Below are 1,056,131 nucleotides of genomic sequence, written 5' to 3'. Positions count from 1 at the left end.
GTGTTAGGCGGAACATAAACTGCTTGTAATCCAAATGTGTATTTTGCTTGCGGTGACTACCAGCTGAGGCACTCCGACTAAATGTTTACGCTACAACGGACACGTTAAGCGAAGAAAAGAATAAAATGAATCGAAGAGGAAAACAAACTGACAGTTTATGGAACATTTATTTCGGACATGAAACATTTTGAAGATTTTTTTATGCGAAAAAATTGCTGTGGCTGAAAATTTTACCACTGCGTTAAGACGAATGTTTATCATCGCTATTCTTTCCGCGTCTAAAAATATGGTAATAATATCCATAAGAACCACCTCGACTACAGACGCACACTAAAACAGCGTGACAGACCGAGACCCAAACCGGGAAATGCGCCGCTTGCCGGTAGTGGGCAATCCATTCGGCAAATGTGCTCGCCTCATGGACTGGCTCACTCTTTCAAGTTGTAGGGTATGACGGCAATCGAACGACAAGTAGGAAATTAGAGTCGTTCCGAGGGTGAGCACGGATCAGTGAGAGATTCCCGTTCCTATAACCCGTTCTGAATGGGTTACCAGGCAAAAGGAGCAATGTTATGTTACTAAGTTAGTAGTGTGCCAGACCTACATGAGAGTACAGCGTGTTTTGAGATTCTTTTTCCGGAAAATAGTAAAATTATGTGCTGCGTTCCGTATGGAAGCTTGCTGTGCTTGATACACTTACGACTTCTGAATTTATATCAGCCATACGATCGTTAGGTCACAGCAGGACACATTGCAAGAATCCTTGGCAGTTTTTACCCTGGTGTAGTTTTTACCTATTCTACATAAGGACGTGGAATAAACGATTGGGCAGGCATGGGCACAACTTGTGGTGACTTGGTTGTGCCATAATTACCTCGGTTCCCTGATCTCGTTATTTTTCGTAATTGTTGTCAGATGAATGATCACGATTCCCATTATATATGCTCCAACTGATGTTTTACATTTGAAAATGACGACTTAGTTCGTTGATACCGGTAATGTAACCCCCTTTTTTAAACAAAAATTTTATGTACTGTAACTAAGGCTTCACTATTGTAGTGTCAAATAAACATTTAATTTTGAAATACAGAGCTTACATTGATGACGTAAAGCATTATGATTACCTGCGTAGTAGCGTTTTGGTACATCTGTGCAACACAATACAGCAGCGATTCTGCCTTTCATGGATTCGACTAATCCTAGGTAGGTTGCCGAGGTATGAGGCACCAGATTTTTACGCAACAGGTCACAGAATCTCCGTTAATTACGGGCTAGTTGATCGTAGGCGCATAGCTGTTGCCCGATAGCGTCCCCGACATGTTCTATTGCGTTGAGATCAGGCGAATCTGATACCCAAGCCATCAACGAGAGTTCATTATCATGCTCCTCAAAACAATGTAGCACTCTTCTGGGCTTGTGACCCTGGCATTTACTTGTGACACACATAGTTACCCAGCTGCACGATACCATCGCTTTCGTGGAAGTGATAAAGCCTGAAGGGCTGAAAGAACACTATGTGACCAAAAATGTCCGGACACCCCCAAAAACATACGTTTTTCACATTATGTGCATTGTGCTGCATCTACTGCCAGGTACTCCATATCAGTGACCTTAGTAGTTATTACACATCGTGAGAGAGCAGAATGGGACGCTCCACGGAACTCACGGACTTCGAACGTGGTCAGGTGATTGGGTGTCACTTGTGTCACAGGTCTGTACGCGAGATTTCCACACTCCCGATGTGTTGGTGAAGTGGAAACGTCATGGGACACGAACAGGATAAAAGCGTACAGGCCGACCTCGTCTGTTGACTGACAAACCGCCGACAGTTGAAGAGGGTCGAAATGTATAATACGCAGACATCTATCCAGATCATCACACAGGAATTCCAAACAGCATCAGGATCCACTGCAAGTACTAAGACAGTTATGCGGGAGGTGAGAAAACTTGGATTTCATGGTCGAGCGGCTGCTCATAAGCCACACATCACGCCGGTAAATGACAGACGACGCCTCGCTTGGTATAAAGAGCCTTAACATTGGACGATTGAACAATGGAAAAACGTTGTGTGGAGTCACGAATCACAGTACACACTGTGGCGATCCGATGGCAGGGTGTGGGTATGGCGAATGCCCGGTAAACGTCATCTGCTAACGTGTGTAGTGCTAACAGTAAAATTCGGAGGCGATGGTATAATGGGATGGTCGTGCTCTTCATGGAGGCGGCTTGCACCCTTTGTTGTTTTGCGTGGCACTATCACAGCACACGCCTACATTGGTGTTTTACGCACCTTCTTGCTTCCCACTGTTGAAGAACAATTCGGGGATGGCGATTGCATCTTTCAACACGATCGAGCACCTGTTCCCAATGCACGACCTGTGGCGGAGTGGTTACGCGATAATAACATCCTGTAATAGACTGGAATGCACAGAGTCCTGACCTGAGTCCTATAGAACACCTTTGGGATGCTTTGGAACGCCGACTTCGTGCCAGGCCTCACCGACCGACATCGGTACCTCTCCTCAGTGTAGCATTCCGTGAAGAACGGGCTGCCATTCCCCAAGAAACCTTCCAGCACCTGACTTAACGTATGCCTGCGAGAGTGGAAGCTGTCATGTAGGCTAAGGGTGGGCCAACACCATACTGAATTCCAGCATTTCCAATGGAGGGCGCCACGAATTTGTGAGTCATTTTGAGCCAGGTGTCCGGATACATTTGATCACATGTCCATGTAGTCCACTTCTCTCACGGTGTCTTGCATTACTACCATAGGTTCTATGAAAGACGAGGTGAAGCTCGCCATCCATAACACAGCCCTCGCGGCCTGGATTTGTGGAGCGGTACATATTTCGAGTAGCCGTTCGCTTGAAGATGGTGTCTCCCGAAACGATCATCGACTTGGTGTGAAAAGAAACATGACTCGTACGACCAGGTGACACGTATCCATTGATTCAGGAACCCATCTCGATTATCCCGTGTGTGTTGACGGCGTCGTTCGATCAAGATGTTAACACACAGGGACATCTGCTTTGCCCAGTGTTCAACAATGTGCGCTGAACGGTATCCTCCGAAACTCTTGTGCCTGCACCAGCGTTGTGCTCTGGCTTCAGATATGCCAATAATCACAGGATTTACTGTTTTTAGCGAGCGGGCTACCCTCTGACCTCCACGTTCCGTGATGAGGCACGGTCTCTCAAACTCCTACTACTCGCGGTTTCACCGTCCCTCTGCCTCACGATAGGAGCACGCGAACAACCGACCATATTCATCGCTTCCGAGGTTCTCGTTCCCGGACGCCGGGCCATAACAATCTGCCCTTTGTCCAAGCCGCTTATATCAGTGGACTTACCCAATTGTGGCTCATGCCGTCGCGCGAAAGATTCCCCACTTGTCTCTGGTAAGCTTACATACTTTCCTTGAATGCTCGCCGCTCTATTGGGCGACTCTGATTCTCACAGTGGTCAGCGATGATAATGTTTGGCTCAGCAATGTGACTCTAACAGAATCAGTCAGTCAGTGAGTCCCATAGTCAGCAAATGAGTGCTGAGGGCAGACTGCCGTCCTGGACAAGATCCTGACATTGGTGGTGGCTAGCTGTTACCTACGACAGATACGTTATGAACTGTCGAGTGAAAATTTATGTAGTGTGGATGAGTGCGGTAACTACAGTGTGGTATTTGTGTCGTTATGCATGAAAGGTAGTGAGAGGGTGAAATCCGACGCGGGTACAACCCACTCTCCCAATTATACTAACAAGGGAACCTCCCCATCACACCCCCCTCGGAATTAGTTATAAGTTGGTACAGTGGATAGGCCTTGAAAAACTGAACACAGATCAATCGAGAAAACAGGAAGAAGTTGTGTGGAACTATGAAAAATAGGCAAAATATACAAACTGAGTAGTCCATGTGGAAGATAGGCAACATCAAGGGGAGTCTGAACCCAAGAGCGCCGTGGTCCCGTGGTTAGCGTGTGCAGCTGCGTAACGAGAGGTCCATGGTTCAAGTCTTCCCACGGATGAAAAATTTAATTTTTTATTTTCAGACAATTATCAAAGTTCAGGCACTCACACATAATCAACTTCGCTCTCCAAAATTCCAGGACATGTTCAGATTTGCTTGGACATATGCAGGATTTGACGGTCTGCACACGGAAAAATTTGAAAACGTTAAAAACAAATGTTTTGACAGAGCAGAGGCAAAACTGTGAAACTGTTGCATTCATTTGTTACAGTTTATGTGACAAACTCTTATGCTTTCACACTTTTTTGGAAGTGATTATCACATCCACAAGAAAACCTAACTCGGGCAAGGTAGAAGAATCTTTTTACCCATTCACCAAGTGTACAAGTTAGATGGGTCGACAACATATTCCCGTCAGGTGACGCACATGCCGTCACCAGCGTCGTATAGAATATATCAGACGTGTTTTCCTGTGGAGGAATCAGTTGACCTATTACCTTGCAATCAAATGTTTTCGGTTTCCATTGGAGAGGCACGTCCTTTCGGCTACTAATCGCACGGTTTTGCGGTGCGGTCGCAAAACACAGACACTAAACTTATTACAGTGAGAAGAGACGTGAATGAACGAACGGACAGATCACAACTTTGCGAAAATAAAAAAAGTAAACTTTTCACTCGAGGGAAGACTTGAACCAAGGACCTCTAGCTCCGCAGCTGCTCATGATAACCACGGGACCACGGCGCTCCTGAGCTCACACTCTCCTAGATGTTGCCTATCTGGCACATGGACTACTCAGTTTGTATATTTTGCTTATTTTTTCATATTTCCACACAACTTCTTCCTGTTTTCTCGATTGATCTGTGTTCAGTTTTTCAAGGCCTATCCACTGTGCCAACTTATAAATAAATCTGAGGGGGGTGCGATGGGGAGGTTCCCTTGTAAGGAGGAATGCGCCACTGCGGATTCGATCATAAATACACAAGCGCCAGGGATGTCCTACGGCGGCAAAGAGCTATACATAAACTGAACATGTGGTTAGCTGGTTGAGCCATGCTGGGGTATCCACGTATCATTAGTCGGCTGAAATGTGGCGCGTCCGCAGGTTTGAAAGGCCGAAACGAGCTTCAGAGTGTCGGCTCACTCGGTAGGAGGCCGATTGGCACAAGGCCGAAATATCAAGTGAAGGAACAGGATTTCAGCGGTTGCACGACAGAAATCTAGTGGATCACGTGTGTAGGTGTACGGGATTGTGCTGGCTCAAAGCCTCTCGATGAAATGATGCCGTTGAAAGAAGGTGTCACGATGGCCGGTTGGCGTCGCGTCGTCCTCCTTATTTCATGAATGCAGAGTTCTTAGTACGGGACATAGGAAGCCGGCACGCTTCGGTACTATCACAAGTGAAGCACTTGTTTGTACCTCGGTCTCTGGGTAGTAGTCGTGCGCGGCCCACGAGAAAGGAAAGCTGTGGTTGCCTGTAGTGACGCCACAGCCAGAGTCCCACACACGGGAACATGAGCGACGGTGATAGCAGTTCACGCTGCGGTTTTCAGTACGGAATTCTGGTGCAAATGTATTAACTGTCGTGTGTTGCTAAACACATAGCTTAAATCGTCCCGACGGGATTCTGTTTCCCCTGCATGATCCTGACCGTCCTCCATATGTATAGTAAACAGTTCACCGGGCGTCCCCCAAACAACACAGATCTCATTTTTAATAAACCCGCTATTTTCAGTTTCTTTCCAGAATAAGACCTCGTACAAACGTCAAACGTTCACTAAAAGCATGGGGCCCACAAAAGTGGCCTATGGAATTAGGTTCAATTGGCTCTGAGCATTATGGGACTTAACTTCTGAGGTCATCAGTCCCCTAGAACTTAGAACTACTTAAACCTAACTAACCTAAGGACATAACACACATACATGCCCGGGGCAGGATTCGAACCTGCGACCGTAGCGGTAGCGCGGTTCCAGAGTGTAGCGCCTAGAACCGCTCGGCCACCCCGGACGGCTATGGAATTAGGGATCGGCAGTAACCTGCTGGATTTCTAAGACGACAGAGGGATTCATGACGCGGCACCGGCATCGTGACGTGATGCGTGCTCCACCTCAGCTGTGGCGGGTCCTATGTGCTGCAGGCTACGACTCAGGACGCCTATATAGGATAGCCGCGGAACGGCCGCCCCACGCCGCCACGCGCAGGCGCCGCCGGGCCGTGTATCGACTGGCAGTTCGCTTAGAGCCGGCCCACCGCTCAGGCACTTCTACAACTGTTTACGAGGCACTTACACCACGCCTCCCCCACTGTCTCTCTCTTGGTTTATGTATGGACGATGTGTTATCACGCGCAGTCTCGAGTTAACGACTTTCACCAAATATACATAGGAGCAAGAAATGCAGCGTATCCTAGGAGGAACAGTCAATGTACGGGGATATGACAGGAACGATCATTCGAAGCAAAAAAAAGTCTACCTCAAATTATTTTATATTCCGGACAACTGCAGCTGTTGAAAGACACGATATTAGGAAGAACTCCGCTTACAGCTGGTACAACTGTTATTTATTAAAACATGATCTTTTAACGTTGTGAGTATATTTTAGACAGTCCTTTATTAATTTAAAAATCCACAAAATGTGGTGACACTGTACTTTGCTTTATACCGTGTAGGTTTACCTGATAATGCGCGAAACCGATCGTGTTGTAATAAACAACAATTTTACCAGCTGATTTCTTCCTAACATTATAACAAGGAACTCTAGTAAATAGGGGATCTAAAATACTACTCGTCATTAAAATTGCTACACCAAGAACAGATGCAGATGATACACGGGTATAAAATGGGCAAATATATTATACTAGAACTGACATTTGAATACATTTTGCCGGCCAGTGCGGCCGAGCGGTTCTAGGCGCTTCAGTCTGGAACCGCGCGACCGCTACGGTCGCAGGTTCGAACCCTGCCTCGGGCATGGATGTGTGTGATGTCCTTAGGTTAGTTAGGTTTAAGTAGTTCTAAGTTCTAGGGGACTGATGACCTCAGATGTTAAGTCCCATAGTGCTCAGAGCCATTTGAACCATTTGATTACATTTTCACGCAATTTGGGTGCATAGATCCAGAGAAATCAGTACCCAGAACCACCTCCTCTGGCCGTAATAACGGCCTTGATATGCCTGGGCATTGAGTCAAACAGAGCTTGGATGGCGTGTACAGGTACAGCTTCAACACGATACCACAGTTCATCAAGAGTAGTGACTGGCGTATTTGATAGCCAGTTGCTCGGCCACCATTGACCAGATGTTTCCAATTGGTGAGAGATTTGGAGAATGTGCTGACCAGGGCAGCAGTCGAACATTTTCTGTATCCAGAAATCCCCGTACAGTACCTGCAACAAGCGGTCGTGCATTGTCCGGCTGAAATTTAGGGTTTCGCAGGGATCGAATGAAGGGTAGAGCCACGGGTCGTAACACATCTGAAATGTAACGTCCACTGTTCAAAGTGCCGTCAATGCGAACAAGAGGTGACCAAGACGTGTAACCAATGGCACCCCATACCATCACGCCGTGTGATACGCCAGTATGGCGATGACGAATACACGCTTCCAATGTGCGTTCACTGCGATGTCGCCAAACACGGATGCGACCGTCATGATGCTGTAAACAGAACCTGGATTCATCCGAAAAAATGACGTTTTGCAATTCGTACACTCAGGTTCGTCGTTGAGTACACCATCGCAAGTGATCCTGTCTGTGATGCAGCGTCAAGCGTAACTCCAGCCATGGTCTGCGAGCTGATAGTTCATGCTGCTGCAAACGTCGTCGAACTGTTCGTGCAGATGGTTGTTGTCTTGCAAACTTCCCCATCTGTTGACTCAGGGATCGAGATGTGACTTCACGATCCGTTACAGCCATGCGGATAAGATGCCTGTAATCTCGACTTTTAGAGATACGAGGCCGTTGGGATCCAGCACGGCGATCCGTATTACCCTCCTGAACCCACCGATTATATATTCTGCTAACAGTCACTGGATCTCGACCAACGCGAGCAGCAATGTCGCGATACGATAAACCGCAATCGCGATAGGCTACAATCCGACCTTTATCAAAGTCGGAAACGTGATGGTACGCATTTCTCCTCCTTACACGAGGCATCACAACAACGTTTCACCAGGCAACGCCTGTCAACTGCTGTTTGTGTATGAGAAATCGGTTGGAAACTTTCCTCATGTCAGCACGTTGTCGGAGCCGCCACCGGCGCCAAATTTATATGAATGCTCTGAAAAGCTAATCATTTGCATATCACAGCATCTTCTTCCTGTCGGTTAAATTTCGCGTCTGTAGCACGTCATCTTCGTGGTGTAGCAATTTTAATGGCCAGTAGTGTACATACCGTAAGAACTGGTTCAGATGACAAAGTTTCTCAGTAGCAATAATGAAAAAAAGCCCGGAGCTCTTCAGGCATGCATTTTATAGTCCATGTTTCCTAGACTTTCTTGCTTTTATCGATCGTTCTTGTCACATCACTGAATACTGACCATTCCTCGCGGGAGACCCCGTATAATGACTGACTCTTCTCGGAATTTCCACAATAAACGACAGACTAATGCACAACGGTTCTCTTGTTCTTTGAATGAGCTTTGATTTGGATGAGCTACTCCCTGACGCTTTTGCGCTTACCTGCGCGAACCTGTGACGAAAAGCGCTGCTTTTCTTTTGCGTATTCCCTGTTTCCTCTATCAGTCTTATCTGATACGGGTTGTCCACTGAAGAGCAATTTTCAAGGTACGTCTTTGTCGAATGAGGATTTTGTAACCCATCTCCGTCGTGGATGGATTCTTGTGAAGAATCTCAGCCTTTCCTGCGATTGGTTTTGTGCGCCTGTTCCACTTTAAATCACTCCGTACGCTTACTTCCAAATATTTGGTTGGTTGGAGGTAAAGAGAGTAAGCAGTGAAGTCATCAGTCCCTCGTTCAAGAGATATTTCATTCGGAGATAGCGACGTCAGTCAATAATTTGATCAAAAATGGTTCAAATGGCTCTGAGCACTATGGAACTTAACATATGAGGTCATCAGTCCCCTAGACTTAGAACTACTTAAACATAACTAACCTAAGGACATCACAGACATCCATGCCCGAGGCAGCATTCGACCCTGCGACTGTAGCAGCAGCGCGGTTCCGAACTGAATCGCCTAGAACCGCTCGGCTAATTTGACAGAACTATGGAAGTATGTAGGAGTGATAAAATCTAGGCACTGAATCAAATACTGATGCTTTACTTTAGAAATAATTTAAGTAGAAGTACACAGGTTGGGCCGGTACGTACACCGTACGATCATATACTACATTCTACAACTCTACAAGAGGCCGCCGTGTCCGAAAAGGAGTGGCTGATAAAGTGAAAAAGGTGCTGTGTTAAAGCCAGTATTGCCGTTTGTAACATTCTGCGTGTTTTTCATTGGACTCTTCTGTTAGTAGTCTCACTAGTGGAGCTTTTAGCCACCACGTATAGTGATGCACATTTTCAGTATGTTGTGCAATATTTGCCACCGTGATTGATATTATACTTAGTGACTGAAGTGCTTCAGAAGCTATAGATATTATCTTGAAATTGGCCCTTCTTTGTGTTACTAGCAGAGCGAACCTAAAACAACTGAACGCCGCTTTCAGGCCCACAGGAGCGCGCGATGCCGACCGGCCGCCGTGTCATCCTCTGCCATATGGCATGATTCAGATGCCGTACAGAGGTGCACGGGGTCAGTACACCTCTCCCCTGTCTTTTCGAGCCTTCGAACCGCTACTTCTCATTCAAGTAGCTCCTCAATTGGCATCACGAGGATCAGTCGACGTCGTCACGGAAAAATCCCTGGCACTACCGGAAATTGAACCCGGGGCCTCCGCGTGAAGTGAGACACGCTGACCACTCAGCTGCGCAGGCAAACTTGGCGTCAGCGCTAACTGCTGAAAAATTATTTAAGTTTTAGTTTGTTAAAAAATGGCTCTGAGCACTATGGGACTCAACTGCTGTGGTCATAAGTCCCCTAGAACTTAGAACTACTTAAACCTAACTAACCTAAGGACAGCACACAACACCCAGCCATCACGAGGCAGAGAAAATCCCTGACCCCGCCGGGAATCGAACCCGGGAACCCGGGCGTGGGAAGCGAGAACGCTACCGCACGACCACGAGATGCGGGCTTTAGTTTGTTAAAGAAGTTGTTACAACTGTCGATGCTCACTCTCCTTCCCCCACCAATTACAATTTCAGCACGCTCAACGTCTAACGACAAGCTTGTAGGTGTTTGTCTGTTGGCCTTCTATCATAAAAATAACACTTACAGAGTCATTTTGGTACTGTGATGAATCTTATAGTACTGGTACAAACAATGCGTTCGGCATTTCTTTCCTAATTCCTTTACAAAATCTCGATTCCATCGCTAGTATTAATATGCGAGTACACAGAACAAGATTTTTTTTTTTTTTTAAATTACGATATCGTGCCAATGCCTTTACAAGCGTGTTATGGTCAAATTCAAGCGCATTATGTTTATACTTAGGCGCTTATCGCTGCAGGTAACATTAACCATGCTTTCGTATCTGGCTTGCTCTAGTCTATTTTATTGGTCTGAAAGGTGTGGCTCACAAGATAAGGTTACTGAAAACGTCATCAATGGACGATAGACTGAACTACTGAATCATCAAATAGAAACCGTTCAGCACATTCTCATCTACTGTGTCTTGCGCGTGCTTTCATTCTTAATTCAGGCGTAGTTAACGGGATTTTATATCACTCAACATAAAAATTTTATATTCTCGTTCAGAACTAGAGCAACAGAGTTTCTGAAAAGAAGACAGGTGCACTAGACTAGACCGCCGCACCGTTACAGTTTCCTGTTCCGCAACAATGTACAATGGACGTCCGGTAGCGCCCAGATACAATAGTACTCTAGCATCCTGCTGATGCAAGCCGTTGAATTTAAAGGGAAATCATTGAGGGCATTCGTGTGAACACGTCATCATCATGACCTGTCAATATCTCGCATTTTTCCTCTGCTCTTTTACTCATAGCGTGAGGTAATGAAAAGTGCGAGGCGATGCTAAATTAACTTTGCTTAGACTCTGGGGATTATATTTGCGTTTTTTCTTTCTTCTTTGGAGGGGGAAGGAGGGGGGGGGGGGAGTGTATCGAATTACTCGCGAGGAGCTGCCAGTGTTGCAGTGGGGCTGGTGTAATTAAAGAGGACTTGCGGAAGCAAAATGCTCACCGTGACATGGGGTGTGGTGGGGGTTCGAGGGCGTGGCGCCGCAGCCAAGAGGCTTTTTCGGCTGCCTGGGCAGGTCGATTGCGTTTCCGTACGAGCTACGTAACAGGCGGATCCACAACGGGCTTATAGCCGGTCAAATGGTAACGTGTTTGGAGCAGTCCTTGCCGCTTGTAATCACATCACAGGCCACTTAGTAATCCGGATTAGCAGCAGATGCAATTCAGGCCACAAGAATTCTGTTGATCTACATCTCAACTCGGCACGATATCTTAACGGTGTGTTCGTTGAATACCACCACCATTTTCCGCGTTCCATTCGCGAATGGGAGCGAGTAGAACGAAAGTTTCGATGTGAATAAGAATTTCTGTTGTTTTCTGTCTACATCTACATCTACATGGTTACTCTGCAATTCACACAAGTGCCTGGCAGAGGGTACATCGAACCATTTTCCTACTACTTCTCTACCATTCCACTCTCGAATGTCGTGTGGGAAAAAGGAACACCTAAATTTTTCCGTTCGAGCTCTGATTTATCTTATTTTATTATGATGATCATTTCTTCCTACGTAGGTGGGTGTCAACAAAATATTCAAGCATTCGGAAGAGAAAGTTGGTGATTGAAATGTCGAAAACAGATCTCGCCGCAAAGAAAACCGTCTTTTGTTTCAGTGACTGACACCCCAACCCACGTATCGTATCAGTGACTCTCACCCCTATTGCGGGATAAAACGAAATGAGCTGCCCTTGTTTGAAATTTTTTGATGTCCTCCGTCAATCCTACCTGACAAGGATCCCACACCGCGCAGCAATATTTCAGCAGAGGACGGACAAGTGTAATGTAGGCTGTCTCTTTAGTGGGTTTGTCGCATCTTCTAAGTGTTCTGCCAACAAAACGCAGTCTTTGTTTCGCCTTCCCCACAATATTATCTATATGGTCTTTCCAATTTAATTTGCTCGTAATTGTAATTCCTACGTATTTAGTCGAATTGACGGCCCTTAGATTCGTGCGATTTATCGTATACCCTAAATTTATCAGATTTCTTTTAGTACCCATGTAGATGACCTCGCACTTTTCATTTCGAAAGATGTATATCAGTGAAACTACGAGGGACAGTCAAAAAGTTTGTTGTAACTGTTTTGCTCCCCTCGTATTAGTCTGAGTTAATTATTCAGATGTAACTAATTATCCTTAATTTCTGCAATAATTTGCAAAACGTTTTTTTGTTTATTTACAGTTAAGAGTGTCCGGTGATCTGTTCGCACGATGTCCAGTTCGAGTAAGGGCGAACATCGAATTCATGGTCAGATTGGGTAAATCTGCTTCAGAGCCTTTGTTTGCCTTACTAGCATTTTACAGGGGTTCTGCTTTAAAGAAAAGCAACCGTTAACGATTAATTGTCAAACGAGCACCGTAGTAGAAGGCGGTCGAGCAAGTGAAACAGTTAATTAGATCAGACCGACGACTGACCATCGATGAGTCGACACAAGAATTGCGGGTCTCTCATGAATGCTTACGCGCAGTCCTGTCAGATAATTTCAAGATGAAAGGTGACAGCGCCAAGTTTGTCCTACGGATGCTCACTCTGGATCAAATGGAAACTCGTTTGTTGACTACGGCCGAATGTTTTGAAAAACGCATAGAGGACGCGACATTTCATGTGGCAGTCGTTACTGGTGGCGAGATCTGTGTGTACCTATACGGTCCGGAGCAAAAAGGCAGTCATCAGAATGCCATACAATGTCCTCTTCTTGACCAAAGAAAACACGTCAGGTCAAATCCAAAACAAAACATATGCTCATTGCGTTTTTCGACCACGGACGTGTGGTGCACCATGGCTCTGTACCAGCTGGATAAAGCGTTAACAACCCCTTCTATACGCAGGTTTTGAAACGACTGAGGGAGAAAATCCGAAGAAAACGTCCCGCGAAATTGCAAAAAGGGTAGACACTGCAACGGGACAATATTCCCTCCCACACATCGCTTGTTGTGGGGGCATGGATCGCACAAACGAACTTTCCACTCCTTTACCAGCCTATCGGATTTAGCACTGGCGGATTTCTGGCTCGCCCTGTAGATCAAAAAGGGACTCAGAGGTAACTGTTTTGACACCTTAGAAGGCATCAAAACCAACGCGGCGGCTGAACTTCGGAAGATAGCAAAACACGACTTTCATAACTGTTTCCAGCAATGGTAGAAGCGGTGGAACCAGTATGTAGGTGTAGGTGTAGGTGTGTGTGTGTGTGTGTGTGTGTGTGTGTGTGTGTGTGTGTGTGTGTGTGTGTGCGTGTGTGTGTGCGTGTGTGTGTGAGGAGGGGAGGGGGGGGGGGGCGAAGGAGCCTACTTTGAAGGCGATTAAGTAAACGTGTACCTATATTGTGGTAATACATAGTTACAACGAAATTCCGGTAACTTTTCGAATGTCCCTCGTAGTCTAGCGTTTGCACTGTAGTTTGATGAGTTTATCCGTAAATCTTACACGCTTTCTTAACGAGCCCGTGACGAAACACGCGCTCTTCTCTCTCATTTCTCTGCCTCCCCTATTGATTGCGGTAACTGGGAAGAAGGAACAGTGAGGTCGGGTCACACATTTTCAACTGTCCCGGTTGATATTTATCAACGCCTGTACGCAGTTAAGGTCTGGATTTCATTGTGATTTCATTCTTCGAGGGCTGTAAGATCGTCAATGATATCTGTTCTTTCGGACATGTCCGAAAGAACAGATACCATCTTCATAGAGAATTAAGGTCTGCCGGCCGGAGTGGCCGAGCGGTTCTAGGCGCTACAGTCTGAAACCGCGCAACCGCTACGGTCGCAGGTCCGAATCCTGCCTCGGGCATGGATGTGTGTGATGTCCTTAGGTTAGTTAGGTTTAAATAGTTCTAAGTTCTTGGGGACTGATGACCTGAGAAGTTAAGTCCCATAGTGCTCAGAGCCATTTGAACCAATTAAGGTCTTGTCGACAGGGAGGTCATCAGAGACGGAGACAATACACACAGAAATACTGTGCGATTAATTACCGAACAAGTTATCGTAGTGGTAAGGCAACGTAACCATTATTGGGAGGATGGCGGTTCAAACCCCTGTCAAGTCATTCAATTTTTAGTTTACGTAGTTCCTCTACGTCGGTTCATGCGAATGCTGGGATGGTTCCTTTGTAAGGGCAGGACTGAACGCTTTCTCCACCCTTCCTTCAAACCGCGAGGACTGAGAAGACCTCGTTGTTGAGTGGACTTTAGCCTAATCTTCTATTACGGTAATTTGTGAAAAGAAGTCGTAATACATAAAAAATATAAAAATACTTGACCGCTACTTCAGAAAACAGATGTGAAACAAACGCAGCTACTTCATCAATGGGAAATAGGCAAAGTAGCACTGGTCGAAATTCTTGATATCACAGCATAAAGCAATTCCTTCGCCGCACAGAGCAGCATAAATCGACTAAAGATACTGTAATCGCGATATCTTCATTACAAATGAAGAAAGTAAATAGAAATATCTTAGTACAGAATACGTTACGTAGAGTCTGTTCATCGTGAAAGCTAGACATTCAGAGAGCGCGACAGGCGCGCCGTAGTTACACCTGGAGACCGGAGAGCAGCGCCGTGGGCGCGTGGCGGCCGCGATAAGGCAGCAGGAAGGCCTCCAGGACACGCGTCACACGGCCTGAGCGGCGCCCGCTCTCGGCTCCCTTTTTATCGTCGCTGACCGTACCCACACCACACCACAACACAGCTTCGGATTCCCTTGAAACACAGCTTAAATGGCGTTCCTTGGAACACAGCGTCACAATTTGCTGCAGCACAATAACTTTCAACAATGTCGTCGATTTCTTGTAGCAGTGGCTTTCAATAAGTAACGTAACTTTCTTACCCTTTTTTCTTTTTTGAAAGCAGCAGTAGTCAACCGAACTCGTGGAGAAATGGAACGCCCAACTGCAAGAGAACTGGAATGAGATTTTCACTCTGCAGCGGAGTGTGCGCTGATATGAAACTTTCTGGCAGATTAAAACTGTGTGCCCGACCGAGACTCGAACTCGGGACCTTTGCCTTTCGCGGGCAAGTGCTCTACCATCTGAGCTACCGAAGCACGACTCACGCCCGGTACTCACAGCTTTACTTCTGCCAGTATCCGTCTCCTACCTTCCAAACTTTACAGAAGCTCTCCTGCGAACCTTGCAGAACTAGCACTCCTGAAAGAAAGGATACTGCGGAGACATGGCTTAGCCACAGGCTGGGGGATGTTTCCAGAATAAGATTTTCACTCTGCAGCGGAGTGTGCGCTGATATGAAACTTGGAAGGTAGGAGACGGATACTGGCAGAAGTAAAGCTGTGAGTACCGGGCGTGAGTCGTGCTTCGGTAGCTCAGATGGTAGAGCACTTGCCCGCGAAAGGCAAAGGTCTCGAGTTCGAGTCTCGGTCGGGCACATAGTTTTAATCTGCCAGGAAGTTACAGGAGAACTGCTTACGAACCTTGTGGCCAGCATGGAAGCACGTAGCAGAGCACGCACTGCTGTCCGTGATGATCAGACACTGTTAAGAACCATGTCCCGCCTTTTGTAACGCCCAGAGGTTCATCGTAAATCGCGGTGATTTCAGTGTAATTATTGTCTTTGAATAAAAGTGTCATTTCTTGAGTATTGCTCGTGAATCTGGGATCCTTATCAAGTTGAAATAATGAAAGAGAGAAAAAAAGAACTGCATGATTCGGAGCCATTTGTTTAGTCAACGTGCGAGTTGCAGCCATTGAATGTTGGTTATTACATTAAATCCATAAGTGAACATTAAATGAAAAAATAATGAGTCTCCGAAGAGTGACTTCAAAGAGGTAGCTAGTCCTAACAGGAGTAATAATTTAAAAGAGAAATTTATCAAAGGCGAATAAAATGTTCGTCCAGCCCCTAGGGAGTCCTAAGTAGTGTAACCGTAGTTGCCACATTGAGAAGAAGATGGTAGATAGAAGATGGGAGATACTGTTGACCGTGCGAGAGACTAATTTCTAATTCAGAGGCTGCAAGTGCGATAGCTCTTACCCGGAAACCACCTGTTTGTGGTGTGGTGCGTGCGCGCGTAATTTCGGCGAACGAAGTGGCGGATGCCTTCTCGTTGCACGACCGGATTCTCACACCTGTGATATGATACCACCGACTCCAATGTAATGGAGGGCAGTACGTGCTAAGCGAGGGTCGCAACGACTTTCGCACCAATTCTTACGATAAAACTAAAAACCAAACGTCATCGACGAGAGTCTGCATCAGACTGCGACTGGAAAGCGCGTCTGCTCTACTTTTATTGCCTCGGTGCAGTGTCTCTACCAGCAAAAACTAGTTCCTATGCTCACTATACTAGAGTGAACTCTCCTGCGGCTTTTTAAGTCTTCTTCTACGGCAGCGTTGCTATGAAGTCAGTTTGAAATAAATGGCTCCATTCGACAACGATTCACACCATGTTAGGGCTTTCCTAAAAAATGTGCTTGGCGACTAGTAACATTGTTTTGATCTCACTATCTGATGTCATGTAACTCAACAACACATTGCCGGATACAGAAAACCGCGAAAAACAGATATTACAATGGAAATCCGCACACCAAGTTTCTCGGCATTAAAGAAGCACGTAAAAAATACATTATTGCGACCGTCGGATTTGTAATTTCCTCTCCTGTATGAATCGGTGACTGGAACTTATATTGTCTAATTCAGTATATAAAGGCTGCAAAGAGCGGTTGCTTGCGCCACTGTAGGCGTGAGTGAAACAACGACGAGAATTCTCAGGTTTACAGTGGGTCATGGAAATGCTGAAGTAACTACAGAGACACACATAACAAAAGAGATGACGTGCATCGCGTACAAACTTACTCACAAAATTTCGCGAGACCATGTTCCGGAATGGTCCGCCTCCGCTGCTGAGTGGCGAGGGCAGGTGACTACCATGGGGGGAATCCGGGTTCGGTTCCTGGTACTGCCGCGGAGTTTTCCTTACAAAGGAGAACTGGAACGGGGTGCACTCAGCCCCATGCGGACAACTGAAGCAGCAGTTCCAAGATCAAGAAATCCGACAGATAACGGGAGAGCGGTCTGCTGACCACACGACACTCCACAACTCTTGCGATGACGCCACTGGCCGAGAATGACACGGCGGTCGGTCGGACCGCAAGTGGTAGAACTTACTTACGTTCCAGAATGAGTCAAAAAATTTAATACGTGGCTATTTGTGAAACTTGCAGCACAAGCACAAACAGGCACACATGTGACTGAAATGAAGCTTATATTACATCCATGACAGCACACGGTTGTTATTATAGTACGGCACCTCATATTTGACACCGAAAAATTGGGAGTCAACTTGAACCTTGGACATTACCCGTCGGCTTTGAGCCGTGACGTGGTGGTGTCGTGGCGGGTAACACGATACATGTGCACAGCGTTGTTTTGTTTTACTTGGGGGTGATAGCCGTGATAGTTAATGCTGTATTTGTAGTTTAAATGGGGTTCGTATAGGGCGTTGTGAAATCTGGTGGTGTGGACACGTTATTAAATCTACATGTTTAACGAGGTGAACGCAAGATCAGTCAGAGCTTAAATATTATCTTCCGTTTTCCTAGTAGTGACAGTAAAAAGTGACTAAAATTTACGTCAACTTAAAATTTCTGATGAATACACCTTCCTTGATTGGCGTGATAGTTTGTTTGATAGATCGAAGCGCAGTCTGTGTGTTCTAGTAATGTTGAAATATTATTCGTCAACTGTCGCGGGTTTGGGGTGTGTCTATTGGTATCGCTTTTTGGCTTTCTATATTGTCACTGGCCTTTTCAGTTGAACTACATACGTCCAAAACTTGCAGTTCCCCATTCTTAGTTAGGCTGAGAAGCCCAGAATTACTCACGTACCTATTTATTCAAATCCATCTCTGTCTCCCTCCTCTCTCTGTCCATCTCTTCCTTCTACCAACCGGCCTCGATGGCCGAGCGGTTCTAGACGCTTCAGTCCCGAGCTGCGCGACTGCTACGGTCGCAGGTTCGAATCTTGCCTCAGGCATGGATGTGTGTGATGTCCTTAGGTTTGTTAGGTTTAAGTACTTCTAAGTTCTAGGGGAATGATGATCTCAGATGTTAAGTCCCATAGTGCTCAGAGCCATTTGAACCTTCTACCACACCCCTCTCTGTCGAACTCCTCCTCCTCCTCCTCCCCCCCTCATCTCTCTGTCAATCTCCTCCTGCCTCTCTCCGTCTGTCCACTTCATCCTCCTCCCTTCTCTGTGCACATCATTCTTCTCCTTCCCCCTCCACCCCCCCTCTCTCTCTCTCTCTCTCTCTCTCTCTCTCTCTCTCTCTCAAATCAGCCGTGCTCATCCGCACACACACACTCCCTGCAACGCATTCCGATACTACCCGCACAACACACATGCCATGCAGGGCAGCTTCCACCATTGGGACGGTTGGTCTCATGGTCGACATTTTGAAATCATGTTTCTGATGCATTTCGATGCTTGTGATGACGTAATTAATGTATAAGCTTAAACGCTAACTACTTGACCGCCGCCAGCTCGTGCTCCGAGTCGCAATGCACCGGTACACATTGGACACGTAAAACTTCTCTAGCGATTTTCTCGAAGTTGCGTAAGTCGTCGCCTTACTACTTGCACATTATGTTGTCCTAATTGACTACTAAAAGCATACAAAGTTTGAAATTAATCCGTGATCTGAACATTGTAGCCTCCCCTTGCGAGAAGAGGTTAACAAAACGCTTCCCTTATTTTCGAATGTCGCTCTCTAAGTGTCATAATCTACTAACAATGGTGCATCGAGATTTAGAGAAATAAAACACAAAGTTTCGAACATTAATCGCTTGCTCAAGGTAACTGCTTGGGTTCGACTGTTATTCTTAATCATTTATTCACATTTTCATTACGCACGGAAAACAATACACATACATATGGTCTTTTTTTTACGTAATAATTGTCTCTGTTCCTGACTAAGTTCCTCAAAGTACTCATTCAAAGTCGTTCATAAGGCGATTCCCTCAAATCACCGTACTTGCAGGCATCGAGCGTTATGTTCCACATTTTCAAGCCCTTTCTCTGCCTATCTTATCGGCAGTTCCGCGTTTATTTCATCCACGTCATAAATACGCTGCAGACTGCTCCGGCCCTTTGGTGATACGGGATACAAAGGCACCATCTGAACACGCTGGCCGACAATGGATGCACCATCAGCGGCCGGTGCAGCCTGTCACGTTGTCAGTACCTCTGATTTTCAATGACAAAGCCAGGTGTCGCAGCCAGCCGCTTCGGTGTTTCGCCGTGTACGGAAATGGCTATTCACGTGAACGAACGCGTATACAACGCAATGCCGCTGCGACAGACAGTAAAACTGTCGATCCGGTGGAACGACCAGAATGGCGTCGGGTGAACGCTGCCTTTTTGCTTTTGCCAATAACTTATAAATCGATACAGAGCAGTACGAAGAGTACTAATTTAACCATCCCACAATCTCCCTACACATCGAGACATTTATCCCGTTGTATTATTAGCTTCTGAAATACAGCCCCACGAATATTTTTAAGCTAACATCGGAACCTAGCGGTGGCTCACCTTGCCACAAAAGCGTCGTCTCGAAAACGTTTACGCGAAAGATAAAACGAGGCGACAAAATTCATGGGATACCTCCTGATACCACATCGGACCTCCTTTTGCTCGGCGTAGTGCAGCACCTCAACGTGGCATGGAGTCAACAAGTCGCTGGAAGTCCCGTGCAGAATTATTGAGCCAAGCTGCTTCTACAGTCGTCTAAAATTGCGAACGTGTTGCCGGTGCAGTATTGTGTGCACGAACCGACCTCTCGATTATGTCCGATAAATGTTCGATGGGATTCATGTCGGGAGATACGGGTGGTCAAATCATTTGATCGAGTAGTCCAGAATATTCTTCAAACGAATAACGGACAGCTGTGGCCCGGTGACATGGCGCACTGGCACCCATAAAAATTCTATCGTTGTTTGGGAAAATGAAGTCCATGTATTGCTGCAAATGTTCTCCAAGTAGCTGAAAATAACCGTTTCCAGTCAGTGATCACTTCAGTGGGACCAGAGGATCGAGTCCATTCCATGTAAACACAGACCACACCATTAAGGAGCCACCACCAGCTTGCACAGTGCCTTGTTGACAATATGGGTAAATGGCTTCGTGGGGTCTGCACCACAGTCGAACCCTACCATTATCTCTTACCAACTGAAATGGGGACTCATCTGACAAGGCCACGGTTTCCCAGTATTCTAGGCCCAACCGATAGGGTCAAGAGCCCAGGAGAGGCGCTGCAGGCGATGTTGTGCTCTTAGCAATGGTATTCACGTTGGTCATCTCCTGCCATAGCTTATTAACGCCAGATTTCACCACACTGCCCTAACGGACACGTTTGTCGTACGTCCCACATTGACGTCTGCGTTTATTTCACATAGTGTTGCTTGTCTGTTAGCACTGATAACTCTGCGCAAGCGTCGCTGCTCTCGGTTGTTAAGGGAAGGCCGCCGAGGTGAGAGGTAATTTCTAAAATTTTGCGTTCTCGGAACACCCTTGACACTGTCGATCTCGGAATATTGAATTCCTTAATGAATTCTGACATGGAATGCCCCATGCGTCTTCCTTCAACTAACATTCCTCGTCCAAAGTCTGATAATTCCCGACATGAGGCCACAATATCGTCGGAAACCTTTTCACATTAATCATCTAAGTACAAATGACAGCTCCGTCAATGCATTGCTCTTTTACGCCTTGTGCACGCGATACTACTGCCATGTGTGTACGTGCATATCGCTGTCCCATGACTTTTGTCACTTCACTGTAATTGTTTTTACAGAAACGAACGAAAGTGAGTTATATGGACAAAGAAAAGCGCTATAAATACATTCTTGTTGATTGTGTTTTGTCATGTACCACGCCTTTGAAACTCCCTACCACGTTTCTTCAGGTGTTATATTAGCATTTTTGTCTGTTATTGTTGTTGCAAAACGGTACGGAATATGCCTTCATCATCGCAAAAAAACAGCGAGTATCGCTTTCCCAGTGAAAGGTGTCGTCTTACGATTCTTCTTTATCACATTGCCACTTGTCACTTCCCCGGACCCTAAAACCCTAGCAAACGTAAGATTAGACGTCTTATTTTGTACCTAATGGCGCTCAAAACGATCAAACGAAGTGTTAGTCTCCTATACCATTCAGTTACGCACACTGCCGATTACAGTCGTCACAGTAGAATCTAATGTGCATTCCGCTATGACTCTAGTAGAGTTAGAACACACCACGAGCCTTTTGCAATTTAGGGGCGTTTGTGATTTCTAGACAGTAGAAGCCGGTGTAATGTCATGCGAACCACGAATCTAGCCCATAACTGACGACACTAAACCGTCGACGCAGACAGGTGCATGACCCAACTCTGGCGGCGAGCCGAAACTTTGGACGAAGCTGTACAGCCTACTGCAGCACCGGGAACAAGACGGTAGTCATTCTGTCCAACTACAACGCGGCGCTGCATACAGCGTCTTCAGTCTTCAGTCCGCAGCCCCCCCCCCCTCCCCCACTCTCCCACCCCAAACAATACACACACACATATTCAACGCTACTACTGTAACACCATACACGTGCCGAAGTGCCACGTTATAACGCCGTACTTCCCGGATATCGTTCTTTGTTTACCGTTTCAGTTTACAAGGTGGAATTACATGATCTGACGTAGATGACTAATATTGGCACTTATACGCAGGTTTCTATTTCTTTTAACTGTTCTTCAGTGACAAACAAAAGAGGACGCAGCCGCGCCCATACGTACACGCTCTCTCTAGAACTTAACTCAGTTGTTGCGGCACACCACCACTCGCTAACAACTACGATTGACGAACTCTGACAGGGTTACAGCAGCACGGAATGACTTATCCGTATCCGTCACCAAAACTGAGTTCGATAAGATGCCCAGTTGGTTAGAACCATAGTTTCTGCCAGAGGTACAGCTCTGTGTACTAAATCGGCACATTATATACCTCTAATTTCCTACAAATTAAGCCGCGCAAGGAAGCCGTGCGGTCTCAGGCGTCTTATCATGGTTCGCTCGGCTCCACCCGTCGTAGGTTCGAGTGTGTGTGTGTGTGTGTGTGTGTGTGTGTGTGTGTGTGTTGTCCTTAGCGTAAGTTAGATTAATTAGTGCGTAAGCCTAGGGACCGATGACCTCAGTAGTTTGCTCCCATAGTTCTTACCGCAAATTTCCAATTTTTCCTACAAATGGAACCACGTATTCTTCCTCCCATACTATATATGCGCAACAAGTAAAATTTCGTTATCCTATTTGGTGTTGCAATTTTAATGGCCAGAAGAGCACTTCATAAACGGAGAAAACTTCTCGGCGAGCTATAGTTAACGAAGAGGCCAGCATTTTGTCCATGCAGAATAGCCGCAGTCTTCTTTACATATTGCAGTTATGACGCATCTATGTTTCTAAAAACTGTGCTATGTTCTTTTGTTGGGCATTCTTAGGTTTTGCGAAAGGACTAATACGACGCTTTTTAATTTCTGCAGTAACATTTATCCCATTACAAACTGGGGAATTGGTGAGACTGCCATCTAAGCTCACTCAGTCTGGTCTAGTGCTGGTAATCCAGGACCCAGGGCCAGACATGTTCTCGAGAGGTGACATCGAGTATTCCAATAACACATCACAGAACAAGACCGCCAGTCTCAATGAGCTGAGCATCTCATATCCGCAGCATTGCGAGCAGAGTGAGGAAATGTAGTTCGTTGTTCGCCTACAAATTCTATGTATTCGTTCTGGCATTTTTTTTCTGTTCTCTGTTATCACTAGAATTCACGGTAAGATTCTGACTTTTTATAGTACAAGGTGTTTTGAAGAGAATAACGTGATTTCAAAACTCCACATTTATTGATAAAAAACATAATACAAACATGGGATGGATTGCAAAATACTCACAAAATCTTAGTTTCTCGTGAAAAAGTGTGCGGTCCCTACTTTTTTAAGGGAAACACAGTCACTGGAATGAGGAATCTTGAAATTCTGCAGAATTGGCTTTTTCCACACCTTCAGGAGGACTCGATTTCATTTGCCAACAAGATGGAGCTCCATCACACTTCTACTATCCCTATGACCTGCAACCCATGGAGATCACTTTGAACATGTGTTGAGACGTGGATGTACTGCAACTGTGTACTGTGTTCCGGGACGATTTGTTGTCGTTGAACGCACACCGTCCATTTCCGGCCACATGTTCATAGGAACTTTTCCCCTTCATTTACAGTCAGGAACTCGTCCCTGGAGTTTGTCGGTTTTATTAACGTTCATCCTGAATAATCTGCAAACCATGGGGAAGTGGATGGCAGACGCTACTTCCCATTGTACCACGCATTAAAGTTTCTTCGTGTTCCATTCGCGTACAGGGCGGGGAAGAAAGAGTGCTTAAATGACATTGTGCGCGTTGTAATTAGTGCGATCTTGTCTTCGCCGTCGCTACGGGGGCGATATATAAGGCGGAAACTGATTCCTCCCTTAATACTTATTGTTGAAACTTGTTAAATAGGCTTTCGAGTCAGCAAACAACGGTTCTGCAACACTAACTTGACGTTCTCCCTGAGCCAAACTTGTGACTATTCTTACTGCCCTTCTTTGTTTACATTGATTGTCCTCTGTTGTCCCATTTGAGATGGATCCTATACAGTAGAGCACATTTATAGGAGTATTTTATAAGGTATCTCCTTCGATGACTAATTGAATTTTCTCAATATCGTGTCAATGTTCCGAAGTCTCTCTTCAAAAAAGTTTACGATGAACAGTGAAAAATTCACCTATTGCTTCGCACGCGGTCTTTCGAAAACACAGCACTAGCATTGGAGGGTTTATAAATAGTGTCGGGGGAACGCGGAAAACAGTGCAATTGTTGTCGTAATGCGAAAACTGAGCGATTTATCTGACGTCCAAAAGGGCACGATGATCGGCTTTTGGGCCAAGCGTAGAAGCTTTACCGAAACGGCTAAGTTTGTAAATTCTTTGCGTCACACCGTGGCTGAAGTATACTGTGCCTGGGCAAATGGCGCTATCGAGAACGAGCGCTGAGACAATTGTAGTGCACCACGGTTCATAAATGACAGGAGTCAAGGACGACTGCGGAGATGTGTTCGGGCGAATAGACGTACAACTGTTGAACAACTGACCGCCCAGATGAACCGACGGGCTACCAGGACGGTCTCCTCAAGGACCGTTTCAGCGAACGTTGCTGCGTATGGACCTTCGCAGCAGGCGCCCGGTTCATGCAGCAGTGCTGGCTGCTGTTCATCGGCGACGAAGGCTGGAATTTTCTCTCCAATATTGCACTGGACGCCTACTGAGGGGTGACATGTTGCCTTCTCAAATGAGTCTATGCGTGAAATGTGCCAAAGCGAACGCCCTCAGGAACATTTACTGAGCGTTCCCTGAATGATCTCGTCATTCTAGAAAGCACAGTGGATCAACGTAAGTATGCATCTCTCATTGGGAACCATGCCCGTCCTCACACGCATTTTTTTTTTTATGGCACGACTGCATCTACCAGCAGGACAATGCAGAAATTAACACAGTTCGCGAAGTATGTGCGTGGTTCGAAGAGCACCATGATGAGGTTATCGTATTCCAATTGCCATCAAACTCCCTGGATTTACAGCCAATCGAGAATCTCTGGGACCACCTCGATGGGGTTGTTCACGCCACGGATCCTCAACCGAGAAACCTAGCGAAGATGGCCACGGCACTGGAGTCGGCATGGCTCCAGATCCCTGTCGGTACCTTCCAGAGCCTCACTGACTCTCTTCCTGCACGTCTCGCTTTGACAAGTGCAGCGAAAGGTGGTTATTGGGGCTTCAGACAGGTGGAAACATTAATGTGACTGGACAGTGTATAACGCTGAAAATCAAATAGACTCAAAAAAATAAAAACTTATTTTTCAAAAGCAGGATCGACGATAACAGAAGAGTATACTGAGAGAACTAATAGGACCAAAGGACAGAATAACGGTCCCCATCCTAAGGCATACTCGGTTAACCAACGTCATAATAAAAAAATGTGTTCAAATGTGTGTGAAATCCTATGGGACTTAACTGCTAAGGTCATCAGTCCCTAAGCTTACACACTACTTAACCTAAATTATCCTAAGGACAAACACACACACCCATTCCCGAGGGGGTCCGGCGGGACCAGCCGCACAGTCCACGACTGCAACGCCTTAGACCGCGCGGCAATGTCATAATAACAGTTGCGATGTACCATTCATGGATGTCTAAGTGTTAATGGCAGCGTGTTTTGTAAACGATAGGACTCCGGAGTACAGAAGATAATCAAGATAGAGGAAAGATTATCTCTGAACGTCCCGTTGACAAGATCATTGGTTCAAAAATGGTTCAAATGGCTCTGAGCACTATGCGACTTAACTTCTGAGGTCATCAGTCGCCTAGAACGTAGAACTAATTAAACCTAACTAACCTAAGGACATCACACACATCCATGCCCGAGGCAGGATTCGAACCTGCGACCGTAGCGGTCACGCGGTTCCAGACTGAAGCGCCTTTAACCGCACGGCCACACCGGCCGGCCGGCCGGCAAGATCATTGGACCACTTCAAGGGCATAGACAAAAATAAGGCAGGACGTTAGCGGCTGCCTTTTCAGCGGAATCATCCTTCGACTCGCAATGAAGAACTCTGAGACGCAACCGAAAACAGTGTGGCCATACCAATACTCGGTCCTCGCTCGTCTGTAATGCGACCACAGTGCCTTTATTGCATTATCGCGCTCGGCAGTTCCGGCAGCGTCATATGAGAAAATTATTGTCGCCGTTGTTACGTATTAAGCGGTGTTAATTGTGTCATCTGTATCCGTAACATACATTCTTGTGCGCGCGTGGCACAAGCAGCTGAGCCAAGGCCGGAAGTCAAGTGACTCCGGAATGCGGTGGCTCAACAGGCAGCTGGCGGCAGGCAGTAGCAATAAATGGCTCCACAAGCTTCAACAAGGGCAGCTCTTTCGTGGAGCAGAAACCGTCATACGGAAGTCACCATCCCTTAGATCGATTTAGTCATGACGCTGGGCGCCAAAATTTGTAAAGCTGAGTTTTCGGCAGAGAACAGGATTCTTCAGGGAATGCGAAAGACATGGGACTGCAGAATCGTAACTCGCGGACCTATACACCCTTTGTTTACATTTGGTTTACTAAGTATTCCCCGCTGCGTGACTGTTGGCGAAACTGTACTTCAACTTGGTCCTCGACACAGCATTATCAGTCACAGAACCGAAAGCCGGTTGTTAGCGATCTCGACAAACGCTTCTGCGCCCGAGTGTCTTTCGTTAAGTCGCTGCATTCTGTGGCACTTGTCTCGAGCGAGTCTCGCCGCCTGTATATCGATTGGCAGGTGCCGTGCCAAGCGCCCCTAGCGTGCGGAGGGCGTACTGCGACGGCGGCGGCGGCAGCGGCGTGCGGCCTACGTCACTACATACTGGCCAACGACCTGCCAGTAACACGCGGCCGCCCGCAGAATGACACACGTCGCACTTCGAGAGCCGAGTGGCCAGCACGGGGTCGATATGGCACAGCTAGCGGAAATTTCTTTTAACACGATGTACATTCGTGGCAGTGACATCCAATCACTGAAATTCTTTTGATACTACTGACATTAGTACTAAAATACCTTTGTACTCTGGTTCTCGTAATAAGATCACGAGGAAACGGTTTTGCTCGATGTATCAGACCGCAAGGTGGAATAAAACTGCGAGAAAACGATCTTCAAAACACTGTAAACTGTAAACGGAATCAGGGAACGAATGCAATGACTAAAGTAAGCATACGGATAAATAACGCTCAAACAGGCAGCAGTATTACCGCTCCACCCGTGCACATGCCGAAACTCTGGAAGCAAATCATCGAACAAAGAGGAAAGGTATTTTCGTTCGGGCTCTGGATTGCGCCAAACGTTCACGACCACGTTTATGTCAATATTGAAATTTTTCCAAACTTAAATCGCCTTATCGGTGTATTTTATGCAAACCGAATAGATCACCCAGTAATTGACTGCTTGGAGCAGGAAAAGTTGAAGAATGCTATTCGCCAGACCCACGAAAAACCAGTTCCGTGAGCGTGTTTATCAGGTGTATACGTGTGAACCTTCTGAATGTCTTAACATGAATATCAGTTTCGGGATGTCGCAGAAGGACATGGTGTTCTCAGCACGATTCCATACGCGGATGTGGAAAGCTCTCACCTGTAACGGAAATTTTACAAAATTTCTCCCGGATAGCATTGTTGATGGCATGACGACGTTGAAACATGCTCATTATCTAAAGAAACATACACACATTTTGACAAAACTGAGCTGTTCTTCTAAGGGACTGTTATTACCTAACACTCTCAACGGCGTGCCTAAAACGGTAGGCAAAGGTGCCAACGGGAACGCTTGGTGTTAGTGCCGTCACTGCAAAGCTGTCGGACAAATCACATAGCTCTCCGTGCTCCTGCACAAAAGTTGAACACAGTCAATGGTTTTCAGGCGCGTCACTGTCGCGGAAAGCGTAACAAATCATGTTGCAGTGCAGAGGCCCGCTCTAAATCCAGGCAAGCGACGTACATTGGAGTGGCTTCTGTCGATATTTTTCAATGGGCTGAAAGACAGCGACCTCTCCTCCACGTAATTACTTTCCTTGTAGTGTCAGTTATTGCTTCTGGTTACGCAAAATGTGTCAGCGACACCTCAGTATAAAAGACGTAAGCACGATATTGAGACCGATGGAACAGGTCGGACACTACGTTCAGGGATACTGAATACGTAAGGTGTTACAGAGAATGTGTTCTTCTCTGTAACTTACAAAAGAATACGGGAAAGGAGTATGTAGTTAGATAGGTAACCGTGTCCGCCTCCGTAGCTCAGTGATCAGCGCGTCTGGCTGCTATGCGGAAGATCCAGGCTTCGATTCCCCGTACTCCCGGGATTTCTCCTTGGTGGGAGGCCTGCACCGGGGTGCACTCAGCCTCGTGATGCCAACTGAGGGGCTGCTTGAGTGGGAGGCAGCGGCTCCAAGGTCAAGAAACTAGACAACGGCCGGCAGAGCGCTGTGCTGACATCATGCTCCTCCATATCGTATCTGAATGGCGTCATGCCAAAGGATGACACGGTGATGGGTCGATCCCGATTGGTCCGTCTGACCCACAACGTGAAGCTGAGCTTAGCTTACCTTAACTATCATGGCTAAACGTAACAAACGTTACTCTTTCTGAGGAATTGTCATCATATTTTACTTAGTTGGTTTGGTTTGGTTCTTTGGGAGAAGAGACCAAACAGCGAGGTCATAGGTCTCATCGGAATAGGGAAGGACGGGGAAGGAAGTCGTCCGTGCCCTTCAAAGGAACCATCCTGGCATTTGCCTGGAGCGATTTAGGGAAATCACGGAAAACCTAAATCAGGATGGCCGGACGCGGGATTGAACCATCGTCCTCCCGAATGCGAGTCCAGTGTGGTAACCACTGCGCCACCTCGCTCGGTTTTTACTTAGTTATCTTTTAGAGATTTACTATGACATGTTATAATTTTTTTAAACAGAATACTTTATTTATCATGTAACTTATGTATTAAATCAACTTTATACTAATCAACTTAAATTTCAGTCGGTTTTATTTAGGGAGCTATAACGGTCAATGCTTCAGGGGGACATGCTTCCATTTAGTTTGAATTTCTGGTGGAGGATATTTCATTTAAACTTTTTACTACCAATATTTTTAATGAAAAACGGTAATGTACGTTTATTTTAAAGATTATCCTAGTCAGATGTGTCAACAGGAAAAAAATATTTCCTGGTATTTCGTCTTCCAACGACGGAAGAGTTTTTCATAGACAGCTTCAGGATTTCAAAAGACGACTGTGCAAAAACTACAAGACATACAGAAAACAGACAGATATTAATGGATGGAGCATATCTCTAAGTTTTTAATTCACATTCCAGTTGCTCAATATGAGTATATTTTGTGATCGGCAAACGTCTGTAAGTGCATGCAATTAATTGACACGAATTGTCCGGCAAGGAACGGCTGCCCGCTTTGCAAATCTGTTCAGTGGGTTGCCTATCAGCCTATCAGCACAGTCTACCAGGTGCAGTCTGTGATTATAAGAATTCTGCTAACTGTTAGTCGGGTTCCTTTTATCAGTGGGACGTTGATACGTAGCAATAATATGCAGAACATCCCTGTGTTGCAATTGATTCTTTGGAATAAAATGCTATCAACCTCTTGTTAACAGGCGCTACGGTTTTCAAATGCTATCACTGATAGCAGAGGTACATTTACATCTGTTTTCTCCAAGCCACCGTGACGAAAGGTGTACAATGTACCAATCACATTTTCCCTCCTTCCTACTTGCTGCGGCATCAGACTCAGGCAAAATTTTGCAACCAGCCTAGAGGTGTCAGGTGTGCCACTAACGGAATCCTGTCAAAAATGGCTGTTTCAAATGGCTCTAAGCACTATGGGACTTAACATCTGAGGTCATCAGTCTCCTAGAACTTAGAACTACTTAAACCTAGCTAACCTAAAGACATCACACACATCCATGCCCGAGGCAGGATTCGAACCTGCGACCGTAGCGGTCGCGCGGTTCCAGACTGAAGCGCCTAGAACCGCTCGGCCACATCGGCCGGCGGAATCCTGTCCAAGACGTTCAACTTAATTTTGTTACATTATTGTTTTGTATCTCTGCTATTGTCCCAACATTTAAATCTTTGTACATTTTATGGATTAAGTATTGTGAAATGCATAAGAGTTGCAAAAAATTCTATCAACGCCATGCCTCGGAAAACCTGAAATGCAGTAAGTCATCCCAAGGACGCCACTAGTGATGGAACTGCAATGTTGTTATATAAGGATAGGGAAAAGGCATGTAGCGTGCTGAAGGGACTATCCCGGTATTTAGCATAAAAGATTTAAGGAAAAAGAGGGGAAAATAGTAATGACTTTGGCCGAATGGAGATCTGAATTCCGCTCCTCCAGCAAGCATTAGCGCACTGCGAGAGCTCGCACTGTCGCTGATCGGAATCAATAATTTAATGCCCGGACTGGATCGTAGATCTTTCTCTGCTGCAAAGTCTGCAAGTAAGTGGTCAGCTGTTGATATCGGTCTCTGCTCGCAGTTCCTGAAGTCGGCAGATAATAAATTATCTGTTCGTAGATCGCCCAAGTCCTGGGAAGAAGCAGTGCTGCAGAGTTATGTCAGTTCTCTGGGCTTGCCTACCTCTAACGCAGATCTTGTCGTGTGAAGGGTTGCTCCTCTCTACTCACAAGGAACAGCAGTTGTTTCTGTACCTATCTCGCACATCACCTTCCACCGTACACATCTAAAAGCGTAGTGCCTGCTACAAGACTGTCTTCGCCCTTTACTTACTGCACAACATTGCTTTGCTCTCGTGAACTGAGAAACACGAGGACTGTTAGGGCCACTGCTCTGGAACCCCTATCTCCTGGTTAGCTGATTCTTTCACACAGTGTCCGCAGCTCGTGGTCTAGTGGCTAGCGTTGCTGCCCCTGGATCACGGAATCCCGGATTCGATTCCCGGCCGGGTTGGGGAGTTTCTCTGCTCGGGGACTGGGTGTTTATGTTGTCATCATTTAAACATCATCATTCGTGACAGTGGGTAGATTGGATTGTGTACAAATTGGAACTTTTGGATTGTGTACAAATTGGAACTTTGTACTGGCGCTGATGACTGCGCAGTTGGGCGCCCCAAAAACCAAACATCATCATCATCATCATCATCATCATCATGACTTTCATACAGTGACGATTGGTTGATTGTCTGTTTGCAGCCCCAATGATATCAGTGTGCTATCTTCAAAGAATGTGGTTCTCTTGTACTTCAAGGACATTTCTTTGTCTCTTCGGATTCTGTTCCCGGCCATGAGTTTAGAGAAACGTTTTCCACTCTGCTGATGTGCCGTACAGTTGTCTGACAGAGATGTTTACAGTATTTCCGGAATATAGCTCGCTGCAGTTAATTTCTAGTGCCGGTTGTTCAGATACACTATGTTCTGAGCTACAAGAAAATTGTCGCTGTAGCATAGGCGTTCGCACTTTATATTCGCAATCACAGACAGAGAGTGAGTGAGTGTGGTGACAGACATCTAAACGGACGTACGATACCAATGAGAGTCAAAGAAGTGCCGATATTCTATTATAGACGTCGTGACGCGTTAAGGTGATGATGGTGCGTAGCGCTCAATATCGTCGTCATCAGCACCTTACAGAACTAATTCGAGGCGAATGTGGTTAAATTTTTAAAAGTATGTGCAAAAGGTAAAATACGAAATATAAATCTCATCTATACAGAGCCACCCTCACTCTGCTGCATTCACTCTGTCACACTGAAGAATAAAATAGCTAAGACTCAAATCATCTTCTGAAAGCCACTGTTAAAATACACATACTACAACTATACAAAAGCGAAATTACTGTGAATAGAAACTGTTACTGATTAATTCGGGAAACAATAGATGAACTAGTGACCTATTTACAAAGTCAGGTATTACGCAGAAACTTAACACACGGACCAAATTCTATTCAACATCTAAAACGGACGACAGATGAGCCGGCGAGCTGGTAGTGGTCCAAATGTCTTGAAATAAAATGCGTTCTTTTAAAATTTGGTGTGCACGTATCTGTATACTACAAGTACTGCACACCGGTGGGTCATCTCGCCGGACAAGGAATCCATGCATCAGATGATAGTGCCCTACGCACGGCACAATCACGTCCTCCCGCTTCAGTTGGCTACGGCTAACGAAACGGCCGCGTCTTGTTTCATCAACCGCCGTTCACTGCTCCTCAACCCTAGCGATTCCTCCTCTCAAAGTTATGCATTAAAACACTACGTGGCAGGACGGTACCCAGATGGCAAGCGGAATAGATCGGCACTTGTGGTACTCTGAAAGTGGCACCGGCGAGTATCGACGTCTGCTGTGATTAATCAGTCTAGTCGACCTTCTTCCATGCTTCGTATGTCCAATGGCTGTGCTCGCTCCTACATCAGTGATGATCTCTGCACTTCGTGACATGCAGTGAGCAAAGATGCTGCATGTGGCTTCGGTACTCCACGCGGTGCCTGTGTTTCTGGATGGCCTGCCTGCTTGTTGCTGTTGTCCAGTAGAGTATTTCCGAATTAACTGAAGCGTTCGATACCGCTTTGATCGTTTGCCACCACAACCTACATCCCAAAAAATAATATATACGCAAAAGAAATAGTGTTCCGTTCTCTTGCTATTTTCGCGCACATAGCGTCGCACGCTACGTCCTCATTCTGTTACGGGATGCAGCCGACAAAAATGGTTCAAATGGCTCTGAGCACTATGGGACTTAACATCTGAGGTCATTAGTCCGCTAGAACTAAGAACTAATTAAACCTAACTAACCTAAAGACATCACACACATCCATGCCCGAAGCAGGATTCGAACCTGCGACCGTAGCAGTCGCGCGGTTCCAGACTGTAGCGCCTAGAACCGCTCGGCCACCACGGCCGGCTGCAGCCGACACCCAGCATCGGTAGGTTCAATCGACTCGTACCGGCCAGTGATATGCTCCACTGTCACTAGTCTACTCGCTGGCAGCAGTCGACGGCGATCTCTTTGATCAACACGTCGTTGCTCACGCCAGTTCACAAGTTTCCCAAAATCAGGGTACTCGAGTTACACCCTTAACATGGTGACAGCTAGAGTCCTCTGTGCTTGTATGACGGACTAACCAACGGCCAGTACAATGTCTGAAGCGACGCCTGTCGCCTGACACGACGAAATAATTCAACCGGCATGGCGACAGGAGAGTTACCCCCGCCCCTCTCCCCCCCCTCCACCTTCACCATCAACAAGGCAGTTATCAATTCAAATGTTCGTGACTCGTGAGAATAGTGATCAAGAACGTCTCGAAAAGACAAGGATCCAGAAATATCTGTGACTTTTGTAAAACGAGAAATAAAATTACTTTCCTTATTGTAGTATATCCTTTGTCCGGCAGCAAAGAGTAAGTGATAATGGTAGAGATAACCAAATCTGCTCAATTGTATGCAGTGCATGTAAAAGGACACATTACAAATGCGATGTCATGATGTAATGAATTTGAATCCAAATTATTAATTACTCATACCTACGGACTCGTTTTCCTGAAAAATAAAGTTGCCATCGCTTTTTTGATTGGTGAGTGTATCAGGCCGTGGGCATGGCTGAGAGTCATTGCTCGATAAGCTGATTGAAATGTGTTAATTTACTTTCTATCTTACGAACTGGTAGTAATACTGTTTCGGACTTCTTTATTAAGAGATGCAGGTTCTATTTGAAACGAAATGCTTAAACAGCAAGAGTCGATACGTGTTCGGTCCGACGGCTTTCGAACAATGTATGTCACCCTTCCTTTCCTTTCTATAACAAAAAATATACAACACAAAAACAAAAATGTGAAACATAGATCTATAGGAAACTACATTGCTTGTAGACATGGTTGCAAATAAATAATAAATCAAATTACCTACGACTATCTCAGCGTAAGGAACACGCGAAAATAAAAAGTTAAACGGAAGGAAATCTCTTTCCTAGGAAATCGCTCTACTGTTTTAACAAGTGATGGTAGCTTCTCCTTAAATATCGATACAGTTATCTAAAAATTTAATTATATGATTCGTCATTGTTTCTACTTATTTGTCAGAATATAAACATTTTTATCTTACATTTGCACGGATACACTTCAGCGTGACAGCAAGAACCAAACATTTTTTAAAAAATCTTATTTCACTTCATATGTTTTATCACATTCGACGTGATGTAAGAAAGCGTTTTACACAATTAACAAATCAGTAAACACAAGGAGTAGGCTCGGATACCCGCCGCACGTACAGAATACACCATGTGGATACTGTTACAGTCACTGCTAATTGGGAAGGAATTTGTGTTACGTACGTAGCGAGACATGATTCTGCATCTGACGGGTGCATACAGGGTTTATAAATTTGTGTCGATAAATGTAGGGACGCGTTCGTCAGGCCAGAACATTACAGAAAGTAATGTGAACAAGGTTACAACCATCCTTCGTTAGCCGGTCGGAGTGGCCGAGCGGTTCTAGGCGCTTCAGTCTGGATCCGCGCGACCGTTACGGTCGAAGGTACGAATCCTGCCTCGGGCATGGATGTGTGTGAAGTCCTTAGGTTAGTTAGGTTTAAGTAGTTCTAAGTTCTAGGGGACTGATGACCTCAGCTGTTAAGTGCCATAGTGCTCAGAGCCATTTGAACCATCCTTTGTTAGGGAGAGACATGTATCCATTGCTATTCTCACATGTGATACATTTAACGTCGTACATTCACAAAAATTGCTCACAATTTCTTCCACCTGCTTCATTGTATGCCCTGAGTCCGCATCCCATGCTTTGCCGTACTCGGCTAAAAATTCCCAAAGTCCGTCGTATTTGGTGAAATGCGTTTTGGATACGCTTGCTCAAAACACTGACGTTAGATACAGGAATTAAATACACGAAGGATTTTAAATATCTCCAGATGTTAAAAATCTTTTGGATTCGAATCTGGAGGTCAGGAAAGCCATGAAATGAATCCTCGACAACACATCCATCGATCCGGAAACTGGTTATCAATATACCGGCCAGCTTCTTGAGTTACGGGACAAGGAGCACCATTGTGCACATAGTGCGTCAGCTGGATGACGTCTAGTGGTATACTATTAAGTGATTAAACACTCGTTTCTGAGAAACCGTCCGTTTGTCCAGTAAGATGTTGTGGGATGAAGTAGAGACCAATAAATAATGGATGATTTCAGCCCACACGTTGATGCTAAAGAGAAGACAATCAAGCCAAACTAAAAACGAGTGCCAAAACACTCTGTAAAATGGAATGCACATAGAAATGCATATCTGAGTTGCGTCAGTTTATGATGGGTCACTACAGGGAATTCATTTCATAGCTCGCTAACGGAGTATTTTCGGACCCATCTTCATATGAACTTTTTATGATGTTTCGATCCATTCTTCTTGCTGCTGCTGCTGCTCCTCCTCCTACTCCTCCTCCTCCTCCTCCTCCTCATCATCATCATCATTATCAGTAGTAGTAGTATAGTCAGTCAGCCTCAGTAGCTGAGTAGCCAGCGTGCCTGAATCCCACAACCAGGGAATTTCCTTGGTGGAAGACTGGAACGGGACCATTCAGCATCTCGATGCCAACTGAGGAGCTACTTGAACTACAAGCAATGGCGCCAACGTTTGGGAAGTTGACCGCGGTCTTCCCTACAACATTCGAATAGTGCCACGGGCAGAGAATGACAGCGTTAGGAACGCAACGCATGAGCCTCAAAACCTAATCGCGGAGTTGCAATTTACAGTAAACAGTAGTAGGAAAATACGCAGCAGTTGGCAATCTACTGTCGGTTAGTACTCGACATCTGCCATATAAATGAGTGCATTGAATATAAATCCGACTTGGTCATATATGGGAAGTTTAGCTGAAAATCATTTGTAGGTCCCAGAAACCGATCGGTAATGATCAGATAACTAATTCGTTACTTTTGGTGGTCTATGTTCGGAGCTTTTGACTTATCGAAGTGACAGTTTAGCCTGCAGTCGGAAGTTGCGAGAAATAAATATGCACGCCGGCCGGAGTGGCCGAGCGGTTCTAGGCGCTTCAGTCTGGAACCGCGCGACTGCTACGGTCGCAGGTTCGAATCCTGCCTCGGGCATGGGTGTGTGTGATGTCCTTAGGTTAGTTAGGTTTAAGTAGTTCTAAGCTCTAGCGGACTGATGACCTCCGCTGTTACGTCCCATAGTGCTCAGAGCCAATAAATATGCACGACAAAATATTAATTAAGTGCCACAAGATTCAATCGTAGGTCTGCTGTTATTTCTAATAAGTCTAAATGATATTCCGTTTAAAACACAACAGGCAGCACATTATGACAAGATCAAAAGATATGCAATTACAAAACACATTTTAAAGAGTTAGCGACTGATTTCCTGCAAATATGTCTAAAAACAATGAAGAAGAAGAAGAATATACTCAGTTCTGCACCTCAAAGGTATAAGAAAAATGACACAGTTAGACCTACTACTTCAGTAGAAGAGTGAATCACTAAGGGGGAATCTTCAAAATGTTTGGGAGTTGTTATGTTTCTGGATAAATATGTGGTGCTCATCTTCGATCATATTGTAGAAAGAGATTTACAGAGCTAGGTACGATGCTACGTACTTCACAGATTTTGTCATGACATTTGTATTAAACAATACATTTCCTTCAATAACGAATAATGTTGTTCAGAATTTCAGGATTAGATGATAGATGACCGCTTTTCAAAACGATAAAAAGTGCTGCTACGGAAGCTTTTTATATTTACATAATTAAATAATTATCAGGAGAAAGAAAACTGGCATTCTACGGATCGGAGCGTGGAATGTCAGATCCCTTAATCGGGCAGGTAGGTTAGAAAATTTAAAAAGGGAAATGGATAGGTTAAAGTTAGATATAGTGGGAATTAGTGAAGTTCGGTGGCAGGAGGAACAAGACTTTTGGTCAGGTGATTACAGGGTTATAAATACAAAATCAAATAGGGGTAATGCAGGAGTAGGTTTAATAATGAATAAAAAAATAGGAGTGCGGGTTAGCTACTACAAACAGCATAGTGAACGCATTATTGTGGCCAAGATAGACACAAAGCCCACACCTACTACAGTAGTACAAGTTTATATGCCAACTAGCTCTGCAGATGATGAAGAAATTGATGAAATGTATGACGAGATAAAAGAAATTATTCAGGTAGTGAAGGGAGACGAAAATTTAATAGTCATAGGTGACTGGAATTCGTCAGTAGGAAAAGGGAGAGAAGGAAACACAGTAGGTGACTATGGATTGGGGGGAAGAAATGAAAGAGGAAGCCGCCTTGTAGAATTTTGCACAGAGCATAACTTAATCATAGCTAACACTTGGTTCAAGAATCATGAAAGAAGGTTGTATACCTGGAAGAATCCTGGAGATACTAAAAGGTATCAGATAGATTACATAATGGTAAGACAGAGATTTAGGAACCAGGTTTTAAATTGTAAGACATTTCCAGGGGCAGATGTGGATTCTGACCACAATCTATTGGTTATGAACTGCAGATTGAAACTGAAGATACTGCAAAAAGGCGGGAATTTAAGGAGATGGAACCTGGATAAACTGAAAGAACCAGAGGTTGTACAGAGTTTCAGGGAGAGCATAAGGGAACAATTGACAGGAATGAGGGAAAGAAATACAGTAGAAGAAGAATGGGTAGCTCTGAGGGATGAAGTAGTGAAGGCAGCAGAGGATCAAGTAGGTAAATAGACGAGGGCTAATAGAAATCCTTGGGTAACAGAAGAAATATTGAATTTAATTGATGAAAGGAGAAAATATAAAAATGCAGTAAATGAAGCAGGCAAAAAGGAATACAAACGTCTCAAAAATGAGATCGACAGGAAGTGCAAAATGGCTAAGCAGGGATGGCTAGAGGACAAATGTAAGGATGTAGAGGCTTGTCTCACTAGGGGTAAGATAGATACTGCCTACATGAAAATTAAAGAGACCTTTGGAGAGAAGAGAACCACTTGTATGAATATCAAGAGCTCAGATGGCAACCCAGTTCTAAGCAAAGAAGGGAAGGCAGAAAGGTGGAAGGAGTATATAGAGGGTCTATACAAGGGCGATGTACTTGAGGACAATATTATGGAATTGGAAGAGGATGTAGATGAAGATGAAATTGGAGATAAGATACTGCGTGAAGAGTTTGACAGAGCACTGAAAGACCTGAGTCGAAACAAGGCCCCGGGAGTAGACAACATTCCATTAGAACTACTGATGGCCTTGGGAGAGCCAGTCATGACAAAACTCTACCATCTGGTGAGCAAGATGTATGAGACAGGCGAAATACCCTCAGACTTCAAGAAGAATATAATAATTCCAATCCCAAAGAAAGCAGGTGTTGACAGATGTGAAAATTACCAAACTATCAGTTTAATAAGTCACAGCTGCAAAATACTAACGCGAATTCTTTACAGACGAATGGAAAAACTGGTAGAAGCGGACCTCGGGGAAGATCAGTTTGGATTCCGTAGAAATGTTGGAACACGTGAGGCAATACTAACCTTACGACTTATCTTAGAAGAAAGATTAAGGAAAGGCAAACCTACGTTTCTAGCATTTGTAGACTTAGAGAAAGCTTTTGACAACGTTAACTGGAATACTCTCTTTCAAATTCTGAAGGTGGCAGGGGTAAAATACAGGGACCGAAAGGCTATTTACAATTTGTACAGAAACCAGATGGCAGTTATAAGAGTCGAGGGGCATGAAAGGGAAGCAGTGGTTGGGAAAGGAGTGATACAGGGTTGTAGCCTCTCCCCGATGTTATTCAATCTGTATATTGAGCAAGCAGTAACGGAAACAAAAGAAAAATTCGGAGTAGGTATTAAAATTCATGGAGAAGAAGTAAAAACTTTGAGGTTCGCCGATGACATTGTAATTCTGTCAGAGACAGCAAAGGACTTGGAAGAGCAGTTGAATGAAATGGACAGTGTCTTGAAAGGAGGATATAAGATGAACATCAACAAAAGCAAAACGAGGATAATGGAATGTAGTCAAATTAAATCGGGTGATGCTGAGGGGATTAGATTAGGAAATGAGACACTTAAAGTAGTAAAGGAGTTTTGCTATTTAGGGAGTAAAATAACTGATGATGGTCGAAGTAGAGAGGATATAAAATGTAGACTGGCTATGGCAAGGAAATCGTTTCTGAAGAAGAGAAATTTGTTAACATCGAGTATAGATTTAAGTGTCAGGAAGTCGTTTCTGAAAGTATTTGTATGGAGTGTAGCCATGTATGGAAGTGAAACATGGACGATAACCAGTTTGGACAAGAAGAGAATAGAAGCTTTCGAAATGTGGTGCTACAAAAGAATGCTGAAGATAAGGTGGGTAGATCACGTAAGTAATGACGAGGTATTGAATAGGATTGGGGAGAAGAGAAGTTTGTGGCACAACTTGACCAGAAGAAGGGATCGGTTGGTAGGACATGTTTTGAGGCATCAAGGGATCACAAATTTAGCATTGGAGGGCAGCGTGGAGGGTAAAAATCGTAGAGGGAGACCAAGAGATCAATACACTAAGCAGATTCAGAAGGATGTAGGTTGCAGCAGGTACTGGGAGATGAAGAAGCTTGCACAGGATAGAGTAGCATGGAGAGCTGCATCAAACCAGTCTCAGGACTGAAGACCACAACAACAATTACAATTAAATAAATGTAAATGAGATTGGATATCAACCAGGCCGAGACCCTCTGGACCTGAATACTGTGTGTTGACAAACTGTGACAAACACAAATTTTAATTGCGAGTCATTTTTAACTAGTTTGTCGGGTGCTAATGCAAGACGTTAACTGTACTCGGCTGCATGGTCAGTTCCTATCGATTGCTCCGCTCACTGGGAAAGCCGAGAACTTCACGTCAATAGAGAGTGCCCAGAGAGTCGCGACGGAGTATTCCCACAGCAGCGAGCGCGGCTTCTGCGGAGAAGTTGCCACAGCAGAACCAGACGGGGCGGGTCGAACGCCGATGCGACACCACACGTAATCTGCACCCGTAACGTAACTAGAAGTTAACACCGAACGTGTAGCTGGTTAGACGTGACGTGACAAAACTGACTCTTAACACGCCTGTCTGTACAGACAGAATGCATTATGTCACTCTTTTTGGTTCAGTCAAAATGGTTCAAATGGCTCTGAGTACTACGGGACTTAACATCTGAGGTCATCAGTCCCCTAGATCTTAGAACTACTTAAACCTAACTAACCTAAGGACATCACACACATCCATGCCCGAGGCAGGATTCGAACCTGCGACGGTAGCGGTCGCGCAGCTCCAGACCGAAGCGCCTAGAACCTCTCGGCCACACCGGCCGGCTTGGTTCAGTCATTTCAGTGTGACACAGTTGACTGGCCTTAAAGATACTCGCTTCCCTGGAATAGTTAGATAGGTGTTTTATGCTTCACAAATCAGACCTGTTATAACGATGTGGAACGAGTTAACAAACATGCTTCTTTTAACATAATTCGTATTCAGATTTGCCAGCATACTGACCATTTACAAAATGATTAACATAGGAAAAAGTTTCGGTAAGGATAGAAGTTGAAGTAATGAATTAAAATTTGTACCAGGGCTGGAACCCCACTTACTAGGCAGATGTGCTGACCGTTACACTATCTTGGCTCTGTGGCCAACACAGCTGTACGAAGTATCCTAGTCCAGAAGTGCGTAGCACACCCGCCTATTAAGCAGGTGACATGGGTTCAAGTCCCGGTCTTGGCACTAATTTTAATGCATTATTTCAGCTTCTACCGTTACTGAAGATAAAGTTGAGAATCAGTATGTCTCTAGGAAAATGTAATTACATCAGGTCAACAGGAAAAAGCATACCGTTTCTTTGCACTTCATAGTCCACACATTTCCAAACTTTTTGTCTGTAGAACAGGTGGAAATTCCCAGAACAATTCAACATATTTTCAAATTTTGGTTTTGTGTCTACTACGCTTCTTATGTTACATGGCAAACTCAAAAACCTCGGCAGCAGCATTTTAACTTTTTCTTATAAAACGTCAGTTTTCATACAGGCTGATCGTCATATCTTCCGATAGTGAAATTATGAATATCTTTATTCCTTGAGGAAGGCAATGTACCGTTTAATACTAATTTCATGACAAAGTATATGTTGTATGATGTGGTACTTAAATGCCTAGCTCTGAAGACAATTTTTACAATGCGATTGAAGGTGAGCACCACGTATTTATCCCAGATTATAATTACTCCCAAACATTTCAAAGATTTTCCCTCAGTTATTCAGTTTTCCATTACAGAAGTAACTATTCTTCGTGTTGTATCTTATGATGTGCAGAGCTGAATATATAAAAATTTTCTCATTGTTCAATTGTGAGAGAGAAATGGTTCAAATTGCTCTGAGCACTATGGGACTTGACATCTGAGGTCATCAGTCCCCTAGACTTGTAACTACTTAAACGTAAGTAACCTAAGAACATCACACACATCCATGCCCGAGGCAGGATTCGAACCTGCGACCGTAGCGATCCCGCGGGTCCAGACTGACGCGCCTAGAACCGCTCGGCTACACAGGCCGGCTGTGAGAGATCACTTGCAGAAAATCGCTCACTAATTATTTGAAATTTCTGTTTTAGCTCTGTCTATTGCTATTGAGGGTGATAGCTGAGTCCTCGGCGAAAATAATAAATACTGTCTATTATCTGGGACATGCAAGATAATATACACGTATTAGAAACGTATTAGAGCTAGGACAGAATCTTGTGGTTCTTCAGTAAAATTTCGTCGTGCAAATTCCATTTCTGTAACTGCCGACTGGAGGCTAGACAATCATTCCGTAAAAGAAAAACACTGTGGATGAAAAGTAATGAATCAGTTAGCGGATCGTAAACAGTCGGTCATTTCCTGTGGCATAAAAACATTTTTGAGCTAGTTCTCCATATTCATTCTAATCGGATTTACGAGAATATTCTATACGCTTATTTATGTCGTAAAAGTCTGATACATACTGACAGTTGACTGATTTATTGCTTATAGTAAATTCTCTACTACTACGTCTGGTTGTCATTAGAAGACAGTGTGGATTCGTAACACTAACTAATCCGTCGTAAACTGTCGCTCAAACTAACTCATAGGAGGGGACACTTTGCGTCCTAAACCTCCGAGACTATTGGATTACTTTTCTGTCCATTTTGATCCGTCAGATGTAACAGCGACCCTACGATTGTCGCTGTCAATGCCGATAAGAGCCTCTTCACATTCTAGTGGTACGAAAAATTTCTGAAAGTTAAAGCTGGCTTCGATTATAGATGGCATAAACACAGATTTTATTAAATAGACTCTGGTTTAAGAGAAAAAGCAATATCGAAGGTAAGATGAATAGAATGACATACTTAAGAGAGTGCAACAGAAAATGAGGTAAAGAACGTAAGGCAAACACTTCTTTGAAGAAATATCGTATTTGGGAACATGACGTGTATGAATGGCTGCAAATGGTCTCCAAGTAGCCGAACGTAACCATTTACAGTCAATAATCGGTCAGCTGTTCATGATGACCCAGACCATTGCATGAAACATAGCCCACACCATTATGGAGCAACCGCCAGCTTGCATAGCGCCTTGCTGACAACTTGGGTCGCCGGCCGGTGTGGCCGAGCGGTTCTAGGCGCTTCAGTCTGGAACCGCGCGACCGCTACGGTCGCAGGTTCGAATCCTGCCTCGGGAATGGATGTGTGTGATGTCCTTAGGTTCGTTAGGTTTAAGTGGTTCTAAGCTCTAGGGGACTGATGACCTCAAATGTTAAGTCCCATAGTGCTCAGAGACATTTCAACCATTTTTGAACAACTTGGATCCATGGCTTCGTAGAGTCCACGCCACACTCGGACCCTACCATCAGCTCTTACCAACTGAAATCGGAACTCATTTGCAGTCGTCCAGCGTCCAACCGATATGGTCACGAGCCCAGGACAGGCGATGCAGACGATGTGCTGTTAGCAAAGCCACAAACGTCAGTCGTCTGCTGCCATAGCCAATTAACGCCAAATTTCGCCGCACTGTTCTAACGGATGGATACGTTCGTCGTAAGTCTCACATTGATTTCTGCAGTTACTTAAAGCTGTGTTGCTCTTCTGTTAGCACTCACTTCTACGCAAATGGCACTGTTCTTGGCCTCGTTAGGCCATCACGTTTACACGAGAGGCAATTTGTGGAAAACGAAAATCTAATTTCTAAATCCGAATGCAATGTTCGCTGTCGTGTTTACATGTTAGGCTTGAATCTATTTTGCTACTCCGATCAAACATCGGTTTCCAAGCTTGACTTGTCTAACACGAATGAACTGTGTAAATCTGCTGTTCCGATTTAGTGAACTCTGTGAAATCAGCGCCTTTGTAGTTTTTTTTAATTTAATAGAGAGAGGAAGTGGTTCAAAAATGGATGTTGAAAAACCTTATACGTGCAAGACTGTTTTATTGCTCTCGCCATGTCACGCGCATTATGGGAAATAATTCCGATATGATCACTGGTTGAGCAGTGTTTTAGTCATATATTTCGTACACTTACAATGGCTACCGATTGGGTGAAGACTGCGAGTAATCAACAAAGGGTATCTCGCTTGAGGCCCGATAGTATTGTTCCGAGCAGTGCCGTGGTGTAGAAGGTTAAGACGTTTTCTTTGCAATCGAGAAGTTGCCAGCGCGAACCGCTTCAGGTGCTTTGAGAGTTTTTAAATTTTTATGATTATTGTTATCCAGTTACTTGTGTTTGTGTTATTTCCAGTCCTTTGTTGTGTCATTTCAATCATCGTATTATATGTTTTATTTGCGCATCGCTTATAGATGGTTTGAAAAAAAGTCGATCGGACAAGAGCGTTTGTCAGTAACAGAAAGCGGATATAATAATTTACAAATTACCCTGCTACGAAGTATAAAACGGCTGTCACAAATTGTTTTGATAATTAAGAAAATGCTTCAGCATTTGTAAATCGTGTTCCGTCAAAAGAAAATAAAAAGTCATCCCCTTCAAATAAATAAAGAAGAGTGTTCATGATCAGTTTCTGAGAGCTAGCATGACGTTTCGGTTTTTTAGTCATATATGAGAATTGCACATGACAGCGAAATTCGATAATGGCGACCGATAAAATTTCCACGAGATATTGCGAGATGCAAAGAGAACAGACCGATTCACTCCTACTGCGACAACAATATGCTTCACAGCACAACGACTACGGCAAAAGTGACATAATGATAATTAATACATTAGTCAAGTGGCTAATAACCTACGATGAAGGGAGATTGTATCTCTACGAACAGACGTAGATCGCTTTGAATGTCTCGTTATCAATGAGAAAAACAGATGAGATTTGTTACAGGAAGTTCAGATATTACGTTTTGTTTTCGCAGAGGGTCCGCCTTGAGCAAAAACAATTTTTATCTTTTGTTTTATTTCCCAGACATGTTTCGCTGTTTTTTCAGCACCATCACTAGGTTTTTATTGTGTTCTGTAAAACAAGACAAATGATCTTTACTACTAATAGACATAAAAATTCATTTGTAAGCAAAAAGGGACAGAACAGCTTCAAGGTCAAGACGATAAATTCAGACAATACTGAACGTAAATCGTCTAACAAAGAGACTAGACGAAAATATTTTTTTGTTGGTTGTATTTCACAGCGAAAGTAAACTTTAGAAAAGGCAACGTACAACACCGTAAGCTTCTGCTAAGACTATTCCTTATTAAGCGTCCGGCTTCGGTCGAAGTCCATTTTACAGCGCAGTTTTGGTTGATAACAGAAGTTACAATGGAATACAATGACGATAATAGGTCGACTGGAGTAACCATGCCCATATTTTATAAAATACGTAAATGATATCATCGAAAAGCAGACTTAGCGTGAGACATTTTAGAGACATACACGCAGACTGGGTCTACGCACATCATAACACACCAGACCGAGCCCATAAAGCAAATGCGATGTGACAATTCGCGTAAGCCTTTCAATAATATTGTGAGATTTCTGGAGAATGGAATTAACATAAATTCACGAAAAATCACTCGTGTGAAAAAAAAACAGCTCGCTATTTTATCACACGATTTATTTATTTATGTTTATTGATCTTTAACTTACATCATACAGACAGCTTACAGTTTCATAAAAATATAGTTACTGCAGTTGTAATAAACACACACACACACACACACACACACACACACAGACGCAGAGAGAGAGAGAGAACATACACTGATCAGCCAGAACATTATGACCGCCGACCTACTATAGATATAAACCCGACCACACGATACCGTCGACATCTCGCGAGGACACATTCACGGTGCATGATGCATGTAGTATCAGTGAGCGTGCCGTCCGCATGTAGACTGGGAAAGGCGCATCATGTATCTGAGTTTGACCGAGGGGGAATGTGATGGCCCGGAGGCTCCAGGACTTATCGGGTGTTCGAGGAGTACTGTGGTGATAGTCTTCAACCCAAGTTGAAACCACGTCCAGATACCGTTGGGTTGGGCGGCCACCTTATTACGGATATCGGACGTCGTAGGCTGGGCAGACCGGTAAAACAGTACAGGTGGCGAACTGTGGCGGAACTAACGTAAGACTTTAATGCTACGAAGGTTACACGTGTGTCTGAACGCACAGTGCACCGAACACTCCCAACAATGGGCCTCCATAGCTGACAACCTATCCGTGTGCCAGTGTTAACACCACGACAACCTCAACTACAACTGAAATGGGCACGCCACCATCGGCACAGGACTTTGGCGCAGTGTCAGAGAGCTGCATGGTTGATGAATACCGATACCTTCTGCTTCTTGGCGATGGGAGGGCGCGAATCCGTCGTCTTCCAGGAGTACAGCCCCGCGACACCTGTACTGTGGAACGGAGACAAGCTCGTAGGGGATCCGTTATGCTCTCGGGAACATTCACCTGGGCATCCATGGGTCCAGTGAAGCTCATGCAAGGCACCATGACGGCCAAGGAGTATCGTACACTGTTTACAGACCACGTACACCCCTTCATGACGATCGTGTCTTCCAACGGCAGTAGCATTTTTCAACAAGATATTGCACCACGCCACAAGGCCGAAGTGTGATGGAGTGGTTCGAGGAACACAGTGGCGAGCTCCAATTGGTATGCTGGCCGCAAACTCGCCAGATCTGAACCCGATCAAACATATCCCGGATGTTCAAAAATGGTTCAAATGGCTCTGAGCACTATGGGACTTAACTTCTCAGGTCATCAGTCCCCTAGAACGTAGAACTAGTTAAACCTAACTAACCTAAGGACATCACACACATCCACGCCCGAGGCAGGATTCGAGCCTGCGACCATAGCAGTCGCGCGGTTCCAGACTGAAGCGCCTAGAACCGCTCGGCCACATCGGTCGGCTATCCGGGATGTGATTGAACGTGGAATCAGAACTCATCACACCCCTCCCCGTAATTTACGGGAATTACGTGACTTGTGTGTGCAGATGTGATGCCAACTCCCTCCAGCGACCTACCAAGGCCTCATTACTTCCTTGCCACAACCCGTCGCCGCTGTTATCCGTGTCAAGGATGGACAATCGGCTATTAGGTAGGTGGTCATAATGTTCTGGCTAACCAGTGTGGATAGATATAAACAGGCCAATACAGAGTAATCACTGTCAATAAAATGTTACAGAAGACTTCTACTGCCGATTGTCTATGACATGTTGGTACTACCTGCGGATGTTCAAAAAATGGTTCAAATGGCTCTGAGCACTATGGGACTTAACATCTATGGTCATCAGTCGCCTAGAACTTAGAACTACTTAAACCTAAATAACCTAAGGACAGCACACAACACACAGCTATCACGAGGTAGAGAAAATCCCTGACCCTGCCGATGTCTACGGCAACAATGAATAGGCACATCGCATTGAAAAGTCAGTGATACCGGATTGCTAACAAAGCTGTCCCGGCCGTGGTGACCGAGGGGTTCTAGGCGCTTCAGTCCAGAACCGCGCGACTAATACGGCCGCAGGTTCGAATCCTGCCTGGGGCATGGATGTGTCTGATGTCCTTAGGTTAGTTAGGTTTAAGTAGTTCTAAGTTCTAAGGGACTGATGACCTCCGATGTTAAGTCCCATAGTGCTCAGAGCCATTTGATTTGAACAATGCTGTCACGGAATTTGGCAACGTATCACTAAGGTTCACTAGTTCTTGTAAAAGGATTTTGGTACTTTCGTATCGTCTGGGGCATCCAAGGAAAAGGTGATCCGCATCCTTTTGTTCTCCATAAGAGCAGAAAAGTTTCGCAACCATGTACAGCACGTGAAGATATCTACGGTAAAATCCATGTTTAAACACGAGAGGCGAGGTGACGTGTCCAGCCGCCGAATGTCTGCGTGATTTCGTCGAAGAGGGCATCCGCGGACGAATTATAGAGTACTTGTTGCCCTTGTAACTTCTTGTTTCATCCCACTCCCGTTGCCAGTCCTCCAACATGCCTCTGTGTAGCACATTTTGGTAATATGTTTTTGGAACCAGGAACGCTGTTCACACAGCTCGCATCGACAAGAACTGGTTTTGTGAGCACGAAGGTGAATTGTCGCACCTCCCCTGGCCACCACAATCACCACATCTCAATATCGTTTAGACTTTGTGGTCTACTTTGGAGAGAAGGGTGCGTAATCGCTATCTACCTCCATCATCGTTAACTGAACTTGCCACTATTTTGCAGGAAGAATGGCGCAAGATTCCCTTGAAAACCATAAAGGGCCTGCATTTCTTCATTAAAATACGACTGGAAGCTGATTTGAATGCCACTGGCTTTCCTACACCCTATTAGGCATGGTAATGTGTTGTGGTTTCAGTGTTATCGTATTTTTGTCCATCCCTGTATAATGCCATTTACCTATCGTTACATACAACACACTGCGTTCCGATATGAACAAAACGCAGCTATCCTCGCACTAAAGGCTGACCAAGATACTGCAAGTTGGTTGGCCGTAATGATCTGCTTAGCCAGTTTGTCTCTGCGTCCAGAATTACTTCGCAACCTACTCCTGCTTCATAAGGGGCTTTCCTGTACTAGTCCCAGTACAAATGAACGTTGTGCGATCACCAAGCATTGTCTCATTTGCTGTACTAACAAACTGGAATATTATGAGCAAGTGCTTGCACAGATTCGTATCTACCATCAATTCCAGGAAAGTATACCCTTCAGTCACTTTACGTGACGTGTGCAGCAGAGGATCAGGAGTTAATAGCTTGAAGTTAACAGTCCAAAAGATATGCAGAGCATATCGAGCTAAACTAATAAAACTACAGCAGGCGCCACTCTGACTGTCAGCTTTATCATCGTAATGTTTTATTCGGTCCAAGACTCATGCAGATAATATATCACTGTATTACTCCGATTTGCGAACACACCCATGCACACAGTTCTACAGCTATGTTCTCTTTATTACAGTAATCGGTAGGAAATATTGTTCTTTTTACTATCTTGTTGTTTCATCCACGAAATGATCACAGTCTGAATGGCGCTTCGTATGCGTGAGATCGAGTGACATTAATTTAATTCTATGGTTCAAATGGCTCTGAGCACTATGGGACTTAACATCTATGGTCATCAGTCCCCTAGAACTTAGAACTACTTAAACCTAACTAACCTAAGGACATCACACATCACCCAGTCATCACGAGGCAGAGAAAATCCCTGACCCCGCCGGGAATCGAACCCGGGAACCCGGGCGTGGGAAGCGAGAACGCTACCTCACGACCACGAGCTGCGCACGAAACTTTAATACCAGGAACAAAAATTACATAAGGCGCTGAAGAGTGAATGTACCGACTCCACATACGCAGAACACCTAATAAAAGGCAATAATCGCCACACTGGACTAAAAAAAGAAGTTACAATCTCAAGTCATAACAATAAAAGAAAGGGGATGCTCACTCTACAGGAAGAATATTTCATACGGAGTGCTTTTAATAAAAATGAAAGTACCTTTAAATGACAAAAAGGCAATAGTAGCAGAAGAACAATATTCTCACTAACTCCCCATATAAAAACAACACACGCGCGCGCGCGCGCGCGCGCGCGCGCGCGCGCGCGCGCGCGCGCGCGCGCGCGCGCGCGCGCGCGCACACACACACACACACACACACACACACACACACACACACACACACACACACACACACACACACACACAACCACCACCATTCATTCCCCCCTCCATGCTCAGCGCGACACCACAGTCTATTCTCATCCCCTACAGCTCCCACGATCTCTCAGGCAGCACCACATTATATCTGGGTGACCATGCACAGTGTGCTACAATATAGGTTATGTACAGTGAAATGTTTCAACGAGAATTACGGAAACTTGTAATGTGTGCATCTAGCATATACAGAAAACACAGACGCATCAAAAGGACTTAAAATGTGTGAGACTAATGAAAACTCTATATTTGTAAATAGACAGATAACTGAAATGAGCTGCAAAAAACACTGAAGGTCTTCTATCAAAATAATAAGAAACAATTTTCTTTACATTATAGACCACTGAAGACGACTAGCATGAATAGGCGAATCATGTTCGGTACACACAAACAAAACGTTCACTTGGAAAAGACGGTATGTTTTCTTATCTATGTTATAAAGCGTAACTGAATTAGCAAACGAAGGAAATGGCTGCAATTATTAAAAATATTAATGGAATTTACTCAGAGACAGGTTCTTGCAATTTTCAGAGTTTCGGTTGATATAACCACTTTTTCCATTGCCGAATATTTAGGGCATTTAAATTTTTTTCTTGTATTTGTCTGAAAATCATTTTCTGTCGGTTAGCGTAATTTGCTGAAAGGTAGCCGCGCCATCCATAACGAAAATTTCGCGCAACATACTTCCTGGTACATGAAGACTGCTCAGCGGACCAAAACTCGAACCGAAAACTTTGACTATTCGCTGGTAATTCTCTCAGTGACTTAGCTTTCCAAGGTACAGCGGAAGTGAAGCTGGAAGACAGTATCGAGAGTCGCGCCTGGGCAGCTCAGCAGACACGAATCGCTGTTCGGGACATAGCTTTAAAAGTTTCAAAATAGCGCACATTCCACTACAGAGTAAAAATACATTCTGGAAAAAATTCTCTAGGCTATGGAATTTTGTCGTGAATTCGTTTTTGCGCCATTTCGAAGTGTAGTGTAACAGTCAATACAAATTACTTGGCCTGCAATAACGATGTATAACTTATTTTTTGAAGTTCTCTTGCACATCTGCAACTCATGATCCTCCGCTATGAGCAATATGTTCAGCTCCGTATCAACTACTCCTCAATCAAGTCAACCCGAGATACACGTGCCATTTCAGTTTTTCTTTTTCTTTAGTAGTAGGAAATATGAAACTTTCAGAGAACTGCACTAAACGGGAAAGCATAAAATTCACAACAGTGAGTGTACGTAACGGAGCTGCATCTTAACAAACTGCACGGTGACATGATATTTTGCGCAAGCAGCCTGTTTTGCAACAGATGAAAGTCACGCAAAGTATAAAAAGAAAGAAAATCCACACGGCAAAGAGGAGAAGCAGCCGGGTCATTAAGCTTAATGTTGCCTTATCGCGTAATTTAATATACGGATTCACACCTCCCAAACTGAAGCCGTATCTAACGCAACTCATTTGTTGATATTTCTGACTGGTTACACCTTCGTGATAAAACTTGGTGCAACCTTCCCAGAACATGTTGCAGAAAGTAATCACAACGTGCTCCTCCATTTTTTCATATCATATTGACTTCCCAACGAATCTTGCTATTAGTGCATCAAAACTATTTTCTACCATCATTGTGGAGCCCATACGAGCAACAGTTCGTTAAATGGAGTGCATTCTATGCATCTACAGTGACGCAGATCAGGTTTATGGAAACAGACGGCGATGAATGTTGTGATGAGATACGTGACAGATAATTAAGAGCACCTCTTCAGAACACTGTTGAGACAATCGATTAGCCATAATTGATTACGGTGTTAAGTTATCCAAGTCATGCAAAAAATTTCGATAGTAGAGATAGCGTTATCGCTTGATTAAAGTTCTCGTACTCTTCATCTGGTGACTGATCTTTCGCTTCTTCATGACATTTTTACATACACGGGCATTGAGTTCATTTTATCCTACACCATCTTGAGCCAGATGCTGTTTGGTAAAATTTGGGACTTTTGTTAACAATTTACGTAATTTAAGGGGACACGAAGGAATGAGCAGCCCAAATAGATTGCTGACAGGCTCGGATAAAGAACTAAACACGTGGTTTACAAAGGAGAAACTACAGAATTAAACACGAAACAATGTGAGAAGAAACAGCAGGCAGTTTGAGAGGCATGAATTCCTGTGACGAAGGAATTGAACTGACGCGCCATGGTGGTTCAAATGGCTCTGAGCACTATGGGACTTAAATTCTGAGGTCATCAGTCCCCTAGAACTTAGAATTACTTAAACCTAACTAACCTAAGGACATCACACACATCCATGCCCGAGGCAGGATTCGAACCTCCGCCGTAGCGGTCGCGCGGTTCCAGACTGTAGCGCCTAGAACCACTCGGCCAGGCCATGGTGGTAACGAGTTCGATGGCTTAGTCATGGTCTGAGCACGGGACTCACGCAGCATGAATCCCGCTTTACAACAGTGACTCACGATGAACGACTATGAAAAACTGAAACGTTCGAGATCACTTTCTTCGAAACAATATTATTTTATCCGTCATTTATACACTTCCCGAAAGCCGTTGAACCAGTAGATTCAGTACGAACTGAATTCCGCACAAAAGTGGAAAATAAACATACACTGATATGACTTCAAGCCTCTAGTTACAGCGTCCATATATAAAATTCTCTCCGTGTTCAAGGCGAGCTTTCCCTCCGTTTTCTTTTTATGTCGCGGTCTACATTTGGTACAATTGTGTCGTCACCTTTGACTTAGTTCAGCCACGTGTAATCTCTGCTCATCGGCCCTCTATTTCAGCCGAGCAAGTTGAGTAGAATCGGTTTACACTGTATGACGAGACCACCACTGCTCCCCCCTAAAGTGAAATTGAAACAAAATTTTAAAAAATGGAAGACTGAAACTTATAAATAAATATTGAGTGAATTCATCGAACCTCGAATGCTATGTCCCTTAGCAAAAATCTCCCGAATGATATCTGCAATTTAGCCAGAGAAGCGAACATTTGATTAAAGAAGAATATGTAAAGAAATTACAAAGAAGATGGGGGTTATGCCTCTTTTGGGAATGTATAAAGTGTTATCAAGCCCAAAAGTTTCGCTTTCTTTACTAGCATCGTCACTGGGTTCTACAATAACTGTGATTTTGTTTAGATATCGCTTTAACGGGATCATAAACACTTATTACGTTCAAAATTACTTTCTAGTACTCTAGTACCCTTAATTTATTCCCGTATCTTCTCCCATACACAGGCGCCTGCTTTTCAACACACTGCACTGCACTAGCCACAACATTTTATCGTCTGTGTGTTTTGGCTTACATGTCAACATTTATTTGTGGCTGTATTACGTGCACTTTAAGTTTGTTTCCATCGTGCTGTGTGAGATGCCGCAGCGTGTTTATTTGTTGACACTGCTGGTCAACTGGTGAGTTCCTGTGTATCCGAGCAAATGACGAAAGAATACGGGAGGATAAATTGCTGTTCTGTGAGATTTAAAATATTTTGAAAACAATAAGCCGCTCAACTGCTATATGTTATACTGCTCACTTTTCTCCAAACTTTCAAATATTTACGTCAATGCACATGCCTTTAATGGAGAGTCCACAAACATTGCGTAGCAGTCAAAAATTGAATGCAATAAACTCGATTCAAACGACAGAAAAACTTCGGTGCATTTTGCGCTACACGAACTGCGAAAAAAGCAACAGGCATCAACGAATGCAATAGCCGTCTACAAGCAGTCTTCAGAAACAGTACACATAGTCGAATCCATGAAGGCCAGTGCAGGAATGCCATATGTAAAATGGGATTATTTTTAAACTAATAATATGTTCGTTACAGTATCTTTTGCAACTGCAGTATATTTTTAATTCACCCAAACTTGATTCGGTTCTTTTATCCATCAGTAAAACCTGGATTTCTCTTAAAATGTAGTCAAGTGACACAAAATCAGCAATGATGCATGTCGCGAAAACAGAAACGAATATTTTCGAGAGTACACCTGAGATATGTAAGGCGAGTGACGACTTTCAGTACTGCAAAGCACAAAAAATCTAAGTATTTCACATAAAAGCAAAACAGTCTTATCTCACATTAAATCCACTGGATGTGGCGTCTTGTAAAACGCGGAATGCGTCTGGAACAATTAAAATAGACTGCAACTAGAAAAAGGCGATTGAGTTTATAAAACAAATATTTATGTAATACTTGCTGCGGACAAGAGCCGCGCAAAACGCTTGAGGTATACACTAATTTCATACAAGAGAAGATTTCCTAGGGGATGGAACATTCATATTGTATGATATACGGGATCAGTATCAGAGCAAAGATTGGTCTAAATTTCGTAAAACTTCAGTAACAACAGACGTCACTGCAGCATGTAAATTTGCTGTGGATACTAAGACATTCTCATAGGATAAATACCTTTTTTAATCCTGTCAAATATACTTCAATGAATACCCAATATAGCACGTGTCCATCAGAATTGCGCTCCTTGCTGAATAGCTAGATGGCTTGTAACGGAATCTGTGACTGCAGATAGAGTAGAAGTTACGGACAATAAGTTCGCCGATAGCGCGATGTCAGCGCGGAACGGATATGGTTCCAGGAGCCCTTGCAGGCAGCAGGCACCCTAGGGCGCATATAACCCATCCTAGAGGAAACACACGCCCGTCGAAGTACCAGGTGGAACGGTGCAACCGAAACTGGAAAGATGAGGAGAGCGAGGAGAGAAGCTTCGATCTAAAACCAGCCTAGGAGACGTGCGCTGCGGAACTAACAAATGTTATCAAAATAAATAAAAACGAGGCACATCCAAAAAAGTAAGTAACCTGTTTATTATTTCAGCAGTGGGCGCCGTAAGTGTTAAGACATTTATTCAAATGACAAGACGGTCAATGCCTTCGTGGAAAAGTGTTTGCGGTTGCCTACGGAACTATGATTATACCCAGGCGTGCACATCCTCGTCCGAAGCAAATCGACGGCCATAAATTTCTTTCTTCAGGCGTCCAAAAATATGGAACCCGCATGCAGAGAGATGGGAACAGTGTATAAGATGTGTAAGGACTTCGCAGCGAAACTACTGCAGCCTAGTTTAAACAACCTTGGCAACTTGTAGGCGGGCACTATCCTGCAGCAGCATGGTGCCGTCCGTCACCATTCTTCGGCGTTTGGACTTTATGGTGCGCTTCAGTTATTGCAGACTGTGCACGGACCGCTGCGCCTCAACCCTAGGAATACCGACATACAGGGTGTTACAAAAAGGTACGGCCAAACTTTCAGGAAACATTCCTCACACACGAAGAAAGAAAATATGTTATGTGGACATGTGTCCGGAAACGCTTACTTTCCATGTTAGAGCTTATTTTATTACTTCTCTTCAAATCACATTAATCATGGAATGTAAACACACAGCAACAGAACGTACCAGCGTGACTTGAAACACTTTGTTACAGGAAATGTTCAAAATGTCCTCCGTTAGCGACGATACATGCATCCACCTTCTGTCGCATGGAATCCCTGATGTGCTGATGCAGCCCTGGAGAATGGTGTATTGTATCACAGCCGTCCACAATACGAGCACGAAGAGTCTCTACATTTGGTACCGGGGTTGCGTAGACAAGAGCTTTCAAATGCCCCCATAAATTAAAGTCAAGAGGGTTGAGGTCAGGAGAGCGCGGAGGCCATGGGATTGGTCCGCCTCTACCAATCCATCGGTCACAGAATCTTTTGTTTAGAAGCGTACGAACACTTCGACTGAAATGTGCAGGAGCTCCATCGTACATGAACCACATGTTGTGTCGTACTTGTAAAGGCACATGTTCTAGCAGCAAAGGTAGAGTATCCCGTATGAAATCATGGCGGTGAATCGAGGAAGTACAGTACATACTGACGAAACTAAAATGAGCTCTAACATGGAAATTAAGCGTTTCCGGACACATGTCCACATAACATATTTTCTTTATTTGTGTGTGAGGAATGTTTCCTGAAAGTTTGGCCGTTCCTTTTTGTAACACCCTGTATTTTCCGTAGCGTGTATTACGTAGGGGAGGGGGGACTTACTTCAAGCCAAAAATAAAAAAATACAGAAAAATTTCGTAAATTGTCGTTAACTTTTATTAACAACGTCGTTTTTAAATAGGCACCTTCGACCATAAATATAATAAACTGGCCCTGACGTCATTTTCGTGGCTCCAACATCTCTGGGCTGAAGTCACGTGAATGTTGGCAAAACATGGTTGTTTCGTGTCGCGCTTATGGCTGTGCTCAGCGTTTTGTCGGGGGAAATGGCATTACATTTCACGTGTAAGTGTTTCTATGATAGTGCAGATGCGTTTATTGAAATCTGCTGAAGTGACTTTTATATGTTTTTTACACTTGAAATAGAGTATCACGTAAATTAAAGTGTTGAAAGTGATGCCTGTAAAGTCAGACTCATATGAAATTTTGGAAAGTATCTATGATAATTCGGTTACAGAAGTAAGTATAACTGTTTCTCGTTCCTACTCATAGTTTCCCTAAGGATGAAAACCGAAGGCAGCTTTGGATACAGGCCCTGAAACGGAACAACTTTAAGCTATCTGCAAATACTCGACCTTTGCTCGAAACACTTCGAGGAGAAGTGTTTTGATAGGTTAGTTATTATTTAAAATGTATATTTATAATTTATATTTACAGTATCTGTCAATTTTAATCCTGATGTTTTTATAGGGCTAAGACTGGAGGGAATTGGCTAAGTAGTGATGCTATCCCGACACTTTTTGATTTTCCGGAGCATATGAAATCGAAGAGACCTAAACTCCGTAAATCACACACTAGAAGGCTTTCGTTAGATGATGCCTCGTCTTCTGAAATCTGTGCTTCCAATGCCTGTAAGTCTGAATGTTGTTAAAATGTGTGTGATAACTGCGAGTTAGTAAAATATTGCATTAGAAAAGAACTGTAGCATGTTACGTCTTTTCTTAAAAAACTGATAGTTTAAACTTTTGTAAAAATAGTGGGAACTGAAGGTTTGAAGTGCACCTAAAATTGATACTCTAAAATGGACCTGCTCCTAAAGTCGACAATTTTTCCACCTATAGTTGACATAATTCCGATATGCCATTTTCTTTTATAAGTGACTAGAGCTCAAAATGCGACGAATCCAATGTTTAAAGTTTTGACGCGAGCCCACTCTTACTGTTTAAAAGAATTTTAACGACATTTTACTTTAATTGATAGTTTATAGTAATTTCGTCCCGCTGCCCACCAGTGGCGTTCGATGTATTTGTTAGATTTTATAAATGGTACTGTGAACAAATCCAGGTCAAATGTAGTTCTGGCATAATTTTTCGCAAATAAAAAAGTAATTTTTGTTGGAAGCGTTTGGCAGTCAGTTGAGAAATGTGGGGAAAATACGATACAAACATAGGATGGCAGACCGCTGATTTGAAATCCCGCCATGTTTTGCCAACAGTCACGTGGTTTATGTTGGAGCCACACCAGCCGTATAGCTTCTGCACAGCAAGGCAGTCTAGTAGTATCTATGGTCGAAGATAGGCACTGATATCTACGTAGGGTCCAGAATTTGAAATTAGTTATCTTTTAGCACAATATTAGCAGTACCAACACATTTGCCTCAATCTGTTCATGACCATCACATGAATTTAAAAAAATATATAGATTTCGTTAATTGTCGTTGAGTTTTATTCACAAAGTATTATTTAAATGTATATAGGTATACGATGTGGAATCCAAAATTTTCGGGTGTGGTGCTGCCATTGGAAAGTAGGAGTAGTAGATCTTTGCACCGCCAGATGGCGAGAGCTGCATATCTGATGCCTCAGTGTGCGGAGTGGCATTCAGCTGGGAGGAAGTGTTGCGTGTCCACAGTGATTTTCGTAGTACTCTGTGCTTTGTGTATGGCGATTTTACAATGGATCCGCGAACAGAACAGCGCGTGTGTATCAAATTCTGTGGGAATCTCGGGAAAAGTGCTACGGAGACCCTTGCAATGATTCAACAAGTGTTTGGGGGGACAGAGCATGAGTCGTATTCGTGTGTTTGAGTGGCATGCTCGGTTGGGGGCGGGCCGTACAGACGTCGAAGATGATGCTCACCCTGGAAGGCCCGTTAGCCGCACAACACCAGACATTGTTGCAGAACTTCAACAATTGGTTCGAGCGGATCGACGTCGAACCATTCAAGACCTTGAGGATGAAGCGGGTATTGGTTATGGGACATGTCAATGAATGTTGACTGATGAATCGGGCATGCGTGTCGCCCGCAAAATTTGTGCCAAGGATCTTGACTGCTGATCAGAAGGCACAGTGTGTTGAAGTGTGCACGGACCTTCCTCAGACCGCATCTGCTGATCGAACCTTCTTGTCACGGGTTATCACCGGCGACGAGAGCTGGATTTACGGTTATGATCCAGAGACAAAGCAACAATCGTCCCAGTGGAAGCGCCCGGGCTCTCCAAGACCCAAAAAAGCGAGACAGGTGAAGAGCAAAGTAAAGAGCATCATCATCGTTTTCTTTGATACCTAGGGAACTGTGCACAAGGAATTCGTCCCACCCAACCAAACAGTGAATTCCGTGTACTACTGTGACGTTTTGCGACGGCTCCGTGTAAATGTGCGGCCCGAAATTTGGCGTCAAGGGAACTGGCTGCTGCATCACGACAACGCGCCCTGTCGCACGTCCTTCCTCACCAGGACCTTTTTGGCGAAAAACAACATGGCGGTTGTACACCACCCATCGTACTCGCCAGATGTGGCACCTTGCGCGACTTCGCGCTATTCCCAAAACTGAAACTCAAGTTGAAAGCCCGTCTGTTCGACACTCTAGAGAGGATTCAAGAAGCATCGCTGGCGGTGATAAACACCCTCAAAGAACAGGACTTACAGAAAACGTTTGACCGGAGGCAGAAGCGCTTGGACCGGTGTGTACGTGCGGGCGGGAACTACTTCGAGGGTGATAGTGATCATTAGTCCAATCGTAAGGTTTTCAACAGATGGCAGCCCCAGTCACGAAAATTTTGGATAGTACCTTGTATAATAAGTGTCCAGAACTTGAAAATATGAATATGACATTTATTGCGAAAAGTCACATTTGCAATCAAGACTTAAATTTTTGATTTACTTTTTTTGCATCTATTGCAAACTGTCCTGTAATCCATAATAAATGGGAAATAGCAAAAATTTTGACTGGCTTTCTATAGAGATCGCTAGAAAAAGTACCATAGTCTTACGGTGTGCCCCGTTCCACTTAGATTTGCATTGTTTCCGAAGTTGTTTAATCCATTACTATGCGTCCCCGCCAAGAAAATTGTCAAAGCACACTTGTACCTGGATATATTGGATCATTGATACGCGTAGCTACAGCATGGATTCATTTTACAGCAGCACGCGAATCTTATTTTTATATCCTCTTCTCATTTCATACTGACACACAAATGTCTGGGATTACCTAAACAGAAAAATGTCAAGTCGATGGGCCGCGCAGAAGTGAATTCAAATGGTTCAAATGGCTCTGAGCACTATGGGACTCAACTGCTGAGGTCATTAGTCCCCCAGAACTTAGAACTAGTTAAACCTAACTAACCTAAGGACATCACAAACATCCATGCCCGAAACAGGATTCGAACCGGCGACCGTAGCGGTCTTGCGGATCCAGACTGCAGCGCCTTTAACCGCACGGCCACTTCGGCCGGCCAGAAGTGAATTATCGGGTCGCGTAAGTTTCGACTTGTCATTTTTTCCAGTGGCGTTTCGCCAAAGACGAATTTCATACCGCTCAACTTCCATCGACGTTACCAGAACTGAGTGTATGGCTTACCACGATCAGAGACTATGTCTTGACTAACACTTGGGCATCTGTTGTACTAGATATCGGATTCACAAAGCGTGCATCTTACGTTAATGTAAAAACGAAGCTTCAAACTCCCCCCTTTGCGATTTGTATAAGGTCTTATATTTATGTTCATTGTTGTAAAATTTAGTCTCTTGAATTTGTCCCGCCATATGTAATCGATCACACAACGAAGAACGTACCAGGATTAAGTAATAGAAACAGGCGTTTTCCCGACAATTGTGTGCTATTTACAGATCGTTATATCGTGACAGTCTTTAGTGGCGTATGTGACACCAGATGTGTCGTCGTGCAAAGATCAAAACCGAAATCGGCAGAGAGCAATTAATAATATAATTAGCAAAGCCTGTGAGAGTGATATTAAACAACAGAAATTTGCGAAGATCGCACCACTAGTACGAATACTCCGGAGTAGTAGCGTGTGAGTGTGTGTGTGTGTGTGTGTGTGTGTGTGTGTGTGTGTGTGAGTGAGAGAGAGAGAGAGAGAGAGAGAGAGAGAGAGAGAACCTGAGCAGCAATTAACGAAGATCTTGAAGCTCTGGGCATAGGAAACCACAATGAATATAGTGAACTGCTACATATTTATTAATATCATCTGCTCCCGTTTACGACTTCCACGTAGCTGGCAGCGGGTTTTACACATTGTTGGTGACTACTTCAGGGGACAGTAAAAATTTTAGAACATTAGCTACTTTGTATAAGTCGTTGATAAATAGTTGCTACTATTAAAGTTCCCACCATCACAAAAGCGTCTTCTTCCTATAGCCATCGGCGCACCCGGTTGAGAACACAGCTGGTTTACATAGCGCATGGTTGCAAAAGCCTTTACACCATATCATCTGCTCGTGAATGAAGACAAAGCTCAGAGTCACTCCAAATACAAAAACCTTTATGTATATACAGCAAAATTTCACACGAAATCATGAGTGACTAGACCTGACTGACCTTAAAGTAGCAAGCGAAGACATTTTTAAATAATACGTATGTTAATAAGGAGCACATGCTTGACCAATGGCGAAATCTCTCACACTGAGTGAGGTAGGGTAAGTGTTTCGCGCCAAGGCAAATATTTCCGTACTGTATGTAAAAAAAATTACAAGCCAACACCTTTAATAAAATACAAGTGATATAAGCTGCAGCATGAGAGCACAAGTGCAATGAAACGTAGAAGTTGTGTTATTTTCTTATGAAAAGGAATGCGTTTAGCAAAAAACTAGCCCCAGAAACAGATGTGGTGCATTAGTATTTAAACAAAAGATCAAGGAAATCGGAAAAGTATTTTTCGTCCACTTTTTTCTTTTGTCTAACGGTCGGTCCTGCACACAGCTGTAAGTGTGGAAGCCAACAGTAGTCACGGGAGAAGAAGTTTGTCGTAACGGCAGAAACGGCGTCGTGTGGAAATAGCCTGAGGCTTCGTGTAGCACACTTTGAGACGTCTCTGGTGGCCGTTTTACAGTGGTTTTGCTTTAACACCAAAAGGAAATAACAGGAAGAAATAACGGCAACTAGCAACGTACCGGGAATTTGGCGAAGTAGCGAGCACCGAGATGACTTTCCATTGTGCCACGTATTAGAGCTGCTTCGCATTCCATTCGCGTATAGAGAGCGAAAAGAGTAAATGGTTAAACGTAGCTGTGCGCAATGAAATGTATCTTGTCTTCGCGGTTCCCGCAGGAGTGCTACATGCTGGTATGTAGTGTATTCACAGATCCAACACTTAGCAAAGAGACACACATGACAATCGGATTTTTGTAAGTTTTTTATATTTATGGAACATGAAGTTCGCAACTCGAACAGCCTGCCAATAACCCAAAGGCGTTCCCTGCGACTCTCCAGTACTCTCGAGAAAATGGACTTTAAAATTTCCCGAGCGTCTTTAATTCCTTAAATCTAGTTCAAAACTGAAGGGCCGTTTGGCTCTGTGATAGAATGGTTGTCTGTGGCCTGGGTTCGATTCCCGGCCGATATATATATTTTTAAACTAAGGTGCATGTACTACAAGTTTCTCTGTGCAGTGTAAAATACGTAAAGATGAAAATGCAAAAAAGATATCGGTAGCGCTCGAGTCTCGTAATCGCTCGTTCGATTCTCGTTTTCGTAATTTTTTTTCGCTATGTTCGAATACCCACATCATTTAAATAAAAAGTTCATCAGATGTATGCAATCATCACGTATGTAATTGTTATTTTCATAAAAAATTCACGTTTTTTATTTCTAATTAAATATCACACACAAAAAAACCGTTTTGATTGCAATCACAAATTCCTAATTATAAAAGAGTGATAATAAGGATTAACTAAATTTAAAAAAATATAAGAAATAATTTCTTTAATCTTCACGTATTTTATTTTCCCCATAAATGTTCGTAGAACATCACCGTTGCTTAAAAACACCTCTACGGTCGCAGGTTCGAATCCTGCCTCGGGCATGGATGTGTGTGATGTCCTTAGGTTAGTTAGGTTTAAGTAGGTCTAAGTTCTAGGGGACTGATGACCTCAGATGTTGAGTCCCATAGTGCTCAGAGCCATTTGAACCATTTTGGAAGGCGGAAGGGTGGGGGTGGGGGGGGGGGGGATTGAACGCAGGCCAGCCATGCAGCAGCCAAGTGTTCTACCACAGAGCCACAAGGCACGTCGAAAATAAGTTGATCTTAATTTAGGAAATGAAATGAACTCGGAAAACTTCAAAGTCGACTTTATTAGGATATTTGAGAGTTGCATCTAACCGCTGTGGGAAATTTATTTTTGCTGCTGCATTTCACATTCCATAAATATTGTATGAAAAATACAAAACTGTGATTGCCCCGTGGTCTCTTAGTATCGCTCCTTCAAACTTGGCGCCTGTTTTCAAACGTCTGCCCGCGCAGGTGTTTCAGAACTTTCACGATGTTGTCGCATAGGTCAAACAAGCCTGTGACCATTCTGTCTGATTCAAAATGGTTCAAATGGCTCTGAGCACTATGGGACTTAACGTATGAGGTCATCAGTCCCCTAGAACTTAGATCCACTTAAACCTAACTAACCTAAGGACATCACACACATCCTTGCCCGAGGCAGGATTCGAACCTGCGACCGTAGCGGTCACGCGGTTCCAGACTGAATCGTCTAGAACCGCACGGCCACACCGGTCGGCCATTCTGTCTGACCTTCTTTGAATAAGTTCAGTATCCCCCTTAGTCTATTTACTACGAGTCCCATAGACTTGAGCAACATTCTAAGATAAGTCGCACGAGTGTTTTGTAATCAGTCTGCTTTGTAGATATATGCAGTTTTCCAGTACCCTACCAATGAACCTGCTTTGCCTGCCATTAAGGCTGTGAGATCATTTCATATGATAAGTCTATAAAATTTACAGCCAGCCGTTCGAGTACCACAGTCTATTCTCCAAAGTCCATGTAAAGAATATTTGCCCCCTTTTTGCTTGTTGTAACACCTTGATAAAAAAATCTTGTTGCAGTACGTTCCTTATTCTCAGTACGTATTTGTCTTTTGAACAACTGTGATTGATACACAGTTGCTGTGAAAATGGCCGGCACAAGGAACTTGCTGAAATTAATCATTTTACTCATTTTGCTACTTTTGCCGAGTCATTTTTACAAAAATTGTTTTACTCCTTTTGTATATTTTATAAATCCTGTTTTTATATCACACAGAATTATTTTGTTTAAAATATCTAAATATGCATCATACTGATATATAACTTTAACAGTTACGCATTTTATACAGTTGAGCGTTTATCAGGCTGCTAACGCCCAGTAAGTGGCGCGCTCTACACCATGTTTACCTAGCATTGTAACTAGCTGGCACGTTCAGTCTAATGTCTGCTCTTTTAACAAGCTGTAGATACTCTCCCCATTCAGGATTTTATTTCATATTTTCTGCTGTTTGACTTGAGCTCCTTAGTTCATCATGCATATTTACAATTTTAACTTCATGCAATTTATGTAAGTACCAGTTTTATTGCATGTTCTCCTTCTCAATGTGGTCAGGATTAAGTATTGTAGACGTTTCTTTTATAAAATACTCAAACTTTACAAGAGACTTCCTTCTGAAGAACTATCCTTAGTGGCATAGACACCTAGTTGAGGTTTTTACATTTAACTTATGCAACCTGGTGGCTGTAAATTTTATATATTGATAATTTGTTTAAAGTTGCTGGCAGCCACGTTTAAAATTGTGATACCTGTAGTTTTTACAATATGTATTTATACCACTTGACTGATTCCATTTGTCACTCACTGATGTTGTCCTCACAGGACACTACTTTGTTTTCGATTAAATGCACAATTTCCCTTTCTTAACTTTTAACACAAATTGGTAATCTTTGAAATGTTAAAATGTTATCAGGATTTCAATGACTATTTGCGCAGCTTTTCCCAGGCCATCATCTATGAAAATTATTAGGTTACTATTAACATTGTCTGGCAGGTCAACAACATATAACGTTACCATGAAAGCTTCCCCAACAAATTAACCTAAGACGTGTCGGAAGTTAGTCTCTTCGAAGAATATAAGCACCCAAGTATTCACTGTTCACTAACGTGGCATCCATATGTTTCCTTCACCGCTAGGGTCTCCTACAGCTGCAAACAGTATCTAGCGTAGAGATTGATTACTTATCAATGGAACACGAGTGCGGCGCAGCGTCGTAACAGCTGCTACTTGGCAGACGTGCCGTAGGTGGCAGGCCTATCAGCAGCGATAACGGCAGCGACACGACACACCTGCAGGACGGCACCACTCAAGAGTTTACACTGCCACCATTAACGGCTAGCCTAGATCCAGATCGAGAGAACTTCGTAGAAGCTCCACCAAATACAACTCCTCTTCATACGCACAGTATCGCTCCACTTACACATGTCACGCTTCACCCCCGATGGTTTAGAGAGTATATTAAACTTCACCTCATTTTCAGAACCAGTGTATAGATATCAAATTGATAAGGAACACATTTCAGCGAATGAACCATTCCCGTTCTCCACGAACGAACATGTGAAACAATGCATTCGAATCTCCCGCGACATCTTGGCATGTCTGACATATAGTACATTCGTAACCAACAAATGAGGTGAACTAAATAACTCGTGCCCAACTCGCTCTGATTCAAAATGGTTCAAATGGCTCTGAGCACTATGGGACTTAACATCTGAGGTCATCAGTCCCCTAGAACTTAGAACTACTTAAACCTAACTAACCTAATGACATCACACACATCCATTCCCGAGGCAGGACTCGAACCTGCAACCGTAGCAGTCGCGCGGTTCCGGACTGAAGTGCCTACAACCGCTCGGTCACCGCGGCCGGCTACACGCTCTGGTGGCTAGCCTTTACAGATGACGCCGCTTCGAAAAAAGAAAGGAACTTAGGGTTTGACATCCTATCGATAGCAGGAAATTTCTCATGCCTCTAGAAAGGAAGAAGTATTTAAAGAGATCTATGATCAAGACATCTGACGTTAAAACTCACAGGTAAATTGTACACTTACGCCGTATCAAGCTACGTACCTTCCCTATTTCTGTTAAAGTCACTGCAGTAACTATGAATTGTTCTATCAGAAATATCACTCAACGGGAAAAAAGTAGGCGCTGTCTCTGAAGGAAAGGAATCATACCGTTGAATATCGTACAATACAAAATGCTTTGCAGTAAGCTCTTGAAGCAAGAACATGCCATCATATTCCTTAAACTTTCTAATAGCTCTTTCCTGATAATGACTTCCATCATTCCGCTCTCTATCTTTCCTTCATTCTTAGTTACTGTATCTCCAGTCTCTTGTTTCCATTGGTTTCCAATTTGTATTTCATTCCTCTATTATCTACTCACAATTCCCCGTTCACTTGTGACACACCTCTTTACCGCGTAGCATTTTATTTTATTTTCATTGTTACTTGCCGGCCGAAGTGGCCGTGCGGTTAAAGGCGCTGCAGTCTGGAACCGCAAGACCGCTACGGTCGCAGGTTCGAATCCTGCCTCGGGCATGGATGTTTGTGATGTCCTTAGGTTAGTAAGGTTTAACTAGTTCTAAGTTCTAGGGGACTAATGACCTCAGCAGTTGAGTCCCATAGTGCTCAGAGCCATTTGAACCATTGTTACTTCCAATGGGATTCCCTCTTCGTTTCCTCATCCGACTTTTACGAGTGTCAGCGTTCTTTAGGCCTCATGTTTTCGTAAAATATTTTAGACCCTCACATCAAAACTGACTGTTAATCGAAGGTAAATAGCTAGGCAAATTTCCCTGACCGAAGCTTTTCGATCTGCGCACATTCCTTTCCGTAATGAAACTTGAGTAACGCCGTATCAGTGACAGGAGGTGATAAAGAGCATTCCGCTCGACTGATAATACTGGTGCTGCGTTAAGAGGCACAGTTCTCAATACGGCTGCGGTAACTGAACTATTCTTCACTTGTTGGCGAGAGAAAGACAGACAGACTGCGTGACTGGATATCGTAAGGACTATTCAAGATTAATAAATGTTAGCCCCAGAGCAGTGAGCGGAATTTCCAGTATTGCTGTCCGCGGCAGGAAGATAAGAGGTGGTAATTCGTTATTGCGCTTCATCTAGATCTGATATGATTTACAATACTATATCCAGCCGGAAGGAAGGAGGTTAGAGGTAAACATCTTGTAGATAGCGAGGTTATTAGAGACGAAGAGATAAATCAAACGCACGATGGAGAAGGGAATGAGGTAAGATACCGGGCAACTCCAGTTTAATAAACATCCCAGGATATGCCTAAGATATTTCGGGAGGATTTTCGATTTTCCTAGATTTACTCCTGTATGGCATCATCGGCTAATAACCATGGTACCACCAGAGAGAGTATTCTCGCAGATATGCGATTAAGTAGAAGAAATTTTGACTGGTAGAATCCAGTATGCTGTACTACACGAAGAATGTTCAACAGTAACGAAAGTAATATTCACTGCATGACAAAGTTAAGCACACAGAGGACATGGTTGGATGTGAATGTAACTGCGTAAATGTACACACTATCCGCGTATATGTAAATAATTAGAGTCACAATCCTCACTGACAGGAAGAATGGCCACCATGGTGCAATTGTGCCGTTTGTGTTTAGCATTGTCAACAGGCCTGATAGAGCATATGAGCGGTACGAACAGCGTCGGTTGCTGTGTAATCACTGTGAAGGACACGGCGATGCTCGTACTCGTGTGGGAAAGCGTTATCAGCACCTGACACAGTTTGAAAGGGGCGTCATTGTGGGCCTCCACATGGCCGGTTTGTCGGGTCGTTCAATACTCAGATTTGGGTAGCATTTGGATGTGAGAGAGCTCCTATGCTGGACTGCATGGCAACGTGAGGGCATGCACACTCGTCGTCACGGTTCCGATCGATGACGTCTGACCACAACGAGGGAGGATCGCCGTATTCTGCACCAGGCAAATCGTAGCCCCTTCACACCTGCCTCTGCAACCCGAGAACGAGTAACAGGCTACCTGCAACACTCTGTGCCGTCCCGCGCCAATGGTCGGAGACTAGCAGCAGCAGGACTGGACGATTACCGGCCCATGTGTAGGCTGCCGTTGACATCACAATACAAACCGCTGGGTTTGGAGTGGTGCCGCAACCGGGAAGCACGTACTGCTGGCGAATGGCGTCGATTGTGTTCAGTGATGGATCGCAATTCCGTACTGCCCCACATGATCATCTTCGGCGAGTATCGCGGCCGGCGACATGGGAAGAGGTCCCATTCACCCAATGGTTAGGAGAGGCACAGCGGTTTGGGGAGCCAGTCTGCACGGCTACAGATCGAAGGACCTCTGACGGCACAACAGTACGCCACGGACATCCTGCGTCCTTATGTGTTTGATGTCAATATTGTGGCAACATTTTTCAACAGGGCAATACTCGTCGAGACATGTTATACGTCTCTCTAAACTGTCTGCGTGATGTTGAGGTACTCCCCAAGCCAGCAAGATCCCCAGATCTGTTCGCGATAAACACATGTGGATCCAGCTCGGATGCCAACTCAGAGCCACAGCCAGTAACCAGGCTATCAAGGACCAGTATAGCTGCCGGCCGCTGTTGGCCGAGCGGTTCTAGGCGCTTCAGTCTGGAACCGCGTGACCGCTACGGTCGCAGGTTCGAATCCTGCCTCGGGCAGGTTAGCTAGGTTTAAGTAGTTCTAAGTTCTAGGGGACTGATGACCTGAGATGTTAAGTTCCATAGTGCTCAGAGCCATTTGAACCATTTTGAACCAGTACAGCTGTTGTGAGTCACCATGCCCCATGAGAGGATACAATGGCTTTCCAAAACCCATTCCAAGCAAATCAGTGCGTGGATCCAGACCAAACGTGGTGCAACGTCATACTGAAATGTGTCTCATACTACCAACTTCCTGATAACTTTCACTCGATTTTGTAATAAATGGAATAAAATCGCGTACTCTCTAAACTAGTAATTTTCATGTCGTTTCTTCTTCCTCTTCTTCTCGGTGATCGCTTTATTTGTTTGGCAGTCTACATCGCGCCACAAAGGAGCGTTACAGAACGCCTAATCTTCACAATACATATGAACGCTTTATCAGATAGGGACAAAAGCACGCCGCGCGGTATTAGCCGAGCGGTCTAGGGCGCTGCAGTCATGGACTGTGCGGCTGGTCCCGGCGGAGGTTCGAGTCCTCCCTCGGGCATGGGTGTGTGTGTTTGTCCTTAGGATAATTTAGGTTAAGTAGTGTGTAAGCTTAGGGACTGATGACCTTAGCAGTTAAGTCCCATAAGATTTCACACATATCTGAACATTTTTGACAAAAGCACTGACAGAATGGTCGGTGACAAATATGCCTGTTATCGACGATGGACGAAGTAACAAAATCCAGAAAGAAATGGACAACGTTTCCACTTGATGTAATGAAGGTCTTTTCTCATTAAACGTGAATAAACGCTAGACAATGTTCATAACGGCGGGAAAGAACCCCGATACAATTCTAGATCATTGCTTCTATGTGTCAAGGGAGCTGTAATGTATGCACCACAACAGATTGCGAACGAGTTCAGAGGCGCGCTTCTAGGATCTTAACAGACGATATAATTGCACATAATTGTTACAGAGATGCTCGATAAATTTTAGTGGTAGTTTTTTGAGGATAGACGAAGTTGTTCTCGTCAAAACTTAATGGGTAAATTTAGCGGACTGATATTCGGGGAAGACTGATAGGCAACTGTGTTTCCACTATCTTATATCTCGCGCAGGCATCACGAGAATAAGATAAGAGAGGGATTAGGGGACGTACAGATGATTGTAGATAGTCTGTTTCCCTCGTTAGAAACATGAATTGAACAGGACAAAGAAATCGCCAATATCGTACGGAATACCGTCCGTCGCGCACTGTACATTGGATTGCGCCGTGTATGACAGGTGTGAAAATTACCGAACAATCAGTTTAATAAGCCACAGCTGCAAAATACTAACACGAATTCTTTACAGACGAACGGAAAAATTAGTAGAAACCGACCTCGGGGAAGATCACTTTGGATTCCGTAGAAATATTGGAACACATGAGGCAATACTGACCTTACGACATATCTTAGAAGCTAGATTAAGGAAAGGCAAACCTACGTTTCTAGCATTTGTAGACTTAGAGAAAGCGTTTGACAATGTTCACTGGAATACTCTCTTTCAAATTCTGAAGGTGACTGGGGTAAAATACAGGGAGCGAAAGGTTATTTACAATTTGTACAGAAACCAGATGGCAGATATAAGAGTCGAGGGGCATGAAAGGGAAGCAGTGGTTGGGAAGGGAGTGAGACAGGGTTGTGGCCTATCCCCGATGTTATTCAATCTTTATATTGAGCAAGCAGTGAAGGAAACAAAAGAAAAATTCGGAGTAGGTATTAAAATCCTTGGAGAAGTAATAAAAACTTTGAGGTTTGCCGATGACATTGTAATTCTGTCAGAAACAGCAAAGGACTTGGAAGAGCAGTTGAACGGAATGGACAGTGTCTGTAAAGGAGGGTATAAGATGAACATCAACAGAAGCAAAACGAGGATAATGGAATGCAGTCGAATTAAGTCGGGCGATGCTGAGGGAATTAGATTAGGAAATGGGACACTTAAAGTAGTAAAGGAGTTTTACTATTTGGGGAGCAAAATAACTGATGATGGTCGAAGTAGAGAGGATATAAAATGTAAATTGGCAATGGCAAGGAAAGCGTTTCTGAAGAAGAGAAATTTGTTAACATCGAATATCGATTTAAGTGTCAGGAAGTCGTTTCTGAAAGTATTTGTATGGAGTGTGGCCATGTATGGAAGTGAAACATGGACGGTAAATATTTTGGACAAGAAGAGAATAGAAGCTTTCGAAATGTGGTGCTACAGAAGAATGCTGAAGATTAGATGGGTAGATCACATAACTAATGAGGAGACATTGAATAGGATTGGGGAGAAGAGAAGTTTGTGGCACAACTTGACTAGAAGAAGGGATCGGTTGGTAGGACATGTTCTGAGGCATCAAGGGATCATCAATTTAGTATTGGAGGGCAGCATGGAGGGTAAAAATTGTAGAGGGAGACCAAGAGATGAATACACTAAGCAGATTCAAAAGGATGTAGGTTGCATTAGGTACTGGGAGATGAAGAAGCTTGCACAGGATAGAGTAGCATGGAGAGCTGCATCAAACCAGTCTCAGGACTGAAGACCACAACAACAACAACAACAACAATCGGCAGATAAATCATAAGTACGTGCGGTAGTCCAAATTAATTGCCTAAATACGTGGACGAAGAGTGAATGGCGTTAATAAAGAGAAATGAAACATGTTAATACTATTAAGAGGATTCATAAACAGTGGTTTACGAAGCGTTTCACAGATATCGGTGGGACGTACAATGTGTCTACTTTCGCCGGGAGAGATGATGCAGTGGTTGAAGCTACACAGGTATTCAGAGTGTGATGATCTGCTATCCCCACCTGTAATGATTTGGAGCCCTTTATGTATTTATTTCTTCGCCTAAGAGCTGGATGATTATTAGGCTTGCGGCGTTACTTTAGGTAACATCCAGATGTGTGCGAGAATAAGTGCAGTCCCTCTATGATACCAAACACTGACGACAATGAGGGCAGTGTTTTCGGCCCACGTGCACTTTTTCATTGCTTATTACTTATTCGGTTCCTCGTTTTCGTAAAGAATGGTTGTATCACTTCCTCTGTTGCTAGTCTTATCTGATGACATATTGTTATCGTCAGTTATTCGTTTCTATTTATGCATCTTCATTAACATAATTGTCCTCTTTATTAACGATGACTCGCCATTTAATGAAATGATAAAGAGTACAGTACACATTCAACGTAGTAACTGGATTCGCATTATGAACAGCAGGCATGAAAAACTACAGAAGAGGAGTCTTCAGGGCAGAAACAATGTAGCTCCGGTACGTTACAAGAGAGAGATGGGTTCGAAACCCCATGCAGCCACACACATTCTAACTTTTTGTAATTCCTTAAATAGCTTGAGCCGAATTGCAGAAAAACAACATCAACATTTTTTTTTCTTCCGTCGATATCGGTTTAAGTTTGCACTTCGTCTGTAGGGACCTAGTAGATAGTGTCGGAAGTTGCATGCCGCTTCTCGCGGATGATGCTGTAGTATACAGAGAAGTTGCAGCATTAGAAAATTGTAGCGAAATGCAGGAAGATCTGCAGCGGATAGGCACTTGGTGCAGGGAGTGGCAACTGACCCTTAACATAGACAAATGTAATGTATTGCGAATACACAAAAAGAAGGATCCTTTATTGTATGATTATATGATAGCTGAACAAACACTGGTAGCAGTTACTTTGTAAAATATCTGGGAGTATGCGTGCGGAACGATTTGAAGTGGAATGATCATATAAAATTAATTGTTGGTAAGGCGGGTACCAGGTTGAGATTCATTGAGAGAGTCCTTAGAAAATGTAGTCCATCAACAAAGGAGGTGGCTTACAAAACACTCGTTCGACCTATACTTGAGCATTGCTCATCAGTGTGGGATCCGTACCAGGTCGGGTTGACAGAGGAAATAGAGAAGATCCAAAGAAGAGCGGCGCGTTTCGTCACAGGGTTATTTGGTAAGCGTGATAGCGTTACGGAGATGGTTAGCAAACTCAAGTGGCAGACTCTGCAAGAGAGGCGCTCTGCATCGCGGCGTAGTTTGCTGTCCAGGTTTCGAGAGGGTGCGTTTCTGGATGAGGTATCGAATATATTGCTTCCCCCTACTTATACCTCCCGAGGAGATCACGAATGTAAAGTCAGAGAGATTTGAGCGCGCACGGAGGCTTTCCGACAGTCGTTCTTCCCGCGAACCATACACGGCTGGAACAGGAAAGGGAGGTAATGACAGTGGTACGTAAAGTGCCCTCCGCCACACACCGTTGGGTGGCTTGCGGAGTATAAATGTAGATGTAGATGTAGACATCGATATACACAGCCTGACTACAGAAAACGATGACATGTTAATACAGGGCGTTCAATAAGTAATGCAACGCATTTTTTTCTCGGTGAATTTCGGTTGAAAAAATGCGGAATTTGCTGTGAGATATCGTGAAGTACTCGCGCTTCAGCCCCTATAGTTTCATGAGATGTGGTTCCAAGCAGAGAGCTGTCATTGCTTCGCACAAACTATTAGTCCTAGAGAGAAAATGAATAGGACCGCCCAGGAACCACCCTCGTCCCCCTTTTCGCGGAGATATGAAACAGGAGCTATTACGGCTCATTCTGGTGCAGCGACAGGGCGGCGTTGCGAAATCAGCTGCACGCTGCGGCGCGGCCGGCCGGCGACCACAGGAAGCTACGACCATAAAGGCGAGGCGGCTGTAGCGGTAGTAGTGCGGAACGCGGGCACGGGGACGCGCACGCCGCCTGCATACAGCCGCGGCAGCGGCGACCTCTACCGTCACCTTCCGGTCGATACCTCCGCTTCCACGTTGCGAACCGCGACGTCATAAGCTGCATTTATAGGCGCGCTCTGATACGCTGATGGCGCGCCTCGATAAGCCCCAGCGCATTCTCTCTCACTCGCCTGCGTTCCACAACACATCTGTGAAGCAGCGCAGCCGACACACATTCAGCGACACTCGCGACCTCCTTTTGGCACGAGACATTTACTGACACAATACACCAATGAATGTGCCGCAGATAAAGCTGAATACACCGAGATAAGGAATGAAGGATAGTACTTAAATAACGAATTTCTAATGGAATAAGATTACTCGTTACAGCAACAACTTAAAACCTACTTCTACATCTACATCCATTCTCCGCAAGCCACCTGACGGTGTGTGGCGGAGGGTACCTTGAGTACCTCTATCGGTTCTCCCTTCTATCCCAGTCTCGTATTGTTCGCAAAAAGAAGGACTGTCGGTATGCTTCTGTGTGGGCTCTGATCTCACTGATTTTATCCTCACGGTCTCTTCGCGAGATATACGTAGGAGGGAGCAGTATACTGCTTGACTCTTCGGTGAAGGTATGTCCTCGAAACTTTAACAAAAGTCCGTACCGAGCTACTGAGCGTCTCTCCTGCAGAGTCTTCCACTGGAGTTTATCTATCATCTCCGTAACGCTTTCGCGATTACTAAATGATCTGTAACGAAGCGCGCTGCTCTCCGTTGGATCTTCTCTATCTCTTCTATCAACCCTATCTGGTACGGATCCCACACTACTGAGCAGTATTCAAGCAGTGGGCGAATAAGCGTACTGTAACCTACTTCCTTTGTTTTCGGATTGCATTTCCTTAGGATTCTTCCAATGAATCTCAGTCTGGCATCTGCTTTACCGACGATCAACTTTATATGATCATTCCATTTTAAATCACTCCTAATGTGTACTCCCAGATAATTTATGGAATTAACTGCTGCCAGTTCATGGCAACTGTTCAACGTAGAGACCACCAGCCTAATGCACGAATTACAACGCCGCATAAAATTTCGTCGCACGCTCTCAAATGTCCTTGGTGTCTGTTGTACAATGACACAGGCAACTAGGATCCTAGCAACCATTTCTTCAATTTCTACTGATCTTTCACCCGCAAACGACTTAGAGTAGCCCTAAAAATATTATCCGTGCGCGTGAGAAGTGGCCATGAGATTAGGACCTTCAATCAACCTTCACACTGTCAACAAATGCTACACCGTTCTCTTCGCTTGCGCTACTAATCGTGTTGTCCACCTACAACTCTATTCGGATACGATTACTGATAAATCGGCTTTGATTGGTTCGAGGGAAGCAGAGACACCATGTACAGCAAGATTTAGACGACAACTGTTTACACCGTACCATAATGTGGTAGGGGACATTGAGGCGAGCGATTTAATATAGGACATTTGGGGTCACCAAGCTGGGAAACAAATTGGCCTGCAAAAGCCGTCTGTCGTACAGCGCATGCGCGCAGTGCTCTATTTTGAATATCTTTTCGCTCTCTCACGTCGCCGGCCTAGTCTGTTGTTTTATAACTTTAAATTTGCGCATGACGGTATTGAGGAAAAAAACTTATGCAAAAACTAATTACCTTTAAAATTCGATTTAAATTTAATCCTTGTATTGTATTTTATGTTAACCTGGGGCCTACAAACGACGGAGAGGCTCCGTCCCCGCCGCAGCCACAGTGGTCCACAACCCCACGACGACTACCGCAGTCCACTTCACCCCTCCGCCGCCCAACACCGAACCCAGGGTTATTCTGCGGTTCGGCCCCCTGTGGACCCCCCACCCCCAGGGAACGTCTCACACCAGACGAGTGTAACCCCTATCTTTGCGTCGTAGAGTAATGCTGGTGTACGCGTACGTGGAGAACTTGTTTGCGCAGCAATCGCCGACATAGTGTAGCTGAGGCGGAATAAGGAGAACCAGCCCGCATTCGCCGAGGCAGATGGAAAACCGCCTAAAAACCATCCACAGACTGGCCGGCTCACCGGACCTCGACCCAAATCCGCCGGGCGGATTCGTGTCGGGGACCAGGCGCTCCTTCCCAATCCGGAAAGCCGTGCGTTAGACCGCACGGCTAACCGGGCGGGCTAAATTTAACCCTTACAAGCATAGAAGTTTCGTAGTGGGAAGGTCAGACAAACAAAATTATTTAATGCTTAATTTTAAGCTATCAAAATTCTCAAAATTTTGAGGCAAAATTTACACAAAAATCAAATTTTGAAGTTAATCGTTACAAAATAAGAGGTATTCAGTATTCAAGAACGAATTTAGCGGGAAAAATAAATAAGCTTCAAACAAAGGACCGGCTACACGTTGGTGGCGTAAGACGGCGACAGCATATTTAATATCTCGCGCGGCGAGCAGGCGTCATTTGAAGGTCAATTTCACGTTGTTTCCCGACTTCATAGACCACAAATTGTCTGTCTTGACTTCCCCCCTACACCAATGTGGTACGTGTTACGAGATTTTTTTCGTCGCTTCTTGGTAGAACAACAGAAATAATAAATGAAAATCATAATGTTGTTATGCTCCTCGTCAAATGAGCTAAAACAACATTGGAAAAGATTTACTCGTCTACAGTGAGAGACGAAACACAGCAAATGTCATCTCTGATAGTGTGGTAGATTCGAGTTTAGTGTTAATGTTTTTCCCGGTTTGCTGTTTTTATATTTATTTACTGTTCACCTTCTTACGTTTTTTAATTGCATTACCATCACGCTGTCAGAATTAACAGTGCTTCAGTCTAGACGACTGACGTCTTTTCCTGTTTTGTACACAAACATTATAACTTATTTGACGACGAGAGTCATTTAAAGTCTGATAATGGCCTTGTAAGCCGAAAACAGATTACAGAATTGACTAATCGTGTAGAGCGCACACGTTATTGTACTATGCATTTATTTAGCAGCTATCGTTGACACCTTGTATACGGACAACGCTATGACGTTTCACTTCGCCAACAAAAACATGGCCAAACTGTGAACATCACTAGCAGCCGCCCACACACATATAAATTCCTTGCCCAACATAATATATGATGGAAATTTATCGCTGCGAGGACAGCAAGGTGGGGCAGGACGGTGGGAGATCATGATAGCAACAGCTAAATGCTTGCTATGGAAAAGGAATGCCGCAACAAAATTAAGGACGACTTCTGGAAGCGAAGGGAGAAGGAAATCCTTACATCGCTGCAAAGAATGGTTCAAATGGCTCTGAGCACTATGGGACTTAACATCTGAGGTCATCAGTCCCCTAGAACTTAGAACTACTTACACCTAACTAACCTAAGGACATCACAAACATCCATGCCCGAGGCAGGATTCGAACCTGCGACAGTATCAGCAGCGCGGTTCCGGACTGAAGCGCCTAGAACCGCTCGGTCACAGCGGCCGACTTCACTGATCAGTCTGTGATTCTCTTTGGTTTGACGATTTCATTGTTTAGCCGTTGCATTATTGGCTAAATTCCATCAGTCCGCGCGAAAGACGTTATGACAAATTACACAGTGATGAGGTGATAGGGATGAAATGCAGATAAGGACAACACAACACCCAGTCCCTGAGCGGAGAAAATCTCGAACCCAGTCGAGAATCAAACCCTGTAGCCCGCTCGCACGGGAGGCGAGAACGTTACTACCCGGCTACGCAGGCGGACTCGGTAAAAAAATTAAAGTGCATCGGTCAAGAATGTTTCGGAATTTTTGCTAACAATGTTTCCTGTATTGTAGATACGTTATTAGAGTATAGTGTAAACATCTGAGGTATTTCAGTCAAGAACATTCGATATTATTTGTTATTAGAAAAGGATATGTACGAATTTTGTTTGGGAATCCTGTAAAAAATATGAAGTAAATCGGTCAAGAACTTTCCGAGGTTTTTTGTTAAAAATCTATACAATGTGTAACCTACGTCCGCCCGAACGTTTATTAGAGTAAAGTGTAAAAATCTGAAGTAAACTGGTCAAGAACTTTTGAATTAATTTGGTAACAACGTTACACTATGACTTGTCTTATAGAAGTATAGATAAGAACAACACAGCGTTTGGCGCATTTTTAAGAGCTGCCTTGACCACGACGGGCGAGGCTCTTAAACAGTTATCGGGGAAAAGCTGTAGTATATTAAATGGTTCAAATGGCTCTGAGCACTATGCGACTCAACTTCTAAGGTCATCAGTCGCCTAGAACTTAGAACTAATTAAACCTAACTAACCTAAGGACATCACACACATCCATGCCCGAGGCAGGATTCGAACCTGCGACCGTAGCGGTCACGCGGTTCCAGACTGAAGCGCCTTTAACCGCACGGCCACACCGGCCGGCGTAGTATATTAATTTGTATCTTTTTTTCCTGGAATGTGCTATTACTCATCTCACTATATATGTAACAAAGGTGTGACACATAACTATCAAAATACACAGATTCGGTCACCATACATCTTCAACTTCGTTAGAAAAGTTTACGACTGGAACAAGCGCAGGATGCCACAGTAACTTGTAGCACGGAGGCACACGGTAGAATTTATAGCCAATTGTAAATGCATAACGTGTCGCGTAGTGTCGACGGTTCCTGCACGTCTCACACGGTAAATGTATGACGTGTGCTGCAAGGCCTACCATCGTCTAGACCAGGGCTTCCCACCCTTTTCAGCTGGCGGACCCCTTCTTCAGTCGAAAATCCATGGCGGACCCCTAGTCAGTCAAGAGCCTAGTAACTTTAAATAAATTTCAGAGCGAAACCCATGGGAAATGAAAGCTTCTTAATGCAAGTGCCATGTTCCCAATGACCCCCCTCCCCATCCCCCCTCCCCCCCCCCCCCCCCGAAGTATCAATAGTCTTTGGTTTAGAGATGAATGAAAAGAAGGTCAAAAATCAACTTATGAAATAGGTAGTGCACTGACAAAGCAAGTGTAACATTTAATGATGCCTGGGGCCGCATACGTGCCAACGAGCGCTGTGATTGGTCGACAAAGCTCGCTCCGCGCATGCGTAAAAGGTTTCAGCGCATCTAGCGCCGAGACCCGGCGCACAATCGACCCCCGTATTGATGCGAAACAGTCGATCAGAGAAGCCGCATTCTCCGGCACTAAACTGTGTATGCATTCTCACTTCGGAACCGCAAAGGCTGCTTGGGAATACGACCTGAAGTAAAAGTACACATGCTTTTCACACGAAAAAAAAATAGTGATGAATTTGATTTTCACATTTTTATTCAATAATTTTACACATTATTTTACACGATTTGGTGAAAGGTGGCCGCGGACCCCCTAGAAAGAGCTGGCGGACCCCTAAGGGGAAGCCCTGGTCTAGACTATCGACGACATGCTGAACTCCGAAACCTCGAGTGTTTCTAATAATCGAAAACGCTAGTTCTAAAATCTCCAGTACGTTCTGTGATCCATCTTCCCATTCTACAGATTCAGATGAAAAGGGATATTTCTCCTTATCTGATATCCGAAAAGCGTTCGTCAACGTAACATATGTCGACTGTCTCTCTCTCTGTCTCTGTCTCACGCGCTGTGTGTGTGTGTGTGTGTGTGTGTGTGTGTGTGTGTCCGATTTAGGAGACGAGCCACGTTCAGCTAAAACATTATACATAATTTGGGCGGCTGTTTTCATAAAATTTAAGAGGAGAAATGAAGCGCACACAGACCATTGAAAAGTATGATCGAGACAGATAAAGTAATATAAAATATTATCAACTCGGTGGAAATGAACGAGAGTGCGGGTGCAAGTTGCCACAGGTATCCCAGTCGTGCACAAAAAGCTGGATGTCGCACGGCGTGAGATCAGAATGACTGGCTCTTCCTGCAACACGAGGGAGTTAAAGGAACGGGAAAATATAATGTTTGTCTATCAGCAAACAGCTGCGGTGCACAAGGGTGGCGTTTTCCATTACAACATGGGCCAGAGATCATATCTGGATGACTTCACACATGCAGCAACAATCGGGAAACTGGAAGAACGATGACGTGTGACGAGTGTAGTCCAGAGTTTTGTATTGCTCACAGCACTGTTTCATGTGTGTAGGCAGGGTTCCGTGCCACAGGCACTGCTGTCCAAAGGAGGTGCTGGACCACGGTGAACAGCAGCAGCAGATGAGCTCTACATTGTGCAATACGCAACAAGTGATCCCTCGGTAAACAGCGGATGCAATTGCAACCACATTTAATGGGACTGGAAGACGCGCAAGCAATATCATGCTCCACTGCGGCGCAGCGACTGCCTGGGAGCGGTCTCTTTGCCCAGTAACCAGTAATTTGTGTTCCACTGACAACCGATTGCGACGCTGCCAGGAGCATAGTGACTGGACCAACGAGAAGTGTGGCCGCGTGCACTTCTCGGATGAGACCAGATTCAGTATGAGTAGCGATTCGAGACGAGCCCTTGTATGATGACCCTCTCATATATGAGAGATGGGAACAAGTAATTCCTCCAGGAACATTGTCGAACATGATTGTTTTTGTGGTGTCACCGCCAGACACCACACTTGCTAGGTGGTAGCTTTAAATCGGCCGCGGTCCATTAGTACATGTCGGACCCGCGTGTCGCCACCGTCAGTGATCGCAGACCGAGCGCCACCACACGGCAGGTCTCGAGAGACTTACTAGCACTCGCCCCAGTTGTACGGACGACTTAGCTAGCGATGCAACACTGACGAAGCCTCGTTTATTTGCAGAGAAGATAGTTAGAATAGCCTTCAGCTAAGTCAATGGCTACGACCTAGCAAGGCGCCATAGCAATTGATAGTTATCGTATGAAGCATGTCTCATCAAGAACGATGTATACAAATGATGGATTAAAGTTAAGTATTCCAGCAGCTACGTACTTTTCTTTATAGCGTTCATTACGTATCCTGTTTCAGACCTCACGCCATCCTGCGTGAGCTTATAGCGTGCATTTCGGCCTTCTCTAGCAATATAACAGTTTTCGTGGTCCAGGTGTTAACGGTGTGCGGAGTCGTAATGTTGCGTGGGTGTACTGACCGCTTTGAACACTATGCACTCACCGGTCACTGCTGATGTGGCACTGCACTCGTTCCACACGTGCGCCTTTCCACTGGTGTATTCGGTCCTGCCTTCATTTTTAAGGACGACACTGCACGACTGCGTTGAACAGCGCAGGTGAATGAGAGGCTCTTGGAATGAGAGGCTTTTCGGCGAACGGACTACCCTGTAGTTTCTCCCGAATTACATCCATCGACTGTGTATGGGATGCGGTGGAAAGACGTACTGCAGCATGTCTACGTGCTGCAGCGCCCATTCATTAGTTGTCAACCGCGCTGTTGGACAAATGGAACGCCCTACCACAAGAACCCGTTGCCAACCTTGTGGAGAGCATGGGAGCTCGTTGCAGACCACGCACTGCCGTCCTTAGTGCTCACACACCCTACTAAGAAGCATGACCCGTCTTTTGTGGTGTCCAGAGGACCTTCATAGATCGCGGTGACCTCACTGTGATTTTTGTCTTTGAACAAAACATTTATGTTCATCATCATGTTGCGCATTTCTTTCAGTTACCCTGTGTACTACACCATAGCAGTTCTTTCTATGTATGGTCCAAGTTTTACCGAGTAATGTTACTTGACAATGACAACTGATGGGAAACTTACTTCCGTTCTTTTGTACTCTAGTATGTTTATTAAAGAAAGTAATGTAAATGTTCGCGTACAAAGGCTTAGGTAGGGCGTGGACTATAAATAGCCAAAAATAGAGCGTCATGAGAATGTCTCCGATTATACAGCTATCCCAGGGCCTAAAAGAAGACAATTTTACATATATGCCACCATGTTCCCCATATTACACAACAAAAACATAACATATAAAATAAGAGCTAAGTGCCTGAAGCAATACACAAACTCCTTCTTTGGTTACAGTCGTGCGAAAATAAGCTTTCATGTACGGTACGTCAGCAGTGATGACATTATAGGGGACAGAGCCACTGTCCATTTATGCAGCGTATGTGCCAGTAGAATCCGTTTAATGCAATAACACGTCATGACTGATCAGAGATGCAAATCCCTGTCTGACCATTGAGCTTTCAGTTTACCGTGAATTTCCTAAATGACTTAAGGTAAATACTGAGACGGTTCCTCTGAACGTGGCGGACTGATTTTCTTTCCTGTCTTTTCCCAATCAGAGGATGTGTTCTGTCTCTAATATCACTGTCTTTGGCGGTAAGTTAAACCTCAATCCTCCGCCACATCATCTGGAAGATAAGAGTCATCATGCTCTTTTGTCAAGGTGTCAATAGCATAGTTGGTATCCGTAGTAATTACGTTGTTTTTTCCAATAGGGGCATGACATTTACTTATTTATACACTCATGTTCAGAAAAAACAGAGCACCTTTAAAGAGTACAGATACGACGTTCGTATTCACAGGACATATACTTTAGTATAGCATTTCAGTCACCCCTGTTCAGCATGTTTCCTGTTGATAGTAGGGCACAGGGTCCGTCATGGGCCCTCATAACTTGTTCCATGGATGACGGCATCGTCGCGGATAAGGTGTGAATGGTGTCCTGTTGTATAGCCATCCATGCTGCGGTCACTTAGTTCCAAAGTTTATGTGGTGGTTGGCACTAGGTCATACCACTGCACCCGTCGTTTCACCATATCTCACACATTTTCGATTGTCGACTAGTCTGACGATCTGGTGGGCCAGGGCAAATGGCTGACATCCTGTGACGCCAAGAAGGTACGTGTTCATGCAGCACCATGTGGTCGTGCATTGTCATGCTGAAAAATGGCGTCTAGGGTGTTGTGTAGAAAGGGTATAGCTACGGGTCGCAGTATGTCATTCATGTAGGTCACACAGTCGTGGATGTACACTGTGATTTGTGGTTGAATCACGAAGCACCACACACCTTAAGGCCTTGAATTGTCGCCGTATGTCTTGTGCTAATGCAGTCACTGCGATGCCGCTTCCCCCGCGGCGAACCTAAATGCGGCCATCATTTTCAAACAAACAGAACCTAGATTCGTCCGAAAACTCTATCTGATGCCGTTCCTGCCCCCACCGACGTCGTTCCATACACTACTGCAGTCTAGTATGTTTCTGCACATTCGTCAAAGCTAGGCGGGGAAGTGGATGACGAGCACTTAACCCATGCCGTAATAAACGGCAACGGCTGTCACCCCTGGTAAGTGTACGATGTGGTCCATTGTTACGCCAGAGCCGAGGAGGACGCAGATTTGCCCTGCAATGCCATTCGGATGAGGTGTCGAATCTTCTCGGGGAGGAGGGGGTGAGGGGTGGTCTGGATGGTGCACTTGGTCCATCTCGTCGTGTTTTACGGACTTCTTGAACCATTGTGCACACACCCGTTGCACTGCCGAAACACTTCGTCACACACGAGCAGCAATTTCCCGGATGGAAGGATCACATTCTCTCATCCCAATAACGGACCCTCTTTCAGACTCACTGATTTGATGTTACGGTTCGCGCATACGTCTGCTAGACATCCTGCACATCTGCTCAAGTCACACTGATTCATTACCTTCGGTTTATAGCGACAGCGAGAGCCGCAAGCGAATTTTACCAGTAGGCAGTGTTGCGCCTCGATATCGATGTTGACTTTCAACCAGCGGCCGACATGGTCCAAATGCTAAACATTTCTGCAGAACATGGTAATGTACATGTCGTGTGAATATGAACGTCCTATCTCTAGTCGTTCAAGGTGTTCTGTTTTTCTGAACATGAGTGTATATAATAATGCTTGAAGGAAAATAACGGTCTCACAGAGAGTGAATTCGTGTCAGTACAGTCGCTCTTTCACACAGCCTCCCAAGATGTATCACATATCGATATGTGTTTGTTTCTTTTTGCCGGTATCCAGACGAGAAAAAGAAAGACGTGAAGAAAACTAAAAATACACTGAGCATTCCTAGAGCTCTGACCCTGCTACACCTAGGAATAGAAAGTACTACTGTAACCCGTTTCAACAAAGGCACAATGAGTAACTTCACAAGTAAAATGAAGGTTTAACGACCCGCCGCAGACGTTGTTAGAGACGGAGCACAAGCTCTGATTGGGGAAGGAAACATCCCATCGTTCGCCTTTTAAGATTTGGGAAATCACAGGAAACCTAAATCTGGACTGCCAGATGGGGATTATAGCCGCTGCCGCCCCCCCGCCCCCTCTCCCCCTAAGGTGAGTCCCGTGTCTTACGACTGTACGTCCTCTGTCAGGTCACCATTTAATGGACTGGCTGGATTCCCATCAGTCACCTGTTGTGCCAGATGTAGTTTCATTGCTGTGCTGGAGGCGACCTACCATTTTTACTAACCCGAAATGCTATTTTCAACTGTCGACACAGCCGCGTGTCTGTGAAGAGAAAACTAAATCTACAGTCTCATCACAATACAGAGAATACATTTTGCTACCTACAGAAGGGCCGTTATTTCGCGAGATCTTCTCAGTGTGAAGGTTATCTGCCAGCCCGTCTGACAATCTAAGCAACACTGTGTGGTTCGTGGAGAGGGGACAAAAGGTCTGCTTGTTAGCGAATGTTATTACTATTATTATCGCATGGCAAATGTGACTTTATGTAAGACAACGGCAAGGACGAACCGCCGAACACCGCTGCCAAATCTGCACAACGAACTCTCAGATCTCGGCGTCACACAAGCGTTTGGACTTGGTACCGCAATCCCGTGCTGCCATTTCTTGAAACTAAAATTTCTTTATTTCACACATTTATGTTTTGAGAGATGAAAACTATGACTCCTTTCCATGACGTATAACAAGATGATTTTTTTAAAGAGACATACATGTTCGTTCAACAATTTCAACCAGCTGTCAGCTGGGCGTTCCAAATCAGTTCAAGCTGGTTTACGTACTAGAAGAACACACTATGCTCTACACGGAGCCGATCTTTTATGGCGCACAGGCCGTTTAAATAATAGAGTGCTCCGACCTGCGGAGGGGGATGTTTGCTAACTCTGGCAGCCACTGCGCAGGCGCGTCTTACGGCGCCACTAATAATTCTCGCCGCCTTTTCATTATGCGAGCGCTGTTCCCAAGTCGAGAGAACAATACTCACGGCAGCGCACACTCCAGCTCGTAAAGGAGAGCTCAGTGTATACGCGTCTGCATCTCCAGTTGCTCCTGTAGCATACTAATTCCACTCCCTTTCCTTTAATTCATTCGAAAAATTAATGATGTATGTAGTCTCTTTGGTACTTCTTAAGGGCTTTCACCAAACCAGTTATGCGCCAAAAATTGTCGTGGTTCAATTCGAGATACTTTGTTTTGTAAATGAAACATTACAACTTGCAGCTTAGATGGATAAGGTGGAAGTTGTAATTTGTGGCAACGTTCGGCTAATGCATCAGAATCTTAAAAGATGCCAAAAAAAAAAAAGTTCCGGCAGACTACGCCACATCGCCAATAAACTTAAACTTTCAGAATGAGATATTCACTCTGCAGCGGAATGTGCGCTGATGTGAAACTTCCTGGCATGTTAAAACCGTGCGCCAGTCCGAGACTCGAACTCGGGGCCTTTACCTTTCGTGGGCAAGTGCTCGATTGACTGAGCTACCCAAGCAAGAGTCTCTGTCCGTCACACAGTTTTAATCTGCCAGTAAGTTTCAAACTTAAACTTATTTCTTGCTGTACCTCCTATATTATCATTAAATAAATTAATGGGGGGCTAGAAATTATCTTTACTGCAGGTATTTCCTTTGGGACAAATAGTCTAGGTAGGTATCTCAATTTTCCCCTTGCCCATACCAACCAGCTGCTACTAGCTTGAAGTCTTAGTAAAACAAATTTCTAAGGTCGTTTCTAATGACAGCCTCTTACGTCAACAGTCACTTGTCTCTGAAGACGTGCCACTTCCACTGGCATAGATTTATCAATAAGCACTATTTCATATGGCTAGGCCACGAGCGCGAATCCAAAATGACATCGGTAATAACACTAGTAGCCGCTCTTTTTTTTATCACCTACGTGCCAACTCTAACACTTTTTATATCAGTGCCCCGTAATATAAGGAATAATTTCTCTACTAGATACCATGGAACAATGACTTCTAAGGGGAGAAGTCATGAGTAATCGCTGATAACGTACCGAACACCTACAAAACTTCGAAGGTGTTTCTTAGGTGCAACGGGTCCACCAGTAAAACGAGGGTTGAAGAGTTTTCCTGGTTACAACTGGTAGGCATGAAACATGTATTTCCTTCTTAAAAAAAATGGTTCAAATGGCTCTGAGCACTATGGGACTCAACTGCTGAGGTCATTAGTCCCCTAGAACTTAGAACTAGTTAAACCTAACTAACCTAAGGACATCACACACATCCATGCCCGAGGCAGGATTCGAACCTGCGACCGTAGCGGTCTCGCGGTTCTGGACTGCAGCGCCAGAACCGCGCGGCCACTTCGGCCGGCTATTTCCTTCTTATTTAGTAGCAATGCCTCCAGGGTTGGAGCTCATCACTGGAAGAGAAGGGAGTGGTTAGGGGGCAGGGGGTGACTAAGTACCCTCAGCCTTGCCGCATACCATACGCTGGCTCTGCCGTTCGTTGAAACTACGAAATTCCTGGGGCTCACGGTCTATATGGAACTTTGTTGGTCCTCCCAGTGTCCTACCTGGCCGCCCGTTGTATGCGGTCCCTCGGTGTCCTAGGTGTACTCAGTGGCACTTCCTGCGGAGCGGATCGATCCACCCTCCTCCGTTTGTACCGATCCCTTGTCCGTTCAAAACTAGACTGTGGGTATTTCGTTTAGGCATCTGTACCTCCGTCAATCTTGCGCCGTCTCAATACAATCCACCGTCGTGGCATCCGTTTGGCCACTGGCGCCTTTTACACTAGCCCGGTTGAGAGTCTGCCGAACTACCACTGTCATACCGACGTGATGTTCTCATCAGTGGATACGCATGCCATTTGTCTGCCATGCCTGGCCACCCATCCTACGCCACCTTCTTCGATGACTTCTTTGACAGCCAGTATGGGGCGTGTCCCTACTCTCTGTTACCTCCTGAAGTTCGCCTTCGGCTATTACTCCCCGGCAACTTAATTTCACGCTACCTGCCACTTTCCCGGTGGGTATAAACCCTTCACCACCTTGGCTTCGGGCGGCGGCTCTTGGTGCCTTTCTCAGAGAGTCGGTGTGCTGTACACCGTCCACCCCTTAGTCAATGGGTCCAGGAAAGTTTTAACTTGCTCACTTTTGACGGAGCCTCCGTGATGGTTATGTGGGTCCCTGGTTACATCGGTCTGACAGGAAACGAGGCCGCTGACGCTGCTGCCAAGGCTGCTGTCCTCGGTCCGTTAGTTCTTTCATTCCCTCCGACGATCTCCGTGTTGCCGTGTGTCAGCAGGTGGTGTCACTTTGGCATCACCACTGGTCCTCCCCTCATGGGAACAAGCAACCTCTCCAAGCGGCTTGGCTGACCTCCTCTCGGCTCCCTCGCTGCGAGGAGATCATTCTAGTTAGGTTGCGTTTTGGTCACTGTCGTTTTAGCCATCATCATTTGTTAAGTGGTGATCCCCAACACTTTCTGCTCATTGTCAGCAACCTTCAACGGCTCGACATTTCCTGACGGAATGCACTTTTTTTAAAACACGTATGTTCCAATTCGTTTTCTGTCTGAGTTATCGGCCGTTTTCACGACCGAGCCCGGGCTGTCGACCGCATTTTACTTTTAATCCGTCATAGCAATATGGCGAAGGAAATTTAATGTTTAGTTCAGGACCTCCGTTGTCTCTATGGCGTATTTCATGGCCCTTTCTCCAAGAGAAAGTACCTGTTTTTAGCTGTCTTCCTTTCCGTCGATTGGGGTTAATATGCAGTCGCTTTTAATTAATTTTTCGTGTTAGTGTTCTAAGGTTCTGACATTGGCGCGTATGATCTTATTTGTTTTTGCGCCCTAAAACCAAACCAATCCCATACGCTGGTTAGTGATTATAAATGTACCCATGGACACACTAGCCATATGTTATCGAAACCACAGCATACACTATAAAGACTTCCAAAGAGCATCACCCCTTTGGTTCGAGGAAAAACATACAAAAATCACAGAATACTGAGTCAAGGAAGTCGCTCGTGTTATCGATGAACGTAGAACATGTTTACTATACATAAGGGAATAATATTTAAAAAATACTGGTAGCTTTGCCAAGAGTCAATGTTTTCTACCAAGTATATTAAATGCATCCTTAATCAGAATTTCATCACCAATGAGACAGTGTGTCGCCTAAACAGTTTCTGCGACGTTGCATTAACAGGTCATTCAGTGAGCTAATGTTATACATGTTATGTACCAGTTAGTACACAATGATAAGTAGTAGTGTGCTACAGATGGTGAAGCAACTGTCGTCATAGGAAAGCTGCACAGGAGGAGAAACGACAAACAGAAGATTTACTTATCTTGTATTGCTGAAAGTGTACGAAGACCCAGTACAAAAAATGCAGCAAGATTAAGAGTCCTGCTCATACAATAGCAACTAGGATGGGGCTCGCTGCACTAAACACGAAAGACGGTGTGGTAGCTATGAGGATCCGAGCGCAAGAGGGTTGAGTGGCTGCCGCCAGCGGTCCCTGCTGCGGCGGCTGAATGCGCTCCCAGTCCACAGACACAGTCGTGTGAAGTTAGCACCCCTTTTTCGAGAAATATACATTTTTTTCAGAGTTCTTGATAGATATGGCATAGTTCTAGAGTTCTTTGTACAAAATTTCAATAGTTCTGCAGAATTTAGCGAAGAAAACAACAATATTCGAAAAAATTTTCGTATCGAAAACGTTCTTTGGCAATTTCCGCAAAATGTAAATAAGTACAAGAGTTCTGAGCACAGTTCTGAACAGAGCTCCAAGAGTTCTTTCGAAAATCCAAGTAACGTTTTTTTGTGCAGCTAATAGTTTACGAGATAATAGCATTTTAATGAGAAAATCTTTTCACTTACTGTGAAGTTGGCACCCTTTTTTTCAGAAAGATATATTTTTTTCAGAGTTCTTGATAGATATGGCATAGTTCTAGAGTTCTTTGTACAAAATTTCAATAGTTCTGCAGAATTTAGCGACGAAAACAACAATACTCGAAAAAATTTTCGTATCGAAACCAATCTTTGGCAATTTCCGCAAAATGTAAATAAGTACAAGAGTTCAGAACACAGTTCTGAACAGAGCTCCAAGAGTTCTTTCGAAAATCCAAGTAACATTTTTTTGTGCAGCTAATAGTTTACGAGATAATTGCATTTTAATGAGAAAATCTTTTCACTTACTGTGAAGTTGGCACCATTTTTTTCACAAATGTATACTTTTTTCAGATTTCATGATAGATATGCCATAGTTATAGAGTTCTTTGTACAAAATTTCAATAGTTCTGCAAAATTTAGCGACGAAAACAATATTCGAAAAAATTTTCGAATCGAAGACATTCTTCGTCAATTTTCGCAAATTGTAAATAAGTACAACAGTTCTGAGCACAGTTCTGAACAGAACTCCAAGAGTTCTATCGAAAACCCTATTAACATTTTTTTGTGCAGCTAATAGTTTACGAGATAATTGCAATTTAAGGAGAAAATCTTTTCACTTACTGTGAAGTTGGCACCCTTTTTTTCACAAATGTATATTTTTTTAAGATTTCTTGATAGATATGCCATAGTTCTAGAGTTCTTTGTACAAAATTTCAATAGTTCTACAGAATTTTGCGACGAAAACAATATTCGAAAAAATTTTCGCATCGAAAACATTCTTCGTCAATTTTCGCAAATTGTAAATAAGTACAACAGTTCTGAGCACAGTTCTGAACAGAACTCCAAGAGTTGTATCGAAAAGCCAAGTAACATTTTTTTGTGCAGCTAATAGTTTACGAGATAATTGCATTTTAATGAGAAAATCTTTTCACTTACTGTGAAGTTGCCACCCTTTTTTTTAGAAATATATATTTTTTTCAGAGTTCTTGATAGATATGGAATAGTTCTAGAGTTCTTTGTACAAAATTTCAATAGTTCTGCAGAATTTAGCGAAGAAAACAACAAAATTCGAAAAAATTTTCGTATCGAAAACATTTTTTGTCAATTTTCGTAAAAAATTAAGCTTGTACAACAGTTCTGAGGACAGTTCTGAACAGAACCCCAAGAGCTCTATCGAAAATCCCAACAACATTTTTCTATGGCGATAATGGTTTGAGATAAATTGATTTAATATGGGACACACTTTCGTTACGGAAAATATAAATATATTCGTACAACAGTTCTGATGACAGTTCTGGACACCACGTGAAGAGTTCTATCGAAAATCCTAGTGAAATTTTTTTGTGCAGGTAATAGTTTAAGAGGTAATTGCAACTTAATTAAGAATTCCATAAGAGCTCCTACTGTGAAGCTGGCACCCTTTTTTTCACAAATGTATACTTTTTTCAGATTTCTTGATAGATATGCCGTAGTTCTAGAGTTCTTTGTACAAAATTTCAATAGTTCTGCAGAATTTAGCGACGAAAACAATATTCGAAAAAATTTTCGTATCGAAAACATTCTTCGTCAATTTTCGCAAATTGTAAATAAGTACAACAGTTCTGAGCACAGTTCTGAACAGAACTCCAAGAGTTCTATCGAAAACCCAAGTAACATTTTTTTGTGCAGCTAATAGTTTACGAGATAATTGCATTTTAATGAGAAAATCTTTTCACTTACTGTGAAGTTGGCACCCTTTTTCTCACAAATGTATATTTTTTTCAGAGTTCTTGATAGATATGGCATAGTTCTAGAGTTCTTTGTACAAAATTTCAATAGTTCTGCAGAATTTAGCGACGAAAACAACAATACCCGAAAAAGTTTTCGTATCGAAAACAATCTTTGGCAATTTCCGCAAAATGTAAATAAGTACAAGAGTTCAGAACACAGTTCTGAACAGAGCTCCAAGAGTTCTTTCGAAAATCCAAGTAACATTTTTTTGTGCAGCTAATAGTTTACGAGATAATTGCATTTTAATGAGAAAATCTTTTCACTTACTGTGAAGTTGGCACCCTTTTCTTCAGAAATGTATATTTCTTTCACAGTTCTTGACAGGTATGCCATAGTTCTAGAGTTCTTTGTACAAAATTTCAATAGTTCTGCAGAATTTAGGGAAGAAAACAACAATACTCGAAAAAAATTTTCTATCGAAATCATTTTTTGTCAATTTTCGCAAAAATTAAACTGGTACAACAGTTCTGAGGACAGTTCTGAACAGAACCCCAAGAGCTCTATCGAAAATCCTAATAACATTTTTCTATGGCGATAATAGTTTGTGATAAATTGATTTAATGTGGGACACACTTTCTCTACAGAAAATATAAATATATTCGTACAACAGTTCTGATGACAGTTCTGGACACCACGTGAAGAGTTCTATCGAAATTCCTAGCAGAATTTTTTAGTGCAGGTAATAGTTTAAGAGGTAATCGCAACTTAATTAAGAACCCCATAAGAGCTCATACTGTGAAGCTGGCACCCTTTTTTTCAGAAATATATATTTTTTTCAGAGTTCTTGATAGATAAGTCATAGTTATAGAGTTCTCGGTACAAAATTTCAATAGTTACGCAGAATTTAGCGAAGAAAACAACATTGTATAACAAAGCTGATTCAGGAACCCTTTCCTTTTGATACAATTCTTCCTGTTGCCACAATAAATCACTTGTGCATAGATTCCAACTGTACTGATCATTACAAAAATACAACCATTGACCAGCGGCGTACATTTCTTGCAGCGTTGTACAAAGCATTCGGCTTATCCGCTGTGAAAATACGACACTTAACGCTATTTTAAAATTTACGGTGGATGGCTTCCGTTTATCTACAATGTCAGCATCTATCGAATTATCTTCATGCAAACGTGATGCCTGGATCACTCACTTCCCCTTTTAGGTACGGAGGAAACTAGAGTTCAGTCTTGTGGAAGTCAAAAAAGGAAATGTGGGCAGCCCTTCTTTTACTGATAGCAAACTCTAGAGAAATCTCCACACTTGTTTTTCTTCATCATGCCAACAGAAGAAAAACTCTCCCTTCATAGCTCTATTATCATTCCAGTACTAGTAAACCAGTTGTCCGCTTTCACATTTCGACCTGACTGATATATAGGTTTACACAGTCACAGAACAACATCAAATTGTTTATTGCTCAGTTGGTAAATCCTTCTGGTTGCAACACAGCGTATATTTCCAAATTTTACAGGTAAAATACTTAAGAATCCACACTTAAGAATCCATACTCGTTTGTTTTGATTGATACATATTGGCGAAAACTGTACCTTCCACAGAATACTTCCAGCTTCTTGCCTACTGTAACATATTCTCCGAGGTTTAAGGTTTGTGGTAGTTGCGTACAAACACAGTAAATATTTCCCGAATAGCTGTTAGCTTGTCTAATTGTCTCCTTTCATCACGAATAGCGCGACTGTAAAATCTAAGGCTCTCCAGAATAAATTTGAAACGTTTTATGTTCGTTTGCGAGGTGAAATTTTTCAATGCCATCACCATCAGTTCCACACAGATCTTCCAGGCTTTATCTGTTACTTTTGTTAACAACAATTAAAAACAAGAGACTGATGAAGGCTTTCAATTCAATATCATCTATTGATTTTACCCCTCTCTCACGCTGAAATGAGGCTTTGATGCTCTCTAAATTCTGATTGGAATACAAAACTACAATAGACAAAAATCGTTATCTATGAGGTAATTACAGCATCACAAATGCTGCTTTGGCTGCACCTATTGGTACAGGTGAATTTCGAATAATATTATGCTCTTCGAACAATATGCTTCGAATTTCTTCAACATTATCTAGTACTTCCCACTTAAAATAATAAAATTCCTATAAAATAACGCAACCAGGCGCAGTGTATTAATCTGATATTTGACGTTCAGACAGCGGACACTGACTATTAAACAGTTCAAACAGAATTTAAGTGCAGTTTACATTCTGGATTAGCTTTGTACTACTTACTACGTTGATAAACAAGTAAACTAATCGCTGAAATGAAATACGAAAGGGCACAGTGGATAAAAACGAGCAATCGGCTCATATCTCATCAAGAGAGCATTAGCGTCGATACTGAATCATACATACAACAATGAAGGGCACACATGAAGTGTATATTTTTAGAATCAGGAAGAACCAGATGAATTTTATCACGTAAAACAGTAATTGTTTTGAACTCTCATGACATCCAGGACCCACTAACAGCTAAAAATATGCCCAGGACCCTCATGGATGAAAGTTATATTGCAACATCACCAGCCACTAGGATACATAAAAACATGTGCTGTGTGTAACGAATAAATTTGAAATTGATGTCATTAATATTGTTGCAAACATTTGTTCTAGTTAGAAAGGAAGTGTGGAAGTTTGATGAGTTACACTACAGCGAGAGTTAAAAGTCTTTACGATGTATAGAAATGTAAGTATATTTACTGAATATATCGTACAAACGAACTAAGTAGTATGTTTAAATCCTAATTCAATACATGACTGATAGAGGTGTTATAATGTTGAGGGGATACAGTATTAAAGTTAATAAGAAGTTCGAAATTTGTAAATAAGAACCTCGTTTATTTGGTCCTCAATAATCCGGATTTCCAGTTTATCCGGATTCATATTTTGTGTCCCTTGGTATTTTTCTCTTTTTTTTCTTTTAACACGAAGATGTGTAGTCGGTGAGGTACACAGGCTGCTTATCACCAGGCCGGTAATTTAGTCTAGTACTGAGTGATAAGGAACTTGGAGTGTGTGAATGACATTGTTTCTCAAGTATTGTACATTAATATAACGGTGTATTGATGCCCATCAAGTAAGTTGCATAGTAACCACGCCAACAGCACTCCACCACAGCTCATTGTACCTCTGGTGCGATTCTCGACAGGTGTGACACCATCTGGTTAGTGGCGCGTGTGAATGTATCTGCTCTCTCAGCCATCTGTTTGTTTTGCAATGACGAGCCTTCTCTCCTTGAATCATCTAAGCGTGCACATCCCACGCTTCCACCTACAGTTACTACAGTCAGTCTTAAGAAGGTGTACTGGCATTTGTATAGTGCTGAACATTTAGACTTTTTGTATTTAGTAGAATATATATCCGGTTTTCGATTTTCGGTTTTCCAAAATAAAAGTGAGAATTTACGATCGTACTCATAGCTGTACTTCCAGCAGTACTTCATCTCCTGCGTTCCCAATTTCGTAGAAGTTGTCCTACGAAAATTGCAGAAGAAGCACTCCTGGACGAAAGGATATTGTGACGATATTCTTTGGTCACAGCCTGGGGTTAGAGACCCGGTCCGGCACACAGTTTTTATCTGCCAGTAAGTTTCACATCGGCGCACACCCACTGCAGAGTGAACACACAATCTATTTCATAATCTACTGGCACCATAAAAATGTTATGAGGGTTTTTAAAAGAACTCTTTCGGTGCTATCCAGAACTGGCAGCAAAAGGGTTGTGCCAATTTATTATAATGTAGACCAAGTGGGTCTCTCGAAAATGCTATTATCTCATTAACTGTTATCCCCACAAAAAATGTTATTACAGTTGTCGGTAGAACTCTTAGGGTCGTATTAAGAAATGCCGTCAGATCTTTTGTACGAATTTATTACTTTTACCTGACAAAAGTGAGTCCCACATTAATTATCTCATATAATGTCATCGTCACAAATAATGTTATTATAGTTTTTGGTAGAACTCTGTAGGTGATATTCAGAACTGTCATCAGAACTATTCTACGAATTTTGCTATATTAGATAAAGTGAGTATCAGATTAAAACTATTATTGTATAAACTATTATCGCCACAAAAATGTTCTTATCATTTTCATTGCAACTCTTCCGGTGCTATCCAGAACTGCCAACAGAACTGTTATACAAATTTATTTTTTCCAAACTGACAAATAATTTTTTACCATACCAAAATTTTGCCGTGTTATTGTTTTCTTCCCGAAATTCTGTAGAACTATTCGTGTTTTGAGCAGGGAAATCTAGAACTATTGCATATATATCAAGAACTGTGAAAAAAATTTATATTTATCGTAAAAGGGGTTCAAACTTCACGGGAAATGCTCATAAGCATTCCTTAATAATGGCAGTTACTACGTAAACAATTACCTGCACAGAATATGTTACTAGTTTTTTCGATAGAACTCTTACAATGCTATCCAGAGCTGGCATGAGAGCATACGAACAGACATAATTTTTTTTTTTTGAGTAAGAGTGCCCCACAATTAATCAATTACCATACAAACTATTACAACCACAAAAATGTTATTATTATTATAGATAGAAGTCTTGACGTGTTAACCAGAAATGTTCATCAAAACTGTTGAACGAATTTACTTTTTCTGTGGAGAAAGTGGGTCTAACATCAAAACAGTTACCGTAGAAACTATCATCACCACAAAAAGATGTTATTAGGATTTTCGATAGAGCTCTGGGTGTTCTGTTCAGAACTGTTGTACGAATTTACTTTTTGCGAAAATTGACAAAGAATGTATTCGATACGAAAAATTTTTCGAGTATTGTTGTTTTTTTCGCTAAATTATGCAGGACTATTCAAATTTTGTACAAATAACTCTAGAACTATGACATTTCTATCAAGAACTCTGAAAATATATATATATTTCTGAAGAAAAGGATTCCAACTTCATAGTAAGTGAAGAGGTTCCCTAATTAAATTGCAATTATATCGTAACGTGTTAGCTGCACAAAAAATTGTAATTAGGATATTCTATAGAACTATTGGGGTTCTGTTCAGAACTGCCCTCAGAACTGTTGTCCGAATTTACTTTTTGCGAAAATTAATAACGAATGTTTGCTATACGAAATTTTTTTCGAGTATTGTTGTTTTCTTCGTTAAATTCTGCAGAACTATTGAAATTTTGTACAAAGAACTCTAGAACTATGCCATATCTATCAAGAACTCTAAAAATAATATACATTTCTGAAAAAAAGGGTGCCAACTTCACAGTAAGTGAAAAGATTTTCTCCTTAAATTGCAATTATCTCGTAAACTATTAGCTGCACAAAAAAATGTTACTTGGGTTTTCGATAGAACTCTTGGAGTTCTGTTCAGAACTGTGCTCAGAACTGTTCTACTTATTTACAATTTGCGAAAATTGACGAAGAATGTTTTCGATACGAAAATTTTTTCGAATATTGTTTTCGTCGCTAAATTCTGCAGAACTATTGAAATTTTGTACAAAGAACTCTAGAACTATGGCATATCTATCAAGAAATCTGAAAAAAGTATACATTTCTGAAAAAAAGGGTGCCAGCTTCACAGTAGGAGCTCTTATGGAATTCTTAATTAAGTTGCAATTACCTCTTAAACTATTACCTGCACAAAAAAATTTCACTAGGATTTTCGATAGAACTCTTCACGTGGTGTCCAGAACTGTCATCAGAACTGTTGTACGAATATATTTATATTTTCCGTAACGAAAGTGTGTCCCATATTAAATCAATTTATCTCAAACCATTATCGCCATAGAAAAATGTTGTTGGGATTTTCGATAGAGCTCTTGAGGTTCTGTTCAGAACTGTCCTCAGAACTGTTGTACAAGCTTAATTTTTACGAAAATTGACAAAAAATATTTTCGATACGAAAATTTTTTCGAATTTTGTTGTTTTCTTCGCTAAATTCTGCAGAACTATTGAAATTTTGTACAAAGAACTCTAGAACTATTCCATATCTATCAAGAACTCTGAAAAAAATATATATTTCTAAAAAAAAGGGTGCCAACTTCACAGTAAGTGAAAAGATTTTCTCATTAAAATGCAATTATCTCGTAAACTATTAGCTGCACAAAAAAATGTTACTTGGCTTTTCGATAGAACTCTTGGAGTTCTGTTCAGAACTGTGCTCAGAACTGTTGTACTTATTTACAATTTGCGAAAATTGACGAAGAATGTTTTCGATGCGAAAATTTTTTCGAATATTGTTTTCGTCGCAAAATTCTGTAGAACTATTGAAATTTTGTACAAAGAACTCTAGAACTATGGCATATCTATCAAGAAATCTTAAAAAAATATACATTTGTGAAAAAAAGGGTGCCAGCTTCACAGTAGGAGCTCTTATGGAATTCTTAATTAAGTTGCAATTACCTCTTAAACTATTACCTGCACAAAAAAATTTCACTAGGATTTTCGATAGAACTCTTCACGTGGTGTCCAGAACTGTCATCAGAACTGTTGTACGAATATATTTATATTTTCCGTACAGAAAGTGTGTCCCATATTAAATCAATTTATCTCAAACCATTATCGCCATAGAAAAATGTTGTTGGGATTTTCGATAGAGCTCTTGGGGTTCTGTTCAGAACTGTCCTCAGAACTGTTGTACAAGTTTAATTTTTACGAAAATTGACAAAAAATGTTTTCGATACGAAAATTTTTTCGAATTTTGTTGTTTTCTTCGCTAAATTCTGCAGAACTATTGAAATTTTGTACAAAGAACTCTAGAACTATGCCATATCTATCAAGAACTCTGAAAAAAATATATATTTCTGAAAAAAAGGGTGCCAACTTCACAGTAAGTGAAAAGATTTTCTCATTAAAATGCAATTATCTCGTAAACTATTAGCTGCACAAAAAAATGTTACTGGGATTTTCGAAAGAACTCTTGGAGCTCTATTCAGAACTGTGCTCAGAACTCTTGTACTTATTTACATTTTGCGGAAATTGCCAAAGAACGTTTTCGATACGAAAATTTTTTCGAATATTGTTGTTTTCTTCGCTAAATTCTGCAGAACTATTGAAATTTTGTACAAAGAACTCTAGAACTATGCCATATCTATCAAGAACTCTGAAAAAAATGTATATTTCTCGAAAAAGGGGTGCTAACTTCACACGACTCACAGACACTGGAGGCGTGGCTCAGCGGGCGCGCACCATTGGGTCCGCCAGATCACGCGCAACCGCAATCGGCGTCGGCCGGAAACATGCTATTCTGTTACCAACTTCGCAACGCCCGTTGTATGGTATCAATACGTGATACCACTTTAGGGGGCAAGAATTTGGAAATACACAGAAGGAAGACAAGGGACGAAGTTCCCGTCAGGATGACATAAATAGAGACTAAGCACGAGCTCCGACTGTACACTTCCGTGACCCTTTCAAAGGAATCATCCTGGCATTCGTCTTCAGCGATTTTAGGAAACCACAGGAAATTTAAGCCTGGATGGCCAGGCAGGTTTCCGGCTGTGCGCCTTTCAAACTGGAGTCCAGGGAAAGAAGTGGGTTATGGCCCTGTACTGGAAAACTACTGTACATTGCTTTGCCTAAATGGGAGAATGTACTAAAATGTATAATTGGGAGAAATTTTAAATACTGATTCTGCCATTATAATGCATGTCCAGAATTTCTTCTCTTCAGTTGTCGCTTAGTGGATGAACTAATTTGTGGCAAACGAAAACAATAGCTGGTCTGTGTCGAGAAAAACGCAATTAATTTCAAAGAAAGCAAAATTCAAGGCTGAGCAGTTGACAACAGTAAGAAATGCATTGTATTGTATTGTATGTTAACTGGGGGCCTAGAAACGGCGGAGAGGCTCCGTCCCCGCCTCAGCCGCAGTGGTCCACAACCCCACGACGGCTACCGCAGTCCACTTCACCCCTCCGCCGCCCCACACCGAACCCAGGGTTATTGCGCGGTTCGGTCCCCGGTGGATACCCCCCCCCCTCCCCCCCCCCCCCCACCCCAAGGGAACATCTTACACCAGACGTGTTTGACCCCTATGTTTGCGTGGTAGAGTAATGGTGGTGTACGCGTACGTGGAGAACTTGTTTGCGCAGCAATCGCCGACATGGCGTAGCTGAGGCGGAATAAGGGGAACCAGCCCGCATTCGCCGTGGCAGATGGAAAACCGCCTAAAAACCATCCACAGACTGACCGGCTCACCGGACCTCGACATGGTCCGCCGGGCGGATTCGTGCCGGGGACCACGCGCTCCTTTCCGCCCGGAAAAGAAGTGCATACTTTCAATTAGAGCTTCAATGGTACAGCAGGAAATCAGAGTATTTTTTTTTAATGACATATAACAGAGAGAATAAAAATTCATAGTTTGCTGTCGCAACAAATACTTCCAGCTACAAATGACATAATAGTTTAATGACCAGCAAGCCGTATCAGACCGCGTAGAAGAGTCGAATAATTTCCGACGTGAGGGTCCCAAGTACGATGGGGAATATTTTAAAACTATCATGTTGTCACTGACAAACATATACTCGTAAAATATTCAAGGATACCAGATATATCTTCATTACATCACAAGAGCAAGAACGAGTTACAGAGTGCACTCACCAGCGGGAAGCTTTTGAAAAAAATCTAAACAGGAAATCATCTTTTTTCCACATCTTGGTCCACTCACTCCAGCGAAATACGCTCGGTTTTCGATCGAATACATAATGCGTACGCTCCTAAGACGGACTGTCCTCGAAGGTAAGAATTGTTGGAAAAGTCAATGTTCGAGGAGCGTTCACTAACTAACACAACATTTTTTTGTCGGCCAATTCTGGTTAAAAAAATTGTAATATTTTTTGCCACATCTCTTATTTCCAGTAAGTCTCGACAGCTGGCAGCGCTATAACCAGTCTTCAAAATAGCGTCTGCAACTGAGTTGCATTCCAAGCAAAGAGCAGTTTTTGAATTGCTTTACGTGGAAAACCAGAACATGGCAGATACTCACAGGCGTTTACAGAATGTCTAAGGATACAGGGCAGTAGATAAAAGCACGGTAAGCCGTTGGGCGAAGCATCTATCAACAGAACAAGAAGAAGGAAATCTACCTGATCTCCCACGCGGAGGTCGGACGCACACCAGGTGTGGCGCCTGCAACTTTGCAACGTGCGGACACTCTTATTCAAGATCACTGAAGAATAACAATCAAGCATCTCAATGCTAAACTTGACATATTTGATGGCCGTGCTGACACACTTGTCCACCAGTTAGTGTATTGAAAGGTTTGTGCCCGTTGGGTTCCGCGAAGCCTAACTGAAGATCATAAAGAGGAAAGAAGACCCTCTGCGACGAACTGTCCGCTCGTTATGAGGCCGACGGTGACGATTCCTTGTCAGGCATTACCACAGGCGACGAAACTTGATGGATTCCGCACTTTGAATCTGAAAGAAAACGACAGTCCATGGAGTGGCATCACACAACGTCTCCTTCGAAGAAGCAGTCCAAAGCTGCACGATCGTCTGGTAGAAGTCGTAAATAGCTGCGAACTTCCGGGACCCCGAAGGATTCTATTCGATGTCTTACCTCGTGGTGTGACTCGTAGGAAATTTAAGAAACGATTACAGCTCGTTCGTAGCCACAAAAATGCGAACACACTACTTCTCTGTAATAACGCGTGGCCACAAACAAATCAGCGCACCCGAATGGAAATCACTGAACGTCGCTGGACTGTTCTTCCTCATCCGCCGTACAGGCCGGATCTCGCACCCTGATTTTCATCTCTTTGGCCCAGTGAAGGGTGGACTCCGCGGGAAGCACTACAGCCATGATGGGGAAGTTGATGCAGTAAGAACGTGGCCGAGACGCAGACTAATAGGACGGTAACATGATGGCATACAGGATCTAACATTAAAGTGGCGTAATGCCTTAGAACTGAATGGTGATTTCATTGAAAAATAGGGTATTATAGCCAAAGAATAAGATAACATGACTTTTTTAGGCCGGCCGAAGTGGCCGTGCGTTTAAAGGCGCTGCAGTCTGGAACCGCAAGACCGCTAAGGTCGCAGGTTCGAATCCTGCCTCGGGCATGGATGTTTGTGATGTCCTTAGGTTAGTTACGTTTAACTAGTTCTAAGTTCTAGGGGACTAATGACCTCAGAAGTTGAGTCCCATAGTGCTCAGAGCCATTTGAACCATTTTTTTTTTACTTTTTTAAATCATAAATAAAGCCATCTTGTTTAAAAGAAAAAGAAAAAAATAAGTGTTGCATTACTTATTGAACGACCCTGGTGTTCTTCTACATGCACATTATTATCGGGCTTTTCCTTTCAAAAGGCTAGATGTCTTGTGAAAACGAGTAGATATCACGTCATTTACACCGTTTTTACGTCTATCGTTCACACTTTCTATACTACCCACGGAACACGCTATCCACAACGCTAGCAGTTTCTCCGAACTTCGCTTTGTTTCCTCCTGACGCTGCAAAGTTCTAACTGCCCCGCTCGCATCAATAACAAGCAACAGTTGGTTAGCCAGTCCCCCGATGTTCAATGCCGCTTTCCACTTTCATAACTTTACATGAAGTCTCATTTCAAGTCTCCTAGCACCACAGCTCACAGGCAATATTCAGACTAATTGGCCGGCAGACTATCTCTGTTATGCTCTAGTGTAACGAAATTGGCTTGTAGCGACAGATTACCTCCCCAGACAACGAACTGTACGAGGCAAACACTGACTCCTCAGAAACAGAAATGTAAACGCCAGGGAGCAGAAGACATAAGGCCGATGGGGTCGAAGCCTGTACTTTTATAAGAGGTGCAGGAAAAGCAGCAGAGAAACCCGAAGACAATCTTCTCATCAGATAAACGGAACAGAGAACAACGCACGGCATATTAAACACCAACCAAGGTAGCCGATGAAATGGTCCTCAGGTCAAATCAACGAAAAAGAATGCCACAAAAAGGAGCTCTTTATTAAACGCAAAATGTCCGGTCGGTAGAAGGAAATTAGCAAGGCTACACTCTGACGGGTAGCCAAGAATCGAATAATTCAGCGTTTGTAACCACTTTTTAGTACTCACATACGTAGCATGTTTTATGAATATCACAGTGAGCCCAAACCAGGATGCCTAATTTTGGTTAAAACCAGAAGTTTTATTAAAGATGGTTAGAAATTACTGTCCCATCGGTTCAATGTTATCAATAACATAGCACTAAATTGGATTGAATACAGGTGGCAAAGAAATCGAGGTCTAACTGAAGGAACAAAACGCCGGAACTCTACATCTACACTTATACGCTGATAACCAGAGTAAAGGTCACGATAGAGTACTTCCTACTGTATGACTATCTGGGTTTCGTCCCGTTCCATTCTTAAATGTATCCTGTGCGTGCTGTAAGTAGTATAACCTCGTATGCGGGGTCCCTACGGTAGAAACACATACGAGGCTGTAGTAAATTCCTAGATTTCCCATTTAAGTCTGGTTCTTGAAACTTTGCGTCCGGGCTTTCTCAGGGTAGTTTACGTCTACCTTGAAGTCCCTTCCAGTTCAATTTCTTCAATATTTCCATGAATAGTCCACTGCGTCAATCAGACCTCACCCCGTTCGAGCTCCATTTCTTTGTACAGGCCTAGTACCCTCTGTGAGACCTACTTCGGCTGGGTGCAACACACATCAGCATTATTCTAGAACTGATAGCACCATTCGCAATATCCAGCCAATGAAATGAAGTTTCCACTTTATTTACTTACGATTGAGTCTATGGGAGCATTCCATTTAGCATGCCCACAAGCAGCTACACATAGATATTTGTATGAATTGATAGTTTTCTGTTGTGATTCGTTAATACTGTAGTCATAGGATACTACGTTTTTTCGATTTGTGAGGAGCACAATTTTGTCATTTCTGACCATTTGAAGTATGTTTGCTCAACTTGGAAATTATATCAAGATCTCACTTGAAAGTCTGAAATTACTATTAGTATTGTCTGCCACGTCGTTAATATGTCTGAGGCGCCTTGCCACTGTTCGCGCGACTCCCCCCATCGGAGGTTCGAGTCCTCCCTCGGCCGTGTGTGTGTGTGTGTGCGTGTGTGTGTGTGTGTGTGTGTGTGTGTGTGTGTGTGTGTGCGGGGGGGGGGGGGGGGGGGGGTCCTTAGCGTAAGTTTGTTTAAGTTAGATTAAGTAGTGTGTAAGCGTAGGGACCGATGACATCAGCAGTTTGGTCCCATAGGAACTTACCACCAATTACGTATCATCCGCAAGCGTCCTAACACACTTGCCTGGTTATATGAATGCGTGGTGTCCGAAAGAACAGACACCACGCATTCATATATAGTTGAGTCACCTCGACGGGTAATGAATCCACAATTTTCAGTGCGGATGCATATTTTGTTCGACATCCAGCGGGAATCAAAAAATTAGCCAGCACGAAGGACATGGTCGGGGACTGCAGATAGGTGGCGCCACGTGGCAGTGAGAGTCGGCCATGGAACGCGCCGAGAACAGTCCCCGCATTTGCGTTGAACACTGTGTCCTGATGGCGCCGTGCTTAACACAACTGCCTGGTAAACAGGAGATCCTGATTTCGAGTCCAGGTCCGGCAGACATTTTCACTCGTCGCCGCTGATATCAGTTCCTTCCCTTTCGTTTGCTCTCCTTTCTACCCCCTCCACCTTCAATTTAGACTTGCTTGGGGAACGAGGCTCCTTCAAATAGTACGTTATACACGCCGTCCCGGGCGAAGATCACTGGCGCAACATCAGTGACGCATTGTACTCTCCTTAGGCGGGTGTGATCCTCGGGTTAACATAGCCACAAGTTCTGTACGGAATCTGATAGGTGTTCCACTGGGCCCTGCAAGCTGCTATTTGTCAACAACGCTGAGGCTAATATTTGTATCACTCATCTTTTCAGTGGTGCGAGAATTAAATTTGGACATTTCTCCTGCATCTCCCTTCGTATAAAAGCACTCGTCAGACTTACCGGAAGCAAGCATAACCTAAATAAGACCCATCGTCTAGAAAGAGTGCCATTACAGTTTCGCTTCAGGAAGTACTTGTTTTTAGAGAACGCACTACTTCGTTTGACATAGTAAATGACATATTTATTGTATAATTTTAAGTCCGTGAAATAACAAAAATAGTTTTGGGTCCGACGTTTACTGTATTCGAGGATATTAAGGAAAATACGTAATAACTAAATGTGCGAAGTGCGAGACATTATTTCAATATTATTTATCTTAATGTGAGAGAGACGATTGATTTCAATACTTTCTATGAACTTCATCACATGAAGATCTCTGAATGGTTGTCAGCCGAAATATAGTGGCAGGATGTCGACATCATTCGGCTGCCATCATGAAACTTCACGGAATACTCATTATGCCGCGAAAACTTTCAAGAATCACAGAATATTTCTTTTGATCTCTCTGTTATATATCTAAGAAAGCGCTCACCAAGAGACTTCGGTTTTTAAAAAAGTAGTCGCCAACAAAGAAGTTAGTGAAATCTTCGAAGAAATGATTACGATATGTACGACATGTGCGAAATGGTTACGATAGAAATGAAGACTGAACGAATGACCGACGATGGTATACAGTGGAATCCGCTACTCCGAAAATCTGCCTACTCCGAGCAGAGATCAGGAAAAATACCGTTTTCTTAACTTAAAAAACTGGAGAAATTAAAAAGACTTTCGTGAAAAAACATATATTTATAATTATACAAAGAATTTAAATAGAGACATATATAAAGCCTAAGCTTAGTGAAAACGCCTAAAACCATACTGGAATGAAAGCTGGTTACTTACAGTACAGTGCATACAGTACATTTCGGCTTCATTTATACAATTGTGTAGAATCATTTTTAATCACTACTAAACACACACTTACGAAGCAAAGTCAGTCATGTTTTCTGAGGAAGAGCACTCAATCGACTTGACGATGCAATGTTCCGTCACCGACGCATCGTTTGGTGTTGATGATGCATGCTGTTCGACGTAGCGTGTGCGCGTGTGATATGAGTTCAGTATGAGCGTTCACCTCCTCTTCGTTTTCCTCCGAGTCGATCTGAGCTGATGAGTTCTGCGCCACAGCTACGATGACTTCGTCTCCGTACTCCTTGCGGCCGTTGTCATCAACTGCAGTCCTCTCCTCAACACAACTTTCTTCTGTCTCTTCAAAGCCAGAGATCTTCTTTACTCAGGGATGAAGGTGATAGTCTTTCACTGGTGTCAAGCGGTTTCAACAAATTCTAATGTAAGCCAGAGATTTTTCCACGATTTTTGTAGTGTGGCTTTAGTGTTGTTATCCCATGCTTCAGCAAACCAGTAAATCACATCTTTTATTGTAATTTTTCTAAGTTTTTGTAGGACTGCGATTTCGTTTCCATCCTCAAAAATGGTTCAAATGGCTCTGAGCACTATGGGACTCAACTGCTGTGGTCATAAGTCCCCTAGAACTTAGAACTACTTAAACCTAACTAATCTAAGGACATCACTCACTTCCATGCCCGAGGCAGGATTCGAACCTGCGACCGTAGCGGTCGCACGATTCCAGACTGAAGTGCCTAGAACCGCTCGACCGCTCGGCCACTGCGGCCGGCCGTTTCCATCCTCTTCAAGTAAAGTGCGCAGCACCATTTTTCCGTATTTTTGTTTAACGGCCTACAACACAACTTGGTCCATAGGCTGAAGAATTGAAGTTACATTCGCCGCCGAAAAGTCTCCACAAACAAGTTTCGCTTCCGCTGGGCGGAACGGAACATTATCTGTAAACAGCAGCGCACTATTAGGCAATACATTTTCGCTGTTGAACGCAGTCAATTTAAGGACAAATTGGTGCTTGAATCATCCCTTGAACAAATCGCGTTCCACCAAACCTCTTTTATTATTATTATTATTATTATTCTCGTAATACACAGGAAGTGAGTTGATGTTAACGTCCTTGAACGCTCGTGGTTTCGCAGTTTTGCTTACTTATTACTATCAGCGGAAGTTTGTTTGTGGCCGAGGTGTTGCAGCAAGCTAAGGCAGTTAGACGTTGTTTGACTATTTTAAACGCTAGGGCAGATTTCTATACTTACAAAGCAAGCCTTTTGGTAGGCAAAGCCTTAAAATTCGGTCAGGTTTCATCAGCGTTGTAAACTTGCTGTGGCAAGCAGTTCCGAGTAGAAACAAGGTCTTTAAGTTCTTTTGGGTAATTGGCAGCTGCTTTTTTTGTCAGCTGACAGCTTCTCCCCAGCAATCGTGAGCTGTCTAATTCCGTGTCTTTTCTTCCAACGATCCAAAAAACCACAGCTAACAGAAAATGATAGGTCACCATTCATATGCTTTTTCAGTTGAAGCAACTTTTCTTTTAGCAAAGGACCAGAAATGGTGATTATTTTCTGTCTTTCTTGAGTGAACCACAAGAATAAGGCCTACTCAAGTTTTTCATATGAAGAGGGAGTCGTTTTTTACAGCTTTTCAAGAGTTATTTCACTTGAAGCTCAATTTTAAAGCGATTTTTTTGCTGTCACTAATCGTTGCTTTTCCGACATCATATTCGAGTGATAATTTAGTAGCACTTTCTTCCTTGTCCAGTCTTTTTAACGCTTCCCAATTTTTTTTAAAAGTACACGAAGAACGACTTCGCTTATTTGCCATGTTTAATGTTTAACAGCTGACGTCAAGAACTACGAACATAAATAAAAAAGGCACAGCCACTCGTTAAAGTAATTCAACACTCGCGAAACAAAGCTTAACAATAAATTTGCAATAATGTGTTTGGAATGCGTAAGGCGTCTGCGCTATGAGTCGTCGAAGTTCACTAGTAGATGTCCCCGCACTTAATTTACGCTTTAACAAGTCAATACGTTGGCATTGGTCATGAAACCCACCTATTCCGAATTCCCGCTAGACCGAACAATGTTCGGTGCCATTTAGTTGGAATAGCGGGACCCTATTATTTTTAGAAATAAGATCAATATACTTTATTTGCAAGAATAATATCGTATGTCGTCACGACAGAGATGATAAAGACATAGAAGTCAGCGCAAAGTAGGCATACTTTGTACAACGGAGAGTGAAAGGATGAGCTGCAGGGTAGGTAAAGAGACAAAAAAACATGGGTTAGGAGCTGTTCCCACTTGAGCCGCCTTATTATGTTTCGGACCCGAAATTATGATTTAACGTCCGTCGACGACGGGGTCAAACAGTCGACGCTCAAGCTTGGAAGAGGAACGGAATTCGGCCGTGTCTTTCCCAAAGGAACCGCTTTGGAATTTACGTTGACAGATTTATGGATACTACGCAAAGCCCTTAAACTGGATGGCCGGACGGAGTTTCTAAGTACCGTCCCCACGAATGTGACGACGACTATGCCATTTCGTTGTGTTTACGGACTCCGATTTCCCTCTTTACGTCCTCTAGCGTCCAACGGCTGCCAAATGAGAGGCAGGAGGAGGACGAGTAAAAGTCGATTCACGGTGGGCGCCAACGGAAAGTTATGGCAGGCAACGTCACCGTCAAATGGCGGAGTGTTCGCACTAGCTGGAACGTCAACAGAACGTTACTTCGCTCTGCTCGAGGCCTACGACAAAGACAGAACTAAGTGTGTACGTGCAAACGAGAATTGCATCTTCTACTGAAATCCGCTATTATGGAGTCACAGTTTTTTACCTCATCGTTGGGTGACGGCAAGTTGCGAGCGAAGCGACAGAAAAGGCGCACGGAAGTCCAGTACACTAGGGATTTGTGCGAGACAGCACTGACGGGGATTTATTCACCTAGCGGCCGACTTGAGGTGACGCAGTAGTTAAGGTGCTGGAGTAGCATTCCCGATTAATAGGGTTCAAATTCTTGTCAAGCCATCCTGATCTGGTTTTCCGCGATTTACCAAAATCTCTCCAGAGGATGACTGATGAGGCCCTTAATTCGGCCAAGACGCATGATTTTCCCTCCATCCGTATCCAATGCGAATTAGTTTCCCGTTGCTAAACACATCGGTATCGATGGCTCATGGAACTATAGTTTCCTTCCAACCTTTCTGCAATCTCGTATGTTAATCAATATTAACTTACTCTAAAAGTAACTGATACAGATGTTTATCTGATTGCGTACGAGTATTAATAAGAGTAGCAGTAGTAGTAGTAGTAGTTGTTGTTGTTGTTGTTGTTGTTGGCCGTAGTAGTATGGGGATAGTACTTAATGAACAAATGAACTAACTATACGCGAACTGGACCTCGTATTTCTTGCGTTAAAAATATCGTTGGATAAATCATCTTGCTGTAATTAGAAGCGTTTTTCTATGTTAGCGAAATCTATTTTTTTAAAAAAAAAAAACAAATTCCGCTCTGTTTAAAATACAGCATTTCCCTTTTTTTACTACTTACTCATTCATGTTTCGACACCGATAGGTCGCAGATCTCCTTTGGATTTCGTTTTTATTTCTGTAAAAATATCGGACTAATTTATGATTGCCTTTCTATTTACGTCCCTCAGCAGCAATTCATTTTTGGCTTATCAGGAGCGAATTTATTGCTTCAGCGAAATAATTTCTGCCTTTAGGCGTAAAATTTGAAACCAACATAATGTTTGCACAATATTTTTACAGAAATAAAGACGGAACACAAAGAAGATTACACCTAGGTGTCGATATATGGGCAGACAACGAGGAAACGAAAACTTTGCGTTTTGCAGAGGGCGAAGTTTACAAAAGACTGAATCGTCTGATTACTTACCGATATCAACATTGTGAAATTTTCACGGAACCTTTTTGTTGCGGCAAAATTACAAAGGAGAGATTTTCAAGCCGTATGAAGAAACCCCTGATTGATTTTGCAACTAAGTGAACTTGACCTACGTTCTTCTACGGCACTGCACTATGCCCTCCAATTCATACGGGCTTATGTTGTTTACTGACGAGTCACGACATAAACGTGTACCGGTAACCATGCCGGAGTTAAAATGAAAGACCGGTTTCCAGTAAATGATCGACTTTTAGCCCCTGTCCTCGGCACGCTGTCCGTCTAGCGAGCGGTATCTGAGGTCTGCACAGCCCGACGCGACGTATTGGACAGACTGCCTGCATTGGCTGGTAGCATGTGTGCTCTGGAAGACATCGATCTCTCGGGCCGTGATCGTCAGATACCTCAGGGCTGCGAGTGATTGGGTGGCCGCGTCCAATAACTCTGCGTCGGAGCTGCCCTTATTTGACTCCCCGCGGCTCTTCCCGGGGGCGACACGTGAAAGTTTCTGCGTGAGGGACCGTCGAACAAGTCTCGAGTTTTTGATTCTGCGGTACATCAGATGTAATAAAAGAAAACTTGCCCCTACAAGCTTTCTTACTAAGCTACAGCTAAATTTTCGTTGTATCTGTTATGAACTCACTTCCTCTTCTACAGTGTTTCCTATTTCCCAGAGCGACTCTGCCGTCACTACACACTTCGGTCGCCAGATAAATTTGCTGTAACTTTAATGTCCAAAGACATTCTGGACGATGATGCCAAAAATTACAAATAACGACCAACAGCATATGCGTATGTTCTCCATGCCCCACACAATACACGAACTGTGTAAACCTGCATTTTTCTTCTACATTATAGGTTTTGATTCCGGAGACATGTCGGACTACGCGAGGCACTAATGACCCCGCGACATAGTAGGTTGGAGACTGGCAAACCTACATTTATAGCATCTGTATTTTTAGATAAAGCTTTTACCATATTTACCGGGATACAGTTATTGAATTTTTGAAGGTAACAGGGATAAAATACAAAGAGCGAAAGGTTATCTACAAGTTGCACAGAACTCAGTTTGCAGTTATAAGAGTAGAAGGAAATGAAAAGGAAGCAGTAATTGAGAACGCAGTGACGTACTGCTACAGCCTGTCACAAATGTTATTCAGTCTGTACATTGAGCAACCAGTAAAGGAAACAAAAGAAAAATTTGGAAAAGAAATTGAAGTTCAGGGATAAGAAATAAAACTTTGAGGTATGTCAGTAGCATTTTAATTCTATAAGACATGCCAAACGACTTGGAAGATCAGGTGAACGGAATAGCTAGTGTCTGAAAAATACACTCCTGGAAATGGAAAAAAGAACACATTGACACCGGTGTGTCAGACCCACCATACTTGCTCCGGACACTGCGAGAGGGCTGTACAAGCAATGATCACACGCACGGCACAGCGGACACACCAGGAACCGCGGTGTTGGCCGTCGAATGGCGCTAGCTGCGCAGCATTTGTGCACCGCCGCCGTCAGTGTCAGCCAGTTTGCCGTGGCATACGGAGCTCCATCGCAGTCTTTAACACTGGTAGCATGCCGCGACAGCGTGGACGTGAACCGTATGTGCAGTTGACGGACTTTGAGCGAGGGCGTATAGTGGGCATGCGGGAGGCCGGGTGGACGTACCGCCGAATTGCTCAACACGTGGGGCGTGAGGTCTCCACAGTACATCGATGTTGTCGCCAGTGGTCGGCGGAAGGTGCACGTGCCCGTCGACCTGGGACCGGACCGCAGCGACGCACGGATGCACGCCAAGACCGTAGGATCCTACGCAGTGCCGTAGGGGACCGCACCGCCACTTCCCAGCAAATTAGGGACACTGTTGCTCCTGGGGTATCGGCGAGGATCATTCGCAACCGTCTCCATGAAGCTGCGCTACGGTCCCGCACACCGTTAGGCCGTCTTCCGCTCACGCCCCAACATCGTGCAGCCCGCCTCCAGTGGTGTCGCGACAGGCGTGAATGGAGGGACGAATGGAGACGTGTCGTCTTCAGCGATGAGAGTCGCTTCTGCCTTGGTGCCAATGATGGTCGTATGCGTGTTTGGCGCCGTGCAGGTGAGCGCCACAATCAGGACTGCATACGACCGAGGCACACAGGGCCAACACCCGGCATCATGGTGTGGGGAGCGATCTCCTACACTGGCCGTACACCACTGGTAATCGTCGAGGGGACACTGAATAGTGCACGGTACATCCAAACCGTCATCGAACCCATCGTTCTACCATTCCTAGACCGGCAAGGGAACTTGCTGTTCCAACAGGACAATGCACGTCCGCATGTATCCCGTGCCACCCAACGTGCTCTAGAAGGTGTAAGTCAACTACCCTGGCCAGCAAGATCTCCGGATCTGTCCCCCATTGAGCATGTTTGGGACTGGATGAAGCGTCGTCTCACGCGGTCTGCACGTCCAGCACGAACGCTGGTCCAACTGAGGCGCCAGGTGGAAATGGCATGGCAAGCCGTTCCACAGGACTACATCCAGCATCTCTACGATCGTCTCCATGGGAGAATAGCAGCCTGCATTGCTGCGAAAGGTGGATATACACTGTACTAGTGCCGACATTGTGCATGCTCTGTTGCCTGTGTCTATGTGCCTGTGGTTCTGTCAGTGTGATCATGTGATGTATCTGACCCCAGGAATGTGTCAATAAAGTTTCCCCTTCCTGGGACAATGAATTCACGGTGTTCTTATTTCAATTTCCAGGAGTGTATGTTATAAGAAGTTCATCAACAAATGTGATGGGAAATTCGAATTAAATCAGGTGATGCATAGCGAAATAGATTAGGAAAGCTATAGATGAGCAGAACAAGTAAGTAACTAATGATGGCTGAAGATGAGAGAATATAAAAATGCAGATTGACAACAGCAAAAAAAGCATTTCAGAAAAAGACAAATTCGTTAACATCGAACATAAATTTAAGTCTTAGGAAGTCTTTTCTGGAAGTATTTGAATGGAAGTGAAACATGGATGACAAACAGTTCACACAAGAAGAGAACAGAAGTTTATGAAGTGTGGTGTTACAAAAGAATACTGAAGACTAAATTCAAATATCGAAAAACAAATGAAGAGATACTACATCGATTTGACGAAAAAAATTGAGGCATAAGTGGAATAAAAGAAGGGGTCGGTTGATAGGATACATCGTGAGGCGTCAAGGAATCGAAGGACGTGTGGGGGGTAAAAATTGTAGAGCGACACCAAGGACTGAGTTCAGTAGGCAGGTTAAGATGGATGTCGGGTGCAGCAGTTATGCAGAGAGGAAAAGGCTTCCACAGAACAGACAGAGAGCAATATCAAATCAGTTTCAGATCTGGAAACGGCAGCAGAAAGGCTACACACTGAACACCATAGTGCGTGCAGAGCCATAAACTGATGTCGGAAACCAGCAACGTGCCATGCGAAGCTTTCCGTCATTAAAACAGAAAGCAGATTGGTTCTCCGTCTGCCTGTTGCCGGAAGTCAGTGTTTCATGCCCTGTACCACCGGAGGATGCAGAATATCTCTCACCCTTGCCAATAAAAACCACGCAGTAAGCTTTTCTGTAGATCTTGTGCAAATTACACCATGTTATCTATCAATGCAATGTAAAACAAAACAAAACAAAAACAACAATCATTCGGGCAGTCCCTCGGTTCCCGCAGTGCACTGTAATGCAACATACTGTGTACAGGCACGAAGTTTTATTTAATAGAACTGATGGTCTACCTTGAGCAAATAAATTACCTCTTATTCTTGAGACAAGGAACGTTGTGCCCCAAGCAAAAACTTTATTCGATAAGAAATAGTATTACATTAAAAGGTGGAAATTCGTATTGTAATATTGCCCATCTCCAGCAGAATGCAACAAACATCAAACACTTTGGATTTTAGATATAAATGTTCACCATTCATGCACTACTCAGTTATCATCGGCAAGAAATAATTACCATCGAAGTATGTTTTACTTATCTCTCCCTTTTCCTTCGTGGACGTTGTGTAAGGACGGGTTTGTTATGTCAGTACTGAAACACACTTCTTGGCCTTTTTCGTCATTTAGCAACATCAGATTTGCTGTTACACACTCAGAAGTTGAGCGCACCGTCCATATGTATAATCTCGCATTCCCCGTATTACGGCATTTTTATAATTTCCACATTAATATTGACAAAAGTACACATTTTTAGAAACCTAACAATTAGACTTACAAGAATACAGTATTGATTATTCAAATAATATTCAATTTTACAAAAGAATACTATAGAACATAGATGTTTCTCAAAACAAATTATTCTGCGAAATGAAAAGTGTTCCCTCAAAAGCGAAGGAAAAGGATGTTTTAACTGAGGTAAGTAAAGGTAAATAAAAATGATTCTCATCTGTGTGGAAATATTAGGCATCACATACTTTGCAGGTACCTTAATTTTATTATATTTTCTTGAGCAATATGTTTTTAATAAAATTAACTATACTATTACAAACAGGAGACTGATAACGGAATAGTGAACAAAAAAGTTTAATGTGAAACATCTTCAACAAAATTTCGACAATTTCTGGAACATACTGATTACACAATTCATATTTTTAGACAACGTAAAAGCAATATAAAATGTTATTAGGATTGTTAGTACCACCCGTTTGTTTCTAGTTACTTCTCTCATTTTAAAATAGAATGATGTGCCGAACCTTTGTTCCTATATGTTAAACATACGTAACTCAGAACATTTTTTTTATTAGCTACAACACATGCTAAATAGAATAATTACTTAATATGTGCTCACATGTGTCGCATAATTTTGATATAAGTTAGTATAGATGAACAACACTATCGACTACTACACTAACAGAAATCCCCCCCAGTTACATTCCAGCATCCATCCCCTGCAATTCCCCAAATGAGTGTAGGAAAACTAACTATAAATGCACGTATGCACAAGTGAGTAACTAAAGCACATCGCGCTTCGGACTGCTGATAACAGATACGCCGCCTCCGAGGCCAATGAGAGTAACAGTGCACTTAAACCTGGCGCTTTCTCTGCCGTGGAGAAAAGAGCTATAGAGCCAGGATTACCTTGTTATGCCTTTAACCCTTCCCCGGAGGAAATCCCGGCTAGGTTTTCGGGCATAATTTCTGTGGATTTATAACTTTCGAAATCCCCTGAGGAAAGTAAGTTCGGCCTCCTCCACGGGAGTATTTTAGAGGCTGCAATTGGAGTAAAGCAGCGCAGAACTTGGCATAGCTCAGGGAGGAAGCTTGCAATTGGAAGCGAGAAACATAGCATAGCAATAACGGTTCGTAAACGGCAACTGGCTACGCACAGTACCTACTCAGGGTAAGGGCAGCAGCAACTTATCAATACAGACTCAAGAAAAAGCACGTGACCAACATGTATCTGAGCCTTCTGACCTAAAAGCCAAGGTCATTTGTGTACATATTCTATATCGTAATTCCATAGCATGTGAAAAGCAAACCAGTGCACTCAGCCACTCTACCGAAACCCGACTGTTGCGACGTAATCCGACACGGAGTGAGAGAGGTTCTTCATACGGCCAGTTAAGTGACTGCCACATATTGTAGTTGCTTCACTGGCACCTCATTCCACATGCGCATCTGTATCTCACAGCAGAGATTGAGTGCCTGTCGGCTCTTCATACCCCGAAAGAAAAAAAAAAAAAAAAATCGCGACACCAAGGAGGAGTTGTGCGACATAAACGAAAGTTGGTAGGCGTGTTTCTGCATCTGAGAGACGATGTGTCTTCATATTTCGCGCCAGTCGCACAAGAGTTGCGCTAGTAGCGTCACTATGAGGATGCAAATCAGGTTTGCTTCAAAAACACGCTGTAACGGTCGTGAGCGTTAGTTACCTTTGAGATCGGAAGGGCTGACTCGGTGTCAGTCTAGAATGCCTTTAAATCGACAAAGACGCCATTATCAGCACCTCGCTGAGTTTGAACAAGGTCGCGTAATAGGCTGCGAGAAGCTGGACGTTGCTTCTGCAATATTGCCACTGTACACTACTGCCGGCAGCGGAGGTCATGATAATGTTCGGTCGTAAGAAGACCGAGGTCTGGACGGTCACGTGACACTATCGAGATGGACGACCACTGCGTTCGATGTGTGACTCTGCCGTATCGCATTCTATCTGTAGCAGCAATTTGAGCAGCGTCTGGGACCACAGTGACACAACGACCTAGCTGTTACAAATCAGTTACTTCAAAGACAGCTCTGAGGCAGATTGGTGGGCAAGGTGGAAGTTCTTTTGTGTTCTTTTTTATGAAAGCCAGTAATGGTCGTGTGATGGTAAGGAGCAGGCCAGTTAAGGACCTGCAACCAACCTGTCTGCGTGTTAGGCACACTGTACCAATGGCTGGAGGTATGGTCTGAGGTACGAATTCGTATGCGAGCAGGAGCACTCTCCTGGTTATCCCACGCACCTTGACTGCAAATCTGTGTGTCAGTTTGGTTAGTCGACCTAATGTGCTGCCATTCGTGAACAGCATTTCAGCGGGTGTTTTCCAACTGGATAACACTCGCCCACACACCGCTGTTGTAACGCGTTGCCTTGGGCTACTCGATCACCGGACGTGTCTCAAATCGAGCATTTATGAGACACAAGGGATGACAACTCCAGTGTCATCTACAACCAACATTAGCTGTTCCTGCACTGGGCGATCAAGTGCAACAGGAATGGATCTCTAACTCACAAAATGACATCCGTCACCTGTACAACACAATGAAAGCACGTTTGCATGTTTGCTTCAGCAGTCTGGCGGCTACACCGCTTATCAATGTACCAGCATTTCACAATTGTAATGTATTATCTCGCGCTTTTATTAACCTATGATCTTCTTATGTTAATCACACGAACATGTTCCCGAAATATCATCAGTCTAGATTAATTATTTTGTGGTGTTGCGATTTTTCCGTCAGTGTATTTGAAATACAAGGTCTCGCGTATCTAGTGCCCTAAACAGTGTCGACCCATGACACAAAAATATTCGCAAACTTTGTCTCTGTTCCTGGAACAAGCTGCCCTCCATCTGTGCCCAGTTCAATGCACTGTTGCTTTTAAGAAGCTAGGGCACTCCCTTTCGCCACTTTCCCAACGTTTCTGCAAAAATTAATGTGTATGACCAGTTTTCATGCTCTCAAACAGTAACGCAAATCCTCCAATCTTCTCTAATTTAGCTCCTAGCGTCCTAAATCACTAATAATCACCATCACCATCACCATCACCACCACAACCACCATCATCATCACCATCATCATCATCACCACCATCATCTTCCACTCACGCTTCTTGATCTCTTCATTTCTACATCAGTCACGCTACTTTCTTTTCACATATCTTCATTGGGTTTCATCACGTCTCTCTGTCCCTCCCCCTCCCTTTAATCCTTTCATGTCCATTGCTATTAGTCATCATAGTTTAAAACTACCTTCATGAACGAATGTAAATTGTTTTTATTCCTTTTTCTCTTTCTGTACCATACTTATTACTAAATCTTTAGGCTGTACTATACATGTATCATATAACATGCTCATCATAATGAATGTAATGCAAAATATGTAGAACGCTTGGTTAGATGTAAGAGAGGGCCTCAATAAATCTGCATCTGTACTCTGTGAATCACTAGAGAATGTACTCTACCACATCTTACCGTTTCTCCCGTTCCATTTACAAATTTAGCGTGCAATAATGACAGATACGCCCCTGGGAGAGTTGTTACTTGCATAATGTTATCTGCAAGGGAGAGATACATAGAGGGCTAAGGAGGTTATTGCGTCTTCCATCCAATGATGCCCGTTAAGATTTTTCAAGATTTCTGTCAAGGCTCAGCCCCCCCCCCCCTCCCTTTGATTCGTGGGACACAGTTAAATAATCCTGCGAGTATCCATACTGCCCTTAAAACATCCTGCCAGATTAAAAATGTGTGCAGAACAGAGACCCGAAATCGGGACCTTTGTCTTTCACTGGCAAGTGCTCTGCCGACCAAGTTATCCAAGCACGACTCACGACCCTTCCTCACAGCTGTATTTCCGCCAGTACCTTATCTCCTACCTCCCAAGCTTCACAGAAGTTCTCTTGCGAAGGCCACGCGGGATAGCTGCGCGGACTTAGGCGTCTTGTCACGGTCCTGGCGGCTCCCCCCGTCCGAGGTTCGAGTCCTTCCTCGGGCATTGGTGTGGGTGTGTTGTTCTTAGCGTAAGTTAGTTTAAGTTAGATTAAGTAGTGCGTAAGCTTGGGGATCGATGACCTCAGCAGTTTGGTCCCATAAGATCTTATCACAAATTTCCAATTTCTCTTGCGAAATTTGCTGGATCAGCAGTCTTGAAAGAAAGCACTGCGGAAACATGGCTTAGTCACAGCCTAGGAAACATTTCCAGAATGACTTTTTCACTCTGCGGCGGAGTATACGTCAATATGGAGCTTCCTGGTCGATTATAACTGTGAAGCTAGGAGATGAGATTATGCCGGAAGTATAGCTGTGAGAACGGGTCGTGAGTCATGTTTGGTTAGCTTAGTCGGCAGAGCACTTGCCTGCGATACGCAAAGGTCCCGAAATCGAGTCTCGGTCAGGCACACAGTTTTAGCCTGCCAAGGAGTTTCAACGCGCGCGCGCGCGCACACACACACACACACACACACACACACACACACACACACACACACACACACACACACACACACACACACACACACACACACGCGCGCGCGCGCGCGCGCGCCTGTCTGCAGAGCGAAAACTTCATTCGCACTGCCCTTCTTTGTATAAGCTAGAAGTATTCTTTTAGTCTGGCCTGGCATGATTCCCATACACTTGAGCATTATTAAATTATTGGCCACAGGAGAATTTGGTATGCATTCTCTATTGTACACAAACAGTACATTTCCAGTAATCTATCAATTAATTGTATCATGTGATTTGCTCGACCTCCTACTGAGCCTATGTCATAGTTCCAGGCCATGTCTCTACCCACTGTTACTACCAAATATCTGCATGACCTGACTGACTCTAGTTGTGATTCCTTAATCCCGTAGTCAGATGATGCCACGCTTTTAAGGCAAAAGTTAGGTGCTCAATTTTTCCATTCGTCTGCATTAAGACAAATTGCTAGTCTTTGCACCGGGCTTTTATGCTGTCGATAAGTAACTGGCAACTACTGGAATTTTTACCTGGCCTGGTACTGTAGCGATAAATCGCTTGCCTGAAAAAGGAGATGTCGCGGGATCGAATCCAGATCGGGGTCACAGAAAATTCCAGTCTCCCTTTAATGTAGCCTCCAACCATCAACGACTTGAAGAGTCGCCAGGAACGATACGTGGTTCGGATTTCACGTTTAAGTGCAGGTCTCTTTTCCCATTAGGTTTACTGGGGTAGACTAGGGACACCGAAGTCACCGAACTGGAGACCAATTGAAAGTCTTGCACCAGACCGCTGAAGCCACGAAACAACAACAATAATAAATAATATAGAGTGCTGCTCTACAGCCGCGCGAGTAGCAGCGCGATCTAGGGCGTCTTGCCACGGTACGCGCGGCTCTCCCCGTAGGAAGTTCGAGACCTCCCTCGAACATGGGTGTGTGTGTTGCCCTTACCTTACGTTCGTTTAAGTTAGATTAAGTAGTGTGTAAGCCTAGGGACCGATGACGTCAGCAGTTTGGTCCCACAGGAACTTACCACAAATTCCCAAATTTTTTTGCTGCTCTACACCTCAAAGTCTCTGTAAATACCGATCGAAACTTTCTACCAATCATCGAGTTCCTTGACAATAGACTACTGCTTATCGTTCATGAAGACATTCCAGAACCGCTGTGTGAACGTCCTCATCGTTGGAAAATCTGCAGTTGCTGTGGAGCAGTTAATAGATTGCCTACACGTTGTACGAATGCATGCTTTCACGGCGGTATCCGTTAATAAAGTATTCTCGGGTTTCAAGCCGCGTCAAGTCGTTTACTGCCCATGAGCTTTCGGCAGAGATCTCCTCTGCCATTGTCAAGTGGATGACACCTGCCTACACATTGTTGCCTGTTGTTGATACTGACGGCCCTCCTTCCCCTTCATCATCGCTCAAGCCTTTGTGGCTGTGATCATATTGTTGGAACCATTTCATTAAGGCTGAACGCGACATTAGATTTGGTTCACATAACGGCAAAATTTCACAGTGAATTTGTGTGCAGTTTATACACTTTGCCCACACGAATATTATTGTCCCGCGTGCTTCCAGTTGCCGCACCATTTCAGTCCCACATTGTGAAGCCTCTGTTACCCGTATCGCAGAACAGCTATGTCTGCAGGAAACCCAGAACATGTACTCTCTTCTGACGACGCGCCACTCTCGTTGCGCAGAGCTGTGGGCCGACAGGTGAAACTTCCTTTTTGAAGCACCCTCTGCCGGCCGGGGTGGCCGAGCGGTTCTAGGCGCTACAGTCTGGAGCCGTGCGACCCCTACGGTCGCAGGTTCGAATCCTGCCTCGGGCATGGATGTGAGTGATGTCCTTAGGTTAGTTAGGTTTAAGTGGTTCTAAGTCCAGGGGACTGATGACTTCAGAAGTTAAGTCCCATAGTGCTCAGAGCCATTTGAACCATTTTGAAGTCCCCTCTTACATGCTGTTGGCACTCCGTCAAAGATTAAGTGTTGCGCCCCGTCAGTCAGTAAATTTTCGGTTCAATCGGAAACAAGGTACGTCATGCTATGAAAAAAAGGGCGAACGCGGAGGAGAACATCTGTTGAAATTCTGTATATATAATCGTAGTACATCGTGAAGCTATGCTGGCAGCACAAGGGGCTATCAAATCCTTGGACAACCATGGAGGGTAAAGACTTATCGTAACACCCCGCTACACTGTAGGACCTAATTAGCGACTCGACGTAGCTGCAGACTCGGTTGTAAGTACTGTCAATGCTCGCATGTCCTTTCGGTGTGGAAATGCTGCCCCGCGTGTATGTTTTCATGGCCTATACAATTTGCAGGAGGTACACGATCAATAACAATTCCCTGACTTGTCTAACACTTAACGCTCGTGTCAGCCTAACGACAGCAACGAGTAACAGTGTTGGACCCGTTACTTAACTCTATGACTTGCTGAAACCACCTGATAAATATTTACCACTAGGAGATTAACACACGCCTAAAACTACGTCATCCATGTGTTCCACTCGGAGGTGCCTGTGATGTAACCTCAAGACGTCGCGGTGTGCTTCAGCTATTTTCGACTGCAACCTCCGTTTCGATCACAGAAATCTTGTTAGATGCAGTGTAATTTTCAGGTACTAATGTTGCCTCCATCAGATGAAGAGTTTGCTCAGCTCATATTTTGTGGCTCCACGAATTGCAGATTTCAGACAGTTCGTTCGTGCAGTGCATCCGTGCCAGCTACAGTATGTTTAGTACGAGCAAAGTTTAATACGTTGGCCACCACGAGCCCACCGGCGGACGCAGCAGAGTCTGACGCCTGTGCCGTGTGCCCGCCGGCGGCCGCAAGCGCCACTCTTGTTTAGTGCAGCGGCTGGCGCGTTTGTAAAACCGTCACTCACTGGTGGCTTGTTGATGAAACATGTACAGTGGATGAACGTATGGCCTGTTAATGCAACCTTGGATTGGCGACGTGTTATCAGTTAAGCCTTGGTCGCAGTCGTGGCTTCTTACAGTTCTACTTGCTGTAGGTTTCTTGCTGTGCATTGCCACCACCATTACCCACGAACCATTATCATCACTGCTGTCGCTATCTGTTGTGTCCACAAATGCATCTTCTTCCGAAAACTCCGATAGTGCTGGATTACCGACGTCAAAATGTGAGACTCTAAAATTACCATTTTTTGTATAAATGCATATCAGTCTCGAGACGTATGATTGACACGAGAACTAAATTTTATACTTTTCGCAAACATCTTCTTATATCCCAGAGAACTGATGGTTATCCACTCACTTCTACAACTATATGAGAATTGTATAATGAATAGAAACTCTAGTCCAGATTCCGGGGAGGGGGGGAGGGGGGAGAGTCGCAAGTGCCGTCCCACCCCCCTGCCCCCCGCTTCTGGCCTCTTTGCGGACTCCTATTCAGATAACATATAAAGCGGCGCTAAATCCTCAAATACTCTTGTGCTGTGCAGGAGCAGGCGGTGTTCTATTAACCAACGAATTATTGCAATTGAAAACTTAGCAATCTGTAGATGAGAATGACAGCCCTAAACAGATTATGCCACAACACAAAGCATTTTCACAAATATTTGTCATTAGCTGCGTTTTTCACTAACAATCCTTAATGGGCTTGAAGTTCACCTGAACATAGTATAATAACATTTACGTTTTCCATGGATCTGAAGAATGGACTCCTCAAACCCAAACCCATTATATCACATAAAAGTAAATAAAAAAACACTGTCTGGCTACAATCGCAGTTGGGAGAGCGCTTATTGAGAAAAAACGCGACTCTGCTGATTGTGAAACTCAGTCAGCAAAAATTAAGCCACCCTGTCGCAACACGAATATTCGAGAAGGAAGACGAGGACAGTCAAAGCCACAAGGGCGTTTTTGTAGTCTGTTCACGAACAGCTCCTCCAATCCTCGTTAAAAAAAAAATTGTTTTGATTCTTGTACCGTGTCTAATTTCTTTGTATGAGGGCATTTAAATTGCGGGTACGACTCGCGGAAGTTATTTCCCGCAATCGATAACAGGATTACAGGACGAAAAATGCGACAGCTGGACACCTCCATCTCAGCTCCATACGTTCGGCAAGTTCAAAAGAACGATAAAAATGAAATTGCCCAAGAGCGCAAGGTTGTTTTCTTTCTTTTAAAAAAAAAAAAAAAAAAAAAAAAAAAAAAAAAAAAAAAAGGGGGGGGGGGAGAGACGGGGGGGCGCTAATCCTGTTTGGTGTAGAGGCTTATCAAAATATAAATAACGAGACTTAAATTGCACATGAAATGAAATGATTTCGAAAATGAACGCACACATGATTTTTTGGTAATAACACACACAGTAACCCATTTTCCCTCGGCGAAAAACTCTTTAATAGATTTGGGGTTATGAAATTCAGGTCGTGGGTATTGATGGTGGGATGCATGTATAAGCAAATGGCTCTGAGCACTATGGGACTTGCATGTATAAGAAATGCATGCCACTGGAAACCTGCCCTCAAGGTTGCGATATAGTCTCTCGTACTCATTACGCATCGCTGTTTTTCTGCAACATTCGGAGCTGAGCGTAATTTTTTGGGGAACAGGCGATGTACAGCTGTTTTGTTCTAGAGTGCCTAAACGATACACTTGAAGCACTTTTATGCGAGATGACGCAGTTATGTTTCAGGTTTCGTGTGAAACTGCTGTATTCAGTTGAGTCACAAAACAAAAACAAGTCTGAAAGAACAGACCCCATATCCATATAAGTACATAGTTCTGGCAATACCGTCCATGACCTTCTTCTGTGCGGATGCACACATATTCCCCGAACTCTTATGGTACTTGGTAAGAATGTCTTCCACGAGTAATGAGTGTGTTGGGGTGGGACACTTCGAATGTATAAAAGACATATTTACGCCAGTGACTATAACACTTTCTTTATTTCACGACTGCAATTTCGGCCTTAGGCCATTATCAAATGAAGATGTTATGGCTATCAAGCCATGCCAACCTAAAATGATCTCACACATTTATACGTCGTTGTCATAACTGTTAAATACATCTGTGACGCTGTTACATAGAGCGAGCACACATATCCATATGTCACACAACAACATAGTCTGTAGACACTCATGTTCGTTGGCCCATCATTAGTCGTATATGCACTAAACTGGCAGTTTAGTGATGGGCCAACGGTAGCCAATTACCCCGGCCGACGCATTGCAGCTGCACCGAGGCTGATGCTTCGCTGTCACCATACCATGGCGGTTCTGTATACTATCCCACAGACGACTGTTATGAAAGTGGAAGATACAACTCCGCGAAAAGGTGGGCTCATCTGTGAATGGGATGGATCACACAAATCCCAGAATCGTGATTGCCTGGCGAAGAAACCAGTGACAAAGCTGCTCTCGATGTGGAAAGTCTCTCGCTAGTAAGCTCTGCACACGCTGTGAGCGATAAGCCTTCCACAGTGTTGGTCATATTTTCCTCCAAGTCTGGTGTCCGAATATTTCTGGTACGTCCTTCATGATTTCCTGCTTCCTGAAACAACCCTGTCTCAGACAAACGACGAAACACTGTTGCAAATATTGAATGCGATGGTTACTGTCGGCGGGATAGGCCTCCTGATACAATTTTCTGTCCGCCGTCCGTTGCAATTTGCCATTTGCCTTTCAGTAAGTAAACGCCATGTCGGCAAGCTCTCAATTCGAACACTGAACGATTCTGTACAGCGCTGCATCACATTCACTACAAGGCGCTCAGTCCGGAACCGCGCGACTGCTGCGGTCGCAGGTTCGAATCCTGCCTCGGGCATGGATGTGTGTGATGTCCTTAGGTTAGTTAGGTTTAAGTAGTTCTAAGTTCTAGGGGACTGATGACCACAGAAGTTAAGTCCCATAGTGCTCAGAGCCATTTGAACCATTTGAACATTCACTACAAGGTGAGTCAGCATTAGAAGTGAATCTGACACCACATTACCAATTACTAAGGCAGGAGACGGCGCTAGGGCATGATATATGAGGAACAGCACCATCCTCTAGGAGGAAACCTTGCATATTATAACTGTGTCTGTATGGTACAACGCCTATTGGACCGCAGTCTCTATAATAATGTATGATTGAATAAATGGTCTCTAGCATTTAAACCATGCATTTCCGTATATAAATTCATTAGACCTTTTTTTGTTCCGTATCCTCTCATCGATGAATCCCTAGAGTCTGTACACGGCGGAAAAAATTACCCTGTATATTGTGAAAAGTTATGGCACTGTTAATATTCCGTCGGGGTATGTCTAAAGCTACTTTGACGTTTGAAGATTGTTGAGCACGACGTGCTGCGTTCCGTCTGCTAGAAACTCTACAATCAAATAACACAGCTTTTCTGGTATTTCGTACGCTCGTGTTTTGTGCATCAGTCGGTAGTGTGTAACTGTACTGAATACCTTCCGGGAGTCAAGGAACACACTATCAACCTGGACGCGTCTCCTATACTGCTCTCTGGCTCTCACTGGATGAAGAGAGCTAGTTGGGTTTCACACGTTCGTTGTTTTCGGAGCATATGTTGACTCCTACAGAGGAGATTTGCGGTCTCCAGAAATGTCATAATAAGCGAGCACAATACATTTTCCAAAATTCTACAAGAGATCTACGTCAGAGATATACGCCTACAGCAATATGTGGCTTATACGGGATGTCCATGCAACGTGAGCATCCGCAGTACCGCATAAACAATTCAAGCGATTAAAACGAGATTTCCGACAACTGATAATATGCAATGCAGTGGTATTTTGCCGTTCCCTTAATAGTGGTAACCTAGTTTGATAAAATATTTGAGTGGAGCGAAAACAAGGCCTTAAACTACACAATGGATTATAGTCTAAATTTTCATAACCAAACAAGGTATGGAAAATGGACAACTGGGGCATCAAACTCACCAGATTGACGTCTAGTTTTGCAAAAGAATATTTAATTGTTTCAAAGTAATCCCGTCACTTAAGAAACATTTACGAAATTGGAAATTTGTGGTAGGATCCTATGGGACCAAACTGCTGAGGTCATCGGTCCTTAAGATTACACACAACTTAATCTAACTTAAACTAACTTACGCTAAGGACAACACACACACCCATGCCCGAGGGAGGACTCGAACCTCCGACGGGGGAAGCCGCGCGGTCTCAGGCGCGGACCGTGACAAGGCGCCTGAGACTGCGCGGCTACCTCGCGCAGCAAAACACTTCCGAATCTGAGGGATAATCGAAATATTTTACGAAAGCTGCTGTCAGCTACGTAAATGAAGTGTTAAAAAATATCAAGTCAAAGTATAAATTGAGACTTCACTGCTCTGTCTTGATCCATACACTCTTAACAATAAAAGAATATCGATGGATATTTGAATATTGTGTGTCACGCTTTCTGAACAAAACTGGAAAATATTTAAAAATGAAAAGGGAACGGTGAAATGATTTGCGAACTGATTTTTCTGAAGGTAAGAAATGAAACAGATTTGACAAACAACTGACGCGACCCATTTGCTGCACGTGATTTTGAGCATCATTGAAAGCTATGTCTGGTTTTCGTCTAATCTGTTTTATTTCTTACTTTTGCACAAATCAATTCACAAAACATTTTATTGTTTTTCTAAATATTTAATTAAACTTTTATCTTTTGTTTTAAATAGCACACTGCGTTATGACGCCCCGTTTCCCAATATTTACATAAAAAGCATCTGGAATTACGCGCTGCCGGTAATCCTGTGACCTCGCTCTCAGCACGTTCTCTCCTCGTTCAGCAAAAAAGGCTTCATTCAAAAACACTACAATATTCACATTTCACGTGAATTTTCAACATATCTCCAATCCCATTAAATTAAGTTCAAATGGTTCAAATGGCTCTGAGCACTATGGGACTTAACATCTGTGGTCATCAGTCCCCTAGAACTTAGAACTAATTAAACCTAACTAACCTAAGGACAGCACACAACACCCAGCCATCACGAGGCAGAGAAAATCCCTGACCCCCCCCCCCCCCCCCCCGGGAATCGAACCCGGGAACCCGGGCGTGGGAAGCGAGAACGCTACCGCACGACCACGAGATGCGGGCATTAAATTAAGTACGCCGTATTAAACATATTTTAGTTTCCTCTAGATATCATCTCAGAATATAATATATTATAAGGACGACAAAGCGTCTTCGTCAAACGCTGTTCACGACTTCTTGGTTGGCAGTCTACGGCTGAACCTGGTCACGATTAAAAGTGAATTCTGTAAAAGAACTAAAAGGATGTCGATAATACGTCAATCATATTCTCCATATAATGTCATTTCTTTCCAAAGTACGTCGCCGCATTAAAATAAAACATCTTTAAATACCTCGGGAGATATTAAAGATACGAACACAGATCATACCTAAAAAAAAAAAAAGTCGTCGGAAACTGATGTGTGTGTGTCCGGTGTGACGTGGGCCAACCGCTGCAAACAACCAGGTCCATAACTCATCGCAGAAACATTGTGGCTGGACCGGCCCAGCAATAAGCGAGTAGTGACGTAGCCCTCCTGTATTCTCCCGTTTCGATACATTTTAGTTGTTTCTCTTACACGTGTTCCGAGTGTTCCCCACCTAGTAAATCATTAAATCTGTCTCAACGACTACCTTTAATTCTTTTGCTAATTTCACCTAGAGGAGTGTGCAACGGTCAAGAGATTTGAGTCGGATTATTCGAGAGGAGACAGGTTCGAAGCCCCGCCAGGCCACCGTGATCTATATTTTCCTAAACCATTCCGGGCAAATGTTGGGAAGGTTTGTCCAGCAAATCTACAGTAGGTTTTCGTCCCTACCTTCGCGCAATCCAAGACATCACTACGTATCTTTATGGCTCTCAGCCGCAGAGATGGCGTTTCGGATCCAGCACGCTTTACTTCCGGATATTTCCTTCTTCGTGCTAATATAATCCAGTGTGTTTTGATCTTTGCCTTGAAATACTTTAAATTGCACCAGGATGAACTTTTCATAGTAATATTGAAATGATGATGTTACTTCTTCAGCCAGCGGCTGAACCAATTATTTCTAAAGACAGAATCTTGTACGAAGATACCTCCATCATCCCACATTTAAATGGTAAATTACCGCAGTTTATACTGACAGACAAATATGTTATACAAGAGTGTAGTATATGACACATACTTTGTGACGTACATCTCGACGATGCAATAGGAAAATATTAAGTCCATTTTGATTCAGGTATTCCCATGGGTAGAGGCTTTATTTCATTTTGTCTCTTATATGCAGGCAATGCCTCACTTCGACAGAAAACTGACCAACAAAATGAATTTATTTGTTGGCCACAGTTTATAAAGAATATAACCTAAGACACCAACAGGAAACAATGGTTTGTGAGGGAAAATATCCAAAACATTCAAAAATTCTTGTGACAATGAAATATTACTACAAGTAAGATATTTTACCAATCTAGGATGCGACATTACAAACGTATGTGACAGAGGTATAGGGAACAAACGTGCAAAATTTTCAAATATAGTGTGTTTCACGGAAAATAGTAAATATTTTGGGGGCTCGTAGTATGGACTAATTCGAATAGAAAATTCCGTATGTGTCCCGTTTGTATTGGTTGCAGAAATACAGCTGGTCACAGAGATGCGTGTCTGTCCATGGGAATGCTTGAAACGTGGGGTCCTCAAAGCATAAGTAAACCCAAATGACGAACTATAAATAGTTGTGTCCTCATAAAAGAACACCTGACGAACATAGATGAGCAAAACGTAGTACTGTCAGGAGAACTCGAAAGTACATTCAAGCAGGAAGAGGAATTTATGATTAACCTACCTTTGCTTAATATCTTCCGGGAGTATTTGTTTCGGTTCCAGTTTAACACTTGTATCTCTGTAACCACTAAAAATGGGACACATCTTGCATGAAACGTCTTATTCAAATTAGTCTTTAGTACGATCTAGCAAAATATTTACGGTTCCTCCTGGAACAGCCTGTATATGTAGTACAACAGGTGCAGGAAAAACAATATACGGAGAGAGACACGATTTCAATTTATGAGGACCACGTCTGTTCCTACTTTATTTTATGGAAATGAATCTTGAATGATGTTTATCACTTCGGGGCTGTTAGAATCCAGGACTAATTGAAAAGACAGAGATGATCCAACGAAGAGCGGCGCGTTTCATTGCGGGATCGCTGAGTCGGCGTGTCAGCGCTACTCAGATACTCAGAAAACTTCCACGGCAGATGCTGCAGGGAAGGAGTTGTGCATCACGGAGGTATTTACTGTTGACATTTCGAGACTGTATGTTAAATAAACAGCTGGGCAACTTCTTGTATCCTCACACATATGCCTCGTCAAACGATAACGACAAGAAAATCAGAAAGACTAGAGAGCATATGCAGCTTTACCGACAATCATTCTTCTCATGTGCCGTTTGTGGATGGAACAAATGGAACAGTGGACCACGAAGAACTCTCCGTCACAAACCGCAAGATGGTTTGCGGTATACAGAATACAGGTATACACGACTCACGTACACACAACACGAGAGTAGAAGTCAGGCACGATAAATAAAATTTCTCAGAGCTGCAAATAGGATGCAGTAGACAAGAGAGAATTAAGAAGAAAACTTTTGTCCATTCTGGAAATGGAACACCGCGACTGTGATGAATGAGGGCTTACAGAAATAGCTCCAACCGGTCATCTTCTTGCGATTGCAGAATTTTTATTTTATCATTACCGGTTTCGAGTCGCCGAGCGACCTGTCATCAGATGGTATACAATTCATAGTGAAAATCGAAACAAGCAAGCAGTGAATGTGGCGATGTATCTAGAATTATTTACATCAAAAGGTCCATTTGATGGCATTATTTATAGTTATTTGAATCCATGGGTTTATTTGCGATGCACAAATCACTTTGGAAAAAAAAGTTAGTTTTTCCAGTTTCGTAATTACAAGGTACACAACATATCACAAAAGCATAAGCAGTCTTTTCCTAAGTGATTTGTGCACCGGGATCAATTACATTTATTCAAATAACTGCCACCAACTCGACATTGTTCTGTTTTCTCTTGTGTTCAGTAAAGAGTCCGATTTTTCAAGATTGTGGAAAATTTATTTCATTACTCAAGATCGTGGTCGAAAGCCCTTCCCGACGCCACAGTCGTGAAGGTAACATCAGGCAGAGTAGTCGTGTGCGCCATCTGTCTGTGAATCGTGCAAATTTTGTTTTGTCTGTTATAGTATATTAACAATTTTTTATCGTATTCTCTGCGGTAGACTTTGGGGACCAGACAGCGTATCACTGAACGAGCCTGGGGGACCGCCTAAAAACCACGCTCAGGCTGGCTGGTATACAAGCTTATGGTTGTCAATCCGCCGCGAGGATTCGATTCGGATCTGGCTCATCTTGAGTCGCAAACTAAAAAATGGTTCAAATGGCTCTGAGAACTATGGGACTTAACATCTGAGGTCATCAGTCCCCTAGACTTGAACTACTTAAACCTAACTAACCTAAGGACATCACACACATCCATGCCCGAAGCAGGATTCGAACAGCGACCTTGGCGGCCGCGTGGTTCCAGACTGAAGCGCCTAGAACCCCTTTTTTTGTCTTTTGTTTTAATATTATATTGTTCGTTATTGGTCGTTGTATTTGTTCGGGACGGACGTCCGATGACGCTTGCTAAAGTTAGTTTTTGACCCATTAACTCAGATTTTTATTACAGAGGGCTGCTAAGCCTCTGGCCGAGCACGCTAAGCTACCGTGCCGGCTCACAACTACTCGACGACTTCCACAATCCTATAAAGAGTAACCAAGAAGAGGGCCATTCTGCGACTTCGAACAGATAATGGTAAAATAAAAATTCTTTCGTCACAAAAAACGACTGGTTGCAGCCATTAAAAAAAATTAAAAACCAGAATTAAGAATGCTGACATTAGGAATGAAGACATTGACAGGAATGAGCAGTCAAAGACTACCTCTCAAAATCTTAAGGGGAAGGGGGGGGGGGGTAGGACGTCAAACGGGCCGACTTGGAGCAGGAGAGGGCACAACTGAACATTTTAATTTCCACTGTCTATACTTTTACAAATAAATTCATAAAACTTTGTCAGCATGACCAGGAAGGATTCAGAATTCACACTCATAGCAGTTCGACAACATACGATTTTTTTTTCCACATGTGAAATTTCTTCATTTTTTTCACGTACTAATGGCAGCATTTGTTGCTATAGGTGCACTTTTCTTCATACGTAAGAGAGATTCTTCGATGAATTTTGCACAGTATACAAACCATACTTAAAGGTGTGTGAAACTCTAGAATTCTCCAAATCTGTGGTAAAAATTGAGGTAATTTACTATAAAATTTGTTTTTTCAAAACATGAAGTTTAAAAATATAACAGTTCATTCGTTTTTTCATAAATTAAATAAATTCTAGAGTTTCATACACCTGTGAGTATGGTATGTAAGCTGTGCAAAATTCATCGAAGAATCTCTCTAACTTATGAAGAAAAGTGTACCTATAGCAACAAATGCAGCCAATAGCAAGTGGAAAAAATGATGAAATTTCACACGTAAAAAAATTTATTTTGTTATGTTTCGAACTTCCACTGCAATGGGCGTGAATCCTGAATCCTTCATAGTGATGCTGACAAAGTTTGATGAATTTATTTGTAAAAGTATAGACACTGGAAAGTAAAATGTCCTGTGATGTCTCTCCTGCTCCAAGTCGGCCCGTTTGACGTCCTACCCCACTTAAGATACAAAGCTGGAGGGAAAAGAAAAAATGGGACCGGTGGAAAGATGGGTATCGCAACAGGCAAACGCCTACCGCTGAAGCGTGGAAGAGGAAGAAGTAGACGACTTACTTCAGTAGTAGCAGCTGTACCGCCTGCACTTCTTCCCTTCCCCTTCCTCCCCCGCCCCTCATCACGCGTATTAAGACGATGGCCCGCGGCGATGGCGGCGGCGCCTAAGCGCGCACATTTTGCCGCTAAGTGGAGAGCGGCCGTTGTTTTGTGTACTGGGTGGCCAGGGGCGCGGCGCGGCGCGGCGGGCGGCGCCGCCTCTCGAAGCGGGAGTGGTCCTTGTGGACAAGCGCCGTCGAGGGCTGCCGCCACCTCCACCACGAGCATCCACGCCGACCAGGTGGCCCGCCGCCACACAGCCGACAGCCGATGGACACGCGGTCGTGGTGTGGCCACTGTGGCAGGCGGTCGGCCGCCAGCGTAAACAAACGAGGACGAAGACCGACGCGGGGAGACGAGCGGTAAGGGGGATCCAGCCCCGCCACCTCACCCGTGATCCGCAGATTAAACTGCCCCTACCGTGGGAAGAGGGAGCGGCATGACGCTACCGCCCCCTCCCCCAATTTTTCTTCCTGGCGCGTTTTACACTGAAGCGCCAAAGAAGCTGGTATAGGCTAGCGTATTCAAATACATAGATACGAGGGCTATGCCGAAAGTTTTTAGCAGCCCGTAAACCGCAAAGCGGGAGACAATGGGGTTGTTTTCATTCGAAAGAGCGATGTTTTTCGACCATGGGACGTGCGCTCGCAGCCCCTGGGTAGCGGTGATCCCCCCACAGCCCGGTAAGAAAGCACAGGCAGTGCTGAGTCAGAGACGGGGCAGGATGGAGCTGTCGCGCTGCGACTTTCGCTCCATGAATTTTTACGATTAAAGAGTTTAAGTGCCGAAGAATGCCATTCTTCTTTGCTGCGTGTTTTTGGTGAAGCTTCCCCTTCTAGGGCCACAGTTGGAAATTGGTTTCGCGAGTTTTCGAGGGGTCGGCAGTCAATTGAAGATGAACCTTGTCCCAGTCGGCCAGCAACAGCTGTGACTCCTGAAAACATTGATGCTGCGAGGAAAATGATCAAAGAAGATCCACATCTTACATTGAAGGAACCGTAAATATTGTATCAACAGCAGCACAGACCATCGCTCATAGTCACTTAGGCCTTACTAAGAGATGTGCTCGTTGGGTGCCACATTCCCTGACAGAAAGCCAAAAGGAGGCGAGAGTGGACTGGTGTCGCTTCATGCTCGAAAAATTCAATGGAGGGAAGTCCCAAGACACCTACAATATCGTCACAGGTGATGAAACGTGGGTCTACCATTATGACCCTGAAACGAATTGACAGTCTTCTGTGTGGTGCTTTCCAGGGGAGGAACCACCCACAAAAGTTCGACGAAGTCGCAGCTCTGGAAAAAAGATGGTGGCAACTTTTTTCACAAAGATCGGGCATCTCACCTCTGTGACATTGACACAGGTCGTACAGTCAATGCTGAATGGTACGTGAACGATTGTCTTCCAAAAGTCATCGTCATATGGAAGTCACAGCATCCAAAGTCAAGGGTGGGCACCTTCAGCTGCATCACAACAATGCATCTGCGCACGGGGCTGCCAGAACGATGGATTTTCTGGAGAAGGAAAAAGTGCGAGTGTTACCCCATCCCCCCTATTCACCTGACCTTCGAGGGCAGCGGTTTTCATCAGATGAAGAGGCCATTGCAGCATAAGAGAGTGCACTAAGTGACATCCCAAAAGAAGCTTGGATTGACACATTTTCTAAGTGGCTTCAGAGAGTGGAAAAATGCATACATGCTAATGGAGAGTATTTTGAAAAGGTGTAACGTTTTTTTGCAAATAATTTTTTTCACACATTCTGCTAAAAACTTTCCGCCTAACCCTCGTATGTAAATAGGCAGAATACGGCGCTGCGGTCGGCAACGCCTATAAAAGACAACAAGTCTCTGGCGCAGTTGTTAGGTCGGTTACTGCTGCTACAATGGCAAGGTATCAAGATTTAAATGAGTTTCAACGTGGTATTATATATTCGGTGCACCAGCGATGGGACATGCCATCTTCGAGACATCGATGAAGTGGGGATTTTCCCATATGGCCATTTCACGAGTGTACTGTGAATATCAGGAATCCGGTAAAACATCAAATCTCCAACACTGCTGCGACCGGAAGAAGATCCTGCAAGAACGGGACCAACGATGGCTGAAAAGAATCGTTCAACGTGACAAATGCAACCCTTCCGCAAACTGCTGCAGATTCCAATGCTGGGCCATCAACAAGTGTCAACGTTCGAACCATTGAATGAAACATCACCTATGTTCGGAACCGAAGGCCCACTCGTGTACCCTTGATGACTGCACGACACATAGCTTTACGCCTCGCCTGGACCCGTCAACACCGACATTGGACTGCTGAATGGCAACATGTTGCCTGGTCAGACGAGTCTCGTTTCAAATTGTATCGAGCGGATGGACGTGTACGGGTATGGAGACTGCACATGGATCCATGGACCCTGCATGTCAGCATGGGGCCGTTCAAACTGGTGGAGGCTCTGTAATGGTGAGGGACGTGTGCAGTTGCAGTGATATGGGACCCCTGATATGTCTAAATACGACTCTGACAGGTGATACGTACGTAAGCATCCTGTCTGATCACCTGCAGCTATTCATGCCCATTGTGAATTCCGACGGACTTGAGCAATTCCAGCAGGACAATGCGACACACCACACGTACAGAATTGCTACAGAGTGGCTCCACGAACACTCTTCTGAGTTTAGAAACTTCCGCTGACCACCAAAGTCCCCAGCCCTAAACATTATTGAGCACATCTGGGATGCCTTGCAACGTGCTTTTCAGAAGAGAACTCCCCCCCCCCGTACTCCCTGCAGGGCTCTCTGGGTCAATTCCCTCCAGCACTACTTCAGACATTAGTCGAGTTCATGCCACGTCGTGTTGCGGCACTTCTGCGTGCTCGCGGGAGCTCTACACGAGACGAGGCAGGTGTACCAGTTTCTTTGGCTCGTCTGTGTATATTTTCACATATATCAGTTACGAAATTTTTAGCCACCTTTCGGAGAATAACGTAGCATGAAAATTAAGTCTGGATAATGGCAATGAATTCTATAAGCTACATTTATCATCTGATACATTTCACTTACTTTTTTTGAGGGCCTACTCATGTGGGTGGGCTTGCAGTCTCATCGATAACATTCCAGCCAGGTAAAGGCGCACAAGCTGACCCATCCAGTGTCATCCAATCTGACACGTTCGTGAAGCCGCAGGTAGTACCGGCAAATCACAGGAAATACCGCCCACTTTACTCAGTGATTTCCCCAACGTAGGCGGAAACGATTGAAAGAAACAGAATTACTCTCATTCACACTATCGCACAGTTATACACTCCTGGAAATTGAAATAAGAACACCGTGAATTCATTGTCCCAGGAAGGGGAAACTTTATTGACACATTCCTGGGGTCAGATACATCACATGATCACACTGACAGAACCACAGGCACATAGACACAGGCAACAGAGCATGCACAATGTCGGCACTAGTACAGTGTATATCCACCTTTCGCAGTAATGCAGGCTGCTATTCTCCCATGGAGACGATCGTAGAGATGCTGGATGTAGTCCTGTGGAACGGCTTGCCATGCCATTTCCACCTGGCGCCTCAGTTGGACCAGCGTTCGTGCTGGACGTGCAGACCGCGTGAGACGACGCTTCATCCAGTCCCAAACATGCTCAATGGGGGACAGATCCGGAGATCTTGCTGGCCAGGGTAGTTGACTTACACCTTCTAGAGCACGTTGGGTGGCACGGGATACATGCGGACGTGCATTGTCCTGTTGGAACAGCAAGTTCCCTTGCCGGTCTAGGAATGGTAGAACGATGGGTTCGATGACGGTTTGGATGTACCGTGCACTATTCAGTATCCCCTCGACGATCACCAGTGGTGTACGGCCAGTGTAGGAGATCGCTCCCCACACCATGATGCCGGGTGTTGGCCCTGTGTGCCTCGGTCGTATGCAGTCCTGATTGTGGCGCTCCCACCTGCACGGCGCCAAACACGCATACGACCATCATTGGCACCAAGGCAGAAGCGACTCTCATCGCTGAAGACGACACGTCTCCATTCGTCCCTCCATTCACGCCTGTCGCGACACCACTGGAGGCGGGCTGCACGATGTTGGGGCGTGAGCGGAAGACGGCCTAACGGTGTGCGGGACCGTAGCCCAGCTTCATGGAGACGGTTGCGAATGGTCCTCGCCGATACCCCAGGAGCAACAGTGTCCCTAATTTGCTGGGAAGTGGCGGTGCGGTCCCCTACGGCACTGCGTAGGATCCTACGGTCTTGGCGTGCATCCGTGCGTCGCTGCGGTCCGGTCCCAGGTCGACGGGCACGTGCACCTTCCGCCGACCACTGGCGACAACATCGATGTACTGTGGAGCAATTCGGCGGTACGTCCACCCGGCCTCCCGCATGCCCACTATACGCCCTCGTTCAAAGTCCGTCAACTGCACATACGGTTCACGTCCACGCTGTCGCGGCATGCTACCAGTGTTAAAGACTGCGATGGAGCTCCGTATGCCACGGCAAACTGGCTGACACTGACGGCGGCGGTGCACAAATGCTGCGCAGCTAGCGCCATTCGACGGCCAACACCGCGGTTCCTGGTGTGTCCGCTGTGCCGTGCGTGTGATCATTGCTTGTACAGCCCTCTCGCAGTGTCCGGAGCAAGTATGGTGGGTCTGACACACCGGTGTCAATGTGTTCTTTTTTCCATTTCCAGGAGCGTAGTTTCGAGATCAGTGTTTACAATCTTAGTACTCAGTGAAATACTGATAATGTGAGTGCACACTTCGATTTTATATTGTGCTGTTATGAAATTATCAAACTATTGAAAGTTGTTGCTATTATACGTCTTAAATTAATTGCGGACATATGCTTTCCAAAAACTATATTTTTTCTGAACAGCAATTTATTGGACGTTATGCTAAGCCAATTGTCTATTCACTGATGTAAACAAATTATTATTACACTAAAATATTTAATCGTAGTTAAACATTTTTATTATCATATTAAAATATTTCATATTGTTTGCTGTTGTTGTTGTTAAAAGTCTTACAGATCAGTGGCTCGTGAAAACTGGGACTGACAGCAAGTTATAATTTTTGGGGGAGGATTCGCATCTGGTCGGCTGTGCCGTAAATGAGGTAGTACAGGCCCGACTTCTATCGGTATCTTACAAAAACCATGCCACGTGAAAGTGTTCACTCGATATCCGGAGTTTGTTTTCTGATGCTTTTTTGGGAAGGAGGGTTAGGTTTTAACGCCTGGTGGACGGTGAGATATTTGCAGACGGAGAAGGTCAGATAGGGAAGTATGAAGAAGGAACTTGGCTATTGCACCTCACAGGGAACCATCATAGCATTCACTTTAAGAGATATAGGGAACTTTATTTATGACTAACTGACAAACTCTTAATCCCCAGATATTCATTTTGCCAGTTTGCTATTAGAAACGAAATCAAAAAATGAATTGCGTTTGTAGTGTAATATCCCGGACAGTTTCTGTGCGCTGGACGCAGCTTCTTTGCGTGTCTACAAAGTGATTTTGTAAACGTCTCTATGGTTATCGCTCTTTATAGCTATATAACGTGCGATTGTTTTCCCCTACAGCCGTTAGGGCTTCGCAGCTGAAAGCTGTCGAAAGTGCTGCAAGGTGTCAGAAATTTCCCTACGTTGATCCGACTGTAGGAGTGTCTTAGTATTAAAGATTAAATGCATTAAACTTCAAGCATGATGTGGCGTTTTTTTCATGCATCCCAGTGTTTACGACTTCATCTATCTTGAACTATGTGTCATGCAATGATATAATTTTGGAGGTACATTCAGCGACATATATGGATAGTCTCTCTCCGAAATTTATTGGGAAGAGAGTTAGTAGCACAGAACTAATAAATCTGAAAGTCATACACAACGCGGCAGTTTTTCACGCATCTCATTATAAATATATATATATATCACCTAGAATCTAACGTAAGTCGCATTTACGTGTAGCTATGGAAATTTGTATAAAACTGAGATTAAATATTTGCTTCCTGATTTGTAACGTATTTTCAGCATTTGCAATAACTGGTGAAGTTAAATATAAAATAAGAAAGGAAAAACCTACCCAAAACATTTAACTGATGATCTTACATTCGTTTAACGTCTACACCAACATCGCAGCAGAAGGCTTTCTAATAATTCCTGATCTCAAACTCTAGGACACTTCTGCTTTAAGGAAGACGTATTCTTCCCGTAGGCCCTGTTGCGTAATTCCAGATCTGTGACTTACGCAAACATTATTATGACTATCCGAGTCAGTTCTCGAATGCTGGGGACACTATGCTAAATCTCTAGGACCAGATTTCCAGGATACCTATACCACCCCAAAATACAAATAATCCCGAACCCACTGTATGTCAGCCGCCTGAGATGGGACGACAGGTGATTTAGTGCTATCGTCCGCCAATTCCGGTGGGGTCAACTAATGGGGCTTAACAGATCCACTATATCCGCGGCTTGCTTGCTGACCTAAGTCACCTACAGTTTACGGAAAAACCGTAAATCTAAATTTGGATCTGGCCAGAAGGGGATCTGAACCACCGCCTCCAGTGTCTCAGCACTGTGCCGACCCGCTCGCTGCGCTGTTTTACCTTCGCCCTAAATCTGATCTGAGCCGCCTGTACGTTGGTGAACATCGGTCTGTGTTAAATACTCAGGGTGAGGCACCTAACCTGCTAACCTAAAGTACTACCAGCGAGCGAGGTTGTGCAGTTGTAAGTCACTAGAAACGTATTCGGGGGGGGGGGGGGGGGGGGGGGGGGGAGGGGCGGTTCAAACCCCGTTAGGCTGTCCACATTTTCCGCGATTTCCCTAGAATGCTTAAGACGAATGACTTGGTAGTTCCTATGACAAAGACATGGACAATTTCCTTTTCCGTCCTTCCTCAATTTAAGCATGTGCTCCGTCTGTGAAGACCTCCCTCGTCGTCGACGGGAGTTAAGCACCATTCTTCATTACTTCAGTTATTCCGGAACTGCTTATGATATCATGTACATTTCTGACCACACGAATAAGTCAATTGAACTGACTGATACCGCAGGTAGGCTTCATCATGTGATGAAATGATGAGGCATATGACTTCATTCATACGCAAACTGGAAGAGAACAGAACACTAGTGGTACTTTTTTGCATCTAAATTATTTTTTTCGAATGTAATTTGTGTTTACACACTCATTTGTAGTGTATGCTCTACCTTAGGGTGAAACGTGACGGTTTGTTTGTGAATTTGGAAAGTGGTATCGAATGCTTCAGTTAATCCAGATGAACTTTAAGAAAGTCGTCGCTAAATGACGTACAGTCACTTGTCATAGCAATTTTAATTACAAAACTTAGAGAGGTATCAGCTTAGTTTTTTTCTCTTTCAAATGGAACTACAACTGAGATGAATTGAGTTAAATGCAGTGAAATCAAATGAAAAGATCGATGAGGATGGAATCAATGGCAATAGATTGATACGAAGTGGTATCACCGCAAATCGTTCCGAAATACTGAACATGCAATATATTAACACGTAGTGACATATGATAATCAGTGCCAGATTTGTACTGAAATCGGGATTTCCTGGTTTTCGTGAGCTTTCTTTTTCACTATTACGCTATCTCAGCTCTCCTTCAGGTCTGAGTCTGTTTTCTGCCTACAATAGTTTCTGTTGTTAGTACAGTACGCCTGCAGAATTCAACAGCACATCACTCTCCGAAATCCCATAAGTATTATAGGAGAGATTACACTATTTACAAGTTATGCGGAAGTTCAAAAAAAATGGTTCAAATGGCTCTGAGCACTATGGGACTCAACTGCTGAGGTCATTAGTCCCCTAGAACTTAGAACTAGTTAAACCTAACTAACCTAAGGACATCACAAACATCCATGCCCGAGGCAGGATTCGAACCTGCGACCGTAGCGGTCTTGCGGTTCCAGACTGCAGCGCCTTTAACCGCACGGCCACTTCGGCCGGCTATGCGGAAGTCAACAGTATCATACGCAAATAATAAATACTTCACATTGGATAAGGAGGCAACAGAATGTTGCAGCACTACGATATTGGAATATGAGCGGGAGAGGAGAAATGCAGTTGTGCATTTTGTCTGTGTTGTACAGCCTGTCAACTGCTTGTAATGGTTGGGCGAAAAAGAAGAATGCTAAAAGAGCAGTTAAGAGCAGGCACAGAGCTGTACCAACAGACACTAAGCAATGATCTTGACAAATTTGCGAATGTGAAAAAAGTTTTTGGGAAGATGCCGAAATGCTACGTAGAAACTTAGAGGTAAGCCTGCAGCGAACGGAGTGACAGAAATAGATGATCCGACAGCTTCTGCACGAATTCCACGAGTTATCTCCGTAGAAACAGCGGGTGCCTCTGGAATGGATGAGTACATCGTTATTCACACTTTAAACGCAAACTTGATTCCATCTAAATCTCCTGATAGTCCATTGTTTCTCTTGGCAGATAAAATGTTATCGCCAATCTATAAGAAAGAAATTATCACACGAATGTGCCTAACTGGATAAAAATAAAGATATAAAACCACAAACTATGGCTTCCTGGAAATGAGGTGAGGTGAGGTGAGTGAAGATTACCGGACTATTACTGCAAGCAGTCACATTCATGCGGACCGATTTGAAATGCAATAACTTCACGAACTAGTCGTAAGAAAGTCGGAAGTCTCACAGATTCATTAGATGAATCCTCTGGGGTGTGGTCACACGAAAGTGATTATCATTCGTGAGTGTGGGGCCATTATCGCACATGACTAATAGATGAAATACAAAAGATCCAAAGAAGAGCACCGAGCTTCGTCACAGATTCCCTTAGTAAGCGCGAAAACGTCTCCGAGATGTTCATCTAACTTCAGCAGTAGACGCTACGAGGGAGGCGATTTACATGACAGTGTGGTTTACTGTTAAAATCCGAAAGTGTACGTTCATTAAAAAGTTAAACAACAAATTATTTCCTCTTACGTATTGTGTTATCTACGAAGTCCTTGCCGTTTTTTACTTTTAAGTGAAAATTTTGCGTGACAAATAAAATGTTTTTGCACTCGTTTTATGTTACTCTACAAAATAGCATGCTTATTTTTTTATGCTAATATACTTTTTGTTCTTTGCAGGTCATTAAAATGGAGTATCAAGTCGACACAAAAGAGTATTTTCGCCAACTTCTGCTTTTTTAGAGTTACAAAAGCTACAGAAATTGCTCGAGAGATTTGTGAAGTGTACGAGGAAGTAAAGATGCTATTCGTTGATTTAAGCCCATAATATGTTCACAATTGGTTTAAGCGGTTCAGAGACGGCAGTGTCGACCTCGAAGACATGCATGATCCACCACGAATTACTTGATCGGAACCAAACAGTGAATGCAGAACTAAACGTCCAACAAATGCACCGACTCAACAATGCTGTCCAGCAAAGAGGACCTGATCAGCCGATCGGCGACATGGCGTTTTTCTACAACAAAACGCCATCACATCGCCGCGGAAGCCATTCAAACGCTTGGCTGGGAAGTGCTGTCTCATCCTCCGTATTCTCCCGACTTGGCGCCTAAGGATATCCAACTGTTCCCATCCCTCTCAAATGCAAAGCACGGCCTTTATCTCAGAAACGACGTGGAACAGAAGAACTGGCTGAATGTTTTCTTCGATTGGAAACCAGGTGATTTCTACCGGAGAGGCATTGACATTTTGTTGAGGGTTGAAATGAAGTTGTTAACAGCAACGGAGAACATATTTTTTGATTTTTCATTTCTTATTCATTATTGTGGAAAGCTGTACTTTAAAAAACGCCAGAACTTATGGGCTAATCTAATATTTTTCACGAAAAGACCATGCAGGTGAAATTATAGAGATTCGGACCTCACACATGGAGGATTACCAACGGTTCTTCCCGAGCAGCACAGGAGTATGCGACTGTAACAGGAAAGGGAAGAGGAGGAAGTGGCAGTGTTTACTTCATCCCTTTCTCTCCAGTTTCCTCTTCTCTACCATTTTGTGCGTCAACATACTATCCGGGATTGACAAATTTATACTAATGTTTTACATTTTAGTATTGTTCCTTTCATTTGCTTTCGTTCCACTTGCTCAAAAAGACCGTCTCCACAGCGATTACACCTAAAACAACTTTGAGAAATTTACATTTGTTACCTTACCTTATTTTCTACCATGTACAAAATGTATCTTGGTAATCGTATATTTGCTATCTTCGCGATAGTTTCATGACCCGTCTTTCTACAAGTGTTGGAACTTTAATAGTGCCAATTATTTATTTACATCATACAAAAACAGATACATGCGTATAAGCTTTACTGTCCTTCAAAATAGTCGCCAGCATTGTGTACAACTCGTTGCCAGCGATGTGGAAGTCGTAGGATACATTTATCAGCGCCAGTTGTGATAACGGTTCGAATGCAGAGGTCTACTGCCCGACGAATCCCTGAACAGTTCTGAATTTAATGCTTCCTTCATTGTGGGAATCAAGTCTACATCTACCTCTACATGAATACTCTGCAAATCACACGTAAGTGCCTGGCACACGGTCTATCGAAGCACCTACTACGTAAGAGAGGAGGTCCGTGGAGTGTGGAAGATCGTACAGCAGTTCCGTCGATGGTACAAATCCGTCACAACTTGCGCAGTGTCCGCCGTAGCATTACTCTCCAAATTGATTAAGTCAACTCTGTAGAAAGTGTTGCCACTTCCGCATTCGCTGTCGGTCGTTGGGGAACGGTTAGGATAACATCATCACAGTCGCACACGAAAATCGCCAAATCTTTCACGTTGCTGCGTTCTCACGAACATGAGGTCGTGTTAGTGGCCTGCAGTAACATTATTCATTTGATTAGCGTTCCAGGTGTGGTTCGTACTATTTGGCCCACGACTCATCCATTGTAATTATACTTCATAAGAAAGCTTCTCCTTCGTGTTCGTAGCGTTCCAAGTCAGTACACGTAGCGTCCTATCGTGCCCTTTTCTCCATTTCCAAATCATGTGGCGTCTACAGTGATTCAATTTTTATCATTCCCAGACTTTCTTTCAGAACATGAAGCACAGTTGCATGCGCTAATTCTGGCTCTGAGGCCAGCTTACGAAACTATTGGTGTCGATCAGCAGACACAAACACAGGGACGACGTGGCTCATTTTTGGAACACAACCTACGACCAGCTTATAGACAGAAACGATGACACTTTCTGCAGAACCTGACCATCATTTTGCAGGACAATGCTCAAGCACGTACAGTGCAAGCTGTTATTGATTTGTTTGACTTATGGGGCTGCTAAGTGCTGTACCACGTACTGCACTCCCCCGACTTAAGCCGTCGTGAGTTCAACTCGATTTTTAAACTGAAGGAAAGACTTTACGGCATTCGCTTCAGTACTGTAACAAATTCGTCGGACAATAGAGCGCGCCACTCGAACTGTCAACACAACTGGCACTCCTAAGAGTATGCTACGACTTCGACATCGCTGGCAACGGGTTATACACAATCCTAGTGAGCCAGCCTAGGTGGCCGTGCGGTTCTAGGCGCTACAGTCTGGAACCGAGCGACCGCTAAGGTCGCAGGTTCGAATCCTGCCTCTGGCATGGCTGTGTGTGATGTCCTTAGGTTAGTTAGGTTTAATTAGTTCTAAGCTCTAGGCGACTGATGACCACAGAAGTTAAGTCGCATAGTGCTCAGAGCCATTTGAACCACAATGCTAATGACTTCTTTGAAGGTCAGTAATACTGTAAAACATATCTATTTTGTAGGAGCTGTAAATAAATAGTTGACACTATTAAAGTTCCAACGCTCGTATATTACTTATTTATTCGGAACTGGAAAGAGGTGTTTCACTCCTTCAATCACTAAAAACAAATGGCTCTGAGCACTATGGGACTTAACTTCTGAGGTCATCAGTCCCCTAGAACTTAGCACTACTTAAACCTAACTAACCTAAGGACATCACACACGTCCATGCCCGAGGCAGGATTCGAACCTGCGACCGTAGCGGTCGCGAGGTTCCAGACTGTAGCGCCTAGAACCGCCCGGCCACTCCGGCCGGCCCACTAAAAACAATTTCGGTATGTTAGCTATATTTTGTACGCGGAAGTCTATGTCCAAAAACCCACCAAATGTAAACTGGCCAGCGACTACATTCTTCACTGCAAACTTTTCAAACTATGCCCGGTGCTTTACTTATTATGGAAGTATCACAATGACTGCGGGTAATAACGAAAATAAAACGAGTTCACTATCAAGACATCAAATGAGAAAACTGCATATCGGAAAATACGCGCAAATCCCGAAACTGTGGTTTTTAATTTTTAACGCGAAAAGTAAGTGTTACTGAAAAACTATCTACAAATACGGATGTAGCTCTGAGTCATCCAGAAGAAAAACAATGTTTTTTAGGAACATCAGACGACTTCAAATTTACGAGAACAGCAGCACGCCACGCGTCCCTTCGGTGCGCCGCTCGTAGCTTCTGCTACCAGTCACTTTATTTTATGCTTAATCTAACATAATGCAACGCGTTTCGAACATGTTCTGTTCATCTTCAAGCGTTTATACGTACATACATACATAGAGAAATGTTACTTAAAATAAACAGTCTTAAACTAGATTAATCTAGAACACTTAGTCCACTGTTTTTTACTGTAGCTGCTGGTGTGGCATGGACTAAGTGTTCTAGATTAATCTAGTTTAAGACTGTTTATTTTTAAGTAACAAAAATGGTTCAAATGGCTCTGAGCACTATGGGACTCAACTGCTGAGGTCATTAGTCCCCTAGAACTTAGAACTAGTTAAACCTAACTAACCTAAGGACATCACAAACATCCATGCCCGAGGCAGGATTCGAACCTGCGACCGTAGCGGTCTTGCGGTTCCAGACTGCAGCGCCTTTAACCGCACGGCCACTTCGGCCGGCTAAGTAACATTTCTCTATGTATGTATAAACGCTTGAAGATGAACAGAACATGTTCGAAACGCGTTGCATTATGTTAGATTAAGCATAAAATAAAAAGTGACTGGTAGCAAAAACTTGAAATAAATAATTATCCCACACACTCACGGTTCACAAACATAGCCATTATGGCTGAAAATAATTATGTTAATAAACACTGGATGTGAAGACAGCTGCAGCGTTGCTAGCGCTCCTAGCGGTTACATTTCTCATTGCAATAAACAGAAGACGAACGATTTCTTTGATCAAATTTAAGGCGAGACGCTAAATTTGATCAAGTCAATTGGGCGAAAGGCGACATTTGACAAAAATTCCTTATTACACTACATCCAATATATTGGACAAATCGACTTTGTCCGTTAAATCTGATAGTGCAATATCAGCCTAACGTGGAGGTGGTGCGAAACAGCGCCACGTTCTCGGCAGACGTCTGCGCCACGCCATTTCTGTGTGAAGTCGGCCTGATGGTTGCACTGGGCCGCGCGCGGCAGCTTCGCACGCCTACCTCAATCGTCTCAGCGGAAAAGCCTGAGTGTTCCTGGAGTTTTGTGGACGGTTATTGTTTTTCCCTACAACCTTTCGCGCTTCGCAGTTGAAATATGGCATCAGCGCTGCTAGCTGCCAGGGATCTTCTTACGCAGACTCGATTCATAAGGACTCGTGGCACAAGCGTTATTACTCGATTCCAGTGCGTTGTGTACCTACGGCAGTGTTGCCACTATTAAAGTTTCAGTCCTCGCAATTCCTGTTTTCTGCTCCTCTATGTACAATAACGTGCGTTGTGGAGCATAATTAATATAAATGTAGTGCCGAATGTCGCGCTCTCCGCCCGGCTCCCCCCTTGTGACGGCTCACCAGGACGACGCCTGGTGCCGGAAGCTCCTATACTCCAAATCGACCTACTCCGGCAGACAGGTGTCTGTGCGTGTTCCCCGCCCCGCGGCCGTTAACACCGGTGTCCTCCGCCACCTGGCTATAGGCAGGGGGTTCGTTATTCCGCTCCGCTGTTAGCGGGCCACCTCTTGTTCCGCTGACGTCACAACGCTGCTCCACGCATACAAATGTTCCGTGACGCGGTGGCAGCAGCAGACGCCTCAGGCGACGCAGAATTCGCGAATGACATTCGTTTTGTTAAATTTGTAACCACAGTAACAAATCACTTCCTCTTTCCTTTTCCCTTTTACTTCGCGGATGGCACTGGTTACAGCAACGTACCGCCACAATCATAACGCATGAAATACAGTTCGAACAACGTATTACAACATTCAAAAGGTACTTGCTAGCATTATCTTGGGCATTTCTGTGGATCGATCAATTCATAATCCGGCGATAACAGTAATCTTGCATTACACGTCTTACGAGCGCCCACGTCAAGATAGCCAGTCACCACTTTTGATATCAGTGGTGACAAATCGAGCTTGTGAATATTTCAACCAGAGCGACAAAATGAACTCGCAAACGTGCAGGTAATTTATACGGCGCTAAAGTTGCATGCATTTTTAACTATTTCATCAAATACACGGGACTTATTCCGACTTGATGCAAGACGCAAAAAACTTTGTTTTGACCTAACACTGACACCAAATTTGGAGTTTTAAACTACGCTTTTTGCAAAAAACAGAGTATTTCATTTTTTTCTATTTACCCAAACATATCAACTGGAGCTTTGAAACCTAGCAGGATAATCATGTTGATACCAGTTCTACGAACAACAAATGAATGCAGACTGTATGCTGAAGGTACCTCAAAACCTCCACAGAGAGGCAAATTTGTTCCATTTGATGGATAAATATTCGCCAAGCATTATTAGGACCGTGGCGCAAGATTTTTTTAGTCTCTGTATAGAATTCCTTTACATGGGATTACGGCCCCTCTTGGACTGAAGCTTTCAGTGCTGTAATACATTCGAAACGTAGAGAAAGAAGTCCTTTCAAGAGCTGTGGGAGTGTGCGTCACACAATGGCTGCAAGATCAGGGCTTTGAATCGTGTGAAGAGTACGGGCGAGCATTTCCTTGAATCAACGCTAATCCATCTCTCAGCTTTGCAAGTAGGAAGTTCTCGACGGTGCGGCTAACTTTCGGAAGTGTTTTACAGTGTACATCAGAGGTTAGTGGTTTTTCGAAACCCGTGCATCCCATAACGGGACGTTTTCAAGTGTCCAAAATATGACAGTCATGCTTTTCCGTGAAGATTTTCCCCCTTTTCGGATTTTCATAAATTTAAAAGACGCCATTGCACGCACTACTGTTCGAACTCTATACAAACTCTGTGTCAACATAAGAGGTCCATCAGAGGCCAAGTATGGAAAGAATTATTTTCCATTTTCGTTCCTGCCTTGTCGGAAATTCACAGATTGTGGGCTTATTTATTTTAGTAGTTATTTTGAAGTGCTGTCACACAGTAAAGGCGACAACACTTCAAAAAGCAATGCTGAATTTAAACATTTTGCTACCGTAGTTGAAAATTTAAAGCTACAAGAACTCAGTTTAAATATTGATAACATTTACAGGAAATTGTATTGTTAAACAAATTGTATGTTCAAAAACATACTTCTGAAAGTCTTGCAGAATTATCTACTACACAAAAGCGGCAACAAATATTTAATAAGATTAATGGTGATTTTACATATTTGTACTAATTAATTCCATTTCTATTGTCGATTCCCGCCACTTCAGAACTCACAGAGAGAGTTTTTCTGTGACGAATATTAAGTGCCGGGAAGAAAGAAACAAAGCATCTCTGAATATGACAAAAAATGAATTAATTATTTAAATTATATATACACACTGCAAAGATGCTGAGTAGCTGTTTAGCAGTGACAGTTATTAGTTAAATATTGCTAAAAGCAATTAAAATATGTTTTAAACAAAATAAATAATACTTTATTTTGATACACTGTACTTTTTTCCTACCTTTAACAACCAATGTACTTCATTTGCTAAAACAGGGAAGGAGGGGCGAGGGGAAATTGGCCCTTTCTTTTCAGACATCAGCTAAATAGTCCCCAACAGATCAAGTAACAAACTGTACAAACTTAAGTTCCCTTTTTCCTTCTTTTTATTTACTGCTTGACAGTGAAGTCACGGAACACGAAACACTACCTGAGACTACATAATGAAGGAGCAATAACTCTTACATTTGACGCAGTTATCTGGAGATACGAAAGGTTTTCCCAATTACGCGTTCCGCATTTAATGAGCTCGTTATCTTTTCCGGTTCGCAATCATTAACAGAGTAGCAGCAAATGATCGAATAAGGAAAATAAAACACAAAAGACTCGCAAAAATAAAAAATGTAAGTAAACTCTCATATCTACTCCGTCACATAAAAATTATTCATCTATTCAGAAATAAATATATGACTGTTGGTCGTGCGGTAGCGTTCTCGCTTCCCACGCCCGGGTTCCCGGGTTCGATTCCCGGCGGGGTCAGGGATTTTCTCTGCCTCGTGATGGCTGGGTGTTGTGTGCTGTCCTTAGGTTAGTTAGGTTTAAGTAGTTCTAAGTTCTAGGGGACTTATGACCACAGCAGTTGAGTCCCATAGTGCTCAGAGCCATGTGACTGTTACAAATAAATAGAAGGACGACAAATTATTTGTCTCGGAAATGTATTACTATCGTACGGGAAGAATGCACCGCATTGTACACCGTGTTATCAAAACTGTCAGTAATGCAGACAACTACACCTTGTTGAAAGTGTAACTATTGAAGGCATACAACTCCAGGCAGAAAATGAAGATCGGTTGGCGAAAGAAGTTTTGCGACGAAGCACGATTACCTAGTTACTGGGATTGTTTTTATAGTAAAGGAAAATAAAAACCAAACGATGAACGTGGAGAAGACTCTCTCCATGTTACATTTTTTAAAAAGCATGAATCAAGAACGAGTGCCGCCAGAACAGCTTACGACTTGCGTATCAGTGTGCTTCCACTATAAAAACGTCGATTTCAAGAGAGAAAAAATAAAATGTTCTGCCTCTCAGAAATGGGTACGATAAAAACAAGACAACTATGACAATTTATTGTTTGTATCACTCAAGGACAGAGGGAAGAAAATTTTGAGCTGCAGTAGCTCCCATCATGGTAAAGTACTTTTCCTCTGAGACGGACAGCTGCTCATCTTTTACGTAACATTTCACAAAGAGACTTTGCCTCAGTCGCCGGATCGTCATCTGCAGTGACTGCAACCCAGACAGCGGTCAGTTTGCAGAAATTATGTTTCGTAAGGCTAGCCAGCGCCGCAGATTACACGGAATTTGGTTACTGGCTCGGCACTGACCTACGCGAACGAGGACAACCGCCTAAAAATACCACGGAGGACTGTGAGCTCTCGCAAGCGGTGGATCGCAGGCGGATCAAACTGTGCTTTCTTGCGTAGATGGAGTCTGGGGTTTCGTATTCGCGGACAAACTCGGTGAAAAGGAACCCTACGGTGTAGAGATCCAATCCTCTAGGTCATTTCGTCATCACACGTTACAAACTCGGCTGTAATAAAGAGGCAGACATAGGGGGGAGAGGGGGGCGGGGGGGGGGGGGGGTTGCAAATTTTTTGATTTGTTGTTTATAGAAAAAATGAACAATTTGAGATTTTTTATTCGTCTCTGGATATACCACTACATTCAGTTCAAAATTACGGGACTGTCCTCGCCTTGCTGTCATCAATTTTACTTTTTCTAGATATTATAAGTAGTTAGTACACGAATTTCAATGGCACTAACGATAGAACGATAAATGGCCGGAAAGGCTACGCTTCTTACGTTAACAGACTAATTGTTAAATAAAAAAAATAATACCACATTTTAACTGATATTCCACGAGTAAATCGCATTTGTTTATATACAGTATTGTCAAAAGTATCAACACATAAGAATAAAGCTCTTTTTTCATTTTAACCAGCCCAGTAGGTAGATAATCCTATTCCTTTCTTCTCTGTCTAGGTAGGCAAAATATCAATGTGCGTATTATGTAGTGCAATGACACATGAATATGTTGATTACAATATTTAATCATCATCATCATATGATTCATGAAATTAATACTTTTCACGAATTCACCGATACGATCAGCTCTGCTAAAGAAAAAACGCAGAAAAAGACGGAAGGTGGTGGTTTCCAGGAGGGCAGGACGCATAGAAGATCAAAAATTAACTAAAACGTAACACTTTCGGGCGCAGTGGTGTAGCAGCTTAAGGAATTCTGGCAAAACTCTCTAATACAAGATAAAAACGTAAATCTCAAATAAAGAGGACAGGAGTAATCGCACAGCATAAAAAGACATCGGAGCTCAGGTTGTAAATATTTCGTATTTACTATTCCGCAGGCGCCCATTATGCGCTTTTGAAAATATTCCTCTTCACTGCACAATTAAATCGATGACTTTCACATTTCATTGACAACTTGTTTTCAGTACGATCGTTTTAGTTGTGCAGCCACAATGAGCGAGGAGTGATGTCACACGACACACTGAAACAACCGTCTGACGATGTAAACAGAAGCAGAGAGCACCAACTGTTGGCAGGTTGCTAGAACAATCTACTGATGCAACTTTGTCCTGGACGACCTTGCGAATAACGTACTAATCTTCGCTAATACACTCCTGGAAATGGAAAAAAGAACACATTGACACCGGTGTGTCAGACCCACCATACTTGCTCCGGACACTGCGAGAGGGCTGTACAAGCAATGATCACACGCACGGCACAGCGGACACACCAGGAACCGCGGTGTTGGCCGTCGAATGGCGCTAGCTGCGCAGCATTTGTGCACCGCCGCCGTCAGTGTCAGCCAGTTTGCCGTGGCATACCGAGCTCCATCGCAGTCTTTAACACTGGTAGCATGCCGCGACAGCGTGGACGTGAACCGTATGTGCAGTTGACGGACTTTGAGCGAGGGCGTATAGTGGGCATGCGGGAGGCCGGGTGGACGTACCGCCGAATTGCTCAACACGTGGGGCGTGAGGTCTCCACAGTACATCGATGTTGTCGCCAGTGGTCGGCGGAAGGTGCACGTGCCCGTCGACCTGGGACCGGACCGCAGCGACGCACGGATGCACGCCAAGACCGTAGGATCCTACGCAGTGCCGTAGGGGACCGCACCGCCACTTCCCAGCAAATTAGGGACACTGTTGCTCCTGGGGTATCGGCGAGGACCATTCGCAACCGTCTCCATGAAGCTGGGCTACGGTCCCGCACACCGTTAGGCCGTCTTCCGCTCACGCCCCAACATCGTGCAGCCCGCCTCCAGTGGTGTCGCGACAGGCGTGAATGGAGGGACGAATGGAGACGTGTCGTCTTCAGTGATGAGAGTCGCTTCTGCCTTGGTGCCAATGATGGTCGTATGCGTGTTTGGCGCCGTGCAGGTGAGCGCCACAATCAGGACTGCATACGACCGAGGCACACAGGGCCAACACCCGGCATCATGGTGTGGGGAGCGATCTCCTGCACTGGCCGTACACCACTGGTGATCGTCGAGGGGACGCTGAATAGTGCACGGTACATCCAAACCATCATCGAACCCATCGTTCTACCATTCCTAGACCGGCAAGGGAACTTGCTGTTCCAACAGGACAATGCACTTCCGCATGTATCCCGTGCCACCCAACGTGCTCTAGAAGGTGTAAGTCAACTACCCTGGCCAGCAAGATCTCCGGATCTGTCCCCCATTGAGCATGTTTGGGACTGGATGAGGCGTCGTCTCACGCGGTCTGCACGTCCAGCACGAACGCTGGTCCAACTGAGGCGTCAGGTGGAAATGACATGGCAAGCCGTTCCACAGGACTACATCCAGCATCTCTACGATCGTCTCCATGGGAGAAAGCAGCCTGCATTGCTGCGAAAGGTGGATATACACTGTACTAGTGCCGACATTGTGCATGCTCTGTTGCCTGTGTCTATGTGCCTGTGGTTCTGTCAGTGTGATCATGTGATGTATCTGACCCCAGGAATGTGTCAATAAAGTTTCCCCTTCCTGGGACAATGAATTCACGGTGTTCTTATTTCAATTTCCAGGAGTGTAATATCGGCGAAATTACAAGATTTGTTGCAATTATCCTGTAATACGCTTGATGATAAAGCAAAATTGAGACTGCCTTTTTCGTTGGTGCAAACGTGACATGTCCTCAAACACTCCCTTCCTCATTGCTGTCCATTGCGAGCACTTGCTCCTTCTCTGACCTTGCTTTGGAAACTGGACCACTAGTCCGCTGCTTGGTAACTGAACTGCACGATTACCACTGCTCAAGAATCGGCACTCTTGCGTTCACATGCATCGCGATGTGGATCGTTCATATGGTCCGCTTGGATTTTCACACAGCACTGGCTTTCAACGGTTCTTCTTAACGGTTTCACAACAGGTGATCTTAGTGACATTTCAGACGAGAGATAAAGTTTCGAAACTAGATTTTAATGCATCGTAGACCGGCTCATGCATCCTGCACGCAGTGTCATCAACCGCCCACGAACTGTGCACTTTTTTGTTTCGATGTGGAATACTTCGTATTTTCGGATATCGTATACACTGATAAATTACATTTTTAGGCACATGCCTGGACACGGATAATAGCAGGCGCATTTCAATACTAGATTTCATTATTCATTGAATATAAATTTTAATTATTTTACACTGAGGTGACAGAGATCATGGGATACCTCCTAATATCGTGTAGGACCACCTTTTCCCCGACGTAATGCAGCCACTCTACTTAGCATGAGCTCAACAAGTCGTTGGAAGTGTCCTCCAGAAATACTGAGCCATGCTGCCTCTATACCCATGCAATACAGCGAAAGTGTCGCCGGTGCAGGATTTTGTTAACGAATTGACCTCTCGATGATGTCACATAGATGTTCGATAGGATTCGGGCGGTCCGGGTGGGCAAATCATTCACTCTAACTGTCTAGAATGTTGTTCAAACCAGTCGCGAAGAACTGCGGGACGGTGACTTGGCGCTTTGTACTCCAAGTAGCAGAACACGACAGTTCCTAAACAATGATCGGTGCAGTCCACGTTAACACAGTACACCATTATGAAGCCACCACCAGCTTGCGCAGTGGCATGTTGACAACTTGAGTCCATGGCTTCGTGGAGTCTGCGCTAAACTCGGACCCTATCACCAGCTCTTACCAACGGTAATCGAGACTCATCTGGCCGGGCCATGGTTTCCCAGTAGTCTAGGGTCCAACTGATATGGTCACGAGCCCAGGTGAGGAGTTGCACGCGATGCTTTTAGCAAAGGCACTCGCATCGGTCGTCTGGTGCCATAACGCCAAATTTCGCCGTACTGTCCTAAAGGATACATTTGTTCGTCGTACATCCCAGATTGATTTCTGCCGTTATTTCACGCAGTGTTGCTTGTCTGTTAGCAATGACAACTGTACGCAAAGGCCGCTACTCTCGGCCACGGCATTGCTCGTGGTGAGAGCTAATGACTCAAATTTGGTACTCTCAGCATGCTCTTCACTTTGTGGATCTCGAAATATTGAATTCCCTAACGATGCGTCCAGCTCCAATTACTATTCCGCGTTGAAAGTCTTAATTCCCGTCGTGTGGACTAATCAAGTCGGAAACCTTTTCACGTGAATCATCTGGGTACAAACGACAGAATCGCCAATGCACTGACCTTTTATACCTCGTGCACGCGATACTACTGCCATCTTCAAATGCGCGTGTCGCCATCCCATGACTTACGCCATCTCTGTCTAAGTCCGCAAATGTATTAAGCTTGGATGCTGACGACCTCGACATGCGACAGCATAAAAACAATGATGTATCAGGTTTCTCTTTCATACGTTAAATATAAATAAAATATTCCACATTCGTCTTTTGTCGTTCAGTTACTCCAGAGGAGGTCGTGGAAAAGCCTGTGCTTAGTATCAGCGGCTGTCCTGTCTACTGACGTTGTCTTCAGTACATCATTCTTTAATTAAGACAAGACAGTAAAAAAAAAAATGACGGCAAAATTCTCAAAAATAAATTTAAATATCCTTCGCAGCAAGAAATCCGAAAACCAACACAAATACAAATTGTCGTTCACGTCTCACAAAACTCGACAGTGAAGAGTTTCGGTAGCCATTCGGAACGAGTAAAGCCAGCGTGGAAAAGCGAAGACGTATTGTAACGATGAAATGTTAGTGACGAACTGCTGGCCCAATATAACAGCATTTTTAGGGAGGTTAAAGTTCTGAAAACGCATATTCGACATAGGGATACACGAACCAAGGTATTCCACAGTCACATGCCACGTTGAATCCTGGGCCATCACGAAGAGCACAGGCTCAAACCACGATGTCGGTATCACCTCCGGAAATAAAACTGCGAAATAAAAGCCGCCATTTCGGTAGCAGAGATTGAGGCCCCTCGAAGCAAGGGACTTACAATAATGACGCCCGTAACCAATGAAGAATCATTAAACACACAGCTCCACTGAAGCGAGAAAATTACTGAAAATTTCTCAAACTGAAGGAGCTGAAGTTCCTGTAATGAACTTCGCAGAGAGAGAGAGAGAGAGTAGTTATGCGTAAAAAATGAAATGTCGTGTGGCTAAGGCCTCCCGTCGGGTAGACCGTTCGCCTGGTGCAGGTCTTTCGATTTGACGCCACTTGGGCGACCTGCGCGTCGATGGGGATGAAATGATGATGATTAGGACAACACAACACCCAGTCCCTGAGCGGAGAAAATCTCCGACCCACCCGGGAATCGAACCCGGGACCTTAGGATTGACATTCCGTCACGCTGACCACTCAGCTACCGGGGCAGTAAACTGAAGAAAACGCGATTGCAGCCATTATACTTATTGCTGATTTTCGGTCGTTTAATTTGACCAGATTAGGGCAGTAACGACACACTTGCCACAATAGACTAGACAACTTACATTTAACAAAACAGACATTCGTATTTTTGCGTATCAGCTAATGACAATACGAGAAGTACATAATCAAATTACGTTACGACTACTGTAATACAGTATTAGAACTAGCAACAAGAAGGAAAGTGGAAATACAGAGAAAAGCAAGCAGCGAGTCAAAATGTGTCTAAGACTCTGCACAACGATCTCCCGCCTGCAAAATGTGATGTACAAGGTGGTGGTAAGAAATAAAAGGCAGACCTAACTCTGTTACGAAACAAAACTAGTTAACTTCCACCTCAAACAGAGGAAATGCATAGCATTTCTGATGTTACGGGCAGGTTATTTCATGATGTGCAACCGGAAACACTCGACGTAAGCATTTCCGGTATGAGAAAGTGGGGAGGGGGCTGAAAGTAACTTCGGACGTAAGGATCAAATGTGGATGTAGTTGTGCTATATTTCACGACTTGCATCACTGAGAAGTCAACAAAGGTGAGTTTGTTGTGCCTATGGAGTACACATAATCAGGATGTTTGTATGTAGGAGGACGTAACGTGATGATAATGTGTTATGTCGGCCTTGTATCTCACACAGGAAGTTAGGACTGGATCAGAATACTTGGTATTATTTTATCAGTGACTGGGTCTTGTAAGACGTCACACTTCTGTAAAATACTAGGTGTTAAAACATTTCCTTAGTAACTACGAAGAAAACCTTCGCGCGATTTTTTGTGATGTAAAGCGACAGAATAAAGTGTAACATAATTGACGTTGTTAACTCACACGGATGAAATTATATACCGATAGAAATGATCCCATAAGCAAGGGTTCGCCATCAGCCGTTTGCGAGATAACTGCGAATGTGTGGTTAGAGGTGCTGGGTGATCGTCTCATATGACCACACATTATTCTAAGGAAACTTTATAGCCGGACGTAACTTCGGTTTCTGCGATAGGTTCTTCCAGTACTGTTTAAGGGTTTTTCCTCTAGCGCAGTGTTGGAGAATGCTTAAGGAGTAGTCAGAGGAGAAAGTAATCACCACACGCTTTAAAGACATTTATCCCACTGGGAGACGAGAAGTTCAATTCCTATTTCGTAGAAAGCGGGCGGCCGCTGACAGACACAACCGCACCCACTGTGGAACTTCTTCGTCCAACTGAAACCGATGTTCATGCATATCTTTCATCAGGTCACCAAAGAAGTGAAAATTACGCGGGGAAAATTCGGGGTGCACGGACGATTTTGCAGTGTTTCCCAATCAAATCGCTGCAGCGTAGACTTCGTCCAGTCGACAGTGTGGGGGCGGGCGTTATCGTGCACCAGGATTATTCCGGAAGACAGCGCTCCTGGGCGGTTTCTGCAAAGTGTATTCACAGCGCTTCGAGGAACTCGACGAGTAGAGGAAGCATCCTGGTGCACGATAACGCCCGCCCCCACACTGTCGACTGGACGAAGTCTACGCTGGAGCGATTTGATTGGGAAACACTGCAAAATCCTCCGTGCACCCCGAATTTTCCCCGCGTAATATTCACTTCTTTGGTGACCTGATGAAAGACACGCATGAACGTCGGTTTCAGTCGGATGAGGTACTGCAAACTGGGTGCGGTTTTGGATTTGGTGGCGGCCGATTTCCTTCTACGAAAAACGAATTGGTCGTTTCGTCTTGCTGCGTCATAAATGTCTTAAGGCGTGTGGTAATTACTTCTGAATGGAACCGTTCCATGGTCCCGTTGTGGAACTTTGAGGTTCGCCGATGACATTGCAATTTGTCAGAGACAGCAAAGGACTTGGAAGAGTAGCTGAACGGAATGGACAGTGTCTTGAAAGGAGGATATAAGACGAACATCAACAAAAGCAAAACGAGGGTAATGCAATGTAGTTGAATTAAGTCGGGTGATGCTGAGGGAATTAGATTAGGAAATGAGACACTTAAAGTAGTAAAGGAGTTTTGCTATTTGGGGAGCAAAATAACTGATGATGGTCGAAGTAGAGAGGATATAAAATGTAGACTGGCAATGGCAACGAAAGCTTTTCCGAAGAAGAGGAACTTGTTAATGTCGAGTATAGATTTAAGTGTGAGGAAGTCGTTTCTGAAAGTATTTGTATGGAGTGTAGCCATGTATGGAAGTGAAACATGGACGATAAATAGTTTGGACAAGAAGAGAATAGAAGCTTTCGAAATGTGGTGCTACAGAAGAATGCTGAAGATTAGATGGGTAGATCGCGTAACTAATGAGGAGGTACTGAATAGAATTGGGGAAAAGAGCAGTTTTTGGCACAACTTGACAAGAAGAAGGGACCGGTTGGTAGGACATGTGTTGAGGCATCAAGGGATCACCAATTTAGTATTGGAGGATAGCGTGGAGGATAAAAATCATAGAGGGAGACCAAGAGATGAACACACTAAGCAGATTCAGAAGGATGTAGGTTGCAGTAAGTACTGGGAGATGAAGAAGCTTGCACAGGATAGAGAAGTATGGAGAGCTGCATCAAACCAGTCTCAGGACTGAAGACCACAACAACAACAACAACATAGTAGATACAGGATGGGGCAACGGCACAATCTACTGATAAAACACGACATCTATTGCGCTCGTATGGTCCACGATGGATGACCACCACGATCACCCGACCTCAAACAGATGTATTTTTCTGCCTGCGATCATTTCAAAACTGAAGTGCACTCACTCCTGTTGATACAGTTGAAGTGCAGCAGCGAACTGTGTAGTGTTGTTAGGCCTTCCGTGAAGACGGGAGAGTGTGTGAAAGAGCTGTTAAGTCAGTGCAGAGATGAGTGCAGTTTTGCATCCCAAACGCGAGGAAAAGCCGTGGAGAACCACCTTAAATAGGTGAAAGTGTACAGTACAGTATAACGTGTAACAGTCTGACGCTGAATTTTATTTCTTGTTAAGGTAGGCCATGGGTATAATGTGAGCCCTATTTGATGGGGACTTAATAATAGAAAAGTTTACCTTCTAAACGCATTTAAGCTGACTAGAACAATATTTCAGTATCGGTTGTAACCAAGTATTCGCAATTACCTTCTCTTTTGGTCCATATTTTACTGGAATGTGTTTGGCTCTACTTATACTTTCACTCGTGTAAGTTTTCGGTAGTAACAACGATAATCCTAGCATAGTTTACACACAATACAGTGCTCTCATTTCAACTTAAGCGTTCTAGGTGTAAATGTAGTTCTGGAGACGGATACATACCGGCTGGTTAAACGTAATTACAGTGCAGCTACTCACGGAGATCCGGTGTGGGCTGCAATTAGCGTATGGCAGCGAAACTTGGTACATAGGCTAATGCAGAACAGACTCACGCTGATAAAAAATTAGTACGAATTTTGGCCACCAGATGGAGATCTAGTGCTGTAAATTGTTTCTATGGTGGTATGACATCCATACTCTCATTTGACAAGCCATAATGTGAGTGAACAGTGTGGTCATAAAGAAGAGAGACCGTGTGCTGTTTGTGAAACTGTTTTATGTGGACGGTAGCAGTCACAGTGCTACACTGAGAAAGTATCGCCGACTGAAAGTCCGATGTCGTTAACTGGTTTAAAGAAAACAATAATCAAATATGAAAACACGGGTGAGCGTGGCGTGGTACCTGGAAGAGGAATGCGTCCTATCCCGATGGATGCTGTTGACGACGTTGCTGTTGCTGTAACTGACCATGCAGCACGTGCCCCTGGTAGTGCTAGCGCTCGTGCAAGTGTCCGAGAATTGTCCATCCCATGGTCAACAGTATGGAAAGCTGTGCGGTCTAATTTACACTGCTACTCTTACAAGGACCAGAGCCGGCCGTTGTCGCAAAACCGTTCTAGGCGCTTCCGTCTGGAACCGCACTGCTGCTACGGTCGCAGGTTCGAATCCTGCCTCGGGCATGGATGTGTGTGATGTCCTTAGGTTAGTCAGATTTAAGTAGTTCTAAGTCTAGGGGACTCATGACCTCAGATGTTAAGTCCCATAGTGCTCAGAGCCATTTGAACCATTTGAATACACAGAACCACCGAATTTGAGGTACTGTTAAACTGCATGTTCTCTACGGACGGCAACTGCACTCGCCGTATATGACTGTATGGTGTGGATTCAAAAGCGTATTTATTCTCGGTCCGTTACTCTTTGAAGAAAATACACTCAAAGGGCCTGCTCGTTATCGAGAACTCTTTGTACAGCATGTGATTCTTGCTTCGGAAGAGCTCATTTGCGAGGAAACGATTATTTTTCTTCGAAGATCAGCGTTTTCACTTGTTTGACCTTCTTTGCCCACGTCCCGTTCATAACCCATAATGTGTGGGAACATTTGTGTTCATCTTTGTTGTACTCACAGAGCCAGATTTGCACCTGGTGGCTAAAATTCGAACTAACTTTTTCCGCCTAAATCGATTCCGCATTAACGTATTAACACATCTACCAAATTTCGCTACCATACGGTAATTACAGCCCACACTAGATCTCCTTGAGCACCAGTACTTTAGTTATAACCGTCCTGTACTAATGAATTGTGGGAGTGCTCCCACTTTTCCTTGGTCTTTATATGTGTATTCGGAAGGTTTCACACGGACAATACCCGGGAACTAATTTGTCAGTCCGCTGTATCCCGTTCACACGTTCCACGAGCTACAGTAATACGAGCTCACTCGGTTCATTAATAAACGGCGACTATTTGCTCCCCAGAGCGCTTTTAAAGTAAGCGAGGTCAGGGAATCTGTAAATAAGCAAACAGGTGCAGCCCACCGCGCGTAAGCTCTATCGACCTGTCGCAAATGGCGTGTCCGCAGATTTCGCGCACTGACATTCAGCTGATCCCCCACGAGGACAGCTGCCTACGATGCAAAACACGCGCGGAGGCGTCGTGCAACTGTGGCTGCCCCTCGCTGCGTGCAACCCGCGGCCGGCTTAGCGACCCGACTGGTTCTGCATTTCGCTGATACGTGACAATGACGTAGCCGTGGGTTATTACGCACGTGCTAGCCAGCCGCTAAACCTGCCGGACCACCGTTCGGGTGTCGTCGTAGTATTCTCCTCTGCACAGCTACTCTATTATATTGGCCAAAATGATCACAAACACGCCGCACTCTCTCACAAAGCATAGTTATGCAGTACTTCCTGCTACAGCTTGACCAGCGAGGGCTCTGTTCCAGTGCTACTCTTAAATGTCACGAAGGATAACGAACTCAAAAATTAAATTAGGCGATTGCATGTGTCGCGGATATGATAAGTGAGTTGTGGTGGCAATCATTAAAACAAAAGCGTTTTGCAGCGATATCTACCACGAAATTTCAGTCACCAGCTTTCTCCTCCGAATACCAAAATATTTTGTCGACTCCCATCTACATAGCGAGAAATGACCTCGTAATAAGATTAGAGAAATCAAGTCTCGCACGGAAATTATTAAGTAGTTAATTTTTCCCACACGGAGAGAGAGGAACGGCCAAGAAACACAAAGCGGTTCTATGAACCCTCTGCCAAACAATTAGGAGTGAATTGCAGAGCAGTCATGCAGATCTAGAAGTTTGAATCGTAGGACTGAGATTGTTTGTGAGATAGTACTCTGTTCTTTAGCGGAGCAGACGCTGCGTTCATTTGTATGCGACAAGTTACAGTTCGCCATATGCAGCCTATATGGCTCACACCGCATACTCGGCAAAAGAGGAAACTGTTGCCTCAATAGTGTACGTGACAGCGCAAGGACGGTTAGAGTGTACCACCTCGTCCGTCTGCAGAAGATCTGAAAGTTGGTCGGCCACCACCTAGCTGAAGGGACCATCAAAATATTCGCCTGAAACTGTGTAACAAAATCACAGAAAAGTTAAATGTCGATAACCAGACACGTATTTGAACTACACTGCTCCAGTATATACCTACAGTCTCTTCACAAACACGACAATTTTCTCCAAAGCTGAATTTCGAATTCTGATCCTCTGCTAACTGGATGAGCGATGTAGCTACTAAATGAATGATGTAGCATAGTGGCGCAGAATTTCGAAACGTATCCGAGATGAAGAGGTTCAAGAATCTCATTCCGCCCTCCCCTACCCATTCCCCCCGGTACAGCTTGTCTGTCAAAAAAATGGTTCAAATGACTCTAAGCACTATGGGACTTAACATCGGAGGTCATCAGTCCCCTAGACTTAGAACTACTTAAACCTAACTCACCTAAGGACATCACACACATCCATGCCCGAGGCCGGATTCGAACCTGCGACCGTAGCAGCAGCGCGGTTCCGGACTGAAGCGCCTAGAACCGCTCGGCAATAGCGGCCGGCGCTTGTCTGTCACTTCAGGCGAATTTCGTACTGGTTACTCCATCAAGGATATTCTCGATTGATGGTCAGAGTACGTGCTCGACTGATAACGACTGCCAGGTTGATTAAACGCTATGTCACTTTACGATAGGGGAAACAGATGAGAAGTTATCAATATGACCCGAGGGACAGAATGATATGTACAGATTGCAAAATGATATCGTTGTTTCGGACATTCGCACACTCAATGGATACACAGGGCTCAACTTTGCATCATTTATACAAAGGTCTTTCTCCCTGATGGAAGTACTTAGGTGACATATTTACTATCGCTCCCAAATAAGCTGTCTCTGTTTAAGGTGGAAATAAGCAAGTACAGTATTTTTTCTGTCCCATAGCCTATTATATAGTCGTTTACAACAATACGTAAAAAAACTGAAAGCAACGCATAACAAGCAATACGTAAAATGTTACACACTGCTTGTACACCGGCGGTTGCGGTTATCCCAAAATGACGAAAAACATTTGAACGCTGCATAACAATATTTTGCGACTGTTATCTGCCACTTGTCAAGTCTTCCATCTCTGGCAAAGTTTGTTGGCGTGAAAAAAGCCAAGCTGTGCCGTGGTTCGAATTATATGTCGTCCTATAAATGGCTGGATAACGGTACACCATCTTCAAAAGGACCATGCGTAGTAAAGCTCTGTGTAGAACTAAATGGCCTTTGTCTGAAGTTTTTCCTGCGAGTAGTAGTCTGGTAAAGGATGACGTTTCCTTAAGATAGTGAATGGAATAGCAGCCGAAACGTCGAAGATATTTTAAAGATTAAAGGCAACAGGCATGGGCAGATATGAAATATTTTTGGAAAGTTGTGGTCCTACACTGCAATATTTTTCATGAAAGACATTGATATAGCTACACCATCAGTTGCTTTCCAAAACTGAGTTTCTGCTAGTTTCAGCCTATAAATGGACAATCGTCTGGCACTGATTAAAAAGTTCGTTATGACATTTTGCTTTCTGGTTTCAAAATAAGGTTTCCTAAAGAAGTTGAACAGGCAAGCAATAGTTGTTGATGGTCACTGTGCTCGTTATAAGCGGAGCTGAATCTGCAAAACAATAGCATACAGACAAGGTGAATATATCTTTCCATCTATACAAGAACGAACTTATCGGCAAAATGGCGATTTGAGCATATTAAGAATAACTTATAAGAAGCGTATTTGACACCTTTTGCAACGAAACTGCAGATGTGTCCACTTAGCGAAAGTGTATTAGCAACATGTAATGACACTAGTACACGCTATTTAACTTTACGTTAAGCGAATGTATTGCATCGGGAAGCAAATTGCTACAGGGAATTTTTTGATCACTCACTGAAGATGGACTATGGATAGACAGAAACTAGTAGCAACTTAATGAAGTTTATGACAGCAGATGATGGTGCATCTATACAAATACGTCTTTCACGAAAGGCCTAAATATCTTACGCAAGTCTGTGTTCAACTGTGAGAACCTGCCTAGAAACACGGCACTGTCTTCGAATAACACATACATGCTATTTCACAACGAACGAGATGACTGATTCGTCTAACTGCAGTCACAGAGAAACACGGGAAACAAACTGGCGTCGGAACGACGGATGTCGTCAGAAAGAGACGAGGTCGGTGGCTGTCAAGACGGGACCAGGAAGCGATAGAGACAGCCAGCTGAGAGCGACAGGCAGGCGGTGGCGGCTCTGGCAATCGATAGCGGCGGCGCCTGTGGGGCGCCTAGGCTGCCTGGCTAGCGTGTCACGGCGCCGCGGAACGCAACAAAACACAAAGGCGGCCGTTCCGCCAGCCGCACTGACAGCGGCGCACGAGGTGTGTCGCGGCCGCAGGCGGTGGCGGTGGCGCGTAGCAGCGGCCTGCCGGGAGGCGCGCTCGCGAGATCGCAGAGTGGCGCCTACGTGTGTGTGTGTGTGTGTGTGTGTGTGTGTGTGTGTGTGTGTGTGTACCAGGCAGGAGGTGCGTTTACCTTTGAAGCAGGCGCAGCCCATGATGTAGCCCATCATCGGAGTCGCGCGGCGCACGTGCGCGGCGCGTGGCTGCCGTGCGGTGTGACGCGACTGAGCGCAGCGCCCAACACGGCGCCGGCCGACGCGGCGACGCCACTGCCGCGATGGTGCTGCCGCGCCGCGGCACAGCCGCCAACTAGCGCGGTAAACGTCCCGATATGCCGGCGGCCGGCGCGCAAGAATGCTCGACGCGCAGACACGCACCGGAAGTCTGTCACACGTCGCGGTTGCTCCACAGTATTTACTCCGTAGTCATACAAACTCAGTCGTGGGTAAAATAAGTAGCAGATAATAATGGGAAAATGTAATCAGTCTACAAACGAGACTGCTTAACAAATCACTCGTCCGACCCAGCCTAGCGTTTTGTCAGCATGTAGGGCCCACACCGAAAACGCTGGGGTGACAAAATACATGGGCACCTCCTAATAACGTATCGAACGTCTTCTGCTTGGCGTAGTGCTCCAACTCGAAGTGGCATGTACTCAAGTCTTTGGAAGTCTCCTGCAAAAATATTGAGCCATGTCGCCTCTACGGCCGTCCATAATTGCGAAACTGTGCCGGTGCATGATTTTGTGCACGAACTGACATCTCGATCACGCCCCAGAAATGTTCGATGGGATTCATGCCGGGCGATCTTCGTGGTCGTATAATTAGGTCGAACTGTCCAGAATGTTCTTCAAACCAATCGCGAACAACTTTGGCTCAGTGACAAGACGCATTGCCATCCATAAACATTCCATCGTTGTTTTGGAGCATGAAACCTATGAATGGCTCCAAACGACCTCCTAGTAGCTGAACGCAACCATTTACAGTCAGTAATCGGTTCAGCTGGACATGAGGACCCAGTGCATTCCATGTAGCCGGCCGGTGTGACCGAGCGGTTCTCGGCGCTTCAGTCTGGAACCGCGCGACCACTACGGTCGCAGGTTCGAATCCTGCCTCGGGCATGGATGTGTGTGATGTCCTTAGGTTAGTTAGGTTTAAGTAGTTCAAAGTTCTAGGGGACTGATGTTAAGTCCCACAGCGCTCTGAACCATTTGAACCATTCCATGTAAGCACAACCCACACCATTATGGAGTCACCACCAGCTTCCACAGTGTCTTGTTGACAGCTTGGGTCCAGGCTTCGTGGGCTACACTCGAACCCTACATCAGCTCTTTACCGGCTGAAACCGCGACTCATCTGACCAGGCCACAGTTTCCGAGTTCCCTATTGCCCAAACGATGTGGTCACGAGCCCACATGGTGATATGGTGCTGTTAGCAAAGGCATTCGCGTCGGTCGTCTGCTGCCATAGACCACTAACACCAAATCTCGCCGCACTGTCCTAACGGCTACGTTCGTCGTACGTCCCACATTGATTTCTGCCGTTATTTCATGCAGTGTTGCTTGTCTGCCAGCAATAACAACTCTACGCAAACGCCGCTGCTCTCGATAGTGAAGGCCCTCGGCCACTGCAGTGACCGTGGTGAGACGTAATGCCTGAAATTTGGTGTTCTCAGAACACTCTTGTCACTATCGATCACGAAATATAGAATTCTCTAACGATTTCCGAAACGAAAAGTCCAACTACCACTCCTTGTTCAAAGACTGTTAGTACCCGTCGTGTGACCACAAATACGTCGGAAACCTTTTCACATGAATCACCCACTCCGCTTTTATACATTGCGTATGTGATACAGGCGCTGTTTGTATGTCTGCATATCGCTATCCCATGACTTACGTCGCCTCAGTGTAGGCCTACGGCTCCAGGGAATTCAATCAACGACCGCAATCGGCCGAAGAGTGACAACCTTCTCAAACTAGTGCACTAGCACGCGCGCGGTCTCGCGTCGAAAGCTATCTCAACGCCCAGACTGAGTTCGGGACGACGGTCGGTGGAATTCAAATTGGTTTGTTTTCTTCGATCCACTCGGTCGACGTACCCACACGTAAAACATGGAGTGCGAGCACATTTTTAAGTTTAATACAAGAAAAGAGTAGTTTGTGGCACCCTGAGGAAGAGAAAGATAATAACAAGGAAACGTCTTGCGTCTGAAAGCGCTACTTTATTGCAAGCCACAAGATCCGAGCTTTTGAATTAATTATTATTAATTTGTTAATAATAACTAAGTGAACCTTACTTTGTAGTTCACACATCACAATATTCGTTATTTTGTAGTCTATTATCCATTGTATGCGGCTGTCTAGCCTTTTCAGCCTCATGTCTACAGTTTGCGCAGCATCTCGTATGGCGGGCAAAATCTATACCGGCAATCTTAGGCCTTTGCAAATGTAGTGTGTGTTTTCTTCCACTATTCAGTATTGCGGTGTTGAGAGAATCTTATTCTAAAATTTATTTTTGTTTCTCACACGTATGCTGAACGACAGTCATTGAAGATTAATTAGCAAATGTCTATTTCGCTGAATTTATCTGAAGTTCTGCAGTGTTTGTAATATTCCTCTTCAGTGTCGCCACCAACAGATTCAAGTAAAAGAACGTTTCTGCCTCCATCCCACATATTCGTGATACTTGTCTCATTATTCTAATAACTGAGGACATAGTGTACAGTACTTACAATGTTCTTTTCGAGAAAATTTTAGTTCATCTTTTTAACAGCAAAATCGGCAATATAGCACTCGTCTCCACGCACAGAGGCGTCGTGGTATCCATCAGACTTAAGAATGGTTAAAATAGATTCTTAAGCTCCTTGATAGAATAGATTCTAATCTAACCTCTTTGATCTCGCCAAAAACTGACAGATATCGGGAGTCCTTTGGTCCAGCTGTGGGCCGATGTAATCGGGCGGCGTTCAAATGGTTCAAATGGCTCTGAGCACTATGGGACTTAACATCTGAGGTCATCAGTCGCATAGACTTAGAACTACTTAAACCTAACTAACCTAAGGACATAACACACATCCATGCCCGAAGCAGGATTCGAACCTGCGACCGTAGCGGTCGCGCGGTTCCAGACTGAAGCGCCTAGAACCGGTCGGCCACTCCGGCCGGCTCGGGTGGCGTCTGGGGACATTTGGCAGTTTGATCGCAGCCTAACGGGGAAGCAAACATTTATTTAACCTATCCGTCGCCGGGGTGCAGCGCTACACTGGCATCCCCATCTAGGAATGTTCGGTGATAAGCAGTATTTATAAAAGATCAATGTAGGGACTTCGAAAAATCAATATTTCAATATGGATAATGAAGTCCCCAAAACGTCGTAACTGTTATCTTAACGATAAAATATATTCGACGTACTGGGAAAAACCAGGGTACTTGTTACCGCAGTGAATAATTTTTTTAGCCATTTAAACGAATCGTTTTGTGAACATGACACCAGTGTAACACTTCTGCGACTTGTCAAACGTGGCAGTGGAAGGGGGCGGGAGGACCAATAATATTTTTCAACGAACAAAGGCAGGAACGAGGTCGGGCATTATCGTCCATCAGTACGAACTCTGGGCCCACAGCACCTCGCAACAACTGCACCTGAGATCGCACCATCTCGCCACGATACCTGACAGCAGTTAAATCTTGTTGATTCATTTGTACAATTTCATGAAGAGGTGTTCGAAAGGTCAATGTAATCCCCGCCCATATCATTAGAGATCCTCCGCCAAATCTGTCTGTTTCTTCAATGTTTGGTCCCGAAATTGTTTTGGACGTTCGCTCCAGATGCGAATCCGTCGAGAATCACCGTTCAGATCAAATCTGGACTCATCTGTGAAAGGAACATCAGACCACTGTTCGATTTGGCATGTTGACGGCTCCTTTCTAGACATTCTGTTCTGTGAAGACGCGTCAGACAATGACGGCCACTCTGCCGAAGCCTTCTGTACACCGTCTGCCTCGATACAACACGTCCAGTGGATGCTGCGAGGTCAGATGCCAGTTGCCGTGCATTGCTAAGTCAGCCCTTACAGCCAAATAACGGTCCTCTCTTTCTGATGTCACACGTGGTCCGTCCGACCCTGGTCTTTGGAATACAGTCTAGTTCTCTACAAACTGTCGCCACGTCCGAGAAACAACAGAACGATTCACATTAAGCCACCGGGCCACATCAGTTTGCAACTGTCCTGCTTCCATTCTTCCTATGGCCCTCCACCGCAGAGTGTATGGTAGGTGTCTTTGTTTTTGTGACCGTCTACAGAGTGACTGTCGATGTAGGGCTACCCGACAGACACTTCATATGAGCTCTGACGTGGTTGTCCGTTGACCGGAATGTCATCTTGCGTACAAGGTACGATCGTACGGATATCTTCTGACCGTTTGTATGATAATATCGTGAATTAGACTCAGGACGGGGAAATAGCGGTTTGTTGCATTAATTGTGGATATCAGTGAACATATTGTGTTTATCATACGTAAGATTACTTTCGCTCCACGTAAATACAAACTTACATAAAGGAGCACATCCACAAGGAAGGCGTTCTGTCAGTTCTCGAAAAATTTTGCTCCTTCCATTCGTTGCTTTCAAAAATAATTATTACGAGTAATAAGCTCTTTGAAGTCTCTTTTATTTTCACCTGGTCGTAATAATGATTACGAAATAATAAGACAGTACAAGAAAGTCATACATGCCGGTGAGCGATATCAGCTGTTTTTCTTTTTTTTCTTTAAGCCTTACGTTGGTACGAAACCCACTAAAAACAGGGGAGAATTCCATGTTACTTTACGTGTGGAGCGAGCAGTCACTGGAACTGCGAACAGGTAACAGAAACAGCATCACAGTCTGCACACAAATCGTTGTGAGACGTGTTATGTTAATTACTGCTGTATTCTTCGTTTAGTAAATATGACATCAGATGTATTTGTGTATTGCTTTTTACAAAGTACGCGATATTGGCTGGTAAAGCCTTAATTAGAATAGAGCTGTGAGTGAATAGCTCAGTAGCTATGAGCACTGTCAGCAAAAACCGAGCATTCCAGTCACAACCATGGTTTTAATCTGCTGGAAAGATTCACCGTCTAACAAATTAAAAGGGTTGCTGGTAAGTAAACCATCGGTGCAAGTGGTTTACAAGCATACGATATGTAGGCTCGTATCCCAACTAATGTCAACCATGTTTTGAACTGCAGCGTACGCTTCCATCTCCACTCCCTCAACGGTCGCTCCATTTCTTGACAATTAACATCAGCCCAGGTGTAGACTCGCTAAACTGGTTATGCTCATCGCATACGAATACAGCCTCCTCACTCCGCTCCCTTCAGAGCAGGGAGACCCAGTTACCAAACCCCGTATTCATGAAACGAACACATTCACAACAAATCCTCATCTTTGCACGATTTTTCGTCTCTCTGAGTTTGCCTCTGAAATCCTGGAACGTTGTGTGTACTTTTGATGCGAAGGACATGCGACCGTCATACACAATAAAATGCCTGGCGATATCTTGTTGAAATATGGGCCAAGGACTACAGAACGAATTTGACCTCTTCAGCCTCTAAGAAATAACAAAACCTACTGGGAAGGTCCACTCTTAGTATTTGCCTATCGAATGATGATACTCACTACAAGGAATTTCCACTGTCAACTAACGTGATACAAGATGAAAAATAGATGTCCATTTGCAGGACATATGGACCCAGAGTTTCACAGTGTTTCGGAAGGCTTGTGATCAAACAAGGTAGAAAGAGTGTCTAAAATCATAGAGTAAAGTGGTAAGTTGGTGTGTTGAATCTATGAGACTGAAGATATACCATTCAGAAGAATAACATCCACACAATACCGAAGATAGCAAGGGCAAGTAAGTTAGAGATCTATCGTGCACACCGCTTCACAGGTATGCATCGGAGCTGATGACAAAAATTATATATATATATATATATATATATATATATATATATATATATATATATATATACAAAGAATGGAAAAGGAAATTGAGGACCAGCCACCAGAGTGACGTTACATTTGATGACGGAAGAAAGACTTTTTAAAAAAAAATCAAGAAATGTTTTAGGATTTGTCGGCCTAGAAGCAGCGTCCGACAATGTAAATCTGTGGAAGATATTTCTGTTTCTTAAAGTTAAAAATGGTCCGGTGGGAGAAACTCTTGTTCAATGAAAGGTCATTGTGTTGTTGAATGAATTAACCTTACAATTTCACAGCCTCATCAAGGAACGCAACCGAAAATTATCCGGATGAGGCTTGATCAGCATACCTTCTCCCTGTTCAGATTTCAGGAATATACAGCTACGCCCTACATTTCAGTAAACAAGAGGGACAGCCAGATAGTATCTTTTCTTTTTACCCAGTAAATATAGTAAATGTGTTACAGATTGCACCATTGGCTGAATATCAGACCAACATCAGACGAGATTCTACGGACTTTGAGGGAATTTCTGGATCCCGAATATAAATGTTTTTCGGATGATACAGTGGACATCAGCACATCTAGATGCCGGCAGTGTCAGTTTACGAAAGCTAGAATATAGTAAACGTCGCAGGTTCGTCAATTACGAAGCTGCCGACTCGCCATTGCGGTCAATGCGTCAAACGTTTTTGGAGAAAGGGGTGCAAGCGGTCAATTCTGTGCAACATGTAAGCATTCTGCAGAGGCTCGAAACATAACTTCGTTTGCGTCAGCGAAGCGGTAACGTCGACCGAGTTGTTATGCATGACATGCAATATCTCAGCTGATACTTACACGTCCTCGTAGGCATATGTAATACGTTACATTGTTATGCTGTATGTCTGAGCACAGATGGCTATATTGGTTATGCCTAGGGTCACCTTCATTTGCAGTTTAAGCTTTATGTTTTGCATTTACGGATGAAGTACCACTACCTTAACATCAAGAGAAGAGAAAATGTCGAATAAATATGATTTTTACACTCGGCTATTTATTCTTCAAACTCTTCAAGACCTAAATTAACGACAAACAATTGTAAGGCCGACCAGACTTCGTCACTCCTTTGTACGCTACCTGTCTAAGCAGTACACGTCTTAGCATTGGTCTGAAGTGATTTAGAGATACCACATGGACAACATCTTTTCATTCATTTAAAATCAGGTCTGCTTCCAACGTTTGATCACTGACTGAACAGTAACACTTTGTCAGTAACGGCAGCAATAACTGGCTTCCATAAAGACTGAAAAATTCATTAACATCAGATTTTCATATCTCTGTTGACAGCCTTCCGTGTGGCGCACTTAGTTTATTCTGTAAGTAAGTTCCCTGAAATAGCCCAAGGCCTTTCCAAGTACTGTATAACTTATTTTGCACATTTCCGCGCATCACGAACGTCTAGTTCCGCATCCGAGCAGGTTTGCCTAACATCGCACCAGGCAACTCGACAAAAAATAAAACAGTTAAAACTACTGACTCACATGCAGACCGCACTGCACGTTCAGCGCCAGTAATTCGACACAGACGAGATATGGGCGTGGCATTATGCGCCTCCACTGCCACGTCCTGGCCTGCGCTTGTGCCTGTAAATGCCATGCTATATACATGCACGTGCTAACGTCCCTGGGAGGATGACACCGTGACCTTTGTACGTATAAAGACGCGGACACCAGCACTGGCATTTTGCTTTACTCCTGAGGACGACGATGGTGTTAATCCATGGAGTCCTGAGGTGGTTGTTGTTGTTGTTGTTGTCTTCAGGCCAAAGACTTGCTTTATGCAGCTCTCGACACTACTCTATCCTATCCAGGCCCCTTCACCTCCGCATGACTTCATGCCTCAGAATATGTCATATCAACCGATCCCTTCTTTCAATCCATTCGTACGACAAATTTCTTCTTATTTTTTCCAGTTCGATTCACTTCCTTCTCACTGCTTACACGATCTACCCATGTAATTTTCAGCATTCTTCTGGAACGCCACATTTCAAAACACTTTAATATTTTCGTGTCTGAAATGCTCATCGTTCACCTTTCACTTCCGAACAAGACTACTCTCCAGTGAAATGACTTCAGAAGTGACTTCCAAACACTTAAACTGACATTGTATATTAACGCATTACCATTTGCAGAAACTTTTCGTTCTACAGTCATCGTGTGTTTTATGTCTTCTCTGCTTCGGCCGTCATCAATTTTTGGCTCCCCATATAGCAAATCCTTATCTCCTAATCTCAACCCTCAGCATCATCTGGTTTACATTGAGGTGACAAAAACATAGCATAGCGATATGCACATATACAGATGGCTAGAGTATCCCGTACACAAGGCGTAAAATGGCAGTACATTGGCGGAGCTGTCATTTGGACTTAGGTGATTCATGTTGAAAAGTTTCCAGCTTGATTATGGCCGCACAACGTTAATTAACAGATTTTGAAAGCGGAATGGTAGCTGGAGCTAGGCACATGGAACATTCCATTTCGGAAATCATTTGAGGTTTAATAAACCCACAGTGTCAAGATCGTACCGAGAATACCAAAGTACCTCTCACCAAGAGCAACGCAGTGATCGACAGCCTTCACTTAACGACCGAGGGCACAGACACGCAAAACTGCAGAAATCAATGTAGGACGTACGACGAACCTATACGTTAGGACAGTGCGGCGAAATTTGGTGATAATGTTCTATGGCAGCAGACGACCGACGCGAGTGGCTTCAGTACCAGCACCACATCACCTCCATCCCCTTTCCTGGGCTCATCACCATATCGTTTGGACCCTAGGCGACTGGAAAATCGTGGCCTGGTCAGATGAGTCCCGATTTCAGTCGGTAAAGAGCTGATGAAAGGGTTTGAGTGTGGCGCAAACCCCATGAACACATGGACCGAAGTTGTCAACATCGTGCTGAGCAAGCTGGTGATGGCTCCATAACGGTGTGGCTGTGTTTACATGGTATGGGCACGGTCCTCAGGTCCAATTCAACCGATCAGTAAATGTAAATGCTTATGATCGGCTATCTGGAGGCCATTTGGAGCCATTCGTGGACTTCATGATCCCAAACAACGATGGGATTTCTACGGATGACAATGCACCTGATCACCACGTCACAACTGGTCGCGATTAGTTCCAAGAACATTCTGGACAATACGAGCGAATGATTTGGCCACCCATATCACCCGACATGAACCCCACCGAATATTTGTGGGACATAATCGAGAGGTCAGGTCATGCACAAAATCCTGCACCGCCAACAGGTCCCAATTGTGGACGGCTGTAAAGACGGCATGCCTCAATACTTCTACAGGGGACATTCAACGACTTGTTGACTCTATGCCACGTTGAGTTGCTGCACTACGCGGAGCAAAAAGAGGTCCGATACGATATTAGAAGGTATCCCATAACTTTTGTCACCCTAGAGTAACTCGACTACATTCCAGGCGCTATCAGTTCCTTTCAAGTACTCTTCCAATTCCTTTACCGTCTTTGTCAGAGTTACTGTGTTGTCACCAAATGTCAAAGTTTTTACTTCTTCTCCTTCAACATTAATTCCTTACCCATATTTGTCATTGGTATCATTTATTGCTTCCTCAATGTACATATTGAATAACATCCGGGATAGCCTACAGCATTGTCTTACTTCTTTTTCCATCATTATTTCACTTGCATGACCTTCAACTCGTAACTGTAGTCTTGTTTATGTACACGATTTAAATAACCTCTCTCTCCCAGTATTTTATCCCTGCTACCTTCCTCTGGTAACTCTAAACTAACGCAGCAGCGCTGCCGGTACCCTTTTCTACGGGGTCAAGGAAAAGTATTCCTGGCCTGGCACAGAATGGCAATAGTAGATATGAAATTTTCATATGTTGTCGTGGTGCAATAACGCAACTAAAGTGTCAAAGTGAATCGTAGAGTAGTTTTGTTCATATTTATAGCTTTTTAAAACTGTCCTGATGTGCATCTTTTGCCGCGCGGGATTAGCCGAGCGGTCTGGGGCGCTGCAGTCATGGACTATGCGGCTGGTCCCGGTGGAGGTTCAAGTCCTCCCTCGGCCATGTGTGTGTGTGTTTGTCTTTAGGATAATTTAGTCCCATAAGATTTCACACACATTTGAACTTTTTTTTTGTGTGCATCTTTAGTTCAAACGAATAAACTAGAATAACCTAGTATTCAACAAATTCTTTGTTTTGCAGCATCTGTTCGTCGAAATTTGACAAAGATTTATGAAGAGTATCAACAATTAAGAAACAGGCGACTGATTTCAAAAGGTAAGGCACATTTCTTGAAAGTGTCCACTATAATGACGTACCACAACTGCATCCTAGGATGAAAACGTCGAAAAGATACAGAATATAATATCTGACGATCGGCGGTTGAAGATGCACGAATTAGCTGAGGCCTTATGCGTCTCCGAAGAACGAGTACTACACGTTTTACATGTAGAATCAACTAGGAAAATACTTTCTACATGATATAAGCGACGATTGCTGAATGCGCAATACAAGAAAATGCGGCAACCAATTGCTCAGAAATATTTGTACCGTTTTAAATACGTTCTAACTGGTTACGTCTATTGATTTGACACTGTTGACACGTGGAAACTACTTAAAGTCAGAAACGAAATAGTAATCAAGACAGAAGAGGCTACCCTGTCTAAAAGAAGCTAGGTTGATTACATTTGCCGAAATGCTTATGGCTATTCGTTTGCGGGAGCATAAAGGAATTTTCTTCCGCTGGGAGCCCCATTTACACTGTCTAATTACAGTAAAGTGACTGTGTGTCAAAAACGTAAATAACCATATACTGTAGCGCGAACCGCTGCGAAATGTGCTTCTTAAAGAACTCCAATTCATATCTTCGTAAGGAACGATGTTAAAAGAAAAGAAATCATGCTGGTTAATGTTCCCCTGGTAGCTAACAATACTTACTTGATTCACTTTTTTATTTTTCTCCTGGACAAAAAGTTATTTAGTGTGATCAAGGTAAATGGAACACCCTACACATACTCTCGTAGTGCGTAAGGTGATGCAACGATGCAACACTCGAATACTACGCAAATGTTTCGGAACGGTTGTAATAAAAAATAAACTGAAAAATTTAGATAAGTGGGAGTAGCGCTCGTGCACCTAGAATTCCGTTCAAACTTCATTATGTAAATACGAGTAGACAGTTCATCCGCTCCAGGAATCTAGAATCTCGACGATTTTTGCTTGTTATCGATATTCGTACAGGCAAAATATACGTAAACCCATTCGTGAGAAAGTGACATCTTAACAGAACACACAAAGAGTCGGATAACAAATCACAAAAATATATTTTTTGGTATGATACAGTGACAAATTAATAATTTTCGAATTTTTTTGCGTTACTTGTGATGTGAAACCTTGCTTCTTACCAAATTCTACGTCAATGGCAAATACCCATAGGTCTTGATGAATGAGTTTGCAAGCATCAAAACGTGTGCCTAAATGGCACTATTTTTTGATTGCACTGAGGTAGAGGCTTCAATTTGTTACATCGCCAAGGGACTGTAATCCTTAATATGTGACATAAATTTCAATTCGACACGTCTACCTGTTCATGAGAAACAGGGTTTTTAACAGTCAGACAGGCGGGCAGCAAAGTGATCCTACGCTTTTACCGATTAAGATACGGAACCCTAAAAAACACCTGAGAAGAGGCCTGCTTATCGGGTGAACAATGTTCTACCAGAATAATGCGCCTGCCCATGCCGACGTTTGGGCCGCGAAAAGCTGTAACAGCTGAAGTGCGAATCGTAGAACTGCCGCCCTATTTTCCACATTCGGCAACGCTATGACTTCTAGCTGTTAACCTATCTAAAGAAATTTGTGTGTCAAGAAACAATTTTGAGTCCAATGAAGAAGTTTTGGCATTACTGGTCTGATAATCTGCAGACTTTCCGCAAACGCACTTGAGGAATTAATCCACAGAGCAGAAAAACCGTCGGCCCATATGCATTGTCTTTAAGGATAACTAACTGAAAAAATCAGTTTTACCTGCCATGCTTTCCTAGGAAGTAATCACCTCGACCCCAAACCCACTTCCAGAAGTACCCTTTTCCAAAACAGGCTTAAAAAATGTCCGTAGGCCTTAGCACTATTTTTCAGAATTCGAAGCTTACAGTAAAATTCCATGCACATTAAAGTGAATGGACTTGTGATATAAGCACAAGTACAGATTGACACTCTACTCACGACACGTGCTCGGTATGCCAAGGGAGCAACCGCCGCGTTGTCGGCTCCGGACTACGTCGGTCGCTCGCCGCTGGACATACGCCACGACTCTGCATACTTATTGATCACCCCCCTCACCCTCACCCTCACCCCCCATGACCACCCATTTTCGCAACTACAGTCGCTACTCTTTGCTATGTTCACTCGCTGCTCCCAACAGTCAATACAGTTACAGCAGGGGCTGTCTGAAGCAAGAGGGAGCGCCACCAAAATGTAAATAAATAACAATTTGCGATTAGGATAAAGATTCATTAGCGTTTCGGTTGAGACAGAAACGGAAAAACGAGAGGACTTTTGAGATAAACATCTCTATAAACTAAACATCTGTCATATATTGGGTAGTCGCTGAAATTAGGAGAAAGTAATGTATCAGATGAAAGTTTCAGGGACAGTTTGTAACCAATATTACATTAATTAGAAAATGTAGATGAAGAAATTACAAGACATTAATCAAAGATGAGTGCCGTAAAAGAAAACTTCATGGAATAACATATATATCTGCTGCCGCTGAATAATAATAAACTGGACGATATTAGCCTTCACCGCACTCTGTACACAAAATCCTTGTCAGGAGCAAAATTTCGAATTCTGGTTTCTTATACGTACAAGAGAGTTTTCTATGTTTCGTGAAAGAAATAAGGTCATTGCCGAAAAGAATGTGTCGAGACGGACGAGAATGTTCCGGGAAACATAGTTTGCAGTAGTTGGAGGGATTCATTATTCTGAAACGTTGGAAGATTCAACAGAAAGGAATCGAAACATTACACTACTGTAGAAGTTACCGTGGCTAAAGTAGGGTGAGATGTAACCTCAAAGTGCCGTAAACGGGCATGACGAATACTGGACAAAGTAGCCAGTCTGCGAGCAGGCTTACGATATAAGCAAGCTGCGGAGCGATAGACTCAGATTCTCTCCAATGAAGGGCGAGACGCCGTTTTCGCACAGTTGATTTAACAATCACAGTCCACTAGCACGCACAGCTTTGCCTGAAGACGAAGTTTCCGTCACTCAATAACTTACTCGCAAAGAGTAACTTCAGTAACACAGGATAGACTAGCGTGTACAGCTGTATCATGCCAGTCCTCGAACTTAAGACAACGACAACGACAACAACTTGTTGAATGAAGTTTCGTTCGTTCAAAATCAGAAAGATATCTGACCGAACCTGCCGATTAAAATAAATATAACTGTTTTTCTAGATACTAAAACATTTCAACGACAAAAAGGAACTGCTTCAAACATTATCCGTCACCGTTGCAGAGGATGTACCCATTTGCAGCCTCAGGACTGTTTGAAAAGCGGCAACTAACAGCCGTCCAGTATAGTGGACGCGATGCGCCACAGGTTTAGAAACCGTCCAACTCAAATAGTTACGAGGATATTTCTCCACAAAAGAATTGCTGACAGCTCTCTCATATTTCGTGCAGGAACGACATGGCACTTTGTTCGTGGCTCAGTGGGCGTCAGACAAAGTATCTTAAAGGTATGGGGCCGGCCGGAGTGGCCGAGCGCTTCTAGGCGCTACAGTCTGGAACCGCGCGACTGCGACGGTCGCAGGTTCGAATCCTGCCTCGAGCATGGATGTGTGTGATGTCCTTAGGTTATTTAGGTTTAAGTAGTTCTAAGTTCTAGAGGACTGATGACCTCAGAAGTTAAGTCCCATAGTGCTCAGAGCCATTTGAACCATTTTGAAAGGTATGGGTTTCGACGGTAAGTCAGTCCCAGGGTTTCTTTTATTAGTTACAGCTTGTTTGAAGCATAACAGTCATCTGTATATGTGAAAGACGCCAAGTTACTTGTTAGTTCGGAGTACATTTAAACTGTACACACTTTCATAAACTGACTGACAGTTCGAAGGTCCGAGTAATGCAACGGCATAACTCCTCCACTAGAACCACGCCTAGTCAAGTCCTGCAGTGTTTTAACCGACTTCGATTTCGCCGCAGTTTTACCTTATCGTGAGAGACAATAAGTCGGGTATCCCTTCACTTATTGCACAAGTTTGGTACGTAGGACATCCGTAACTGAGAGGTGTGATAATTAATTTAAGAGAGATCCGCTACAGTTGTACTAATATTTATTCAGGCCACGACCGCTCTAGGGATTTTAAAAGCCCACCTTCAGGTGTATGCATTACTGTATTTGATAACACTTAAGACGCGGTAGGACCAGTCAGTGCAAGAGCTCCAGTCACAGCAAGTTCCAAGAAACTGTCGACCGCCGGGCGGCCACACGGTAGGGACGCCAGCCGCTACTGTGTGAGGGGCCACGCGGGAGGTCTGCAGGGAAACCCTCCGAATTAATTTTCCTTCATTTACACTGTTAATTTCGACACAGTCCTATTTTAGAAGACAGATACCCTACGAGTTGTAGTTAACTCCCATAGACAACGATGCTGTGCCCCTGCCGACCAGAATTTGTCGAACAATATGCTTCAAAGAGGAGTCACCGTAGCATTATATCCCTGCCGCCTGTGTAGTTTTTCTTCCAATATTACTTGCCGTGTACTCATATGGACTTGGCTCGGCCTACAGGTATATACGGTGGTCAGGAGCGGTTTACAGCTTATCCGACTCACGTCGATGTATCAGCAGCAGACACAAAGTTTTGTTACGGCTGAATTTCTACATCTACATCTACTTATATACCCCGCTAGCCACCAAGCGGTGTGTGGCGGAGGGCACAATTCGCGCCAAAGTCACATTTCACCCCCTCTGTTCCACTCGCGAATCGCGCGAGGGGAAAGCGACTGTCTGAACGCCTCAGTTAGCTTTTATTTCCCTTTTCTATGAATGGCGATCATTGCGCCGATTTGAAAGTTGGCGGTAATAATATATGCTCCACATCCTCGGTGAAGATCGGATTTCGGGATTTAGTGAGCAGCCCCTTCTGTTTAGCGCGCCTTCTATTTGAAAGCGTGTCCCACTTCAAATCGCGATGGCTAAATGTACCAGTCACGAATCTTGCCGCTCTTCTTTGGACCTTCTCAATCTCTTGAATCAGACCCAACTGGCAAGGGTCCCCTACAGACGAACAGTACTCTAAGACTGGACGATCTAAAGTATTGTAAGCTATTTCCTTTGTTGGAGGACTGCATCGCTTCAGGATTCTACCAATAAACCGCAATCTAGAGTTCGCCTTACCCGTTACCTGTGTAATCTGATCATTGCATTTGAGATAATTTCGAATAGTCACACCCAGATACTTGACGGACGTTACCGCTTCCAAAGACTGGGCATTTATTTTGTACTCGTACATTAATGGGGATTTTCGCCTTGTTATACGCAGTAGCTTATACTTACTAATATTGAGAGATAACTGCCAGTCATTACACCACGCATTTATTTTCTCCAAATCCTCATTGGTTTGTTCACAACTTTCGTGTGATACTACTTTCCTGTAGACTACAGCATCATCGGCCTCTTTGAAGCATATTGTTCGACAAATTCTGGTCGGCAGGGGCAAAGCATCGTTGTCTATGGGAGTTAACTACAACTCGTAGGGAATCTGTCTTCTAAAATAGGACTGTGTCGAATTGTATGGTTGTAGCCTCTCAGGCTAAAGATGTTTGAGTTAGCTCTACAGACAGTCCCGTGAGACATTTCGTACCGCCGTGTGTCTTAATTTATTAACGAGAAATGGCAAAGTATTTCGGCATTGTCTCCATTATGTTGGAGGCGCCTTTGTTCCCCGGACTTGGGTGCAGAGTAGAATGAATAATGCCGAGCGTAACAGGCTGTGCTGCGCGCGACACCTCGTTTCCCGTTTGCGCTGAGTGGCGAGGCGGACCTCGCTGGCGTCAGCGGCAGGCGGACGCGCTACTCACCAGCGACGGCAGTGGCAGGAGCGGTGGTTACGGTGGCAGTGGACGTGGCGGGCGCGGCCGTGGCTGCGGCAGCGGCCGTGCCAGACGTGGGCGGCGGCGACGACGGCGACGGCGACTGCGGGGGGGAGCCGCCGCGCGCGCACGCTGCAACACACGGGCACGCACTGCTGTTGACACACGAGGGAAAACGCTGCTGCACCATACAAAGACATTTACAAGAACGGGTCCAAGGGAGATCCCTGAAGGACCAGGGCTACGGAGAAAAACGGGGTCCGATGCGGGACGGGCTCAAGTGAGTTATGACCCTCTCTCTCTCGCCACCCCAAACTGTTTTATACCAAACAAACTGGTACACCTCCTTAATATCGTGTATGGCCCCCGCGAGCACTCAGAAGTGCCGCCAACACGACGCGGCATGTACACTCGACTAATGGCCGAAGTAGTGCTGGAGGGAATTGACACCATGAATCCTGCAGTGCTGTCCATAAATCCGTAAGAGTACGAGAGGGTGGAGATCTCTTCTGAACAGATCGTTGAAAGGCATCCCAGATATGCTCAATAATGTTCATGTCTGGGGAGTTTTGTGACCAGCGGAAGTGTTTAAATTTCGAAGAGTGTTTCTGGAGGCACTCTGTAGCAACTCTGGACGTGTGGGATGTCGCACGGTCCTGCTGGAATTCCCCAAGTCCGTCGCAATGGAAGATGGGTATGAATGGATGCAGGTGATCAGACAGGGTGCTTACGTACGTGTCACCTGTCAGACTCGTATCTAGACGTATCAGGGGTTCCATAACACTCCACTAGCATACCCCCCACACCATTACAGAGTCTCCACCAGTACCCTGCTGACATGCAGGGTCCATGGATTAATGAGGTTGTCTCCATACCCGTACACGTCCATCCGCTCGATACAATTTGAAACGAGACCCGTCCGGTCAGGCAACATGTTTCCATTCATCAACAGTCCAACGTCGGTGTTGACGGGTCCAGGCGAGGCGTAAAGCTATCTGTCGTTCAGCACCAAGGTTACACGACTGGGTCTTTGGTTCCGAAAGCCCATATCGATGATGTTTAGTTGAATGGTTGGCACGCTGACACTTGTTGACGGCGCAGCATTGAAATCTGCAGCAATTTGCGGAAGGGTTCCACTTCTGTGTCGTTAAACGATTCTCTTCAGTCGTCGTTGGTCCCGTTCTTGCAGGATCTCTTTCCGGCCGCATCGCCATCAGAGATTTGATGTTTTACCGGATTCCTTATATTCACCGTACACCGGTGAAAAGATCGTGCAGAAAAATCCCTACTTCATCTCTACATCGGAGATGCTGTGTCCTAACGCTCGTGCGCCGACTATAACACCACGTTCAGACTCACTCAAATCTTGATAACCTGGCATTGTAGGAGCAGTAGCCGATCCTACACCTGCGCCAGACACTTGTTGTCTTATGTAGGTGTTGGCGACCGCAGCGCCGTATTCTGGTTGTTTACATATCTCTGTATTTGAATACCTATGCTTATACCGGTTTCTTTGGCGCTTCAGTGTATATCAGCTCCCAGATTTCCCACTTAACTTTGGGAGACTACAGTAGCACGATACTAAGAAGGAACCACTTGATTGCGAGGTCACAAATTCAATCTTTAGTAAGGATCGATTGAAACTTGACGTGTTAACAGTTACGACAGGAAAAATATCAGCTACTAATGACTCACCATGTGCATCAGCAGGGCCACAGAAAATGGGTAGCCTGGAAGTGCAGAGATCAGCCTTCTTTGGAATGTAACTATTACACTTCATAAAATGGACATCGTCGACATTATAGAAATGTTCAAAACAAACCACTGACTTGCACCATGAAATGGCGCGGCACAGTGATCACAAATGTTCGCACCACCCAGATCGAAGGCCAACACCTCGGAACTTACAACCCGTGCAGGACATTCAGCCAGATGTCCACTCTGAAATAATACATATAAGATCATATGGGTGTACGTGGGTCATGAGAAGTGATGGAATGGGAAGACAAGCAACTGAATGCGAAAAGTCTGTCGTGGAACTTATCTTGAAAGTGGCTATTCTTCAGGCATAGCTGTAGACAGTGCGATAATATGTGTTACACACACGGAAAAAGCAAACATCCAGAGACAATTTGTCCAGTGGTTCCAGGTGGTATGAACTTCGATGTCACACACTTTACAGGAGGGTAGTTTGCTCTAAAAGAGCATGACTTTTACACGCTGATAAGGAATCAAGCAAAAGCAAGGTATTTTGACCAGCTGTTGGCCAAAAGCAATGCTCATACCATAGTTTCAGTTCTCTTACTCCCATTATCCCACGCTCGCTTTACGTAATGTAGATATTCCCTGCTGCCCTTGCAACATCACGCACACGAGAAACAATGATAGATGGCAAAGCTCTCCCAACTTCTCGCAGCACAATAAATAATTTTCTAGCTAATTTACCATTCAGATTAACAGTTGGCATTATTGTATACTAATGCGTTAAGGCGTTGATATTAGTTGCCTTCACACATCTCTCTTGGTACCTCTAATTTCCAGAATTCCTTTAATGTGCATTTCCTCTTCAAATCCAGATTCGTCGGAGCTGAATACAAAATTCCTTACTGAACGATGCGGTAAGTTTGTTTATCTCATCTACAAATTTTCGGGTAGACTCCGCAGTTTTCTGTGCATCGACAAGTTGACGCTTTGTTTCAAAAGTCTTATCTTACATCCCTCCAAATCTGTAGCACTGTTTGAAGTTATGCAACCATCCACTGCTTCCCTTTAAATCACAGTAATCTATGTAGCGCTTAATTTGATGTGCATAACATAGCAGGTCACTATCACGCACTTCCTGTGTATGGAGCATCCTTGAAACGCGCAAACATCAGTCGTCAGTCAGCGCGCCTTGCCCTCCCTTGAATATCCGTTGCTTTTCTTATGCCCTACACCGTCATACTGCTGCAGGCTTATTCGAAATCTGTTCATAATTGTTTTTTTACTATTCCGTAGATGATCTTCCATGTATGTAATTATATTTAGTATCCGCTACGTGGACGACGATTGTCCTTCACCACGTTTCACTGGAGACAGGATTTGTGACTTCATGTCCGACAGTGATGATGAGCTACATTGCTCGACAGCTGTTTCAATATCAGTTTCACTTGTTATGCACGTGTCGTCGTCACCGTATTCCTCATGTACACTGTCCGCACAGTTGAGCGTATACGGCGCCACACGCTCCACTGACTCATCTTGCAGAAACGTTAATATTTCGTCTGCCACTTCTTAATCACTCTGTGAAATTCCTGGGGTTCCTTTCTGACGAACTGTGAACTTCGGCAGCTGTTGTAGATATAATGCAATGTTTGCTCTGTTTATCGTTGGCATTGTTCTGCTTGGCATGAAAACCAGTCTAAAGAGGCAAGGAATTCTAGAAAATACGAATTATGTTTGACACAGGATAGTTCCTAGCTGCTAGCCCACATACTGCAGTGAACATTCTGTTGTGTCCGTCCTACACGACAGCAACCTGCAACACACTCGTGTCTCGCGGGTGGCGACGCTTCAAGCCTGAAAGTTAAACCACGATCCACGCTCGTCCCATAAGTTGGTAAATGTTCCGGACGACGACGACCACAACACGCCGACTTGCTATCCAGGGAGTCCCTGCCAGCCGTCACGAGAGGCACCAAGCTCGCTGCAGCGGAGCGCGGTACCTCGACCACGGCGCTGCAATCGCGGGCGTTCTTTTCCTACACCGTGTCACGCGCCCACCAGCAGCTCACGCCGTATACGTCCGCCCTGACAATACAGAGGGGTCCAAAAAAATGTATCCACTGTTTAAAAGTCCATAACTTGCAAACAAATTGACGGAGTTGTCTCATTTTTGGTGAAAGTGTAACTTAAAAAAATGGTTCAAATGGTTCTGAGCTCATCAGTCCCCTAGAACTTAGAACTACTTAAACCTAACTAACCTAAGGACATCACACACAACCATGCCTGAGGCAGGATTCGAGCCTGCGACCGTAGCAGTAGCGCTGTTGCGGACTGAAGCGCCTAGAACCGCTCGGCCACCCCGGCCGGCAAAGTGTAGCTTAAAGTCTAACTTAAAGATATCACTGTATGTGTTCGAAATGGTCACCATTAACATCCACACACAAACGGTGCCTCCGAACTGCAGCACGAACTACTGACTGCAACGTGTTCAGTTGTATATTTGCACATGAATGTACGATGGATTCTCGAAGTTCATCCAACGTGCGTGGCTTTTGCCGATAAACGACGTCCTTTAGTGTTCCTCACAGGTAAAAGTCCAGAGGAGTTAGGTCTGGGGAACGTGGTGGATACTCCACAGCACCTCTACCTGGTAGATTTTCGTCGAGATACGCCCTAACGCGATTTTGGTAATGGGCTGGGGCACCATCTTGTTGAAAGTAAACTCTTCCGTCTCCGCACAAGTCTCGGATGGCAGGTAAAATTGATGTCTGAAGCTTCTGAAGGTACACCTCACCGGTAACTGTGCCGTCAAAGAAGAATGGCCCAATCAAGCCCCGGTAAGACAACCCACACCACACATTTACTCCTGGCAAATTCACGGCTTTGTCTACATGGAGGTTCGGATTTTCGGCGGCCCAGAAGATGCAATTGTGGCGAGTTACTGTACCATTCAGTTTGAACCGTGCCTCATCAGACCACACAATCATCTCTGCAAACTCTTCATCGTTGTGCACCATGTTAGTAAACCACTCGCATTACTCCATTCTACGATCTGGGTCGTCCTCGTTCATTGCGTGTAGCAATCGTGGGATGTAGCACTTCCACTTTTCTGTCTGCGAAATTCGCCGAACACTTGAGCGACTCACTCCAGTTTCACGGGCACACTGTCTCACAGACTTCTGTGGTGAGCGAATGAATTATTGCAACACACAGCGGGAGTTAGCTGGACTTGTTATTGTTACAGGTCGTCCAGATCGTTGTTTGTGTACATCTTTAACACAGCCTTCGGCTTCAAATTTGTCTCGAATGCGACGAATCGTTAAACGTGTCGGTGGCGCTGTTTGATACTCATTTCGCCATTGCCGTTGAACCTCATTAATGTTTTCGTATTTCAAATACCACTTCAAAACTGACTTCCTTTCATCGAATGTAAGCCTTGCGCCAGCCATGTTTACTCGAGCAACTAGGTGCAACTAAGAACAAAACGCTGACTATCTGGCGACTGTCATCTGACAAAACAAAACAACGCAATACAACACTTTTGTGGCGATTGCCGGAACTACGTACTATTACACTACCAAAGATGAGACAACTCCGTCAATTAGTTTGCCAGTGATGGACTTTTAAACAGTGGATACATTTTTTTGGACCCCTCTGTATTTAACCTGGTACCCAATCACGGATCGCCAGTTCGGTCGCAGCTACCGAACCTGTCATTCCTTCGAGTTCTCTCGGACAGGCGGCGGCTGCATCCGTAGCGCTGATCATAGCTCTCGCCTGGAAACACTGTTGGACAGTCGCCGTGCAGTGGTTACTTCCAATCTCTGCTGAGCTTAGAAGAATGATTTTACTGCTCCAGAATTGGCCTTACGCCAACGAAGTACTGATTCTGTTATTAACTTCAGAATATATTTCGTGTACCTGGACCTGAAGCATTTGGTTACTCATTTCGGCCTTCGGCCATTTATCGCTGTTTGGCTCCCTTGCTGGGATTCAAGTGCTAACCAAATTTTCATTTGTAAATAACTTATTCCAGCAAAGAGCTTTTTTTAGTATACTTATTAATAGCTTGTTCTACATTGCACCTCCATCACCGAAAGACACATCACATCCCAGTCGGACAGAGGTGCCCGTTCGTACTCCGTGTTTACAAGGGACTCCCAAACCAGATTTCCCAGTGCAACTTCTGGATGGTCACGTAAACATCATAAATCAGATTTTCCAAAAGCGCCCCCGTTACCAGGTTTCCACTTCCACAATTTATTTTCGCTGCCATGTAAACGCACAACCGTTTTCGAAACGTGGTTGCGCTGTCGCTATACGACTTGTTTTTAAATATTTTCACCCAATCTGAACGGAGTGACTTTCTCTGCAAGTTAGACTGCTAACAAATTTGCCTATCTGTAATACTTAAGCCGGGCCGCGTGGCAGAGTGGTTCTAGGCGCTAAAGTTTGGAACCGCGCGACCGATACGGTCGCAGGTCCGAATCCTGCCTCGGGCACGGATGTGTGTGATGTCCTTAGGTTAGTTAGGTTTAAGTAGTTCGAAGTTCTAGGGGACTGATGATCTCAAAAGTTAAGTCCCATAGTACTCAGAGCCATTTGAACCATTGTAATACTTAACTGAAGTGAAACAGACACTGTGCCGACTAAATTAGAAACCGGAGCAGTTTATTTCCAGAAGCCGTATTTAACCAATTCAAACAACCATTTAAGACATTAAAATGCAAACATGACAGCGTAAAAAGGTTTCTGAAATTTGGTTTTCGTCTTCGGGAAGTTATGTCGCATGTGAAAATAGTGACAGGCTGAACGGTCCTCTGCTACCAACAAATCGGACACCTTTTCTTTTAATTTATTGGCTTTCGGGACGTGCCCATACAGCCGTATTAACACTGGAAAGATGCAACAGTGTGTTAAGACAATTCAGGACACTGATTATAGTGCTAAGCCGTATCGTGGTACGAATTACATAGGCTTGTCATGCAAGCAATTTACCTGTCAGTTATAACGACACGAAGATAAGGACAATACAGGACGCAGTCCTCGAGCGGAGAAAATCTCCGACCCGGCCGGGAATTGAACCCGGGCCCCTTTGGGCAGCAATCTGCCGCACTGACCCCGCAGCTACCGGGGCGGACGACACATGTCTTGAGCGCACAGGTAAACTGGCAAAACGACGCAAAGTTGAATAAGGCAATGCAAAAAAGGGTAGATCCTCCAATAGGGCAAAAAGACCCTACACTAGCGGAAAAAATAACACAAACATTGACTTTTTTTACCAAAGGTGGAAGCGACTGAAAGAAACTGCTTTCCTCTCATCAACACGCTCGCTTAGCCAGTCTGCAGACATGAATTAGCAATCGTAGGAAACGGGGGCAAGGAGAAGAACATAAAAAACTGTTATCCCCTGCCCCACTCATCCCGGAAGAATCCAACCTTAGATTCCTGCCTGTTGTCCAGCAACGAAACGAGTTACATTTCCCCGGCTACCTGCGTTATGTGCTAGTACAGGAGATTAAAATTTAATTTCATATTGCTTTTTAGTAACTTCATGTTAATGGTACACTGAAACACGTTCTTGAACAGATCGTTAGGCGAGCACGCGGATTACCGAACAAAAAATATATGGTGCTACTTGATAAAGACGTACTCTTTCTTCATTACTTCGTAACGAACAAAGATACAAAAAATTCAGTCATACTGATTAATGGCTCCTTGGTAGCTAAACGTCATTTGCTTATTTAGATTTTTATTTTAATGCAGGAGAAAAAGGTATTTGAGGTAAATGGTTCACCATGTACTGTGCAAGTACATGAGGTGCAGCATTCTCAGTCGGCCCTCGGACATTTTCCTTTCACTGACCTCTTCTTAACCTCTGCCAACGATCTTTTAATGTGAATGATGGCAAGCTGTAGCGATGTTCAAAGTTCACGTTAAACTATACGTTTCATAAGCCGCCAAAAGTCGATATCGATCGCAACTCAGAGGCACTACAGATCGTGGTTGACGCTCAGCCGCAGGGGCGTGCACGGCATGTTATGTGCGCCGAGTAGCTCGCAGCAATGGCGCCAGGCAGGCAGCCGTGATTCAATTTAATACAGTCTGCTGCATGAGCGACTTACTATCAATCACTCTGATCTGTTTATTGGATTTCAATCCTTCACTGTTTATGGACTTTAATTCAGCGTTCGTTTACAGATTACACATTCGTGTCGGGAACGAATACGTAAGAACGTCCTTCCATAGCTAGCTGGATGGGTCAGTTCACAATCCTTAGGTTCAAGAGCGCTTTACTCAAAGTCGACGAAGGCTTGCAGATTGAACAGAGAAATCTTTTTGTACTTGTTTACAATGTTACGGACTACACTGTTTTCTTCCACGCACTATTGTGCAGAGAAGCTGGGAGCAGAGTCTGTGAGGCTAACATTCAGGACGAATCATTAGGTGGCAAATGTTGACTGTACTCTTGAACTCCGTAAATATCGCCTGTACTGTGCCTTCAGTAGAAACCATGACTTCCCCAAGCTGAAGTTTCTATCAGGAAAGTTCTTTCTGCAAAGCACATAGGGGTTTTGCCAGAGTAGACAGCAGTACTGAGAATCTCCGCCTCCAGGAGAAACTTGCTTTGAACTTTGTTAATTAGCTGCTTGTGTACAATGAGCAACAGTAAAAGTGGAAACGCGTCAACAGATCAAACAAACTGCTGCCTCTTCCTTAGGAGTAGTTCATTATTTCTTACATCGTAAGGCCGCATGTAGAAAATAAAATTATACTTTACAGGTAGAGAGGAAGAGAAGGAGGAAGAGAGAGAGAGAGAGAGAGAGAGAGAGAGAGAGAGAGAGAGAGAGAGAGGATTGAGGCAGTGCTCTTAAGACACTGACCTCTTCTCGTGGATGATGCAGTTTGTTAAGCCCGGCCACCCTGGATTTGGTTTTCAGTGGTTTCCCTAACTTATTTCAGGCAGATCTGGGATGGTGCCTTCGGTAAGACCACGTCGACCGTCTATCCTTTCCGCGTAAAAATTATTTATATACCCCATATGTACGTATATCTGGGCTATTTTTCATTGTATTATGATGACAATTCCTATGTCTTGGTGAGATCTTCTCTGGATGAATAATACTTTAAATAAGCACTCCATCTTCAGGCCACAAGTCCCGACCGCCGTGTCATCCTCAGATGAGGATGCAGATAGGAGGGGGGCGTGGTCAGCACACCGCTCTCCCGGTCGTTATGATGGTTTTCTGTGACGGGAGCCGCTGTTATTCGGTCGAGTAGCTTCCTTAATTGGCATCACGAGGTTGAGTGCACCCCGAAAAATGGCAACAGCACATGGCGGCCTGGATGGTCACCCATTCAAGTGCCGGCCACGCCCGACAGCGCTTAACTTCGGTGATCTGACGGGAACCGGTGCATCCACTGCGGCAAGGCCGTTGCCAATAATTTAAATAGGTCTATATTATATCTTGCATATCAAAATGCTTGCTTAGGTTAACGAACTCGACAACGTTGGCTGCTCAAGAAAAAGCGAAATTACAAGGCCTGTTTTCACTTACGTCCCTTCATAAAGAAACGAACAGGTGCTGAGAATTTGGCTGCACGCGCTAACAAACCATAAGAGTGTGAGCTCACCAGACAAATATTAGTCAGCCCAGTGTGCTGGCACAGGTGACTCGTGAAGCCTTTACAGACGGTGCAGCGATTGTGTCAGGTGCTCAATCGCGGTCGCACTGCCTCTGCGTGAGAATAAAGCAGTAGCGATCAGTGACACAGTTATGTTTCAAGGAGGCATTGTACGCAAACGTGGGTAAATAAAAGCACGTAACAGAGTGCCAAAAAGAGCCATTCATGTTTGGCCATGCCCATGGCCGAAAATCTACATCTACCTCTACATCTACATGGACACTCTGCAGATCACACTTTAGTGCCTGGCAGAGGGTTCATCGAAGCACCTTCATAATAATTCTGTATTATTCCAAAGTCGAATAGTTCGCGGAAAAATACGAACACCGATATCTTTTTGTGCGAGCTCCAATTACCCTCATTTTCTTATGGTGATCGTTTCTCCCTATGTAGATCGGCATCAACATAATGTTTTCGCATTCGGATGTGAAAGTTGGTGATTGAAATTCGTGAGAAGATTCCACTGCAACAAAAAACGCCTTTGTTTTAATGGTGTCCATCTCAAATCATGTATCATGTCAGTGACACTCTCCCCCCTATAATACAAAACGTGCTGTTCTTCTTTGAACTTTCTCGATGTGTTCCGTTAACCCTGTCTGGTAAGGACCCCACAATGCGCAGCAGCAATCTAACGGTGTGTGAAGTTGCTAGATTTGTTGTTTTGTTGTGGAGCTTTGCTCAATGTGTCTACAAGCAGTGCTGTAAGACACATAGGTGCGAAAGACGACTTCATAATTGAGTTCGGAAAAAAATTCTAACTGAGGGACCGCAGTCGCATTTCATGGTTTGTGAATCAAAATTTCTTCCAAAACCGACAGAAATTGCTGCAGGCAATAAACGAAGGTACATCCCAATCTTGTCAGCGAGGGAACATTGCAACGAGAAGTGCTTGCAATGAACATTTGGAGTCGGTCACTTTGCAAGAGCTTATTGCTCAACAGGCACATAAAGACAATAGAATAGTTCATAGGGTTGGAAGAATAGGTAACAGGTTTTCTCAACATCCCCATCCCCCACCCTATTTGAACTCGATTGGACTGCAAAGTCACCTGATTTGAACCCCAAAGAGCAACTGTGGAACATTTTGAAACGGTGGGTAAAACGCCGACATCAGCATCCACGCAATTTGGTGGAACTACGCGATCAAACCTCACCAAGTAGCTTTACGCGGCGTAAATGCACACCTTTATGGACACACTTCCCAACCGCATCCAGATGCTTATCAAGTATAGGGCGAAATTACACGGTATTATACGAGGTGTGACAATAAAGTAATGAGACTGATGGGAAAAAGATGTTGCAGCCGCAGTGGTCCACAACCCCACGACGACTACGCAGTTCACTTCACCCCTCCGCCGCCCCACACCGAACCCTGGGTTACTGTGGGGTTCGGCCCCCGGTGGACCCGCCCCCCCTCCCCCAGGGAACGTCTCACACCAGACGAATGTAACCCCTATGTTTGCATGGTAGAGTAATGTCGGTGTACGCGTACGTGGAGAACTTGTTTGCGCAGCAATCGCCGACATAGTGTAACCGAGGCGGAATAAGGGGAACCAGCCCGCATTCGCCGAGGCAGATGGAAAACCGCCTAAAAACCATCCACAAACTGGCCGGTCCACCGGACCTCGACACAAATTCGCCGGGCGGATTCGTGCCGGGCACCAGGCGCTCCTTCCCGCCCGGAAAGCCGTGCGTTAAACTGCACGGGCCAACCGGGCGGGCTTAGTCAAGTTTAGTGTTGTCTCCTTCAAAGTATTTCCCTTCTGATTGCACACACTTTTTCCAGCGCTTCTCCCATTGATGGTAACATTTCTGGAACTCATCTTCTGTAATATCCTCCAAGAAACTCGTCACAGCTGTTTGGACATCTTGTGTTGTTTGAAAATGGTGTCCCTTGACCGCCGTTTTGACACTTGGAAATAGAAAAAAAGTCGCACGGAGCGATGTCTGGTAAATAGGGTGGCTGTGTTAATACTGAAATTTGTTTTGAGGTTAAAAATTGCTATACTGACAGAGCAGTATGGGATGGAGCATTATCGTGATGCAGAATCCAATTATCAGCAGTGTTGGCACGGACAATAAGAACTCTTTTACGAAGTCTTTCTAAAACTTCTTTGTAGTAATATTGGTTAACTGTTTGTCCAGGAGGCACCCACTCTTTATGAACAATTCTCTTGGAATCAAAGAAGCGCACAAGCATGCATTTCACTTTTGACTTTGACATGCTAGCTTTTTTTGATCTGGGTGATCCCTTTGAGCACCATTGCGAACTTTGGCGTTTTGTCTCTGGATCGTACTGAAAAAACCAACTTTCATCACCAGTGATAACACGGCTCAACAATTCTGGATTGATTTCCGTTTGCTCTAACAGATCGGCTGCCGCATTTTCCGTGGTTCTCGCTGTTGTGGTGTGAGATTTTTGGGGACCATTTTTGCACAAATCTTCCTCATATGTTCAAATGGTTCAAACGGCTTTGAGCACTATGGGACTTAACTGCTGTGGTCATCAGTCCCCTAGAACTTAGAACTACTTAGACCTAACCAACCTAAGGACATCACACACATCCATGCCCGAGGCAGGATTCGAACCTGCGACCGTAGCGGTCGCAAGGTTTCCGACTGAAGCGCCTAGGCCGGCCGAAGTGGTCGTGCGGTTAAAGGCGCTGCAGTCTGGAACCGCAAGACCGCTACGGTCGCAGGTTCGAATCCTGCCTCGGGCATGGATGTTTGTGATGTCCTTAGGTTAGTTAGGTTTAACTAGTTCTAAGTTCTAGGGGACTAATGACCTCAGCAGTTGAGTCCCATAGTGCTCAGAGCCATTTGAACTATTTTTTGAAGCGCCTAGAACCGCTCGGCCACTCCGGCCGGCAATCTTTCTCATAGCAAGATCTTCAGTTATTAATAGACGAACAGTTTCTCGATTGACGTTCAGTTCTTCCGCAATCATTTTCACGGATAATCTTCGATCAGATCGTACGAGTTCACGCACCCTGGTCAAGTTGACATCTGTCCGTGAGGTTGATGGTCGTCCACTGCGGTTTTCATCTTCAACATTCGTTCTGCCTTCACTAAACATTTTATGCCAGCGAAAAACTTGAGCTATTGACATAACCTCCTCTCCAAAAGCCTTCTGAAGCTTACCGTAAGTTGTTGTCGCGTTTTCACCCAATTTAACGCAAAAAGAAATGGCATACCGTTGCGCAATATTATGCGGTTCCATTTCCGTGACGAGAGACACAAACACGTGTTAACTTCTTACAGCACAACTCACGACTGAGCAGTTGCATCGATGTGCTGCTTGGACTAGAAGCAGCTTATAGAACAAGGTAAAAGATATTGTGCCTACGCAAGCCTGCAGGGTTGCCACATCATGCAAAGAAAATCAGTCTCATTACTTCATTGTCGCACCTCGTATGATACTTGTGATGATTTCTTCAGGGATAACTAATTTTTTGTCCGGCGAGTTTATAATCTAGTGTGGAAAAAACAATCCTCACCCTTACAGAACAGGGAATCAGTGATCATAAGGCCGTTGCAGCATCCCTGAATATGGAAGTTAATAGGAATATAAAAAAGGAAGGAAGGTTTATCTGTTTAGCAAGAGTAATAGAAGGCAGATGTCAGACTACCTAACAGATCAAAACGAAAATTTCTGTTCCGACACTGACAGTGTTGAGTGTTTATGGAAAAAGTTCAAGGCAATCGTAAAATGCGTTTTAGACAGGTACGTGCCGAGTAAAACTGTGAGGGACGGGAAAAACCCACCGTGGTACAACAAAAAAGTTAGGAAACTACTGCGAACGCAAAGAGAGCTCCACTCCAAGTTTAAACGCAGCCAAAACCTCTCAGACAAACAGAAGCTAAACGATGTCAAAGTTAGTGTAAGGAGGGCTATGCGTGAAGCGTTCAGTGAATTCGAAAGTAAAACTCTATGTACCGACTTGACAGAAAATCCTAGGAAGTTCTGGTCTTACGTTAAATCAGTAAGTGGCTCGAAACAGCATATCCAGACACTACGGGATGATGATGGCATTGAAACAGAGGATGACACGCGTAAAGCTGAAATACTAAACACCTTTTTCCAAAGCTGTTTCACAGAGGAAGACCGCACTACAATTCCTTCTCTAAATCCTCGCACAAACGAAAAAATGGCTGACATCGAAATAAGTGTCCAAGGAATAGAAAAGCAACTGGAATCACTCAACAGAGGAAAGTCCACTGGACCTGACGGGATACCAATTCGATTCTACACAGAGTACGCGAAAGAACTTGCCCCCCTTCTAACAGCCGAGTACCGCAAGTTGGTTCAAATGGCTCTGAGCACTATGGGACTTAACATCTTAGGTCATAAGTCACCTAGAACTTAGAACTACTTAAACCTAACTAACCTAAGGACATCACACACACCCATGCCCGAGGCAGGATTCGAACCTGCGACCGTAGCAGTCCCGCGGTTCCGGACTGCAGCGCCAGAACCGCTAGACCACCGCGGCCGGCAGTACCGCAAGTCTCTAGAGGAACGGAGGGTTCCAAATGATTGGAAAAGAGCACAGATAGTCCCAGTCTTCAAGAAGGGTCGTCGAGCAGATGCGCAAAACTATAGACCTATATCTCTTACGTCGATCTCTTGTAGAATTTTAGAACATGTTTTTTGCTCGCGTATCATGTCATTTCTGGAAACCCAGAATCTACTATGTAGGAATCAACATGGATTCCGAAAAAAGCGATCGTGTGAGACCCAACTCGCCTTATTTGTTCACGAGACCCAGAAAATATTAGATACAGGCTCCCAGGTAGATGCTATTTTTCTTGACTTCCGGAAGGCGTTCGATACAGTTCCGCACTGTCGCCTGATAAACAAAGTAAGAGCCTACGGAATATCAGACCAACTGTGTGGCTGGATTGAAGAGTTTTTAGCAAACAGAACACAGCATGTTGTTATCAATGGAGAGACGTCTACAGACGTTAAAGTAACCTCTGGCGTGCCACAGGGGAGTGTTATGGGACCATTGCTTTTCGCAATATATATAAATGACTTAGTAGATAGTGTCGGAAGTTCCATGCGGCTTTTCGCGGATGATGCTGTAGTATACAGAGAAGTTGCTGCATTAGAAAATTGTAGCGAAATACAGGAAGATCTGCAGCGGATAGGCACTTGGTGCAGGGAGTGGCAACTGACCCTTAACATAGACAAATGTAATGTATTGCGAATACATAGAAAGAAGGATCCTTTATTGTATGATTATATGATAGCGGAACAAACACTGGTAGCAGTTACTTCTGTAAAATATCTGGGAGTATGCGTACGGAACGATTTGAAGTGGAATGATCATATAAAATTAATTGTTGGTAAGGCGGGTACCAGGTTGAGATTAATTGGGAGAGTGCTTAGAAAATGTAGTCCATCAACAAAGGAGGTGGCTTACAAAACACTCGTTCGACCTATACTTGAGTATTGCTCATCAGTGTGGGATCCGTACCAGGTCGGGTTGACGGAGGAGATAGAAAAGATCCAAAGAAGAGCGGCGCGTTTCGTCACCGGGTTATTTGGTAACCGTGATAGCGTTACGGAGATGTTTAATAAACTCAAGTGGCAGACTCTGCAAGAGAGGCGCTCTGCATCGCGGTGTAGCTTGCTGTCCAGGTTTCGAGAGGGTGCGTTTCTGGATGAGGTATCGAATATATTGCTTCCCCCTACTTATACCTCCCGAGGAGATCACGAATGTAAAATTAGAGAGATTAGAGCGCGCACGGAGGCTTTCAGACAGTCGTTCTTCCCGCGAACCATACGCGACTGGAACAGGAAAGGGAGGTAATGACAGTGGCACGTAAAGTGCCCTCCGCCACACACCATTGGGTGGCTTGCGGAGTATAAATGTAGATGTAGATGTAGATGTACTGAGAAGCTTCAGACTAAAAAGACCCAAACCCATAAGTTAGGCACAAGAGAGACAAAAGTTAGCAGCATTACAGGTGAACGACTGTTTGCCATGCGCCGCTGTACTCGTACGTGAGTAAAGCAGAGTCCTAATCCCCATTTCGTCATTGTGGATAAGGTTTCGCGCTATTTTACAAACAGTTTTATCTTGTGGGCAATGGCAGCTGAAATAATCCACATTCGCCAACCAAACAGCTTCCGCGGTTCGGCCCCCAGTGGACCCCCCCTCCCCCGGGAACGTCACATACCAGACGAGCGTACCCCAAATGTTTGCATGTTCGCTTGGTAGAGTAACCATGGTGTAAGCGTACGTGGAGACAGTGCTTGCGCAGCAATCGCCGAGGTAGTGTAACTGAGGCGGAATAAGGGGAACCAGGCAGCATTCGCCGAGGAAGATGGAAAACCGCCTTAAAAACCACGCACAGGCTGGCTGGCACATCGAACCTCGACACTAATCCGCCGGGAGGATTCGTGCCGGGGACCGGCACGCCTTCCCGCACGGAAATCAGCGCCCGCGGCTAGCCGGGCGGGCTTTGTAGACTATAATGGAATTTACTCCCATATTACTTACTTGAAATTTAAAAGATGATGATGATAATAATATTTCAATACAGGTTTTATAGAATTCTTGAAGTCCATTTTTTTCACGCATTTCATTTTTGAGATTTGTCAGTGTTCTTGACAGAGTGCAAGATGAGCGCTGAGAAGTTGCGATATGACTTTATTTCACAAAGTAGGAATAAAACACTCGAGTTGATGATGGAAATAGCTCACCACATCTAGCTAATACGACTGAATTACGGTCCCTGGATAATGGTAATGCTATCGAAATTATCGACGAACAAAGTAAAGTCATACTGCAGCCCCCCGTCGGATGTTCGAGTCCTCCGTCGGGCACGGGTGTTTGTGTTGTCCTTAACGTAAGTTAGTTTAAGCTATATTAATTAGTATGTTAGCCTAGGGACCGATGACCCCAGCAGTTTGGTCCCATAGGGACTTACCACAAATTTCCAATTTCCATACTGCAGCTTCACGGCGATCATGCAGCTTATTTTTATGGTTCCCTACATCAATTGGTGAAAACGGAACTTTTGTAGGATCACTTTGTCTTCCGTCTGTCTATCTGTCTGTCCGTCCGTCCGTCAACATCCCTGTTTCTCTGAAACGGGTATAGATATCACACTGAAATTTATGGCACATGATAATGTCTATGGTCCCTTGGCAGCGTAAAAAATTTAAGCTTCTGAGTCCTTTGCAATCAAAAGATACTGCCATGTTTAAGACAAAATGTATGTAGTTTTTTATGTAGAATCTGATTCTGCAATAAAAAATGGGGGTTCCCATTTGGAATTTTAAAGTTGCCTCCCGCCCCGCCCCCAGGGGGCTGGGGGGTGTCGGGCTAATTTTAGCACCAGCAGATGTCCCCCTCGAAAATAATCAACTTTCTATTCTACACATTTTTTCGTGTGAATCTTATTTTTCGAATTATTCTGGTTTGTCAACTTAAAATTTACACCCTGTATTTTGACACTCTCGAACTCACTAAGCAAAATCTATATATAAACTATCTATATACATGTCGGGGCTGGTGGTCTGGCTTTGAAGCGTGTGCATGGAAACGGAGAGAGAGCGGATTCGAGTCTCGGTCGGACCACAGACTTTTCAGTCTTCTTAACCTAGGCCTTATCTCTCAACGATGTGAGGAGTCGCCAAAAACAATACGTGGTTCGAATTTCACGTTAAGCTGTAGGGTCCCTTTCCTCGGCTATTATCATCATCTACATGTATGATTAAGTTTGTATGGAACCATCAGAGCACGAGTGCCCCTCGCCCCTGTCCGTTTCTTGTAGTACGTCTGTTATTGCCACCGTTCCAGCATAGAACACAGATGTCCGCACCTATTGTATGCTGGCAGGTCTGGCTTCCGCAAACAAACGGTTGCAGCCAGAAAATGGCAGCGAGTTCAGTTATTTCAAACGCAGCACGCGACCGCTGCAGACCGCGATAAATTAACAGTACATCACAAACACGCCGCTCAGTCCGTACATAGAGGAACATTGCGTCTGCAGAGGATTCAGCTACGATAAGATCACGCTTCGTTAGCGTGCTGTCTGCAGCTGAATCTGGATGATGCAACATTCCCAGCAGACAACACACACACACACACACACACACACACACACACACACACACACACGGGATATACCCCTGTTCGCTAGAGCCACGCTATTACGGGTAAATTATCAAAGATTCCTTGGGCGAGAATTAGTATCAAGGGTGGGCATAAAATTATAGCTGGATCCTTCGATGTACCATAAGACTCACTTCTTGACGTACCCGAAAACTTCAGTTCGCTTGTACGTAAGTTCCCCAATCATACAATAATCATAGGAGGAGACTTTGTTGAGTGATTAATCAATAGCGATAAGTACACTCTGGTTAGTGGTGTGCGTGACAAGACAGCCTGCGAAACATTGCTAAAGACCTTCTCTGAAAACAACCTTGATAGATAGTTCGGAATCCGTTCACACAGAAACTGATATCAGTGACTATGAGGCAGTTGTAGCAACCCTGATTACCGAAGTACAAATGGCAATTAAAACAATTAGAAATATTTGTTAAGTTCAGCGAATTATATAAAGAAGCCGTAGTGTCATATTCGAAGAGGACCATGAAACTTTTAAGTCAGGACAGAAGCATGCTGGGGAACTATGGCTCACGTTTAAAAGAATAGTTGACCATGCACTGGATAGTTACATACCCAGAAGAACAGTTCATGGTAGTAGGGACCCGCCACGATATACAGTCACTGTGAAAAAAAAACTTCTAAAGAGACAGCGACTACCACATAATAGGTATATAACAAAGCATAGGGCTGTAAATAGAGAGATGCTGAATGAAAGGCGTTTGGCAGTCAAGAGAATAATGCGTGGAGCCTTCAGTGACTACCGTAGCTGGATATTGTCGAAAGATTTTTCACACAACCCAAAAAAATTCTGATAACATGTAAAATCTTTGTGTGGCACCAAAGTTAGCGTCCAATCGTTCATGGAGATGACAGGAATTGAAATTGAGATTAGTAAAGCAAAAACAAACATGCTTAACTCTGTTTTCCAACGTACCTTTACAAAGGAAAACCCAGGGGTACCGCTCCAATTTAATCCTCGCACTACTTAAAAAAGGCAAAAAGATATTCGTATCAGCGGCGTTGAGAAACAGCCTAAATCGTTAAAATTAAAGAAAACCCAGAGCCAACCACAAGCTCTATCAGATTCTACGGTCAGGTTGCGGCTGAGTTAGTCCTCTGTTAACTGTAATCATTCGTAGATCCCTCGAATAAAAAATCGGGCTCAGTAGCTGGAAGAAAACAGGTCACATCTATCTACAAGAAGGGTATCAGGAGTGATCCGCGAAATTACCGTCCAATATACTTGACATCCATTTGTTGTAGAATCTAAGAACACATTCTGAGTTCAAACATAATGGGGCATCTGTAACAGAACGACCTGTTCCATGCCAACCCGCAAGGATTTCCAAAACATCGATTAAGTGAAACCCAACTTGCACTTTTCTCCCATGACATCGTGAAAGCCACGAATCAAGTCATTCAAGGTAGACGCGGTATTTCTCGATTTCCGAAAATTATTTCACTCGGTACCGCCCATACACTTAAAGGGTTATTCAGAAAGAACGAACAGATTTCAAACATTTATTGCTCCCAAACTACAAAAAATAGAAACTCAAATCCATCATTCCTGGAAAGAGAAAAGTTCAAATTTTTATGCACCATGTGTTACACGACAAACATCAGAACTGTAGGTCATTTCCAGCCACCTATGAAGCAGCTGGTCTCTGGTTACGGAATTCGCAGCTTCAAAAAATGCATGTCGCAGACTTTCCAAGAGAGTCAGGCAAAGGGGGGATAAAACGCAGTCCTTTACGTAACCCCACAGAAAAAAGTCACAAGGTGTGAGGTCTGGGACGTTGGATTGGAAGAGGAGGAGCAGAAGATGAACTTCATCGCCGGTCGCCTCCCAAGTCTCCAGACTTCAAACCTTGTGTCTTTTATTGTGGGGTTACGAAGAAAACCGCATATTAATCCCAGATAGCTCTTGAAAGTCTGCGAGATCGCACTGTTGAAGCTGTGAATTCGATAACGAAAAACCAGCCTCTTCGTGTGAGGCTGGGAATGAGGGAAATGAGGCACCATTTTGATATTTGTTGGCTAACAAATGGTGTTCACATTGAATGTATAAAAGCTTGAACTTTTCTCTTTCAAGGAATGTTGGAATTATGTTTCTATCTTTTAATGTTTGGAAGTAACAATTTTTTGAAATCTGTTCCTCCGTTTTCAACAGCTCTGCCATATTGAAAGTACGATCATATGGGTATCAGACGAAATATGTGACTGGATTGAGGATTTCCTTTAAGAAGAACGCAGCATGTTATCTTGGCTGGAGAGTCAGATGCTGAGTTATCTACAACGACGTACATTCTGAATAAAGCTATACAAATATTCAGTCAGACCTTGATAAGATGCCAAAGTTGTGCAAATATTGGCAAGTTCCTTTAAATGTTCGGAACTGTAAAACTGTGCACTTCACAAAACGAAAGAACATATTATCTTAAGAATATAATATCAATGGGCCACAGATGAACTGATGCAAATACCAGCGCATAACACTTAGTAGGGACATGAAATAGAATGATCACAGAGTCTCAGTCGGAGGTAAGGCGGATGGCAGACTTGGGCTATTGGTAGAATACAAGAGAAATGCAATCAGTCCACGAAGGAGAGTTCATAAAATCGTCGTGCCACCCACCCTAGAACATTGCTCAAGTGTGTGGGACGCGTACCAAATATTCAATATATACAAAGAAGGGTCGCACTAATTGTCAAAAGTTTGTTTGGGACTCGGATGAGTGTCGCGATGATGCTGAAAGAACTGTACAGGCAGATACCCGAAGACAAGGCGCGAACTGTCCAGTGAATCAAGACACAAAGGAAAGAAAGGCATTAGCTGCTAATGAGCATTGATTTCAATCAATGGGGAAAGTTGAAAATTAGTCCAGACCAGGATTCGAACCCGGGTCTCCTGCTTACTAGGCAGATGCGCTAACCTCTGCGTCATCGGGACACAGAGGTCATCGCAGGAGCACAGACTACCCTAGCACGCCTACCGTCAGACCCAAATTCTCAACTTATACACACACTACGAATCCAGTGCCCCTTGCACATTATCCTCATTACTCGCGGCATTTCGCCGACTCTTGTAGAAGTTCGAGCTTGGTATGCATCCGCACTGAAGGGATCATTGTCCGCCCTCGCCTTAATTATATATGTGGTTTCTGTTCTTTCGGCCAATGACCCTTCAGTACGGATGCTTAGGAAAATGGAGAAGTGCCCGCGAGTAATGAAGATAATGGGCAAGCGGAACAACATCAGTTGTTTGTGGATAAGTTGAGAATTTGGGTCTGACAGGAGGCGTGCTAGGGTAGTCTGTGACGTTGCCAAAGTTGTTACAGTTTGTTACTATTAAGGCTGTTAAATCAGTTTCAAGACACACATACTTCTCAAGTTTTCCAATGATGTATTCTTCTGATATGTAATCTCTTTAAAGTTATACTACACCGCTTTAGTATCCGCTGACGTAAACAAATTATTATTATTATTATTATTATTATCAAATATTTATACACTTAAACGCCAAAGAAACTGGTATAGTCATGTGTATTCAAATACTGAGATATGTAAACAACCAGAATACGGCGCTGCGATCGCCAACACCTACATAAGACAACAAGTATCTGGCGCAATTGTTCGATCGTTTACTGCTGCTACAATGCCAGGTTATCAAGATTTGAGTGAGTTTGAACGTGGCGTTGAAGTCGGCGCACGAGCGATGGGACACAGCATCTCCGAGGTAGCTATGAAGTGGGATTTACCCGTACGAAAATTTCACGAGTGTACCGTGGATATCAGGAATCCGGTAAAACATCAAATCTCCGACATCGCTGCGGCTGGAAAACACATCTTAAAGACAATCGTTCAATGTGTCAGAAGTGCAACCCTTCCGTCAATTGCTGCAGATTTCAATGCTGGACCTTCCACAAGTGTCAGCGTGCGAACCATTCAACCAAACATCATCGATATGGGCTTTCGAAGCCGAAGGTCCACTCGTGTACTCAGGATGACTGCACGACACAAAGCTTTACGCCTCGTCTGGACCCGTCAACACAAATATTGGACTGTTGATGACTCGAAACAAGTTGCCTGGTCAGACGAGTCGCGTTTCAAATTGTACCGAGCGGACGGACGTGTATGGATACGAACACAACCTCATGAATCTATGGACACCGCACGTCAGCAGGGGACTGTTCAAGCTAGTAGAGGCTCTGTAATGGTGTGGAGCGTGTGCAGTTGGAGGGATATGGACCCTTGATAAGTCTAGATACGACTCCGACAGGTGACACGTACGTAAGCATCCTGTCTGATCATCTGCATCCATTCATGTCCATTGTGCATTACGACGGACATGGGTAATTCCAGCAGGACAATGCGACAACCCATACGTCCACAATTGCTACAGATTGGCACCAGGAACACACTTCTGTATTTAAACACTTCCGTTGGCCACCAAACTCCCCAGACATTACCATTATTGAGCATATCTGGAATGCCTTGCAACGTGCTGTTCAGAAGAGATCTCCACCCCCTCGTACTGTTACAGATTTATGGCCATCCCTGCAGGATTCATGGTGTCAAGTCCCTCCAGCACTACTTCAAACATTAGTCGAGTCCATGCCACGTCGTGTTGGCGGCAGTTCTGCGTGCTCGCGGGGGCCCTACACGATATTAGGCAGGTGTACCAATTTCTTGGGCTCTTCAGTGTATATGTATCGTTGTTATTAAAATTGTAAGTGTCTAATAGTATGTCAAAATTTGGAGGAGGAGACGCGAGCAGGCATAAAGTGTGGACATCGATTACCAACAATGAACGCAGCCTATATGCTGATCAACAACGAAAACACTGTGGAGTGGATGTAGGTATCGCTTTCATCCCCGCCCCCCCTTCCCAAAAGACACGTCGAAGATGAAACATAAGTGTGAACTCGTCCTAAATCGCGAACATACTGTAACGTCTGGCTCTGAGCACTATGGGACTTAACAGCTATGGTCATCAGTCAAACCGTAACGTCGCTCAGAATCGAACCATAGATCCACGACTGCCTACTGGTGAGACTTCGAATTGCCTCCCACCAAAATTCATCAACAAAAGTTGCCTGTAAGATATTTCGAATATTTAATTAATCAGAGCAGAATGACTCAATTCTGTGGAATGAATTTGATTTTATACTATATTATCTACAGCAGCGATAGAAAAATATGACAAAAACTAGATAAGGATTTTATCCGTATTCGACAGGATCGGGTTGATATGTCTAGCTAGCTTCGGATCTTTTGCATTCTGACTTCTTTTTGAAGCGAAATCCCTAATTTACTAAACGCGTTCTACTACGCACGCTAATAGGACACAGGTTAGTCTTTCAAATAACATTCAACAACAGACTCAAACACACGAAATGAGCAAAAACCAATGTGAAACAAACATGGTTTGATCGTGATAGCACATATGAATAAAAATAACAACCTAAAGAGAGAGATAGCAGGACCGCTCAGGCATTGCTGTTATGAATGGATCTAACGGTAGAATTTTGGTTCAATATACGGGGACAACTGAGCGGTGTGCATTCTGTGAATTGCAGACAGCGTATGAAAACTACAGACTACACAATGCTGACAATAAAACTGAAAATAAGTTCACAGTTGAAAAGACAATGCGTCGCATGGCTCACGGAACATATCACTGTACACATTCCAAAACAATTTGTGACCCGATTTAACTACACAGTCGTCCCTGAATTCTTTCAGTTATTATGTGCGACAAAAACGACACTGTTTGCAGAAGTGGAGTCGCTCAGTTTACATGGGGAAGAACGGCATCTAAAAGCAATACGTTACAAAATAAATTGTAACACATTTACATTCAGACACGGCCTCGCGCTGAGGTAACACAAGCAACCAGAAGCTACCGAAGAATGGAGAAGGGGAAGGGGTGGGGGAGGGAGAGAGAATATTCATGCGCATATAAAGGACCAACCGATGCTGCATATGAGGACGTATAGCAACGCGACATCTCTCTCGAAAGAACAAAAACATGCAGGCTCCTTTCCTACGTACTGTTATAAACGTTTTTCTAAGATATCGTGAGTTCTTCCTCCTGACTGGAGATACTCCACGCACGCCACTGTTGTAATAACGTAGATTCTTTTTTTTCTTTTTTAGCAAACTGCTGTGAATCAATGAGCAGAATAGATGATTGGGGGGAGGGGGGTAATCACATACAAGGTATGATCAAAAACTATCGAGAATTTATTAATTTCGCGGGCTTCATAGATCCAATTTTCAATTTTTTTGATCTTGTTGGTACACATGTTTTTGATGTATGTTTTCTTTTTCACTTGTTTTGAATATTTGGTTTACTGTTGACAGTCGAAGTGATTGTACGCGTTTTCGAGTGCTCGGCGAATTTTTTCTTCCGAAAAAGGTGGCTCAAAGTACTTGCATTAAATTTTGCTTGAAAAATGAAATAAAGTGCAGTAACCAACTGAAAATGTTGACTGCGGCTTTTACCGAATCTACTATGAGTAAGGAAGCCGACCGCGGTGGCCGAGCGGTTCTAGGCGCTTCAGTCCGGAACCGCGCGACTGCTACGGTCGCAGGTTCGAATACTGCCTCGGGCATGGATGTGTATGATGTCCTTAGGTCAGTTAGGTTTCTACATCTACATCTACATTGATACTCCGCAAGCCACCCAACGGTGTGTGGCGGAGGGCACTTTACGTGCCACTGTCATTACCTCCCTTTCCTATTTCAGTCGCGTATGGTTCGCGTGAAGAACGACTGTCTGAAAGCCTCCGTGCGCGCTCTAATCTCTCTAATTTTACATTCGTGATCTCCTCGGGAGGTATAAGTAGGGGGAAGCAATATATTCGATACCTCATCCAGAAACGCACCCTCTCGAAACCTGGCGAGCAAGCTACACCGCGATGCAGAGCGCCTCTCTTGCAGAGTCTGCCACTTGAGTTTGCTAAACATCTCCGTAACGCTATCACGGTTACCAAATAACCCTGTGACGAAACGCGCTGCTCTTCTTTGGATCTTCTCTATCTCCTCCGTCAGACCGATCTGGTACGGATCCCACACTGATGAGCAATACTCAAGTATAGGTCGAACGAGTGTTTTGTAAGCCACCTCCTTTGTTGATGGACTACATTTTCTAAGCACTCTCCCAATGAATCTCAACCTGGTACCCGCCTTACCAACAATTAATTTTATATGATCATTCCACTTCAAATCGTTCCGCACGCATACTCCCAGATATTTTACAGAAGTAACTGCTACCAGTGTTTGTCCCGCTATCATATAATCATACAATAAAGGATCCTTCTTTCTATGTATTCGCAATACATTACATTTGTCTATGTTAAGGGTCAGTTGCCACTCCCTGCACCAAGTGCCTATCCGCTGCAGATCTTCCTGCATTTCGCTACAATTTTCTAATGCTGCAACTTCTCTGTATACTACAGCATCATCCGCGAAAAGCCGCATGGTACTTCCGACACTATCTACTAAGTCATTTATATATATTGTGAAAAGCAATGGTCCCATAACACTCCCCTGTGGCACGCCAGAGGTTACTTTAACGTCTGTAGACGTCTCTCCATTGATAACAACATGCTGTGTTCTGTTTGCTAAAAACTCTTCAATCCAGCCACACAGCTGGTCTGATATTCCATAGGCTCTTACTTTGTTTATCAGGCGACAGTGCGGAATTGTACCGAACGCCTTCCGGAAGTCAAGAAAAATAGCATCTATCTGGGAGCCTGTATCTAATATTTTCTGGGTCTCATGAACAAATAAGGCGAGTTGGGTCTCACACGATCGCTGTTTTCGGAATCCATGTTGATTCCTACATAGTAGATTCTGGGTTTCCAGAAATGACATGATACGCGAGCAAAAAACATGTTCTAAAATTCTACAAGAGATCGACGTAAGAGATATAGGTCTTCCTCCCTTTTTTTATATTCCTATTAACTTCCATATTCAGGGATGCTGCAACGGCCTTATGATCACTGATTCCCTGTTCTGTACATACAGAGTCGAAAAGTTCGGGTCTGTTTGTTATCAGTAGGTCCAAGATTTTATCTCCACGAGTCGGTTCTCTGTTTAATTGCTCGAGGTAATTTTCGGATAGTGCACTCAGTATAATGTCACTCGATGCTCTGTCTCTACCACCCGTCCTAAACATCTGAGTGTCCCAGTCTATATCTGGTAAATTGAAATCTCCACCTAAGACTATAACATGCTGAGAAAATTTATGTGAAATGTATTCCAAACTTTCTCTCAGTTGTTCTGCCACTAATGCTGCTGAGTCGGGAGGTCGGTAAAAGGAGCCAATTATTAACCTAGTTCGATTGTTTAGTGTAACCTCCACCCATAATAATTCACAGGAACTATCCACTTCTACTTCACTACAGGATAAACTACTACTAACAGCGACGAACACTCCACCACCGGTTGCATGCAATCTATCCTTTCTAAACACTGTCTGTACATTTGTAAAAATTTCGGCAAAATTTGTCTCTGGCTTAAGCCAGCTTTCTGTACCTATAACGATTTCAGCTTCGGTGCTTTCTATCAGCGCTTGAAGTTCCGGTACTTTACCAACGCAGCTTCGACAGTTGACGATTACAATACCGATTGCTGCTTGGTCCCCGCATGTCCTGACTTTGCCCCGCACCCGTTGAGGCTGTTGCCCTTTCTGTACTTGCCCGAGGCCATCTAACCTAAAAAACCGCCCAGCCCACGCCACACAACCCCTGCTACCCGTGTAGCCGCTTGTTGCGTGTAGTGGACTCCTGATCTATCCAGCGGAACCCGAAACCCCACCACCCTATGGCGCAAGTCGAGGAATCTGCAGCCCACACGGTCGCAGAACCGTCTCAGCCTCTGATTCAGACCCTCAACTCGGCTCTGTACCAAAGGTCCGCAGTCAGTCCTGTCGACGATGCTGCAGATGGTGAGCTCTGCTTTCATCCCGCTAGCGAGACTGGCAGTCTTCACCAAATCAGATAGCCGCCGGAAGCCAGAGAGGATTTCCTCCGATCCATAGCGACACACATCATTGGTGCCGACATGTTCTATGTTCTAGGGGACTGATGACCTCAGATGATAAGTCCCATGGTGCTCATAACCATTTGAACTAGGGTAAGGAAAGGTTTTACGAGTGGTAGAAACGTTTCGAGGAGGGTCGAGAGGACTCTGAAGACGATGACCGCCCTGGACGCCCTATCACATCAATTACTAACGACAACGTGAAGAAGTACAGAAAAAGGTTCTAGAAAATCGCCGAATTACCGCTAGAGACGCTACTGATGATTTCGGCATGTACTTTGACTCACACCACGCAATTTTTCGGATGTGGTGGACATGAATAGCGTAGCAACAAAGTTCGTTCCGAAGTTGTTGAGCCTGCATCTCGTGGTCGTGCGGTAGCGTTCTCGCTTCCCACGCCCGGGTTCCCGGGTTCGATTCCCGGCGGGGTCAGGGATTTTCTCTGCCTCGTGATGGCTGGGTGTTGTGTGCTGTCCTTAGGTTAGTTAGGTTTAAGTAGTTCTAAGTTCTAGGGGACTTATGACCACAGCAGTTGAGTCCCATAGTGCTCAGACCCATTTGAACCATTTGAAGTTGTTGAATTTCGACCAAAAACGACGGCGCACAGACATCGCTCAGGAAGTGTTGAATGAAGTCGACAACAATCCAGACCTTCTAAAGTAGGCTGTAACAGATTATGAAACATGGGTATAGGAGTATGACGTTGAAACCAAGGCCCAGTCGTCCCAATGGAAACTGACTGAAGAGCCAAGACCGAAACTGATTCGACAATTTCGATCACATGAGAAGTTTCTTCTCACTGTTTTCTTACATTAAAATGTTATAGTACATTATGAGTTCCTGCTTTATAGTCGTACAGTCAATAAGGAATAGTCTCTGGAAGTTATGCGCTGTTTGCGAGAACCATCCGAAGTAAAAGATCAGAAATATGGAAAAACCACTGGTGGAAACTGCATCACGATGTTGCTCCCGACTCAATGCCTGTTCGTGATTTTTTGGCAAAATTCCTCGTACATGGCCCTCTTCGACTTCTTTCTATTGCCGAGGCCGAAGAGAACCATGAAAAGACGTCGGTTTGCCACCATCGGTGAGATAAAAACAGGATCACTGAAGAAGCTGAATATAATAACGAAAAGCGAGTTCCAGAAGTTGGTGGTGTTGGGACAGCAACCAGCCACAAATTTACTTTCAGTTCCTTTATTCAAAGGGTACTGTTACCCGTTTCGAATCGTTGTGATTCATCCTCAGACGTTTTACACGCTTTCTTTATGACTTGAGGTGTGTTTTTTACAGATTAATTGTCGTGAAATGTCGGTTTGGAGTGTTTGTTTTCATAACATTCGTCCAACAGATGTGAATATATTCAGACTGCATTCTTATTGTTGTACACGTAAATTTTTCTCACTGAGAAGATTTCTATCACGCACCACATGTTTTGATAGATCAGATATCCCAACACCATCAACATTTGTCTTCAAACAAGAGCCACGGTCTCCATCGTGTCATCATATGACAAAATCGCATTGAGTTCCAGAAGTATTGCTTTGAACGGGACAAAGTTGATGTTCATAAATAAATAAGGCTTCTTTAAGAAAATCAAAAATTCCCGTAACATTTTTGGTCACGACTCGTATTATTGCTTACAAGCACATATAAGCAAGGACATACGAATACATAGTAACGCCATTATTCCTTCAAATAAAGAGGAAGAAACAGCCCATTGTTACTGGGCATAAGAGCAATCTCCGTTGCTTCAATTGATAGCATCTCACAAACACTGATGGACACTTCCCGGTTATTACAAAAGCCAATTGCCGAAATAACATTTACTGTTCGTTGGATAATGCACAAGCAATAGAAAAAAATAGTTCTCTCGGTAAAAAACATTATCAGTACTTTTAAAGGTAAAAAATAAACTTACCAAAACATTTAGGGGAGAGATGAGACAACCTCACACATCCTGAGGATCGGGGTCAGTGTGGAGTTCAAAAATGGTTCAAATGGCTCTGAACACTATGGGACTTAACATCTGAGGCCATCACTCCCCTGGAACTTAGAACTACTTAAACATAACTATCCTAAGGACATACCACACAGCCATGCACGAGGCAGGATTCGAACCTGCGACCGTAGCGGTCGCACGGGGCCAGACTGTCGCGCCTAGAACCGCTCGGCCACTCCGATCGGCCCAGTGTGGAGTACACTGTGTTATTACAGCATGGGGTACATGGCCGTTGCGTTCACCGGGACACTTCAGCTAGAAACATTACTAACGGCAGTGCCGCGTGTCACCGGTATTAAATGTTTTTGTTCACTTTGTTACGAGCAATGATTGTCTTCTGTCAGAGACTTGAATCGCCTAATCTGTGGTGAGCTACAGACCACACCGACAGCCGTCAGCAACACAATGTTATATCTTCAAATCCAAAGATGTAAGAAAAACGACCGCTTTACGGTAATCCACTGACTTTGCACTAAGAGTTAACGTACTGTGCCGGACTGAACCTCCCAACAGGCTATCTACACAGTGGCTGACATCAGTATTCGTTTGGACAGTGTGGTATTGATTTACCCCTTAAGTAGAAAAAAAAAAATCCGTTGCTGACGTCGATCTCAGAGTTCAGCGCATTTATATGATTTCGGATTTATAGCCATTCTCAAGTGCAAGACGAAATATCCGAAAATGTACCTTATGAGTAAATGACACGTCACTGTCGAAATAATACGTACATAGGTTGGACAAAAATATGCGAACACCAGAAACAGGACACATTGTCAAGCCAAGTACGGTGTAGGAAAACCGTTGGCATCCAAAACAGCTTCCAGTCATCTCGGAATGGGTAAATCCAGGTCCATAATAGGGGAATCTTATACCAGTCTTCCTGCAAAATAGCGGCAATATCAGTTAACGATGGGTGTGGAGCGAGCACGAACCTTTCTCTCAAAGTAGGCCACAAAGGCTCAATAACATTGATATCTGGTGGCTGTGGTGCCCAGGGGACATGCGACAATTCATATTCCTGCTCACAAAACCAGTGCTGGACGATGCGAGCTGTGTGAACAAGGCCTATCGTCAAAACAGGTGAACAGGTCAACAGCGTGAACAGGAGTTCCGTCGTCTAGGAACACGGCTTCACCACTGGCCAACAAACATTATGCAGCGGTGTGGTGTTCATCAGCCAAAACGGTCACACTATCCTTGGCAACAATGGGACCTTGCAGAGTAACCGTAGGGCCGTTGAAATACCACGACGTGGCTGACCAAGTCATTACGCTTGCGACGTAACCTCGACCAGAAGAGGGAAACAGTGTGAAACAATACTCAGTCGACGTAACGACTTTCTTCCACAGCTCCATGGTACAGGTTTTATGGTTTCAGCACCACGTTTTTCTATTATCGGCATTTGCATCAGTGATGAGTGATTTTGCAATTCCAGGTCGTGCCGCAATTTCGTGCTTATCAAGCTCCCTTCGCGTTGTTTTAGTGTCGACAGGGTTCGTGAGCTTGACATTCTGTTCTACAGTGACTTTTGCAATTGTTATCCTCGTATTTTTCGTCACAATTATGTTCAATAACTTCTGTTACGATCATTCAACACACACTTTCGACCAAGTTGGGCTTAGCGGATAATTTTTCCGCTTACCCTATACGCGGCATAAATCTTAGATACGGTGCCTCTTGAAACAGCAAACACCTCGGTTCCCTTCGTTATCGAAGCACCCGCCATACTAGCACCAACGATTCGCCCACGTTCGAATTCACTTAGCTCCGATATAATACACTCATAGCTACACAAAACACTGTCGTGACCACCGTTGACACTTGCAACGTGTTGAGGGCATTGCATAGGTGCCGTTCGTGGTTCCATACAACAGCACCATCTACCGGCTTGTCTAGCACATGCATTTATGTTCAAGCGTGCATTTCTCGAAGTGTTTCCATTTATTTGTCCAACCCCTTTATCTGGTCCTATCAACCAGATATGTCATTCGACGATGATATGTCATTTAGCCACGTCTGAAATTTTTTTATGTTTCAACTTGCACTTGAGAATGGCTATAAAGCCAAAATCATGACCATGTGAAATAAATGAACAGTAATTTACAGACAAATGGTGGAAATTTTTCAATAAGTTCTACATGGCAGTGGTTCCTCACAAACGAAAAATGATGTCCGAAACATTTAGACACAGGTAGCACGAGCATAGAAGGGAGCCTCCCAGCGGTTGTCCTCCTTCAGCCTCCAAGGTAACACGGCCAACAAGGGAAGATTGGTTGGTTGAATCTTAATAAAAACGACAACAGTTAATACTACATGTGCTTTTATTACGCCACAACTGGTTTCGTTCCAAATGAACATCATCAGATGAGTAAACGTGCCTCTGTCACGACTTAAATAACATACCTAAGCGCTGAAAGGCACGTGATGGAACACGGCGAGTACACTGATTCACTTCGCCAACCCCCCACTCGTCGTGTGCCTTATACCTTTTAACTTTCTGTATGACATTTAGGCCTTCTTTTTAGTCATTACACCGGAAAATTACACCTCATGATGTTGTGAAATTAACGCACATGTAATAACAGCTGTGGTGGTTTATATCAACATTCAGATTATTCAGCCGTGGAGGCACAAAATGCTCCATATTATTGGTTGGTTGGGGGTTAAAGGACTAAATAAACAAGGAAAAGGATAACGAGTTCATTAGAGAAGACAAATGTGTCACAGTGATCAAATCACAGCAAAACTTGCCGCGCGGGATTAGCCGAGCGGTCTGGGGCGCTGGTCCCGGCGGAGGTTCGAGTCCTCCCTCGGGCATGGGTGTGTGTGTTTGCCCTTAGGATAATTTAGGTTAAGTAGTGTGTAAGCTTAGGGACTGATGACATCAGCAGTTAAGTCCCATAAGATTTCACACACAGCAAAACTTGAAACAGGACGTAATGAATTCAGGAAATGATTCGATGTTTGGATTATCAAAAAGTTTGTTCCCCTTTGAATCTCACGTTTATTGACCACAGGTCGCAAACATCAGAGAAGAACCATGAATGAAGATGATGGTTTTTAGAGTTTCGTGCCTCAATCGGTAAAAACGGAACCCTTATAGGATCTATAGGATCACTGTGATGTATGTTTGTCAAAAACCCTTTTCCTCAGAAACGGATGGACGTATTAAGTTGCAATTTACGTTTCATACTAATGTCTATGGTTTCTTGGTGGTTTAAAAAAGTTAAAGCTTCTGAGTCAATGCAATAAAAAGGTACGGCTATCTGTCATAGATTTTAATGCTCGCAAACTCACTCATTAAAACCTAGAGGGTACTCCCGTTGACCTACAAGCATGAAATTTGTCAAGAAGCAAGGTTTATCAGTGCAAATAAAGGAAAAAGTCCGAAAAGTGCTCATTTTTAATTATATCACAAAAAATCGTCGATATTTTCGTTCCCTGGGATGGATGAACTGTCTATATACATAATTAACTTTGCATTGAATCCTCAGAGCGTGACTCCTACTAGCATCTGCCCAATTACGAGTACTGTGACAGGCGATGAGAGCTGAGTCCACAATTATGAGCCAGAAACAAAACTCCATTGTATAGAATGGCACCGTTTGGATTTGCCGTCAAACAATCAAAGGCATTCTGATTCATGGCAATGTTCTGGGAGGCAGATGTTGCATTCTGGCTGATTTTCTTGGACATAGACAGAATATAAATGCTGCTCAACACGTCCATGCCTTTTTGAAGCCTCCTCCTGTATTGCGTGACTGACGCTCCGGGAGGATCATCCTGCGGCACGATAACGCACGCCTTCGCTCTACTGCTGTAACTGTGGACAAAATGAAGACACACAGTGTTAATTTCGCACCCTGTAACTACCATTTTTTCGGTTAGGTAAAGAACAGTGGCGAGGCCAACACTGTGAAATTTTTAAAGGCCACCCAGGTAGTGGTGCATCTGCGCCTTTGGGCAAACGGACTCTTTTTTAACTAAATAGCTATTTAGCTTTGCAGACCAACCAGGCATGAAGCAATGCCCTCTTAAATAGAATGGAATATGTTCGCAGGCGACGCAGTTGTGTGGATGAAGTTCACAACGTCAGGCTGTTTGTTACAAATTATAGGAACACTTGCAAATGATGAGCGCCTGGTACATACGTTTCTGAATGATTTAACGTGGATGTTCATGTAGAGCTACCATATACGTCTATCGACGTTGAGGGCATATGGCAGAATCAGTCTTCTTAGAAGGAAATTTACTAACGAAAGAAGTCGCTAACAGCAAACCCTTCTCTCGATCAGTTGTGGGGCACTATTCGTCGCTCCGAATACCTAACCGAGACAAATTAATGGAACAGATCGAGAAGGGTCAAACAAGAGCTTTCAACTTCGTCACGGGTTATTTTCGTCCTCCAAGAACCGAGATGAGGATGACGTGTTACTAGGTGATAACAGCTATTAAACGCCTTGGCTAGGTCGTTTCCCATATTACATGTATTGCTTTTTTTTTCTAATTCTTGACAGTGTTACAAAATTATGCACCTTCATGTCAGTGCAATGCCCCTTTAATGAGACGTATCAGAACGTATTATTGCCGGCAATTAGAAGACTATACTGCATACTCTAGAAGATTAAGTTTTAGAAATAAGATTGAGTCTTAATAGGAAGATATACACTGCATTCGTAGATATCGAGAAAGTCTTCGATAATGTAAACTGGATGCAGCTGTACAAGACCACGAAGAATGTAGGATTGGACTAGAGCGAGAGAAAACACATACTATACTTGTAAAAAAACGAAGCACAGGGAGAAACGTTAATGGAAATGTAAAGACTGCATCCATTACAAGGGGTTCAAAAGGCTCTGAGCACTATGGGACTTCACATCTGAGGTCATCAGTCCCCTAGAACTTAGGACTACTTAAACCTAACTAACCTAAGGACATCACACACATCCATGCCCGAGGCAGGATTAGAACCTGCGACCGTAGCGGTCACGCGGTTCCAGACTGTAGTGCTTAGAACCGCTCGGCCACCCCGGCCGGCATTACAAGGGGAGTGAGACAAGGTTGCGCTCTGTCTCCGCGCGTGTGCAACATGACCGGTGAGGAGACCGTATCCAAATATAAGCAACGTCAATGGACAAGAAGTTTATTCTATAAGATTTGCAGATGACATTGCATTAACTGCAGATTTGTACAAGGTACTAAGTAAAATACTGCGGGTTTTATCATCAAATTAAAAAAAGCAAAATTGAAACTGAACACTTGAAAAACCAGAGTAATAACTGTCAAAAAATCCAATTAAGAGAGACAAACCAAAACCAAGGTTGATAATGAAACTGTGTGACAGTGCAGTCAGTACTGCTACTTGCAAAGGATTGTCACTCAAGACAAAACGTGCACCACGGAAGTAAGAAGAACAGCTCTCTCTAAACTAGTATTTAGTAACACGAAACTGATTCTGAAAAACAGACACATATGTATTAAAACTAGAAAATAATTCAGCGGAAAATTTTTTTGGCGTTTTTTTGCTATATCGTTGTCAAATACGTGTCCTGATGAAACAGAATACACAACACCTGGAAGCAACAGAAATGTGGATGTGGAGAAGAATGCTGAACATTATCAAACGAGTGCGCCCTCAAGGAAATATATAAAACAAGGGACCTGGTAAGTACTACAGAAAATAGGAAAACAAAATTTATTGGCCAAATGATAAGTCACTACGAATTTTTCACCACCAAATTACAACGAAAGGTTTTAGGGAAGAAAGAAATAAAAAGGTGACGAGGAATCATTTGGATTGTGAGATGGATGGACTTAAATTCAAACAATAATTTGAACTGAAATGATCAGCAGACGACAGAGAAATATAGTTGCAGTGACAAGGTCTTGCCTTTAAAAGATAACGCTGATGATCATCATCGTTCAAGATGCAAATTCTCTGCTTGTTAATCACATTTGAACTAATGCAGGCTAGTAGATACGTGCCCATGTTTTACAGGACAAGCATAGAGCATGCTAGAGAGCAACAAGGTCGTTTTCACGACCGGGAATACGCGACTCACTTTCCAGTACGATGAGGCAATTAATCGGCAACTGGAGACCTCCGCATTACATCATTCCTGAATCCGGTTCTTAATGTACGAGGGCAGTTCAATAAGTAATGCAACACATTTTTTTTCTCGGCCAATTTTGGTTGAAAAAACCGGAAATTTCTTGTGGAATATTTTCAAACATTCCTGCTTCGTCTCGCATAGTTTCATTGACTTCCGACAGGTGGCAGCGCTGTACGGAGCTGTTAAAATGGCGTCTGTAACGGATGTGCGTTGCAAACAACGGGCAGTGATCGAGTTTCTTTTGGCGGAAAACCAGGGCATCTCAGATATTCATAGGCGCTTGCAGAATGTCTACGGTGATCTGGCAGTGAACAAAAGCACGGTGAGTCGTTGGGCAAAGCGTGTGTCATCATCGCCGCAGGGTCAAGCAAGACTGTCTGATCTCCCGCGTGCGGGCTGGCCGCGCACAGCTGTGACTCCTGCAATGGCGGAGCGTGCGAACACACTCGTTCGAGATGATCGACGGATCACCATCAAACAACTCAGTGCTCAACTTGACATCTCTGTTGGTAGTGCTGTCACAATTGTTCACCAGTTGGCATATTCAAAGGTTTGTTCCCGCTGGGTCCCTCGTTGTCTAACCGAACACCATAAAGAGCAAAGGAGAACCATCTGTGCGGAATTGCTTGCTCGTCATGTGGCTGAGGGTGACAATTTCTTGTCAAAGATTGTTACAGGTGATGAAACATGGGTTCATCACTTCGAACCTGAAACAAAACGGCAAGCAATGGAGTGGCGCCACACCCACTCCCCTATCAAGAAAAAGTTTAAAGCCATACCCTCAGCCGGTAAAGCCATGGTTACAGTCTTCTGGGACGCTGAAGGGGTTATTCTGTTCGATGTCCTTCCCCTTGGTCAAACGATCAACTCTGAAGTGTATTGTGCTACTCTTCAGAAATTGAAGAAACGACTTCAGCGTGTTCGTAGGCACAAAAATCTGAACGAATTTCTCCTTCTTCATGACAACGCAAGACCTCACACAAGTCTTCGTACCCGAGAGGAGCTCACAAAACTTCAGTGGACTGTTCTTCCTCATGCACCCTACAGCCCCGATCTCGCACCGTCGGATTTCCATATGTTTGGCCCAATGAAGGACGCAATCCGTGGGAGGCACTACGCGGATGATGAAGAAGTTATTGATGCAGTACGACGTTGGCTCCGACATCGACCAGTGGAATGGTACCGTGCAGGCATACAGGCCCTCATTTCAAGGTGGCGTAAGGCCGTAGCATTGAATGGAGATTACGTTGAAAAATAGTGTTGTGTAGCTAAAAGATTGGGGAATAACCTGGTGTATTTCAATGCTGAATAAAACAACCCCTGTTTCAGAAAAAAAATGTGTTGCATTACTTATTGAACTGCCCTCGTACTTGCAATTTGGTGCATTAAAACTCATTTCATTCACACACATTTGGCTTACACAAAGAGGGAGCTAATAAATCTACTCAGTCATTCCAAAACATTTCGAGGCTGGATTAATAAAAATTAGAGAAACGTTAAGATGGTGGTTTTAATGCTTACTACAACATTCAGAACGATTATAGAACCCAGTGAAACTGCCAGAAAAATCCTCCTTTGGGATTCTGTTCAAATCGCTCGTCACAATGGCTTGAATGTCTGTAATGTTGTCAAAGCTATGACTCTTCATGTGAATTTCTGCACTTTGTCATTATGTGATGGTTTCGTATTGCTAACAGCACGTGTAGTCACCCGCGACGATGTTTTCCAGAAAAGCATTGTCCATATTCTGTATTTTAATCATGTCGCTGCAGACGTCCACGAGTCGTCGTTTCTGTTCAGGAATCCAGGTGTGTACATTACAAACTTTGCACACACTTTTCTCTTCTTCAAACCATTCTGGAGTATGTCTTTAACATTTTATTTGACGATACTGCTCCACTCCTATTTGTGACAGAACAACGTTGACACACTACGGCCGCACGTCCACTACTTAACATTGTCTGCTCACAGCTGATTGGTTGATTGCACATCTGCCGTTTACACTTGTTAGTTCAAGCTGCCACCTTAGCTGCACCAAAGGCGTCTCTTGTGCGCCAGAAATAAAATGTATCTCGGAACTTTTTGGGCGAACAGTGTACATCTGCAGTCCGCAAGCCAACGTACGATATGTGTCGGAGCTACATAATGCACCATATCATTTTCCCCTTGCTTCATTCGCTGAACGCACGCGGGAAGAAAGACTGCGGGTATCCTTGTGAACGAGCCCGTATCTATCTTACTTTGGCGTCGTGCCCATTACGCGAGATGTACGCAAGAGGAATTAAGAGTCTTTCTTAACTTTTTTACGAGGAGCGTTCAATAATTAACGCTACACAGTTTTATCTAGGACAATTTCGTTTGAAAAAAGGAGGAATATATAGTGAGACATCGTTGAATACTCACGCTTCAGCTCCTACAGTTCCAGGAAGTTCCGATAGCTGGCGGCGCCATATGTAGCCTTCAAAATGGTGTCTGTAATAGAGGCGCGTACCAGGCAGACAGCTGTCATTAAGTTCCTTTTGGCGGATAACCAGAGTATCACAGATCTTCATAGGTGCTTGCAGAATGTCTACGGAGACATGGGAGTGAACAAAAGCATGATGAGTCGCTGGGCGAGGCTTCTGTCATCATCATATCACGGAGGCGCAAGCCCGCTGATCTCCCACATGCCGGCCTGCCGCACACAGCAGTGACTCCTGCAATGTGTTCGTCGACACAAAAAGGCAAACGAACTTCTCCATGAGAACTAAGACCTCACAAAAGTCTGCAAAATAGGATTCTGTGGGCAAAGAAGTGGGGAATAATATGGTTACTGGAATCTTGAATAAAACCAACATGCTTCCAGAAAAAGAAATGTTGCATTACTTATTGAACACGACTCGTAGAACATGGGTATTTCGAATTTTGTGAACGACGCTCTCCGCAACGCACAGCTTCTTCCTTGTAACACCTCCCACTGCAGCTCTTTGAGCATCTATGTGACTCTCTCACGCTGGGCAAACAAACCAGTTTCGAATTGTGGATCTACTCTTCAAATCTTTTAATCGGTTCTCATTAATTAGATTTCGCGAGTGTCCACCACTTACGAACAACACACGAGAATTGGTCGAACATGGGGGTTTGTAAGCGATCTCTTCCGTGCCTGAGTAACACTTGCTTAGGATTGTTCCTATTACACTCCTGGAAATGGAAAAAAGAACACATTGACACCGGTGGGTCAGACCCACCATACTTGCTCCGGACACTGCGAGAGGGCTGTACAAGCAATGATCACACGCACGGCACAGCGGACACACCAGGAACCGCGGTCTTGGCCGTCGAATGGCGCTAGCTGCGCAGCATTTGTGCACCGCCGCCGTCAGTGTCAGCCAGTTTGCCGTGGCATACGGAACTCCATCGCAGTCTTTAACACTGGTAGCATGCCGCGACAGCGTGGACGTGAACCGTATGTGCAGTTGACGGACTTTGAGCGAGGGCGTATAGTGGGCATGCGGGAGGCCGGGTTGACGTACCGCCGAATTGCTCAACACGTGGGGCGTGAGGTCTCCACAGTACATCGATGTTGTCGCCAGTGGTCGGTGGAAGGTGCACGTGCCCGTCGACCTGGGACCGGACCGCAGCGACGCACGGATGCACGCCAAGACCGTAGGATCCTACGCAGTGCCGTAGGGGACCGCACCGCCACTTCCCAGCAAATTAGGGGCACTGTTGCTCCTGGGGTATCGGCGAGGACCATTCGGAACCGTCTCCATGAAGCTGGGCTACGGTCCCGCACACCGTTTGGCCGCCTTCCGCTCACGCCCCAACATCGTGCAGCCCGCCTCCAGTGGTGTCGCGACAGACGTGAATGGAGGGACGAATGGAGACGTGTCGTCTTCAGCGATGAGAGTCGCTTCTGCCTTGGTGCCAATGATGGTCGTATGCGTGTTTGGCGCCGTGCAGGTGAGCGCCACAATCAGGACTGCATACGACCGAGGCACACAGGGCCAACACCCGGCATCATGGTGTGGGGAGCGATCTCCTACACTGGCCGTACACCACAGGTGATCGTCGAGGGGACACTGAATAGTGCACGGTACATCCAAACCGTCATCGAACCCATCGTTCTACCATTCCTAGACCGGCAAGGGAACTTGCTGTTCCAACAGGACAATGCACGTCCGCATGTATCCCGTGCCACCCAACGTGCTCTAGAAGGTGTAAGTCAACTACCCTGGCCAGCAAGATCTCCGGATCTGTCCCCCATTGAGCATGTTTGGGACTGGATGAAGCGTCGTCTCACGCGGTCTGCACGTCCAGCACGAACGCTGGTCCAACTGAGGCGCCAGGTGGAAATGGCATGGCAAGCCGTTCCACAGGACTACATCCAGCATCTCTACGATCGTCTCCATGGGAGAATAGCAGCCTGCATTGCTGCGAAAGGTGGATATACACTGTACTAGTGCCGACATTGTGCATGCTCTGTTGCCTGTGTCTATCTGCCTGTGGTTCTGTCAGTGTGATCATGTGATGTATCTGACCCCAGGAATGTGTCAATAACGTTTCCCCTTCCTGGGACAATGAATTCACGGTGTTCTTATTTCAATTTCCAGGAGTGTATTTCGGTCAGGCATCTGCCTACCGCAACGTTGACTGTATGTCATTCCAATTTAAATTACTCCGGACAGGAATTGCTCAGTACGTCACAGTTACGACAGCTTTTTGTAATTGACAGCTGATCACGCAGTCAAACGATATTGGAATCCCGTGCCTACTTCCAGGCATTCAAGCGCTTATCGTCGGCAAGTGTCTCTACCCTTCATAACGAGTATGTAACCTCAGTGCGCAAAACTACGTGGTCTGCGAACACCCTGACAGCGTTACAGATTTTAACCGCCAGGTGTTCTACGGGTATTGTGGACAATAACAGCCTTATAATAGTACCTCTAGATACGCCATACGCTACCCTCCTTAGTGATGCTTCTCTTGATTATGACGACAAACTGAGTGCTGCCGGCAAAGAAGTCTTCAGTGCAGTTACGCATCTGTTCTGATTTCCCATATATTCGTACTTCAATTACGTAAAGATGGTGCAGAACTGGTACGAATGCTTTCTATTAGTCGCGAATCACGGCACCGACCTTAGCTCTTCCGTCTGCTGCCTTCTGGAACGTATGAATGGACATAATAAAGGAGGTCGATTCCTATATAAGAGTTGTTCGTTCTAATAAAAAAATGTCTTGTGACTAGGGCCTCCCGTCGGGTAGACCGTTCGCCGGGTAAAGTCTTGCGAGTTGACGCCACTTCGGCGACTTGCGCGTCGATGGGGATGAAATGATGATGATTAGGACAACACAACACTCAGTCCCTGAGCAGAGAAAATCACCGACCCAGCCGGGAATCGAACCCGGGCCCTTAGGATTGACATTCTGTCGTGCTAACCACTTAGCTACCGGGGGCGGACGCTCGTTCCAATGAAAAGTCATCATATACGAGCACACTATAATCCATGCTTCCACATGAAATTGGTGTCAGCGATACAGGTCAATAATTATGCGACTCTCAGTACAGACTGGAACAACATACTTTCTTGTACGTAGCCAAGCTGTTAACGTGACAGATCCTCATCCAGGGGAGCAGGATTGGATTCCCGGTAGTGTCCAGGATTTTTCCTTGGTAAAGGACTGGACCCGGGTGCACTCAACCTCGTGATGCAGACTGAGGAGGTGCCTGACAGAGGTAGCGGCTGCTAGGACAGAACGTCGACAACGGCCGAGAGTGAGTTGTGCTGACTTCTTGCCCGATGATGAGTGACTGGATGACACGGCGGTCAGTCGACTATCGCGTGGTCTTCTGATTCTGATCGCGAGTTTTCCGTTTTTCCTTTTTTTAGTCACTCGGCACACTTCTTTCTTCCAGTGACTAACGGGAAACTGATGCAAGAAGATGGGCCAGTTTCTCTACTCATTTAGTGTACATTGCTGTCCATTAAAATTACAACATCAGGAAGGAAACAAAATAACATTTATTTAATGGGCGAACACAATCTAGCTGGAAAAGTGTATGATTAAATTCGGAGGTAAATATGGCGCAAACAGGGTGTACAGTTTAGTACAAAGAGCTGCCACCAATAGTGGTTTTACCCCGGTTGGCAACGAGTCAAACTGAGCTTGGATGAGAGATATGGGAACGTCATTCCACGTTGCTTCAGCTCTGTGCCAGAGTTCATCGATCTTAGTGGCTGCGGAGTGGTGGAGCACAGGTTTCTCGGCGACCAGGAAAAGATGTTTTCAAATCGTTGATGTGCTGGCCAGGACAACAGTCGATCATCATCCATATCGAAGGAGGCCAGCGCAGCACAAGCAGTATGGGCTCTTTGATTTTCTTGTTGAATGATAACGTCACGGAGGCCTCTGTGATACAGCACAGCCAAAGGCTTTAACACCTGCCGCCTACCTTACCGAACCAGAAGTGATCATGCCGTTTATCCAGTGGTACCTCATACCATGACGCCACTAGGTAGCAATTGGGCATCGAAATTCAGATAACGATCTTATTTCACCTCCTGTACTAGGTTATACGTTAGTGTTAGTTATATTCAAGGTATCCTCCCCTCCTCCCAGTCACTGCCAACTGATCTAGGTCTCTTATGGGAACCCCTTGAAATTTTGCTTTTTGAATAATAAATAGAATATGCCCCAATCGTTTAATTACGGCTGAAACACATTAAGAATAAGTTTTCTCTGTGCAAATAAAGCCGTAAAGTGAGGAGAAAAGGTTACGATTTAATATAGGGAATGGTGGTTTTTTTTTCTGTTCCGGTAAAGAATGTATCGAAACTGTAAAGCAAGTTGAAGGCAATCGCCGTACTTTGTTTTTGGATTATATAAAAGCAGGAGCTGTGAGCTCGCTCTCGTTTGTTTTCGATGGCTGTTTCACAAAATGTAAGAGTCGCTCTCGTATCTATAACTTTTGATTAAACAGTTACGCTAATGTAATTACAATAGCCGTGTTTAAATTAAGAATATACTTTCCTTTTTCATTAATTCCATATATCAAATTATTATGTTGCATTTTAGAACATTTTCAGGCTGCAGCGAAGGAGAGTTGCCGACGAATTGTTTGGTGGCCACAGCCGAACGCTACTATTATTCAATCGGCTATTATTTTACCAAATTTTTATTTCAGTGTCCCTGAGACCTCTTTTACTGGTCTTTTTTATCACTATTCGGGCAATGTAATTACGCAAACAGCGTAATTTGAGATCAGTCACTGGCCCCTAAACAATGTCGTCGGTCAGCGTTCTCGTCGGTCTGATGGGAATCTACTGCTGGTTGGTGGAATATATAATTTCATTACCCACAAGTAAAAATTCTCTATGCACTATTTTACCATTTCAGAGGCTTTTCCACCATCAAAAGTGATAAATATAATATTACATTATTTTTTTAAATACCAGAAATATTAAACCCTGTCCTACCCACACACCTAGGCAGTTCTACGAGTTATATTCAAGGTCATCCAAAGGACACTCAGTACCTTAGGCAATTTTGCTATGTATATCCAACATAATGACGTATCGATGCCGCCCACGTGATATAAAATTGACGGCAGGCCCCTAGATCAATGGGAGCACATTAAAATTTCGGAAAACCCCTCCCCTACCAACATGAACCAATAAGATTCAAGCGCCCCCTTCCATTCATCATTGTTTATAGATAGGTTAATTTCATAGGCATCTTCATACAAGGTCTGTGCATCGTGGGGAGAGGTTGAGATTTGTTACAAACAAACTATTATTAATAATAAATCTGTAGTGAAAGGGTTTAGAAATAATAACAATGATAGAACAAATTACCTAGTGGTTATTAACAAGAAATTCTGTTGCAAAACAACTTTTACAATATTTTTTCTGTTAATAACCATTTTAACGTCTATGTCCAAACGCAATGTATAATAATTTTTTGTTTTATTTAAAACAAATAGTAAAATTACATTTTTACAATTTTTTTCTGATGAGTTATGGCACTCCGGTTTACTTATATACACTAAAATTAGTAGAGAGAAGAGCAACTTAAATACTACGTCTCCCATTTTTCTTTCTACCGGGTAGTTGTAATTAAACTGCAATTACACACGGAGGTCCAGAGTGAGCTGCAACGAAACTTGATATACAGGGTGATACACAAAGATATGCAAATACTGTAATACCTTATTCTCCAAGTAAAAGTAAAAAAAAAAAACTCATATAAACATAGGTCCGCAAATGATTAGTTACGGCTAATAAAACATTTTGCCTGAAATTTAGCAACTTCGCTGGTATGAGGCCATCGCAAAACTGCACGAGGTTACAGTAAAGCACGATCTCCATTATTTTGTTGTTATTGGTCTGGTGAATCTAATAAAGAAAATGGTTTAAATGGATCTGAGCACAATGGGACTTAACATTTGAGGTCATCAGTCCCCTTGACTTAACTACCTAAACCTAACTAACCTAAGGACATCACACACATCCATGCCCGACGCAGGAATCGAACCTGCGACTGTAGCAGAAGCGCGGTTCCGGACTGAAGCATCTAGAATCGCTCGACCACAGTGGCCGGCAATCTAATAAAACATGTCCCAGTCGTGTATCTGAAGTAGTTTTCCAGAACATCCAGAGAAGCAAAGATTATGCTAAATGCATTGAACTCAGTGGAGACATTTTTGAACATTTATTGTGAATGTATCGTGAAACAGTATGCACAATGTACAACTTCCTTAACACTGAGCTTTGTTTTTTCCGGTTTAACATGAATTCACGTATGTCATGGTATACATAAAAGCAGATTATCTGTCACATTCAGACAGTTTCCGCTAACGTTATTACCATCATTTTTCCAAAATTAAATTTTCTACAGCTTCTGTTGAAAACTTCATGCAATTGTACAGAGTTTAAAATTGGGCCAAGTAGTTAATAAATTAAAATTTTTACGAATTTATATCTTTGATTCTCTGGATGTTCCGGAAAACAACTGCAGATACTCGTCTGGGACATGTTTTATTAGATTCACCAGATCAATAACAACAGAATAAATGGAAATCATGCTTTACTTTAACCTCGTACAGTTTTGCGAATGCTTCATATTAGCGAAGTTGCTAAATTCGAGGCAAAATGTTTTATTAGCCGTAACTAAAGATTTGCGGACCTATGTTTATGTGAACTTTTTCTTTAGTTTTACTTGTAACATAACATATTAAATATTTGCACACCTTTGTGAATCACCCCGTGTGCTAATGTGTTAATGCGTAATCGATTCACGCTGGTAAAAAAATAGTTCGAATTTTGGCCACCAGGTGTAAATCTGGCGCTGTACACTGTCCGTATGAAGGTATGACATCTACGCTGACATATGACAAGCTATAACATGGTTGAACAGTACGCCTATCGAGAACAAAGACCGTGCGCTGATAGTGTAACTATTTTGTGCGATCGGTGGCAATCACAGTGCTGCACTGAGAGTGAGTATCGTTGACTTAAAGATCCGAGGAAAGGCCCGATGTCATTAAATGTTTTAAAGAAGACAATAACGAAATTCGAAAATACGGATGAGTTTGGTGTGGCACGTGGAAGAAGAAGGCGTCCTATCCCCATGGACGTTATTGACAAGGTTTCTGTTGCTGTAACTGACTGTACAGCTCGTGCCACGTGTAGTGCTAGTGCTCGTGCAGTGTCACTAGAATTATCCATCCCATGGTCAACAGTACGGAAAGATTTGCGGACTATTTTCCACTGCTACTCTTACCAGATACAGACGATGCAGCAACTAATACATCACGATCTGCAGCAACGTTTTGAACTTGCTCTTCGGTTTCTGGAAAGGATCGAAGTTGATTACATGTGGCCGGGCAATATTCTGTGGAGTGACGAGGCATATTTTACGCTACAGGGTGCAGTGAATACACAGAACGGCCGAATTTGGGGTACTGTGAAACAGCGTGTTGTGCACGAACAGCCACTGCATCGCCGTATGTGACTGTGAGGTGTGGATTCACTAGCACATATATTCTCGGCCCATTCTTCCTTGATCAGAATACGCCAAAAGGGCGAGTAAGGTGCGCTGTGATGCCTGCACGTTATCGAGAGCTTCTCGTACAGCGCGTGATTCTTGTTTGGAGGAGCGCATATGTGTGGAAACCACTGTTTTCATGCAAGATGGAGCAACATCTCATGTAGCTCGCACAGTGAAAGAGCTGCTTAATGAAACCTTCCACGAACGCATTGTCTGCCGTGGTTCTCCATATGCATTGGCGTGCAAGATCACCTGATCTGAATCCATGTGACTTTTGGCTCTGGGAATATCTAAAAGAACGCGTTTACCAGCGACACGTTCGTTCTCTACCTGATCTGAAGGCCAATATACGAGTACAGGAACACGTTGCTGCGAGCATCGGTCTTTTACAGTTGCAGCATCTTGTTCACTTCTCCGGTGCTCGTATTGAAGAAACTGTGTAAGCGGCGGTTCCTAATAAAATCATCATTAAGCTTTTGCTTGGCCTTTCTCCCCACGTCCCGGTTCTAATCCATTTCATATGGAAACATTTCCGTATGTCTTTGTTGTACACAAAGCGCTAGATTTGCACGTGGTGGCGAAATTGGAGCTAATTTTTCTCCAGCGTAATTCGGTTACGCATTAACGCATTTCCATATCTACCAAGCTTCGCTGCCATACGATAACTAAACCCACACTGGACCTCTGTCGGAAGCTGGACTTTAATTATAACCACCCGGTATATACAGTCATTACTGTATCTACATTTTAATCATTATCTTTCTAATCATTCCGCATACAATTACAGGGTGATTTCTTCCACCGTGCACAAACTCTAGGGACTGATCGATGAGAATATACGGAACAAAAAAGGTCTAATCAGCTTATATCGGGAAATGCATGTTTTGCATGCTAGAGACTATTTATTTAATCACATCTTGTTACAGAGACTGCGGAGTAATACGCGCTGTACCATGCAGACACAGTTGCACTATGCACAGTTTCCTCCTAGAGGGTGGCACTGTTCCTGCCCTAGCGCCCTATCCTGCCATAGTAATCGGTAATGTTGTGTCCGATTCACTTCTCTTGCTGACTCATTTTATAGTGGATGTTATACAGCGTTGTACACAATGGTTCCGCATTCGAATCAAGAGCTTGCCGAAATGGTGTTTACTCACGGAAAGGCAAATGGTAACGGACGGTAGGCAGGAACAGGAGACCTATCCCCTGCCCACAACAACCACAGCATTCAATGCTTTCTAGGCGCTTCAGTCTGGAACCGCGCGACCGCTACGGTCGCAGGTTCGAATCCTGCCTCGGGCATGGAAGTGTGTGATGTCCTTAGGTTGGTTAGGTTTAAGTAGTTCTAAGTTCTAGGGGACTGATGACCTAAGATGTTAAGTCCCATAGTGCTCAGAGCCATTTGAACCACTTTTGAACCACTCACTGTTTGCAACAGTGTTTCACCGTTTGTCTGAGACAGGCGTCGTTTCAGGTAGCAGGAAATCACGAAGGACGTACCCGAAATGTTGGGACACTATACTTGGAGAAAATGTGATTAACGCTGTGGAAGGCGACCGTTGTGTCAGTACCAGGCAGTTGGCCCACCAGTACAGCGTAAGCCATACGATCGTGTGGAACATTCTCCATGACAATTGTTACTACTCTTATCACTTACAGCATGTGCAGGGCTTACTAGCGAGAGACTTTCCACGTCGAGAGCAGCTTTATCACTGGTTTCTTCGCCAGGCAATCACGATTCGGGGATTTGTGTCATCCATCCCATTCACAGGTGAGGCCACCTTTACGCCGAGTGGTATCTTCCACTTTCATAACAGTCATCTGTAGGACAGTACGCAGAAGCCCCATGGTGTGGTGACAGCGAAGCATCAGCATCGGTGCAGCTGCAATGTGCGGCCCGGGGTAATTGGCGACCGTATTTTGGGACCAGTCTTCCTTTCACGTCAGCTAACAGGCCTGAACTATCGGCGTTTCTTGCGGGTGACTTTGCCTCCCCTGCTGGAACAAGTGACATTGACGATTCTAACGGTGATGTGGTTGCTACATAATGGTGCTCCAACCCACTTTGCCAACGAAGCCCGGACGCATCTCATCTCACTCGTGTCTTCCCTGGTCGATGTATCGAACGACGCGGTCCAGCTGCCAGGCCTGTTCGTTTACCGGTTCTCAACCCGCGCGATTTCTGGTTATGAAGTATCGTGTATGCAGAGCCCATTCCAGATATGGAGACACTGGAGCAGGTTATTCATGCTGCCTTTGACACTGTTCGGATGCAGCCAGGCCGATGTGAAAATGAGAGACAGAACATGCCCTGACGCGTACATGCATGCGTTGAAGCACATGGAAACCATTTTCAGCACATACTGTAACTGTGGCTGCATGGCACAGCGCGTATTAGATCGCATTCTCTATAATAATGTATGATTGAATAAATGGTCTCTAGCATTTAAACCATGCATGTCCGGATATAAATTCATTAGACCTTTCTTGTTCCGTATCCTCTCATCGACCAATCCCTAGAGTTTGGTGGAAAAATTACTCTGTATATGGTTAACGAAGACTAGCAGCAGCAGATGAAGAAAAACTTGATTTATTGCCCGTCATTCATGGGGGAGGGGGGCTGACATTGCGTATAACTAGCGCAAGCGTTTAAAATGGCATCAGAAGTGAGAAGCGACCCTGCGATAAGATTGTTATCTGAGCTTCACTGTGCACTGGTTATCAACTCACGCCAGCTTCTGGGGGGGGAGTATGACGATGGCGCATTAATTGGAGAATGGTAACTCCCATCGGAGCCTCCAAACTGACGCTTACACCGAGATGCTGTACATAGAACGGCGGCTCGTCTGAAAAGACGACGTAGTTCCACTTCTGCGTCCAGTGTTGCCGACGGGCGAATCACGTCCGTGTTTACTACTCATTCAGGTAGCCGTGAACATAAACCAGGTTGTTTATTACAGTATTGTTGGCAACAAAGAGTTGCTCTTTCTTCTATGAGAAGTATATCAAAAGTATATCAAAACTTCCCGCTCGAAGAGCGTACATTCCAGAATCGGTATGCCAAATACGTTCAATCGCCATGAGCACTGAGGAAATCATAACACCCGTTTGATAAAGTATCGTGTACTGCTGCGTGAAGAAGTCGAGTGTCACTCAGAATTCCACACATATAGCTATTTTTAATTACCTCCCCTCTCAATCCCTCTTTCTAAAGGTGCTTCGTCCTCTCAATCGACAGTGAAGCACAAGTCTGGTATCTGAGTCAAGAAATTCTCATTTGTGAAGTGTTTTCCAGCATATGCTTCTGTAAGTTAAAAAAGCAAAATAAGTTCTTACGATTAGATGATAAGTAGCGGAAGACTAACGTTTCGAAGCCCAAAGACATAGTTGCTTGGGTGAGGAGAAAGGAGTGAGGAGAGGAGAAAAGACTGGCGTTGGAGGATTCGTACCCCTCATGCTTTCATTCCCACTCCCCTCTTCTCCCCTTTCTCTGTTGGGACAAATTTGTCAGTAAGTTCTGTTAATCATGGATGGGAACGCTCTGTCGCTTTTTTTCTTTTTACTCATATTTAGCTAATACAACAATGACTCCTGAAATAGATGCAGCACCGGTGTTTCCATGACTAGAAAGCGTATTTACCGTCTCAGGTGAAGAAGGACCGGAGTGCACTGTTCATTTCTTTCTTTTGTTCCAATTTCGTAATGGAAAGCAGGACGTCTCCCTTCGTGGTACGACGATTGAAACAGTAGGCTTCACCATTCTTTGATACGTTCAATTGTTTCTCTGTTGCAGTAGCTTTTCAGCGGGTGATAACAAACGAGTACCCGTCTGGAAGACACTTTTGTCGAGTAGTTCGTCCTATAGCATCTTAGACACTGATCCAGGGCCAACGCCAACCGCTTCGATGGTTAACATTCCCGAAAATCGACAATCAAATAACAGCAAACTTTCCGCTTTCACGAAAATCTTCTTCCCCTTTCATACACAGCATGCCATTCCACGTTCGACTATATACTGATGAGCCAAAACATTATGAAAACCTGTTTAATTGCTAGTTTGTCCGTCTTTGGAACGAAATACGTCGCTGATACTGCGCATCAGGGACCCGACAGTTAGTTGGTAGGTTTGTGGAGGTATGTGGGATTAGATGTCTACGCACAGTCATGGAATTCGCGTAAATAACGGACCGCTGATTTGTGTACGCGGTGGTGGAGTGCGATAGCGACCCAGATGGGTTCCACAGGATTTACATCAGCCGAATTTTGTCGCCAAGATGTCAATCTGAGTTCACTATAATGCTCCTCAAACCAGTATAGCGCGGTTCTGGCTCCGAGACACGGACAATTATAGTGCCGAAAGATGACATCGCCGTCGGGGAAGACATCAAGCATGAAGGGATGCAGGCGGTTCGCAGCAGTCAGCATGTCTTCGATTACCACCACAGGTCTCATGCTAGCGCAGGGGAATGTCTCCCAAAACATAATGCTGCTCCCACCAGCCTGCGTCCTTGGCCCACTGCACATTTCGAGCCGCCGTTCACCTCGATGACGGCGTTCCTGGAAACGAACATCGACCTAGTGTAAGAAAAGTATAATTCACCTGAAGAGCCGACACGTTTCCATTGATCGACGGTCAAATCCCTATGGTCCCGTGCCCACTACAACCGTGACTGACAATATCGTTGGGACAACATGTGAACACGTAGGGTTGGTCTGCTGCGGAGCTCCATGTTCAACAGTAGACAATGAACGGTCTGCCCAGAAACATTTGTGTGTGCACCAGCACTGTACTCTTTCAGCAATGATGCCACAGATCACCGTCTATTCTACTTCACACAGCATACAAGCCTCCGAACCCCATATTCTGTGAAGAGTCGTGGACGTCCAACCATTTAACGCCTCGTGATATTTTCACCGTTCTTCTACCTCTCTCCGTAGGTGCTCACGACAGTAGCACATTAACATACGAGCAGATCACCGTTTTCGAGATACTCGATCACTGGTTCTGCGTAATAATAATCTGCCCTTTGTCAAAGTCGCTTATCTCATTGGATTTCCCCATTCGTAGCCCATATCTTCGCTAGGGTGGACTCCCCGTCCGTGTCTGCTCCGCTTATATACACTACTGGACATTAAAATTGCTACACCACGAAGATGACGTGCTACAGACGCGAAATTTAACCGACAGGAAGAAGATGCTGTGATATGCTAATGATTAGCTTTTCAGAGCATTCACACAGCGTTGGCGCCGGTGGTGACACCTAAAACGTGTAGACATGAGGAAAGTTTCCAACCGATTTCTCATACACAAACAGCAGTTGACCGGCGTTGCCTGGTGAAACATCGTTGTGATGCTTCGTGTAAGGAGGAGAAATGCGTACCATCACGTTTCCGTCTTTGATAAAGGTCGGATTGTAGCCTATCGGGATTGCGATTTATCGTATCGCGACATTTCTGCTCGCGTTGGTCGAAATCCAATGACTATTAGCAGAATATGGAATCGGTGGGTTCAGGAGGGTAATACGGAACGCCGTGCTGGATCTCAACGGCCTCGTATCAATAGCCAGTCGAGATGACAGGCATCTTATCTGCATGGCTGTAACGGATCGTGCAGCCACGTCTCGGTCCCTGAGTCAACAGATGGGGTCATTTCCAAGACAACAACCATCTGCACGAACAGTCCGACGACGTTTGCAGCAGCATGGACTACCAGCTCTGAGACCATGGCTACGGTTACCCTTGACGCTGCATCACAGACAGGAGCGCCAGCGATGGTGTACTGCCGGCCGAAGTGGCCGTGCGGTTAAAGGCGCTGCAGTCTGGAACCGCAAGGCCGCTACGGTCGCAGGTTCGAATCCTGCCTCGGGCATGGATGTTTGTGATGTCCTTAGGTTAGTTAGGTTTAACTAGTTCTAAGTTCTAGGGGACTAATGACCTCAGCAGTTGAGTCCCATAGTGCTCAGAGCCATTTGAACCATTTTTGATGGTGTACTCAACGACGAACCTGGGTGCACGAATGGCAAAACGTCATTTTTTCGGATGAATCCAGGTTCGGTTTACAGAATCATGATGGTCGCATCCGTGTTTGGCGACCTCGTCGAAACGCACATTGGAAGCGTGTATTCGTCATCGCCATACTGGCGTATCACCCGGCGTGATGGTATGGGGTGCCATTGGTTACACGTCTCGGTCACCTCTTGTTCGCATTGACGGCACTTTGAACAGTGGACGTTACGTTTCAGATGTGTTACGACCCGTGGCTCTACACTTCATTCGATCCCTGCGAAACCCTACATTTCAGCAGGATAATGCACGACCGCACGTTGCAGGTCCTATACGGGCCTTTCTGGATACAGAAAATGTTCGACTGCTGCCCTGGCCAGCACATTCTCCAGATCTCTCACCAACTGAAAACGTCTGGTCAATGGTGGCCGAGCAACTGGCTCGTCACAATACGCCAGTCACTACTCGTGATGAACTGTGGTATCGTGTTGAATCTGCATGGGCAGCTGTACCTGTACACGCCACTCAAGCTCTGTTTGACTCAATGCCCAGGCATATCAAGGCCGTTATTACGGCCAGAAGTGGTTGTTCTGGTTACTGATTTCTCAGGATCTATGCACCCAAATTGCGTGAAAATGTAATCACATGTCAGTTCTAGTATAATATATTTGTCCAATGAATACCCGTTTATAATCTGCATTTCTTCTTGGTGTAGCAATTTTAATGGCCAGTAGTGTACTTTTGTTATAGCGTCACATGCCCGCAGTGCCACCAGGCGACACCCAACGTCGCCGTGAGCAGTGGTCATAATGCTTTGGCTTCTCAGTGTACCTATTCTGTGTCGAAACTGAACGAAGCCTCTGCATTTTTGTGATTGTGATTCATTTCCGGAGACGATCAATATTTCGGCACAGAACTGCATCCCCCATTTTCCTTGCAGTTCTAAAATCTAATCGCTGCGTGGGCTTCCGCGTTATTTAACGCAGCAGCGATGTCGTTTGTTTATGCTGCAGTAGTGATATTACTGCGTGACACGTATGCATGAGCAAGCAATGGTTTCGCTGCATTTTCATGGGTTGCACGTGTATTTAAATATAAGCATCATTTAGGGCTAAAAGAACGAGATCGTATTTCAATGTTTCCGCTATCCTTTCTCTTCGGGATGAAGTATTTGTGGTACAATGGTCATTGCCTAAGAACTGCATAAGACGCTTCTTTACTGTCCGAAGCTTGGGAGGGCTGTTTCAGATTCGGTGTAGAAGTTCTGGGCCTGAATATTGTACATGATCGCAGTGGCGGTCTAGAGTCCCGTATAACCTTCAAACCCTTGTCCAACCATCATTGTTTTGAGTGTAAAAAAAGTACCAGGACCCGGGTAGGAGGCAGGGACAATAGGCCACCGGAACTGCTGCTTCTTGTCCTTACTTTAGGACAGACAGCGGTGTGTGAATGCCCTTCGTCACACAGAAGGATTATCCAGGCCAACAGTTTCTCGTGCCGTCAATTTTGGACACTTCTCACGTCAGATGTAACTTTTGTCCGACGTTCCACTAAATCTATCAAAAAAACTACTCGTCGTCCCAGAATATGGTACCCGCCAGTTTTAGAACAGAGTAATGAGATGACTCGAATTATTTTGGTCGAAGCGAACTTGAATGACAGCGCTGCACTGACGGTTTTTTTTTCTGCGTTGGCTTAGGATATCCACAAATGTCGCCCGTAACAAATTTCCACCTTGTCGATAGCGCTCCTAAGGCTCTCGTCCGTTTGACACTTGCTCTTTGTGTTGGCGGGTAAGCACTTCTGGCACCCACCTAGCACATAATTTGCGATATCAGAGGCTTTCCGTGACGACCGTCTAAATAGTGGTGTGTTCATCAGTCAAATCATTCGATCAGAAGGAGTTTTTGGTTCGCTTTTTGCACTGTTTCAGCGTTGTGCATACTTCGCCTGCTACTCCGCTATTCATCGTGCGCATTCCTGTGGCCACTTTTAAGTGTTAACAACATTGTCTAATCATTCCTTCAAACACTGCTGTAGCCTTATAAACTTCTGATGAATGTACTTCGCAACTGGCAGTAGCACCTAGTTTCGAAGCGATTCTTGTTTCATATCACCAACAGTGAAACGACTTCTGAATCAAAACAGTGTCGTCTTTGGCTTCTTACGGAAGCAATAGATGCAACTTCATTCTGAGCTGCCAACATTTCAATACAAGCAAATGGCTCTTACTTATCGATTATCTCTCGTCAAGCTACACAATAGCTACAAAAATATATTTCCAAGCCAAAACATAATTTACTTTTTCAGTATATTAATATGAGCATCAAGCTGTTAATGTTTGGTCCACAAATCATATCACGCTTCCACTCGTGTGACAAACTACGGGGTGACACCAGCGTAATGTTGTGTGCGTCTACGTGTTTCACTAAATGACAACGAGCGCAGCAGGATTTCCGCTTAGGCCAAACTTGGCCGGTTTACAACGCGCTGCGGGATGTCCCGTGACACGTTTCCTCTTCATTGTGAAGCTGTAGATGAAAGAGTTCGTTATAAATGACTCCTGTTTGTGGCTATGCAATTACCATTCACAGAAGAATTAAATCTTCACCCTACTGACGAACCGCTACAGTCTTTATTTACAGTACTTGTCCTTAAGTACACGGGAGGCCAGCGGTCCATGCATCTCATGTTCTTCCAAAAAGTGCGGTGGGAAAGTATCAGAACCTATGAGAAAACGCGAAAGTTAGTAAAAAAAAAAAAAAAAATTTAAAACCTGTGTGACGGGGACGAACAACACATTATTTGCTACGTTACTAATTTAAGTCTTATTGAATACGCTACACCGAACATAAATGATTTACAATCATATTTTGCATCTTGCCATACCCAGAAAACTTTAACCGTAGGTACGTCATTAACTGACATTTAATTATAACAAACTGTATCAGTGACAATGAGTTTTTGATGGATCCTCAATATTCCGTTGTCTTGAAACGGCATACTTTCATAATACGTTACAATAATTCAACCACCAACGTGGCGTTTCCCATCAGTTTATTACAACAAATCGTACAATTAACGACGGATTTTCGAGAGATCCGCAATTTCCTGGTGCTTAGTAACAACGTATGTACATATGGGCTCCACTTGCAAGCCAAAATGCCATCTCCTGACTATGTGCTGAAGAGAGATGGTGTCAAGTGACATAGGTGACGTTCTTCCATCTCATTGGTCAACGTTCAAATTCGCCTTCAAAATATCTGACACGCTAGATTTTGTCCTGCACGTTCGGAAAGCCTAGCAACCGAGCTACTTCCACGCTATGACGTCAGAAACTTGAGATGCTCAACGTTCGAATGCACAGTCAATGTGTCGACGGCTTAAGGCCAACTGTACAAAATATCCGCGGCGAACTTGTGGCAACTCATCTGTTAGACACCAGACTAAGTAAATTAATGTACTTCAGAGTTAATTTTCAACATTCTGAGCTCGAGACTTAAAACTGACCAATTGTTTGGAGTAGGTAGTGTTTCTCGTGTAGAGATCCTGAGTGCAAATTTGTTTAAGAGCTTGATATAATAAACAATTTCCTTGAAATTCATTATCACATTCTTGTGCACAATCGAATCGAGATCTGTTATCAAGATGAAACGATACGGAGTAAATATGATGCAAGCTACAGTGCGCAAATTACTCCACGTTCTAATGCTGTCTTCACATATAAAATAAATAACAAGGGAAAAAAACCTAAACGTCGGTGCAAATGCGTGGAATCTACAATCCCAAGGCATCTTCTCGACGTGGTAGTATGCCAGCTTATTCAATAACCTGAATTCCTGTAATCCATATTTGTCAAAGGGAAGTATTTAATTGCTCACTCATTAACTGCTGAGACAAAACCAATGAACATTATGACGTACGTCTTGTAAGCCTAGTTGTTGTCGTCGTAATGTTCAGTCCGAAGACCAGTTCATTTCTGCGTAACTGCTTTAATCTACATTCATTTGAACTTGCTTCCTGTTTTCATGCCTAGGACCCAATCTACAGTTTTCACCTCGCACACGTGTCTCCATTACCAAATTAAATATTCCCTGACGTCTCAGGATGTATTCTGTCATCCGAACCCTTCTTTTAGCCAAATTGTGCCAGAAACCTCTTTTGCTAGACGCCTTAAATGTTTACAGTTCGCATTTCCCTTCCGTAAAAGGATACATTCCCGACAAGCACTTCCAGGAAAGACCCCCTAACATTTAAATTCATATTAGATCTTTAGATCTCGAGAAATTAAATTCTGAAATGCTAACTAAATCGAGACCCTAATCTGTCGACAGGCGTTGATATCCATCAATGGGGACAGTTGAAAATGTGTGCCCCAACCGGGACTCGAACCCGGGATCTCCTGCTTGCTACGGTGCCGGATAGCCATTTGAGCCACCGAGGGCACAGAGGACAGTCGGACTGCAGGGATTTATCCCTTGCACGCTCCATGTGAGACCCACTTTCCGAACTTAATGTCCACATACTATATTCGTAGTGCCCCCGTCCATTACATTCATTACTCGCGACATGTCCGAAAGAACAAATACCATCTTCACATAGTTAAGGCTAACCGGCCATTGACTTCCTCCTGTGCGGATGCACACGCATTGCCCGAACTCTGTCTGCCGCGAGTAATGAGTGTAATGGGCAGGGGCACTACGAATGTAGTGCGTGGATTATTAAGTTGGGAATGTGGGTCTCACAGGGAGCGTGCAAGGGATAAATCCCTGGAGTCGCACTGCCCTCTGTGCCCTCGGTGGCTCAGATGGATAGAGCGTCTGCCATGTAAGCAGGAGATCCCGGGTTCGAGTCCCGGGTGAAGCACACATTTTCAACTGTCCCCGTTGATGGATATCAACGCCTATCGGCAGCTTAGGGTATTGATTTAATTATCATTTCATTCTAGAGAGCTGCACGGTCACCGGACATGTCCGAAAGAACAGATACCATCTTCACAAAATTTAATTCTACTTTTTCGAAAATGGTTGGTTGTTGTTGGTTGGTTGTTTTTGAGGATGGAGACCAGACAGCGTGGTCATTGGTCTCATCGGATTAGGGAAGGATGGGGAAGGAAGACGGCCGTGCCCTTTCAGAGGAACCATCCCGGCATTTGCCTGAAGTGATTTAGGGAAATCACGGAAAACCTAAATCAGGATGCCCGGACGCGGGATTGAACCGTCGTCCTCCCGAATGCGAGTCGAAAATGGTTTTCTTGTCGTAGCCAGTCTGCATTTTATGTCCTGTGCTTCGACCATCATCAACTTGTTTTACTGCCCAAATAGCAAAATTCATCTACTACTTTTAGTCTCTCACTTTTTAATCAGTTTCACTCAGCATCGCCTGGTTTAATTCAGCTACATTCCATTGCTCTTATCTGTATTGTATCGTATGTTAACCGAGGACCTAGAAACGACGGAGAGGCTCCGTCCCTGTCGCAGCCGCAGTGGTCCACAACCCCACGACGACTACGGCAGTCCACTTCACCCCTCCGCCGCCCCACACCGAACCCAGGGTTATTGTGCGGTTCGGCCCCCGGTGGACCCCCCAGGGAACGTCTCACCCCAGACGAGTGTAACTCCTATGTTTGCGTGGTAGAGTAATGGTGGTGTACGCGTACGTGGAAAACTTGTTTGGACAGCAATCGCCGACATAGTGTAACCGAGGCGGAATAAGGGGAACCAGCCCGCATTCGCCAAGGCAGATGGAAAACCGCCTAAAAACCATTCACAGTCTGGCCGGTTCACCGGACCTCGACATAAATCCGCCGGGCGGATTCGTGCCGGGCACCAGGCGCTCCTTCCCGCCCGGAAACTCTTATCTGACTTCCAGGGGATCGACAAAAACGTGGAAACACCAAAAACACTACACATAACCTTGCCTAATACGGTGTATGAAACCCATTGGCATTCAAAAGAAAACTTCCGGTCGTCTCGGAATATATAAATAGAGGTGCTGTATCGTTTTCATGGGAATCCTATACCTTTGTTCCTGCGGAATAGTGGCAAGTTCACGTAACGATGATGGAGGTGGAAAAAGATGACGCACCCTACTTTCCAAAGTAGACCAAAATCGCTCAATAATATTGAGAACCGGGGACTTTGGTGGCCAGGGGATACGCGACAATTAATCTTCGTGCACAAAAACCCAATCTTGGACGATGCGAGCTGTCTGAACAGCGGCCCTGTCGTCTGTCCTGGATGATGCGGAGTGTCTGAGCAGGGTCCTGTCTTCTTGGAAGAGGGCATCACCACTGGGGAACAAACATTGTACCATGGGGTGGAAATGATCATCCAAGATGATCACGTAATCCTCAACCGTAACACGATCTTGCAAAATAGCCACGGGGCCCATGTAATACCACGATGTGGCTGTCAAAATCATCAACGAATGCCGGCCATATTTCATTCTCGGGACGTAAAGCTGGAAACAGTGCAAAAACAAGACTCATCCAATCAAATGACACTCTTCCATTCCTTAATAGGACCAGTTTTACGGCTTCAGCACCACGGTCTCCTGTTATGGGCATTTGCATCACTGCTCCAGCTCGCTCTGAATTTCCTGCTAATGGAGCTCCCTTCGTGTTGGTTTGATGCTGACAGGGTCTGCGAGGGCGATATGCAATTCTCCAGTGACTTTCGCTCTCTTACTGTTCGTCACGAACCTCTTCAATAACCTTCCGTCATGATCACTCAATACACACTTTCGTCCACGCTGAAACTTCGCGGATGACGTTTTTTCGCTTTCCGTGTATGCGGTATAAATCTTAGATGCGGCGCCTCTTGAAACACCAAACGCTTCGGCTACCTTGGTTACGAAAGCACCCACCGTGCGAGTACCAACAATGCGTCCACGTTCGAATTCTCTTAGCTCTGACATAATGGACTCGTAACTACACAAAACACCGTTGTAGCCACGTCTCACACTTGCAAAGTGTTGAGGACATTGCACAAGTGCCGTTCTTGATCAAATACAACTGCGCAACCTGCAGACTTGTCTAGCAACTGTGTTTATTTTCAGTCCTTCGTTACTCGCGTTTTTTTCATATTTTTGCCCAACCCCAGAATATTGGTATTAGTCTTATACCTCTTCTCAAGCGCCGCGCGGAGTGGCCGCACGGTTTGAGGCGACATCTCACGGATTGCGCGGCCCCTTCCGCCGCAGGTTCCAGTCCTCCCTCACGCATGGGTGTGTGTGTGTGTGTGTGTGTGGGTGTGTGTCGTTATTAGCATAAGTTAGTTTAATGTGTAACTCTAGGGACCGATGACCTCAGCAGTTTGGTCCCTTAGGAATTCACATACATTTGAACATTTCTTCTCAAGAAACAAACCTTTCGTTAAACTGATCTTCCGAGTGCTTTTCCGTCGCATTCGGAACCACAGTTTTATCTGCAGATCTCATGGCTTTCTGTTCTACTCGTTGAACTTTAAATCGTTCTCCAAATTTTCCTTTGGTTTCCTTTTATTGCTTGTCCTGTATACAGGCTGAACAATATCTGAGATAGAGTGCAGCCGTATCGCACTCGCTTCTCAACCACTGCTTCTTTTCATGTTCTTGGACTCACAACTACACTCTGGTCTCAGTACAACTTATAGGTAACTTCGCGCCCTTTGTATTTTATTCCTGCTGCCTTCAGAATTTCGAAGAGTATATTGCATTCAACACTGTCAAAAGCTTTTTCTAAATCTACAAACGCAGTTTGCCTGTATTTTTACGAATCTTGTAATAAAAGTCGTAGTTCCGCTATTATTTCGCGTTTTGCTACATTTCTCCGGAACGAAACTGATCTTCCCCGAGTCCGCTTCTATCAATGTCTACATTTTTTCTGTAAATAATTCGTGTCCAATTTAGTAGCTACACCCTGTTAAACTGACGGTTTGATAGTATTTACGCCACTCAGCATTTGTTTTCGTTTAGCTTTGCTAGCTTAGCAATTTCGAGTGATTTTTTAACGAAAGTGGGTTAATGATTTCTGAGCTACCTCTAAGCCATCGCATACCAAATTAATCCTCCAGAAAGAGTGCAGCTATTGCATTAATGTTAAGATTACATTATTGTTCGACCAACTACATATCCTAGCGCAATTCATGTTTGGAAGTTGGAAATGGTGACCCATCCGAGCACGTAGGAGGTCGATCGGGGTATTCGAGGCACAACGTGACCACTGTCTGTAAGAGAAACCGACAATCCAAGTCCAACCGTTTGGAAATGCTTTACAGTGCTCAGTAAATTGTTGCTTGAGTGTGTTCGGTAGTAGTTGAATGCGCTTATAACTGTTCACGTACACTGCACTATAGACTGTGGAAGATAATCGAAGAGCTTGTTAAGTTCAATGTACGAATTCGTACTCACTATTTAGTGACAAGATTCTCGCGAAACTAACGTCGTCGGATGTTTTTCTGGCACTTACTACTTCTTTCACCACTAGCAGTAATTTGCAGATGGGAAAAACGATGAATTAAACCGTGGTTCGGAGTGCACATTGAACTATATGCTCCCTTATGAGAAAGGAAGGAAGACTGGTAAGAACGCTAGTATTTAACGCGCGTCGACGAAAGGATAATTAGAGCAGCAGCTTATGCTCGGATTCGAGAATAGTGGGAGGAGGAAATCGGCTGCATCACTTCCAGAACAGCATCACGGCAATTGCACCAGGTGTTCAAATGTACAAATGTGTGTGAAATCTTATGGGACTTAACTATTAAGGTCATCGGTCCCTAAGCTTACACACTACTTAACCTAAATTATCCGATGGAAAAACACACACACCCATGCCCGAGGGAGGAATCGAACCTTCGCCCCGACCAGCCGCACAGTCCATGACTGCAGCGCCTGAGACCGCTCGGCTAATCCCGCGTGGCTGCATCAGGTGTCTTAGAAAAACTACGAAAAATCTAAATCAGAATCAGCAAATGAGAGTTTATGTTTTGGTCCTAACAAAGGCAAATGCGAACCAGAGCACTCGGGCAAGTGTGAGCCACAGCGCTCGGGCAAGTGTGAACCACAGCACTCGGGCAAGTGTGAACCACAGCGCTCGGGCAAGTGTGAACCACAGCGCTTGGCCTACAACCTACAAATGGGTGGTTAAGTCATTTAACTGGTCAACAGGAGGCACGGACATACTTCTTCCAGTTGGATTATGCTTAGTAAAGCACTGAGGTCTTCAACCAATCATAAGGTTGATGACATTTGTACTTATTTTATGTTACATAAGCGAAGCTTTTCAGAAGTGAGATACAGATTCCAAGAGTAGTATTATTCTCTCTGGATTACACGTTCTCTGGCAGAACACCTCGAATAATGTATGTTCATACTGAACAATCAGATAGGCGCACCACTCTTCCTCTTAGAGAATCTTGCTTTTTATATTCCAGTAACAGATTATTTGTGTCTCAAACGAGCGAACATGTTGTATAATCGTTGTCGCATCTCATTTACTCTTCCCAGTTAGTGTTGTGATTGCTTGGTAGCCAGCCAATGACGTTTTCAGCGTGCATGCCGTAAACGGCAACGCGAGGGATGCTTCAAACTAATACCATTCAGCTTCTCATTTCTGTCAAATGACTGTACACTTCTGTAACGTCAGACGAAATCACTCCACTTCCTGAACTGCGACAGAGTTGTGATCGTTCACGGCTTCCGAACTAACTTATAGTTACAAGGGCGGTAACTGTAATCATATCCTCGTGCCGAATTCAAGAGTTAGATTAAAATGGTCACCATGAGCTTATACACTGAGGTGACAGAAATCATGAAATAGCGATAATCAAATATACAGATGGCGGTAGTACGGCGTACACAAGATATAAAAGGATAGTGCTTTGGCGATGCTGTCATTTGAACTCAGGTGAATCACATGAAAGGATTTCCGATGTGATAATGGCAGCACGAGGGAAATTAACAGATTTTGAATGAGAAATGGTAGTTGGAGTTAGACGCACGGGACATTCCATTTCGGAAATAGTTAGGAAATGCAATATTCAGAGATTCACAGCGTCAACAGTGTGCCGCCTTTACTTAACGACCGAGAGCGGCGGCGTTTGCGTAGAGTTGTCAGTGCTAAGAGACAAGCAACGCTGCGTTAAATAACCCTAGAACTCAATGTGGAATGTACGACGAACGTATCTGTTAGGACAGTGCGGCGAAATTTGGTCTTAACGGACTACGCCAGCAGACGACCGACGCGAGTGCCTTTGCTAACAGCACGACATGGCCTGCAGCGCCTCTCCAAGGGTCGTGACCATATCGGTTGGACCCTAGACGACTGGAAAACCGTTGCCTTGTCAGATGAGTCTTGATTTCAGTTGGTAAGAGCTGACGTTAGGGTTCGAATGTGGTGCAGACCCCACGAAGCCACTGACCAAAGCACTGTGCTAGTTGGTGGCGGCACGATAATGGTGTGCGCTGTGTATACATGGAACTGAACCGATCATTGACTGGAAATGGTTATGTTTGGCTACTTGCAGCCATTCATCGACTTAATGTTCCCAAACGACGGTAGTTTTGTGGACGAGGCCACATCTACACGCAACTGATTTGAAAAACATTCTGGACAGTTCGAGCGAATGATTTGGCCACCCAGATTGCCTGACGTGAATGCCATCGAACGTTTATGGGACTTTCGCAATTATGGACGGCCATAACGGCAACATGGATCAATATTTCTGCAGGGAACTTCCAACGACTTGCTGAGTCCATGACACTTCGAGTTTCTGCACTACGCCGAGCAAAAGGAGGTCCGTCACGATATTAGGAGATATTCCACTACTTTTGTCACCTCGGTGTAGGCCATTGCAACGGAATGCAAATGAGCATATGGAAAGTGGCTGAGCTGTTATAGTGAAACGATGAGTGGTCGTGATGGAACACTGTCTTGTACGAAGCGACAGGACAAAAAAAATCCCTCTTGTAAATTTAGTCCGGAAACCTTCTGTAAATTATAGAATGTGCAATCTGAACTACTTTTCTTCCATATTTAGTCGTTTCTATTGCAACACCAGACCATTCGTATCTCAAATAGCTCCACATACACCATATGACATTACTTACGAAATGTCATTGTTTTCATTATTAACTTCTCCTTTTAGACTATACTATGTTAGATGGAGTATACTTGGTACATTTCTAGGACATTGCGATATTTTCTCAAGTAGCATAAACTGTTAAGAATGATTCTTGTAAACGTTTTGCTCCTAATTTTCAAATATGAAGCCCAACATAAATAAACCCTCAACGAAGACCTCATTTGAGACAGAGCAGAAGTTCAGATTGGTAAATTGATCACTCCGTCCACTGTGTAACTTGCTGTACGGCGGTAGTTTGTTTCTGGTATCTGCCGTACTACATTACGCCAGACAATGAGCCTGAGAGTTATAGCGCGTCGTTTTGGTACTGAGGGGCCGACCTTGAGCACACTGCAACAGGTGCGTCAACTCTGAAGAAGGCGACGTGGAGAAGTCCGGCCAAGTGCTGCGATCGATACGCGTCGCTGACGAGGGAGCTGGGGGGAAGAGGGGGCAGCTTGTCTCTAACGGAGATTTTGTTTTGCGCCGGTCCCGTTCCTGGTCAGGGACGTGGGCATTCTTCTGCTGGCATATTTTGCCTTCTTCCTGTTTCCTTCGACGTGATACCCCCAAGGACCATAGAGTCCGTCGGCACACGGACTGCGCATTCGAACGTCACCGTTGAGCGTGCCGAGATCAATTTGCAGCTGAACGCTCAGAAACTTTGCAGGTTGTGCACACGGCACGTGTGCCTCAACGTTGTATACGCTATTGCAGCGCGCTCCAGCGGCTGTACCTGGCTCGCAAATTACATTGTTTATGAAATGGATGGGCGTAAAATACTTACTTTAGCCCCATAACAACGAACATTTCCTCCATCGTTCACGCGCTAGTCATGTTGTTCAGCCTGTAGTACACATAAACAAAAATTTCAATAACCCTGAAAATCGTAAATGCAAAAAAAAAGTACCATGACCAGCCAATAAGGAAATAGGCTTATAAAAGATCCATTACAAATAGTATGATGCAAATTAACAATAGTTCTCCACATAAGATAAAAATTATTTCATCATTCTCACTTTTTAGTAAAACCCTACCGTCATTCTTACTTGATTGGTTCAAATGGCTCTGAGCACTATGGGACCTAACTTCTGTGGTCATCAGTCCCCTAGAACTTAGAACTACTTAAACCTAACTAACCTAAGGAGATCACACACTGCCCGAGGCAGGATTCGAACCTGCGACCGTAGCGGTCGCGCGGTTCCAGACTGTAGTGCCTAGAACCGCTCGGCCACCTCGGCCGGCTCTTACTTGATCATTGTTCTTTTCCAGTAGCAGAATGTTTACAACATGTGAAATACAAAACTTGAAACAAGAAAGTGCAAAATATTTTATTGCAAGTAGTGCAAGCTCTCGTTTGGATAAAGCCAATCGAACATTCTCACTCCTCAGAACTAGCGCACTTATATTTATATAACATCGAATGTTATAGAATAACCATCTATTGAACTAGTAAGGAAGTATAAGAAACTATTAGAAAAAGGGGAAGATTATTAAAAACTAATTCAATCCTGTAGGACGCGAACCAGCAACACATTATTTGCTACGTTAATAATCTAAGTTAATTAGACACGCTGCATCATAAATGATTTACGATCGTACTTTGCATCTTACCTTCTCCTAAAATCTTTAATCGTAGATATGTGATTAACTGACATTTAATTATAACACACTGTACCACCGTCAACGTGTTTTGATGGATCCTTAACATTCCGGCACAGTTTCATAATCCGCAAGTTACAACAATTCTTTAACCACCAATGTGACGTTTCCACTCATTTTTTACAACAAATCGTACAATTAACAACGGCTCTTCGAGAGATCCGCAGTTTGCTGCTTCTTAGAAACGACATAAATGCATATGGGCTTCACTTGGAAGCCAAATGTCGTCTCGCGACTCTGAACTGACCTCATTGGTCTACGTTCAAACGCACTTTCTGAATACCTGACGCTAGACTTGATCCGTACGGCCCGCCGGGGTGGCCGAGCGGTTCTAGGCGCTACAGTCTGGAACCGCGCGACCGCTATGGTCGCAGGTTCGTATCCTGCCTCGGGCATGGATGTGTGTGATGTCCTTAGGTTAGTTAGGTTTAAGTAGTTCTAAGTTCTAGAGGACTGATGACCTCAGAAGTTAAGTCCCATAGTTCTCAGAGCCATTTGAACCGTTTTTGATCCGTACGCTCCTCAACGTGCTTTTTCCACACTGTTACGTCAGAAGCTCGACACGTTCAAAACTCGAATGCAAGGTCCGTGTGCCGGCGGCTTAAGGGAACTGTACAAATATGTCCGCGGCGAACTTGTGGCATCAGCATTTTAATAAAATTCGTAGCTTTAGACAAAATCTTTGATTGTCTTCTCTATGAAAGTCTTTAACAGCGAAAATAAAGTGGAGAATTCATTGATATAAAGGCTGTAGCGATGCCAGTGATTACACCGGCGCCAACGATACCACCTCCACTACCCATCTTCGGCGCAAGGTGCTTCTACAGCCTGTTCCGCAGTTTCTACCGGCCCTTCCGCGCCTTAAATCAGCGGTGAGTTCGCGACACTGTGTGTAGATACGTCAGGGTAGCGTTTATTTTTATATTTATGAATTAACTCTATATTGAATACAGAAAACTCTGACTTCTTCCGCAACACATTATAAAATAAATTACATTAACGTCGGAACGGACGTCGAAAGTCTACTAAAAATATAACAGAATGTCCATCTCGATGCATGTTCGTCTACTACCTCCCCCGGAACCTAAGGATACATTCCGATTGAAAATTCAACACAATACTGTGCAACTATTCTGTAGAATTTAAGGCTTATTCTTATGTCGTATTGCTACTGAAGAGGATAACACGGCAAGTGGAAGAGGGAAGAAAGTAAGCGAACACGTGTCTCGTGTTATTTTCAGATAATCAGCCGCTTCTGAGAAAACTGCGATCAACGTTATCGACGTTATTTAGATGTCCTCTATCGCGTGATACGAGGGCTATCCACAAAGTACATTACGTTTTGGGATTAAAAATAAATAAAGTATTGGAATTTTTTTTTAATTATATACAGATGAAAGCTACACTTCAATACTACTTTTCTACATAGTTGCCATTTAAATTAAGGCACTTATCGTAACAATGGACGAGCTTGGAAATTCCTTCGTCGTAAAATTCGGCCGCCTGCGCCTTCAACCACGTGGTTACCTCTTCTTGAAGCTGTGCGTCGTCATCAAAACGCTGCATAGCCAACCACTTCTTCACTGATGGGAATAAGTGGAAGTCGCTCGGTGCCAGGTCGGGACTGTACGGCGGATGAGGAAACAACTCCCACTTAAAGGATTCGAGAACTTCACGAGTGGCATTTGCCGTGTGGGCCCGGGCGTCGTCGTGAATCAGCAAGATCTTTGAGCCCAACTTTCTCCTGCGCTTGTTTTGTATTGCTCTTCTGAGGTTGTGCAGAGTTTGGCAATACCTTTGAGAGTTTATTGTAGTGCTTCTTTCCAGGAAATCCACAAAAATCGTATTTCTACCGGGTTACTGATTAACCACGTGGTTGAAGGCGCAGGCGGCCGAATTTTACGACGAAGGAATTTCCAAGCTCGTCCGTCGCTACGATAAGTGCCGTAATTTAAATGGCAACTATGTAGAAAAGTAGTATTTAAGTGTGGCTTTCATCTGTATATAATAAAAAAAAATTCCAATACTTTACTTATTTTTAATTCCAAAACGTAATGTACTTTGTGGATAGCCCTCGTATTTTCAGACGAAATGGTAGCAAAGCGGCTAACGTCGCGGCTTCACAATTTTGAGACCAGTGTTCGAAAGAAGATTATTATTTTTATTCTTGTGTTTCATTTATCTGTCCATGTACCTACACGAATCCTCCACGAATGTTTTCAAATGAACTTTGAAACAATGTTGGCTCATTCATCTACTAATTACATGTGAATGAATTTTAAAAAGAAGAAAAGAAACAATAAATGAATGAGAAAATTATTTCAAATTGTTTTAGATGAAATTTCTGTAGTATATCTTGATGCACGATCAGTTATAAGCGCGTTTTCGGTAAAATGATCCGTTCTGCGAGGACTGCTGCGAAATTTTAGCAAACGCGTCAAATCTTCAACAATGTTAACGACATTTGTTTCCCGAGCAAGATTCATACGAAGAAATATCGCTTTGGCAGACCTGACTTCGCACAACGCCCGTCGTGTTCGGAATGTCTGTGTTTCGAATGTTTCTATTATTTATATCATCCAACAGAGTAGACCAAATCTTCCTGCAGAATAAACATAAGAATAAAATATAAGAACTAACATAATAATTAATATAAAATGAAATACTGTATAAGAATACGAGAACTTACCAATGGAAAATAAGTAGACAAATAAATAAAACAATAATCGGGTTTCGAGCTAATATCGCGCGTTAAGAGACATCTAAATACCGTCGATAACATTCACTGTCGGTTTGTCAGAAACCGTCGAGTATCTAGGTCAAGCCGAGATACGTGTTCACTTCTTTTAATCCCTCTTCCACTGAGTGAAATTTCTGGGAAATCGGGTTATGGCACTTGCCATGTTCTCCAAGTAAAAGGTAGAACTTTTCTTTGACGGGCTCTGTTGAAACGCAACAATTCTTAATATATCATGAATGTTCAGAAAGTAACGGGTAATTTTTAATTTGACTAGTTGTATTAGTACATTTCGCACGATTTTTTGTCGTTGTATCGGTAAACATGTGTGAAAAGTATGTGTACAATATTAGCCATATCGCACGTTTAGTCTAGCGCCAGCTGTCAAAAAGCTGTTGCACAACCCGCTTCATAAATTAACTGGGCGATGTGTAAAAACCCTCGATAATCCTGTTGCTTCCACTAACATTTTCCGTGATACAGTCAATGCCAGGATCCTGCCAACATTTACTGTAAGTAATGTTGTTATCCAATCAAGTTTCGTCGACACAAAAGAACTTTCTGCCTCGCTCTCATAATTTACTTACTTGTATCAAGGATTTACACAGCCATTGAACTACACCAGCTCTCTCTATCAAAAACTTTCTTTTACTTGCAGATCTTTTCCAGTTAAAATCCCATTTCATGCTTTATCTTGTGCAAAACGTATGTCTAGCAAGGAAAATTGATTTTCTGGTTTACAACTGTAGATAATTTGTGTAACGTCGCCAATATTTTTTAGTTGATGTAAAGGTCCATCTTTTGTCAATTACGGTTTACTAAGTTGTATAAGCGATGGGTTTCATCCTAACGTTCTTAGCGTTCTTTCTTGGCGATTTCAGTAAAACATAATGTTTATTTTTCTGATGCGTCCTGTTGCAGCAAGTTTGACTTTTGTATAAAGCTGTCTGACTGGGACTGGTAATATTAGACAACAGTTCTTTTTGCGTCGACTCTTTAACACAATCTGTAATTACGTTAGAGCCTACCGAACGCTCTTCAAGCCACAAATACCTCTATTTCGAATTGTGTGAATTTTGTCGCAGTGTAGTACATTTATCCACCACTTCTTAATAAGTAAATATGTCGCCAAAAATACAAGTAAAATCACACGAACAGAAAAAGAGGTAAATCACCGCACGTTTCACGTTTCACTACAGTACTAGGTAAGGAAACGGGTACCTGATTTTGGCTGTCCCTGTAAAGCAATTGCAGGACTCTTCCGTGAAAAAGCTCCTTCCCACCGAGGGCGCTGCTCACTCGTGAGTTTACCGACAAATTATACTCTCACGAAGTAAAATAAGGAACGTGCTTCTCTGTAGCCTCTCACGTCAGCGCCATGCGTCAGATTTCATCCATTGCTGAGTATCTCGTTTTAAACTGTTAACACATGTTTTGATTTCCGCACCACCTTGTCTCAGCACAGACGTCAACTTAGTCCGATATGTTTTTAGCTCTATGTCTCAGTGCGTCCAACACAGCTCTTCTCACTTGGCCAGTGAGAAGGAAACTGCCCTCTCTGACCTACCCCTTCTTGTTGTTCAGCTTGCATACACCTAGTGGTCAAAGCCAGAGACTCGTTTCAGCTGAAGTAGAATGAATATGGATGGCAGCTTTTCTTCCTTCTCCAAGGCCATCGTAAACTTCATGTTCTCATTCGTGCAACGTGGACGCAGTGAGACATAGAGCTAAAAACAATGGTTAACCTAACCAGTTACAAATTGTGCATATGAGAGAGTGAAGAGAAAGAAAGAGAGAGAGAGAGAGAGAGAGAGAGAGAGAGAGAGAGAAGGCAGTGTGGCATTAGCAAGGGTTTTGGACTCTTATTCTGAAGACGTGTGCTTTAGATTTTTGACTTGTTCTGTTCCCTCAGAATGACGACACGGTCACCCCGATCTCTGTCCTTGCCGAACGCAAGCTCTCGGTCTTTCTTCATTTCAGTGTCTGTGGGATACCAAAGCCGGCCGCGGTGGCCGAGCGGTTCTTGGCGCTTCAGTCCGGAACCGCGCGCCTGCTACGGTCGCAGGTTCGAATCCTGCCTCGGGTATGGATGTGTGTGATGTCCATAGGTTAGTTAGGTTTAAGTAGTTCTAAGTTCTAAGGGACTGATGACCTCAGATGTTGAGACCCATAGTGCTCAGAGCCATTTGAACCATTTGGGATACCAAAACTGAAATCTTCATTCCCTCAGTCGTACAGATTTTACTCGGATACAAAATCGTTTCATGCGTTTGGCGCGTCCTTTTCCAGCCTTCAAAACTTCTTGTGCTCCCATAATTATCTCTAGTGGCTAATTACTTATGTTTTCTTTTCAGTTTCACATTGAGCTCTATCTCTAATAGCTTCCAAGTTATGAGATTGTAAATGAGAACGGAACTTTATGGACGCCTGTAAATCTGTTATGTGCCACCTTTTCAACTTTCGTACAACTGAAGTTCGATGAGGAACTTCCTTTTTAGGCTCAGATCTCGTCAATCGACCTCTAATGAGTTGACTGCCGAAAGCTTCCAAAGCTTAGAAAATGACGACAGCGTTGACGATGCGAAGTGTTTACGCGTCCTGGCGCTCCTTAGCGTTCTGGTCGCTGTCAATTCCATTTAAAAGCTCCGTCAAAACAGTAAAAGAAGCAGAACTGTACGTTCTTAGTGTCTCTCTACATGCATCTGTGATACAGGTGCCGCAGTTTAATGCGTCGACGTAGTAGCCACTGCTTAGGATATAGCCACCTCTCGCACTACCGTGTGGACGTCTCTGACACATCCTTTGATTAATCCGTCCGCTTATTTGAGAACTGCTATCGGTTAATTTCCGCGGCATAGCCTAATGGTAATTGTATCATTGTCAGGTCATAAACGTTCTGATTACAAATGGAGAGAAGGAGTGTGAGAAAACTGCGATGATCCATTTGAAGAGCAGATCTAAAAAGTAATTATCTTATTTTTTACTTTCACCACTTACCTTAGAGAGTGAGGAAGCGTGAAGATAACCCTTATTTCAGATCTGGAAAAAGTCTCGTTTATAAGGTCGTCATTTATCATGATTGGCACGCATTTTTTCGGGGTTCGTACCTCGATCTCTGCTGGTTATGGGAAGATAGGATCGAGTGTTTTGGATATCCTTTGGGCTAGGGAGCATTTGTATACCCAACATAAGGTTCATCTTACTGTAACTGTACTACGGTACAGGATCAAAGTTTGAATATTAAACGCTTCCTCCAGCTTAGGCAAACGGGGCAAATCAGTTGGTCTTTTTTGCGTTAGATGAGGTCTAAGGTGTACCTTCATTGGCTTTTGAAGGTACCATTTAGTTCACGGGTGATTCCTGAGGAAATCCGAAAAAAGCGTTTCTCCCCATTTTTCGCCGTCAGCACCGGTTATCGAATGAGCAACCGCAGCTAGCTGCTCAAATTTTAACGGTATATTCTCTAGGCATAATCCGTTGTAGAGAAACACCCTAAACTACACAGTTTACAGGTACCAAATCCAAGCCGCTGATTCTAAGAGCCTAAATGTAATTTATAAATTGACGCAGAATATACGAGGACCGTTCAGAAAGTAACCTCCGGTTGATTTAAACAAATACACCAAGTTAAATAAAAATATTTTAATATATACATCTTACAACTACATCTTTGCACTATTTTTCTACATAGTCTCCATAGCGATTGAGGCACTTATCGTATCTCTTCACAAGCTTTGAAATTCCTTCTGCATAAAAATCACCCGCTTGTGCCTGGAGCCAGCCTGTGACCGCATCTTTGAGCTCTTCGTCGTCATCAAACCGCTGTGACCCGAGCCATTTCTTCAAATGCATGAAGAGGTGATAATCACTTGGCGCCAGGTCTGGGCTGTAAGGTGGATGGTTGATAACGTCCCACTTGAAGGACTCAAGAAGGGCCGTTGTTCTGCGAGCAGAGTGAGGACGGGCGTTATTGTGCAAAAAAACGATACCGGAAGTCAGCATACCACGGCGTTTGTTCTGTATAGCCCGTCGTAACTTTTTTATTGTTTCACAGTACACGTCTTGATTAATGGTCGTACCACGTTCCATGAATTCAACCAACAACACCCCTTTAGCATCCCAAAACACCGTTGCCATCAGTTTTCTGGCAGAAAAATCTTGCGAGGCTTTTCTTGGTTTGGTAGGCGACTTTGAATGTGCCCACATCTTTGATTGTTCTTTTGTCTCAGGGTTCACGTACTTAATCCAGGTTTCGTCACAGGTCACGATTCTGTTTAACAATGGTTCTCCTTCGTCCTCATAACGTGACAGAAAGTCTAATGCAGAGGCCATTCTTTGAGTTTTGTGGTGGTCGGTAAGAGTTTTGGGCACCCATCGTGCACAGAACTTACGGTAACCCAATCTTGCTGTCACTATCTCGTACAAGAGTGTCTTAGAAATCTGTGGAAAACCAGTAGACAACTCCGACATTGAGAAACGTCGATTTTCACGAACTTTTGCATCAACTGTCTGAACGAGTTCGTCAGTCACCAATGATGGTCTACCACTCCTCTCTTCATCATGAACGTTTTCTCGTCCACTTTTAAATAAACGTACCCATTCACGGACAACTCCTTCACTCATAACTCTTGGTCCGTACACGGCACAAAGCTCACGATGAATAGCTGCTGCAGAATACCCTTTGGCTGTAAAAAACCTTATGACAGCACGCACTTCACATTTGGCGTGGTTTTCTATTGCAGCACACATTTCAAACTGCCACAAAAACTAAACTAGCGCAGGTACAACGTTCACTCGACCACGGCTTGATGCCGACTGACCTGTTGAGTGCGTGAACGCACAGATGGCGTCGCTACTCCCCCCACAACCCGCACTGTGACCAATCGGAGGTTACTTTCTGAACCGCCCTCGTATAAATAAGCTGTAACGTGTCTCCGTTTACCATCAGAATGGTCCTGGGAATACGACGTTGTAATACGGAGGCACATGCAAAATTTTTTTGCAAGTAAAATCAGGTCTGAGGTGTAAAATAAGTTTCGCGTTATTCCAATCTACATAAGCAAATTATTAAAATTTTACTGACCCATAAAGCTCATACGACTGACGTGCCCTGCTGTTGCAGAGAAAAGAAAGAAAGCAGGGGAAACGTTTTGTCACGCGAATATATTCGCGCTCTCTTATGCTGAGAGACGAGATAATGGCAGTGGGAAAGAGATGGAAAAGTAATAAATACTTGAAAATAGTGCGCAGTGGCTGTGGTATAAAAAGAGAGAAGGAGACAACGGCAGTGTGTAAGAGAAAGTGAGGAACACAGTGGCAGTGGAACACAGCTGACAGTGGCAGGACAGTGCTAGATAATGAGTGAAGGAGGCAGTGCCAGTGGGAGAGGAATAAAGAGAAGAATCAAGTGGAAGTAGATGAGAACCATTGATAATGAGAGACATAGTTTATGGCAATGACTACGAGGAAGAGGGAGACAGCGGAAATGTTGATGATGATGTTTGGTTTGTGAGACGCTCAACTGCACGGTTATCAGCGCCTGTACAAAGTCCCAATCTTTACACAGTCCAATTTCGCAACGTTCACGAATGACGATGAAATGATGAGGACAACACAAACACCCAGTCCCCATGCAGCAAAAATGAGAAGAGACAGCAAGAGTGGGAATGAATGAATGAGATAGTAGCAGTACGAGAAAGCAAGACGGAGAGAGTGACAATGAGAGGAAACTGTAGTAGTCGGACAGGGAGATGGAGACTGTGACCGTGAGACAGGAGACACTGACATAGAGGCACAAAGAGGTAATGACAATGAGTTGGGCTGAATGAGTGAATGAGAATGGGCAAGTGGGAGTGGGTGTCTGCGAGCCACTTTCAGCGATGGTCTGGTTGGTGTGAGCGAGGGGGGAAAGAGATAGTTGCATGTTGAAAACAGCGCAAATTAGTTAGCATGCCAAAAAGTTTGGAAAAATTACAAAAAATGCTGAGGCAGATAGAAAGAGGCATGTGGCATTTCACTTTTCACTCACAGTCTTTTAAATAGGAGCATATTCGCCTTTTTCGTGCTTCGATAGAAGCATTTTCAGCTGCTTGTTGAATGTACTCGATGTTGTTGTAGTCTTCTGTCCTGAGAGTGGTTTGATGCAGCTCTCCATGCTACTCTATCCTGTGCAAGCTGCATCATCTCCCAGTACTTACTGCAGCCTACATCCTTCTGAATCTGCTTAATATATTCATCTATTGGTCTCCCTCTACGATTTTTACCCTCCACGCTGCCTTCCAATACTAAATTGGTGATCCCTTGATGCCTCAGAACATGTCCTACCAATCGATCCCTTCTTCTAGTCAAGTTGTGCCACAAAATCCTCTTCTCCCCAATTCTATTCAATACCTCCTCATTAGTTATGTGATCTACCCATCTAATCTTCAGCATTCGTCTGTAGCACCACATTTCGAAAGCTTCTATTCTCTTCTTGTCCGAAATATTTATCGTCCATGTTTCACTTCCATACTTGGCTACACTCCATACAAATACTTTCAGAAACGACTTCCTGACACTTAAATCTATACTCGATGCTAGAAATTTCTATTCTTCAGAAACGCTTTCCCTGCCATTGCCAGTCTACATTTTATATCCACTCTACTTCGACCATCATCAGTTATTTTGCTCCCCAAATAGCAAACCTCCTTTACTTCTGAAAGTGTCTCATTCCCTAACCTAACTCCCTCAGCACCATCCGAGTTAACTCGACTACATTCCATTACCCTTGTTTTGTTTTTGTTGATGTTCATCTTATATCCTCCTTTCAAGGCACTGTCCATTCCGTTAAACTGCTCTTCCAAGTCCCTTGCTGTCTCTGAAAGAATTACAATGTCATCGGCAAACCTTAAAGTTTTTATTTCTTCTCCATGGATTTTAATACCTACTCCGAATTTTTCTTTTGTTTCCTTTATTGCTTGCTCAATATACAGATTGAATAACGTCGGGGAGAGGCTACAACCCTGTCTCACTCCCTTCCCAACCACTGCTTCCCTTTCATGCCCCTCGACTCTTATAACTGCCATCTGGTTTCTGTACAAATTGTAAGTAGCCTTTCGCTCTCTGTATTTTACCGCTGCCACCTTCAGAATTTGAAAGAGAGTATTCCAGTCAATATCCGTGAGTAAGTCCCACTGGTATCGGCGACATTTGCTAAACTTCAGTTTTGTTTATCGTACCTCCCATTGCTAAGAAGACGATGGATATTGCTGTGTCTCTTAACACTGATTCATACATTCGAAAGGGCTTCAAACAAACTCTCTCTCTCTCTCTCTCTCTCTCTCTCTCTCTCTCTCTCTCCAGTGTTTATCCCATTCTACAGGTTCAAATGGTCCAAATGGCTCTGAGCACTATGGGACTTAACATCTATGGTCATCAGTCCCCTAGAACTTAGAACTACTTAAACCTAACTAACCTAAGGACAGCACACAACACCCGGTCATCACGAGGCAGAGAAAATCCCTGACCCCGCCGGGAAGCGAGAACGCTACCGCACGACCACGAGCTGCGGACCCATTCTACAGGATTCGCTGTTTTCATGATTTCGCAATTTTTTTAATTTTCTTTTTAACTTTGTGTCATGATGCACTTTTTTCAGTTAAACTAAGGAAGGGTGGTCGTCGGCGTCATGTGTCTGTTAATCGTGTAAACTTTGTCCTGTGTGCCATTGTATATAAAGCGTTCGTGTATCGTATTTCCTAACGAGGAGGTGGCGGACCAGCAGTGTGCAACAGCTTGAAAACGACACTCAGGCTGACTGGTGCACCACATCAACGGTCGCTAATCTGCTGCGCGGAGTCTGCATCACATCCGCGTCTCGCAAGCTACCACTGGAAAGGGCTTTAAAAGAATAATAAAATTTGAAAAATATAGCATCTGGCTGGTTTATATCAACAGATGGTGATTTCACTATAGGATAGGCCGTTTGCTGGCGTCCATAAATTTCTCCCACCGTCACGTACAGTTCTATGGTGAACACTTGCGTATGACCTGTTGTTACTTGCATGAGACCTTTTGATCAGTCTGTGAATGATGCTTCAGTTCTCTATGAAATGATTTCCTTTTGGGGCGCAAAGTCGTTCCAGACAGTTTTGATCATAATGTTTTAAGGCGCATGTACAATCTTTCTCACAATTCTAAATCTACATCGGACATTCAGTAAGCCACTCTACAGTTCACAGCGGAGGATAATCAACATATCAGTTTTACATGTTGTTCCATTCGTTTATCACGTGGAAGGAAAATGACTAAATGCCTCAGTTCGTACCCTAACCTCTCTTATCTTTTTCTCAAGATAAAGGCAGCATAATGGTCACGCAGTCATCGTCGAATACAGATTCTGTAAATTTACCCAACATTTTTTCGCGAGAAACAGGTAGTCTTTCTTCCACGGATTTCCGTCGAAGATGCCCGAACACAGTCTATATATACATTCGTTGCGATGCTAGCAGCGCGTCTCCATATTCGTCAAGTGTCCGTTGGCACGCCTACTTGATGAGGGTCCCAAACGCTGGAGCAATACTGTAGGACTGCTCGCACTAGCGTTTTGTCTGTGATTTCCTTTACAGATGCACCACACTCTGACAGAATCCTTCCACCAAACCTAAATCTTCCATTCGCCTTTCCTAATACTGATTTTACTTGATCGTTCCAGTTCATACCACTTCTTAGTACTACTCCCAAATACTTACACGATTTGACGGGCTCGAGACGTTCATCACTAATGTTGTAAATACGTACTGTACTGTTCTTTGTAGTTTTGTTCCTTGTATTTGTTACACGCATCACCTTACATTTATCCACATTTAAGGAGAGCTTCCATTAATTGCTCCAAGTGGAAATGTTGTTCAGTCATTCGGTGGTTCCTTACGATCGTCCATCAGCGATATTATGCTGTTCAAACAACTGCATCATCTTTCAGATACCAAGTCGGGAAACCAAGATTATCTTTCCAACCAAGCAGTGGTTCCCAACCTGTCTGAGACCATGACCCCTTAGCGCTATCTCCTATGTAAGCAACCGTGCATGAGCAGCGCCTATTAGACGGAGGGGGTCCGACAGCCGATCACTTCCAGACATTCCACCTGGAACGAGGCTCACGTCTCGCGTTGTATGTAGTTCAACCATTCCTAGACGCAGAATACCGCGGTTCGATCGCGTCTGCGTTGTTACTTTGTGCCAGGAAGGGCTCTCAACAAGGAAAGTGTCCAGGCGTCTCAGACTGAACCAAAGCAATGTTGTTCCGACATAGAGAAGATACAGAGAGGCAGGAATTGTCGATGACATGCCTCACTCAGACCGCCACTACTGCAGTGGATGACCGCTACCTAAGGGTTATGGCACGGAGGAACCCTGACAGCAAAGCCACCATGTTGAATAATGCTTTTCGTGCAGCCACAGGACGTTGTGTTATCACTCAAACTGTGCGCAATAGGCTGCATGATGCGCAACTTCACTCCCGACATTCATGGCGAGGTCCATCTTTGCAACCACGACACCATGCACCACGGTACAGATGGGCCCAACAACATGCCAAATGGATCGCTCAGAATTGGCATCACGTTCTCTTCACCGATGAGTGTCGCATATGCCTTCAACCAGACAATCGTCGGAGACGTGTTTGGAGGCAACCCATGCAGTCTCAGGAACAATGTCCAGCGGGTGCAGCAAGGTGGAGGTTCCCTGCTGATTTGGGGTGGCATTATGTGGGGCCGACGTACGCCGCTGGTGGTCATGGAAGGCGTCGTAACGGCTGTACGATACGTGACTGCCACCCTCCGACCGATAGTGCAACCATATCGGCAGCATGTTGGCGAGGCATTCGTCTTCATGGAGGACAATTCGCGCCCCCATCGTGCACACTTTGTGAATGACTTCCTGCAGGATAACGACATCGCTCGACTAGAGTGGCCAGCATGTTCGCCAGACATGGACCCTATCGAACATGCCTGGGATAGATTGAAAAGGGCTGTTTATGGACGACGTGACCCACCAACCACTCTGAGGGATCTACGCGGAATCGCCGTTGAGGAGTGGAACAATCTGGACCAATAGTGTCTTGATGAACTTGTAGATAGTATGCCACGACGAATACAGGCATGCATCAGTGCAAGAGGACGTGCTACTCGACATTAGAGGTGCCGGTATGTACAGCAATCTGGGCCACCACCTCTGAAGTTCTCGTTGTATGGTGGTACAACATGCAATGTGTGGTTTTCATGAGCAATAAAAAGGGCGGAAATGATGCTTATGTTGATCTGTATTCCAATTTTCTGTACGGGTTCCGGAACTTTCGGAACCGAGGTGGTACGAAACTTTTTTTGATGTGTGTAGTTTCATTTGAGCAATGAAAGAATTTCTGACAACCAGGAATTCGTAAACATCTATAGATATCATAAATTAAAGGTCCCCATATTTCTGCCTTGTATGTTATGGCTAAACTCGGGAATTGCTTTAGGTATCTTGATACAGTTTTCACTAATTGATTGACTGATTCACGTGGAAGATTTGTGTGTATCTACAGATATTATTAACTATTTGTCCAGTCACAGATAGTGCTACCTGTGTAAGTCAGGGCGGATCGCTAGTCGAATATAAATTTTAGTGTTAGGAAGTCTTTTCTCAAAGTGTTTCTGTGGAATGTAGCCTCATTTGAAACGAAACCAGGACGGTAAATAGAACAGACAAGAATAGAATAGAAGCTTTTGGATGTGTTTCTGCAGAGAGGAATGGTGACGTTCATGTGGGTGTATAGTATAATTAATGAGAAGGTATTGTATAGAACTGAAGACAATTGAGCTTTATGGGACAACTTGACAAAAAGAAGGGATCAGTTGATAGGACACGTACCGGGGTATTCAGAAAAAAATAAATTTGAAATGCAAGAAATTGTGAGGGGTGGAGGGTAATTATTGTTGGGGGAGAGTAAGGCTCGACTGCAGTAATCAAGTAGAAGTGGATGTACAGACATGATGAGACTTGCACGGGGACGGCGAGCTTGGAAAGCTGCATGAAGCCAGTCTTCGGACTGAAGATCTCAACAACTATGCCGCTACAGATGCAGATATTATATGATTGATGGATAATGTTGGACGCTCTTAGTGGAAGCTCTGTCCAACATTTTGCAGTCGCAGTGTTTCTCTTTAACATAAACAAATGTAACATATTACTTCTACATGGGTTGACGGTCCTAGCAATCGGTACTGCACTTGCGATCTGACTCATGAATTTTCCTCGTGTCTGGTCCCATATTAGGTAGGATTAATAGATGAGACATAAAGGATCCAATGAGAGCTGTGCAGTAGCTCACAGGTTTGTTTAGACCATCGAATGCGTCACTGAGATGATAGCCATGTACCTAGTAGAGTAACTCATGACGGGAGGGACCCTCCATGGTATGCAGGCATCATAAAGAAACAGAGACTACTGCATAACAGATGTACAACAAAAAATGGTTCAAATGGCTCTGAACACTATGGGACTTAACATCTGAGATCATCAGTCCCCTAGACTTAGAACTACTTAAACCTAACTAATCTAAGGACATCACACACATCCATGCCTGAGGCAGGATTCCAACCTGCGACCGTAGCTGCCGCGTGGTTCCGGTCCGAAGCGCGTAGATGTACAACAAATTACAGGGCTATAGGTAGACAGATGCTCATCCAATTTCAGTCCAATTTCAGTGGCACATGCGTAAATGAACTTAATGATCGAGAAAGCTCTAGTTTTCTTATCCTAATTTGTGCGTGTGAATTCCTAAGGGACCAAATTGCTGAGGTCATTGGTCCCTAGGCTTAGACACTACTTAAACTAACTTATGCTCAGAACAACACACACACCCATGCTCGAACCTCCGGCGGGCGGGGCCGCGCAATCCATGACATGGCGCCTCAAACCGCACGGCGCCTTATATGATTTTGATTCTCTACACACTTCTGACATAAAGGTAGATAGGACAAGAGTATCATGGTTTATCTCTTCTTACATTCGAAAGAAGAACCAAATTAGTGATTCAGTTTCTTTTCCGTGAAAGTCATTTTGTTCTTTTGAATTTACATTTACACAGTTGCTGGCTTTACTCACTGTCGGTGACAAAATTCTGTTACCCCACAGTAGTTTATTTTCGACTTTCTACAACAGCAGCTCAACTCTCTAGTTCCTCTAATGCAGAAGAAATGGTAACTAATCTGTGATGCTCTCACTCTACCGATATCATGCATCGTTCTTGACGCTTATTCAAAGCCTAAACAGGCTATGTTTACTTTGTTAAACTATGATACTAGTAACAAAATCTACTGAAGAACTGTAAGATACTCGCTGTTATAAGCACATAAAAGACAATAATGGCAGCAACGTAACCTAAAGGCTCTGTTCTCATTAGTTTGGCTAAAAGATGGTATACATTCAACGTTTATGCGTTTCGTAGATGCGCCAGCCCTCCTTTGTGTCGAATTTTGAGGAAGTAATGAAATATTTTGTTTTCAACCAACGCTAAACATTTACTTCCTATACGTGAAGCACGAAATACTTTTTCTCTCTGATGAAAACATGTAAAATACACCGCAGTACATGTTCTGTACGGCGACGTTGTAAAACCGTGCGCCACATTACCGCTGATAGAAACTGTTCTTCTATTCAGATGATGGGCGTAACACGTTCGAAAACTGGAGACAGCGATGAAGTGAAGATGTGACAGGTAGCATTGTTACGAAACAAAATGATTGCCTAAGTTTCTAATGCCGAAGTTACCGTTGCTTGTTTGCTCTTCGATATTATCATCGGCTTTTACAATAGCTCGCAATGTTTCCTCACGGTTTCATTCACAAAACTTTGATGACGCAATAGCCGTGTGACTGTGAACTGAGGCTGCGTGAATAACAGATGAACATGCGATGGCGAAGCCAGCGCCATCTCCCCGGCACTATGTGGAAGCAGCAGTTAGCGTGTTAGCCGCTAGATGTCGTACAGGTGGTAGGCAGCGAAATGTTTCATACACTCGCATTCCCGTCTTGGCATTCCTACATACGGTATATCTTTTGGTATTTTCATCTTAGAAATTTAGTTCGAAGCTTCCACTGTACAAGGACAATGTATGAGACTTTTTCTATCCAATTACTGCAAATTTCACGTGCTGACGTCTAATGACAATTAGACATTTATATAGCAATATTTACGGAAACGAAGCTGCTTCCGCGTTTGTTCTGATCACTGATGTTCCCGAATCGCAAATAAGGAAAGTAAATGGATGTTGAACACACACGTGCGGACAAGGTTAAGCCACTTAAGCTGAATACATTATAGATACATTTAAATCTAAAAGTCTCCTTGACTTTAGATCAATTCTCACTGATAACTGCGACCGTATGTTTCTCAAGAACCCCCGATGACTACAGGATAGGTGTAGCATTTTCGTGAGCAATAATGTCATTGGTATCCTGCGAAATCTATGAACTTTTAGTTTTTGAAATGTTGAACCACACGGACATATAACTGCAACGTGTAGCTAACCTCAGCCCAACTCCATTCTCGCCTTGAGCAGGATGAAAATGACTTTACAACTCCATACACACTATAAACTTTATTACGCGGTTATACAATGAAGTCACCACAGCTGCTGCGCTATTTGTCTCTAATATTGGATTCCAAATCCACACAAGTAGATTTCGTGAGATCGACGTCACTTTAACTTCCAAAGAACCCCATTTAATTTCCCCAAGCATCTCTGTTCCATTTTCGTATGGGTCAGCTCGTATTTTGCCTTCGACGTCCTCCGTCAGACCTACTTAATAAGGTCGGGAAACAGTAACAAATGTAATCTAGGACTGGTCGCAGTAGATCCTTACACACAGTTACCACAACGAGAATTTTAGGCTCAAATTTACGTTTTACATCATCCTCCCTACTACGTAGTCTACTGAATTCGCTTACAGACTGCACATCGGAGAACTTCATATTGTAATTTCTACGTATTTAAACGTTGTAACAGTTTCTAGAAATTTGTCACTAATACTGTAATACTAATACATGATTGTCTTCGAAGGAGACGACAACGAAGAGCGCACTTATGCCACCCATTAGTTACATAATTATGTTGGTACTACTGGATCACTGCAGGCTGTTTCATTGGACGGGGAAAGGGAGGGGGGAGGTGGAGGATGTTTCCGTTCCTCTTCGTTGCATTAATCAGCGTCCGTGGTTAGGGTTATTCTACAGTGTGCCCGAGAAGTCCCCTACCTGTTGGTCAAAACAGTACGTCGTATTTTGAAATACTTAAAAAGTATGTATCTAGCGAATCTGTATGTGCACTATCTGCCTTCCCTGACATCTTGTGGAATATCTCAGGAGTTATACCTCGGAAGGCTTCCTCAACACTATTGTGCAATTCCTCATTAGTCTTATACCGACAATGAGCCTATGAGACTTGATCATTCCCCGCAACGAGGTACCTTCAATGACAAGATTTGGGCTTCGTGGTGGTCATTTCAACAATGGAGCTGGAGATGCTGCTGAACTGCAGTTCTAAATTGCTCATCAAGGAACTCAAGCACCTATATAGTAAAGTGTGCTGAAGCTCCATCCACACAAGATCCACGATTCCCTGCATTTCAAGTTGCGATATTAACCATGTTTCCAGCACGTCCAAAAAAGAATTTCCACTCACGTACCTATCAAAACCCATCGCGATGACTTCTCGGCCTGTATCATAACAGAGGGGCGTTTCTTTCCAAGATTGAGGGGCGTTTCTTTCCAAGATAATGGGGATTATCCTTGGACCAAAAACCACTGCCACTCCACGTGAACTAAGAACTACGATATATCGTATATTAGTCACTAGATAACTAACGTGAGCGAGACCGGGATCTGAAAACTGAGCGACGGCTATGCACGTTTCCTCTCCACCTTGGAAAAGAAAAACATGGTCAGAAAAAAAAGAAAAATTATTTCTTAAAACTTATGAGACATTTTAACGCACCAGAAGGAGCAGAAGGGTTGGAGGACATTGTCGAAAATTATCAACGGATTTCCAGTTTATTATCGTTGTAGGCAATATTTTGCGTTATATTTCAACAGCATCTGTTGCTATTTTGCGCTTCTGCTTACCAAACATTTATGGAAAAGTATAATACTAACGTGTTATACTGTGGTACATTTATCTACTTTTGAAATAACTTTGACCCTTGTCTATTCTGACATGAACAATGAAAATTTTAGAAAAGTCCAACACAAAATCGTAATCGCGTTTGCAAAAGCAGTGTAAATGTTACATTACCTCGTTTATGTAATTAGTATTTCGATATGATATAAACGCGTTTGCTCACAAATTTATTGCTTTGTGTTCATCGAGTTTCGAAAAAAACGCTCCTCATTTGGTAATAGTCCATAAATAAGTTATCCCAGTTAGTTTCTAGCAACAACCGTGAATAGCACTTCCAAGTTTGTGAGAATAAGCAATGCTACAGAACCAAGTATACTTTTGTGCACTGTAAAAATTCCATTGGCATGTGTGTGTCTCGTTATCCTGTGATGGCGCACTAAGGTTTGAGTTCCGGGAAGTACGTATGCTTTCCAAAAAATGGATTATGGTGTCGCATATACTGTCTGCTATATGGGATATGGGATACAACTAGATTTTCACAAGGGAGAAGAATAATCTGGGTTTAGCAAAGAGAGTGGTAAAATAGGACACCTGTAAGTGATACACGAGGCTGCATGAAGAAGCAGTAAGCTCGAGTTGCCACTTCGTGACTCACAGGAAAATTTCTTACTCCGTTTTCAACGAATTCTGTCGAATGTAAATGTATAAATTTATTATGGAAGCGCTACATCTGTAATCAGACTTCGACGTAATTGATCAAAGTTTATAACTGAAAAAAAACGTCAAAATGATGACTCCACTCCGTCTCACCATCACAGTTTTGTTCAGGCTTGATGAGATTTTGAAAGGTTTCAACAGGTCTTTCTTGTATCATCTATAATTTGGGGATGACAATGTAGTAATTCTTTCGTCGCATGAAACAATGCAATGAACTGAGTAATTTTAGGTAGTTTTATTATACACCATCCATCTGATAAAAATCAATATGCTGTGTGAAGAGTGACATGCTCACGAACGAGCCAGATGGGTAATTCGTGCTTTTAAGACTACATTGTTGAAAGCGTTGTGAACAACTACTTGATTCCCCAACTGCACATGTCCAAAGGCTAAATGGCAGAAAAAAGGGATGTACCACGATAGATGTCTGCAGAATTGCAGAGTAATTTTCAAAGCATACAAGATATCAAAAATGAAAACATAGTTTTCTTTTCCCGTCCCACGTTGGCAGACATATTGGCGAGCCAACATATGGCGTCATTTGTGCGGCAACCATACGTCTCCGACATCAATTAGTTCCACTGAAATGTTCCATTTTATCATGGAAATTTACCAGACTTACCAAACCACCCTTGTATGGAGTAAATTTTGTCTGTGTTAACGACCCACCCGCTTCGCACGGTAGTACTAAGAGTCGATACGCTTACGAGTTGCTTGGTACAGCTACAGTTTTGTTCACGAACCAATGTGTAGAGTTATGATTAAAATTCAGAGAACAATAGTTAATTGAATATCATCACTGTTAATATAAGATAATCGATGTAAGCAGTGCACCCCAGGCAAGTTCGACTGTAAAATTAAATTGTGATATGAGCTGAATGGAGATGATATGCGTCCATTTAACAACTTGTCACACTGCTCACACGAGTTCAGACCAACTATAAATTTGGACATTTTCTAACTGTGTAGTGCAATCATCTTGTATCAGAAGGGAAACAAACGGTGTGACTTTGTTTTTCAGATAGGGTGAACTGTGATTTGTGTTGACAATGGCACTCCGAGGAGGGTCCAAAACATATTTCAAAAAAGCATTTATATGTAATGATAATCAGCAACCTAAGTAATTACTACTTCGTAACGGTATTATGTCTCGACAATACCGGATACATCTATCTTGTTTACGAGGTGTGTGAGGAAAGTAATGAGGCTGATAAAAACTCGGTCTCATAACTTCACTCACACACCTCTTACACAGGCCAGATGTAGCTGGCAATTTCGAGACTCATTTGCCAATTATTTTATTTTTCCCAGACAACAATATTGTCCCATTCATAGCAGCTATACACCGTCGAATTCGTTCCCAGTCTCTGTAGTAGCGCTGAAAGGCTTCAACTGGTACGTCCTTTAACATGTCGGTCACATTCCTTTGAATGTTTTCCAGAGTCACAAAATAACGTCCTTTTAAGACATTTTTCAATTTCGGGAAAAGAAAAAAAGTCGCAAGGACTCATATGAGGTGAATAGGGGGGGGGGGGGGGGGGGGGGCTGTGGAAAAACAGGAATGCCTCTTGAGGTCAAAAATTCCGTGATGGAAGTGGCCGTGTAACACGGGACGTTGTCATGATGTAGCGTCCGCTTGTGTGGAATGTCCGATCTCCCTCGATTCTCCCTTTCCCTGAGCCGCTCAACGACATCTCTGTAAAACACTTGGTTGATAATTTGTCCTGGAGGAACCCATTTCTTATACACGATACTCCTACCGTCAAAAACGCAAATCAACATTGTTCAGCGAGGTTCATCTTCAATGTGTTGCAGCCTTCCAAAAATGATATGTGCCAGCGAAAAACTCATCCTCTTGATAAGAATGTTCCCTTTAGGCCTGTTTCAACTTTTGAAAGATACACATTCGCAGATTCACCGAGTTTAACACAGAATTTGACGGCATAATGTTTCTCTGAATTCACTGTTCCGTTTTCGTTGCACACAACAAAAACACAACTTCACTGATGGCGCTCTCAAAAGTCACCTGATGGCTGCACAGGGGCTAAAACTCGAACTGAGCATCTGGATGGGATAAACACACCGGTATACACAGCCGCAGTGTTGTCAGTCTCGCTACTTTTCTCACACAACTCCGTACATACATAAATTAAGGTACCCCGCGATAGTTGCTGTCTGTATGTTCTGGTTTCTCTCGGGAGTTACTGTAGGGATTTTGGTACGACTTCCACTAACAGGTACACTGATTCATGAGGAATGTCTGAGGGCACAGGAGATTAGCGCTTGGCCGTACAACTGCCGCACCAGCCCGGCGTGAGTTGCCGCTGTCAAGAGGCCAGGGCAAGCGACCACCGACTTCCTGAAAGAACTGCGATGCTGGACATGCCGGAATATTAAGCTGATAGGAACAGATTCATTGGTATTCTTGAGAGGTCTGGAGGGAAATGCGAGACAACGTATCACAGAAAATGCGGCTCTCACCAGAGTGGCATTGCAGCAGCCTGAGTCAACACCTTCGTAGTTCAGATAGTGTTGAGCGAGCGCAGCGCCAGGCCGGCGCGAGCTACGGCCAGCCGGAGATCGGCGCGGGTATGCGTCTGTGTAAACGTGCAGGCCTCCCGGTAGCGGTAGCCCGCGCTGGCCTGCCGGCCTTATATATTGCAGCCCTAAAAAAACTGGTATATGATGCGAATTCAAGTACAGAGATAAGCAAAGAGGCAGAATACGGCGTTGCGGTCGCCAACGCCTGTATAAGACAAGTGTCTGGCGCAGTTGTTAGATCGGTTACGGCTGCTGTAGCAGGCAGGTTATCAAGATTTAAGTGAGTTTGAACGTGGTCTTATAGTCGGCGCATGGGCGATGGGACACAGCAACTCCGAGGAAGCGATGAAGTGGGATTTTCCCATAAGACCATTTCACGAGTGTACCGCGAATATCAGGAATCCGGTAAAACAACAAATCTCCGAGGTCGCCGAGGCCTGGTAAAGACCCAGCAAGAACGAGACCAACGGCGACTGAAGAAAATCGTTCAACGTCACAGAAGCGCAACCCCTCTGCAAATTGCTGCAGACTTCAATGCTGGCAGTGTCAGAGGCGAACCATTCAACGAAACATCATCGATGCGGGCTTTCAGAGCCGAAGGCTAACTCGTGTACCCTTGATGAGGGTTCAAATGGCACTGAGCACTGTGGGACTTAACTTCTGAGGTCATCAGTCCCCTAGAACTCAGAACTACTTAAACCTAACTAACCTAAGGACATCACACACATCCATGCTCGAGGCAAGATTGGAACCTGCGACCGTAGCGGTCGCGCGGTTCCAGACTGTAGCGCCTAGAACCACTCGGCCTGTACCCTTGATGACTGCACGACACAAAACTTTACGCCTCTGAAAACACCGACAACACCGTCACTGGACTGTTGATGACTGGAAACATGTTGCCTGGTCGGACGAGTCTCGTTTCAAATTGTACCGAGCAGATGGTCGTGTACGGCTATGGAGACAACCTCATGAATCCATGGATCTGCATGTCAGCAGGGGACTGTTCAAGCTGGTGGAGATTCTGTAATGGTGTGGGGCGTGTGCATTTGGGGTGATATGGGACCCCTGATATGTCTAGATACGACTCTGACAGATGACACGTACGTAAGCATCCTGTCTGATCACCTGCACCCATTGATGTCCATTGTGCATTCCAACGGACTTGGGCAATTCCAGCAGGACACTGCAATACCCCACACGTCCAGAATTGCCATAGGGTGGCCCAGGGACACACTTCTGAGTTTAAACACTTCTGCTGGCCACCAGACTCTCCAGACATGAACGTTATTGAGCATATCTGGGGTGCCTTGCAACGTGCTATTCAGTGTAGTATCTCCAGGGCCCGTACGGCCCCCTGCCACTGGAGGCGAAATGCAACAAAATCCATGCCTACTGAGAACTTGCCTGACGTGCACTTCTTACATCGATTATCTTATATTAACAGTGATGATATTCAATTAACTATTGTTGTTCTCTGAATTTTAATCATAACTCTACACATTGGTTCGTGAACAAAACTGTAGCTGTACCGAGCAAGTCGTAAGCATATCGACTCCTGGTATTACCGTGCGAAGCGGGTGGGTCGTTAACACACAACAAAATTTACTTCATACAAGGGTGGCTTGGTAAGTCTGGTAAATTTCCATGATAAAATGGAACATTTCAGTTGTGCCTTCACGGTTGGTAAGCTTGATTATTTCAGGACCGCGTAAGGAATTTCAACAGTATACAGCACAGAGTTCTTTGTTAACAGCCGTCTGAATTGGCCTGTGTGTCGACTGCGATTGAAAAGGGAAAAAAAAAGAGTTTTGTGTTGTTATTTAACATTTTCTTTTGAATGGTTGGATGAAGTTCACGCGAACTGTGCACTACCAATGAGAACCATCTATTTTTCGATTAATGAATTTAAATGTGCTCAGACAAGCACCAAATAAGAAGTGCTCTTCGACCGTCCAATGGAGGTCACCACAAAGGAAACCCCTGACAGAATCCATGGTAATAAATAAAAATTCGTGAGATTGCTCAGACTGCAGTCATATAAAATGAGCGAGTGCATAATATCCTGCGCGAAGAATTGGCTATGAGGGAGCTGTGTGTAGGGTGAGTGCCGCTATTGCTGACAGTCGACCAAATCGGGCATAACATTTCAACACAATGTCTGGCAATGTTTAATCGTAATCTGCAATACTTTCTGCCCCGATTTGTGACTGTCGATGAAACGTGAATACATCATAACACATCAGAGCCAAAACGACAATCAAAACAGTGGACAAAGGTTGGTGAAAGTGCACCGAAGAAGGCAAACACCGTTTTGTCAACTGGTAAGGTGGTGGCCGCTGTGTCTTGGGATTTCCAAGGAATAATCCTCACACTATTTGGAAAAAGGCAGAATCATAAGTAGATCCTATTATGCTTTACTGCTGGGTCGTCTGAAACTTTGGTTGGCTGAAAAAACATCAAGCTTGGCGCGCAGTCTTCTTTGACCAGGATAATGCGCCACACCACCCATCAGCGATAACAATGGCGAAAGTGCATGAATCGGGCTTTGAATTGGTTCCTTATCCAGCCTACTCACCAGACTTAGTTTCACGTGACTTATTCCTGGCCCCTAACCGGAAACTGTGACTTGCTGCGTAGAAATTTTCATCATATGAGGAAGTGATAGTTGCAGTCAGCGAGTATTTTGCAAAGTTTGATTGAACTTATTTTTCCGACGGGATAAAGAAGCTGGAGGACCGCTGGACCAAGTGTATATACCTCAAGGGGACGACTTTAAGAAGTAAGTTGAGTTGTTTACTAAACAAACATTTTTTCTTGCTTTTTGTACCAAACTTATCAAACCGCCCCTGTACTTCTGCCGCCCTATTCTAATTGGACGTAAACCTTTGTGGCGACTGACAGTAACAGAGAGTGAGTTTTTTGCTGGTAATAACCGCTGCTTTAACAATCGTCAGCTTACCCGTGAGGCTGGAGATGGGCGTGGCAGCGGGGGCGGAGGCGGGCGGCGAGGGCGTGTCGGCGGCCAGAAGGATGCCCTTCTGCACCAGCTCGTCCCGGTTGGCGCGCACGCTGATCTTCCGCTCCAGCGCTGCAACATCAAAAAACACCGCACGTCAGATGTCTTACATCTGATAGAGGGTACACAAAGCATCTGACACTTGCAGAGTGTCTGTGTGTGTGAATTCCTAATGGACCAAACTGCTGAGGTCATCGGTCCCTAAGCTTACAAACTACTCAAACTAACTTATGCTAAGAACAACACATACGCCCATGCCCGAGGGAGGAGTCGAACTTCCGGCGGGAAGGGCCGCGCAATCCGTGACATGGTGCCTCAAACCGCGCAGCCACTCTGCGCGGCGCAGAGTGTCTGATAAATAATGAATCTACTATTCAATTACTGGTATTGTCATATTCGTTATTATTATTTGAGACAGAATGATTACAAACAGGGCAATCATATTTAGAGCTAACATAAGCATATCATCAGAATGATTACGAAACAATGATTTCACAAGAATTCAAAAATCTTAGTAGTAACGCACGCGCTATCAAATCGGAACTGAAGAGTTTCCTCGTGGGTCACTCCTATTCTGGCGAGGAGTTCCCTGAAAAATTAAGCTGATTCCTACGATATATTGTTTATTGCGTTTACTTGAACTTATGGCTCGTCTTTTTTGGGTTCATAAACATTTTATTTTATCTGACATTCTTTTATGTTCTAATTTCATGTACTAACACGTTCCATGACGGAAATTTGCTCCTACGGAACTAGAAGTGTAAAAAAAAAAAAAAAAAAAATTCCGCAGAACATAGTTTTTGAGAAGTACCGTCACCATCAATGTATAGGCTCTAATACGGGAGATGGGGTCAGTTCTAGGCCTCTCTACAAATAAAGGTTTGGCTTTTTATGAGAGCTATTAAAGGCCACATGACCACATTCATCATCACATGATGGAGAAGTTATTGTTCTTTCATTATCATACCATAGTTGTAGGCCCTTAGTTATATCCCCGTTACTGTCTACACTCTACACAAATCGAGGTATACTTTATGGTCACTTAACTGAAACTGTCTTAACAGCCCTACCTACTACTACTTTCATTTCCATTGCATTTTGATCAATACGACTACTGTAAATATCGGATGACCTAGCAGATGCAAGACGCTTCTAAGTGTACGTTCAGTTACGTGTCTTGTGTGTGATCGGTTATTCTTAATACAACAGATTGGAAGGAGCAGTATTGTTTTGTCGAATTCAGAGATTTAAAATTGATGAATTCCGATTATTAGATCTGAAAACACAACAATACTACCTTTAAACACAGAAATTCTATATAAGAGTGTAGGCTTCCGCGGCCGGTGTCACAGTGATTAAAATTTCATTGTTGTAAGTTTTTAGCAATCACGCGGTATAATACCCACAAGAATTTTAATCACAGAAATTCTAATTCTATCTAGAGCACCAAGTATATTACATTTTTGAGCAGAGCTTGGACTCGCAATTAAAACTGATGCAACATTTGGACGATCAAATCAAGGAATATGTACAATAAATCGTCCTGAATTATTATTTGGCCAATGTTTAGAAATTCGTGGAGCAAAGACAGTAACAAATTTTACCAACTGTAACTGAAAGGACTTTAATAAATATAAACGTTAAATGATTATCTAAGATAACTTAACAAGCTGCTGAAAACATAGCGCTAGAACGTAAGTCTAAACAAAACAATAACGACACAAACTTTTGGGGAGATGTAGGGAAACAGGGTGGAACGAGTGTTGGTGGATGGATGGATTATGGGGCTATAGCCATCGGGTTCCTCAATACTGGATACGATAGAATTATGGGCAACACCATTTTGAACCACAACAGGGGTTAAAAACAGGGCAGACATAATGGGTGTTAAGAATGAATGATCAGAAGAGCCAAGGGGTAAAAGATAATAGGATAAACTAAACTTCAGCCGAGAGGGATTGGAAGGCCATTGCGAATTGTCGTGCGGCGGAAGGTACACCCCTGCACCCGACCAGGCACCTCCACCCGCTGTACCATGTCAGCGTAGTCAGCAAGTCGCTTACCTAATAGCAGGAGCCCTAAAACATTCCAATTTAGACTCATGGTACTAGTAAAATTGACTGGGTATGTCAAGCGTCAAACCAGCGCTCCATCCAGGGCCCATGAATCCACATTCCCTTGTCGCCTCTCTATCGGTCACAACAATCTAACACAAGGATACATTCTGCAACATGCTGCCCCACCCAGTTGTAGCTATTATGATCCCTTGGCTGTCGTCCTCATACTAATGGAGTCTCATCTTCGCTCCTAGACGGCAGTGCGGTGGCTGAAGGAGGAGGAGTACATATGAACTCTGTAAAATGGATTATCACGTAAATCAGGGCTGTCCAACGCGGTGCCCCCGCGTGTCATGGTGCCCGTGATATGTTCTGATACCTCCTGGCACCCTACACAAGCACATTTCTATTCCGACGACTTCTAATATTAAATCTAGTTTCAGAACAAAATTGTCTTTTGTGCTCTCGAAGCTGTGCTCACTATTTCCCTGAACAAACAGTGGACTTCAGTTATTGGGAATTGGAGGCGGAGTCACTTTAATCCCAACAAAGCTTTACCACAACCAATAAGTTAGCTCTTTATTTTAACACTGTTGAGTGCACCCACAACTTCTTCCTGTGCAATGTCTTTGGCACTACACAGTATAACTTGAGAGTTTGTAAGTGTACTTTCAGCTACGTGTTTTGTGTATGATATTGTTCTTAATACAACATGACCAAAAGTCAAAGACAGTTTACAAGTGAGAGGAGCAGTATTGTTTCATGCGGCAGTGGTGTGCGTTTTTTCACGAGAAACAATGTAGGATATCATTTTTTGACAAATCGCACAAACATTAATAGAGACTTTCGTGTTAATACTGAATTACGAAAACAAAGTTAGAGACTTAAAATCTAAACTGACATTACAGTTTGCATGCAAAGCCAGTTCAGCAAAAATAGTAACGTGACAATGGCCCACCAAGAAGCACTGCTGCGGAATCTTTGTTGGATAGTCACAAAGATAAATCTGCATTATGTCTCATGTAAATGCACTTCAACTGGTTCGCTAAACTGTTGCTAGACGTGTTGAACAGATTTTTAAAAACTTAGAATCTCAGTTGTACCGGAATCTGCAGTCGTGTGAATATCTTTCGCTTCAGTTTGACGAAGGAAATGGCATTTATACGATATTTTAGAGTTGTTTTTCTGGTCTTCATGATTTTACAGTCAAGGAGCAATTTGCAAAAGTGTTGCCACTCCATGAATGTATCTCGGGGAAGATATATTTAAAGCATTTCTGAAATTTGCGAAAGATAGCAACTTTCCATCCTCTACACTTGTTGCTATAACAGATGGGGCGCCTCCAATGACTGGAAAGGACAGTGGGTTTCTTGCTCTTTGTGTTAAAGATGGTTCATTTCCGAAATTTCTTTCTTGTCACTGTACAAATCCACCAGGAAGCTTTATGCTTGAAGTTTGACCGTTTCATGAAACTTTTAACTCGTGTAGTAAATTACATCTAATCGTCATCTACACGTCACTGATTGCTCAGATATCTTTTTGAGCAGAGTGGCACAATTTTATAATTTTTCACCCCGTCGTAATGTGGCTTAGTAAGGCGAAAACACTGGAATGATTCTGCAGTCTTCTGCATGAAAAAAGAAATCTCTTTGAGGTAGGATATGAGAGATCTTCGGAAATTGTAATTTTGAAGGTTCAGAAATGGATATTCTGAATCTTCAAGAACATTTATCTTTCAATTCATATTTTGCAGCTTCAAGCTAGTTTTGGACTTAGTTGAGCGGAATAAATATCTCATTACCGTTAGTGTTGCTTTGAAAACTTATTCTTATTTTGGCTCGACATACCTTTCCGACGTCACATTCTCATTTACGAGCATCATCAAGAATAAATGCCGACCCAGCCTGATAGAGTCACATCTAGATGAAGCATTAAGAACAGCTTGTTCCATCAACATACGAGATTTTTCTCGACTTACAGCGAACACGCAATTCCAAACATCATATTAATTATGTAAGTTGTAAAACTAAGCAACTTTAATTATAAGTCTTTGAAATACCTTTACAGCATTACACATTTGTGATGGCACCAATAATAATAATAACAATAATAATAATAATAATAATTATTATTATTATTATTATTATTATTATTATTATTATAGTGATTGTGTCCCCATCACCTTAGGAATTAGTTAAACGTTATATTTTCACCAGGGAGACGGATAAGACCGTTTTGGTGCAAATGGCTCTAAGCACTATGGGACTTAACATCAGTCCCCTGGACGTAGAACTACTTAAAGCTAACTAACCTAAGGACATCACACACATCCATGCCCCAGGCAGGATTCGAACCTGAGACCGTAGCAGCAGCGCGGTTCCGGACTGAAGCGCCCAGAACCGCTCGGCCACAGCGACCGGCTAAGACCGTTTTCAAATGGTTCAAATGGCTCTGAGCACTATGGGACTTAACATCTGTGGTCATCAGTCCCCTAGAACTTAGAACTACTTAAACCTAACTAACCTAAGGACAACACACACATCCATGCCCGAGGCAGGATTCGAACCTGCGACCGTAGCGGTCCCGCGGTTCCGGACTGAGCGCCTGAACCGCTAGATCACGGCGGCCGGCTAAGACCGTTTTAGGAGGGAGAGTATTAAAATAGGCCATCTGCAAGTATAAAGGAACAATGAGCATGAGTTGCCACTTTACGAATTATAGAGAAACATCTGGCTGTTTCCAACTTATTCTGTCTACTATAAATGGATCAGTTTATTACAGAAATCCCAAAGTAAGTTTTAATTTTACTATGATAAGAAAGATAAAAACTTGGAATAAAGCTCAAAATGGTGTCTCCTTGTCACCATTATTTTTGCAGATTTAGGATATACTGATATCAGAAAACTGTCAACAGATATTATTTGTGGCATCTACAATTTGTCGATGTCAATTTTCAATTGTCTTTTAGTAGTATCCTACAATTTAAGGAGTTTCACGATACACTGCGCAATTAAATATGCGAACGTCTGCTACTTGGCCGTGGAACTAATGATTACATAGTTTAGAGAATGCTGACCGGAAAATTTATAAACTAAAAAATTCATAAATCACGAAATACTTTTGATGAGAATATACGAATAAAGAACACATTAAAAAGAAAATTTCTCAGCTACTGCGAAGAATTCCTGTTCAAAATTGGAGTGTGATACAAGAAAACCTTTCATCTTGTATTTGAATACTTTGGAGTTTGTCACTCAATTTTTTCAGGTCTGCTGAAAGCCTTTGAAAATGAAATCTGTTGATTAGTGCACCTCTTTCTGTGCAATGCCGAAGGAAGTGCTATCCAAGTGCAAATCTTTTTCTTTTCGTGTAGCGTTCACGGAATGAATGTTGCAGTTTCTTCTGAATGAGTGAATACAGTCAGCACAAACCTCATGACAAAGTATTCGTATGGGAGAAGCAGAATTAGAACTCCAAGAGACCTGAAGAACGGTATACACGAACTCTTAACAGACCCCTCGCAGATCAAATTGACCGCCAGTGTCCGACCTAAGATTATTCTTGATGCATGTAATGAGTTGCCTCAAAATTAACACTGCACGGAACAGCAAAGTGAAAGTAAGCACAGTTTCGGGGCTGTGTCTGGTCCCTTAAACTGACATTTTAACGATTGTTCCTGTTTGAATGTTTACGGTGTCCACAGCAACCTCTATGAGTCTGGTTTGAAATGTAGTTTGTCTCAGCTAATTACACAGAGAGCCGACCGCGGTGGTCTAGCGGTTCAGGCGCTCAGTCCGGAACCGTGCGACTGCTACGGTCGCAGGTTCGAATCCTGCCTCGGGCATGGATGTGTGTGATGTCCTTAGGTTAGTTAGGTTTAAGTAGTTCTAAGTTCTAGGGGACTGATGACCACAGACGTTAAGTCCCATAGTGCTCAGAGCCATTTGAACCATTTGAATTACACAGAGGGTAACAAGCTTTGACAATGCTGATTACTTCCTCTAGTGCGTAGCGTATCGGCTTCTCAAATATTCGAAAACTAGCTACGAGAATCTTTTTCTACAGCCCGTCTAGTTCTTCATAATCTACAGTATGTTTAAAAATTACGCCGGCGAACTTCGAGGGGGTGTAGAAGGTGTCTTGAGGAACAAAATGAAGACAGGAACCTTTGACCGGAAACGTCATCCAACGACGCTACAGAGTGTCGAAGTTGCTGGCGCCGGCGCCTATGTATCTCTTCTACAGCAAACTTGTTTTGCTTTCCTCGTTTTGGGAGAAGAGTTTGTATGGACGTAAACAAGTAAAAAATGTCTAATAAACATGGGCTCTAGAACGCATACCTTAAGAGCTACGAGCACTTGTTAAGTAGGGAAGATGAGTTTCACAGTATAAAAGATGAACAAATGCTCATAGATCTTAAGATATGCATTCTAGAGCCCATGTTTACTGGGCTTATTTTTGTTTTGGTCCTTTACTACGAGCTCTGAATGTAATCCACCCTATAATATTAGCTACAACAGTACCGGTACATGTGTTCCACCGTCAGAGGTACCAGAAGGTTTTGCGCTTATAACTTTCGACTCGTTCGTTTCCGGACCAGTGTCCCTTACCTCAAATTGATACATTTACCCTTCTCCATTATCCCTGACAGTTTGTAACATCACCACGGGATCGCCCTGTATAAACATATACGCCGGCCGCGGTGGTCTCGCGGTTCTAGGCGCTCAGACCGGAGCCGCGCAACTGCTACGGTCGCAGGTTCGAATCCTGCCTCGGGCATGGATGTGTGTGATGTCCTTAGGTTAGTTAGGTTTAAGTAGTTCTAAGCTCTAGGGGACTGATGACCACAGATGATAAGTCCCATAGTGCTCAGAGCCATTTGAACCATTTTATAAACATACATACATACATACATACATACATACCGAGCGAGGTGGCGCAGTTAGCACACTGGACTCGCATTCGTGTCCGGCCATCCTGATTTAGGTTTTCCGTGATTTCCTTAACTCGCTTGAGGCAAAAGCCGGGATCGTTCCTTTGAAAGGGCACGGCCGACTTCCTTTCCCATACCTTTCCTAATCCGATGGGACCGACGACGTCGTTGTTTGGTCCCCTCCCCTTGCATCAACCAATACATAGGCACTGGCAACTATAACTTCGACGCTTTTTAGCGTCATTGAATTGCGTTTCCGGACACGTGTTCCTACCGTCATTTTGTAGCGGAAAATATCTTCTACCGTGTATAACTGGAAATCTTTTCCCTCATGGTTAGTTGACTTCCCCGGAATGGTTTAAGTAGGTTACGTTTTATGAGAAATGCATTTTCACCAACTAAAAAACAATCTGATGACAGGATACCATTTGCAAGAGCACTATATAATCTCCAGTTTTCGAATACACCGCAATCAGTTACCCTCCCATTGAATCTAGTGCCTACGTAAATAGAGCAGTGCTTATGATTTACAGCCCCCATAAGAACGATACTCCTCGTTTGCTTAAAGCTGAAGTAAAAGCTTCTCGAATGACAACGTGTTTCCCGTCAATAGCTCCGCAGCATCCTTGGAGCTCCGTTGTTTCCGAAAGATATCCTCAATAGCGCCTAATCATCATCATCCATTTCGTCCAGATTTACTGTCTATATGCAGGGCTTGGTCAGAAACGTAAGTGACAGGAATGGGAGCTCCTGATGGCCAAGCGTTTAGAAAAGAAATGCGTTTTTTGTGGCCGGACGGGCAGGACATAAGGCATTTGTATTACAGTGGTTACTAGGAAGCCGTTAGTGCTGTCTGAAACTCTAACCTATCCTTTCCATATTTAGTTGTATACCGAAATCATGAAGTAATGTGCAATAATGTGACAGTATTCACAACATGCAACGTCTTTTTCAATTGTTTCCAGACGAACGAAGACGATACAGACGAACCTACCGAGGCTTCTAATATTTTTACCGCAACAAATGCGTAAGTTATTTCGCCTACTATCCACTTTGCCAACAGGAACAAGCCATGGGAATAAGAAGCAAAAAATTTGTGACCTAAAGAAAACGTATCGTCTGAAGAAACCGAGTTCGATGTGTTCGGAGAACATATGCTTTGTAGCACTACTGGTACGATCACTGCCAATGATATTGGTTCCGGAGGTGCAAAAGCACATAGAACCCAAACAACATTTATCGGCTGCATACATTACAAAATACCACGAAGCAAAACAAGAATGGAGATATCACTCCACTTCGATGGGTTCGCCTTCTCTTTCTCTTCCATACTGTTTCAATCTATCCTTCCACCTCTCCCAGTAAAATCACTGCTGCAAGGTGTACACTGATAAGCCAAGCAATTATGATCACGCCCACCGCGACGCTGTACACCGCCTGGTGGTGTTGCGGGCACGTCATGCGGTAACAGAAGTGTGTAAGCGAAGCGACCACGGACGGGGGATCCACTCTAGCGAAGATATGGGCTGCAGGTAGCGAAATCCATTGGGATAGGCGACTTCGACAAAGGGCACATTATTATTATGCAGAGCCTGTGAACGAGAATCTCGAAATCGGCGAAGCTGGTCCAATGTACACGGGCTACTGTCGTGAGAATCTACAGAAAGAAGTAGAAGAACAGTGAGACTGCCACCATGCGCTAAATGGTTGGATGTCTTCGACTCTTCGGAGGCTTGTCTGCTCTGTAAAGTAGTTCACACTAAGTGATTAAAAGTATCTGGACACCTGGCTGAAAATGACAAGTTCGTGCGCCCTCCATCGCTAATACTGGAATTGCCCCACCCTTAGCCGTGATGACAGCTTCCACTCTCGCAGGCGTACGTTCAATCAGGTGCCGGAAAGTGTCTTGGGGAATGGCAGCCCATTCTTCACGGAGTGCTGCAGTGAGGACCGGTATCGACGTAGGTTGGTGCCGCCTGGCACAACGTCGGTGTTCCAAAACATCCCACAGGTGTTCTATAGGATTCAGGTGAGGACTCTGTGCAGGCCAGTCCATTACAGGGATGTTATTGACGTGTAACCACTCCGCCACAGGCTGTGCATTATGAACAGGTACTCGATCGTACTGAAAGATGCAATCGCCATTCCCGAATTGCTCTTCAACAGTGGGAAGCAACAAGGTGCAAACATCAATGTAAGCCTGTGCTGCGATAGTGTCACGCCAAACAACACGAGGTGCACGCCTCCTCCATGAAAAACACGACTACACCGTAACACCAACGCCTCAGAATTTCACTGTTGGCACTACACACGCTGGCAGATGACTTTCACCGGTCATTCGCCATGCCCACACCCTGGCATCAGATCGCCACATTGTGTACCGTAATTCGTCACTACACACAACGTTTTTCCACTGTTCAATCGTCCAATGTTTACGCTCCTTACACCAAACGAGGTCGTTTGGCATTTACCGGCGTGATGTGTGGTTTATAAGCAGCCGCTCGACAATGAAGTCCAAATTTTCTCACCTCCCGCCGCACCGTCATGGTACCTGCAGTAGATCCTGATGCAGTTTGGAATTCCTGTGTGATGGTCTGAATGGATGTCTGCCTATTGCACATTACGGCCCTCGTCAACTTTCGGCGGTCTCTGCCAGACGAGGTCGACCTGTACGCCTTTGCGCTGCACGTGTCCCTTCACGTTTCGACTTCACTATCACATCGGAAACAGTGGACCTAGGAATGGTTCAAATGGCTCTAAGCACTATGGGACTTAACATCTGAGGTCATCAGTCCCCTAGACTTAGAACAACTTAAACCTAACTAACCTAAGGACATCACATACATCCATGCCCGAGGCAGGATTCGAACCTGCGACCGTAGCAGTAGCGAGGTTCCAGACTGAAGCGCCTAGAACCGCTCGGCCACAACGGCCGGCACCTAGGGATGTTTAGGAGTGTGGAAATCTCCCGTACAGACGTATGACAGAAGTGACATCGAATCACCTGACCGCGTTCGAAGTCCCGCGGAGCTCCCCATTCTGCTCTCTCACGATGTCTAATGACTACTGAGGTCGCTGATTGGAGTAACTGGCAGTACGTGGCAGCACAATGCACCTAATATGAAAAACTTATGTTTTTGGGGGTGTCCGGATACTGTTGATCACACAGTGTAGATGGTGACCGGTGACATCTCTGCCGAAAGAGCATTATGCTGGCACACGCACAAGTGTTTCGGAGAACACCGTCCATCGTACATTGTTGAACATGGAGCTCCGCAGCAGACCACTCCTACTGTCCACATGTTGACCCAACGATATTGTCAATTACGATTGCAGTGGGCACAGGACCATTGGGATTCGACCGTCGATCAATGGGGGCTCTTCGGGTGACTTACATTTTTGCTACCCTAGGTCGATGGTCGTCTCCACAAACGCCGTCATCGAGGTGAACGGCGGCTCGAAATGTGCAGCGCGCCACGGATGCAGGCTGGTGAGAGCAGTCTTATGCCACTGGAGACATTCTGCGCATGTATGGGACCTGTGTCAATAATCGAAGACACTCTGACAGCTGTAAAATCCCGCATCCCTTCAGGCTTGGTATCTTCCCTGTCATCTTTGAGCAGTATAGTTGCTCGTGTCTCGGAGCCAGAACCGTGCTACAGTAGTTTGAGAGCCTCGGCGACCAAATTTGCCTGATGTAAATTCTATGGAACCCATATACGTCACTATTGGGCGCCATCACAGCGTGCGCAAATCAGTGGCCCGTTATTTACGCGAATTAGATGACCTGTGCATAGACATCTAATGCTATATACCTCCATAAAGCTGCCAACAAACCGTGGGATCCCTGATACGCAGAATCAGTGATGTATTTCGCTCCAAAGACGGACAAGCAAGCTGTCAAGCAGATGGTCATAATATTTTGGCTCATCAGTGCATAGCTTCGTTAGCCTTTGCTCTCTGAATCAGTTGCAAGGTACACTCGACAACAGCCAACACTTGACTGCCAACTAAATCACGTGTGAGTGCGCGCTTGCTTACTTGCAGCTCGGCAGTCAACTAGAGCTACTAAACCGCTTGCTACTTGAGTACATAACTGGTCTAGTGAGAACCAGCCTTTAGAGACAGTGCAGATCATTATTATAGTAAAGATAAGAGCAGTCTCTTTTCGTACCAGATCTTGAAAGTGATACTTCCAAAACCGCCTGCCGTGTACCCTTAGACCTTAGAACTAGTCAGCTTCACTGACTGTTTGACCACGAAGAAACAAAAAAATTTCGCTTTTACAAGGGTTCCGTGTCAAAAAGCGTATGCATTGTGTTTTGTCACAGTCAAGCGTTAAACTGTTCTCAGAAAGCCACGTGCTGATGTTTCTGACTATCCTGTTAGCTACATCACTCATATTACGTTCCGTGTCTTTCACAAGAACACTTGTGTCGTCTGCAAACAGAGTAATTTTTAAGTCAATCTGTCACGCACAGGGGCAAATCATTGAGACACATCAAGAAAACTCCTGCCCTACCCCACTCTCTATATGACCCCAGTCAGATTCAAGCTCCTTTCCCTGTTTGTTGACGCTGGCGGAAAACCTTCTACTTCCTATTTTCCATATACAAAATGAATATACAATCAGTATGCTGAAAAAAAAGTGTCACGGTGGCCAATAATGTAGTTGCACCAGTTGTCTAAATTGTATTCATAAGACTACTTCACTTTTTAAAAAATGAGAATACCGTCGAAGACTACAAGCCTAAGCAGCCTGACCAACTAGTTCTTGGCGGGTTCTGCAGTACTTTACACAGGACGGCGGAAGGTCAACAGAAACGTAAGCAACCTCGGTTGTGCCCAAAGGATGCGTATTAGTACTTCTACTGTACTCGTTATACACAAACGATATATCAGACACTGTCAGCAGTAGTTACATTGTTCGCTGGCGTTTCTGTTCTCCACAGTAACGTATTAATGGTAAAGTTGTGAACGCCTGGGGTAGCACAAAGCTCAGTGTATGTCACAAAAAATACTAGTTTGTTTTCTGGTATGCCGTAAACATGAGAATTTAAAACATCTCTTGCTGTTCTCCGATCACAGACTGAGGAGCATACAGAATGTATTTCAGTTGTTGTTGTTGTTGTTGTGGTCTTCAGTCCTGAGACTGGTTTGATGCAGCTCTCCATGCTACTTTATCCTGGGCAAGCTTCTTCATCTCCCAGTACTTACTGCAACCTACATCCTTCTGAATCTGCTTAGTGTATTCATCTCTTGGTCTCCCTCTACGATTTTTACCCTGCACGCTGCCCTCCAATGCTAAATTGGTGATCCCTTGATGCCTCAGAACATGTCCTGCCAACCAGTCCCTTCTTCTAGTCAAGCTCTGCCACACGTAGTGTGTAAGCTTAGGGACTGATGACCTTAGCAGTTAAGTCCCATAAGATTTCACTCACATCTAATCTTCAGCATTCTTCTGTAGCACCACATTTCGAAAGCTTCTATTCTCTTCTTGTCCAAACTATTTATCGTCCATGTTTCACTTCCGTACATGGCTACACTCCATACAAATACTTTCAGAAACGACTTCCTGACACTTAAATCTATACTCGATGTTAACAAATTTCTCTTCTTCAGAAACGCTTTCCTTGCCATTGCCAGTCTACATTTTGTATCCTCTCTACTTCGACCATCATCAGTTATTTTGCTCCCCAAATAGCAAAACTCCTTTACTACTTTAAGTGTCTCATTTCCTAATCTAATTCCCTCAGCATTCCCCGACTTATTCGACTACATTCCATTATGCTCGTTTTGCTTTTGTTGATGTTCATCTTATATCCTCCTTTCAAGACACTGTCCATTCCGTTCAACTGCTCTTCCAAGTCCTTTGCTGTCTCTGACAGAATTACAATGTCATCGGCGAACCTCAAGGTTTTTATTTCTTCTCCATATTTAAGTACGACCAGTAAATGAGGGTGTCGTTTCTGTAACGTATTGGTTCTCTTTCTCTCCATGTGTTTTATGACATAAGTCACGATAATAAGACCGTTATGAAAACTATTATACACCTAGAAAATCGTTTTTGAAAGTTGCTACTGCACGAAAATAATATTTTTAACCGGAAGTGTGTCAAAATAAAAATAAAAATAGCATGATTTAGCAAATAGTAACTGGTAGTTGTTACTGTAAAAAGTATTTATTAATTTTTAATAAATGATAACGATGCAGAAGCAGGTAATACGGCTTAAGATTGTAACACTCGCACTGAGCTGCGCACCGGAGAGCTAACTATGCGACACACACACACACACACACACACACACACACCGGAAATCACTCTCCAACGAGGTGCCGCACCTGAGCCCTGCGGCAGAGCTTAACACGCAGTGCACGAAGCGACTGGCGAGATGCGCTTGGGGTTCGGTTAGTCCGCAGGAGTAGGGGTGGCCACCAGAGGTATGTAATGGCTGCGATGCCCTGGAGGGGGGACAGTGGGGGACCACAGAGGCGCGCAGCTATGCCAGCCGCGCCGGGTACTGCATTCACGGGACGCTGGGCGCCGCCGCGGCGGGCTGGACAGCTATAGTAATATGCGCGCCGTAAGGAGACCGCGCAAGGGAGCACAGAGACAATGTGCGGCAGGGGAGCTAGTTAATGCAGCGCCAGCGACTGCCCGTCTCGCAAGGCAGTAGGCTCTCCGGGCGGAAACCAAACCACCTGCCGTTTTGAAGCCAAACAGCAGCTTCAGGTACGCTAGTTGCGGATGGCGTACAACTAGGGTGACCAGATGCAGTTGTTTAAAAAGGAGGACAAACAGCTTCAAAAAGGAAGACAAAGGAAGAAAAAAGAGGACACATCAAACGGGTCAACTGCAGATGAGGATACCACCCGTCAGCTTTGAACAAGTCGCGTGACTATCGGGAATTACCACTAAAACTAGTAGTTAATTGTTACTGGTGGTCAGGTGGTGATTCCCAAAGCAATATTTTTTATTTTAAATTAAAAACATTGATTGTGGTGACAGTGTGGCGTCAATTGTTTTGTTATGTCAACAACACGGAATTGTTTACAAAGCGAAAAACGTAAGACTATTCACCTCCCTTCATTCGACGCACCGCTACCAACATCTACAGTTCAAGCAGCAGCTGACGACATGTAAACTACACTTTAACCTTCCGAATACAAATAACTATGAAACTATACAAATGACTATGAAACAATGAAATAAAACCATGACAGTTAATCTGTCGAGTTATTTTTACCTTTATTGGTCACTGATCGTACCTTCCAGCTCCACATATCTTACATTCCGCTTCAAATTCATTTCTCCCTTTCTTGAAAGCCAGATATTTGCAGGAAAGGACATCAGAAAATGTACACTTTCGTTTAGGCACAGCCGAATATTTTACGTAACTCACTCGGTTAAAAATTACACTCACAACTCACACGTGCACTACAGGAAGCCAAGCCAATACAAAGCGAAGATACGAAACGAAAATTTTAAATAATTCATATTTGCTTTCGCTTATAGGTCGATCAACGATGACATCGATGATCCTGGTGCCACTTACTTACACCTCCTTCGTGCGTGTTTATCACGAAGGCTGTGCCAATAGTTAAAGTATTTAGGAAAAGAGCAATAGAACGGGACGAATTGCAAATTTAACTGTATTACGCTCAACTTTGCGAAAAAGCCGGACACTGTAAAAATCCGCCCGGACCCCGGACAAAGAGCTAAAAAGGAGTACATGTCCGGATTAATCCGGACGCCTGGTCACCCTACGTACAACAAAAGTTGGGGTGGCAACAAGTGCCGGCCGACGTGGCCGAGCGGTTCTAGGCGCTACAGTCTGGAACAGCGTGACCGCTGCGGTTGCAGGTTCGAATCCTGCCTCGGGCATGGGTGTTTGTGATGTCCTTAGGTTAGTTAGGTTTAAGTAGTTCTAAGTTCTAGGGGACTGATGACCACAGCAGTTAAGTCCCGTAGTGCTCAGAGCCATTTTGAGCCGGCAACAAGTGTTTGCGCAATGGACACTACGTAACGTTCTCAAAACCCACAGGCAGAATACAAGGCAGTGGTCGTCTCGAGAGGCAGCACGGACGAGATGTACCGTATAGGTTATACGGCCGTTGATAATCCAGCTCGATCCTTACGGATTTTTAGAAGCTGTGACAGTTAACTGAATGTAAATACCGGTTTGCGAACCTTTTCAGGTTCATCTTCAAATGGTTTCTGGAAGTTACATCATTGTTTCTAGCATAATGCTGGGTGCTGGCTCTGTGACAAGAAGATGAAACACGCTTTAATGTATCGCCATGACTGTTGTTTATCTGTCGATATGGATGTAAATTCAGTTTTTTTGTTACTGCGACCGACAGTAAGGGCGGCTTTTTTCCGTTAGTGTCCATCTGTCTGCTTCCATGGAAGCTGGACAGATAAACAATAGTCAGGGCGATACATTAAAGCTTGTTCCATCTTTCTTGTCACAGAGCCAGTACCCAGCATTATGCTAGAATTAATGACGTAACTTCCAGAAACCATCTGAAGATGAACCTGAAAAGATTAGAAAACCGGTTCGTCGAATAATAAATAATTATTAAAAAAAGTGCTTTCTTGTCACAGAGCCAGCACCCAGCATTATGCTAGATTTAATGACGTAACTTCCAGAAACCATCTGAAGATGAACCTGAAAAGATTAGAAAACCGGTTCGTCGAATAATAAATAATTATTTTAAAATGTGGCTGGTTGCAGTTTTATGAATTTACATTAAATTAGACCTTTTTTATACCGTTACTGTAGCCTGATAGCCCGGAATGAATGGCGGCAGCAAATGACCACGACAATCACTAAGTTTAGAGTCATCCAACAGCACAGTGTCAGTTAACAAGTTGTACAATACCGTACTGCAAGGGTTTTCAATCTGTACGCCGCCGCTTATGTACCGGCCCGCCCCTTATGTAGCGGCGTCGTGGTGGTTTCATAAAAATAATTATTTGGTTCATTTGCTTTCTGAGTAAATGAACGTCGCGTGCGTTAGTGGTGATATCTAGCGCGCTGGCACGTTAGTATTGTTACTAAGTGACTACTACATGACTCATTTGTTTTTATTCAGTAACGATCATTTTGAAGGTTACTTTTGTTGAATGCATATCGTTTTTAATTGTTGTTTGTCTTCTGTGATTTGACTTTCTTTGTCAGCACATGGACAAATTTTTGAATGTAAGTATAAAACGTGATATTTCAAATATATCATACAGTTTTAAGGTCATATTTGCCGAAAATGCATCCAGAATGACGACAGTTATTTGAATTTTGGTTTTAAATGTACTACTGTTTGAAATGTTGGAGGACCCCAGTACGTCATTTGTTTCGAAATGCATGCTACTGAAAGCATGCTTCCTAATAAAATGAAGCGACTTTTGGGGTCAAATTACGGTAGTCCGATTAATAAAACACGAGACCACTTTCCCTAAAAGTTAGAAGAATTTACAGAAAAAAAAGAACAAACTACGACTTTTACAAACGCTCTTCTTTCATCTTATAAATTTGTCTACCGTGTAGCCAAGAGCAAAAAATCTCAAACCATAACGCAAGACCTTATTTTACCAGTTCTTGTGGATATTTTATCGATTATGACAGGTGAGTCAGCAACGAAACAGCAGGCAACTGTACCTTTGTCAGACAGCACTATTACTTGTCGCACACTCGATATGGCTGACGATATTAATGATCAGTTGCTGAATAAGGGAATAATGATATCGCTATTTATTTAAATGGAGCGAGACAACCAATAACGAAGTGCATCTAAAGTGTTATTTGCGTTTTGTACACGACAAAAAATTTCGTTGAAGAGCTCCTCCTCCTCTGCAGGAAAATAATTCTTGGTCCTCCTCCGTAGGAAAATAATTCTTGCAACAAAAGCAACATACATATTTGAACTGCTACATTCGTTTACGGAAGAAAAATGAATACTGGGAGAATTATGCTGGCGTGTGTACAGATGGAAGTCTTTAGTATGGTTGGCCTTTACGCCAGATTTCAAGTTCTGATTTGTTAACAGGCTCTTCACGCTATTTGGGCACATTGTTTTCTTCACCGAGAAGCACTAGTATCAAAAAGCTTCATTCACCTAGAAGCACTAGTATAAAAAACCCCGAGCCCCATCCTTCATGAGATTCTTTAATCAGAGATCAAAGTAGGAGACTTCATTTAAGGTCGGCTTCTTAAACCCAGATGTTTTAAAAAAATGCGTTGATATTGGAGATAAGAACACTTCCCTAATGTATTACAGTAACTCCAACGCGTGGGAATGTCTCGAGAAGGGAGTGTGAATTCAGTAATTAATTTTACTCTTACCTTGTTTAAGAGATACACTTGAGTTACGAGAAATTCGTAACACAGTTGACGCTGGTGTATCTTCGTGACATCTTTGAAAAACGCTATTCATTTATTACACCCAAAATTACTGATGGACAAACTTATAGACAGAGAAGTAATAAGGAAATAGAAGAATACACAGACATACATTGTGATATGAAAAAATGAAGACTTAAATTTTACGGGCACATTAAAGAATGGCACCCCCTAGGTTAACAAAACAAATAGTAGAATTCAACGAAAACAGAAGTAAGGTCTAAACTGAGCCACTTAAATGGATCGCTGCGATTAAGAAGGATCTTATAAGTGGCCACTGTAACTCAGGCAGACGTTACAGATAGAAAAACATTCAGGCAAAATATATTTGCTTGGAAAGTTAGTCAGAGGGAAATAAGAAAACGGACTAGAACACCTTGGTCTTTTGAAAGCAAGGGACTTTATTCTGAAAGGATGAAACGAATTTGGACACAAAGGAAGGCCAACCATCAAAAGTGACATTGATGGATTGCATCTCGCACGGTCCTATTGGGCCCATATGTGAATAATAATACCCCTGTAAGATAACGAGACAACATTCTGAAACTGTCAGACAAAATTTCAACCTTCAGAAAGAAGCTACTACTGTGAAAGAAAAAGTTGGACGATAGAAATATGCATTACGTTTTTGCTGCTCATCACACACTTTTAGGAGACAACTTTTAGCTGAGCGAAGAACTGAAGTCTATGTTTGTGGATCACTTAACTGAACTCAGTGATTACGTAATGGCACTGTTGAAGCCAACAGACAACAGAGTTATCGAAAATACTAAGCTTGTGTATAAAAAAAGCGATACTGACAAAGATTATTAAAGAAGAGGAGTCTGGCACTACTTTTGAAAGATATACATGTCAAAGAGGTGATTTATATGAATGCATGAACGCCGAATGAAGAAACTGATGACAATGGCGACACGCTGGAGTTCGCTGAACCATTTGCAAACTTTTCAGGCTGCTGAGACTTGTATATTAGTGACGTAAATGACTAGCTGCGAAATGACAATGAGGTTGGCTACAGTACAATTTCTGACGACTAAATTGTCGCTGTTAGTTCGTCTACACACAACGTCGATGGTGGTGATGGATTAGCTGGTGAAACTAGTGATCAGTCAGAAAACGTTATGAAACACACTGGGGACAAAATAATGCTTTATTTGGAACGCCAGGCGAAAGTATCTTTTGCCGGACTAACGCACGAGAATCGCCTGTGTAATTGTGTTGCAGATAAGCGGCATACGAATCTCGCTCAAAAGAAACTTACTGATTATTTCAAGAAGTAAATCTGGCCAAAAGGTGGGTGAAAATAATATACAACTTTTGCTAGGGTGATGTTGCTAAATGGGGATAAAACGCAGGAAACGATGTTAAAAGCACAAGGAACAAAGGAGGTGTGACGGACATATGGCTGGAAATGCGTTCCAATGGAGATACACCCACTTGAAGGTGCAGGCAAGGTCTTTGACAGTGACCCCTGCATTAGCAGCAAACAGGTGCATGGGGTAAGGGAGACGAGCGCGTAGAACAGCTGTTTGTCACTATCCGTATTACTTACAATGTCTGCAGGCCATGTTACCTGCTGAGTTACCTGCTGATCTGCCTCCGTAGTACCAGTTTTGTCGCTGGTTCGTCGCACAGACCATCACGATGTTGTGATTGCTGTCAGCCACATTATTCACAGATGAAGTTATCTTTACAAGGCGGCATCAACAACCTCCATCACACTCACCGAGCGAGCGAGGTGACGCAGTGGTTTGCACACTGGACTCGCATTCTGGAGGACGACTGTTACACCTGCGTCTGGTCATCCTGATTTACGTTTTTCGTGATTTCCCAAAACCGCTTCACGTAAATGCCGGGATGGTTCCTTTGAAAAGGCACGGCCGACTTCCTTCCCCACCCTTCCCTAGTCCAATTGGGCTGATGACCGCTCTGATTGGTCCGTTCCCCCCAAATCAACCAACCAAACAATCAGTCACCACACTCAGCTGTGGGGTATGGAGAATCTCCATGGTATGGTGACAACGAACCATCAGCGCCGGTTCTACAGCCCCAATGCGCAGGCGCAAGTTACTGGCGACCGTCTCGTGGGATCAGCCATCCTTCCACAACGCCCGCTAGGCGAGACACATCTGCACTTCTACGGGTGACCCTGTCTCAGCTGCTGGATGACGTGCCTCTGGTGACAGGAAGGATAATGTGGCTACAACATGGTGGTGCTCCAGCTCGGTGCCCTCTTGAGTGTGGAGCTAAAACCCTAGTACAAACAACCCCCCCTCCCCCTACCTTGTCTGTTGTCATGTGTGCTTTCAATCAATGTAAGCTACACCGTCGAAGATCTTTTATCTTCCCTTCAAGTGGGTGTACCTCCCTTGGACGCATTTCCAGCCACACGTTTATATTACCTTTCTTGCTCCTTATTCTCACAGGGATCGTGTTCTGCAGTTTGTCCCTATTTAACAAAATCACCTGTTACGAATAACCGAGGTTTTACTGAACTATCGAAGGAGTTTTCGTGCTTAGAGTGTGATGTATGTTGCAAATGTACCGTCACATGCTTTCCTTATTTATTTCCTTTCTTCCTTCCTTCCGCTCTCTTTTTCTTTCTTTCTTTGTTAGTCACAGTTGCATACATCCCAGTTTACAGGGTATTCAACTCGGAAAATTCGAGATTTCCCTCCAAACTGACGATTCCAATTCCATGCACAGTTTTACAACTATTCCAAAACGCCTTCTTTCTGAATCTGGAGAGCTACGATCACAGCCACAAGTCGAAAGATAACGAGCCAAAAACACTTTTTCTTAAAGATACCTCAGCTTCTAGGGTGAGTTCAAACACAAACACACAGAAAAAAAATAATTTCCAGCAAAATCTGTATATCAGCAAATCTGATTAGCTCTCTGACATCCGGCCTTACAGTGAAGGCCATGAAACATAAATCACACATATAACTCACAAGATAATCTCACTGACCGATTTTATTGTTAGACTTAACTCTCTGATAACGACTTTGAAAAACGGTGCGATAGGCACAGGAGGCATCGTTGGTGCTAAACAAGAATGGTAAATTCGGAATTACCAAAGTACTTACACCCAAGCACAGCCAGCAGTCCTACTACTCGTCCAGATCGTGGAAGACGTATTTTTCCCAGGGCATGCAGCGGCAATTTTTTTCCTGTACTCTAAACTGCTACCCTCAGATACCTTTATATCTCATAGATGCGACCATATTTGAGAGCGTGCGCACTTATAGGAATAGAAAACATCGCAGACCCGCACATCATGCGAATTCTCGATAGCAACTAACCATTTAGTAGAGGTGAATGTAGAACTTCTTTTATGGTCAACATGCAAATGTGAGGTGGAGACACTCCACTTCTTACAAAAATTAAAGCCTCACAGTCAGTCTGGACCCCAGGCAGTGATTATTCGAAACGTCACCGCTGGAAGCACATGAAGAAAACTGCTAGATCGACTGTTGAAATACGGTGGACGAAAATGCGAGCCGGCCGCTGTGGTCGAGCGGTTATACGGTCGCAGGTGCGAATCCTGCCTCGGGTATGGATGTGTGTGATGTCCTTGGGTCAGTTAGGTTTAAGTAGTTCTAAATCTAAGGGACTGACGACCTCAGATGTTAAGTCCAATAGTGCTTAGAGCCACTTGAACCATTTTTTTGAAAGTGCGATCATAAATTCGGCGAGATTCGAAAGTACTCCACGAATCAGTCACACCGGTTAAACCACAGAAATCACATCAATTCACGTCAAATTTGCACCTAAAAGACTATCTTCACAGACCTGTCCTGTTCCTAAAACTCGCTCCCGTATGTGGCGGGAAGACGTCGATGTTGATAGGTCCGGACTGGTTTCCGTACGAACACTACAGTGGGGACTGTATCGCATGAATAGCTGAAATGTTGTTACTGATCTATGCCCACTTCTGGCCAGAAATTTGGGCTGTTACAGTCAACTGGAATACACCTGCAACGAACTTGGACGTGTATCCCGGTCAGGTCTTTCAAGCTACTGTTCGTATGCTAAATGTTTCAGTCCTAAATCACAAGAATTTCAGATTTTTCCCTGTTTCATAGAGAAGTGGAAGAGCAACAAAATCTGGAGCTCAAAACTGACGAGATCGACCACACAGTTATATCTCCAGGCTCGAGCTTTGGTAAAGGGTCGTACTGACAAAATGACGTTCACGCCAGTCAGCTTTCGCCACCACTGAACAACATCATAGGGCACATGTATCTTTTTCGTAGCACAAAGATTGTCCCGTGTGAGTGCAGAAGCCTGCCAGTTGAGAGACACACAGCACAGACAAATGTGAAACGTTGCGTTACGTACTGTGTGGAAAAATGTTAGAGGGGCGTGTCACGATGGAAAGGTAATCACATCAGATGAAAAATTAGCCATCGCAAGGAGACAATACGCTAATACTGTATAACACTGTCTCAAGCCATGGTAACTGTCTCAATTTCGCGATGAAAAAAATCCACAAATTTCTTCCATGATGACATTCCCAGCTGAAGCCATTCTTTGATCATTTCGCTCTTTGGTTTCCTTAAACACTTGGTCAACATCAGCAGCTACCAAACTGCGACGATATCGCTTGTTTCGTTTCACCCGGTGTTTCAGGTAGTCCCTGACACTTTTTGTGGGCGTGTGATTTAACCTATCATTCGAGGTGCGATAAGGTGCCTGAGCGTCCGTCAAGCCAGGCACGTATGCGTGCAAGCCTTGTGGACACTGCCGTTGTCATCATGGTAGGCAGGGGTCTCTTCAGCGTACTCACCGTGAAGTTGTAGGAGGAAGGGCGACACGTGGTCACCGAGAATGTTGAAATAAACATCATCGTTCATGTTCACGGTAACATGAGTGAGTGAGCCCGATTCATGGTACGAAAGGTATCCCCAAAACATCACAAAGCATCCCCCGAACTCTCCAAACACCGGGGATGTAAGACTTCATTGGGTCATCGGTGCGCGAGACGCCTTGCACCTTAAACTTTTAAGGGTTTCTCCACTCTTCGGCAATTGCCCTCTACTCCCATTCGCCAGGATTCACGACCATTGCAGTCTTCCTCTTCCAGATCTCTCTTCCTCGCCATTCCAGTTACTCCCGTTCTCCACGTTAGTCTCGGACGGCCGCGCTTTCTCCTCCTCGGCGGTGAACATTCGAGCATTGCTTTTGGCCATCTTCCTCGCTCCACTCGCCGTAGACGGCCATACAGCTAAAGAGCTCTTTCCAAATCATTTGTACGCCTGGTTGTTCCACGTCCACTAACACCCTAATTTCCTCGTTTCTTCTCTTCTCTGTGCTGGATATCCTGCCTGCCCTCTTCATTCCATCCATCTCCACTGCCTGCATTCTACTTCTTTGTCGCTCGCCCAGGGTCCATGTTTCTGCACCATATGGTTAGTATACTCTCAATTACCGTTTGCAGACTCCTCTTTTTTTTTCCAGAAGTCCATTCAGCATCTTAATTGATCGTACTGTCTGCTGGATCCTGCCTTCCACATTTGCTTCGCAACTTCCCGCCGCATGGATAATCGATCGCAAGTATTTAAACTGCTTTACTGCTTTGATTCTTCCTTGCGGAAGTGCCGTGTCCCTTCCACCTCCCGCCCCGTTCAAATGATTCTATTAACTTCTTTATCATAAACGTTACATTCTGCCCACATTGTGCTGTCAGTGGTAGATAGTTTCATGGTGAAAAGAAACTCCCATACCTCTGCACGATTGACTACACCATATCAATTATACACATCGGTGACATACTACTGCCCTGTCCAAGTTCTTTCAGTGATTAGAAGGGCTCAGTCAAGTCTCTCTGCGCTGTATCTACTGCGTACGACTGGTAGTATGCTCTTCGAATTACGGGTGTTTGCTGTGTTTCTATACCTATATACCCTATCGCTTCCCATAGTGTGTTGATGTGTACAGAATGACACCCATTTTCAGTGGTGTACGTCGTAACCCCTAGGATCCGCTTTCTCATTTATTTCTCTAAGGCGTCATGGGAAAAGATGCAAAATCACGACTCGCCGGACTACGCTGCATTACAAAATTCCACTCAGCTGCTAACCAGTTTCTGCGTTTTTTCACTCACTGAAGACGTACAAACCCATATCACATCTGTAACCGATTGATATTGGCAAAGTGTGACAATCGTTTCCAGCCTGTCACAATCTTGTTACAACCAATGTTCTTACGCCATTGGCTACAAGTAGTACATGATTGAAATCGGGTAGCGCAGTAACGAATCGTAGTTCTTCATTTAGCGATCAGCTGTGTACAATACTTATCCTAATCATCGAGGACAATCTTGTGACGCTTACCTTGGAACTATGCGACGATAACATGGCTCTGAATAAAGAGAGAGGCCGGCCGCTGTGGCCGAGCGGTTCTAGGCGCTTCAGTCCGGAACGGCGCTGCTGCTATGGTCACAGGTTCGACTTCCTGCCTCGGGCATGGAAGTGTGTGATGTCCTTAGGTTAGTTAGGTTTAAGTAGTTCTAGGTCTAGGGGACTGATGACCTCAGATGTTAAGCCCCGTATTGCTTAGAGTCATTTGAACCATTTTTTAAGGCGAGTGGTCATTTGTCCATTGGAAAGCCGGATGGTGGCTGTCGTCCAGAGAATTTGGCACACTGAAATGTTAGTGGGGCGGCCACACCCTACAGATCGTTCACTTGAGAACTCGTAAGTACAAAAGAAGCATACACTTATGTGACAAAACATTATGACCACTGCCCAACGCGAGAGAGATACCGCCTTTTGGCGCCCACCGGCAAGTGACGCTGTGAGAGAAGTAGGCCTATATTAGCGGAACAAAAATGAATGGGGACCGCACGGTTTGAGGCGCCATGTCACGGGCTGCGCGGCCCCTCCTGCCGGAGATTCGAGTCCTCCCTCGGGCATGGGTGTGTGTATTGTTCTTAGCATAGGTTAGTTTAAGTCAGCTTAAGTAGTGTGTAAGTCTAGGGACCGATGACCTAAGCAGTTTGGTCCCTTAGAAATTCACACACATTTGAACATTTGAGGAATAGGGAGTCATTTTAGCGGCAATACGAGCCACAAATGGAGAAATCCACTGACATTAGTGACTTCAACAAACGGCAGAATGTTACAGCCTGGCGCCTGATAACGAGTATCTCGGAAATGACGAAGCAGGCTAGCTGTTCCGAGTGCTGCTGTTGTGAGCATCTATGGACTGTAGTTGTAGAACGGTGAAACCACAAGTAGTCGAAAAAGTGGTGGACGTCCACACCTCATCACAGAACGTAGAAGTCGGGGGCTTCCCCACTCTGCAAAGCAGGATAGGCACTGTTCTGTGGCAGATATGACGATAAGAGCACAATGCTGGTGCAGGCACCACTGTTGAAAATGGGCCTCCGCTGCAGGCGACCCCTAGGTGTTCCCATGTTGAGCCAACGACACCGTCCATTACGATTGCAGTGGGCACGGCGTAACGAGATTGGATCGTGGATAAATGGAAATGTGTTGCCTGGCCGAATGAATCTTTTTTCTTGTTACACCATGCGACGATCGTCTCTAGATACGCCATCCGTCAGGCGAACAGCTACTCGAAACATGCACCGTGCCACGCACGCAAGTCAGTGGAGGCAGCATTACGCTACTGAAGACATCCAGTTGTGCTGCCATGGTACCTGTAGAAGTAATCGGAGAAGCTATGACAGCTGTGGGCTACGTCAACATTATTGCGGACCATCTGCATCCCTTCATGCTCGAAGTCTTCCCCGACGTCTACCGCATCTTCCAATAGTGTGACTGTCCGTGACGCAAGGCCGGAATCGTGCTACAGTGGGTCGAGCAGCATAATAGTGAACCCACGTTGACGTCTTGGTTATCAATTTCGCTGATCTAACCCCGATGAAACACATTTGGGAGGCCACCGGGCAGTAGCTCCGCGAGTAATTTACGGGAATTGTGTAACCTCTACGTGAGCATTTGGCGGCACGTACCTATGAAAACCAACAAAGAACTAGTCAGTGGCATGCAAAATCGTTGCTGTATTGCGTTCCAAACTAGGACCAAAATTCTACTACGTAGGTGTTCGTTTTGTTTGGGATCGTCAGTGTATTAAGAGTCAAGAAGAGAGAGCTTTCTGACACCAAGCAGATTACTGGAACGCAGAGGCCTATGATAGCATAGAAATAAGTGAAAAAGAGGAAAATGTAAGACTCCTTCATTCAGCTTCAGATGAATAAAAGATGAAGAAATAGTGGTATCTACGATGAAAGTTTCATTTGAGATAGACAATTTCTCGTGGGAGACGTGTGACGCTCGTGTTGCACGTTGCAATGCCACGGCAAAACACTAGAAGGACGCTCAGGCCGTTGGGTTTTCCCTACAATAAAAGAACAATTCAAGATAAAGCACTGCACCTGACTTGCGGAAGGGCGTTTGTACGACCAGGCCTACTATTCATAATACTGGAGATTCCACAATTACGTGGAGTTTTAAAACGCCGACTAAGTGCTATGTCACAAAGGCCAGCAGCAGTACCTGCATTCAAAGGAAGCTCCCCTGAAGAATATCCCCCCCCCCCTCCCCCTCGTTCTTTCTTAAGCATCGCGAACCCGATAGGAAGCATGGCATGCCAGCGAAAGAAGGGATCTGACGCAGGAGTGAAGGGCGGGCGATTCCCGAGCTAGAAACCACTACGACAGATGTATCCAGAATCACGCTTTCCCGCCGTTTGCATTGGATGTCTGTCAGCCCAGCGAACAATTCTGGGTGTCGGCTCACACAAGAGCCCACTTGTTCTAGCTCTTCAAATTTTACGCGGCTGTTTGTGGCACCGCTCCTCCTCAGCACGGAAAACCTACATTTCCTTGTTCGCAGCTCGTGGTCGTGCGGTAGCGTTCTCGCTTCCCACGCCCGGGTTCGATTCCCGGCGGGGTCAGGAATTTTCTTTGCCTCGTGATGACTGGGTGTTGTGTGATGTCCTTAGGTTAGTTAGGTTTAATTAGTTCTAAGTTCTACGGGACTGATGACCATAGATGTTAAGTCCCATAGTGCTCAGAGCCTACATTTCCTCAAAGTCTGTCATCCGGACTCGACAATTCAGGCCCTTGTTATTTAATTCTAATGGTTCTAATGGCTCTAAACACTATGGGACTTAACATTTGAGGTTATCAGTCCCCTAGACTTAGAACTACTTAAACCTAACTAACCTAAGGACATCACACACATCCATGCCCGAGGCAGGATTCGAACTTGCGACCGTAGCAGCAACGCGGTTCCAGACTGAAGCGCCTAGAACCGCTCGGCCACAGTGGCCGGCGTTATTTAATTAAAGAACGTTTCCATCGCTGCCTGTCTTTCCCGGCGAATTGAGAGAATGTAGGGCCTGTAGCAGATATGGCTGACTCCTTCCACTTATATTTCAGCAGCGAACTTTGCAGTCATCCTCCGAGACAATAAGACCGTCACTTTAGTCTTGAAGTCGATGGTTTCTCTGTCAGCAGCAAAATCCAATGAGACACAAAGACTAAAACGTCAAAGGCGTGAGTGAACAGGGTTAAAACTGTAAAAAGTGGGGCATTCTATTGGGAAAACCACGGCGCCTTAAAAGCAGATAGTATTCGTCGAAGGAGCTTCCTAAATACGACTGCCGAATGATCTAAACAATAATGTAATAATGTTGACGGTATTTATATAGGGTGTTACAAAAAGGTACGGCCAAACTTTCAGGAAACATTCCTCACACACAAATAAAGAAAAGATGTTATGTGGACATGTGTCCGGAAACGCTTAATTTCCATGTTACAGCTTATTTTAGTTTCGTCAGTATGTACTGTACTTCCTCGATTCACCGTCAGTTGGCCCAATTGACGGAAGGTAACGTTGACTTCGGTGCTTGTGTTGACATGCGACTCATTGCTCTACAGTACTAGCATCAAGCATATCAGAGCGTAGCATCAACAGGTTAGTGTTCATCACGAACGTGGTTTTGCAGTCAGTGCAATGTTTACAAATGCGGAGTTGGCAGATGCCCATTTGATGTATGGATTAGCACGGGGCAATAGCCGTGGCGCGGTACGTTTGTATCGAGACAGATTTCCAGAACGAAGGTGTCCCGACAGGAAGACGTTCGAAGCAATTGATCGGCGTCTTAGGGAGCACGGAACATTCCAGCCTATGACTCGCGACTGGGGAAGACCTAGAACGACGAGGACACCTGCAATGGACGAGGCAATTCTTCGTGCAGTTGACGATAACTCTAATGTCAGCGTCAGAGAAGTTGCTGCTGTACAAGGTAACGTTGACCACGTCACTGTGTGGAGAGTGCTACGGGAGCACCAGTTGTTTCCGTACCATGTACAGCGTGTGCAGGCACTATCAACAGCTGATTGGCCTCCACGGGTACACTTCTGCGAATGGTTCATCCAACAATGTGTCAATCCTCATTTCAGTGCAAATGTTCTCTTTACGGATGAGGCTTCATTCCAACGTGATCAAATTGTAAATTTTCACAATCAACATGTGTGGGCTGACGAGAATCCGCACACAATTGTGCAATCACGTCATCAACACAGATTTTCTGTGAACGTTTGGGCAGGCATTGTTGGTGATGTCTTGATTGGGCCCCATGATATTCCACCTACTCTCAATGGAGCACGTTATCATGATTCCATACGGGATACTCTACCTGTGCTGCTAGAACATGTGCCTTTACAAGTACGACACAACATGTGGTTCATGCACGATGGAGCTCCTGCACACTTCAGTCGAAGTGTTCGTACGCTTCTCAACAACAGATTCGGTGACCGATGGATTGGTAGAGGCGGACCAATTCCATGGCCTCAACGCTCTCCTGACCTCAACCCTCTTGACTTTCATTTATGGGGGCATTTGAAAGCTCTTGTCTACGCAACCCCGGTACCAAATGTAGAGACTCTTCGTGCTCTTATTGTGGACGGCTGTGATACAATACGCCATTCTCCAGGGCTGCATCAGCGCATCAGGGATTCCATGCGACGGAGAGTGGATGCATGTATCCCCGCTAACGGAGGAGATTTTGAACATTTCCTGTAACAAAGTGTTTGAAGTCACGCTGGTACGTTCTGTTGTTTACATTCCATGATTAATGTGATTTGAAGAGAAGTAATAAAATGAGCTCTAACATGGAAAGTAAACGTTTCCGGACACATGTCCACATAACATATTTTCTTCCTTTGTGTGTGAGGAATGTTTCCTGAAAGTTTGGCCGTACCCTTTTGTAACACCCTGTATAGATACAACATACGGTAATTCCCCACCTCCTTTTTTAATTTACCCTCAAAGAAGATTTCGAAATCTGTATCTATATTCTGTATTATCTATATTCTGTATCTGTATTATATTCAACGAATCGTTGTAAAACGTATGGCGGAGAACAGCATTTTAACTATAGCTCATATTAATCTAGTCGCATCAAATGAGGAATCGTACTCACAGAGGAAGAAACTGTGCAAGTGCATAGCAGTGAACAAAGTGTGATTTTGCGCTACAATGAGGAGAGTGTTTAGATGTCTACCATACTCAACAAACATACTACCTGATGTGTAAAATAATCATCTGATTTCACAACAACCAGTAGAGTATTAAATACAATTTCACTGGACTATGGGTTATTTAGGTTAAGAAATGAGCTGCCATTAGTCCAGCTTTACCTACATTATCTTTCCTGGATCGATAGGTACGGGATTGAAGTATACCCGTAGTTCCAGCTCTGATGTGTGGTTATAGATTTTCGAGAGTTATACGGGTCCTTCTACAAGCCTTTGGCGGTTGAGATATTTCAGTGTTTATATTACGTTCTCTTGTCGGTCATACACGTCTGTGACCATCCGCGTCGTTCAAAATGGTTCAAATGGCTCTGAGCACTATGGGACTTAACAGCTGTGGTCATCAGTCCCCTAGAACTTAGAACTACTTAAACCTAACTAACCAAAGGACATCACACACATCCATGCCCGAGGCAGGATTCGAACCTGCGACCGTAGCAGTCGCGCGGTTCCGGACTGCGCGCCTAGAACCGCGAGACCACCGCGGCCGGCTCCGCGTCGTCGTTCTATGTATTTGTTAGCCCGACCTCATCTGAATCCCACGCACTTGAGCGGTACTCAAATTTGGACTGTACTGTTATGTATGAAACTGTAGTATTCCAGTATCCTGTCCAGTACCCAATATCCTACGAGCGAATCGAACCGTGTCACTCGCTTTATCTCCAGCTGACGTTATGTCATCGTTACACTTTATAGAGTATATTTACAACACTTTATCCCTAGATATTTATATGACATTACTGATGTAGCTCACCTCCATTAAAATGTAGTTACGTCCTTGCATCGTGCTGATATTTTGTTAAGATCTAACTGGAGATTCTCATGAAGTATTTTCTCATAGATTACGACATCATAAGTGAAAATTCTGATATTGTAACTAATCTAACCTACATACATACTCCGCAAGCTACCATACAGTTGATGGCGGAAGGTACCTTTTACCACTACTAGTTATTATCTTTCCTGTTCCACTCGCAAACAGAGAAAGGGAAAGATGACTGTCTACATGCTTCGGTGCGAGCCATGATTTGTCTTGTCTTGTCTTGTCTTCGCGGTCATTGCGGAAAATATATGTACGTCACAGAATAATCGTTCAGCTGTCTGTCGCAAACAACAGTTTTCTAAGCATTTTCAATATTGATTCGCGGAAAGAACGTCTTCGTCCCTCCTGGGATTACTGTTCAAGTTCACGGAGCATCTCCGTAATACTCACGACTTAATCGAATGTATCGCTAACGAATCTAACAGCACTCCTCTGTATTTCTTCGATGTCGTCCTTTAATTCGAACACATTTAACTACATTCAGACCAAGTTTTCACTCTTCACACCGAATATAAAATCTACCCAAGTTATCCCGTATTCTCCTACAGTCGGTCGAAGACGACACTTTCCGTAAACCACAGTGTCATCCGTAAACAGTCGCACTCTGTTGCTTACCTTATCCACCAGAGCGTTTACGTATATAGACAACAATACTGCCCTTTATTTCATTAATATATAACGTGAGTAACAATGTTTCTCTTACAGAATGTAAAAACCCGTCGACAACATGGCATGCATCACTACGTTGAACACGCGAAGCACTTGCTTCAAGACACTGTCATCTTCGTTTTAGAATGACACAGCTTTAATATTTTTGACTAATTGTTGAGATCACTGATTTATTTGAATCAGTACTCGCCGATGAGGATAAGAAGTCGTCGATCACACTACGGCGACGTCTTCGACTAATTCGAAAGGTAACTACTGCACGTGTCCGTCGTGGAACACGTCCAATACATTGGAGTGCAGGCACCAAACCTCATAAAATGTTACCAGCGCTTCTCTCAAACGTCGAAATGTCTTTGCATTGCCATAACGACTGTGCCTTTTCACGGTATTGATAACGGCGGACTACAGCATGCAGCTTGTGGAAACTGTCAACTGACGCAAATTATTTTATATTTAGTGGCGAGGCGCGGCTGTTCGAGGGTAGCGCTACGGCAGAAACTAATGAGAAGAAAAGAACGCAAGTGAAAGTTTAACGTACCGACGACATCGAGATTATTGCAGACGGAGCGTTATTGGGCTTGGACCTCGATGGGGGAACCAATCTGCAGCTACATCCCTTGCATTAGCTTACAGGGATTAACGCAATCCAGCTTAAACCTAAATTAGAGTGAAGGAAAGCTCCTCTTGAATGCGAGATCAATGTTTTGACGATCGTGACAACTGGCTCCGTAATGCTGTATTCAAATACGTTAACGCCCGCTCGTTTATGTTCGGAACGTTTCGGGCCGTACACTATTTTGTACGAGTTGTAACTGAAAGAGTGGAAAAGTTTTTGAATTTGAAGAAGCAATGGTATCTGTACCTCTCTCCTACTTCTCAAACTTCGCAGAAGGTCTCGTGTACCTTGCTGGACTAGCAGCTGCTCCTGGAAAAAAGTTCAGAAAGTTACAGACAGGTACCGAGTTGCAGCTGTGAGAGATGGTCGAGAGTTGTGCTTTGGTATCTCGGTCGATAAAAGAATTGCCTGCTGCGAGAAAACAAACACACACACACACACACACACACACACACACACACGTTTCAAGACAGCTAGCGCACACGCCGTTGCAGAGTGACAGGTTCATTCTGCCTGTAATCGAACGTTTCTTGCCTGCTCGTAAAATTTGATCTGTGCTCAGATTAGACACCGTTTTCTCAAGAAATTAAAATTTTATATTTCAGAATTTGTCAGATTTTTAATAACTTTCCTTAACTTTACAAGCGTCATCATAATAGTTCATTCTGCTACCTGTTAGTTATCATAATGGCAAACCACGGTAGTCGCGGGCAAGCACACGCAGCAACTAGTCTCCTACTGGTTTTATACGGCAACGGTCATGCTCTGACCAGCTTCTGGATCTTGACAATTTACACTTAGTAACGTTATTGTGTTTAGCGCCGTATTTATGGTATGAATTATAGCCTTAGTATGGAAGTTTCTTCCTACTTTTAATAGTTAATTCTTTTATGAAAGAATTTACATGTTTTTAAAACTTGTCTGGAGATTTTTGCATAAACTGAAGGGCGATTTTTCTGTTTGTTTCTGTAGATCTGAGGATGGTTGTTAATCCAGCAAAACCCCTATTGCGCAGTTGTAGTTGTTATTACATTATATTACGATCAAGCTCATTAAAATTAGAATTAATTTATTATTAACAATAGCAACAATGCACATCTTGACTCTAAACACAGAAGCACTGAACAATCTATTGACTCTGGAAACCGGGTGTGCTGTTGCCGATCTGTCAGCACGTCTTATTGGCGGTTATCGCTGAAACAACCAGTTTTTGGGAGGACGACGGTTCAATCCCGTCTCCAGCCATCCTGATTTAGGTTTTCCGTGATTTCCCTAAATCGTTTCAGGCAAATGCTGGGATGGTTCCTTTGAAAGGGCACGGCCGATTTCCTTCCCAATCCATCCCTAACCCGAGCTTGCGTCCGTCTCTAATGACCTCATTGTCGACGGGACGTTAAACACTAACCACCACCACCAACCAGTTTTTGGTTACATCGGCTATTTTCAATGTCAGTCTAACCTCAGTATTAAAACCGCACACAGCAACCGGCTTCTGAGATAAACGATTTTCGTTTTTTTATTCCTATTATTTCCTATAATAAACGTGCAAAGATTTTCACTTTCTCAGTTTAAAGATATATAGAACCAAAATGTTATATTAAAGAGGTAGGCAAAAGGAAACTTAGACCGTCCAACATTCACTGCTTTTCTCGAAAAGTGATCGTACGATCGTTCCGAACGCAGCTCGAAGCCTTTCGCCTTTTCAGTTGTAAGAACTGGCGCTGGATGTCGTCCTTTAACAGAGAACGGAAAATGATACAGCGCTGAGGGGCAACTCTCGGGTCACGCGACTAATACTTCACGTACTGGAGTCTCATTGCGGAACCGCTACTACGTGCACTTTCATCCAAGGTAAACGAGGCGATAGATGCTTCGCGACGCAACTATTCTCACCAATAGTTGCTGAGTCTATTTTAATAACAAAATGCAGATAGAAACGAGCAACAAACGCATGGCGCAAGAGCTGGTGCACATTACTGAGACACTAATGTACCTGTTGTCATGTGGCGTGGCTTATAGGACGGTACGCATGTACATGCAGTGTGCGAGACTTGCCCTGTCTCGTCTGTATGATAATTTCTCGCTGTTGTCGTCGGACATTAGATTTGTTACGGAATGCCACAATCCCTCGTCTGGAAGTATTTTACGAATTTCGGTGTCAACTAAGTACAGTTGCTAAGTTTCCTTTAAAAGATTAAGAACGAGAGATCCGTAACAGACGTGAGACATCATATAAGGAAAAAACTTAAAACAATTCATTCACAGTTTAAAATAAAAATAAAAAGTAGCTAAGTTGTTGCCTGTGTCTACATAATACGCGTTCATCTGCTTTTAGTCCTTGGAAACGGACAAATTAACACGAAAAACAGAGTTTTCCAACCTAAGTTATCACCGTTCAGCACTGACAAACCGTTAGCAGAAGCAGTTACGACGTAGCACGCAGCTGCGTAGTGCCTACCGACCAATCTTTGACATGGAACACAAGAACGACAGCAGTCGTTTCGATTCCGCAGGGCGAGGTAGGAGCCTGATTTGGATGCTGTGGTAGGGGCCGCCTGCTCGTTCAATTGAACCATTCAGGAAACCACGAGACAATTATATTAAGACGGCCGGACCTGGCAGTGCAGCACACTGTTGATGAACTGTTTCGTTAATTCAGCCACCTCAATCTGGGCACGCAAGGCGCACTGGGTGCCACTGTCGCAAATGCGTGCACATTTATCGCTTCGACAAACGTAAATAATATGTTCAGGCTTGTTATTTTTTTTTCTTTGTGATTTCGGTATCAAAAAAAAATCCTTAAATATTAATGTTTGCTGCACGTTCACATTACAGTAAAGAACTTAAAAGCTCACATTTCGCGAGAATCTGTGAGGGTTCTCGGAAGCAAGGAATCAAAAATACAAGAAGAAACGACGAGTCGCTGTATTTCGTAGCAAATTATACAAATATTATACCATTAGTATTTTTGATATAGAGAATATTAAAACATAGAAAAGACCTAAAAAACACAACACATGTAATAGAATAAATTCCATACATTCACGGTAATATTAAAGAAAAGTGGGCGAAAGATTAAGTAAAAATTGCGTAATAATGCATTTCAAATCGATTTCTGTCGGTTATCCAACCTTACGCTTCAGTTTCCGCCTCAGAGTAACCGATGGGTACTGCTCTCCCTACTATGGAACTTCGATACTCATTTCGACAGCGAGCTTTCTACAGATTACGTGTAAAGCCACTCCTGCAGATGTCTTTACTGAAGTGCTAGGAGACTGTAAGAATCTAAGATAATCATAAACAGGTGGAGGGAGGGGAGGGGGGGGGGGGGCTTGAGAGGAAGATGATCTTCATCCTCGACAACGTAGCTGATGCGACCTTCATCCACGACAACGTGGCTGATGCGAAGTCCATTTAGTCCGACTGGAGAATCCGTGTGAAACTTTCGCGCTTTTGTAACTTTAAATAATGACATTATTTGGAATAACTGTAGTCGTTGGGATAAGGGTAGTTGTAGGAATGAAGAGAAAACATCTTTAAAAATGGACCGAACGACACGAAATAATAATCATGAATTTATAATACATTCTTGTATATACATTTCCATGTATTACCTATTGCAATTTACAACTCTCGAGCGTAATATTTACATTTACCTGTTGTTGAAGAGAAGTTTAACGAAAAATAAAAATATAAAATACGAAGTAAATAAATGCGATATGTACAGGTTAGAACGTAGTGTTCGCTTCTTACCTGGCATATCACTAAGGCCCCAGCAACCTCTAACTGTACTTGGAGATTATAATTGCAGTTCGCATTTTATGTAAGCACGGTAGGTCGTAGTGTCAATAGATAAATCACAATTCAAAGCGGCAATGACAAATATGTTTGTCGTTTCGGAAAGTATATTCGTTTAGAAAAGCCAGTTTGAACGACGGGAAGAGATAATGCATTATCGCAATGATCACGGTTATTATCGATGACAATGCTGTATACAAATTATCCAGTTAATAAGTACTGTAAAACAAATAAATGATATTTGTAGTAAGATTACATGAAAAGGGACTCTCCTATTCGTGATTAATAAGATAGCTTCGTAAAATATAGGTATGAAGCTGGGCACCCATGATGCCTTTTGCCTATGATACTTTAAAGACTATTTTATATTAAAATATTCCATAAATAGTAAGTTCTAGCGCAAAATCGGTATACAATGTCCGGTACCTCATTCATCCCTCAACGAATAGTATGTTGACTTGAGGCTGGCTGCTGTGGCCGAACGGTTCTAGGCGCTTCAGTCCGGAACCGCGCTGCTGCTACTGTCGCAGGTTCGAATCCTGCCTGGGGCATGGATGTGTGTGATGTCCTTAGCTTAGTCAGGTTTAAGTAGTTCTAAGTCTAGGGGACTGATGACCTCGGATGTTAAGTCCCATAGTGCTTATAGCCATTTTTTGTTGACTTGAGAAATAATACATACTGATCATAGGACTCTCAATATCATCACGGAAGGGGGGGGGGAGGGAGAAGGGAGGGAGTGGATAGACCTTTGCTGGAAAACTTTCGTTCTCAGCGTAGCACGTTCGGTGTTCTGAGCGGATGACATCTGGCACAAGTGAATATCAACTTGGAAACTAAACGGTCAGAAGCGTCATCTTGCTGAAGGAGTGCGTCAACTATATCGGTTTACAGACAAGTTGTAAGGGATTCATTAAGCATTTGGCAGCAGGGAAGGACTCGTGTACTTCGTGCCAGGTCACTGCGAAAAACCAATTCATTTTGCACAGACCGAAACGCTGCGTGACGGCTTGAGTGTTTCCTGTCGCCATAAATCAGGGCAACCAATTTCACAGGATAGTTGAAAGCTGCCACACAGTCTGCCACACTGTCTGCCCGTAACACTTTAGATTTCAATCTGCATTTTAATACCTTCTGACCTGGATCCTAATATAACTACTGTATGTGTTATTCCGCACAGAACATAATTTTCTTTAAATATCTGACAACTGAAGCTCCCTCGCATGAATCGTCGATTTTCTTAAATCTCCGAAAGAATTTCAGCTCAAATCACGTGTCTCCTTTGAGGGCTGATTCTGGCTGGGGACTTCCCCGACGCGCAAAGATACAGTACAGACGGCTGTAAGGATTGCATCATGAGCACTGTCAATCCCCTGCCAGTCTGTTGCAAAACAAGAGCAATATATTTTTCGAAGGACGTGGTAGTTAATACCAGACACGGTCGTTCAATATTATTGCAGGAGATTGCCTGAAATTTATAACGCCATCTGCCACTTTACTGGTATATTTCTATTCAACAAGTCACTTAACAAGCTTTCACCATGGTCATTCACGTCATTCAGTGACAAACCGAGCACAGTATTCAAGCACGCAAAGATGAACAATGGAAGAAACACGTATAGTCAGAGTTTAACGTCCCGTTGACAAAGAGGTCAAGAGATGGAACACAACCTCCGACTGGGGAAAGAAATCTGCCATGCTCTTTTTCAAAGAAACCGCAGTGTCAGCCGCCTTGTTCAGTTAACGCAAACCATGGAAAACCTATATTCGAATGGCCGGACCAGGTTTTGAATCGCCGTCCTCCCGCGAGTCTAGCATTTTAACCACTGAGTCACCTCGTTTGGTTCGCAAAGACGAGGCGTTACGCTAGTTTATCTTGCTCATTATAGCACCTCTTTCAAGGCTTAAGGAACTCGATGCGATAAAACGATGGAATGAAGGTTAGGGTTTAACATGTAGTCGACTTCGGATTCGTTACTGGCGGAGCGCTATCTCAGTTCCGAACTATAGAGGAATGCCATATCTACGTACCAACAGTGCCCTGGAGAAGCATATTCTTGAGCCTTTACTAAGTGCCTTGAGATGGCGCGCCGGGAGGCAATACTTTTAGAAGCGTACACACGCGTAATTCAAAATAAGGAAACTACAATATGCATTGTTTTCATGAAAACTTTCCAAGTCACCTTCACAAACCGTAAAAATGCCCATTACCGCTGTATGACGTTGTTAAAGGCACCTATTCGTCGTAGTGATTTACGCCATAAAGCACTCCGTCTTCAGGCCACAAGTGGCCCATTGGGACCATCCGACCGCCGTGTCATCCTCAGCTGAGGGTGCGGATAGGAGGGGCGTGTGGTCAGCACACCGCTCGCCTGGTCGTTCTGATGGTTTTGATTGACCGGAGCCACTACTATTCGGTCGAGTAGCTCCTCAATTGGCATAATGAGGGATGGTCACCCAGCCAAGTGCCGGCCACGCCCGACAGCGCTTAACTTCGGTGATTTGACGGGTATCGGTGTATCCACTGCGGCAAGATTTACGCCATAGGACAACTCTAATTACTCTTCCTAATCGTGTGCCGATTGCTGAAGCCACTAAAAGGAGATTCCGTTCTTTTCATTAAAGGAAGTAGGATTTCAGTTTAAATTCCGTCGACATCAGAAAAGCTCACGGCGTTCGTGTCTAATGATCAAAGCGTGCGTACGCTATATCTGGAAAGTTCGTTAATCGCCATTTTGATCGTATTATACTATCTTACACACACCGATCGTGGCTACGTGCAAACAAGCACAGAGACCTCCATGCACTCTTGTCTGTTTTATCAACCTCTGCACCCCCTCCCCCTCCCCAAAATGTCATCCCAACCTTGCGCTCTCACCTGAAAAAAATATCAAAAACACTCGTTTCTGTCATAATAAAATCCTGTCTTTCACACTCCGCCACACATCTGCCTTCTCTAAGTTATTTTCAGTAGTAGTATTGCGACTTTGGAACGATCTCCCTCACTGTATAAGAGTAGTTACACTGCATTTTCAAAAGACAGTTTGTGCTATCTCCTAAAATGTCAATCATGTATTACTTCGTTTTTGTATGCACCCCTGTTGTTGTTGTTGTTGTTGTGGTCTTCAGTCCTGAGATTGGTTTGATGCAGCTCTCCATGCTACTCTATCCTGTGCAAGCTTCTTCATCTCCCAGTACCTACTGCAGCCTACATCCTTCTGAATCTGCTTAGTGTATTCATCTTTTGGTCTCCCTCTACGATTTTTACCCTCCACGCTGCCCTCCAGTACTAAATTGGTGATCCCTTGATGCCTCAGAACATGTCCTACCAACCGATACCTTCTTCTAGTCAAGTTGTGCCACAAACTCCTCTTCTCCCCAATTCTATTCAATACCTCCTCATTAGTTATGTGATCTACCCATCTAATCTTCAGCATTCTTCTGTAGCACCACATTTCGAAAGCTTCTATTCTCTTCTTGTCTAAACTATTTATCGTCCATGTTTCACTTCCATACATGGCTACACTCCATACAAATACTTTCAGAAACGACTTCCTGACACTTAAATCAACACTCGATGTTAACAAATTTCTCTTCTTCAGAAACGCTTTCCTTGCCATTGCCAGTCTACACGCACCCCTAACTACATTAAAACTAAGTACCCTCCTTTTCTATCACACCTTTCTCCTTTCTCCAAGTCCCTAACAAGAGCATTTTTAGCGATAGTTTTACTGCCGCGCGGAGTGGCCGCGCGCTTAGAGGCGCCATGTCAGTGACTGCGCGGCCCCTCCCGTCGGACGTTCGACTCCTCCCTCGCATGTGTGTGTGTGTTGTTCTTAGCATAAGTTAGTTTAAGTAGTGTGTAAGCATAGGGACCGATGACCTCAGCAGTTTGGTTCCTTAGGAATTCACACACATTTGAACATTTGATAGTTTTACTCTGCCCACCTTGTATAACTGGACAATGATTCAAATTTGTACTCACAATATTTGTAGATTCTGCTCGACATAACTGTGAGCTTGCTTTGCCGTTTTTAAAGCTGTTCTGCTTCAAGACTTTTGAAATTTCACTAGCACAGCAATTAACACTACGAACACAAGTCTTTTCCAGACTCTGTTTAAAATGTTGTTGTATCTGTCGAACGTGTCACATATGTGGTCCCTCCCCAATGCTCTCTCTCTCTCTCTCTCTCTCTCTCTCGTCAGGTGTCAGGTACAGCAGAGACTTAGTAACTGTGTGTGTCTGGTGGTAGTTTGTCACCTGTTCTTTCGCTGCACTAGCTTTCTGGACATGGTAGTTTCCAGTATTGGTGTAAGATATTTGTTGTGGTTACTTACGTTGTTGATTTTCATGTCTTGTTTAATATTGGTGGTATGATGGTTGTCGTGTTTTAAGAGATACGCTAATGTGGATTGGTTTGTTTCTTATTTCCACAACTTGATGTGTTCTTTATGTTTTAAAAGTTCTGTATGTCGTTCCTATGTATATAATGAATCTGAACTTTGAGAAATTTTTATAATCCTGTCTCCTGGAATTTGTGCCAATTGACAGTTGGTTGGTTGAACTTTACTCTGAGAGTTTGTACTGTTTTACATTCTGTATGGAGGTCCTCTTTGTTGAGTAAGTTTGTCACGTTGCCTGTTGCTTTACGTGTGTATGTCAGAGCATGCAATGTCCTTTGTTAATGAGTGTTATTGTTATTGTGTTGTGTGTATTTGTGGGAACGGAGCTTGCGAGTTTTCCTGCATTCTCGACGTGTTGTGTTTGGTTTGTAGCTTTGTTTTAATTTTTAACTGAGTCTTTAGTTTGTATACTGTGCAGAATCCTCTGGGTTCCTACCTGTAGATATACACTGACGTAAAGAATTGCAACACCAAAAAATATTGAATTCATAGTAATGAAATTTTGTGGATAAATTTATCTAGGTAACATAGTTAGGTGATTAACATTACAAATCACAAGTTAATGTAAGCGCGAGATAAGCCATTGCAAATCTCAAATGCCTGTACATTAACAACCGGTCTAACCGCCAAAATGTTGAGCCCAAACGTGCGTGTACACTCCTGGAAATGGAAAAAAGAACACATTGACACCTGTGTGTCAGACCCACCATACTTGCTCCGGACACTGCGAGAGGGCTGTACAAGCAATGATCACACGCACGGCACAGCGGACACACCAGGAACCGCGGTGTTGGCCGTCGAATGGCGCTAGCTGCGCAGCATTTGTGCACCGCCGCCGTCAGTGTCAGCCAGTTTGCCGTGGCATACGGAGCTCCATCGCAGTCTTTAACACTGGTAGCATGCCGCGACAGCGTGGACGTGAACCGCATGTGCAGTTGACGGACTTTGAGCGAGGGCGTATAGTGGGCATGCGGGAGGCCGGGTGGACGTACCGCCGAATTGCTCAACACGTGGGGCGTGAGGTCTCCACAGTACATCGATGTTGTCGCCAGTGGTCGGCGGAAGGTGCACGTGCCCGTCGACCTGGGACCGGACCGCAGCGACGCACGGATGCACGCCAAGACCGTAGGATCCTACGCAGTGCCGTAGGGGACCGCACCGCCACTTCCCAGCAAATTAGGGACCCTGTTGCTCCTGGGGTATCGGCGAGGACCTTTCGCAACCGTCTCCATGAAGCTGGGCTACGGTCCCGCACACCGTTAGGCCGTCTTCCGCTCACGCCCCAACATCATGCAGCCCGCCTCCAGTGGTGTCGCGACAGGCGTGAATGGAGGGACGAATGGAGACGTGTCGTCTTCAGCGATGAGAGTCGCTTCTGCCTTGGTGCCAATGACGGTCGTATGCGTGATTGGCGCCGTGCAGGTGAGCGCCACAATCAGGACTGCATACGAGCGAGGCACACAGGGCCAACACCCGGCATCATGGTGTGGGGAGCGATTTCCTACACTGGCCGTACACCACTGGTGATCGTCGAGGGGACACTGAATAGTGCACGGTACATCCAAACCGTCATCGAACCCATCGTTCTACCATTCCTAGACCGGCAAGGGAACTTGCTGTTCCAACAGGACAATGCATGTCCGCATGTATCCCGTGCCACCCAACGTGCTCTAGAAGATGTAAGTCAACTACCCTGGCCAGCAACATCTCCGGATCTGTCCCCCATTGAGCATGTTTGGGACTGGATGAAGCGTCGTCTCACGCGGTCTGCACGTCCAGCACGAACGCTGGTCCAACTGAGGCGCCAGGTGGAAATGGCATGGCAAGCCGTTCCACAGGACTACATCCAGCATCTCTACGATCGTCTCCATGGGAGAATTGCAGCCTGCATTGCTGCGAAATGTGGATATACACTGTACTAGTGCCGACATTGTGCATGCTCTGTTGCCTGTGTCTATATGCCTGTGGTTCTGTCAGTGTGATCATGTGATGTATCTGACCCCAGGAATGTGTCAATAAAGTTTCCCCTTCCTGGGACAATGAATTCACGGTGTTCTTATTTCAATTTCCAGGAGTGTATTTTGTTGCAAGGTGCTGGATGTCAGTTTGCGGGATGGAGTTCCATGCCTATGGCACTTGGTTGGTCAATAAAGGGAGGGTTAATGCTGGTTGTGAGTGACGCTGGAATCGGCGTCCGATGAAGTCTCATATGTGCCCAACTTGAGACACATGTGACAATTGAGCAGGCCAAGGCAACATGTCGATGCACCGTAAACCATCTTGGGTTACAACAGCAGTATGTAGGCGAGCGTTATCCTAGTAGAAAACTCCACCTGGAATGCTGTTCACGAACGACAGCACAACAGCTGTAATCGCCAGATTGACGTACAAGTTTGCATTCAGGGTGCTTGTGATAACGACGATAGTGTTCCTGCCGCCACACGAAATCGCACCCCACACCATAACTTCAGATGCAGATCCGTTGTGTCTAGCACACCGACAGGGTGGTTGCAGGCCCTCAACTGGCCTCCTCGTAACCAACACACGGCTATCACTGGCACCGGGGCAGGACCAGCTTTCATCAGAAAACGCAACGGACCTCCACCATGCCCTCTAATGACCTCTCGCTTGACAAAACTGAAGTCGCAAATGGCGGTGGTTTGGGGTCGATAGAATGCACGCAATAGGGCATCTGGTTCGGAGCTGTCCTTGAAGTAACCGACCTGTAACAGTTCGCTGAGCTATTGTGGTGCCAACTATTGCTCAAATTACTGCTGCAGATGCTGTACGATGCGCCAGAGCCATACGCCGAACACGATAGTGTTCTCTCTCTGTAGTGCCACATGGCCGTCCGGAGCCCGGTCTTCTTACGACCGTACATTCACGTGAACACCGCTGCCAGCAATTATGTACAGTTGCTACATTCCTGCCAAGTCTTTCTGCAGTATCGCAGAAGGGACATGCAGCTTCTCGTAGCCCTATTGCACGATCTCCTTCAAACTCAGTGAGGTGCTGATAATGGCGTCTTTGTCACCTTAAAGGCATTTTTAACGAACATCAACTAACCACGTCCAACCTCAAACGCAGCAAACTCTCACGACTGTTACAGCGTATTTTTAAAGCAAACCTGATCTACATCTTCATAGTGGCGTTAGTAGCGCCACTCTTTTGCGAATTGCACGAAATTTTAACAGTAGACAACTCCTCCAAGGTGTTGCGATTTTTTTTGTCAGTGTATTTTGGCAAATGTTTATCATCTGTGCTATATGAGAGCTCCAATTTTTGCAATATTCTACCCCTTTGTCATACAACCTGTAAATGTTGTAAGTTTGCCATAGGTATTCATTTCCCTTCGTGTTCCTTTGTAGCATCCCCAAGACTGGTCGAAAAAAATCGCATTTCTGGAATTGGACCCTACTTTTGTGGCTTGCTAGTGAGGACCCACGCTTCAGTCCCGTATGAACGTGCTCGTACCGCCATAAACTTGTGGAAATCAGTATCGTTCCTCCCTTACTTCATTTCTTAGCATTCCACTAACTGCACGAAAATCTATTAAATTTTTCAATTTCTTGCCATTATCAAGGTCTTCAAAAAGATGAGATTGTGCAACCAAGGAATGTAAATTGGTTCATTTTCTTATCAACAGCCAACTTGCAGAACACTTAAGGCAGAACACAAAATGCCAAAGATTTTCGAAATAGAGCTCTTCCATAATTTTATTCAGTCCTTCTGAATTTGAACTAAAATTGGCAAAAAAGGGCGTAAATGAAAGATTACTTACATTCAGCCAGATGACGTAGACATCTTGCCACGATATTTCGTCGAACAACCATTCAGCTATCTTCTGGGTAAAACTCACCTGAAGATGGTTGAATGGTTGGCAGTCGAAATATCGTGGCACGATGCCATTCGGCAATAAGCCTGAAACTGACTGAATTCTCATTTCGTCGAGAAAACTTCAAGAATCACAGTGATTGTAACAGTAGTACTAGTATCAATTTAAAGTCTGAATCAGTAGTGATTCTCGAAATGGCCTCAGATACATTCAAATCTTATTTGATATCACCTTTTCGCTTCTGTTACTACCATTGCAATAATATTATAATTACTATCGCTATTTAAGTGAACAGCGATGTGAAAAGTCTTCTTTACGTAAAACCCTATTCTGATTTCAGAGAGAGCTTGAAGATCCCATTGTGATTCGACTACATAAACAAATTAGAGACGAAGCTGTAGCACAGTTGAGTTACAGGAGGTGGCGGCCCTAACCAGAGTGGCAAACCACCCCGAAATTCGCCTGAAATGATTTAAGGAAACCTACATTAGAATGGGCGACAGGGATCCGAAGAGACACGACTCTCGAAGACGTGTCTACTGTCAACCACTGCCCTATCTGGCTGGATCTGTCAATGAGTTGTGACATGTAGATTAATTTACTTCGTTGAAGCAGACGTCAGTAGCAGCACTGGACTGGATCCTCGTTGTTACGTCACGAAGGTGTGTTCAAAGACATACGGTTTCCGCTCTCAAACCGTACTTCAAACTGCGACGAGTTAATTGCTGACGGTAATCTGTAACGTAAGTGTTGTGTACCTCGAAATCAGACAGACGTCGTAGCACACAGCAGCGTTAAATTACTACGTTACAAAACACAGTAGTGCTCTTACACTATAACACAGAACCAACACGGCTGAAATGAGCGACTGTTCACAAAAGCACCTGTGCAACGGCAGTTAAAACACAGCGGGGCGAGACCCTTACTTCCTCTCCGCAGCCGTGTCTCCCACACCGTCAGCACGGCTGCGCGTGCAGAAACCGCCGGCGCCGAGCAACGGTTGCTCCAGTTCCCTGTTCCGCACGGACGCGCCTGCTCTCCAGTATCTCAGGTTTTTTGCGGGAGAAGCAAACCGCAACCAGGGCTGCCATGCAAGTATCCGGACACGCGTAACTGTCATTGTACATTCAAATACACTAACGGTAAACATAATGTACCAAGAAAATTAGTAATAAAAACTGCATGACTGGTTTTCAGCAACAAATGTGCAGAAGAAGGACTTTCAGCAACCAGTCACTATTACGCCTATCAAACTTACACTGATGAGACAAAACATTGTGATTGCCTGCTTAATAGCGTGTTGGTCCATCTTTGGAACGGAATACAGGAGCGATACCGCGTGCCATCGATTCGACAAGTCCTAGGCAGGTTTCCGGAGGTATGTGGAACCAGATGTCTCATATATTACTGGCCGGTGAATCGAGGATGTGGAGTTAGCGTCCGATAGCCTCCCACAAGTTCAGTGGTCAGTGCAGGCGAATTTCGTAGCCAACACATCAACGTGAGTTCACTATCATGTTTCTCAAACCATTGTATCACTATTTTGACCTTTTTGGTTGATTTTGGGAAAGGGGGGGGGGACCAAACAACGACGTCATCAGTCCCTCGATTTGCATCACAAATAGAGACGTCCACCGAGAACGTTTTCACATCTAGTCGGGGGATTCATAACAACAAAAGTGACAAGGCAAAAAACATAATGGACATCTTTTGTACCGTAAATAATAAAAGCAAGATGAAGGAGGTAGGGAAGTCAGCAGGCTCTGCACGGGACAGCAAACGCCCCACCCATAGCTGCCCTATCCCTGATCCATTACAGTCAACAGCGCCCACTATTCCACAAAGTGCGACGCTAAGAATAGAGAATCAGACGCAGCAGAAAGCAAGCAAACCGAACCTAAAAGCGATTAAAACAGAGAGATGAAAGAGTAGTACGGTCAATCAGGTAGGGTCAGGGATCCTACAGACATCTAATCTACATCTACATCCATACTCCGCAAGCCACCTGACGGTGTGTGGCGGAGGGTACCTTGAGTACCTCTATCGGTTCTCCCTTCTATTCCAGTCTCGTATTGTTCGTGGAAAGAAGGATTGTCGGTATGCCTCTGTGTGGGCTCTAATCTCTTTGATTTTATCCTCATGGTCTCTTCGCGAGATATACGTAGAAGGGAGCAAGATACTGCTTGACTCTTCGGTGAAGGTATGTTCTCGAAACTTTGACAAAAGCCCGTACCGAGCTACTGAGCGTCTCTCCTGCAGAGTCTTCCACTGGAGTTTATCTATCATCTCCGTAACGCTTTCGCGATTACTAAATGATCCTGTAATGAAGCGCGCTGCTCTCCGTTGGATCTTCTCTATATCTTCTATCAACCCTATCTGGTACGGATCCCACACTGCTGAGCAGTATTCAAGCAGTGGGCGAACAAGCATACTGTAACCTACTTCCTTTGTTTTCGGATTGCATTTCCTTAGGATTCTTCCAATGAATCTCAGTCTGGCATCTGCTTTACCGACGATCAACATTATATGATCATTCCATTTTAAATCACTCCTAATGCGTACTCCCAGATAATTTATGGTATTAACTGCTTCCAGCTGCTGACCTGCTATTTTGTAGCTAAATGATAAAGGATCTATCTTTCTGTGTATTTGCAGCACATTACACTTGTCGACATTGAGATTCAACTGCCATTCCCTGCACCATGCGTCAATTCGCTGCAGATCCTCCTGCATTTCAGTACAATTTTCCATTGTTACAACCTCTCGATACACCACAGCATCATCCGCAAAAAGCCTCAGTGAACTTCCGATGTCATCCACAAGGTCATTTATGTATATTGTGAATAGCAACGGTCCTATGACACTCCCCTGCGGCACACCTGAAATCACTCTTACTTCGGAAGACTTCTCTCCCTTGAGAATGACATGCTGCGTCCTGTTATCTAGGAACTCTTCAATCCAATCACACAATTGGTCTGACAGTCCATATGCTCTTACTTTGTTCATTAAACGACTGTGGGGAACTGTATCGAACGCCTTGCGGAAGTCAAGAAACACGGCATCTACCTGTGAACCCGTGTCTATGGCCCTCTGAGTCTCGTGGACGAATAGCGCGAGCTGGGTTTCACACGACCGTCTTTTTCGAAACCCATGCTGATTCCTACAGAGTAGATTTCTAGTCTCCAGAAAAGTCATTATACTCGAACACAATACGTGTTCCAAAATTCTACAACTGATCGACGTTAGAGATATAGGTCTATAGTTCTGCACATCTGCTCGACGTCCCTTCTTGAAAACGGGGATGACCTGTGCCCTTTTCCAATCCTTTGGAACGCTACGCTCTTCTAGAGACCTACGGTACACCGCTGCAAGAAGGGAGGCAAGTTCCTTCGCGTACTCTGTGTAAAATTGAACTGGTATCCCATCAGGTCCAGAGGCCTTTCCTCTTTTGAGCGATTGTAATTGTTTCTCTATCCCTCTGTCGTCTATTTCGATATCTACCATTTTGTCATCTGTGCGACAATCTAGATAAGGAACTGCAGTGCAATCTTCCTCTGTGAAACAACTTTGGAAAAAGACATTTAATATTTCGGCCTTTAGTCTGTCATCCTCTGTTTTAGTACCATTTTGGTCACAGAGTGTCTGGACATGGCATGCAGTGTTAGACGCCCCATCGCCAACCACCCTGTCCCTGCATCAGAGGTAGATTAAAATCATATAACTGAGAATAAAAACCAGAAAACTGAGAGGCAGTTCAACTATCCGCGAATCGCCCGCCGTAGTCCATACTTAGCGTGGAGGCCCAAAAGGTGAAAGTATTCCACCAGTCACAACGCGGGGGTGGTTCATATTCTGGCCTTGTCACACGAAAGAGTTATCCTGCTGGAAGATACTCTCGCAGTCTGGAAAGATATCAAGAATGAATGGATACCGGGTGTTCATAATAACGACGTAGTCCATAGCTCTCGTGGTGCCTTAGATTATTATTAAAGGTGCCACGAAAGACCAGGTTAATGTCCCCCATAGCACAATACTGCCCCCACCACCCTGCGCCCGAGGCCTAGTGCACGTTTCGAGCTGCCGTCCGCCTGGGTGACACCGTACCCTGACACGACCGTCGAGGCGGCGTAACAATAAACTGACTCACCCGACCAGGCGGCACATTCCTATTCATACACGATCTGATGTCAATGATCTCGTGCCCGCTGCAGTCTTCACTATCGATGCCGTAGGGTCAACATGGGAACACCTAGTGGTCGTCTGCAGCGAAGCACCATGTTCAGTAACCTGCTGTGAACGGTGTGCTCCGAAGCTATTGTACTTGCAGCAGCGCTGTACTCTGTCTTCAGATCAATCACATATCGCCGGCCGCCTATCGTACTTCATAGAGCGCAGACGACTCTGAACTCCACGTTGTGTGATACGCCGCGGACACCCAGCACTTGTCGCGTACTCATCGTTTCACCGTCCTTCAGCCTCTTCCCACAAGATGCTCACAACAGCCGCACGCGAACAGCCGACCAGCTTCGCCATTATCGAGATCTTTGTTGCCAAGGCCAAACCATAACAACCAACCCATCGTCGAAGTCACTTATGTCAGTGCATTTCTCCATTCGCCGCACTTATTGTCGCTAGAATGATTCTCCATTCGTCTCTGCTCCACTTATGTACAGTTTCCCTATCACGTCACGTGCTCACAACCCTACCGGACGGCTTTCAGTCTCGCGATGGCAACGGTCATAAAAAAATTAAAAAAAAAACAGTGTGTAATGTCTCTTGCAGCGGTCTCTCCACGATATTTTCAGAAATTTTAGAAATTATATAACTCAGTACATATCTCGAAATATCTCTTCTTATCTTACCGATTATCAATGCAAAGTAGTTTCAAGCCCAATTATTCCTTGGAGCGTCCATTTACTCCATGGAATAGCTTCTCTGCTATCTATGTTTTCTCTTATGAAAAGAATAAAAACTTCTTGCCGATTAGTCGTAAAAGAAGGATCTATACGTACGTATTGTTGAGCGAGTCGCCATCTTGATGAGATTCTGTATGAGAAGGAATTTAATACATGAACTAAAATAAAGTAAGTGTGTTCGCGTATTATTTAACGGATTATTATTATTGACAGTGTCTGCTTACTACGTTGTGTTGCACGGGATCAGTGGGGCATGTCTGATTTACACTGGACGAACCTGCCGTTTTGAATGCTCAAGATATCCAGTTACTTCAAATAAATAGACTAACACGGTCTTACCAGCAGATCTCCGGTCTTCCCCATGTGATCATCGAAAGTTAATAATTATTACAAATGTTTCCAGGAGATCGACTGACAATTTTCGTCGCACCGAGACTTCGAAATTGCTTCACTGCCTTATGGAATTTAAGTTAAGCTTAATTTAATCAGGACAGAACAGTATTGAACTGTGTGAATGTGATAAGTCTGCTTTGTCAATGAAAATTCCCTTAATATACGCATGTTTTTACTATCCTGATCAGTGAAGCTAAATCAGGCCGGTGTGAGAGAGGTTCTTTAAATTTTAGAAATATTAAAAGTGCACCGCGAAGGAATTATCCGAATGGGACAGAATTCGGTAGAAGTGATGTACATGCACAGGCAACCAATTTATTACAATTTCAGAAAAATTGGATGATTTATTTAAGGCAAAGAGATTCACAAACTGAGCACGTTTATAACACGCTGGTCCACATCTGGACATTATGCAAGCAATTATTCGGTTTGGCATTGACTGACAGAGTTGTTGAATCTCCTGAGGGATATCATTCCAAATTCTGTGCAACTGGAGCGGTAGGTTATCAAAAATCCGCGCTGGTTAAAAGGCCCTGCCCATAATACTCCAAACGTTCTCAGCTTGGGAGAGATCCGGCGATCTTGTTGGCCAACGTAGGGTTTGGCAAGCACCAAGTCAAGCAATAGAAACTCTAGCCGAATGTGGGCAGGCATTATCTTGCTGAAATGCAAGCCTAGGATGGCTTGCCATGAAGGGCAACAAAACGGGGCGTAGAATATCGTCGACGTACCGCTGTGCTGTAAAGGTGTCGCGTATTTCAGCCAAAGATGTCCTGCAATGAAATGAAATGGTAGCGCACACCCAGCTGCCGGGGCGTATGGCGGGCGACAGGTTGGGCGTCTTCCAGACACCTGTTTGCTGGTCGTCGGGGTTCATTTCGAAGCAGGACTCATCACTGAAGACAATTCTACTGCAGTCAGTGAGATTTCCTGCCCAATGTGCTCGACAACACTGCAAACGGTGGTACAGAGGACGTTTTAAATTAAGTGTCAGAAATAACTGGCTATAATTATGAAGAATAATATATGGCCTATTTTAGCTTTTCAGACCATAGGCTATAATTGTGAAGAATAACATATGGCCTATTTGAAATTTTCAGATAATAGGCTATAATTACGAAAAATAAATAAATACAGAGGTCAATGGTAGTCGGCGCAAGAGGCACCATGAGTTCAGCCCTACTCCTGTGAGCCGCCTATTAATGGTCACTGTGGTCACTGAAGCATCAGTTGCACGTCGGATCGATTGCTCGGTTCTCACGTTCTGTCATCGCTCTAGGTCAACTGCTTCCTTCTTGACGTTGTGTAAAGCCATGGTTCACCCATTCTACCAAAAGCGTCGAATGGTGGCATCGCTCCTATCGACATGTCGAGGGATTCACCGATTACTCCTACCGGCTTCTTAGATCCCAACTACACGTCCTCTCTCAAACTGCTGGCATCTGCGTTCGGCTCACCGCCTGCCTGTGATACATAGCTACAGTCCAACTGAATACAGGAATGAAATTCGCAAAGATTTTACGCCCTGTTGTCGACATGTCGCCTGTTTACTACCCTTGCCGGATACGAGGTGAAATCGCGCTGCGGCTTCACACATTAATCCATCGGCCGCCAAAGTTTACAATTTTGCATTATACGTTGATACTTGTATAAACATTAATTTGTGAAAACTTCATATAACTCCTTTGTGGTGCAGTACGTACATTTAGTGTCACACAGAAGACAAGTGGAAGGTCTGATATTTACACCCGAATTCGATTCCCTGGAACCGGTAGTACCCCTTGTTTTATATACATGCTAGCTTTTGTCGTAGGCACCAATGTTTAGTAAAACGTCCATCCTCCCCGTAGCCTCGATAGGGATTGGTCTTCATAAATTCACTGCTGCATCACAAGTTAGGACATCCTCTAAACTTTACTCGGGGCTGGCTGATTTTCTACGCTGTTCACTCCGCAGTGCGGCTGACAGAACGTGCTCTTCTCGCCTCACGTACCGACGCAATACTCTGGCAGCGAGTGTGCTACACACACGAATTTCCGAGGCCTTATGCAGGTAGGTTTACAGGAAGGTGGACTGCAAAACGGCGACCGGCAAGATCAGTCGCTGCACACACTGAAATCGTTCCTGAACCTAACTCGAGGTACCAACAGAACAGACAGCAGATAAGTAAATAGATAACATTCATAACTAATTTTCATAATTATGCTGTAGTATAAGGTTCAAGTAACTTACAGATAGCTGTCGGGAAGGATACGTACAATAAGAAAGATGGAGAGGAAAAGAAGGTATCACTTACGACGGAACACAAGATCGGACTGGAGAATGATGATGACGGAAACAGGGTCATGAGCAGAGCCGGCCTCTGTACTATTCGCGATGCCTTCTGCAGGGTCGCCTCGTCGACTCTCGGGCAGACTAGTAGACTAGTGCAGGGATACTAGTCCAGACAGGCGGTGGCCAATCATACAAGCGATGCCGTTCGGCTCTCTCTCCTGGAGCGCTACAGGGGATAGGCAAAATAATGTGAACACCTATACTTACTTGGGAATGGGTTATTAATGAGGGGTTCGACCCCCATTTGCCCGTAATACAGCTGCGATTCTTCTTGGAATGCTGGCATATAAAGATTGTATAATCTCCAGTGGAATGTTATGCCACTCTTCTATCAGAATCTCTTCTAACTCCTGTAGTGACGAGGGAGGCGGAAATCTGCTCCGGAGTCTGCGCTCCAATACCGCCCACAAGAGACTGTGCTGGCCAATGAAGACGCTGCAGTTCAGTGGCATGCTCCTCATACAACGATTGTATCATCCTGGCTATGTGAATGGGTGCATTATCATCCTGAAATATGGCGTCATTGTTCGGGAACAACATTTGAATCATGGGGTGTACCTGTTCACTTAAAACGTTCACATAATCGTTGGCTGTAACACAACCTTTGAGAGTAATGATGGGGCCAACAGAATACTATGATATGCCTGCCCACACCATCGCCCTTCCACCTCCATGCTTAACTGTTGGAATCAAGCAATCAGGATTTTAGGCTTCTTTTGGCGTTCTCCAGACGTAAACGCGGCCCGATGTCGGAAACGACGAAAACGTTGACTCGTCGGACCGTATGACGTGTTTCCACTGATCAGCCGTCCAGTATTTATACTCCTGAAACCATGTTTTAAGCTTCTTTGCGTTGGTTGTCGTCACTAATGGCTATTAATATAGGTCGTTCGTGAATATTCGCTTTATGGAGTTCTCGGGGACAGTGTCGACGGATTGAGGTTCTCGAAGATGGCTGTTAAGCTCTGCAGCACTTTAACCGACGTAGTTTTGTGTTGTTTTGACACAATTTGTGTTAGCGTACGACAATCTCTGTCTTTAAGATTTTATTTGCGCCCACTATTACGTATACCCGATGATGTCTTTCCATGTTTTGTGTAGGCTTTCATGACCGTTGAAACAGCTGCTCTTGAAACATTCAGTAAGTTGGCTGTTTTGGTTCTTGATGCTCCAGCTAATCGCCGCCCCCCCCCCCCCATTCTGCCCCCTTTGGAACTTTGTTAGGTCTTTCATTGCACGGCGACCTCGGCCTCTGAATGCAAAAACCTGCACTGATGTCTAGTCCGTACCGACCACGCACAGTCCAGCGCAACACATGCCTTACTGCGTTGTTGACCGTCAAACACAACCATCCCATTACTACCACTGTTCAAATTATTTTGCCTATCTCCTACAAATGTGTATAGCGCAAGTACAGCCAATACGTAGGCGGACAGCAGCGCTATTTTAAGGTGGTTCTGGAGGTGGGCTCGATCCAAGAAAATCTATCCATACAGGTGCAAGTTACAACCCTGATAAGCTGCAGAAATATATTACATTCTCCAAAGTAAATTGTAGTATCGAACTTATAGGTGATTTTTCGTTCGTGGTTAGTATACTCAGACGTTAAACGACGTAACTGCTGTTTAGATGCGTAGTTTAATTGAATTCTCATTAATTAAATTCATGTTCAATGTTTCAACTAAAGTAATTAAAAAATTTAGACGAAGAAAATATTAGGCAACCTCATGTATTTCAGATTAAGAAGTTAAGAGCTGTTGGACTCTGCCCTAAGCTATTCTGTAATAACACCGTATACCATCGAAAACAGAGTCCATAGAGTTCCGCCGGCCGCGGTGGTCTAGCGGTTCTGGCGCTGCAGTCCGGAACCGCGGGACTGCTACGGTCGCAGGTTCGAATCCTGCCTCGGGCATGGGTGTGTGTGATGTCCTTAGGTTAGTTAGGTTGAAGTAGTTCTAAGTTCTAGGGGACTTATGACCTAAGATGTTGAGTCCCATAGTGCTCAGAGCCATTTGAACCATAGAGTTCCGAATCCCATACTTCCCTTGCTTACCCGTATATAATTACAAGTTTCTCTGTTTTTCATGACACACTTCGTACTTTTCTTAACTTTTTCTATTCTCGATAACACCGCCGTACTCCTGAGTGCAGAAATTCTTAAGTAACATGCAGAAACAAAGAACTTCCGTCTGCAGAAACGCTCAGACTGCAAACGCAGTGACGGAAATCCACTACGGTGAATGTCAGCCGATTCGAATACGCGCAGGAACGTCTCACTTTTGCAGTTTACAATGAGGTAGTGTTCCCAACTGCATATCGGACTGCCTAGGACGCAGTAGGTATGAAGCAAACCTCGCGGACACTGCAAGACGTCTCAGACAGTCGTCCAGGGCGGAGCTGTGTATTAGGGAAGCACGGTAAAACACCTGGGTGACGTCTTACACGGTGCCAACACGCCGGAGAACTGAGTGGAAAACTAGTGGGGTGCCTACTCTATCCCTCCCCGCTGCTAAAGCCGACGTCCACACTCCCACAGGACGTGGAGTGGTTCTGCACTTTAACTACTGCGGCCAGTTTTTGGAGTACGCAGCTGTCGTCTGGGGAAACGCGGCCGACATTCATATCGACCGCTTACAGAGGGTGCAAAGGGGAGCACTCAAACTCGCTTTGAAACCAGTCTCTGGATTTCCCAACGGTGAAACTCCATCACGTAGCCGCAATACCTTACTCACAGTCTACGACGAACGGTCGCGAAACTCTATAGGGCGAAAAAATGCAACCTTCTGAGAGCTGCATTGATGCTAGCGCTTCGAGAGACTACGATGTAGCAACATAAGAAACTGGTATCTTTAGTCCTGTTACTTCCATATTTCCCTGTCACTAGACGGGTGGAGATTTTTCCAATACAAACAGGAAAACGTAATCAAACTAACATCCTGCCTCCTAGTAATAGCAACATAGAATAATAAAATGTAAGTGCAGTGTAATACACACAATGCGGTGCACAATAGCCTAGTCCTAATCTTATCGAATTTTTTTTAAAACGTTAAATGAATTTTAACTCTGACAAGTTTAATGTCCAAAGGAACTGATTACGAGTATATCCGTGTGGTTGCCACATACTTCGTGATGCTTTGTGCCGATTGCAGTTCGTTTAGCGTATTCCTTTACGGATTTCAGACTCATTTTAATACATTCAAAACCAGGGACTATTTTTACACTCTTGGACATTAGCCGCAAGTGATTCTTATAAAACTCCGTTTGGTCTTACCCTTGCTTCTATCCCCTACGTGTACCTATCATATTTATCTATTTTCCTTCCGAGATATCACAATGTGTTTTCCAAGATTCTCTTTTCCAACTGTATCATTTAGTCCTCCAGCATGTCCACCAATGTTTTTTCTTCTTCTTTATCTCCATTATCTTAGCTTGCAGGCAGCACATATTCCGTTACCTTTAGTACTAAACCCTATTCTTGTTCACTTTCGGCTAGCGTTGCTGTATCATGAGTTTTCGTGCCGTTCTAATTTTCTGTCCTTGACAAATAGTCCTTTACTTCCTTTAATCCCTTCTCAATGAAAAAATAAACATCAATGGAGATAATGAACATCCTCGTCTTAGACCCTTCCTAATTTTGACTATTTATACAAAGTCGCTTTGAATAAAGATAGTAGTTTATCACCTCTCTCTGTTTCTGTTATCGATACCACAAACACAAGAAGCTGCGAAATACGAACTCATCTGCAATTTGAAAGTGCTTATCCGGTTCGTATTCGTAACACACAATCGTTTCGCAGTCTGTGTATACTTGCCAGCCACTTGGCAGCGCTGCAGTAGCGGAGTTGCAGAAAAACTGTGGGAGTTTCGTGACTAATTGGCTTGGACTCTGGCTTAACTACGGGAAAAGTGAGGTCAATCGGGTGGAGGCTTCTGTGAGAATGTAGAACGTCATAGAACCGAAACATCCGCAACTGTGCGCGAAGATGCAGCGCCGCAACACCACCCCGTGGCCACACCTGCTGGGGCAGTAACACATTCCTTTTAACAATCGACGGAGAAACAACCCGCAGGGCTCTATCTTCACCGAAGATCGGGAGACGAGAGGGCCCGTAAAAAAGAACGAGCAGCTGGCTTCGTACTTCAGTGTGGCGCTACGCGGGTCATCGGAAGGAAGGAAGTGACCCGCCAATGGGGACTGGGCGCACGCTCATGTTAGATAATTAAGTAGAAAGGCATCGGTCATCACCGTTTCTAAGGAACAATCCCAGCATTTGCTTTATGCGATTTAGAGAAGTTGCTGTAAAATTAAATCTGAATGGTTGCCACTGGAATGAAATCTGATTTAAGTGGTAGACACTCGTCTCATTCATGGAACCAAATGAGTGCACAAAGTCAAATGAATTATTTTTAAACGTCCGAATATTGTAGAGAAATTTAGTCCCCCGTAGATTATTTCTCATTTACACTGTACTGTTCGCTTTCTTACGAAATGCCATGGCATCAGCTATTCTGTACGTCTTTAATCACGGACCTTCCAATACCTTACTTGGGCCATTCACGATGTTTCAGTCTGTGTCTACAATTCTGAGACGTCCTTCACTGGAATCACTTTGAAAAGATTGGTGGACCCCAGATATCCCGAACGCCAATCCCATGTCTTACCACTACGTCACCTTCCTCCGTGAACTCAGCGAAGAATATCAAGAAAAGGGCTGAGAACAGCGAACATCAGCCAACAAATTACAGACGTTCACAACATGAAAAATCCGCAGTTGAATTATAAATATGCAAAAATTTCGCTAAAGAGAGACTAATATCACAATCCACATCGCCAGGGGTATTAGAACAATATATTACTTTTTATTCACGTTTTGACAATTTTTTTTACTAGTCACATCGAGACAATTATTTTAAAATTATAAAAGCAGTTTCCGACTTGAGTGCGCCATCAAGCGTCGCTAACAGCTAGTGAAAAAGACAAATAAATCGAAAACATGTAAACAACTGCTTCTGGAGAGCTTTATGACTGTACTGCTGCTAACTTGTAGTCATTGCTGTGGGAGAACTAACATATCTCGTTACGACGTTCACTCTGTTTTTTAACCGGAGTTTACGAGACACTTAAGTCGAACACAGATTAAAGGTGTTACTTTTTTCACTTGGGTACTTCGGACCACTCGCTAGATCACATAAAATAAGAACTAAACCTCCACCGTACTTATAGGTCACAACTGTGGAGCAGAGTTTAGGAGAGCCAGCCACATCTTGAAGATTCTATTTTTCAACTACTTGAAGACAGAAAAATAAGTCCAAGCCTGAGGCGATAAGCGCTCAAAAACGGCCCACCGACTCGCTCAAGTAGTCGGCATGAAATATTGATTAAAAAAAAAAAAAAAGAATGAACTGGTTGATGTTCAGGCAGCGAACATTACCTGTTCTATCGCACTCTTGACTGTATGAAGAGAAAAATTGGGCCATTAACCCGGATAAACATCCAGACGCGTATATTAAGCGTGGAAGTAATTAACTCACGTGTGCTGCAACTAAAGGGTAAGTAGCGTTACTTTGTCCAATACCCTGCAGTTTGTAACATGAACAAAACGAGTTGTGTTAATGATAATAAATGGACGTTAGCGGGGAAGGGCAGTTGCGCAACTCTGCGAGCAGGAACTCGTAATGAAACCGACGGTTACCGCACGTGATGAATATTTATGGGGCCGCAAGTGATGGAGCAACTCCTGATATTGCACATATCCACGTCAGACGACGCGGGCGACCGAGCTGAAGGTGAAACTGGTAATTACTCGATAAAGCGTCATTAGGTTTCAATTATTTAATGCTATTCCATAACGAACATGATAAGACATATAATGCTGTAGCATTAACATTAGACACAAAGAGAATAAACGGATGGCTGTTCGCCGCTACCACAAATGAAATAGAGTAAACATGGGGCAAAAAAGTCTCAGTGTTAACTTCTCTATCTTAAAAAAATGTTTGTCAAACTTATGACAGATCTACTTTCACAATTCTAAAACAACTGCTGCGCGAATGGAGTAAGTAGTCGCCGTTACGTTTATCTCTATTTCGCAGAATACGCTTCCGATACCGAGAATGCGTTTTTAATATTTTTTGATAACAGTTTAAGTTGATCAACAACTACATGCGTGACTGTTAACAACTTTGTGGGTTATTCATTGCCAAGAAACTAAGTAATGTTGACTGGGAACGTATTAAGCACTTTGCTCAGTATAGTAATTTCGTCCACTTGTTGAGTCAAAATATTCTTACCATCCTTCTATCGCGAAGACAGTGCTAGATAGTGCAGTGATTAAGACATGAATAATAAATGTGCAACCAGAATAGGGTTTAACCTCTGCCCCCCCCCCCCCCTTCCGATAATCCATGTTTAGCAGCGAATCAAAAACGGTTCATTTGTCCTTATGACTACAGACACATTTTGTATCTCCTAGAATCTTCTTCTTCTTCTTCTTGGCAAACGAAAACCAAGTAACAACTTCAGTACCTCTTCTTTCTATGTTGGTTCCTATTTTTCCAGAACTCGATCTTCACCTCTTGTCTTTTCCTTGATTCTGTCCATGTTCCAGATTTCTTATTTACTCTGCCTAAAAAAGTCTTCTAAATTTAGTACTTTATTCTGAGAAAGGTTTCTTCCTGTTATTTCCGATTCCTTGATGTTTCTTTCTAGTTCTTTTCTTCTTTCCGTAATCTATGCTACTGTCGATTTCTTTTTCGAGAACTAAAAGAATATTTGTTTCTTTAGGCTGTTCTCATTCGTTCCGTAGATGTGCCCAAAGAACATTGATATTCGATTTGTCATTACTTCTGATATTTTCTCTATATTTTCGTAGATCTCCACGTTACTTCTCATTTTCCAACCATCTACAGTTTGTATTGCACCAATTATTTTTCTAACGTCGCTTCTTTCAGATACCTCTAGCCCGTCCAGTTTATAGTTCATCGTTAAAGATTCACATACATATGAACATTCTGGTCTTAAGACTGTGGTACAGAGTTTTAGTTTTGTTTAGCTAGATATGTATTTCTCAGTGCAGCTTTTGTCAAAACGTATACTCTTTCCATTTTATTAACTTCTGCATTTATTACAAATTTTTCTAGTCCATTCTGCTGTATAGTTAATACATGTAAATTTACTAAATCGCTGTGTTTTATCTACTTGTGTTTTTTGTGAATTTTGGTGAATCTAAAAACTTGTCATGACTTTCATTTATTTCAGTTTAAGTTTTGAGACCACGTATATTCTCAATTTTTTCCAGTAGATTTATCTGAATAACAGCTTCTATTACAATTTCTGAAAGTATTGCAAAATTGTTTACAAAAGACAAGCAGTTTACTTTAATTCAGTTCTTTTCCTTCCGAGAATTATTGATTCAGTTTTGTGATCTTTTAGATACATATTCCAGATGCTCATAATTTTGCTGTGTACCGTCCCCTTACGTAACGCCAAATTTTATTTAAAATTAACTTTAGATATTGTATTTGTTAGAATTTCAGTAATTATGTCTGCTAATTTTGCTTTAATATCAAGTTCTCTAATGATGTATCAGCACCAGCAGCAATAGTAGTAGCACCACTACTATTGACGCTACCAGTTCTTAGTACTTTTATTCGGGTTGTCATTATAGACGTTTAATTCAATCGGTATAACTTTATAACTAATTAGCATACTAAAATTATCATCGTTTCTTAAGTAACTAACAAGAAGACGTTACAGACTGGCCCTCTTCGATTTTCTTCAAACTTGAAGGATATAAATTTCCTAAAACCCTCCAAAAAATTGCGTTTGAAAACTAAAGTAGCGGCGTTAGGTGCAAACTGCTTAGAGCATATTATTAAGCAAAGTGCGTGCGTATAAATCTCAAAATTCCGGCTTCGAGTCTCTCAAACAGTAGTTTTTTACTTTTATTTAATTCCTATATTTATTTTCAAGCGAAAATTTGTAATTAATAAATAATGAATGGTAATTTTACATACAAAAATTACTTTTAATTACTAATAGCATGAAAATTCGAGTATTCACAATTGAAATGTTGGCACAAAATGAAGGACATCAAATAGAACATAAAATTTCTACAGAGTGAACTATGTTACTGGTGTATATAATTTCTTTTTCATTTAACACTAAGATACTTCGCGCGTGAATATCAGATTTTCATTAGTTTCTTGCAATCAGTAATTAAAAACAACATATTATGAATAAATTACGATTAAATTTTTGTCAATTAATTTCTATTTGATAAAAAATTTCTTGCGATCAGTAATTAAAAACACGTTATTATTAAAAAAATTACGACTACACATTTGCTAATTAACATTTCTATTTGGTAATAAATGTAGAATTGAAATACAGATAAAAAAGCTGCTACTAGCGTGGCTCGAACTCGCGATAATGAGACTAGTGCGCTGTGGACTTAGCTACGGCAGCTTCGTTATTACGCTCCAAATGTATGTACTCAACAACACTTGGTTATCTTCTAATGGTCAAAGGCAATTTTTTGCGAGTTTTTTTGAAAACTGTGTTTTTCGGAGGTGATGTCTGGGTACTGATCTTCTAATAAATAAGAAGAAAATCAGATGGCCGGTCCGCAAGAGTCCAGTGTAAGACTTAAAGAAAGACACTATACGTGTAAAGCCTTGGTTTGATCTGTTTAAACATATAAATAAATTCCTGCCCATAACATTAAAAAGTTAGAAGTTTCTTCTCTAAGGAACTATCCGTCAAGGGACAATAAACTCTACCCTTCTTATTTTCGTTCCTGCTATCGCGTAACTGAGCACCCATAGCTCACGTAGGTGGTACGCGATACGAACTTTGAATAACAGACACTAAGGAATAGAGATAAAACGACAGATTTCCCGAGTGCAAAGCTCTTGCTTTAAGCCATTTCGACAAACAGGCAGCCATCTAATAGCAGACTGCTTTGGTCTGACTGCAGGGTTCGAGTATCACACAATGTCCGATGGATATTTTCGCATGCTACTTTCAGTTATATTACCACACAGAAAATAGACGAATGACGCTTAACCGACTGCATACGAGGCGGTCCACGCAATGTTGGATGAACGTTTTCGCGTGCTATTTTCAGTTATATTACCATGCACAAAATGAACGAATGACGATTAACCCACTAGCATACGGAGGCCTCCTCGCGCGGTAGTGCAGCATTGGCAACAATTTGTGCAGAACTGGCAGCAGTGTGCAAGTCTGGAAGTATTCACTGTATGCTGTTATAAATGGGACTGATCTGCAAGCGGTTCCAACGCGTACCGTTATCGGAAGCAGCACATCGTCAGTTGCGATTGCAGTGGGCACAGCAACGTCGTCGCAGGCCCATGTAACCGTTGTCCGGTGAGCAAGTTACATACCTCGCTAGATCAAGCCTGTGGTTGGTTCAGGATACATCGTCGCCCAGGGTAAGATCTTCTCGCTACATGCACTATAGAAACAACTACACCTGCAAGCGAAGAGAGCAATAACACAGGCGAACAGAAAAACCATTTTTGAACGTTTCGTGCACTTCATTACTCAATTCTTACCAATTCTGGGTCGAGAAAAACGAATACGACTGTGAAAAATTTTCCTTAGCTCTAGTTTCTGTGATACATACTTGGCGGCAGTATGTCTCATATTAACGGTTTAAGAGACAAAGGTACATTTTAATTACATATGCTAACAACACTGAAATATATTTGAATTTTTTTTGTAAAATGTTAGATACATTTTCTGAGTTCTAAATTGCTGGAAGAACATCCCGCAGATGGTTGGGTCTGAAGAGAACCACGTGGTGGCTGCATGAGATCGTCGTCTTTTAGCATGCTTCTTGTAACGGAGTTCCGGAGCATCCCTACACAAAGATCAACAGTAATCCGCAAGCATTGCTTCATTCCAGTGATCCTGATATCTTTGTTCCACAACAGAAAAGTCCTGATGGAGTCTTTCTTCATGTTCATCACTGACAGCTCCACAACTAGGACGGAAATCTATCGACGCATCAAGCTTGGCTCGCAAGCATTTGGGAAGAATTCAAAAGTATTCAGATCAAAAATGCCAGTAAATTTGAAGAAAGCAGTATCTGATCAATGCATTCTTCCTGTGATGACGTATGGCTGCGAGACATGGACACTGAACTCATTTACAAAAGGGAAACTTAGGACAGCACAGAGAGCCATGGAGAGATCAATGCTGGGCTATACAAGAAAGGACAGGAAAAGGGCAGATGACATCCGGTCTGTGACGAAGGTTAATGACATCTTAGAGACAGTAGGTTCCTTGAAATGGCAGTGGGCTGGCCACGTCGCAAGAAGAAAAGACAACAGATGGACGAAGCTAGTACTGGAGTGGAGTCCGAGAGAGCACCAGAGGCCTAGAGGAAGATCACCAGGCAGATGGGACAAAGACATCAAGAAGATCGCTGGTAACACCTGGCAGAGAACTGCGCAAGACCGTCCCACTTGGAGAAGACTGCTGAAAGCCTACCTGAATCCACGACTCGAAGAGGCCACATCATTTAATGATTGAATTGGCTGCTGCTGCTGCTGATGATGATGACTGTCTCATATACATAACAAGCAGCAATGTTTTGCGTACCCCAGTTGCATTCCTAAGAGTATGGAAATGACTTTTAGATCATCACAGATTTTCCATTTGTGTTCATAATATTTGACTGAGTACAGGAGGGTTGTCATATTTGCGTATGTCTCCTTCATGTGAACTGCATGACCAACAGGAATAGAAGGAAGACAGTTGTCATTGTGCAGTAACACAGCTTTTAAACAAAGCTTGGAGAAGTCTATGAATAGCCTCTATTTAGTTGGATCACGGTTAAAATTCAAAGATTTCATCAAGCCAGTAATGTAGCAGCAAACAACAATATTGTTTTTCTTCTCCATGTGACGTTTTCTGTACTGTGAGATTGTAATATCACTTTCGAGAAGATTCCTTTTCGACATTCAAGAATTCTGCCATCTCCTTTGACAGGTCAAGATCTCTAATGAGATCACTCAATTCCGCTTGACTCAGTCTGTGCGGTTTATCATCTTTGCCCTCAAAATCAGGGTCACGGGATGTGGAAAGCTTGTCTGGTTCTTCTTCTTCCACACTGTCTTCATTTTCTACTTCCAACACACAATTTTCGGGTGGAGTAGGAATTGGTAAACTATCGCAATACGGAATGGGTCGATTTGCAGATCGAAGATACTGGTATTGAACTGTTCTTTTCTTCATAGACAACCCTGCCTTTATAAGTGGAGTCAAGCAGAAACAACAGTCATCTGTATGGTTTTAGCCATTCTCAGAGTTTACTGAACATGCGTTGCAACATATATGTGGAGCCCAAGTCTTATTCTGGTCCCCTACTTTCAAACCGAAATGATGCTGGTAGGCAGTCTTCACAAGAGGCGTCGGATGGCGTTTCTGTGAGGAAAATGTTACTTCACCACAAACGTAACAAAAATTATTCACCTTATTTACACATTTTCGTGGCATTTTTACGAATTGTACCTTACAAAAGCACTCTCAAACCAGAAATTGTGCTTTAATTACAGCAGAAACTATGTGAACCTCACAGTTACAGCAACGGTATCTATGTTTATCACTTACAAACAACTTAAGAGCATTTGTGTTTTGTTATTGGACATGTGTGCCAACTCCGAAATCAAAATTTCTCCCACACTGAAAAAGTTGATTATAGAAATAAAATGTCTCTTTTTCTCCAAACCAAGAGCTAATCTGTCATTTTTAAGATGATTTTTTAATTCAACTGATTGTAATACATGAGAATTAACTGTTTTTTGAGCCCAAAACATTTTCATTGTCGGCCAGTGTTACCTGTGGGCGACATTCAATTTACCAGGTATAGAAGTATGAAACAGGAATTCGGTTGCAATAACTACGTGTCTGTTGTTTTAAACTGATATACAATATTTTATTCAAAATAATCTCCATTGTTATGTACACATTTCTCCCACCTCTCCGGCAGGCTATGAACGCCACGCAAAAAAATCTTGCTTTGAAGCAAACCAGTCAGAAAGCCATTTTCGTACATTTTCATATGAACTGAAGCGTTGTTCAGCGAGAGCGCGTCCCAACGACGCAAATAGATGATAGCTGGATAGAGCCAAGTCTGAAGAAAAAGCCGCTTGCCCTAGTATTTCCCAACTGAATGCCTCGATCGTTTCCCTGACCTGCTCTGCTGTGTGTGATGGAGCGTTATCATGGAGCAATATGACTTTGTGTTGCCTTTTTCCATATTCCGGTCGTTTTTCACGTAATTCTCGATTTAAATCGACCATTCGCTGTTGGTAGCGATCAGTGTTAACGATTTCACCAGGTTTTAGCAGCTCATAATAGATTACACCCTTCTGATCCTACCAACACGGAGCACTGTCCCCTTTCCAAAGGGATTTGGTCTTGCAGTGGATGCCGCTGATTTGCCTGGATTCACCCATGATTTACGACGTTTAAGATTCCCAAAATATATCCATTTTTCATCACCTGTCACTATTCGATGGAGAAACAACTTTATTTTGTATCTGGCGCTGCGCAGGCTAGTCGTGCGGTCTGGGACGTCTTGTCAAGGTTCGCGCGGCTCGCCCCGTCGGAGGGTCGAGTCCTCCCTCGGGCATGGGTATGTGTGTTGTCCTTAGCATAAGTTAAAGTTACATTAAGTAGTGCGTAAGCCTAGGGACCGATAACCTCAGCAGCTTGGTCCCATAGTCCTTCCCACAGATTTCCAAAAATTGTATCTGGCAGCATTTCACAAATGGTCTTTCGATTTCCACTTTCTGCACCTTTCCCACAGCTTTCAACCGAAGAGAAACGGCTTTCTGCGTCACAACATTAAATTGTTCCGCAAGTTCCTTCATCCAATAAGGCCTGCAATTCATCGCCTTCGAAATTTTTCGGTGGTTTCCCGCGCTCGACGTTTCTCACGTCAAAATCATCACTTTTGAATTTTTTGAACCACTCGAAACACTGTGTTTTCTCAAGAGCATGTTCGCCGAAAGCTTCGACAAACATTCGATGCGATTGTGCAGCAGTTTTCTTCAAATGAAGACAGAAAACCAATGCTGTCCGCAAATCGTAGTTTGTAGGCACAAAACACGACATGTTTACGGGTTTGAAACAGGTACCGATGTATGGAACATGGGTTACTGTGTGTTGACATTCGTCATCATCCGTACAGGAAGCAGATGGCGCTGCAGACGGGCCCTACACTGGCGGCTAGCACCATCTATAGGGAAATTCCGGTTTCATACTTCTATACCTGGTTTACTCACTCGGGACCTACGGTTGTTACAGCTGTTTCCTTGACTGCGATCGGTTTCGGCCGTGCCACTTCATCCTCTGCTCTCGGGTGTCATGGGAGGACATGTGATCCTCACAACTCCTCAGTTAGGAACACGAGGGTGAGTGAATCCCATTCTAATATTCCCAACAACAAAAAATCCCTGGTAGTGATGGCATTCTCACTCTGGTCCTCCGTGAGTGAGATATTATTTCCGACCAATTAGGGAAGCGGATGAAGTCTGCGGATTACTCCAGCAGTATTACTGCGAATCCAGCATTACCCCTTCTTCAGTGTACACCTAATTTTCCCGCAAATCGTTATTCATGCAGGGCCAAAAGCACGCTAAAGTTATGTACGGAGTATTAGCATGAATTCCAGTTTTGTTCGACCTCTCAAATTTCTCTGATATCATTCGTACAAATCAACAGGCTGTGAGCTACAGCAATCGCTACACTTCAGCACAAGACTGACTGCAGCCGTTTACCATCAGATACAATTTATGTCGCGATGGACTGCATCTGTTGCGAATACAAGGTGAAGCAAGGAAGCTTAGGTATTCGTTAATGTTGGAGATGATCAATTTATTCGGTTGATAAGTAAAGTAATAGTTTTGCTTAGAAGTACAAGCACAAATTCTTTCTCTGATTAAACCAAGCAGTCACCCAACAGCAATAATTTCCACAGTCACGATATTCATCATTAAATCCAACAAGATAATCCTTGTGCAACGTAATGCGGAATATTGAAATATGAAGTCTCTGTATGTACGTATTTTCACAGATGGTTGCGGGACCTCGGTTTCTCAGTATAAGATGTCCAATCAAACACTTTTCAGCCGTCTTAATTGTTATTTTATAGGTCTACCAGTTTCGACGATATATTACGCCATCTGAAGACCCCCCGACTGGCGTGTAGGATTCCCACCTTTGGTCCAGCCAAAAAGGAGCCAGCATTCAATGCCTTGTATCCGTGGATTTCCTGACCAGCGTGTAGGAGGATTCCCACCTTTGGTCCAGTCAAAATAGAAGCCAGCACTCAACGCCTGGTATCCGTAGATTTTTGAGACAACGATAACTTCAAACATCTGCCGACTGTTTGTCTAGCAGTCTACGGATAGCAGGCGTTGAATGTTGGCTTTTATTTTGACTGGACCAAAGGTGCGAGTCGTCCTACACGCCGGTCAAGGGTCCTAAAGATGTCGTAATATATCGTCGAATCTGACAGTCCAATAAAGTAACAATTTAGACGGCTGAAAAGTGTTTGATATGAAACTGAAATATGATGTTCGCATCACTGAAGTAACCATTTGGCAATGGCAAAGTGATGAGCCCATGGTTTGCTGAATATATTTCGTTTTTTTCCATTGTTTATACGGATAAAATTATTGCATATACGAATACCTTACAGTTTTCTCAAGATGTCTATCAAGTTGCAGTCTCAGAATGTATAAGTGAGAATTCTAGTTTCCGCACCAGTATTACTCCACAAACATTTACATGGCAAATCCATGTAACTGCTAATGAAGTCCAATAAGCCTAGTTTGCCGTATGAGCCATCTTTTAGGAGCTGTCATCGCCAGTTAGAGCAGTTACTATCAGAGTGAACTGCTATCGCTTTTTAGGAAACTAAATTGTTGAAACAGCGCGTACGTTTAAGTGGTTGTGTACAAGTATGGCGAGATACCATCAGGTAAATAATTTGAGAAAATGTTTATATTTACAAAAAAGCATGTGCAGCTTTCAAGGCCGAGCATCAAGGCGAAGAAGAACAAGGAAGATACAGACTCCATTCGAGATGACAGAGGAGTAAGCGCAAAATTTGAGCAGCAGCGATTAAAACAAATATTTCAGAGGCTTTCACAAAATCGAAGCGATTAAATAATTTACATAGTACTTTATTTTTGAAGCTCCAACTTATAGAGAAAAATTTATTTCAAACAACTGCTAGGAAACGACAGAAAGAAAGCAGCAAAATATAATGATCGCTTCTGCTCTCAACACAGACTTGAAGAAAGATTCTTTTTCAGTAAGCGCTGCAGCAATAGTAAAACTGTACATTTTTTTCGATCGTGCGAGCATCCGTTGCTAACACAACAGTTAGTTAGTGGCATCCTGGGAACCCATTTCTTTCTTCATGCACCACGCCGAAGAACTCTGTTTTCATGGTGTGTATGCTTAATTCCAAGTGTGTACAAGCAGTCGAAATTAGGATTTTTTTATAATGTTGATTACATTTCTCTTCAAATTACTCTCTTCACTTCCTGACAAAAAAGTGAATCACTCAGAACACTTCGTATGTACGTAGCATCTGCGGGTATGTAAATGATTTAGCCGGCCGCGGTGGTCGTGCGGTTCTAGCGCTGCAGTCCGGAACCGCGGGACTGCTACGGTCGCAGGTTCGAATCCTGCCTCGGGCATGGATGTGTGTGATGTCTTTAGGTTAGTTAGGTTTATGTAGTTCTAAGTTCTAGGGGACTGATGACCTAAGATGTTAAGTCCCATAGTGCTCAGAGCCATTTGAACCATTTATGTAAATGATTTGAGTTGCACTTCTCTGTAACAGGTAGAACGGACACGAGAGCGCATTAGTGTTGTACGTGTTAAATGTTGTTACCAGGCCTGGTACAGTGTACGAAGGGTGTGAACAGTATTAGATGGCGAGTGGTCGCTGTGAAGGACTCCGAGATGGGAAACAGCTTTATCGCCACCAGATAGGGTTTGATGGGTCCTCATCGTGGGTCTCCATTGGGCCGGCTCTTAGAACTGTGCAATATCCAGATTTATGGACGTGACAGCGGCCCGATATTAGATTGCAAGAGAACGTGAGAGCAGGCACACCCATCTTCAATTACCCAATTGACCATGTTTGACCACCACAAGAAAGGAACGGCATACTGTGCACCAGGCATATTGTAATACTTTCGCTTCTGCGCTCGTCCACACATGATGTTCACTAAAGTGCCAAAGAGACTGGTATCGGCATGCGTATTCAAATAGAGATATACAGGGTGGTCCCGAATTCATGGTACAAACTTTAATGGTAGGTACAGGACATTGTAACAAGGATTTATTGTATAGGAATGTATAGTCGCAGGTGACGCGGTGAGGCGTAAACAGGGGAAAGAGAAATGGAGTGATCGGTTGGTGTCACTGCCGGTAGAGGGCAGTAGATGAACATGATGTATCGCAGTAGGGACAAGCGCCATTCACAATTGTGCTGCCGTAGACGATGGGTGACTTTATGTATGCAGAAAAAGCAGACATGCATTACATGTACGGCCGTGCAAATGGTAACGCCAGAGCTGCGTTACGAATGTATCGCGCGGAGTATCCTAATCGACGAATGCCGGATCATAGAATTTTTCAACGGTTACATCGTCAACTTTGTGAAACAGGTACGTTCGACGTCAACAGACATGACGCTGGTCGATTAAGAGCTGTACGCACTCCAAGACTGGAAGAACGCATCTTGAACATAGTGGCTGATAGACCCGAGTCAAGCACAAGAACTGTTGCGCGTGACGTACATGTGAGTCATCAGACTGTATGCAGAGTGTTAAATGAAAATCGCTTACACCCCTTCCATTTTCAAAAAGTACAAGCATTGAATCCGGCAGATTATCCTCTTCGCGTGAACGTCTGCCAGTGGTTGTTGCAGCAATGTGCGTTGCAGCCGGATTTCGTAGGTCATGTGCTATTTACAGATGAAGCGACATTTTCACGCGAGGGTGTCTTTAATGCGCACAATTCCCATGTGTGGGCAACAGATAATCCACATGCAACGCGTCCACATGCGTATCAACAACGTTTCGGTATTAATGTGTGGGCTGGTATTCTGAACGACTTTTTGATTGGGCCATACTTACTACCCACGCGACTCTGTGGCGAAAGCTATCTTATTTTTCTGCAAGAAGTGTTACCAGAACTGCTGCAAGATGTTCCGCTCGCCATTCGTAACCGCATGTGGTTTCAGCACGATGGAGCGCCAGCACACTTCAGCACTGCTGTACGGAATTACCTGAATGCCACGTTTGGTGCTAGATGGATTGGGCGTGGTGGACCAGTCCCTTGGCCACCCCGATCTCCTGATTTCTCTTGCCTCGATTACTTTTTATGGGGACATCTTAAGAGTCTTGTTTATGAGACTCCAGTTGACTCAGATGAGGATCTCGTTGCTCGCATATCTGTAGCTGCTGCAGGTGTGCGTGAAATACCAGGCATCTTTGAACGTGTACGCCAATCGCTGCACCGACGCTGTCAAGCATGTATCGCTCATGGTGGACGCAATTTTGAACACTTACTGTAAACATGACACTTGTCAACAACGATTTCAATAAATTCTTTCGTTTTCCTTTCGGCCGTTATTTCCCCTGTTTACGCCTCACCGCGTCACCTGGGACTATACATTCCTATACAATATATCCTTGTTACAATGTCCTGCACCTACCATTAAAGTTTGTACCATGAATTCGGGACCACCCTGTATGCAAACAGGCAGAATACGGAGCTGTGGTCGACAACGTCTATGTAAGACAACAAGTGTCTGGCACAGTTTTTAGATCGGTTACTGGTGCTATGACGACAGGTTATCAAGATTTAATTGAGTTTGAACGTGGTCTTATAGTCAGCGCACGAGCGATAGGACACAGCATCTCGGAGGTAGCGATGAAGTGGGGATTTTCCTGTACGACAATTTCACGAGCGTATCGTGAATATCAGGAATCCGATACAACATCAAATCTCCGACATCGCTGCAGCCGGAAAAAAATCCTGCAAGAACGGAACCAACGACGACTGAAGAAAATCGTTCAACGTGGCGTAAGGGCAACATTTCCGCAAATTGCTGCAGATTTCAGTGCTGGGCCATCAACAAGTGTCGGCGTGCGACCCATTCAACGAAACATCACCGATATGAAATTCCGGAGCCGAATGCCCACTCGTGTGCCCTTGATGACTGCACGGCACAAAGCTTTATGCCTCGCCTGGGCCCGTCATCACTGACAGTGGACTGTTGATGATTGGAACCACGTTGCCTGGTCGGACGAGTCTCGTTTCAAATTGTATCGAGCGGATGGACGTGTACGGGTACGGGGATAACCTCGTGCATCCATGGAGTCTGCATGTCAGCAGGGGCTGTTCAAGCTGGTGGAGGCTCTGTAATGGTGTGGGGCGTGTGCAGTTTGAGTGATATGGGATCCCTGATACGTCTAGATACGACTCTGACAGGTCACACGTACGTAAGCATCCTGTCTGATCACCTGCATCCATTCATGTGCATTGCGCATTCCGGCGGACGATACGAGACCCCCCCTATGTCCAAAACTGCAACAGAGTGGCTCCAGGATCACTCTTCTGAGTTTAAACACTTCTGCTGGCCACCAAAAACTCCAGACATGAACATTATTGAGTATATCTGGGATTCCTTGCAACGTCCTGTTCAGAAGAGATCTTCAGCCCCTCGTACTCTTACGGATTTATGGACAGTCCTGCAGGATTCAGGATGTCAGTTCCCTCCAACACTACTTCAGACAGTAGTCGAGTCCATGTCACGTCGTGTTGCGGCGTTTCTGCGTGGTCGCGGGTGCCCTACACGATATTAGGCAGGTCTACCAGTTTCTTTGGCTCTTTAATGTATATCTAATGTTTGAGGTACAGCAAGATCCCTAGATCTGTCCCAGATAGAACATCTGTGGAACGAGCTCGAAAATCAACTCCGTTCCAGTGCCAGTATCGAACTTACCAAGGACCGCTTACGACAGCTGTGCGCCTGCTTGCCTCAGGAAAAAGATAGAAGATCTCTTCTGAACAGGAAGTTGCAAGGAATCCCAGATATGCTCAATAATGTTCATGTCTGGAGATTTTGGTGGCCAGCAGAAGTGTTTAAACTCAGAAGAGTGATCCTGGAGCCACTCTGTTGCAGTTTTGGACATAGGGGGGGGGGGGGGGGGGGGTCTCGTATTGTCCGCCGGAATGCGCAATGCACATGAATGGATGCAGGTGATCTGACAGGACGCCCTTGTCAACCGAATTAGTGCATGTGTCCAAGCCACAGGGTGCACAACGCCCCAGCTCATTCTGTACGGGACAGTCACACATGCTGAGTCTTGGTGCTATCAAAATCTCCTGCAACGGAACCCACTGATGTCTTCTTCTTTTCTAAGACGAAGATATCACTCGGTGGCAGGCATTCCCAGAATATCGACGATGTATTTTTAGAAGTTAAACGTTTCCTGAACAGTCATATTTGTTGTTGTTTGTACCTGTCATTATTCCAGCAACCGTGGTACTGTGTTATATAAGACAGTAGCGAGTTGTACTACTGCAATATTTTATCGTATTTAACCTGATTCGACAAATTAATCTATCATCTTTGGAAGTTACAAACCATAAGAATACGGCATGAATGCATGAAAAGTATAGGAAGCGTTTTACAAAAAACTTAGTACTGGTGTACTAAATGGATAAGCAGAGAAATTAAAACCGGACAATTAAGAAATCGTAAAAAGATTAAGTTAAAAATATTAAAATGTTAATTTAAAACTATCTGATGTACAATAGTTAACAGTCGGAAAAATAATATACCTTCCCTAATGAAGCATAACAACATGCCATATCGCAAAATGCATGTAGTGTATGCGACAGATGCAACCACAGACTGATAACTGAGAGTTAATTCATCTCACCTGAATCAAGTGGATGTGCTAGCAGGAAGGAAACACTATAAACGCGTGTAGAAAGTATGGCAAAGGCATATAAAAGGGAAGCTGTACTTTAGATAAAAAGACTCAACCGCCCATATAAATATGGGCTAACAAGAGGCTGATATAGAATTTAAATTATTAAGAACTGATGGTGGTGCCATGGGGCGATGGCGTAGCGGCAGGAGATCGAACTTTCTATTATCCCGGAGAGAGGGCTGGCCGCCGGAAATGAGTTTCACTTGGGTGACGACGACACGGGAGCGTGGGAGGGACCACAGCACATGTGTACGACTTGTCTTCATATGCGAGAAGCGAGCCTGTGGCTCAATAAGAATTAATTAAAACCCAATTTACAAATAACTGTAAGCAGGTATAGCATTTTAATATTCCTCTAATTTCACGTTCTTAGCAAGCCAACATCTGAAAGTCAACCAATTGACGTATTATAGATCAAGTTTATAAACTGACACCACAGTTTGTAGAGTAAGAGTAAAACACAGTAATTTGCTTCAGCTCGTGGCAGTATAATGTGGAGTAACGTCGTTTATTGTATTAATGTATTTTACTCTTATTCTCCAAACTGTGGTGTCAATTTATAGGCTTGATCTAAAATATATCGACTGTTTAAATGTCACAGGCTAGCTTGCTAAGAGTTGAAATTAGATCATTAAAGCAGCGCTGAAACGCTTTACGAGCTTACAATTAGTTGTAAGTTACGTTTTAATTAACACTTATGAGCCTTAGGCACGTTTTCCACATATGAAGACGTAAACATGCACTGTGACACTTTGTACGCTACTGAGCCGGAGCCCATCATTCGCTTTTCTGAAACTCGCTCCCAGATGCCAGCCTAGTCGCTAGGATGCTGCGAAGTTCAATGAACTGCTGCTAAACCATAAGCTCTTGGCGTAACCATCAACTGAAGTGGCGTCCAAATGAAAGACTTACACTGAGGCAGTGAATCACACGAAATTATTGTAATGGTTTGTAATCTCATAAATTTCGTACACTTCCGAAGTCGACAGATTAATCTCTCGACACTGGTTAAATGCGATGAAATATTTCAGTCCTTCAAATGACGACTGATTTTATTTTGGGGAAAAAATTCAGAGTTCCACCACCAAGGCCTCTGCGAAGTAACCGTCATTGGTAAAAATATGTTATATTGAAAGATGAATGTGTAGAGAACAACTAACACCATTATCAGTTTTCATAGTTGGAGCTTGATTCTTTCTTTGGGACCATCCTTCGTACACAGACGACTCACTGTGTCGCTCAGTTTAAGTCTTCCTAATACTTATTTCTTGCAGCAGGCATTGGCATTGCTACCTGTTGCCCTTCAAGTTCTAATCTTGTAGTAAAAATTTCGTTGACTTTCACCATCGTGTCTTCGACGTCCAGGTTAAATGACAGTAGCGATGCGTAACAACACTGCCTCGTACCTTTCGTAACATAAACTATCCTCCAACTCTCCCTTAGGCTACGACTGCACGGTCGTTTTTAACTAGACTTTAGTGCGTTAAATAACGCAAGAAACATGTACCAAGTGTTATGGTATATGTCATGAGTACACGGTACGGAAATTAACGTACACTGTCGAATGACAGGCGCGTCCTCAAGGTCGTACCGCAGACGGTTGGGCCTGCGTCCATTTTCTTGCATCAAAAGACGCAAGCGGTAGCGGCTAAACGTGCGTTAAGAAACGCAGTTTTGTGGCCAGCGGCTACTGACGGCCATGACTGTTGAGGGTTGCTCCACATTAATAGATTTCCTTCAGCTTCTACAGGCCTACTATCTCGCATATTGGTATCTTTGCGTGCAAGTTTTGCATGTACTTAAGAAAGGATAGTCAGTGATAATAATCAAAAAACGAAGTTGGATAATTTTTTCTGTCTTTCGTTTATGTTAATGAACTATCCTTTTCGAAACCGATCCACAATTATTGGATGTATTCAGTGTTTACTATCTAAAATTTTAGTAACACATCTCTTCAACCACAGAACAAAAAAATGGTTCAAATGGCTCTGAGCACTATGGGACTTAACATCTGAGGTCATCGGTCCCGTAGAACTTAGAACTACTTAAACCTAACTAACGTAAGGACATCACACACATCCATGCCCAAGGCAGGATTCGAACCTGCGACCGTAGCGGTCGCGCGGTTCCAGAGTGAAGAGCTTAGAACCGCTCGGCCACACCGGCCGGCCAACCACAGAACACCCCCCCCCCCCCCAAAAAAAAAACAATCAGCAGTCGCATTGTAGCTGTTTGGTGAACATATATCTAGTATTAATTAATAAAGCATATAGCGAGGTCACGTACAATTCCAGCTTTCTAAAGAGGTAGGAGAAACAGAACACTACATGACCTGAGATACAGAGTTAAATGTTTAGTAAATGATTTGAACACAGTTTGTTTCCTACTCACTGAGTGGGAAATCATAGTTACGTTCCGATTTGATACACGTTTACTAGTTTAAATCTCGGGCGCCGATTTGTTCCAGGGAGTTTAAACAAAATTCCTTGGCAGTTGCCGGAACGTCGTTCCGGCGGAACTTAAGCTGTGGACGTATCCTCCACTTGCTTTGCTTTTTTACTATTTGCGTCGTCTGACAACTAATAACAAAATAATAGCTTTTGATGTTCTGTTCACTTCTGGCAATGTACTTATCAATTCTCGACATGCGTACTTCAGTCCAGCGGTGCACGATGGACTGTGTTAAAAAGGAAACTACGTTGACAATACATTATGTAGCCGACGTGCTATCAAACCTGCGTCATTTACTGCATAATATGTTGCGTTATTTAACGCATGGTATAGTCAAGAGTCAGCGCTAAGAAAATGTTGCGATAATTTTCATAAATTATTTATTTCTAGTTTCTGCTACCACACACTTTTTTATTTTATGTTTATCTAACATAATACAACGCGTCTCGAACATGTTCTGTTCATATTCAGGCGTTTATACATACATACATACACACATACATACATAGAAATGTTACTTAAAAATAAACAATCTTAAACTAGATTAATCTAGAGCTCTTTGTCCATTGTTTGTTACTGTAGCGGCTGGTGTGGCATTTGGGGGGGGGGGGGGGGGGGGTGGCAGTGTATGGCTAGAAATCAATGATTTCGACTTCTAGCCATACACTGCCCCCCTCCTCCCCCCCCCCCCCCCCAAATGCTACACCAGCCGCTACAGTAACAAACAATGGACAAAGAGCTCTAGATTAATCTAGTTTAAGATTGTTTATTTTTAAGTAAGATTTCTCTGTATGTATGTATGTATAAACGCCTGAATATGAACAGAACATTTTCGAGACGCGTTGTATTATTTTAGATTAAACATAAAATAAAAAAGTGATTAGTAGCAGAAACTAGAAATAAATAACTATCCCACACAGTGACGGTTCACAAGCATAGCCATTATGGCCGAAAATAATTTCCGTAAAATTGTTGCGTTAAAAAACGCCCATGTACCCCTAGCCTTAGCAGTAAAAACTCGGAACACAGACTCAACGCGAATGGGAGACGAGAATGACGCTAATTGTGGGGAAGAATGGAGAAGAGCCGCGCTGAAGGGACAAAGCTTTCCGCGAGTACGTCTATCTTGCCGGAAGCAGTTACAGCTGCGGCCGCGGTAGCCGACGCTTTGTGGCTGGCCCGCAGGGGCCTGGAAGCGGCTGGTGGTAGAAGGGGAGGGAGGGGAACGGACGCGCCACACGTAGAGGCCGCTCTCGGCAGCAGGTGCCTCCGGCTGCGTCCTTGGGGAGAAGAGGCTCGAGGGAGCCACTCGGCTCACCACAGGGGTGGACTCACTCAACGCTTCCGTCACGCGGACAACTGGCTCGCTCTGGAACAGAGCTGGAAGAAGAAATCTGCAGCTATCATCAAACCTGATTTCCTCTCATCGTTTACCCAAAGCGGCAGCGCACCAACTTCCAACGACCATCAGTTTAACATGAAATAAAACCAACTGTGCAGTTGTAATATGCCCGACCAAATACAAACGAAACACCAACTTTTGAAATATTATGTTGGTGCTTAAGTTCGTGATGCTTTTGCTTTGTATGTTGGTATTCCGGTTGCTATGGGTTTATTTATCAACTGTCATTTTTTATTTGTAGTTCACTGTTACTATTTGAATTTACGTATTGTTATTTTGTCATTAGGAGATCGTGAGTGAACCTGTACACGCTAGAGAATGGAATACCAAGTGGAGAAATCGGTCCATTCCGACATATTCTTCTTTTTGAGTGCAGTAGAGGTGTGATAGCTGCGCGAGGTAGCCAGAAACATTTGTGCCGTGTGTGGGGATAATGCCATTGGGCAGAGCACGCCAAGAAAATGGTTTTGTCGCTTTGAGAAGGATCGATTTGATATCAGTGACTCTCCACGTTCAGTAAAACCTTGGTTTGATGAAGACCGTTTAAACGCTCTAACCCACAATGAACCACCTCACTGTATTCGAGAACTGGTAAATGTGGTGAACTGTGAACATTCCGCTGGCCGGAGTGGCCGAGCGGCTCTAGGCGCTACAGTCTGGAACCGCGCGACCGCTACGGTCGCAGGTTCGAATCCTGCCTCGGGCATGGATGTGTGTGATGTCCTTAGGTTAGTTAGATTTAAGTAGTTCTAAGCTCTAGGGGACTGATGACCAAAGATGTTAAGTCCCATAGTGCTCAGAGCCATTTTTTTGTGAACATTCCACCGTCGTCCGACATTTGCATCAATGAGGAATGTTAAAAAATCGGATGTATGGGTACCGCATGCTCTAAGCCAAAATCACAGGAATCAGAGGGTGGCCGAATGAGCATCTCTGCTTGCTCGTCATCAAATGGCTCGCAAACGATACCGACCATTATATCATGTATCGTTACTGGTGACGAGAAATGATGACTTTATGCTAACACACGGAAACGAAAGGAATGGTTGAATCCAAACAAAGCAACAACTCCTCATACAAAGACCTGCGTGCAGCGACAAAAAAAGGTTCAAATGGCTCTGAGCACTATGGGACTCAACACCTTAGGTCATCAGTCCCCTAGAACTTAGAACTAATTAAACCTAACTAACCTAAGGACATCACACACATCCATGCCGGAGGCAGGATTCGAACCTGCGACCGTAGCGGTCGTGCGGTTCCAGACTGAAGCGCCTAGAACCGCTCGGCCACCTCGGCCGGCGTGCAGCGACAAAATATAATGTTATGAATATTGTGTAAGACTGACGGTGGGGTGTATTACGAATTGCTTCCTGGAGGTAACCATCACTGCTGACATTCACTGTCAACAACTGAGACATCTTGCAGAGGTAGCCCAAGAGCAACAATGCTACTCCTGATAAGGGCCGCCCGCGTTCTGCTACAGAGACAAAAAACACTGTAAATGAACTTCGTTGGGTGGTCTTGACACAGCCACTTTCGCCACCTGATTTCGCGCTATCAGATGTTCACCTTTTCTGCTCTCTATCGAAAAATATGCAAGGAACTTCCTTTCCGGATGAAAATGCGCTCCGAACACGGCTGGACGAGTTCTTCGCCTCAAAACGGAGTGATTTCTACAGTCGCCGAATCGAGAAGCTACACTAGCGTTCGCAGTCTGTTGTAAAAAGTGAAGGAGGAAATATTACTGATGACTGAATTCTCTATTATGTATGTCTATTCTGTTTATTAAACTTACGGGAAAACGCTACGAATTTATGCTCCAGCCTAATAGATTGAGGTCCTTCATACAAGTACTAAAGAAATTACGTTCCATTTCGGTTACGCGATAAATCACACAAATTTAAAGGTTGAGGATTCAACTAAATACCTAGGGCTTACAATGTCAAACAACTTAAAGGAAACCATCACACAGAAAAGTTGTGAGGAAGATGAATCAACAGCTCCGTTTTATTCCTAGAACTCTTAGCAGTCGCGACTGATTTACGAGTGCTAAAAACACTGACTACACTACGCATGTTCACCCTCTTCTGGTGAATTACTGGGCAGTATGCGACCCTTATGAGATACGTCTAACAGGGGACATCGAAACAGTTCAAAGAAGGGTACCTCGCTTTGGATTATCGTAGAATAGTGGAGAGATTATCACGGATGTGATACCCAAGTCGGGGTGCCAATCGTTAAAACAAAGGCGTTTTATCGTTGCGGCGAGATTTTATTTCACGAAATTTAAATAACCAACTTTCTGGTTGGAATGAGCAAATATTTTGTTGACTCCCACCTAGACAGGCAGAAAGGACCATTGTAATATAATAAGATAAATAGAGTTCGTGTAGAAATACGGAGTTCTATTCGAGATTGAAACGGTCAAGAAATACTCAATGTGGATCTATGAACCCATTAAGAAGCACCTCAGAAGTGTGAATCGCAGTGTAGTCATGCAAATATATATTCTCCTTTTACTCTTCTTCTTTTCCTCCTCCGGCTCCAATTATTTCTTCTCGCAAAGTCCCTTTAGATGGGATTGGATTTCCCTATCTTGAGGGTCATTTCCTTCGTTGGTATGTACCTTGTTCGACGAGAACCATCTTGCTGTCCTTTTGGACCCGGCCTCTTCGTTGCCACCTGGTCTGCATTAGAGGCAGCCCTAACATCTCGATCTGCATTTTATAATTTTATCTGTAATTGGGAGCTGTTTTCACACAACTCACACTGAGGTGACAGAAGCCGTGTGATACCTCCTAATATCGTGTCTAACATCCTTTTGTCCGGAGCAGAGCAGCAACTCGACCTGGCATGGTCTCAACAAATCGTTGAAATTTCCCTGGAGAAATATTGAGCCTTGCTGCCTCTACAGCCATACATAACTGTGAAAGTGTTGCTGGTGCACGAGCTGACCTCTCGATTACGTCCCGTAAATGTTCGATGGGATTCACGTCGGGTGATCTGAGTGGCCAAAACATTCGCTCGAACTGTCCACAATGTTCTTCAAAAACCAATCGCGGACAATTTTATCCAAGTGACATGGCACGTTGTTATCGATAAAAATTCCAAAGTCGTTTGGGAACCTGACGTACATGAATAGCTTCCAAGTAGCCGAACATAAACATTCCCAAACAATGATCGATGCAGTCCATGTAAACACAGCATACCATTATGAAGTCATCACCAGCTTGCAAGGTGCCTTGTTGACAACTTGGGTCCATGGCTTCACGCAGTCTCTGTCACACTGGAGCACTGGAGCCCTGCCATCGGCTCTTACGAACTGAAATCTGGACTCGTCTCACCAAGCCTCGGTTTTCTAGTCGTCTAGGGTCCGACCAATATGGTCACGAGGCCAGGAAAGGCGCTGCAGGTGATGTCTTCCTGATAGCAAAGGCAGTCGCGTCGGTCGTCTGCTGCCATAGCCCATTAACACCAGATTTCGCCGCACTGTCCTAATGCATAATTCGTCATACATTCCACGTTGATTTCTGTGTTTACTTCACGAGTTATTGCTTGCCTGTTAATACTAATCTCTACGCCAGCGTCACTTCTCACGATTGTTAAATGAAGGCCGTCGACCATTGCCGTGTCCGTGGTGAGAGGTAATGCCTGAATTTGGTATTTCGGCACACTCGTGACACTGTGGATCTCTGAGTATAGAATTCCCTAATGATTTCCGAAATGGAATGTCCCATACGTTTGGGTCCAGCTGCCATTCCGCGCTGAAAGTCCGTCAAATCCCCTAGTGAGGCCATGATCAGGTTGAAAATCTTTTCACGTGAATCACCTGAGGAGAAGTGACAGCTCCGCCAACGCTATGCCTTTTTAAACAGTGCGTACGCGATACTACCGCCATCTGTATGAGTGCTTATAGCTATCCTGCGGCTCGTCACCTCAGTGACAGTAATCCTTAAGGCGGCTTCACATGTCGATCGCAACATGGGACTCCCCAATGAATCCAACATTTGTTAATGTGTCTTCTTTGCAGCCCTTACTACTCTCACACTGCTGATTTACGGTCGTTTTTTCGTCCGAACAGGCACTTTTTTTAACATAGAAGACTCCAGCAGGCATGCGCTACTTATTGTAAGATGTGATTATCCGATGTACTACATTTCCCTCTGCGGCTCCGTCATCTGATACTACTGATCCTAAATATCTGGATCTGCTAACCTCTTTGCGTTTTTATCACTTTTGTTAAGACATTCACGGTCTGGGTAAAATAGTGTGAACATCACGGAGTAAGCCCGTTGTTTCTGAACGTTTTTTTTTTTTTTTTTTACTTATTTGTAACGAACTGACGTTTTCGTTTTCCCCCTTTCACAGTAAATGTTCTGGGTGTTTTCAGTCGACAGAACGTCTGTGGTCGTTGTGGTGTGCTGATCTATGATGACGTCTTCCTTACATACTCGCTACTATCTCAAATTCTTGGCTGCCGCTTACTTCATGCACCATTAACAAGAGAAACATCGCCTGCTAAACACAAAAGTAGTACAAGTACTACTAAACTGCGAAAGAGGCAGGATGGGACTGAAGAGACTTCTTACACGACGGCTGTTGCCCTGATGTGATAGATAAGCTTTGTATTCCTGTGAAGAACAGTTTCAAAGTAAGCAGAATGACGGTAACCGGGCAGATAAATATTCATTGTATTATGATACCTTTTGTGAACAAAGCGAATGCAATGAGTCTTCAGTGGCTCAAGGATCTCTAAATAACGACTCATAGGGACACATGGTATGGTCTGACAGGTACACTTTTCTACTGTTTCTCACTGCACAACACGAGGAACAGCGCACAGTCTTCCTCCTGTTCTGAAGTACGAGTACGATGGAGATCCGATAAGGACTTAGGTGATACTTTGGTTTTCGAGGGAGCGCATGGGGACACAGAACGGAAAGATAGTTGATCAGGTCTACGAAACCATTGAGGTGATCGTGTTCCTGCAGTGCTACAAGCACTGATCCTACCACGGGATTGCATTTCACAAGGCGATAATGGCTCACTCACAATCCTAAAAATGTACGAGTTTGGTTGATGAGCACGACGATGAGATAGTACGTCTTCCCTGACCTTTATATTTGAGCCACTGTGGCGCGTACCACAAAAACACATAAGAGTCTATTTCCCCACTGTAATACCTCCCAACCTGCAGGAGCAGTTTTTTGTGACGTACAGTACGAAATACCACTCATCATTAGTAAGGATTTATATGCATATTTACACAGGAGGCTGCAGGCCGTTTTGCAACGAAGAACATTTCTGGCGACAGCGTCTCTGGCGGGTCGCTTGAATTTTCGCGCTCAATAGCCTGACTGCCTAACGTCAAAGCAAGTTAACTCCTGAACAGCGCAACGTATTTACTTTCTTAAAAAAAGTTGTTTATCAGCACAACGTACCCTGCAGACTGTTTCTGAACACTTATATGCTGAAATTCCCTGCTAGCTCCTATCAGTTTACGGCCCAATCTCAGGAACAACTGTAAGAGTTTTGATCCGGTTTTGAATAATAGATTGATTCACTAGGAATGTTGGTGTATATAATTTATAAATATGTCGTGGAAATTGGCTGAACTACGACATCAGAAAAGTTCGAGCACAATCCGTAGTCTAGTGCGTGCTTGGAAACCAAAAGTAACGGATTCGAACCCAGGACGGACGACCAATTTTTCACTGTCTTTTAACCTAGCATCCACCTCACATTCGCCAGAAGCGAAACGTGATTTGCATTCCATGTTAAACTGTAGGTCATTTTCTCAGACTGGAATCGAAGTCAGCTTTGGTGGTCTAGCGGTATATTTTTTTCCTGTTAGCCTCTGTTATTTGATGTGATTATGTGCAAGCGTTAAATAAATATTTTGAAAAGAAAAAAGAAAAGCGTGGCCGTGGTACCGTAAGCGAAAGATCGCGTGATCGAATCCTGGTCGGACCACAGTTTTTATCTTTGTCTTTTAATCTACCAACCACTTGTCAATAATGTGGAGTCCTTGTTAAACTCTAGGTCGCCTTTCCCCTGTTGGACAACTGGCTAGGGAGGCGCAAGTCGCCAAAGTGACGTCCGATTGAAAGACTTGCAATAGGACATCGAACCACACGAAATTATTATTACCAGAATATATATTCTCAAATTATTATTACCAGAATTTATATTCTCCTTCTATATGCATCCCCCGCCGCTTTTTCCTCCCTATATATGCATTCAAATCTCAGGATTTTGATGACATTGTAATTGCTAGATACATTAATTGGCGAGGAAGGTTCTTGCGCATAATTCATAAATATTTGGTGCAAACTGTCTCAACTATGATTAATTACAGTCCCCTGCCACCTTTTTTTTTTGTCACTACCAGTTCCGATTAAAAGGTAACGGAAATTTTTTTAATTTCGCGGGATTTATGCATCCGATTAAAAAAAAAAGGAATTATGTTGTCAGTATACATGTTCCTGATTTATATTTGCATTTTCAAAAGTTTTCAATATTTAGTTTATTCTTGACTGTCGAAAAGGCTATACGCGATTTCGAGTCCTCGGTGAATTTTTGCTTTCGAAAAAGGTGGATCAAAGAATTTGCATTAAATGTTCCTTGAAAACTGGAATAAAATGCACCACCGTATTCGAAATATTGACTGCGGCAACAGTTTATGAGTTGTATAAACGTTTCAAAGAGGACTGAGAAGACGCTGAAGACGTTGAGAAAATGGTCCTGAAAAATAGCCGATTCGCCATCAAAGAGGTTGCTGAATATGTCGGTATATCCTTTGGCTTATGCCAATTAATTTTTTTGGATGTTTTGGGCATGAAGTGTGTAGCAGCAAATTTTGTTCCGAAATTGTTGAATTTCGGCCACACATGATGTCGCGTACACGTCACTCAGCAATTGGTGAATGGAGTCGACCGATCGAGAACTTCTAAAGAATGTTATATCAGGTCACGAAACATGGGTATGCAGGTATGACGTCGAAACCAAGGTCAAACAGTCCAAATGGAAAATGTCTGAAGAGCCAAGACATAAAAAAAATTCGACAAGTTCGATCACATGTGTTCTCCTCACTGTTATCTTCTATTACAATGGGATAGGGAATGAAAATGAGTTCCTGCCTTATGGTCGTACAGTCAATAAGGAATACTACCCGGAAGCTATGAGCCATTTTCGTGAAGCAATCCGAAGAAAACGAACGGAACTGTTGCAAAATCACTCGCGGAAACTGAATAATAATAATGCTCCTGCTCACACATCAAGGCTTGTTCTGATTTGCTTTAGCCACCGTAGTCACCGGACATGACCCCCTGCAAGATCTTTCTATTCCCGACGCTGAAGAGAGCTGTGGAAGGACGTCGCTTGGCACCACTGAGGAGATAAAAACAGAATCGCTGAAGGAGCTGAACACCACAACGAAAAGTGAGTTTCAGAAATGCTCCCAAGATTGGTAAAAGCGCTGGTACATGTGTATTATATCAGAGGGAGATTACTTAGAAGTGGACAATGTTGATGTTCATCTGTTTGCGGGCTGAGACTGGGCAGTCCGCTCACGCCTTTAGGCGCCGCAATACGGCAGAATCGATGTGGACTACTTGAATCGTTTGATTTATATCAAAGTGATGATACCCTGCTCGTCACCGATCAGCACGGACACGCTCCAGGGCCCCATCTGCGGACGAATCAGCTACGACCCGCCAAAGGTTGCAACTGCGAGAGAAAATTTAGACAGGAGTCCCGCGCTCTCCCATCGGCTTATCTAACGCTGTTCTCTCCTCATTTTTAATCATGAGTCTACGCAGAACACTGTAAACAAAATTACCGCTACGCCAGGCAAATAGTTCGGCCGCAGATTGTGCTAACCGTGCGAAGTCGATATTTATAATTTAAAAAATGTGATTACAAAATTCTTCCTTACGTATATTTTCTACATTTTATGTTACTGAAATTGCTGTACGTGACATAGGCTAGGGACCCTAGCTGTTCAGTTGGCTTCTCGAGCACGTGTGCCTATAAACTGTAGAAACTTTCCAAACGAATCAAAAGTCATTTGTATTGTTTTTGGTTTATATTTCAGTGAGGAGTTATAATGAAATTCACTACTTATCTCTTTAAATTTTCTTTACATTTGCGTGAAGAAGCACAATGCTTTGATGGGCAACAAATCACGCCGTTTGTTTTGAAAGGCGGGGCGTAGTGCGTGAAGGGTCTGAGAGTAGGCCGCTGCATTTATGGCCTCTCCTCTAGACGTATAATCGATAACTAGGACGCCCTTTCTATCCCAACACACGGTGGCCGTAGCTTTATTGGTGCTCAGAATTAGACTGCCCTTTTTTGTTTTGGATATGCCATTCCATTGACTCGCGCTTTGTTTCTGGACTTTTATGCGAAACGTAGGCCTCGTCACCAGTAACAATATGGTTCAACAATTCTTCGCCATCCACGTACAAGTGAGAAAAGGCAGTGCAGCTCCCATTCTTTGTTTTTATGTTCCTCTGTCAAAAGTCGATGAACCCTCCAGGCTTTTCTGTAGTCCAAATCACCACTAACGGTTTGATGAGGAGCTGATCATGAAACTTCGGGGAACACAAGATAAGGTCATCAATAGGAAGACGTCTATCCTGCTTAATTTTTTTCCTCGATCACTGATTTGATTTCGTCTGTCACAACTAAACGTCGGCTTGATCGCTCTTCATCATAAATATTCATTTGTCCACCATCTGAACATGAAGCTGAAGAAGCTTCGTTCACCACATTTCCAAAAACTTCGTTATCAGTCTGTAATTCATGATAGTATTTTTTTTTTAAAAAAAAGGGGCACCGAGCAATACGGAACACATTTCTGACGCAGGCAGAGTACCAGTGGATACCCTGCTCGTCACCGATCAGCACGGACACGCTCCAGGGCCCCATCTGCGGACGAATCAGCTACGACCCGCCAAAGGATGCAACTGCGAGAGAAAATGCAGACACGAGTCCCGCGCTCTCCCATCGGCAGTCACTTCATCAGCGCAGCTGGTGATGGTAATGAGGTCTTTTGTCAATGCAGTCAGCGCTGTGAACACGAAATTCAGCCGCGCACTCGCTCGTTATCAAAAAGATAGTAAAGCCCTTTTTAAACGTAATTTCAATATTCTGTAATGTACAGTTTACTGTTTACTATTTTTCTTTAGTCTTTCAAAGAATGCGATGAAACAAAGTGCCAATTTTTTAAAAAGAAAAACTTTCAGAAACCTGAATTTTATTTCAGCAAATGGATCAAAGGCTACAGGACGCCGAATTGCACAAAACTGTAAATTTTTAGTCCAAAACACAGGTTCCAAACAATGCAAGAGCCTGATTATTTCCTGCATAAAAGCACACTCATGATACAGATTTCGACTTATTTATAGACTACTGCCATGTTACGATTCGGTCCCATCTCTCCCTATGTTGTTGCAAGTGCCAACTAGTCCTGGAATTGCTGTTAGTGCTACGACATACAAGATTATAAATTTTGAGATGAGAGCAGTTCATTAAAAAAGGACTTTTTCTTTCACAATATTGTTAAAACAATTAGAGAATCTTCCTAAATTTTCTGGTACATTCTTGGGTGTATGTTAAATATCGGGTCGATCGTTGGAATACTGTACATAAAATGGAGACAACACCTCTGGTGAGCACACGGAAGCATACCATCAATCAATTAATCACGGCGCGAAAGCCTGAGAGATAACGCTCACTCTCTCCCCTAGCTGACAACCAGACATTATCGGTAAGCTCGGCATTGATCAAATAATGGAGCAATAAGGTAAACGGTGATCGGCGGTAGTTACGATCTGGATACGAATAAGAAACGTGAAATTTCGCAAAAAATGGTTCACCGCAGACGAAAAGCGAAATGGATATGTCTCATATTGCTGAAGAAAGGCAGAGGACACGTCCGAATCAGTTGCAACGCTTGCATCATAACTTGTACCAAATCGACATCATTTTGAAGACTCCTAAAACTTTGCGAATATTCTACTTCATCTCTCTGAGAGCTTCTGTTTCCTCCATTGATGTGTGACCTATCAGAAGGAAATACTACGTGCTAACATAGTAAAGTACACGCAATCTGATTCATAGTTATTGGAACAGTTAGGGAATCTACCTAGATAAAAATAAAGCCGCGAACATAAAAGTGAGATTAAGAGTCCATTTAATGAACAGTTACGTCAGATCATCTGATGCCTATTTGTAATCGCACTGACGAATTGTAACAACTTGAAGACAACTAAAGGAACAACAAAAACTAGTATTTGCAGAACAATAGAATACATCTTAGTGTCGAGATTCAGCCATATCTAAAACACTGGTAGTAAACTATAACTAGAATGAAGACCCGGCGGTACACGTCAGATAAACAGCCGATGCCTCGGCATTAAAACTTTAAGCGAACGCGCGAATCAAGCACTATTCATCACTTTCTACTTAAATACTTCCTCGAAGAAAATCAACAGACTACAGCCAACGATCGACAACACATTTCAAGTTACCAACACGTTATCATGGAAAGCCACTGTCAGTGGCAGTATCTACGGCAATCGTCGCCGGGAATCGCGAAAGCAAACCCATGTGAGGCCTTCACCTTTCATGTTATTCGCTGATACCGGGAAACAAAGTAAAAATAAATTACCAACAATAATGCACAACTGCTATCTCTTCCCACTACTCTCTCCATCTAACAGTAAGACAAGGTTTATGGCGACCTTATCGCGTGGAAATGCGGGCGAGGCGACGGCAGTGGTAAACAAAGAGCTGTTGCTAACGCTGAACAAGTAGTAGACGTAAGCCACTGCAATGAAAGGTAACCCACAATAACAGGTGGGACACGGGTATGACGCTCTCACATACCCACAAGGCGCTCATCCAAACTCAAAAACTTTAGTTGTTTCGATGTTTCTGGCACCTCAGCAACTTTTTCTTCTACGTTCTACATCGACATCCATCGAACGGTGCGTGACGGAGTGACCCTGCACCACTGCTAGTCGTTTCCTTTCCTGTTCCACTCGCGAATACAGACGGGGAGAAACGATTGTCTGTATGTGTCCGCTGGAGCCCTGGTCTCCCTTATCTGATCCTACTTTATCTTCGTGGTCCATACGTGAAATATACGTAGGTGGCAAGAGAATCGTTCTGCAGCCAGCTCCAAACGCCGGTTCTCTAAATTTTCTCAGCAGCGTTCCTCGAAAACAGCGTCGCCTTCCCACCAGGAATTCCCATTTAACTTCCGGAAGCATCTCCGTAATATATGTGTGTGCTGACTGAATCTACCGGTAATAAATCTAGCATCCCGCCTCTGAAACGCTTCGATGCCTTCCTTTAATCCGACCTGGAGCGGATCTCAAACACTCGAGCAGTACTCAAGAATAGGTCTCACTACCGTTCTACCCGGAGTGTCCTTTACAGGTGAACCAAACATTCCTAAAATTACCCCAACAAACCGAAGTCGGCCATTTCCCTTCCCTACTACCAACATGGCATTTTTTATCACTTTGCAAAGTTACGCCTAGATTTTTAATCGGAGTTACTGTATCAAGCAGCACACTGCTGACGCTTTATTCGAAGATTATGGGATTGTTTTTCCTTCCCACTGACATTAACCTTTTTTTTTTTTCTACATTCGTCACACCGACTAGAAATTTTGCCTAAGTCATCTTGGACCCTTCTAAAGTCACTCAATTACGACAGCTTCACGTACACCACACCATCAGCGAACAGCCGCAGGTTCCTGCTCACCCTGTCCACTAGATCATTTATGTATATAGAAAACACTTTTCCTATCATTTCTTGCATAAAACAGAGACGATTTCTATAAAAGATATTAAGTTCCCGAGAAATAACGTTTTTTAAGTCCTAGAATCAAGTTCATTCAAAATATCTGATAGGATCAGCAGCACTATAAAAGTCTTCGCTTCCGATGCAGCTGTGTAATGGCAAGTATCGTTGATGTACGATCGTAAGCAGTCGCAGAGAGACTTGGCTAAGAATTCCACCTGATGTCATGAACGGAAGCGCCTTTAAAGTGGATAAATGTAAGATAACGCCTGTAACAAAAACAAAGAACATTGTAGTACATATTTACAAGATTAATAATGAACATTTTGAGCGACGGATTGCTACTCGAAGAGGCTCTGGTTCGATTCTCGTCCGGGTCGGAGATTTTCTCCATTCGGCGACTGGGTGTTGCGGTATCCTTACGTTCGTGTCCTCATAACTGACATTACACTATTTACATGCTTGTGTGGGCTCTCCCCGAGAGTCAATACATAAAATAATTTTTAAAAAAAACATTTTGAGCACGTCACATCGTATGAATATTTGAAGGTAGTGAAATGAATAAATGTTGCCGGGAATCGAACATGGTCCCCCTGCATGACAGTCAACCATTCTGACCACTCAGTTACGGAGGTGGTCTTGGGATTGGTACTAAGAGGTGACGTAAAATGGAACGATCTTTTAAAATCACTACGATAGATGAATGGTGGAAGGGTACTGGCAGTGTGTGGTCTATCTGTAAAGGAAATCGCATACAAGAAGCAATTGGGACCAATCGCAGATAACTGTTCCAGTCTTTGGAGTCCTTGTCAAGCAGGCACGATAACAGGCTTCGAAAGAAATAAGACACGCGCTGCTTGGATCCTAAAGGATCGATATAGACCATACGAAAATGTAACAGAAAACTTAAATTGGAACCCTTGGAACAAAGACGACGTAGTTCTCTCTAAAACCTGTATTCGAAGACGACAGTGCGTCTACTATGCTGTTACCACTGTACATCTCGCGTAGGGATCATAAGAAAAAGATGAAGAGGGGTCAGGGCGAGTACTGAGGTATTTAGATAGTCACTTTTTTCCTCGCTTGTTACGCGAAAGGAACAGGAAAGAAAACTGCTGAAGTTGATAAGATGTACCCTCCGCCATGCATTGTACAGTGGCTTGTGGAGTATTTAGTAAACCTAGATTCGCGAAGGAGTAACTTGGATACAATGAAAGCCTTAAGAACACAATTTTAGATTTCAGTCGCAGTCGCTGGATTACCGCTAGGAAGAAAAGAGCGAAACATTGATAAAACACTGAAACATCCAAGCCACAATTCAGAAAGAAGTCATGGCACTACACAGAACTAAAATTTCCATCACAGTAGCCTCGCCATTAGGCACAATTCAAGCCGTATTCCCTGTCAAACTGTCAAACACAGGAATTCGCTCTCGTCAGTATACAAAATGCATTTAGTTACGTATTGGTTTACTTACAGCAATACGTACAAGCACCGACAACTTCTAGTTTCTTTCTTTGTAGCACTTAGCCATGCACTAAGAAGCAGTGATCTATTCTCAGTCTTGTTTGGGTTACCACTTTTTCATCTGAATGGGTGGTAATTTGTTCCCCAGTACGGTAGTGTCAAACACGTAAAACCATTCAGTCTCCGATTGAGCTATGATCTTCCTTCTCAAAAGTCAGATGATTACGTTTAGGAGAATAGTACAAATACAGGTACACACACTGACCCCGTAACAAGTCTCTGGGGTCATTGTAGTAGCTTATTCACTAGTCCGGGTTCGCGGAGACCCTGTTACTTGGATGAATAAGTCTTACCTCTGAGGATTCCGTACAACATATCTAGACACTTTATCCATCCCCGGAATCAGGGATTGATACTGGCAAGATATTGGTCGCGGAAATTCCAAGACTTTCGAGAATGTTTTACTTTTAAATTTGAAGTGGGACAATAAATGTCAAAAGAAATATTTTTCGTGTGATATAAGGATAACAATTTTCTTATTTTCTTCGTTTAGTTTTACGATGAAACCTTGGTTCTTTCAAATTTCATGAGTGTAGGTCAACGGGAAGTAGGTTTTGATGAGTGAGTTTGTTAGTATCAAAAGATGTGACATAAATGGCTGTATCTTTTAAGTACATTGACTTATAAGCTTACATTTTACAAGCCACCAAGGAACCATAGGCCTCAGTATGTGATATAAATTTCTATTTGATACGTCTACCCGTTCCTTAGAAAAAGCATTTTTAACAGTCGGACAGACATACAGACAACGAAGTGATCCTATAATGGTTCCATTTTTTCCAATTGCTGTACGGATCCCTAAAACTGGAGCCACTTTGATATCTTCATTAGCATTGTGGAGCATCACTAAAAATACTGTTGTACATGCAAACACTAAGTTTTACAAAATTTGGAGGTCCTAATGACTTTCAACTGTTTTTATTATTATCAGGTATGAGAAGAAGCATCAAGAAGGATATCTGGCAAATCTGTGAGATCACCTATTACTACTGTACTGAGGCAGTCAACATCTGGAGACAGCACACAGGCAATGGCAGAGTACTTTAGCTCTATCACTGAAAACCAGGATTCAGTTTTCCACCGCCACTAATGGAGAATGGTGATTGGAATTTCCATTCCAATAATACCGAGGAGTGCAGCTGCAACTTTTCTATGCGAGAGCTTGATTTTGCATTGTCTTGGGTCAAGTCGACAACACCATGTAAGGGTCGAAGCCAGTATATGATACAGTACATAAACCAGGACGCAAAGGCAATTCTCCTAACCGTTTTTCTCCTAACCGTTTTTCTCCTAACCGTGGCTGACTTGGGAATTTCCAGATTCGCGCAAAGAGGTGATTTTAGTACTCTTTCTGAAACCAAGCAACGCTCGCACGTTTTCCAGTGGTTACCGTAATGTGGCTCTCACTACCTGATCCGGAAAAACGTTACAACGCATAACCAGCATCTGATTTAGGTTCTAAATCGCGGTAACTACTCAGTCGCTATCAGTGTGGGTTTGGGGGCTATATTTCTATCGTCGACAACTGACCCTGCCGAAGGCGGAAATACAAGAATCTTTCCTACGCAAACAACACTTCGTACTCACCTTCTTCGATCCTGAGAGGGAACACCACACTACTTTCAGGCATCACATCGTAAACAGTTCCGCACATAGGGCTAGCGAGGATGCACCTACTATCACCATTCATTCGGTCGTTCCTTTCCAGGCGACTTTTTCGGATGTCGGGTCGGAGGTGCTCTTTCAGACTGATTCTGTCAAGAGACTGTTCGCTATTGGTATCAACAGTTTTATTATACCCGCAGTTAAAGTTTTCCATTCGACGTTGACAGTTTTTGGAGGACTTTTTCATATTCTGCTCCCCCTCCAACGTTGCAACGACCATTCGTCAGCTGCAACTCACGATAAAGATGGTAACTTTTAATCATAGATGTCGATGTTTTAACCTGCTCCTTCTCAAAATTACGGAAACTGAACAAAATTGAAGTAATTTTCAGAATCTGCATTACAGATAGTGTTTAGAACAACTGTTTTTGAAAAACGTAATAACAGTTCTAAAAATGCAGGTTTGCGTAATCCATGGGTGCACTGCTGTATTTAGGCTGTCTGATGTCAGTTTGAGGCATTTACGTGTATTATTTATAATTAATGCAGTTAACAAATGAAAGAGGAAATTCACTCTTTAAGGTGGTTAGTGTGACAAATCCATTACAACACAAACGACATGCCCAAACGCCCCCTTAATGATGGACAGTAACGTTACTCACAGCGAGAGGCGGCCTCGAACTTGTCGGACTTCTTCTTGCGCTTCCACTTCCAGGGCTTGAAGACGCGCACGAGCGCCGACAGCTTGCTCTTGCGCTCGAGGGGCGGAGTGCGCACACCGCCCCCGCCGCCCACGCCTCCGGTCCCCAGGCTGGCAGTGCGCGCCGGCCCGCCATTCTGCCGACCCGTCCCGCCTGCAACACCCGCAGCTGCCGTCACTGCTCCGAGCCTCAGAAGCCTCAACTACCGAACTACTGCTACTACACTTAGTGCGCAGGGTGTCTAGGCTGCTGCCTAGGGGCCAGCACCACAAAAATTTTAATATAACAGAAAGTCTGTGTTAATGTGTGTGTGTGTGTGTGTGTGTGTGTGTGTTTTATGGTTACGCAATGGCGAGACGGCGACATTATCAGCAACCTATAAAAATTAGTAGGAAAGATGGCTGAAATATCTAAAATGTTATAAAACAAGTAGAATTAAGTCTTACAGAATTTCTCTCACTCTCCCCCAACATCACTCACAGACACCTGAACAATCTCACTATCTCACATCCTTGCAAATAGCGTAAACTGGCCAGACGTTGTAAAATTGGCAATTAAAATACAAGTAATACAAGAGAAAAGCTATAATAATTACATAGTAAAATGTAGCTGGCTCTTCATTCACAAGAAACACGCACTGATCCAGTCAACCTGGTAACACATTAAGGGTCTATTCTCCTCAGCCAGCCTATACAATTAGAGATTTTCACTTTTTAAAAACAAACTAATGAAACAATCAACTTAAATCTCTTTTCAGCGTTATTTACTAATTCTTGGACAACGTTTTCCGATTTTTTAAGAAAGTAAGTCATCGTTAAGCCCCTCCCCCCCATCCGAAATACACTGTATCTCATGCTGACGGAATAGACTGCGGGCACACTAATGAACACATGTTTCTAAAATTTGCCTGAATTGCAGTAACACGCAAATTTTTTAAATGTTCACTTATTCATTAGTTATTGCAAAAAAACGTGACATAAATAAAAGAATACTACATCTTTGCTTCAAACGCCCATCATTTTATTATTTTTTCAAAATTTTCTTTTTATTTCACACACGATTTGAAGACTGCAGGACTTCCGTCATGGACGCACTGCATTCTGGACAGAGCAACTTTATCTCTTCGGATTAGCGGCTTCAGGACGACTGAATTTCTTTAAAAAAAAAAAAAAAAGTCCAGGAATCAGTAAATAATGTGCAAAATAGTTTACGATGATAGCTTCACTACTTTTTCAAAAAAAAAAATCGAAAAATTGTTTGTTTTATGGATCCTTCAAAACAAAGCATCTTCCTAAAATTCTAGGAAAGAAGTTGGACATTAACACAAAACTTTAAAAGTCATACTACATTCACAGCACTGTCAGTTAAAAATAGAGGGCAAATACGTCGGTTAATCAGCTGCCACCTTTTTGTCTGAACATAAAACACCGTCTACTAAAATGTGGCGCACTGTGATCCGTATGCCACAAGCATCACGCATTGCAAGTAGTCGTGCGTCAGAAGTTTGTGTGTTAGTACTGTGGTGCAGGTCCCCTTATAATCGTAAATGAAGTAGAATTAATTGTTTTGTATGGGGTTAGCACAATAAATTTTTCAGTGGGCAGCTGACATTAATGAAATCAGCGCTCGCCTCTCCAATTCTGAGATCCCTCGCATCAAATTCCCCGTGTCGGCTAATGTAATGTTGGGCATTTCACTTAACAAAATCTCTAAGATTTTTAAAGAATGATCAACTGTATTTTGGCTATTTACAATGAATTCGATTTCGCGGGAACTGGATTTCTTCCATACAGCTTTTAATTTAAAACACAGCTCACTAAAGTCAAAGATTAATTTTTTAATAAACATATCGCTCTAAGAATGTTCCTGTCACTTACGATAGCAAACAGTAATGGAAGAAGTTCGTTTTCGTAATTGAAGTTGACAAAAAAAATAAAAAAGAACCAGGGTTGGAATCCCTACGTTAGAAGACAGGCTAAACTATTTGGCTTCACACAAGTAATATTTTAAGACTACTAAGTTGTGAAGATATTCTAAGTAGCTTCATTAATGTGAACTGTAGGTGCAAACCAATCAGCCAATAAAATTATTTAAAACTTTTATTTTTATGCTGATTATTTAGGAAATCAGGAATTAAACATCGGTACAATTTGGATGACTGATACATTTCTTTTGTGATCTTGCAGCCGCCAAAGAAATGCGTTTGTTTATAGTTACAGTATGTGTCTTTTACAACAAATGCCGATTTTTTCATGAGCACGAACGTCAAATTTTTGCTCTTACTTCAATAAACCTAACTGCTCATACTCTGTAAAGTCGTTTCATAAAATCAAATAAAAAACCTTAAACGCTACGTTACGGACGTTAATTCTAAATTTTCTGTTTTTGTGGATTTAGTTATTTTTCCCTTGCTAGTGTACATCCCTAGGATTCAGCTTAGAGGTCGTCGACAACTAAATACAGCACTCACTCAACTATCAATAAAGAGCAACACAAAATTCTCTCTTGAAAGCAGTTAAGGACCACGTTGTTGAAGGTACGAGTAGCATTAAATGTACTAACAGTGTTAACTGAGATCTCTAATGGTATTCACCAGCTGCCTACGTATGGCTCCCCTAGAGATCGTGAAGACACGGTTAGAGTAATTACAGCACACACAGAGGCATTTAAGAAGCCATTCTTCGAAAGAAGAAACCCCAGTGTGCGGTACCACACCAAGTGCCCTCTGCCATGCACTTCACAGTGGTTTCCAGAGTACGTATGTAGGTATAGCTACAGACCTGAGCGTGTGGCCATAAAATGGAAGAATGGGATAATATACAGTGCCTGTCAAAAATTGAACAGAGTGGATAATGTCTTTGTGTGTGTGTGTGTGTGTGTGTGTGTGTTCCATCATCTTGGTTCTATTAGCCGCTCGATTTATGTAACACATAACATAAAGTAATTACTTATTTCGGGGGTGGATACGTACCAAATCAAATTGCAAGGTATCTTCTTTTGTTACAGTGAATGTCAGGGGTCAGACTAAAATCGTAAACTGTGCTTTGGCGACAGATTTGTACGCCGCTTTCTTGCTGCAGCTTCCCGTCACATGTGTCTTGCCCTATCTTCCACAACGGAGCTACATACTAAAGATCTGCCCTTATGAGGCTCTGGTAGGTGTACCGAAATCAGTACAAACTGAGGCTACTAACCATGTGCGATGGCAGTTCCCGTGATATTTTAACACTGAGAATCTTACTCTTTCGGAGCGGCGCAACAAACTGTTGAAAGTTGCTTTGAAAAAGAACATAACGTGCAGCTCGTAGATGTAAAAACATTGAGGCAATATAGGAAATATTTGATTGTTTACTTACATGCTACAAAAATCAAATGACTTGTGCACAATGACACCCACCTGCATTTCTATTTACAAGTCACATACCAAATAAAACTAACCACTAATTAGAGAGGAATCTAGGAATACTCGTATATTACAGCCTTCTATGTTCCGTTCTCGTAGGGAGCGCGAAGGCAAGGTTAGACTAATTACAGTGCGTACAGGGAAGGTAAATAGTTACTCTTCCCGTGCTCCGCGCGGGAATGGAACAGTAAGTTCAAATGGTTCAAATGGCTCTGAGCACTATGGGACTTAACATCTAAGGTCATCAGTCCCCTAGAACTTAGAACTACTTAAACCTAACTAACCTAAGGACATCACACACATCCATGCCCGAGGCAGGATTCGAACCTGCGACCGTAGCAGTCGCGCGGTTCCGGACTGAAGCGCCTAGAACCGCAAGGCCACCGCGGCCGGCTGGAACAGTAAGAAACCCTCGTAATTGGTACTATGAGAAGTACCCTCTGCCATGCACTTCACAGTAGTTAGCAGAGTTTGGATGTAGACTTAGATCTATTTGACGCAACCAGCCAAAGTCTAAATCGAAGTGGCCAGCCCTGATCCTGCCAAATGCCAGTCAAGTGTCTTAACCGCTCCGCTACCTTATTCGATTGATGCAAAAGACATTACAACTCTCGCCAGGAAGATCACAATTATTAACATCAGTTAGGATGAACCCTTCTTCCCTTTTTAATGTGCAGATGACTGAAGAGGCATTAATCTGTTCGCAGATTAAAATTCCCGGACAAACCATCTCCATCTTACAGGCATTAGAATTCCGTCCTTCGAAGTGCCTTATTCTTTACTATAGGCCTATGCAACTGATGAGAAATGAATGGAATCGGGTGACGCTATGCACACATGTACATGGTTACTCCGCAGCTCACACTTAACTGTCTGGCAGAGCGTTCATAGAACCACTGTGTGACTACTGCTTGACGGCCCACTCTCGAATAACACATGGGAAAAATGGACACACAAAACGCACGAGCTCTGATACTTTTTACGATAGTCATTTCTCCTTATGTAGATGGTAATCATTAAAATATTTCAGAATCCAGGAGAGAAAGACGGTGACTGAAATTTTGTGAAAAAATCTTGCCAGAACGGTAAAAGGTTTTTGTTTCTGACTGGCGTCCCATCTCTCTTAATACAGCTGTAATATTATGAAATACATTCGCAAATTGCGAATCCGATTGTACGACAGCTACACAATTTACTAGTAAAGTATGAAAATCTGCGCCAGACCAGGACTCGAACCCGGATTTCCCGCTTTACGCGAGCGGTCGCCTCGCTTCGGATATCCGAGCACGCTTCCTGGACCGGCTCAAACCTTCACATGTCCCAAAGTCTACGTCCCATAGTGCTTCCGCACTAATAGTGTGATTCCTGCACAGGGAGAGGCATTGTTTTATTTTCAGTTTGCCTTGCTTTCGCATGAAATATAGTGGGGCTGCCGCGTGTACTTTAAAGTGTGTATAGAGTTCCATGCAATGCTTCTTCTCCGAATTGCATCGAACTGTACAGACACTGTAAACTCTTTAGTAGACTTGTTGCACTTTTAAGTGCTCTGCCTGTAAAACGCAATCTTTGGTTCGCCTTCCCCACAACATTTGCTGTGTAATGGTCAGTTTAACATGTATGTTATTGCAATCCCTAGTTATCTAGTTGAGTCTACAATCTTTAAATGTTTTACGTAACGTGTGATCGTAATTTAACGGAAGTCCTTTAGTACTCATGTGGTGAACCTCAAATTTCTTATTTTTAAAGCCAACTGCCACTTTTGCACCATACAGATATCTTGTCTACATCATTTTGCAATTCGTTTCCATCTTCTGATAACTTTACTAGACGGTAAAAAACGGAATCATCTGCAAACAATCTACGAGGGCTACTCTGACTGTTTCCTATATAGAATAAGAACAGCAGAGATTCCAGATATGACTTCCGTTTGAATAGATGACTTCTCGTCAGTTACTACAAACCAAACTTTCTGATAGGAAATCCAGTCGCAGAACGAAAACGACATTCCATACGCAAGGACAGTATAAGAGAAAATAGAGGAGGTGGTAAAAAAAAAGAACAGTAACAGCAGCACGTTTTTTGTCGTCGCAAAGGGGCAGCAATGCAACGCGAATATAACAGACTCTGAAACAATAAGATAGACTTTCTTCGCAGCTATGCTGGCCAGAAAACTGGTGTTAATGACCATGCATCTCGTCTCTCAGCATAGAAAATGCTTCAAAAAACAAAGTACATTTGACTTAGATACAAGCTTCAAAACTATAACTACCTGAACTTCGTTCAGTTGACAGAATGCCACCGGAAACGAATACTTCGGGAACGCAGCAATGATGAGTTGGACGTGATGAAATAGTGCGAAATTCCTCTTCAGCGCATACTTTGGCACATATTTTGAACAGTTCAGTTTTATTCCATTTGAAACTGTATGGAATCTGGAAGCGTGGTTAACCGATCTGCTTTAACAAAGTAGCCAAGAGATAGTCCAGCAAATACAAAGAACAAGGAAGTTTATTATACCCTGTAACATTTAGTACTATACGACAGTTAACCGTTTTACGCAATATTAAGGCTCGAAAACTGCTTGACGAGCAGCTTCCGGTAGTATGAAATTGCTGACATAAAACGGAAAATACTTTTCAGTCATACCAGAATAACTACGCAGGGCCAAATTTTATGCGACAGTTTTCCTAGTCGACATCATGTCTCGTCATAAAACTTGTTTTGGTTAAGCAGTTTTTTATTATGAAGTGCGTCTTTAAACTAGACTTCTCAGCGCCTTTTTTGTTTCATTCATTGTACTTATTGTCAACAGCTTTACCGCCAGTGACGAATAGCTTCATCAGAGCTGATAAAGTGTGGAAAAAGTTGTTACGGACCTTACAGAAGACTTTATTCCCTGTAACGTAACTTAGATGAGCTTCTACTACGGCATACTGACTTAAATGCCAAAGAGAGCGCTTCCAAACACTGCTTCGGCCCGGAACTAGTGTTCCAGGTCGTCCAGACCAGTAAGCAACGGTCTGTTACTAAGAGTTATCGGCGGAGAAAACCAAAGAAACGGAAACCATTGTCCCAGCGAGCTCAAACACGGAGCCAGGCAATTCAGAGCGCGAAAACAACCAGACGGAAAATAGGCCAAGTGAGCCGCAGAATGTAACACGCAGATCTCTAACAGCTAGTTGTAGAAGTAGTGAAGTAAACAAATGGAAACAAGGAAAACGCACACCGGTCATTTCGTGAACCGACTTCAGTTGAACGTTTGTGTGAGTATAATGTACAACATGGAAGACGAGGTACAAATACAACTCGTTAACCGAAAATGGTTGACTGAACTACAGTTGTTGCATTTTCCTTGTGTTTCCGTTTGTTTACTGTATAACGCCCCCGGTAGCTAAACAACGTTTGTTCACCCAAAGAGTCTGTGAATGGCTGTCAAAAACGGTAATTATGCTAATTCTTGACGTTCCATATACGAATATAGTGAGAACAATTGAGGTATTGGCATGACGAAGCATCTAAGTCACAAAAAACAGAAAATCAGTTCTTTCACGGATGAAAGAGTGTGAACCCATGCCAGTAAGTCGCTGGATGAAATGGTTTAGTTTCTGCTTGGACACAGTGACCCTAGTAAGTGCACACCAAATGTTGATTTAGTGTAATCTTTGCTGTCATGTCCTCAACAGTCTTAACTTGTTCGGTGTTACCGTCAGAGTGATTTAGCGATTAGACTTATTGTAAGCAGGCAGGATCCCACCTAAAGTGATTTCCTTCAATCTGGTAAGTACGGACTTGTGATCGTTATTTGTGGTTACAGACCTGTTGCTCCTATGAAAAAGCGTTATTATTTTTGGTTATGTTTTGTCAGGTTACCTTTAAGAGCCGCTACACGTGCCGAGACGTCACAGAAGCCGAAACACTGTACCTGAGTTTTGGAAACAGATTTGGACTATCAAGCGAAATTTATTTTTGGATTAACAGATCTCTCCGAAGTAAAAAGGAGATGGACGCGTAAAGACGACCCCAAATCTCAACCCTTTAGGAGACAGGTTCAACTATAATTTATCTACGATAAACATTTAAAAATATTTTGGGACTTTCTGGCAATTGCGTTAGCATCATCATACAGAAAAAGAAGACAGGGGATATGGTGTATCAAAGCCTCCGAGGAAAGAATGCTAGCTCTTATCGCTAAGAGTCATTATACAAGCCACAAGTTCTACTAACTTATTCTTAAATCCGGACTTAAACAACGACAGGACGTAGCACGCGTTTAAGATAGCTCATCCCGTAAAGAATATTGACCTTCGGTTCTATCGGCGAGGTCTGACAAAACACTTCAAGAAACATTTATGTCACAGTCCCCAGTCAGAAACCTGCGCAATTTGTAATCAACTGACAGACAAAGTAAAAGTGGCTGTGGGACCTGATAAGTTGGTTTTGACAGGTAAAAAGAACTACATCTACGATAAACAGAAAAAGCCACAAAATACTTGATTCTGACAAATCTCAACCTCGAATGCTTTCGATTGCCAACTGCTAACTTTCTACGAACATGCAGCAGATGATATTCCCACCAGCGCTGACCCATTCTAACATGTTTTATAGCAGACAGTTGTCGAACTACAATCTAGGCTTGCATGTTGGTGACACGGGACAAAGTTACATGTGTTTGCGGGACAAGGGCACTGTGGTGGGAATGAAGGCGGATCGTATCTACTAAAATTATATCACTGGGATTTACTGGTAAAAAAGCCCTGCAGATTTGGTGTTTTTAACAGAGCAGGACAAAAAGCGTGGTTCTTATGGCACTTATCTAGATTGTAGCTAATAACTTCTTCGAAATAACTGACCTGAAATTTCTAGCGTCTGGACACACTTACGTGTCTTGTAACAGATTTTGACATAATTGAGAAAAGAAATGTAGTGTGTACGAGAATGATGCCGTAAGAAATTGTGGATATTATATGAGATTCGCAGCATGCACAACTCTTCAATTTTATTTCCATGGAGGACGAAGATTTCCTTGATGTGACAAGGACAAGTGACGAATACCTGAATACAAACACTCTGGAAATTAGAACCTTTTCTTGGATCGGGATATCAAAAGCTGATTTTCACTTCATAAAAATACGTCTTACATTCCACAAGACGTAAACTTGGAAAGAGATCAAGATTACCAAGGAAGGACATTCCTTGGATGCCATTATTGATGCGGGACCTCTTCCACCACCGAGCGAGGTGGCGCAGTGGTTAAACACTGGACTCGCATTCGGGAGGACGACGGTTCAATCCCGCGTCCGGCCATCCCGATTTAGGTTTTCCGTGATTTCGCTCTAGGCAAATGCCGGGATGGTTCCTTTCAAAGGGCACGGCCGAATTCCTTCCCCATTCTTCCCTAATCCGATGAGACCGATGATCTCGCTGTCTGGTCTCCTTCCCCAAAACAACACAACCCTCTTCCACCAAACGAAACTAAGGAAACTGATAAAATATCGATATATCGATACTTCCTTCTAGAGGCATAGATATGCAACAGCGATATGAATTTCCTCGATATATCGATATCAAAATAGCAATATCGAGGGCCGATATTTTTACATTACAATCCGAATGGACGGGGGGAGAGTGTATTTGAGCACACCAGTTGCGTTAAAAAGCAATTTTTAAAGCAGCTAGTGTGCTGTTTATTCACATCGGCGTTCCTCTAAAACAGTAGCTAAAAATGATGGACAAATATCTAAATGACAGAATGACAAGAATGGTCTTTGTGATGGGCGGAGACGTGTAAGAGTAACTGCTGACGTAATCGGCGCTACCAGCAGAAACTGCTGTGTTTAACTTTACCACGTAATTTTGACACTACAACTGCTAAGTCGCTGGCGTTTACAGAGATGAAAAAAAAAAAAGAAAAAAAACACCGTGGTCGACATGATGTTTCCGTACAAATCCGACATGTGACGAAACTGAACGACGGACCTATCGGACATCTTTTATTGTGCCACATACAAGCAGTTAGTTACCACTGTCAGCAAAGTGATTATCGCGAAGCGTGAACGTGCATCGTTTCCCTCTCAACTCTTGCTCTAAGGAGATACGCAGGCTGCTAGCATGTGGATGTACAGGGTATCAAACAATAAATCTATACTCAAATATGGAGCACTAAAACCGGCAGTATACTCACAATATGCATCCGATATTTTTGTAGGCCGGTGCCTAGAATTTTTTGTTGGTTTATCGATATATCGATACATTTTTCAATGTATCGATAGATATTGATACATTTTATATCTATATATCGGATATCCGATATTTTTTTAAAAAAATCTATTGTCCTAGACCAGACCATCGATTAGTGAACCTAAAAAGAGCAGATTTAACGGCAATGATCGAATTTTTGGATCCAAAATAACATAAATTTTATAGACATCTTTCTCTCCACATTAGCAAGCGTGTTACAATTTTTTTTTGCAATGTTTTATTTGTACTGTCCACATAACACGCTTGTTCCACTATTCATATTACTTGTGGTCCATAGTTTGGATTTTATTTGTACAAACTTGTAGCAAAATGTAAACAAATGTCATATTTGGTTCAAATGGCTCTGAGCACTATGGGACTTAACATCTATGATCATCAGTCCCCTAGAATTTAGAACTACTTAAACCTAACTAACCTAAGGACACCACACACATCCATGCCCGAGGCAGGATTCGAACATGCGACCGTAGCAGTCGCGCGGTTCCGGACTGAGCGCCTAGAACCGCGAGACCACCGCGGCCGCCCAAATGTCATATTTAACAGGCTCACGAACGATATTTGCTTCTCGTGCACAATACGTTTTTATGACTTACATGCTTTCCTATACCAATGCCTCAATCATTTCGATAAATATGTGAACTAAAACTTCCCACTTTAGTCTGATGTCCAACGTTATTGTCTGTCACCTTCGACAGTCAACTGCGAGATTCTCTCGATGCTCTTACCATTAGTTTAAAATCTTTGTTGTCACAAAATTCAGAGCCACAACCATAATCGGGTTAGTTGAATAACAAATACCGCAGAATATTAGACTCACAAGTGTCGTGTGTTTCTCCATTTACAATTTGTATAACAATCTACCAAGAATCTACAGAACATCCAGTTAACGCAAAACATCATGAAACAACAGTTTCGGCAGATTATAAATAAAGCTTGTACTACGGAACAGGTGCACCAGAAATATCTTATGTTTGTTAACTGGAAACAAAAAAAGGTTTTAATAACGGAGAGTGGCATTTTCTGAGCTAAAAAACGATGACACAATCCTTAAAAAAATGAGAAACGTATTTACATAATGTGGGAGGGTACGACTGTCATTACCTTAACGCAGACGGAAAATCCGAAGAATTTGTGTAAGTGATGGGAAGATGCTGTGGATCCGTTCACTGACAAGGAATCGCGTCATCGGTAAAGTGCGTTTTCCTAAGACAGATTACACTGTACAGAGCGTACTGATGTTTCTACCAATAAGCGAAGCAGATGATCTGAGGCGTTCAGTGCAGAGCACGTCGAATACCTAGGCGTACAAGTGCCAACGAAGATGGGTGTATCATCACCGAGCTGTGCTCACCCACGATGTGTGGAACAGAACGACATCAAATTCCTCTCCGCATGCCGAAGCTTTGTAGAACTTTACACACGGAGCATGTAAAGCTGCCGGGATTCCTGATGGCTTACCTCACCGCGCGACCAGCGCGCTCGCTTGGTTTCGTAAGAGGTTTGATGCTTGACGAATGCGTAAAAGCTTCCAGTATCTTATGGGTGGCTTTAAAAGCTATGTTGGGAAACTGACCTGCCTCCTTCCCAGTCAACCGATAGATAGACAACTGTTTCTGTTATCGACGGTACTTACATGAAGATAATGTTCAACATCGCAATTCATCGTGAACACTTCGAAGTGCAAGCTACCATGCGAAATTACTATATGTTTCTCGATATCGCCGCAAATTACTAAGTATGCTTTCTAGGGTTACCATACAACTCTCTAGACGTTTCTTATACTAGGCCCCACAGCACGCAGAAAGAAAGAGGTAACGACGTAGTTATTAAGAAAATGGTTCAAATGGCTCTGAGCACTATGGGACTTAACTACTGAGGTCATCAGTCCCCTAGAACTTAGAACTACTTAAACCTAACTAACCTAACACACATCCATGCCCGAGGCAGGATTCGAACCTGCGACCGTAGCGGTCACGCGGTTCCAAACTGACGCGCTTAGAACCGCACAGCCACACCGGCCGGCTAGTTATTAAGTTTTGAATAAGTGTGTATAACACAAAACGATGCGTCTGAGCTGCCAAGGTGTTCTTTAAACTCTTGATAACTGCTGTCCGCGGGCGTATACATTAGCTCCGCAAATGGATGTTATCATTCAGATTTCGTATAAAGTGAAGGGTGAGTGAATTGCTTCAGACTTACTGGCTTAAGAAAAGAAACTATTCACAGAAAATCTGATCAAAGGAATGGGAAAGCCGCTTCGTGTCCGTGCGCAGTTATGTGCGCTCATCTACGAGCATACTACTATATAAAGACAAGTCGTCGTTTAAAGTTGTTACCAAATATCTCGAGAACTTCCTGACATATTTTCTTCAAATTTTTACACGAGACTACAATAAACATTTGGGCTGGCACTGACCATGTATCTCAGGAGTACATTGTTAGCAAAAATCTCGAAATATTCTTGACCGGCAACTTTGAATTTTCACACAATACTATAACAAATATGTAGCTAGACAAAAACTAAATACTATAAGGGGCGTTCAAAAAGAAACGTGCCGGAGGCATAATCACATTACCAGTACCTGTATGTTAGAGATATTGACCCTGGCTGTTGAGACACTTGTCCCACAGTGACACAAGGCGGTGAACAGCTGTCTCATAAAATTCCCGGGGCTGCGATGTTAACCAGTACCGCACGTACAGTTGTACGTCGCCGCCCGAGGCGAATCGTTTGCCCCCTCAGAGCCTTTTTAAGGGGACCAAAAATAGCGTAATCACAGGGAGAGAGGTCCGGACTATATGTAGGGTGTCCGAGAACCTACCCTTTGAATTTCTGCAGGACTGCCGCGATTGTGTTGGCCTTATGAGGTTTTGCATTGTCGTGGAGCAGAATGACCCCACGGGTGAGATTGGTTGGTCGTTTTGATTTGATCGCTTGGCGAAGGGTGGTCAAGGTCTGCGTGCTGCAGAAGTGAATCAGAAGGGATCCATCTTGGTCAAAGAAGAACGTCAGCATAGGGGCAAACGATTCACCTCGGACGACGACGTCCAGCTGTACGTGCAGAACTGGTTGACGTCGCAGCCCCTGAGAATTTTATGAGATAGCCATTCGCCGCCTTGTGTCACAGTGGGACAAATGTCTCAACAGCCAGGGTCAATACTTTTAACATACAGGTACTGGTATCTGTAATTATGCCTCCGGCTCGTTTCTTATGCTTTAAACAACAGTGTACAGGTTTTCTGTAAACAGATTGCGAGAAAGAAAATTCTGTGCTGTGCTGTACTATGAAAATGTGTGGTTCTGTTTCTTCTTGCAGTCAGTTTTAACCTCTATAACCTCTATGAACTGAAACAGAAGAATATGCCAGAAATGTTCCGATTTCTCCACTTGACTCTCCATTTTCTAGAATCCTATCTAATACTTTAAGATCTGTCGATGACTCTATTTACCATTCAGTATCCTCCGTACCAAGAAATCCTCAGCCCAGTTACATATTTCGCTTGCCACTCCATACGATCGTCCTTTCGATAATAAGCGTACGTGTGCTACTGAGTTAAATGCTGTTCAGAAGTCAAGAAATACCGCATCTGCCTGACTGCCTTCATCCACGGCTTTCAGGATGTCGTGTGGAAAAAGCGCGCCGTAGAGAGAATTATAGATTTTTCTCGAGACGTTACATCCGCTAGCTTCACCATATCACAACCATACTGTTTTATTCAAACCGAAGCTATACCTCGGACTGCGCTACAACCCACATTCCAAAAAATAGTACGGAAGCAAAATGAATATTTCCAGTGTTCTATTCTAACTTTACTGGCTCACGTTTGATGTCGCACGTTAATCAGAGGTGAAGGGCAACTTCTGGTAACCGTACGTTTAACCAACCCAATGAAAGCATCGTGCTCGGTTAGACTCACTGAATGTCGAGACCTTGTCGCCCGTGATTTCAGGACGCCGTGCGTTGCGCGGACTGACATTCCGGTAGCGTGCTGTAGACGAGGGAACTCCCGTTTGCTAGCAGCGCAGACAGGCGACACAGACAGGGCTCTGGCAATTTCTCCCGCCCTGCGTGCTTGGCAGCTTTCTAGCAGCCCATGTCGCCCGCCCGGTCCGGTTGCGGCAGGTCTGCCCACTCATACTGAAATATAAATCCGCGCCGAACTGCACTCCCGACACTCCTCAATATCGGTGGCGTGCGCGGTCTCTCTCTCTCTCTCACACACACACACACACACACACACACATTTCACTACGGCCGTTCGATGGCGACCACAGTCTAGCAGGCGCAGCTCAATAAGCTTTACACTCTTCGCTGGCCACATGGAAGCCGCCTTGCCTATAGAACAGGTCACAGTGTTCACACGGATGTGCGTTCAGACAGGACGAAAGAAACGACAGCGTGCACTGGTGGACTTTAGGAGTGGCGAAAGACAAGACATACTCACTGTGTATAGGTAGTGCGCCAATGTTTCTACGAATCTTATTGCATTACCAAGACTGCTAGCTGGCGTTGGTGTAGCGTCTCCTTTCGCCGACATTCAGTTCTGAGTGCGCTTTGAACGTACTCGATGGGTCGGCCGATATTCTTGGTATAAAGTCTGTAAACTGAAGAGCGTGCAGCGTCCGTCGTGGTGCAAGTGGCTTTTTCCGGGAAGAACGCTACAACTGCCGTACAGGATGACTAAGAATCAGTTCCCCGTCGACACTGCAGTGTAGCGTGTGGTGATCGACGTAGATTCTGTTGGAATGTGTTTCTTCCGTAGGTTATATTAGTTACCATCTAGTAAACCCCTCAGCCTCGATCTTTAAGGAATCGAACTTCCACATATAAAAAAGCTTCAAACGTCTGACTACTTTATACTGGTAAATGAGTTAATGTGTCACGTATTTCACGTTAGGCACGTGAGCGAGAAAATTTTTCGCTAACGTTTCTTGCAAGTAGCAAAGTGCTCTCTCTATCAAACACTGGGTGAGAACAGTCTGGGTAATCTGAGCTCCACTGTAAGCAAAACATGATTTTTCACGCATCTGAATGTTTATGGCGCTGTATCGCCTGAACTATGCCTAGTAAAATGATACAATTTTGGATATACATTCTGTGGTATATGTCGGTACTGTCTGAAAGTAGTACTGCGAAGAGAGTTAGCAGTAAAGAAATAATAATTAAAACGTCATGGCCGGCTGGTGTGGCCGAGCGGTTCTAGGGGCTTCAATCTGGAACCGCGCGACCGCTACGTCGAAGGTTCGAATCCTGCCTCAGGCATGGATGTGTGTGATGTCCTTAGGTTAGTTAGGTTTAAGTAGTCCTAAGTTCTAGGGGACTGATGACCTACGATATTAAGTCCCATAGTGCTCAGAGCCAAAACGTCATGCCTGATGTTACAGTTTTACTGCATTAACAGCGAAAATTTAGTAAGTGATAACCTTTTTTGCCTTCATTATTTTCTGTTTGTGTGTGTGTGTGTGTGTGTGTGTGTGTGTGTGTGAGGGAGAGAGAGAGAGAGAGAGAGAGAGAGAGAGAGAGAGAGAGAGAGAGAGAGAGAGAGAGAGAGGGGGGGGGGGGAGTTAGGAGTATCAGGGAGAAAAAAGTTTTCTAAAGGTTTGAAACTGTGCGTAAATTTCGTCGGAAGTCGCTAAGTGCTCGCTTTGTCAAATACCGGATCAATATAGCCTGGACAACTAGGGCGCCGTCGTTCACAATGCATCAAGAAATGTACAAATTTTCTAACTATATATAATGTATATACCATAATAATGTACTTGTTTTACTGTGTTCGACCGCTGGCATAAAATTATGCCTCTGGATCCTTACATTATGACAGAATTTTAAATTTTTAAATTCGTTCAATAATTATATGGAATAATGAAAATGAAATATTTCTTGCTCCTGGAAGCCATTAGATACGCAACATACAAACGGGAGTGAGCACCGTGTGCTGGCTTAGCCGTTTGGTAATTCAGATTGTGTACCACGAACGTGTTAAGGCTTTCTTAGAATATAAACACCCTTAGGGTATGTCTGCGGACTGCGTCGCTACAGATTCAAAAGGAGCGCTGGAGATGGGTCGGTCTAGGCCAGTAGGACGTACGTGATCCCTGTGATTTAAATTAGCCGGCATCTGACGTTTAAGGGCCGGAGTCACGACGACTGCCGTCTGCAAACGAGCCCCGCAGCGATTCGCTGTCCATGGTGATACAACATCACTTTAAACTTAACCAAGCGAAAAATCTGAAATCAACGAACGATATAGATGTCTATAGCGTCTCTAAACATACCAAGGGTTGGTTTTTAATTTTAATTACGTGCACACTTTGTTAACTTTTTTAACACAGGTGAAAGTTTCCCGTACGTGAAACACCTTAAAAGTTATGTCTCATCTCGAAAACTACAGTTTGCAGACAGACTACAGTTGGAGTTCCGTATCAGGGTAATACATGTGCTGAAGTCTACAACGTTAATCCAAATGCTTCATTTATTAAGGGTCGAACAAAGGAATCCAAGCTAAAAGCATAAAGACCTAAAAGAAACGATCAGCACCCTGGCTAGTATGGTCTCAAGGAAACCAAAATTATAACAAAATGCCGAAGAATACTAGGACTAAGAATAGCTACTTCCTAACAAAAAACTTGGGAAAGACTGTAGGACAAGTTATACTATTCTCCCATTTAACGAGCAATACTACAGAAGATGGGAGATATCAGAATCAGATTAGTGCCTCAATAAATTAACAAAGCTATACCTGACATTACATCTGCACCACAACATTGTACAAACTTGAGACGTGACCAATGCAAAACCTTTAGGTAAGAATGCGGAGAGAACTAAAATATGTAAAGACAGATGATAAAACTCAAATGGCAACATAAAGGACGAAATGTACACTTACTAGAACACTGAAGGGGGAACAAAGTCTATGGGAAACCTTACCAGAAGAAAGGACGGCTTGATGGGTCATGTTCTAAGGCATTCATTCACGAACTGTTTACTTGCCACTGGAAACAGCGGCAAAGGGTTTATATTACAGGAGCTCACACAAATCAAAATAACAAGTTTCTTGTGGTGGCCATTTGTCGCGGCAGCTACAAACCACAGTGGTTTCCAAGGAAACGTGTTTTTGCACGATGCACACTGAAAATGCCAGTTCAAATACTGTGTTACGAACGTACACTAACCCCAAGTAAAAGTGGAGACTTTCACCCACTTTTCCACATGGAGGAAACGGCATGATTTTCAAATAATAACTTAGACGCTTTACTGACACCCATTACTGAAATCTTGTTGAAAAAGCGAAATGGGTCAGGGAGTATACACACAGTTTGAAAAATCATTTAAAGACGCGTTTTGTTGCAAATTACTGCAATTTATAAACTGCAATGTATACGACTAGGCACTGAGGATACCGGGGCAGTATATACGTAGAGATGAAAAGATCGGAACAAGATAGGATTACATGGAAGGTGTCATCAAAACAGCTAAAACACCAAATGGTTCAAATGGCTCTGAGCACCATGGGACTTAAAACATCTGAGGTCATCAGTGCCCTAGAACTTAGAAATACTTAAACCTAACTAACCTAAGGACATCACACACTTCCATGCCCGAGACAGGATTCGAACCCGCGACCATGGCGGTCGCGCGGTTCCAGACTGAAGAGCCTAGAACCCCTCGGCCACAGCGGCCGGCTGCTGAAACACCGCTGACTTAAAAAACTAGTGACATGAAGTGGCTGTCTAACATCTGTCTAGTAAGTCGAAACACTGCACAAATTTTCTTTAAAGTTAATCTTGTAGCCATCTATAGTAAGCTCTATCCGCCTAAAAAATCATTAATGATGAGGATACACACATTTTTCTCTGGCAAACTGACATATAATGGTTATCACTAGTAAAATCTTATATACATTTTCAAATATCGCCGATTAGCACAACCTACGTTGCAGGACAGCATCAGTAACCAGTTGGATCAGTGGGAATGGATCACCCTTTCGAGGGTTCCTTCGGCTTCGCAGTCCTCTGAAATGGTGGTCAGTTCGCTGTTTCTTGTCTGTGACAAATTCGGTATCCCTGTAACACTTTCGTGTCGATCGTTTAGATATTACGGTGCGCAGGACAAACATTGATGCGACGAACACCCTTGTCACGTTCGCCACAAATATCTAGGTAACTCCTCGCAGTTCTTTTTCCAGGAAATAAAATCTTTAATACTTCAAAAACACTTTCCCGCATACACGTGCCTCCTTTGTTGGCATACGCCTAAGACGATGGTCTCGTGTTGATAGCGACATCAATAAGAACGGCTAAAACGTCAAAGAGATGCATAGGCAAAACGTTTGTTTCCGAGGCCAACAATATGCATTATTTCCCCAGTCATTGATGTCAGGTACGTAGCGTTTAAATTTGTTTCATTTTTCCCGGAACACTGTTGTAAAATTAACTTCTACAGGAAGATCTGCACATTTTGCAAAAGTATCCAAGTGCTAATCGTTTTTACATGTGGTGTTCGTCAAATGAGTGGATCAGTTACTCTTTAAATGAGGTGACATTATTAATCATAAATACCACGAGGGTATACACTAAAGAGGCAAAACATTATGACCTCTGCCCACCTTGAGATTGAATTATGTGTAGTGGCGGTGCGGGCACGTGACACGGTAACAAAGTATACACCGATCAGCCAGAGCATTATGACCACCGACCTACTATCTATATAATGGGACCAGGCGATAGCAGCATCACCTGACGAGAAATGACTGCTAGTCAGACACACGTACAGTGCGAGTAGTACCATTGAGCTTGCTGTTCGTGTGTAGAATGGGGAAGGCTAGCGACCTCTCCGAGTTTGACCGAGGGCATATTGTGATAGCCCGGAGGCTCGACACGAGCATTTCGGATGCTGCACGACTTGGGGGGTGTCCGACGAATGCTGTAGTGAGTGTCTTCAACAGGTGGCTGGATCAAGGTGAAACCATGTACAGACGTCGTGTGGGTGTGCGGCTACCCCTTATTAAAGATGTCGAACTTAGTAAGCTGGGGAGACTGGTAAACAGGACAGGCGGCGAACTGTGGTGGAACTAACATCTGACTTTCATACCGTGCAGAGTACAAGTGCGTCTGAACACACAGTGCACCGAACACTCCTAAGGATTGGCCTCCGCATCCGATGACCCATGGATGTGCCGATCTTAACACAACTACATCGGCAGTTACGACTGGAATCGGCGCGTAACCATCGGCACTGGACGTTGGCGCAGTTGCAGAGCTCTGCGTGATATGATGAATCACGATATGTTCATCATCATCCCAACGGGAGGGCGCGAATCTGTCGTCTTCCAGAGGAACAGTTAAAAAAATGGTTCAAATGGCTCTGAGCACTATGGTACTCAACTTCTGAGGTCATCAGTCCCCTAGAACTTAGAACTACTTAAACCTAACTAACCTAAGGACATTACACACATCCATGCCCGAGGCAGGATTCGAACCTGCGACCGTAGCGGTCGCGCGGCTCCAGACTGTAGCGCCTAGAACCGCTCGGCCACTCTAGCCGGCGAGGAACAGTTACTTGACACTTTTAATGCGGGACGGAGACAAGCAGGCGGTGACTCCATTATGCACTGGGGAACATTCACGGCCGGCCGGTGTGGCCGTGCGGTTCTAGGCGCTTCAGTCTGGAATCGCGTGACCGCTACGGTCGCAGGTTCGAATCCTGCCTCGGGCATGGACGTGTGTGACGTCCTTAGGTTAGTTAGGTTTAAGTAGTTCTAAGTTATAGGCGACTGATGACCTCAGAAGTTAAGTCGCATAGCGCTCAGAGCCATTTGAACCATTTGAACATTCACGTGGGCATCCATAGGTTCAGTAGAGCTCGTGCAAGGCACTATGACGGCCAAGGAGCATCGTTGACTGATTGCAAACCACGATGATGTTCATGTTTCCCGACGACAGTGGCATTTTTCAGCAAGGTAATTCGCCATGTCACCAGGAGTGTATTTGAGTGATCCGACGAACACAGTGGCTAGTTCCAGTTGATGTGCTGGCCCCCAAACTCGCTACATCTAAAGCCGATTCAATACATCTTGGATGTGACTGAACGTGACGTCAGAGCTCATCGCCTCCTCTCCGTAATGTACGTGAATTAGGTGACTTGTGTGTGCAGATCTGGTGTCATTTCCTTCCAGTGACCTATCAAGGTCTCATTGCTTCCATGCAACGACGGGTGGGTGCTGTTATCCGGACTACAACGATGGCGCAATCGCAAATGCTTCGGAACACAACGTTCACTGCAGATTATTGAACATGGGGCTCCACCCAAGACGACGCCTACGTGTTCCCATGTTGACCTGTTTAGTCTGTCGAGTAAACACGTTACCGACCATTCTGTGTTAGGTTTGGTGCGATAAAAAAAAGTAGAATTGGCACAGATCCGAGGGTAAACCCTGCCCTGTTATTGTCACAGTCCACCACTGACGGCAACATTGCTCATGGAAGACGACTTTAAAAACAAATAAATGAAAAAAGTAATAGCATTGCATTACCTCAGAACATTTCCTCAAATGGAGTACTGACTCTGCCTACCATAATACCGTAAAATCAACACAGCTTTCGAGAAACAGTAATGTGAATGCTTAACCTTAGGCGCGCGAGTGATCCATACTTCAAGGCGAGTAAGTAATACCTACAATGACTGATCTCACATTGGGTGACCACCTGTCTTTTTCTTTCTCACTGTGCTTCTCGAGCTTTAACCAATACTAATAAATACGTCTATATCATTTTACTTTTTATCTTTATTTGACAGTAATCAAACGATTTCAGTCTCCGTATTCTTTGGATTAAATCTCGTTACACAGCAACAACTGAATATCCGAGTATGTTCCCGGCCGGTGAGTGAAACTGGCCACATAAATAAATGGCGACCTGTAGTAACTCACACGGAAGTGACAAAACACACGCGATACCTCCTTATATCGTGTCGAACCTCCTTTTGTCCGGCATAGTGCAGCAGCTCGACGTGGCATGGACTCAACAAGTCGTTGAAAGTCCCCTGAAGAAATATTGGGCCATACTGCCTCTATATCCGTCCATAATTGCGAAACTGCTGCCGATGCAGGATTATGTCCCATAAATGTGCCATGGAATTCACGTTGGGCGACCTACGTGGCCAATCATTCGCTCGAACTGTCCAGAATGTTTTCCAAATCAATCGCGAACAATCGTGGCCCGACGACATGGCGCATTGTCATCCATAGATATTCCACCGCTGTTTGGGAACGTTAAGTCCATGAATGGCCGCAAATGGTGTCCAAGTAATCGAACATAACCATTTATAGTCAATGATCGGTTCAGTTGGATCTGAGGACCCAGCGCACTCCATGTAAACACACTCCACGCCATTATGGAGCCACCATCGGCGTTCACAGTGCCTTGTTGACAATTTGGTTTCGTGGCTTCGCGGGGTCTGCGCCACTCTCGAACCCTACAATCAGCTCTTACCAACTGAAATCGGGACTCATCCGACCAGGCCACGGTTTTCCAGTCGTCTAGGGTCCAACCGATACGGTCTCGACCCCAGGAGAGGCGATGGTGGCGATGTCGTGCCTTTAGTAAAGGCTCGTGCCTTTAGCAAAGGCACTCGCATCGGTCGTCTTTACCATAGCCCTTTAACGCCAAATTTCGCAACACTTTCCCAACGAATAAGTTCGTCGTACATCCCACATTTATTTCTGCGGTTATTTCGTGCACCGCAGCTTATGAGATAGCACTGACAATTCTATGCGGACGCCGCTTCTCTCGGTCGTTAAGTGGTGGGGAGAGGTAATGCCTGACATTTGTTATTCTCGGCACACTCTTGACATTGTGGATCCCGGAAGAATGAATTCTCTAATGATTTCTGAAATGGAGTGTCCCATGCGTATAGCTCCAACTACCATTCCACGTTCAAAGTATGTTAATTCCCGACGTGAGGCCATAATCACTTCGAAAACTTTTTCACCTGAGTACGAGTGACAGCTCCACCAATTCATTGCCCTTCTATACCTTGTGTGCGCGATACCGACTCCTTCTGCGTGTGTGCACATCGCTATCCCATCGCCCTTGTCACTTCAGTGTATGTTGTGCATTAGTTATAACAGTCAATGCGTTATCTATAGGGCCGGCCGCGGTGGTCTAGGGTTCTAGGCGCTCAGTCCGGAACCGCACGACTGCTACGGTCGCAGGTTCGAATCCTGCTTCGGGCATGGATGTGTGTGATGTCCTTAGGTTAGTTAGGTTTAAGTAGTTCTAAGTTCTAGGGGACTGATGACCACAGATGTTTAGTCCCATAGTGGTCAGAGCCATTTTTCGTTATCTATAGGCCATGCCTGTATTTCCTACATATGAAAATACGTTTGTTAGCTCTCTAGAAGACAGAATATCACCACTAATTACTGTTCCCAAGGAAATGTAATCATGTTCTATCGGTCGGCTCCCGATACGAACGCGCAATCCGCAAACGAAATCAAGTTCGTTGAGAGCAGAACCCTGGATGAAAGCCAGTAACGAGAACAAGGATGTCTGGCACAATGCAGGGTCGAAATCCAGCAAGCAGAACGGCTGGGTAGACAATAGCTAACCCATGGACTGTACCAGAGTGAATCACAGCCTTCTGCCTGGCTCTGTTGCTACGAACGACTCGACTCTCGTTACCTGCCACACAAAGCCTTCGTGGCAATCGTCAGCCGTGAGCTGTAGGGCGTCTGAGCTGCGATCGATATCAGCCGTTGTCGGGGTTTCAAAATCTCCCCCCCCCCCCCCCCCTCGTGAAAATGTACGCGGAGATGACGTTGTGTCACTTCCACGTCTACCGTCGTCGTTGGACGACCATCTTTGCTGACAGCCCTAGGTGCTCCAGACGTTGTCGCATCGTCCATTGTCTTGCTGCAGACGACTCCATTTCCTGACTAAAATAACGTAACGTGTCTTTGCTATCTAGAGAAGAATATGTCTATCCTCTTGGGCGTTAGTCCTGCATAGTGTTGAATATGGGCCTGCCGAAACCATCGACTCCATATTCGCATGACGGTCGTGGGATTCCGATCAACTTGGAACGCAATACAGAGGAAAGATAAACCACTGTGCTGATAGGCGACGATCCCACTGCTGTCGAATTCCGACACGTGCTGTTAGACGTTTCTTTTCCTTACATGAGGCGTAACATTTCCTCTCACAAATAACGAAAATTCAAACGTGATTTCTTAATGAGAAACTACTGCGCTATCTTTCCTTATACACAGAAAGTAGATGGCGTTACTCATCAGTAATCTGTGTGGTTGCTCCGAAATGCTAATCTATGGCACTATATGAAGATAAGTCGTCGTCTAACGTTGTTACCAAAAATCTCGGAAAATACCAGAACTTGACTGATTTACTACAAAGTTTTTAAGACACACTAATAAACGTTCGGACATACATATACAGGGTGGACCATTTTAATCCATAATGGGGAGTAGCTCGGGATGGAAATGAGATAAAGCAAAATTTTTTAGGTACACGATGTAAGTGACAAAGAGGGTCACGCATTGCTACTATTGGCTGTCACCTTGATCGTGATTTTCACGGTGATTTGGAGGTTAAAGTGGTTTTTTTTAATGGGAACCCTAATATTTGATTCAAGATTTGAAAAGATTGGCAAATTTCACTTATAAAATGATACATTATTCAAGATCATGGCTAGCTCAATGAAGGTCAAATAAGCAAAATTGTTTTTAATTGTAGTAGGGATTAACTTAGAACAGAGGAGGGATACCGGAAAACGCAATGTAACATACAATTGGAAGAGGCGTCCCGAAGAATGAGAGGCGAGGGGACACATTCATCGACTTGTAAATGAATTATCTACATTTTATTTAGGTTTGTTCTGTCTTTTAAATGCCACGATAACATTTATACGCTGTGGTGTATTTATTTTTGTCAATAAATACGTTAATTGTTGTTCTTTCTAAATCCGACGTCACAGATAGCCAGTTCCATGAAACAAAACTCAGCCTTCGAATGACCTTCGATAACTACCTTCAAAATCATGGTTACTGGTAATGATGCGTAACCCCTTATACTCCTTCCAATCTGCACGTAACATTGTATATGACTGTATCCCTCCTCTATTCTGAGTTAATCCCTACTAAAACTAAAAACATATTTGCTTACTTAACCTTCACTGAGCTAGCCATGACCTTGAGTAACGTATCATTTCACACGTAAAATTTGTTGCTCTCTTCAAATCTTAAATAAATTATTAGGGTTCTCATTTTAAAAAATCACTTTAACCTCCAAATCACCTTGAAAATCATGATCAAGGTAACAGCCAATAGTAGCAATGCGTGGCCCTCTTTGTCACCTTCAACTTTTATCTAGAACATACTGCTTTATCTCATCTCTATCCCGATTTATTCTCCATTATAGATTAAAATGATCCACCCCGTATATGGTGTATAAAGAAATGTATACCATACAGAGGGGAAATGTTAACAAAAATCGGTGGCCGAGCGGTTCTAGGCGCTACAATCTGGAAGCGCGCGACCGCTACGGCCGCAGGTTCGAATCCTGCCTCGGGTATGGATGTGTGTGCTGTCCTTAGGTTAGTTAGGTTAAGCAGTTCTAAGTCCTAGGGGACTGATGACCTCAGAAGTTAAGTCCCATTGTGCTCAGACCCATTTGAACCATTTAACAAAAATCCCGAAAAGTTCTTGAACGATTCACTTCAAATTTTTAAACAATACTAAAAAGGAAGGAAAGAAGGAAGAATGGCTTTAACGTCCCGTCGACATCGAGGTCATTATAGATGGAGCAAAATCTCGGATTGTGTCAAGGATGGGGAAGGAAATCGGCCCTACCCTTTCCAAGGCACCATCTCGGCATTTTCCTGGAGCGATTTGGGGAAATCACGGAAAACGTAAATCTGGACAGCCGGACGTGGATTTGAACCGTCGTCCTCCGGAACGCGAGTCCAGTGCGCTGACCACTGCGCCAACTCGCTCAGTTTAAACAATACTCCAATATCGTTCAAACGGACAATGCTATGTATCTTCTTGCCGCATTTACTTCAGATTTCTACACGAAATTCTACTAAACATTTGCACGTACATTACAAGACTCAAATTATCTGTTAAAACCGACTGCGGAAAAAAAATTTAAAAAAATACTCTGCTATGTTGTGCTGTGGAAATGCGCGGTTTCGTTTTCTTTCTCGCAGTCCGTTTTAACTACGTATCAGCGCATTTAACCAATTACAAAAATTATTTCTTCCACCTACATTCTTCCTTCTCACAAATAACTTTAAACAAGAATTGTGTAAACAACTATGTGCTATTTATTTTTTCTTCGTCATTGTCGGTTTTAGCAGGAAACACCCAAGTTGTACGTATGCCTTATCGTCTTATCATCAGAACCCAACCATGGGACCTGTATCGTCCGAAACACTGTAAGCCTACTCATTTGCAGATTAAAACTATGCGAAATACTGTAACTGAATTTACTATTCTCACAGATCCAGCAGCAGGAAAGAACTCTTATATCCTGTTTACCAATGAGCCCAACGGATTTACCAATTTACTTTAAGGGATGACGATTGCATCTTTCAACACGATCGAGCACCTGTTCATAATGGACGGCCTGTGGTGGAGTGGTTTCACTACAATAACATCCCTGCAATGGAATGGCCTGCACAGAGTCCTGGCCTGAATCCTGTAGAACACCTTTGGGATGTTTTGGAAGGCCGACTTCCTACCAGGCCTCACCGACCGACATCGATACCTCTCCTCAGTGCAGCACTCCGTGAAGAATGGGCTGCCATTCCCCAAGAAACCTTCCAGCACCTGACAGAACGTATGTCTGTGAGAGTGGAAGCTGTCATCAAGGCTAAGGGCGGGCCAACACCATATTGAATTCCAGCATTACCGATGGAGGGCGCAACGAACTTGTAAGTCATTTTCAGCCAGGTGTCCGGGTGCTTTTGATCACGTAGTGTATATCCGTGCATACATTCACACACACAGGCAAACAAATTTCGTCAGTTGCTAAACTTAAGTCTAAACTTACATTTCTCACGTCCAAAAATTCATTGCACGATATGTAAACGACCAGCTATTTCGTACCCTCATTCCCCGTATAATCGACCGCAACTCACTAACAAAACATTATCATTCATCGATTAATTTACTACGAATTATTACGCACCACTCACAATCAGGTGACTGTATACGTCAAAACTGGAGCCCTTCGCAGATTAATGAATCTGTTTTATCATTTAGTATTGTGTCCAGAGCTGGTCTTCAATATTCGATCTGTAAAGGTGATCACGTCGCAGAGATAACTTTCAAATGTAATCTCGTTTCATTGCGTCACATCAAGTGGACCTCCTTCGATGCGCACTTACAATACGAATTAGGTGACAATGCCAATTAAAATATGTAATCGTTTTACTATTGCTGCATCTACACAGACATACAAAGATTCACAGGGTGCACCAAGTCTTTAGCGACAAAAGTATACAACCCGAACGACATTTTGAGACGCGAAACCAATGGTCGGAAATGAGTATTTCAAACGGTCCGTCTCATGGGCGGGCGCCGCGCTGCTCAGCACTGGGCTTCAGCCGTCTCGGACGGAACGAGCTCATGACGTCATCGCACGGGCCGGGCTGGGCCTCCTGCCTGTGGTCGGGGTGCTGCGGGCTGGCGTTGCTCCCCCTCAGCCTTTCAAATCAGCCCGACCGACGGGCTTACACCGCACTGTTCCGCACTGGGCAATACCTTGGCGGACGAAGCGAGACCATGACATCACTGCGTAGGCCAGGCTGCTCCGCACAATTTTTTACCTTTTATTTCCACAATTTGGAACACACACTTCTTTTATCGTATATTTATGTAATTCTGTATCACAAATGATATTTTACTCTAGCAATATAATCAAAACTGCAAGTCGTGGGCATCGCCTCATGTACTATTGTTAGCGCTATGTTGGGAAGAAAGTTTCAGTCAAAACACGCAACTTTGTGTCGTAACTGTAGCATCTACACACCACTGCCACGTCGTAAGCCTCAGTTTAATTTGTATTACAGTTATCTACTCTCCCCGAAGTTATTCAATCTGTATATTGAGCAAGCAGTAAAGGAAACAAAAGAAAAGTTCGGAGTAGGTATTAAAATCCATGGAGAAGAAATAAAAACCTTGAGGTTTGCCGATGACATTGTAATTTTGTCAGAGACAGCAAAGAACTTGGGAGAGCAGTTGAACGGAATGGACAGTGTCTTGAAAGGAGGGTATAAGATGAACATCAACAAAAGCAAAACGAGGATAATGGAATGTAGTCGAATCAAGTCGGGTGATGCTGAGCGAATTAGATTAGAAAATGAGACACTTATAGTAAAGGAGCTTTGCTATTTGGGGAGCAAAATAACTGATGATGGTCGAAGTAGGAAAGATATAAAGTGTAGACTGGCAATGGCAAGGAAAACGTTTCTGACGAAGAGAAATTTGTTAACATCAAGTATAGATTTAAGTGTCAGGAAGTCGTTTCTGAAAGTATTTGTATGGAGTGTAGCCATGTATGGAAGTGAAACATGGACAATAAATAGTTTGGACAAGAAGAGAATAGAAGCTTTCGAAATGTGGTGCTACAGAAGAATGTTGAAGATTAGATGGGTAGATCACATAACTAATGAGGAAGTATTGAATAGGATTGGGGAGAAGAGAAGTTTGTGGCACAACTTCACCAGAAGAAGGGATCGGTTGGTAGGACATGTTCTGAGACATCGAGGGATCACCAATTTAGTATTGGAGGGCAGCGTGGAGGGTAAAAATCGTAGAGGGAGACCAAGAGATGAATACACTAAGCAGATTCAGAAGAATGTAGGCTGCAGTAGGTACTGGGAGATGAAGAAGTCTCACGACATATCACAGAAAAAGCGAAAAACCTTAGAAAGGAATTTAGGCCTGAAGTAATTCACTAAGTGATCGGAGGTGAATATTCGCCGACACAGATATGTGGAATGTAGCGCAAACAGGATTCATTACCTGACACGTACAATTCCTTATTTTGTTAATTGGGACCTCATATCACGGTTCTTGTTTACGACCTGGTTTCCAGACGCGTCTAAAACAGATTAAAATATTAGAAAGGACTTTTGAGATGATTTATCTGAAACATGCACCTTTTACGACAGACCAAGGTGCCAACACTCCCATTGCTCTTCATGTATATTCTAGACTGAATTGTTCCTGTCAAATGCTGAACACAGTGCTACGAAGTACGTTTAATGTGCGGCATATGAAAGAAAATGTGCGGCATATGAAAGAAAAGTATGTCAAGAAAACGGTAAACTACGTCTTGTTCTGACTGCAGTGAAGAAACTTGTGACATTTGCAAAGCAAAGCGCCCTTGTTCGTATCCTAGAGAGAACACTGGGACACACGATTGACCATGCGTTAATCAGGCAAAAGACACTATTCGATACTGTGTAAAAAGCTCTCTGATAAATGAGAAACAGAGAGAACAGATGGATTAACATCACGTTAACGGATGAACTGATTTCCCATCTAGCGGTATGTATGCTGTTGTGTTTTAATATAAAACTGGTATTCATTAGCATGTAAATTATTTGAGGAATTGTCCAGGGATTTTTCTTACAGCCTTTTAAGAAGACCTCAAAAGAATTGTAATAGCAAAAATCACGTACATTGCATCTTATGTTCCCGGGAAGATAAAGCTCCTGAAAAACAAGTAAAGATCCTCAGGACGGAGAAGCCTCTGAAGCAAATATTACGAATCCACCTGAAAAATTATGTAGAGGAAAAGGCACGTCGAGCTAGCTACTTCCTATGGGCACCATTTCTACATCTGAATATGACGTCTGAACCTCAGAGGCGTGAAGTCATCGGTGAGGTAAAGCATACAATTCAGTAACTACTACAAAAATAATTTCAAATGACCATTCACAAGAGGATGCTCCCTGATGAAGCGCTGTCTACGAAATAAAGCCCTAATTCGGGCCCAGAAAAAACTGTCATCTCAGGTATATTCTCATCTAAATAATAGCCAAATATACGTGGGCTGTTTTTTAGACTGTCCAGGTAGAATCTGAGAGCAACATTGAAAAAGTCCTCAAATGCTGGAAGATAATTCAAATATTTTTAAGAACGGAACTTTTTTTTCTCTACAGTAGTACTCCGAACTCTGATGATTTGTCAAACGGTATATTACAAGTCTTATTTAAACAAGACTTGTAAATTGGTCGAAATTGCAGATTGTGACTAAAATGAAAACGGACAAATCTTTCCGGGTCTCCATAAGATTGCCAGAAAAAAAGGGTGTGTACAGTCATCCATCTTTGGGTCAGAGAGAGATTTTAGTGCGGCAAGTTTCATTTTAAGTGCACGACGGTATCTTCTGGACTCGGACGTTGTTCATGCTCTTGTCTTTCTTCATAAAAACTAAAAACCCCTCCCGAAAAGGCCATGAAGGCCCAACGGTAGCGACCGGCCGCCGTGTCATCCTCAGACCACAGGCGTCACTGGATGCGGATATGGAGGTTCAAATGGTTCAAATGGCTCTGAGCACTATGGGACTTAACATCTGAGGTCATCAGTCCCCTAGAACTTAGAACTACTTAAACCTAACTAACCTAAGGACATCACACACATCCATGCCCGTGGCAGGATTCGAACCTGCGACCGTAGCAGTCTCGCGGTTCCGGACTGAAGCGCCTAGAACCGCTCGGCCACCGCGGCCGGCTGGATATGGAAGGGCACGTGGTCAGCACACCACTCTCCCGGCGGTTTGACAGTTTCCGAGACCGGAGCCACAACTTCTCAATCAACTAGCTCCTCAGTTTGACTCACAAGGGCTGAGTGCACCCCGCTGGCCAACAGCGCTCGGCAGACCGGATGGTCACCCATCCAAGTGCTAGCCCAGCCCAACAGCGCTTAACTTTGGTGTTCTGACGGGAACCGGTGTTACCACTGCGGCAAGGCCATTGGCCTCTTTCTTCATAGCAACTCCAATATAAGAGAAAATGAATAAAAGAATGTGGTGCAAATGTTTTCCACGCCACGATTTGTTTTCTGTTCTCTCTAGACCGATTGTCGATTATTGTATCTGTTTGCCTTGTAGCTTTCATTTATGCAAACTGTTCTCAAATTAGTGTTGGTTTATTGCAGCCAAATAAATGAATCTCTTTCTTTGTGAATTGTTACTGCAATGTAGATATTACGTCGCCAGTTTCAGTGAACCCCGAGTCGTCATGTTTTGATTTTAGTATGACAAAAGTTTTACATGAGAACGCTTACCTGACATGAAAGAGTACAGTGGGAGTACAGTGGATCCGGCTTAATGACGTACTCAGTTTTTCTTTAGCACGAAACAAAACTGTTTGCCATTAGAATAATCTGCTTCTCGGTAAAATTAGATATTCAGTACATACTTTATGTAGTTACACCAACTCTCAGAAGTTTTGTTCTTATTTTTGTTTATTTGTTAGACTGAACGAAATAAACAATCCTGCTTTTGAGCAGATGGAGGTACTACCACTGTCAGCACATTTCATTATAATAGTCATTCAGTTTTCGATTGTGATTCTGGATATTGTGAAACCTAATTTACGTGTCTAATGGCCGAAAAATCTATGCGAATACAACCCGTCCTTTTACATAAAATGAAGATATTCAAAGCGTAAACAAATGTTTCTAATGAGGTGTATTAGCAACTGCATGTGTACATTTTAGCAGCAAACAGCATTTCTGAAAATTACTTCTAATATATTGTCGATATTTATTTCGCATGCATAGTGTAAAATGAATTTCTCGTAACAAATAAAAATATTTTGGTCGCAACAGTTTCGTGCTAAACGCTTTTTTCAGTATGAGATCTCTCTGAGAGGAGGTAACAGCTCGTCTAGAGTGGTAGAGCCCGGTACGCAGCGCGGGATGTGTGTTTGACCGGCGACCCAGCCCACCCAGTGCGGTGGGCTGCCGCGGGCTGAGCGTTAGAGTCATGTTTACACGGAAATTAGCAGTATGAGCCCACTTATCCATACGAGCTAAGCTTGCACTCCCTCTGGCACTGGTTCGATTGGGAGGGGGCTGGGTGTCAAAGTTGTGGAACCTTTCCTAAGGCGAGCGGGCACTCAAATGTTGTTAACTGGTCCTCGATGTCCTTGATACCGGCACTGGGGAGGAGTTGACACCCGAACTGGTACCACAGTACGAGCTGGCGCCACACGTGTTCTAACGACGACGGATGTGGGAATCTTGCTGGCCACAGGAGTATCTCAAAATCACGCACACAGTTCGCAGAGACACGTTCCACCTGCGGTCCTGCATTGTCCTGTTGAAAACTTCCACCCATGATACTGTCGCATCAGAAGCATGACGGCGCAGGGTGTCCCCGATGTCCGTTGTGCCATCACAGTTCTCCCAATAACTTCAATTCGTGCCTGAAGTCATACCCGACAGCTCCCCGCGCCATGGCGACCGGATTAAACCGCTGTGGCTCTGTAAAACATTGGAGAAAAGGGATTTCTTTGCAGATTGCCGCCTGACTCTCAGACGATGATCATCCGGGGTAGAGTAGAACCGCTATTCATCGCTGAACATAATGTCAGCCCTGTTTTCCGGTCACGGTACCGCTACAAAAACAGCCGTTTGTTTTGTGTTAACGGCAGCCTTTGCACAGGACGGTAATTCCATAGTCCGGTTGCTGCTAGTCTCTGACCAACGGAGCGGGCATGAGACAGGATGTTGCAGGGAGTTCTCAGATGGCAGGCGCAGATTTGAAAGGATTACGATGCGCTTGGTGCACTATATGGCCATTCTCCTCTGTAGTAGTCAGACGTGGACGACTGGAATCTTGTCAAGTATGCCTGTCCTCGCGTTCCCACGCAGACCAACACCGGACCACGTCACATCCGAATATCCCACAAATCTGCATTCTTCACAGTTGCAAGAGGCGCCCAAATGGAGTCCCACAATGAGGCTCTTTCCACACTCTGTCAGTGCTGATAATACAGTCTCACAAGAGTTCGAAGCAACTCTATCTCAGGCAGTCCACGCCCCTTACATACCCCACAACACCTGCTAACAATACTAAACACGAACAGCTATACTCACTCTGATGACCGTTCTACTTGTCACAGAGAAATGCAACTGGAATCACTTACATACCTGCAGATGGTGTGAACGTGTACGAAAATGAATATAGACTTTTTTTGTCAGGTAGACTCAATGGCTACAATTTCATCCCAGCTTTTAAAACAAATTCCACAAGCATTTTATAAATGCCAATATTTATTATCAGAAATGTAAACCCATTCGAGGTAAGTTCTTGATTTATGCAAACCAGATCTCTAAGCAGCCAGTCTGATACTCCTCTGTATCTACGGCAGCCATAGTACATGAGACTGAAATCCTGGATCTACTCAATGTCGCAGTATGGTGATCGAGGCCTACGAGAAAGACTGGCAGCGGCGCTTACGTCACGAAGGTAGGCCAGAGCTAGCTCGCTCGCTCGCTCAGCTCAGCAGACAAACTACGTTTCCACACATGTTACCTCGTAACTAGGTGCGTACGTACAAACTAGAATTGCATCTTCTACTAGAATCCGTTATTATGGAGTTTTACTGTTATTAGTCCTACAATGATCGGAAGTCCATAGGGTTACATACAATTTGTTACGGCTGTACTCGGGTACAAGAAAATTAAAATCATGCCAAAATGATTATCTGTTGCATAAGGCACCAATTCTTTTATGAAACGAGGACTGTTAAGCAGAAGAGACTAAACGCTATGAACAAGCCGTAATACCGTTTATGTCGAGCGCTGCTCTTAAATTAAATTTTGTTGTAGTGCTGTTAATCAGTAGGATTTAATAATAGCAGATTCCAGTAGAAGATGCAATTCTCGTTAGTTCGTGCACGCCCAGCTACGAGTGAACAGGTTTAGAAACGCATTTTGTATGCTGAGCTGAGCGAGCGACGGCGTTCAGGCCTACCTTCGTGACGTACACGCCGCGGCAACTCTTTCTCGTGGGTCTCGACGGTGATGGTAAGGCGCTGATTGTACAGAGGTGTTTCCGGGAGCAGCCTTGGTTGAATTTCAACCGGGCGGTAGTCATTAGAAACTGTCTCTTATTCCCTATGCCAGTTAAATTTTATATCCCTATTTTCAGCGTATCAATGGGCCATCGGTAAATGTGAGACAAAGTGTTTGTTCCAGGAGCCCTTGTTCAGAGCTATGGTCTCCCACGCCTTGCTCCGTTCTCTTTTACCCATCTCAAGGAGTACACCATCCGCTGGTATGCTTCGCTCACTTATTCCAGTCTTTGTCGCTTTCTGTGCCAATTGGTCAGTCTCCTTGGCAACTGCAGCATGTCCCTTGTTCCCTACAGGTGGTAACATTGTACCGTCTCTTTCTAGCTTTAATATAGTAGCAGCTATTTGATGTGATGAAAAGTTACTCATTTTGTCTTCACCACTTGATTCCAGGCCTTGCATCGCGGAGAGCCAATACGTTGTTGCTCCGATATGGTTAACTGCGGTGGTCATGCTGTGCCCTTTCAATGTCTATGATTTCAGCCGTGGTAATTAACGCCTCTTTCAGTAAATGAAATAGTCTATACTTTTTATTTTTAATACCTACATGGTCGCAGTGATGGAGTCATCGTATTTTTACTTGTAGGTATACGAATACACAGCACTTGGCCATTGTTGATGCTTTTCTGAATTGCTTTAATTAATTACTGGGTCCCAGAGTAACGCATATTACTACTCGAAGTAGGATAGCAGTCGCGTTCTTCGAATGAGGCTCTGGTACTCTAATCGACTTGTGGACTCGAACTGAACAACATCTGTTATTGGGATCTTATTTATTGCCACTTCGTTTGAATGGTGCACGGTACTCGATAGTCGTTCGTAATGTGCTGCCACAGAAATTGGAGTCTGTAACTCTTGTCCTTCGCTAGAATATATGCTTGCAACATGAGAGTGCATCACCCATGTCAGCGTGATATCTGTGGGCAACTGATATTCTGATCGTTGGCCAGAAAGGACTAAGTCCTGCCTGTCCCACGGCCACCGCGATTGCCAGATCTCATTCCTTCGTATTTTTCATATGGGCTTCCATTAGCCGTTGACAGATTAAAATTCAGCATAAATCGATAGGCGGCATCTGCAGTCTTACCGTACAGCAAATAACAGGGATTTTTGAGACAGAGCGACAAAATTTTGAGGGTCTTTGTATTGCACGCAGTGAGACTGGCAGCTTAAGTTGTCTCTATACGGTGTGAGCTGTTTGTGTGAAAAAACTTACTATATATTCATTTCCGATAGTTAGTTCCATAATTTTAAGCACTCAGTTTAGGATTTTGGCTCTAACGTCCCGTGGGCGCTGTAAAATTTCCTGCAGTTGCACTCGTTTGGAAAGCCTTTCCATTTGACAGCACTTCGGCGGCTTCCGCAACACGATGCAGATGGTCGCGAGAGCTGTCAACACTGTTGAACAGAACACGTCTAAGCGCTGAAGCCTACAGTTCTCAACGAAGGCCTCGCCGGGACACACTTGAGCAGCTTACTATTTCATCATGGCTGGAAACCACATAAGGCCTCAAGTTCCGTCACGTGCCCGTTCTCAGAACACACACACTCATTTCCTGCCACAAACGCTAGGTGGTAGAGTTGCGCTCTGCAAAACAGCCGTTCCGTAGGTTTGGTACAGCACATAAATGACGCAGTAAAAAGTACGATTACCGGTAGTATTGGCAGCATTGATAGAGAAAAGAAACATAAATTAACGTGTGAGAGAGGAACTGTTTGTTTTGCACATAAGTAGAACTGCACATCGTTCAGTGTTAGTCAATTGTTATTTTATACCCTTACAAAATATAAACTGCGTTTTATAAGTAAAAGAAATTGGTTGCAGTTTTATGTAAACAAAACAATTACTTCTGATGCAAGCAGAGTTTACATGCACAAATAAAAAAAAAATCTATATAATGACTGTTGTTATTTTTTACTCAACAGAACGTTCTTTATCATGATCAAAGACAAGTGTTTCCTGTTATAATTGATAAGCGCGAAAACTGCTAAGCAATAATGTAAACATGTTTTATATAATCCGGACGAAATATTGAAGCAAAATATTGCTTTTTGAGAAAATTGCGACTTCTAGAGCGATATGATAAATCTGTATTTTTTTTCCTACAATAACCCTCTGTTTCACGTTACAAATCAACAATTTTCTAATGAAACGTTAATAAGACATCGACAGCTTCAAATCTGCTATAAGTACTGTATTTTTTAAGTAACAGGCAGGAAAAAGAATGTTCGTTAGGTTACGCGGCCCTTCATACATTCACGGTTCATCGCTTCCCGTTTCTAGGGGACTCTATTGAGATATCGTACTGATCGGATACGCAGACAAAGCGATTGAAATGAGGTAATGGCCTATAAGCACGCAACTGATCTAACTTAAAGATATACGGTTGCGATCTTAACTGACCGAAGCTACTAGGAAAACTACTGTAGTCTACGCTTACTTACGGTAGGCTGCAGCAGTTTGACAACACTAGTAGCTGGTTATCTGATAACGGTTTCTACCTATTACTGCTGAACCTTTTTCTTCCACCCTTCATTGTTAAGAACCGTCGACGGTTTCCCAAATTTCTGCAGCCTTTTCTGATATGTAATAATTATTGTCGTTATTTTGTACTCAACAGAACGTTCTTCCTCATGATTAAAGACAAGAGTTTCCTGTTATAAACAGTTACATAACAGCGAATACGAGTCTCGACTTATCCGTAGATACTCGAATGTTTCTGAATAAAATGAATGGACAGAATGTGTGAGTATACATGTCGTAGTCGTCAACGAATCGTAAAAGGAATTCGTGGAGGCGAGAACAGAGTAATTTTTCGCTGAGAACCAAAGGTAAAACGTAAGGTCTGGCCTGACTGCAGGTAGAGTAAAGGCTTTTGTCACCGCGGCACTCGAAGGGAGAGGATGGTGGGCCCATCGCCCGGCCCGGCCGCCTCTTATCCCGCCAAGGATGTCAGATTGTTATTTGACAGCAGGCTGAGTGGACCTGGGCCCGTCCTGAAGGGACTGGAACAACAATAAAACCCCGCCGCCATCCGGGATTGAATCCGGGACCTAAAGCTGCACGTGCTAGACCACCACAGCGCAGGTTCCAATGTCGAATGTTTTCCTCGCCGTCTTGTCAGATGCTAGGGCTGTAACATATCGTACGTATTCCTTACTGACGAGGAGAACACGGCAAGGTCATAATCCGATTTCCCACAAACTTCTCTCAGTGGAAGAGGAGTCAAAATAAGGGAATATGAGTCTCGGTGTACCCGTAGATACTCGACCGTTTCTGAGAAAATGACGGTGAAAGTTTTCGAGGTACTTTATGTGCCTTTTACCGCGTGGCATCCTCATATGAAATGGGGGCACAGTGGTCAGCGTGAGGGCTTCTTAAATTTGCGCCCCATGTGCGAAACCCGATTATTACCTTTTTTCATTTATATACCTGTGTCTGTAGAAGATTACTACAAGAATGTTTTCCAGATTATTTTGATATACATCGTCCTTATTCGTCTGTTAATTGTATGTCAGATGAATGAATTAAAACAAAATAATGAGACAGATATTGTAAATGGTTTTCGGTGAAATTCGAGTAGCGTATCTCGATTCATAATCAACTGCAAGAGCCAATTTTCGGAAAAGTGATCCGTTGTGCTTGGTTTGCTGCTAAATTATTGCCAACGTGCGAAATTTTCAGTAATGTTAACATAGTTTCTTTCCAGAGTGATATTCATACGAAGAAATGTCACCGAGTCAAACTTGCCTGCGCGCAATTCTCCTTGTGTTTGGAATATCTGTGTTTCGAATATTTCTACGATCGGCATCATCCAAAGGAATGCACCAAATCTTACTGAACAATAAACATATGCTTAAAAGATAAGAATTTATATCAGAATGAAATACCAGAATATGAGAATGTAAAAAGACTGTAACCCCTCAACATACCATGCGCACATATATTACATAATAAATATCTGACACTTACTGTGAAATCCAGTTGTAATTTTACAGTTAATATAACGCCCTTCTATCCTCCAATTTGATAAGAAACATTCGAATAGTAATCTTCTTCCGATAAATAAAAACAAAAATAAAATAAATAAAAACCGTAATTGAGTTTTGACACGAGGCGCAAAATTCACAAGCCCAACACTAACCTCTGGGCCACTACTTCGCCACAGGGTGTCGTCGGGAAAAAGTACATGAAGTACTTGAAAAACACGTCGAAAATTTTGACTTTTTTTTTTCAGAAACTGTTAAGTATATACCGACAAGCGGAAACACGCGTTCGCTTATTTTGACTTCTCTTCCACTGAGCGACGCTCCTGGGAAATCGGGTGATGTCACTTGCCATATTCTCTTCGTAAGTAGCGATAATCCAAGAGGGACTAACAAGGGAACCTCCCCATCGCACCCCCATCAGATTTAGTTATAAGTTCGTACAGTGGATAGGCCTTGAAAAACTGAACACACATCAATCGAGAAAACAGGAAGAAGTTGTGTGGAACTACGAAAAAAATAAGCAAAATATACAAACTGAGTAGTCCATGCGCAAGATAGGCAACATGAAGGATAATGTGAGCTCAGGAGCGCCGTGGTCCCGTGGTTAGCGTGAGCAGCTGCGGAACGAGAGGTCCTTGGTTCAAGTCTTCCCTTGAGTGAAAAGCTTACTTTCTTTATTTTCGCCAAGTTATGATCTGTCCGTTCGTTCGTGACGTCTCTGTTCACTGTAATAAGTTTAGTGTCTGTGTTTTGCGACCGCACCGCAAAACTGTGCGATTAGTAGACGAAAGGACGTGCCTCTCCAATGGGAACCGAAAACATTTGATCGTAAGGTCATAGGTCAACCGATTCCTCCGCAGGAAAACACGTCTGATATATTCTATACGACATTGGTGACGGCATGTGCGTCAAATGACAGGAATATGTTGTCGACCCACCTAACTTGTACACTTGGCGAATGGGTAAAAGATTCTTCTACCTTGCCCGGTTTAGGTTTCCTTGTGGATGTGATAATCACTCCTAAAAAAGTGATGAAAACATAAGAGTTCGTCACATAAACTGCGACAAATGAATCCAACAGTTTTCCCTGTGCTCTGTCAAAACATATGTTTTTAACGTTTTCAAATTTTTCCGTGTGTAGACCGTCAAATACTGCACATGTCCAAGCAAATCTGAACATGTCCTGGAATTTTGGAGAGCGAAGTTGATTATGTGTGAGTGCCTGAACTTTGATAATTGTCTGAAAATAAAATATTAAACTTTTCACTCGAGGGAAGACTTGAACCAAGGACCTCTCGTTCCGCAGCTGCTCACGCTAACCACGGGGCCACGGCGCTCCAGCGCTCACACTATCCTTGATGCTGCTTATCTTGCGCATGGACTTCTCAGTTTGCATATTTTGCTTTTTTTTTTTCATGGTTCCACACAACTTCTTCCTGTTCCCTCGATTGATGTGTGTTCAGTTTTTCAAGGCCTATCCACTGTGCCAACTTATAACTAAATCTGATGGGGGTGCGATGGGGAGGTTCCCTTGTAAGTAGCGTTTCGTTACTACCTGAAACTTCTCGTCATTCGCATGTTTTCTTCCTTGCACACGGTTCGGGCCCGATACTGTGTCCCTCCAATTCGTTACCTTCAGCAGACTGGCAGTAGCGGAAATTTTTGGGTACTCTTACGACGTCAACTATTACCATTAACGGCGCTTTGAACAGCGCCTCCAATGAAGAACGTCCACGTCTCCGACCAATGGAGACCGCCAGGAAGATGTTACAAAGCAGCAGGCACCTCTGGGCACCAGTCTTCCAGTTCAAGATTACTTCCGTGTCGCTAGCTGGTGCCGAACGTTACACCGAGTTGTAGATAGCTAGCTCTACCGGCAAACATCCAGTGTACGTACATGTACGCCCGTGTCGGGCTTCTGCTTATAACCAGCCACCGCTGCCGTAAGTTGTCAAATGTAGCAAATCTTCACCTACAAGTTGAGTGCAATATATATTTGTTTAAACTACACTTGTGTCAACTAGTCTTTTGTTTGCCTGTCCAGATTCGTACGGCGACGGATCCCTTTGGCCATCTTCTCCCTATTTATCATTTGGAACGAGGACATAGCGGCTGCCGACTCGCAACATAACAAAATGATTTGCGAAATAATTTGTCTAGGAGTAAGAAATAAAACACCTTAGAGAAACGTTGACTCCCTTTTCAATTATGCTGAAGATGGTTCTTTCAGTTATGCTCAATATCATGTACAGTAAAACAGAATGACCATTCTCTTTCGAGATATTTAAAGTATTCTCTCTTGAAAAAAATTTTGAGACGAAATCTTTTTTACATCTTCGGGCACAGATGATACAAATATGTCAAGGTCACACAACAGCAAACTGCACGTTCTACGCAGTCAATCAGACAAAAAACCTCAAGTACCCTTTAAAATTCAAAGAACCAAAGTTAAACAATGAACTTTAAATTCTCAACTGGCACTTAATTTGCTGTACCGGTACTCGATTTGGAACATCATTCAAAGATGCGTCAAACGTTTCTGTAATCTATTTTATTTCTTATTTTTAGACAAATTACTTCATAAAACATTTGACCGCTTTTTTAAGTTTTTAGTTTTAATTTTAAATGTTTGATAGGAAAAAACGATCTTTTAGACACCTAATTAGTTGTCATAGCGTCCTCTGTTCTCGAAATGTCCCGAATTTAGTACTTCATTTAAAGGAAGCCATTTACACCCTGTAACGTTTTGTGCGAAAAATACCTAGGCCTAGAAGATCGGAAATTTGACACTTCATTTACATAGCTAGCAGCAGCTGCTCGTGAAATATTCCTATTTGCCCCCAAATCACTCAGTTAACTACCGTAATTAGATTTAAGCAATGCTTATGCAAAACTAGATCACATGCAGGTCAGTGTGATACTGCATTTGTCCATTTCCCTCTCTTTCTTTGGCTACGAAGATTCGATCAAAACCCCTTCTGCAATTTATCGGGAGCCTTATTTTCGCTCCGCTCAAACATTTGAGCAAAAATGTGTTCAAGAGAAAGAGCCCATTCAAACGGCGCATTCAAGAGCACGACTATACCCAAGACTTGGTAGGTTAGCAAAAGAGTATTAATATATAATAGCTATATTAACGAATTTAACGGGTAACGAATACTTTGTAACGGGTGTGTGTGTCCACAATACCGAATACATATGGTACGAAATTTAGTCGTCACTTTTATGGCCCTGATGAGTGCCAGTCAAATCAAGTTCCTATTGCCGATTGCTTAAAATGAACTGTGTGGTTCGAATACAAACCGACAGTGAGTCCAGAGGTGTGATTCGATTTTTGAATACTCTGATACAGTGATGAAGAAATAAATTTAAGGAAGGACTACGAAATGTTCAAAACTGGGCGAACAAAAGTGTGTGACGAAACTCGACTCGAACATCCGCCATTCATCACAAATAGTACAAAGAGTCGAGTGAAGCATTAAATCGTGCAAGAGTCCCTTTCACGAAGCTCAAAGCGTTCATGAACGGGAAACGGTTTGGAAATGAGGATGAGGTGAAGGATGCTATGAGCAATTGGCATAATGGACTGGTAGCAGTCGGCTGCGACACGCGAATTCTGAAGCGCGTGGACATATATTAAAAAGTCTTAAGTAACGATGGTGATCATGTAGAGAAATACAGTAAGCTTCAATTTCTAAGTGAATTTTTTAATAAAATATATTTCTTCAACTTATTAAGGAGAAACGGTCTTTACTAATTGGATTACTCTTTTATACAATATAGCCCAATTCACAGGTGTGATATCAAAGCTAACACCTTAGACCGTCCTGTCAAAAATACGTGATAATGGACTCTTCATATACTGTCATTTTCAAACATCCGCTCCGCACGCCAAGTCGCTTCCAAATATTACTGTTCACACGTTTGTTTTCGTAACCTCACCTCCACACATACAGTTAACGAACAATATCTTAGTTGCTATTCACAACTTTGTACCTGTTTTCGCCGCAGGGCTGCTCATGTCGTATATGAATGAATGACCTTCCAGACAATATTAGCACTAAGCTCATACTTTTCGCAGTAGATGATGTTATCTATAACGTACTGTCTGAAAAAAAGCTGCACAGATATTGTAAACTCTTAATAAGATTTAAAAATGGTGCGAAGACTGACAAACTGGTTTACATATTACAGAAAAGTACTATTATATGACTATAATACCAATCAGTCTCATTTGCAGTCAGTCAACTCAGTCAAATACGTGCGTGTAACAATTTACAGGTATACGACATATAACGATCTCGTAGGCTAAAGCGTAGGAAAAGCAGGTGACAGACTTTGGTTCATTGATAAGACACTAGGGAAATGCAATCAGTCCGTAAAAGAGATTGACCAGAAAACACAAGTGCGACCCAACCTAGAATATTGCTCAAGGCTGTAGGACCCGTAACAAACAAGACTAACGGGAGACATTGCGCGTATACAAAAAAGGGCAGCACGAATGATCACAAGTTTGTGGGAGAGCGTCGCTAATATACTGAAAGATGCTAAACTAGCAGATACCTCAACACAGACGGAAACTTCCATGTGAAAACAAACTTACTAAGTTGCTAGGACCAAATTTAAGCGATGAATGAATATACTGCAACAGTCTATATATATTGATCCTATAGCGATGGCAAAGGCAATGTTAGACTAATTACTACGCGCACAAATGCGTTTCAGCAAACATTCTTCTCGCGCTGTATATGTGAATGGGACGGGGGAAAAGCCCGAATGGGTAGGACGTTCTGTAAGGCATTGTGCTGTGGTTTGCAGAGTGTAGGCTTACACGAAGAACAGATAAGGAGCACAACCGTGCATCATACAGACTTTTGTTACGCCAGCCAAGTGCTCATGACTTTCCACAGCCTTCGTTAATTTGAGCTAAAGTCTCGTGGGAAGACAACGGTTAACATTTGTCCCGGCCGTCGACGTATCCGGTGGATTACAGGCTTCACAGGCGGCGCAGTGGATAAGGCCAGTCCAATGTCTACAGCGGCCAAGTCTAATCGTGGCGCCGCGCCAGCACATCCGCCCAATTCAGATAATTTCCTGCTGCGCCACGTCGCTCCTCTGAAGTACTGTCTTCCTGCACTCCACCACTGGCTGAAGGCTGCCCATGCTCCCGGAGCATCCTTCCCCTCACTCTCGCACATGTGCACTCAGCTCTGCAAGTCTGGCACGCAGTATGTTACCTCCTCTGCCCATGAATGACGCTAATCGACTGACGCGAAAGATGTTTTGGCTGCACTTATGCTCGTTTCTATTTACTTTTAGTCTACAGATATCACCCACGCAAAGCAGCTTTTCATACTACACGAAGAAACTGGGCGAAACGCATACATTCTGAGACAAAAAAAGAAAAGAAAAACATACGCACCACGAAGAAATTATCCGAATGGGACGGAAATCAGTAGGTATGATTAACATGTACAGACAAACAAATGATTACAATTTCAGAAAAATTGGATGATGTATTCAAGAGAAAGAGCTTCACAGACTGAGCAGGTCTGGCCCTTATGCGAACAGTTATTCGGCTTGGCATTGACTGATAGAGTTGCGGGATATCCTCGGAGGGATATCGGTCCAAATTCTGCCCAATGGGCGTATCAGATCATCAAAATCCCGAGCTGGTTAGAGGATCCTGCCCATAATGCTCGCCGGCCTCGGTAGCTGAGCGGTTCTAGGCGCTTCAGTCCGGAACCGCGAGACTGCTACGGTCGCAGGTTCGAATCCTGCCTCGGGCATGGATGTGTGTGATGTCCTTAGGTTAGTTAGGTTTAAGTAGTTCTAAGCTCTAGGGTAATGATGACCTCAGATGTTAAGTCCCATAGTGCTCAGATCCATTTGAACCATATTGCTGCAAACGTTCTCAATTGGGGAGAGATCCGAAGATCTTCCTTGTCAAGATAGGGTTTGACAAGCACGAAGACAAGCATTAGAAACTCCCGCCGTGTGCAGACGAGAATAGTCCTGCTGCTATGTAAGCCCAGGATAGCTTGCCATGAAGAGCAAAAAAACAGGGCGTCGACTATCGTCGACGTACTGCTGTGCAGCTAGGGTGCCAAGGATGACAATCAAAGGGGTCCTGCTATGAAATGAAATGGCACCCCAGACCTCCACTCCCGGTAGTCGGGCCGTATGGCGGGAGACAGTCATGTTGGTATCCCATCGCTGTCCGGGACGTCTTCAGACTTGTCTTCGGCCTGGTATCTCACTGAGTGGAGTATAATTGTCTTCAGTTACGAGTTCCGCTTCGAATTAAACCCCAGTTATCAGCGAAGACGTATCTGGAGATGCCCCAGACAGCGGTGGGATACCAACGTGTCTGTCGCTCATGTGGCCCGACAATCAGGAGCGATGGTCTGGGCCGCCATTCCATTTCATAGCAGAACTTTGATAGTCATCCACGGCACCCTTACAGCACAGATGCACGTCGACGATATTTACACCTCGTTTTGTCGCCCTTCATCGCAAGCCATTCTGGGCTTACACAGGGAGATAATGCCCGGCCACACACGGCCTAAGTTTCGATTGCTTGTCTTCGTGCGTACGAAATACTACCTTGACCAGCAAGATTGTCAGATCTCTCCCCAATTCAGAACGTTTGGATATTTACGCGCAGGGCCCTCCCACCAGCTCCAGATTTTGACGGTCTAACGCGCCAAGTTGGAAGAATTTGGACCAATATCCAATAACTGTCTCAATCAATGCCAAGCCAAATAAGGGCCAGCAGACAGTCTGTGAAGCTCTCTCTCTCTCTCAAATAAATCATCCATTTTTTCTGAAATTATAATCATTTGTTGTTTTCTATATGCACATCACACCTACCGATTTCCGTCCCATTCGGATAATTCCTTCGCTGTACGCCTTTTTTTGTCTTAAATTGTATATTGTCCCACATATGACTACTAAATGACGCGCGGACGAGACGTAAAGTTGCTGGTATCATGGGGCGACAATAAAGTTACTTATTATAGTACTTACTGGCTGCCTCTCTGCCATGGTGAATCTCTCTGCTCTTCTTTTCATGCGTTATATACGCTCGCTGAGGGAAGCGGTCTGATGCGTTGAAATTCATGTATGTAGCGTCCTCTGTGGTGAGGTTCACGTACTCTTTTTGTAGTAGTCTTTTGTGTGATGCAATCCAGAGGAAAAATGGTTCAAATGGCTCTGAGCACTATGGGACATAACTGCTGAGGTCATCGGTCCCCTAGAACTTAGAACTACTTAAACCTAACTAATCTAAAGATATCACACACATCCATGCCCGAGGCAGGATTCGAACCGGCGACCGTAGCGGTCACGCGGCTCCGGACTGTAGCGCCTAGAACCGCTCGGCCACACCGGCCGGCGCAATCCAGAGGAAGTCCACTAGATATTCTTCACCGACGCTTTTATAAGTACGCCTATTTCAATGATTTCTGCATCCTTCTTATAACTTCCGAACGTTCCACTAGTTTCGATTTACGTGGTACAGGTAACTGGAGTTGTGATCTTCTGTGTCAGAATAATGTTGTGGAATTCGTAAACATTAAGCTACATAGTTATACATGAAAATCATAATACTGCCAATGTTCTACAGTATTAATTTATTTCGTTAACCAGCTTCGACTTGCAAGACCACCATTACACTTCGACTACCGTCGTGAAAGACACATCGAGAGTGAGGTAAAATCACCTAGTAAACGTTATCTTTAGCAGTGCAGTGGTGACACAATTGAACATATAAGGTGTTAGACACAATAAAAAAATTGTCTCAACCGATGGCTATAAACCAGTCCCGACTGATCATAACTTATGTTCAAATGGTTCATCAAATGGCTCTAAGCATTTTGCGACTTAACATCTGAGGTCATCAGTCCCCTAGACTTAGCACCACTGAAACCTAACCAACCTAAGGACATCTCACACATCCATGCCCGAGGCAGGATTCGAATCTGCGACCGTAACAGCAGCGCGGTTCCGGACTGAAGTGCCTAGAACCGCTCGACCACAGCGGCCGGCTAATTTATGTAGGAAACAAATATTTTAAAATTATACCTCCTCTCTATCCTCCCCCTGCTGTTCCTTCCAAAATCAGCAGGAAGTCGTGTAATATCCCATACCTACGACAGATATCTCAAAACGTAGCCAAACCACTGAAATGTTGCTACTATTGGGTTTCCTCCTGTGTGAAGAATACCAGAGGACAATGCATTTTCAATTGAAAAGATAACACCCAACTACTGGCCAACGCTAGAGCATACAAAATTACTTGTGCCGACTGTGGTAAGTTTTATATTGGCCAAACAGGCACAGACATAGCACCTAGGCTGGTTGAACATAACCACAGCTGGCAACTGCAGAATTGTGTATCGACAGTTGGTGAGCATGTACTGCCTGAGGGCCATAGCTACAAGACACATTTCCATGTCCTCCACTTAGGAAACAATCTGTTGGAAGCCTTGGAAATCAGTAAACATCTGACCCACAGTGATGATTTAATATTAAATGGCAAAGCATAACTTAATACTTCTCCTCCTACGAACTTTATTTAATCCTCATAAACCCCCAGTTCTTCCCCCGTTGTCTGTTCCATTCCATTCTTCCATTTTTCGTGTATTTATTTATTTTATTGTGATTGCCTACATATCCACGTTTTCTGTTTTCTGTAGGTACATCCTCCCTAGAGTACGAGAAATTCTTCATACCACTGATATCAAATTAAGCTCATTTATTTTGTATTAAAATTGTCAAATATTTATTATATCCAGTTTCTGCATCACGAAACAAAGTAGCACTGTGGAACATTCACAATATTCTGCTTATCTTTTACAATTATAAAGTTATTCTATCAAGAAACTACGGCAGAATCACTGAACATACTCAAACTACAACTGCCGGTGGTCAACTGTTCCAGTGCGCTACGTCAAGACAGCGAGAACAGCGCACGGCTGACCGCTCTATATACTGCTTTCCCAAAAATAGAAGAGCGTCAGCAGCAGTTGTCATGCTGGCACGTCCCGAGCGGGGTGTGGTGGACGCGACATGCAGAGAAATATAACTGGAGCCGAGTTCGCGAGCTGCAGCGTGCGCTGGTGAGGTCGCACACGGCCTCGCGGTTCTGCCTGTGCGCGGATAGCGAGTGGATTATCACAGCTGAGTAACATGTAGCCGGCCGGCCCTTTATGTGCTAGAGCGGGCAGCACACGGCGTTACGGTCGAGCTAGCTGGTGCTAGCCCCCCGGCATGCACCTCTGCGCAGTAATAAAATCGACGAGATAGGAGCTTCTGAAGAGCGACTAACATGTACAATTCTTATCCCCAAAGGTTTAACCATGGTTTTGGTTGATTTTCTGCATTGGCTTAAACAACTGCTGAAGCAATGACTGATTTTCAATTTAGCCTCAACATTCACTCTCAATACCAAAAAAAAATGTGGACGCTGCACTGTCCATACATTCAGGTGATGATAAACTGAATTCGCAAATGCCACAGGAAAGGTGGCCCTTCTGAAGACGTGCCGGTTATGACGTACGAATGCTGTGGCTAGCTGCGGCGTATGAAAGTGGAGACATGATACGTGAAAAGCCTGCTGCAGACAGATGTGCAATGAACACGGCAGCACGAAGCTAACACAGACGTTGAAGGTGGGATGACAACTGGTGCAAGATTCATGGGTCATCGCATCTATAATCCTAAGCGACTATCCCGGAACGAAGTACAAATTGCAAGTTGCCTACCTAACGGCTTTCAGTGGTAACAAAAATTTGGTTTCTAATGTTTGGCGTGATTATCGGCTGAATTTAAAGAATTTAAAATGCTGACATCATATACTCATTAAGAGGTGTAATCTTATATTAAAAGTTTAACACAGTATGACAAGTACAGAATTACAGTTGGAAACTTGTCTTGTAGCAGTATAAGAGACGGCGAGGAAATACCCGGTCTTCATTCACCCAGTATTCCAGAATAAGCGCGTTTGGCGACTTCCAACAAACTTCACATACAATTTCAAACATTTACGAAACATTTTCTCGTCGACATCCTCCACAATACGACGAAAGGAAATAACATTATCGCTTACTATATTTTCGCTGTTCATGCAGTAAAATTTCAGCACCAGGCATGGGTTTTATTTTGTTACTTCTTCACTGGCGACTAAATTCGCAATACATTTTGCTAACAATATCCAGGTGTAACACTAAACGTACCTGCAAAATTACAACATTCTGCGACACATAGTTCGGCAGATTTGACGCCGTAGACATTGGGATGCATCAGAAAGTAGATTTTGCTTACAATGGATCGCAAATTACCCAGACTGTATTCATCCAGTATTCCACTCAGTTACTTCCAACGACCTTTAAGCATAATTCCAAATATTTTATAAACTTTTCCTGGTTTACATGCTTGACGTCAAGTATTTAACAGACAAACACATTTATAAAATAATCATACGTTTGAAGATGTTTTAGCCTACACATAGGAGTTGGATTATTTAAGGAATCGGTTATCTGCTAGTATCTAAAATTACGGGATAACTCAGCTTCCTGACGACAACAGCGCCTGGATTGAATATCCGATATTGTACAGACCCATTCTGAGTATATTATCGCGTCATCTTAAAAAATAATTAAAATACTGAGGCCTACAGACGTTTCGATCGTGGTGCGGCAGCCTTCCTCAGGACATAGACTGACTACTGGGGTCTGCGTGCATCAGTATATCGTATTTCTGACAGAGTCACTAGGCCACCCACGTCCCATTTATTACATTTTATTAGCCCTAAAATAACAGCAGACCAAGAGCGATACTTCCGGTTGGGGGCAAATAACAGTTCTATACTAGGAGAGCACCATCGCGACTGTGAGAAGGCTATCAAAGTTTTAAAAAGCGCGGGTACTGGCAAGGCAGCAGCGAGTGAGCACAAGAAAAATGAGGCAGGCTATCGAAATCCTAACGACACCAATAATACCAACAACGGAGAAGATGTCTACAGGATTCCGACGTCCTGGCTGCTAGCAGCCCCGGTACGAAATGCCGCATCTGATCGCAGCGCAACAGCCTCACCGGCTCTGCCAAGACCGGCCAAACGAACAGCGCATGAACAACTGGCGTTGTCTTTCCGCTATTAACAGAAAGAAAACACGGTCCCCACAAGCTTGGCGCTGATCTGTAGCGCGCCACCAATTGCCAGCAAGCCGTGCAACCCACAATTAGGGGTTATGGGACCTAACAGTTAGGTCATCAGTCTCGCGATTCCTAAGAGAGTTACAGAAGAAAGAGCGTCTGCCAAAAGTGGACAGATCAAGTCAGGGGAGTCAGATTATAAAATAATGAACATTAAACACACACAGTTAAGGCATAAACGGTGAGACCAGACCTAAAACTGGAAAAAAGGGAGGGCGGTCATGGGGTCACAGACCGAGAAGACTGTAAAAGAAGTCCCAACCACTATCAACCTGCCCCCCACAAATAGTCTGTCACATATCCCTTCCTCCTCTCCTGCTACCATCATTGTTATTTTGGACCAACAAAATTCTATAAATGTGACGTAGGAGTGTAGTGACACCGACAGAAAAGCGATATGTTGAAGTACCCACACCCTAATTAATCAGTCTTTGTCCTAAGGAAGGCCACTGCAACTCGGCAGAAACGTCTGTAGAGTTTAATATTTTAAATATTTTTTGAGATGACGCTTTAATATAACCACAACGGGTTTAATGAGATTGTTTATACAATATTAAAGATTCAACTCAGGCACTGTTGAGGTCTGGAAACTGAGTTATTCTGTAGCGGTAGATACCAGTAAAGCCCAGACTCTTTAAAGAATCGAACTCACATGCATAAAACATCTTCAAACATCTGATTATTTTACAAACGAGTTTATGTGTTTAATATCTGGCGTTGAGAATGTAAACGAGGAAAAGTTCAGGAAGTATTTGAAATTATGCTTGAGGTACGTTGGAAGTAGCTAAGTGGAACACTGGATGAATATAGTGTGCGTAATTTGCGCTCATTGTAAGCAAAACACGTATCTGAATGCCTGTGACGTCGAATCTGCTGAACTATGTGTCGTACAATGATATAATTTTGCAGTTACATTCAGTGGTATATGTGGATACGTGATACAGCAGTAATCTAGAGCTCTTTAAGAAATTGACACCCGCAGCAAGATCCAACGCATTTATGTCATAGACACAATATTACCAACTCGAAAACCGCCGCACAGGGCGACCGCAAGTTTGTGACGGACGGACGTCACGTCGCCTCTGCAGAGCCATATGGAGCTATCGACCGAGAGCCGGCTGCTGCCAATGTGAATGTGGGGCGTCAGGAGCCCATTTCTACCGGCACTGTACGGAGACAGCACAGACTTCCTCAGCCGACGACGGACATCACATCCAGTGTCTTCCCATAACTTTTGGCCACTCAGTTTTTAGTTAGTAGAGTTACAACGGTTTCGCGCATAGACGAGTATTCCTGTCTGCTGTAACCAAGTCACAAGGCGGAGTGTCACATATTTTCGTACACAATCTGCAACTTTTATGGGAAACGTCTCGAGCTTTCTCTACAGAGACCCTCCAGTCTGCTTCAAGGATACTGCTGCTCCTTCGTGCTCCACGCAGGAAATAAGCCCATCGGTCAAGATTTTAGTCATCCCCTTAAAAAGAACACACTTGTCGAATGCAGCGCTGTAAGTGGTATGGAAATGGTAACAGGCTGTGATACGGTTCCTCTACCGCTGACGTTAAGTCGGTGAATGGCTGTGTACATGCCAGTCGATTTTATGGAGTACAGTAAGACTGGTCAAAATGGATACACGAAAGAACTGCAGAAAGGAGCTATAGTTGCTGTATATGCCCACGAGTACATGATCGAGGTGTAAGGCTAGTTCGCGTCCGTAGTAGAACACTACACGTGCACCCTGGATAGCGTCTAATTATAGACGTGAACTAAATGAACTAGCGTTAACTGGTAGCCAGACAATCATATTGATTTCCTGGCTATTTAATAGCACATCCTAATGGCACAGACGAAACCCATTGGTCATTCTCATGGCCAGCTGACAAGAAAACTTGGACCTTGCCTCAGGATTTTCCAGCTACATGTAGAAGGTATAAGCAGGGCAAAGAGTGATGTCAGGCAAAAGGTTCTAAACGATAACGACATTGACGTCGATGCCATTCAGGGAACGCACACTGAGAAGGAGGAACAAGAAAAAGAGGTAAAAAGTGCGGCTACGAGTTAGTTGGTGCCACTTACTTTTTTGGTGTGGCAACTTATGTGAGATCTAATACCGAAAATGTTCAGTTGCATTCACCATCTACCAACAACAACATACACGAAGTCGTTATTCAAATCAGAGGGTATACCATAAGTAACACACACAAACCTCCTGCAGCCTCCTGGCTGCCACAACTCCCACGTCTACCGCAACATACATACTACAACAGCCATCACACCCTATGGAAATACAAGGAGGACGATGACAATGGTGAGGTACTTGCAAACTGGCCGGTGAAAACAATATGTATCTCGTATTTGACGCAAAGGATAGAGATTCCTTCTATTCGGCAGCATGGAGACGAGGACATAACACAGATCTATGCTTCAGGACCACAGACAAGGAAAACATACCGCTGAGAATACGTCGTAATATGATACCAGACTTCCCACACAGCCAACATCGACCCGCTCTAATAGAGATTAGAAAAACTATTCCCTTTGTTAATTCCTTTCCTCGCCCATGGTGGAATTTCCAGAAAGCAAACTGCGAAATTTTTTCGAAGAACCTGGGTAAGTGCCTGGGATGGATACCTTTTAAACTAAAGAACTACAAGAGGTTTGTTGGATCGGTCATAAGCTCCGCAAAAAAAAGGCAATACCTTGAGGGTACCTTAAACAATATATCCCAGAATGAAACAAAGAATGTGAAAATCAGTACCAGGCATTCCTCGACAGCAACGACCAGGAAATTGCTGACAACCTACTACACAATCTTGATGCGGCTAGATGAGGATGGATGGAAACCAGACTTCAAAACGTCTAATAGAAATGCATGGTACCTTCTAAGAAAACTAAATGACAGCAATCAGAGCGTATATATATATATATATATATATATATATATATATATATATATATATATATATATATATATATATATATATGAAGATGGTATCTCTTCTTTCGGACATATCCGAAAGAACAGATACCACATTAGTTAATGCTCACCGGCAATTTGACAATCCTCTTCTGCACAAACAGTGCCCGAACTCTCCCGGGTTCAAATGGTTCAAATGGCTCTGAGCACTATGGGACTTAACTTCTGAGGTCATCAGTCCCCTAGAACTTAGAACTACTTAAACCTAACTAACCTAAGGACATCACACACATCCATGCCCGAGGCAGGATTCGGACCTGCGACCGTAGCGGTCATGCGGTTCCAGCCTCTAGAGCCTAGAACCGCTCGGCCACTCCGGCCGGCACTCTTCCGGGAATCGGCGGTAAAGCCGCGAGTAATGAGTACAATCGGCAGGGGCACTATGAATATACTGCAGGACAATAAGATACGAATGTGGGCCTAACGGAAGGCGTGTCAGAGATAAGTCCCTGCAGTCGCACTATCCTGTGTGTCCTCGGTGGTTCACATGGATAGAGAGTCTGCCATTTAAGCATGAGATCACAGGTTCGAGTCCCGGTCGGGCACACATTTTCAATTGTCCCCGTTGACTTATATCAACTCCTGTATGCAGCTCGAGGCATTCATTTCATTGTAGTAAGAGCGTCCACAAAGAAACACCGATACATCCAAACAATATTGCCTCCCAAATAGAATCAACCTCTAAAACTCCGCGAGATAGAGCTCACACCACTCAAATTAAACATGAGCTCACAATATTAAAATCTCTCTGCGATGACCAAACGGAATTTTCCTGTACAATCTCGGCAGAAGACATAACGAGAGCTCTCAGAGGCGTAGAATCGGGATTGGATGGAGTCCATCCGGAGTTTCTTCTGAACTGCGGAAAATATGCGAAAAGATGGTTAGCAGAATTCTTTTCAGATATTATAACACAAGGCATTGTCCCTCAGCAAATGAAACGATCAAAAATCGTTGCTCTCCTAAAGCCAGGGAAGCTGAGTAACGAACCAAAGAGCTACCGCCCAGTCGCATTATTGAGCTCTATTTATAAACTCCTGGAAAGACTTCTCTATAACAGCATTGCCACCAAAATCCTGGAGTCACTTCCCGTGGAGCAAGCCGGGTTCCGCCCTGGGCGCAGCTGTGCAGACCAGGTTGTGTCACTAACTACGTACATAGAGGCTGGGTACCAAAGGAAATCAAAAACATCAGCTGTTTTCATAGATCTGACTGCTGCCTACGACACTGTCTGAAGACATGGCCTGTTGTACAAATTCAAGCAAACAATCCCTTGCCTGAGAACTACCATACTTACAGATGTCATGCTTGCTGCCAGAACATTCCAGGTAGTAGCAGGAGAACAGATAAGCGTCCAAAGAACCCTGAACAATGGCCTACCACAGGGCTCCGTGTTGGCTCCACTACTGATCAGCTTGTATATTGCCGATATGCCATCCACATCTTCCAGGAAGTTTGGGTACGCAGACGATTGGGTCTTGGCAACACAACACAAGAACTTTGAGGTCATGGAAACATTAAGTACATACTTTCGTAAATGGAGATTACAGCTAAATCCTACAAAAACCGCAACTTCAGGTTTCCATCTCAATAATAAATTAGCAAGCAAACAACTTGACGTTCGTCTCGAGGGAAATCGGCTCCGATCTAATGAGCATCCGAAGTACCTTGGAGTCACTTTGGACAGAGCGCTCACTTATAAACGACATCTGGAAAATACTGCAGCCAAACTAGAGACGAGGGACAATATTCTCCAGAAGCTGTACGGCACTACTTGCGGCTCCTCGGCTGACACGCTACACACGTCGGCACTCGGACTGGTTTACTCGGCCGCGGAGTACTGCGCTCCGGTCTGGATGAACAGTATTCACAAAAAAAAAAATCGACGTGCAGCTGAATAACACGGAACGAATTGTCAGCGAAACCATGAGATCAATCTCAACACACTGGCTGTCAATTCTGAGCCACATACCACCTGCGGACCTACGTCGGAAGAATGCTCTTCTCCGGGAATATAGGAAGATAATCGACAACGCCCAGCTCCCTATACATTGCGACGTGCTTGACCTGGAAAGAAACAGACTTCGGTCTAGACATCCAACAATGATAACAGCCAAGCAATTGCAAAGTATAAACTTTAATGCAATAAAGACCTGGAAGGAACAGTGGCGAGAGGTGTCCCCAGAGCATTGTCAAGGCCTCCCCTACATCACTGAGAGACCGCCCGGATATGAACTACCGCGTAAAATATGGTCATCCCTTAACAGAAAACGCACAAATCACGGAAGATGTGCAGATGCTCTTTACAAATCGGGAGAAACACCAAATCCCAACTGTGACACCGGAACCAACAGACAGACCATCCGCCACATCGTCCAAAAGTGCGATAGAAGAGCATACAGTGGCAAGTTCAGTGATTTTCTGATGGCAACAGATGCCGCAAAAGACTTTATATATAATCTTGATGTTTGCATGTAACTGTATTGACCATATACAATCTTGATTTTTGTATTTAATCTTATTGTCCATTATCTGTATGTTTTATAATTCTTATATAGCATATTTTATTGTGTTTCTACGTATACCTTTATTTAAACATTTGTAAGAAGCATAAAATGATGTGCACACCCATACGCTAAATAAATAAATAACACACGATCAATGAACTGCTCCGAATTTTGGGTGTATCAACGGAGACTATCAAAAGTGTCTACAAGCAATGGTGTACCAGTTGTAGCCATATACCCACCCACCCATCCGCCGTCCCTCCCATACACACACACACACACACACACACACACACACACACACACACACACACATTTGATGTTTGATGAAAGTAAGTGGCAAATGCGCGGAATAATGGAAAGCCTCCTAATTAGGAGGCCGAAATTGCTCCTCGAAATCTCCTAGTCAACACGATCACACATCGAATCACAATTTTACGGAAGTATATTTTCGGAGTTACTCGCATAGTAAATGTCGTCCACTACACTGTAACAAACAAAATTATTTCTTCGGATATAATGATTCCTCAATTGAACGGAATTCACCATCGAAATGAAAATAATTTGCAGTAAGAAAAATATATGTATCCTGCCAAAAATAGACCCGCAACTGATTCCATGCTGTTGTGGAAGAATACATTTCACAATTCAAGGTATAATGTTTGCCGTATAGGATGATTTTTCCATTGCCTTTTTTTGTTGTGAAGAACGATTTTAACAGAGAGATCACAGCACACCCGGACCTACATTGTCAGTCTGGAATTATGTAATGTGTTGCAATTTCTGAGAATTACGATCCCTCGTTCTGCATAATCGTCAACTCGCGCTTGCTGTTTCTGCAAGATCTTTATATGTTTTAACGCCCTCTTTTTTTGAGCTAAGACTTACGCAGTAACTTTTCACGTTCAGTTTCCTCCTGGTTTGTTTGATGACCCAGCCGCTAAGAAGACACATGCTACCTCTCCCGATCACAGACGGTCTCACGCCTGAAAGTTCCCTTTCTGCGTAGGATAATATTCGGAAACCACATATGCATGTGTAGTTACATACATACTCCGTAACCCACAGTATGCTGCATAGCGAAAAGTAGTGCCTTGTACCACTACCAGTCATTTCCTTTCTCGCTCCACTCTCGAACAGAGCCACGGGAAAAACGACCATACATAAACCTCTATACGAGCCGCAATTTCTGTTATCTTGCCCTCGCGGTCCTCATACAAAATGTACGGTGGCGGTAGTAGAATCGTTTTACGTCGGCTTCAAATACCGGTTCTCTAAATTTTCTCAGCAGCGTCTCCGAAAAGAACGTTGGGTTTCCTCCGGAGATTCCCATTTGATTTCACGAAGCATCTCCGTACTACTTGCGTGCTGAGCGAATCTACCGGTAACAATCTAGCAGCACGTCTCTGAATTGCTTAAATGTATTCCTTTAATCCGACCTGGGGGTGGGGGATGGGGGAATCTCAAAGACTTCAGCAGTATTAAAGATGGGCCGCACTAGTGTTTGTACTAGTGTTCCGTTACAGGTGAGCTACACTTTCCTAAAATTCTCCCAAAACAACGAAGTCGAGCATTCGCCACCCTACTACCAACCTGACGTGCTCATTCCATTTCACATCGCTTTGCAACGTAACGCCCAGATATTTAACCGACGCGACTGCGTCAAGTAGCACACTACCGATGTTGTATCCGAACGTTACGGGATTGTTTTTCCTACTCCTCCCGCATTAACTCACTTTTTTTTACGTTAAGACCAGGGGTAGTCAAGCTTTTTTACCTACAGCTGACTTTTGTATGTACGTTAGTAGTAAAATTTGCTAACCGTCCACAGGTTCCACACTACTGGTCTTTTATAAAGTAAGGAAGTAACTTTACTTTACAAAATTTACAAAGCGGAGTTCTAAAAGTTAAAACACATACTATTAATAATTACATACCAAATATTTTATGAAAAATTAAAGAAAAGATTTTAAACCCCTACCGCCTACCGCCCAGTATGAAAGCTGAAACCCCAATTAGTGGGCGATAGGAACCACACTGACCACCACTGATTTAGAACAAGCTGCCATTTATCAGACCAACTAGAAATTCTGTTTGAGTCATCCTGACTACTCCTACAATCACTCAAAGATATGATACCAATATCAGGATCTCTGTAGTTATCTGTAATGAAACACTATCAGGGAAAAAATGTTTTACTAATGTTCAGTCAGACCTCGAAAAGATTTCAAGGTGGTGCGAAGACAGACACCTTCCTTTAAATGTCCAGAAATTTGAAGTTGTACACTCCAAAAACGCAAAACAATAGTATCATATTGTCTACAATGGGTGTAACACTTTTTGTGAAGATATGAAACTGAACACCACATAAGTTCAATCGTAGGCAAAACGGGTAACAGACTTTGGTTGATTTGTTGAATATTGCGAAAAAATATATACAAAAAAGACTGCTTACAAAATACTCGCGCAACCAATCCTAGAACACCGCTCAAGTCTGTCAGGCCCATTACAAATAGGAGTAACAGCGGATACTGAAAGGTTACAAAGGAGGACAGCATGAATGGTCGCAGGTTTTCTGACGCTCGGTGAAGTCGAAAAACTTGAATTGGCAGAAGTTTCAAGAACCAGCATTATGTGAGGAATCTAAAATTTAGCAACAAATCCGATACATCGCTCCCGTAGGAACAGCAGGTAAGCCTTCTGTAGGGTGCACAGAGACGTTTAAGTCACCATCCTTCCCGCGCTCAACAGAAAATCGAACGGGAAGAACCCCTAATAAGCAGTACAACAGGAAGTGCCCTCTGTCACGCACTTCCCAGTAGTTTTCAGAGTACGAATGTCGATGCAGAATCACCATCTGAACCCAATCCGTTTCCACCAGTGGATGCTACGCCATTCGTATTTTGTCAATGCTTTTCATATGGTATATTTATAATCAGTAGTCGATAAAATTTATGCACTCTTCTGAGCTCAAACTTCAGCGGCGAAATTGTGATTTCGTGTAGACGAAAAAATTATGATAATTTAAAACTTTTGTACTGGGGGATTTGAAACTTCCCCTTTGAAGAATTTATACATGACTGTGCTTAACCTAACACACAATATTTTTAGCGCAACGCAATCTGACTTTCAAAAAATCCCTACGAAAGAATGGGCCCTGACTAACATTAAACTATACCTTTCACAAATCACTTACCTCACAAAAATCTTCGCTGCTCAAGCTACTGCAATACAGCGAGCGCCACTACTGCCAGCTAAATAAAAGATTCAAACTACTGAAGGCACTAACTACTGATAGGGATAGTTAGCAAATGGAAGATATTAATAGAGAACAAACAATGTATTTACCTTGATATCATCATATATAAATATATCAGTTCATGAAAAATTACAAAACTCCGCCATCTCTCTCCCCACATCCACCACTGCTGGCGGCTCACCTCCAACTGCGCAACGCTACGCGCTGTTCACAGCCAGCTGCCTAACACTACAATGGCGAGTATTACAACAATGCAAAGCAGACACAGACTGCCCACAGCACAGCCAGTGATTGTCATACAGAGGTGGCGTTACCAATAAAAAACCTAAACAGCCTACTTACATAGAGAAAACATAAACAGCCTACTTACAGATTATAATTAAACTTTCGCTACTTAAACAGGATAATAGGGAAACTGTTTATTGCATGGTTACCCGGCTTTGTAGGAGTGATGTTCAGGCTGTGCGCTGCAGGATTTTCTTTATTATTAGTGTTAGTGTCATGACTTGTCATTAGGCGCCGGTGCTCGTATGGCGACAAAGGGCTGAAACACAAGCATGAGTGTGAATTACAGTTAGAGACAGTCGACATGGGTCTGGACAAGCTGAGCAGGGCTTTAGTCGTAAAGCTGTTTTATCAAAACAGCAGCAGTAGTGCAGCTGCAAACTGCTGCTCTTCACTAATATCGACGCATTAAAGGAATACGGAGAAGTTCAAAATGGTTGAAATTGCTCTGAGCACTATGGGACTTAACATCTTAGGTCATCAGTCCCCTAGAACTTAGAACTACTTAAACCTAACTAACCTAAGAACATCACACACATCCATGCTCGAGGCAGGATTCGAACCTGCGACCGTAGCAGTCCCGCGGTTCCGGACTGCAGCGCCTAGAACCGCACGGCCACCGCGGCGGGCAATACGGAGAGGTCCGCTTTCCGCATCGGGGTTGAAGAACATGGTTCGGAAGTTCGATTTAACTGGGCATTTGAGAACTGCTCCTTGGTAGGCCGAGGGCCAATTGCGCCACAAACTGTTGCACAATTTACAGTTGCCATAGCTGAGAAATCTGGACATAATGTGCATGAGCTGTGCCACGTCAGTTGGACATTCTATGGTCCAGCGTGCGAAAAGTATTGCGAGCAATTCTGAAATGATATCCAGGCTGTCGTGACGCTGAGCAACGTTTGTAAATGGGAACGTAAACATGGTGCGCACTTAAAAAATGTTGCCCTGCAGGCGGATATTCTCTGCCTGCAAGAACCATATGTAACAACCCAGGGAAACTTAACCAACCTACCCTGGGACACTATAACAATCTCAGATAGTCGAAATTACAAGGCTGCCATAGTTGTCCTCAACAAAACGTTAAACATCACAAAGATCACGCAGCTATGCAACAACCATCTGGCCACGGCAGAAATAACCAAGGGTCGAGACACATGGGTGGTCTCATCATTATACGCACAGTACAGCGACAACATAGAGCCATACCTACATATGATACAAGACATTCTGAGTATTCTAGAAATAAAAAATTATATGTGCAGATATTAACGCCAAATCCACACTATGGCACTCGGACAGAACGGACGACAGAGGACGGAAAGTCAACGACATCATACAGGAGACGCAACTGCACATCATAAACGAAGACGGACCTACACCTACATACAGAGGTGCAGACGGTTCTGCCACTAAAATCGATATTACTCTGGTGAATGACAGAACATTAGGACGACTGCAAAGATGGACCATACACGACTCTCTGACCACAAGTGATCACAACATAATTGAAATAAGACTCACAACAAACAATTATCGCACCATATACAACACAACACACTTCAACTTCAAAAGAGCAAACTGGGACAGACTACAACAAATTGTTCAAAATGAAAATATATACAACATACAGGGAAGCGTGGACTACAGAGCACACAAACTGACACAAATCATCCAAAAAGCACGAGAAACAGCAATACCTATGCGCACACACATCAAACAACGGGAAACACCATGGTCAGACGAACTAACCAGACTCAAATGTGACATGACAAGGAAACGTAAACTATACCAGAGGACATGGATACAAATAGACTAACTACTAAGACTAGCTGCATATAGGGAAGCCAAAGAACTCTTCAAAAAGACATTACTTCAGACCAGAAAACAACACTGGGAGAGCTACTTGACCACACACACACAACAGAATATTTGGGGGAAACAATACAAGATTCTGACAGAAAAAATCAAGACCCCAATGGCATTAAGCACGCTACGGCAGGATGACGGCACAATGACAGTGGGATGGAGAAACACAGCGCAATATCTGCTGAACAAACTCCTCCCGGAAGACGACACAGACACACAGGAACAGATCACACTCAGGCAAGAACTACACGAACAGTATGAAACCGACGCCGTCACCTGTCCCTTTGCGCACGAGGAAGTTGCGGTAGCGATAAGAGAGCTAAAAAACAAGAAAGCACCTGGACCCGACAGGATCCATGCAGAAGTGCTTAAGAGGCTAGCACCACAGATCACCCCATACTTAACAGAATTACTAAATGACGCCTTAAGGCTAGGCCGTGTACCGACAGTCTGGAAGACCTCAAATGCAGTCATTATACGAAAATCAGCAGACAGAGACCAATCAGATCCGAAATCCTACAGACCTATATGCCTCATAAACACCATGGCAAAAATCCAAGAGAGGCTACTGCGCGACCGCTTGCAGGCTCACAGAACCCTACTTGGAATGAATCCTCATCAGTTTGGATTTCGGAAAGGAAAAAGCATTGATGATGCAATAAACAGAGCTCTAGAAATTACACATAACACAGATAAAACATACTCTTTGGCAATCATGATAGACATCGCAGGAGCATTTGACAACCTGTGGTGGCCAGCACTGTTTCTGAGGTTACGCCAGATGGAAGTACCCGCAGCCCTACACAACAGTCTATTAGACTACTGCAGAGACAGAATAGTGGAATGGCGTGTGGGCAACCGGAAGGTAATAAGGAAAATTGCCAAAGGATGTCCGCAGGGATCGATCTGTGCACCCATCTTCTGGGACATAATTTTTGAACCTCTCCTGCAACTGCTGGATGAGGATATGAGGACAGACGGTGCTGTCGCCTATGCAGATGACCTACTGGTGGTCATCACAGCAAATACCAGAGCCCAGCTAGAGGAGAAGGCGAGTGGCACACTGCAAACAATAACACAATGGTGCAACACAAACAAGCTCAAGATAGCGAGCAACAAAACAACATACACACTGCTGAAAGGACAACTCAGACGCAATCCATCAATTAAAATAGAGAACAACAACATACAGAGAATGACAGTAACCCGCTACTTGGGCGTATACATAGATGAGAAACTGAACTTCCATGAACACATCAGAATAACAACAGACAAGGCAGAAAAAATACTACATAAACTGGCAAGGATTAATTCAGGACAATACAGACTTCCTCTGTCAGTCACACGAACTTACCACTGCGCACTCTTCGAATCAGTGCTAAGCTTTGCGGCCAGTACATGGGCGCACAGACTCAACCTCGCCACAAACAGAACAGCGGTTAGGCGAGGGCAGAGAAGCGTCCTTCTGCGACTATCGGGAGCCTTCGGCACTACATCAGTCGAAGCACTGTGTGTCGTGCTAGGAATCTTCCCGATAGATATTACAATCAAATATCGGGCCGCTCTGTACTGGTTAAAGATGGGTAGACTAGACCAGGTAACATAATGACTGGTTCCCCGCTGAACAATAAGCGGGACCTCAAAAAATGGAAAATCGACACATGGCAACAGGAATGGGGTACAAGCGATAAGGGACGGAGAGTGTATACATTTTTTCCGAACATAACGGAAAGGTTAAGAATGAAACATGCCGATCCTAGCCGCGGCATGGTGCATTTCTTGACTGGCCACGGACCTTATCCCACGCACTTAAATCGCGTGAGTCTGAGAGACACGTCAACATGTACATGTGGAGGTATGGGAACCCCCGAACACGCGATCCTATTCTGCGGGAAATACAAACAGCACAGGAACACACCTGGGATACAACACCTACAGACAGAGGAACACATATACGACTCGATCAGAACACCTGAACTTTGGGACGTATTGAACGCACTAACAGACAAAATTTCTGATGAATTCCACAAAGAGTACAGGAACGGAAGACCACACAGACAATAAACCCATATGCAGCACCCAGACAGACACCATAGTGAGGAAGACGTAAACTAAGACTCAATATAAAACAACTGACATGCAATAGACTTACATAAGTAGTCCTGCAATGGACAATAGATTAATGTGTGAAATTAGGCATGAACAGTGTCGGCGCACCGTCGCAATTACCATCAGCTACCACGGCACTTTAAACCTGTATATAAATAACCTGCTAGAAATAAATAGAGATATCAATTGTTATAAATAGAATAGAATAGAACTTCCTAGGCTAAGGTTAGGAGACTGAGGATCAGAGGCTTGAAGATAAATCCCAAGGCGCTCATCCTCAGTACCCTAAGGTGGAGGGACTATCATCTTTTCCTTTCCTATCGTCTTTTCTCCTCTTCAGTCTAAACTATTCCTTGTATCTCATTCTTCTAATCCAAATTTAATTTTGTTAAAATTTTTTGTTAAAACGGTTTTGGGAAAGCTGCCAAAGTAAAAAAAAAAAAAAAAAGTAAAGACCCGCCTCCACGTGGCGGGACACGGGCAACGGTACGGCCGGATGCGGGAACTGGTGTGAGTTTCATCAACTACATCAGCACCCGTACACCGGTCGTAGCGGCCAAGTGGTCAAAATTTGACCCACCTTAAGCACTTAGGTGGTGGCAAGTGAAAAAAAAAAAAAATGCATGAGCTGTGCCACGTCAGTTGGACATTCTATGGTCCAGCGTGCGAAAAGTATTGCGAGCAATTCTGAAATGATATCCAGGCTGTCGTGACGCTGAGCAACGTTTGTAAATGGGTACGTAAACATGGTGCGCACTTAAAAAATGTTGCCCTCTCATGTGGGAATTAATATGTGCTTCTTTCAATGGTTTATTCGCCATTTCTCTTCGGCACGCCCTTACAAATGTTTCCACCAAATTTCATTGTCCTATGGTCACTCTTTTTTCATGGGAGCCCTCTCAAGTAGCGAAATTTTAATCATCATGTATTTCCAGTTAGGTCTATCCAGTAGTCTATCCGCAGTCACAGTAAAGGAACCGATTATGACACCGAGGAAACTTATGATGTGGACGGAGTTTTCGAACATCGAATAGGACGGTAATTAGTGCCTTATAAAAGCATCCAGTCGGATGAGGTTAAATTCGTTCAAGAGTAAGAACTGATGGCAGAAAATCTTTGTCCAGTGACCATTCGCCCCGACCCAGTCACTTAATATCAACCCACACAGCCTCTCTGAAACATACAACACCTAAAACTGCTAATACAATCTCCAGATGTGCTCTTTAAATACTAATGTACAGAAAAACAATATAGTAAAAATGTAGACGACCCATAGTTTCATAAGAGATGGATGAGCTACTCATTCAGGAAAATTCATAATAATGTAGGTATAAGGTGAGACAACACGGAATTTCAAAACGCTTTGTTACTCTCTTGTCGTGATGTAACTTAAGGTTGTGTTAACAGTCAGTTTAAATATAACGTACCAATTTCTATACGCAACGACCACTGCACCTCAGGCCACAGCTCACGCGTGGTACTACAGTGCTTTCTCCGGACTTGAGTCGTACCTTGTCTCTGCCCAGTGGTTACAACAGGTCCACTGCCGCGAAACATAAATCCATTGTGAAAACTAACAGACATTATGACGAAGCACGTTACGGAATGCTCTGCGAAATTTCGTTCGAACTGAATCATGTTAGTGTTTGGGAGCGGTGTTATTAGTGGAGTGCTCGTGATTATATCTAAGATTCAATTATGTCAGAGAGCGAAAGTAGGAAATAAAATCCGGCATACAGTGAACTTACCGCTGACAACAGTGCCTTACTTAATTACTAGCGTGTAACTGCCGCATGGACAGAATTAGAAAAACGAAGTTGTCTCAATTCGATTTGACACTGCACGGCAAGTCTAAAAGCTTGCTCATTTCCGCTTCCACTTCTCGATTTCCGCGCAGTGCCTAAATATTCTTATGGGACAGCCATATGGCGAGCAATTGGATTCCGCGTTGAAACGAAACCAGCACTGAGGCTATGGGACGCCGACTGGCTCCAAAACGATACCAAATTGGGAAATACTTTAGATGCTGCACACACTAAGACGAGAACGCGCAACCCGTTCTGCAACTCATAAGTGACGCAGAGCTATGGTCAGCGATGAACTAACGCAGTCTCATTCCGGACAAAGGTTACGCTAGCACGAACGTCGTGCCTGCAGTTATCTACATATAAATTTGAAACATCCTGTAGAAGGAAAACACCGAACACCTAAGATAAAAATGATACCTGCCCTGGTACAAAGAACGCTTGGAAAAGCTGGGGAGTAAGTGAACAGTAACATAACTGCACGTGTGTTGAGGTAGCGTCGTTATAGGGAATGCAGGAAGTTTGAAGCAACGATATTCTCACTAACATTCGCTGGCATCACGTTTCAAAACTCGCTATGCGACAGGATGGTCACCCCGGTCTAGTCGGATTCTAGCGCGGCTTTCATTGCACCCGAATTTGAGTCATTTCGTTCCTAAACGTCATTCTGGAAATAACTGTGATGGTGTCTACGTGTCCAAAAACCCTCACGACCTTGCGTGTGCTAACGGCGCCGATGGTCAGGGTCGCTAGAATCCTTCGCAATGCACTGTCGGCATGCCAACGGTTACGAATCTTAAAACAAAATAACTAGAAAACTCTATATCCCCGGCAATGGTGCACTGTTGCTCTAAATGACGTAAAAACCAATAAGCTCTTCAGAAGAGATGTACGTCTGTCATCTCATCCATTCGTCAAACTCTCTGGTGCACTGCAGGATTTGCGTTCTTACAGCCATTCTTTCACACGTACAACCCACTGTAGCCTCCATCCCCTGCACAAGCAGCACTGCCGCGAAAGGGAAACCTCCGTCACATAAGGCGATAATGCATCGAAATCCCAAATTTGATTTGCTTTTAATGAGATTCATAAGTCACAATTTTCCGAGACGGTACACCACTTGCCTGCTTCCCAAGAAATACCCTTTACGTCAGTTCCCTTCTGAGAGTTCCACATTGCCCAAGCAAGCGACTTTACAGTTCTTTTGAGATCATTTACATGTCTTCACTGTACGATCTTTAACTCCACTTTTATCTGGCTCCCACAACAATTCAGTAATTTTCAAACGTAACTGTGTCGACGCTTGTGAACCGAGACACGGTACATATAGTAAGGACAAGCGTAAACTTGGAAGAGACCGGCAGAGTTTCTATTCTATCTAGTATATTTGCAGTACAGTTAAAAGTCCCGTCAATATCAAGGTGAATACATATGAAGAACTATCTCAGGTACAGAACTGAATGAAGACTCTACCAAGGCTTCCTTGATAGAACCATGTCGGCGGTTTACCTGAAGTGGATAAAAAAAACTTTCTGAAAGCAAAGAGTATGACCTCGCCACAAGTAAACATTGCGGCCATGTAAAATTATTAATGAGCTCCGCAAAGTAGGATCTATAGACGAATAACTAGGAAAATCCTTGCGGAAGTTAACGCCATTGGTAAAGTGTGACGTTCTCTTACATCACAAAGAACGTATTTATGGAAGAGTATAGAAACAGTGCCGGCCGAGGTGGCCGAGCGGTTCTAGGCGCTACAGTCTGGAACCGCGCGACCGCTACGGTCACAGGTTCGAATCCTGCCTGGGCCATGGATGTGTGTACATCAGTCACACTTCTCCGTGGATAGACTGTCAAAGGATAAGACTTTGCTTGCAGTATCGAGTTCTCATTTTTCAGCTGCTCCAGTGTGCAGTAGCGAAATCTTAGCATTGAAATAGTGACGCGTTGCACGTACATTTTTCCCTGTGTGCAGTGAGAAACAAAGAAAAGTCTCATACTCTAGTAAATACAAGATAAGATATCGGATAAGCGGGAGCAGTACACGTGCCGCTTATTCAGCTACGCGTATATGTGTTGTGTATCATAGAGCTGCAGTCGTCTCAGGTCTTCTCTACGAACTGTCTGTCGGTGATTTAACTCTCTTCATTGAAGAGCAAAGCAACATTCCGGCTATTCAAGCGTATGCTCATATCATTTACAACTGCGAAACACAGACGAGAAGCGGGCTACATCATTCACATATAAATGACGAGAAACTATTCTATCTTTCAGGCACGTACTCCATACATAATAAAGCAAACACGCGAATAAATTAACAAATTCCAACCACATAAATAACTGAGTTACATCGTTATTACTGTTTACAACTTACGTGAGCAGTTAATAAGAGGATAAAGTAGTTACCTTGCCATGCTCTATCATGGCAACCTATACAGGTTTTACGACAGGCAACTTCTAGCCGTATTACTTCTAAACAAACATAAATGTAAATATGGTTATTGGCGTTCAGATTGAACGAGGGACGATTTTTGAAAAAGGACAGTCTGTATCATCTTCGCGTTGGCGAAGACGTACGTGATATACCGTTGCCTTGCTGTCAGAAACTTCGCCAAGCAACAGCTACTATTTATATGGGAGGCGGACACCGACTACGAAAAAGGGTGAGCACCGACATAACCGAAAGGCTCTCACATCAGCGTATGAAACTAAAATTCTGCCAACTACTTATAGAGTTTAAATTTATGGCAACAACCGGAATGCCGGGATAGCGGAGCGCGTTAAAGCGTCCCTTCTTGGATACGGGGAGGCGAGGCTGCCCCCCGATCGAATCCGCCTCGCGGACTGCCGACGAGGGCTGGTGAGCTGGCCAGCTTGTGTCTGGTTTTTAGGCAGATTCACCACATCCATCTAGGCGAATACCGGGCTGATACCGACGTCCCGCCTCAGATACACTCTAAGCAAACATTTAGAAAACGTTCTCACGCTTGCACATAGATTTACTCTAGACGCAGACAGATGGGGTACGGGGAAGGGATACCAGCTACCAATAGCATTGCCTCTACCAGATAACAAGTTTAACAGAATGTGGCGCAAGAAGGAGAAAACTATAGGCATTGAACGCTCAAAGAAGATGTGAACAAGTGTCAGTTTCCTCACAGACGAGGTGCATTTCAGCGTTACCTGAAGTGTGGGTATTTAAGAACTAAAACTTCACAATCAATTCCAAAAACAGGCAGGTATCGATTTCATCGTCTTGTTGGGAATGTTACTGTAGCTCTCTACGAAGCCAATCATTCTAATAGAATGCATTACAGGTTGGTTTTGTTACGAATGTCTCTGTCAGATGTTTTGAAATTGTGCGTCGCGACTCCCAGCGACGTCTCGGCCTTACAGCTGGGGCGTCGCAGTTGTTCCAGAATAGAAGAAGTTTGCTTCACTTGTTTTCTAAGTAAAGGAACAACGTGTGCGCTAGCAGTGAAATCCAGCAGCCCGGCAAGTTAAGTGCTGTTGCGGAACAACACATTCGAATCGTACTATGTAATTTATTTGGTTTTATTCAGTAACAACCAGTTTGAAGATTAGTTTTTCCGAATGCAGATCGTTTTTAATGGTAGTTTGTCCTTCGTAATTGCCGTGCGGGATTAGCCGAGCGGTCTAAGGCGCTGCAGTCGTGGACTGTGCAGCTGATCCCGATAGAGGTTCGAGTCCTCCCTCGAGCATGGGTGTGTGTGTTTGTCCTTAGGATAATTTAGGTTAAGTAGTGTGTAACTTTAGAGACTGATGACCTTAGCAGTTAAGTCCCATAAGATTTCACACACATTTGTTTTCCTTCGTAATTCGTGTTTCTCTCTCAGCATAGGCAAATTTTAAGTAAAAGTTAAAAACGTTATATTTCAAATGTCCCATGCAGCGGTAAAGACATGAATTGACGAAAATGCGGGAAGTATGACGACAGTTACTTCAATTTCGGTTTAAAGTGTACTACTGTTGGAAATGCTACACTCTTGCCGAAGAAAACAACATTAATTGGGAAAATTGCGTAGGCGTTTGTACAGATGGAGGTCTTAATACATCTGACTGTTACGCCACATTGAAAGCTCTGATTAGTAAAGAGGCTGTTTATACTACTCCTTTGACACACTGTTTTATTTACGGACAAGCACTTGTATCAAAACGCACGAGCGCTGTTTTTCCATGAGTGATTGACACACAAAATTTCATCGTTCAGGAAAACACTACTATTGTGGAAGAAAAAACTGGGTGATAAAGAAATATTCGATTTTCCCCACTCTTCACAAAGTTTTAGAAGACAGTAACTTTCACCTGAATGAAGAATTCAAGTCTGTGTATCATTTCACTAAACTCAGTGATTACTTTCCGTAGTACTTTCCAGAAGAAGTTGATCAACACAACTGGATCAAAGATCCTTTCAGTACAGAACTTCCATCAGCACTTATCATTGATGAAAAAGAGCAATTTATTGCTATTTCTTCAGACTTCACATTGAAATGAAAGTTTTTTTCCCCACCTCTGCTTGAGTTTTGGAGCTTGGCGAATCAGGAGGGTCTGCAAGTAGGTTTTGGGTACCTTTTACAACATTCTAGTTATGTGAGGTAGGTTTTGCAACACTGGCACTAAACATGAAATATAGACCGCGAGATCGCGGAAGACTGTGGAGAAAGAATTGCGAGACGCAATTTCCAGTCTTGTGCCGATATCTGTAAAACTGAGGATAACGAAGCAAGTTCATCTTTGCCATTGAGGAATAAGTAATGACATTAAATGTTTATTAAAACGAGTTCTGTCAACAGTTAATAAAGAAATAACTACTCTTATTCATATTTTTCGAAACTAAGTTTGTTTACGCTACACTTCGAGTCGGATGTAACGTGTGACAGAAGTTGCGGTACTGCTCAACAGAGCCGCAGATCCAAAAAAGTTTGAATACCGCTGGTGTATGTTGATGGTGAGTAACCACACACTACGCAGACAAAGAATTTTGCAACAAGACAATGCCACAGAGTATTTCCAAACAGTGATTCGAAGAGCACCATCCGAACTATCAGGCGGTCTCTGTGCCGATTTTTAAATCTCTTTCTGAGAAACAAAAAGAAAACGAGGTATAAGGCAGAGTCAGATGGTTACAAGCCTCAGCAGCGCGTACAGGAAGATGCATTCTTATTCCGCTCGAGCAGGTTATCTCGGTGCAAGGCGTACTCCAAAGCGAGACGCAGAATTTTTATTGGAGTCCAAGGCCGCTGTCCCACCCGGCAGTTTGCTGCCTGTAAACACGCGCTGCATACTGCAGCCACAGTTGCTCCTAGAGCGACTACGGTAAACAAAGAGACAAACACCACAAAGACGTCATCGGTAAGAATATTATTGTTTTCGGACGTATGTCATTTCCCAAACACACACACACACACACACACACACACACACACACACACACAGAGAGAGAGAGAGAGAGAGAGAGAGAGAGAGAGAGAGAGAGTCCAACAAAGAACAACACGTTCGTCACGGAATCGTTAAGTCGGCTAGAGAGCATTATGGATATGCTCAACAAATAAATGGTTCAAATGGCTCTGAGCAGTATGGGACTTAACATCTGAGGTCATCAGTCCCCTAGAACTTAGAACTACTTAAACCTAACTAACCTAAGGACATCACACACATCCATGCCCGACGCGGGCTTCGAACCTGCGACCGTAGCAGCAGCGCGGTTCCGGACTGAAGCGCCTAGAACCGCTCGGTCACACCGGCCGGCAGTGCAATTCATTCTGGATATATAGGCCCAATTCAATAAAACAAATCCTACACTCGACATCGTCACTACTCTACTGGCTCGGTATGGATTTAAGTGCATGAAATTTCGAGGTACTCAAGCAAAACTGCAGCTGAATTTTACCACTCCTTAGCCCAATCTGCCGCCGTTCTACATCAATGCACACTTCGCAGAACCTCTATCTCACCTCCTCCCCATCAAGCACCGCCTGCGTACGCAACTGTAGACGTCTTTACGTGGAAAGTTAAGGCTGGAAAACAACTCAGTTATGCACTAATCGTTACCATCTGCGCAGTCGTAACGGAACAATAAACATTTCACTGCGGATGAACCTTCCGCTGGGGCTCAGCGAGAGGCTAGAACATCTGCTGTCACTGCATCATTCTTTTTCATTTCTCATGTCGTCCTCAATCGCTTCTCACACCAGTACGCGAAGAAATGGTCACGGGAAATGTTGAAGTTCTGTCTGCTCTCTATATGAACTGGTTTCTCGACCAAGCACAAAGACAAAAACAAGGTATACTAACACAGTTTTCTGTAATAAATTGATACTTTTTCGCTTCATTACCCCCCGCCTGACATCTGTGCTGCGCTGTGAAAATTCGTTGGTTACAAGTCTTTGTCCGGCTAAAGCGTCTGATGTTCAGCCTTATCTGACTATCTCATGACGATGAGAAGCGATGTTGGTGCCACTACGTACTGTTGCTCAGCCACTACTAAATTGGTTGGTTGGTTAGTTGGTCGTGAAGAGGGGGAGGAGGGGGTTTATGGGACTAAACAGTCAGCTCACCAGTTGAAGGGGTATTCCATCTAGTTTTAGTGACGTCATTCGGAAATTCGACCGAATAGCGATGTGCCAAGGAAAGGTTGGTACTTTGCGACGGAACCACAAGTAAACATAGTCGCTGCCAGAAGCAACGACGAATGAGAGGCGTTGGCGTAGACACACCCAGAAGAATTTACGCCACCGCACCAGCTCGCTTGCATACGTCTTAGAGCAGTGCCGCTGAGTACAGTCTGCAATCATCGCCGAAGACGACGGTATCGTCTCTCTACCGAGCCAGCAGTACGACAACTGTACTAGAACTACGCATAAATATTTATTGTCAATGGTCCTTTGTTAGAAATGACCAGTATCCTGTTCTATATCAAGCGATATGTTTATGTTCAGTTGCGGTACTGGTGATTGCTATGACAATCCTGTGGACATGGATTGTAACTCAGTTAAGTATTTTGTCCTGTTCATATTATAATAAAGTCACTAAATATTTTATATGTTTTAGTATCACCTCGTCCCCTCCAGAAGTAAAGCTAAGAATCCGCCACTTAACCGACGAGTATTATTTCATCCGGTACAAAAATTGTGATAGTATAGATGAGTGATAAAATTTGATCGAATTACCCAAGTACGCAGGAGTGGAAAAATCGAGTTAGTCTATTGAAATGAATATTGAGGCTCGAGATAAGAAATAATTTGAAGAGTGGCAGAAGTACATGGGTCGGGTAGGTCTACATCTCAGAGTACACGAGGGCTCTCTACTGCTCGTCATCTATGGCGAGAGGCACCTCTCCGACGTCTGATCTCCCCCTCCCCCTTCCCCTGTCAATCGGATGCACGATAAGACAGTAACCAACAAAAAAAGTCGTCCTAGCCAGGAGATCCGTAAGCTAAAAGCTAAAAACGTATTGAACATAAATAAGACCGATAACAGTACACAGTACAGAGGTCAGTAGGTTCAAAATGGCTCTGAGCACTATGGGACTTAACATCTATGGTCATCAGTCCCCTAGAACTTAGAACTACTTAAACCTAACTAACCTAAGGACATCACACAACACCCAGTCATCACAAGGCAGAGAAAATCTCTGACTCCGCCGGGAATCGAACCCGGGAACCCGGGCGTGGGAAGCGAGAACGCTACCGCACGACCACGACCTGCGGACAGGTCAGTAGGTGGCTGGACGCAGTCGAGCGTCCCGCGGGACTCAGTATGAGTCAGGGGGCGTCCCTCCCACATCCGTCCCAACCACGATCCTTTATAGCCAAAGAGTTAAAGCAGAGGAGAGAATCCAATATCCCAGAGGAAGCATAAAGACCTGTTCAACTATTCTTCTGCAATAAACTGGCATCAAAGATAACTAATCCCTTAACGTCTTGCGTTCATGAAGGGGCACACCTAAAAAAGTAAAACATGGTGCGGCAGAGAAAAAAACGGTTAACCGCATTTAAAAGTAATTAAAAGAGTATAAAAGAGGGATGATCATGGCGGCTGGCGGAGGAAGTATGTTCTATGTGCGATGTCCCTCTCCTCCCTCCCGAAGTTCGTCTCTGCTGAATAGATTAAACTACTGTCTAACGGAGTGTGGCAGTACAGGAACTAGACTCCCATTCGGGAAGAGCGGTATTTAAATCTCCGTTCGGCCATCGAGATAGGTCTTCCTTCCTTCCCCTAAATCACCCCGGGCAAATGCTGAAATGGCTCTTTGAAAAGGACACGATCGGTATTCTTCCTCAATTCGAGGTTCTGATTAGTCTGCAATGACCTTGTCTTCGACGGCACGTTTCGCACGAAACTTCCTTTCTAGCAGGTAGACCTATAGTTTAACACTGACTGGAGAAAAAGGGGAGAAAGACGATGACAAACTGCTGTATGAATTCTGATTGTCCTTTTCACCCATAGAAGTCTGGGGCTATTTTTGTTCTTCTGGTAAAATTTGTTTTTATGGTTTGGTAGTGAATTTTTATTTCCTCGTATTTCTCAACTTCGATGAGGATCTCCAAAAGCCAATTTTGGTGTGTGTGTGTGGGGGGGGGGGGCAGAGGGAGGGGGGAGTGGGGGAGGTGAAGGGAGCAGGGTGCGGAAGATATGACTTAATTGTGAGAATATATCTGTTAGCTTGATACTGGCATACGGTTCTCTACGCTACGAACGACTGTATCCTCTCATTTTAGCGTGCGGCCTTACCTGACACTCTTCTGACTGCGCAACACTGCCCACGACAATCTAACATTTGTTTGCTGCAACAAGGCAGAAACAAGTGTCACGACGTGAAACAGTTTGGACTTCGAAACACACAGCTTGTCTGAAACAGACTGACTGGAAGTGAAAGATGTTTTCTTCTTTCTCTTTAAATTGAGGTGCTGATGTCAGGTGAACATTCCAGCAACATTCGTAATATTGTTACTCTGAACAGTTTTTGAATGATATTAACCATCGCTGCAGAAAAGAAAGAAAAGGAACTGCATTCCTCTCACGTACTATTCCACCTTTTTATACTGGTGTTCATTACATCAAAAGCAATTTTCTCACGACAACGTTTCGCTACACGTCTTACCGCTTCGCATCTGCGTGTCAAGTCATAAGTACAGACCACGAACAACAATGGCACTACAGCTCCAGCCGCTGCAGGATCGAGATTATCATCTGCACGTTTGTAACGACGTTTCATCTGAAGTACAGCTCTGCTCGCTAAGAGATCTCTAGCCAATGACACGCCTGACTGCATATCCCAATGCACTGTGCTTTCATTGTGTCGAATGCTTTTCAAATGTCACGGTATTCTGAAAGGACATGATTAACCCCACGCCTATCTTCTACACACTCATGTTCGAACAAAAAGCAATTCTTAGCTGAATCGACCCAGTCTTCGAACTGAAGGCCACAACCACAATCCTTCACGACAATGTGTGGAAGATCCTCACCATTATTGTGATAAATAAGGGAAGTGATACAGAGGAGATATTCATTTATTGCACAAACATGGAACTGGCATAAGCTTCTCTAGCCATTTGATCATTTATGAGCCGATAGGCTGGGATTTGGTATCACCACTCATGCCGAATCACAGTCTGATGGCTTGGCTAATGGCGTGGCAGGAATGATTACTTGAGAACGGGGCTGCGGTCGCGAAACTACTCGCAAAGAAGAAAGCGTAACCGTGGAAGCCGGCCGCTCTGACCGAGCGGTTCTAGGCGCTTCAGTCCGGAACCACGCTGCTGCTACGGTCGCAGGTTCGAATCCTGCCTCGGGCATGAATGTGTGTGATGTACTTAGGTTGGTTAGGTTTAAGTACTTCTAAGTCTAGGGGATTGATGACCTTAGATGTTAAGTCCCACAGTGCTTAGAGCCATGTAAACTGTCTACCCGTGGAACTTCTGTTTACAAAATAACTTCTCAACTGACGTCACAAAGCCGAATGGACACTGTTAGGAGCCCCTCCACGCCACACACGCACACGACAGAAACCTGTGCTGTCGACTGGGAATCGTACCTAAGATCTCTGAGCCTTGCGAACAAATAGGCGGTCATGGTATGCTGCTCCTCTACCTACCTGGGACGTGCAGATTACAGTATGCGACATTTTAACTGAATGTATCATCATACTGAGACAAGAGGGCAGATTAGTTTACCAACAGACAAGTACTTTGTTTTAGCAGACAACGAAACGAATTTGTTGCGACTTTTAAGATTTTGTGAGATGTCCGATTTGCCCCTTAAATTATTAGGGAGATTGCTTTAATGCGTTATAAAGGTGGTCGGCTCATCACGTTTCTTTCCTGGGCGTTTTTTAACCTATAATTCAGTTACGGTTTCTATAGTACATTTCACCACTAACAGTTTTAACTTTCTCGTTCTGAATGATTTGGTGTGTCTAGGTAGATGAATGTGAGCGAACATGGAAGACAATTGTTTTACCGAGGTACGCTCAATAAGTAGTGCAACCTGAAAGCAGGCTGGGTTTATTCAGGATTCCAATATACCCTACTATTCCCCACTCATTTGGCTACGAAATTCTATTTTTCATCATAATCTTCGTTCAATGCGAAGGTCTTTTCTACGCCTCCTCTCTGGGAGGGCGTATATGCCATCGTAGTACCACTCTACTGGTCTACATCGGATCCAACGTCCTGCTGAATCAATAACCTCCCCATCATCCACGTACTGCTTCCAGCGGAGTGCAGACTTCATTGGGCCAAACAGATGGAAGTCGGAAGGTGCGAGATCCTGGCTGAAGGGAGGATGAGGAAGAACAGTTCAGTGAAGATTTATGAGTCCTCTCGGGTGCGAATACTTGTGTGAGGCCTTGCGTTGTCATGCAGAAAGAGAAGTTCATTTGCATTTTTGTGGCAACGAACTCGCTGAAGCCCTTTCTTCAGTTTCCTGAGAGTAGCACAACACATTTCAGAGTTGACCGTTGCACCATTAGGGAGAACATTAAACAGAATAACCACTTGAGAGTACCAGAAGATTTTCGCTACGACTTTACCGGGTGAGCGTGCGTTTTGTTTCCGGTTGGAAGCTATCAACCTATGTTTAATCGCCTGTGATGACAATCGACAAAAAATTGTCACGGTTAGCCTCTTAGCGCGCAAGCAACTCCGCACACATGGTCTTCTGTTTGGCGGCGTAAAGCCCAGTGGGCACTGAGTTAGCCAACTGATGGACTAGTGTGTCGGCATTACCAACGGATAGGTCCAGTTGAGCGTTTGTTAGTGATGAGGATCACCTCGAATGAGAGTGTCCGCACGTTTCAACCTTGCAGAAATCACAGCCGTGTGCGGCCGGTCGGCACGCTGTAGATCGGACAGGACTGCACGATCTCGTTGCGATGATGAAAAGACACCTCGCCCACCATGCTTTTGGTCACTTTCAGGTCTCCGTAAACATTCTGAACGCGCTTGTGAATATCTGAGATGCTCTGGTTTTCCGCCAAAAGAAACTCAATGACAGCTCTCCGCATGGAACGCACCTCCGTTACAGGCAAATTTTGAAGGCTGCTTATAGCGCCGCCGCCTATCGGAATTTCATCAAATTGTAGGGGCTGAAGCAGGACTATTCCACGATGTCCTACAACAAGTTCTGTAATTTTTAATCCGAAATTGGCCCAGAAAAAATGTGTTACATTATTTGCAGAACTACTCTCATATTTTGAATGAATTCATATTTTATGATTTTTAGTTTTAACTGTTTAGCTATATTTGTCTCTATTTTAGCGCACACTTCTGTACCTACTACGACAGTGGCAACGAAATGTCGATGCTCTAACTTTTCCTGCGATTTACTTAGAAATTCCACTCATTTGACCAAGCCTTCAAAATAATTCCTGCAACAATTCTCACGGTCTGAACTATAGCACGCGATGGAAAAAACGGCTCCGGGATACACCATTCGCAGCTTGCAGTGGTGCTCGATTTTTTGCGGGCTACGCTTATGCGCTGCACTGTTTCATCAGAGGCGCGTGGCTGCCCCGTGCTGCTTCCCTTACACAAACAATCCTTGTTTTCAAAGTGGAAATACCACCCACCGCAGAGTGCTCTGCTTCTCTTCCATACTGTCTTTCGAATGCGAGCTGCACTGTAGCAACACATGAACACGTCGCACATTGGAACAACAAAAAACACTCCTCTTGCATTGACACCAATTACAACTGGTCCGAAATGAAAATTCAGCGAGTTCCCACGTTTCTTTGTACATATCAGTCACTATAGTAATTTTAATATGCGTAGTGTTTTGGAGATGCATAGATTATTTAAGCAGTGCCGTACTTGCTCAAAACAGATGAGCACTTCATTCTCTCTCACCTCTCCTCGCAGAACTCACTGAAGAGAAATAACAAAAATATTAAATCAGCGAACGTGGCCTGGGATTCGAAAGAAAAGACCTCGCCATTTTGCGTCCAGCGTACTACCATTTAATCACCATCGCTGAGAGGGAATTTTTTTTCTGGTTTACCAGAGATGTTCTCAAACGAAGTGCCGAGAGGAAATGTATCATCCCGAACTCACTAAGGAGGCTACTCACTAAGGATTCCAACTGAATACTGAACTCCCGTTTCAGAATTTAACTTCGTTGTCGAGGAGACCGCAGTCTCTGAGTGCAAGATGAACGGAACCTTAATCTTGTTCCCGCGCCCGGGTTCCCGGGTTCGATTCCCGGCGGGGTCAGGGATTTTCTCTCCCTCGTGATGACTGGGTGTTGTGTGATGTCCTTAGGTTAGTTAGGTTTAAATAGTTCTAAATTCTAGGGGACTGATGACCATAGCTGTTAAGTCCCATAGTGCTCAGAGCCATTTTGAACCTTAATCTTGCTAAAAGGGAAAATAATGTGCATATATCCATATCAGTATCATAACAACCATGGTACACTTCTTTAATTGTCTAGAAAAGGAATATCCACTATAATTAGCACGAGATTTAGACGTGGTGGTATCTCAGCCTGCACGGAATTCATCTGATAGATTCCCTCAACAGAATGCGGCAGTAAATCGTCGGGAGATATGAACCACCTTGTTTTCACTTGCTAGAAATCCAGCGAACAAAGATAAGCATTTGCAAGTAAACTGAAGAAGATTGACATTCCATAACCAGCTTCTATGCTTTCCTATGTATCAAAAACCCAGAAACAAATACACACCCGAGCGAGGTGGAGCAGTTGTTAGCACACCGGACTCACATTCGAGAGGACGACGGTTCAGACCCGCGTCCGGCCATCCTGATTTAGGTTTTCCGTGGTTTTCCTGAATCGCTTCACGCAAATGCCAGGATGGTTCTTTAGAAAGGGTACGGGCGACTTCCTTCCCCATTCTTCCCTAATCCGATGGGATCGATGACCTCGCTGTTTGGTCCATACCCCCAAATCAACCATCCAAACAAATACATAATGTTTTTTTTGGACTACATTTTTACAGCGAACATTCAGATGTGACTACATAATGTTTGTGTATTACTTTCATTTATTCGTGGTAGACTACCAGTATTTAACTGTAACTGTCATATTAACGTACAATATGATGCACTTCGTGTCCTCATATTATCGTTCACTTTTGTTACACATTACGTGCGTCTTTTGTTGGTTAATGGTTTGATGACCAGGACCCTCTGAAACGGAGAGTGCGTTGCATCACTACCTGTACTTCTGGACAGGCAGCTAAAATGGTGGGATCGTTTCCCCTCTCTGAAAGGGAAACTATAACTCATGATTCCAAGCACTAAATCGGCCACTGTCCAACGAGTAGTGTGTCTCAAAGAATACTGTTTGTTCAGACGGCACGGCTGAGATTTATGTTTGAAGCGGCAAGGCCTGCGGCAAACAAGACGTCGTCGTCATGTGACGCGAGAGCCGGCATCTTGTCAAACAGGCGGCGATGTCTCTGCAGCGAGGCCATGCGACGTATTTTTAGGGAGCTCATCACGTCGACGTCAGCAGGTGGCAGGCTCACCGCGATAAACAGCAAGCTGCGAGATGGCACAGCGGTGGAGTCACTGACAGAAGAGCTACTTCGTGTGCTCTTGCAGTTACCTTCCTCGAAGTCAGTCAAAAAATGGTTCAAATGGCTCTGAGCACTATCGGACTTAACTGGTGTGGTCATCAGTCCCCGAGAACTTAGAACTACTTAAACCTAACTAACCTAAGGACATCACACATGTCCATGCCCGAGGCAGGATTCGAACCTGCGACCGTAGCGGTCGCGCGGTTCCAGACTGAAGCGGCTAGAACCGCTCGGCCACTCCGGCCGGCAACTGAGGTAGGTCACTGTACGCCATTTACTTGTGTTTGAATTGCCGGTATTCTTTACACAACCGTTTGTCTCTGTGTGTCTGCATACCTTCTTGATTAGCAATTTTCCAACCATAATTAAACTTGGTATTATATGTGTCAATAAACTGTTTTCCCAACTAGATAGCTTCCCCAATCTAACTGCGGTAACGTTTGGACGACTCTGGAGACTATTCGCCCTTGTGCGCCGATTCTTCATCCTTCTCATCCGACGAAACCTCCCACAACGGGACCTCTTCATCAGAAAATTTCTCCGTCTCCATCTCCTCCCACACTTATAAACAATGCCCGATATGACAAACAGCATAGACTACGCTAATACGCGACAATAACGCCTCGTCCCAATATTCATTTCTTTGTATAGAAATATAACTAGACCTCTATGAGCGATTGTAAGGAATACCGCCTCCAGCGGGCCCATTCGAACTCTTCAAATAGAATAAGGGTATAAGTACGACTACTTATCCCCCAAACCCACATTCGGAACAAAAGGGGCAAGAATACATCTTGTCGTTTACCAATAACCTTTTCAACCACTGTACTCTTTCCAATATTCATATCGCCAGAGGTACAACTGCCCATAACATTCTATGGCTATAAGGTCAACGCGTCAGCCGATGTTATTGAACTAGAGGAGTTATAAGCCTAATGTGTACGATTTAATACGTCGTTTTGGGGATGCTTATAGAGACGGTGTGTTGATGCCAAATGGAGGATCGCCAAAAAGGTACAATTGCTGTCTATGTACATTCTTACACCAAAGGACGCATTGTACCAGTCTACTACTTTCTTCAGCCAACCACTACACGCTAAGTCGTACTTCATTGACGCAATATTCTTCTCATTCTTAGCATGATGTGTTTCAAACATTTCTCGATAACCCAAACGCAACTCCAGCTATATAAAAGAAAAGGGTCAATGTAATCCAGTTCGTACGTCCTAATCGTGGAATAATGTAAATGCACTATAAATGACACAGAACTCTCATTACAGTTTGTTTGTAAGTATTATTATTATCATCATTACTATCTGTGATGTAAAATGTACTACATGCATTAAATTTTGGTCTGATAAGAGAACTTGAAGGTTCCAATCTGACCAGGTTCAATAAACAGGTAGAGCTTGTGGCACAAGCCTGTGGCCAGCCTACTTGCCTAACTGTAGGCAGAGTACAGCCTTTCTTCATCTTGGCACTAGGAAAGGGTGGGTGGCGAGTACAGCACCCCCCCTAGCTGCACCCCAGGGAAAGATCCCTGGTACTCACTTGCTAGCAGGCTGAGTGGATCTGACATCCCAGAGGGACTGGAATGAGGAAAAATCTCCACCTCTATCCAAGACTGAACTGCGGACTTCCATGGTCAGAGTCTAGTGCTCTACCCACAACACAACTGCAGCCATGTTTAAATAAATATGTAGGTATACGTATCTGTGTCCAGCTTCTCCTTCTCAACCACTGGATCGATTTTAACCAAATTTCATACACATACTACTTGATATTTGGAAATCACCACTGTGAGTGTTAGAACCTCCTAGCTACTGTAGGAGCTGAGATAGGTTGAAAATTGTTTTCAAACCCCCTGACAGTAGGCTGTCCTGCAGAACAGGCATGTTATGCAGGTAGTACAGGTATCTGTCACAGATAGGCATGGCTCAACTGTGTTGGGAGGAGGTGACAAATAGTGAGAGGGTGGAGGAAGAGACAGAGGTAGGAGTGTGACAGACAGAGAGGCAGGAATATGAGATGGGCGGAGGTGTAGGAGGAGGTGCAGAGACAGAGAGAGAAGGGAGGAGGAGATGGACAAAGAAAGGGTGTGAGGAAGTTGGCGTCAGAGAATGGGAGGAAGGGGATGGACACAGTGGGGGAGAAGGAGAGGGGCTAGTCAGAGGGAGGTAAGGTGGAGATGATAAGAGGAAGAAAAGGAGGAGATGATCAGAAAGCGTGAGGAGGAGATCTGTGAAATACACTCCTGGAAATGGAAAAAAGAACACATTGACACCGGTGTGTCAGACCCACCATACTTGCTCCGGACACTGCGAGAGGGCTGTACAAGCAATGATCACACGCACGGCACAGCGGACACACCAGGAACCGCGGTGTTGGCCGTCGAATGGCGCTAGCTGCGCAGCATTTGTGCACCGCCGCCGTCAGTGTCAGCCAGTTTGCCGTGGCATACGGAGCTCCATAGCAGTCTTTAACACTGGTAGCATGCCGCGACATCGTGGACGTGAACCGTATGTGCAGTTGACGTACTTTAAGCGAGGGCGTATAGTGGGCATGCGGGAGGCCGGGTGGACGTACCGCCGAATTGCTCAACACGTGGGGCGTGAGGTCTCCACAGTACATCGATGTTGTCGCCAGTGGTCGGCGGAAGGTGCACGTGCCCGTCGACCTGGGACCGGACCGCAGCGACGCACGGATGCACGCCAAGACCGTAGGATCCTACGCAGTGCCGTAGGGGACCGCACCGCCACTTCCCAGCAAATTAGGGACACTGTTGCTCCTGGGGTATCGGCGAGGACCATTCGCAACCGTCTCCATGAAGCTGGGCTACGGTCCCGCACACCGTTAGGCCGTCTTCCGCTCACGCCCCAACATCGTGCAGCCCGCCTCCAGTGGTGTCGCGACAGGCGTGAATGGAGGGACGAATGGAGACGTGTCGTCTTCAGCGATGAGAGTCGCTTCTGCCTTGGTGCCAATGATGGTCGTATGCGTGTTTGGCGCCGTGCAGGTGAGCGCCACAATCAGGACTGCATACGACCGAGGCACACAGGGCCAACACCCGGCATCATGGTGTGGGGAGCGATCTCCTACACTGGCCGTACACCACTGATGATCGTCGAGGGGACATCCAAACCGTCATCGAACCCATTACTTCTACCATTCCTAGACCGGCAAGGGAACTTGCTGTTCCAACAGGACAATGCACGTCCGCATGTATCCCGTGCCACCCAACGTGCTCTAGAAGGTGTAAGTCAACTACCCTGGCCAGCAAGATCTCCGGATCTGTCCCCCATTGAGCATGTTTAGGACTGGATGAAGCGTAGTCTCACGCGGTCTGCACGTCCAGCACGAACGCTGGTCCAACTGAGGCGCCAGGTGTAAATGGCATGGCAAGCCGTTCCACAGGACTACATCCAGCATCTCTACGATCGTCTCCATGGGAGAATAGCAGCCTGCATTGCTGCGAAAGGTGGATATACACTGTACTAGTGCCGACATTGTGCATGCTCTGTTGCCTGTGTCTATGTGCCTGTGGTTCTGTCAGTGTGATCATGTGATGTATCTGACCCCAGGAATGTGTCAATAAAGTTTCCCCTTCCTGGGACAATGAATTCACGGTGTTCTTATTTCAATTTCCAGGAGTGTATATGTGCTGAACGCGCATGCGTGCGAAGCTGCGGAGAAAAGGCTAGTAAATAAATATTCGGTGATATCTAGTAGTGCCCCGAAGGGCTATTTCCTTCCATTTGAAACTTAACTAATCCTCGGATGCGATATTTCATTGTAAATCGTTAACATTGTGAATTAGGTGGGGGGGGGGGGGGGAGGGGCTAAATGTCATGGGAACGGTTCTCTCATTTGCAGATATGCCGTGCACGATGCACAAATGTTGCGATTAGATATGGCGCATGCAGCAAGTGTGCACATTATATCTCAACAGTCTCCTATAGACTTCGACGCAGTGATCACGGTAGTCTATTGATAGTCAGGTCGCCGTCGATTTGAGTGTCGGGTGTTGGCAATCCATTTCAGCCACTACTATACGGAGACAAATGTACCGCATAGGCTTCAGCGACGGGTAACCAAACGTGTCACACTGCCTTTGCATGACTTTTGGCCATTCAAAGTATAATCACAATGTTCATTTGGCATCAGGTGTCAAAGAGAGGCACCTCGGCCATTCAGAGTATAATCAAAATGATAATTTGTGAAGTGTCGAAAAGACGCAACTCCATGTTAATATTTATTATTTACGCTATGAATTTCTACATGCGCTAAGGCATCTCACGCAACGCGTCTCTGCCTACCGCGTTTTGCTTCGTCTGGCGCTTGCGAATAACTTGGCACCTTCAACTATCGATTCCGACACACCTTGCCAACGACTGACCTTCCACAAGTTAAAGAGCAATCGCGATCTCTCTCTCTCTCTCTCTCTCTGTCTCTCTCTCTCTCTCTCTCTCTCTCTCTCTCTCTCTCTCGCCCCCCTCTCCCCACATTCCACGTGGTGCGTGCAGCAGTCGTGTATACAATACGAAGAGCCATCAGTGATTATCTTTGTGGGAAGAATGATTGAAGTGTTGACATGGTTGTTCCGCTTCGCTCAGGCTTATTGGAGCGTTGGAGACGAGAAGACGCCACGTGGAAACCAGGCTGGTCCGCAGGAAGTAAATCATTACCTTTTTTTTTTTGGTAAATTCCGCTAGCTGGAAAACATATTTCTGTAATGTATTCAGCGTTGTTGTCGATTTACCGTGAAATTCCATAACATAATTAACATAATTATTCGCTGTGAAATGCCAGGCAAGGTTAAGGCTTTTCCAATTCTCTATTTGTCCATTGCCGTGATTCATTTCCGTCGTGGTTTAAACTTTTCTGTTCCTTGTTTAAAGGGTTTAGTAAGGTGCCTCCTCCCAAATTTCATGTTTTTACTTGAATTGTAAGGGCTTCGCATAAATAATCGTAAAATTTATCCCTTCGCTTCACTGAAGATATATCGGAACAAATCTAGCCTACACTGTATTAAATACTTTGTTTTGCGCAGATCACAAAACCGAAGAGTTATCAAATTAATTCATAATTCATTTGACACTTAATAACTGTAATAGGCGCCTCATCTCAGCTATACAATTATAGAAATAGTGAGATCCATTCGATCATTCTGTGGCGCAAGCATCTACGTACGTACATTTCTAGATCCCCCCACCATACAAACTGTAACTGTCAGAAGGGCGAACGAATCGGAAGTCAGTTGGGGGATTCGCATGAAGCGTGCGTCTGGCCAACGTAGAGCTGCTTATCGGATGTGGAGTAATGGTCAGTACTTGGGGGCCGGCGGTCAACTTACCGCTCCCTTACTATAGCTGGTCCACTTAGAGCTCATAACAACTACGTGACCAATTAATAATAAAATCGTTGAATCGGCGGGCCCGAGGTGCCGCCCCACAATGTCAGAACTGGTTCTTGAGCAAAAAATTTCGAAGACCACTGTACTGGCGCGTGTGGCGATGAGAAAACGAAGGAGTCCGTCATTCTACATAAAACATGCATTCACACTTAGCGTGGCAGTATGCTTTACATGCCACATGAAGCAGCATTCCCTCTGCTGTGGGGAAGTGTCCCCTCTTTCCCTTACATGACAGCCTTCAGCTATACGTATCCATTTGCCCCTGCATGTTTTCTAATTTCATCTGCCCCACTTCCACTGGTTCATCGTTTGAATACATAAATTATGGTATTCAAAAGGGTGATACTTCAAGAAAAAGCGGTCAGTGAAAGCTTTTTTTCTCACAGAAATTGACAGTATTTTAATTACGTTACTGTTTTCTTGTTAGGGAAAAGCATATGTCTATGGGTTCCACTGTTAATAATGTATTTGTTTTGCTGTATGTCCTGTGTGTTACTGGAGTACTTTTTCCTGTTCTCCATACCAAAATTAATTACGATCTTGTTGGTTTAAAATTCGATCGCGATTGAGAGACCTTTCTACACTCTTCTAGCAGTTTCATTCTCTTAGAAATAAATGCTGCTTGCGTCCCACTAAACACAGAGCTACTTTTATATAAAACTCACTAACCTGCCTCCTAGGCTGCTAGTGCTCAACAGCGCGGCGGCTCGAACCCTGGTTGGTGGATGAAATTTTCACAGCTAGTATTTGGCCGGCAAGGGGAAACAGGTGGTTCCGTAAAATTTTTGAACGTCAGTCCTTACGCCAATGTCCTAGGTTAAATGGTTCAAATGGGCACTGTGGGACTTATTTTCTCTGCTTCGTCATGACTGGGTGTTGTGTGCTGTCCTTAGGTTAGCTAGGTTTAAGTAGTTCTAAGTTCTAGGGGACTGATGACCATAGATGTTAAGTCCCATAGTGCTCAAAGCCATTTTTTGAACTGTGGGACTTAACTTCTGAGCTCATCAGTCCCCTAGAACTTAGAACTACTTAAACCTAACTAACCTAAGGACATCACATACATCCATGCCCGAGGCAGGATTCGAACCTGCGACCGTAGCGGTCACTCGGCTCCAGACTGTAGCGCCTAGAACCGCACGGCCACTCCGGTCGGCCGAGGAATGGCTGTCCGAGATATTGCAGAAGAATGTAAAATTTCAGTTGGATCATGTGATGAAATCCTGAAACAGCATCCTGGAATGCATCCTGTTGCCGCCAAGTTCGTCCCACGGCTCATGAGACAAGACCAGAAAAACCTTCGCCTCGCAATCTGTAAAGAGCATAAAAAACGAATCCACATCCTCCGTGCTCTTCAGACCTGTTCTCTGCGGGCTTTTTTTAATTTCCAAAGCTGAAAACCTCGTTGAAAGAACGAAGACTTGCAACGATAGACGAGATAAAAGTTATTTTGCAGACAGCGCTTCGCGCGTTACAGCAGGAGGATTACCGAGACTTTTCTGGAAGTGGAAACGGCGTTGGGAGCTGTGAATCAATTCTGGACGAGAATATTTCAAAGGAGACCACGCGGAATAAGAAAATAGTAAGCGTAGAAAAATTTTGTGGACAAAGTTCTGGAATTTTTTGAACATACCTTGGAACTCTCATACTCCGCAACGGATAGGTGCCTGCGAGCGCGAAAGATAGGGAAAAACCGTTCCCATTAGGCGGCAGAACCGGCTCTTCGGAGTCTCCCAGCCATTTACTTTTTTTTTTTTTTTTTTTTTTTTTTACTTTATAGAATCCACTACTATGAAATCTGAGGTTCTGCCTATGTAGAGCAAGGGCAATATAAGAAAAGTATAACATAACTTATGAAAGAAATAGAAGGCAGTCATCTCGCTCCATTTACCTGAAGTTCCAGCGCTTCCTGTGAGAACAATTATAAACGCATTTGTCTTGTTAATTCAAACTTCTGCAGAGGTTACACTGCACAGTGTCACAACACAAAATTTGATAGTAACAGCCACGCCTTGCATCTTCACAGAATTTCCTCGATTTGCCGTCAACTAGGACTTCATTTCCTCGTGGCCGTCTCACCGTTTCCCCCCTCCCTACGTCAATAGTGACCAGGGAAACAATTAATGTCTGAGACGAAGCCCAGTAGTAGTCCGTTTTTTTACTGTGATTCCATCGTATTTTGATGAAATAAAGCTACTAAGTCTTATCTTCTGCAGTCAACATTTATTAACCTAATTATAAAATATTCCTGAATAATGTAAATCAGTAGACTGAAGTAATAACGTACGCAGGCCACATAGCGTTGATGAATTCGAACCGCAAGACTGGAATCACTTGAGGTGGCCTGTGCAGGTACATATGAAAAAACACGCACATTTGATCCCCTATGCCCGTATTTGTCAGAATATCAATGACTACTACGAGTATTATCAAATTCCAAACAATGCGTCGAGCCAAATGGAAGTCCTAAGTACTGTAGTCCATAGTACATTCTAAAATTCAAAGTATCAAAAACGTCTGCGCTATACAGAGTCCCCAGTGCATAGCTACCTGTGAGATTGGTGAATGTGAAACGTGAATGACATAACCACTGGCCCTACTGGCTATGTGCCTTCTCGAGAAATGTCACTAGCTAAAGAAAGCCGTGACATCCTAGTTGCAGCAAGAACTAACTGGACAAAGAGACTGAGCGCCCGTCATTGGATTATGTCATACCAGCTCGTGCCGGTCATATACCGCAACGTCCGCCCCGTCGCTCCAGTTCCCAGCACCGAAACTTGTTTACGAGCTCGCCTGGTCGATGATATAAACTGTGGAGCACACCTGTTTCTACTCAAGTGAATTTCCGTTGCTTTGCTATGCTAGGGGCTTGTAAAAGGATTTTTGTGTGTCATAGAGGGGTTTTCGGAGTCTCAGAACATTTCGCGACAATAACACCCAAATATACATGGCATACAAATAAAATAAAAGTCGTGAAATCTGTTTTTCGGAAACGATAAGTCAAAGGAAATTCATTGCGACGGTCGTCCGTCATTACGATGTCGCTTAGAACCATCTGAACGCATTTCAACTTTTGCACTTCATTTGTGTTAAATAGGTTTCACGAAATAAGGCACCTATCAAAGTTTCCAAAAGAACATATTTCTGGTGCACTTACACATTGTTTCTTTATACCAGAGATAGGCTAACAAAATCAAGAGAATGCAACATCAGCGGAGGCAGCGGCGGCAAAACAAAATCTCTAACCGAAGACGACCGCTACGGTCGCAGGTTCGAATCCTGCCTCGGGCATAGATGTGTGTGATGTCCTTAGGTTAGATAGGTTTAAGTAGTTCCAAGTTCTAGGGGACTGATGACCTCAGAAGTTATGTCCCATAGTGCTCAGAACCATTTGAACCATTTTTCTAACCGAAGAGTTGTTTTCTACGCCGCAGTGTTTTACTGGGCATGGAGGTACACTGGTGGCATACCTCTGTCTTCCTCCAACTTTTAAACTGACTGTCTTAGCCATTTATTGGGGGAGGGGGACTTACATTTTAACCCCGACTCCGAATCACGATGCAGCTTGACTTTTCTCTCATTTAATTAATCATGGGTAGGAGTGAAACAATTGGTAAGTGACAGAAAGAGGATCCACAGAGGCGCAAAACCTGCACTCGTACTTTGGATTTGGAATCTGTCACTTACCAACCGTACCACCAAACCCAGATACAGTACTAAATACCGAGCAGAAAACCTTATGTGCTGGAAAGTATGCACAGTTTGAAATCAGTGATAACTGCATAGAATCTAACGTCTAACGAAGGAAGATTAGACTTTAACGCCCCATCGACAGCGGGATCATTAGAGGCTTTCCCCTAATAGATAGAGTGACTGACGAGGAAAGTTGTATAATTTATAAATACGTAGTGCAAATTGGCTGAACTATGATTGTCGGTTACGTCGTGATGCCTGCGTGCTTTCATGACGTGTATTATTTTAGTAGTTTAAGTCATACTAGAATTTGGAGCTAATATTCAGTTTAATAATTTCATTTTGAAACTCTTCCATTCGTCCATGTTTGTATGCCAAAACAACAATTTGGGATTGTGGGTCCGCCTTGATGCAAAACACTTTTGTTATTAATTTATTCCCCTAACCTAGTTTCAGCGATAAGTATCGCCATAATCTGTATCCTCTTTTATTCTAAAACATGCATAAATAACATACTTATAAAACATAGTAAAACATTATTAAATTTGTATGGGCGTTTTGTTCCAATTATTATTACTGTGAATCCCAATTGTGTAACGCTGATATATACATAAGTTCACGCTTTGTGTTGGTTTATTAGCAGCCAATCATACAAGTGCAGATGACATGGTGTGTGCAGAGAAAAACGGCAACAAAAACACCGCAGAAAATATGCCGGAAACAGCGGGAACAATTGTGAAATCGTGCTGTGACATATAGTAAATAAGGTATTATGAAATTATTCACAGAAACAATATTGTGAACAAAACACTACACACATAATAATGTTTCACAATGTTTTATGAGAATGCTAGTTCTGCATGTTTTAGAATCAAACCTAGTTTGAGCGACAAATGGCTCAAATGGCTCTGAACACTATGGGACTTAACATCTGTGGTCATCAGTCCCCTAGAGCTTAGAACTACTTAAACCGAACTAACCTAAGGACATCACACACATCCATGCCCGAGGCAGGATTCGAACCTGCGACCGTAGCAGTCGCGCGGCTCCGGACTGAGCGCCTAGAACCGCTAGATCACCGCGGCCGGCTTCAGCGACAAATATCGCCATCAGGCAAGTGAAACAACGTATAATAGACGAACCAAGGAGGATACAGCCTAATAGACAAACTAGCACTGGGGAAGAGGGTATTTCTCACCATGAGAAGTCTACTGGTATCAAACACAGACATCAATTTGAGGAAGAAATTTCTGAGAACATATTTTCAGAGCACAGCATTGGATGACACTGAATCACGAACTATGGGAAAACCGGAAAAAAGGGAATCGATGCGGTGCTATGGCAGGATGTTGAAAATGAGTAACTGATAAGATTATAAATTAGATGGCTTTCCATTGAATCCGCGAAGGTACAGAATGATAGGACATGTGTTCATGGAGTAACTTCCCACGGCACTTAAGGAAGATTTGTTGGATAAAAACTGTAGGGGAAAACAGACTGGAATACATTAGACAAATAATTAAGGTGCAAGTGCTACACTGAAATGTACAGGTTGGAACAGGAGAGGAACTCATGGCAGGCCGCATCCAAACCAGTAGGTAGTCTCATGACGCCACAAAAGGTATAAACGTAGCGACTTCTGAGAGTTAGTTACACATTTCGTCCCACGCCAAGACCATTCCGCAACGAGGGTGGTGGGTTGTCAGAACAGTGTACATATTTTGGATATTTTACAGAGACAGTTCTGCTGAGGTATGGATAACAGGTGCATCACAAGTGTGCAGTGAAATGGCGCGGCGACTTTAAATTGACTCCTATGTTGAAGCGCACGGCTCAGTACGATTCTGTGAGGAAAACGTCTAAACTGCACACAGATTCAACGCGAAATTCTGGAGGCATACGGACTATACGCCAATTCAATAGGAGTGCTGCACAACTGCTGTAATGACACTAAATAAGAAGCCACGAGCTTATGAACCAGTAACATTATTTGACGCGTTTCGGACAGAAGCCACCCTCAGACTGTCTGAAAACCAGAACTACATAGCAAATAACAGAAAATGTAGCTATATAAAGAATATAGAAGAGTATGAAACTACACGCATCGTGAAATAAAGACCATAAAAACGTTTTGATAAAATGCATAAAGACACTATGTAACAAACGACTTTTATTCTGTTTGTCTGTCACTTTGTATTATGTCTTTTTGTTGATGGTATTTTTTCAATAGCTGTATATTTCCATTCTTTGTTCACTTTAGTAGTCCCACTTTGTAAGCTTTTGTAAAAGTTTAATTTTTACACTACATTTCTTGTGGAAAAGAAATAAAAATTCTGCTTTTATCGCAACGTGGCACTACTTTTGTTCTCATCATCGCCCTCTGGTGGCTCAAATTATCTTCCAGGCTGTCGCATTGTAGCTAATCACTTAGTCTGACATTGCTTCTCACACACTGTCTTTATATATCAGATCAGCAAGATGTTCATGATGTTTATTTGAACTGTTTAATTTTAACGATACTTGTAGTTTGATACACTTGCATATTCTTTGTATTTTCATTTGCTATAAACGCGTCAAATAATGTCAAGGTTTATCAGCTGGTGGCTTCTTATTTAGTGACAAATACCGCAATTGTGCAGAACTCCTACTGATTTGCAATATGGTCGCTTTCTTCCGGCGTGACTTTATGTCACAATTACAAGCAGTATGGTGCTGAATGGTACATCCAGATCTTATACCGAGAGATTTCCAACTTCTTCGGTAAGGTAAAAGAATATCAGGAGGGAAAGATTTTCCAGCAATGAGGACGTTCCCACAGCAATCGTAGAAGAGCTCGTGAGGAGCGGGCTTCTATCGTCAAGGATACGAATGATTGGTAGAACGTTCCAACAATATTCTGAAATTACTGTCAACGTCTTTAAACGGATTGTGTGCATGGTGCTGCAAGTTGCTCAAAACGCACCAAGGGTTGGGTTGGGGCTGTTTGGGGGAAGAGACCAAACAGCGAGGTCATCGGTCTCATCGGATTAGGGAAGGACAGGGAAGGAAGTCGGCCGTCCCTTTCAGACGAACCATCCCGGCATTTGCCCGGAGCGATTTAGGGAAATCACGGAAAACCTAAATCAGGATGGCCGGACGCGGGATTGAACCGTCGTCCTCCCGAATCGAGTCCAGTGTGCTAACCACTGCGCCACCTCGCTCGGTAAAACGCACCAAGGCTGAGAACCGTCTCGCTCGCGTAGGTGAAAACGGATATGCACAGTCCAGTGTGTGTGTGTGTGTGTGTGTGTGTGTGTGTGCGCGCACTTCTCTCTCTCTCTCTCTCTTTGCCTCTCTCTGATAATTTTCAAGAACAGTAGCACTCAAAAGTAATGAAGGTGTCCTTTCTTCTGGAGGCCACTAGTAACAGACTATTCCCTGTCAGTGCGGTGCCCCTCGCTAGTCGCTGCAGTGCACAAGTTGCAGAGTGATTTTCCCTGCAGCGCTTGCCGCCGACGCGCGCGTGGCCGCCACGTCGCGGCGGCAGCAGGCGCCGGACTGCGTGGGCGGTTGCGGGTGAGCAGAAGCAGGAGCAGAGGCCGGAGCGGGAGCAGGGCCGTTGCCGCCTCCTACACGCGCCGCCGGCGCTGGCACGACTCGCCGACGTGCGCCGCCGCAGCTGCTTCTGCGCTGATATACCGGCTCCTGTTGCATGGCCAGCGTTCAACCCGAACGTTATTACTGGTCTTTCTTAAAATTTCACCAGTACCACTGACGGGTGGAAACGGAAAAAGGAGTCCGAAAAGCAGTGTTGCTCTGTTTGTACAAAACAGATTTGTGTTCAAAAAACTGAAGGTATTCTCATACCATAGGATTATGTTGCTCACCGCATCATCGCAAAGAGTGATTAAGACAAATCTGAAAATAAAAACTTAATTACATACCAGTAAACTGACTGGTTGGAGGAGCCAATAAGGAAGTTTCCCTACAGTGCTGCAGACACCTGTATGCGTCCTGACCCGCCGACCTCTCACTGGGTCGGACGAGTGACTTCCATATCTCGGTGAATAAAAAAGTGTCGACTATTTACAGTACAACAAAAAAATGGTTCAACTGGCTCTGAGCACTATGGGACTTAACATCTGAGCTGAGGTCATGAGTCCCCTAGAACTTAGAACTACTTACCTAACTAACCTAAGGACATCACACACATCCATGCCCGAGGCAGGATTCGAACCTGCGACCGTAGCGGTCGCGCGGTTCCAGACTGAAGCGCCTAGAACCGCTCGGCCACACCGGCCGGCTACAGTACAACATATCTGCCTTATAGGGTGCTGTCATATGCAAACAGCCACGTTTAGATATCTTGAATCATTTAGGAAATATGATGATTGTTGTGACCATATGATCCACGACGCGCAAACACGGGAGTGGGCGCGTTGTGCGCGACCGTTCGTCGGATATCAAACACGATAACTTGAAAACGAAGTGAGATATCGTTCTGCTATCAATTCTAAATAATATTTCAATATCTCCTCATTCCTCACCCCCACAAATCATGAACCTTGCCGTTGGTGAGATCGCTTTTCTTTTTTTGTTTTTGTTCTAGGACGCAGAAACAGATGGGATGTTTTGAGTGCCTCAGTAATACATATAGCCGTACGATATGTGAAAGCACATCTATTGAGAGGCCACACAAAGTTTTATTTCCTGAAGAGTAGAAATAGCCCCTTCAGTTGCTGTAGGGCAACAATTTGAATGATTGACCGATCTGGCTTTGTAACACAAACCAAAACGGCGTTGCTGTGCTGGTACTGCGAACGGCTGAAAGCAAGGGGATACTACAACCGTAATTTTTCCCGAGGGCGTGCAGGTCTACTGTATGGTTAAACAGCAACGGCATTATCTTAGGTAAAATCTTCCGGAGGTAAAATAGTCCCTCATTCGGATCTCCGGGCAGGGACTGCTCAGGAGGATTTCGTCACCAGTAGAAACAAAAGTCGCATTCTACGGATCAAAGTGTTGAATCTTAGATATCTTAGTGCGACAGGAAGGTTGGAAAATTTAAAAAAGGAAATGGATCGGTTAAAGTTAGACATGGTGGCAATTACTGAAGTTCAGTGGCAGGAGGAACAGGACTTGCAGGGTTGTGAATACAAAATCAAATAGGGTAATGCAGGAGGAAGTTTAATAATGACTAAGGAAATGGGAATGCTGGTAAGCTACCATGAACAGCACTTTGAACTCATGATCGTAGCCAAAACAGACACAAAGACCACACCCACCATACATAAAAAGACACTGCCTAGTGGAAAGCCTTAGGTGATACACGAGATATTAAAATTAATTGATGAATGCAGAAAATATAAAAATACAGCAAATGAAACAGGCGTAAGGGAATACAAACGTCTGAAAAATGAAAGGAAATGCATAATGGCTAAGCAGGAATGGCTAGAGGACAAATGTAAGGAATTAGAACCGCATTTCACTAAAGGAAAGATGGATACCTCCTACAGGACAATTAAAGAGGCCTTTGGGGAAAACAGAAGCAGCTGTATGAATATCAAGAACTCAGAAGTAAAACCAGTTTTAAGCACCGGAAGGGAAAGCTAAAAGGAGGGAGGACTATATAAAGAGGGACTATACAAGGGAGGCAGTAATATTGGCAGGCAGTATTATAGAAATGGAAGACGGCGTAGCTGAAGATGAGATGGGAGACATGATACTGAGAGAAGAATTTGACAGAGCACTGAAAGACTCTAAACAAGGCCCCTGGACTACACGAAATTCCATTAGACCTCCTGGTAGCCTTGGGAGAGCCAGTCATGACAAAACACTTCCACCTGGTGTGGAAGATATATGAGACAGGCGAAATGTCCTCCACTTCAAGAATAATATAATCATTCCAATTCCAAAGAAAGCATGTGCAGACAACTACCGAACTATCAGTTTAATAAGTCATGGCTGCAAAATATTAACATGAATTCTTTACAGAAGTGCGGTGAAACTGGTAGGAGTCGACTTCGCGAAAGATCAGTTTAGATTCCGGAGAAATGTTGGAACCCCGACGCAATACTGACCCTACGACTTCTCATAGAAGATAGATTAAGGAAAGGAAACCTACGTAAATAGACTTTGTAGAATTAGAGAAAGCTTTTGACAATGTTGACTGGAACACTTTCTTTGAAAGTCTTAAGGTAGCAGGGCTAAGATACAGGGAGAGGAAGGCTATTTACACTTGTACAGAAACCACAGAGCAGTTATGAGAGTCGAAGTGCATGAAACGGAGGCAGTAGTTGAGAAGGCAGCGAGACAGGGTTGTAGCCTACGTTATTCAATTTGTATATTGAGCAAGCAGTAAAGGAAACGGAAGAAAAATTTGGGCAAGGAATTAAAGTCCAGGGAGAGGAAATAAAAACTGTGAGGTTTGCCTATGACATCGTAATTCTGTCAGGGACAACAAAGCACTTGGAAGAGCAGTTGAACGGAATGGACAGTGTCTTGAAAGGTGGAACATAAACAAAAGAAAAAAAAAAAAAAAAAAAAAAAAAAAAAAAAAAAAAAAAAAGGATAATGGAATGTAGTCGAATTAAATCAGATGAAGCTGAGGAAATTAGATTAGGAAATGATACATTAAAAGTAGAAGATGAATTTTGCTATTTGGTCAGGAAACCGAAGTAGAGAAGATATAAAATGTAGACCGACAAGGACAAGAAAAGCGTTTCAGAAGAAGAGAAATTTATTAACATCGAATGTAGTTTTTAATTTTATGAAGTCTTTTCTGAAAGTTTTTGTGTAGAGTTTAGCCGTATATGGAAGCGAAACATGGACGATGAACAAATCAGGCAAGAAGAGAAAGAAGCTTTTAAAATGTGGTGCTACAGAAGAATGCTGACAATTAGATCGGTAGATCACGTAACTAATGAAGGAGTACTGAATAAAACTGGGGAGCTAAGAAATTTGTGGCACAACCTGACCAGAAAAACGGATCGATGGTAGGACGCATACTGTGAGACATCAAGGAATCACCAATTTAGTACTAGAGGGAAGCGTGGCGGGGAAGGGGGGGGGGGGTAAAAATCGCACATCGAGACTAAAAGCTGAATACAATAAGCAGTTGTGGCCGAGCGGTTCTAGGCGCTTCAGTCGGGAACCGCGCTGCTGCTACGGTCGCAGGTTCGAATCCTGCCTCGGCCATGGATGTGTGTGACGTCCTTAGGTTAGTTAGGTTTAAGTAGTTCTAAGTCTAGGAGACTAATAACCTCAGATGTTAAGTCCCATAGTATTTAGAGCCTTTTGAACCATTCGATACTCTGAATACTGGTGTAAACACCTAAATAGATGAAATAGTTAAAAGATATTACAGCAGACGCCATCTACATACAAGGTGTAGATAACACGTGTTACCTCTAAGTTCGTCCTTTCTGGGATGGCGTGCGAAACACGAGTAAACGGGGGATCCGTTCGCATTGTGTTAACGTGTGATTCCAATGTGGCGGCTTGGCGACACGAGCCCCCCAGACAACCATACACTTGTTTGTTAATGGCACTCCTTTAGTCTAACCGAATGCAACAATTCACAACTGCGCGTCAGTAGTTACGGTGATGCATGCTAGATACACCGCTAAGAAATGTAAAAGATTCAAAGAAGAGGTGAACGACTTGGCACAAACTTGGTTAGCAAGCATGAGAACGTCACGGAAGTAATCAAAAGGCAGCGAGAGACGTTAAAACAGGGCCATTGCGCAGCGCGGAGAGTCCACGATCCAAAATTAAACTGAAACACTGCTTGCACCATCATGCACCTTACGTAATGACCACTATGTCAAAGTTGGACAAGTTCCGGCTCATATAGACGGATACCGCCGTCTTCTTCCCGCGCACAATCCGCAAATGGAAAAGGAAAAGACGGGGTGCCTCGAGCTGGGAATGATACTTCTACGCTAGTGCAGATGTAAATTTGGAATCAATTGCACGCAGCGGGGTCACTATTTAACAATTGTTGCGAAATGGCTCTTTGCTTGGTACCGAGTTTCCATCTGAGCTCTTGATATTCATACAAGTGGATCTCTTTTCTCCAAAGATTTCTTTAATTTTCCTGTAGGCATTATCTATCTTACCCCTAGTGATATGTGCCTCTACATCCTTACATTTGTCCTCTAGCCTCCCTGACAAGAGATGCAATCAGAAATTGACCACTAGACGTCACGAAAGGTAGATCCGCCAGTGTAAAAGGAGACGGTGGAGCTCTGTGTTGTCAATGGATAAGCATTAACAGTAGAATCGATCGGCCAGATGAGCTCGGTGACTTCTTACGTGAACTAATCAGTGATTGCCATCTGAGTAACAAATCCATAGCGACATCTCAATATTCTAAGGCTTTGCATGTCGAATGTTGGTGACCCAATTGTGAAGAAACACGATGGAACAACCGCAACGAAACCAAGCCCACACTGGTCTCATGGACTGACGTACAGAAACCGTCGAAGATTGTAGCAGGTGACTGAACAATATCGCATGAAATCAATGGAAGGAATGACTCGTGGGTTTTCCAAAGTGCTATCAGTAGTCCAGCTGGCACAATGATTGTGCGTAGGGAGTTAAAGAGATTGGGCAACAGAGGTCGAGCAGCTCGCTATAAGCCACACGCTTCTATCCGCCCTTGAGGTGTCAATGGGCACTGGATGGCTGGAAACGAATGATTTGGAATGATGAATGATGCTACCGCTGTATCATGTGGCAATCCTATGGAAGGGCTTTACAAAATGCCTGCAGAACGTTACCTGCCATCATGTGCACTGAAGCACGGAGGTGGTGGTGTTACGGCATGGGGAAGGTTTTCATGGTTAGTTTATTATCCCCTTATTATGCTTAAGAAAACGCTAAATTCAAAAGGATACGAACACATTTTACAGCACTGCGTACATAACAGGAACAGTCCGGAGACAATGACTGACAGTGCCAGTATGAGAACGCACCCTGTCATAAAGCAGTATTAGTGAGGCATTGGTTTTTGGACAGCAACATTCCTAAAATAGCTTGGCCCGTCCGAAATTCTAATTGAGCCCAATGGAACATCTTCAGGATGAGTCTGAATGTCAGCTTCATTCCAGATCGCAGCATCCAACATGACTACCTTCTCTGATTTTCGCTGCCGTTCTTCCACAGACGTTCAGACACATCATTGTCGTATATTCGAGCTCACACCAGAATCATTCTTTCTGCAAACTATTCATGACTGCAACAGGAAGAGGTGAAGTGATAGTTGTACAGAAAGTACCCTCCGCTACACACCAGAAGCTGTTCAGTTTTTTAAATATATTTCTGCGTGAACATCCTCCTCCTGTCCCTGCAGGTGTCTCCGTCATCCGGGTAAAACAAGTGAAACACGAAAAGTTGATAACTGAAGGGGCTAGCGATATCGACTCAGCCCATATATGAAAAACAGCAGCAAAAACTGAGTTTCTAAAATTAGATTTTCGCATTTTGCAAGTTCCGTCGCACGTAAGCGTGCTGTATATGCAAAGCTCATGTTTTGTGTTGCTTCAAGCGGGAGGCAGATCTGAAGGTAAACGAACTGCTGCCACCGATGTCAGCAAACAAACAAAGACGAGAAAAGGCAGGGTAGTGACGCCGGTTTCTGGCCCGCCAGCGTCGTCCCTGCCGAAACACACACACACACACACACACACACACAGAGAGAGAGAGAGAGAGAGAGAGAGGCCAAGGCTCCGAGTTGTCACGGCAGTTTCGCAACTGCGCTACGCTACGGTGCGTGGAGTTTCGAGCGCAGGCGAATTCCTGAGCGCCAGTATGTGCTGAGCGCGACTACGGCAGGTCGGCCGCCAAGGACGCTGGCTGGCTACGCCTCGCCTCGCCAAACGGGGACAGCACAGCTTCCGCAACAGCGGCTGCGGTCTGCGAGTACGCGGTTCCGGGACCCAGCCGTCGCTCACAATGGCAGCTGGCCGCTCTCGCACACAGCCCCGCACTACGCTGCAAACGCACTCCACGCTGAACGCTACAGCGTAATGCTTACGACATTTACAAAATGGCTATGTCCACATGTTATACTGGGCGCCTCTCGTAAGAGTCGTCAGGCGCATTATCTCTGGTGTTTCGGCAGATATTTGCAATTGAAGTCCTCCAATGTGCAGATGGAGCCGGCTCACATAAACACTGCTAGTCACACTTTTCATGCGACGCCCAACCAGGGTCAACGGAAAGCGTTAGTTTGTCTCTCGTTACAAACAAAATTATTTTTTAAGTTCAATTTCACACGCTCATTCGATAGGGTGGTTCCAAATTAGTCTAGTACGACATTCCTATCGATGTATATTAAGAGGGACAGTGAAACACAAATAATAACAAGTACTCCAGCAACGATAGCACCGCCCTCGGCAGCGCTGCTACCGCGTTACTCAGTCGCTGCTGGAGTACTGCCCCACATGGGACCAACAGCTGCAACGCTCCGCCGTTCCTCATCTGCTAAACAGCAAACAAACCAGCAAGCTCGACACACGACTCCATACAGTACATAATATCCCAACTCTAAGCCACATTTCTCCACCTGAATTAAGAAGTTACGGGGCTTCGTTATTGGACAACCCCGAGTTTCATTTTTCACTGTGTCACTAGTGACACATCTGGCACGCTACAACCCAGACAACCAACAATAAAAACTGCCCGAGGAACGATTTGCTATACAGCATTAAGGGGTACAAGTAGGGATCCAGCAAGCAACACCAGGAATACAAATTGACCTAAAAATTGGTTCAAATGGCTCCAAGCACTATGGGACTTAACTTCTGAGGTCATCAGTCCCCTAGAACATAGAACTACTGAAACTTAACTAACCTAAGGACATCACACACATCCACGCCCGAGGCAGGATTCGAATCTGCTACCGTAGCAGCCGCGTGGTTCCGGACTGAAGCGCCTAGAACCGCTCGGCCACATGCTGGCAAATTGACCTAAACACCGGCACTAAACCACCAGGCCTCGATTTGCCCCGACGTACTTAGAGACAGCTAATAAAATCCGCACAATAGGTGGAGTATGGAAGGACTTTCTCCTCAAAGGAAAAAAAAAATGTCCAGCCTGTCTTGCAGTTGTGGCGAGACCCCAGAGCAGGCAACATATGACATGCAGTAGTGTGTACTGTTAAGGCCGCGTCCTATGTAAGCGACAGAAGCGACCGACAGCGCGCGACAGCTTCACACGACGAAACACCACCGCATGTATGGTTACGGAAGTGTCCTATGTGGACAACGTCCATGCCGCTGCCTGTTTCTGCTACAAATGGCGACGTCTGAATTCAAACGTGTTTGAATCTTATCGCTACAGCACACGCGACAGTGAGAGCGACAAACCAGGTGTCTTCTCGGCAAAGCTGTGGAGCGGACGCGACGGCACGTATGAAATATTTATCACCCGATTTTAAGAAAACTATTCGGCGAAAAAACTTGATTGTTCCGCATCTTATAGCTTGATATCTTTGCTCGATGAAGGTCTGAATTCATTTTCGTTATTCGTCATAGTCACTGTGCTGCACGAAACTGAGTACATGGCTCCACGAAATTTTTAAGATTTCGCGAGGTAAAATCACATTGCGTAGACTTCCCGTATAGTTCATTTAAGGCCATACATTATTGCGTATGAAATGTAAACAATATACCTAAATGGTATTTAAAGTTGAGCCCGGAATGGTATCTCTTTTCATTCTTGAGATATTGGTTGTTATATCCGCGGACGGGTCACTCGCGGCGCGTCCGAATTCTTTCCTGCTCTTCCGGGAATCAAGCGGTGGTAAAAATTGTCGTGTCTCATAAACAGTTCAAGGTATCGAAACGACGTTTTCTGGAAATGACAGCACACAGAAAGGACTATTTTATCGTATGATTAACATTCGATATTTTGTGTAAACGCCTGAGCAGAGCGAAAACATGACTCCCTATAGATTACACCATTTTCATAGCCAAACAAAGAGAAGAAACAGGCAAACGGGGTATCAAACTGACCAGCGTGAGGTCTAATTTTGCATGAAAATATTTAACTGCTTGAAAATAATCAGGGTAATTAAGGAAAGCTTAATTAAAGAGCTGAGGAAAAACTGAAATACTTCACGAAGAGCTGCTGCCAAGATAGGCGAATGAAGCGTCAAAAAGCTCATCTGTTCAAGGGCTAAGTATTTTGCACGTAAAAACGTCAAAAAGGCTTCCTTCAAATCAGGTGCCAAAGTTAGGATTTTCGAGAACAGAAGACGTTAGGAAGACAAACGAGGAGTCAGTAAGATCATGCTTTCTGAATAAAACTTGACAATAAAAAAATGAAATAAATCGGTGAAATATTTTGTGAAATGTTGTGTAAAAGAAAAGTGCATCAAACGTTTCCCTAATATTTTTTACTTCATACTTTTTGACAAATCATTTCATTAAACTTTTGACTTCCTTTTCATAAAATTTGTATGCTTTGCTTTTACAGACTATTTAATTTAACTGAAACGCTTGGCTTTAACACCGACTGCTGATGAATTACGTTCGCGTCATCAAATATCTGTAAAATTTCATGGTTGTTCATTGTCTTGATCATGTAGAAAACATTCGTCTTTAATTTATTGATGAGACAGTCGAATGCTCCTCCGCTCATTCACGAGTATTCGAAGAATTTGTCTGTAGTTGATGACATAAATTATGAAATTGTCCATGACGATTCCTCCCTTTGTAAATTTCATGTACACCATTCCTTTTTGCTTTATTTTCCTCAGTAGAGCTGATTTTGTAGCCTTACTGTCCAGCGACAATATTCTACAGTTTAGGGGCGCCGTTTTCTAGAAACAGCTGCTCGGCTCTAAGCAGTCGTCTTGTAACGGGGGATGGTCGAACTTTTCGTCCGACGCTGCTGCATGTTAGTGGAGTATCGCGTATCCAGACGTCGCTCGCTGTCGGTCGCTTCTGACACTTACGTAGGACGCGGCCTAACGTAACATCTAGGCAATGCAAAGAACTTCCTGTCACAGACTCCAGATGCTGTTGGCTGGATTAAGAAATTTAATATTATAAACTATTCTATCATATAAATGTGAGATACTTGCAATTCGTTTTATCTGTTTTTCATCAGTGTCATAATTTCATATCTTAAGATAATGTATAACTGGTTAACTGGTTCTGCAATACACTAAATAAACAACTAGTGATATTGATAGCGTTAACTACGAGCCGCAGCCCACTGGTATTCTGCAGGCAGCGATGAAACACTGTTCCACTACAGGGGAACGCCTTCCTTGACACAGCTTATTCAACAATTTATTTTGCAGTTACTGCTGATGCTTACACAGCAGCACCCTCCTCTAGCCTCCCGCCAATTGGGAGGCTGTGGAACACAATACGACATGAGGTTCACGTTGTCCCATCTCGTTGGAATGCAAATGAACTGCTGATTCAATCAATGCCACATTGTCCACGACAGCGCGCGACGTTATTCGGACTACCAGTGAATCGATACCATGTCCGTTCCAACAACGCACCACCTACAATTCAGGCATCGTTTTGTTGTTTTTGAATTGTTAAACCGCATTTGGTCACTTACTCGACTATCTTTGTGTAAAGTTTGCGCAACGTTTCAAGTATTACTCCACAATTTATCACTTCTTGTCAAGCAGCGTATTTAATCAGATGTGATTTCACTTTAATGGTCTCATATTCTTGTGCCACAAAATATGTATCACATTAATGTCTCTACCGTTTGGGGCGATGAGCGAACCTGACACTAGCAGACGGGTATACTGAACGCATATAAGGAAGGGCGGCACGAAGAATCAGAGGTTTGTTCCACCCGAGTTCGGCTCTGGCCTTGCTGTACAGTTCTATACTACCTCTGAGGTGTGCAGGCTACAGGTTCATTCACTGTTTCTGCGTTTCCTATTTTGTTATGACTTCAATATTAACCGGACGTTTGGGTATTTCGTAAGTGTTTATCAGCAGTTTAACGTGCTGGTTTCGATCTGTTTGGGTACAACTGTCTGTTAATGTCGGAGCATAACTTGCCACATGATAGTACCCCGTCTGTGTAGCTGGTTTCCTAGGTTTGAGACAAGCCTATTTACTGACTGGTACGACAGTCGTGCACTCTGATCGTATCTCTTATCATAGGAACGCCGGTAGCTCCCGCGTTCGGAAGTCGCGCGGGAGGTGCACTGCCAACCTTAGCACTCTGCCTTGCAGGCCCTGTAGGCGTCGGATGTGGCAGTCGACTGCGTTACCCCACACTACGGCCGCCTATATCAGCACCAGGCGTAGTGTCATGCCGTAGTGTGAGGGTAGGGTGGTTTCAGTATTAGCGCCTGCACTTTGCCAAACGCTTTGTTCCTGATTTCTTTTATACACGGTTCCCAGGTCAGGTGCCTATCGAGAGTCATACCATGGATATTTTGCATTGGGAGACCATGGGATTGCCCCCCCCCCCCCCCCCCCCCCCCGTGATCCACACCTGTTGAAGTTCAACAGGCAATCTTTGTGGCACAATTTTCGGGCGCCACGCAGTGGCCCAGGCTCCAAGTCCAACAACACATGCCGTCTGTAGTCGTCGGCGCAGGACGTTTGCGTCAAGACACCTCGTTTACAGAGCTGTGTCGTCTGCGTACAGCGCTAACGCCACTACGTCCACCTTCGGCCTGTCGGAGGTGTAAACGGAGTACAGCAGACGGCCGAGGACGGATCCCTCCGGCCCTCCCGCCAGCATTCGTCTAGCTGTCGATGCGCCACCCCCTGCACGAACGCTGAAGGTCCCGCCCCTGCGATGTGCCTCACATGTGGCGATGTGCCTCACTCCCAACACAAATAGTTCGTAGAGGACGCCCCCGTGTCACACGCAATCAAAGGCGCTGGAGACGTCGAGAAGCACTGCCCCTGAGTACTCCCGACGTTCGAAGGCACGCATCGCGTCCTCCACAAGGCGTAAGAGGTGATGGACCGTGCTGTGTCCGCGCCGGAAACCAAACAGCTCTGGCAGGATTAGGTCCCTTGTGTCTGTGTGTTGAAATAGTCTCCTTACATACAGTCTCTCGAAAACTTTAGAGACAACCGGGAAGAGACTAATTGGTCTGTAATTCTGTGAGAGCCTGTCGCCTTTTCTCCGCTTGGGAACGGCATCCCAAGAGAAAGCACAATGAAAATTCTTAAAAACCTGAAGTGGCAGACGTTTTAAGAAAGATTTCAATTATGCTGCGAAAGCCTATTTTATAAGTTTCAAGAACTAGTATCAAACGAAGAATCTAGGCACATACTTCAGCCTTTCAAATATCGCCCCATAACAACGGCAAAGACCACCGATTGGATTAATTGCAGCGCGTACAGAAGCATTTAAGCGGCACAATGCGCGAACGGAACGGGAAGAAACCCTTGTGTATGTAACACTAATACACTGATCAGTCAAAACATTGTGGCCACATGCTTCAAAAACATGTTGATGCACCTTTGCAACGCAATACAACGGCGATTGTCCTTGGCATTGATTCGACAGTTCCGTGATAGGTTTCCGGAGGTATGTCGCACCAAATGTCCACGCAGTCATGCAATTCCTTTCCTGCAAATTACGGGCCGGTGCCTTGTTAGTGCGGAACGGGAGTTTGATGGCCTCCCAGATGTGTTCCATCTGGTTCAGATCAGGCGAATTTCGTGGCCAAGAGATCAACGGGAATTTACTGTGATGTTACTCAAACCATTGTAGCACGATTGTGGCCCTGTCACACGGACAGCTATCTTGCTGGAAGATGTCATCGCAGTCGAGGAAGACATCTAGCATGTAAGGATGCACATAATCCGCCATGTTCACGTAGTCTACAGCACCCACGGTGCCTTGAATTACTATCACATGTTCCATGCAACCCAAGGTGAATATCTATCATAGCATAATACTGCATCCACTGGCATGTGTCCGTTGCGTGGTGCATGTGAATGACGGCGCATCCGGACAAGACCATCGACCTAGTACAAGGACAAATATGATTTGTCCGACCTGACGACAAGTTTCAACTGATCCACGATCCAATTACTGATTCCGTGCATCCTGCAGTCATAATTTAAGACGCTTTCGGGTCTACCTGCAACACGTAGAGGTCGTCTGGTGCTGAGGCCGATGGTCATCTACGTATGCTGAACGGTGTGCTACGAAACACTTATGCCTGCACCAGTTTCTCGAAGATGGGCGCTCACCCTGTAAAATATAGTAGGCAGACCTTTTCTAGCTTACGCGTGGTTTCATCGTCCTTCAGCCACTTCCAACAGTAGCAGGGCGAACAGCCAACCAGCTACGCCGCTTCAGAGATACTCGATTCCAGGCGGCAGCAGCTTCCCCCATTTACAGTCGGTATCGTTGCTAAAATGATGTCCCATTCGTCTCCGTCTCTCTATATACTTTCCTTAGGACGTCACGTACCTGCAACTACAAAGGTGGCATTCAATCTCGCGGTTGGCAGTAGTCTAAAATTTTGGCTCATCTGTGTATGTCGCACGTCACAGTGTTTTGTAGACTGCAGTTGCAGAGGAGTGTTTTGCAGAGTATAGTTGTAGAGGTAGCTTCTGCTAGGGACTCACAACGAAAATAGGTGATTCAAGAAACTTCCTGGCAGATTAAAACTGTGTGCCGGGCCGAGACTCGAACCTCGCAGGAGAGCTTCTGTAAAGTTTGGAAGGTAGGAGACGAGGTACTGGCAGAAGTAAGTCTGTGAGGACTGGGCGTGAGTCGTGCTTAGGTAGCTCAGTTGGTAGAGTACTTGCCCGCGAAAGGCAAAGGTTTCGAGTTCGAGTCTCGGCCCGGCACACAGTTTTAATCTGCCAGGAAGTTTCATATCAGCGCACGCTCCGCTGCAGAGTGAAAACAACATTCTAGGTGATTCAAGTTTAAGACTTACGCTGAACTATAAACATTTGTAAAAGAACAAATGCAGTTTTTCTATTAATTTCAGAGAACACGATGCCCATATTATATATAGAGAATGATAAGAGGGAAACATGGCTAAGGGAATAATGAAACAAAGATTGCAATCTGACCGGACAAAACATTAGTCACCCCTAGAGAAATCATTACAAATATCACTTACTACCGTGTAATTCCTACCCTGGACTTGATAACTGCCTGGAAGTGAGTTCACAAAGTTGTAAAGAAACGTCGCATCCAGGTTACGCCACTTGCTGAGGACTGATGGTGCAGTTCCATCAAACTGCGGAGGTACTGATGCTGACGTTTAACCCGCTGTTCTGAAATGTTCAAAAAATGGTTCAAATGGCTCTGCGCACTATGGGACTTAACTTCTGAGGTCATCGGTCTCCTAGAACTTAGAACTACTTAAACCTAACTAACCTAAGGACATCACACACATCCATCCCCGAGGCAGGATTGGAACCTGCGACCGTAGCGGTCGCGCGGTTCCAGACTGTAGAGCCTAGAACCGCTCGGCCACCCCGGCCGGCTCTGAAATGTTCCACAGATTTTCTACGGGGTTCAAGTTAGTTGATTTTGCTGGCCAATCCAGATATAATATGGTGGAAGAATGTTCAAAAAACCAGTCACATGTTCTTCCAGTCTTATGAACTTTGCTGTTGTCGTCTTGAAAAATAGGGGTATCAGTATTATACTCATCATGCAGACGTTGACTGAAAGACAGCACCTGATCATTCAGGATGTTTATTTAAACTTCCTGGCTCACGTTAAGAAACAAAAAAATCACTGACCAACCTGCGGTTTGCACCTGACCATCCAAACATGCGGGATGAAATGCTTCATTTGGCCTTCGGTGCAGTCGTTTGATGAATACTAGCAAAAATGTGATTTGTCAGACCACTTTACTGTCCGCCAATCAGTTGCTGCCCACGTTCCATGAACACGCGCAACTTTGTGTGTCTGTGTGAACAATGGTCTCTTGCGAGGTGACCGATTCCAAATGTTCATTGCAAGCCTTTCCCGCCGCAATGTTCTCTCGCTAACAGGTGCGGATGGGCCTTCATTCACTGCCTGCAACAAGTCCTGTCGGAATTGGATGCGTATTTCTTTCTTTCTTTTTCTTTTTTTTTTTTTTTTTTTTTTTTTTCAAAAACCGCGTCTCCGGTCCCTATCAGTCAGGTTCTTTTCTCAACCACAATTCTGACATCGTGTTTCGTGGCCACGTGTATTACACCACTGCACTTTGAGCAGTCCGCCGCGAAACACCAATAAATGCACCACCTTCACACCATGGCCAAGGCCATTGACACAGCCAAACACGATTGCCGCCTTTTGCCGCTCTCTTACGTTCTTACATTTACCCATATTTAAGTACAATGTCGGCTTGAAACATCAATGTCTTACTGATAGGTACTGCCTCATGCTCACGTAGAGACAGTGCGCGCATGGTTCAGTATGTGACTCGACAGCTGCGCAGTCTTTAAAGGCTTAACGATTCATCTGCGCGTCCGCACTGGAGTGACTAATTTTTTTCCGATGAGTTTATTTCCAATAGAAGAAGAGAGAGGTCAATGGTAATACTGTCGGATGACGTGCTCGCTGACTAGATGAAAAGGAAAAGCAGAGAACAGATACCGGTATGCATGATGGCAGATTGTTGAATACAAAAAGAAGTAGTCAGCCAGCCAGCCGGCCTGTAAATACCCCACAGTATTTCTCTCATTCGCGCTCCAGCTCCACAGTTGTACAAATGCCGACCTTACAGTGGTCGACGGCGCTCGGACGCAACACCGAGAGACCTCAGTGTGAGTCACTTGTTAGGCGGCTTTCCGTTCTTTCACAACCGCGCTGTTGCCGCGTGACGCGGGGCAGCTTTCAGCCAGAGTTCCGAAAGGAGCCTGCTACTAAATAATTCGCCAGCCTTCTCTCCCGCTACGCTCCCAGTTCTCCTTGTGCAGGAGTCGCCAATCCACGTGCAAGTAGTCGAGGTCGGACTGAAATGGCGTACGGCTGCAACACAGCAAAGGGAGAGTGAAAACAGAAATTCTCAGGCGTTCGTTTCATTTACCGACATTTTCTAAACATAACATTGTTAATATTTCCAGTTATTGTTCCCCATTTGCTACTTCAGTTGTGCTTATCACGTAGAAAAATTCCATCTTTTGTAACAGAATGTTTGTTGTTTTCATCGAAATGTTTCGTCTATTCAACCTTGGCATAATCAGTGGTTTTAATTTTTCTATTTCTTTCATATATCCTAGGGTTCTTCCGTAGGCGGTAGACGCACACAGCACAGGTTTCCAATTGAAAGGCGACATTTATACAGTTCACTACAAACAACCTCTCCTGTTGTACACCGCGCCTAAACAATCAACAAGATGACGCTTAATGAGTGACAGTCAAGTTAGCACCTTAGAGTAGCCACCGAAGCCTACAGAGAACTTCAAATGAACTGATAAAAAGTTTTCATTAGTGTCCTAATAACTGCAGTTATACTGTTGTTTAACTGTAAGGTTTCTTATTAGAAAATGCTCCAAATAACCACCTACCGGTTGAAAGCACCTACTGTACATCTTCATGGTTACTATGCAACTCACATAAGTTTGTGGCAGAGGATTCACGCAACCATTTTTATACTATTTCTCTACCGTTTTACTCTCGAATAGGACGTGGGAAGAATGAACACCCAAACCTTTCCGTGCAAGCTCTGATTTCACGTATTTTATCAACATAGCCACTTCTCCTTACGTAGGTGGGAAACATAAAAATATTTTGGCGTTCGTAGGTGAAAGCTGATGATTAAAATTTCTTTGCCGCAATGAAAGACGCCTTTTTTTAAATTATTGCCACCCCAACTTGAGTCAGACACTCTTCCGCATTTCCCGATAACACAAAAAGAGCTGTCTTCTTTGAACTTTATCGATCTCTTCTGCAAGTCCTACGTATCTGATAAGGATCCCATACCGTACATCAGTACTCCCGAAGAGAACGGATAAGCCTGGTGTAGGCAGCCTTTCTAGTAGTTTTGTTGCTCCTTATGTTCTGCCAATAAAACGCAGTCTTGGTTCAGCTTCTGCACAGTATTCCTATTTAAGTTGTTCGCAAGGATGCAGACGGCGTCTTCTGGAGTTTCCATTTCCTTTTAGTCGAACAGCGATGAATTTCTAGATAGAACGTTTTCCCAAGAAACTTAAAGCCTGCACGATCTTCCGTTGGCCTTTTTTTTTTTTTTTTTTTTTAAAAAAAAGCCTGTAGTGATTCTTTTTCGGTTACTGTGTGGTTATGTTTTAAAGAGTCATAATTTTACATTTTCACTTTGGAAGTGGTTTTTGATGGCGGGCCAGGGTATCTCACATGAGCATCCCGCACGTTCTATAACGTCAAGTCCCTACGATTTTCATTTCTAAAGATATTGGAGAGGAATTAATCACTCGGTACTCATCAGCATTATGAAACTCTTAGCCGCGACTAACATTCTGAAAAACGTGGTTCACCATCCCCTTCCCCCAATCACATTTAGTTTTCCCATAGATTCTCTGAATCACATACGGAGAAAGTCGGGCGGTTCCTTTGATACGACCAAGGCCAATTCCTTCCATCATTCTTCTCTAACCGAGAAACTGCCAATACTAAGCACACTAGCTGAGTAGCCAAAGTACATGATATATGTTCATAAAGGAGGAAGGCAAAAGATGTTTTCACAGATCAAAGTGTGATCAGAGGTACAAAGATCCACGTATGTGAGTCACCTTGATATGCAAGAAGAAAGTAATATCAGGATAGAAAATGAGAAGTTTTACACACTTTCTGACGATACAGTCTCAATACGAAAGAGCCGAGATTGCTCACAGTTCTAAGGAACAATTAGTTGTGGCATAGTACGCAATGGTTTTCGAATTTTAATCATGTCCTTACGCCATTACAAACTGAATTAATGTCACTTAACTCAGTGGCAGAGAAAGAGTGGTTTCATACAGATATGTTCTTCCACTTTCCCATAAAAGCGGCTTGTACGAAATCCACAGGAAAGAAGAGAGATTAGTGTGCTTGTCCAACATGCTCTACGTAGTGGGCGCCATTTGAGCCTATACACATCTTTTTTTTTTCCTTTTCCATTCTTCAAAAGACTTCTACACGTATTCTTCCTCCTGGATGCGCGGGTGCCCGGTCGTTTCCTGCCTTCCGGCTGATAATAAAACACTGTCGTAAACGGCTCGTCAACTGACACTGATTTAACCGATTCTAATCAAGCCTGCCACAGCATAAAGGACACAGTTCAAGTTGAAACCGATAATAATCTCCGGAAACAACTAAACGTAACCATGGCTACCGACCAGGTGCGCTTTTTAAATTCAACGCACAGTTAATTAAAATACAACCAACTACTTTCAAATGAATCATAACAGGTCCCGCATTGGAGGAGTCTTTTCTGTTTGATTTGGTGCTTCCTACCTGAAGAGTGTTCAAAATATTACGAATCATCCTGTACGTGCGTATTGTTAGTACCATTTTACTACACTTACACATTAACAACTTGTGTTACAGCCGAAAGGCAGTGCTTTGAAATCTGTAGCGACGGTCGGGAAGGGACCTCGGCAAGTATGAGAGCTCTCAAGAGCTACTAGAGCTGCAGCCGTCCGCCGTGGGATAGTTTGCTTTGACTTCAACTACGTCGGGGAGAATCCGGAGTTGGAGCAAACTTATCAAACTAGCAGCGGCTGCGAAAGCTGTTGCAATAATCAGCAAGGCGGAGAAGCAAGGCGAGGCGCACGATCCTCCACGACACTGTCGCCCCCGCTTTTGTCTTTCATTACAGAGAACTGACCGCCATTTTATATTATTCAATGCAATACTTGCCAAGTACAGCATTCAGTGATATATGCGAACTTGTTAAACGTTATCCGGTGTAGTCTTTACCAGTAAACCCACCAGCCCCGGTTCTTTGCAGAATCGAGTTCCCGTGTATAAAAGAGCTTCAAACGTCCGATCACTTTGCAAATGAGTTAATGTGTTAAATATATGAAGTTAAGGATATAAGCGAGAAAAAGTTTAGTAAAGCACTGAAACTGTATTTGAAGTTGACAAATACTTCACCCATGAACTGTTTCGTCATGAATTGCGCTGGGGGAAGTTGAAGCACGAGATGTTTAAATGTTTTCTTTTTCTTTTTAAAGGAGCTCATATTCGCCGTTGACTGCGGAAATTACTCATTTCACAATTGCAATTTTGGCTTTTGGGCCATTTTCAAGTGGAACTGCAGCTACAATCATATAAAAACGAAGCTCAGAGTGTACTCGTATATACTTAACTACACAAACATGTCCTGTAGACAGCAGTATATTACAAAAATGGTGAAAGTGATACATCACCTATACTTTGCTTAGCACATGCCAGACTTTAAAATCCTCCGACATGTATGGTCATCGTCAAAAGTAGGCCTTTTCACTGTAGAAATAAGGGAACATCAGAGAGTGCATAGCTCTCTACATAGCGAAATAAGGTAAATTACGTGAAACGTTAATATTCACTTAAATCGCTAAATATCCATTTCCTAGCACACTGTTTACATGTAAACTACGGGTACTGGCGGAAAAAATACATTCGCAAGTGAAGACTGACTGTGCACTAATCAGCGATAACAGTTGTAAGCTTCATACCCTAACATCCTCTTACACCTGTTGGGAAATACAGTTTCCTAGCTAATGATATAGTCGTACGGCGCATGGGGACAGGGAAATTTATTTTTAACAGTGCAGCGTAAAAATACGTAAGTTATCTGTTCTAAAGGTCTCACACTGGTTAGGGTACTTACACAGAACATGGCAACCGCAATCTTACATATTACATTGTTTGCGTATACATTGCAACTGATGGAAAAACATGGAAGGCGCAAATGATACAGCCAATAGTGCAGCATACTAAATTTGGACAACAAATTACAGGAGTTTAAATCGTAAATACAGGATATGAGCCGGCCGGGGTTGCCGAGCGGTTCTAGGCGCTACAGTCTGGAACCGCGCGACCGTTACGGTCGCAGGTTCGAATGCTGCCTCGGGCATGGATGTGTGTGATGTTCTTAGGTTAGTTATGTTTGGTTCAAATGGCTCTGAGCACTATGGGACTTAACATCTGTGGTCATCAGTCCCCTAGAACTTAGAACTACTTAAACCTAACTAACCTAAGGACATCACACACATCCATGCCTGAGGCAGGATTCGAACCTGCGACCGTAGCAGTCGCGCGGTTCCGGACTGAGCGCCTAGAACCGCTAAACCACCACGGCCGGCTTAGTTAGGTTTAAGTAGTTCTAAGTTCTAGGGGACTGATAACCTCAGAAGTTAAATCCCATAGTGCTCAGAGCCATTTGAACAGGATATGAACTCTTGTCAAGCCTTAATATGGAGAATTTACATTTGCAAAGACATATGTACATATAATTATAAATTCTAAAGTGCTTAAAATGCTTGCGATAAAAGTGAAAAAGTAATTATGCAATAATACGATGCACTGTAAAACAGATTAGATAATGAGTAGATACAACCTCAGGAGAAAATGAAATGTAGAGCATAAAATCAGTTTACAAAAATAAAATGTATATAAGTGCACTTGATCCTCCCTCGTTGTCAGATATAAAACTTGCAATACTATACAAAACATCGAGAGAACTGATAAAAGCTCTTACACGCCTTTTATTTAAAGTTTGTCGCAAGTCGCAAAGTGCTCTCACTAACAAACTCACAAGAGTATCGTAGGGGTAATTTGTGCCCCGTTTTAAGAAAAGCTAGCTTTTCAGGCATTTCAATGTTTGTGACAACGTATGACCTGAACTACGTGTCGTACAATGACATAATTTTGCAGCTACATTTAGTGGTTTTTGTGGATATTGTCTTCAAACTGTGTTGCGAACAGAGTCGCCAGTAAAGAACAAATAAATTAAAATGTGATACCTGATACTGAAGTTTTGCTACGTGAACAGTAAAAATGTAGTAAACGATAATCTTTTTTCCTTTTGTCGTTTTCTGGAGAGCGTCAGGTAGAAGTGAGACGGTGAGATATATGATGAAAGAGTAAGAAGGTGGGAGGGTGAGGGGGATGTGCACTAGAGCAAATACGATGATTTATTTATACAACGGTCAAGATAAATGTTGCGTATTGCCGAAACTTTAACACTGAAAGCCGTGGTCCAAAAATAAGTTATGATATCAATACAGTGGTTTGTTTGTGACGTAATTCTAGCTGAAACAATGCCTGTTCTATAGCGAGGGGCGATGTGGGCAGTGTACGGCAACCCTGCCACCTGCACATATCGCATTACTTGGGCTCTCTACCATTACGAGAGTTCTGTTGCTTCAGGACGGTTCAGACAACAATAACGTACCGTCAGGGACTCGCTAAAATCACTCTAGTGATACAGGGAATGAGACGGGCCAAAGTGATGTCTCTAGAATCTGGAACAGGTTTCTAGCGACAGGATCAGTGGAGGATCGCCACAGAAGCGGCAGCGGTAGAAAAACAGCAGGTATTCAGGACAGACATCTTCATAAAGCACCATCAGAGACCCTCAACACAATTGTGTACGTCTACGACGGCAGATCCTAACGGCTACAAGAGTGCGGTGTCAACACAAATGATACGAAATACGCACCATGAGCAGTGATTACGTGCCGGAAGACCTCTTAAGGCTCCTCGTCTACAACGGGTTCGGAGAGCGGTAGAGTCGCGTGGGCACGGCACCACTCTTTGTGGACTAGGCAGCAGTGGGATACAATGCTCTTCTCGTGAGATACGTATCAGTCTCCACCCTAACAATACTGATATTCGTACATGGAAGCAACGAGGACAACGTTTATACCCCAACTGTGCCGTTGACCGCGACTCTTTTCAAGGCGCTTCGTTTATGTTTCGGTGTGGAATCATGTATGGCTCCAGGATAGCCCTTGTGCCAGTACATGGGAGGATGACTGGGATGACATCCTTGCACGCACTGTCGCTCCATCTGGTAAATAAATTTCAGTGGGATTCACGCTGATGACAGAGAATGCACGCCCCCATCGTCACAATCTTGTGAACAGCTCTCTAGTGGAGCTTAGAATCAGTCTGATGGAATGACCTCCATATTCTCCAGATCTCATCTGCATTAAGAATTATTGGACCATGCTAAAACGAGTGATTTGCAATCTTCCTTTCCCACCAGAGACCTACAGGGCACCGTAGAGGCTGCTGTGGGTGAGTGGAGCAATATCCCACCTGCTTATCTGGACAATCTGGTAAGGAGTATGCAAAATCGTACTCATACGTGTCTCCAATTACGATAAGCGCCAATTTGTCCATAAACAATATGTTATCCAAGAGGACAGTACGAAGAAACTGTTCTGTTTGCACTGGAATCTTTCGTAAGCCCTTGTTCCGTTATTTTTAGTTTGTTTTATAAAGTAAAAATGTGTTTATCTTCTTTATTTTTGTTTTCTTACGACCATGCCAGAAAGAATAAAATCATTTTTTCCCCTAAGTATTGACAAAAAAGCAATATGCAACATTAATTTTGACCATTGTATTATACATTCACAAATTTAAATGTCTTTAGTACTGCCTGTATATTCCCGAGAAGATAGTGCACTTCCTACTCCAGTATTTCGCAGCGTATAATATAATTTTCGCGGAGAAATGCACAACTCCATGGAATACGCCGTCGAAAAAGGCCAGACTAAGTGATAATTATCTACCAAATACACCGAGCCTAAGATCATACCTAATTCAACGTAACGAATTCATAAAAAAACATTTTTCTCACTTATACATACAGCCATCATGTTATACAGCAGCTTTTTGCGATTTCGTGATGTCGTCCTTTACATACATTGAAGCTATGCAGCACTATTCACAGAAAACAAATGGTATAAGAATGGCGAGAGACAGAAAGGATGGCTACATCAACAAAGCACTGCCTTTAGTATGATGGTGATGATTTTAACAACAACAACAACTATTATTATTATTACTACTACTATTATTGTTCGATCAGAGGAACCATCTTTAAGTCGTCCATCGTATAATACTCCAAACCCGCCTCTCTCGGAGTACACCAGTATTGTGTGCCTTCAAGAAGGCGCTCCACGTGGGACTACGAGCGGACGCAGGATCGCGTTTGGCAGAGCACACAGTGGCGCGTGGCCAAGTTTGTGCGGCATTGGCCTTGTCGCGCGGGACGTAAGGCAGACACAGGACTGCCGCAACGAAGGCAGGCCTAAGAGGTTATGCAAAAAGACAGAGCAAGTTAACAGACTAAGGTCCTGCGTACAACGGCATCACTGCAGATCGAACATTAACACAACTGACAGCTGACAACTGTACGACTCGATTGTGGCAAAGGAAGTACCTCGACACACGCCTGACTCGAATTACGGAAACTACGATAAATGAAAGTCAACGCGGCCAGATTTCAGCCTCGCATTATAGAGTAAAACTTCATTTGTGTTAGCCAGTGCGGGACATTGCTCGATGATGGGTTGACACCTTCGACATATGTTCCAAAGGAAGAAACTGTGCGTTATGGGCTGTACAACTTTTTTATTTATTTGCCCCAATAAGTTACAAAATTGTACAGACCTTAACAGATAATTTTTTTTAAAAAATGTTCTAAGCCGTATCTAAAGCTATGCTGACCAAGCAATCTTATGGCATGTGGCGGAGGGTACTTGTGTCACTCCCTCCCCTCCCCCCCCCCCCCTTTCCCGTTCCAGTCGCGAATAGCCGCGAGAGAAAAGATTGTTGGTGAGCCTCCGTGTTAATTGCAATCTCTCTCATATCCCCCTCATTGTCGTTTCACGAGATATACACTGACCAGCCAGAATGTTATTACCGCCAACCTACTGTCGACGTAAGCCCGTCTAGGCGATAGACGCGTCACATGGCGAGGAATGACTGCTGGTCAGACACACGCACGGTGCATTTAGTAACACTGAATGTGCTGTCCATGTGTAGAGTGAGCAAGATGTGCGATCTATCTGAGTCTGACCGAGAGCAGATTGTGATGGACCGGAGGGTCCGCACGAGCATTTCTGAAACTGCACGACTTGCCGGGTGTTCGAGGAGTGCTTTGGTGAATATCTTCAATACGTGGCGAAACCAAGGTGAAACCATGCCTAGACGCCATGGGGTTGTTTGGCCACCCCTCACTACAGATGTAGGCTGGGCAGACTAGTGAAGCAGGACGGGCGGCGATATGTGGCGGAACTAACATTAGAATTTAAGGTGGGCAGAGTTCAAGTGTGTCTGAACACACAAAGTGCACGGAACACTCCTAAAGTTGGACTTCCGCAGCAGACGATCCACTCATGTGCCAATTTAACACCACGATAATCGTAACTACGGGCGTGTGACTGTCGACAATGGACGTTGGCGCAGTGGTAGAGCGCTGCGTGCTCTGATGGGACGGAGACAAGCTGGCGGCGGCTCTATTATGCTCAGAGGACCATCCATGTGGGCATCCACAGATCCAGTGGAGCTCGTGCAAGGCACCATGACGGCCAAGGAGTATCGTAGATTTGTTGCAGGCCACATACCCCTTCATGACGATAGTGTTTCCTGACGGCAGTGGCATTTTTCCAACGAGATAATGTGCTATGGCACAAGGCCAAGAGTGCGATGGAGTGGTGCAAGGAACACAGTAGTGAGTTCCAACTGATCTGTTCCCCCCTCAACTCACCACATTTGAACTTGATCGAACACAACTAGGATGTGATTGAAAGTGGCATCAGAGCTCATCGCCCCGCTTCCCGGAATTCAAGGGAATTACGCGACTTGTGTGTGCAGATGTGGTGCCAACTATCTCCAGCGACCTACCAAGGACTCATTGCTCCTACGCATCCGCGCGGAGTGACCGGCGGTTAGAGGCGCCATGTCACGGATTGCGCGGCCCCTCCCGCCGGAGGTTCGAGTCCTCCCTCGAATATATATATATATATATATATATATATATATATATGTGTGTGTGTGTGTGTAAGTCTAGGGACCGATGGCCTCAGGAGTTTGGTCCCTTAGAAATTAACACACATTTGAACTTTTTTTTTTTTTGTGTGTGCTTCCTGCCACGACGCGTCGCAGCTGTTATCCGTGACAAAGGTAGGCATAACGACTATTAGGTAGGTGGTCATAATGTTGTGTCTGATCGTCGTGCGTAGGAGGAAGTAATATATTGGTTGATTCTTCTGGAAAAGAACACTAACGAAATTTTAACTTTTGACAGTAAACCACACTGTGATGCACATCGCTTCCCTTGCAGCGTCTGCTACTGCAGTTGGCTGAGCATCTCCTTAACGCTTTCACGCTTACTAAATGAAAATTTAACGAAATGCATTGCTCTTCTTTGGATAATCTCCATTTACTCTGTCAATCCTATCTGGTACGGACCCCGGATTGTTGGTTGATTGGTTGATTTGGGGGAGGGACCAAACAGCGAGGGTCATCGGTCCCATCGCATTAGGGAAGGAAGTCGGTCGTGCCCCTTCAAAGGAACCATCCCGGCATTTGCCTGAAACGAGTTAGGGAAATCACGGGAAACCTAAATCAGGATGCTTTGAACCGTTGTCCTCCCGAATGCGAGTCCAAGTGAGCTAACCACAGCGCCACCTCGCTCGGTACGGATCGCAGACTAACGAGCAATATTTAAGTATTTGTCGAAGGAGGTCTTTGTAAGCCACCTACTTTGCGGGTAGACTGCACTTCTCGAGCTTTCTTCCAATGATTCTCAGTCTGGCATCTGTCTTACCTGCGATTAGTTTTATGTAGTCGTCCCACTTTAATTCGTCCCGTTAGCATATTCCCAGATATTTAATGGCTGTGGCCCATCCCAATGACTGCACAACTATCATCTAATCACACAATAATGGGTCTTCCTACCTATTTATGAGCTATAAGTTATATTTGTTTAAAATGAGGATCAATTGCCATCCCTGCACTAACCCTCGATCCTCTGCACGTCTTCCTGTATTTAAATACTACAGTTTTTCAGCGTTGCAACTTCTCTGTACACAAAAGCATTATAAAAAAAAAACCATCATGGATATATAAACATATATACTTGTCCTATAACATTCCCTTGTGGTGCGCCCGAAAGTAGTTTCACATCTCAAGACTTCTCTCCGTTAAGAATGACGAAATATAAATTGGCTAACGCTACGGTTCCTGCTACGGAGAGGGTACTTAATCACAAACAGCTACCCCACACCACACAGGAATAGTAATTTTCATAGCTCATGCCATTTAGACAGAGGAATGCAAGTTGAAACAAGTTAAACACACAAAATTTATTTTTTTACTTAATTATGGTTACAAAGGCAAAACAGCAGGCTAGTAGCTAATTAATTAGAAACGAATAACTGAGATAACTAAAAAACTGAGGACATGATACAATACAGAAATGATCTCTCCTCCCCCACCCCGAAAGAGGGAGGGAGGGAGAGGGAGAGGGAGAGGGAGGGAGGGAGAGAGAGAGAGAGAGAGAGAGAGAGAGAGAGAGAGAGAGAACAAAGTGTTGCGGGTTGTAATTGAAAAAAAAAATTGCAATCGGCCAATCGCCATAACACTGTCAAAACCTGCAAGAACTACTGTGGCATGGATATGGAATATTGCAGGCATTAGTAAATGCAATGTGTACAATTAGGCTGCAAAATTGTAGCATAGAAGTATTAATATTTCTCTACTGGATGGATTTACTCTGCGGGACGACTATTTCTAATGTGGTCATTCTAACGCGCACAGAACGTAATTTACCAGTCTGTCGAATAGTCAGAAAGATTTCATCATTCAAAAACTGCGCTGTCCTACACGTCATTGCGTCCTCAGTCCATACACGATGAGTCTCCCACACACCAGCGACTTCTGCCGAATTCATTTTCTCTCGCGCCAAGAATGACTGGCCTCACCCTACGAAGACAGTACGTCATTGGCTGCGTCATTCGCCGCCCCTCATTGGCTTTCCTAGACTTCATTTTATTAACTCTATTCTGATGAGGCATAAGGTTCATTAATTCAGTTACTTATCATCATCAACACTTTATTACTGGTTTTTACATTTACTCATTCCTTTAATATTTCAATTTACATTTAACACTTTCTTCAAAATATGAAAAGGCCTCCACACTGTCTCCGACAATCATCACGCGCTTTGAAACATGATCTTACGCTGCTGGAAGGAAACGAGACAGTGTCACCCAGCTGAAGTGTTGCAAGATTGTACCACATATCGACACTGAAACACAAAAAAGTTAATATGCGGTGTACAGCGTAATCGCTCCGCAGGTATAGAGCAAAATGAGTTAGACTGCGGAAAGTCCTTGCAGAGGAACTTCGAAGTGGTCGTCAACCCGACCTGGACCGATAGCTCATTATAGAACGCGTCGTTGGGTTCAGATCACAGGCGTAGGCTACTCTATTTCACCTCGTCACAATACTACATTACTAGCTTTACTTTACGGACGGGAACGTTGTTGCAGTAAAAACCGCAAACACTAATTCAAAACTCTCGGTTATACGTTCTTGAAAAAAAAAATTGTCCCGATACTTCTAGCACAAATAGTTAGAGGGCCTAAAACCTGGGTACGGTGCTATTACACAACGGCGCCCGAGAAAACAGAAATAGTGGAGATATGCGTATCGGAAAAGTCAAGTTTTCCTAACATTCACCATACGCATACAGTAAGTCACAACTGGCGCACTTCTAATCTGATTCATTGCTTCGCAAGACGGATTTCAGTGTTCCATAACTCAAACGGCGACGCATTTCGCACCACTACGAACAGTGGCGTACGGTCACGTTCACGTCTTATGTGCTACAGCTCAACCACAGAACACTTCGTCTGTAAATTTTACAGCCTATGGGGAAATACAGTACTTAACAAAATATGTTCACTGCTTCAATAAACAAAATATATCCTTTATCTCAATTCATAGCATGGTGCGTGTAAATGTGACTATTGGCCTTGCAACAGCCTATGACACCGGAAAGATATTTTTAGAACATACCAAAGGTTGAGCGAATACTGAACGAACAAAAGCGCGATCAACAGGAAGTACACGTGGAAGTAATTCTGAAAGTAGAGGCAAAGGATCAAAGTAAAGGATGCTACTGTTACAGCGGGTGATGGTGAGCTACTGCTAAAACAAACACGTACTAAAAACTACAAATAAATCACTGAAATGGGTCTTACGTTTGTTGCTTTTCAGCTTCTTTCTTGATACACATCGATTCATTCCAAAGTCTGCTACGAACTGCGGTGGGGAAGCACACATTGTAGAAATGTCGCGACTTCTTGTGTATGTCATGAAGAGTCAACTAGGAGGAGGAGGAGGAGGAGGAGGAGGAGGACGAAAGAGGGAGGGAGAGAGAGAGAGAGAGAGAGAGAGAGAGAGAGAGAGAGAGAGAGAGAGTGAGCGGTGGGGGTGGAGGGGGAGAGGGGGGTGGGCAGATCCGCGACTTGGTAAAGACAGCGATAGGGAGGGAAGAAGAAAGGTGTGGCGGGAGATAGATATCTAGTGACAATCGATTGGATGCCTTAATTCACAGATAATACAAATTCACAATGACCCTCCCAATACTTACAGCTTATGAAAATATCTGAAACCGCCGCCGTCGTGCGTGGCGATGTGTACCGCACAACGGTAAACAATAGAGGCTGCCTCCAGACAGTGCTCACGCACAGTGAAGCCAGCAAGCAGGAGAAGCCACAAAAAGAGTCGCGATCGATAATCTTGTACGGCAAAACAACAGCAAGACAAACGCCGATGGCCACTATAGAGAGCGCTGGAATGCTACGTGGTGGATTGCAAGACACCAGTCTCCAATACCGTTCAACACTTGTTTCGCTTTCTCAACTTGATGAGATAGGCTGATCGCACCTGTACGAATCAGCGATTATAAAACGATACATAATTCACCTGTCAAGGTTCTTAGAAAAGTGAAAATATTACATAAAATATAAAGAGTTATTCACACACACACACACACACACACACACACACACACACACACACACACACACACAAATTTGTAAACAACCAGTTGTGCACGAATGTTTGTCATTAGCATCGATTGTACTCCCAAATGAGATTGTAGATATTTTGTTACCATCTCAGCCTACATTCCTGAGCGTTTCGTAAATTAGAACTCTTTAATTTACTTGCGAATTCAAAACACGTTGTTACAATGTCGGTAAAGCTCTCTCTGACGCCATCAAAATACATGAAATAAAATCGTATTCAGATTTGAATGCCTGTTTAGAGTAACTAAAATAGTACCTAACTTAAAACGACGAAGGAACTGATGTGTGGACCTTTTAATAACGACAGCTTAATATAATAGTCAGGCACCTAGAAAGTCGTTTCCGGTAATATACAAACTTAATGCTAATTATGCGATCATTCCAGGTTGCACAACACTATCGTCACAAATCTCGTAACGATTAGAGAAAAGTGAACTGAAGATATTATACATATCTTCAGGACCTCATTTTTTTAATAATTTAATTGACTGATTGCATAAAAAACAAATACCATGCAAGACACACACAGATTTTACCTGGTCAGCCGGTGACCTACCTATCGAATGCAAATGAGAACATATCCTGTAAGAATTTTACCGTGAAACACATATATTGAGGTATGAATTACATAACGTAGAACTAGTGGACGCACATTAAGGTGCAGAGAAAAAAGCTCAATTAACCATTCACTTCTGCCTTATTATTACACCAATTACTTATAATAGAAAATCATCAGTAGCGCAAATAAAGAACAATTACGAGAAGCTAAATGTGCTCACACGCTCCTACACTTCCCTTGACCGTCAGTGAAAAAGACAAAGCAGGACGTACGCTGCCTGTCATCGTAATTTTTTCTGGATCACACTAACTGAAGATCCTTAAATAAACCCATATCAACCCTCCTCTAACTTGCCACACGTTTCATATCTAATGATCTATAGACGCATTTTCACCCGAAAAAAAAAGAAATACTCTCGACTAAATCAGGATAACGTAAAATAAATTATTCTTCACTTCGTCTGGCAGAGATAAAGATCTACTTTGGACGCTGTCAACGAAGGCTTCCTTCGGAATTAGCGGAAGCAATGCTGCCGTAAGTCTTTGGATCTCCAGAAAAATGCGCTGCACGCTCCGTATCCAACTGGGTGCACCAATCCTCTTCCTTTGTGATGATTATTTGCAGTAAATATGAATATCGCTCATACGCGACTACGGGCGTTCCGAACTCTCCATTCATGTTGGCTTCCACCCACCATCCAGTTTGTGCGGTACAAATGGCGAACAGATCTGTCGCTGAGCAAGCTCTCTGCGAATAGCGATGTTAACAGTGTCCGAGTCAATCCTCAGTTCTTCCCAGTCGTCGATTTCCTACCAGCATCTACCAGACTTGTTCGACGCTGTCCGTCGTCATGCGTTTGAACCGGCCGTAAACAGATTTATTAGTCACACCTGTAGCCTCGCAATACTTGCACGAAAATAGCACGTATCGTCGTTGCCGTTTTTCCCAGTTTCTAACTAAATTTTACGTTAAGCGTCGTTCCATTAGACTATCACGAAATGTCTCACTCACTACGCTCGACTGGCCGCAGTAGGTAACAGGAAGACCTGCAGGGGATCAAAGACTTGGGCAGGGCCAGGCAGTCGACCCTGAACGTAAATAAATGCAACACATTGCGCCTCCATAGGTGAAGAGATCCACTTCCGTACGTTACACTATTGCTGACAAATCACGGGGCACATTAACCACCGTAAAATGCCTAGGAATAACCATCAGGAGTGACCTTAATGGAATGACCACATAAAAGTACAGATGCTAGGCTGAAATTCGTTGAAGAATATTAAGGAATAGTCACGAAAGAATCTGCTTACAAAACACTTTTGCAGCTGATTCTTGAATATTAGTCATCAGTATAAGACTGTTACACATTAAATTCATAGAAAGGGTGCAGAAGATCTAACACAGAGCGGTGCGTTTAGCCACGGGAGATTTCGGTGGCAATCGCTACAGGAGAGACCACCCCGCTGTGCAAGCTGGAGAGGTTTACCCTTTGAAATACCGAGAGCGTTCTTTCCAAGAAGAGTCGAGCAACATTCGATTCCCGAAATGTGCACGACGAGAGAATCAGAACATAAAATGAAGTCGCTTTGTCCTTTGAAGCAGACCGGTCAACTGCTATCCAAATAAATCTTAGAATCACAAACTTTGACACATTTAACTTTATTTGCACAGGCAGCCATTTTCGGCTTTACAAACATAATCAAATCTACAAGAGGAAAAATAAATACACAAGTACTTCAGAATTTGTGAAACACGAACATAACCTATTACATACGTTAATCAGTCAATTCTGTTAACTGAGCCGTCCAGAAACGACTGCGCGTCCTGTTTGTCACTGCCTTAAATGATAATAAAGCTAGCATGGTTTTTTTTCCGTTTGTTTGTAGCAGGTTCACGTCCATTCTTCACAAATTCCATAATAGCACTATTTTTGTTTTTCCTCTAGTAGTTGTGATGACGACGGTTGTGACATCCCCACATTCCCGTGTGGATTAATATAATTGACGTAATATGTCCATAAGATCGTCCATGAGATCTGACGAGTTCTAATGTACCAATAGCTGGAATTTAGGCAGTACAGTCTCGTACCGGAGATGAGAAATGTAATTTCGTAATTACATGTTTCATGAACGAAGAAAACGACTTCTGTCATGTTACGCGAGCTGTTATTGAAGCAAAAATAATGCAGAACTAAGAAACTGCATCGGACATACGTAACTGTGGATAACGCTGCCGCAAATTATATTAAAAAAAACTAAACGTGGTAAGTCCTACAGTTAAATAAACGTATTCCCAGTTAAAGTAACAAGAAGGAGAAGTGGTAACGACTCTGCGCAAATCAAAGTCTGCACATATACGAAGTACAGTAGCGTACAAAACAAATACGTATTTGAATATTGATTGTCAGTCTGTGGTCCATATCAGATAGAATTAATAGAGGAAATACATAAGATGAAAAACAGAGCAGCGCGTTTTGTTATAGGTAAGAGCGACACTATTCATTCTCCTACAGCTAGTGTAATCACAGCTAATGTCAAGTTTAGCTACGTTTCACAAATCTGTATTGCTTTAATACTTTTAATTTTGCTTCTGTAAGTATGATTTACTTTTTTATTTCTTGTACAGCAAATGACTGCCGTGGCCGACGGTGTATCATAAACTGGTCACTATTACGCGCGTAGTGCGAACGGAAGATCTTAAGACGGCTAAATTTACGCTGTCACGCAGATGCTGTTCTTAGTTTTTTTGACAGTAATTTTTGCAAACTTTTATTATTAAGTGGGGTAGGACGTCAAACGGTTTGACTTGCAGCAGGAGACGCACCACAGGACATTTTATTTTCTATTGTCTATACTTTTACAAATAAATTTATAAAACTTTGTCAGCATGACCAGGAAGGATTCAGGATTCACACTCATAGCAGTGGAAGTGAAAAAACGAAACAAAATGATTTTTTTTTAGATATGAAATTTCATCATTTTTTCAGTTACTGTTGGCTGCATTTGTTGCCATAGGTACATTTTTCTTCACAAGTAAGAGAGATTCATTTATGAATTTTTCAGAGCATACACACCATACTTACAGGTGTATGAAACTCAAGAATTTTCCAAATCTATAAAAACTGTGATAAAAATTGAGATAATTAACTACAAAATTTCATTTTTTCTAAAAATAAAGTTTAAAACGTAACAGCTCATTCATTTTTTCATAAATTAAATAGATTCTAGAGTTTCAGACACCTGTAAGTATGGTTTGTATGCTGTGCAAAATTCATCGAACAGTCTCTCTTACTTATGAAGAAAAATGTACCTATAGCAACAAATGCAGCCAATAGTGAGTGAAAAAATGATGAAATTTCATATGTAAAAAAAATTATTTTGTTATGTTTTTGAACTTCCGCTGCTACGAGTGTGAATCCTGAATCCTTCCTGGTCATGCTGACAAAGTTTTATGAATTTACTTGTAAAAGTATAGACAATGGAAATTAAAATATCCTGTGGTGCCTCTCCTGCTCCAAGTTGGCCCGTTTGACGTCCTACCCCCCCTTAACAAAAGTTTGGTAGAAAAGCAACATATACATGTTAATTAGCTCCGGCGAGAAGAATTTAAAACCAACGAAAGAAAAATTATTGATATATTTGCTGCTACCTGCGGCTGCACTCGCGTATCATATCAGTAGTTTTGTTGTGATGTGTGGTGGTGAGTAAGCAGCTGTTGTATGGACGACAGTGTCAGCTGCTGTGGCGTGTCTGCCTGTTCGGGCATAGCTCGTCGTGATCCCCCACCCCCCTCCAAACCTCGCACTGTGCGACAACACGCGAAGCATCGCTGCCGAGCGGTGCGTGCGGAAGGCGGTGTTGTCATTTGTTATCCGACTTCAAACTTGAAGTTAAAACGTTCTCGAAAGTCTTGGAATCCCTGAAACCCACATCTTGCCATTATCAATGTTGATAAGAGGCAAAAATCGTCAATATCCTCGATTCCCGAAATGGATAAACTGTCTGTATACATAAGTTTTTACGGAACTCCTTATGCACGAATCCTACCCGCACCTGGCCAATTTTTTTAAAGTGGTTTATGTTCACTGCCATAAAAAAGATGTTCCGTTACCTACTTCAGCCTCTGAGGGGTCGATTTTATTTACCTTCTGAAATGGACCACGTTCTTACTCAGAGAAAACCATCACTAAACTTGCAGTTTGAGGAAAAAATACTGAGAAAGAACCACGACACGCTCTGCATCCTGGTGCGGATTGCTGTTAAAATTCCGAGACCGTGCACTCCTGAAAGAGTCAACCAATATATTGCTTCCACCTTCGTATAACTCGCAAAAAGACCACGAATGTAATATGAGAGAGGTAGGAGCTCACACACAAGACTTACCAGCAGCAATAGTTCTTCCCGCAGACACGTTTTACGACTGGAATAGGAAAGGGTCGAAGGTTACTGGCGCACACAGTACCCTCCGCCTCACACCGTAAGATGGCTTGCACAGTATACATGTACATGTAGACACAGGTAAATGCAGACAGTGAGCAGTAGAAGTCCGATCGATATGTTAGAGCCCAGGAGGAGAGGAAGCAGTGTGGAGCTGATGTGGTGAAGTGAGGAGAGTAGAGATTTTATTCGCGGCGCTCAACGAGAATAGACAGGCGCGAGGGGTGGCGGCGTGGCCGCCGCTGCGATGCCGGATCGATCCCCGCGGCGGTGGCTGCGGCCGCGTCCATTGCCCCGTCCTGTCCTCTTCCCTTCCCTTCCCGCCTCCTGCCGGCACTTTCAAGTGCGAGTTATAACCGCCGCTTACCTCGCCGTTACCTCTCTATCGGGCTCGCCGCCTCTTGCCAAGCCCGGACGTTCCACATACACATACACAGGTGGTGGACAAAGATAGGGAAACACCAAAAGAAAAGAGAGTACCATGATAATACGGTGAAGGAGCGCCGTCGGCATTCGAAACAGCTTCCGGTCGTCTAGGAATGGATAAATACAGCTGTATGGTTTTCAAGGGAATCTTATACCATTCTTCCTGCAAAACAGTGGCAAGCTGAGGTAGTTATGATGGAGGTGGATAGCGATCACGCTCCCTTCTCTCCAGACTAGACCAAAGAGGGTCAGTCATACTAACAAGGGGAGGCTGCCAATTGTGAAATTCAGATTCAATTCATACTGCGCATAATAAAAGCTCATGGCCAGAGGTGTAATGTGGCAAACCAGGGAGATACATTTCGCAGCCGTTGTCGAGAAAATCGACAGTTAAAATAAACCGTTGCTGTGAAATACTCTCTACGATTAATACTTTTCTACAGCGTCGTGGCGCAGCGGTAAGCGCTTGGGATCGTAATCCGAAGGTCGCCGGATCGAATCTCGCGCCATGCAACCTTTTTTCTTATTTTTATTTTTTTAGTATTTGTTTTTTGTAATTCAAATGTGTGTATATATATACGCACACACACACATATATATATATAAATTCCCGGCAATCAGTTGCAACAATTATGCATATAATAAGTTGTTGAAAGTCGTTTGCCGTGGAAAAACTGGCGACTTCGAACATCATTATGTTTTCCCCAAACAAAGTTGTATTTCACAAATGTTATTAATTGTCTTCATAATGTTAACCACGTGTAGTTAACGGAAGACGTAGAAACGATATTCCGAAACGAATACGTATAGCGTAAGTCAAACGTTCGAATTAGAATAGAAACCCCACAAACACAAATTTGCTGTGGCAGATATGAAATATAAACTCCGTTACTCGCTCGTTACACTTGAAGGACAGATGTTGAATGGGCCGAAACGAGCCGCCGCATAACAGCATAGTTGCCTGCTAACTTCGAAAGAAGGTAGATGGGGTCCCTAGCGCAACTTATAACATCGTCGAAAATCAGTGCGGACGTGAGAGCTTTGGTACACCCTGTTAAACAAACGGAAAAATGGAGGTGGTACAATTGGAGAGCGATCCGCCTTCACCAACATGCATAAGCAATTCATTAATAGTTATATATATATATATATATATATATATATATATATATACTATTAATGAATTGCTTATGCATGTTATATTTGGATTACAATAAACTAATAATAAAAAAATGTTGCATGGCGCGAGATTCGATCCAGCGACCTTCGGATTACGAACCCGAGCGCGTACCGCTGCGCCACGACGCTGTGGAAAATTATTAATCGTAGAGAGTATTTCACGGCAACGGTTTCTTTTAACTGTCGATTTTCTCGACAACGGCTGAGAAGTGCATCTTGGTGCTTTGCCACATTACACCTCTGGCCATGAGCTTTTATTATGCGCAGTATGAATCGAATCTGAATTTCACAATTGGCGGCTTCCCCTTGTAAGATCCAATGACTGTGGTGGCCCAGGGAGAAGCGACTATTTATCTCGTACTCACAAAAGCAGTCCACCGATGAGAACTGTGTGAACGTAATGCAGCATCACCATTGGGGAACAAATAGTTTATCGTGAGATGCACCTGATCAGCCAAACAGGTCACATAATCTTTGGCAGTAATGCGACGTTGCAAAGTAGCCATCGGGCGCATGGATTACCACGACATGGCTGATCGATCAAAAATGGTTCAAATGGCTCTGAGCACGAGGGGACTTAACTGCTGAGGTCATCAATCCCCTAGAACTTAGAACTACTTAAACCTAACTAACCTAAGGACATCACACACATCCATGCCCGAGGCAGGATTCGAACCTGCGACCGTAGCGGTTGCGCGGTTCCAGACTGTAGCGCCTAGAACCGCTCGGCCACCCCGGCCGGCGCTGATCAATCATCACTGAAGACCCGCCACGTTTCGCTCTTGGGATGTGAACTCTGGAAGAAGTTGCAAACAGTGTAAAACAACATCATCCCACTAAATGACTTTCTTCCGTTGCTCCGAAGTCCAGCTTTTATGGCTTTGGCACCACATTTTTCTGCTACGGACATCGGTATCTTTGATGAGTAGTTATGGAATTCCCCTCGTATGGAGTGCCGTTCGTGTTGCTGAGAGAGATCGCGAGTGCGACGTTCAGTTCTGCAGACTTTTGCACCTGTCGTCCTCTTACTGTTCGTCACTATCCTCTTGAATGTCCGTCTGTCGTGATCGCTTAACACACATTTTATCCCCGTTGTGACTTCCAAGATGACTTTTTTCCGTATTCTCTACATGCGGTATTAATCTTCGATACGGTGCCTCTCGAAATACCAAACACTTCTCGGCTACCTCAGTTTCGGAAGCACACACCATACGAGCACCAAAAACGTGCCCAAGTTCGACTTCACTTAGCTTCGACATAATGCACTCGCTACTACACGGAACACTGTTCCGACCACAACTGACACTCGCAACGCACTGATGGCATTGCACAGATGCCGTTAGCAACAGCGCAACTTGCAGGCTTGACTAGCATCTGCTTTTATGTTCAAATATGCATTTCTCGTGGTGTTACAATATTTTCTCCTACCGTTGTTCAATTTATCTTGACTACCAGAAGCAAAGGGAATTTAGTTTAACTACCAGGCGGGAGTGGGGGGGGGGGGCGATAACTTGTCCACTTTCTGTACTACATGTAGCCAGATTGTAAATAATACAACACTGTTGCATTACTGTTCTGTTAATTTATATTCTCCATAGATGAGAATCATTTCTACCTCATCTTCGTTGTTGTCCATAGTACTCAAACGAACCTACAACGGAAGACGGTTGACTGAAAGACCGATGTACATTTTCCTTGTGAACCCATTTGTTAGCCGGCCGAAATGGGCGTGCGGTTCTGGGCGCTTCAGTCCGGAACCGCGAGACCGCTACGGTCGCAGGTTCGAATCCTGCCTCGGGCATGGATGTGAGTGATGTCCTTAGGTTAGTTAGGTTTAACTAGTTCTAAGTTCTAGGGGACTAATGACCTCAGAAGTTGAGTCCCATAGTGCTCAGAGCCATTTGAACCCATTTGTTACTGTTTACCCCAACAAGTGGACGAGGTTAATTACCCCAGATACCTGCCCTGTCTGCCAACACGGGTGAGTCAAAGTCAAACTTGTCTTACGATTTTCATACCGCCACATTTATGTTAATGGTACACAGTGATAGTTTTTGAACAAGTCTTGAGGAAGGAAGTCGATTGCCGAATAAAAAAAATACAAAGGGTACTAGGAAAGTTTTGCAATACAGCTTTATTTGTTTAATTTTTCCGAAGTAATTTCCACCACATTGAATATACCTCTACATCCTTTAAAGCCAATCCCTAAACCAGTTCCCCCAAGTTTCTGTAGGGAGTAAGGCACACTCCACTCGTTGTCCCAAGCCCTCAGGAGGTCCTCATCACTTCAAAACTCCATTTCTTTCAGATTCACTTTCACATTCGGGAACATCGTAAAGTCACAAGGAGCAAGGTCTGGACTGTAAGGAGAGTGCTCAAGAAGTTTCAGTCCTGTATCCCGCAAATATTCTGTGCATGCTTTGGCACGGTGAGCTGGAGCGTTGTCTTCATGGAGAAATCAAGTGTCCGTTTTTGACTTCGGTCGCAGGTTCTAAACAGATGTACTGCTGTTAATACCTTTGTAACAAACTAATTACAAGAAGGGCTGTCAAGCTGGTAAAGATCCCCCTGATAGTTAAATAAATTTTTACTTTGCTCCTGGACTAAAAATAATATAAATGGGACACCCTGAGCACACACAAGCCCGCAAAATTACCGATACCTTCTGAGGGTTATGGCGTAAGACACCCGTGCTCTCCAATAGTTCGTTACAGAGTAATAAAGTAATTATGATTTGTTAAATGTGTCACCCCAATTACCTTTGGAGAGTTAATTCCGTCTTATTCAAGATACAAGTTGGTAAGTTTTGTTTTATCCAGATATGTTTCAGCATTTTATGTATATCTTCAGTGTTGTGGGTTTTTTTCCATTTCTCCTTGTGAAACGTATTACGGCATATTAACATCTTGTGACGGGTATATGAATTTCGGCTTGAATTTAGTTTTATGTAGAAAGTAGCGACAATTAGTCTGTTGCAGAGTTGACGCATTACGTATTGTACACTCCTGGAAATGGAAAAAAGAACACATTGACACCGGTGTGTCAGACCCACCATACTTGCTCCGGACACTGCGAGAGGGCTGTACAAGCAATGATCACACGCACGGCACAGCGGACACACCAGGACCCGCGGTGTTGGCCGTCGAATGGCGCTAGCTGCGCAGCATTTGTGCACCGCCGCCGTCAGTGTCAGCCAGTTTGCCGTGGCATACGGAGCTCCATCGCAGTCTTTAACACTGGTAGCATGTCGCGACAGCGTGGACGTGAACCGTATGTGCAGTTGACGGACTTTGAGCGAGGGCGTTAGTGGGCATGCGGGAGGCCGGGTGGACGTACCGCCGAATTGCTCAACACGTGGGGCGTGAGGTCTCCACAGTACATCGATTTTGTCGCCAGTGTTCGGCGGAAGGTGCACGTGCCCGTCGACCTGGGACCGGACCGCAGCGACGCACGGATGCACGCAAGGCCGTAGGATCCTACGCAGTGCCGTAGGGGACCGCACCGCCACTTCCCAGCAAATTAGGGACACTGTTGCTCCTGGGGTATCGGCGAGGACCATTCGCAACCGTCTCCATGAAGCTGGGCTACGGTCCCGCACACCGTTAGGCCGTCTTCCGCTCACGCCCCAACATCGTGCAGCCCGCCTCCAGTGGTGTCGCGACAGGCGTGAATGGAGGGACGAATGGAGACGTGTCGTCTTAAGCGATGAGAGTCGCTTCTGCCTTGGTGCCAATGATGGTCGTATGCGTGTTTGGCGCCGTGCAGGTGAGCGCCACAATCAGGACTGCATACGACCGAGGCACACAGGACCAACACCCGGCATCATGGTGTGGGGAGCGATCTCCTACACTGGCCGTACACCACTGGTGATCGTCGAGGGGACACTGAATAGTGCACGGTACATCCAAACCGTCATCGAACCCATCGTTCTACCATTCCTAGACCGGCAAGGGAACTTGCTGTTCCAACAGGACAATGCACGTCCGCATGTATCCCGTGCCACCCAACGTGCTCTAGAAGGTGTAAGTCAACTACCCTGGCCAGCAAGATCTCCGGATCTGTCCCCCATTGAGCATGTTTGGGACTGGATGAAGCGTCGTCTCACGCGGTCTGCACGTCCAGCACGAACACTGGTCCAACTGAGGCGCCAGGTGGAAATGGCATGGCAAGCCGTTCCACAGGACTACGTCCAGCATCTCTACGATCGTCTCCATGGGAGAATACCAGCCTGCATTGCTGCGAAAGGTGGATATACACTGTACTAGTGCCGACATTGTGCATGCACTGTTGCCTGTGTCTATGTGCCTGTGGTTCTGTCAGTGTGATCATGTGATGTATCTGACCCCAGGAATGTGTCAATAAAGTTTCCCCTTCCTGGGACAATGAATTCACGGTGTTCTTATTTCAATTTCCAGGAGTGTACGTTTATGCTATGCTGAACATTAGATCTAGCATAGCATAAACGAACATCAAATGTCTCAACTCCGTGACATGCGTCAGAACGGTTATGTTATCTACCGTAAAATTTAACGCGTAACTATCGCTCCTTTGTACATGTAAATAATTTTAAACCGAAATTAATAAAACCACTATTGCCGACAAACTCCTCGCGAGAGATTCTGCAATTGTGTTGATGTTTAAAAATTTATTTGTTTCGAATAGAAATACCTTTACAGCAGTGAATAATACTATAGTAAGCAATCCCCAAAACGTATAACAGAAAGCGCAGACTAATGCAATCACTTTCATCTGCATAAGTACTGTGATGTGGTTGCCGTTTCTGCGGGAACAGTAAAGCTGCTTTATGCTGCTCATCCACTTCATTTCTGCTACGTTCTTTTACGTGATGTGACGATGTAAAAGAGTAAAAATAAATAAATTGAGGAAAAAAATTCATTCAGTGAATCTGTACATGGTATGCTTATTGGAAAGCTCTTCAATGGTAAACTTATCCACATTGCTGTGTATCTCTATTAACGTCAAAGTGACATTCAAAACAAATCGGAGACAGAACCTATCACTACCGATTGCAACGTTGCGGACGAAGAATAAACGGCATCACTGTTACAACTCCAAGTACCGTGAGTTAATGGGACAAGTTTGTTTCCAAAGAATACTGCAGAATTTTCTCCATACTTACAACTATTGTTTAGGATTATTTTATTTACAACTAATGTTCTGGATTATGAGTAAAATTCAACTACACGAAAAGTTGCTGATCAGTTGATTTTCCTTCGCTTTTATGATTCATTGCACAGTAACGTTAAGATTTAGGCCCAACAACAGACGTCATAACCTATTCTTTGCTGTTACACGTTTCAGTCCGCAGACTGGTTTGATGCAGCACCCCATTCTGTCCCGTGTAAGTCTCTCCATTTCTGCACGGGAACTGCATCCTTCATACATTTAAATCTGCTTACTGTAGTCCAGGTTTCCTTCTACAATTTTGGCCTCCCCCCCCACACACACACAAACACAAACACATATTCATCTTACGAAAGTCCCTCCAGTAACAAATTCCTCGACGCTTCAGGATGAGCTCCACAATCTGCAACATTCTTCTCTAACATCACATTTCAATAGGCTGTCCATTTTCCATATAAAGTTTCACTATAGAAAAAAATATTTTCTATAAAATACTGTAACATTTATATTCATTGTCAATTCAAACGTCTTTATATTGTTATTGGCGGTCTGCATTTTCTATCTTCTTTACTCCAACTATCGTCAGTTATTCTGTTTCACAAATAACACGATTTCATTCGACTACCTTGCTTTACTTTTGGTGATATTTGTAGTAAAATCTTTTTCAAGACTAATTCAGCGTGTCCAGCTAATCTTCCAAGTCCTTCACTATCTTTGGCAAAATTACTATGTCACCACCAAACCCATTAACAGCCGTCGCAATGTGTATACACTGGTTGCTCTCAGTTCGCAGAAATCAAGCACCGTCGGGTGTGGCGAGTACTTGGATTCGTGACCATCTCTGTACGCCGCGCCCTGTTGGCAATTTTCCCTTTCCCTTAACGTCAGAGGCAATTGAAAGGACCCTGATCACCAGTCTTTGCGCCAGTGTTCTGGATTCAGTTCCCAGCCCCTCTGCAATGTCTCATGAAGTGGAGACATGTGACATCGTTGATGGTGATCCGTACGTCGGATGGGAAAGTTAAGCTCAGTGGTCCCCTTGGCGCTCTTCGAGAAGATTTTGCTCTACCTTTTTTTTAGTTAAATTGACGAAAATTCTACAGACTGAATTTTTACGAGACAAAAAATATTGTTCTCTCGGCATAACTGGCTTGGTTCGTATAATCATGGCTAGGAGAAGGAAAGGTAACGAAAAAGTGACAAAAGAAATATATCAGACAAAAGATGGAGACTGCTTCACAAAGGTAGCGTAGTTACCAATCTTATTCCTCCAAATTTAAAACATTATCGATTCATGTTTTACATGTAAGAGTCTTTTCTTCATCACCAGTGCCACATTTTACAATTATTCCATTATATTTGTCCTTAGAAAAAAGTAATTTTGCTAAAACAAAAAGAGACTATTATATCGTTAAAATAGTAGGCTACGTGGCGGCCCCGGGTTTCACCATCTCCTTTCTTTCATCACTTCCAATACGAACGTGACACTACACTACACAAACACCCTTCACAATCACCTAAATTTTTAACAGATATACTTACGCACACACCTCTCAGACTTCGCGAAGGCGCCTCTGGGCGCGAAGGATAGGAAATACCTTTCCAATTAGACGGCTTAACCTGCCCTTAGGGGCTCCCATTCATGCCGTTCTTCCTTACTTTTTACTAGCAAACAAAGTTTTATTTTCTCTCCGTAATCTTTAATTCTCTAACCAAATTTCGCCTTAACTTCCTTTACTGCTTCCTCAGTGTACAGATTGAGTAAACCGTGGAAGATGGGTGAGAGGGAAAAGGCCACACCCTGTCTCTCTCTCTCTTTTCAAAAAAATGGTTCAAATGGCTCCGAGCACTATGCGACTTAACTTCTGAGGTCATCAGTCGCCTATAACTTAGAACTAATTAAACCTAACTAACCTAAGGACATCACACACATCCATGCCCGAGGCAGGATCCGAACTGCGACCGTAGCGGTCACGCGGTTCCAGACTGAAGCGCCTAGAACCGCACGGCCACTCCGGCCGGCTCTCTCTCTTTTCAGTTACTGGAAGTTGTCACGCAACGTAACAAAACGTGACGCATTATCAACAACTATGTGGGAAGACTAATTATCGTTTTATTACACTATTCTTAAAATTACTAACATAGTACCAATGTTGAGTATTTAAGAACTTGCGTAGGCAGCATTTTTATACGGAATGCTATAGGACAGGCAGGTATTACACCAGGAGCATGTTGCGACCCAGGTGAGGAAGGACAGGACAGATTTTTGTGACTCACAGCGCAAATTGAGGCACAGGGCAGAGCAGGGCGGTAACAGCACAGTGCCTGCATCAGCCCTGTCCGCACAGTGTCTGGGACACAGCTTATTACTGCGCGAGCGCCACGCAGCTAACGGGCTGAATACAGACCACGTGCTCTCGCAGGGTGGGCGTGACAATGGAAACTGACTCTCAGTATGCGCACAAACTATGTCGCGAAGTATTTCCTTCGCTGCGCTGCACTGTCCTTCGTCGGCTGCGTCCCAGTAAGCGCCTGGCCTGAAAAATTAATTCACACATGACGGAGGGAGCTTACAAAACCATCGTTCCATCGATTCAGCCTTGGACTTCTACCGGGCAGGATCAACAGAGAATGCAGGAACGCTTCAAAGAAAAGATGCTCCATCACTCACGAATTTGTTTAGTCCATGCGAGAGTGGCACGCAGTTGCTCGCCCAGCTCCACTGACAGACTTTAAAAGAGAGGCGACTCATGAATCATTCGGAAGTTAACTGTTACATCCGCGAGGGAGGGCGCTCCGTAACCACGTAACGAGAGGTGGCTCGCAAAGTACAAATGTAAATAAATAAACGTCCTGTAGCTCATAGTCAAACTGTGTGTCAGTACCTCTGGATACTAATTCAGTGGGATTCTCATTTGACTTCACTAAGCTGAACAGATGCTTGCGTCTGCTCTTCTCATCTCAGAAATCTGTGCTTCAATAGAGAGCGGTGCCAAACGTCATACCATGGACGCTGCTCACTCTGTATAAGCTGTCACATGTTATGACCGCATATTAATATCCAGAGTAACCGCTGTTCGCTGCAGCAGACACAAGCTACACGAGCTACAAGTGATACAGTTTCTGGACTCACGCTATCGACAATGTTTCCTGCAATATTTGAAGCGATCATAGGGGAGGAATCAGCGTTCACCATGCTCGAGGTACTCCTACGAATGTCAACCGACCCCTGGAGCAGAGCAGTACTTCCAAGTATTGACCGTATTCTTCATACCATTTAGCTTACGGTTTAATTGCTCGTCAGTGGCAAGATAAATTCAGCCGAGTCGCTGACTTTACAGATGATAAACCTACATCAGGGAGGATTAATAGATATCTTAGGACCCCTTTGCCGTAGTGGTAACACAGGTTACCGTCAGATTATCGAAGTTAAGCGCCGTCGGGCAGGGCTAACACTTGGATGTGTGACCATCCGGTCTGCCGAGCGTTGTTGGCAGGCGGGGTGCACTCTGCCCTTGTGAGGCAAACTGAGGAGCTACTTGATTGAGAAGTAGCGGCTCCGGTCTCAGAAACTGACTTACGGCTGGGAGAGCGGTGTGCTGACCACATGCCCCTTCATATCCGCATCCAGTGACGCCTGTGGGCTGAGAATGACACGGCGGCCAGCCGTTGCCTTTGGGCCTTCATGGCCTGTGCGGGAGGAGAGAGAGAGAGAGAGAGAGAGAGAGAGTTAGGACCCCTACATTGCTGGACAAACGCTGAGGAAGAATACTAACAGGGATCGTAAACCTGCTTCTCCCGAACTCGCTCAAAATATGAGGAGAAAAATCTCCTGGATTCTGCTACGCCAGCTTCGATAACCTCGACATCGGCGGTGCAAACTGCAACCTACCTTCCTTAGCTGCAGCTCTTGAGTCAGTTACTAGTATAATATCATCGGGCAGAGAAAGTATCGCCAGAAGAAAAGGCAGCGACAAAGGCACTTGTAAGGAGCTTCAAGGAAGTTTCCAAATTAATTTACGCATTACTAAACAGGCTACACATTGTTCTCAAAAGGGAGTAGCAGTCGCCGCAACCAACCGTAACACTCCGTCTGTTTAAAATTGACAGATGATACAGAAAGTAAAGGAGATGTAGAAAAATAGACGAGGACGTAAGTGCACTGAAAATACTTATCAGAATGTGAGTTAGATGAGTGGGGCATTTTATATCAATACTTCGCAGGGATGATGTTGCGTTAACAGAGGGGTGACTTTCTTGCTTCGATTCGTACGATATTGCTCTATGCACAGGGAGGCCCAAGCAAGAAACGGCGTGAGATATGAATACTTTCTGATATTACCGGATTCGTTTCAATCCACTTTTGGATCATCTGTGAGAAGACGAATGACTGTACGGAAATTTTCAGCTCGATGGAGCACCAGCACAAATCAAACAGCCTTGGCACGAATTTATTGCGTGTTTGGTGGACAATCAACAAATGCAGTAACTCCCACCCCTTAACCGTTAAGAACGATATGTTGTGTTGTATTGACTAAAATATCAAACTTAGTCTCATCCATATAAAATTTGTGATAAAATCCCGTGTCACACGACACGCAGACTCATCCCTAGGGAAAATAAACAAGAGTCTTTAAAAGAAGGACACTACTTAAACAGCATAAAAAACCATCAGAGTAAACAGTCGCCGATTTTTTTTAAATTCAGTTCGCGCGCACACACCTTTTTGGTGGATGGTCATACTCTGGAATTTGCTTTACAGACGCAGGGAAACCAGCAAAACCTCGGCTGGGGTGGGTAGATTCCTTCCACTGGCATATTTGTCATGTTTGCTGATATTTGAGTAGACAATTAAGTTTGTAGAAATTGTTTGATCTATTATGTGTCCGTTGCTGTATTCGTGGCCTCGGAGTCTGGTTTGTTCTTTCTTTCACTGTCCTTCAATGTCTTGGATGCATTTCGCAGTAGTCTACGATGGCAGGGTGTATCTGAATTTGGAAAATCTGAAAGTCCTTTGTTTATTTGTGTTGGACCGTCCTGGCACCTTCATGGTAAATTAGGATAACAAAGAAGTGGGTACACTGAAAAGAAAAAGACGGTTTCGCGAGCGCCAGATTTAGGTCCTGACAACGGTGATTGAGGCGATCAGCGAAGAAAGTTTCGGATTTTACCTAAATTTGTCGCGGAAAGTTAGCCGAGAAGTATTTATCCAAGGACTCGTAGCCATGTATGTTCTATTTGCCAGGAACTCTTGAGTAGCCCGCATCTCGTGGTCGTGTGGTAGCGTTCTCGCTTCCCACGCCCGGGTTCCCGGGTTCGATTCCCGGCGGGGTCAGGGATTTTCTCTGCCTCGTGATGGCTGGGTGTTGTGTGCTGTCCTTAGGTTAGTTAGGTTTAAGTAGTTCTAAGTTCTAGGGGACTTATGACCACAGCAGTTGAGTCCCATAGTGCTCAGAGCCATTTGAACCATTTTGAACTCTTGAGTACAGTTGGTTCTGTTCTTTAGGCGACAATTCGTAATTAGTCAAACAGCTTACAAGAACGCGGCCGTTGAGACATATACGACAGACGTGGTTGTCGTAAAGATCTTTCGGCTGCATTCCCGTGAGCTGTTCGAACATTTTATAAGCTAGGAGTAACTCAGGTTTCACGATAGGTAATTGCATCGAACGCCTCCGGAAAGGCTAAGAACACTGTATCAATGTTTGTCCGAATCGGAACCATCGCTTCGAATGACGCACTATGGATCGAGGAGTCATTCGATTCCCGGAAAGAGGCGCAAGACGGCTGAGGGTAATTGGGTTAAATGTTAAGCCACGTGAGTTAGGCTTCGGGAAGCGCGAGGTGAAGGTGAGGGATGGTTAGGTGCGCGCCAGGTGGAGATGCGGTATTGAGCGGCGGGGCTCGGCGGCGCCACGCAGCTTCCGTCGCCATGGAGACGCGCCCCGCCTTCCACAGCCCCCAGCGCCCTTCACACAGTTGCTGCGCGGCGGCCGCGGCCCGCGCACTGCGCTCGCCGACCGCGCACTCCCTCTCCTCCTCACCATCCACTCAGTCCCGCCTTTGCAGCAAATGAACCCCAAACACTAGACGCTCCGATGCCTCTGTAGTAACTGAAGCAAGAGCTAATGTGGAGGTTTACTAACCATCATTCTACCTAAGAGCCATCCGCGAATGGGACAAGGAACCGAAGTCGTGTGTGTGTGTGTGTGTGTGTGTGTGTGTGTGTGTGTGTGTGTGTGTGTAGGCGGGGTGGGGGAGGGAAGGTGGAACGGATTGTTGTACCAGGGGAACCCTCCGCCACAAACCATAAACTGGCTTGCGGTGTATATACAGTAGATCAAACATTGTCTGGCCACGTGTGCTTCCAGGTGCAAAGTAGTGGTGGCAAAGGCTCACATACCAACACTATCGATTTTCTTTCATAAAAAAGCATATGTAGCGAAGCAAAAAATAGCGCCTAGACTGAATGGATAGTGTCTTGGAACATACACTACTAGCCATTAAAATTGCTACACCACGAAGATGACGTGCTACAGACGCGAAATTTAACCGACAGGAAAAAGATCCTGTGATATGCAAATGATTAGCTTTTCAGAGCATTCACACAAGGTTGGCGCCGGTGGCGACACCTACAACATGCTGACATGAGGAAAGTTTCCAATCGATTTCTCATACACAAACGATAGTTGATCGGCGTTGCCTGATGAAACGTTGTTGTGATGCCTCGTGTAAGGAGAAATGCGTACCATCACGTTTCCGACTTTGATAAAGGAGGTCGGATTGTAGCCTATCGCGAATGCGGTCTATCGTATCGCGACATTACTGCTCGCGTTGGTCGAGATCCAATGACTGTTAGCAGAATATGGAATCGGTGGGTTCACGAGGGTAATACGGAACGCCGTGCTGGATCCGAACGGCCTCGTATCCCTAACAGTCGAGATGACAGGCATCTTATCCGCATGGCTGTAACGGATCGTGCAGCCACGTCTCGATCCCTGAGTTAACAGATGGGGACGTTTCCAAGACAACAACCATCTGCACGAACAGTTCGACGACGTCTGCAGCAGCATGGACTATCAGCTCGGAGACCATGGCTGCACTTACCCTTGACGCTGCATCACAGACAGCAGCGCCTGCCATGGTGTTATCAACGACGAACCAGGGTGCACCAACGGCAAAACGTCATTTTTTCGGATTTACCCAGGTTCTATTTACAGCATCATGATGGTCGCATCCTGGCCGGCCGAAGTGGCCGTGCGGTTAAAGGCGCTGCAGTCTAGAACCGCAAGACCGCTACGGTCGCAGGTTCGAATCCTGCCTCGGGCATGGGTGTTTGTGATGTCCTTAGGTTAGTTAGGTTTAACTAGCTCTAAGTTCTAGGGGACTAATGACCTCAGCAGTTGAGTCCCATAGTGCTCAGAGCCATTTGAACCATTTTTGGTCGCATCCGTGTTTGGCGACATGGCGGTGAACGCACATTGGAAGCGTGTATTCGTCATCGCCAAACTGGCATATCACCCGGCGTGATGATATGGAGTGCCATTGGTTACACGTCTCGGTCACCTCTTGTTTGCATTGACGGCACTCTGAACAGTGGACGTTACATTTCAGATGTGTTACGAGCCTTGGCTCTACCCTTCATTCGATCCCTGCGAAAGCCTACATTTCAGTAGGATAATGCACGACCGCATGTTGCAGGTCCTGTATGGGCCTTTCTGAATACAGTAAATGTTCGACTGCTGCCCTGGCCAGCACATTCACCAGATCTCTCACCAATTGAAAACGTCTGGTCAATGGTGGCCGAGCAATTGGCTCGTCACAATACGTCAGTCACTACTCTTGATGAGCTGTGGTATCGTGTTGAAGCTGCATGGGCAGCTGTACCTGTACACGCCATCCAAGCTCTGTTTGACTCAATGCCCAGGCGTATCAAGGCCGTTATTACGGCCAGAGGTGGTTGATCTGGGTACTAATTTCTCAGGATCTATGCACCCAAATTGCGTGAAAATGTAATCAAATGTCATTTCTAGTATAATATATTTGTCCAATGAATACCCGTTTATCATCTGCATTTCTTCTTGGTGTAGCAATTTTAATGGCCAGTAGTGTAGTTAGAAGATGAGTATCAATAAAAGCGTAAACTAGTAACGGAAGAGAGTCGAATTGTATCAGACGATGCTACGGGAATTACACAGTCCAGTCACATTAATATGACCACCGCCTATATTCGACGTGAACTTGCAATAACCACTCAAAGACGGCAGGTGGCAGCACTGGAGGGTATATAAAGCGTGTCGGGGGAAAGCGCAAAACAGAGCACGTGTTCTCGTATTGCGGAAACGAGGCTTTTTATCTGACATCCGAAAGCGCATGATCATTGGCTCTCGGGCCAAGGGTGGAAGCATTTCCAAACGACTAAGTTTGTAAACTGTTCGCGTGCTGCCGTGGTTACAGTACATCGTGCATGGAAAAATGGTGCTATCCAAAACAGGCTCCGAGGCAACTGTGGTGGACCACTGGACGGGTCATAACTGACAGGGATGAACGACAGCTCCGGAGGTGTGTAGGGGCGAACAGACTTGCAACGACTGAGCAACTGACCGCCTCTATGAACCGAGGGGCTACCGACAGTCTCTCCTCAACGACCGTTCAGCGAGCGTTGCCGCGTATGGGTCTCCGCAATAGGCGGCTGGTTCATGCACGCATGTTGACTGCTGTTCATCGATGGAATTTGCAGGCCAGTACCGCAACTTGGCGTCCACTGAGTGGCGAAAGGAGACCTTCTCAGGCGAATTTTAAGCATCGTCCTGAAAGCAAACACTTTTGCAACAATCACCGGTAGTGTGCAGGCCGGAGGAGGGAGCGTTTATGTCTCGTTTCGAAGCATTCCCTGAGTGATCACGTCGTCCTAGAAGGCAAAGTGGATCAACACATGTATGTATCTGCCCCCAGATGCAGTTTGTTTTTCCTCGGCACGATGGCGTCTACCAGCAGGGCAATGCTGTCATACGGCTCGCATTGTACGTGCGTGCGTGATTTGAAGAGCACCAGGCTGAGTTTACCATACTCCCGCGACCACCAAATCCCCCGAATTTAAACACAACCTAGAATCTGCGAGACCACTTCCATAGGACTGGTCGCGAAATGGATCCTTAAGTTGCAAATCTACACTCATGCTCATAAATTACGGATAATGCTGACACATGGTGAAACAACGCTCTGGTGGGCGGTTTGCGGGTTTAAATCACCTCGGGGTATGACCATGCAGTGCATTTGACCTGCGGTCGTCGCACGGTGGCGCTGGCAGCAGTCTACATACGCAGAGGTATGTTGGTGCATGTCAGAGTACGATGCAGCGTGTAAGTGTGCTGACGTTTTCAGACGTGCTAATGGTGACTGTGTGTTGAAAATGGCTCAAAGAACACATATTGATGACGTTATGAGGGGTAGAATACTAGGGCGACTGGAGGCTGGTCAAACACAGCAGGTCTAGCACGGGCCCTCCGTGTGCCACAAAGTGTGATCTCAAGATTATGGCAACGATTCCAACAGACAGGAAACCTGTCCAGACGCTACGGTACGGGACGTCCACAGTGTACAACACCACAAGAAGACCGGTATCTCACCATCAGTGCCCGCAGACGGCCACGGAGTATTGCAGGTAGCCTTGCTCGGGAACTTACCGCTGCCACTGGAACAGTTGTCTCCAGACACACAGTCTACAGACGACTGAACAGACATGGTTTATTCGCCCGGAGACCTGCAAGGTGCATTCCACTGACCCCTAGTCACAAGAGAGCCCGTAAAGCCTGGTGTCTAGAACACAGTACATGGTCATTGGAACAGTGGTCCCAGGTTATGTTCACGGACGAGTCCAGGTATTGTCTGAACAGTGATTTTCGCCGGGTTTTCATCTGGCGTAAACCAGGAACCAGATACCAACCCCTTAATGTTCTTGAAAGGGACCTGTGTGGAGGTCATGGTTTGATGGTGTGGGGTGGGATTATGACTGGTGCACGTACAGCCCTGCATGTCTTTGACAGAGGAACGTAACAGGTCAGGTGTATCGGGACGTCATGTTGCACCAGTATGTCTGCCTTTTCAGGGGTGCAGTGGGTCCCACCTTCCTCCTGATGGATGATAACGCACGGCCCCAATGAGCTGCCATAGTGGAGGAGTACCTTGAAACAGAAGATATCAGGCGAATGGAGTGGCCTGCCTGTTCTCTAGACTTAAGCCCCATCGAGCACGTCTGGGATGCTCTCGGTCGACGTATCGCTGCACGTCTTCAAACTTCAGTAGCTCCGATAGGCACTGGTGCAAGAATGGGAAGCTGTACCCCAGCAGCTGCTCGACCACCTGATCCAGAGTATGCCTGTCGATATATGCCACAACCTACTGACTCTCATGCTGCACGTCTCGCAGCGGTCCACGCTGCAGTAAGTGGTTATTCAGGCTTTTTGAGCACATTAATGTGAGTGGAAAGTGTAGATTACGAAATGAGACAATAGAAAAAGACGAAAATAATTTTATAATTCGTGCAGCAAAATAACTGACGATCACCGAAATAGAAATGATATAAAATGCAAATTGTCAATAGCAAGATAAGCAGTTCTGAAAGATACAAATCTGTAAGCGAAGGGTTGCGCGGCCGCATTATACGTCTCCTCTCAGCTTCAGCAAGACTGCCCACAGGATAAGCTATGATTTATGAAAAAAATCTGTAAGTGGAGCTGCAAAACCATGAGGTCCATCTTCAGAGCTAATGGTTATGGGATGAAGAAGATAGATAAAACTATGGCGACAGAGGATGAAGATAATAGGGAAGAAAAGAAGGAATTGAAAAACATCGCCCTATTATTACACGTACAAGCGATCGCTGTACGTGAGGGCAAAATTCTTCGTCGCGCAAGTATCAAGCCAATTTTCCGAAGCAATAACAATACACAACATGTCCTTGGATCTACGAAAGATTCAGTTGACAAGTTACATACTGCTGGAATCTACGAAATCGGCTGTGAGTGAACATTAGCGTGTGTAGGCGAGACAAGGCGACCGATTAGCGCTCTGATATCTGAACACGAAAGATACATTTATCCGAGACAACGCAACATGTTAGCGGTGGCGGAACATAGAGAAGAATGCTGCATACCGATAATATTTCGAGAAGCCCGCGTACTGGCGAAACAGCCACTAACCTTGAGGAGGGAGATTAGAGAGGCGATATAAATAGCCAAGCGGCACTTCAGCACGAATAGAGAGGGCGGGTACGAACTTCCAGCGTCTTGGCTGCCAGCAGTAACAGCGCTATGGGACGACAGCGTTCACAAAGTTACCCATACAGGCGCGCGGGAAACCACAGCGGCCGCAGATACACACACTTCAGGCGGCACGAGGAATAACGTAAACAGCGCTACGTCACAACTGCTGCCTATTTCTCATTCGCCTGTTTCCACCAATGTCAAGAAATAAAGCAAACACCAATAAAAGACGTCTAACATCCCTCCTCCTCATCCCCAATACCCTGTCACGTTATGAAAAGTTTTTCTCATTCAACAGGCACCAGAATATCCTGAGGAAGACCATTTACAACATGTTGACAATGTGGTCACATATCCCGCAAAATTTTATTGACAGATATAACTTTTCTGTAGACTTTTGGGCCTTCTGCACTGTATATATCTTAAGAACATTATGTAATTTTCCAAAGACGCTACTCAGTCAGATAGTTTCATTCCTTACATTAGTTCTATTTCGGCAAAGAGACGTCCTCAGGTTATTTGTAAGTGAATGGTGTATAATTTTCGAACAACATTTCTACAAATGGTTCAAATGGCTCTGAGCACTATGGGACTTAACATCTGAGGTCATGAGTCCCCTAGAACTTAGAACTACTTAAACCCAACTAACCTAAGGACATCACACACATCCATGCCCCAGGCAGGATTCGAACCTGCGACCGTAGCGGTCGATCGGTTCCAGACTGAAGCGCCTAGAACCGCTCGGCCACAGCGGCCGGCCAAACCTGTTTTTAGCCATAAAATATTTCTGGTACATCTGTCAAATAAATTGTCACATAATTAAAGCTCTAAAGAAAAGCAAGAACCCTAACGGAATGTAATTAAAATAAAGAGACAGCGACAGAACAACGATAGCGTCAAATCCATTTGACGTATGTAAAAAGTTTTATAATGTTTTCTAATTGATATTTACGTATATTATAGGAAACATTGTACCAAGTTTATGTATCATTCTCTTACAGCTAATCTTACGACATATATTTGCCGAAATAGGCCTATTGTAACGAATAAAACGATGTGACTTAGCAGCGTTTTTGGAATCGTAATTACGCATGATATAAATTGTTGTTATCAAAAACAGACGTTGATGTTAGGAAGTCTTTTCCGAAGATATATGGCGTGTAACGTTGTATAGAAATGAAACGTGAACTGCACACACAAGAAAAGAATAGCTTTTGAAATGTGGTGCTGAAGATTAGATGGGGGAACGGGTAACTAATGAAGAGGTACTGAATCGAATATAGGGGGAAAAAGAAACTTATGGCACAACTTGACTAACAGAAGGGTTCGCTTGAGAGGATACATGCCGACACGGGTCAAGGAGTAGTTGATTTGGTAATGTAAGAAGTGTGTGTGTGTGTGTGTGTTTTCGTGGGAGTGAGAAGGGGCGAATATTGACTACAGTAGGCAGTTTCTAGTGGATGCAGGCTACAGCAGTCACACAGAGAAGATGCTTGCACAGGAAAGAATACCTCTGACAGCAAATTCAAACCATGTCTCGCAGTGAATCCACAATAACAATAATATGCCTCATTATACTTGGATTAGAATAACAAAGCGATTGACCGGTATTTGTTTACGGAACAGCTACAATGACAACCAATCAACCAATGAGCTTGGTCCGTCCTCTTCACTGTTGTGAAATAGCCCTGCTGTCTCGGGTGCAAGATGGCACAGATACGAGGTGTGGCTAGAAAAAAACCGGACTAGTACTGGTGAAACAATAAAACGAATGCAATAAGGCTGAAAGTCGCGTGGCCTGTCACGTGATTCTCGCTCCGCCTACTGCTCGAGTTTCATCTGCCTCCTGCACTCAGTCTGCCCGTGGCGTCTGTTTTAAGTAGTTGACGTTTTGTCTGTGCGTCGGAAAATGTTGAGTGTACAGAAAGAACAGCGTGTTAACATTAAATTTTGTTTCAAACTAGGAAAATCTGCAAGTGAAACGTTTGTAATGTTACAACAAGTGTACGGCGATGATTGTTTATCGCGAACACAAGTGTTTGAGTGGTTTAAACGATTTAAAGATGGGCGCGAAGATACCAGTGATGACACTCGCACTGGCAGACCATTGTCAGCAAAAACATGCAAACATTGAAAAAATCGGTAAACTTGTTCGACAAGATCGCCGTTTAATAATCAGAGCAGTGTCTGAGTTAACAGCAGTTGACAAGGAAAGTGTTAGGCAGATTCTTCATGAAAGTTTCAACATGAACAAAGTGTGTTCAAAACTGGTTCCAAAGTGTCTCACAATTGAACAGAAGGAACGCCGAAGAATGATTTGTTCTGACATCCTGGAAAACATTGAAAGCGATCCCACCTTCTTACAAAATGTTATTACTTGCGATGAATCGTGGTTTTTTACTTACGATCCCGAAACTAAACGCCAATCGATGCATTGGAAAACTCCTGGTTCTCCACGACAAAAAAAAGCACGAATGTCAAAATCGAAATTCAAGGCAATGATGATTGTTTTTTTTTTTTACATCAAAGGGGTTGTGCACATTGATTTGGTACCAGAGGGACAAACAGTGAATCAGCATTACTACATTAGCGTCCTGGCTACCCTACGTGAGCGAGTACGGAGAAAACGGAACGATTTGTGGAGAAAAAAGTCATGGATCCTTCACCAAGACAATGCCCCAGCTCACAGTGCGTTGTCAGTGAAGACGTTTTTGGCAAAACACAACATTCCCATCTTAGATCATCCACCCTACTCACCTGATTTGGCCCCCTGTGACTTTTTTCTTTTCCCTAAAGTCAAGTCAGCTTTGAAAGGAACTAGATTTGAGACTGTTGAAGCAGTAAAAGAAAAAGCGACGGAAGTAATGTATGGACTTACCGAAAATGATCTGCAGCATTGCTATGAACAGTGGAAAATTCGTATGGAGCGATGTAGAGACCGAGGAGGAGAGTACATTGAAGGAGATAACATGAAATTGTAAATAATTGTAAATAAATGTTTTTTCCAGCATCAGTCCGGTTTTTTTTCTAGCCGCACCTCGTACACTGTGTTATTGTGAAATGTATGACTGCAATATTAACGCACATTTTACTGTCGCCAGATGATTACAGGAAAAAACCACATTTTCTCAGCAAATGAACTCGGACATCTGCTAGAGGACATTAATATGGGGCTACGGCACGCAGTACACAATGCTATAAAATGTGTTCATATTCTTCCGTACTTAGCGTTTTCCTAAGCGCCGTAAGTGAACCACACCGTAGTAGTGTCGCAGTTCGGCAACCCACACGCAATAGAGATATTTTATAACTTCTAGCTAAAAGCCAGACCTTATCGACAATCTAAGTATAGAACCAGAGATTAGTGATCACGATGTCTTCATAGTGACGACGTGTAAGAAATCCATGAAGAAGGCTATATGAGTACGTTAGAAACAGTAGATAAGCAGTCAGTTACTGGACGTCATTTAGCTCCATTGTGATGGAAGCTGGTGAATTTTGGACAAAGCAGAAACGGGTTGTAAATCGCATTGGAGAAAGTGTGTGTCGAATATACGGATTACGGACAAAAAAGACCCACCATAAACTCAATTTGCCCTTTTCCTGCGAATCATGGATAAAGGGCAACAGGCAGACTCCATATTCCTAGACCTCAGGAAAGCGTTTGACACAGTGCCCCACAGTAGACTGTTAAATAAGGTCCGAACATACAGAATAGGTTCCCAAACACGTGAGGGGCTCAAAGACTGCTTAGGTAATGCAACACAGAACATTGCCCTCAACGGCGAGTGTTCGAGACAGGGGTGTCATCAGGAGAGCGCTAGGGAAGTGTAATACGCATGAATAATTAGGTTGAAAGGAATGTAAAGAAAGCGGGATGGGAAAGAGAAAGGAAATAATGATTTCCAGGCACAAGGCATTGCAGAAACACAACTGCGAAAGTTGAAAATTTGGCCGGACTGGTACTCGAACACGGATGCTCCCCTTCTCTAGAACGTTTGCATTAATCGCCTCGGCCGTCCGAACACGTTTCCCGTAGACCTAAATTCCCAACTTCTCACTCATCGCACCGCTACGATCCTCGCCCATTAACCACCTACTCGCAGATTTCTGATTCCTGTAGGAGTTTGGACGATGGTTGTCGATCCGCACTGAAATTTTTTTCATTAAACAGGCGTCGTGCCGATAGTATTTTAGATATGAGTGGTATCTGTTCTGCCGAACATGTGACAGCACAGACACCACTCATATCTTTTTTAAAAAAAGTGATAAGACCGCTCTTGTTCCCTGTATACGTAAATTATCTGACAGACAGGGTGAGCAGCAGTCAGCGACTGTTGGCTGATGACGATGTAGTTTACGGGATAATACCGTCGTTGAGTGACTGTAGAAGGATACACGATAGCATGCACAGAATTTCTACTTCTTGTGATGAACGACAGATCGCTCTAAATGTATAAAAATTTAAGTCAATGCAGTTAAGTAGCAAAAACAATCATGTAATATTATTACACAGTCTGATGTTTAATACAGTCACGTCGATTACATATTTGGGTGTAATATTGCAAAGCGATATGAAATGGAAGGAGCACGTAAGGGCTGTAGTAGGGAAGGCAAATGGTCGACTTCGGCTTATTGGGAGAGTTTTAGGAAAGTCAGCTCATATATAATGGAGACCGCGTAATGAGAAGTTGTGCGATCCGTTCTTGAGTACTGCTCGAGTGTTTGGGATCCTCACAAGGCCGGATAAAAGGTAGACGATTAAGTGTGCTGCTAGTTTTGTTACCGGTACGTTCCATCAACACGTATCATGGGGATGCTTCGTGAACTCTAAAGGGAATCCCTGGAAACACCGTTGAGAAAATATAGACAACCTGCATTTGCAGCTGACTGCAGAACGATTCTACTGCCATCAACTCACAATTCGCATAGGGACTGCGATGACAAAATAAATTAGGACTCATACGGAGTCATATAGACAGTTGTTTTTCCTCGCTTCATGTAGGAAATGAACGGGAAAACAAATGACTAGTAATGGTATGCCCTAAGCACGTATAATGCTTTACAGGGTATGTATGTAAATGCAACCACCAAACACACCCCCATAACATAACACCACCTCCTCCATAATTCATTGTCGGCACTAACATGATGGTAGGTAACGTTTTCCAGGCATTTGCCAACCCTAAACCCTTTCATTGGATTGCCCGCCCCTGGTAGCTGAGTGCTCAGCGCGACGGAATGTCATACCTTTTTGCCCGGGTTCGATTCCCGGCTGGGTCGGAGATTTTCTCCGCTCAGGGACTGGCGGTTGTGTTGTTCTTATCATCATTTCATCCCCATCGACACGTAAGTCGCCGAAGTGGCGTCAACTCGTCAGACTTGCACCAGGCGAACGGTCTACCATACGGGAGGCCCTAGCTAGCCACACGGCATTTCCATTTCCATTGGATTGCCACAGGGTATGGTAACCCTAAATCACTATTTTTCAGTCATCCACTGCTCAGTGGCGTCGCCCTTTACACCACTTAAAGCGACGCTAACGCTGACCGGAGAAATCTGTGGCTTATGAGGAGGTGTTCTACAGTTGAACTCAACTTCTTTTTAATTCACTACGCACAGTCATTGTGCCAGATGGACTGCTGGTACCACTTTGAAACTCACGAATGATTCCTCCCGCTGATTTTTTAAACTGCCCTCTCCCCATCAGTACACGAGATCTGCCTGGTCTTTATTTAGCTTTGGTTGTTACTTCGTTTTCACATCACAATCACATCGCTAACATTCGATCTGTGCGGATTTAGAAGGGTTGAAATATCCCCGGTGGATTTTACTCAGGTGACATCCAATGATTAGTTCATGTTCGAAGTTACTGAGCTCTTCTTACCGACCCATTTTGCTGTTAACACTTCTGTACTGACAACACAATACTCCGCACCACTTCCTATATTGGCGAGTCCGCTTTTGTGATGTGTAGTGGTCAATTCTGCATTACGCAGGGGTGTCCCGATACTTTTGATTAGACAGTGTATATTCGGTAAGCTTCTATTTTTGTTTACTACGTCATCTCACTAGTTGCGTGTCATTAGACCAAGTTTTGCGAATGAGAATTCAGATTGCCTACTGTATTAGCAAACGAGCAGTCTGAGCAACAGGTAGCTAGCATATAACACTGAACTTTTCGCCGAGAAAATCAGTGGTGTGACAAGCCATGGCAAGCGTATACACGCGGTAGGGAACACCCGTTTTACTGTGAGTCCGCTATTTGACTGTTACAATGAGCAGAGCCGCAAGCGGAACAAACAGCTCCGTCTACGTGCTGTGCATGTTGAAAATGGAACACATACACACACTGTAGCTGCGAGGAACACAGCGGTCGCTATGCACGGAAGCTTTCTTCCCTTACTTGCGTCATAGTCCCGAACGGGTCGACCTACCTTATTCTACGCTGCGTTCCTAAGGTACGTGTTTCTGGAACAGACATTTTGTCGAAATATATTGTACGACAAGTAATTCTGTGAGACATTAGAAACGGCCTAGTAAAGAACAAAGGAAAAGTAAACATCGCAAGTCAGTAAAGGGTATCAAGTGATCCGGTTTGTTTTGTAACTGGGACATGACTTACACTTTCTTGCGGGAGAGAAATCGCGAGTGCTATTGCGCGCGGTTAAGCCTGTCGCGCCGGTTCTTCATGTGAGCGTACTTACTTAGGAACGACTTCGACATTCACCTCCAATGATTTCGAGAAAGCGACCAACACATCATTTGAGATGGCTGCATCGAGATACGAAGCCGGTTGCACCATCCTGATAGAACAACGTTCTCACAATCATCTTGCTAGGATTGGAAGTTCCCGTTGACGGTCTTTCAATGTTTGCGAATTCGATTTTGGTTTTTAAACTCCACCTTTTGCAAAACGCAAAGTATTTCTTTTTATATTTGCCCAGACATGGTGGTACAGAAGAATGCTGAAGATTAGATGGGTCGATCACGTAACTAATGAAGAGGTACTGAATAGAATTGGAGAGAAGGGGAATCTGTGGCACAACTTGACTAGAAGAAGGGATCGGTTGATGGAAACATTCTGAGGCATCAAGGGATGACCAACTTAGTACTGGAGGGAAACGTGGAGAGTAAAAATCGTAGAGGGAGACCAAGAGATGAGAACAGTAAGCAGATTCAGAAGGAAGTAGGTTGCAGTAGTTACTAGGAGATGAAGAAACTTGCACAGGACAGAGTAGCATGGAGAGCCGCGTCAAACCAGTCTTTGGACTGAAGACCACAACAGCAACAACAACATTTACCCAAACATATTTCGACGTCTGTGTTTCATCTTCTGTGGGTCTCTGTTTCTGAAACTAGGTTGCTTGCGAAAGTGGGTACCTACAGGCCAGCTACTTTCTGCGACTTTTATTGTTTTGACAGCATATTATTTTTTCATCCAGTTTTGTATTTTTGGGGTGTTATCTTTCTTGTATTTTAATTGAATACACTGTCTTCCACATCTTTTTATACTTTACTCATTTGTCACACGATTTTTGCACAAGTATGAGATTTGTATTTTAATTGAATACACTGTCTTCCACATCTTTTTATACTTTACTCATTTGTCACACGATTTTTGCACAAGTATGAGATTTGAGAAAACATTTATATCGCCATACTCGTACAGTGTTTAAAAATTCAAAATCAACGCTTCTCACTACACTACACTATAATATAATACACTGTCAAACATTTTTCCACGCTCGGGGTTTCCGGTGTCACCTTTGCTACTAGTTGCTGATATTTTAGGGCACGGAAATGTGCTGCTAGTGGTGCGCGAAATACACGGCCGTCTTCCCAGTTCCACAGAAAGCTCGTTTCTTGTTGACACCAACTATGGGCTGTTAACGATCTATATCCTTTCAGCTTAATTAGTGGTCGATCGCTGTCGTCCATGAGCTCTTAATTCTGACTATTACCAAAGCAAATACCCAAATCAGGACAGCTGGAAGAAGTTTGAAATCCTGTTTCCCCTTACGAGTCCACTTGGAGATACCACCTACTCGTATGAGGCAGCGATATCAGCACCTGACAGAGTTGTGGGTCTCCATTTGGCCTGCCGGTCGAATCGTGCAGTATCCAGATTTGTGGGGCATTCAGATGAGATAGTGCCCCAATGTTGGACCGCATCGGAAGTTAACGGTAGGCACACTCGCCGTCAAGGTTTCCGCCGAGTCACCACAATGGACATCCGCCGAATTGTGCACCGCGCACACAGCAACCCCTCGACAAACGAGCCTCCATCCGAGAGCAATGGACTCTCTGCAGCATTGTGGTCGGAGACTTGCAGCTGCCGGACTACGGTAGTCCCCTCCCGTGCCTTGGCTGCCGTTCACAACACAACCGACTGCGTCTCGAGTGGTGTCGTGATCGGGAATCATTGACTGCTGATGAACGACGTCGCACTGCGTTCAACGGTGGATTACGGTTCTGCGCTATCTCGGATGACCATCGGCGGCGAATACGGCGGCAACCGGGGAGAGATCGCATTCTTCCAATGTTTTGGAGAGGCAAAGCGGTGTTACTCCTGCCATCAATTTGTGAGAAGCCATTGGGTATGAATACAAGTCACGCCTAGTAGTGGCTGAAGGAACCCCAATAGTACAACGATACGTCACAGACATCCTGCGCCCTCTTGCAACAGTACTGTAGTGCTACACATGGAACGTGTCTGTATGAACTGTCTGTGTGATATTGAGCTATTCCCATGGACAGCAAGACCCCACATCTGTCCCCGATAGAACATGTGTGGGACCGCACCCTACGCCAACTCCATCCCAGAGCCAGTGTCCAGGATTTCAATTCAATTATAATAGCTATGGACCAGCTTGTCTCAGAAGAGTCTACAACGGATTTAAGTCTCTTGTCAGTGTTCTTGAAATGCTGTTTTATTTTTATGAAACACGGCTGCAGTTATCGGCATGCGTTAACTCCCGAGGTAATGGACGTCAGAGTTCTAAAAATCATCGTCAGTTACACCAGAAGCCTTTGCATGCTGTGAAAACTGGACTGTAACGTGCAATTAAAGCAGCACTAATTATTGGGCCGCTATATGAACAGTGTCCGCAGCTCGTGGTCTTGCGGTAGCGTTCTCGCTTCCCGCGCACTGGGTCCCGGGTTCGATTCCCGGCGGGGTCAGGGTTTTTCCCTGCCTCGAGAGGCCGGCCGTGGTGGACGAGCGGTTCTAGGCGCTACAGTCTGGAACCGCGCGACCGCTACGGTAGCAGGTTCGAATCCTGCCTGGGGCATGGATGTGTCTGATGTCCTTAGGTTAGTTAGGTTTAAGTAGTTCTAAGTTCTAGGAGACTGATGACCTCAGAAGTTAAGTTCCATAATGCTCAGAGCCAGCCTGCCTCGAGATGAGTGGGTGTTGTTGTGTCGTCTTCATCATCATCATCATTCATCTCCATTACGGTCGGAGGAAGGCAATGGCAAACCACCTCCGCTAGGACCTTGCCTAGTACGGCGGTGCGGGTCTCCCGCATCGTCCCCTACGCTCCTCGGAGTATGGGACCTCATCATCATCATCATCATCTTGTGAACAGTATACTGCAATCTTCTTTCACAGAACAAACAATGACGGAAAAACCGACGGTTATTTCATTCAGGACAGTGCATATGTGGCAGTATTGCGTGGTGTGTTGGACGAAAGGATGTTCCTATTTGTTTGCAGATGCTAGTAAGGACGACGGCGGTTACCGATGAAACAATCGGATTTCGATTATATCGCTTTTTTTCTCATTTCCATCTTAACCCGACAGTTAAAATCGCTAAAAATAACCGGTTTCTGAAGTAACTCATTTTCTATTTTTTATTGCTATTATTTCCAATAGTAAATTTAGATGTCGGATTAAGATTGAAAAGTTCAAAGAGTCCATCAGACTTTTGCACTATGCACTTTTAAGATACGTAGAATCAAAATACCAGGTAAAATAAGTAATTAAAAGTATCACTCTCTGCTTTCCTCGGAAAACAATGATGGGCGTGAATAGTACAAAAAATCCTTAGTATTCTCTTACTGATTCTAATTTTTTTAAACTCTGCTCAAAAATCATGCTGCAGTCCACGAAGACTTTTTGGTTTTAAAAAAATTAAAATGGGTAATGTTTATTCCTAAAATTTCCATTGCTTTGAAAATTATGTTATTATAGGAAATGGGAGAATCGATCAGTACTATTTTGATAGAAACGCCGACGGTTAGATGGAGCCAACACATAACATAAGAACTTGGGAACATAAAACAACGGCTGCCCTGTCGCAGGCAGTACGCGCGCATGCGCAGTGTGCCAGAACTGCTCACCCTCCACTCCGTCCTCCCCCTCTTCCTCATAAGCGTATTCGGTAGTTCGTCGCTTTCACCGGGAAACTTTTGCAGAAAACATTATTATTTGTCTACCATTTCTACGGAATAATCAAAGGGAAAGGAAATTATGGTAATTGTAATAAATTAAACATTCAGCAACACTGCCAAGGTTTACAGCAAAAAGTGGCTGATCTGTTGTCAGTAACAACATAATACGCGTTTATCTACTTGAGGATTTTTTTTTTTTTTTTTTTTTTTTTTGTGGGAGTAGAGGAAAAGGTGTTCGCTAGGTTTGTGATTTGTAACCCAAAAATATCTATCACTGGTGGAAAGTTTTGCAACTTCTGAAAGATTGGTATCGTCTTTGAATGACATTGTTTCTGACGAAAGGAGACGATTTACGAATCAGCTGTCTTTTTACCTAGTTATTAAAAATAAAGAAAGACTTCTTGTAACCGAGACTACAGAAATGCCAGAAAATATAGGTTATTCAGAACTAAAATACCAGTATCGCTTTTAACCGGTCGGTTTATCCCGTCCCTAGATGCCAGTGATACAACCGTTTGGAAGAGTAGACGGTGCAGTGATTTTCTCGAACATCTTTCGAAGGCTCTCCCTGCTAGCTTACCTCGGCTAAAGCCGACATGCCCCTTGCCGTAGTCCGAGCAACGAGCCGCAGCTTATGCGGCGGTCGAAGCTTACCTGCCGACCTCGGTGCCCTAGCGGTTCTAGGCGCTTCAGTCTGGAACCGCGCGACCGCTACGGTCGCAGGTTCGAATCCTGCCTCAGGCATGGATGTGTGTGATGTCCTTAGATTAGTTAGGTCTAAGTAGTTCTAAGTTCTAGGAGACTGATGACCTCAGATGTTAAGTCCCACAGTGCTCAGAGCCATTTGAACCATTTTTTGAAGCCTGCCTCCCTGGAATTGGTTCCCGCCCAGCGCCGGGCGCGGTGCTTGCGCCATAGGTGAAAAACCATGTACTTCCACCAGTTACTGCCTCAGTTCTCCGCACACGTAATCTCTGTTCCCGTAGCACCTGTTAGCTATCTTTGTTGCATCTCCACAGGCTTTCCCCGTAACTTGCAAGTGCTCATTCCCACGGTACAGCTGTAGCGATAAGGCCTGGCTAACCAGCGTTTAACGTGCTGCGAAGGAACGGTAATCGCCGAGGAATGTCTTGCCAGTAGTAAACACTGCAGGCGAAAGTAAACACTGATTCTGTCGTCGCCAAAGAACGAATGACGGTGTTTAAACCGGAGGGAGAATTCGGTCTTCGTATCGCGCAGTTTCAGCAGCGACAATAAAACGAACTGTGTCAAGGATTTATGTGCAGGGCAATGAGACGACAAATAGCAGATGGGATCAATAGCAGATAAATATAGACTAGCAAATCAATTGGCCTGTTCCATGTGTATTCTGCCATCGTTGTACTCCAAATGTAACGCCACATAATAAATTCCACTTCTCTTTTGATTGATTGGCCCGTCGTAGTTAACGAGTGGTATTTTATTAAGTGTCAGGGGTCCACGCGTTAGGAAGTTCACAATCCACAGCCAACTGTGCGAGCAAGGTTGGCACGGCGCACTGCTATGCCGACGTCTCACGATACGACCCACTGTTGCCCCATCCACTACTGACCGACTCAATCCTCCAAATTCTATGAAATGACACAGAACGTGTTTCAGGCACGAGAAGAAATTCCTTAAGATAACATTCGAAAGCTCTTTTCCTCCACACCACAATGAAAACGACAGTATATTCGTACCCGTGGGGGTCTGTTGAACGACATCTGTTCAGAATGTAATGAAATTTTAACCACGAATACCTGTCATGTGCTGAACATATTTACAAAAACTTTGGTAAATATCGAACTGGTGCTTCATGGTGTAATATTTTCCACTTCCGTAAGTGTACACGGTATTTTCAACTAAGAAAAGTGCTGATTGGTCTTTCCTAAGGCTCCATATCTGCTGCTCTCCTCTACAACTTCCACAGTGTCGTCTAGATTGTCGTGAATTACGTATGTGTGGAAAGAGCATAATTCAGCACAATCTGTTTGATTCACTTTATTATGGAAACAGAACACAAACTTAAAAATGGTTCAAATGGCTCTGAGCACTGTGGGACATAACATCTGAGGTCATCAGTCCCATAGAACTTAGAACTACTTAAACCTAACCAACCTAAGGACATCAAACACATCCATGCCCAAGGCAGGATTCGAACCTGCAACCGTAGCGGTCGCGCGGTTTCTGACTGTAGCGCCTAGAACCGCTCGCCCACAGCGGCCGGCACACAAACTTAACAGGCAGTGACTAAACAATAGCACTGTCAACATCAGACCGAAAGTTTTTCTATAATAGTGAATTCGTCGTTGGTCACTGAATCAACTAAGAAGGAGTGGGAACACATATGGATGACTTGCAAATAAATGATATTAACGAAGCAAAAGTTTCGTATCAAATACGCTCAGTGTGCATGCAGCCTGAACGCACGTAACGGTTCACTTCTTCTGGCTACAGTAAGTTGCTCTAAAGTCATTTTCACAATTTTGATCGCGTATATTTCAGAAATGGAGCAACGTAAGAATGTGCGGTTGCCGGAAAGTGTTCCTACTAACCAGAAGTGCTTTTTTTTTCCTTCAGGCTACTCATTGACTAAAATCCCCCCCCCCCCCAGCAGGTGGCACAGTATGAGGAATGTTTGAGAGAGAGACCAAATCCGACAACCAGGTCCAGCAGAACCTCCGAACAAGTTTCAGAAGCACACCATCATCAAATCCGACCCTCAAACAGTGGTACACGACGTTCAAGGAATCCTGAAGCCATGCCTGGCCGGACATGGGAGCAGCTTTTATAAGCTGCGTGCTACAGACGCACACGCACTGAATCCTCCTACACTGAATCCTCTTAAACGGCTACTAAAACTTTGGGTGTGTGTGAGCAATATGCCCCAAATCGCAACCTTCTACCTATCCCCATTTCTAAAATATACGTGATCAGAGTTGTACAGATCACTGTGGAACAGCCTGTATAACGTCTCGCTCTCCTCATTGTGAAGATACCGCGACTGTGACAAAGCACCGTTTTGTGCCATTCTTGCACACAATAGTGCCACTCAGAAGGAACCGCGGTAGTCCTTTAGACAGACAGCACTTACATGATCTACTTTTGGAGTGAAAATTCCAGTCTCTGAAGTCGGCAGCCTGCGTACCCAGCCACAGGAAATGCAGGCGCGGATCGCCGCCATCAAAGCCCCCGCGCACGTGGTCGCGGCTCGGCCAGTCGCCCTCTGAACTTTCCTGCTGAGGTATAAATAACGCCTCTTTGAACACCGGACTCTGGAGGAAAAGACTGTTTCATAACGCACTCTTTCGGTGATAGTCCTGGAGCTCGCAGCCTGCTCGAAGGGCACGACGATGAGTTAAGTTGCGACAAGCACAAGCATGGACAGACGGAAATCTTCGGCAAGGGTTTCAGAGGTTATCTTTATCCCCAATGTGAGGGCTACGACAGTCATACCCTACTCCAACTCAGGCTTCAGAATTCCGTGGCTTGAGATTCAAATTAGGAGAGAATTATCTGAGACTAATCTTCAAACGGTCAAAATGGTTACTTTAATCCTTATTGTTATTAATTATTCTACTGCTACACAGTGAAATAAAGTGAGCGGTGAAAGTATATATAAAATTACAATGCAATGAATATTGAGAGACATAGGTACACCTTACATTGTCCATGATGAGCTGGAAGCGTTAGAGTAGGCACCAGTCAACTATGTGACCAGTGACAAGACTGAGGGATTGTAACTAACGTTAAGCATCGTCCACCTTCCCAGTCTTCTCATTGGACACCGGGCGCATATCCGGGGTTCGGTTCTGGTGGAGAAGGGGGCTCACAGTTTTCCCTTCTCCCCCCCCCCCCGTCCCCCTCCAACCCTCCAAACAAAACATTTATTCTGCCGTCACTTCTTCATTTACCGTGCCACAAACGCGTAGGATTTTAATAATAACAATAAAATATTAAAACTGTTGGTTAGTGTAGTGGTTTTACTCTTTATATGGGAGGAGCTCAAGACAACCCACCTTCCCCCCTTCTGACGTCCCTTGGAATCGCGCCTGCTGGCCACACACTTGTATACATTGCACAGCTTCCATCAACACTGCCTACGCGAGCATCTCATCACGGTTTCTCTATACATTCGCATTCTTCATTGGATTTTAATTTTATACAGGGTGGACACGAGCTTCAATGACCAAATTTCGCGGGCTGTTCAAGGATATTTTCTGAATCGTTTGGAATAAAGGACTCGTGGTGTTCGGTAATTCATCACAGTCTATGTGAAAATGATTTCACGACAGAGGAAAACCATGTAAAATCCTACGTCCATAAGGTAAAATAGAAAACAGAGTAATCCAACAACTCTCAGATGCGGAAGTGCGGCGACGTGGCTGCCGTCCCTCCGGGAACAGCTCAGCGCGGCGCACTCATGCATCTCTTCCACTGCATTCAGAGAACCTTCCGCCCCCGGTAGCTGAATGGTTAGCGCGACGGAATGTCAGTCCTGAGGGCCCGGGTTTGATTCCCGGCTGGGTGTTGTGTTGTCCTAATCATCATCACCATTTCACCCTCATCGACGTGCAAGTCGCGTAAGTGGCGTCGAACGGTCTGCCCGATGGGAGGCCCTAGCCACACTGCATTCAGCGAACCCATACACGAGGCGCACACATGCAAGCTCTCCATCAGTATACCTACAGATACTGTTCTGCATCACCGCTGGAAGAACAAATCTGAGAAGAACGGAGCACTAATGAATGCAAGCTTGCGGGCGAAGAGCGAAGTGGGCATTACTGTTATCAGGCCGGCCGCGGTGGTCTAGTGGTTCTAGGCGCGCAGTCCGGAACCGCGGGACTGCTACGGTCGCAGGTTCGAATGCTGCCTCGGGCATGGATGTGTGTGATGTGCTTAGGTTAGTTAGGTTTAAGTAGTTCTAAGTTCCAGGGGACTGATGACCACAGATGTTAAGACCCATAGTGCTCAGAGCCATTTGAACCATTTTTGAACTGTTATCAGCAGCGAATAGTGAATGAACGGAACAAGTTTGTTTACAAACAAGACATATGGCGCAAACCGTTGATATTTACACTGTCGTGCAGATTTTTCAGTGTAATATATTCAGACACACATTGGGGCAAAAAATGAAACGAAACGCATTAACCTTGTAAAGAGCCACCAGCGACCAAAGGCCTCTTGCATTTTCCCCTAAATCTCATAAACCACTTCGAGTAGAGTATTCAAATTTCAGAGAGTAATACATATCCTGAGTCTACTGAACTAAAAGAAGAACATTAAGTTATGAATAATTAAAATTATTTAAGATAACGTACAAAAGAAGTACACAAAATTTTAACCGTGTAGTTAAAAAATTGTATTTGCGAAAGCAGTGGCTGAAATGCAATTATTGTAGTTCAGTAGATTCAGAAGATACAAGTTAATGTACTGTAAAACTTTCATGTAAATGACTACAATGGTTCCTGAAATACAGGGAAACCGTCACTAAATTTAACATTGTCGGGATAGGGCGTTCCAACTGCCCTCAAAATAAACGTAATCTTTGTTCATTATTTGACATAATCTTTGATCATTATTTTAAAAGTTCTTTGTTAATCTGCGACCGTAACAGACCTTTCCTGAATCTGGCAGAACGGGATCCTACCATCAGTTAAAGTTCGTGAACTCGCTCGGTGTGCAGCCCGCACATTAGGAGGATCGGAGTTTAATCCAACGAGAGCACAACAGAGGAGAAGCTAACAAAGAATATGGGAGGTAATCGGCCGTTTCAGAGTAAACATCTCGGAATCGGCCTTAAGTGTTTTACGGAAAGCACGGAAAACCTAGATTTGTAGGGCCGGAAGGGGAGCTGACATGCTGTTCTTTCGAATACGAGTGCGTGTCTTACTACTGCTCCACCTCGCTCCTAACTATTACTTTGTTATTCTGCTTTTTAACCTGATTCAGGTCCCAAGGGAATTCTGTGGATGGTAAAATGTCAGGTGACTAAGATATCGCGTTAAGGAGCTGCTTTCACGAAGCTAGCGGGGTGAGCCTTGTCTCATGCGGTAGAAGGCAACGGCCTATCGCCTTCATTAAGATCGTACTGTGGCGTTCCATCCACTCTTCAAGTAAAATAATTGTTTTCACTTTTTAACAGAAATTTATGCCGTTCTTTCGTAATATTGCTGCCTCAGGTCCAGTGCAATAAGCGCTTGGTGCGGTTTCTTCACGAACAAAGGTCAATGTGACGCATATTCGGCTGTGTTAAGCAGGATGACTTCATTACGCCACATGACGACCTGGTGACTCAGGGCAGCAGCAGTAAATGTGAGCGGCGAAAGGCGCTTTACAGCAGCTGGCATTGGAGCAGACCGGCCTGTCAACACTACGCAACGGCAGCCCGAGGTGATGAGCCAGGTGACAGCCACAGAGCTTGCCAGCGCTGGCCCAACCTGCTGAAAGGTTGGGGATGGCGGGCGTGGGTGGGTCTCCTGGGTGCGAGAGCACGGTCCAAATAGTAGCTTTGGCCTTTCGCTTGAGGTATGCAAGGAGAATTAACTTGACCGCCACATAGGTTATCTGTAAGAATGTTCGGCCACAGCCGGAAGCTGCATCACTTTATGCGGTAAGTCACCTCAGAAGAACGAAGACAATGGTCTCTTTAACATGTGCAATTCCAGTCAGTCTTGGCGCTTGCTTTCAATTACTGCTTACACTTTCAGCCACTACAAAAGACAGTCGCCGGCCGAAGTGGCCGTGCGGTTAAAGGCGCTGCAGTCTGGAACCGCAAGACCGCTACGGTCGCAGGTTCGAATCCTGCCTCGGGCATGGATGTGTGTGATGTCCTTAGGTTAGTTAGGTTTAACTAGTTCTAAGTTCTAGGGGACTAATGACCTAAGATGTTGAGTCCCTTAGTGCTCAGAGCCATTTGAACCATTTGAAAAGACAGTCCATGTGATGGGCTTGCAATTTATTGTTCCTCAGGAACTGAAGGCAGATCGGGGAGGGAAAGGGCGAGGGTCGGCGGCAAAATTAGCTTTTCCTTTACTGACCAATATTCTTCCCTTTTTTCCCCCCCACACTTGTCGAACGACACATTCTCGCATCCGCTTGCCAGTTACGGGAGAACAATGAAAACAATAAGTCACGGTGGAAGCTTTACGAAACGCTGGCGCTTCGTGTATTCCTATCCTGTTCTCTTTTTGAGTGCTCTGATAATGATGCCACTTTCATCTGAAATCCTCCGTTGTGGCTACTGCTACACCTCGAGGCTACATGCAAGCATTTGTATAACGCGAGAGGAATACTTGTAACACTTCTTTTGCAGTTGACGTTGCCGTAATGAAGAAATTTTTTTTTTACATAACTGTTTTGGTAGGCTCTGGAAAAAGAGAAATACAGTGATGTAACGCTTGTTAATGTCAGCTGTTGAACTTTTCATTAAAGCCGGTCCTAAATCTACCAAGCAAGAGGACCACGCGTGACGATTCAGGGCTGCTTCTGCCGCTCCATCACTGAAGAAAAAACACGATACTGTCTACGCCGTCCTGGCAATCGTAGACTAGACGTTTAGTTCAAATCGCTCTGAGCACTATGGGACATAACATCTGTGGTCATCAGTCCCGTAGAACTTAGAACTACTTAAACCTAACTAACCTACGGACACCACACACATCCATGCCCGAGGCAGGATTCGAACTTGCGACCATAGCGGTCACGCGGTTCCAGACTGAAGCGCCTAGAACCGCACGGCCACATCGGCCGGCAGATGTTTAGTAAATTCGCGCTTGTTTACAAAAAACTAACTTCGCTGTATACAATAAAATCTCTTGTATCGCTATATTCCACTTGTAAGATCTGGTAAATACGATAAAAAGCATATTGTTCCATAAGAAAGATTATTACATACATATATTCTTAGAAAACAGAATTACGGCTATTAAAAATAGAGCCAAATAATGACCTTTTTGCGGTTTTCGAAGACTTCGGATTTTCAGCCGTATATGAAACGTTTTACGGGAGAGCACCTGTAATATAAGTACAAATATTCGTATTGATTACTTAAGGGTTTTTTTTTTTTTTTTTTAATTGGGCTGTCCGCTGTGGCTCTCGCAGTGCCGTATACATCACATACTATGGTGATATTTATATACATGTACGCGTTTGCTGCTGTGCGACTGGCAAATCGCTGAAATCGGAAGTGACGTCACTTTCGCTCTTATCTTCAGCACTTCGCGTATTATTCTAAAGCGGAAACAACCAACGTATTGCCAAGATCAAGGCTATTACAACAAATTCACCTCGACCCTGTTGGAAGAACAATTGTTGCACCTTCCGTATGATTCACGAATAATTCAAATACGCTTAGTCCATAACAGGTTTGAAACCGTATCTTGACTATGATTTCAGTTTTTAATACCAGTGGTGTCTCATTTCTATGCTACGTTAAACTTGGGGAATTCAAGATTGACTAAGTTCCAGCATTATTACGTTTGCTTTCGCCTGATACTTACGCCAAAAAATTGCTAAGAACTGCACTACTTGAGGTGGCACCTGCAGACTAAAGCTTCTGCGCAACCTGTGAAAAGTTTTATGCTTGTTAAATTAATGGAACACAGCCACCAATACCAAGTCGCGACACCATCCGACATGCAACTGTGATCTGCTGAAAACGTTCACTTTTGAGGAGAGGTATATTCATTAGCCATTATTTACGCACTGCAGGGTAACTGCCTCTTCCAAAGTTTGCCAAAAATTCCGATACTGCGGTGTTTGCAACCAAGCTTGTTTACCCCGTTTCATTTGTTGCCCAATCAACTTCCTTTAGGCCATAGTCTGGGCCGTTTCTTATCACGAAGAATCCAATAAAGAATTTTCCTAGTTTATCTTCGGTTGGTCCGTCGAGCTGCATGCCCAGGCAGCGTGAATATCATAACCATTACCATGATGTCCTCAGCGCTGTGCTGTAAGGGTGCCGCGGATGACAACCAAATGGGTCCTGCTATGAAACACAATCGCAGCCCAGACCAACACTCCTGGCTGTTGGGTCGTATGGCGGGCGACATTCAGACTGATGTCCCACTGCTGTCCGGGTCGTTTCCAGACACATGTTTGCTGGTCACCTGGTTCCAGTTCGAAGCGTGACTCATCACTGAAGACAATTCTACTAAAATATATGAGATTCCAGGCCAAAAACTTGTCTGGAGACGCCCCGGATAGCAATAGAACAGCAACGTGACTGTCGTCAGCAATACGGCACGGCAACCAGAAACGATGGTCGAGGTGACATTTCGTTTCATAGTGGGACCCCTTTGGTTATCGCCCGCGGTTTCCTTACAGTACAGCGGTACGTCAACGTTGTTCTGCACCGTCGCCCTTCATGGCAACCCATCCTGGGCTTACATTTCAGCAAGATAATGCCCGCCTACACACAGCGAGAGTTTCTACTGCTTTTCTTCGTGCTTGCCAAATCCCATCTTGACCCGCACGGTCTCCGAACCTCTCCCCAACTGATAATGTTAGGAGTTTTATGGATAGAGCTCTCCAAACCAGCTCTGGATTTTGACGATCTTACGTGCCAATTGCACAGAATTTGGCACGATATCTCTCAGGGGGTCATCCAACAACTCTGCCAATCAATGCCAAGCCAAAAACTTCTTGCACGAGGGCCAGAGATGTACCAATGGGTTATTGACTTCTCAGTGTGTGTAAAGATCTTTCTCTTGAATAAATCACCCAATTTCCCTGATATTGTAATCAACTGATTTTCTGTACATGTACATAACGTCTACAGATTTCCGTCCCATTCGCGTAATTCCTTAGCAGTGTGTCGGTTTTTTTTTCTTAGAGCGTATCTGAACAACTTTTTCCGTAAAGAACAACAGTCCACTTGTAAAAGCTTTTCCCGCTGAGGCGTTTCGGGCGTAGCCCATCTTCAGTGCATCAGATAAAATGACTTGATGCAAAGTCTCATCAAGTCTTGTTATCTGACGTTCTGACGATGGGCTGCGCCCGAAACACGAAAGCAAATGAAGTTTTTACAAGTAGACTGTTACTAGCGACCAAACCAATAGCGGCGAAAAAGACGTGTTTAATATTGACGAAAAGGCAGCTGCCCTCCTGCGCAACTTCATGTCGCAATTTAAAACTATCCCGCCATACATACTGTTCTATGGAATTTCGTGAGAAATGCCAAATGTTCGTAACCCCCTGCCACGATAATCTCATCATGTTCAGCTGTCTGCTGCCGAAGGCACGTGCAGTAGTGACATAGTTTTAATCGCTGTTGTTGTTGTTGTTGTTGTTGTGGTCTTCAGTCCAGAGACTGGTTTGATGCAGCTATCCATGCTACTCTCTCCTGTGCAAAGTTCTTCATCTCACAGTACCTACTGCAACCTACATCCTTCTGAATCTGCTTAGTGTATTCACCTCTTTGTCTCCCTCTACGATTTTTACCCTCCACGCTGCCCTCCAATACTAAATTGGTGATCCCTTGATGCCTCAGAACATTTCCTACCAACCGATCCCTTCTTCTAGTCAAGTTGTGCCACAAACTCCATCCCAATTCTATTCAGTACCTCCTCATTAGTTACGTTATCTACCCATATAATCTTCAGCATTCTTCTGGAGCATCGCATTTCGAAAGCTACTATTCCCTTCTTGTCTAAACTATTTATCGTCCATGTTTCACATCCATACAAGGCTACCCTCCACACAAATACATTTAGAAAGACTTCCTGACACTTAAATCTGTGTCTGTGCTCGATGTTAATAAATATCTCTTCTTCAGAGTTTTATTAGCAACTCGAAAAAATAAAGTTACGAAATTGATTTCGTTTATTTGTCTGCAAGTGTATGTCTGCAGTCTTGGTACACGTTGGCATCTCCGCGCCACAGTACCGCAGCACGCTGGAGGCGCAGCCAAATCAAACTGCCGCAGTCCACCTCCAATTCGGGGGTTTCAGAGTTCATAACGATACGGCTACAAAATTCGTGTTTAGGGGCAAAGGGAGAAGAAATTTAGCAACCAAATTGACACACTCACTGTTATCAGCTAAGTTCAATTTGTTGATAGTCGCGTGTTTACATTCATTCAACAATTTCTCAGGGTTACATTAAGACAGTGGTGAAGCAAACATGTCAAAACTGAATTTGACAGATGTGCCTTATGACTCTAAAACCTCGAATTTATCTATAGGATGAACCATTCTGTTTCGGCTCTTCCACCGGCGTGCTGCGGTTCTGTGAAGGGGAGATTCCAGTGTGTACCGAGACTGCAGACAGGCACCTGCATACAAATAAAAAAAATCAATTGCGTCTGGTAAGTATTTTTTCGAGTTGATGATTAAAACTGTGTCACTACCCCTCGTATACCGAAATATCGTGACAGGAGGTTACTGACATCCAGAATAGCTAAACGTTGGTGCTGCTGCTACTACTATTGTTAAGAAGCTACGCCAAATAATGCTAATGGTGGTGACAGTAAAGAGGGAGTGCCTGAGGTTGCCTTGTGTGGGGGCGAGGCCAGGCGGCGATATCGTGGCGCGCGATTCGGCACGGTTCCCACGACGAGGCCGCTGCCGCTCCGCACTCGGCTTGGCAAGTAGGGTGGCGCCGCTTTCCTCGCCAACGCACGCGCCGCCCCAGCTGTATCGCGCCAGCCCACAGACCTGGTCGCCGGTCCACGGCGTGCAGGCGCACGCGGCCAGTTCAAGCTCACTTTGGCCGATCCTGCAGCCAAAAGGACGGTTTTTCCAACGTCTGCTGTGCCGTGCACGAGATGACAAATTGGAAACGGTGAAGCAATGGGTCTTCTTAGATACCCAATTACAAAAAATTAAACTAAAAATAATATTCTTATGTAATAACGCGCACAACGTATCCTATCCCTAAGACAATTGGAATTTTCTCTTTCGTGGAGATGTAAGCACTACAGAATTTTGTGTTGATGAATCAGCAAACTATGACACAAACGCGTGCTCGTCTGAAAGCTTCAGAAGAAAGAAATTTCAGTACAGCGTCAAAAGTGAAATACGCAATCTGGCGTGGATCCGTGGGGTGGTGGGTAGGTGTTATCAACCTTCCCCGCCCCCCTCCGCCTAAAAAAAAATACCAAAAGCGTTTATACTTTACGTGTATCAGTTTCCAAGCTTATTCCATAATTTTCAGAATTGGAGAATCACAATAAATTCCAGAAAATTAAAATAATAATTATTTTCGACAAATAAATGTGCATGAAAACTGTCTAAAGATGGCAAGGTATTCTAGAAAATTACAGACTACTTTTCGCGCGGGACACTGTTCGGTTTCTCGCTTGAGGGCTAGCCCACATGGATAGGCTTGTGGATGGACCGGCTGCAGAGAACTTTTCGAGGCAGGGTACGATGCCGATTCAAAGGCTCTCTTTACCTGCTGTCAACAACAAATCCGACGGCGTTTCTCGAAAACGACAGGTAGAACTGACAAATCACACAAATCTGAACACGACCAACAAACGGAGAGAAAAGAAATAATAAAAACACCGACTTTCCTGATCGTCGGCGGAAACGACTGAAAGAAACAGCATCCCTCTCATTTCCACCCTCGCATAGCCTTAGTTTTCCGACCTGTGTTCTCAAACGCAGTGCTCAGTGAAAAACTGATATTGGTGAGTGCACATTTACATTTTATGTCGATGTATATCATTAAGTCCTAGACACAGACTTACAATATCACATGTAATAACCTTGGCTGTGACAGTGTGTTTAATTAATGGGTATCTAGACTGCCGTCCGCTAATCACAAGTGTCCGCGCGGCAGACAGTGCCTGAGGGCCAATTGAAGAGCAACGGCCGGGATGGATTTCTCATTTGAAATGAGACAGGAAAAACAGTCCTTCGTGCATCGTGACACCTAGCGAGCAAAAGACAAACGACAGGGGTGCAAACGTCCCTTCTCTCTGGTCAAAACCAAATTTAAGACCCAAGTATCCATTGCGACAGTTACGCTGCCCACATTTAGGGATGTCAGTGCCTTTCATTGGAGAACTACCAGGAAATTCAAGTAGTGTCTAGCGCTATCTACAGTGATATGAGGAATTGAAGCCTGTCTTACAGTGAAGAAAGTTGGATCTTCTCTCTGACGATGTGAGAACGTGACGTGTTGACGTATGGTATCATACGGCGAAGCACCCTTAGGCTTTTTTCTGCCGACAGAGGGCCTTTCCCCGTCGTCGTGGAGCTACGTTATCTCTAGCAAGTAGTACGCGAAACGAGCTACACAAGACAGCGCGCTTTTTTCATGGTCTACAACAGTTTTGCACCTCCAAAAATTTATTCAGAAGTGGTCGCGTTAACAATATCAATGTCTGGTATTGTTTCAAATCATAAATTGAACGTTTGGAAGATTTTTTTGACGTTAGCATCTATCGGTACGCATGGAAGAAAATTGCTGTTGACACGCGAGATGCATATTTACTATAGATCAGCCGCCAGCTACGAAGATGACATATTACGCTAATAACCGTCAAGGAGAACACATGATTTTGTGCGCCGAAACAACTTTTAATGCGGATATTTTCCACAACTATTGGCTGTTTCAGCTAATTACAGCAATTTAAACGGGGAATTGATTACGTAGAGAACAATGAAAACATTGGTGAGAAAGGTACAATAACTGTTTTTAGGGTGGGCCTGGGCCTTACTTCGGAATACATCACCATAATTATTCATTTTTGGGCTAATCACACTTTTGCTTTCTCTCGTTTCACATATTAAAATGGAGTAACCAAAATCTCCGATGAACAAGGATGGCGAATGAATTGGCTTGTTGAAAAATGGTTCCGAGACCCGCTAGTAGTGGAAAATGGGTGCTTTAAGGTCAGGTGGGGCAAGTTTGAATTTAAAACATGTCCCTCCCTAACAGCAGTAAAACATTCTGAAACTGTCTCCTCGTTTGTGGATGTTTTCATGAGGCCGTGACTAGCTCTCACTAACGACACGACACGGTACAGTTAACTTGTACCATGATTATATTTTAAGCTTGCATGTGGACAAAGCGAAAATTAGGTAATCTTCCGATACGCCTTTAGTCATTATCGCATGTAATAGTCTTTGGTTAGACAATTAGTGAATCAGTCACGTCATACAAACACTAATAGTAATAATGTGAAGGGATAAGAAATAGAACTTGCAGTTTTATTCATAGTCAAGATGAAACTGATTAAATCATCATCGGTTTCGGTTGATTATAGCTATCTTCGGAAGTTTCAGTATGTCGTACGTGAGAAGCTGTACGATAGCTCCTAACATAAAGCGAGGCCAGTACGAAGAGCTGTTTAGATTTTTAGCTATTTCCGTGCACACTTCCGCGATTCTAGCCCGCCCGGCGCATTCCGCAGCGCTCCTGTGTACATTCCATCTAATCCCGTCTTAGACCTTCCTTATATAAATCGTACATATACAGGCAGTATTCCAAAACAGAGAGTACAATACAGTCTAGTTCGCTGGCAGACAGCACCTATCTACGGAGGGTACACACATAGGCCGTTACATAAATTAATAACAGGTCTAGTGTCACTTCTCAACACTCGCATTTTATTCTTCCTTTTCATGATTACCGAAACAACATAACGTATCGGTAACGCCTTTTTATGTCTTTTACACGTGAGGTTACAGCACAATAACATGTGTATGACTGGAACTAGACGTTACAAGCTCCTCAACAACTGTACTACTTTTTCAAAATACTGTTTGTATGCGTAGAATTCATATAAGGAGGTCTAAGACGTGAATAGAACATATCCTGGAGTCCTGCGAAAGGTGCCAGGTAGGCTAGACTCACGGAAGGGTGGCAACGAAACACCGAAAAATCTAAACAGTATACCACACTGCGAAAACATCAAAAAAAAGTTTACTTGAGGAGCCTTCGAGTACCCTACAGCGACACAAATAGAAGTCCTATACAAGACGACTAGTAAAGTGGTTCGGGAAAACGTGTGTTCAAATTGACGTTTGGCTATGCTGATTTAGGTTTTCAGTTATTTCTCCAAACGCTTAGAAGCCAATGCTGTGACTGTTTCAGGAAAAAGGCCACGGCTGGCTTATGAAGTCTACATTCCTTCCTTGTGAAGTCCTGAAGATGAAAACTCGCGCGCAGATGTGTATAAGCAGCCATTCATCGGACATGAAAACGAAACCTTAACAAAAGACATGAAAATTTACACTCCTGCGAGCAACTTCTTGGCATTTGTGAAGAGCAGATGTAGATGTAGATAAGATGCAAATGATCGGAACTGTATGAAGACGGGAATTTTATTGCTTTTACTTAGATCTGTTCGGCTCTGCTCGAACTCGTCCGATGTCTCGTACGCCGCCTTCAACAGACCTACAACAAACCGACCACTATCAAGACGACGGAAGAAGATATTGACAATGTTGTTGTTTCCCCCGAATGTTCTACTGTGGCTCATGATTTCAGAACACACCAACCCAGAACACGAGTGCGCCTACGAATGGGTTGTTTTGCAACGACAAAAATCAATGGTTTTTTTTTTCTTTTCAAACAAAACGATCATATAGTCTTCACAAAATCTGAACAGTACAGTTTCTCGGCAGGGCACGTTATCCAAGGAAAGTAGCCGTTTTATTTCAGCTAGCACACACGTAATGGCGATGGCATTCAGTTCCGTTACTTTGGGCGCGACGCGACACAACGGCTTGTTGGCGACAAGCGGTGCGTAGTAGCGCACTTCTCGGAACCCGCACACAGCACGCGCGATGGCAGACAAAGCTCGGCCCCCTTTACCATCTAGAAGACCTCCTTACTTCGTACATGCACTCCATATCGGACAGTCACACTAGCACTGACCGATCCTTGTAATACACCAGTAATTTTGATCAGAACTATCCGGGCACCCCCGTGTAACGCAGAGTTGTCCACTACTAGACATCACGAAAGGCTGACCCACCGGATGCGGTATCGAGTAGTCAGTAGAGAAACATTAACAACAGAATGGGCCAGAGTCAGGTGAGTGACTTCTAACTTGAACTAGTCATTGGATGTCACTGAATATGCCGGCCGAAGTGGCCGTGCGGTTAAAGGCGCTGCAGTCTGGAACCGCAAGGCCGCTACGGTCGCAGGTTCGAATCCTGCCTCGGGCATGGGTATGTGAGATGTCCTTAGGTTAGTTAGGTTTAAGTAGTTCTAAGTTCTAGGGGACTGATGACCACAGCAGTTGAGTCCCATAGTGCTCAGAGCCATTTTTTTTTTTGGTCACTGAATAACAAATCCATCAGCAAGAAGTAAAGCTGTGAGGACGGGGCGTGAGTCGTGCTTGGGTAGCTCAGTTAGTAGAGCACTTGCCCGCGAAAGGCAAAGGTCCCGAGTTCGTGTCTCGGTCCGGCACGCAGTTTTAATCTTCCAGGAAGTTTCATATCAGCGCACACTCCGCTGCAGAGTGAAAATCTCATTCTGAAATCCATCAGTGACATTTCAAACATTCAGAAGCTGTTGAAGTCGACAGTGACGTGGAAACGCAAAGGAACAAACACAACTAAACAAAAAACGGGCAGACGTCATGTCGAGCATTGCGGAGGTTGGTAGTAAAAATCGCATGAAATCAGAGTCAGAGAAAGGAATCACTCGCGATTTCCGAAGTGCTACCAGTAGTGCAGCTGGGCACAATGACTGTGCGCAGGGAGTTAAAAGGGATGAGGCACAACGGTCGAGGGGCTCCTCATCAGCCACACATTTCTGTAGTCAGTGCTAAGTGACACTAAAGGTGGAGCGACGACACTGGACAGTGGATGACTGCGAACGATTCATCCGCAGTCATGAATCACTGTGGCAATCCGATGGAAGGATTTGCGTTTGACGACTGTCTGGAGAACGCTACCTGCCATCATGTGTAGTGCCAAGAGTGAAGTACGGAGACAGTGGTGTTACGGTATGGGGGGGGGGGGGGGGCGGTTTTCGTGGTTAGAAAGCGGTCCCCTTATTGCGTTTAAGAAACCGGTGAATGCGGAAGGATACGACCACATCATACAGCACTGTGTACTGCGTACAGCAGAGAAATATCAGCATGAAAATGTACCCCCTCATAAGCTTCCGTGAGGCAATGTTTGTGGACAAAAACACTCCTGAAATGGACTGGCCTGCCCAGAGGGCCGACCTGAACGCAGTGGAACACCTTTGGGATGAGCTAGCGCGTCGACATCGCTAGCCGGCCGAAGTGGCCGTGCGGTTAAAGGCGCTGCAGTCTGGAACCGCAAGACCGCTACGGTCGCAGGTTCGAATCCTGCCTCGGGCATGGATGTTTGTGATGTCCTTAGGTTAGTTAGGTTTAACTAGTTCTAAGTTCTAGGGGACTAATGACCTCAGCAGTTGAGTCCCATAGTGCTCAGAGCCATTTGAACCATTTTTCGACATCGCTACAGACCCCGGCGCTCAACATCACTACTGCCGTTCCTCCACAGACATTCAAACACATCACTGAAAATGTTCCAGCAGACATCAATCCGTCAACAGACGAAAGATGGACGCACCCCATATTAATGTCCAGAACAAGGCGATACTCCACATCTCCGACACACAGGCCGGCCAGTGTGGCCGAGCGGTTCTAGGCGCGTCAGTCTGGAACCGCGCGACCGCTACGGTAGCAGGTTCGAATCCTGCCTCGGGCATGGATGTGTGTGGTGTCCTTAGATTAGTTACGTTTGAGTAGTTCTAAGTTCTAGGTGACTGATGACCTCAGATGTTAAGTTCCATAGTGCTCAGAGCCATTTTTTTCCGACACAGAAGACAAACATTGCATAAGGAAGGCACTAAGAGGTGTTATATTACAGCATCTATATTTATACGCCATAAGCCAACTTACTGTGTGTGGCACAAGATACTTCTGGAAAGATTTTCGGTAAATATCTGTTTTGGCTCCAGTTTCTCGGATTTTCCTCTTACGGTCATTTCGCGAGACGTATACAGGAATAAGTAAAAATATTTCCCGATCCATCCAGAAACGTACTCCCTGAATTTAAATACTCCCTGAATTTCAATCCTCTCCGCATAGCACACCACCTCAGCACGGTTACTGCCTGCAGAGTAAAAACAGTGCGGACAGACGGGCCTTCTCAGCGCCATCTGATCCCTGATGACAGTGACAAACGAATCAGTAACACCACAACTGCGAAGAATGTGCGTATTTTACCCTGGTGTACTGAACACAGTCCTTGAGGGTGTTGCATTTTTCTTGGCCCTATATTATTATTATGATAACAATAATACAAGCTGTTTCACTATTTCTGTTGTTAGCTTCTAGGCGTTGTAGAGGGGACTTGTGAGGAGACCGTGTCCGGTACGGGACGTAAGGCACAGGAACCGAGAAGCGGGCGCCGTCTTCGGACGCTGTAGTAATTATGGTATCACATACCAAACTGTTCGACAACAACATCGGCTGCGAAGCAGCGCGGGGTAGCCGTGCGGTCGAGGGCGCCTTGCCACGGTTCGCGCGACTTCCCCCGTCGGAGGTTCGAGTCATACCTCGGGCATGAGAGTGTGTGCTGTCCTTAGCGTTAAGTTAGCTTAAGTTAGATTAAGTAGTGTGTAATCCTAGGGACCGATGACCTCAGTAGTTTGGTCCCACACCACAAATTTCAAATTTCGTCTGCGGAAACTGGTACGTTCGCAACTAGGAGGGCTGACCATGTTGCTCCACGGATGCGCCGCACACTCTTCGTCACATAGAACAGAATCCAGCGACAAGTACTCTGAACATTGGTCATGAGACGGACTCATGTAGAACGCACAGTTCAGAGCCCAATGTGTTCGCTGTGTACGTAGCGTGAAGCGTGATACATCAAAGTGATCCGATCTTCATTAAAACTTATTTTACATCCAAATGGTGTGTTTCCGGGTATGGGTTCCACATCAAAACTTTGTCTACTACCTCCCCTCCATAATGTCTAGGAGCCTGTAATAGGAATTGTGAAATATCCCTTATAAAGGATTTGCCAAACATCAGGTTTATTAACATTGTGTTAAGCAATTCTTCTTTACGGTCTTGTCGACTGCAACTACAACTAATAGAAATATATGAGAGAAGAACAGGGGGGGATCAGTGTGAAAAAAAAGTTGAGTGGTCGGAGAGTAGAGAAATAACAGGGCAAGATTAGCAGATGAGCTAGAAGAAAGAAAATATAGATAGATAGGAATGAGAAACGCATGGATGGTTTACAATGTGACAAGAATCCTGCTTTACTGTTGGACAAAAGGAAAACAGCTTCGTTTATCACTAATCAGGAACTGTAGGTACGGATCATCTAGCTCCTCACTTCGTGTGGCAGATGTCAATCAACACTACTGCGCCAGATCATTTTGAGAAGTTGAGTCTTGTTTCCACGCATTAATAAAAAAAAAAAAAAAGAGTCGGCTTGAAAAGTGATGAAAGGCACGCCCTGCAGACGCCCGTGAATCCCGCACTTTTATTTAGACTGGAGTTTAAAGCCCCGCCAGCAGCAAGGTCAGCACACATGACGCGCTCTAACTGACATTTAACTGGCGTGGCACAGAAACAACTCGGCCCATTCGCTGGCGAATCGTGTTAGCCTTGCGGGAATGTGTATCTTCAACGCGTGTGTAATGCCAGACTCGCGGAACTGTCTAGGCGTGGGCAGCGGTGCACAGAATTTCGCATGTCTTCCCCAACCTTTTACTATACCCTTAACTGATTGATTCACCAGCTCTGTTGCACAGTCGTTTTTCCTCACTTTCAGGTGTTCGCCGGACCGGACCGGACGATATCAACGTATGTTCGAAAGAATGTTTGCAGGGCCGTGTCTATGCTCGAATCATCTAAGTATTCTTCTGCGAGCTTCACAAAACTGAATGGTCAAAGGGGTATGATCCAAGGACTAGCCATAGTTTTTACGTAAATACTAAAATGCCTTTCAACTGCCAGACACTCGTGGTTAATAGCAAGGAAAACAGGGGTGATCTTCGCTTACGAAATGTGTAGTCTGCACTGACGGTGCGTACCACAGGTGACAATTACTTTGATACCATTCCTTACCACCACTAAATAAACGCATCGTAGATTTTGAGAGGCCACTGGAATACTTAAGAGCTTCTTCAGGTTTGCGACCTCTTCTGTTTTGATACACTTTGTATTGTTCGATCAGAACTTGCGAGCAGGAATTATTCCGTTTCAAACGATATATCTGATCATAGTCTTCGAAAGCATACCTAGAAATATTCATTAATGGCAAAGCTGAAACATAGGAACCATTTTATGCAGACAGCGGTTTACATAAGTTAATTCATTTTTGACAGCAAAATTTCACAAAGTAAGAATTAATACAGCTCTACTCATACACTGTGTGATCCAAAGTATCCGGACACGCCCAAAAACATACGTTTTCCATATTAGGCGCATTGTGCTGCCACCTACTGCCAGGTATCCATATCAGCGACCTCAGTAGTCGTTAGAAATCGTGATAGAGCAGAATGGGGCGCTCCGTGGAACTCACGGACATCGAGCGTGATCAGGTGATTGGGTGCCACTTGTGTCATACGTCTGTAAGCGAGATTTCCACACTCCTAAACATCCCTAGCTCCGCTGTTTCCGATGTGATAGTGAAGTGGAAACGTGAAGGGACACGTAAAGCACAAAAGCTACGGGCAGACCTCGTCTGTTGACTGACAGATACCGCCGACAGTTGAAGAGGATAGTAATGTGTAATATGCAGACATCTACCCAAACCATCACACAGGAATTCCAAACTGCATCTGGACTGTTCAACAATCGCACCGGATCACTCCATAGTTTGGACACTATTAATGTGGATTTTTATTATAATGAATCAACGATTTTAACATCGCCCTTTGCCAAAACGTTAATTCTCATGCCTAATCTGTTACTGTTCTTCGCAGCACTACCCATGAAAGTTGCATTGGTGTACCTATCACAATATGAACACGCCGCAGTTATTTTATGGAGGAAAGACTAAAAGCAAAATGCTCTTTGAACCGAAAGAGCCAATGTACACATCGCTGCTCTGGGATTTCGCAAATAAAATAGAGAGACATGTGGGCAGAGCGAGAGCTTTAGGATAAACCTCGTAGCAACGAAGCATCCAGTTAAATCTGTTTTCTTTGACAACGTAGACTCGTAACTCCGTCCGCTCTTCAGAGTTAGCTCTACATTACAACTCAATTGTGGCATAGAAACAGTATAATATCCTCCGAATTGCGGACAGAGAGCTGCTGCTATCCAGGCACTTTAAGCAATAGTATCAGTTGCAACGGCTCGGTGTGCGGTCCTTGATGTACATCCAATCCCCGCCCCGCCAGGATAAAACGGAGGGTCAGCGGGTGAAATGGATACCGGGGCAATCATTTGAAGAGGCACTGTCTATAGAGCGGGCCGCGAAACTACGCCCATTACGTTAATAACGACTTTCCCGCCCGTACTTTTATTCCGCGCAGCACAAATGGTACGGTCACTCCATAAATAAAATGTAACAATGCTACTAACTTCCAACGATTTCAATCACGTATTCACAGCAGTGGGGCTCTCTAGTATTTTGATAGTACTCGACGATTACCTGCAGTCGTCGAAATACGTCTACCAGCTGGCTATAAAATTTTTTTTTTTAATCTGAGCTCATCCATAAACCATAAATGGCTTTCTGCGACGAAAATCGTGTGTGGACGTAAAAAATTCATAAACCAGCACTCAACTGTAGTCTCGTATAAAAAAAATTCATTCTGGCAATACGCGGAACTCTACCGTTTCCAAACCTTCAGTAAGCACTATAAAACGTACTCCTTTTCAACTGCTTATTAGTTCTGCCTACAACTGAGAATAAATATATTCGGCTAAAAGAAACTATCGGATGCACATCACATTCAGTAGGAAGGATAAAAGCTTGAAAATATAAGAGACTCACGAATGCCTAGACGTGATAACTGTCTGACCAAGGACGTAGCCAACATTTTTTCAGAAGGAGGGGGGAATCCGATTTGTTAAAAACGACCTTAAAAAGGCTCAAGTTTTTATTCATTCTGAAAACAATTTTTTTTTTTTTTAATTATATATTTATAACGATGGACTGGATAACTTATAATATTAAAGGGTTCATACCTATTCCGACATTAGCTCTCTCGTACTACAATCTTGTCTTTAAATTTCCGAAACATCCAAAACCAAGCCAGAATTCCTTCAGCACATCAAATCATATCGAGTTCCTCAACTCTATCCCAAATTATGTGTCTCTAGTTTCATTAAAAGTCTTCAATTTCTTTAAGCAATCTATAACTACTTTTTAAATTATTATTTCAAACAATCAACTTGAAATTATAGCATCCATATTTATTTATAAAACAAAAGGGAATACTCAAATATTATTAACTGCAGTTTTGGGATCTAAACACTGATTCGTGCTTTGATTTCAACTAGACTTTCAGACACTTTCAGAGACTATACTACCTGAGTCTCAATACGGGTTTCGACCTTCAAGAGGGACAATTGACATGATCTTCTGTGCACGACAACTACAGGAGAAGTGCAGAGAACAGCAAAAGTCTTTACTACTTGTTTTCTACGATCTAGAAAAGGCCTTTGATACAGTTCCCAGAGAAGCCATGTGGATGGTCTTAAAACGCTTCGGCTGCCCTGAACATTTTGTTGACCTGATTGAAGCTCTCCACGTTGATATGACTGGACAGGTCCTCTGCCAGAATGAAATGACTGGTGAATTCCCAATAACAAGTGGGCTTTAAACAAGGATGCGTTCTTGCACCTACATTATTTGCATTGTATCTGGCAGCTATGCTTTACGAGACAACCGTAAACAATGCAGGAATAGAACTAAAGTACAGGTTTGATGGAGGATTATTCAAACAGTCCAGACTCCATTCAAAAAGGTTCACCAGTACCACTCGTGTGACAGAGCTGCAGTATGCTGATGACAATGCCTCTCCAGCTCATTCACCTGCAGAGTTGCAGCTGTCAGTTGATTCCTTCAGCAGGGCGTACGAACGATTTGGTCTCTCCATCAATATTTCAAAGACAAAGGTGATGGCGCAGCCAACTCCTGGCTCCTCCGTTCCTGACTTCAGCATATCCATCTATGATACACTCCTGGAACAAGTGGACCATTTCCTCTACCTGGGAAGCATACTGTCATCCAACTGCTCATCTGGAAAAGAAGTGGAGAATAGAGTACGTGCTGCACATGTAGCATTTGGTCGTCTTACAAAGCGTGTCTTCCTGAATAAAGACCTAACACTGTACACCAAACTGATGGTGTACAAAGCTGTAGTCATTTCCACCCTGCTATATGGTTGCGAAACCTGGACGTTGTATCGTTGCGATCTGAAGAAACTAGAACGCTTCAACCAACAGAAGCTAAGATATATCATGAACCTGAAATGGGATGACTTCATATCCAACACGGCTGTTCTAGAGAAAGCAAAAATGCATAGCATGGAAGCTCTTATCATTGGGCATCAACTCAGATGGGTCGGACATGTCCAGCGGATGAAAAATGACAGACTTCCACGCCAAATGCTGTACAGCGAAGTGGGCACAGGTAAAAGGCCACGAGGTGCCCCTCTCAAACGTTATAAGGATCAGTACAAGAAAAATCTGAAAAACTTGAACATCGATCCGAGTAACTGGTCCACAATAGCAGAAGACCGAAGTCGCTGGCGCTCAGTTACCTCAAATGCTCTTCAAAACTTTGAGCTGGAACGTCGAAGAATGGAGAATGACAAACGCCAGAGACGTAAACTCCTCCAGGCTCAGCCACGTCCTCCACCTTCCATCAGCTGTAATGTCTGTGGCCGCCTGTTCCACGCTAGGATTGGATTGCTAAGCCATCAACGACACTTCCACGCCTGAACCGTGACAAAGGAAATCTCAGGAGAGAAATGAAAACTCGGATACGAGTATCAGCCGCCGCCGACGACGACGATAGAGTAAACGACATCATCAATGTTTTTGCGTTTATCCATAATATGGTTATACAGTCTTTGATACTAATGAACTGTTCAATGGTACACAGCATACGTTATCGCTTATATGATGTTTATGTAAAAACACGTTAGAGTTCTGACGGTTAAACTCATTGTTCCAAGCATATTACGAATAAGACATTTCACAGTACAACATCTTTCTTGCAGCAAAATTTGAAGACATGATGTATCGCCGTTCCACAAGTGAGCCACCTTTATGCAAAAATACATGGTGGAAAACAGCATTCGCTATCTGTATTCCAATATAAATATCGCTGAATAAATGTGCAGTAGCTGTTCGTGGCTAATTATGAATGAGCGATAGCTGATAGCGTATCGGTATATCGGTAATTAACACCTATCGATGGTCTTGTCGATAACGACAGTGCGTATAACTGAAAATCAAAAATCTTTTAAAAATGGCTCTGAGCACTATGCGACTTAACTTCTGAGGTCATTAGTCGCCTAGAACTTAGAACTAATTAAACCTAACTAACCTAAGGACATCACACACATCCATGCCCGAGGCAGGATTCGAACCTGCGACCGTAGCAGTCCCGCGGTTCCGGACTGCGCGCCTAGAACCACTAGACCACCGCGGCCGGCAAAAAAATCTTTTAATTTCACAAATGACCACCAGTCATGTGCAATTTCATTTAGGTGATACGGGGGGTGGGAGGTCCTTACCCCATGGACGCCCATTTTCGCTAGCTACATCCTTGGTCCGACGTACACGATTTTTATCCACGGCTCGCTATTTAGGGCCGTTATCGTAACAATTTTGTAGCTTAGCTAGTATATAATTCAACAAACACGTGCCTCCGACGCCTTCCTTTCGCCTTCACCAACAATTTTTCCTTGCATGACGTTCCAAAGGAAACTGTAGTGTCGCGTATGATTTGATTTTCCTCCTGTTTGTTAGTTCCGACAAGTGTCCCCTACTTATTTTATAATGTTTGCATCACCTCACTTTCTTTCTGTCCGTCCTAGTTGCAGCATCCTCCCCTGTATCACGATTCACTCCATAAAATACACGGTCCAAATAATCAATAAGGAAAAAACTCTTTCTCAGCGTATCTGAAAAACAAAAATATATACGAAGACAATTACTGCAAAGATTACCGTCGGACTAAAATGCCTTGCACATCTGTTGCTACTTACGCAATTCCAAAGAATCTAAATAATAAGTTACATACTGAAACTCAGAGAGTAGTGTCCAAGTAGTAGTCGTTATAGTCTTCTTCATTTGATGAGAGAGAAAATGGCTCTCAGCACAATGGGACTTTACATCTGAGGTCATCAGTCCACTACACTTAGAACTACTTAAACTAACTAACCTAAGGACATCACACACATTCATGCCCCCAGGCAGGATTCGAACCTGCGACCGCAGCAGCAGCGCGGTTCCGGACTGAAGCGCCTAGAACCGCTCGGCCACCACGGCCGGCTGATGAGAGAGAAATATATTTTTTATTCGACCTTTTTTCTACTCAGACTCGTCCAATGTGGACTCTAGTGTAGGCAGTTATATACCGGTTGCTTATAATTAAAATGCAGCTACTCATGAATGTCCAGAATGGGCTTAATTATCGCCTGGCTGCGAAACGTGGTAGATATACAACCCGTTAATGCGTAATAATTTACGCCGGAAAAAACATTAGTTCCAACTGTCGCCACCAGAGCAAATCTGGCGCTGTACACTGTTTGTATGAAGGTAGGGCATCCACGCTGCCATTTGACAAGCCATAAAGTAAGTGAACAATACGGCTATCGAGAAGAAGACCGTGCGCTGTTAATAAAACTGTTTTATTGAACGGCTGCAATTACAGCGCTGCACTGAGAAAGTATCGTCGACTGAAAGATTTGAGGACAGGTCTGATGTCATTAAATGGTTTCAAGAAGACGATAACGAAATTCGAAAAAAAAAACGGGCGAGCTTGATGCGGCACCAGGATGACGTCTATCCCGGAAGAAGTTATTGCTGTTCATTTTTGGAAAACAACCTTCTACCAGCTTAGAGACAGAAGTGATGACACTTTCTGCCGGACCTGACCATCATTTTGCAGGACAATGTTCAAGCACATACAGTGCAAGCTGTTACCCTGATGGGGCTGCTAAGTGCTATACCACCTACTGCACTCCCCTGACTTAAGCCCTCGTAATTTCAACTCGATTTATAAACTGAAGGAGACACCTCACGGCATTCGCTTCAAAACCGCTACCAACTCGTCAGACAACAGACCGCGCCGCTCGAACTGTCAACACAACTGGCACTGCTAGGAGTATCCTACGACTTCCAAATCGCTGGCAACGAGTTATATACAATGCTGGTGACTTCTTTGAAGGTCAGTAAAACTTTGAAACACGTATCTACTTTGTAAGAGCTGTAAATGAATAGTTGCCACCATTAAAGTTCCAACCCTCGTACATAGAACTGCAGAATTTGGAATACTGTTAAACGGCGCGATGTGCACGAAGAGCAACTGCACTCACCGTATGTGACGTGTGGTGTGGATTAACAAGCACCTTTATTCTCTGTTCGTTCTTCTCTCAAGAGAATACCACCAGAGGGCCTATCTCACATAACGTGAAGTCTGCACGCATTCGAAATCTCCTTGTACGGCATGTGATTCCTGATTTGGAAGAGCACAACTGTGTGAAAAGTAATGTTTTAAGGCAAGATGGGGGCAACACCTCATATCTCTCGCCCAGTGAAAGATCTGCTTCATGCAACCTTCCCCGAACGTTATCATCTCCAGTGGTTCTCCAGATGCATGGGCTGCAAGATCACCTGATCTGATCCATGTGACTTTTGGCTCTGTGGATATCTAACAGAACGCGGTTACCACGGACACATTTGGTCTCTACCTGATCTGAAGACCAGTATACAGTAACCCGTTGCTCAGACTGCTCCGGAACTCCTGACAGCAATTGCTGATCACGTCGTTTTACGGTTTCAGCATGTCCTTGACGTCTCCGATGCTCATATTAAACAAATTGTGGAAGCGGCATTTAATAATAAAAATCAACATTACGCCTTTCTCATTTGCCTGACACGTCCCGTTTCTAATTCATTACAGACTTCCAGAACGGTCGGAACAACAAAAAAATCCTTGTTATGATCATGTCTGATCGTCATGGAACAATCTACGAAGTGGTGCAAACGAGTGGAATATCCCAGAGATGACGCCAGCGAATGTTAACTGAAGATGAAATGTGATGCAGCAAAATTCGTTCCGCGTGTGCTTTCTTGACGACTAGAGAGCCGAAAGAACAATCAGAAACTGATACGGATTTTTACGCAAAAGGCATCACAGGCGACGAATCGTGATGTTATGGATACTACCCAAAAGCCAAGCAACAACCCAGACTGTGGAAGACTCCATCACCAAGACCAAAGAAAGCAAGGCAGGTGAGATACCATGTGAAGCAATTTTTGTTTGCTTTTTGATCAAGGGGATCGTCAACCATGAAATTGTTACCCAGGGTACCATAGTTGACCAAAATTGCTACCTTGAAGTGCTAAAACGTTTACGTAAGCAAAGAGAAGAACATGACCCACATTCTGGCAATCAAGAGATTGGCTTATTCACCATGACCACAACAAGGCGTTGAGCGTCACGCAGTTTTTGGCCAAAAACCAAATGACAACGGTTTCTCATCTACCCTGCTCACCGCACCTGGCCTCCTGTGACTTTTTATTCCCAAATACAAAAAAACCTGAAAAGGAAGCGTTGGCCAGACGTAGAGCAAGTGAAAAAAAATTGCTGGAGGCAGTAAATAGATAACTTCAGATGAGGTCAAGAACAGGTCCCACCAACGAAAAAAGGGTTAAAACAATGTATCTTATGACACTCTTTTAAATGTTTTAAGTTTGAAAATGTTCGCCAAATATGCGATTTGTTTGAAAATATTTCTCGATATGTTTAGTTCCCGCCGTATAGCCTTTTCCAATCTCCGCAATTAAACAAAACTTCAGCGGACAAGGAGTGGAGAGCCATGTAATAAAGATTAGATGATGGAGAGTAATTCGTAAACTGAGAACCCCCCTCCCCCCATCAAAGGGAACAACACAATAATGCACACTACACACACTGATCTCGCAGTCATGTACATTAAAGAGACTCGCTGAAGACCCAACACTCCTCTTACAGAGAAGAAAAGCAGGCGCGGACCCAAGGGTGGAGTGGAGTACTACGAACTAATTCTACATACATACTCCGCAAATCACCGTACGGTGCGTGGCGGAGGGTGCTCTCTACCACTACTAGACATTTCCTTTCCTTTCCACTCACGAACAGAGTGAGGGAAAAGCGACTATCTACATGCCTCCGTATGAGCCCTTTCTTCTCGTATCTTATCTTCGAGGTCATTACGCGAAATATATGTCGGTGGCAGTAGAATCATTCATCAGTCAGTCTCAAATGGCGGTTCTCTTAGGTTTTCTCAATAGTTCTTCGAAAGGAAAGTCACTTTCCCTCCAGGGATTTCCATTAGATTTTCCGAAGCATCTCCGTGTTACCTGCGTGTTGTTCGAGCCTACCGGAATCAAATCTAGCAGCCCGCTTTGTGAAATGATTCGATGTCTTCCTTTAACCTGACCTGGTGTAGATCCCATACACCCCAGCAGTGTTCCAAGAATATGTCGCACTTGCGACCTATGCGCGGTCTCCTTTACAGATGAACAATTTTTCCCCCAAATTCTCCTAATATACCGAAGTCAACCAGTCAGTCGTCTTCCCTACCACCATTTTCACATGTTTCTTCCATTTCATATCGCTTTGCAACGTTACGTCCGGATAGCTAAACGACGTGACTGTGCCAAGCAGGACACTACTAATGCTGTACCGGGTACCCGAACATTACTTGTTTGTATTTTGTACGCATCAGCATTAACTTATATTTTTCAACATTTAGAGCTAGCTGCCACTCATCACACCAACTAGAAATTTTGTGTAACTCATCTTGTATCCTCCTAAAGCCACTCGTCCTCGACACCTTCCCGTGCACCACAGCATCATCGGAAAACAACCGCAGATTGCTGCTCACCCTGTCCGCCAGATTATTTATGTGCGAGCATACAGAGAACAACAGCGATCCTAACACAGTTCCCTGCGGCACATCTGACGATACCCCTGTCTCTAATGAACACTCGCCTTCCAGGAAAACATACTAGTTTTATGACTTAATATGTCTTCGAGCCACTCACGTATCTGGCAACCAATTCCATATGCTCGTACCTTCGTTAACAGTCTGTAGTGGGGCAACGTGTCAAATGCTTTTCGGAAATCTAGAAATATGGACTCTGCCTGTTGCGCTTCATTCACAGATTGCAGAATATCAAGTGAGAAAAGGGCAAACTGAGTTTTGCATGAGCGTACTTTCTAAAATCATGCTGATTCGGGGACATAAACTTCTCGGTCTCGAGGAAATTTATTATATTCGAACAGAAAATATGTTCATGAGCTCTACAGCAAAACGACGATGAGAATACTGGTCTTTAATTTGCGGCTCCGTTCTTTTACCCTTCTTACAAAAAGCAGTCGCATCCTCTTCATTTGTAGTCGCTTTGGATTTTGCGCTGGGCGAGATATTCGCAATAAATCCAAGCTATGTAAGAGGCAATGTTGTAGATACTCTCTGTAAAACAGAACTGGGATTACATGCGGATCTGTGGCGACTTACTTGTTTTCAACTCTTTCACTTGTTTCTCTACAGCAGGGAGGATTATTATTATGTCGTCCATAGGGGAGTCTGTTCGATGGTCAAATAACTGTATGTTTGTTGATTCTCCTAGGTGAACGATTTCTTAAACGCGAATCTTTAGTAGAAAAGTAAGTATTTTTGCACATAACAATCTTCAAATTTATTCAGTGAATGAAGCGCCGTGAAAACAGACTCTCGAAAGTGTCAGTGCGTTCTAGAAATTACAACCAAAGTTTAACAATTATTTTTCGGATGCTTGTCTGAGACCCTGTGAAGGTCGACGGCATTGCGGCCTGAATGGTACCATTCGAGTCAGGTAAAGGCGCTCATTTATGTGCTGACCGTACCTGTCGTTGACGACAAATCCCAAACGGTTCGTGAGTCCACAGGTACAACTGAAAACTGCGACGAGTTCTGCAAGAATTGGCAAATAAAAGCAAAGCAGTGAGAAAGATTGACTTTCGGAAGTGACAGAATGAAACAGGGACCCTTCATTTACATGCTCACACAGCCTGTATTCAGAACCTTAACGCCTAGTGAGGTACTGATAATGGTGACATTCAGTTCAATTTTATATTGTGTAAAGTATAATGTTTTCCAAATTGTCAGAGTTTGTTACTATTACACTTCTTAAATTTTCGGACGTATACTTTTTAGATGCTTTATTTCTCTAAAAAGCCATTTCTTGTATGTTATGCTAAACCTACGTGCTGAGCACTGACGTAAGTAAACTATTACCATTACACTAAACCATGTCACTGGAATTAAACGATTTGCTATTATTATGATACAGGGTGGCGCAGACAAAAGTAGCCCGCGTGGGTGTAAAGGAAATAGAGTGAAATTACAGAAACGAGGAGCTAAAATGGACTTATCATTTATTTACAATGAAAAATACAGTGAATTATACATTTGTAGAAGATATTGAAAGTAACCCCCTGTAACATCAATACACAACTGTGCACTTATCTGCATATTCAGATACTCCTGGCGGCAACTTCATGGCTGATTATATCTTTCAGTTGCTGTATTGTGTGTGGATTTCTTTCACAGACTTTACTCTTCGTGTGTCGCCACACGAAAAAAATCACACGGTGTTAGATCCGCCGAACGTGGCGGTCATGAATGTTTCCTGGCAATTCGTTCCTCAGTGAAGACATAATGGACTATTTCGAGGGATACCTTAGACACGTGGCAACTTAGTGGAAGAAGCAGTATTGTCTTTCATATTCAGTGAGTTGAACACAAAATGTGTCAAAAATTTCCATATATGCGACCGTGCTGAGGGTAGTGTCAAATAATATCGGCCAAACGATGCGCGTTCCTGTTACACGACGCCAAACGCCGAGTTTCTCCATCAAGGAAAGGTTGCTGACACACGTTTTTAGGGTTCTCCGTTGCCCAGTACCTCGTTTTCTGTGAATCACATGACCAGAAAGATGAAACCATGCTTCATCACTCGTGATGTAATGGAAAGTGGCGAGCAAACCATAGTTGGTGTTATTCAAAAGCCACGTTTCTGACGGTGATCCTCCCGCAACTGCTGCACTACCGTCACAGGATGTGGATTCAAATGAAAGTTTTTCAACATCCGCTGGCTATTTCTCCTACTTAAATGCGCCCGTTGGGCCAGTTTACGTGTAAACTTCTTTGGGCTCTTAATAACTCTTCGACGAATGTGTGCAATAACTTCCAGTCTGCGAACTGAATAAATTCATTGTCGTCCTACATTTTGCACAGATCCGGAGGTGCACTAGTTTTTATACAGACTCTGTACTGCCCTCTTTGCTGGTCGTCCTTCATCCTTTATCAGGATATTTCGCGAGTTTCCTGAATCGAACCAGTTTTCAGATATGCTTCCACAATTTCAATTATTTCTTCTATCGAGAAAGTCATTTTGTAGACCGCAAAGCGAAACGTCTAACTTCGCTGATGAAATAAACTGACACGACAGAAGATTGCTAACAATCGATTATTGCGTAAAACTGTCCATTTTTGTAGCTGTTTACTCTATTTCTGAAGTCGAAATATTGCATACGCACTCAAAGGGGACGCGCGCTACTATTAACTGCGCCACGCTGTATTAAAACATTTAATTATTATTATTGTTGTTGTTTTTCTTAAAACTGTACGCTTCTGTAACATGTTAAATGTCGGGGTGGCGGCAAGACACATTTGAAGAGACGATTCCCAGCAGCCCCCCAGAATCGAACTTTTGACCCGCGCCTGGAGAGAAGAACCCCCTCCACTTATGCATCTGAACATCGGTAACACAGCTACGCGCGGCTAAAATTCGGCCGGCTGAACGAAGAATGAGGTAAGACGGCGAAAGTGGCAGGCTAGCTGCTGCGCGGTGAGGTGAGGTGTGACGACGAGGGGGGTGAGTGGTGGTGCGGGGGGGGGGGGGGGGAGGGGCGGGTCCTGAGTCACCGCGAGACCAGCTTCTCGCTCAGGCCGCCGGCAGCCTTCGCTGCCGTGACGTAAGGCCGCGCATATGGTTTCGTTCAGCGTCCTTCTTGGGACTGCGCTCTCACCGCTACCGAGAATTCTCCTCCTAATCACTTGTTTCCTGGTATAACCAAATAGTCGTAGGTGTTACAAACACACATATGCACAGCATGACAACAGCGAATCCTTCATCCGACGTCCCCTGTCATTTCATTTCGTCTTTCCACGAATTACTGACTCTTACGGGTGTTCCACTGCGCGTCTCTACAGAATCAACCCCTCCATACCGTGAAGATCGCCATCGGAACTGGCAGTTCTGAATTAGCTGTCATGCCGCTGTGACCGCTACGCCAGTCGGCTTGACAAATTCTGTAACACAATTGTAAAACTGGGAATTCCTCCACCCACAAGTGTTACGAGCCCTGACCGAGTGCCAATGGCAATATCAACATAGGAAACTACTTTCAAGAGGCGAACCTTCATCTCCAAATTCCGAGATGTGAAGCCACCAGACCATAGCAACAGCAGCACTTGATTGACTCCACAGGTGTGTACCAGCAATTGATACCACAAGGAGAAACGGTCAGCAGTCATTCCATAATTGGTTATTTGTGTACACAGTTAATCTCCCGCCCGACTGGTTATTTCCAGTTATGAATCCCATAATACTTTTCCGAGTACAAAATGGTTGACTATTATTAGTTACACCAGCATAATGTTAAGAAATTTGGTGTGTGTTACTTGGAGTGATAACATGTACTGGCATAATTAAAACATAGGAAGATATTGAGAATTCACTGCTAACAGAAGTGAATACGTAACAGTAAATATGTTACATAATACTAATTGGTTTAATGGCTTTGGCTATTAGAGGCCAAATAAATACAACAAAGAAGAAAAAATCACATTGACTCTTCAGTGGGACTTCAACTACTTCCAAAATTGATACGTACTTCGGAAAACAACTTCTGTGATTCAACTTTGTCTATTTTCTTACAAAAATATACAAGAACAAAGAAATTAATTTAGCATCTAATGGTGAGCTATGGCACCTTTACGATGTCAACCACAGCGTTTGTTCGGTGAACTTAATGGAACTATACTGAAAATCTGTAAGGCAATTTATATGCAGTGCACACCATCTCTGTCTGGTAATTCCGTTTTTAAATTACTCAGAGTAAAAGCCGCGGTGTAACATTCATAAACACGCTCTATTTTCCACAGGAGCAGGATGTGATGTAACTATTTTTAACGGAGGCTGGCAAAATAGAAGTGATCCTACCTTTATTTAATTTTGCTGGGAAGCTGGCTTCTGATCAATTAATACGCGTATTGGTCGGGGTTCACGGCTGCAAAGCTTAAGTTCTTTAGGAACGTCGGTATGGCAATAAGCCGCAAGCTTGAAGAACGAACGGCGGCACATAATCGACTTCGTGTCAAGCGCAGTTTCGCATGATCTGCCGTGGTGCCCTTGAATTTTTATAATGGTGGAACGGCATAACATACAGCTTCAGGTAACTGTAGTTTAATGTGTGAAATATTAGGTGAACGTAAACAAGTTTGTTGGTGCGACCATTTTACGCAGCAAGTATATAAATATTTGTTTCATAAATTGAAAATCCATTTTTCGCTGCAATACAGTATTTATTTACGTCCCAGACCGAATTTTATATTTAATATTATAGGTACGCAGAATTCTGTAATTTTTTCTAGAAGAAAACAGTTTTGTTTTTACACCTGTGCTTCGAGATTTGAAACAGTTCATTCGGAAATGTTTACGTGAATAAAACGCTACTTACAGTTACTTTTCTTTCCTTCCAAACTCTGTGTTTCCTCTACCTGGTCATGTGTTAGAGGGCAGATTTTCACCTCACGTGCAAAAATTCGACACATATTCGCAAGTGTGACTCTAACCTATTATTAGATGAGGGAAAAAACAGATTTAGGCAGGGCATACGAGTAACCAAGTTCGTGTAAAAATTCCGTTTTAATAGTTTCGCATCTACAAATACCACGTATAAAAAGAAAACTTATTCAAGGAAAAAAGCTGTACTGAAAATGCTTTCCTGAGTCTCTGACGTGAATGTGTAGCGTATTGCAGCAAGAAAGCGGCATAAAAAAAATTGAATCTGTTACGACGACGGTCTTCATTTCATTTTCACATTCTTAGGCTTCGCCAACTGTCAACTAAATTGTTACCTTGCAGCCCAGCCCACAGTAGACATCGGCCTACGCTACTCCCCACTTTATCACCACAATCATGATTTCGTGGTGGGTCACAATCACTTTCTAACCAGTCTGTGTTTTCGGAACACACCTGCTTTGATTTGACTGCCAGTGAGGCACCTACACATACCGAACCAGACGAACGCGATGCTGAGGAAGGAGTTATCAGCGGTCAGTAGCATTGTGCGCGGTAATTGGAGGTAAGACCGCTGGTGTACGGGCCAGCCAGACAGGGAGAGCTAGCGCCGAGCTGACGCAGCGGCAGCGGCGCTGAAAAGAGCACTGACGAATAGCGGCGCGGCGGGGCCACCGCTGCCAGACGTGGGGCAGTGTCTGGCGGCCGGCACGTGGCAACAGCGCCTGCGCGGCGCGGCGACTCACCCGTGCGCTCGCGCTCCCGCTCGCGGTCGCGCTCCTGAGCCAGCGCCTGCGCCTGCGCGGGCGTGGCGGGCGCCGTGGCGGGCCGGGACAGCCCCAGGCCGCGCACCTGGCCCTGCTGCAGAAAGTCCGACAGCGACAGCGACGACGCGATCAGCTGCCGCCGCTCCGCGAAGTTGAGCAAGTCCAGCGACGACGAGCGCTGCACGTCGCCGCCCGGCGGCGTCTCGCCCAGCTGCTCGCCGCCGTTGCCGCCACCGGCACCACCACCACCGCCGCCGCCGCCACCGGCGGACGCCAGCACGCGCACCGACATGGCGCCGCTATTTGGCACACCCACACTGCACTGACACCATCACTACCGATCCGCACTGTACCTCACACGCGACGGGCCCAGCCGAACGGCTTACGCACAAATTCACACACCGCATTGCGCGGCCACCGACACGCGACTGAAGGCTGCTGCTGGTGGCTCCTGCGAACCCCCGACAAGGCCAGCCCGCCATCAGACGGCCGGTGGAGGGGGAACGGCGGAGGTGTGGGGGGGGGGGGGGGGGGGAGAAGAGCGACCGCGTGCGTGCGCATCCGGACACTGCCAACCCCGGCGCACTGAAACTGCCAGTGTGGAGCGGAGACGCTCGCGGAATTGCTGCGATGTGGTGGGCGCGCCGCCAGCGTACGACACTAAACTGGCGCTTCACTGCAACAGGTTGCGCGAGCCGCTACCTTAGCCTTCACACGAGCGCCAGAGCAACCGACACACTGGTCATGTCGCTAAACAAAGTGCGAGGTCGAGCGGTTGGCGAGAATGTTGCCTCTGCTTTATTTACAAAACTAATTGCTCCCAAACAAAAAAATATATAAAACTGTTTTACACACTAAATCTGCACTCCTTAAGCCACTTTGGTGTAGAGGATACTGCTCCAGTCGCGAATGGTGCGCGAGAAGCAACGATTCTTCTAAGCCTCCACGTAAACTCGAAGCTCTCTAGTTTCACCTTTATGGAATTTTGACCTTTATGGAATTTTGACGAAATACAAGTACCAAGTGGGACCTTAATACGTTGATATAATGTAGGCAGCAGATGATCAAATAGGTAGAAACACAAGTCTTGGTGTAAATCCTTGGATACCACGGGAGATATTAAGTTTAACTGATGGAAGGAGAAAAAATAAAAATGGAGCAAAGAAAGCAGGCGAAAGGCAATATAAAAACTCTAAACTCCGCCCGAACAGGCCTTGGAAGCCCCAACGGTACCGACCGGCCCCCGTCCCATACTCAGCCCTCAGGCGTCACTGGATGCGGATGTGGAGGGGCATGTAGTCAGCACACCGCTCTCCCGCCCGTTTGTCAGTTTACAAGACCGGAGCCGCTACTTCTCAATCAAGTAGCTCCTCAGTTTGCCTCACAAGGGGAAAGTGCACCCCACTTGCCAACAGCCCTCGGCAGACTGACAGGTCACCCATCCAAGTGCTAGCCCAGCCCGACAGCGCTTTAAAAAAGCTCTAAGCACTATGTGACTTAACTTCGGAGGTCATCAGTCCCCTAGAACTTAGAACTACTTAAACCTAACTAACCTAAGGACATCACACAAATGTATGCCCGAGGCAGGATTCGAACCTGCGACCCTAGCAGCAGCGCGGTTCCGGACTGAAGCGCCTAGAACCGCTCAGCCACTGGAGCCGCTTACAGCGCTTAACTTCGGTGATCTGACGGTAACTGGTGTTACCACATGGGCAAGGAGAGGCAACAGACGTCTAAATAAATGAGATTGACAGAAAGAGCAAAATTGCTAACAAGGCGACCGTACGACCTGCCGTTCAACAATTTCATTCATACTGACAGGATGTGTAGCGAATGGCTAGTAACTTCAACATATGTAAGCTGGAAGAGATTTCGAGAAAATCGCGTCAGAAAGATTTAGGTGTGCTTATATACTTAGTAGGCTCGCAAGTATTCAAGGATTTCGCAGCCGAACGAGTAAGCGCTTAGTGTCTATGTCTCTAGATCAAATCTTTTTATTCCCTCGTAATTCTAACAACATACCAGAATTTAGTAGGGTTTCTTCCAACTACTGTCCACATTAAACAATGTCCAGTCCAAGTAATTAATAAGCAAAGTCTTTTACGAAGATTTGAGAGGAGCGAAGATTACAATAAACTTTCTAGTTTATTTAGTTTGTCATGCAGAGATGGCTCCAGTTCTTCTTGTCTAGGGGTCTGATTCTTGAAGCTGAAAATCTCACATCAGGTCCTCACGGTTGATTTGAACTAAATAAATCTGAAGATTGTTGTTGCAGCATTTTTTTTACGTAAATATATACTCTCACATTTTAGAATATAATACAGTATTTTGATTTTTCAAATGAACAAAGCCGAAATTATATTGTTCGCACAAAAATACGCCCGATCACATCAGAGGCATGCTTACGACTCTCACACTCTACGGAAATAACAATATTCGAAAAGTCTCTGATGTCCATCTTTTGAGAGATGGTTGCGGGACTCGGCTATTCGATTGAGGATGTCAGATTAAACACTTTTCAGCCGTCAGTTTTCAACTTTATTTTATTTGGTAACCAGTTTCAGAGTTTTACTACGCCATCTTCAGGCCCCTGAGTCCGCAGCTCGTGGTCTGGTGGCTAGCGTTGCTACCTCTGGATCACGGCGTCCCGGGTTCGATTGCCGGCCGAGTTGGGGATTTCTCTGCCCGGGGACTGGGTGTTTGTATTGTCCTCATCATTTCATCATCATCATTCGTGACAGTGGCTAAATTGGACTGAGTAAAGGAATTGGAATGTGTGAAAAATTGGGACTTTGTATGGGCGCTGATGCCCGCGCAGTTGAGCGCCCAACAAAACCAAACATCATCATCATCAGGCCCCTCACCGATGTGTAGGAAGAATCTACCTCGGTTCTGATCAAAACAGGGGCCATCAATACTGGTGATAGCAGATATTTGCCACAGTGATCACTTCAACCGTCACCTGCCAACCCACTGCAGCAAATATCTACTGATGCCAGTATTGCTAGTCCCTGTTTTTATCACAAGCGAGGTAGATTCTTCCTACAGGTCGGTCAGGGACCTGAAAATGACGTAGTAAACGCTGAAACTGTTTGCCAAATAAAATAAGGGCCGCGCGGGATTAGCCAAGCGGTCTCAGGCGCTGCAGTCATGGACTGTGCGGCTGGTCCCGGCGGAGGTTCGAGTCCTCCCTCGGGCATGGGTGTGTGTGTTTGTCCTTAGGATAATTTAGGTTAAGTAGTGTGTAAGCTTAGGGGCTGATGACCTTAGCAGGTAAGTCCCATAAGATTTCACATACAAAAAAATAAAATAAAATAAGGCTGAAAATTGACGGCTGAAAGGTGTCTAGTTTGATAAATTCCAAAGGGTTTACAATTTTTCTTACAAATGAATTTCTACTATTTTCCGTTACATTATTAATTTAGATTATTATTTCATAAATGAATCCAGAAATAAACACAGTAAACAGTGCAGGACTGCGTAATTAATAATAGAAATTTCAAGTGTGCATATATTTCATAATTTCAAATGTTTATAAAAAAATTTTAACTGTACATACATACTTATCGTTTATAATATCGAAAAAAAATATTTTATAAAGTCATTCCTTTTCATAAATTTTAGCTTGAAATATAACATACTGTGTATAAAACTGTATGAAAGTTTTCAGAAAAGCAACTGAGATAAACTGACCTGTTCAAAATTCGAAAACAACACTGGTATCGACAACTACTGTCGAGGAAAAGTAATGCTAGAGGAGGATGGACCGTTACAGCGCCCAACAGGCAGTTATCACCGATTTCAATGCATCCCATCACATTCCTGAACTCAAAGCGAGGCCTTGTAATGAATGGCAAGAATATTGAGGAAAAAACACGATGGTAGAGAGGCAGTCAGTACTATAATGAGCAACTTGCTCTCCACAGCTCTTGGCTTACACATTGCGGCGGGCGATATTTAACGTAAACGACACGGATGCATTTCTATCACCTAAATTTCCCCAGTCATTTCCACAGGACAGGCATCAGAGACTCCCCAACTTGTTCATCCGGCTCAACATCAGAAGGTGCTTTAAATATTCCTTCCGTGTGAGTGGTATGGCGATCAGCAAGTAGCTTTTTGCAAGGGGCTAAGCAAATTCAAACACTAATAACCACCAACATTAGAAAAAAAATGCAAAAAGTCTACAAAGCAGTCAAACCATTTAAAGACTTCGTAACCTACGCATCTAAATTATCAGCTACTATGGGTTACGTTTATATTAACATCATTTGTTGTAATCATGACATGTATTGCTAACATAATGTGGTAACGTCTTTGGGGTCTGTACAAAAAATGCCAATAAATCTGTGTACATTAAAGTTTAGCCATTTCATCCGTCAGTTTTCACAAGAGTCACGTTCGTGCAGCTCCACTGTCGGCGATGTTATTCTTAAGTGGAAACGTCACGTTAGCATTAATCCCAATCGTTGCTCTGGTAGGCCTAATAAATTAGTATGTAGCTATACCGTACTGCAAGAACCAATAGTCAGACAACCTTTCTCAATTGTTACATCTAAGGAACAGAGATCAGTGGCAAAAGACACAAGAACGAATGCGCGACGCCAATTAAACTGGTGGGAGAAGGTTTGATGGAATGATCACGCACGATACATTACGCTGCTCTCTGACTGAAGTATATGACACTATCATAGCCTGCCTTATGAGCTGTACTTCCTTTAATATATTGCGGAGATAGTCAAACATGGCAGAGGCTTGTAACACTCTGGAGCTAGTTTGTGCTCGGATCATTAGTTTCAGTCAATTGTAAGCTGAAATACCGTATTTATGAAAACACTTCACACAAATTTACGCTTCCCACGCTGAATCTGATCTTCCTTGTATCAACATATTAATGATTCTGCAAAATCCATTCCATCGTGATTCGAAGAAAATATTGTCTATCTTCTGGAGTCAACTGCTTAAAGCCCCGAACTTGAAGCCGTCCAACATCTTTGAAGTCAACTGGGGCATCAGTTTCATGTCAGACGAATTTGCTAAAAAAAAAAAAAAAAAGGTTCAAATGGCTCTGAGCGCTATGGGACTAAACTTCTGAGGTCATCAGTCCCCTAGAACTTAGAACTACTTAAACCTAACTAACCTAAGGACATCACACACATCCATGCCCGAGGCAGGGTTCGAACCTGCGACCGTAGCGGTCGCGCGGTTCCAGACTGTACGGCGCCGGCCGCGGTGGCCGTGCAGTTCTAGGCGCTGCAGTCCGGAACCGCGGGACTGCTACGGTCGCAGGTTCTAATCCTGCCTTGGGCATGGATGTGTGTGATGGCCTTAGGTTAGTTAGGTTTAAGTAGTTCTAAGTTCTAGGGGACTGATGACCTAAGATGTTAAGTCCCATAGTGCTCAGAGCCATTTGAACCATTTGAACCAGACTGTAGCGCCTAGAACCTCTCGGCCACTCTGGCCGGCGAATTCGCTAAAATACTTGGCATCAAGTGTCTGCCATGATACAGGGAATAGGTGCAAATTCTGCCTTCATTGTGCTAGAACGTTGCAGAAATCATTCCTCGGAGATTAAATGATGTAACAAAGCAGGAGGAAGTCCGATATGTTCTTGGTTACATGACTAACATCCTCGGAACGCATGGTGGTGGATATCTCTAGACTTTTGTCCACGAAGTGTACTTGGAAAGCACGCCGCGGACAAGTAAATAGCGAAGGAAGAGGACTTTACCTTCTACTGAAGGTCAGCCAGGTGTTTACTGATGGAATATCCGGAAGAAAAGGTCGCAGTACCGGCGCTCCTTGTACACAGTGACCAGTCCTGCTACTTCTGAGTTGCAGTTGCTGCCTGCCTCTAACATTTTCGAATGGGCTAAAAATAGCCGTTTCTCCCGTTAAACCTGTTCGTATTTGGGATGGGAACAAGTCACACAGACTACATTTAGTATCACATACACTACTCTCTACCCCCCCCCCCCCCTCTCGTTCTCTCGCCCCACCATTCATCAGTTTATATACGGGGATTCTAAGAGTTTCCGTTCGAAGAGCTTAAGTCCGTAATCACGCAAGCATCGAAGTAATCATCTCACCGACGCACCAGGTTAAGGATATTCATGGTAAAACACAGTATCCTTTTGCGTGAAGATGTCCGTAACTGCATGCTGCATATTCTCGTCCGACAGGAATCTTCGACCCTCCAGGCCTGTTTTAAAGGACCGAAGGCGTGATAATCACATGGGAAGAGATCAGGGCTATAGGGTGCGTGCTCGAGTGTCTCGTACTTGTGTGGGCGTAACTTCTGCGTTACACTTGCTACGTGGGGACGTGCGTTATCATGAAGTAGCACGGACTCGGCGCACCATTCCACAACGCTGCTTTTCGACAGGCATACTGGCCCATGGTCAATAAGACTGGAAGACAAAGATCGAAGTGTTCGGATTAACAAGTGGCCCTACTGTTCAATCTACACATCGAAGAAGCAATGGCGGAAACAGAAGAAAAGTTCAAGAATGGGATTAAAATTGGAGGTGAGAGGATATCACTGATAAGTTTTGTTGGTGCCATTGCTATCCTCGGTGAAAGTGAACAAGAATTAATAGGATGTGTTGAAAGGAATCAAGAGTCAAATAGTACAGAATATGTAATGACAGCAAATCGGAGAAAGACGAAAGTAATAAGAAACAGCACAAGTGAGAACAAACGTAACATTACAATTGGGTATTACGAAGTAGCCGAAGTTAATTAATTCTGCTACCTAGGCTGCAAAAGAATCCATTGCAGACTAGCAATGGCAAAAATGGCATATCTGGCCAAGAGACGTCTGCCAGTATCAAACATACGTGTTAATTTGAGGAAGAAATTTCTGAGAGTGTACCTTACGAGCGTAGCACTGTATTGTGGTGACACATGGACTGTGCGAACAGAAGAGAATCGAAACATTTGAGATATGGTGTTACAGAAGAATGTTGAAAAATTAGGTTGTCTGATAAGGTAACGAATGAGGAGGTTCTTCGCAGAATCGGCGATGAAAGAAACATATGGAAAACACTGACAAGAAGAAGGGACAGGATGCTAAGAGATCTGTTAAGAGATGAGGGAATAACTTCCACGATACTAGAGGAACCTGCAGAGGGTAAAAACTGCAGAGGAAGACAGAAATTGAATACATCCAGGAAATAATTGAGGACGTAGGTTGCAAGTGCTTATCTGAGTTGAAAAGTTTGGCACAGGAGAGGAATTCGTGGTGGTCCGCAACCAACCAGTCAGAAGGTTGAAGACAAATAAAAAGCAAACGCTTGGAGCAACTGACCTGGCATGCATCCGGCGTGGCGAACTATTTGGACGACATTCTCGTCACTGCTAACGACCAGGAGTTGGTGGCCAACCTTGAAGCTCTTTTTACTGCTCTCCAACAAGCTAAACTCAAGTTAACATGTGCAAATACCGTTTTTCGTCCCTCAGGTGGAATACTTCGGTTATGTTCTCCGTGCTTCAGGAATACGACCTACGCCACAGTATGTTCAAGCCGTCCTGTACCTTTGAGTCCCAAGGAACATTCAACAACTACAACCTTCGTTCGGCCAACTTCATTATTATCGCAAATCATCCCACATAACTCGGCCATAAAAAAAACTCTCCTTCAGTTGTTACGCAAAAGTGTGAATTGCAGTTGGGCTCCCTCCAGCGATAACGCCTTAAGAGATCTCAGATATACCCTGCTCCTTCCTACATTCGTATTAACCCTCAAACTCTTTAACTGTAGCAGATAATGTTTCTGATTACGGCTTGGGCGCAGTATTACCTCTTGACGTAAATGGTGTGGGACGGACTTGTGCGTTCGTATCTTCAACTCTGACACAGGCACAATACAATTACAGCCAAATAGAAGAGGAGGCTCTGCCTATTGTATTCGCACTCATGAACATCCACGATTATGTGTACAGGCGACTTTTCACGTTACTGACTGCCCACAAATCTCGTTCACAAGTGTTCAAAGCAAATTCCAATATTCAGATCAAATCGGTGCTTCGCCTCCAGAGACAGGCATTGTTTTTCACTAGCTATACGACATCAAATATCGGTCAATAGCTCAATCTCCCAACTCTGACATTCTCTCCAGCTTACCATTGGAACAGGACATGCAATTCGGTTCGGAACCAGGAATCTATTGGCACATGGGCATAGAAACGGAGGAAGTTGTCGAGCTGTAGCCATTCTCCCCTTGGATGCAGAGGAAATCAACCGTCATTCCTCGGAGGATCCAGTTATCCAGGAGCTACTCCGTCAGGTGCACCGAGGGTGAATGGTGGATTAGAAACGATTGGTTCAGCCTTAAGTCCAAGCATTTTGGCACAACCACCACGAGTTTCCACCCTCAACAAAATCTTTTTGTTGCAATCAGAAAATGGTCGCACATGTGTCATGATCCCATACGTCTTGCGGCACCGCGGCCTGTCCAGCACAGCGTCTTGTCCCTTATACATCAGGGTCACTGGGGAATTGTGCTAAGGACGAGGCTGGCCGGTCAACATGTATAGTGGCGAGGGATCAATGGAAATATTGCCAACATTATGCCAGCATGAGAAATTTGCCAAGGCAAATAGGCTTCACCCGCTCGCAAATACTTCCCGATGCTTCAGTGCCCTGGCCACGACTCCATTTACACTTTGCAGGCGTCTTCCTCGGCTATTCTTGGTTTATCGGGTCGACGCGGGAACATGATTCCCCAATTTTTCTCGGATATCCTCAGCGTGCTCGAAACAGGCTATCCAGGCTCTGGCACGAATCTTTTCTATGGAAGGACTCCTGGAGACCGTAGTAAGCAACAATGGGCCTCAGTTCACATCTTCCGAATTTACCTGTTTTTGTCCCTCCTGTGGAATAGCCATAGTGCACACAGCGCTTGTTCATCTTGCACCCAAAGGATTAGTGTAGCACTTAGTTCACACGTTCAGTTTCAATAAACATTTTGTTCGCACGTTCCTGCATACAGTCCTGCTCTCTCCCTTGACAAAAAACAGAGGGACAGTGTTAATGCGACGTCACCCGTTGTTTAGTAATTTTCACTATTGATAACTTGATCTTTGGTTATGTGACGGCGTTAGTGTTTACAGTGTGTGTGTGTGTGTGTGTGTGTGTGTGTGTGTGGTCTGAAATGCATTTGACTCGCAGGCATCGAGGAAAGAACATTCTGCATTACACTAAGTTATACGTTTTTCCAGATGACGACATCCTCCTGAGTAGTCCGCATCCGGAGTTCCGAATGGGGGACTATTTTACCTCCGGAATATTTGACTCAAGAGCATGCCATCAACATTTAATTATAAAGTGGAGCCGCATGCCCTGAGGATAAAATAACGGCTTTAGTTCCCCTTGCTTTTAGGCGTGCACAGTGCCAGCATACCAATGTCATGTTGGCCAATTTATCGATTGAAGACATGAAATCTATGAACTTCCTATTTAAACTACTGAATCTACGATGCTCGACACTTATTTTACCTCTTCACTAGCGTCCTCTACAGCTATAGCTCGTGTTTGCATAAATGTAGGATACCCTCAAAAATGGTTCAAATGGCTCTGAGCACTATGGGACTTAACATCTGTGGTCATGAGTCCCCTAGAACTTAGAACTACTTAAACCTAACTAACCTAAAGACATCACACACATCCATGTCCGAGACAGGATTCGAACCTGCGACCGTAGCAGTCGCGCGGTTCCGGACTGAGCGCCTAGAACCGCTAGACCACCGCGGCCAGCAGGATACCCTCAACCATCACTAGTACTTGTTCACGTAACTGCGTGTACAAAGTATTTGACGTTAATATTCATAACAGAATAATCTTATTTGTATGTTACGGCCATCAGCCCTGCTGTCCTTATTATGCACTCTTAGATTTTCTTCTGTAGACCTTCAGCGAATTGAACCTACTACTGTTACATAAGCGTTCTTTCTATTTTAAAACATCCGATCTTGGCAGTAAGCTGAAGCTGGTCGCGTTATGAATTATATAATAATGTGCGATCAAGACGGGAAGTTATGAATATAATGTTAGCTAATGTTACAAGATCAGATCAGTCAGTCATCCAGACTGTTATCTCTGCAACTACTGAAGAGGCTGCTGCCCCTCTTCAAGAACCATGTGTTAGTCTGGTCTCTCCATAGATACCCCCTCCGTTGTGGTTGCACCTACGGTACGGGTATCTGTGTCACTGAGGCACGCAAGGCTCCTCACCTTGGAAAGGTCCGTAGTTCATCGGGTGAGGTTTAAAGTTGAACGGCAGAAAAGGATAATAGACGTAGTCGAATGAAATCAGGAAATATTGAAGGAATTAGATCAGTCTATCAGACATTAAATGTAGTAGATGAGTTTTACTATTTTGGCAGCAAAATATCTGATGTTGGCTAAGTAGAGAGGATATTAAATTCATATTGGCAATAGCAAGAAAGGCATTTCTGAGAAAGAGAAACGTGTTAACACCGAATATAAATTTAAATGTTAAGAAGTGTTTTCCAAAGGCATTTGTCTTGAGCGTAGCTTTGAATAGAAAACAAACTTCCACTAAACAGTTCGGACAAAAGAGAAAAGAAGCTTTTGAAATGCGGAGCTACAGAAGAATGCTGAAAGTTAGATTGGTAGATGAATAACTAATGAGTAAATACTGAATCGAACTGGGCACAACTTGACTAAAAGAAGGGGTCAGTTGCTAGGATACATCCTGAGGCATCAAGGAATCGTCAGTTTATTAGATGAGGTAAGTGTGTGTGTGTGTGTGTGTGTGTGTGTGAAGGAGGGGAGGGGATAAAATTGTAGGAGCCCAAGGAATGGATGCAGCAAGCAAGTTCAAATGGACTTAGGTTGCAGCAGTTATCTAGAAATGAAGATGCTTACACAAGATAGACTAGCGTGGAGAGCTACATCAAACTACTTTTCGGACTGAAGACCTCAGCAACAACAACAACAACAACAACAACAAAACAACAAAGTTATTAGAAAGAACATTACACATTTATTTTCTAAAGTCTTTCATTTACGCTGATATTCCCACTAACGGAACTACAGGATGGTTATAACAAAATTTTCGTTACTTGAGAGAGCGCCCATGGAAAACGAGTGATCATAGGACAAGGAAACTTTGTGGAAACATTTGTAAGAACATGCGGAAGAGAAATAACGTGTAACCTACTGAAAGAAACACATTTTAATTTCCACACGAGAGGGTAAAGTTTGTTAATTGCGTACAATATACCACTGTACCCCCAGCTCACGGAATGGATTGTGGGCACACTAGTAAAGATATTTTTCTCATATTTGGCTGAATTGCTCCTCGGGAATGACCACAAGGAGTACTTGGCTATTTTTTTATTTTCATTTATCCATTAGTTGCCGCAAAAAAACGTGATCAAAAACACACAACAACACTATATCTTTGTTTTAAACGTCCGCCATTTCAATCTTTTGTCAAATTAAAAAAAAAAAAACAGTGCTATTTCTCCATGCGTAATATACTACAGATTAAGAAAATGGTTTGACTTTTGATTTCAGATAAGTTTTGCAGACTGCAGGACCTCCATCATGGACACACCTTATTTCGGACAGAGCAACTTTAACTCCTCACTCCTCGGATGGGGACTAAATAAAAAAGGAATTTCGCGATAAAAATAAAAAAAAATGTTGCCCAAGAATCGATATATAATGTGCAAAAAGATTTACGTTTATTGTTTCATTAGTATTCAAAAGAATCGATAAAAATTCTTTGCATTATAGGCTGACTGATGTGAATAGAATCTTACGCAATTCAAACCATAAAAAACCTAAATCCAGATAGCCAGGAGGGGTTTGAATCCCGACCCATTCGGATTCGAGTTTACTGCCTCATTGGTAACGATCCCAAAACGAAGATAGTGTAGTCAATGTTTCAGCTTTAGACATGACCAATGGCGTTGCTTCCTGTCTTGAGATAATAAGAAAAGACAGTCATAACGTATAAGGTGCAGTCATAAACTGCTAGTTATCTCCTTGAGAAAGTGAAGTTATTTAATTAAAGCTTCGTTTGTTTGCAGGTACATGTCTAGAATAATGCTACATAATGAAATCCCTGCGTCACAGTAGCGTAACACGACGCTAGAGGAGTTAAAAGAAAATTGCTTATTTAGCCAAAAGAAAATTTCTTATTTAGCCAGATCACATTAGGACGTTAAGATCCTCTCTTACATCTGACCACGGGCAACACAAACCAAAGACATTACAAAGATAGACACAATAATAATAATAATAATAATAATAACAGTAAAGAGAATTAAGAATTATATATTAATATAGCACATTTTAAGCCATTTTACTATTATCGGAAGCGAAAGGGATCAAAAAAAGAGGACATTATTGAAATGGCAGTGACAGTGGATGTTAGGAAAGAACAGAATTGAAACAGATAACTCTGTGAAAGTGAGCTGCAGACTATTAAATAGGAGAGATAGCTGTGGTGATGAAGGTGGGCCATTAATTGTCTTTTGGAGTTTGGAACTAATTTAATTTTGCCGATATTTTGAGGAAGATTTACCAAAGTTCGGTTCCTGATACAGAAAATGATTTAGAGAACACGCCAGTGCTATGTAGTGGTACACAGAGGACTGTACTTTGTTGATAACGAGTGTTTCTGCTGTGCTGTTTAGATAGTAGCGTAAGAGTTAAAGATAAATACGAGGAAGTGCAACGGTTGAGAAGACCATACAGCAGACATTAGGTACGATACACTCTACGCTTACCAGCACGTAGCCCTGATAATTACTCGTAGGTAGGAGTGATACAGTCGGAATAGCGTGCGTCACAAATTTATCGTACACAAACATTCATCGGCCTCTCTAGCCTGCGTGACCTTCCGCACAAAAGTCTTTGGAGAATAGTGTCACTATAGTCAGGTGTGGGGAGTATTAGAGACTCTACGAGCCTCTTTTGAAACTCGTAAGAATATACTTTCTTATATTTCTGTAGTGAACAAAGTGAAGCTGACGCCTTCTTAGAGACTGCAGTTGTGTATTCAGCCCAGTCTAAGTGATGGTCCAGAATTATCCCCAAATTCTTTGGGGAAGAAGAAAAGGTTGTTTCTGTGCCGTTTAGCATTACGCGTGGAAATGTGCTCTGAACGGCGTGGTAATACGCCCTTTCCTGAACGACTAAGATTGCTTGCGTTTTAGATGAGTTAAGTTTTCAAACCTATGTTCTGCGCTCATTCTGATAAGGTAAATGAATCAGCATTTAATGCTGGATGGCTGTGCACAGGTTTGTTGGACCTGCACTTTGATATAACTCTAGATCGTCACCATATAGGTGATATTTGCCGTGGAAGAGAATAGCTGGCACTTCATTAACATATAATGAGTAAAGTAATGGATCCACTACTGATCGTTTTGGGACCCCTGGTACTAAATCCCTGCACTATGACCTCTTTGCTCCAATCATTACACGCTGTTGGCGAAATGTAAGATATGAATGGAACCAGTGCACAACACGTGAAGAAAAATTTTAACGTGCGATTTTAGCAAGTAGAATGTCAAAGTTGACACTGTCGAAAGCTTTGCTGGAATCCAATAAGCACATACCAGTCGACTGTTGTTTGTCTATAGTTTGTTTCAGTTCGTCAGTCACTTTTTTAAGAGCAGTCATCGTGAGGCGATTTTGCCGGAAATCAGACCGGTACTCAACTAAAAGATTATTTATTGCAAGGCTATTCTATTTAATCCATTGATAAATGGGAGTATCATATGGTAATTCGTTTTCTGCATTTTAAGAGGAGCTATAGCACAACGCACCATGAAATGACACAATGGTTAGGTGACACAGATGCTTCCATTGTGGTCAAACGAGCGGCAGACCTTCCGTATGTGAAGAACCGTGAATCGCAAATAAGAAGGAGGCCCTAGTGTTTGAAGGCCCGTGTACTACAATCGAGGCTACAGTGGAAAAAGTGAAAATCAGTCCTGGACCAGTTTTCATCATCTACACGACATTTTTAACACAGTGAAGGCCTTTGCCCGCTGAGTTTCGCGGCTGCTCAGCCGAGCCGAGACACCGTCGGCAAAGTTCCAGCTGTATCTGACGAATCCAAACCACCATACTAATACCGACACGAAACAAAGGAGCAAACCTGCATTTAAGAATTTAACACCGCCGAAACAGGAGAAGACCCAATCACCAACGCGCAAGGTGATGATGAAATTTTTTTTGGGACTCCGTGGTGTAATGTAACATAAGAGCATAGTACCGGATCTGCTGACAAGACTGTCAAGAAACATCGCAGGAGACCGTCCAGATCATCCTGCTCACGACACAGTCGCGCATGTTGCCTCTTTCTGCTATATAATTTGGCCTCAACAGCTCCTCCCCCCCCCCCCCCCCCATATTCTTCCGACTTAGCACCCAGTGACATCTTCCTCTTTTCTCAGACGAGGAAATTATTGCGCTGAAGCATATTCTCCGAGCTAGCAATTAAAAATTTATGACACATTTCGCATGACTTATACGTTCAGCCAATACAACGCGGTACTGTATTCGAGTTATCGGATAACGAGACACGCTGTAAAATGCTGCTTTCTGCCAGCTACATCTACACAAAAAGCCTTCATCAGAGAATTAGAAATAGCACAGATCGAAAAATAACATCACAGACTGACAAAACAAAAATGCACACATCAAAAAAATTGTTGCATCATCCCGGTATGTCACGCAGGTGTCTTGTTATTGTGACTGTTCCTGTACCGATAGCAAGGTCACCCCTGACATCGTTTGTAAACATACACACAGTTTCAATGAATTGTAGCATTTAAGCTGAAGATGAAGCACCATTAGGGACGAATTAGAGACGTCTGTGGAACTATAGGGTGAACATCCATCATGCCACAAAGGACAATCGTGAGCAACATCATCATGTTACGCGCAGAAGGCTTGCCAACCAGGGAAGTTTGTCGGCGTGTGCACCGGAATCGATGATGTGGTATGGATATGAAATTGTTACCAATTGACAGGTAGTGTTGAGGACTTACACCACACAGGCATTCCACTTTCAACAGGTGCAAGCTTTTGAGTCAAAGGAACCGCGGGCTGAGTGCTCCAGAACTTAATTCTGTGTTCGAAGAGAATATAGGACGTTATATATCGTATCAAATTGTTGGGAGACGATTGCATGATGGGAATCTCCATTCCTGACGACCATGGCAAGAACCACGTCGTACAGCCAAACACTATGGACACTATTACAAAAGGATGAGAAACCACGAAGAATGGACCCCCCCCCCCCGGATTGATGTAGAGTACGGTTCATGGACGAAACTCAAACTTGTTTGTAACCTGACAATCGCAGACTAGGTGTCTGGTGACAATCCGGTAATACCGAATGCCTCCAACACTGTGTCCCACACGTGCAACACAAAATGGTGATCGAATGATGCACTGGGATGGCATTACACGGGGCCACCATATACCCCCCCGTGGTTGTTGGGGGCAATCTCACTACTCTACGGTACAGAGACGAGATTCTGCAAGCAACAGTGGGACCGTATCGCCAACATTTTGGTAAGTTGTGTCTTGATAGATGTTAACTAGCTTGATCGTCGTGCTGTTCTCGTGAATACGCGCTAGGATCTGCAGAATGGAGTGGCTTGCATGTTCCCCGGACACGAAAATGTGTGGGATTGATTGATACGAGTTATTTTTTGATTTCGATAACGGCCACGTACTCAGTCGATTTACGCGGAATCTCCATTGCATAGTGGGACAATTTGGACGTGGGCTGGCCTGACGATCCCATCGATGGTATGCCACGACGGATTCAAGCCTGAATCCAAGCAAGGGACGTTCCACCACGTATTGATGTTGCTCAGGAGTGGTGTGAACTCCCCCCTCCCCAATGGAAACAGACGATTTTGCCGTTACACAAACATTTGTTGTTTTAATTGTAAACGAATATATACGCATGCCGTGGAGCCAATTTCTATTTTCTGTGCCATGAATTCCGAAATAAAAGGGTGATGCAAAACTTTTGTTAATGTGTGTACTTTGTTTTGAACTATTTCTAGTCGACATCTAAAGTCTATTCTCGCACCGAAAGCAGAAAGGTACGATATATTGTGGTCGCTGTGCTTTGTTTTCCAAACAGAAGCGGACGTTCAAACGACAAAGCGGGCAGTTTGTTGCTCTCGGCTGCAGATCATTCCAACGCCGCTTGTTACATGCGGCTCGGGCTCCATCAGCAACTCCGCACAGAATTTAATCTGCCATGCGGGGGATTACGTTACTGTGCACTCTGTGTCGAGTGAAAGCAATTATTTACGCCACGTTTTAGCCGGAAACGTGAGTTAACGTCTTTCAAAATACGATCGCTCACATTCGCGACTGCTCAGTCTTTTCGAAACGATATAGAGGCAGTCAATGCTGTTATTAGCTGCGCGACTATGCTCCGTGAAAGGTCAGTACATTTAGTTTATGGAATTTTTGTCGAAAAATAGACAACCAAACTGACCTACGCCCGGGAGAGCGGTGTGCTGACCACATGCCCCTCCATATCCGCATCCAGGGACTCCTGTGGGCTGAGGATGACACGGAGGCCAGTGGGTACCTTTGGGCCTTCATAGCCCGTGTGGGAGGAGTTTAGTTTCAGTTTTTAATCTATCTGTAGTGCTCACTCCTGATAGTAGAGGAAAGTGTCCTAACCTGGACTCCCCACGTCCCACCCTCCAATAGCGGACCCCCTGACTCTTGGCCATTGCCCTGTTGTATGTACTGGAGCGATATACCAGGCGTACGACGTCATGCTGCTAATTAATTATCATGATTTGTGCGACAGCAGTGGGTATATTGGCTATCTGATTCCTACGAATTCTGGACACTTTGTATAGTAATCATCACATGGGAAAGCTTACAGCAGCCTAAGACATACGTTTCTCTCAGTTCGGCTTATTTAAACGCAAAATCCTGTCAGCTAGTCATTAGGTACTCGCTTTTCGTCTGCAGTGTAGTGAATACGGTGTCGTCAACCATCAGATGGGTGAGGTTTATGTGCTTGTTGACTGCGGGAACGGTCAGAACATACAACGCGGAGCATTCAAACGTATGTTTTAGTACAGTTAGTCTTACACTGGGTGATATAAGCTTTTGGTTCCATCTCGTGCTGCTAACTAATTACCACGTATAGACATTATTTTTCGAGTTTCTTATGTAAAACACAACGATAACACCTACTATGCTGTGTTTCCTTATCTGAGTGTGATTGATGTCATTGGAAGGTGACAAGAGGGCAATTCCCTAACATTGGTTGGAAATAAACACCATCTGAAGAATAAAGAAATTGTACGTATCTTTAATGTGCTTGCATGCCAAAATATGTCACTTATGGAAGCTGGGGAACACCATACAGCTGAAGTGTTCGAATGAACTGTAGATCCGCACCGGAAAAGGCTTACAAGCAGCACCGCAGCAGCACACCCACCGTCTCTTCGCCCGCTCGCGTCCCCACAGACGCACACCAGAAGCACAAAAACTCTAATTACATTTAGTAGGAGATAGCAAAACATAAATTCAAGCCAGTAATGTAACAAACATGGCAGAGGGCTCGTTATATCTGTCCATACAACGGAACGAAATAATGGATGATGGATTACGGAACGTATTTGTTGGATTATTACTTGTCGTTAAAAGAAACAGGCAGATCTTAGAGGTGGTCAGTAGACCACGTCAGAACCAGATAGTTCTTGGATGACTGTGAAATCTGGAAAATGTAGTATATGGCGAAGTCTGGAAGAGCAGCAGTGAATGAAAAATCACTAACATTTGTGATGTCTTTACTCTAAACACCTGATCTTAATTTTCCTTCAGCTGTTGTGAAAGTCAAGTTCAGTTTGATTATTAGTTGTCACTCCGCATACTATAGGAAAAAGTTGTGTTGATTTCTAAATTTACCTTTTAATATTTGATCACTGGCACAGCATGACACGGCGGCAGGTTGGCTATGAATGGTTCGTTAGTACCGGAACGCTGATTTGGTATCTATTCATAAATGTGCACAAAGTAACTTTAATAATGTGGGTTTCCTCTATGCTCTGACAATCAAATGAAATATACATTGTATGCAAATCTTGAGGACGAAAATGACTTTTGCATGGCGTGTCAGTGCCCAAGAACATACTTCGATGAAACCTAGACCATACACAGAACTGCTATAGTAAAGTACAGACGGTAGCCGAAAGAAATACGCAACAAAACGAACAGAAATGATACTTACAGTCAAGGACAGTTACACTGACCTCATCACGATTTACGATGGTCTCTTGAATATTAAAAAAGGCGGGACTTGGTTCTTAATAGAGTGTATGATCACGACGGAGAGTACTGCATGCTCTGCAAACGTGTTCCCATACTGGCTCACGGATTGCGCGGCCCCTCCCGCCGGAGGTTCGAGTCCTCCCTCCCTCGGGCATGGGCGTGTCTGTTGTTCTTAGCATAAGTTAGTTTAAGTAGTGTGTAAGTCTAGGGACCGATGACCTCAGCAGTTTGATCCCTTAGGAATTCACCCACATATTGGCCACAAGGTTGGTCAGGAGTTCTCTTGTAGTAGGGCGTTCCATTCCTCCACCAGTGCCGTTGATAACTCCTGGTGCACGTGGACGTGCTGCAATACGACTCCCCAACGCTTACCACACGTGCTCGATGGGAAGTGGGGAAACGGACAGGCCAGGCCATTCTGCGAATATCCTCTCGTTCCAAGAGCTCCTCCACCCACGCATTTGTTGCGGTTGTGCAGTGTCAACCATAAAAATGAGGTCAGCGTCGAATGCACCTTTAAATGATGCACATGGGAAGGATTACACAGTGTCACAAAGATGATGAAAGAGTGTACCGTGTTCAAAGATCTCGATATCAGTACGCCCATGCAACATTATGCCTCGCCACACCATAACACCGGGACTACCAAAACGGTCATGTTCGACAATGTTCCTGGATGGATTACATATTCCAACTTCTCGCCATTTGAGACTTGGTCCAGAATTACTACGTCGTCTCCTCTCATCCGTGAAGAGCACGCGACTCCACTCCTCCTTGGTCCAATGCCTGCAGTCCCTACACCCTTGGCCGACAATGTGCGGAACATAAAGTGCTGGTCGCCGGAAAAAGATGTGCCCCCCCTCCCCTTTTATCTATGCATACGCCGTCCCACTACGGAGCGTGAGACTGCGTGCCTTGCACTCCTGTTAAATATGATTGCAACTGCAATCGCCGTTTGACGCAGTTCCATTCTTGCCTGTTACGCAATGCAGCGGTCAACTGTTGCTGTAGTTGACCATGGTCAACCACCTCCTCCCCTTCGTGCACCAGTACCTGTGGTTAGGAACGCTCCGCATGCACTTGAAACAATGCTGTGTCAAATATCAAATTCTTGCGCTACACTCGACACTTCGTCCTCCTTCCACTTTCTCGATGATTCTTCCGAGCGTGAACCATTTCCGCGCCGTGTTGTAATGAGGAACACCATCACAGTGCACCATAACTGCTCGCCGATTGACGCACCCTGTCTTTCCTCGTTTCTTCAACTGCCTCATGTTGCGAGGCCAGCCCCATTTGGTGCTGTAGTCACGCTGATCGCACGCCTTGTGACGTCCTACGTTCTGTGCACCACTAGGAGACCTGTAGCAACATGCCCCCGTACTTTTATTCCTTTCCACCTAGTACTTAGTATGTTACGTTACTTTATCTACCTCATCCTTGTGTTTTGCAGGCCGGTCGGAGTGGCCGTGCGGTTCTAGGCGCTACAGTCTGGAGCCGGGCGACCGCTACACTCGCAGGTTCGAATCCTGCCTCGGGCATGGATGTGTGTGATTTCCTTAGGTTAGTTAGGTTTAATTAGTTCTAAGTTCTAGGCGACTGATGACCTCAGAAGTTAAGTGGCATAGTGCTCAGAGCCATTTGAACATATGTTTTGCAGAGTAGTGTGGTACGTATCATAATTATGATAATCTTTGGCAAGAAAGGTTAGGACTACCGCGTCCCGTCGACGACGTGGTCAATGGTGATCAGCACAGCTTCGGAAGCGGGAGGGATGGAGAAATTATTGCGACGTATCCTTTCCGAAGGAACTATTCCTGTATTTGTCTTCAACAATTTAGGAAAACCTAGATCTGGATGTCTGGACGTGTACGTGAATGAGAGTCAATTGTCTTCAACAGGGTGCCACGTCCGCCCCGATAGCTGAATGGTCAGCGTGACGGACTGCCGTCCTGTGGGGCCCGGGTTCGATTGCCGGCTGGGTCGGGGATTTTCTCCGCTCAGGGACTGGGTGTTGTGTTGTCTTCATCATCATTTCATCCCCATCCGGTACGGAAGTCGCCCAATGTGCCGTCGAATGTAATAAGTCCTGCACCAAGGCGGGCGGACCTGCCCCGCAAGGGGCCTTCCGGCCAATGACGCCAAACGCTCATTTCCAACACGGTGCCACGTCGTTGGATACGTTTTTAACATACTTCAGCGTTAGAAACAGTTAATTCTCTTATTACACCCGATACGCCTCCCCTCCCTCGCCTTTAAGCGCAGGCGCTGCTCATCGCATTGATAAAGTGATGAAGCAAGCCCCCCATTGTCTGGCTTAATACGGACTCGAAACTGGACGGATAACCGAAAAACACGGATATTCAAAAACGCATGTGCTTTTACCGGAAACTACCATTTACTGTACAAAACATTCTATACGGCATGTCTGAAAGCCAACTGAATTGCTTATGTGCTACTCACCAGAAACTGATAACTTCGTTACGAAACTATACTTAAAACCGCCGTATTTCGTTCCACTTGCTTTCAACCTGCTTTTGGGAAATAACTGTCAAATTATACCTGTTTCTGTTTATCATTCACTTTCTTTCCTGAAAACGGTTCTCGTTTTTCGGAGAATCAATTCATCTGTATAATAAAACGAATTTTGTCGTGCAGACTCTAATAGATCATCACATTTCAGTGCCTCGGTTGCGTGATAATGGGTTTCTCGTTCTCCTCGTCTTCGCTGGTTTCCTCTACAGAACACACATTTTTCACCATGTCCCTTTACTTCGCTGTTCAAATACTGATTCACAGCCATTGTTATTTAACAACCTGCGGGTATTTTCGTCTTGTTTGTCTTCACAACCAGAAGTTTCTATTCTAAACGAAAATATTCGTTCCAATTATAACAGAACATATGATGCTTCGTTCCTATTGTTACAAATTCAGCGAACTGTTCACGGAACTATCCAGTAGCCGGTTAATCCGCCACCGAATAATCTGGAGTTTGTGGCAGCTAAGGTTTTCTTGGCGTGATTGATTAATGGCGTGTTTCCGGGTGTTCAGCCGAGATGTTTCCGTTTTCTGCACAATATTTCGACTCCGTATTCTGCATGTGCTGCGAGTATTGCTGTTATGTTTACTCGCTGCCTGGACTCCTACCAGACTGTGAACTATTTTTGGTCTCACGCTGCTATTTATAGCAGAGTTCGACTCCCGACGGAAGTTGCAGTTTAAACATGTCTTGGGGTCAGGCACTCAATTGATCAAGATCCCGTCGGCCATCAAAGGCTACAGATATGATAAACGGTGAGAGAGTGTGCGCTTCACAGAATATCAGTGCGGGCCCTGAAAAGAAGGGGGTACAGGCCGGCGGGGGTCGAACTCGGCTATAAACAATGGCGCGAGATCACTAGTAGTTCAGGGTCTGGTTGGAGTCCAGGCAGCGAGAAAACATAACAGCAATTCTCGCTGCATCTGAAAGAGATACTTTTATTGTGCATGAAAGGGAAACAACAGCAGAACATTAATCGGGAATTTGCTGTATCTTGTTTAGTATTGATAAAAAAACTCATAAATTTAATACAGAAAACATTTTCGACGTCAGCCGATAGTCAATACAACCACCTACCCTACGGAATGCTGTGATTCGTTCCGGCACCACTGGTCACCGAAGGAAGCACTTGTTAACCCCATTTGTGGCTCAGAGGCTGAAAATAAGTCTCGCTAACAAGCTAATCAGTGCGGTCTATGAGCCGTGGCTTCGCCACTTCCTGCAGCCGGACAATTTGTTCGAAACTCCACCTTAATTGAGCCCCCGCCTGAAATTCCAATAGCATGGCCGGCTCAAATAACGAAGCGCGGCCCCGATATCAAATATCTCTTTCGCTGATCACTGACATTTTCGAGATAAAACATGAAACCTGCCACGATCCACCTACGCAAATTCCAGAGAGAAAAAGAACTTATCTGCCTTTAATTTGATCTTTAGTTCAGTATTTACGCACACGTACAATTAGTCACTGTCGCATTGTCAGTGATTTTTCAGACTTCAGAGATGTTATGACAAGACTTGGCTACATCAACATCTACATAATATGCGCTGCAAGCCGTTGTGCAGTGCATGGCGTAGGGTACTTAGTAACAAAATTACCAATTTTCTGAACTATTCAGTTCGCGTATTGAGTGGATGAAAAATTACCATCTCTACGCCTTTGCGCTCGCCCTAATCTAAACTGTCTTATTATCTCTAAAAGAAATACACCATGGTGGCCTTAAACAGTCGCACAGTCGTCATCGACTACCGAATCTGTGAATGTACACAACAGAGTTTCGCGATAACAACATCACCTTTCATCCATAGATTCCCAGTCAAGTTGCCGGTGCATCGCTGTCGGCTACAAAGGTTTTCTGTCAGTGCTCAAACAACACTGCTCATTAGTTAAACCGATTTCGATAGTTTTGTCATTTACAACAGCCCGTATTACTTCTTAGCCACCGAGCGAGGTGGCGCAGTGGTTAGACACTGGACTCGCATTCGGGAGGACGACGGTTCAATCCCGCGTCCGGCCATCCTGATTTAGGTTTTCCATGATTTCCCTAAATCATTCCAGGAAAATTCCGGTATGGTTCCTCTGAAAGGGCACGGCCGACTTCCTTCCCTAATCCGATGAGACCGATGACCACGCTGTCTGGTCTCCTTCCCCAAACAACCAACCAACCAAACAACCAACTTCTTAGCCGACGGCTGCGTCAGGAGCTTTTACTAGATGCTCACTGCTGCTCCTGCCACATTCAGACGCATACATTAGTGAAGAAATAATATGGGTTGTTGAAAATGAGAAAAGTATCAAAACTGGTTTAGCCAGTACACAATATTATCTTCGAAGTACTTCAAATAGTTGTCAGACCTCTAACCAACGGTCAAAATTATGTTAAATAAATAACGTTTCACAGCAGATAAAGACAGTACGTCGTAAACAGAGAAAACCTAGACGTAAATAAAACTGTCAAACATTTTTTACCTAAACTACCCCCAAGTAGACGATATCTATACTGTTCGTGTTAATTGCAGGGCGTACTAGAAAATGGCACTCATACCAAAACAGGCCTATAGTACAGAACAGTAAACCTTTCAGAACCCAGCTTGAATTATTTTTTACAATAAATGTCATACTGCGACATATACTACGTTGTAGGCCCAACAATGCGTAAATCACTGACACTGATGTACTACGAAATCAAGGAGAATGTATTCCAATTTATTTAGCAGGAAATAAAAATGCTAAAAACAACTGAAAGTATTAGATATAACAGACAATATCTCAGAAACAGCGTTACTCCGGAATACGCACAAATCCAAGTAAAAGCAAAATCCGGCATTGCAGCGAGAGTGAAGAACTACGAGGAAAAGTGCGAATGAAAGAGCAAATCAAGATCCGAATTCGCCATAAAAAGAATACAATCAAGAAATGTATGTGTCACATCTACGCGTCAGCAATAACGTTACACCTCTAACGTACGACTATACAATTAAATTTATAGATAAACACCGATGGCATACAAGCAGAGAAAGAAGAAAACTACACAAAAAGAAAAATTAACGACTAAATACCTATACAAAAGCAAACGGTTAGACAAGTAGGTAAAAGAACAAAACTCATGATTTCAGTTCTATATACGTACGAAAAATCTTACTAACATAGTACGTGGGACATTTCATAAATAATGCACACTAATTTTTTTAACTTATAAGTTTATTTTTTCAATATGCCTTTAAAAGCCTTCAATACAGTCTCCCTGCCTCTTTGTGACTGAATACCAACGTCTTTAAAGATCTGTTATTTCATCTAGGACAACACTTCCGTTCATCTACCGAATGTCTCGGGTAACGATAGTAGAAAGCTCTCCCAGAGAAGATAACGACGTCTTCGCATAGGTTTTTTCAACTTCGGGAACGAGTCAAAGTCTGGTGGAAGGATGTGACAACTCTTTCCATCCGTATTCGCGCAGTTTTTGGGCGACGACACTGCCTCGAGAAGCTTAGGCGGGGTTTTGTGCATTTTTCTGCACAGGTTTTGTATGAAGTAACGATATACACTGCTGTGTTACTAGTTCCACATGGGACCATCTGTCATGATGATTCCTTGGTGCTCATAAGCAAAAATGGTCATTTGCTTGAGCTTTGATTGAGCGTGTCGAAATTTTTTTGGAATTAGAGAATCTCAAGCTCTCCACTCATTGGACTGTTATTTTAGCTCCGGTTCAACGTCCCTAATCCACGTTTCATCAATAGCGACAATTCGACACAAGAATCCTTGACTTTCACGGTCGAATTGTTGTTTCAGCGAGGTTGTAATGTCCAGGCGTTTGTGCTTTTGTTCAGCAGTCCAACAGTGTGGGACTCATCTCGCCGAAATTTTTTTCTTCTTCAAATCATTTGTCAGAATACGGAGTACTGATGTTGGGGGAATTCCCGTGGCTTCACAGAGTTCCTCAAAAGCCATACTGCGATCATCTTCAAGAACAACTGCCACAAGTTTCGCACTTCGTTCATCTATTGACGACTGTGGCCTTCCGGGTCTAGGATTGTCGTGTAATCTCATACGACCACCACGAAAAAGATTAACCCAACCTGAAACTGTACTATGGTCCACTGTAAACTCACCACAAATTTCACTTAACGCACTGTGGATTTCTGTCGGGTTTTTGCCGCGTAAAGTTTCGATCTCGATCTACGACCTCTGGTCTTCGACAGTCACAATACCATAGACCCCTATAGGGTCCATTTTTACATCTCGCCAATTTTATATTAGAGTACATAGCGGAAAAACAAAAACATGTGCTTCTTCCTCACGTTCCCAACTACATCTGACGTACTTTTCATTGATCTTGCATCAAACAACCCACAGTAACCCCAACCTGTGCATTATTTATGAAATGGCCCTCGTATTCACAGAAGAAGTAACAAACTCCTAGACAAGAGCCTCAAATAAAATATTCCACCCACATTACAAAGCATGTCAATAAAGCACACTACTGCCACATCAGAGTAATCATCGATACAGCAGAACTAACATCAAAACAACAAATTGGGCGTAGGCTATGGTGAAAGTAGCTATTCATGTAACCAACAGATAAAATTAGAGTATTACACATTCAATTAAACCAACCAAAAACTAATAAACAATAACGCAGTAGCAGTAAAGGCTGACAAAGGCAATACTATAGTTATTATTAACCGGACAGATTAGAAAATAAAGTAACGAACTTCTTCGAAACGAATAATATTACAGAAATGCAAACAGATGCCACAAATAAATATGCAGCTCAAACCAACAAATTAATAAGGAACTGTCACGCAATATTAACAGAATCTGGCAGAAAATCTGACGTTATAACAAATCCACAGACACCAACATTAAGAGGTCAACCAAAAGTAGGTACAGCTCTGATTCCTATACGACTCACAGTAAACAACATACGCAACCCAACATATCATAAAACCAAAAAAATTAGCAAATTGCTAACAAAAGACTATACAAATGAAAAATAATTTACCATCAAAAATTCTAGAACAATAGCAAACAACATAAAAGACATAAAAATTCCAAACAACGTAATGTTTGCCTCCTTTGACATTACAAACGTATACACCAACATCCCGTACAAGAAACAATAGATATCATACAACAAAATCTCCTGAAATACAGGAAGTTACCTATCACAGGTACACAATTAACAGCAGAGCTTCTTAAACTTACATTACCCCAAAACTATTTCAAATTTAAAAAATCTACAAACAAGCAGATGGGCAGCAGAATAGCCTGAGCAATAGCTTTTAGCTTTTTAAATAAGCTAGAAGGAAAAGTCTTCAAATCAGAAAACATGGCCTTAAACAAAATCGTCTATTATTTCAGATACGTAGACGATACGCTGCTCACAAAAGGAACAATACTAGACACCCAACTAATCCATCAATAACTTAATACATTACATCCAAAAATATAGTATGACCAACGACTGTAAACCTCTATAGTCAGATTTAGTGAGCTGCTTATGCGTTCTGTACGCGTCAACATGGCGAACACGAGTCCTTTCGTGTGAGCTATACCGAACTGTTTACTATTCTAACATTCGGTGCCTTGAATTCGGTCTGTACAGTATCTTCTGTCATATCCTCTCAATAAAGATTCGAAAATTGGTTGCACTAGTATCTTGTACGTGATTTCCTTTTACAGAGGCACAACACTGATCCAGGACTGATTGCGTCAGTATAAATAGTTGTCATGGAAACTGCACAGTTCCAGGTGCTGCTAATATCCGAAATAATTCCCGTGTATGTAAACAGCACAGCCTAGCGTCCAAATAAACCAAAACAAACCACACCCACGTCTGGTTCTACGAACCCTGCTGCACTTAGCTCCGAGCCAAACAAGTGCTGTCTGCATTAACGCTAATGGTGGTGCAAAAAGAGAAAATATTTGAGCTCGTTCCCAGAGTGAATCTGAAATGCTGATAATTGGCGACAGTTGGTCTCGACTGAAAGAACAAGTTAACTGTTACCAGTCACAATTTATTCTACTTGTACTACACGTTTCAGAGTTTTAAACCTCAATCGTCAGGTGGATTTATGTGATTAATACGACGTACATGTGTTGCGTGAACAACTGGGGTGATGTGTAACACTGTTTCCAGTGATCACAGGCTCGTGTTTCAGTCATGGTGCACCACAAATAACGTCACATGCACTTGTATATGTGATTCAACACAACAGGAAAAGGAGCTTGTGACCACTGGAAGCAGTGTCACAGGTTACCCCAGTCGTATACCGAACACGTACATGTCCTGTTGGTTCACAAAAATCCACCTCATGATTGAGGTTTAAACTTGTAGTGGAAATAAAATAAATTGTGACTGGTAACAGCAGATTCGTTGAATCGATCGACATCAATAACAGTCACGGTAAAGCCTGACCAAAAATGATCACGTTTAAAGAAACTTGAATCATTTTTCCGCTTCGTAAGACGTGTTAACATCGGCGGAACCGGCGAGAGATCTCAGAAAACAAACTTCATACAAATATTGCTGCCAATATAGAGGGTATCAGTACGGAGATAATGACGTTTCAGGAAGAAGTGATCCAGATAGTGTTTTGTTTAAAGGCAGATGAAGTAGCTAGCGCTCAGGTGTTTTAAATTTCGAGTCCTGCTGACTAAGGAAGGTTAAGCTACATACTCATATGGAGCTTTCGTGCTTTTAGCGAAATAAAATACATAGCTTAATGGTAATTTGTAGCATGGTGTTCGGTGTGAGTAATTTATTCTTTTTTCATTAATTCATTATACACTCTAAGAAAAAAGATAAAAAAACGGCGCACCACAATGGAATTATCCGAATGGGACGGGAATCAGTACAAGTGATCTACATGTACAGACAAACAAATAAGTACAGTTTCAGAAAAAAATCATTCATTTATTCAAGAAAACCTGCTTCTCAAACTGACCAAGACAATAACGCATTGGTCCACCTCTAGCCATTACGCAAGCTGTTATTCGGCTTGGTTTTGAATGGCAGAGTTGTTGGATGTCACCCTGAGGGATATCGTGCCAGATTCTGTCCAATTGGCGCGCTAGATCGTCAAAATCCCAAGCTGGTTGGAGGGCCCTGCCCGTAATGGCCCAAATGTTCGGAATTCGGGAGAGGCACAGCGACCTTTCCGGCAGTGTTTGACAAGAACGAAGACTAGCAGTAGAAACTCGCGCCGAGGGCGGTAGGCCAATTGGCCAGATACGGCACTATATCCCTCAGGTGGACGTGCAACAACTCTATCGGTCAGTGCCGAGTCCAATAACTGCTTGCATAAGGTTCAAATGGTCCAAATGGCTCTAACCACTATAGGACTTAACATCTGAGGTCATCGGTCCCCTAGACTTAGAACTACGTAAGCCTAACTAACCTACGGGCATCAGACACATCCATGCCCGAGGCAGGATTCGAACCTGCGACCGTAGCAGCAGCGCGGTTCCGAACTGGAGAGCCTAGAATCGCTCGGCCACAGCTACCGGCTGCTTGCATAAGGACCAGAAGTGGATCAATACGATATTGATTTGCTCAATTTGTGAAGCTCGTTCTCCTGAATAGATCATCCAATTTTTCTGAAATTGCAATCATTTGTTTGTCTGTACATGTCCATCACATCTACTGATTTCCGTCCCATTCGGATAATTCCTTCGTGGCGCGACTTTTTTATGTTGGAGTGTGTTTGTTTAAAGAAATTTTTAAATCTGATCATGAGTTAGACGTCCGTGAACTGTCGTAGGTTAGTGACTGTGGGGTACGTTGTGAATTGTGTAGCAAGTGGTTTCACCGGAGTGAATGTTGCGGGGGGAACTAGTGGGAAATTTAGGAACACCCTCATATGGAGCCTCAGGAAGTGAGAATTGTGGAGAGGTGCCTCCAGCAATTGAAGAAGCAGGTAAGATGCAGCAGACTCCCACCGTGATTAGGAAGCCTAATTATACAGGAAAAATAGGAAGAAGCGAATTCTGCCGCTAAATAGCAGTCACGGGTGAGGCATGTGCCCACAGTTGCAGGAATCTTTAGGTACGCAGTATCAAATTACCAGCACTTTTAAACCAAGTGCGCGGCCCAAACAGATGAAAAAAAGAATTAGGGGCTTTGTGTAAGTATTTTACTAAAGAGGATAAAGTAGTGACAGTGGGAGGAGCTGGTAATAACCTTGGTAGTGTCTGGGCTTACGATATACACTACTGGCCATTAAAATTGCTACACCAAGAAGAAATGAAGATGATAAACGGGTATTCATTGGACAAATATATTATACTAGAACTGACATGTGATCACATTTTCACGCAATTTGGGTGCATAGATCCTGAGAAATCAGTACCCAGAACAACCACCTCTGGCTGTAATAACGGCCTTGATACGCCTGGGCATTGAGTCAAACAGAGCTTGGATGGCGTGTACAGGTACAGCTGCCCATACAGCTTCAACACGATACCACAGTCCATCAAGAGTAGTGACTGGCGTATTGTGACGAGCCAGTTGCTCGGACACCATTGACCAGACATTTTCGATTGGTGAGAGATCTGGAGAATGTGCTGGCCAGGACAGCAGTCGAACATTTTCTGTGTCCAGAAGAGCCCGTACAGGAGCTGCAACATGCGGTCGTGCATTAGCCTGCCGAAATGTAGGGTTTCGCAGGGATCGAATGAAGGGTAGAGCCACGGGTCGTAACACATCTGAAATGTAGCGTCCACTGTTCAAAGCGCCGTCATTGCGAACCAATGCCACCCCATACCACCACGCCGGGTGATACGCCAGTATGGCGATGACGAATACAAGCTTCCAACGTGCGTTCACCACGATGTCGCCAAACACGGATGCGACCATCATGATGCTGTAAAAAAATCTGGATTCATCCGAAAAAATGACGTTTTGCCATTCGTGCACTAAGGTTCGCAATGCATAAAGTTTCTTACACAGAACTCCTGTAAAAGAAGAAGTTGCTCAAACATTCAGTGAAGTCAACCATTTAAATTATTAGGGCTGAGAGCAGATTGAGAACTTTATTGACAGTGCCACGTTCGAGTTGTGCAGAAACTGAGTGCTGTTATCTCCAAATAAGAATGATCTCATCTGTCTCTGACACTAAAACGCTATGGCTTATTTTTGAAAATCTTCGTTTATTTTATCCATTAATTATTTTACAGGAAAAACTAGAGGTGACTGAGGCGTACGATCTAGAAATTTCAGGCTCGTAGTGTGATAACTTTCCTGCAAATGAAAGGTAAGAAATACTGAAAAATCCATGATGAGATGGCTGTTTATGAGAATGACTCCTGTATTATGACACTATTGTGAGGTGGAAAAAGAACTTCCAAACTGATTGCAAGTCCGTGATAGACGAGCGAAGTGCGAAAGTCACCTAGAAAGGACATGCTTTCAGTCTTTTGGGACTGTGGCTTGGGAGCATCTATGTAGATGGTGATGTAATGTTGAATATAATAATTCGACTACCTAAAAGAAAATTAATGGGATAACGCTGTAAGGCATCAAACTACATTTGAGAATAACAGGTGCATCATAAAGTTAACATAATATGAAGTTTCTAAATGGAACAGGCAAATTTTAATAAAAGAACTTGAGAATTTAGTGTGTATGCCTCCCGAACTTTTCAAAAAATTCTCGCCAAACAACTACAATATAAACTATGTAATAAAGGCCATAAATTTCAATAATTTCGTAAGTCTAATGCTGATACTACTTGTCTGTTTGATTATTGCACCAGTTATAAAAATTTCATACGCAACGACGTTTTAGTGTGAGCGTTTGTTAAACAGAGTTGCCAGTAACAAAACCGCGCGTAGTTTGTGCATTATTAATTCGTGTTTAATTTGTTTGAAACACCATATGTGTTTATATGTGCAACTTGTACATAGGCACTATGACACTCCACTTCGATCTTTTACGGCTATTATTCAATTACTTGTGTTACTACGAATGTTCCAAAATTCATCCGTGTACTATTCGTACAATACAATACTTCTATTTCCAGACCATCAGAAAATTCTGTATTATTAAACTTGGATGGCAGCAGTTACTTACTACAAGTGAAAAATTCATGAAATAGTGTGAATAGAGTTTTAATTTCTTTGCTTAAAGCATTTAGAATCGAAAGCTGAATACAATCTGAAGTCTGTACTTTTCTTTCAACCTGTACGTTTTTATCTAATACATTCCTTCGACTACAATCTGAAAACTGACTAGCCTGTTACATGCGAAAATGGTACGCATCTTGTAAAAATGTGTCGGCCATGTTTCTCATGACCTGCTATTTTTAGTCAAAGATTCATTCGCCCACGGAATTAATTGACCATCCAATAACAAATCCAGTCTTTGCGCACTTCATCTGTTTCGCGCCTTCGGACACATCACTATCGTCTTGATCAAATACATCTTTACCTTGTAAATCTTTCCGTCTGATTAACATATACACTCCTGGAAATTGAAATAAGAACACCGTGAATTCATTGTCCCAGGAAGGGGAAACTTTATTGACACATTCCTGGGGTCAGATACATCACAAAATCACACTGACAGAACCACAGGCACATAGACACAGGCAACAGAGCATGCACAATGTCGGCACTAGTACAGTGTATATCCACATTTCGCAGCAATGCAGGCTGCTATTCTCCCATGGAGACGATCGTAGAGATGCTGGATGTAGTCCTGTGGAACGGCTTGCCATGCCATTTCCACCTAGCGCCTCAGTTGGACCAGCGTTCGTGCTGGACGTGCAGACCGCGTGAGACGACGCTTCATCCAGTCCCAAACATGCTCAATGGGGGACAGATCCGGAGATTTTGCTGGCCAGGGTAGTTGACTTACACCTTCTAGAGCACCTTGGGTGGCACGGGATACATGCGGACGTGCATTGTCCTGTTGGAACAGCAAGTTCCCTTGCCGGTCTAGGAATGGTAGAACGATGGGTTCGATGACGGTTTGGATGTACCGTGCACTATTCAGTGTCCCCTCGACGATCACCAGTGGTGTACGGCCAGTGTAGGAGATCGCTCCCCACACCATGATGTCGGGTGTTGGCCCTGTGTGCCTCGGTCGTATGCAGTCCTGATTGTGGCGCTCACCTGCACGGCGCCAAACACGCATACGACCATCATTGGCACCAAGGCAGAAGCGACTCTTATCGCTGAAGACGACACGTCTCCATTCGTCCCTCCATTCACGCCTGTCGCGACACCACTAGAGGCGGGCTGCACGATGTTGGGGCGTGAGCGGAAGACGGCCTAACGGTGTGCGGGACCGTAGCCCAGCTTCATGGAGACGGTTGCGAATGGTCCTCGCCGATACCCCAGGAGCAACAGTGTCCCTAATTTGCTGGGAAGTGGCGGTGCGGTCCCCTACGGCACTGCGTAGGATCCTACGGTCTTGGCGTGCATCCGTGCGTCGCTGCGGTCCGGTCCCAGGTCGACGGGCACGTGCACCTTCCGCCGACCACTGGCGACAACATCGATGTACTGTGGAGACCTCACGCCCCACGTGTTGAGCAATTCGGCGGTACGTCCACCCGGCCTCCCGCATGCCCACTCTACGCCCTCGCTCAAAGTCCGTCAACTGTACATACGGTTCACGTCCACGCTGTCGCGGCGTGCTACCAGTGTTAAAGACTGCGATGGAGCTCCGTATGCCACGGCAAACTGGCTGACACTGACGGCGGCGGTGCACAAATGCTGCGCAGCTAGCGCCATTCGACGGCCAACACCGCGGTTCCTGGTGTGTCCGCTGTGCCGTGCGTGTGATCATTGCTTGTACAGCCCTCTCGCAGTGTCCGGAGCAAGTATGGTGGGTCTGACACACCGGTGTCAATGTGTTCATTTTTCCATTTCCAGGAGTGTATGTTTTGTACTCTCACATTTTTCTTCCGCAGTAATGCCACAATAGAAGAGAATATTCTAATTAGTATTTTCAGATATGTATTTTTTTAAATTTCAAATTAAAAAAAATTAGTTCCAAATTACGCTCAATGATCTTTCACAAAGGATATTATTATAAATTTTATCCGCTACAGGTCATCAACCCATGATACTAAAATATAAATATGTGGCTATTGCAGCAATGTCACTGCACAGAGCACGCAAAGATGCGCTTCTCACTCAGTTCCTGTCATAATGTGAGTGACAAGCAGGAGCCGTCGCGTTCGTGCAAGGGCTGTTCTTTCTAGGACTTAAGTTGGTGCAATGTGTCAGCAAGATTTTCTGCTAGAATCTCTACCGCGGGAAGACATTGGTGGGTTCAGGTAACGAAAAGTCACTGGGGGGTTCTAAAGTGTAAATTGGCGGTTGTGGATGCGCTTTCAGACAACGGGATGTAACGAAGATTAGGTGAAGGTCCCCAACAAGCAAATGTGCTCATTTCATCACAGGCGAACATTAGCTCAGACACGAATGGGAGAAGGAAGCGAATGTGGCTTTTCTAGAGAACAATCCCAGCATTCGATACATCCATTAGGAACTTATCAAGAAAATGTTCGGGATTTCTGTCTTAACTCAAAAACTCAGAACTGAGTATTGATACACTTTCATCAAAAACATACGTTATGAAAACGTGGACGATAAGCAGTTCAGGCTACAAGAGAACAGAAGCTTTTGAAATGCGGTGCTACAAAAGAAAGTTGAAAATTAGATGGATAGATCGAATAACTGATGAGGAGATAGTGAATCGAACTGGGGAAAAAAGAAATTTGAGCCACAACTCAGCTCAAAGAAGAGATCGGTTGAAAAGCCACATCTTAAGGTATCAACGAACCGTCAGTCTCGTAATAGAGAGAATGGAGTAGGATAAAAAGTATAAAGAGAGACTGTGAGTTGAAAATGGCAAGCAGTTTCGGATGGATGTAGGATGCAGTAGTTATGCCGAGACGAAGGGGCCTGCACAAATTAGATTTGCGTAGAGAACAGCGTGAAATCTGTCTTCGTACTGAAGACCGCAGTAGCAACATTATTAACAGATAGACCACTTCAGCTGAAAGTGCTGCGGAAATGCTCTATGACTTAAACTGGGAAACACTTGAAAGAAATAATTAGTTAACGTGATAACGGCTGATCATCGTATTTCAAGAGCCAAGGCCAAACGATGGTTTTAAAAATGATTCGTCTGATGATAGTAGCTGAACCTGGGAAACAAGCTGTAATAAATGAATACTAGCGCGCGCGCCCAGACACACACACACACACACACACACACACACACACACACACACACACAAAGTTTCTCAGGGTTTTTTCCCATGGTTTTAGCTAAATGCGGGAATTGGAATTCCCCTCCAAAATATTTCATATTTCATCCAAGAGTGGAACGGGAGAAACAATATTACACAGGTGTCCGCTAACTCACTGACGCTTAACGGCGTTGTGCACAGGACGGATTCGCCACCACAAGGAAAATCAATTCTGTATCTTGCAGTATCATCGAATCAGAGAATCTTATCTCCTGTAAAGACACCAACGTCATATGGCACTTCACTTCTTGGAATTGAGTTTGATGGTAAGAAACTTGAAGTACAAGTACTTTCGCACGCTACAACGGAAATTTGAGTGGCGAAAGTCGTTTCCCAGGCAGTTGCCAACCACTCGTCAAAAGCAACCGTCAAAACAATGTGTCGAGAAGTGTTGTTTGTATCTGTTGGTCAGTTGGCGACTGGAGGAAGAAAGAGACGGGGTGCGGGATGCCGACAACCGCCGAGTCTGTGACTGGTGTGAGCAGATCTGCCGCCCGTCGGCGGCCGGAAGGAATGGTAGCGAACACATGCAACCAGCATTCGCCAATGTTCACTAGTATCCATCTGTACTACCTAACAAGTGGGAACGGAAAAGAACACGAGAGAACCCTACGAACACTGTGTTAATTATTTAATCGCTGAAGTCGTTGGCACACAGGTTGCACTCGATACAACCAAGTTGTAGCTACCATGCTACAATGTAATATTCAGCCAAGATTATTTCGCAATGACGAGCGGGCTGCTGACGAGGAAGAAAAAAAATGGCGTAGGGAAAGAAAAATGTAAGAGTGTGAATTTTGATGCTAGTGGACTTCCCACAGAACTACAGATCCCGCGTTCCATAGCATTATTCCAAAACCTGGTACATATGTCAACTGAGGGTTTCGTTGAGTTCTCATTACAACTGAGGAACAATTTAAAATCAGAACACTAATTAGCGTCGAGCCACATAACCTGACGAAAGTCTAGTATTCACTCTCTGGTTCTTATCAACTCAATACAGTTACGATAGAAACTGTTTCACATTTCAGTACCTCTTATATTACAGACATTCACTGTCTTCCGCAGTGTCATAGGAGAAGTATAAGAGTCGTAGCGCAAAGAAAATAATGTGAAAGTAAAATATACATACTGCTTGTGACACAGGCTAAGTAATAGTCAACATTCAGGGATATGACAGGGATGATCGTTCAAAGAAAAAAAAATCCAGTAAACATGGAATCTAAAAGGCATACCTTAAGGGTTATGAGCACTTCTTTATCTTCGATACTGCGAAACTATTCTCTTCTATTGCAAGTTCTCTGCTTTCCATGTGATGGTGGCAGGTAGTATGGACCAAAACATGAAAAAATTGTCTGGCAAACACGCGCTCTAAAACGCATACCTTAATGTCTATGCGCTAACGTATGTATTTTAGAGCCCATGATGTTTACTAGACTTTTTTTTGCTTTGAATGACCGTTCCTGTCGTATCACTGAATATCGACCATTCCTCTTGGGATACCCTATACATTTTGCTAGTGTGGAGATACCGTGCTCGAGGGGAGTTACAGCATCAGATGCTGCTAAAATAACAGTGATACATCTGTGGTGTAATTGTAACTATCTTGAATATAAGTCACGACAATGATCTCACTTTTCGTATATTTTAAATTTTACATTGATCAGCGTAATAAGTACATAATCGTATTTGTTTACTTTCAAGGAACTAAATTCTGCTTTCTCTTTTAATAAAAAGAAATATAAAAGCTTGATCCTTTTCACTCTGTTCACGCCTGGTCGAAATAAGCAATTTTCTCACGTTCCTAGTTCAACCCTTGACCCCCTTCGAAAATTTACTACCAAGAAATCTTTTTTTGGAATTTCGTACTGTGGGTATACGCCTATTACGAGGGTCGTTCGATAAGTAATGCCCCACATTTTTTTAAAAAAAGCCATTAATATACACTGAAAAACGTCCTGATTGGTGCTTCACATTTGTTGTTTTTTCTGTGCGCCGGTGAAGTTTCGAACCGTTCTAGCAGATGGCAGAGCCGTAGTACAGAGTCAAAATGGCGTCCATATACGACTCGCGTAACAAGCAGCGTGTTGTTATTCAACTCTTGTGTGCAGAAAAAGAAACCATGGTGAACATCCATAAACGTTTGTGTGCAGTGTATGTCGATACTGCAGTTGAGAGAAGTACTGTTGGGCGATGGGTAAAGAAAGTTACAGCCTCAGGAAATGCAGAAACAAAACTCCATGATCATCCACGCTCGGGACGTCCTGTCACAGCCACTGCTCCAGACATGCTGAATCGTGCGGATGCCGTTATTCGTGGCGAACGGCGCATCACAACACAATTGGGTCTACAGTTGTCGGCCAGCATTAGACGTGCGTCTGTAATGATCAAGACCCTCCGAAATTCAAAGAGGTGCCCACGATGGGTTCCGTGAATGTTCATAGCGGACCACAAGATTCAAAGAAAGTCCATTTCATCTGAATTGTTGGAGTGTTTTGAGACCGACGGTGAGGCCTTTCTGTCACGAGAGTGTCAGTCGTGCAGTGAAAACATGGTTACGCCTACAGGACAAGAGCTTTTATCAGCAGGGAATACATTCTCTTCCACGACGTTGACGTACGGCCATAGAACGTGACGGAGACTACGTAGAAAAATAGGACATGGAAAAGACATGTTGATGTATATTGTCCCCAAATTCAGACTCTTAACAATAAATATATTCTGAGAAAAAAAAATGTGGGTCATTACTTACTGAACGACCCTCGTAGATTTCTCGAGCACCTACGAAATCGACATTACTCTGTTATCAACATTACAATCTCTGCTGACCACTCCATCGCTCACGCAACTCAGGCTTAATAACGAAAGCACAGGGCATCCATAATCAAAGTGCCAGCAACAAAACGCTATAGAAAGAGAACCGCTGCTCAGAATGGTGTCAAATTTGAACAGAATATTATTGACTCAGGCGGAAACATCACAAAGCAAAGAAAAAAAACACGTAAATTTTGCCAAAAGATGGCGCTGTAAGCGTCGGTTACAAATGACAGATGAATCGCAATGCGACGGCTATGGTTTCAGTTATATATTACACCAGTCGTACTGTCCAATGTGCATGACTGCACAAGTTCGGCAGTCAACTTTTAGTTGGGTAAGCCCATCCATCACGGCAAGGTCGTACCACACCGGACGAGAAAAATAAGGTTTAAATTGTCCTGTGGCCAACAACCGCATAAAACCAACAATGACATCAGTTTTTAATCATCCGGAGGTCAAAAACCGAATAAAAAGCAATAAAGAAATTGGTTTCTAATTATCGTGAGACTAGCGCAAGTCATATTCAATATGCAGGCCACCGTTTTCTGCCACAAGCTGAAATCGAGAAACGGCATATACCGCAACAGATCGGAGTGTCTTGAGGGTCACGTTCAGAATGCGTTGCGCAATACGTGCCTTGAGTTCAGCACTGAACACATCTTTCAGGTACCCCACAGCCATTGCGAGATATTCACCGTCAGTCACAACCGGTGACGGCACTAACAAATCTCTCCTCTATCCTATCATCTATTTATATTCTTCTAAAAAAACAACATAATTTTATTTATATTTCAACCTTTTATTATTGTTATTTTGAAAAGAATTTCTTTGTGAAATGTTCTAGATAAACCAAAAGAAAAAAAACTGCAAAAACAATGACATACGAAAATTGTAAGATGTACAACCTGTTTTAAAACATCAGGTCTGACAGGCCAACTGGATCTCGACGAGCGTAATGTTCTAGTGAAGCAACTGCTGCGAGCCAGGGGTAGTTCGTGTGAAAAATGGTTACAGAGTGTGCTAAAAAGCTATAAGTGCGTTTCAGTGCCGAGGAAGATAAAATGTTAACTGACGCAGTGTCAAAAACATACTGCAGACGGTTTTTCTGCGCTTCGCGCAATTCTGGAGCAAATAATCCTTTTCTTTATCGTCCATTATTTCTTTAGTTATCAGCAAACCCACGAGTTCCCGTTTCTTTTCTCGGATGCGAACCATCCATACTGTACAGTATATTAAAACTTTGTTTACCCCAGATTATTAAACCCTTGTAAATTGTACGTTTGCAGTAGATATCTCTTAGTGGTCATCTCCAATCTGGACACAGAGACACACGTTCTTGAGTACCTTCATGGGTAGCAACATGTGCTCTTGAGTACCTTCGTGGAAAACATGGTGTTTAATGATGGTTGAATTATATATTGCCTGACTGTAGCGGCTTGCTGGCACTGGTGTCCTCGTGGTAAATACTACGAATGTTTGGTAATGGTGTGCCTAATAGAGGGCATACTTGTTTCATCGCCTAGAGCTTATCTGATTATGACATCGTAGGTGAAATATCAAGCAGTCACTGCTAGCAAAATGTTAACTTGTATCACTTTGCCCCTCTTCATTGCGAATCTCGTCTTCAGCTACTGACATTAGCACAATACGGATGGTGCTGAGTTTGATTTTGACACTAACATACCGGGTGATTTGCTTCAAGAACTGATAAAGACACCGACAGAGGAGAATTTAGCGAAAAGGAATGTTTTCGTCAAAGAGATATTGTTGTGAGTACAGATAACTGTGATGTCGACTCAGACGGTGAAGCAGCAAACGAGGAATCGGATGAAGAATTCCTGGGTGACCGTGGAAGAAAGCAGGAGACACTCTACTCATGTTGAATGTTAAATACTCGTGGAGTCATAATAATTATAATAATTTGTAACTAGTGCTTAGCATAACTTATGAATTCTTTTCCCATGACGCTTTGAGCAGTAAAATTGTCATTATAGGATATAAAACAGGACACTTTGTACTTATTTTGTATATAACATACGACTGGCGATGTAATAATTATAATTAATCAGAGCGCAACCTATATACAATGACTTACTTTGAATAAAATCTGGAGTAGTAAAATTTTCGATGGTTTAGTAGTAATGTGACAATTTCCCCTCTTTAGTACTCTACGAATAATTCTTTGATCACTCTTCCCAGACAATACGTGTAAACTGAACAGTTAATGCGCTAACGGGTTCCTTTTCTGAAAAAAGGCAAATGCGCAACGTATTTATGTTTTACGTCCCTGTCGATTCAAAACGCTCTGTCCTGCTCCGCGTCGATTTAGGCAGATGAATAGCGCGACTTCTTTTTACCGACACTCAGTAGGACATGATGCGCCGAGTCTTTCTCTCTTGCTCATCTCTGAATATGTAAATGTCCCGGCGTTCCTAAATGAAATTCATCATTAGAAAAATAAGTTGAAATGTATTGCCATCGTTTGAATGATAGATAATTACTACACGTTTACATCAAACTAAAAGAAATGGATGTTATTAAGATAAGGCCCATTTAAGCACTATTTTCAGAAGCTGTTATTGAATGTCCAAGATTAAATTGAAACGAACCAAAAATGGTTCAAATGGCTCTGAGCACTATGGGACTCAACTGCTGTGGTCATCAGTCCCCTAGAACTTAGAACTACTTAAACCTAACCAACCTAAGGACATCACACACATCCATGCCCGAGGCAGGATTCGAACCTGCGACCGTAGCAGTCGCACGGTTCCGGACTGCGCGCCTAGAACCGCGAGACCACCGCGGCCGGCTGAAACGAACCGTTTGCGAGGTAATTTGAATGTGCGGATATGAATCGCCACTGATTTCAGTATCATATATTCTCCCAGTTAGTACAAACGTATCTGGAATATAAACTTCTAGATTACGTCCGCATCTCGTTGAGCTCAAATTACATCCGTAGCCCATGGTTGGAGAATGTAATACACAATTCGAGAGGCACCGACAAATTTATGCTACTGATGTAAGATGAGATTTACATTGAGGTGACAACAGTGAAGGAACAGCGATATGTACACTCTTTGACATAAAACTTGACCGGCGGCCGGCCGCTTCAGAGGCTAAGTCCGCGCCGATCGCGACATGGGACAAAAAAACTGGCCAACTCGCTAATTCTCTAAGTCCGGTTATCTGCACAATCTGGCAACACTGTAGACTGCGGCACTTCCTGGAGGAAAACTTGTCCCATGATAGAGAAACTCTAGGCTGATTACGCCTGTGGTCTAGCGGTAGCGAGCGTTGTTTCTGTTCATAATGTCAGTGGATCGAGAGCAGCTGGCATAAAATATTTTTATAGCCTCTTCTGTCTGAATGCTGAAGACGTGAATGTAATGGTAGCGCAGATTCAATCTATTTCGCTTTGTGACACACCGATATCAAAATTTTATCCAGTAACGATTTTGCGGCAGATTTCCTGCAGACTGTCCTCCTCTGGACGCCGTATGCGGCAAAGCTCCGGGATCCATTTGCTGGCTACTGGCAGCGGCCGTGGCGACAGCAGCGGCGCTGCACTCCCCCGTTCTTTATCGAAAGCGCCTGCTACCGCTCATCGCTTTTGATGAGTTAAAACGCTTTACTATTAAATGTTGCTCCACAGAAAATTTCTACGATTTCCATTCACGCTCAAAAGCAACGGAGACAGACGCCCTGATTAGTAGGCGGGTATTATATTACATTAATCGGCAAGAGCTGAGTATGGCCCGAAATTAATTTTATAGACTGGGACGAAATGAAACCAGCTCACTACATTCGATGAATTTATAAATGCTTCATACCTCGTTTCTTTTCCTTTCAAACTCAATTATTTGTGCAACTTTTGGTCAATGTTTGGATGTTTTCGTCAAGCCAGAGTGAGCGTCTGTGGTGTAAAGTGTATTACAGTTCTTGTTTCATTCCTTATGGTAAGTCTATGCGATAAACTGTGTGAATACCTTGCAATGCATGCTCTGTAGCAGTGCAGGAACACTGCACATTTGGAGTTCATGAAGTATTTACTGTTGATCGGAAGTGATAGTTAAGGTCATCAGATTTAAACCAGAAAAATTTGTCGTTTTGAAGGTTTCAGAGAACGGAAAGGAATTGCTAACGCCGGTGTTAGAAAACGTCTACAGTTAAATGCTATTGCAAAAATTTAGAAGAAGGGAACTATATTAATGAACATGTGCACTTCATAAACAACCTTCTGACATGTTATATCTATATGACGAACAAAGCTCAAATTTATATCGTCGACAGTCGGTTTGAATCTTTTCAGGGTCTATTTTACAGTGAAGCACCTTGGAATTTGCAAAGCAGAAATCCATGATATTACCTTAATTTACTAAGTCGAAATCGGACAATGATTGATGTTTAAAGGCATTCTTCAGATTTCGCATAAGAAATTTTTACTAGCAGTTTGCAACTCCATTAATTAAAACGGAAAATAATAGGATGTAGTCAGCGGCTTCTACCGTGATTCGAACTGCTATGTCTTATAGTACAAGCACTGCAACGCACAAGGGAACCTCTGAGCTAACGACACACTGGCTGCCAGAGGCGGAATATAGTCACTGCGATGTTGCCTGAGCCTCAAAACGCAACCTTAAACACACGAACAGAGGAGGTGGAGATTACTGTTTTAACGTCCCGTCGACAACGATGTCATTAGAGACGGAGCACAAGCTCGGATTAGGGAAGGATGGGGAAGGAAATCGGCCGTGCCCTTCCTAAGGAACCATCCCGGCATTTGCCCGAAGCGATTTAGGGAAATCATTGAAAACCTAAATCAGGAAGGCCGGGCGCGGGATTGCACCGTCGTCCTCCCGAATGCACACACAAACAGGTGTTACTTATGTGAAGAACGCCGTTCTTGGAGTCCAAAAATTAAATATACTTTCTAATTGCGTCATCGTGCAGTGGATTATATCGTACGAGTCTTCGATGTGGAAAACGAATGTCAAGTGAATTAGCGAGGTAACGCCGACCTACACCCGGAAGTAAATGCACTATCAGAGCGTTGACAAATACTTGCTACGACGCTGCCATTTCTAGGCTCTCTGACGAGGCAGCTCTTCAGCGATATGCTTGCCGTGATTCTCCGATACGGTTCTTCAGAGTGGAGACGCGCGCGCACGTTTGGTTTTTATGCGGCGTTCTCCCCTGATGGTTTCTGACGTCGCCTTGTGGGCTATGTATACATATGAGACATTCAATTATCATTAATCCAGAATCATACAAGTTTCAGCTTCCGGCGTGGAAGAAGGCTGTTGACGCCGACATTATATCATTTCAACGTAGGGAAAGCAAAACGGATCATTCAATGTTTATCATTCAACATAAAGCATGTGAGATAATTTTCCGTAACGTTCATAATCATCTAAAAATACAAACGAAGTAAAAATACACCGGAAGCTTATTCGAACTGAATATAACGCTTTGCACCTCGATGTCGAATTTGTCCACTTGCAATCTTTTGCAGCATACACATAGAATGTCATGATTACCACGAGAATGAAGAAATATGTTGGTAAGGATGGAAGCAAGAAGAGACGCAGTCAACAAATATTCTATTCCTCATGGCATTCATTTCATTTGACACGTAAGAAGAGGTAAAGCGGGAATTTACTTTCGTTAACACGAAAGATATGCCGCACATATTGATAACGAGGAATTCTGCGTCTTCATACGTTTCCTCCTTGAAATCTGTATGCTCTATTATTTACTAAGTAGCCCGATCATTGTTTCAGTAATGTTACCCTCTTGTTTGACCCCGTAACGATGAACAGATTCCAAATGCATGTCTCCCTTCGTGGGTTGTTTTTTGTGTTTTATTGCTTGGAATTCCTGAAGCAGACCACTGTGCCTTCCCCCCTCGTGGGTTAGGTCTCAAAACTAAACCGCTTTGTATCCAATGGCATTATTTATTCAGACAGCATCAGCATAAGACTATCAAACAAAGCCTTCCATTTACAGTTGCAGCACTCTAACCAGCACTGACCAAAGTGTAATCCACGGTCATGGTACCAAATTACCAGCTGTCTGCTACTGTGGAAAAGTCCGTACTACACTTTCGATTCCGCAGCACCATTTTATCTGGTAACACTGTGTAGTTGCACAGTTGTACTACCAGGTCCTTCCTCACACTGCCAACTTTATGTATCTCACTTCTCCTGTAGCGTAGATCACGAGGAGCCGAAGTAAATGAGTGTATTCTGCATGACGTAACATTCAGTATTCCCTTCTTTCATAGCCACTCTTCGTGTGCATCGATACCAAATAGGAATGCGAAAACTCTTGCGAGTGAGAGAATGACAATAACAATCGTAACAAGAACAAGCAAATAATGAATTATGTTTATTCCAACGCAGAACGAGAATGGCTTTAAATATAAAAATCTGTATCTATATCTATATCCATATCTATTGATCTTTGAGTTGGCACAATGCAAATATATTCTTAGCATTTAGTTACTGAATTTAGTTCTGGATGTTTGCAGAGAAAAGGAAAAGTCGGTACTTCTCGCTAGTGTAATATAATGTGAACCAGCAACTACCCTTTCCTTAGAACACGACTCAAGCAGGTCCTCAAGTAGGTAGCAAGGCACTGCTGCATTCTGTTCCCTGACATTGCTCTGATGACGGTTAATGCAGATAGTTCCGATTATGAAATACAAAACGTATTGCAGGTTAGTGCCTAGGATAGGAACATTAAATTTGCGTTGTAGACGGCACACGAACGTGACGACTATCCATATTACTCATCAATATAAAAAGACAATATTTTGGTAATTTAGCAGGATTACTCAAAATGAATTCTGAAATTGGGTGACTGACTGCACAGGTGCTAAACGTCGTCAAGGGTATACGATGTCCTAATCGCATTAGGAATATGAAGATCGTCTTCGACAGCTCGCAACTTTCACATTGCTATCTCCACCCTACTCCAGACAGCCCTCGGTGGAGTTGCACTACGTTGCCGATGTTATGGAAGGCCTTCAAACCGACAACAGACCACATATTGAAAAATACAAGCGAATTCTCTTGCAGCGTAAGCTTATTGTAACTAATCTAAAAATTATTGGAGAGGAACATTGTCCTATTCAAAAAAAGTAAAATGTTACACACTGTTGACGTCAAACGGACATTATCTATGTCCTGTCTTGTGTCCTACTCATCTATAATATCAAGTGTACTATGAAAATGATTATATATAATGGATGATAGGGTAATGCATTGATACCAGATGGTGGGGGCCGGCCGGTGTGGCCGTGCGGTTCTAGGCGCTTCAGTCTGGAACCGCGTGACCGCTACGGTCGCAGGTTCGAATCCTGCCTCGGGCATGGATGTGAGTGATGTCCTTAGGTTAGTTAGGTTTAAGTAGTTCTAAGTTCTAGGGGACTGATGACCTTAGAAGTTAAGTCCCGTAGTGCTCAGAGCCATTTGAACCATTTGAACTATTTAACACAAAATGACACTAAAAATTAAAGTTATTCACGAGCAGCTAGTTGAGAATATGTGTGAACATTAAATGACACGACGAACTGAAATAATATGACGAAGAGTTCAGCGCTCACTGGGAATAGAGCCCCACACATATCGTTGTTGACTACACACAAAGAGACGTCAGCTACCGAATTTTTCTCCACCAGCTGCTCAGAATAGCATCTTGAACTTACAGTCATCTCGCAAATAGTTCTGTGTCTCACTGGGAGTTAAAAACGTCAGATATCGTTAGTGTTGACAACGAATGAAAATACATTAAAAATCAAAATTATTATCCACCAGCAGATAGGTGTTCTCCTGATAGAGCTTGATAGTACATAATTAAATCTTTAGTGCCGGGCCAGGATTCGATCCCATTCACGCGTAATATGTGAAGGTGTTGAGGAATCTGCAGTTTTGAACAAACAACAAATTGTAGCCGAGCTGTATTGCCACGAAGGGATCAAATTACGCGTTAAGGGCGGTCTGAGTTGCATTCCCAGTTTAGAACCAATTTTATCGACATACAGAAGCTCAAATAAAAGATGGAATAAGTGTCCTGTGACCATACATAGCGTTTGTGTCGTCACTTGAAATAAATAACTAGTATAAGAAAGGTTACTGGTGATAGAGTTTCTACATGTCGCCACTCCAGACTTTATTGTGGTTCAACCTACCGTCTACGTGGTAAAGAAGGAATATCATCTTTAATGTGAATTTTCAGACCACGCAGCCATTATATCTCCTTCACTTGGTGTAGCCAGGAGAGAATGGAATCTGTCTCTCCCTATCTAAAATCATTGACGGAAGTGGGAATCGAACCCAGACCATAGGTATAACAACCTACCATCCGTCCAACAGACCACGAAATCCTCTTCTCTGCGAGTTATTTTTCTATCGTAACGCAGTTGCGCCACACTGGATGAGAAATCTGACACACAGGCTCCCAGTAGTAATTTGCAGCATGTTCAGTAAATTCATTTACTTGGTTGACCGAATCACCATGAACTAGCTGCCTCGGCTACCCAGTGCATACATTCGACTATTTTGTAATCACAGAAATAAAATCACGTAACTGCCACCTACACACAACTGCCAACAGCGTAGGATGCAGAAGTTTAAATAGGAAGTGTTCCTTTCCACTTGAGCTATTCTATTGCGCTATCTGTTACTAGAAAACGTCGTTCAGTCCAAAAGAAAAGCTGTAACTGTTTGTCTCTCAGAAGTCAAGACCTGGCCATATGCATAATCTCACAGTGCTGTGGAATCCAAAAGTTCTGGAGGAATAGTTGCCGAGCTCTGGAGCTTATGAAGCTACGTGTCAGCTTGTAGCATAGATAAGATGTCGCGAGTTCGAATACATTCAGTGCTACATTTTTTAAAACGCAATTCTGCTCTCTGCTGAAGGTATCAATCTAATGGAACTTTGAACATAATTCCCTTCACTTCTGAACCCAAAGTAGTCGCATGTGGGAAAAGGGCTAACTACTGTGACATTTTGTTCTATTCAGGTTTAATAGACAGCAGGCAGCAGATGCATCTCGAAGATGTGCAGGGAGAGCGCATCGTGCCATAATATGTCAGAAAAGTATTTTCTACATTAGCCGTCGTGTGGTAGTGGTATTTTATTCTTCTTCAAACTTTGTTTGACAGCTTTAACTCAGAACAAGTTTTCGACATGCATGTAATCAATAAACTGCATGTGCATTGTCAGACTGTCATAGGTAACATCAGAGAATTCGCATATATCGTTGATGATTAATTTCTCTCTCATGTTTACTATTGTTTTAACAACACTAAAGGAAACCTTACGAAAATTGTGCACTGTATTATAAGAAATGAAATAAAACTAACCATGATAACCTTACGACGAAAGTATCTGTACACAAGCATGCCTCTTATCGACACGAATTAGTAAAATACTACTCACTTAGATTTTGATTGGGTCTGTGTTTAATTGGTATGCTGTGTCATACTCAAGAGGTATGCAAATGTGGCAATTCGTAAATATAGTTACGTATTCCTAGAAACCCAAAATTCGCTTGGCAGCAGCGGAAAGAGGCCTTACCTGTTGTGCAGCATTGTAAGTTTTTCAACATTGCACTATGAGCTGAAAGCATTTTCTTGCGATTTCCTTATTGATGTTTGATCTGACTGCTTGTAGCTCTTTCACAGATGGGATAAAAACGTTACAGTCAGTGAGACTGGAACTGCGAACCGTAACAGACGCTTTTTCACAGGTCAGCACGTTACCACAGAGCTGGCGAGGAGGTATGGGTCTGAGCTTCCTATTACGAGGGCAATAGGAACTCGAACTCGTAAACCGCTATTTGAAGGTCGAGATTAGTTGCGGTTTCCACCTGCAACGACTTTCCTGGGCTGAAAACCGTAAATTTTCAATGTTTTGTTACCCTTCAAGCGATAATAACTCAGATTATTCAATGGAAATGACAGGTAAAATCAAGTGAACTTTGAGGCTTAATTCCGTGCACACCAGGAAGTAACTCGTCGATCACAGAGTTGCCAAACATACGTTGCCTTGTTGCCAAATCTCAGTTACAGCACCAGCAGGAAGAAGACGAACCGATGTGATCCTACAGCGGTCTGGGAAGTGACCATAGCTGGTGTCTCCAAGTCGCGGCTGCTACGGCCTGGAATACGTAATGCGTCTGATTCGCTTTCTGTAACTAGGTTTAGGGACTGGAGCGTAGTTACTAATAATACTCAGAACTGACTGCAAACTGAGCATCATAAATCAGTAACTCTCATTGTTGTTTTTATATTTCTTTCGTAAGTGTACTCAAAACTAAGAAAGTCATTCACAGGCGTTTTCGTGCCTCGCCGATAGTCGAGCACAACATACAAATAAAAATAATAAAGAATGTGTGTGTGTGTGTGTGTGTGTGTGTGTGTGTGTGTGTGTGTGTGTGTGTGTGTGTGAGAGAGAGAGAGAGAGAGAGAGAGAGAGATAAATAAAAAGCAATGAGAGAGAGTGTAAAAAATTGTTGTAAAGAAATTGAATCATGGTATTTAAAGAAATCTTTCATTAAAATGACACGTTCCACATCATTACGAAATGTCGTATTCATGATCTATGGAACAAGAGTTAATCTAATGTAATCTAATCTAATCTAATCACATCATATTGATGATTAGCCATGAAGAGTCATGAATTACCGAAATTTTGGCCCATACCAGTAACCAAATCTAAACTTGAAAATAAAAGACGACAATTTTTGTAATAAACCGTGACTCCTATCAAGACCCTTTCGTCCCTGTTATCTAACCACGAAAGATGTCTGATATACCTCCATTCTGAAGTAACAAAGTGTGCATGCATTTATAGATGAAGTGCATGATGTGAAGTTCTGTGACGGAGATACGAACCCAACACGTAATCCGATTGTTAACTAACAAAAATCAAATGTTACGTATCGGTTTTTCATACGAGCCGCTAGGTGTCTGAATCTAAAATAAGGATACAAACTTTTGTGCCTAAGCGACAATCGAACTGCACACCTACCGTGCATCCACGAATATAGCTTAAGTATCAGTTGCTTACTCATGAACAGTAAGATGTGTGCGTGTTTGACCAGAAATAACGACACCTGTTGCGATTGTTGGAAACACATGAACAGACATTGAAATTGCGCGTTAATTTTCACTAGCAGGTGGGTGTGCACTTGATAAAGCTAGAAATGAAATTATGAATATTTTTGTACTGGATCAGGTTTCAGACCCACATACTTACCTTTGGAGGAGACCTAGAGAAGATTGCAGTCTTGGGAAAAGGAACGAAATGACTGAACTATACTGTTCCGAGAGATTCAGATCCTCGAAAGAGGAGATACGAATTCGAATCACAGTCCAGCACCAAATTTTTAAACGTCTCTAGTTCAATCAAGTACAAGTAAAATAAGAGCCCTGTCCCTTTAGATGGCTATCGGTTCATCAAATAAAATAAAATTTTCTAATGTAAGTAAGCTTACTGGCGACTGTATTTCTGTTTACCATGACTTCCGCTGTGTCATTTCCCAACGTAAACCGGCTCTGCCCAGTTGGTAATGAAGGAACATGATGTTTAATGCGGATTCTGGATTATAACGTCTTTCTCTTGAGGTTACCACAGGTAAAATAAATCTGTTTGTGCCTCTTAAAAGTAAATGCCTGAACCCACGCTTTGCACCTGTGATAGCTCGTTCCACCATACCATTGTGGCCACATTACCCAGCCCCAAGAGTGTGCTGTAACGGATGATGTGCTTAGCTTACAAAATTAGTCACGGTGGAAAAAATGCGAGTCTATTAAATGGTCAAGTAGAAGCAAGCTTCTGACGCAGAGATTATGCTATTCTCATGTCAGCAGGATGTAAAGACTCTTCTAGGCATCATAGGCTGGATGTGAAGCCATTTTGATTTTTCGCAAATTCAGCAAATTTCTTAGTTCGAGAAAATCCACTGTGAAGTGTGAAGTTGCCGGATAATTCGATTATTACTGTTATTATTACTATCGTTTTATTCATACCGCTGCTGGAACACGACCGTAGTCTTCAGGTAAAACGCGAGACCAGCTAATATGACGTCTGGCGACCGAAAGCACATATCGACAAAATTTTTATCGCCCCTTTCCTCTCGGTGCTGAAGCTATGAGTGTAATTCAAGCGAATCTACAATATCATATTAGCTGGTCTCGCGTTTTACCTCAAGACTACGGTCGTAGTCAAGAGTAATGTACTAAGACTGGAGTCAAGACTTCCTCTGGGAAGTGCCGCAGTCTACATTTTGCTAGATCGAGCATATTGCCAGACATAGAATTCTGAGAGGAGCACGACTGTTTTGTCCACCTTACGTGAACGACTCGGCGGTCAATTTTTTGGTCTGAGACTGTATCTACAACACATATTGCACGCTGAAGACCCAGAAGAATTTAAAAAAAAAAGTAGTTTATGAGAGCAACGTTAACCATAGCGTTCGAAGTATTCATAGTATTGTATACGTGTGTGTAAACGCCTTCCAATGACCACTCAAGAAAGACAAGGATACACAGTCTAGCTCCAATATTATAAATACGCCTCAGTTTGTGGATGAACTCAGACTTAGGTTGATAATAATTGTGAAAATGTAGCAGCACTGTACCCATTGGTGTTAAACTCGTTTTCAACCAATGATTCCCACAGCTACAGGGATACTACTTGTGATACCTCTTAGACAAAATACTTAAGCAGTGTTATCAGACGAAAAGATCAACCTGACACGAACTGTGGGAAGTTTGTTTTACAACCTTCGTACCTGGATATTCAGATTTTTCCTATTTGAGATATCTGTGAACGTTGCTGCTTAAGACGTTTTAAGCAGAAACTAAATTCCCTCAGCTTCTACAATGTTTAAAGAAATCGTCTTATTGGCACTAAATCGTGGTTTGTGAATTGTTTACCGGCCGTACTCTGCCGTATTTTGCCGGTTGGAAAGCAAAAGCTTACTGACAAACTTCACATAGAAATTACTGTTACAGTGTACTTATGGAGCCAAATGAGTGAATTGCGTATTTTCCGGTGAGAAAGAGCACTGGCAAACAGTCTTCGCTACATTAGGTTATTTAAACTGGTGTCACTCTGAGCTAGAATTTATGGTCAGCGACCAAGTGTAAGGTCAACGTTTCGGATGCGAGTTTTGTGACTGTGAAATACTTTCCTACATTATAGAAGCGAATATTAAATTTGAACTAATATTGCGAAAATTTTGTACTTGGACAGCTTAGAATGAAAATACTTCTGTTTATTTCAAAGGGAAACAATAGATTTTCTAAAACACTGTCTGTCATACACAACTTGAAACAGGTCATGTCGACCAAATCATGTGGAAGAACTAACAGCAACGTATATCGGAAGGCAGTAAGATCTCTTGCCTTTTGGTTTGTCAGTACTCGATAGCCATTTCTAGGCGAAAGTAAATGAAGAAAGGCAGTGCGTTTTTGTTACCAAGTAACGTCTTCGTCAATTACTTTAGTTTTAAAGTAATCTACGAGTAATTGCTGGTGTTTGATATTAACATGAAAAGGATTCCGTAGACAGGGAAAGAACCTGTTCTTGGGAAACTACATCTATAGTGACCAAAAGGCATTAAATTATGTTCAAGCACTTGTGTCACAGCAGCGGTATGAATAAAACGATAGTAATAATGACAGTAATAATCGAATTATCCGGCAACTTCACACTTCACAGTGGATTTTCTCGAACTAAGAAATTTGCTGAATTTGCGAAAAATCAAAATGGCTTCACATCCAGCCTATGATGCCTAGAAGAGTCTTTACATCCTGCTGACATGAGAATAGCATAATCTCTGCGTCAGAAGCTTGCTTCTACTTGACCATTTAATAGACTCGCATTTTTTCCACCGTGACTAATTTTGTAAGCTAAGCACATCATCCGTTACAGCACACTCTTGGGGCTGGGTAATGTGGCCACAATGGTATGGTGGAACGAGCTATCACAGGTGCAAAGCGTGGGTTCAGGCATTTACTTTTAAGAGGCACAAACAGATTTATTTTACCTGTGGTAACCTCAAGAGAAAGACGTTATAATCCAGAATCCGCATTAAACATCATGTTCCTTCATTACCAACTGGGCAGAGCCGGTTTACGTTGGGAAATGACACAGCGGAAGTCATGGTAAACAGAAATACAGTCGCCAGTAAGCTTACTTACATTAGAAAATTTTATTTTATTTGATGAACCGATAGCCATCTAAAGGGACAGGGCTCTTATTTTACTTGTACTTGATTGAACTAGAGACGTTTAAAAATTTGGTGCTGGACTGTGATTCGAATTCGTATCTCCTCTTTCGAGGATCTGAATCTCTCGGAACAGTATAGTTCAGTCATTTCGTTCCTTTTCCCAAGACTGCAATCTTCTCTAGGTCTCCTCCAAAGGTAAGTATGTGGGTCTAAAACCTGATCCAGTACAAAAATATTCATAATTTCATTTCTAGCTTTATCAAGTGCACACCCACCTGCTAGTGAAAATTAACGCGCAATTTCAATGTCTGTTCATGTGTTTCCAACAATCGCAACAGGTGTCGTTATTTCTGGTCAAACACGCACACATCTTACTGTTCATGAGTAAGCAACTGATACTTAAGCTATATTCGTGGATGCACGGTAGGTGTGCAGTTCGATTGTCGCTTAGGCACAAAAGTTTGTATCCTTATTTTAGATTCAGACACCTAGCGGCTCGTATGAAAAACCGATACGTAACATTTGATTTTTGTTAGTTAACAATCGGATTACGTGTTGGGTTCGTATCTCCGTCACAGAACTTCACATCATGCACTTCATCTATAAATGCATGCACACTTTGTTACTTCAGAATGGAGGTATATCAGACATCTTTCGTGGTTAGATAACAGGGACGAAAGGGTCTTGATAGGAGTCACGGTTTATTACAAAAATTGTCGTCTTTTATTTTCAAGTTTAGATTTGGTTACTGGTATGGGCCAAAATTTCGGTAATTCATGACTCTTCATGGCTAATCATCAATATGATGTGATTAGATTAGATTAGATTACATTAGATTAACTCTTGTTCCATAGATCATGAATACGACATTTCGTAATGATGTGGAACGTGTCATTTTAATGAAAGATTTCTTTAAATACCATGATTCAATTTCTTTACAACAATTTTTTACACTCTCTCTCATTGCTTTTTATTTATCTCTCTCTCTCTCTCTCTCTCTCTCTCTCTCTCTCTCTCTCACACACACACACACACACACACACACACACACACACACACACACACACACACACACATTCTTTATTATTTTTATTTGTATGTTGTGCTCGACTATCGGCGAGGCACGAAAACGCCTGTGAATGACTTTCTTAGTTTTGAGTACACTTACGAAAGAAATATAAAAACAACAATGAGAGTTACTGATTTATGATGCTCAGTTTGCAGTCAGTTCTGAGTATTATTAGTAACTACGCTCCAGTCCCTAAACCTAGTTACAGAAAGCGAATCAGACGCATTACGTATTCCAGGCCGTAGCAGCCGCGACTTGGAGACACCAGCTATGGTCACTTCCCAGACCGCTGTAGGATCACATCGGTTCGTCTTCTTCCTGCTGGTGCTGTAACTGAGATTTGGCAACAAGGCAACGTATGTTTGGCAACTCTGTGATCGACGAGTTACTTCCTGGTGTGCACGGAATTAAGCCTCAAAGTTCACTTGATTTTACCTGTCATTTCCATTGAATAATCTGAGTTATTATCGCTTGAAGGGTAACAAAAGATTGAAAATTTACGGTTTTCAGCCCAGGAAAGTCGTTGCAGGTGGAAACCGCAACTAATCTCGACCTTCAAATAGCGGTTTACGAGTTCGAGTTCCTATTGCCCTCGTAATAGGAAGCTCAGACCCATACCTCCTCGCCAGCTCTGTGGTAACGTGCTGACCTGTGAAAAAGCGTCTGTTACGGTTTGCAGTTCCAGTCTCACTGACTGTAACGTTTTTATCCCTTCTGTGAAAGAGCTACAAGCAGTCAGATCAAACATCAATAAGGAAATCGCAAGAAAATGCTTTCAGCTCATAGTGCAATGTTGAAAAACTTACAATGCTGCACAACAGGTAAGGCCTCTTTCCGCTGCTGCCAAGCGAATTTTGGGTTTCTAGGAATACGTAACTATATTTACGAATTGCCACATTTGCATACCTCTGGAGTATGACACAGCATACCAATTAAACACAGACCCAATCAAAATCTAAGTGAGTAGTATTTTACTAATTCGTGTCGATAGAGGCATGCTTGTGTACAGATACTTTCGTCGTAAGGTTATCATGGTTAGTTTTATTTCATTTCTTATAATACAGTGCACAATTTTCGTAAGGTTTCCTTTAGTGTTGTTAAAACAATAGTAAACATGAGAGAGAAATTAATCATCAACGATATATGCGAATTCTCTGATGTTACCTATGACAGTCTGACAATGCACATGCAGTTTATTGATTACATGCATGTCGAAAACTTGTTCTGAGTTAAAGCTGTCAAACAAAGTTTGAAGAAGAATAAAATACCACTACCACACGACGGCTAATGTAGAAAATACTTTTCTGACATATTATGGCACGATGCGCTCTCCCTGCACATCTTCGAGATGCATCTGCTGCCTGCTGTCTATTAAACCTGAATAGAACAAAATGTCACAGTAGTTAGCCCTTTTCCCACATGCGACTACTTTGGGTTCAGAAGTGAAGGGAATTATGTTCAAAGTTCCATTAGATTGATACCTTCAGCAGAGAGCAGAATTGCGTTTTAAAAAATGTAGCACTGAATGTATTCGAACTCCCGACATCTTATCTATGCTACAAGCTGACACGTAGCTACATAAGCTCCAGAACTTTTGGATTCCACAGCACTGTGAGATTATGCATATGGCCAGGTCTTGACTTCTGAGAGACAAACAGTTACAGCTTTTCTTTTGGACTGAACGACGTTTTCTAGTAACAGATAGCGCAATAGAATAGCTCAAGTGGAAAGGAACACTTCCTATTTAAACTTCTGCATCCTACACTGTTGGCAGTTGTGTGTAGGTGGCAGTTACGTGATTTTATTTCTGTGATTACAAAATAGTCGAATGTATGCACTGGGTAGCCGAGGCAGCTAGTTCATGGTGATTCGGTCAACCAAGTAAATGAATTTACTGAACATGCTGCAAATTACTACTGGGAGCCTGTGTGTCAGATTTCTCATCCAGTGTGGCGCAACTGCGTTACGATAGAAAAATAACTCGCAGAGAAGAGGATTTCGTGGTCTGTTGGACGGATGGTAGGTTGTTATACCTATGGTCTGGGTTCGATTCCCACTTCCGTCAATGATTTTAGATAGGGAGAGACAGATTCCATTCTCTCCTGGCTACACCAAGTGAAGGAGATATAATGGCTGCGTGGTCTGAAAATTCACATTAAAGATGATATTCCTTCTTTACCACGTAGACGGTAGGTTGAACCACAATAAAGTCTGGAGTGGCGACATGTAGAAACTCTATCACCAGTAACCTTTCTTATACTAGTTATTTATTTCAAGTGACGACACAAACGCTATGTATGGTCACAGGACACTTATTCCATCTTTTATTTGAGCTTCTGTATGTCGATAAAATTGGTTCTAAACTGGGAATGCAACTCAGACCGCCCTTAACGCGTAATTTGATCCCTTCGTGGCAATACAGCTCGGCTACAATTTGTTGTTTGTTCAAAACTGCAGATTCCTCAACACCTTCACATATTACGCGTGAATGGGATCGAATCCTGGCCCGGCACTAAAGATTTAATTATGTACTATCAAGCTCTATCAGGAGAACACCTATCTGCTGGTGGATAATAATTTTGATTTTTAATGTATTTTCATTCGTTGTCAACACTAACGATATCTGACGTTTTTAACTCCCAGTGAGACACAGAACTATTTGCGAGATGACTGTAAGTTCAAGATGCTATTCTGAGCAGCTGGTGGAGAAAAATTCGGTAGCTGACGTCTCTTTGTGTGTAGTCAACAACGATATGTGTGGGGCTCTATTCCCAGTGAGCGCTGAACTCTTCGTCATATTATTTCAGTTCGTCGTGTCATTTAATGTTCACACATATTCTCAACTAGCTGCTCGTGAATAACTTTAATTTTTAGTGTCATTTTGTGTTAAATAGTTCAAATGGTTCAAATGGCTCTGAGCACTACGGGACTTAACTTCTAAGGTCATCAGTCCCCTAGAACTTAGAACTACTTAAACCTAACTAACCTAAGGACATCACTCACATCCATGCCCGAGGCAGGATTCGAACCTGCGACCGTAGCGGTCACGCGGTTCCAGACTGAAGCGCCTAGAACCGCACGGCCACACCGGCCGGCCCCCACCATCTGGTATCAATGCATTACCCTATCATCCATTATATATAATCATTTTCATAGTACACTTGATATTATAGATGAGTAGGACACAAGACAGGACATAGATAATGTCCGTTTGACGTCAACAGTGTGTAACATTTTACTTTTTTTGAATAGGACAATGTTCCTCTCCAATAATTTTTAGATTAGTTACAATAAGCTTACGCTGCAAGAGAATTCGCTTGTATTTTTCAATATGTGGTCTGTTGTCGGTTTGAAGGCCTTCCATAACATCGGCAACGTAGTGCAACTCCACCGAGGGCTGTCTGGAGTAGGGTGGAGATAGCAATGTGAAAGTTGCGAGCTGTCGAAGACGATCTTCATATTCCTAATGCGATTAGGACATCGTATACCCTTGACGACGTTTAGCACCTGTGCAGTCAGTCACCCAATTTCAGAATTCATTTTGAGTAATCCTGCTAAATTACCAAAATATTGTCTTTTTATATTGATGAGTAATATGGATAGTCGTCACGTTCGTGTGCCGTCTACAACGCAAATTTAATGTTCCTATCCTAGGCACTAACCTGCAATACGTTTTGTATTTCATAATCGGAACTATCTGCATTAACCGTCATCAGAGCAATGTCAGGGAACAGAATGCAGCAGTGCCTTGCTACCTACTTGAGGACCTGCTTGAGTCGTGTTCTAAGGAAAGGGTAGTTGCTGGTTCACATTATATTACACTAGCGAGAAGTACCGACTTTTCCTTTTCTCTGCAAACATCCAGAACTAAATTCAGTAACTAAATGCTAAGAATATATTTGCATTGTGCCAACTCAAAGATCAATAGATATGGATATAGATATAGATACAGATTTTTATATTTAAAGCCATTCTCGTTCTGCGTTGGAATAAACATAATTCATTATTTGCTTGTTCTTGTTACGATTGTTATTGTCATTCTCTCACTCGCAAGAGTTTTCGCATTCCTATTTGGTATCGATGCACACGAAGAGTGGCTATGAAAGAAGGGAATACTGAATGTTACGTCATGCAGAATACACTCATTTACTTCGGCTCCTCGTGATCTACGCTACAGGAGAAGTGAGATACATAAAGTTGGCAGTGTGAGGAAGGACCTGGTAGTACAACTGTGCAACTACACAGTGTTACCAGATAAAATGGTGCTGCGGAATCGAAAGTGTAGTACGGACTTTGCCACAGTAGCAGACAGCTGGTAATTTGGTACCATGACCGTGGATTACACTTTGGTCAGTGCTGGTTAGAGTGCTGCAACTGTAAATGGAAGGCTTTGTTTGATAGTCTTATGCTGATGCTGTCTGAATAAATAATGCCATTGGATACAAAGCGGTTTAGTTTTGAGACCTAACCCACGAGGGGGGAAGGCACAGTGGTCTGCTTCAGGAATTCCAAGCAATAAAACACAAAAAACAACCCACGAAGGGAGACATGCATTTGGAATCTGTTCATCGTTACGGGGTCAAACAAGAGGGTAACATTACTGAAACAATGATCGGGCTACTTAGTAAATAATAGAGCATACAGATTTCAAGGAGGAAACGTATGAAGACGCAGAATTCCTCGTTATCAATATGTGCGGCATATCTTTCGTGTTAACGAAAGTAAATTCCCGCTTTACCTCTTCTTACGTGTCAAATGAAATGAATGCCATGAGGAATAGAATATTTGTTGACTGCGTCTCTTCTTGCTTCCATCCTTACCAACATATTTCTTCATTCTCGTGGTAATCATGACATTCTATGTGTATGCTGCAAAAGATTGCAAGTGGACAAATTCGACATCGAGGTGCAAAGCGTTATATTCAGTTCGAATAAGCTTCCGGTGTATTTTTACTTCGTTTGTATTTTTAGATGATTATGAACGTTACGGAAAATTATCTCACATGCTTTATGTTGAATGATAAACATTGAATGATCCGTTTTGCTTTCCCTACGTTGAAATGATATAATGTCGGCGTCAACAGCCTTCTTCCACGCCGGAAGCTGAAACTTGTATGATTCTGGATTAATGATAATTGAATGTCTCATATGTATACATAGCCCACAAGGCGACGTCAGAAACCATCAGGGGAGAACGCCGCATAAAAACCAAACGTGCGCGCGCGTCTCCACTCTGAAGAACCGTATCGGAGAATCACGGCAAGCATATCGCTGAAGAGCTGCCTCGTCAGAGAGCCTAGAAATGGCAGCGTCGTAGCAAGTATTTGTCAACGCTCTGATAGTGCATTTACTACCGGGTGTAGGTCGGCGTTACCTCGCTAATTCACTTGACATTCGTTTTCCACATCGAAGACTCGTACGATATAATCCACTGCACGATGACGCAATTAGAAAGTATATTTAATTTTTGGACTCCAAGAACGGCGTTCTTCACATAAGTAACACCTGTTTGTGTGTGCATTCGGGAGGACGACGGTGCAATCCCGCGCCCGGCCTTCCTGATTTAGGTTTTCAATGATTTCCCTAAATCGCTTCGGGCAAATGCCGGGATGGTTCCTTAGGAAGGGCACGGCCGATTTCCTTCCCCATCCTTCCCTAATCCGAGCTTGTGCTCCGTCTCTAATGACATCGTTGTCGACGGGACGTTAAAACAGTAATCTCCACCTCCTCTGTTCGTGTGTTTAAGGTTGCGTTTTGAGGCTCAGGCAACATCGCAGTGACTATATTCCGCCTCTGGCAGCCAGTGTGTCGTTAGCTCAGAGGTTCCCTTGTGCGTTGCAGTGCTTGTACTATAAGACATAGCAGTTCGAATCACGGTAGAAGCCGCTGACTACATCCTATTATTTTCCGTTTTAATTAATGGAGTTGCAAACTGCTAGTAAAAATTTCTTATGCGAAATCTGAAGAATGCCTTTAAACATCAATCATTGTCCGATTTCGACTTAGTAAATTAAGGTAATATCATGGATTTCTGCTTTGCAAATTCCAAGGTGCTTCACTGTAAAATAGACCCTGAAAAGATTCAAACCGACTGTCGACGATATAAATTTGAGCTTTGTTCGTCATATAGGTATAACATGTCAGAAGGTTGTTTATGAAGTGCACATGTTCATTAATATAGTTCCCTTCTTCTAAATTTTTGCAATAGCATTTAACTGTAGACGTTTTCTAACACCGGCGTTAGCAATTCCTTTCCGTTCTCTGAAACCTTCAAAACGACAAATTTTTCTGGTTTAAATCTGATGACCTTAACTATCACTTCCGATCAACAGTAAATACTTCATGAACTCCAAATGTGCAGTGTTCCTGCACTGCTACAGAGCATGCATTGCAAGGTATTCACACAGTTTATCGCATAGACTTACCATAAGGAATGAAACAAGAACTGTAATACACTTTACACCACAGACGCTCACTCTGGCTTGACGAAAACATCCAAACATTGACCAAAAGTTGCACAAATAATTGAGTTTGAAAGGAAAAGAAACGAGGTATGAAGCATTTATAAATTCATCGAATGTAGTGAGCTGGTTTCATTTCGTCCCAGTCTATAAAATTAATTTCGGGCCATACTCAGCTCTTGCCGATTAATGTAATATAATACCCGCCTACTAATCAGGGCGTCTGTCTCCGTTGCTTTTGAGCGTGAATGGAAATCGTAGAAATTTTCTGTGGAGCAACATTTAATAGTAAAGCGTTTTAACTCATCAAAAGCGATGAGCGGTAGCAGGCGCTTTCGATAAAGAACGGGGGAGTGCAGCGCCGCTGCTGTCGCCACGGCCGCTGCCAGTAGCCAGCAAATGGATCCCGGAGCTTTGCCGCATACGGCGTCCAGAGGAGGACAGTCTGCAGGAAATCTGCCGCAAAATCGTTACTGGATAAAATTTTGATATCGGTGTGTCACAAAGCGAAATAGATTGAATCTGCGCTACCATTACATTCACGTCTTCAGCATTCAGACAGAAGAGGCTATAAAAATATTTTATGCCAGCTGCTCTCGATCCACTGACATTATGAACAGAAACAACGCTCGCTACCGCTAGACCACAGGCGTAATCAGCCTAGAGTTTCTCTATCATGGGACAAGTTTTCCTCCAGGAAGTGCCGCAGTCTACAGTGTTGCCAGATTGTGCAGATAACCGGACTTAGAGAATTAGCGAGTTGGCCAGTTTTTTTGTCCCATGTCGCGATCGGCGCGGACTTAGCCTCTGAAGCGGCCGGCCGCCGGTCAAGTTTTATGTCAAAGAGTGTACATATACAAATGGAGGCAGTATCGCGTACACCAAGTACAAGAGGGCAGTGCATGGCGGAGCTGTCATTTCTACTCAGGTGATTCATGTAAAAAGATTTCCGACGTGATTATGGCCTCACGACAGGAATTAACAGACTTTGAACGAGGGATGGTAGTTGGAGCTAGACGCATAGGACATTCCATTTCAGAAATCGTTAGGGAATTCAGTATTCCAAATTCCACAGTGTCAAGAGTGTGCCGATAGTACCATATTTCTGTCATTTGCTCTCACCACGGACAACGCAGTGGCCGACAGCCTTCACTTAACGAGCGAGAGCAGCGGCGTATGCTTAGAGTTGTCAGTGCTAACAGACAAGTAACACTGGGTGAAAATATTCGCATAAATCTAGGATGTACGATGAACGTACTCGTCGGGACAGTGCGGCGAAATTTGGCGTTAACGGACTATGGCAGAAGCCGACTGACACCAGTGCCTTTGCCAACAGCACGACGTCGTCTGCAGCGCTTCTCATGGACTTGTAACCATAACGATTGGACTCTAGACGACAGTAAAACCGTGCCCTGCTCAGATGAGTCACGAATTCAGTTGGTAGGAGCTGACGGTAGAGATCGAGTCTGGCGCAGACCCTACCAAGCCGTGGATCGAAGTTGTCAGCAAGCCACTGTGCGAGCTCGTCGTTTCTCCATAATGATGTGGGCTGTGTCTACATGGAATGGACTGGGCCCTCTGATCCAACTGAACCGGTTATGTGCGAATGGTTATGTTCGACTGCTTGGAGACCATTCACAGCCGTTCGTGAACTTCATTTTTATGGACGACTATGCGTAATGCCACCGGGCCGCAATTGTACAGTTTTTTTAAGATTTCGAAATAATCCGGGGTTGTTCGGCAGAATTCGTAATTCCCTGCAGAGATGAGTCCAGTACTATACCGAAATGCTAGGACGACAAGTGAACAACCCCATCCACATGCACCAGTGTACAATAAATTGTAACATGTAACGGTCGCAACTAGTAATAACCATCCTCTGAATGTTGTAGTTCTTTTATTTCCGTGCTTGCTAAGAAAAACTGTAGAGGAATTCCGCGGCCTTATGCAAGGCACCATTTTGTACTTTTGTTTTCATCCAGGCATGTTTCAGCACTTTTCGTGCTATCTTCACTGGATTTATTTGTTTTTGATTTCTTCCTGCAGAAGTGTTGTTACATGTTAATCTCTCGGCGTCTCAGCGTAGGTTCGAGTCCTCCCTCGGCCATGGATGTGTGTGTTTGTCCTTAGGATAATTTAGGTTAAGTAGTGTGTAAGCTTAGGGACTGATGACCTTAGCAGTTTTGTCCGATAAGATTTCACACACATTTGAACATTTTTTGTTAAACTCTACAGAAACTTTTGGTACAATTTATTTAAATCTATACCATGAGCGATTATTGTCATTTTTTTTCACATTAGTTTGCACGTAGTACAGAAATGAGACACGTATCACTGAGTTGGTGCATTCTAATTTACCTCGACACAGACAAAGCACAAATTCAAAAACTGTAAGTAACACGATGAAAATACCCGATATATAGCGGTGCTCAGTCGGAAATACATAAAGAACAAAAAAATAAAAATAAAACATTTTGCGGTTTGCAGATGACAAGAAGTGGTCCGGCGAACAGAGTTCCAGGGTACAAAGAAACACAGCAGAGGAATGGAAATACAGTACTAACTTGACTATAGCAGATGTTGAAAGTGACCACCATCTATCTCTTGGCACTTCTGGGCAATGGTCAGAAAGTTGCTGAAGGCGTATCGACGCTGGAATTGCTTCAATCTCATCCAAAACGTTTTGCTGCAGTTCTTGAAGACTATGAGGGTTGTTGCGATACATCTATTAGATTTGAGGGCTCTCCACACAAAGTAATCGCGCACTGACAGATCAGTTAACCTGGGTGGCCAGCTAGGCCCGCGACCAGACTGACCTCTGCTACAACTCTGTCAGGCGTGAAGGCAAGGGTAAGTGTGCTCCAAGGTTCGGACGGCTGTATCGGTAGTCGTTCCATTCTGTTGGACGTAACTGTAGGTCTTTTCCTCCTCCGTTTATGCTACCACAAATGGTTTCAAAATGTTCGCAATGTAACGCGCCGATGTCAGCGTCTGAAGAAAGAAGACGGGAACAAGAATTAGGCGCGCAGACACTGCACACCAAACCCCAAGTAACGAGATATCTAGGGGTTTTCCTGCACGAACGTCGTAACTTTGTACACTGAAACACGTATGTAACGTAGCAGCGATGGTGAGGCACGTTAAAATCTTTGACCAGAGAGCCTATTATCGTGGTTAGTCTGCGCTTGACCGCGCGAGTGTTGCGAGTAGTACTCTGTCAGTAGTCGTTGCGAGCAGTAGCTCTGTTCAGTCGTCGTGCTGTACGCTAGTAGTCGTCATGTAGAGCGGTCGGTCAGTAGTAGCAGCCCAGTGCGGTTGTGTGATGTAGTCTGTCGGCAACACTGGTCAAGATGCTGAATGAGGTATATTGTTAATTAAGGTAATCATCAGATAATGTAAAGTTTATTTATTGTTATTAATTTCCAACAGTGCCCCAATAATAATTTTGATTTCAAAAGCAATTTTACAAAAAAAATTTATTTAATTGAACTAACGATTTCGTTCCACTTCCCTTAAAGAAAAGTTTCAGTTAAATTACAAAAAAAAAAGAATATTATTATTTGCAATGCAGTTCCTCCAAGCCGTGCGCAAGAATAAGAGCAGAAATTTGTCTAGCAGTTACAATGAGGTAAGAAATTAATTCTGATTTTGCACAAGGGCCAAAGACCGATATTTCGGTTTAATTGAATTATCATTATCACTGAGATTTTCTTATCACTGAATTGACTTTCATTATTTTCGTGAGGAACTTATACTTGGGTCAGATTGCGGTTCTCATTTTTTATTGTCATTAAATTTAATTGCTAGGAAGTTACGTTTGGCTCCCATTCATTTATTATTTCTGTCTTTTTAAATTTCGGTGGGGAGGTTACAACACACATAAACGGGGCAGGCAGAAAAGGTACTATCGTGATGAAAAAAATTATAACCATTACAAAGACACAATTCGACTTCCCTTGAACACGTTCAGAACATACCACCAGTGCCTATTAGCATCAATCGTAGGATATGGCGCGAGCGTTTGGGCTCCATAGTTGTTTGCAACATGTGAAGCCAGCTTCATTAATCAGAAGAGTTCAACGAGGAATGCTACTAAGATTAACGGGTGCCTACTGCGCTATCCCGGATGACGCACTGTTAGTAACTCCAGGAAATATCCCCTCTGGACTTGCAAATCAGGAAAAGGGGAGCATTTTATTAATGAAAGACAGTCAGAAGGAAGTACGAGACCCACCAGGTTAGCCGAGCGCGCTAACGCTCTGCTTTCTGGACTCGGGTAGGCGCGCCGGCCCTGGATCGAATCCGCCCGGCGGATTAACGAGGGCCGGTGTGCCGACCGGCCTGGATGTGGTTTTTAGGCGGTTTTCCACATCCCCTAGGTGAATATCGGGCTGGTCCCCACGTCCCGCCTCAGTTACACGGCACGCAGACATCTGAACACTTCCGCCCTATTCCATGGATTACACTAGTCGCAGACAGTTGGGGTAGACTAATTCCTTCACAGGGGGTACAGGGTGGCGGCCGGAAGGGCATACAGCCACACTTTCAACCAACATTGCCACATCCGATTAACCATGCCGACCCTGCGCCTCCGCAGGACAAACGGCACAAGCAAAAGAAAGAAATAAAGTCAGATGGAAGTGCGAAGGATACTTGGAAATGGGGTCAGCAAGAAAAAGTTAATACATGAACGTATATAACAACATGGGTATATTGAATGGGATTCTTCACGCACTGGAAAGAGGACCTATGAATTTCTACCTAACACCAGGGAGAGACTAAAAATTAGATTTCTTCAGCCGTCGAGTGGACTGATGTATTACCTGATTGGTCATGGCCCGTACGCTACGTACGTGTACAAAATCATAAGACAGATTAATGATAGTTGCGCCTGCGACAGTGCAGGCGCTCCAGAACACAAATTGTGGGACTGTGCGCTCTGGAAGACGCAGCGGGTAACGGTCGCCGAGCGCTGCGGATGCTGGATCCCAGAGCAGCACTGAGGACGGCAATGGAGCCGCAGTATCGAGAATGGCAAAGAATGACTTCACGAGGGACTCAACCGCACGGCACCTACACATGGAGAGAGGCAACTGAGGTCGGCGACCACTGAATGAAATGATTTTTCCAAGAATGTACATTGCTTTGGTGCAAGTGTGGATTACGGAAGTGTGGATTCTAAGACGTTACAGTGAATAGTGGAATACCGTGTAAAGTGGGAACGGCGCTGACGTGCTGCCCTACGCCCAAGAAATCCAGCAGACAAAGTCTGTTGACGGGGCAGTATGAAGGCGTATTTATTCACAGCAAACAAATATCAACAGTTTAGAGGCATGCTAATAAATGAACATAAACAGAACACAATCTGTAGCACTCAAGTAGTGTTAATAGTTGAGGAAATGGCAAAGGTTGTTTTTAAATTATTCTATGACTACAGTTTTATAATGGTAGAGAATAGCTGTAATAGTTGCATTTTTTTAGAATTGTTTTTTTTTTCTAAATATTTATAGCTACCAGGAACGAATTAATTATTATCCACAAAAATGTGGATATGTGGCCTATGATAGACAGTCTAGATAATAGACTGTAATGTTAAGAACAAAAGAAAAAAATCCACATCAACTTGATACAAGTAGTGTTGCACTACACAGACTTTAAACACTGCAAATGAATATCATTATTAACAACGTGACACTCGTTTCCTCATCTTCTATTTCACACATCATGCTGACCACTTCAGATGACTACCAACGTAAGAATATACATCGAATTCGTTTAAAAATCTCTGAACAAGCTCACAAGAGCAGTCTTAGCAACGCCGATAAGCTACGATTAAAAATTATTTCACGTTAATTTACCTGACTAATCAAACTCTATTCACAGACTATCTAAAAATTTTCAAAGCCTAAAACTCTTATTACTCTACGAACGAACGAACGACTAAATGATCGACATGACCACAGATGCACCACGGGCAAACAGAGAAATTAGCATGTATTCTGTTGTGAGACTGTGTGGTCCACTGGTTTCTTTATATAAGAACGCAAGTTCGCTGTAGACTAGAAGTTACACATTCATTCGTTCTATAATATGGGCTTCACATAGGCGATGCTGTTGTAAGAATAAAATGAAGATCCGCCGCGGATCAATACACCTGGGAAAAAAATGAAACTTCGAGAGGTGTGGAAAGAATACATGACAGGAATTAGTACAGGCATGAGATTAAAAGCCAATAGGCTTGCATAGTTCCATCGGAACCAATAAGAGGATAATGAGTGATATCAGAAAGGAAACATCTACAGAGGGATGCAGAAACAAATGATGGGATGTCAAAGTCGGCAAAAGAACAAAAGCCAAACATTAATCACGAGAGTCACTGTTAATAAGCTATTAACAGAGGCCCGGGCACTTCGAAGACAGGCTGTGCTGTCCGCTGTTCCATCGGATCGAAGCGAACTGGCCTGGCATTATACTATACCTTGCTAGAGCATGCACAAATCGTTTCTGGGGTTACTGCAAAGCTATTCAAACCGGCCATACTCTGCAAACTTAACGTACTTGAGAGGAGCGAAACGTCATCATTTGCTAATTAAATATGTACGTACGCAATATCGAAGTATAAAACATTATCAAGAAATAAAGAGGGGGAGAAATCTGCGTCTCGGCCCAGGCACACATGCAATCTTGGATTGGCAACATGTTGTGGTAAAAAGAAAATAAAAATTGATTTACTTTCTACTTCCCTTTTTTATTCGATAGCTTACGTGACGAGCCCAGAAGGGACGCTTCTTAAAAAGTGTTTGCTGACTAAAGGGAGTGTGGCAAGCTTGTAGAGAGAATCCCTAGGTTACTTCTTATTCTTAGTTACTCCTATTTAGAGCACTGAATTCCGCATACAGACCGGTCTACAAATTTTGGATGTATACGTGAAATCCGATTTACGATCTTCGGGAATTATCCGGCAGTCTTACTGAATTATTTCCCATGAATTTTTTTCATTATATAAACACATTACGATTTTTAAACGCATCAAATGAAAATCATAAAGTCCATATATATTATTGAAATGTGTGTGTGTGTGTGTGTGTGTGTGTGTGTGTGTGTGTGTGTGTGTGTGTCAGCATCAATCGCAGTGGTGGTAAAAATCGCCGACCTATCGTCGTTCATAAGATATGATGTCATAGACAATGAGATGCATAAAAAACTGCCAAATCATGCGCGTCGTTTAAATGTATTATTTCTGTGCTACAAATTGTATTCGCAGCAAATTTCGCATACATTATCTACATTTGCCGCTAAAAGCATCAACGGAAGTATATCACTTTACCACAAATAGTTCGGGAGATATGACGTCATAAACACTGAGCTGCGTGAAACACTGCCACATCATGCATGACGTTTAAATTTATTACTGCTTTGTTACGAACTCTATTCGCAACACATTTTGCAGACAGTATTCTTGTATACCACTGAATGTACTGACAAAATTACATCATTCTTTGACACATGCATAAGAAGATATGACGTCATGGACATTAAGATGCCTGAAAAACTGCCGCATCATGCAACACGTTATATTTATTATTGAGCTGCTACTCACAAGATATTTCGCTGACAGTGTCCACGTATGCCACTGAATGTACCTGCACAAATATATCATTGTACGATAGGTAGTTCAAGAGATATGACGCCATAAACATTGAGATACGTGAAGAATGCCGCATCATGCATGAACTTTTAATAAATTTATTCGTTACTATTAAGAAACTGCTAGAGTCGAGTCAGTTTAAGGAAATCCCTGACACATGGCAGCGCTTTTGACGTCTTTCAACTGAAAAGTGCAAATGGCTGTAGGCAAAAACAACAACCGTCTATAGCTATAAAAAGACGTTGCCATAGAGGCGTTTACAAAATCGCATTGTAGAGACGGAAACAGTTGCGCCCAGCGTGCAGAATACGCATGTTTCTCTATGCGACTGTTTCATAATTTCAAAAGCATCTTCACGAATACATGGAAATGAACTTTTTTCGATCTTTCACTACAAACACAGTTCATCTTTTGTATTCGTTTCTAATAGAAAATTGGCAAAAATGAGCTAGTATATAATAAATCCTTTCTATTCACCAACACTTCACTTGCAACGGCGTTGGGAGAAAAATGTTACATGTTACATTCTACGTATCGACGCCATCCGTCGTGCCAAGAATGGTCAACGAAGATCCATCGGTTTCGAAAACTGATGGTAATCGTAATTACTTTTGTTATGGTTATTTTAGCGACTTATCTTCGAGTATATTATAGTGTCCTCACCATGTGTCAAAACTGGGAGACGAACGTGATGCAAGAACGACATGTGACGATTAAAATTTGGCGAGACGATGATATGTCAGCAACAAAAAAAGCAAAACAGATTCAAAAGGCTGTTTCATTTCTGGAGCAAATTGAAAAATTATGAAGGACCTCATGACACTGCGGGTATCTAAATTCGGTTAAGGAGGATGAAAACAGTAGTCGCTCTCAGAGTTATTTGGTCCGAAGACAATACAAGCTGATGATTTTAATGATGGCCGGCCGAAGTGGCCGTGCGGTTAGAGGCGCTGCAGTCTGGAACCGCAAGACCGCTACGGTCACAGGTTCGAATCCTGCCTCGGGCATGGATGTTTGTGATGTCCTTAGGTTAGTTAGGTTTAACTAGTTCTAAGTTCTAGGGGACTAATGACCTCAGCAGTTGAGTCCCATAGTGCTCAGAGCCATTTGAACCATTTGATTCTAATGATGACAAAAACACACCCTATGATTGTGAACACTGGTATCACATATCTTAAAAGCGTACCCGAAAAAGCAAAAGTACGTGTAACGTCATGTTCCTCTTGCATTGGTATTTAACCTCTTAACATAAAACACCAAGTTATCTCATTTTTATTATATTGACTAAAACTTAAAATCCAGATTACACTCGGGCAACTTAACAACAGACCTTCGAAAAATTACCACCTCGCTAATATCCGTTCCAGCACCCAATCCTACGTTTGTAGCCTGGCTGGCGTCTTTTGGTTGAGGTGGTTGCCACTAGATATCGTCTTTACTGTGTGCAGCTTTGGACACTTGACAACAGAATGCGAGCTTTTAGCCTCTGTTCTGTATTGTTTAGGTAGTGCTTCCGAAAATGGATGGATACAGTGATCCTGAGTTTGATATTGAATTTATCGACCTAGAAAGTGAAGAAGAGTGGGATATTACTTTATCGGAGATTGAAAATAATGACAGTTTGTCAGATGACTGACAGGTGCTCGCCGGTGATACGAGATAAACACGTTCACTGTGCCCCACCCAGCTCCTCCAAGATTTCTGTTTACAGGAAAAACGTGTGAAATACATGTTTCGACTTCATATATACACAAAAGTAAAACATTACTAAGTTTCAAGATATTTTAGTCGAAATCCAGTTTGCGACTACAGTCGGGATTTTATTAATGTGACCTTCGAAAATTGGTAACTCATTATTTTGAACTTTAAAAGCTGTCTTAATTTGTCTATGCCGGCCGTTGTGGCCGAGCGGTTCTAGGTGCTACAGTCTGGAACCGCGCGACCACTACGGTCGCAGGTTCGAATCCTGCCTCGGGCATGGATGTGTGTGATGTCCTTAGGTTGGTTAGGTTTAAGTAGTTCTAAGTTCTAGGGAACTGATGACCTTAGCAGTTAACTCTCATAGTGCTCAGAGCCAGTTGAACCAGTTGAATTTGTCTATAAGTAATATCATTTTTTTACAGGGCATTTTTCATTAGTGAAAAATAATAATTTTTGGAATAATTCGTAAAAATATTAATATGTTAAGGGGCTCCGGAAAGGCTCAAAACCATGAAAAGTTCAATTTTTACTTTGTTGCGTTTTCTGAATCTGCAGACTATTACCTTTTAATAGATATATAATTTATTCAATTCCGAAGACTACAACTATTTTTAATTTTTTTTTGAAATGTGTTCTACATGGGCGTGACCCACTGTGGCGCTGTTAAACTGCTGTCAAATGGTGTTATTATTAACGTCCGTGTTCATCAGGTACATTTTAGTGATGTGAGATAAAGTATGTGTTGTGGCTAACCTGTGATGGTTCAGTATATATCGCTGGTGTGATTGTCGATTGTTTCATGTTTATTTACTCTGTCGTTATCTCGAAAATATTCGTAATTAATTCTGTTTCTTGAGTCTCTGTTTTGTTGAAGTATAATAATGAGTAAAAGTAAAGTTATTAGAAATCCTCTGAAGGCTTTTAAGAAAAGGAGAAATGTTGGAAAGCCAAAGGTATGTGTTATTACCGTAAACAATAAAGACGATAACCAAGTGAGTGAACCTAACTTCTCAAGTACACCTGCCCATAGCAGTCAAAGTGGGAAAGAAAATACTTCACAGAAGAAGCTTGGTTCAATGAGTGAAAACTATGAATGTTTTATGGGCGAATCGGATGTGAATGAAATATTTGATATGTCGGTTCTCAAAGGAATTTTTTCAAACTGTGTAAGATGTATTCATTGTAGTGAAGTTGGTCTGGAACTCTCCATAATAAAGCACGTAGGACTTGCTAGTGAAATACAACTGAAATGTGATAAGTGTTCATACATGACCACCTTTTGGAACAGTGTTGCAGTAACTGCAACTGAAGAAAATGGTAGCAAAATCTACGAACACAACAACGAGCGATGCTTGCTTTAGACTGGAACGCCTTCGGGCTGCAGACAGGGCTGTAAAGAGTCTAGAAATACAAGCAAGAGTAAACAGGAGGAGGAACAAGAGGAAGCTGGAGGAGGAGTTTGCAGAGGATGAAGATAATCCATCCTATGGACCTGGAATGCACTAAAAAGTTAATCCAATCTTTGTCGCTCGATTCCCAAACCTTTTATTTTCTCATACTAATTACATGTTTTCTAAGGATCTTCCAAACATATTTGTTTCAAACTTTCAGTAAATGTTACACAGTACCTTTTTCATAATTTAACACAGCATTTTTCCAAAAAACTGTATATTTTTGAATATATAAATAAAAAATTGCAAAAAAATGTGAATTTTCATTACAATTGAAAAAAAAATCATCTTTAATAACTGAACTAAAATTTTGTAAAATCCCTGTGTTAAGTTGTAGCCCATATTCCAATAAATAATCTGTAAAAAGTTCAACTTCCTACCTCAAATACTTTGTGAGGAAAGATGTAATTTATAAGCGTTATTTTAACATTGCAAGTATAGAGCGTTCCGGAGCCCCTTAAGGGGTTGAGTACTTTAAGGAGGTACACTGACGGGCCAAAACATTATGAGCACCAGCTTAATTAGCGTGTTGATCCACCTCTGGAAGGCAATGCAGTAGCTATACTGTGTCGCATGGACTCTTGGTAGATTTCTCGAGGTATGTGGCTTCAGATATCTACGCACAGGTCACGCAGTTCTCGTAAATTACAGGTCTGTTCTTTGTGGGTTGCAAACTGGCGCCCAATAGCGTCCTAGATGTGTTCTGCCAGGATCAGATCATGCGAATTTGATGGCCAAGGGCATCAGTGAGAGTTCACCATCATGATCCTCACACCACTCTAGCAAGATTCTGGCTATGTGACACGGTCGGTTATCCTGCTGGAAGATGCCGCCGCTGTCGAGGTAGATATCAAGCATAAAGAGGTGCAGGTGGTCTGCAATAATATTCACATAGTCCACAGCTGTCATGGAGATTTCGATTACTACCAAAGGTCCCACAGAAGCCCTGATGAATGGCGCCAATAGCATAATATTGTGCCCACCACTTTGCATCGGTGGCTCGGCGCATGTTTCTAGAAGCTGTTCATCAGGATGACTTCGTATTCGGACACGGCTTTCGACCTGGCGTAACAAGAAACGAGATTCATCCGACTAGGCGACATGTTTACACTGATCCACGGTAAAATCTATATGATCAAGATAGAATCGCGTAGGGTTCGCCTGCTGCGGAGTCCACGTTTAACAATGTGTGCTCTGAAACAGGTACGCCTGCACCAGAGCTGTACTCTGTCATTCAGATCTGCCACAGATCGCCGACTAAACTGCTTTAAGGAGGGGGGGGGGGGGGGGGGATGTAATGAATTTTGGTCCAATAAAGCGATTTTTCAAAAATATTATTTTCTTAATCTACACAGTGTAATCTAAGCTGTGTGTGAATTTTATCGTGATAGCAGCTTTAGAAATGCCTTTAAATTGTTAAACTGATTAACTCTTCGCTGGCGGCCACTCGCATCTTTTGCGATATTCGGGAAACTGCTTGCTTTAGCGGAATTTTTGTCAGTGTGAAGGCTATTTTCTTTCGAAAATCTTTGGCTGACATCTCTATCTCTGGCTGACATCTGTATCTTTGCATGAGGTTTATTTACGCTTTGACAATACTAACACATATTAGTTAGCTGGAAGGTTGAATTCGCAAACCTTTACGTGGAAGTCAAGATTTTTGCATAATGGATGGTGGAAAAATTGTGTTTAGGAACTGAGGTTTACCGACAAAAAAGAGGAAGCAGCTGGAAATGAAGAACATAAGCTCTCAGCTTCACAATCGAAACTTGGGACAGGAGAATTGTACTGGTACGTGAATGACGTTGATATGATTTCCACTGGATTCAGACTTATTGATTTCGAGCTTCTCCGCCAGGATATAAAGTTTTCATGTTCATGTGTTAGCTGTAAAAATACGGAATACATGATTGTTGTTGAAGAAAGACGAGTGGGAATAGCTTGTGATTTTAAATTAATTTGTAATTCGTGTGGCTATGAATTTTCATTTTCCTCCTCCAAAAAACCTGATAGTGCTACCTATGAAAGCAATTTTAGGTTCGCATATGCTCTGAGATGCCCTGGACAGGGCAGGGAAGGAGGTAATTTATTGTGTGGTTTTCTGAACATGCCTCCACCTTCTGCAAGGTTTGAAAAAATAAATTAGAATAGAAATGTTTGGTGCTGTACGCCGTACTTCCAAGTTTTCTATGAAAAAAGCAGTGGAGAAATTGGTGGAAATAAACCAAAAAGAAATAGGTCCAGGGGTAGATATTCATGACAGTGAATTTGCTACAAGTGGCGTCCAATAAAAGACTTGCACCAGACCACTGAAACACACGAAATTATTATTATTATTCCCCATTCGTCTCTCCTTTCCTTACAGACTCACGTGCCTGCAACGGTCATAGCGACATTCAGCTTCGCTGTGTGAATCGGTCGTCAACATTTCGCTCAGCAGTGTAGTTGAACCATGCAAAGTCTTTTTTTAACCGTTGTCGATCGAAATTAGAAATAAGTGATCGTGACAACACACGTCAAGTTTTGACGTTCTATTTGCCATCTCGAAGAACAGCATCAGTATTCAAAGCGGATGCACTAAGGAACTGCGCGACCAAAACGCCTGCGCTTTCTGGAAACTAGCTGAAGACGATGCTGGTAGCGTTATAATACCCACATATTTGTGCAGAAAGAGTTTGGTTCAGAAGTATTTTGACAGTGTGTTAAAGCAATCATTTCCACGAAATGGATCATTTAACCAAGATTTGGCTAACTGGAGACTGTTGGCTGCTGTAAGATAACGCCCTGGCTCTCACGTTAATAAAACACAGGCATTTCCTATTCAGAAATTGACAACAATCTTACATTATTAACCAATTACTTTGTTTTCGAAAAGGTGAAAATACTGCTGAAGAGGACAAATCTAAAAAGAAATGATGACATTCAAGAGGCAGCTGTAGCTGAAAAGATTTCTACCATAACAGTCGAAATGTACTTCGGATACATAAACCACGACAATGATTTTATACATAATGAATATGAGGTCGTGGTTGTTGAAATCAACGTTAAAATGTAGGCACAATTACCTTTCACAATGCAAAAATCATTAAAATTGAAGTGGAAAGCCTTCGCTATCACATTTATTACTCAAGAATCTATAAGAAAGATAAAGGTAAAAATATAAACTAAAACATTAATATTTCGTGGTCACTTCCCTAAGAAAGACACGGCTGCAAGAGAAATGACCGCGAAATTTTAATATTTTTTTATAAGTTTATCACTTTTATAGAGTCTTGTATAATAATTCTGATGATGATGACGTTTTCCTTCGGAATGTGTCAGTTTTAGCGCTTGTGCATTGTGGAATGTTGTTGCCGGCCGTTGTGGCCGTGCGGTTCTAGGCGCTTCAGTCTGGAACCGCGTGACCGCTACGGTCGCAGGTTCGAATCCTGCCTCGGGCATGGATGTGTGTGATGTCCTTAGGTTAGTTAGGTTTAAGTAGTTCTAAGTTCTAGGGGACTAATGACCTCAGCAGTTGAGTCCCATAGTGCTCAGAGCCATTTGAACCATTTTCTTGGAATGTTGTTGAGCAAGCGTTTTGACTTTCATGACAACGGTATTCGTTTTGATTCTATTTTATTGTCTTTGAGGAATTTCGAGCCGCAATAAAGAGGAATGGAGAAACTCAATGAAGTCACTAAGTAACGTAAATCTTCCATATACAGTTAACAAGGGCGCTAAGAATCGCAGCACAGTGCTAAAATGATAAGTGTAATGTAATAAAAAAAAAAGTGTGGAAAATCTTAAGGGACCAAACTGCTGAGGTTATCGGTCCCTAGACTTACACACTACTTAAATTAACTTATGCTAAGAGCAACACACGCACCAATGCCCGAGGGAGGGAGGACTCGAACCTCCGGCGGGAGGGGCCGCGCAATCCGTGAGTAATGTAATCAATTTGCTGCTGTGTCTCAAAAGAGTACAATATCTGGTCTCATTAGATCTATATCAATGGATTAGTATTATCGAAACACCTAAAAGACAGCTAAATCGTACACAGTACACGTAAACATTGAGACTCGCTTTAAACAGAAACTGATAAACTCATAACGTATAACAGTACTGGCCCCATAACATTCACGACGCACATGTCGACCGAGGTGCAGCAATGAGCTGTGATTCTCCATGCATAGAACTCCGAGAAGCATTCACTACATTTGTTGTCTCAAAGGACCACCTTTCACAGGTTGAAAGAGCGTAGCTTGTGTACTCTGCCTTCAGTCCTTCAGCGGCGTTCGCCGCGGCAGCAGCAACGCAGTAGACGCTGCAGCGGAACGTAGGAATGGTGACGCATTGTTCTCTGTGGCGAATGCAGTTCGACCTCGGTGCAGAAATGGTCGCGTCGGGTTCATATTAGCAGAGAACAACGCACTGATTCCAGCACTGATTCGATGAACACCATGCGTCGCTGACACTACTCGTAACGATTTAGAGGCGCCGTCAAATATGATGACCGGTCGTTTATCTCTGCTGGAAGCATACACGTTGTGAAAACAAACATCCACGAGATTCTGCGGCCCCGTTGCTACAGTACATCCGCTGTCATTCTGCAACAAAGGCAGTGTCCATGGCTTCAGAGCTCGCACTATCCAACCGACTCTACAACCACTGTTCCTCTATCTGCTACGGCACGTGATTTGGTACCTAATGAGTCCCCATAGTCCAGGTCACTAACGCACGCTGGTTTGGCAACCGACATGAAGTAACCATTTCGGATCCTGACGGTGATATAAATTTTGATCGCCATTCTTGAATGAAGTAGCAGAAAATACCTGGTCCCCTGACTTTGCGCCAAACTCACTGTAGTGGCTGATACAGTGAAGATATGTCACCTTATTAAAGTTGTTCAACCAATGAAGTGGCTCTAAAATTTGCGCACGATACTGTGATATTTCTCGTGGGCGACGAAAGATACGACAGTTTGTGAAGTTGTAATTAATACACTTAAGTTTCACTTAAACGATGTGCAAATGTATTGTCTTGATATTCTCTCGGTTTGGTGTGGAGGGTGTGGATAACGTAAAAACGCGATGGCAGAATCTTTGCTCGCCAACAGCCTTGCCGCAATAGTAATACCGGTTCCCGTCAGATCACTGAAGTTAAGCGGTGACGGATTTGGCTAGCACTTGGATGGGTCACCGTCTGGGTCTGCCGAATGCTGTTGGCAAGCAGGGTGCACTCAGCCCTTGTGTGGGCAATTGAGGAGCTTCTTGATTGAGAAGTAGCGTCTCTGGCTACGAAACCGGCTGGGAAAGCAGTGTGCTGACCACAGCCTCTCCATATCCGCATCCAGTGACGCCTATTAGCTGAGGATGAGACGGTGATCGGTCGGTATCGTTGGGTCTTCCAAGGTCTGTTCTGAGGGAGTGGAAAATCTTTGCTCTTGTAGCAACTTACGATAAGCCCCCTTATCAAGAAGACCTCTGAAGATGATTATTAATAACAAAATGTTAATTTCACTGTAAAAATCAATCAAAGTATTCTTGACTGTATATGTAGTCACTGGTTACCCGCCATGGATACAGTCAGGTTGACATAAACTGTAACGACATGTTTCGGGACGAACGTGTTCGTCCGCCGTAATCCCGAATGAAAGGGAGAAAATACTTATACTTACACTTAATTCCCCCGACAATAGGTAGCATATCGTGTAAAATGTTTCCTCTAGCTAACTCGATCATCTGCCAGGTTTTCAGCTTCCTCCCATTTCATTTCCAAGCACTGAAGATCCTTTCCGAAAGTTAGGTTGGTTGGTTGTTTGGGGGAGGAGACCAGACAGCGAGGTCATCGGTCTCATCCGATTAGGGAAGGACGGGTAAGGAAGTCGGCCGTGCCCTTTCACAGGAACCATCCCGGCATTTGCCTGGAACGATTTAGCGAAATCACGGAAAACCTAAATCAGGATGGCCGGACGCGGGATTGAACCGTCGTCCTCCCGAATGCGAGTCCAGTGTGCTAACCACTCCGAAAGTTAGTTTCCAGGTTTTACGAGCTCTTCCTCTACCTCTGTTTCCATGCATTGGTTTTCACAACAGCTCTGATTTGGGGAGTCTTCCGTCTTTCACGCGTACAAAAAGCTCCGCAAGCTTCAGTCTTCTCTCAGTAACGATTTTGTGCAGGTTGCGTAAACCACTTCTTCTCACTACTTCATCATTTAAAATGTAGTTGCGTTGGCAGATCTTTGAAATTCGCATCAAACAGAGTTGGTGAAAACACTGAGCTTGTGCGCCGATTTGCTGGCATTTTCCAGGTCTCACATACGTATGTGGCCACCGATAGCATGGAGGACAGTTGAAGCTTTGTGGACATACATAGAATAGTCTAACTGCCTTATGGATCGCAATGCCAATTCTCCTGTCTGCATTTACATCGCCGTTACTACAGAGAAGACTGCTGACATATGGAAATCGGTCAATGTCTTGTACTACCTGCTGTTGCACTATAATTTGAATAGATATAGTTCCACTTTTTATGCACACTGTTTTTGTTTCATCACCACACTAAACTTTCCCTAATCTGGCCCTCAGTAGTCCGCCCTCACAGTAATCCGGCCCACATCCGGCCTCTAGTCGATCAAGCATAAATGACGCGCACAACAATGAATTATAGTGCGTAACACTGTTGTTAATTACAATGTTAAACAATGCTATAAATTCCACGAGGAGGAGAAATTGATGAAAAGTGTGTTCTATGTGGCTGGATGAGGAAAACTGTGAGACAGATCAAATTTTAACAGATGAAGAAGTAATCAAAAGAATGCAGAGAAGTAATGATGACGAGGGAGAAGACATAGGAGAGAGAGAGAGAGAGAGCACGAAGATTTTTCACTATGCTTGTCTGAAGCCCCACAAATCTTCCTTAACTACATTATGCAACAAACAGATACATGCAGTACCGATGTTATGCTTGTAAAGCGGTTGTGTGTCGGCGTCGCGATTCATCATTGCGACAACTGAAAACTTTGGGACACGCTTCATACTGACTGATACTACAGTACACAATCAAGAGCTATGTTTTCTATGAAAATGAATCTACCTTTGCATTTAATAAAGCATGGTCCCTATGTGTTTAAACTAAATTTTAGACACTCTGAATAATCCGGCACTTCTGCTAATCGGGCATCCATATGTGCAAGGAATGGCCGGATTAGCGAGAGACAAGTGTACTTATTTTTACTCCTAGAGAACTGGCCATTCCGAGAGAAAATATATATTATTCTAATTATTCCCAAGGTAATGAGGAACTGAAATCTGGAAATGGATGTCGCCTGTGTTCATTTTCAAAGAAGTTGTTAGTTTATTCAAAATAACGGAAATTCTCAAAAATTCCTCTGAGATGCTCCTGTTGTCTTGCTCCAACTTTCGAGCAGATTATCCAGCTATTTACAGCGACCACACAACATTTTTTAACACTGACAAACCACTGACAGAAGTGAAAGAAGCGACAACGGCTGCGAAAAGACCGTTGGCCGACCAGCGGTTGAGTTGCGGGACTACTGAGGCACAGAGCCACAATGGATGTAACTGTAGAACAGGAAGAATAACGGGTCAGACTCAAGAGAGGTCGTTATAATTTTCATTTTACGAAGGCAACCCTATATAAATAAAAATGTAAATGTTCGTCTGTTCAATACACACACATACTCTCTCTCTCTCTCTCTCTCTCTCTCTCTCTCTCTCTCTCTCTCTCTCTCTCATATCCGTGCATTTAATTTACATATTTTTAAAATGTGTATAATTTTTATAAACTTATTTTTTTCTGTAGCAATGTTTCCGCATTATTAAGTTTATAAAAATTATACATTACATATATTAAAAATATGTAAATAAAAACACGCATATTCCAGTGCAATGTTGTGCCAAATTTCAAAGCAATTGGTCAAAAACTTTTGGAGGTTTGCGACTAGGAACATTTATAGTTTCTATATAAATACAAACATAGATGTTTGTTTCTTCAAAATCTCAGATCTCCGAAAGGTCTTTGTGGATTGCTCTGAAATTTTACATAACATTGCATTCGAATACGCATGTGTTTCTATATATCTACTGGAGTGCCATCTGATATATATGTAATAAAAGGGGAAACATTATAAAAATGTAAATGCTGGTTTGCTCAAAATCGTAAATCTCCTAAAGTTCTTGACTAATTGAAAACATTGTTACCAAAAATCTCAAAATGACTTACTTTAAATTTTTACACTTTACTGTAATATGTTGATTACTGTGAAGTGTAAAAATTTCATATATATATATGAATGTTCAAGGGGTATCCAGAAAATAAGCTCCGATCGGCCGCGAAATGGAAACCACTGTAAAAATCAAAAATGTTTTATTTGCAACAGTTAACTACAACTTATTTTCATAATCGCCACTCCGACTTCGACATCTGTCGTAACGTTGTACCAACTTTCTAACATCCTTGCTTCCTGGAAATTCTCTACATTGATCTGCAGCTTGTTGTCTGTGCCAAAATATTGTCTTCATAGCCAGCGGTTCATGTGAGCAGAGATGAAACTCAGAGGGAAAAAATTTCGGGCTGTATTGTGGGCGATCGAACACTTACTATCGAAAATGCTGCAGGAGCATCTTCATTTTCCCCACAGAATGCGGCTGAGAATTGTCTTGAAGAAGGAATTGCATGACAGTTATGTTATGTGGGCTGCATAGCTACAGGCGAAATTTCTCACCAGGCCCTCGTACTTGGTGGGAGACACTTTTTGCTAGGCATCTTTACGTGCTCACTGTGCGCTCAGAACTGAAAAGAGCGATGTGACGCGATCGACGGGTGCACCAGACACTGCCCAGCACATCGGTACAAAGCTTCATCGGATTTTCACAGTGGTTTCCGTTTCACGACCGCTCGGAACTTACTTTCCAAATAGCCCTCATATATATATGAGGGCTATTTGGAAAGTAAGTTCCGATTGTATATATATATATATATATATATATATATATATATATATATATATATATATAAAACACAAACGAGGAGATTACATTTACGGCTTAATGATTTATTATTAGAACACTACTACACAATTTGAAATTGCAGTAACAATAAACAAGACTCAAAGTCAGAGACAGGGTAGAAGAAGAGATAGAAAGAGAGTGAGAAGGAGAAGATGAACACAGAAAAGGGGGAGGAGAGTGGGGTAGAGAGAGGGAATGGGAGGAGAATATATATACATAAGGGGAAGAAAGTGATGGTCAGAGAGAAGGGAAAGAAGGAGGAGATGGACAAAGAAAGGGTGAGAGGAAGATGGTGACAGAGGATGGAATAAATTAGGACGTATATCCAATTCTCATGCATATTAGAAAGTGTGCTTTCTCTATTCTTTCTTCATCATTTAAGCAGACTGAGCCACAACAAAGCGTGGCCGGGTACATCTAGTACCTAAATAAACAAAAGTAAGCAAGGTATCTACCAGAGGACGGGAACATAAATGCTTCCCTGTTGGCAGATAAACGTAGCTGACCTCCGCATTTCAACAGACACCATCCTTGCGAGTTACGTCCAGCTGACGAGTCTGTCTAGGCGGGTGGCAGCCGTGTTAACGGCCGAGCGGTAGCGCCGGGGTCAGGCACTGTGGGAGGGAGGGAGCGGCAGTACAAAGCCGGGGCCGCACAACCAGGACGAGGGAGCGGGGAGTGGTTTCCGCCCGTGATGGCCCTGGGCAGCTGGGCATTCATTACATACACACAGTATACCCGTTACTCCATAAACACTCTGGCTCCCTCCATCCCTACACCTGTCGTCGTCGGCTACACCACTAAACCTCCCAACGACATGTGCAAGTGCGTCATTTAATAACTAAAAATTCACTTACGTTTTTTGTATCTACTATCGGTTTCTTAGTCAGTAAATACAGTGGCTATGTTCCTTTCAGGCATGGTTCGATTCTATGACTAAGCAAAATAGACACATCAAAAAAATTTTTGCATCACCTCGGATCCGAAAGTTCCGGAACCTGTACAGAAAATTGGAATAGAGATCAACATAAACACCATTTCCGCCCTTTTTATTGCTCCTGAAAACCACACATTTCATATTGTACCACCATACAGAAAGACCTTCGGAGGTGGTGGTCCAGATTGCTGTACAAACCGGTATCTCTAATACCGAGGAGCACGTCCACTTGCATTGATGCATGTCTGTATTCGTCATGGCAATACTATCCACAAGTTCATGAAGCCACTGTTGGTCCAGATTGTCCCACTCCTCAACGGTGATTCGGCGTAGATCCCTCAGAGTGGTTGGTGGGTCACGTCGTCCACAACCGGCCCTTTTAATCTATCCCAGTTATGTTTGATAGGGTTCATGTCTGGAGAGCATGCTGGCCACTCTAGTCGAGCGATGTCGTTATCCTGAAGGAAATCATTCACAAGATATGCACTATGGGGGCGCGAATTGTCGTCCATGAAGACGAATGCCTCGCCAATGTGCTGCCGATATGGTTGCACTGTCGATCGAAGAATGGCATTCACGTATCGTACAGTCGTTACGGCGCCTTCCATGACCACCAGCGGTGTACGTCGGCCCTACATAATGCCACCTCAAAATAGCAGGGAACCTCTAACTTGCTGCACTCGCTGGACAGTGTGTCTAAGGCGGCCAGTCTGACCGGTTTGCCTCCAAACACGTCCCCGACGATTGTCTGGTTGAAGGCATATGCGACACTCATCGTTGAAGAGAACCTGATGCCAGTTCTGAGCGGTCTATTCGGCATGTTGTTGGGCCCATCTGTACCGCGCTGCAAGGTGTCATGGTTGCAAAGATGGACCTTGCCATGGACGTCGGGAGTGAAGTTGCGCATCATGCAGCCTATTGCGAACAGTTTGAGTCGTAACACGACGTCCTGTGGCTGCACGAAAAGCATTATTCAACATGGTGGCGTTGCTGTCAGGTTTCCTTCGAGCCATAATCTGTAGGTAGCGGTCATCCACTGCAGTAGTGGCCCTTGGGCGGCCTGAACGAGGCATGTCAGCGACTGTTCCTGTTTCTCTGTATCTCCTCCATGTCCAAACAACATCGCCTTGGTTCACTCCGAGGCGCCTGGACACTTCCCTTATTGAGAGCCCTTCCTGGCACAAAGTAACAACGCGGACGCGATCGAACCGCGATATTGACCGTCTAGGAATGGTTGAACTATAGACAACACGAGCCGTGTTCCTCCTTCCTGGTGGAATGACTGGAACTGATCGGCTGTCGGACATCCTCATGCACGGTTATTTATTTCTTTGGGCGGATTTAGTGACATCTCTGAACAGTCAAAGGGACTGTGTCTGTGATACAATATCCACAGTCAACGTCTGTCTTCAGGAGTTCGTGGTATCGACGTGATGCAAAACTTTTTGATGTGTGTATATTTAAATGTTTCTACACTCTTTTCGCTTTTTTTTCTTGGAGCATATTTAGTGGCCGGCAACCATCATTTGGTTTTAATTCATATGTAGTAGATACGTAAATCTACAATTTTGAAATGCATTTATGTCGGGACTGGAACTTTGCCCTCTGTTTGCAGGTCTTAAACAATTTCTGGCGCACGTATTTCACAGCCTTCTAATATTGTTAGTATTCCTGAATTCTTCCACTAACAGGAAAGAGAAAAGACAGAAACTCACACACGGATAAGCATGCAAAACATGATCCATGATTTCATAAAGGATCGAAAAACTATATTCTCGAGGATATAGAGATTTATTATTATATTTGTATTTTTGCAAGTAGTTACACACAGCAGCACAGTTATTTGGAAATCAGTTACTTTCAATAAAAAGCATTTTAAGTGTTCTAATTTTCTCTTCGCTGAAATTCTATTACGAGTTTAAAATTAAAAATTTGTCTATCAGCCCTCGTCAAAATAATATTAAAGCCGGGGCTCTGTGCGAAACTTTCGCACTTTCATATTTTAAATAATGACAGTATTTGGGATAAGTATAGTCGCTGGGATAAGAGCAGTTGTGGGAATGCAGAGAAAACATCTTTAGATTTTAATTGCACTTCATATTTTGTGTAAGCACGTTAGGCCATAGTAGCAATAGGTAATGCACAATTCAAGACAACAATGACAAGTATGTTTGTCGTTTTGGAGGGTATGTTCGTTTAGAAAGTCAACTTGTACGACAGGCAGAGGCAATCGATTATCACACTGGTCACAGATATTATCTGTGCCAATGTTGTATACAAATTACCCAGTTAGTAAGTACTTTAAAGCAAATAAAATACACTGGTGTCCATAATTAAAGCAACAAACGGAAATTTTGCAAGGTTGCATTTTTTTTTGCCGGCCTGAGTGGCCGTGCGGTTCTAGGCGCTACAGTCTGGAACCGAGCGACCGCTGCGGTCGCAGGTTCGAATCCTGCCTCGGGCATGGATGTGTGTGATGTCCTTAGGTTAGTTAGGTTTAATTAGTTCTAAGTTCTAGGCGACTGATGACCTCAGAAGTTAAGTCGCATAGTGCTCAGAGCCATTTGAACCATTTTTGCATTTAATTTGCCACAAAACAACGTAAAAAAGATGATAGTAAGGCAGAAGGTAAACAACTGCAACATGCATAACGGTAGAGAAAAATGTTCTTCGTTTTTTCCAACTTAACGGATTTGCACACATGTCCCGACAACTGGTTAAAGTGCTCAGTATGGGGTGTGACCACCTCTGGCAACAATACAGGTCTGAAAATGAAGGAGCATGCTTGAATGGTCTCATCAATCTCATGTTGAGGCAATACGTTCATTCTTCCTGCAGAGCTGCTTGCAATCTTGGAGAGTAGTTGGTGGATACTGACGTGATGCAAGCCGTCTCACTAGTGAAACCCAGACATCCTTTAAGGGATTCAAATCGGGAGACCGAGCAGGCTACGCCATGCGTGCAATATCTTCTGTTTTCAAGAAAGCAATCACCCGTGCTGTATGAGGTCGAGTATTATCATCCATCAGTACGAAGTCTGGGCCCACAGCGTCTCTCAACAACCGCAAGTGAGGTGAGGTGCCAAGATCTCGTCACGATACCTGACAGCAGTTAAACCACGCTGATTCACCCGTACAACATCATGAAGAGGGGTTCGAGTGGTCAACACAATCTCTGCCCACACCATTAGAGACCCTCCTCGATATCGGTCTCTTTCCACAATGTTTGGGTCCCGAAATCGTGTTCCACGTTCCATCCAGATGCGAATCCACATAGAATCATTCTCCAGACTAAATCGGGACTCATCTATGAAAACAACATTGTCCCACTGTTCGGCCGCCCAGATGACATGTTGATGACTCCACTCTAGACGTTCCCTTCCGTGAAGACGCGCCAGAGGTAGACATACAGCAGGTCTCCGGCAGTAAAGACCGCACTGCCGAAGCCTTTTTCATAGCGTTTGCCTCGATACTACATGTCCAATGGATGCTGCTAGCTCACATGTAGGTTGCCATGCAGTATTACAGTGGTATTGTCGTGCTCTTACAGCAAAACAGCGGTCCTCTCTTATAAAGTCACACGTAGTCGGCTCTGCCTTGGACTTCGGGATACAGTTTCTGTCTGTATATACTGTCGCGACATCCTAAAAACAACGATTCACACTAAGCTATCGGGCCACGTCAGTTTGCGATTGTCCTGCCTCCTTTCTTTCTCTGTCCCTCCACCGCGGAGAGTCTGGTAGGCATCGTCTCTGCGCCATACTGCACCGTCTGTGACTGTGTACACAGCGACTGTGGTGTGGGGCTACCCGTTTCATAGCTACCCTGACGTCATCGCTGGCATGATTGTCAGTTGAACGGACTGCCATCTTCCGTGCAGAACACGATCGTACGGAGATATGATTGACAATTTTTGTATGATTATATCGTGTATTAGACACAGGACGGGGAAATAGCGGTTTTTTGCTTTAATTTTGGACACCAGTGTAGTATTTGTAATAAGACAATATGACTAAGGAGTCTCTTATCTGCGGATAATAAGTTAGCTTCGTAAAATACAGGTATGAAGCTGGGAATCCATGGTGCCCTTACGCCTTTGATAGTTAAAACCTCTTTTATCTTATAATTTTCCACAAATAATATGTTCTAGCGCTAAATCAGTATTCTATGTCAGAGACAGGTTAAAAAACCTTTCTAATGATACCTCTTTCATCCCTGTACGATTAGCATGTGTTGAGAAAAAGGGATGTTGACATGAGAATTAATATGTATGATATTGGATGGAGTTGCAGATGGCACGTGTCTGTATGAGATTATCTGAGTGTATCATATGCAATCTAACTTCCAACAAAAAAAAAATTGTTTTAAGTCAATATATGTCCACTTTAGTCTAGCGAATGATTCTAGGAGAAAATTTCAGATCAATAGAAAAATTAGCACCTACTGAAGATGATGCAGCTGCATTGACACATGTTTGGTGCATAATAACGTAAATACTAGTGTTTCGCAAAAGACGGATTTCTACGAATATAATTTAAACAACAAGCGCGAAACGGGGCAAGTAACTAATTAGCCATCTGTAGAAGTTTTTCACTGCCGTTTTTGACATTCTGCGTTGAGCTGGGTACGTTTACGGTTTATATCACAGGTCAGTACCAACAGACCGCAAACAGATCAACTGATAAAATATAAAATAAACGAGAAGCTTATGTGCTAAAAGTTGTCTACCGAATGAAAGCAAAGGCTACCGTCAAAATCACAAAGCAAAAACGACAAAATCCGTCACATAATTCAGGCTCCTGAAGATGCTTGAAAAATAACAGAAAAGTATGTGGCAAACATTTATAGTCCTTTACTATAATGGAGAAATGTCCCACGCACAAAGAAAAAACAACTATTCGTTTCAGTCTTAGCACTATGTAAGTAACTGGCTCGTACCATCATTTCTAACGAACTGTTAGCATAATGCAGAGAAATTAAAACCGTTTCTTTTTCTCGCACTTTACTGCACTGATTTCCGTAAGTCGTGAAGTAAACACGCAAACGACAACTCTAAACGTTCTATCTTGCATGTCAAGAAACGTAGCCAAAGTAATGAAGATACAAATGAAAAACATCGCCGTTAATAAAACCAAATTTTTACAATGCCAGTATCAACCACAAGAAGACCATTACTTTATGTTATGTGCATAAACAAACGGGCCTTAGTTGGGTGTACAAAGTTGTGGAGAGGACGAGAAGACAGCTCTATCCAAGAGTGAATGAAAATAGCTGACGTTTATAATAATAATTTTGACAATATTACTGAAGATGTTCTCTACTTCATCGTCGGACACGTTAAGCGGTTTCCGCAGTTCTTTTAAGTTCGTTTAGCCTTTCATTCAAGGGGAATTTTGGCCTTTGGTATTTCTCTTACCCAAAACATCTAAAATTAATCAACTGAAGTAAGTTAAACTGGAAGCTCTCCTCACGTATTTTTCCTTATGTACAAACACATCCAGACTTTACTTTGTCTTATGTCTCTTTTCACGGGTTTATATTCTTTAGAATTCGATTACTATGATTACTATATATCCCCTCCTAATTTTTCTGTAACTCCAGGATAGTATTCTCCAGCACTTATCTGTGATTTCACATTAACTGATAGAACCACCATCATCAAACAACAGCTACCGACACGTACATTACCACCTCAAAAAGAAAATAAAATCGCCTCACAAGGTATTATTCCGAAATATTCCAGAATTCCGCAGTTCTGCAAAGTTTTCTCTCCCAAATGACGTCGCCGCCACATCCCTTAAATGTTTATCATCTCCTAACTTGCATCCTGACTCCTAGACGTCGCTGCGATTCTCCTCGTTGGTTGGGGTTGTTTTGGGGGAAAAGACTAAACTGCGAGGTCATCGGTCTCATCGGATTAGGGAAGGATGGGGAAGGAAGTCGGTCGTGCCCTTTCAATGGAACCATCCCGGCATTTGCCTGGAGCGATTTAGGGAAATCACGGAAAACCTAAATCAGGATGGCCGGACGCGGGATTGAACCGTCGTCCTCCTGAATGCGAGTCCAGTGTGCTAAGATTCTCCTCGTCTCGACGCTGTTAATCAGTAGCATTCCAAGGAATATCGAGCATTTACTTTACGGAGAACACACCTCGAATGTATTGTGACTTTATAAAACGGTACACCAGCCCGCCCCAACTGGAATACATAGCGAGCAGCATTAATAACAACGCGTCGACCACCCTGGTAACGAAGCATCAGTACACTTCGCGACGTAACTCGACACGACACGAAGCTGCTGACTACTGTAGCCAGGAAACTATCGAGCTGTTCAACACAACAGCAAATCGCAGGAGTACTAATTAGTAGTCAGAAATGTGCAACCAGTATTTTGTTGCACAAAGCTTGCATCCCTGTTCGCGTTCGTGGGTGCGGTCACAAATTGAGAGGGGCACATTACACTGTTATTTTGGCAATGTTCTAATGGAACTGGTTTCCCAGTGTTTTCCTTCGACAAAAGAATGACATGTCAGATGTGTAACGGTATCGTGTGGGTGATAGTGAATAGTGATTATACCGAGTGTGGTGACACAGAAATGAAAGAAAGGGAATCAACGGAACGCGGTACCAGTAGTTGGCCTTCTCCTCATTAATAATAGCAAAACGACCGTTGGGCATAGCTTTCGAACATGACGGATGCATCATCAAGTCTCACAGCAACCGACCACCTGAGACTCTACTGTAGGCTTCGGGTTTTAATCGAGGAAACTGGTGAACAGTCTGATAATCTGTAATTGTCCTCCATCGCCTTTTCTCTTCTTACAGGCCAAATACTGGTGGTGATTTTTTTTTTTTTTTTGCCACTACCGGGATTCGAACGAGGTACCCAGTGGCTATGCGTCACTATGGCAGCGAGGGTTAGCATCTCGGTTTAAGATATGGGTTGTCGTACACAATCGTGGGAGAGGATAATTTTAATATCTTGTAATATAGATGAACATAAATACAGCGTTATAGAAAACGAAGAGGAAGTAGACGAAGATGTGCTGTGAGATATGATACAGCGATATAGACTTGACAGAGTTCTGAAAAACGGAAGTCGGAAAAAGGAATCTGCGGCAGACGATATTCCCTCGTAATTGTTGAGCTCCCTGGAAGAGCTCTACTGCTCCTGGTATGCGAGGTATAACGGACAGGCGAAATAGCTCGCAGCTCGAGACAATTTAACCATTCCGTTTACAAAGAAGGCATGTGCTGACAGGTGTGAATATTACAGAACTATTAGTTCCGACATTGGGGAAGATGAATTTGGCTTCTGGAGAACTGTAGAATCACGTGAGGCAACACTGACCCTACGACTTATCTTAGAACACGTGTCAAAAAAAGGAGAACCTAACCTTACAGTATTTGTAGATTTAAAGAAAACTTTTGACAATGGTGACTGTACTGCACTCTTTGAAATTCTGAAGGTAGCAGGGATAAAATAATGGGAGCGAGAGATGATTTACAACTTGTACAGAAAACATACTGCAGTTGTAACACTCAAAGGGAGCAATGATTGAGATGGCAGGGAAACTGGGTTGTAGCGTGTCCCCGATGTTACGCAACTTTCACACTGAACAAGGAGTAAAGGAAACGAAGGAGCAATTTGGAAAGGGAATTACTTGTTCAGGAAGGAGAAATGAGAAGCTTACAGGTTTTCCGATAACATTGTAGCCCTGTCAGGGACGGCGAAGGGCTTGAAAGTTCACTTGACCAGGATGGTTAAGTGCTGTCGTCCGAAGAGCGAGGTGCCAAGGTAAGGTTCGTACGTCGCAACGCAAGTGAAGATAGTCGCTGCAAACCACTTCGACGAGTGAGCGACGCCGGCGTATACACGCCCAGAAGAATTTGGATACGCCGCCGCTGCTGTTCTCTTACACGAAAGTTATTGTCAGTTATACTTCTAGTGAAGAGATTTGTATCTTGTAAGTATCAAGTGATTCGTCAATGATGAGAAACAGTTGTAAATATTCATCACATTCGTGTAGAAATGTATTGCACCGAAGTTAAGTAATTCATCCTGTCTATTTTATAATGAAGTGCTCTAATTTTTTATATCTTATACTATGCACTCGACCTCCTCCAAGAGTAAAGTAAAAGAACAGCTCACTGTACCGAGAGTGTGTTTTGGGTCCGGTACAACAGTTAGTGTCTAGAAAAGAAGTTATAAGTTTAACATCAACAAAAGCAAAACGACGAAAATGGAATGCAGTCAAATTAAATCAGTTGATGCTGACGGAATTAAATTAAGATAGTACTAGATGAGCAAAAGTAGTACATCCGTTTGCTACTGGAGCAGCAAAGTAACTGATGATGGCTGAAGATGTTGTTGTTGTTGTTGTCTTCAGTCCTGAGACTAGTTTGATGCAGCTCTCCATGCTACTCTATCCTGTGCAAGCCTCTTCATCTCTCAGTACCTACTGCACCCTACATTCTTCTGAATCTGCTTAGTGTATTCATCTCTTGGTCTCCCTCTACGATTTTTACCCTCCACGCTGCCCTCCAATGCTAAATTTGTGATCCCTTGATGCCTCAGAACATGTCCTACCAACCGGTACCTTCTTCTTGTCAAGTTGTGCCACAAACTCCTCTTCTCCCCAATTCTATTCAATACCTCCTCATTAGTTATGTGATCTACCCATCTAATCTTCCGCATTCTTCTGTAGCATCACATTTCAAAAGCTTCTATTCTCTTCTTGTCCAAACTATTTATCGTCCATGTTTCAATTCCATACATGGCTACACTCCATACAAATACCTTCAGAAACGACTTCCTGACACTTAAATCTATACTCGATGTTAACAAATTTCTCTTTCCTTGACATTGCCAGTCTACATTTTATATCCTCTCTACTTCGACCATCATCAGTTATTTTGCTGCCCAAATAGCAAAATTCCTTTACTACTTTAAGTGTCTCATTTCCTAATCTAATTCCCTCAGCATCACCCGACTTAATTCGACTACATTCCATTATCCTCGTTTTGATTTTGTTGATGTTCATCTTATATCCTCCTTTCAAGACACTGTCCATTCCGTTCAACTGCTCTTCCAAGTCCTTTGCTGTCTCTGACAGAATTATAATGTCATCAGCGAACCTCAACATTTTTATTTATTCTCCATGGATTTTAATACCTACTCCGATTTTTTCTTTTGTTTCCTTTACTGCTTGCTCAATATACAGACTGAATAACATCGGGGACAGGCTACAAGCCTGTCTCACTCCCTTCCCAACCGCTGCTTCCCTTTCATGCCCTTGACTCTTATAACTGCAATCTGGTTTCTGTACAAATTGTAAATAGCCTTTCGCTCCCTGTATTTTACCCCTGCCACCTTCAGAATTTGAAAGAGAGTACTCCAGTCAACATTGTCGAAAGCTTTCTCTAAGTCTACAAATGCTAGAAACGTAGGTTTGCCTTTCCTTAATCTATTTTCTAAGATAAGTCGTAGAGTCAGTATTACTTCACGTGTTCCAACATTTCTGCGGAATCCAAACTGATCTTCCCCGAGGTCGGCTTCTACCAGTTTTTCCATTCGTCTGTAAAGAATTTGCGTTAGTATTTTGCAGCAGTGGCTTATTAAACTGATAGTTCGGTAATTTTCACATCTGTCAACATCTGCTTTGTTTGGGATTGGAATTATTATATTCTTCTTGAAGTCTAACGGTATTTCACCTGTCTCATACATCTTGCTCACCAGATGGTAGAGTTTTGTCAGGACTGGCTCTCCCAAGGCCGTCAGTAGTTCCAATGGAATGTTGTCTATTCCCGGAGCCTTGTTTCGACTCAGGTCTTTCAGTGCTCTGTCAAACTCTTCACGCAGTATAGTGTCTCCCATTTCATCTTCATCTACATCCTCTTCAATTTCCATAATATTGTCCTTAAGTACATCGCCCTTGTATAGACACTCTACATACTCCTCCCACCTTTCTGCTTTCCCTTCTTTGCTTAGAACTGGGTTTCCATCTGAGCTCTTGATATTCATACAAGTGGCTCTCTTTTCTCCAAAGGTCTCTTTAATTTTCCTGTAGGCAGTATCTATCTTACCCCTGGTGAGATAAGCCTCTACATCCTTACATTTGTCCTGTAGCCATCCATGCTTAGCCATTTTGCACTTCCTGTCAATCTCATTTTTGAGACGTTTGTATTCATTTTTCCCTGCTTCATTTACTGCGTTTTTATATTTTCTCCTTTCATCAATTAAAATCAATATTTCTTCTGTTACCCCAGGATTTCTACTAGCCCTTGTCTTTTTACCTACTTGATCCTCTGCCGCCTTTCACTACTTCATCCCTCAGAGCTACCCATTCTTCTTCTACTGTATTTCTTTCCTCCATTCCTGTCAATTGTTCCCTTATGCTCTCCCTGAAACTCTGTCTCTGAATATGTGAGAACATAAAAAACGCAGGCTGGCAGTAGCAAGGAAAGAAATTGTTAACATCGAACATAAATTTAAGTGACAGAGCGTCTTTTTTGGAGGTATTTGTCTGGAGTGTAGCCTTGTACGGAAGTGAAACGTAGATGACAAGCAGTTCAGACCAAGAGAGAACAGAAGCTTTTCATACGTGGAGCTACTGAATAATACTGAACATTAGATGAGTAGATCGAATAACTAATGAAGAGATGCTAAACCGAATTGGGTAAAAATAAATTTGGGGCACAAGTTGACTAAAAGAAGCGGACACGTCGTGAGACATCAAGGAATCGAAGGACTTATGGATGGAGAAAGTTGTAGTGCGAGACCAAGGCCTGAGTATAGCAAGCAGGTTCAAATGGATGTAGGTTTTAGCAGTTACGCATACATAGTTTGCACATGACAGACTACCGCGAGTGTTGCAGCAAACCAGGCTTCGGAGTGAGGACTGCAACAACAGTATAGTAGAACACCGTATAGTTTAATCCCCTTGCTTGTCGGTTCAGATCACCTTTGGCAAAACCATCTCTACCTCAGTCACGAACTTCTTCTTCAAACAGTTACCTGAGAAATCAAACACTAATCAAGACGAAGGTGAGTCTGAATACTATGTGTCACGCTGAAGACGACATGAGTTTGCGTGACTTGTTAACTGCTCTCCTAAGCATTTACAGGGGACCGAAGAACAGTCAAGGGAAATACAGGGCTACTCAAAAAGAAGGAACAGATTTCAATTATTTATTACTTCCAAACCACAAAAGACAGAAACACAATCCCAACGTTCCTGGAAAGAGAAAAGTTCAAATTCTTATGCATCCAGTGAGAGCACCGTCTTTACACGACAAATGTCAAAACGGTGGCTCATTTTCTACCACACACGAAGCAACTGGTCTCTCTTTATCGAATTCACAGCTTCAACTATGCGATGTCGCAAACTTTCAAGAGTGTCAGGCATAGGGGGAATAAAACCGCAGTCTTTTACGTAACTTCACATATAAAAGTCACAAGGTGTGAGGTCTGGAGACCTTGGAGGCCACCGGCGATGAAGTTCATCTTCTGCTGCTTCTCTTCCAATAGACCGTGGCTGTTATGTAAAGTAAATTGTTGATGCTGTACAGCAACCAGCCACAAATTGGTTACTTTATTCAAGAAATACCGTTACCGGTTTCGAATTTCTTACAATTCACCATCAATTTTTTACAATTCATGATCAGACGGTTTTTTCATGCTTTTATCAATACAGATTATACAACTCACAGGAAACCAGTGTATAATCGTTATTGATGGAAGCATGAAAAAACCGTCTGATGGTAAATTGTAAAAAATTCGAAACCGATAACGGTACTTTTTGAATAAAGTAACCAGTTTGTGGCTGGTTGCTGTACAGCATCAACAAGTGCTTAGAGAAATTCCCTCCTATGCCTGACACACTTGAAAGCCTGCGACATCGCATAGTTCAAGGTGTGAATTCGATAACGAGAGACCAAATGCTTCGTGTGTGGTAAGAAATGTGCCAGCGTTTTGATATTTGTCATGTTAACACATGGTGCTCACACTGAATGCATAAAATTTTGAACTTTCCTCTTTCCAGAAACGTTGGAATTTCAAGTGTGCCAGGCGTAGGAGGGAATTTCTGTAAGCACTTGTTGATGCTGTAAAGCAATTCCAACTTGTAGTTTGGAAGCAATTAATGTTTGAAATCTGTTCCTTCTTTTTGAATAGCCCTGTATTAGGACCGACCACATGTAGAATTTCAAACTCCCGAATTAACAAGCTGCCACCTGAACAGGAAGCAACGGAATCACAGACTACTTACCCTACCATCTGGCTTTGTAGCACGCGATAATTCAGGTTTTAATATTACTAGGAGAGAGCGGGAACTATGACCGATTGCAGGTCTAATCTCTTGTAACGAATCTCTGTTTTCACTACAGTCGCAACACTAACAACTGCTTGGTAATGGAAGATGCTGTCCTTTCTGGGGAAACGCCACGTCTGCCACGGAGGAGGAGGAGATTAGTGTTTAACGTCCGGTCGACAACGAGGTCATTAGAGACGGAGCGCAAGTTCGGGTGAGGGAAGGATGGGGAAGGAAATCGGCCGTGCCCTTTCAAAGGAACCATCCCGGCATTTGCCTGAAGCGATTTAGGGAAATCACGGAAAACCTAAATCAGGATGGCCGGAGACGGGATTGAACCGTCGTCCTCCCGAATGCGACGTCTGCCACGTATTGAGGTGGTCCACAACCACATAAAACCGAAAAAGAGAAATTGCTCACTTGCATCAGCGCCTGGGTGCTTTAAAACCAAGGGTATGAGTTGGTGTGTTACCGCAGCTCAGAAGAAACAGTACGCCACGTCACCACCGCGTTCCGCTTATCTGATTCACGCGTCGATGTTCTCATCCTCTCATAAAGAAAGTTATTTCCTCCGCAGACGAATAACTGTCAGTCGTTCACCAACAACGGGATGCGTCACTCTATAGTGATGGCAGCTGGAAAGATGTACCTTTTGAAACTCTCGGAAATTAAGAACCACTTTTGATGCACCACCCCTTAAGACAGAGCGGGCTGATTCATTGTAGAGTCAGGGTCTTTTCAGCCAAATACCAATCTAGCTGGTAGAGAGATAGATGAAGTCCCAATTGGGAATATTTAGAAGGGCATTTCCAGTTCCAACGTTTGCCTTGCAACCAAGAGATAGCTTTCGAAAATCGTCGTTAGAACCGACGGCTAGAGGCTATCTTTAATTTAATTTTTGGAAAATATGTCTGAGACAAAAATATAAAAGCCTCGTGCACGTTCGAGTATCTGTTTATTTGTGCAACTTAGTGTAGTCGATGACTTGCTCAGCATGTGCAGTGTACCTAACTGGAACGGAGGAGGGTTGCGTGGAGAAAGCGAGGAAGGGAGGACGGTAAGAAGGGGGTGCTCGAGTCCATTGTTTGTACGTCTTTGTTCCGCTGAACCTGTAAAACGATATGGTAGAATATTCGGTACACGTGAGAATTCTTAAGTTAAAAATCAAGGAAGCGTATCATCAGTGAAGTTAGGTCACTGTATAGTATTACACTGCTAAGGTCAGTGGACTGTACATGCAAGTGCGTGAAGGCGATTAAATCAATTTTACATGCAGTTATCTACGACGGTAGCGAATATTTGAAGTAACAAAGACTTTCGCAGGGAAGAGGTGGTTTTGAAAAGAAGCCATACGCAGTACAGAAGTCGGCACCCGCTCTCACAATGTGCCCGCTGTGGGACGCAATACTCCCACAGAAAATGCTCCCCAACCTTGAAGAAAACCTCCTCCGGCTAAGTTACATTGGCTTTCAACAGGCAGTCCTCACAACATCTGCCAAGAATGGGACTAAAATGCGCAACTGTGAATGCGGCTAGTAATCGTATGTACTCCCACAGCTCACTGGGTCCAGATGGACTGCCGATTAGCCAACGTGTGAATTAGGCCAGAAGTCAAACAGAAGGGGGAAACGTTCTGTACCAAGCCACGAACGATGCTGCGGCTTGGTCGTAGCTACGAGGTGCAGTGCCAACCCTGGACTGCTCCTGTGTATGGTGTGTAAAAAATTTCTACTGAAGATCAGTGTATTCCTCCTTTGTGCTATCTCGAGAAGTCACAACTACCTGCTCATTATGCATATAGCACTTTATCTATGCTGCTACATGAACGTTGCGTAAACTACTCGTAAAACAATAAACTGGTAGCCAAGATCGCAGGAATTCCTTTTATTCCACGATTACCGGTTTCGGCGAAACTAAAGCCGCCGTCACCGGATGGCTTTAAATAAAAGAATTCCTGCGATCGTGGCGACCAGTTTATTGTTTTACAACCATCTAAATCGCTCCCACATGTGCACAATGTGCTCCCTACAAAAAATTAAACTACTCGATTGCAAATAATCGTCTAGCTACCGTGTGGCTCTGGCAGCCTCGAGTCCTCTCAATCCGGTGCAAGTTACGTATACTACAATATTATGAGTTACTATAGGATGAAAGTTACTATAGTATGAAAGTAAAGTACAATCAGTTATAAGTTACTATAGGGTGAAAGTTACTATAGTATGAAAGTAAAGTACAATCAGTTATCCTACTCTTATGTCTGACTTTAGTAAAACTGGTTCTTACATCATCAAACGCGTTCACTGTATAAAAAGCTATACGCTTCGTATGATGTATTACCATTCTTTATCCATGTCTATTAGTTAACGAATCTTCGAAAAACACGGAAAAACGTAACGCACAGAAATGATTTGTGGAGCTATAAGCGAGTTCTGGAAATACTGAGAGAAGTGACACAGGGAATAAGAAAAATAAGAGAAATCAGGGCTCGCACAGAAAAATTTAAGAGCTCGTTTTTCCCGCGTGCCGTTCGAGAGTGGAACGGTAGAGAGACAGATTGAAGGTGGTTCATTGAACCCTCTGCCAGGCACTTTATTGTGAATAGCAGAGTAGCCATGTAAATGTTGATGTAGGGATATGGATTCAGACAATACCTAAATACTCGTACAAACCACAGATGGCAGTTTCACGTGGGTGTTGTGCCTCTACCGGTGGGATACAGACGGTCAATACTGGCTGTGATGTCCTCGTCTACGTCGGATCAGGACTCTCATTTCTGGAGAAGTGCCCAATGAGGATAAAAGAAGGTCTGCGGTAGCGATGCTAGGACGCTAATCCTTCCGCCTAGAGCGTACCACGCACTTTCAGTCGTTTAGTCCATCCCCGATGGTAGCTGTCCACTCCAGACACGTGACATCTACGGGTATACTCCGCCAGACACCTTAAGGTTTGTGGCGATGATTACTTTGTGTACACCCGTCACTTCGCCTCTTTTCCTGTTCCAGTCGCAAATCGTTCGCGGGAAGAAGGACTATTGGTAACCCACCGTGTGAACTCGAATCTCTCTAATTTTACCTTCATGATATTCTTACGAAAATAGGGAGAAATTTATTGGTTGACTCTTCTAGGAACTTACACTCAAGGAATTTTGACAGTAAACCACAGAGAAACGCAGAATGCCTCTCTAGCAGCGTCTGCCCCTCGAGTTGGCTGAGCAGTTCCATGACACTTACCCGCTTGCTAAATGAACCTGTTCTATGGATCTACTCTATTTCCGCTATCAATCCTATTTGGTCCGGGTCCCTTGCTGAAGAGCAATGTTCAAATATTGGTCAAACGAGGGTTCCTTAGCTATCTTCTTTGTGCTGTATTACACCTCCTGAGGATTCCTTCGATGAATCTCAGTCTGACATCTACCTTACATGCAATATTTTATGTAGTCGTTTCCACTTCAAATCGCTAATCCTCTGCAGGTCTTCCTACATTTCAATACAATTTTCTAGGATTACTACTTCTCTGTACGCAACAGCGCCATCCGCGGAAATATATATTTTGCGAAAAGTAATGACCCTATAACACTCTGTTGGATATACACTTGGATCTACGTTCATGTCTCAAGATTTCTCTCCTTTGAAAATGACATGCTGTGTTCTGCTCACTAGCAACTCCTCAGTGCAGTCGCACAGCCGGTCTGATATTCTGTACGCTCGTATTTTGTAGATTAGGTGGCAGTACGGAACTGTATAGAACGAGTTCTGCAAGTCAACGAACAAGTCAACATCCCGTACGCCGGAAACTACTGCTTTCTGGGTCTCGCGGACGGTCGCTGCTACCGGAATCCAAGTTTATTCCTACAGAGCAGATTTTCGATCTCCATAAATGACACAATAAGCGAGCATAAATCATGTTCCAACATTCGACAATATACTGACGTCAGGGATACAGGTCTACAGTTTTGTATGTCTGTTCGACTACCCTTCTTGAAAACGAGGATGACCTGCGCTTTTTTTCTAATCAGCAGGAAAGCTTCGCTGTTCCAACGAACTGCAGCAGACTGCCGATAGAAGAGGAGCAAGTGTTTATGCATACTCTATGTACAGTCGTGTAGGGATCCAATCAGGTGCGGTCTGCTTTCCTCTGACGATCGATTCAAGTTAAATTTCTATCACGTGATCACTTATTCAGATATCTAGCCTTTTTACGTTCGTGCAAGAAACCGCAGAACAATCCTTTTCAGTGAAAAAGTAGTATTTTGACCTTTTGATTTCTTCCACTTCGATGCCATTATGGTCACAGAGTGTCTGTACAAACGGCTTCGATACGTTTATTGCTTTAACGTGAGACAAAAGCTTCGTAGGATTTTCTGTCAGATCGGTAAATAGAATTTTACTTTCGAATACGTTGAATGCTTCACGCATAGCCCTCCTTAAACTAATTTTGGCTTCGTTGAGTTTTGTTTGTGTTTGTGGCTTTGGCTACGTTTAATTTTGCAGTGACGTTCTCATTGCTTTCCGAGGCTTTCCCATCCATGACAATTTTGCTCGGCGTATACCTCTGTAAGGTGCGCTATACAGTGCTCTTGAATTCCGTCCACATATGCTGAATATTTTAAGAACTTAATGTTTCATCCTCATGTGACACATTCATCTTGCAAGTACTCTTCAACTCCAGTCCTGGATGGTAGCGGAATACTAAGCATAAGTCCGAGGAAGGTAGCGCACTGCTTAGCAGATTGGCCTCTAGCTCGGGAGAACTGCTGTTCAAATCCCCTCGCAACCATCCAGGCTTAGGTCTTTTGTGGTTTCCCTTAAAAGGCTCAGGGGAAATGGCGAGACGATTCCCCTGCAAAGGACACGGCCGATTTCCTCCCCCACCCTCGTGCTCTGTCTTTAACGTCCTCGCCGTCGACGGAATGTTAAACACAAACATTCTTTCCAAATTCTGTATGCACCAAGGTACAATACTGGCAGAGTTGTAACGTGTCCAGTGGGTGCGCAAGACGGACAGACAGCACGAATCCCTCTCCACACTTAATCGCGTCTCAATCGTGAACAGAGCGCTACTCCACCTGGGTGCACTCACAGTGAGAGCGAGACATACAGGGTGTTACAAAAAGGTACGGCCAAACTTTCAGGAAACATTCCTCACACACAAAGAAAGAAAATATGTTATGTGGACATGTGTACGGAAACGCTTACTTTCCATGTTAGAGCTCATTTTATTATGTCTCTTCAAATCACATTAATCATGGAATGGAAACACACAGCAACAGAACGTACTAGCGTGACTTCAAACACTTTGTTACAGGAAATGTTCATAATGTCCTCCGTTAGCGAGGATACATGCATCCACCCTCCGTCGCATGGAATCCCTGATGCGCTGATGCAGCCCTGGAGAATGGCGTATTGTAACACAGCCGTCCACAATACGAGCACGAAGAGTCTCTACTGGGGTTGCGTAGACAAGAGCTTTCAAATGCCCCCAATAATGAAAGTCAAGAGGGTTGACGTCAGGAGAGCGTGGAGGCCATGGAATTGGCCCGCCTCTACCAATCCATCGGTCACCGAATCTGTTGTTGAGAAGCGTACGAACACTTCGACTGAAATGTGCAGGAGCTCCATCGTGCATGAATCACATGTTGTGTCGTACTTGTAAAGGCACATGTTCTAGCAGCACAGGTAGAGTATCCCGCATTAAATCATGATAACGTGCTCCATTGAGCGTAGGTGGAAGAACATGGGGCCCAATCAAGACATCACCAACAATGCCTGCCCAAACGTTCACAGAAAATCTGTGTTGATAACGTGTTTGCACAATTGCGTGCGGATTCTCGTCAGCCCACACATGTTGACTGTGAAAATTTACAATTTGATCACGTTGAAATGAAGCCTCATCCGTAAAGAGAACATTTGCACTAAAATGAGGATTGACACATTGTTGGATGAACCATTCGCAGAAGTGTACCCGTGGAGGCCAATCAGCTGCTGATAGTGCCTGCACACGCTGTACATGGTACGGAAACAACTGGTTCTCCCGTAGCACTCTCCATACAGTGACGTGGGCAACGTTACCTTGTACAGCAGCAACTTCTCTGACGCTGACATTAGGGTTATCGTCAACTGCACGAAGAATTGCCTCGTCCATTGCAGGTGTCCTCGTCGTTCTAGTCGCGAGTCTTAGGCTGGAACGTTCCGTGCTCCCTAAGACGCCGATCAATTGCTTTGAACGTAGTCCTGTCGGGGCACCTCCGTTCTGGAAATCTGTCTCGATACAAACGGCTATTGCCCCGTGCTAATCCATACATCAAATGGGCATCTGCCAACTCCGCATTTGTAAACATTGCACTGACTGCAAAACCACGTTCGTGATGAACACTAACCCGTTGATGCTACGTACTGATGTGCTTGATGCTAGTACTGCAGAGCAATGAGTCGCATGTCAACACAAGCACCGAAGTCAACATTACCTTCCTTCATTTGGGCCAACTGGCGGTGAATCGAGGAAGTACAGTACATACTGACGGAATTAAAATGAGCTCTAACATGGAAATTAAGTGTTTCCGGACACATGTACACATAACATCTTTTCTTTATTTGTGTGTGAGGAATGTTTCCTGAAAGTTTGGCCGTACCTTTTTGTAACGCCCTGTATTTGAGAGCCATGTGATGCCTTTTTTGTGAAGATAAGCATCTGGTGGATAACCAAGCAAACAAACCAAATTTTCGGAGCTGATGACTACGGAACGGATTTTTATTTAAATAATTTTTTTGCTTATAGGTACAAAACTGTAACTAGGACAGAAATTCTCGAAACAGCACAGTTCAATTGTATACGAAATTCTATTTCACATACAAATACGTATATTTGTAATATTTTATGCGAATAAATAATTGAAATAATTTTGCTAAAAAACAATAATGTCACTTTTATATCTTATAATTTTTAAATATATCACATAAACTCCCGTGCATTGTCATATTATGAGAAAGCAATTTGAATGAACTTCATTCGTAAACATATTGCGTAGTGAGCAACCTCCACTACAGGTGCTCCCTCGCTATCTGAAAGGGGAATCCCTTGTTTATGATGTGGACGGCTGACGCAATGCACAGGTGCACAACAGTCTTCAGTCGTTGCCCTGGTCTTGTTTAAAGCAGAGCGTTTAAACAGTGCGGTATCTTAACTGATGTGATTGGTGATATAATGCTGAAACCAAAGTCAAGTGTTCGCTTTCTTTTGCAACAGTATGTTGCTGAATTTAGTGGCATTTTTACAAGTAATGGATGATTAATGTGGGAAATGAGTGAATGCAGACCAGTGATCTCCAATCTTGCAGCATTTAGCGGGTAGTAAGCACAGAATGGCCGCTTCACGTACAGCTTCTAGAAAAATTCTTTTAGGTGAGTCACTTCATCTTCACACATATAATAGTTTCCAAAAGATCCGAATATTATGCAAATTTATCCAACATTTTTCATTCTTGTGATATTCCCTTACATAAAATGAGAAGTCCAGCGCTAAGAAATTTTCTTACGGAATACACAAATTTTGAAACACCAGAAGAATCAACACTAAGAAAATTGTATATGCCTGCCCGTTACGAAGAAATGCTAAGAAAGATAGGAGCAGAATGTGAAAAAAAAAAAAAGATAAGCGTGGACGAGTCGTCAAACTTCAGCGGTAGAAAGTGGGAAATGTGTGCTAGAAAATGATGAAAGAGATTCCAAGCGGTGTTTCCTATTAGCATGTAAAGAAATTTCAGCATCGAATTATGTAACAATCGCTTGCTTATTCAATGAATCTCTGCTGTTGTAATGGCCGAATGGGGTGAAATCTGGTAAGTGTTTTACTTACGGATGCTGCTTCGCATATGAAGAAGGCGGCCGAAGGCTCTTCTGTGCAGTTGTGGATTTCATATTATGTAAAATTGTCAAGGTTTTGGAAGGGGAAGAAGACGTCGGTGAAATCGAAAATGTGACATTCCTTTGGTGAAATATGCAAGACTATCTTCATATGATGTTGGAAGGTCCTTGTCTCGGTATCGTGCATTGTTTCGAAACCACCGACATCGGTTTTTGATCGAAAACTTGGAGAAAGTTTTCGTGGTTCACTGCAACAGTGGATTGTTTCAACCCACCACTGCGTCAGCACGATTGGTGAGTGATTCTTTTTTTAGCATAAGTATTTACAGTTTTATAAAATTGAAAGAAAATGTTTTTGCATTTTTATATATATTTTTATATTTTTCTGGCATAAAAAATATTTTGAAGCTTTTTAGCACATAAAAATCCGTTACTACATATGAGATACAGTCTCACGGAAGAAGTGTGAGGAAGAGGTTACCACGAATCTTTTGTCAGAGGAGTGTTGATTGGTCTTTGGGCATTTAAAGCACAGTATTGACCCAAATCGTAGCACATGGTCTACCTTGCCTGTATTACCGTTGACTGATATCTTCTTTCTGAAATCTTCACAGTCATTAAGTAACGCCAATGATCTGGCCAACCACAAGATAACCTAAGTGTCTCATTATTCACACCGCTTTCCCACTACTGTATTGTAATCTGCCACAAGCGCTCAACACGCAGTCAAAAGCACCATGTCCAAAACTTCGACAGTACGTAAGGCTGCGGTCACACTGATATCAGTGAGCTGACTCTTACAGGCATGCAGTATATTCAAGTATTTCCGTGTTCTCGCCCCCCACCCCCACCCACACCGCCTTTCCCCTCTCCTCCCACAATTCAGCTCGCACAGTGCTGCAATGAACTACTACTACTACTACTACTACTACTACTACGTGATAAGGCCCAGTGGACCGCACCCATCTACAAGTTTCCTCCTCCACTGTATTCTGTCCATTGCTGCTATCCGCCATCCGTTCACATGTATTGACACTTGGTTTAAATCTTCATGGAGTCCATCCCTCCAACGCTTCTTGGGTCTCCCTGGCGGTCTTTTTCCTGTAGGTGTGAAATCCAGGAGCTTCCGAGGCCATGTGTGATCCTCCATACGGGCCACATGGCAGGCCCACTGCATTCGTTTGGCTATTACAGTTCCTGCTATGTTGGGCTACTGGTATAGTTCCTCAAGCTCTTGGTTGTATCTGATCCTCCATTCTCCTGTATCTGCATCCAGAACCGGACTGAAGATCTTCCGAAGCACTTTTCTGTCAAAAACAAGGAGCTTATGGAAGTCCTGTTTCTGGATACTCCATTTCTCACAGCCATATAGAACAACAGGCTTGGTCAGGGTTTTGTACAGTCGAATCTTGAACTGTCTGGAGAGATATCTGGACCGAAGCAGTTGTGCTAGGCTGTGGTAAGATCGGTTTCCTGCTTGTATTCTGGCATTGATCTCTGCTTCACATGACGAGTTCTCAGTGAAAAGTGCCCCTAGGTATTTGAATTCTTGCACTCTCTTGTAGGAATGGTCCCCAACATGCAGTGATTGTAGATGATCAGCAGTCTGACAATGACCACGCGTCATAACGACGTACTCTGTCTTGGCTTCGTTTATGTTTAGCCCAAATTTGCTGGCAGCCTCTTTTAGTGCTTTGGTCATTTGCTCCAACTCCTCTTCCGACCTAGAGAGTAAACAGATGTCGTCTGCATAGGCTAAGTATCCCAATCCTTTCCCTTCGATTTCAATCCCTTCGTTCTCTTGGAAGGTCTCGCGTACGATCTTCTCGAGGGCAAAGTTGAACAGGATAGGGGACAACCCATCTCCTTGCCTGGGTCGTGTCACAATTTCAAACTCCTCAGTTACGCGATTTCCCGTCTTCACCTTTGCACGTGTTTCGTTCAGACAGATCTTTATGGCTCAAATGGCTCTGAGCACTATAGGACTCAACTGCTGAGGTCATTAGTCCCCTAGAACTTAGAACTAGTTAAACCTAACTAACCTAAGGACATCACAAACATCCATGCCCGAGGCAGGATTCGAACCTGCGACCGTAGCGGTCTTGCGGTTCCAGGCTGCAGCGCCTTTAACCGCACGGCCACTTCGGCCGGCAGACAGATCTTTATCAGAATGATGAGTTTCTCTGCTGCCAAACTCCCTTAAACAGTTGATGCTGCAATGAAACACTGTTTTTTTCCCCTTGGATCTGGAATTTCTGAGCGTGAGTGCTCTTTCATCTTCAGCAGCATAAAACACGAAGTGTAGCGAGACTTTCGATATGTCGCGACTAACTGGCCATCTAGACACATTTCACCGCCTGTGAAGATTTGTTTGCTGAGATTGCAACTGCATCTCGTCAAATTCGATGTTTTCAGCTCCTCAACCATTTGAAAATCGAAACTGAAATTGTGGTAATTACAAAGAAATACTGCAGACCATGTTGAAAACGTCCTAAGGAAATATTGTCTGACTGCAGAAAAGAGAACCACAAATTCTGTAGCGATTTCATCCGATTTGAATTGGAAAGGTGCATTCATGTGTGTTCTTCCGCGTGAATCTACAACAGAACACACGAGTGCTGTTTGTAGAGCACTGTCTTCCCAGAACGGCTACTTGTACGCCAATGCACGATTATTGCAAAACCTGTAAATGGTTCAACTTGAATAATCGCAGAGAAAAACTAAGCGTGAAGATTTATTCGAAAATCTTTTTTGCTTTACTAAGTGCGCTGTTTGTTATTGATATGTATATAGATTCCTTCAGTATTTGGCGATGATGATGATGATGATGATGATGATGACGACGATGATGATGATGTGGTTGTGATCTTTAGCCCGAAGACTGGTTTGACGCAGCTCACCGCGCTAATCATCTTGAACAAGCCTCTTAACCTCTGAATAACTGTTGCAACCTACATTTATTCGTCCGCAACTCGCGGTCTAATGGCTAGCGTTGCTGTCTCTGGATCGCTGGGTCCCGGGTTCGATTCCCGGCCGGGTTGGGGATTTCTCTGCCCGCGGACTGGATGTTTGTGTTGTCCTCCTCCTCCTCCTCCTCATCATCATCATTTGTGACAGTGGCTATATTGGATTGTGAAAAAAATTGGATTGTATAAAAATTGGGACTCTGTATAGGCGCTGAAGACAGCGCAGTTGAGCGCCCCACAAACCAAACATACATTTATTTGGATCCGCTTGTTGTATTCAATCTTAGGTCTCCCTCCATTATTCTTACCTCCTCACACTTCTCTCCATTACCAAACTGAAAATTCCTTGACTCTCAGGAGGTGTGATATCAACGAATCACTTCTTTTAGTCAAGTTAAGCCATAAATGTTCATCTTATAATATCTTTTCAAGACAATAGCCGTTCTGCTGAACTGCTCTTCCAAGTCCTTTCCAGTCTCTGGCAGAACTACAATGCCATCGGCAAGTCTCGAACTTTTTATTCCTTCCTCCTGAACTTTAATTTCCTTTTCGAGTTTCTTATTGGTATTTTGCACAGCTTCCTAGCTTACGAATTGAATAACATCGGAGATAGACTACGACCCTGTCTCACTCCCATCTCCACCGTTGCTTCCCTTTCATGACGGCTGACTCTCATACCTGCAGCTGATTTTCTGCATAAGTTACAAATACGTTTTCGCTCCCTGTATTTCATCTCTTGTTACCTTCAAAATTTCAGAGTGTAGTCCAGTCACCATTGTTAAAAGCTTTCTCTAAATCTACAAAAGCAGGGTTTCCTTTATTCAATCCATCTTCTAAGATAAGTCACACAATCAGTGTTGCCGCGCGTACTCCTACATTTTTGCGGAATGACAACTGATCTACTACGAGGCCAGGTTCTTCCAGTTTTTCTATTCTTCTCTAAATAATTTGTGTCTGTATGTTGCAGTTATTACTGACTAAACTGATGGCTCGGTAGTATTCACACCTGCCAGCACCTGGCTTCTTTGGAACTGGAATTATTCTGTACTTCTTGATGTCCGAGTGTATTTCGCCTGACTTACATATCTCGGTATTTGATAACTGTTTAAATCATTTGTGGTTCATGCAATATATAACGAACCAATATAGATTTTAGTTTAAACCATAAATTTAATCATACGAGTATACGAATCAATAAGAGGCACGCCATGCTTTAGCGGGTATACAACAGAAAATGGTGTTGCCATTTCGAGGCACACAATACTTTATCGGATACAGAACAAAAAGTTGGGTTTGGTATTTTATTGCTGGTGCTCCGAATACTGTCCTAGGTGGCATTTCATCTTTTTCTACATATACAGAAGAACTGTTTATAAGCTTATTGGACGTTGGGAAAAATATTATCACATCAGATCTCAAGAATGCTCAATTCGTGTCAAAGCAATGTGTAATGTAAGGAATGATGTAAAACGTTTCGTACACTCAGCTTTGTGACGCTAGCTGTATGGATGTTAGCACTGTCAAACTACACAATCCCATGACTACAATTTCGATCAATCACAAGCGGATTCCGTCAACTCATATAAATTCATAGTGTAGGTGTAACAGTTTGCTGGAACAATACCATGGCCTCAGCCATAAGTAAAGCAGGGGGCAGATCTCGGCTCACTGGTAGAATACTTAGGAAATGCTATCACTTTCAAAGGAGACTGCTTACAAAACATTGCTGTGACCCATCCTAGAATATTGCTCAAGTGTGTGGACCTGTACCAAATAAGACTAACACGCGACATTGAATGTATACAGAGAAGGTCAGCACAAATGGTCACAGGTTTGTTCGACCAAGGGGAGAGTGTCACCAAAATGCTAAAAAAAAAAAAAAAAAAATGAACGGCAGACGCTCGAACATAGAGGCAAACTATTCTGAGATAGCCTACTTATCAACTGTCAAGAAAAAAAATTTCAAATGTGAGTGAAATCTTATGGGACTTAACTGCTAAGGTCATCAGTCCGTAAGCTTACACACTACTTAACCTAAATTATCCTAAGGACAAACACACACACCCATGCCCGAGGGAGGACTCGAACCTCCGCCGGAACCAGCCGCACCGTCCATGACTGCAGCGCCTGAGACCGCACGGCTAATCCCGCGCGGCAACTTTTAAGAACCAGCTTTAAGTGATGAATCTAAGAATATACTACACTCCTACGTATCGCTACCGTAGAGGTCGTGAAGACGAGATTAGATAGCAGCGCGCACAGACGCGTTTAAGTAATCATTCTTACCACGGTCCATAAGTGAATGGAACGGGAAGAAAGTCTAATACCTGGTACAATGGAAAGCAGCTTCTTCCATGCACTTCACAGTGGTTTGCAGAATATGACTGTAGATGTAGAATTGTTCTTGGTAGGCAATGACTAAAGAGTAAAAAAAGTAAAGCTGTGAAAGCTATTTTCAATAAATACAAAGTTTTCTGAGTCGAAATGAATGTATCCACAGGCCTTAACACGTAGAAACTGTGGCACAAAGGGCTCAGGAAATTTTGCTGAAGTACTATTATGTCATTAGTAAAGTAGTCACTAAGCCGAAGGTTGGTTGGAGCATTACAGTGTTTAACAACTATTGGAGGTGGTTTGACAGAGAACTGTATCAACCAGTCAGTTATTAGGGGATCACACAGTTCATCGTGGAATCGGGATAACAATCCCACTTGCTATTTCTTGCATAAACGAAGCATTGCCAGAAATTATATCCACAATAAGTGCCAGAAAAAATTATAGGATGGTCAGGAGATAGTACTCGGTTTCTTTGGAGCTGGAGTCTCATCCGATGGACCTCCGAACCGCACAACTGATAATCTCTCTATAATCTATATAAAAGGCAATGTCCTGACTGCCTGACAGCCCAAATCGCTAAATACAGAAACTTGGAATTTCGAGAGGGTGTTGATCTTAAATCGTAAGTGACGTTTAAGAAGGGATTTTTCGAAATTCCACTCCTAAGGAGATGAAATAGGGGATGAAAGGATTTTTGAAAATATGACGCTATTGAACCAATTTTGAAGCTAGACCTACGAAAATTGGTATTTGCTTCCGCGGTCAGAAATAAAGAAATGCGTATTTCAGCATTTTTGGAAATTTAATCCCTATGAGTGTAAATTATTGGGTGAAAGGTTTTTTTTTAGCTAGATCATTATTACAGAACTATCAAATTATTCTTAAAGTTCTACCAAAACTGATATTTGACTTCTCGGATAAAAATGCATTTCGCAATGTTTTTGGAAATTCAGCCCCTAAGGGGATGAGACGTTTCATGAAAATCTGTATTTGTGAAAGAATTTTTAAAGCTAAATCTAATTAGGCTTCTCGGTTTGAAACAAAAAAATACGTGCTTCGCTGTTTTTGGAAATTCAACCCCTACGGGGGTGAAATGTATCGTGAAAATCTTTTATTGTGAAAGCATTTTTAAAGTTAAATCGATGAAAATTTATATTTAGCTTCTCGGTTAAAAATTTAAAAAAATACGTGTGAACCACTACAGAGGTGAAACAGAGCCAGACTGATTCATAGACTCATCATTGCCCAGTTCAAAACGCTAGGGATAGAAGCTTGAAATTTTGAGAGGACGTGGATCTTATACTGCAGGCGTCATTTAAGGAAATACTGTTCGCAATTCCGCTCCTGAGGGGATGAAATAGGGGATGAAAGGCTTTTTGAAAATATGTTGCTATTAAGGCAATTTTGACGAAGGCACTACGCTAACTGGTATTTGATTTCTCAGTCGGGAATAAAAAAAATACGAGTTTCAGCCTTTTTGTAAAATTTAATCAATAAGGAGGTAAAATAGTGGGTGAAAGTTTTTTGAAAATAATTCATTACTAAATAACTATTAAAGCTTTTTTAATTCTACATCTATGAAAATTTGTGTTGGACTTCGCGGTTAGTAATAAAAAAGGGTGTTTCATGTTTTTGGAAATTCAACACCGAAGGGAGTGACATAGGAGATGAGAATTTCAAGAAAATATTTCGTTATGTTAAAATTTAAAGCTAAATAGGCTATGTGAAAATTGATATTTGAATTCTCGGTAAGATATAAATGAATATGTGTTAGGGTATGAAAATTTGTATGGAAATATCACCACAAAAACGCAAAAGGCATGATTAACAAAAACTTCGGACCCGGAGATGCCAGAACCACTTTTTGGTCGCAAGTACATTCGGAAAAGGCCATGCGCCTATGGCCTTTTTCAGCGTGGAAGGTTTAGAAGGTGTTGCAGTTTGTGAGCAACATAAAAATTCGATTAAATAAAACAAAAAATCTATGCAGACCATAGGGTCTACCAGAGCGAAACAGCTGGCGCTAAGCTTGTGCCACATAAAGAATCAATCCAAGACATGACTCATTTGTTCAAAAGGACTCATAATAAAACAAATCATTACGTCATCCCATAAGAGTGAAAAAATGCTGTGTAAGTCATAAGAACAGAGGGCGCTTTGTTTGGAATAACAGTACCTTTAAGTGGTGACCTAAAAATTTTGTCGGGACTTTTTAAATCGGTTAAGGCTCGAGATAAGACAGCATCATCTGGATATGGCGACAGCTGTTAATACTATACGATGAGCACCCCTATTTAGTGCGTGCAGTGGAGCCAAATCCTAACTTAGCGTCACGCACTATCAAATCTAACGGACGTCGTAGCATAATAGTAACTCACGTCGGAGCATAATGGTAACTCAGGTACCTATATTGTTGCCTATTTTACGTGCCGATGGACCATTACCTGTATTGCAGTGAGACAGCTACGTTGAAATAGATATGAGAGAGAATTTTTTTTCTCTTACAACAGGTTTAATTATCGACTTCTCGCCTGGGGACGTCCATCTTCGAAAAGTAAGTTAGAATGGCACCTCGAAAATTATGTTACAATTATTATGGCAGGCCGAGTAACTTTCATTGAATGCTGCACTGCACATCCAAGTGGCACAGATACATGTCACTATTTTGCAACATAGTCACCAAATATCTGTAAGCAACAGTCGTAAAATTTCTACCAAACCGTTCAATTCCTCAACGATAGAAATCCGTTGATCACAAAGCCATTCAATAATCGCTCCGTGTACGTCCTCACCGTTCGAAAATGTTTCCCCCTGAGGTTCTTTCAGTTTGCCGAAAAGATAGAAGTCGCACAGTGCGAGTTCTGTCTGGGCTGTATGGCAGATCAGCATCGCCTATGCACGCTCGGGGAAACTGTTGCCACTACAGTATCTCACTGCGGCTGGACGGCCATTGTATTTGGTCCACATACCGCCAGCATTTCATGGTGAATATGGTGCAGTTTAGACCTTTTACCCGCGTATTTCAATTCTGGAGCACTTTTCTACACAATCCAGCCAAATTAATGTGACTGTATCCTGGGTTACACGTCAACGTGCAGTAACCACTCACAAATGGCATGTGGCAGCACTAGCAGTGGAAAGTATACGAGGCGAGTTTGAACATAAGTACACCACGAAAGGTTATTTCAAAAGAGTAAATTTATTTTCAGAAAGTAAACACTCCACTCTATTTTTCGACAGAGTTGCCAAGTTTGTTGAAACACGTATCATACCATTTTTAAAATACCCTCTTCATAAAAATTTGCCGCCTGCTCCGATAACCAAGAGTGCACTGCCGTTTTCACGTCGTCGTCATCATTTTAACGGTTGCCACTGAGGTGTTGTTTGAGGTGGAGGAACAGATGGTAATCGCTCGGCGCAAGATCAGGACTGTAGGGTGGGTGGTCTAAAACTTCTCAGCCAAAAGTGCCCAATAAATCGCGGGTCTGACCTGCAGTGTGAGGTCTTGCATTATCATGGAGAAGGACAATCCCCTTTGTCAGCATGCCGCGTCTTTTGAATCGCTCTGCGTAGCTTTCTCAGGGTTTGGCAGTATGCTTCTGCATTGATAGTGATTCCTCTTTGCATGAAGTCGACCAACAAAGCACCATGCCTATCCCAAAACGCAGACGCCATGATTTTGCGCTGGGACAGAGCCTATTTGGCCTTCACCTTTACAGCCGAGTGTGTGTGTGTCTCCATTCCATGCTCTGTTGCTTCGATTCGCGCGTGATATGCGAAACCCATGTTTCGTCTCCAGTTACGATCTGACTCAAGAAGCCGTCACCTTCGTGATAACGAGTCAAGAACTTCATCGCACACTCAAATCTTTGGTTTTTGTGGTCCTCTGTTAGGAGTTTCGGGACCCAACGGGAGCACAGTTTCCTAAACTGTAGGTGTTTAGAAATAATGGTGTAAAGCACTGATCTCGACACGTCAGGAAATTCGTTTGAGAGGCCTATTATTGTGAAGCGCCTGTTCTCACGAATGCCCGCCTCAACTGAAGCCATCAAATCGTCTGTAATCAAAGAAGGGCGACCGTAGCGGTCCTCATTGTGGACTTTGTCACGGCTATCTTTAAATTCTCGTGCCCACTTACGCACTTTGCTTTCACTCATAACAGTATCGCCGTACACTTCTCAACTCTGTCGATAAATTTCTGCAGCAGCAGGTTCCTTGCTGACAAAAACCGTATCACTGAACGAACCTCACACGAGCCGGGCGAGTTGATAGTCTTGAACATTTTGAAAGCACAAAACAGAACCGTACTGGTTAGCTACAGAGCTGATACTGAGCTTAGTTCTTCCCGAGGCATGCCGGTACACGACGCACGCGCTCGTTGCGGTATGCGCGCGAACTACTAGTGTCTACAACAAAACGGACTTCACTAAAAAAACACGTCTCGTATAAAGCGCGTTTGGGGGACACGGAAAACGGTGCAGTAATGGTTGTAATGCGGAAACGGAGCTATTTGTCTGACGTCATTGGCTTTCGGGCCAAGGGTGGAACCATTTCCGAAACGGCTTAATTTGTAAACTATTCGCGTGGCGCCATGGTTAAAGTACACCACGCATGGCAAAATGGCGTTATCCAAAACCGGTACCGAGGCAGCTGTGGTACACCACAGGCCATAGATGGCAAGGGTGAACGACGACTGCGGAGAATAGAATAGACGAACAACTGTTGAACAACTGACAGTCCAGATGAACGAGAAGGCTACCACAAAGTGTCTGTTCAACGACCGTTCAGTGGACGTTGCTGCATGAGAGCTTCCGTAACAGGCGCTTGGTTTATGCAGCCAAACTGAATCACGTTTTATGCTTCATCGGACAGATGACCTTCGGCATTTATGGCGTGAAACGTCTGAGAGCAAACACCCTGCAATAATAGTCGGAAGGATCCAGGCCGGAGGAGGGAGCGTTACGGCCTGGGGAATGTTTTCGCAGCATTCCCTAGGTGATCTCGTCATCCTGCACGGCACAGTGGTCAACACAAGTAAGGATATTTCCTTGGGAGCCATGTCCACCCATACACGCAGTTTTCTTTGTGTTTCCTTAGCACCATGGCAGCTACCAGCTGGACAATGCAACGTGTCACGCAGCTTGCAGTGTACATGCGTGATTGGAAGAGCACTAGGATGGCTTTGCTGTACTCCCTGACCACAAAACTCCCCTGATGTAAATCCAATCGAGAATGTATGAGACCACCTCGATAGAGCTGTACGCGCCATGTATCCTCGTCCGGGAAACTTAGCGCAGGTGGCCAGGGCAGTGGAGTTGGCATTACCCAAATCCCTGCCGGTATCTTCCAGAAACTCACTGAACCTCTTCCTGATCACCTTTGCTTCAAAAGGTGGTTTTTCAGGCTTTTGATAGGTGGTCACATTAATGTGACAGGACCGTGTAGTTGCCGCGCCATTTCTGTTACATCCTGTGAAACACCTGTTATCCGTACCGCAGCAGAACTGTGTCTGCAGCAAGCCAGGAATACGTACTTTCTTCTGGCAGTGCAACACTCTTGTAGCGCAATGGCCTTAGTGTCGGACGACATGCGTAGCTTTCTTTCTGAAGTTCCTAGGTAACACATCGGCTTCTATGACAGTATGTTATTTTTCTATTAACTGCAAGGCATTTCGAAAGAACAGTTCCATTTTCAAGGACTACATCAACTTGATATCATGATGTTTTAACTTGATATATTAACTTGATAACATGATATCTCCTTCAATTTTTCAACATGCGGCCTTAAATTCCAGTGATTTAAAAGGTTTATGACTGTACTGGATAATCCAAACGGGTCATCCAGTACAGTGATGCGTTTCCATTTGTTTACGTAATGAACATTCTTTTTGGCCATATTTACGACTCGTCAAGATGCAAAGTAAGTACTCTGCAGGCAGTTAGTGTTGGTTAGTGATATTTTCCACACGTTCGCCCCGATAGCTGAATGGTCAGTTGGCCTTTGGCTGTGCTGCGGTGAGGACGCGCTGTTTGTGTTCCTGCCGTGGAGCGAGCACTTGTGTTGTTTACATCGTACTCGGCCGTTTCGCGGCGTGCCGTACTCAGCATATAGATCACCATGGCGCACCAATACAGAAAATCGACGCTCAAATTTACGTTCCGCAACGAATTTGCGCGGCCCAGAGCACTCGAAGTCGAACGATTTCTACGAGAAGAAGTTAAAATCCCGGCGACCGACATTCTCGGCATTCACTTGTCCATTGTGAGTAGTATCGTATATGTCAAGATCATCAACGACGCAACATATGAACGGATCCTTCGGGACACGAAACAGGGCCTCCGTTTCTGCCATGCTGATGGCAATGTGGGGACTGTACACGTCGATTATTCTGGCATGGGACTTCGCACGATCAGAATTTTCGAACTTCCTTTCGAATTACCGGCGGAGGACGTCGTGACAGCGCTGCGCCCCTACGGCACGGTCCATGATCATATTGCGGAAAAATGGACGCAATTCCAGACATATCCTGTGCTGAATGGAGTCCGCCAGGTCCGAATAGAACTTAAAAGACATGTACCTTCATATCTGACTATCGGTGGCTGCCGTGCCATCGTCATCTACGATGGGCAACCAAAGACCTGCTCTGGTTGTGGGAAGTAGGGACACCTTAGATCAGAATGTCTCCAACCTCGAATCACGCAACTGCCGCCGGCTGACGCAGACCCGCCATCGCAGCCGACGCTGCTTCCCGTGACTTATGCAGCAGCCCTCACGACAGCTACCACTTCACCACGACAGCCGACATCCACTGTTGGATCGCGGCTCCATCCTCCAATACAGGGCGATGACGACACACCCGTTCCACAAGCTACGGATTCAATTCCGATGCCGCCGCCCCCGTCGACGGATAACAACATACATGACGATAGCATGGCCGTAGACTCGCTTATTGTGCCTACAGCTGCCTCTGTGCCGGAACGTCGGGAATCTTTGCCGTCGTCTAACACAGAAGGACACACCAGGAAGCAACGCTCCCCGAAGCGACGGAAGCGGAGGCGTAGAGCAACTTCCGAACGGGATGTGACGCAGCCTCCAGAGGACGAAGACTCCACCTTCAATGACGACGCTACCACAGAGGCAGCCGCCATTTGCTGCAGTGTGGCACCACCGAACGGAACTGAGGACAAACCGCATATACCTACAGTGGCAACATCGAATGCCGATATGCAGGACAGATGCTGCCCACCACCTTCTGGAGTGCAAGCACCCATGCCGAGTCCTGAGGATGCTAGGGAAGCCGATCTTGCTTTGAGTTCCCAGGCGTGGGCGGATGACCACGACGACGACGGAACCATGCAAGTTACGCCAACAGGGCCCACGCCATTGGCGCCGGCTCTCTAGGAAGTGCGGCAGGTGAGGTTTGTGGGGATGCGGAGGTATCAATAGAGTCAGAAGCCCCATAGGCAATTCCAGTCTTAATGGATAACTTAACACCTGCGGTTCGGCAACAAGCTTATCGTATCGTCACGCTTAACCTCAACACGATACGAACGGCAGTGAAGATCCAGTTGCTGCGTGAGATGATTCGTTCTTCGGATGTTGACATTGCCCTGTTGCAAGAAGTGTATATAGCGGCCCTCCCCGTTTTCTACGGTTATGTGACACATATGTCACCGGCGGACCGGAATGGCAGCGGTACGGCAATACTAGTGCGCGACGGAATTGCCATCGAAGAAGTGACTTACCTTCCGTCAGGAAGGGGGTTGGCGATCACAGCACTGGGAACACGCATCATTAACATTTACGCTCCATCAGGAACTGACCAACGCCGCGAACGATCGCTGTTCTACTCGGAGGATATCGCCCCCCTCTTTATCAGCCGCTACGATCAATATACACTCCTGGAAATGGAAAAAAGAACACATTGACACCGGTGTGTCAGACCCACCATACTTGCTCCGGACACTGCGAGAGGGCTGTACAAGCAATGATCACACGCACGGCACAGCGGACACACCAGGAACCGCGGTGTTGGCCGTCGAATGGCGCTAGCTGCGCAGCATTTGTGCACCGCCGCCGTCAGTGTCAGCCAGTTTGCCGTGGCATACGGAGCTCCATCGCAGTCTTTAACACTGGTAGCATGCCGCGACAGCGTGGACGTGAACCGTATGTGCAGTTGACGGACTTTGAGCGAGGGTGTATAGTGGGCATGCGGGAGGCCGGGTGGACGTACCGCCGAATTGCTCAACACGTGGGGCGTGAGGTCTCCACAGTACATCGATGTTGACGCCAGTGGTCGGCGGAAGGTGCACGTGCCCGTCGACCTGGGACCGGACCGCAGCGACGCACGGATGCACGCCAAGACCGTAGGATCCTACGCAGTGCCGTAGGGGACCGCACCGCCACTTCCCAGCAAATTAGGGACACTGTTGCTCCTGGGGTATCGGCGAGGACCATTCGCAACCGTCTCCATGAAGCTGGGCTACGGTCCCGCACACCGTTAGGCCGTCTTCCGCTCACGCCCCAACATCGTGCAGCCCGCCTCCAGTGGTGTCGCGACAGGCGTGAATGGAGGGACGAATGGAGACGTGTCGTCTTCAGCGATGAGAGTCGCTTCTGCCTTGGTGCCAATGATGGTCGTATGCGTGTTTGGCGCCGTGCAGGTGAGCGCCGCAATCAGGACTGCATACGACCGAGGCACACAGGGCCAACACCCGGAATCATGTTGTGGGGAGCGATCTCCTACACTGGCCGTACACCACTGGTGATCGTCGAGGGGACACTGAATAGTGCACGGTACATACAAACCGTCATCGAACCCATCGTTCTACCATTCCTAGACCGGCAAGGGAACTTGCTGTTCCAACAGGACAATGCACGTCCGCATGTATCCCGTGCCACCCAACGTGCTCTAGAAGGTGTAAGTCAACTACCCTGGCCAGCAAGATCTCCGGATCTGTTCCCCATTGAGCATGTTTGGGACTGGATGAAGCGTTGTCTCACGCGGTCTGCACGTCCAGCACGAACGCTGGTCCAACTGAGGCGCCAGGTGGAAATGGCATGGCAAGCCGTTCCACAGGACTACATCCAGCATCTCTACGATCGTCTCCATGGGAGAATAGCAGCCTGCATTGCTGCGAAAGGTGGATATACACTGTACTAGTGCCGACATTGTGCATGCTCTGTTGCCTGTGTCTATGTGCCTGTGGTTCTGTCAGTGTGATCATGTGATGTATCTGACCCCAGGAATGTGTCAATAAAGTTTCCCCTTCCTGGGACAATGAATTCACGGTGTTCTTATTTCAATTTCCAGGAGTGTATCTTCGGCGGCGACTTTGTGTGCTCCACCCCAAAGACCAAGTCCCACACTTCTCGACTTGTCAAGAACTTCGGCTCCTGGTTCGTGATCTGCTTCTCACCGACACGTGGGAAACAGTGCACGGTGACCGTCCCGGGCCGACATACCTTACTAGTCACTCAGCCAGTCGCCTAGACCGCATTTATGTCTCACGAGCTCTAGCGCCGGGAGTATTGGACGCCGAACGTTGGCCGCTTGCCTTCTCCGATCATAGCGCTTTCATATGCACACTCACTCTACAACAGCAGCGGATATGGCGCAGCCGAGGACCCTGGAAGCTGAATGTCGCACATCTTCAAGCCCCGGAATGCCGTCGGATTATCGCCAACACAAGGCTGGATTGCGAACGTCTGCTTCCCCGATATCCTTCGACTCTAGCGTGGTGGGTGGACTGTGCAAAACCAGCGTTTCGGCGTGCGCTAACTCAATTCGGTAAAGATATCGCAGTTTGGCATCGTCACACATTGGACTTTTATTACACGATGCTTCGCGAACTCGACAGCCAACCACCATCTCCAAACCGACAAATGGAAAGCCGCCGAATTAAAGGTCAAATATTGTCTCTTACGAGGAAACGTTTGGAGGGGGTCGTCGTGCGATCGCGACGTCAAGACCGAGCGGAAGGAGAAAACCCGTCTATGCATCACATCGTGCTCGACAGCCGCCGACGCCGACAGCAGCTGATCACGGACCTCGTATTGCCAGGTGGTAGGGTCGTACTGATTCAGGCCGCGGTTACAGAAGCCTTTGCAGATCACTATCGCCGGTTTTACGACGAGGTGAATACAGAGGAAGAGGAAGCGGACGATCACGACATACTGCAGCACGTGTCGCACACCCTCGACAATGCAGCAGCGGCGACGCTGTTAGATGGAATTACACGGGACGACATCGAGGACGCGCTTAACAAGGGAGCACTCAACAAATCTCCCGGGCCAGACGGACTGCCGCTCAAGTTTTATCGGACTTTCCGCGATCTAATGATGCCCCGGTGGATCAGCATGTACGAAGAACTGATGACCCCCGGTTCCCACGTGCCACCTGCATTCGTGGAAGGTCTCCTTATACCGATACACAAGCCTTCCAGAGGTCGGACGGTCGAGGACTACAGGCCCATTACAATGCTCAACTCGGACTATAAAATCTTCGCCCGACTACTCGCCAGCCGCATAAAGAAGGTTCTGCCCCTACTCCTCTCAATGGAGCAAACGATACAGGGCGGAGTGACCAACTTGCAAGCAACCAGCGAATGCAGGGATTTAATAGCCATCGCCACGTGCTGTCGCCTTCGAGCTGCTCTGATCTCCATTGATTTCGACCACGCCTTTGACAGAGTTCACCACAAGTTCCTTCTGTCCGTTATGGCCCGCATGGGCTTCCCGCCTTACTTTCTCGACATCTTTCAGCGCCTTTTCCGTGGAGCTGCATCCCGTGTACTGGTGAATGGACGGATTTCGGGTCCCTTTCCGATCCGACGGTCAGTTCGCCAAGGATGCCCACTCTCCATGATCCTTTACGCGATCGCACTCGAACCACTTGTCGGAGGGTTGAAAAACAGGCTCTCGGGAATGTCATTGAGGGATCACACCTTTCACTGCAGGATATATGCTGATGACCTTCTATTACTTGTCCGATCTGGTGACGAGGTACGATCGGTTATACAATGGATCAATCGCTATGGATTGGCAGCGGGCAGCCTCATGAATGTGGCCAAGTCGGCAGCGATGCCGATTGGGAGAGGTCTACAGGAGGACGCTTTAGCCCCACTCCCACTAGTTAACAAGATCCGGCTCTTGGGCATAACATTTACACAGGATGTGCGCCGCGCGGCTGCCATGAACTATGCACGAGTACTACAGGCCATACGCACAGAAGTTCGCCGGAACTTACTTCGACGGATGGACCTCCTACAGCGTGTGGAATACCTCAACCTTCACGTGGCGACTAAGATGATCCACATGGCCCAGGTCCTACCGATATCGACAGTGATGGCACACAGATTGCAAGCAGCGTTTGGATATTACCTTACCGCCGGACACCTATTCAAAGTCCGCTACGAAACACTCACCCTCCCTCCGCGTGATGGCGGATTGGGACTTATAAATGTACGAGCAAGAGCTACAGCGTTATACTTGTGCACAATGATGAAATTGTGGACCCACAAAGATGCTTCCCTTACGGGACGTCTGTTAGAGGAATTGCTGCCGGCGTCTCTTCTGCCACCTGTCACTCTCGCACCTCTCGGCATTTATTCTTGAGTATAGTTACGTGCACCCAGACCTTCCCAACACTCGCACTCCCAAGGCGAGAGACGTTTACAGACTGCTGCTAAGGTCCATACCTCGGAATGTGATTGAGAGGAAGAGCCCTACGACCCTATGGCCGGCAGTGTGGAGAGCGGTCCAGAAGCCGTTCCTCCCCACGCGGGTACGAGCCGCGTGGTACCAGGTGGTGAACGGGAACGTTGTAACACGACAAAGGCTGCACACTATTGGGATGACGGATTCCCCCCTTTGCCCACGTTGCCACCTCGTGGATACTGACAAACACCGCTTAACATGTGGATCGGCGTTAGATGTATGGCTGCTAGTGCAGAAGATCCTCGCCTGCTACCTACGTATCGCGCCTCGCACAATAGAGCCACGGCTCCTCCTTTGTCCAGAGGATACTTATTTCCCACCTGCGAAGACTCACGCTCTCACATGGTTTAAAGGCATGTCCATATACTACCTCTTTCGAGATAATGAGAAGATGGTGCTTAATTACTGGCAATTTCTCCAGGACAGTCATAGCACACTTGAGTGTACACCCCGATATCGACAACTATTTGCGAACTACTTGCGCAGTGTCTTCGACAACCCCCCTCACAGTTGGGGAGTACCGGGCAGAGGATGACCGCCGACATGGGGCTCCACACGCCGCGAAATGTTGTACCAATTTGGAACATGGAATCTGTACGCAGAGGGGCCATGCACATGGAATGTCGTGCGGGATTTGGTTACATTTTTCTTTCTTTATTATCTATCATCACACTATTAGTTTCAAATTCTTTTTCATAGTTTAGAAGGAACTTTTGTTCTGTTGTTGCTACGGCTGTAATTTTCTAATTTTGTTTGTCGTAACTGAAAGACGCCTTTTGTCCATGTATGTATATATATATATATATATATATATATATATATATATATATATAACAAAAAAGGTTGGCAGCGAAAATAATTTCCAATTAAAAAAAAAAGGAACGAGACGTCCTTGGTTCAGGTCTTCCCTTGACTGAAAATTTAAAAAAAATTAAAATAAAAAAATAAAAAAAAGGTGGATAGAGCGCCTGCCATGTAAGCAGGAGATCTAAAAAAAAAAAAAGTCAGCGCGACGGAATGCCGCGCAAAGGGGCCTGGGTTCAATTCCCGACTGGGTCGGGGATTTTTCTCCGCTCAGGGACTGGGTGTTGTTTGTCCTCGTCACCGTGTTGTGTTGCCTTTTTCCTCATCTCATCCACCGCGGTGGCGACAGGAAGGGCAAATCCAGATGCAAACATAACCCCGCCGACGCTGTGAAGGAGCGGGACTAAGGCACAAGAAAGGCAAACCTATGCCGTCCCATGAAATTTGTGAGTATCGTTTGTACAGTTTGCTTCGTGCTGGTATGTATATCAGTATTTCCTTACGTTTCATCAAATTTGTGCTACTAGTATTGAAAGGAACTCAGTGTCATCCGACGCTTGATATTTCACATCTTTTTCAACAAAGTGTGTAAGTTCGACAAGCTAACATACACTCCTGGAAATGGAAAAAAGAACACATTGACACCGGTGTGTCAGACCCACCATACTTGCTCCGGACACTGCGAGAGGGTTGTACAAGCAATGATCACACGCACGGCACAGCGGACACACCAGGAACCGTGGTGTTGGCCGTCGAATGGCGCTAGCTGCGCAGCATTTGTGCACCGCCGCCATCAGTGTCAGCCAGTTTGCCGTGGCATACGGAGCTCCATCGCAGTCTTTAACACTTGTAGCATGCCGCGACAGCGTGGACGTGAACCGTATGTGCAGTTGACGGACTTTGAGCGAGGGCGTATAGTGGGCATGCGGGAGGCCGGATGGACGTACCGCCGAACTGCTCAACACGTGGGGCGTGAGGTCTCCACAGTACATCGATGTTGTCGCCAGTGGTCGGCGGAAGGTGCACGTGCCCGTCGACCTGGGACCGGACCGCAGCGACGCACGGATGCACGCCAAGACCGTAGGATCCTACGCAGTGCCGTAGGGGACTGCACCGCCATTTCCCAGCAAATTAGGGACACTGGGGTATCGGCGAGGACCATTCGCAACCGTCTCCATGAAGCTGGGCTACGGTCCCGCACACCGTTAGGCCGTCTTCCGCTCACGCCCCAACATCGTGCAGCCCGCCTCCAGTGGTGTCGCGACAGGCGTGAATGGAGGGACGAATGGAGACGTGTCGTCTTCAGTGATGAGAGTCGCTTCTGCCTTGGTGCCAATGATGGTCGTATGCGTGTTTGGCGCCGTGCAGGTGAGCGCCACAATCAGGACTGCATACGACCGAGGCACACAGGGCCAACACCCGGCATCATGGTGTGGGGAGCGATCTCCTACACTGGCCGTACACCACTGGTGATCGTCGAGGGGACACTGAATAGTGCACGGTACATACAAACCGTCATCGAACCCATCGTTCTACCATTCCTAGACCGGCAAGGGAACTTGCTGTTCCAACAGGACAATGCACGTCTGCATGTATCCCGTGCCACCCAACGTGCTCTAGAAGGTGTAAGTCAACTACCCTGGCCAGCAAGATCTCCGGATCTGTCCCCCATTGAGCATGTTTGGGACTGGATGAAGCGTCGTCTCACGCGGTCTGCACGTCCAGCACGAACGCTGGTCCAACTGAGGCGCCAGGTGGAAATGGCATGGCAAGCCGTTCCACAGGACTACATCCAGCATCTCTACGATCGTCTCCATGGTAGAATAGCAGCCTGCATTGCTGCGAAAGGTGGATATACACTGTACTAGTGCCGACATTGTGCATGCTCTGTTTCCTGTGTCTATGTGCCTGTGGTTCTGTCAGTGTGATCATGTGATGTATCTGACCCCAGGAATGTGTCAATAAAGTTTCCCCTTCCTGGGACAATGAATTCACGGTGTTCTTATTTCAATTTCCAGGAGTGTATGAATCACCCCATTGAAATAGCACACAGGTTGCCTTGAGAGCACTGTAGGTGGGGCTGAACTGCTGCCAGGCTGTCGCGTGCCTCTCCACCGCTGACGTAGTCATGACAGTGACACAGTGTATATGTGCCAGTCGGCTGTACGGAAGCAGCGCAGTAAGGCGGCTCGACGTGACAGGCGTGCCCGTGGCCACACCGCGAATGAAGTTGCCCGCTTGCTGGTGTATCAACGACTGTCCTAGTGTCTGTGCGGAATGGCGTACAACTCCCGGCCTGTAACGCGGCGTGAGAACAGTGGTCGTAAAAGATTTCTACTCTGCAGGAACTGGAGACGAGTGTGACGCCTTATGTTGGTTTCAAACCTGACACGAATTTCTGTTGTCGCCAACAGTGTCAACAGCTTTCCGAGCGAACACTGCGAAGTGAACTGCGTGCAACGGGGATTTGGATGGAGGCGTGTAGCGTGGCTGGACAAGTTTCGAAATTGACTATTTTTGAACGATAACAGTCAACATCCGAATCCTTTAAAGAATCGAGTTCCCTCACATAAAACATCTTCAAATGTCTGATTGCTTTACATATGAGTTAATATGTTAAATATTTGGCGTTAGGCATATATCCGAGAAAAAGTTTGAAATTCTGTTTAAAGTTTGTTGGAAGTTCCTAAGTGCTCTCATTATCAAACACTGGATAAGTATAGTCTGGGTAATTTGCGCTCCATTTTAAGCAAAAGCTAGTTTTTCACGCATCTTAATGTTTTCTCCTACGCTATGTGTAGTACAATGATGCAATTTTGCTTTGTAGGAAGTCGTTGAGTGCTCCCATTCTGAAACACTAAACCGAATATACAGGGTGCGGCGCTAAAATCCGGACAATTTTCAATTTGAATTTGCCGCCATATCGTAGTTCCGCCGGAGGTCGCGATTGGCGTTCTTGAAAGCCATGGGCATCTAGTAAACAGTCACAAGCTCAAAATGGCCGAGATGTTACGGACAAGTGCGGAGTACGAGCGAAGAGCCGAGATTATCGAGAGTCTTCGCGCTGGGCGTTCGCCCACTGAAATAGCTCGGTTCTTCGGGTACCCGAGATCAACTGTTTACGATATTGTGGTCAAGTGTAATGCTTCGGAGAAGTCTGCGGTTCAAGTCGTAGGTGTTGTGTGCAGTGAGGGTAATATCATGCCCCCACATTTAGTTGAAAAGGGACAAATTGTCACAAAAGAAGTTTGTCTGCATGTTTTGACGAATGTCGCGAAACCGTGGATGGTAACTGCGGCCTCGGGGAGACAATATGTCTTTCAACAGGACGATGCACCGGCTCATACAAGTCATAGTGAAAACTGGCTCTCGTATAACGTTGACATGTTATGGTCAACGGAGTTCTGGCCCCCGAACAGCCCGGATTTGAACCCCCTCGACTGCTATGTTTGGAACGTAGTCGAAATAGTTACCAGTAAGACCAGACACCCTAATGTCGTATCCCTACGCACTGCTATCGGAGCAGCATTCGCGAATATGGACAGCGCTGTTTTACAGAGGACGTAGGATCGCTTCCGGACAAGACTGGAGGCGGTCATTGCGGCTAAAGGTGGTTACATCGAGTAATGTTACTCTTGAAAGATACCAGTACTCATATGTAAAATGATTTTTATTTTCATTTGTATTTTGTTTTAATAAATTTGCTTTTTTAAAAAAAAGTTTCATTTGTCCAGATTTAAATGCCGCCGTAAGTTACACTGCCCACAACCTATAGACAGTTTCGAACTGTCTTACTGTGTTAAACCTTTAACACAAAATAATACGTATTAATGTGTACACTGTGACGGCATTTTTATTTTTTTTTAATTCGAGATTTAATTATATGATACGCCGAACTAGAAATTTTTGTTGCCCCAGAAAGCCGTTACATAGGCAAACATCAACTGGGACATAGACCGTGAACCATGACCCATGAGCCGTTTAGCAATGCAGATAAAGCGTCGAGTCAACCGGCGACAAAATGAGGAGTTTAACCCACAGAGTGTGGAGGCTGTAGTTCACACCGGAGATTTGATTTGGGGGGTGTCTTTGTACCATAATTTGCGACCTATTCGTCCTGTGAACATGGAAGTTTGCATCAACATCCTGGGTGACCAACTGCTGCTCTTACTTCTACACCCGTGTGATGAGTATCTTGTAAGCACTTACGCCTTCCAAGAGAACAACAGTCGTGTTCAGCAGGATAATGCAAGGCCGCATGTTGCAGGTCATGTACGGGCCTTTCTGGATACAGAAAATGTTCGACCGCTGCTCTGGCCAGCACATTCTCCAGATCTCTCACCAACTGAAAACGTCACTACTCTTGACGAACTGTGGTATTGTGTTGAAGCTGTATGGGAAGCTGTACCTGTACACGCCATCCAAGCTCTGTTTGACTCAATGCCCAGGCGTATCAAGGCCGTTATTACGGCCAGAGGTGGTTGTTCTGGGTACGGATTTCTCAGGGTCTATGCATCCAAATTGCGTGAAAATATAACCACATGTCAGTTCTAGTATAATATATTTGTCCAACGAATACCCGTTTATCGTCTGCATTTCTTCTTGGTGTAGCAATTTTAATGGGCAGTAGTGTAAACAGTGGTTGACACGTAGCAATCACCATCCCACAATTTGGTAGCTCTCCTGGATCTAATCACCAATAAGTGGTTTCAACTGGATATGACATACCTGAAAGAAAGTTGTGGATACTCTTCCTGGCCGAACTGAGGTCATTATCAAGGCTAGGGGCGGTGTTACACTATATTACGCTGTTCAGTCAGAATAACCACCTTTCGCAGGGCGAGACGTACAGGAAGAGAGTCCATGAGGTTCTGGAACGTACCGACAGGGCTATGGAGCCATACCGACTCCAGTACCGAGGCCAGCTGCGATAGGTGAATAAAATCTTCCGCAATGCCTGACAAAATACTTGCATTAAAAATTAGCGACAGGATTCGCATCAGTGGAAATGCATCTTCAGACAGTAAGTTGTTTTTTTTTCCGCAGAGGATCCATGGTGCATACAGCGCAATCAAGATGGTTCCACTGATTCTCGACTGGGTTTAAATCAGGGGAGGCGGTTGGTTGGTTTAAAAAATGGTTCAAATGGTTCTGAGCACTATGGGACTTAACATCTATGGTCATCAGTCCCCTAGAACTTAGAACTACTTAAACCTAACTAACCTAAGGACATCACACAACACCCAGTCATAACGAGGCAGGGAAAATTCCTGACCCCGCCGGGAAGCGAACCCGGGAACCCGGGCGCGGGAAGCGAGAACGCTACCGCACGACCACGAGCTGCGGACGGTTGGTTTAAAAGACAGAGGGGGGGGGGGGGGGGGAGGGACCAAACTGCTTGGTCATTGGTCCCTTGTTCCGAATAGGACAATGCCACAACAGAGAGAATAAACCAAACGAGACGTACAACACAAAATGGAAAGAAAGGAAAAACCAAAAGAACGAAGGAAAGGTAACAAACACTAAAAGGAACAAAAGAGGACAAGAAAACAACAGAGACGCAAGAAACAGAAGAGAGTAAAACAAGAAAGCAGATTACAGTGGCTGGCCCACCACAAGAATAAAAAGGAGAAGCCAGCCACTCTGCAACACATTAAAACCTCCTCCCTAAAAGCGATAGGGTGGAGAACACAGAGGGACAAAGGACATGCGCGAAAACTTAGCTCAAATGATAAAACCCACCCTCACGAATAAAACGTAAAACTAAAACTGCTGTTGAAGCATTGTCGCCCAACACAGAAGGCAGGGTGCTAGGAAAGCGAAAAGTCCGCCGCAGAGCAGCTAAAATTGGGGAGTCCAGCAAGAGATGGACAACTGTCGTTTGTGAGCCACAGCGACACCGAGGTGGATCCTCCCGACAGCGGAGGTAACCATGCGTTTGCTATGTATGGCCAATGCGGAGCCGGTGGAGGACAACTGATTCCCTGCGAGAGGTGCGCATGGAAGACTTCCACATATTCGTAGTCTCCTTAATGACACGTAGTTTGTTGTGCGTACTGTTATGCAATTCCGTCTCCCAAAGCCGAAAAACCCTGCAGCGTAAGACAGAACACAGGTCAGGTTCAGATGATCCGATCTCCAAACAGCTCCCCAGGGCATGAACGGATGTGCTCTAGAGCACGAGATATAGCCACCAGCTCTGCAGTGAAAACACTGCAGCCATTGGGCAAGGAATACTGTTCAATAGGTCCTCCATGGACATACGCGAAGCCGACGTGACCATTAGCCATCAAGCCGTTGGTGTAAATCACTTCATGCCCTCGGTACATGTCAAGAATGGAGAGGAAGTGACAGGGGAGGGCTGCGGGGTGAACTGAGTCCTTTGGGCCATGTGAAAGGTCCAGTCGAAGCCGTGGCCTAGGTGTTCACCATGGAGGTGTATGCTAATGGACCTCGAGTATAGGTAGTAAATGCAAGGACTCCAGTTCAGATCGGAGGGATTGGACGCAAACTGCAATTGTAAGCCCTGACCTAGACTGCTGATGATGGAGATGAACCGTCGTGAGTGGGATAAGGAGACAGTAATTCGGATGCACAGGAGAACTACGAACGTGTGCAACGTAACTGGCGAGCAGTTGTGCACGCCTGATCTTAAATGGAGGGACCCCAGCCTTCGCCAGGACGCTGATCACCGGACTCGTCCTAAAAGCACCCGTCACTAGTCAAATGCCACAGTGGTGCACTGGGTCGAGTAAACGCAACGATGAGGGCGCCATCGAATCATAAACCACACTCCCGTAGTCAAGGCGGGATTGAACAACGGCTCTGTAGAGCTGCAGCAGTGTAAAGCGATCTGCACCCCAGATGGTGGTGCTCAGGCAGCGGAGGGCATTGAGGTGCTGTCAGCACCTCCGCTTAAGCTGACGAAGGTGAGGATGCCAAGTCAATTGGGCATCAAAAACCAGTCCTAAAAATCGATAGGTCTCCACTACAGTGAGGGGATCATCAATAAGGTTAAGTTCTGGTTCCGGATAAACGGTACGACGCCGACAGAAGTGCATAACACACGACTTTGCGGCTGAAAACTGGTAGCCGTGGGCTGGAGCCCATGGCTGCGCCTTGTGGATGGCTCCCTGTAGGCACCGCTCAGCAACACCAGTACTGGTGGAGCCGCACGAAATGCAGAAGTCGTCTGCATGCAGAGATGGTGAGACAGACGGCCCTATGGCTGCTGCTAGACCGTTATTGGCCACTAAAAGTAGAGACACAATACAAAGCCCTACACGACCCCATTCTCCTGGATATGGGGGGAACTATGGGAGGCACCAACTTGGACACGGTAAGTATGAAGCAACAGGAAATTCTGGATAAAAATTGGGGGTGGGCCTAGTAGACCCCACTCGTACATTGTGGCAAGGATATGACGTCACCAGGTCGTGTCATACACTTTTCATAAACCATTACAGACGGCAACAAGGTGTTGGCGTCTGGAACAGGTTGTTTGGATGGCAGACTCGAGGGACACAAGATTATCAGTGGTAGAGTGACCCGTGCGGAAGCTGCCCTGGGACAAAGCCAGTAGGCCACGTGACTCCAGGACCCCACCCAAGTGCTGACACACCATACATTCCAGCAGCTCACAAAGAACGTTGGTGAAGCTGACGGGCCGATAGCTATCCGCATCAAGCGGGCTTTTGCCGGATTTGAGCACTGGTATGATGGTGCTCTCCAGGCAGTGCAATGGAAAGACGCCATTGCACCAGATCCAGTTGAAGATCACGAGGAGATGTCACTTGTAGTCAGACGAGAGATGTTTCATCATCTGACTGCGGATCCGATCTGGCCCAGGAGCTGTGTCAGGGCAATGTGCAAGGGCACTGAGGCGCTCATACTCTCTAAATGGGGCGTTATAGGGTTCGCTGTGATGTGTAGTGAATTAGAGGACTTTCCTTTCCATCCGTATGACACCCGATGGTCGAGATGTATCTTTCCCAGCACTCCTGTTTCCGTCTTTTGACAAGATGGCGAATGTGGACTCGGAACCGTTTAAAGGCTATGAAGTGTTCCAGAGAAGGGTGCCACTGATGCCGCTGTAAAGCTCGCCGATGCTCCTTAATTGCCTCAGCGACTTCTGGTGACCACCAAAGGACTGTCTTTCGCCAGGGGGCACCCTAAAGAACGAGGGTTCGCGTTTCCCGCCTCAGAAACGATCGTTGTAGTTACCTGCTCAACCACCACATCGATGTTACCATGTGGGGGAGATTCAACGGTAACAGCAGAGGTGATAGCTTCCAGTCTGCCTTGTTTAAAGCCCATCTGGGCAGGCATCCGTGGGCCTGACGCCAGGGCAGTGATAGGAAGATGGGGAAGTGGTCACTACCACAAAGGTCGTCATGTGCTTTCCAGTGGATAGATGAGAGAAGGCAGGACTGCAAACCGAGAGATCAATGGCTGAATATGTGCCATGTGCCACACTGAAATGTGTGGGGTCACCTGCATTTAAGACGCAGAGGTCGAGTTGTTACAGTACATTTTCTACATCTCTGACTCGGCCAGTATGCACGGTGCCACCCCACAAGGGGTTATGAACGTTAAAATCTCCCAAAAGTAGGAACGGTTTAGGGAGTTGATCAACCAGTGCAGTGAATGCGTTCAGGGATACTGCACCACCTGGAAGAAGATATACATTGGAGACAGGTTCACTGCATACTGAGTTCAGGACATAGACACAAACTCCACCTAACACTCTATTATAGTCACTACGGTTCTTGTAATATCCCCTACAGCTGCAGAGTGCAGGGGTACGGATTTCCGGGAACCAGGTTTCCTGAAGGGCAATGCAGAAAGCAGGTGTAAAGCTTAAGAGTGCCGTAGCTCAGCCAGGAAGTGGAAAAAACCGCCCCAGTTCCACTGGAGGAAGACATTATCGTGGGGCTGGGAACGCATGAAGTGCACAAGGAGGCAGGTTATGCCTCAAGGTCTCTGCTGCCACCGAATGAGTATTTGTAGCCATTTCTATGGTGGATGAGGCACCAGTGAGATCCAGGTCCACAGGGGAAGCTAAGATCTTCACCACATCCTGAGATGGAGAACTGAAAGGGAGTGGTGGTGTTGGGGCCACCAGACTTATTCTTAGTTTGCTTGCTCTCTCGCTTCTCTTTAGTGGCTTGCTGGGAAGATTTCTCCGAAGCAGCCTCAGGCATGGAGGAAGACCATGACACCGTGAAGCTCTTTGTCCAGCAGCATTTGGCTCCTTGAGCCACTGGCAAGTGTCTGCCGTGGCATTACTAGAGATCTTGGGAGAGAGGGTCCCACGGGACCCCTTCTGCACAAGAGGAGCCAGAGGAGACTTTTGCTTCTCCAGCACGGGGGATGGGACTGATGTCCCCTGCAGTTGCAGGGCCTTGCTCCCGAAGTAGGTGCTGTAACGTCACAGCAGTAAACCATCACCTTGAGCTTTTCAGGCAATGAATCACCCTCAAAAGGCCAAGATGCAGGCACCGGTAACAAACCTGTTGTCTTTGGGTCCCCTGTAAACGCGCCAGATGAAATGGACACCCCGCCATTCTAAATTGGCGCGTAGCTCGTCGTCAGACTGCAAGAGAAGATCGCGATCGAAAATAATCCCCTGGACCATGTTGAGGCTTTTATGGGGAGTGATGGAAACATGAATATCACCCAGCTAGTCACAGGCGAGTAATGCACGGCATTGGGCTGGAGATGCTCTCTGAATCAAGACTGCGCCGTTTCGCAGCTTGGACAGTGATGTCACTTCTCCAAACTTACCCTCAAGGTGTTCAACGAAAAACTGAGGCTTCATAGGTAGAAAGGAGTCCCCATCTGTTCTGCTACAGACTACAAACCGAGGCGAATATGGCTTTCTCCATTCTGTAGTCCTACGTTCCTCCCATGGTGCAGTGAGGGAGGGAAACGATTTAGGGTCATACCTGTCAGCATTGTATTCGATCTTGCCCTTCTTAGAGACTGCTGGTGCTGTATGACTTAGTCCGCTTCATTGCGAGTCATCTGCCCTGATGCCACCCACTCCAATCAGGGGCGCCACCCAGCCACAGCAAAGGCCATCTGGGATGATGGCGGTTGCCAGGAGTCCTGATGCCCCAGGAAGACAGGCATCTACTCCTTGCCATACAAGGGAAGTTTACAGCTCAGGCATCAGCAGTGCGATCCCTGTATTGTCAGGAGGCTACCACCAAAAGGGTACATGACGACCCCACCACAATGGGCTGGCTACTCTGTTGGATATTGGACGCAGAAAAATCTAATACTGTCATGGGGGCGAAAGAGGACAGGAGACAACAGAGGAAGATGACATACCCCAGAAAGAATCCTCGTCCAAATAATTGAATTGCAGGTGGAGATGCAAAGCCATGACAAGAGATTCAGGAGATGAATGACACTTATGGATAACTCGTGCACCACATAAGGCATCCTTCCCCATATGGCCTGCACTTCTGTAGAATTTAAAAAGTGCCAAGTCAAACTATAACATGAAACCTGAACTTATAGGGCCCAATAGTGTGAGTCTCCTTTTAGTCCCCTCTTACGACAGCCAGGGATACCTCGGGCCTGTTCTAACCCCCGGACCCGCAGGGCGCTAAATCAGGGGACTCTGGTGGCCAGAAGAGTACAGTAACCTCATTCTGGTGCTCCTGGAACCAGTCACGTACACTGCGAGCTGTATGACAGGCTGCATTGTACTGCTGGTAGATGCCATCCTGTGGAGGAAAAACTAACTGGATGTACGGGTGGACATAGTCCCCAGGGATAGATGCGTATTGGTGTTGAACCGTTGTGACTTCCAGAATGACGAAGTCGCGCAGGGAGAGCCACGAAAACAATTCGCAGACCGCATCGCTCCCTCCTCCGACTTCGACCCTTCCGACGATTGTTGCAGGGTGTTTTCTCTCAGATGTTTCACGCATTACATGCCAACGACCATCAGTCCGAATTAGCATAAGACATGATTATTTGTAAAGACCACTTGTAGCCACTCAGTGGACGTCCATTTGCGGTACTGCGCGGGGTAGCCGCGCGGTCTCGGCCGCCTTGCCACGAATCGCGCGGCTCCCCCCGTCGGAGGTTTCAGTCCTCCCTCGGCCATGGGTGTATGTGTTGTCTTTAACGTAATATAGATTAAGTAGTGTGTAAGCCGAGGGACCTATGACCTCAGCAGTCTGGTCCCGTAGGAAGTTACCACAAATTTCCAAACCAGTTGTGTTACTGGAGAGCAAACTGCGGCCGTTGACACCGAGGAACAGAAGTCGGCGTCAGTGCACGAACCAGGTATCATGTAAGGGTCCACACGCAGCAACGTTCACTGAACGGTAGTTGAGGAGACACTGTTGATAGCCTTTTGGTTCATTTGGGCGGTCAGTTTCTCAACCTTTGCGCGTTTGTTAATCGTAGCCGTCGTTCACAGCGCCATGCACGGTATACGTTAATCCCGGCGGCATGCAAACTGTTTACAGATTTAATGTTTTGGCAGTGCTTCCACCTTGACCCGATAGCCAATGATCATGCCCTTTTGGAGTCAGATAAATCACCCCGTTTCCGAATTACGACAACGACTGCGCTGTTTCCCACGTCCCCCCCCCCCCCCTCCACCCCCAACAAGCTCCATATGCCTTCCACTGCTAGTGCAGCCATCTGTGATCTGTGAGTGGTTATTGCATGTTCATGTTGACCATGTTGACGTCGGACATAGGTGGTGGTCCCACTAATGTGACCGGACCATGTATTTGTTTTTTTTTTTTTTTTGTTGCCTTAGGGCGCAAAAACAGCTGACGTCATAAGCGCCCGTGTCATAACGTTAGACGATCAATTACCGATTGAAGTTGAAGTCGATAATACTCAGTGTCTAATCAACTGGAGTAGAGGGATAGCTAAAAATGAACACTTCCCCTTTGAGGAGGTTGCAAAAATTGTTGAAAATTAAATTTCTTTTGCCATATTACTACAACGAATAAAAAGTGAAACGCGATCTACGGCTCGTGCTGCATCTGCTACAGTATCTGATAATTCAGATGGCAAACATACATTAAAAGGTAAACGGTTATAAAATCGGCATTGGGTCATAAAATGGCACATTGTCAGTGGTTGGTTGCAATAAGCACAGAGTGGTGCGAGGTCTCCACTTAACAAATGATGGTGACTGAAACAACTGCGCCCAATATGCAGCCTACCTAAAAGTATCTCCTCGCGACGAGAGGGGCAAGAGGACGTCGTCCAAGTCGTTGGGACGTGTTTAATTTTCCGGAGAGTGACACAATGGCCCTACGTGCGGCAGCACAGAGGTCATCTGAAAGGGCAGAACAGCTAAAAAGCCTAGGTAGTCGGACTGACTGGACCGTGTAGCACGATGTCTCCTGGGTGTAATTAATTTTTACTCAGGACTGCTTCTGTTGGAGCTCAAAGCAGCATATGTGCCTAATTGGTCACTTCCCATCAATAATCTGCCCGCCGCAATGATTGTTTACGCTGCCATTCCACGTGACTGCGCCAGTCCTATTGTTTACCACTCTCCAACGAATAAATTACGTCTAAACACCATATACACATTTTAGGTGACTACATACATCACGTGGTGCAGAGCCCTGCCATCCCGATATGCTAACGCCAGGAATTCACGCTGATGGCTCCGTTCAGACCCTAAACACATGAGTTTTAAAGTCGTCCATAGAAGTCCAATATCAGTAACTGATCATTATTGTTCATTTTATAATTGGAGAATAGAGAATCGAGTACGGGTTTCATTTCCAATCTTAAATGGTAAAGTAGGTGCTGTAAAGTGTCAACAATGCTGCAAATATGCTCTGAAAACCATGTACATGACCCTATCTACAGCCATTCTGCGACGAATCGCAGCTACGGGAATGATTAACAGTTCTCCACGACCTAATGATCATGTTCCAGTGCCGTCCGAAAGGGGTGGGAGACGGGATGAGGGAGCATTTGCCCCTCCCTGGAATCTGCGACCGAGCGAGTTGGCGCAATGGTTAGCACACAGGTTTCGCATTCGGGAGGACGACGCTTGAAACCCGCGTCCGGCCATCCAGATTTTGGTTTTCCATCATTTCTCTAAGACCAGGATGGTTTCTTTGGAAGGGCATGGACGATTTCCTTCCCCATCCTTGAAACATTCCGAGCTTGGGCTCCGTTTTTAATGACCTCGATGTCGACGGGACGACGAATTCTAATCTTCCTTCCCGCGTTCCTTGGAATGTGGAGTACAGAGTTTATATTCAGTACCTAATTGTCATACATCAAGGACAACAATCATATTCCTGCAGTATAATAAGTTTTTTGTGTCGCGGACAAAATTTAATTCTTGAGGCGTCTCGAAGCCGACAACTCACTTGTATTTTAAAAAATGTCAATTTTAGAGTCTTGCCTCCCCCCCCCCCCCCTCCTGGTAAAGGGATCGATGACCTAGCAGTTTGGTCCCTTCCGAACTCTTTAAACCTACCAAACCCGGGTAAATTTTCTGCGGACGTCCATGTCACGTACCTTCGCGTTGCGTGTGGCTTCCTCTCCTACCGCCGTTAGGTGCTGATAAAAGCGATCACTGAAATCAAAACTGCCACGTCTTTACCGCATCACGTCTAACCAGAAGATGCAATTGAGACGAATAACGTCTTTCATCGAATAAGTTCGTCTCAGTTTCTCATGATTCCACCTGCTGAACCACGAAGCCAACCGCAAACCTCTGCCAGGAGGACGGAATGATCCTGTTGCAGACCTGTTAGGCGTGTCATATCTGACGTATCACCAGAACAACGTCTGAAGCTACACTTTTTTTTTCCTAACAGGAACGTAACATATCAAAAATGCTAGGGACAAATTGCATTTCACGATGTACAATTAGAACCGAAGCTAGCATGGCAACGTCTAATTGCTGTATTTCTCTTGGTACACTGATTCACTTTCGGTCAGTAGCTGTTCCACAATCGTGATACATCAAAGACGTGTTCCATCGCAGGAAAGTCTGGAGGAAGGGAAGGAAAGAAGGAAGGTATGAAGGAAGGAAAGAAAGAAGGTAGGTAGGTAAGTAGAGTTAAATATCTCATCGACATCCACTAACAGTGGAGCACAAGCTGGGCACGAGAAGGGCAGGCGGGGTCAAGGCGGCATTTGCCGAGAAGAGCTATATTGGCAGACTCGTGGAAGATAAAGACTCCCCGACACATATGAACAGACGGTTAAGTGATCCCAACGTCCAGACACGGTGGCAAAAATGACAGTTATCAAGGGTTCGGCATCGTGAATGTCCAGTTAAGGCGATGAAGCTGGTCAAAGGCAGACATTTACCATTATGCTACAAAAAAAAAAAAAAAAAAAAAAAAAAAAAGCCTAACTGTGGTCTGCCCTTGCTGCTGGCAGTATCATCTAGCACTGAATGCGAATGACGTAACTGATTTGGTTTTGTTTCAGAGACGACTTGCTAGATTTTATCACTCACAAGTTAGATCGTCACGACATGGATAATTTACAACGAGTCCGCCATGCGCAAGGAACTGCAGATCATGTGGAGGCTGTTCTCTTCACATATGAGAACCAGGGACGGCAGGCGGTGGTGGTGGTTAGCGTTTAACGTCCCGTCGACAACGAGGTCATTAGAGACGGAGCGCAAGCTCGGGTTAGGGAAGGATTGGGAAGGAAATCGGCCGTGCCCTTTCAAAGGAACCATCCCGGCATTTGCCTGAGACGATTTAGGGAAATCACGGAAAACCTAAATCAGGATGGCTGGAGACGGGATTGAACCGTCGTCCTTCCGAATGCGAGTCCAGTGTGGGACGGCAGGCATGTTTCAATTTGGCGATAAGTCAAAACGCATTATCATCCATCATCAAACGTAGTATCACGGAAGCTTACAAAATAGGCAGTGTCTGTGTAAGAGATAGTATACTCAGGTGCAATGGAAGACCTCCGTTCGTTCGCCCCGATGTCTGCAGCAGTGCTCCATGGTATGGACTCCGCAGGACAGAGAGAATGTTGGGGAGCTATCCTGATGCATAACGGCTGAACCACCGCCCGCAACTAACGGAGCTTTTAGGGGCTGGGTACAAAGTGCGGCCGGCCGTGGTTTGCCGAGCGGTTCTAGGCGCTACAGTCTGGAACCGAGCGACCGCTACGGTCGCAGGTTCGAATCCTGTCTCGGGCATGGATGTGTGTGATGTCCTTAGGTTAGTTAGATTTAAGTAGTTCTAAGTTCTAGAGGACTGATGACCACAATTGTTAAGTCCCATAGTGCTCAGAGCCATTTGAACCATACAAAGTGCGGTGTATCTCATTCGACGGAGCCCAGTTGTCCTCAATAAAGGTAGACGTGATGTTACAGGGGGGTCATACACATCCTCTATTATACAAGTGTTCCCCCAATCTGACACAGTCAAAAAGTAGGTGGTACAAGTCCTTCATCTGCTACATACAGCTGTGTCCTGAAACTCTTTCCTTCGTTGTGTCTACATTATACGGTAACGAGGCAGCCTTACTTGTCGTTCATTCCACGCTCCTTTCATCCCAACAATTTTTCAGACTCCACCCCCAATTATTTCACCTATTGGTGTGACAAATGCTAGAACCTAACCCTTTCAAACCACCGTCAGTAATCGTACGGAAAACGACCATCCACATCGACACCCTTACCTAGTTGTCAAAACTGGGTATCCACCAATTAAAATACTAAAGTACTAAAACTAACACTCGATCAGAAACTAAATTGGAATTCCCATCTACAAATCATCTAAATAAAGACCACACAGATGAAAACTAATAACTGGCTGACCTCACAGACTAGATCCCATGGCCATCATCCAAACACACAAGACCCGTGTTTGGCCCATCCTGACATGCACAAATGTATTTCCGTCCAAATTCTGTCACTCTCTCCAAATCCATGAATGAAAGGGACTCAATCTCACTTCCATGTCCGACTACCTTCTCCCACTCGTATGTCGTACGAGGGTATAAAGTTCCCACATCTCCTCAAACACTTAGAATGTCTTCGCTTTTTCGATAACATCCATATACTTGAATCTCAACACCCCAGTGGTACCCTCATCATTGAGAACACTTTTTTTGCATCCCCGCTTCCATCGGCATATCCCACCTTCCCTTTTATCTTCAAACGTTCCACATAATTCTTCCAGGGCATTTTTTACCACCTCCCTGCGACGGACGACAGATTAATTCCAGATCTCTACCCATCCAACAACAGTAACCTAACCACTCGTCCCATCCTGATTGACGCCTACAGCCTACTTTATACCTGTGTGAAATCCTTGTGGACTACTAATTTCTACATCCCAAAGTATCAGATCATTCTCTCATATACATTTCACATTCTTTTCCATGCAACATCTCCTCCAATACTTCCCTCATCCAAATATATTACCTGCTGTTACCAGGAACCCCCACCAACATCAACCCACAAAACATAACAACTATCGTCGTCATCGTCATCATGAGGTTTTCAATTCGTCGCTGTTTTATAATGTTTTGCAGCGTAGTTGCCTTGAGGCACTGACCAGTTTCTGTACAGTTGATCATGATATTCTGCCATTTCAAGTTTTAGTGACAGTTTCGAATAAAAAAAATTTTCGCCTTTAGGTACTTCAAAGTCGGCCAATAGAACCAAAATACGGCCTTAACTGAACGACTAACACCAACGATGTCTGCATGACACTAGCCCGTATAACTTACAATCACCTTGGAGTTTTCCTTCAAATCATGTACCGGAGCTAAGCAGCAGTAGGTCTGCATACTACATGTGTGTGTTGGTTCTATTGTGTAAGGTGCAAAATCATATATTGTGCCAGACTGAAATGGGGTCTTGTGCATAACAAAACCGTATTTTCATCGTGGTGGGCATAAAAGCTCGAACAAAAGGAAAATTATCAGACATAATCTAGTAGCCTACTCTTCACAATAAGCACATTTTTTCAACAATAGGATTCTAATCAGCTACTAGAAGATAATACAACCTCTGCAACGAACACAATCACATAAATTTATCAGCTGCTGCTTTTAGTATGTATAGCGGCAGAACATTTATGCGATTCTATAATTATGCACAATTCACCTCTTTAGCTAAGTTCGAAAGCGTCCAGTTCGGCGAGAGCATTCGGTCGGGAGCTAACTACTTCGAGTGCAGTAAACAAAAAATATTTTATAACCTTTCTTTAACCAGCAAGGGAAGGAGAGGGGTCAGAATACTCATTTACTTGACTGCACAGTATTTTTTTTATTTACGTCCACACCCCTCCACACTGACACCATGTTCGTCTCCTCTATGCTTCAACTACTCCAGCAACAGCGATAACAGCACAAGGAAACACTATACAAGCACTCTGTCACACGACACTGGCACGTTACACGCAGCAAGAACTGAGGGACCTAACCGCAGATATACCAGATTCGAACTAACGACTACATAAATATAACTGAGTTCATCTGTCATTGTTAACGTCACAAGGACTGATAATCCAACACAGTCATTATGGGACGATAAAGCAGATGACCAATGAAACATTATCTGGCAAAGTTCTTGCGGCCACTGACATATTCACACACCACCTAGCCCCATCCCTCCAGTCCTTTCTTCTTCTTCGTCTTCTCCGAACTCGTCTTTAAAGTGTTGTGTCTTGTGAGCTATGTTTTGGTTATCCTTCCATTTATATACCATAGCTTCTAGTAATTTTCTTTAGATGTTTTTCAGACCTGCAAAATCTTCTCTTATTTCATCGACGGGAACACGTTCTAGTCCAGATACACAGCACAATCTTCGCAGGAACACCACTTCCGCTGTCCCAGTACTTATCACGGTGACATTACCACTTTACAAAATGTGTAATTCAGACGAAAAATGTTTCCAGCCTTCCGCACGACACAAAAATCGATCGAAATTTTTTTCATGCACTCCACCCATATAATTGTGAAACATAAAAGCGCATTCGAAATACTGTCGTCCGTAAGAGATGTAAACAACATTGATATACAATCTAAAAATAAAAAATTAAAAAAAAATAAAAACGGTGCGCCACGAAGGAAATATCTGAATGGGATGAAAATCGGTGTATGTAAGGTACACGCACAGACAAACAAAAGTGTACAATTTCAGAAAAATTGGATGGTTTATTCAAGAGAAAATTCAATAACGCGTTGGTCCACCTCTGACACTTATGCAAGCAGTTATTCGACTTGGTATTCATAGATAAAGTAGTTGTATGTCCTCCCGAGGGATATCGTGCCACATTCTGTTCAATTGGCTCTTTAGATCGTCAAAATCCCGATCTGGTTGGAGTACTCTGTCCATAATGCTCCACACATTCTCAATTGGGGAGAAATCCGGCGGGCGCAGAGGTTAGCACACTGGTCTTGCATTCGGGAGGACGACGGTTCAGATTCACGTCCGGCCATCCTGACTTAGGTTTTCTGTGATTTTCCTAAATCACATAAGACAAATTCCGGGATGGTTCATTTGAAAGGGGACGCCAGATTCCCTACCCCATCCTTACCTAATCCGAGTTTTTGCTACGTCTCTAATGACCTCGTTGCCGACGGGACGTTAAACACTAATCTCTTCCTCCTCCAGAGATCCAGCAACCTTTCTGGCCAAAGTAAGGTTTGGCAAGCACGAAAATAAGCAGTAGAAACTCTCGTCATGGACGGGAAGGCATTATCTTGCTGAAATGTAAGGCAATGCCATGAACGGCAGTAATACGGAGCGTGGAATATCGACGACTTACCGCCGTGCTGTAAGAGCGCCACAGATGACAACCAAAGGGGTCCTGCTATGAAAAGAAAAGTCACTCTAGTCCATCATTCCTGGCCGTCGGGCCGTATTGGCGGGCGACAGTCAGGTTGGTATTCCACCGCTGTGTGGGGTGTCTCTAGACAAGTATTCGGTCTGGAATCTAACTGACTGAAGTACCATTGTCTTCAGTGATGAGTCCCGCTTCTAACTGAGACCAGATCATCTGGAATACATGTCTCGAGACGTCCCGGACAGCGTTGGAATCCCAACAAGACTGTCGCCAGCCATATGGCCCGGCAGCCCAGGAGTGATGGTCTGGGGTGACATTTCATTTCACTGCAAGGCTCCTTGGGTTGTCGTCTGTGACACTCTTACAACACAGCCTTACGTCGACGACATTCTACGCCCCACTTTGTTGATCTTCATGGCAAACCATTCTGGGCTTACATTTCAGCAAGATAAAGCCTGCCCGCACACGGCGAGACTTTCTATTATCGATTTCTCTCCAATTGAGAACATTTGGAGCATTACGGCAGGGCCCTCCGAACAGCTCGGCATTTTGACGATCTAAAGAGCCATTTGGACAGCATTTTGCACGATACCTCTCAGGAGGGCATCCAACAACACTGTCAATGCGAAATCGAATAACTACTTGCATAAGGGCCAGGGTGTTTGTCTGTACACGTGAATTACATCTGCTGATTTCCGTCCCATTCGGATACTTCCTTCGTGATGCGTCGCCTTTTTTACTCCTTTTTTTCTTAGAATGTACAAGACAACGCCCATGTGGGAAGCAGCTCGGCCTATTCCCAGAACTCTACATGAGAAACATCAAATTGCACCGTCGTCCTCCCAAATGCGATTTCAGTGCGCTATCAACTACGCCACCTCACTCGGTACTCCGCATAAATGGAAATGGTTAGATTTTTCACTGTGGTTAGGTTTCACTGAAATATCTTAGTATGGCTGGATTTTATAATGCCCGTAAAACTGAAGGACTAGCAAGATAACGTAATACGCACATCACAATAAGCTTTGCACCCGGTCCCCAGAACTCCTGAAAATGGGCACTGACTGTGGATATTGTATCACAGACACAGTCCCTTTGGCTGTTCAGAGATGTCACTAAACCCGCCCAAAGCTGTAAACAACCATGCATGACCAGCGCCTATTAGACGAAGGAGGTCCGACAGCCGATCAGTTCCAGTCATTCCACCAGGAAGGAGGTACACGGCTCGTGTTGTCTGTAGTTCAACCGTGCATAGACTGTCAATACCGCAGTTCGATCGCGTCTGCACTGTTACTTAGTGGCAGGAAGGGCTCTCAACAAGCGAAGTGTCCAGGCGTCTCGGAGTGAACCAAAGCGTTGTCGTTGAGACATGGGGGTGATACAGAGAGACAGAAACTGTCGCTGGCATGCCTCGCTCAGGCTGGTCAAGGCCTAATACTGCGTGGATGACAGCTATCTACAGATTATGGCTTGGAGGAACCCTGACAGCAACGAAAGCATGTTGAATAAAGCTTTTAGTGCAGTCTCAGGACGTCGTGTTACGACTCAAACTGTGCACAATAGGCTGCATGATGCGCAACTTGACTCCCAACGTCCATGGCGAGGTCCATCTTTGCAACCACGACACCATGCAGAGCGGTACACATGAGACCAACAACATGCCGAATGGATCCCTCAGGACTGGCATAACGTTCTCTTCACCGACGAGTGTCGCATATGTTTTCAACCAGACAATCGTTGGAGACGTGTTTGGAGGCAAACCGGTCATACTGACCGCCTTAGACACGCCGTCCAGCGAGTGCAGTAAGGTACCTTGCTGTTTTGGGGTAATGCTATGTGGGGCCGCCGTACGCCGCTGGGGGTCATGGAAGGAGTCGTAACGGCTGTACGATACGTGAATGCCATACTCCGACCGATAGTGCAACCATATCGGCAGCATATTGGCGAGGTATTCGTCTTCATAAACGACAATTCGTGCCCCCATCATGCGAAAGTTACTTTCGTCCTTAGGTTTTGCACGGCAATGTACTTCACTGACCCACTTGCAACATTACTTGGATAACGACATCGCTCGACCAGAGTGGCCAGCATATTCTCCAGACATGAACCCTATCGAACATGCCTGGGATAGATTGAAAAAGGCTGTTTATTGGCCACGTGACCCACCAACCACTCTGAGGGATTTATGCCGAATCGCCGTTGAGGAGTGGGACAATCTGGATCGACAGTGGCTTGATGAACTTGTGGATAGTATGCCACGACGAATACAGGCATCCATCAATGCAAGAGGACGTGCTACTGGGTATTAGAGGTACCACCTCTGAAGGTTTCGCTATATGGTGGTGCAACATGCAACGTGTGGTTTTAATGAGCAATAAAAAGGGCGGAAATGATGTTTATGTTGATCTCTAGTCCAATTTTCTGTACCGGTTCCGGAACGGAAGTGATACAAAACTTTTTTTGATGTGTTTATAACATAATAACTACCCGGTGGAAATACATGAATATGCGGAAGCATGTTGTTAGAGGTCTCCCAGTCGCGCACAGAATGCTGGATTTCACATGGCGTGAGGTCAGCGTGAATAGAACGCCAAATGGGCTGGCCTCGCAACACGGGGCAGTTGGAGGAACTGGGAAAGACAGTGTGCGTCTATCACCGAGCAGTTACGGTGCACCGTAGTGGTGTTCTTCATTACATGGCCCGGAGACAGCGTTTGGATGAATTCACGTGGGGAGGAATCACCGGGAAACCGGAAGGAGGACAAGTGTTACTAACGTAGCGCAGGATTTTGGTATTGCTCACAGAATTCACGTGCGTGGGAAACGTTCCCAACCGCCGCCCTAAGGAGAGGAGTTGGTCGATCACTGTCAACCGTAGCAGCACATGGCTGCTACATTGTGCAACAGGCAAAAAAGGACCCTCGTCAAACAGCGGGTGCAATTGCAACCACATTCAACAGGACTACATTGCACGCAATATCACGCCCCACAGTGGCACGGCGACTGCATGGTGGTGATCTCTCAGTTCGACGGCCAGTACGTTGGGTTCCGTTAACATGCCCACGTCGGCGGCACTGTTTGTGATGGTGGCAAGAGCACAGGCACTGGACCAACGAGAAGAGTGGTCGCGTGCTCTTCCCGGATGAGAGCAGATTCAATCCTAGAGTAGTGATACCGGACATATTCTCATATGGCTGCAAATGGGAACACACAATGTACCCATCAACATTGTTGAACGTGTACGTTTTGGTGGTCCATGTGTTATGGTGTGGGGTAGCATAACGTTACATGGGCATACTGATTCCCAGATCTTTGAAAACGCGGTACACTCACCGGTTAACGTTATTGTGACACTGTACTCCTTTCCCATGTGCGTCTTTTGAGGGATGCATGCGGCTCTGACTTTATTTCTATGGAAGGCAGTGCGCGACTGCTTCGAGGATTTTCTGCGAATGAACTGGCTCGCCCGTTTCCTCGGCTTAAATCCCATCGAGCACGTATGGGATGCGATGGGGAGACGTACTGCAGCACTTCAACAGCACCAACGACAAACCAGCAGTTACCATCCACGCTGGTGGAGGAATGGAACGCACTACCACAAGAGAACTCCTTACCAACATTGCTGCCAGCTTGGGAACACGCTGCAGAGCTTGAATTTCTGTCTGTGGTAATCGCACACTCTATTAAGAACCATGTCCCACCTTTTGTAATGTTCAGGGGATCATCATAATCGTTGTGACTTCAGTGTAATTATTGCCTCTGAAAGTGTCATTTCTCTTCGCCTCCTTGCGTAATTCTTTCGGTTACTGCAGTACTGCTTTCTGTGTATGGTCCAAGTTTCATCGAGGTCCGTTACTTGGCAGAGACACATCATGCGAAAGTTACTTTCGTCCTTAGTTTTGCACACCAATGTACTTTATTGTCCCACTTCCAACATTACTTGGATGCCACTGGTTTAGAGTGACTCTCAGAGGCGGAGGAGGGGATTCTCTTGTCACGTTTGCTACAATATTCGGTTGCTGTCAGATGTAGAGACGAACAGCATTTCAGTACGATGATTTTTGTTACCATTTCTAACTGGTGTTTTCAGAGTTTGCATCATCAGGCATTTAGAGTCTCTCCTCCTTTCGAGGCCACATTTATTAGATTGACTCTATGCATTCGTACACTAAAATAATTGCGCAGCACATGAAAGTGGGAAATGAAGCCCAGCAGATGGCGTTTCGTGTTCAGGGAGTGACTGACGAGTGTGAGACAATATCTTTGGCTTGGATCGGCGGATGTTTCTAAGATGTTGCAAACAATACTGTGTCGGTAAGGTCTGCAACAACTGAATGGCACACTGCGTAAACCAAAAACAGGAAACTGGTGACTTTTGTCTACAAATGTTTCGTAGGTTCCCTTCCAGCTAATCAGAGTTGAGCTCTTACACATCGCTACTGGTGAAGAAAAATGCGTTTACTAATTTTATCCTGAGACGAATAACATGTCTTGACTCTGGATCTTTCATACTGGTTCAACAGATCTAAAGAGAGGAAGGTGTGTTTCTCTTGTCTGTGCGCATTTACGTCGCTCCAAATGGAAACGTCTTCACAATCACACTTGCGCAAAGTCACACACCGAAGGCTGCTGGTGAAAGGCTTCCAAACACTCCCTTTAAGTACGGTGGAAAAGACGCCGAAGGCGGGCGTAAGAATGTGCTTGCGTCACGTCTAATCCGCGCCTGCATACGGGACCCAAAAACGCAAGTAGGATATACTTAAGGGATCTAGAATTCGAGATTCACTTAAAAGCAAAATCTGGCCCCATTTCTTTTTGTTCTTAAAAAAACACCTGCTGAATTAATCTTTTGAGCCCCCTAAGTAGCCGTGTCATCCGGCGAAACATTTCTGAGCAGTTTTTTCCAAGATGGTTTGTAGTATGAGGACACGCCGATTAATATGAGATGACGTAGTGCCGTGAGGAAACGTAAATATGGGACACTGAACTGCTTTTGAAAAAAATAATAAGTTTCTGAGACGCTTAGAATGAAGACAACTCAGACGCACTGGGAAAGGTTTATTCATGAATGCTAGCGTAAAAAAAAAGTATCTTTCATTATTCAAAGCCTTTCACTCAATATAAGAAAGGTCCAGTAAACCGGCTGGGTCATTACCCTGGAAGAGTATTTTCATACGCACTCAAAGAAACGATAAACGTTCGAGACATTACAGTAAACTACGCGGTAAGGAAACACTATCTTCTTTTTGCTAACAGGATTGCGCATTACAGTCTTTCAGTGGACGAAGCGCGTATATGTGATGATATCTGATGGTCATGTCACTCCCATTCAACCCTCTTTGGGTATCTACATCGATGCTCTCATATGCGTTTTGTCCCGTCACTTCTCTGTTGCAGATCATTGCCGTTTCTCTCCCCTCCACAGTTTAGAAAGGGCACAAACGTTTTCAAAATCGTGTTGCTTTAGAAACCAACTTAAGTTTTGTAAGAGAAGTAAAAGTGCTTCCAAAACTTCATGATTATGTACAACTGTCATCAACCCGAAGGTTGGTTTCAACACCATAGAGCTTTACTAGGGATGATACTATTGGAGATGGTATGTCCTTGTCTTCCTGTGCCCTCTCAACAGACTGATCCAGCTAGTTCTATGGCGATCTATAGTTTGAAATGGAGCTTGAACCACAGCGCAGCTCGGCATTTACCACATTAATAAACAGTCAGGAGCGAAGAAGTGACTGATAGAGGATCCTGAACTGAACTTTTTGAGATAAAGAGTCAATGGCGAAAAACTAATATTTAACGCCGTAATCGAGATCTTGAACAAGAGATGTGTGCGAGGCACGTGTTTTTAAGCCGCTTGTTCCATAACAAACAACTTCCTGCAACATCTACTGGCTAACTGAACTTCGATTCCAGGTGTGGACGGAGGACAAGCACGTCGCACTATTCCTCCAAGAACGGTGGAGCATGAGGTATAATGCAAGTGGTGAACAGTAATTGTTAATCGGCGTCGTCATTTCGCGCTGGGCAAGTAAAGGAGTACGCTCCACGTGCACAGCAGGTCGGTCTGCAGCATCGACTTTGGTGGCTTTACCCTGAAAACATCATACAATCGTCTCCGATGTGTCGATGGCGGAATTTTACCATTGTTTACTGTTCTGTGGAGTTGTCGACAATGGAGCATTACTCCTTTTAGGAACTTGTAGACATGTACAGGGCTATTACAAATGATTGAAGCGATTTCATAAATTCACTGTAGCTCCATTCATTGACATATGGTCACGACACACTACAGATACGTAGAAAAACTCATAAAGTTTTGTTCGGCTGAAGCCGCACTTCAGGTTTCTGCCTCCAGAGCGCTCGAGAGCGCACTGAGACAAAATGGCGACAGGAGCCGAGAAAGCGTATGTCGTGCTTGAAATGCACTCACATCAGTCAGTCATAACAGTGCAACGACACTTCAGGGCGAAGTTCAACAAAGATCCACCAACTGCTAACTCCATTCGGCAATGGTATGCGCAGTTTAAAGCTTCTGGATGCCTCTGTAAGGGGAAATCAACGGGTCGGCCTGCAGTGAGCGAAGAAACGGTTGAACGCGTGCGGGCAAGTTTCACGCGTAGCCCGCGGAAGTCGACGAATAAAGCAAGCAGGGTGCTAAACGTACCACAGCCGACGGTTTGGAAAATCTTACGGAAATGTCTAAAGCAGAAGCCTTACCGTTTACAATTGCTACAAGCCCTGACACCCGATGACAAAGTCAAACGCTTTGAATTTTCGGCGCGGTTGTAACAGCTCATGGAAGAGGATGCGTTCAGTGCGAAACTTGTTTTCAGTGATGAAGCAACATTTTTTCTTAATGGTGAAGTGAACAGACACAATGAGCGAATCTGGGCGGTAGAGAATCCTCACACATTCGTGCAGCAAATTCGCAATTCACCAAAAGTTAACGTGTTTTGTGCAATCTCACGGTTTAAAGTTTACGGCCCCTTTTTCTTCTGCGAAAAAAAGGTTACAGGACACGTGTATCTGGACATGCTGGAAAATTGGCTCATGCCACAACTGGAGACCGACAGCGCCGACTTTATCTTTCAACAGGATGGTGCTCCACCGCACTTCCATCATGATGTTCGGCATTTCTTAGACAGGAGATTGGAAAACCGATGGATCGGTCGTGGTGGAGATCATGATCAGCAATTCATGTCACGGCCTCCACGCTCTCCCGACTTAACCCCATGCAATTTCTTTCTGTGGGGTTATGTGAAAGATTCAGTGTTTAAACCTCCTCTACCAAGAAACGTGCCAGAACTGCGAGCTCGCATCAACGATGCTTTCGAACTCATTGATGGGGATATGCTGCGCCGAGTCTGGGAGGAACTTGATTATCGGCTTGATGTCTGCCGAATCACTAAAGGGGCACATATCGAACATTTGTGAATGCCTAAAAAAACTTTTTGAGTTTTTGTATGTGTGTGCAAAGCATTGTGAAAATATCTCAAATAATAGTTATTGTAGAGCTGTGAAATCGCTTCAGTCATTTGTAATAACCCTGTATTTAACATATGGTGCAGCAGAATCTAGTGCTCGGAAAGCTGAGTGATCGAGTATACAGGGTGAACAGTAATCAAACCGACAAACTGCAGGGACGGATCCCTGACTGGAAATGGAGAAAAAGAGATCCTATGAAGATTTGTCCGTCAATGCATCTTTGCCACGATAGATGGCACTGACAAATGGAAGTTCCTCTAATCACGTGCAGTGTGTTCCTTGTGTGTTGCAGGCTGTGTGATTGACCCAGAGTACTGTAAGCAGGAGAATGGTCCGGTATTCGTGATTCATGTCGGTAGCAAGCCGAGATGGTGTCTGTATACGGCCAAACAGATGGAAATGCTGGAGAGGCATCACGGCTATACCAAAACAAGTACCCTCACAGACACCAACCACCTCATACAACACTTCAAGCCCTTTTTGGGCGTTTGTGTGATCATAGGCCCTTTCAGACAGACGAACATTGTGTGATGGGGTTGGTATCTGCCAGGGCATAGCCGTGCTGCCTCTCCAACGTTTCCATCTGCTTGGCTGTGCACAAGTTTGGGTTGTTCCTGACAGGAAAACCGGACCCTTCTGTTGCTTACTGGACGCGTCAATCTCACAGCCTGCAACACACTAGGAAAACACTGCACGTGATCAGAGGGACTTTCATTCGTGAGTGCCATCTACCATGGCAACGATGCATTTCCGGACACATGTTCGTAGGACCTTTTTTCATACATTTTCAGTCAGGAATCCGTCCCTGCAGTTTGTCGGTTTTATTAATGATCACCCTCTCTACACTAACAGAGCAACGTTTCGCAACAGATGTCATCGTTAACTTGAAGAAATTTACCGCTGTGAATAGAAACTTACGAGAAACTGGGTCGTCCAACTTAAGGGCTGTTCAAAGATATTAACATATAGTCCTTCTCAATAAAGTTGCAAAGTCCGCAAACATTATGAACGTTTGCGAATAATACTGTCTACATCGAGTACTGTATTTTATTAATTCCATGCAACCTGATGTCATAAATGAAAAATAATCGATCTAGATAGTAATAGTGGCGAAATAGCAGTTCGACTAGCAGAATTTGAAGAGATGGGAGTCGGAAAGAGTAATGCTCCAGCTGTATTGCATGTACACAGACAAGCCGTTGTCACTGCGAACCTAATTATTAGTTTGCGACCATCAAGACATTATCTCAAGGCCTCCGTCCACGCTCCTCTGCCGTCTGTATAACTTCGGGCCTGAGGATTTGAGACACACTGTTGTGTACAGTATAAGTATTTGTGAGACCTACATCGCAGTTCTGTCAAGAGTTTAGCGAATATGTTTATCTGATAAGGGTATGTGGCGTCGTTTGTGCATTATGCCTATCATCTTTATTTGGTTGAGCCCTTCAAACTACACTTTCCCTTTGGATGTTATGCTTAGGGTTTCTGGCAAAACTATACAGTTCGATAGCCCAGTCTATTAACCCATTATCCTGACGTCATAAGTACAGGCAAATCAAAACTTTTCAGCACAAGCTCACCGCTACAAGTCTCTTATACTTACAGAATGATGAGATGGTGAACTGTATGTGCTGTCACGGACGTGTGTCATCAAAAACTCCATGGATCGCAAATGAAAATTCTCTCCTGTGTAGTACGAGGCGTGTTTTTTTTAGTAACTACCGTTTTGAAATTAAAAAAGACGTGCTAAGATATCTCAGTACCTTAATCTACGCACTGACGCCATTACAATCTGATTCTTCCTTGTTTACGTTGTGTACTGAGTGTTTAAGATGACTCCGATAATCGTGAGTCCCGCCGACTGTGAAGTACGGGCTGTTATAAGATTTCTTAGTGCTGAAGGCCTAAAAGCGATCGATATTCATCGTGAGATCTGTGCAGTTTACGGAGAAGACATTATGAGTGATGGAATGGTGAGAAAATGAGTGAGAGCGTTTAAAGATGGCCGCACAAATGTCCATGATGAACAACGAAGTGGGCGTCCTTCGGTCGTTAATGAAAGTTTGGTGCAGGAAGCGAACAATAAGGTGAGAGAAAACAAACGCTTTACGATTACCTCCTAGCGGGATGATTCCTAATGTTTCTCGTAGTGTATTGTATGGTATTGTGATCGAGCACTTGAATTACCGAAAATTGTGCGCACGTTGGGTATCGAAAATGTTGACGGATGTGCGCAAAACCAAACGTTTAGACAGTGCATTGACTTTCCTTGTGCGGTACCACAACGTCGGTGATGATTTCTTAAGCCAAATTGTTACAGGCGATGAAACATGGGTGGTCTACGTCACACCAGAATCAAACCAACAGTCCATGGAAGTTGAGCAAGGGCATCGTTTTGCTGCAAGACAATGCCCGTCCGCATGTGGTCAATCAGACTAAAGATCTCATCACATCTTTGCGATGGGAAACTCTTGATCATCCTCTGTACAGCCCCGATCTTGCGCCCAGTGACTACCATCTGTTCCTGCACTTGAAGAAACACCTGGGCGGTCAGTGTCTTCAAGACGATGACGAAGTCAAAACAGTGGTGATGCAGTGGTTAAGAAGTCAGGCGGCAGACTTCTATGAGGAGGGTATTAAAAAACTGGTACTTTATGACAAGTGCCTCAATATTGACGGAAATTATATAGAAAAGTAGACTAAGGTACAGGCTTTCATGTAAAAATAAAATTATTGAGATACCTTAGCACGTCTTTTTTTAAATTTCAAAACGGTACTTACTTAAAAAAAAAAAAAACACGCCTCTTATTTGGTTCCACGGTCAGCCCTGCAAGCTCCAGTTGCACTACCATCACAATAATACAGGAAATTGAATCTGATCAGCTACCTGCGTCGTACCGAAATTTCAAAACGAAACAGCGCAGAATTCTAGGTTTCTTACGGAAACGGCTATAATAAATCAACTCGAACGAAATGCTTACTTGTCCTTCAGCAGATCTTTCCTGCTGCACCACTGAGGAACAAAAGAATATTTGCTTAAGGCGAAATGTGCACTTAGCAAACATTTGACAGATGGTAAAAGCTGTGACAAGAACCATCAATTATCTATCTGATAAGTGGTTTTTTCGGTCGTGGTCTTGAGCTTAAAACTAAGAACAACAAGACCAGCTTCGATTTCGCCAGCGTCTATGCTTCATCCGCATCCCTGGCCGGAGTTATTGAGGAAGACGAGTCGTTTCGCTTTTTGAAAATTGAGCATGTGCTTTACATTCTATATATATATACGGACTCAAAGGCTTAATGATGGTCATCGAGCATTTGATTTGCCTTATGACACTGTTCTCCATGACCTCTGCAACAAATTTTTAATTGGCAGTTGCAGTACATTACATCCTCTATTATAATTTACTCCCTCTATTCCACGAAATAAATGCATACGGCCTAACGAAACGTCTACTATTACTTTCATTTGTGGTAAATTATATCCTCCTGCTTGTATTATAATAACGTTGATGTTTTCTGCCAATGAATGACACTACATACATGTTTAATGTTTTTTTCCTTACTCAGCAGTAGATATTTGCTTCCGCGTGAAATACAAGAGCAAAAACAGTAATCCTTACTAATAGTACACAAAGAAACTCATGACACCATTCAACAAAATAAAGTCACAGGTGGTGGGTGTGCCATCTGTTATGTACCAATGAAGCTGCTTGTCAAACAGTACACTTCAACATCTTGGCGCGTAGACGAATTAGGCACAACTCTGGAGTAAATTTTATGAACTAACAATCATACGTAAGCCACCCGATATTTAGCATGTACAGTCGAGGCTTCGATAAGTCAGAGACACCGTACGGTAGTATTATTTATGTTTGTCAACACACAAAAATGTACGCATCAAAGAGCACGCCTCCGTAATTTAAGAAGCTGACTGGCGATGAAATATCTGTTCTATCACACTTACCACTGTCATGGTTTGTTTCAGTTGTTGGTGTAGGAATGGAATTGCTTCTGTGATGTTGATTGGTTGTTGCACTGATCACTAAACTATCGCTCATTTCAGCCATTTTTAGTTGTAACGAGAATTTCCTTATACGGAATTAAGTTTCTCGTTTGCTTCACGGAAGATCACGAATGTTTAATCTTGCGGAAGGACAGCAAGGGCGCATTCTGTTGGGATTCATTTGAAACTTGTCGATGTATCGATCTTTTGTATTGCTTGACTTATCGATTTATCTTACCAACTTAGACGTCAGAAGTGTTGTGCGTGCGATGCAAGAGGCGAGCAAAGTAGACATTACCAATGTGAGGAAAACATTTTGGGATTGTAAATGCCTTATTATTATAGGCTGATAAGCAGGTTCTGCTTCCATTTCGCTAAGTCAGCCTCGGAATAATGTGGGTAAAACCACAAGAAGTTCTTCTTGCAAATGCGTTATGGTAAGTTTTGTTTACATTAGGAAAGTTAACAGCTGATTGTCATAGCTGATAACAGCAAACTTTTCTCAAAGTCAATAGCACAAACTAACACATGATGAAATCTTCAACAAAACCTTTAGTCCATCACGACTGTGTGTTCCCCCAAATCACAAATACGTAGTGACAGTAGCGCTAAATTAACCTGTATAGTTAGCTGACAGTGAAAATGCGACATTAGTTATTGATGTTTTAACTGTTACTGTTAATTACAACCATTTGAAAGTGCGTTATTTTCGTAGGGTAACCGAACAGGCAAATCTATATTTCCTTCTTCAAAGGAGAAAAGGTCATGGAAAATCGAAAGGATTGTCGTCAATACTTGTTGGTACACTGGATAGTGTCTTCGACACTAAGCCACCACCATACAGGATTCTGCACCAGACACCAACTTCCGAAGTATATTACCGTGAGTAACCCATCGGGTACTGCTTTAATGCAAAAACATAATGTAATGGTATTACTTTGTTAGTAGAGAAGTAAAATCTTTAATCCTAATGAAAATAATCTCCAGTGATCACCAGCGTACTCAAATATTCTGTCTTGTGTAGCTAATTGTATATTCATGTGCTTTGATCATTCCGACAGTTGTTTAACATCTAGCACCTCATATGTTTTAAGTTTGTGATAGATAATTATACTGCTAATTACTTTTTGAATAGTTACTGGAAATAATAGTAAAATTTGGACAGTGCATAAACTTACAGAATCATTCTTACTACTGTATAACCAATAAATGAAAAAAGGAACAGCCACTTATACAAAATACGGAAACACTTATTGAAATCGGGTTTATAATGCCTGAACAGCTTTTCAAAAGATGCCACTGTACTGTATTACACATAGTATATACTGAATTCTCACAGCATCTGGGCCATAGGCAGAAAATAACCAAATCTGTTAAACAATAAGAAATTGTATTAACAAAATTTTGAAGGGACATGTGGGTTTAGTGAGAAGGCATGGGAGGTGATACTTATTAGTGGCAGGGGTTTGAGTGTGTGGACAATTAATTATTGATTTCTCAACAGACAAATAGGCCTAGTAAATAAATCAGTTAAGGTACTGAAAATCATAATGGTCTTGTTCAGTGAAATTCCATATAATTTTGCAGGGGGCTTCGGGGTATACTTTTCTTGCAACACAGGACTTTCTTGACATCAAAACAGAGGAGGAGTAAATGGTTTATCAGATCATGTGCTAACCGAAATGCTTCGCTAATATTTGCAGTCAGAATATATGTGAAAGAAAAAGTCATGTAAATCGTAGTGGTGGTTGTAACAAACAAGTGAAACTACTTACGGTTCACATTGATTGATTATTTGGTCCCATTTGATTACATTTTGTACAAAGTGTCTACTTGTAATATAGGACAAGTCAACTTAAACCTGTTTTCTTGCCATATTTAACCTGTTGATTACAGTTTAATAAACCAAAGTGCCAATACGTATAGTGATGTTGAATACCTTTTTCATCTATTTTTTAGGTCCTAAAAATTACTTTTTTACGTACTACATTATACTCACATTTACATTTTTCTCTGTGTTCATGTTCTCAAGTTATTTACATATCATAATATGTTCACTTACTTACAGAAGTTCTGTAACAGTAATAGTAGCATTTTTCATTCATTGATACATATACTCTTCTACGCTATAGGATTATTTTCCATTAAATAATACTCACAAAGTTTTTGAAATGTATTTTAGCTCACATTGTCCTGTAAACTCTTTGGAAGTCATCTATGAATATATGTGTGTTCTTCCATTTGTCTATTTGTGAACACTATAAACATTGTCTTTCTTAGATCTGAAATTGTCATTTTGTATAAGCCACTGTACTGTTTTATTTATTGTCATAAATGCACTTCTTTCCAGTGTTTCCAGATTTTTTCTACATTCATTAGTGTTGTGTCATCTGCATATAATATTTTTTTTTTTATCTTTCTCACTGACATCAATATTGTTTACAAATAGGTTCAACAGAAGTACAGATCCTTGAGGCATTCCATACTTACTATTTGTGATTTCAGATCTGCATCCAGTTTCTGTTTCCACACACAGCTTTCTGTTGCTGATGTATGATTTGATCCAGTTGGCTGCATGTTGGCTGCATGTACACAAATACCATAGCTTTCAAATTTTTCAGTAAGTGTAGTATGGGGTGATTGTGTCAAATGCTTTAAACAAATCCAGAAACATGGCAGACACAGAGTTTCTTTCATCTAATGTATCTATAACAGATTTTGTGAGGCTTGAGATAGCGGTTTCTTTAGATTTCCCTTTTTGAAAGCCATGTAATGCTGTAATCAGAATACTGTGTTTCTCTAGGAATGTGGTCAGCCTACTATGCATAAGCATCTCTAGTATTTTTGAGAAACCAGAGATTAAATACACTGGTCTGTAGTTATTTGGATCATTTATGTCTCCTTTCTTAAATATTAGTACTACTTTGGTTGCTTATAATTTTTCTGGGAATACTCCGTCTCTAAATGAAAAGTTTGCGATATCCAAGAGAGGTTTGATTATTTCTTCATTCACATGTTTTATTAAATAATTTGATACTTCATCATCTCCTGCAGACTTTTTTGTTTTAATTTCTGGATTATTGTTATGAGTTCTGTTTTTGTCACTGGTTCCAATAACATTGAGTTGGACGGTTGGCCGACTGTTTTAGCATGCTTCGACCACAGATGATATGTTTCCCTTTTAACTTTTGTATAGCATCTATAAAGTTGTTATTTAGCATGTTAGCAATTCTTGTTCCATCTGTAACTATGTTGCCATCAACTCTCATTGACTTAATAAAATTGCTGGTTTTTACACTTTTTTGGCTAATCTTTGTTGATTGTATCCCATATTTTTCTTTTTGAGTTGAATTTGCTATGGCTCTGTTTATTGAAACGACTGTAGCTTCTCTTATTAATTGCCTTTACTTCTGATACTATTTATATGTCTCCATATTCCCTGCTTGTCAGAGTTCCTTCACTCTAGTCCTGAGCTCAATTATGTCTTTCGTAATCTATTTCTTACTGTGGCCCTGCTTTTTCTGATAGACTGCTTCGAGGAAAACTACGTGAAAGTAATGCATTAGTGTGTTAAGAAATGCATCGTACTTCTCATTTGTACCTTGTGCTTGCATTGTTTCGGTCCATACTTCTTTCCTCAATGTTGTTTTGAAAATGTTCATGTTTTGTATATTTATAATCCTAACTTCTTTCTTATCTTGCATTTCTTCTGTTTTTGAGCTCCTATTTATATGGATATGAATCATTAACCCATAATGATCAGAGATTGCTGTCTGTAGAACTTTTGCTTCATGTTTACTGTTTTCAATTTTATGTTATTATGTTGTCAATGGTTGTCTGACTATGGTCAGTCACTATTGAAGGTACATCTATTATTGTTTTCATGTTACACTGTAATGACATCTCCTTCAGTTTTTGTTTTTGATTTTGATTCTTTACCCATATTTATGTTACATTCTCCACATATTAAAACATTTTTCATTTTAATCTTGAGTAATAATTTTTCTAGCTTTTTTCCGAATTATTGTAATATTACCATTTGGGTCCTGTATACACAGATAATTCCTAGCACTTCACTCATTATTCCAGTAATTTCAAAATCTTTTTCAATGCAAGCTGGAAGGGTTACATATTTACAGTATTCAGTATCTTGTAGACTTCCAATTTTCTTCTTGTATATAGCAACACATCCACCTTTGTTTTGCTCTACAGAAATAATCAATCAAATTAAAGTCTATTATTAGGCTGCTAAGTTCTGCTTCATTTGGCCCATGCTCACTGATGCATAATATATCTGGTTGTGTTTCATTCAGGATTGCTTCCACTTAGTTTTTTGTTGCCTAAGTACTGAATATTTTGGTACAAGTTTTCTTCTCTTTGAATCCTAGGTTGCTGAATATCTGTTGTAGTTGGAGCATGATATGTGACTATGCTGTATTCTTTATTATTTATCTTGCCCATCTTCTCTTTCGCTGGCTGTGGAATAAAAAATCTTTCGCTAAATAGTGGGGAACTGCTGGTACTCTCCACGAAGTCCACATTGGTTTCCTTTCTGTTTCTTCAACTTTAGAAGTTGTTGGTTGTATGTTTTGATGCATTTCACAATCTTCTTGTGGTGCTGTGTGTGATGGTTTCTTTATTATGTTTAATCCGCTATCAGTTGTTTCTGTTGACACATTGTGATCTTCCTGTTCTTTACAGTGTGTTTGTTCCAATACTGCTGTTAATGCTGCATCTGCTTCTGTTTTTGTTTGGTCTATCTCATTATTGAAATGTGATGCTCCAGTTCTTCCATTTCCTGGCTTTTACTTCTGGCATAATGGTTACTGCTATGTTTTTCCCATGATTATGGTCTGCTTTTTGGTTGTTATTCAATATTTTAATTCTCTGCATAGTTTCTTTCTTCCTCTTTTGTTTCTGTCCAATTCTTGCTGTGTAAAATCTTGTTTTCTTAGGAATGATTGTATTGTTCACCTGCTTTTACAATGCACTTTTTCAGCTGATATGACATAATTTGTTTGTACCTTGTCTTGCTGGTATGGAATTGTACACAGTACCACCCTGTCATTTGATCCAGCACAGAGTATTAATGTGCCTTCTTACCCTAGGTGTTTGATTTTGTTATTAATGCCTCTAGTAACTTTGTTAAATTACGCTCCTTGTTTAAAAAAGGACGTTACAGAGAGCATTTCTTGTGATAATTCATTTAACAAGCTTGCACAGTTTCTGCCGTTTTCATCAGTCAACATAAGAACTTTGGTTTCTGGCGTAGCTGTATTGCATTGATTCCTGGTTCCTTTCGCTACTAATTCCATTTCTGTTTGTGTGATATTTACTTTTACTGGGACGTTTGATGTAACACAATTATTGGAACATATACCATCACTAAACTTATTGTGTCTAGAAGTACTTCAATTGATTTTGTTGTGCATTTGGGCATTAGCACACTTTTTGTAACAACAGATTGGCTGTACATGTATTTACTCTTGTAGGCCTAATATCTGATTTAACTTTGTGCTCTTATCTTTAACCTTTATTTGAAACTCCTTTTTCTGTCAAATGGTTGTTATGTTATCTAGCTGACATTGTATCTGTTACTGTATTTATAGTATGTCTTACTTAAACTATGTACAATTTGACATTGAATTGCCCTTGTATTTATTGTAAGTTTAAATTGAAACCTGTACAATTTGACACGTTCCATATCCTTGTGATTGACTCACTAACTGGATCTACGGAACAAGAAATAAATAAATAAATAAATAAATCAGCAGTGTCGCTGTTCTGTTTTTCCTTTTTGCAAATTTGGCCTACATTTTTGGACATCTGAATGAATTGACACAGTTTTTCACACTCATACAGTTTAGAGCCTTCAGACTATCAGTAAGATGTGCAATTGGAGCATCCACTTGCAAAATTTCGTCTTTCATTTGTTGTCGGGAAATTACGTCCTGAGTATTTCCTTGAACCATTTTAGTGTCTATTTGTTTAGTTTCGAGGCATTGATTTCATTATGTGCCTTGCTGTGACCAATTTACATAATGTGCTTCATGACGATAGTTGTTTACTTTTGGAGTACTGGTACTGTTGTCCTCATTTCCATCTTGTCTGTGCACTTTAAACATATAGTTCAGAATTGTATTACAAACTTATTTGAAAGGTTTTCGCTAGTACATGCACTGATTTGTATTCACACTGCATCCACACTTTATACAAATTTCACTAGCTTGATATTGTAACAAACTCTTTTGCAATGGCAAAAATTACACTTGTAGGCTTGATTCTTCCCTTGTTTATTTTCACAGATTTGACTATATTTGCAGGATTATTTCACTAAGCACTTGCTACCTTGGTTCCCAAAGAGGGCCATTCACAACTGCTTTAGGCCTGGCTAGCTTTAACATTTTGCTGTAAAAGCTGTAATAAATTAATTACCTCATCATTAAAATGAAATCTTAACTATAAAACATTAAAGTAGCTAGATTTGGGAATATAGGTCTTGCAGAAATGTAAGTAATAAATTAGTCACAATGTATAGAGAGACATGGTGAAGAGATCATGAAGCAGATGGTGTATATGAAGAACTTACCTCCTTCTGAAACATACTGTAATAACAATCCTGTTCTAGAAAGAGAAACTGCATCATCCAGAGAAAATATTGCAGATAAAAGGAAAAATGATATAATCACTGCAAATGTAAAGTCTTCCAGATTGTTATTAAAGAGGTGAAACACATGTAACTCATTATTCTATTATTAATAATAATAATAATAATTTTGAGCATTATTAAACAAGATGCAAAATCAGTAGCGCAATCAAAATTGGTTTTTTTAAGTATCATGGCAACAGAAATGACAGAATTAAATCATAGATCATTAGTTTGTGATTTGTTCTTTGCACTCAAAGCAAACATTGCATTTGTTACAAAACACCTAAGTGACTATGTATTAGATTCACTATAGTAGACATTGTCTAGGCATTAGCACATCGTCATTACAAAAAATCACTAGGTAACTACAGAGAAGTAATTTTCATACTCAACCATTGTGCCTTGTAGAGGATTTTGATGACATCATAGGATCCTAATTGAGCCAATTTTTTATAAAATCAATGACTTACAGCATTTTTTCTGACTGATGTGCACTAGTACCTCTCATTTATATAAAAACTGTAACAGGCAAATAATATTCAATCACATACCTAGTCACTTTATCTTTTCTAACAATTTTGGGGAAAGCAGTGTTTCACTGATAAAACTGTGTTAATGGTCTTTGCATTCTGTAAAGGGTGCTTTACAGAAAAAGGTGGACAATGTAAAAAAACTTCTAGAAAACTAATGAAATTATTCAGTTGCCAGTGTATGCAACTTAATCGAGGGTAATGTAGACCACAAGACTGTACTTTCGGTTCTAAATTGTTAAATTATTGACTGAATTCATCTGGTATGGCCGGAGTCTTGATGATGTTAAGACAGTACCAAAGGAATAAGCTACCCACCTGGATAGCCATGCATGTTAAAGTGCCACTTCTGAGATGGGGAGGTGCACCAGTCTTGCATAGAAACTGCCTCATAGATACAAACAGTTTAGGACACATGTCCTGTCCTTTGGGGGGGGGGGGGGGGGGAGGAGAAAGGTAGCAACAGGAAGGGCATCAGGCCACCTCTTAAATTACCCATGCCAAATCCATTAATAACCATATTGACCCTGTGCCAATGGAAGGCAAAGGTGCAAGTAAAAGTGGTAGTAACAAAGGGATAAACTAAATGTAGGAGCAGGATCGTAAAATATGGTGTTTCATTATGCTTGATCCTAAATTTGGTTCTGGTTTTGAAGTTATTGCAGTTTTTTGGACTTTCATGTGGTGATTGTGGATGACAGAAACAGAGTACTAGTAATAAAAGGCAGCTGGGCCACTGACTAGTGGGATAAAGATGTCATGGAGAAGAAAGTGGGAATTATATCAAAATGTTAGAAGTTCTCACAATTCAGCTTCAACAACCCATTACAAACAGAACTGTAAGGTGCATAAAATGTTATTAGGAGGGCAAAGATTATGTGGTATGTAAATATAGTAGCTAATTCACAAGATATAATTAAAATTCTATGGTCAGTTGTGAAAGAAATGTCGGGGCAGCAGCACAGGGTCGAGGATATAAAATCAGTATGTAGTGAAAATGTTTCTGTTACTGATAAGTCAGATATATGTTCAGTTCAGTATATAACAATTTTTGAACATACCTGGTGAATTAAATAAAAACGTAGTGAGTAAACAAAAGGTTCCGAATGCTAGACATATTTTTTGATTTAACTAAGGTGTTGATTTTTTTGATGACAAAATATTGCTGCAAGATTTGGATCATTACGGAATACGGGAAGTAGCTCACAGTTGGTTACCCTTTTACTTTAAGAACAGACAGCGAAAGGTTGTTCTCCATGCTACAGAGCATGACTATGTTGTGGGATCTGAGTGGGGCACAGATGAAATGGGGAGTACCCCAAGGGTCAGTGCTGGGACCATACCTATGCCTTATTTATATAATTGATATGCATTCTGGTGTTGCAAGTGATTTTGAAATATTTGTTTAGTAGTAAAAAATGTAGTGCACAGTGTTGGCGTTGTTTCAAGTAGTGCAGTTCAAGAATAAGTTCATGGCTTGTAGAAAATAAACTAATGCTAAATCACAAAGACTCGTTTGTTGCAGTTTCTACCACACACTTCAACAGAACATGACATTCTAAGTACACAGAACGGGCACATGATTAGTGAGGCCGAACAGTTCAAATGATTAGTGAGACAGAACAACTTAGGTTTCTAGTTGTTCAGGTGGATAGTAGACTGCTGTGGAAAGCCCATGCTCAGGATCTTGTTCAAAGAGTATTTGAAGTAAGTGTTAGTTTGACACAAAAAGCAGTGTACTTTGCTTATTTTCATTCATTTTCGACACACAGTATTATACTTTACTCTTCCCATTATCGAAAGGTATTTTTGGTTCAGGAATGGATGGTCTGGGCAATAAGCACTCTTCTGATCCCTGTTCATTACTCTGGGTATTCTGACATTGGCTTCTCAATATGTATGTATTCTTCAATGATGTTCCTTGGTAACAATATCGCCCTATTTCCAAGAATTAGCTTCTTTCACTCTGTTAATACTAGGTAGAAACCCAATCAACATTTGAATTGCACCACCTTGACTTTAGTGCAGAAAGGTGTTCAGTATTCTGCTGTATCCATTTTCAGTAACCTACCACAAGAATTAAAAAATCTGAGCATTAATCCACATGCTTTAAAATGCAAACTGAAGAGTTTCCTCGTGGGTCACTTGTACTATTCTGCTGAAAAGCTTCTTGAAAAATTAAGTTAATTCCTGTGTTACATAGTTGACTGTGTTTATATAAACGTATAGCTTGCTGTCCTTTTAGGATTCATAAACATTTTTATTTGATGTGTTATTACTTTTTTGTTGTAACTTCATTTACTGATGTTCGTGACCATGGACATTTGCTCATAAATTTGGCTCTGTGGAACTAGATGTGTAAAATAAAAAAATAAAATATCAATCTCGTAAAAACTGAATCTATTATATTGTATACAAATACAGATGGCTTACATACGACCAAGAAGAAAGTTAATAGTTAAGCACTACATGAAACCTTTTGTGTATAGAGAGGTAACTAGATAAATACAGTGAGCACATTGACAGTAGTAGTAATTTTATTATTCCTCAAATCTTATTTGACAGTGATAAAAGATGTGTCACAATAACACACATTTAATCAGAATCTGAAAAGTCATGATACTGCAATGTGAAACAGAAATATTCCTAACAGTTAATGTTTTTGCACATTAATAAGCATCATACAAACAGAAGTAAAAATATCTAAAATCAATTTCACTCATTTGCTTTGATACATAAATACTAAAATTAATTTTCTGCAAACTGAAGCACTATTTCTGCGAAGGATACACACTAATATATGGCACAAAAAACAGTATTTTCCCCTCGAACCCTGTATTCATAATGACACCGATTTTCATGCCCCCTTCTTATCTTCTTTCAGCAGGATGTGTGTATCCACAGATTCTTGTAAGATATAAAGGGAAAAATACTAGAAGAAAATTAACCAAGAGAAACAAAAATGTGTGTATTTGTTAGTGTAGTGGTGTGGTCTCTGCAGTCAGTCTTGTGTGTGTGTGTGTGTGTGTGTGTGTGTGTGTGTGTGTGTGTGTGTGTGTGTGTGTGTGTGTGTGTGTGTGAGAGAGAGAGAGAGAGAGAGAGAGAGAGATTCCGAAGAACAGCCTTTTTGGCTCTAAGGTTACTTGTTTGATAGTCTTTTTGTTGTGCCTGCCTGTGACTTTGCATCTCCCCTATATGGTAAATAGTAGTCTATCCCTTTCATAATACTCTCATTATTCCTTCCTGGATTTTCCATGTTTGTATTAGTGATTACTTTGAATTATGGATTGAACATATTTATTTCTGAAAGGTTAGACTGTTATGTTTATGTCTACATTCAGTCCTATACTGTACAAACAACTGCACAGTGGTTCCTTCTTGATAGATTCACATATAGAGTGTGAGAAGAATTACTGTTAAAAAGCCTCTGTTCTTTCTGTAATTGGTCTTATCTTGTCTATGCTGTCCCTATTGAAGCAATATGTAGGAGGTTGTGGTATGTTCCTCACTTAATACTGTTTGTTGTAACTTCCATATGTACACAAATTGTTCAAGGATATACTTCAGTAACCGACAAAATGTACGTAAATGATCTGTGTAGTGAGTGAGTGTATGACAAGTCAGTGACCATGATATGACATGACATGGACGTCTAGTTTTTTCTGGATACTATGAATACATTTTTACAGTAGTGAATAGTAATCAAACAATGTTACTGAAATTTTTGGGGATCTTGTCAATTTAATGAAGCTAATGAATTATTGTTCTGTAGACAAAATACTAGATTACTTTGCATACTTTAATGCCCTGTTATCTTCTGGAAGAGTGTAACTGCTGAATAAACATAAAATCAGTGGGATATCCAGGATGAAAATACATTTGTTTAATATAAGGATCCCCCTGGGGGTCTGGGGGATTAGAATAGGCCCAAGGTATTCCTGCCTGTTGTACGAGGTGACTAAAAGGAGTCTCACACATTTTGGCCTTATGTGATGGTCCCCTGTAGGGTTTGACCTCCATTCTTCAAAATTTTCCCAAAGAACGAGCCAACTGGGGAAGGGCGCCTTACATGGTGCATTGTGTCCATTGTGCATTGAGATCTTTAGCCCACTTTCTCATCGTCGCATTGCAGTCCCACACATTCTCCATCTCTTGGGTGAGGACACCTTCCTGTGTGCGTTTTCCACCAAGCACTATGCAATATCACTGTCCGCATCGACGATGACCATGGACTTTTTTGCACCTGATACCCAGCATGGTAGCCAGTCCGTTGTGGTGGGGCTGCCAATTACCCTGTTGGTTGTAGCCCCTGACCACACAGGGATTGCTCTGCTGATGCGTGCACTATTTACTCCCCATGTATACCAAGGAGTAGATGGCCATCCCCCTGGGGCATCCGGACTCCCAGGAATGGCCATCCTGCCAGGTGGCCTTTACTGCGGCTGGGTGGCACCCATGGGGAGGGCCCCTGGTCGGAGTGGGTGGCATCATGCCGGATGACAGGTGGTGAAGTGTAGTTCATCATCTCTTGATGGTGGTGAAACACAAGCAGTCTCTAAGGGTTCACGAGTTCAATTCAATGCACAGAAGTACGACCCCAAGCCATTCCCTCCTTGGCCACACCATGGGAAGAACATCAGGCTAAGGATGACAGCGGATCTTATTTGCCCCAGTACCTTGTGTGTTCAACCGCTGATGGGGAATCTTTCATGACAACGAAGCTTCAGTTTTTTGTTGATAATTTAGAGGACAAGTTTGGAGAGATGGAGGGCTTTTCCAAAATGAGATCTGGTACAGTCTTGATCAAAACAGCATCCTCTGTCCAGTCATGGGCGTTACTCAATTGTGACTAGCTGGGGGATGTTTCTGTAACCATCTTAAATATGGTCCATGGTATCATATTTCACAGAGACCTTCTTTTGCAGTCAGACGATGGGCTGCACACCAATTCAGAGTGGCAATGTGTACATTTCGTCCGGCGTGTCCACCGGGATCCATAGGATAATCAGGTTGCCACTGGTGCCTTCATCTTGGCCTTTGAGGGTGATATATTGCCTGAGAAGGTAAAGGTGATGGTCTACCGGTGTGATGTAAAGCCCCATACCCCTCCCCCGGTGCGGTGCTTTAAATGCTGGAAGTTCCGCCATATGTCTTCCTGCTGCACTTCCAGCGTCACATGCTGAGATTACGGATGCCCATCACATCCCAATACTCCATGTGCCCTGCCTCCCATCTGTGTCAACTGCAGTGAGCACCATTCGCCTTGCTCACCTGACTGCAGGATTCTCAAGAAAGAAAGGAAAATCATGGAGTACAAGACCTTGGACAGACTGACCTACACTGAGGCTAAGAGAAAATTTGAGCACCTGCATCCTGTGCGTATGACATTGTCTTACACTGCCGCTACAACAGTTCTGGCACCGTCAGCTCTGCCAACCCAGGTCACCTCTCAGAGCCGGAAGACTACACCTGCCCCCTTGATGGTTGGGGGCATTTCCCTCCCTGTTGCTCCTGCACCACCTACTTTGGGATCAACCCCCCACCCCTCCCAACCATCAGGGACGTCTGTCCCCACTTCTAAGCTGGATAAGCGTAAGTCTCCTTCGGTTTCTCTCGCTAGGAAGGAGACTCTTGGGTCACTCCCTTCCCAGGTTTCTTCTTGTGGGAAAGATAACACCCGCCAGTGGCTGAAGAGCCCAAAAGCAGCTGGGCGTAGGGCTTCACGCTCGTCCTCAGTCCCGGAGACTGGGCCAGTGAAGTCCTCCCAGCCAGGGAAACTCAAGTTGCAGTGAGATAAATCCAAAAAGAACAGATCTAAGGCCAAGGAAATTGCGGTGGCACCCACACCACCGCTACCTACAAGATCTGCGGCTGAGAATGGGGGTGGAGATTTTCGCCTCCGCTGAGGACCTAGATCTCGCCAGACCCTCACACACAATGGACATAGACTGCTCAGGCAATAAATCAGTGGGAGCAGGTGACTCTGAGGTGTAAACTGCCTCATTGAATGTTTCATGCCTTCCTAGTCTCATGATGTCATCCTCCAGTGGAAATGTGGTGGTTTTTTCCACCACCTGGCTGAGCTACGGCAACTGTTAAGCTATCTGCTAACTAACTATCTAACTGTTAATCTATCTGCTATCTGCATTGCCCTCCAGGAAACCTGGTTCCCAGCGATGTGGACCCCTGCCCTCCGTGGCTACAAGGGATATTACAGGAACCGTAGTGACTATAATCGAGGGTCAGGAGGAGTTTGCGTTTATGTTGTAAACTCAGTCTGTAGTGACACTGTGCCCCTTCAAACTTCTCTTGAAACTGTGGCTGTCAGAATAAAGATGACACAGGAGATAACTGTCTGCAATGTATATCTTCCTCCAGATAGTGCAGTACCCCTGAATGTATTAGCTGCACTGATTCGTCAACTCCCTAACCGTTTCCCACTTCTGGGAGATTTTAATGCCCATAACCCCTTGTTGGGTGGTACCATGCTTAATGCCCGAGGCAGAGATGTCGAAACTTAACTGTCGCAATTTGACCTCTGCCTCTTAAATACTGGGGCTGACACACATTTCAGTGTGGCTCATGGTAGTTACTCACCTATTGATTTATCAATTTGCAGCCCAGTACTTCTCCCATCCGTCCATCCACTGGAGAGCACATGATGACCTGTGTGGTAGTGACCACATCCCCATTTTCCTGTCACTGCCCCAGTGTCAGGCACATGGATGCCTGCCCAGATGGGCCGTGAACAAGGAGGACTGGGGAACTTTCACCTCTGCTGTCACTGCTGAATCTCTCCCACATGGTAACATCGATGTGATGGTTGAGCAGGTGATTAGCAGAATTGTTTCTGCAGCAGAAAACATGATCCCTGTCTCTTTAGGTGGCCTGAGGCATAAGGCAGTGCCTTGGTAGTCGCTGAAGCAATTAAGAAATGTCGGCGAACTCTACGGCAGCATAAGCGGCACCCTTCCCTGGAGCACCTCATAGCTTTTAAACAGCTCCTTGCCTTTTCCAGATGGCATCACCTGGTTGCCGTCTTGTGGATTTACATAAAGCATACGACACAACCTAATGACATCGTACCCTTGCCACATTATATGAGTGGCGTCTCCGGGGCCCACTCCCGATTTTTATCCGAAACTTTTTGTTGCTCTGTACTATCCATGTACAAGTTGGTGCCTCCCATAGTTCCAACCATATCCAGGCGAATGGAGTCCCGCAGGGCTCTGTATTGAGTGTTCCTCTATTTTTAGTCGCCACTAACAGTCTAGCAGCAGCTGTTGGTGCTTCCGTCTCTTCTTCTCTGTATGCAGACGATTTCTGCATTTCATACTGCCACTCCAGTACTGTTGTTGCTGAGCGTCGCCTACAGGGAGCCATCCACAAGGGGCAGTCATGGGCTGTAGCCCACAGCTTCCAGTTTTCAGCCATAAAGTTGAGTGTCATGCACTTCTGTCGGCGTCGTACCATTCATCCGGACCCAGAACTTTACGTTAATGATGATCCACTCACTGTAGTGGAGACATATCGATTCTTAGGACTGGTTTTTGACACTCAATTGACTTGCCTTCCTCATCTTCGTCAGGTTAAGCAGAAGTGCTGGCAGCAGCTCAATGCCCTCCGTTGCCTGAGCAACATCAGTTGGGGTGCAGATCACTCTATGCTGCTGCAGCTCTACAGAGCCCTTGTCCAATGCTGAATTGACTATGGAAGTGTGGTCTATGATTCGGCAGCTCCTTCAGCATTGCATTTACTCGATCCTGTGCACCACTGTCAGGTTCGATTACCGACAGGAGCTTTTAGGACGAGTCTGGTGACCAGCGTCCTGATGGAGGCTGGTGTCCCTCCACTGCAGATCAGATGTGGGCAACTGCTTACCAGTTATGCATCACACATTCATAGTTCTCCTGAGCATTAGAATTACCATCTCCTTTTCCCGTCCACGGCAGTCCATCTCCACATCGGTGGCCCAGATTGGGGCTGACGATTGCGGTTCGCGTGCAGTCCCTTCTCTCTGAACTGGAGTCCTTCCTTTTACCACCTCTACTTGTGATCCGTTCACGTACGCCTCCATGGTGTTCGCATTGGCCGCAGCTTCGTCTGGACCTTTTGCATGGCCCTAAGGCTCCATTAACCCCGCTGCTCTCTGCTGTCACTTCCTCTCGATTCTTGACATGTTCCGGGGCTCTGAATTGGTTTACACAGACGGATCAATGGCTGATGGTCATGTAGGCTTCGCATATGTTCATGGAGGACATATTGAGCAGCACTCCTTGCCAGTTGACTGCAGTGTTTTCACTCCAGAGCTGGTGATCGTATCTCGTGCTCTTGAGTACTTCCGCTCATGCCATGGGGAGTCATTTCTCCTGTATACTGACTTATTGAGCAGCCTACAAGCTATTGACCAGTGCTACCCTTGCCACCTTCTGGTAACATCCATTCAGGAGTCCATCTATGCCCTGGAACAGTCCCGCTGTTCCGTGGTGTTTGCGTGGACCCCAGGACACCTCGGAATCCCAAGCAATGAACTTGCTGGCCAAACAGGTGACGCGGAAACTGCATCTGGAGATAGGCATCTCTGGAGCTGTCCTGCGTTCTGTCTTACACCGCAGGGTTTTCCAGCTTTTGGAGATGGAAGGGCATAACAGCACACACAACAAACTGCATGTCATTAAAGAGACTACAGGGAATCAGTTGTCCTCTGCCGCCTCCGCATCGGCCATATGTGGCTAACGCATGGTTACCTACTCCATCGCGTGGATCCACCTCAGTGTCACTATGGTTCCCAAATGACAGTTGTCCACCTCTTGCTGGACTGCCCACTTTTAGCTGCTCTGCGGCATATTTTTAACTTTCCCAGCACCCTGCCTTCGGTGTTGGGTGACAATACCTCCACAGCAGCTTTAGAGTTACATTTTATCTGCGAAAGTGGGTTTTATACTTCTATGTAGGTTTTAGCGCATGTCCTTTATCCTGTGTCCTCCACCCTAGTGCTTTTAGGGTCGAAGTTTTAATGTGTTGCAGAGTGGCTGGCTTTCCCTTTTTATTTCGTGGTTGGCCAGCCACTGTAATCTGCTTTCTTGTTTTACGCTCTTCTGTTTCTAGCGTCTCTGTTTTCTTGTCCCCTTTTGTTCCTTTTAGTGGTCGTTGCCTTCCCTTCGTTCTTGTGGCATTTCCTTTCTTTCCGTTTTGTGTTATATGTTTTATCTGTTTTATTCTCACACTTGTGGCATTGTTTTATTAGGAACAAGGAGCAATGACCTCGTAGTTTGGTCCCTTCTCCTGCCTTTAAACCAACCAACCGAAGACTAAGCCAGTGAAGTCCTCCCAGCTAGGGAAAACCAAGGAGCAGTGAGAAAAATCCAATAAGAAAACCCCTAAGACCAAGGAAATTACGGTGGCACCCATACCACCGCTACCTACAAGCTCTGTATCTGAGGATGGGGTGGAGATTTTGGTGTCCACTGAGGGCCTAGATCTCGCCGGACCCTCAGACACAATGGATATAAACTGCTCAGGCAATAAGTCAGTGGCAGCAGGTGACTCTGAGACATAAACTACCTCACTGAATGCTCCATGCCTTCCCAGTCTCATGATGTCATCCTCCAGTGGAATTGTGGCGGTCTTTTCCACCGCCTGGCTGAGCTACAGCAACTGTTAACCTTTACACCTGCTATCTGCGTTGGCCCCCAGGAAACCTGGTTCCCGGCAATGCGGACCCCTGCCGTCTGCAGCTATAATGGATATTACAGGAACCGTAGTGAATGTAATCGAGGGTCAGGTGTAGTTTGCGTTTATGTTGTAAACTCAGTCCGTAGTGACACTGTACCCCTTCAAACTCCTCTTGAAACTGTGGCTGTCAGAATAAAGATGACACAGGAGATAACTGTCTGCAATGTATATCTTCCTCCAGATGGTGCAATACCCCTGAATGTGTTAGCTGCACTGATTCATCAACTCCCTAAACCTTTCCTACTTTTGGGAGATTTTAATGCCCGTAACCCATTGTGGGATGGCACTGTGCTTACTGTTCGAGGCAGAGATTTCGAAACTTTACGGTCTCAGTTCGACCTCTGCCTCTTAAGTACTGGGTCCGCCGTGCATTTCAGTGTGGCTCATGATACTCACTCAGCCATTGATTTACCAATTTTCAGCCCATGACTTCTCCCATCTATCCATTGGAGAGCACATGATGACCTGTGTGTTAGTGACCACATCCCCACCTTCCTGTCATTGCCCCAGCGTCAGGCCCATGGACGCCTACCCAGATGGGCTGTAAGCAAGGTGGACTGGGAAACTTCACCTCTGCTGTCGCCGTTGAATCTCCCCCACACAGTAACAATGATGTGATGGTTGAGCAAGTGACTACAACAATTGTTTCTAGGGCAGAAAATGCGATCCCCCGCTCTTTAGGATGCCAGAGGCATAATGCAGTCGTGTGGTGGTCGCCCGAAGCCACTGAAGCAATTAAGGAATGTCGGCGAACTCTACAGCAGCATAAGTGGCACCCTTCCCTGGAGCACCTCATAGCCTTTAAACGGCTCCATGCCCATGTTCGTCAACTTATCAAACGACAGAAGCAGGAGTGTAGGGAGAGATACGTCACCCGCTTGATGTGGATAGCTATTGGCCCATCAGTCTCACCAATGTTATTTGTAAGCTGCTAGAATGTATGGTATGTCAGTGGTTGGCTTGGATCCTGAACTCACGTGGTCTACTGGCTCCATGTCAGGATGGCTTCCACCAGGGTCGCTCTACCACTGATAATCTTGTCACTCAGTAGTGATTCTCCAGCAGAAAGAGGTTCCTACTCAATGGTCTGAAGATGACCACTACTGTCACCTTAATAAATAAATAAATAAATTGTGATCAAGACTGTTTTTAATAGTAAATATTTCATTATTCTGTTTCCTGATCCATTTGTTCGTTTTTGCATTTGTATTGGTAATTATGAACATGTTTTCCACTATTAGGTGCTGATGACCCACAGTTTTTTTAGTAGTTTTCAGATTAAAAATCCATATCCCACAACAGTAAGTCAAAATGGGCAGTAGATACTGTTTTTCCATTTGAGAAACAATAGGGAGTTGGTTTTTAAAACACTCTTTAATTAATCTAAAACTACTATGAGCCATATTGTATCACCTGTTTATTTCTTTCGTTGTTCATCCAGTTGTTATCTTCCACGAACATGTTTATTCTCTTTTTTTTTCATAGTTGAGAGGGCTGAAGACTTAGCATAGAGCTCCAGAGAATAGCATTGGTGCCATGGAATCTCCTTTCCAGACTCCTGTTTAATACTGAATGTCCCACTGTAATAAAGTAGATGCCTGAAAATAAATACCTTAATATTTAATGTTGGAATGATGAAAGAATACTGCTAATTTTCAGTGTATACAGCAACCTTAGTGCATGATATATGCCAAAGAGTTTCTTTGTCTTAATTTTATAACCACAGAAAAGTGAAATTTGGCGAATATTAATTAAATGAAAATTATTTTTAAAGTGATAGCATGCTCTCTGACACATGTGGAAATTGAGAAGGATTGGGAGTGGCTGCAGCGTAACCTGTCTAGCACACTGAGTTCATTTGATAATGAAGATGATGTTACTGAATTCGTCTGCTGCAAAATTCAGTCTGTCATAGCAAACAATGTACCAGATAATCAAGGCATTGATGGTGAGTTCTGTTTGAGTAACTATATTTCAGTACTCCTTGAAGCTATGTATTGATACACAGTAAAGAATTTTTGAGTTGTAATAAAGAAGCTGAAATTATTTTTGTTTGAAAACTTTTATAGTGCAGAGAAATTTTGTAGACCATTTCTCTCTCTCAATTTTGTGGTAAAAATTAAACCTAGAATTAAGTTGAATGTGAACAAAATAAGGCATTCATATAAGTTGTTTGCTTATAGTTATGTATAAACTGATCTTTTTCCCAAACCAGTTAATACTTTGCACCTATATTGTATATGGAATGTAAGTAACAGTTTAATATGTGTAATTAATTCATGTATGAATTGAATTGTGAGGTGGCAAAGTTGTAAGAACTGCAACCTTATTTGGGATGGTGGTATTTCAAATCCCCGCCAAGCCTTCTAGATAGATCTACCATGATTTCCTTAAATCGCTTAGGGCAAAGGCCAAGATGGTTCCTTTGATAGGGCATAGCTGACTTCCTTCACAACTTTTCCACTGTTTGAGTTTGTGCTCCACCTGTAATGACCATGTCATTGACTGGATGTGAAACCTTAGTCTTTCATTAATTCAAGCACATACTCAGCTTTATGTATGTATATTGTTTTTTTCTAAACCCCTGGCATATAGGCCACCCTGCATGACAGGCATATTGTGTGGGGAGTGTATTGACTTGCAAAATCGAAGCAGGGCAGCCTACATGTGAAGGACAAGAAAGTTTTCCAGGCCCAGCTTGTAGGCTGCCCTGCATGACAGGCACTTGTTGAGTTGGACTTATATCAGCCTGCTTCACTGACTTGCTTTGCATGGTGGCCCATAGGTTAAGGGCAAATAAATGATTTTCAAGCCCTCGGTGAGTGGCTTGCCTTGAATGACAGGCATGTTGTGGGAACAGAAACTGTATTGCAGGGGCTACATGTGCCGATGAGCATAGATGGGGGTGGCTTAACATGGATAGAGGAGGGGATGGTGAGAGGGAGACAGGAGAAAGATATAAGATGTGGTGGGGGGGGGGGGGGGTGGCTGAAGGAGATGAAGAGACATTGAATGAGAAGGAGGAGATAGGAGATAGATAGAAGTGGGAGGATGAGGTGGACACAGTGGGAGTTGGAGGTGTGTTCAGTAGATGTGTAGAACACATAAGTAGGAAAAGCCGCAGGGGAAAGGATAGTTTAATAGTTTATTATAAAGTGAACATGTCTTGTTTATATAGATATGGCTGCCAGAGATATTCCCCTGTTATTTATTTATTTCAAGTTTCTGCTACCAGTCACTTTTTATTTTATGCTTAATCTAACATAATGCAACTCATTTCAAACATTTTCTGTTCATCTTGAGGCGTTTATACATACATACATACATACATACATATAGAGAAATGTTACTTAAAAGTAAAAAGTCTTAAACTAGATTAATCTAGAATGCTTTGTCCATTCATAGTATGAAAGCTTTCATGACCGGATGTCATATCTTCTGGTAAACCTTCCGGGATGTAAGGTCGTGGTCCATGAAACTCTTCAGCTCCTAACGTTTCGTCCAGAGCTGCGCTGGACATCTTCAGAGGGGTGTTTCTCCTCCGGTGAGTCTTGCCGACTGACGGGTCGGACGTCTGAGAGCGACTTATGTATCGTAGAAAGAAAAGAGTTTCATGGACCACGACCTTACATCCCAGAAGGTTTACCAGAAGCTTTGTCCATTGTTTTTTACTGTAGCTGCTGGTGTGGCATTTGGGGGGAAGGAGGGGGCAGTGTATGGCTAGAATTCGAAATCAGTGATGTCTAGCCATACACTGCCCCCCTTCCTTCCCCCCAAATGCCACACCAGCAGCTACAGTAAAAAAAACAGTGGACAAAGAGTTCTAGATTAATCTAGTTTAAGACTGCTTATTTTTAAGTAACATTTCTCTATATGTATGTATATGTATGTATGTATAAACATCTGAAGATGAACAGAAAATGTTCGAAACATGTTGCATTATGTTAGATTAAGCATAAAATAAAAGGTGACTGGTAGCAGAAACTTGAAATAAATAATTATCCCACACAGTCATGGTGCACAAACAGAGCCATTATGGCTGAAAATAATTCCCCTGTTATATTTCTCAAAGTATCATGTCACAGGCTTGAAAAAAAAATGACGTATAGTATCATTTACTAGGTTATTTGTATGATAAAAACTACCAAAAACTAAATGTTTTTGGTGAAATAATAAAATTTTATCTATAATATGTACATCTGTGTCCATGAATGAATGTAGGAATCTTTGTGATTCACAATAACCCATGTGGATTGGTGTTAATGTGTGCACTGAGAGATATCCTGACCATATTATAGTATGTAACACAGTGATATGGATAGTGTTACCAGAAAACTGGCTATGAGTGACACTATGTTCGATGCCTCTCTGCAGTGACATACACATCAATATGGGGTGTAGTGCTTGTACAGGGCAGTACCACATGCATGATACCTCTGCCCACAATGGATCAGACTGTCCAACGTGGCTTGCAGTAACAGCTCCCATTGGACAAGGGTACTTTTGAGGTAATCAGTAGTATATGTTGACAGCATTAGGGCTCTACTATTTCAGTTTAGAATATCTCTTGAATATTAAATCATATTAACTCCAGGAATTGAGATGGCCATTCTAGATGTGATTTCCTCCTGTTCCAGATACTCATTCTCTAGGACAGTTGTACTTCCATCATATTGAAAACCATACTGATATGAACAATGAGACAGCTGCACATACAACTGCAGGATGCCTTCCCTAAAGATTGCAGCAGTCCCATTACCTTCACGAATACAAATTGTGCCGCACATGTTTGTATCATAAAACCACACAGACAAAAACATTGGTACAGCCAGAGAGCTCCTTTTCCATAATATTATTAAGTTTAGTAGTGTTGTTGTGTGTCCCAGGGGCTACTAGATGAACACACTTCTATTTACTAATCTAATTATTTATTTTTTGGCATAACTTGTATTTGCTACATTGAAACAAAAGCAAACTGTACTACTACTACGGTAGTAGTAGTAGTCATATAAATGAGAAAAAGATAATAAAAAATTGTTAATAACATAACATAACAAATACCAGAAATAAAAACTGCTTGTATTAAAAAAGTCTAAAATTAGGCTAATTCTAAATTAAGACTATAATTTGATCTGGGTGTCAGTCCACAATATGCATGTTCTACCAAAGCACAGTCTCCTGATCCCATTCTGCATGACACATATTGCTATTTCCTCCCTATCCTAGAGGCATCTCACGTGTGTTGTCTGTGAAGCCTAATCTCTTCTTGTAGCTGGATCTTATCTTTCCAAATCAAATTCCAATCCACTTCTTGACATCTTTGCAGATAATAATTTTTGTTCAGTACATAGTAGAATCCACTGCCCCTGTGAGTTTATAACACACACTGTTCTCTCTCTCTCTCTCTCTCTCTCTCTCTCTCTCTCTCTCTCTCTCTCTCTCTCTCTCCTCATCCTCCTCCTCCTCCTCCTCCCCGCCCCCCCCCCCCTCCATCTTTGATATTTGTATGTAGATTACGCTTGAAGAAAATATGCTCAAGAGTCACTGTCAGTCCACAAACATCACTTTATCATTATTTATCCTCTTTAGGTAAGTGGGATATGGGCCATGTCCACTTATAGAGTGAACCAAACCTCTTGAGAGGTGAATTTCACCAATCAACAACCTTTCCTTAACATTAGGAAATATTTCATATACTTTTCTCGCAGTAGTACTGCTTTCCCAGGATCCTTGCCATTATATTAATAACTTATTCATCATTTCCAACTTGCTGTCTGCATATTCTCCTACAATGGCATTAACTTTCTCTGTCCTTTTTTATTAGCCAGTACATTGCACAATTGTGGTGTATTATGGAATCCATTGGCCAGATCCCAAGAATAATAAAAAGAGCACCTGTTGATATTCCCTAAGTAATCTTATCAGTATACTTCCCTCCACTCTTCAGCGAGGTGGCGCAGTGGTTAGCACACTGGACTCGCATTCGGGAGGACGACGGTTCAATCCCGCGTCCGGCCATCCTGATTTAGGTTTTCCGTGATTTCCCTAAATCGCTCCAGGCAAATGCCGGGATGGTTCCTTTGAAAGGGCACGGCCGACTTCCTTCCCCGTCCTTCCCTAATCCAATGAGACCGATGACCTCGCTGTCTGGTCTTCCCCAAACAACCCAACCCAACCCCCCCTCCACTCTTCATATTACCTGGATCAAAGTTGTTATACTCAATATGTGAGCCCATACACTTGGTCTATATCCCATGATGCCTGCTAAGATTTGTTCACAACATTCTTATTAACTGCAAAGGCAGTCTGAATTTTTTTGTGCTATATTGATGATCTTTTGCAAAACTTTGGGTACCTTTACTACAGGTTTGTGGACATTGCAAAATACTCTCTTGTCCAACCTGTGACTAATCCAAGAACAACACATTAATCCACTGTGGGTAAGAAACGGCATTCATCAAGCCATTTGTTGCTTTTGTGTGTTGTGACGGGGTTGCTGCAAAGGCTGGATGTTGGTAACAATTATCTACTGAAGATGGATAGAAGTGCAGCTGGAATAGGTGGCTGGTAGATAAAACATCTTTATTGCTGTTTGTTTATAACCATTGGACTTTAAAGCTTCTAGAATTAATGACCAACAGGATGAATACACCATCTTGGCATTACCCAGGGCATCTTCCTCTGATCAGACCTTGCTTGGAGGAAGCACTGAGTGTGCAGTTCTGCCGTGGCTGCTGCTGTAAAGAAGTCTCGCATTACTCTGGCCCGGGCATGGTCAGCCTGGTGAAGAACATCTGGCACTGTGAACACACCAGTCTCTCTCTCTCTCTCTCTCTCACCCTTAGTAGTACAGGATGAAGTAGTCCTTCATTGGTATCTTGGCAGAGGTGAGGAGGCTGGACCGCATGTCATAGTCTTCCTTCTAAGCTGCTTAGTGCCTGGATGGACAGCAATTTGTGTCTCAGCAACAGTAGTGGCAGCAGTCAACATGATGTTGGCCAACACAGATTTCATATTACATTACTGCCCAGCTGTTCAGCAATGATAGGGTGGTTCTGAAGCATTTTAAATGCAGCTTCCAGTGCTAACAGTTGAGGAAAACAGTTTGTTTCTAGGTTACATTGAAACATATCAAAAGGAGCTGGTGTTGTCGCTGAAGAGGAGGAGGAGGATGATGCAAAAGTGGCCAACGGTGAGGAGGCGCAGCATCAACAGATTTCTGTCCATGGTGGTTGGCAAAGACTGCAGCCTGGTTAATGCTCTGAACTGTGGTGGAGTTTTTGCTGTTACATCTCCTCCCTTCTAAGTTTAATATGGTCCTCTGGATTGCTGTTAAAGAGCCCAACTGCAACTGGGAACTGATCCATCTGTCACTAGTTCTAAAATTCACGTTCTGCTTCACAAATTCGGAGTAAACACTTCTTGCACCACTTTTACCTTTGGTGTGTTGTTCTTCCCTTTTTATATAACCTTTATTTCATTTGTTGAGGTTGTCACTTCTTCACTCATGCCGACATGACTGTTATTGACCCACAGGTTAAAAGAACGTAAGGATTGGGTAGGATTTGGACAACTCTGTGTCTGAGGTGACAGTACACAATACTAATTGTTAACAGAACTGTGCAGCCGGCTGATATTGAAGTTCCTATAGTTAAAGAGTTGGTAATGATATGCTATACAATACTTTTTTATGTGGACTAGAAGGTGTTCCTTGTATACATGACCATTTTGTGCAGCTAATATCTGATCTAAGGAAGCGAAGTGAGCAGGGTTGGGTCTAAAGAGTTACTCAAGTAGGTTAAGTTTTTATCAGAAGGGATATCAAAGGGTATGTTCGGTAGGTAAATTAATGTGTGGATGATACTCAGGGTTGTGGTTGCAACAATGGTGGCTGGTAATTGAAAAGTTGGTCTGGAAATATCGTATTAGGTGCCATTGACCAATAAATCTTGATGGTGTAGCTCTACATACTTTATGACACAGTAACCTCGTTGCTCATAACAAGCGAAAATAATGATCCTTACCATGGATTATAATGAATGCAGTTGTTTCCTTTGGAAAGATTCCATTTTCTCTGTAATTATCTCTTTTGGACGTTCTGTTGTGGTCAGGAGCGGGACAGATTAATTCACGTGACCTAGGTACAGTGTTTACCCATTGTGTGGGACAGCTGGTGATTGGCCTGGTCTGATTGCATAGTAGTTGCTGCCTGGAGAACAGTGCTATGTAATACTACCATTCATCTTAGATGAATAAACTGACTAAACATAAAATCTCTATCCTTAAAGATAAATACCTACAACTAATGCACGCGCGTGCGCCCGCGCGCGCACGCGCGCGCGCGCGCGCGCGCGCGCGCGCGCGCACACACACACACACACACACACACACACACACACACACACACACACACACACACACTAATACTACCATTCATCTTAGATGAATAAACTGACTAAACATAAAATCTCTATCCTTAAAGATAAATACCTACAACTAATGCGCACGCGCACACACACACACACACACACTCTTACACACACACGTACACACTTGCGCACTAAAACAGCCTACTTGCTGCTCAAGCCTGCACAAAATGGTCAACTACTTGCACATCAGTTCTTATCAAAATAGTTAACCTATTGCACCATGTAACTTTGATGTTTTCCTGCCAGCCTTAGCACTACTGTTTTACTGCCATTGGCAATATTGCAAATAAGATTTCACTCAAAAGTTCCTTCAAATAAGCACCTAAACAAAATGTTTTCCTTGTGTTCATTTAAGAGCCTATTTCACAAAGACGATGCACATTCTAGTTCAGTACCTCCTAAACCATAAACTTAACTATGATGTATATAAACACACAACCCTAGTAATTAGTAAGTAAACACATAAAATTCACAAACATATTGCATCCTCAGTTATCTTGGAAGTCTCTTGTATTTTATTAGTCCTGCTGATGTCCTGAGTGCATAGTAATGTGTCGGAATAAGTGTACGAGAGACCTGCTTCTTTTGTCTAATTTTTTCCTTCTTTCCCTTTCCCAGGCAAATATGGATTGGTTAGCATACCCATTGTCCGTCATGATACTTTGGTAATACTGATTTTTAAATATGGCTACTTACCTATTATTCCAAAGCTTTCATCTTTGTAACATTGCATGAAATATTTGTTTACTTTTCAATAAATTCTTTGCCAATGATATTATCTTTTCCTGGAGAGGTCTTACATAGCTCAAAAGGAGATAACATCTTCTGATTAAAAACCACCTCACTGTAGTATAATTTTTAAGTTACGTGTCACTGCTACACAAGGAAGTAATGCATCCCAGTCATTATGATGACTTAATGTAGTAACTCAATAGTTTCCCAACCATATGATGGACTTTTTCAGCACATCAGTGTGTGTATTGCACTGTTTATAAATTTTTTAATGCGTAATAATCCTCACAACTGCTTTGTTACAACCTGACAAAATTTGTCCCTTGGTCTATCATCACTGCCTCGGGTGTTCCAAACGTTGATATCCATTGGGTAATCATCACATGGGCCACTGTATCTGCCTGTTGGACAGAAAACATGATAAATGATCAGTTATCATTAGCACAAAATGGTTTTCTAATGGTATTTGAGCAAACTGTCTGAGAGTGCACATGCCTACCCTTTGCATCTGTAATCTATGCAGTGTAATCTTTTGACAAATGAGTTTTGCTCTTTGAGCACATTGGATACAATTTTTTATGTAAGGATCAACATCTGTTTTTGTGTCACCAACCAATAATTTTCCCCAACTCTGTGTTCCATAGCCCAGCGGCCACTGTGCCCTGCTAGAATTGAATCATGAGCATTCTTCAACACTTCGTCACACAATTTCATTCACTACTATGCACAACCTACATCTTGTCTTCCTGTTTAGCTCTCCAGCTTCTGTGCTGACTTGTGGATGCTTAGTAAACTGCTGCAGTATGAGTCAGCACTTTGTGGTTCTCGTCATTCTTCTGTATCTACCCGAGCACATTTTTTAGTGTGTATCTTGTGACTAGACTGTCAGTGTTTCCGTGTGAATTACCTGATTGATGTACAACTTCAAAATCAAATTCACTCAGTCGCCAGGCCCTTCTAGTGAGACACCTAGTTGGATCTTTAAGTCCTAGTAACCATTTCGATGCCACATGATCAGTTATTACTACAAATTGTTGTCCATACAAATAACAGTGAAAATAAGTTGCTCCATATATTAGTGCTAGCATTTCTTTCTCAGTGGTAGAATAATTTTTCTCTGCCTTAAGTTGTTTTGATACATCTGCTATTGGATGTTCTCGTCTGTTTACCTCCTAGAATAAAATACATACCTAGGAAAAATTATTAGCCTGGCACTACAACATAATTTGCTTTTAGTAATCTGGAAAAGTAAAAACTGGGCTAGAGGTGAATAAGTTTTTTACTTTTAGGGAAGTTGTTTCATAATCTGGAGGCCATTGAAACATTACTCCTTTCTCCAGTAGTTGGTTGAGGGGTCTTGCAATTTCAGAGAATTTAGAATAAATTTTAGATAAAAGTTGGCTAGGCTTGAATATGAAAGCAGTTCCTTTTGTATAGTGAGTGTCAGATTTTTTTACAGGCTGACTGCTAATCATGTTGCATGTAAATGGCCAAATACTTCATGTAAACACAGCACAAGCTCTTATATATCCTCAGAAAACACAATATCCTCTAAATAAACCCTATATTGCTTTGGTTTTATTCTTCTCAAAACACTAAGGCAGATGACAGTTGCTGTTGTATTTCTCAATTCAAAAGGCACACAACAGTATTGATATGACTAGCTGGACATTGATAATGACTAGCTGGAGTTGAGAATACTATTTTCAGACAGTCTCTAATTGATGGTACCCACTTTTTAGGATCATAGTTTCAAAATAATTAATTGGCCTAGATTATCTTAAGGTCCCTGCAATTGTTTCCTGGTTTAAATTATGGTAGTTGGAATAAAATCTACATGCTTTACTGCCATCTGATGATTTTTTTGGTACAATGACAATGGGTGCAGGCCAAGGGTTATTACTCTCTTCTATGATCCTATCTTGAAGCTGTTCATCTATAAACTCTTCCATGACAGTTTTCAAATGCTGTGGGACTTGGTGCAGTTTTTTACAGACAAGTGACTTATTCCCAGGGAATATGATATTTTAATAGTGTGGCAGGCAGCAGTCAAAGAGGATTGAATAACTTAAAATATTCCTCTAATGGTCTCACCGTGGCCCCCTTACTTTGTATCTCTAGACGTTGCACTTTCCTTGTCAGTGCAGTTAAATAGACAGACTGTCCAGTCATTGTACAGATCAATGTGAAAGTCCTATCTTGTTCATCTTCATCCAGTACTTTGAAGCTAGGCATCAGAGAATTGTGCCAGCATCACCTCTTAGGAATTAAAGTTACCAATACTGACAGGCACAACTCTGCTTCCACCAATTTCCCTTACCTAGGACAAACTATGTCATGTGAAACATTGTGCTTTATCTAATTCCTCATTCTCAGGCAAAGGATCAAATATACACAAAGAGTTTACCAGAAGATCAGCTCCTACATCAGGCCAGATTAATTTTTCAGTACTGTTCGGTGTGATATATTGTGAGTTGGCTTTAAAGTATGTTGTACACATTTTAGGTGGCCTTGAAGAGATCCTTGCAACAGTAATGATTTTTCAGTGATAATCCAAATATGAAAACAGTTGTATACTACGTTGTTCTAAGTCAACTTTGGCATGATGTGCAGCTAGGAAATACGTATAAGCAGAGTATGACTTCATAGCCATTTATAATCATAGGAGAACTTCTACCCTAACCTGGAAGTAACTTTCCCCACTCAGAATCCTATCACTGCCAAACTTAGTGAATCAACATGACCCCTACCTATGCCATTTAATCTCCAGCTTGATGGATTCAATTCTACTTTAGAAGGTATATTCCTACTTGCCACCAATATGAGAGATCCAGTATCTAATTAAAAATCTGCAAAATTTTCCTCTCACATAATCAGTCAGAAAAAAAGTCTGCACCTGATTCCACACAGAGGTGATGTGTGTTTAATTCTCACTGGGAGTGTGGTACAAAAGAGAGACTGTCCACTGTCCCTTTTACCAGGGGATGTGAGGTCTTGCCCTGTGACCAGTTTCTCTCTCTCTGCAATCTTCTGTTTGTACAATTCCATTCAGAATGTCTGAAACATTTACATGTGTGATACTGTTGTTCCCTTCAGTTACACTTCAACACTAAAACATTTGATATCTGTATTAAATTTTACTCCCTTTTCCCATGGTTTGGTGACCACATCAATTTCTGTTAGTGCTGCCACAGTTTCTGTTGCTTCATTCAGAGTCTTTGAGAATTCCATACAAACCATATCTGACATTTCTGGCAGTAAACTCCACAAAACACATCAAGCAGTCTCTGTCCAGCTTCCTTTAATATGACCTTACTAGCTTTATCATCTTCAGAGAGCTCTTATGTTTTGGTATTAATTTTGTGAATGTGATAAAAAAAATTCTCTGTCGATTCCCCGTGTTTTGGAATTATCCCTTTAAGCTGCTCATGGTAGTATCTCAAGGTATTATTCCTTTACCAACCCGTGCCTCAAGTCATCCAACAGCTGTGCTTACCTTAATTTCTTGTGGCACATTACATATGCCCTAGCATTTCCTGTTAACATTGGTTTAACTACGCTTAGTTTTTGTTCATTATTCCAGTTTCCCAACCTGGCAGCTGTATCCAAATTGTCAATAAAATTGAAGATATATTCCCCAGATTTCCCGGAAAATGGAGTAAACAACAAAGCGATGTCAATGTTGGAGAAAGTTGCACTAGGATATGACCATTCCCTCCTTTTCTCTTAGCTGTGCTAATTCTGTGTGCAACTGAGTTACTTGATCTATCAGATTCTGAACACATTTTGAGCCAAAAGTTGTTTAGCCATATTGCCTATTTACTACCATCATAAGGATACAATTCATCCAAAAAATAATGTAGAAGAAAGAATAGGGATAGGGAGACAACCACAGTGGTCCAAAAACAAACTTTAAAGTCTTCCGGCTGTGTATCTTTACCTTCAAAAGTTTTTCCAACACCAGTTATAGCAGAGTTGCTGGGATAGCTGGATGTGGGCGGTGATTCTCTACCAAATATAGAAATTCTGCAGAAGTAGGCAGCTGATAGATACGACAACATCTTTACTGTTGTTTGCATACAATCATTGAGCTGTGAAGTTGCTAACATCAATGACAGGTGAGGTGAATATGCAATCTCATTGTCGCCCAGGCTGTCATCCTCCAGTCTGACCTTACTGGAAGAAGTGCTGAGTATGCACTTCAGTGGTGACTGTTGCTGTGTCAACAAGTCTGTCATTGTCAGTCTGTAGCATGGTTAGCCTGGTGAAAAAGTCTGCTGCTGTGAACACATCAGGATTTGTCTTGCCCCTAGTGGTCCAGGGCAAAGGAATCCTCCATTGGTCTTCCATGAAGACGGAACAGAAGTGAGCTGTCTAGCACCTGCATGCATTTCAAAAGTAGGTGATGGTAGTGGCAGCAGCATCATTGGCATAGTTTGACCAACACATAATGGATTATTCATTAGTTCCCAGCATTTGATGATGAATGTTGCAGAAAGAATCTTATTTCTGGGTTAAGTTGAAATGTCTCGAGCTGTGCTTGTGTCGTCACTCAGAAGGTGAACAACACGAAAGTAGCCCAACTCTGAGGACTTACAGCATCAACAGGTCTCCATCTGTGGTGGTTGGCAGAGACTAAGCCCCGATTATAAATCTGGACTGTGGTGGATTTGAGGCCATTACAAGATGAGGAATATGTGGGCTGATTGCTGTGTATTCAGAATCAACTATTGAAGCAGATAATTTCAAATTTGATAGGAGATACATGACCCAAGGCTACCAAAGCCTCTGTGCCAGTTAAGACATCTTGGAGCACTCAAGGTGAGATAGTGAACCTGGTGCTGGATTGTAGTATGTGATTGGACTTTCTTGCCAGTGAATATTCTCCACAGCTGTGAAATTACAATATGGGGAATACTAAACTGTTGGCTCACCTGTATTATTTGTGATCTACCTCTAATCTGTCATTGATCCTGCAAAGCATTGTGCCATCAAGATCCATTTTGTATGTTATCATACTTCCCTTTAAATCAAATTCTGTGTCTCAAATGCCCACAAAACATTCAGTCCTCTACTGAAGGCCACTGACCATGCAAAATGTTGCAGATGCACTAAGCAGGCTCATACAGGTGTGCCTTACATGTTTTCATGTTATCCCATAACACTGTAGTTCATGCAGTGCACCAAGGTGCAGGATCCCCCCCCCCCCCCCCCCCCCCCAATGGATCTCTAAGACATGAGGACATAGGGTAAAAGGGGCTGATTGCTACTCATCAAGTAACCTGTCTGACACACACACACACACAGGAATGGCAGGGTTGAATGAGAGATCATTAGGCATACACAATATCAGTGGTGGAAAATTTTCTTTCTGTAGCTGGCTCATTCACAAACAATATGACGACACACTTTGATATATCACTTATTTCATTAAAATTGAGTTGCGTGGGTTTTTCATTTAATTACACTGAGATAAATTTAATTTTGTCTGTCTTTCAGATGAGGACACACAATCGTTCAAAACTGTATCTTTCAAGTTTCATCGTCTTTTCAATATGCCTCCTGAAGAGAAACTGGTCAATTATTATTCATGCAGGTGCGTATGTTCATTTATAACTAGATAGTTCACTTACTCGTGTTGAAAATATTCATAGGAAGTTATCTGTTGTTATGATGAAATGAGTGGGTGTCACACTCTTCTTATAGCAGAAAAACACTGAAATTTTGCTAGAGGGACAGCAAATGTTAATTACAGTATCTCCTGAAAAATTGGTGCATTTGTATGCTTTTTTTTATCTGTGTACATGGTGCCAGTCATGTAAAGTAATACTTTTCTTTCATTATGAGGGTTAGTGGCATATTGAGAGTGATACTTTCATTCACTGTACTTGCCATTATTTATGCTCTGTCATTATTCACTGTAATTTTCCAGTCCTGTTTGGAAGTTTTAGAGACTGGGAGAAAGCTTAAAAAATAGTTAGCATCAGTTTTTACTGTTAAGAGAAATTGGTGGTCTGTTTTGAGATATACAAGACTGTTTATAGTCATTAATTTATTCACACATGTTCAATACCTTAATAAAGTAGATCCTTCTAGAATTTTGAATGAATTAAGTTACAGATAAGACAGAAGTGGCTACTGCAAGCAAATTCTATGTATTATACTAAATACAGATTATGAGTAGTGTTCATCTACTCACACTGGTAATTGTAGGAACCACTATTTATTTAGGAGAATAAAAGCCATTGCTTTTACTCAAAACTCTAGCTGTAGTTTTTATCAACTATTTTATACTAAGCATATATGTAACTTTAATTATGTCAGAGACCAATATTAGCTATGTACGCATTGAAAGAGTTAAAAACCTGTCCAATATGAACATCAGTGTAAAGTGGAATTTTCAACTCTGACAAGTTGATAATTTTCAGGAGAAGTGGCTAATGAGATGTCCTGTTGCTTTGCTTTTTAATATTGAGAGATTTCTAGTATGCTGCCTGATGTCTGCATGTCACCTTTTGTAAATTCCTGTACTAGCATATATAACTCCTATATAAACTGTAGACATAGCCCATATGGAAATTATTTCTACTGCCATTACAGAGTTACACATTTCCATTGTTCATCATAAATTCATTCTTATTATTAATGATAAATCCCATTGGAAAGAAAATGTATTGGCATGCAAGTGTAAGAATCCAGAGGTTCCTGAAGAGGCCTATGCCAGGGACTTGCTCATTAATTTTATCCAATATTTTTACTAGGTAACTAAGATAGCTTTAGGTTAAATACTTTCTTGACCTTAACTACATTGTACTAGATAATTATGCCATAGGACTGTATTGAGCAAAATTATGCCAAGTATGCTAGCAACACAGTAAGAGAGATTTCTAAGTGCAGAGCAGCTAGAACTGACTTTTTGGTTATCTTATCCTCTAGCACATGCCACTTCAGTATTTATTGTGGATGCTTAGGAATTTTACATGTGGAGTTCCATTTAGTGTGTGCTCATTGGTCTTTACTACTGGTACCCAAAAGTATTTAGTTGTTTTGTATTGCTTAATATGAGTTTATAGTCAGATTAAAAATTAAGTTTCTTGCTGTGACCAGTTGTAAGACTGTTCCACTACTTTCCTGGCTGTATATGGTATGTACAGCCACTTTATCAGAATATATGTAGTCCTTCAGTGTCCCAGGTAAATCATTTATGTAGTCCAAGTACTGAAACTTGCAGGACACCATATTTTATGTTTCCCTCCTCTGATATTAATTTTATTACTGTTTCAGCATTTTTAATGCAACCTTCTGTTTTGTGTTTTTGAGGCATTATTCCAGTGACACATTTCGGGAATTTCCTGACATTTTAGTTCCCTCATAGAATATTATGATATACACAAGTAGAAGCCTTAGAACGATTACAAGAAAATGTAAATTGGATCATTTTTCTTACTTAGTTTTACCAGAACTGAGTTAGAGAGATCATTGCATTTTCTGTACAGAAACTTTTACAAAATGCCAACTTGGTCCTTCTGTTCTAAACGGCACGTGTGTCCAGCATAGTACTAGGAACAGTGTAAATGGTTCATTTCATGTAAATACTGCCACATTATCTGTGAATACTATAGATAACTGGCACTAATACCTGTGTTGCCTTTCACAGGTGTAACATATCCAAAATCTTCAGTTAGCCTATGCGAGGGAAGTTACGTGCTCCATCTCTCTGTTAATGTATAAACTTTGTTGTTTGTGTTGTTACATTTTAACTGTTCGTGCATCATACGTTCTGTGGACCAGCTCAACAGTTGCCTGAAGGAGTATAAAAAACTGTTTAAAATACACACCAAGACTGGCCCATGTATGAGACCAATAGTCATTAATCTGCTGTGCATATGCAATCAAAGTCTTTGCCTTGAAGCTATTATGCTGCAGCTATATGAGCAGCTGGTTGACCCATCATCTAGTGCTCTCAAAGATTCGGAACACTTCAGGATTTGTCTGTAATATGCTGCTTTGCACATGTTAGGAGAAAACTTTATCATTTGCAGCAGTTTGTGGTTGTAACTCTTTAACTCAGTGGAGTTGATAGCTGGCAAAAGCTTGAGAAATATCTTGGTTGGCATGGCTTGAAAGCAGAGAGAATTCTTTTCAACTAATTCACTTTCATGGAAATAAGACAAGCTTTTAACATTTCTTGTATTGCAGCTACTGGAAGGGTCGTATGCCACGTCAGGGCTGGATGTATTTATCCATCCATCACTTGTGCTTCTATGCCTATATTCTTGGTCGTGAAACCAGATTAGTTATCAGGTGGACTGATATTACGGAACTTGACAAAACAAATAGTCTGCTTTTCCCGGATTCAATTCGAATTGCAACAAGGGAGAAGGAGGTGAGTTTACAGAATTAAGTTTTCCCACTGCAAGTCTCCTCCATAAAATAATTTCATGTTGTACTCTAAATGTGATATACATATTAAAATATAAAACATCAAATTGGCAGATATGAAATTAATGCTGCATTCATTTTTTTCCTTGGTATATATTTGTCTTAAACTTTAAGTCTTTAACTTAACATCAGCTTGGAATAGACGATAAAGTTTTCCATATCTTACATAACTAAATGTATTTACGCAACAGCTTTAAATTTTTGCTGTTTACAATACCATTTAATAAGGATCATTTACTACATTATGCTGAATATGTATAAAAATTTTATTTAATGAGTGCTGTTCTACTCCTTCCACTCTTCTTCTATCTTTAACCTCTCCTGCAATTTCTCTCAAATTTATCAGTATACATTAGTTTTTATTTTCATCAAATAGCAGATGTGATGTCATAATATTTTGTAAACTGAGATTCAAATAATAAAATTGGTTATTTTTCAGTATTACTTCTCAATGTTTCTGCACAAATCGGAGACATTTGCCCTTATGGAGCAGCTCACAAATCTGGCAATGAAACAGTTAGTATTATGCTATGCAGTCCATATGTAAATTAATATTAAGAGAAATGTATTATTAAACTTAAATGATAATTCCTGTCTAAACATCTTTCAGGCTAATTGATGAAAAAGGGGGATATAACGAAGACAGAGAGCTGTTAAATAAGTTAAGGTTAGTAAAAAATGTAAAATTACATATGCAGTAGAAAGTATAATATAAGAATATACAAATCTGTAATTTCCATATATAGTGCCACACAACTTTCGTGAAGTTGAATTACTGAAAAGTTGAGCAATGAGTTTCTTTTGATTAAGATACCACACACATGCTGTCAGCTGTTTCAGTCGTGAGACATGCAGTAGATTTATTGGTTCAATTAATCCCTCCCCCCCCCTCCCCCCCCCCCCCCCCAAAAAAAAACCACTGGAAGTGGTTCAGCAGCTTGTTTCAATGGAATGTTACACTGCAAACCATCAATGCGCACTAACATAAACTGATGAGGTTTTCGCTTGTTGCTGGGTTCAGCAAGGCTCAAAGGATAAGAGTAGGCACTGGTTCCTTTAGTCTTCTTTTTGAAAAGGATTGTCTAACTCAGGCGTGGGTCCAGGATTCGATTCTCTCTCTCTCTCTCTCTCTCTCTCTCTCTCTCTCTCTCTCTCTCTCTGTGTGTGTGTGTGTGTGTGTGTGTGTGTGTGTGTGTGGTGTGTGTGTGGTGTGTGTGTGTGTGTTTGGGGGGGGGGCACAGTTTTACTGAATTTGCCCCTTCCCCCACACCCCTCAGTTCTAGCATGGTACACATGTGTAAAATATTTTAATAATAAATAGTTTGTCATCATAAAACATTTTAATTTAATAATAATACATTGCTTATACCAGTGAATAGCACAGTGCTCGCAAGCCATTCCCTTATAATTAGCACTTCCCCCTCCATCTGAAATTGCACAGTATTGTCAGTGTCTGTCATGCTGCGTACAGTTTTTTTTTTATCAGCATTTTAGTGGGATAATGTCCCTCCAACTGTTTCCTCATAGCCTAGTCTCTTGCCCCTTCACTTCCTGTCCAACTTCGAAGAGGTATCACAATTTCTCTAATCCATTTACTCACAGTAGTTTGTTCAGATTTGCTCTCCATAAAAATTTTCTGTTGGTCAAGTTGTCATTTTGGTTAATACTAAGTCTATTATTCTGCTTCAATAAGTAAATAAGTCAAAACAAAGGTAGTAATCTTGCTCGACATTTCACTTTTCTCCATGAAGCAGCACAGAGACATTAGTCTCATGATGAACTGTGTGCAGATAAGTTAAGAAGAGAGATTCAAAAGTTGCCTGGATCATCAAGTTTTGGAGAAATTAGCAAAAGCTCAGATATCCTTCAGCAACAGTGTACTCATGAAAGAATGTGCAACAGAAATGGTAAAAGCTGCTGAGCACTTTAAAACACCTGCTTTGTTCTGTAGTGGCTGTAAAATTTGAATTATTGATGTGGAATAAGCATAAAAAGAAACTAGACAATTTAATTCCAAACTGTCAGTATTATTCTTTGTCTATGGATAAGTGTCATTTCCCAAGTTGCTGCAAATGGAAACAAGAATATAAGGAAGTAAAATCTTCAAGATTTAAATCCATCATTGATGAAGTCACCAAAGAGTTTCATAGTTCCAGAATGCACAGAATGTGCATTGATATGAAACTTCCTAGCAGATTAAAACTGTGTGCTGGACTCAGACTCGGACTCAGGACCTTTGCCTTTCTCTGGCAAGTGCTCTATTAACTGAGATAACCAAGCATGTGCATAGGTAGTTCAGTAGGTAGAGCACTTGCCAGCGAAAGACAAAGATCCCGAGTTTGAGTCTCAGTCAGGCACACAACTTTAATCTGCTAGGAAGTTCCAATTCCATAATTGTTTTAAAGATTTTAAATCATTAGACCTGGTTATAATTTTGTTTAATATTCAGTGAACATTAGTCTTTGAAGTGATCTTCAATAAGAAGTGTGTAGTTTACAAAATGATCCATGCATGCTATTCAGAACAGAAAGATATGTCACACTGTTTGAAGTCATGCCCCAAGAGCGCTATCCAAAACTCACAGGCTTCACTCTTAAAGTAAAAATATTTTTTCTGATCAGCATATGTTTGAGAAAGAACTTTTCTACAATTACATACATTCAATCTGCTCAGCATAATGCAGCGAGCGATAAGTTGCTTGGATGTGAACTTCATTTCACTGCAGTGCATACTGAAAGTTGTATTACAGAACTTGTCAAGACAAAGTTAAATAAAATTAACCTAAATATTTAAATATCTCATTAACGTAAGCTCAAGAGTCTGTGATAAATAAATAAATATGGCAATTATAGTAATTTCTTATGCGACTTACATATAGGGATTAGATAGAGCTCATGATCCTATGATGACTTAAAATTGTCCCTGCTGTTGGTTGGTGTGGTAGTGTTGGACCGTAATGGCAACACACGAGTTAAGTTGGGGGAGGGGGGGGGGGACTCTTGCCAAAGGGGAATGTCTCATGAGCCATGCTTTGCAATGCCTCATTTAGCATAATGCCTAAGAAATTGCAAACCTTTGAAAACTATATGTCTGAAAGCTTTTGAAGTACATTTTTCACATGAATTATGGCAACACCAACTCTCACAACTTTGATAATGCCACGATTTGCGCAACATATGGTCAAAGTGCCACTCACAAATGTAAACACTGACCTGTGAACTATATCTACATGAGCACGTGTATAAGAGGAATGCTGTTTAATTTGTTTTTGCTTGCATTTGGGACATCAGTTTTTCTGGTTCCCACATCCCACCCAACACCACCTTCCTTCCTTAGTGGAGGGCTTTTCTCTTTCCATCTTGCCTCAACTTTGTGTGGTTTGCCAGTTGTACCAGTGCATTCATGCACTATATTAGATTTGTTGTAGACAGCAGACATGGTCAGCCTGTGGATGTATGTATTTGCTTCCCTACATGGCAGTCACATGCTGACCATTCAGCTATAGAGGCAGACTGTTGCGTCAGACGGAAATGTTGGACTACAAATGATTTTCAATATGTAGTTTCATATAAGAACTACTAAAACACCACCATTATGCAAACCTACCAATTGTTGAAGTTAAATGCTACTTAAGTTTCAACAAAACTATTGTTCAAGCATCTGCCAGTTGGGTCTGATAACTCCTAGAAAATTTGTGGTTGAAAACTTTAGTAAGTTTACGAGGAAAAAGTTCTTTCAAATGAGTGTCATGTGGTTACTTAAAATCTCTTTCTCTAAAGTAGCTATGGCTCTGAATCTGAATGTTTGTTTGAATGGTGCTTAACACTGACTATTAGAGATAGGAATGGGTATGTTATGGTTGTATTTTGTTTAACTTACAGTACAATACTAGACAAAATAATATTTATAAACTAATCATTAATAATATTTTTCATACACTTCTTATGCGTTCATGATAAAGATTCGCTTTACAGAGTGGTACTTTCTACACACCCTTATCTTGCTTGTAGTTATGAGATGTCCACTCCTATGGAAGGTACAGAATTCTTAATGTTTTGACTGCTGATAATTGGTTCAGTAACTCACTAGTGAAAAGTTTGTTCCATAAGACACCTAGAGTAAAAGTATTGTAGTATTCTTCACTTGTAATAATGGCAGAAACTGATTTCAGAACCTTTAGGCACTAATAAGATGAACATAATACTATTGAAATTTTAGTAATGTCTTGTCCATAAACTTATACATTAATCTATTAATACTACAATTTGAAATAGAAATATACCTAAAAATGAATGAGACTAAGAGGCATAAAGCTATTTCCAGTACAGTAATGTGTCCAGTATTACATCTATGCATTGATGGTAATGTAATTCATATAACCAAACCATGCACAAGTTAAATTTTATGTATGTGCAAACACATTTCCAGTACATGTGACTTTATAATCTATTATGCAGTTAATGCTCTTCCAGTAAGAATGTACCAAAGAAGCCATCATTCCTGAAGCGTGATCTTGATGCTAGAGCTCACTCAGAAGCATATCGCTTGACATTCCGGTTACCAGCTAGTGAGAAACTGGATGGTAGTATAGATGCTACGCTATGGACACCTTATAACAAGCGGCATGTTTGGGGACGCATGTTTCTCTCCCAAAACTTCATATGCTTTAGCAGCAGGGTGAGTCAACTTAGAATAATAAGGATGAGTGGTTTAATATCATTTTGTGAGTATAAATGTGAACAAGTGCAAAGGGCCTATTAGACATTCATGAACTTCTCTTCATTCTTTTGGATCTTTTGTTACTGTTTACTACTTCATATATGTCAACTTTTTTACAGTTCACAATGAGCACATTTCTCATTTTATTTTAGGCACATCTTGAACACATCTTGGATGCCTTGAATATCTGCTCTAACATCAGCCATACTGTTTACTAAGAATTTGTAATTGCCGGAAGAATGATGATGTTTTCACAAGTCCATCATCTGAAATCTATATTTTCACATTACTGTGCTTATCATTGCAAGATGCACACTAAGCTCTAGTCAAAATCATGCTTTATGCCTATTGTTCTTTGAACTTCAGTGGTGTAGTTTTGTTGTATTGGTGGTACTTTATATTTTGTCACCAATGTTATGTAGTTACAATGTATTTTACCAGTGGATGGCTTCTCTCTCTTGCTTGCTGTCCTGCTTGGTGAACGCTTTAGTATCTTCCATCTTGACACCATCTTCATAACCTGATATGTTTACTCTGATTAGCACTCGTACCTTTGGGACTGTTTTTAGACTGATTATCAAATTCATAGCAGTTTACAAGTAATATCCGAGATTTTGTCGGTGTAACCGATTGATGATATTGTTTTGGGCATCCAGCCAGGCTGCTGATTTTATTTTCGTGTGCAATATTATGGTAGCTAATAAATCACTGGTGATCGTTTGTGGTTGGAGTCCACATAGTGAATACTCTCACGAGACCCTTACTCATGGCACCTGATGACAGTAATTGTGTCAGTCTTCAAAATATTATGAACAAAACTTAAAATGTCAACTTGGCTTGATGCTAAAAACACACACAGTTTGGAAATTTACATATTTTCTTCTGACTAGTACTGATTGTAGTTGCCTAATTTATTATTAATCCCAATTCTTCTTACTCACTGCGCCATAGGATTTTGTGTAGTGTACACCAGAGTGACATATTTTTATTTTGTGGTGTTTACAGATATCAGTTATGAACTGTTGTAAAACTAACGCTAGTTCTTTCTTTTTTATGCACATTTATTACATTCAGTCAGTCGCCAGTTACTGTGATTTAACTTTCTTAGGACTGTTTGTGGACCAAAAACCATAATCTGTATGAAGTGTACGACATAAGACAACCACAAATTTATTTCGATAATAAATTTAAGTGATCAGAATTGAAACAATTTTTATTGGTAGTTTTAGTAGATATAAAAATTCCTTTAAACATAAAACTGTTCCTGCATTTTTGAGAAATATTAGTTACTGATAGAACTTAAACCAAAGTAAGGTATCAAAATGAATTTCTCTACAGTTTCCAAGACAGTTCACCATGATAGTGCTGACACACTCATGACCCATGTACGAAACAGGTATGCAAATAGTTTATACACTTTGCCATTTCAGAAATGCTCTACCCTTTGTTTTTGTCATGAAAATTGATCATCTTCTGCTGCCAAAATAAATATCTCCCTTCACTGTTGCATTAGTGAATGAAATGTATATATGCAGCCTATCAGTTGCCTTTTGTATATACTTTATCAATGTACTTTAACACAGTATGTTTCTAAGGTGACTGCAAGGCTGAAATTGTACACTCAGTTGACCTAGTCAAATGTATGAGTTGCTCATTGTAGTTGCCTTATCCAAGCAGTAATCATAATACAGAGATTTGAAAATATATGTTCAGTCCTACTGTCTGGATTCATGTTAATAAATATCTTGCACACTGATTGTTTTGGAGTTTATATAAATTCTTTTTTTTAGCTTTCAATATTTAAATGTTCTTGTTTTTCCAGACATTCAAAATTGAATAAAACTTGGGACACATTGTTGTCAGCATTTTTCAAACTAAACTTTAGAAGAATTGAGCGATGTGATAGAGAGCAAAAAATTGCTGTTTCTAGGTGAAAGGCTTGGTCAGTCTGGTATTACCTTTGAAGGATATCAGCTTAGTAGAACGAGCAGAAAACCAGGCATCGAATCCAGCAGTAAATAATTCAGTTCTCATCACTTCGGCAAACCACACAAGTTTCCTCTTCGCACAAATTCAAGATCGTGATTTTGTTGTGCAAAAAATCTCGGAGCTTCTTGCCAGGACAAGGCTTGCTGCACCGTAAGTTAGATCTTTAAAATAAAATTAAATTAAAATACTTCTGATCTTTAAAGTACAGTTAAGTTTCCCATTGCTCTGTGTTAATAGGTCAGTGTACAATTCAGAAAGTGCTCATTCACCAACTTCAAGCAGTGGAAGCATTAGTCAGGGAGAGGAAGCAAAACCAGGTAAAGCACCAAGACATTTTAATGTAGTGAATTAGTAACTGCCATTATACATATTTTGTAAACTATAGTTATTTAGTCACTTGCACATAATATTTTGCAACAAAACGTTTATGGAACTTTACACACACCTCTTTTGTCAGTATTGTGTTGTGGGCATGGGATCCTAAGCCATTACAATACTTCTTCCTCTTGTCTGTTGTAGTTTCACTCGCTGACTACATTTTTGTCCAGACTTGCTCTCAAGGACACATTCCCTACTGACAACATAACTTGCTCAAAGAACATTGATTTTGGATTATTTTACGCCACACATTTCAGTTAACTTATGTTGAATTGTCACTTATGGGTTTAATCTGTGCCTTTTCAAAATTCTTTGTGGAAGCACTGGTCTTGGGGAAAGTTTGCCAAATACCCAGCATGACACCAAGACTGTGTGGGGTGGGTCACCAGGTATCTGGTTGGTTGCAGCCTTCTGACTGTGCAGGGAGTGCCGTACTGATTCCTAAGCTGTTACCTTACCTCCCTGCACGTGCTGTAGAGTAGGTGTCCATCCATTTGTGGGCACTGGAACTCCAGGCAGTGGCAATCTAGTCAGCTGGTTGGTGCTGTGGCTAGGTGGCACCTGTGGGGACAGCCCTTTTTCTGAGTAGGCTGTGAGAAGGCTGATACCTGCGCAGTGAAAAGACCAAAGTTTTCAGCCAGTGGCAATGAGACCTTGGCAGTCTATTTAGCTTGACTGAAATTCTTCAGTGCAGACTTTTACAACCAATTCTGGTTCTTGGCCACACTATGGGAGGAAAGGAAAACCAATCGAACTGCAGAAACGTATTCCCTACAGTTCCTGGTTTGCATCCCTGGCAGATGGAGGGTATTTTTTATTTATTGAGCCATTGTCCTTTGTGGAGAATATTTAAAATGTATTTAGAGAAATTTCTTCCCTTAGCAAGTCATAAAGTGGTTCCATTTTAATTAAAACAGCAAATCCTTCCCAATTTCAAGTATGACACTCTTGTAAAAAAACTTGGTACTGTACCTGTTACCATAACACCCAATAAAAGCTTGGACATGGTACAGGGTTTAACTTTCCATCTGGACTTAATGCTACAGATGGATGAAGAACTACACAAACACTTAGAGAAGGAAATATCCACTTCATAATTGTGCATGGCGAGGCCTGCCAGACAAGCTTTGCACTGGAGCATTCTTCCGTGGGAGGGGGATGTGCTTCCTGAGAAAGTAAAAATCATGATTTACCTGCATATGTGTAGCTGTATATTCCAACCCTGATGTGGTGCTTCAAAAGCTTATGTTTTGGATATAGGACTTTCCAGTGTACAAACAGCTCATTTTGTGGAGTCTGTGATTGGCGACTTCATAGAAACACCCCTTGTCAGCTACCAATTGTACGTGTCAGTTGTGGAGACGATCACTGTCCCAAATCCCAGACATGTGCTACCGTAATAAAAGAATAGAAAATCCGGGAATGTAACATCTCCAGTCACCTCTCATATTGTGAGACTTGGAAAAAGCACAATTCCTGCTATTCTATCTCAGTAGTACAACTTGGCAGTACCTAGAGTACTGCAGCACCAGCTTCAGGGACTTCGACTCCCCACACCTGGCTGGAAAAGCAGAGTTCTATTCTGACTTGTGTGAGGTCCCAAGGTTGCCTCCTCATTTTCAGTTACTACCCTCACAGCAGACAAGTGCTCACAAGAATCTCGGCCTTCTAAAGTATTCTAAGAGAAAAGAAGAAATGTTCAGAGAAGACTACCCTTGTGACCACAGAAGTGCCTTATCCCTCCTCACCATCAGACTCTGAACCTATATTTATTGATATTGTACCACCTCCACTGGTGACACAGTGATCTTTGGGTCTGACCTGTTCTCTTGGCGCCTCAGTGTGATAATTCAATGGAACTTCAGTGGCTGTTATTGTCACTAGCCAGAACTGGAAATACTAATATCTTCCTGTTCTGTCACCTGCCTTGCTCTCCAACAAATCATTTCATTTATGTGTATTTTCCAACACTTCAGGATTACCATACATTCTATAGGAACTGTTCTGGCCCGAGAGAGCACCTGGAGGTGTCTATAAATTGGTTCACACAGATGTCATCAGTAAGTGTATTCCCCTCTATACTACACTGGAAGCTCTAGCAGTGTGAGTGTGAATGATCCTGATGATCACCATTTCTAACATTTATTTGCCCTCCAGGCACGGCACTTATTGTGAGGTAGCCATTTTAGACTGACACCTCACCACCTTCCCTTTTCTCCTAATTGAGGAGTTAAATGCGTACAACCCTCTGTGGGGCAGTACCATGTTGTTTGATAGGGGCCTTCTGAATGATCAGCTTCTTTCCACACTCAACCTCTCTCTCTTCAGTGACTGTAAGCCTACCCACTTCAGAACAACACATGGCATCTCTTCAGTGATCAGTCTTTCAGTCTCTTCCTCCAATCCTATGGCTTCATTACAGTGTATGCTACATGATGATCTTTGTGACAGTGACCACTTACTAATAATGCTGTCACTTTCTTGTCACTGCTTCACTGGCTACGTGGCACATTGGCAGCTGTGGGCCTCTGCTGTCACCTTTCCCCTTTCTTTGTCAGATGGCTTCAGTGAGGTTGTGGGAGACATTCACACTGTGATTAACTACACTGCTGGGACTGCTCTCCCACTCCCCCCCCCCCTTTCTAGGTCCCATATTCTTATAGTCACTACCTTGGTGGACCAAAGACATTACAATAACTGCTCACGATCGTCGAAGTGCCCTGCACCATCTCAAATGACATCCTTCACAGATGCCCTCATCACTGTTTAACAGCTCCATGCAAAGGCTCACTATGTAATTACACAGTAAGAAGAAATGTTGGGAGTTACACATCTCCTTTATGGGAACATACGCTTCTTCATTTCACATGTGGGCCGAGCTGCTTAGTCTTCTGGGGCCACCAGAGGCCAACACCTGTTCTAGGTCTATTGATGCATTGGTCCCTACTGAACACCTTGTGACACACTTTGTGACAGTGATGGCTTCCTCTTCTTACCTGGCTGCCTTTCGAGCACGTAAAAACAAGTTGGACATCCCCTATCCTGAACCCCATAACCCTGAATTATATACCGAACCTTCCACTGACTGAAACTGCTTCAGGCTCTTGCCTCATCAGACAGTATAGCTCTGATTAGAGTCTTAATAAGATGATTTGATATCTGAATGTTACTCAGACTCCATCTGCTAAAGGTCTTCAAACTGACTTGGTTAGAAGGTGTTTCCTCTTCACGGTGGAGAGGTAGTGTCATCTCAGTTGTTAAATCAGCCAGTAGTTCTTCTTTTTTTTTTCTTTTTATCCACATAATCACCTCTTGGTGTCATCACATTTCACTTACCCTATGTGTCTGAGGCTTTTGAGGCTCCCTACTGAGTTTTATTCATCATTTTTTATCCCACTGATTATTTTGGCTTAGAGTAGGTACATTGCTCAGCTCCAAGAGAATGGCATCCCTCAGGGCTACACACTGAGTGTCACCCCATCACCATCAATGGGATAATGACTTCCATTGGACCAGTGGTCACCCATGCTCTCTACGTTGATGAATTTTGCATTTATATAGCTCCCATTCTGCAGGGCTGACTGAATTCCAGAATGAAGGACATTACAGTACATGCACATGCCGTGCAATCTTTGTTAATTTGTTACCGATCATGTAGTACATATTTTCTAGTTGCTACCTAAGATGCCGCATCAGTTACATAATACCCTTTGGGGCCAGGATTCTTTTGCTGGATATGGGCTTGTGGACCCTGGGATTCCTGAGCTGAGGGACTGCTAAGTTCCACCAGTCCTCTGTCACCGTAAGCTGTGGGAATCCTTCAGCAACCACTGTATGGCACAGCAGTGGAATGTTGTGTGTCACAGGGGACAGGGATCTCAGCTTGGCTACCCATATCAAGAGATGATAAAAATCTCTATAACAAACCCTTCAGTCTAGAGATTTGCTGTGTGCCAATGAGATGCTTGGCTGTTGATGTGGAACAGTCATTAACAGGCAACCTCTGTGGAACCTGCTGCACCTCATTTGAACAAAGCTTACTTAGACACATGGGGCTATGTCTGGGTGGACTTTCCTTTCCCTAGCAGCTCGAAGGCAAAGTATTGCCCATCGTCCACTAATGGAGACAGAAAGTACACAGTCTGATGATGATGATGATGATGATGATGATGATGATGATGATGATGATGATGATATCATCCACTCTGATGTCTTTCTCGACACTTCTTTGGAGGCAGTGGACCTTGCTGTTCAACTGGGAAAATCATCTCACTCCAAGACTGATCCTCCACTCATTGCGGGCTCCCCTCCCAGCAGAAAGTTGGGATGAAAGTGCTACCCAAACGACAGACTGCTTCCATCCTGAAGTGGAACATTAATGGGATCAGCACCCATGTGAAGGAAATGGAACTCCTAGAACAGGAATGCACCCTTTGCTTGTGTTTGCAGGAAACATATTTTACATTGTGTGATGCCCCTATACTGTGGCGCTATATGCTTTGTTGTAAGGATGCCTGACTGGGGAAGGGGCCAAGGGAGGGGTTGCTGTGTTTGTCAATGTCAATAATTCAAACCACTCCTCTGCTCTCATCCTGGCTACTGACCTGCAAGCAGTTGCAGTTGAAATTCATGTGTATTGGAGGATCACTGTTTGCTCACTTTATTTGCCTATGCAAGATGCAATAGATTCTGAGGCTCTCGCAGATCTTACGGAACAACTCCCATGACCATTTCTCCTTCTGGGAGACTTCAGTGCCTATTCTGTCTCGTGGGGCTCGACCTCTGCCAGCCCTCGGGGTCACATTTTGGAAAGCTGAGCATCCTCAGCACAGGTACTCCCACTCATTTCTGTGCTGCTACAAGGTCACTCTCGGCCATTGACCTCTCTTTCTGCTTTCCAGCCCCTTGTGGACTCTGTTCAGTGGGGAGTCATTGACAACCTTCACTAGTGACAACTTCCCACTCTGCATTCATCTACTGGTTGGAGCTTTAACTGCACAGAATCCACCAAAATAGATGGACAGCAGGGCCAACTGGATGCTGTTCAGCCAGCTAGCTGTGTTTGAATACCACAGCAGCATACAGGAGTGGGTGGACCACATCACATGAGTGATCCACCATGCCGCTGACTTATCAATCTCATAGCCCTCAAGTCATCTTTGAGGCAGCCTGTTCCCTGGTGGATCAGTGAGTGCCACTCAGCAATCTAGGAAGGGCGTGCAGCTCTTAGACAGTTTAAGTACTGCCCAACAGCAGACAACCTCGAAGTCTTTCAGGTCACGAGAGCCAAGGCTCAACACATCAACTGTTCCACTTCTACAAAAGTCTGGGAAGCCATCAGGAAGATTACTGGTAAACACAGTTATTTACCAGTAACAGCAGTGCTGAAACAGGGGTGTTTCCAAACATTTGGAGACAATGGCAGAGCTTTTTGTAGCGGCTGCTGCTGGTGCCAGCCAGGATCTGGCATTGCATCAATCGATCATCCCTTCAGGCATGTGCTCAAAAATACCCTCCATATTTTGGATCTCCGCAGACGCAACAGTTGTGCAAGCAGAGAGATCCATTTGGAACTCTACTGGGGTGGTGTAAACTAGCTCCTGCACATGACCACAAAAGAAAAAAAATCTGTTGTTGTTGTTATTGTGGTCTTCAGTCTTGAGACTGGTTTGATGCAGCTCTCCATGCTACTCTATCCTGTGCAAGCTTCTTCATCTCCCAGTACCTACTGCAGCCTACATCCTTCTGAATCTGCTTAGTGTATTCATCTCTTGGTCTCCCTCTACGATTTTTACCCTCCATGCTGCCCTCCAGTACTAAATTGGTGATCCCTTGATGCCTCAGAACATGTCCTACCAACTGATTCCTTCTTCTAGTCAAGTTGTGCCACAAACTCCTCTTCTCCCCAATTCTGTTCAATACCTCCTCATTAGTTATGTGACCTACCCATTTAATCTTCAACATTCTTCTGTAGCACCACATTTTGAAAGCTTCTATTCTCTTCTTGTCTCTTATCGTCCATGTTTCACTTCCATACATGGCTACACTCCATACAAATACTTTCAGAAACGACTTCCTGACGCTTAAATCTACACTCGATGTTAACAAATTTTTCTTCTTCAGAAACGCTTTCCTTGCCATTGCCAGTCTACATTTTATATCCTCTCTACTTCGACCATCATCAGTTATTTTGCTCCCCAAATAGCAAAACTCCTTTATTACTTTAAGTGTCTCATTTCCTAATCTAATTCCCTCAGCATCACCTGACTTAATTCGACTATATTCCATTATGCTCGTTTTGCTTTTGTTGTTGTTCATCTTATACCCTCCTTTCAAGACACTGTCCATTCCGTTCAACTGATCTTCCACGTCCTTTGCTGCCTCTGACAGAATTACAATGTCATCGGCGAACCTCAAAGTTTTTATTTCTTCTCCATGGATTTTAATTCCTACTGCGAATTTTTCTTTTGTTTCCTTTACTGCTTGCTCAATATACAGATTGAATAGCATCGGGGAGAGGCTACAACCCTTCTCACTCCCTTCCCAACCACTCCTTCCCTTTCATGCCCCTTGCCTCTTACAACTGTCATCTGGTTTCTGTACAAATTGTAAATAGCCTTTCACTCCCTGTATTTTACCCCTGCCACCTTCAGAATTTGAAAGAGAGTATTCCAGTCAACATTGTCAAAAGCTTTCTCTGAGTCTACAAATGCTAGAAACATAGGTTTGCCTTTCCTTAATCTTTCGTCTAAGATAAGTCGTAGGGTCAGTATTGCCTCACGTGTTCCAACATTTCTACGGAATCCAAACTGATCTTCCCCGAGGTCGGCTTCTACCAGTTTTTCCATTCGTCTGTAAAGAATTCGTGTTAGTATTTTGGAGCTGTGATTTATTAAACTGATAGTTCGGTAATTTTCACATCTGTCAACATCTGCTTTCTTTGGGATTGGAATTATTATATTCTTCTTGAAGTCTGAGGATATTTCGCCTGTCTCATACATCTTGCTCACCAGATGGTAGAGTTTTATCAGGACTGGCTCTCCCAAGGCCGTCAGTAGTTCTAATGGAATGTTGTCTACTCCCGGGGCCTTGTTTCGACTCAGGTCTTTCAGTGCTCTGTCAAACTCTTCACGCAGTATCGTATCTCCCATTTCATCTTCATCTAGCTCCTCTTCCTTTTCCATAATATTGTCCTCAAGAACATCGCCCTTGTATAGACCCTCTATAAACTCCTTCCACCTTTCTGCTTTCCCTTCTTTGCTTAGAACTGGGTTTCCATCTGAGCTCTTGATATTCAAATGGTTCTCTTTTCTCTAAAGGTCTCTTTAATTTTCCTGTAGGCAGTATCTATCTTACCCCTAGTGATATGCGCCTGTACATCCTTACGTTTGTCCTCTAGCCATACCTGCTTAGCCATTTTGCACTTCCTGTCGATCTCATTTTTGAGACATTTGTATTCCTTTTTGCCTGCTTCACTTACTGCATTTTTGTATTTTCTCCTTTCATCAATTAAATTCAATATCTCATCTGTTACCCAAGGATTTCTACTAGCCCTCATCTTTTTACCTACTTAATCCTCTGCTGCCTTAACTATTTCATTCCTCAAAGCTACCCATTCTTCTTCTACTGCATTTCTTTCCCCCATTCCTGTCAATTGTTCCCTTATGCTCTCCCTGAAACTCTGTACAACCTCTGGTTCTTTCAGTTTATCTAGGTCCCATCTCCTTAAATTCCCACCTTTTTGCAGTTTCTTCAGTTTTGATCTGCTGTTCATAACCAATTGATTGTGGTCAGAGTCCACATCTGCCCCTGGAAATGTCTTACAATTTAAAATCTGGTTCCTAAATCTGTCTTACTGTTATGTAATCTATCTGAAACCTTCTGAGATATTTTTGGCCAGCAAATTGGTCCATGTTGTCCAATCCACCTACATGGATACACCTGATTTAAGTAATTTCATGTTGTGGTATCATAGCGTGGAGAAACTCTATTCTTCTGTAGCCATATGTTTACTCTTACTTCCAGAGGAAAGTCTTGAAGTAGCTCTGCCAGAACCTTTCTTAAAATGACTGTCTAATTATGGCCATTTCAATTATCAGGTAAAATGTAGTCCTATTATTTGGTTGTCTAAAATTCCCACCCATACACTAATCTTAAATTTATCTTGACTGCCATGCTTGTAAATCTGATGTAGGTTAGCACTGGAGCAACAAACTTTTCTTTTTTTATGTATGTTGTAGATTATACCTTGATTAAATATCAATTTGTTGGTAAACATAAAAACTCATAAAACAAGTAACAACAAAGTAGAAATAATTTCGTACATTAAATCTTGTGTGATAATTAACCTTGATTTCAGAACTCTGCATATCTGACTATTGCGTTACCTTCCCTCAATACGTTTTTTTGTCTTAAGTGCTTAGTCACAGAGTTCCTGCTTCATGCATTCAACAATCCACTCAAAAATCCTCATACCCCTCTCAAAGTGATATCCTGCTGCCAACCAAATTTACAAAATATCCATCCTTAAGTTCCACTTACTTCAGTAGTACAGAATTCAGCAGGTTGCTAGGGCACCTGAGGTGGTGCTTCACTGACACGTTCTGCTCCTAAGGCACCTTACAGTGTATCCATTGTGGGGATCTATACTCACTGCACAATGTGTGGCAGGTTACAACACATGTGAGTTGCCTAAGGTGGAGAGTCAATGTGGGGACTGGCTGCCTGGCCTTGGCCATGCACTGTGTGTGCAGACAATTGGCCACTCCTTCAGCAGGGTTTGCACAGCACACGTGGAGAGATGTTTGTCAGTTATCAGGAGCTTCAGTGTTAGGGGCATTATAAAGCCATTTAGGAAAATAGGGCTGGAAAGAAGTTCAGTGTGCACTTGGTATGGGGGCCTCATTCGAGATGTCAAGGAAGCTGTGGCTGCAGCTGTGGAATGCACAAGGTTCAGTCATCTAATTGTGTGGCTCATATCAGCACCAGTGATGCCTGTAGCTAGGATTCTGAGGTCACCCTCAGTTTGTGCAGACAGCTGGCAGAAGTGATAAAGGCTGCTGGCCTCACTCGCAGGGTAAAATCAGAGCTCAAAATTTGCAGTACCATATCCAGCACTGACTGAGGTCCTTCAGTTTGGAGCCTAGTAGAGGGTCTCAACCAGAGTCGCTGTTGATTCTATGATGTCTTGGCTGCATATTTCAGGACCTGGAGGGGTGGAAAATTGTAGAACTCTCCTTGATATGTCAGTGGTACTCTACACACAGGAAACAGCTACTCGTGTAGCTGGCTAGGCAATAAGTTGATGTCCTCAGATGATTTCTCACCAGTCAGTACTCAGTGAGCAAAATCAAATCACGTACAAAATAAAGACACTTTGACTGTAAAAATTTTCACAGTTAATTGCCAAAGCTTTTGTAACAAAAGTTTCAGAATTTGCCCTTACCGAGAAAGTTGTTGTACTCAAATTATTGTTGGAACCAAGAGCTGGGTGAAACCTGAAATACAAAGCTCTGAAATATTTAATAAAGTATCAAACATATATCAAGAAGATAGATTAGATGCTATATGAGGAGAGTGTTTGTTGCAGTTGGTAAAAATATTCTCTCTATCGAGGACAATATTGACTTTAATTGTGAAGTTACCTGGACATGAGTAACTAGTGTAGGTGAACACAAGTTAACCATCAGATGTTTTTATTGGCCACCTGACTCCACCATAACAGTAGTAGAGTTTGTTAAAGAAAGCTTAGGCTCAGTTATATGGAAGCACGTAAGTCATGCAATATTAGTTGAGGCAACTTTAACCAACCAAATGTACATTGGGACACCTGTGGATTCATTGCTGGTGCTACAGTCAGTCAGTCTTGTGAAACAGCTCCGAACACGTTTTCCAAAAATGATCTTGAGCAGCTAATTCAACAGCTCACATGCACTGAAAACATTTCAGACCTTGTAGTTGTGAACAGGCCTGACATTATCAACAGTATCGGTATAGAGACAGGAACTAGTGATCTTGATGTCATAAAAGTGACAATGGTTATTGAAGTTACTAAATAAATCACTCAAGAAGGCTAGGAGAGTACTTATGCAGGAAAATGCAGATAATCAATTGTTAGCAACTCATGTAGCCAGTGAATGGAAATCATTTAGTTCAAATATGACAGATGTAGAAGAGTTATGGGCATAGTTTTTACTGATCGTAGATGGCATGCTGGAGGTGTATGTGCTGAGTAAGTGGGTTAAGGACAGAAAAGAACCAATGTAGGTTAATAACAACAATCAGAGAATACCGAGGTTAAAAAAAGGATGTGGAAAATTCTGCTCCTTCGTAGAACCACTGACAGGTAGAAGGCTTCTATCCAGTCATTTGTTGATGAGTTAGTGTAGCAATAGGAGACAGCAAAAAGGGAGGTGAAGTTTTAAATTTTGTGTTTAAGAAATCATTCATGCAGGAGAATCATGGAGGCATACTATTGTTTGACTGTTGTACAGACTCCCCTATGGAGAACGTAGTAATAGGCATCCCTGGCATAGAGAAGCAACTGAAAGAGTAGGAAATAAATAAGTTGCCAGGTCCAGAGTGGAATTCGGTTGTACAGCGAATACTCTGCAGCTTTGGTCCCTTACTTAACTTGCATTTATCGCTAGCGCAAAGTACCAAGCAACTGGCAAGAAGTGCAGATAACTCCTGTATATAACAAGGATAAAAGAATGTACTTTCAAAATTACAGACAAATACCCTTAACATTGGTTTGCTGCAGAATTTTTGAGCGTATTCTCAATTCAAATATAATAAATTTAGTTGACTGAAATGCTTCTGTCCACTAATCAGCATAGATTTAGAAACCATTGCTCATATGGAACTCAGCTTACCCTTTTTCACATGATATCCTACAAACCATGGATGAAGGGCAACAGGCTAATTGCTTATTCCTAGATTCTAGAAAGTTGTTGATTTGGTGCCCCACTGCAAACTGATAATGATGGTCCAAGCAGATGGAATAGGTTCCAGATATGTGAGTGGCTCAAAGACGTTTTACGCAACAGAACCTAGTATATTGTCCTTAATGGCGATTGTTCATCGGAGACGAGGGTATCATCAGGAAAATCCCAAAGAAGGTTAATATGGCTGCTCTTGCTCTCAGTATACATAAATGATCAGATAGACAGGGTGAGCAGCAATTTGTGCCTCTGAATTTTTACTGATGACATTGTAGTATACAAGACAGTATCATTGTTGAGAGATAAGGGTACGGGATGAATTGGCAGAATTTTGATGTGATGAACAGAAGATTGCTCAAATAAATAAATAAATAAATAAATAGGTATTTTGTTGCAAAGATATATGAAATGGAACAAGCATGCAGGGCAATAATACAGAAGGTGAATGGTTGACTCCGGTTTATTGTGAGAATTGTAGGACAATGTAGCTCATCTATAAAAGAGACCGCCTACAGAACACTAGTGATACCCATTCTTGAGTACTGCATGAGAGTTTGAGATACCCACCAGGTTGGATTAAAGGAAGACATCAAACCAATTCAGAGGCGTGCTGCTAGATGTATTACTGGCAGATAGGATCAGCACATGAGTATTGTAGAGATACTTCATGAACTCAAATGAGAATCTCTTGAGGAAAGGCAATGTTCTTAATGCAAAACACTATTGAGAAAATTTAGGGAACTGGAATTTGAAACTGACTGCAGAATGAGTCTACTGCCGCAAATGTAAATTTAGTGTTAGGACTTCAAAGAAAAGAGAAGAGGAACTGGGACTCCAACAGAGTTACATAGACAGTTGATTTTGTCTCACTACATTTGCAAGTGGTACAGGAAAGGAAATGACTTGTACTGGTTGAAGGTATACTCGTCCATGCATCATACAGTGGCTCACAGAATATGTATGTACATGTAGACAAACCCTTACCATGTGGATCATACCTCCGTGGAAGACCCACCTGCAAGACCTGCCATCTGCACTGTCCCATTAAATCCTATTCCAGCCAACCACAGGTATAACCTGCCCTATAAAGGGCAGTGCCACCACTGTAAATGGGATTATGGGATTGTTACGTATTTGCTTAGCTGTAATTTTTGCACAGGCTTTTATGTGTGTGTGTGTGGGGGGGGGGGGGGGGGGGTTGGCATGAATCTGAATGAAAGACACTGCCAAACTAGCCAAGAGCAGAACTGATCAACCAGCAGCAGCAGGACACACCACTGAGCCCAGAATATCTAAATTCAATTTCATCCTTGAATTATATTGATATAAATTGTCCTTACATTACATCTTCTGTCCCACAGTCCTCCTGGCCTCAATCTCCTCGGCCTCCATCCCACACCCACCTCCACCATTGTCACCATCAGGGCCAGTATAACACATACTCATATTTGTTTTTGACGTGAATAGGAGGTACATCCTTAAGACCAGAGCCAGATATGGTGTCAGTGAACCAGAAGTGAAACGTTTACTATGTAATAAATTTTAGGTTATGGCTCCAAAATTAACTTATGTCACTCACAGAGCATACAACTAAAATCTGTTCACTTCTTATTGTTCCCTGAGCAGAGGTGTGTGTGCAGTGGGACACCTGTAATAGCCAGCAGAGCTGGAAACAACATTGCCGACAGTATCATCGCTTCTGCTGTACACAGTAAAAGAACAGTGAGTGACTCACTTGAAAATGCTTTGTCAAAAAGGAGTGTATAAATTGCCAGTGCCTATTTAGTGTGTCTTTAGTACGTAAAGGAAAAACAGCTATGATCGAATGTGATTTCCAAAATGCCACCACTGTGATCTATGGCTCAAAACAAGTAGTTTCGAAAGCAGTTTCATTCATTGTAGCAAAAAGCACAATTATAAGGTAAATGAAGTTGTTGGAATACAACCAATGTGAAATACAATGAAATGGGATATACAGTTTGTGCAGTGCATTTTTTTGGTTCATCTACAGAGTAAGGTTTGATAGTTTTTTCTGTAATCTCTCAAATATTAATATCTGTTTATTATGAGTTCAACAATGAGAAAAAAGGAATGAAGGAAAGCTCAGGAGGTTACAGACAAGGCAGAAAAATTAATTTGGAGAACTTTGACAAGAAGAGCAATGTAAGTGGTATTAATAGCAGATTCAGGGGAGAGGGAAATGTTGGGAACAGGGGGCCTTCATCTTTCCAATTGCAAATGTCCATTAATCATTATGTCTGAATTTAAAATACTATGACATGTGCATATCAGTGGATATTTTACTTACACTTTCCCTATTTATTACAAAGTATTTTTCTCAGTGATATTCATATTGATGTTAAGGAATTGTTGGGCCATCGTAAGCTGACATTTATCTGTATTTCTTTATTATAAAGGTTCTCATTTTTGTAGGTATTTTCAAGGTGATATAGGTACATGTCAAGTTTTGTGTAGGCTTGCCATCAGTGTCAGCAGCAATCTTTGCTATTTTGAAAGACACAACCAAGGTGACCAATTCTAGCACTTCCTTTGCATCTGTTTTACACTACTGAAGGCTGTTTCCAGTAAGAAATAGATTTTGTGTATTATTTGTTTCCAACATATTCTCACACTTCCTCATTTGTACAGAACTTTTATTGTGTTGTTTAATTTATCCTTTTGGAACCAGCTGCCCTGGGTGGTGCTGTGGTTTGCTTACACTTCCCCTAGAGCTGGCCCTGGTCACCATATTCACAGTTCTCTCTCTCTCTCTCTCTCTCTCTCTCTCTCTCTCTCTCTCTCTCTCTCTCTCTGTCCCTCCCTCCCTCCTTCCCTCTCTCCCTCTCTCCCAACCCACTCCTACACTTAAGAGTGCCATGTGTACGTTGTCCTACCTATGCTAAGGTAAGCTCATCAGTCCCACTTTCATCCCATCCACTTGCTGCCTCTCCCTCCCTCACTGATTTTTCTGAGGCTGAAGTATGACTACCTTTCCATTGTTCAGGATATTACAAAATTCCTTCCTTTTGATAAACTTATTGATTTGCTGCTACAGTCCTATATATCCGGTGAATGAAATTTAATGACTGAAATTCTGTACCAGCAAAAACATGAAAACATGTTGTCCTGGAATAGTAATTACGCATTGTAGTGTCTTGATACACAGGCAGGTCTGAAGAAGAAAAAAGAAAGAAAGAAAGAATCTGCCCAGTAATGTGAACACAGGTGAGCTTCCCCCAGTGTTTTTGTAGTTGAAGGAAAGAGCTTGAATTTCTTTGGTTTAGGGTTGTGATAGTGGGCAATAAATCTGCCTGAGAGCTAGATGATTTACAACTCAATTGAACACTGAATTTTTAAATTCTGGGAAAGGTGCAAGGATTATTCTTGAATGTTTCTAGAGAGAGAATTTTGTGTCAAGTGTGCATGTGCCTGCATATACACGTGGTTTTTGCTTTACAGTCTCTGTGCATGTGCATTTTTTTCCCTTCTGTACAATCATAATGAACTCAATAAAATAGCTTTTTTCATTCTTGTCTTAAATCAGTACAAATTATATGGAAGGTGCAATGATGGCATTTGAGGCATTTATGCACGAGATTGCATTATTTATTGCTCAAATAACTGAATGTTTGAACAAGTGTGGTGTTGCAATGAGATTGATGTAAGATATTAAGGGCTATGAAACATGCAGGAAAAGACTAAAGGTTTATATACTTAATTATAATTCTTCTTCAGAAATGTACAATCAGTCCAGGCTGTGTGAAGATTGTGTGCCCTTATTGCTGTTTGTTTCTTGTTGTATCCTTATTCAGTGAGTTTTGTGATGTGTATTTTTTTTTTTTTTTCTGACTCATTAGTTGCTGTTGCGTACTTGCCGGAATGGAACCCCCAGCCACCAATGATGACATTGTTTAACTGTGAGACTTCGGCAGAATATGTTAAACATCAGAAAGAGAAGTTGCGAAAATGGGAAACCCATTTTACGGAATATGGAAGAGGCGTATCTATGTATCGAACCAGCGAGTTGGCAAGACTTGTACTAGGTGGTATACCTGATGAACTCAGAGCAGAAACGTGGATGGCTTTTTCAGGTATGGAGACCAATTTATTTGTTAGCAATCCATTTGTGAGTTTGTCACTGTTAGGCCATAGCTTTCTGCTGATATACATCTACAGAGCAACAAGTTAAGTGTTTATCTTTTTCTGTATTTTCCTCATAGTACACTTATTAAATTTTGCTGCTCTGTTTAAGAGCTTCAATCTCAAGTTTTTGTATGAGTAAAGTCATTCAGTCTGTAGCGCAGTAGTTGCTCACTGAACAGCCAGCTGCATACCGCATTAACACAGCAGCGTCCATCAGTGACACGTCAGGAGGGTAGTAAGTTACATATCTAGAATTTTTTCTGATTTTGTAGTTGACTTCTTCAGTTAGTCGTGCTAGGATGGCTAGGATGTGTGCATGGTGTGTGTGGTTGCAGGAGGAGCTGGCCGCAGTTAGCGAGCAACTGGAAGTGCTTTTGGCTGTGGTTAGTCACCTTCAGGCTGCTGAATCAAGGTGTAGCGTAGGGGACTGATAAACTCAGATGTTAAGTCCCATAATGCTTAGAGCCATTTGAACTAAGGTGTAGTGGTGGTGGAGAATGTGGCATGTCACATGGGACACCTCAGGTGTCACTTGTTTTGCCCAAGGGCTCTGCTTCCGAGGCACCTTCTAGTGCACCTTATGTGGCGGATTTGCCCTCACAGCAGCGTGAGTGGCAGGTGGTAATGCGTTCATGTTTCTTGAGGTGAATACCCAATGTGGAGAATGGACAGCTGGCGTCACCTATTCGCCCTGAGTGGACAGGAGGCTGCTCCTTCAACAGGATCTGAGCAGGCAATTGGGAGGGGGGGGGGGGGGGAGGTTTTTACTAGTTATTGGGAACTCAAATGTTGCACATGTTATGGAGCCTCTTAGGCATGATGTAGTATTCAGGGCTGGAAAGAAAGCCAATGTGCACTTAATATGTCTGCCAGGAGGGCTTCGTCTGAGATCCGAGATATGGAGGTGGCCTTGCCTGCAGCTATCAAGAGTGTAGAGTGCAGGGTGTAGACAAGTTGTGGCTCACGTCGGCACCGGCGTCAACTGTTGCATGGGTTCTGAGGTGATCCTCAGTTTGTACAGACAGCTAATGGAGGTGGTTAATACTGCTTGCGTCATGCACGGGGTGCAAACAGAGCTAGCAATTTGCAGCATTGTTCCTAGAATTGATTGGGGTCCTTTGGTTTGTAGCCAAGTGGGAGGTCTCAACCAAAGGCTTCATCGATTCTGTGGCAGTTTTGGCTGCAGATTTCTGGACCTGCATTATCCTTTGGGGATTTGTAGGCCTTCTCTTGATAGGTCAGAGTGCACTACATGAAGCAAGCAGCTACTCCGGTAGCAGAGTACTTGTGGAGTGCACATGAGGGTTTTTTAGGCTAGGCATTAGTTTGAAATGCTCTGATGAACACTTGTCAGTTGGTTGATATGCAGCAAGGGAATTTAAATGGCATTCAGAATAAAGACATTTCGGCTGTAATAATTTTGTCAGTAAACTGTCAAAGTATTCATAATAAAGCTCCCAACTTTACAGCCCTCCAGGAAAGCTCTCACACTCAAATTATTCTTGGGACCCAGACCTAGCTGAATCCTGAAGTGGAAAGCTCTGACATACTTTGTGAGTCATGGCACATCGGAGATCATATTAGAGATCATAGGAGGGGAGGGGAGGGTGTTCATTGCAGTTGACAAAAATATTTCCTCTAGTGAGGTCAAAATTGAGTTTGACAGTGAAGTTACCTTTTCACGTATAACATGTGTGGGTGAAACCAAGTTAATTGTTCGATGTTTTTACATGCCACCCGATTCTGTTGTGATAGTTCTAGAGTCATTCAGAGAAAGTCTGTGGTCAATAGCATGTAAATACCCAGATCATGCAACACTGGTTGGAAGCCACTTTAACCTGCCGAGTATAGACTGGGATATCTATGGGTTCATTGAAGATGGTACAGACACAGTCATGTGAAATACTTTTGAACGCATTTTCTGAGAACTGTCTTGAGCAGCCAGCTCGACAGCCCACATGCAGTGGAAATATCTTAGACCTCATAGCTACAAATAGGCCAATCATATCGACAATGTCAGTGTAGAAATGGGAATTAGCGATCATGATGTCATTATAGCAGCTATGATTATGAAAGTCAATAAATCAGGCTAGGAGAGTGTTTCTGCTAGATAGAGCAGATAAACAGTTATTAGTATCTTACTTTGTGAACTGGCATCATACAGTTCCAGTGAGGTGGATGTAGAGGAATTATGGGCAAAGTTGAAGCAGATTGTAAATCTTAGTCAGGAGAGTTATGTGCATAGTAAATGAGAGTTATGTGCATAGTGAATGGATAAAGGATGGAAAAGACTAACTATGGTTTAATAATGAAATTCGGAAGATGCTGAGGAAGCAGAGGCTGTTACACTCTCGGTTCAAAAAGGTTCACACAAATGACAACAAGTACAGGTTAGCAGAGATCTGAGTTTCTGTGAAAAGGTCTATGCGTGAAGCATACAACTACTACACCGTCACACCTTAGCAACAGATCTGATGGAGGAAAATCGCTATGTAGGTCTAAGGCTTCCATTCAGTCCCTTGTTGACCAGTCTGGCGTGGCAGTCAAAGATAGCAAAACAAAAAGTGAAGTTTTAAATTTTGCATTCAAGAATTCATTTACAGACATTTGTACAAACATGCCGTCATTTGACCATCGGACAGACTTCTGTATAGACGACATAGTAATAGTTATTCCTGGTGTAGAGAAACAACTGAAAGATTTGAAAGTAAATTATCACCAGATCTGGGTGGAATCCCAGTTTGTTTTTACAAAAAGTACTCTATGGCACTGGCCTCTTACCTAGTCTGAATTTATCGCAAATCTCTCGCCTAGCATGAAGTCCCAAGCCAGTGTGTTGTCCTCGTCAACGAGTGTTCATCAGAGACAAGGGTATCACCAGGAGTGCTCCAGGAAAGACTGATGGGGCCGCTGTTGTTCTGTATATACACAAATAATTTGGCGGACAAGGTGGCAGCAGTCTGTGGTTCTTTGCTGGTGATGTCATAGCATATGGTAAGGTGTCAAAGTTGAGTGACTGTAGGATGTTACAAGATGACTTAAACAAAATTTCCAGTTGGACTGTAACAGTATTGTGAAAAGGAAAGTTGCTACTCACTGTATATTGGAGTTGCTGAGTCGCAGATAGGCACAACAAAAAGACTCATAAATAATAGCTTTTGGCCAGTAAGGCCTTATTCAGAATTGGACTGCAAACACACTGATACTGTCTCACAAATGCAGCTCACACACATATGACTGCAGTCTCAGGCAGCTGAGGCCACACTGTTTGTGGGAGTTGTGTTTGCATGAGTGTGTATGTGTGTGTTTTCTATCTAATTCTGATGAAGTTCTTACTGGCCGAAAGCTATTATTTGTGACAGTCTTTCTGTTGTGCCTGTCTGCAACTCAGCATCTCTGCTGTATGGTGAGTAGCAACTTTCCTTTTCACAATATTGTTACATTCGATCCTGGATTTTCCATGGTTTAAAATTTCCAGTTGGTGTGATGAATGGCAGCTAGCCCTAAATGTGGAAAAATGTAAGTTAATGCAGATGAGTAGGAAGACCAAACATGTAATGTTCAGGTACGGTATTACTAATGTCCTCCTTGATACAGTCAAGTCATTTAAATATCTGGATGTAATGTTGCAAATCGGTATGAAATGGACTGCAGTAGGTATGGCGAATGGTAGACTTCAGTTTATTGGGGGAATTTAAGGAAAGTGTGGTCCATTTGTAAAGGAGACAGCATATAGGATGCTGGTGTGACTATTCTTGAATACAGCTCAAGTATTTGGAATGTGTACCAAGTTGGATTGAAGGAGCACATTGAAGCAATTCAGAGGTGGGCTGCTAGATTTGTTACCAGTAGGTTTGAACAACACGCAAGTATTATGGAGATGCTTTGGGAACTCGAATAGGAATCCCTGGAAAGAAGGCAACGTTGTTCTCAAAGAACACTATTGAGAAAATTTAGAGAACCGGCATTTGAAGCTGACTGCCAAAGGAAACTACTGCCGCCAAAATAAACTGTGTATAAGGACCATGAAGATAAGGGAAATTAGGGCTCATATGGAGGAATGCAGACAGTCATTTCTCCTTTGCTCAGTTTGCGAATTGAATAGAAAGGGAAATGATGTAGTCGTACAGGGTATCCTCTGTCATGCACCATACGGTGGCTTGCAGAGTTTAGATGTAGCTGTAGAATTTTTGTTGTTGTCTTGGAATTTTAGATTACTGCTTATGGTGAAGGTCTTTTCACTGTTGTGTATTTATGTGCTAAGAATAAATGCAAGATTTTAATCCCTATAATGTTCTTATACTTTAAATGAAATAAAAAGAAAAGCAATTCATAAAATAGTTAAAATCCCAAAAAGACAGCAAAGCTGCCCGGTTCTTACCTACTGTAGGTGTGAGAGTGAGGGTGAGATTGTGCTGGGGAAAGGGGCAGGTCACTCAAAGCACAGGCTAAGAGGGACCCACCTTTTATGAGGAGAATGGTAGCTAAAAATGAAAAAAAGGGACCTCAGAATAAATGAGAGAGAGTACAGTACTAAGCATTATGGAAGCTTTATTTCAGACATTACAGTAGGGACAGAGTTGGGCTGATTAGAAGAAGATGAGAAAATGAAAAGTAGAAAGAATAATCCAACAAAGAAAAGTGTGTGTGTGTGTGTGTGTGTGTGTGTGTGTGTGTGTGTGTGTGTGAGTGTGTGAGTGTGTGAGTGAGTGAGTGAGTGAGTGAGAGAGAGAGAGAGAGAGAGAGAGAGAGAGATAGATTTCCATCTCTGCTGGAGTTGGAGAGAAGTTGATGTTGGGGTGAAGGGATTATGTGAAGTGTTGGTGTGGATGTAACAGGTGGTCACATCTCACTTCTCATGTCATAGAACACACCCAGTAGGTGGGTACGGGGCAGACCCAAGGTGAACAGTTATTGTTTGATCAGTGATGCATTCTGTCTGTCAGTTTTATTGTAGTTTTAGTAGTTAGTTATTTATTCTGCTCTGTGCCCTTCTTACCCCTCTCTCCTTTCTTTCCCTCCTCCCACCTTCGTCTGTCCCTCCCTCTCTCTCTGTCTGCCTGCTTCCCTCCATCTCTTGTATTCAATGCACTGAAAATATTTTTAACATGATATTTGCACATATACTCACCAAACAGCACCATTTGAAAGCACATAAAGACTAGAAAGTCCTAGCATTCAGAAGCAGGATCTCCTCTCCTGTCACAAGAGAAAATGCTTGAACAAGAATAGACTGGTAAGGCTTCAAGATGGAAGCTAACTCTAGTTAGAGTTACCAGGTGAAGTCCTTAAATGTTATTTATCTATCTTTCCTAGGAGGAGGAGCCCTTTGTGCTGAAAGCTAGTTTTGTCTTTCTATTCATTTCTGTGTGCTGCACAGTGGTGAGCAGATTTTCTGTCTATATTACAAAACTCTTAACCAGCTGCTCTTTGTACCAAATAAGTTACATTCTACAATTGCATTTGTTTCTTCAAATATATATTTCTATAGGTGCTGCAAATGAAATGGCAGCTAATCCTGGTCTTTACAGACTACTTGTAGACCAGTCATTAGGCAAACCATCGACTGCAAATGATGAGATAGAGAGAGACTTACATCGTTCCCTACCTGAACATCCAGCATTCCAATCAGAAGTTGGTATCTCAGCACTGCGCAGGGTACTTTCTGCATATGCATGGAGAAACCCACAGATTGGTGAGTCAGTTTTCATTCTCTTATTTAAACGAAAAGGTTAGGTATTATTAATTTATTTATCTTGATTCGTTTCACATCAGCAGGCGGAACTGCATTTCATAACTTGAGTCCACTTTAAATATGGTGTCTAAGGGTTGAAACACACCTAGTGATGTTGATTCTGGAATGACTGTATGACTAAACAAATTAAAAATGAATACTACAGACCCAAGTCTAATTTAGGCCAGAGTCTGTATCCAATATCTGAGGTTTGTTGGAGGGATAATGAAACACCCTGAATTATTTGTCATGTGTCTTCCAGAAAGACATTTAGTTTCAATATTATTTAAGAATCAAGGTTTGGTATTTTGTTGTGAATCTTGTGATGAGTGACAGTAATCTAGTAAACTGAAATGTGGGGGTTGGGAAGGAAGAAGATCATACTGGTGAAAGGCCTTGAGTTTGATGAACTACGTATGGAAAATGGGAAAGCTTTGATCAGGTTACACAAAATCTGCATTTCCAAAAGTGAATGTTATGTTTATTTTTATAGGTTACTGTCAGGCAATGAACATAGTTGCGTCAGTACTTCTGATTTACTGCTCTGAAGAACAAGCATTCTGGCAACTTGCAACACTTTGTGAGAGCTTGCTCCCAGACTACTACAACACTCGTGTAGTTGGAGCACTGGTAGACCAAGGTGTTTTGGATGACCTCACATTGGAACACCTACCTAGTCTACATGCACGGCTCGATGCACTAGGAATGATACGCATGATATCTCTGTCATGGTTTCTCACCATTTTCCTCAGGTACTTTAAAACAGATAATATTTTATAAAAGTTGTGGTAAATTCATTTACTGTTAGTTTTTACCAAAATTATTGCAACCTGAGATTGGTAAGTAGAAACTGAAACACACACACACACACACACACACACACACACACACACACACGACTATTTCTTATTTTCTTTAACGACCTCACTCTTCGTTCTGATACAAAAAGTAAATGTACCCTTTTTGGAGATAATACTGCAATTCTCACTGACGAATTATCAGACAACAATATTGAACGAACTATGAACAAGGCTTTCAATGAAATTTTAAATTGGTTTTCTTCAAATGGTCTCTCACTCAGTGCAGAATAAAATTTATTATGTGAGATTCCGTACATCACAAATAACTCGTGAAGAAATTAATGTAAAGTGTACACATTAACCAATACAAACAGTTCAGGCTACAAAATTAGTAGGTGCCTATATAGGCAGCAAATGTAATTGACTATCCACATTCTTCATCTCTTTAAAAGACTTAGCTCAGTAACATTTGCACTATGAGTTATTGCTTCTGTGACTAACGTAGATACCATTAAGGCTTCCTACTTTGGTTACTTTCATTCATTAAGGTTGTTTTCTTTGTATTTTGGGGAACTAACCTCTCGTAGAAAAAAAATTCAGTGCACAAAAAAAAAGACCATTGGAGTAATGAGTGGTGTCCATCATAGACACTCTTGCAGAGACTTGTATTGAAAGATGAGGATACTTACCACCTCCTCGTTATGTGTTGTTTCCTTGTTGACCATTGTGTGTAATAATTTTTCTCTGCACAAAGACTACAGTGAAAATCATGACCACAGCAAAAGAAACAAAAACAGCCTGTATATTGAATTGAGGAATTTAATCTGGTTCAAAAAGGAATTTATTTCTCCGTTATTAAGTTTTTTAATGCACTCCCACCACATATCAAACTACTTCTCAAACAGTTGCCAAAATTTGAACAAATTGTGGAAGATTATGTAATACAGAATTCTTTTCGTATGGTCGTTCAATTTATGAGAGAAAATGAATATAGCCATTACATACAATTATTGTACAAATATTTTTAATTAATTTTGTTTTGAGAAGTATCATAGATATACAAAAATTTGTTTCTTGGTGCTCGTGTATTTACTTACCATAATACTTAGCTTAATTTTGCTTCCTGTGTGTATCACTGATCCTTCCTCAGTGTAACACAATTATCTGTTAATTGGGGTATATGTCCTTTATTTGATAACTTTGTTTACATTATATCTTTTATTGTATTTATGTAATTTATATCTTAACTGTGTACAGTTTCACACACTCCAGTCATAGCAAATTACTCGGCACATGTATCTACAGAAAAAATAAATAAATAAATAAATAAATAAATAAAACACACACAGACATGGTAATGTTTACTCATGGCGGCTTTTATGCCAGAAGTAATAGTGTGGTAAATATTATTAGAAAATAGTGGTAAACAATAACACTCAAGTAAAAGTACTGTGGCATCAAGAATGAGATCCTGGCAAGTCTCTGATATCTTCAGTACATATTACAAATCCATTTAGTAAGGAGCATAGTGCCATTCTGGGATTCATTGTAAGTGCAAGTATCAGTAGGCAGTTGATAATTTCAAAATATGGAGGTGAGGACAAGTAACAGCAATGCTTGAAATGCGTGAGAAGTTGGTTGGGAGATAACTTGCATACAGAAAGAATTATTCTTAACCATAAGACCTTAGGTAACACCACCAATCACTAGCAAATTCAGAGTAACATGACACCCATTTGAACTTTTGACAGAACAATTAGCTTACAAACCTTTCCCTAAATCATTGTAGTCACGGACCATGTGAAATAATGTATACCTTTTTTGTATCCATTGCATTGCTTTCCACCATGACAAGATCTTCTTGTGATTCTGCTGTTCAAGACTTTCTGGATGTAGGAAATTTTGGTGTCTTAATAATTTATGAAGTTTAAATTATGGTAAAATGCATAAATGACATATTTTGGAGGTATGGTTTTTGTTCTTGAATTAAAAGAATTTAGAGTAACTGAATTTTTCATTGGTGCTTGGTAGACCTTAATAATATCAAAATAAAGTTCTACAAAATTATATTTATTTCTTCATGAACTGGCTTTCAGTTTCTCAGGTCTTCTTCAGGTGACAACTGAATGTTGCAAACACAGATAAACATGGTGTGCAATGTACATAGATACTATTTGTATAAAAGACACAAAAATGACACAGTGTTAAGATGGAAAACATTCATATGATGCAGTATATGAAGTTTACATTCCGTTAAGAAAATGAAAAAGATGACCCTACTGGAAATACACACACAAATGGCACAGAGTGCCATCTTAGTATTAAATTATCAGACTTGGTTTTCTCTTTTCCCCTTTGTTAAATTAAATTTTCTTCACAAATGTTAAATTCAGACTAAATTCATCTTATTGCTCATCAGTTATTTAATGTATCTCCAAATAAAAGCTTTGCTTTCCCCATTTTTAGTTTATGTAATTATTTCTTTGTAACAAACTGTAATGTTTTCCTGTGTACGGTGTATATGCCCCCGGACACTGGGAAAAACCTAGGAAATTTTTCGTCCACAAAAACTCCAAAAACTTTCCAAAATTCCTTGAATTTTTCATTGTTTTAGTTTTCAGTTAAATTTTTGTAATTTTGACTGATAACAACTGATACTCCAACAAAGAATTTTACTTTGTCCCACTGCTGCAGAATAATGCTCCAGCAATAAAACATAAATGAGAGAATAACATGAAAATAAAACTGTAGTTGCAAAGAAAATGTACCATTTGCAAAAAAAAAAAAATTTTTTTTTGCAAAAACACAGGGCACACACAGGCCTCTGCTGACAGTAAAATGTGTCAAAGGCTATAGCACAAAGACTGTACAATAGTTCTCAAAAACAAACTGCTTTTGATGAGGATGATATCACAACTGTTTAAATTTCTAATAAGGAAAATATTGTGAATGGTGATTTGGGAAACTTTGAAAGTAAAGTAAATTTCCTTTTACACAAGGTGCATCATGCTATGTGTGAGAATGTGTGATGAATTTCTTAAACCATGGAGTGCTTTAATCTCATTCAAAACTTAAAACTTTGAGGACTGGCCACTTACAAAAATTTTGGGTCCAGGAGACGAGCCATTATGTCATTATTTAAAATTATACTGGCACATTTGCATTTGATGTATCTTAAAGGGTAACATATGTTAAAGGAAGACCAAGGTTATCTTTTCACATTTATTATACTTCTTTAAGGGTTACAAATTACGTGATAACAAAGGAAAAAAAGTATAATAATCTTGACTGTTAATTTTAACCTAAAAAAGTATAAATATCCATTAAAAAGTGTTAGTTGAGTTCTTGAGCAATTTCAGACATAACTGGCTTTTCTACAGAAATATCAAATTTCTTTATGGAAAATGTAATCAGTCAGGTAGCCTATGAAACGTTCGGTGCATGGCAGTGAACTTTTTTATTTATTGATTTATTTATTATTATTATTATCATTGAGTTGAGCTACTATGGACTGCGCGGTAACAACCAACTTCTTGTTCTTGTACCAGCTTTGACTTCCTGCAGATATCTTCTGAGCCCACCAAGAAGTGCCTGTTTATGCCCTGCGAATAATGGTCCTCCCTGTCTTTTGGACATTGATGACATTTTAAAACCTTGTTGGTGGTTCACTAATCTTCTAACTTTGTTCCTGTCAGGAATTTCTTTCTCTGAGATACCAATCTGTCTAAGATCGTTTTCACATTCTTCGAACCTTCTTGGCCTTGTTTTCTTAGATTGGATGAAACTCCATATTCTTTTTGTAAGTCAATCACCATCTATCCTCATGAGGTGACCGTAAAATAACAATTTTCTCTTCTTAATGGTTGCTGTGATAGGTTCTGCCTTGCTGTCCAAGTCCTCATTTGCTCTCATTCGCCATTGTCCATCAACCCATCTATTACCTAGGATTTTCCTTAATATCCTACACTCTCACTTTTCCAGCCGCTCAGCTTGACCTTGTCTATTCATGGTCAAAGTTTCGGATGCATATAAGCTCGCAGGTTTTACAACTGTAGTATGATGTCGGAACATGGCCCCTATACTCGAGACTTTTTGTTATAGGTATTCTTTGTCAGTTGGTATGCTTGGTTTAACTTCCTCATCCTGACATTAATTGCTTCTTCTTCTAATCCTTTCTCATGGATGACTTCACTGAGATACGTGAAATTCTTAACTCGTCCAATTTTTCCCGGATTAGTGATCCTCCATTCAGGTCTATCACAGATGCTCTTCATATATGTGTCTTTTGAATAGAGATCTGGAGTCCAACTTTTTCAGCAATTTCTTAGGTGAACACATATTTGGATAGGAATTTGTCAGGTGTCAAGTATGAAATGGATGTCACCACCTCACACTTGAGGGTAGCTGCGTCACTTGGCAGGGGTTGCTGCTAACCTCCTGTGCATTATACTGGACAGGGGGTGGCGGAGGGTGCTTGTGTGCATTGATTACATTATTTTGTGAGCAATCCTGTAGACTGTGCTTTGCGTTATTTGAACAGTTAACAATTACTGAGCATGTCTATGCATCACTGTGCTGCATTATTTAGGAACAGTTTGTAGGTCTGTAGTGAAATTATTTGGGAAAATTAGGAGTTGTTTGCATGTCTGTAGATTGTGTATTGTGACCCCAAGAACATAAGGATGAGTGTTTTGTCAGTGTGATAAACATATTAAATTGCTAAATAAACTGTTCCAAAATAAATAGAGTGCACTGCGGATAGCCTATTGATCTTGTTGACTGCTGACACTGTCACAATTTATAATTGTGCTTGTCAAAAATATTCAGCTGCTGCAGTTTAACATGTGCACTTAGGACCCTGTTGAACCATACCCTTGGAAAAAAACAGTAAAAATTTCTTGACAATCTGTATTTTATGTGAAAGCTTAGCTTTTCTTTTAGCTATACTGTACCTATAATTAACTTAAACCATTAACTTTATCTGTTTGTGTGTTTGGTGTTGTTGCTGTTGGCTGACTGCATCACATGTCCTATGCTCTGAATACCTGCTGTCATTGGCTTGCGAGATGAGCTAGCGACATGAGCTATGATTGACTAAAGTACATCACAATCTCGATTTCAGTGCTTTGGAAACTATCGTAATGTATTTGGTGGAGTTTGTATTTATACTTTCATAACACAAAAATATCCAATGTACATGTTACTGCGCATCAAAAGTGTTCCCAGAACAATTATTTTTGCTGGGTTTCATTTCCAAAAAAGTGTTGGAAAATTCGACACTGGTGTATAAAACCTTAACAATTCAAAGGATTGATAAGTTTTAAAGCTCCATGGGAAAGTATATTGTCACTTAACATGGAAAAGAGGTACTTTCACCTAGGGTATAGAGTATTTTCACTCGTAAAAGTGTTATTTTCACCCGAGAAAGTGTATTTTCACCTGGTATATTTGTAACTGGGAAATCCAGAAAAATATGGGATTTATTTTTCCTGCCCACATATATACCCTGTGTAAACACTGTGTCATTTTTGTTTCTTCTGTACTAATAATAACTGTGAATGTCATAAATCATGTTTGTGTTGGATACATTCAGTTGTCACCTGAAGATGGCCGGGGAAGCCAAAAGCTGAGATTTTACCAAATAAATATAATTTTGTAGAACATTAGAAAGGATGTGGTATTATTGTAGTATCACATCTAAGTAAATCAGTTTCATTATGGGGGTTTCATTTAATTTAATTGCCTTGCATTCCCTAAAATTTAAGAAGTATTAGTTCTCTAAACAATTTTAGGCCAAATTCTGTAAAATTGGGACACTAAAACTGTGATGATAAATTAAAAATGTAAAGAAGTTTCAAATGTGCATTTATGAAAATCTGGACGTATTAATGTGGTTTTTGTGAAATGAGGACTGTTATAAACAGGCTGATGTCCTGAACTTGCTATGTTTCAAGGGACATAAATTAGAACATATCAAGAATCAAATATAGGAAAAAAATGGAGAAAAGAAGAATGAGATTAGGGCATTTATGATCCAACATGATGAGAATAAAAGTTCACAGTTTGGTACTAAACAATTCATACGTCTGAATTCAGGATTTGAGAAAATTCTGTATGGTAGACAGGCTTCTTTGTGCTTTACAGTCCTTCTACCAGGTACTGCCATTTGTTTGGACTTGTCCATAAAAAAGAGAGCAAGAAATAGATAATCTCACAGCTCCCAAGATTTAGCCGGCCGAAGTGGCCGTGCGGTTAAAGGCGCTGCAGTCTGGAACCGCAGGACCGCTACGGTCGCAGGTTCGAATCCTGCCTCGGGCATGGATGTTTGTGATGTCCTTAGGTTAGTTCGGTTTAACTAGTTCTAAGTTCTAGGGGACTAATGACCTCAGCAGTTGAGTCCCATAGTGCTCAGAGCCACTCCCAAGATTTATTTTCACTTAAAACTCGGCACAAACGCATTAAATAAATGTGGCGTCAAAACCTGGAAGTGCATTAACTCATCACAGGCTAAGGGAGGTAGGTCAAGAGGAAACTGTATCACAATCCAATACCAAGCAAGAGAGCAGTGGTAATGGATACAGGCCAGTCACAACAGTAAAACAAAGAAACAGTGTCAATGCAAAGAATTGAATAGTTCATTAGTAAGGGCAGACTGAGACCACTGTAGAATGCTGACATAACTACACCTGGAGTGGCAGGCAACACAGATTGAAGTATTTTACACATGAATGTTTGATGTGCCTATTGAAAATTGCATTGCCACAGTTATCAGTAGAGAACTGGAAGATTCTGCAGTTATTAAACTAAATTCATCATTCCATTTTAGATATTGCGTTGCTAATATGAATATTGTAAAACCACCACCACTATCACCACTGCCAGCCTTTCTTCCCAATACCTTCTTCTCTTTCACTCACATTCCTCATACAGATAGTTTTTTACTAAGGGTACATGTATTAAAACTGAATCTGATATTGTACTGTTATCTTTCCCAGTGTGATGCCATATGAAAGTGCTGTCAACATAATAGACTGCTTTTTCTATGATGGTGCAAAAGTCATATTTCAGGTAAGTATTAAATTGGTATTTGTACTCCAGTTGAATACTGATTTTTCCTGAGATAGGTCAAAGTCGTTTATAAATGAAGAACTTTTTTGGATTGTGGTGTGTATATCTAAAACTACACCTGTACTCTGCAAACCACTGTGAGGTATATGTCAGATGGTGCCTCCATAGCTCCACATATTAGATTAAATTAGATTAGATTAGTACTTGTTCCATAGATCATGAATACGACACTTCGTAATGATGTGGAACGTGTCAGGTTAATAAAAGGTGTCTCTACAAGATATTACATTACACAAAATATTACATGACACTTTTTTTTTTTTTGGGGGGGGGGGGGGGGGGGGGTGACGAAATTACCCACTTACTATATCCAAAAATTCATCTAATGAGTAAGAGTTGCCATTAAGAAATTCTTTTAATTTCCTTTTATATGCTATATGGCTATCTGTCAGACTTTTGATGCTGTTAGGTAAGTGACCAAAGACTTTTGCGGCAGCATAATTTACCCCCTTTGAGCCAAAACATACTTTGTACACTTGGCTTCATTTTATGGAACGAAATAACTGTTTACAAAATATTCTGTATTGTAATAAAGAGTAAAATGATCATTCAATAATTACCATCCAAAATAACAATAAATATACTCAATTATACTGTATTATATAGCAAACTGACCGCCTTTGTGATTTCTGGTGGACTCAAGCTGCTGCACGCTGTTGCCTTGCTAATATTTTCATAGTGATTTCCAACAATTGGCAGTACTTGTGCATGATGAGTGGGCTGAAAATTCACAAATGCATACATGAGGTTTCCATTGGGAAAAGTACTTCTGTTGCAACTAAGACACAATATAAGTTCATGCACACAATTTTAGCCAGAGGGTCTGAAAGGGTTAATAGCACTCTAAGTGGAGAATTCAGAGAGAATGTGCCCTCAGTAATGAGCTGCAGTAGAATAATATTTTGTAGGTAATTGGAGGAACATTTCATCTACAACAACAACAACAACAACAACAACAACAACAATAATAATAATAATAATAATAATAATAGTAATAATAATAATAATAATAATAATAATAATAATAACAATAATATGTTCTGCCATTCGTAAAAGGCGACGAAAAGAACAAACTACTAATAGGGCTAACCCCCCTTTTAGTGCGATTAGTTGGTTCAGGACAGAACTAATGAAGCTTCGCACAAGCGCTGTCATGGCTGGGGACGACACTTGAAGCCTATGCCCGTCCACAATGGTAACGACACTGCTAGCCACACGGAAAATGATTTAAATCCAAATAGAGGTGTTTTGCGGATATGCTTCCTGCAACCACCCTAGAAGGAAAACAGACAGAGGATGAGATGGTCAGATGAAGTTAACAGACACCTCATGTTCTGTTATTACCAAGCAACAAACTTAGGAACCAACACAAGTGGATACAGATCACAAGTATACACAACATTTATTACCAGATATCCAGAATTAAAATTTTTAGCAGAACAACGGCTAGCTGATCAGATCCGTGTAATAATAAAAAATAACAGGATACCCCAGTCACAATTAGAAAACATCAAACAAGTACAACAAATACTGGAACAAAATAATGTGCAATCAGAAGAAGAAGAAATTACAGTAATGGACTCAAGCCTCCCGGAGCAAACAAACAAAGAACAACATGCATCAATTAAACAATCAGAGGAAAACGAAATCTTAAGACAGCCACCAGAACAAGCACAAATAGAACACGAAGTGACACACATGTTAGATATAGAAGAAAAACTTCAGCTGACATATATAGAATACAAAGACACAAATACAGACATTAGACCATTCTTGCATAGACCGCCAAATAACCCACAAGTCGAAACAACAACAACAACAACAACAACAACAATCAACACAATCATACACAACAAAATAAATGAAAATACAACTATGGAAGAGTTAAAACTACTGGTTTATATAGGAGCACTCACTACACTAAATATACACACTAGGCAGAGATCAGAACCAACCAACACACAGAAGAAACCCACAAAACCAGCATGGCAACACAGGCTACAGATCAGAATAGAAAAACTGAGAAAAGACATTGGACAGCTAACACAATTTATAAGAAATGAAATATCAGACAAAAATGAAAAAGGTTAGGTAAAATCTCACAACAAGAAGTGATAGAGCAATTAGATGAAAAGAAGCAGAAACTACAAGCATTGCCCAAACGACTTAGAAGATACAAAAAGAGTGAAAATAGAAGGAAACAAAACCAAACATTCAACACAAACCAAAAGAAATTTTACCAGACAATAGATAACACACACATTAAAATAGACAATCCACCAAACATAACAGACATAGAACACTTCTGGAGCAACATATGGTCAAACCCGGTACAACGTAACAGGCATGCATGATGGATACAAGCAGAAACAGACACATACAAGATGATACCACAAATGCCTGAAGTGATAATTTTGCAACATGGAGTCACCCGAGCAATTAATTCTACTCACAATTGGAAAGCCCCTGGAAAAGATAAAATAGCAAATTTCTGGCTAAAGAAGTTCACCCAACACATTCACATCTAACGAAATTATTTAACAGTTAAATTGCAGACCCATACACATTCCCTGATACACTTACACATGGAATAACTTATCTGAAACCTAAAGATCAAGCAGTCACAGCAAACCCAGCTAAATATTGCCCCATAACATGCCCACCAACAATATACAAAATATTAACTTCAGTCATTACACAGAAATTAATGACACATACAACACAGAACAAGATTTTAAAGGAAAACTAAAAGGCTGTTGCAAAGGAGCATGAGGATGTAAAGAGCAACTGATAATAGATGCAGAGGTGACATATCAAGCTAAAACTAAACAAAGGTGGCTACACTACGCATATATTGATAACCAAAAAGCTTTTGATAGTGTACCCCACTCATGGTTACTACAAATATTGGAAATATACAAAGTAGATCCTAAATTGATACAGTTCCTAAAAACATAGTAATGAAAAAGTGGAAAACCACACTTAATATCCAAACAAATTCAAATAATATCACATCACAGCCAATACAGATTAAGCATGGAATATATCAAGGAGACTCATTAAGTCCTTTCTGGTTCTGCCTTGCTCTGAATCCACTATCCAGTATCCTAAATAATACAAATTATGGATACAATATTACTGGAACATACCAACACAAAATCACACATTTGCTATACATGGATGATATAAAACTACTGGCAGCAACAAATCAACAACTCAACCAATTACTAAAGATAACAGAAGTATTCAGCAATGATATAAATATGGCTTTTGGAACAGACAAATGTTAGAAAATAGCATAGTCAGGGGAAAACACACTAAACAAGATTACATATTGAATAACCACAGTGACTGCATAGAAGCGATGGAAAAAACAGATGCCTATAAATATCTAGGATACAGACAAAAAGTAGGATTAAATAATACAAATATTAAAGAAGAACTAAAAGAAAAATATAGACAAAGACTAACAAAAATATTGAAAACAGAATTGACAGCAAGAAACAAGACAAAAGCTAAAAATACTTATGCTATACCAATATTCACCTACTCATTTGGAGTAGTGAAATGGAGTAACACAGACCTAGAAGCACTCAATACACTTCCACAATCACAATGCCACAAATATAGAATACATCACATACATTCAGCAACAGAAAGATTCACATTAAGCAGAATGGAAGGAGGAAGGGGATTTATCGACATAAAAAACCTACATTATGGACAGGTAGACAATTTAAGAAAATTCTTTATAGAACGACCAGAAACTAGCAAAATACACAAAGCAATCACTCATATAAATAAATCGGCTACACCATTGCAATTTCATAACCACTTCTACAACCCTTTAGATCACGTAACATCAACAGATACGAAGAAAGTAAATTGGAAAAAGAAAACACTACATGGCAAGCACTCGTATCATCTAACACAGCCACACATCGATCAAGACGCATCCAACGCATGGCTAAGAAAAGGCAATATATACAGTGAGACGGAAGGATTCATGAGTGCAATACAGGATCAAACAATAAACACCAGATATTACAGCAAACATATTATTAAAGATCCCAATACCACAACAGATAAATGCAGACTTTGCAAACAACAAATAGAAACATCACATCACAAGCGGATGTAAAATACTAGCAAATACAGAATACCCCAGAAGACATGACAATGTAGCAAAAATAATACATCAACAACTTGCCATACAACTTAAGCTAATAAAACAACACGTTCCCACATAAAAATATGCACCACAAAATGTACTGGAGAATGATGAATACAAATTATACTGGAACAACCATTATAAAAGATAAAACAACACCACATAACAAACCTGACCTTATACTCACCTATAAAAAGAAGAAATTAACACAACTAATTGAAATATCCATACCCAATACAACAAATATATAGAAGAACACAAGAGAAAAAATAGAAAACTACATCCAACTGGCTGAGGAAGTCAAGGACATGAGGCATCAGGATACCAATTATACTGTCAGCTACAGGAGTCATACCACACAATATCCACCAGTACATCAGCGCAATACATCCAAATGTATATATACAACTACAGAAATCTGTAATTATTGATACATGTTCAATTACCCAAAAGTTCCTAAATGCAATGTAACATATACCATACAGTTACAAGGAAGTCACGCTTGATCAAGGTCCGCGTCACTTTCCATTTTTAACCAGACAGAACATCTGAGAAAGGAAAGAAATATAATAATAATAATAATAATAATAATAATAATAATAATAATAATAACCATGGACCTTGCCATTGGTGGGGAGGCTTGCATGTCTCAACAATACAGATAGCCGTACCGTAGGTGCAACCACAACGGAGGGATATGTGTTGAGATGCCAGGCAAATGTGTGGTTCCTGAAGAGGGGCAGCAGCCTTTTCAGTAGTTGCAGGGGCAACAGTCTGGGTGATTGACTGATGTGGCCTTGTAACACTAACCAAAACGGTCTTGCTGTTCTGGTACTGCGAACGGGTGAAAGCAAGGGGAAACTAAAGCCGTAATTTTTCCCGAGGGCATGCAGCTTTACTGTATGATTAAATGATGATGGTGTCCTCTTGGGTAAAATATTCCGGAGGTAAAATAGTCCCCCATTTGGATCTCCGGGCGGGGACTACTCAAGAAGACGTTATCAGGAGAAAGAAAACTGGCGTTCTACGGATCGGAGTGTGGAATGTCAGATCCCTTAATCGGGCAGGTAGGTTAGAAAATTTAAAAAAGGGAAATGGATGGGTTAAAGTTAGATATAGTGGGAATTAGTGAAGTTCGGTGGCAGGAGGAACAAGACTTTTGGTCAGGTGAATACAGGGTTATAAATACAAAATCAAATAGGGGTAATGCAGGAGTAGGTTTAATAATGAATAAAAAAAAATAGGAGTGCGGGTAAGCTACTACAAACAGCATAGTGAACGCATTATGGCCAAGATAGACATGAAGCCCATGCCTACTACAGTAGTGCAAGTTTATATGCCAACCAGCTCTGCAGATGAAAAAGAGATTGATGAAATGTATGATGAAATAAAAGAAATTATTCAGATGGTGAAGGGAGACGAAAATTTAATAGTCATGGGTGACTGGAATTCGGTAGTAGGAAAAGGGAGAGAAGGAAATGTAGTAGGTGAATATGGACTGGGGGCAAGAAATGAAAGAGGAAGCCGCCTGGTAGAATTTTGCACAGAGCATAACTTAATCATAGCTAACACTTGGTTCAAGAATCATGGAAGAAGATTGTATACATGGAAGCAGCCTGGAGATACTAGAAGGTGTCAGATAGATCATATAATGGTAAGACAGAGATTTAGGAACCAGGTTTTAAATTGTAAAACATTTCCAGGGGCAGATGTGAACTCTGACCACAATCTATTGGTTATGAACTGTAGATTAAAACTGAAGAAACTGCAAAAAGGTGTGAATTCAAGGAGATGGGACCTGGATAAACGGAAAGAACCAGAGGTTGTAGAGAGTTTCAGGGAGAGCATTAGGGAACGATTGACAAGAATGGGGGAAAGAAATACAGTATAAGAAGAATGGGTAGCTTTGAGGAATGAAATAGTGGAGGAAGCAGAGGATCAAGTAGGTAAAAAGATGAGGGCTAGTAGAAATCCTTGGGTAACAGAAGAGATAATGAATTTAATTGATGAAAGGAGAAAATACAAAAATACAAAAATGCAGTAAATGAAGCAGGCAAAAAGGAACACAAATGTCTAAAAAATGAGATCAATAGGAAGTGCAAAATGGCTAAGTGCGGATGGCTAGAGGACAAATGTAAGGATGTAGAGGCTTATCTCACTAGGGGTAAAATAGATACTGCCTACAGGAAAATTAAAGAGAACTTTGGAGAAAAGAGAACCACTTGCATGAATATCAAGAGCTCAGATGGAAACCCAGTTCTAAGCAAAGAAGGGAATGCAGAAAGGTGGAAGGGGTACATAGAGGGTCTATACAAGGGCGATGTTCTTGAGGACAATATTATGGAAATGGAAGAGGAGCTAGATGAAGAAGAAATGGGAGATACGATACTGCGTGAAAAGTTTGACAGAGCACTGAAAGACCTGAGTCGAAACAAGGCCACGGGAGTAGACAACATTCCATTAGAACTACTGACGGCCTTGGGAGAGCCAGTCCTGACAAAACTCCGCCATCTGGCGAGCAAGATGTATGAGACAAGCGAAATACCCTCAGACTTCAAAAGAATGTAATAATTCCAATCCCAATGAAAGCAGGTGTTGACAGATGTGAAAATTAACAAACTATCAGTTTAATAAGCCACGGCTGCAAAATACTAACATGAATTCTTTACAGACAAATGGAAAAACTGGTAGAAGCTGACCTCTGGGAAGATCAGTTTGGATTCTGTAGAAATGTTGGAACACGTGAGGCAATATTGATCCTATGACTTATCTTAGACGAAAGATTAAGGAAAGGCAAACCTATGTTTCTAGCATTTGTAGACTCAGAGAAAGCTTTTGACAATGTTGACTGGAATACTCTCTTTCAAATTCTGAAGGTGGCAGGGGTAAAATACAGGGAGTGGAAGGCTATTTACAATTTGTACAGAAAGCAGATGGCAGTTACAAGAGTCGAGGGGCATGAAAGGAAAGCAGTGGTTGGGAAGGGAGTGAGACAGGGTTGTAGCCTCTCCCTGATGCTATTCAATCTGTATATTGAGCAAGCAGTAATGGAAACAAAAGAAGAATTCGAAGTAGGAGTTAAAATCCATGGAGAAGACATTAAAACTTTGAGGTTCGCTGCTGACATTGTAATTCTGTCAGAGACAGCAAAAGACCTGGAAGAGCAGCTGAACGGAATGGACAGTGTCTTGAAAGAAGGATATAAGATGAACATCAACAAAAGCAAAACGAGGATAATGGAATTTAGTCAAATTAAATCGGTTGATGCTGTGGTAATTAGATTAGGAAATGAGACACTTAAAGTAGTAAAGGAGTTTTGCTATTTAGGGAGCAAAATGACTGACAGTGGTCGAAGTAGAGAGGATATAAAATGTAGACTGGCAATGGCAAGGAAAGCGTTTCTGAAGAAGAAAAATTTCTTAACATGGAGTATAGATTTAAATGTCAGGAAGTCATTTCTAAAAGTATTTGTGTGGAGTGTAGCCGTATATGGAAGTGGAACATGGACGATAAATATTTTGGACATGAAGAGAACAGAAGCTTTTGAAATGTGGTGCTACAGAAGAATGCTGAGGATTAGATGGGTAGATCATATAACTAATGAGGAGGTATTGAATAGAATTGGGGAGAAGAGGAGTTTGTGGCACAACTTGACTAGAAGAAGGAGTCAGTTGGTAGGACATGTTCTGAGGCATCAAGGGATCACCAATTTAGTACTGGAGGGCAGCATGGAGGGTAAAAATCGTAGAGGGAGACCAAGAGATGAATACACTAAGCAGATTCAGAAGGAAGTAGGTTGCAGTAGGTACTGGGAGATGAAGGAGCTTGCACAGGATAGATTAGCATGGAGAGCTGCATCAAACCAGTCTCAGGACTGAAGACCATAACAACAGCAATAACAATAATAATAATAATAATAATAATAATAAGCAATACTTAAATAATTAAGCATAAAACCAATAATTACCTGTAACAATGCATTCCCTGATACTAAAGAGCTTGTCAAAACAGAGATTTACAGGAAACAATAAAATACCTGACTTACTTTTTGTCTGGAATGAGATATAATGTTTCCCAGTAATCCACCATTCTTGCTGCATGGTAGGCTTACACAAGGACTAAATTTGACTAACTGGGAAGGATCTAAATAAAATGCTTAAACACTGTCACTATGGAACGAGATTCCAGCTATAAATACCTACATTCTTTTGAGAATAGGTCCTAGCAAAAATTTTGTAAATATTATATGTGCATACACATTTGGAAATTGGGGAGAGTACTACTCAGCTTTAGAAGCTTATTCATGTTTTGTCGTACACTATAATCCCTCACTATTACAGTAATCAAGATGTAAATCAATACTATGATGGTGCAGAAGGTGGGAATGAATAAATCTTGCTTGCCAGGATGTGCTAGAGTCTTCCATGGGCATTGTAGGATCCATAGATGGTTTGGGAGAGTGACATATGAGAAAGCTGCAGACAAACCAATGGTGCTTTATTAACTTACCCAGCTTACAGTCTCCTGAGTGTACTCTTATTTTCTGGTGTGGTTTGGTGCTGCCTTGTAATATTCCGGCCCTGTGGCTGCAAGTGATGGTGTACAATGAGCAGCGTGTATGCGCATTTGAGGAAGCGCAGTGCTGATACAGATTCTTCTGTATGCTGCCACTGTGCTGACAGCAGCAGGCAAGCACCACTTGTGGCTTTCTTCAGCACAGGGTAGCAGGCAGCAGCAATTGCATCCCCGTGGAGGTAGAGGTGTCTGCATCATCAGTGCAGCGCTGAACCGTTCAGACTCAACATCATACAACTGCCCAGCTGTTTGACGATAAAGATCTGGTTCAAACACACTTAAATACTGCTGCTCCCTGCTGATGTCACTGTAACAGTGGTGTTGGTGTGCCTCATGGAATAGTCTGGTGAGGGGTGATAACTCAGTTTCAGTACTCCCTGTAGACCGGCCTGGTGTCGGTAGGTGCTGCCTTTCTTCATTGACACATTTGCGAAGCTGCTGACTTCACAGTCAACTGTATAACATTGCCTCTGGTAAAAAATAGTAGAAATAAATTGCAGAGACTTAACAATGGAGAAGAGTTATCTATGCTATCAGAATTATAAATATTATTATCTGTATTTTTTTGTATAAGGATGAGTGGTTTTTGTTTCACTGTCTTGTCAATTCTGCAGTCCTCGCTGACAGATGTTAAATTTTTATGGTCTGTAACTGATGCAGTTATTTCTAGCAGGAATATAATTTTGTTGAATAAATATGAGATTAATAATTGTAGTGCATATTTTTGTGAGTAGCTAGTACCTATCCTGTATATGATTCCGTATGTAATAATTGAATGTTGCCCTGGCCATTTCTTTGTAAGCTCAAGGCTGTAGCGACATCATTATTGACAAAAATTATGTAAGTTCTTCCAACAGTCATATAATACTAAAAGTATAAAAGGAATAATTTTAATAATCTGAAAACGGCATCCTGCAATATTTTGCAATTCACACTAGGCCAGAGGGACACTTTTTATTAATGACAATATCAATAAATGCATACGCTGCCATTGCACATAGGCAGCTATCCTGTAACATCCAGCCGCTCAGAAAAAATAATTAAGAATTGTTTAAATGTATTATTGCGTAAAAGTTAAAAAGGATTTTAATCCATCGTGGGTAGGACAGATGTCTTCACATTGGGATATGTATGCTATTGTTGGTGATAGCACCCTGAGAAAAATGAGCCATGGCATTTAACATACATAAGAGAGAAGATTCATTATTTCTATTTTTCAAAACTATTTCATACAATAATATTGATGGCATGGTTATCATTGCATGAATTATTAAATCAATCATGTATTATCATTTAAAATTACGCGATAACTGGCAGTCAGTAACCAATTTGGCTGTGGCCTGCTTTTGGTATGGTGCTTCACTGCTGGTTCTGTCTCATTTATAACTTTATCCTTTCTAATACATAAATGTTTTACTAAATGGTTACTAAATCTGTACTTTGAATTTAGGATACTGTTTCCAGGACTGACACTGCATGTCGGCCTGTTGCATATTCATTAGTTCCTCTGCCCTGCTGTTTGTGAAACATACTCTTGACTTTAATATAATAGAGGGAAACAATCCATGTGGGAAAAATTTATCAAAAAACAAAGATGATGTGACTTACCGAACGAAAGTGCTGGCAGGTCGAAAGACACACAAACACAAACATACACACAAAATTAAAGCTTTCGCAACAAACTGTTGCCTCATCAGGAAAGAGGGAAGGAGAGGGAAAGACGAAAGGATGTGGGTTTCAAGGGAGAGGGTAAGGAGTCATTCCAATCCCGGGAGCGGAAAGACTTACCTTAGGGGGAAAAAAGGATGGGTATACACTCGCGCGCACACACACACATATCCATCCACACATATACTCTTGACTTTCCTATTTAATCCTTTGACATTGCTCTGTAGTTTTCCAAATCAATGAAATATGTTGAATTGGTGCATACTTCAACACAAGCTCCGTGTATCTAATCTACTGAAGGGATCCTTTGGTTTTAGCAACTATTTGTGTTCTACATCACGTGTTACTACAGTGAATTCTCAGCCAACTAAGAAATATTAGTTACAGGTTATGCTGTAGCCAGGTGCTCAGAATTCCTTTTCTGTAGTTGAGTAATTGCATTTGGCACTGTTCTAGAGGCAAGAAGAGAATGAAACTGGATGCTGTTATTCGATTTCTTATGATAAGGCTTCCTTGACTGCAAAATTAGATGTGTCGATAACCAAGATGAATGGTTTTTCAAAGTCTGGATAAGCCAATACAGAAGGCATCAAAGTTGTTTCTAGTGTTTGCATTGATAGTGAATGTTTGGAACTCCAAGTAAAAACTGCTCCTTTGTTGAGTTCTTGTTCTCATGTGTGCTAAATCGGCATATGTCTGAATGAATCTCCAGTAAAAATGTGCAAGCCCTAGGAATGCCTGCAGATCTTTTTCATTCACCAATTCTGGATAATTTTTCACAGCATCTACTGGTTTTAAGTTAGGTTGGGCTCCATCTGCTGTTATCCTGTGTCTTAAATATTCTACTTCAAGTACAGCTAAATGACATTTTGACATGGATAGGAAAAGATTTTTCACTGTGCAGTCTTTCCAATACTGCATGCTGTTGTATGTCTTGGCTGAAAATACAAACATCGTCAAGATAACTTGGACATTGTGTGGGCATTCATCCTCAGAGGACAGTATCCACCAGTCGTTGAAATGTTGCTGACTCATTCTGAAAATCGAAAGGAATACGGTTATACCTGTATACATCTGTATGTATGTTAAATGGTGTTAGACCTGTCATTTGGATGTATAGTCGGACAATTGTACCCACTGGTTAAATCACAAACAAAGATGAGTTTGCATGAACCAAGATAATCCAAGAAGTGTACCTGATTTGACAATGAATGAATACCCAGTAATGTTACAGAATTCATCTTCCTCTAACCACAATAAAACTTTTACTAATTTTCTTCTCTGTGTTTTCCTGACAAGTACCATGGGCAATACCCAGGGTGGATGTGATCATTCTCCAGGTTCAGCGGACCCAGCTTCCAGCTGTCATTAATCACCTATTTTACTAAGGCTTGTTGACTATATGGAATTATGTACAGTCATTGACTGATGGGTACTGCTCCTCCCATATGTATCCTGTGTCGGACTAAGGGACATGCTGGAATATTACTCCATTCTCAGAAAATATTAGGGAAGCCAAGTAGCACTGGGGAAATTATTTTTTGGTCTGCTGGCGACAAAAGGTTTAATTTAGTAAGCATCTCTTCTACGATTGGTTAGAATGCTTTGTCACTTCTTCATACTGTCATTAGGTGGACAATAATTTACTACCTGTACATCTTACTCCTTAGTAGGTACTTGTCACATCTTGTGAATCTGTGTTCAGCACTGTTACAACAGTAGTTCTTCGCAGTGTTCCACTTCTGCAATACTAATATTAGCAATTCTTAATGGAACACCCTGTTCGCCTTTTGGCTCTTCTTCAATGATATTGACAGTTCTTGTTATATAGCAGTGTCTCTGGACTAGCAAGTCACCATTTGCTGCTGACTCTTTTAATAACAAATTACTTCCACTGCACTTTGGCATCTTCATTTCGATATAGAATGTTTTTCTTGTTCCTGGGAGGGGGTTTTGCATTCACATTCAGTCAAATGTACATCAGCTTGTAATGGTGTTATTGTGTCGCTACTTGGTTTGCGCATTCCCACAGCATCTCTAACATTCCTTTGCATCTGACCTTACGGTTTTAACTGCAGCCGTAATTGTTATGATCAGATTGGATTTGTCTTTCAGCTACACTGATCTGAGAGGGGTGAGATATTAGAAAATCTAATCCCCATAAATCTTTGTAGCCTTTTTCTGTGCTCCTTATCAGTTGCATTTCTGCCACACATTTATCTTGATCTGTAATTGTGCACCCAGTTGCCATTTGACCTTTTAATAATACAGCTTAGCCGCCATAAACTCGCTTTGTTGACTGTTTGGCTCCACATCAGAGAAATGTCAGCCCTTGTGTCAACTATGAAATTGTTCCCATGGTAAGCTGTGTTACTGAGCAGACCTTTGGAACTGTCAGTGGAGATCAGAGTAACTACTGCTTCTTGGGGCAGAAATAGGAATAGCCCTTTTGGCCCCTCTGTTATTTAGCATACTCCTCTCAAAGCTTTTCGTCTTTGGTCTTGTGTGTCTCTTCATATGTTTCCTTATCATATGTCCTTGAACTCCACTGATAAAACATTGAATGTTTTTGTTACAAGAAGTTCTCCTTTGTTGTCTGTTCTCATGACAGCTGGTTCTCAAGTACACTTCGAACACACAGTGATCTGGTTTGTGATTAATTTGAGATCTCCAAAGCAGTTCAACAAATTGAACTGCTATTTGTGTTGCTCTTTCAAATGTCTTCCCTGCTTGGCCTACTTCATCATGCAACCTCTTCAAAAAATAATATATTATGTCCTTTGTCCATTTTTATACAATTTTATCTCATTGTGTGAACTATTCTTACTGACTTCATAGATGGTAGCATTAACTTTGCTAATATGATCCACAAAATGCTTGGTTGATTCTCTGACCAAAATACACACTCTGTGGAGTTGCTCCCTGTTACCATATTTACTCGAATCTAAGTCGCACTCGAATATAAGCCGCACCTGAAAAATGAGACTTGAAATTCAATGGGAGAGAAAAGTTTTAGGCCGCACCTCCAAATCGAAACAAAGTGGGTCCATGTTAATATGAGAGACAATTTAGGTCGAATGAATGACGATACAGCTACAGTAGTTTGGTTCGAGTCGTAAGCTTAGCAGTTAAGCTTTACCAGGTAGCCATTGCTATGCGTCAGTCACTCCATCCGTATTTATACGGGTACCCTTCCTTTTTCACGTGCTTCGTCTGGTTTGAATTGATTGCTTATTTTTCTTAGATCTTATAAGTGCCGTTCTCTTTGTTATAGGTGTTTACGTGACTCTAAGCTGAAAATGCATTACTGTACTGTGTCATGCATTGTTTGTTGCATTCTGATAATGAGTGTTTACGGCCTGTTGCCGCTTGTGGCATGGCTTGCTTTTGTGCGCTCTACCACCGCTTACAATAAAAAAAAAAGAAAAGAGAGGAATTGTATCGTTAGCAAAACAATGGCTATTTGTTGTTACTTACACTGCTGCTTTCTTTGATAATGATCAACAAGAACCAAATAACAGACTGCGTATGATAGCAGATGTTCTGAACGAGGGTTTAGTGAAAATTTTTCTCCGTTTGAAAATCTTTGCAGACGTCTCTGTAGTACATCACATTCTCCACAGAAATTAGTCATCTTAGATTTAAAAATCTAATCAATTGCCATGCTTCATTTCTGACTGTATCACTGTTCGGCATAAGAATAATACGAATATAAACATGACATGATATGTATATTCTTCCGCGTTTGCTGTTGTCTCACTCTAGTTTCGTAGTTTATTAGACAGACAGGATTTAAATGAGATAGCAGCAAACACGAAAGAATACATGGCAAAATGTTTATATTCGTATTATTCTTATGGTGAAGAGAATACTGCATGTGATTCACAATTCATAAAAGTTCCTATTAGCAACCATCTCTTCTCACAGGTAGGAAAAAATTCAGAATGTAGAGTTGGCCATATTGACAAAAACCCCAAACAGTCTTGCCAGTCGGATTTTTGTAGTATATTGAAATGCTGAAGTGATAATAAATCATCTTAGTCACAGCTATTAATCAGTTCATAATACTAATTTGTTTGTAAACATGCAGGTAGCATTGACTGTGCTGGAAGCCAATCAGGAGAAACTACTGTCTTGCCATGATGATGGAGAAGCCATGCAACTTCTGGGAGAATATCTGGAGGGTGTGTATAATGAGGAAGGGCATTCTGTGAGTCGCAACAAGGATGCAGAACAAGTGAACAAGGTTTGTGTGTTTTGTTCAGTGTTTTTTAATTGTTTTTCTCAAGTTATAGGCTATTACAACTGTGTTCGATAAAGGTGTTCAGTTGTTCACATCGGTGTCAAATCAGGTAGGGGGCATCAGTAGTATATGATTTCTGATATTTTGATGTCCGATGACAATTTCTGTATGAACTCTAAAATCGGAAATCTGATTTCATGCAAACATCTACTCTCTTTGAAAAAACACTTTTCATACAAAACATGCACATGGCTATGTTAATGGAAGGTCCAGGGTAGTTTATAAATAATGGAACATATAAAGATAACAACTTGTGGTTTAACTGAGGTGCTGAGCTGTTGACAGACAGTGAAGGAGACTGACACATTTTTTTGGTGATATTTGTTTTAAGTACATTAGGCATATTTCTCTGCCTAATGTTTTGTCTTCCTATGCTGGTGACATCAGAGGCTCTAACTACTCTACACTCAGTTATAGTCTCAAACAAGCTCAGCAAGCCAAACTGTTTGAGACTGAGAATGTTGTTAGGTTTTGGGTGACTCCTCCTTCAGAGCTGCTTCAATACACACACACCTTCACAGCTACATTGTTCTGGTTGTCAACACTGTGCTGGCACTGCAGCTCAACTGATGTGAGGTCTTGTGTTGGTTGGAGGAGGCAAAAGGGATATAGGTATAGAATGGAGGGTGGCTGACAGAAGGGTAAGAAGGAAGCAGGCACATAGGATAGGAATGTGGCACCAGTTGGATTGGGGAGGATTGTGGATCAGTTATTCCTCATTTCCAAGCATGACTAGTAGTTGAAATCCTGACATAGGATATGGTTCAGTTGTTTAGTCAGAGTTGATATTCAATGACAAGATTGTTACATTGCAGATGGTTCATGGGAGCAGTCAAAGGATTAAGAGCATGTGCGGGAAATCTTTAGACAGTGCTTGAGGGGCGATAGCTGTCTTTGAAGCCCTTAGTCAGATGTTCAGACTATTGGGCAAGGTATTCCTCATCAGTGTACATGCTCCATCCAGGAGTGGCCAGACTATAGAAGATAAACATTTTATTCTGGAAGGGATGACAACTATCAAAATGAAGCTAATGTTGATTGTTAGTGGACTTGATGATGACAGAGATTCTTGTGGAGCCATCATCAGCTGCAGATGATCAAGTGAAGCAGTTAGTAGAGAACATCGTGAGATCATGGAGCAAAGAGAACAGCTTGTGTGGACACCTAGTTCAACAGATATTGGACATATCATCAATCAGTTTGAACCAGCCCAAAGATTTTGGATGTTGTGCACCAGGAAGGTTTCTTTAGGTGGCTCATACACAGGTTTACATGTGGGAGTTCCCTTGACTGTACCATGGATTTGTCTGTATATCTTCGCCTTAAAGGAGAAGAAGTTATGGGTAAGGATATAGTTTGTTTGGTGGGTTTCGGGTCAGTAGGACATTGGAGGAGATGCTGTTTGGTTGTGCCAAGGCTATGGGGATGAGATATGTTGATTTATAAGGTGGTGACATCAGGAGTGTTGAGTAGGAATCCATATGATAATGAAGTGTGGATAAGTGAGAGGTTGTGAAAGATGTGGTTTGTCACTTTGATATGGGAAGCTAGGCTGGGCAATAAATTTAGGGATGTTCATCAACAAGAATTGAGATTCTGTGGTGATAGAGTAACCATCTTCAATGAAGTGTCCAGTATGATTAGGTTTATGGATAAAGAAATAATGAAAAATGTTATGTTGCAAAAGTAGCATTCCATAGTTGATTACTTTTTGTATGTGAAGCAAACTGACATCAGTGAGCAGTCTCTGTGAATTGTTAATACTTTGCTACATGTTTCTAGATTTTAGACTTTAACTTTTATTATCCAGTATGTCTGTATGATGACAGTATTAAAAGGAATTTCAAGCGGAATTGCATGCTTGGTCCTAAAAATATCAGACAGGTATAAGATCCAAATAGTTCAAGCATATGCACCTACGTCTACTCACACAGATGAAGAGAAAGAATCTTTCTACGATTGTCTGAAGGAAATCTATGGGAAAGGCAGAGATAGTTTCTATAAATTCATAATTGGAGACTTTAATGCCAAAGTTGGAACATATAAAGAAGGTTGTTGGCAAAATATGGAATAGACAAAAGAAATGATGGAGGTGAGAGATTGGTACAATTTGCAGAATGCATGAAAACACCTATTATGAATGTTTTTCAAGAAGCATCCAAGTCGCAAATGGACTTGGAGGAGTCCTAACTTTGAAATGAAAAACAAGATAGACTTCATTCTTACCAATAGGTCTCAAAACATTAAAGATGTCACTGTGTTAATAAGGTTCAAGACAAGCATTGATCATTGATTGGTAAGAATAAGATTTGAATTTAATACAAAATATGAAAGATTAAAACTAATTAAATGAAAAAGTAAAATTTTAAATGTCAAAAGTCTTGAAGAATGGAAAGAGGAATTTCATGAAAGAATTCAGAGAAAATTAAAAGAATGTGAAGCAGAAGTAGTATCATAGGTACTAATTATGACAGCTGAAGAAGTGGGTGGCTTATGTAAATCTCAAAACCAACCCAAGAAACTGACAAATAAAACAACAGGTTTGATGGACAAGAGAAGAAGAATGAAAGTTGATACGGACAAAGATATGATAGAATGTGCAGAGCTGTGCAAAGCTCTGAGAAAGAGCATGAAAGATGACATCAAGATGTATGAAGAAGACATGCTAAAAGCCAGTCTTGAGAATAAATGTAGTTTAAAGAAAGCCAAGCGAATGCTTATGATTTGAGGGAATCAGCTAGTAGCATTAGAACAGACCAAGGCTGAATTACAGACAAGAAAAAAAATTTTTGAATATATTGGAAATTTCTGTACTAACCTATACAGTAAAATCAATGATGATACCTTAATCCTAGACGAATTGGTTGCTTCTGTCTCCCAAATTCCAGAAATACTTCCATCAGAAGTCGAGCATACAATAGACGATATGAAAAAAACGGACTGCTCCAGGTAGCGATGACCTCCCAGTCGATGTTCTAAAGCTGATGGATGAGGAATGCATAAATCATTTAGCTAAGATATTTTCAGCTTGTTTGCACCATGGAACATTACCAAGAGACGGGTATGAAACCAAAATAATTCTATTAAATAAGAAAGGTAGTACCAAAGTTATAAAGAACGATCATCCTATCAGTTTACTCTCCATGGTGTACAAAGTTTTCACTAGGTTCTTGACTACCAGATTCAGCACTACACTCGACCAGGCTCAACACATTGAGAAAGCCGGTTTCTGATCAGGATTTAGCACAGTTGACCATATCTTCACGCTACGGGAAATAATTAGTAGAATAAATGAGTATGCTCTACCCTTTTGCCTTGCTTTTATAGACTTTGAAAGGCCTTTGATTCGATCAATCACCCAGCTATGTTTGCGGCTCTAGAAGAACAAGGAGTAGAACAGGGCTATATAAAAATCCTACATAACATTTACAAAACCACCTCAGCGTTTGTGAGTGTTACTGAAGATACTGATGAATTTCCCATTGAAAAGGGTGTAAAGCAAGGTGATTCTATATATCCCAAACATTTTCAGCAGTCTTAGAAAAAGCCATGTCTAAATTGAATTGGGTAGAAAAGGGAATTCAAGTTCTCGGAAAAAGACTGAGCAACTTGAGGTTTGCGGATGATATTGTCCTATTTGCAAATGACATAGAACAACTTGAAGTATTAGTTAACAAACTTCCAATGGTGTGCTCCAAAGTTGGACTAAAAATGAACATTGATAAAGCCAAGATAATGATCAATGAATGGACACCTGAGGGAAGTATGTCAGTTGGAAGTACACAACTCCAAAGAGTCACAGAATATATCTATCTGGGTCAACTGATAAACATGAAAGAAGATTTAAAATCAGAAATATTACGATGAATTAAATTAGGCAGGCAAGCTTATGGGAGGCACTCTTCAATTTTGAAATCTAAGATGTTGGTTGAGCTGAAGAAATCTATTTTTAACCAATGTGTATTGCCATTAGTACTTTATGGCTGTGAAACATGAACATTAAATGAGTTCATTGTTAGGAAGCTAACAGTAGCCCAAAGTGGAGTGGAAAGATCAATGCTGGGTTACACAAAAAAAAAGACAGGAAGAGAGCAGTTGAAATAAGATGAACAATGAAGGTCACCAACATAATGGAAAGAGTGAATGCATTGAAATGGCAGTGGGGTGGTCATGTTGCTTGAACAAAAGATGGTGGATGGTCTAAACATGTCCTAGACTGGAGTCCAATTTACCAAAAAAGACATAGAGGAAGACCACCAGACAAATGGGACAGAGAAATAAGGAATACAGTGGGATTCAATTTGCAACAGGAAACTCGGGATTGGAAAAAATGGAAGATCTTGCTGGGATGCTTTGTTACACGTCAACTCAGAGGCCACATCATTAAGTGATAGAACTGGATGATGATGATGATGATGATGATGATGATGATGATGCGTGATTTACCTTTGATTTATTGCATTCATAGAAGGAAATATAATCTTTATCCAGAAGTGTTACAGAAATTAATTAATTAATTGTTGTTGAATAACACTGTGTCCTGTCATAACCACAATGGCCTCACCCAGCACTCTGCTAATGTAGATCAAATTTAGATTCAAATTATCCGATGCCAAGAGATATATCTTAATATACATACTGCAGTGTGTATAAATCATAATGACTGGTTAAAAAAGGTAGGATTCATTAATCTGAAGATTGGCTTCATCATCACAGAGCTTTACTAGGCATGGTCCACTTTCTCTGGCCTTTGAACTGACTTAACTCAGCTAGTTATAAGGGAACCCAAAGCTCTGAATCACTGTGCAGCTCTGCATTTTTCCACATGATCAAACAATGCCAGAGGTGAAAGAAGTAATATGTAATAAACAAAGTTCGTATGTCTGACATTGGGATCAAACATAAGATGTGTGGATCCATTGCTTGGCCCTCAACCACTGAGCCTCTTCATTCTTTAGTTTTACACTTTCATGGCAGATGTATCCCAAAAAAATTTGTTAGCCAGTTATATCCATACATTTATTCATTCATCCCACATAGTCTCTATATCCTGTATGGAGCACATACTCAAAACATATGGAATAAATCAATATATACGATAATAAAGTGAAGGAGCTGTTATAAACTGGACTAACAACATTTATTTGTGTGTTGTAAGAGTAGAGGCCTATTTACAATTAGCATTGCTACCTGACATTCAGCTAACATGAAGCTTTAATGATTCAAACTAAATAATCAGGAAAGTTGTAGGAGGTGACTGAGGTATTTTGCTGACTTTCTTTTGATTTTGTAAAGATTCTAAATCCATACTGGTCACTGGACTCACTCTGAGTTGTGGTTTGGTTATTCTTTGCCATTAACTGTTGTTGTCCTTAACCATGGAGGCTTGGTAAGATACCACTAAAATATCAGCACAAGAGTTGTTAATTTAGATGATTCTTTATTTATTTAATGTTTTCTGTTGCTTTCTGGTGGGAAAATTTTTGGGTCTGTATCATTGGTCATGTGGGACTCTTAGCAGAATGCAGACTGGGCTACCTTGTTTGTCATAACTGAGTCATTATTCAGACCTACCTTGCTGGCTTTTGCAAGAAATAGACAGGTGTATACATTAGTTGTTACTGATAACAATATGTTCACCTTGGGCATTTGAAACCACTGCTCTTAGCAATTCACTCTTGGCCTTATTTCAACTAGTTAGATGATGTTTGTGATGTTTTTGCTAATTTGGCAACCACTTGAGTGAATTGTGTCCAGTGGATACAAACAGAAATCATCAACAGTTTTAATGTTGACTTTGTGTCATACTGTCTCAAGTGAATTGCTAATACTGTGTTTCACCTACTGATGTTGAATGGTGTATGAGCTAGTTGCATGAAGCTTTGGTGGAGTTGTAAATGACGTCTGTATGGATATATTCTCAAGTTTGTCAGAACATGCAGGTTCCTTCTCTTTGGAACCATGCTTGTACTTAATCTTCAATGTCTTTGTGTTTTTGTTGCCTGCTTTCCAGTTAAGTGACCTTCATGTTACTAGCTAACTGCAGTGGTTGTGATTATTTGTCCATTTTGAGTTTGCGTGTGCTTCCACGATGGTGGCTGCACCATAAAATTTTGACACAGCTTTTAGATAGCTCTCAAATAAATATACATGTCTTCACTGTTTCCTTCAAAATGACTGACACTATTAGAAGCATGTTCAACATTCCAGATCTGCAAAAGGCTGCATTATGTAAATTATTAAGAGGCAATCATCATGTCTGCAGAATTTGTGGCCGTAATGGATGCTTCATACATTGTAATTAGTGCTGCACTATCTGCTTTAAGAATTCTGAAAAACCTTAGTTCCAAAGAGATGGGAAACTCTTTATCTTGCATAGGATCATTGAAGTGTTGGTATCAGTGTGATAAGAGGGGAAATCTGTTATCTTTATTTGGGTGAAATCTCAAGGCAGCATTACTGGTAATGAGCTTGCCGAGGCTAGAAACTTTATTTGGACTGAAATCCCAATCATGTATTAGAGATGCACTATTTAGATACATGATTGCACACAGGCAAAGAGAACTAGGCCAATCAAAAAGACACAAGGGCAAGAACTAAGATTACTCAGCCATTTAATTTTGAGACAGTGTCATTCGGAACAAAATGATCAATACCATGTGATTAAAACAAAAGTCAAATCACAATTCCTTTTTATCAATGGATTTCCAGATTAAGTGCATTGACTGTCATCAGACTGTCCCTTAACAATTCATGAGCATAATGCTACCACAGAATGGAATATTGATACCTAATAGATAAATTTCAGCCAATTCCAAAGGTACCCTGCAGTTTATAAGGTTAGGCCACATGTGAAACTAGCAGCATAATGTCCAGCAGCCCAGCATTATGTTGCTGGGTAGTACATGGTTATGCAATCTAACTAGTTGTCTACCTGTATAGGTGGGCACAGCCAAACTGTGGCTAACTGCGAACCTGAACGTGCACCAGACCTTACTACAGGTGGCTACAGCTTTATCTGTGCCTTTGAATTCTGCCACTCCTCATTATATGCATATTGAATTCTTGTTTCAGTTTTATTTACAGATTTTTAGTTTTAGGTACTATAAATAGTCGGGGGAACCCTTTCATCTTGCTAGAGTTTACCTGATTTCATGTGCCAACAGAAGAAATTACAGTGTACTTAGTATATCCTTCAATAATATTTGGTGCAAACAGGATAGCACCACTCTGACATAAAGTTTTCTACATTCATGACAACATAAATGTATTGAGGAAATTTTAGGATCATGACCACATGCTATTTACCTCACCAAATTGTGTTTTATTAGTAAGTCAGATGTTTACTTCTGTCTTCAGTTTGTGATGGTGAAAATAGTGTGACACATTGTAGTATTATGCATAAAAGAGGCTATAGTGTAATCATAATACTAACATATGTGGTGCAGACACATACACAAGTGAAAGAATATCATAAGTAGAAAAAATGTCAGTGCGTGACTCACTTGGAAGATGGTTGAAGTTCTGAACCCAAATGTTTCCTGGAAGTATATAACATCTAGGAGCATTCCCAAAATTTTAGAGAAAACTTGAAGATGATCTGAGTATTAAAGATATTTCACATCTACTGATTGTTTTAAAATCTAATAAAATGATACTTGTTGTTGATTTTCTGATAATTTGGTAATGAGTGACTCGTCATTTGCAAAAACAGAGTAGTGGCAGAGACCTGTAACATGAAAATTGGACAAAAACCCTAAGCTGCCTCCTACATCAGAGCTTTCAGTGTACAGTTATGCAGAAATTGTAGATAACTGAGTAGTTGGTGTTTATACAAAGCATCATACTGAGAGTGAAAAACATACCATATAAAACTACCTCACAGATTACATTTGTGTGCTGGACTTGGGACCTTAACCAGTATCTTTGCCTTTTGCAGGCAAGTGATTAATGACTGACAGAGGTCCCAGGTTCAATTCCTTGTCCAGCACAAAGTTTTAATCTGACAGGAAGTTTCAAATCAGTGCACACTCCACTTCAGAGTAAAAATTGACTGTGGAAGTAACATGTAGTTTATATCCCACATATTGCTACTTTACCTTTGTAATATTATGATGTATGATTACTTTTTTATTATAGTTATACAGTAAATTTTTAAACTTAATATAATTCACACAGGATATATTAATAATGTTTTGAGTTTGTCAGCAGACGGATTTGAATTTTTAAAAATTTTTTGATTCGAATTCGTGATCTGTAGTTATATAACAGCTTTTTCTTTTTACCTACCAGAGCATATCAGTGCAGAGCCTGCTGTATGACGCCTACACGCACTATGATACTCTAACTGCTAACAGTATAGAACGCCTCCGCTTGAAGTATAGGTTAAGAGTTGTGCAGCAACTGGAGGATGGCGTTGGTCGTAATGTAATCCGTAGTGTTGCATCAGAGGGTTATTTCACTACAGAAGAGTTGCAGGTAATGTGGTATTGATTTACGTCTTATGGACATGTTATGTTTCTTGTAGAGCAGCAAAGGTATTCCAGTATCACTTTCAAATATGGTTCATTTATCTACTTGATCTTCTCATGTTTGAAAATATTACTTTTTACACAACAGTGTGGCATGTAGACCTGACAGTTTGCTAAAAAAGAAATGAAGAATTTGATAAATTGAGTATACCAGTGAATACTGACATTTTATATGTGTTATGCATAACATATATTTGAGGCAATTATTGGTCATCTCTTGAGCAAATTTAGAATTCTTGCTACTGCATGGCAAGCTTGCATAATCATCTACTTTTAGCATATTAGCGTCCTTTCAAAACTAATGTGTCCTTTTTTTTACTTTGAGGGGTGTCCTAGTCAGATTATGTTGGTGTAGTAGCATTTTTTAAGTTCTCCCTGATTTCCTGTTGGCTTCATTGTGCTCCAGCAGATAGCAGCAGCAATGGCAGCAAAGCATTCCAAAATGGGGTTGTCATAGAGTTCCAAAAAAAAAAAAAAAAAAACACACATTGAATTGCCCACTGCTGAAAAAATTACACTAATTGAAATCCATCAGAACTCGCTAAAGGTATGAGATAATACTGTAAGCATGAGTAATGTGAGGCAATGGGTACTGTTGTTTTACTAGTGTTGAAAAAGATATGCATGAAAGTCATATCCTGGCAGACCCTCCCATCCCTCAAAATGAGAAGTGTTTTGATCAGCTCACCAATGATTATCAGTGGATGATAACTAGGTAATTGTGTGTACAGCTGACTGTCCACTGTATTGCCGTCACAAGAGATTACGTAACCTTGGTTATTACAAAGAGTCTCTTGGATGCTTATAGAAGACCAAAAAATTCATGAAATGGAAATTTGTGTGGACCTGCTGGAACAATAGCAGGCTGAAGGTGAAACGTTTCTAAATACCATCATCACAAGAGATGAAATATGTTGTCACCATTGTGAGCCAGAATCTAAAAGACACTCCATGGATTGGTGGCATGCGAATTTCCAACAAAAAAGTAGTAGAAAAAGACACTTCTATCTGCAGGTAAAATGATGTGCATGCATCTTCTGTTGTGGATAGGGTGTGGTTATTTTGGATGTCTTGGGGCAACTGTCAATCCAAAACACTAAAAGGCAACAGCGTGCTTCCAGATTTTCTGGCGAGGTGTTGTTTCCATTTTAAGCGCAATATTTTGATGACCAGCTTAGCCCACACTGTCTGATTGGAGTCAATGCAGAAAGTACACATACCAGCAAAGCTTGCAGCACCTGAAGAAGATTGTTGGATTTGTTGCTGAATATTGTGCATGAAATAAAAACAACAACTGGCAGAACATCTGGAATCAAATAATTAATCAGTCACACTGAAAAAGCCTAAGAGGCCACTACAAGAAAACACTAAGCCAAAAGCCCAAATTTCCAGGGTGAGGCCAGAGAAGATGATGAATTTCTCCCTGCAACACGATAACAGCAGGCTGCACAACAGTTTTGCTACCATGGAACTCGCTACCAAATTTGGATGGACTGTCCTACTACATCCACTTTACAGTAGTAATTTGGCAGCTCACAAAAAATAAGACTATGTGACCGACATTTTCCAGACTCAGATGCCAACAAAGCTGTAATACCATGGCTATCCTCAGCTGGATCAGCTTTTTTGAAGTGCAGCATGCAGGTTCTTGCTCATTGTTGGCAAAAGTGCGTAATGAGTACTGGTGACTATGTAGAAAAATTACTGTGTGTAGTTCAAACCTTGCTCTATTTAAATGTGTTATTGTTTCTGTAAGGTCATTGAGTCCTGGTTATGGAAATTACTGATTATAAGATGGTAATAATGGTTTTCATAGTAGCTTAACGTGATGGAAATATGAAACTTTCTGGCAGATTTCATTTCACCATTGGAAATATGTTGAAGTGACTTACATAGTGCATTTCAGATTTATGTAAAAGCGAAATACACTGATGAGCTAAGATGTAATACCATTGCACAGTGCATTGTGTGCTTGGGTTGGGGTAATAGAAGTGTATAAGCGGACCAGAGATGGAGAATCATTTTAGGAATGGTATGGGCCTCAAATGTGGAAATCCACTAACATAAGTTACTTTATCAAAGCACAGGTGATCATGGCCCAATGTCTAGGAATGACTCCCTCATAAACAATGAAGCTGGTTGGATGTTCGCATACTACTATTGTGAACATCTGAGAAGTGGTTGAAGGATGGTGAAATCATGAGTAGGCAATTAGGTGCTGGATCTCCAAGCCTCATCACAGAATGTGGTGGTTGGAGCCTTGCACATTCTGTAAAGCAGGATATATGTTGGAGCCTTGCACATTCTGTAAAGCAGGATATATGTTGATCTGTGGCAGATCTGATGCTGGGGCTGGGGCTGGGGCTGGGGCAAGCATAAGTGTCTCAGTGCACACTGCTCAGCACATGGTGAGCAGGGCCGGTGTAGGTGATGACCCTCTGTGTTGCCATGTTGACCCGACAAGACAGTTAATCACAACTGTATTGTGTGGGATTTAATTGAAATTGAATTGTGGATTGTTGGAATTAAATTGCGTGCTCAAATGAATCACATTTCTTGTTACACCAGGTTCATCGTCATGTCCAGATACACCATCATCCAGGCGTAGGACTTCTCAAAACATGCACTGTTCTATGGACCCAGATCGGTTTTGGCAGCATTATGATATGAGGGACATTCACTTGGATATCTATGACACCTTTCACAGTAATCGAAGCTATGGACTTGTAAATAATGAAACATCCTGACAGATTAAAACTGTGTCAGGCCAAGACTCAAACTTGGGACCTTTGCCTTTTACAGGCAAGTGCTGTACCAACTGAGCCTCCCAAGCAAGACTCATGATCTGTTCTCGCAGCATTACTTCCACCAGTAACTCTTCTCCTACTTTCCAAACTTCACAGAAGTCCAGCACACAATTTTAATCTGCCAGGAAGTTTCACATTAGTGGACGTGCCACCACAGGGTGGAAAATTTATTCCGAACATCCCCCAGCCTGTGGCTAAGCCGTGTCTCCGTAATATTCTTACTTACAGGAGTGTTAGTCCTGCAAGATTCAGAGGATTAGATTAGATTACATTTACTTTCATTCCAATTGATCCGTAGTGAGGAGGTCCTCCAGGATGTAGAACATGTCAGAAAAACAACAATACATGACAAATATTTACACTAAAAACAAAGATGCTAATGTACCATTCCACAGGTCCCAAGTGGAATGATCGTCATTTTTTGATGAACACTATATGAAAGAGTCATTTTACAAATACTAATGCACTGAATCTAAAATAAAAAGTTTTTTATTTATTTACACACACACACACACACACACACACACACACACACACACACACACACACACACACACACACACATTTATGACTCCTTCAAAAACAATGAAGCTGGTTGGATGTTCGCATACTACTATTGTGAACATCTGAGAAGTGATTGAAGGATGGTGAAATCATGAGTAGGCAATTAGGTGCTGGATCTCCAAGCCTCATCACAGAATGTGGTGGTTGGAGCCTTGCGCACACACACACACATATATATATATATATATATATATATATATATATATATATATATATAAAAACAAAGATGATGTGACTTACCAAATGAAAGTGCTGGCAGGTCGACAGACACACAAACATACACACAAAATTCAAGCTTTCGCAACAAACTGTTGCCTCATCAGGAAAGAGGGAAGGAGAGGGAAAGACGAAAGGAAGTGGGTTTTAAGGGAGAGGGTAAGGAGTCATTCCAATCCCGGGAGCGGAAAGACTTACCTTAGGGGGAAAAAAAGGACGGGTATACACTCGCACACACACACATATCCATCCACACATATACAGACACAAGCAGACATATTTTGTCTTTAAATATGTCTGCTTGTGTCTGTATATGTGTGGATGGATATGTGTGTGTGTGCGAGTGTATACCCGTCCTTTTTTTCCCCCTAAGGTAAGTCTTTCCGCTCCCGGGATTGGAATGACTCCTTACCCTCTCCCTTAAAACCCACTTCCTTTCGTCTTTCCCTCTTTCCTGATGAGGCAACAGTTTGTTGCGAAAGCTTGAATTTTGCGTGTATGTTTGTGTTTGTTTGTGTGTCTGTCGACCTGCCAGCACTTTCATTTGGTAAGTCACATCATCTTTGTTTTTAGATATATATTTCCTACGTGGAATGTTTCCCTCTATTATAACCATATATATATATATATATATATATATATATATATATATATATATATATATATATAATAGAGGGAAACATTCCACGTAGGAAAAATATATCTAAAAACAAAGATGATGTGACTTACCAAATGAAAGTGCTGGCAGGTCGACAGACACACAAACATACACACAAAATTCAAGCTTTCGCAACAAACTGTTGCCTCATCAGGAAAGAGGGAAGGAGAGGGAAAGACGAAAGGATGTGGGTTTTAAGGGAGAGGGTAAGGAGCTGCTTGTGTCTGTATATGTGTGGATGGATATGTGTGTGTGTGTGTGTGTGTGTGTGTGTGTGTGTGTGTGTGTGTGTGCGCGAGTGTATACCCGTCCTTTTTTCCCCCTAAGGTAAGTCTTTCCGCTCCCGGGATTGGAATGACTCCTTACCCTCTACCTTAAAACCCACATCCTTTCGTCTTTCCCTCTCCTTCCCTCTTTCCTGATGAGGCAACAGTTTGTTGCGAAAGCTTGAATTTTGTGTGTATGTTTGTGTTTGTTTGTGTGTCTGTCGACCTGCCAGCACTTTCATTTGGTAAGTCACATAATCTTTGTTTTTATATATATATATCAATATAATGGAAGGAAACATTCCACGTGGGAAAAATTATATATAAAAACAAAGATGAGGTGACTTACCGAACAAAAGTGCTGGCAGGTCGATAGACACACAAACAAACTGCTTGTGTCTGTATGTGTGGATGGATATGTGCGAGTGTATACCTGTCCTTTTTCCCCCTAAGGTAAGTCTTTCCGCTCCCGGGATTGGAATGACTCCTTACCCTCTCCCTTAAAACCCACTTCCTTTCGTCTTCCCCTCTCCTTCCCTCTTTCCTGATGAGGCAACAGTTTGTTGCGAAAGCTTGAATTTTGTGTGTATGTTTGTGTATCTATCGACCTGCCAGCGCTTTTGTTCGGTAAGTCACCTCATCTTTGTTTTTTATATATATATATATATATATATATATATATATACACACACTGGCAACTTATTGAAAATGTATGTTCCTGAATAATGCACACCTTTTTGTACAAGACTAAGTGACTTTAAATCCTTGTGAAGATTATTCTTATTTCTAGTATTGATTCCGTGAATTGAGCTGTTGGTTTGAAAAAGTGATATATTTTTAATGACAAATTTCATTAAGGAATAGCTATATTGGAAAGCATTAGTTAATATCCCTAGTTCCTTAAACAGGCTTCTGCAGGATGTTCTTGAGTTCACACCACATATAACTCTTACTGCACGTTTTTGTACCTGGAAAACTTCAGCTTGGCTTGATGAATTAACCCAAAAAATAATCCCATATGACATTATGGAATAAAAGTAAGCATAGTACGCCAGCCTTTTCATTTTTATATCCCCTATGTCTGACGCAATTCGCATTGCAAACAGAGATTTGTTAAGACGCTTCAGCAGTTCTGTGGTGTGCTCCTCCCAGTTGAATTTATTATCAAGCTGTAATCCCAAGAATTTAACACTGTCCACTTCTTCTATCTGCTTGTCATCGTATGTTAGGCATATACTCGTGTGACACCCCTTGCAAGCTCTGAACTGCATGTAGTGTGTTTTTTCAAAGTTTAGTGACAAATAATTGGCTAGGAACCAGTGATTAATGTCCACAAATATTTTATTAGCTGATCTTTCTAAGACTACACTTGATTTGCTATTTATTGCAATGTTTGTATCATCGGCAAACAAAACGAACTTGGCATCTGGTAATGTTACTGATGAAAGGTCATTGATATACACAAGAAAAAGTAAGGGCTCCAAAATGGAACCTTGTGGGACCCCACGTGTAATTAGTTCCCAGTTGGATGATGTCTGATAGCTTGATACATGTCGCTTTCCTAATAACACCCTTTGTTTCCTGTCAGAGATATAAGATTTGAACCATTTTGCAGCATTTCCTGTTACACTATAATATTCTAATTTACTTAAAAGGATATTGTGATATACACAGTCAAATGCCTTTGAGAGATCACAATATATACCAGTTGCCTGCAATTTTTTGTCTAATGAATTAAGCACATTTTCACTGTAAGTGCAGATAGCCTTTTCAATATCAGAACCCTTTAGAAATCCAAACTGTGACTTTGACAGTATGTTATTTGAGATAAATTGGTTATAAAGCCAATTGTAAATTACTTTTTCTAAAATTTTTGAGAATGCTGGCAACAGTGAAATTGGACGGAAATTTGATGCTATTTTTTTATCTCCCTTCTTAAACAGTGGCTTAACTTCAGCATATTTCAACCATTCAGGAGAACTTGTGTGAAGTTTAGAAGATAGGAGGTGAGGTACTGGCGGAAGTGGAGCTGTGATGTCAGTTCGTGAGTCATACTTGGGTAGCTCAGAAGGTAGGGCACTTGCTCACGAAAGGTAAAGGCCACACGTTAGTCTCGTTCTGGCACACAGTTTGGATCTGCCAGGGAGTTTTGTATCAGTGCATACTCCACTGAGAGTGAAAAATTCATTCTGGAATACATGAACATAATTGTGGACCACCTGCAGCCCTTCATGCTTGGTGTCTTCCCCCCTGGTGATAGCATCTTTCAGCAGGATAACTCCCTGCGTCACAAGACCAAAATTATGCTCGAGTGGTTTGAGGAGCATTACAGTGAACTGGGTTTTATGAATTGTCGACCAAATTTGCCTCGTCTGAACCTGATGGAGAAAATTTGTGACATTCAGGCACCAGCTCTTCACCCACATATTGCCAGCCCTTAATTTATGGAACTGCATAAATCCATGCTATGAGGCATCCTTGCTGTTTCGTGTTTCAAATGTGAAGATGCATGCTATTAAGTATGTGGTCATAACATTTTGGCTCACCAGTGTATAATGAAAAGTTCTGAATAGTACACTTCAGCCTTTTTACGGTTAAGTTTTGATTTGACAGACATTTCTAGAAGTGTGGCATGTGCTAGTCCAATAAGGCAGTTTGGAGAACTTCTGTGAAGTTTGAAGTGAAAGAAATGGACACTAGCAGCAATAAAACAGTGAGGGCAGGTTGTGAGTTCTGCCTGAGTGGCTCAGTCGGTAAGTGTATTGCCAATGAAAGGCAAGATTCCAGGTTCAAGTCTGCATCTACATTACATCATCTCTACTTTGAATCCACTTGAAGGGTATGGCAATGGATAATTTCTATAGTAACATGTATTAGGGTTCCTTCTCATTTCATACATGGATAGTTTCCAGGAAGATTGATTGCTTAAATGCCTCTGTGCACACTGTAATTTGTCTAATTTTCTTCTTAATGCTCCCTGTGGGAGTAATACATAGGGGACAGTAGTATATGCTGCCTCTTAATTTTGGTTCATATACATTGATGTGAATCCATTATCGTAGGCAGCAGTCTGACAAGATATTTACCTGACTGTTGCATGGTTACTTAGAAATAGCTCAGCATGTTAGGTGCAGAAATGTGCTCTGGATGATGGTGGAATCCCTTAATGCAAAAATCACCTAGGATGTCACAGGATTGTTTTATCATGAGACATTTAAAGATCACTGAAGTTAAAAGTGACAGTCAACTTATTGATAAGTGCTGCAAAATTCCATTGCAAGTATTACATCTCTGACAAGAAACTGTATCGCATTCCAGTCTGGTTTAATGTACTTGTTGGGAGTGCTGCAAGGTGTGTACTGATTTTGAATTGGTGTACTCATTATGCATTAGAGGTCTCCTAAAGAAAGGAGAGGGGGAGGGGGAACAATAATAGCCACAAGTGTGCAAAAAAAAGTGAATAATTACATACAATTCATGAATAGGTAGAAATTCTCTGAAATTTATTTCTGTGAAGTTTAAACAGGTAGGAGGTATCTTCTCTCAGAACTGAATAGTCAAAGGCTGCATAGGATTTACTAGTTGTTTCTGAAAAGGGAATGGTCAGAGAACAAAAGGTTTGAAGCTGATGACCTTGCTCCTGAAGAAATAGAGTGTAAAATGAAGGACCGCTACTGAATCATACTTCCAGGGTTTATTCAGAGCCTAGTATAATATGGTTTGCCATTCTTAGAATGATGTTTACTCACAATGTTTTCAGTTGAAATAGGCATCAAACCTGCTCCAGATGAGGGAACAAATTGAAATTTGATGTCACAATGTGACACAAAGCACTATCCACTCTGTTAAAGAAGAAAAATGATCCAATTCTGTGGACAGTATGGTATGACTGTCAGAAGATCTGGACACTGCCCAAGCTGCCTGATCAGCAGACCTTTTAAGTTTCCAAATTTAATTAAATAATTTTAGTAATGCTAAAGGTCATTCAGAGTCATATCTTAAGAGAGAGACTGTTAAATCATACATTTGATTTGAAGAAAAGTTTTCTAAAGGAGCAAAGGAAGTAACATCATTTTTGTGTGATTGATAATTGTTGATTGTGATTGATAATTGTTTCTTTGTTCCTCCTATTTGGCACTCAATCCGTTTATATCTCTTTCCCACTGACATTACTTTTGTTATGAAGATTAGCATCTCCAAAACAAAAGTAATGTCAGTGGGAAAGAGATATAAACGGATGAGTGCCAAATAGGAGGAACAAAGTTAGAACAGGTGGACGGTTTCAAGTACTTAGGATGCATATTCTCACAGGATGGCAACATAGTGAAAGAACTGGAAGCGAGGTGTAGCAAAGCTTATGCAGTGAGCGCTCAGCTACGATCTACTCTCTTCTGCAAGAAGGAAGTCAGTACCATGACTAAGTTATCTATGCCCCGTTCAATCTTTCGGCCAACTTTGTTGCATGCGAGCGAAAGCTGGGTGGATTCAGGTTACCTTATCAACAAGGTTGAGGTTACAGATATGAAAGTAGCTAGGATGATTGCAGGTACTAGTAGATGGGAACAATGGCAGGAGGGTGTCCACAATGAGGAAATCAAAGAAAAACTGGGAATGAATTCTATAGATGTAGCAGTCAGGGCGAACAGGCTTAGATGGTGGAGTCATGTTACACACATGGGAGAAGCAAGGTTACCCAAGAGACTCATGGGTTCAGCAGTAGAGGGTAGGAGGAGTCGGGGTAGACCAAGGAGAAGGTACCTGGATTCGGTTAAGAATGATTTTGAAGCAATAGGCTTAACATCAGAAGAGGCACCAATGTTAGCATTGAATAGGGGATCATGGAGGAATTTTATAAGGGGGACTATGCTCCAGACTAAACGCTGAAAGGCATAATCAGTCTTAAATGATGAAGAAGAAGATGATGATGATGATGATGATGGTCAGTTTAACTGGCACTGAAACTCTTCAATGTATCAGTGATGTTTATTTGGGCCACAATGGAAATACTATATTAATTATTAAACAATGGAAACTCCAGGTAGGAATATTAACAATGTAGGAAAAAGGAAGATGGCTATTAACCATGAAGAAGATTCATCAAGTTGCAGACAGGCACACTTAAGACACAAGACCCACCGTCTGCTGCCACTGAAGAACACAATATCATGCAGAGCGGAATGTTACTTGTGGCCTCCCTTCAGCGCCTGAAGCTGAGGAGCGTGGAACAGTGTCCGATGACAGTGGCCGTGAAGCAATTCCGCCAGCGATGGTGCATCTTATGGATGAGAATGATAGGAGACGAGAAACAGTTGCAGTGCTTGATCCCTGGTGTGTGCGGAGCGAAGTTTGGCAATCTGATGCTTGAAAATTGTGACAAAACATTCTGCTTCACTGTTCGACTGTGGGTGGAACGGTTTACTAGTTAGATACTGAATGCCATTGCATTCACAGACTGTTTCAAATTCATTTGACATGAATTGAGGGCAGTTGTCTGACACTATGACTTCAGACAAACCTTCGAGGCAAAAAATAGAGGACAACACCTGAATTGTGCTACATGACATTGTCGAGTTCAGTGGCACAGGAAAAGGAAATTTGGTTTAAGGTTCTACCACAATCAACCAACGAGTGTTCCAAAAAGGTCCCGCAAAGTCTAAGTGCACATGTTGCCATGGTGATTGCAACTTACGCTAAGCAGAGAATTTGTGTGGTGGAGTGGACTGATTTTCCGCACATACGTGACACCGTGACTTCACCTGTTCTATTTGGGTGTCCGTGCCCTGCCAAGTATAGTGTTGATGCACTAACTGTTTCATATGAACAGTCACCCAGTGTCCTTGGTGAAGTAACTGCAGCACTTCTTTTTGCAAAGCTTTGGGGATGAACACAAGGGACTGTCCACTGTTATTTTGTACAAGACTCACACCTTGCTGTATAGCGAGGCTATGCCAACATGCAAAGTATCTGCGCACTACAGAGTTCTTTATGCTGTGCAATGAGCAAGGCCAAGATGTGGGAATGTATTTGAGCAAAATGTTCAAATTTGAATCAGCTTCTGTGGACTGTGCTATTTTCCTATAGTTGAGAGGAAAGGATTGAAGCAATTCAGAATCTTGAGCTTCAAAGTGACAACGAGATGCAGCAAAAGCGTCACTCAGAAGATCTGAAAGTTTTTCTGCATTACTATGTTGAGATGTTGGACAATACACAATCTCGTGATGGTATTGAGACAACAACAAAGCCTATCTTTGCAATTTTTGATCAGTTCGTACAGGAACTGGCTTCATCGAATGAAACAAGGACTGCATCGGTTTGTGATCCATTACTAAGCAGAATTTTCTGCCATACAAATAGTGGTGGAATTTGGTGACACGATCCACAATAGCCAATGCCTCTTCCTCTATTTGTGAATAGTTACACTGAGCTTTGGACAACACTTTTGATACAAAAGCAATAGGTCTGTCTTTATCACCAAATCTGTGCGAAAGCACTGCACTGATTCTGTATGAAGAAGTGTCAACTTGCAACACAACTGGTTTGTCAAGATCAAAGTGAACCGAGCATCGATCACTGAGAAATGCATCTTTAAGTTTTCGAAAAGTGTCTTGGCACTCATCTGTCAAACAAAGGGCACATTCTTGTGACGCAAGCGATGCAATGGAGCTGCAATTTGTGCAGCACTCAGTATGAACCGAATATAGTAGTTCATTTTCCTTAAGACTGACTGCAATTCTGTGACACTGAGGAACTGGCAGGTCTCACGTGGCTAAAAAAAATGTGTGAAGAGGATGTACACCTTGACTGTTTGACGTGACCAAGATACTGCAACTCAGGTTTAAAAAAATCCCACTTGTCCAGTCTATACTTTAGTCCTGCATCAGATAACATATGAAACAAAGCATGCAAATCTGTAGTGTCTTCTTCAGGTGTATGATCTGATAAGACAATGTCGTCTAAATAGTTTGAACAGTTTAGAATTAAGGTACCAGCAAAATACAGAAGCCCACGACAAAAGAAAACAGTGGCAGCTAGGCCCTAGCTGCAAAGTGTGAACATGCCATGTTGGTGTTGGTTCACCTTCTCGTCCCAAATATTACATCTCCATGCTTGTTGTCAAAAATGTGGTGTCTAGAAAACCTTCGTGCTCGGTTTGCTAGACAAACACTCAAACAAATCTTATCAATGAGTTTTATTACTAAATGAAAAGATAGAATACTTAACTTTGCAATTACAGAGATGTGTCGCAAGCAAAGGGCAACATATGAAATAATCAATCTTCTTCAGTATAAGCAATTCCAGGTCTGAGCTACATAGTGTGTACAAGTGAAGTAACAAGTGTTGATGCTTCTATCCACATCGCTAGTCCTGAAGCTACTACTCAGCTGGGCGTCGCCAGTCGGTCACGGCACTTATGTCCTCTTCACATAGGGGTCGCCGCTGTCATATTGTCGTGGAGAGGGGTTGGTCAGCATGAGATTGGCTGACGTCTTCTCACAGCCACCTCTGCTTTATCATTCCCCGACTGGCGTGCTGGCACTTGACTTTACGCCGTAATGGTAAGACCCTCAGCATACTAAGCAAGGAAGTTTTTGTCACTGCAGATATGCTGTCACCAGGTGGTCAGGCTTTATGGGAGGGATTTTTTGGTGCGAAAGGGATGACAGCTGTCAAAATGCAGGTGCTAGTTTGAGGAGGACCACCAGAGAGGTGTTGATGTTGTGAAGGAATGACGATAGGGTGTCTCGGCCCTGAGTCCAGATCATGAAGATGTCCTCAATGAACGTGAGCCAGACTAGGGGTTTTGTGTTTTGGGGGGCAAAGGATGTCCCATCTTGGTGTCCCATAAAAAGGTTAGCGTAGGAGGGTGCCATGTGGGTGCGCATGGCTGTGCCATGGATTTGTTTATGCCTTTCCTTCAAATGAGAAGTAGTTGTGGATTAGAATAAAGTTAGTAAAGTATACAAGGAACGAGGTAATGGGTTTGTAGTCTGAAGGACATTGGGAAATGTAGAATTCAGTAGTGTTAAGATCATGGGCATGAGGAAGGTTGTGTATATTGAGGTGACATGCTGGGTTGAGGAGGATTTCGTGAAGTAGATGGCAGAGAACGTGTTTGGGGTGTGAAGGAATGGAGATACGGTGTCTTGGTCCTGAGTCCAGGTCAAGACGATATCGTCAATGAACCCAATTACTAAGTTCACTTATTGGCTGTATAAACCTTCGCCTCATGTTAAAGAAATTAACATTATGTTTTTCGTAATAGGACATAGCTTTCTGCCACCTGATGGAGTTTTCATGCAGATTAAAAACAAAGGTGTTATAAGTGCTTGTTGATCCAGCAAAATACAATGAAACTATTCAGATGTGAAACAAATACTAACAAAGAGATAGAGGGGCTGGCCAGTACTTACCTCAGCTCAATACAGCCGATAGTTACACAAAACAGAACAGAAAATTTACATTCCTAGCTTTTGGAACTTTGTTCCTTCATCAGGGAGGAGAGATGAGAAAAAAGGGAAGAAGGGAAAGTGGATTTAGTTACTCACAACCCAGGTTATGAAGCAACAGGGAGGGTAGCAAGGATGGAGGCATGGTTGTCAGAGGGAAGGCAAAGATATTCTACTGTTAAGTACTGTGCCAGCTTCAAACCAAAGAGGATGCATACAGAAGTAAAGTGGTATATAGTATTAAGATAAACACAACTATGTAGGATGAAAAGATGCATGAATGGCTAAAGAGGAGAGGGGAAAAAGGACAAGACTGAAGAGTAAATGGGAGTGAGGTTGGTTAACGTAGGTTCAGTCCAGGGGGATGGCGGGATGAAAGGATGTGTTGGAGTGCAAGTTCCCATCTCCGCAGTTCCGAGGGACTGGTGTTGGGTGGGAGAAACCAAATGGCACATACGTTGTAGCCACCCTAATCCTATACCACATTATTTACATTCATTCTGGAAACATGCATTCAATCTAGCTAAACTGCAATCCCACATACTTTTCCTCTGGTCCTGCTTAACCTTTGGAATTACCCCTAAAGGACTTACCTTAAAAGTTCCCATCTCTGGGTGCAATCCCTCCTTCCACCAGTCTCTCCTGGACTTCCAGAACTTTCAACCCTTAGCCCCTACCCAACTTGTCCTGAATCTCTACACTACTTCATGTAACCACCACTCCCAACAGCTCCTATCTCTCTTCAAAGTCCTCCACCTCTCAAACCCCTGCTTGGAGAACACACTCAGGAACATCATCCTAGAAGCCAGCTGTAAACTTGAGTTCCATGCCACACACCACCTGAAAAAACTATCCACAGTGCTAGTGCAACACCCAAGAAGGGGTCCCTCTCCCTATCCCTCACAAACACCAACCGCAGCAGCACCTTCAACAAACCCCCCTCATAGCCAACAAACCTAGCCTAGCCACCCTACTCAATCTCCCAATCCAAGCACATACCCCACACAGACCAAATCTCAACTATAACCACAGTCAAATGCCACATATCACCAGTCAGAATTCAGTTCTAAACCTCTCATCCAGATCCCTCTCTCCTCCAGAGACATCTGTTTTATCAAAAGGCTTAACCTTTAGCCCCACGCCTAAATTCAACCACACTGCTCTGGTTAAAGATCTCCTCTCATTCACCCGGAACCTCAACTGGAAATATCTCTTCACCACCCAAACACAGCCCCCAAATACTAAACCCAGTGTTGAACCCTGTCTAGAACAGTTCCGACCGCCTTCCCAAAGGGATCCTCCTCCCCTCCCCCAAAACCATCCCTTTCAGACATTTCAGGAATTCCTCACATCCAGTGTTGCCTCCCAGTCCTTCTTGAAAAACATCCCAACAACCCCCAACATCACCCCAGCTGAATCCCGTGCCATCAAGAAGCTGAAAACAGACCGCTCTATTTTCATCCTCCCGGCGGATAAAGGCTCCACAACTATGATACTTGACCATGTGGAATATGTGGCAGAAGGACTGCATCAACTCTCCGACACCTCAACCTACAAAGCTGTTACCCAGGATCCCATTCCCTTCATCCAGACTGAGCTGCAGAAAATACTAAAAATCCAAGGTCCCTCACAAGGCCTCACAACGGCTTCCGTAGACCTACTCACTCCACCTGAGCGACGTACCCCTACCTTCTACCTATTACCCAAAATCCACAAAGAGAACCATCCTGTCCGCCCAATTGTAACAGGCTTCAAAGCCCCAATAGAATGTATCTCAGCTCTGGTAGACCAACACCTCCAACCTATCACCAGCAAACTCCCATCCTACATCAAAGACACAAAGCACTTCCTAGAATGCCTCAAATCCATTCCCACTCCCCTCCCACCTGAAACGTTTCTTGTCACCATAGATGCTACATCCCTTTACACAAACATCCCACATACCCATGGTCTCTCTGCCCTTGAACACTACCTCTCCCAATGCCCACCCGAAGATCTTCCAAAAACCTCGTTCCTTATCACACTTACCAACTTCATCCTCACCCATAATTACTTCACTTTTCAAGGTCAGACCTACAAACAAATCAGGGGAACAGCCATGGGAACCAGGATGGCTCCGTCCTATGCCAACCTCTTCATGGGCCGCATGGAGGAGGCTTTCTTGAAGACCCAACAGCTGCTTCCCCTGGCCTGGTATAGGTTTATAGATGACATCTTTGTGGTCTGGACTCATGGTGAAGAAACACTCCTTAATTTCCTCCATAACCTCAACTCCTTTTCGAATCTGAATTTCACCTGGTCCTTCTCCAAAACCCAAGCCACCTTCCTGGATGTTTACCATCCTGTTGAAGCTCACATCCACACCTCTGTCCACATCAAACCCACAAACAAACAACAGTACCTTCACTTTGATAGCTGCCACCCATTCCACATCAAACGCTCCCTTCCCTACAGCCTAGGTATTCATGGCAAACGTTTCTGCTCCAGTGACGAATCCCTCAATTACACCAATAACCTGACCAGTGCTTTCTTCTCCCGCAACTATCCTGCAGGCCTTGTCCACAAACAGATCTCCCGAGCAATACATTCCTCCCCGTCCAACAACAATGTTTCTACCCCCAGACCACATAGAAGCATCCCCCTTGTCACCCAGTATTATCCTGGCCTCGAATACATCAACAAATTACTCCACCAGGGATATGACTTTCTTAAGTCAAGCCCTGAAATGAGATCATCCCTTGACAATATTCTCCCCACACCACACAGAGTTGCCTTTTGTCGCCCCCCCCCCCCCCCCCAACCTCCATAACATCCTTGTCAAATCCTACAATATTCCCAGACCACCTTCTCTACCCAGCAGTTCCTACCCCTGTAACCGACCCCGCTGCAAAACCTGCCCCATGCATCTCCCCACAACCACCTATTCCAGCCCTGCTACTGGTAATACATACACAATTCAAGGCAGGGCCACATGTGAAACAACACGTCGTTTATCAGCTGACATGCCTGCACTGCACAGCCTTTTACATCGGTATGATGACAACTAAACTGGCTGAGTGCATGAACGGACACAGACGAACTGTCTGTCTAGGAGATGTTCAATACCCAGTAGCAGAGCATGCCGTCCAGCATAATTCTAGGGACCTAGGAACCTGCTACAATGTACGTGCAATTTGGCTTCTCCCACCCAATACCAGTCCCTCGGAACTGCGGAGATGGGAACTTGCAATTTCATCCCGCCATCCCCCTGGACTGAACCTACGTTAACCAACCTCACTCCCATTTACTCTTCAGTCTTCTCCTTTTTCCCCTCTCCTCTTTAGCCATTCTTTGTTAGTATTTGTTTCACATCTTTATATGAGATTTTCCATTATTCAATGAAACTATTCAGTTTCACACAGCAGTGAAAATATTTGGAAAACTTTGACTGGAGGAGCTTCAGGGAACCCTAATGTGACACTTAGTTTCATGAAATGTTTGCATCAAATCATAGAGAAGATTACGGATAAAGAAAAGTTTAGGAAAAGTCCATGTTCAGGAGAAAGGTTGTATCTCACAAGATCAGAGGAAAGAGTGAAAAGATAGGAAATAATGAAAAAAGGCAAGAGGGTATCATATTTTACCCTTCTGGAAATACCAAGGAGTAACATGATTTGGATACTAAACAGTTGATATTGAAAGGCTGCTGGCTTTTAACTATGAAAAGAAATGAGGAAAGATGAGCAACTTAAAATTTTTCTTTTCAAGTACCTGGAGCTGAAGGTTCTGCATGTGATAAACTTAGGGATGATGAAAGATGTGGGAAAACTGAAAAAGAAATTAACTGGTGTGGAAGCAGGTGCTTATGAATTGTGCAATTATTGATTAATTGTGTTTGAAAATCACATAGTGATGTTGAGATTTAGGCATACTTGTACATCATTCTTCTTAATTTGACTTATTTAGTTATATTTTTTCAGTCCATTGTTCTTAAAAAGTTTATGTTTATTACATTTATGTCACAATAATCTGCTAATAAAACAACATTATATTGTCAATTTTATTTTGCTATGTATATATATCTCCCAAGCAATACATTCCTCCCCGTCCAACAACAATGTTTCTACCCCCAGACCACATAGAAGCATCCCCCTTGTCACCCAGTATTATCCTGGCCTCAAATACATCAACAAATTACTCCGCCAGGGATATGACTTTCTTCAGTCAAGCCCTGAAATGAGATCATCCCTTGACAATATTCTCCCCACACCACACAGAGTTGCCTTTTGTGGCCCCCCCCCCCCCCAACCTCCATCATTCTTCTTAATTTGACTTATTTAGTTATATTTTTTCAGTCCATTGTTCTTAAAAAGTTTATGTTTATTACATTTATGTCACAATAATCTGCTAATAAAACAACATTATATTGTCAATTTTATTTTGCTATATATTTATTTATTTATTTATTTTTTATTGTTAGTAGAAATTGCACTTTCTATCAGAACTGAATAGCAGCAGTCAAATTCTACATGGTTTGTATGAAAAGTCACTCCCTCCAAATGAAAAATAACCTTTTAGCTTCCAAAATACATGATAATATGATAACCTGCCATAGGAAGGATCCCACAGTCAATCAGAATTTAAAAAATCAGGTAACTACACAGTTCGAATTTTTTTTGCTGTAGTTTCTTGCTCATGCTGTAACACAGAGAGTGTGAGTTTCACATCAGATCCCTTCATTTGTGCTTGCAACATTTAGAAAACAAGGTCTCTCTTATTTTCAGTGCTATGGTACATTCATATAATATGAAATATTTTGATTGACTCTTTCCAGGATTTGCTGATGCTTGTAAGAGAAGAGCTGTTGTCTCAACAGAGAGGGCCATATGAACGGTATGATCAAACACTGCCTCCATATGAGGCATATAGAGTGGATCAGGAACTCTTTCGCCTACTTTTTGTTGGCCTTTCACCGTGGGGCAAAGGACCAGAAGCTCTCATGGGCAGGATTTTCAAGGTTTGCACTCTAATGATGTTTAAGTGTTTTTGTGTACAGTGGTAATTTACTTAGAGCCTGTATAGAAGATCCCTTACAGTGAAAGTGGTCTTGGCCCAGCTGCCTTATGTGCATATTGTGACCACTTATAAGACGTGATTTTTGTTTACACTTTGAAAGAAAACCTCACAGACTTTTGCACCTCATGCTTGAAAGCTCACAACATTACTACCAGATGTTGGAGATCTTGTTTTGGCATACAGAGTATAGCCTACCTCGATCTGTTCTCCTTCTGCAGTGATGTTTTTGCAAGTCCTTTGCAACAACTGATAGTTTTGTAATGTCAAGAAAACTACATTTTGCCGTGGTGGTGGTGGTGGTGGTGGGAAAGGGTGGCAGGAGATTAGTAGCAGAAGGGACATAAGTAAGTTGTCTCCATCATTCACTGTGCATAATGCTCCTAAGGCAAAGAAGGGAGGTTGTGGAAGATTGTTGTCAGTTTCTCAGTTGTTATTAATAATTATGGACCTGAAAATGTAGCATCTACTTTTGGTGAAGTTCCCATCTATTTTTGATGAAATTCACATGTAATTTTTTTTGTTTGTAAATGATTGGACATACAAATTTAAAAGGTTGTCATTCTGTGTGTGCCAAGACAAATCCTTAGGACTTTGAAATTGACAATTAAAAAAAGTGGTGTTGCAAAACTTTTTGATTGAAATATTTGCTTTTGCAAAAACTTCAACAGTCTTTCTTCTTTTGACTTTCTTTTAAGCCTTCAACAAACACTTGTTTTCATTGAGAAGCAGCAGCATTTTCCCACTGGCAAGCATAGTGCTTCTCCGAGTGAAGGTGTTTTATGACATTATTTTTCTTTTGTCACCCAATTTGATAATTACAAAATCTGCATAATATTAATTTCAACCTATACTTGACAACACCACAGATAGAACCGACAAGACACTTAGTGAAGAAATAGAACCAAAAACAATTCTATTCGCAAGTCAGGGGAAGAGTTTCAGTGCAACTGAAATATGTTCACAGGTTTTGTTTTCCAGTAGCTGTGGTGCAGCTTGTGAACATTATAAAATGGCAGTCAGCTGCAAGTGCAAACAAGCCAGAATTATGACTGACTGCTGGAGGAGAGAGGAGTCATGTGGAGAATTGAGGCCCACCTCCCTTTCACAGTGCAGCAGGCTACCTACACCCATATTCTGGGTTTCTGCAAAAGCAGAACTGACATGGTCACAGAAATCGCCAAACCCTTCTGGCATTGTGAGGGTTGTAATGAAACTCTGTTATGGATCAGTATTAGTCTCTTCACTCATTTCAAAATAAGAAAAAAAAGGAGCAATGTACAACACAAAGCATTCGGGAACAAGTTTCGTGCAATTGTTTGAGGTGGTTAGCAGTGTAGTAAACAACATAGTTCAGGCCCTGTCTCTAATGGTATTCAATGCAACTACTGTTCAAAACCTCCACACTATACCAACTTTTTAACTTAAACTGATATACTGTTGCATTTGTAAACTTCTAATTTTGCAAACACATTCTTACATGTTTATCTTTCAAAGTGGGCTTCAACAGATGATGTGCAATATCAGTGACCAAAAATTAGTTTCATTTTAAAAATTTATACATATATAAAGTAAAGCTATTTCAAAATATCAGCAATAAAATAGCTCATCTGGATAAAATTTGGTATTACTGGATAAAATTTGGTATTATGTAGTGTCTGGTAGGTAATCTCAACTTTTCAGATTTTGAGGCAGAATTCAAATTTATTGCAAAATGTGAATTGCATCATCAGAAATTGCATTTTCTTGTGAAATAGTAAAAGTTGGTTGATTAGCTAAACAACTGCTGCTTACTGTTTTATTTGTGGAGACATATGAATTTCCTTCTTGGACGTTTGGTTCACTTTGCACTTCCTTCTCCTCTCCTTTTACCACATTTCCTCTCTACTACATTAATCCTTCTCCTTTATTTTTCTTTCCCTCTTAATCTCTGCTCCCTTCTATTCTCCACTCCCACATTTGCTACCTCGCCCCTCTTCTCACTGCTTTCTTTGTTACTTACCCCTTCTTCTCACTCTGTTTTTTACTCCCTCTCAACATTCCTTACAAACTGATTTTTCTCCTTCCTTCCATCATATTACTTCCTTCCTCCTCTCACAGAAAGTGATGAATGGGAAGTTTTGCCAGTTTCAGTCTGAGTGATCTCTTCACAATATAGCTACTCCTGCAAAAAAGATCAGTCACTGAAAGGAAGTCTCCAAAATGGGTGCTCAGTGGAAAAAAACCTGACTGAGGAAGGTGGTGCACTGGTTAGGGCACTGGACTCACATTCAGGATGATGGTGATTCAAACTAGCATCTGGCCATCGTGATTTAGGTTTTCCGTGATTTCTCTAAATCGCTTGAGGCAAATGCTGGGGTTGGTTCCCTTGATAGGGCATGGCTGACTTCCTTCCCTAATCTGATGGGACCAATGACCTCGCTGTTTGGTTCCCTCCCCAAATCAACCAATGAACCAAAAAAAAATTGGATGCCACACAGCTAGTTGCCTGACTTTGAAGAGTGAGTGTTCAGGAATGGACAGATCTCATCTCATCACATCCATGAATCACCACACTGCAAATGTATCCATTTCAAAGTCCATTGAAAAATTTAAGAGACAATCCATCCTGGATTGCTGTTCTAAATTAAGAGGCTCTGCAAAGGGTTAAATCCAAACCTAGCTATGTATCTGAGTCAGAATGAGCCATGGCAGTAATTATAAATTCTATTACTCATTATACTTTGGCCACAAGTGTACGCAGGTATAATAGGATGAGCAAGGTTAAAGCAAGCAGTGCCGTAGTAGCCATACAGTGAAATATAGTTATCCTTACATCACAGCACAGAAGACGGGTAGAATATTTTTTGCAGATTACATCTACTCTCAACCAGGATGCACTGTCCGACATCAGTGGGAAATTATGATGAAGAAAACATTTTTATACCATTATATTTGTTCTCATTTTAATTGCTATTATTTGATTCTTCCATATCTTGATTAGGAAATTCAGCCTACCACTTACAGTGAATGGAGGGGCCTACCCTTTGTCTCCTGTTGTGATTGTTGCGACTCCCCTGACTCACAATATTGTACTGTTGTTTTAAAGATGTTTTACATTTGCTTTTCTTCTTACTTGGATTTTATGAATCAGGTGAGACAACTACAGAAAGAATTAGTTGTTCAATTTTCTTCTTGAGAAATCCTTTCTTATTTATTATCTTGTGAGGAAGGGACTGATGGCATTCAAGTGAACAAATATTCTTGTGAGCTTTTTAAGCCCACTAGTCCCTCCATCCCCCAAGCATTTCCAACTGAATTAGATTAATCAGTGAGATAAGTTACTTTTATGGTATAGAAGCTTACCTGCCCCTAAATATTCACTGATATTAATTTGAAGTCAGTGCTTCTCCATGGTACACTAAACAGGTCAGGAGACAGGAGGGGGGAATTTGACATTCTGAAGTAATGCAAAATCTCCAAGGTTTACAGAAGCTCAAAACTTTGTGCGGACTTTAAAGCAAAATACTTTTAATATTTTCAACAATAAAACAGTCTCAAAATCTGGCAGACAATCTATAGATGTGCACTGGTCATATGTAAAGTATATCAGCAGCATGACGCAATTGATATCATCACTGCACAATAGCAATGAAGATGTTACCAATGACACTGACAGTAAAGTGGAGTTGCTAATCATAGTTTTTCAAAATTCCTTCACGAAATAAAATGCAGTAAATATCCTAGAATTCTAATCAAGAACAGCTGCCGACATGAATAATTTATAAATAGATATCCAAAATGTAGCGAAGCAAGGTAAGTCACTAAGTAAAGGTCAGTCGTTCAATCCAGACTCTATACCTTTAAGGTTTCTTTTGGAGTATGCTGAGCAAACAGCTCTATTTTTCATTTTTAGCAGTCACTTCCAGCCACTTGCAAGACAAAAGATCCATACTTAAAGACTGCAAATTACACAGATCATACCAGTACACAAGAAAGGAAGTAGTAGTAATAGTTCGCTGAATTATAGACACGGATCAGTGACATCATTTTGCAGTAATGCTGTGTTCCAAAAGTATGAATTACCTCAAAGAAAATGATTTGTTGACACATAGCCAACACAGATTCAGAAAATATCATTTTTGTGGCATGCAACCGACTCTTTATTCATATGAATAATGAGTACTATTGACAGGGATTGATACTGAATATACATTTCAGAAGGCTTTTGACATCTTTCCTCACAAGTGATTTCTGATAAAATAGAATGCCTATGCATTATTATCTCAAAAAGGAATGGTCCAATCCGACATGACAAAACTTAGGCTGAAATTTTTCACATGGGAAGAATACGTTAAAATAAATGCAATGTTGTAATTTTAGTTGCTAAGACACAGTATGAGTATTGAAAAAAATGTTAAAGTTAGTCATTTTTGTTGCACTTAGAACTGCTTATAACAGCGGTTTGCACAACCCTTCCCTCCTAGTACAGAATCGGTGAATAAGCAGACGCAACTGTGACGAGAATGTAGTGCCAAATAGCACAAAGTCCAAAGTGCACACGTGCAAATTTTAAGCATACCAAAAATGCCTCAAATAATTAATTTTTTGAAAACTTTCAGTTCCTATTGACAGCTAAACTGTTGCAATATCATTGCTACACAACTGACCAGCAGAGGGAAAAAAATCAAGGCAGTACATTGTGTTATATTACAGCTGACTTCCATTAATTGGGACTTTAATTTTTTGACATAAGGTACTTTATAGCAACTTCTGTAGATAGTTCTTAAGATAATTTTTGAATAATGTATGTTTTAGTAACTTCTTTATTTCGTAGCCACCACAAAAATATGAAGTGTATATTGACAGATGAAATCCAACATTTTCCTTACACTAGGCATACCTGTTAAAAGAAAAATTAATGCATCCAAGCTCATCATAGTAATTATTAGCATTATTTAGACAGAATTGGGATAAGATAAGATTTGGTTATGGCTGTTCTTTTGCATATTGCACTGTGTACCAGGCATATATGATGAAATTCATAAAACTAGTGATACAAACTGGCAATGCACGGATGACTAAAGTTTGACAATAATATTCCACTGATAAACCTAAAATTACAAGCAGTAATCAGAAATTATATTGTCTGACAATTTTATGAAAAATGCTTTTCACTGCTGAAACATTTCTTTATAGAGAGGCTGAAACACACTATTAGTTCAGGATGGTATCCAGATTATGTTAACAATATTTTATAACCAACAGTGAATAAACCAACAACTGTATCTTCTTCTCTGATTTATCCCAGAGGCAATCAGTTTCGGCATTCTGTTATGCCACCATCGGGCCATATGAACAACATAGTAACAGCAGTGAAACACCTACAGGTGCGTAAAAGTATGGTAACAAATTCCATATGAATTATATGTTATCATTATACATAATTACATTAAGGAGCCTATAGCTAAATGAACAACCGGGGATGGTAAAATTCAGTAGTAGTACCACATCACCGTAGTAGTATCCATAAGTTCGAAATACATAACTTACTAAAAGAAATAAAATAACTATCATCCTAAAGTCTGGACCAATAAAAACAGTGACTCACAAAAAGTAACTGTGAGTAACTATTAGGAGACATAGTTATGTAATTCCATGAAAGTTGTCACTAAGAGCAAATAGAACATGCAGCATATAGCAGACAAAGCTTTATGTCAAATGTTGTGTCAAAATGAAGATAATCCTGATGTGATACACGTTCTATATGAGCACAAGAATATACCAGTGTTTTAACACCCAGTCAAGAAAAGCCACAAAAACAAAGAATGTGGCTTCTCAGTTCCATCAAAATTTGCTTGTGCATACAATGAAACATTGAAATCAATCAACAGCACTGCCCAACAACACAAAGTAACAAACAAATAACCAGAAATATCTTGTGAAGTAAAGGGACTGAGGATTAATCTCGATAACTCTTTTATGTAGCTGCAGACGACGATAAACATGTAACAATAATAATGTGTGTAAAGTACACCCATTGTATATGAGAAGAAGCAAGTGCCCTGTTATGGAATGGCATCATACATAAATAAAAACACACACACACACACACACACACACACACATAGCCAGTCTACTTTCCACAGTAAGAAAAGCGAAACCACATATCCTATTGCCGCACAATTGTGGCTACATTGCTGTGAATGCATAGACATTAAAAACATATATAACAAATGCATCATGGTATATCAACATATGGTTGAGATTACTGAATGGTAAAACACATCTGACACTATGGCATCAGGCTGTAACCAATACACATACTACAAGTAACATGAAAATGTAAATGCCAGTTTACATCACTGCATAAAAATGAATGTAAATAAGATCAATAGTCCATTTTAATATATGTGGAACATGCGCATAATGCTGTGGGGTGATGTGGTACTAATTTTCAATTTTACTAGGCCAGATGCTACACTTAGTCATAGGCTCCTAAATGTAATTGCTTATAATAATAATGTTATATATGAAGATGGTATTTGTTCTTTCGGGTTTGTCTGTAAGAACATATACCATTGGTGATCTTGTGGCTCTCAAAGAATGAAATTACAATGAAATCCAGACCTTTAGCTGCTTACAGGTGTTGATAAATATCAACGGGGACAGTTGAAAATGTGTGCCTCGACCGTGACTTGATCCCGGGATCTCTTGCTTACATGGCAGATGCTCTGTCTGTCTGAGCCATCGAGGACATAGGTGATAGTGCGACTGCAGGGACTTGTCTCTGGCAAGCTCCCAGTGAGACACACATTCCCAACTTACTTACTTCCCACACACTACATTTGTAGTGCTCCTGTTCACCACACTCACTGCTCGTGGCAGTCAATCTACTGATTTCTGTAAGAGTTTGGGCAATGTGAGTACATCCTCTCTGAAGATCATTGGCTGGTAAGCCTTATCTATATGAAGATAGTATCTTTTCTTTTGGACATGCCTCTGGAGTACAGCAGAGATGCAAATATAGCTGTTTGTTTATTTACTGCTGGTTGTATCCATATTGGCTGTTGCCCTGTTGTTCCTCATAGTAAGAAAGGATGAAGTGAAAGTTAGTGCTTTTATTGTTCTCTTAAAGACAGAGGTATCATTATGTCCAGACCAAGAGTCCAACAAAAGCAATGAATTATTTTTTGCAACTGGGAAGAAAACATTTAGGATGCAATGCTGGAAATTATTCTTTCACTTTTTTTCAGCTTTTGTTGCATCGATAAAAAGATATTTGCAACTAAACAGCGCTTTTTTAAATTTTTGATCCTAATTTGCTTTGAAGAATCAAATATAGATATAAAAATATTGCTACCTACCATATAGCAGAGATGCTGAGAGCCTCAGTTGCCCAAGACTGCAGTTTTGTGTCTGTGTGTGTGTGTGTGTGTGTGTGTGTGTGTGTGTGTGTGTGTGTGTGTGCGTGCGTGCACGCGTGCACGCTTACTGGCCGAAAGCTATATTTGTGACAGTGTTTTTGTTGTGCCTCCCTGCAACTCAGTCTCTGCGCTATATGGTGAATAGGAATTTTACTTTTCACAATATTGTTACATGCCATCCTGGATATTCCATTGTTTAAATAGAGATATAAAGTTTGCTTGTGCTTCAATCTTGTGCTACAAACTTCACTCAGAATGATTAAGTGCAGTTTGTTTGCACTTCTTGCACAAAACCTGACTAGGTTTATACATAACATTTTAGTGCATAACAAGAATTGTGTACATCTTTCTTCCATTTATACTATTCACAATCAGATTTTACAAAACGGAACTGGGTTTGCATGCCACTTAATCTTAAGCATTTTCTCCCTCCTTCGCTAAATAAAAAAATCCACAGCCTTTTCTTTGTCGCTGAAAGCTAATACTGTACATATTTTTTTTTTTTTTTTTGGACTGTAAAGGTACTGTATTTTTGTTCTCAGCTTTAATTAGTACAATAGTCATCATTCGAACCACCAACTTAAATTACTTTCTTGTCCTTCCTCTTCTCAAGTATTGCTGTGCGGTACTGGTTCATTCCCAGATAGGCTTGGCAGTGGATATGATACTAGAGTGAGGGTTGCAATCATTAAAACAAAGGATTATTTCCTTGCTTTGTGATTTTTTTCAGGAAATTTCAATCACAAACATTTTCATCCAAATTCAGAAAGATTTTGTTGACTCCCACATACATAAGGAGAGCTCACATGGAAAGATTTAGGTCTTAATTTTTCCCATATGCTATTCAAGATTGGAGATGTTGAGAAAAAGTCTTAAAGTGTTTCTATGAGGCCCCTGCCAAACAGTTAAGTGGGAATTGCAGAAAAGTCATGTATATGTAAATTTAAGTACAGTAACAACTAGCAAATTATATGTATGCCCCTGATTTTTCATATTTTGAGTGTACAAAGTGATAAGAAATGTTGTAATGTTGTTCCTAATGGGCAGAATTGTCAGAATTATTTCCTGTTTCTTCTAATTTGTCTTCTACAATTTCTAATGATATCTTCATATCATTCATATGAGTGTCAAAGTAATTAACTAACAAATAATACATGTGTAATTCTTGAAGAGAAGTGAGTGAGTTCGATTGCATACATTCATCATATTTCATTTTTGTGAGGTTGAAAACTGGCGTACTCTTTACTGTGAAACTCGGGAATCTGCACAAAAACAGATGGTACTAACAAAAATATACAAAAGAAACAGAAAATTGACTTTTATCACCACTGTTAACACTTAGTGATTTTGCTAAGGCAACTGCATATTATTATGGATATTAAATGAGTTGCAAATTGAAGTGAGTAGCAACTGTAAACAATTGTCAGAGAAACTATCAATAGAAACTGAAATTCACATTACAAATTACAGTTGCATTGTGCCATGTCATCTGTTTATTTATGCACTGACAACCAAAGTCAGTTGCCAGCTGTGTGGGACGCGCACTGTCTGCTACAGCTACAGTAGGGGTGTACAGCTGTCTGGTGAGCTATGGATTTGGTCATTTTCAACATAATTTTAAAATACTTGCAGTGTGTCAGCTCTAGTGAGGGGGGAGAGGGGGGGGGGGGTTAACAGCTATTCTCTCTAGCAAGGAAGAAAAGTATTCCTGTTGTAACATTGTTTGTAAAAAAAAAAAAAGTTTATTCCCAAAAATTGTTCACCAGATATTACTATGCTCAGGTATTTGTACACAAGGGTATTTGGGGAGTGGCAGAGTGGGTGGGAGGTATATGGGAGCTTATGAGGAGACAGAGATGTTATGTTTCATAGTCCAGCACTCATCTGATAAACAGGTACAGTATCAAGAACAACAATATCAAGAAGCTAAAGACTATGTAGAAAAAGCGAAGTGCACACTGATTGAAAAACACTGTATGCTTTATCTTCCTTCTGTTTTGGGAAAACAGATCAGTTTGAATATAAGAGACTAGGTATGACTTGAGATATGATCTGCAAGATGCCTAGTTTTATCTCTCTTTTGAATTACTTTTATTCTCTCCTAGTTTAAACATTTTTATGCATATATTTACAGTAATCTCTAGATTATAGTGACTTTATCATGGTTTAATGGTATTTGTAGTATGTGGTTTGTTTATTGTTTATGTTAAGTTTCTCATCCATAAATTAAAACAAATTTCTCTGTTTTTAGTAGATATTTGTTATTTCATTTGTTACTTGATTTTATTTTGCAGCTGCTGGACCACAATAATGATGGACTGTTGAACTTTCGTGAACTGGTGGTCGCATTGGGCCTCACTTGCACTGCTGACCTCACCCAGCGCCTAAAGCTACTCTATATGGTCCACTTACCCCCAGTCCTCAATATAGAGGACATTGAGAGTCCCACGAACTCTGGTAAGTTTTGGATTAATGAACAGCTCATACCTGTCTCATGAACAAAGTTTAATCTACAAATCCATAACTGAAACATTTAAAATGGAAAAAAAACATGGTTTCCCCAACGTATTGCTTATGAAATAAGCTTTTCTTACACTCAATTTGAGGTATTTACTTTTTCATTTACGTGAATTGTACCTGTATTTGTAACACAGTTTCGCAATATTTCTGAACGACCTACTTAGTTATTTAGAGTATGCAGTTCTTATTCATTCAGTCATTTTTAATTCATGATAGAGTTTCCTGTTATGCCTTCAACTCAGTTGAAATTGCTCACCTAGAGCCAGTACAGTCTTGTATGGTATATCACTTCTACTGGAAGGATGACTTTTCTTATACTCTTTATAAGGTAAAAATTTGTAATTATGGCAATTTGCTCATATACCTATCATATACTGGAACTGAACATTGAAATAAAGATTGTGTTGTGATAAATTTTAATTGCATAGCAGTCCATGACAAATAGTCATTGCAAATCTATGCTGTGTGTGATGTTACTAGCTTTGTGTACTCCAAGGCTAATGAAAAATTAAGTTTTCATCTACAGATACTCTTAACAACTGCAGATGATGATTACATTTAGGATGGAATCTGCAATAATCTGATTAAAATTACTCATTAGTTCACACCGCACATATTGGAGCTGGTTTCCCCCAACCAGAGCGCTCAGCGCCGTGCCCCAAACTATTCGCTGTTGTGAAACTGCCACAACAGTTAGTCAGTTCACTTCCAGCTCCATGTCCACCTTTCTTTTTCGATGTATTCTAAATTCTGGGTCTGATTGACTTCTTTCGTATTTCATCACACCCTTCTCTCCCCACCCTCACCATTCTCTCTCTCTCTCTCTCTCTCTCTCTCTCTCTCTCTCTCTCTCTCTCTCACACACACACACACACACACACACACACACACACACACACACACAGATATATATATATATATATATATATATATAAAAATGAGGCTAACAAGACACATATGTTTCATACACAGCAAGGTATGGTCCAGTGTCACATATAGAGTTACTATAATCACAAAGATTGGCTTACATTAGAAAGCTTTATGTGATGCCAAATTTTAAAAGGCTGCAATTTATAGCAGCACCTGGGTCACCGGAATCGTAAATACAACAACCTAACTCAATATAGTCACATAGTGGTGTGGTTAGCACAATAACCCGATGTGTAGAAGGTCATAAGTTTGAATCTCTTCAAATGATGGATCAGATTTTTTTAAATTTCTAAATCTGATCAAAAGACTTTGATTATTATTTTCATTCAGTTCATTGGTTTAAATGAGTTTTTTATTCATAATACTTTGCTGCATCACACTTTTTCATCATATTGACTTCGTTATTTGCTCTTCCCCCCCCCCCCCCCCCCCCCCCCTATCATTCTGTTTTTCTTTGGAATCTGCCTATGTCATCTATAATCAGCACCCAAGTGCCAATGACGACTGCTCATCGCTTGTTGATGCAGCAGCTCGTGTAGCCCATGTGAGGATAGTTTCAGGTAATCAGTGATGGTGAGAAATTATGGTTTGTCGTAGGTTTGCTCATAGATGTTAGGTTTAATTACCATGAACAGAGCGATTGTGCTTTTAGTTCTGCTGAGATTGTTGACTGCCGTTTTCTTGGATACAGTGATCATCATGAGGTTGTGGTTAGCTTAGAACATAAGTTTGAATTTAGGGCTACAAGACACATTGACTGCCACAGTTCGGTCACTTAAAACCAGCTGTTGACAGAGCATAACGCATTTCTGGCGTACCTCATAGTGGCCATTTCCAACATTGCTCCACGTTACACAGCAACAGTATTTGTGAAGTGATCCCGCAGTGTTTCTATGTCCCCCATAACCAAGCACTAGTTGGCAGCTGATGTGGCAACACTGCAGCAGCAAGTGACGGGCATTATCTGTCAACTAATTTTAATCAGAATATAGACAGATAGTTGGATTTCTGTTATGTGACTATGTCATCTGTAACAGAATTTTATGAGTATCAGTTATCAATTTAATATGCATATGTCGCTGCTGCCTGTGCAAACCTATTGTACACACATTATCTGGCCAAGCCCAGGAATCTTCAGATACTACCACCAGTATGTCATTGACATATGGAACCAGCTTTGCTACTTCATTTCTCCATCTGGTTGTTAAGTGAGAGGTTCTAGTGGCAAGTTCCAGAAAACTGGACTGTAAGTTGATTCTTGAGGACAGTGTTTGGTAATCTCCTTAGCTACCTCATTGTTACCTGCCTTCCATTCAGCTGTATGATTCCTGTAGAAGTCAAGAAGATTATTGTAAAATCATGTAGGTACCTGGAACTCTCCAAATTGGGGTGATATTAAAAGCCCCTAAAGGTTCTCAGAGATATCTCCAATATTGATTATGATTTGATTTGCACTAATTAAACAAATAAACCCATGAAATTTCAGTTTTATTAGTTTCTTGTGCTCTTCTTTTTCAGTAATGACTGCTTTGTCTGTCTTCCAGATTCCCAGAACCATTCCCAGCTATAATATATTATTTAACAGTGTTGTCAGAAAAGAGAACAAACTGCATTTGATTTTCTGAAGTAGTTAAGGAAGAGTTACTTCTAGACCAGACACTTCGCTCTGTTGCCGTGATGGTGTTACAGGAGGAGACTTCATTGTGGTCACTGAAGCATTATAATGACACTTTTGTTACATCATCTATATACTGGAGGAAGGCAACTGCAAATCACATGCCTGTGATTTACCAGAAAAGTAGGATGAAATTCTTGAGCAACAAGTATTTCTTTTCCCCTCAAAAATAGTGATTCGTATTCTAAAATTCTGTGCTGTATTTACTACTTTCTAAATTGATAGGAAGGACTGGGGCATTAGAAAGTGTCTCAGTATTTATGGATCATCCAATTTTGTTTTCTTTCAGTTAGTAATTTGTCATTTTTAACTCCTATTTCTTTATTTTTGAATTTGTTTTTGTTACATAAACTGCACGCAAACTTTTGATTGTTCCCTGGGCTTTTTTGTTCTGAATCAGCCAAAGACAAAAGCCTTCAGGCAACAAATTTTTCTTGCATATTTCTTACCAGCCTTTGTTTTCAAACATTTATTTGTTGAGCTATAATATTCATTGTTTTATCTGTGTTTTATTTCACAGATATGCATTGTAGGCATAATTCTCAATATTGTGGTATAATTTTTAAATGTGCCACTATATAGTAAAATTTCATTTCCAGTTCTCATTACACGAAACAGATCACATCGTTACCTCTCCGTGTCACTACAGCTTTTGTAAATGATCACTATAATATGAAAGCATAGGCATGTTGTTCAAACTGTGTGCAAGAATTGTGATTTGATCACTTCACGTCACTGCTTTTCCAATAGCAGTCTGTAAGGAGCCAGGCTTACTGCCACCGGCCCCTCATATTCCATTCAAAAAATCAGTACAAACACTATAGTTTCTGTTTAACTGAGTACAACATTGCTTCATTTAAGGCATTTTAAACAAGATGTCTTAAAAACACCAATGTGTCAACAGTGATAACAGTATCACTCAGCATCCATTCCAGTATGAAATTGTCATTTCCAACTCAATGGATGCTTTTGAAGTAACATCTTTCAGGATTACATATGGCTTTAGTACCATCATTTATAGAAATTTTCCCACTTTCTAAAAGCAGCTCACTGGCTGAAATGGAGTGTAACAGAATTGCCATCTTTGATGTTTTTCACTTTTAGTTCTTACCTAAGTTTTATTGTACCATTTTAGTTGTTTGTTTACATCTACATTGTTTTGTGTGTGTGTGTGTGTGTGTGTGTGTGTGTGTGTGTGTGTGTGTGTGTGTGAGAGAGAGAGAGAGAGAGAGAGAGAGAGAGAGAGAGAGAGGGGGGGGGGAAAGGGGGGGGGAGAATGGAGGGGAAGCATATTTGAATTTATAAAGGTGCCCTAATCTTAATCTCAGTTTTTAATGGGAAAAAATGCTGAAGTACCAATGCAACTGAGATTTAAAAACATGTCTTCAGTCATTACCTGTTGATGATGAATGTTAGCTGTGCACAGGTCGTCGAACAGCGACTCGGTCTGTTATTGCAGAGGGTGGTGCTGAAGTTGCAGCGGAGGCCACAGACTTCTTTGACACAATGCAGCAGAGTATCACTTCTTTAGAATCTGCAGAAGTTGACGACAGCATGAGCAATTCTCAAGGTTAGTGATAAAAAATATTCATGGGATTTTAAATTTTATTTATTCTGGTTAAATTTTCATCTTCTAATAAACTATTACAGATTCACTAACTAATAAATTATTAAAGAGAACTTCTTTCCATATTGTTTTTTCTGTATTTTTAGTAAAACATCTTAATTTTTGTAATATATTTTTTTTTATTTTTGTACTTTCAGTTTGGTGACATTTTTCTGGCAATAATATACTGCATTGTAAAAGAGAAATAAGCTGCAGTAGCCACAGACTTCCTTTGTCAGTTTGCTAACTCATTTTATATGTTTAGGTTGTGTAATATTTAATAGTACAGCCTGCATGGATCAGAGAAATGTGAAATAAATACCAGTTTCATGCTTTTACTGACTTTTCACCCCAAGATCTGAAGCAATGGAGGAATCAAAGATGGGGAGACGTCTTGGACAGTCACCACTAACACTGTTGTCCATTTACTTTTATATTAATGAAGTTAAACCTTGTTTAGAAGCACTGAAAATAAATGCACGGGCTGCCCAGTTGAAGCTACCACCATGGAGAATATAGGAAAACAAATTGTGGTGCCATAATGCAAGACCACCAAATGGAAGTGACTTGAGATTGTTAAGACAATAGTCATCTCATATGAAGAAGTACACATCATCTCGCATGAAAAACTGGAAATGGAAGAGCTGTTTGTCAGTCAGTTGAATGACCACTGACTGCTGTCTGAATCTGCGTCCGGAAGAATATTGTATTTAGTGTTTGACAATGTATAATTGCAGCCCTTACATATTGGACGCATTTTTTGCCAATCCAGGACTGTGAATTAACAATGAGTCCATCATTACACAGCAAACTTGAAACAGCACTCAAGACTATGGACAAAGACCATTAAGATTGTCCCAAAGAAAGTAAGCACCATTTTGTGATCTGTGGGGTGTTCTTGCTTTGATTGATGTTTCTGAATTTCCTTCTGAGTTGATCATTAAAATGGAATTTTGATTTCAAACAATGGAAAATCTAGGATGTAATATGACAATATTATGAAAATAATAGTTGCTACTCACCATAGAGTGGAGATGCTGAGTCGCAGATAGGCATAACAAAAAGGCTGTCAGAAAGTAAGCTTTCGACCAACAAGGCGTTTACCAGAAATAGAAAACATACACAACATATCCTATGTTTCCGTAACCCTACTGCCCTCAACCTTCGTTAGTCATTGTCCTTACCCATCTAGCCCCTTCCCTGTTCCCATTCCAGTACTACGCTGCCCGTATTCCAACAATGCTCGTACAGTTTTTTTTTTACTTTTATCCCTTTCCACTACCCTCCTCCCCCTCTGTCCGACCTCCCATCTGCACCTAGCTACTCTATCCTCTCTCCACCTTGTCCCTGTATGCTCTCACAAGCAGCAGTTTACCATTCCCCTCCACCCACCCCTACCCTGCTATCCCTCTGCCCCTTCGCCCCCCAGCCTCTTCCTTATCCCCACCATCCAGTTCCTTCTCCCATTGCGCACTGTTGTTCGCAGTCTGGCTTCAGCAGCCAGAGAATGTGGTTGTGTGCGCGTGTGCGCGCGTGTGTGCGCGTGTGTGCGCGTGTGTGCGCGTGTGCGCGCGCGTGCGCGCGCGTGTGTGCGCGTGTGCGCGCGCGTGCGTGCGCGTGTGTGCGCGTGTGCGCGCGCGTGCGCGCGCGTGCGCGCGCGTGTGCGCGCGCGTGTGCGCGCGTGTGCGTGCGCGTGCGCGCGCGTGCGCGCGCGTGCGCGCGCGTGCGCGCGTGTGTGTGGGGTCGCGCGTGCGCGCCCGTGCTCGCGCGTGTGCGCTCGCGTGGTTGCACGTGTGTGCTCGCGTGTGTGTGTGTTTTCTATTTCCAATAAAGGCCTTGTTGGCCGAAAGCTTTCTTTCTGACAGTCTGTTTGTTGTGCCTATTCTGCGACTCCGCATCTCCACTATATGGTAAATTTTGATTTCCGTCACAGATAACTTGCAAAAGGACAAAACCGGAAATGGGACCTACTATACTTAATTATTGTATTGTTAGAAACATAAAATGAATGAAAAGTAACCAAGACCGGAACATACACAGTTGCTCATTTACAAAGAAAATGCATCATCCCACACTACAGCAGTCACAATGGTAAAAATGCATTAACTCAGCTTCAGGTTAGTCCCTCAACCAAATTGTTTTTTATATTTAACTCCAAGTGATATATTCCTATTCCCCACCTAGAAAATTTGGCTTGCTAGAAATAAAACTGCAACCCTCAGGGGCTCAGCATCCATGTGCTGAGTGCATGGTGGTGACCCCGGGGTCCTAAGCTGGGGACTGGTAAGCGGTCAGTCTCCTCTTACTATAAGCTCTGGGCGTGCTTCAACGACCACTGTATGGTGCAACAACGGAACATTGTGTGTCACAGGGAATGGGGAGCTTGGCTTGACCACCTGGATTGTGAGGATGGCAAAAACCTCTATAAAAAACCTCTCAATCTCAAGGTGTGCTGTGTGCTGATGAGATGCTTGGCTGTTGAGATGGAACAGTTGTTAGCGGACAACTCTGGGGAACCTCTCACACCTCAGTTGTATAAGACTTACTCAGGAACACAGGGCTCTGTCTGAGTGGACCCTAGTTTCCCTAGCTACTCATGGGACCGAGATGGAACCCTCGAAATCGTCTTGTTCTCCTCCCAGTGGGAAGGGTGTACTGCCTGGGAGTATTCACACTCAGTCCTCAAAACGAATGAGGGAGGCTAGCCCTCCTGGTAACCTGCATCAGTTGAATTATAGTAACATCACTCAAGGAGTCATAAATCAAAATGTGGTTTTGGTCATGAAGAGGAAGGAGAGGATGTTTGAAAAAGTGTCACCCTTTTATATCCATAAAGCCTTGGAAGGATTTGCCGGAAGCCTGAAGTCCATAAAGAGGCTACAGAATGGTTACCTACTGGTCGAAACTAACAGGGCAAAACAGATGGAACTATTTACGAAGACCAAAAAATTGGGTAAATATGATGTAACTGTTGAACTGCATAACTCCCTGAACTCTAGCAAGCATGTGGTCATATGCTGTGACATTATGGATATCGACTTAGCCGAACGTAAACAGCCGAACTTAAACAGGAATGTGCATTACAGGGGATAGTGGAAATATGGCAAAGGATGCGTAGGAATAATGGAGAAATTAAGAAGACCACCTTCATTGTGACCTTTAATTCTCCAACTTAGGGTTAGGCCTTATGTACCTAACCCTATGCAGTGCTAAAAATACCAACAGTTTGGTCACAAAGTGTTGAGGTGTGGGGCGGTGAAGCGACCTGTGGTAAATATGGAAAAGCACTCCATGAAGCTGGGATTGACCTTTCGTCTTCAGCAGTCTGCATTAACTGCTGTGGGAGCCATCTAGTCTGGAGTTGAGACTGCCCTGTTTTTGCAGAGGAACGAAAAATTCAGAACTAAAAGTCACCAAGCAGATCCCTTATACTGAGGGAATACAAGGTAACAAAACATCGCATCTTTACCACTTCTTATGCTTCCATGGTGCAGAAACCTGTTTCTAAGGTTGACGCCTCGATGCTGATGTCATCCAGCGTGCAACTATCCACCACCAGCACCTGTACTAGGATGTGTGCATGCCCAGGCAAAATGCATAAGGATAAAGAAATCCAAGCAGCCGCCACAGAAAAGACCAACGACAGTTCAGTAGTGAGTGTCAAGAAGGCACACAACAAGCAGAGTGCTTCTCAACGCCCCCTTTCCCCTTCATCCTCAAAGAGACAGGGTTCAGGGAAAGGTTCACGATGTTTGGGTCAAAAGCTGCTGTGAGTGCCATCAGATGCCATTCTTTCATGTCTGACTGATGAGGAGGACGACATAGAATTAGATGCCTTGGATTCAGGCAGCCCCTCACTCTAAAAGTGCTTCACCTCTGCTGTGCAAAGATAGGGGTAAATTAAAACCACATCGATGAAATGGCTCCCATCCTACAGCGGAATTGTCAGGGGTTCAGGACGCATGTGGAGGAACTTCATCTCTTATCTTAGGGTAGACCACTATGTCTGTGTCTCCAGGAGACTCATTTCCATCAATTGTACACTCCTGAGCTACAAGGCTATGTACTCCACAATAAGGACGACCTGAATGGAAAGAGACCTAGAGGAGGTGTAGGTATTTTCATCAGTACTGGCTACAACTCCTTGCCTCTCTCACTTGTGACAATTTTACAAGCAGTTGCTGTATCAGTTCACTTGCGTGATCTGTTAACAATATATTCCCTTTACTTGCCCCCGGATGATGCGCTTGAAGAAGAGGCCTTAACCAATCTTACTACACAGCTCCCCCGCCCTTCAAACTCAGTGGTGTTTTTAATGCACACAATGTGCTTTGGGGCTCTGCAACTACCTGCCCCAGGGTAGCGCAATTGAGAGATTTCTCATTTCACCATGCACATCTTTGCTAAATGCGGGACAGGACACTCGCTTCTGCACAGCAACTGGGTCATTATCTGCCATTGACCTCTCCCATTGCTCTCCAGCTCTTGCTCACACTGCTCGATGCGAAATGGTCGATGACTTGCACAGAAGTTATCACTTCCCGATCTGAATTCACCTGCCAGGTGGGGTGGAGCCCAAAAGGAAACTGCCGCAATAGGTGCCCGGAAGAGCCAACTGGGCACTTTATAGCCAGTTGGCCCAGTTTGAACATTCTGGGAATGTTGAGGCGTGGGTGGATCATATTACCAAAATGATCCACCATGCTGCTGCAGCATCCATTCCACAGTCCATGGAACAACAGAAGAGGCAACCTGTCCCTTGGTCGAATGCCAAATGCTGCTCTGCAGTCAGGACCAGGCATGCGGCTCTGCATAGGTTCAAGTGTCGGCCAACTGCAGAGAATCTTGCAGCGTTTTGGTTGGCAAGGGCAAAGTGTCACCGACTTATTTGAGAGAGCAAGAAGAGGTCATGCCAACAGTTCCTGAACACCATTGATCATTCCACCAAAAGTTCTGTTGTGTGAGAGACCATCAGGAGAATTTCTGGGAAAGGAGGTAGGTGCCCCATGGTTGCTGTAATGGGGAATGGCACACTCCAAACCAATCCACAAGACATTGCCCAGACTATAGCGGCATATTTTGACACAGTTACTGCAACAGACAGTCATGATCCAAGTTTCCAGCACAATACAGCAGTTGCTGATAGGTGTAGTTTGGACTTCTGGTCCACCTATGCTGAAGATTACAACTGCCCATTTTCCATGTGGGAGCTGAATTCTGCATTGTCTGCAGCTCATGACACATTCCCTGGTCACAACAGGATACATTACAGTATGCTGCGGCACCTCACAATGCGAAACAAAGATATCCTCCTCGCACTTTTTAATGCCATTTGGACACCAGGTCACTTTCCCAACTCGTGGTGTGAGGCAGTTTTAATTCCTCTTTTAAAACCTGGGCAAGTCTGTACATGCCCACGTAGTTATCGTAGTGTTGACCTCACTAGCTGCATGAGAAGGCCCTGAAGCAGATGTTCAATTGCTGCCTTGTCTGGATCTTAGAATCCAGGCATCTCCCTAGTCACTTTCATTGTGGGTTCAGGATGTATCGCTTCTCCTTTGATAACCTTTCTCTCCTGGAGGCAGCTATACAACAGGCTTTCCTATGCTGGCATCAACTTCTATGAATATTTTTTGACATCGAGAAGGCCTACAACATTACTTGGAGGCATCTTACCCTGGAGGAGCTTCACAAATGGAATTTTCATGGTTATCTTCCCATTTTTATTGAGTGCTTCCTCTCACCACGATATTTTAGATACAGAGTCAGTGACGTCTTGTTTGATCGCTTTGAGCAGGAGAATGGTGTGTAGTTTTAAGTGTGACTGTCTTTTCCATAGCTATTAATAGCATTAAGTCCATAGAGACAAGTCCTGTCCAGTGTTCCTTGTTTCTGGATGACTTCTCTGCATTGTGCTCTTCTTCAAGCCTCGCAACGACAATACTTCAGTTGCAACTAAATCCACAATGTTTTGGATGAATGGGCGCAGAAGAGTGGTTTTAAGTTTTCCACCAGGAAGTCCATGTGTGTTCTTTTTGACTGTTCTCAGTCCAATTTAAACTTTCCTGGGTTGAGGATGAGGGACACTGCCCTGACTTTTAAAGACACAGTGAGGTTTCTGGGCATCATATTTGACTCTAAGCTTACAAGGTTACCACATCTTAAGGACTTGTCTGCTCCGATTTTACATGGCATTTGTGCGATCTCAGCTCAATTATGGGTGCATGGTGTATGGGCCTGTGAGACCCCCTCTTATTTAAAGATGTTGGACATGGTGCACCATGAAGGGATTCATTGGCCACTGGGGCATTCAGAACAAGCCCCATACCACGCCTCTGTGCAGTGGCTGGTGAACCACCACTTCACATCAGGTGATGGCTACTTATGGTGCGCCAGGCACATAAAACACTGTCGACTCCATACACACCCACCTACCATACTGTTGCTCAGCCTCCACTGGAAAGCTTTTTCGTAACTAGCAACAGGCAACGAGTCCCTGTTGGATTCGTGCACAGGTTTGCCTTCTAGAGATGGGTTTGGCTGGTCTTCATGTTTTACATCACAGTGGGAGCAGATTTCCACCTTGGCTTCTCCGGACTTATCTTAGACTTGACAAATTTTAAGAAAGATCGTACATCACATTTTACATTTCAATCTCTGTTTTTTTAACAATTTAGATATGCATCACAGTTTCGCAATAGTGTGCACTGATGGTTCCAAGGAAGGGAATTCCTTTGGCGACCATGTCACCAGGATTCGCCTTCCTGATGAGTATACCATTTTCTCAGCAGAGCTCCATGTGATCTTGAAAGCACTGGAGCAGATGCGTCATATTCGGTGCAAACAGTTTCTCATTTGCTCAGATTCCCTTAGTGCTTGACAATCGTTAAAGAACCTGTGCCCAGCTGAGCAATTGGTCCGGCTGATATATGAGCAACTCTACTTGCTCCAATGACAGGGTAAGCAGATGTTATTCGGCTGGGTGCCAGGTCGTGTAGGGGTTTGGGGAAATGAACACACTGATTGGGGTGCCAAGGAGGCCTGCAGAGGACAGGATGTGGCACAGTGTCCTGTCGTTTCTGCACTGCACAGGAAGTGCATGCAGTTGTGGGATGAGGAATGGCTGGCGGTGACAGCCAGTAAGCTGCGGTTGGCGATGTGAACAACTTGGCCATTGCGTTCCTCGTGCCAGTTGCTCAGGCGGGATGAAGTGGTTCCCATGCATCTTAGAATTGGGCACTGCTCTCTCACATACAGCTTTTTACTATGGTGAGAGAATTCCCGTTTTGTGATGCTTGTGGCATGCACATCTCCATCTGCCATATTTTAATGGAGTGCATTTTATACTGTGATGCAAGGGCAGAACCAAATATTGGTGGGGACCTATCCTCTATTTTAGCTGATGATTTGTGTCTGGACTCTGGATAAACTTTTAGGCTGGAGGTTTTATTGTGTTGCAGAGCTGCTGGCTTCTCCCCTTTTTTTTTTTTTTTTTTTTTTTTTTTTTTTTTTTTTTTTTTTTTTTTTTTTTTTTTTTTTTCCTGTGTCGTTAGTACGTTACTACTGATGCAATACTTCATTCTGTGGTTCTGTGTGGGTACACTCATAGTTTTCCAGCTTTTGTACCTATGTTTTACATGCTGCTTTATCTTTCTGTTCTGTACATGTTACTGACACTCGTCTCAATCTGTTTTCGTGTGGGCGCTAAAGACCTTGCTGTTGTGTACCCATACAAAAATGTCCATGTCAAATAAAACTGCAGAGGAAGTAATTATTTCCCCCAATGATGTTCCCCATAAGTATAACAAAAGCTATTTTTCTGGCAGATTGAAAAAGAAAAGGTGGAAACTCCTTGAAGCAATTTTGTACATAACTAGAGACTACACCAAGAACAATTGGTTTCCTACGGCCAGTAATAAAATTAAAAGGTAATTTGCATTGTCCATAATAATGGCACTAGTGAAAAAACAAGAATTCAACTGAACTGATTGAAGAGGCTGTTACAGAAATGCTCATATTTAGAAAAACAATGTCGCTAAAAAGATATCTTGAAATTAAAAAGTATTTGCACTTTACAAATCATGATCTGGTTGCAGAGAGAGAGAGAGAGAGAGAGAAAGAGAGAGAGAGATAAGACCTATGAATAAGTATTTGTATCAAAAATTTAAAGAAGTGTATACAATGTATACAATGAAACAGCACAGTACTATTGATGAAATGCTCATGAAATTTAAGAAATGCGTATCTTACAAACCATTCAATCCATCAGAAAGGGCAGTATTTTGTATTAAATTTTACAAGTTATGAGAGTCAGATTCAGGTTATTGCTATGCTTTGTAATATATGCGAGCCATGATAAGTTATGAAGTTAGCACCTCTGAAAGTGTTGTAAAGGAGCTATCACACTTGACATTACACAGAGATCACACTGTATACCTAGGTAATTTGTATTCTTTACCAAAATTATTTATGTCACTACACACTATTATAAAACAAATGCCATTGGCACAGTAAGTGTGAATAGAAACAATATGCCAGAAGATTTCTATAAAGTAAAATTAAAGAAGGGAATATAGAATGAATGGCTGTAATTGAATACTCATTATAAAATGAAAGATAAAGAAGAGGTTCATCTTGTGACAACAAAATATGAAACAATAGGAATGATAACACAAGGATCCCATTGTACTTCGAAACCAAGTTACTTTATTGAGCATAACAAGAAATGATTGGAATTGATTGGCAATGCCAAATATCAACCTACTTCCCAATCATGAGAAAGTACATGAAAGGATATTCAAAAATTTTCTTTTATATGTTTGATATTGATCTTTTCATTTCATGCATTTTGTGCAACAAAGTAAATAATGGAAAAAGCAAGAGTTATGTTGATTATAGGATTGAAATGGTCAAATCATTACTGGCGAATATACCAGAAGCAGACAATAAGGGATGAGGATGAATACCATATGGAGATGTACCAGAGAGACCACACGCGACTCGCAGGCACCATTGTCCTAAGCATATTGACACAATTACATCATCAAGGCCATTAAGACTCTGTAAAGTTTGCATAAAAAATGGAAATATAGTGGGGGTGCAAGAGATGCAAAGTTCGATATGTGTGAATTGTGAATGTATTTAGGAGTGGAGGTAAAATGTATTTATTTATATTATATTGTATAGACTGATAATAAATTTTTGTGGTACTTCTAACATAGCTTCTGGTAAGCCTTTTGGGATGTGAGGTCGTGGTCCAAGAAACTCTTTTGTTCCTGACATTTCGTCCAGGATTGCACTTGACATCCTCAGAGGGGCTCATATGTTGAGTCTTACTGACTGACTGGTCGGACGTCTGAGAGCGCCATATATACTTTAGGAAAGGGGGCTTGGTTGAAGTAACACATGGTGAGCAGAGATAATCCTTGTCAAAGATAAAACATAACTATCGATTGTCATCTTGTCAAAGATAAAATTGTCTAGCGATTCTGCAGAGCTACTGTCCATATGTCGCTAAGTTTCATTGTCTCTTATTTCCTTTTAAAATTATCCTGATACTTATAAATTTCAGTGGCTTCTCTAAATAGGTGTGGATAATAATTTGATGTTGTAGATAAAATTTCCATTCCAGGAAACTTCACTTTGTGATTTCCTGACTGAAGAGCATGCTCTGCAACAACTGATTTCTGTATTTTACTTAGTCAGCAAAGACTTTTGTGCTTTTATATGCATGTATTTACGCTCCTCTTGATAGTTCCAATATAAACTTTACCACACGTACACAGAATTTTATATACGCCACATTTATTCAGAGCAGGGCTCATCCTTTACAGATTGGAGTTCTTGACTTATTTTATTTGTTGGTCTAAAGACCATTCTGATGTCATGCTTCTGTAAAATCTTACTGATCTGATCCGTTACTTTTTTAATAAAAGGGAGAGAAGCTGTGCTTTTCCGTCGTTGTGGTTCAACCTTGTCCTGTGGTCTTATGTTTCTTGGTTGCAAAATTCTTTTTATTTCTTTCTGTGAGTAGGCATTTTTCTTGAAGACCTGCCTCAGATGTTTTATTTGAGCATCCAAGTGTTCCGATGTGCATATCCATTCGGCTCTATCGACAAGACTTTTAAAGTCACGTCTCTTTCGTTGTGGATGGTGATTGGAGTTTTTATGCCAATATCTGTCGGTATGTGCTACTTTCTGAAAAACTTTATGTTCCAAACTTCCATCGGACCATCTCATAACTGAAATATTGTAGAAAGATATTCTGTTATCATTTTCCATTTCCATGGTGAACTGGATTTTCGGATTAATTTTATTTGCCCTTTCTACCATGGGACCAAACCACAAATGTCACCTACAAACCGATACCAGTGAAATGGTTTCTTATTTGCTTTGTCCAGACCCGATTTTTCAAATTTCTCCCTATAGAAATTAGTGATCGCAGGACCTAATGGGTTACCCATTGCTACACCATAAAGTTGTTCATAAAATTCATCATCCCACTGGAACTGACTGAAAGTAAGGCAATGTCTAAAAAGTGCAATCAGATCTCCTGGAAAATTATCCATTATGAAAATCATAACTTCATTAATTGGAATCATAGTGAATAATGACACTATGTCAAAACTTACAAGAATATCTTCAGGAGCCAGAATTAGCCCTTAAAGTTTCTTAACAAAAAGATGAGTCTTTTATATATGAGTCAGTTTTACCGATACATGGTTGTAAAGAAGTTGCCAGATATCTTGCTATTTCGTACATGGTAGAATTGATGCCACTAACTATGGGTCTCAAAGAAAAATCTACTTTATGAATTTTGTGTACACCATACAGTCTGCGACACACAGCTTCAATCTTCGACAAAGCTCTTTTATCTTCTTTTTGAACCGAGGTAGATGACTTAGATTACTTGTTTTCCTCAGTACACTGGCTGTGGGGTCCTTTGTAAGTTTTTTTTTGTATTGTCCTGAGGTTACAAGGTCCAAACTCCTCTGTATTCAAAATAACAGTAGCAGTCCCTTTATCAGCAGGAAGATCCACTATCTTTTCATCTGCATTTAAATCTCCGAGAGCCTTCTCTCGCATTTTGTTAAATTACTTTCCAAAGGTTTACTGTGGCATAAGACCCTGGTGGTTTTGATTCGAATTTCATTTGCAGTTTCCTTTGGGAGATTTCATACACCTGCTTCTGTATTCATGGTAAAATCTTCAACTGGTACTCTCATAGGTATTATAGCATAGTTTCCTCCTTTTGCAAGGACGGAAATCTCATCTTAAGATAACAGTATCAGACATCATCGTATTGCTTGTAGCTGCTACATTAGTTTCTAACTTCCCAAACTTTTTCTTGCGTCTACTAGTAGTCATTTCCACCATAGCTTCCATTGATGTAAACATTAGGTAATCTATTTTATTCCACAGATCTATCTGTATCTTACTAGCTAGGAATAAATGGAGTTTCAGTAAGTTACGGTCAACAGAATCCATTGCTTGTCTTGTGTAATGCATCCTTCCTTGGAGTAGTGCTTTTTCTGTACAATCAAAAATCTGATGCACCCGAGCTGTCCGGAACATCCTCTTCAGCTTTAAAAAGTTCAGTATAGAAGACAAGTCTCTGCAACATAACAAGAAGGTCCAGTGCAGTCCTGGACGAAACGTCAGAAACAGAAGAGTTTCTTGGACCATGACCTCATGTGCCGAAAGGCTTACCAGCAGCTATGTCATCCAGTTGTGAAAGCCTTCATTCTATGATTTCTAACACACTTATTACATGAAGTTGCAATTAATATTCCAGAAAATTAAACCAGTTGGATCTTACCCATGTACATACCTCATGTAAGTCATGCACAGATGGTACAACATTGGACTGATATGCTGAACTATGGAATGGCTCAGAAGTCAGGTGATAGTGTCTATATTTTGGTCCCAGGCAATTGGAACTAAAATCATTTTACAGAAAATAAAGGAAAGGCAACCACTCGCCTATAGTGGAGTGCTGTGTGGAACATCGAAACATGTAAGAGGAAACACTATTCACACTAAGTTTTGAGTGCTTGCTGTTTTTCAAGTAAAATTACACACGTTAACACAGACACCCAAATGCACATTCCTCTGGCTACTGCAGGCTAGTGTGGGCATTTCCTGTTGAGTGTTTCTGTGCTCCACTCATCGGTCCACTGTAGGTGAGTGGCTGCATTTCGTTTATTTTATCTTATGTATGGCACCATCCAGGAATTCCCATTATTGTTTATGCTTCTATGTACTTTTCAATCTTTATGACGAGTGAGTGAGTGAGAGAGAGAGAGAGAGAGAGAGAGAGAGAGAGAGAGAGAGAGAGAGAGATTGATTAGCTAATATCAATACATACACCTCTCGCCATTCTACCACAATCCCCTCCCACCTGCCCCATGCCATTTGACTTAGCTTTCTTTGTATTCTCCCCTACGCTTCACCATCTGGCAAACGTTTCTCTTAACTCTGACCTGTTATCCCTGCTTGTCCCACATTTCCTATTGCTTGTATGACTGTTTCAGTTTCCTTCTCCAGCTTCTTGTGAACAACATAAAGAATGATAATTGAAACATTATTACAGAATGTAGTTATGTGTTCATTTGAGCAAGAAGACTTGGGCAGTTGACATGTGTGATCTCAGTTGTTGGTAATTTCACTGAAAAGTTGATTGTAGAATACACTGGTGATGTTGAATGACCTGATTTCATATTTGTAAAGTCTAATTCCAAATGACAAAAAAAAAAAAAAAAATAAAATAAAATAAAATAAAACTTTGCCTTGGAACACAAAAATAAAATACTATCAAACAGTGGTAAGGCCTGAAACAACATATGCAGCAGAAACACTTAAATTAACAAGATTTGTGGATCTTGAAAAACTGGAAAAAATTGAAAGAAGAATTGTAAGGATAATACTGGGACCAAGAACTAATAGTGATATTGGATACAAATTAAGATCAAACAGAGAGCTCTGTTTGAAAGTGAAAGAGCTAACCGATCTAGTGAGGAAAATAAGACTAGTTTTAAGACCACACATACCGAATGGAAAATACCAGACTAACCAAGCAGATCTTCAACTTAATAAACAGCTACAAATCCAAACCCACATGGTTCACTGAAATTGACAAATATATGAAAAACACAGGAATTAAAATGGATGTAATAGATAACAGAATACTTTTTAGAGGAGCAACACAAAAAGCAGGATTTCAGGAAAGAAAAGAGGTCTGTAAAAGGAAGAAAGTGAAACTAGGATGTAAAGGAACAGCATTCTCTAAGGATGAAGGGTGTCTGGGAGCAACAAAAATTAAACACACAGAAGCAAAACCAAAGTTGATTTATTGTACCCACTAAAAGGTTTATTTGAATAAATAATAATAAATAAAATCAATTTTTTTAACTACTGAATTTGTGAGAAACTCAGTATTACATTTACAGGGGAGCAGTCACTGTGGGAGGTTCGCAGTCTCAGCAGTTTACGTTCTCTTGTGGAAAAGAAAGATTCTCGTTCTCAGCTGAAAGCAGTGCCTCGTATGGGACAACCACACTTCATTGTACTGTGGAAGACAATGTACGGTTTGTTTGAAGCACAGCCAGAGGACCAGGAGGTATTTCACTGTATTGCAAGTGTAGGTAAGCAAAATGACATTTTAGAAACATTCTAAAATATTTATCATACCTGAACATTTATTGACTCTTGCTCTTAGTAGTGGTAGTTACTTGTGCTTGCTGTTGTGTGCTCTGTATTATGGCATTATATTACCTCTCCCACGTAAATAAAGAAAATTTCTAACTACTCACAGTTAGTAGCACAATATGACTTCTAGAGAGAATTCGCTATGGCATATGAAGACTAAAAGCAGTTTGAATAGTGATTGACAGGTGTGTCAAATAGATGTTACGAGTGAGAAGTTTGTGACCATTTGTGAAATATAGTGGCCACTTTCAGATTTTTTTCTTTGTCGAGATCTAGCATAAAAACAGAAGGTCTTACAAGGGAAGCAAAGGAGAAAGCGAAATTTAATCTGTAAACTCATAAATTGTTGTTGTAGTGTTGTAACACCCTCCCCCCACCAAAGAAAAAACAATAAGAAAAAAAATTGTGTGTGCTTCATCATAACTACAAAATGTGGTGCAATTGCAGGGTGTTGTGGCAAAAGATTGAAACAGTACTTTTGGAATTGAACTCATTTGTTGAAGATGATAATCAGTTGAATATGCTCATGTTCACATATTCGATTTAATAACTTTGAGTGTGGACTGAATTTTCACAGAACAAAGTAAATTTTGGCTTACCTCACACACTCAGCTTTTGTTAACATGATGTGAACCAACACTCCCATGAACTAATCTTGCACTGAACTCACACTGACACTGCTTTTGTATGTGCAGCCACTGGAGTATATGTTATTTTTAATAATTAAAAGCAGTGTGAATATTGGCAACAGTAGTACTTCAGCTTAGTTGTAATTACAAACATTGATTACAGAGTAATGAAATGCACCCTGGCATAGTTAAAGAAAAATATAAATCCCAATTTTCTAGTCAGAATTCAGTAATATACATTCCATCAGCTTCAAATTTACATAATAACCATCAGAATATATCAGATTTTACTTAAACACATAATTACTTTATCTATAATTTTACTAAAGTTTATATGTGAACATAACACCATATTGAGTTGTGTCTTGAGTTCAGTTCTGTTTGGAATTATGAAACGACTAGGAATATAACAGTGCTCATATCATAGAAACAGTTGCTCTATGAAATTAGGTAATAAATATGTTAATTATACCTGCACTTAATATATTGAATCAGTAGCTACAGTGAGTGGAAAGTAGAAGTTACAATAATAGAAAATCTAGGATTGAATGTAACATAAGGTTTTATGTATGTAGTAAAAGTTAGATCAGCTTGTTTACGAAAATCAAGTCTCCAGATGCTATTCGTGGAAATTCACATTGGAGTGCATCCACCCTTCACCTTAATGATGGGATGAACTCTGCTGGGGACACTTTCAGTGAGGGGTTTGAATGTTAGTGAAGGAATGGCAGCCCATTCTTCCTTGAGAGCCAAAACCAGAGAAAGTAGTTGTGATATTGGGTCTAGAGCGAAGTCAGAATTCTACCTCATCCCAAAGGTGTTCCATTGGGTTCAGTTTTGAACTAGCAGTCCGTTTCATGAATGAATGTTATTGTCCACAAACCATCGCCTTTCGGGTGGTGGTTTATGACTGGATGGATTGTTATGCTGATACAATTGGTCACCATCACTGAACTTTTCCTTTACCGTATGCAGTACGCAATACTATAAAATGTGTTCGTATCCTTCTGTATTTAGCATTTTCTTAAGCACAATATGTGTACCACACCCTAACAACAGAAAACACTCCCATACCATGATACAGCCTCCTCCACACTTCATTTTTGCTGCTACACAAGATAGCAGGTAACATTCTCCAGGCAGTTGCCAAACTCATACTCTCTCATCAATGTGGTGCAGGATATAGTGTGATTCATCACTCCAGTCTCTCATTTCCAGTCATCCATTGTCCAGTGGCATTGCACTTTACACCACTTCAAGCATCACTTAACACTGACAATAAAAATAAGTGGTTCATTAGGGCCTTGTAAACCATTGTATGCCATTATTTTCAACTCCTGATGCATAGCCACTGTGCTGACAGCACTTTGGGACTCAAGATCTTTACTGATCATTTAATTCATTCCAACTTGGAGATCTCTTACTTGAGAAAGCAGTAGAAATGCAGAGCTGTGATTACCTGAGACTTTCACCAACACTAGATATATTCCATTATTTTCTGGTGAAAGATACATCTCCTTTCATGCTACTTATTGTGTTAATCCTGATGATTTGAATATCTTCCAGAACATTTAGAAGATACATTTTTTCTTTTCTTAGTATATTTAGCACATCTGCCAATGTTCTTATTATTTTAAATGAAATTTGTAGTAGCAGATCATCTCTTATTGCAGTTTATTGAATTGTGGAAAACACTGTATTTATGAAATCCACTGAGGCAGCACAGTGCACACAGGACTCTGATTTGGAAGGACACGTATTCATATCGACATTTGACTGTCCAAATTAAAGTTTTCTTTGGTTAGCTAAACTGCTGAAGGCAAGTACTGAGATGGTCCCTATGAAAATGATGTGGCTAATTTTCTTTTCCAGTCCATGCTTGTGCTCAGTCTCATTGCTAATGGGATATTAGACCCACATCTTCTTTCCATTTTGCAGTGGGTTCATTTAGTACATGGCTCTGTGATATGTCACTTGCTGTAACCACAATTGTGTAATTGAGTCTAACATTAGACACATTGCTAAGGATGCTGCTCACACTAGCATGAAGATCATGTCACTCTTTGAGTGATACAATAAGCCCTGGATAAAACATTTGGTCGAATGTGTTGATACAAATGTAGTAAAATTTCTGAGGGGAGATGAATGTTCACACATGGGTATGATTTATATATTGCCCATCACTTGGTCAAATCATAGACATCATGTTTTACATCTGAATGATTCCATCAATAGGCAACATTCATCCCATCTTCATGATTTTCAGTATGTTTCCTAGACATTTTTAAGGCAAATGCATATAAAAGACAGAGATACAGAATAAATATAGTTAAAAAAAAAAACCTTCTAGCAGAACAAAATACAGTAGGTTGGATTGGACCAAGGACATTAAAGAAAATGCATTTAGTGTCTTAACATCAAAACATCGTAAGCCTCATTAATAAAAGGGAAGAACTTCTTATATCATTACAGTAAAATGAAAGAATAGGTGGAATTTCAGCAGATTTGTTATCCATATCAAAACATCATATGGAAACAACTGAAATTGAACAGGTACATCTTGATGTGTTGTTGTTGTTGTCTTCAGTCCTGAGACTGGTTTGATGCAGCTCTCCATGCTACACTATCCTGTGCAAGCTTCTTCATCTCCAAGTACTTACTGCAACCTACATCCTTCTGAATCTGCTTAGTGTATTCATCTCTTGGTCTCCCTCTACAATTTTTACCCTCCACGCTGCCCTCGAATGCTAAATTTGTAATCCCTTGATGCCTCAGAACATGTCCTACCAACCATTCCCTCCTTCTTGTCAAGTTGTGCCACAAACTTCTCTTCTCCACAATTCTGTTCAATACCTTCTCATTAGTTATGTGATCTACCCATCTAATCTTCAGCATTCTTCTGTAGCACCACATTTTGAAAGCTTCTATTCTCTTCTTGTCCAAACTATTTATCGTACATGTTTCACTTCCATACATGGCTACACTCCATACAAATACTTTCAGAAATGACTTCCTGACACTTAAATCTTTGCTCGATGTTAACAAATTTCTCTTCTTCAGAAACATTTTCCTTGCCATTGCCAGTCTACATTTTATATCCTCTCTACTTCAACCATCATCAGTTATTTTGCTCCCCAAATAGCAAAACTCCTTTACCACTTTAAGCGTCTCATTTCCTAATCTAATTTCCTCAGCATCACCCGACTTAATTCGACTACATTCCATTATCCTCGTTTTGCTTTTGTTGATGTTCATCTTATACCCTCCTTTCAAGACACTGTCTATTCTGTTCAACTGCTCTTCCAAGTCCTTTGCTGTCTCTGACAGAATTACAATGTCATTGGCGAACCTCAAAGTTTTTATTTCTTCTCCATGGATTTTAATACCTACTCCGAATTTTTCTTTTGTTTCCTTTACTGCTTGCTCAATATACAGATTGAATAACATCGGGGACAGGCTACAACCCTGTCTCACTCCCTTCCCAACTGCTGCTTCCCTTTCATGCCCCTCGACTCTTTTAACTGCCATCTGGTTTCTGTACAAATTGTAAATAGCCTTTCGCTCCCTGTATTTTACCCCTGCCATCTGTAGAATTTGAAAGAGAGTATTCCAGTCGACATTGTCGAAAGCTTTCTCTAAGTCTACAAATGCTAGAAACGTAGGTTTGCTTTTCCTTAATCTATTTTCTAAGATAAGTCGTAGTGTCAGTATTGCCTCACGTGTTCCAAAATTTCTGCGAAATCCAAACTGATCTTCCCCGAGGTCGGCTTCTACCAGTTTTTCCATTCGTCTGTAAAGAATTCGCATTAGTATTTTGCAACTGTGACTTATTAAACTGATAGTTTGGTAATTTTCACATCTGTCAACACCTGCTTTCTTTGGAATTGGAATTATTATATTCTTCTTGAAGTCTGAGGATATTTCGCCTGTCTCATGCATCTTGCTCACCAGATGGTAGAGTTTTGTCAGGACTGGCTCTCCCAAGGCCGTCAGTATTCTAATGGAATGTTGTCTACTCCCAGGGCCTTGTTTCGATTCAGGTCTTTCAGTGCTCTGTCAAACTCTTCATGCAGAATCATATCTCCCATTTCATCTTCATCTACATCCTATTCCATTTCCAAAATATTGTCCTCAAGTACATCACCCTTGTATAGACACTCTATATACTCCTTCCACCTTTCTGCTTTCCCTTCTTTGCTTAGAACTGGGTTTCCATCTGAGCTCTTGATATTCATACAAGTGGTTCTCTTTTCTCCAAAGGTCTCTTTAATTTTCCTGTAGGCAGTATCTATCTTACCCCTAGTGAGATAAGCCTCTACATCCTTACATTTGTCCTCTATCCATCCCTGCTTAGCCATTTTGCACTTCCTGTCAATCTCATTTTTGAGACGTTTGTATCCCATTTTGCCTACTTCATTTACTGCATTTTTATATTTTCTCCTTTCATCAATTAAATTCAATACTTCTTCTGTTACCCAAGGATTTCTACTAGCTCTCGTCTTTTTACCTACTTGATCCTCTGTTGCCTTCACTATTTCATCCCTCAGAGCTACCCATTCTTCTTCTACTGTATTTCTTTCCCCCATTCCTGTCAATTGTTCCCTTATGCTCTCCCAGAAACTCTCTACAACCTCTGGTTCTTTCAGTTTATCCAGGTCCCATCTCCTTAAATTCCTACCTTTTTGCAGTTTCTTCAGGTTTGATCTACAGTTCATAACCAATAGATTGTGGTCTGAGTCCACATCTGCCCCTGGAAATGTTTTACAATTTAAAACTTGGTTCCTAAATCTCTGTCTTACCATTATATAATCTATTTGATACCTTCTAGTATCTCCAGGATTCCTCCATGTATACAACCTCCTTTTAAGATTCTTGAACCAAGTGTTAGCTATGATTAAGTTATGCTCTGTGCAAATTCTACCAGACGGTTTCCTCTTTCAGTTCTCTCCCCCAATCCATATTCACCCACTATGTTTCCTTCTCTCCCTTTTCCTACTCTCGAATTCCAGTCACCCATGACTATTAAATTTTCGTCTCCCTTCACTACCTGAATAATTTCTTTTATCTCATCATACATTTCCTCAATTTCTTCATCATCTGCAGAACCAGTTGGCATATAAACTTGAACTACCGTAGTAGGCATGCGCTTCGTGTCTATCTTGGCCACAATAATGCGTTCATTGTGCCGTTTATAGTAGCTTACCTGCACTCCTATTTCTTTATTCATTATTAAATCTACTCCTGCATTACCCCTATTTGATTTTGTATTTATAACCCTGTATTCACCTGACCAAAAGTCTTGTTCCTCCTGCCACCGAACTTCACTAATTCCCACTATATCTAACTTTAACCTATCCATTTCCCTTTTTTAATTTTCTAACCTACCTGCCCGATTAAGGGATCTGACATTCCACGCTCCAATCCATAGAATGCCAGTTTTCTTTCTCCTGATAATGACGTCCTCCTGAGTAGTCCCCGCCCGGAGATCCGAATGAGGGACTATTTTACCTCCGGAATATTTTACCCAAGAGGGTAAAAACAGTAAAGCTGTATGCCCTCGGGAAAAATTACAGCTGTAGTTTCCCCTTGCTTTCAGCCGTTCACAGTACCAGCACAGCAAGGCCGTTTTGGTTTGTGTTACAAGGCCAGATCAGTCAATCATCCAGACTGCTGCCCCTGCAATTATTGAAAAGGCTGCTGCCCCTCTTCAGGAACCACACGTTTGTCTGACCTCTCAACAGCTACCCCTCCATTGTGGTTGCACCTACGGTACAACCATCTGTATCACTGAGGCACGCAAGCCTCCCCACCAACGTCAAGGTCCATGGTTCATGGGGGTAGAAGAAAGGGAGACAGGCTGTAAAAGCAGAAAATGGAGTTATATCCCAAGCCCTCCAGGTTAATGAATATGGTATCAAACAGCCCTTTGAATGCTGTCCTACAATAGTGTATCAGGAAATACACAAGCTTGTAGTAATGACAGTTTACAGGTCATCAATGGGAATATTTTAAGTTTTATCACATTAGTGACATACCTCTTGTCAGGATGGAGTCTTACTTTTGTAACAGAAAGCAGAGGGTCTGATTAACAGACTGACACAGGCATGAAAGTAACCTCACTATGGGGGAACATAATATGTGGATTCTTACAAGAATTGATACTGGGCCCACACATGTTTTTACAGACATAAATTCTCTTCCAAAGACTTCAAAGGGTACTTCAAATATTTTAATTTTTGCTAATGAAACAAGCAGAATCCAGACTCGACCTTAGCATTCACATGGTAGTTTATTAGCCATAGAAGTTGGTCATAGCTAACAGTTTGTCTTAATCTTACAAAGACTGATATTATGTAGTTTCAAACAAGCAGCAATGCTTGCATCAGAAGTAGACATTAATAGTCACACACTATTTATTGTTTATATGGGATAAAGAGTAAGTTTAAGATTTCCTGTTCTTTTGTTAATATACCCTGACTTGTTTCACATGCCTGACTGGTGGCTGTTCTTGGTAGGATCGGTGGGACATTATAATTGATTGAACAAATTAATGGTAAATGAGAAACTATCACACTGATAGTCATTAAACTCCACTGGCAGATGGTACAAGAAAGACATGGTGCATCACATTATGATTTACTGTTAAATTTCTGGGACAGTATATTCCTAAATGAGACAAAAAGTATCTTACTTTCTCCTATGTGAAAATCATGAAAATTCCATGAAGATAAAATCAAAGAGATTTGAGCGTACACTAAGGCTTACCAAAAGCTGTTTTTCCTGTACATCATTTGCAGATGAAATAGGAAAGGGGGAGAAAGTGACAGTGGTACACGAATTACCTTCTGCCACACACTGTAAGGTGGCTTGCAGAGTATATAGATGTAGAACTGGATTTTCCTCTTAGGCTTCATGGTTGGTAACTTTATGCACTATCTTTATGTTGATTTAAATAAAATAAGTTAAATTTATAATGTTTGACATAGAAAATCCACACTACATAACTTGCTAGAAAACAGAAAATGTGAATTGAACTGAATAGCTTCATTTATAATCCCCTCTTACATTGTGCATATGAATGCTGACACACAGTATTAAAAACAGTTAATATGCTTGAACTAATGTACCTCAAGAATTTGATATCTGAGGAATTATTCTTTGTGATTTTTGTGGCTGAGGTCTAAGTTACTGCATCTATGAGAGTCATTCGGAAGTAATGAATTCTTTTTACAGAAATTTTTATTTGGCATAATTAAACAAAACTGTATTTTACATACAGTTTGATACACAACTTACTTTTCTACATGGTCACTGTTCAAATTTAGGCCTTGTTGTACTGTTTTACCAGCTTTTCTATGCCTTCTGCACTCAGTTGTCAACAACCCGTTGAACCACTGATCAACTGTTTCTATAAGTTCATCACAACTTCCGTAGCTTCTTCCACTCAAAAAGTCTTTCAATTTGGGGGATAAATGATGATCATTTGGTGCTAAGTCCAGACTCTTAAGGCAGATGTTGAAACATTTTCCACTGAAATAGGTGAATCATGTCCTATGTCCCTCCTGCCCCATGCAGATGTGCATTATCATGAAGGGCAATGATTCCACTGGTTATCATCCTATGCTGCTTATTTTTAATGGTGTGACCAAGCTGTTGAAGGGTCTGACAGTAGGCCACTGCACTTATGGTGACAATATGATTCAAAAAGTCATCACAATCATTTTCATAGTGACTAAAAAATTTCAGTGCAGCTGCCATTTATTTAGTTGTGTGTTCATCTTACAAAATTTGAGGAACCCACCTAGCTCACACTTTTTTTATAGCCCAGATGTGCATTAACAATCTTGTACAACACAGTTCTTGAAATGTCTGGAAAGAATGAGTGTAGCCCACTAACTGTGAAAGACATTTCTTCTTTGATTTTTGTTTCAGTCTTTGCTTTGAGTCCGTCAATCATCACTGAGGGCCAGCCGAAGTGATCTTCTTTGTGAATATTCTTCCATCCGTCATTAAACATAATACACCACTTCTAAACTGATTGTTCATTCAATATATTACCATAAACCTCAGTTACCTGCCTATAAATTTCAATGAGTTGGACTTCTTGCACATTCAAAAAACAGATAGCGCTGTGCATCTCGCACTTGGTGAGGTTGTCAGTTTTGTTACTGAGCGAGATGACACAGTGGTTAGCGTGCTGGATTCACAGTCGGGAGGATGACAGTTCGAACCTGCATCCGTCCATCCTAATTCAGGTTTTCCATGGTTTCCCTAAATCACTTTAAGTAAATGCCAGGATTTTTCCTATGAAAGGGCACGGATGACTTCCTTCTCCATCCTTCCCTAATCTGATGGGACTGATGACCTCGCTGTTTGGTACCCTCCCCCAAATCAGTCAACCAACCAATCACTTTTAAAATTCCACACTGAGAATATAAAATCTTATTGTATCATAACAGCCCCCAAACTGAGGTAGATGAGTATAAAGATCAGTGGTCGGCCAGTGATGGTGGTGGGGAGACATGGTCACAAGTCAAAACAAATCATTCTTTACTTTCCGAGTGATACTCGTGTAACGAAATTTATTAATTTTAGTGGAGTGCTAAGTGAATTTATTTTATATTCCTATGAGTAAAATTTATTGTCCCATTGACAAAAATGTAATGTCCCATTGACATTCAAAATACTAGGAACTGGGAATTAGATCACTTTTAAGGAGAGGGGAATTATTATCTTGAGATTTTCTTTTAAGAAATAATTATGATGTAACAATATCTTCTTGTATTGCTTACCACATCAATCCACAGGTAGTTTACAGTATTTTAAAAATCATAATATCTTCTTACATTTTCTGGTGTAGTGCATTTTCCTAGAAAATGAGAGAGAGAATATGTTTTGAAAAACATTGTAATAAAATCCATTTTCATCCTATGACTACCTTCAGGGCACAATAATTGTGTGCACCTCTACATTGTGTCGACTGAATACACAAATCATTAGATGTACATGTTACTTAGAATTAATATTTTTATAGGATGAGTTTATTTACTTTGTAAATTAGATAGCTTTCATCGATTGAATGTTTACTTGGTTCCTATTTGTGAAACAGCTCACACTATTGAACTGTTGTTTTCCTCTGTGTTAGGAACACTGCTATTACAGTTGGGAGATGTTGGGAAAAAGTTCTATCTTGAAAGGGAAGAATCCGTAGATAGCCTGGCTGATGCTGCAGCTGCTCACTGGAGCTCACGAATGGAACAGGTAAAGTGTATATCTTATATAGTATCCTTGCAAAATCTCATATAGTAAATTTTCTGTATAGAGCACATGCCAAAATTGGAAGGTTTCTTCTTTGATATTCCACCTGCCTTGCAAGATTTGATAAAAACAGACAAACTAGAATCAGTATAAAGGAAGTGCTCTGAATAGAATTTTAATTATTTGTTGATAAGGGTACTGTTCTATCTTTTGCACAGTAAACTGTTTCTGATTTAAATTCTTTGATATTATTGTTGCACACATTATTCATTTTGACTGTATGTTATCTGTTGCATGTTTGAGTAGTTCTGTGCTGGCCAATTAATTACACATGTACCTAAATTTCTTATACTTTGTTCCTGTGTACTGCATATATATCTTAGCAATTTAGTGAGTGAAAAAGATGTGGAAACATGTTAGCTGGCAAGAAAATGGAAGTGGGTAAATATGCATTTAGGGGAAGTGTTGGACAGGACATAAGCTTTTGATGTTGCCAGAATGTGTTACAGAGTGATACATTGACAATGTGAGATATGAAGTACCTGATAAGTTAGAGCACCTACTTCTCTTTCTGCAGGTCTGAAAAGACTTAAGGCAGTTTTGCCTTAGGAGACACACAATTCTTATATCTCTGATGTGTGATTAGTGTTAATTCCCAAAGGAGTCAGCTAGAAATACTGGCAGACCTGGTCAATATTTTATTCCATTTGCTGGTTAGCATTGCCTAAATTCAATTTTTTGACACTAGTGGAATGTGATGGAGCACCAATTCATATTATTTTGGAACTAACTGAAGACTGGAATTACCGTCATGAAATTTTTGAGGTCTTCATCGCTTCCACAATAGGTGACAGTTTGTAGCTTCACAGAGGAGAAATAAATTAATAAACTATGTAGTGTCATCATCTGATATCAAACTGACCTACCAACAGTAGCTAGATTATCTGCCTAGCATATCAGTGGATTCAAGGAATTTTTTATTTGCACACCCACAACTCCTGCAGCTGGTAATATGTACTATCAAAACTCAAGCAGCTGCTTCTTCACGTTTCACCTCAGCATTGGACCCAGTTCCTGTCTTTCCGTGGTATCACTGAATGTTGAAACCACAGGCTGACCAATAAGCCACAGAGCCAAACTTCCCTCTGGGATAATGCTAACAGGAGGCTCTGAGACAAAAATCATTATGTCTGATCAGGCGCGGCTCGTAATTAAAGGCTCTGAGGCGGAGCCGCCCCAAAATATATGTTAAAGTAAGTTTCGCAAGAACGTATTACATAATTTAAATTATCAGGGCGAATTTCGCATTTTTCCCGTTCCGATTAAAATAACGACGGTCAACATTTTTGGAACTGTTTGTATCGATAGATGTTTTCCGAATGGTTAGTAGTGTTTAGGCTGCGCCTTGAAACGTCCGTAAGCTGCATGTAGTAGCGGTTTGGGGGCGTGGCTTCTACAAAGTACTGCTCTTTATGGGCGACCCGAAGGCTCAGAGCTTGCAGCCTAAGGGTGTCGTACCAACCACCACATATTTTTCAGGTTCCACTATCTATGTAATAAAGGAATGTAGAGTGGCCGAAACTTCGCTATCCAATCTCTGTCTCTGCATATTTCTACTACGCTTCGATGCGTCATTAATCGACATTTAGTATTATTGTTTTGATAATGTTTTACATAGTTGTTTTGTTTCTGCTATTGGCTATTTTATCCACATTTAGAATATGTTTGCAAATATCCCGCCAGAGTGCACTACACTACAGTAACGTACCAGTACTGCCATCTAGCGAGAGTTTCATAAGTGGTTAGAGGACAAAACGCGCGAAATTTGTCCCGTTACTTTACCTTCCTTGCTTGCTGATGCTGACTGCTTTTGTTGATACTGTGTGATATTAGCAAGTTTCTTTTTCGGAGTATATTTTGCAGGATTTTAGTGAGTTTTACTTGCTGGTGAATACCTGCAACATACCGCGAGTGTGAAACAAGCGCAATATGAATTCAGTGTGCAAATTAATAGGTAAAAACTTGGAACACGGCCATAGGATGAAAGTGAAAGAACTTGGTGCTTCCAGACCCGCATTAAAGATCTCTCCGAAACGCGTCTTTTCATATGATTTGCTGCAAAGTGTCAGAAAATGCAATAATGACGTATAAAAACACTAACCAAAGATTTTAACACGAAGTTAGCTTCTAATGATATTTAATACCTGATTATAGAAGATACAGTACGTAAAATTATGGGTAGAGCGTGATCTGCCCACCCCCTCCCCCTGAATTCTTAGTTGTTTACGTCAGACTAATCTGTAGCGTAACCCGAGGTCTATGTTGGCTCTGATCAATAAATGCCACAGCCTTCCCCCGTATAGAAACCATGAGCCGCGCCTGTGTCTGATGCTATTAAAACATTTTTTGCTTCTGCTACTACTTCCTCCTCTTCTTATTCTTCTGCAGTCAACTAGTAAATGATCCATTTGTGAGGGTTCCATTGGTCTTAGTGTGTTTTTAATCAGAACTTTCACTTCTACCAGATGATCTTCGTGTTCCAATCTATACTTTCAATAAGAGAGGCATATTGACAATAATAACGATTGGTTTATTCCCTCAAAGTACAATTCTAGTTTAGTATGTAACTTGAGAACTTGAGTTTTATCAAAACTATCTCATTTTTAAATAGATATCTTTCTTTTTTACCTACATTATACATCATTATTTATTTCATGGCTCCTCCACGGAACCTTGCAATCGGTTGTACTCCATGACAAAGCATACTGTACTGCACACTACAGGCAAAAGCTTGTGTTGACGTCGGCAAGCTGAATGGAGTTCCGTGACTGCTGAATGATGCCCAGTAGGGCCTCAGACATAACAATACCAAAAACCTACAGAATCATTTCAACAACCCTAACCAATACATTAAAACTTTGTTTGAATAGGCCATTGCTGAATCTTAACACAGGTGCTCATTTATGCCCAACTTGAAGAGTATCCCTGTACACTCATGCATTGGAGCTTCAGTTTTGCATATGTGGGATTCATTATATGTCCACTAGTTTAGCAATGATGCAACTGATAGTGAACAAAGAAGAGAGGATACAAACTGCAGACTAGCAATAGCAAGGAAAGTGTTTCTCTTTTTCAGAAATACTTCAACATCTAATACAAGTTTAAGTGTTAAGAAGTCTTTTCTGAAGGTATTTTTTGGGAGTGTAGCGTTGTATGGAAGTAAAAAATGGATTATAAACAGTTCAGATAATAAGTGAAAAGATGATTTAGGAATATATTGCTACAGAAAATGTTGAAGATTCGATGTGTAAGTCAAATAATGAATGAAAAGGCTTTGAAGAACATTTGGGGGGGGGGGGGGGGGGCAGAGGGAAGAGCATCAGGGAACAACTTGATTAAAAGAAGAGATTATTTAATAGGACACATTATGAAATATCAAAGAATGGTTGATTTGGTTATGGAGAGAAGTGGAGAGGGAGGGGGCTGGGTGTAAAAACTGTGTAGAGAAACCAAGGCTTGACTGCAGTAAGGACAGTCACGTGAATGTACCCCCTCAGTCCAAAAAGTTTCGAAACTGGATTACTAACAAATAGAGAAAAGTCAAGATGGCAGTTTAAACGTTTCAGGTGGTGTTCTGTATAGTCTCCCCCACTTGAGTACATTGCACAAAACAGTCATACAGTCATCTGAAATTGTCAGAAAAGTCCTCCTTTGGAATGATGATCAACTTGCGTGTCACATTGGCTTGAATGTTGGTTATGTCATTGACCCATATGTGAACATCTGCACTTTGTCATTTTGTGGAAGATTCATATTGATAACACTAAGTCTTATCACCTGTGATTAATTTTTCAGAAAAGAACTGTCTGCATGTTGAATTTTAATGAAGTAGTGGCAGGCTTCCACGTTACTGCTTTTGCCTGGGAGTCAAAGTGTGTGGGACAAGTTTTGGACACATTTTTCCCTTATTCAAAACATTCTGGAGAATGCCTTGAACACTTGATTGAAGGCTGTTGCTCCATTGAAATCTGTGATGTAACAGTACACAATGGCCACACTTCCACTTCTCAATACTGCCTGCTCACAGCTGACTGGTCAAATGCACATATGTTGTTTACAGTTGTTATTTCGACATGCCACTATAAATATTGTGCTGATGGCACTTACATGCCAAGAATATAGAGCCATTTTCAGGACTTTTAGGGGTGGATGGGGTACTTTGCTGTAGTTATGCAGACAGCTTTCGCAGGGTATACTAGCATGGAGAGCTGAATAAAATCATTTTTAGTAATGAAGATACCAACAAGTAGTACTACTACTGCTACTACTACAACTGCTTCTCCTCCTCCTCCTCCTCCTCCTCCTCCTCCTCCTCCTGAGATCACGTGTAGGTGCCATAAGAGAACTCATTTTCTACAGCATGGATTCTTTTCACAGGCTTCAAATGGCAAATTAAGTAGCAATTTTGAGATTCATCTGGTTGAATATTAACTCGTGACATGCTGTACAAGCTTCAGTTTTATGATATATTCATAATGTAGACAAACCTGGTCATAACAAACACTGAACAAAATGTTTATAAAATTATTGCTAATTATTGTTATTGCAGAGATATAATATAAATTATAGACATGGCTGTTACAGTGAACATTCTTGTCATTCTTAAAATTAACAGAGATATTCAGTCCTTGTATGTTTGTAAAATTTTTTAGACAAACAATTGCAATCACTTTCTTCCTGCTAGTGTGGGGACTACATGTGATGCTCACTATCATTATTAAGGCATTAAAAGCATATGTGCAATTCTTGACAAATTGATCAAATTATTTTTACAAAATACTATTGTACTTCATGTGCAATTCAGTTTTTCAACTATTCACATAATAAAAATTATATCCTCATACCTTAGTACGAAAGTGGTGCAGTGCATATGTATAAGAACTGTTCCCTCAAATGTGTTATAAATGTGGCTTATAATCAGTCTTTACACACAGATGACACACTGCTTAGGAAGATATTAGATACTTGGGATATACTTTTCTTGGTTTCTGCTGCAACTATGTTGAGTATTAACATGTTTTCACTCTAAAACTATGTATGTACTCTGATAGTAGCCTCCTCACTGTGTGGGTGGAGTGTAGTTGGGATACTACCATCTCAGATCGTCGCTGTAACCAATGTTTCTGTAATTTTATTTTCTTTAAAACAAAAGAAGGGAAATGGCTAGGTTAAAGTTAGATACAGTGGGAATTAGTGAATTTCAGTGCCAGGAAGAAGACGACTCCTGGCCAGATGAATACAGGGTTATAAATACAAAATCAAATAGGGGTAATGCAGGAGTAGGTTTAATAATGAATCAGAAAATAGGAATGATGCGGGTAAGCTACTACAAACAGCATAATGAATGCATTATTGTGGCCAAGATAGATACGAAGCCCACGCCTACCACAGTAGTACAAGTTTATATGCCAACTATCTCTGCAGATGACGAAGAGATTTATGAAATGTATGATGAGATAAAAGAAATTATTCAGATAGTGAAGGGAGATGAAAATTTAATTGTCATGGGTGATTGGAACTCGATAGTAGGAAAAGGAAGAGAAGGAAATGTAGTAGGTGAATATGGATTGGGGGGGAAGAAATGAAAGAGGAAGCCGCCTGGTAGAATTCTGCACAGAGCATAACTTAATCATAGCTAACACTTGGTTCAAGAATCATGGAAGAAGATTGTATACATGGAAGCAGCCTGAAGATACTAGAAGGTGTCAGATAGATCATATAATGGTAAGACAGAGATTTAGGAACCAGGTTTTAAATTGTAAAACATTTCCAGGGGCAGATGTGAACTCTGACCACAATCTATTGGTTATAAACTGTAGATTAAAACTGAAGAAACTGCAAAAAGGTGGGAATTCAAGGAGATGGACCTGGATAAACGGAAAGAACCAGAGGTTGTAGAGAGCTTCAGGGAGAGCATTAGGGAACGATTGACAAGAATGGAGGAAAGAAATACATTAGAAGAAGAATGGGTAGCTTTGAGAGATGAAATAGTCAAGGTAGCAGATGATCAAATAGGTAAAAAGATGAGAGCTAATAGAAATCCTTGGGTAGCAGAAGAGATATTGAATTTAATTGATGAAAGGATAAAACACAAAAAAGCAGTAAATGAAGCAGATAAAAAGGAATACAAACGTCTCAAAAATGAGATTGACAGGAAGTGCAAAATGGCTAAGCAGGGATGGCTAGAGGACAAATGTAAGGGTGTAGAGGCGCATATCACTAGGGGTAAGATAGATATTGCCTACAGGAAAATTAAAGAGACCTTTGGAGAAAGGAGAACCACTTTCATGAATATCAAGAGCTCAGATGGAACCCAGTTCTAAGCAAAGAAGGGAAAGCAGAAAGGTGGAAGGAGTATATAGACAGTCTGTACAAGGGTGATGTTCTTGAGGACAAATATTATAGAAATGGAAGAGAATGTAGATGAAGATGAAATGGGAGATGTGATACTGCGTGAAGAGTTTGACAGAGCACTGAAAGACCTGAATCGAAACAAGGCCCCGGGAGTAGACAACATTCCATTAGAATACTGACAGCCTTGGGAAAGCCAGGCCTAACTAAACTCTACCATCTAGTGAGCAAGATGTATGAGACAGGCAAAATACCCTCAGACTTCAAGAAGAATATAATAATTCCAATCCCAAAGAAAGCAGGTGTTGACAGATGTGAAAATTACCAAACTATCAGTTTAATAACCCACAGCTGCAAAATACTAGCATGAATTCTGTACAGACAAATGGAAAAACTGGTAGAAGCTGACCTCATGGAAGATCAGTTTGGATTCTGTAGAAATGTTGGAACACGTGAGACAATATTGATCCTATAACTTATCTTAGAAAATAGATTAAGAAAAGGCAAACCTACATTTCTAGCATTTGTAGACTTAGAGAAAGCTTTTGACAGTGTTCACTGGAATACTCTTTCAAATCCTGAAGATGTCAGGGATAAAATACAGGGAGTGAAAGGCTATTTACAATTTGTACAGAAACCAGATGGCAGTTATAAGAGTCGAGGGGCATGAAAGGGAAGCAGTGGTTGGGAAGTGAGTGAGACAGGGTTATAGCCTCATCCTGATGCTATTCAATCTGTATATTGAGCAAGCAGTAAAGGAAACAAAAGAAAAATTCGAAGTAGGAGTTAAAATCCATGGAGAAGAAATAAAAACTTTGAGGTTTGCCAATGACATTGTAATTCTGTCAGAGACAGCAAAGGACTTGGAAGAGCAGTTGAACGGAATGGACAGTGTCTTGAAAGGAGGATATAAGATGAACATCAACAAAAGCAAAACAAGGATAATGGAATGTAGTCAAATTAAATCGGATGATGCTGTGGGAATTAGATTAGGAAATGAGACACTTAAAGTAGTAAATGAGTTTTGCTATTTGGGGATCAAAATAACTGACAGTGGTGGAAGTAGAGAGGATATAAAATGTAGACTGGCAATGGCAAGGAAAACGTTTCTGAAGAAGTTAAATTGGTTAACATCAAGTATAGATTTAAGTGTCAGGAAGTCGTTTCTGAAAGTATTTGTATGGAGTGTAGTCATGTATGGAAGTGAAACGTAGATGATAAATAGTTTAGACAAGAAGAGAATAGAAGCTTTTGAAATGTGGTGTTACAGAAGAATGCTGAAGATTAGATGGGTAGATCACATAACTGTTGAGGAGGTATTGAATAGAATTGGAAAGAAGAGAAATTTGTGGCACAACTTGACTAGAAGAAGGGATCGGTTGGTAGGGCATATTCTGAGACATCAAGGGATCACCAATAAGTAAGTTTCTTCTAGTTTATTGTTTGTATTTCATATTCCAACTGAACAATCTTGCCTGGTGCACAAAGTATGTTAGTGTAAATCCTAATCCTCTCATTCTTGGTAACCGAGTGAAGTAAGGCAGTGGACTAACATTTGAGAGGAGTGTGATTGAAATCCATGTGTGACCATTTTTTTCTATGGTTTCTATAAAGTGACTAAGGAATAGGATATGGCCGATTTCCATCCCTATCCTAGTCTAGCCAATCTCCTCCTCTCCTCAAATCCCCTCCTTCTCTCTCTTTAAAACAGTGGAAGCTAAAATAATAGCATTTAAGTACATATTTGTGTTTTGCTGTGGCCTGTCATTGCCCACCATGTCATAACAAAGCTGTTAATTAAGCGCAATGGATTCACTATTAGTCACCCCCTTTAAAAAGAGTACACTCATCACTCTGGATCAACGTAGTTGGCATATAACAGGTATTGGCAGGAAAGAGGCACTGCATCAGTCGGTTGTATGGGATGAGTGCAGCAAGACAGGCCAGTGTGGAGAGGTGTTAGAGTGGTGAAAGGAAATTGTTTGGACATGCCCATGACCACCCATCAATGGAATTGCCCCATTCGTTGGTGAATAGACTGTTCAACATTCCTACAAAGAATGGAGTACCACCCCAGTCATGTAACAGGTCATAAGAACAGTGGTCATAAATGACAGGGACCAGAGAAAAGTCTCACACCTTGTCAACGACAATTAATTTCAACTCCTACAAGAAGTGCTGCTATTAGTGAATGCAGGTCCATCTCAATGTATTTATGAGTGAGCACTGCAAAGGGAATCTCTTCCAGTAGACATTTGGAGTATGATACATTGTAGTGATCACTGCTTACAGTGGCACATAAAGCATTATCTCTCAAATATGACAAGCAAAGTAGAAACCGGACAGTAGCAGACTGGAAGTATGTAATGTGGTCTGATAAGTTGTGGGTTTGCCATTTTTGAAATGACATGTAGTGTCAATTCACTGATGACTCAGTGAGGCATTTAAACCTGATTTAGGCCAGAAGTGGTTCTGTAGTGAACATTAACCACAGTGTTTATTTCATCAACCTCAGTGACCGAGTGTTGCACTTTCATCTGCTTATTCATGATGAGTATGCCATGGACACTCGTTTCTTCCAAGATGACAACAGTCATATTCACACATATGTTGCTTGTACAACGAACACTCGGGCAGTCTGTTTCACATTGACTGGCCCACAAAATTGAGAACAACAGGTGAAACAGTATCAGTGTCTGTGTAGAGACAAGTATTAGTGATCATGGTATCATATAGCAAAGATGGTTACTGAAGTTAATAAATCCACAAGGAGGCTAGGAGAGTATGTATCCTGGAAAGAGCAGATAAGCAGTTGTTAGCATCCTACTCAGGCAATGAATGGCCATAGTTTAGTTCCAATGTGATGGACATAGATGAATTATGAACAAGGTTTAAACAAATTGTGAATCATCTCTGGAGAAATATGTGCTGCATAAGTGGATTAAGGTTGACAAGCAAATGCTAGTAGAAATACATGCATCTATAAGAAAATCAATGCATGAAGCATAGTACTATTCCACAGTCATACCATTGTGAAGGATCTTGCCAAGAACCCGAGAAAATTCCAGTTCAATGTAAAACCACTAAGCTTGTCAAAGGTTGCTATCCAGTCATTCATCGACCTATCTAGTGTGACAATAGAAGGTAGTGAAAGGAAAGCTGCAGTTTTAAATTTCGATTTTAAAACATCATTAGCACAGGAGAATCATACAAACTTACAGTTGCAAAGGTTCTCAACTGGAGGACATAGAAACAGTGAGTGAATGAGTTGAAAACAAATAAGCTGCTGTGTCCAGAAGGAATTCCAATTTGGTTTTACGAAGAGTACTCTCTGCCGCTAATCCCTTATTTAGTCTGCATTTATTGCAAATATCTTGCACAACACAAAGTCCCAAGTGACTGGAAAAAGCATAGGTGACTCCTATTTATAAGGAAGGTAAAGAAACAGACCTGAGAACTTAAAATTGTTATGCCACAGACTTCTTGAACATGTTCCAAGTTTGAAGATAATAAATTTCCGTGAGACATAAAGGCTTCTGTACACAAATCAGCATGGGTTTAGAAAGCATTGCTCATCTAAAACACAGCATGCTCTTTTCTCGCACACTATTTTGTGAACTGTGGATATAGGGCAGTTGGCAGATTCCATATTCCTAGATTTCTGGGAAGTGTTCGACATGATTTCTCACTCCAGACTTTTAATGAAGTTCCAAATGTATAAAATAGGTTCCCAGATACGTGAATTGCTTGAAGACTTCTTAAGTAATAGTTCCTAGTGTGTTGTCCTCTATGGCGAGTGCACACCAGAGGTAAGGGTATCATCAGGAGTACTCCAGGGAAGTTCTTGTTCTCTGTGTACATGGATAGCATATGCAGCAATCTGCAACTGTTTACTAAGGTGCTTCAGTCATTGAGATATTGTAGATATGGGTTGATTTGGACAGAATTTCTATTTATTGTGATGAATGTCAACTTGCAATAAATGTAGAAAAATTTAAATTAATACAGGTGAGGGGGAAAAACAAATCTGAAATGTTCGAATATGTTTTTAGTGGTGTGCAGTGTGACACATTGAATAAATATCTAGGCAGAATGTTACAAATCAAACAATGAATCCAGGATGGAATTGGAGAATATTACAAAGCTATATGAAATGCAATGAGCACATAAGGATGGTAGTAAGGAAGGCAAATGTTGAGCTTTGGTTTATTGGGAAAGTTTTAGGGAACTGTGGCTGATTTACAATGGAGACTGTATGTAGAATACTTGGGCAAACCATTTTTGAGTACTGCTCAAGTGTTGAGGACCTCCACGAGGTCAGATTAACAGAAGATATCGAAGAACAGGCATTTGCAGCTAACAGCAGAATGATTCTACTGTCACCAGCGTACATTTCATGTAAGGATCGTGAAGGCAAGATAAATCAGTGCGTCAATGGAGGCATATATACAGTCATTTTTCATCCATTTTCATATGGAATAAGAAAGGAAATGAATAGTAGAGTGGTACAGGCTGCCCTTCATTATACACCATACGATGGCTTGCAGAGTATGTATATAGATGCAGAATGTAGTAATCAATATCAACACAATTTGGTGGTTTGATGGGTCTAATCATCAATGATTTCCTTGCCGAATTGAGGTCATTATCAAGGTTAGATATAGTGTTCCATTGTATTATTGTGATTTATCTTGTGGTTTATAATTTTTGTCTGATGTGCTTATTGTATGATGTTGTATGGGCTATGCTGAAAGGTGGAATATATAGAGGGCAATGCAAGGGAAAGCAGTATTATAGAAAGGGAAGAGGCAATGTTATAGAAAGGGAAGTGGTTCTAGATTCATGTGTGTTTGGAGATATGATAATGTGAGAAGAATTTGACAAAGCACTGAAAGACTACAGTAGGAATAGGTCCGTGGACTGTGCGTGACAAGTTACTAAGATCCTTTTGAGAAATAGACATGAAAAAAATATTCAGCTTGTGTGCAAGACATATCAGATAGTTGATGAAATACCCTCACACTTCAGGAAGTATGTAAAAAAAGTCCTTTTCCAAAGAGGGAACATGCTGACAGATGTGAACGTTACCGAACAATCAGTTTATTAAGTCATGGTTGCAAAGTACTAACACACATTATTTACAGAAGAATGGAAAAAGTGGTAGAAGTGAACCTCGGGGAAGATCAGTTTGGGTTGCGTCAAAAATTTTGGAACATGCGAGGCAATACTGACCCAACGACTTATCTTAGACAGGTTAAGAAAAGACAAGCCTACATTTAGAGCATTTATAGACTTGGAGAAATCTTTGGCAGTGCTGACTGGAATACTCTCTTTGAAATAATAAGATAGCTGGGGTAAAATAGAGGCAGCTAAAGGCTATTTACAATTTGTACAGAAACCAGATAGCAGTTATAGGTGTGGAAGATCATGAAAGGGAAGTAGTGGTAGACAAGGGAGTGAGGCCAGGTTGTAGCCTATCTCCAATGCTATTAAGTCTGTACATTGAGCATCAGGGAAAGCGAAGAAAAATTTGGAGAAGGAATCAAAGTTCAGGGATAAGAAATAAAGCTTCGAGGTTTGCTGATGAGACCGTAATTCTGTCAGAGACAGCAAGGACTTGGAAGAGCAGTTAAATAGAGGATTTAAGACCAACATTTACAAGAGCAAAACAATGAAAATGGAATGAGTTGAATTTCATCGGGTGATACTGTGAGAAATAGGTTAGGAAGTGAGACACAAACAATAGTAGATGAATTTTGCTACCTGGGCAGTAAAATAAATGATGGTCAGTGAAGTAGGGGGGATATAAAATGTAGACTATCTATAGCAGGAAAAGCATTTCTGAAAAGAGGAATTTGCCAATATCTAAACTCAATTGAAATTGTAGGAAGTCTCTTCTGAAGGTATTTGTCTGAAGTTAGCCTCGTACAGGAATGAAATGTAGACAATAAGCAGTTCTGACAAAAATGGAATAAAAAAATCTCAAAAATGGTACTACAGAAGAATGCTGAAGATTAGGAGGGTAAATCATGTATCTGATCAGAAGGTATTGAACAGAATTGGGGAGGAAAGAAGTTTGTGGCAGGAATTGGTCATTAGTACTCATTCTGAGACATCAAGAAGTCACCAATTTAGTAATGGAGGGAAATATGGGCTGTAAAAAAATAGTGGGAGATAAGAGATGAATACAGTGAGCAGGTTCAAAAGGATGCAGGCTGCAGAGATGATACAGTAACATGCAGAACTGCATCAAACCAGATGACGACTACAACATGCATCTGCTACTAATCCATTATTTACGTTAGTTCTCCTTCTGTACAGGAAACATATTAATTTTTTATAATGAGAGTATTCCACATCTATTTTGCTCTCTCTCTCTCTCTCTCTCTCTCTCTCTCTCTCTCTCTCTCTCTCTCTCTCTCTCTCCCTCCCTCCCTCCCTCCCTCCCTCCCTCCCCACCCTCTCCCTCTTTTTCTTTCTTTCATGACACATGCTTCTGATCTACTTTCATTTAACTTTTTGCCTATATTTATTTTGCGTACTGACATTATCATTATCACCATTCATGCCAGTTAGTCAGACTGTGTTTTCTAATTAAGCCTTTCTCCTAGAATATTGTTGCAGAGAAACTATCAAATTCTTGCCTTTTACTGTCTTGAAATTACATACTTATCAGTAAAAAAAAAAAACTACGAATTTCTCTACAGCCTGGGCCAGCTCTTGTAACCGCAACACCTGATCGTAACGGAAACCCTGGGGTTAATGGCAACAGCAATAGCACTGCTGACCCATATTGGTCCATCAGTATTGAGCAGTTTCTAGCCACTGTACTAACAGGCCAACCAATAGTTGAATTCTTCAGCCAACGGACATCTTTGGCAGATGGAATAATGCGTCTCCGCGGCCGTCGCTTTAATAGGCTGCATAGTCTTACTGTTTAAATGAGATAAACATTGTTTTTGTACAGTGGAACAGCTTTTCTAAGGCAGATGTAGTGGCCTGTGTTAGTGTACATGTTTTTATAAAACAAATAATTGCAAGTGTATTTTATAATGCTGGTAATAGAAATTTGTATATTTGCTGTATTGTGGTAGTAGCTGGTAACAAGTCACTGAAGGCTTCCTTGGCAAACAAGATGGATAACTTTCCATCATACTGGTATTTATTTTTGTAAAACACACACACACACACACACACACACACACACACACACACACACACACACACACACACACACAGAGTTTTGGTCATTTTGCTGGAATCAGTTTATATTTATAAAAATCATTGTGTGATATCAGAATTCGGATATTACAATTAAAGGGCTCCAGGTGGTCCCTTAAAGGTTCATTAATGCAGATATAATACAACATATTGAGCTCTGCTCTTATATGATTTACATGTACCTGGAGAAAACTCATTTTCCTGGTACATGCAGTGCTGTTTGAATTGTGAATATTGACTATTTGATTTACTGACAATACTGGTCACTGTATAAAATCCCAGACATGCAGAAATTGTATCAAGTCTCTGTAAAAGTAAAATGAAATTTATAGAATTGCTAGTAGTTTAAAAGGCTGCAGAAACAGTGTCCAGTTTGTCAGGGTGTTAGTTTGCATTATTGATTCTTTATGGTGATGTGATATCTTAATTACATTAATAGATCACTCAAAACTGGGATTCTGTCTTAACTGTACACTTCTCCTATGTAACCACATGTACACACTCTGTAACTTCATTTATAGTAAATAAAAACAGTTATGAGATACACTTATTAGCATAAAAGGTGCAGACATTAGCATGTACATTGCTATAAACAAAATACCCTTGGTGTTTAAGTTGTTGGAGTAGTAATCCAAATGTGAAAACGTTTTTGTTTTTAATATTTGCTGATAGAGAGTCATTCCAGTTTCTATGTGCAGAGAGAGGCAGACTGAGAGAATGTGTAATAGTAATTAACTACAGACAATAGTGCTTCTGTTGAATGTTTAGCTCTTTAGGCCTAAGGCCCGTAATGGGCTCCTTTTTTTTTTTTTTTACTTAAATTCTCACATTTTTTGTTCTACTTTCTCTTCAGAATTCTCAATAGCATTTTATTTTTGTTTCATAAGCTACTGTTGCACCTTTTGTGACATCAAGTGGGCCATTTCTTATTTTTATTTAGAAATTTAGATTAATTTCTGTGATTTATTGCATTCAGTTTGTGTATGTGTATTATCATTCATGACTTATGGTGAAGACTGCAGAGAAACTTGTATTTAAATGATGTCAGTGATGTTTTTGCTAAAACTTAAGTGATTAATGAGTGTCCCATCTGTACATAACAGCAATTTAGAATGGTTTTAATGCATGTATGTAACTTTTCCCTGTATTGAGCGATATGAAATGATTAACTTGTTCCGTTATAAAAATATAGAAATATATAGTGTTTATAATGAACAAAACACAACTAACAGTCGGTACTTTACAAATATTGGATACATTTGTTGAATTGTGATATATTAATCAATGTATTAACTTGTACTCTGCATTTTATTTATTTGATTTGTGTATGTATTCCACTGCTCTCATGAAAGTTGTATATAGTGTAGGAAAAAATACATTTCCATGTTGTTAGTCCCTGACAATACAGTTTTATTAGCAAGTGCATTAAAGAAAATGCCTCTTGCTAAAATATTTCATTGTGATAACAGTTTAAACCTCCCATGTGGTGAGTTTTATGACCTAAAAACTTGGTAAACACATATTTAGAAATATATCGTTTTATCTTTGAAGTTAAACATAATTTTTTGCCTCATAAGCCCTTCAGTTTTTTACAAATCTTTTACAATTTTATTGGCTACATAATTTACTCCTGTCAAAATTTTAGTTCCGTATGTGTAGATGCAAAGGTGCTCCTTGAAGTACACTGGCTTCATTGGAACTGAAGCCTGTGATAAGTAGGAAACTCTTGCTGAATGCAAATAACATGTTTAATACTCTGAAAATCAAATAAACAATTGTTCTAAAATAAACGGTTGTTGCCATTCACTACTGTAAATTCTGTACATGGATAAATACACTGGTATTCAGAACTATACAATGGCAGATGTTACCACCATAACACCTTCCTGTTTGAAATATCATCAAAGGAAATGGTTAATGAGAACTGATAACATCTCATTCAGAATGTTTCTGACATATTGTGCAAGTGCAACAGAAGTTCATATTGGCCCATCTGTTGAGGATAGGTTGATCTGACAATGAAAGTTGGCTCACAAGAGGAAGACACATCACAGATGCTACATGTGCCATAAAGTTTCACTGTCAAGTTGTGGGATGGTTTCCAAATCAATGGATACAACCAATGTGAAACCATACCAAGCTAGAACTGTTTCAGCAATACCATTATCTGTTAATGATTGCCAGCTGCTTGTCCAACAACTGAAGCAGCCATTGAATGTAGCAGAATCAATGTAACAGCTTTCAAGACAATGTCTACAATAAATGGACTCAGTTGGTCTCTTCACCAGATGGGCTAACTGTGTGAGCTGCTGCTCAGTACTGCAGAAAGATGAATTTGCTAAGCTGGGATGAGGGACATAATCATTGACCAAGGAGTTACAGGCACCAATGGTACACAGTCCACACTAGTGTGAAGAGAACAAGATACTCATCATAATCAGGACAAAATTGTGTAATTTTGGTGGTATTGTGATGGGATGTTGTGGGTAACATCCACACACTAAGTAAAGCATGTTACACCACTCTGTATGTGCCTTATTTTGGATGGATATGTAATTCACGTGCAATGGGGCTCAAATCCCTGTCCACCAATACTGACTGAGTTTCTATGGTTTTCATAAATCAATGTAGGTTTTTCCATAAATCAGTGTAGGTGACAGAATTGATTTTTTTTTTTTTTTTTTTTTTGAGGTCACTGCGACTTCCTTCTCCATTACTTCTTGAACTGAGCTATGTTCCATCTCATGTGGCTAAACATCATAATGGACCTAAGCTCCAGCCTTCCATTGTAGGGTCACACCAATGTAGATCTTTCCGAACTTCAGAAAATTCACACTCATTCTTTTCCATACATCCCGTCAAGAAGGTGATCCTTCAGGGATATGGAATGCATCATGGTATACATTAATAAAAGACAAGCAAATGGTGGAAACTTGATGTGTATAATGTATTATTAATAAACTGTCAATGTTAATGGTATCCATTCCTGTACCTATGTCAGCTACATTTAATCAAGTAAATTATAATTACAACGGCTACTGTGAAAAAAGCTGCTGCCCCTCTGTTATACTATATAGCTGCTGGCCAGCTCCTATTGATATCTTAACATTTGCTTGATTACATTAGCATTTGTAAAAAAAAAGTTACCCTCACCTGTAAATAATGGGTCCTGCTTGCAGTGCTTTAGAACTTGTCATGCAACTTTACAACAAACACTGCTACCTGATATGTAACTTAAAGGATTTTTCAGTCCTTGAATCTAGATATTCAGGTAATTTGTAAAAAGAGTGGCTCATCAAGTATGTTTATAATTTTCTTTTGAATTATTCTGGATTCTCAGTTTTTTGCTTTGTTTTGCATGGGACCTTGTTAAATGTCTTCCCATGAGAATACATAACTCTACTCTGCATGCTGGAGGAGGAGGAGGAGGAGGAAGAGGAGGAGGAGGAGGTGAAGACAAACTCTGCATGATGGTTATTTGTGTCTCTTCCGTAAATCACAGCTTATCGTCAGCTAAAACTGAGTTTGTAAAGCAATGCGGTTGGCATGGGTATGTGTGTTGTTCTTACATAAGTTAGTTTAAGTAGTGTGTACGTCTAGGGACTGATGACCTCAGCAGTTTGGTCCCTTAGGAATTCATACTTTCTTTGAGTTTGCAGCACTGAAAAACATTAAAGAGTAGATGTGTTGGGCAGCATGTATAAAAATTCGAAGACCCTTAAAAAGTTGTCAGCAAAATATACCACTACCTGCTTTAAATAATAATCTCACTGCTCACTTAGGTTGAATAAACACTTTACTTACTTTAGGTGCACAGCTCTAGAAGGTGATCTTTAAGACTGTTGGGAATGAAACACCCAAAATAAGCCATCAGTAGCGTCTTTAGGTTAACAGAATAAGACACTTCTAAGGACAAAATGTGCTGAAATGAACTTTTTGATTTGTTTATATCAACTGAAGCTGCATTTTTACAGAGGGTTTTTCATTTGGTGGATGACTATAATGTCTACTTCTGGTGCTGGCTATTCATTTTTGCTTGTTTGAAATCACATAATAAATGTCTTTTCTGAGATCAACAGTTGTATATAATTACGTTCTGTGTAACAAAAGCTGCAGAGATCAGAAGCTTGCAATAAATGATTGGAAATGTAAAACTTTCTACTTCACAAAAAGTAAAACATAGTATCTTATGACTGGAAAATCAGTGTCATAACCGGAATCAGTCAACTCAAGTACCTGGTTATAACTACTTGTTCAGATACCATCTGGAATGATCAGTTGGATTAAAATGGTAGGTGCACCACTTGTTAGACTGAAGTTCATTCGTTGTATAGTGAGAATCACGCAAGAAAATGACTTTGTTGTATGCATTACGGGATCAAATGATCATGCAAAAAATGAAGCATATGTCTGCATAAAAGTGCTTCAGAACTTTCTAGAAATAAATAAATCAAGGAATACAGTTGTTGCTACAGTGCCTCATAGGCACGATCTAATCTATAGTTTGTGCGTTAATAAAGAAATTCGAAGAACGAATATTAAAATAAATAAACTGTGCTCTGTATACGCAAATTGTGCTGTGGTTGATATAAGTAAACTGCAGCGTAACCTTCATACCAGACATGGGCAACACCTAAACTATGAAGGGAAAAAGTTTGTGTGCGAACGTGTCAATGAAATAATTTGAGAAAGACTCTCACGGAATAAAGCAATCTACGAGAGTAGCAGTCTGAGTAATACCTGGAATGTACGTCATTTTTTAGTTTAAAAGTCAGGGAATCGGTGAGTAATAAACCTCTTGTACTTGAACTAGGTGCTAAAATCGACATTTGAATGATCGAGTGTCTACAGACGATAAACAATAAACATAAATCTGTCACTGTGATGCAAATGAACATTCACTGCATTAGGAACAAAGTATTACAATTAGAACATTTCTGCAGTATTGAAAACTTTGATGTTGTTTGTATCTCAGAACATTGGCTGACAGAAGATCGAGTACAATATTTTGTTCCTGAACGGAATGCTGTAAGAGACATTGTGGGGAAGTGAAAGAAAGAATGGAGGTGTCCTAATATTTGTTAAAGATAGTATAATGTTTACCAAAACAGATGTTAGCTCATACTGTGCAGAACTAGATGGAGAATTTAACTGTATAAGACTAAACGCAGAGAATACTATAATTGTTAGCTTATATAGATCACTAGGAGTAGATGTAAATAAGATGTGAGCTGCTTATGAGGAAAATACTAAAATCCAAAACAAAACTAATTATCTGTGGTGATTTCAACATTTAAATGGCCAACAGTGATGAACATGTTAATAGAACATTTTTTAATATCTTAAGATCACTAAATTTACAATGTACAAATTACACACCAACACGGTATAATGCGTGCTTAGATAATATTATAGTAAATTTTTCTAGAGATACGTATGACGTCAGATTTGCCAGTGGGGCCCTAGCTGATCATGAATCATTAATTTTAATATTCTGCTGTGATTAGTTGCCTAAATCAGACAAATCAGTCAGAATCAAGTCTAATGCCACATGGGTAAGAGGGCAGAAAGATGAATATATTAATTTATTTATTGACAGATTATCTGATGTTAACTGGGACTTTGTATGCAACACACAACCTGAGAAGGGTGCTGGTGAAATGGTGTTTAACAACTTCCTGAAAATACTCGGAGTGTTATGGTACTCCTGCTCACCATTTATCTAGCCCTAAGCATAAACAGAAAAACAAACAGCTAAAATGGTATACAGATGAGCTAGCTGTCACTAGGGAGGAGATGCTCAGACTGTACCAATTATATAAAAATTCTTGTAAACAAGGACCTGAGCTAGATAACTCTTCTTATAGAGCTTATCTAAAATGTAAAAAAATCTAGAAAGACCAACTGTCCTTGGCCAAAAAACAGGCATGTGAACATTACATTGAAAGTGCTTCCAACAAATGTAAAGCAGCATGGGATATCATCAACCATAATCCACAAACCCATACACAAGATGCAATGCTGGTCCCAGAAGAAGTAAATAATTAAAATATCCACGGGTGTACTGCCGGTCTACAGTGTCCAACGGGCACAATATTTCAGCGATCATACATGTCGCCATCATCAGGTGAACTGACGGACTGAGCTCCTGTGAACGTGCCGATACGGAGATCCGTACGCTATGGCTGCTCAGGGGGAACTGGGTTCGGTCGCGGCGACGGTCGATTTAAATACCCTCCGCCGTCCGTGCCCTGCGCCACGGTCACGCGGTGGAACAGATTGCGACGGCATCTGAGATGACGTCGGTGTGATGGCTATGTCCGCCGTGGTCGTCACAACTATACATTTGCTCGATTTACTCTTGATTAACCCAATCGCTGGTTCCCAAGCCTTGCTAAGATTATAGCCACAGTCACGGTTTATGAGGTTGTCATTGGTACGAATTTTGATGGCGTCTCTAACAACGCTGTCCCAGTATCTTTACCTCTGTACCAGAATCCTCGTGAGTTCATACTCCATAGCGTGATTTTCCGACAAACAATGTTCAGTGACCGCCGACTTGCTCGGATACATCAGTCGAGTGTGCCTCTGGTGTTCACGGCATTGATCCTCGACGGTTCGCATCGTCTGACCAATATACGACTTGCCACATTGACACGGAATCTGGTACACGTCGGCCTTCCTCAAACCGAGGTCATCTTTGGCACTCCCCACCAGTGCACGAGTTTTATTTAGAGGACAAAATGCAGTTCCGACCCAGTGTTTCTTCAAAATGTGGGCTATTTTCCCCAAGAGTGCACCTGTATATGGAATAAACGCAGTGCCTACCTCCTCCCTCATGATTTCATCCATCTCCACAGGTTGTGCTGTAGTGGTTGGGTGGAGAGCATGTTGAATCTGCCACTCTGAGTACTCATTTTTCGAAATGCAGTTCACAGATGTTCCAATTCCTGGGGTAGACTCTTTGCGTCAGAGATAGTGCGCGCCCGATGTATTAGAAGGGTGAGGGGTGAAGGGTGGTGGCAGCTGTCTGCATGCAAATACAGATCAGTGTGCGTTGTCTTCCGATACACCCCATGACCAAGGGTGCCGTCAGCCCTTCTCTTGACCAAGATGTCAAGGAAAGGTAATTTACCCTCCGTTTCAGTCTCCATAGTGAATTTGATGTTGGGGTGTATGGAGTTTAGATGTGTAAATAAGTCAAGGAGTTTATCCATACCATGTGGCCAGATGATGAACGTGTCGTCCACGTAACGGAAAAAGCAAGTAGGTTTCCATTCGGATGACGACAGGGCTTCCTCCGCGAAGTTCTCCATGTACAAATTCGCTACCACCGGTGAGAGTGGGCTACCCATGGCGACTCCCTCCGTTTGTTCGTAGTATTATCCATTAAAAAGAAAATACGTGGAAGTCAAGACATGCCTAAAAAGTTCAGTGGTCTTCTCGTCAAACTTGTGACTAATCAATTCTAGTGACTCTCACAGGGGTACCCTTGTAAACAAGGAAATGACATCAAAACTCACGATAATATCTGACTCATCCAACCTGAAGCTATCAAGGCGTTTAACAAAATCCACGGAATTACGGATGTGATGAGGGCATTTACCCACAAGGACTTAATATTCCCGTCAGATATTTGGCCAACAAATATGTAGGTGCCCTGATGTTGCTGACAATGGGGCGTAATGGTACCCCCTCTTTGTGAACCTTCGGGAGGTACCGGACCTTGCGGTAACAGTTTCTTAGCATCACCCTCCGGTAAATCTGCGTCCTTGAGAAGCGACCTCGTCTTGTTCTCCACCTTCTTTGTAGGGTCAACGCTGATCTTCCAGTAGGAATCGTCATTTAGCAGGCTCTGCATCTGTCAGTGTGGTCCTTATGGGAGACAACAACTGTAGCATTGCCTTTGTCAGCCGGTAAGACAACAATTTCAGAGCGCTCCCTCAGATCACGAATGGCCGCCCTCTTTTTAGTGGTGATATTTGACTTCATCGGCTTGGAGAGCAGAGCCTGCTAAATGACGATTCCTACTGGAAGATCAGCGTTGACTCTAAAAAGAAGGTGGAGAACAAGATGAGGTCGCTTCTCAAGTATGCAGATTTACCGGAGGGTGACGCTAAGAAACTGTTACCCCAAGTTTGTATCAATTAAAAATAGATGCTCCTCGCTGAAGGAAGTTTGGACTGGAGTGCCTCAGGGCTCAGTCCTAGGTCCTTTTTTGTTCATCATTGCAATTAATGACTTCCCTTACCATGTAAGAGCAAATTCAATTGTGTGTTATGCAGATGACACAACATTGCTCAGTACACACCATGACACAACTGAACTGCATCAGGCAACACAGGAAAAACTAGAACTAGTAATGAATTGGTTTTCTTCTGATGAACCACGATGTAATCCTGATAAAACACAAGAACAAATTCTGGGTTTAACTACAGCTGTTGAAAGCAAATCAGTAAAATTGTTATGATTCCACATCGATTCAAAATTAAACTGGGAGGAACACATTAGCCATATGTGCAAGAGAATAGCAAGAGTGTGTTATCTCACCTGGAGACCGGCAGATGTAGTCACTGATGAGTATCTAAAGGTGGTATATTTTGGCCAGTTTCAATCACACATTTCCTACGGCATATTGTTATGGGGACATTCTTGCTTTCTCAGCGAAATTCTGAAAATTAAAAAATAGTAATCAGAATAATGAGCAAAGTTAAGCCCAAGGAACACTGCCGTCCCCTCTTTATCAAGCACATGATATTAACTGTAGCGAATCTATACATCTACACAGCACTGCTTTATGTCAAAAGCAATTTAAATGAGTTCGAGACCAGAGAGAACATACATCCCCACAACACCAGAGGCAAACTGGACTTAGACATACCAAGCCACAGACTCACAAAGACTGCAAACTCACACAAAAATAATGAGTTTAAAACTCTTCAATAAACTCCCAGCATCTGCTTGGTCACTGACCAGTAATATTTTCAAATGTAAGATTTATGACTGGTTACTCAAACACCCATTTTGTAAGATAACAGAATATTTTGAAATAATCATTGACATTAGTATATAAGAATATTCTTAAAAGAAAAGGAATTAAATTGTAAAAACTTTACTGTAAAGTTATTGTTAATTGTATATTTAATGTTCAGACGTATTCTGCTGTAAGTGGCCAATGGTGAATAAACTGAATACTGAATATGCAGGCACTCTGTACAGGATTTTGAAGATAGATGCCAGTTCTCCAAATGCCTGCTTACAAATTGTCAAGAACCAATGTTAAGTTTGTAATGTAGGAGTATACTATGACCCATTATGAACTGCCACCTTAGGACCCAAAAAGAATTGATTACACTAATAACAGTGTGCAAAGAGACATTTATGCATTCATTCTTACCACACTCCATTCAGGAATGAAATGGGAAGAAACCTCAATATGTGACAGAATGGGGAGTACCATCTGCCATGCTCTTCAGTGGTTTGCAAAGTGTAGCTGTAGATTTACGTAATATGAATATTTGTGAGATTAAGTCTTAAACATTAAGCTTTGAACAGGTTGTGCTGTTGCAGTACATCTTTTAAACATGCAACTGCGATGATTGTCCCTCACTCTATTCAACTAAGCTGTTCCAACATCCGAGTGTGAAGTACTATGCAATGGAGTGAGTAAGAATCTTGTGAAATACGGCTTTGACATTGGTGACATAGTTCATTGTGTCAAAATGCATGGTTTGTACCCCGTAGCTTGTGCCAAAGACTCTTTGCTTTGAACATTTCTATGTTGAGACACAAAACTACAATGTAAATAAATGAGATGAGTAAGTGTATCATTAAAGAAATAGCTTAAAGGGCTATTTAATTACTGACATCACTTCTTCTTCTTCTTCTTCTTCTTCTTCTTCTTCTTCTTCTTCTTCTTCTTCTTCTTTTCCTTATGCCTTTGTCCCGCAGTTTTCACAGGGTCAGCGTGGTTACATTCAGATTTGGCGAAGTTAATTTGAAGGGGTGGTGGCCGGATGACCTTCCTGCCACCACCACGTACCCCCCGGGACAGAATCAGTGTACACCTGCTGTCTGCGTCTAGTGTAAATCATGAAATAGTGTGAACGTGTTCCAAATGTCTGTGAGTTGTGTAACTGAGGCGGGACGTGGGGATCAGCCCAGTATTCATCTAATGGGATGTGGACAACCGCCTAAAAACCACATCCAGGCTGGCCGGCACACCGGCCCTCGTCAGTAATCTGCCGGGCGGATTCGATGCAGGGTTGGCAGGCCTACCGGAGTCCAGGAAGCACTTCATTAGTGCTCTCGGCTAACCTGGTGGGTAATTACTGACATCACTGTTGTGTGTTATTTTCTTTCTATTTTAAAGCTGGCACTGTTAAAGTGAAGTACATCTGCAGAAGACATGCTGCTCATCAGGATTGATGTGATTAAATAGTAAATTGAAAATCATCGAGTCCATTTCATAATAATTCTTCAGTTGGAATGTAACACGCGCACGCATGCGCATGTGTGTGGATGTGTTTGTGTGCGCGTGCGTGTTTGTGTGCGCGTGCGTGTTTGTGGGCGCGTGCGTGTTTGTGGGCGCGTGCGCGTGCGTGTTTGTGGGCGCATGCGCATGTGTGTTTGTGTGTGCGTGTGTGCGCGCGTCTTTCTATGCACTATTGACAAAGGCCTTAATGGCCAAAAGCTATGATTGTGTGAATCTTTTTATTGTGCCTATCACGGCTGAGCATCTCCGCTATATGGTGAGTAGCAACTTTCCTTCTCTCGTATTGTTAAATCTTCCGTTGCTTAGTTTTATTAATTTTGATTTTGAAACGTATATATAGCTGCAAAATATCAGTACAGAGATATTGTTAAAATAATATGGAATGCACATGAGCATGAGGTTGACATACTATGTATTCATATTGTTTACTATTTTTTGCATAGAATAATATGTTCTTGAACGAGATTTCAAGACACGTTGGGCAGATGCACCCGTATCCCCCCTTCTCTTCCGTAACCTTCAATGTCCTGCGAATAGAAGGGCTTTGGTTGACACTCCGCTGCACAGATTACACGAAAGATTAAAAGCTGTACTTTCAGAAGGTTGTAACTTCGTACTATCAGAAATATAGCGCAAATTTTCACTCGGGATTGACTGCTGAGGCTGACAGCTTGCACGTGTGCTTTTTTTCCCTTGAGGTGCCTGTTTCCTTGTGACAGGCAGTTCACAACTTTGCTCAGTTAAATGAGTCTGCATTCTCATTTTGTCATGGGCCACTTTCTCTAACACTTAAAAAAAATTGCAGAGAATCTGTCAGGAAACATGACCTGAGTCATTAATTGATTGCAAAGATAACTGAAGGGTAGTCCTATCAAGTCGGAACAAGAGTTCATCATTCCATTTAATAGCCAGCAGATATACTACTTTTTAATGATCTTGAATTTTATTATCATCTTAATAATATATTTGAAATTGTCTGTTATAATTGAGTTTGGTGATTCGTGCATTTCATTTAGGTCATCATTTGTGTTTGTTTCTTATTTCATAACAATTCAAGTGGTTTTTGTCTAATTCTTGGAGAGTATTATGTTTCAGCTTAGTATGTATATTTATTTTAATTGGAAAGTTTTATCATACTGGTGGTAATGAAGTGTCAAATCTAGGCTACTGCTCATCCTCTGACCAGGTTTACCTCTCTCTCTTCGTAGATCAAAATACCTGAGTTATCTGCCTCTTATCCTCACATCTGTTTGATTTTGCCCTTATTTGTTTTAGGGGAAACAACTCAGTGCTGTATGGATTTATGTAAGAGTTAAATTTTCCTTTTGCTCTTTTTTTTCTTTATAAATCCCTCCACAGTGGCCTTTCCATAATTCCTCTCTAAATACTGCTATCAAGTTGTTGTGATTCTATTTTACAATATTTTTCTTCAATGATTTGTACCTGAGTGGACCATATATGTTTTTGCAAACATTTGACCATCTGGGTCAAATAAACCATTGGTTATTGTTTTTACAGCTAAATCACTGCAATGTGTTTGGGTTAAAAGCTAATCACCAGTGTCTGTTGCACTCTGTCCTTCAATTCTCATTGGGAGTTGTACGAGCTGTGTTCAAAAAGTAAGGTCACTTTATATTTTTATGAAAAAATATTTATTTATTCATCATTATTCATGTTGAGCACTTCAGAGTAATCCCCCTCGGATACAATACACTTGTGCCAACACTTCTTCCAATCCTCGAAGCACTTATCATAAGCACTTTTCGGTACAGCCTTGAGTAATTCCAGTGATGTAGTTTTTATTTCCTCAGTCATTGAAAATCTTTGTCCTTTCAGAGGTCTCTTCAGTTTTGGGAAAGAAAAAAGTTGCTGGAGGCCAAATCCAATGAAAATGATGGCTGAGGCATGATTGCCGTGTTGTTTTTGGCCAAAAAATCTCTCACATGGAATGATGAATAAGCAGGAACATTGTCGTGATGCAAAAACTGTGAACTGTTTTTCCACAATTCCGAACATTTTTTGCATATTGCTTCTCAAAAATGGCACATAACATCACTGTAATACTTCTTATTGACCATACGATCATGAGGCAAAAATTCATGATGCACTGTGCCACAGTAATTGAAGAAAAACAGTGAGCAAAACTGTGACATTTGAACGAACTTGGTGTGCTTTTTTCAGTATTGGCTCTCTGGGATGTTTCCATTCGAATGTTTTGGCTTTGGTTTCGATGTCATAACCGTAAACCCATGTTGCGTCACCAATTACAACCCTTTTGAGCAAATCAGGATCACCATTGACATCATTTGAGAACTTCCGAGCATCGCTCATGCTACGGTTCTTCTGATCAAAATTGAGAAGTTTTGAAACAAACATCACTGACACACGTCTCATGCCCAAAACATCTGAAAAAATTGCATGACAAAAGCCAACCGATATGCCAACATCCTCTGCAACTTCTCTTATGGTAATTTGACGATTTTTCAAAACAATTTTCTTCGCAGCTTCAGTGTTATCATCTGTTGTTGGTGTGCTGGAGCATCCAGAGTGAGGTTCGTCATTGGCATCTTCTCAGCCATCTTTAAGAACTTGTACCAATTGTAAACTTTTTTTTAAACTTAGAGCAGACTCACCGTATGCCACTGTCAATATTTCAAGTGTTTTAGAGCACTTGATTCCATTTTTCATACAAAATTTGATGCAAATTCTTTGCTTCATTTTTTATAATAATTGAAAATCGCCAAAGCACACTAAGTCATGTCTAACCTTTCTACCAGTAAAAAACAGACAAAGTATGCTGAACACTTTAAACTGTGAACATATGTTCGGGACATGTGTACCAACATAACAAAAAAAGATTGATAGTTGAATGTACATTTCTTGAGCAAGTTGAAAAGTCGCCTTACGTTTTGAACAGCCCTTGTAGTGCAGCCATGATCCAAAGCTGGAAAGCAACAACTCAGATACCCTCAATCAGTATTGTTTGATAGAAAATCAAAATTAGTCTCCACAAACAATGGTTTTCCAGTTTACAAACCTTATTAAATCTGTCCATAGCTGGGATACAAACTCAGTACTTCACAATGAGTTAGAAATTGTACCACAGTAACAACAATTTCAATTAATATCTTTTAAGAAATGTATCATGTCCACAGAAAACAAAAGAATTTCCTCAAAAAATACAACAAAGAAACTGGAGCGGTACTTGGCCACCAGGTTACACAATTTTAGTACTGTAAAATCAAATAATGGAAACTCCAGTTAGGAATATCAACAACGTAAGAAAACATACATAGCCATTTTTGTAAAGATAGCATTCTATGTAGTTGACAGGCACAATTAAGACACTCACACATAAGCTTTCAGCCACAGTCTTCGTCAGGCACACAAGAATGCCAACTCTGGCAGCTCGGACCAGAATGCAATGTGGTTGGATGCAGGAATCTGGAGGGGGCAGGGATTGGGAAGGGACAGCAATGTATGGGTGGGGGAAGAGGAGTGCTGTATGGCAAAGTGTGCAGGGACGAGAATGCCAACAATGGCAGCATCAGGAGGTCATGGGGCAGGGAGATGGGGAAAACAGGGCAAGAAAAGAGAGGATCAGGGAAAGATGGGCAGGTGCATTGACAGAGGGCGGCAAACAGGACAGGGGTCAGAAACTGTACGTGGAGGGTGTGGTGACAATATGTTACTGTAAGTTGAGGCCACAATAATTGCACATTGAACCCAGGCCCTCCAAGTTCATACCACCATCCAATCGGGATCCTCCCTCCCTCCTACCTAAACCACTTGTTGGTTATCTTCCAGGAATTACTTACCTCCAAGTTGGCCCCACCGTCTTTACCCAGGTCCCTTCCTCAGAACACCAACCTTTCAGCAGAAGAAAGAGTAGCCATGCACAACCTCACAACGAATCCTGACCTAAGCATCCTACCTGCAGACAAAAGTTCAACCACTGTTGTTATGAATTGTAGTGACTACCCAGTGGAACACCACCTCCAATTGTCAGACTCCTCCATCTAAAAACTCTGCCAGAGTAATTCCATCCCACAAGTCCAACACAACATCCAATCCACACTTGAAGCCTTGGACACTTCACAGAATCTCTCCCCTGAATCCATTTCCCCTCTCACTTCTTTGACACCCTGCACATCTACCTTCTACATGCTCCCCAAAATCCACAAACTCAACAATCCTGGACTCCCCATTGTGCTCTGTTATTGTAGCCCCACTGAGAGAATTTCGGCTCTCATTGACCAACACTCATTGACACATACCTCCAACCACTTACCCGTAGTCTAGCCTCCCAAGTCAAAGATACCAACCACTTTCTTCACCAACTCCCCACCCCTTCACCTCCTCAATCCCAACTTGTTGCTGTTGACACCCCCTCACTATACACCAACATCCCTCAGGTCCATGGTCTTACAGCTATTCAACTTTACCTTTCCCTACATCCTTCAGACTCCAAATCCACTACATCATACACATTATTAACTTTACTCTGACACACAACTACTTCTCCTTTGAAGGGAAGGTATACAAATAAACCCACAGCACAGCCATGGGCACCTGCATGGCATTTTCCTAGGCAATCTGTTTATGGGTCATCCAAAGGAGACCTTCCTAGCCTCCCAAAACACCAGACCCCTAGCCTCGTTCCGGTTCATTGATGATATCTTCATTCCTTTGCAACCTCCCAACACCTACTCTCCCATTCACTTCCTTGGTCCTCCTTAACCCAACATGCAACCTTCCTAGACATTGACCTCCTCCTCTCTGAAGGCTCTGTCCACATTAAACCCACCAACCACCAAAAGTTCCTGCATATTCAACAGCTGTCATCCCTTTCACACCTCAATATCCCTGCCATACAGCCTGGCCACTCAGGGATAATGTATCTGTAGTTACGAGAACTCCCTTGCCCAGTATTCTGAGGGTTCTACCAAAACCTTCACAGACATGCACTAGCCCCCACACCTAGTCCGCAAAAGATCTCTCATGCCATTTTCCACCACACCCAGGACCTAGCCACAAAGGAGTGACCCCTTGTCACCCAATACCACCCTGAACTGGAATAACTGAACCATGTCCTTCACCAGGGCTTTGATTACCCGTCGTCGTATCCTGAAATCACGGACATCCTACCCGAGATCCTTCCCTCCCCTCCTAAAGTGATGTTCCATCACCCACCCAACCTCCACAAAATCCTATCCATCCTTACGCCTCTCCCAATCCTGAATCCTTGCCCCAAGGATCATATTCCTGCGGAAGACCCAGATGCAAAACCTGCCCAATCCACCCACCCAGCGCTTCCTATACAAGTCTTGTCACAAATTTATCCTATAATGGTATAATTAACAACAAACAGTCTTCTAATATGAACAACCACTGCCAAACTTTGGCCAAGAGCAAAGTAGACCGCACTGTAGTACACCATGCAGCTGAACATAACATGCTTGATTTCAATGGCTGCTGCACTATCCGAGCTATGTGGATACTCCCCTCCACCACAAGCTTTCCCTTACAACAATTTATCCACTCCCCTAATTATCCCGGCCTCGACCTACTAAATACTGTTCCACACCCTCTACCCAACAGTTACCACCTCCCTCTGTCCTATCACCTCCCCCATTCTCGACTCCTCTTTGTTTGCCAATTTAGAGGCACTGGGAAAATTGGTGAAGCGAGCAGTAGTACAATTAATGTGTGTGTGTGTGTGTGTGTGTGTGTGTGTGTGTGTGTGTGTGATCCTCTCCAACATGGGCATGGCTGCAGTGAGGTGGTGTGCAGTCTCAAAAATATGAGATGGCTATATCATACGTGCAATGGCATTTGAAGAGTATCTATGGAGACTAACATGGTTCCTAAAAAGGGGTAGCAGCCTTTTCAGAAATTGCAGGGGCAACAGTGTGAGTTGAACTTGTAACATTAACGAACATGGTTTTGATCTCTTGGTAGTGTAGAACGTCGGAACACATGGGGCCATGCAGCTCTACCGTATTGTTTAATGATGATGGCATCCTCTTGGGTAAAATAGTCCTCCATCAGAGATAGTCCATAATTTATGTTACATACAGCAGGAATTAGTGTAGTGAGGTGGCAGGAAGAACAGAAGTTCTGGTCAGTGAGTATTAGAATATTTCACAAAATAAAATGGGGGACATGTAGAGCTAGGTTTAACAATGAACAAGCCACTAGAACAGCACACTAAACTCATTATCATAGTTGAGATAGATACAAAGCCAACCCCTATCACAGTAGTACATGTTTATATGACTAGCAGCTCTGTAGATAATGAAGAGATTGGAAAAAGTGTATGACAAATAGAAGAAATTATTCATGAAGTTAAGAGAAGTGAAAATTTTATTGCAGTGAGGGACTGAAATTCACTAGTAGGAAAGGGAAGAGAAGGATAAGTAGTGTGAGAAATAGGACTGGAGGCAAAGAATGAAAGGGGAAGCCACCTAGTACAATTCTGCAATGGGCACAATTTAATCATTGCTAACACTTCCTTTAAGGATCAGGAAATAATCTTATACTGGGTGATTACAATTAAACTTTCACTATTTAACATATTATAACATGGAAACGAATTACCTTATGAATACCAAAATTGGTAGCATTAATGTCAGGGACATGGGAAGAGAAATAATACATAATCAATTCGATTGAAACAATTTTAATGTGCTGCCATGCTACAACATACCATTACATACTGGTACTATTACTGCTACAAAAGGGGCTCAATATGGCGCCCATTAGTGTCAAGAAGAGTCTGAAAGCACAGGATTGCATTCCACACCGCAGAACAAAGCATGTCCGTAGGTATGCTAGCTACCTCTCTTGATATACTGCACTTCAGATCAGCACATGTGTGAATGTTCCCCTGGTAAATCCTGTCCTTCAGGTAGCCCCACAACCAGAAATCACAGGGAGTGAGGTCAGGTGATCGTTCTGGATTTAAAGTATATTACAATTGCATTATTAGAAATGTTGTGCTTATACGATTTTTGGATAATCGGACTTCCTCTCTTACATTTGAATTGTAGATGCAGGCAGCAGACATCAAGGTCACCAGCGTGTGTCAAAAATAGGAAAATCCTCCTTACTGGTTCCACTTCACTTCAATAAAAAATACTTAATATTGGTACCAATTCTTCTTTTATTTCAAAACATATATGGTACAAAACACTCGTAGCCCATCATGCTCCAAGCTGCATTTCTTAACACACACTTCTATATACCAGAGTGTGAGAAACAAAATCATGTATAAGGAAAAATGAACGATGGTTTTATTTTTTTCATTTGTCTGTGCCTTACAGCGCATTCATAATTAACGTCTTTGCCAAAGCTTATAGTTGATCGGTGTTTCATTTTTTGTTTTTAATAAGTTTTAACTTTATGATATCCTTGGGGTCTTTCACCATGTACCGACACAATTGCCCCCACACTGTATGTTGACATGGTATGGAGACATACAGTGGTGTTTTTTTTTCCCATATACCTATTTACATTTGCCGATAGGGGTCGATGCCCTTTGTCTGCTTCTCTTTTACTTAATGTAGTGGATACATCAGCTTATCCTATGAATGTTAAAGTTCTACAAGAAATTGAAAGATTATATACATATGATAGTCCATTACATATTTAAATTAAACGCACTGATAACAACATTCAGTTTGCTTCAGCCTCGCTGCCAGGTTTCGCGCTTGCGCACTGGCAGATTTGGCGGCTAAGAAGTAGTCACCAATGGTCAACATGTTAGATGCTACCGTCAAACGTACGTGCACTCATTGTCTTAGTGTTGATTTCACATTGAGTGTCACACTTTCACCTGAGTATCACATATTGAAGAATTGCCGTGGCGTTTGTCTCCATTCTGGGTGCAATGGGTGAGTGCTTATTGTTCAAAATCTGATGCTGTGGCAGATAATCTCCATTTTTATAGCCCGGGTGTCATTATTATCTGTCATAGTGACATTTTCAGTGGAGAGAACCCTGGCCAACAACATCTGTCGACGTGGTAAGTTCTGGCTCGAACAACTGTAGTTCACTTATTAATGTATCAAGTGTTGTGAGCCATGATACTCAGAAATTATTTCGTTGCACACATATGAGAATGTCACCACACTTGACCACCTGCTTGTTGAAAGACACATATAGCCATCCAAAACATTGTATAAATTGCTTGTCTTTGAAGTTCATTCCTTCACATGGAGTTTGGTTTCCAATGCAAGTTCATACAAGTATTGAGTTACAACAATATACATACCATGATAGCTTATACCTATGGCTGGCATTCCATCCATCGCTTATACTAAGAACGTAAATTTCTTAAGTTTTAAAATGTAATAAAATTTTAATAATAAAAAAGCACCAGTTTGCTTTTGTTCTACAACAGGTGCTTTTTATTTATTATTATAATGTTGTTCTACCAAGAACCGACGGAAGATTCTGTTAATATAATAAAAATTTTATTAACTGGGTTCTGTTACTATAGTTTGTTTGTTAGTTTTATCTTATCCTCGTTCACATCACATACACAAATTAATTACATAACACATTATTATGATACAATACCAGCATATGATACATTTATGCTTCATTTTATAGATAGGTTTTTGTCACTTATGGGAGCTCATTTCTTCCTTAGGTAGAGGAGGGAGAAAAGCATTGGAAATAAGACTAAAATATTATGCATTGCTGGCTTAACTACACTTGGTGCCACCTCCTTTGTTTGGGAGGGAAGAAAAGAAGTACTCATCTACTGGTTAAAGGATTTATGAGGAAATGTTACTCTTACAGTCATGGACTAGTTGCCAAGCAACTTTTATATCATGGAAATAATGTTTACTGACTAATCATTCAAGTAGTATCGAGTTGTTTCTTCATGTGCTAGTGCTGTTTACGTCAATTCACATCGAGCTTAGTGTGAAAGAGATTTACCTTTCTTGAATACTGGAAATGTCTTTATTTACTGGTTTTTGTAAAACTACATGCTTAAATGTTTGTGTGTACTCTGCAGTGAATAGATACTGGGAAAAATCACGGAAATATGTTGCGATGATGCATATTTTCATTTTTAATTTGCCGTGTGACCTTTGTATAGATATTATTATGACTAAATTGTTTACTATAGGTGCAGCCCATTTCTTTATTTGGTACCTGTTACTCTCGACGTAATTCTCTTCTTCTACGCTGTGATGAAGCACTGGTCACTGAAAGAAAAAAACTTAAAACTAATTTCATTATGTAGCTCAGTGGCCACTGATAGATTTGGTCATTACATCTGTCTGCAGATATTTCCATACTTTGTTTAAATTCATAGACACTCATTTATTCTGTTACCCATTGTGATCATTTACCCTGAAAAGAAAATTGATATTTCATAGGGTATTTTGTCGTTTCTCCTTAGCTTACACGTATCGTATATTTTTTCATAATGCTTCCTTTTGCTTGTGAATATGTTGTATATAGCTTAGTATTTAATTAAATCTCTGTGTACATGTATCAACAGGTTCCTTAGTTCTTAGGCAGTAGATGTAAAATTGCGTAGTATTTCCGTTTACTTTGTATTTAAGTTAAGTACTTCTACATATCGCATTCCTGTTGGGTTGCGCCTCCTGTCCTACTACTGACGTCAGCAAGTATTGTTGAGTGTGGATAGCTGAGTCATAAGCTAATTTTGTTTATACTTTTGCTGCAAATGAAGGGGTCTATTAGTTTTTTTCTTTTTCACTTACATGTACAAATCAAAATAATTACTTATGCCTATACACATTACTTTATCTTAAAATACACTCCAGAAGAAAAATTACACTTAAGAGTTATGTACAATTATCTTGTGACAGAAAGAAAGAAATGCTACATAGTTTCATCGTTCTGTAAAACCTTTTATATCTTTGTTAGGGCGGAGATCCTTGTCTCTCCCTGTTTTCTCTAGACTAATCTGTATGCCCCAGGGTATGGTATTTTGGAAATTACATATGGCCCCCGAACAGAGTAATTGCCACTTCTTATTCAGTCTGCCAAATTTTGCCGGTTTAGGGTGCGTCTTTAAGAGGACTTGTTGCCCTTCAAAAAATTGTGTAACGTGTTTCAGTTTCTTATTACAAATTTTCTTTGTATACTCGGCCCTGTTTTCTAGAGTAACAGTGGCTTGTTTGCTTTTGTCTTGTAGTGTCATTTCTGTAGTGGATACCTCTGGTATGGGTGACTTCCACTCATTCAGTTATTTTGACCGGAACATCAATTCATTAAGTGTGAAACATGTTGAAGAATGTGGAAGGTTATTGACAACTTGCATGAAGGGAGTTACGTATTCTACCCATCAGGTGTGTTTGTGAGGGGTGTATGTCCTGACAAACTGATTAAATTCTTCAAAGACTCGCTCTACTGGGCTTGCTTCTGGGTGAAAAAAGCTTACTAATATTTGCTTTATGCCCTGTGAGGTCATAAATTATTCCACTTTTGCCCAACAAAAGTGTCTCCCTCAATTCTTTTTCTGATATTTGTGGCTGTTGTATTTTTAATGGCATACATTTTGATATGTTTCGAGAAAATATCATATAGTGCTACTACGTATATAAAGCCTCCTTTACTTCTTGGATATGGTCCAGCTATGTTCAGGGATACTATATCTAGATGGTCTTTCGTAAGTGTTGGGTGTAGCTCAGTATATTTTGACACATTGGACTGTTTTGATTTTTGACATATTGCACATTTTCTCAATACCCGTAGGATTCACCTTCTCAAATTTGGAAAATAACAATGTTGCAATTTTTTCATCAGATTTTTCATGTTTCCTATCAAACAAAACACCCTTGTACTCCTGATACCATTACTTACCTTCCCACCTTCATCTTGCTTAAGGTTTTGCATGAATTTACTCCATCTGTGATCTTGCTATTGTATAATTTTTATATGCTTACAAAACTTACGGTACTCAGACTGTTCTGTTGTACCTTCCATTAATAACATTTTAATTTCTGCATCTTGATCTTTTAAGTCACCAAATTCCTCTAAACCTTGTGGTAACCTAGACAAAGCATCTGCAATAACATTCTGACTTCCATAAATATAAATGATCTCGAAATTGAATTCTTGTAAATGTAGATACCACCTAGCTAATCTACAGTGCAATAGTTTACATGTCAAAAGAAATGACAGTGACTTGATGGTCACAGTAAACTTTGGTATTCTTGCCCGACAAAAAATATTCAAACTTTTTAAATGCCAATATTACAGATAAACTTTCCAATTCTGACACAGATTAAAATCTTTCTGCTTCTGCTAGTGTGCGACTAGCAAAACTGATGACCTTGGGTACTTCTTTACCTTCTTCTTCTAGCATTTGCAACAAGTATCCCCCAACCCCTGAGAGGTCAATAGCCTGGGGCTTAACTACGACCGGTCGGTGCTTTCCGACAGCGTAGTGTGACTTAGTTCATTATCTGGAGTAACTTCAGTTAGTTGCACTGTGTGGGTACTTCGCCGATTTGTGTCATTGGCTGCTGTGCCGTTATTTTGCTGCCCAAAGGTTGGCTGCGGTACAGCATAAGGTATGGCGTTGTTGCTGCACGTCAGCCACAACTGCAGTTGACAGTTTCTGTTCATGTTTGGCATAGAGCCTTGTGATGGTGGATTGTAATTCGCTCGGGCGTTAAAATTACTCCTGTTAATCAAGCTCTGGCAGAAAATAATCAGATTCGTGCTCTGGTGTTGCGACTTATTTTTCTCTAATGTGCAGTGGTAAATTACTTTTCAAAATTTTTAACATGTCTGCCTGTGATATTGGGTTCATTCAGTAGCGTGTCCTGTTCAGGTATTTTTCAAAGTACCCGCGTAGACTACCATATTTGCCATTGAATGGTACGGGGTTGAAAACCTTGCATCTTTCTTGCACTGCCTCAGGCCAATATTTGTCGAGGAAAGCTCATTCACATTGGATATCTACATCTACATCTACATGACTACTCTGCAATTCACATTTAAGTGCTTGGCAGAGGGTTCATCGAACCACAATCATACTATCTCTCTACCATTCCACTCCCGAACAGTGCGCGGGAAAAACGAACACCTAAACCTTTCTGTTCGAGCTCTGATTTCTCTTATTTTATTTTGATGATCATTCCTACCTACGTAGGTTGGGCCCAACAAAATATTTTCGCATTCAGAAGAGAAATTGGTGACTTAAATTTCGTATAGATCTCGCCGCGCCGAAAAATGTCTTTACTTTAATGACTTCCATCCCAACTCGCGTATCATATCTGCCACACTCTCTCCCCTATTACGTGATAATACAAAACGAGCTGCCCTTTTTTGCACCCTTTCGGTGTCCTCCGTCAATCCCACCTGGTAAGGATCCCACACCGCGCAGCAGTATTCTAACAGAGGACGAACGAGTGTAGTGTAAGCTGTCTCTTTAGTGGACTTGTTGCATCTTCTAAGTGTCCTGCCAATGAAACGCAACCTTTGGCTCGCCTTCCCCACAATATTATCTATGTGGTCTTTCCAACTGAAGTTGTTCGTAATTTTAACACCCACGTACTTAGTTGAATTGACAGCCTTGAGAATTTTGCTATTTATCGAGTAATCGAATTCCAGCGGATTTCTTTTGGAACTCATGTGGATCACCTCACACTTTTCATTATTTAGCGTCAACTGCCACCTGCCACACCATACAGCAATCTTTTCTAAATCGCTTTGCAACTGGTACTGGTCTTTGGATGACCTTACTAGATGGTAAATTACAGCATCATCTGCGAACAACCTAAGAGAACTGCTCAGATTGTCACCCAGATCATTTATATAGATCAGGAACAGCAGAGGTCCCAGGACGCTTCCCTGGGGAACACCTGATATCACTTCAGTTTTACTCGATGATTTGCCGTCTATTACTACGAACTGCAACCTTCCTGACAGGAAATCACAAATCCAGTTGCACAACTGAGACAATACCCCATAGGCCCGCAGCTTGATTAGAAGTCGCTTGTGAGGAACGGTGTCAAAAGCTTTCCTGAAATCTAGAAATACGGAATCAACTTGAGAGCCCCTGTCGATAGCGGCCATTACTTCGTGCGAATAAAGAGCTAGCTGCGTTGCACAAGAACGATGTTTTCTGAAACCATGCTGATTACGTATCAATAGATCGTTCCCTTTGAGGTGATTCATAATGTTTGAATACAGTATATGCTCCAAACCCTAGTGCAAACCGACGTCAATGATGTAGGTCTGTAGTTCGATGGATTACTCCTACTACCCTTCTTAAACACTAGTGCGACCTGCGCAATTTTCCAATCTTTAGGTACAGATCTATCGGTGAGCGAGCGGTTGTATATGATTGCTAAGTAGGGAGCTATTGTATCAGCGATATCTGCAAGGAACCTAATCGGTTTACAATCTGGACCTGAAGACTTGCCCGTATCAAGCGATTTGAGTTGCTTCGCAACCCCTAAGGTATCTACTTCTAAGAAACTCATGCTAGCAGCTGTTCGTGTTTCAAATTCTGGAATATTCCATTCGTCTTCCCTGGTGAAGGAATTTTGGAAAACTGCGTTCAATAACTCCGCTTTAGTGGCATAGTCGTCGGTAACAGTACCAACGGCACTGCGCAGCGAAGGTATTGACTGCGTCTTGCCGCTTGTATACTTTACATACGATGTAACATGTGATACGTGTGATGGTGTTCAGATTCTGTGTCAAATTATCAATTTTGGTATTCATATCTTGTTTCATATCACTGAAATTGGTGTTCATATTATCTAATTTCATGTTTGTTAGATAAAAACTGCCACAGCAGTGCGTCAGTTGTATTACTGTGGTTGCTGTCAGCTGTACTTTCCAAGTTAATGTTTGTGTTGTGACGTAGTAGTGTTTCCAATGTGTTGTCAAGATTCGTATTGGAATCGCTCTCCAATGTTTCTTTCATGAGTGATATGTCGCTGTGGGAGATGCATGATATTGTCTTGTCAAAGTTATTCTGCTGTGGAGCATCGGTATCATTTGTCACAGCTGTGACACTCATCTGTGACCTACTTAAACTTTCTGCAGTGGGCATGCATGGCACCTGAACTTCATTTGTTTGATCGTGCAATTCTACGCCATCTTGGCTGATTGTGTTTTCGCTATTGCTCAGCTGATAATTCAATCATTGCCAAATGTGTTTTGGAGAAGCAGGTGAAATTCACAAGTGATGTGCATTGGGGCCCAGTCTTTCATGAAAATTGTTGAGTTCAATGTGTCTCTCTCCTGTAGGACGGGTGTGACATACTGGCAAAGCATATTGCAGAAACACTGGCCAGTCACTCTGCATGTCTTTGGTCCTTGAGTGCCAGCCTGTTCAGTGATGAATGTAGCCTTGAAGCCACACTATACAGTGACATGTTCAACATACAGAAGATCTCCATGCACAGTGACTGGAGGTGAAGATCTCCACGCTTAGCAATTATGTGTGTTCATTTCACCCGTCAGAGAAAAATGAGCTTCGTCTGTCCATAGTATGGTCCACAGCCAGTCCTCATCAACTTCAGTCCTTGTAAGAAAGAGGAGAGCAAAGTCAACACGTCACTGTGCGTCGTGTAGCTACAAGTTACTGTAAGATATGGATCTTGTACAGATATCATTTGAGAATGGTATGAAGCACCTTCCATATAGTGGACCATGGGATGTTCAACTGTTGTGACACAGCTCGCGCACTGCCTGACAATCAGGAATCGTGTGCAGGGCTGCCTGCCGTAGCAACAGCGATTTCATCAACCACCTGTAGTGCAACCGGTCATCAGCCTCTTCCTGAAGCAATGCTCAGCTCTCCAGTTGATTCAAACTACTTCATCATGCTCCGCAAACCAGGTGGAGAAAGAGAACCCTTCCATAATCGTTCTAGCTGGCGATATTCTTGAAGTGCAGCTGCAGCATTACTGTTGTCTTGATAACAGAGCTTCACCAATAATGCCCTGCTGTTTTGTCCAAGCTCTTGTTGACACATCAACAAGTGTACTGCGAGTGGTTAGGTATGTGAGATTATGAAACATGATGACTGATCATGCCGCCTAGTGGCCATAGTTGGAACTGGACGGTGGTACTGTGACACATGGAAATCATGCACCTTATACTCTGGACATTAGTGCTACCAAGTCTGGTACTTTTACAGTAATTAGTTTCCATGTTATAAAATGTTAAATAGGGAAAGTTTAATTATAGCCAACCTGTATATGTGGAAGAGAGACTGTAAAGATACAGATACCCATGCTGCACTTTGCAGTTTGAATGTACCCTTAAGCTGCTTTGCTAAAGTGCAGCAGCCAGCTGACCGGGATGCCCCTTAGTTCTAGAAGGAAAAGGTTGATGCCTGGAGATTATTGGCATGAGGTGAGATTGTCACACCAGCGTCATGCGAGAAAAGTGATCTTGGTTAAAGTAATAGTTTTGAAGTAAAGGATTAATTTTGTAATAAGGGCACTGTTATATAATTAAAAGGAACTGGCAATGGTAAACTCATACACTTATCAGCCAGAACGTTATGACCGCCAACCTACTATTGATATAAACCCCTCCAGCATTACCTGGCATGGAATGACTGCTAGTCAGACACATGCATGGTGCATGTAGTATCAGTGAGCGTGCTGTCGTGTGTAGAATGAGGAAGCTGCACAATCTGAGTTTGACCAAGCGCAGATTGTGATGGCCCGGAGGCTTGGCATGAGCATTTTGGAAACTGAACAACTTGTCGGGTGTTCAAGGAGTGCCGTGATGGGAGTCGTCCACTTGTGGTGAAACCATATCGAGACTTTTGGAGTTGGGCGGCCACCACTCATTACAGACGTCGGATGTCAAAGGTCGGGCAGACTGGTAAAACAGGACAGGCAGCCAACTGTGGTGGAACTAACATCAAGAGTTAATGCTGGGCAGAGTACAAGTGTGTCTGAACACACAGTGCACCAGATACTCCTAACAATGGGCCTCCAAAGCTGACGACCCCTGCATGTGTCAATGTTAACACCATGATGTTGGCAACTATGACTGAAATGGGCACGACTATTGGCACTGGATGTTTGTGCAGTGGCAGAGCTTTGCATGGTCTGATGAATCCAGATATGTTCATCGTGCTGATGGGAGGGCACGAATCCATCGTCTTCTGGGGGAATAGCTCCTTGACACTTGTACTGTTGGATGGAGACATCCTGGTACTGGCTCCATTATGCTCTGGGGATCATTCATGTGGGCACCCATTTGTCCAGTGGAGCCCCTACAAGGCACCATGACAGCCAACGAGTATCATACACTGGTTGCAGACCATGTACACTTTTCATGACAATAGCCTTTCCTGACAGCAATGGAATTTTTCAACAAGATAATGTATTATATCACAAGGCCAGGAGTCTAATGGAATGGTTCGAGGAACACAGTGGCCAGTTCCAGTTGATGTCCTGGCCCCCCAACTCACTAGATCTGAACCCGATCCAACACATCTGGGATGAGAGTGAATTTGGCATCAGAACTCATCACCCCCTGCCCAGAATTTACAGGAATTAGGTGACTTTGGGTGCAGATGTGGAGCAAACTCCCTACAGTGACATACCAAGGCCTCACTGCTTCCATGTCACGAAGTTTCGCCGCTGTTACCCATGCCAAAGGTGGACAACCAGCTATTAGGTAGGTGATCGCAGTCTTGTGGCTGATCAGAATGTAAGCTGATGAGAAATGAGTGGCTATAATTGTAGTGCAAGTGTGGGCAGAGCAAGTAGTGACATTTTACCTGAAATTAAAGTGAAATAAATTAACTGTGCTGTATAATAGTGTACACATATTGCAACCTCTTCATTATTATTACAATTATTTGGATGGGGCTGAGTTACAGAACAGTATGAAAGAGTAGATAGGACATGCACCATCACCACAGCATCAGAACTTTAGTTACCAGTGCATGTATCTAGGTAATAAGTTCACCCTACAAAACTGGCAAACTTATGAATGCCTGACACCTAGTTTTCCAACCATCCGGACTGTAGCAAGCAATAATCAAGTTTAAATCAACAAATAATATGGAGTGGTAGCTTACATTAGGTGATACTTGACAACACCAAACTGTGTAAATGTTCCAATGTTGGTATGGAGAGAAAATAAGACACCAAATTACTTTTAATGCATGACAATATGAACTGCTTAAATCTCCAGCGATGATTGTAGGAATAGTGGAACAAGTACAAGAATAGCTTTCCAACATTTTGACATGACGGAACAACCACTACAAGAAATGAGATGGAGCCGGACAACAAAACGAAACAAAGGATCAAGCAGATGCCACATCGCAATGAACAACAGTCAGCAGTATAACAACCAATAGCAACAGGAAACTAGAATATAAGTGGTGCAAGTTGCTATGAACCATAAACCAAGATTATTGCTGTAGAAATAGTTTAACAGTGCAGCATAGGCTATGAAGTGGTTGAAGCAGTATGTATTAAAAGTGATGTTTCAGAATTTTAAATATTGATAGACACTGTAATATTCAGGAAAAACCATAACAAACTTAAAATTTCAAAAATGGAGCTGAGATTGCTAGTAGATAAGATAAAGTAAGTTTATCAGATGAGAACATGAGGACAATTATCAATCAAATGTACTGTAAAGGAAGAGGAACAATTGTCATCAGAAAGTGAAATTAAGCAGGAAAAAGAATAATGGGGAGGCATATTTGTGCGGTGACTGGACTGAATTCTCCTTTGAGAATAGCTTAGAACAGGAAAGTATGAGAAACTTAGCCATACCCTGACTGATAAATTTGGAACATGAACATAGCAAGAACAGAAAGGCATGAAATAGAAGTAGTGAGCAAACATAGTGGATATGATGCATTTGCAGAAACCCCAAAACCAAGGGTATGTAGGATCCAGTATCAACTTCAAACAGTTAATGAAAGCATTGAGAAAAATGCGGAGGGAACAAAAGGAAAATATTAAAGAAATTAAAGCCTCAAACAAAGTATTTGAATCATTAATAATAGAGAGAATTTATAAAAAAATGGAGAAACAAGAGGTGAAAACTAAGGAAATGTTTAAAACATGGGAGGAAGTGGTAGATGAGAAATAAAGGAAATAAGAAAAGAAAATAAACGAACTAGTAAAATCACTTTGAGAATGAGAACATAATATAAGAAGTAAATGCAATAACTATTCTGGCAATTGTGACTATGTGAAGGCAATAGGAAACTAGTAAATGCATACGAGAGATCAAAGAGAATGCAGAAGTCACAAACCAAGTGACAAGAGAAGTACAACAAACTACTGAATGGTAGGTTGAACAGGCATTCAAAAACAAAATACGCAGTGAAGCAAAGTCAGCAAATTAACAAACTGCAAGAGTGACCCCCAAGTCGAATTTATACATACTTGGAAATTCAGTAAATTGCATTCTGAAGACAAGTTGCATCCAGTTGCATTCAAAAGAAATTTCCATGACTTATTGCCAAAAATATGCGATGACAAAACAAAAACTACTTACATTTTAAATTAAATGGAACAATGAAGCTTATAACTGGTGTACATATATAGAAAAGGAATGCTTAAATTGTGCAGAATTTGAAAAAAAATATGTTGTTGAACAAATACTCTAATTTCTTTACATATTTGGCTATATAACAGGAGAATATATGGAGCTTACAGCCAGTTCTTGGAAAAAGAATTGGACAAAAACAAATATCTTGACACACCCTATGATGAGAGGAATGTGATGTGATGGGTGGTGCAAAGATTACCACACAAAGTATGTAGCAATTTAATAGGAACAATTATTGACTCATTGGAGCAGGCCAGGATCATATTTGTGCCATTAAGAGTGCGAGGACAGGCAGCCAGAAGTACAAAGAGGTAACTTCAGTGATGCAACACTGCAGTGTGGAATGTGCCATGAACAAGAGTGGAGAAATGAACAGAGAATCAAAAGAGGCCTTAGAGCATGGTGGTTATGCTGTCAGATTCCACAGAGTGTGAGGGTCAGGTGGATGGGAGGAAGAAGGGCGCTACTCGCATGAAGTAAGACATGAGGGATGGAGGGTGAGAAGGGGTGTGGAATCGGCCAAGTCCGAGAGTGTGGGAAGCATATAGGGGTTTTAGATTGACCCGACCTGAAACGTACCTGGAGAGATCTTTGACAACTAGGGCACAAATGAGAAACATTTATGTAATAAAAACAGGAAAACTAAGTGACTTACAAGAATAGAAAAATATGTTATATTGAAAGACAAGGAAATAATCTCTCCTATAATTGAGGTTAAAACATGTGGGTGTGCGAGTAAATCGTCGACTCAGGAAGCCCGCTGAATGCGATAGCAAAGAAATTGTATACCATCTAACAGGGTGATTTCAGACACCGGGGCGAATTCAGCAAGTATGGCTTATTTGCTCTTTGCAACTGCATAGAAACAAAGAGTTACTTATTTCAACATCCATTTGCCAGTTATTTTAAGCACAAGGTTGCATTTATTGCTTTCCACAACTTTTATTTTGCGTCAATTGCTTCCCTAGGTGAATAATTGATGAACAGTCTCAGTGTTAAAAATCCATGCATTATAGTAAAATGGAAACTTTCTACTGTTGCGCCGAGTAGGAAGTTATTGTAACCATAATTGTCAACGCGCTCAATAGCTAACAGCATTGAGACAATTTCTGTACAAGTTTGTCGAGTTTCTCATGCAAGGTTATAAAATAACGACTGTTTTTGTAAAACTGTGTACTGTGTGGGATGATTTCGGTCAATGCCAAGAACGTATAAGAGCAAGAGAGGTTCTACAGTACGGTGTAATTATGACCCGGAACTTTTAGATAAAGCTGTCCGTGATATTCAGAGTGGTAAATTATCATACAGAAAAGCGTGTGATTTGTATGGTATACCTAAACCAACCCTACAAAATAAAGTGCAGAAAGCACATCCGAAAAAAAAATGGGAGGACAGCCAGTGCTAAATAAAGAAGAAGAAGAAGAAGAAGAAGAAGAGGAAGAAGAAATGTTGAAGCAAGGTACCTTGAGGGCTGCACATTGGGGATTTCCCTTCACTAAATTGGATATTAGATGTTTAGTTAAAGGCTACCTTGATAAATCTTGCCGAAAAGAGAAGAAATTTTGTAATAATTTGCTAGGAGAAGAATGGGTGCATTTATTCCTCAAATGACAGTCAGAAGATCTTTCCATTCACTTAAGTGAAAATATTAAATGAGCTTGTGCAGAACTTATCTGTAATATATAAAATTCATTATATCATTCCATATCACTTATTCTTAACAAAGGGCTACCTTAAAATGTGTAAAATGTCACCAAAATCAAATAAAAAGCATGTAGAATTTAAAAAAAGGCAGTAACTGTCCGAATTCGCCCAGTATATATTGTAACTTCAGACAGAGATTTAAAAAAACACACGTGTCCAAAATCACCCAAATCCATGAGGTGACTTCAGACACTTTATTTAACTGCCTCAGATAAATATATCTACACACACACTTTCTGGTTCTGGGATATTTTATTTGTTACACATATACCCTACCACTTCCATAACAATCAATTTAATCTAACAATATATACAAAAGTTACAATCAAAATAATGACAAAACTGTCCGAAATCACCCTGTTTGACAGTAATGAATTGCTGAAATCAGGAGATGATGTACCGAGTTTACTGGTCAGTGGATTCAAAATAAAAGGAGCTGTAGGTGGATACAGCAAAACAATTAACTGCCAGGAAATGTTAAATGTTGAAACAGAAGGGGAATCATATCGAATGGACACCACAGCAGTGCCTAATTTGCAAGAGGAAGTCATTATAGGTATTGTATTGTATTTTTTATTGGTCCTGTTGTCTACATAGCAGCGTATGCATAAGACATTGGACAAGTAAAGTTATAAATATACAGGCTGAAAGTCATTTCAAGGCATACATATTTAAGGTTACAATAATACACTTTACATGTAAAAATTTATATAACACATTTCATAAATTTAAATATTCTTCAATGGAGTAAAAACAGTGATGCTGTAAATATGACTTTAGAGATTCTCCAAATGTATTGACCTCAGTGATAGCTTTTATGTTTTCCGGAAGTTTGTTATAAAGCTTAACTCCCATGTGAAAAAGTACCTTTTTGGCACAGTGCTGTGCTGATTTGAGTCGTATGTAAGTTTCTGTTTTGTCTGGTAAAGTGATCATGTATATCACAGTTTTTTTGCAGTCTTCAATCCTTGCCTGTTACATTTAATTTAAAGAACAAAAGGGTTTCCATAATGTATACACATGGTAATGGAGGAATACCAGATTTCTTAAACAGGGGTTTACAAGAGTCTCTAGGCTTGCACCCAAATAAGATTCTAATGGCCCTTTTTTGTAGTTTAAAAGTGCTATTAGCTGTTTTAGAGTTTCCCCAGAAGGTGACCCCATATCTAAGACGAGAATGAAAGTACGCATGATATGCATTCAATACTGTTTTCTTACTACAGCATGATTTTAATGAACAAAGAAGGTAACATGTTTTGCTCAGTTCTGCATTGAGATATTCAATATGCTTATTCCATCTGATGTTATTCTGCAGCCAAAGTCCTAAGAATTTGGTTTCAGTATTGTTACCAACTGGTTCGTCATTGATAGAGACTGATGGGATAAACATGTCCTTGTTAGGAACATTGTGGAATTTTAGAGGAATGGTTTTCTTACTGTTTGTCACAAGCTGATTACTCTGTGCCCAGCTGCTAAGTTGTTTCGTGACCGTGTTTACTGTCTGCTGTAACTGTTCATCATCGTCTCCTTTTAGTAGAATCGTGGTGTCATCTGCAAATACGATTGTTTTGTGTGCATCAACATTTAAGCTTAGATCATTTATGTACAGAAGAAACAGAAGGGGCACCATTGCTATTACTGATCCTTGGGGTACACCACATTTAATTTGTTTATAGTCAGATAAGTGATTAGATACAGTTTTTAGTTCAATATTTGTGTGCTTGATGCACACTGCCTGCTTACGATTAGTCAGGAAGGAACTGATCCACTTGTTGGACAGACCTCGAATACCATATCTTTCAAGCTTTGATAGCAGAGTTTTATGGTCCACCATGTCAAAAGCTTTTGACAAGTCAATAAATACTCCTATTGTTTTCTGTTTTTTGTCCATCAGGTTTAGGATGGAATTGATGCACTCGTAGACAGCAGTTGTCGTTGACCTCTTATTTCTGAACCATGTTGTTCATTACATAGGATGCTGTTTTCATTTATAAATTTCATAATGTATCAGTGTATCAATGACAGTGTTGAATTTTTCATTTATTTCGTTCATTTTGTACACTCCTGCCCATTTTTCTTTCTGTAATAAGTTGTTGAAGTAGTTTACATTATGCTGCTTATAACTTCGACATGCTGTTCTGAAAGACATGTTGTTAATAATACTGCCTTGTACTTTTATGCTTAATATTTGAGCAAGATGGTCACTAAAACTTACATTGAAAATTTTTAATGAGGTGTTGTGTAAGCTCTTCTTGACTAGAAACTGATCAAGAGCTGTTTGGCAAGTTTCTGTTACTCAGGTAGCTGCTCTTACTTCAGCCTATAAATTGTAGGATGTTGCAAGGTTCAAAATGGTCTCCCTATTTCTGCTATTCGTGAGGAAATCAATATTGAAGTCACCACAGATTATCAATTCACAATCCATGTTATTTACTTTATTTAGCAATCAATGACTCCATTTTGTTTAAGAAAAGTTCAAAATTCCCGGATGGTGATTGGTAAACTGTAGCAATAACCAGGTTGAACTGAGTAATTTTTATAGCTGCAGTTTCATAATTCTTTTCGACATTTGCCCTAGTTAAGTCAGGTAGTGTAATAAAATCTACATTATCCTTTGTGTAAATTGCTACCCCACCCTGCTTGCTGTTTTTCCTGCAGTAGTAAGCAGCCAAAACAAATTTGTTTATTTTTGTATTCTGGATTAATTCTGGGTTAAGCCAGTGCTCAGAAATGCATAACACTGAGGTATCAAGTTCATGTGTTAACAGTATGTTAATTTCATCAGTCTTATTACGCAGGGATTGCACATTATGGAGATAAATTTTTAGTTCGGGCGTATTCACGATTTGGTAATTGGGAATCATATTTACAGCATCACATACCTCTAGTTTAAATTAGGAACATCAGCACTGTTGCGCTGATTGTTTGACAGATGCACAATGCAGAATAGATTATGGGAAAATAAAATGAGGTTTTATTATGGAGAAAGGGATAAAAGAATAAAATTTAATGATGGAATAACAGTAGATTGAATACAAACTTTATCCCACACATACCGATTAGCTGCTTGTGAAGATGAAGTAGTACAGGAAAATTTGGTAGACCATGACTGAAATGGTATCTCTCCGAATAGTGAGGAAGAAGCAGATGAGCTTACACGTGAAGAAATCAACAGCAAAATAGTGGGAATGCTAATATAGGAACTATAAGAGTTGGTCAGTTATCCATATTAATTGGAAGATAGAGGGAGGTTTTTGGAAAAAGAATGGGAATAATAAAGGACCCATCATATCACATAAAAACAAAGCAACATAAACCATCTTTTAAGCCACCTTACCTAATTCCACAGACCGGGAAAGAAGTAGCAGAAAAAGAATTGCAAAAATACTGCCTACAGGAGTAATGGAGAGAGCCTGGAGTCAGTACAATAGCCCTGTAACCATTGTGGCTCAGAGAAACAGAAATTTGAAGCTTGCATTGGATGCACAGCAAACCACCACAGTATTTGGCTCACAAAATGTGATGCACTGTTACATGTCGAGAGCAGGCAGAGTGAGGTGCTGCATTTGACTGCAGAACAGTGTTGTGGAGAGCACTCTGGCCATTGGGTGAGATGTCAGGCAGTGAATGAAGGAGCAAACAAGACAGGAGAATTCAATAGCTGGCCAGACATCTTCAGCGAGCACAGACGTTGACCCCATCAGCTCATAACAGCAGGTGTGGGCCCACTATCGGCAGCTCGCCTTATCTTTGTGTAGGTAATGCAATTCTAAAGCAGAGCAGCATGCAAGGGGAGTGAGTTTGTGGCACATCACAGTGATTAAGTGTAAACTTGTGCATGGATACTCCTTGATATCCCAGTAATGTCTCCATGTGTGTTCATCTGTGCAGTCTAAAGATGTGCTCATGAATGCACAAAATCATTTTTTTCCCAACAAGCCGAAAATTTCAATTTATGTCTTTTTAATTGTCATTCATGTTTACTAGATTTCAAAAGCATTAAGACAGGCAATGGTAGCTTTAATATAATGTATCTTTTTTTAAAAAATATACATGTAAGCTATATATAAATATATAACCAGTGCTAAAGTAACAAGTTATTTTGGGCCAGAGATAATGTTTTGACAAGAGGAATTTGCTTGAGCAGTGGAGAGGAGATCCTGTATTAGCATTATCATAATCAGCTCTATGCACAATGGAACTAATGAGAAGTAGTACGTAACTTTAAATGATGAATACTGATGTTAAATGTATTGACATTGAAGGTCTGTTGATATTAGTGCCAGTTAAAATTTACCCAGGATATGTCTACAGATTTATAAATTACCTTCCAGTTACATTCAATTATTTTTTCCAATCAAATTTTCTTTAATTATTAATCAATTTCCATTATTCATCTCCCCATTCATATGACACTATTAATTAGCCAAAAGGAAATGGGGTGGGGGAGAGGACAGAAAGAAAGAAACATTTTTGTGGCATACTTGAATAATTTGGTAAAGTTATTGATTTCTAGATTTCTTGTCACACAGTACAACTATTTTACATAAAAAGTTATCTCACACATACTATTTCGTTAAGTGTATCACAAAATGTGTTGTGAAGTATTTTGAGAAACGTGTTTCTATGTATTGTTTCTTTCAGCATGGACTTCAATATTCCACGAATTTTGACATGGACTGAAACGAAATGTCATTTTAATCTTTCATTTGATCTTTCCTGTCTAAATAATTATATACAATGTGAAATTGAATATATTTTTGTAAATGGCATGAATAATTGCCTTTTTTATTATTTTCAGTTAGTGGACAATTTTTTTCAGTAACTGGGGGGATTATGTTTATTTCAGAAATCCTTGTTTCACACAGATTTTGAAAACAATTATTTGGTGATATAAGGGTACATGTACTGGTCATTCACTTGATGGATTGAATCTGTCCTTATGCTTCTTTGTCGCAGTGCAGCAGCAACTGTGACAGGGATGCCCTGTAGTTCTATAAGGGATATGTTGGTGCCTGGAGATCATTTGGCATGAAGGAGTGAGTCACTCACAGCAGAGCCATCACACCAGTAGGACATGTATTTATGTGAGAAAAGCCGTCATGGTTAAAGTAATAATTTTGAAGTATAGAATTAATTTTGTGATAGAGGAATTGTTATATAATTAAAAGCCACCATACTGTAAGGAATCGGCAATGGTAAACTTGTGTAAGCTCATGGTGAGCGAGTGGCTGTAATTGTAGTGTGAATGCCATTAAAACGTGGGGACGTGACACCTGAAATTAAAGTGAAATAAATCAACTGTGTCATAAAAAGAGTTCACACATTGCTACTTCTTTATTATTAGAATTCTGTGGAAGGGACTGAGTTACAGAACAGTGCAGGAGAGTAGATAGGGCGTGTCTCATAGCTGCAGCTTCAGAACTTTAGTTAGTTCTCCCAGTACAGTATGGTGCCTTACAACCTGGAGACATGAGAAGCTTTCAAATACATTACATAGGTTGTCTCACCTAACTCTGTGAGCTTGTGTATTTGAATGTGAAAAATACAGTTGGCCAGGGACGCACTTGTCAGGGGCTCGCAGACTGGGCAGGAAGGCACAATTCATAAAAATGAACGAACATCACTTTCAACACAAAGTTATGTTTTTTAAATGTCACATGTGTGTTTTTTTCTATTGAAATGAAAACGGAGGTACAATTAGTGATGGCAGATTTGGTTCTACTGTTCTATACGTCATACCTTCTGGAATACGTAAACTTCAAAGGATAGCCTACAGCAGGCTTCAGGGCAGAGCAGGCAACCTGCATTATGGCAGAAACAGTGGTGCTGTTGCCATCCTGTAAAATCTAAATATTCCAGAAAGTATGGCATTTAGAACAGTGAAACCAAGTCTGTCATCACTAACTATACCTCTGTTTTAAATTTCATTAGAAAAAACATACATGTGCCATTTAAAAAGGTACTTCTGCGTTGAAAGTGATGTTTGTTTACTTTCATGGATTGTGTGTTACTGCCCATTCTGTGAGCTTCTAACATACCTGCACCCCAGGCCAACTGCATTTTTCATATTTTGTTTCATTTTGAAAATATATGAAGTCACAGAGTTAGGTAGGATGTCCTGTACAATAATAAGACTGAAATTGAGAAACCAGACTTTAAACTACAAAACAATTCCACTGATATATGTGGCGCCTGACCATAATTTATTAGCTATGCAATGCACATTAAAATTGCAGAAAGGTAGGAGATTAAGAAGTTGAGACCTAGGTAAGCTGAAGGAATTGGAGAGTTGAGCATTTCGGACATTAGCAGACAACTGACTGAAATAGATTAAATAAATGCAGAAGAAAACCTTTGAGCGATGAAATGATGGAGGCACCAGAGGAACAACAAGGCATAACGAAGACCCAGTAGAAATTCTGGAATAACAAACAAGGTACTGACTTTAATTGACAAAAGTAGATAGCAGACAAGCTGAACATGTGAAGCTAGTAATATAGAATACATATATCTACAAGGTGTGTAAGAAAAGTAATGATACTGATTTTTTTATCTACCAAAGTTTTTATTTTTTTCCAGACAACAATACTGTCCCCTTCAAAAGGGTTCCCTTTGGCAGGTATACAACGGCAGAGTCATTGTTCCAGTCTTGGTAGCAGCACTGAAATACTTCAACTGGTAGGGCCTTTAAAATGTTGGTCACATTATTTTGAATGGTCTGCAGAGTTCCAAAAATTTTAAGACGTTTTTCAATTTCAGAACAAGAAAAAAAGTCACCAGATCTCAGATCAGCTGAACAGGCAGGGCTGTGGAACAACAGGAAAGCTTTTTGAGGTAAAAAATTCTGTGATGGAAAAGGGTGTGACATAGGGAGCTGTCATGATTCAGCATCCACTTGTCTGCAATGTCTGGTCTCAGCCAATTTGCCCATTTCTTGAGCATCTCTGTAAAACACATGGTTGATAGTTTGTCTGGAGGAACAAATTCTTTATGCACATTGCCCCTACTGTCAAAAAAGCAAGTCAGCATTGTTTTGAGCTTTGATTTGCTCATTCGAGCATTTTTTTGACTGAGGAGGTGTCTCAGTGTGAAAGTCCTCACTTTGCTGCTTTATCTCAGGATAATAATAAAAAATCCAGCATTCATCACCTGTGATCACACAACAGAACGATTCGTGGTCATTGGAAATTGTCTTGAGAAGATCAATGCAAACATTTCTTCAATTGTCCTCCTGCTAAGTTTGAGGTTTTGCAGCATTATTTTGGCACAAACCTTCCACACGTGCAAAACTCCAGTCGAAATTTGATGTACAGTGAAACTGTTTCAAATGTTATCCATCATCTTCATTGTTAAACATTGCTTTGATCACAGAAGAGCATGCATATGTTTGATGTTTTCATTGCTTTTTGGAGATGCAAGCCACTATGAACAGGGTTCATCTTCAGTGTGTTCTCGGCCTTCCAGGAATGATTTGCGAGAGCGAAAAACTTGTGCTCTTGTTAAGGAACATTCCCCATAGGCCTGTTTCAACATTTCAAAGATCATACTCGTGAATTCCCCAAGTTTATCACAAAACGTGATGGCATTAACCTTGCTCTAAATTCTGCTGTTCTGTTTTCGTAACACACAAGAAAAATACAACTTCTGACAGTGCTCTCAAAAATCGTATGATGGCCTTGTGGAGGGCTGAGCATCTGGAAGGGATGAACACACTGGTCTACACACGCAGAACAATACAGCGTCGCCAGATTGATCGCAGTGTTGTCAGTCTCATTATGTTTCTCATACACCTCACACAATATGCTAATTACAGAAAGTGCAAAAGTGCAGAGCAGGAATGTTTAGAGGTGAAGTGCATAGCTGTAGAAGCATGCTCAACTAGTTACCACCTATAGGAACTTTTGAGAAGAGAGCAGCTGAGTGAACATCAGAGGCTCAGATGGCAAGCCACTACTAAGCAAAAATGGGAAGGTTGGAACATGGAAGGAATATATAGAAGAGCAATACAAAGCCAATGTTATAGAAAGGGAAGAGAAAGTAAATGGGAGATGTGATAATGACAAGACTTTGACAGAGCACTAGAACCGCTAGGTCAGAACAGGGCACCCGCTGTAGGCAACATTCCTTCAGAATTACTGAAATCCTAGGGAAAGCAAGTCATGACATGTGCAAGATATAGAAGACAGGTGAAATACCTTTAGACTTCACGCAGAGTGCAACTGTTCCTATTCCAAAGAAGGCAAATGCTGACATGTATGATTATCACTGAACCATCAGTTTAATAAGTCGTAGTTGCAAAATGCTGACACAAATTATCTTCAGAAGGAGGGAACAACTGGGGGAAGAAGGACTACAAAGAAATGTATAAAACACATGTGAAGTCATACTGACACTACAACTTATCTTCATAGATGATATCACAAACTGACATCACATGGCTACAAATAAAAAGATCAGCCTGCTGAACTTGTTTGAGACTGTAGTAAGTGCTTTCTGAACTATTAAAGCATCTGGTGATGTTCCAACACTGTAAGACAAAATATTCGACAGAGAATTATGCCTCTGACTATGGCCTCATGCGCATAAAACAAATATTGTAAATATCAGCCATCAAAGCCGACAGTCTATAACTAAAAACTTTAATGTTTGTCAATGAAATAATAATTCTGTCACGGAAGCAAAAGGCTCAAAAAACAGTTGAATGGAATATATTGTATCTTGAACACAGGTTATAAGATGAATATCAACAAAATAAAACATAGGTAATTGGAGTTTAGTCAAATGAAATTTGGTGATGCTGAGGGAATTAGATTAGGGAATGAGAGAGTAAAAGTACTTGGACAGAAAAATAACTCATGATACCCAAGATAAAGAGGATATAAAATGCAGATTGGCAATAGCAAGAATGTGTTTCCAGCACCAAGTTAGTTATTCCTGAATGCCATAGCAGATGTAACACTAATCTGTTCTTTCTTCTGGTATGGGTCTTTCACGTATGAGTTGCATCCAGAAAGTAAATTGCAATGACCAATAAAGAAAACAAAACATCATCAAGTAATAAATATTTATTGTAATATTTACATAGATTCAATGGCTATTTCTCAAACCACTTACCATCACTGTTCAGGCATTTATAATAATAGTGCATTCATCAGTTCTATTCTCACGTCACAGGAGCCAGCTAGCAATGATCGGAGCCACAAGGTCACTTCGGTCTGCACCTCAGTATCATTGTGGAAAAGCTTCATGAGACTGAAGAGGTGAAAGCCACTTGGTGCGGGGTCCGGGCCATAGGGTGGATGGTCCAAGATCTCTCATCCAAACTTATTCAACACATCTTGTCTGACGTTGGCTGTATGGAGTCCTGTATTCTTATCCATAAGCATAATGCCTCTTTGTCTACATCACGTCACACTGTCTGCTTGAATTTGGTCTTTACAGGTGAACGACTATGCAGCCAATGCATGGATTTTTTTCTTCTTTCTGGTGTTGCATGTGACACCCATGTTTCATCCCCAGTGACACATGGTTGAGAAACTAGTAAAGAAGTTCATTTTTCTCTCCACATCACTAAAACATCAATGCTGCAGCCAGACATTTGCTTTCATATTTACCTGTCAGTTGCCTTGGCACCCCTATTGAACTTTATAAAAACCAAGCAACTAGAAGATAATTTTGCGCAACAAGCAAGATATCTTCAGGAACTGATGAGAGAGTTCTGAAATTGTGAAGTGCACTCATGCAAAATTGCTTTCTGCACTTTCCATCATTTCTGGTGCTACCAGGAACGGACAGCCACTAGAGTCTTCATCGTGAATATTGGTTCATCCTTCAGCGAATTGCCTGCACCTTCATCTGACCATACTGTTGCTCATAATGTCGTGTCCATACACGTGGCACAACTGGGTCCGCACCTCTGCTGGAGATCACTTCTGAGTGTGCAAAAATCACATAATTGCATGAACCTCGCAATTGACAAAAGAAAATGTTGGGGCAGCCATTTTATCCTAGCACTGTATGGTAATCACTGCCGTCACCAGGCTGAAACTGCACTGTATCATTCCCATGTAACTCCATACAAAGCACTCGTAGTCTAGGAGTAGCGTCTTTGATAACTAATAAAAACATCCTTGGTCCTGGGCTTGAACCCCACCACTACTTAAAATTTTGAATAACAAACATCAGCAACGGCAAGACTTCCGGGATAAGAAGTCCCCCTTATTCTGCCAACAGACTTGTCAAAGTCCGCTGAGGAACGGACAAACGTTCAGGGCACTCTCTTGCCCTTGATGTGGAAAACGTCTCCTAAAGGTGGAAGAATCAGCAATGATCAATGGTATGAGGATGCAGAAGGCAATGGAAACCACTACATTGAAGGCACATACTGTGTATCCACAGGACATGTGGGCTGCAATGAAACAGTCCTGAATAGTCCCTCATTCGGATCTCCGGGAGGAGACTGCCAAGGGGGAGATGACCACGAGAAAAAGATTGAATAACCAACAAAAGAATAATGTTCTATGATTCAGGTGTGGAATGTCAGAATTTTGAACATGGTAGGAAAACTAGAAAATGTGAAAAGGGAAATGCTAACAATCTAGATATAGTGGGGGCCAGTGGAGTCAAATGGAACGATGACAAGGATTTCGGGTCAGATGAGTACAGATTAATATTGACAGCAGCAAAAAAAGGGAATAACGCAATTAGGATTTGTTATAAATAGGAAAATAAGGCAGAGAGTGAGTTACTGTGAACACTTCAGTGATAGGGTTGTTCTTATCAGAATAGACAGCAAACCAATACTTACAGCAATAGTTCAGGAATAGGTGCAAACATCACAAGCCAAAAATGAAGAGACAGGGAAAGTATAAGGATACTGAATGGGTAATTCAGTGTGGAAAGGGAGATGAAAATAGTCATGAGGGACTGGAATGCAGTTGTAGAGGAAGGAGAAAAGAGTTATGGGGGAATATGGGCTTGGTATTAGGAATGAAAGATAAGAAAGACTAATTGAGTTCTGCATCTAGTAATAGTAAATACTCTATTCAAGAATCACAAGCGGAGGAGGTATACTTCGAAGACTGGGAGATACTGGAAGATTTGAGTTAGATTATATCATGGCTAGGTAGAGATTCTGAAATCAGATATTGTTTTGTAAGGTGTACCCAGAGGCAGATGTAGACGTAAATCACAATTTAGTAGTGATGAAGAGTAGGCTAAAGTTTAAGAGGTTAGTCAGGAAAAATAAAAGTGCAAAGAAATGGGATATGGAAGTACTAAGCAATGAGGAGATACGTTTGAAGTTCTTTGAGGCTATAGGTACTGTCATAAGGAATAGCTCAGTAGGTAGTTCAATTGAAGAGGAATGGACATCTTTAAAAAGGGCACTCACACAAGTTGGAAAGGAAAACATCGGTGCAAAGAAGGTAATTGTGAAGAAACTATGGGTAATACAAGAAATACTTCAGTTGATTGATGAAAGAAGGAAATACAAAAATGTCCAGGGAAATTCAGGAATACAGAAATACAAGTCACTTAGAAATGAAATAAAAAGGAAATGCAGGGAAGCTAAGGCATAATGGCAGCAGGAGAAATGTGAGGAAATCGAAAATGAAATGACTGACATAAGGGTTGACTCAGCATATAGAAAAGTCTACATAATGTTAGTGAAATTAAAAGCAAGAGGGAAGGGGAAATGGGAATTCCACTGTTAAATGCAGAGGAGAGAGCACATAGGTGGAAGGAGTACATTGAAAGCCTCTATGAGGGGGAAGACTTGTCTGATGACGTAATAGGAGAAGAAAGAGGAGTCAATACAGAAGAGGTAGGGAAACCAACATTACAATCAGAATTTAAAACAGCTTTGGAAGACTTACAATCAAATAAGACAGAAAGGACGGATAAAATTCCAACAGAATTTTTAAAATCATTGGAGGAAATGGCAAAAAAATGACTATTCACATTGGTGTGTAAAATGCATGAGTCTGGTGATATATCATCTCACTTTCAAAATAACATCACCCAAATAATTCCGAAGACTGCATAAGCCGACAAATGCAAAAATTATCCCACAATCAGTTTAACAGCTCGTGTCCAAGTTGCTGACCAGAAGAGTGGAAAAGAAAATTGAGGATGTGTTAGATGATGATGAATTTGGCTTTATGAAAGGTAAAGCACCAGTTGCAGTTGAAAATGGATGCAAGACCAAAGAAAAATCAAGGTATGTTCATAGGATTTGTTGACACTGAAAAAGCATTCAACAATGTAAAAAGGTGCAAGATATTTTAAATTCACAGAATAGAGGTAAGCACAGAGAAAGATTGGTAATATACAATATGTACAAGAACCAAAAGGGAATACTAAGAGCGGGAAATGAAGAACGAAGTGCTCGGATTAAAAAGCGTGTAAGACAGTGATGTAGTCTTTCCCCCCATACTGTTCCATCTATACATCAAAGAACCAATTATAGATATAAAAGAAATGTTCAGGAGTGGAATTAAAATGCAAGGTGAAAGGATATCAATGATAAGATTTGCTGATAATGTTGCTATCCTCCATGGAAGTGAAGAAGAATTACAGGATCTGCTGAATTGAATGAACCGTCTAAAGAGTACAGAATATGGATTGAGAGGTAATTTAAAAAAAGAAGATAGTATTGAGAACAATCATAAATGAGAACAGAGAGAAACTTAACATCAGGATTGGCAATCACAAATTAGATAAAGTTAAGGAATTCTGCTACCTACACAGCAAAATAACCTATGACAATGGAGGACATCAAAAGCACACTAGCACTGGCAAAAAGGGCATTCCTGGCCAGGAAAAGTTTACTAGTATTAAACATAGGCCTTAATTTCCCTCCTCCTGAGAGTCACCTGATACTGCAATGCATAACACAGCCGACAGATGGCAAATGACTTTAGTTGTTGCAGACATTGAAAGCGAAGATCTCAAGCTATGCAATACGACAGCAGGTACTGCCTGTATCAAAATAGATGCAACGTAGAGGGCGTTGGTATGTCTGTGCTCATAATTCTTTTGAGCAGTGGTATTTGAACGACAGTAGTGACAAGAACAATCCTGTCTAGAGCCTTCTTAACAGAAGCGTCTCTTTCCTGACCTTCCACTTTTATTACTTACGCTTTAATTTTGTAGATAATTTGTCTCTCTCTGTGCTTTGGCCTCATACTTCTACAAATTTATGACTTCTTAATTCACACCATATTTTCAAATGCTTTCCCTAGGTCTACAGATTCTGGCAAAGTATTATTCTGATTTTCCTCAATCCGTCTTCCATTACTCTAAATCTACATCCATAAATTACAAACCACTGTGTGATGTGTGTGGCAAAAAGTACTTTCCATTGCTTATAATTATTAAGGTTTCTCACAGGTGCACATAACTGTTTTTATTGGTGACTAGCTACGTACGCTTGTTTTCATTTTCAAACCCTTACCTATATTAGAAGGTACATTATTAATAAAAACATAAATTACAATATGTCAGAATACATAATACTTTCCAACAGTTTGTATGTACAGGTTACAATAGTGCAATACATTGGTTATGACATACAGGCTTCTCTATTGTTATTTACATGGAACATTAAAAAGGCTTGTTCATACATTGTCTTCCATTACTCTATCTTTTAATATGCATAAAAGTTCAGAAACAAACATGAGCATTCACGACTCATCACCAGTAAAAAGAATTATGTGCAACTGAGACGGAAACCTTAATAAACTATAAATAAATTTAACTGTAGAATCTTATACAAACACAACATTAGCATTGTATAAAGTTCCTATTGTGCCACTTATTAGGGGTTTCTTTTAGTTTCATTTGCTTATGTAGAGTGGGAAGGGAACTACGTAAATGTATTTATGTTTCCTGTACCTAGCCTAATCTTGTCCTTGTGGGACCAGTAGGTAGTGGGCTACAGCAATTCCTAGATTTCTCACTTAGTATTGCCTATTCACACTACTTGCCTTCACAGGATATTTGACGTCTATCTTCAAGAATCTACCAGTGAAGGTTTGTCAGTACTTCTCTGACACTCTTCCATGAGTCACACAAATGTGTGAGCATTCACACTGCCCTTCTCTGTATGCACTCAATATCCTCTACTAGTCCAATCTGATATGGATTCTACACATTGAAGTAATATTCTACACTGAGTTGCATGCAGTCTCCTCCAGAGACTACCAATCGCTTTACCTACCACTGTCATACCATTTCATTTTCCAGTATTGATTCTTTTTTTACCCAGATATTTTAATGATTTTATTTATTTGATTTGGTGACTGATATTGCACTGCATTTCTACATTTTTGTGAAGTGCACAGTTTAGTCTAGGGTTACTATTAATACTGCCTGTTAGGTCATTAATATATATAATCTACAACTGCATTGAAACTCCGAGAGCGGAGCCAAGCTAAGTGTGGTAGAGAGTACTTCTGGTACCACTATCATTTCTTTCCTTCCCTTTTACATTCGCAAGCTGTGCATGGGCTCTAATTTTTTCTAATTTTCTTGTTCATTTCGAGAGATGTATGTGGGAACACATAATATGTTCCCTGACTTTTCTTGGAACCTACTCTCTTAGAATTTAAACAGTAAACCTCACTATGATGTACAATACTTCTTTTGCACCATCTTCTAATAATTTCACTCAATGTTAGTGACAATGCTATATTACTCATCCTCCTCTCTCCACCTCAATTTCTCTTTCTCAGTCTACCAACCATGATTAATTTATTTATTTCGGGAAGTGATGATTTAAGAGTTCTTTCAGAACCTGATTATGACAAGGACAGTAAAGGTTGCAATAGACAAAAAGTAATAATAGGTCACAAAATCTTTTTGTTGCTGCAGCTGTCTTTAGTCCAAAACATTCAAACTTCACCTTGATTCAGAAAAACATGATTTTAAGAAGTGTGTGATTTTGTTCTAATTACACACATCTGAATGCATCTACATTTCTTGAGTACTGCCAGCTATTTATGCTGGACTCAAATATTACATCTAGCACAAATATCGATGCCACATGCAAAGATTATTTTTGCTGTTGGATATAGTTTAACCAGTTGTTACTGCATGACTATCAATACTTCATAGCTTGAAAGTTTAAGAAAAAAGTATCAAAAAACATTAAACAACAGTGATGTGTGAGACTGCAGGGACCTCTCAGTCTAGCACAGTAGTTTGTTGAGCACCTCTGTATAGCTCTCATGCTTACTAAACAATCTCTTCCATTTATCAGTCCTGATAAATGTAACAGACTGACAGCAATACTCAAGAATTGGCCAAATGGTTTGTCTTGGAAACCACTTCTTTCAAGGATGAATTAAGTTTCTGTAAGATTCTTTGAAGGAATCTAAGTTTGGTACCAGCTTTTTCTGCAAACTAGTGTTATGTCATCTTCCACTTCAGTTCCCTCTGAATGGCTACTCTTGAGTATTTTGCACTTGTAATTGCTTATAGTGATTTATCACCAGTATTTCAATCGAGTAACAATAAATATCTTCAGTATTATAAAAAGGATAGATTGCTACTCATCGTTTAGAGGAGATATTGAGTTGCAAACAGGCACAACAAAAAGATTGTTATACTTTTGAGTGTTTGGCCAAGAGACCTTATTATGATGTAGAGAATGCACACACATTCACATGAGCACAGTGGCCAGAGACAGTGGTCATGTGAGTGTGAATTGCACTTCTGTGAATGCAAGATCTGCAGCTTCTTAGGAGTGCTTCTAGCTGTGGGATTTGGGTTAAACATTATGGCAATTGATCATTACATTGTTACAGTCTCATCTGGGTATACACTAATACTTTGGGGTCTCATACAGTTTTAATTACCTGTACTAGACAGAGTAGCAAAAACCTTGTATACATTCTTCTAATAATTTCCGGGCATGCAGTCACACCTTGTATAGACTCCACAGAGTCAGTTTAGCTGGGTAGCAGTCTCTGATTTGTAGTAAACACCTGAGCCATTCAGGGAAACCCAAAAGTTTTCAACCTTGTAACAAAAACCTAGAAATTTGCAGCCAAGATTACCATAATACCTTTGAAGTCCTTTGTTCAAGCCTTTCACTTAATACAAGGGGTTTACAATCAGTTCTGGGAACAATGCTGCAGACTGCGAGTTTTGCTGAAATGACAAACTGCCTCTTGGCTTCTGTCTCAGTTTCTTTGCCCGACGTTCATCTGATGCTTTGCCAGCACGAGTGACTGGCATTGTCTAAGTCTCATCCTCCATTGCTGGTGGTGGACTGGAGCCGATACCACTGCCTCAAACTATATGTACCTCGCATGCCAATTTCCAAGGGCTTCTCCCTGGTCATTTGTTGCAGCATCGAAAGCCAGGATCCATTTACCTTGAAGCTTTCTTCTTTATTGTTGAAGCTATTCTCGTGTTTATGTATTTCTACAGCATCTCTGGACAAGTAGGTTTGATAGTTCTTCTGTACAGGCTGAACTTCCATGTCAGCAAATTTTACTACATGGTCCATCTCAAACAGTACGTGCTTTGCCACAGACAATTTCTCCACCTGCCCCATTGTGCAATGTCGCTTATGTTATGCCTTGACCAACAACGGAAGAAGAAAGCGTGATTTATGTCCTCTCTCACCTTTCTGTCCCAGTGCTGGGATAAAGGTGCTACACCAACATTCTTGAAATGTATGCAGCTGTTCACCACCGCCCAAGCACATCGTATCTACAACAGAATGGAACTAGCTTTTCTTTGTGAGCAGATTCGTACAACACAGAGACTTGGCAAGAACGGATGAGGAACTTTTGGATATTTTCTATCAACTAAGTAGCAGAATGCATCGAGACGACTGGGACAAGATCGACAGCATCACCCACAGAACCATGCAGAAAAAACTTGAGCGTTGCACAGTGCGACAGAAGAAAAAATTTGCAAGATGCCAGAAGCAGATCGACAAGGCGATTCCCGACATGTCACGCAGAGTGGTCAAACTCACTGAACAATAACTGATTGAAGAGGAAGGGTCTGTCCTACAAAAAGGAGGGAATTTCACTATCATCCTGAGAACTATACCTATGGAAGACATCACTGTTAATACCAAAGTGGTCATTCGGACCCTTCCTTGTGAAAGAACAGAGGAAACACATACTGAAACACCTACAATACTGCACCAAGCAAAACCAGCAGCTTGCAATCTGAAGACAGAAGAGGTACACACTGTTAAGAACCTTAACACCGACTACAGTAAATTGGTATTGCCTCCTGTTAAGGGAAATGCGGCTGTTGTAGTAATGAAGATGTAGATTATGAGCAGAAGATCAGTGAGCTATTAGATCTGACGATGTATTGAAAACTAAGCACAGATCCGATGCAGCATATCACACGAAATACAAATTGGTTAATCAAGGTGTCTTCTCTGCCAATGGATATATAGAGGAACCCATGCAACACAGAAGCCCTACCACCTCCGCTGTATGGATTAACTACGATCCATAGGAATAACATTCCACTAACAACGATTGTTAGCACTCCTGGCTCACCGACGTATAAACTAGCAAAACAGCCCCAAATAGGGAAGACTGACACATACGTAAAAGGCTCAGGACATTTCACTGAGAAGCTGAAGAAACTAAAACTTGCACCAAATGACATTCTGGGCAGCCTTGATGTTGTTTCTTTGTTTATAAAAGTACCACTCAGTGACTCTCTGGAACACATTGGTTCCGTCTCACCACGAGCTATTTCACATGGAATGGCAATGTCTATTAACAGCTGGAAAGTGTTGCCATGAGTAGTAATCTTAGTCCAGTGGTGGCCAACTTCTTCATGGAACACTTCGAAGCAGAGGCACTGGATGTGGCACCTTGTAAACCTAAGGTGTGGTACAGATATGTCAATGATACCTTCGTCGTTTAGAGCCATGGTGAAGAACAGCTCGGTGACTTCCTAAGACGCTTGGACAGCCTCCGTGCCAACATAAAATTTACCATGGACGTAGAAAAGGACAAAATATTACAATTTGTAGATGTGCTGATCACAAGGGATGGTGAAAACCTGAGACCCAGCGTGTATCGAAAACAAATACACATGGACCGATACCTGCACAAACTTTCAAATCACCACTGGAGCCAGAAAAGAGGCATTATTAATAAACTCATAATGCGAACAAGATGAATATGTGAGCTGCAGCACCTCGGACACAAAATACAATACTTGGAAAGTGTTCTGAGGAGCAATGGGTACTTCACAAGTTACATTAGGAGTATAACGGGGCCAAACACTCAGCGAAGTGACAAATCAGAAAAAGAGATGTCAGGTGTGGGCTTTCTGCCATACATTCCCAGAGTGACAGACAGAATCGGCCGTTTATTGTCCAAACATGGCATAAAGACTACTTACAAACTGACAGAGAGAGTGTCAGATCGGCAAAGGAGAAAAAGGACCCATTTGCAATGTCGGGAATATACCACACACCATGCACATGTGGAAAAGTTTATGTTGGAATGACTGGACGATCAAACACCAGGATCACAGAACATAAGCGACATTGCAGGTTGGGGCAGGTGGAGAAATTGGCTGTGGCAGAGCATGTGCTGTGTGAGATGGACCACGTAGTAAAATTCACCGACACGGAAGTTCTGAGTGTGGAGAAGAACTATCAAACTCGCTTGTTCAGAGATGTTATAGAAATACATAAACACAAGAATAGCTTCAACAAGAAAGAAGAATGCCTTAAGGTAAACAGCTACTGGCTTCCCGTGCTGCAGTGAACAACCGTCACAAGTAGCAAGAGAACTGCAGCGGAAATTACTGCAGAGATACCTTGGATGTTGGCGCACCACGTACATATAGTTCGTGGCTGCAAGCTCAGCTTCATTCCACCACTAGCAATGGAGGGTGAAACTTTGACAATGCCAGCCACTCATGCTGGCAAAATGTCAGAAAAATCATCAGACGAATGTCAGCCGAAGAACCAAGACAGAAGCCAACAGGCAGTTTGTCAACAAGTAGCCACAAAAGCCTTAACAATTATGATTTGTTGAAATCCTGTGAGTAAAGCTGGTTTTCTTTACCTCTATCTGCTAGAGGTTGGAATGAACTAAGTTTTGGGATGGTGCATAAGTTCGTAGCATTTGTCCGTATGTTTAATAAAACAATAGATACATGTAACAGAGTTTTAGTCATCAATAATAGATTCTCCTTCACTATTTATAACAGTCTGCCAATGCTGAGGTAACGTTTTGGTTTTACAACTGTAGAAATCACGTGCTTTTCATATGAAGAACTCATCGAGCCATGTTCGGAGCATTTTTTCATCCAGAAAGGAAGTTCCTTGAAAGTTGTTCGATAGACATAAGAAAAGGTGAAAATCTGAGGGTGCAAGATCAGGTGAACAACATGGGTGCGGAATGGCTTTCCAATTCAACTCAGTATACTGTTAGTCAGTCTAGCAGAATTCAGGCAGACATTATTGTGGAGAAGCATCACTTTATGCAGTCTTCCTGGTCATTGTTTTTGGACTGTGTCTGCAAGACGACTTCATTGCTAATAATAAATGCCAGCAGTAAAGGTTACACCTCAGGGAAGCAATTCGTAGTACACCACACAGTCGCTGTCCTACCAGATGCATAACATTATCTTTTGTGGATGTGCAGAAGTCATTATACAGGGAGTTGCTGCTTTATTTGGCTTCAGCTGTTCCCTTCTTTTCGTTATGATGGCATAAAGACTCCATTTCTCGTCACCATTAATTATACAGGATAGGAGTGGTTGGTGTCGTTCTGCTGTCTGCCTCCGCTGCTGTCACCCCCTCAACTCAAACAGAAGAATATGTTGGAAAGGTTCCGATTTCTCCACTTGGCAATCCATTTTCTGGTAACCACAGCTCCACTCATTAACTCCAAATGATACATGACAATATGTAAACCAGTAACAGTGAACTACAAACAAAAAATGACAATCGACAAATAAACTCATAGTAACCAGAATACGAAAATGCAAAATAAAAACATTACGAATTCAACAGGGTCCGAATGACAGACGTATTCATTCCAATGCATGCTACAATCCGCAATCTTTGGTCATGCCCAAGTGCTGGGCCATAACAAGGTACCCTTTGTCAATACCTCTTTACATCAGTGGATTTCCCAGTTTGCAGCTCATAAGCTGGCAAAGCTGGTCAGCTGTTTGCATGTTACTGTCATGACAATCTATGCAAAGTGATTGAAGGATGGGTGAAACCACAAGTAGGCAACAAGGTGTTGGATATTCATGCGTCATCACACAATATGAATGTTGGAGGCTTTTCTTCTCTGCAAAGCAGGATAGACAGTGATATGTGCCTGATCTGACAACAGATTATACAGTGCTGGTGCAGGCACAAGTGTTTTGGAACACACTGTTCAGCATGCAGATGGTCCTTCCATTTTCCCATGTTAAGATGGCAAAAATTATGATACCATTGGGCATACAGTTAAGACTGGAACATGGATGAACAGAAATGTGTTGCCTCGTTGCGTGAATCACATTTCTTGTTACGTCAGGTTGATGCTCATGCCAATATACACTGACATTCAGGTGAACAGCTGCACAATAAGTGCACCACACTACAGATGCAGCCCAGTGAGGTTAGTATGGGACATTCACCTGGGCTTCCATGCAACCCGTGGAAGTAATCGAAGGCATCATGACAGCTATGGACTAAGTGAACATTACTGCATACCTTCATGCTTGGTGTCTTCCTCAATGGTGACATCATCTTCCAGCAGGATAATTCTGTGTGTCACAAAGTCAGAAACATTCTACAGTGGTCGGAGGAGCTTGATAGTGAAATCACAGATATCTTGACCCTCAAAAACACCTGATATGAACCTGACGGAACACATCCAGGATGCTATCGGGCACCAGCTCCTTGTTCACTAAGCACAGGCCTGTAATTTACGGGACTTGTGTGACCAGTGCGTACACATCTAGTACCAACTATGGACTATACGACGCACCTTAATTTTTAAGCATTTTTTTTAAAAATAGCATTTCTACCATTTTTGTTATTAGATTGCAAAGTCAGACTAAAAATATTCTTAGTTCATAAAACCGAACTGACCTTTAAAATCTATGAAAACTCATCTTCTTCTTCTTCTCCTCCTCCTCCTCTTCATCATCATCATTTTTCTTGAAAGATTTAACAATAATGTGTTCTCTCACTCTAGACCATGACTGTTTTATCCACTAACACACTTGTTTGATTTTAGGTCATTTTCAAGCTCCCTTCAGTGCGAATTCATGTTAGGTTTCATCCATTTGTTCCTTTCCTCTCTCATATACATTTTAAGTGGTTTATTTATCGTGACTTCAAGAGGTTGCAATTGTGAAGTTAAGTCCTTCCGGATTAACAGCAAGCTCTATATTCCCCCATCTCTGTTTCTCTTTCAAAGGACTGCTAAACTGATCTAGCACAAGAAGAGAACTCTTCTTCAATAAAGCACCTTTCCTCTCCTCCCACACATTGTTAATCCATAATTTCGTACCAGCCTTCTCCATCCAACCCTTGTCATGTACGTGAACATCACCACCTGGCAGTATTTCAGAAGATTTTGGCATTGGTTTGCACTTGAAAAGCATCATTGGATTAAGTTTAGTTACATCAGCACAACAAGAAAGAACAAAAGTGTAGTACATTTTTTCATGTCCACTTGTTTTTATAGTTACAGTTTCAGCTTCTTTCGTGGCAGTAGTTCTGTTACTTGGCACATCAGATGTCAGATGAGTTTCGTAAATATTCGCTATTCGGCTAAGTTCCACACAGGTTTCCTTTCGATGCTGAATAATAATGCGATGGAAGAATAATATTTTCTCTTCAAACTCTTGTGGCATTTTATAAGATGTGGCTTTGGTTCGCATGCAAAGTCCATAATGCTTCATAATCCTGTGGCACCAACCAAGTGCCACAGCCTGTCAAGTTCCACTGCAGCACTAGCTTACAAGCATGTATCTGAGTTTTTTCTGTATAAATTGCAGTGCCATTTTGACAGTGTCCCTGAATCCTTTTCAACACATCACCTTCTAGTTTTGGCCATTTTGCACACAGTCCTCTATTTACACATTTAGTCTTCCTCATTTTTTTCAGTTCTTCTTTACTAGCCCACTAATCGTGCATGATTTTTTTCTGTTGGTGGAGGGACAAAATGCCACTCGGCTGCTTTATTTCCATGTTATTCTGTGTATCTATTACTCTCCGTTTACAGCCCCCATCACATGCATGAAACTAGCTACTAGGAAAAATATTGTACTGTTACCGATAACACAAATCACTTTCAATAAAAGTTCACTGGCACCATAGACGGCAATGATGCATCACAGGCTACACAGTGTTCTGGGTTTGTCATGAGGGCGAGGGGGAGACAGTGTTAGCAAGCTTGTGAACCCCTTGGACTTGTGTTCATCGCATTGGTGCACTGCTGCTGCCGCCAGTTGAATCAAATGTCGCAAGCTAGAGATAGGTTTCCCGTTCTGTCTGATATATGGCCATTTTTAAGACTGGAAGGAATTTAAGAAAAGACATTTTTATATTTACTCTGAGTATGAGATGCACTGGAATTTTGGAGTCAATTTTTTGAAGGGAAAAAAAAAAGTTTTAATAGTCCATAACATATGCTATCTCTGGAAACTTCCCAAGGGCTTTTCGAATCCTTGCCACATAGGATAGCTGCTGTATTGCATCAAAAGGTGGACTGACTTGCTATTAAGCAGGTGGTAGTAATAGTGTTATGGCTAATCAGTTTATTTGCTACATCACCAATCCCCTCCACACTACAACAGCAATCTTGACTCACAAGCTTTCCTCTCTTGCAACTGCCACACAGATCTTACCCACAAACAAATCCCCCAACCAGTATCGTCCTTTCACTCTATGATGAATACAGTTGTCCCTGCCAAACAATGCAGACGTGAACCCTGGATCACCCAGACCCCATCGCATTACTCTGTAAAAATGATTATTTTCTTAAATCAAGCCCTGAAATGTGGTAAATTCTCCTTGATATCCTTTCATCACTTTTTGAACTCTGTGACAACAAAGTCAAACCACAAGTATTCTCAGGCCACTATGCATCCCCCAAGGTTCCTGCTACAAAACGTGACTCCTGCATTCACCTACTGCTATTTACTCCAGCCCATCAGAGAAAATCCTATATCACAGGCATTGCAACAAGCAAAACAAAAGACCAAAGTGACAACTTAATGAAGGTAAATAGATGAACATCCGAAAATGTGGAGAAGTGACAAGGAAGACCATAATGCATGTTATAGTCTAAAGAACACCTTTGTTCAACAGTGGATGTCAAATGAATGGCTGATAATAACAAAAGTTAAATTCATAGCAGTTGACAATAACAACACTACTAGGCATAAGGGTTGTTACAAAATAATTACACTTAATTGTGGGTCTCAATGCCAGTTTTATTGATATAATCTCAATAAACATACAATTTCCTAGCAAAAATATGTTTTCGTATTCCATGTGACTATAAATGTAAGGTGACACTTCAATTTATATGTACTTGCATATCTCAAAGATACAGTGACATTATTGGTTAGTGTTGAATGTCATCATGCCACAAACTTCTTCACTGTTCTCCCTACATCAACCAACATTTCAAGAGCCAGTAGGCATCAAATTTAAAGTACACCATGTCAAGTCACGTTACATCACTAGAATTTGACTCATCACGCTTACGAAAGAAACCCTTTTCTGTTTTACACTCCCGGATTGTAACAGTCTTCAGATTGACTGTGACATCAGTGATGAATACCTGATCCGCCACTGGATTCACTGTTTGCCAATAGCGAGCACTTGGAATAACAGGTGCACGAGATGCCTTTACGCTTTGCTCTTCTACTGTATTCCCAGGGCCCTCTGTTGATATTTCTGTGATAGGTGAGACGTGGCTGCTGCCTGTGTCTGTCTGGGAGTCTGCATTTTTCTGAAAAAAGGATAAAAATTTCGTTAGTAATTTTCTAAAAATGATACTACTGTTAGAACTCTCACTGAAAAATTATCAGATCTCAGCATGCGAATTCCAACAGTACTTGGCACACCATGTATCCTCACCAAGTCTTACTAAAAACAATAACAATGTATTAAAGGAATTGTAAACTCATATTCTACCATAAGGATGTAGAGGCTTATCTCACTAGGGATAAGATAGATATTGCCTACAGGAAAATTAGAGAGACCTTTGGAGAAAAGAGAACCATTTGTATGAATATCAAAAGCTCAGATGGACACCCAGTTTTAAGCAAAGAGGGGAAAGCAGAAAGGTGGAAGGAGTATATAGAGGGTCTATACAAGGGTGATGTACTTGAGGGCAATGTTATAGAAATGGAAGAGGATGTAGATGAAATGGGAGATATGATACTGCGTGAAGAGTTTAACAGAGCACTGAAAGACCTGAGTCGAAACAAGGCCCCAGGAGTAGACAACATTCCATTAGAACTACTGACAGCCTTGGGAGAGCCAGTCCTGACAAAACTCTACCATCTGGTGAGCAAAATGTATGAGACAGGCGAAATACCCTCAGACTTCAAGAAGAATATAATAATTCCAATCCCAAAGAAAGCAGGTGTTGACAGATGTGAAAATTACCGAACTATCAGTTTAATAAGTCACGGCTGCAAAATACTAACGCGAATTCTTTACAGACGAATGGAAAAACTGGTAGAAGCCGACCTCGGGGAAGATCAGTTCGGATTCCGTAGAAATATGGGAACACGTGAGGCAATACTGACCCTACGACTTATTTTAGAAGCTAGATTAAGAAACGTAAAGCTACGTTTCTATCGTTTGTGGACTTAGAGAAAGCTTTTCACAATGTTGACTGGAATACTCTTTCAAATTCTGAAGGTGGCAGGGGTAAAATACAGGGAGCGAAAGGCTATTTACAATTTGTACAGAAACCAGATGGCAGTTGTAAGAGTCGAGGGGCATGAAAGGGAAGCAGTGATTGGGAAGGGAGTGAGACAGGGTTGTAGCCTCTCCCCGATGTTATTCAATCTGTATATTGAGCAAGCAGTAAAGGAAACAAAAGAAAAATTCGGAGTAGGTATTAAAATCCATGGAGAAGAAATAAAGACTTTGAGGTTCACTGATGACATTGTAATTCTGTCAAGAGACAGCAAAGGACTTGGAAGAGCAGTTGAGCAGAATGGACAGTGTCTTGAAGGGAGGATATAAGATGAACATCAACAAAAGCAAAACAAGGATAATGGAATGTAGTCAAATTAAATCGGATGATGCTGTGGGAATTAGATTAGGAAATGAGACACTTAAAGTAGTAAATGAGTTTTGCTATTTGGAGAGCAAAATAACTGATGGTGGTCGAAGTAGAGAGGATCTAAAATGTAGACTGGGAATGGCAAGGAAAGAGTTTCTGAAGAAGAGAAATTTGTTAACATCGAGTATAGATTTAAGTGTCAGGAAGTCGTTTCTGAAAGTATTTGTATGGAGTGTAGCCATGTATGGAAGTGAAACATGGACGATAAATGGTTTGGACAAGAAGAGAATAGAAGCTTTCGAAATGTGGTGCTACATAAGAATGCTGAAGATTAGATGGGTAGATCATATAACTAATGAGGAGGTATTGAATAGGATTGGGGAGAAGAGAAGTTTGTGGCACAACTTGACTAGAAGAAGGGATCGGTTGGTAGGACATGTTCTGAAGCATCAAGGGATCACCAATTTAGTATTGGAGGGCAGCGTGGAGGGTAAAAATCGTAGAGGGAGACCAAGAGATGAATACACTAAGCAGATTCAGAAGGATGTAGGCTGCAGTAGGTACTGGGAGGTGAAGAAGCTTGCACAGGATAGAGTAGCATGGAGAGCTGCATCAAACCAGTCTCAGGACTGAAAACCACAACAACAACAACATGCTACGATGGCAGATATTAAAGAAAACCCTAAAAACAGTTATTTATCTGGAGCAATTTAAACACTCACAAAATCTAGTTAGAGGATGGCAGATATCTTAGTATGTGTTTTTCACCCATGGAGATTATTTAAAACACCCGTCTTTGACCAATACTTGAATATTTGCCTGGCACCCTTATCAATTTGTTTTCTGTTAATCCAGAGTCAAAATTTGAGGGACAGCTGTGCAAGAGCATTGCTCAGTTGCTAAAACTTCTGTGGTATACAGCATGAGAAATCTACTAGCATCCATGTTTTATTGAAAGCCGAGAATCTTATTACATTGTTTTCATGAGTACGGGCATAAAATTAGACACATTTGGGCATAAACAAAGGTACTTGCAACTTTCTTCTCACATACCAATCACAAAGGAACAAAATGGGTGAAACATTATTCTGGTGCACCAGGTACTCTTCACCATACAATACTGAGTGGCTTGTGGTGTAAAAAGGTAATGTTCAACACACACACACACACACACACACACACACACACACACACACACACCAACTAAACAATCTAATGCAATGTGTAATGAACTAAATATACAATCTGCAACAAACTTTCCTCGAATGTTCAGATCAAATAAGTCTACAGTTGTAAAATCAATTTCATTGCTGTACTACCCCACAGGAGATAAATTTGTCGTTCCCATCCTTTCAAGTACCACAGTAGTCTTGTTATTCTTGCTTCAACATTCTTATTTAATTCCTTTTAACTAACATAATGATAATTCTTATTTCAGCCCACTTCCTCACACCAACAATTGGTTTTCACTGCAAACTTCTGTTACACAGCGTGGAATTTTATTAGGGTGAATAATTGTATCTATTTACAGTCTCTTGCTGTTTTGTCCAATTACTTGTTATAAAACAGAACCATTCTTGACAAATGAGGGAATTAATAGTAATGGCACAAGGTGATTGTTTAGAATTTTACAAGCTCCCTCCATCCTAATACTACCAAGTTACTCCAGAACCAATGGATGGTTCATAAGCAACAATTTCATGTCCTCACATCATAGGACACTATTGTGATTTGGATTTAGACATATAAGAAACTGATAAATTTGGTTGTTTTCAGGAAATAATGTTCAATCATAACACTTTGTAACACAGTTACTTGGGTAAATTAAAAATATTTTATTATAAGTTTCATCTGTAGTGAGAAAACTTATGCTAGACAAACAGATAACAACAAAGATTCTGAGGCAGGCGAGCATGCTGGAGGTAGTTGGAATCAAGCAACAAGCTCGGCAAGAACTCAATCTACTTCTTCGCCTTCGCTTACACAATTCCACACTCATTCTGAAGCAGTGTGATTTCTTTCTGCCAGTGAACAGTTCAACTTCCCTAGAGTCTCTCATACTTCCCAAATGTTTCCACAGAAACTATTTTTTGTGAGAATTTCATATCTTCCCAACAAGATGAACATGTGATATTCACTCAAGTCCATTAGTATATGCTGAAAATATCAACTACCAAATCATGCATTTCTACAGACTTCACATCAAAATAAAAATGTAAATACAAATGTCATGTAGCACTATTGGCTGGGACATCCCACGGGGTGGATTCAGCCGCCTACGGAAAGGGTGTTCGTCCATTGCGCACATTGGCACCTTTCCTTGCAGATATATGAGATATGTGTTATGTATGTACCTTTGGAGTGTAGGTGAGTGTAACAGATGTGGGTACACAGTAGTGTCATAACTGTGCTGTATGACGACAACGGTGATTAGAAGAGTGCCGCCAAGCTTAATGCTGCCCCAGTGGCTCATGTCCTCACTTCAGAGTGGTTTGGAATTTAATCCAGGACACTGGTGTAAATACTGGTGATCAGGTGCTTTACACCACCACCACTGCTCTCCTTGCTGATCAAATAATGGCAGTGGAAATTTCTTCCACCATCAGGATTTGACCCAGTTTACCCAAGTTGAGAGCACTGCCACACATGCATGCATTTGCAATTTTGGCTATGGGGGCTACCTCAACTCATATTTTTTCAACAATTCGGGATGTTTTGATACTCTGTGGATGAGAGCCGTGCCTCGCACCACATTTTCCTGCCTGAGTCTGACCACTCTGTCCTGTTGCCCACACGATTGGTAGTCAAGCTCAACTGTACTGGTGACAGAGTGGGTGATACACGATGCACCATGAGGCCTGTGGCTGAGCTGGGAATCAACAGGCTTAGTGCAATCAGGAAACACCACGCAGAACTGGTAAGGAGGGATTGACTGACCTCACCCTGTGGAATTCCTTTCTGAATTGTTTGCACTTCTTTTAAGATTTGTGAAGGTTTGATATGCTAGGAATAGGATGTGACACAAAAAAGTACTTATAGCCCAAATGCTTTGTATTCACCTGTACCACATCAAAAGGGCTGCTGACGCTTTTGCACAATGGGTAGATCTAGCACGCAATATTAAAGTACTTTACCCTTTTCTGTTAATTTACAAGTTTCCATTACAGGACTGACTGGCTCAACCCTTCCTCAGAATTCATTGGGGACGATCCGCCTGCTTTGCATGTGACATAATTTTGAAATTAGGAGCCACAGAAAGTAGAGATGGACAGTTTCAAATAACTTTCACTGTGAAGTTAGCTTATCGGTGACAAAGGTGTATTTTCCATAACTTAGTCACTGGAAGTTTCTAGTAGCTTCTCGTTTCAGTTCAGTTCACACTTTGTGCATTTCATTATTATTGTCTTTCCCAACTGATTGCGAATCACGTTGTAATTACTAGATACAGCAGGGAAATAAGTGTTTGAAATTTTCCCAAATATCTTCAAATGTTCTTTAATTTTATTGAAATTTGGCAGATTTCCCAAACTGTAAGGCTTTCAATCAAAAATTCATATAGTCTTGCACATTACACAGGTTTGTGTTTGGTCCATGAAGTAATAAATTTCAACAGATGATATTTCTGTCAAATAAGCTGCAGTTGGAAGCCAGACTTTTCCCACAGCAAGGTGTACTTGTTGAGAAAAAGATAAATGTCGTACAATACGAGAACTATTCTGCTGTTATATAGCCATCTTATATCCATATTACCCAATAAAAAACTTTGAACCACTCTTTCAGGGTTATTGTGTGGTTCCTATAGAACGCATTTGTGATGTTTTGGAATGCTTGACTGACAACGATACCTCTCTTCAGTGCAGCACTCCATGAAGAATGGGCTCCCATTCCCAAAGAAACCTGCGAGAGTGGAAGCTGTCATCAAGGCTAAGGGTGGGCCAATTCCATACTGAATTCCAGCATTATCGATGAATGGCGCCACGAAATTGTAAGTCATTTTCAACCAGGTGTCCAGATACTTTTGATCATATAGTGAAACAGCAACCACAGTTTCTAAACATCGATAATTATATGAATATTATTCCATATAAATTAACACACTTTTAAATATAAAGTATTTTAAAGTTTGTGATTTAACACTCAATAAAACTAAATTTCAATGCTACATTAAAAACATAGAATTTCTTGAGATTTTATGAAATTCCCTAGTTTTTCCTTATAAAATGTATGCCCTGAGAATTACAGGTTTTCCAAAAGAATCACCACCCTGTCAACTAGCATTTATGGTTACGAAAATGATATCCTTTCATTAAGGCACTATAAAATAAGAAAAATTTGTGTTGGAGAGTGAAACATGAGAACTTTGTGCTGGACTGGAACATGAAGCCAGACCCAGAACCTTGCCTGCAGAGGCAATGCTCTGACCTACCAACCACCACCCAGGCTTACTTATTACAGTTGTGAAAGTGCCCTGCACACTGTTCTAATGTACCATGAAGTTTCAAAACAGTGCACAGTGAAACATTCACTCTGGAAATAGCTGTATTTTAACAGCAGTCTGATGACTTCTAAACCGGCCACTGCATAGGAATGAATGTGTGACTTAGTGTATTACTGTGGCACTCACATGATGATCTTTTAAAGGATTTTTTTCCCCCTCTTCCTTCCATAAAAACTGCATTTTGTTTCAACATTGTAGGCATGACTTATTTCAATGTTTTGATTACTAGTATGAATTCTCAAGGTCCTGATTGGCTCTGAAATGTCTATATTGTCAGCAAATTTGATAAAAATTGTATGAGAAGACAGTGATCAATGGGCATTAACAAGTTCATCTTCATAATCAGTCTTTACTGGTTTGTGTTCTAGATACTTTAAAAGAACGGAACCATTCGCATTTTACATGTGTGTCCAAGAAGTTATAAAGAATCTGTAACCTTTTGTTTACTGATGATTTGTTATTAAAATTAAACCTCACTAAATTTCAGTACGAAAGCAACTGTAACCTGTTTTGACATTTCATTAAAATATATTGGAGCATGACTACCATAAAAAATTGCAAGTATATTATATACATCACTATGCATCCTAAAGTCGACCCACAGCCACCACTACTCGGTGTTACATTTTATTGCAAAAGGGCAAGAATATGCCGAGCAAAATTTATGTCACCAGATTCTATGGGCCTGACAGTACTATAGCTAAATCAGAATTACTTCATGACTGACAGATGACAGTGTTGAGGAGTGGTGTCAGTGTGCAGCCAGCCAGCCATGCATGCATGCATGCATGCATGAAAACACTGCTCCCACCTAAAAACAAGGCAACACAGTGAACATGAGGCACTCAAGAGAGAAATACAGCTGGATGGTGGCTGTCTCCTGTCACTCAACTCGCTGAAACATTAATCATAAAATTCTTTTAATTTTTGTATTATATTTCAGAAGCATCATAGTAAGGCAGATAACTACAAATAAAAAGATCTGTATCTCAAATGCTACACCTTTCTACAGAAAGCTTCTTGTAACTACTTATCACAACCATTCTCCTATGCAGCATCCTCCCCTCACAGGTTCTTCTTCACTCTTTGCCTATGCTCTTATTCAGTTGCCTTCACAACTTATTGGACTCTCCCACAACATTCTTGTAATTACAACTCAAATATACTGACCAAAGTATTTACAATTGGAACATTAAAATGAGTAGTACAGTGTAATCTCAGTATGTAGTACATCCATTTTTTTAAGTCCCACTCTCAGCTGCATTAAACCCATGTTAAATGACTTTATTATACAATCCACCTGCCCCCCTCCCCAATTAGCATGTTCAAATTTTGTGGTATCAGTACTGCTAGGTGACTGCAACTTTTGCCAACAAGAGTTCTGGGAATAATGCGAGTAGGATGTTTACATCCACATGGTCAGGAAATGAAAAGCACACAGTGCTGGTCACTGACAGTAACTTCGGCATCATACAGACTTTTGCTATGACAGAAGTAGTTCTGATAGGGTTAACAATGACTTCTCACTTCCACTGACAAGTAACAATCAGAAGCAGGAGCAGTGGTCAAGCAATAAACATAACATTTATTAGCATGTAACTAATTTGCTGGTGTTCATGTTTAGCATTTGACTGACTTTCAGTCCTTTTGTGTGTGTGTGTGTGTGTGTGTGTGTGTGTGTGTGTGTGTGTGTGTGTGTGTGTGTGTGTGTGTTGAACCTAGTACCAATGACAGGTAACAAACGACGAAAAGCAGAACATTATGCAGGAAGTGAGACAAAAATTCGCAAATGAAGTGTGCTGATGTTGTACAAAAACTGAACACTCCTCCATCAGCATTAAATACAAAAATGAGCAAAAAAAAAATTGAAGCTGCACTTTCAGAAGTAGGAAACGAGAAACAAAAACTAGTAAACAATGGTCAGTTTCCAAAACCTGCTAATGTGCAACTAAGCTTGACAAATGAACTTGTAGTTTGAATATTTCAAGTGATGTTATTGTTGTTCATGCTAAGGCAGAATACTTGGAACAAGAGGTGGGACTCAAAAGATTTCAAAGCATACAATGCTTGGAAAAACTGGCGTTTAGTGTATAATTGTTTTCAAAGAGCGGCTTGAAGCCGCTTTATTTTTCCACCTTCTGCTTCACAAAACTCTCAGGTTCAGAGGAGAGAGATGCCACAAGAGAAGCTAACTGTCTTACTGCATTGTAATGAGAAGGTGACAGGTCCACAATGCTTTAAAAATGTGCAGACATCTTCATGAAGATATGCATAACAGGTCTGACGTGCCTGGGCCTTAGAAATAGGAAATTAATCCTTTTTATGGACCACTGTGCAGTTCATTCCTAAGATACATCATATCTGTGTATATGTTTTTTCTTCCCAATTGTACAAGCCACCTTCAGCCTGAAACGAAACTACAGTAAGATTCTTGTACAGAAGAGGTCAGCCTGTCTTCACACTATATTGAGAAAGCTAATGATTTAGATACTACGCATTTTGTAAGAAGTGCCTGGGATTTCGTGCAAGAAAGAACAATCTTAAACTGCTTGAAGGACAGTGGTTTTCAGCAGAAACTTACAGAAGACATCATGCCATAAATCAAAGGAATTGCAGCTGAACAATAGCAGCAAATAACTGGGCAAGAAGGAAACACTTTGCTATGCCTCCCGCGGGGAGATGCTTGATAAGACACAGGTAATCAAAAAAAAGGGGTTATGATGACCACAGGAGAGAGATTTAATCACAAAGGAAACTCTTCTCAACAAAAAGATGCAACTCCTCAGGCACTAACCAGCATACACCGTGTACCTTAAAATGATCATATGCTTTGATTGGCTGGTGCTGGGAAAAATCTACATTGTTTATCACCTTCCCTGAGTAAGGAACGAGTGCTAGCCGCTCAAAGAATGTGACCTTTTATGATACTCATTAGTAGTGTTTCTGATGCAGTTAGGCAGGGTTCTTTTTAGACTAGTTTTATCAACTTTGGAAGTTATTTCCAGCCACTTTACTTGTCACAGAGAAAAACTGTAAGTGTGGATTCATAACTTACCATACCTTAACTGTACATATTTTGTAACATTAGTGTAACTCAGCCCCGCTTCATAAGTAAAAATATACATCATATGCAAGGTTAAAGTTTTGGATGCTAGAGGCTACACTCCACATCATGCGACTTTCCTATGCTCCAACTGGCTGACAGCAGAAGTGTATATGATCGACATACTAGATTTGTTCGATGTCACTGTATGTAACATATTTTTGCTTCTTGTATACTAACAAATAATTTTGAGAGCTTTTGAGAGTGACACCTTGAACATGTTCTCAAAAAGGTATATTTTGAATTACAATTTATTGAGATAGTGTGGCATGAAGAGACTGCATATTGCCTCAAATCCCACAATATGGTACCACCACCTATTTTTCAATAGTATTTTTCCTGCTAATGATATTCCACTGTACACTATAATGCAAACTGATGGACTGCTTGTAGAAACAGTAAGTTTATATGCTGATAAATAAAGTAATGTTAAGGCCTGTGAAAGTTTCCTACTTACCACATTGTTCACCTGAGCTGGTGAGAGCTCTGGTGCAATGAGGGTGGTGATTCCCACCTTGGGACTTGGTGGAGTAATCAGTGTTGGAGGAGGCGGTGAACCAGAGGCAGGTGGGGCCTGACCAGCACATGGGGAGCCCTGTGATGCCCTTCTGGCAGAAATAGGCTGTGGCTGTGAAGTCAAAATATTACACAATAACTAACAACTCAAAATTTTATGTTTTATTATGTACTAATGTGCACTACCACAAGATATTTCTGTAAGTGTGAAATGTATCAAATCTTATTCCTATCTAACTCTTATTCCCATTTAATAATACACTAATCAGTGTAAACATTAATAATACAAAAGTTAAGATCTGTTCCCAGTGCAAAAGAGACACTTGCAGGAATGTCATGCTAGCTGCAATAATAACTGCAATATATAATGAAAACTATTGTCATAATTCTAGGGAAAATCCTGTTAACAATTACTTCAACTAATCTATGACATTTCAAATACAGCAAACCCCTGATTATCACAGCGCAAATTATCTAATGTGCCCATTATCCTTGCATACTTTGGCAACTACTGATACAATAAAAAAAGCCTGAAGTATTATGGTACAACTAGCATGAATTCTATTGTTTGGAATATGCTATTAAACTTCTTCTGAGACCAGAAAATGCAAATCATCTACTCCTTGAAAGAAGAAAAGAATACAGTATTATGCAAGTGACTCATCTGCCAGAAGACTGTGGGAGCCCCAATCCTTTTGTCAGACATCCCTGAATTATTTTTCTGTTGTTTCTCATTTTATCTTCAATAAATGCAAGGACTCTACTTTTGTAACGCGTCCAATTTCTTGTTTTATATTTGCTTAGACCTTTCCTAAAAGCTATACCCAATAGTAAAAGAAAATGATTTAGGTTTTCTTCTGGATCAATCCCTTGCAGAATTCTTGCTCTTTGATGATGCGAAATGAAAGCATAGTGTCAAATATTACCAGGAGGAATGCACTGTCGATCGCACTTCTCCAGCCACCAATAAGTCTCAATAACACTGTAGCTTCTAAAATGAATCACTGACAATGAGTGTTAACATAAGCCAAGTTATGGACGGTTTACGTGTGCTAGCAAGCTGGCAGAAAAATGCAAATATCCTGTTTTAAATACTGAAAAAAAATTAGAAGTTCTAGATATGTTATAAAAGGATGAATTTACAGTAAAATTATCTCAGGTGTATGGGACAGGCAAATAAGTAGTGACTTAAATAAAAATAAAGCTGTTAAGCTTTGCAACCAAAGCTGACAACCACACTGGAATGCCTGAGAACTTCAAGTCTGCACAGAAGTATAAGCAGCACTACACATTAACACTTCATTAGGGTAGTTTTAAACATCACTACTGGATTCCAGAAATTGCTGCTCCGTGTGAGAAACTTAAGTGTTATAAAGATGCAATTGATGCTTTTTGTAATGAATTCTTCAGTTATATCAAAGAGAACAATTTTCTCCTGAAACAGATTTACAACTCTGTTGAAACTGGTCTGTATTGGAAGGGGCATGCCCGCATGAGCTTAAGCGTCTAAGACTGAGGTGCATGTTACCATATATGTTCTATTAAAGATAGGCAAACTGTTCTTTTGCTTGCAACAGAAATGATCACTCCTCCCCCTCCTCCTTTTTTCATACTTTTACCCCATATCTTTACATGGTTGGCACGTTAATTTAAGGATTTGGCAACATAGTGGTGGAAGATGGCTGGACGTCTTTCTTGTAGTCAAATACAAATAGCCACACATTATTGGCAACAGAGAAAAAAACCTCACACAGCGAAAGGAATAATGAACCTACCACTTCATTACATGGTGTCAACAAGGAACTTGGACAGCCAGTAGTATCTTCAGAGACTGATTCTCTGTTCATTCCTGCTGTGTGTATGGATTTGGAGGGGAAAATATTACCTGAAAGAGCTGCTGCTTTACTGGATAACACACTTTGTCATCATACTGAAGACGTACTTGTTTCAGTTGACAGAATGATTTTCATGAGGTACCTTCCATCCAGTGTTATGCCGTTTATACAGCCAATGGAATAAGGTGTGGTTGCAGCTTTGAAACAAAGTTATCAGTTGAATCTCATGAAAGTGCAAGAAGGTTCATACATCCTGTTTTCAGAAATCGAGCTCAATGTGATCCGCACCATTTGCAAGCACGGGAACAAACTGACAATACAGCAAAAGCTCACTTGCAGAAGACAATTGCAACACACTCCACTGAAAATGGTTTTGAAACAGTGAGAAATGCGACACTGCTGCTCATCTGACCAATTTTGTGAAACAAATTACAGGCTGCAAAAACGTAGATGACAAACATCCACAAGTGGTTAAATGATGATGTCTATGGACCAAGATTTGAGCAGTTAAGAGACAAAGTATGTTCTACAGAAATAGTGTATGAAAATGAAGCGATTGCGGAACACGTTCTCAAGCACAGTGAAATATGTTGATCTGTTATTAGAAGATGCAGGACAAAACCACTTTCATTGTATCAAAGTTTTGAGTCTCTGGTAAGTGAGAACAACTGAATGACAAATAAACCAAATAAAATGGGATGGTTACTTTCTTGAAGTGAACTGAAACTAAGTGATTTGAAACACACAGTATGTTTTAAGTATAATTTGTAGACAAATTGTCAGTTGCCAATGAGTAACGCATAAATAGCACAGAGTGTTATTGAATGTGACATGTTTTGTAAACAGCATTTTCCAGCAAAAATATGTGTGTTTTGATACATGTATGTTTTTTGGTTATACATCCAGTCTTCAGCCTCATTAAAACCAGGATAACAGGGAGCTTTTCTTAGCAAATGAAACATTAAGGAAACATTCATCATATAACTTTTTCAGTTCAACATGTTTTACGGGATTATGGACTGTAGACAATAATGTAAAGGTTACTACAAAACATATCTGCAGATGCAGAGATGTATTTACCAACATGAGATCATAAACTACTTCCCATTAGACAGTAATGAATACTTCTGTAAGTCAACTTCAGAAATCCTACTGAGAAATGAGGCTCTTTCCACATGCAGTTCACTAACAGCTGTCCTTTGTTGTAGTTACTTAATGTGTACATAATGTTACACAGAAATTTAATTAAAAAGTAGCATGTATGCTGTCATTTTGCAACGTCTTCAAATATCAATTAAACAGAAAATCTCTTATTCTCTTCACTGAAGATTTTCTTAATTGTAAGTTAATGCTAAATGACACAGCAGTAACTGTGGACAATAAAAAAAAATCCTGCATTACAAAAGGCGCAGAATCCATGTTAAAACTGTGAGTTTTCCTAAAACTGACTGGTTAAGTCATTCAATGGTCAAAGGAAGGCAATGACATACCAACTACAACAAGGCGTGCTTAATAAAGCAATGTGGTGTTCAAATCAACCTTTGTTTGACAACAGCTTAACTTTTTACTTTTTTTACCTTGGGGAACAATGTGAAATATAATTTACTATGATTGAACATGTAGTGGTACTTAAGTATTTAGGTGCTTATATATCTGGCTCACCACTGAAAGTAGAGGTATAATGTTTTCAGAAAATTTTGATTTGATTTGCTATACTGTTAATCCACTAATGTTAGAATGAGTCATTATTTTTAATGTTAGTAGGTGTTAAAATATTGAAACTAAAACAAATTTTAAAAAATGGGAGTAGATATCAGTAATCTGTTTAAGGGTCTTCCAGAGAAGCAGAATGAAAGCACTAAACAGTTACTAAAATATGGCTAACAATGTAGGAAAACAGAGAGGTACGAAATGAGAATGCACATAATTTAAATTGTTCGTGTAAGTATATCTGCCAGATGGAGAAAGATGCCAAGGACAAATCAGACATGAATAAGATTGTGAGTTTGAATGTAGATATAGTTACATTGAAGTATTCTTCCACTGACTCAGATATTTGTTACTGACAGACAAAACACAGGAGACATGTGGCATCTATGAATTTATAAAATACAGTATCCGTGAATTAAATTCTAAATTTTCAGACATATAATAGTATAACCTAATAGCATGCGAAACGAAAAGACAGACAGAGGAAACACTGCATTTCTCGATACTCCCCTTCACATAAATTGAGCCAACAATGCAGATTTAATGAGATCAAGGAATTTTCCAGCTTAAAACATTCAGTGAAGGAGGTAAATCTGAGGAGAGACTGTAATACCAGCAATATGGTTTAGGATGTAATTTCTCAAGCTACAGATATCTTCAGTATGTGAGTCGCTTAGTTTATATACAATTTGGTACGTTATCTGGCACCCAATCTGAGTCAATATGTATGAAGATTTAAAGAATCCCACAGACTGTTCTTTTCCTGTGCCTCACTCATCACATCATCTATCATTCCTTCTAAAATATCAATTTTGTAACTCATACATGTAAAAAAAATTGTAAATACTGCAACAGAAATTTTGTTTTTGTACAATTTCATGTAAATGCAGAGTCAAATTACGTCTTTAGAATTAGACAGCACGTTTTCACGTCTGTTTGCTGTGACAACAGGGTGTGTTAATGATGAAGCAATTTAGCACAAATTAAGCATGGAAAAATAGTGAAGACTTTTGTAAAATCCAGGTATTTAACAGCACTGCAGTACTATTCAGGTTAAAGCTCATAGACATTCTTTCTCAACACAACTTCCTTCAGGTTTGATTGCTCCAACAGTCCACAATGAATACTGTACACACACACACACACACACACACACACACACACACACACACACACACACACACACACACACACACATTTGACGGGTTCTATGAATACAATCTGTACCATTATATTCCACTGTGTCCATATGCAAAAATAAGTCATTACTGATTTGTTAAATTTGTTGAAAATGTTAACGTCTAACAAAATGTGTGCATTAAACACATTATATGGTGCTGAACCCAAAGTTACAAAATGCGAACTGGTAATTAAAGTGGAACTGTAGCAATGTCCTCCTATGGATAACAACAGAGGAGGAAGTTACCTGGTATGAAGCAGGTATGATCTAGCTTACTTGCTAAGAACTTTTGTAAAGAAGCAATGTCACAGTGATGTAAACTTTGCTTGGGTTGCAAATAATAACGAACCTAAGTTCAACTGTTATGCACAGGACAACAAAAGTAAAAAACCAAATAACTAAAAAAATTGTTTAATTGTTAATTTTACCTTACTAAAGTATAAAGAAAACTACACGACTGTGTCTAATGTTGAATAATTCTTCAAATATAAGTGTATGAACCACTAAATAAAATAAGTTGTATGTAGCTTAATGAAGATATTCAATTTTACATTACTACAGTAATTTGTAATATGTCAAATCTTTTAGCCTTGGTAGTACTAATATTTACTTCAACAATGTAGGAAAAAGTATTTACATCAAGCTTTTGGCCACAGCCTTTATCAGTAAAAGACACACACACTCACAAGCCAGCACACCTCATACACAAATGACCGCCAACTAAAGCATCTTGGGCCAGAAAGAAATAATCACATGGGATGCGAGCAGTAATGTGGAGTGAGCGGGGAAGGGGAAGGGATATTAGTTTATGGGTGGGGAGAGAGATGAACGCTGTCTGCTGGAGTGTGAAGGGACTAGACTCCCAACAGGCTCAGGAGCAGCGCGGGAAAAGATGAGCAGATATGTCTGCATAGGGCTCCAAATAAACAGGGTGGGAGATGAGAATGGGGAGGAGGTGACAGGGCAGAGGCGGCAGACACTATTGGGTAGAGGGTGTGGGGACAGTATGTCACCGCAGGTTGAGGCCGGGATAAATACAGGAGCAGAGAATGTGTGGTAAGGATAGTTCCCATCTGCGCAGTTCAGAAAAGCTGATGGTGGAAGGAGCGAGCCATGGCTCGAGTAGTGAAGCAGCCATTGAAATTAAGTGTGTGATGTTCAGCAGCAGGTTATGCCACAGGGTTGTCTCTCTGCTCTTGGCCACAGTTTGACAGTGGCTGTTCATCCTGGTCGACAGCTGATGGCTGCTTGGTGGCCCGGCCACTGATGGGGTAGGATAAACTTGTGACAAGACTGGAATAAAAAGTATTTGGTGGGTGGACTGGGCACGTTTTGCATCTGGGTCTTCCACAGGGCTATGATCCTTGTGGCTAGGGGATGGGACTGCGAGTGGCATAGGGACAGGCTAGGATGTTGGGGAGGTTTGGTCGGCGAACGAACACCACTCTAGAAGGGCTGGGAAGTACCTACGGTAGGATGTCTCGATCCTCATTACCAACAAACAACCCCCTCAAACCCAGAACCTCCCACAGAAGAACCCCAAGTGCCCCACTTGTGACAGGATACTTTCTGGGACAGGATCAGACTCTGAATGTGGCTCTCCAGCAGGGATACGACTTCCTCAAATCCTGCCCTGAAATGAGATTCATTCTTCATGAAATCCTCCCCACTCCACCAAGAATGCCTTTCCGCCATCCACCTAACCTTCGTAACCTCTTGGTTCATCCCTATGAAATCCCCAAACCACCTTCCCTACCCTCTGGCTCCTACCCTTGTAACCGCCCCCCGGTGTAAAACCTGTCCCATGCACCCCCCACCACCACCTACTCCAGTCCTGTAACCCAGAAGGTGTACACGATCAAAGGCAGAACCACGTGTGAAAGCACCCACGTGATTTACCAACTGACCTGCCTACACTGTGAAGCTTTCTATGTGGGAATGACCAGCAACAAACTGTCCATTTGCATGAATGGACACAGGCAGACAGTGTTTGTTGGTAATGAGGGTCACTCTGTGGCTAAATATGCCTCAGTGCACAGCCAGCACATCTTGGCACAGTGTTACACCGTCCGGGTTATCTGGATACTTCCCACTAACACCAACCTGTCAGAACTCCGGAGATGGGAACTTGCCCTTTAGTATATCCTCTCTTCTCGTTACCCACCAGGTCTCAACCTCCGCTAATTTCAAGTTGCTGCTGCTCATACCTCACCTGTCTTTCAACTTCATCTTTGGTACATCTGCCCCGACTGACATCTCTGCCCAAACTCTTTGCCTTTACAAATGTCTGCTTGTGTCTGTGGATGTGTGTGTGTGTGTGTGTGTGTGTGTGTGTGTGTGTGTGTGTATGCGCGCGAGTGTATACCTGTCCTTTTTCCCATTAAGGTAAGTCTTTCTGCTCCTGGGATTGGAATGACTCCTTACCCTCTCCCTTAAAACCCACATCCTTTCGCCTTTCCCTCTCCTTTCCTGATGAAGCAACCCTTGAATTTTGTGTGTCTATCGACATGCCAGCTCTTTCGTTTGGTAAGTCACATCATCTTTGTTTTTAGATATATTTTTCCCACGTGGAATGTTTCCCTATATATATATATATATATAAAGATGATGTGACTTACCAAACAAAAGCGCTGGCAAAGGTCGATAGACACACAGACAAACACACAAAATTCAAGCTTTAGAAACCAACGGTTGCTTCATCAGGAAAGAGGGAAGGAGAGGGAAAGACGAAAGGATGTGGGTTTTAAGGGAGAGGGTAAAGAGTCATTCCAATCCCGGGACCGGAAAGACTTACCTTAGGGGGAAAAAAGGACAGGTATACACTCGCGTGCGCGCGCGCCCACACACACACACACACACACACACACACACACACACACACACACACATCCATCCGCACATACACAGACACAAGCAGACATTTGTAAAGGCAAAGAGTTTGGGCAGAGATGTCAGTCGAGGCGGAAGTAAAGAGGCAAAGATGTTGTTGAAAGACAGGTGAGGTATGAGCAGCGGCAACTTGAAATTAGCGGAGGTTGAGGCCTGGCGGATAACGAGAAGAGAGGATATACTAAAGGGCAAGTTCCCATCTCCGGAGTTCTGACAGGTTGGTGTTAGTGGGAAGTATCCAGATAACCCTGACAGTGTAACACTGTGCCAAGATGTGCTGGCCGTGCACCGAGGCATGTTTAGCCACAGGGTGATCCTCATTACCAACAAACACTGTCTGCCTGTGTCCATTCATGCAAATGGACAGTTTGTTGCTGGTCATTCCCACATAGAAAGCTTCACAGTGTAGGCAGGTCAGTTGGTAAATCACGTGGGTGCTTTCACACGTGGCTCTGCCTTTGATCGTGTACACCTTCCGGGTTACAGGACTGTTGTAGGTGGTGGTGGGAGGGTGCATGGGACAGGTTTTACACCAGGGGCGGTTACAAGGGTAGGAGCCAGAGGGTAGGGAAGGTGGTTTGGGGATTTCATAGGGATGAACCAAGATGTTACGAAGGTTAGGTGGACGGCGGAAAGACACTCTTGGTGGAGTGGGGAGGATTTCATGAAGGATGGATCTCATTTCAGGGCAGGATTTGAGGAAGTCATATCCCTGCTGGAGAGCCACATTCAGAGTCTGATCCAGTCCCGGAAAGTATCCTGTCACAAGTGGGGCACTTTTGTGGTTCTTCTGTGGGAGGTTCTGGGTTTGAAGGGATGAGGAAGTGGCTCTGGTTATTTGCTTCTGTACCAGGTCAGGAGGGTAGTTGCGGGATGTGAAAGCTGTTTTCAGGTTGTTGGTGTAATGGTTCAGGGATTCCGGACTGGAGCAGATTCGTTTGCCATGAAGACCTAGGCTGTAGGGAAGGGACCATTTGATGTGGAATGGGTGGCAGCTGTCATAATGGAGGTACTGTTGCTTGTTGGTGGGTTTGATGTGGACGGACGTGTGAAGCTGGCCATTGGACAGATGGAGCTCAATGTCAAGGAAAGTGGCATGGGATTTGGAGTAGGACCAGGTGAATCTGATGGAACCAAAGGAGTTGAGGTTGGTGAGGAAATTCTGGAGTTCTTCTTCACTGTGAGTCCAGATCATGAAGATGTCATCAATAAATCTGTGCCAAACTTTGGGTTGGCAGGCCTGGGTAACCAAGAAGGCTTCCTCTAAGCGACCCATGAATAGGTTGGCGTACGAGGGGGCCATCCTGGTACCCATGGGTGTTCCCTGTAATTGTTGGTATGTCTGGCCTTCAAAAGTGAAGAAGGTGTGGGTCAGGATGAAGCTGGCTAAGGTAATGAGGAAAGAGGTTTTAGGTAGGGTGGCAGGTGATCGGTGTGAAAGGAAGTGCTCCATCGCAGCGAGGTCCAGGACGTGCGGAATATTTGTGTATAAGGAAGTGGCATCACTGGTTACAAGGATGGTTTCCGGGGGTAACAGATTGGGTAAGGATTCCAGGCATTCGAGAAGTTGGTGTCTTTTGATGGAGGATGGGGAGACTGCATGTAATGGGTTGAAGGTGTTGATCTATGTAGGCAGAGGTATGTTCTGTGGGGGCTTGGTAACCAGCTACAATGGGGCAGCCAGGATGATTGGGTTTTTGAATCTTAGGAAGAAGGTAGAAGGTAGGGGTGCGGGGTGTCGGTGGGGTCAGGAGGTTGATGGAGTCAGGTGAAAGGTTTTGTAGGGGGGCCTAAGGTTCTGAGGATTCCTTGAAGCTCCACCTGGACATTAGGAATGGGATTCCCTTGGCAAACTTTGTATGTGGTGTTGTCTGAAAGCTGACGCAGTCCCTCAGCCACATACTCCCGACTATCAAGTACCACGGTCGTGGAATCCTTGTCCGCCGGAAGAATGACGATGGATCGGTCAGCCTTCAGATCACGGATAGCTTGGGCTTCAGCAGTGGTGATGTTGGGAGTAGGATTAAGGTTTTTTAAGAAGGATTGAGAGGCAAGGCTGGAAGTCAGAAATTCCTGGAAGGTTTGGAGAGGGTGATTTTGAGAAAGAGGAGGTGGGTCCCGCTGTGACGGAGGACGGAACTGTTCCAGGCAGGGTTCAATTTGGATAGTGTCTTGGGGAGTTGGATCATTAGGAGTAGGATTAGGATCATTTTTCTTCGTGGCAAAGTGATATTTCCAGCAGAGAGTACGAGTGTAGGACAGTAAATCTTTGACGAGGGCTGTTTGGTTGAATCTGGGAGTGGGGCTGAAGGTGAGGCCTTTGGATAGGACAGAGGTTTTGGATTGGGAGAATGCACTTGTGCTGGGGAGCAACGGATTCAGTTTCAGAGTTGTGATGTATGGAGTATGGATTGCAGAGTAGTAGTATCTCGCGGAAGAAGCAGAGGTGGTTCTGGGATGCCTGTGCCATGGATATGTGTTTTTACAGTACCAGGTTTGTGAGGGCCACCTCTATACGTTATCCAACCTACTGCCACATCGGAGCACCCCTATCCAACCTCTACTGTACCCACAGTGTTCCTCTCGTCCACCTTCCTTAGCAGCTAAACCCTCCTAGATAACCTTGCTGACTTGCCACATCACCAAATTCCCTACCAACTCATCACCAAATCCAAGGACCAAACGTTCCAATAACAGTGTTGTTAACTTTTCCACAAAAACCCTCAGCCCCACAGAAGTTTCAGTCTCACTCAAAGGGCTCACCTTTAGCCCTACATCTAAATTTAACCATCCTAGACTCGACAAAGATCTGCTCTCCTTTTCTCGATCCCTGCAAATGGAAGCAGTTCTTTTCTGCCAATCCCTCCAGACAAACCCACCCTAATTTCAACATTGAACTCTGCCTCTTCCAGTTCATACCACCATCCAACCATGATCACCCCCCCCCCCCCCCCCCCCACTTCCACCCAACCACCCACTGGTCACCTTCCAGGGATTCCTTACCTCCTCACCATCCTTCTCCAGGTTCTTTCTTTAGGACACCAACCTTTCAGCAGATGACACAACCTCAAAACAAGTCCTGATCTGTTCATCCTACCTGCAGACAAAGGTTCCACCACTGCTGTTATGAGTCGCAGTGACTACCTAGCAGGAGCCTCCACTAAATCATCTGATTCCTTCACCTTAAACTGTGCCAGAGTGATTCCATCCCAGAAGTCCAACACAAACTCCAATCCCTGCTTAAAGCCTTAGGTCCTTCCAAGAAAATCTCTCACAAATCTATTTCCTTCCTCGCCCCTATGACGGTGCACACCCACCTTCTACATGCTCCCCAAAATCCACAAATCCAACAATCATAGTCCGCCCACTGCGGCTGGTTATTGTGCCCCCGCTGAAAGAATTTCAGCCCTCATTGACCAACACTTCCAACCAACTGCCTGTAATCTAGCCTCCCATGTCAGACACCAACCACTTCCTTCACCGACTCTCCGTTTACCTCCTGGATCCCTACTTATCACTGTTGATGCCACCTCCCTATACACCAACATCCCCCATGGTCATACTGCCGCTGAAACTATCTTTCCCACGTGATTCAGCAGAGATTTATTTCATTATCTTTCCCACATTCTCTGGACTCCAAATCCACTACCTCATATAATATTATTATGGCTCAAAATAAGAAATTAAACTCTTTGTTATTGAACTAGTGTGTGTAGTGTCTCTGTATGTCTGTGAAGGACAACATCAATTTCCAGAGCGGTGTAAACTACTCCCACAGCATACGTAATTTTGTACACGTAGACAAGTTATTCTTGTGGTGTAGAAGCAGACTCAGACTCCAACTGTTGCCTGTAAAATTCTTGAAATGTAAGAGAAAGAAAACTTCTATAGGATCTTCTCAAATTGGGATACTGCCATTCACATTTGGTCATTCAATGACTGTCTGTGAGTGAAATGAGCTCGTTTTAGCAGAGAAAACTTTCTCTATGCTTTTGGGAGTTTATTGAAGCAGGTTCTACAGCAAACATCGACCACCAAATGTTCGAAGTCCTATACAAGCTCGTCGTACATTACAGTTAATCACAGAATCTTTTAATCAAAAATAAATAAGCGAAATTACCTTTCAAAATGCACCAGACTGTATTATGACTGTTGCTAAACTCCACGTTAATGTTACATATCGCCTGCAAATCTCAAAAAATACAAATTATACAATATGGCAGCTAACCATGACTGTTTCATTGCACACGCTTTATACATGTCTTCTCGTTATCCTGTCTCGCAACAAAGACGTGTCATATACCGATTTTCTCACATTTCTCTGCTTGTCACAGAACAACATTAAGTCAAGGAATAAATATTTCGCTTGTGCACGTGAAATGCGCTGCCCAGCGATGAACCAATAACAATAGGAAGGTCGTTGAACTTATCAGTTGATCAATTCATGACTCCTAACCGCTAGTATGGGCCAAGGGATGTTATACTCATTCCTCAAACACCTTACTAACTTTATCCTCACCCACAACTACTTCGCATTTGAATGTAAGGTATATAAAAAAATCTGCGGCACAGCCTTGGGCACTAGCATGGTACCCTCCTGTGCCAACCTCTTGATGGGTGTTCCACAGAAGACCTTCCTAGCCTCCTCAAACACCAAACCAGGTTCATTGATGATATCTTCGTGATCTGGACTCTGAGCCAAGACACCTTATCTTCATTCCTTCACAACCTCAACATCTTCTCTACCATCCACTTCACACGGTCCTCACCAACTCTGCACGCCACCTCCCTAACAGCTCCATCCCCTAACAGCTCCATCTACACCTCTGCCCACATTAAAACCACCAACAGTGCCTGCATTTTAACAGCTGTCATCCCTTTCACACCAAAAAAATCCCTCCCATAGAGGTTGGCCAACTTGAGACAGTGTATCTGCAGTGACAAAAACTCCCTGATCCGAATTCTGAGGATCTCACCTAGGCCTTCACAGACAGGCAGCCCCCCCCCCCCCCCCACCTAGTCCGCAAATAGATCTTCCATACCCATTTCCCTCACACCCCCCAATCCTCCGTGCATCCCCAAGAACCAGCCACAAAGGAGTGTCCCCTTTATCACTCAATACCATTCCGGACAGGAATAACTGAACCACATCCATTGCCAGGGCTTTGATTACCTATCATCATGCCCTGAAATGACTGACATCCTACCCGAGATACTTTGCATGTCCTTCACCCAACCAATCTCCACAACATCCTAATCCATCCCTAAGTCGCTTCCAATCCCGACCCCTTGCCGCAAGGATCATATCCCTGTGGAAGACCCTGATGCAAAACCTGCCCAATCCACCCACCCAGAACTTCCTATTCCAGTCCTGTCACAGGTCTATCCTATCCCATCAGGGATCGAGCCACCTGTGAAAACTGCCTTGCCATCTAACAGGTGATCATTGCACAGCTTTTTATATTGGTATGATTATCAGCCATCAAACTGTTGCCAAGAGCAAAGTAGACCACCCTGCGGTACAGCACGCAGCTGAACATAACATACTTGATATCAATGGCTGCTTCACTGCCCAAGCCATCTGGATCCGTCCCTATACCACCAACTTCGCTGAACTGCACCGATGGGAGTTAACCTTACAGCACATTCTCTGCTCCAGTTATTATCCCGGATTCAACCTACAGTAATGTACTGTCCTCACACCATCTACCCAACATTTTCCACCCCCTCTGTCCTGTCACCTCCTCCCTATTCTCGCCTCCCACCCTGTTTATTTGGAGCCCTCTGTCCAACGCATCCGCCTGTCTTTCCCTGCTCCTTTCCTTTCTTCCCCACCTCCCTGTCCCATACCTCCTGACCCTGTGCCTATTGGCAGTATAGTCCCTACACACTCGCACCAGATAGCATTCATTTCTACCCCATTCTGCACACTAACATCCCTTCCCCACCCCCTTCAGATTGCTGCTTGCATCCCACCTGATAGTTGCATTCCGGACCAAGATGCTGGAGTTGGCAGTCATGTGTCCACGAGATGGGCTTGTGTGTGAACGACGAAGGCTCTGGCCGTACGTTTTAATTGTGCCTGTCTGCAACTTGATGTGTCTTCTTTATGGTAAGTAGCAATCTGTCTTTTCCTACATTGTTGATATTCCTATCTAGAGTTTCCATTGTTCAAAATTTACTTCAGTGTGCTGAATTATACATTCATCGTCATTAAAACTGCAACAACAAGAAAAGCAAACAAAATTTTACTTATTGTGTGTATATAGTATAGTAGAAAGAAAACATTAAATTTGTAGGTGATTTAGGGGTATACAGGATGCAAAATTAAGTACCAGAGCTGCCACTACTGCCAGCAACCAAGCTCCAAACTGGTTGGCCATCGAGCTGGACTTAGCTTGGATCACAGATATATGTACGTCACTCCACAATGATTCAACTCTGCACCAGAGTTCAACAATCACATTCGCTGGCAAATTGTGGCATGCCAGTCTCTTGGCAAACCAGACAGATTATTTCAGTAGATGAGACCTCTGGAGAACATGCTGGCTAAGGCAATTGTCAAACCAAGGTCAGACAGCAAGGGAACCTTATGACACAGATCTAAAGATAGGTCACAGTTACCCATCATAACAAGCCAGAAACGTAACGCAACAGCAAACTAAAGCATCACACCAGGTGCTGGCCCTTTATGATGTCGACAAATACAGTCTTGGCAACAGTTGTTCTAATCGGAGCCTCCACACACAGAAATATTCTTTGTGGTACTGGAAGCTATCTTAAACCGCAACACGATGCTGTCCTCTTGTCATCTGGTGCACCACTGTTGGTGCGCCTCTTTTTGGTGGTGTATGAAGGAAAGTTGCAACAATGGTAGCTGTACTTCAGATATCTTTTACTGTCTGTGTGCATACTTGTCTTGGTGCTATTAAGTCACGAACTTGAGGTAGTTGACATGGCTATACAATCCTTCACAGCCAAGTGAACAACATGTCTGTCCTCTCAGAAACTAGACACACACGGTCACTGTGATTCTGCATGGTGTTGAGCATGACATGCCGAAACCCATCAATTCACTTTCGTGATACACATGCCTTCTTACTGAAAAATGATACAACTTAAGATTATAAAATAACATGTCAAATGTAAAGGTACCGACATTGTGTGGGAGTTTTATTTTGCACATAGTGTGCTACATTGAGGAATGATGCTTATCTTCCATAAAGGACAGCAGTTGTAGCTACTTCGAGGAGGAAATGCCTGCTCGGATCACCAGCCTGTCCTGTAGATACACAGACTTTCACAACACCACTATGCCAACAATGAACACCATTATACTAACAAAGAACTCAAGTTGTCAGAAACAAAAATTAACTTTGGACAAATTACTTTTAGTCTGTATATAGAAAGTTGAAGGGGTTCATGTAATGTGTGTCACTTATATGCTAAGGAAAAGAATGGATGATCTGTCAACAGCAGTATCACGTTATTCACCAACATGTAGTGCAGCAATTCTGGATTTTAAAGCCACCAGAACAAAATCATAGAAGTACTCTGAGAGAAGTCAAAGAGAACAACCATTTCACGAAGGTAAGGAACATCATTATCACGCTGAAAGTTACACCCCATCATATTTTCATACCTGTGGAATCCCCACCAATGCTAGCAGCAATACAGCGGAACAATACACTGAAACCTCAATCATTCACAATCCTGCTGCACTTGTATTCCAACAGATGTTGACAGAAATTTCTCCCTCTTTAATGAAGCAATACCATGTTCTCACAAACAACCAACATCAAATGCGAATTTTGAATGAGAGACCAACTGCGTAATCTTTTCTTATACACGGACTGCAGGTGAAGATGTGTGGTTACGCTGAAATGCTAGTCATCTGCATATGCGGTCATGCCAATTTGATGTCTGTTGTATGCTGCCTTCATGGTGCTGCAATTCTAATGACCAGCAGTGTATATTTCACCACCCACCTCGATCACATAACAGAAGGGGAAAGTAGTGATATGAAATATTTTATGCCCACGTGGTTGCATATGAATCACTTGTCTGAAAACCACATGAATTTGTTTTGCCATTTCGTGTACTGTTGAGTGAAACAGGCAGTGTTTAAAATAAGGGTAAATATGTTTGTGTGTTTCACCATGTTTATTTATTATAAGTAAAAGAAAAAATGTTTAAAGCGTGTAAATCTAATGAATTTTCAGAATTGAGGGGAAGTGGCACTTTTGACGTGGTAGCTATACTGCTGACATTTTTCCATCTAGAGGGACTTCACAATGAAATGTATATCACAGCCGACAGTTTAGAAGGCTGTGCAACACTGTCTTTCTTTAAAGAGACTTGTAGTTACAGTCTGATAATCAGTCCATTGCTCGCAGTCAGTGTGTTGAGACCCAACAACTTTTATAGAGACCCAACAACTTTTATATACATTTTATACATACGGAGGAGAAACTAGATTCACTTTGGTATTTTACACATTAATGGAAAAAAAATTTGTCTAAGATAGAAAAATAAAATGAAACAAAAGAGACAATTTTGCTGAGGTGGTCCATTCCTACCACACATCTGTAGTCTTCTATGTTGAACTATATAAAAAACAATGTATATGAAAATACAAAGACTACAGTCTCTTTTGTTCTGATCCAAACACAAAAGATATTTTCTGAAAGCTGATGAAGAGTAAACAATACAGTTACATCACACTATATGATCACCTTAACTGAGTGAGAAGATATATTATCTGTATATTATTCCACACTGTCAACAGCTGTACCACTACATGTGTCTTACCACAACAGGACATGACTTTAAATAAGGAAGGAGCCCACGGAAATTATCAACCAACTTAGATCAAAACAACAGGAAGTACAGCTGATGATCACAGTACTTTTTTTTTTGTGTGTGGGGGGGGGGGGGGCAACTCTGGTTCACTATTTGCAGATGGAGAGGGGAGGAGGCAACCAGTTAAATCCTTCAAGAAAGCCTGCTGGCATTTGCATAATCTACAGACAATCACAGAAAATTCAACTGGTACATATTAAAAAAGAATTAGACGGTAAAAGAGGGTTTTTCATAAATATATACATGTGTTTCATTTGTTGGTGAGCTGTCTACAGAGGTACATTGCCCGAGCCATCAGTGATAGGGATGTGATGCCACTGTCAATACTGTAGAACATGGGGAACCAGATGAGCCAAACCCCTTGTACAGTCCTGGTCATAAATTGAGTTGATGGAGCAAACTCCTCAGTCGTTTGTATTCAAATGCTTCCTGCTGGACTTAACAAGCATATGAATGGTTTCTCTCCATGATGATCTGCATATTTCATGGACCTTGAAGTAGATCACTGAGTGAGGTGATTCAATGGTTAGCATACTAGGCTGACATTTGAAAAGTGTTAGTTCAAATCCCCATTTGCCCACAAAGATTTAAGTTTACTGTGGTTTCCCTAAATTTCTCAAGGCAAATGTGGAGTTATTTTTTGAAATCAGTGTCGACAATTTCCTTCCCTATCATCTCCCAATTTAAGATTGTGCTTTGTCGCTAACAATCTTGTAGTCCACTGATGTTAATCTCTAACCTTCCCATGTTCCTCTTTTTTCTTTTGAGTGGGCCCTCTTTGAACTACTTGTGTTTTGCTGAATATGATCCCTTCTTGTGGGCTTGGTTACAAGAGGAAACCAGCATAGGCTACGCCATGTGTCATTAATGAAAGTTGCACATTAATGGCAACCCTTACTTTTCAACTGTTAAGCTTTTCAATACAGGTTGGGTGTGTCTTGATGACACATGATAATGAACGACTTTACTAATACACTGCTCACATCAAGTTAGCTAAACAAGTCTTGAAATTATGATGAAAATAACTAGAACAAAAAGAGGGGTGAAACAACAACATTCAGGAATAATGTCTTGCCCCATGAATATAACTTCATTAACAATGCACTGTTACCCGGATACAGGCAAACCCTGCAAGGTACTCATAATACTACCAATAAAACAACAGGTTTTTGAACAAGTAAACACCTGTACAGCAGCCACACAAACCAAGTTGGAACCTTGGTATACAAAGCACATTATGAAAGTCTAACAGCAAACAAACTCATCTGAAAAAGGGATGGGTACTACATTTGCCACAAACAAATATGTTTCCTATATTTGCCACAAGCTAACGTGTGTGCTACAGTTTCTCCAAACAAACAGTTTACTTGCAAAATTAAGATTTTGGTAGTTATATGTCTTGAATAGTTTTGAGCTCAATGCTTTTGCTACCATCATATTAACCATTGAAGTATCTGATTGCATCTCACACACAATTAAACGATAAAATTAAAAACATCACAGTAATAATGACTATATCACTGCATCCACTCACCATTCAAGATAGTGAGTGTTCCTGAAATTTTGTAATGGTATATGGAGCAATTAAATGATTCAATTCTTTTCGCTGTAAATTATGTGGACAATTCTCGCAATCTAAAAGTGCAAATTCTTTGAAGAGAAAGTTACTTTCAGAGAACAAAGTTTTTTTAGTGAAAGTAAACTATTACATCAAAATAACTGTTGACTCCCACCTACAGAGGGATAAACAAACATCATAATTAAGTAAGAACACACGTACAAAAAAGGGTTTTGTATATGCAAGCTTTCAGAGCCAGTGACTCTTCCTCCTGGTGGAGGGGTTGAATGGGAAGGAAGAGGGGTGAAGGAAAAGGACTGGAGAGGTTTATGAAATTGGGTACAGTTTGGAAAAGTCACCCAGGACCCTGGATCAGGGGACACTTACCCGAAGGGATGAGAAGGAAAGACTGATTGTTGGGGACTGCACTGGATGAGATTGAAAACCTGAGTGCTTAAAGGTGGAAGACAGAGATAACTGCTAAAACATTGTGCACAAGTTGATAAGAGTGAAAAGCTAAGTCACTATATGTAATAAAGGTGGGAGATCGTCATGATATTTTTTCAATTAGAGGCCACATGTCCTTTGGATACCCATTATGTGTCTTTAACGTAGTGGTTTCCATTGCCTTCTGAATCCTCATGCTGTTGATCATTGCTGATTCTTACGCCTTTAGAGGCAGTTTCTCACCCTAAGGACAAGAGAGTGCCTTGAACCTATGTCCACCCATGATGACAAGGCCATTGGCAGAATGAGGGTTACTTCTTATGCCGGAAGTCTGTGTCTGCCAATGCTGATTATTAATCAAAATTTAAGCAGCAGTGGGTTATGAATCCGAGACCAAGGGCATTTTAATTATTAATCAAAGACGCTATCCCTAGGCTCATTACAGTGTCATTAAACTGTACCCCCACCCCCCAATATTGTTCATTGTACAGAGTGTTCTGTGCTCGAGTGCAAGTAGTGAAATAACTAAGAAAGAAAAAAGTAGCTCAAAGGCAATACAGTGATAATTATTTACCTTACCTTTTTTCTGGTGTGTGTGTGTGTGTGTGTGTGTGTGTGTGTGTGTGTGTGTGTTGGGAGGGGGGACTGCTATGGTTCCCAGTAAACTGAAATGACATTTGTCAAACAAACATTCCTCTCCATTAAGAAAAGGTGTATTTGTTTCTCATCAGTTGTTGGAACAAAATAAAAACAAGTGAAACTCCTGACAATTTCAGCACGTTTCGCCAAAAGAACAGGAAGCTAGCTATAAGGTAACATTTACCGTAAACGCCAAAAAACCACACACAATAGCAGAAAAGTCAATTATTCAAAATGACAGTCACAATCGCATTATTCATTTTGCCGCCAACGGGTTTCAACCCATGATGGTGTTATCTTCAGGGCAATTTACACTATTTGGTCACTCGCTCTGGAGTTACCAACCGTGCACGGGCAGGGTGATGGCTCCAGCGAGCAACCAAATGGTGTAAATTGCCCTGAAGATGACCCCATCACGGGTTGAAACCGGTTGGCGGCAAAAAAAATAATGCGATTGTGACTGTCATTTTGAATAATTGTTTGTAAGTAAATTCATCACTGTTGATCTCCATATAACTATGTTGTCAAAAAAAAAAGAGCAGATAAGTTGTTAATGTCCAATTTGAAGAAATGGTAAAAGCAGTTCTTGGTTCAGAACCTGCTACTGAAATTTCAAAAATTCCTCTCCAGTGATATGGAAAACATTTTGAAGGAGAAAATAAAGGTACAGTTATTGTGATCGTTTCATAGCTTTGGTTACTGATAACAATTCCTCTCCAGTGATATGGAAAACATTTTGAAGGAGAAAATAAAGGTACAGTTATTGTGATCGTTTCATAGCTTTGGTTACTGATAACAACTTGACACCAGCACCTACAAGCTTTAATCTGTACACTAAAAGCACTGAAGATGGTCATTATGTGATTGAAAATCGATTTTCCTGTCAATAAACCATCGAAATTACGCCCAACACTGACCTTCCTTCTAGTTACATTAGAATTACTACTTATGTATCTTCTTTAGGTCATTCATTGGTACGTGAAGATGCGATTATGTCAGAAAATTAGTAGTGATTAATAAATCATTTTGTCGCAGCTCTTCAACATTTGAAATGTATCATCACAGCTACGGCCGCCCCTCATACTAAGTCATCTGTAGTCACAAAATCATTCTACTTTATTTTTCCCCAATTTTGACCTAAAGTATCACAAAAATGACACAGCCCTGAAATTTTGTGTTGAGCACAAAAGTTGTGGATCCAAACCAAATTATCTCCTTTGAATTACTATTAGCTTCATTTTTGAAAGCCTTAAATTTGACAAAGTGCCAAAATGCTCACAAGATACTTTGCACCTCTTCTCAGCAAGACCTTGTAAAATTACAACTGTTTCGTATGCTGAGTTCAAATTTTGAACAGTTTCGTTTTTTTTCTATAGCGAACAGCAGTTCAAGATTTCACTCAGATTGTAGATGGTCAGGAACAATCCTATGTGCAATCAGAAAGTGTGTCACATTTGTTGTTTGCAAGTAAGCAGATATACTGTTACAGTGTATGCCGGTAGAACGTTTAAGGAGCACTTTCCAAGATGCCTTTCACCAAAAAATTCAATAACAAATTATGGTTCGCACTACTACATATAACAATTATATTTAGAAACTCTACATAATTAGCTGCAAATTAGTTGCTTTATGACTTATATTATACCTAAAGCACTTATCCATAGGACCATTACTTACCGAGGGAAGTGGTGGTGAACCAAGACGAGGTGCTTTGGAGACAGGTGATGCACAGCTTGTAGTAATTGTGACCCCAATTTTGCCCGACTCCTGGGACAGTACTTCTGCCTTTCGTTTTGTGCCAGTGTCACATCGAGGTGACGTGGCAATTGCATCTTCCACAGTTGCAGCAGTGTTTGTCTCTACTGCATCCTGAACTGCAGGTGTGGGAATCGGAGTATGAGGACATGTGGTCTTCACTTGGGCAATTACTGGTGGTTCGGACACTTCTCCGGGTTCACTGGCTGCCTCATTCAAATCTCCAGCAGTTACTGTTGGTTCGGGATCCACAGTGTCCACAGGTACAGGCCCTGAATATTGGGCAATACTAGTTAAATATTTGCTAATGCAATTAAGTCATCAAAATAGGAATGTACCTATTTAAGATAATGAGAGACACAATACTGAGGCATAAAAGTGGCTAAGTCCAAACATTTTCTGTTCAATAAGGCCCACAGCTTTCACAATGAAAAAAATACGTGACTCACCACTTTAATCTAAGAACATAAAAGCTCTTGTCCAGCTTGAGACTAGATACAGTTCTACACCTACAGCTATACTCTGCAAGACACTTCACAGTGCGTGGTAAACAGTACTTCTGACACAACTACCTGATTCCCCCTTCCCTGTTCCATTCATTAATGGTGCATAGGAAAAACTATTGTTGGTATACCTCTTAATAAGCTCTAATTTCTCGGATTTTCTCATTAGGGTCATTTTGCGAGACATACGTGGGAGGAAGTAACATATTGCCTGACTTTTCCTGAAACGTACTCTCTCAGGATTTCAGTAGTGAACCAGTTCATGAAGCACAATGTCTCTCTTACAGAGTCTGTCACTGGGGTTTGTTGAGCTCTGTAACGCTCTCACATTGACTAAATGACCCTGGGACGCAACGCATTGCTCTTTGTTCGATCTTCTATATCTCTTCTATTAGTCCAACCTGGTAAGCATCGCAGAATGATGAGGAACACTCAACAACTGGCCAAACGTATTTTGAAGCCACTTCTTTCAGGGATGAGTTACATTTCCTTAAGATTCTTCATCTGAATCTCAGTCTAGCATATCTGTTTTTCCTACTGATTATGTGTACTTCCACATTTCATTGCTACAGACTGTTACTCTTAGATATTTTATGGAAGACGCTGTTTCCAGCAATCTGTCATAATAATGTAGTTCTACAGTAATGGAGTTTTTCTCCTATGTGTGCGCAATATGTTACATCTATTTACATTCAGGGTTAACTACCAGTCTCTGCACCACTCATAAATCCTCTGCAGGTCCTTTTGCAAATTGCTGCAGTCTTCTGGCGTTGCTAAGCTCCTGCAGATAACAGCATCGTCTGTGTATAGCCTTATGAAGCTTCTGACGTTTTTTACTAGATCATTTATATATATCTTGTAAACAGCAACATTCCTTCCACACTTCCTCGGGGTAGTCCTGAAATTGTCATTACATTTGTCGATTGAGGTCCATTAAGAATGTGTTGAGCTCTCTCTGCAAAGAAGTTTTGAATACAGTTGCGAATCTGGTCCAATAGTCGATAATCTCATATTTTTTTCACTAAACAGCAGAGCAGGACGGTGTCAAATGCCTTCTTGAAGTCTAGGAACATGACAACAACCAGAGTGGTGATGTCTTTAGCACTGCGGATCCCATGGAGGAACAGAGCGAGCTGAGTTTCACAAGATCTCGGCTTGAGATATCCATGTTAATTTTTTGAGAGAGGATTTTTGTTCTCCAAAATCTTCATAAAAGCTTGTTCCATAACTCAGTATCAGACCGACATCAGCGATACAGGCCTACAATTATGTGCAACTGTACTATGACCCTTCTTTATAATGGGAATAACCTGCACTTCAGTCACTAGGTACCCTTCATCGCTCCAGTGATTTATGAGAAACTGCTGCTACTAGGGATCACGTTCTTTCGCATAATCTCTGTACGATCTTACAGATACTTCATCTGGTCTTGATGCCTTTCCACTACCAAGTGATTATAGTTGCTTTCCTATTCTGTGATCATTTATCAAAATATCTGGCTTTTATGTTCATACAATGATTGAAAGCAGCAACAATATTACGATCTTCTGCAGTGAAACAATTGCAGAAGATCAAATTTAGTATTTCAGCCTCTCTCTGTCATCTTCCATTTCGGTGCCAGTATGATTCATGAGTGACTGAAGAGATTACATAATCTGCTTACTGATTTTACATATGACAAAAAAAATCCAACAGTTTTTGGTCAGAAGGGATGGCACAATTTTACTTTTAAAGTCATTGAACACTTCTCCCATTGTTTCCTTTATGCTCATTTTTGCTTCATTCAGCTTTTGTTTCTCAGATAAGTTTTGACTTATCTGGAATCTGTGGTGAAGCTCTCTTTGTTTAGGAAGCAGTTTTATATAACAATTATTAAACCTAGTCTACGGCATACTGAACAATGCTTTTGGTTTTTTTCCATTTGTGCTTTATATCTTTGTCCTCAGCATCAAATATTTGATGTTGACTACTAAGACACTCCAATTTGTATCGTGTCACTCTTGCTCATCAAAAATACTTTCCTACTTTTCATAACAATCCATGTAATACCCACATCATTGATGCAATCACTGCCTTATGATCACTCTGCGTTAACTGATTCTAAAAGTTCAGAGAGAAGGTCTAAGACTTTATCTTCACGAGTTGGTTCTCTCACTATCTGCTTAAAGCAATTTTTGGATTAGACATTCAGAATAATGCCACATGTAACCCTGTCTCTGGCACCATTTTTGGTCACATGACTCTCCTATTCTGTGTGGCAAGATGATGTCACCCCCTATTGCAATAGCATGATCATCAGGAAACTTATTCACAAAATTCTGCAAGTTCTCCCTGGGCACGCAGTCTATAAAAGCATCCACTATCGTTTTTGATCTACCGACTTCACCAAGATTAATTGACATTCAGAAACCATAATAACCTTAGTAGATATTACAGAATTCTTTCCTGCAATAAATACACCACCACTTTTGGCATTTAACCTATCGTTACAATGAATATTCTAATTTGAATTTAGAATTTTGCTTCCACGCACTTCCACTCTCAACCAACCTTCTGTTCCTGACACTGTCTGTGCATTATAACTTTCAATAAGAGATTCTAAAACAGGGATCCTTCCTAGGATGCCCCAACAGTTTATTAATAGCACATTAAACTTTTCTACATCCAATATGCGAGGATGAACATTTTCTGAGAACATTGTGGCTGGTGTATCTTCGATTTTGGCTGGCAATTCGTCTCTGATCACAAGGGGCAAAGGGAGGGGGGGAGGTTCACCATAGGACTACAATTGACTCTTGGTATGATGCTACAATTCTAACTTTTTTTTATTATTATTTATCCCTCTTAGAGCAGAAACAAAACCATACAACAATTCAGTACAATGACCCAAAAATCAGCATTTCTATCATTTTACACTTTCCTTCCCTAAAATAATATTGTGCAGATCTGTTTTGGTTTTTGCAAAACAGGTACATCTCAAATTACTGCACAGGGCATAACTCTCCCAAAAAATAAAATTTTAGAGTTTTGCTGGTGACAGTACTGTTATTCACCAAATGACTAGCATTAGCAATTTGAGCAGTTACCTTTCTCAACACTTACCAAAACAATCCCAAAAGACAAACTCTATCTCATTTTATGACTGTTAGAATGATTATATGTTATTTATATCTTCAGAAAAGCCAGTTGACAATTGTATAAGTTATTATACATTATGAAGACAAAATGTGATCCTCTAGTTACGGAAATCTGTATTGACAGATTCTGTACCAATAATAAGAAAAACTGCCCACATCTTTAACCCTGTATGTCACCACATATCGTTACATCTTTAATTCTTCATACTAGCAATGCAATGTCAATTTAGAGTGTACTTCTGTTACGACATCACTCAACTGATACTTTATGTCGCATATCATGCAGACTGACTTCACAATGGGATAGTATTGCAACTACTTCTGCAACATAATCCATGTTCTCCTTGGTTCATATAAGGTAACCAAATTGACAACCAGGGCAGACCCTCCAATAGTACCATAGGAAATTCATTCTTTCAGTATTATTCCAAAAGGAAATTCATTCTTTCAGTATTATTCCAAAGGATCTATATCAATATTAAAATGGCTGAGTGGCTTCGCGGAACATTAACTCAACTGCTCCTCATTCTTGGATTCCAAGTACCAATCGCAATCAGCTCTTCTGCAGAGATCGTCACGCTTTTAAGACAAAATCTTAGGCAGCTGCAAGGGTGTCTGTTCCCCATGTAAGCAATGGCCAGAATAATTCCTGGCAGTAGCTCTAAAATGCCTTTGGGAGCTGTGACACCACTGTAATCAAAGCTCCTGAATAAGGTTCAGAGTAGCCAACCCTGAAGGTTTTCAGCCTTCGCCCCTGGTATATCCCTTTACTAGTTCACATACAATGATAAACACTGACGCAGATGTCACTACCCCAGGGAGTATCCAGTCTCCCGTCACCAAGAGTGGCGCACTGAGGCCTTCGGATTCTGGGGAGCCTGACATCATCATGCAGGGAAAATCAGAGTTCCCTAAAATCACCATCTGATTGAGACCCAAAACTATCACACACTTTGGAACTATCAATATTCAAACACACTGTAAAACCGGAAAACTTAAGCAATTGACTGATATCCTGAATAAACGCAAAATTTCAACAATGGCTGTCCAAGAAACCAGATTCACTGATGATACGGTTTTTGAGTTGGAAGGTTATAAAATAATTAAAGGGAAGCCGGCGTCTAAGAACACACATGGCTCCAGCGTTTTTGGAACAGCCCTTTTAATAAGACGTGATGTGATGGATTCTGTCATAGGATTCACATCAGCTAGCAAATGCATCTCTGTGTTATCCCTAACATGCGGGAACAAGGGATATTCTATTGTAAATGCACACGCTCCAGTTAATGATGAAAACAAGAACCCTGAAAAGGTCCGAAGTTTCTTGCAGATGCTAGAAGATGGGATCAGTAAGATCCCCAATCACCATGTCAACCTACAGGTAGGTGACTTCAATGCTCAACTGGGAAAAGAACAACAGTACCAAGACATACTGGGGCCTTAGACAGCACATAGACGAACAAATGCTAACGGCAAACACTTAATTGAACTGTGTAGGTTGTATCAGTTGAAGATCGTATCCACAGTATTCCCCAGAAAGGCAAGATACCAGACCACTTGGCAGTCACCAAACGCTACTATTAGATCATTTCAAATCGATCATGTTGGAATCAGTGTACAGAGCAGGAAAGAAATCACGAATGTCAGAGTACACAAAGGTTGGAATGTTGATTCTGACCATTTCTTCATGCAAATAAAGACCAGAATACTACCCAATCGAAAGGTACCTCCTACCACAATCCCACCAAGGATTGATCCCCAATTCTTTACAGAGAATAAAGAACGCTTTACAATGGACATCATGCAAAAATGAATGAAAGACTGGAACCAACTGAGGTCCTTTGTAAGCAAGGCAACCAATAACCTCAAAGGAAGCGAAGTCATAGGTGATGGAATTCTGAATGTGACCTCACAGTTGCTGAGTGTGCCACAGCCTAGAGGAAGTGGAACTTGACTAAACGACAAAGACTGGGAGAATTTCACAATGGTGTGGAAATTGACAAGGAAGACTATCAGGTGTGTGAAGAGATCTTACGATCGATCAAGACTGGAAAAGTTGGATGAAGAATTTGAAATGTACAACACCAGAAACTTTTATCGGGCCTTCAGAGGGGAATCCTCAGGGTATAAACCACAACACCTTCACTTTAAGAATATGGCCAGGGAGCTGGTCACTAATAACCGCGAAAATGTGGAACTTTTGGCAAACTATTTTGAGCAATTGCTTAATTGTCAAGAGCCCACGGAAAGATTGCCTGCTGAAAAACCTCAAGTGATGCTCTTACCATCTAACCCGCCAACTATACAGCAAGTTGTTAATGTCATCAACCATCTTAAGAATGGGGCACCCGGGGAAGATGGCATCGTTGCAGAAGCTCTGAAAGCAGGTGGAAATATGATCATAGAGGCTCTACACCGGATCTTGGTTGACTGTTGGGAGGCTGGTAGGATCCCTGATGACTGGAAATCAGCTATCTTACACCTTTTACATAAGAAAGGCGATCGCAGCTATCTCAACAACTACCAGGGGATTTCTCTGCTGCCAATGGGATACAAAGTGCTCTCCAAGATTTTAATGGACAATGTAGAAAGTCAAGGTGATCAAACAATTGGTGAATATAGAAGAGGATTTCGACGCAGAAGGTCCTGTACTTAGCAGATTTCCAATTAAAACAAAAAAGGAGTACGAACATCACCGTGGTTTTCTTAGACTTTACGAAAGCTTATGATTCCATCAACCGCCAAACACTCTTCCTAGTACTCCACGAACGAGGTGTGGATTACAACGCACACACCCTCATCAAACAGACTTTCACGGATACAACCTCTAAGGTGAAGTTCAGAAAAGAACTATCTTGGAGTTTCAACATCCAAACGGGAGTACGTCAAGGTGATTGTCTATAACCCATTCTGTTTAATCTGGTGCTTAAAAAGCCATCAAAACCTGGGAATGTACGCTGAGGAATCTAGGAATCAAACCAGTTACCATTGGAGTCAAGATCCGAAGAAACAAGATAAGGTGCCTTGTTTTCACAGACGACATTGCAATCTTAACCAGCAACTCTAAGGATGTTGTCATTGCTGTACAAGCCCTGCATGAGATGGCAGTGAAGTCAGGGTTACAAAAATCATATAACAAGACCAAATACTTTGAGAAGTGGCACTCCAGTAACACCCCTTTGATGACTATACATGTAATGATTGGGAAGGTAAATCGCTTTCATTATCTCAGTGAATGGGTCCACCCCAATGGTAGAGATGCACTTCTATCTCAGAAAGGAGTAACAAACTCAACACAGCATAACATCTGTCCCACAATCTGTACAACAAGAAGTGCATTTCGAAGAATGCTAAGGTTCGTCATTACAGATCTGCTGTCAGACGACAGTTTCTGTATGCTGCAGAGACCCTCTTGATGAAGAGAATAGGCATGATGGATGACCTGGAGAAAGCCAAAAGACATATTTTCAGATGAATTCATGGCCCGAGATTGCTCCCAGATCGATTCTACCAATTGAAGTCTAATTCTGAACGGTATCAACAGTTAGAACGAGCCAACACCAGTATGCAATGTAGGAGGCTCAAGTTCTAACGAATGAACAACAATAGGCTTCGTGGAGGTATGTACCATCTATGCAACTAAATGAAGGCAGTTTGTTGCCATACACTTTTCACTTCATTTATTTGGGAAGCATCATCAGTGGCCTGAAATACATGTTTCTTTTTATATGTACAATAAAACGTATTATGTGATAGATATAATATACTGATATCTTACATTTTGTCATGTTTTTCTCTTGCTTTTTAGGTTAGAAGCAACTTTTGTAGCAAAGGTTTCGTATTAGGAATGTATCGTTCGGTGTTACTTATGATTTCCAGCGCTGTTAACACATGTGTGTTCCTGGAGATGTATTTGCAGGTCTTCATACTCCAGCTAGTCGATTTCTGGTGTTGTTTCATAAGCACTTGTCACTTCGCATGTTTCACTTTCACTTCCATTTGGTGATCAACATATATGTGTTTTCAGTGTGTAGTGTTGCCAACTGTTGTGTGTGTGTGTGTGTGTGTGTGTGTGTGTTGTAGCGGGACTTTAAATTTCGCCGCGCTACACTCGTTCCCTCAGATATAAATTATACCGTCGCAGCTGTGTGAGCACTCGATGGCAGAGAAAGTATTTATAAGAAAATGAAGGTACAAAAATTGGAACACATTTTGTTTTCTACCCGCTATTGTCTCTTGTGAGCGAAAGCTTAATTTAACTTATTCACTAGTCTTGGTATGATTCAGATGTAAAACTTATTCGTTAGTCTTGGTCTGATTAAGACATAAAAACTTATTGAAGTGCAGACATATAGTATTGTGGGAGCAGCTGTAAAATACATCGCATTCGATATCAGGATGGTTTTAATTTGTAGACATTAGTAATTCCTGGATGATGAAATTTACTGCAAATTTTTGGAGCAGCTACGACTTGTTCATGCAGAAATGAAGCAGGAGATCGTTGGAGAACAAGACCTGAACGCCGCACGAGAGAAGACATATTAACTTGGTAATGAATGTACTCTTATCTACGTCATTTCCCCCTGTTAATCACCTTTTTTTAGTTCTCTGTTCTCTTTCAAATAATTTTTGTTGTGGAAATTGGTTTGACTTTTGCTCAGAAACGCCACAAGGACCACCCCAACAATAGCTTTTCCGAATCACTAAGTCTGACAGGTTTTCTGTAATTCGAAGTCCGATTTGCATTTCATTCTTTTCCTTTTTCACGGTCATTAACGATTTTAAAACCCCCCTTTTTATTCACCATTTCTTCCCACATTTCAAACTTTTCTTTTTTATTAGCCACTACAATTGGCTTCCGCGACAGGATGCAATCTTTGGATGTATCATTTTTGAGCAAATTTGAAACTTTAATTCGTATTTTTTCCCAACAGAGAATAACCAAAAATCCTGAAGTTCAAAGGGTAACTAAAAGACCAATTTTATTGTACCTAAGCAAATGATTATAAAACAATATTGTAAAGAATTTTTGTAACTAATTCAATCTGTTTTTCTTTTCATGGCATATATTGACGCAAAACTGTTATTTTGAGACTTTTTGGTGATTTTCTGATGGAGATGTATTAAGAAAATCCATATTTTGACGAATACGATTTATGCAGAAGTGATTGACCAGCTGCTGCAGGACAGAAAATTTAATGGTGAGTCACACAATTATATTTTATTCAAATATTCAACAGTCAACTGCAGACTCCATTTTTCCCTTTCCACACATCCTGTAGTTTTCTTCTAGGTTTTTCCAAAATTATCTGCCTCTATTGTAGTTTGTGGTAATTATAGTATTGTTGTAGCATATGAAGATCGTGAATTTGACAGCCAAACAGTCATTTGTTACGAAAAATTTTACCCACCCTTCTGTATCTTTCTCAAACCATTGTTGCAATAGAGCAATCATTTACATTAACGAGAAAATTTTTGAACCTAAATTTGAGTCAAATCTTTATTAATCAGACTTATATTATTCCCTTTTTGATTTACGATTATACATCCTATTAAAATGGAATGCGGTAAGGTCGAGATAGTTTTGGCAGATGAGTTAAGTGAACTAGATTCATGGTTCAACCAACAAGAAAGTCTGTGTTTCCCTCCATGGACGAGTTCATAGGTCAATGCGATGATTTTGCCTCAAACTCGCAACATTTGTGATAATACACAGATAGCGACTTTAAATGACGAACTGTGGAATGGACGCGAGACTAGACCGTCAGTGCCATTGTTAACATCAATGTCAGAACCGAATATGAGACAAATTCAGCAACGTGACACAAATCGGACATAGGAGACTGACAAACTGGACCAACTATTAGAGTTATTTGCAGACATGAAACGAGACAGTCAGAAAATTGACGTATTAAACCATACTATGACCGAAAATTTTGAACGAATGACGAAACAGATGACAGAATTAAATACCACCACTCAACAGCTCAGGCAGCGATTTGAGACATTGTCCGACCAAGTCACTAAACAGGAAGAAATTATGGTTACATTCACACATGAAACAAAAAACAATATCACCCGATGTGAGAATCAGTTAACTCAAATAGTTAATGTGCAGCAGGAAGTGAACACCCATGTGGAAGAGTTAGCTCAGGCCCACACTTCAGCTAGCTCCACCCAAGAAAAGCTGACTGAAGAAGTAGGAAATATTACCCAACAGCTCACAATGGTAGTTCTTGAACAAACCCACCTCAAAGAAAAGATAGAAAAATTAGAAGACTGAGCGGACCTCGCATCACTAAACAATGACACCAACACGGCCAAAAGAATTGTACATGAATGTAAATTGTGTGACGACTATCTGGACAAAAAACTTGAAACAATTACACAGGACATACTTTCAAAAACAAAGACACATGTTAAAGACGAGACAAAACACATAGAAGACGAAGTGACAAAATTACGAGACAATGTTGTGCCGTGTTTGGCGATTGGTGCAAACGCATCATCAGGGAACGGCAGAACAGCTAAAACCATGGCTAATGACACAGACAGAACACCTATTGTGGAATTACCCATTTCCAATCAAAATTACAATGTGCCGCTTTCTTTTCCACCAAACGAGCAATATTATGATACAATACCTAGAGTAGCAAGTGACACAAACCACATCAATACAGTTATGCCAACCGGCATGGCTGATGACAAGTTTGTAAGGCATGAGTATTTCCAGACATTTTCCAGTGAGGACAAGCACAAAGTCCACCCTATTGTGTTTATTAGATCATTTGATGGTGTTTTTCCACGTAGTTGGTCAGAAGTCGATAAAATCAGATACGTCACCAATCTCATGAGAAGACGAGCAGCTCAGTGGGATGCCGCTATGAAACGGCGGTGCCTTACGTTTGAACATTTCGAACAAGCCTTCCTGGACGAATTCTGGTCCAAAAATGAGCAACAGAGTCTAAGGAGAGAAGTGTGCAACCCCAAGACCTATGACCCTAAAAAAGAGACATTAAGACAATACTTTGAGAGGTACCTAGACAAGACACTGTACTGGTCCAAACCAGCTGACTTGCCAGCGATAATTGACACTTTAAAGAGCCACTTACCCTTTCCATACCGAGACAGATTAATAGGAGTACAAGAGAATGACATTAAGACTTTCTTAAACTTCTTAGATCAAATGGACATAGTTTACAGAGGCGATTCACGCCATTCAAATACTACTCGTATTAGTAACCAAAATCAGCACCCACCCCAAAGGAACCGTAGTGACGGTGGTTGGTGGAACCATCCTTCTGCGCCGCGACACAATACGATGCCTGCACGCGAAACATATTCAAATGGAAACGTGTATGACGGTAGGAACAACCGCAGAAATTCGTGGAATAATAATAACAAAAATAATTATCACCCATATCAAAATGGTAACTACATGCAAAATGAAAACCACAGACAGTACAACAACAACTGCAATAGGGGATGTGAGAATAACTGGTACAACCCGGGTTACTTTGCTCAGAAACGCCACAAGGACCACCCCAACAATAGCTTTTCTGAATCACGAAGTCCGATAGCTTTAATGTAATTCTGATTTGCATTTCATTCTTTCCCTTTTTCACGGTCATTAACGATTTTAAAATCCCCGTTTTATTCACCATTTCTTCCCATATTTTCAACCTTTTATTTTCTTTTCTTCTCTTTTTCTTTTTTATTAGCCACTACAGTGTGTGTGTGAATGTGTGTGTGTGTGTGTGTGTGTGTGTGTAATTTGCTGCGTGCAATTTATTGTTTAATAAGTATATGTTTCTGTTTGTGTGTGCGTTATTTGCTGTGTGCAAACCCCACATTCCATTGAGGCCTGTTATTAATTTCATGAATGCACCATCATACCATGTGGCAAAACACGAACAAAATCATAATGCAACATTATGAAATGAAAAACAGCAGAACAGTGAAAAACACAAATGAACTCATAACACAAATAAAAGATGTACACATCCCAAAAACAGCATCACTCATCTCTTTTGACGTAGAGAACACGTATACCTCGATATCCACTGCAGAGACAATAAAACTAATTGAAGAAAACTTACTGACATACAAAAACTATCTGCAGACAATATTCATGAAATAACAAAAACCCTCAAAGCAATCACATCCCAAAATTACTTCCAATTTGAAAAGGAATTTTACTTACAAGAAGATGGGCTTCCAATGGGATCCCCAATTTTAGGAACACTGGCAAACATATTCATCAACCACATAGAAAACACAATCTTTGATACAGTCATCACAAAGAAAGGATACAAAATTGGTTACTGATACAGATCTGTGGATGACAATCTGTATGGTAGATGAACCAACAGAGAAAATTGATAAACTTCACACAGATGTAAACAACATACATAAAAATATTCAATTTACCATGGAAAAAAAAAGCAAATACACTTCTTGGATATAACAATAAAGAGAGAGAACAATACAAACCCAAATTTGACATCTTCAGAAAGCCAACAGCCACAGACATAATCATACATCCTTCATCCAAACACCGGCAAAATCAAAAATTAGCGGCCCTATGACACATGTTACACAGGCTAAATAACATCCCACTCAGCAAAGAAAATTATGAAAAAGTGTTACAAACAATACAACTCATAGCTACAAACAATGGTTACAGCACCCATATAGTACAAAAACTCAATCAAAAAATTAAAACACAACCAAAGAAAAATCAAAACAAGCAGGCAGTACAGAGCCCCACAAATGCTACAGCACACATGGAAACATAAAACAATAACACTCATGACATGAATAACAGAAAAATATGGTACACTCTTACATACACACACAAAGTAACACACAAGATAGCAAATATACTAAAGAAACAGGGATTACGAACAGCTTACAGAAGAAGAAACCCACCCCAACCACATTTACAAACAACAGAAAAACCAGATAAATACCAAGAAGCAGGTATATACCAGCTAGAGAGCCAAGAATGTAAATCAGTATATCTGAGGATGACAAGCAGGAACTTTAAAACTAGATGTAAAGAACACATAAGATGTTGGAAATATGAAAACAGTCATTCTACCTTCACCGAACACCTGATAAAACATGGACATGAACCATCCAACATATAATGTGACATGACAGTTATCAGAGTGAATAATCACAACAAAAAGCTCCCGGCATGGCAACAAAACTTTCACATACAAAGAGACATTGCAATGCAAAAGAAGGTACTCAATGACCAAATCCATATAAACAATAACTCCCTGATCATGCTACCCACCAAAACAATAACAAACTGAAATATAACCTGGATAAATAATTAATGAATTTCTCCACCCCCCCCCCCTTCCCCAAAACACACACACAGACACATGGACTCATATTTATTAAAAATAATAATAATAGTACATTGGCACACACACACACACACACACACACACACACACACACACACACACACACACACACACACACAAAACAAATGAAAAACATCAAACACAACAGAAACAAAAGACAGACAAACACACAACAACAGTTGGCAAGACTACACACTGAAAACACACATATGATGATCACCAAATGGAAGTGAAAGGAAATATGCTCAGTGAGAAGCGTGTACAAAACAACACCAGAAATCGGCCAGCTGGAGCATGAAGACCAACAAATACATCTCCAAGAACACACAATACCGGCACTGGAAATCATAAGTAACATCGAACAATACATTCACAATATGACTTGTGCTACAACCCAAAAAGCAAGAGAAAAACATGACAAAATGTAATATATCAGTATATTATAGCCATCACATATGTTCACTGTATGTATAAAAAGAAACACGTATTTCAGGCCACTTCCCAAATAAATGAAGCGAAACGCCTATGGTAACAAACAAAACTGTCTACGAATTTAGAGCAACTAAGGGAATGACTGGAAACAGATAAAAATGACAACAACAGGCTTACCAAGACAATCTTCTCATTGGTTAAAAGCTAGAAGACAGGAAGCCTGTGGCTTAATGAGCTACTAAAGGACTCGCATTCAGCTCGGATCTCTGATCTTGAGGTTCCAAATTTTGTGCTATGGTCGAGTCTTGGACCCCACCACCTAGAGTCCCCAAACATCAGAAGCCCCTTTCACATGAGAGGAAGGAGAAATTATCAGCAGGGCTCAAGAGATATTGTGAACGGAAGAGAGCATCGAAGAAGAACTAGTCATAAGTGCCTCTTAGTGAGCTAAAAAAACTTCTGCTGAAGTTGGAGAAGTGGGCGTAATACTTGTTTTAAGATTACCACTGACAAAACTATGTGCATCAATTTTATTTGTTCCTGTCAAATGTTTAGTATACCTGACAGACACCTGTGGAAAAACCCTCTTGCTTTTACGAACTTGATGAGATTCTGAGGCCTTGGGTCCTACATTTCAAAAAGAAACTTATTTGTCTGCCACATCTGAAAGACTGTTGGATAGGCACTTAACAAACTAAAATCCCTGAATGGTAAGACTGTGTGTGTGTGTGTGTGTGTGTGTGTGTGTGTGTGTGTGTGTGTGTGTGGGCACGCGCGCGCGTTGGTGTGGGGCAAAAAGTGTAATTAACCATCCTGCAGCAGCTCCTCATAAATTTACATTGGTACATATATTCCATTGTGCAGTTGCTTGCATGTCCTACTGCTTCCGTAGCACATTATATGCACAATATCAACACGATGTGGTAATTTGGATTTAAGCAAAGCAGTTTCTGAACACCTAGAAACAGTAGACGTCAAACTTATATCTCAGGGATGATACCATATATACTCGAATAATCCGCACGTTTTTTCCCCCAAATTTTAGGATGAAGAACTGGGGTGGGCGGATTATTCGAAACATTGTTGGTACTGCTCCTCCCCCAACAATACATCCCATTATACTATTGCATTGTTGCGGCCTCAGTCCGTGACGCATCAGTAGCACGTTAGGAGTGAAGTATTAATGTCTACAAACTTGTTAATTATGGCTACAAGTTCTCGTTATCGCTAGTACACTGTTAAAGAAAAAGTGAAAATTATTGAAGAAGCCGAGAATATTGGAAACTGTGAAGCAGGAAGAAAATACGACGTGAGGAGAGTTGTATTCGGGACTGGCGAAAAACTAAAACGCAGCTCCAAGAAACTAATAGTAATCGCCGGACATTTCGCGGCCAAAAAGCGAAGCATCCGGTCCTCAAGAAAAAGCTCTGCGATTATGTAGATGAGAAGCGACAATACGGATGCGCGGTGACGAGTGAAATGTGCCAGCTTAAAGCATCATCTTTAGCCAAAGAACTAGGCATTACCAGTTTCAAAGCCAGCCAGGGCTGGCTATCAAGATTTTTCAACCGAAATGATTTAGGATTCCGGAGGAAAACTAGTATTGCTCAGCGGCTTCCAGGCAATTACGAGTAAAAAATAGTGAATTTTCATCGTTATGTGATAAATCTGCACCGTAAACAGTCCTGTATATTATCGCAAATTGGTAATGCGGATCAAACGCCAGTCTATTTTGAGATGGCGCTCAACAACACAGTGAACAGGAAAGGAGAATCCAGCATCATGATACGAACTGGCAGCAGTGAGAAACAAAGATGTAAAGTGATGTTTATTTTATTGCACATACCGTGTTAACAAATTCTTAAACAAGATAATTCACATTTCTTTTTTTGCTATTGTAGGTACGCGTAGAGTCCCGGCTGGCCGTGATAATGTTCCCCAGCCACCCTCCCGTCTAATGGGCCAGCCCGCCAGCTGCACGCCGCTGAATCGGTTGCGTTTTAATGATGTATCAACCCATACAGCAGCGTTGCTTCAAACCAGTAGTTATTATACATACTTTTGAACACATCATAACGTCGGAACAATTTTATTTTGTAAATAAAACAAATTAAAGCAAAAAATATTTTTTTTTCCTCTTCCTCAAAATTGGGGTGCGCGGATTCACTCTGCAGTAGCAGGATACAGTAACATTCTTTGCTAGAGAATCAATTCTTAGCAGTCAAAATTACAAAAATTTAACTGAAAGGGAAAGTCTGTATTTACTGTTTCATGTATCTGACAAGCCAATGTGGCACCTTTGTTTTGTAAGTGCAGTGTGCTGTTGATATGTTTGTATGATTAATCCACAGTATTATTATTTCTAGAAGGTATGTAAAAATATTGTGACATCTGTGTTGTTATATTGTTATCCCACATGTATACTGGTTGTACAATTGTGAGATTGATACAGTAATGTTTGTTTCTCCTGATACACTGTAGATCCAAAGATGACAGTTTGACTCTGTCAAAACCAGTCAGTGAGGAAATAAAATAAAAATATTACAACACGTGACCTTGGCTGCCATATCTTCTTATTTATCAGTTGTTACTGAGTTCTCTAATAGCTTTTCTTATATGAGTAAAGTTGCCACTATTCTTGCTCTGGTTGTTTTCGCACATTCTCTTTTACAGTGAGTGTGTAACAGCTCCTGTTTTCATGACTTTTCCAACTGATAACATTAAACCATATTTCTTTTTTGCTCCCCTCTATTAATTTACTTAGTTTGTATTTACCTAAACTGTGATGTACACAAGTCAGAATTGAATTAAATGTATTCAGTTTACCTTTCAAGAAATATGTTAGACCGTATCAGTTCAACAGAAATACTCGCCTAGCTTTCTGCTTTAACACTTTGTTTCTGCTGACCACTGACACTATAACAGAATCGTGGCTGCTACTCATAAGTGATGATCTAGAAAATGTTCGTTCTGATTTTATACAAGGGAGAAATAAATCTCTGTTAGACTAGCTGTTCGATGCTATTGTCTGATAATGCATTCAGTATCATTTGCAAAACTGTTAAGTCTCTGTTGGTGAAGCAGGCATCATTTCCCAATGAAATCAAAACAAAAATGTGTGTGGCTTACATCTCACAGAACTGGAAACTAAGTCGCATATTCATTATAATGTAGTTCTTGCCCCAACACTGATTGAAAGTCATATTCAGTAACATAATGCATTTACGAAACTACTAGCCACTAATGCCAGCTTGTCGTGGCAGTGATCATAAATTCATAGAGCAAAGATGAGTGACGTAGCATAACAAAGGAAACATATGTTGAGAGATTTGTGAAATGTTTGGCTTTTTTATTTGCCATACTTCAATGACAGCACAATACAGATCCACCTTCCCAATGCACATCAGTCTCTTTTGGATTATGCTTATGTAAACAATTACGGCATGTTTTTAGCTCCTATTAAAATATATCCCTCCATCAGCAGGTTCTGAATTACTAATTGCCAATGAAGACTACGTAAGTTACATACTTCCACCCACCATCATCAAACAGAATAATTTTCTGAGGAAATTCCACAATATGACAAGTTATTCACAAAATGGAAAGATGTATTTATATCTGGCATCCATCCCCAAACTCTGTGTAGATGACCATTTAAAAAACTAGAGATACTGCTAACAACACATTCACAATACATTTATTCTCTTAAGAAATTTATATGAAGAACCAAACACAATTTGGAAAAAAAAGAAAAAAAATTAAATCTTATAAACATGACACTAGGAACAAAAATGGCCTCCACTATTCATAACTTGATTTTACTTTTACACAGAAAGAACAAAGTATACAACTATTAGATATTTGATGACCTCCCTTGAAAACTGAAGGTGGAAACAAAAACATTGCCAAATACAAAAGGAAATCATTTCTTTTGGTAGTTCCTATTCTAATCTCTAGATACAATTATGCAATTCTCTAGCATATAGCAAAATTTTCACTGGCTTGTGACATTAAATAGCTTATGAATCCTGAAAAAGGGAACAACTTTGCATTCACAAAAAGTGATCACAGACCTCTGCAGAAAGGAGAACCTGATCATTGTTTTAACTAAACAAATTAAACTGAGCATTTACCAAACAGAAAGGTAAAAGGCATGTATTAGCCTACAATGACAGGACCATGGGTCACAAACTTTGGGACTACAGACAAATGGCACCTCGGTGTCAACTGAGTTGCATAATACTTTCCAGGTTATTTTTAACCTTGGATCCAACATTTATTATGCTTAGAATATAATAGAGGGAAACATTCCACGTGGGAAAAACACATCTAAAAACAAAGATGATGTGACTTACCAAACAAAAGCGCTGGCATGTTGATAGACACACAAAAACAAATACAAACATACACACAAAACTCAAGCTTTCACAACCAACGGTTGCTTCATCAGGAAAGAAAGAAGGAGAGGGAAAGACGAAAGGATGTGGGTTTTAAGGGAGAGAGGAGTCATTCCAATCCCGGGAGCGGAAAGACTTACCTTAGGGGAAAAAAAGGACAGGTATACACTCGCAGACACACACATATCCATCCGCACATACACAGACACAAGCAGACATTTGTAAAGGCAAAGAGTTTGGGCTGAGATGTCAGTCGAGGCGGAAGTAAAGAGGCAAAGATGTTGTTGAATGACAGGTGAGGTATGAGTGGCGGCAACTTGAAATTAGCGGAGGTTGAGGCCTGGTGGGTAACGAGAAGAGAGGATATACTGAAGGGCAAGTTCCCATCTCCAGAGTTCTGACAGGTTGGTGTTAGTGGGAAGTATCCAGATAACTCAGACGCCCTTAAAACCCACATCCTTTCGTCTTTCCCTCTCCTTCCCTCTTTCCTGATGAAGCAACCGTTGGTTGCGAAAGCTTGAATTTTGTGTGTATGTTTGTATTTATTTGTGTGTCTTATCAACATGCCAGCGCTTTCATTTGGTAAGTCACATCATCTTTGTTTTTAGATGTATTTATTATGCTTAAGATCATAAGTTATTGGCAGAAATTTAAATAGCCAACTGCAAAACGAATATGGGTTTCATTTGAACTACTCTCTGAAGTATGTATGTAGACAACTAAAATTTGTAGCACGGAAGGAACCACAAAAAATCTTATTGAAATATTAAAACTTTTAAAGAACATGAGATATGTATTATTACTTAAAACATAATTATTCAAACTGCAACTTTTTAGGAGTTCCATAATATTGCACTGTTTCAAAATAGCTTCTTTATGCAATCAATCAATATACTTTCGGCATATTCAAGATCAAGTATTACAGACACATACCGTATCACAATCAACTTCATTCAAAATCATAATTATTTTTCTGGTGCACATCCATACAAAGCACTGTGCTGATCCACACTGAGAGATAGTGAACATTCAGATTATTGTGACTTCGTGTATCCCCCCCCCCCCTCTCTCTCTCTCTCTCTCTCTCTCTGTCCTCCTTCCTGTTGTTGAAGAAGTAATACCAGTGACCAACAAGTACCAGAAGAATGCAATTTATTGTTGACATTGTGTGGAGTGTCGAGAATTTGGTTTCCTTCCAGTTAGTGTCTTCACAGCAGATGAGAATGTACGCGAATCACAATCTAAAATATGTCTTAAATTTAATCATAGAAAATGGAATTTGTTTACAAGCACAACTTTCCAAGTAACAATACAACGCCCCATTACATTAATCTACAAACAAATTCAGCTGAAATTTCACAATATATAAAGCAGAAAATTTAATTTTATCTGGTACGTATGATGCAGAATTTTTCATATCTATTCTCAAACAGGTTATGAGAGTGCACTAATGATTCATTTAGTATTTCTAAGTTTAATAAATAATGTAACTGTATTTTATGCAGTGACATGTAAAACAGAGGATGTCGAAATGGACGTAAACTGGACAGAAGTGGAAGGAGTCATAACAACTATGAAAGGTAGAAGCAGCCTGGACTGGATGAAGCAACTGTGAAAATGGTGAGAGCTACTGGCATTGTTCGAGTGCATTGCTCTATCGGGTCATGAGAAAAGTATGAAAGAAAGAAGGAGCCCTAAAGATTGCAAAGAGGGAAAATTATATCAAAATTATTGGGAAGTTACTATGATGTGTCGTGCTGCCAAGATATTTGAGAAGATCCAGGAAAAGAGAGTACAGTAGATAGTAGGAGGAAAATTGAGAGAGGAACAATGTGGGTTTAGACCAGAAAGGTAGACAGAGAGCATCATTTTTACTATAAGCATGCTCCAAGAGAAACACTATATACATTATAGGGATTTAGTAATGGTATCCTGGACACTGACATGGTTATGACAGTGTGAAAGCGAGCTCCAAGAGAAACAATATATACATTATAGGGATTTAGTAATGGTGTCCTGGGCACTGAGATGGTTATGACAGTGTGAATAGAAGCAAGATCTGGAAAATCCTTCGGAAAAGGGAAACTGGAAGGCTGACTATGAGACGAATAAAGGAAATGTATTAAGGAAAAACATGATGATTATGTGAAAGACAGCCTATAACTGGAAAGTTCTTCATGCAATTACAGATGGTTGCACGTTGCATGGCACACAGTGGCTCCCCAGTTTGCTTTTCCACACATATCTGAATACTTTTTTAATACCTGGGACATCAGAAGTAATCTGGGTTGTGCTATCTTCAGCAGGAGGTAATTGAACTGCCTCCAGCTCAGGATTTGTATCACTGCCAGGCTCAGGACCACCTGCTGGATCCATTCCCATTTCAGCGTCAAGTGTCGTAGCATCTGTAGTAGCTGCTGCAGTAACTGTGCTGTCAGGAGCAGTTGTTTCTGGAGGTGTTGCAAGTTCTTGGTTTAACAGCTGTAAATAAATGAAACTCTAAATCACCTACAAAAAATTGCAGTATGGTGAACAAAGAAAGAACTCTGTCGCTGATTTAGAGCACAACACAGTGCACAATCTCTATGAGAGATAACAGGGACTTTTCATATAAAATTGCATTGATGGTGATACTTAAGAAAATCATTGTGCCAGCAGAAATTCTTTTAACAATGAACATAAGCTACTGAGATAAACTCACAGTAAAATTAATGCAAACTTGGAAGCCCTGCAGGGAATACAAATAATGGGAGGAGTAAAAGCGACCACTCACTATACAGTTCCATCAATGAGCAATTAAAAGGAACACAAAGAGTATTCTGAAAATGTCCAGCCTTGATAGTAAATTTTTGAGGAGGAGTGTGAAGGAGGGATAGTAGATTCTACTGGTTAGACATAATTTCAGGAACAGACCAAACTAAGTTTTGTTAGGGACGGGGATGCTTTTTTAAACTGACATATGTAGATGGAGCAGGGATCTATTAGAAATGTGATGTAGCTGTACGGAATAAGGAGTGAAAAGGAGTATAAATCACACTGGTGAGTGATCAATGGTGGTAAACAATGAAGGAAAGCACTAAAGATACTCCTGGAAAATGAACATCAAAAGAAAAATTCAAAGTAAGCATGTGAAATAAATAAGGAAAAAAATATAAATAAAAACGTCTGTAGAAAACTATATCAGAAGTTGAGAAACAGAAATGGTGGCTCCTTCTCATTACAGTCTTGAGTGATCTGCCATTCCTTTTAAATCTTCTGCAACCTCCTCCTCCCCCCCCCCCCCCCCCCCAAAAAAAAGAGGTAATCTAGGATGGTTTTGTTTACTTATACATATGTCCATCAGTGGCACTAAAAATTTCCCGTACTTAAGGTAAGCACTGGCCAATAATTCTTTCTCTCTCCATTTTGCAGTCTACATCTACATGGTACTCAATAATAGATGATAATTATGAAGTTCAAGTGAGGATAATTTTGAGTTGCCTGTCCATACTTATTTTTAACAATTTCAAATTGTCCATAGGCAAATTGATGCCTTGAGATGTTGTAATTGGTATTTAGGGAGGTTACTTGCTCAAATTATAGTGTGTGTGTGGGGGGGGAGGGGGGGGGGGGGGTTGGCACACGAAAACTACTACAGTGTAAAGAGGCTCACTGAAGAATACCAGCCAGCGACTTCAATGTACTCTCATGGCGGGTGTAGTAAAATGTTTATTTCCATTAGTGTTTTGATGTTTCATAGTTATGTGTCACACGACATCAAAACAAATTTCTGGCCACTAAAACAAATAGTCAGCTTTAACTGGGAACAGGCCTTCACAAACTTTGTAAACTATCATCATTCAAGGCTAAGAACTAAACTCATTTCTAATACCTTAAATGTATACCGTATCTTTACATCAGGAAAGGATTGCTGTCTATGTGTACCACATTTCCCAATTAAAAAACTGCAAACTCTGTGTACTGAGTTGCATCAGTAAGAATTAATATTAACAGACATACTTCTGAATTCCTATTACTATTCCCACTACTATGGAGAGGTGCCTCTTGATAAGGTAGCACAAAATACAAAAATTTCTTGAATGGAAACAATTCCACCCCCACACTGGAGTAGAGATTTGGTCCCATGTAATTTTTCCCACTAGTTCCAAAAAATAGACAATTCATATATGCTATGCATACCTTTATGACCTAAAAGTGGCTGTGTAAATATTTCAAACAAACTTCATATGGATGATGTTTATGCAAAAATGAAAAAGACTGGTTGCACAAAAGCTAAGAGAAGTTTATGGAGAGGAGACGTTACACACAGACAGCTGATATATATTTTTCACAGACTAAAAAGGAATTGGTCAGGCTAGTTACTCTTTGGTTGTGACTTTACAAACATTGAACTGTAGGTAAAATACTAGTCTTGTATGAACTAAAATTACAGAGAATTTTACGCAAGAGATCCTTTATTACACCAGTAACAGAACACCAATTGAAATTCCTCACTTTCAGATACAACTACTACGTATTTCCAAGGGTACACAGTAGTGAAACCTCGGTTTGTTCTTGTAACTGTCTCCCACTATTTTCCAATAGATATGTTAATTATGAAGTGCAAAAGCAAAATTACAACTAATTACTATACGAGACAATACAAAACATACACATGGATTTTAATTACAAATGGATTCAACTAAATTTAATTGTAATATCACATATATACATAATGAGCACATGATAAATCTAAGATACAGTGAAGATATCAATACGAACAGAAGTTCCACATAACAAATTCACTGGCTTTCAGTACCAAAGAAAAGTCTGGTGCAGCTACTTTTCATACAAAAGTAAAATATCCATTACCTAAGGTGGCTTTTCCCTTCCATTATGTTACACCATAAAACAACAATAACTTGATACATTTGTCTGCAGAACATATAAACAGTACCCTTGAAGCAGTAATGCTGAATAACAAAGTTTACCTATGAAATTTTTCAAAATGCTGGGAACTCTACAACTGAAGTCTTACCTGCTAGCATTTCACAATAGTGTCATGCAGTCACTTTCTTAAATACATGCAAGTATTAAACTGAAGCATGCACTCCGCAAACATGTCTGAAAAATTAAAATTAGGCTGCACAGTACATCCCAATTCAATAGCTTCCACAGAGAATAAGATATTTTCGAACTTTCACTCTCAACAAACTTCCATAAAATTGATGTCTGGTCTCAGCTGCAGATGTTTCCAGCTTCTGAAGAAAACTTTGATAGAGCATGCCTTGGCATTACACTAAGGCATTATTACAGAATAATTTAAAATGAACCTATTATCAGCCATCACAGGATCAAATGTGCAGAACACTCAAAATATCACTACTAACCTGTATATTGTACTCAGGTATTAATTTCCACTATGAATGCATGAAACAAGATATAGTGGACGTAGATGAAAATTAAAATTGCAGCTATTTAATATTTTATATCCAACTAACATGTTTTCTGACAACATGGTATGATTACATATTTACAGTCCAAAAGACAATCCATAATATAACAAAGAAATAATTTAAAAAAAAAAAACACCACGTAATTAACTACAGACAAGACCATAAAAGCATGAAAAAGCATATTTTCATTTGTCAAACAATGGAAATACCAGATTGGAACATCAACAATGTATGAAAAGATTTCCACTCTCAGTGGCAGATGTAATGCAGGAGCAGGTTTCATAATGGGAATGCAGGATTAGCTACTACAAACAGTGTAATAAATGCATTATTGTAGCCAAGGTATACAGGGAGCCCACGCCTACCACAGCAGTCCAAGTTTATATGCCAACTAGCTCTGCATATAATGAAGACATTGAAGAAATGTATGATGAGATAAAAGAAATTATTCAGATAGTTAAGCGAGACGAAAATTTAATAGTGATGGGGGACTGGACTTCAGTAGTAGGAAAAGGAAGAGAAGGAAAAATAGTAGGGAGTAAGGTAGAAAGAATTTTGTACAGAGCATAACTTAATCATTGCTAACACTTGGTTTAAGAATCACGAGAGAAGGCTGTATATGTGGAAGAGACCTGGAGACACTGGAAGGCTTCATATTGATTATGTAATGGTAAGACAGAAATTTAGGAACCAGGTTTTAAATTGTAAGACATTTCCAACGGCAGATGTGGACTCTGACCACAATTTATTGGTTTGAACAGTAGTTTAAAACTGAAGAAACTGCAAAAGTTACGAATTTAAGGAGATGGGACCTGGATAAACTGAAAGATTAAGAGGTTTTAGAGAATTTCAGAGAGAGCATAAAGGAACGACTGATAAGAACAGGGGAAAGGAATATAGTAGAAGAAGAATGGATAGCTTTGAGAAATGAAATAGTGAAGGCAGCAGAGGATCAAGTAGGTAAAACAGATGAGGGCTAGTAGAAATCCTTGGGTAGCACAAGAGATATTGAATTTAACACTACTGTTACATTCCATCCTGGATTTCCCATTGTTAGATATTGAATTTAATTGATGAACAGAGAAAGTATAGAAGTGCAGTAAATGAAACGGACAGAAAGGAATATAAACGTCTCAAAAATGAGATCAACAGGAAGTGCAAAATGGCTAAGCGGGAATGGCTACAGGACAAATTTAAGGATGCAGAAGCATGTATCACTACAGTTAAGATAGATGCCGCCTACAGGAAAATTAGAGAGACCTTTGGAGAAAAGAGGACCACCTGTATAAATATCAAGAGCTCAGCTGGAAAACCAGTCCAAAGCAAAGAAGGAAAAGTACAAAGGTGGAAGGCGTATATAGAGGATCTATACAAGGGCAGTGTACTTGAGGGCAATATTATGGAAATGGAAGAGGACGTAGATGAAGTTGAGATAGGAGATATGATACTGTGTGAAGAATTCGACAGAACACTGAAAGATCTAAGTCAAAATGAAGCCCTGGGCATAGACAAAATTCCATTAGAACTACTGACAGCCTTGGGAGAGCCAGTCATGACAAAGCTCTTCCATCTGGTGAGCAATATGTATGAGACAGAAGAAATACCCCCAGACTTCCAAAAGAATCTAATAATTCCATTTCCAAAGAAAGCAGGTGCTGTCAGGTGTGAAAATTACTATCAGTTTAATATGTCACGGTTGCAAAACACAAACACGAATTCTTTACAGATGAATTGAAAAACTGGTTGAAGCAGACCTTGGGAAGATCAGTTTGGATTCCGTAGAAATGTAAGAACACGGAACTGAAGAGAAGATTAAGCACAACCATAATTTTACACTTAGTGCCCTTGCTATTGAAGTTCCACAAATCTCACGATCACTAATTCATGAAATTGTTACTGAAAAACTGAAATTTCGAAAACTTGGCTCACACTGGGGACCCACAATTCTTACTGAACAACACAAAAAAAGAATGGATGGGCAGTGCACTTCAGTTTTTGACATACTACAATGAAGAAGGCGGTGGTTTTCTTTCTCAGATAGTCATGGGGGTTAAAACTGAAACAAAATGGCAATCAATGGAATGGAGGCATACTTCAATCCCAACAAAGGTTAAGCCTAAGCAAATCTTGACACCTCGGAAAGTCATGTGCACCATTTTTTGGAACAGAAAAGGCATTTTGCTGATTGATTTCTTAACACGAGGCCAAACAATCAATGCACATGGTTATTGCGGGACCATTAAGAAATTGTGACGTGCAGCGGCATTTTTGATTACGGTTGACATTACAAAGAAGCACAACAAAGCACACGTCAGCAGCAGCAATCTGAAAATGGCGTACATATCTTCTCCTTGACTCAGAGTAACTGCTGCGTATGCTTGGAACTGCGATTGTAGTGCTGCCATGGATAAAAACAGAAACGGAACTTACTTTGTGGACGACCCTTGTAATATTTCTTGCAGAGCCCCAACGCAATTTCTTTTCGTATCCTTTCATCATTTCTACTCCACATCTATTTCTGCTGCCCAGACCTCACTGTTCTGTTATAGCTCATTGTTGCCAATGCCCTACAAAAAAGGGCCACTCCACTTGTCATGTTCAAATAACCCCATGGGCATATGTTTACCTGGCACAGGTGACAGTGGGTAAAATTTCATTCTTCCAGATAAAGTAGTCCAATCCTCATTTTCAGAATCCTAAATGAGTCATAGCTAACAGTCGACGAGACAACATTGTAATGTCAGGTGATAAACATCAAATAACAACAATAATCATAAAACAGGCAAGATGCAGTAAGTACAGGAAGAGAAAACAGATTATATGACCTTTCTGTGCAGTACATAAGACAAAAGTCAGATACCCAATGTTCCAGAAGAAACTGAAATCTTTTTTTAAAAAAAAAAAAAAACTCTCATTAATGAACACACTAACACGTATTTAGAAAAAAGTTAATTATGGCGTTATTCAGGCAATTTACAGTGTGCATGTAAAGTGATAGTTTTCCTTCTTTTCAGATATACAGGTTCTCTTCCCTCATAAGATTGTATGGTTCTGTCTCCTTTCTAATGTAGCTTCCTGCTTTTCCAGTTTAAATAGTTTATCAATTACATATCTGTTTCATACCATGCCTGCATTATGGGTTGTGTATGCCCTCAATGCTCAGGAGTAGCAAGTATTTACTATTACACAGTTCTCTTGTTAGTGTTCCTAATCCAGCAGCACAGGGGAATGGTTTTTTATGGAGTTTTTTAAGTAATGTCATACAATAAGTTTTCTTTTGCTGACTTTATTCCATCTTATTTGTTTTATGATTCTGGAAACTCTGGTATCCAGTTGTGATGCTGATTTTTCAGGATTTTTGTAGGTCCCCCTTTTACTGTTTTGACACAACTTAAAAGTGTATGCAATAAAAGATTGTTGATTTGGCAACTGTTATGCAGTTTCTTCATTTTACAGAATGGACTGATACAGTTGTGGCTGTCGCAAAATGAGAACTCTTTGAACTAAAGTGTAGAATGTTACATCCTATAGAAAACAATGATACAAATGTAGGCAACATGGACATTTGCACTGCTAAATCAAATTGTTTACTGATATAATTGATAGTTTATGGATTATACATCCAAGAATGGTGATGTTTCATTACTGGGGCACATGACGGTTTTCTTAAGGCTATTGTTAAAATACCTATTTCTACTTAATAAACTAAAATACCATTATGACACAAACAAATTCAGTTCTGTAGATAGAGCTTCAGAACAGTTTAAATGTAAACTTGAGTCTTTGTTTGAAAGCTATAATGAATGATAGACATGAAAACATCATATGTGGTAATTTCAGCAGGAATCTATGAAACATAGAAAACTTTTAAGCTTTTTCACTATGGTCTCACTGTCGCCTGATTTGGAGGGCAGTAGTTCTCAAGGCAAACCGCAATCAATTAAAATATGGCACATCACACTACGCTTGTCCGCCCTTTTTTAGAATACTACTGCGCGGTGTGGGATCTCTACCAGATTGGAGTACATCAAAAAAGTTCTAACAAGGACAGCACGTTTGGTATTATTGCGAAATATGGGAGAGAGTGTCACTGAAATGATACAGGATTTGGGCTGGACATCATTAAAAGAAAGGCGTTTTTCGTTGTGAGGGAATCTTTTCACGAAATTTCAATCACCAACTTTCTTCTCTGAATGCAAAAATGTTTTGTTGACGCCAACTTACATACGAAGAAACGATTACTGTGATAAAATAAGAGAAATCAGAGATTGTACGGAAAAATATAGGTGTTCGTTCTTTCCACGCGCTATACGAGATTAGAATAATAGAGAATTTTGCAGGTGGTTCAGAATAATAGAGAATTTTGCAGGTGGTTCGTTGAACCCTCTGCCAGGCACTTAAATGTGACTGCAGAGTATCCATGTAGATGTAGATCAAGGTAATTTTTATTATTTTTACTTCTGAATAAACTCTTTCATTGTATTTAAGCTTCAGAATTACTTAAAGGCAGGCCCAACTATACGTCTTCAGATGACTGTCACTCAAAATGGATCTTTTGCCCATGTTTATATAAAAATTAAACTAGCTTATCATTGATTGTGTGCTCTCAGGCTTCAGTCTCTGGGGACAATCCCCCCTCCCTATCCTTGTGACCCAGCAGAATAAGACATCCTTGTACTTATACATCAACATCAGGGTTGCCACAAATTCCCCGTAAGTGAAATCCCTGATATTTCTCTGATTTCCAGACAAGTTTAAAGATTTTTCCTCGGCAAATTTTGAGATCTCATGGGTAAGTAAAGATGTAAGTTGACAATCTGTCTTTGCAGCTACGGTACAAGAAACAAATCTGAAGTACTAACATATTCTGTGCGAACTTTTTTAGGTGGAGAAAGCAAGCCAAATGGTGTGTGTGCGTGTTTTATTAAGAGCACTGATGTTATTTTATTGCAATAAAACGAAACATATTTGGTGACAAAAATCAGCATTTCCTTGGAGTCATGAGACAGATTTAAATATCTTCACTGATTTGAGAAATAACTTCAGAAAAAAGAAGGCACCTTAAAAGTAGTGCATAAGGTGGAGAAGAATTGTCTAAACCAACATTGTAGATGACCACCAATAAAATGTTGGTTCTACTACGTCCATTATTGTTGGTTATTACCCACTGTTTTATATCTATTATTTTATAGGCATTGTGCGATTTGTACATAGTGTAGAAACTGCCAGCAACTGACACAACTTTCTTCTTCTTATCATCCATACTTTCTACCATATACACTACTTTTGGAGTGTCGAAGTGTATTAAAACTAACATATACACTACTTCTGAAGTGCCTAAGTGTATTAAAACAAGTAACACATTTGTGGTGTGAGAGTCACAATTGCTGAAGTTGAGCACCCATGGCCTGTGGGCTGCTGAGGAGCACCGCAGTCCTGGGTCCATGCATAAACCATGAAAATCCACTGCATTATGCCATACACAAACAGACCCAGCCTGTGGGCAGATTGGTGAGACTAGATTCGATGGGCAGGGCCTACAGATTAGTGAGAACCAAATCACTTCAGATCAGATGGCCCAATCGATTACAGATACCTGCAGAAATGGCCTGCGTTTTTGGCCCACCGTGGAAATCCACTCACGTGGCCTGTTAGGGCACAAGTCACAGACAGCATGTCGATGAAATGAGACTGTGGCGATCAATCCATGCAATAGATAACTTGTTCAAATACTCTGAGAGTCAATAATAATGAGGACAGGTAGCAACTCACCATAAAGATGATTGCTGAGCCACAGACAGGCACATAGAAAAGACAATCACACTCTCACAACTGAATTTTCAGCCACAACCTTTGTTAGAAAATAAGAGTACACACAGACATTCACACAATCACTCAGAGACAACTCATGCACACATGACCACTGTCTAAGGCCATTGTGTCTACAATCTCTGAGAATCAGATCCAAACAAAGTACTCCTCATGCCTCTCGTCAGCATCTGCTAGGCTCTTGACAAGAACTGGTGGCAACACTGACTGAAAGCTGACAGGAGTGGTAGGAAGGGGATAAGCAGTAGTAATGAGGGAGTACGGAAGTGGTGCAGATACACAGCTGCACCCAGCCAGCAATGATGCATGACACCTCAGTAAACAAACTATTTCATCTACTGAGACAAAAACATGAGTATTCCAGGTTTTTCTTTTCTTTTCTTTTTTTTTTTGTCAAATTTCCCTGATGGGTTTGAAATTCCCTGATTTCCAGAACCTTTGGCAACCTTGTACATATACACTCTGAAGGCCACCATACGATGTATGGAAAAGGGTGCCTCGCACCACTGCAAGTCATTTTTTTCTACTTGCAAATGGAGTATGGGAAAAAGGTTGTCTATATGCTTCTGCAAGAGCCCTGATATATTTTTTTATCTTGTCTTCACGGTCCTTCCACAATGTGTACGCTGGTGTCACAAAGATTGCAGTCTATAACAAATTGCCAGTTCACTAAACGTTCTTGATAGTGATTCATGACAAGAATGTTTCTTTTCTCCAGGGATTCTCATTTGAGTTCATAGGACATTTCCATAGTACTTGCATGTTAATCAGTAGCAAATCTAGCAGCATGTCTCTTAACTGTTTCGATGTCTTCATTTAATCTGACCTTACATAGACCCCAACACTTGAGAAGTACTCAAGACTGGCTCACGCAAGTGTTTGGTATAGTCTCCTTTATAAATGAATTACACTTTCCTAAAATTTTCTTCATAAACCAAAGTCAACCATTAGACTTCCCTTCAACTGACTTATGTCCTCTATCCATTTCACGTAGCTTCACAATGTTACATCTGGTTATTTTATTGGTGTGATTGTGTTAAGAAGTACATCACAAACACTGTATTCACACACAACAAGATTGTTTCTCCTACTCAACTGAATTAATTTATGTTTTTCTACACTTATAGCAAGCTGTCATACACCACGCTGAATAAAAATTCTGTCAAAGTCATCCAGTATCCTCCAAGAATCACTCAAAAACAACACTTTCCCTAACACAACACTGTACCAGCGAACAGTCAACAAATATTGTCACTTTGCCTGTCAGATCATTGAAGTATATCGTGAAGAAGAGCATTTATATCACACCCCTTGAGGCACTACTGAAAATACCTTTGTCTCCGCTGAACGTTCACCTTCCAGACACTGTAATGGGTTCTACTACTTAAAAAGCCCTTGAGCCAATCACCCATCTGCGAGCATATTCTGTACACTCTCACTGTTGTTAACAGTGTAGCACTATGTCAAGTGCTTTCCAGAATTATAGGCATATGAAATCTGCCTATTGTCATTCATCTATGGTTCACAGAACATTGTGTAAGAAAAGAGCAGCTGAGTTTCACACTGGCACTGCTTTATAGATTTGTAATGATTTGTGGACAGAAGTTTCTATAGCTGAAAGATTCTCAAGTAAACCTATTTTTAAGGATATTGGTCTATAATTTTGCAGATGCATTATTTTATACACTTACAAACAGGGATCAGCTACAGTTTTTGACTCTGTACTTGGCAACAAATTCCTGAAACTGTGAGGTAAAGTGAGGCCCATGCCTAAGAGCACTCCTTATAAAACTGAACTGGGATTCCATATCAACATGTAGGCTTATTGTTTTCTTACTCTTCCAGCTGCTTTTCAATGCCAGGGATACCTATTTCCATTCACACAATGGTGTGTGTGTGTGTGTGTGTGTGTGTGTGTGTGTGTGTGTGTGTTTGTGTCCAGTTCTCCTGTTGTTGCCTGCTACAATATTTTTACAGACAGATGAATTTTTACTAACTTTTGTGTGTCAACATTTCTGTTTTCTTTATCGTATTGCAAGTTCAACAACCTCTCATTCCTTAACATTTTCCCAATTTTGTTATTAAACAACAGTTGGTCTTTTATTTCTTTAATCCACCTACTTGGCACACACTTCTCTGGAGTGTGATTTACAATCAGTTTAGGCTTCGCCCATAATTCCTCTATATCCATCGCATTGAAACTGTATGATGTCCATTCCCTGTCTACGTAGGATGCTAACAACTGCTTATCTGCTCTTGGCTAGCATAAAAACTCACCTAGTCTTTCTGATGGATTAATTAGCTTTAGAAATCATTGTGACTATGACGACAACATCGTGATCACTATACTAACACTGTCGATAAAGTCAAATCTGTTTGGAGCTATGGCATCTAAAATAGTTCCCTTACATGTGGGTTGTAAAGCTAATCATTCAAGACAGTTTATGAAGAAAGTGTTCGGAAGAGACTGACTGGCTGTACTGCCTGCAACAAATCCACAGAAGTGTCATAGTACACTCAGCAGGTTAAAGTTGCTTCCAACTAATACTGCATGATCAGTGTGCTACTGAACGAATGTAGCCATTCTTTAAATGGTTTTGCATTTGTTACCCACTTAAGATAACTTCACAGTCAGACACAATTTCAACCTTGGCAGATATACTACACGGTACACGTTTGCCTACTAGTTGTCTGTGTTAAGTCTACATCAGGGCCAGCAGCGGACACGGCCTGCTTATCTGCTGCTAACAGGTTGTCATCCATCTGGCTTCCTTTGTCTTTTGGATCCGTAGTGAGCTATATTTTCCAGGGTAGGGTTGTCAGCCCCACATCCAGCAGTTGTTGCAGAGGTGGGAAAGGAAATCCTTGAGAAAATCTAAAGGCCAGTGAGTGATATGGAATTTGTTGAATCAGAAATAACAAGATCAGAGAGTTGTTAACAAACCAGATATCATGACAGAAAAAAAGAGTAATAGACTATGTTGATTAGATCATATGGAAAGAATTATGGATAACAGCACAGTCAAGAAAGTTCTCAAAGTAAAACGATGTGGGCACTGTATAAGGGACAGACAGGGACCAGATGACTTGACAAAGTGGAGGAGGACTTCAGAAGAAAGGGAGTTACAAGATGAAGAGTCAAGGCAACCTGCGTAGAAGAGCTGGCCGAGATTGTTGAATGAGGCCAAGGCCCTACAAGGGCTGTAGTGTCAAGCAGTGGCTGAGTGCGTAATAGGTTGGCAACATGTCAGTTTCATGTAGCCAATGGGATGATTTTTAGACATAACCAATGACACGTGAGAACAGAGGCAATATATTTCTAACACAAAAATTGAAACCATTGCCTTGTTTACTGTTTTTTGATGTATTAGTGAGCTTCAAGGGAAATATTTTGTGACTCCGGCAGCGACTGCTATAGATTAAATGATTTAGTTCTGCATGGCAACATTGCCCATTGGTGCATATCTCATGGATTAATTGCAGAGACACAAAATGCATAAAATGTGGTGGTGAAACTACTCTTTAAGAGTCAAAGGTATGTGTGGATGGAATAATCTGGCAATGCAGCGAAAGCCACCGCTCTGAGTAAGTGGATCATTGTGTTTTCAATTTCAACAAGGAGTATGGTAGGTGGATCAAGGTTATTAATAACAAAATCACACATTCGTAAACACTGATCCACCTACCTTCTCATATTATTCAATTAAAAAAAGCTGATCCATTTACTCAGTATATACTTGTGCAGATTGACCGTGTGGTAACACAAAGCACAAAAATATTTCACTGAATTTTCAAATATATGATGGGCTGTGAATACTAGCCCAGTTTAAAAATCTGTGACTGAAGCAAAGTGCAACTAAATTTGTAGTCCTCATTTACAACATTGTTTCATCCTTTCTTTTGAATGTATTAATTCACATCATGCCGTATGCCTCATGCTCTCTCATTGACTGCACAACACAAACAGCTGACAGACCTTCATTTGTTTCCATCATAACTCATGGTAAAAGCTGACAACACTCCTGCACGGAACATGCCAAGTACGCCAATGGGCCGGTTAGAGACTTTTACCATTGTTTGGGCATGGATATGATGTCCCACTACAACTAAATTTCTGATACACCTGATGATGGGGCCCAAGACCCAGAAACTGTGATAGTGTACAGAAATTTCTGTCACGCAAGATTGATGTCAATAAAAACAATTTACAACCGGGGCAGATTTTCTCGCCATTAACAAGTAGCACAACAGTGGTGGATGATCCACAAATAAAAAATTATAGTATTTCTGTTAACTGCCAGTATGGAAAACAAAAGATTTGCAGGAATGTTACATGGTTATCAACTGTAGCATTTGGTCCTCTCAGACTTTATATCATCTTCCATAACATCCAGAACAGATATACAGGAATGTTACATGGTTATCAACTATAGCATTTGGTTGTCAGACTTTATATCATCTTCCACAACATCCCCAAGAACAAAGGAGTTTAAGAGAAATGTCACTAATTGTCTAATATACAAGTGGCAGCTTGTGAATATCTCACTTTTGTTGAGCAGTCTTTTTGTTTCAACAACAGGGGCAAGTGATTTGGGTCCCTGGCACACAGATAGATTTGAAAACTATATTATGAACTGTATATTTACAGACATTTCAATCTACAATCAAATACATCTTTTAATCTTTACATCCTCAAATAAGGCATTCTCTTTCAATACCTTAACCACAACTCTGCATTCACTCTCATTCAACAATATGGACAGATACTAATGATGGTAACAACTGGACAATTTTCTGTATCCCTTTCCAAAACCTTCTGTACGCATCAAATATGCCACACTTCCAACTAAGTAGTGAAGGTAGAGTTCTTTATGAGTCTGGTTTATTACTCTGAAAAATAAAAACTTTTCCTGTATTGCCTATTCATTGTAGATCTATTATTCTTGGTTTCAAACTTTGAGTGCTATACTGACAAAGCAAATGCTCTAAAAAAATTAAGAGGAAACATTTTCTGTGCACCATCACTTGTTCATAAGGTTTTCCATTTATTTGATGGAAACACTTATGTATATTAATCCAGTTTTTACACATATTTTCAATTAAGATATTTGAGATTGCTTAACCTTGGTAGAGATACAAACCTCCAGAAATGATCTACAAGACATCCCTAACAACAGTAAAACATTAGTAAACCGACAGGCAAATGAGATGTTTTTATTAGCACCTTAAAAACTTTCAAATAGAAGACCACAGCATAAAAACACAGGTTTTCAGCTGGAACTTACTAGTAACTGTGGACTACAAGAACTGTTCAAAAAATTCAGGAACTTTGTCCACAAAATTTTCCTACACTCACATTTTACTTTTTGTGCATGGTCTCCTTCGAAATACTCTTCTCCACAATTGACACACCACTTCCAATGCCATTTCCACTTCCGGAAGCAGTCTTGGTGCTCCTCTTGCCGGATCACACAAAGTGCCACCTGTGAATTTTCTCTTATCTCAAGTATCACTGCAAATCTTCATCCTTTCAATAGGGTGTTCAACATTGTAAAAAAAGAAAAAGATCCACAGAGATTTGGGGGGGGGGGGGGGGGGGGTGTTAGGTCTGGAAAGTACTGAGGATGAGGCAGCACAGTGATTTCGTTTCCTGTGCAACAGTCACAAACCAACAGGGAAGAATATGCAGTTGTGTTATGATGATGCACGAGCCATGAATTGTCTTGCCACATTTAAGGCCGTTTCTTTTTTCTAACGGCACTGCAACACATCCTGATAGTATTATCGACAGTTTGTCCCTGTGGCATGAATTCATGATGAGCTACACCTTTGAAGACACAGAAAACTATCAGCACAGCTTCGACATTTGACCTGAACTGACAAGCTTTTCTGGTCTTGGAGAACCTTTCCTGGCCCAATGTGAAGATTGAGCCTTGGTCTCAACATCATAACTGTAGATTCACATCTCATCACCAGTTACGATTCTCTTAAGGAACATCTTGTTCTGATGTGCGCATTCCAAATGCGCTTAACAGATATTGAGGCGAAGGTCTTTTTGGTCTTGACTTATGAGCTGTGGGGCGAACTGGTGACAGTACGATGCAATCCAAGATGCTGTGTCAGGATTTCATGACATGATCCAACTGAAATGTTACATACTTCTGCAATCTCTCGGACAGTCAGTTTTCAATTGGCAAGCACAATTTCATTGGCGTTCCTGCATGAGTGTCGAAGGTAGACTCCGAAAGGCGTTCTGAATGAGGGTCACCTTTAACTTCGATCTGACCATTTTTAAACCATGTGAACTATATGTAACATCAGGTACAGCTTAAGCACTCATCACTGTAGGCTTCCTGCATCACTTGGTGTGTCTCCGTAAAAGTTTTCTTGAATTTCACACAAAATTTAATGCAGATGTGTTGCTCCTCTAACTCTGCCATCTCGAATTAGTAACTGGGTGAGACAGCCTTCTATTCATCACAGCACTGAACAATGAGTATCAGACACACAACAATGAAACTTCTGGAAGTTACACAGTAAACACATGCATGTGCCCGGGATGCCAACTACATTTTGCTCTAACACACCAATAGTGCAAAATTACAAATGTTCTGGAATTTTTTAACAGACCTCATGCACAATGTTTGTAATAAGATTTGCACCTTCCAACCTCAGGCTATGCTACAAATCAAATGTAACCACTGCCTTCATTTAAAAGAATATAAATAAAAAAGAAATAGGTTTTAACGTAACACATTCGTTGCCTTCACCAAATCACAACCAAAGCATAATCTTCCCACATAATATAGACACCAGGCTATGCTACACACTTATCTGCTGCCAAACCTGTCATTAACAATAAGTAAATAGATAAATAAAGGGATGTACAGAAGAAAGGAAAAAGACAACATGGAGAGAAGATGAGGGAGTACTGGAAAAATAGAAAACAACATGGAAAGAAGAGGAATTGAGGTTGATACGTGATCTTAGCTGGTCAACTGGGAAGGGGAAGCAGTGCAGTACTGCAACCTTCAATACACTCACTTAGTACACCGACATAGACCTAATACGCAACACAATCTAAAGACAGTTTGCCACAAACAATACTGGTCTACTAGTCTAGTGTGATGACCACCTGACAGTATACCAGGTGGAACTAAGAGAATTAGCAACACACATCTGTGTGCAGAAACAGACAGCAGTTCTCAACAGCCGTGAGTGCATGTGCACTACACAGCAATAACACGCACGCACACACACACACACACACACACACACACACAAAAGGTGATACTCAAAGTGCACATTGTGCATGTTACTGTTTTCAACTAGGTGCCTAAGAAGGCCACGAGTGTAGAAGTGTGTAATTCTAACTTGAGAAATAGTTATAGTTGTGCGGTTAAAAAGGGAGAACTGAAATGCTGAAATAACAATGCTAAAAGAATGAACTGCAGGTTACAATTCATAGTCAGTGCTTTAAGAAGCAATATTGATTCACTCAAGAAAGAAAATTGGATCTACAATCAAAGTCAACACCGACTGAAGCAAGTCAAAAGTAATTAATTGTCTGAGCGGATAAAAATGTTGTATAGAGATAGTTTTCCAACTGCAAAAAGAACAACCAACTCTGCTAAAACTGTTACATTTTCCGATAAAAACAAATATCATGTTTTGCAAACAAGTGACTGTGATGACACTCCAAATGATTATAAACTTGTAAAAATCAGTGAGCTGAAAATGAATGAGGTTTTAGAAAAAATGTCAACAACAAACACAGATCATAAGGGGAAAAGAGTAATGTACTATTACTAACGGACATTCATGGCAGAATTCCATCCACCATGTTCCGTGAGGAAAACCGCAACACAGCAGTGTGTAGTGTCATGAAACCAGTAGAGGGATGTAAAAATGTTGTAGACACCAACTCTCCGACAAAATTAATGCAGGAAAGTGACTCGTCTGTATAATAGGATCAAACAATGTGGCAAAAAAATGAAGCAGAGGTTTGCTTCAAAACACTGCAGAATTTTTTACAAGCTAACAAAATGCAGAGACACAGTAGTTGCGACACTGCCTCATAGGCACAATCTAATTTACAGTTCGTGCGTAAACAAAGAAATTTGGAAAACACACTTTAAAATAAGGAAACTGTGTTCACAATATCCGAAGTGCAACGTACTGGATATAAGCAAGCTGTATTGAAATCTGCACATAAAGCATTGAATGCATTTGAACTCTGAAGGGAAAAGGTTGGTTTATGATCGTATTGGTGAAATAATTAAAGAAAGACTTTTAAGGAATGGAACATTCTATATTAAAGAAAGATTTTTCAGGAATAGAACACTCTCAGCTTCCTGTACATCCTTCCAACACCAGTGAAGAAAACAAAATGAACTAGAAACTAGGACTCCCAATTATCAAATAGTGAATATGCACAATCTAAAATTTTATCATCATAACGTGCAATCCCTGTGTAATATAAGATCAATGAAATTAACATAGTGTTAACAGATGAACTTAAAGATATCTCAATGTTCTGCATTTCTGAGCACTGGCTTAATCCAGAGTACGCAAAATAAACAAATTCATTTTGGCTTCTTACTACTGCAGGGAAAACAGCAAAAAAGGTGGGGTGGCAATCTACACAAAGGAAAATGTATATTTTTTTTAATCATATGTGACTTAACTAGAACAAATGTCAAAAAGAATTATGAAATTGCAGCTATAAAAATTATTCAGTTCAACCTGGTTATTGCTAGAGTTTACCGATCTCCATCTGGAAATTTTGAACTTTAAACAGAACAGTAATCGGTAAATAAAGTAAATAAAATGGGTTGTGAGTTGATAATCTGTGGTGACTTCAATATTAATTTCCTCACAAATAGTGGAAATAGAGAGACCCTTTTGAACCTTGCAACATCCTATATTTTAAAGGCTGAAGTAAAAGCTGCTACCTGAGTAACAGAAACTTACCAAACAGCTGTAGATCAATTTCTAGTCAAGAAGAGTTTACACAACACTTCACTAAAATTTTTCAGTGCAGGTTTAGGTGACCATCTTGCTCAAATATTAAGCATAAAAGTAAAAGGCAGTATTATTAACAACATGTCTTTAAGAACCTCATGTAGAAGTTATAATCAATCTAATGTAAACTACTTCAACAGCTTATTACAGAAAAAAGAATGGTCAGAAGTGTACAAAATGAATGATATAAATGAAAAATTCAACACCTTCATTGACACATTAACCCATTTCTTTCAAATTGCATTCCCACTGAAAACCGTAACTGTATGGGGGCACTTTAGAACAAACAGCTGGATCACAAGGGGAATAATGGTTTCATGCCAGAAGAAAAGGCTACTTCATGAAGTAGGTAACTCAAAAAATTCCTCATCTGAAGTACATGCATACTATAAAAAAAATACCCCAAAATATTAAGGAAAAAACAGCAAAAATAATGCATAAAGATGAAAACATTTGTAATTCAGCAAATAAATCAAAGGCTATGTGGAAAGTTCCAAAAAAGAATCTGGAGAATACAGAGAATCCTGCAAAAATATAAAACTATCACAAAAAAATCAAAAAGTAACAAACCCCTAAGAAGTAGCCAACTCATTTAACAATTTTTTTTACAGGTTTTGCTGATAATATGTTACAATCAAACTTAAACACAGGCACCCAGGCAAACAAATATAAAATAAGTGCGTGAAAAGTATCAATGAACATCAGTTCTGTTTCACAAGATGAAGTAGCTAAAGCAATAAAAGGACTAAAAAATTCCAACTCTGGAGGCACTGATGGTATACCTGCAACAATATCAAACAAGTGCACACCAAACCTAACTGAAATACACACCTATGTGGCTGCTCACTTCTGGCAGGCACTTTCCCTGATGTATTGAAACAGCAAAAGTTATTCCAGTATATAAAAAGGATGATAAAGATAATGTAAATAACTACAGACCCATCACAATTTCCTCCTGCATCTCTAAAGTATCAGAAAAAGTTATGTATGACAAACTCATGAAATTTATAAATAAAAACGACATCCTATGTAATGAACAACATGGATTCAAAAATAAGCGGTCAACAACAACAGCTATTTATGAGTGCATCAATTCCATCCTAAACGTGATAGATAAAAAGAGAAATCAATAGGAGTATTTATTGACTTGTCAAAAACTGTTCACATGGTGGATCATAAAATTCTGCTATCAAAGCTTGAAAGGTATGGTATTCGAGGTCTGTCCAAGAACTGGATCAGTTCCTACCGACTAATCGTAAGCAGACAGTTTGCACCAAGCACACAAATATCGAACTGACTATAAACAAATTAAATGTGGTGTACCCCAAGAATCATGACCCCTTCTGTTCTGTACATAAACAACTCAAACTTAAATGTTGATGCACATAAAACAATCATATTTGCAATGACACCACAATTCTACTAAAAGGAGACAGCAATTAACACATACAGCAGTCAGTAAACATGGTCACAAAACAACTTAGCAGCTGGGCACAGAACACTAATCTTGTAATGAACAGAGAAAACCACTGCACTAAAATTCCACAATTCTCCTAAAAAGGACATGTTTATCCGATCTGTCTCTATCAATGATGAACTAGTTGGTAACAGTATTGAAACCAAATTCTTAGGACTTTGCCTGCTGAGCAACATCATATGGAATAAGCATATTGGACATGTCAATGCAGAACTGAGCAAAACACATTATCTTCTTTGCTTACTAAAATAATGCTGTAGTGAGAAAATAGTATTGAATGCATACATGTCTACTTTCATTCTCATCTTAGATATGGAGTCACCTGCTGGGGTAACTCTGAAACCGCTAATAGCACTCTTAAACTACAAAAAAGGGCCATTACAATCTTGTATCTGGCATTCCTCCATTACCATGTGTATACATTACAGAAACCCCTCTATTCTTTAAAATAAATGTAATAGATAAGGACTGCAGACTTAAAAAAAACTGTTATATACATGATCACTTTATCAGACAAAACAGAAACTTACATATAAGCGAAATCAGCACAGCTCTGTGCCAAAAAGGTACTTTCCACGTGGGAGCTATTACTGAGGTCAATACCTTTGGAAAATCTCTAGTCATATTTACAACATCACTGCTTTTACTCCATTGAAGAATATTTAAATTTTTGAAGTGTGTTACATAAATACTCATGTATGAAGTGTATTATTGTAACCTTACATAAGTATGCCTAGAAATGACTCAGTTGTATACTTATAACTTGTACAATTTCTTGTGCATATGCTGCTTTGTAGACAACAGGACGATTAATACAATATGATACTGTTATTATTGTTGGCATCTCTGGCTTGCAGCTATTAAACGAAAAAGCCACAAGTTTTCATATTAGAGTTTTTGCATATTGTTCAGTAAGTTTTCATAGATGCAATAATTAAACAAATGCAATATTTTTATGCTGGGAGAGTTTCTTTTATACAAGCTGTTTGCGAAAAACATTATTTGCACTAATTGCTTTGTATTCTAAAAATGAAATGAACCGAACAAGCATTAAACATTCTTAGCCAGGCACATAGAAAGGAGAAGCGTTTATATGATCCTCACAGGTCAACGGAGATGTCCGATCCCACCAGTCGGCTTTGACACGTGGCATAAGGGTGTTCCGTTGTGTGATGTCATAAGTGTGTTGTGTTTGTAGATGTCGTCTTGTTGTGGTTGGTGGTGTCCTCAGGTGGGGTGTGTATGGTCCGCATGTTATGTGGTGTATTGGGTTCATTTTCATGTCGGTGCTTGAAGTCTGCATTTATCGGCCGTGACTGCTACAGAAGAATAGAAATTAATGTCAGTGAGTTAAGAATTAAGTTTCCGTTGTGTTTACGTTATTGTGGTTTGCTGTTTGTCGTGCGGTAAGTCTATGGGCTGAAATGGGGGATGACATGTTGTCTGTCATTAAGTTTCTGCAACTTTTTGTGCTTGTGATGGAGATAGTGAAATGCGGCGTATGCAAGCAGAATGTGCGAGCTGGAGGTAAGTGCGTAGTGCCAGAACTTTTTTATGGTAAGTAATCGTTTTTTTGGATCTGTTATTCGCGTGTTATGATGTTTGGTGGGTTTTTTGGGGTCGAAAGAAGCGTCCGATCCCACGCGTCGGCTTTGACCCGTGACGTAAGGGTGTTGTCGTGTGTGGCGTCATGACGGCGCGGAGTTTGGTTTGTGTGTGGCTGTCTCCAGTTCTGTTTTATCTTATTTTATTTACTTTTCTGATCTGTTCGTTCTATATCGTGAGATTTTTTTTAAATTTAAAAACACTTATTACTTATTTTAATTATCTGTTTCCTCCAATTTCTGTTTTAGTTTATTATATTTATCTTTCTGATCTGTTCGTTCTATCCCGTGAGATTTTTTTTTTTAAAGACAAAAAACACTAATCACATGTTGTAGCTACACAAGGCGTCTAAATTTGTTTATATTTAGTTTGCCCCCCACCCAAAACACCCCATTTCCGGCGCTTGTCCCGTTGGTGTCATTAGGCTTCTTGTGGAAAGTGTATGTGTTTGTTTTCGTTTCCGCCATATTTGTGACGTCATGGGTCAAAGCAGACGGGTGGGATCGGACGCTTCCGTATTTCCGTTTTTTGTGTGTTGTTGGGTCGGTGTTATTTACTGCATGTGTTGGTGGTTGATGTTTTGGTATTGATATCGTGAGCTGTTGTTGACCTATATAGATCAAGGGAAATGTTCAATTCCAATGTGTCGTCGTAGTTATGTGGTTTTTGGTGTTGTGAGTTACTGTTGACCTACATAGGTCAAGGGAAGTGTCCGATTCCAATGTGACGTAGCTATGTTTTGGTATAGTGAGCTGCTGTTGACCAACATAGGTCAAGGGAAGTGTCCGATTCCAAGTTTTGTTTGTTTAGGTGTTGGTTTTGTGGTACTGATAGTTGTGGTGTGATTATAATTTTTGGAGTCGTTGCTTTCTTAATTTGCGGTATCGACAATTGTGGTTGAGGTATGTAGTGAAGGGAAGTGACCGATTCCTGTCGATGATATAAGTATAGCGGAATTTTGTGGTGTTTTTGTCATCATTTTGTGTGGTTTGGGATCATGGTGTGCGTCTGTATGCATTTATATTTAGTTTGTCCCCACCCAAAATCCCCTAATTTCCCCCCGATGATCCTGTTAGTTTGATTATATTTTTGGAGAGAGATGTGTCTGTTGGTTCTGTATGTATTTTCGTGTTTGTTGTCGCTTGTGTAATGACGTCATAGGTGCCATATTGGAGACATTGAGAATGGACGTTTCCACCATATTGGCGACGTCATGGGTCAAAGCAGACGGGTGGAATCAGACGTTTCTGTAATCCCGATCCTCACACTTCATCGTATCACAAGTAGGCACATTGGCAGTGATTTTTTTCTGTGTAACTATTCATATAACTTTAAATGTGTGCTGTTTGTTTTGCATATGTCATGCCTTAATAACAAAAGTTCTCATTTGATGTCACAGCATCTTTTGTTTTATATCAGCATGATAGGAAAGAGAAACCAGCAGTGTCGGCAAGATAGAACGATGAAAATGTATAAACAAATGGTTTAATTCTTATTTCTGACTAGGTAAAATTGGTCCTACATTACTGCGTCACTTGAATGAATTTCATCCTGTACCATCGACAACATTTTGTCAAAACAATCATGCCCATTTTTACAAACTTCCAAAATTCCACTGAATCTCCATGGCTCAACACCATCATTAATAGACTACATCCCCCGTCTTTCTCGCTTCTCCACAACCAGCTTCAAATTCAATGTCAGGCTTTTCATCTCCGTTGCTGCTCTGCCCTCATCCTAAGGATTACATGCACTGCGAGTGCAATAGCTCCAAAAACTGTGTCCATCATGTGCAAAATGCTGTATAAACATAAAACATACATGTAGGTATAATGGTTATGCAAACAAGAACCATACAATAAAACGAACAGTAGAGCCCATAATTCTGCACAACAACAACATAATTATGTGATAGTTCCAAAGGGGAACAAGAACTGCTTAATGAACAGGAACCCTGAGTTCTCAGAAATTTTTGTTTTGGGTGAGTGATTTAGGAAGGAATCAGATATACCCCTTCAATTTCTGTGTCTTTTGCCTTGTTTGTCGAGAATGTAGCAATTACAGTAACAATTCGGAGCAACTTCTCATAAACACTGTCATTTAGCTTCGGTTGAAAATTACTTAACTCACAGTTTCTTGTATTATCAATGAATTATATACACTGTAATTGTAATGCACATTTACGAAACATGCTTTGGAAATATTAGTTGAGGACGCAGGCAGTGGCAGCTATTGCAATTTCACAACTGCAGTATAGCCAACACCATGTGAGATGACATATTTCAGCAACTGGATATAGTAGTGGAAAGGCACAGACCACTTGAGATATCGTTAAGATTCTACAGAGATTACGCTACAGCACTTGCTCTCCTACTAGCAGCAGCTTATCATAGGTCGCCGGGGAAACAAAGGGTACGTAACGACTGGAAAAAAGTGCAGGCCATTCCCATTTTCAATGAGAGTCATAGGACAGCTACATATAATTATATGCCTATATTGTGAAGTCAATCTGTTGTTGAATTGAGGAATGTTTCACACTCAAGCATTAGGACATTTCTGGAGAACAAACATCTCCTCTATAAAAATTAATGTTGATTCTGCAAACAGAGATCTTGTGAAACTCGATTAGAGCTCCAGTGCTCTGGTTGATGCCCTCTTCCTAGATTTTATGTAAGCACCTGACACTATCCCGCACAGCTGTCTGGTGACAAGAGCTGTTGGAGTTGGCAGTTGTGTGTACATGAGGTGCGCTTGCTTGCTTGTATGAATGGTGTATCTTTCCCTTTTTCTGATGAAGGCTCTGGCTGAAAGATTCATGTAAGTGTCTCTTACTTGTGCTTGTCTGTAACTTAACGAATCTTCTTTACTGTGAATAGCAATCTATCTTTTCCTACATTGTCGATATTCTTACCTGAAGTTTCCATTGTTTGGCAAGTCTCAGATGAGTATTTTGGTGCATATTATGAAATGCTTATCTTCCAGCAACTTCCAATTTCAACTTTTGGCACTCCTAATTTAATAGTTCCTGTTTCCTACCCCATGGATAATATTTTGCACCAATTATGGGAAACAACAAGTAATGAATTAACAATACTATCAAGTGTTGTAACATACTAGACTTTTGTCAGAAGAACATTACACATGCCTAACCTGGAAAGACCTGTGAATCAAAATTCAAACTTACTTGGTATCGCATGTCTCTTCTGCGACCTGGCCGTCTGGCAGCTGCATCTGCTCTCTGACTCTGTTCAAATATTTCAATAAGACGTCTGTCGAGAATATTCTCTTCTGGCTCCCATGTGCTGTGTCTGTATAATAGAGTATTTTATTTACATCACCCACAGAAATTTAAAAAACAATTCATATGGTATAATCAAAAAACTATCTACAGGATAAATTCAATTAATGTAGAAGGTATGAATGTAACAAATTTTATAGTTGCTCAGTATTTAATAGTATATAAATAATTATCACATATGCTAACCTTTGACTCCATCCTTTCCACTTCACGAAATATTCAACACGACCCTGAAACAAAAGAAAAAATATATATTATTACACAAGTTTATGAAACAGATGCAAAGCATAAATCACAACTGGGTAACTGCAAAAAAAATCTGTAGCATTTTCTAATATGCATAAAACAAGCTTTCAGGCAGTGTGTTACACACACTTCAATAGGAAACATTTTAATTTTGGCATTGTACTTTATCATTATCGTTCTACTAATATTCCGAGTTTATGGATACAGCATCCTCCCATCCGTCAAGGTATAGCAAAATCAAATGCCACCCTCCAGGCCACATTTTACATAACTTTAGCGAAGCTAACCACACAGATTTAAGGCTACACATAACCCTAATTATAATTCCAGGACTTTTCTTTTAAAAAAATTCAAAAGCTATTAAATTCCTATAGGAAAATATTCGCTTAATCGGTCTGAATAAAAGTGACAACAAAGTGAATCCTACGTTTATTAATATCACCAGCACATTTTAAGAGACAAAGCAAATTTCTAGGATGTATTTAATAAACCATGGCACAAGAGATAGTGAACGATTCACATATTTCTGGTATTTTCACTGTGTTCACTTATTACGGGACGTCTTTCCGTGTAGCTCAAATTCTACACTATGAGTGGTCAGCAACAGAGTGACATTACTACACCAAAAAATTGGAGGGTACAACATACCTTCCTCAGTCTCTTCCTCATAATCCTCTCAGCTGCATACACGCGATCACCCATTGGTAATTCCATTCGCTGCACGTAATCACAAAAGAACACGCTGTTATGAACAGCATCAAGTATCGAAACGCTGCATTTTGTAAATACAAATAAAAGCAAGTACCAGCTGGCTGTTCCGACAGTACAAGGTGTTTGTAAGCTAGTTGTAACTGTAGTTAACTAACAAACCACACAGTTATTATCAACTTCACATTTTCTCTCACTGTTTGAAAGTTTCACAACACTGTGTTAAACAATATTATAAAACACTTTCCACCGGCAAAACCAACCGTCTGCGTTGACACACAAGAGATACAAGAAATTACTATATTACACGAAACACAGAAACACACATCACCAGTTGTATGTCAATACACAATACAACAATGTTTCCACACTTACGCAAAACCTTCTCCATTCAACGACAAACCAAAGTTACTGCTATTAGAATACCGGGCGTACAGATAACACATACAGGAACTGGCGACAGAAACCTAGCGTCACATGAAACTGCCAAAGGTGACAACCCACGTCATTTATGGAACATGAAATTAATTAATCAGTTACCTATCTACCTATCAAACTAGTCTTTTTACTCTTCTACTCGAGGAGTATTGAAGATGGTATTGTTATTTTAACTATAAAATCTACGATGTGGTTACAGATTACCATCACATACTTATATACAATGGGGAAGGTACCGTAATTACAAGTATCTTTGATTTAAAATGTAACAAATTTAACAGTTTTTTTCCGTAACGTAATTTTTTCAAAGCAACAAGTGCTATTCTATGGCTTACAAATAATTGTAGCGACCAAAGAAAAGCCTCTGTAGAACCACACGTATTGTATCATTTTAAAATAATTCTTAGAGTAAATCTGTAAGAAACCTTATCAAATGGTCCTTCCAATTAAACTTTTGGTCTACATGTATACCTATCAGTTTTCCAATGAGTAATCTTTCTAAAACGATAGTAGTCAACATACGATTAAGGTCTTCTCCCTGATTATCTCTCATATAGAGATCGTGAGGATAAGATAAGGATAATTACTGCACGCACAGGGGCCTTCAAACAGTTATTCGTCCCGCGCCCTATTCGTGAATGAAACAGGAAGAAACCCAAATTACCAGTACAATGGGATGTACCCTTTGCCATGTACCTCACAGTCGTCTGCAGAGTATAGATGTAGATGTAGATCAATGTTTAGCAAATTGGGAGAAATTTGTTTTGCTTAAGCCAAGAGACAACATCTTATCATTGAATAACGCAAAATTATATGCACTCAGAGACTTCATCAATAACTAAATACACTCCTGGAAATGGAAAAAAGAACACATTGACACCGGTGTGTCAGACCCACCATACTTGCTCCGGACACTGCGAGAGGGCTGTACAAGCAATGATCACACGCACGGCACAGCGGACACACCAGGAACCGCGGTGTTGGCCGTCGAATGGCGCTAGCTGCGCAGCATTTGTGCACCGCCGCCGTCAGTGTCAGCCAGTTTGCCGTGGCATACGGAGCTCCATCGCAGTCTTTAACACTGGTAGCATGCCGCGACAGCGTGGACGTGAACCGTATGTGCAGTTGACGGACTTTGAGCGAGGGCGTATAGTGGGCATGCGGGAGGCCGGGTGGACGTACCGCCGAATTGCTCAACACGTGGGGCGTGAGGTCTCCACAGTACATCGATGTTGTCGCCAGTGGTCGGCGGAAGGTGCACGTGCCCGTCGACCTGGGACCGGACCGCAGCGACGCACGGATGCACGCCAAGACCGTAGGATCCTACACAGTGCCGTAGGGGACCGCACCGCCACTTCCCAGCAAATTATGGACACTGTTGCTCCTGGGGTATCGGCGAGGACCATTCGCAACCGTCTCCATGAAGCTGGGCTACGGTCCCGCACACCGTTAGGCCGTCTTCCGCTCACGCCCCAACATCGTGCAGCCCGCCTCCAGTGGTGTCGCGACAGGCGTGAATGGAGGGACGAATGGAGACGTGTCGTCTTCAGCGATGAGAGTCGCTTCTGCCTTGGTGCCAATGATGGTCGTATGCGTGTTTGGCGCCGTGCAGGTGAGCGCCACAATCAGGACTGCATACGACCGAGGCACACAGGGCCAACACCCGGCATCATGGTGTGGGGAGCGATCTCCTACACTGGCCGTACACCACTGGTGATCGTCGAGGGGACACTGAATAGTGCACGGTACATCCAAACCGTCATCGAACCCATCGTTCTACCATTCCTAGACCGGCAAGGGAACTTGCTGTTCCAACAGGGCAATGCACGTCCGCATGTATCCCGTGCCACCCAACGTGCTCTAGAAGGTGTAAGTCAACTACCCTGGCCAGCAAGATCTCCGGATCTGTCCCCCATTGAGCATGTTTGGGACTGGATGAAGCGTCGTCTCACGCGGTCTGCACGTCCAGCACGAACGCTGGTCCAACTGAGGCGCCAGGTGGAAATGGCATGGCAAGCCGTTCCACAGGACTACATCCAGCATCTCTACGATCGTCTCCATGGGAGAATAGCAGCCTGCATTGCTGCGAAAGGTGGATATACACTGTACTAGTGCCGACATTGTGCATGCTCTGTTGCCTGTGTCTATGTGCCTGTGGTTCTGTCAGTGTGATCATGTGACGTATCTGACCCCAGGAATGTGTCAATAAAGTTTCCCCTTCCTGGGACAATGAATTCACGGTGTTCTTATTTCAATTTCCAGGAGTGTACAAATATATCTTTATTCGGGAAAAATTACACGTTTTATTCATCAGACATAGTTTCTGTTTAATTTTCTAAAGCGTACATCTCGTTTATGTACTGGGGAAAAGTAGAGGACCTAGTACAATATGTTTTGGTCGTCGGCACCTGCATAAATTTATCCAATGGGACGGAAAAGACTCTAAAATTGTAATTTTTTATATAGATGGGTTGATCAGTTACGAGATGCGTCATGCCTTGTAGCGTTCACATAATAAAAAGTAATGTACTGCACTGGAGTACCTCAATTAAATACGAATAATTCATCAACATTTGAGCATTTGTGCTATAAAACACATTCAGACCATATTCCTTTGCAGGTATGTTTGATACTGGAACTGTTAATGCGGTCTGTAAAGCTTTATAGTCACATCAGTGTGGATTAATTATTGATTTTCACAGTTATTTAAATCGCAACGCCTGAACGTCACAGTATTGAGGATAGTCTCCTATAAAAAAGAAGAAATCACCCACAATTGTACAATTCAGGTTTCTAGATACAAATGAGAAGTGCATACATCAATTTACCTTAACATTAATATGAAATTCAATGAAATCCAGACCTTTAGCTGCTTACAGGCGTTGATAAATGTCAATGGGGGGAGTTGAAAATCAATGCCCTGACTGGGACCCAAACCCGAAATCGCCTGCTTACATGGCAGATGCTCTATCGTTCTGAGCCACCGAGAACACAGAGGATAGTGCGACTGCAGAGACTTATCTCTGGCATGCTCCCTGTGAGTCCCACATTCCAAACTTAGTGTCCATACACTACATTTGTAGTGCCCCAGCCCACTATACTCATCACTCACAGCAGTCAATCTACCGATTTCCGTAAGAGTCACTGGCCAGTAAGTCTTATCTATATGAAGATAGTATCTGTTCTTTCGGACATCTTCTTCAGTACGGATGCACTCACATTGCCCAAACTCTTACAGGAATTGGTAGATTGACTGCCATGAGTGTAGTGGGCAGGGGCACTACAAATGTGGTGTGTGGAAACTAAGTTGGGGTTGTGGGTCTCATGGGGAGCATGCCAGAGTTAAGTCCCTGCAGTCACACTGTGTCCTCGGTGGCTCAGAAGGATAGAGCATCTGCCATATAAGAAGGAGATCCTGGGTTCGTGTTACAGTCGGGGCACACATTTTGAAGTGTCCCTGTTGATATTTATCAACGCCTGTAAGCATCTAAAGGTCTGGATTTAATTGCAATTTTATTCTTCGAGAGCAGCAATATCACCAATGGTATCTGTTCTTTTGGACATGTCCGAAAGAACAGATATTATCTTCATATAGATAAGTCTTACCAGCCAATGATCTTCTTCAGTGCAGATGCACTCACATTGCCCGAACTCTTACAGGAATCGGTAGATTAGCTGCAAGTAATGAGTATAGTGGGCAGGGGCACTACAAATGTAGTGTGTGGACAGTAACTTGGGAATATGGGTCTCAAGGGAGCATGCCAGACATAAGCCCCTGCAGTCGCACTATCCGCTGTGTCCTTGATGACTCAGAAGGATAGAGCATCTGCCATGTAAGCAGGAGATCTTGGTTTCGAGTACTGGTTGGGGTAGACATTTTCAACCGTCCCCATTGATGTGTATCAACGCCTGTATGCAGCTAAAGGTCTGCATTTCATTGTAATTTCATTCTTTGAGAGCTGCAAGGTTACCAATGGTATCTGTTCTTTCGAACATGTCCAAAAGACCAGATACTATCTTCATATTAATCTTAATAATCCGGTAAGGCCATTTAAATAGCATTACACAAATCAATATGTCTCTGAGTGTCACACAACACTACGATATACATACATTATGCATGTAATACTCACTTTATGAGGGGAGTCTGAGCAGTCCTGCTCATACCAGCACCAACACTGGAAAGAGTGAGATGGAAGACTGAAAATTCAGACATCATGACAGGTAAATAATATACAAAATTTAATCTGCAATGTGGTATAAAACGTTTTAGTAGCTCCTGTGGCTCAAAAATTAATTACCGAATATAATGTATTAATACTCAATACACATAAAACATATTATATTGCACAGGAATTATGGCTGTGCACCCAACATTTGTAATAAGAAGAAAACTTGAAGAAGTCAAGCATTAAAAACCCTGTACTAAAGATTCCAAGGGGGACCAGCTGGGACAAGTGACCCTTCTCCATCTACTTAACCTCCTTAGCACCAGGAACCAATCATTATTTGTGCTTTAAATGAGTTGATTTGAGTTCCTTATCCCGTATTCTGCATTGTAGGAAATATTAGAGCCACAGATCTCAAGCCTGTGAATTCCAGGTGTTGGCAATTTATCTAAGAACAGGAACATTTTGAGAAATATTTAAATACTTCCTTATCAATTTTTTTCGATTTTCTTGGTTTCCAATTACTACATAATTCCAAATGTTTATTGATGTTACTATATGTCTATATGTCTCTTTTCAAATATCAATACTTTTTGTCTTTAGTGACATAACATGTCACCATTCTCAAAAATGCTTTGGAAAATACATGAGGCAATAATTTTCTATGTTATACCTGCTGTTGCCTTTGAACATCCTGCCACATTCGAAATCTTTAATCTTTGGAGACTAACTGAATCATAAATTGACAATGTCTGGTAACATTGCCTAATTTATGAAGTGCTTTTGTCATACGTTATATATACATCAACTACAGAAAGTGATGTTTTATAGAAACAAAATCAGATTAGACAGTCAAATATTTACTATTAAAAACAGTCTTGATCACGATTTATTTATCAAGGTAACTGGTTCAAACCAGTCACCTTGATAAATAAATCATGATCAAGACTGTTTTTAATAGTAAATATTTGTAAGACATTGATCTCTGCCTTTCCCATAATGTATTCAAAAGACAGTCAAATACCTGGAAGGTAGATCTATAATATATGAAATTTCAAGCAAAGGACTGAAATTCATGATTATCAACTAAACTAAATAAATGAAACCATTTAACCCGCTGCAAATCTGAAGTCATTGCTATTGAATCAAGTAAGAATGAAGCTCTAACATATCACAGTTAACTTCAATACTTGATTGCAATAAACGAAATAAAAAATTCCACTTCTATTCATATGTATCCAACACATGTGGAATGGTGTACCACATCGGCATTTTGTATATTTCTTTTCTTTTAATATAAAGTTATGTAATTTCGAGAAATTATTTCACTAAGAAACATTGAATGTGGATACAACATGCGTATCACCATCACCACAGCAAATATTTGACCAACAGTCCCACTGTACAAATTCAGAATAACTGATGGCTAACCTATATTCTATGAATGGAGCAGTCTAAACACTGATAAGATTTTATTCCTTACAGGATCACTGTCATGCCATTTGACAGAAAAGTTAAAAGGTGGTTAACTTACCAGCCACATGCACTCACTACCACCAACGAACAAGAGATATAGTAACTGATGCTAGGTGGATAACCTCTCATTCTGCTTGCATTATTTCGAAAGTACCTGAATTGTTCGTTTGTCTACGTGAATAGTTAGCACCACAGAGAAAAATATTCTTTGCCTTCAACTAAGTAAATAAAATGACAATTTTTTTTCAAACCTTGTGTAAAGAATTAATTCTAGTTTCAACAGTTCCTTATAGTCACTTATTTCTAATTAAGCAACAAGCATCATCTGAAGTGTCACTACATACTTCAGAAGTATTGTAACTGAGACTATAGTCTTGTTGACATTCATATTAGTTTAGAACAATCGATACTGTAAAGTTATTTTAATTTCAGTATAACGATAATAACTTTTTGCTTTAGGCATTGGGTGTAAATGTTATAATAAAGTGTCAATACAAAATTTATTTTCGCCTTTAAAGGCACTTAACAGACAAAGCTAAAGTGGAACTTGAAGGACAGGTCAAAGCCAAAAATTGCAATGAGGGCACCACCAGCCAACCGATGTTGGACATTGTAATGCATGATTAGCGTCTGTGTCAGCAAATCACAAGCACTGGAAATGGGCCACCAGCCTGAAGTCATGTAATTGATGCAGCTTGGCCCATCTACTGCCAGTTACACTACACATCCTAGACATCGACATGTTCCAGAGTTTCAGCGCAAACCAAAACATCATTGTTTGTGTGGAATCAGCAGGGAAAACAGTATTTAACCACAGCCAAACCAGCTCATCATTTTTCGACCAGCTAGGCAGTAGGTGATGCCCAGCCTGCGTCAATCAGAGCCATCTCTCCCGCCACTGGGCCATGAAGGAAGGACCTCTCCCTGTCTGCCCAGCTGGACAACCAGCGCCATGCCTTCAGTGTCGGTCCAGACTTCGACTCTGGGCAACGCCAGCATCATGCCATTGTGACGACGTGATCTTCCGCATTCGACAAGACATGGTACCTGCTCATGACCACAGTGTGACCACATCTTGCTGTCTCAGCTCGTCTCATATATTGGAGACGCCAATGCAGCAAAAATGTGGAAATTTGTGGTAAAGTCTTATTCAACCAAACTTCTGAGATCCTCAGTCTGTAAGCTTACACACTATTTAATCTAACTTAAACTAACTTACGCTAAGGACGACACACACACCTATTTCTGAGGATGGACTCGAATCTCCTACCCTGCATGGCGCTAGTGCAGCACTTTGTCTCCCGGGCAGTATGTACACGCCCAGCACAATATATGTCAGTGCCTTCAGCTATGATGCTAGTATATTATGGAGAAGCTCTGAGCCATGCCAGAGAATAGAGTGCACTCAAAAGAATATCAACTGTACTGAATGAATTAGTAGAGAACTAATAAAGAGTTGTTCCATCTTCAGGAAGAATCTCCTCAGCTCCTGTCCACATCACGCATCTTCGACAAACAACCCATCTCAGTCGGTAGAGCACTTGTCCGCAGAAGGCAAAGGTTCAGAGTTCGAGTCTCGGTCTGGCACACAGTTTTAATCTGCCAGGAAGTTTGATTACAAAGTTAAGCCAGGAAACGTTGAATTTGCATTAACTGTGATATAACTTTAACCTTGACTAACTTTAGAAATAAAAATAAAGCAGAAACGTTGACGAAAGCTTAACTTTCCAAAATATCCTCAAGATATTGTAAATAGCAGCCACAATTTTTCGCAAAATACTAAAAGTTATGCTTCTAGCAATGCAGTAAGGATACTGCAGCAATAGTAAAGAGGTCTCTACTTCCCGGGTATTTTCGTGTTACTTGTAGTTTAATATGAGCTGCCACATCCTATCTCACATTTGTAACTGATTTCTGTATAATAGAGCAAGGAAAAAATCTCAAAGGAATTCAAAAGTATATTTACTAAATCATTTATTTTTCGAACCATACTTTGTGCTTTTTCAAGGATACTTTTATTAGTATACTTGACACTTCAAAACGATTATTACGAGATACCTACTTTCATACCCAATCTTTATGGGGCCATATTCTTTTCATTAAGGTTGCTGTGAGGCCCTGAGTTAAAAAAATGTAGGTTATACAATTTCCTATAGGCGATACTTAGAGCAGTTAAATAGGAAAGAAACTAACTCTGTGAAATACCTGGATGGTATTGTCTCAGCAAAAAATCCAGAAGAGCTGTTGCGTAATTTGAAATATATGCTTAAGTTTTTACGTGCAGCCAATCTGTAATGTAACATCGAGAATTGCTGATTCTTTCAGAGAGCAGTATAATGTATAGAATCAATGACACCAGCAGGATGACACCATCTTGAGTACTTACAGGTAGCGAATAAGATGTGTGCATGGACACCCTGACCTCTACGGGCAATGATGGAAGAAAGCATATGAATGTTTCTGTTGCCAATGGAAATGCAGCTTAATAGTGGCTGTTAATGTATTTATCTAGAATAATATTAGACCTAATACGCTGACACAGTGAACTCTCAGTTCTGGAATAATATTAGACCTAAGACACTGACACAGTGAACTCTCAGTCATGATTGCCAATGAGAATCCCTAAGCAAACAACATCAAAATTATCATAACTACTACATACATCAAAAAAAGTTTTGCATCACCTCGGTTCAGAGAGTTCTGGATCCTGTACAGAAAACTGGAATCGAGATCAAGATAAACATCATTTCCGACCTTTTTATTGCTCATGAAAACCACACATTGCATGTTGCACCACCATACAATGAGACCTTCAGAGGTGGTGGTCCAGATTGCTGTACACATCAGTACCCCTAATACCCAGTAGCACGTCCTCTTGCATTGATGCATGCCTGTATTCGTCGTAGAATACTATCCACAAGTTCATCAAGGCACTGTTGGTCCAGATTGTCCCACTCCTCAACGGCGATTCGGCGTAGATCCCTCAGAGTGTTTGGTGGGTCACGTCGTCCATAAACAATTTATCATTTTATCCCATGCATGTTCGGTAGGGTTCATGTCTGGAGAACATGCTGGCCACTCTAGTTGAGCGATGTCGTTATCATGAAGGAAGTCATTCACAAGAAGTGCACAATGGGGGCGCAAATTGTCGTCCATGAAAACGAATGCCTCGCCAGTATGCTGCCGATATGGTTGTACTATCGGTAGGAGAATGGCATTCATGTATCGTACAGCCCTGACAGCACCTTCCATGATCACCAGCGGCGTACATCGGCCCCACATAATGCCACCCCGAATATCAGGGAACCTCCATCTTGCTGCACTCGCTGGAAAGTGTGTCCAAGACATTCAGCCTGACAAGGTTGTATCCAAACACATCACCGAAGGTTGTCTGGTTGAAGGCATATGCGACACTCATCGTTGAAGAGAATGTGACGCCAATCCTGAGCGGTCCGTTCGGTATGTCGTTGGACCCATCTGTACCGCACTGCATGGTATCGTGGTTGCAAAGATGGACCTCACCATGGATGTCAGGAGCGAACTTGCGCATCATGCAGCCTATTGCGCACAGTCATAACACGACGCCCTGTGGCTGCATGACAAGCATTATTCAAAATGGTGCCGTTGCTGTCAGTGTTCCTCCGAGTTATAATCCATAGGTAGCGGTCATCCACTGCAGTAGTAGCCTTCGGGTGGTCTGAGTGAGGCATGTCATCGACAATTCCTGCCTCTCTGTATCTCTTCCGTGTCTGAACACCAACAGTTTGGTTCACTCCGAGACTCCTGGGCATTTCCCTTGTTCAGAGCCCTTCCTGGCACAAAGTAACAATGCGGACGCGATCGAACCGAGGTACTGATCATCTAGGCACGGTTGAAATACAGCCAATATGAGCTGTGTATCTCCTTCCTGGTGGAAAGACTGGAACTGATCGGCTGTTGGACCCCCTCTGTCTAATTAGCGCTGCTCATGCATAGTTGTTTACATCTTTGAGTGGGTTTAGTGACATCCCTGAACAGTCAAAACGACTGTGTCTGTGATACAATATCCACAGTCAACGTATATCTTCAGGAGTTCTGGGATCAGTGGTGATGCAAAACTTTTTTTATGTGTATATTAGCCAACAAATGGAATCAACATCAGTCGTGCATAACTATGTCAAAAAGTTATGCAATACAGCAGAATAATAGCTGATAGCTTGAATATGTTTATATTGTAAATGTATGATAAAAAAATCTACCATTTTATTACATTGAAAACTGACAACGATTAATGAATCTCGTTAATTTACTTGTTTGATTCGAGGAATAGTACTGATTTCCTAGAATGATATAAAAAGGATCACATTTGTAACATGATACATGCAGACAGATGTCTTTCTTGGGCCTCTGAAGCACCAAAACGGCTCGAAGCAAACGGGAATGTCAAGAAGGTATTTCTAACAAAGTACTGGTTTCAATGATTGCAAAAAGACAGTAGAATTTTACTCTTAATTCCTGAACACTTAGTTTCAGCAATAATAGCTGCATTCAGCAGGTAATGCAAGACCTTTTTTTCTAAAAGCAGACCGGTTTCATTACACCATATTATTCAACACTACTTTGGCTGCAAAACCCTGTTTTTCAACATAATTTCCGTTCAGTATGACTACTTTACACCGCCTTACTGGGAGGGCCTGTATGCCTCTGCATGGTACCATTCAAATGGTACCACTCAGACGTCTTGCTACATCAGTAACCTCCCCATCATCCGTGTACTGCTTCTCTGCATAGTGCATCCTTCATTGGGCCAAACAGATGGAAGTTGGAAGGTGCGAGAGGTGGGTTGTACGGTGGATGAGACTTTTGTGAGCTCGTCTTGGAGACACAGACTTGTGTGAGGCCTTGCTCTGTCTTAAAGAAGGAAAAGTCTGTTCACATTTTTGTGTTATGGATTTCCTGAAGTCGTTTCTTCATTTTCCTAAAGCTAGCGCCATGTACTGCACAGGCGATCGTTGCACCTTGAGGGAGGACATCAAACAGAATAATCCTGCAGACTGTCACCATGACTTTATCAGGTGAGGTTGTGGCTTTGAACTTTTTCTTTGGAGGAGAGGAGACGTGGCCACACTCAATGGATTGCTTTTTTCTGGTTCTAAGTGATGTATTCATGTTTCATCGCGTGTGACAACGATCGACAAAAAATTGTCACGATCAATCTCGTAACATGCAAGCTATTCTGCACAGATGGCTCTCCATTGATCTTTATGGTCTTCTGTTATGCAGCAAGGATCCCAGCGGTCACACAGCTTTGAGAATCGCAAATGGTAAACGACTGTGTCAGTACTATTAACAGAGGCATCCAGTTGTGAAGCGAGATATTTGATTGTGATATTTTGAGCACCTTGAACGAGTGTTCTACACGTTCATGAAGCTAAAGGGTCTGAAGAGAGAATATTCAACGATGTGTCACAACAAATTCCGCATTTTTTTCAACCGGAATTGGCCGAGAAAAAAGCGTGCTGCATTACTTAGTGAACTCCCCTCATGTAAAATATTTCAAAAAAGGAAAAATGCGACAGTTGCTTCAACGATTTTCGAAAACAAATTGGCTGCAAAAATACAAGAGAAGTCGATGTGTTGCCACTTCGCTTTTGTCTTGGGTTCTGCAGCTGATGTCTCTTTAAGGATTTGTCTGACATTAAGTCATTGTAAGAGATTCGCTCTCCATTGCTGGTGCCAATTTGTTTCAGGGGACTGGTTTTTCATAGCAGCAAAAGAAAGAGAATGAGAAATAGTAGAACATGGGCTGGAAGAGAGAAAAAGGGGGAATTACCTGATAAAAGTTTTACATAGAGCATAATTAATCATTACTAACATTATGAATAATAAAGAATAGATGGAAGAGTTGTGGAAACCCCATAACATTCCAGATAGGTTAAATATTAATGGTAAGACAGATTTTAAAACCAGATTATGAACTACGAAGTATTTCTGAGGACAGATGCAGATTGTGACCATAATTTATTGGTTATGTATTGCAGATTAAAATACAAGATCGGAGTAAGTAATAAATTAACAAGATGAGACCTAGATAAACTGAAAAAAGCAGTGATTGCTGAAAGTTTCATAAACAGCAGTATGCAAAGACTGATTGATATAGGTGAAAGGTAGACAACAGATGAAGAATGGTTATATTTGAGAGATGGAATAGTGAAAGCAGAAGAGGATCAAACAGACAAAAGACAATGCTCAGTAGAAACCATTGTATAACCAAGACATAATGAATTTAACTGACAAACAGGGAAATACAAACATGCAGAAAAAGAGGTAGGCGTGAAACAATACAGACATATAAAAATGAGATTGATAGGAAGTGCAAAATGAAAGTGGACAATTGCAAGCCTAGGGAACACTTCAGGAATAACAGATGCTACTTACAGGAACACTTCTGAAAGATAGAGAAGCACCAGCACTATAATATTAACAACACAAACAGTAAGCCAACACTAAGTAAAGGAGCGTAAGTTTAAAGGTAGAAAGAATATGTAGAACGGCTACATAGGGGAAATAAACTGGAAGGCAATATTATAGAATAGAAGCTTTACTTCCTTTCGGTATTTTTCCACATAATGGCACTATCAGTGTGTTCAGTTCATAGAACAATAAAATAAAAATTATTTTATATAAATATACTTGTAAAATCAATTATATATATTTGCTAAAGTAATAATGATAATCCAATAATCATACACGCAATGGTACTGTATAGCATTAATATAATAATATAATGATAGTAATAATAGTAATATTAATAATGTGTTGTGGCACAATAATCACATACACAATAGTGTAATACATAATTATGTTTTAACTTACAAGGAGCATGACGAAAATAATGACACCTATTTTTTATGCACCAAAGCTTTTATTTTTTTCAAACAACAGTATTGCTTGAAACTCCCCGGCACATTACAACTGTGTGACGGACCGAGACTCGAACTCGGGACCTTTGTCTTTCATGGGCAAGTGCTCTACCAACTGAGCTACCCAAGCGTGAATCACGTTCCGTCCTCACAGCTTTACTTCTGCCAGTACCTCGTCTCCTACCTTCCAAACTTTACAGAAGCTATCCTGCAAACCTTGCAGAACTAGCACTCCTGAAAGAAAGGATATTGCGGAGACATGGCTTAGCCACAGCCTGGTGGATGTTTCCAGAATGAGATTTTCACTCTGCAGCGGAGTGTGCACTGATATGAAACTTCCTGGCAGATTAAAACTGTGTGCCGGACCGAGACTGGAACTCGGGACCTTTGCCTTTCGCAGGCAAGTGCTCTACCATTCTGGAAACAGTATTGCTTCCTTCAAAGCAGGTCCCTTCGGCAGCTACAGACCAACAGAATCATTGTTCCCAGTATTGATAATAGCATGGAAAGGCTTCAAGTGGTAGATCCTTTAAAATTTGGTGTTCTCCAGATTCCCAAAATGATGTACTAAAGAAGTCACAAGGACTCAAATCAGGTGAACAGGGGTGTGTGGAATAGGAATGCATTTTGAAGTTAAAAATTCCGTGACGGAATTGGCCGTGTGACATGGATGTTGTTGTGATGCAGCATCCACTTGCTTGCAATGTCTCATTTGATACTGGCATGACATAGACAGAAGCAATGATAATTTTTTGTATATGCAATACTAAAGCTGCTGCTTCAAATGAAGTCAGTGAAGTGCTCACTTAGGTCTATTTGTGACTGTTGCAAATATAGATTTTCTTTGCTGTAAACTGCCTCTCCACAATGTGTAATATTTGTTCTACAATAATCTATAACTAATACGCAGCCCTAAGGCACACATAAGTCTATTTCTGAGTTTTTGAGCCATGTTCATTAAGACACAGCATGCTGCAATTGATTTTGCCTGACCAGTACTGTAATTCATTAAGCTCGTTTATTAGGGATTGTACATTAATATGCAACAAAATTGTATCGTGTTCATTCATTGATTCTTCCTCTCTATTTTCTTTACTACTCATTGCAAACTGTTGTGATCAAATTCAAAATGTGTCAGCCTCATCACTGCTTGGAGTTTCCCTGTAGTAACTGTTTAAACTGATGCCTACAGATTCTTTTTTGGGCAGCTTAATCAGTTTCTTAAGATCTCAAATACATTTTTGGTTAGAAGTGATTTTCCTAAAATGCTTACATGCTTCCTGTGTCTTATGAGGCAAGTTCTGCTTTAATGAGAAGATTTCGTTAGAGGCAATAGCGTGGCTACAGACCGGAATATTGTTAATGTGAATCACAGTTGCATTTTTAAATGTTTACATTTTGAGTATAGAGCTTATTTGAGGTCTGTGTTTTGTTATTAACAAATGAAGGCTCTATCAGGTCATTACAGTGAGGTATTTTAGCTATTATTAGATTAGCATGTGATAGCTTACCCAATGACTCTCAGTATTTTTGTTGCTGCAGCAGTTCATTATGACGTACATCATTACTACCTACTGCAATTACTGCATAGCCTTCAGATGATAAAGCATTGCAATTTTCTTTGACCCTATTTTCTTTTGAGTGGACCCTGCAGCCTCAATTAATTTGGAGGAGGACATTATTTCATCAGACAGTGTTAAAAAATATTTTATTTGTACTACTAATTTTAGGCACTGACCATTTTCACGTGCATCCAGAAAACACAACACACCGTAACAAAAGATAAGAGGGCTAAAATATAAAAATCATACAACTACATTGGATGTAGTGTCAAATGAACATAGTAGCTACCTGTAACAACAGATACGGGTACATCATCAACATTACATTAAAAAATCGCGTATCGTGCATATTTATGCACAGAATGGTTGTCAATAATCATCATCTAAAATACAAGGAGCATGACATGGAAATGCTTTTGAGAATAATATCATTACGTTATTAAAATGTCATATCTAGCTAGAAGCACAAAGGAAATAAACCTTGTAATGTTTACCACCAATCGGACAACATACAATTGTTCATGTAACTATCATATGTGCATGACTGAGTGGGAACTCTGTAAGTATCAAACACAGAGTAAAAATACAAGGATCTTATTTTACTATGGATAGAATTTCAGAGTATGTCTCTATCTTATACTAAAAGGTATATGGGAAACCAGGGTACTTACATCCACAAAGTGTTGCATGCAAGCACCAGTACAGAAACTGTTAGAACAATTGTCAAGACATATCTCATGTACAGAATGTAAATATTTATACCATGTATTTAGTACAACAGTAATATGCCAGATGTACAGTGTCGAATATCAAAACTAATATCTTAGTGTATAAAGTTGAAGAATGTGTGAATTTTTACCTAACATAGAGAATATACATCAGAAATCAAGTGTGTGCAAAATGAACTTCATAGGTGTCATAGATAACCAATACATGTACAGAAAATAATTAAGGTAAAATATACACAGTGGTTCGAAGCTAAGAAATAACATTACAAAGTCAATGTGTACATGCACACCATGTTGTACATGATATATCTTTATACTCGCTCACATTACACTGGTGTCGACACAAGGTGGGCACAAACAATAATACTTCATTTTAAGTCTCAGAGCAAAGCTACCTCGCTCCCATTACACTGGTGTCGACACAAGGTGGGCGCAAAGAATAATACTTCATCTCTAATACTAGGTCAGTGGAAAACAAGACATCAGTGCTTCTGGTGAACCAGACAGCGGATCTCCACAGAAATGCAATAGGCAAAACAGCTAGACTGGATCACATTAACTTAGTTAGTTGATGCAAGAAACGCTATTGGTAATGCAACAACATGTACCAAGGGCTTATACGAACCATTCCTATACTGTAACAAACTCGTTAAACAACCTCGGCAGAGTGAGAACCCCTCGTACCTTCATAGCTGCAAGACCTATGTCACATGGTAAGTGATGTTGAGTAAACATTAGCCACTACTTCCTCCATAAATACCTGAGCATTTTAGCTTCTAAGGCAGTCAGTCAGACAGATCGATAACGTAAATACTGTTCATACGTGATTCCCTGGTTATAGCAAAGTGACTTCTGACCATGTCTGTTATAGATTCCAGCAGGCTACTGTGCAATGACAGCTGCTACTAGGAGATACGGCTACATCACCATAAACACCAGTTGTAGAATTCAACACTACAGTCTACTACTGTTGCAGGTGGGTGGACACGGGGGTCTTCCATATCATTTTGGGTGAGGACACCAGCTTTCCTCATACTTTGGCAGATGAGCCAGAGCCTACTTGAATGGTAGGTCAGGATCGTTGTAACACATGGCTGCACATCAACCGTCATCATGGTTCAACAGATGAAGAAGAACTGTGATGAGCGGGAGGGGTAGAGCACCTCCTAAATCGGCATGTGTTAAGTCCAACACACGCATTGCCTTCAGTCATTGCTGCAGCGTCGAGGTATAATCAGCGTCAGAGCCACAACGGGCAGTATACCGCCATTGCAGCAGTCAACCAGGATGGGCGAGTGTGACGTGAGCCACCTTGTGTGGCATCAGGCAACTACAGCCAATGTGAACGGCGTGCGAAAACACTGATTGTAACTTATGAAAACGACTAATTCTGAATCTTCTTTCACTACACCTACTGGTGATAACAGGTCACCACCATTTTTCCTTGGAAAACTGGCAAGGAGCGAACAGGGAGAATGCCTCCCGACACAGAACCAGCGCTGCTTCCGCCCTCCTAACAGTCCTAACAGGCGCTTCTTACAAAATTGGTGTCAAGAAGTGGTCGGACTTTGATGCTTGCAGCATAGACATCAGAAGTGTGTACGAAGCGTTTGTACTGGAGCCACCCCAGCAGTTTCAATTGGGGGGTGAGTCACTGAAAAGCATGGTTTCTCGCACAAATATGTTTCGGTCGTGATCATGTCCAGAATAGGACACAGTGAGTTAAGAGCTACTTTTGGAAAGTCTAGTGAACCTATAGATGTATCTGAATTTAAGGGGAATTATAGTGAAGTGTATTTAATACCGGTAGACTGTAAAATTTGTAATTTGCCTGGATACAGTGCGTGTGGTGATAAGTTTATCACTGCAATATGTTCCACATATGGGAAGTATGGTCATGCAAAAAAGAACTGTGTCAAGTGTCATTCGGTGTCGATAAGTCGAAGAATAAGAAATTTTTGATATTGACCATAGTGTATCGGCTCTGACAGAGCTGGTTAAGTTATTAAAGGAACAGCAAGAGCAAACTGGCTCAGCAGTTGCTTAGTCAAACAAGAGATACTTCACAGTCAGGTCCTAGGCAAGTCAAGTCAATACTGGCAGTTCCTTCCCCATCCATGGATCCTGTAACCAATAGTTTTATCTTCGTTTTCCTCTCAAAACATCGGAGGATGTCACTGTTTTCATTCAGGTCGCGTTATCCGCAACCAGCTTGTGCAATTGGTCTGAACGAACATCATTTCATGTGGCCAAATTGGACTTGTCTGGTGAGGCTAAGGTGTACATCATGTACCATGACGTTTTGAGTAAGATAATTTCAGTTACTGAATTGGTAACTGGCTTACAGCAACGGTACAGAAAACAAAACAGTGTTCGAGAAAAGCTGAGTAATTTGAGACAAGTGCCAACTGAGACTGTAAAAGCGTTTTCTGACAGGATACGCATATTCAAAGTCGTAATTTATGAGCTGACTAACAAACCAGGTACATTTTATTGTGAGAGGCTGAGGATATGCCGTTGGATGTGTTCCTAAGGGAGATTGTTCCAGAAGTGTCTAGTAGAGTGAGAATGGAAAATCCACAAGATATAGCAGCACCGCTGCAAGAGACAGATAATACTACTAAATCTCGGAATGATCAGAAAATGTTTGTGTCAAATGAAGAATGTTACCGCTGTGTAAGAAAGGGTGATTTAAAGGCACAGTGTAGCCAACCACAATGTTGTAGTTGTCAATGGGTTGGTTATTAGGTACAGCAATGTAGATCAAAGAAACAGCGTAATTATAATGGGGAAAAGAAGTCGTTAAATGACAACAGGAATCTCCCTTCAGTCGAGAAATGCCCCCCTTAAGTAGAAGTATATAAAAAGCACTCGCAGAGAGTGATTGTTAGTTGGTGGTTTGCAGTGGCGGCATTAGGCTAAAACTGAACATCGGCAATGAATCAGCTTTGCGAGGCCTCTTTCAGTATCCAGCCAGAAAGAAAATGTTAAATTAAACGAGCTGAATTAAACACTAATAATAATTACACTCAAATTTTATTATTATAATATACAAGTATTATTGCAATGACAGACATTACATTAAACAAACACACATTTTAATAAACGAAACTTCCAGCTTTACGCCTCACTGAATTTTTTAAGGACTACGTCGTAATTAATACCAATCGTTATTTCTGCTTCAATTGATAGTACAGACAATGCAGATAGTCTTTCTTGGCACATCATGCTTCTTAAGTACCGGTATGTATTAATCAGTTTTAACTACAGAAGCTGTACTGATGGGAAATGTGAGCATTATTCTGATGGTCGAAGTAGAGAGGATATAAAATGTAGACTGGCAATGGCAAGAAAAGCGTTTCTGAAGAAGGGAAATTTGTTAACATCGAGTATAGATTTAAGTGTCAGGAAGTCGTTTCTGAAAGTATTTGTATGGAGTGTAGCCATGTGTGGAAGTGAAACGTGGACGATAAATAGTTTAGACAAGAAGAGAATAGCAGCTTTCGAAATGTGGTGCTACAGAAGAATGCTGAAGATTAGATGGGTAGATCATATAACTAATGAGGAGGTATTGAATAGAATTGGGGAGAAGAGGAGTTTGTGGCACAACTTGACTAGAAGAAAGGATCGGCTGGTAGGGCATATTCTGAGGCATCAAGGGATCACCAATTTAGTATTGGAGGGCAGCGTGAAGGGTAAAAATCGAAGAGGGAGACTAAGAGATGAATACACTAAACAGATTCAGAAGGATGTAGGTTGCAGTAGGTACTGGGAGAAGAAGAAGCTTGCACAGGATAGAGTAGCATGGAGAGTTGCATCAAACCAGTCTCTGGACTGAAGACCACAACAACAACAACATGTACTGAATAAGTCTTTTGCGTCTTTGATTGAATCTGGTAGGCTGCATTTGTAAAGTTGGAGTTCCTCAGAAAGTTCAAAAGCTGTATGTCAGTATTTTCGCCTTCTCGAAGTATCATACCTAAATCATTACAATGTTTGCGAAAGTCGCTCTTGGACAACGATTTCAAATAATTCATATCGCAAATAAAACCAAACCGTTCAAAATATTCATTGAGCACTTTGAATCGACATTTAGTGTCGCCTATTATAGCGTCTATCATTGTGTCAAAAAAGGTAACCCTTTACCGCATTTCAGCAGATTGTATAGGTTCATCAGTATGTTCATAACCGAACATTCGTTTTTTCTGTGCTATTCTTTTTTTTTAATTGAGGCTCAATTTCGTAACTACTTTTTTCTACAAACAGTCGGGCTTCTACAGTGCTTGTTTCAAATCCTGTGCTACGGAACACTTGAATCCAGACACTAAATATATAGAAAAATAGCATACCACACATCTATTGCAACAATAGACTCAAAAGTTAACAATTGCCTCAATACTGCTTCACAGTGGCTAACAGTTTCGGAATGATCAGTCTATTTTTCAGTTCACTCACGCTTTCGATGACATCGTCAAATTGCAAAAATATCCCTTTCACAGTTTAGATTCTACTTTCCCATCGTGTTACAGACAGAGGTTTCAGTGTCAATTTCAATTTAGTTTTTATAAGATCCCAATGCTTCTTTGATTTAAAAAAAAAACACATAAACTTTATTGATGAAATCGAAAAAGTTTTAGCTGTTTTAGAAGTGTTAGCGGCATCTAACAAAAGCAAATTACAACAATGGCATCCATATGGCATGAACAAAGCTTGTGGATTGATACTGAGTACTCTTGTTCTAACACCTTTATTAATGATAACCATATTGGCACCGTTATCATATCCCTGTTCTCGACAGTTTTGGATGTCTAGGCCATTATTTTCTAGTTCCTTTAAAATGGCATTTGTTAAATACTATTCCGTTAGTTCTGTGATGGCAATAAACCCAACGAAATGTTTCTCTAGTTCTCCAATTGAGGAATTATAAATCTTAATAATATTGACATTTGTTCCCCACAAGTCGAATTTCTGATACAATCACCCTTGAAGGCATAATATTTTGCCTGTTTGACTCTGTTTAATTTCGTTGATAACATATTTGATATTAATGTAATTAATTCATTTTATATGTTGTGGCTCAGATAATGCTGGCAAAGTTGCTATTCGTTAATATGTTGTAGGTGTTCTTTTAGTGTTAGATCATATTTAGATAACAATTTAAACACCTCTATTAAATTTCAGCTGTTTCCAATATCGTCCAGGTTAATGGATTCTCGATGCCCTCTAAACGCCAGATTACGTGAAGCTAAGTGTTTTATAATATCGATCAATCTTTCAAACAAGTTATACCAATACCTTTGTGATTCCCTAATCAATCTCTCGGTTTCCTTATCGATCGTTTTTCCAAATTTGATTCCTTTACAGAATTCCATGCATCTAATCATGCACTCCATGTGCCTTTGACTTTGTTCATGCCTTTGCAATATCCTACTGAGATATTTCCAGTCACAACACCCTTGTTTTATCATCTGTGTCTGCAAATATAAAAGAAGTCGACATGGAAAGCAGTGAACTTTGTCTTGAGATATGGAGTAACCAACCATCTGTGATGTTGCTTTTCGCTGTTACTCAGTCTTCTAGTAAAATAAAATTTGTTAAAATGTCTTTTATTTGCGTCCTTGGGGTAACTTTCATCAGGCTTCTCCAGGTTTTGATGGGGACCATTTTGAATTAAATTAAGATGCTGTGAAACTGTTACTGGAAATACTCTTTCCCAAATCTAATTCTATAAATAACTCTCTTATATGAAAGATTTGCTCTTGATTATCAGTTTTGAAGTCTTCATTTGGCTCAAATCTCGGATCACAGTAGTTTGACCCACCTCTGATGCTGTATCTGAAAGGCTAACAGATTCATTCGACCCTGAAGCTGGTTCTGTATCAGAAACTAAGGATAAGAGCTTCATCAGAGGCCTCTGGAGAAGTTACACCTGACGTTTTCTTAAGAAACTTCAACATACTCGAAATCATAGCTTGTTTGGATATAATCGTCTCAGCCTTTTTTTGCTGTTGTTTTTGATGCACTGGATTCCCATTTCCTCCCTATGTCTTTGTCTCTTAAGGGTCGTCCAGACATGATGATCTAAAACACATTTTCTGGTAAGTACGTTGATCAGTACAGTAGGGTGCTTAAAGTACCCAATGCCATAGTATAGACCGAATAGGCTGTGCAATTATCGTACATGGCAGAATATTTATTTTTTATTTTGTCATGTATGATAGCAGCCAAATAGATACGCCAAGAAATGTATTTGTATACTAACTTACCATAGGATGAGATTCCTTTAGTATGTATGACTTGGGTCAATTCTAGTGTCCGATACCACCCACCGGCTTTGACCAATGATGTAATGTGTGATGTCATTTTGTTTGTGCCGCAGATTGCTGTCGATGAACATTAAATTGTTTCTCTGATTTTCTCGTTACGTGTGTATAATAAATATTCGATGTAGATTGTTTTGTTTTCATGTCGTAATTTGTTTTCAGCATCTTTTGTTAATGAAAGTAGTCGTGATTTATAAGTAGTCTTGATTTATAAGGTCTGTTAGTTGTGTTTACTACCAAAATTCTGCTTCAGACCATGAGTGACCATAAATCAACTATAAAATTTTTGCAATCATTGGATGTCATTGCTGAATTTTGCAAGTGCAGTGTCTGTGGAAAATATATGGTTTTGACGAAGGTTGCGTCATCACGAACTTCCGACGAATTCATGTGGAGGTGCAGAAAAAATAACATATGGAGATCCATACGCAAGGGGACGTGGTTCGAAAGATCGAGGCTGAATTTGGAAGTAATTATCATGCTAACCTACTATTTTTGCTATGAATGTTCTTACAAATCTCTCATGCACAGAGCAGGGGTTTCGTGTGGCACTGTAGTCGACTGGTTCTTGTTTAGTAGAGAAGTCTGCAGGGAATTTATTAAGAATAGGGGGTCATTGGGGGGGGGGGGGGGGCAGGGATTATAGTTGAAGTAGATGAGTCACATTTTGGAAAGAGAAAGTACGCAAGGGGGCATGAGGTTGTTGGGCTTTGGGTTTTTGGAGTAGTAGTTTCTGGAGGAGAATGTGCTGATGTATTTAGGGTTGTACCAAATTGGACAAAGGAAGTCTTGACATCTTTAATAGAAGAATATGTGGAAGAAGGTTCTGTAGTTATGTCAGATGGGTTTGCTTCATACAAAAGGTTTGGTGAAATGGGTTATCAGCATTTGGCCGTGAATCACAATATTCAGTTTAAAGATTATAAGAGGGGGCATGTACTAATACTATCGATGGGTATTGGGGGGCTGTAAAATCTGTTGTCGGGTGGGGAAAGAGAAGAATTTCTGTGTTGCTGTTGTCGGATGGGGAAAGAGAAAAATTTCTGTGTTGCAAGGCCATTTAGAATTAGATGAATACTGTTGGAGGAAGAGTATTCCTAAAGGTTATTGTTTATTTCTTGCATTTATAGAGTAGTCAGAAAAAGGAACAAGCCTCGTTTTGTTAGTTAAGTGTTGGTGGGTCTGATACTTTTTTCTTGTTTTACGTTGCATTCTTTTATGTTACTGTATTGTGCCAGTGCTACTTTCTTGGTTTCTCTAGGCGGAGGTTTTTCTGTCGTTTTCATATTTTCTGTTTGCAATGGTGGGCCGAGGGATATTGCTGTGTCTTTGCCAGAGGGTTTATGTTATTGACTCGTGGTTTCATTTTTTTTACTATTTTAAAACTTTGCGTCTGATTGAGGGCAGGTGATAGGGAAGAACTGATTTGGATGGTATCTCGTTCGTGCCTGGCAGTTTGTGTTTCTTATTATTTTTTTCATTAGTTATTCTGGATTTTGCTTCCTTCATTACAGTTTGACCTTCTAACATTATTATTTCCTGTTATGTCCTTATTTCGTTGTTGTCGGCTTCGATCTTTGACTCCTTTGGAAGCTCATATGCGGTAAGTTTCTTTTTATGTAGCCACTTTTATGTTTTCCTTTTCGATGTTTCTGCTACACTTCTCTTATTTTTACTGTCACTCGTGGTGCATCAATTTTACTGAGTGTTATTTGGAGCTACTGTAGCTGGTGTGACTTCCGTGTAGTATAGTTATCGGTTATAAGGTTTGGTCATTTTTGCAGTTTTTTCTTTGTGTGTGCAGTAATGTGTGTAAAGATATTCATCTTTTGAAAGTCTAGTCGTATTCTGTAGTTCACTGACAAGATCATTTTTAAGTAAGTTTCTGACATGTTATAAGATTTTTTCGCAACAAACAGTAATAATGAAATTGGTAACTAAAATTACCTCCTACATAGGTTCCTTCTAGTTATAGATTCCAACTGTTCGACGGTTCATTATTTAGATCGTTTTTGCAGTACATGTGGAAAATATAACATATGCACTTGTAATTGCTCTCGTGTTCTTATTTGTTTCAGTCATCTTCACCTCGTGTAAATGAAATTCGCGCGGAAATAATAGTCGGGTTAAATGTATTATTTTATGGCATGCTACATTCATTTGTTTAATAATTTATTCGAAATTAGTACAGCCACACCTTCAGCGATAAAACACTTGTTCGCTTGTATCAGTTCAATAACTTGAAAAAAGAATGAATGGTCACTTGATAGCATTGGTTTCAGAGAGCTGGCATTACTGGCCCAGACAATACTCCTGCCTGCATTGTCTCTTTCACAGAGCACTGTTTCAGAGCTCTGTCGTCTAGCGCGCATGAGCTGATTCGTGACAGCTGTATCAAGCGCGAATCGTGTAATCTAATAGGCCTACCAGAACCAGTCTGCAGTCCCAAACTTGTGCACTTTGCGCGCTGCCACATAGGTGTACATCTTAGACGCATCTTGTAATGGGGCTTAATTGTCATAATGTTGCCAGGCGACCGTTGATAAATACTTCTACATTCGTTTGGAAACAGAGATGGACAATTAAGTAGCTAAAATTTTGACAGCTTCAACAATTTTTTTGCGAGGCCTCCAAAATTGCGAGGCAGGCAGCAGTCGCAAACGTAACCGATGCCTCAGGCCGCCATTGGTGGCTTGGTTGAAAGGAAAACAACATGAATTTTTAGTAGATATATCGGCACTCGTAACAGATATCAGTCAAGATCTCGTGGATAACAGTAGACTACAAAAACCAAGGTACAGGCTGTGTGCAACAGGTGGCAAAGCAGTTGATTCAGTTGGGAGTTTAAGATGGGAAACACGAAGTTCCAAGAGGAAATGGAAACGTTGCCAGCTGTGAGACAAGGTGTCGCCGCGATAACTGGGTAAGAATTTCTGATTATGCATCACACTAGAATCAGCCTCTGAAATTGGTGGTAAATTATTTCCATTGGAGACAACAGTTACAAATGTTTCTGTATCACAAGATACACCCGTTGGAAAGGTGGCATCGAATAAACTGTGTATAAGTACATCAAAAGTTGTTTTGCATGACAGAGTAGTAGCAGGTTGAAGCCTGAAATTGATAGCAGCGAGATTTCTGGGGAAACTTGAAGCGTATATCGGAAATGGAGGTGTCATAGGGGACAGAAACTCAAATCCATTGAGATAGAAACTGAAGCTGGAAATGGAGGTGTCATAGGGGACAGAAACGCAAATCCATTGAGATAGAAACTGGAGCTGCATGTGAGGTTGGTTGAGCAAGACTCAGTATCAGAGGTGGACATAAATAGTTGGATCCTTCGACGTCTTATGGTCTCGTAAACTGACATACGGCAGGGAGAGTGATGTGCTGTCACATGTCACTCCGCATCCACATGCAGTGGCACCTATGGGCTGAGGATGATACAACGGGTGGTGGGTACTGTTGGGCCTCCATGGCCTGTTCAGGTGAACTTTTAGTTCGACCTCTCACCAGACTCATCTCCTGATGCAACAGAAAGCTTCAGAGAAAACCTCACTTTACTTGTATGTATGAATTGTACAGTCATACTGTAATTATCAGTGGAGAATTTGTAGAGGAACTATGGCTCAAGTTTAACAGAATAACTGATCATGCTCTGGGATATGTCCACTAGAACTCTTTGTAATGGGGGGACCCTACATGGTATACAGTCACTGTAAATATACTTGTAAAGAAACATAAGTTACTATATAATATGTGCAAAACAAAGCATGGGGCTATAGCTAGATAGAAGCTTAATGGAACGCATCTGGCTGTCAAGAGAGCAATGCGCGAAGCTTTCAACGACTATCTTAGCAGAATATTGTCAAATGATCTTTCACAAAACCTAATTCTGGTCATATGTAAAGGTTGTTAGTGGCTCCAAAGTTAAAGTCCACAGTCTAACGAATGAGACAGAACCGAAATTGAGTGCAGCAAAGCAAAAGCTGAGATGCTTAGCTCTGTTTTCAAATGTTCCTTTGTAAAGGAAAACCCAGGACACTTATCCCAGTTTAATCGTTTTACCACTGAAAAGATGAATGAAATAAGTTTTAGTGTGAGCTTGGTTGAGAAATAGCTGAAATCGTTAAAACTGAACAAAACTCCAGGACTTTATGCAATCCCCATCATATTCTATAATTAATTTGCGCCTGAGTTAACCCTCTTCTGACTAGAATCCATCGTAGAACCCTCAGACAAAAAACGGTGCCCAGTCTTCCGAATAAAAGTTATAGGTCACACCCATCTACAAGAAGGATAGTAGGAGTGATCCAGAAAACTACCATCCAATATTTTTGACATCGATTTGTTGTAGAATTTTAGAACATATTCTGAGTTCAAACATAATGACTGCCCCATGTCAACCAACATGGATTATCTAAACATCGATCGTATGAAACCAACTCGCAATTTCCTCACATGACGTGCTGAAATCTTTGGGTCAAGGCAGTCAGGTAGACGCAGTGTTTCTTGATTTCTGAAAAGCATTAGATGCAGTACCACGCCTATGCTTATTAGCACAAGTACGATCATATGGGGTAGGAAGCGAAATTTGTGACCGGATTGAGGACTGTTTGGTAGGGAGAACACAACGTGTTATCTTGGATGGAGAGTCCTCGTCAGATGTAGAAGTAACTTTAGGGATGCCCAAGGGGAGTGTGATGGACACTTGCTGTTCATGTTGTATATTGATGATCTTGCAGATAATGTTAATAGTAAACTGAGACTTATTACAAATGGTGTGGTTATCTATAACGATGAACTGTCTCAAAGAACCTGCATAAATATTCTGTTAGATCTTGATCAGATTTCAGAGTGGTAAAGAAATTGGCAACTTGCTTTAAATCTTTAAAAATGTAAATCTGAGCACTTCACAAAAAGAAAAAACATAGTATCCTATGATTACAATATCAAGAAGTTACTGTCGAAAATGGCCAACTCATAGAAATACCTGGGTGTAACACTTTGTGGGGATACAAAACTGAATGATCACTAAGGTTCCGTCGTAGATAAATCAGGTGGTAGACTTTGGTTTATTGGTAGAATACCAGGGAAATACAATCAATCTAAAAAAAGAAGATTGTTTACAAATCAGTTGTGTGACTGATTCTAGAATATTGCTCAAATGTGTGGGATTCAAACCAGATACGACTAACAGGGGATATTGAATGTATACCAAGAAGGGCAGCATGAATGGTCTCCGGTTTGTTTGATCCGGAGAGTGTCACAGAGATACTGAAGAAAATCAACTGGCATACTCTTGAAAATATCTGAAGAAAGTCTGCTAACGATGTTTCCAGTATTCTTGCAATATACTACAACCCCCCAATGTATTGCTCACATAAGGATCATGAGGATAAGATTAGATTAATTACAGCATGTGTTCAGGCTGTCAGGCAATCATTCTTCTCATGCTCCATATGTGAATGGAATGGGAAGAAATCCTAATAACTGGTACCCTCTGTCATTTTCTTCACACTGGTTTGCAGAGTGTAGAGATGGATGTAGATATAGATGTAGATGTAGCTACAGGAAAACTAATCTGTGTACCAGTAGACATTTATGTTTCACAGGATGTAGTGCATTTGGTAGAACCACTAACAAGCAATTAGCAACACGGTTTTGTATGTAGGCCTATAATGTGTTACCAGGGATATTAAGGGTCAGTTTGGGAAAAATGAAGCTCGTCTTCTAGAGGGTTTACTGACAGCCACATTAGAATTTATTAAAGAGGAAGATGTCGAAGATTCTAGGACCTAAGGGAAAAAAGCGAACTATCAATATGTATATCTGCATTGCAAGAAAAAGTGAAGAATCTTCAGGGAGAAGCCAGATCATTAATGGAATCAGTGTTAATATGATATAAGGATTTGTTCAATCCGCAAGTAGTGTTACCTGCTGTTTGAATCACAAAGCATAGAATATAACAGGAAGTAATACACCAATATTTAGAAAAAGTATCGTTTGCCTAAACACTTACTGTCTTTAGTAGAACTAATTTGTAGATCAACAGTTATCAAACAGGATCATAGAATGTAGCGACAGGCCACAGTCAGCAAGCATACTAATTGAACCGAAAAAATCACTGAATGGAACAATGAAATACCAGTTATGTTGCGACCATAGATTCTTAATGAAAGAACGGTAACAGATGTGAAAAGGAGGATAATGGAGCTCTGACCCAAATTTTGATATCAAGTTGATATCAAACTGATATTCAGATTAATTAACTTAGTCAATTAATTACCAAACCCTCACCCAACCCCACCCCAGATAATTTCATGTGTTTTCCTCAACTGGCACGTGGGTTTCCGCCCCCTCTCCTGCTCCCTCCCCACTCCAATCCCACCACCTTCCCCAACTAAACTATTGGCGGGAATTTCGAATTTTGGCGGGAATTTCTTTCTTCCAGAGCTGTGCTGACGTTCCATTCCACCCTCCCACATGGAAATTGGCGGGCAATTAAAAATGGAGATGCCCTTTCCAGAACTCGAATCCTGGTCTTTCTGGACAGAGCCCAAGTGCACCCCCCCCCCCCCCGCCCAACACATGGAAACAGTCCAAATGCTGAAGAGGAAGGTTACGTTAGTGTACTTTATTTATTTTGGTTGGGAAGCTGAGGTAGAGATCGGTCCTTCTAGGGCACGTTGGGTGGAACGGGATACATGCGGACGTGCATTGTCCTGTTGGAACAGCAAGTTCCCTTGCCGGTCTAGGAATGGTAGAACGATGGGTTCGATGACGGTTTGGATATACCGTGCACTATTCAGTGTCCCCTCGACGATCACCAGTGGTGTACGGCCAGTGTAGGAGATCGCTCCCCACACCATGATGCCGGGTGTTGGCCCTGTGTGCCTCGGTCGTATGCAGTCCCGATTGTGGCGCTCACCTGCACGGCGCCAAACACGCATACGACCATCATTGGCACCAAGGCAGAAGCGACTCTCATCGCTGAAGACGACACGTCTCCATTCGTCCCTCCATTCACGCCTGTCGCGACACCACTGGAGGCGGGCTGCACGATGTTGGGGCGTGAGCGGAAGACGGCCTAACGGTGTGCGGGACCGTAGCCCAGCTTCATGGAGACGGTTGCGAATGGTCCTCGCCGATACCCCAGGAGCAACAGTGTCCCTAATTTGCTGGGAAGTGGCGGTGCGGTCCCCTACGGCACTGCGTAGGATCCTACGGTCTTGGCGTGCATCCGTGCGTCCCTGCGGTCCGGTCCCAGGTCGATGGGCACGTGCACCTTCCGCCGACCACTGGCGACAACATCGATGTACTGTGGAGACCTCACGCCCCACGTGTTGAGCAATTCGGCGGTACGTCCACCCGGCCTCCCGCATGCCCACTATACGCCCTCGCTCAAAGTCCGTCAACTGCACATACGGTTCACGTCCACGCTGTCGCGGCATGCTACCAGTGTTAAAGACTGCGATGGAGCTCCGTATGCCACGGCAAACTGGCTGACACTGACGGCGGCGGTGCACAAATGCTGCGCAGCTAGCGCCATTCGACGGCCAACACTGCGGTTCCTGGTGTGTCCGCTGTGCCGTGCGTGTGATCATTGCTTGTACAGCCCTCTCGCAGTGTCCGGAGCAAGTATGGTGGGTCTGACACACCGGTGTCAATGTGTTCTTTTTTCCATTTCCAGGAGTGTATATGCATAGGACTTCCTAAAATCCCAATACAGCTCAATAATTGAATATGCCACACAACTGGTACTATCCTGCTGGAAAAAAGTTCACAATATGACTCGAAACTAGCGGGAAATGTACTCAAACTCTAACCTTCAATTACAAGTTTGTGGGAAAAAAGGCGGGAGTGGGCGGTACTATCTTTATTTTTTTGGTGGGAAATATGTTCAACTGATGAGATGTTGGTATTGGACAGAGGGGAGTTTAATAAGTGTATTAACTGTAAGCATACAGCTGAGGACTGTATCTATGGCTGTTTCACGTCAGAGTTTGCTACAGACGCCTCACCTTGCAGTTCAGCTGATGGAAGTCAATACACGCTAATGCAACTGATGGAAAATGCTTGACTGCTCTAATCAAACATCGGAATTGTCGTGCAAAAAAGCAGCACTTGTAATGAACAGGTCATAATGCAACACATGTACTGGGGAAAATCATCATCCCAAAAGGTTGCAAAGGGCTAGGAGTTGAATGTGAACTCTCTTCGACATACAATCACAGACTGCTGAAAGTAGAGACCCTCTTATCTCTCCTCATCCGTCCCCCTCCTTCCCTCCCTCTCTCACTCTGTCCCTCCACCTACAAGGGGGCACAGGCTTTTGCAAATAGTCAACTCCTACCACCGTGCGCCTCGCAGTTGTTCTGTAGCCTACTGCCCTTCCGCCAGCAGACGAGTTCGCTGCAGTTGCTGACAATCTTGAGGCGACGGTCCTTCACCAAGACAAAAGCATGTATAGTCAACTAAACAATAGGAGATAAATGGAGGGCCATTCTAAGTGCAACTTGTTTGTTTGACTAGCAAACGGGAGGGCAACCAATGGCCCATGGACCAGATTCAACTTGCGATTGATTTGAATCCAGCCCATGGGCAATATCTACAGGAGAAGACAAAGAGCTCACACTGTACTCCGCCTGGGACCCATTGCCAGGTGTTCCTGCTACAGTCAGCTAGGCTCGGCGTAGGTTTGCAACTTATGATGCAGACCAGTGAAAGTCTTGCTTAAGAACGCAGACTGGTGACATGTCTCTGGCCATGGCAGATGGCTGGTGTTTACAAGGCAAGGGACGACACATAAAAAAAAGTTGGCCTTAGTGAGTGGCTGTTGCTGCGTCAGCTGTTGCTGTGGAAGCAGCCGACACCTCATTAGCATCTTGCTTGTGTAGTGTGGTACAGAGCTGACTTCCACTGCTGCTGCAGCACAGTAGACAATTGAACATGTTTGTTATGGCCTACGTCTGTGCTACAGACTGACAGTGCACAAATGCTTGTAGTAGGCAACAATGCCACTAAAATTATCGACTGCCCCCTGAAATGTGCTGATTTCAACAATGGCAGCAGGTGCCACTGAACTAACTAGTTCTGTGTTGTCAGTTCGCATGTGAAGTTCTATGCTAGTTGTTTCTTAATTTCGTGCAAGTCTGGCGTTAAGAAGAGGAAAGTTGATGCTGAATGTCATCAATTCCAGGAGAAATGGACTGAGGATTGCTTCTTCATAATGTACAACAATAAAACTTTTTGATTTTTGTATAGTGAATCATTATCTATATAACATGAAAAGGCAGATTTCTAGGAAAAACACTGCTCAGCAATAGCTTACAGGGCAACTGTGGAAAGACAAAATTAAATTATTAATTTCCAATTTGGACAAGCAACAGCAAATGTTCGTCAAACCGAGGACACAGTGTGACAATTTGGTTGAAGCTTGTTTTATAGTGAAGAGAAACATTGCCAAGCAATTGAAACCTTTTTCTGAAGGCTATGTACATGTCCTGATAAAAAAAGTGTTTGAACAAATAAGTTTGCCACAACGAACAGTGGTTCGACGAGCTCATGTGATGGCAGGTGACATTAAAAAAAGTTTATGCGATAGTGCCATCGCATTCAAAGCATTTTTCACTGCTTTGGACGCTAGCACTCACTTATCACACACAGCTCAATTGGCGTTTTTTTGTTCCTGATGTAGATGTCGACTTCAAAATAATGGAATAATTATTAGCATTACAGTGATTAAAAGGAACTACTACTGGTGAATACGTTTTCCACGAAGTTGAAAAATCATCAAAACCTTCAACCTGCAGTGGAGTCAACTCGCTGGAGTTTGTTCTGATGGAGCACCTGTGATGGTCGATTCATGAAAAGGTATTATTGGCACATTAAATAAAAAATCTTCTGTACTAAATGTTGGCAAAGAAATTTTAACAATTCTTCACCCATATAATCTTTGTGCTAAATCAATTAAAATGAAACATGTCATGGAGGTGGTTACCGTGAGCATCAATTTCATTAAGGTCCACACACTAAATCACTGCTATTTCAATGTTCCGAACGTGAAGATTTAGCTTACCATGGTGAAGTGAGATGGCAGAGTAAGAGCAAAATGCTAAAACGTTTTTATGTCTTTCACAAGAAATAGCAGATATTTATGGCTATCAGAGGGGAACCATTGGTTGAAATTAATAATCTCCAATGTATTTGTGATTCAGCAGTTCTGGATCACATCACAGCTCATCTAAATAACTTAAATTACAAACTCTAGACACAAGGGCAGTTCATTCACGAATCACACAGCCATCTGAAAGCTTTTCAGAGGAAGATGCGCTTGTGGAAAATGCAGATGAAATCTGGAAACTGTTACTTCGTCCCACAGCGTCAACTCATGAAAATGTTGATAATGTTACTTATGCTGATGAGCTGAAACCATTATTAGTGCAATTTACCACAAGGTTTTCTAATTTCAGGAATGCAGACAGCATGTTCACTTTATTTGCTAACGAATAACATGTGATGCAAAAAGGCCCCAGAACACCTTCAAATGGAACTTATTGAACTTCAGGACATTTGTCTTCAAAATCCAAATTTCAAGAAGTAAACCTGGTATAATTTTATAAACCTTATTTGACCAAAGAGAAATATCAGCAACTGAGATCATTTGCAAGAAGGAAAATTTGTCTTTTTGGAAGCACATATAAGTGTGAACAACGTTTTTCTCTTATGAAGACAAATAAATGCGCCACATATACAAGATTAACAGATGACAGCCTGCAAAATAAGTTAAGACTCTGTATCAGTGATAAAAATCTAGATATCTACAATTTGGTATTAAAAATTCAAACTCAGAGCTCTCATTTATCTGCTGTTGAATATTTTTTAAAATCAATAAATCATTGTAAATACATTTATTAAGTGCAGTTTTTCAGCTTTCCCAATGGCTGATAGCAAAATTTTAACTGTTTCATATGGGTTCCTGCGAAATCATATGAACTTGAAAGATTTTGTTTTGGGGTATGAGTTATTTTGATGAATTATAAGGCACCAAGACGTTGAGTTAAAGTATGGCATGAAAATAGATATAAACATCTGAAGATGAAATGTCACATATTGTCACAGTCATGGACAACAAAATTCACCCTTACTGTCTGGACAAGTTGTTGTCAAGCCAGGTGAGTTTACTTTTAGTTGTTTGGCGAGTTTTTGTATTATACTATGTATAATAATATTCATGTCCTCTTGAAAAGCTTAGGGGTGAATCCAAATATATGATCTGCAAACCTGCATGTCACAGACATCTTCGAACTTATGCATTACAGGCGCTGCTATCGCTTCATCTGAGTACTGTCTTCTTATTGACTGTACAGTCTGTAAAGCCTCTGCTCTCATTGGTGTGAGTAGTTTTGGCCTTTTCAGGCAGTGTAAACAACATATGATTTGTGCATACCATTAGCAATGGTACAAATTTCACATGGAAATTGGTAGGTCCTCTCACATTTAGTACTATTGTCAATACTTAAATACAACAACCGCCTGAAGGCGAGTGTTACCTTATTGTTAATACTAGAAATATTGAGGAAGAATACTGATGCCATCTGAAATATTCTAAGTATTACCAACATGTATTGAGTGTGTCAATTATTATCAGTGTGAAATATCACTATTCTGTTTACATGTTTACAGTTCTTTCTCATTCAAACATAAGCAACTAATTCTTGTCTACTGTGGACATATTAGCACACTGCAGCTGTCAAGATTGTCAGAAACTTATGATGAATTAGTTGGAACCAGTTATTTTTATAGGAATTTATTTCTCTGTGATGACATTTCAAGGTGCCCAGCATCCTATCTTCACATAATTTCGTTAATTTGCATGTCATGAGCATAGTTTCTTTACTGATGGTGTTACACAATTTTCCAATAGAAGTTTTAAGCCAGGTATTGCAAAAAGTCATAGATAAAGACAAATTGTTTATGATGTGCAAATAAATGAACACTAGAAGACTGGGTGAATAGAAACTTACATTCAACAATATTATTTTCGAGTCATAATTTGTTGGCATGGCTAGGTGGGAAAGAGTATCATTCAGATTGGTCCATTACCTAGTAAACATTGATGTCACATACCCATTAGTTTTGACTTCATGTGTTAGGAGCATTGTTGTGACATCATGTGAGAAAGTGGCCAGCGAGCTGAAATATGTACATGTGAGTCTGCCCCCTGGGCTCACGAAATGTTGCCCATGTCTAGCCTAAAATATAGTGTCACACCTCTGATCAGCATACTGAGGAGTAAACACTGAACTGTAATAGTTGTATTTAACATCAATGCATCTCCTATAATCGAGCATCTATTAAAAGGAAGATACAATATCGATGATGATAATAAATGTCCTCTTTCCACGAAAATACGTGCAATCAACTTTCTTTGTCTAATGTTTTTCATTTGATCTCTTTTCGATTTTGATGAAAGGTTATCAAGTGAAGAAACCACAAATTTAAAAGTGTCAATGAATCACGTTTTTTAACTCTCTGTTCTGTTACAAAAATCTAATATAACTGTCTTCATTGTCTGGTATTAAATATGTTTCTTTCCTATCAAAACAAAGTTTCTTCATAAATAGATGTGAATCATACCCTGATAAATAATCTAAATAAATTGGTAAATATCTTTGATGTTTTAATTGTAAATTACATTTAATACATATTGTATTTATATATTTTCCAGTAAAAGGATCATGATGTTGAATCTTTTTTTTTGATGAATAATGACAGTTACACAATGCACATTTTTTTCGAACTCACATATCTTGATTGGTCTTCAGGAGTTAATAGATTCATTTCTTCATTTTCAGAATACATTTTTCCAATATCTTCAACCTCTTCTTTTATACATTCTATAAACTTTTTATGACAGTTTGGTCCTCTATAAACAACATGATCTTTATACACACCATTTAGATATTTCATATAATAGCAGGTCAACTTGGTTCATATTTTTGATATTTCACTGTATACGAATTTTTTGGATTTGGTTGACAGTTATCAACCTTCAATAGTAAATGTCAAATTCAGCACAAATAACAAATGAAACTTTCTGCATATTTTGATAATTTTTAAAACTTACATAGCAACCTTTTTCTGCCTTTTCGACTTTTATTGGTTTGTTATTTAACAGCTTGATGTGTGATTATGCAATTTTTCTTTACTAGTGAAATGGAGTAAACACATAATACAAATAAATTTTACTACTTAATTTTTATGAATTTCCCCTGTAACAACCCTGTATCAATTTTTTGTATAACAATAGTGTGAATTACTTCCTTCCATGAAATAAAGGAGATTTACACATTTCTATTTCTTACTTTTTAATGGATACAAATGATAGTATTCATTAAATGAATAAATGTTGATAGATACATTAATTGTATTTTCAGTGTTTGGAATATGAGCAATCACTACAGCAAACTCAATTAAAAGTTTCAAGTTTCTGATCAAAATCAAGACCAACATTTTTGTATTCCGTGACTCTTTATCAATTTTTATATTCAGGATATAATGTACATTTTTATGCTCATAGAAAAAACATTTTATCATTTCTTCACATTAATACATGCTTTATTTTATCTGGTAATTTGTTGTAAGGTGATTTTCTTAATGGAACATACATGTTAATTACTAGTTGTAAACAATTGATTGTATTTAATGCCCGTCCTGATCTGTGTGCTTGAAAATCACTCAATCTTGATATAATATTTTGTTTACCAACTTTAAATTTTTTAATTATGTCTATTTCATTGGTGAAACTATAGTTTTCTGTTAGAAACTGAAATTCTGTAATATTTCTACTTGTCTGCATTTGGTACTCACAAAAAAGTCTTAAAGTTATTTTGAATCCACGATGTATTCTTAGATTATCTTTCACAATTTTCGTAATTTTCGATTCTGGTGCAGATAACAAATGATTATGTTTAGTTGAGTTTAAATTACTTTTAGAAACCGTTTCCACATGCAGTATCAACTACATAAGCCCTAACTGTTCTTCTGCCTCTTGGTTTCCAAAAAAAAAAAGAACAAAAAAGTAATAATGATTACTTATTATCTCTCGTTTTTTGTTTCACAAAAGCATCGATGGGAAACGGTAATATTTTTTTCAATGGTTTATCTTCATTAGTTCTAGTTTTTTGTCTTAGAAACACATAGGTAGAAAATGTCAACATTTTTTTCTGTGGTTTATCTTCGTTATTAGGTCTGGTTTGTTGTTTCTCAAGGATATCGTTTGAAAATGCTAATATTTTTTTCTGTGGTTCATCTTCTTTGATTTTGAAAACACCATTATAATTTTAATATTACAGAAATGTATTGTTTACAAAGACTTTCACTTTGCAGATGTAAACTGATATCTTTTAATAAATCTAATTAGATCAGATCTATTTAATTAACAATACCTTCTTAAATTATTTCTTTTACAATAATCATGATGTTCAATAACTGTGAATTGCTCCATTTGGCCTTCCTTCTTATAGAAAATAAAATTCATTAGATTTGTAAAAATTAATTTTTCAAAATTAGATCAGTGCGAATTCCCATTTATTAGATATTTAAAATTAAGTACAAAATGAGTGTCCTTTCTTGTTTTTCATACATTCTAAAACACGTTTCTGTTTTTATTATTTTGATTATCCTCATGAGAAGGATTTTTTTAAAAACAATCTAAATTTTCTTCTCTTGACAGGTTTTACATTTCTTTGCCACTGTATCATTTTGTTGCTTTTCTTTATTTTCAATTTACAATAATATTTTCCAATATCCTTCACTTGGAATTCATTGTAAAAGATTTTCATAATAATATCTAGAAAATGTTTTTACACGTACACAAGAACTCGATTATTCTGGTAATTTTTGACATTATATTCATTTACACATTTTCTACACAGAATTTTCTATCCAACTTGTGTATATATGTGTGAAATAAAATTTCAGTTGACTTCTCTGTATTACAATATTTACTGACTTTGGATTTGGTGCCATAAGACTGTTCTGCTTGTTTTTTAACCTGTTCCATTATAGAGAAAAAAATTTATTAGATTTTGGAAAAGTAAAATTCTCTAATTTTTCTATCATAGTTTTCAATACAGTTACTACTATATTCAGTAATGTTGCATATTTAATAGGAAATAGAGATAAATCAACTGTACTAGGTGTAACTACTTTCTCTTGTAAATTCATTATATTAATAAAAAGAATCACACTTAAAGAAATATAACAAATCATTAATGTAACTGAATGAAGATTCACTCTGGCAGGTAATCCTGGAAATTCTCTAGTTATAGCTCCTTGTGATTTATATGTAAAATTACATTAATCTAATTTCATATAGAAAAGTTCATTAAAAATAAAAATATTCTACCGGAATATGTGTTGTCTACACCATTTAATAAAAAGTTTTTACATAATCCTGTACTTGATATTGACTGGAATTAATTGTAGTGTTTGTACATTTGCCATATATACCATACTCTAAACAAATAATACAATTTCACCACTTTGTCTTTGCATTCTTCCATCTATTATTTGTAAATCTTGAGATAAAAATTTTAACCAATTAATTATTAACTGTGAATTCATGTCATCACCTATCCATAACCACTTCTGATAAAAATTTGTAGAACTCCACTCATAATTAATGAGTGATAAAGTTTTTAAATCTGACATAAGCTTTAACTAATTCATTTTACTTAACTGTTGGTACAACTGGCACTGATTTCATTATAGTCGTTTGTGATGATATTTTTTTACCATATAAACTTTGAATACCATCAATAACTTCTTGAAATAATTCAAAAATTGAATCATTTCTCAATGGATACATTATTGATTCATAAACATCTGAATGATATATACTCAATGAGTGAACGATTTCGTGAACTATAAATTCAAATAAATTTGTTTGATATTTTGATGTATTTTTGTCAGTTTTCGCATACCAGATATCATCTTTATCCATATTTATTTCTGCAGGATCACTATTCTTATTTGGAAAAAGTGCATGGCCTAACACATTGCCTTTTCCATCAAATATTTCATGTGAAAGTATTGGTCATAGACTTGTAATTAAAAATCAAATTATTAATATCACAAGCAAACTGAACATTAATGTATTTTTGCCATAAACATTATGCTGTCTCTGTTACTTCTACTTTTTTGTTTATTGCTCTATAATTCCATATTATATTTTTCTAATTCGATTGATGCATACTTGTCCTATAAATACAAAAAAAAATCTTTTTCACCACATCTAGGTCTGTTCATAAAACTTAAAGTTTCTTCTCTTAACTCCCCAAGTATCTCAAGATTGTGTGCTAGTTGAAACAAAATTATTGATTTTCTTAATAAATCATCACTCGTTTTAACTAAGTACGATTTGGGCATTAGTGCAATATATGAGGGTAATCCCAAAAGTAAGGTCTCCTATTTTTTTTTGTAAGTACATATACCTGTTAATTTCTATAATGGTTTACTTCAGTTTACAGCTTGAGCATTTAGCTATTTTTCGACATAATCACCATTTCTGTCTATGCATTTTTGTAGACGCTGTGGCAGTTTTTTATGCCCATGTCATACCAGCTCGCCGACATGCTGTTCAGAAAGATAGGAACCTCTCCTTTCACCTCGTCATCGAAGCTAAATCGCTTTCCAGCCAAATGTTCTTTTCACTTAGGGAACAGTTCTTTTCACTTAGGGAACGGGTGATAGTCAATGGGCGCCAAGTCAGGACTATAGGGTGGGTGGGAGATTATGTTCCACTGAAACTGTTGCGAGAGAGCAACGGTTTGACGAGCGATATGTGGGCGAGCGTTGTCATAGATAATGTGTATGCCCTTGCTCAACATTCCTCTTCTCCAGGTCTGAATTGCCCATTTGAGTTTGTTCTGAGTCTCACAGTACCTGTCAGCATTAATTGTGGTCCCAGTGGTCATAAAGTCGACCAACAATACTCCTTTCCGATCCCAAAACACGGATGTCATGACTTTACCATCAGACTGCGTTTGTTTGAATTTCTACAGCTTTGGCGAAGAAGGATGCCGCCACTGGCGTGATTGTTGCTACGTCTCAAGTGTAAAGTGGTATGCCCAGGTTTCGTCACCCGTGACAGTTGAGTCCAGAAAGTTGTTGTGTTTGGCCACAAGGTGGTGAAGAAATGCCCAGGAAGCATCAACTCGTTGGTGCATGTGGTCCTCAGTCAGTATGCATGGCGCCCCTCTTGCACACACCTTCCGGTAGTTTAATGTTTCCGTTAAAATTCTGTGAGTGGTGCTTTGGGAAACCTCAGGAACCAACATGCAGAGATCATCCAGGGTGATCCGCCGATCTTCACGCATGCTTTGTTCAACTTTCAACACTGTCTCCTCAGAAACTAACGGTCTCCCACTCCTTCTTCGTCGTGAATTTCGGTCCGACCAGCTGCAAACTCTCTACACCACTTACGAATATTTTTGACAACCATGCATGACTCACCATACATTTCCGTCAATTGGCGATGGGCTTCAATTGGCGCAGCAATCTGCCTGAATAAATGCGCGCAATTCGCACTTGGCGGTAACATCCAATGAGAGCTCCATTCTCAATGGCTACCAATCAAGATTGAGCGCCTGAGCGTGGCGTATGCATGTTTACACAGAGTGCGTGAAGCACTCTTCGTAACAGTGTGACCAACTGCCACAAAAAAAGAGTTCTGTACTTACAAAAAAATAGGAGACCTTACTTTTGGGATTATCCTCACATATACAGTTAAAATCTTATAATTTTAATCTATTCTCAAACATCATCATCATTATCAATATAAGCTTCATCAACAATTATTAAATCATCATCGAATTAATTTGTAATAGAATCTTCATTATATCTTTTAATAACACTTCTACACATTTGTTGTTTAATTTTTTTAAACTTTGTCTTGAACTTGTCTAATAAAATCTTTTGATACTGTTTTTTCACTCGATATGTGATTTAATTTCTTTTGAAATTCATTAATAAAATCTGCAAAAACTGTTTGTCTATATCCAGTTAATTTTACCTTGAAATTCTCTTATAAAATCTTCAGATAATTTCAGATATTTTACATATTACTGCAGCTTACTCTATCTTGAAATTCTCTTATAAAATCTTCTGATATCTTTTGCTCATGCTTTATGAAAAATATGTTTTCATTACTTAAACATAGAGGACATTCAATATTTTATTTTCCAGTTAACTTTATTTTTAAATTCTATTAAAAATCTTCAAATAATGTTTTAACCTAATATGGCATCCCAGTTTAATTTGTCTTGAAATTCTTGCATGAAATCTTAAATCATTTCTTGTGCATACAATATATTTTCCCAGATTAATTTATCATTTGACATTTCTTCCCAATCTACATTATCTTGAACTACTGTAATAAAATCTTCTGATAATCATTGTCCACTCGATTTATGATTCCAGTTGGATAGTGTTATAATTATTATTTTAACCATTTCAGGGGTCAGTTTATTTGAAATATCGGTTTTTCACCTCTGAAGTTATAAATGTGGGGACTAGACTTATTTCTGGTTTACAAGACCGGTGTTTTTTTTTAAACTATTAAACTTTAAGTGGTTATTGCTTAGTTTTTATTGCATTCTTCTTAATATTATTATTCATTTCTTCATTAATATCATAGCTACTAATAAGTCAATAAGTTATTATTTTCTCATTTTAGAATAAACTCTAAGTTCTAATTCTTATGCTCTAGCTTTCAGTTTGTTGACTTTCAGATTATTTAGAGTCGACATTTATTAGAAATAATTTTTCTTAGATTTGTAAGAAATGAAAATTAAAAAAGTGCCATTTTCCTTTTAAAAGATTATCCCATTCTTTGAACAAAGAAACGCATTAATTACAAACGATAGTTTATCTTTTCTGTAGATATTTACAGGGTCTAGAAATTTAGACTCTGTACTTTTAAACAAAAGTAAAACAGATTATATTGCTAAATCAGAACTATACTTAAATTCAGATATCAGGTTCCTTAATGAACCAGTGAGAGCTAAAGCAGTCTTTAGACTGCATCTATATTATATTCATTAATTAGCGCAGCCGCAGAGCCGAGAGGACGTGCAGCAGCAGCACGTGATGATAAACAGGAAATTAATTTAGTTTTTGGTTTTTTTCTCGTGCTTATGCAAAGAAATGAACTATGCATATGTGTTTCACAGGGTATACTAGTGATTAGAAAATTATGTTTAGTTTTTGTTTTTGCATAAGTCTTATGTATATCTTTGTGTTGGTCGGCTTCATAGTGTAAATTTTCCCACCACCATACCGCCACATCACCGGTTGTGTGACTCAGTTGAGTAAGTGACCATTGACTACTCAGTGTAGAGGCTGCTGCCGAGGTAGGAGGACACACAGGAGCAGCAGCACTGGGCATATAAACTGTAAATTAATTTAGTCTTTGTTTTTCCCACACGCTTCAGCAAAGAAGTGAACTATATATGTGTATTTTACTGTGTGGACTATTGGTTTCAAAAATTAATCGTAATTTTTGTTTTTGGGTAAGACTTGTGAATATCCTCCTCTAGGGCGGCTTCCTAGTGTAAATTTTCCCATCGCCAGAAACTCTGTCACATCATTAAGTTTTAATTTTGTGCTAGCGAACAGCATACAGCTACGATCAGTGCATACTAGTTCGAATATTTGTCTTGTGCAGTAACTTTTTGGTAAATGAGGTTTCTAATTACAGCTATCTGTAAATACATCAAATTCAGTAGAGAAATGTATTCCGGTTTAATAGCTTGCAGTTTCAGAGTAGAGTGAGAAATCTGCACAGCAACGTTTACTATTACTTTATTCTCCTTTGGTATATTTTTGTATACATTTCAAACTCGCGCCATTTGAGGCCTTATCTCTATTTTATACACAGTACGATATGGCAAGGGGACTGTGCCTGTTGATGTTAACAAATTTCTCTTGTTCAGAAACGCTTTCCTTGCCATTGCCAGTCTACATTTTATATCCTCTCTACTTCGACCATCATCAGTTATTTTTCTCCCCAAATAGCAAAACTCCTTTGCTACTTTAAATGTTTCATTTCCTAATCTAATTCCCTCAGCATCACCCGACTTAATTCGACTACATTCCTTTATCCTCGTTTTGCTTTCGTTGATGTTCGTCTTATATCCTCCCTTCAAGACACTATCCATTCCTTTCAACTGCTCTTCCAAGTCCTTTGCTGTCTCTGACAGAATTACAATGTCATCGGCAAACCTTAAAGTTTTTATTTTATTATGCGACGGTATTGGATGCGAATTTCTCAACCTCTGCTATCAGGTGCAGAATTGTAGGTTTCCCCTTAATATGTGAGGCGTGCACTACACGCAGGAAGCGGTTTTTAAGGTAGCAGAGTATGGGTGGCGTGCACATGAGGCTTTTTCAGATTAGAGAACTCCTCCCTTGGGATGAATGGGGATTTGAATGTTAAATCAGGAACAGTGACCTCAGAGAATCTTGGTCCTCTCAAAGCAGAGATAGAAAAGATTGATATGATATTAGTAAACTGCAGCAGCATCCGAGGAAAGATCCCAGATTTGTAGCGCTTACTGAAGGATATAGTGCACAGATAGTATTGGGAACAGAAAGCTAGTTGAAACTTGATGTCAGTGACAACGAAATCCTAAGCTCAGATTCGAATATTTAGCGTAATGGTGGCGTGTTTATTTCAGTACAAAATTCGGTAAAATATATCGAGGTAAACATGGATTCTGAATGTGATTTAATCTGGGTGAAACTGAGTATCAAGGAACGGTCAAAAATAGTGATCGGATGCTTTTATAGACCACCTGGGTCAGGATCTGTAGTTGTAGAGCGCTTCAGACAGAACTAGCAAAATATCTTTAGTAATTTTCCTGATCATGCCGTTGTAACAGCGGGTGACTTCAACTTGCCAGGTATAGATTGGGAGTGTTATGCCATCAAAACTGGTGCCACAGACAGGGATTCGTGTGGCATTGTTCTGAATGTCTAGCCCGAAAATTACCTTGAGCAAGTAGTTAGAGAACCAACTCGTGAGGGTACCGTCTTAGACCTCGTGGCAACAAACAAACACGAACTTATCGAATCAGTTAATGTAGCGAAAGGTATCAGTTATCATAAGGTTGTGACAGATCTACGGCGACGCGTCCTACGAGGTGGGTTAAGAAAGGTAGGAAAATATATTTCCTCAGCAAGGGTGACAGGATACAAATTCCAGAATATCTGTGCAGTTGGCATAAAATATTCGGTGATGAGGACGAAGATGTGGAAAACAATTGGAGAAAAATTCAAAAGCATCGTTCAATATGCTCTAGGCAAGAATGTTGCGAGTAAGGTTTTAAGGGATGGGAAAGATCCAGCATGGTTTAATAGCTGTATTAGAAAAGCGCTACATAAACAAAGAGCACATCATCTCAGTTTCAAGAGAAGTAAAAACCTAGCTGACAAACAAAAGCTGAACAAAATGAAAATGAGCGTAAGGAGAGCAATGAGAGAAGCGTTCAATGATTTCGAAAGTAAGACGTTGTCAACCGACCCAAGTAAAAACCGTAAGAGATTTGGTCGTATGTAAAATCAGTAAGTGGGTCAAAATCATCTATTTATTCTCTCAGCGACCACACTGGCACCGAAACAGAAGATAACAGAGAGAAGCCCGAAGTTGTTTCACCTGGAAAATAGTAACACTGTCCCTCCTTTCAGTCGTCGTACGAATTTCGAAATGGCAGGTATTGTGATAACTGATCGCGGAATTGAAAAGCTGCTGCAATCGCTTAGTAGCGGAAAGGCTTCAGGACCAGTTCAGATACCTATAAGATTCTATAAAGAATATGCAAAAGAACTTGCTACCCTTATAGCAGTAATTTATCGTAGATCGCTTGAGCAACGAAAGGTACCTAACGACTGGAAAAAAGCGCAAGTCATTCCCATTTTTAAGACAAGACTTAACACATGTCCACACATTTATAGACCTATATCGTTGACGTCAACCTGTTGTAGAATTATGGAACATGTTTTACACCCAAGAACTATGACAGTTTTGGAAAATGAACATCTCCTCTACAAAAATCAACATGGATTCCGCAAACAGAGTTCCTGCAAAACAGCTCGCTCTGTTCCTCAATGAGGTGCATGGCTGCAAGGGAGGGGAAGAAAACCAATGTGAACTCCGTGTGCATATGGGGGAAGTCATTCCAGATGTGGAAAGGGTCCTTCCGGATGCCATGAAGGGTACAGGGTGCACCCATCTGCAGGTGGTCGCTAATGTCGGCACCAATGATGTGTGTCGCTATGGATCGGAGGAAATCCTCTCTGGCTTCCGGCGGCTATCTGATTTGGTGAAGACTGTCAGTCTCGCTAGCAGGATGAAAGCAGAGCTCACCATCTGCAGCATCGTCGACAGGACTGACTGCAGAACTTTGGTAAGAGCCAAGTGGAGGGTCTGAATCAGAGGCTTAGGCGGTTCTGCGACCGTGTGGGCTGCAGATTCCTCGACTTGCGCCATAGGGTGGTGGGGTTTCGGGTTCCACTGGATAGGTCAGGAGTCGACTACACAGCAGGTGGCTACACGGGTCGCAGGGGTTGTGTGGCGTGGACTGGGCGGTTTATTAGGTAAGATGGCCTCTGGCAAGTACAGAAAGGGCAACAGCCTCAAAGGGTGCGGGGCAAAGTCAGGACATGCGGGGACCAAGGAGCAACCGGTATTGTAATTGTAAACTGTCGAAGCTGCGTTGGTAAAGTACTGGGTCTTCAAGCACTGATAGAAAGCACCGAAGCTGAAATCATAATAGGTACGGAAAGCTAGCTGAAGCCAGAGATAAATTCTCCCGAAACTTTTGCAAAGGCACAGACGGTGTTTAGAAAGGATAGATTGCATGCAACCGGTGGTGGCGTGTTTGTCGCTGTTAGTAGTGGTTTATCCTGTAGTGAATTATTATGGGTGGAGGTTATACTCAACAACCGAGCTAGGTTAATAATTGGCTACTTTTATCGACCTCCCGACTCAGCAGCATTAGTGGCAGAACAACTGAGAGAAAATCTGGAATACATTTCACATACATTTCCTCAGCATGTTATAGTCCTAGGTGGAGATTTCAAATTACCAGATATAGACTGGGACACTCTGATGTTTAGGATGGGTGGTAAGGACAGAGTATCGAGTGACATTATACTGAGAGCACTATCCGAAAATTACCTCAAGCAATTAAATAGAAAACCGACTCGTGGAGATAACATTTTGGACATACCGATAACAAACAGACCCGAACTTTTCGATTCTCTAAGCGCAGAACAGGGAATCAGTGATCACAAGGCCGTTGCAGCATCCCTGAATATGGAAGTAAATAGGAATATAGAAAAAGGAAGGAAGGTTTATCTGTTTAGCAAGAATAATAGGAGGCAGATTTCAGAGTACCTAACAGATCAAAACGAAAATATCTGTTCCGGCACTGACAATGTTGAGTGTTTATGGAAAAAGTTCAAGGCAACAGTAAAGTTCGTTTTAGACAGGTACGTGCCGACTAAAACTGTGAGGGACAGGAAAAACCCACCGTGGTTCAACAACAAAGTTAGGAAACTACTGCGAAAGCAAACAGAGCTTGACTGCAAATTTAAACTCAAACAGAAGCTAAACGACGTCAAAGTTAGCCTAAGGAGGGCTATGCGTGAAGCGTTCAGTGAACTCGAAAGTAAAATTCTATGTACCGACTTGACAGAAAATCCTAGGAAGTTCTGGTCTTACGTTAAATCAGTAAGTGGATCGAAACAGCATATCCAGACACTCTGGGATGACAATGGCATTGAAACAGAGGATGACACGCATTGAGTTGAAATACTAAATGCCTTTTTCCAAACCTGTTTCACAGAGGAAGACCGCACTGCAGTTCCTTCTCTAAATCCTCACATGAACGAAAAATGGCTGACATCGAAATAAGTGTCCTAGGAATAGAAAAGCAACTGAAATCACTCAACAGAGGAAAATTCACTGGACCTGAGGGGATACCAGTTCGATTCTACACAGAGTACGCAAAAGAATTTGCCTCCCTTCTAGCAGCCGTATACTGCAAGTCTCTAGAGGAATGGAAGGTTCCAAATGATTGGAAAAGAGCACAGGTAGTTCCAGTTTTCAAGAAGGGTCGTCGAGCAGATGCGCAAAACTGTAGGCCTATATGTCTGACATCGATCTGTTGTAGAATTTTAGAACATATTTTTTGCTCGAGTATCATTTCATTTCTGGAAACCCTGAATCTACTATGTAGGAATCAACATGGATTCCGGAAACAGCGATCGTGTGAGATCCAACTCGCTTTATTTGTTCATGAGACCCAGAAAATATTAGATACAGGCTCCCAGGTAGATGCCATTTTCCTTGACTTCCGGAAGGCGTTCGATACAGTTCCGCACTGTCGCCTGATAAACAAAGTAAGAGCCTACGGAATATCAGACCATCTGTGTGGCTGGACTGAAGAAATTTTAGCAAACAGAACAGAGCGTGTTGTTCTCAATGGAGAGACGTCTACAGACGTTAATGTAATCTCTGGTGTGCCACAGGGGAGTGTAATGGGACCACTGCTTTTGACAATATATATAAATGACCTAGTAGATAGTGTCGGAAGTTCCATGCGGCTTTTCAAGAATGATGCTGTAGTATACAGAGAAGTTGCAGCATAAAAAAATTGCAGCGAAATGCAGGAAGATCTGCAGCGGACAGGCAGTTGGTGCAGGGAGTGGCAACTAACCCTTGACACAGACAAATGTAATGTATTGCGAATACATAGAAAGAAGGATTCTTCATTGTATGATTATATGGCAGCAGAACAAACACTGGTAGCAATTACTTCTGTAAAATATCTGGGAGTATGCGTATGGAACGATCTGAAGTGGAATGATCATATAAAATTAATTGTTCGAAAGGCGGCTGCCAGGTTGAGATTCATTGGAAGAGTCCTTAGAAAACGTAGTCCATCAACAAAGGAGGTGGCTTACAAAACACTCGTTCGACCTATACTTGAGTATTGCTCATCAGTGTGGGATCCATACCAGGTCAGGTTGACAGAGGAGATAGAGAAGATCAAAGAAAAGCAGCGCGTTTTGTCACAGGGTTATTTCGTAAGCGTGATAGCGTTACGGAGATGTTTAGCAAACTCAAGTAGCAGACTTTGCAAGATTGCGGCACTGAATCGCGGTGTAGCTTGCTGTCCAGGTTTCGAGAGGGTGCGTTTCTGGATGTGGTATCGAATATATTGCTTCCCCCTACTTATACCTCCCGAGGAGATCACGAATGTAAAATTAGAAAGATTTGAGCGCTTACAGAGGTTTTTCGGCAGTCGTTCTTCCCCAAAACCATACGAGACTGGAACAGGAAAGGAAGGTAATGACAGTGGCACGTAAAGTGCCATCCGCCACACACTGTTGGGTGGCTTGCGGAGTATAAATGTAGATGTAGATGTAGAGGTCCACAGCACCGTGGACAACCATGCTCAGGTTGATGCTGGGTTCCTGGATTTCAGTGAGGCATTTGACGCCGTCCCGCATTGCCACTTAATGAAAAAAAGTACGAACTTACGGAGTATCGGAGCAGAATTACGATTGGATTCAAGACTTTCTTGCAGACAGAAATCAAAACGTCGCTCTTAATGGAACAAAATCGACAGATATCCAGAGTACCACAGGGAAGTGTGGTAGCATCATTGCTGTTTATAGAATATGTAAATGTAATATGTAAAATGCGTTTGATGCTCTTTAAGGCTATTCGCAGATGATGCAGTTGTCTGTACCAAATTAGCAACGCCAGAAGATAGTAAGACTTTACAGAACGACCTGCAGAGAACTGATGAATGGTGCAGGCTCTGGCAGTTGACCCTGCTGCAAAATGCGACCTTAAGTGCAATGATCACATAAAACAGATAGTAGGAAAAGCCGACACCACACTCAGACTCATCGCAAAAATCTTAACGAAATGTAAGTCATCCACGAAAGAAGTGTCTTGTATGGCGCTTGTTCGCCTAATTCTTGAGTATTGTTTATCTATCTGGGATCCCTATCAGGTAGGACTGATAGCTGAGACAGAGAAGTTTCAGTGAAGAACGGCACGCTTCGTCAAGGGATGTATTAGCTGCCGAGAGAGCGTTATGGAGATGCTAAACCAACTCCATTGACAAACGTTACTAGAGAGGCGTTGTGTATCACAGAGATGTACTATTGAAATTTCGCGACAGCACTTTTCAGGAAAAATCAGACAGTATATTACCTCCCCCTCATGTATTGGCAATGAGGAGAAAATTCGAGAATTTAGAGCTAATACACAGGCTTACTGACAATCATTCTTCGCTTGCACTACTATTCGCGAGTGGAGCAGGATTGGAGGGATCAGATAGTGGTACCAAAAGTACATCTACATCTACATCTACATCTACATTGATACTCCGCAAGCCACCCAACGGTGTGTGGCGGAGGGCACTTTACGTGCCACTGTCATTACCTCCCTTTCCTGTTCCAGTCGCGTATGGTTCGCGGGAAGAACGACTGTCTGAAAGCCTCCGTGCGCGCTCTAATCTCTCTAATTTTACATTCGTGATCTTCTCGGGAAGTATAAGTAGGGGGAAGCAATATATTCGATACCTCATCCAGAAACGCACCCTCTCGAAACCTGGCGAGCAAGCTACACCGCGATGCAGAGCGCCTCTCTTGCAGAGTCTGCCACTTGAGTTTATTAAACATCTCCGTAACGCTATCACGGTTACCAAATAACCCTGTGACGAAACGCGCCGCTCTTCTTTGGATCTTCTCTATCTCCTCCGTCAACCCGACCTGGTACGGATCCCACACTGATGAGCAATACTCAAGTATAGGTCGAACGAGTGTTTTGTAAGCCACCTCCTTTGTTGATGGACTACATTTTCTAAGCACTCTCCCAATGAATCTCAACCTGGTACCCGCCTTACCAACAATTAGTTTTATATGATCATTCCACTTCAAATCGTTCCGTACGCATACTCCCAGATATTTTACAGAAGTAACTGCTACCAGTGTTTGTTCCGCTATCATATAATCATACAATAAAGGATCCTTCTTTCTATGTATTCGCAATACATTACATTTGTCTATGTTAAGGGTCAGTTGCCACTCCCTGCACCAAGTGCCTATCCGCTGCAGATCTTCCTGTATTTCGCTACAATTTTCTAATGCAGCAACTTCTCTGTATACTACAGCATCATCCGCGAAAAGCCGCATGGAACTTCCGACACTATCTACTAAGTCATTTATATATATTGTGAAAAGCAATGGTCCCATAACACTCCCCTGTGGCACGCCAGAGGTTACTTTAACGTCTGTAGACGTCTCTCCATTGATAACAACATGCTGTGTTCTGTTTGCTAAAAACTCTTCAATCCAGCCACACAGCTGGTCTGATATTCCGTAGGCTCTTACTTTGTTTATCAGGCGACAGTGCGGAACTGTATCGAACGCCTTCCGGAAGTCAAGAAAAATAGCATCTACCTGGGAGCCTGTATCTAATATTTTCTGGGTCTCATGAACAAATAAGGCGAGTTGGGTCTCACACGATCGCTGTTTCCGGAATCCATGTTGATTCCTACATAGTAGATTCTGGGTTTCCAGAAATGACATGATACGCGAGCAAAAAACATGTTCTAAAATTCTACAAGAGATCGACGTAAGAGATATAGGTCTATAGTTTTGCGCATCTGCTCGACAACCCTTCTTGAAGACTGGGACTATCTGTGCTCTTTTCCAATCATTTGGAACCCTCCGTTCCTCTAGAGACTTGCGGTACACGGCTGTTAGAAGGGGGGCAAGTTCTTTCGCGTACTCTGTGTAGAATCGAATTGGTATCCCGTCAGGTCCAGTGGACTTTCCTCTATTGAGTGATTCCAGTTGCTTTTCTATTCCTTGGACACATATTTCGATGTCAGCCATTTTTTCGTTTGTGCGAGGATTTAGAGAAGGAACTGCAGTGCGGTCTTCCTCTGTGAAACAGCTTTGGAAAAAGGTGTTTAGTATTTCAGCTTTACGCGTGTCATCCTCTGTTTCAATGCCATCATCATCCCGCAGTGTCTGGATATGCTGTTTCGAGCCACTTACTGATTTAACGTAAGACCAGAACTTCCTAGGATTTTCTGTCAAGTCGGTACATAGAATTTTACTTTCGAATTCAATGAACGCTTCACGCATAGCCCTCCTTACCCTAACTTTGACATCGTTTAGCTTCAGTTTGTCTGAGAGGTTTTGGCTGCGTTTAAACTTGGAGTGGAGCTCTCTTTGCTTTCGCAGTAGTTTCCTAACTTTGTTGTTGTACCACGGTGGGTTTTTCCCGTCCCTCACAGTTTTACTCGGCACGTACCTGTCTAAAACGCATTTTACGATTGCCTTGAACTTTTTCCATAAACACTCAACATTGTCAGTGTCGGAACAGAAATTTTCGTTTTGATCTGTTAGGTAGTCTGAAATCCGTCTTCTATTACTCTTGCTAAACAGATAAACCTTCCTCCCTTTTTTTGTATTCCTATTAACTTCCATATTCAGGGATGCTGCAACGGCCTTATGATCACTGATTCCCTGTTCTGTACATACAGATTCGAAAAGTTCGGGTCTGTTTGTTATCAGTAGGTCCAATATGTTATCTCCATGAGTCGGTTCTCTGTTTAATTGCTCGAGGTAATTTTCGGATAGTGCACTCAGTATAATGTCACTCGATGCTCTGTCCCTACCACCCGTCCTAAACATCTGAGTGTCCCAGTCTATATCTGGTAAATTGAAATCTCCACCTAAGACTATAACATGCTGAGAAAATTTATGTGAAATGTATTCCAAATTTTCTCTCAGTTGTTCTGCCACTAATGCTGCTGAGTCGGGAGGTCGGTAAAAGGAGCCAATTATTAACCTAGTTCGGTTGTTTAGTGTAACCTCCACCCATAATAATTCACAGGAACTATCCACTTCTACTTCACTACAGGATAAACTACTACTAACAGCGATGAACACTCCACCACCGGTTGCATGCAATCTATCCTTTCTAAACACCGTCTGTACCTTTGTAAAAATTTCGGCAGAATTTCGGCAGAATTTACCCTCCACGAAACACCATAAAGTAACTTGTGGAGTATGATATAAATGTAGATGTTGATTAATTTTTAAATCAGAAAATTAAAAGCATGATTAAAATTCTTTTCTCTTAAATGGAGTCGATTATAGATCTAATCGACTACAAGCTTATATGTTAAGCATTTATGATTATTGACGAAAACAATAATATTTGTTTTTGTGCAAATCAAGTTGCTGATCTTATAGGATACGCTTGTCCTTGAGATGCTGTCAACAACACATTAAAGAAAACTATTGTAAAGAACATGACAATTTCGTCAGTGGTGTGAACACGCTACTTAAGTATATAAAAAATTCAACAAAAGTTATGAATGAATCTGGCATATTTTCTTTAGTTATGAGATCCAAATTACCTTTTGCAGAAAATTTCCAAGATTGGGTATATGAAGAAGATTTACCATCCATTAGAAACCATGCAGAATATAAAATGAAAGAGAGAGTAACTCAATTGGAAAACGTAAGTAAAATCAAAGATGAATGTATAAACGGTTTTAGAGAAGTAATTCATGATGCAGTTGGAATAATAAACAAAAGAAATGAAGGAACAAATAGTTTATTACCCCATATTGTACCTCAATCAGGTAATTAAAATTTTAAACCAACTTTAGTTCTTGAAATTATTTGATGATGATTGTGAATACATTTACTATGTCCTTAGAACTCAGAGAAAAAATTAACGAAAAAAGTTATGTAAAATCGAAGATTGACATCCACATTGTGAAAAAATGTTAAGACTTAATTATACAATACTCATTTAGTAAATTTATATCAGCAAATGAATGAATCTTTAAAAATCATTTGTTGGCACAATTATTTTAATATTTTAAATGATTACACCCAAGAACAACTGATTAATGATAAAATAAATGTAGGCTTGGTAAATTGAGTTTATATTTTCTGCATTGAATTCCAGGAGGTATGAGTATTCTGCCTGAAAATTTTAAATGAACGAAATTTTATTATTTTTACAGAGGAATCGAACTATTATTTGTGAGGGAATCACTTGTACGTGGAGCCTGATTTTGTTATAGATTTCATGAAAAATGACATAAAATGGTTATCAAATGTAGAAGAAGTTGTATCCTTGAGATCACTGACCCAAAGATGCTGCCTGAGTGGCAGAATCGATTTTAAGTAAGGGTGCACAGAGTGCAGTAGTAGTTTCTGTTGTACTCTGTTAAAAGTGGGATGTAAGACTTTAAGCTAGTGGCCAACTGTGAGAATTTAGCTATTGGCCTATGGACACAGAATAATACAGTTTTGTAATGTGATGAAATATTTTATATTTAATTTTAAGTATGCAGCAACACAATGTGGATTTTGCTAATTCTAATGGTACTCTCCCTTGGATTAGATTTACTTTCATTCCAATTGATCCATAGTGAGGGGATCCTCCAGGATGTGGAGCATGTCAGAAAAACAACAATACATGACAAATATTTACAACTGAAACAAATAAGCTAATGTACCATTCCACAGGTCCCAAGTGGAATGATCATCATTTTTTAATGAACACTATATGAAAGTCATTTTACAAATACTAATGCACTGAATTTAAAATAAATTTTTTTTATTTATTTACACACACACACACACACACACACACACACACACACACACACACACACATACATACACATTACTGCACTGAAATTGTGCAGAAGTTATATTGTACTTATATATATATATATATATATATATATATATATATATATATATATATATATATATATACAAAACAGTTGGTTTTACTGAGAAATTCATCAATGGAGTAGAAGGAGTTGGCCACTAATAAATCCTTTAGGCTTCTCTTAAACTGAATTTCATTGGATGTTAAGTTTTTATGGCTGCTGGCAAGTTATTGAAAATGTGGGTTCCTGAATAATGCACACCTCTTTGTACAAGACTAAGTGACTTTAAATCCTTGTGAAGATTATTCTTATTTCTAGTATTGATTCCATGAATTGAGCTGTTGGTTTGAAAAAAGTGATATATTTTTAATGACAAATTTCATTAAGGAATAAATATATTGGGAAGCAGCATTTAGTATACCTAGTTCCCTAAACAGGCTTCTGCAGGATGTTCTTGAGTTCACACCACATATAACTCTTACTGCACGTTTTTGTACCTTGTAAACTTTAGCTTGGCTTGATGAATTACCGCAAAAAATAATCCCATATGACATTATGGAATGAAAGTAAGCATCGTATGCCAGCTTTTTCATTTTTATATCCCCTATGTCTGACAAAATTCGCATTGCAAACAGAGATTTGTTAAGACGCTTCAGCAGTTCTGTGGTGTGCTCCTCCCAGTTGAATTTGTTATGAAGCTGTAATCCCAAGAATTTAACACTGTCCACTTATTCTATCTTCTTGTCATCGTATGTTAGACATATACTCGTGGGACACCCCTTACAAGTTCTGAACTCCATGTAGTGTGTTTTTCAAAGTTTAGTGACAAAGAATTGGCTAGGAACCAGTGATTAATGTCCACAAATATTTTATTAGCTGATCTTTCTAAGACTACACTTGATTTGCTATTTATTGCAATGTTTGTACCTTCGGCAAACAAAACGAACTTGGCATCTGGTAATGTTACTGATGAAAGGTCATTGATATACACAAGAAAAAGTCAGGGCCCCAAAATGGAGCCTTGTGGGACTCCACATGTAATTAGTTCCCAGTTGGATGATGCCTGATAGCTTGATACATGTCTCTTTCCTAATAACACCCTTTGTTTCCTGCCAGAGATATAAGATTTGAACCATTTTGCAGCATTTCCTGTTACACTATATTACTCTAATTTACTTAAAAGGATATTGTGATTTGCACAGTCAAATGCCTTTGACAGATCACAAAATATACTAGTTGCCTGCAATTTTTTGTCTAATGAATTAAGCACATTTTCACTGTAAGTGTAGATAGCCTTCTCAATATCGGAACCTTTTAGAAATCCAAACTGTGACTTTGACAATATGTTATTTGAGATAATAATGAATGTAGGAACCAAGTATCTTCCATCAGATTTAATGTATAGGTTGATTAGGTATGCCTGAATTTTAATTTTGTGCATTTTGTAAACCTGATACAAGGAAGTTACATTTTGGAATATATTTTGTCAAACGATATAAGACCTCTTGTCATGTAAAAGTCCAAGTATTGTTAACCATGGCACTAAGTGAGAATTGTAGAACAGTTCACTGATTTGGAAGCTAGTGTGAAATGTTTCATATTAGATTTTGTGAAGGAGAAACTTTATTATGAATTCAACTTCTGAGCTGAAGAATTTGGTCTTAGCATATCCTGATATCACTATCTCATCTTCTACCATGTGATGGGACATTATTTGTACAAAGCTATTTTATGGCCAGCATTGCACTTTGCTGAGCTGATATTGAATATTTTGTATGGCTACTGCGGAGAGAACAGAATACCAAGATAACATCCATTGCAGCTCAAGAGCTAAGGAAAATGTATTTCATTGTTTATTTGCATAAGGAATTTTATCAGTTTATTGCCATAGAATGCGGAAGTCATGAGATTGAGTAAATTTCAGAGGAATTGATTTCATTATAGGCATTACATACTGGTTTTCCAAATTAAGTTGTTTAATTTTTCTTTGGATGACAGTAAAACTGATTAAGCACACCATTTGCTCAACAACAAATCACACAGTAAATCTGGACAACTCAAAGTTATTTTTAAAGAATTTTAAACTTGTAACAAACAAAATTATTTTTAAGAACGTTACACTCGTAAAAAACAAAATTCTTTTTAACGAACATTACACCCTGCCCACTCTGTATGAGTATACAAAGTGAAAAACAACAGATATTAAAGAGGATTTTACTTTGGGTTGCACCTACTTCCAGACATTTTTAGTTGTCACCAGACTATTGATTACTAATGTTATTTTATTTCTTGTTTATTATAAAATTCCGGGCTGTATGAGTACAACACATGGAAAAAATAGTAGATCATGAAGACATTTTCTTGGTTATCACTTGGTTTCATTATCCAATAAAAATGTATTAATAACTAAAGGATATTTTATACTCTATTTATGAAGATTTCCAGGTGACTACAAGTTTGTCCACCAGTAAAAACACAAATTTTTGTGTAAATTTCCTGGGTGGTAAATTTTACCCCCTCTGAAAACACAGATTGTCAGGTATGTAAAGATTTATAGACCTGCAGTAACATACTTTTTCAGGAGGTTAAATATTTGACCCCATGAAAAACATAACACCAGAAAATTACATAAAAAGTCAGCAATCGAATATTACAATCACTGAAATAAGAATGAGAAAAACCATGATTATTGAAAAATTAAAAAGCTAATAAAAATTATTTTTCATAAATGGCAGCTATACCTAGTACATCTAATACAGTTGTCACTAATCTAATATAGTTGGCACTAGTTCAGAAACACGTATGATAAATATATTTGAATTTATTCAAAAGAATAATTATCAGTGAAATTTGGGTGCTTGGTTTAGACATATTTAGATCCCATTAATGAGAAAAAGAAAGTATTAATTACTAATAACATTTTTTGTTCTATTCATTATGCAATTTGAGCCAAAATGATCATCACAGCTGAAAATTATATTAATATTAAAATAATTTTGTAAAAATACTTAAATGCTATAATATTGGTAACACTGAAGTAATATATAATGATCAATTAGCTTTAGAGAATGAATATATTCAAAACAAAGCTAAGCAAATAAAACCAAATAATTTACATAAAAACCTGTATTTTATTACCTATTAAAAATGTCAAGAGTTTTGTAATGAACTTATGAACTAAACAAGCCAAGGAAAATTATAGATTATTAAATGACTCTTGACGAAATATTTTTTGATTATGTTAACTATACAAAAGAAATATAAAGTCTTTCAATCTCAACAACTAGTTATAGAATTTGAAAATAAATTAAGAATAGAAGAACAACAAAATGAACAATGCAAAGACAAATTAATGAGAAAGTTGAAATAATTAGAGAAGTACAGCCACATAGAATTACACCAACTCAAAATATTAATTTAAGACATATGTTTGTTCTTTTAAAATTATTCTATGATGAATGTGAATAGCATTATTGTGTCATTGGAATACAAAGAAGAAATTTACAAACATAACTATATTGAATTATAGATAGCATCCAAATCGTACATAAATGTTAAGACTTGAGTACAATCCTAAATCAATAAATTTATACCAAAGAATGAAAGAAAATTTAAGGATAGTCCGTCACCTGAACTATTTTGACATTATGGATGACTATACACAAGAACAATTGATTATTGATATAACAAATTTTCATCCAACTGAATTAATCAAGTCTGGTTTTTGAAGTATTCATAAACAATACTTTCTTCCCCACTGAGATTGAACAAATAATTCACATTTTCATCAGTTAATTCATCTATGGAGTTAGAGATTCTCTCTTCATTGACACTTGGATAATGTATGGCTAGAAAAAATGAAAGAGCTAATTTTCTAATTCGTACTATTTGATTCAATTATATAGAAAAATTTTTATTAACAAAAAAATATTGTTTCCTCCTAGACCTCAGTCTAAAAATTATATAGAATTAAAGTGTTACACTTACATCCAGAGAAAAATCTTATTAATGAATTGTCCTAACTTTTATAAAGTAACATTACCTTTATTTACCCAACTATTAAGTGAATTATCAAATCTGAACCATGGCCACACTTCTTTCTCAAAACTTTTTCGTCATCATATAGATCAGAATATTTTTTTTAGTTCTTGTTCATAAAAAATTTCTTTTACTTCTTCATTATTTAAATGTTTATATTTATATGTTACTGGATCAGAATGAATAATATCTTTTATTTCACAAATTTGTGTTGACCTACTGCTTTTTCTAAAAGTTCTTTAAGTTTCCTCATTCAAACGGTATCTTCTCTTTTAAATTTGTCATTTTCTTTAGCTACAACTACAGTTGGCTTCCAATCTTTTTCATTAACTTCTCTTGGTTTTATTTTGATAGTTGAATGTTTTCGTTATTATAGTGGTCAACTGTTTTCGAATCTAAATCAGCATCAGCTGAAATGCGCTTCAGACTGCTTCCAACCCATTTATAATTTTCTTGAAGAGAAAATTTTTTCCACGTCTTTTCTTTCAGTTTTCGGTTACATCTTTCAACAATAGATTCTTGTAATTTTGCAAAGTTGAATAACGATCAATGCTGTATTTGTTCATCAATTATTGAATATCTTTTTTGCAAGATTTTTTGCAATTTTTTGATTGCGGCATTCTCTAAATATTTATTTCAAGAGCATCAACTACTTTCTTACCTGTTTTATTTTTAACTGAAATACGCGAGGCAAGTTTTGAAAAAAAAACATTTATATTCTCTATTTGCTTCTGATATTCCTTTCAGGTCACCTGAATCCATTTCAATTAAATCAGCTTGCCATAAAACATCTATTTCAAAAGAAATTACAATTTCTTCTTTTAAAATTTTTTCTCATTGCTTTATGAAATTCATTAATAGTTTTATCATGAATATTTAGGCAATTGCCCACAACTTTTTTTACAAATTTTCTCTTTTTTATTTTACAATCTGTACAAAGTCCTCCAATTCTTTGTCTTCCATTTTTAGTTGTTACATCTACATCTTCAACTACATCGATACTCTGCAAATCACATTTAGGTGCCTGGCAGAGGGTTCATCGAGCCACATTCACAATTCTCTGTTATTCCAATCTCGTATAGCGCTTGGAAAGAATGAACACCTGTATCTTCCAGTACGAGCTCTGATTTTCCTTATTTTATCGTGGTGATCGTTCCTCCCGATGTAGGTCAGTGTCAACAAAATATTTTCGCATTCATAGGAGAAAGTTGGTGACTGGAATTTCGAGAGAAGATTCCATCACAACGAAAAACGCCTTTCTTTTAATAATGCCCAGCCCAAGTCATGTAACATTTCTGTGACACTGTCCGCAGTTCATGGTCTTGCGGTAGCATTCTTGCTTACTGTGCACAGGGTCCCGGGTTCAATTCCTGGCGGGGCCAGGAATTTTCTCTGCCTCGAGATGAGTGGGTGTTGTGTGTCTTTCATCATCATTTCATCCTCATTCACTCGCAAGTCGCTGGAGTGGCGTTAAAGAGCTTGTGGAGCGGCGGCCGAACCGCCCTGCGAGGGGTCTCCCAGCCACCAGTGCCATACGCTCACTAAATCCGTGACACTCTCTCAAATATTTCCCGATAATACAAAACGTGCTGCCTTTTTTTGAACTTTTTCAATGTACTCTGTCAGTCCTATCTGGTAAGGATCCCACACCATGCATCAGTATTCTAAAACAGGACGGACAAGGACAAGCATAGTGTAGGCAGTCTCCTTAGTAGGTCTGTTACTTTTCTAAGTGTCTTGCTAATAAAACGAAGTCTTTGGTTATCCTTCCCCACAACATTTTCTGTGTTTTCCTTCCAATTTAAATTGCTCATAATTGTAATAGCTAGGTATTTAGTTGAATTTACAGCTTTTAGATCGTGTTACCGAAGTTTAACGAGCTACTTTTAGCGCTCATGTGGATGACCTCACACTTTTCGTTATTTTCGGTCAACTGACACTTTTTGCACCATTCAGATATCTTTTCTAAATCGTTTTGCAGTTTGTTTTGATCTTCTGATGACTTTATTAGTCGATAAACGACAGCATCATCTGCCAGCAACCAAAGATGGCTGCTCAGATTGTCTCCCAAATCGTTTATATAGATAAGGAACAGCAAAGGGCCTATGACACTACCTTGGGGAACGCCAGAAATCACTTCTGTTTTACTTGATGACTTTCCGTCAATTACTGCGAACTGTGACCTCTCTGACAGTAAATCACAAATCTAGTCACATAACTGAGATGGTACTCCATAAGCTCGAAATTTCACTATGAGCCGCTTGTGTGGTAGTGGCAAAAGCCTTCTGGAAATCCAGAAATATGCAATCGATCTGAAATCCCTTGTCAATAGTACTCAACACTTCAAGTGAATAAAGAGCTAATTGTGTTTCACAGGAACGATGTTTTCTAAACCCATGCTGACTGCGTGTCAATAGACTGTTTTCTTCGAGGTAATTCATAATTTTCAAACACAATACATGTTCCAAAATCCTGCTGCATATCGACGTTAACGATAGGAGCCTAGAATTTAGTGGATTACTCCTACTACCTTTCTTGAATGTTGGTGTGACCTGCCCCACTTCCCAGTCTTTGGGTAAGGATCTTTCGTCAAGCAAACAGTTGTATATGATTGTTAAGCATGGAGCTAATGCGTTGCATACTCCGAAAGGAACCTAATTGGTATACAGTGTGGACCAGAAGACTTGTTTTTATTAAGTGATTTAAGTTGCTTCACTATTCCGAGGATATTTACTTCTACGTTACTCATGTTGGCAGCTGTTCTCGATTCGAATTCTGGAATATTTACTTCGTATTTTTTTGTGAAGGCATTTCGGAAGGCCGGGTTCCCGGGTTCGATTCCCGGCGGGGTCAGGGATTTTCTCTGCCTCGTGACGGCTGGGTGTTGTGTGCTGTCCTTAGGTTAGTTAGGTTTAAGTAGTTCTAAGTTCTAGGGGACTTATGACCACAGCAGTTGAGTCCCATAGTGCTCAGAGCCATTTGCACCATTTGAACCATTTCGGAAGGTTGTGTTTAGTAACTCTCCTTCGGCAGCACTGTCTTCGATAGTATCTCCATTGCTATCATGCAGAGAAGGCATTGATTGCTTCTTGCCACTAACAGACTTCACGTATGACCAGAATCTCTTTTGATTTTTTGCCAGGTTTCGAGGCAAAATTTCGTTGTGGAAACTGTTATCTCACATTGAAGTCCGCGTTAAAATTCGAGCTTCTGTAAAAGATCGCCAATCTTGGAGATTTTGCGTCATTTAGCATGTTTGTTTCATTGTTTCTGCAACAGTATTCTAATCTGTTATGTGTACCAAGAAGGATCAGCTCTGTCGTTTGTCAATTTATTTGGTATAAATATCTCAATTGCTGCCAATACTATTCCTTTGAATTTAAGCCATATCTGGTCTACACTTATATCATTAATTTGGAATGGGTGGAGATTGTCTCTCAGGAAGGCATCAAGTGAATATTTTATCTGCTTTTTTGTATAGGTATATTTTTCGCTTATTTTTCGAGGATTTGGGGATTACAATATTCACTCTCGCTACGACAACCTTGTAATCCCGAATCGGTTTTGAAGCTCGTCATTAACTCAGGATTATTTGTTGCTAAGGGGTCAAGTGTGTTTTCACAACCATTTACTATTCGCGTGGACTCATGAACATAACTGCTAGAAATAATTTTCAGAGAATGTGTATAGCACAATTTCAGATGATATTTTATGTGTACCTCCAGAATTAAACATGTATGTTCGCCAACATATCGAGGGTAAATGAAAGTCACCACCAACTATTATCACATGAGTCGGGTACGTGTTTAAAATCAAACTCAAGTTTTCTTTGAAACTTTCAGCAGCTTTATCATTAGAATTGGGAGGTCGGTAAAAGGATCCAATTATTATTTTATTCTGGTTGCCAACAATGACCTCAGCCCATACTAACTCACAGGAAGTATCTACTTCAATTTCGCGACACGTTAAACTACTTCTAACAGCAACAAACACGTCACCACCAACTGTGTTTAGCCTATCCTTTCAGAACACCATTAGGTTCGTTGCAAAAATTTCAGCTGAGTTTATACCCAGTTTAGCCAGCTTTCAGTGTCTATAACGATTTGAGCATCAGTGCTTTCTATTAGCGCTCGGAGCTACGACTATTTACAGCTGTTGTACGAATGGTTCCTGTTTCTACATTATTCCTGTACTCAGCCTGCACCCTTTGCAACTGAAGCCCTTCTTGTGTTTTCCTGAGACCTTCTAACCTAAAAAACCGCCCAGTACACGCCACACAGCCCCTGCTACCCGCGTAGCCGCCTCCCGCGTATAGTGGACACTTGACCTATTCAGGGGAACCCAAAACCTAACCAACCTTTGGCGCAAGTCGAGGAATCTGCAGCCTACAAGGTCACAGAACCGTCTGAGCCTCTGATTCATACCCTCCACTCGGTGTACCAGAGGTCCGCAATTGGTCCTTTCGACTATACTGCAAATGGTCAGCTCTGCTTTCATCTTGCAAGCAAGACTGGCAGCCTTTACCACTTCTGTTAGCCGCTCTCTGTGAGGACCATTTGTTTCAGTAAGCGTTTTTACTTCTAAAGTCGACATGTTTTGCCATTTATCTAGAACAAAAATTTAAGAAGACTTATTTATTTCACATAATATAATCAACTGTACATCAACTTGAAGAATTTTAACAGGATCGTTTAATCTTATAGCTAGAAAACTCGATTTATTTACTGTTATTGACTGATTAGTAGGAGTTATTTCATAATAATTGTCAAAAACTCTTACTGTAAATTCAAAACCATTAAAAGATAATTCTTTATTTATATTTCGAACAATAGCAACAATTTTAAAAAAATAAACTTATAGGGGAAGGCGGGGCAAAATGGGGAAGCTATCTTTGAACCCTTACAAAGGGAACGAAAATAAACAAATTCAAGTAGGTTTGATTATCATTTGTTTACTTAACCATTGAATTACAATAGCTTGTAAAGAAACCTGCAAACTTGTTACATTTAGTTAGAAATATCTCGATTTGAAACTTAAACTACCAATTCCACGTCTTGCCCCATATGCGGGGTAAGATGGGGAACTAGCATGAATTCCTCTCTAAAGCTTAAATAAGAACTGGAATAACGAAATCATGTGACGATAAGGTTCGAAACATGGTTCTGGGAATTGTAGAATCAGGTATTACGTTTTATCTAGGCCTCTTACTTTCACATAGTACACAAGTGTGGACAGCCTCGTCATCACCACTTTCTATCCCTGCACAAGTGTCGTGGGCCCAGCGTCCGCAGCTAATACACCGTATCCAGCCTCCTTCAAAGAAGTCATAGCAGTATAAACATTCTTCACTCTCTTCCTCGTTGTCATTTGACCTCAGTTTATTATCCCTAGAGCATGGAGGGGTGGTTAAGACGTCAGTAAAGTTCGTCACTTTTTCATTGACATTATGTCCTTTTGGTGGTATCCCAGGTTTATTAAACGTCTTTGAGAAGAGTTTTCATTTACATGCAGCACGTTTGGGGACTCCTTTTCGTTTACTTTCTTCAGATATTTCACTTCTATAAGGAGATTCGGTTAAAACAATGGGTTTTCCACGCCTGTTAGATGGTTTCCTTTTGGTTTTTTTTTCCACCTTTGGAATAGCTAACACCATTTCAAGGCTGGTAACCTGAAAGTTAGACGAAACAGAGGCTTGATCGTCAGTTGTTAATTGTTCAGGTGTTTTACGTCTTGACAACATCTCTGGTATTTGGTCTTCCGTTTCTGTAACTTCAGATGTGGGAACTTGATGAATGTCTGTAGTTGAACAGGGAAGGTAATCACTTTCTTGAAACACATTTCTGTTTACAGGCCAAATGCCTGTTTTCCGAAACCTGTTCACTGCTGTGGACATTGTAGCAGAATGAATGAAGGCTTTGCCGAATAAACTTGCGATCTGATGCACTGTAACAACTTTTCCAGGATGGGTGTGAAGCCACGATCTTACTAAATCTTCGTAAAATTTACTGAGAGGTTTCATAAATGCCACGTCCAGTGGTTGAAAACGGTGTGAGCAGAGTGGTGGCAAACACAGCAAGACAACCCTATTTTCGCGGGTCACATCTATCACTTCTAAATTCTTGGTGTGCGTTTTGTGGCTGTCCAATATGAGAAGTATTGGTCTATTATTTGACGCTCCAGTAAATGCAATAAACTTCTTAAACCAAGTCAAAAATAGTTCTTTCGTCATCCAACCAGTTTCTTGGACTTCTGCCCAGGCATCAGGGGCATGCCAGTCTCAAACGCTTGTTGCATTCGTTTTCGAGGATAAATTAACATAGCTGGTACATAGCACCCTGACGCTGAAACACAGATTTCTACAGTCACGGTCTGGCCTCTTTCTGCTGAAGTAACTGCTCCCACCTGTCTGCGCCCTTTCAAAACAACCTCCTTTGTGTGACCTTTTGGAATGACTGTTAAACCAGTCTCACCGCAATTGAAAATTCTGTCTCCCGTAAACTTTAATGTGTCTAATTGACTTTCTAACGGATCTAAAAACTGATCTACAGCAACGCGATTAAACCCCATTGCTCGTGCGATTGATGTGGCCTCTGTTTACGTATTGTTAAGGTAGGATTTCGTGCAAGAAACCCATTTAACCAATCTCTTCCTGCAGATTTGGCTGCAGTATTAAATGGATGTTTGATGTTGTTAAGGTTGAGCTAGCTGAAAAGCAAGTTTACAAAGTTCTTTAAGTGTTAGGCCAAAATACTGTCCTTCCATCTGTGTTAAGTAGTCTTTAAGTTCTGCCTCTTGTTCTGGGGTAAACACACTAGTGATTGGTTCTAACCTTTTCACAATTGTGTAGCCGGGATTAGCACGTTTCTTTGCCACATATCGTTCGATCGTTGTCTGTGGCATGTTGAACTGTCGAGCAGCCCTGAAAGAACCCATATGACCTTTTGTAACAGCATTTACAGCGCCTTCCATTGACTCCAATGACCAATCTTGCCTAGACTTTTGTCGTCGATACTTGTGAACCATCTGAAATAAAACACGTGGAATGTACTATGGAGTCAGATCATTCCTGGTAATCTATAGTAAATACCATATTTCCAATAGTCATTTGTTAAAGCATAGCAAGAATACTGACTTTGCACGTTTTGTGTATTTGTATACACCACATAGCCTAAGGCATACTTTGTAATTAATTAGGAAACGTTGGAATAACGAATAACAATCTATTTATAGCTGTATTCAACATATAACATACGTGTTCAAAACCCGCAGCGAGGTAAACACATGAGATGATGAGAACGTAGTGGTTGGACAAATAGTAGGAGCAAGACGGGGAAGCTCGCCATCTTGCCCCACCCCGTCTTGCCCCCTACCATGCAGTCAGGTTATGTTATGCCTACATGAACACTATTTAGTGAACATTGACTACTGACACAGCAGTTTACTGTTAATAGGATGTACTATTCAGTGCAATAAATACAGTCTGGACAAATGTTCACAAAACACATGTTTTAGTACCTCTAAAGGTGTAAAACATCGCAAATTAGTATAACAATTGTACGTACCTTGCAAAGCTCACAGAAACCGCCACGAAACTAAGGTTCAGCAATGTCAACACACTGGGACCTGTGTATTGATTATGTTGATGTAGCTATCCACAGATGGCAGCACTCTTACTGTAGCTTATAGCCCTTCCCTGTCTTACCCCACCTCCTCGTCCTGCCCTGCCTTCACCTACACAAAATTTTGTATTTTTTGCTACCTCCAGTCGTAAAAACAAATTCGATAATTTGTTTACCATATGAATTTCTTTAAGATTACTTCAATCGTTTAAGTATTGAGTTAAATCTCTTTTACTGACATAATTATTCAACTGTGTTAAAATACTTGTATATTGAGGTTTTGTAACATATTCCATTTCTAAGTATTGCTTAGTAACAGCATCATAAACATTTACTGGATCATTTACAAATGCAATTTTAAAACCGATGTATCCTTAAGTTGTTTTAAAAATGATACAGAATTCTTTCTGGAATTGTTTAATTAAACTTTCTATTTTTCTGATGAATTTCTGCTTTTAATTCATCTTTTATGCATCCTAAATTAATTTGTCCATTAATTGTGTGAGTTTTAAGCTGTGCCTTATTTCCAAAAATGTACATTTATAAAAGTTAGGATATCAAAAACCTAATACTTCATACATAATAGTTTTAAAACAAATAGAGGCAAATATCAATAAATTACTTCATATAAATTCTGTATTAGTTGTCTATTATAGTCCAACTCACTTGAATCGAGATATTCAACCAATTCTTTTGGAATATTCCCAAAAAATGAATGAAATACAAATTTGTATTGTTATTCTTGCAATAACAAATCCAGTAGGTATCAGAATGATCAGATGTCTCTAAATTAATTATTCCACATTCTAATGTTTTTGGTTCATTAGGTAATTCATCAATCACAAAAACACCATGAAAATATTTAACTTTGAATTGTTTAACAAACTCCTCTGTGTCTAAATTATATAAAGGATTATTATGCACTGGCATGAGCAGGATAAGCCTTGTGGCACATTTTTTGATTATTTTTCGAATGTTTTTTCTAGATATAGCATCTTTTTTTTCCATTGCCTGATTATGTCTTTTCTTTTCTTCCAATTCTCTGTTGGCTTTAATCTTATTTATTACTGCTTTTGCGATTTCTACAGAACCACCAGCAAGTGAACCAACAGTTGCTAGACATGGTAATGCAGTAATGGAAGAAATCAACATTCATGTTGTGTTAATCCTTTACCGTCTTCCTTTTTTGTTATATATTCAATAATATTTTTCACAACAGAAATACCTAATGTATTGAGTAAATTTCCACCAGTTTTTATCTCTCCTTCTTTTCTGTGCATCATTAAAAAATGGTTCAGTACTGTGTAATAGTTCAGTAATCAATGTAATTTTATTTGATTTTAGTTTAGTTTTACAACTTGGTAGTAAAGTATGATCAATTGAAAATATAATGATTTATACAGGGTGGTCAATTGATAGTGACGGGGCCTGTATAGACAAAATTTGTTAGATAGTCGCACCATTTTCAACAACATCAATGCCCATTCCAATTTTCGTTTTCCATACATTAATCCTGTAACTGCAGTTGCAGCTATTTCTTATCATAATGAAGCATCACTTGCATGCATTCTTTCATGTCTCTTTTCTAATTCTTTCTTATCTATATAAGAAATATCATGTTCTTTACATGCTTCATCTAGCTAATCTTTCTTCTAATTTGATTCACAGGTCACAAAATCGATAGCTGGTAGATGCATTTCAAATGGTAATTTATTAATCTCAGTGTTTACTAATCCTTTACCATCTTTTTACTTCAGCAAAATGTGTGTGGCAAATTAATCAGAAATCTAATTAAATACGGAATTCGTTTTGGGTTAGCAACTATGGAATCACTACATTTATTCGTTATAATCCATGTTATATAAATCTTTTCATAATGATAATTTTTATTTCCAGCTAATTTTTCTCGATGAATTACTGATAATCAATCGATTAAATAGCTAACCTCATTCATCCAAACATATTCATCTGGTTTTTCCGTATATATTTTGCATCTGAATAATCTAGAGAATCTGAATCTAATGATAGTTGGTATACATTTGGAAAATATATGTTAACAGTATCTGTTGTCAGTATATTGTATTTTTACCTGTATTTTATTTTATTTTATTTGGGTACTCTCAGAGTATAATGCTCCTGAATGGTACAATATATCTGCATGATTTGATAAATCAACACAATCAAATTTTTCACATATATCACACATAGTGATTTCTCTTTTAGTTAAAAGATTCTGTAAACCATCTGTGCCTTCATACTCTTTTCCACCAATTTTTGATTTATCACCATCGAAAGAACTCCAAAACGCCCAACAAATTTAAATCTATCAATAGATTTTAATCCAAAAGTTGGATATTCATTATGATTAATATACTGTAACAAACTTTCACTAACATTTATTTTTTAAGCACAATCTTGAAGAGTTCTGAAGCTATTTTTAGACTGTGTCTCTTTTTTTATTGAACTGAATTTCATTTACTTTTTAACAGCACCTTTTTTCTCTTCTTCATATTTATTTACTGCACCTTCAATATCTGATTCACTTAATGTAACGTCATTACATACCAGGAATTTCATCAGACCAATCGTCTACTTTTCTAATTGATTATAAATCCCCAAAATCTTCTAGATGAGGATGTCGATGATCATGAACCCTTTTTTTTCAACTTCTCTGTTTTCTTCAATAGCTTTCAAAGCATTATCACCTAATCCTTCGATCCCTTGTTTTAGTTGTTCAAAAACATCAATAACTAGTTGTCCTTTTCTGTATATTTTTCATATTGTGTTTGTGGTTGTTTTTTCCAAAGCACGAATTATTCTTTCAGTTCTTCAGCTTTCTTTCTATTTCATCTGGCTTCTTTAACAATTTGTGGGTCATATTTTGCAAGCATTTATTATCTAAATCTACATATCTACATATATGCTCCGCTAGCCATAAGCGGAGTGTGGGGGAGGGCACTATTCACGCCAAAGTCATATTTCATCCCCTCTGTTCCACTCACGGATCGCATAAGGGAAAAACGACTGTCCGAACACCTCAGTACGAGCTCAAATTTCCCTTATTTTTGAATGGTGATCATTGCATGATATGAAAGTTGGTAGTAAAAATATATGCTCTATATCCTCGGCGAAGATCAGATTTTGGAATTTAATGAGCAGCCCCTTCTATTTAGCACATTGTCCATCTGCAAGCGTGTCCCACATCTAACTTTCTATGAGATTTGTAACGCTCTCACGATGGCTAAATGTACCAGTCATTAATCTTGTCTCTCTTCTCTGGACCTTCTCAGTCTCTTGAATCAGACCCTACTGGTAAGGGTCGCATACAAACGAACAATACTGTAATACTGGACGAACTAAAGCATTGTACGCAATTTCCTTTGTTGAAGGACTCTATCGCGTCAGGGTTCTAGCAATAAATCGCAATTTAGAGTTCGCCTTACCTGTTACTTGTATAATCTGATCGTTCCATTTGAGATCATTTCGAATAGTGACATCCAGATACTTGATGGATGTTACCACTTCCCAAGATTGGGCATTTATTTTGTACTCATACATTAATGGGGATTTTCGCTTTGTTATATGCAGTAGGTTACACTTACTAATGTTGAGAGATAACTGCCAGTCATTACACCACGCATTTTCTGCAAATCCTCATTGATTTTTTCACAACTTTCGTGTGATACTACTTTCTTGTAGACTACAGCATCATCGGCAAACAGTCTAATTTCGCTGTCAATACCTTCAACCAGATCGTTTATGTAAATCGTAAAAAGCTGCAGACCTATTACGCTACCCCTTGGCACAGCTGATGTTATGCTTGTTTCTGTTGAAGTCTCCCCATTCAGGACGACATACTGCTCATTGTCTGTTAGAAAACTTTCTATGCAACTGCATATGTCATCAGATAGACCGTAAGCGCGCACTTTTTGGAGCAAGCGACAGTGCGGAACGGAGTCGAAAGCCTTTTGAAAGTCGAAGAATATGGCATCAACCTTGGAACTGGTATCTGGAGCCTGTTGTATAACATGCACAAAGAGGGCCGGCTGTGTCTCACATGATTGCTGTTTCCTAAAACCGTGCTTGTTTCTTCAGATGAGCTTCTCAGAGTTTAGAAGGGTCATTATGTTTGAACACAAAATATGTCCCATGATTCCTGAGACAAAGAAAGTGTTAATTAAACATTTTTAATGTGTAACATTATTTGTTTTATGTTTTATGTTCTTGTTTAGCAAATAACATTTATAAAATTTAATTAGATGACTATTTTAAATTACATCCTACAAAAAAGTCATAACTACATGTAGCTGGTCCAGATTTAGAAACATTACTAGACTGTGAACCATTACTACAATATTCGCCAAAGTTTGATTCAATTTCTTCTAATTTTACCTATGTTTTAAACAATCAAGAGCTTCTTTAAATTCATTTATCTGTTCAGGTAAATCACTATCACTGTGGTCTAATATATATATGATACCACCTTTTAAAGTACTCATTTCATAAGGGTAAAAAATATTAATACTTAATGAAATTCTGTATTTTATTTCTGAACTTAAATTCATAGAGTTTTCTAGTCACGTCAGTCATAAAAAATTGAAACTGATCATTCCAACAATTACTACACATTTCTTTAAAATAATGAATCTTTAAATCACCAATAACGAACTCATGATAATTATGATTTAAGTTTGTGTCATCTTGTCTGAAAATATTTAAAAATATAAGATATCTCTAACTGTTATGTTATTTTTGAATAAGATTGAGATATATAAACACAATCTGTTCCTTATGTCTTCCTCTAGTAAAATATTCTCCAAATATATCCTGATTTTCAAGAATGAAGTCATCCAATGCTACTACAGAATTATCTAGACATTGATCTCATGGAATAATTTCTTCATTATTTTCAATAAAAGAAAGTAACTTTTTCACTGAGTTTATCTTCAATTACTCCATTTCTTTTAAAAATTCCTGATATATTGGTTGATCTGAACTTTTTCAATAAACATAGAAATGATTAATTTTATTCCAATTCAACCATCCTGGAGATAGAATATAACTGTCGATTAATAATGTAGTTTTTCCACAACCACTTGGTTCTTTGACAGCACATTGAATAGAATTTGGTAAAATTTTACGTTTATTTTATACTTCTTTTCTGGGATTCTTAGTTTTGGTTCCCAATCTATCATTTATTCAATAAAATAGTAAATGAGTAGATTATTTCAGTAAAGCGATAAGTCATCCTTTCCTAAAAATGGGTTAACCATTCCAGAAGATGAACTTTTAAAAATGTTTCACTATTTGGCTTTTATTCAACTTAATTGCTTACATAGAAAAATAATAAACTTTCAGTGATGCAGAAATAACAAGTTTATCAAAAGATATATTATATACTCTCAAATAAACTATAGAAATTCCTGTTGTCATTAAAGTTTGAAAAATTTAGAAAAATTTATTCAATCAAAAAAGTCAAATATTCATATAAAGCAGATGAAATTTTCAACAAAGTTGTTATTGAAAGTGATGTCAAAATTATTTTTGGATAAAGATGATTGTGTCGGTCAAAATTTAGGATTTAATAATCAAGTTATTGAAGCTCAAAAAGGACTGTTGCTAAAAATGTTCCTAAAATTATTCCATTTGAATTAATAAATTAAATTTTAATCTAGCTGATGAAATATTTGTTAAACATAATGATCATTTTCATTGAAAAGCTAATATTATTGCTTCATTTAAACCTAATGCTGAATCTGCAGGCCCAATAATTTATGAACCACATTATCTTGTAGATATTCCTATTTCTGGTCCTATTCAAGATGTAGAAATTACTGTAAGAGATGAAAATAATAACCTTATTGACTTTAGTGGTGTCTATGTTACAGTTGTTTTTAAATTTCTTAATAAATTTTACCCTTAATAAATCATGTACAAAATCGAGAGTTATCAGTTTCACTCATTCCATGTGAATGAGAAAATAAAACTAATTTATATGCACCCAACAAGGATTCAGAGATCGAAATAAATATTGGTGATGGATGGCTTTATCCAGATCATGCTCAATTGTACATGAACTTTACATTTGTTAGAGCTAATTCAGATAGATGAAACTCAGATTATCGAACATATGACAGAAAACCCAATAAAAAATTAATCGATAATTATGTGACAGAACTGTTTGATTTTGTGACCATAATGAAAGGAAATAATATTTTATCTAGAACCGAACATCCTTTTATTTCATCAACAGGTATGATATAGTTGACTTCATCTGTTACTGATAAAATAAGCTTGGAAGGACATATTGTTAATAATGGAAAAATAAAGAGTAAGAAAAATGGACTACTTTCTCCATTATCAATGCTTGGTGGATTTTTTAAAGATTATAAAGAAATTATGTGGAATGGATACATAACAGTAAATTTTATAAGGACTTTTATTTTTGCAGATACAATTCTTAAATGGCCTAATCACACTAATGTTGGAGTTTAAATTAAAGATACACTTCCTAAGGAAGGAAAACATATAATAGAGTCGATGGAAATTCTGTACCAATTGTTAACTATGAACCAACTTACGAGTTAGAACAAGGAGAAAATATTCTGGAAAATCCGAAAGTTCCAATATCTTTTTATGAATTAAAAACTGTAGCAGTTGCAAGATTGAGTGCTAAGAAAAATTTCGAACTTGATATCACAAAATGTTATAACTCAGTGGAATTTGATATGCCATATTTCGTATTTGTAACGTTTCAGACAAATCGCATAAATAATCAGTTACTTGACTCTTCATTATTCGGCCACGATAATCTACATAACATATACTTGAAAAATGGAAGAAAACGAAATTTTCCCACAGGAAATGTGGAATATTGATCCTCCAAATGATTTTCTCAAAGCTTACAATGCACTTCTGGACTTTAGACGAGTTACACTACTCAAATCAGACACTGACATAACTCCATATACACTACTGGCCATTAAAATTGCTACACCACGAAGATTACGTGCTACAGACGCGAAATTGAACCGACAGGAAGAAGATGCTGTGATATGCAAATGATTAGCTTTTCAGAGCATTCACACAAGGTTGGCGCCGATGACGACACCTACAACGTGCTGACATGAGGGAAGTTTCCAACCGATTTCTCATGTACAGACAGCAGTTGACCGGCGTTGCCTTGTGAAACGGTGTTGTGATGTCTTGTGTAAGGAGGACAAATGCGTACCATCACGTTTCCGACTTTGATAAAGGTCGGATTGTAGCCTATCGCGATTGCAGTTTATCGTATCGCGACATTGCTGCTCGCGTTTGTCGAGATCCAATGACTGTTAGCAGAATATGGAATCGGTCGGTACAACAGGGTAATACGGAACGCCGTGGTAGATCCCAACGACCTTGTATCACTAGCAGTCCAGATGACAGGCACCTCATCTGCATGGCTGGAGCGGATCGTGCAGCCACGTCTCGATCCCTGAGTCAACAGATGAGGGCATTTGCGAGACAACTACCCTCTGCAAGAAAATTTCGACGACATTTGCAGCAGCATGGACTATCAGCTCGGAGACCATGGCTGCGGTTACCTTTGATGCTGCATCACAGACAGAAGCGCTTGTGATGGTGTACTCAACGACGAACCTGGGTGCATGAATGGCAAAACGTCATTTTTTCGGATGAATCCAGGTTGTGTTTACAGCATCATGATGGTCGCATCCGTGTTTGGCGACATCGCGGTGAACGCACATTGGAAGTGTGTATTTCTCATCGCCATACTGGCGTATCATCCGGCGTGATGGTATGGGGTGCCATTGGTTACAAGTCTCGGTCACCTCTTGTTCGCATTGACGGCACTTTGAATGGTGGACATTACATTTCAGATGTGTTACGACCTGTGGCTCTACCCTTCATTCAATCCCTGCGAAACCCTCCATTTCAGCAGGATAATGCATGACCACATGTTGCAGGTCATGTACGGGCCTTTCTGGATAAAGAAGATGTTCGACTGCTGCCCTGGCCAGCACATTCTCCAGATCACTCACCAACTGAAAACATCTGGTCAATGGTGGCCGAGCGACTGGCTCGTCAGAATATGCCAGTCACTACTCTTGATGATTTGTGGTATCGTGTTGAAGCTGAATGGGCAACTGTACCTGTACACGCTATCCAAGCTTTGTTTGACTCAATGCCCAGGCGTATCAAAGCCGTTATTACAGCTGGAGATGGTTGTTCTGGGTACTGATTTCTCAGGATCTATGCACCCAAACTGCTTGAAAATGTAATCACATATCAGTTCTAGTATTATATATTTGTCCAATGAATACCCTTTTAGCATCTGCATTTCTTCTTGGTGTATCAATTTTAATGACCAGTAGTGTAATTTCATAGCTAACTACCCTATCTACATGATTAACATGACTTGTAGAAAGAATATTGTATCTTCATAGAAGACGCCTATGAAACTTAGGGCAACTTTTAATTGAAAAATTATTACAGATACTTTAGCATACGTAACAATGTATGGTAAGGAAAATTTAACTTATGGTGCACAGAATACTTACTGAAAAAAGTTAAAGAAATCTTTGCAGCTTGTTTGCATTTCATTTTGAAGTATTTTCAGAAAGAAAGAGGAAACAAAATCCGAAACATTTAGTATGGCAATTAGAAAATGATATCCAATTCTCATTTTTCTGAATAGCTCTTTCTATGTAGATTATGTCTGCATTTTGAATTTTTAAAATCAGTTAATATTTGCATGAGATTGATGGACAGCTAGTTTACAACTGGTAATTATCTGGCAGCATGTGGATTCTTGACATTGCAGCACTTCTTGATATCGTAACACTTTCTGTCATTGCAAGCAAGGTTGTGCGATGAGTGAAGTTATGTAAACGTTTTCTGGTGCTGTTCATGGTAGAACATTCTGTCGCACCGAACTAAGCAATTCATAACTTCATTCACAGATGGTGCTGAAGTACGATCCAATGAAATAAAATGGGAACATGTATCACTTTAAACAGAAATTATTGCTTTTTAAGGTTGTTTTAAGTATTCATACTAGCTTCTATGTGTTATTTAAATTTCACCCATAAAACAAAGTAGGAAATAAACTGATGAAAGTTGTGCTTTGAGATTGTATTTTGTCACTTGGATATCATATACATACATATATATATATATATATATATATATATATATATATATATATATATATATATATAGAATCTTAGAGGTTCATTACTCTGTCAAACTTCTTTACCGCATATGTAGACTGAAGGATTTTGGCCATTATCTCACAAAGTCATCAAAACGTTGGTGGTTGGAGGAGAGCTAGCCATTTGACAAAACACTCAACATCATCACCTATGTACTTAATAACAATGTGAATAAATGAAGCAGTTCTGTTAATTCAGTACTTAGTCTTTGTGTAGCGCTATGCACATAGGGTCAGAGGAGTCCAGGAAGGACAATTGGTGGTTATTTCGCAGTTTTGAGAATGAATTTTTATTTTTCCTATTAGTTTTTATAATCTTTAAATGTACGATACCAGATAGCTAAAGCAGTGTTGTGACTGTCTAGAGAAAAAGAATATTAATGATTTTCATAAAGATAAGTAGCAAAAAAGATGGATTTTGTTGGATTTGTAAAGAATGTTTATTGAGACATTAGAAAATTAAAATTACATGTGAATGTGGTAGAACTGTAAATAAGTTCTATCTCAAAAAACATGTACAAACAACAGATCATAAAAATCTTATAGCTGCTCAAGAAGAAAGAGTTAGAAACATTTTGGGGAAGAAATAGATCCCTTACATTCACCATAATTCATTTTATTTATTTTATTACATTCACCTATTATAAAGAAATATTAACTTTTATTTTCTTATGTTCACCTTTTGTATGAAAAAATATTTGTTTTGAAAATTGGTGAATGTGATACAAAAAACTGTTCATTTTTACTAACTTTTCTAAGTAATTTAAATGAAATTAAGTAAGTTAGACCTGAAAAAGTAGATTACAGTATGATGTTTTGATAGGTTCTGGATATGTTTTCATTTGCTACTGAAAGAACGAGTGAAATGAGTGAATGAGCACATTAGTCAGACGGTATAGCACTGTACTCGAATGCACTCAGTCACTCACAACCAAATATTCTACAGTTGCAGTGCATTTGCTCCATTTTTGTATGTCTGTGTCCATGCATGTATTGTGGACGGCTCCAGACCCAGGCCTCCTGTTGCATTCGCCATGTATTATATCTGGAACGGTGTTCAAAGGATGGTTTCCAATCCAGTACACTCGGGATAGGATTCAAAGGTGGATTCATCAGCGGGAGGACTGGGTGAGGTTCATGGCAGCCAGCCATCCATCACACTCATGTAGACATAGACACACAGAAAATAGAGCAAATTCTCTGTATCTGTAGAATATATTGTTGTGAGTGACTGGGTGCATTCAAGTGCATTGTTATACTGTCCAATTAATGCCCTGTTCTCTACTGTGCATAAGATTAATACTCATGAAGGACTGTCTCCCTCCATCCAATGGACATCTAGCACACAAAATAGTGGAACTGGGATGATTATGTTCTGCCATCTTTGTTCTTTAAGAATATAAAGGGAAGTGTGATAGGTGGAGTAGCTTCCCTTGGTATGTTGTTATTACTGAAGGATCTAGACAATACTGTTAAGAAATATCGTTAATATAACTTGCATCGAAGATGTTATGCACCTTTAGCAGGACAGTTACTTAGTTACGTGTTCCATTGATCAATTGCACGGAAAACCGTTATGATGTGGAACGTGTGATAACTTTAAATGTTCTTCCATTCTTTACAGAGTCGTTTTGCGAAGAGTTTTTCGCTTTTTGTGGGTCTATAGCGCTGTCGAAAATAACGTACAAGAGGTTGAAACCCAGACTGGTAAAATGCATGCATAGTCTCTATATGTATGTATGTATGTTGAACTATCAGCGCCGGACAGTTGCGGTTCGAACGAATGATTTGATAACTGTTCGTCTATAAATTACGTTACCGGGGGTGCGCATTCTGTAGGTAAAGGGAAAGCAAACTCTCATGTTCCAGGATGTTAAGTGCAGTCGACACGTTGTCAACTAACGAATACCTTATTAGTAGGGAAAAAAACCCGAAATTTACTGTTTGTAGATGTCCTAACATGGTTGTGGGGACATAAAGTTGGAAGGTGTTAACAAAAGTAGCGAAGCTTATCTGGTAAGTGGTAAGAGAAAATACTTATGGAAAAAAATATCAGAACAGCTGCATAAGTCAGCTCTGTACACATGTCAAATTCCTGTTGCAGATCGCTACACGGTGGAGTGGAAGTCTGATGAACGTGTAGAACTGTGCCAGACTTTGAGTTTGCATCAAGTGCTATCAGTTTGCAGACAAACACTCTGATGTACTGTAGCGGTACACTGATTTGTTTCCAGACTACGAGTTTCCAATCTACACCATTCATTGAGTCTCATCTAGGTACGAGGCAAGTGTAGATCATCAGGAAGAGGGGAAGCCTCAGGATTTTTTAGTAGGCTGGTGTATAGGACACGCAAATATCCTCATATAAAATCAAACGACACATGGTTATGTCGGCAATATGACCATACACATACAGATAAAGATAAAAAAAATGAAAAATGACAGAAAGTAGGCACAAATCGGGGAATACCAGCTATAATTACGACAAATTGATGGTAAATACGTAAAGCGAGGGAAATACAACGAAATATGTACAAACGCGAGAAAACTTGCAAAATTACGTAAACTGACTGAGAATACATAAAATGAGAGGAAAAGTACCACGAAATGCGGGGAATTGACGTGAGTTGGGTGTGCCCAGACACTCAAGACCAAGAAACGCACAAAAATTATGCTCTCGCTGCATCCAGTTTCAACACTCCCCTGTAAACTATGTGGACTTTCGTAACACATACTTAACAAAGGCGACATAATTATTACAGAGAAGCGCCATATTAAAGCATGCAAACAGATGTATCCCAATCCATAACTATGTTCTCACAAATGCAGACAAATATACATATTA

The 1,056,131-nt window shown here is 42.2% G+C and overlaps 3 protein-coding genes, 1 non-coding gene and 3 pseudogenes across 6 annotated transcripts; 2 read left to right on the top strand and 5 right to left on the bottom strand.

Annotated features, from left to right (window-relative positions):
- Positions 1 to 183,812: 183,812 nt before the first annotated feature.
- LOC126425274 (5S ribosomal RNA) lies at positions 183,813 to 183,930 on the bottom strand (annotated as a pseudogene).
- An 11,249-nt stretch (positions 183,931 to 195,179) lies between these two features.
- Positions 195,180 to 195,251, bottom strand: Trnat-agu (transfer RNA threonine (anticodon AGU)). Its single transcript has one exon. It is a non-coding gene; the product is annotated as a tRNA-Thr (tRNA).
- Positions 195,252 to 262,258: 67,007 nt separating this feature from the next.
- Positions 262,259 to 686,704, bottom strand: LOC126422701 (phosphatase and actin regulator 4-like). Its single transcript, XM_050087245.1, has 4 exons — positions 686,510 to 686,704; positions 352,694 to 352,885; positions 262,356 to 262,484; positions 262,259 to 262,263 (listed from the first exon to the last, which is right to left on the bottom strand). Exons 1-4 carry the CDS (start codon positions 686,610 to 686,612, stop codon positions 262,259 to 262,261), a joined length of 429 nt encoding a protein of 142 aa, XP_049943202.1. The 5' UTR covers positions 686,613 to 686,704.
- Positions 382,284 to 382,401, bottom strand: LOC126429040 (5S ribosomal RNA; annotated as a pseudogene).
- Positions 613,416 to 613,534, top strand: LOC126426104 (5S ribosomal RNA; annotated as a pseudogene).
- A 72-nt stretch (positions 686,705 to 686,776) lies between the features above and the next one.
- LOC126480040 (TBC1 domain family member 9) lies at positions 686,777 to 851,310 on the top strand. Of its 2 annotated transcripts, none has more exons than XM_050103836.1 (22): positions 686,777 to 686,985; positions 687,264 to 687,430; positions 705,237 to 705,410; positions 718,123 to 718,219; positions 720,823 to 721,009; positions 721,505 to 721,581; positions 721,676 to 721,732; positions 725,538 to 725,742; positions 727,715 to 727,923; positions 728,011 to 728,090; positions 742,952 to 743,185; positions 748,729 to 748,932; positions 749,465 to 749,723; positions 756,767 to 756,839; positions 771,404 to 771,559; positions 779,909 to 780,094; positions 797,919 to 798,101; positions 807,858 to 808,020; positions 812,148 to 812,258; positions 825,743 to 825,937; positions 835,776 to 835,891; positions 849,007 to 851,310. In XM_050103836.1, exons 1-22 carry the CDS (start codon positions 686,942 to 686,944, stop codon positions 849,238 to 849,240), a joined length of 3,411 nt encoding a protein of 1,136 aa, XP_049959793.1. In that variant the 5' UTR covers positions 686,777 to 686,941; the 3' UTR covers positions 849,241 to 851,310. The 2 variants fall into 2 exon arrangements, with proteins under 2 accessions (XP_049959793.1, XP_049959792.1); XM_050103835.1 differs by having other exon boundaries at positions 812,115 to 812,258.
- Positions 851,311 to 903,713: 52,403 nt separating this feature from the next.
- Positions 903,714 to 980,404, bottom strand: LOC126480014 (polycomb group protein Pc). Of its 2 annotated transcripts, XM_050103834.1 has the most exons (8): positions 980,109 to 980,404; positions 979,952 to 980,020; positions 979,244 to 979,287; positions 978,944 to 979,067; positions 954,654 to 954,870; positions 934,463 to 934,812; positions 913,607 to 913,777; positions 903,714 to 904,258 (listed from the first exon to the last, which is right to left on the bottom strand). In XM_050103834.1, the coding sequence occupies exons 2-8, from the start codon at positions 980,015 to 980,017 to the stop codon at positions 903,974 to 903,976; spliced, it is 1,257 nt and encodes a 418-aa protein (XP_049959791.1). In that variant the 5' UTR covers positions 980,018 to 980,020; positions 980,109 to 980,404; the 3' UTR covers positions 903,714 to 903,973. The 2 variants fall into 2 exon arrangements, with proteins under 2 accessions (XP_049959791.1, XP_049959790.1); XM_050103833.1 differs by having other exon boundaries at positions 979,952 to 980,404.
- Positions 980,405 to 1,056,131: the final 75,727 nt, after the last annotated feature.

Source organism: Schistocerca serialis, chromosome 1 (genome assembly GCF_023864345.2).
Source record: "Schistocerca serialis cubense isolate TAMUIC-IGC-003099 chromosome 1, iqSchSeri2.2, whole genome shotgun sequence".
Lineage (NCBI taxonomy): Eukaryota > Metazoa > Arthropoda > Insecta > Orthoptera > Acrididae > Schistocerca > Schistocerca serialis.
This window is presented reverse-complemented; position numbering and strand designations above follow the sequence as displayed.

Coding starts and splice junctions, on each gene's coding strand:
- LOC126422701 (XM_050087245.1), bottom strand. CDS start 686,612: ATGGCTGAAATGAGCGATAGTTTAGTGATCAGTGCAACAACCAATCAA. Junction 352,886..686,509: donor TGAAACAAACCATGACAGTG/GTAAGTGTGATA, acceptor CGGGTGTTGCAG/GCGGGACGGGTCGGCAGAAT. Junction 262,485..352,693: donor GTTCGAGGCCGCCTCTCGCT/GTGAGTAACGTT, acceptor TTGATGTTGCAG/CGCTGGAGCGGAAGATCAGC.
- LOC126480014 (XM_050103833.1), bottom strand. CDS start 980,017: ATGGAATTACCAATGGGTGATCGCGTGTATGCAGCTGAGAGGATTATG. Junction 979,068..979,243: donor TGGAAAGGATGGAGTCAAAG/GTTAGCATATGT, acceptor TCTATTATACAG/ACACAGCACATGGGAGCCAG. Junction 954,871..978,943: donor GAAGAGACATGCGATACCAA/GTAAGTTTGAAT, acceptor ATTTATTTACAG/CTGTTAAACCAAGAACTTGC.
- LOC126480040 (XM_050103835.1), top strand. CDS start 686,942: ATGTGGGTAAAACCACAAGAAGTTCTTCTTGCAAATGCGTTATG. Junction 718,220..720,822: donor GTCAATTATTATTCATGCAG/GTGCGTATGTTC, acceptor CTTGTATTGCAG/CTACTGGAAGGGTCGTATGC. Junction 748,933..749,464: donor ATGGAGAAACCCACAGATTG/GTGAGTCAGTTT, acceptor TTATTTTTATAG/GTTACTGTCAGGCAATGAAC.